At 38.4% G+C, this 947,781-nt stretch overlaps 92 protein-coding genes and 8 long non-coding RNA genes across 228 annotated transcripts; 57 read left to right on the forward strand and 43 right to left on the reverse strand.

Annotated features, from left to right (window-relative positions):
• Positions 1-176,636: 176,636 nt before the first annotated feature.
• On the forward strand, positions 176,637-217,614 carry LOC105208354 (ecdysone-inducible protein E75). 5 transcript variants are annotated; one of them, XM_054229341.1, is made up of 6 exons: positions 176,637-176,792; positions 177,231-179,438; positions 194,634-194,722; positions 204,183-204,327; positions 211,614-211,852; positions 214,190-217,614. In XM_054229341.1, exons 2-6 carry the CDS (start codon positions 177,803-177,805, stop codon positions 216,746-216,748), a joined length of 4,668 nt encoding a protein of 1,555 aa, XP_054085316.1. In that variant the 5' UTR covers positions 176,637-176,792; positions 177,231-177,802; the 3' UTR covers positions 216,749-217,614. The 5 variants fall into 5 exon arrangements, with proteins under 5 accessions (XP_054085316.1, XP_028895196.1, XP_028895195.1 ...); XM_029039363.2 differs by lacking the exons at positions 176,637-176,792; positions 177,231-179,438 and adding an exon at positions 184,362-185,068; XM_029039362.2 differs by lacking the exons at positions 176,637-176,792; positions 177,231-179,438 and adding an exon at positions 188,205-191,329.
• Positions 217,615-227,093: 9,479 nt separating this feature from the next.
• Positions 227,094-229,866, reverse strand: LOC114804401 (uncharacterized). Of its 2 annotated transcripts, XR_008470941.1 has the most exons (4): positions 229,706-229,866; positions 227,832-229,103; positions 227,580-227,706; positions 227,095-227,438 (listed from the first exon to the last, which is right to left on the reverse strand). It is a non-coding gene; the product is annotated as an uncharacterized LOC114804401 (long non-coding RNA). The 2 variants fall into 2 exon arrangements; XR_008470940.1 differs by having other exon boundaries at positions 227,094-227,706.
• Positions 228,899-248,597, forward strand: LOC105216021 (microphthalmia-associated transcription factor). Of its 5 annotated transcripts, XM_011194309.3 has the most exons (10): positions 228,917-229,056; positions 231,212-231,677; positions 231,823-232,237; positions 232,337-232,438; positions 232,499-233,014; positions 239,510-239,530; positions 242,856-243,000; positions 243,543-243,784; positions 243,845-244,009; positions 244,076-248,597. In XM_011194309.3, the coding sequence occupies exons 1-10, from the start codon at positions 229,050-229,052 to the stop codon at positions 244,877-244,879; spliced, it is 2,883 nt and encodes a 960-aa protein (XP_011192611.2). In that variant the 5' UTR covers positions 228,917-229,049; the 3' UTR covers positions 244,880-248,597. The 5 variants fall into 5 exon arrangements, with proteins under 5 accessions (XP_011196738.2, XP_028898036.2, XP_011192611.2 ...); XM_011198436.3 differs by lacking the exon at positions 231,212-231,677 and having other exon boundaries at positions 228,899-229,056; XM_029042084.2 differs by lacking the exon at positions 228,917-229,056 and having other exon boundaries at positions 229,998-231,677.
• Positions 247,884-249,029, reverse strand: LOC105213412 (ADP-ribosylation factor 2). The gene is made up of 4 exons (XM_011186647.3): positions 248,773-249,029; positions 248,382-248,644; positions 248,195-248,320; positions 247,884-248,138 (listed from the first exon to the last, which is right to left on the reverse strand). Exons 1-4 carry the CDS (start codon positions 248,837-248,839, stop codon positions 248,052-248,054), a joined length of 543 nt encoding a protein of 180 aa, XP_011184949.1. The 5' UTR covers positions 248,840-249,029; the 3' UTR covers positions 247,884-248,051.
• Positions 249,030-251,496: 2,467 nt separating this feature from the next.
• On the reverse strand, positions 251,497-256,872 carry LOC105210161 (uncharacterized). Of its 7 annotated transcripts, XM_054229345.1 has the most exons (9): positions 256,723-256,784; positions 256,220-256,400; positions 254,118-254,142; positions 253,922-254,053; positions 253,751-253,858; positions 253,527-253,691; positions 253,366-253,466; positions 252,255-252,420; positions 251,497-252,194 (listed from the first exon to the last, which is right to left on the reverse strand). In XM_054229345.1, exons 4-9 carry the CDS (start codon positions 254,040-254,042, stop codon positions 251,911-251,913), a joined length of 945 nt encoding a protein of 314 aa, XP_054085320.1. In that variant the 5' UTR covers positions 254,043-254,053; positions 254,118-254,142; positions 256,220-256,400; positions 256,723-256,784; the 3' UTR covers positions 251,497-251,910. The 7 variants fall into 7 exon arrangements, with proteins under 7 accessions (XP_054085320.1, XP_011181236.1, XP_011179662.1 ...); XM_011182934.3 differs by having other exon boundaries at positions 253,922-254,142; positions 256,745-256,872; XM_011181360.3 differs by having other exon boundaries at positions 253,922-254,142; positions 256,723-256,783.
• Positions 256,873-257,186: 314 nt separating this feature from the next.
• Positions 257,187-261,280, forward strand: LOC105209120 (aldo-keto reductase family 1 member B1). Of its 2 annotated transcripts, XR_851609.3 has the most exons (7): positions 257,187-257,331; positions 257,391-257,499; positions 258,758-258,900; positions 258,957-259,440; positions 260,388-260,596; positions 260,680-260,864; positions 261,098-261,280. XR_851609.3 is itself a non-coding variant. In XM_011179740.3 (6 exons), the coding sequence occupies exons 2-6, from the start codon at positions 257,431-257,433 to the stop codon at positions 261,141-261,143; spliced, it is 951 nt and encodes a 316-aa protein (XP_011178042.1). In that variant the 5' UTR covers positions 257,187-257,331; positions 257,391-257,430; the 3' UTR covers positions 261,144-261,280. The 2 variants fall into 2 exon arrangements, 1 of the variants encoding a protein (XP_011178042.1); XM_011179740.3 differs by lacking the exon at positions 260,680-260,864.
• Positions 261,281-265,457: 4,177 nt separating this feature from the next.
• On the forward strand, positions 265,458-274,630 carry LOC105215498 (uncharacterized). Of its 2 annotated transcripts, none has more exons than XM_029041939.2 (3): positions 265,458-267,725; positions 271,790-272,361; positions 272,894-274,630. In XM_029041939.2, the coding sequence occupies exons 1-3, from the start codon at positions 266,082-266,084 to the stop codon at positions 273,789-273,791; spliced, it is 3,114 nt and encodes a 1,037-aa protein (XP_028897772.2). In that variant the 5' UTR covers positions 265,458-266,081; the 3' UTR covers positions 273,792-274,630. The 2 variants fall into 2 exon arrangements, with proteins under 2 accessions (XP_028897772.2, XP_011188164.1); XM_011189862.3 differs by lacking the exon at positions 265,458-267,725 and adding an exon at positions 267,765-269,724.
• A 1,550-nt stretch (positions 274,631-276,180) lies between these two features.
• LOC105214688 (uncharacterized) lies at positions 276,181-277,682 on the forward strand. Its single transcript, XM_029038594.2, has 2 exons — positions 276,181-276,685; positions 276,767-277,682. The coding sequence occupies exons 1-2, from the start codon at positions 276,328-276,330 to the stop codon at positions 277,246-277,248; spliced, it is 840 nt and encodes a 279-aa protein (XP_028894427.2). The 5' UTR covers positions 276,181-276,327; the 3' UTR covers positions 277,249-277,682.
• Positions 277,683-278,498: 816 nt separating this feature from the next.
• Positions 278,499-279,581, reverse strand: LOC128921506 (uncharacterized). Its single transcript, XR_008470942.1, has 2 exons — positions 278,965-279,581; positions 278,499-278,887 (listed from the first exon to the last, which is right to left on the reverse strand). It is a non-coding gene; the product is annotated as an uncharacterized LOC128921506 (long non-coding RNA).
• An 866-nt stretch (positions 279,582-280,447) lies between these two features.
• LOC105217071 (G2/mitotic-specific cyclin-A) lies at positions 280,448-285,567 on the forward strand. 2 transcript variants are annotated; one of them, XM_011193098.3, is made up of 8 exons: positions 280,448-280,602; positions 280,787-281,179; positions 281,508-281,752; positions 281,809-282,103; positions 284,167-284,390; positions 284,513-284,717; positions 284,776-285,023; positions 285,090-285,567. In XM_011193098.3, the coding sequence occupies exons 2-8, from the start codon at positions 280,922-280,924 to the stop codon at positions 285,256-285,258; spliced, it is 1,644 nt and encodes a 547-aa protein (XP_011191400.1). In that variant the 5' UTR covers positions 280,448-280,602; positions 280,787-280,921; the 3' UTR covers positions 285,259-285,567. The 2 variants fall into 2 exon arrangements, with proteins under 2 accessions (XP_011191400.1, XP_054085040.1); XM_054229065.1 differs by having other exon boundaries at positions 280,450-280,722.
• On the reverse strand, positions 282,607-283,932 carry LOC105216272 (RIB43A-like with coiled-coils protein 2). Its single transcript, XM_011191090.3, has 2 exons — positions 283,705-283,932; positions 282,607-283,655 (listed from the first exon to the last, which is right to left on the reverse strand). The coding sequence occupies exons 1-2, from the start codon at positions 283,825-283,827 to the stop codon at positions 282,633-282,635; spliced, it is 1,146 nt and encodes a 381-aa protein (XP_011189392.1). The 5' UTR covers positions 283,828-283,932; the 3' UTR covers positions 282,607-282,632.
• A 1,826-nt stretch (positions 285,568-287,393) lies between the features above and the next one.
• On the reverse strand, positions 287,394-294,947 carry LOC105218364 (NADH-cytochrome b5 reductase 3). 5 transcript variants are annotated; one of them, XM_011197105.3, is made up of 7 exons: positions 294,695-294,947; positions 293,800-293,880; positions 293,610-293,738; positions 290,488-291,141; positions 290,321-290,420; positions 287,859-288,077; positions 287,394-287,758 (listed from the first exon to the last, which is right to left on the reverse strand). In XM_011197105.3, exons 3-6 carry the CDS (start codon positions 293,634-293,636, stop codon positions 287,905-287,907), a joined length of 954 nt encoding a protein of 317 aa, XP_011195407.1. In that variant the 5' UTR covers positions 293,637-293,738; positions 293,800-293,880; positions 294,695-294,947; the 3' UTR covers positions 287,394-287,758; positions 287,859-287,904. The 5 variants fall into 5 exon arrangements, with proteins under 5 accessions (XP_011195407.1, XP_011192612.1, XP_011194889.1 ...); XM_011194310.3 differs by lacking the exon at positions 287,859-288,077 and having other exon boundaries at positions 294,695-294,945; XM_011196587.3 differs by lacking the exons at positions 287,859-288,077; positions 294,695-294,947 and adding an exon at positions 293,934-294,085.
• A 329-nt stretch (positions 294,948-295,276) lies between these two features.
• Positions 295,277-296,900, forward strand: LOC105220770 (60S ribosomal protein L10a-2). The gene is made up of 3 exons (XM_011197302.3): positions 295,277-295,469; positions 295,806-295,961; positions 296,346-296,900. Exons 1-3 carry the CDS (start codon positions 295,465-295,467, stop codon positions 296,836-296,838), a joined length of 654 nt encoding a protein of 217 aa, XP_011195604.1. The 5' UTR covers positions 295,277-295,464; the 3' UTR covers positions 296,839-296,900.
• Positions 296,901-296,993: 93 nt separating this feature from the next.
• Positions 296,994-304,317, reverse strand: Lingo2_2 (Leucine-rich repeat and immunoglobulin-like domain-containing nogo receptor-interacting protein 2). 15 transcript variants are annotated; one of them, XR_008470881.1, is made up of 9 exons: positions 304,128-304,316; positions 303,063-303,178; positions 301,899-302,343; positions 301,563-301,838; positions 300,941-301,325; positions 300,642-300,881; positions 300,270-300,591; positions 297,706-299,575; positions 296,994-297,650 (listed from the first exon to the last, which is right to left on the reverse strand). XR_008470881.1 is itself a non-coding variant. In XM_054229066.1 (6 exons), exons 1-6 carry the CDS (start codon positions 303,113-303,115, stop codon positions 300,437-300,439), a joined length of 1,554 nt encoding a protein of 517 aa, XP_054085041.1. In that variant the 5' UTR covers positions 303,116-304,316; the 3' UTR covers positions 300,066-300,436. The 15 variants fall into 15 exon arrangements, 1 of the variants encoding a protein (XP_054085041.1); XR_008470879.1 differs by having other exon boundaries at positions 303,063-303,278; XR_008470876.1 differs by having other exon boundaries at positions 303,063-303,485.
• LOC105221173 (serine/threonine-protein kinase unc-51) lies at positions 298,908-309,353 on the forward strand. 3 transcript variants are annotated; one of them, XM_011198044.3, is made up of 13 exons: positions 298,908-299,048; positions 299,159-299,332; positions 305,448-305,535; positions 305,613-305,738; positions 305,817-305,890; positions 305,957-306,117; positions 306,226-306,356; positions 306,422-306,550; positions 306,692-306,860; positions 306,924-307,999; positions 308,311-308,447; positions 308,719-308,854; positions 308,922-309,353. In XM_011198044.3, the coding sequence occupies exons 1-13, from the start codon at positions 298,959-298,961 to the stop codon at positions 308,996-308,998; spliced, it is 2,568 nt and encodes an 855-aa protein (XP_011196346.1). In that variant the 5' UTR covers positions 298,908-298,958; the 3' UTR covers positions 308,999-309,353. The 3 variants fall into 3 exon arrangements, with proteins under 3 accessions (XP_011196346.1, XP_011196261.1, XP_028901263.1); XM_011197959.3 differs by having other exon boundaries at positions 306,226-306,365; positions 308,922-309,349; XM_029045430.2 differs by lacking the exons at positions 298,908-299,048; positions 299,159-299,332 and adding an exon at positions 301,351-301,425 and having other exon boundaries at positions 306,226-306,365.
• Positions 309,354-313,574: 4,221 nt separating this feature from the next.
• On the forward strand, positions 313,575-314,297 carry LOC105221291 (uncharacterized protein C16orf52 homolog A). Its single transcript, XM_011198173.3, has 2 exons — positions 313,575-313,797; positions 313,861-314,297. Exons 1-2 carry the CDS (start codon positions 313,695-313,697, stop codon positions 314,259-314,261), a joined length of 504 nt encoding a protein of 167 aa, XP_011196475.1. The 5' UTR covers positions 313,575-313,694; the 3' UTR covers positions 314,262-314,297.
• A 1,002-nt stretch (positions 314,298-315,299) lies between these two features.
• On the reverse strand, positions 315,300-336,678 carry LOC105221353 (adenylate cyclase type 2). Of its 2 annotated transcripts, XM_029038630.2 has the most exons (22): positions 336,141-336,678; positions 331,797-332,028; positions 328,387-328,520; positions 328,108-328,305; positions 327,828-327,950; positions 327,457-327,651; positions 326,985-327,212; positions 325,031-325,158; positions 320,876-321,034; positions 320,298-320,430; positions 319,456-320,065; positions 319,168-319,266; positions 318,802-318,920; positions 318,344-318,570; positions 318,079-318,286; positions 317,672-317,994; positions 317,428-317,590; positions 317,151-317,363; positions 316,986-317,090; positions 316,832-316,849; positions 316,106-316,348; positions 315,300-315,495 (listed from the first exon to the last, which is right to left on the reverse strand). In XM_029038630.2, the coding sequence occupies exons 2-22, from the start codon at positions 331,945-331,947 to the stop codon at positions 315,364-315,366; spliced, it is 3,909 nt and encodes a 1,302-aa protein (XP_028894463.2). In that variant the 5' UTR covers positions 331,948-332,028; positions 336,141-336,678; the 3' UTR covers positions 315,300-315,363. The 2 variants fall into 2 exon arrangements, with proteins under 2 accessions (XP_028894463.2, XP_011196612.2); XM_011198310.3 differs by lacking the exon at positions 316,832-316,849 and having other exon boundaries at positions 336,141-336,636.
• Positions 336,679-337,556: 878 nt separating this feature from the next.
• On the reverse strand, positions 337,557-340,713 carry LOC105221418 (rho GDP-dissociation inhibitor 1). Its single transcript, XM_054229082.1, has 5 exons — positions 340,534-340,713; positions 339,734-339,930; positions 339,553-339,662; positions 339,302-339,416; positions 337,557-338,534 (listed from the first exon to the last, which is right to left on the reverse strand). The coding sequence occupies exons 2-5, from the start codon at positions 339,912-339,914 to the stop codon at positions 338,338-338,340; spliced, it is 603 nt and encodes a 200-aa protein (XP_054085057.1). The 5' UTR covers positions 339,915-339,930; positions 340,534-340,713; the 3' UTR covers positions 337,557-338,337.
• A 189-nt stretch (positions 340,714-340,902) lies between these two features.
• LOC105221491 (liprin-beta-2) lies at positions 340,903-344,139 on the forward strand. Of its 3 annotated transcripts, none has more exons than XM_029038671.2 (5): positions 340,903-341,236; positions 341,287-341,558; positions 341,615-342,660; positions 342,726-343,379; positions 343,465-344,139. In XM_029038671.2, the coding sequence occupies exons 2-5, from the start codon at positions 341,304-341,306 to the stop codon at positions 343,757-343,759; spliced, it is 2,250 nt and encodes a 749-aa protein (XP_028894504.1). In that variant the 5' UTR covers positions 340,903-341,236; positions 341,287-341,303; the 3' UTR covers positions 343,760-344,139. The 3 variants fall into 3 exon arrangements, with proteins under 3 accessions (XP_028894504.1, XP_054085045.1, XP_011196944.1); XM_054229070.1 differs by having other exon boundaries at positions 340,903-341,142; XM_011198642.3 differs by having other exon boundaries at positions 340,908-341,142; positions 341,237-341,558.
• LOC105221618 (uncharacterized) lies at positions 343,677-352,330 on the reverse strand. 4 transcript variants are annotated; one of them, XM_011178203.3, is made up of 3 exons: positions 352,156-352,330; positions 350,800-350,953; positions 343,677-348,005 (listed from the first exon to the last, which is right to left on the reverse strand). In XM_011178203.3, exon 3 carries the CDS (start codon positions 347,992-347,994, stop codon positions 344,917-344,919), a length of 3,078 nt encoding a protein of 1,025 aa, XP_011176505.2. In that variant the 5' UTR covers positions 347,995-348,005; positions 350,800-350,953; positions 352,156-352,330; the 3' UTR covers positions 343,677-344,916. The 4 variants fall into 4 exon arrangements, with proteins under 4 accessions (XP_011176505.2, XP_054085044.1, XP_054085043.1 ...); XM_054229069.1 differs by lacking the exons at positions 350,800-350,953; positions 352,156-352,330 and adding an exon at positions 348,841-349,131; XM_054229068.1 differs by lacking the exons at positions 350,800-350,953; positions 352,156-352,330 and adding an exon at positions 348,668-349,131.
• Positions 352,331-352,929: 599 nt separating this feature from the next.
• On the forward strand, positions 352,930-353,704 carry LOC105208491 (ER membrane protein complex subunit 4). Its single transcript, XM_011178403.3, has 3 exons — positions 352,930-353,101; positions 353,163-353,292; positions 353,343-353,704. The coding sequence occupies exons 1-3, from the start codon at positions 353,046-353,048 to the stop codon at positions 353,655-353,657; spliced, it is 501 nt and encodes a 166-aa protein (XP_011176705.1). The 5' UTR covers positions 352,930-353,045; the 3' UTR covers positions 353,658-353,704.
• A 217-nt stretch (positions 353,705-353,921) lies between these two features.
• On the reverse strand, positions 353,922-356,036 carry LOC114803716 (uncharacterized). Its single transcript, XM_029039040.2, has 4 exons — positions 354,858-356,036; positions 354,460-354,513; positions 354,335-354,405; positions 353,922-354,092 (listed from the first exon to the last, which is right to left on the reverse strand). The coding sequence occupies exons 1-4, from the start codon at positions 354,870-354,872 to the stop codon at positions 354,080-354,082; spliced, it is 153 nt and encodes a 50-aa protein (XP_028894873.1). The 5' UTR covers positions 354,873-356,036; the 3' UTR covers positions 353,922-354,079.
• Positions 356,037-357,056: 1,020 nt separating this feature from the next.
• On the reverse strand, positions 357,057-361,046 carry LOC105208566 (protein O-mannosyltransferase 1). Its single transcript, XM_011178528.3, has 5 exons — positions 359,708-361,046; positions 359,081-359,646; positions 358,432-359,021; positions 358,115-358,301; positions 357,057-358,049 (listed from the first exon to the last, which is right to left on the reverse strand). Exons 1-5 carry the CDS (start codon positions 360,508-360,510, stop codon positions 357,277-357,279), a joined length of 2,919 nt encoding a protein of 972 aa, XP_011176830.2. The 5' UTR covers positions 360,511-361,046; the 3' UTR covers positions 357,057-357,276.
• A 5,581-nt stretch (positions 361,047-366,627) lies between these two features.
• Positions 366,628-375,784, forward strand: LOC105208647 (zinc finger E-box-binding homeobox 1). 12 transcript variants are annotated; one of them, XM_054229081.1, is made up of 6 exons: positions 366,631-367,121; positions 372,612-372,943; positions 373,019-373,121; positions 373,176-373,373; positions 373,933-374,081; positions 374,196-375,783. In XM_054229081.1, exons 2-6 carry the CDS (start codon positions 372,722-372,724, stop codon positions 375,063-375,065), a joined length of 1,542 nt encoding a protein of 513 aa, XP_054085056.1. In that variant the 5' UTR covers positions 366,631-367,121; positions 372,612-372,721; the 3' UTR covers positions 375,066-375,783. The 12 variants fall into 12 exon arrangements, with proteins under 12 accessions (XP_054085055.1, XP_054085050.1, XP_054085056.1 ...); XM_054229080.1 differs by having other exon boundaries at positions 366,628-367,121; positions 373,019-373,373; positions 374,196-375,784; XM_054229078.1 differs by having other exon boundaries at positions 366,632-367,121; positions 372,612-373,121; positions 373,176-373,355; positions 374,196-375,782.
• Positions 375,785-376,274: 490 nt separating this feature from the next.
• LOC105208730 (uncharacterized) lies at positions 376,275-379,978 on the forward strand. 3 transcript variants are annotated; one of them, XM_029038978.2, is made up of 9 exons: positions 376,276-377,067; positions 377,144-377,208; positions 377,268-377,850; positions 377,925-378,081; positions 378,139-378,341; positions 378,419-378,800; positions 378,873-379,047; positions 379,118-379,440; positions 379,502-379,978. In XM_029038978.2, exons 1-9 carry the CDS (start codon positions 376,882-376,884, stop codon positions 379,603-379,605), a joined length of 2,178 nt encoding a protein of 725 aa, XP_028894811.1. In that variant the 5' UTR covers positions 376,276-376,881; the 3' UTR covers positions 379,606-379,978. The 3 variants fall into 3 exon arrangements, with proteins under 3 accessions (XP_011177068.1, XP_028894811.1, XP_028894814.1); XM_029038981.2 differs by having other exon boundaries at positions 378,419-378,797; XM_011178766.3 differs by having other exon boundaries at positions 376,275-377,067; positions 378,419-379,047.
• Positions 379,979-381,454: 1,476 nt separating this feature from the next.
• LOC105208945 (probable chitinase 10) lies at positions 381,455-382,789 on the forward strand. The gene is made up of 2 exons (XM_011179077.3): positions 381,455-381,613; positions 381,680-382,789. The coding sequence occupies exons 1-2, from the start codon at positions 381,604-381,606 to the stop codon at positions 382,672-382,674; spliced, it is 1,005 nt and encodes a 334-aa protein (XP_011177379.1). The 5' UTR covers positions 381,455-381,603; the 3' UTR covers positions 382,675-382,789.
• A 380-nt stretch (positions 382,790-383,169) lies between these two features.
• On the forward strand, positions 383,170-386,007 carry LOC105210520 (mucin-2). Its single transcript, XM_054228713.1, has 2 exons — positions 383,170-383,330; positions 383,389-386,007. Exons 1-2 carry the CDS (start codon positions 383,321-383,323, stop codon positions 385,890-385,892), a joined length of 2,514 nt encoding a protein of 837 aa, XP_054084688.1. The 5' UTR covers positions 383,170-383,320; the 3' UTR covers positions 385,893-386,007.
• A 1,966-nt stretch (positions 386,008-387,973) lies between these two features.
• On the reverse strand, positions 387,974-389,133 carry LOC105208863 (probable chitinase 10). The gene is made up of 2 exons (XM_011178974.2): positions 388,960-389,133; positions 387,974-388,894 (listed from the first exon to the last, which is right to left on the reverse strand). The coding sequence occupies exons 1-2, from the start codon at positions 389,029-389,031 to the stop codon at positions 388,130-388,132; spliced, it is 837 nt and encodes a 278-aa protein (XP_011177276.1). The 5' UTR covers positions 389,032-389,133; the 3' UTR covers positions 387,974-388,129.
• Positions 389,134-390,759: 1,626 nt separating this feature from the next.
• LOC114803538 (uncharacterized) lies at positions 390,760-392,679 on the reverse strand. The gene is made up of 3 exons (XM_029037808.2): positions 391,843-392,679; positions 391,701-391,789; positions 390,760-391,601 (listed from the first exon to the last, which is right to left on the reverse strand). Coding segments are annotated over exons 1-3 (783 nt in total). The 5' UTR covers positions 391,844-392,679; the 3' UTR covers positions 390,760-390,908.
• Positions 392,680-393,076: 397 nt separating this feature from the next.
• On the forward strand, positions 393,077-410,449 carry LOC105210527 (uncharacterized). Its single transcript, XM_054228694.1, has 22 exons — positions 393,077-393,232; positions 393,333-393,595; positions 393,675-396,848; positions 396,914-397,084; positions 397,163-397,333; positions 397,405-397,740; positions 397,802-397,969; positions 398,046-398,219; positions 398,310-398,597; positions 399,203-401,839; positions 404,906-405,200; positions 405,260-405,447; positions 405,516-406,193; positions 406,254-406,568; positions 406,741-406,886; positions 406,976-407,556; positions 407,608-407,825; positions 407,891-408,055; positions 408,135-408,588; positions 408,657-409,053; positions 409,791-409,881; positions 409,946-410,449. Exons 1-22 carry the CDS (start codon positions 393,226-393,228, stop codon positions 410,282-410,284), a joined length of 11,256 nt encoding a protein of 3,751 aa, XP_054084669.1. The 5' UTR covers positions 393,077-393,225; the 3' UTR covers positions 410,285-410,449.
• Positions 410,450-411,257: 808 nt separating this feature from the next.
• On the forward strand, positions 411,258-412,755 carry LOC105209018 (tubulin polyglutamylase complex subunit 2). Its single transcript, XM_011179202.3, has 4 exons — positions 411,258-411,706; positions 411,801-411,968; positions 412,032-412,516; positions 412,585-412,755. The coding sequence occupies exons 1-4, from the start codon at positions 411,637-411,639 to the stop codon at positions 412,753-412,755; spliced, it is 894 nt and encodes a 297-aa protein (XP_011177504.1). The 5' UTR covers positions 411,258-411,636.
• A 3-nt stretch (positions 412,756-412,758) lies between these two features.
• On the reverse strand, positions 412,759-413,956 carry LOC105209092 (viral IAP-associated factor homolog). The gene is made up of 2 exons (XM_011179324.3): positions 413,791-413,956; positions 412,759-413,623 (listed from the first exon to the last, which is right to left on the reverse strand). The coding sequence occupies exons 1-2, from the start codon at positions 413,794-413,796 to the stop codon at positions 412,907-412,909; spliced, it is 723 nt and encodes a 240-aa protein (XP_011177626.1). The 5' UTR covers positions 413,797-413,956; the 3' UTR covers positions 412,759-412,906.
• A 516-nt stretch (positions 413,957-414,472) lies between these two features.
• On the reverse strand, positions 414,473-415,972 carry LOC105209161 (cAMP-regulated phosphoprotein 19). 4 transcript variants are annotated; one of them, XM_011179620.3, is made up of 4 exons: positions 415,846-415,972; positions 415,144-415,233; positions 414,882-414,998; positions 414,473-414,816 (listed from the first exon to the last, which is right to left on the reverse strand). In XM_011179620.3, exons 2-4 carry the CDS (start codon positions 415,207-415,209, stop codon positions 414,643-414,645), a joined length of 357 nt encoding a protein of 118 aa, XP_011177922.1. In that variant the 5' UTR covers positions 415,210-415,233; positions 415,846-415,972; the 3' UTR covers positions 414,473-414,642. The 4 variants fall into 4 exon arrangements, with proteins under 4 accessions (XP_011177922.1, XP_011178004.1, XP_011177839.1 ...); XM_011179702.3 differs by having other exon boundaries at positions 415,144-415,214; positions 415,846-415,942; XM_011179537.3 differs by having other exon boundaries at positions 415,144-415,214; positions 415,578-415,940.
• Positions 415,973-416,191: 219 nt separating this feature from the next.
• On the forward strand, positions 416,192-429,577 carry LOC105209483 (tuberin). The gene is made up of 17 exons (XM_011179934.3): positions 416,192-416,358; positions 416,411-416,532; positions 416,595-416,846; positions 416,898-417,034; positions 417,094-417,268; positions 419,678-419,884; positions 419,992-420,142; positions 420,215-420,951; positions 421,012-421,258; positions 421,361-421,786; positions 421,864-422,063; positions 422,133-422,413; positions 422,483-424,859; positions 424,982-425,125; positions 425,187-425,357; positions 425,441-425,536; positions 425,610-429,577. The coding sequence occupies exons 1-17, from the start codon at positions 416,286-416,288 to the stop codon at positions 425,730-425,732; spliced, it is 5,919 nt and encodes a 1,972-aa protein (XP_011178236.1). The 5' UTR covers positions 416,192-416,285; the 3' UTR covers positions 425,733-429,577.
• LOC105209398 (uncharacterized) lies at positions 417,675-419,208 on the reverse strand. The gene is made up of 4 exons (XM_011179821.3): positions 419,064-419,208; positions 418,928-418,992; positions 417,975-418,809; positions 417,675-417,921 (listed from the first exon to the last, which is right to left on the reverse strand). The coding sequence occupies exons 1-4, from the start codon at positions 419,086-419,088 to the stop codon at positions 417,740-417,742; spliced, it is 1,107 nt and encodes a 368-aa protein (XP_011178123.1). The 5' UTR covers positions 419,089-419,208; the 3' UTR covers positions 417,675-417,739.
• On the reverse strand, positions 427,923-474,678 carry LOC105210114 (uncharacterized). 19 transcript variants are annotated; one of them, XM_054228702.1, is made up of 16 exons: positions 474,455-474,678; positions 473,885-473,987; positions 473,734-473,836; positions 469,088-470,649; positions 435,149-435,238; positions 434,036-434,257; positions 433,101-433,195; positions 432,936-433,030; positions 432,711-432,832; positions 432,263-432,637; positions 431,735-432,196; positions 431,562-431,672; positions 430,850-431,486; positions 430,671-430,797; positions 429,885-430,022; positions 429,104-429,767 (listed from the first exon to the last, which is right to left on the reverse strand). In XM_054228702.1, the coding sequence occupies exons 4-16, from the start codon at positions 470,576-470,578 to the stop codon at positions 429,413-429,415; spliced, it is 4,320 nt and encodes a 1,439-aa protein (XP_054084677.1). In that variant the 5' UTR covers positions 470,579-470,649; positions 473,734-473,836; positions 473,885-473,987; positions 474,455-474,678; the 3' UTR covers positions 429,104-429,412. The 19 variants fall into 19 exon arrangements, with proteins under 19 accessions (XP_054084670.1, XP_054084677.1, XP_054084678.1 ...); XM_054228703.1 differs by having other exon boundaries at positions 473,734-473,839; XM_054228705.1 differs by having other exon boundaries at positions 474,527-474,667.
• Positions 455,851-462,408, forward strand: LOC128921360 (uncharacterized). 2 transcript variants are annotated; one of them, XR_008470800.1, is made up of 3 exons: positions 455,851-456,727; positions 456,789-456,939; positions 460,997-462,408. It is a non-coding gene; the product is annotated as an uncharacterized LOC128921360 (long non-coding RNA). The 2 variants fall into 2 exon arrangements; XR_008470799.1 differs by lacking the exon at positions 460,997-462,408 and adding an exon at positions 457,063-457,905 and having other exon boundaries at positions 455,852-456,727.
• Positions 463,516-465,211, forward strand: LOC105210034 (protein snakeskin). The gene is made up of 3 exons (XM_011180789.3): positions 463,516-463,683; positions 464,323-464,519; positions 464,582-465,211. The coding sequence occupies exons 1-3, from the start codon at positions 463,630-463,632 to the stop codon at positions 464,856-464,858; spliced, it is 528 nt and encodes a 175-aa protein (XP_011179091.1). The 5' UTR covers positions 463,516-463,629; the 3' UTR covers positions 464,859-465,211.
• On the forward strand, positions 465,998-467,675 carry LOC105209951 (protein snakeskin-like). Its single transcript, XM_011180675.3, has 3 exons — positions 465,998-466,219; positions 466,408-466,604; positions 466,685-467,675. Exons 1-3 carry the CDS (start codon positions 466,154-466,156, stop codon positions 466,944-466,946), a joined length of 525 nt encoding a protein of 174 aa, XP_011178977.1. The 5' UTR covers positions 465,998-466,153; the 3' UTR covers positions 466,947-467,675.
• On the forward strand, positions 467,529-468,979 carry LOC105209868 (protein snakeskin). Its single transcript, XM_011180555.3, has 3 exons — positions 467,529-467,675; positions 468,175-468,371; positions 468,456-468,979. Exons 1-3 carry the CDS (start codon positions 467,625-467,627, stop codon positions 468,706-468,708), a joined length of 501 nt encoding a protein of 166 aa, XP_011178857.1. The 5' UTR covers positions 467,529-467,624; the 3' UTR covers positions 468,709-468,979.
• Positions 474,679-477,476: 2,798 nt separating the features above from the next.
• LOC105209793 (peritrophin-44) lies at positions 477,477-478,976 on the forward strand. The gene is made up of 2 exons (XM_011180433.2): positions 477,477-477,636; positions 477,848-478,976. Exons 1-2 carry the CDS (start codon positions 477,501-477,503, stop codon positions 478,912-478,914), a joined length of 1,203 nt encoding a protein of 400 aa, XP_011178735.2. The 5' UTR covers positions 477,477-477,500; the 3' UTR covers positions 478,915-478,976.
• A 3,221-nt stretch (positions 478,977-482,197) lies between these two features.
• LOC105209710 (peritrophin-48) lies at positions 482,198-483,743 on the forward strand. The gene is made up of 2 exons (XM_011180313.3): positions 482,198-482,354; positions 482,658-483,743. The coding sequence occupies exons 1-2, from the start codon at positions 482,345-482,347 to the stop codon at positions 483,701-483,703; spliced, it is 1,056 nt and encodes a 351-aa protein (XP_011178615.1). The 5' UTR covers positions 482,198-482,344; the 3' UTR covers positions 483,704-483,743.
• A 2,072-nt stretch (positions 483,744-485,815) lies between these two features.
• On the forward strand, positions 485,816-487,207 carry LOC105209635 (peritrophin-48). Its single transcript, XM_011180189.3, has 2 exons — positions 485,816-485,976; positions 486,046-487,207. Exons 1-2 carry the CDS (start codon positions 485,967-485,969, stop codon positions 487,092-487,094), a joined length of 1,059 nt encoding a protein of 352 aa, XP_011178491.1. The 5' UTR covers positions 485,816-485,966; the 3' UTR covers positions 487,095-487,207.
• Positions 487,208-488,123: 916 nt separating this feature from the next.
• LOC105209572 (peritrophin-44) lies at positions 488,124-489,721 on the reverse strand. Its single transcript, XM_011180057.3, has 2 exons — positions 489,565-489,721; positions 488,124-489,474 (listed from the first exon to the last, which is right to left on the reverse strand). The coding sequence occupies exons 1-2, from the start codon at positions 489,566-489,568 to the stop codon at positions 488,471-488,473; spliced, it is 1,008 nt and encodes a 335-aa protein (XP_011178359.1). The 5' UTR covers positions 489,569-489,721; the 3' UTR covers positions 488,124-488,470.
• Positions 489,722-490,585: 864 nt separating this feature from the next.
• Positions 490,586-491,691, forward strand: LOC128921359 (uncharacterized). Of its 2 annotated transcripts, none has more exons than XR_008470798.1 (3): positions 490,586-490,898; positions 490,980-491,117; positions 491,430-491,689. It is a non-coding gene; the product is annotated as an uncharacterized LOC128921359 (long non-coding RNA). The 2 variants fall into 2 exon arrangements; XR_008470797.1 differs by having other exon boundaries at positions 490,587-490,898; positions 490,980-491,151; positions 491,430-491,691.
• Positions 491,692-491,804: 113 nt separating this feature from the next.
• On the forward strand, positions 491,805-493,472 carry LOC105210192 (peritrophin-48). Its single transcript, XM_011181039.3, has 4 exons — positions 491,805-491,973; positions 492,080-492,723; positions 492,800-492,862; positions 492,944-493,472. The coding sequence occupies exons 1-4, from the start codon at positions 491,967-491,969 to the stop codon at positions 493,301-493,303; spliced, it is 1,074 nt and encodes a 357-aa protein (XP_011179341.1). The 5' UTR covers positions 491,805-491,966; the 3' UTR covers positions 493,304-493,472.
• A 2,096-nt stretch (positions 493,473-495,568) lies between these two features.
• Positions 495,569-497,374, forward strand: LOC105210278 (peritrophin-48). Its single transcript, XM_011181154.3, has 3 exons — positions 495,569-495,716; positions 495,849-496,405; positions 496,484-497,374. The coding sequence occupies exons 1-3, from the start codon at positions 495,710-495,712 to the stop codon at positions 497,138-497,140; spliced, it is 1,221 nt and encodes a 406-aa protein (XP_011179456.1). The 5' UTR covers positions 495,569-495,709; the 3' UTR covers positions 497,141-497,374.
• On the reverse strand, positions 496,980-500,419 carry LOC105210350 (peritrophin-44). The gene is made up of 2 exons (XM_011181272.3): positions 500,260-500,419; positions 496,980-499,715 (listed from the first exon to the last, which is right to left on the reverse strand). The coding sequence occupies exons 1-2, from the start codon at positions 500,264-500,266 to the stop codon at positions 498,697-498,699; spliced, it is 1,026 nt and encodes a 341-aa protein (XP_011179574.1). The 5' UTR covers positions 500,267-500,419; the 3' UTR covers positions 496,980-498,696.
• A 773-nt stretch (positions 500,420-501,192) lies between these two features.
• LOC105210419 (peritrophin-44) lies at positions 501,193-502,563 on the forward strand. Of its 2 annotated transcripts, none has more exons than XM_011181404.3 (2): positions 501,193-501,354; positions 501,492-502,563. In XM_011181404.3, exons 1-2 carry the CDS (start codon positions 501,348-501,350, stop codon positions 502,484-502,486), a joined length of 1,002 nt encoding a protein of 333 aa, XP_011179706.1. In that variant the 5' UTR covers positions 501,193-501,347; the 3' UTR covers positions 502,487-502,563. The 2 variants fall into 2 exon arrangements, with proteins under 2 accessions (XP_011179706.1, XP_011179791.1); XM_011181489.3 differs by having other exon boundaries at positions 501,242-501,399.
• Positions 502,564-503,661: 1,098 nt separating this feature from the next.
• On the forward strand, positions 503,662-505,266 carry LOC105210544 (peritrophin-44). Its single transcript, XM_011181610.3, has 3 exons — positions 503,662-503,816; positions 504,083-504,180; positions 504,252-505,266. The coding sequence occupies exons 1-3, from the start codon at positions 503,804-503,806 to the stop codon at positions 505,167-505,169; spliced, it is 1,029 nt and encodes a 342-aa protein (XP_011179912.1). The 5' UTR covers positions 503,662-503,803; the 3' UTR covers positions 505,170-505,266.
• A 1,609-nt stretch (positions 505,267-506,875) lies between these two features.
• On the forward strand, positions 506,876-513,779 carry LOC105210923 (protein kinase C and casein kinase substrate in neurons protein 1). Of its 5 annotated transcripts, XM_011182233.3 has the most exons (11): positions 506,885-507,034; positions 507,368-507,468; positions 509,450-509,556; positions 509,631-509,740; positions 511,217-511,554; positions 512,249-512,475; positions 512,549-512,669; positions 512,740-512,850; positions 512,912-513,087; positions 513,274-513,431; positions 513,492-513,779. In XM_011182233.3, exons 3-11 carry the CDS (start codon positions 509,453-509,455, stop codon positions 513,602-513,604), a joined length of 1,458 nt encoding a protein of 485 aa, XP_011180535.1. In that variant the 5' UTR covers positions 506,885-507,034; positions 507,368-507,468; positions 509,450-509,452; the 3' UTR covers positions 513,605-513,779. The 5 variants fall into 5 exon arrangements, with proteins under 5 accessions (XP_011180470.1, XP_011180535.1, XP_028893566.1 ...); XM_011182168.3 differs by lacking the exon at positions 507,368-507,468 and having other exon boundaries at positions 506,876-507,034; XM_029037733.2 differs by lacking the exon at positions 507,368-507,468 and having other exon boundaries at positions 506,886-507,030.
• Positions 513,780-514,423: 644 nt separating this feature from the next.
• LOC105210787 (uncharacterized) lies at positions 514,424-518,089 on the reverse strand. The gene is made up of 6 exons (XM_011181969.3): positions 516,567-518,089; positions 516,399-516,508; positions 516,059-516,214; positions 515,840-516,000; positions 515,536-515,780; positions 514,424-515,477 (listed from the first exon to the last, which is right to left on the reverse strand). The coding sequence occupies exons 1-6, from the start codon at positions 517,909-517,911 to the stop codon at positions 515,053-515,055; spliced, it is 2,442 nt and encodes an 813-aa protein (XP_011180271.1). The 5' UTR covers positions 517,912-518,089; the 3' UTR covers positions 514,424-515,052.
• Positions 518,090-518,745: 656 nt separating this feature from the next.
• On the reverse strand, positions 518,746-519,489 carry LOC105210700 (protein obstructor-E). Its single transcript, XM_011181858.3, has 2 exons — positions 519,259-519,489; positions 518,746-519,197 (listed from the first exon to the last, which is right to left on the reverse strand). The coding sequence occupies exons 1-2, from the start codon at positions 519,308-519,310 to the stop codon at positions 518,746-518,748; spliced, it is 504 nt and encodes a 167-aa protein (XP_011180160.1). The 5' UTR covers positions 519,311-519,489.
• A 209-nt stretch (positions 519,490-519,698) lies between these two features.
• Positions 519,699-521,078, reverse strand: LOC105210534 (probable chitinase 10). Its single transcript, XM_054228716.1, has 2 exons — positions 520,949-521,078; positions 519,699-520,857 (listed from the first exon to the last, which is right to left on the reverse strand). The coding sequence occupies exons 1-2, from the start codon at positions 520,968-520,970 to the stop codon at positions 519,953-519,955; spliced, it is 927 nt and encodes a 308-aa protein (XP_054084691.1). The 5' UTR covers positions 520,971-521,078; the 3' UTR covers positions 519,699-519,952.
• A 725-nt stretch (positions 521,079-521,803) lies between these two features.
• Positions 521,804-523,282, reverse strand: LOC128921358 (peritrophin-48). The gene is made up of 2 exons (XM_054228717.1): positions 522,211-523,282; positions 521,804-522,064 (listed from the first exon to the last, which is right to left on the reverse strand). The coding sequence occupies exons 1-2, from the start codon at positions 522,874-522,876 to the stop codon at positions 521,858-521,860; spliced, it is 873 nt and encodes a 290-aa protein (XP_054084692.1). The 5' UTR covers positions 522,877-523,282; the 3' UTR covers positions 521,804-521,857.
• A 1,278-nt stretch (positions 523,283-524,560) lies between these two features.
• On the reverse strand, positions 524,561-528,554 carry LOC105210620 (mucin-2). Its single transcript, XM_011181736.3, has 3 exons — positions 526,782-528,554; positions 525,154-525,813; positions 524,561-524,819 (listed from the first exon to the last, which is right to left on the reverse strand). Exons 1-3 carry the CDS (start codon positions 528,435-528,437, stop codon positions 524,616-524,618), a joined length of 2,520 nt encoding a protein of 839 aa, XP_011180038.2. The 5' UTR covers positions 528,438-528,554; the 3' UTR covers positions 524,561-524,615.
• Positions 528,555-530,122: 1,568 nt separating this feature from the next.
• On the forward strand, positions 530,123-535,098 carry LOC105211105 (protein argonaute-2). 2 transcript variants are annotated; one of them, XM_054228453.1, is made up of 9 exons: positions 530,126-530,329; positions 530,404-530,523; positions 530,930-532,029; positions 532,091-532,179; positions 532,267-532,867; positions 533,103-533,462; positions 533,564-534,202; positions 534,311-534,675; positions 534,734-535,098. In XM_054228453.1, the coding sequence occupies exons 1-9, from the start codon at positions 530,314-530,316 to the stop codon at positions 534,822-534,824; spliced, it is 3,381 nt and encodes a 1,126-aa protein (XP_054084428.1). In that variant the 5' UTR covers positions 530,126-530,313; the 3' UTR covers positions 534,825-535,098. The 2 variants fall into 2 exon arrangements, with proteins under 2 accessions (XP_054084429.1, XP_054084428.1); XM_054228454.1 differs by lacking the exon at positions 534,734-535,098 and having other exon boundaries at positions 530,123-530,329; positions 534,287-534,491.
• Positions 535,099-535,370: 272 nt separating this feature from the next.
• Positions 535,371-536,272, reverse strand: LOC105211297 (protein PBDC1). Its single transcript, XM_011182687.3, has 3 exons — positions 536,118-536,272; positions 535,938-536,045; positions 535,371-535,867 (listed from the first exon to the last, which is right to left on the reverse strand). The coding sequence occupies exons 1-3, from the start codon at positions 536,127-536,129 to the stop codon at positions 535,478-535,480; spliced, it is 510 nt and encodes a 169-aa protein (XP_011180989.1). The 5' UTR covers positions 536,130-536,272; the 3' UTR covers positions 535,371-535,477.
• A 490-nt stretch (positions 536,273-536,762) lies between these two features.
• On the reverse strand, positions 536,763-537,800 carry LOC105211378 (60S ribosomal protein L26). 2 transcript variants are annotated; one of them, XM_011182810.3, is made up of 2 exons: positions 537,662-537,800; positions 536,763-537,306 (listed from the first exon to the last, which is right to left on the reverse strand). In XM_011182810.3, exon 2 carries the CDS (start codon positions 537,281-537,283, stop codon positions 536,834-536,836), a length of 450 nt encoding a protein of 149 aa, XP_011181112.1. In that variant the 5' UTR covers positions 537,284-537,306; positions 537,662-537,800; the 3' UTR covers positions 536,763-536,833. The 2 variants fall into 2 exon arrangements, with proteins under 2 accessions (XP_011181112.1, XP_028894023.1); XM_029038190.2 differs by having other exon boundaries at positions 537,565-537,688.
• Positions 537,801-538,504: 704 nt separating this feature from the next.
• Positions 538,505-545,547, forward strand: LOC105211923 (short/branched chain specific acyl-CoA dehydrogenase, mitochondrial). The gene is made up of 5 exons (XM_011183661.3): positions 538,505-538,716; positions 538,928-539,033; positions 543,728-544,035; positions 544,318-544,488; positions 544,567-545,547. Exons 1-5 carry the CDS (start codon positions 538,684-538,686, stop codon positions 545,188-545,190), a joined length of 1,242 nt encoding a protein of 413 aa, XP_011181963.2. The 5' UTR covers positions 538,505-538,683; the 3' UTR covers positions 545,191-545,547.
• Positions 545,258-546,573, reverse strand: LOC105211469 (ninjurin-B). 2 transcript variants are annotated; one of them, XM_011183011.3, is made up of 3 exons: positions 546,164-546,573; positions 546,007-546,107; positions 545,258-545,876 (listed from the first exon to the last, which is right to left on the reverse strand). In XM_011183011.3, the coding sequence occupies exons 1-3, from the start codon at positions 546,426-546,428 to the stop codon at positions 545,745-545,747; spliced, it is 498 nt and encodes a 165-aa protein (XP_011181313.1). In that variant the 5' UTR covers positions 546,429-546,573; the 3' UTR covers positions 545,258-545,744. The 2 variants fall into 2 exon arrangements, with proteins under 2 accessions (XP_011181313.1, XP_011181237.1); XM_011182935.3 differs by having other exon boundaries at positions 545,953-546,107; positions 546,164-546,571.
• A 3,773-nt stretch (positions 546,574-550,346) lies between these two features.
• On the forward strand, positions 550,347-564,324 carry LOC105211583 (long-chain-fatty-acid--CoA ligase 5). 5 transcript variants are annotated; one of them, XM_011183133.3, is made up of 11 exons: positions 550,347-550,513; positions 552,133-552,422; positions 553,013-553,167; positions 561,296-561,469; positions 561,552-562,089; positions 562,155-562,508; positions 562,566-562,768; positions 562,823-562,905; positions 562,991-563,219; positions 563,298-563,471; positions 563,532-564,324. In XM_011183133.3, exons 2-11 carry the CDS (start codon positions 552,347-552,349, stop codon positions 563,667-563,669), a joined length of 2,124 nt encoding a protein of 707 aa, XP_011181435.1. In that variant the 5' UTR covers positions 550,347-550,513; positions 552,133-552,346; the 3' UTR covers positions 563,670-564,324. The 5 variants fall into 5 exon arrangements, with proteins under 5 accessions (XP_011181435.1, XP_054084968.1, XP_028894954.1 ...); XM_054228993.1 differs by lacking the exon at positions 550,347-550,513 and adding an exon at positions 550,592-550,975; XM_029039121.2 differs by lacking the exons at positions 550,347-550,513; positions 552,133-552,422; positions 553,013-553,167 and adding exons at positions 555,460-555,601; positions 558,423-558,841; positions 559,740-559,775.
• Positions 564,325-566,080: 1,756 nt separating this feature from the next.
• On the forward strand, positions 566,081-569,404 carry LOC105212006 (lysosome-associated membrane glycoprotein 5). Its single transcript, XM_011183777.3, has 5 exons — positions 566,081-566,360; positions 566,558-566,640; positions 567,192-567,440; positions 568,440-568,849; positions 568,919-569,404. The coding sequence occupies exons 1-5, from the start codon at positions 566,300-566,302 to the stop codon at positions 568,959-568,961; spliced, it is 846 nt and encodes a 281-aa protein (XP_011182079.2). The 5' UTR covers positions 566,081-566,299; the 3' UTR covers positions 568,962-569,404.
• Positions 569,405-570,127: 723 nt separating this feature from the next.
• Positions 570,128-598,714, reverse strand: Slc7a2_0 (cationic amino acid transporter 2). Of its 19 annotated transcripts, none has more exons than XM_054230404.1 (10): positions 598,066-598,697; positions 593,386-594,001; positions 588,981-589,317; positions 588,631-588,915; positions 588,463-588,567; positions 587,876-588,403; positions 587,716-587,818; positions 587,461-587,651; positions 587,132-587,407; positions 570,128-584,445 (listed from the first exon to the last, which is right to left on the reverse strand). In XM_054230404.1, exons 3-10 carry the CDS (start codon positions 589,219-589,221, stop codon positions 584,345-584,347), a joined length of 1,830 nt encoding a protein of 609 aa, XP_054086379.1. In that variant the 5' UTR covers positions 589,222-589,317; positions 593,386-594,001; positions 598,066-598,697; the 3' UTR covers positions 570,128-584,344. The 19 variants fall into 19 exon arrangements, with proteins under 19 accessions (XP_054086379.1, XP_028895121.2, XP_011183043.2 ...); XM_029039288.2 differs by having other exon boundaries at positions 584,424-586,918; positions 593,386-593,667; positions 598,608-598,714; XM_011184741.3 differs by having other exon boundaries at positions 584,424-586,918; positions 593,386-593,600; positions 598,608-598,707.
• LOC105212082 (T-related protein) lies at positions 574,255-583,329 on the forward strand. 4 transcript variants are annotated; one of them, XM_029038406.2, is made up of 7 exons: positions 574,255-575,040; positions 580,171-580,576; positions 581,045-581,165; positions 581,217-581,573; positions 581,647-582,277; positions 582,350-582,734; positions 583,011-583,329. In XM_029038406.2, the coding sequence occupies exons 2-7, from the start codon at positions 580,176-580,178 to the stop codon at positions 583,327-583,329; spliced, it is 2,214 nt and encodes a 737-aa protein (XP_028894239.1). In that variant the 5' UTR covers positions 574,255-575,040; positions 580,171-580,175. The 4 variants fall into 4 exon arrangements, with proteins under 4 accessions (XP_028894239.1, XP_054086381.1, XP_028894253.1 ...); XM_054230406.1 differs by having other exon boundaries at positions 574,257-575,040; positions 581,644-582,277; XM_029038420.2 differs by having other exon boundaries at positions 574,258-575,040; positions 581,644-582,277; positions 582,932-583,073.
• A 156-nt stretch (positions 598,715-598,870) lies between the features above and the next one.
• LOC128921840 (uncharacterized) lies at positions 598,871-600,434 on the forward strand. Its single transcript, XR_008471146.1, has 2 exons — positions 598,871-599,826; positions 599,890-600,434. It is a non-coding gene; the product is annotated as an uncharacterized LOC128921840 (long non-coding RNA).
• Positions 600,435-600,768: 334 nt separating this feature from the next.
• On the reverse strand, positions 600,769-606,415 carry LOC105212804 (cationic amino acid transporter 2). Of its 2 annotated transcripts, none has more exons than XM_011185127.3 (5): positions 606,060-606,415; positions 603,073-603,440; positions 602,170-602,430; positions 601,323-602,108; positions 600,769-601,243 (listed from the first exon to the last, which is right to left on the reverse strand). In XM_011185127.3, the coding sequence occupies exons 1-5, from the start codon at positions 606,083-606,085 to the stop codon at positions 600,807-600,809; spliced, it is 1,878 nt and encodes a 625-aa protein (XP_011183429.1). In that variant the 5' UTR covers positions 606,086-606,415; the 3' UTR covers positions 600,769-600,806. The 2 variants fall into 2 exon arrangements, with proteins under 2 accessions (XP_011183429.1, XP_028895160.1); XM_029039327.2 differs by lacking the exon at positions 606,060-606,415 and adding an exon at positions 604,567-604,816.
• Positions 606,416-630,351: 23,936 nt separating this feature from the next.
• Positions 630,352-677,362, forward strand: LOC105212873 (beta-1-syntrophin). The gene is made up of 9 exons (XM_011185250.3): positions 630,352-630,752; positions 630,897-631,104; positions 631,184-631,418; positions 661,368-661,577; positions 666,420-666,733; positions 667,022-667,107; positions 674,008-674,116; positions 674,540-674,923; positions 676,395-677,362. The coding sequence occupies exons 1-9, from the start codon at positions 630,496-630,498 to the stop codon at positions 676,476-676,478; spliced, it is 1,887 nt and encodes a 628-aa protein (XP_011183552.2). The 5' UTR covers positions 630,352-630,495; the 3' UTR covers positions 676,479-677,362.
• A 1,827-nt stretch (positions 677,363-679,189) lies between these two features.
• On the reverse strand, positions 679,190-681,383 carry LOC128921612 (uncharacterized). Its single transcript, XR_008471044.1, has 2 exons — positions 679,569-681,383; positions 679,190-679,382 (listed from the first exon to the last, which is right to left on the reverse strand). It is a non-coding gene; the product is annotated as an uncharacterized LOC128921612 (long non-coding RNA).
• Positions 681,384-684,412: 3,029 nt separating this feature from the next.
• On the forward strand, positions 684,413-686,023 carry LOC105212943 (enolase-phosphatase E1). The gene has a single exon (XM_011185382.3). The coding sequence runs from the start codon at positions 684,881-684,883 to the stop codon at positions 685,958-685,960; it is 1,080 nt and encodes a 359-aa protein (XP_011183684.2). The 5' UTR covers positions 684,413-684,880; the 3' UTR covers positions 685,961-686,023.
• A 5,097-nt stretch (positions 686,024-691,120) lies between these two features.
• LOC128921611 (uncharacterized) lies at positions 691,121-693,314 on the reverse strand. The gene is made up of 2 exons (XR_008471043.1): positions 691,500-693,314; positions 691,121-691,313 (listed from the first exon to the last, which is right to left on the reverse strand). It is a non-coding gene; the product is annotated as an uncharacterized LOC128921611 (long non-coding RNA).
• An 858-nt stretch (positions 693,315-694,172) lies between these two features.
• LOC114805369 (uncharacterized) lies at positions 694,173-772,238 on the reverse strand. Its single transcript, XR_008470888.1, has 3 exons — positions 771,896-772,238; positions 754,642-754,701; positions 694,173-694,461 (listed from the first exon to the last, which is right to left on the reverse strand). It is a non-coding gene; the product is annotated as an uncharacterized LOC114805369 (long non-coding RNA).
• On the forward strand, positions 696,344-697,943 carry LOC128921423 (enolase-phosphatase E1-like). Its single transcript, XM_054229092.1, has one exon. It carries the CDS (start codon positions 696,812-696,814, stop codon positions 697,889-697,891), a length of 1,080 nt encoding a protein of 359 aa, XP_054085067.1. The 5' UTR covers positions 696,344-696,811; the 3' UTR covers positions 697,892-697,943.
• On the forward strand, positions 708,058-709,130 carry LOC105213120 (uncharacterized). Its single transcript, XM_011185732.3, has one exon. It carries the CDS (start codon positions 708,134-708,136, stop codon positions 708,902-708,904), a length of 771 nt encoding a protein of 256 aa, XP_011184034.2. The 5' UTR covers positions 708,058-708,133; the 3' UTR covers positions 708,905-709,130.
• Positions 710,346-711,429, forward strand: LOC105213000 (fibrous sheath CABYR-binding protein). The gene has a single exon (XM_011185519.2). The coding sequence runs from the start codon at positions 710,388-710,390 to the stop codon at positions 711,228-711,230; it is 843 nt and encodes a 280-aa protein (XP_011183821.2). The 5' UTR covers positions 710,346-710,387; the 3' UTR covers positions 711,231-711,429.
• On the forward strand, positions 712,944-713,801 carry LOC114805367 (cytochrome c1). The gene has a single exon (XM_029046253.2). The coding sequence runs from the start codon at positions 713,011-713,013 to the stop codon at positions 713,713-713,715; it is 705 nt and encodes a 234-aa protein (XP_028902086.2). The 5' UTR covers positions 712,944-713,010; the 3' UTR covers positions 713,716-713,801.
• Positions 715,426-716,251, forward strand: LOC114805366 (translation initiation factor IF-2). Its single transcript, XM_029046240.2, has one exon. The coding sequence runs from the start codon at positions 715,481-715,483 to the stop codon at positions 716,249-716,251; it is 771 nt and encodes a 256-aa protein (XP_028902073.2). The 5' UTR covers positions 715,426-715,480.
• On the reverse strand, positions 720,832-722,371 carry LOC105213180 (microtubule-actin cross-linking factor 1, isoforms 6/7). The gene has a single exon (XM_011185863.3). It carries the CDS (start codon positions 722,124-722,126, stop codon positions 720,996-720,998), a length of 1,131 nt encoding a protein of 376 aa, XP_011184165.2. The 5' UTR covers positions 722,127-722,371; the 3' UTR covers positions 720,832-720,995.
• On the reverse strand, positions 728,797-729,826 carry LOC105213251 (uncharacterized). The gene has a single exon (XM_011185985.3). The coding sequence runs from the start codon at positions 729,627-729,629 to the stop codon at positions 729,045-729,047; it is 585 nt and encodes a 194-aa protein (XP_011184287.2). The 5' UTR covers positions 729,630-729,826; the 3' UTR covers positions 728,797-729,044.
• Positions 738,664-740,154, forward strand: LOC105213321 (uncharacterized). The gene has a single exon (XM_011186092.3). It carries the CDS (start codon positions 739,088-739,090, stop codon positions 739,700-739,702), a length of 615 nt encoding a protein of 204 aa, XP_011184394.1. The 5' UTR covers positions 738,664-739,087; the 3' UTR covers positions 739,703-740,154.
• LOC105213458 (uncharacterized) lies at positions 739,018-746,466 on the reverse strand. The gene has a single exon (XM_054229094.1). The coding sequence runs from the start codon at positions 746,324-746,326 to the stop codon at positions 745,568-745,570; it is 759 nt and encodes a 252-aa protein (XP_054085069.1). The 5' UTR covers positions 746,327-746,466; the 3' UTR covers positions 739,018-745,567.
• On the forward strand, positions 747,583-748,407 carry LOC105213404 (translation initiation factor IF-2). Its single transcript, XM_011186228.3, has one exon. The coding sequence runs from the start codon at positions 747,722-747,724 to the stop codon at positions 748,256-748,258; it is 537 nt and encodes a 178-aa protein (XP_011184530.1). The 5' UTR covers positions 747,583-747,721; the 3' UTR covers positions 748,259-748,407.
• On the forward strand, positions 765,346-766,260 carry LOC105213543 (proline-, glutamic acid- and leucine-rich protein 1). Its single transcript, XM_011186480.3, has one exon. The coding sequence runs from the start codon at positions 765,421-765,423 to the stop codon at positions 766,258-766,260; it is 840 nt and encodes a 279-aa protein (XP_011184782.2). The 5' UTR covers positions 765,346-765,420.
• On the forward strand, positions 770,675-771,391 carry LOC105213615 (uncharacterized). Its single transcript, XM_011186606.3, has one exon. The coding sequence runs from the start codon at positions 770,702-770,704 to the stop codon at positions 771,389-771,391; it is 690 nt and encodes a 229-aa protein (XP_011184908.2). The 5' UTR covers positions 770,675-770,701.
• Positions 772,239-772,344: 106 nt separating the features above from the next.
• On the forward strand, positions 772,345-773,415 carry LOC105214606 (uncharacterized). The gene is made up of 2 exons (XM_011188165.3): positions 772,345-772,578; positions 772,640-773,415. Exons 1-2 carry the CDS (start codon positions 772,455-772,457, stop codon positions 773,365-773,367), a joined length of 852 nt encoding a protein of 283 aa, XP_011186467.2. The 5' UTR covers positions 772,345-772,454; the 3' UTR covers positions 773,368-773,415.
• A 258-nt stretch (positions 773,416-773,673) lies between these two features.
• LOC105210541 (uncharacterized) lies at positions 773,674-774,743 on the reverse strand. Its single transcript, XM_011181568.3, has one exon. The coding sequence runs from the start codon at positions 774,730-774,732 to the stop codon at positions 773,827-773,829; it is 906 nt and encodes a 301-aa protein (XP_011179870.2). The 5' UTR covers positions 774,733-774,743; the 3' UTR covers positions 773,674-773,826.
• Positions 774,744-774,918: 175 nt separating this feature from the next.
• On the forward strand, positions 774,919-777,133 carry LOC105210549 (uncharacterized). Its single transcript, XM_011181582.3, has 2 exons — positions 774,919-775,366; positions 775,455-777,133. Exons 1-2 carry the CDS (start codon positions 774,919-774,921, stop codon positions 776,969-776,971), a joined length of 1,965 nt encoding a protein of 654 aa, XP_011179884.2. The 3' UTR covers positions 776,972-777,133.
• A 579-nt stretch (positions 777,134-777,712) lies between these two features.
• Positions 777,713-783,119, reverse strand: LOC105214522 (alsin homolog). Its single transcript, XM_011188046.3, has 10 exons — positions 782,888-783,119; positions 782,160-782,818; positions 780,328-782,100; positions 779,801-780,258; positions 779,595-779,740; positions 778,957-779,538; positions 778,403-778,894; positions 778,195-778,346; positions 777,951-778,126; positions 777,713-777,888 (listed from the first exon to the last, which is right to left on the reverse strand). The coding sequence occupies exons 2-10, from the start codon at positions 782,809-782,811 to the stop codon at positions 777,844-777,846; spliced, it is 4,476 nt and encodes a 1,491-aa protein (XP_011186348.2). The 5' UTR covers positions 782,812-782,818; positions 782,888-783,119; the 3' UTR covers positions 777,713-777,843.
• A 195-nt stretch (positions 783,120-783,314) lies between these two features.
• On the reverse strand, positions 783,315-784,429 carry LOC105214413 (uncharacterized). Its single transcript, XM_054229096.1, has 2 exons — positions 783,881-784,429; positions 783,315-783,784 (listed from the first exon to the last, which is right to left on the reverse strand). Exons 1-2 carry the CDS (start codon positions 784,212-784,214, stop codon positions 783,435-783,437), a joined length of 684 nt encoding a protein of 227 aa, XP_054085071.1. The 5' UTR covers positions 784,215-784,429; the 3' UTR covers positions 783,315-783,434.
• A 185-nt stretch (positions 784,430-784,614) lies between these two features.
• Positions 784,615-789,455, forward strand: LOC105214275 (putative leucine-rich repeat-containing protein DDB_G0290503). 2 transcript variants are annotated; one of them, XM_011187648.3, is made up of 5 exons: positions 784,615-784,862; positions 784,916-786,868; positions 786,924-788,569; positions 788,628-788,780; positions 788,838-789,455. In XM_011187648.3, the coding sequence occupies exons 2-5, from the start codon at positions 784,960-784,962 to the stop codon at positions 789,084-789,086; spliced, it is 3,957 nt and encodes a 1,318-aa protein (XP_011185950.2). In that variant the 5' UTR covers positions 784,615-784,862; positions 784,916-784,959; the 3' UTR covers positions 789,087-789,455. The 2 variants fall into 2 exon arrangements, with proteins under 2 accessions (XP_011185950.2, XP_011186027.2); XM_011187725.3 differs by having other exon boundaries at positions 784,955-786,868.
• Positions 789,456-789,610: 155 nt separating this feature from the next.
• On the forward strand, positions 789,611-790,343 carry LOC105214202 (uncharacterized). The gene is made up of 2 exons (XM_011187528.3): positions 789,611-789,852; positions 789,911-790,343. Exons 1-2 carry the CDS (start codon positions 789,735-789,737, stop codon positions 790,249-790,251), a joined length of 459 nt encoding a protein of 152 aa, XP_011185830.1. The 5' UTR covers positions 789,611-789,734; the 3' UTR covers positions 790,252-790,343.
• A 3,231-nt stretch (positions 790,344-793,574) lies between these two features.
• LOC105214158 (uncharacterized) lies at positions 793,575-794,285 on the forward strand. The gene is made up of 2 exons (XM_054229099.1): positions 793,575-793,812; positions 793,866-794,285. Exons 1-2 carry the CDS (start codon positions 793,695-793,697, stop codon positions 794,216-794,218), a joined length of 471 nt encoding a protein of 156 aa, XP_054085074.1. The 5' UTR covers positions 793,575-793,694; the 3' UTR covers positions 794,219-794,285.
• A 676-nt stretch (positions 794,286-794,961) lies between these two features.
• On the forward strand, positions 794,962-795,835 carry LOC105214089 (uncharacterized). Its single transcript, XM_011187331.3, has 3 exons — positions 794,962-795,120; positions 795,212-795,334; positions 795,402-795,835. Exons 2-3 carry the CDS (start codon positions 795,217-795,219, stop codon positions 795,767-795,769), a joined length of 486 nt encoding a protein of 161 aa, XP_011185633.2. The 5' UTR covers positions 794,962-795,120; positions 795,212-795,216; the 3' UTR covers positions 795,770-795,835.
• Positions 795,836-799,253: 3,418 nt separating this feature from the next.
• LOC105214012 (uncharacterized) lies at positions 799,254-799,944 on the forward strand. The gene is made up of 2 exons (XM_011187203.2): positions 799,254-799,496; positions 799,550-799,944. The coding sequence occupies exons 1-2, from the start codon at positions 799,379-799,381 to the stop codon at positions 799,942-799,944; spliced, it is 513 nt and encodes a 170-aa protein (XP_011185505.2). The 5' UTR covers positions 799,254-799,378.
• LOC105213755 (uncharacterized) lies at positions 799,898-803,588 on the reverse strand. 4 transcript variants are annotated; one of them, XM_011187081.3, is made up of 3 exons: positions 803,403-803,588; positions 800,580-800,780; positions 799,898-800,498 (listed from the first exon to the last, which is right to left on the reverse strand). In XM_011187081.3, exons 2-3 carry the CDS (start codon positions 800,734-800,736, stop codon positions 800,029-800,031), a joined length of 627 nt encoding a protein of 208 aa, XP_011185383.2. In that variant the 5' UTR covers positions 800,737-800,780; positions 803,403-803,588; the 3' UTR covers positions 799,898-800,028. The 4 variants fall into 4 exon arrangements, with proteins under 4 accessions (XP_011185383.2, XP_011185306.2, XP_011185147.2 ...); XM_011187004.3 differs by having other exon boundaries at positions 800,580-800,821; positions 803,403-803,586; XM_011186845.3 differs by having other exon boundaries at positions 803,367-803,584.
• LOC128921424 (uncharacterized) lies at positions 801,441-802,172 on the forward strand. Its single transcript, XM_054229098.1, has 2 exons — positions 801,441-801,704; positions 801,772-802,172. Exons 1-2 carry the CDS (start codon positions 801,587-801,589, stop codon positions 802,137-802,139), a joined length of 486 nt encoding a protein of 161 aa, XP_054085073.1. The 5' UTR covers positions 801,441-801,586; the 3' UTR covers positions 802,140-802,172.
• Positions 803,589-821,359: 17,771 nt separating the features above from the next.
• LOC105214689 (uncharacterized) lies at positions 821,360-849,171 on the forward strand. Of its 4 annotated transcripts, none has more exons than XM_011188368.3 (3): positions 821,362-823,922; positions 847,652-847,896; positions 848,558-849,171. In XM_011188368.3, exons 1-3 carry the CDS (start codon positions 821,672-821,674, stop codon positions 848,612-848,614), a joined length of 2,553 nt encoding a protein of 850 aa, XP_011186670.1. In that variant the 5' UTR covers positions 821,362-821,671; the 3' UTR covers positions 848,615-849,171. The 4 variants fall into 4 exon arrangements, with proteins under 4 accessions (XP_011186832.1, XP_011186670.1, XP_011186588.1 ...); XM_011188286.3 differs by having other exon boundaries at positions 821,363-823,922; positions 847,652-847,891; XM_011188456.3 differs by having other exon boundaries at positions 821,363-823,922; positions 847,715-847,891.
• Positions 849,172-916,286: 67,115 nt separating this feature from the next.
• Positions 916,287-926,262, reverse strand: LOC105214911 (zinc finger protein 426). Of its 7 annotated transcripts, none has more exons than XM_011188813.3 (5): positions 925,792-926,262; positions 919,739-919,902; positions 918,039-919,646; positions 917,559-917,951; positions 916,287-917,500 (listed from the first exon to the last, which is right to left on the reverse strand). In XM_011188813.3, the coding sequence occupies exons 3-5, from the start codon at positions 919,134-919,136 to the stop codon at positions 916,907-916,909; spliced, it is 2,085 nt and encodes a 694-aa protein (XP_011187115.2). In that variant the 5' UTR covers positions 919,137-919,646; positions 919,739-919,902; positions 925,792-926,262; the 3' UTR covers positions 916,287-916,906. The 7 variants fall into 7 exon arrangements, with proteins under 7 accessions (XP_011187115.2, XP_054085076.1, XP_011187345.2 ...); XM_054229101.1 differs by having other exon boundaries at positions 919,735-919,902; XM_011189043.3 differs by lacking the exon at positions 919,739-919,902 and having other exon boundaries at positions 918,039-919,563; positions 925,998-926,262.
• Positions 926,263-926,736: 474 nt separating this feature from the next.
• LOC105215293 (zinc finger and BTB domain-containing protein 41) lies at positions 926,737-928,638 on the reverse strand. 2 transcript variants are annotated; one of them, XM_054229104.1, is made up of 3 exons: positions 928,484-928,637; positions 928,052-928,431; positions 927,848-927,984 (listed from the first exon to the last, which is right to left on the reverse strand). In XM_054229104.1, exons 2-3 carry the CDS (start codon positions 928,373-928,375, stop codon positions 927,946-927,948), a joined length of 363 nt encoding a protein of 120 aa, XP_054085079.1. In that variant the 5' UTR covers positions 928,376-928,431; positions 928,484-928,637; the 3' UTR covers positions 927,848-927,945. The 2 variants fall into 2 exon arrangements, with proteins under 2 accessions (XP_011187459.2, XP_054085079.1); XM_011189157.3 differs by having other exon boundaries at positions 926,737-928,431; positions 928,484-928,638.
• Positions 928,639-928,704: 66 nt separating this feature from the next.
• LOC128919732 (DNA-directed RNA polymerases I, II, and III subunit RPABC3) lies at positions 928,705-929,427 on the reverse strand. The gene has a single exon (XM_054229105.1). It carries the CDS (start codon positions 929,249-929,251, stop codon positions 928,799-928,801), a length of 453 nt encoding a protein of 150 aa, XP_054085080.1. The 5' UTR covers positions 929,252-929,427; the 3' UTR covers positions 928,705-928,798.
• Between the last annotated feature and the right edge of the window lie 18,354 nt (positions 929,428-947,781).

Below are 947,781 nucleotides of genomic sequence, written 5' to 3' on the forward strand. Positions count from 1 at the left end.
TGGCTACCATTAGAGCCATTTGTGGCGAACCTAGCTTCACCAGGAGCGTGACAATCATATGAGTACCATAAAAACCAAATTTTTCACTTTGACACGCTCCTGAGGAGCGGGTGCGTCCGGGTGGTGGCTCAAACGCTTTGGGCCACCTAGTAGGTTCCATTGGCTACCATTAGAGCCATTTTTGGCGAACCTAGCTTCACCAGGAGCGTGACAATCATATGAGTACCATAAAACCGATCTTTTCACTTTGACACGCTTGGACACGCTCCTGAGGAGCGGGTGCGTCCGGGTGGTGGCTCAAACGCTTTGGGCCACCTAGTAGGTTCCATTGGCTACCATTAGAGCCATTTGTGGCGAACCTAGCTTCACCAGGAGCGTGACAATCATATGAGTACCATAAAAACCAAATTTTTCACTTTGACACGCTCCTGAGGAGCGGGTGCGTCCGGGTGGTGGCTCAAACGCTTTGGGCCACCTAGTAGGTTCCATTGGCTACCATTAGAGCCATTTTTGGCGAACCTAGCTTCACCAGGAGCGTGACAATCATATGAGTACCATAAAACCGATCTTTTCACTTTGACACGCTTGGACACGCTCCTGAGGAGCGGGTGCGTCCGGGTGGTGGCTCAAACGCTTTGGGCCACCTAGTAGGTTCCATTGGCTACCATTAGAGCCATTTGTGGCGAACCTAGCTTCACCAGGAGCGTGACAATCATATGAGTACCATAAAAACCAAATTTTTCACTTTGACACGCTCCTGAGGAGCGGGTGCGTCCGGGTGGTGGCTCAAACGCTTTGGGCCACCTAGTAGGTTCCATTGGCTACCATTAGAGCCATTTTTGGCGAACCTAGCTTCACCAGGAGCGTGACAATCATATGAGTACCATAAAACCGATCTTTTCACTTTGACACGCTTGGACACGCTCCTGAGGAGCGGGTGCGTCCGGGTGGTGGCTCAAACGCTTTGGGCCACCTAGTAGGTTCCATTGGCTACCATTAGAGCCATTTGTGGCGAACCTAGCTTCACCAGGAGCGTGACAATCATATGAGTACCATAAAAACCAAATTTTTCACTTTGACACGCTCCTGAGGAGCGGGTGCGTCCGGGTGGTGGCTCAAACGCTTTGGGCCACCTAGTAGGTTCCATTGGCTACCATTAGAGCCATTTTTGGCGAACCTAGCTTCACCAGGAGCGTGACAATCATATGAGTACCATAAAACCGATCTTTTCACTTTGACACGCTTGGACACGCTCCTGAGGAGCGGGTGCGTCCGGGTGGTGGCTCAAACGCTTTGGGCCACCTAGTAGGTTCCATTGGCTACCATTAGAGCCATTTGTGGCGAACCTAGCTTCACCAGGAGCGTGACAATCATATGAGTACCATAAAAACCAAATTTTTCACTTTGACACGCTCCTGAGGAGCGGGTGCGTCCGGGTGGTGGCTCAAACGCTTTGGGCCACCTAGTAGGTTCCATTGGCTACCATTAGAGCCATTTTTGGCGAACCTAGCTTCACCAGGAGCGTGACAATCATATGAGTACCATAAAACCGATCTTTTCACTTTGACACGCTTGGACACGCTCCTGAGGAGCGGGTGCGTCCGGGTGGTGGCTCAAACGCTTTGGGCCACCTAGTAGGTTCCATTGGCTACCATTAGAGCCATTTGTGGCGAACCTAGCTTCACCAGGAGCGTGACAATCATATGAGTACCATAAAAACCAAATTTTTCACTTTGACACGCTCCTGAGGAGCGGGTGCGTCCGGGTGGTGGCTCAAACGCTTTGGGCCACCTAGTAGGTTCCATTGGCTACCATTAGAGCCATTTTTGGCGAACCTAGCTTCACCAGGAGCGTGACAATCATATGAGTACCATAAAACCGATCTTTTCACTTTGACACGCTTGGACACGCTCCTGAGGAGCGGGTGCGTCCGGGTGGTGGCTCAAACGCTTTGGGCCACCTAGTAGGTTCCATTGGCTACCATTAGAGCCATTTGTGGCGAACCTAGCTTCACCAGGAGCGTGACAATCATATGAGTACCATAAAAACCAAATTTTTCACTTTGACACGCTCCTGAGGAGCGGGTGCGTCCGGGTGGTGGCTCAAACGCTTTGGGCCACCTAGTAGGTTCCATTGGCTACCATTAGAGCCATTTTTGGCGAACCTAGCTTCACCAGGAGCGTGACAATCATATGAGTACCATAAAACCGATCTTTTCACTTTGACACGCTTGGACACGCTCCTGAGGAGCGGGTGCGTCCGGGTGGTGGCTCAAACGCTTTGGGCCACCTAGTAGGTTCCATTGGCTACCATTAGAGCCATTTGTGGCGAACCTAGCTTCACCAGGAGCGTGACAATCATATGAGTACCATAAAAACCAAATTTTTCACTTTGACACGCTCCTGAGGAGCGGGTGCGTCCGGGTGGTGGCTCAAACGCTTTGGGCCACCTAGTAGGTTCCATTGGCTACCATTAGAGCCATTTTTGGCGAACCTAGCTTCACCAGGAGCGTGACAATCATATGAGTACCATAAAACCGATCTTTTCACTTTGACACGCTTGGACACGCTCCTGAGGAGCGGGTGCGTCCGGGTGGTGGCTCAAACGCTTTGGGCCACCTAGTAGGTTCCATTGGCTACCATTAGAGCCATTTGTGGCGAACCTAGCTTCACCAGGAGCGTGACAATCATATGAGTACCATAAAAACCAAATTTTTCACTTTGACACGCTCCTGAGGAGCGGGTGCGTCCGGGTGGTGGCTCAAACGCTTTGGGCCACCTAGTAGGTTCCATTGGCTACCATTAGAGCCATTTTTGGCGAACCTAGCTTCACCAGGAGCGTGACAATCATATGAGTACCATAAAACCGATCTTTTCACTTTGACACGCTTGGACACGCTCCTGAGGAGCGGGTGCGTCCGGGTGGTGGCTCAAACGCTTTGGGCCACCTAGTAGGTTCCATTGGCTACCATTAGAGCCATTTGTGGCGAACCTAGCTTCACCAGGAGCGTGACAATCATATGAGTACCATAAAAACCAAATTTTTCACTTTGACACGCTCCTGAGGAGCGGGTGCGTCCGGGTGGTGGCTCAAACGCTTTGGGCCACCTAGTAGGTTCCATTGGCTACCATTAGAGCCATTTTTGGCGAACCTAGCTTCACCAGGAGCGTGACAATCATATGAGTACCATAAAACCGATCTTTTCACTTTGACACGCTTGGACACGCTCCTGAGGAGCGGGTGCGTCCGGGTGGTGGCTCAAACGCTTTGGGCCACCTAGTAGGTTCCATTGGCTACCATTAGAGCCATTTGTGGCGAACCTAGCTTCACCAGGAGCGTGACAATCATATGAGTACCATAAAAACCAAATTTTTCACTTTGACACGCTCCTGAGGAGCGGGTGCGTCCGGGTGGTGGCTCAAACGCTTTGGGCCACCTAGTAGGTTCCATTGGCTACCATTAGAGCCATTTTTGGCGAACCTAGCTTCACCAGGAGCGTGACAATCATATGAGTACCATAAAACCGATCTTTTCACTTTGACACGCTTGGACACGCTCCTGAGGAGCGGGTGCGTCCGGGTGGTGGCTCAAACGCTTTGGGCCACCTAGTAGGTTCCATTGGCTACCATTAGAGCCATTTGTGGCGAACCTAGCTTCACCAGGAGCGTGACAATCATATGAGTACCATAAAAACCAAATTTTTCACTTTGACACGCTCCTGAGGAGCGGGTGCGTCCGGGTGGTGGCTCAAACGCTTTGGGCCACCTAGTAGGTTCCATTGGCTACCATTAGAGCCATTTTTGGCGAACCTAGCTTCACCAGGAGCGTGACAATCATATGAGTACCATAAAACCGATCTTTTCACTTTGACACGCTTGGACACGCTCCTGAGGAGCGGGTGCGTCCGGGTGGTGGCTCAAACGCTTTGGGCCACCTAGTAGGTTCCATTGGCTACCATTAGAGCCATTTGTGGCGAACCTAGCTTCACCAGGAGCGTGACAATCATATGAGTACCATAAAAACCAAATTTTTCACTTTGACACGCTCCTGAGGAGCGGGTGCGTCCGGGTGGTGGCTCAAACGCTTTGGGCCACCTAGTAGGTTCCATTGGCTACCATTAGAGCCATTTTTGGCGAACCTAGCTTCACCAGGAGCGTGACAATCATATGAGTACCATAAAACCGATCTTTTCACTTTGACACGCTTGGACACGCTCCTGAGGAGCGGGTGCGTCCGGGTGGTGGCTCAAACGCTTTGGGCCACCTAGTAGGTTCCATTGGCTACCATTAGAGCCATTTGTGGCGAACCTAGCTTCACCAGGAGCGTGACAATCATATGAGTACCATAAAAACCAAATTTTTCACTTTGACACGCTCCTGAGGAGCGGGTGCGTCCGGGTGGTGGCTCAAACGCTTTGGGCCACCTAGTAGGTTCCATTGGCTACCATTAGAGCCATTTTTGGCGAACCTAGCTTCACCAGGAGCGTGACAATCATATGAGTACCATAAAACCGATCTTTTCACTTTGACACGCTTGGACACGCTCCTGAGGAGCGGGTGCGTCCGGGTGGTGGCTCAAACGCTTTGGGCCACCTAGTAGGTTCCATTGGCTACCATTAGAGCCATTTGTGGCGAACCTAGCTTCACCAGGAGCGTGACAATCATATGAGTACCATAAAAACCAAATTTTTCACTTTGACACGCTCCTGAGGAGCGGGTGCGTCCGGGTGGTGGCTCAAACGCTTTGGGCCACCTAGTAGGTTCCATTGGCTACCATTAGAGCCATTTTTGGCGAACCTAGCTTCACCAGGAGCGTGACAATCATATGAGTACCATAAAACCGATCTTTTCACTTTGACACGCTTGGACACGCTCCTGAGGAGCGGGTGCGTCCGGGTGGTGGCTCAAACGCTTTGGGCCACCTAGTAGGTTCCATTGGCTACCATTAGAGCCATTTGTGGCGAACCTAGCTTCACCAGGAGCGTGACAATCATATGAGTACCATAAAAACCAAATTTTTCACTTTGACACGCTCCTGAGGAGCGGGTGCGTCCGGGTGGTGGCTCAAACGCTTTGGGCCACCTAGTAGGTTCCATTGGCTACCATTAGAGCCATTTTTGGCGAACCTAGCTTCACCAGGAGCGTGACAATCATATGAGTACCATAAAACCGATCTTTTCACTTTGACACGCTTGGACACGCTCCTGAGGAGCGGGTGCGTCCGGGTGGTGGCTCAAACGCTTTGGGCCACCTAGTAGGTTCCATTGGCTACCATTAGAGCCATTTGTGGCGAACCTAGCTTCACCAGGAGCGTGACAATCATATGAGTACCATAAAAACCAAATTTTTCACTTTGACACGCTCCTGAGGAGCGGGTGCGTCCGGGTGGTGGCTCAAACGCTTTGGGCCACCTAGTAGGTTCCATTGGCTACCATTAGAGCCATTTTTGGCGAACCTAGCTTCACCAGGAGCGTGACAATCATATGAGTACCATAAAACCGATCTTTTCACTTTGACACGCTTGGACACGCTCCTGAGGAGCGGGTGCGTCCGGGTGGTGGCTCAAACGCTTTGGGCCACCTAGTAGGTTCCATTGGCTACCATTAGAGCCATTTGTGGCGAACCTAGCTTCACCAGGAGCGTGACAATCATATGAGTACCATAAAAACCAAATTTTTCACTTTGACACGCTCCTGAGGAGCGGGTGCGTCCGGGTGGTGGCTCAAACGCTTTGGGCCACCTAGTAGGTTCCATTGGCTACCATTAGAGCCATTTTTGGCGAACCTAGCTTCACCAGGAGCGTGACAATCATATGAGTACCATAAAACCGATCTTTTCACTTTGACACGCTTGGACACGCTCCTGAGGAGCGGGTGCGTCCGGGTGGTGGCTCAAACGCTTTGGGCCACCTAGTAGGTTCCATTGGCTACCATTAGAGCCATTTGTGGCGAACCTAGCTTCACCAGGAGCGTGACAATCATATGAGTACCATAAAAACCAAATTTTTCACTTTGACACGCTCCTGAGGAGCGGGTGCGTCCGGGTGGTGGCTCAAACGCTTTGGGCCACCTAGTAGGTTCCATTGGCTACCATTAGAGCCATTTTTGGCGAACCTAGCTTCACCAGGAGCGTGACAATCATATGAGTACCATAAAACCGATCTTTTCACTTTGACACGCTTGGACACGCTCCTGAGGAGCGGGTGCGTCCGGGTGGTGGCTCAAACGCTTTGGGCCACCTAGTAGGTTCCATTGGCTACCATTAGAGCCATTTGTGGCGAACCTAGCTTCACCAGGAGCGTGACAATCATATGAGTACCATAAAAACCAAATTTTTCACTTTGACACGCTCCTGAGGAGCGGGTGCGTCCGGGTGGTGGCTCAAACGCTTTGGGCCACCTAGTAGGTTCCATTGGCTACCATTAGAGCCATTTTTGGCGAACCTAGCTTCACCAGGAGCGTGACAATCATATGAGTACCATAAAACCGATCTTTTCACTTTGACACGCTTGGACACGCTCCTGAGGAGCGGGTGCGTCCGGGTGGTGGCTCAAACGCTTTGGGCCACCTAGTAGGTTCCATTGGCTACCATTAGAGCCATTTGTGGCGAACCTAGCTTCACCAGGAGCGTGACAATCATATGAGTACCATAAAAACCAAATTTTTCACTTTGACACGCTCCTGAGGAGCGGGTGCGTCCGGGTGGTGGCTCAAACGCTTTGGGCCACCTAGTAGGTTCCATTGGCTACCATTAGAGCCATTTTTGGCGAACCTAGCTTCACCAGGAGCGTGACAATCATATGAGTACCATAAAACCGATCTTTTCACTTTGACACGCTTGGACACGCTCCTGAGGAGCGGGTGCGTCCGGGTGGTGGCTCAAACGCTTTGGGCCACCTAGTAGGTTCCATTGGCTACCATTAGAGCCATTTGTGGCGAACCTAGCTTCACCAGGAGCGTGACAATCATATGAGTACCATAAAAACCAAATTTTTCACTTTGACACGCTCCTGAGGAGCGGGTGCGTCCGGGTGGTGGCTCAAACGCTTTGGGCCACCTAGTAGGTTCCATTGGCTACCATTAGAGCCATTTTTGGCGAACCTAGCTTCACCAGGAGCGTGACAATCATATGAGTACCATAAAACCGATCTTTTCACTTTGACACGCTTGGACACGCTCCTGAGGAGCGGGTGCGTCCGGGTGGTGGCTCAAACGCTTTGGGCCACCTAGTAGGTTCCATTGGCTACCATTAGAGCCATTTGTGGCGAACCTAGCTTCACCAGGAGCGTGACAATCATATGAGTACCATAAAAACCAAATTTTTCACTTTGACACGCTCCTGAGGAGCGGGTGCGTCCGGGTGGTGGCTCAAACGCTTTGGGCCACCTGGTAGGTTCCATTGGCTACCATTAGAGCCATTTTTGGCGAACCTAGCTTCACCAGGAGCGTGACAATCATATGAGTACCATAAAACCGATCTTTTCACTTTGACACGCTTGGACACGCTCCTGAGGAGCGGGTGCGTCCGGGTGGTGGCTCAAACGCTTTGGGCCACCTAGTAGGTTCCATTGGCTACCATTAGAGCCATTTGTGGCGAACCTAGCTTCACCAGGAGCGTGACAATCATATGAGTACCATAAAAACCAAATTTTTCACTTTGACACGCTCCTGAGGAGCGGGTGCGTCCGGGTGGTGGCTCAAACGCTTTGGGCCACCTAGTAGGTTCCATTGGCTACCATTAGAGCCATTTTTGGCGAACCTAGCTTCACCAGGAGCGTGACAATCATATGAGTACCATAAAACCGATCTTTTCACTTTGACACGCTTGGACACGCTCCTGAGGAGCGGGTGCGTCCGGGTGGTGGCTCAAACGCTTTGGGCCACCTAGTAGGTTCCATTGGCTACCATTAGAGCCATTTGTGGCGAACCTAGCTTCACCAGGAGCGTGACAATCATATGAGTACCATAAAAACCAAATTTTTCACTTTGACACGCTCCTGAGGAGCGGGTGCGTCCGGGTGGTGGCTCAAACGCTTTGGGCCACCTAGTAGGTTCCATTGGCTACCATTAGAGCCATTTTTGGCGAACCTAGCTTCACCAGGAGCGTGACAATCATATGAGTACCATAAAACCGATCTTTTCACTTTGACACGCTTGGACACGCTCCTGAGGAGCGGGTGCGTCCGGGTGGTGGCTCAAACGCTTTGGGCCACCTAGTAGGTTCCATTGGCTACCATTAGAGCCATTTGTGGCGAACCTAGCTTCACCAGGAACGTGACAATCATATGAGTACCATAAAAACCAAATTTTTCACTTTGACACGCTCCTGAGGAGCGGGTGCGTCCGGGTGGTGGCTCAAACGCTTTGGGCCACCTAGTAGGTTCCATTGGCTACCATTAAGAGCCATTTTTGGCGAACCTAGCTTCACCAGGAGCGTGACAATCTATGAGTACCATAAAACCGATCTTTTCACTTTGACACGCTTGGACACGCTCCTGAGGAGCGGGTGCGTCCGGGTGGTGCTCAAACGCTTTGGGCCACCTGTAGTCAGGCTTCCATTGGCTACCATTAGAGCCATTTTTGGCGAACCCTAGCTTCACCAGGAGCGTGACAATCATATGAGTACCATAAAACCGATCTTTTCACTTTGACACGCTTGGACACGCTCCTGAGGAGCGGGTGCGTCCGGGTGGTGGCTCAAACGCTTTGGGCCACCTAGTAGGTTCCATTGGCTACCATTAGAGCCATTTTTGGCGAACCTAGCTTCACCAGGAGCGTGACAATCATATGAGAACCATAAAACCGATCTTTTCACTTTGACACGCTTGGACACGCTCCTGAGGAGCGGGTGCGTCCGGGTGGTGGCTCAACGCTTTGGGCCACCTAGTAGGTTCCAGTTGGCTACCATTAGAGCCATTTGTGGCGAACCTAGCTTCACCAGGAGCGTGACAATCATATGATAACCATAAAAACCCAAATTTTTCACTTTGACACGCTCCTGAGGGAGCGGGGTGCGTCCGGGTGGTGGCTCAAACGCTTTGGGCCACCTAGTAGGTTCCATTGGCTACCATTAGAGCCATTTTTGGCGAACCTAGCTTCACCAGGAGCGTGACAATCATATGAGTACATAAAACCGATTCTTTTTCACTTGGACACGCTTGGGACCACGCTCCTGAGGAGCGGGTGCGTCCGGGTGGTGGATCAAACGCTTTGGGCCACCGAGTAGGTTCCATTGGCTACCATTAGAGCCATTTTTGGCGAACCTAGCTTCACCAGGAGCGTGACAATCATATGAGTACCATAAAACCGATCTTTTCACTTTGACACGCTTGGACACGCTCCTGAGGAGCGGGGTGCGTCGGGTGGTGGCTCAAACGCTTTGGGCCACCTAGTAGGTTCCATTGGCTACCATTAGAGCCATTTTTTGGCGAACCTAGCTTCACCAGGAGCGTGACAATCATATGAGTACCATAAAACCGATCTTTTTCACTTTGACACGCTGCCCTGAGGAGCGGGTGCGTCCGGGTGGGTGGCTCAAACGTTTGGGCCACCTAGTAGGTTCCATTGGCTACCATTAGAGACCATTTGGCGAGACAATCATATGAGTACCATAAAAACCAAATTTTTCACTTTGACACGCTCCTGAGGAGCGGGTGCGTCCGGGTGGTGGCTCAAACGCTTTGGGCCACCTAGTAGGTTCCATTGGCTACCATTAGAGCCATTTTTGGCGAACCTAGCTTCACCAGGAGCGTGACAATCATATGAGTACCATAAAACCGATCTTTTCACTTTGACACGCTTGGACACGCTCCTGAGGAGCGGGTGCGTCCGGGTGGTGGCTCAAACGCTTTGGGCCACCTAGTAGGTTCCATTGGCTACCATTAGAGCCATTTGTGGCGAACCTAGCTTCACCAGGAACGTGACAATCATATGAGTACCATAAAAACCAAATTTTTCACTTTGACACGCTCCTGAGGAGCGGGTGCGTCCGGGTGGTGGCTCAAACGCTTTGGGCCACCTAGTAGGTTCCATTGGCTACCATTAGAGCCATTTTTGGCGAACCTAGCTTCACCAGGAGCGTGACAATCATATGAGTACCATAAAACCGATCTTTTCACTTTGACACGCTTGGACACGCTCCTGAGGAGCGGGTGCGTCCGGGTGGTGGCTCAAACGCTTTGGGCCACCTAGTAGGTTCCATTGGCTACCATTAGAGCCATTTGTGGCGAACCTAGCTTCACCAGGAGCGTGACAATCATATGAGTACCATAAAAACCAAATTTTTCACTTTGACACGCTCCTGAGGAGCGGGTGCGTCCGGGTGGTGGCTTCACCAGGAGCGTGACAATCATATGAGTACCATAAAGAACAATTTATTTGTCTATCAAGACGTTTTCTAATATTTCTCACATGTGTAATAATGTACGGGTACCTCCATCTATATGTGAAAATTATTCTGCCACACACACGATCACTTTTACTGAACTCACTCACTCTTGATGATCATATGCTCACATATGTGCAACATATGCAACATATGTGTCATAATTCAAATTTGGCCGTTAAATGGTCTGTGCTGTGCTGTGCTGTCTGGTGATCATAGGTAATCGCTGAATTCTCATCTTGCTTATCGACAATTTTACTTATAACATACTCAACTGGCATCAGTACAGTGTATACACTTTTGGTACCAAAGTAATGCATATATGCCCCATATGCCCATACATATATAATTTTTTCTTTTCTTTAACAGGATTATGCTGCTGCTGCTGTGTTGCTGTGTTGCTGTTGTTCGAGGGTGGGTGGGCGTGGGGCGAAAATACCCCTACCCAATTGCCGCCGATTTTTTCGGCATTTTTTGCGGCTTTTGCCTAGTACTGCAGCCGGACCCGGTTTTGGACCCGGGTTTTTTTTGGTGGGGCACACTCGTGGTGGTGTGGCGGTGTGGTGGGTGGGGCCGGGGGGCGTTTTGGGGCAAAACTTGGACGAGTTGGTAGCCGGTTCTCGGGGAAGACCCGGTTTTTTGGGGTCGGTCAGTGGTCCGTTTAGCTCGTGCCGATCCACCCGATCACTTCTCGACCGATTTATACCGCTCACTGTATATATCTGGAAAATACGGGCATATATCTGGTTATGGTACTAGCTCGAAAGTCCGAGGTTCGAATCCCACCGGTTCTCGGGGAAGACCCGGTTTTTTGGGGTCGGTCAGTGGTCCGTTTAGCTCGTGCCGATCCACCCGATCACTTCTCGACCGATTTATACCGCTCACTGTATATATCTGGAAAATACGGGCATATATCTGGTTATGGTACTAGCTCGAAAGTCCGAGGTTCGAATCCCAACCCATTCAACTTTAATATCTATATATAATAATGTTTTTACTGAGACCAAAATCATCATACACATGTGTACATACATATATGGTGATCGCATCGCATATATATATAGTATATATAATCGGAGATTTATGCGTGTGTAATACATACATACTCTCATGTACTGCGTAGTAGAAACACATGTGTGCCACATCAGCTGTTATCGCAGTAGTAGTATAACAAATTCTACCATATGTTGACAAATTTATAACAAATTCATAATCATATGTGTGTATTGTAGAACAGAACAGAATAGTGTGTACACTTGAACACATATATGATATGATAGGGGTAGAAAAGTGTGTGTACACTTATACATGCTATCGGGTGCGTCCCGGCTGCACCCGGCTGGTGGCTCAAACGCTTTGGGCCACCTAGTAGGTTCCATTGGCTACCATTAGAGCCATTTGTGGCGAACCTAGCTTCACCAGGAGCGTGACAATCATATGAGTACCATAAAAACCAAATTTTTCACTTTGACACGCTCCTGAGGAGCGGGTGCGTCCGGGTGGTGGCTCAAACGCTTTGGGCCACCTAGTAGGTTCCATTGGCTACCATTAGAGCCATTTTTGGCGAACCTAGCTTCACCAGGAGCGTGACAATCATATGAGTACCATAAAACCGATCTTTTCACTTTGACACGCTTGGACACGCTCCTGAGGAGCGGGTGCGTCCGGGTGGTGGCTCAAACGCTTTGGGCCACCTAGTAGGTTCCATTGGCTACCATTAGAGCCATTTGTGGCGAACCTAGCTTCACCAGGAGCGTGACAATCATATGAGTACCATAAAAACCAAATTTTTCACTTTGACACGCTCCTGAGGAGCGGGTGCGTCCGGGTGGTGGCTCAAACGCTTTGGGCCACCTAGTAGGTTCCATTGGCTACCATTAGAGCCATTTTTGGCGAACCTAGCTTCACCAGGAGCGTGACAATCATATGAGTACCATAAAACCGATCTTTTCACTTTGACACGCTTGGACACGCTCCTGAGGAGCGGGTGCGTCCGGGTGGTGGCTCAAACGCTTTGGGCCACCTAGTAGGTTCCATTGGCTACCATTAGAGCCATTTGTGGCGAACCTAGCTTCACCAGGAGCGTGACAATCATATGAGTACCATAAAAACCAAATTTTTCACTTTGACACGCTCCTGAGGAGCGGGTGCGTCCGGGTGGTGGCTCAAACGCTTTGGGCCACCTAGTAGGTTCCATTGGCTACCCAAAGCGTTTGAGCCACCACCTAGGCTCTCTACTGCAGTTCTTCATTACTATTACTTTTCTGCAGTCCTTCTATAAAAACCTCCCCTTTACCCCCACCCACCTACTGTAGAGTTATTTTTATTGTTAATGTTTATTTAATGTTAATGTTTATTTAATGTTAATGTTAATGTTTATTTAAACCAAATTTTTCACTTTGACACGCTCCTGAGGAGCGGGTGCGTCCGGGTGGGGCGAAAATACCCCTACCCAATTGCCGCCGATTTTTTCGGCATTTTTTGCGGCTTTTGCCTAGTACTGCAGCCGGACCCGGTTTTGGACCCGGGTTTTTTTTGGTGGGGCACACTCGTGGTGGTGTGGCGGTGTGGTGGGTGGGGCCGGGGGGCGTTTTGGGGCAAAACTTGGACGAGTTGGTAGCCGGTTCTCGGGGAAGACCCGGTTTTTTGGGGTCGGTCAGTGGTCCGTTTAGCTCGTGCCGATCCACCCGATCACTTCTCGACCGATTTATACCGCTCACTGTATATATCTGGAAAATACGGGCATATATCTGGTTATGGTACTAGCTCGAAAGTCCGAGGTTCGAATCCCACCGGTTCTCGGGGAAGACCCGGTTTTTTGGGGTCGGTCAGTGGTCCGTTTAGCTCGTGCCGATCCACCCGATCACTTCTCGACCGATTTATACCGCTCACTGTATATATCTGGAAAATACGGGCATATATCTGGTTATGGTACTAGCTCGAAAGTCCGAGGTTCGAATCCCAACCCATTCAACTTTAATATCTATATATAATAATGTTTTTACTGAGACCAAAATCATCATACACATGTGTACATACATATATGGTGATCGCATCGCATATATATATAGTATATATAATCGGAGATTTATGCGTGTGTAATACATACATACTCTCATGTACTGCGTAGTAGAAACACATGTGTGCCACATCAGCTGTTATCGCAGTAGTAGTATAACAAATTCTACCATATGTTGACAAATTTATAACAAATTCATAATCATATGTGTGTATTGTAGAACAGAACAGAATAGTGTGTACACTTGAACACATATATGATATGATAGGGGTAGAAAAGTGTGTGTACACTTATACATGCTATCGGGTGCGTCCCGGCTGCACCCGGCTGGTGGCTCAAACGCTTTGGGCCACCTAGTAGGTTCCATTGGCTACCATTAGAGCCATTTGTGGCGAACCTAGCTTCACCAGGAGCGTGACAATCATATGAGTACCATAAAAACCAAATTTTTCACTTTGACACGCTCCTGAGGAGCGGGTGCGTCCGGGTGGTGGCTCAAACGCTTTGGGCCACCTAGTAGGTTCCATTGGCTACCATTAGAGCCATTTTTGGCGAACCTAGCTTCACCAGGAGCGTGACAATCATATGAGTACCATAAAACCGATCTTTTCACTTTGACACGCTTGGACACGCTCCTGAGGAGCGGGTGCGTCCGGGTGGTGGCTCAAACGCTTTGGGCCACCTAGTAGGTTCCATTGGCTACCATTAGAGCCATTTGTGGCGAACCTAGCTTCACCAGGAGCGTGACAATCATATGAGTACCATAAAAACCAAATTTTTCACTTTGACACGCTCCTGAGGAGCGGGTGCGTCCGGGTGGTGGCTCAAACGCTTTGGGCCACCTAGTAGGTTCCATTGGCTACCATTAGAGCCATTTTTGGCGAACCTAGCTTCACCAGGAGCGTGACAATCATATGAGTACCATAAAACCGATCTTTTCACTTTGACACGCTTGGACACGCTCCTGAGGAGCGGGTGCGTCCGGGTGGTGGCTCAAACGCTTTGGGCCACCTAGTAGGTTCCATTGGCTACCATTAGAGCCATTTGTGGCGAACCTAGCTTCACCAGGAGCGTGACAATCATATGAGTACCATAAAAACCAAATTTTTCACTTTGACACGCTCCTGAGGAGCGGGTGCGTCCGGGTGGTGGCTCAAACGCTTTGGGCCACCTAGTAGGTTCCATTGGCTACCCAAAGCGTTTGAGCCACCACCTAGGCTCTCTACTGCAGTTCTTCATTACTATTACTTTTCTGCAGTCCTTCTATAAAAACCTCCCCTTTACCCCCACCCACCTACTGTAGAGTTATTTTTATTGTTAATGTTTATTTAATGTTAATGTTTATTTAATGTTAATGTTAATGTTTATTTAAACCAAATTTTTCACTTTGACACGCTCCTGAGGAGCGGGTGCGTCCGGGTGGGGCGAAAATACCCCTACCCAATTGCCGCCGATTTTTTCGGCATTTTTTGCGGCTTTTGCCTAGTACTGCAGCCGGACCCGGTTTTGGACCCGGGTTTTTTTTGGTGGGGCACACTCGTGGTGGTGTGGCGGTGTGGTGGGTGGGGCCGGGGGGCGTTTTGGGGCAAAACTTGGACGAGTTGGTAGCCGGTTCTCGGGGAAGACCCGGTTTTTTGGGGTCGGTCAGTGGTCCGTTTAGCTCGTGCCGATCCACCCGATCACTTCTCGACCGATTTATACCGCTCACTGTATATATCTGGAAAATACGGGCATATATCTGGTTATGGTACTAGCTCGAAAGTCCGAGGTTCGAATCCCACCGGTTCTCGGGGAAGACCCGGTTTTTTGGGGTCGGTCAGTGGTCCGTTTAGCTCGTGCCGATCCACCCGATCACTTCTCGACCGATTTATACCGCTCACTGTATATATCTGGAAAATACGGGCATATATCTGGTTATGGTACTAGCTCGAAAGTCCGAGGTTCGAATCCCAACCCATTCAACTTTAATATCTATATATAATAATGTTTTTACTGAGACCAAAATCATCATACACATGTGTACATACATATATGGTGATCGCATCGCATATATATATAGTATATATAATCGGAGATTTATGCGTGTGTAATACATACATACTCTCATGTACTGCGTAGTAGAAACACATGTGTGCCACATCAGCTGTTATCGCAGTAGTAGTATAACAAATTCTACCATATGTTGACAAATTTATAACAAATTCATAATCATATGTGTGTATTGTAGAACAGAACAGAATAGTGTGTACACTTGAACACATATATGATATGATAGGGGTAGAAAAGTGTGTGTACACTTATACATGCTATCGGGTGCGTCCCGGCTGCACCCGGCTGGTGGCTCAAACGCTTTGGGCCACCTAGTAGGTTCCATTGGCTACCATTAGAGCCATTTGTGGCGAACCTAGCTTCACCAGGAGCGTGACAATCATATGAGTACCATAAAAACCAAATTTTTCACTTTGACACGCTCCTGAGGAGCGGGTGCGTCCGGGTGGTGGCTCAAACGCTTTGGGCCACCTAGTAGGTTCCATTGGCTACCATTAGAGCCATTTTTGGCGAACCTAGCTTCACCAGGAGCGTGACAATCATATGAGTACCATAAAACCGATCTTTTCACTTTGACACGCTTGGACACGCTCCTGAGGAGCGGGTGCGTCCGGGTGGTGGCTCAAACGCTTTGGGCCACCTAGTAGGTTCCATTGGCTACCATTAGAGCCATTTGTGGCGAACCTAGCTTCACCAGGAGCGTGACAATCATATGAGTACCATAAAAACCAAATTTTTCACTTTGACACGCTCCTGAGGAGCGGGTGCGTCCGGGTGGTGGCTCAAACGCTTTGGGCCACCTAGTAGGTTCCATTGGCTACCATTAGAGCCATTTTTGGCGAACCTAGCTTCACCAGGAGCGTGACAATCATATGAGTACCATAAAACCGATCTTTTCACTTTGACACGCTTGGACACGCTCCTGAGGAGCGGGTGCGTCCGGGTGGTGGCTCAAACGCTTTGGGCCACCTAGTAGGTTCCATTGGCTACCATTAGAGCCATTTGTGGCGAACCTAGCTTCACCAGGAGCGTGACAATCATATGAGTACCATAAAAACCAAATTTTTCACTTTGACACGCTCCTGAGGAGCGGGTGCGTCCGGGTGGTGGCTCAAACGCTTTGGGCCACCTAGTAGGTTCCATTGGCTACCCAAAGCGTTTGAGCCACCACCTAGGCTCTCTACTGCAGTTCTTCATTACTATTACTTTTCTGCAGTCCTTCTATAAAAACCTCCCCTTTACCCCCACCCACCTACTGTAGAGTTATTTTTATTGTTAATGTTTATTTAATGTTAATGTTTATTTAATGTTAATGTTAATGTTTATTTAAACCAAATTTTTCACTTTGACACGCTCCTGAGGAGCGGGTGCGTCCGGGTGGTGGCTCAAACGCTTTGGGCCACCTAGTAGGTTCCATTGGCTACCATTAGAGCCATTTTTGGCGAACCTAGCTTCACCAGGAGCGTGACAATCATATGAGTACCATAAAACCGATCTTTTCACTTTGACACGCTTGGACACGCTCCTGAGGAGCGGGTGCGTCCGGGTGGTGGCTCAAACGCTTTGGGCCACCTAGTAGGTTCCATTGGCTACCATTAGAGCCATTTGTGGCGAACCTAGCTTCACCAGGAGCGTGACAATCATATGAGTACCATAAAAACCAAATTTTTCACTTTGACACGCTCCTGAGGAGCGGGTGCGTCCGGGTGGTGGCTCAAACGCTTTGGGCCACCTAGTAGGTTCCATTGGCTACCATTAGAGCCATTTTTGGCGAACCTAGCTTCACCAGGAGCGTGACAATCATATGAGTACCATAAAACCGATCTTTTCACTTTGACACGCTTGGACACGCTCCTGAGGAGCGGGTGCGTCCGGGTGGTGGCTCAAACGCTTTGGGCCACCTAGTAGGTTCCATTGGCTACCATTAGAGCCATTTGTGGCGAACCTAGCTTCACCAGGAGCGTGACAATCATATGAGTACCATAAAAACCAAATTTTTCACTTTGACACGCTCCTGAGGAGCGGGTGCGTCCGGGTGGTGGCTCAAACGCTTTGGGCCACCTAGTAGGTTCCATTGGCTACCATTAGAGCCATTTTTGGCGAACCTAGCTTCACCAGGAGCGTGACAATCATATGAGTACCATAAAACCGATCTTTTCACTTTGACACGCTTGGACACGCTCCTGAGGAGCGGGTGCGTCCGGGTGGTGGCTCAAACGCTTTGGGCCACCTAGTAGGTTCCATTGGCTACCATTAGAGCCATTTGTGGCGAACCTAGCTTCACCAGGAGCGTGACAATCATATGAGTACCATAAAAACCAAATTTTTCACTTTGACACGCTCCTGAGGAGCGGGTGCGTCCGGGTGGTGGCTCAAACGCTTTGGGCCACCTAGTAGGTTCCATTGGCTACCATTAGAGCCATTTTTGGCGAACCTAGCTTCACCAGGAGCGTGACAATCATATGAGTACCATAAAACCGATCTTTTCACTTTGACACGCTTGGACACGCTCCTGAGGAGCGGGTGCGTCCGGGTGGTGGCTCAAACGCTTTGGGCCACCTAGTAGGTTCCATTGGCTACCATTAGAGCCATTTGTGGCGAACCTAGCTTCACCAGGAGCGTGACAATCATATGAGTACCATAAAAACCAAATTTTTCACTTTGACACGCTCCTGAGGAGCGGGTGCGTCCGGGTGGTGGCTCAAACGCTTTGGGCCACCTAGTAGGTTCCATTGGCTACCATTAGAGCCATTTTTGGCGAACCTAGCTTCACCAGGAGCGTGACAATCATATGAGTACCATAAAACCGATCTTTTCACTTTGACACGCTTGGACACGCTCCTGAGGAGCGGGTGCGTCCGGGTGGTGGCTCAAACGCTTTGGGCCACCTAGTAGGTTCCATTGGCTACCATTAGAGCCATTTGTGGCGAACCTAGCTTCACCAGGAGCGTGACAATCATATGAGTACCATAAAAACCAAATTTTTCACTTTGACACGCTCCTGAGGAGCGGGTGCGTCCGGGTGGTGGCTCAAACGCTTTGGGCCACCTAGTAGGTTCCATTGGCTACCATTAGAGCCATTTTTGGCGAACCTAGCTTCACCAGGAGCGTGACAATCATATGAGTACCATAAAACCGATCTTTTCACTTTGACACGCTTGGACACGCTCCTGAGGAGCGGGTGCGTCCGGGTGGTGGCTCAAACGCTTTGGGCCACCTAGTAGGTTCCATTGGCTACCATTAGAGCCATTTGTGGCGAACCTAGCTTCACCAGGAGCGTGACAATCATATGAGTACCATAAAACCGATCTTTTCACTTTGACACGCTTGGACACGCTCCTGAGGAGCGGGTGCGTCCGGGTGGTGGCTCAAACGCTTTGGGCCACCTAGTAGGTTCCATTGGCTACCATTAGAGCCATTTTTGGCGAACCTAGCTTCACCAGGAGCGTGACAATCATATGAGTACCATAAAACCGATCTTTTCACTTTGACACGCTTGGACACGCTCCTGAGGAGCGGGTGCGTCCGGGTGGTGGCTCAAACGCTTTGGGCCACCTAGTAGGTTCCATTGGCTACCATTAGAGCCATTTGTGGCGAACCTAGCTTCACCAGGAGCGTGACAATCATATGAGTACCATAAAAACCAAATTTTTCACTTTGACACGCTCCTGAGGAGCGGGTGCGTCCGGGTGGTGGCTCAAACGCTTTGGGCCACCTAGTAGGTTCCATTGGCTACCATTAGAGCCATTTTTGGCGAACCTAGCTTCACCAGGAGCGTGACAATCATATGAGTACCATAAAACCGATCTTTTCACTTTGACACGCTTGGACACGCTCCTGAGGAGCGGGTGCGTCCGGGTGGTGGCTCAAACGCTTTGGGCCACCTAGTAGGTTCCATTGGCTACCATTAGAGCCATTTGTGGCGAACCTAGCTTCACCAGGAGCGTGACAATCATATGAGTACCATAAAAACCAAATTTTTCACTTTGACACGCTCCTGAGGAGCGGGTGCGTCCGGGTGGTGGCTCAAACGCTTTGGGCCACCTAGTAGGTTCCATTGGCTACCATTAGAGCCATTTTTGGCGAACCTAGCTTCACCAGGAGCGTGACAATCATATGAGTACCATAAAACCGATCTTTTCACTTTGACACGCTTGGACACGCTCCTGAGGAGCGGGTGCGTCCGGGTGGTGGCTCAAACGCTTTGGGCCACCTAGTAGGTTCCATTGGCTACCATTAGAGCCATTTGTGGCGAACCTAGCTTCACCAGGAGCGTGACAATCATATGAGTACCATAAAAACCAAATTTTTCACTTTGACACGCTCCTGAGGAGCGGGTGCGTCCGGGTGGTGGCTCAAACGCTTTGGGCCACCTAGTAGGTTCCATTGGCTACCATTAGAGCCATTTTTGGCGAACCTAGCTTCACCAGGAGCGTGACAATCATATGAGTACCATAAAACCGATCTTTTCACTTTGACACGCTTGGACACGCTCCTGAGGAGCGGGTGCGTCCGGGTGGTGGCTCAAACGCTTTGGGCCACCTAGTAGGTTCCATTGGCTACCATTAGAGCCATTTGTGGCGAACCTAGCTTCACCAGGAGCGTGACAATCATATGAGTACCATAAAAACCAAATTTTTCACTTTGACACGCTCCTGAGGAGCGGGTGCGTCCGGGTGGTGGCTCAAACGCTTTGGGCCACCTAGTAGGTTCCATTGGCTACCATTAGAGCCATTTTTGGCGAACCTAGCTTCACCAGGAGCGTGACAATCATATGAGTACCATAAAACCGATCTTTTCACTTTGACACGCTTGGACACGCTCCTGAGGAGCGGGTGCGTCCGGGTGGTGGCTCAAACGCTTTGGGCCACCTAGTAGGTTCCATTGGCTACCATTAGAGCCATTTGTGGCGAACCTAGCTTCACCAGGAGCGTGACAATCATATGAGTACCATAAAAACCAAATTTTTCACTTTGACACGCTCCTGAGGAGCGGGTGCGTCCGGGTGGTGGCTCAAACGCTTTGGGCCACCTAGTAGGTTCCATTGGCTACCATTAGAGCCATTTTTGGCGAACCTAGCTTCACCAGGAGCGTGACAATCATATGAGTACCATAAAACCGATCTTTTCACTTTGACACGCTTGGACACGCTCCTGAGGAGCGGGTGCGTCCGGGTGGTGGCTCAAACGCTTTGGGCCACCTAGTAGGTTCCATTGGCTACCATTAGAGCCATTTGTGGCGAACCTAGCTTCACCAGGAGCGTGACAATCATATGAGTACCATAAAAACCAAATTTTTCACTTTGACACGCTCCTGAGGAGCGGGTGCGTCCGGGTGGTGGCTCAAACGCTTTGGGCCACCTAGTAGGTTCCATTGGCTACCATTAGAGCCATTTTTGGCGAACCTAGCTTCACCAGGAGCGTGACAATCATATGAGTACCATAAAACCGATCTTTTCACTTTGACACGCTTGGACACGCTCCTGAGGAGCGGGTGCGTCCGGGTGGTGGCTCAAACGCTTTGGGCCACCTAGTAGGTTCCATTGGCTACCATTAGAGCCATTTGTGGCGAACCTAGCTTCACCAGGAGCGTGACAATCATATGAGTACCATAAAAACCAAATTTTTCACTTTGACACGCTCCTGAGGAGCGGGTGCGTCCGGGTGGTGGCTCAAACGCTTTGGGCCACCTAGTAGGTTCCATTGGCTACCATTAGAGCCATTTTTGGCGAACCTAGCTTCACCAGGAGCGTGACAATCATATGAGTACCATAAAACCGATCTTTTCACTTTGACACGCTTGGACACGCTCCTGAGGAGCGGGTGCGTCCGGGTGGTGGCTCAAACGCTTTGGGCCACCTAGTAGGTTCCATTGGCTACCATTAGAGCCATTTGTGGCGAACCTAGCTTCACCAGGAGCGTGACAATCATATGAGTACCATAAAAACCAAATTTTTCACTTTGACACGCTCCTGAGGAGCGGGTGCGTCCGGGTGGTGGCTCAAACGCTTTGGGCCACCTAGTAGGTTCCATTGGCTACCATTAGAGCCATTTTTGGCGAACCTAGCTTCACCAGGAGCGTGACAATCATATGAGTACCATAAAACCGATCTTTTCACTTTGACACGCTTGGACACGCTCCTGAGGAGCGGGTGCGTCCGGGTGGTGGCTCAAACGCTTTGGGCCACCTAGTAGGTTCCATTGGCTACCATTAGAGCCATTTGTGGCGAACCTAGCTTCACCAGGAGCGTGACAATCATATGAGTACCATAAAAACCAAATTTTTCACTTTGACACGCTCCTGAGGAGCGGGTGCGTCCGGGTGGTGGCTCAAACGCTTTGGGCCACCTAGTAGGTTCCATTGGCTACCATTAGAGCCATTTGTGGCGAACCTAGCTTCACCAGGAGCGTGACAATCAATCTCACATGTGTAATAATGTACGGGTACCTCCATCTATATGTGAAAATTATTCTGCCACACACACGATCACTTTTACTGAACTCACTCACTCTTGATGATCATATGCTCACATATGTGCAACATATGCAACATATGTGTCATAATTCAAATTTGGCCGTTAAATGGTCTGTGCTGTGCTGTGCTGTGCTGTCTGGTGATCATAGGTAATCGCTGAATTCTCATCTTGCTTATCGACAATTTTACTTATAACATACTCAACTGGCATCAGTACAGTATATACACTTTTGGTACCAAAGTAATGCATATATGCCCCATATGCCCATACATATATATTTTTTTCTTTTCTTTGACAGGATTATGCTGCTGCTGCTGCTGCTGCTGTGTTGCTGTGTTGCTGTTGTTCGAGGGTGGGTGGGCGTGGGGCGAAAATACCCCTACCCAATTGCCGCCGATTTTTTCGGCATTTTTTGCGGCTTTTGCCTAGTACTGCAGCCGGACCCGGTTTTGGACCCGGGTTTTTTTTGGTGGGGCACACTCGTGGCGGTGTGGCGGTGTGGTGGGTGTGGCCGGGGGGCGTTTTGGGGCAAAACTTGGACGAGTTGGTAGCCGGTTCTCGGGGAAGACCCGGTTTTTTGGGGTCGGTCAGTGGTCCGTTTAGCTCGTGCCGATCCACCCGATCACTTCTCGACCGATTTATACCGCTCACTGTATATATCTGGAAAATACGGGCATATATCTGGTTATGGTACTAGCTCGAAAGTCCGAGGTTCGAATCCCAACCCATTCAACTTTAATATCTATATATAATAATGTTTTTACTGACATACACATGTGTACATACATATATGGTGATCGCATCGCATATATATATAGTATATATAATCGGAGATTTATGCGTGTGTAATACTATCATATACATACATACTCTCATGTACTGCGTAGTAGAAACACATGTGTGCCACATCAGCTGTTATTGTACGGGTATCCATCTATATGTGAAAAACAAAGAAATTTATAACAAATTCTACCATATGTTGACAAATTTATAACAAATTCATGATCATATGTGTGTATTGTAGAACAGAACAGAATAGTGTGTATAGTGTGAAAATACCCCTACCCAATTGCCGCCGATTTTTTCGGCATTTTTTGCGGCTTTTGCCTAGTACTGCAGCCGGACCCGGTTTTGGACCCGGGTTTTTTTTGGTGGGGCACACTCGTGGCGGTGTGGCGGTGTGGTGGGTGTGGCCGGGGGGCGTTTTGGGGCAAAACTTGGACGAGTTGGTAGCCGGTTCTCGGGGAAGACCCGGTTTTTTGGGGTCGGTCAGTGGTCCGTTTAGCTCGTGCCGATCCACCCGATCACTTCTCGACCGATTTATACCGCTCACTGTATATATCTGGAAAATACGGGCATATATCTGGTTATGGTACTAGCTCGAAAGTCCGAGGTTCGAATCCCAACCCATTCAACTTTAATATCTATATATAATAATGTTTTTACTGACATACACATGTGTACATACATATATGGTGATCGCATCGCATATATATATAGTATATATAATCGGAGATTTATGCGTGTGTAATACCCCTACCCAATTGCCGCCGATTTTTTCGGCATTTTTTGCGGCTTTTGCCTAGTACTGCAGCCGGACCCGGTTTTGGACCCGGGTTTTTTTTGGTGGGGCACACTCGTGGCGGTGTGGCGGTGTGGTGGGTGTGGCCGGGGGGCGTTTTGGGGCAAAACTTGGACGAGTTGGTAGCCGGTTCTCGGGGAAGACCCGGTTTTTTGGGGTCGGTCAGTGGTCCGTTTAGCTCGTGCCGATCCACCCGATCACTTCTCGACCGATTTATACCGCTCACTGTATATATCTGGAAAATACGGGCATATATCTGGTTATGGTACTAGCTCGAAAGTCCGAGGTTCGAATCCCAACCCATTCAACTTTAATATCTATATATAATAATGTTTTTACTGACATACACATGTGTACATACATATATGGTGATCGCATCGCATATATATATAGTATATATAATCGGAGATTTATGCGTGTGTAATACTATCATATACATACATACTCTCATGTACTGCGTAGTAGAAACACATGTGTGCCACATCAGCTGTTATTGTACGGGTATCCATCTATATGTGAAAAACAAAGAAATTTATAACAAATTCTACCATATGTTGACAAATTTATAACAAATTCATGATCATATGTGTGTATTGTAGAACAGAACAGAATAGTGTGTATAGTGTGAAAATACCCCTACCCAATTGCCGCCGATTTTTTCGGCATTTTTTGCGGCTTTTGCCTAGTACTGCAGCCGGACCCGGTTTTGGACCCGGGTTTTTTTTGGTGGGGCACACTCGTGGCGGTGTGGCGGTGTGGTGGGTGTGGCCGGGGGGCGTTTTGGGGCAAAACTTGGACGAGTTGGTAGCCGGTTCTCGGGGAAGACCCGGTTTTTTGGGGTCGGTCAGTGGTCCGTTTAGCTCGTGCCGATCCACCCGATCACTTCTCGACCGATTTATACCGCTCACTGTATATATCTGGAAAATACGGGCATATATCTGGTTATGGTACTAGCTCGAAAGTCCGAGGTTCGAATCCCAACCCATTCAACTTTAATATCTATATATAATAATGTTTTTACTGACATACACATGTGTACATACATATATGGTGATCGCATCGCATATATATATAGTATATATAATCGGAGATTTATGCGTGTGTAATACTATCATATACATACATACTCTCATGTACTGCGTAGTAGAAACACATGTGTGCCACATCAGCTGTTATTGTACGGGTATCCATCTATATGTGAAAAACAAAGAAATTTATAACAAATTCTACCATATGTTGACAAATTTATAACAAATTCATGATCATATGTGTGTATTGTAGAACAGAACAGAATAGTGTGTATAGTGTGAAAATACCCCTACCCAATTGCCGCCGATTTTTTCGGCATTTTTTGCGGCTTTTGCCTAGTACTGCAGCCGGACCCGGTTTTGGACCCGGGTTTTTTTTGGTGGGGCACACTCGTGGCGGTGTGGCGGTGTGGTGGGTGTGGCCGGGGGGCGTTTTGGGGCAAAACTTGGACGAGTTGGTAGCCGGTTCTCGGGGAAGACCCGGTTTTTTGGGGTCGGTCAGTGGTCCGTTTAGCTCGTGCCGATCCACCCGATCACTTCTCGACCGATTTATACCGCTCACTGTATATATCTGGAAAATACGGGCATATATCTGGTTATGGTACTAGCTCGAAAGTCCGAGGTTCGAATCCCAACCCATTCAACTTTAATATCTATATATAATAATGTTTTTACTGACATACACATGTGTACATACATATATGGTGATCGCATCGCATATATATATAGTATATATAATCGGAGATTTATGCGTGTGTAATACTATCATATACATACATACTCTCATGTACTGCGTAGTAGAAACACATGTGTGCCACATCAGCTGTTATTGTACGGGTATCCATCTATATGTGAAAAACAAAGAAATTTATAACAAATTCTACCATATGTTGACAAATTTATAACAAATTCATGATCATATGTGTGTATTGTAGAACAGAACAGAATAGTGTGTATAGTGTGAAAATACCCCTACCCAATTGCCGCCGATTTTTTCGGCATTTTTTGCGGCTTTTGCCTAGTACTGCAGCCGGACCCGGTTTTGGACCCGGGTTTTTTTTGGTGGGGCACACTCGTGGCGGTGTGGCGGTGTGGTGGGTGTGGCCGGGGGGCGTTTTGGGGCAAAACTTGGACGAGTTGGTAGCCGGTTCTCGGGGAAGACCCGGTTTTTTGGGGTCGGTCAGTGGTCCGTTTAGCTCGTGCCGATCCACCCGATCACTTCTCGACCGATTTATACCGCTCACTGTATATATCTGGAAAATACGGGCATATATCTGGTTATGGTACTAGCTCGAAAGTCCGAGGTTCGAATCCCAACCCATTCAACTTTAATATCTATATATAATAATGTTTTTACTGACATACACATGTGTACATACATATATGGTGATCGCATCGCATATATATATAGTATATATAATCGGAGATTTATGCGTGTGTAATACCCCTACCCAATTGCCGCCGATTTTTTCGGCATTTTTTGCGGCTTTTGCCTAGTACTGCAGCCGGACCCGGTTTTGGACCCGGGTTTTTTTTGGTGGGGCACACTCGTGGCGGTGTGGCGGTGTGGTGGGTGTGGCCGGGGGGCGTTTTGGGGCAAAACTTGGACGAGTTGGTAGCCGGTTCTCGGGGAAGACCCGGTTTTTTGGGGTCGGTCAGTGGTCCGTTTAGCTCGTGCCGATCCACCCGATCACTTCTCGACCGATTTATACCGCTCACTGTATATATCTGGAAAATACGGGCATATATCTGGTTATGGTACTAGCTCGAAAGTCCGAGGTTCGAATCCCAACCCATTCAACTTTAATATCTATATATAATAATGTTTTTACTGACATACACATGTGTACATACATATATGGTGATCGCATCGCATATATATATAGTATATATAATCGGAGATTTATGCGTGTGTAATACTATCATATACATACATACTCTCATGTACTGCGTAGTAGAAACACATGTGTGCCACATCAGCTGTTATTGTACGGGTATCCATCTATATGTGAAAAACAAAGAAATTTATAACAAATTCTACCATATGTTGACAAATTTATAACAAATTCATGATCATATGTGTGTATTGTAGAACAGAACAGAATAGTGTGTATAGTGTGAAAATACCCCTACCCAATTGCCGCCGATTTTTTCGGCATTTTTTGCGGCTTTTGCCTAGTACTGCAGCCGGACCCGGTTTTGGACCCGGGTTTTTTTTGGTGGGGCACACTCGTGGCGGTGTGGCGGTGTGGTGGGTGTGGCCGGGGGGCGTTTTGGGGCAAAACTTGGACGAGTTGGTAGCCGGTTCTCGGGGAAGACCCGGTTTTTTGGGGTCGGTCAGTGGTCCGTTTAGCTCGTGCCGATCCACCCGATCACTTCTCGACCGATTTATACCGCTCACTGTATATATCTGGAAAATACGGGCATATATCTGGTTATGGTACTAGCTCGAAAGTCCGAGGTTCGAATCCCAACCCATTCAACTTTAATATCTATATATAATAATGTTTTTACTGACATACACATGTGTACATACATATATGGTGATCGCATCGCATATATATATAGTATATATAATCGGAGATTTATGCGTGTGTAATACTATCATATACATACATACTCTCATGTACTGCGTAGTAGAAACACATGTGTGCCACATCAGCTGTTATTGTACGGGTATCCATCTATATGTGAAAAACAAAGAAATTTATAACAAATTCTACCATATGTTGACAAATTTATAACAAATTCATGATCATATGTGTGTATTGTAGAACAGAACAGAATAGTGTGTATAGTGTGAAAATACCCCTACCCAATTGCCGCCGATTTTTTCGGCATTTTTTGCGGCTTTTGCCTAGTACTGCAGCCGGACCCGGTTTTGGACCCGGGTTTTTTTTGGTGGGGCACACTCGTGGCGGTGTGGCGGTGTGGTGGGTGTGGCCGGGGGGCGTTTTGGGGCAAAACTTGGACGAGTTGGTAGCCGGTTCTCGGGGAAGACCCGGTTTTTTGGGGTCGGTCAGTGGTCCGTTTAGCTCGTGCCGATCCACCCGATCACTTCTCGACCGATTTATACCGCTCACTGTATATATCTGGAAAATACGGGCATATATCTGGTTATGGTACTAGCTCGAAAGTCCGAGGTTCGAATCCCAACCCATTCAACTTTAATATCTATATATAATAATGTTTTTACTGACATACACATGTGTACATACATATATGGTGATCGCATCGCATATATATATAGTATATATAATCGGAGATTTATGCGTGTGTAATACTATCATATACATACATACTCTCATGTACTGCGTAGTAGAAACACATGTGTGCCACATCAGCTGTTATTGTACGGGTATCCATCTATATGTGAAAAACAAAGAAATTTATAACAAATTCTACCATATGTTGACAAATTTATAACAAATTCATGATCATATGTGTGTATTGTAGAACAGAACAGAATAGTGTGTACACTTGAACACATATATGATATGATAGGGGTAGAAAAGTGTGTGTACACTTATACATGCTATCGGGTGCGTCCCGGCTGCACCCGGCTGGTGGCTCAAACGCTTTGGGGCACCTAGTAGGTTCCATTGGCTACCATTAGAGCCATTTGTGGCGAACCTAGCTTCACCAGGAGCGTGACAATCATATGAGTACCATAAAACCGATCTTTTCACTTTGACACGCTTGGACACGCTCCTGAGGAGCGGGTGCGTCCGGGTGGTGGCTCAAACGCTTTGGGCCACCTAGTAGGTTCCATTGGCTACCATTAGAGCCATTTGTGGCGAACCTAGCTTCACCAGGAGCGTGACAATCATATGAGTACCATAAAAACCAAATTTTTCACTTTGACACGCTCCTGAGGAGCGGGTGCGTCCGGGTGGTGGCTCAAACGCTTTGGGCCACCTAGTAGGTTCCATTGGCTACCATTAGAGCCATTTTTGGCGAACCTAGCTTCACCAGGAGCGTGACAATCATATGAGTACCATAAAACCGATCTTTTCACTTTGACACGCTTGGACACGCTCCTGAGGAGCGGGTGCGTCCGGGTGGTGGCTCAAACGCTTTGGGCCACCTAGTAGGTTCCATTGGCTACCATTAGAGCCATTTGTGGCGAACCTAGCTTCACCAGGAGCGTGACAATCATATGAGTACCATAAAAACCAAATTTTTCACTTTGACACGCTCCTGAGGAGCGGGTGCGTCCGGGTGGTGGCTCAAACGCTTTGGGCCACCTGGTAGGTTCCATTGGCTACCATTAGAGCCATTTTTGGCGAACCTAGCTTCACCAGGAGCGTGACAATCATATGAGTACCATAAAAACCAAATTTTTCACTTTGACACGCTCCTGAGGAGCGGGTGCGTCCGGGTGGGGCGAAAATACCCCTACCCAATTGCCGCCGATTTTTTCGGCATTTTTTGCGGCTTTTGCCTAGTACTGCAGCCGGACCCGGTTTTGGACCCGGGTTTTTTTTGGTGGGGCACACTCGTGGCGGTGTGGCGGTGTGGTGGGTGTGGCCGGGGGGCGTTTTGGGGCAAAACTTGGACGAGTTGGTAGCCGGTTCTCGGGGAAGACCCGGTTTTTTGGGGTCGGTCAGTGGTCCGTTTAGCTCGTGCCGATCCACCCGATCACTTCTCGACCGATTTATACCGCTCACTGTATATATCTGGAAAATACGGGCATATATCTGGTTATGGTACTAGCTCGAAAGTCCGAGGTTCGAATCCCAACCCATTCAACTTTAATATCTATATATAATAATGTTTTTACTGACATACACATGTGTACATACATATATGGTGATCGCATCGCATATATATATAGTATATATAATCGGAGATTTATGCGTGTGTAATACTATCATATACATACATACTCTCATGTACTGCGTAGTAGAAACACATGTGTGCCACATCAGCTGTTATTGTACGGGTATCCATCTATATGTGAAAAACAAAGAAATTTATAACAAATTCTACCATATGTTGACAAATTTATAACAAATTCATGATCATATGTGTGTATTGTAGAACAGAACAGAATAGTGTGTACACTTGAACACATATATGATATGATAGGGGTAGAAAAGTGTGTGTACACTTATACATGCTATCGGGTGCGTCCCGGCTGCACCCGGCTGGTGGCTCAAACGCTTTGGGGCACCTAGTAGGTTCCATTGGCTACCATTAGAGCCATTTGTGGCGAACCTAGCTTCACCAGGAGCGTGACAATCATATGAGTACCATAAAACCGATCTTTTCACTTTGACACGCTTGGACACGCTCCTGAGGAGCGGGTGCGTCCGGGTGGTGGCTCAAACGCTTTGGGCCACCTAGTAGGTTCCATTGGCTACCATTAGAGCCATTTGTGGCGAACCTAGCTTCACCAGGAGCGTGACAATCATATGAGTACCATAAAAACCAAATTTTTCACTTTGACACGCTCCTGAGGAGCGGGTGCGTCCGGGTGGTGGCTCAAACGCTTTGGGCCACCTAGTAGGTTCCATTGGCTACCATTAGAGCCATTTTTGGCGAACCTAGCTTCACCAGGAGCGTGACAATCATATGAGTACCATAAAACCGATCTTTTCACTTTGACACGCTTGGACACGCTCCTGAGGAGCGGGTGCGTCCGGGTGGTGGCTCAAACGCTTTGGGCCACCTAGTAGGTTCCATTGGCTACCATTAGAGCCATTTGTGGCGAACCTAGCTTCACCAGGAGCGTGACAATCATATGAGTACCATAAAAACCAAATTTTTCACTTTGACACGCTCCTGAGGAGCGGGTGCGTCCGGGTGGTGGCTCAAACGCTTTGGGCCACCTGGTAGGTTCCATTGGCTACCATTAGAGCCATTTTTGGCGAACCTAGCTTCACCAGGAGCGTGACAATCATATGAGTACCATAAAAACCAAATTTTTCACTTTGACACGCTCCTGAGGAGCGGGTGCGTCCGGGTGGTGGCTCAAACGCTTTGGGCCACCTAGTAGGTTCCATTGGCTACCATTAGAGCCATTTTTGGCGAACCTAGCTTCACCAGGAGCGTGACAATCATATGAGTACCATAAAACCGATCTTTTCACTTTGACACGCTTGGACACGCTCCTGAGGAGCGGGTGCGTCCGGGTGGTGGCTCAAACGCTTTGGGCCACCTAGTAGGTTCCATTGGCTACCATTAGAGCCATTTGTGGCGAACCTAGCTTCACCAGGAGCGTGACAATCATATGAGTACCATAAAAACCAAATTTTTCACTTTGACACGCTCCTGAGGAGCGGGTGCGTCCGGGTGGTGGCTCAAACGCTTTGGGCCACCTGGTAGGTTCCATTGGCTACCATTAGAGCCATTTTTGGCGAACCTAGCTTCACCAGGAGCGTGACAATCATATGAGTACCATAAAACCGATCTTTTCACTTTGACACGCTTGGACACGCTCCTGAGGAGCGGGTGCGTCCGGGTGGTGGCTCAAACGCTTTGGGCCACCTAGTAGGTTCCATTGGCTACCATTAGAGCCATTTGTGGCGAACCTAGCTTCACCAGGAGCGTGACAATCATATGAGTACCATAAAAACCAAATTTTTCACTTTGACACGCTCCTGAGGAGCGGGTGCGTCCGGGTGGTGGCTCAAACGCTTTGGGCCACCTAGTAGGTTCCATTGGCTACCATTAGAGCCATTTTTGGCGAACCTAGCTTCACCAGGAGCGTGACAATCATATGAGTACCATAAAACCGATCTTTTCACTTTGACACGCTTGGACACGCTCCTGAGGAGCGGGTGCGTCCGGGTGGTGGCTCAAACGCTTTGGGCCACCTAGTAGGTTCCATTGGCTACCATTAGAGCCATTTGTGGCGAACCTAGCTTCACCAGGAGCGTGACAATCATATGAGTACCATAAAAACCAAATTTTTCACTTTGACACGCTCCTGAGGAGCGGGTGCGTCCGGGTGGTGGCTCAAACGCTTTGGGCCACCTAGTAGGTTCCATTGGCTACCATTAGAGCCATTTTTGGCGAACCTAGCTTCACCAGGAGCGTGACAATCATATGAGTACCATAAAACCGATCTTTTCACTTTGACACGCTTGGACACGCTCCTGAGGAGCGGGTGCGTCCGGGTGGTGGCTCAAACGCTTTGGGCCACCTAGTAGGTTCCATTGGCTACCATTAGAGCCATTTGTGGCGAACCTAGCTTCACCAGGAGCGTGACAATCATATGAGTACCATAAAAACCAAATTTTTCACTTTGACACGCTCCTGAGGAGCGGGTGCGTCCGGGTGGTGGCTCAAACGCTTTGGGCCACCTAGTAGGTTCCATTGGCTACCATTAGAGCCATTTTTGGCGAACCTAGCTTCACCAGGAGCGTGACAATCATATGAGTACCATAAAACCGATCTTTTCACTTTGACACGCTTGGACACGCTCCTGAGGAGCGGGTGCGTCCGGGTGGTGGCTCAAACGCTTTGGGCCACCTAGTAGGTTCCATTGGCTACCATTAGAGCCATTTGTGGCGAACCTAGCTTCACCAGGAGCGTGACAATCATATGAGTACCATAAAAACCAAATTTTTCACTTTGACACGCTCCTGAGGAGCGGGTGCGTCCGGGTGGTGGCTCAAACGCTTTGGGCCACCTAGTAGGTTCCATTGGCTACCATTAGAGCCATTTTTGGCGAACCTAGCTTCACCAGGAGCGTGACAATCATATGAGTACCATAAAACCGATCTTTTCACTTTGACACGCTTGGACACGCTCCTGAGGAGCGGGTGCGTCCGGGTGGTGGCTCAAACGCTTTGGGCCACCTAGTAGGTTCCATTGGCTACCATTAGAGCCATTTGTGGCGAACCTAGCTTCACCAGGAACGTGACAATCATATGAGTACCATAAAAACCAAATTTTTCACTTTGACACGCTCCTGAGGAGCGGGTGCGTCCGGGTGGTGGCTCAAACGCTTTGGGCCACCTAGTAGGTTCCATTGGCTACCATTAGAGCCATTTTTGGCGAACCTAGCTTCACCAGGAGCGTGACAATCATATGAGTACCATAAAACCGATCTTTTCACTTTGACACGCTTGGACACGCTCCTGAGGAGCGGGTGCGTCCGGGTGGTGGCTCAAACGCTTTGGGCCACCTAGTAGGTTCCATTGGCTACCATTAGAGCCATTTGTGGCGAACCTAGCTTCACCAGGAGCGTGACAATCATATGAGTACCATAAAAACCAAATTTTTCACTTTGACACGCTCCTGAGGAGCGGGTGCGTCCGGGTGGTGGCTCAAACGCTTTGGGCCACCTAGTAGGTTCCATTGGCTACCATTAGAGCCATTTTTGGCGAACCTAGCTTCACCAGGAGCGTGACAATCATATGAGTACCATAAAACCGATCTTTTCACTTTGACACGCTTGGACACGCTCCTGAGGAGCGGGTGCGTCCGGGTGGTGGCTCAAACGCTTTGGGCCACCTAGTAGGTTCCATTGGCTACCATTAGAGCCATTTGTGGCGAACCTAGCTTCACCAGGAGCGTGACAATCATATGAGTACCATAAAAACCAAATTTTTCACTTTGACACGCTCCTGAGGAGCGGGTGCGTCCGGGTGGTGGCTCAAACGCTTTGGGCCACCTGGTAGGTTCCATTGGCTACCATTAGAGCCATTTTTGGCGAACCTAGCTTCACCAGGAGCGTGACAATCATATGAGTACCATAAAACCGATCTTTTCACTTTGACACGCTTGGACACGCTCCTGAGGAGCGGGTGCGTCCGGGTGGTGGCTCAAACGCTTTGGGCCACCTAGTAGGTTCCATTGGCTACCATTAGAGCCATTTGTGGCGAACCTAGCTTCACCAGGAGCGTGACAATCATATGAGTACCATAAAAACCAAATTTTTCACTTTGACACGCTCCTGAGGAGCGGGTGCGTCCGGGTGGTGGCTCAAACGCTTTGGGCCACCTAGTAGGTTCCATTGGCTACCATTAGAGCCATTTTTGGCGAACCTAGCTTCACCAGGAGCGTGACAATCATATGAGTACCATAAAACCGATCTTTTCACTTTGACACGCTTGGACACGCTCCTGAGGAGCGGGTGCGTCCGGGTGGTGGCTCAAACGCTTTGGGCCACCTAGTAGGTTCCATTGGCTACCATTAGAGCCATTTGTGGCGAACCTAGCTTCACCAGGAGCGTGACAATCATATGAGTACCATAAAAACCAAATTTTTCACTTTGACACGCTCCTGAGGAGCGGGTGCGTCCGGGTGGTGGCTCAAACGCTTTGGGCCACCTAGTAGGTTCCATTGGCTACCATTAGAGCCATTTTTGGCGAACCTAGCTTCACCAGGAGCGTGACAATCATATGAGTACCATAAAACCGATCTTTTCACTTTGACACGCTTGGACACGCTCCTGAGGAGCGGGTGCGTCCGGGTGGTGGCTCAAACGCTTTGGGCCACCTAGTAGGTTCCATTGGCTACCATTAGAGCCATTTGTGGCGAACCTAGCTTCACCAGGAACGTGACAATCATATGAGTACCATAAAAACCAAATTTTTCACTTTGACACGCTCCTGAGGAGCGGGTGCGTCCGGGTGGTGGCTCAAACGCTTTGGGCCACCTAGTAGGTTCCATTGGCTACCATTAGAGCCATTTTTGGCGAACCTAGCTTCACCAGGAGCGTGACAATCATATGAGTACCATAAAACCGATCTTTTCACTTTGACACGCTTGGACACGCTCCTGAGGAGCGGGTGCGTCCGGGTGGTGGCTCAAACGCTTTGGGCCACCTAGTAGGTTCCATTGGCTACCATTAGAGCCATTTGTGGCGAACCTAGCTTCACCAGGAGCGTGACAATCATATGAGTACCATAAAAACCAAATTTTTCACTTTGACACGCTCCTGAGGAGCGGGTGCGTCCGGGTGGTGGCTTCACCAGGAGCGTGACAATCATATGAGTACCATAAAGAACAATTTATTTGTCTATCAAGACGTTTTCTAATATTTCTCACATGTGTAATAATGTACGGGTACCTCCATCTATATGTGAAAATTATTCTGCCACACACACGATCACTTTTACTGAACTCACTCACTCTTGATGATCATATGCTCACATATGTGCAACATATGCAACATATGTGTCATAATTCAAATTTGGCCGTTAAATGGTCTGTGCTGTGCTGTGCTGTCTGGTGATCATAGGTAATCGCTGAATTCTCATCTTGCTTATCGACAATTTTACTTATAACATACTCAACTGGCATCAGTACAGTGTATACACTTTTGGTACCAAAGTAATGCATATATGCCCCATATGCCCATACATATATAATTTTTTCTTTTCTTTAACAGGATTATGCTGCTGCTGCTGTGTTGCTGTGTTGCTGTTGTTCGAGGGTGGGTGGGCGTGGGGCGAAAATACCCCTACCCAATTGCCGCCGATTTTTTCGGCATTTTTTGCGGCTTTTGCCTAGTACTGCAGCCGGACCCGGTTTTGGACCCGGGTTTTTTTTGGTGGGGCACACTCGTGGTGGTGTGGCGGTGTGGTGGGTGGGGCCGGGGGGCGTTTTGGGGCAAAACTTGGACGAGTTGGTAGCCGGTTCTCGGGGAAGACCCGGTTTTTTGGGGTCGGTCAGTGGTCCGTTTAGCTCGTGCCGATCCACCCGATCACTTCTCGACCGATTTATACCGCTCACTGTATATATCTGGAAAATACGGGCATATATCTGGTTATGGTACTAGCTCGAAAGTCCGAGGTTCGAATCCCACCGGTTCTCGGGGAAGACCCGGTTTTTTGGGGTCGGTCAGTGGTCCGTTTAGCTCGTGCCGATCCACCCGATCACTTCTCGACCGATTTATACCGCTCACTGTATATATCTGGAAAATACGGGCATATATCTGGTTATGGTACTAGCTCGAAAGTCCGAGGTTCGAATCCCAACCCATTCAACTTTAATATCTATATATAATAATGTTTTTACTGAGACCAAAATCATCATACACATGTGTACATACATATATGGTGATCGCATCGCATATATATATAGTATATATAATCGGAGATTTATGCGTGTGTAATACATACATACTCTCATGTACTGCGTAGTAGAAACACATGTGTGCCACATCAGCTGTTATCGCAGTAGTAGTATAACAAATTCTACCATATGTTGACAAATTTATAACAAATTCATAATCATATGTGTGTATTGTAGAACAGAACAGAATAGTGTGTACACTTGAACACATATATGATATGATAGGGGTAGAAAAGTGTGTGTACACTTATACATGCTATCGGGTGCGTCCCGGCTGCACCCGGCTGGTGGCTCAAACGCTTTGGGCCACCTAGTAGGTTCCATTGGCTACCATTAGAGCCATTTGTGGCGAACCTAGCTTCACCAGGAGCGTGACAATCATATGAGTACCATAAAAACCAAATTTTTCACTTTGACACGCTCCTGAGGAGCGGGTGCGTCCGGGTGGTGGCTCAAACGCTTTGGGCCACCTAGTAGGTTCCATTGGCTACCATTAGAGCCATTTTTGGCGAACCTAGCTTCACCAGGAGCGTGACAATCATATGAGTACCATAAAACCGATCTTTTCACTTTGACACGCTTGGACACGCTCCTGAGGAGCGGGTGCGTCCGGGTGGTGGCTCAAACGCTTTGGGCCACCTAGTAGGTTCCATTGGCTACCATTAGAGCCATTTGTGGCGAACCTAGCTTCACCAGGAGCGTGACAATCATATGAGTACCATAAAAACCAAATTTTTCACTTTGACACGCTCCTGAGGAGCGGGTGCGTCCGGGTGGTGGCTCAAACGCTTTGGGCCACCTAGTAGGTTCCATTGGCTACCATACCCCTACCCAATTGCCGCCGATTTTTTCGGCATTTTTTGCGGCTTTTGCCTAGTACTGCAGCCGGACCCGGTTTTGGACCCGGGTTTTTTTTGGTGGGGCACACTCGTGGTGGTGTGGCGGTGTGGTGGGTGGGGCCGGGGGGCGTTTTGGGGCAAAACTTGGACGAGTTGGTAGCCGGTTCTCGGGGAAGACCCGGTTTTTTGGGGTCGGTCAGTGGTCCGTTTAGCTCGTGCCGATCCACCCGATCACTTCTCGACCGATTTATACCGCTCACTGTATATATCTGGAAAATACGGGCATATATCTGGTTATGGTACTAGCTCGAAAGTCCGAGGTTCGAATCCCACCGGTTCTCGGGGAAGACCCGGTTTTTTGGGGTCGGTCAGTGGTCCGTTTAGCTCGTGCCGATCCACCCGATCACTTCTCGACCGATTTATACCGCTCACTGTATATATCTGGAAAATACGGGCATATATCTGGTTATGGTACTAGCTCGAAAGTCCGAGGTTCGAATCCCAACCCATTCAACTTTAATATCTATATATAATAATGTTTTTACTGAGACCAAAATCATCATACACATGTGTACATACATATATGGTGATCGCATCGCATATATATATAGTATATATAATCGGAGATTTATGCGTGTGTAATACATACATACTCTCATGTACTGCGTAGTAGAAACACATGTGTGCCACATCAGCTGTTATCGCAGTAGTAGTATAACAAATTCTACCATATGTTGACAAATTTATAACAAATTCATAATCATATGTGTGTATTGTAGAACAGAACAGAATAGTGTGTACACTTGAACACATATATGATATGATAGGGGTAGAAAAGTGTGTGTACACTTATACATGCTATCGGGTGCGTCCCGGCTGCACCCGGCTGGTGGCTCAAACGCTTTGGGCCACCTAGTAGGTTCCATTGGCTACCATTAGAGCCATTTGTGGCGAACCTAGCTTCACCAGGAGCGTGACAATCATATGAGTACCATAAAAACCAAATTTTTCACTTTGACACGCTCCTGAGGAGCGGGTGCGTCCGGGTGGTGGCTCAAACGCTTTGGGCCACCTAGTAGGTTCCATTGGCTACCATTAGAGCCATTTTTGGCGAACCTAGCTTCACCAGGAGCGTGACAATCATATGAGTACCATAAAACCGATCTTTTCACTTTGACACGCTTGGACACGCTCCTGAGGAGCGGGTGCGTCCGGGTGGTGGCTCAAACGCTTTGGGCCACCTAGTAGGTTCCATTGGCTACCATTAGAGCCATTTGTGGCGAACCTAGCTTCACCAGGAGCGTGACAATCATATGAGTACCATAAAAACCAAATTTTTCACTTTGACACGCTCCTGAGGAGCGGGTGCGTCCGGGTGGTGGCTCAAACGCTTTGGGCCACCTAGTAGGTTCCATTGGCTACCATACCCCTACCCAATTGCCGCCGATTTTTTCGGCATTTTTTGCGGCTTTTGCCTAGTACTGCAGCCGGACCCGGTTTTGGACCCGGGTTTTTTTTGGTGGGGCACACTCGTGGTGGTGTGGCGGTGTGGTGGGTGGGGCCGGGGGGCGTTTTGGGGCAAAACTTGGACGAGTTGGTAGCCGGTTCTCGGGGAAGACCCGGTTTTTTGGGGTCGGTCAGTGGTCCGTTTAGCTCGTGCCGATCCACCCGATCACTTCTCGACCGATTTATACCGCTCACTGTATATATCTGGAAAATACGGGCATATATCTGGTTATGGTACTAGCTCGAAAGTCCGAGGTTCGAATCCCACCGGTTCTCGGGGAAGACCCGGTTTTTTGGGGTCGGTCAGTGGTCCGTTTAGCTCGTGCCGATCCACCCGATCACTTCTCGACCGATTTATACCGCTCACTGTATATATCTGGAAAATACGGGCATATATCTGGTTATGGTACTAGCTCGAAAGTCCGAGGTTCGAATCCCAACCCATTCAACTTTAATATCTATATATAATAATGTTTTTACTGAGACCAAAATCATCATACACATGTGTACATACATATATGGTGATCGCATCGCATATATATATAGTATATATAATCGGAGATTTATGCGTGTGTAATACATACATACTCTCATGTACTGCGTAGTAGAAACACATGTGTGCCACATCAGCTGTTATCGCAGTAGTAGTATAACAAATTCTACCATATGTTGACAAATTTATAACAAATTCATAATCATATGTGTGTATTGTAGAACAGAACAGAATAGTGTGTACACTTGAACACATATATGATATGATAGGGGTAGAAAAGTGTGTGTACACTTATACATGCTATCGGGTGCGTCCCGGCTGCACCCGGCTGGTGGCTCAAACGCTTTGGGCCACCTAGTAGGTTCCATTGGCTACCATTAGAGCCATTTGTGGCGAACCTAGCTTCACCAGGAGCGTGACAATCATATGAGTACCATAAAAACCAAATTTTTCACTTTGACACGCTCCTGAGGAGCGGGTGCGTCCGGGTGGTGGCTCAAACGCTTTGGGCCACCTAGTAGGTTCCATTGGCTACCATTAGAGCCATTTTTGGCGAACCTAGCTTCACCAGGAGCGTGACAATCATATGAGTACCATAAAACCGATCTTTTCACTTTGACACGCTTGGACACGCTCCTGAGGAGCGGGTGCGTCCGGGTGGTGGCTCAAACGCTTTGGGCCACCTAGTAGGTTCCATTGGCTACCATTAGAGCCATTTGTGGCGAACCTAGCTTCACCAGGAGCGTGACAATCATATGAGTACCATAAAAACCAAATTTTTCACTTTGACACGCTCCTGAGGAGCGGGTGCGTCCGGGTGGTGGCTCAAACGCTTTGGGCCACCTAGTAGGTTCCATTGGCTACCATTAGAGCCATTTTTGGCGAACCTAGCTTCACCAGGAGCGTGACAATCATATGAGTACCATAAAACCGATCTTTTCACTTTGACACGCTTGGACACGCTCCTGAGGAGCGGGTGCGTCCGGGTGGTGGCTCAAACGCTTTGGGCCACCTAGTAGGTTCCATTGGCTACCATTAGAGCCATTTGTGGCGAACCTAGCTTCACCAGGAGCGTGACAATCATATGAGTACCATAAAAACCAAATTTTTCACTTTGACACGCTCCTGAGGAGCGGGTGCGTCCGGGTGGTGGCTCAAACGCTTTGGGCCACCTAGTAGGTTCCATTGGCTACCCAAAGCGTTTGAGCCACCACCTAGGCTCTCTACTGCAGTTCTTCATTACTATTACTTTTCTGCAGTCCTTCTATAAAAACCTCCCCTTTACCCCCACCCACCTACTGTAGAGTTATTTTTATTGTTAATGTTTATTTAATGTTAATGTTTATTTAATGTTAATGTTAATGTTTATTTAAACCAAATTTTTCACTTTGACACGCTCCTGAGGAGCGGGTGCGTCCGGGTGGTGGCTCAAACGCTTTGGGCCACCTAGTAGGTTCCATTGGCTACCATTAGAGCCATTTTTGGCGAACCTAGCTTCACCAGGAGCGTGACAATCATATGAGTACCATAAAACCGATCTTTTCACTTTGACACGCTTGGACACGCTCCTGAGGAGCGGGTGCGTCCGGGTGGTGGCTCAAACGCTTTGGGCCACCTAGTAGGTTCCATTGGCTACCATTAGAGCCATTTGTGGCGAACCTAGCTTCACCAGGAGCGTGACAATCATATGAGTACCATAAAAACCAAATTTTTCACTTTGACACGCTCCTGAGGAGCGGGTGCGTCCGGGTGGTGGCTCAAACGCTTTGGGCCACCTAGTAGGTTCCATTGGCTACCATTAGAGCCATTTTTGGCGAACCTAGCTTCACCAGGAGCGTGACAATCATATGAGTACCATAAAACCGATCTTTTCACTTTGACACGCTTGGACACGCTCCTGAGGAGCGGGTGCGTCCGGGTGGTGGCTCAAACGCTTTGGGCCACCTAGTAGGTTCCATTGGCTACCATTAGAGCCATTTGTGGCGAACCTAGCTTCACCAGGAGCGTGACAATCATATGAGTACCATAAAAACCAAATTTTTCACTTTGACACGCTCCTGAGGAGCGGGTGCGTCCGGGTGGTGGCTCAAACGCTTTGGGCCACCTAGTAGGTTCCATTGGCTACCATTAGAGCCATTTTTGGCGAACCTAGCTTCACCAGGAGCGTGACAATCATATGAGTACCATAAAACCGATCTTTTCACTTTGACACGCTTGGACACGCTCCTGAGGAGCGGGTGCGTCCGGGTGGTGGCTCAAACGCTTTGGGCCACCTAGTAGGTTCCATTGGCTACCATTAGAGCCATTTGTGGCGAACCTAGCTTCACCAGGAGCGTGACAATCATATGAGTACCATAAAAACCAAATTTTTCACTTTGACACGCTCCTGAGGAGCGGGTGCGTCCGGGTGGTGGCTCAAACGCTTTGGGCCACCTAGTAGGTTCCATTGGCTACCATTAGAGCCATTTTTGGCGAACCTAGCTTCACCAGGAGCGTGACAATCATATGAGTACCATAAAACCGATCTTTTCACTTTGACACGCTTGGACACGCTCCTGAGGAGCGGGTGCGTCCGGGTGGTGGCTCAAACGCTTTGGGCCACCTAGTAGGTTCCATTGGCTACCATTAGAGCCATTTGTGGCGAACCTAGCTTCACCAGGAGCGTGACAATCATATGAGTACCATAAAAACCAAATTTTTCACTTTGACACGCTCCTGAGGAGCGGGTGCGTCCGGGTGGTGGCTCAAACGCTTTGGGCCACCTAGTAGGTTCCATTGGCTACCATTAGAGCCATTTTTGGCGAACCTAGCTTCACCAGGAGCGTGACAATCATATGAGTACCATAAAACCGATCTTTTCACTTTGACACGCTTGGACACGCTCCTGAGGAGCGGGTGCGTCCGGGTGGTGGCTCAAACGCTTTGGGCCACCTAGTAGGTTCCATTGGCTACCATTAGAGCCATTTTTGGCGAACCTAGCTTCACCAGGAGCGTGACAATCATATGAGTACCATAAAACCGATCTTTTCACTTTGACACGCTTGGACACGCTCCTGAGGAGCGGGTGCGTCCGGGTGGTGGCTCAAACGCTTTGGGCCACCTAGTAGGTTCCATTGGCTACCATTAGAGCCATTTGTGGCGAACCTAGCTTCACCAGGAGCGTGACAATCATATGAGTACCATAAAACCGATCTTTTCACTTTGACACGCTTGGACACGCTCCTGAGGAGCGGGTGCGTCCGGGTGGTGGCTCAAACGCTTTGGGCCACCTAGTAGGTTCCATTGGCTACCATTAGAGCCATTTTTGGCGAACCTAGCTTCACCAGGAGCGTGACAATCATATGAGTACCATAAAACCGATCTTTTCACTTTGACACGCTTGGACACGCTCCTGAGGAGCGGGTGCGTCCGGGTGGTGGCTCAAACGCTTTGGGCCACCTAGTAGGTTCCATTGGCTACCATTAGAGCCATTTGTGGCGAACCTAGCTTCACCAGGAGCGTGACAATCATATGAGTACCATAAAAACCAAATTTTTCACTTTGACACGCTCCTGAGGAGCGGGTGCGTCCGGGTGGTGGCTCAAACGCTTTGGGCCACCTAGTAGGTTCCATTGGCTACCATTAGAGCCATTTTTGGCGAACCTAGCTTCACCAGGAGCGTGACAATCATATGAGTACCATAAAACCGATCTTTTCACTTTGACACGCTTGGACACGCTCCTGAGGAGCGGGTGCGTCCGGGTGGTGGCTCAAACGCTTTGGGCCACCTAGTAGGTTCCATTGGCTACCATTAGAGCCATTTGTGGCGAACCTAGCTTCACCAGGAGCGTGACAATCATATGAGTACCATAAAAACCAAATTTTTCACTTTGACACGCTCCTGAGGAGCGGGTGCGTCCGGGTGGTGGCTCAAACGCTTTGGGCCACCTAGTAGGTTCCATTGGCTACCATTAGAGCCATTTTTGGCGAACCTAGCTTCACCAGGAGCGTGACAATCATATGAGTACCATAAAACCGATCTTTTCACTTTGACACGCTTGGACACGCTCCTGAGGAGCGGGTGCGTCCGGGTGGTGGCTCAAACGCTTTGGGCCACCTAGTAGGTTCCATTGGCTACCATTAGAGCCATTTGTGGCGAACCTAGCTTCACCAGGAGCGTGACAATCATATGAGTACCATAAAAACCAAATTTTTCACTTTGACACGCTCCTGAGGAGCGGGTGCGTCCGGGTGGGGCGAAAATACCCCTACCCAATTGCCGCCGATTTTTTCGGCATTTTTTGCGGCTTTTGCCTAGTACTGCAGCCGGACCCGGTTTTGGACCCGGGTTTTTTTTGGTGGGGCACACTCGTGGCGGTGTGGCGGTGTGGTGGGTGTGGCCGGGGGGCGTTTTGGGGCAAAACTTGGACGAGTTGGTAGCCGGTTCTCGGGGAAGACCCGGTTTTTTGGGGTCGGTCAGTGGTCCGTTTAGCTCGTGCCGATCCACCCGATCACTTCTCGACCGATTTATACCGCTCACTGTATATATCTGGAAAATACGGGCATATATCTGGTTATGGTACTAGCTCGAAAGTCCGAGGTTCGAATCCCAACCCATTCAACTTTAATATCTATATATAATAATGTTTTTACTGACATACACATGTGTACATACATATATGGTGATCGCATCGCATATATATATAGTATATATAATCGGAGATTTATGCGTGTGTAATACTATCATATACATACATACTCTCATGTACTGCGTAGTAGAAACACATGTGTGCCACATCAGCTGTTATTGTACGGGTATCCATCTATATGTGAAAAACAAAGAAATTTATAACAAATTCTACCATATGTTGACAAATTTATAACAAATTCATGATCATATGTGTGTATTGTAGAACAGAACAGAATAGTGTGTACACTTGAACACATATATGATATGATAGGGGTAGAAAAGTGTGTGTACACTTATACATGCTATCGGGTGCGTCCCGGCTGCACCCGGCTGGTGGCTCAAACGCTTTGGGGCACCTAGTAGGTTCCATTGGCTACCATTAGAGCCATTTGTGGCGAACCTAGCTTCACCAGGAGCGTGACAATCATATGAGTACCATAAAACCGATCTTTTCACTTTGACACGCTTGGACACGCTCCTGAGGAGCGGGTGCGTCCGGGTGGTGGCTCAAACGCTTTGGGCCACCTAGTAGGTTCCATTGGCTACCATTAGAGCCATTTGTGGCGAACCTAGCTTCACCAGGAGCGTGACAATCATATGAGTACCATAAAAACCAAATTTTTCACTTTGACACGCTCCTGAGGAGCGGGTGCGTCCGGGTGGTGGCTCAAACGCTTTGGGCCACCTAGTAGGTTCCATTGGCTACCATTAGAGCCATTTTTGGCGAACCTAGCTTCACCAGGAGCGTGACAATCATATGAGTACCATAAAACCGATCTTTTCACTTTGACACGCTTGGACACGCTCCTGAGGAGCGGGTGCGTCCGGGTGGTGGCTCAAACGCTTTGGGCCACCTAGTAGGTTCCATTGGCTACCATTAGAGCCATTTGTGGCGAACCTAGCTTCACCAGGAGCGTGACAATCATATGAGTACCATAAAAACCAAATTTTTCACTTTGACACGCTCCTGAGGAGCGGGTGCGTCCGGGTGGTGGCTCAAACGCTTTGGGCCACCTGGTAGGTTCCATTGGCTACCATTAGAGCCATTTTTGGCGAACCTAGCTTCACCAGGAGCGTGACAATCATATGAGTACCATAAAAACCAAATTTTTCACTTTGACACGCTCCTGAGGAGCGGGTGCGTCCGGGTGGTGGCTCAAACGCTTTGGGCCACCTAGTAGGTTCCATTGGCTACCATTAGAGCCATTTTTGGCGAACCTAGCTTCACCAGGAGCGTGACAATCATATGAGTACCATAAAACCGATCTTTTCACTTTGACACGCTTGGACACGCTCCTGAGGAGCGGGTGCGTCCGGGTGGTGGCTCAAACGCTTTGGGCCACCTAGTAGGTTCCATTGGCTACCATTAGAGCCATTTGTGGCGAACCTAGCTTCACCAGGAGCGTGACAATCATATGAGTACCATAAAAACCAAATTTTTCACTTTGACACGCTCCTGAGGAGCGGGTGCGTCCGGGTGGTGGCTCAAACGCTTTGGGCCACCTGGTAGGTTCCATTGGCTACCATTAGAGCCATTTTTGGCGAACCTAGCTTCACCAGGAGCGTGACAATCATATGAGTACCATAAAACCGATCTTTTCACTTTGACACGCTTGGACACGCTCCTGAGGAGCGGGTGCGTCCGGGTGGTGGCTCAAACGCTTTGGGCCACCTAGTAGGTTCCATTGGCTACCATTAGAGCCATTTGTGGCGAACCTAGCTTCACCAGGAGCGTGACAATCATATGAGTACCATAAAAACCAAATTTTTCACTTTGACACGCTCCTGAGGAGCGGGTGCGTCCGGGTGGTGGCTCAAACGCTTTGGGCCACCTAGTAGGTTCCATTGGCTACCATTAGAGCCATTTTTGGCGAACCTAGCTTCACCAGGAGCGTGACAATCATATGAGTACCATAAAACCGATCTTTTCACTTTGACACGCTTGGACACGCTCCTGAGGAGCGGGTGCGTCCGGGTGGTGGCTCAAACGCTTTGGGCCACCTAGTAGGTTCCATTGGCTACCATTAGAGCCATTTGTGGCGAACCTAGCTTCACCAGGAGCGTGACAATCATATGAGTACCATAAAAACCAAATTTTTCACTTTGACACGCTCCTGAGGAGCGGGTGCGTCCGGGTGGTGGCTCAAACGCTTTGGGCCACCTAGTAGGTTCCATTGGCTACCATTAGAGCCATTTTTGGCGAACCTAGCTTCACCAGGAGCGTGACAATCATATGAGTACCATAAAACCGATCTTTTCACTTTGACACGCTTGGACACGCTCCTGAGGAGCGGGTGCGTCCGGGTGGTGGCTCAAACGCTTTGGGCCACCTAGTAGGTTCCATTGGCTACCATTAGAGCCATTTGTGGCGAACCTAGCTTCACCAGGAGCGTGACAATCATATGAGTACCATAAAAACCAAATTTTTCACTTTGACACGCTCCTGAGGAGCGGGTGCGTCCGGGTGGTGGCTCAAACGCTTTGGGCCACCTAGTAGGTTCCATTGGCTACCATTAGAGCCATTTTTGGCGAACCTAGCTTCACCAGGAGCGTGACAATCATATGAGTACCATAAAACCGATCTTTTCACTTTGACACGCTTGGACACGCTCCTGAGGAGCGGGTGCGTCCGGGTGGTGGCTCAAACGCTTTGGGCCACCTAGTAGGTTCCATTGGCTACCATTAGAGCCATTTGTGGCGAACCTAGCTTCACCAGGAGCGTGACAATCATATGAGTACCATAAAAACCAAATTTTTCACTTTGACACGCTCCTGAGGAGCGGGTGCGTCCGGGTGGTGGCTCAAACGCTTTGGGCCACCTAGTAGGTTCCATTGGCTACCATTAGAGCCATTTTTGGCGAACCTAGCTTCACCAGGAGCGTGACAATCATATGAGTACCATAAAACCGATCTTTTCACTTTGACACGCTTGGACACGCTCCTGAGGAGCGGGTGCGTCCGGGTGGTGGCTCAAACGCTTTGGGCCACCTAGTAGGTTCCATTGGCTACCATTAGAGCCATTTGTGGCGAACCTAGCTTCACCAGGAACGTGACAATCATATGAGTACCATAAAAACCAAATTTTTCACTTTGACACGCTCCTGAGGAGCGGGTGCGTCCGGGTGGTGGCTCAAACGCTTTGGGCCACCTAGTAGGTTCCATTGGCTACCATTAGAGCCATTTTTGGCGAACCTAGCTTCACCAGGAGCGTGACAATCATATGAGTACCATAAAACCGATCTTTTCACTTTGACACGCTTGGACACGCTCCTGAGGAGCGGGTGCGTCCGGGTGGTGGCTCAAACGCTTTGGGCCACCTAGTAGGTTCCATTGGCTACCATTAGAGCCATTTGTGGCGAACCTAGCTTCACCAGGAGCGTGACAATCATATGAGTACCATAAAAACCAAATTTTTCACTTTGACACGCTCCTGAGGAGCGGGTGCGTCCGGGTGGTGGCTCAAACGCTTTGGGCCACCTAGTAGGTTCCATTGGCTACCATTAGAGCCATTTTTGGCGAACCTAGCTTCACCAGGAGCGTGACAATCATATGAGTACCATAAAACCGATCTTTTCACTTTGACACGCTTGGACACGCTCCTGAGGAGCGGGTGCGTCCGGGTGGTGGCTCAAACGCTTTGGGCCACCTAGTAGGTTCCATTGGCTACCATTAGAGCCATTTGTGGCGAACCTAGCTTCACCAGGAGCGTGACAATCATATGAGTACCATAAAAACCAAATTTTTCACTTTGACACGCTCCTGAGGAGCGGGTGCGTCCGGGTGGTGGCTCAAACGCTTTGGGCCACCTGGTAGGTTCCATTGGCTACCATTAGAGCCATTTTTGGCGAACCTAGCTTCACCAGGAGCGTGACAATCATATGAGTACCATAAAACCGATCTTTTCACTTTGACACGCTTGGACACGCTCCTGAGGAGCGGGTGCGTCCGGGTGGTGGCTCAAACGCTTTGGGCCACCTAGTAGGTTCCATTGGCTACCATTAGAGCCATTTGTGGCGAACCTAGCTTCACCAGGAGCGTGACAATCATATGAGTACCATAAAAACCAAATTTTTCACTTTGACACGCTCCTGAGGAGCGGGTGCGTCCGGGTGGTGGCTCAAACGCTTTGGGCCACCTAGTAGGTTCCATTGGCTACCATTAGAGCCATTTTTGGCGAACCTAGCTTCACCAGGAGCGTGACAATCATATGAGTACCATAAAACCGATCTTTTCACTTTGACACGCTTGGACACGCTCCTGAGGAGCGGGTGCGTCCGGGTGGTGGCTCAAACGCTTTGGGCCACCTAGTAGGTTCCATTGGCTACCATTAGAGCCATTTGTGGCGAACCTAGCTTCACCAGGAGCGTGACAATCATATGAGTACCATAAAAACCAAATTTTTCACTTTGACACGCTCCTGAGGAGCGGGTGCGTCCGGGTGGTGGCTCAAACGCTTTGGGCCACCTAGTAGGTTCCATTGGCTACCATTAGAGCCATTTTTGGCGAACCTAGCTTCACCAGGAGCGTGACAATCATATGAGTACCATAAAACCGATCTTTTCACTTTGACACGCTTGGACACGCTCCTGAGGAGCGGGTGCGTCCGGGTGGTGGCTCAAACGCTTTGGGCCACCTAGTAGGTTCCATTGGCTACCATTAGAGCCATTTGTGGCGAACCTAGCTTCACCAGGAACGTGACAATCATATGAGTACCATAAAAACCAAATTTTTCACTTTGACACGCTCCTGAGGAGCGGGTGCGTCCGGGTGGTGGCTCAAACGCTTTGGGCCACCTAGTAGGTTCCATTGGCTACCATTAGAGCCATTTTTGGCGAACCTAGCTTCACCAGGAGCGTGACAATCATATGAGTACCATAAAACCGATCTTTTCACTTTGACACGCTTGGACACGCTCCTGAGGAGCGGGTGCGTCCGGGTGGTGGCTCAAACGCTTTGGGCCACCTAGTAGGTTCCATTGGCTACCATTAGAGCCATTTGTGGCGAACCTAGCTTCACCAGGAGCGTGACAATCATATGAGTACCATAAAAACCAAATTTTTCACTTTGACACGCTCCTGAGGAGCGGGTGCGTCCGGGTGGTGGCTTCACCAGGAGCGTGACAATCATATGAGTACCATAAAGAACAATTTATTTGTCTATCAAGACGTTTTCTAATATTTCTCACATGTGTAATAATGTACGGGTACCTCCATCTATATGTGAAAATTATTCTGCCACACACACGATCACTTTTACTGAACTCACTCACTCTTGATGATCATATGCTCACATATGTGCAACATATGCAACATATGTGTCATAATTCAAATTTGGCCGTTAAATGGTCTGTGCTGTGCTGTGCTGTCTGGTGATCATAGGTAATCGCTGAATTCTCATCTTGCTTATCGACAATTTTACTTATAACATACTCAACTGGCATCAGTACAGTGTATACACTTTTGGTACCAAAGTAATGCATATATGCCCCATATGCCCATACATATATAATTTTTTCTTTTCTTTAACAGGATTATGCTGCTGCTGCTGTGTTGCTGTGTTGCTGTTGTTCGAGGGTGGGTGGGCGTGGGGCGAAAATACCCCTACCCAATTGCCGCCGATTTTTTCGGCATTTTTTGCGGCTTTTGCCTAGTACTGCAGCCGGACCCGGTTTTGGACCCGGGTTTTTTTTGGTGGGGCACACTCGTGGTGGTGTGGCGGTGTGGTGGGTGGGGCCGGGGGGCGTTTTGGGGCAAAACTTGGACGAGTTGGTAGCCGGTTCTCGGGGAAGACCCGGTTTTTTGGGGTCGGTCAGTGGTCCGTTTAGCTCGTGCCGATCCACCCGATCACTTCTCGACCGATTTATACCGCTCACTGTATATATCTGGAAAATACGGGCATATATCTGGTTATGGTACTAGCTCGAAAGTCCGAGGTTCGAATCCCACCGGTTCTCGGGGAAGACCCGGTTTTTTGGGGTCGGTCAGTGGTCCGTTTAGCTCGTGCCGATCCACCCGATCACTTCTCGACCGATTTATACCGCTCACTGTATATATCTGGAAAATACGGGCATATATCTGGTTATGGTACTAGCTCGAAAGTCCGAGGTTCGAATCCCAACCCATTCAACTTTAATATCTATATATAATAATGTTTTTACTGAGACCAAAATCATCATACACATGTGTACATACATATATGGTGATCGCATCGCATATATATATAGTATATATAATCGGAGATTTATGCGTGTGTAATACATACATACTCTCATGTACTGCGTAGTAGAAACACATGTGTGCCACATCAGCTGTTATCGCAGTAGTAGTATAACAAATTCTACCATATGTTGACAAATTTATAACAAATTCATAATCATATGTGTGTATTGTAGAACAGAACAGAATAGTGTGTACACTTGAACACATATATGATATGATAGGGGTAGAAAAGTGTGTGTACACTTATACATGCTATCGGGTGCGTCCCGGCTGCACCCGGCTGGTGGCTCAAACGCTTTGGGCCACCTAGTAGGTTCCATTGGCTACCATTAGAGCCATTTGTGGCGAACCTAGCTTCACCAGGAGCGTGACAATCATATGAGTACCATAAAAACCAAATTTTTCACTTTGACACGCTCCTGAGGAGCGGGTGCGTCCGGGTGGTGGCTCAAACGCTTTGGGCCACCTAGTAGGTTCCATTGGCTACCATTAGAGCCATTTTTGGCGAACCTAGCTTCACCAGGAGCGTGACAATCATATGAGTACCATAAAACCGATCTTTTCACTTTGACACGCTTGGACACGCTCCTGAGGAGCGGGTGCGTCCGGGTGGTGGCTCAAACGCTTTGGGCCACCTAGTAGGTTCCATTGGCTACCATTAGAGCCATTTGTGGCGAACCTAGCTTCACCAGGAGCGTGACAATCATATGAGTACCATAAAAACCAAATTTTTCACTTTGACACGCTCCTGAGGAGCGGGTGCGTCCGGGTGGTGGCTCAAACGCTTTGGGCCACCTAGTAGGTTCCATTGGCTACCATTAGAGCCATTTGTGGCGAACCTAGCTTCACCAGGAGCGTGACAATCAATCTCACATGTGTAATAATGTACGGGTACCTCCATCTATATGTGAAAATTATTCTGCCACACACACGATCACTTTTACTGAACTCACTCACTCTTGATGATCATATGCTCACATATGTGCAACATATGCAACATATGTGTCATAATTCAAATTTGGCCGTTAAATGGTCTGTGCTGTGCTGTGCTGTGCTGTCTGGTGATCATAGGTAATCGCTGAATTCTCATCTTGCTTATCGACAATTTTACTTATAACATACTCAACTGGCATCAGTACAGTATATACACTTTTGGTACCAAAGTAATGCATATATGCCCCATATGCCCATACATATATATTTTTTTCTTTTCTTTGACAGGATTATGCTGCTGCTGCTGCTGCTGCTGTGTTGCTGTGTTGCTGTTGTTCGAGGGTGGGTGGGCGTGGGGCGAAAATACCCCTACCCAATTGCCGCCGATTTTTTCGGCATTTTTTGCGGCTTTTGCCTAGTACTGCAGCCGGACCCGGTTTTGGACCCGGGTTTTTTTTGGTGGGGCACACTCGTGGCGGTGTGGCGGTGTGGTGGGTGGGGCCGGGGGGCGTTTTGGGGCAAAACTTGGACGAGTTGGTAGCCGGTTCTCGGGGAAGACCCGGTTTTTTGGGGTCGGTCAGTGGTCCGTTTAGCTCGTGCCGATCCACCCGATCACTTCTCGACCGATTTATACCGCTCACTGTATATATCTGGAAAATACGGGCATATATCTGGTTATGGTACTAGCTCGAAAGTCCGAGGTTCGAATCCCAACCCATTCAACTTTAATATCTATATATAATAATGTTTTTACTGAGACCAAAATCATCATACACATACATACATACATACATATATATGGTGATCGCATCGCATATATATATAGTATATATAATCGGAGATTTATGCGTGTGTAATACTATCATATACATACATACTCTCATGTACTGCGTAGTAGAAACACATGTGTGCCACATCAGCTGTTATTGTACGGGTATCCATCTATATGTGAAAAACAAAGAAATTTATAACAAATTCTACCATATGTTGACAAATTTATAACAAATTCATGATCATATGTGTGTATTGTAGAACAGAACAGAATAGTGTGTACACTTGAACACATATATGATATGATAGGGGTAGAAAAGTGTGTGTACACTTATACATGCTATCGGGTGCGTCTACTTACTTTGTGTAATTGGCATAGTTTCGCTCGCATTGGCTGCACCCGGCTGGTGGCTCAAACGCTTTGGGCCACCTAGTAGGTTCCATTGGCTACCATTAGAGCCATTTGTGGCGAACCTAGCTTCACCAGGAGCGTGACAATCATATGAGTACCATAAAAACCAAATTTTTCACTTTGACACGCTCCTGAGGAGCGGGTGCGTCCGGGTGGTGGCTCAAACGCTTTGGGCCACCTAGTAGGTTCCATTGGCTACCATTAGAGCCATTTGTGGCGAACCTAGCTTCACCAGGAGCGTGACAATCATATGAGTACCATAAAACCGATCTTTTCACTTTGACACGCTTGGACACGCTCCTGAGGAGCGGGTGCGTCCGGGTGGTGGCTCAAACGCTTTGGGGCACCTAGTAGGTTCCATTGGCTACCATTAGAGCCATTTGTGGCGAACCTAGCTTCACCAGGAGCGTGACAATCATATGAGTACCATAAAAACCAAATTTTTCACTTTGACACGCTCCTGAGGAGCGGGTGCGTCCGGGTGGTGGCTCAAACGCTTTGGGCCACCTAGTAGGTTCCATTGGCTACCATTAGAGCCATTTGTGGCGAACCTAGCTTCACCAGGAGCGTGACAATCATATGAGTACCATAAAACCGATCTTTTATGGATTATGCTGCTGCTGCTGCTGCTGCTGCTGTGAAAATACCCCTACCCAATTGCCGCCGATTTTTTCGGCATTTTTTGCGGCTTTTGCCTAGTACTGCAGCCGGACCCGGTTTTGGACCCGGGTTTTTTTTGGTGGGGCACACTCGTGGCGGTGTGGCGGTGTGGTGGGTGGGGCCGGGGGGCGTTTTGGGGCAAAACTTGGACGAGTTGGTAGCCGGTTCTCGGGGAAGACCCGGTTTTTTGGGGTCGGTCAGTGGTCCGTTTAGCTCGTGCCGATCCACCCGATCACTTCTCGACCGATTTATACCGCTCACTGTATATATCTGGAAAATACGGGCATATATCTGGTTATGGTACTAGCTCGAAAGTCCGAGGTTCGAATCCCAACCCATTCAACTTTAATATCTATATATAATAATGTTTTTACTGAGACCAAAATCATCATACACATACATACATACATACATATATATGGTGATCGCATCGCATATATATATAGTATATATAATCGGAGATTTATGCGTGTGTAATACTATCATATACATACATACTCTCATGTACTGCGTAGTAGAAACACATGTGTGCCACATCAGCTGTTATTGTACGGGTATCCATCTATATGTGAAAAACAAAGAAATTTATAACAAATTCTACCATATGTTGACAAATTTATAACAAATTCATGATCATATGTGTGTATTGTAGAACAGAACAGAATAGTGTGTACACTTGAACACATATATGATATGATAGGGGTAGAAAAGTGTGTGTACACTTATACATGCTATCGGGTGCGTCTACTTACTTTGTGTAATTGGCATAGTTTCGCTCGCATTGGCTGCACCCGGCTGGTGGCTCAAACGCTTTGGGCCACCTAGTAGGTTCCATTGGCTACCATTAGAGCCATTTGTGGCGAACCTAGCTTCACCAGGAGCGTGACAATCATATGAGTACCATAAAAACCAAATTTTTCACTTTGACACGCTCCTGAGGAGCGGGTGCGTCCGGGTGGTGGCTCAAACGCTTTGGGCCACCTAGTAGGTTCCATTGGCTACCATTAGAGCCATTTGTGGCGAACCTAGCTTCACCAGGAGCGTGACAATCATATGAGTACCATAAAACCGATCTTTTCACTTTGACACGCTTGGACACGCTCCTGAGGAGCGGGTGCGTCCGGGTGGTGGCTCAAACGCTTTGGGGCACCTAGTAGGTTCCATTGGCTACCATTAGAGCCATTTGTGGCGAACCTAGCTTCACCAGGAGCGTGACAATCATATGAGTACCATAAAAACCAAATTTTTCACTTTGACACGCTCCTGAGGAGCGGGTGCGTCCGGGTGGTGGCTCAAACGCTTTGGGCCACCTAGTAGGTTCCATTGGCTACCATTAGAGCCATTTGTGGCGAACCTAGCTTCACCAGGAGCGTGACAATCATATGAGTACCATAAAACCGATCTTTTATGGATTATGCTGCTGCTGCTGCTGCTGCTGCTGTGTTGCTGTGTTGCTGTTGTTCGAGGGTGGGTGGGCGTGGGGCGAAAATACCCCTACCCAATTGCCGCCGATTTTTTCGGCATTTTTTGCGGCTTTTGCCTAGTACTGCAGCCGGACCCGGTTTTGGACCCGGGTTTTTTTTGGTGGGGCACACTCGTGGCGGTGTGGCGGTGTGGTGGGTGGGGCCGGGGGGCGTTTTGGGGCAAAACTTGGACGAGTTGGTAGCCGGTTCTCGGGGAAGACCCGGTTTTTTGGGGTCGGTCAGTGGTCCGTTTAGCTCGTGCCGATCCACCCGATCACTTCTCGACCGATTTATACCGCTCACTGTATATATCTGGAAAATACGGGCATATATCTGGTTATGGTACTAGCTCGAAAGTCCGAGGTTCGAATCCCAACCCATTCAACTTTAATATCTATATATAATAATGTTTTTACTGAGACCAAAATCATCATACACATACATACATACATACATATATATGGTGATCGCATCGCATATATATATAGTATATATAATCGGAGATTTATGCGTGTGTAATACTATCATATACATACATACTCTCATGTACTGCGTAGTAGAAACACATGTGTGCCACATCAGCTGTTATTGTACGGGTATCCATCTATATGTGAAAAACAAAGAAATTTATAACAAATTCTACCATATGTTGACAAATTTATAACAAATTCATGATCATATGTGTGTATTGTAGAACAGAACAGAATAGTGTGTACACTTGAACACATATATGATATGATAGGGGTAGAAAAGTGTGTGTACACTTATACATGCTATCGGGTGCGTCTACTTACTTTGTGTAATTGGCATAGTTTCGCTCGCATTGGCTGCACCCGGCTGGTGGCTCAAACGCTTTGGGCCACCTAGTAGGTTCCATTGGCTACCATTAGAGCCATTTGTGGCGAACCTAGCTTCACCAGGAGCGTGACAATCATATGAGTACCATAAAAACCAAATTTTTCACTTTGACACGCTCCTGAGGAGCGGGTGCGTCCGGGTGGTGGCTCAAACGCTTTGGGCCACCTAGTAGGTTCCATTGGCTACCATTAGAGCCATTTGTGGCGAACCTAGCTTCACCAGGAGCGTGACAATCAATCTCACATGTGTAATAATGTACGGGTACCTCCATCTATATGTGAAAATTATTCTGCCACACACACGATCACTTTTACTGAACTCACTCACTCTTGATGATCATATGCTCACATATGTGCAACATATGCAACATATGTGTCATAATTCAAATTTGGCCGTTAAATGGTCTGTGCTGTGCTGTGCTGTGCTGTCTGGTGATCATAGGTAATCGCTGAATTCTCATCTTGCTTATCGACAATTTTACTTATAACATACTCAACTGGCATCAGTACAGTATATACACTTTTGGTACCAAAGTAATGCATATATGCCCCATATGCCCATACATATATATTTTTTTCTTTTCTTTGACAGGATTATGCTGCTGCTGCTGCTGCTGCTGTGTTGCTGTGTTGCTGTTGTTCGAGGGTGGGTGGGCGTGGGGCGAAAATACCCCTACCCAATTGCCGCCGATTTTTTCGGCATTTTTTGCGGCTTTTGCCTAGTACTGCAGCCGGACCCGGTTTTGGACCCGGGTTTTTTTTGGTGGGGCACACTCGTGGCGGTGTGGCGGTGTGGTGGGTGTGGCCGGGGGGCGTTTTGGGGCAAAACTTGGACGAGTTGGTAGCCGGTTCTCGGGGAAGACCCGGTTTTTTGGGGTCGGTCAGTGGTCCGTTTAGCTCGTGCCGATCCACCCGATCACTTCTCGACCGATTTATACCGCTCACTGTATATATCTGGAAAATACGGGCATATATCTGGTTATGGTACTAGCTCGAAAGTCCGAGGTTCGAATCCCAACCCATTCAACTTTAATATCTATATATAATAATGTTTTTACTGAGGCATACATACATACATACATACATACACATGTGTACATACATATATGGTGATCGCATCGCATATATATATAGTATATATAATCGGAGATTTATGCGTGTGTAATACTATCATATACATACATACTCTCATGTACTGCGTAGTAGAAAATGCGTGTGTAATACTATCATATACATACATACTCTCATGTACTGCGTAGTAGAAACACATGTGTGCCACATCAGCTGTTATCGTAGTAGTAGTATAACAAATTCTACCATATGTTGACAAATTTATAACAAATTCATAATCATATGTGTGTATTGTAGAACAGAACAGAATAGTGTGTACACTTGAACACATATATGATATGATAGGGGTAGAAAAGTGTGTGTACACTTATACATGCTATCGGGTGCGTCTACTTACTTTGTGTAATTGGCATAGTTTCGCATATGTGTCATAATTCAAATTTGGCCGTTAAATGGTCTGTGCTGTCGGGACTTTTGATGGTGATCATAGGTAGATAATCGCTGAATTCTCATCTTGCTTATCGACAATTTTACTTATAACATACTCAACTGGCATCAGTACAGTATATACACTTTTGGTACCAAAGTAATGCATATATGCCCCATATGCCCATACATATATATTTTTTTCTTTTCTTTGACAGGATTATGCTGCTGCTGCTGCTGCTGCTGCTGTGTTGCTGTGTTGCTGTTGTTCGAGGGTGGGTGGGCGTGGGGCGAAAATACCCCTACCCAATTGCCGCCGATTTTTTCGGCATTTTTTGCGGCTTTTGCCTAGTACTGCAGCCGGACCCGGTTTTGGACCCGGGTTTTTTTTGGTGGGGCACACTCGTGGCGGTGTGGCGGTGTGGTGGGTGGGGCCGGGGGGCGTTTTGGGGCAAAACTTGGACGAGTTGGTAGCCGGTTCTCGGGGAAGACCCGGTTTTTTGGGGTCGGTCAGTGGTCCGTTTAGCTCGTGCCGATCCACCCGATCACTTCTCGACCGATTTATACCGCTCACTGTATATATCTGGAAAATACGGGCATATATCTGGTTATGGTACTAGCTCGAAAGTCCGAGGTTCGAATCCCAACCCATTCAACTTTAATATCTATATATAATAATGTTTTTACTGAGACCAAAATCATCATACACATACATACATACATACATATATATGGTGATCGCATCGCATATATATATAGTATATATAATCGGAGATTTATGCGTGTGTAATACTATCATATACATACATACTCTCATGTACTGCGTAGTAGAAACACATGTGTGCCACATCAGCTGTTATTGTACGGGTATCCATCTATATGTGAAAAACAAAGAAATTTATAACAAATTCTACCATATGTTGACAAATTTATAACAAATTCATGATCATATGTGTGTATTGTAGAACAGAACAGAATAGTGTGTACACTTGAACACATATATGATATGATAGGGGTAGAAAAGTGTGTGTACACTTATACATGCTATCGGGTGCGTCTACTTACTTTGTGTAATTGGCATAGTTTCGCTCGCATTGGCTGCACCCGGCTGGTGGCTCAAACGCTTTGGGCCACCTAGTAGGTTCCATTGGCTACCATTAGAGCCATTTGTGGCGAACCTAGCTTCACCAGGAGCGTGACAATCATATGAGTACCATAAAAACCAAATTTTTCACTTTGACACGCTCCTGAGGAGCGGGTGCGTCCGGGTGGTGGCTCAAACGCTTTGGGCCACCTAGTAGGTTCCATTGGCTACCATTAGAGCCATTTGTGGCGAACCTAGCTTCACCAGGAGCGTGACAATCATATGAGTACCATAAAACCGATCTTTTCACTTTGACACGCTTGGACACGCTCCTGAGGAGCGGGTGCGTCCGGGTGGTGGCTCAAACGCTTTGGGGCACCTAGTAGGTTCCATTGGCTACCATTAGAGCCATTTGTGGCGAACCTAGCTTCACCAGGAGCGTGACAATCATATGAGTACCATAAAAACCAAATTTTTCACTTTGACACGCTCCTGAGGAGCGGGTGCGTCCGGGTGGTGGCTCAAACGCTTTGGGCCACCTAGTAGGTTCCATTGGCTACCATTAGAGCCATTTGTGGCGAACCTAGCTTCACCAGGAGCGTGACAATCATATGAGTACCATAAAACCGATCTTTTATGGATTATGCTGCTGCTGCTGCTGCTGCTGCTGTGTTGCTGTGTTGCTGTTGTTCGAGGGTGGGTGGGCGTGGGGCGAAAATACCCCTACCCAATTGCCGCCGATTTTTTCGGCATTTTTTGCGGCTTTTGCCTAGTACTGCAGCCGGACCCGGTTTTGGACCCGGGTTTTTTTTGGTGGGGCACACTCGTGGCGGTGTGGCGGTGTGGTGGGTGGGGCCGGGGGGCGTTTTGGGGCAAAACTTGGACGAGTTGGTAGCCGGTTCTCGGGGAAGACCCGGTTTTTTGGGGTCGGTCAGTGGTCCGTTTAGCTCGTGCCGATCCACCCGATCACTTCTCGACCGATTTATACCGCTCACTGTATATATCTGGAAAATACGGGCATATATCTGGTTATGGTACTAGCTCGAAAGTCCGAGGTTCGAATCCCAACCCATTCAACTTTAATATCTATATATAATAATGTTTTTACTGAGACCAAAATCATCATACACATACATACATACATACATATATATGGTGATCGCATCGCATATATATATAGTATATATAATCGGAGATTTATGCGTGTGTAATACTATCATATACATACATACTCTCATGTACTGCGTAGTAGAAACACATGTGTGCCACATCAGCTGTTATTGTACGGGTATCCATCTATATGTGAAAAACAAAGAAATTTATAACAAATTCTACCATATGTTGACAAATTTATAACAAATTCATGATCATATGTGTGTATTGTAGAACAGAACAGAATAGTGTGTACACTTGAACACATATATGATATGATAGGGGTAGAAAAGTGTGTGTACACTTATACATGCTATCGGGTGCGTCTACTTACTTTGTGTAATTGGCATAGTTTCGCTCGCATTGGCTGCACCCGGCTGGTGGCTCAAACGCTTTGGGCCACCTAGTAGGTTCCATTGGCTACCATTAGAGCCATTTGTGGCGAACCTAGCTTCACCAGGAGCGTGACAATCATATGAGTACCATAAAAACCAAATTTTTCACTTTGACACGCTCCTGAGGAGCGGGTGCGTCCGGGTGGTGGCTCAAACGCTTTGGGCCACCTAGTAGGTTCCATTGGCTACCATTAGAGCCATTTGTGGCGAACCTAGCTTCACCAGGAGCGTGACAATCATATGAGTACCATAAAACCGATCTTTTCACTTTGACACGCTTGGACACGCTCCTGAGGAGCGGGTGCGTCCGGGTGGTGGCTCAAACGCTTTGGGGCACCTAGTAGGTTCCATTGGCTACCATTAGAGCCATTTGTGGCGAACCTAGCTTCACCAGGAGCGTGACAATCATATGAGTACCATAAAAACCAAATTTTTCACTTTGACACGCTCCTGAGGAGCGGGTGCGTCCGGGTGGTGGCTCAAACGCTTTGGGCCACCTAGTAGGTTCCATTGGCTACCATTAGAGCCATTTGTGGCGAACCTAGCTTCACCAGGAGCGTGACAATCATATGAGTACCATAAAACCGATCTTTTATGGATTATGCTGCTGCTGCTGCTGCTGCTGCTGTGTTGCTGTGTTGCTGTTGTTCGAGGGTGGGTGGGCGTGGGGCGAAAATACCCCTACCCAATTGCCGCCGATTTTTTCGGCATTTTTTGCGGCTTTTGCCTAGTACTGCAGCCGGACCCGGTTTTGGACCCGGGTTTTTTTTGGTGGGGCACACTCGTGGCGGTGTGGCGGTGTGGTGGGTGGGGCCGGGGGGCGTTTTGGGGCAAAACTTGGACGAGTTGGTAGCCGGTTCTCGGGGAAGACCCGGTTTTTTGGGGTCGGTCAGTGGTCCGTTTAGCTCGTGCCGATCCACCCGATCACTTCTCGACCGATTTATACCGCTCACTGTATATATCTGGAAAATACGGGCATATATCTGGTTATGGTACTAGCTCGAAAGTCCGAGGTTCGAATCCCAACCCATTCAACTTTAATATCTATATATAATAATGTTTTTACTGAGACCAAAATCATCATACACATACATACATACATACATATATATGGTGATCGCATCGCATATATATATAGTATATATAATCGGAGATTTATGCGTGTGTAATACTATCATATACATACATACTCTCATGTACTGCGTAGTAGAAACACATGTGTGCCACATCAGCTGTTATTGTACGGGTATCCATCTATATGTGAAAAACAAAGAAATTTATAACAAATTCTACCATATGTTGACAAATTTATAACAAATTCATGATCATATGTGTGTATTGTAGAACAGAACAGAATAGTGTGTACACTTGAACACATATATGATATGATAGGGGTAGAAAAGTGTGTGTACACTTATACATGCTATCGGGTGCGTCTACTTACTTTGTGTAATTGGCATAGTTTCGCTCGCATTGGCTGCACCCGGCTGGTGGCTCAAACGCTTTGGGCCACCTAGTAGGTTCCATTGGCTACCATTAGAGCCATTTGTGGCGAACCTAGCTTCACCAGGAGCGTGACAATCATATGAGTACCATAAAAACCAAATTTTTCACTTTGACACGCTCCTGAGGAGCGGGTGTGTCCGGGTGGTGGCTCAAACGCTTTGGGCCACCTAGTAGGTTCCATTGGCTACCATTAGAGCCATTTTTGGCGAACCTAGCTTCACCAGGAGCGTGACAATCATATGAGTACCATAAAACCGATCTTTTCACTTTGACACGCTTGGACACGCTCCTGAGGAGCGGGTGCGTCCGGGTGGTGGCTCAAACGCTTTGGGCCACCTAGTAGGTTCCATTGGCTACCATTAGAGCCATTTGTGGCGAACCTAGCTTCACCAGGAGCGTGACAATCATATGAGTACCATAAAACCGATCTTTTCACTTTGACACGCTTGGACACGCTCCTGAGGAGCGGGTGCGTCCGGGTGGTGGCTCAAACGCTTTGGGGCACCTAGTAGGTTCCATTGGCTACCATTAGAGCCATTTGTGGCGAACCTAGCTTCACCAGGAGCGTGACAATCATATGAGTACCATAAAAACCAAATTTTTCACTTTGACACGCTCCTGAGGAGCGGGTGCGTCCGGGTGGTGGCTCAAACGCTTTGGGCCACCTAGTAGGTTCCATTGGCTACCATTAGAGCCATTTGTGGCGAACCTAGCTTCACCAGGAGCGTGACAATCATATGAGTACCATAAAACCGATCTTTTATGGATTATGCTGCTGCTGCTGCTGCTGCTGCTGTGTTGCTGTGTTGCTGTTGTTCGAGGGTGGGTGGGCGTGGGGCGAAAATACCCCTACCCAATTGCCGCCGATTTTTTCGGCATTTTTTGCGGCTTTTGCCTAGTACTGCAGCCGGACCCGGTTTTGGACCCGGGTTTTTTTTGGTGGGGCACACTCGTGGCGGTGTGGCGGTGTGGTGGGTGGGGCCGGGGGGCGTTTTGGGGCAAAACTTGGACGAGTTGGTAGCCGGTTCTCGGGGAAGACCCGGTTTTTTGGGGTCGGTCAGTGGTCCGTTTAGCTCGTGCCGATCCACCCGATCACTTCTCGACCGATTTATACCGCTCACTGTATATATCTGGAAAATACGGGCATATATCTGGTTATGGTACTAGCTCGAAAGTCCGAGGTTCGAATCCCAACCCATTCAACTTTAATATCTATATATAATAATGTTTTTACTGAGACCAAAATCATCATACACATACATACATACATACATATATATGGTGATCGCATCGCATATATATATAGTATATATAATCGGAGATTTATGCGTGTGTAATACTATCATATACATACATACTCTCATGTACTGCGTAGTAGAAACACATGTGTGCCACATCAGCTGTTATTGTACGGGTATCCATCTATATGTGAAAAACAAAGAAATTTATAACAAATTCTACCATATGTTGACAAATTTATAACAAATTCATGATCATATGTGTGTATTGTAGAACAGAACAGAATAGTGTGTACACTTGAACACATATATGATATGATAGGGGTAGAAAAGTGTGTGTACACTTATACATGCTATCGGGTGCGTCTACTTACTTTGTGTAATTGGCATAGTTTCGCTCGCATTGGCTGCACCCGGCTGGTGGCTCAAACGCTTTGGGCCACCTAGTAGGTTCCATTGGCTACCATTAGAGCCATTTGTGGCGAACCTAGCTTCACCAGGAGCGTGACAATCATATGAGTACCATAAAAACCAAATTTTTCACTTTGACACGCTCCTGAGGAGCGGGTGCGTCCGGGTGGTGGCTCAAACGCTTTGGGCCACCTAGTAGGTTCCATTGGCTACCATTAGAGCCATTTGTGGCGAACCTAGCTTCACCAGGAGCGTGACAATCATATGAGTACCATAAAACCGATCTTTTCACTTTGACACGCTTGGACACGCTCCTGAGGAGCGGGTGCGTCCGGGTGGTGGCTCAAACGCTTTGGGGCACCTAGTAGGTTCCATTGGCTACCATTAGAGCCATTTGTGGCGAACCTAGCTTCACCAGGAGCGTGACAATCATATGAGTACCATAAAAACCAAATTTTTCACTTTGACACGCTCCTGAGGAGCGGGTGCGTCCGGGTGGTGGCTCAAACGCTTTGGGCCACCTAGTAGGTTCCATTGGCTACCATTAGAGCCATTTGTGGCGAACCTAGCTTCACCAGGAGCGTGACAATCATATGAGTACCATAAAACCGATCTTTTATGGATTATGCTGCTGCTGCTGCTGCTGCTGCTGTGTTGCTGTGTTGCTGTTGTTCGAGGGTGGGTGGGCGTGGGGCGAAAATACCCCTACCCAATTGCCGCCGATTTTTTCGGCATTTTTTGCGGCTTTTGCCTAGTACTGCAGCCGGACCCGGTTTTGGACCCGGGTTTTTTTTGGTGGGGCACACTCGTGGCGGTGTGGCGGTGTGGTGGGTGGGGCCGGGGGGCGTTTTGGGGCAAAACTTGGACGAGTTGGTAGCCGGTTCTCGGGGAAGACCCGGTTTTTTGGGGTCGGTCAGTGGTCCGTTTAGCTCGTGCCGATCCACCCGATCACTTCTCGACCGATTTATACCGCTCACTGTATATATCTGGAAAATACGGGCATATATCTGGTTATGGTACTAGCTCGAAAGTCCGAGGTTCGAATCCCAACCCATTCAACTTTAATATCTATATATAATAATGTTTTTACTGAGACCAAAATCATCATACACATACATACATACATACATATATATGGTGATCGCATCGCATATATATATAGTATATATAATCGGAGATTTATGCGTGTGTAATACTATCATATACATACATACTCTCATGTACTGCGTAGTAGAAACACATGTGTGCCACATCAGCTGTTATTGTACGGGTATCCATCTATATGTGAAAAACAAAGAAATTTATAACAAATTCTACCATATGTTGACAAATTTATAACAAATTCATGATCATATGTGTGTATTGTAGAACAGAACAGAATAGTGTGTACACTTGAACACATATATGATATGATAGGGGTAGAAAAGTGTGTGTACACTTATACATGCTATCGGGTGCGTCTACTTACTTTGTGTAATTGGCATAGTTTCGCTCGCATTGGCTGCACCCGGCTGGTGGCTCAAACGCTTTGGGCCACCTAGTAGGTTCCATTGGCTACCATTAGAGCCATTTGTGGCGAACCTAGCTTCACCAGGAGCGTGACAATCATATGAGTACCATAAAAACCAAATTTTTCACTTTGACACGCTCCTGAGGAGCGGGTGTGTCCGGGTGGTGGCTCAAACGCTTTGGGCCACCTAGTAGGTTCCATTGGCTACCATTAGAGCCATTTTTGGCGAACCTAGCTTCACCAGGAGCGTGACAATCATATGAGTACCATAAAACCGATCTTTTCACTTTGACACGCTTGGACACGCTCCTGAGGAGCGGGTGCGTCCGGGTGGTGGCTCAAACGCTTTGGGCCACCTAGTAGGTTCCATTGGCTACCATTAGAGCCATTTGTGGCGAACCTAGCTTCACCAGGAGCGTGACAATCAATCTCACAATTGCACATATGATCATGAATTTGTTATAAATTTGTCAACATATGGTAGAATTTGTTATAAATTTCTTTGTTTTTCACATATAGATGGATACCCGTACAATAACAGCTGATGTGGCACACATGTGTTTCTACTACGCAGTACATGAGAGTATGTATGTATATGATAGTATTACACACGCATAAATCTCCGATTATATATACTATATATATATGCGATGCGATCACCATATATGTATGTACACATGTGTATGTCAGTAAAAACATTATTATATATAGATATTAAAGTTGAATGGGTTGGGATTCGAACCTCGGACTTTCGAGCTAGTACCATAACCAGATATATGCCCGTATTTTCCAGATATATACAGTGAGCGGTATAAATCGGTCGAGAAGTGATCGGGTGGATCGGCACGAGCTAAACGGACCACTGACCGACCCCAAAAAACCGGGTCTTCCCCGAGAACCGGCTACCAACTCGTCCAAGTTTTGCCCCAAAACGCCCCCCGGCCACACCCACCACACCGCCACACCGCCACGAGTGTGCCCCACCAAAAAAAACCCGGGTCCAAAACCGGGTCCGGCTGCAGTACTAGGCAAAAGCCGCAAAAAATGCCGAAAAAATCGGCGGCAATTGGGTAGGGGTATTTTCGCCCCACGCCCACCCACCCTCGAACAACAGCAACACAGCAACACAGCAGCAGCAGCAGCAGCAGCATAATCCTGTCAAAGAAAAGAAAAAAATATATATGTATGGGCATATGGGGCATATATGCATTACTTTGGTACCAAAAGTGTATATACTGTACTGATGCCAGTTGAGTATGTTATAAGTAAAATTGTCGATAAGCAAGATGAGAATTCAGCGATTACCTATGATCACCAGACAGCACAGCACAGCACAGCACAGACCATTTAACGGCCAAATTTGAATTATGACACATATGTTGCATATGTTGCACATATGTGAGCATATGATCATCAAGAGTGAGTGAGTTCAGTAAAAGTGATCGTGTGTGTGGCAGAATAATTTTCACATATAGATGGAGGTACCCGTACATTATTACACATGTGAGATTGATTGTCACGCTCCTGGTGAAGCTAGGTTCGCCACAAATGGCTCTAATGGTAGCCAATGGAACCTACTAGGTGCCCCAAAGCGTTTGAGCCACCACCCGGACGCACCCGCTCCTCAGGAGCGTGTCCAAGCGTGTCAAAGTGAAAAGATCGGTTTTATGGTACTCATATGATTGTCACGCTCCTGGTGAAGCTAGGTTCGCCACAAATGGCTCTAATGGTAGCCAATGGAACCTACTAGGTGGCCCAAAGCGTTTGAGCCACCAGCCGGGTGCAGCCGGGACGCACCCGATAGCATGTATAAGTGTACACACACTTTTCTACCCCTATCATATCATATATGTGTTCAAGTGTACACACTATTCTGTTCTGTTCTACAATACACACATATGATTATGAATTTGTTATAAATTTGTCAACATATGGTAGAATTTGTTATACTACTACTACGATAACAGCTGATGTGGCACACATGTGTTTCTACTACGCAGTACATGAGAGTATGTATGTATATGATAGTATTACACACGCATTTTCTACTACGCAGTACATGAGAGTATGTATGTATATGATAGTATTACACACGCATAAATCTCCGATTATATATACTATATATATATGCGATGCGATCACCATATATATGTATGTATGTATGTATGTGTATGATGATTTTGGTCTCAGTAAAAACATTATTATATATAGATATTAAAGTTGAATGGGTTGGGATTCGAACCTCGGACTTTCGAGCTAGTACCATAACCAGATATATGCCCGTATTTTCCAGATATATACAGTGAGCGGTATAAATCGGTCGAGAAGTGATCGGGTGGATCGGCACGAGCTAAACGGACCACTGACCGACCCCAAAAAACCGGGTCTTCCCCGAGAACCGGCTACCAACTCGTCCAAGTTTTGCCCCAAAACGCCCCCCGGCCCCACCCACCACACCGCCACACCGCCACGAGTGTGCCCCACCAAAAAAAACCCGGGTCCAAAACCGGGTCCGGCTGCAGTACTAGGCAAAAGCCGCAAAAAATGCCGAAAAAATCGGCGGCAATTGGGTAGGGGTATTTTCGCCCCACGCCCACCCACCCTCGAACAACAGCAACACAGCAACACAGCAGCAGCAGCAGCAGCAGCAGCATAATCCATAAAAGATCGGTTTTATGGTACTCATATGATTGTCACGCTCCTGGTGAAGCTAGGTTCGCCACAAATGGCTCTAATGGTAGCCAATGGAACCTACTAGGTGGCCCAAAGCGTTTGAGCCACCACCCGGACGCACCCGCTCCTCAGGAGCGTGTCAAAGTGAAAAATTTGGTTTTTATGGTACTCATATGATTGTCACGCTCCTGGTGAAGCTAGGTTCGCCACAAATGGCTCTAATGGTAGCCAATGGAACCTACTAGGTGCCCCAAAGCGTTTGAGCCACCACCCGGACGCACCCGCTCCTCAGGAGCGTGTCAAAGTGAAAAATTTGGTTTTTATGGTACTCATATGATTGTCACGCTCCTGGTGAAGCTAGGTTCGCCACAAATGGCTCTAATGGTAGCCAATGGAACCTACTAGGTGGCCCAAAGCGTTTGAGCCACCACCCGGACACACCCGCTCCTCAGGAGCGTGTCAAAGTGAAAAATTTGGTTTTTATGGTACTCATATGATTGTCACGCTCCTGGTGAAGCTAGGTTCGCCACAAATGGCTCTAATGGTAGCCAATGGAACCTACTAGGTGGCCCAAAGCGTTTGAGCCACCAGCCGGACGCACCCGCTCCTCAGGAGCGTGTCAAAGTGAAAAATTTGGTTTTTATGGTACTCATATGATTGTCACGCTCCTGGTGAAGCTAGGTTCGCCACAAATGGCTCTAATGGTAGCCAATGGAACCTACTAGGTGGCCCAAAGCGTTTGAGCCACCAGCCGGGTGCAGCCAATGCGAGCGAAACTATGCCAATTACACAAAGTAAGTAGACGCACCCGATAGCATGTGGTGGCTCAAACGCTTTGGGGCACCTAGTAGGTTCCATTGGCTACCATTAGAGCCATTTGTGGCGAACCTAGCTTCACCAGGAGCGTGACAATCAATCTCACATGTGTAATAATGTACGGGTACCTCCATCTATATGTGAAAATTATTCTGCCACACACACGATCACTTTTACTGAACTCACTCACTCTTGATGATCATATGCTCACATATGTGCAACATATGCAACATATGTGTCATAATTCAAATTTGGCCGTTAAATGGTCTGTGCTGTGCTGTGCTGTGCTGTCTGGTGATCATAGGTAATCGCTGAATTCTCATCTTGCTTATCGACAATTTTACTTATAACATACTCAACTGGCATCAGTACAGTATATACACTTTTGGTACCAAAGTAATGCATATATGCCCCATATGCCCATACATATATATTTTTTTCTTTTCTTTGACAGGATTATGCTGCTGCTGCTGCTGCTGCTGTGTTGCTGTGTTGCTGTTGTTCGAGGGTGGGTGGGCGTGGGGCGAAAATACCCCTACCCAATTGCCGCCGATTTTTTCGGCATTTTTTGCGGCTTTTGCCTAGTACTGCAGCCGGACCCGGTTTTGGACCCGGGTTTTTTTTGGTGGGGCACACTCGTGGCGGTGTGGCGGTGTGGTGGGTGTGGCCGGGGGGCGTTTTGGGGCAAAACTTGGACGAGTTGGTAGCCGGTTCTCGGGGAAGACCCGGTTTTTTGGGGTCGGTCAGTGGTCCGTTTAGCTCGTGCCGATCCACCCGATCACTTCTCGACCGATTTATACCGCTCACTGTATATATCTGGAAAATACGGGCATATATCTGGTTATGGTACTAGCTCGAAAGTCCGAGGTTCGAATCCCAACCCATTCAACTTTAATATCTATATATAATAATGTTTTTACTGACATACACATGTGTACATACATATATGGTGATCGCATCGCATATATATATAGTATATATAATCGGAGATTTATGCGTGTGTAATACTATCATATACATACATACTCTCATGTACTGCGTAGTAGAAACACATGTGTGCCACATCAGCTGTTATTGTACGGGTATCCATCTATATGTGAAAAACAAAGAAATTTATAACAAATTCTACCATATGTTGACAAATTTATAACAAATTCATGATCATATGTGCAATTGTGAGATTGATTGTCACGCTCCTGGTGAAGCTAGGTTCGCCACAAATGGCTCTAATGGTAGCCAATGGAACCTACTAGGTGGCCCAAAGCGTTTGAGCCACCACCCGGACGCACCCGCTCCTCAGGAGCGTGTCCAAGCGTGTCAAAGTGAAAAGATCGGTTTTATGGTACTCATATGATTGTCACGCTCCTGGTGAAGCTAGGTTCGCCAAAAATGGCTCTAATGGTAGCCAATGGAACCTACTAGGTGGCCCAAAGCGTTTGAGCCACCACCCGGACACACCCGCTCCTCAGGAGCGTGTCAAAGTGAAAAATTTGGTTTTTATGGTACTCATATGATTGTCACGCTCCTGGTGAAGCTAGGTTCGCCACAAATGGCTCTAATGGTAGCCAATGGAACCTACTAGGTGGCCCAAAGCGTTTGAGCCACCAGCCGGACGCACCCGCTCCTCAGGAGCGTGTCAAAGTGAAAAATTTGGTTTTTATGGTACTCATATGATTGTCACGCTCCTGGTGAAGCTAGGTTCGCCACAAATGGCTCTAATGGTAGCCAATGGAACCTACTAGGTGGCCCAAAGCGTTTGAGCCACCAGCCGGGTGCAGCCAATGCGAGCGAAACTATGCCAATTACACAAAGTAAGTAGACGCACCCGATAGCATGTATAAGTGTACACACACTTTTCTACCCCTATCATATCATATATGTGTTCAAGTGTACACACTATTCTGTTCTGTTCTACAATACACACATATGATCATGAATTTGTTATAAATTTGTCAACATATGGTAGAATTTGTTATAAATTTCTTTGTTTTTCACATATAGATGGATACCCGTACAATAACAGCTGATGTGGCACACATGTGTTTCTACTACGCAGTACATGAGAGTATGTATGTATATGATAGTATTACACACGCATAAATCTCCGATTATATATACTATATATATATGCGATGCGATCACCATATATATGTATGTATGTATGTATGTGTATGATGATTTTGGTCTCAGTAAAAACATTATTATATATAGATATTAAAGTTGAATGGGTTGGGATTCGAACCTCGGACTTTCGAGCTAGTACCATAACCAGATATATGCCCGTATTTTCCAGATATATACAGTGAGCGGTATAAATCGGTCGAGAAGTGATCGGGTGGATCGGCACGAGCTAAACGGACCACTGACCGACCCCAAAAAACCGGGTCTTCCCCGAGAACCGGCTACCAACTCGTCCAAGTTTTGCCCCAAAACGCCCCCCGGCCCCACCCACCACACCGCCACACCGCCACGAGTGTGCCCCACCAAAAAAAACCCGGGTCCAAAACCGGGTCCGGCTGCAGTACTAGGCAAAAGCCGCAAAAAATGCCGAAAAAATCGGCGGCAATTGGGTTTCTTTGTTTTTCACATATAGATGGATACCCGTACAATAACAGCTGATGTGGCACACATGTGTTTCTACTACGCAGTACATGAGAGTATGTATGTATATGATAGTATTACAAAGCCGCAAAAAATGCCGAAAAAATCGGCGGCAATTGGGTAGGGGTATTTTCGCCCCACGCCCACCCACCCTCGAACAACAGCAACACAGCAACACAGCAGCAGCAGCAGCAGCAGCAGCATAATCCTGTCAAAGAAAAGAAAAAAATATATATGTATGGGCATATGGGGCATATATGCATTACTTTGGTACCAAAAGTGTATATACTGTACTGATGCCAGTTGAGTATGTTATAAGTAAAATTGTCGATAAGCAAGATGAGAATTCAGCGATTATCTACCTATGATCACCATCAAAAGTCCCGACAGCACAGACCATTTAACGGCCAAATTTGAATTATGACACATATGTTGCATATGTTGCACATATGTGAGCATATGATCATCAAGAGTGAGTGAGTTCAGTAAAAGTGATCGTGTGTGTGGCAGAATAATTTTCACATATAGATGGAGGTACCCGTACATTATTACACATGTGAGAAATATTAGAAATATTATGGTACTCATATGATTGTCACGCTCCTGGTGAAGCTAGGTTCGCCACAAATGGCTCTAATGGTAGCCAATGGAACCTACTAGGTGGCCCAAAGCGTTTGAGCCACCAGCCGGGTGCAGCCGGGACGCACCCGATAGCATGTATAAGTGTACACACACTTTTCTACCCCTATCATATCATATATGTGTTCAAGTGTACACACTATTCTGTTCTGTTCTACAATACACACATATGATCATGAATTTGTTATAAATTTGTCAACATATGGTAGAATTTGTTATAAATTTCTTTGTTTTTCACATATAGATGGATACCCGTACAATAACAGCTGATGTGGCACACATGTGTTTCTACTACGCAGTACATGAGAGTATGTATGTATATGATAGTATTACACACGCATAAATCTCCGATTATATATACTATATATATATGCGATGCGATCACCATATATGTATGTACACATGTGTATGTCAGTAAAAACATTATTATATATAGATATTAAAGTTGAATGGGTTGGGATTCGAACCTCGGACTTTCGAGCTAGTACCATAACCAGATATATGCCCGTATTTTCCAGATATATACAGTGAGCGGTATAAATCGGTCGAGAAGTGATCGGGTGGATCGGCACGAGCTAAACGGACCACTGACCGACCCCAAAAAACCGGGTCTTCCCCGAGAACCGGCTACCAACTCGTCCAAGTTTTGCCCCAAAACGCCCCCCGGCCACACCCACCACACCGCCACACCGCCACGAGTGTGCCCCACCAAAAAAAACCCGGGTCCAAAACCGGGTCCGGCTGCAGTACTAGGCAAAAGCCGCAAAAAATGCCGAAAAAATCGGCGGCAATTGGGTAGGGGTATATATAGATATTAAAGTTGAATGGGTTGGGATTCGAACCTCGGACTTTCGAGCTAGTACCATAACCAGATATATGCCCGTATTTTCCAGATATATATAGTGAGCGGTATAAATCGGTCGAGAAGTGATCGGGTGGATCGGCACGAGCTAAACGGACCACTGACCGACCCCAAAAAACCGGGTCTTCCCCGAGAACCGGCTACCAACTCGTCCAAGTTTTGCCCCAAAACGCCCCCCGACCCCACCCACCACACCGCCACACCGCCACGAGTGTGCCCCACCAAAAAAAACCCGGGTCCAAAACCGGGTCCGGCTGCAGTACTAGGCAAAAGCCGCAAAAAATGCCGAAAAAATCGGCGGCAATTGGGTTTCTTTGTTTTTCACATATAGATGGATACCCGTACAATAACAGCTGATGTGGCACACATGTGTTTCTACTACGCAGTACATGAGAGTATGTATGTATATGATAGTATTACAAAGCCGCAAAAAATGCCGAAAAAATCGGCGGCAATTGGGTAGGGGTATTTTCGCCCCACGCCCACCCACCCTCGAACAACAGCAACACAGCAACACAGCAGCAGCAGCAGCAGCAGCAGCATAATCCTGTCAAAGAAAAGAAAAAAATATATATGTATGGGCATATGGGGCATATATGCATTACTTTGGTACCAAAAGTGTATATACTGTACTGATGCCAGTTGAGTATGTTATAAGTAAAATTGTCGATAAGCAAGATGAGAATTCAGCGATTATCTACCTATGATCACCATCAAAAGTCCCGACAGCACAGACCATTTAACGGCCAAATTTGAATTATGACACATATGTTGCATATGTTGCACATATGTGAGCATATGATCATCAAGAGTGAGTGAGTTCAGTAAAAGTGATCGTGTGTGTGGCAGAATAATTTTCACATATAGATGGAGGTACCCGTACATTATTACACATGTGAGATTGATTGTCACGCTCCTGGTGAAGCTAGGTTCGCCACAAATGGCTCTAATGGTAGCCAATGGAACCTACTAGGTGGCCCAAAGCGTTTGAGCCACCACCCGGACGCACCCGCTCCTCAGGAGCGTGTCAAAGTGAAAAATTTGGTTTTTATGGTACTCATATGATTGTCACGCTCCTGGTGAAGCTAGGTTCGCCACAAATGGCTCTAATGGTAGCCAATGGAACCTACTAGGTGCCCCAAAGCGTTTGAGCCACCACCCGGACGCACCCGCTCCTCAGGAGCGTGTCCAAGCGTGTCAAAGTGAAAAGATCGGTTTTATGGTACTCATATGATGATGGCAGAATAATTTTCACATATAGATGGAGGTGGCCCAAAGCGTTTGAGCCACCACCCGGACGCACCCGCTCCTCAGGAGCGTGTCAAAGTGAAAAATTTGGTTTTTATGGTACTCATATGATTGTCACGCTCCTGGTGAAGCTAGGTTCGCCACAAATGGCTCTAATGGTAGCCAATGGAACCTACTAGGTGGCCCAAAGCGTTTGAGCCACCAGCCGGGTGCAGCCGGGACGCACCCGATAGCATGTATAAGTGTACACACACTTTTCTACCCCTATCATATCATATATGTGTTCAAGTGTACACACTATTCTGTTCTGTTCTACAATACACACATATGATTATGAATTTGTTATAAATTTGTCAACATATGGTAGAATTTGTTATACTACTACTACGATAACAGCTGATGTGGCACACATGTGTTTCTACTACGCAGTACATGAGAGTATGTATGTATATGATAGTATTACACACGCATTTTCTACTACGCAGTACATGAGAGTATGTATGTATATGATAGTATTACACACGCATAAATCTCCGATTATATATACTATATATATATGCGATGCGATCACCATATATGTATGTACACATGTGTATGTATGTATGTATGTATGTATGCCTCAGTAAAAACATTATTATATATAGATATTAAAGTTGAATGGGTTGGGATTCGAACCTCGGACTTTCGAGCTAACCAGATATATGCCCGTATTTTCCAGATATATACAGTGAGCGGTATAAATCGGACGAGAAGTGATCGGGTGGATCGGCACGAGCTAAACGGACCACTGACCGACCCCAAAAAACCGGGTCTTCCCCGAGAACCGGCTACCAACTCGTCCAAGTTTTGCCCCAAAACGCCCCCCGGCCCCACCCACCACACCGCCACACCACCACGAGTGTGCCCCACCAAAAAAAACCCGGGTCCAAAACCGGGTCCGGCTGCAGTACTAGGCAAAAGCCGCAAAAAATGCCGAAAAAATCGGCGGCAATTGGGTAGGGGTATTTTCGCCCCACGCCCACCCACCCTCGAACAACAGCAACACAGCAACACAGAAAAAAAGCAACACAGAAAGCAAAAGTGTATATACTGTACTGATGCCAGTTGAGTATGTTATAAGTAAAATTGTCGATAAGCAAGATGAGAATTCAGCGATTACCTATGATCACCAGACAGCACAGCACAGCACAGCACAGACCATTTAACGGCCAAATTTGAATTATGACACATATGTTGCATATGTTGCACATATGTGAGCATATGATCATCAAGAGTGAGTGAGTTCAGTAAAAGTGATCGTGTGTGTGGCAGAATAATTTTCACATATAGATGGAGGTACCCGTACATTATTACACATGTGAGATTGATTGTCACGCTCCTGGTGAAGCTAGGTTCGCCACAAATGGCTCTAATGGTAGCCAATGGAACCTACTAGGTGGCCCAAAGCGTTTGAGCCACCAGCCGGGTGCAGCCGGGACGCACCCGATAGCATGTATAAGTGTACACACACTTTTCTACCCCTATCATATCATATATGTGTTCAAGTGTACACACTATTCTGTTCTGTTCTACAATACACACATATGATCATGAATTTGTTATAAATTTGTCAACATATGGTAGAATTTGTTATAAATTTCTTTGTTTTTCACATATAGATGGATACCCGTACAATAACAGCTGATGTGGCACACATGTGTTTCTACTACGCAGTACATGAGAGTATGTATGTATATGATAGTATTACACACGCATAAATCTCCGATTATATATACTATATATATATGCGATGCGATCACCATATATGTATGTACACATGTGTATGTCAGTAAAAACATTATTATATATAGATATTAAAGTTGAATGGGTTGGGATTCGAACCTCGGACTTTCGAGCTAGTACCATAACCAGATATATGCCCGTATTTTCCAGATATATACAGTGAGCGGTATAAATCGGTCGAGAAGTGATCGGGTGGATCGGCACGAGCTAAACGGACCACTGACCGACCCCAAAAAACCGGGTCTTCCCCGAGAACCGGCTACCAACTCGTCCAAGTTTTGCCCCAAAACGCCCCCCGGCCACACCCACCACACCGCCACACCGCCACGAGTGTGCCCCACCAAAAAAAACCCGGGTCCAAAACCGGGTCCGGCTGCAGTACTAGGCAAAAGCCGCAAAAAATGCCGAAAAAATCGGCGGCAATTGGGTAGGGGTATTTTAACAGCTGATGTGGCTGGTACAATAACAGCTGATGTGGCACACATGTGTTTCTACTACGCAGTACATGAGAGTATGTATGTATATGATAGTATTACACACGCATAAATCTCCGATTATATATACTATATATATATGCGATGCGATCACCATATATGTATGTACACATGTGTATGTCAGTAATGAGAGTATGTATGTATATGATAGTATTACACACGCATAAATCTCCGATTATATATACTATATATATATGCGATGCGATCACCATATATGTATGTACACATGTGTATGTCAGTAAAAACATTATTATATATAGATATTAAAGTTGAATGGGTTGGGATTCGAACCTCGGACTTTCGAGCTAGTACCATAACCAGATATATGCCCGTATTTTCCAGATATATACAGTGAGCGGTATAAATCGGTCGAGAAGTGATCGGGTGGATCGGCACGAGCTAAACGGACCACTGACCGACCCCAAAAAACCGGGTCTTCCCCGAGAACCGGCTACCAACTCGTCCAAGTTTTGCCCCAAAACGCCCCCCGGCCACACCCACCACACCGCCACACCGCCACGAGTGTGCCCCACCAAAAAAAACCCGGGTCCAAAACCGGGTCCGGCTGCAGTACTAGGCAAAAGCCGCAAAAAATGCCGAAAAAATCGGCGGCAATTGGGTAGGGGTATTTTAACAGCTGATGTGGCTGGTACAATAACAGCTGATGTGGCACACATGTGTTTCTACTACGCAGTACATGAGAGTATGTATGTATATGATAGTATTACACACGCATAAATCTCCGATTATATATACTATATATATATGCGATGCGATCACCATATATGTATGTACACATGTGTATGTCAGTAAAAACATTATTATATATAGATATTAAAGTTGAATGGGTTGGGATTCGAACCTCGGACTTTCGAGCTAGTACCATAACCAGATATATGCCCGTATTTTCCAGATATATACAGTGAGCGGTATAAATCGGTCGAGAAGTGATCGGGTGGATCGGCACGAGCTAAACGGACCACTGACCGACCCCAAAAAACCGGGTCTTCCCCGAGAACCGGCTACCAACTCGTCCAAGTTTTGCCCCAAAACGCCCCCCGGCCACACCCACCACACCGCCACACCGCCACGAGTGTGCCCCACCAAAAAAAACCCGGGTCCAAAACCGGGTCCGGCTGCAGTACTAGGCAAAAGCCGCAAAAAATGCCGAAAAAATCGGCGGCAATTGGGTAGGGGTATTTTAACAGCTGATGTGGCTGGTACAATAACAGCTGATGTGGCACACATGTGTTTCTACTACGCAGTACATGAGAGTATGTATGTATATGATAGTATTACACACGCATAAATCTCCGATTATATATACTATATATATATGCGATGCGATCACCATATATGTATGTACACATGTGTATGTCAGTAAAAACATTATTATATATAGATATTAAAGTTGAATGGGTTGGGATTCGAACCTCGGACTTTCGAGCTAGTACCATAACCAGATATATGCCCGTATTTTCCAGATATATACAGTGAGCGGTATAAATCGGTCGAGAAGTGATCGGGTGGATCGGCACGAGCTAAACGGACCACTGACCGACCCCAAAAAACCGGGTCTTCCCCGAGAACCGGCTACCAACTCGTCCAAGTTTTGCCCCAAAACGCCCCCCGGCCACACCCACCACACCGCCACACCGCCACGAGTGTGCCCCACCAAAAAAAACCCGGGTCCAAAACCGGGTCCGGCTGCAGTACTAGGCAAAAGCCGCAAAAAATGCCGAAAAAATCGGCGGCAATTGGGTAGGGGTATTTTAACAGCTGATGTGGCTGGTACAATAACAGCTGATGTGGCACACATGTGTTTCTACTACGCAGTACATGAGAGTATGTATGTATATGATAGTATTACACACGCATAAATCTCCGATTATATATACTATATATATATGCGATGCGATCACCATATATGTATGTACACATGTGTATGTCAGTAATGAGAGTATGTATGTATATGATAGTATTACACACGCATAAATCTCCGATTATATATACTATATATATATGCGATGCGATCACCATATATGTATGTACACATGTGTATGTCAGTAAAAACATTATTATATATAGATATTAAAGTTGAATGGGTTGGGATTCGAACCTCGGACTTTCGAGCTAGTACCATAACCAGATATATGCCCGTATTTTCCAGATATATACAGTGAGCGGTATAAATCGGTCGAGAAGTGATCGGGTGGATCGGCACGAGCTAAACGGACCACTGACCGACCCCAAAAAACCGGGTCTTCCCCGAGAACCGGCTACCAACTCGTCCAAGTTTTGCCCCAAAACGCCCCCCGGCCACACCCACCACACCGCCACACCGCCACGAGTGTGCCCCACCAAAAAAAACCCGGGTCCAAAACCGGGTCCGGCTGCAGTACTAGGCAAAAGCCGCAAAAAATGCCGAAAAAATCGGCGGCAATTGGGTAGGGGTATTTTCGCCCCACGCCCACCCACCCTCGAACAACAGCAACACAGCAACACAGAAAAAAAGCAACACAGAAAGCAAAAGTGTATATACTGTACTGATGCCAGTTGAGTATGTTATAAGTAAAATTGTCGATAAGCAAGATGAGAATTCAGCGATTACCTATGATCACCAGACAGCACAGCACAGCACAGCACAGACCATTTAACGGCCAAATTTGAATTATGACACATATGTTGCATATGTTGCACATATGTGAGCATATGATCATCAAGAGTGAGTGAGTTCAGTAAAAGTGATCGTGTGTGTGGCAGAATAATTTTCACATATAGATGGAGGTACCCGTACATTATTACACATGTGAGATTGATTGTCACGCTCCTGGTGAAGCTAGGTTCGCCACAAATGGCTCTAATGGTAGCCAATGGAACCTACTAGGTGGCCCAAAGCGTTTGAGCCACCAGCCGGGTGCAGCCGGGACGCACCCGATAGCATGTATAAGTGTACACACACTTTTCTACCCCTATCATATCATATATGTGTTCAAGTGTACACACTATTCTGTTCTGTTCTACAATACACACATATGATCATGAATTTGTTATAAATTTGTCAACATATGGTAGAATTTGTTATAAATTTCTTTGTTTTTCACATATAGATGGATACCCGTACAATAACAGCTGATGTGGCACACATGTGTTTCTACTACGCAGTACATGAGAGTATGTATGTATATGATAGTATTACACACGCATAAATCTCCGATTATATATACTATATATATATGCGATGCGATCACCATATATGTATGTACACATGTGTATGTCAGTAAAAACATTATTATATATAGATATTAAAGTTGAATGGGTTGGGATTCGAACCTCGGACTTTCGAGCTAGTACCATAACCAGATATATGCCCGTATTTTCCAGATATATACAGTGAGCGGTATAAATCGGTCGAGAAGTGATCGGGTGGATCGGCACGAGCTAAACGGACCACTGACCGACCCCAAAAAACCGGGTCTTCCCCGAGAACCGGCTACCAACTCGTCCAAGTTTTGCCCCAAAACGCCCCCCGGCCACACCCACCACACCGCCACACCGCCACGAGTGTGCCCCACCAAAAAAAACCCGGGTCCAAAACCGGGTCCGGCTGCAGTACTAGGCAAAAGCCGCAAAAAATGCCGAAAAAATCGGCGGCAATTGGGTAGGGGTATTTTAACAGCTGATGTGGCTGGTACAATAACAGCTGATGTGGCACACATGTGTTTCTACTACGCAGTACATGAGAGTATGTATGTATATGATAGTATTACACACGCATAAATCTCCGATTATATATACTATATATATATGCGATGCGATCACCATATATGTATGTACACATGTGTATGTCAGTAATGAGAGTATGTATGTATATGATAGTATTACACACGCATAAATCTCCGATTATATATACTATATATATATGCGATGCGATCACCATATATGTATGTACACATGTGTATGTCAGTAAAAACATTATTATATATAGATATTAAAGTTGAATGGGTTGGGATTCGAACCTCGGACTTTCGAGCTAGTACCATAACCAGATATATGCCCGTATTTTCCAGATATATACAGTGAGCGGTATAAATCGGTCGAGAAGTGATCGGGTGGATCGGCACGAGCTAAACGGACCACTGACCGACCCCAAAAAACCGGGTCTTCCCCGAGAACCGGCTACCAACTCGTCCAAGTTTTGCCCCAAAACGCCCCCCGGCCACACCCACCACACCGCCACACCGCCACGAGTGTGCCCCACCAAAAAAAACCCGGGTCCAAAACCGGGTCCGGCTGCAGTACTAGGCAAAAGCCGCAAAAAATGCCGAAAAAATCGGCGGCAATTGGGTAGGGGTATTTTAACAGTACCATAACCAGATATATGCCCGTATTTTCCAGATATATACAGTGAGCGGTATAAATCGGTCGAGAAGTGATCGGGTGGATCGGCACGAGCTAAACGGACCACTGACCGACCCCAAAAAACCGGGTCTTCCCCGAGAACCGGCTACCAACTCGTCCAAGTTTTGCCCCAAAACGCCCCCCGGCCACACCCACCACACCGCCACACCGCCACGAGTGTGCCCCACCAAAAAAAACCCGGGTCCAAAACCGGGTCCGGCTGCAGTACTAGGCAAAAGCCGCAAAAAATGCCGAAAAAATCGGCGGCAATTGGGTAGGGGTATTTTAACAGCTGATGTGGCTGGTACAATAACAGCTGATGTGGCACACATGTGTTTCTACTACGCAGTACATGAGAGTATGTATGTATATGATAGTATTACACACGCATAAATCTCCGATTATATATACTATATATATATGCGATGCGATCACCATATATGTATGTACACATGTGTATGTCAGTAATGAGAGTATGTATGTATATGATAGTATTACACACGCATAAATCTCCGATTATATATACTATATATATATGCGATGCGATCACCATATATGTATGTACACATGTGTATGTCAGTAAAAACATTATTATATATAGATATTAAAGTTGAATGGGTTGGGATTCGAACCTCGGACTTTCGAGCTAGTACCATAACCAGATATATGCCCGTATTTTCCAGATATATACAGTGAGCGGTATAAATCGGTCGAGAAGTGATCGGGTGGATCGGCACGAGCTAAACGGACCACTGACCGACCCCAAAAAACCGGGTCTTCCCCGAGAACCGGCTACCAACTCGTCCAAGTTTTGCCCCAAAACGCCCCCCGGCCACACCCACCACACCGCCACACCGCCACGAGTGTGCCCCACCAAAAAAAACCCGGGTCCAAAACCGGGTCCGGCTGCAGTACTAGGCAAAAGCCGCAAAAAATGCCGAAAAAATCGGCGGCAATTGGGTAGGGGTATTTTAACAGCTGATGTGGCTGGTACAATAACAGCTGATGTGGCACACATGTGTTTCTACTACGCAGTACATGAGAGTATGTATGTATATGATAGTATTACACACGCATAAATCTCCGATTATATATACTATATATATATGCGATGCGATCACCATATATGTATGTACACATGTGTATGTCAGTAATGAGAGTATGTATGTATATGATAGTATTACACACGCATAAATCTCCGATTATATATACTATATATATATGCGATGCGATCACCATATATGTATGTACACATGTGTATGTCAGTAAAAACATTATTATATATAGATATTAAAGTTGAATGGGTTGGGATTCGAACCTCGGACTTTCGAGCTAGTACCATAACCAGATATATGCCCGTATTTTCCAGATATATACAGTGAGCGGTATAAATCGGTCGAGAAGTGATCGGGTGGATCGGCACGAGCTAAACGGACCACTGACCGACCCCAAAAAACCGGGTCTTCCCCGAGAACCGGCTACCAACTCGTCCAAGTTTTGCCCCAAAACGCCCCCCGGCCACACCCACCACACCGCCACACCGCCACGAGTGTGCCCCACCAAAAAAAACCCGGGTCCAAAACCGGGTCCGGCTGCAGTACTAGGCAAAAGCCGCAAAAAATGCCGAAAAAATCGGCGGCAATTGGGTAGGGGTATTTTAACAGCTGATGTGGCTGGTACAATAACAGCTGATGTGGCACACATGTGTTTCTACTACGCAGTACATGAGAGTATGTATGTATATGATAGTATTACACACGCATAAATCTCCGATTATATATACTATATATATATGCGATGCGATCACCATATATGTATGTACACATGTGTATGTCAGTAAAAACATTATTATATATAGATATTAAAGTTGAATGGGTTGGGATTCGAACCTCGGACTTTCGAGCTAGTACCATAACCAGATATATGCCCGTATTTTCCAGATATATACAGTGAGCGGTATAAATCGGTCGAGAAGTGATCGGGTGGATCGGCACGAGCTAAACGGACCACTGACCGACCCCAAAAAACCGGGTCTTCCCCGAGAACCGGCTACCAACTCGTCCAAGTTTTGCCCCAAAACGCCCCCCGGCCACACCCACCACACCGCCACACCGCCACGAGTGTGCCCCACCAAAAAAAACCCGGGTCCAAAACCGGGTCCGGCTGCAGTACTAGGCAAAAGCCGCAAAAAATGCCGAAAAAATCGGCGGCAATTGGGTAGGGGTATTTTAACAGCTGATGTGGCTGGTACAATAACAGCTGATGTGGCACACATGTGTTTCTACTACGCAGTACATGAGAGTATGTATGTATATGATAGTATTACACACGCATAAATCTCCGATTATATATACTATATATATATGCGATGCGATCACCATATATGTATGTACACATGTGTATGTCAGTAAAAACATTATTATATATAGATATTAAAGTTGAATGGGTTGGGATTCGAACCTCGGACTTTCGAGCTAGTACCATAACCAGATATATGCCCGTATTTTCCAGATATATACAGTGAGCGGTATAAATCGGTCGAGAAGTGATCGGGTGGATCGGCACGAGCTAAACGGACCACTGACCGACCCCAAAAAACCGGGTCTTCCCCGAGAACCGGCTACCAACTCGTCCAAGTTTTGCCCCAAAACGCCCCCCGGCCACACCCACCACACCGCCACACCGCCACGAGTGTGCCCCACCAAAAAAAACCCGGGTCCAAAACCGGGTCCGGCTGCAGTACTAGGCAAAAGCCGCAAAAAATGCCGAAAAAATCGGCGGCAATTGGGTAGGGGTATTTTAACAGCTGATGTGGCTGGTACAATAACAGCTGATGTGGCACACATGTGTTTCTACTACGCAGTACATGAGAGTATGTATGTATATGATAGTATTACACACGCATAAATCTCCGATTATATATACTATATATATATGCGATGCGATCACCATATATGTATGTACACATGTGTATGTCAGTAATGAGAGTATGTATGTATATGATAGTATTACACACGCATAAATCTCCGATTATATATACTATATATATATGCGATGCGATCACCATATATGTATGTACACATGTGTATGTCAGTAAAAACATTATTATATATAGATATTAAAGTTGAATGGGTTGGGATTCGAACCTCGGACTTTCGAGCTAGTACCATAACCAGATATATGCCCGTATTTTCCAGATATATACAGTGAGCGGTATAAATCGGTCGAGAAGTGATCGGGTGGATCGGCACGAGCTAAACGGACCACTGACCGACCCCAAAAAACCGGGTCTTCCCCGAGAACCGGCTACCAACTCGTCCAAGTTTTGCCCCAAAACGCCCCCCGGCCACACCCACCACACCGCCACACCGCCACGAGTGTGCCCCACCAAAAAAAACCCGGGTCCAAAACCGGGTCCGGCTGCAGTACTAGGCAAAAGCCGCAAAAAATGCCGAAAAAATCGGCGGCAATTGGGTAGGGGCGCGTTTGAGCCACCACCCGGACGCACCCGCTCCTCAGGAGCGTGTCCAAGCGTGTCAAAGTGAAAAGATCGGTTTTATGGTACTCATATGATTGTCACGCTCCTGGTGAAGCTAGGTTCGCCACAAATGGCTCTAATGGTAGCCAATGGAACCTACTAGGTGGCCCAAAGCGTTTGAGCCACCAGCCGGGTGCAGCCGGGACGCACCCGATAGCATGTATAAGTGTACACACACTTTTCTACCCCTATCATATCATATATGTGTTCAAGTGTACACACTATTCTGTTCTGTTCTACAATACACACATATGATCATGAATTTGTTATAAATTTGTCAACATATGGTAGAATTTGTTATAAATTTCTTTGTTTTTCACATATAGATGGATACCCGTACAATAACAGCTGATGTGGCACACATGTGTTTCTACTACGCAGTACATGAGAGTATGTATGTATATGATAGTATTACACACGCATAAATCTCCGATTATATATACTATATATATATGCGATGCGATCACCATATATGTATGTACACATGTGTATGTCAGTAAAAACATTATTATATATAGATATTAAAGTTGAATGGGTTGGGATTCGAACCTCGGACTTTCGAGCTAGTACCATAACCAGATATATGCCCGTATTTTCCAGATATATACAGTGAGCGGTATAAATCGGTCGAGAAGTGATCGGGTGGAACAACAGCAACACAGCAACACAGCAGCAAAACCGGGTCTTCCCCGAGAACCGGCTACCAACTCGTCCAAGTTTTGCCCCAAAACGCCCCCCGGCCACACCCACCACACCGCCACACCGCCACGAGTGTGCCCCACCAAAAAAAACCCGGGTCCAAAACCGGGTCCGGCTGCAGTACTAGGCAAAAGCCGCAAAAAATGCCGAAAAAATCGGCGGCAATTGGGTAGGGGACGCACCCGATAGCATGTATAAGTGTACACACACTTTTCTACCCCTATCATATCATATATGTGTTCAAGTGTACACACTATTCTGTTCTGTTCTACAATACACACATATGATCATGAATTTGTTATAAATTTGTCAACATATGGTAGAATTTGTTATAAATTTCTTTGTTTTTCACATATAGATGGATACCCGTACAATAACAGCTGATGTGGCACACATGTGTTTCTACTACGCAGTACATGAGAGTATGTATGTATATGATAGTATTACACACGCATAAATCTCCGATTATATATACTATATATATATGCGATGCGATCACCATATATGTATGTACACATGTGTATGTCAGTAAAAACATTATTATATATAGATATTAAAGTTGAATGGGTTGGGATTCGAACCTCGGACTTTCGAGCTAGTACCATAACCAGATATATGCCCGTATTTTCCAGATATATACAGTGAGCGGTATAAATCGGTCGAGAAGTGATCGGGTGGAACAACAGCAACACAGCAACACAGCAGCAAAACCGGGTCTTCCCCGAGAACCGGCTACCAACTCGTCCAAGTTTTGCCCCAAAACGCCCCCCGGCCACACCCACCACACCGCCACACCGCCACGAGTGTGCCCCACCAAAAAAAACCCGGGTCCAAAACCGGGTCCGGCTGCAGTACTAGGCAAAAGCCGCAAAAAATGCCGAAAAAATCGGCGGCAATTGGGTAGGGGACGCACCCGATAGCATGTATAAGTGTACACACACTTTTCTACCCCTATCATATCATATATGTGTTCAAGTGTACACACTATTCTGTTCTGTTCTACAATACACACATATGATCATGAATTTGTTATAAATTTGTCAACATATGGTAGAATTTGTTATAAATTTCTTTGTTTTTCACATATAGATGGATACCCGTACAATAACAGCTGATGTGGCACACATGTGTTTCTACTACGCAGTACATGAGAGTATGTATGTATATGATAGTATTACACACGCATAAATCTCCGATTATATATACTATATATATATGCGATGCGATCACCATATATGTATGTACACATGTGTATGTCAGTAAAAACATTATTATATATAGATATTAAAGTTGAATGGGTTGGGATTCGAACCTCGGACTTTCGAGCTAGTACCATAACCAGATATATGCCCGTATTTTCCAGATATATACAGTGAGCGGTATAAATCGGTCGAGAAGTGATCGGGTGGATCGGCACGAGCTAAACGGACCACTGACCGACCCCAAAAAACCGGGTCTTCCCCGAGAACCGGCTACCAACTCGTCCAAGTTTTGCCCCAAAACGCCCCCCGGCCACACCCACCACACCGCCACACCGCCACGAGTGTGCCCCACCAAAAAAAACCCGGGTCCAAAACCGGGTCCGGCTGCAGTACTAGGCAAAAGCCGCAAAAAATGCCGAAAAAATCGGCGGCAATTGGGTAGGGGTATTTTCGCCCCACGCCCACCCACCCTCGAACAACAGCAACACAGCAACACAGCAGCAGCAGCAGCAGCAGCATAATCCTGTCAAAGAAAAGAAAAAAATATATATGTATGGGCATATGGGGCATATATGCATTACTTTGGTACCAAAAGTGTATATACTGTACTGATGCCAGTTGAGTATGTTATAAGTAAAATTGTCGATAAGCAAGATGAGAATTCAGCGATTACCTATGATCACCAGACAGCACAGCACAGCACAGCACAGACCATTTAACGGCCAAATTTGAATTATGACACATATGTTGCATATGTTGCACATATGTGAGCATATGATCATCAAGAGTGAGTGAGTTCAGTAAAAGTGATCGTGTGTGTGGCAGAATAATTTTCACATATAGATGGAGGTACCCGTACATTATTACACATGTGAGATTGATTGTCACGCTCCTGGTGAAGCTAGGTTCGCCACAAATGGCTCTAATGGTAGCCAATGGAACCTACTAGGTGGCCCAAAGCGTTTGAGCCACCACCCGGACGCACCCGCTCCTCAGGAGCGTGTCAAAGTGAAAAATTTGGTTTTTATGGTACTCATATGATTGTCACGCTCCTGGTGAAGCTAGGTTCGCCACAAATGGCTCTAATGGTAGCCAATGGAACCTACTAGGTGCCCCAAAGCGTTTGAGCCACCACCCGGACGCACCCGCTCCTCAGGAGCGTGTCCAAGCGTGTCAAAGTGAAAAGATCGGTTTTATGGTACTCATATGATGATGGCAGAATAATTTTCACATATAGATGGAGGTGGCCCAAAGCGTTTGAGCCACCACCCGGACGCACCCGCTCCTCAGGAGCGTGTCAAAGTGAAAAATTTGGTTTTTATGGTACTCATATGATTGTCACGCTCCTGGTGAAGCTAGGTTCGCCACAAATGGCTCTAATGGTAGCCAATGGAACCTACTAGGTGGCCCAAAGCGTTTGAGCCACCAGCCGGGTGCAGCCGGGACGCACCCGATAGCATGTATAAGTGTACACACACTTTTCTACCCCTATCATATCATATATGTGTTCAAGTGTACACACTATTCTGTTCTGTTCTACAATACACACATATGATTATGAATTTGTTATAAATTTGTCAACATATGGTAGAATTTGTTATACTACTACTACGATAACAGCTGATGTGGCACACATGTGTTTCTACTACGCAGTACATGAGAGTATGTATGTATATGATAGTATTACACACGCATTTTCTACTACGCAGTACATGAGAGTATGTATGTATATGATAGTATTACACACGCATAAATCTCCGATTATATATACTATATATATATGCGATGCGATCACCATATATGTATGTACACATGTGTATGTATGTATGTATGTATGTATGCCTCAGTAAAAACATTATTATATATAGATATTAAAGTTGAATGGGTTGGGATTCGAACCTCGGACTTTCGAGCTAACCAGATATATGCCCGTATTTTCCAGATATATACAGTGAGCGGTATAAATCGGACGAGAAGTGATCGGGTGGATCGGCACGAGCTAAACGGACCACTGACCGACCCCAAAAAACCGGGTCTTCCCCGAGAACCGGCTACCAACTCGTCCAAGTTTTGCCCCAAAACGCCCCCCGGCCCCACCCACCACACCGCCACACCACCACGAGTGTGCCCCACCAAAAAAAACCCGGGTCCAAAACCGGGTCCGGCTGCAGTACTAGGCAAAAGCCGCAAAAAATGCCGAAAAAATCGGCGGCAATTGGGTAGGGGACGCACCCGATAGCATGTATAAGTGTACACACACTTTTCTACCCCTATCATATCATATATGTGTTCAAGTGTACACACTATTCTGTTCTGTTCTACAATACACACATATGATCATGAATTTGTTATAAATTTGTCAACATATGGTAGAATTTGTTATAAATTTCTTTGTTTTTCACATATAGATGGATACCCGTACAATAACAGCTGATGTGGCACACATGTGTTTCTACTACGCAGTACATGAGAGTATGTATGTATATGATAGTATTACACACGCATAAATCTCCGATTATATATACTATATATATATGCGATGCGATCACCATATATGTATGTACACATGTGTATGTCAGTAAAAACATTATTATATATAGATATTAAAGTTGAATGGGTTGGGATTCGAACCTCGGACTTTCGAGCTAGTACCATAACCAGATATATGCCCGTATTTTCCAGATATATACAGTGAGCGGTATAAATCGGTCGAGAAGTGATCGGGTGGATCGGCACGAGCTAAACGGACCACTGACCGACCCCAAAAAACCGGGTCTTCCCCGAGAACCGGCTACCAACTCGTCCAAGTTTTGCCCCAAAACGCCCCCCGGCCACACCCACCACACCGCCACACCGCCACGAGTGTGCCCCACCAAAAAAAACCCGGGTCCAAAACCGGGTCCGGCTGCAGTACTAGGCAAAAGCCGCAAAAAATGCCGAAAAAATCGGCGGCAATTGGGTAGGGGCGCGTTTGAGCCACCACCCGGACGCACCCGCTCCTCAGGAGCGTGTCCAAGCGTGTCAAAGTGAAAAGATCGGTTTTATGGTACTCATATGATTGTCACGCTCCTGGTGAAGCTAGGTTCGCCACAAATGGCTCTAATGGTAGCCAATGGAACCTACTAGGTGGCCCAAAGCGTTTGAGCCACCAGCCGGGTGCAGCCGGGACGCACCCGATAGCATGTATAAGTGTACACACACTTTTCTACCCCTATCATATCATATATGTGTTCAAGTGTACACACTATTCTGTTCTGTTCTACAATACACACATATGATCATGAATTTGTTATAAATTTGTCAACATATGGTAGAATTTGTTATAAATTTCTTTGTTTTTCACATATAGATGGATACCCGTACAATAACAGCTGATGTGGCACACATGTGTTTCTACTACGCAGTACATGAGAGTATGTATGTATATGATAGTATTACACACGCATAAATCTCCGATTATATATACTATATATATATGCGATGCGATCACCATATATGTATGTACACATGTGTATGTCAGTAAAAACATTATTATATATAGATATTAAAGTTGAATGGGTTGGGATTCGAACCTCGGACTTTCGAGCTAGTACCATAACCAGATATATGCCCGTATTTTCCAGATATATACAGTGAGCGGTATAAATCGGTCGAGAAGTGATCGGGTGGAACAACAGCAACACAGCAACACAGCAGCAAAACCGGGTCTTCCCCGAGAACCGGCTACCAACTCGTCCAAGTTTTGCCCCAAAACGCCCCCCGGCCACACCCACCACACCGCCACACCGCCACGAGTGTGCCCCACCAAAAAAAACCCGGGTCCAAAACCGGGTCCGGCTGCAGTACTAGGCAAAAGCCGCAAAAAATGCCGAAAAAATCGGCGGCAATTGGGTAGGGGACGCACCCGATAGCATGTATAAGTGTACACACACTTTTCTACCCCTATCATATCATATATGTGTTCAAGTGTACACACTATTCTGTTCTGTTCTACAATACACACATATGATCATGAATTTGTTATAAATTTGTCAACATATGGTAGAATTTGTTATAAATTTCTTTGTTTTTCACATATAGATGGATACCCGTACAATAACAGCTGATGTGGCACACATGTGTTTCTACTACGCAGTACATGAGAGTATGTATGTATATGATAGTATTACACACGCATAAATCTCCGATTATATATACTATATATATATGCGATGCGATCACCATATATGTATGTACACATGTGTATGTCAGTAAAAACATTATTATATATAGATATTAAAGTTGAATGGGTTGGGATTCGAACCTCGGACTTTCGAGCTAGTACCATAACCAGATATATGCCCGTATTTTCCAGATATATACAGTGAGCGGTATAAATCGGTCGAGAAGTGATCGGGTGGAACAACAGCAACACAGCAACACAGCAGCAAAACCGGGTCTTCCCCGAGAACCGGCTACCAACTCGTCCAAGTTTTGCCCCAAAACGCCCCCCGGCCACACCCACCACACCGCCACACCGCCACGAGTGTGCCCCACCAAAAAAAACCCGGGTCCAAAACCGGGTCCGGCTGCAGTACTAGGCAAAAGCCGCAAAAAATGCCGAAAAAATCGGCGGCAATTGGGTAGGGGACGCACCCGATAGCATGTATAAGTGTACACACACTTTTCTACCCCTATCATATCATATATGTGTTCAAGTGTACACACTATTCTGTTCTGTTCTACAATACACACATATGATCATGAATTTGTTATAAATTTGTCAACATATGGTAGAATTTGTTATAAATTTCTTTGTTTTTCACATATAGATGGATACCCGTACAATAACAGCTGATGTGGCACACATGTGTTTCTACTACGCAGTACATGAGAGTATGTATGTATATGATAGTATTACACACGCATAAATCTCCGATTATATATACTATATATATATGCGATGCGATCACCATATATGTATGTACACATGTGTATGTCAGTAAAAACATTATTATATATAGATATTAAAGTTGAATGGGTTGGGATTCGAACCTCGGACTTTCGAGCTAGTACCATAACCAGATATATGCCCGTATTTTCCAGATATATACAGTGAGCGGTATAAATCGGTCGAGAAGTGATCGGGTGGATCGGCACGAGCTAAACGGACCACTGACCGACCCCAAAAAACCGGGTCTTCCCCGAGAACCGGCTACCAACTCGTCCAAGTTTTGCCCCAAAACGCCCCCCGGCCACACCCACCACACCGCCACACCGCCACGAGTGTGCCCCACCAAAAAAAACCCGGGTCCAAAACCGGGTCCGGCTGCAGTACTAGGCAAAAGCCGCAAAAAATGCCGAAAAAATCGGCGGCAATTGGGTAGGGGTATTTTCGCCCCACGCCCACCCACCCTCGAACAACAGCAACACAGCAACACAGCAGCAGCAGCAGCAGCAGCATAATCCTGTCAAAGAAAAGAAAAAAATATATATGTATGGGCATATGGGGCATATATGCATTACTTTGGTACCAAAAGTGTATATACTGTACTGATGCCAGTTGAGTATGTTATAAGTAAAATTGTCGATAAGCAAGATGAGAATTCAGCGATTACCTATGATCACCAGACAGCACAGCACAGCACAGCACAGACCATTTAACGGCCAAATTTGAATTATGACACATATGTTGCATATGTTGCACATATGTGAGCATATGATCATCAAGAGTGAGTGAGTTCAGTAAAAGTGATCGTGTGTGTGGCAGAATAATTTTCACATATAGATGGAGGTACCCGTACATTATTACACATGTGAGATTGATTGTCACGCTCCTGGTGAAGCTAGGTTCGCCACAAATGGCTCTAATGGTAGCCAATGGAACCTACTAGGTGGCCCAAAGCGTTTGAGCCACCACCCGGACGCACCCGCTCCTCAGGAGCGTGTCAAAGTGAAAAATTTGGTTTTTATGGTACTCATATGATTGTCACGCTCCTGGTGAAGCTAGGTTCGCCACAAATGGCTCTAATGGTAGCCAATGGAACCTACTAGGTGCCCCAAAGCGTTTGAGCCACCACCCGGACGCACCCGCTCCTCAGGAGCGTGTCCAAGCGTGTCAAAGTGAAAAGATCGGTTTTATGGTACTCATATGATGATGGCAGAATAATTTTCACATATAGATGGAGGTGGCCCAAAGCGTTTGAGCCACCACCCGGACGCACCCGCTCCTCAGGAGCGTGTCAAAGTGAAAAATTTGGTTTTTATGGTACTCATATGATTGTCACGCTCCTGGTGAAGCTAGGTTCGCCACAAATGGCTCTAATGGTAGCCAATGGAACCTACTAGGTGGCCCAAAGCGTTTGAGCCACCAGCCGGGTGCAGCCGGGACGCACCCGATAGCATGTATAAGTGTACACACACTTTTCTACCCCTATCATATCATATATGTGTTCAAGTGTACACACTATTCTGTTCTGTTCTACAATACACACATATGATTATGAATTTGTTATAAATTTGTCAACATATGGTAGAATTTGTTATACTACTACTACGATAACAGCTGATGTGGCACACATGTGTTTCTACTACGCAGTACATGAGAGTATGTATGTATATGATAGTATTACACACGCATTTTCTACTACGCAGTACATGAGAGTATGTATGTATATGATAGTATTACACACGCATAAATCTCCGATTATATATACTATATATATATGCGATGCGATCACCATATATGTATGTACACATGTGTATGTATGTATGTATGTATGTATGCCTCAGTAAAAACATTATTATATATAGATATTAAAGTTGAATGGGTTGGGATTCGAACCTCGGACTTTCGAGCTAACCAGATATATGCCCGTATTTTCCAGATATATACAGTGAGCGGTATAAATCGGACGAGAAGTGATCGGGTGGATCGGCACGAGCTAAACGGACCACTGACCGACCCCAAAAAACCGGGTCTTCCCCGAGAACCGGCTACCAACTCGTCCAAGTTTTGCCCCAAAACGCCCCCCGGCCCCACCCACCACACCGCCACACCACCACGAGTGTGCCCCACCAAAAAAAACCCGGGTCCAAAACCGGGTCCGGCTGCAGTACTAGGCAAAAGCCGCAAAAAATGCCGAAAAAATCGGCGGCAATTGGGTAGGGGTATTTTCGCCCCACGCCCACCCACCCTCGAACAACAGCAACACAGCAACACAGCAGCAGCAGCAGCAGCAGCATAATCCTGTCAAAGAAAAGAAAAAAATATATATGTATGGGCATATGGGGCATATATGCATTACTTTGGTACCAAAAGTGTATATACTGTACTGATGCCAGTTGAGTATGTTATAAGTAAAATTGTCGATAAGCAAGATGAGAATTCAGCGATTATCTACCTATGATCACCATCAAAAGTCCCGACAGCACAGACCATTTAACGGCCAAATTTGAATTATGACACATATGTTGCATATGTTGCACATATGTGAGCATATGATCATCAAGAGTGAGTGAGTTCAGTAAAAGTGATCGTGTGTGTGGCAGAATAATTTTCACATATAGATGGAGGTACCCGTACATTATTACACATGTGAGAAATATTAGAAATATTATGGTACTCATATGATTGTCACGCTCCTGGTGAAGCTAGGTTCGCCACAAATGGCTCTAATGGTAGCCAATGGAACCTACTAGGTGGCCCAAAGCGTTTGAGCCACCAGCCGGGTGCAGCCGGGACGCACCCGATAGCATGTATAAGTGTACACACACTTTTCTACCCCTATCATATCATATATGTGTTCAAGTGTACACACTATTCTGTTCTGTTCTACAATACACACATATGATCATGAATTTGTTATAAATTTGTCAACATATGGTAGAATTTGTTATAAATTTCTTTGTTTTTCACATATAGATGGATACCCGTACAATAACAGCTGATGTGGCACACATGTGTTTCTACTACGCAGTACATGAGAGTATGTATGTATATGATAGTATTACACACGCATAAATCTCCGATTATATATACTATATATATATGCGATGCGATCACCATATATGTATGTACACATGTGTATGTCAGTAAAAACATTATTATATATAGATATTAAAGTTGAATGGGTTGGGATTCGAACCTCGGACTTTCGAGCTAGTACCATAACCAGATATATGCCCGTATTTTCCAGATATATACAGTGAGCGGTATAAATCGGTCGAGAAGTGATCGGGTGGATCGGCACGAGCTAAACGGACCACTGACCGACCCCAAAAAACCGGGTCTTCCCCGAGAACCGGCTACCAACTCGTCCAAGTTTTGCCCCAAAACGCCCCCCGGCCACACCCACCACACCGCCACACCGCCACGAGTGTGCCCCACCAAAAAAAACCCGGGTCCAAAACCGGGTCCGGCTGCAGTACTAGGCAAAAGCCGCAAAAAATGCCGAAAAAATCGGCGGCAATTGGGTAGGGGTATATATAGATATTAAAGTTGAATGGGTTGGGATTCGAACCTCGGACTTTCGAGCTAGTACCATAACCAGATATATGCCCGTATTTTCCAGATATATATAGTGAGCGGTATAAATCGGTCGAGAAGTGATCGGGTGGATCGGCACGAGCTAAACGGACCACTGACCGACCCCAAAAAACCGGGTCTTCCCCGAGAACCGGCTACCAACTCGTCCAAGTTTTGCCCCAAAACGCCCCCCGACCCCACCCACCACACCGCCACACCGCCACGAGTGTGCCCCACCAAAAAAAACCCGGGTCCAAAACCGGGTCCGGCTGCAGTACTAGGCAAAAGCCGCAAAAAATGCCGAAAAAATCGGCGGCAATTGGGTAGGGGTATTTTCGCCCCACGCCCACCCACCCTCGAACAACAGCAACACAGCAACACAGCAGCAGCAGCAGCAGCAGCAGCATAATCCTGTCAAAGAAAAGAAAAAAATATATATGTATGGGCATATGGGGCATATATGCATTACTTTGGTACCAAAAGTGTATATACTGTACTGATGCCAGTTGAGTATGTTATAAGTAAAATTGTCGATAAGCAAGATGAGAATTCAGCGATTATCTACCTATGATCACCATCAAAAGTCCCGACAGCACAGACCATTTAACGGCCAAATTTGAATTATGACACATATGTTGCATATGTTGCACATATGTGAGCATATGATCATCAAGAGTGAGTGAGTTCAGTAAAAGTGATCGTGTGTGTGGCAGAATAATTTTCACATATAGATGGAGGTACCCGTACATTATTACACATGTGAGAAATATTAGAAATATTATGGTACTCATATGATTGTCACGCTCCTGGTGAAGCTAGGTTCGCCACAAATGGCTCTAATGGTAGCCAATGGAACCTACTAGGTGGCCCAAAGCGTTTGAGCCACAATCAATCTCACATGTGTAATAATGTACGGGTACCTCCATCTATATGTGAAAATTATTCTGCCACACACACGATCACTTTTACTGAACTCACTCACTCTTGATGATCATATGCTCACATATGTGCAACATATGCAACATATGTGTCATAATTCAAATTTGGCCGTTAAATGGTCTGTGCTGTGCTGTGCTGTGCTGTCTGGTGATCATAGGTAATCGCTGAATTCTCATCTTGCTTATCGACAATTTTACTTATAACATACTCAACTGGCATCAGTACAGTATATACACTTTTGGTACCAAAGTAATGCATATATGCCCCATATGCCCATACATATATATTTTTTTCTTTTCTTTGACAGGATTATGCTGCTGCTGCTGCTGCTGCTGTGTTGCTGTGTTGCTGTTGTTCGAGGGTGGGTGGGCGTGGGGCGAAAATACCCCTACCCAATTGCCGCCGATTTTTTCGGCATTTTTTGCGGCTTTTGCATAGTACTGCAGCCGGACCCGGTTTTGGACCCGGGTTTTTTTTGGTGGGGCACACTCGTGGTGGTGTGGCGGTGTGGTGGGTGGGGCCGGGGGGCGTTTTGGGGCAAAACTTGGACGAGTTGGTAGCCGGTTCTCGGGGAAGACCCGGTTTTTTGGGGTCGGTCAGTGGTCCGTTTAGCTCGTGCCGATCCACCCGATCACTTCTCGTCCGATTTATACCGCTCACTGTATATATCTGGAAAATACGGGCATATATCTGGTTAGCTCGAAAGTCCGAGGTTCGAATCCCAACCCATTCAACTTTAATATCTATATATAATAATGTTTTTACTGAGGCATACATACATACATACATACATACACATGTGTACATACATATATGGTGATCGCATCGCATATATATATAGTATATATAATCGGAGATTTATGCGTGTGTAATACTATCATATACATACATACTCTCATGTACTGCGTAGTAGAAAATGCGTGTGTAATACTATCATATACATACATACTCTCATGTACTGCGTAGTAGAAACACATGTGTGCCACATCAGCTGTTATCGTAGTAGTAGTATAACAAATTCTACCATATGTTGACAAATTTATAACAAATTCATAATCATATGTGTGTATTGTAGAACAGAACAGAATAGTGTGTACACTTGAACACATATATGATATGATAGGGGTAGAAAAGTGTGTGTACACTTATACATGCTATCGGGTGCGTCCCGGCTGCACCCGGCTGGTGGCTCAAACGCTTTGGGCCACCTAGTAGGTTCCATTGGCTACCATTAGAGCCATTTGTGGCGAACCTAGCTTCACCAGGAGCGTGACAATCATATGAGTACCATAAAAACCAAATTTTTCACTTTGACACGCTCCTGAGGAGCGGGTGCGTCCGGGTGGTGGCTCAAACGCTTTGGGCCACCTCCATCTATATGTGAAAATTATTCTGCCACTATTCAGTTGAACTTACTCACTGCACGATCACTTTTACTGAACTCACTCACTCTTGATGATCATATGCTCACATATGTGCAACATATGCAACATATGTGTCATAATTCAAATTTGGCCGTTAAATGGTCTGTGTCGGGACTTTTGATGGTGATCATAGGTAATCGCTGAATTCTCATCTTGCTTATCGACAATTTTACTTATAACATACTCAACTGGCATCAGTACAGTATATACACTTTTGGTACCAAAGTAATGCATATATGCCCCATATGCCCATACATATATATTTTTTTCTTTTCTTTGACAGGATTATGCTGCTGCTGCTGCTGCTGCTGTGTTGCTGTGTTGCTGTTGTTCGAGGGTGGGTGGGCGTGGGGCGAAAATACCCCTACCCAATTGCCGCCGATTTTTTCGGCATTTTTTGCGGCTTTTGCATAGTACTGCAGCCGGACCCGGTTTTGGACCCGGGTTTTTTTTGGTGGGGCACACTCGTGGCGGTGTGGCGGTGTGGTGGGTGTGGCCGGGGGGCGTTTTGGGGCAAAACTTGGACGAGTTGGTAGCCGGTTCTCGGGGAAGACCCGGTTTTTTGGGGTCGGTCAGTGGTCCGTTTAGCTCGTGCCGATCCACCCGATCACTTCTCGACCGATTTATACCGCTCACTGTATATATCTGGAAAATACGGGCATATATCTGGTTATGGTACTAGCTCGAAAGTCCGAGGTTCGAATCCCAACCCATTCAACTTTAATATCTATATATAATAATGTTTTTACTGACATACACATGTGTACATACATATATGGTGATCGCATCGCATATATATATAGTATATATAATCGGAGATTTATGCGTGTGTAATACTATCATATACATACATACTCTCATGTACTGCGTAGTAGAAACACATGTGTGCCACATCAGCTGTTATTGTACGGGTATCCATCTATATGTGAAAAACAAAGAAATTTATAACAAATTCTACCATATGTTGACAAATTTATAACAAATTCATGATCATATGTGTGTATTGTAGAACAGAACAGAATAGTGTGTACACTTGAACACATATATGATATGATAGGGGTAGAAAAGTGTGTGTACACTTATACATGCTATCGGGTGCGTCCCGGCTGCACCCGGCTGGTGGCTCAAACGCTTTGGGCCACCTAGTAGGTTCCATTGGCTACCATTAGAGCCAATGAGAAATGAGAGGGTGGGTGGGCGTGGGGCGAAAATACCCCTACCCAATTGCCGCCGATTTTTTCGGCATTTTTTGCGGCTTTTGCCTAGTACTGCAGCCGGACCCGGTTTTGGACCCGGGTTTTTTTTGGTGGGGCACACTCGTGGCGGTGTGGCGGTGTGGTGGGTGTGGCCGGGGGGCGTTTTGGGGCAAAACTTGGACGAGTTGGTAGCCGGTTCTCGGGGAAGACCCGGTTTTTTGGGGTCGGTCAGTGGTCCGTTTAGCTCGTGCCGATCCACCCGATCACTTCTCGACCGATTTATACCGCTCACTGTATATATCTGGAAAATACGGGCATATATCTGGTTATGGTACTAGCTCGAAAGTCCGAGGTTCGAATCCCAACCCATTCAACTTTAATATCTATATATAATAATGTTTTTACTGACATACACATGTGTACATACATATATGGTGATCGCATCGCATATATATATAGTATATATAATCGGAGATTTATGCGTGTGTAATACTATCATATACATACATACTCTCATGTACTGCGTAGTAGAAACACATGTGTGCCACATCAGCTGTTATTGTACGGGTATCCATCTATATGTGAAAAACAAAGAAATTTATAACAAATTCTACCATATGTTGACAAATTTATAACAAATTCATGATCATATGTGTGTATTGTAGAACAGAACAGAATAGTGTGTACACTTGAACACATATATGATATGATAGGGGTAGAAAAGTGTGTGTACACTTATACATGCTATCGGGTGCGTCCCGGCTGCACCCGGCTGGTGGCTCAAACGCTTTGGGCCACCTAGTAGGTTCCATTGGCTACCATTAGAGCCATTTGTGGCGAACCTAGCTTCACCAGGAGCGTGACAATCAATCTCACATGTGTAATAATGTACGGGTACCTCCATCTATATGTGAAAATTATTCTGCCACACACACGATCACTTTTACTGAACTCACTCACTCTTGATGATCATATGCTCACATATGTGCAACATATGCAACATATGTGTCATAATTCAAATTTGGCCGTTAAATGGTCTGTGCTGTGCTGTGCTGTGCTGTCTGGTGATCATAGGTAATCGCTGAATTCTCATCTTGCTTATCGACAATTTTACTTATAACATACTCAACTGGCATCAGTACAGTATATACACTTTTGGTACCAAAGTAATGCATATATGCCCCATATGCCCATACATATATATTTTTTTCTTTTCTTTGACAGGATTATGCTGCTGCTGCTGCTGCTGCTGTGTTGCTGTGTTGCTGTTGTTCGAGGGTGGGTGGGCGTGGGGCGAAAATACCCCTACCCAATTGCCGCCGATTTTTTCGGCATTTTTTGCGGCTTTTGCCTAGTACTGCAGCCGGACCCGGTTTTGGACCCGGGTTTTTTTTGGTGGGGCACACTCGTGGCGGTGTGGCGGTGTGGTGGGTGTGGCCGGGGGGCGTTTTGGGGCAAAACTTGGACGAGTTGGTAGCCGGTTCTCGGGGAAGACCCGGTTTTTTGGGGTCGGTCAGTGGTCCGTTTAGCTCGTGCCGATCCACCCGATCACTTCTCGACCGATTTATACCGCTCACTGTATATATCTGGAAAATACGGGCATATATCTGGTTATGGTACTAGCTCGAAAGTCCGAGGTTCGAATCCCAACCCATTCAACTTTAATATCTATATATAATAATGTTTTTACTGACATACACATGTGTACATACATATATGGTGATCGCATCGCATATATATATAGTATATATAATCGGAGATTTATGCGTGTGTAATACTATCATATACATACATACTCTCATGTACTGCGTAGTAGAAACACATGTGTGCCACATCAGCTGTTATTGTACGGGTATCCATCTATATGTGAAAAACAAAGAAATTTATAACAAATTCTACCATATGTTGACAAATTTATAACAAATTCATGATCATATGTGTGTATTGTAGAACAGAACAGAATAGTGTGTACACTTGAACACATATATGATATGATAGGGGTAGAAAAGTGTGTGTACACTTATACATGCTATCGGGTGCGTCCCGGCTGCACCCGGCTGGTGGCTCAAACGCTTTGGGCCACCTAGTAGGTTCCATTGGCTACCATTAGAGCCAATGAGAAATGAGAGGGTGGGTGGGCGTGGGGCGAAAATACCCCTACCCAATTGCCGCCGATTTTTTCGGCATTTTTTGCGGCTTTTGCCTAGTACTGCAGCCGGACCCGGTTTTGGACCCGGGTTTTTTTTGGTGGGGCACACTCGTGGCGGTGTGGCGGTGTGGTGGGTGTGGCCGGGGGGCGTTTTGGGGCAAAACTTGGACGAGTTGGTAGCCGGTTCTCGGGGAAGACCCGGTTTTTTGGGGTCGGTCAGTGGTCCGTTTAGCTCGTGCCGATCCACCCGATCACTTCTCGACCGATTTATACCGCTCACTGTATATATCTGGAAAATACGGGCATATATCTGGTTATGGTACTAGCTCGAAAGTCCGAGGTTCGAATCCCAACCCATTCAACTTTAATATCTATATATAATAATGTTTTTACTGACATACACATGTGTACATACATATATGGTGATCGCATCGCATATATATATAGTATATATAATCGGAGATTTATGCGTGTGTAATACTATCATATACATACATACTCTCATGTACTGCGTAGTAGAAACACATGTGTGCCACATCAGCTGTTATTGTACGGGTATCCATCTATATGTGAAAAACAAAGAAATTTATAACAAATTCTACCATATGTTGACAAATTTATAACAAATTCATGATCATATGTGTGTATTGTAGAACAGAACAGAATAGTGTGTACACTTGAACACATATATGATATGATAGGGGTAGAAAAGTGTGTGTACACTTATACATGCTATCGGGTGCGTCCCGGCTGCACCCGGCTGGTGGCTCAAACGCTTTGGGCCACCTAGTAGGTTCCATTGGCTACCATTAGAGCCATTTGTGGCGAACCTAGCTTCACCAGGAGCGTGACAATCAATCTCACATGTGTAATAATGTACGGGTACCTCCATCTATATGTGAAAATTATTCTGCCACACACACGATCACTTTTACTGAACTCACTCACTCTTGATGATCATATGCTCACATATGTGCAACATATGCAACATATGTGTCATAATTCAAATTTGGCCGTTAAATGGTCTGTGCTGTGCTGTGCTGTGCTGTCTGGTGATCATAGGTAATCGCTGAATTCTCATCTTGCTTATCGACAATTTTACTTATAACATACTCAACTGGCATCAGTACAGTATATACACTTTTGGTACCAAAGTAATGCATATATGCCCCATATGCCCATACATATATATTTTTTTCTTTTCTTTGACAGGATTATGCTGCTGCTGCTGCTGCTGCTGTGTTGCTGTGTTGCTGTTGTTCGAGGGTGGGTGGGCGTGGGGCGAAAATACCCCTACCCAATTGCCGCCGATTTTTTCGGCATTTTTTGCGGCTTTTGCCTAGTACTGCAGCCGGACCCGGTTTTGGACCCGGGTTTTTTTTGGTGGGGCACACTCGTGGCGGTGTGGCGGTGTGGTGGGTGTGGCCGGGGGGCGTTTTGGGGCAAAACTTGGACGAGTTGGTAGCCGGTTCTCGGGGAAGACCCGGTTTTTTGGGGTCGGTCAGTGGTCCGTTTAGCTCGTGCCGATCCACCCGATCACTTCTCGACCGATTTATACCGCTCACTGTATATATCTGGAAAATACGGGCATATATCTGGTTATGGTACTAGCTCGAAAGTCCGAGGTTCGAATCCCAACCCATTCAACTTTAATATCTATATATAATAATGTTTTTACTGACATACACATGTGTACATACATATATGGTGATCGCATCGCATATATATATAGTATATATAATCGGAGATTTATGCGTGTGTAATACTATCATATACATACATACTCTCATGTACTGCGTAGTAGAAACACATGTGTGCCACATCAGCTGTTATTGTACGGGTATCCATCTATATGTGAAAAACAAAGAAATTTATAACAAATTCTACCATATGTTGACAAATTTATAACAAATTCATGATCATATGTGTGTATTGTAGAACAGAACAGAATAGTGTGTACACTTGAACACATATATGATATGATAGGGGTAGAAAAGTGTGTGTACACTTATACATGCTATCGGGTGCGTCCCGGCTGCACCCGGCTGGTGGCTCAAACGCTTTGGGCCACCTAGTAGGTTCCATTGGCTACCATTAGAGCCATTTGTGGCGAACCTAGCTTCACCAGGAGCGTGACAATCAATCTCACATGTGTAATAATGTACGGGTACCTCCATCTATATGTGAAAATTATTCTGCCACACACACGATCACTTTTACTGAACTCACTCACTCTTGATGATCATATGCTCACATATGTGCAACATATGCAACATATGTGTCATAATTCAAATTTGGCCGTTAAATGGTCTGTGCTGTGCTGTGCTGTGCTGTCTGGTGATCATAGGTAATCGCTGAATTCTCATCTTGCTTATCGACAATTTTACTTATAACATACTCAACTGGCATCAGTACAGTATATACACTTTTGGTACCAAAGTAATGCATATATGCCCCATATGCCCATACATATATATTTTTTTCTTTTCTTTGACAGGATTATGCTGCTGCTGCTGCTGCTGCTGTGTTGCTGTGTTGCTGTTGTTCGAGGGTGGGTGGGCGTGGGGCGAAAATACCCCTACCCAATTGCCGCCGATTTTTTCGGCATTTTTTGCGGCTTTTGCCTAGTACTGCAGCCGGACCCGGTTTTGGACCCGGGTTTTTTTTGGTGGGGCACACTCGTGGCGGTGTGGCGGTGTGGTGGGTGTGGCCGGGGGGCGTTTTGGGGCAAAACTTGGACGAGTTGGTAGCCGGTTCTCGGGGAAGACCCGGTTTTTTGGGGTCGGTCAGTGGTCCGTTTAGCTCGTGCCGATCCACCCGATCACTTCTCGACCGATTTATACCGCTCACTGTATATATCTGGAAAATACGGGCATATATCTGGTTATGGTACTAGCTCGAAAGTCCGAGGTTCGAATCCCAACCCATTCAACTTTAATATCTATATATAATAATGTTTTTACTGACATACACATGTGTACATACATATATGGTGATCGCATCGCATATATATATAGTATATATAATCGGAGATTTATGCGTGTGTAATACTATCATATACATACATACTCTCATGTACTGCGTAGTAGAAACACATGTGTGCCACATCAGCTGTTATTGTACGGGTATCCATCTATATGTGAAAAACAAAGAAATTTATAACAAATTCTACCATATGTTGACAAATTTATAACAAATTCATGATCATATGTGTGTATTGTAGAACAGAACAGAATAGTGTGTACACTTGAACACATATATGATATGATAGGGGTAGAAAAGTGTGTGTACACTTATACATGCTATCGGGTGCGTCCCGGCTGCACCCGGCTGGTGGCTCAAACGCTTTGGGCCACCTAGTAGGTTCCATTGGCTACCATTAGAGCCAATGAGAAATGAGAGGGTGGGTGGGCGTGGGGCGAAAATACCCCTACCCAATTGCCGCCGATTTTTTCGGCATTTTTTGCGGCTTTTGCCTAGTACTGCAGCCGGACCCGGTTTTGGACCCGGGTTTTTTTTGGTGGGGCACACTCGTGGCGGTGTGGCGGTGTGGTGGGTGTGGCCGGGGGGCGTTTTGGGGCAAAACTTGGACGAGTTGGTAGCCGGTTCTCGGGGAAGACCCGGTTTTTTGGGGTCGGTCAGTGGTCCGTTTAGCTCGTGCCGATCCACCCGATCACTTCTCGACCGATTTATACCGCTCACTGTATATATCTGGAAAATACGGGCATATATCTGGTTATGGTACTAGCTCGAAAGTCCGAGGTTCGAATCCCAACCCATTCAACTTTAATATCTATATATAATAATGTTTTTACTGACATACACATGTGTACATACATATATGGTGATCGCATCGCATATATATATAGTATATATAATCGGAGATTTATGCGTGTGTAATACTATCATATACATACATACTCTCATGTACTGCGTAGTAGAAACACATGTGTGCCACATCAGCTGTTATTGTACGGGTATCCATCTATATGTGAAAAACAAAGAAATTTATAACAAATTCTACCATATGTTGACAAATTTATAACAAATTCATGATCATATGTGTGTATTGTAGAACAGAACAGAATAGTGTGTACACTTGAACACATATATGATATGATAGGGGTAGAAAAGTGTGTGTACACTTATACATGCTATCGGGTGCGTCCCGGCTGCACCCGGCTGGTGGCTCAAACGCTTTGGGCCACCTAGTAGGTTCCATTGGCTACCATTAGAGCCATTTGTGGCGAACCTAGCTTCACCAGGAGCGTGACAATCAATCTCACATGTGTAATAATGTACGGGTACCTCCATCTATATGTGAAAATTATTCTGCCACACACACGATCACTTTTACTGAACTCACTCACTCTTGATGATCATATGCTCACATATGTGCAACATATGCAACATATGTGTCATAATTCAAATTTGGCCGTTAAATGGTCTGTGCTGTGCTGTGCTGTGCTGTCTGGTGATCATAGGTAATCGCTGAATTCTCATCTTGCTTATCGACAATTTTACTTATAACATACTCAACTGGCATCAGTACAGTATATACACTTTTGGTACCAAAGTAATGCATATATGCCCCATATGCCCATACATATATATTTTTTTCTTTTCTTTGACAGGATTATGCTGCTGCTGCTGCTGCTGCTGTGTTGCTGTGTTGCTGTTGTTCGAGGGTGGGTGGGCGTGGGGCGAAAATACCCCTACCCAATTGCCGCCGATTTTTTCGGCATTTTTTGCGGCTTTTGCCTAGTACTGCAGCCGGACCCGGTTTTGGACCCGGGTTTTTTTTGGTGGGGCACACTCGTGGCGGTGTGGCGGTGTGGTGGGTGTGGCCGGGGGGCGTTTTGGGGCAAAACTTGGACGAGTTGGTAGCCGGTTCTCGGGGAAGACCCGGTTTTTTGGGGTCGGTCAGTGGTCCGTTTAGCTCGTGCCGATCCACCCGATCACTTCTCGACCGATTTATACCGCTCACTGTATATATCTGGAAAATACGGGCATATATCTGGTTATGGTACTAGCTCGAAAGTCCGAGGTTCGAATCCCAACCCATTCAACTTTAATATCTATATATAATAATGTTTTTACTGACATACACATGTGTACATACATATATGGTGATCGCATCGCATATATATATAGTATATATAATCGGAGATTTATGCGTGTGTAATACTATCATATACATACATACTCTCATGTACTGCGTAGTAGAAACACATGTGTGCCACATCAGCTGTTATTGTACGGGTATCCATCTATATGTGAAAAACAAAGAAATTTATAACAAATTCTACCATATGTTGACAAATTTATAACAAATTCATGATCATATGTGTGTATTGTAGAACAGAACAGAATAGTGTGTACACTTGAACACATATATGATATGATAGGGGTAGAAAAGTGTGTGTACACTTATACATGCTATCGGGTGCGTCCCGGCTGCACCCGGCTGGTGGCTCAAACGCTTTGGGCCACCTAGTAGGTTCCATTGGCTACCATTAGAGCCATTTGTGGCGAACCTAGCTTCACCAGGAGCGTGACAATCAATCTCACATGTGTAATAATGTACGGGTACCTCCATCTATATGTGAAAATTATTCTGCCACACACACGATCACTTTTACTGAACTCACTCACTCTTGATGATCATATGCTCACATATGTGCAACATATGCAACATATGTGTCATAATTCAAATTTGGCCGTTAAATGGTCTGTGCTGTGCTGTGCTGTGCTGTCTGGTGATCATAGGTAATCGCTGAATTCTCATCTTGCTTATCGACAATTTTACTTATAACATACTCAACTGGCATCAGTACAGTATATACACTTTTGGTACCAAAGTAATGCATATATGCCCCATATGCCCATACATATATATTTTTTTCTTTTCTTTGACAGGATTATGCTGCTGCTGCTGCTGCTGCTGTGTTGCTGTGTTGCTGTTGTTCGAGGGTGGGTGGGCGTGGGGCGAAAATACCCCTACCCAATTGCCGCCGATTTTTTCGGCATTTTTTGCGGCTTTTGCCTAGTACTGCAGCCGGACCCGGTTTTGGACCCGGGTTTTTTTTGGTGGGGCACACTCGTGGCGGTGTGGCGGTGTGGTGGGTGTGGCCGGGGGGCGTTTTGGGGCAAAACTTGGACGAGTTGGTAGCCGGTTCTCGGGGAAGACCCGGTTTTTTGGGGTCGGTCAGTGGTCCGTTTAGCTCGTGCCGATCCACCCGATCACTTCTCGACCGATTTATACCGCTCACTGTATATATCTGGAAAATACGGGCATATATCTGGTTATGGTACTAGCTCGAAAGTCCGAGGTTCGAATCCCAACCCATTCAACTTTAATATCTATATATAATAATGTTTTTACTGACATACACATGTGTACATACATATATGGTGATCGCATCGCATATATATATAGTATATATAATCGGAGATTTATGCGTGTGTAATACTATCATATACATACATACTCTCATGTACTGCGTAGTAGAAACACATGTGTGCCACATCAGCTGTTATTGTACGGGTATCCATCTATATGTGAAAAACAAAGAAATTTATAACAAATTCTACCATATGTTGACAAATTTATAACAAATTCATGATCATATGTGTGTATTGTAGAACAGAACAGAATAGTGTGTACACTTGAACACATATATGATATGATAGGGGTAGAAAAGTGTGTGTACACTTATACATGCTATCGGGTGCGTCCCGGCTGCACCCGGCTGGTGGCTCAAACGCTTTGGGCCACCTAGTAGGTTCCATTGGCTACCATTAGAGCCAATGAGAAATGAGAGGGTGGGTGGGCGTGGGGCGAAAATACCCCTACCCAATTGCCGCCGATTTTTTCGGCATTTTTTGCGGCTTTTGCCTAGTACTGCAGCCGGACCCGGTTTTGGACCCGGGTTTTTTTTGGTGGGGCACACTCGTGGCGGTGTGGCGGTGTGGTGGGTGTGGCCGGGGGGCGTTTTGGGGCAAAACTTGGACGAGTTGGTAGCCGGTTCTCGGGGAAGACCCGGTTTTTTGGGGTCGGTCAGTGGTCCGTTTAGCTCGTGCCGATCCACCCGATCACTTCTCGACCGATTTATACCGCTCACTGTATATGCGTGGGGCGAAAATACCCCTACCCAATTGCCGCCGATTTTTTCGGCATTTTTTGCGGCTTTTGCCTAGTACTGCAGCCGGACCCGGTTTTGGACCCGGGTTTTTTTTGGTGGGGCACACTCGTGGCGGTGTGGCGGTGTGGTGGGTGTGGCCGGGGGGCGTTTTGGGGCAAAACTTGGACGAGTTGGTAGCCGGTTCTCGGGGAAGACCCGGTTTTTTGGGGTCGGTCAGTGGTCCGTTTAGCTCGTGCCGATCCACCCGATCACTTCTCGACCGATTTATACCGCTCACTGTATATATCTGGAAAATACGGGCATATATCTGGTTATGGTACTAGCTCGAAAGTCCGAGGTTCGAATCCCAACCCATTCAACTTTAATATCTATATATAATAATGTTTTTACTGACATACACATGTGTACATACATATATGGTGATCGCATCGCATATATATATAGTATATATAATCGGAGATTTATGCGTGTGTAATACTATCATATACATACATACTCTCATGTACTGCGTAGTAGAAACACATGTGTGCCACATCAGCTGTTATTGTACGGGTATCCATCTATATGTGAAAAACAAAGAAATTTATAACAAATTCTACCATATGTTGACAAATTTATAACAAATTCATGATCATATGTGTGTATTGTAGAACAGAACAGAATAGTGTGTACACTTGAACACATATATGATATGATAGGGGTAGAAAAGTGTGTGTACACTTATACATGCTATCGGGTGCGTCCCGGCTGCACCCGGCTGGTGGCTCAAACGCTTTGGGCCACCTAGTAGGTTCCATTGGCTACCATTAGAGCCAATGAGAAATGAGAGGGTGGGTGGGCGTGGGGCGAAAATACCCCTACCCAATTGCCGCCGATTTTTTCGGCATTTTTTGCGGCTTTTGCCTAGTACTGCAGCCGGACCCGGTTTTGGACCCGGGTTTTTTTTGGTGGGGCACACTCGTGGCGGTGTGGCGGTGTGGTGGGTGTGGCCGGGGGGCGTTTTGGGGCAAAACTTGGACGAGTTGGTAGCCGGTTCTCGGGGAAGACCCGGTTTTTTGGGGTCGGTCAGTGGTCCGTTTAGCTCGTGCCGATCCACCCGATCACTTCTCGACCGATTTATACCGCTCACTGTATATATCTGGAAAATACGGGCATATATCTGGTTATGGTACTAGCTCGAAAGTCCGAGGTTCGAATCCCAACCCATTCAACTTTAATATCTATATATAATAATGTTTTTACTGACATACACATGTGTACATACATATATGGTGATCGCATCGCATATATATATAGTATATATAATCGGAGATTTATGCGTGTGTAATACTATCATATACATACATACTCTCATGTACTGCGTAGTAGAAACACATGTGTGCCACATCAGCTGTTATTGTACGGGTATCCATCTATATGTGAAAAACAAAGAAATTTATAACAAATTCTACCATATGTTGACAAATTTATAACAAATTCATGATCATATGTGTGTATTGTAGAACAGAACAGAATAGTGTGTACACTTGAACACATATATGATATGATAGGGGTAGAAAAGTGTGTGTACACTTATACATGCTATCGGGTGCGTCCCGGCTGCACCCGGCTGGTGGCTCAAACGCTTTGGGCCACCTAGTAGGTTCCATTGGCTACCATTAGAGCCATTTGTGGCGAACCTAGCTTCACCAGGAGCGTGACAATCAATCTCACATGTGTAATAATGTACGGGTACCTCCATCTATATGTGAAAATTATTCTGCCACACACACGATCACTTTTACTGAACTCACTCACTCTTGATGATCATATGCTCACATATGTGCAACATATGCAACATATGTGTCATAATTCAAATTTGGCCGTTAAATGGTCTGTGCTGTGCTGTGCTGTGCTGTCTGGTGATCATAGGTAATCGCTGAATTCTCATCTTGCTTATCGACAATTTTACTTATAACATACTCAACTGGCATCAGTACAGTATATACACTTTTGGTACCAAAGTAATGCATATATGCCCCATATGCCCATACATATATATTTTTTTCTTTTCTTTGACAGGATTATGCTGCTGCTGCTGCTGCTGCTGTGTTGCTGTGTTGCTGTTGTTCGAGGGTGGGTGGGCGTGGGGCGAAAATACCCCTACCCAATTGCCGCCGATTTTTTCGGCATTTTTTGCGGCTTTTGCCTAGTACTGCAGCCGGACCCGGTTTTGGACCCGGGTTTTTTTTGGTGGGGCACACTCGTGGCGGTGTGGCGGTGTGGTGGGTGTGGCCGGGGGGCGTTTTGGGGCAAAACTTGGACGAGTTGGTAGCCGGTTCTCGGGGAAGACCCGGTTTTTTGGGGTCGGTCAGTGGTCCGTTTAGCTCGTGCCGATCCACCCGATCACTTCTCGACCGATTTATACCGCTCACTGTATATATCTGGAAAATACGGGCATATATCTGGTTATGGTACTAGCTCGAAAGTCCGAGGTTCGAATCCCAACCCATTCAACTTTAATATCTATATATAATAATGTTTTTACTGACATACACATGTGTACATACATATATGGTGATCGCATCGCATATATATATAGTATATATAATCGGAGATTTATGCGTGTGTAATACTATCATATACATACATACTCTCATGTACTGCGTAGTAGAAACACATGTGTGCCACATCAGCTGTTATTGTACGGGTATCCATCTATATGTGAAAAACAAAGAAATTTATAACAAATTCTACCATATGTTGACAAATTTATAACAAATTCATGATCATATGTGTGTATTGTAGAACAGAACAGAATAGTGTGTACACTTGAACACATATATGATATGATAGGGGTAGAAAAGTGTGTGTACACTTATACATGCTATCGGGTGCGTCCCGGCTGCACCCGGCTGGTGGCTCAAACGCTTTGGGCCACCTAGTAGGTTCCATTGGCTACCATTAGAGCCATTTGTGGCGAACCTAGCTTCACCAGGAGCGTGACAATCAATCTCACATGTGTAATAATGTACGGGTACCTCCATCTATATGTGAAAATTATTCTGCCACACACACGATCACTTTTACTGAACTCACTCACTCTTGATGATCATATGCTCACATATGTGCAACATATGCAACATATGTGTCATAATTCAAATTTGGCCGTTAAATGGTCTGTGCTGTGCTGTGCTGTGCTGTCTGGTGATCATAGGTAATCGCTGAATTCTCATCTTGCTTATCGACAATTTTACTTATAACATACTCAACTGGCATCAGTACAGTATATACACTTTTGGTACCAAAGTAATGCATATATGCCCCATATGCCCATACATATATATTTTTTTCTTTTCTTTGACAGGATTATGCTGCTGCTGCTGCTGCTGCTGTGTTGCTGTGTTGCTGTTGTTCGAGGGTGGGTGGGCGTGGGGCGAAAATACCCCTACCCAATTGCCGCCGATTTTTTCGGCATTTTTTGCGGCTTTTGCCTAGTACTGCAGCCGGACCCGGTTTTGGACCCGGGTTTTTTTTGGTGGGGCACACTCGTGGCGGTGTGGCGGTGTGGTGGGTGTGGCCGGGGGGCGTTTTGGGGCAAAACTTGGACGAGTTGGTAGCCGGTTCTCGGGGAAGACCCGGTTTTTTGGGGTCGGTCAGTGGTCCGTTTAGCTCGTGCCGATCCACCCGATCACTTCTCGACCGATTTATACCGCTCACTGTATATATCTGGAAAATACGGGCATATATCTGGTTATGGTACTAGCTCGAAAGTCCGAGGTTCGAATCCCAACCCATTCAACTTTAATATCTATATATAATAATGTTTTTACTGACATACACATGTGTACATACATATATGGTGATCGCATCGCATATATATATAGTATATATAATCGGAGATTTATGCGTGTGTAATACTATCATATACATACATACTCTCATGTACTGCGTAGTAGAAACACATGTGTGCCACATCAGCTGTTATTGTACGGGTATCCATCTATATGTGAAAAACAAAGAAATTTATAACAAATTCTACCATATGTTGACAAATTTATAACAAATTCATGATCATATGTGTGTATTGTAGAACAGAACAGAATAGTGTGTACACTTGAACACATATATGATATGATAGGGGTAGAAAAGTGTGTGTACACTTATACATGCTATCGGGTGCGTCCCGGCTGCACCCGGCTGGTGGCTCAAACGCTTTGGGCCACCTAGTAGGTTCCATTGGCTACCATTAGAGCCAATGAGAAATGAGAGGGTGGGTGGGCGTGGGGCGAAAATACCCCTACCCAATTGCCGCCGATTTTTTCGGCATTTTTTGCGGCTTTTGCCTAGTACTGCAGCCGGACCCGGTTTTGGACCCGGGTTTTTTTTGGTGGGGCACACTCGTGGCGGTGTGGCGGTGTGGTGGGTGTGGCCGGGGGGCGTTTTGGGGCAAAACTTGGACGAGTTGGTAGCCGGTTCTCGGGGAAGACCCGGTTTTTTGGGGTCGGTCAGTGGTCCGTTTAGCTCGTGCCGATCCACCCGATCACTTCTCGACCGATTTATACCGCTCACTGTATATGCGTGGGGCGAAAATACCCCTACCCAATTGCCGCCGATTTTTTCGGCATTTTTTGCGGCTTTTGCCTAGTACTGCAGCCGGACCCGGTTTTGGACCCGGGTTTTTTTTGGTGGGGCACACTCGTGGCGGTGTGGCGGTGTGGTGGGTGTGGCCGGGGGGCGTTTTGGGGCAAAACTTGGACGAGTTGGTAGCCGGTTCTCGGGGAAGACCCGGTTTTTTGGGGTCGGTCAGTGGTCCGTTTAGCTCGTGCCGATCCACCCGATCACTTCTCGACCGATTTATACCGCTCACTGTATATATCTGGAAAATACGGGCATATATCTGGTTATGGTACTAGCTCGAAAGTCCGAGGTTCGAATCCCAACCCATTCAACTTTAATATCTATATATAATAATGTTTTTACTGACATACACATGTGTACATACATATATGGTGATCGCATCGCATATATATATAGTATATATAATCGGAGATTTATGCGTGTGTAATACTATCATATACATACATACTCTCATGTACTGCGTAGTAGAAACACATGTGTGCCACATCAGCTGTTATTGTACGGGTATCCATCTATATGTGAAAAACAAAGAAATTTATAACAAATTCTACCATATGTTGACAAATTTATAACAAATTCATGATCATATGTGTGTATTGTAGAACAGAACAGAATAGTGTGTACACTTGAACACATATATGATATGATAGGGGTAGAAAAGTGTGTGTACACTTATACATGCTATCGGGTGCGTCCCGGCTGCACCCGGCTGGTGGCTCAAACGCTTTGGGCCACCTAGTAGGTTCCATTGGCTACCATTAGAGCCATTTGTGGCGAACCTAGCTTCACCAGGAGCGTGACAATCAATCTCACATGTGTAATAATGTACGGGTACCTCCATCTATATGTGAAAATTATTCTGCCACACACACGATCACTTTTACTGAACTCACTCACTCTTGATGATCATATGCTCACATATGTGCAACATATGCAACATATGTGTCATAATTCAAATTTGGCCGTTAAATGGTCTGTGCTGTGCTGTGCTGTGCTGTCTGGTGATCATAGGTAATCGCTGAATTCTCATCTTGCTTATCGACAATTTTACTTATAACATACTCAACTGGCATCAGTACAGTATATACACTTTTGGTACCAAAGTAATGCATATATGCCCCATATGCCCATACATATATATTTTTTTCTTTTCTTTGACAGGATTATGCTGCTGCTGCTGCTGCTGCTGTGTTGCTGTGTTGCTGTTGTTCGAGGGTGGGTGGGCGTGGGGCGAAAATACCCCTACCCAATTGCCGCCGATTTTTTCGGCATTTTTTGCGGCTTTTGCCTAGTACTGCAGCCGGACCCGGTTTTGGACCCGGGTTTTTTTTGGTGGGGCACACTCGTGGCGGTGTGGCGGTGTGGTGGGTGTGGCCGGGGGGCGTTTTGGGGCAAAACTTGGACGAGTTGGTAGCCGGTTCTCGGGGAAGACCCGGTTTTTTGGGGTCGGTCAGTGGTCCGTTTAGCTCGTGCCGATCCACCCGATCACTTCTCGACCGATTTATACCGCTCACTGTATATATCTGGAAAATACGGGCATATATCTGGTTATGGTACTAGCTCGAAAGTCCGAGGTTCGAATCCCAACCCATTCAACTTTAATATCTATATATAATAATGTTTTTACTGACATACACATGTGTACATACATATATGGTGATCGCATCGCATATATATATAGTATATATAATCGGAGATTTATGCGTGTGTAATACTATCATATACATACATACTCTCATGTACTGCGTAGTAGAAACACATGTGTGCCACATCAGCTGTTATTGTACGGGTATCCATCTATATGTGAAAAACAAAGAAATTTATAACAAATTCTACCATATGTTGACAAATTTATAACAAATTCATGATCATATGTGTGTATTGTAGAACAGAACAGAATAGTGTGTACACTTGAACACATATATGATATGATAGGGGTAGAAAAGTGTGTGTACACTTATACATGCTATCGGGTGCGTCCCCTACCCAATTGCCGCCGATTTTTTCGGCATTTTTTGCGGCTTTTGCCTAGTACTGCAGCCGGACCCGGTTTTGGACCCGGGTTTTTTTTGGTGGGGCACACTCGTGGCGGTGTGGCGGTGTGGTGGGTGTGGCCGGGGGGCGTTTTGGGGCAAAACTTGGACGAGTTGGTAGCCGGTTCTCGGGGAAGACCCGGTTTTGCTGCTGTGTTGCTGTGTTGCTGTTGTTCGAGGGTGGGTGGGCGTGGGGCGAAAATACCCCTACCCAATTGCCGCCGATTTTTTCGGCATTTTTTGCGGCTTTTGCCTAGTACTGCAGCCGGACCCGGTTTTGGACCCGGGTTTTTTTTGGTGGGGCACACTCGTGGCGGTGTGGCGGTGTGGTGGGTGTGGCCGGGGGGCGTTTTGGGGCAAAACTTGGACGAGTTGGTAGCCGGTTCTCGGGGAAGACCCGGTTTTTTGGGGTCGGTCAGTGGTCCGTTTAGCTCGTGCCGATCCACCCGATCACTTCTCGACCGATTTATACCGCTCACTGTATATATCTGGAAAATACGGGCATATATCTGGTTATGGTACTAGCTCGAAAGTCCGAGGTTCGAATCCCAACCCATTCAACTTTAATATCTATATATAATAATGTTTTTACTGACATACACATGTGTACATACATATATGGTGATCGCATCGCATATATATATAGTATATATAATCGGAGATTTATGCGTGTGTAATACTATCATATACATACATACTCTCATGTACTGCGTAGTAGAAACACATGTGTGCCACATCAGCTGTTATTGTACGGGTATCCATCTATATGTGAAAAACAAAGAAATTTATAACAAATTCTACCATATGTTGACAAATTTATAACAAATTCATGATCATATGTGTGTATTGTAGAACAGAACAGAATAGTGTGTACACTTGAACACATATATGATATGATAGGGGTAGAAAAGTGTGTGTACACTTATACATGCTATCGGGTGCGTCCCCTACCCAATTGCCGCCGATTTTTTCGGCATTTTTTGCGGCTTTTGCCTAGTACTGCAGCCGGACCCGGTTTTGGACCCGGGTTTTTTTTGGTGGGGCACACTCGTGGCGGTGTGGCGGTGTGGTGGGTGTGGCCGGGGGGCGTTTTGGGGCAAAACTTGGACGAGTTGGTAGCCGGTTCTCGGGGAAGACCCGGTTTTGCTGCTGTGTTGCTGTGTTGCTGTTGTTCGAGGGTGGGTGGGCGTGGGGCGAAAATACCCCTACCCAATTGCCGCCGATTTTTTCGGCATTTTTTGCGGCTTTTGCCTAGTACTGCAGCCGGACCCGGTTTTGGACCCGGGTTTTTTTTGGTGGGGCACACTCGTGGCGGTGTGGCGGTGTGGTGGGTGTGGCCGGGGGGCGTTTTGGGGCAAAACTTGGACGAGTTGGTAGCCGGTTCTCGGGGAAGACCCGGTTTTTTGGGGTCGGTCAGTGGTCCGTTTAGCTCGTGCCGATCCACCCGATCACTTCTCGACCGATTTATACCGCTCACTGTATATATCTGGAAAATACGGGCATATATCTGGTTATGGTACTAGCTCGAAAGTCCGAGGTTCGAATCCCAACCCATTCAACTTTAATATCTATATATAATAATGTTTTTACTGACATACACATGTGTACATACATATATGGTGATCGCATCGCATATATATATAGTATATATAATCGGAGATTTATGCGTGTGTAATACTATCATATACATACATACTCTCATGTACTGCGTAGTAGAAACACATGTGTGCCACATCAGCTGTTATTGTACGGGTATCCATCTATATGTGAAAAACAAAGAAATTTATAACAAATTCTACCATATGTTGACAAATTTATAACAAATTCATGATCATATGTGTGTATTGTAGAACAGAACAGAATAGTGTGTACACTTGAACACATATATGATATGATAGGGGTAGAAAAGTGTGTGTACACTTATACATGCTATCGGGTGCGTCCCCTACCCAATTGCCGCCGATTTTTTCGGCATTTTTTGCGGCTTTTGCCTAGTACTGCAGCCGGACCCGGTTTTGGACCCGGGTTTTTTTTGGTGGGGCACACTCGTGGCGGTGTGGCGGTGTGGTGGGTGTGGCCGGGGGGCGTTTTGGGGCAAAACTTGGACGAGTTGGTAGCCGGTTCTCGGGGAAGACCCGGTTTTGCTGCTGTGTTGCTGTGTTGCTGTTGTTCGAGGGTGGGTGGGCGTGGGGCGAAAATACCCCTACCCAATTGCCGCCGATTTTTTCGGCATTTTTTGCGGCTTTTGCCTAGTACTGCAGCCGGACCCGGTTTTGGACCCGGGTTTTTTTTGGTGGGGCACACTCGTGGCGGTGTGGCGGTGTGGTGGGTGTGGCCGGGGGGCGTTTTGGGGCAAAACTTGGACGAGTTGGTAGCCGGTTCTCGGGGAAGACCCGGTTTTTTGGGGTCGGTCAGTGGTCCGTTTAGCTCGTGCCGATCCACCCGATCACTTCTCGACCGATTTATACCGCTCACTGTATATATCTGGAAAATACGGGCATATATCTGGTTATGGTACTAGCTCGAAAGTCCGAGGTTCGAATCCCAACCCATTCAACTTTAATATCTATATATAATAATGTTTTTACTGACATACACATGTGTACATACATATATGGTGATCGCATCGCATATATATATAGTATATATAATCGGAGATTTATGCGTGTGTAATACTATCATATACATACATACTCTCATGTACTGCGTAGTAGAAACACATGTGTGCCACATCAGCTGTTATTGTACGGGTATCCATCTATATGTGAAAAACAAAGAAATTTATAACAAATTCTACCATATGTTGACAAATTTATAACAAATTCATGATCATATGTGTGTATTGTAGAACAGAACAGAATAGTGTGTACACTTGAACACATATATGATATGATAGGGGTAGAAAAGTGTGTGTACACTTATACATGCTATCGGGTGCGTCCCCTACCCAATTGCCGCCGATTTTTTCGGCATTTTTTGCGGCTTTTGCCTAGTACTGCAGCCGGACCCGGTTTTGGACCCGGGTTTTTTTTGGTGGGGCACACTCGTGGCGGTGTGGCGGTGTGGTGGGTGTGGCCGGGGGGCGTTTTGGGGCAAAACTTGGACGAGTTGGTAGCCGGTTCTCGGGGAAGACCCGGTTTTGCTGCTGTGTTGCTGTGTTGCTGTTGTTCGAGGGTGGGTGGGCGTGGGGCGAAAATACCCCTACCCAATTGCCGCCGATTTTTTCGGCATTTTTTGCGGCTTTTGCCTAGTACTGCAGCCGGACCCGGTTTTGGACCCGGGTTTTTTTTGGTGGGGCACACTCGTGGCGGTGTGGCGGTGTGGTGGGTGTGGCCGGGGGGCGTTTTGGGGCAAAACTTGGACGAGTTGGTAGCCGGTTCTCGGGGAAGACCCGGTTTTTTGGGGTCGGTCAGTGGTCCGTTTAGCTCGTGCCGATCCACCCGATCACTTCTCGACCGATTTATACCGCTCACTGTATATATCTGGAAAATACGGGCATATATCTGGTTATGGTACTAGCTCGAAAGTCCGAGGTTCGAATCCCAACCCATTCAACTTTAATATCTATATATAATAATGTTTTTACTGACATACACATGTGTACATACATATATGGTGATCGCATCGCATATATATATAGTATATATAATCGGAGATTTATGCGTGTGTAATACTATCATATACATACATACTCTCATGTACTGCGTAGTAGAAACACATGTGTGCCACATCAGCTGTTATTGTACGGGTATCCATCTATATGTGAAAAACAAAGAAATTTATAACAAATTCTACCATATGTTGACAAATTTATAACAAATTCATGATCATATGTGTGTATTGTAGAACAGAACAGAATAGTGTGTACACTTGAACACATATATGATATGATAGGGGTAGAAAAGTGTGTGTACACTTATACATGCTATCGGGTGCGTCCCCTACCCAATTGCCGCCGATTTTTTCGGCATTTTTTGCGGCTTTTGCCTAGTACTGCAGCCGGACCCGGTTTTGGACCCGGGTTTTTTTTGGTGGGGCACACTCGTGGCGGTGTGGCGGTGTGGTGGGTGTGGCCGGGGGGCGTTTTGGGGCAAAACTTGGACGAGTTGGTAGCCGGTTCTCGGGGAAGACCCGGTTTTGCTGCTGTGTTGCTGTGTTGCTGTTGTTCGAGGGTGGGTGGGCGTGGGGCGAAAATACCCCTACCCAATTGCCGCCGATTTTTTCGGCATTTTTTGCGGCTTTTGCCTAGTACTGCAGCCGGACCCGGTTTTGGACCCGGGTTTTTTTTGGTGGGGCACACTCGTGGCGGTGTGGCGGTGTGGTGGGTGTGGCCGGGGGGCGTTTTGGGGCAAAACTTGGACGAGTTGGTAGCCGGTTCTCGGGGAAGACCCGGTTTTTTGGGGTCGGTCAGTGGTCCGTTTAGCTCGTGCCGATCCACCCGATCACTTCTCGACCGATTTATACCGCTCACTGTATATATCTGGAAAATACGGGCATATATCTGGTTATGGTACTAGCTCGAAAGTCCGAGGTTCGAATCCCAACCCATTCAACTTTAATATCTATATATAATAATGTTTTTACTGACATACACATGTGTACATACATATATGGTGATCGCATCGCATATATATATAGTATATATAATCGGAGATTTATGCGTGTGTAATACTATCATATACATACATACTCTCATGTACTGCGTAGTAGAAACACATGTGTGCCACATCAGCTGTTATTGTACGGGTATCCATCTATATGTGAAAAACAAAGAAATTTATAACAAATTCTACCATATGTTGACAAATTTATAACAAATTCATGATCATATGTGTGTATTGTAGAACAGAACAGAATAGTGTGTACACTTGAACACATATATGATATGATAGGGGTAGAAAAGTGTGTGTACACTTATACATGCTATCGGGTGCGTCCCCTACCCAATTGCCGCCGATTTTTTCGGCATTTTTTGCGGCTTTTGCCTAGTACTGCAGCCGGACCCGGTTTTGGACCCGGGTTTTTTTTGGTGGGGCACACTCGTGGCGGTGTGGCGGTGTGGTGGGTGTGGCCGGGGGGCGTTTTGGGGCAAAACTTGGACGAGTTGGTAGCCGGTTCTCGGGGAAGACCCGGTTTTGCTGCTGTGTTGCTGTGTTGCTGTTGTTCGAGGGTGGGTGGGCGTGGGGCGAAAATACCCCTACCCAATTGCCGCCGATTTTTTCGGCATTTTTTGCGGCTTTTGCCTAGTACTGCAGCCGGACCCGGTTTTGGACCCGGGTTTTTTTTGGTGGGGCACACTCGTGGCGGTGTGGCGGTGTGGTGGGTGTGGCCGGGGGGCGTTTTGGGGCAAAACTTGGACGAGTTGGTAGCCGGTTCTCGGGGAAGACCCGGTTTTTTGGGGTCGGTCAGTGGTCCGTTTAGCTCGTGCCGATCCACCCGATCACTTCTCGACCGATTTATACCGCTCACTGTATATATCTGGAAAATACGGGCATATATCTGGTTATGGTACTAGCTCGAAAGTCCGAGGTTCGAATCCCAACCCATTCAACTTTAATATCTATATATAATAATGTTTTTACTGACATACACATGTGTACATACATATATGGTGATCGCATCGCATATATATATAGTATATATAATCGGAGATTTATGCGTGTGTAATACTATCATATACATACATACTCTCATGTACTGCGTAGTAGAAACACATGTGTGCCACATCAGCTGTTATTGTACGGGTATCCATCTATATGTGAAAAACAAAGAAATTTATAACAAATTCTACCATATGTTGACAAATTTATAACAAATTCATGATCATATGTGTGTATTGTAGAACAGAACAGAATAGTGTGTACACTTGAACACATATATGATATGATAGGGGTAGAAAAGTGTGTGTACACTTATACATGCTATCGGGTGCGTCCCCTACCCAATTGCCGCCGATTTTTTCGGCATTTTTTGCGGCTTTTGCCTAGTACTGCAGCCGGACCCGGTTTTGGACCCGGGTTTTTTTTGGTGGGGCACACTCGTGGCGGTGTGGCGGTGTGGTGGGTGTGGCCGGGGGGCGTTTTGGGGCAAAACTTGGACGAGTTGGTAGCCGGTTCTCGGGGAAGACCCGGTTTTGCTGCTGTGTTGCTGTGTTGCTGTTGTTCGAGGGTGGGTGGGCGTGGGGCGAAAATACCCCTACCCAATTGCCGCCGATTTTTTCGGCATTTTTTGCGGCTTTTGCCTAGTACTGCAGCCGGACCCGGTTTTGGACCCGGGTTTTTTTTGGTGGGGCACACTCGTGGCGGTGTGGCGGTGTGGTGGGTGTGGCCGGGGGGCGTTTTGGGGCAAAACTTGGACGAGTTGGTAGCCGGTTCTCGGGGAAGACCCGGTTTTTTGGGGTCGGTCAGTGGTCCGTTTAGCTCGTGCCGATCCACCCGATCACTTCTCGACCGATTTATACCGCTCACTGTATATATCTGGAAAATACGGGCATATATCTGGTTATGGTACTAGCTCGAAAGTCCGAGGTTCGAATCCCAACCCATTCAACTTTAATATCTATATATAATAATGTTTTTACTGACATACACATGTGTACATACATATATGGTGATCGCATCGCATATATATATAGTATATATAATCGGAGATTTATGCGTGTGTAATACTATCATATACATACATACTCTCATGTACTGCGTAGTAGAAACACATGTGTGCCACATCAGCTGTTATTGTACGGGTATCCATCTATATGTGAAAAACAAAGAAATTTATAACAAATTCTACCATATGTTGACAAATTTATAACAAATTCATGATCATATGTGTGTATTGTAGAACAGAACAGAATAGTGTGTACACTTGAACACATATATGATATGATAGGGGTAGAAAAGTGTGTGTACACTTATACATGCTATCGGGTGCGTCCCCTACCCAATTGCCGCCGATTTTTTCGGCATTTTTTGCGGCTTTTGCCTAGTACTGCAGCCGGACCCGGTTTTGGACCCGGGTTTTTTTTGGTGGGGCACACTCGTGGCGGTGTGGCGGTGTGGTGGGTGTGGCCGGGGGGCGTTTTGGGGCAAAACTTGGACGAGTTGGTAGCCGGTTCTCGGGGAAGACCCGGTTTTGCTGCTGTGTTGCTGTGTTGCTGTTGTTCGAGGGTGGGTGGGCGTGGGGCGAAAATACCCCTACCCAATTGCCGCCGATTTTTTCGGCATTTTTTGCGGCTTTTGCCTAGTACTGCAGCCGGACCCGGTTTTGGACCCGGGTTTTTTTTGGTGGGGCACACTCGTGGCGGTGTGGCGGTGTGGTGGGTGTGGCCGGGGGGCGTTTTGGGGCAAAACTTGGACGAGTTGGTAGCCGGTTCTCGGGGAAGACCCGGTTTTTTGGGGTCGGTCAGTGGTCCGTTTAGCTCGTGCCGATCCACCCGATCACTTCTCGACCGATTTATACCGCTCACTGTATATATCTGGAAAATACGGGCATATATCTGGTTATGGTACTAGCTCGAAAGTCCGAGGTTCGAATCCCAACCCATTCAACTTTAATATCTATATATAATAATGTTTTTACTGACATACACATGTGTACATACATATATGGTGATCGCATCGCATATATATATAGTATATATAATCGGAGATTTATGCGTGTGTAATACTATCATATACATACATACTCTCATGTACTGCGTAGTAGAAACACATGTGTGCCACATCAGCTGTTATTGTACGGGTATCCATCTATATGTGAAAAACAAAGAAATTTATAACAAATTCTACCATATGTTGACAAATTTATAACAAATTCATGATCATATGTGTGTATTGTAGAACAGAACAGAATAGTGTGTACACTTGAACACATATATGATATGATAGGGGTAGAAAAGTGTGTGTACACTTATACATGCTATCGGGTGCGTCCCCTACCCAATTGCCGCCGATTTTTTCGGCATTTTTTGCGGCTTTTGCCTAGTACTGCAGCCGGACCCGGTTTTGGACCCGGGTTTTTTTTGGTGGGGCACACTCGTGGCGGTGTGGCGGTGTGGTGGGTGTGGCCGGGGGGCGTTTTGGGGCAAAACTTGGACGAGTTGGTAGCCGGTTCTCGGGGAAGACCCGGTTTTGCTGCTGTGTTGCTGTGTTGCTGTTGTTCGAGGGTGGGTGGGCGTGGGGCGAAAATACCCCTACCCAATTGCCGCCGATTTTTTCGGCATTTTTTGCGGCTTTTGCCTAGTACTGCAGCCGGACCCGGTTTTGGACCCGGGTTTTTTTTGGTGGGGCACACTCGTGGCGGTGTGGCGGTGTGGTGGGTGTGGCCGGGGGGCGTTTTGGGGCAAAACTTGGACGAGTTGGTAGCCGGTTCTCGGGGAAGACCCGGTTTTTTGGGGTCGGTCAGTGGTCCGTTTAGCTCGTGCCGATCCACCCGATCACTTCTCGACCGATTTATACCGCTCACTGTATATATCTGGAAAATACGGGCATATATCTGGTTATGGTACTAGCTCGAAAGTCCGAGGTTCGAATCCCAACCCATTCAACTTTAATATCTATATATAATAATGTTTTTACTGACATACACATGTGTACATACATATATGGTGATCGCATCGCATATATATATAGTATATATAATCGGAGATTTATGCGTGTGTAATACTATCATATACATACATACTCTCATGTACTGCGTAGTAGAAACACATGTGTGCCACATCAGCTGTTATTGTACGGGTATCCATCTATATGTGAAAAACAAAGAAATTTATAACAAATTCTACCATATGTTGACAAATTTATAACAAATTCATGATCATATGTGTGTATTGTAGAACAGAACAGAATAGTGTGTACACTTGAACACATATATGATATGATAGGGGTAGAAAAGTGTGTGTACACTTATACATGCTATCGGGTGCGTCCCCTACCCAATTGCCGCCGATTTTTTCGGCATTTTTTGCGGCTTTTGCCTAGTACTGCAGCCGGACCCGGTTTTGGACCCGGGTTTTTTTTGGTGGGGCACACTCGTGGCGGTGTGGCGGTGTGGTGGGTGTGGCCGGGGGGCGTTTTGGGGCAAAACTTGGACGAGTTGGTAGCCGGTTCTCGGGGAAGACCCGGTTTTGCTGCTGTGTTGCTGTGTTGCTGTTGTTCGAGGGTGGGTGGGCGTGGGGCGAAAATACCCCTACCCAATTGCCGCCGATTTTTTCGGCATTTTTTGCGGCTTTTGCCTAGTACTGCAGCCGGACCCGGTTTTGGACCCGGGTTTTTTTTGGTGGGGCACACTCGTGGCGGTGTGGCGGTGTGGTGGGTGTGGCCGGGGGGCGTTTTGGGGCAAAACTTGGACGAGTTGGTAGCCGGTTCTCGGGGAAGACCCGGTTTTTTGGGGTCGGTCAGTGGTCCGTTTAGCTCGTGCCGATCCACCCGATCACTTCTCGACCGATTTATACCGCTCACTGTATATATCTGGAAAATACGGGCATATATCTGGTTATGGTACTAGCTCGAAAGTCCGAGGTTCGAATCCCAACCCATTCAACTTTAATATCTATATATAATAATGTTTTTACTGACATACACATGTGTACATACATATATGGTGATCGCATCGCATATATATATAGTATATATAATCGGAGATTTATGCGTGTGTAATACTATCATATACATACATACTCTCATGTACTGCGTAGTAGAAACACATGTGTGCCACATCAGCTGTTATTGTACGGGTATCCATCTATATGTGAAAAACAAAGAAATTTATAACAAATTCTACCATATGTTGACAAATTTATAACAAATTCATGATCATATGTGTGTATTGTAGAACAGAACAGAATAGTGTGTACACTTGAACACATATATGATATGATAGGGGTAGAAAAGTGTGTGTACACTTATACATGCTATCGGGTGCGTCCCCTACCCAATTGCCGCCGATTTTTTCGGCATTTTTTGCGGCTTTTGCCTAGTACTGCAGCCGGACCCGGTTTTGGACCCGGGTTTTTTTTGGTGGGGCACACTCGTGGCGGTGTGGCGGTGTGGTGGGTGTGGCCGGGGGGCGTTTTGGGGCAAAACTTGGACGAGTTGGTAGCCGGTTCTCGGGGAAGACCCGGTTTTGCTGCTGTGTTGCTGTGTTGCTGTTGTTCGAGGGTGGGTGGGCGTGGGGCGAAAATACCCCTACCCAATTGCCGCCGATTTTTTCGGCATTTTTTGCGGCTTTTGCCTAGTACTGCAGCCGGACCCGGTTTTGGACCCGGGTTTTTTTTGGTGGGGCACACTCGTGGCGGTGTGGCGGTGTGGTGGGTGTGGCCGGGGGGCGTTTTGGGGCAAAACTTGGACGAGTTGGTAGCCGGTTCTCGGGGAAGACCCGGTTTTTTGGGGTCGGTCAGTGGTCCGTTTAGCTCGTGCCGATCCACCCGATCACTTCTCGACCGATTTATACCGCTCACTGTATATATCTGGAAAATACGGGCATATATCTGGTTATGGTACTAGCTCGAAAGTCCGAGGTTCGAATCCCAACCCATTCAACTTTAATATCTATATATAATAATGTTTTTACTGACATACACATGTGTACATACATATATGGTGATCGCATCGCATATATATATAGTATATATAATCGGAGATTTATGCGTGTGTAATACTATCATATACATACATACTCTCATGTACTGCGTAGTAGAAACACATGTGTGCCACATCAGCTGTTATTGTACGGGTATCCATCTATATGTGAAAAACAAAGAAATTTATAACAAATTCTACCATATGTTGACAAATTTATAACAAATTCATGATCATATGTGTGTATTGTAGAACAGAACAGAATAGTGTGTACACTTGAACACATATATGATATGATAGGGGTAGAAAAGTGTGTGTACACTTATACATGCTATCGGGTGCGTCCCCTACCCAATTGCCGCCGATTTTTTCGGCATTTTTTGCGGCTTTTGCCTAGTACTGCAGCCGGACCCGGTTTTGGACCCGGGTTTTTTTTGGTGGGGCACACTCGTGGCGGTGTGGCGGTGTGGTGGGTGTGGCCGGGGGGCGTTTTGGGGCAAAACTTGGACGAGTTGGTAGCCGGTTCTCGGGGAAGACCCGGTTTTGCTGCTGTGTTGCTGTGTTGCTGTTGTTCGAGGGTGGGTGGGCGTGGGGCGAAAATACCCCTACCCAATTGCCGCCGATTTTTTCGGCATTTTTTGCGGCTTTTGCCTAGTACTGCAGCCGGACCCGGTTTTGGACCCGGGTTTTTTTTGGTGGGGCACACTCGTGGCGGTGTGGCGGTGTGGTGGGTGTGGCCGGGGGGCGTTTTGGGGCAAAACTTGGACGAGTTGGTAGCCGGTTCTCGGGGAAGACCCGGTTTTTTGGGGTCGGTCAGTGGTCCGTTTAGCTCGTGCCGATCCACCCGATCACTTCTCGACCGATTTATACCGCTCACTGTATATATCTGGAAAATACGGGCATATATCTGGTTATGGTACTAGCTCGAAAGTCCGAGGTTCGAATCCCAACCCATTCAACTTTAATATCTATATATAATAATGTTTTTACTGACATACACATGTGTACATACATATATGGTGATCGCATCGCATATATATATAGTATATATAATCGGAGATTTATGCGTGTGTAATACTATCATATACATACATACTCTCATGTACTGCGTAGTAGAAACACATGTGTGCCACATCAGCTGTTATTGTACGGGTATCCATCTATATGTGAAAAACAAAGAAATTTATAACAAATTCTACCATATGTTGACAAATTTATAACAAATTCATGATCATATGTGTGTATTGTAGAACAGAACAGAATAGTGTGTACACTTGAACACATATATGATATGATAGGGGTAGAAAAGTGTGTGTACACTTATACATGCTATCGGGTGCGTCCCCTACCCAATTGCCGCCGATTTTTTCGGCATTTTTTGCGGCTTTTGCCTAGTACTGCAGCCGGACCCGGTTTTGGACCCGGGTTTTTTTTGGTGGGGCACACTCGTGGCGGTGTGGCGGTGTGGTGGGTGTGGCCGGGGGGCGTTTTGGGGCAAAACTTGGACGAGTTGGTAGCCGGTTCTCGGGGAAGACCCGGTTTTTTGGGGTCGGTCAGTGGTCCGTTTAGCTCGTGCCGATCCACCCGATCACTTCTCGACCGATTTATACCGCTCACTGTATATATCTGGAAAATACGGGCATATATCTGGTTATGGTACTAGCTCGAAAGTCCGAGGTTCGAATCCCAACCCATTCAACTTTAATATCTATATATAATAATGTTTTTACTGACATACACATGTGTACATACATATATGGTGATCGCATCGCATATATATATAGTATATATAATCGGAGATTTATGCGTGTGTAATACTATCATATACATACATACTCTCATGTACTGCGTAGTAGAAACACATGTGTGCCACATCAGCTGTTATTGTACGGGTATCCATCTATATGTGAAAAACAAAGAAATTTATAACAAATTCTACCATATGTTGACAAATTTATAACAAATTCATGATCATATGTGTGTATTGTAGAACAGAACAGAATAGTGTGTACACTTGAACACATATATGATATGATAGGGGTAGAAAAGTGTGTGTACACTTATACATGCTATCGGGTGCGTCCCCTACCCAATTGCCGCCGATTTTTTCGGCATTTTTTGCGGCTTTTGCCTAGTACTGCAGCCGGACCCGGTTTTGGACCCGGGTTTTTTTTGGTGGGGCACACTCGTGGCGGTGTGGCGGTGTGGTGGGTGTGGCCGGGGGGCGTTTTGGGGCAAAACTTGGACGAGTTGGTAGCCGGTTCTCGGGGAAGACCCGGTTTTGCTGCTGTGTTGCTGTGTTGCTGTTGTTCGAGGGTGGGTGGGCGTGGGGCGAAAATACCCCTACCCAATTGCCGCCGATTTTTTCGGCATTTTTTGCGGCTTTTGCCTAGTACTGCAGCCGGACCCGGTTTTGGACCCGGGTTTTTTTTGGTGGGGCACACTCGTGGCGGTGTGGCGGTGTGGTGGGTGTGGCCGGGGGGCGTTTTGGGGCAAAACTTGGACGAGTTGGTAGCCGGTTCTCGGGGAAGACCCGGTTTTTTGGGGTCGGTCAGTGGTCCGTTTAGCTCGTGCCGATCCACCCGATCACTTCTCGACCGATTTATACCGCTCACTGTATATATCTGGAAAATACGGGCATATATCTGGTTATGGTACTAGCTCGAAAGTCCGAGGTTCGAATCCCAACCCATTCAACTTTAATATCTATATATAATAATGTTTTTACTGACATACACATGTGTACATACATATATGGTGATCGCATCGCATATATATATAGTATATATAATCGGAGATTTATGCGTGTGTAATACTATCATATACATACATACTCTCATGTACTGCGTAGTAGAAACACATGTGTGCCACATCAGCTGTTATTGTACGGGTATCCATCTATATGTGAAAAACAAAGAAATTTATAACAAATTCTACCATATGTTGACAAATTTATAACAAATTCATGATCATATGTGTGTATTGTAGAACAGAACAGAATAGTGTGTACACTTGAACACATATATGATATGATAGGGGTAGAAAAGTGTGTGTACACTTATACATGCTATCGGGTGCGTCCCCTACCCAATTGCCGCCGATTTTTTCGGCATTTTTTGCGGCTTTTGCCTAGTACTGCAGCCGGACCCGGTTTTGGACCCGGGTTTTTTTTGGTGGGGCACACTCGTGGCGGTGTGGCGGTGTGGTGGGTGTGGCCGGGGGGCGTTTTGGGGCAAAACTTGGACGAGTTGGTAGCCGGTTCTCGGGGAAGACCCGGTTTTTTGGGGTCGGTCAGTGGTCCGTTTAGCTCGTGCCGATCCACCCGATCACTTCTCGACCGATTTATACCGCTCACTGTATATATCTGGAAAATACGGGCATATATCTGGTTATGGTACTAGCTCGAAAGTCCGAGGTTCGAATCCCAACCCATTCAACTTTAATATCTATATATAATAATGTTTTTACTGACATACACATGTGTACATACATATATGGTGATCGCATCGCATATATATATAGTATATATAATCGGAGATTTATGCGTGTGTAATACTATCATATACATACATACTCTCATGTACTGCGTAGTAGAAACACATGTGTGCCACATCAGCTGTTATTGTACGGGTATCCATCTATATGTGAAAAACAAAGAAATTTATAACAAATTCTACCATATGTTGACAAATTTATAACAAATTCATGATCATATGTGTGTATTGTAGAACAGAACAGAATAGTGTGTACACTTGAACACATATATGATATGATAGGGGTAGAAAAGTGTGTGTACACTTATACATGCTATCGGGTGCGTCCCGGCTGCACCCGGCTGGTGGCTCAAACGCTTTGGGCCACCTAGTAGGTTCCATTGGCTACCATTAGAGCCATTTGTGGCGAACCTAGCTTCACCAGGAGCGTGACAATCATATGAGTACCATAAAACCGATCTTTTCACTTTGACACGCTTGGACACGCTCCTGAGGAGCGGGTGCGTCCGGGTGGTGGCTCAAACGCTTTGGGCCACCTAGTAGGTTCCATTGGCTACCATTAGAGCCATTTGTGGCGAACCTAGCTTCACCAGGAGCGTGACAATCATATGAGTACCATAAAAACCAAATTTTTCACTTTGACACGCTCCTGAGGAGCGGGTGCGTCCGGGTGGTGGCTCAAACGCTTTGGGCCACCTAGTAGGTTCCATTGGCTACCATTAGAGCCATTTTTGGCGAACCTAGCTTCACCAGGAGCGTGACAATCATATGAGTACCATAAAACCGATCTTTTCACTTTGACACGCTTGGACACGCTCCTGAGGAGCGGGTGCGTCCGGGTGGTGGCTCAAACGCTTTGGGCCACCTAGTAGGTTCCATTGGCTACCATTAGAGCCATTTGTGGCGAACCTAGCTTCACCAGGAGCGTGACAATCATATGAGTACCATAAAAACCAAATTTTTCACTTTGACACGCTCCTGAGGAGCGGGTGCGTCCGGGTGGTGGCTCAAACGCTTTGGGCCACCTAGTAGGTTCCATTGGCTACCATTAGAGCCATTTTTGGCGAACCTAGCTTCACCAGGAGCGTGACAATCATATGAGTACCATAAAACCGATCTTTTCACTTTGACACGCTTGGACACGCTCCTGAGGAGCGGGTGCGTCCGGGTGGTGGCTCAAACGCTTTGGGCCACCTAGTAGGTTCCATTGGCTACCATTAGAGCCATTTGTGGCGAACCTAGCTTCACCAGGAGCGTGACAATCATATGAGTACCATAAAAACCAAATTTTTCACTTTGACACGCTCCTGAGGAGCGGGTGCGTCCGGGTGGTGGCTCAAACGCTTTGGGCCACCTAGTAGGTTCCATTGGCTACCATTAGAGCCATTTTTGGCGAACCTAGCTTCACCAGGAGCGTGACAATCATATGAGTACCATAAAACCGATCTTTTCACTTTGACACGCTTGGACACGCTCCTGAGGAGCGGGTGCGTCCGGGTGGTGGCTCAAACGCTTTGGGCCACCTAGTAGGTTCCATTGGCTACCATTAGAGCCATTTGTGGCGAACCTAGCTTCACCAGGAGCGTGACAATCATATGAGTACCATAAAAACCAAATTTTTCACTTTGACACGCTCCTGAGGAGCGGGTGCGTCCGGGTGGTGGCTCAAACGCTTTGGGCCACCTAGTAGGTTCCATTGGCTACCATTAGAGCCATTTTTGGCGAACCTAGCTTCACCAGGAGCGTGACAATCATATGAGTACCATAAAACCGATCTTTTCACTTTGACACGCTTGGACACGCTCCTGAGGAGCGGGTGCGTCCGGGTGGTGGCTCAAACGCTTTGGGCCACCTAGTAGGTTCCATTGGCTACCATTAGAGCCATTTGTGGCGAACCTAGCTTCACCAGGAGCGTGACAATCATATGAGTACCATAAAAACCAAATTTTTCACTTTGACACGCTCCTGAGGAGCGGGTGCGTCCGGGTGGTGGCTCAAACGCTTTGGGCCACCTAGTAGGTTCCATTGGCTACCATTAGAGCCATTTTTGGCGAACCTAGCTTCACCAGGAGCGTGACAATCATATGAGTACCATAAAACCGATCTTTTCACTTTGACACGCTTGGACACGCTCCTGAGGAGCGGGTGCGTCCGGGTGGTGGCTCAAACGCTTTGGGCCACCTAGTAGGTTCCATTGGCTACCATTAGAGCCATTTGTGGCGAACCTAGCTTCACCAGGAGCGTGACAATCATATGAGTACCATAAAAACCAAATTTTTCACTTTGACACGCTCCTGAGGAGCGGGTGCGTCCGGGTGGTGGCTCAAACGCTTTGGGCCACCTAGTAGGTTCCATTGGCTACCATTAGAGCCATTTTTGGCGAACCTAGCTTCACCAGGAGCGTGACAATCATATGAGTACCATAAAACCGATCTTTTCACTTTGACACGCTTGGACACGCTCCTGAGGAGCGGGTGCGTCCGGGTGGTGGCTCAAACGCTTTGGGCCACCTAGTAGGTTCCATTGGCTACCATTAGAGCCATTTGTGGCGAACCTAGCTTCACCAGGAGCGTGACAATCATATGAGTACCATAAAAACCAAATTTTTCACTTTGACACGCTCCTGAGGAGCGGGTGCGTCCGGGTGGTGGCTCAAACGCTTTGGGCCACCTAGTAGGTTCCATTGGCTACCATTAGAGCCATTTTTGGCGAACCTAGCTTCACCAGGAGCGTGACAATCATATGAGTACCATAAAACCGATCTTTTCACTTTGACACGCTTGGACACGCTCCTGAGGAGCGGGTGCGTCCGGGTGGTGGCTCAAACGCTTTGGGCCACCTAGTAGGTTCCATTGGCTACCATTAGAGCCATTTGTGGCGAACCTAGCTTCACCAGGAGCGTGACAATCATATGAGTACCATAAAAACCAAATTTTTCACTTTGACACGCTCCTGAGGAGCGGGTGCGTCCGGGTGGTGGCTCAAACGCTTTGGGCCACCTAGTAGGTTCCATTGGCTACCATTAGAGCCATTTTTGGCGAACCTAGCTTCACCAGGAGCGTGACAATCATATGAGTACCATAAAACCGATCTTTTCACTTTGACACGCTTGGACACGCTCCTGAGGAGCGGGTGCGTCCGGGTGGTGGCTCAAACGCTTTGGGCCACCTAGTAGGTTCCATTGGCTACCATTAGAGCCATTTGTGGCGAACCTAGCTTCACCAGGAGCGTGACAATCATATGAGTACCATAAAAACCAAATTTTTCACTTTGACACGCTCCTGAGGAGCGGGTGCGTCCGGGTGGTGGCTCAAACGCTTTGGGCCACCTAGTAGGTTCCATTGGCTACCATTAGAGCCATTTTTGGCGAACCTAGCTTCACCAGGAGCGTGACAATCATATGAGTACCATAAAACCGATCTTTTCACTTTGACACGCTTGGACACGCTCCTGAGGAGCGGGTGCGTCCGGGTGGTGGCTCAAACGCTTTGGGCCACCTAGTAGGTTCCATTGGCTACCATTAGAGCCATTTGTGGCGAACCTAGCTTCACCAGGAGCGTGACAATCATATGAGTACCATAAAAACCAAATTTTTCACTTTGACACGCTCCTGAGGAGCGGGTGCGTCCGGGTGGTGGCTCAAACGCTTTGGGCCACCTAGTAGGTTCCATTGGCTACCATTAGAGCCATTTTTGGCGAACCTAGCTTCACCAGGAGCGTGACAATCATATGAGTACCATAAAACCGATCTTTTCACTTTGACACGCTTGGACACGCTCCTGAGGAGCGGGTGCGTCCGGGTGGTGGCTCAAACGCTTTGGGCCACCTAGTAGGTTCCATTGGCTACCATTAGAGCCATTTGTGGCGAACCTAGCTTCACCAGGAGCGTGACAATCATATGAGTACCATAAAAACCAAATTTTTCACTTTGACACGCTCCTGAGGAGCGGGTGCGTCCGGGTGGTGGCTCAAACGCTTTGGGCCACCTAGTAGGTTCCATTGGCTACCATTAGAGCCATTTTTGGCGAACCTAGCTTCACCAGGAGCGTGACAATCATATGAGTACCATAAAACCGATCTTTTCACTTTGACACGCTTGGACACGCTCCTGAGGAGCGGGTGCGTCCGGGTGGTGGCTCAAACGCTTTGGGCCACCTAGTAGGTTCCATTGGCTACCATTAGAGCCATTTGTGGCGAACCTAGCTTCACCAGGAGCGTGACAATCATATGAGTACCATAAAAACCAAATTTTTCACTTTGACACGCTCCTGAGGAGCGGGTGCGTCCGGGTGGTGGCTCAAACGCTTTGGGCCACCTAGTAGGTTCCATTGGCTACCATTAGAGCCATTTTTGGCGAACCTAGCTTCACCAGGAGCGTGACAATCATATGAGTACCATAAAACCGATCTTTTCACTTTGACACGCTTGGACACGCTCCTGAGGAGCGGGTGCGTCCGGGTGGTGGCTCAAACGCTTTGGGCCACCTAGTAGGTTCCATTGGCTACCATTAGAGCCATTTGTGGCGAACCTAGCTTCACCAGGAGCGTGACAATCATATGAGTACCATAAAAACCAAATTTTTCACTTTGACACGCTCCTGAGGAGCGGGTGCGTCCGGGTGGTGGCTCAAACGCTTTGGGCCACCTAGTAGGTTCCATTGGCTACCATTAGAGCCATTTTTGGCGAACCTAGCTTCACCAGGAGCGTGACAATCATATGAGTACCATAAAACCGATCTTTTCACTTTGACACGCTTGGACACGCTCCTGAGGAGCGGGTGCGTCCGGGTGGTGGCTCAAACGCTTTGGGCCACCTAGTAGGTTCCATTGGCTACCATTAGAGCCATTTGTGGCGAACCTAGCTTCACCAGGAGCGTGACAATCATATGAGTACCATAAAAACCAAATTTTTCACTTTGACACGCTCCTGAGGAGCGGGTGCGTCCGGGTGGTGGCTCAAACGCTTTGGGCCACCTAGTAGGTTCCATTGGCTACCATTAGAGCCATTTTTGGCGAACCTAGCTTCACCAGGAGCGTGACAATCATATGAGTACCATAAAACCGATCTTTTCACTTTGACACGCTTGGACACGCTCCTGAGGAGCGGGTGCGTCCGGGTGGTGGCTCAAACGCTTTGGGCCACCTAGTAGGTTCCATTGGCTACCATTAGAGCCATTTGTGGCGAACCTAGCTTCACCAGGAGCGTGACAATCATATGAGTACCATAAAAACCAAATTTTTCACTTTGACACGCTCCTGAGGAGCGGGTGCGTCCGGGTGGTGGCTCAAACGCTTTGGGCCACCTAGTAGGTTCCATTGGCTACCATTAGAGCCATTTTTGGCGAACCTAGCTTCACCAGGAGCGTGACAATCATATGAGTACCATAAAACCGATCTTTTCACTTTGACACGCTTGGACACGCTCCTGAGGAGCGGGTGCGTCCGGGTGGTGGCTCAAACGCTTTGGGCCACCTAGTAGGTTCCATTGGCTACCATTAGAGCCATTTGTGGCGAACCTAGCTTCACCAGGAGCGTGACAATCATATGAGTACCATAAAAACCAAATTTTTCACTTTGACACGCTCCTGAGGAGCGGGTGCGTCCGGGTGGTGGCTCAAACGCTTTGGGCCACCTAGTAGGTTCCATTGGCTACCATTAGAGCCATTTTTGGCGAACCTAGCTTCACCAGGAGCGTGACAATCATATGAGTACCATAAAACCGATCTTTTCACTTTGACACGCTTGGACACGCTCCTGAGGAGCGGGTGCGTCCGGGTGGTGGCTCAAACGCTTTGGGCCACCTAGTAGGTTCCATTGGCTACCATTAGAGCCATTTGTGGCGAACCTAGCTTCACCAGGAGCGTGACAATCATATGAGTACCATAAAAACCAAATTTTTCACTTTGACACGCTCCTGAGGAGCGGGTGCGTCCGGGTGGTGGCTCAAACGCTTTGGGCCACCTAGTAGGTTCCATTGGCTACCATTAGAGCCATTTTTGGCGAACCTAGCTTCACCAGGAGCGTGACAATCATATGAGTACCATAAAACCGATCTTTTCACTTTGACACGCTTGGACACGCTCCTGAGGAGCGGGTGCGTCCGGGTGGTGGCTCAAACGCTTTGGGCCACCTAGTAGGTTCCATTGGCTACCATTAGAGCCATTTGTGGCGAACCTAGCTTCACCAGGAGCGTGACAATCATATGAGTACCATAAAAACCAAATTTTTCACTTTGACACGCTCCTGAGGAGCGGGTGCGTCCGGGTGGTGGCTCAAACGCTTTGGGCCACCTAGTAGGTTCCATTGGCTACCATTAGAGCCATTTTTGGCGAACCTAGCTTCACCAGGAGCGTGACAATCATATGAGTACCATAAAACCGATCTTTTCACTTTGACACGCTTGGACACGCTCCTGAGGAGCGGGTGCGTCCGGGTGGTGGCTCAAACGCTTTGGGCCACCTAGTAGGTTCCATTGGCTACCATTAGAGCCATTTGTGGCGAACCTAGCTTCACCAGGAGCGTGACAATCATATGAGTACCATAAAAACCAAATTTTTCACTTTGACACGCTCCTGAGGAGCGGGTGCGTCCGGGTGGTGGCTCAAACGCTTTGGGCCACCTAGTAGGTTCCATTGGCTACCATTAGAGCCATTTTTGGCGAACCTAGCTTCACCAGGAGCGTGACAATCATATGAGTACCATAAAACCGATCTTTTCACTTTGACACGCTTGGACACGCTCCTGAGGAGCGGGTGCGTCCGGGTGGTGGCTCAAACGCTTTGGGCCACCTAGTAGGTTCCATTGGCTACCATTAGAGCCATTTGTGGCGAACCTAGCTTCACCAGGAGCGTGACAATCATATGAGTACCATAAAAACCAAATTTTTCACTTTGACACGCTCCTGAGGAGCGGGTGCGTCCGGGTGGTGGCTCAAACGCTTTGGGCCACCTAGTAGGTTCCATTGGCTACCATTAGAGCCATTTTTGGCGAACCTAGCTTCACCAGGAGCGTGACAATCATATGAGTACCATAAAACCGATCTTTTCACTTTGACACGCTTGGACACGCTCCTGAGGAGCGGGTGCGTCCGGGTGGTGGCTCAAACGCTTTGGGCCACCTAGTAGGTTCCATTGGCTACCATTAGAGCCATTTGTGGCGAACCTAGCTTCACCAGGAGCGTGACAATCATATGAGTACCATAAAAACCAAATTTTTCACTTTGACACGCTCCTGAGGAGCGGGTGCGTCCGGGTGGTGGCTCAAACGCTTTGGGCCACCTAGTAGGTTCCATTGGCTACCATTAGAGCCATTTTTGGCGAACCTAGCTTCACCAGGAGCGTGACAATCATATGAGTACCATAAAACCGATCTTTTCACTTTGACACGCTTGGACACGCTCCTGAGGAGCGGGTGCGTCCGGGTGGTGGCTCAAACGCTTTGGGCCACCTAGTAGGTTCCATTGGCTACCATTAGAGCCATTTGTGGCGAACCTAGCTTCACCAGGAGCGTGACAATCATATGAGTACCATAAAAACCAAATTTTTCACTTTGACACGCTCCTGAGGAGCGGGTGCGTCCGGGTGGTGGCTCAAACGCTTTGGGCCACCTAGTAGGTTCCATTGGCTACCATTAGAGCCATTTTTGGCGAACCTAGCTTCACCAGGAGCGTGACAATCATATGAGTACCATAAAACCGATCTTTTCACTTTGACACGCTTGGACACGCTCCTGAGGAGCGGGTGCGTCCGGGTGGTGGCTCAAACGCTTTGGGCCACCTAGTAGGTTCCATTGGCTACCATTAGAGCCATTTGTGGCGAACCTAGCTTCACCAGGAGCGTGACAATCATATGAGTACCATAAAAACCAAATTTTTCACTTTGACACGCTCCTGAGGAGCGGGTGCGTCCGGGTGGTGGCTCAAACGCTTTGGGCCACCTAGTAGGTTCCATTGGCTACCATTAGAGCCATTTTTGGCGAACCTAGCTTCACCAGGAGCGTGACAATCATATGAGTACCATAAAACCGATCTTTTCACTTTGACACGCTTGGACACGCTCCTGAGGAGCGGGTGCGTCCGGGTGGTGGCTCAAACGCTTTGGGCCACCTAGTAGGTTCCATTGGCTACCATTAGAGCCATTTGTGGCGAACCTAGCTTCACCAGGAGCGTGACAATCATATGAGTACCATAAAAACCAAATTTTTCACTTTGACACGCTCCTGAGGAGCGGGTGCGTCCGGGTGGTGGCTCAAACGCTTTGGGCCACCTAGTAGGTTCCATTGGCTACCATTAGAGCCATTTTTGGCGAACCTAGCTTCACCAGGAGCGTGACAATCATATGAGTACCATAAAACCGATCTTTTCACTTTGACACGCTTGGACACGCTCCTGAGGAGCGGGTGCGTCCGGGTGGTGGCTCAAACGCTTTGGGCCACCTAGTAGGTTCCATTGGCTACCATTAGAGCCATTTGTGGCGAACCTAGCTTCACCAGGAGCGTGACAATCATATGAGTACCATAAAAACCAAATTTTTCACTTTGACACGCTCCTGAGGAGCGGGTGCGTCCGGGTGGTGGCTCAAACGCTTTGGGCCACCTAGTAGGTTCCATTGGCTACCATTAGAGCCATTTTTGGCGAACCTAGCTTCACCAGGAGCGTGACAATCATATGAGTACCATAAAACCGATCTTTTCACTTTGACACGCTTGGACACGCTCCTGAGGAGCGGGTGCGTCCGGGTGGTGGCTCAAACGCTTTGGGCCACCTAGTAGGTTCCATTGGCTACCATTAGAGCCATTTGTGGCGAACCTAGCTTCACCAGGAGCGTGACAATCATATGAGTACCATAAAAACCAAATTTTTCACTTTGACACGCTCCTGAGGAGCGGGTGCGTCCGGGTGGTGGCTCAAACGCTTTGGGCCACCTAGTAGGTTCCATTGGCTACCATTAGAGCCATTTTTGGCGAACCTAGCTTCACCAGGAGCGTGACAATCATATGAGTACCATAAAACCGATCTTTTCACTTTGACACGCTTGGACACGCTCCTGAGGAGCGGGTGCGTCCGGGTGGTGGCTCAAACGCTTTGGGCCACCTAGTAGGTTCCATTGGCTACCATTAGAGCCATTTGTGGCGAACCTAGCTTCACCAGGAGCGTGACAATCATATGAGTACCATAAAAACCAAATTTTTCACTTTGACACGCTCCTGAGGAGCGGGTGCGTCCGGGTGGTGGCTCAAACGCTTTGGGCCACCTAGTAGGTTCCATTGGCTACCATTAGAGCCATTTTTGGCGAACCTAGCTTCACCAGGAGCGTGACAATCATATGAGTACCATAAAACCGATCTTTTCACTTTGACACGCTTGGACACGCTCCTGAGGAGCGGGTGCGTCCGGGTGGTGGCTCAAACGCTTTGGGCCACCTAGTAGGTTCCATTGGCTACCATTAGAGCCATTTGTGGCGAACCTAGCTTCACCAGGAGCGTGACAATCATATGAGTACCATAAAAACCAAATTTTTCACTTTGACACGCTCCTGAGGAGCGGGTGCGTCCGGGTGGTGGCTCAAACGCTTTGGGCCACCTAGTAGGTTCCATTGGCTACCATTAGAGCCATTTTTGGCGAACCTAGCTTCACCAGGAGCGTGACAATCATATGAGTACCATAAAACCGATCTTTTCACTTTGACACGCTTGGACACGCTCCTGAGGAGCGGGTGCGTCCGGGTGGTGGCTCAAACGCTTTGGGCCACCTAGTAGGTTCCATTGGCTACCCAAAGCGTTTGAGCCACCACCTAGGCTCTCTACTGCAGTTCTTCATTACTACTACTTTTCTGCAGTCCTTCTATAAATTACCATTAGAGCCATTTGTGGCGAACCTAGCTTCACCAGGAGCGTGACAATCAATCTCACATGTGTAATAATGTACGGGTACCTCCATCTATATGTGAAAATTATTCTGCCACACACACGATCACTTTTACTGAACTCACTCACTCTTGATGATCATATGCTCACATATGTGCAACATATGCAACATATGTGTCATAATTCAAATTTGGCCGTTAAATGGTCTGTGCTGTGCTGTGCTGTGCTGTCTGGTGATCATAGGTAATCGCTGAATTCTCATCTTGCTTATCGACAATTTTACTTATAACATACTCAACTGGCATCAGTACAGTATATACACTTTTGGTACCAAAGTAATGCATATATGCCCCATATGCCCATACATATATATTTTTTTCTTTTCTTTGACAGGATTATGCTGCTGCTGCTGCTGCTGCTGTGTTGCTGTGTTGCTGTTGTTCGAGGGTGGGTGGGCGTGGGGCGAAAATACCCCTACCCAATTGCCGCCGATTTTTTCGGCATTTTTTGCGGCTTTTGCCTAGTACTGCAGCCGGACCCGGTTTTGGACCCGGGTTTTTTTTGGTGGGGCACACTCGTGGCGGTGTGGCGGTGTGGTGGGTGTGGCCGGGGGGCGTTTTGGGGCAAAACTTGGACGAGTTGGTAGCCGGTTCTCGGGGAAGACCCGGTTTTTTGGGGTCGGTCAGTGGTCCGTTTAGCTCGTGCCGATCCACCCGATCACTTCTCGACCGATTTATACCGCTCACTGTATATATCTGGAAAATACGGGCATATATCTGGTTATGGTACTAGCTCGAAAGTCCGAGGTTCGAATCCCAACCCATTCAACTTTAATATCTATATATAATAATGTTTTTACTGACATACACATGTGTACATACATATATGGTGATCGCATCGCATATATATATAGTATATATAATCGGAGATTTATGCGTGTGTAATACTATCATATACATACATACTCTCATGTACTGCGTAGTAGAAACACATGTGTGCCACATCAGCTGTTATTGTACGGGTATCCATCTATATGTGAAAAACAAAGAAATTTATAACAAATTCTACCATATGTTGACAAATTTATAACAAATTCATGATCATATGTGTGTATTGTAGAACAGAACAGAATAGTGTGTACACTTGAACACATATATGATATGATAGGGGTAGAAAAGTGTGTGTACACTTATACATGCTATCGGGTGCGTCCCGGCTGCACCCGGCTGGTGGCTCAAACGCTTTGGGCCACCTAGTAGGTTCCATTGGCTACCATTAGAGCCAATGAGAAATGAGAGGGTGGGTGGGCGTGGGGCGAAAATACCCCTACCCAATTGCCGCCGATTTTTTCGGCATTTTTTGCGGCTTTTGCCTAGTACTGCAGCCGGACCCGGTTTTGGACCCGGGTTTTTTTTGGTGGGGCACACTCGTGGCGGTGTGGCGGTGTGGTGGGTGTGGCCGGGGGGCGTTTTGGGGCAAAACTTGGACGAGTTGGTAGCCGGTTCTCGGGGAAGACCCGGTTTTTTGGGGTCGGTCAGTGGTCCGTTTAGCTCGTGCCGATCCACCCGATCACTTCTCGACCGATTTATACCGCTCACTGTATATGCGTGGGGCGAAAATACCCCTACCCAATTGCCGCCGATTTTTTCGGCATTTTTTGCGGCTTTTGCCTAGTACTGCAGCCGGACCCGGTTTTGGACCCGGGTTTTTTTTGGTGGGGCACACTCGTGGCGGTGTGGCGGTGTGGTGGGTGTGGCCGGGGGGCGTTTTGGGGCAAAACTTGGACGAGTTGGTAGCCGGTTCTCGGGGAAGACCCGGTTTTTTGGGGTCGGTCAGTGGTCCGTTTAGCTCGTGCCGATCCACCCGATCACTTCTCGACCGATTTATACCGCTCACTGTATATATCTGGAAAATACGGGCATATATCTGGTTATGGTACTAGCTCGAAAGTCCGAGGTTCGAATCCCAACCCATTCAACTTTAATATCTATATATAATAATGTTTTTACTGACATACACATGTGTACATACATATATGGTGATCGCATCGCATATATATATAGTATATATAATCGGAGATTTATGCGTGTGTAATACTATCATATACATACATACTCTCATGTACTGCGTAGTAGAAACACATGTGTGCCACATCAGCTGTTATTGTACGGGTATCCATCTATATGTGAAAAACAAAGAAATTTATAACAAATTCTACCATATGTTGACAAATTTATAACAAATTCATGATCATATGTGTGTATTGTAGAACAGAACAGAATAGTGTGTACACTTGAACACATATATGATATGATAGGGGTAGAAAAGTGTGTGTACACTTATACATGCTATCGGGTGCGTCCCGGCTGCACCCGGCTGGTGGCTCAAACGCTTTGGGCCACCTAGTAGGTTCCATTGGCTACCATTAGAGCCATTTGTGGCGAACCTAGCTTCACCAGGAGCGTGACAATCAATCTCACATGTGTAATAATGTACGGGTACCTCCATCTATATGTGAAAATTATTCTGCCACACACACGATCACTTTTACTGAACTCACTCACTCTTGATGATCATATGCTCACATATGTGCAACATATGCAACATATGTGTCATAATTCAAATTTGGCCGTTAAATGGTCTGTGCTGTGCTGTGCTGTGCTGTCTGGTGATCATAGGTAATCGCTGAATTCTCATCTTGCTTATCGACAATTTTACTTATAACATACTCAACTGGCATCAGTACAGTATATACACTTTTGGTACCAAAGTAATGCATATATGCCCCATATGCCCATACATATATATTTTTTTCTTTTCTTTGACAGGATTATGCTGCTGCTGCTGCTGCTGCTGTGTTGCTGTGTTGCTGTTGTTCGAGGGTGGGTGGGCGTGGGGCGAAAATACCCCTACCCAATTGCCGCCGATTTTTTCGGCATTTTTTGCGGCTTTTGCCTAGTACTGCAGCCGGACCCGGTTTTGGACCCGGGTTTTTTTTGGTGGGGCACACTCGTGGCGGTGTGGCGGTGTGGTGGGTGTGGCCGGGGGGCGTTTTGGGGCAAAACTTGGACGAGTTGGTAGCCGGTTCTCGGGGAAGACCCGGTTTTTTGGGGTCGGTCAGTGGTCCGTTTAGCTCGTGCCGATCCACCCGATCACTTCTCGACCGATTTATACCGCTCACTGTATATATCTGGAAAATACGGGCATATATCTGGTTATGGTACTAGCTCGAAAGTCCGAGGTTCGAATCCCAACCCATTCAACTTTAATATCTATATATAATAATGTTTTTACTGACATACACATGTGTACATACATATATGGTGATCGCATCGCATATATATATAGTATATATAATCGGAGATTTATGCGTGTGTAATACTATCATATACATACATACTCTCATGTACTGCGTAGTAGAAACACATGTGTGCCACATCAGCTGTTATTGTACGGGTATCCATCTATATGTGAAAAACAAAGAAATTTATAACAAATTCTACCATATGTTGACAAATTTATAACAAATTCATGATCATATGTGTGTATTGTAGAACAGAACAGAATAGTGTGTACACTTGAACACATATATGATATGATAGGGGTAGAAAAGTGTGTGTACACTTATACATGCTATCGGGTGCGTCCCCTACCCAATTGCCGCCGATTTTTTCGGCATTTTTTGCGGCTTTTGCCTAGTACTGCAGCCGGACCCGGTTTTGGACCCGGGTTTTTTTTGGTGGGGCACACTCGTGGCGGTGTGGCGGTGTGGTGGGTGTGGCCGGGGGGCGTTTTGGGGCAAAACTTGGACGAGTTGGTAGCCGGTTCTCGGGGAAGACCCGGTTTTGCTGCTGTGTTGCTGTGTTGCTGTTGTTCGAGGGTGGGTGGGCGTGGGGCGAAAATACCCCTACCCAATTGCCGCCGATTTTTTCGGCATTTTTTGCGGCTTTTGCCTAGTACTGCAGCCGGACCCGGTTTTGGACCCGGGTTTTTTTTGGTGGGGCACACTCGTGGCGGTGTGGCGGTGTGGTGGGTGTGGCCGGGGGGCGTTTTGGGGCAAAACTTGGACGAGTTGGTAGCCGGTTCTCGGGGAAGACCCGGTTTTTTGGGGTCGGTCAGTGGTCCGTTTAGCTCGTGCCGATCCACCCGATCACTTCTCGACCGATTTATACCGCTCACTGTATATATCTGGAAAATACGGGCATATATCTGGTTATGGTACTAGCTCGAAAGTCCGAGGTTCGAATCCCAACCCATTCAACTTTAATATCTATATATAATAATGTTTTTACTGACATACACATGTGTACATACATATATGGTGATCGCATCGCATATATATATAGTATATATAATCGGAGATTTATGCGTGTGTAATACTATCATATACATACATACTCTCATGTACTGCGTAGTAGAAACACATGTGTGCCACATCAGCTGTTATTGTACGGGTATCCATCTATATGTGAAAAACAAAGAAATTTATAACAAATTCTACCATATGTTGACAAATTTATAACAAATTCATGATCATATGTGTGTATTGTAGAACAGAACAGAATAGTGTGTACACTTGAACACATATATGATATGATAGGGGTAGAAAAGTGTGTGTACACTTATACATGCTATCGGGTGCGTCCCCTACCCAATTGCCGCCGATTTTTTCGGCATTTTTTGCGGCTTTTGCCTAGTACTGCAGCCGGACCCGGTTTTGGACCCGGGTTTTTTTTGGTGGGGCACACTCGTGGCGGTGTGGCGGTGTGGTGGGTGTGGCCGGGGGGCGTTTTGGGGCAAAACTTGGACGAGTTGGTAGCCGGTTCTCGGGGAAGACCCGGTTTTGCTGCTGTGTTGCTGTGTTGCTGTTGTTCGAGGGTGGGTGGGCGTGGGGCGAAAATACCCCTACCCAATTGCCGCCGATTTTTTCGGCATTTTTTGCGGCTTTTGCCTAGTACTGCAGCCGGACCCGGTTTTGGACCCGGGTTTTTTTTGGTGGGGCACACTCGTGGCGGTGTGGCGGTGTGGTGGGTGTGGCCGGGGGGCGTTTTGGGGCAAAACTTGGACGAGTTGGTAGCCGGTTCTCGGGGAAGACCCGGTTTTTTGGGGTCGGTCAGTGGTCCGTTTAGCTCGTGCCGATCCACCCGATCACTTCTCGACCGATTTATACCGCTCACTGTATATATCTGGAAAATACGGGCATATATCTGGTTATGGTACTAGCTCGAAAGTCCGAGGTTCGAATCCCAACCCATTCAACTTTAATATCTATATATAATAATGTTTTTACTGACATACACATGTGTACATACATATATGGTGATCGCATCGCATATATATATAGTATATATAATCGGAGATTTATGCGTGTGTAATACTATCATATACATACATACTCTCATGTACTGCGTAGTAGAAACACATGTGTGCCACATCAGCTGTTATTGTACGGGTATCCATCTATATGTGAAAAACAAAGAAATTTATAACAAATTCTACCATATGTTGACAAATTTATAACAAATTCATGATCATATGTGTGTATTGTAGAACAGAACAGAATAGTGTGTACACTTGAACACATATATGATATGATAGGGGTAGAAAAGTGTGTGTACACTTATACATGCTATCGGGTGCGTCCCCTACCCAATTGCCGCCGATTTTTTCGGCATTTTTTGCGGCTTTTGCCTAGTACTGCAGCCGGACCCGGTTTTGGACCCGGGTTTTTTTTGGTGGGGCACACTCGTGGCGGTGTGGCGGTGTGGTGGGTGTGGCCGGGGGGCGTTTTGGGGCAAAACTTGGACGAGTTGGTAGCCGGTTCTCGGGGAAGACCCGGTTTTGCTGCTGTGTTGCTGTGTTGCTGTTGTTCGAGGGTGGGTGGGCGTGGGGCGAAAATACCCCTACCCAATTGCCGCCGATTTTTTCGGCATTTTTTGCGGCTTTTGCCTAGTACTGCAGCCGGACCCGGTTTTGGACCCGGGTTTTTTTTGGTGGGGCACACTCGTGGCGGTGTGGCGGTGTGGTGGGTGTGGCCGGGGGGCGTTTTGGGGCAAAACTTGGACGAGTTGGTAGCCGGTTCTCGGGGAAGACCCGGTTTTTTGGGGTCGGTCAGTGGTCCGTTTAGCTCGTGCCGATCCACCCGATCACTTCTCGACCGATTTATACCGCTCACTGTATATATCTGGAAAATACGGGCATATATCTGGTTATGGTACTAGCTCGAAAGTCCGAGGTTCGAATCCCAACCCATTCAACTTTAATATCTATATATAATAATGTTTTTACTGACATACACATGTGTACATACATATATGGTGATCGCATCGCATATATATATAGTATATATAATCGGAGATTTATGCGTGTGTAATACTATCATATACATACATACTCTCATGTACTGCGTAGTAGAAACACATGTGTGCCACATCAGCTGTTATTGTACGGGTATCCATCTATATGTGAAAAACAAAGAAATTTATAACAAATTCTACCATATGTTGACAAATTTATAACAAATTCATGATCATATGTGTGTATTGTAGAACAGAACAGAATAGTGTGTACACTTGAACACATATATGATATGATAGGGGTAGAAAAGTGTGTGTACACTTATACATGCTATCGGGTGCGTCCCCTACCCAATTGCCGCCGATTTTTTCGGCATTTTTTGCGGCTTTTGCCTAGTACTGCAGCCGGACCCGGTTTTGGACCCGGGTTTTTTTTGGTGGGGCACACTCGTGGCGGTGTGGCGGTGTGGTGGGTGTGGCCGGGGGGCGTTTTGGGGCAAAACTTGGACGAGTTGGTAGCCGGTTCTCGGGGAAGACCCGGTTTTGCTGCTGTGTTGCTGTGTTGCTGTTGTTCGAGGGTGGGTGGGCGTGGGGCGAAAATACCCCTACCCAATTGCCGCCGATTTTTTCGGCATTTTTTGCGGCTTTTGCCTAGTACTGCAGCCGGACCCGGTTTTGGACCCGGGTTTTTTTTGGTGGGGCACACTCGTGGCGGTGTGGCGGTGTGGTGGGTGTGGCCGGGGGGCGTTTTGGGGCAAAACTTGGACGAGTTGGTAGCCGGTTCTCGGGGAAGACCCGGTTTTTTGGGGTCGGTCAGTGGTCCGTTTAGCTCGTGCCGATCCACCCGATCACTTCTCGACCGATTTATACCGCTCACTGTATATATCTGGAAAATACGGGCATATATCTGGTTATGGTACTAGCTCGAAAGTCCGAGGTTCGAATCCCAACCCATTCAACTTTAATATCTATATATAATAATGTTTTTACTGACATACACATGTGTACATACATATATGGTGATCGCATCGCATATATATATAGTATATATAATCGGAGATTTATGCGTGTGTAATACTATCATATACATACATACTCTCATGTACTGCGTAGTAGAAACACATGTGTGCCACATCAGCTGTTATTGTACGGGTATCCATCTATATGTGAAAAACAAAGAAATTTATAACAAATTCTACCATATGTTGACAAATTTATAACAAATTCATGATCATATGTGTGTATTGTAGAACAGAACAGAATAGTGTGTACACTTGAACACATATATGATATGATAGGGGTAGAAAAGTGTGTGTACACTTATACATGCTATCGGGTGCGTCCCCTACCCAATTGCCGCCGATTTTTTCGGCATTTTTTGCGGCTTTTGCCTAGTACTGCAGCCGGACCCGGTTTTGGACCCGGGTTTTTTTTGGTGGGGCACACTCGTGGCGGTGTGGCGGTGTGGTGGGTGTGGCCGGGGGGCGTTTTGGGGCAAAACTTGGACGAGTTGGTAGCCGGTTCTCGGGGAAGACCCGGTTTTGCTGCTGTGTTGCTGTGTTGCTGTTGTTCGAGGGTGGGTGGGCGTGGGGCGAAAATACCCCTACCCAATTGCCGCCGATTTTTTCGGCATTTTTTGCGGCTTTTGCCTAGTACTGCAGCCGGACCCGGTTTTGGACCCGGGTTTTTTTTGGTGGGGCACACTCGTGGCGGTGTGGCGGTGTGGTGGGTGTGGCCGGGGGGCGTTTTGGGGCAAAACTTGGACGAGTTGGTAGCCGGTTCTCGGGGAAGACCCGGTTTTTTGGGGTCGGTCAGTGGTCCGTTTAGCTCGTGCCGATCCACCCGATCACTTCTCGACCGATTTATACCGCTCACTGTATATATCTGGAAAATACGGGCATATATCTGGTTATGGTACTAGCTCGAAAGTCCGAGGTTCGAATCCCAACCCATTCAACTTTAATATCTATATATAATAATGTTTTTACTGACATACACATGTGTACATACATATATGGTGATCGCATCGCATATATATATAGTATATATAATCGGAGATTTATGCGTGTGTAATACTATCATATACATACATACTCTCATGTACTGCGTAGTAGAAACACATGTGTGCCACATCAGCTGTTATTGTACGGGTATCCATCTATATGTGAAAAACAAAGAAATTTATAACAAATTCTACCATATGTTGACAAATTTATAACAAATTCATGATCATATGTGTGTATTGTAGAACAGAACAGAATAGTGTGTACACTTGAACACATATATGATATGATAGGGGTAGAAAAGTGTGTGTACACTTATACATGCTATCGGGTGCGTCCCCTACCCAATTGCCGCCGATTTTTTCGGCATTTTTTGCGGCTTTTGCCTAGTACTGCAGCCGGACCCGGTTTTGGACCCGGGTTTTTTTTGGTGGGGCACACTCGTGGCGGTGTGGCGGTGTGGTGGGTGTGGCCGGGGGGCGTTTTGGGGCAAAACTTGGACGAGTTGGTAGCCGGTTCTCGGGGAAGACCCGGTTTTGCTGCTGTGTTGCTGTGTTGCTGTTGTTCGAGGGTGGGTGGGCGTGGGGCGAAAATACCCCTACCCAATTGCCGCCGATTTTTTCGGCATTTTTTGCGGCTTTTGCCTAGTACTGCAGCCGGACCCGGTTTTGGACCCGGGTTTTTTTTGGTGGGGCACACTCGTGGCGGTGTGGCGGTGTGGTGGGTGTGGCCGGGGGGCGTTTTGGGGCAAAACTTGGACGAGTTGGTAGCCGGTTCTCGGGGAAGACCCGGTTTTTTGGGGTCGGTCAGTGGTCCGTTTAGCTCGTGCCGATCCACCCGATCACTTCTCGACCGATTTATACCGCTCACTGTATATATCTGGAAAATACGGGCATATATCTGGTTATGGTACTAGCTCGAAAGTCCGAGGTTCGAATCCCAACCCATTCAACTTTAATATCTATATATAATAATGTTTTTACTGACATACACATGTGTACATACATATATGGTGATCGCATCGCATATATATATAGTATATATAATCGGAGATTTATGCGTGTGTAATACTATCATATACATACATACTCTCATGTACTGCGTAGTAGAAACACATGTGTGCCACATCAGCTGTTATTGTACGGGTATCCATCTATATGTGAAAAACAAAGAAATTTATAACAAATTCTACCATATGTTGACAAATTTATAACAAATTCATGATCATATGTGTGTATTGTAGAACAGAACAGAATAGTGTGTACACTTGAACACATATATGATATGATAGGGGTAGAAAAGTGTGTGTACACTTATACATGCTATCGGGTGCGTCCCCTACCCAATTGCCGCCGATTTTTTCGGCATTTTTTGCGGCTTTTGCCTAGTACTGCAGCCGGACCCGGTTTTGGACCCGGGTTTTTTTTGGTGGGGCACACTCGTGGCGGTGTGGCGGTGTGGTGGGTGTGGCCGGGGGGCGTTTTGGGGCAAAACTTGGACGAGTTGGTAGCCGGTTCTCGGGGAAGACCCGGTTTTGCTGCTGTGTTGCTGTGTTGCTGTTGTTCGAGGGTGGGTGGGCGTGGGGCGAAAATACCCCTACCCAATTGCCGCCGATTTTTTCGGCATTTTTTGCGGCTTTTGCCTAGTACTGCAGCCGGACCCGGTTTTGGACCCGGGTTTTTTTTGGTGGGGCACACTCGTGGCGGTGTGGCGGTGTGGTGGGTGTGGCCGGGGGGCGTTTTGGGGCAAAACTTGGACGAGTTGGTAGCCGGTTCTCGGGGAAGACCCGGTTTTTTGGGGTCGGTCAGTGGTCCGTTTAGCTCGTGCCGATCCACCCGATCACTTCTCGACCGATTTATACCGCTCACTGTATATATCTGGAAAATACGGGCATATATCTGGTTATGGTACTAGCTCGAAAGTCCGAGGTTCGAATCCCAACCCATTCAACTTTAATATCTATATATAATAATGTTTTTACTGACATACACATGTGTACATACATATATGGTGATCGCATCGCATATATATATAGTATATATAATCGGAGATTTATGCGTGTGTAATACTATCATATACATACATACTCTCATGTACTGCGTAGTAGAAACACATGTGTGCCACATCAGCTGTTATTGTACGGGTATCCATCTATATGTGAAAAACAAAGAAATTTATAACAAATTCTACCATATGTTGACAAATTTATAACAAATTCATGATCATATGTGTGTATTGTAGAACAGAACAGAATAGTGTGTACACTTGAACACATATATGATATGATAGGGGTAGAAAAGTGTGTGTACACTTATACATGCTATCGGGTGCGTCCCCTACCCAATTGCCGCCGATTTTTTCGGCATTTTTTGCGGCTTTTGCCTAGTACTGCAGCCGGACCCGGTTTTGGACCCGGGTTTTTTTTGGTGGGGCACACTCGTGGCGGTGTGGCGGTGTGGTGGGTGTGGCCGGGGGGCGTTTTGGGGCAAAACTTGGACGAGTTGGTAGCCGGTTCTCGGGGAAGACCCGGTTTTGCTGCTGTGTTGCTGTGTTGCTGTTGTTCGAGGGTGGGTGGGCGTGGGGCGAAAATACCCCTACCCAATTGCCGCCGATTTTTTCGGCATTTTTTGCGGCTTTTGCCTAGTACTGCAGCCGGACCCGGTTTTGGACCCGGGTTTTTTTTGGTGGGGCACACTCGTGGCGGTGTGGCGGTGTGGTGGGTGCGGCCGGGGGGCGTTTTGGGGCAAAACTTGGACGAGTTGGTAGCCGGTTCTCGGGGAAGACCCGGTTTTTTGGGGTCGGTCAGTGGTCCGTTTAGCTCGTGCCGATCCACCCGATCACTTCTCGACCGATTTATACCGCTCACTGTATATATCTGGAAAATACGGGCATATATCTGGTTATGGTACTAGCTCGAAAGTCCGAGGTTCGAATCCCAACCCATTCAACTTTAATATCTATATATAATAATGTTTTTACTGACATACACATGTGTACATACATATATGGTGATCGCATCGCATATATATATAGTATATATAATCGGAGATTTATGCGTGTGTAATACTATCATATACATACATACTCTCATGTACTGCGTAGTAGAAACACATGTGTGCCACATCAGCTGTTATTGTACGGGTATCCATCTATATGTGAAAAACAAAGAAATTTATAACAAATTCTACCATATGTTGACAAATTTATAACAAATTCATGATCATATGTGTGTATTGTAGAACAGAACAGAATAGTGTGTACACTTGAACACATATATGATATGATAGGGGTAGAAAAGTGTGTGTACACTTATACATGCTATCGGGTGCGTCCCCTACCCAATTGCCGCCGATTTTTTCGGCATTTTTTGCGGCTTTTGCCTAGTACTGCAGCCGGACCCGGTTTTGGACCCGGGTTTTTTTTGGTGGGGCACACTCGTGGCGGTGTGGCGGTGTGGTGGGTGTGGCCGGGGGGCGTTTTGGGGCAAAACTTGGACGAGTTGGTAGCCGGTTCTCGGGGAAGACCCGGTTTTGCTGCTGTGTTGCTGTGTTGCTGTTGTTCGAGGGTGGGTGGGCGTGGGGCGAAAATACCCCTACCCAATTGCCGCCGATTTTTTCGGCATTTTTTGCGGCTTTTGCCTAGTACTGCAGCCGGACCCGGTTTTGGACCCGGGTTTTTTTTGGTGGGGCACACTCGTGGCGGTGTGGCGGTGTGGTGGGTGTGGCCGGGGGGCGTTTTGGGGCAAAACTTGGACGAGTTGGTAGCCGGTTCTCGGGGAAGACCCGGTTTTTTGGGGTCGGTCAGTGGTCCGTTTAGCTCGTGCCGATCCACCCGATCACTTCTCGACCGATTTATACCGCTCACTGTATATATCTGGAAAATACGGGCATATATCTGGTTATGGTACTAGCTCGAAAGTCCGAGGTTCGAATCCCAACCCATTCAACTTTAATATCTATATATAATAATGTTTTTACTGACATACACATGTGTACATACATATATGGTGATCGCATCGCATATATATATAGTATATATAATCGGAGATTTATGCGTGTGTAATACTATCATATACATACATACTCTCATGTACTGCGTAGTAGAAACACATGTGTGCCACATCAGCTGTTATTGTACGGGTATCCATCTATATGTGAAAAACAAAGAAATTTATAACAAATTCTACCATATGTTGACAAATTTATAACAAATTCATGATCATATGTGTGTATTGTAGAACAGAACAGAATAGTGTGTACACTTGAACACATATATGATATGATAGGGGTAGAAAAGTGTGTGTACACTTATACATGCTATCGGGTGCGTCCCCTACCCAATTGCCGCCGATTTTTTCGGCATTTTTTGCGGCTTTTGCCTAGTACTGCAGCCGGACCCGGTTTTGGACCCGGGTTTTTTTTGGTGGGGCACACTCGTGGCGGTGTGGCGGTGTGGTGGGTGTGGCCGGGGGGCGTTTTGGGGCAAAACTTGGACGAGTTGGTAGCCGGTTCTCGGGGAAGACCCGGTTTTGCTGCTGTGTTGCTGTGTTGCTGTTGTTCGAGGGTGGGTGGGCGTGGGGCGAAAATACCCCTACCCAATTGCCGCCGATTTTTTCGGCATTTTTTGCGGCTTTTGCCTAGTACTGCAGCCGGACCCGGTTTTGGACCCGGGTTTTTTTTGGTGGGGCACACTCGTGGCGGTGTGGCGGTGTGGTGGGTGTGGCCGGGGGGCGTTTTGGGGCAAAACTTGGACGAGTTGGTAGCCGGTTCTCGGGGAAGACCCGGTTTTTTGGGGTCGGTCAGTGGTCCGTTTAGCTCGTGCCGATCCACCCGATCACTTCTCGACCGATTTATACCGCTCACTGTATATATCTGGAAAATACGGGCATATATCTGGTTATGGTACTAGCTCGAAAGTCCGAGGTTCGAATCCCAACCCATTCAACTTTAATATCTATATATAATAATGTTTTTACTGACATACACATGTGTACATACATATATGGTGATCGCATCGCATATATATATAGTATATATAATCGGAGATTTATGCGTGTGTAATACTATCATATACATACATACTCTCATGTACTGCGTAGTAGAAACACATGTGTGCCACATCAGCTGTTATTGTACGGGTATCCATCTATATGTGAAAAACAAAGAAATTTATAACAAATTCTACCATATGTTGACAAATTTATAACAAATTCATGATCATATGTGTGTATTGTAGAACAGAACAGAATAGTGTGTACACTTGAACACATATATGATATGATAGGGGTAGAAAAGTGTGTGTACACTTATACATGCTATCGGGTGCGTCCCCTACCCAATTGCCGCCGATTTTTTCGGCATTTTTTGCGGCTTTTGCCTAGTACTGCAGCCGGACCCGGTTTTGGACCCGGGTTTTTTTTGGTGGGGCACACTCGTGGCGGTGTGGCGGTGTGGTGGGTGTGGCCGGGGGGCGTTTTGGGGCAAAACTTGGACGAGTTGGTAGCCGGTTCTCGGGGAAGACCCGGTTTTGCTGCTGTGTTGCTGTGTTGCTGTTGTTCGAGGGTGGGTGGGCGTGGGGCGAAAATACCCCTACCCAATTGCCGCCGATTTTTTCGGCATTTTTTGCGGCTTTTGCCTAGTACTGCAGCCGGACCCGGTTTTGGACCCGGGTTTTTTTTGGTGGGGCACACTCGTGGCGGTGTGGCGGTGTGGTGGGTGTGGCCGGGGGGCGTTTTGGGGCAAAACTTGGACGAGTTGGTAGCCGGTTCTCGGGGAAGACCCGGTTTTTTGGGGTCGGTCAGTGGTCCGTTTAGCTCGTGCCGATCCACCCGATCACTTCTCGACCGATTTATACCGCTCACTGTATATATCTGGAAAATACGGGCATATATCTGGTTATGGTACTAGCTCGAAAGTCCGAGGTTCGAATCCCAACCCATTCAACTTTAATATCTATATATAATAATGTTTTTACTGACATACACATGTGTACATACATATATGGTGATCGCATCGCATATATATATAGTATATATAATCGGAGATTTATGCGTGTGTAATACTATCATATACATACATACTCTCATGTACTGCGTAGTAGAAACACATGTGTGCCACATCAGCTGTTATTGTACGGGTATCCATCTATATGTGAAAAACAAAGAAATTTATAACAAATTCTACCATATGTTGACAAATTTATAACAAATTCATGATCATATGTGTGTATTGTAGAACAGAACAGAATAGTGTGTACACTTGAACACATATATGATATGATAGGGGTAGAAAAGTGTGTGTACACTTATACATGCTATCGGGTGCGTCCCCTACCCAATTGCCGCCGATTTTTTCGGCATTTTTTGCGGCTTTTGCCTAGTACTGCAGCCGGACCCGGTTTTGGACCCGGGTTTTTTTTGGTGGGGCACACTCGTGGCGGTGTGGCGGTGTGGTGGGTGTGGCCGGGGGGCGTTTTGGGGCAAAACTTGGACGAGTTGGTAGCCGGTTCTCGGGGAAGACCCGGTTTTGCTGCTGTGTTGCTGTGTTGCTGTTGTTCGAGGGTGGGTGGGCGTGGGGCGAAAATACCCCTACCCAATTGCCGCCGATTTTTTCGGCATTTTTTGCGGCTTTTGCCTAGTACTGCAGCCGGACCCGGTTTTGGACCCGGGTTTTTTTTGGTGGGGCACACTCGTGGCGGTGTGGCGGTGTGGTGGGTGTGGCCGGGGGGCGTTTTGGGGCAAAACTTGGACGAGTTGGTAGCCGGTTCTCGGGGAAGACCCGGTTTTTTGGGGTCGGTCAGTGGTCCGTTTAGCTCGTGCCGATCCACCCGATCACTTCTCGACCGATTTATACCGCTCACTGTATATATCTGGAAAATACGGGCATATATCTGGTTATGGTACTAGCTCGAAAGTCCGAGGTTCGAATCCCAACCCATTCAACTTTAATATCTATATATAATAATGTTTTTACTGACATACACATGTGTACATACATATATGGTGATCGCATCGCATATATATATAGTATATATAATCGGAGATTTATGCGTGTGTAATACTATCATATACATACATACTCTCATGTACTGCGTAGTAGAAACACATGTGTGCCACATCAGCTGTTATTGTACGGGTATCCATCTATATGTGAAAAACAAAGAAATTTATAACAAATTCTACCATATGTTGACAAATTTATAACAAATTCATGATCATATGTGTGTATTGTAGAACAGAACAGAATAGTGTGTACACTTGAACACATATATGATATGATAGGGGTAGAAAAGTGTGTGTACACTTATACATGCTATCGGGTGCGTCCCCTACCCAATTGCCGCCGATTTTTTCGGCATTTTTTGCGGCTTTTGCCTAGTACTGCAGCCGGACCCGGTTTTGGACCCGGGTTTTTTTTGGTGGGGCACACTCGTGGCGGTGTGGCGGTGTGGTGGGTGTGGCCGGGGGGCGTTTTGGGGCAAAACTTGGACGAGTTGGTAGCCGGTTCTCGGGGAAGACCCGGTTTTGCTGCTGTGTTGCTGTGTTGCTGTTGTTCGAGGGTGGGTGGGCGTGGGGCGAAAATACCCCTACCCAATTGCCGCCGATTTTTTCGGCATTTTTTGCGGCTTTTGCCTAGTACTGCAGCCGGACCCGGTTTTGGACCCGGGTTTTTTTTGGTGGGGCACACTCGTGGCGGTGTGGCGGTGTGGTGGGTGTGGCCGGGGGGCGTTTTGGGGCAAAACTTGGACGAGTTGGTAGCCGGTTCTCGGGGAAGACCCGGTTTTTTGGGGTCGGTCAGTGGTCCGTTTAGCTCGTGCCGATCCACCCGATCACTTCTCGACCGATTTATACCGCTCACTGTATATATCTGGAAAATACGGGCATATATCTGGTTATGGTACTAGCTCGAAAGTCCGAGGTTCGAATCCCAACCCATTCAACTTTAATATCTATATATAATAATGTTTTTACTGACATACACATGTGTACATACATATATGGTGATCGCATCGCATATATATATAGTATATATAATCGGAGATTTATGCGTGTGTAATACTATCATATACATACATACTCTCATGTACTGCGTAGTAGAAACACATGTGTGCCACATCAGCTGTTATTGTACGGGTATCCATCTATATGTGAAAAACAAAGAAATTTATAACAAATTCTACCATATGTTGACAAATTTATAACAAATTCATGATCATATGTGTGTATTGTAGAACAGAACAGAATAGTGTGTACACTTGAACACATATATGATATGATAGGGGTAGAAAAGTGTGTGTACACTTATACATGCTATCGGGTGCGTCCCCTACCCAATTGCCGCCGATTTTTTCGGCATTTTTTGCGGCTTTTGCCTAGTACTGCAGCCGGACCCGGTTTTGGACCCGGGTTTTTTTTGGTGGGGCACACTCGTGGCGGTGTGGCGGTGTGGTGGGTGTGGCCGGGGGGCGTTTTGGGGCAAAACTTGGACGAGTTGGTAGCCGGTTCTCGGGGAAGACCCGGTTTTTTGGGGTCGGTCAGTGGTCCGTTTAGCTCGTGCCGATCCACCCGATCACTTCTCGACCGATTTATACCGCTCACTGTATATATCTGGAAAATACGGGCATATATCTGGTTATGGTACTAGCTCGAAAGTCCGAGGTTCGAATCCCAACCCATTCAACTTTAATATCTATATATAATAATGTTTTTACTGACATACACATGTGTACATACATATATGGTGATCGCATCGCATATATATATAGTATATATAATCGGAGATTTATGCGTGTGTAATACTATCATATACATACATACTCTCATGTACTGCGTAGTAGAAACACATGTGTGCCACATCAGCTGTTATTGTACGGGTATCCATCTATATGTGAAAAACAAAGAAATTTATAACAAATTCTACCATATGTTGACAAATTTATAACAAATTCATGATCATATGTGTGTATTGTAGAACAGAACAGAATAGTGTGTACACTTGAACACATATATGATATGATAGGGGTAGAAAAGTGTGTGTACACTTATACATGCTATCGGGTGCGTCCCCTACCCAATTGCCGCCGATTTTTTCGGCATTTTTTGCGGCTTTTGCCTAGTACTGCAGCCGGACCCGGTTTTGGACCCGGGTTTTTTTTGGTGGGGCACACTCGTGGCGGTGTGGCGGTGTGGTGGGTGTGGCCGGGGGGCGTTTTGGGGCAAAACTTGGACGAGTTGGTAGCCGGTTCTCGGGGAAGACCCGGTTTTGCTGCTGTGTTGCTGTGTTGCTGTTGTTCGAGGGTGGGTGGGCGTGGGGCGAAAATACCCCTACCCAATTGCCGCCGATTTTTTCGGCATTTTTTGCGGCTTTTGCCTAGTACTGCAGCCGGACCCGGTTTTGGACCCGGGTTTTTTTTGGTGGGGCACACTCGTGGCGGTGTGGCGGTGTGGTGGGTGTGGCCGGGGGGCGTTTTGGGGCAAAACTTGGACGAGTTGGTAGCCGGTTCTCGGGGAAGACCCGGTTTTTTGGGGTCGGTCAGTGGTCCGTTTAGCTCGTGCCGATCCACCCGATCACTTCTCGACCGATTTATACCGCTCACTGTATATATCTGGAAAATACGGGCATATATCTGGTTATGGTACTAGCTCGAAAGTCCGAGGTTCGAATCCCAACCCATTCAACTTTAATATCTATATATAATAATGTTTTTACTGACATACACATGTGTACATACATATATGGTGATCGCATCGCATATATATATAGTATATATAATCGGAGATTTATGCGTGTGTAATACTATCATATACATACATACTCTCATGTACTGCGTAGTAGAAACACATGTGTGCCACATCAGCTGTTATTGTACGGGTATCCATCTATATGTGAAAAACAAAGAAATTTATAACAAATTCTACCATATGTTGACAAATTTATAACAAATTCATGATCATATGTGTGTATTGTAGAACAGAACAGAATAGTGTGTACACTTGAACACATATATGATATGATAGGGGTAGAAAAGTGTGTGTACACTTATACATGCTATCGGGTGCGTCCCCTACCCAATTGCCGCCGATTTTTTCGGCATTTTTTGCGGCTTTTGCCTAGTACTGCAGCCGGACCCGGTTTTGGACCCGGGTTTTTTTTGGTGGGGCACACTCGTGGCGGTGTGGCGGTGTGGTGGGTGTGGCCGGGGGGCGTTTTGGGGCAAAACTTGGACGAGTTGGTAGCCGGTTCTCGGGGAAGACCCGGTTTTTTGGGGTCGGTCAGTGGTCCGTTTAGCTCGTGCCGATCCACCCGATCACTTCTCGACCGATTTATACCGCTCACTGTATATATCTGGAAAATACGGGCATATATCTGGTTATGGTACTAGCTCGAAAGTCCGAGGTTCGAATCCCAACCCATTCAACTTTAATATCTATATATAATAATGTTTTTACTGACATACACATGTGTACATACATATATGGTGATCGCATCGCATATATATATAGTATATATAATCGGAGATTTATGCGTGTGTAATACTATCATATACATACATACTCTCATGTACTGCGTAGTAGAAACACATGTGTGCCACATCAGCTGTTATTGTACGGGTATCCATCTATATGTGAAAAACAAAGAAATTTATAACAAATTCTACCATATGTTGACAAATTTATAACAAATTCATGATCATATGTGTGTATTGTAGAACAGAACAGAATAGTGTGTACACTTGAACACATATATGATATGATAGGGGTAGAAAAGTGTGTGTACACTTATACATGCTATCGGGTGCGTCCCGGCTGCACCCGGCTGGTGGCTCAAACGCTTTGGGCCACCTAGTAGGTTCCATTGGCTACCATTAGAGCCATTTGTGGCGAACCTAGCTTCACCAGGAGCGTGACAATCATATGAGTACCATAAAACCGATCTTTTCACTTTGACACGCTTGGACACGCTCCTGAGGAGCGGGTGCGTCCGGGTGGTGGCTCAAACGCTTTGGGCCACCTAGTAGGTTCCATTGGCTACCATTAGAGCCATTTGTGGCGAACCTAGCTTCACCAGGAGCGTGACAATCATATGAGTACCATAAAAACCAAATTTTTCACTTTGACACGCTCCTGAGGAGCGGGTGCGTCCGGGTGGTGGCTCAAACGCTTTGGGCCACCTAGTAGGTTCCATTGGCTACCATTAGAGCCATTTTTGGCGAACCTAGCTTCACCAGGAGCGTGACAATCATATGAGTACCATAAAACCGATCTTTTCACTTTGACACGCTTGGACACGCTCCTGAGGAGCGGGTGCGTCCGGGTGGTGGCTCAAACGCTTTGGGCCACCTAGTAGGTTCCATTGGCTACCATTAGAGCCATTTGTGGCGAACCTAGCTTCACCAGGAGCGTGACAATCATATGAGTACCATAAAAACCAAATTTTTCACTTTGACACGCTCCTGAGGAGCGGGTGCGTCCGGGTGGTGGCTCAAACGCTTTGGGCCACCTAGTAGGTTCCATTGGCTACCATTAGAGCCATTTTTGGCGAACCTAGCTTCACCAGGAGCGTGACAATCATATGAGTACCATAAAACCGATCTTTTCACTTTGACACGCTTGGACACGCTCCTGAGGAGCGGGTGCGTCCGGGTGGTGGCTCAAACGCTTTGGGCCACCTAGTAGGTTCCATTGGCTACCATTAGAGCCATTTGTGGCGAACCTAGCTTCACCAGGAGCGTGACAATCATATGAGTACCATAAAAACCAAATTTTTCACTTTGACACGCTCCTGAGGAGCGGGTGCGTCCGGGTGGTGGCTCAAACGCTTTGGGCCACCTAGTAGGTTCCATTGGCTACCATTAGAGCCATTTTTGGCGAACCTAGCTTCACCAGGAGCGTGACAATCATATGAGTACCATAAAACCGATCTTTTCACTTTGACACGCTTGGACACGCTCCTGAGGAGCGGGTGCGTCCGGGTGGTGGCTCAAACGCTTTGGGCCACCTAGTAGGTTCCATTGGCTACCATTAGAGCCATTTGTGGCGAACCTAGCTTCACCAGGAGCGTGACAATCATATGAGTACCATAAAAACCAAATTTTTCACTTTGACACGCTCCTGAGGAGCGGGTGCGTCCGGGTGGTGGCTCAAACGCTTTGGGCCACCTAGTAGGTTCCATTGGCTACCATTAGAGCCATTTTTGGCGAACCTAGCTTCACCAGGAGCGTGACAATCATATGAGTACCATAAAACCGATCTTTTCACTTTGACACGCTTGGACACGCTCCTGAGGAGCGGGTGCGTCCGGGTGGTGGCTCAAACGCTTTGGGCCACCTAGTAGGTTCCATTGGCTACCATTAGAGCCATTTGTGGCGAACCTAGCTTCACCAGGAGCGTGACAATCATATGAGTACCATAAAAACCAAATTTTTCACTTTGACACGCTCCTGAGGAGCGGGTGCGTCCGGGTGGTGGCTCAAACGCTTTGGGCCACCTAGTAGGTTCCATTGGCTACCATTAGAGCCATTTTTGGCGAACCTAGCTTCACCAGGAGCGTGACAATCATATGAGTACCATAAAACCGATCTTTTCACTTTGACACGCTTGGACACGCTCCTGAGGAGCGGGTGCGTCCGGGTGGTGGCTCAAACGCTTTGGGCCACCTAGTAGGTTCCATTGGCTACCATTAGAGCCATTTGTGGCGAACCTAGCTTCACCAGGAGCGTGACAATCATATGAGTACCATAAAAACCAAATTTTTCACTTTGACACGCTCCTGAGGAGCGGGTGCGTCCGGGTGGTGGCTCAAACGCTTTGGGCCACCTAGTAGGTTCCATTGGCTACCATTAGAGCCATTTTTGGCGAACCTAGCTTCACCAGGAGCGTGACAATCATATGAGTACCATAAAACCGATCTTTTCACTTTGACACGCTTGGACACGCTCCTGAGGAGCGGGTGCGTCCGGGTGGTGGCTCAAACGCTTTGGGCCACCTAGTAGGTTCCATTGGCTACCATTAGAGCCATTTGTGGCGAACCTAGCTTCACCAGGAGCGTGACAATCATATGAGTACCATAAAAACCAAATTTTTCACTTTGACACGCTCCTGAGGAGCGGGTGCGTCCGGGTGGTGGCTCAAACGCTTTGGGCCACCTAGTAGGTTCCATTGGCTACCATTAGAGCCATTTTTGGCGAACCTAGCTTCACCAGGAGCGTGACAATCATATGAGTACCATAAAACCGATCTTTTCACTTTGACACGCTTGGACACGCTCCTGAGGAGCGGGTGCGTCCGGGTGGTGGCTCAAACGCTTTGGGCCACCTAGTAGGTTCCATTGGCTACCATTAGAGCCATTTGTGGCGAACCTAGCTTCACCAGGAGCGTGACAATCATATGAGTACCATAAAAACCAAATTTTTCACTTTGACACGCTCCTGAGGAGCGGGTGCGTCCGGGTGGTGGCTCAAACGCTTTGGGCCACCTAGTAGGTTCCATTGGCTACCATTAGAGCCATTTTTGGCGAACCTAGCTTCACCAGGAGCGTGACAATCATATGAGTACCATAAAACCGATCTTTTCACTTTGACACGCTTGGACACGCTCCTGAGGAGCGGGTGCGTCCGGGTGGTGGCTCAAACGCTTTGGGCCACCTAGTAGGTTCCATTGGCTACCATTAGAGCCATTTGTGGCGAACCTAGCTTCACCAGGAGCGTGACAATCATATGAGTACCATAAAAACCAAATTTTTCACTTTGACACGCTCCTGAGGAGCGGGTGCGTCCGGGTGGTGGCTCAAACGCTTTGGGCCACCTAGTAGGTTCCATTGGCTACCATTAGAGCCATTTTTGGCGAACCTAGCTTCACCAGGAGCGTGACAATCATATGAGTACCATAAAACCGATCTTTTCACTTTGACACGCTTGGACACGCTCCTGAGGAGCGGGTGCGTCCGGGTGGTGGCTCAAACGCTTTGGGCCACCTAGTAGGTTCCATTGGCTACCATTAGAGCCATTTGTGGCGAACCTAGCTTCACCAGGAGCGTGACAATCATATGAGTACCATAAAAACCAAATTTTTCACTTTGACACGCTCCTGAGGAGCGGGTGCGTCCGGGTGGTGGCTCAAACGCTTTGGGCCACCTAGTAGGTTCCATTGGCTACCATTAGAGCCATTTTTGGCGAACCTAGCTTCACCAGGAGCGTGACAATCATATGAGTACCATAAAACCGATCTTTTCACTTTGACACGCTTGGACACGCTCCTGAGGAGCGGGTGCGTCCGGGTGGTGGCTCAAACGCTTTGGGCCACCTAGTAGGTTCCATTGGCTACCATTAGAGCCATTTGTGGCGAACCTAGCTTCACCAGGAGCGTGACAATCATATGAGTACCATAAAAACCAAATTTTTCACTTTGACACGCTCCTGAGGAGCGGGTGCGTCCGGGTGGTGGCTCAAACGCTTTGGGCCACCTAGTAGGTTCCATTGGCTACCATTAGAGCCATTTTTGGCGAACCTAGCTTCACCAGGAGCGTGACAATCATATGAGTACCATAAAACCGATCTTTTCACTTTGACACGCTTGGACACGCTCCTGAGGAGCGGGTGCGTCCGGGTGGTGGCTCAAACGCTTTGGGCCACCTAGTAGGTTCCATTGGCTACCATTAGAGCCATTTGTGGCGAACCTAGCTTCACCAGGAGCGTGACAATCATATGAGTACCATAAAAACCAAATTTTTCACTTTGACACGCTCCTGAGGAGCGGGTGCGTCCGGGTGGTGGCTCAAACGCTTTGGGCCACCTAGTAGGTTCCATTGGCTACCATTAGAGCCATTTTTGGCGAACCTAGCTTCACCAGGAGCGTGACAATCATATGAGTACCATAAAACCGATCTTTTCACTTTGACACGCTTGGACACGCTCCTGAGGAGCGGGTGCGTCCGGGTGGTGGCTCAAACGCTTTGGGCCACCTAGTAGGTTCCATTGGCTACCATTAGAGCCATTTGTGGCGAACCTAGCTTCACCAGGAGCGTGACAATCATATGAGTACCATAAAAACCAAATTTTTCACTTTGACACGCTCCTGAGGAGCGGGTGCGTCCGGGTGGTGGCTCAAACGCTTTGGGCCACCTAGTAGGTTCCATTGGCTACCATTAGAGCCATTTTTGGCGAACCTAGCTTCACCAGGAGCGTGACAATCATATGAGTACCATAAAACCGATCTTTTCACTTTGACACGCTTGGACACGCTCCTGAGGAGCGGGTGCGTCCGGGTGGTGGCTCAAACGCTTTGGGCCACCTAGTAGGTTCCATTGGCTACCATTAGAGCCATTTGTGGCGAACCTAGCTTCACCAGGAGCGTGACAATCATATGAGTACCATAAAAACCAAATTTTTCACTTTGACACGCTCCTGAGGAGCGGGTGCGTCCGGGTGGTGGCTCAAACGCTTTGGGCCACCTAGTAGGTTCCATTGGCTACCATTAGAGCCATTTTTGGCGAACCTAGCTTCACCAGGAGCGTGACAATCATATGAGTACCATAAAACCGATCTTTTCACTTTGACACGCTTGGACACGCTCCTGAGGAGCGGGTGCGTCCGGGTGGTGGCTCAAACGCTTTGGGCCACCTAGTAGGTTCCATTGGCTACCATTAGAGCCATTTGTGGCGAACCTAGCTTCACCAGGAGCGTGACAATCATATGAGTACCATAAAAACCAAATTTTTCACTTTGACACGCTCCTGAGGAGCGGGTGCGTCCGGGTGGTGGCTCAAACGCTTTGGGCCACCTAGTAGGTTCCATTGGCTACCATTAGAGCCATTTTTGGCGAACCTAGCTTCACCAGGAGCGTGACAATCATATGAGTACCATAAAACCGATCTTTTCACTTTGACACGCTTGGACACGCTCCTGAGGAGCGGGTGCGTCCGGGTGGTGGCTCAAACGCTTTGGGCCACCTAGTAGGTTCCATTGGCTACCATTAGAGCCATTTGTGGCGAACCTAGCTTCACCAGGAGCGTGACAATCATATGAGTACCATAAAAACCAAATTTTTCACTTTGACACGCTCCTGAGGAGCGGGTGCGTCCGGGTGGTGGCTCAAACGCTTTGGGCCACCTAGTAGGTTCCATTGGCTACCATTAGAGCCATTTTTGGCGAACCTAGCTTCACCAGGAGCGTGACAATCATATGAGTACCATAAAACCGATCTTTTCACTTTGACACGCTTGGACACGCTCCTGAGGAGCGGGTGCGTCCGGGTGGTGGCTCAAACGCTTTGGGCCACCTAGTAGGTTCCATTGGCTACCATTAGAGCCATTTGTGGCGAACCTAGCTTCACCAGGAGCGTGACAATCATATGAGTACCATAAAAACCAAATTTTTCACTTTGACACGCTCCTGAGGAGCGGGTGCGTCCGGGTGGTGGCTCAAACGCTTTGGGCCACCTAGTAGGTTCCATTGGCTACCATTAGAGCCATTTTTGGCGAACCTAGCTTCACCAGGAGCGTGACAATCATATGAGTACCATAAAACCGATCTTTTCACTTTGACACGCTTGGACACGCTCCTGAGGAGCGGGTGCGTCCGGGTGGTGGCTCAAACGCTTTGGGCCACCTAGTAGGTTCCATTGGCTACCATTAGAGCCATTTGTGGCGAACCTAGCTTCACCAGGAGCGTGACAATCATATGAGTACCATAAAAACCAAATTTTTCACTTTGACACGCTCCTGAGGAGCGGGTGCGTCCGGGTGGTGGCTCAAACGCTTTGGGCCACCTAGTAGGTTCCATTGGCTACCATTAGAGCCATTTTTGGCGAACCTAGCTTCACCAGGAGCGTGACAATCATATGAGTACCATAAAACCGATCTTTTCACTTTGACACGCTTGGACACGCTCCTGAGGAGCGGGTGCGTCCGGGTGGTGGCTCAAACGCTTTGGGCCACCTAGTAGGTTCCATTGGCTACCATTAGAGCCATTTGTGGCGAACCTAGCTTCACCAGGAGCGTGACAATCATATGAGTACCATAAAAACCAAATTTTTCACTTTGACACGCTCCTGAGGAGCGGGTGCGTCCGGGTGGTGGCTCAAACGCTTTGGGCCACCTAGTAGGTTCCATTGGCTACCATTAGAGCCATTTTTGGCGAACCTAGCTTCACCAGGAGCGTGACAATCATATGAGTACCATAAAACCGATCTTTTCACTTTGACACGCTTGGACACGCTCCTGAGGAGCGGGTGCGTCCGGGTGGTGGCTCAAACGCTTTGGGCCACCTAGTAGGTTCCATTGGCTACCATTAGAGCCATTTGTGGCGAACCTAGCTTCACCAGGAGCGTGACAATCATATGAGTACCATAAAAACCAAATTTTTCACTTTGACACGCTCCTGAGGAGCGGGTGCGTCCGGGTGGTGGCTCAAACGCTTTGGGCCACCTAGTAGGTTCCATTGGCTACCATTAGAGCCATTTTTGGCGAACCTAGCTTCACCAGGAGCGTGACAATCATATGAGTACCATAAAACCGATCTTTTCACTTTGACACGCTTGGACACGCTCCTGAGGAGCGGGTGCGTCCGGGTGGTGGCTCAAACGCTTTGGGCCACCTAGTAGGTTCCATTGGCTACCATTAGAGCCATTTGTGGCGAACCTAGCTTCACCAGGAGCGTGACAATCATATGAGTACCATAAAAACCAAATTTTTCACTTTGACACGCTCCTGAGGAGCGGGTGCGTCCGGGTGGTGGCTCAAACGCTTTGGGCCACCTAGTAGGTTCCATTGGCTACCATTAGAGCCATTTTTGGCGAACCTAGCTTCACCAGGAGCGTGACAATCATATGAGTACCATAAAACCGATCTTTTCACTTTGACACGCTTGGACACGCTCCTGAGGAGCGGGTGCGTCCGGGTGGTGGCTCAAACGCTTTGGGCCACCTAGTAGGTTCCATTGGCTACCATTAGAGCCATTTGTGGCGAACCTAGCTTCACCAGGAGCGTGACAATCATATGAGTACCATAAAAACCAAATTTTTCACTTTGACACGCTCCTGAGGAGCGGGTGCGTCCGGGTGGTGGCTCAAACGCTTTGGGCCACCTAGTAGGTTCCATTGGCTACCATTAGAGCCATTTTTGGCGAACCTAGCTTCACCAGGAGCGTGACAATCATATGAGTACCATAAAACCGATCTTTTCACTTTGACACGCTTGGACACGCTCCTGAGGAGCGGGTGCGTCCGGGTGGTGGCTCAAACGCTTTGGGCCACCTAGTAGGTTCCATTGGCTACCATTAGAGCCATTTGTGGCGAACCTAGCTTCACCAGGAGCGTGACAATCATATGAGTACCATAAAAACCAAATTTTTCACTTTGACACGCTCCTGAGGAGCGGGTGCGTCCGGGTGGTGGCTCAAACGCTTTGGGCCACCTAGTAGGTTCCATTGGCTACCATTAGAGCCATTTTTGGCGAACCTAGCTTCACCAGGAGCGTGACAATCATATGAGTACCATAAAACCGATCTTTTCACTTTGACACGCTTGGACACGCTCCTGAGGAGCGGGTGCGTCCGGGTGGTGGCTCAAACGCTTTGGGCCACCTAGTAGGTTCCATTGGCTACCATTAGAGCCATTTGTGGCGAACCTAGCTTCACCAGGAGCGTGACAATCATATGAGTACCATAAAAACCAAATTTTTCACTTTGACACGCTCCTGAGGAGCGGGTGCGTCCGGGTGGTGGCTCAAACGCTTTGGGCCACCTAGTAGGTTCCATTGGCTACCATTAGAGCCATTTTTGGCGAACCTAGCTTCACCAGGAGCGTGACAATCATATGAGTACCATAAAACCGATCTTTTCACTTTGACACGCTTGGACACGCTCCTGAGGAGCGGGTGCGTCCGGGTGGTGGCTCAAACGCTTTGGGCCACCTAGTAGGTTCCATTGGCTACCATTAGAGCCATTTGTGGCGAACCTAGCTTCACCAGGAGCGTGACAATCATATGAGTACCATAAAAACCAAATTTTTCACTTTGACACGCTCCTGAGGAGCGGGTGCGTCCGGGTGGTGGCTCAAACGCTTTGGGCCACCTAGTAGGTTCCATTGGCTACCATTAGAGCCATTTTTGGCGAACCTAGCTTCACCAGGAGCGTGACAATCATATGAGTACCATAAAACCGATCTTTTCACTTTGACACGCTTGGACACGCTCCTGAGGAGCGGGTGCGTCCGGGTGGTGGCTCAAACGCTTTGGGCCACCTAGTAGGTTCCATTGGCTACCATTAGAGCCATTTGTGGCGAACCTAGCTTCACCAGGAGCGTGACAATCATATGAGTACCATAAAAACCAAATTTTTCACTTTGACACGCTCCTGAGGAGCGGGTGCGTCCGGGTGGTGGCTCAAACGCTTTGGGCCACCTAGTAGGTTCCATTGGCTACCATTAGAGCCATTTTTGGCGAACCTAGCTTCACCAGGAGCGTGACAATCATATGAGTACCATAAAACCGATCTTTTCACTTTGACACGCTTGGACACGCTCCTGAGGAGCGGGTGCGTCCGGGTGGTGGCTCAAACGCTTTGGGCCACCTAGTAGGTTCCATTGGCTACCATTAGAGCCATTTGTGGCGAACCTAGCTTCACCAGGAGCGTGACAATCATATGAGTACCATAAAAACCAAATTTTTCACTTTGACACGCTCCTGAGGAGCGGGTGCGTCCGGGTGGTGGCTCAAACGCTTTGGGCCACCTAGTAGGTTCCATTGGCTACCATTAGAGCCATTTTTGGCGAACCTAGCTTCACCAGGAGCGTGACAATCATATGAGTACCATAAAACCGATCTTTTCACTTTGACACGCTTGGACACGCTCCTGAGGAGCGGGTGCGTCCGGGTGGTGGCTCAAACGCTTTGGGCCACCTAGTAGGTTCCATTGGCTACCATTAGAGCCATTTGTGGCGAACCTAGCTTCACCAGGAGCGTGACAATCATATGAGTACCATAAAAACCAAATTTTTCACTTTGACACGCTCCTGAGGAGCGGGTGCGTCCGGGTGGTGGCTCAAACGCTTTGGGCCACCTAGTAGGTTCCATTGGCTACCATTAGAGCCATTTTTGGCGAACCTAGCTTCACCAGGAGCGTGACAATCATATGAGTACCATAAAACCGATCTTTTCACTTTGACACGCTTGGACACGCTCCTGAGGAGCGGGTGCGTCCGGGTGGTGGCTCAAACGCTTTGGGCCACCTAGTAGGTTCCATTGGCTACCCAAAGCGTTTGAGCCACCACCTAGGCTCTCTACTGCAGTTCTTCATTACTACTACTTTTCTGCAGTCCTTCTATAAAAACCTCCCCTTTACCCCCACCCACCTACTGTAGAGTTATTTTTATTGTTAATGTTTATTTTTGTTTGTTAGTATTATAGTTGTTTACTTACCTGTTCGTCCGTGCCTTAAAACTAATTTTCTAAGACTGCCTAATCCTGGATTCGAACTCGCTACCTTTAACCTATCAGTACTATGTCCTATCGTCTGTGCGAACCCAGGTAATGGTGGCGGCGGTTTGGAAACTCTTTAATATGTTACACTTCATATATTTTCTTTCTCTTGTGGATGATTTGGTTTAAACCTCTGCTAAAGTGGGATGCGCTACAATTTTGACATATAGGGGGAAACGCAGATAGCAAAGACGCTGTCTTGGGAGATATTTAAATGTGCTGGCAGTCAATGGTAGGAAAGTAGGTGATGTGACAGCAAAGAACGTGGGTAGATTTATATTTCTGCACTCGCATGGTTGTGAAAATTGCCGACGGCAATTCAATCTATTAATAATGGTAACATTATTACTTATTTTAAAGTGGGATAGAATGCGTAACAATTTTGACATATAGGGGGAAACGCAGATAGCAAAGACACAGTCATGGGAGATATTTAAATTTGCTGGCAGTCAATGGTAAAGATCCTAGGAAAGAATATGATGTGGTGAGATCGACGGTTCGATCCTCAATGTGATAAGACTTTGAAGCATTTTATTAAGTGAATTAGACCATTTGTTTTTATTTTTATTAAAATATAGTTATTAATTTATCTTGTAGAGTGTTCAATACTTTAGTTATATCATATTTCATATATTTTATTTTACTTGTAGATGATTTGGTTTAAACCTCTGCTAAAGTGGGATAGAATGCGTTACAATATTGACATATAGGGGGAAACGACATATAGGGCGATAGCAAAGACACAGTCATGGGAGATATATCATATTTCATATATTTTATTTTAGTTGTAGATGATTTAGTTTAAAACCCTGCTGAAGTGGATGTAGAATTAGTTACAATGTTGCCATATAGGGGGAACGCAGATTGGAAAAACACAGACATGGCAGATATTGATATGTGTTGGCAGCAGGGTTGCCGCGAAACACATTTTTATTTTACCAAATCCCTTGAAAAAATTTACCAAATTAAAAAAAAATTACCAAACTTTTTTTTACAAATTTTATTAATAAAAAATAATACGTTTTTAAAATGTTTCTACAAAACTATTTGAAAAAAATTAGAGATAATACAATTCAATCAAAATGGACTAAAATTTTGAAAATTTACCAAAATGAATAAAAATTTCACAATTTACCAAGAGGAAAATAATTTACCACATTTGGTAAAATTTTACCAAATCGGCAACCCTTTTTGGCAGTCAATGGTAAAGAGCGTAGGGCAATAGGAGATGTGACAGCAAAGAACGTGTGTAGATTTACATTTCTGCATGCGCATGGTTGTGAAAATTGCCGACGGCAAATCAATCTATTAATAATGATAACATTATTACTTATTTTATATAAATAATTAGAAAATAAGACTAAATTTTTTAATCAGATATGTATAAAAGTTAACTTAAAAAACTTTTTATGAAAATACTGATTTATTATATTAATATGTATTAAAAATTAACTAAAAATAATTAAAAAATTAAATGAAAAAATATATAAAATTAAATCTATTAGAAATCTTTATGAATACAGTGGAACTTCCATAACTCGAACTTCTGTAACTCGAATATCACCATAACTCGAACTTTTGAATTGGAAATAGCGTTTAGAAATCAATTTTCATACAAATTTCCATAAATCGAACTTTTCGATCAGGGCATAATACAAAATTTAAAATATTACTATCAAGGAACAATTTTAAAAGATGCCCTATATTCGTATGGAGGTGAACGAAAAATATGATGTTACACTTATAGATTTCATAAATCGTGTAACAAAGGCATGAGATACAGACGTCAACAAAAAAAATTACAGAATACATGTTTTAATGTATTTAAATATTACTTTTTGCGAATTAAATAACTAAAACCGTGGGTAAATATATATTTTAGAACTTTAAAAAAAATATATGTTTCAATGAAAATTTCTATAACTCGAAGTTTTTTTGTGGATTATGCTGATTCGAGTTATAGAAGTTCCACTGTATTTATATATGTATATACATTTAATAATATGACTTTCAGAATTGCAATGAATTATCATACATACATTCACACATACATATTTTCCTACTTTGCATATCCATCGAATTCCCTAGGTTCGACGCTCATCATAAACATATTTTTTTTTATTAATTTTATTAATAATTGGGTCAATTGATTTTTTAATTAGTAATAAATTCAATATATATAATTTTGTATAAAATAACTTAAAAAATAAAATAAATTGCAAATGTAAATCTAATTAAACCCTCGCATAGAGGATTGACGTGAGAACACCCTTTTCCCCTTTGTGTCTATTGTTCTCAGTTCTCTCATGCAGTGGTGTATTTTTTTCTTTCGATGCGAATTGGCCGAGTTTTCGATGTTCATTTGCTCCTTCTTATTATTATACGTTTTTTGCCACCGTGCTTGTTTATTTGAACTTTTCTCGTATAAATAGATGGATGTGAATATATTTATGATTATTTAATAAAAAAAAATGTTATTTAAGTTTCATCCATTACTGGATTCGAACCTTGGTCGGTCGACTTATTGACCAACTCCTCCGTCCCCTGCTTGGAAGCGGCCATCGCACTTTTTTATTTCTACTGTTCTCGTATAAATATACGTAATAAACGGAAACATATGTATATTTATCAAATTTGTATTCATGGTATGAACTTCATACCCATATGTATGTAGTTGATTTACCAGATATATTACCTTATTTTCAAAAAATTGTTTAATTAGTATCAAAGTAAGAATAATATGCTATTGGAATGGATGTATACCCAAATTGAGCTTTGTGAAGGTTTCATAATAAAATAAAAATAAATCTTTGAATTTTATGAACTAAGAGAACCGAACATAAATACTTGTGAACGCATTAGTTTTAACTCCTTCGGTCTTACCACTTATGTCAAGTCGTAAACAAAAATGTAATAGTTGTAATTACAGTTTCATTGGGATCTATTGTTATTTTGATGTGGTTATCTGCATACTTAATTCAAAATGTTCATGTAAATGAACGAAATGTATTTAATGTTTTTATTTAAACATCGTAAATATTAAGATTTTTTTGTAAAAATAAAATGATTGTAACATCAGAGAATGTGTAGATGAAAATCTAAATATACATATGTACATGCGCATAGGAAATTCATATAAGAACACTCCTTGTGGTTATTTATAGCTTTGTTCCCAGTCCCTTTATGGAGTGGTGTATTTTCTTTTAGATATTCACTCTAACCCTACAATTTAATACTCAAAAAGATTCGATTCATTATTTGTGCTTATCATTTCATTTATGTCCTCTGTTTATGTCTATCATTAAAATTCTCCGACACGCATGAATGTTCTTAAAACGTACATACATATGTTAATTTTATGGTGGTTAACAAATAGTTTAATTGTTCTTAAATTTTATATGATAGCAAATTATAAAATATTATAATATTAGAAAAATGTAGAGATGGAAACCTGAAACCCGGAAAATCTCGTTTGTATATTAAAAACTAGAGATTGCAGTTTGTGACGAAATCTATTGCACATTTAATATAAAGGAGTGGCTTAAAATATATAAATATTTAATTCTTTTTCAGAGAATGGTGTACATATTTGGAATTTGCGGTACAGCCGAAGTTTATAAAAAATGTTTACTTCAAAATCTTCGGAATATGAGGAATATTCGAAACGTTCATCAGCAAAACACCAAGAAAAAGTTGTTAATTATTATTATAATTATATCGTTTATAAAACATTATGACTTATTAAATTACAATATAATTTGCACAGATTTTAGTATCTATAAGCTGTTGTTTGCAGTTTCATTAGTTAATCACTTTAGGTCACCAATTTCCCTTTCTTACAATGTCTGAATAATTTTTTGTTTTCATTTACAGTATGACACTGGCAATATTGATGTACACTTTTGGTACAGTTTGCATACAGACGACATTTCCTACTCCATTTTTTGCGAACCGTCTAACTCCACTACCATTTAATTCGAAGTTTTCCTGTGAGTCACTCTCAGAATTGCTGTATTTTGAAATTACGCTTATAGGTACATACATATGTATATGCTAGTACGTATGTACACATTCATATCTCATACCGCTTTAGATGTTCTGCTATTTACCGTAGTTACGTACATAATGTGCATACTTAGATGCTTTTGCATAAATATAAAAATATATGTACGTATACGCAAGTACATTTGTGATATGTCATTATGTGTAAGCATTTGTATTTATGCATATACCATACACAAGCATTAAATTAATTAAAAAATTGACAATATATCGCTAAAAAAAATTATTTAAAAAATATTGAAAAATGCTTAATATAATTTGATAACGCGATGATTAATATTTTTAAAGAAAAATTACGTATTAATGTATGTAGTCAGAATGCTCCGTTAAATAAAAAATCAAGGTGTCTATTTTGAGGATACGTGAAATGATCAATAAAAAAAAATATGAAGTAGCGAATATTATCAATTATTAATCAATACTAATTTTACACTTAGCTTGCTTTTCAATAGTTTCAATCAACAAAATTTTATATTATGATATAAATAAAGATAAAGCTACATAGTTGATACAGGTACAATTAATTCGGCACTATTGTTTATAGTATTATAACTAAATATTTTATATGTACACATTTTAATTTCCAATATTTTCATATTTTTACCACCAAACATGAATGCATTTGTTTTTGTGTATGCCTAGAAAATATATATGTATGTAGAAACAATTTGAGTAGACGTTGAAATGGCAATGACCATGAACGATGCAAAATATACCACTACTTTAACGAAAGGTATGCAATAGCACATAGACACACTGTAACATACATATATACCAACATATGTATATATACGTATATGCAGAATATACATACATACATATAATAAAACATATGTATGTAGAAATAATTATAATGCTTTCAACCGGTCTGGCCATTGTTCGAGAGTGGAGTAAATATGTATACATATATACACATCCAACTTCAATTTATATAGGAAAAATAGAAATGCGGCACCAAGGCAATATTGCAATGCCACTGCCAATGTCACGAATATGAAAAAGCTGGAGGGTGGCAGCCTCAGACGGGTAGAATGAAAGTGGGTAAGGTTGAGCATGTGCAAATGTATAACTTAAGTCAAGCAGAACGTGTTTTCATACCTCTGTAGCACACAGTCTGGGTGCCCTTCCTACTGTAGTACTCGCCCTTACAATGGCAGACGACGAACTTTCAATGTATAATAGTGTAAGGTATATGCGCATATCTACATATGTAAATATATAGCTATGTAAATGTGTAGTATATACGTTTTGCAAGATGAGGACATTAGCCTTGGTGCTGTTTGCAGAACTGCAATACGCATACATGTAGAGGAGACGTTAGGTTGATTTTGTTTTAGTTTGCAATGTTCAAACTTTGACACATGCGTACTGTTAATCTAACGGAGAATAATGTGCAAGTCTCGTTACATTATTTCCTAAAGAGAATGTCATTTAAAAGAATATATTTAATTTATTTGTATATAAATATGTCTCAGTGAAGCTGCTTTGGGACATAAACTTGTATCATATCCCAAACATGAAATATAATTAAAAATAAAAATATTAATATTATAAGTAAAGCTTTTTAATGTATATATGTACATATGTCCCGACACTGTTTTCGCAATTAAAAGGCAAACGCGATTTATTTTACCATGGGTAATTTGGAAAATAATATCCTGATAAAGCGTATATGAGAATATATAAATGTTAGAAAAACTGTATCTACATACAAATAAAATGTTTCTTTAACTAAATGATATATACTATACAATATATTATTTATGTATAAATATGTACGTTCCCTAAAAACAATTGCAGAAACCATACCCAATATGCACACATATTAATGCATACATGTATGCATATACAATAATAGTACCGTGGCCCATCAACGAGAAATGTGACGATGACAACGACAACAACGCGGTGAAGGTCATTGATACCAAAAATTATGACTCCCTTTGCCCTACTCCACATCAATACAGGCGTGGAGACGCTGCAGTAGAATATGTGACGAGTAATCCTAGTGGTATACTAAACGCTTACACAACCCAATTACGAATGCAGTCGTATTTTACAGAGAGAAGAAGTATGTATGTATATTTGTATATATATATGCGACGTGAGGAGAGCTATATCTAATAGAAAAGAGAGAATGCTAGGGTATATCTTCATACATACATATGCGAATACATGCATAGTATACTATTATGGAAAGTGAACTACAATTTCAAAGGCAAATGTATCGGTGCAAGTGTTCGGTACTTGTGACAACCTAGTACCGGGTTTCTTCTTTATTTCATCAACGGAAAAGCTAGCCCATTAAGAAGTCATACCACAACAAATATACTGGTACATTTGTATCAAATTTTTATAATTGAAATACACAATATATCTTGTTTATAACATATTATTAAACTCAGCAACGGTGTTCTTAACACCAAACACGATTACGAGTATATGGATATATAGTAAACCCTTACTTAAATTACTTGAGAATGATCAAAATAACTGAACTCTACGTACATATGTACTTGTCCTATCGTTCTGACATTACATTATTTTCTTTTTCGGGATATAAACACTTATGCATATTTATTATATTGTAAGAACTAGGGTTGCCAACCTCACCAAACATTGATGTCAGTATTAATCATGTGGTCAAGATGAAAAAATACTAAATTGAAACAAGTAAAAAATAAATAGCAACTATGACATAATAAACAAATATTTCGAAGCGTTTATTCGAAACGAAATTATTTCCATAGTAGCGATCGCTATTAAAAAATTAATGCTGTATCAGCTAACTATTGTTTACACAATATTCTGGTGAAATTTAATAGATGGTATTACGCGTATATGTTGTGATAGTGTTAAGTCTGATATAACTTTCCCCATGCGCATGCTTGTGGGAATATATAAAATTCTAATTATCGATATAATCCATAAAAGCTTATAGTGTTGTACATTTGCTAAATATTACATTTTTAGAATATGTAAACCCTAAAACACATGCAATAACATCCCTTACTGTACAAAAGGGAATACTCTTTAGGAAAAGCGAAGATTGTTTATATACATGTATGCATATGTACTGTTTTACAGTGCTGAATGTTATAGGGCTGGTGTTGTTCATTGAACTTGCCTCCCAATTGGATACATATGTAACTCCGTATATATGGATGTAGGCCCTCATGCTTGCGTGATCCCAGTGTCTGGACGAATTCGTTGACTTCTCTTAGCTGCGTTTTATGTGGTGTTTTTGCACTCACATTCAGTTCTTTATATGTATGTATAAATTTGCTGTCGTAAATGCAGTTCCGCAAATGTTTGTGAGCACGTTCAACTCGCACTGGTATTCATCCACCTCTATCTACTTTGTCTGCTCCCACTCTACTTTGTGCTAAATTGCCTGAGCGTCCCGACCTACCCACACTCTTTGCAACTTAAACCTATATGCCGGCGTTGTTCTGAGTTTCATTGCCCGCTGCGTTACTTGCACACCCATTTGTTTGCTCACTTGCGTCTGTCGGTTGGTGTAGATTTGTATAGCATACATTGAATTGAGTTGATTCAATGGTTTTAGAGTTCTGACGCTACTTGCGAGGTTAGTCGCAAAAGCGACATCAAGTCGTTCATATATGGTAGTAGTTTATTAATTTATATGTCAGATATGTTTCGATATTTCAGTGATATAAATATACATAAAGAGTGTTGTTCTCTACTAAAGTTTAAGTAAATGAAGTTAACAAAAAACTACTTACAAGTTTTAGTGAAGGAAAAATAAATGATTGTAAAAAAATTTTAATGAAATAATAGTGCTTTCTCTTATTACGACTAGTTTTTTCCTATATAAATGGACTGTAATATTTAGTCGATTTACCCTGCTGTAATCTCTTTATGAAGAAAAAAGTTGTAATAAATTATGAGCGTTAGCTTGAATTTCATTGGCGATCGTTAAATCTTCTATTCTCATCCACATGTACATATGTATGTATAATATACATATTAATGAATATTTATAAATATGCATATGTCTACGTTTTGTCTTCCTATGTCTGTATATACCTTCGATTGGTATGTGTGTAAACACGATACATTTGGAAAGTGTTAAGTATCTTTCAATTCCAAAACGAAGTGTAAAGATATATTGAATTTGATTTTTTAATTCAAAGTGCACATTATCGTAAGGTGGGTCTATTGATTGAAAATTGCAATATGCTGTCTATACCCTATACATCTTAAATATATTTGGTAATAATATCCTTATTTATAGTATATAGGTATGTGGTGGCTATCAGCTATTTCTAAATTATTATTCTTAGAGAGCAACTCTTACAGGAGCTCACTTGCTCTCCTAATATTTAAATAACCCTCGTATGCAACGAATCAATGTTAAGGTCAGTGGGTAGATGTACTCATTTCTTCATTGGTACCGCCTGATGCAATTCATTAGAAGCCTTCGCATAATTCGCGCATGGACACATGCCAACATATTCGAGTGTATGTAAACAATATGCATTATACCTACTGACTAAATTAACATATACATTATATAAGTATTTTAAAAGCTTACATGGTGTGAATCATATATTTATATCATTGCAAGTGGCTTTGTATGATAATATAATACTAATAGTCGTTACATTTTTCTGAACATCACTGATTATAAAAAAGCATAAAATCAATTATATAATTTCATCTTAATTTTAGAAAAATATTTTAGGGAAAAAGTTTCTAAAATTGTTTAAAGTCTGTATTGCTTTTGACCTACATACAAACAAAAAACTTCGGGTTAGAGAGAATTTTCATTAAAACATATAAATTTTCAAAAAACTTTAAAATATAGATTTATTCAGTGTTTTATTTAGTTACTTCGCACAATTTTTTATAACCATACTATAAAAGATCTTTTCTGTAATTTTGTTTGTTGTATTTTGCTATTGTTTGGCTCTTGACGTCTGTATCCCATGCCTTGTGTTAGATGATTTATGCAATCCATAAGTGTAATATTATTAGGTCTACAACTTTGCTTCCGCCGTTTTCCAATAGATGTCTCTAGGGTCAAGTACTGCTCGATTAAATCGATTTTTTTTATATTGTTCTTGGGCATTTGTGTCAACATTAACCCAAAAAAATTTTGTAGAAATCTGTTTGCATCCCAAACTTATTTTCAAATGAAAATGTCACTTTTTGAGCTGAATTCTCGACATTTGCGGGAAATTTTGCTTTTCTTTTTTAATTCCAAGAAAAGTGCGGCTGAGGCTCATGGAATGCATTCGGATACGTACGGTGAGGCTTAAATTTAAATTTACAAAAAAAAAAAAAACAGCGGAAGCAAAGTTGTAGACCTGTTTGTTCGTCTCCGTACGATATAGAGGGATTCTTTTAAAATTCTTCCTCGATAATGAAATTTTAAATTTTGTATTATGCCCTTGTCGAAAAGTTCGATTTATGGATGAAAATTTGTGCGAAATTTGGCTTCTAAACGCTATTGTCAATTCAAGTGTTCCAGTTATGGAGATCTTCGAGTTATAGAAGTTCGAGTTATGGAAGTTCCACTGTATTTAAAAGCCGTACAAGAAACGAAATTGGTATTCACATAGCATTTAAACAAGTAATACGATTTTCATGTTTCTTCTGTAATTCAAATCAGGTTGAAAGTGTCGTTGTATTGAATAAAATTTGATTCCAACCATATTAAGCTCTTCCTTACTTATTATATTATATTTATATTTCATCATGGCATGCATTTGGGTGCTGAAATCGGTGAGAACAAATAGTAACTGAGAGTAAAATTGGAAGCGAATGTATTTTTTTTCGCTCATATGAGATTTACAAATCTTTCGGAGTGAATGCACTTGTTTTATATACCATATACATACATATATCAATTGGTATACAGCATATGAGTATATGTGTATGCATATACAATAAAGCATGATGTGCGCAAAGCAAACTATGTGTTACTTGTGGTAGTGAACTTGAATTTGTGTTATTGAGTAAAAAACAACCATACAACTTTTAGCTATTTGTACGAGCATGTATGTAGATATTAAAGCCAACGATAATGAGTACTGGTGGTAGACTTCCTGTTCTGGGTTATTTATTCTTTTAACTACTAAACTAGCTTTGACTCTTTGGTTCTCTTGGTTTTCTCTTCTCGCTCATATTTGCGTAAGTTACTCAGGGTTTCACTTTCATTGTGCAATAGGAAAGTAAAGTGTTCTGTGAGCGCAATAGGGTTGTATAAAATATGCGGAATTTCTCGAGGAAATGACTCTTTTCGGTGATGATTTGAAACTCAAATTCTCAAATTTTATAAGGTGAGACTAATTTCTGGGTTCTCTTATTTTGGTACTATTTATTCTCATAGAACCCGTATCTACTTTTGCATGGACATTTGCGAAATTCACTGGTTCAATCTCTGCTTTTTATATCTGTATGAATTAGCAACTGTTTTAAGTTCCGAGAAATGAGAACAATGTTGATTTACCACAACGACTGCAGACACACATACATACATTGGCATATATGAAATACAACTATGATGACTATACCGAGACCAACAGTAAGTCAGTAAGAGAAAGTACGGCAACAGCTTTGGTTGGTTTAATTACCTAAGTAATTTCAGTTGTATACGAATAAACCAATGCTATTTGATCAAATAAAATGAGCAAAATGTGATAAATTAAATGCGTATTCCAAAAGTTTGGTTGTTCTGATTCAAATACATTCGAAAGAAATAACACAAAATGCAAATGTGAAAAAGTTATGTTAAAAAGTGTGAAAAATAATGTGAAAATTTCTGTAAAAAAATTTTGTAAAAATAAATTGTTATTAAATGTGTAAGAAGTAATCAAATTATTACAAATATAAAAACAAAAATAAAATATAATGTACTGAGGGTATTTGCATGGCCCAAACACGACCTTGTCCTTGGCGGTATTCAGCTATAGCTGTCATTCAATGCCAGTTTTCCTCCCAACCCATACATTTGTGAAAGACTAGAAATGTCAATGTCAAGCGAATTTTCAGTTTCTCATGGTCAAACCGGCGTCGCTGCGGCACTATTGCTGTGATTCGGTTATCTGCTAAATACATACAGCTGTTTTAATTTGTTTTCACACATTTCACCGAAAGGTACTTGGGTTTTGTAAACAATAAAAAATGTTGGATGTATTTCCATCTTATAACTTTAACTTATTATAACTTTTTTATTGGTAAAATGATTGCAATTTCTATCATATCTGGTATTGAAAACTATTTGGCATATGACAATACTTAAAAAAAATAAACAAATTATGATAAGTGTGTATGGATAAAAGATTTTAATTTTCATTAATTTGACAACTATTAAAAATGAATATTACTTATAGAAAGGGAGTGGATCTTTCAAGGTCAACATTGATCGTTCATATACATTATTTTTTACATATGTCAAATGAATTCCTCCTGAATTCCTGAAAATCGAAAAATTTTGATATTTTTACTATCACTTTTTAATATAAATAAATTAATATATATGTATATATATATAAATAAAAAACATAAAAGTACTGTGAAAAATGATTTGCTAATATAAAATTAAAATATTTATATTTTAATAAAACACATGCTTCATCCGCAATTAAAGCAGCTAATTAATAAGTGTACAATATAATAATCTCTAGTAACTCAGGATTTAAAAAAAAATATTTTTCGAGTATATTGAAAATGACAGACTACTTCATATACAAAATATGTTGTATAATATATTACTAAAATTAAACAAAAAATATAATAAATGAATCTGCATAAATATTATTGTATAAAGATAAAAATTAATTCCAATGCTGGTATGATTAAATTACCTATCAAAATGGAAATACAGAAGAATGCCTTTATATATGTGAGTATTGATAAACATTATTTTAACAAACTCATACATATATATATATATATATATATATATATATAAATGTTTGTTAGTGAAAAGCAATTAATTTTATTATATTCCTCTTCAAAATCAATTTACCAACTTTTTTTCTTATTATAACATTCCTTTTCCATGTTGATTACTTAATTTTATTAATAAAGTGTGTATAATTTAAAAAATGGTAGTTAATGAAAAGCAAGTCGTATGTATTCGAGATTCTCAACTTTAATTTGAACGATCTTAGATTACCTAAATCGATGTAATCTGAAAAATAGTACTATTAATATTGTAAACATTGAAAAAAAAGAATATTTTTAACTAAGTATATATTCGATTTGAATATATATATATATATATATATATATGTGAAATATATACCCTTAATGCATTAATAACTCTAACAATTTTCAGATGTAACTGCTTTACCAAACATATAATCAAAAGGGTATTAAATAAATCATCTATAATTTTGGAGATATTGTGAATAACACGAAAAAATAAATATTCTTCGTGATCTAAGGAACAGCGTATATACATTTTATATTACAAAATTATCAAATGGATAAATTCAATGGAGTTCAATTGAAATTTTAAACGAAATTTAAGGAACAGTGAACCAATAGAAATATTTACATTGAAACCAGAAGGCTGAAATTTTAGAATTCATGGTAATTATACAAGGCAGATCATCATAATATAAAGTGAAATTTTTACGAATGTGGTATATATGTAGGACACAGTCAACATTACCAAATAAAGCTGAACAAATGAGACTGACTATAACATTAAGTTTTGAAAATAGTCTAATTAGAGTCTAAGACAGTAAAAGCTATAGTATACAAATATACGAATAGTGATCAAAGAAAAGCTAAAGAGGCCAAGCCAGCATTTTATTATATTCTTACTCCGGGATTTCATTTGCATAATTACATTATATGAATTGAAATATCCTGAGTTTTCGTAATAAAATTACAACAAACACAATGATTAAGAGATTTAAATATATTGATACAACTTCTGGTCTAGTTAACGCGAGTAATCAAGCATCTACCGAAATTGACCACTGTTCTGATCAAAATATTTCAGGTAGTAATACTTTGTCATACATAAAATTGATAAAAACAGAGCCTATTGATTTAGAAATGGCATATGTGGAATCAAACGATTTAAAAGAATATCGCTTAGAAAATATTTCTCAAACTAATTTAATTAAAAAGTCAAAAGTCAGTGAAACTGTACTTAAACCCCCATTAACGCCGTCAGTGAATTATCAACACGTGCAAATACAAACTGTCCAACCACGACAACCCAGTGTAAATTTGCTAAATAATACTAATGCTATTCAAAAAGTTACATTGACACCTCGCTTGGAAATCGTTAATAGATCCACATCTAACGATCGGGGAAGTGATATTGGAAATATCATAAGACACTCTTACCCCCAACAACCCATCTCCAGAGACCAATCTCAGCATCCACATTCTCTTCTTACAAGTGCGCGAATAGAACAACGAGTCTTACAACGTCAACAAACGGATTCTATAGCTGGTCCGCAAATTATTATTTCCCGACAACCATCAAATGTTATGTCGTCAGCTCCTATACAGCGCCGTCATTCTGCAAGCCCTTCACATTGTGAAGGAAACCCCACTTTTACAAGTTCAAGTAATAATTCGGATTGTTTATCTTCTTCTCCACCTTCATCACTTCGGATTTTACAACACTTTTCTTCAAATCGTCCATTACAACCATCACCACCACCCTTGTCTTTACAACACCATGTACGGGTCATAAGAGATGGTAGATTATACGAAGAACCTTCCACAAGATCAGTTCAATCTTCTAGACAATCCGATTCTCCCCCGCCGTTATTGCACCATCACCAATCTCGATCTGCTCCCGTTTCTCCGATTGTATCACGTCGCTATTCTATATCACCACAAGATACACCAACATCATATTTATTTCAACAAAATACTATTGAAAACAATCAAGGGCATACACAAGTCACCGTTAACAACAAAAAACATGAAATTCACACATCGGATACTTTGGGACACTATCAAAGAAAGAAATTGAATTCTCCTCCTCTGTCATCCTCCACGTCACTTCAAACATGTTCCGTTATTGCAACGGATCCATCATCTACTCAAGTTTTAATGGAAACTCCTTCGACAACACTAAGTAATTCGCAACCACACCGGTATTCACTTTCGTCAGCGACACGAAAATATATCGTTACTACTAATACACATCAATCCAACTCAATACCAACAAACCTTCAACGTCAACAACATATTAAATTTGTCCAACACAAACATCAAATTTCCTCATATCAAGAAGATGGAATTAATTCATCACAGTTGTCAGCTGACACATCTTCTTCAACATCGACTGGGTCCCGAAATTTTCGAACACCTGTAGTTACTAGTAGCAATAGATGTACTAACATTAACAACAACGACCAACAACTCCATAGTCACACTAACACTGCCATGCGTCCGCCGCCACCACCACCTCCAAAAATTAAAAACACATGCCCTTCTATCACTTTGGTCAATAGCAGCAATGGGGGAAATTCCACTAATGAGGAGCCATCCAGTTCAATTCCAGATTTAGGTAAGTTAAAAAATCATTCTAACTTTATATTTGGTTCTCAAATTTTATAGAACGATTATTAGAGACTAGATTATTATCAAATATACCCATCACAAAACATGTTATGAAAAAAACGACATGAGCTTATAGCTAAAACTAAATATCAACAAGTAAGGAAGGGCTAAGTTCGGGTGTCACCGAACATTTTATACTATCGCAATTTATTTATTTAAATTTATTAATATAACAAACAATTTGACTCACATATTCGGCATATATATGGTATTCACTGAAAGTTTGAAAACCCTAATATTAAGTATATTGGAGATAGATGAAGTTATGACCCTATTTCACTCATTGTTGGCACTTAGACATATTATTAGAAGAAACATATTCCCTCAAAATTTCTTCAAAATATCTCAGAGACTTAACTATAATTTCGGTAAAAAATTTGATAGAAGTACTGAGGTCCTCATATTCGATATATAGGATCTTGAAAACTTATGGACCAATTTGGACGATTTTGAGAAGTGAGGTGACACACTATAAATGCAGTATTTGAGCGAAGTTCTATTCCGATATCTTCACTAGTACTAACTGTATATGTATATTGTAAAGTAAACTATAAACCGACTTCCAAGTTCTTATATAAGGGAAGTAGGCGTGGTTGTGAACCGATTTGAACTAGTTTTACAACATATCATTTGGAAGCTAGGAAGATATTATGGACCGAATTTCATTGAAATTGGTCGAGTAGTTTCGGAGATATGGGCGGAACCACGCCCATTTAAAATTTTGTATATCACTTTGAGTGCAGCACTTCTGTACCATCTTTATAATGAAATTTAAGGCTTCTGATGGTTTTCCTTACTGAATTAAAGCATTTTTAGTCATTTTCAACATAACCTTTGTATGGGAGTTGGGCGTGGTTATAACCCGATTTCCTCCATTTGTGAACTGTAAAAGGCAGTATCTAAAAGAAACTACTCTAGAAAGTTTCCTTTAGTAGTTTGCGAGATATGTACAAACAACTTAGTTTACTCGTCATCCATATCTAACTCGTTTAGTTTTAGGACTTACAACCAACCGTTATATGGACAAAACTATAATACTCTCGTAGCAACTTTGTTGGTATAAAGGATCGCAGTAGGAAGGGGCATATTTGGAGGGATTTTTTTTTTTGGTAAAGTAGGCGTGGTTCGCCCCTCAAAATACTTTTTGTATATATCGCGCAAACCAATTGTGCTATATAAACCAAATTTTCTGCAGTCAGCACACCATAAAAATAGGTCAAATCGGATAATAACCACACCATGCTAAAAGTGCGTTAACTCTCTCTCTCTCTATCGAAAAATATCAGAAACACTAAATTTTACAGAAAAATGGCAGAAGGAAGCTGCACTCAGATTTAAAAAAATGGAAAATGGGTGTGGTTTTGCCCACTTATAGGTCTAAAACAATATCTCAGAAACTACTCGACCGATTTCAATGAAATTCAGTCATAATAATATGGGCGAAATAGGTTCACAACCACGCCTATTTCCTATAAAACTCAATATTGAATATCGGTTAATGAGATATCTTAGCAAAATTAACTGAGCCTTTGGTCTGGGATATAGTCTAACTTGGTGGTGAAAATGAGGGAAATCAGGGTTCAGGAATTACCTCAGCCCTCATAACTCATTTATGATGATTTTCGTTATTCTATTGGACTTTACACCGAATATTTGGGTCAAATTGCGTGTTATCTTAATAAAACTATATCAATAAATTGCGAGAGTATAAAATGTTCGGTTGCACCCGAACTTAGCCTTTCCTTACTTGTTTTAAATGAATATATTTTTATGATAAATATATGTATATTTTTAAAGTTTTTATTTTGATGAAGTTGTCACATATGTATAAGCAAAAGTATAAAATACATACATATGGTATTACTTATATCTACACTCATAGAAAAGTGGGTAAAGGCTTTTTATATTTTCGAGAGCATCGTTAATTCGATTCAGCCCGTTCTAAGTTCTCCTTTACTTGTATTGTATTATAGATAATTTATATACATATTTGTCAATCAAATTATTTAATGCATTAATATACTTAGGTACTACTTCTAACAAGAATTTTAAGGTTCAATAAATCTGATTTAACGTTCATCTAGAAACTTAGCAGGAAAATATAGGTAAATAATATTATAAATAATTTTAAATGGGTAGAGTTCGATAAATTTTATGCTCCAAATAATGTAAAGATATAACAACTTAAATTATACATATGCGTTATGTACAAATGTACAATGGCCATCTACGATATTTTAAAAATTCAATGTCAATGTCACACTACCACAAGCAAACATTAAGTCAAAAAACACACGTGCGCCTACACAAAGAAAGCGAAGAGCAAAGCAGTCACGATTCTCTTTGGGTTCTCTCATATTGCATACGTTTGTCTCATAGTAACAAACTATACATTTAAATACATAAGCATGTATATTAAAATAATCTTTATATACATAATATATATCTACATAAAAACAACACTGAAAATACAGACAATATGTATACATATGTATGCAATTTATTAAATTGAGCAAACAATTAAAATCAGAGCGAAATGAGTAAGCAAGCAGTAAAAGTGCGCATGACTGATAAAATATTTCCCTTATAGAAGCGCGGAAGTTCATGAAGGTGAATGTTGACTGTAGATATTTCAAAGTTGAGAACGGGTTTTCCTCTCAATTTTGTCTTGAAGTTCTCGTAAATTTATACATATACTATATATTTTTGCACGCTATTCAGATAAACAGGTTTATTAAGAACACTGTGAGAAATGTATTTTCCTAAGAATCTCTAGTAAACAATTTTAGTTACAGCTTTCATATGTATTCTCCTTAAAGTAGAATATTTTTTAATTTTCTTTAAATTTTTTTAATATAATTTCAAATTATAATGTACTGAGTAATATATAAAGTTAAATTTCTGTGGCTATAATACATTATTTCCAAATTTTCCAATAAATTGCAGATTTCAGAATATATTCTCAATAATGGCCGAAATATACATACTGCTACGACTACTTACTAAAATATTGTAAATCGTGAATGATCAGAAAGAATAATAAATTATGTTCTATAATCGTTTTCATTATTTATTATTATAATATCTAATGATGTTACCATCGTGAATACTATTGTGTACCTTTACGAAGCTTGTTTAAAAACAGTTTTACACTTATGTAGCCTAAATTGCATTTGCATTTTACATACTAATATGCATCAAAACACAGAAATTTTGAATAACATACAAGTTAAGTTCATATTTTCTATAAAATACCTAAAAACTCTATTGGAGAACAAAAGCTTTCATCAAATCTGTAAACTTATAATATGTCTATATGCCTGCTGGTTTATAGCATTTTAACAGTCGAATAAACTGGAAAACTGCATCATCGCCTGCTACTAAAAGCTCACAAATTTCTAAATGCAATAGTAAGTGCACTTAAAAGCTCCCAACACTAAGGGCTTTCAAAATTAAAGTCGCTGTTAAAATAATATTCATTAACTTTTTTGTGTGCATATTAGTTAATGCATTTATGTATGTATGTATATCAATATATACATTAACAGCTCATAATTCATAGCCATACAACTTTTAAAAATATAGAAATAATTGTAGATATGCATATGTATGTATGTATATTTCTACATTCATGATTAGCCTGGATATTGCGTTCAACAGTAATCATGGAGTTCACTATCGCCGAAATTCGCTCTATTTTAAAGTTTTCCTTCGTTAAATGATAATCTGCTAGAGAAACGTTCCGTAAGAATAATGATGTTCTGGGGCATGGTACTCTATCACTTCCAACTGCGAAGGAATAGTTTCTACGATTAAGAGCGGGTGTAAACGAGACCATGGATAAGGCAGCCGGCGGAAGACCTGTGACGACGAATACCGATCAAATTATGCAGATGGTTTAAAATGGTTTGGTGACTAACTCCCATCTCCTGGGCGATGTATCGGTATATTGCTGTGTGTTTGGTGGGGTTTGAAGGGAATCAGACATTACCACCTGTTCCTGTCCATGGCGAACACCCTTTGTGGTGTAAAGTTGAACTCAAAAGAGGCTTGTGAAAAGTGGCTATCCGAGTTCTTCGCAAATAACGATGGGCGATTCTACGAGGAGGGTATAATGAAGTTGCCGTCTAGATGGAAACAGATTATCGAACGAAACGGCGCATATTTGAACTAAATCCGATCACTGTAACATTTTTTATATAGCAAAAAAGCGGATATTTGCCAATATAATATTAGCAAGAAGTAAATCAATCCTAAAGCAATTTTAATACTACGTGTATTTTTCTCATACTTAAGTAAATATCACATTATTAGAAGTACAAATTAAATTACAAAAATTCTTATTTTCGGTATTTTCAACATACGTATGTATGTATTCTTCGCTAATAAGTTTCGTTTCATCGCTCAGAAAACTAGTTTCATTTATATGAATTGAATTAGGGTGAAAAATAGTGAAGTATGCCAGTAAGAGCTTTGCGTTCGTATTTGACAAGTGAACGACCGCCGATAACGTGTGGCCTTCGAAAACTTTCTGAACCAACTAGAATTTTGTATATATCATAAATTTGCTTAATTTACTCTCTATTAATCTTCTTAATATTCCGTCTAAAACATGTGTTATTACATTCTTCCTTATTATAATTTCTCGACATTTTGTGCAATGTAAGTTACTAAATTACCACATCAAAATAATCAAAAAGATGAAAATGTAGTTCGAACTAGACGTGAGTTCACCGAAATGATTTCTGATATCTGAATAAAAAAAATTGGAAACCTGATTTTCCATGACTGAAAGATAGGTAAAAAATCATAATAAAAGAGAAAACTTTCGCACCAGTTATATTTTCATTTGAAATAAGCAAGATATTTTTAATGTTAAATAAATATGTACATAAACTTCTAAATTTGCGCTTTCTCATTACGTTAACCCAAATCAAGCTTAATGGTAAAAGCTCTCAAGCTTTTCGCGTAACAACATAACAAATATGACAACAACTTGCAAGTGCTCATTTGCTAATAATATTTCTAACATGAACTGCAGATTTTATTCTATCAGTTTCACAGGACAGAACAACGTTGTATAGTTTATCGGACAAAATATTTTCGGTGAATACGTTTTCATAAATTTTAAGAACGATACTTTTATGAGCATCCATGTTTGAGATGTAGCTATTCAAAGTGAATTCAAATTGTTCATAGAGAAGTGTAAAAATATAATCACAATAATTGATCGACCCTTTGAATTGCAATAAGTTTATGAATAAGATTTGTTACAAAGTACTCACTTACAGTTTTGTTACAAAAACTCACAGATGTTTTGTTATTTTTAATATTTTTGAATGTTTGCATATAAATACCTCTAATTTTTAGTAAGTGAAAAAAGTATTGAAATATCATCGGTAAAACATGAATATTGCAGTCAAAAACGTTGTTCAATTATAGTTTATAAACAATTAAGTTTCGAACGAATAAAATAACAGAAATTGGAACCAAGCAACTTTAATAAAAATATTAATAAAATGACTATCACCTGCGTTATCAATGATGGAGAAAGACTGATAGAACACGTTCTAGCCGGTAAGCGAAACAAGTTTAAGTCATTACTCCCGAATCCCAGTTGAAATTGAGAGAGAAGTTTTGTGTGTTGTTATTTTATTTATGGCATTTCGGACCATACATTCTTTAACTATTTTTTTAACACTATATACCCTTCAATACACTTTGCATTTTTATAGACATACCTAGATTTCAATAAGAAATCCGGAATTATAGAAATTTCGCATAATATGAACATACAAACCGGTACCGAATTTTATATATAGTCTAGTATAAACAAAAATTGCTCTATTGTGGAACTGATAACAGTGTCCAAAACATTAGCATAGTATATAGAACGCTCACATACTCCTAGTCTTCATTTTATTGGGTCAAATTCACGCAAATTCATAACACATACATGGTTCTAAAAATATACAGTCATATCAACGAAAGCTACATACATTCATATGTATGTACGAATAGTTAGGTCAATGAACGTTGAAAACGTTGAAAGCGTTTCCAAGGCCAAAGCCATTGAAGTCATTTGCCGTTTGAAGGTATAGGGGATGATAGTGGTGTGAGACGGTTTGGCACATACACAATTCAATGTTTGTATAAGCTTAAGCATTCTAGATATTGTTTATAGTCACCTCCTGATAGTCGTTTGTGTGTGTGTGTCAATGGGAATGTTGTATAAGGAAATTAAAAAAGCTATATCTGGAAAAGCTTTTTTGTTTTGTATGAGATATAAAAATATATTTTATAATATCATGCGAAAATACTGAACAAAATTCTTAATATATTATTAATTCGTTTCCTTTACATATGTTTTAGGAAATACGATGTACATACATACATATTTACGAATATATGTAAAACGTTGTGAATTCAATTTAGATTCAAAATTTTTTGTGTATTGTATATGACTTTATAGCTGCTAGGAGATTGTTTCCTTTAATTTAATTAGGTCAGTGAACGACATTTAGATCGAAATCAGTTCATGAATTCAACAGCATCTAAGTATAATGAAGAAAATATGTAAATATGAACATATACATATATACATTTGGTGTATTTTTGTTTATGCAATAATGTTATATAATAATGTTTTTAAGAAATATGGAGTTTACAATTTAATTATTTATTTAGAAAGTACGTACATATGTCTGTTTGTATGTACGTGGGTACCATTAAATTCTAATGATACCTCAGTACTTATTTCATAATGCAAATAAAATACAGTTTTAAGCAGAGTGTGATTCATTTTGATTCACTGGGACTCCAAACGAATCTGCTAAAGCTTTTAAAGTAGACTTCTAAGCGAAACTTTTAAATGTTTTGATCTCAAATTCTTTATACCTATAGTATATAAGTAACATTGTTGATAAAAGACACATATATAAATATTCATATATACTCATTTATGCATAAATGATTATATACATACATGCGTAGTTAGAACTACAAACATTTGTATATACTTTAAGAACGCATCTTCATATGAAAGTTATGTTATTGTTTTAAGTTGCATAACAGTACCGACAGAGTAAAAGCTTTTTAAAGCTTTGAAAAAAAGCTTATTTATACATGACATGTAAGACCTGTCGTTTCTTTGTGTGTACTTTTGTGCATACATTTATAAATAGCCCAATGTAGGTACATATGTAAGTATTTTCGCAAATGCCTGCTCTGCAATAACACTAAATCCCCATTGAATTTTGCTATTTCCAATTATGAGTCGAAATAGTATTGTGATATATTTTTTATGCATATTTTAAAACTATTGGATTTTAATTTCTTAAAGAACACATCATGACATACATGTTGTGAGAATTTAGGAATATACATGTACATATACATATATATTAGAATATATGTATGTTCGTGTTCAAATACGTATGTATGTACATATGTATATGAATGGGGCAAAATGTTGTCAATTACGTCGTAGCTCATTTTGAAAGAACAAGTTAGGTAAATAAAATAATATATTATTTATTCTCTTCATTCAAGCGTAATTTTTTTCTCGTCATTGGAGTTTTTCTCTTTGAATCGTTGTTTTACGCCTTTCTGGGTTCTTTCAAGGTTGTTCGGACGTTGACATTAGCTATTATTTTTGGGAACTTTCAGAGTTAACGAAACGTATATGAGTGCGTAAATGAGTTTACGCATATGTTCATTGGGGTTCGTTTATTCACTTACTCCTCTTGCCGACAAGCCAAGTTTTAGCTTTGCAATGGTAAGTTTTTATTGCCGTTGGCATTGGTGTACATGCACAAGTAGCTGAAATACATATTAAACTTTGGGAATTGTTTAGAATTTTAGAATTATCGCTTAGAAAATATATTTAATAATAACACTTCTCATTGTATACATGAACAATTAAGTTATATTCCGGTTTTATTAAAAATTTTAGAAGACGAAGTAAAACGATATTTTTTCAAAAGATCATTTATGATAAACAAGATATACATATTTTTATAAAAAGCTTCCAATAAAAAAGAAGTATTTTACATGCAAGTTAGACTGATAATTCAGCCAGAATATTACAAAAGAAACGTATAGCTAAAATTGGCGTATAAAAATTAAAATTACGTACTTATAACCTTTCTTGCAATCAAAGTATTATTATTTTGAAATAATATTTTACTTTCAAAGTTAATATCGAATTGATTCATAACTAAGTGTATGTATCCATCTACTCAGATCCAATGGCAGTAAATAAAGCTTCAACAAGTCAATGACAACAAGAGAGGGAAATGAACTTCTATGACTCTACACCAAGAAATTTACGCCAAAGTTGCAAGACAACAAACAAACAGCTTTCGAAATGTTGTTAGCACTAACTTTAGAGGACAGTTGTGTTATTTGTTCGGTTAGTTACCTTATGCTTGATGGCAATGAACTACAGAACTAGAGACCAGTTAAGTGATACCCAGAAATATTTTTTGCTTTGAATATTTCAAAACTTTTTTTTTACTTTTCAAACATATTTTAAATATAAAAAATATATGCTTGAATGGAAATACATGATAACACATACCATTCTGCAACCAAAAAATAATGTTTAATAAATTCTTATTTTAACAAAATTTAAGAAGAGTATCTAGAGGCGACAAAACGCATAATTAAATGAAAAGGAAATGTATACTTTCTTATAATACATATATTATGTAAAAACAAGTAATTAAATCAGTATTTCAAAGGACTAATGTCCTACTTTCTCTGAAAGCTATACAATTAATCATATCAAATTAAATAATACTTTTTTTGAATAGTAAATATTGTAATAAACAAACTCTACTTGTAGTACAACATAACTAACTTAACAGGCGGCACTGCAAATACGAAGAGAGGAAAGAGTACAATGAACGAACCTGCATCAACATTTTACACAATTGGCATGTTGTAAAGCATTTTCTTTGTATAAAATACTCTTTTCAAAATAACTCCACGAGAGTACGTTGTACTTTTGTTTGAGATGGAATACGTAAATATGCATACATATGTATGTACGTACGTCTGTGCATATACACGCACATCGTTTGTATAGTTTGGTGGCTTTGAACTTCAGAGATAGTTTATTTATATATACTATACGCATATGTATGTATATAGTGAATTAACAAATAGGTATTTATTCTTTTTCATATGTTCCTGGAGAGTAAATATGCTAATATGCAGTTCTGGATAGAGAAGATAATTATTTATAAAATTATGTAAACGCGCAGTTCAGTAAAAAATTTAAAAGGAGAAGAAAATTTGTTGAGAACTTACCAGAGAGATGCCAAGCAATTTTGAAGTAGTAGAGATGTTGGATACAACAATGTAATTCGTTAATATTAATTTTCTTTTTCTATTATCCCAGCAAAATATTTTCTTACTCTAAGAGCTTGGTTTTTGTAATGTTCCATCTAATATATGCAAATTCATACCTACATATGTATGTATGTATACTCACCAACAAATATAATTTTGTTTCCAATGCATTATACGGTGTCATCCATCTACTATATTTAAGGATATACTCATTTATTTTGTATTTTTTTGGGAAGAGTGAGTAAAACCAAATAAATAATTTATTTCCAACATGAACATAAACTTATCGTAAAATTTAGACGCTTACAAATACACATACATATATGTAGATAAATTGCAAAAGCTTGAACAATATACATACATATTTATTAAAATACAAAATACGAATGATCATTTATGAGAAAAATTTCAAAAATGTTTAGCAATATGGAAATCTCTCATCCTCGAAGTATACGTTGTATGTATACTACAAATGACACGAGACAAAATACTCATATATCCTTTATTCTGCATCGAGTGAGACTTTTATTCACACATTGTTGCCTATGAATAGTAGTTATTGATGTACATACATATGCACATAGGTTTGTATCGTGTACGTATATGTAAATATATAAAAATAAACATTTGAAACACGTACACATTAATGAGAATAAGTATGTATGTGTTCACTCTCTCACTATTGCTTCTCTCTGTACTCCGCAGAAGTGCGAAGATCACTCGCTGAATGGCTAAATTGGAAAATACATATAAATATCAGTCTATGCTTTGTGTTTAAGTTGTTTAAGTTAATAACCTCAGTCTTCCCCCGTACAAGTCATAGGCTTCCGACATTATTATCTTTCTGCATATAACCGCTTAAGCAAAATAAATAATACGAGACGGATATTTCAAGAGCACACAAGAGTATATCAGGGTCGCTTTTTACGCTCACAAATATAAGCGCACTCTACATGAATAGGCATATAATCATCAGGGTCGCCACTTTTAACTCTGCTCCAACATTACTCTACGGTGATGCCAACTAAAAGCAATTCGAACCCAACCGTGGCGAACAAGATCCAACATCAGCACTGCTTTTCCTTTCATTGACATACAGCGCTTCATGATGAACGGGTCGTGGATTAAGTGCGGTCGTGTTGTGGTGTTATTTTAAACGCGCTATTTTTGAAATCTCAACATAATTGCCGTTTGTGTTTGACTGATTTGCTTTTTGTGGTAGAATAATAAAATATATAAAATATAAAAAAAAAATGTCGTTATTCTATAAATAGTGTGACCCGACCCAAATAAAGTGTTACTATCCAGACAAATTATGTAGTTTCACCTAAAATTTGGTAAAGTAATTTTTAAATTGTGAGAATTTCAAGTTAAAAGAAGTAGAATCTACAAAAACGAAACTGTGTTTAACGTAATACATAATGAAAATGGTTATGTCAGCTGACAGTTCTGACTGTCATATTAGTGGTGAAAGTGCAAGTGCGCGTTTATTGTTATCCCCATCGTCATCTTTTGGAGATAAAAGCGAATGTCAACTAATGTTCAATACTGAAAGTGAATATGAACGATCATCAGTTGTTCCATTGTCGCTTGTTGGAAATTCACAGACAAACTCAAAAAATCAATCACAGTACCATTCGTTCACACAAAATGAAATTCTATCCACAGTACCACAAACTTCTCCAGCATCTTGTTCTACTCTGACTTCTCAAATTTTAGTTGGGCGGTCACATTTAGAAAATGCTTTGAACCTACCACTGAACACAAGTGCATCAACTTATTATCAGCAAAGAAAAGTGTCACCTAACTCTTCTACTGATGTTTCTTGGGGAAGTTCTCTTACAGAGCATCCTAACAACCCCATTATTAACAATTTGGATGGAAAACCGCCGTTTTCTACGAAAGTTTCGTGTATTAGATCATATTCATCACGCATTCCTGCCAGCAAAAATGTACTAATTACTCCATTAAATAATGGAATGATTTCGACTACTCAGTGTCCTTCGACTATACCAACCACAGACTTGGATAATGGACGTTTCTCTCCACTATTTTGCACCTCGTCACATCCATCATCTTCTCCCTCAAGTGTTTGCCAAGATCCTCACAATAATGTTGTATATATAAATAAAACAACTTGCAACATTAATAAGAACACAGTGGTGGTTCAAAGTTTACATGATAATCAGCGAAGTAGCATTCATGATTCGTGTATTCCGCCAAATAATGTAAACTTTAATAATTTTGTTGCAAGTGTAACTGATCTGACAAGTTCCAATGTACATGTTGACAATTACACACAAAACTCTTCATATCGAAATCGTAATGAAGATGTATATCAGCATAATATATCTGGTACTAACAATGCCAGTGTTGCACCATCAGATTCTCGTCCGCAGACCCCAGAATACATAAAATCTTACCCTGTGATGGATACAACGGTAGCAAGTTCGGCGAAAGGAGAACCGGAGTTGAATATCGGTAAATATACAACTTATTTGAAACTAGCAGGTTTATCTATCCTTTAATGTGGACGTTGTTGTTGTCGCTCGCTGTAGGTGAATAAAGATTATTCTTTGAACAAAAAATTTATTCAAATATTTGGCCAAAAATTACATACATATGTTATTAAGATAAGAGAAATTTTCACAAATTTTTACAATATATACATATAAAATCAAAAGCATTATAGAAAATTAAAGTAATTTGATTATAACATATGTATATATGTGTGTGTATTAATTCTTATCTAATATTATATATAGGAGATTATTAGAATTTCTTTACATTTAGTTTCTTTTCATTTAACATAAAAGCTTGAAAGCAGATGCCCACAAAACATATAAAATAAAATTGAATAAAACGATAGTAGCTGCTTAATCAGTTTTTGGACTCACTAAAGCGGAAGTTTTGATAATAATTTATATTTCAAACGGTTTTATAACATTTACTTAGTTATTTATTCATTTATTTATAAATAGTTGCATATGTATTTATTTGAGAAAACTTTCATTTCTATGAACACTTAATAGTTATCTTATTTTTTAGTTAAAGTTCAATTCGCATACAATTACTTACCCATAAGTATACATTTATTTGTACTATCACACTTATTCGAATTGTACGTACAATAACATAACCACTGACGTTTGCCAATGGCATCAGTGGTAACAGCGGACTCGTTCATTGAACTGTTTAACCAGCCACTGAGTTGCTCATCGGGTTCATTGCTTTCCTTTTATACATGTATACATACGTATATGTATAAGTATGCGCGTCAATGGTAAATGCAGCAGCAACAGCAGAGCAGTGCGTTGCACTTGAATACTTGCAGTGAAGCAGACATTTGTTGTTTTGGCTGGTATCACTGCAGTGCCACACATACTTTATAAGTTTGTATAAGTATTTTTTTATACAATACAATGTTTTAATTTATCTTATCTTCTTCTTTCAACCTTCAAAAACCTCATCCAGATTGAAAGTGAAATTTTAAAAGTTTATCAATCTTTCGATTTCTCATGTCAACAACCGTGGGGTAATTTGTATGATCATACAACTCATCGTAATTTAAAATCGCAAAGTAATTGGGCATTTGGTTACTCTATCTCCCTATTAATTCATGGCTAAATTCAAACTTGTGAATTTTATTTAAGCAAGCAACACCCAATCGAAACTGGTTCAGTTGCATTAGAAGTATTCATAATATAAATATATTCAGTTTTATGTCATATACTATAAAAATATTGCCCGAATATATTCCCATAAATATATGTATGTCGAAATATGTACATATGAATAGTTAGTCTATTTGTAATGTGATATCTATTGACATGCTGTGCTTAAACAATGTACAATGTGTATACTAAGTTGTGAACAATTATATCCATATTCGTTTGCCATTTTTCTGTTGTCATCAATACGAGGTGAATGCACATTATAATGAGAGAAAGTGTTCATCGCCTTGGCCGCAACTGAATGGAAATTGTTGTTATTTTCCACTTTTTTCTTTATATGTATAACATTTTTTCTTTCTGTAGGAGTGCATATTATATATTCCAAAGTATTAGTAGGTACATAGTATGTGTATATTGACATGATCTGTATGCTATATTTTTGTAGGATTAAATACAAAGTTAGTTAGATAATCAATTCCACCGTCAATAAAAATATTCATCTAGGCAAACAGGACGGACATTTCTCGAAATAAATATATTTTTCAAGTTTCAATAATTTTCGAATAACAAAATGAAGTTATAGAACAAGATTTTTTTATATTTTGCTTTTGATATTTATGGAAATAAAAACATTTATTATTACTTTGTTACCATTCATTTAACGCACATACCCCCCAACTGTGTTTCTTTTTACGGTCAACGACTTGAAGAGTAACCTCGAAAATACGTTAAACTTCAGTTGACCTTAAGAAGGTTTGCGAACTTGCAAAAATCATAAATAAAGGAAGTAAACGGAAACAAAAACATACACTGATATTAAACGCGTTTTAAGTAATAAAGCAAGTTTGAATTAATTCTTTATATTTGTGTGTTAATCAGATTGATATTCTGTGTAAATTTTTGTGAGATCATTGGCACATATGTATGTATATATAGATGCTATACTCGCAATTTCAACATAGTGAACGCCAAGGTTAGTGTTTTTATTTATTTCTGTGCTATTGCCCCTATGTATATTTACATTTTATTGACACATAAGTAGAAACAAAAGCTATGTACTTATGAACACGAAAGTGGACAAACTTTCCGATGTTGATAATAAGTTCTGATATGTGTTTCTGTTTACAATGACGCTGAAATTCACTGCCTATTAAACATATGTACATACTTAATATTATATAAAATTTGGCATTAATGAATCTTCTCATTACATGTACATATATTATTTATTCGGCATGATTGATTTCGCATATTATATGAGCTTCAGGTAACAAACATAGACACATTGTCTCATTGAACTTTTTTAATATAGATTTTTGAAAGAGAGCGAGAAAAATAAAACTAATACTCATTTTATATAGGCTTCGTAGTTATGTAAGAATTTGTTGGAATATATGTATTTTTGAAGATTGAAGAAAAATCACTCCTAACATATCTTCTTGGTTATTATCATATATGAATGCATACATACAGTAACAACATTGACGTACGTACAAATATCGATATATTTATTCAGGTTGTCAGTATATAATGATTCTATGGAAAATCGATTTACTAAATAATATATACTCAAATGAAATATCAGCATAGTTGCCCATATTATTGGTTTATATATGTATACATTTTTTTCAAGTTCAAGGCAATTTTTCTATTATGAATGAGTCAAGTTACATGTGTTGAACTTTTGCAAACAACAAACTAGACTAACAACTTTCTTCTTTCTCATTCCAGTATATACTCCTATACATGCGTATTTACATATGTATGTATGTATTACATGAACACAATTTTTGTTTGTTTAGGAAAATTTTTAAAGCAAACTAGTACGAAATGACGATCATTTCATTATTATTATTACAAAAGCTTTGTTGAATATATGGATGTACGTGGGACATGACCATTTATATATTTATTTTAAATTTAGTTATACTCACTTCACACGTTACACCATCTCAAACTTAATTGCAGTGAAATAAACATTTTCTGTTACTGTATATATAAATGATATATTTTTCTAAAAGATATATATATATGTATGCATATTATCGAACATATTGGTTAAACTGTTTAACAAATAAAAAAATAATAATTATTAATTTTTTATCTTGCAGAATTTGATGGCACAACAGTACTATGTCGCGTCTGTGGAGATAAAGCGTCTGGTTTTCATTACGGTGTTCATTCCTGTGAAGGTTGTAAGGTAAGTAAATCCTTGTGCATATACATATATAAATATTTGCGGTACCTGGATTCTGTCGGTTATATTCCTTTCTTTTTCGTACAAATATTCTATTTTACAAAAATTTATCGACTAATATATTTGCGGATATTAATTTAAAAAATTAAACAATTGTAAATAAACTGAACTAAATTGACAGAGTATATTGTCTCAGCTTTTATTAATTACGGCACTGCCAGCATACCTGTCTTTTGGTCCTTAGATACGAAGGAAGTTATATTCGTATTTATGTATAAAGGTAAATATATATATGTATACCGCGTATAAGTGTGGGTTGTATAGGAGAAATGATTTTTATTAAAGTTGTTACTATTCATACAAATACACATCCGTTATTATAGAACAAGTTTCAAGGTTAATGTGACGTTTTGTTTTACGTGTTTCATACTAATTAGGAAGTATGAAACAGGTTTAGAGCTTATCGAATATTTTCAAGTTATATCAGATTCACACTCTGTTTAGCGAAGTTATAACTAGGCGAGTATTGCTTTGAATTTGCGTACACGTGTGTGAATAATAAAATAATCAAGTGAATAACTAAATAAAAGACCTTCATAGTTTTATTGACAATTGCTTATTGATTTGCTACATATTATTTCACCTTTTGAAATACATCCCTATGTACGCACAAAGCTCTTATTCTCCAAATTAGATGTACCACAATCATATCTGGTTCATTTTAACCATATAATTGTAATACAAAGTTATAATTCAGAAACTACTTACATGATACATACATGCATGCATTCAAGACACATTTTACTATTCGTATGGAAACTTGATATAAATATGATACAATATTTTTTCATGATTTATAGTGGTCCAAACTATACATATATATTTTTTTATTATTGACGGCATTTAGCAAACCTATATTAAAAAAAGTTTTAGGTGCTCTAAGTTGCATCTATAGTATAATTTCGGTGTTTTGCGGTGTGTTTACCTGTAATTCTAAATTCGTTTTTTTTTTATTTAAACTCTGCCACATTAGTAATCACATTATTCGTGTACGCTTCTACACTCGCCATGAATACTTCTTGTATACATACATAAATAACATATTTCCCTGAGCTTCATGTAGTTGCCTGCCGATTTTTTCAGTTTTGCCCCGGCAAGCGTGGCGGTAATTGACCAGGCATGATGTTAATGAACTCATTCAATGTCAATTTTTTTATAATATAAATATGTAGAAGAAGTATATAAAGAGAATCGTGAGTATAGGAGCCAAATGTGTTAGTGGTAGTTAAAGAGTATGAGAAAAGTTTGGGTTGGAGAGAATAACAATCATGAATGTGTATTAAATAGTGTGCTCTCAAACAGGGTGATTTTTTTGCGTATTAATTTGTATGTATGTTGATACTACTTTAAATACAATATCAGTTTTTTACTAATACGTTTATTATTAATACGTTATATTAACATATCAATATAGACATGTATGTTAAATATAAATCATTCAAATAACGATGTTGTTTTGAAATTCCTAGACAAAGAATGACCATATCATATAATATTTTAATGTAGTACTTAAATTGATTTTGAAAATGTTCCAAGCTTTCGCATATTATTTTTCCCTATGTATACATTAGTACCGTAAATACGTATTTTAATATTAGTATTCAATACACATCACTACCGCATTATGAACGTTCAAGTGATACTGTTGATTTCAATAATATCAATGTGTATGTTTGTATATATGCATAAGTATATTCTTTCAAGCACTATATACATTCTTAGAATGTGTGCATATAAACGGGTACATACATACACATGCATATAATTTTAAAAGTGATTCCAATGCTTGTGAACTTCGCAGCCCTGTATACCAATAAACAGTTCAATGCACTTAGTCATTTGTGTCATCAACCTCTTGCATTTATTTAGGTTATGCACAGTATGGCATAAAATGTGTTCCACTCAATAGATTCGCATCGTGCTCTCTTGAGCTTGAAACGGTGCTCATTCATGTTCATGAAAAAGTAGTTAAATGTAGGAGAATATGAGAGAAGCTTAAGAGCTGGAATGAAGTGGCAGATAATGTTGAGCAATTTTATGTATAAAGTGTATACAATGTACCTGTGTATACATTGAGTTCATCCTCCGATATGCATAGTTAATGCTAGCAGTCGGTGAGACACTCAGACTGCTCTCGTATACAGAGTATATACGAAATATAATTGGACAACCACCGAGCTATGTAATATATTTTAGCATATATTTAGGAGCAGACATGCGTATGAGCAACGCAAACACATGCTATGAAGGCTCCTTGCGGTATGCTATGAGATATGTTTTTTATTATTGAATTCCCACATATAAATATGCCATATTATTACTGCTTATAATAAAGTATTATATTAAAAACGTATGATGGTTGACAAACGTATTGAAATATGATTGTTAATAAAACATCTGCAAGAAAATAACAACTATTGGTTATGAGCTTACCAAGTTCCAAAACTTTTAATTTAGACAGTTGTACCTGTAGTTATGTAGGGTCGGCTTTAGTATACTATCCCAGGCTTTCGGTAATAAAATGGGTATCGTTGGAAAGAGGAGGTTCTCCAGATTAAGAATATATATACATATAGCTGCATATAATATATATACATATATACATATGCAGCTATATGTATAAATTTAGCCATGGCCGTTGCACGATAACTGTCAACAACTACAACGTAGTTTGTACAATGTACATATGTGTATGTATGTATATACTAACACTGCACATTTTACAATGTGCGAAAGTCATTGCACTGTGCGGTACTTTCGGCGCAACAGCAAAAGTCAGTTTGAGAGTGCATTCGCTGCCGTAGTCGCATATCGCATTGCTGCTGCAAGAGGCACTACACATACATGTACATATATGTACGTGTATACACATATTTCTCTCCTTAAAAATACAGGCGGTGGGAGATGTTTTGGGGTTCTTATTGCCGACTTGCTTTAGCACTTCCAAAAGTTTTCGTTAAATGGAGGGTCCTACGACTGATTGATCTAATGAATAGTAAGCAGCACTCACTATTATAACAAGTATGTATTTGAATAATATAATAAATTTAAATATTTCTGTCGATGGAAATATCAATGAAATTATCAAATCTATATTGTTTTCGATATACCGAACTAAATCATGGAAATTAAATACTAATAACTGTTAAAGATTTTGTAAAATACATTTATTTAATACTTTCTTAAATAAAAATATTTTGTTAATATGTGTGTACTATAAATATATGAATTTGAATTGCCGATAACTTTCCATTAGGGTAGTATTGATTTCAAGACGAGCTGCTTTGCATGCGCGTAGGTTTTCTCATTGCAGCAATCATCCGCTCTTCGGGGAGTAGTTGCAGTTGCGTATATTTTGCACATGTATTAACATATATATATATATATATATATATGTATATTCACTAGGAAAGCTATGACTTTTCCCTACATGGTATTGTCAATGCATATTTGTATGTAAAATATTAGAAGTGTTGGTGAGGTGACTGAACGGATCCGACCCGACTAAGCTGCGCATTTTTATCTACTTTGTATGTAAATACTTAGGTCAATATATATTTACTATGCTGAGATAATTTTTATTAGGTTTTTAAAACGTTAATATCTAACCTTCTTATTAACTTTAAAATGGAATTTAAAAAGGATTATAATCCATTTATTAAAAGCTGATGTCATGACATTTTTTCGTCGGTATAACTTTGGAAATTTTTTTTTTAATATTGATATTTAAATACTTAGTCACCTTATTCCAATCAAACATCTAGCTCAGAATTAACGCTAATTATAAACTTACATGCATTTATTCATGTAAATACATATTTAAATATCACAATTGTATTACACGGAGTTCATTTCTCGTTGTCCAACGATTTTCTTCTATTTGGGATCTGACTTAATGCTAAGTCGAGCTTTGGGTGCAATGCCTGTTAAGTAGGTCAAGTAAATAGCACCCCCGGCAGAAAAGGAAAATTAGCGCAATGAACTTTTTGGATTTCACCTTGAGCGTTGTCTCCAAAGCAAATACTTTATAAACAGAAAAATTGCTTATGTATAACATAAGAGGTATCTTTATAAAAATTCGTAGAAACAAAGTAAATACAAAAGTAACAGAAATTATAAGTGTAGAAACTCGCACACACTAGACACACTTTTGTTTTCACATAGTTATGCATTTACATATGTATATATGTTTGAATACCTCTCTACAATCAAATTGTGGATTTTACAACTAAAATTTTAAGTTCTCTATACAAATTTGTAAATTGCATTCAGTTTCATCATATTTCTGTAACCAAAATGTAAAATGCTCAAGTTTACTGATTCCACTCAATTCCATAAAAATACTCACAGCTATGAGTGTAAGTATTGTCATGATGTACACTTATATATACTCGTATATGCCATTCTGATGAGCGCAACAAATCAACAAATTATACATACATACGTACATATTTAGTGGTTGGGCTCTCACACTCAACATGTAGCTGCAATCTCTGCAACTATAGTCCGCGGGTTATCTCAGCTAACGAGGCCGAAATGGAACTATGTCCATCGCCGAGGTAAATGAACTTTGTCTGTTGCAAATTAAACTAATGTTTGAGCATTTACTTGGAGGACATTTTGTGTATATACTTACATCTATGTAGATAAACGTAAATATACATATGTGCATGTACAAACATTCATTTAGTTATATGTCTGTATTTGCACATCTATTGCTCCAATGGCAAACTACTGGGTCTGACGTATGACGTCAATGGTAACATTCTTAATGTAGGATAGAGTTTAATACTATTACACACACCTATATCCAATTTATATGCAGTATGTGTACATGTATTTCTGCAGAGGTATCGATGATTAAAATTCAAATCATATCAGAAATAAGCCATTGAACGCTCCATGATTTTTATTTCTACAGAATTTACAACAACTTTATATAGGATAATCAGTCATAGTATTCACTAATTGACTGACTCAATATTGGCCATGCGAATATCAATAAATGTTTAACTGAATATTTGGAATGTAGAAAAAAAGGTTTACTACGTATCTATGGTGAATAAAGTTTATATTATCTTTTATGATAATGAAGTGAACAATCCTTTTACTTTCCTCGATAACTTGTTTATAGTTTAGATGCTCAATCATATGTACATCGATATGTATGTACATGTATACGAATCTTTCGCATAGAAGTTATCGTATCGGACACCATTTATTATTTCTGTATCATGAAATGCGATATGTTAAGTCTATTATTATGATGGCTTACAAAAATGAAGTATACTAAAATTTGTGAAAAGAAAGGCTTCATAAATAATTATACAAATATGTATATACACATGAATACCTATGTATTTTCACATTTGGGACATTATTTTATTTTGAAATTATTTAATTCAATAGACTAAATTATTTCATAATTTCTTTATTCGTTCTGTCTTATTTAAAAAATATTTTTTCATTGACTTAAAATTACTTACAATACTATATTTGTTACTTAGCTTAGCCAAGCTATCTCATTGACAAATACATATATGTATGTATATCAAAGTTCACTTATCCCTAATATAGCCTATAATTTTTATATAAATATTTCCTTTAATTAAATAAGTGTTGGCATCCTTTAGCAGCCATGCTATATCAGCTGTCATCGATTGGCTAAGCGTTATAGAGAAGCCAATAGAACACATTTTCTAGTAATTGAAACAAACAGGCAGCACTTGTAGTGCAAAACTCTATAATACTCTTCAGTCAATGAAGCTAGAATATCATAACAAGTTTCTCGAATAGATATGTACATATGTGTATGGCATAAAGGAGACTTCTAACTTTAAAAAAATATTAATAATTTCATTCAAACCTAATATATTCATATATTAATTCATTAAACTCCTAGTTGTCAATACAGGAAAAACTCTGTAAAATACAAATACACATTTATATGTATACAATTAAAAATTTTGTTCATAATTTCATACGTAATTGCTAAAAATTCTAGTTCTTTCTGTTATCTTTATAAATATTCATACCACAAGATTGTGCAGTGTGCACTTTACTATTCGTTTCTATGTCATTGACCGTTCGTTAGCTAAAGTGAACTCTGGGTGCATATTTGCTCTCTGTAGATATCTCTCACAATTCCATTTTTTACTTCGCGCTCTCCCTTCAGTGCATTCTGGTAGGCTCTCACTTGATTATTTTTCGCGTAAACTTTAGAACATCTTTCTTCTGCATAAGTGCATGCGCATGTACATATTTATTTGTTTGAATGCATGCATGGATTATTACATTCTTTGCTCTAGCTGGTTCAGACTAAATATATATGTACATACATTTATTCATATCTATGTTAGTGCACCAGCAAAAAGTGTGTTGCAATAATTGCAATAACATTGTAGGTGTGAGTAATTAAACTCATACTATGAGAATAAAAATGTTTCTCGTTTAATGCATTGGAAGCCAGAATATTATGAACGTCAATGTAGTTGTTCTGAGCAAAAGCAAGTACGAGGAATATGCAAAGCTAACTGCTCGTTCATATTCGTAAATATACACGAATACACGCAAGTATATTATTATGTAGACTAGTAAATGAGCTAAATTGAATGGGTATAGGCAGTGAGCGAACGAACGAGCTCTATATTTCGAGGTTGCTGACCGAGAATTAGGTCACGACAATGATGGAGTTCGTTGAACTAATATAAGCAACAATGACAACAACGTCATCACACTCTTGATTTGCTAGTTGCATTGCATCCCCATGAATTGCATACTAGGTGCGTACATTATCGTAAATACTATAATACTATAATAAATAAGATTTTACAAAATGTAACAAAAATAATTTCTCGTCAGGTAAATAAATTAAAACTATTTTGAACTTAGTATTATATTTTTTGTAAATGTGTAAACGAATATTTATAACATTAGCTTATTTTTTATTTTATTTTATTTTTTTTATATAAAATTTATATACTTGTATATGTGTAATTCTATTCAAATTTGTGAGGTTAATTCTCAAAAATCTTTCGAGAACGCTCTGTAGCTAATGTGCCCTTAACAAAGTTATAAATTTTATTAACATTACCTCTAACATAACCTCATGTAAACACCAAATGCTTGAATGCTTGATATTGGTTATTACGTCAAAAAAAAATCACTCAAAATATTTAACTCAATTTCAAATACCACTCAACATTAGATAGTTGATTTGAGTTGTTTGAATTCGTTTGGGGGTCATTGCTCGCAGCTAGGTAGCGTGGAACGAAGACACTAACAATAGCAAGAGTAACTACAACAGTGATTCGTGTTGTGCGGAGCACGACAACGAATAAACAATTCGAGGTTGAGTTGAGCAAATCATTCGCAATTCGTCTGTCAAACGTTACGGTTCAGTATATGTGCGAATACTTTGAAAGTATTTTCTGTTCAGAGAGATTTTAGTGAATATATGTAAAAAAAAAATAAAATTAAAGCAACTTCCAAAAAAGTTTTGTTGACAACAATGCGCTCCAAATATGTTCAGTGAATGAAATCGCAACCCAACTCGTAATGCCCATCGTACAAAAGTAGAATAGCTAAGGAGACAATATTTTAAAACTAAAAAAAATATTTAGGAAAATAAAGCATTGAATAATTTATAAAAAACCAGATGAAATTTCTAAATCAGTGTTGAAGTGAAACGTGTAAACCAACGATAAACTTATCGGTAATCTCCACTTGGCGGGAAATTTTCTTGAACCATTCGAAAATACTTAACATAGAAGTTATACTGAATCAGAAATATGTTCCTTATTATAATATTTTCTATATAAAATCAAGTTTGGATTAAAAATATAAATTGTGTAGAAATGGTTTGTGCTACGCAAGAACTAAATGGCGCTGAGCGCCAGCAGCAACATCAGCGACAATCCATTCAATTGCAGCATATATCAGAAACACCACAGGCTCGGCAATTAAAATCACTTGCAATACAACCAACAGAGTCCCAATTCACGAAAATTGTATTGCTTTCAACACCTGCAACAAACATAAATCAAAACAACATTGCACAAACCTCTAGTAGTCGGCAGTTAAAGCAACAGCATTCTGCTCTCGTAAAACTTTTAGAGTCGGAGCCTATTACTAAAAAATTAGTAACCAAAAACACAGGTACAAGTGTTGATGGTGCTGGTCGTCTGATCAAGCATCAAATACATATAAAACAAAATGATCAAGAATTTTTGAATTTGAAAGAGAAAAATAAACAGAAGCAACAACAATTAATTCAAAATGTTTCTGCAACGCAATATAAAAGACTGAAAACAAATGGGATCAATATTCCTTTACTAGTCGAACATACAACTACGAGAAATCACAGTGTAGAAACTGGAACTACATGTAGTTTTAATATAAATGACATTTGTGAAACAAAACCAAACGATGGTATTGATGGTAACGAGAATAATAGTGTGAATAAATTAAAATGTAGAGATTTAGGGGTGGATGGCTTCGATAAAAAATGTATAGAGAGATTAACAAATACCCCCCCGCACAGCAAATTATCAAATCCACAAGCCGATGTGGTGGCTTTCAGCTCAAGCAATGATTTCTTTGAGCAGTGTCAGTGTCCATGGAAAAAAATTCGATTTGCCAGGGAATGGAAGCAACGTGAACAACTACAAAAAGGAAAACAAACGGAGTTACTGTCCATTGAGGGCTCGAAACAAATTTTTCCTGATGAAAAATTAGAGAATGATGATGGGAATAAAGAAGATGAAGTTACTCAATTAAATTCGAAGGGCATAGTGACAGCCCCAGAATTTATCTTGTCCAAACAAACCGAAAATGAAATAACGACACTTTTGAAACAACAACAGCAGTTTCGACGTGATAGTTCTGACAGCAATTCTTCCTCACTAAGTAATTCCAGCACCCAATCTTCTACAAATGTTAATTTTTGTACATGTACGCCACAGCAACTGAAATACCAACAAGAACACAATCTCGGAAACGATGAAAGTTCTTCATTTTGTCAATTTAGTGATAATCATAATACAAATGTTGAGTGTGGTGATGAACTTTGCATAGTTCATGGCACATCCCATCATCAATCACTTCTTGAACAATCGGCAATGAACGATCTCTGTCAAAAATTTGATGATAATTTAGAAACTTTTTCTAATTTTACAACTGAAGTGGATTCAAGTAGTGGGCTAAATACCAATTTGCCAAATTCGGATGTGAAAAATATTTCACACTATCCCGGCTCTTGTAAGATTGATTCAGAAACAGGAATATCTGATGTACGTTTTATTTAGTTATTAAATTTATTTTATTGTATACATATATGTATTATTTGTAAAATACAAACTGTTTATTAACTGGTTACTAAATTAGAATATTTTTACAATTCCAGGGTTTTTTTCGGCGGTCTATTCAGCAAAAAATTCAGTACCGTCCGTGTACTAAAAATCAGCAATGTAGCATTTTAAGAATTAACCGTAATCGCTGTCAATATTGTCGGTTAAAAAAATGCATTGCAGTGGGAATGAGCCGTGATGGTAAGTAATATTTAAATGTATATATGGACTATCTTTCTAATATTTTATATTTATTTGCTTTGCAATATTTTAATATCAGAATCTACAAAATATATTTGAAACAATGTAGGAATGTATTACTACACGATTTGGAGGTGTTTCAGATATACAAGTGTATACAATGTATAGTTTCTTAAAAATAATACCAATACAAATGAGAAATTGATTTTTACTTTAAGTGAGTTGGTCTGCTTGACTGCATTTTTTAAGTGATTCATTCCCTATAAATATGAAAGAAATGAATTAACGGTCTGAATGCACACCTCAACATACCGAAAAAGAGCATAAACAAAACTGTTTCTCGTTTTAGATATCTACTCAAACACTTTTCGGAGACTTCAGCGAGAGGAATACTAAAATAATTATTTTACGTATCCATATGAGTATGCGATCGTACGTAATCATGAGCCTTAGCTACATACATAGATAAGTACATGTGTATGCACCGGCCATGAGTTCGTTGACCAACCATGAACGAATTTTTTTAAAGCAATGACAATAAAAACAATATCATTACGAATTACAATTAAGTATACACATGCATATAAGCGTGGTATTAGTAAGGTTGCTATTCGTGCCTTAATAACATATATTTATATATACATTATATACATATGCATACATATTCCTTAATCTTATCTGGTTATATTCTATGCATTTAATTCACACTATTGTGGGGTATATTTTAAAAATGTAATTTCTCTACTCTCTCTTTCACCGATTTGCGAAACTGTTTTATACATACATACATACATATATTCATATGTACCTATACATTAGTTTGAGTTTAATTTGGATATACATATGTATATGTCCAATACTCATATGATATATGAAAAACTTAAGCTGTTGCCATCACAAAGCACAAAGCACAACACACTTTCACTTTTTTCATTTGCTTTTGATGTGTATGTATGTATATATATACAATGAAGCGTCGAGTGTAAATAGAAAAAGAAAGCGTATGTAACATTTCATAATTTCAAAATTAAGCAATCATTTAAAATAAAAATAATTTATGCTAGACTATGAGTTTGCCAGCATATAACTGATTGTAGTACTGGATTGTAATGTTACAATTGTGACTGTGTTAATGGAGAACGAATGAATATGTACATATATACATACATGCTAGTTTAATTGGAATCTTTTAGTTTTATTTTCTATTAAGTTTTTTCTTAATTTCAATTCTTACCATTTGCTGCAAGGATATTAAGCATTCGTGAAATATTATTTACTTACTTTTTTATTCTAAAATGCCGTTTTTTCTAATGTCTATTGTTTATCAATGTACTCGAAATGAAATTGAAATTTTTATCTACACACCGATACATCTCTATTGTTATAAAAATTAAATAATGTGATAGTAGCGAAAGTTTTAATGATTTTTAACGTCATATAAAGACTTGGTTGAACGGTTGTTTTTTGACTCACACCATTTACAGTTCCAATCGTCCGTTGTTATAGTAAATTAAATCTTTCGCAGTCTAGCTCGCATAACTCGCCTACACAACAATGTTATTCAATTTCACTCCACCTCTCTCTTTTTCTTTTTAAAACTTGAGTGAATGTTGTGTTGTGCGATGGGTCGACGTCATTGCTAGCCCGAGTTCATTGTCCGCATCTGATGTTCGTAACTCTAAAAGTAGGTCAGCCATTTTTGTTTGCTATCGCAATACATGCGGCAACTTGGTCTTCGCTTAAAATTATTGGGTGTATTATAACCATACAATTGCGGGAGAGTGCAAAATATATAAACATACGTGTGTACTACATACATATATGTACATATGTGTAAATGTATGTTTTTAATGTACTTACCCAATAATCAATTATATTTGAATTATACTAGAGGTTAAGTTCAGAACTAGCATGGCTATTCAATCTCCATCTTTATTACAAGTGTATTATGTAAGTGGATTTTTCTTCATTAGTTCTTCATCTCATTCCAATAATATTTATTATATTTACATGATATTATAAAAAATAAAAAAACACAGTTTACAATTGTTTCAAATATTTTTTCAAGCAAAGTTAAAATAAAACCAAATTTATGTTTTGCCCACACAAGTTGAAGCAAATAAACTAGTTTCGTATACGTATGAAAATGTATACATAAGTATTTTTTATTCCCCCGCGCGCTTTTTCTTTGTCCTAGCCTTCGTAATATGACTTGTATTTGATATTGGATGTACAAACAAATATAATGTGCATGTTTGCATACCAATGTATGGTTGTGTATAAAATAGGTCGAACCTTCAAAAAGTTCATTTACCTCAGCTACGCAACTTTATCAAATGAAACATGGTACAACCTAAATGAACAACCTCAAGTCGCAAAACGAGAGAGCTACCATACGAATGGGAGAAGGCCAACCGAATGAACAGCCGAACGAATAGCTGACGACTTTTTGAGTGACTTTCAAGCTAATAAATATACTACATAACAATTTGACTCAAATTATACTTTCGATTTTCTTGGTGAATTCTCCTCATATTAGCTCCGCAATTCTAAAAGTATCTAAGAAACCTGTTCAGTAGTTCAATATGTCTAAAAGTATGTATGTGTACAGATATTTGAATGCGCCAATGGTACATACATACATACATATGTACTTGTATTGCTGTGCGGATTGAGTTGAGAAGAGACTACAATATCGCTCATTTTGAAAGAAATCTATAAAAATGACCCAGAAATGCATCTTACAATTGTATATAAATCACACATATTGAAACATAAACATGTTATTTTTTAATAACATATACTTATGTATGTATTTATAAAAATAATTTGAGCTAAACGTCGTCCAATGCACCCAAAGTAAAGCGCAATAGTCATATACATATGTACATATGTATGTGCAAGCGTAACTTAAACCGAAGTTGTTTCTGATGTGTAGAATGAGAACAACCTCTCTTTTTAACATTTTGAGCGATTGAGTACGTCAGTTCCTTTGTATACCTATATACATATATAACATACATCTGTATATATTTATAAGCGTGTAATTGCTTTTGTTTTAAAGTGTTCTGAACTCATACATACGTTTTGCAAAACGCATTTACACAAATATTTAACTTTATACATTTGTAAGTCTTTATCGTATTTTCGCGACACATACATAAATGTACATACATATGTATTTGTACATATATACTCAACAGTTTACGTCGCCTTCAATAGCCATTGCTTTGTCTTGGAGTGCAGCGACATTTATCTGGGTCATGCACGGTCATTCACTTTTGTTGATTGCAATCAAACGTGCAGTCAGGCATACTTAGTCACTTATCACGAAGTGTGTTCTACATTTCTATGGTAGTGAGAATTTATATATGTACATACATATGTATGTGTGATTTGGTCAATACACTACACATTTTTTGCATATACATACATACATATTTAGATACGGTAAATATTTGCAACAACAAACACTTTTATATCATATGTTCTCCTTACATTTTTATTCACATAAATGTATTCTGGACATATATGGAAGAATATACACGCCCCACAAAATATTTGCATATATAATAAACTCATAATTAAAAGGAATAAATTAATTCGCTAATATGATTTTATTGACAAATTCTTGAGTAGAAAAAATATATGTACATATGTAAAGAAAATGTATAATCTTCTATTTTTAACAAAACTGAAACTTGAAAACTGAAACTGAAAACTTCATCCTTCTAAAAGAGTTTATTTCCATTATTACTACTTCAATGTATGTACATGCCTATATGCATATATAAACTCAGTGTAAAAAAAATACAATATATTAAAATAAAAATAAAACTTTCAAAAAACTTCAGCCAGTTATAAAAATATTAAGCATACATAGCAATAAATTTCCATATCACTCGTGATACTAATTTATATATATATATACATATATATATGTATACTGGATTGTAAATAGCGGACAGACAAAGTAAAATTGTCTGCTTTCACTTTTACTTTCTTTCCATCGTATAAAATGTGGAGTGAAGTAGAAAAAAGCTCATCAGAGATAGCGACGAAGGGTTCAAAAAAACTTATATTAAATGAGTAAGATTCGTATACTGCCTACATATATGTACATACATGTAGTTATGTATATTCGAGTGAGAGTTAATGAATAAGTGAATATACACACTTAAATAGTTAGGATATAATATCGCACTATTATTTTACTTTTTCTGTGAAGTTCCTTACTCTCGGTAAGCTTATTTTGAAAAACATGTACATTTTTATTATAATTAATAAAAGTATCTACAATGAATATTAAAAATTCATATAATAAAAAATATTATAAATACATGTTTTATAATTAAACATTTTCAAATTGATCATCTATTTTACCGTTCGTCCCCCATTTTAAAGGGGGAACATACCAATAAGTATACTTTTAAAATTCACGTTAAATTCTTCGTCATATACAATTATACCTTAAAATATACAAAATCATGATATGGAATGAAGTGTTAAGCATGCAGTAATTTAAATAATTTTATCCAAATAAATAACAAAAAAATACATAAATATTTCCTTTAGCTATAAATTTTTGCTACACTAGTATGAAGACACTGTGGTGAGAAGCTTTTTGACTGTATGAGCTTTATTTTTGTGTGCTCACAATCTAAAAATTTTCTATAAAACTCTCTTAGTCGTGGTGGAATATATTCGTTAGTCGCTGTTTAGGTATTGAATTGAAAATAGTTTGACTGTAACTTAATTTAAACATTATATGTACAAAATTTTTTTGTAGTATGAGAAGGTGGATGTATACAAACTAATTAATAATGTTACTGATAATTTTTTATACAGATGTCATAAAAATTCATTATATTCTCTTCGTATAGAAAATAAGAGAACATACAAAAGAAGAGAGAATAGCAGAGTATAATTGTGTGCTCTCTTATTTGACTGTGTTCCATCTTAAAGTTATCGGTGTTTTCATTACATATACACCTTGTGGCATTATAAGCTTTCAAAGTTCAGTTACCACGTTTTGTAAGTGATTTCATTTTGTGTGGTAAAGTGAGGAGATGAATTCTCCTCTTTCGGGGTCTTTATATTTATAATACATACATACAGTAGGTGAGCGCACTATGAGAAATGTTGCTTGAACGCTGCCCTTGCTTCTGTATCAGCTTTAATGTATTATGTATCTCATATTTTGTTTTAGTCCATACTGTCTTTTGCGTATATTCATAACATGCTTCTGATATTTACAGTTAGTCGCGTTCGAAACCTTGTCGAGTTTTGTCACGTTCTAATTCAATAACTGTTTGCGGGCCAATGTAATATTGAAGCACAATATATTAAAATAAAAAAAAACGAAACCTAAATCGTATAACGTTATCATAAAATAAAAAAAAAATAGTTATTGTTTTGTATATGTATACATTTTTCAAGCGAATATGTACGACTAACTATAAAAATATTTGTGAATATCAAAATAAAGTTGTTATGTGAAATAACAAACACCGATATTATAAATAGTTCTCAATAATAAACTCGTAATATTCAACAACAATAACATGATATGTTTATGAACAAAATCAAAATCATAATAATATGCATAATAAAATATTTAAAACGCTATATCCTTTATTTGTGTAATATGAGTATATATGTATAATTATTGGTGGTTTTCAAAAAGTTGTAAAACTAAGTGTACCTGATTTAAATACCAAAAGTATACGTACCCAAAATTCAGCAAATTTTAAACATACTTGTGCATACATACTTATTTGTAAAATTAATTTCGTGAAAAACGATATACATATATTCATGGAAAAATCATATTGCCAAAGTTAATAAGAACAAGAAAAATGACCGAAGAATTACCGATTCTCAAAAGCATACTTAATGGCAATTTTAAATATCATAATGCACGTAAGTTTAAAATTTCTAATATTAAGCAGACATACTATACCTATCTGAATATGCTGATGAAAGTTTAAATATAGGTGAATTGGCCCACTTTCTTAAAAAGAGAATTTCTATTAATTTACTTGTGTTGTGAGTGGTTTCGACGTATTTTCCACCAATCTTACTATTGACTCTTTAAAAAATGCGTTAAATTGTTTGTGTTCTCATTTTTTACTTTCTTTTTTCAGTTCACCAATATTAACAATTTTACTTTGCATTCGAGTTTTTTATTTTAACTTTTTCTCTTCTATGAAAAGTATGTTCACCGGAGAAAAGTTTTCATTTTCGATTTCATTTGACCCCAATTTCGCCGGCCTGCATAAATATATGCCAGTGAGATTTCTTCACTGCTATAATCGTTGTTATTGTGCGCTTCGTTTTTTATCTGGGGCGTGCAACGACAAAAGCGCAGACGCAAAATGGTTAACTTGTTGACTTCTTCGCAACTATTTACCTCTCACTTTATTTTGTGCTGTCATGAAAACGAGTGTATGTATATACCACACTATAAACTATTTCTACCTGTTTAAATTTCGTTACCAATTTCGTTCGTTTATTTACGGTCGTCTTGTCCAAACAAAAATAGTTAAGCGACCACGATAGCAAAGAGAGACCTTTTTGCTTTACTTACGAACTTTTAGTGGATAGTATCTATTTAAATTTAATTTTTTGGATATATAATCATTTTAGTATGGTTTTGGTTCTCAATAAATACATATAGTAAATTTATGAAGGATTAAAAGGTTTATGTTTACTTTGTTTATTTATTTACTTTTGTTAGTTTCTGTTAGGGGAATGAAAGTCATTGCATTAAAAGCTTACACAACGGCAAAGTATAAATCGGTTATTTGGCCAAGTTTAAAGACATTTAAGTTCTAATTGCACATCGAATAATGAAATTCGTTTCAATCAATTATTACATGAATGAAATGACATTATACAATACAAAGATGCGAAATGAAATAAAAGGACAATATTGAAAATATGCTTTATACGAGTCCATAACATAGTACTGGAAAGTGGAGCAATAAGATATATATTTATATTTATTATATTATTTAGAGTAAGAAAATAGATTCCCCCGAATGGGGGATTACGAATATGAAACCACTAAATAAAAATACATAGACGGTTGGAAAATGGTTTATAACTGCATTAAAATATTGCAACATCATACTTACCAGAAATTTAGCAAAATTTATGTATGCCATTCATTACTAGCTGAAGGAAGCTTCTTTATTCTTCTTCTTTTTAACTGTTATATGTTAAATACAAACCTATTATTATATATTTTTATTGATATAATAATGTTTCTTAATTTTTTACAGCGGTTCGTTTTGGTCGAGTCCCAAAACGTGAGAAAGCGAGAATATTAGCTGCTATGCAGCAAAGTACACAGAATCGTGGTCAACAACGTGCGCTTGCAGGAGAATTAGATGATCAACCAAGACTTATAGCTGCTGTGCTTCGAGCTCATTTAGAAACTTGTGAGTTTACAAAAGAAAAAGTTTCTGCAATGCGTCAAAGAGCAAGAGATTGTCCATCATATTCTATGCCAACTCTATTGGTAAGTGTAAATATAATTTGCTTTATTATATATTAGTATCAATATATTGCATATCATAGCTGCTACCACAAAAGTATTGCCTGTGTATAGGTGTCAACTTTAAATGCTGATAGTTAAAATTACTCTTTGTAGCAAATACTTAAATTTTCCCTATTGTTTTATTGCATACATGTACATACACACATTATTATATTAAAATTTGGTAATGAATAAAATATTTTATTATTTAAATATATGCAAATTATAACAGCAACGTCAGCAAGAATACCTGCACATGATAAAACAACAATACAGCAAATCGTAACAAAACAAAATATTATACTATACTTGTCTACCACGAATAAGAATAAGAGCGCAATAATAACCTTGTACCGAAGTTTTTAACCTTGAATTTGACTCTCGCTGATAATAGAATAAAAATACCACAACGAAGAGACAAAAAAAGACTCCAAATTGTTCCAAAACATTTTTTTAATCGTTCAAATCAAAATAATGTTTTGCTCTCCCAAAATATACACACTGGAAGATAAAATTAGAGTAGCTATGTGTCCTCTTTACGTCTAATAGCTATTTCTGATACACTCTGTTTTCACTGGAAGTTTTTCTTGTGGAATTTGAGAGACGAAAATAGGCTGTCATTTAAATTGAATTGTTACTAAATAATGACTATTAAATTTCGTCTTTTATCATATTAACAGTACGTTGACACAGACACATGCGCACTTGCCTCAGCCCACGGACGTCATAGTGACATCAACACAAACAAATAAATAGTAGTATGGATATTCAGAACAACAACTTAAACATATAAGCACACGCGCTCAAATACTCAAATATATAGCCATATAAAAAATCTAAATAGAATTCAAGCATGCTACACCTGACCTTGTAAAATACGAGGAAATTATTTCGCAGCTCCGTATGCTTGCAATTCTCATCACCTCCTTTTGTCTCCGCCATTGCTTTCTTATTTTGGTTCGTCTATCGTTCAAGTGGTTTTTGTGTGGCTACTCGTATAATACTTGTGCGATACACATACGTATATTTAACAATGTATACTAGAATAACAGATATAAATACATATATATTTGTATTTTTCTCTTATTTTTGATTAGCAAAATTTATTAAAAGCAAAGACGAAACAACTATACATACACGTAATTTATAAACGTAAATTGTTGTCTGGAGCATGTAGCCAAGTGTACATAGAATTCTCTTGATGTGTATAGAGGTGTTAATATATACATACTTATTCAAAATAATTATATTAAATTTAAAAACAATATATATAACAAATATTCACCGTTTATTTTGTTTTTGAATATGAATTTTATTTCAGTTGAGCTTCCAGTGTATTCAAACTGAAATTAAAAATAAAAAAGCTTTAGGAAACGCCCTTGGAATAAGTCATGACAACACAGTAAAAGTTCAAGTTCAAAGTTAAACACATAATATTTGACTGATAGTGTGTTAATTTTGGATTATCTTAACACACTGAAATCATAATTTTAAATAACCAGGATATGAACCTTTTTAAAGAAACCCCTACTATTTTATACGATTATAATATATGAAAAGCTTTCTAACTTAGGTATGAATAGCAATACTACTCTAAGTATACGTATGTGTAGACACCCATACTGCATGAAGATAAAACCTTGAACTATAGTTCGTCGACCTTGAATAGAATATCAAAACGAATCGCAACGCATACACAAAACTTAATTTATGCACACACATTCAAGAACCGAGCTTTTTTGCTTACATTCTGAGCTGTAAAAAAAAAACAAATAAATTTACTATATACACTCTTTACCTTAAAATAGTGCTTCAGAGAACGATTTTATTCTTTTGAAGACTTTTCTACACATCTGAGCTTTTGCCATTATAATTTCTCTTTTTAAGTACTGTCAACAAGAACTAAGTCTCTTACTTTGAATTATACTCTCGTTGGAACACAACTCACAAAGAACTTACTACGTATATAACCGGCGCATGTGCCGAAAAAAAACGATTTTTTATGCATATACATATATCGATTTAAATGTTTGGTGGAAAATATGACCTTCACTTAGACCTTAGCATTACTGTTACGGAAACATAACATGTCTCAATGTATAACATAGTACGTATAGTCAAATTAGAATAACATACATTACATACATGCCAAAATTGTCAGCAGTGATTCGGAGACGGTATATACTTATATTATAGCAACGAAATATAATAGAAACTAGGAATTTTTATTTTATAAAAACTGAAGTAATTTTTATTTAAATTTCAAATATTGCACAATTTATTTATAATAATAATAAAATATATTATCTTTTTCTTTAGGCTTGCCCTCTGAATCCTGCCCCTGAGTTACAATCAGAGCAAGAGTTTTCCCAACGATTTGCCCATGTCATACGAGGTGTTATAGACTTTGCCGGTATGATACCTGGTTTTCAACTGCTTACACAAGACGACAAATTTACTTTGCTAAAAGCAGGCCTTTTTGATGCGCTGTTTGTGCGTTTGATTTGCATGTTTGATTCCTCTATCAATAGTATTATATGCTTGAATGGGCAAGTGATGCGTCGCGATGCAATACAGAATGGAGCAAATGCACGTTTTTTAGTGGATTCAACATTTAACTTTGCTGAGCGAATGAATTCAATGAATTTATCGGATGCAGAAATTGGACTGTTTTGTGCCATTGTTCTTATCACACCAGACCGGCCAGGCTTACGAAACATCGAATTGATCGAAAAGATGTACAGCCGATTAAAAGGTTGTTTGCAAAAAGTGATTAATCAGAATCGTTCTGACCAACCGGATTTCATGTCCAAATTGTTGGACACCATGCCCGATTTGCGAACTCTTAGCACTCTTCATACAGAGAAATTGGTAGTGTTTCGTACAGAACATAAAGAACTATTACGACAACAAATGTGGACAATGGATGATGAGCAATCAACGAATGTTAAGAGTCCTGTAATCAACTGGGATGATCCTCGTATGGACGTCGAAGCCAAAAGTCCTCTTGGTTCAGTATCAAGTACTGAATCAGTAGATTTAGAATACACCACCACCTCCACCAAATCAGCGCCACAGCATCGCATTAATAATATGGAACCTCAACCATCAGCACTAGCTTCGTCAACTCCTTTGTTAGCTGCAACACTATCAGGTCCATGTCCATTACGTAACAGAGCCAATTCTGGCTCATCCGGCGATTCTACCACTGAAATTGATATTATGGGCTCCCACGCACACCTTACCCAGAATGGATTAACAATCACTCCAATTGTTCGCTCACATTCCCACCAGCAGTTGCATCATCATTTGACCTCTGTCGCACCAAACAGATATCGAAAATTAGATTCACCAACTGATTCAGGTATCGAATCGGGTAATGAAAAGAATGATTGTGTTATTAAAGCAGTGAGTTCTGGGGGCAGCTCCTCTTGTTCCAGCCCACGTTCTAGTGTAGATGACGCACTCGATTGTACAGATACCACTGCAGCAAGCACCAGTCAAGTTACATTATCTGTTTCTCCCGTTCGTTCGCCTAAACTTATCGCTCCAACATCCACCTCATCTTTAACTGGATTAGCTAGTACGCCAAATTCCCTCAAACGTCAAATTGTCGAAGATATGCCAGTATTGAAGCGCGTATTAGAAGCACCGCCACTTTACGATACCAATTCACTAATGGATGAAGCTTACAAGCCACATAAAAAATTTCGAGCATTGCGTCATCGTGAAATCGAAACTGCAGAGGCAGATCCTAGTTCCACATCTAATAATTCTATGAGCACAGAAAAAATAATCACACCGAAAGCAGATGCAAATAACACGGTACAAAGTTCGCAAGTAGTAACAGCCACAAATAGTCCACCGCCATTTATTCAATCAACGAATGCAGCTTCTACTCCATTTGTTACTTCCCATTGCACAGTAACAACAGCTTCATCTCCACATTCCCACGCTTTAACAGGAAGTACTTTAAACATCCATCAGCAAAGTCAGCTACATATGCACTTGACACGTCAAACGACTTTGAATCATAGTACTAATAGTAATGGTAACCAAAATCATAGTGGTAATGTACAGCAACAACAACAATCTTCTTTATCTAGTACACATTCAGTGCTTGCCAAATCTCTTATGGCTGAGCCGCGCATGACTCCTGAACAAATAAAAAGATCTGATATCATTCAAAACTATATTATGCGCGACCAAGCATCGTGTTCTGCCGGTTCAATAATTCCTGGCACTCCAACCCATACCACAACACGTAGCCCAGCACCAGTCCAGCATTTATCTCCAATGAACCAGACTTCCCACCATTATACATCTATTGCTTCTCCATCTTCTGGTAATTCTCAAACCTGCTCAAGCACCATCTGCAGTTCAACTTCTACTACAACAATAACATTAACTTCGCCACCAAACGCTATTAACCCAACTGTTTCACGATGGCACGGTCATTCCGTTATAACGACAACAAGTATCAACCACCGCCAGCAATCTGTTTCACCAAGCAGTAATGGATCGTCTTCATCATCATCTTCGTTAAATGGTTGTCAATATTTCCAATCTCCACACTCTACATCTGCTGCAGTTTCTCCACCTCGCCCATCGCCATCAACTCTTCACTCACCCCCACGCTTACTAGAATTGCAAGTGGACATTTCAGACTCACAACAACCATTGAATTTGTCTAAAAAGTCACCAACACCACCTCCAAATAAGTTGCAAACATTAGTAGCGGCAGCAACTGCGGTACAAAAATATCCTACCGTTTCTGCCGATGTAACTGTTACGAGTGCTAAAACTGAAAGCCCGCAAACCGTAACCACTGTGCCAGCAAATAGTACGCAGCAAGTGCAGGTCATGCTGGAAGCGTAAGCTTGACATACATGTGAGTTAGTGAATAAGTTCGCTATGTACTTTTATGTAGAGAGTGCATATATAAAAAGTGGGAGTGTATCAGTATCAAAGATATTTTGAGATTATTCGAAAGAAAAAATAAAATATGCATGGTAATATATTGAGAGGAAAATTCGGATTTGTACCAAAACCTAATATTAAAATAAATTTAATGCATAGGTATGAAAGTACGTGCACGTGAAAAATTAATAAGATTAGGTAACAAAAAGAGAGAGACTGAATACTGATGTACATATATATAAAAATATGAAATATTTTAGAGTATTGATTCAAGATGGATATGATACATAACAAGAATGAAATAAACCAGAAAACACAAATATATACGTACATAAATATAGATGCATAAAGATACATATATATATTTTCCTTAAAAAGTTGATTGTAGCGAAAATCGATAAATATTTATTAATATAAATTGTGTGTTATTGTGAAAAAGAACTGCATATGTATCGAGCGAAGATGTATTTTAGAAGAGCTGTAAAAAATTGTGACATCAAGGAGTAATGTGTAACAAATATATTATAGGGAGAGCGGCCATTTGCGTTCAGTTTTCCGACTGTTTTTTTCAAAGAAAATTTACATTTATGTTATTGTTATAAATTTTCGTTGAACAACAAAAATTAAAAGATGTTTATTATTTAACTATGTATTTAACATATTTTGTGCGAAATAATTATGATTTTTTGTCAAAAAGTTATGTATTGTAACATGGTAAACGATTGGTATTGATAATATTGATAATAATGATGGCAAATCCTTAAATCCTAACGACTGTATCTTTGAAGCACACAAAATAAACTGTACAAAATACATGCAATATAGATTTAAAAATCCATTACATCGTGACAAAAATAATTACGCTACAATTCCTTTTAAATCTTATACATATATGTATTTGCAGTGAAGAGAATAATTTTAAATATAAGGCAATGAAATGTTTTTAAGAAAAATGGCACAACGATATGATATTATATGTATATTAACTTATATATGCCGCATTCATTTAAATTGGACATAACGTATATACATGTATTTTATTGAATTATCTGTAAATTAGATATTCACATAAGTAACGCAAAGGCGTTATCGAATCCATCTTGCTCGGATAAATATGAAATAGTTATATAATAAAAAAAAAATATTTGAACTCCCAATTTGCAAAATTTAGCAAATTAAAGAAAACTGTCTACTGAATTAATTTAAGTTATCCATAATTTCTGGAAGGAAATGTTGTTCCAGTGGTCCAATATGATGTAATATTGAAAACTCTGCGAGTGTATCAATACGAAAAAAGTTGATTAATGTTTAATTCTTCCTACTATATATATAGTAAAATTTTGCTTTCATAGGCAGTTTTACTTCATATATCTTATTTTATAATAAAATTGTTTTATTGTTCGTTGGTTTGTTTTATCTTTATTATTAATATCTACTATTTATCTGTTGGAGTGATAAATTTTCAACGTGTTAATTTTCTAAAAGATAATTAATATTATTGTTTCTAAATCTATAATATGTAAAACTTCTAAATAATTTAAAATGTAAATATATTGTAAATAATTTTCTTCATCTATAATAAGCACATTAAGATACAAAATATTCCCTAATTTAATTTTTGTGTGTGTATGTGTTTCTAATTATTGAATGTATTGACCGTTTATGTATTGTTTAATTTAAAACAAGTTCTTAAACACTTTCATTTATTCTCAAAAATGATGATAGAAAGTGAATTTATTCTTATTATTATAATATTATTAGTAATAGTAGTTGTTTAGTGGTAGTATACTATATTTGTAGTAGGTACAAAAAATAATTTTTTTTCAAATACACACACATATTAAAAATAAATTAAAACCATTGCGTTTAATTTTTATACGTTTAAATTTGAGACACTTTATAATTTACTGCCCTGATTTTTTAATATATACTTAAAGGCTTTTCAGATAATGTTTTCTTTACTTTAAATATGAGAAAAAAATAGATGCATATAGTAGTATATATAAATATTTCAGATGGTTAGTTATTTCCTTAAACATATTTAATATGTTATATGTGTATGACTTGTATGTATTCGCAATATTCTCTAGTTATTGCATCGTACAAGTTATTAAATTAGCAATGAAACAAAATGGAATTACATTATAATATCGAAAAAACCGGGATGAAAAACTATACTATATAGGTGAGCAGAATCAAATATATTCATATTGGTTATTTTTTAACTGTATTACTTCAGAATTTTTTTTATTTTTTTCAATCAAGGTACGTATAAAATGTTTGATTGAATGTTTTTGTAACATCCCAAATATTTTAATATTAATTACTAGTGGTTGACTAAATTCATAGTTATTGGACAACTAGTTGCTGTAACTTAATTAGAGATCAGTGAACGATTTTAGAGACAAATTATGAGAGTTGGGCCGTTTTGAATTTGCAATTTGTTCAAAACAAAGTAATATCGTACAATAAACTAAATAATCCAATTTCTGACATGTTATAATTTGACAAAAAATGAGCTTTGAGTGTGAAATTGGCATTACATATTTGATCTTCGATGCATCTGATAGGATTCCCAAACAAATTGCAAATTCAATCTTCTTACTACTTTAAAATAATTTTATTTACATTTAACATAGATACATACACATATACATACATATACATTATCTACCTTGCACCAAATAAAAACGGAAATTCTTAGAGAATAATATTAGAATGACAATAGCGAGATCTATAATTAAAATGTTTTCAAAATTAATATTTTTAATGGATAATAGTATTTCTGAAATACATAAATTATATCTTTTAAAAAGTTGTAAATATATAGCTTAGCAAAAAAGCTTATAATCACAATTCTTATTAAATCTAAATATAAACTTATTATTGGAATGCTTTCTATACTCACAATTGTCATAAATTCGTACATATATTTACGGGTACATACCAGTACACTTACTTATGTACGCAAAAGGATTGATGCAAGATGTGGTATTATCAAATATAGATCCGATTGTGTAGTCAATATCCCTCCTTACACAATTTTGAAATCAAATACTTAATTGTAAAATCTTTTTACGATAAGAATCAGCGATTTTAAAAGATTAATAATACAAAAATGTATAAAATACAAGTACGAACAATGCAAAGTTAGAACAACAAAACATTGTACATATTTTTAAAATGAAATAATATTCACATTAAGCAATGCACATTACTATAAATCAATAAATACGTCAATGAACGTATATTAATAAGAGTAGACTATATACATAAATAATATGTATAGAACGAATATATCAATCATAACAAAAATATTCGTATATGTAGGAATAATGAATGGCCTGCCAAAATTGAAATTAGGAGAGAAAATATGCTCGTTGATTTGACATATTAAATATTAGTATTATGAATGTAATGAGATTTTAAAAACATCAATTTCACCTATTATGGCGAATTCATATATTTTCATAACAATGGATTGGAATCGAAATATAACAAAAATACAATGATTGAAGTTTATTAGATGATTATAATCGTATATAATAATTGAAATACAACAACTTTTACAAGAGCCTGGTGACGGTAACAAATACCATATATAATACATTTAGGCATATGTATGTATGTATGATTGCATATATATGGACGAATTTTGGTGTCAATCTGCGAGCACTGGAGCAATCTTATTTCTTAACACTGTATTATTTGTGAACATTATTTAAAAATTGTGAACTGTAGAATAAGAACAACATTTTTGTTGTATGAATATAATAAAATATAAACTTGAGTAAAAATTTCAACCATTTGTTATTAAAAAGCATACTGAAGAAGATAGACCAAGTCCTTTCATTATTTTGGAACAAGCGGATCAAGTAACATGAATAAGCCAATTCAGCAAACGGTGATTTTATTATTCTCTTTGTTCTTGTTCAAATATGTATAAGAACATGTACGTTGCCATTTTAGGAATTCTTTTTTTATGGAATTGGGCCTAGTTGATGATTACTACGAACATGACATTGATCTGAAACACACTATTGAACCTGTGCGGCTCTGATTACTATATTATGTACCTAACAATTATGAACGTCAGCCAAATTACCCCAACGCTAAATCCCATTGAGCACTTGTATGATCTACTGGAGCGTAAAATCCGTTCACATACAATAGTTTCTAATCAACGCTTAAGGATATAATACAGTGTGATGAATAAACTGCAAAGGATTAAGTGAAAACGCAAAGGATATTCTACAAGTTATTATATTTAAAAAAAAGTATTAATTTAAATATTTTCTATTGTTATTTTTCCTTTGTACTCAGATTTTTTCTGATATCAATTATTGCAACTTTTGTGTTTTTATCAAATACAGTTTTCTTAAATATTAACTTCTGTAAGGACATATACACTCTCTCTGGTAAGTGAATATATACATATGTTCATATACATATATAACAATATATACATAAGGCAATGGTCGTTGAATAGCGATAATATTTATTATACAATAAGTTTTTTTAATTTTAAAAGCCTGAAATATTTCTAGGTAATGCGTATACATACATATATGTTTTAATATCTTTATCTAAGTCAATGGCTTCAAAGGACCGCCCATCCCGAACTCAACCCATTTGCATCTATCTATCATATGCATCAATATCATATATATCAAATTTTCAACATTTTTATATTTCCAAACAAAAATATTTGCAAAAATCATTGAAGAGTGTTTGTCGGATTAGGAGTGATGAGCGATGACAATATCTTCTCTTCAAAATAATATTTCAAATTCAGCATCATGTCATACTATTAACTTTTGTTCCCCTAAACAATTTATATTTATATGTATAATATTTTGTTAAAAACAAAAATTTCTAAGTTATAACTTCGTTTGTATAAAAATTTGTACATACAGGTACATATTAAACCGAATAAAAGAAAAACAACTTAACTTACTTTCACTGGACAAGCAATGGACGAGTTCAATGGCAGCTAACAATATGATTTTTAGCTTATTGCAACGCGGTGGTGCCAAATATGGCTCTTCACTTTCGTTTCGACTGAAACGAAAATGCAAGAGAAATACCATTAAAAACTCGAAAGCAGGGTATTGTGCTACATATTCCCAAGTGCGTGACTTTTTAATATACTTACATATTTATGTATATAAGCAAATTTGTATGTGCATATGAAATGTATCGGACCAAAAATTGTCACGTTACAACTCATTGTAGTAAAATGTCTATAAAAACCCGAACCATCGTATACATACATAAGTTAATAAGTATTTATTATATTTGGAGAACTAAACTGCAAATATTTAGAATATTCAGGATATGTGTTCTTAACGTAACAATTTGAGACATTTTTTCGATTGCCAATATGTAATAAAGTAATTAAAATAAGACGATGACAAGACATGCAGTGCATTGCAATACTTGTGATATTTTGATTAAAATTAAAAAACGAAAGTTTCGCGTGGTTTCATTAGCTGATTTATAAGGGTAAAGGTAACTGACCTGGTTTTCACTTTCAGTGCTAAGTTCAGTTTTTTAGGCAGTCATTCATAACATATAACTTTTTCTTAACGATTTCCATCCAAGTACTAACGGAATAACAAATAATTGATGTACATATGTATATTTATATAATCTATACATATGTGAGACATGTGTATATGGGGCAAATACACTTATAACCAAGCTTAAATGAACTCAAGAATGTTTATATGGTTGAAATATATAAGTGCATATGTTAATGTAAATTCTCTAAAAAATGCAGGCAGAAAATACGTACATATATGTATGTACATATACATATATATATTTGAGTTTTTATGAAAATAGAAAGTAAATCATATCCACTAGTAATAATAAAATCGAAGAAAGTGACGTTAAACGTTGCAAGCGCCAACCTGAATAATAAAACAAATAAAATAGCTTGACAAGAAAGTTATAGAAGCAAGTAGTATACAATATACACATAGATATATACATAGATATGTATATAAAACGTTAAAATAAAAACAAGCAACCAACCAACTGGCCACGCGTACTTAATGGGTGAATAATGAAGGTGGATAACGAAGTATGTATCGACCAAAAGCGAAACGAAAATGAAAATAACAGCTTACTATTTACTTCGTTTTGGAATCAACATAATGTGATTGCCCGGAATTTAGAGCATGTAAAGTTTATTGAACTTATGAGACGAGAAAAGGAAAATGGTAGGGAAGACATGCGACTAATTGCTAGCCAACTGGTTTTTGTCTGAAACAAATTTGCAATGAATCAAAATAAATTTTATATGTATATCATCAATGAAACCTTTGAAAGCAAAGATTTTGTTTAAACAATTTAGAAATAATATTTAATCTGGTGTCACCTAAAATATAAATATACAGTAATTCTACTATAATACTTAAAATGCACTAAAGTATTTTATCTGTTATTTAATCAATTAAATATAATAGTTATTTAATGAATTGGATACTTGTCATACAAATCCCATCTTCTTGATCGTACAAAATAAAGTCAATGTTTACGATTCAGACAATTTAAAATCGGTATAATATCATATTTATTATAGCCAGTCGGCATATACAAATGTACATATATTTGTATACACACACTAGACCGCTTTTCCGAACATTTTCATTACAACACTGAATTATTAGAAAGCAGAGATTGTCTGTCTATGACCCCATGAGAGGAATAGTAAAGCCTTGTACTTGACCATAAGGACGTGTAATCAACTGCAATGAACTTTGTTTCCAGTTTTTCAAGAGCTTTTCCACTGCTCTTAATTAGAAGGAAGAGAGAGAATAAGCTTCTGAGAAGCGCATGCCCAACCAATCCTTGGGAAAACGTGGGCATGAAGGGCGGAATTTTTTCAAGGTTTCGATGACATTCACATCACCGGCAATTCAGAAAAATATTTATAAGTTTATACGAGTGTTTGCTAAAACATTCGTATACATGACCTTAACTTTGTTGGGGTAGTAATAAGGCAAATAGAAAAAAAGTACTGACATTGACATTGACGTACTTCTATATCAAATGCTTATTAAGTTACATAAATATAAAGTATAGATAGTGCTAACTTTATTGATATTAGCACTTTTTCTTTAGTATATGTAGAGTATTCTAGAGAGAAACTGATATGCCAAAAACATATTGCATTATCTATAATATAAAAATGAATCGCAAAATGTGTTGCTAAGCGCATAACTCGAGAACCGCTGAACCGATTTCGCAAATTCTTTTATTAGAATGTTTCTAGACGAACCGGGATGGTTCTTACGGAGAGAAAAACTAGAAAAATTGCCTGAAAAAGTCTTAAATCCACAATATTCTAATCACCCATACAAACAATTTGTGTCGTTAGTTTCGAAAAAGGTCGAGAAGTGCCAAACCGATCTGGCTAATTTTAGTTTTGAAATATTTATGGAAGACCAGGGAAGGATTAGAAAGTAAGTAAATATGGAAAAATTGTGAGGAAGATAACAAGAAGATGATTTTATTTGAATTGACAACAAAATTATAAAAAAAAAAAACAAAACAAAAAATAATAATATTTTGAAAGTTGTCATTGTTGCTTTGTTAAAATATTTTTATCATTGTTCAATTGTATAAGGCTGTGTCGATAGCCCAAAACAATTTGTAACAAGTAGGGAAAGACAACCGAACATTTTATACTCTCCCAATTTATTGCTGTAATTTTATTAAACACAATTTTAAATAAAGTCCAATAGAATAAAAATCAGAATCCAAAATCAGCATATATAGTACATGAGGGTTGAGGTAATTCCTGAACCGATTTCCCTTATTTTCAACATAATGGGAATAGGGGCAACTTGACACCTGTTAGTGGGCAGACAAACGGCAGTTCGGCATTGAAATTACTCCTAAATTGTAAATCAACGAAACACCAGTCTGCAAAATCGCCAAAAAAAGAGCTATAAAGAAGATTTTCCAGATATTCAAGTCGCTGGAGGTACTGCACAGGACTTTAAAAGATTTACGCGACAACGAAAATATTTTTGGTGATTTTCGCCAGACTATTCTTGGATCAACTGTTGCTGACGAACTAATCACTTTCCTAAAATCATCTAATTTATAAAGAATCGCCAATTAACAAATAACATATGAGTGTTTTTCCAACAATATCATACAGCGATTGTAGAAATAGTTAGAAATGGTAGCGACGCAGTTGACACATCGATGGATTAATAACATTTTTAACGGGTTTCTGTCACTTCATGGCCTCGAAAGAGGGGCTTATTCGTCGTGTTTTTCCTGACATGAAACCACAATATAATAAACATAAATGGCTGATTGAATGACCTATTTGGTATCAAAAACCAAAGATGTCAATGATCCCAATGCGACAATTTAGGATTATGTTCCAGGACAGTTCAAACAGCTACAAACCAGGATGATGTAGTCAATCTCATAGAATATTTAAAATTGACTTGACTATCACCTCTCACTTTGCAATTAAAATTAGTGTAAGTTATCATCATGCTGCGTAACATAAATCAACCTCGACTTTGCAATAGAACAAAACTGGCTATGAATACGGTAATCAATATCGTCATCGAAGCAATCTTGGCTTCGCCAACTTGCAAAGTTGCTAATTTGTTAAATACTTCAATAAACGACAAAAAAAAATAAAACTTTAACAAATTATTATGATTGTATGTATGTATGTGATTGGCGTTGCAATTATGATTAATTTCAAATATATATAGCTATATTGAAAAAATTACTAATTTAATGTATATCTTAGCCACAAAATAGTATTGGAATATAGAATAAATTACAATCAAAACATCATCCTTCTAAGCCGCAAATTTGGTTTTGGAATCTGTAAAACCTATTTCTCGGTCGAAAATAATTATAAAATCTGTCGAGTACTGTATGGATGAAGAAACGGCATATTACAAATATTTTACTTATGCACTAATGGTACGGCCAAGAGTTGCTGTGGATGGTGGATTCTAGTTAACTATTTAAGACAGTATAATTATTAATTACGAATATAGATAAAAACGTTATATCTGATTTATATTTTCACTTGAAAATGATTGATAAACATTTTCATAGAGTTTATATTGAGTACAAATCGTCTTGTATCTGGTATCAGCATACATCAGATGTCAGAAAAATATGGATTTTCTGAATATAAACCGCAAATGGGCATTATTTGACCTTGATACCTATTTGAAGATATAGTAAATGCGAGTTAGATATTAGGTTATGTATACCAAAGTGATCAACGTGACGAGTAGATTTGAAATCAGGATGTCAGTCTGTCCGTCCGTCTCTGCAAGCGATAACTTGGTGATAACTTAAAATATAAGATAAGGTTGAAAACTACATAATTCAGTAAAGAGAAATACCAGACACCTTAAAGGGTAAAGATGGTACAGAAGGACTGCACTAAAATTTCTACACCAAATTTAAATGGGCGTTATATCTCTCAAGTTGAACCTAATTGCACGCAGTGTGCAAAATTTCATTAAAAACGGTTCAGTAGGTTAAGAGTGAATCCAGTAAAAACAATGTGAAATAAAATGTATATATATTTAGAAGATAGATCGATGATAAAATCGACTTGACATAGATTCGGGTTATTATCTGTTCGCAGGATGCACCCGCCAGCAAGTCAATCATTACCAGATAGTAACATATATATTTACTCACAGAAGGACATACAGAAGCACATATTTCGTTATTGATATAAGCTCTTCTAATTACTATGTAGAGAAGGATGTGTTATTATTTTGTGTAAGGAATTTAATTGCCAATATTAATTATCTCGTACCATACACTATTTTATACAATTGTTTATTTTTTTTTTTGAATATAGAAATTTATTTGTGAATTCATTATATTCAATTACTCATATCCCAAAGTACAAAATTTGAGACATATTGCTTAAATAAATGTTGTCTAGTTTGAGACAGGAAGGAAACAAATTATGTGCTTTATGCTAAACTCGATAAGTTTTTATATTTTTACGATAACACACGAGCAAACCTTGGAAAATATGTGAAGTTAGCTGTTGTTCCCAATATTTTTCCAGGCATCATTCACAATAGTTATTTTTTACTGTACCAAACTTTTTTTGTTTCGGATATGCTTTTGTTCACTCACACTCACTCATAATATGTATTTAAATGTATGTATATCAATCTGGTAATAGCAAGTACGGACATTTCTTTTCGTTCTTTTATCCAAGATAAGAATTTCAATTAATGTTTTAAATTGTTTGTTAATAAGTAATACATTGATGAAGAAATCGATCTCGACGTTCTAGCCCCCATACCCCGAATATATAAATATAATGGTTTTGGTCCATTAGGTTGATATTTCTGTCATATACACAATATATTCCATATATATCTTATCTTATATCTATCTCTTTAGTTGAGAAAAACAATAACAATGTAATAATACAATTGTAATAATTAACAAATCTATTGTTCATTCTTCTTATCTCTTCCTATTTTCACTGGACGCGACATCTATTTGTCGAAGTTATGATGAGTGCTTTAAAATTAATGTACGTCAATTACAAAAGCATAACTAAGGAAATTGACACTACCGTTATAACATCTTCTGGTCAAGCTCTTCTGTCCACCTTAAGGCAACACAAAAAAGGTAAATGTCATAAAAAAGGTTATAAATAAAGTTATACATATAATTAGTTATATGGCAATATTGACAAATGGATTCACTAAACGTAGCTGTTTAAAAAAACATGTTTATACATATTGTATACTTTTGTAAATTGTAGTTTCTTAACAAGTATGTTAGTACTTGGTGCCTGACAGATAGAGGATTTCCAAAACTACAGAACACGTCGAAACTTTAGATGAGATTTTTGCGAAAATTGTCCATACAATTATCTGAAAAGATATATCAAAAATTGTAAGTAATTATCTACTTTATTATGAATGCATTTGAGTTGTTGTGTTACAAATAAAATTGTCAATAATATTATTTTATTTTGTGCTAGCATTCGTTTCATTACCGTTTTTGTATCCACCACTAACTGAGGTGAGTTACATAGTACATTCAAAGCTACGTCCGAAACCATTTCTTTAACTGTACGACTGCTATGAGTAAATACTCTCCCACTGCTTTATCTTTTTCCCCGGTGTCGCTAGTAGGTAGACGAACGGTTGGCACTAAGTGGTGAAGTTCTACAATTAAGCTTAAAAGTTGATACATGCAATTGCTAAAAACTAAAAGAACGTCAGCATTAAATAGTAAATTTTTCAAAATCTTTTAGTATTTGTAAAAAAACGGTGGTGCTTGTTTAATTATTTCGTTCGCGACATAAACTCAAGAGTTTGAATTGGTTGCGACAGCCAATATTACGCTCGCACACTCAACTTGGCAAATAGCTTTCACATATATAGTTCGAAATGATACTAATAGGCTTATGAATGTGTTAATATTGAATTTGTGTTTGTACGAAAAGCAACGAAGAGTGATCGTGTTAAATTAATGTATAATAAAAATGAAATAGAATTAAAGATGGCCGCCAAAATATCAACGTTTATCTTACGGGAGGCAAAATAACTACTTTAAACTTGTGAATAAAAAAACAAACAAACTAACATTTGCACGGTATCTATCCAAAAAATTGCTTTTCTACAAACATGATAAAGGCAACAAAAGAGGCACAAACTCTAAAACTAGCGATCGGTAAAAGCTACTAGCAAGTAATCAGCTGGTTAAGTACACGTGGTTACATATGTGTTAGTGATTTGTATGAGTAGTACATATGTATGTATATATATTGTAGAGCACTATCACAGCGTTGAACAAGACATTCAAGTTGATTTTATTGGAATTAATTGCCGATTGCCAACGACCGAGTTTCAAGCTCTTCTTAATTAAGCTGCCAAACAAATAAAACAACGAAGAGTGAAATGAAAAGATATTGCACAACATTAAATGTATTTTGAAGAAAACTCACCAATTCACCACAAGCTGCCAGCAATCAATTTGCATTAATTAATGAACGAATGAAGCTTGAACTTTTCCATTTACCCCAAGTTCGACCTGCCTAAAATATATTTAACTGCGATTATGGCTGAGTCCGGCATAAACATGGATTTCGATCTTGAATATTTTCCGATCGAAGATTTGGATTTACTTTCTACTGAAGTCCAAGTTGCTGGAAGATCGGATAATGTTGAATTTTATGAATTGAAGGCAGCTACCCGTTCAGTACGATTCGATGACATGTAAGAGCCCTTTTATGTCTTATTTAAATTTGTTTGTGCAATAGAATCTAGAAATTAAGAAAATATATAATTATAAATATTATAATATATAATAATTAGAAATATTATATCATATACATTTTTATTATTACTAAAAATCCAAAATGTTTTCTCAAGTTATTCTCAAATTGAAAGAACACAATTTAATGCTAATGTACAAATGCCTTCGTTTGAAAATAATTGATATCTTTTTAATACAAAACCTCAAACTTCTATATGTTTTAAGACAACCAATATGTTCTGTTATAAATTATTAATGAACATTTTTAATGCACTCGTTAATCGAAGGCTTACTAAAGCCGATGTCAAATCTTATTAAGTTAAGTTTTTTTATTTGATTAGAAATTATTATTTATAGATTCAAACTAAATTTGGGTTAATAAGGTGTGATCAAAAAATATCTGAAATTTTCGTATTTTTTTTTAAATTTATTAATTCGTCTACATTTATGTTGTCTGGCGAATATGGCTGTGTATTGTATTGTTTTTGGCCAAGAATTCACAAACAAGCAACGAAGTGTGAGTAAAATCGCCAATCTAATAAAAACTCCTCAGCGACTGCTACAGACGAAGTAAGCAATAGATACAGTTGAAAATTTTATCGAACTTACAATAAAAAATATTTGACAATTGGACTCCCCAAACCCGTGAAATTTTAAATTTTACAATTCCCATTACTTTTTGAACACCACACACACACGTATCTGACTGATATCAAATCTAATTATTACATTTAGGAGAATAAGGAGGACCTCCTAAGTCAAAGATAAGAGGGGTTTCTCCTATAATTGCAAGAATAAACATTTCATCTCTTTGCTTAGAAACCTTATTTCAAAATTATTTACATTGTATACTTAAAATTTGTCTACATGAACTTACAGTCGTGTGCTTACCTTTCCTCATATTCAGATATGTATATTACTAATAAAAGCTTTTGAAATTATTTTTGAACATGCGCATTTCTCTTAAAAGTTATCTTTCGAATATAGGGTCATTATTCCTCTATACAACTATTTAAAAGAACTGTGTTAACAATAAACAATATGTTATATTTTTGTCAAAGAATTTTTTTGTTGTATAAATGAAATGATACTATAAATAAAAGAAATAGAAACTGGGAATGTTTCAACAGCGGTTTGAAAATATGTAAGGATTCAAATGAAAATTAAAAAAAAAATTAAATTTGATCACAAATACCCTGTGTTTAAGACATAAAGCTGTTTTAAAATAGAATAAATGTACGAAACAGTTCGAAAGATCGAACCGCTCAGCGATAGGTGCCGAATTGAAGAGATTCTGTATGATACAAGATCAAGGTCCGTTGTTCTTTTGCTTACTGGCCGAGTATATGGCAATGCAAAATCTTCTGCTTTTAGTAATTGACGATATAACCAAGAGAAATAATATAAAATGTTGTTTAGTTCAATTAATAAAAATTGTGAAACTCTATTACCACAAAAAAAACAAATACGAAGTGAATGAAATGAATCATAAGTGATTGAACAAAAAATTATGTATAAAGAAATGAGAAGAAATATATAAAACACAACACAATTAACGCAATATTCTGAAATTACAGTGTATATTGTTTTGTGAATAATTCGACTTATACATTTTCATGACAACATATATGTTATGTATATTCATACATATAAAAGTTTTATAGATGTATTGTGAAGTATTTAATGATGTAAAATGTATAAATTTGGTACCAAATTTTTTATAAATGCGTATTTGCACGCGTGTAATAGACATTCTATGGCCATATATAACCATTATAAAATATTTGTCTTTTTGGAAAAATAAATCAATAATCAATGCAACTGAAAATATCGGTATCATAAATAATTGCTCTTGCAAAAACACAAGGTGGAAATTGATAATTTTTTAACCACAGAATCATACAAAATAAAAAATATAGAATCTCAACCAGTTCGGTTACCATTAGCATCAATTTCTGAAGCCGAAACCAGCAGTGTCCAGAATACCAGCAAACATTATTCAACCTTAATCACAGTTATCTTTTGTCAACTCTAATAATAGTCTGAATCAATATCCAATCAGTTATCATAACGGAAGCACAATGTCACCTCAAAGTAATTTTAATCCATCCTCAGATAATTTACCAGAGTTTCAAGAATTTCTACAGCGAATACAAACTCTCCAAATGACTACCACAAAAGATAATTTAAATCAATCAAATGTAAGCAAAAAGAATCAGCAAATGAGTGAGCTTAATGCAATCGACCCAATGCTTGGAATTGAGGTTGGCGTTGAACCTACTGCCTTGATGGATTTTGATGAAGTTAGTAACGAAATTGCACAACCAGAAATAAGTTACACACAAAGAGAGCAAACGTATAAAAATGAAGAAGATTTACTTCCTCATTTCCATTCAGCATTGGCTATTAGTTCTGATGGTCATAAGAAACAATCTGAAGGTAATATACGAGTAACAGTTGGAATAGACAAAGATTTGGAAATGATATTAGAAATGGATCCAAGCATAGTGGACTTAGGGGATATAGCAGTCACGGAGCCAGTTGAGCCAAAAGTTATTGGCTTACCGCCATCAACAGGGGGGTGGGTAAAAAAAGAGGATTACAGAAATAAAATTCCTAACTGAATGACATAACTAAAGCATTATTTTATATTATTCTTCATTATTAATTTTTACAAGTTTGACAATAAGTAGACTAATTGTGGGAAATTTATTTTTATATTTCAGCCCTACATTTAAAACAACTGTTCCAAAATCTCGCACACAACTTAAGCAACAATTGCAACGTGAGCAGCAACAACAAGAGTTGGAGCGTCGTGAAGCAGAGAAGAGAGCAACTACCGCAGCTGAAGTTGCAGCACTACAACAGCAAGTGGAGTCTTATATAACACAGCAAATACCAAATTTAAACAATAGTCATCAGTTGCATGCCCAACACATGATGGGCAATAGCAATACATGTAGTGGTTATAGACCATCACCTAATAGTTTTGGAACAAATTTCAATGATGTTCAAGTGAACCAACAAAATTATTTCACTAACCCTCCCTCAGCAAATTCTTCTGGGACCAGTTCTAGTCCGGTTATGTTAAAGGGGCCGCTTCAAAGTATCGGTGTGGATGTACCCAAACAAGTTTTACAGGTAAATGCTAAGATATCGCTATTTTGCAAATATTTTTAGTTCCTATTGTTCCAATAGGGTAGTTGTAATCTTTTAAATATATATTTATTGTATTTACAGGTACGGACAGTTTTAGAAAATCCTACCCGTTACCATGTTATTCAAAAGCAGAAAAATCAAGTTCGACAATATCTCAGCGAGTCTTTTAAAAATGAATGGGAGGTAAGTTTTAGTAAAGAAGATTTTAAGATGTATGTTTTTAATTCGTTATAAAATTTTCAGAACAAAACTATACCCAACACTACAACAATGTCAAATACAAATCGTGAATCCAATCAATCTCCCAATTTTCTTAATATTTCAAGTTTTGGCGGATCCAATGGAGGAGCAGAGATAAGTACTAGACATTCTCCACATTTACAACTCACCCCGAATGCAGCAACTCCTATTATGGATGATCATATGCAATTGTCACCCTCTCCTTATGGTGTAGATAGTGCAAGTAATAATATAACAACTGCTGCCAGTTGTCAATTTTTTCTTCCAACTGACCAAAGTTCAGTGAAAAGTTTCGGAGGCGATAGCGCATATAAAAATTCAATTGGCGGTAACTCCTCAAGTTTAACGGGCGGCAAGAATTGTGTAATCGGAGTAACAAATGGTTTATCTCTTGGCGGACGTTCATCTGGACCAGTAAATTCACTAAGAAATGCTAATTGTTCTAATGTATCCACGGCTAGTCCAGTACAATCAGCACCAATGTCACCTTTAAGTTCCGTAGCAACAAGTGCATCTGAAGTAAGTATCAATACAAATCACACTGTGCTTCTATATTAAATTCATATAAGACCTTTTTGCATGTATGTAAATTGTAGATATTCTTACTCATAGTACTTCTTGTTAGCACTCTTCATGCATTTTGTCCTTTTAAACTAAGCTTCACACATTTACCCTTAGTAATATTTGTGCTGCTTGAAAAATATATTGAACAATGTTCTTTAAATTAATGTATGTGCAGTTTTTGGACTTTCGATGAAAATTTCTTCTTGCCAAAAAAAAAAAAACAACACCTGAGCACAGAAAAGTTGAAAAAAGGGTCGATATTCTCGTATATCTGAAATAAGTGACGCATTTTAAACAAATTAGTTTGTATGTTTTATAAAGTTTCTGTAGTCCGTTATCTTGGATCAACATGCGAGCAAAAATTAACATTTATAAAAGAAAAATTAAAGCACGAATGTCTGAACAGCAGTAAGTGTAAATATTTTAAATCGACAATAATCAGTTCAATTAATCACTTTCAATGAAGAGTGATAAAAGAGGTCGTAATTATGTATATGGTAGAAAGGGATTACGTTTTGACTGATATCTATTGCAATTATGCCTTTATACCAGTTTTAAATGTATATTTATATACATACTTATATATATAATAAATATATAAGTAAGTTTAAAATACATACAGATAAAAAAATCTCGGTCATGTAAGTAATATTAATAGATTTTTTAAATAGGTTTTATTGTTAATAGGTATATAGTGTGTGTTTTTATAAGTTAAAGAGTGAACATGGTCCATCTATTTAACACGCGTCTTTTATTTTCAAAGTAATTTTTTAATGAATCAGAATTAGTATAGACAGACATATGTATGTGTAATGTAGGTATTTACATTATTTAATATTGTAGTTTATTAACAATAGATATCATTATTAAATAGAAATAATTAATTATTTAATTAATAAGAAAATCAATTTAAATATTCTTCGCTTAAAGTTTAGAAAAATCCCGATATTTTGCATTTCGGGATCGAAGTTACTATACACAGTTGTAATAATACACCACATAAACGAAACGAAATGAGAACTGCGTTGAACGCTTCAAATTTATAATCACCTCGATCGTTTTGTAGTAGTGGTAAAAGTCATTTCGCTCAACGAAAACGAACTCGATGAATTAGTAGAGATTCGAACTTCTACTTAACTGCTTTGCACCAACTGGGGTGTAGATTACTATAGCATATATTAAAATTTTTAAAGCGCTCGGTTGGCCGTAACTTGCTTTGTTTATTTAATTTTAAATATTCATACTGCATAGGAATTAAACGTTATATAAATGAAGAAAGCTACTACGATAAAATTGTAGAGGGAATGTGAGAATTCAACACATTTAATTAACAATAAAAAAGTGTAAAACGTCGATTGCCATATAATGCAAGAGCCAGTTAAAACGCCGGATTTGGAGAAACAAATAATAATAAAAATCATACAATTCCTTTAAAAAGGGAGACGATCACTTTTCAGTACTTATTGTATTTCGATATTAAAAAAAGTATGAAATTATATGGAGCTTTCGAATTACAAACTCTACGCTTATAGCTTTTGCATAACAAAACAGTTACATATAAAGATCAATGCTTTCCGACCTTCGGATGTTCTGGGAGCTAAACATAAATTTTTAACCTAACGAAGTGCAAAACGTAATTACGACTAATTCATTATATTCAAAAAATTGAAATAAATAAAAATAATAATAAGTTCGCATAAAACCTGTACTTAATTGCTTCACACAATAACACGCTTAGATCGGATCTCATTATACGGCAGTATTTACCAATTTGAATCAAGTATTATTAGAATACACTCGAGAAGTACGCTTGTTTAAAAATTGAAACAAGTGTGAACAAATTTCATTATAAATTCACTTCTCTCTCACTTATATAATATAATTATTGACAATACATTAAACGTTTGAATTTCATGCCAATAACGAACAAGTGAATTAATTACTAAACGAATAGTGTTTAAAAATAAACACGAGGCAATTACCAAAATAAGAAAGTGTAAAAAACCTTCATAAGTACCTGCTCATCTATATTCATTTAAACTTATTTACGAGGAAAATAAAAGTTCGCCAAACTGTCGAAAAAACGCCATAGATCCACCCCAACCCTAAAAAAAAACCAAAAACGTAGCAAAATGCCGGTTTTTAATGTAATAACACGGCGTAAAACAAAGGTGAGTGTACCAAACGAAAAAATCGCATAAATATCTTATTACAACTATTTGAGAATATATTTATTCAAATATATATGAAATGAGTAAACATGCATATACATATATATGTATGCAAATTTTATTGGGAAGTCCATAAGAAAGCTCAATTGTACAAGCATGCTTACTTTGTTGTTTATCATACTGATTGATTGTACGCAACTGATTTCTAATATAACTACCGAAGGGTCTATAATGATTTGCGCTTGCGACACTTATTCACAAAACTGGTTTCACCATGCTAGCACATTAGAGTTTTTTCGTTAAAATATTTATTTGTATATTTTTTCTTAAAAGGCGATAATCATATTCAATTATATATACTTAAATTGTATTTACAATACTAATTATTACAATGTTAACTGTGTTATAATTCGAAATAAACTCACGTTTGTATTGGATCTATGTATATATACACAAGTTCAAATGTAGATATATATTTTGTTTTGTAGTAAGAAGTTTGGAAATACTTGATCAATTTAATGTACATATGTATGTACTTATTCAAACTTAGAGCATTTTGTAATTTCTTTTAATTGAGCTCCCTCCACCCTTGCGAAACTTATTCAATATACGTATGTTCCCATTTTATATGTATATATGTATATATATATATGTATATGAGTTACTCATATGATATTAAATTGAAATGCGCCACACACACACATATGTATGTAGATGCATGTTCATACGTTTTTTATATCCAAAGGCGTTATTGCTGTCATTCAACACGTCAAATATTTTACGTACGTACATAAAAAATATTTATTTTTTGGGTAATTATATGAACAAGCTAATTTTTCCTATTTATCTAAAGGCAAAATATTTGTAATATTATAAATACATACATAAGATTGCATATGTAGATGAGTATACATATGTACTATGTTTATTGTATTCGCTTTGGAGAATCTTTGAATTGAAAAAAAAAAATTAAATGATAATTTATTTGACATATATGGTATATACATATGTATGTATATAGAAATGGGTTATCGCTATTTTATATATATATGTACGTATATATAAAATTACAACTTAATTACTACTAATCTGTGAAATAATCATATCTGAGAAAAGACATATTTACACTAATCCATCTAGAGACAATTTCTTAATATAGATTTGCTGAAACTGACAAAAGTTGTACTCAGAATAAAATCCCCTCTTTTAAATTGTTTGCTTGTTTCGTGCGTAATTCATTACAATTAACATATTTACATTAAATTCTGACAAAAAATTAAGCTAACTATTTTTTCATGAAAATATTATAAGAAATATCTTTAATACTTTTCTTTAAGAATAAACTGCAATTTCAGAGGGTTGATGTTATTTAATGTAATCACTACTTGGCATATTTATCTGTCGCTTTTGATAAGATTATGGAGCCAATGTTGAAAGTGACAAAAGATAAAACGGAGCACATGGGAGGCTAGCATACAGCTTTTTTTATACAAATGTATATGTAAAGTATTTAAAATTAAATAAATATATTATCTAAAGCAAAAAACTGAGCCATGAACATAATATGGCGAAGCTTTTATATAAGAGCGTAGGTGTATAAAATGCACATGTATGCATGCTTTCCACGTGAACAGTTAAAGAGCTTCTAAAGTTGATATATTTAATAACAAATTGACTGATAAATCACAAAAAAACCTTGCGATAATTGACTAACAATAAATTGTAACAAAACTTCTTAAAAAGGAAGTTTTTTCTGATCGATGAGCATTTTAAGTCTTTTTACACATGGTTGTTTATCAACTAAACAACACAAGGCACAATGCCGATAACTGAATAAAATTCAATTATGATAAGCCTAAATATTGAGTGGTAAGTTTGTATGCGTCTATACAAACATTTTCATTTGTCGCCAAGTTTTTAGAAGAGTTGACTACCTAAATATAGGTAAACTATCTATGTACTCAACGTATGTACTTACGACTTTCATTGTTTACTCTAAACTTTTTTCGAAGTAGCTAATGAGAATACTCTATTTTGTCAGAATTTTAAAATAAGATTTCTACGCCATAGTAACCAATATTTTCTAACGTACAAAGTACTGAAACAGCCACAGTTCGAGTCAGGTTTGTGCATATTTTTTTAAAAATTCAATTGAGATATATAATCTCCTTATATGCTGACTTTATATATTTAGAACAAGTCGTTAAAGTGAGTTAAAAATTGTACTTATTAGTATTGTTAAAAAAGCTGTGTAAATAATCATTTTTATCGTTGCATTTTGCTCTCTGCCGCTATTTATTCTTTACATAAAGTCTCTACAAATAACTTGAACATGTATTTACACTCATATAGTACATACATATGTACATACCATATTGAAGAAAATTTATTGCCGAAATTTTTTCAGAATATTTCAAGCGTTTAATGTATTATACATACTATTTTAAACATGTATATACATATATACTTTCCCAAAGTTCTTAAGTAGTACACTGGGCCTCGAATATTTGAAAGACGTGCACGTAATTAGAGTAAATTAATATTTTATACAAAGCCCGATTTCACTAAATGCATTAAAAAATTCACATGTTTACAATGTATGATATTTTTCGTCTTGTGTTAGCAACGATTATCCTATCAATCTTATCTCTAACTGTATCAAATGAGCACAAGTTGCGCATTTCTTATCAATACTGGTAAATCTATTTAGTATTATTATTAGCATGACTGAATATGTATAAATTTCAATATCCCATTCACCTTAAAAGAATGGAATCTACTATGCTTACGCACAAATGTGCATATGCTCTTATAACTGAAGTGATTACTCAAAATCGATTTGCATGTTTGATATACAGCTTTCAGATGCCTTCCGAAAGAAATACTGGTTTTATCATAGAGATTTCATATAAGAAATGAGTTGAAGGTTGCTTTCAATTTAACTACCAACATATTCACAAATTCTTAATAATTCAAGATTTAAGGATTAAAGTACGAAAATATTTAATATTATCCAATAAATGAATGGATAATAAGCGTCAGCCATCTTGGTCAATCTTTTACCTTACTTGAAGAGTAATTTTTTGTATTTTTTAGTTTTTTTATATGGATGACTTATCAGATAAGATAAGACTATATAAATGTCAGAACAAACACAACTATAAAGGAATGTAAATCGAGCAGACAAATGTATTGTTTATTCTTGATTGACATACCTATGATCATAAATACATACAGATTTGTGTAAGCACAATAAATTACACATATGTGTATGTATAAATTAAAAGGATGATAAACGATTTCATTAAGTCTATACAGCACATTACAAGTGCCTAAAAAAATTTTAGTTGTATTAATTGAATATTTTTACATTCTTAAATATGAGAAATAGGATAAAAAAATGCATAATTGAACTCGTTTAAGAGAAGAGTATGTAATATGTAATCGAAATATTGGCTGTATCTTTAATTGAGCTAACCATACCATTGATATTTTGTTTACAATATTATGCTAACATCGTTTAGTAAATCTATATTAGTAAAGATTTTTCCAATTTTGAAATAGCTTATTTCAAATAGAAAACAGAGGTAAATATCTAAAAATTATCTTATTATCTTATGGTATGCAATGATTTCAAAATTTTTTAATCCAAATGGTTTTTGAAAAAGGTTCCTCGTAAAAAATAACAATATATAGAATAAACAGAAGTAAAATTTCAAAGAATACTCGAAAATTAATATTCAGAGTGTTTAGTCAAGACAAATCCACTAAAGGTCATTGTATCTTTTTATTCTAAAAACTGGACGAAATTTAATTGATCAAGTTTTTTTTGTTTTTGATGATGTATGAAAATTTTTGTGTGTAATTGCATACGCCAACCTGTTGTAATACTCAAAACAGCTCTGAATAATAAATGTACTTAAATTATGTGTGGTATATAAACTGGATATCAACTTCTACATACTCAAGAAAAATGAATTGTGTGAATATAATAAATCGCAGAAGGTTCTTAAACCTCATATTTTACAGTTATAAAGTATTTTTAAATAAATAAAGTAAAACAATTTAAAACTTTAATTAGTTGAAGGTTTTTGCAATTGTATAATAGTAGGTTTCTGAAGATTAATGTGCTATCAAAGTCCTTTGTCTCAAAGTTCAACGAAAGTTTCATAGTTATATTTAAATATATTGATATGTATTTTGATTTCAAAAATTCATTAAATTATATATATCTATACATTTTTTTAAAATGCTTTATTAATAATTTATATGTTTCCAGCTCCTCTTGTTTGACAGTGATGTAAGTGCTAAAATTATATTTTTAAACTTTATTATTTATGTACATATGCTATTCTTATTAAACATATTTTTATTTATATCAGTTTAATATAGTAAGTTTATTATATTTTTAATATTTTTATTAGATACCTATCTTATTTCTTTAAGTAGTTCACAAATTGGCCCATCTTTGTGAAAATCTATTTAGGAAGATTTAGTATATTTAGAATAATTTTCAAGTCAATCGGTTGAGAAGTTTTTGAGCTAACGTGTACACAGTCTCGAAAAATGTGGTTTTGAGAAAAACGCAAAAGAAGAAAAAAATGTACTATCGGTGCACTCCCAGCGCGCTGACTTCTAATGATCATAACTTTCGTAATTATTGAGAATTGTTTTCGGAGACATCTCAAAATACTTGTTAGAATATAGACTTTGAAATTAAACAAAAAATAAATAATTTTTTTGAAAATTTCAGGGTGGCGTAACTCCTTAAGTTGGTCAACATTTACATACCGCCCTGTACATATTATGTGATTTTTATGTAACCAATTATTCGTATATCGAATTTTCTGTTAAATTCACTAATAACTCTAATACGTACTAAATTTTTATATTAAAATATTATACATATTAATGCATGCTTTTTTCATCCATTCACTAAGGTTTTTGTTTTATGTATGTATATTTTCTGATACGTACTTTTTTAAATGCTGTTGATTGTAATGTGATAACAATGTTAATATTCTTAAAAATATATATTTTAGAGATATATCAATATTTTATATACATATACATATGTACATATGTATGTATCTATCAGAATTTTTTTAAGTTTTTTATTATATATTTCAATGAGTTAAATCTTAAATCTAATAATATTTTTAATTTTTATAAACAAAATTTTTTAAACGTGAGCAAATAAACGTGAGATATGTATACATATCTTTGTATATATTAATTCACATTTATGTTCTACAAATACATATAAGTAATACGATATACATAGCAGGTAACACTGTAAATAATTTAGGAACGCTGAATTTACAGCAAATATTATTGATATTGTACTGATGAATGCTCACAAGTCATTACTTATAAGCCGCGCTGTAGTTGTAAATGCTGTTGCGTCCGATACGCTCCGACTGACAACTCTGTGTTTTTTCTCAATGAAATCAAACAATCATCGAATGTTGGTGGGTTGTGGTGGGTAGCAAGTAAACAAAGTGGAGGAAAGTTGGGGGAAGATAGAGGGGTCACGAAAATAGGCAGCTGACATTGGCAATGTGCGCATACACGTATGATACACGTTCTGTCCGCTGTATGTTGTCCGTTTGCAATGCGTACTCGTATTTTATGTCAAGGTTTATTTTAGTGTGTTGATTGATTTTTAATTTTTACTGTATTAAAATTTAACTATTTCACAAAATTATTCAACTCAAAGTAAATGAAATTAATGGACTAAAAAATCTTCAACAACCTGTTGACATTTCCAATTTACATGTGTTAATCAAATCCATATCAAATGGTAGATTTCTTTTGAAAATAAAGGCTATTTGAAATTTATGGATGTTCACTATACAACTATAGATAAAATGAGACAATTATCTCGCAATTCACACAAGCAAATACGTATATACAAGTGTTCAAATTTGTTTACATTAAATTTTATATACTTTTTTTTTTTTGTGAGCGTTATCATCGAACATCCATATACACGGAATTAGATGAGCAGTCCAAGTTCAAAATATTCAGATATTTAAAATACATTTTTATTTTAGAAATGAGAATCCTATTATCTGCACCTATACAAATGCGACCAGTTTCTTTTTATTATTTATATAAGTAAAGATTTCAAATAAATTCCATAAATAGTATTTTTGAATAAGTTCTTAGTCACACAAACGAGTTTAGAGTATTTTATTACGTATGTTTGAGAATTATACATAATTTGATAAAAATTCAAAATATAGTTATTAGTACACCACTCTTTAATTACTTTTCTGTGAAAAAATGTTATTTCGTTCACCCATAAATATATGATAAGTGCAAGTATGGATACTTTGGTATATAATATTATATTATACATACATTTATGTACACGTCTACTACTTTCTGAAAGTTATATAGTACATATTATAGTGTGCATAATTTATTAGCCTCTAGTTGTTCAATACTGCGTGTGATGTATGATATAATGAAACGCACGACTGAATAAGGCTTTAAATTGCTTAGAGCTCACTAATAGTGTTAATAAAAAGTTGATGATAGAAATAAGAGTCAAGGTATCACTGCTGTTTTTCACATATATTTTTATTTCATCACGCCGGAAATTGGAGAGAGAATATTTAGTAATGAAAAGTCAAAAAACGCCAGAATAATTTTCCATCAAACTCAAAGCCACAACAAGCTTTTGAGTTGTATAAATTCTATAAGTTTAAATTTTCATTATTCATATGATATGTTGATATAATCATATGTACTTTTATGAATATTTGTAAGAATTTTGTGTTACTAGTATGTTGGAGTAAAAATGAAAAAAATATATTATCCCGAAAAGTCTGACTTCACTCAGAAAGAAGAGAAAGACTTGGATACGCTCAGATAAAAAAAATATGTATGTATGTAAAGCCTCACTCAAATATTTACATACGTACGAAATAAATTATTTGCTTGTTAGTTTAAGCTCTTATTCCCTCCACGGACATTCAATTGCTAAACTAGTAGTTATATTACATTCCATCAATAATATTTAGTGATTAGCTCGTAGACGTATTATTAGGATGAGTTATTTTATTGAGCAGACTGACGTTCTAATAATTTTGAAGAAGATTTTTATTAACCCTTTCGCGGACACGTCGGCATAATCCGACACAACGAATGGCTTAAATTCGAATCGTCGGTATATGCCGACATAGAAAAAATGAAATAGGACATGTCGGCTCTGTCCGACGTCGAGCATATCCGACGTGTCCCTATAACAAATCAAAATCCCTAATTAGGATACGTCGGTGTATGTCGACACACTATAATTTTTTTGTTTTGAGTAAAAATTAAATATTCAATAAACCATAAACACAAAACTGAAATCGGAAATCAATTATCGGTTTTATAAGCCAAATAATTGCATATGTCATTCTGATAACATTTACTAAATTTCGTGTGTCCGCGAAAGGGTTAAAATCAAAATATAATTATATATATGTATGTACAATTTAATACTACCTTCATATGCATATTCCATACGTACATACGTACTTATTTATGATTGTATATATGTATGTATACGTGTTAATAAAATTAAATGTTGTTTCTTTTGAATTAATTTATTTATATTCTAATTTTACTAGGCGGACGATTGCCTGTTTGATGCAGATCTAAAATTCGACAATTTCTCATCAGATTTGGCTATAAAACAAGAACCACAATCCATTACCGATGCGGAAATGCATGCATTAGTTAAGGACCGGCAGAAGAAGGATAATCATAATATGAGTAAGTAAAAATTATTTGGCACACATGCGGCAGCAAATTAATAATAAATTATATGTATACATACATATGTATGATTTGAATTTAAAAAATGTATATAATAACTCATAAATATTGTATATATATGAATATTTTATCTACAAAAATTCAATATTTGCTCAAAACGTGTTTAAAAATAGTCGTACATTTGCTTCAGTACAAAATGTGGGAGATTCAAGAATAAGGAAATTAGAATTAAATAAATTAAATCAGAACATTTCATAAATGTGAGTACAATCCACAAACCCATGCTCGTAAAAAGAGAAGATATAAAAAAATAAAAAACTGACCATATAAATTAACTTTATAAATAGATACAATTTTAAAGTTTCCCATCAGGAGGTCGTCAACGACTTTCTCAGCCTTAAATATTGAATTCGATTTGATGATAAATCTTTATAGCACAGTTAAAAGCTAGCCCTGTATTTATTTCAGTTGAGAAAACAAATCATTTAAATAAAAATGTAGCTTAATGAATTTCGTTTAAAATTTCACTTAATTCCTAGTTGAGCGCAGAAGACGTTTTAATATAAACGACCGCATTAAAGAACTGGGCACACTACTACCAAAAACAAACGATCCATACTACGAAGTCGTACGTGACATTCGTCCAAACAAGGGCACAATACTTAAATCATCTGTCGATTACATCAAATGCCTCAAACATGAAGTATCACGGCTGAAACAAAATGAGCTACGCCAACGTCAAATGGAAATGCAAAATCGAAAGCTTTTAAATAGAATAAAGGTATCTAATGAAATAGTTTGTACATGTTAACCAAGTAACATTATTTATTTCATTCAAAAGGAGTTGGAAATGCAAGCTAAGTCGCACGGACTACCATTAAGTGACTTTAATTTAACTTCAGTATCAGCACCAGCACCAGCATCTTTCCTCAAAGGAACCAGTCCTGCTTCACCATTGTCACATAATAATCATTCAACATCATTAATACCGGATATGGTAGAAAAAGTATGTATTGTCTGGACGATTTTTGTTTGTTGTTCAATAAAAATCAAATTGTTCACATATTTTTAGTTGTCTGTTATAACAAGTGAAGCCAGCCTCAGTATTACTCAAATAGATGACCTTATGGAGGACAGCAAACATCCTGTACACTGTGGTGATCCCTTGCTGTCCTCAAACATTAGTCACTTTTTTTCAGCAGCACATTCGCCATCGACAACGCATCTGCAATGCTGTAATAGTTTCGATGGCAATGATTGTATTGGTGACAATGATCACGACTGTCATAATCCCAATTGCCAGAATAATGCGAACTCGCTAGACGAACTCTATCAAAACACCGTTACTTCGTCCGCGTCAACAGTGACACATATAAATGGTAACTGTTGCAGTAGCAAAAGGCAAAATATGAGTAATTCCGTCTGTTGCCTAACAACAAGTTGTCAACAATCCAGTCATCATCATCATCATCAACAACAGCATCACCAACAACAACACGCACAGCAGGAAATCAAACACTGCTGCGATAGTAATCATTACTTAAACCACTCGCAACATCAAATTACGTCCATGATGAATAAAAATGATATTAACAGCCTGTCTAAGTCACCATCGACTTTGCAACACGGCCGAGATCCCTTATTATCTTCCTCGCACCACCAACACGTGGATCAAAATCTTCCTCTTAACGGCTTGGGGTCGTCGTCTCTTCAGCACCATAACCATCTGCACGACGACGAACATCATGTCGGTGCATCACACGCTTCTGATGAATTATCTAATGCAATGATGAGCGATTCTCTCTCACTAGTCTCATCAGCAACAAATGATCCTATGCTACTATCGCCTGATTCCTTGGACATAGACCTGGCATGATAAAATGACTAACACACACAAACATTATTTATATTACCTACGAATGTATTCTATAATAGAACAAATATGAAAATACTACACCTTCTTGTGTATTAGAAAAATATAAAATACGCCTCTTATACATGTATGTATATTATAATATGTAAGTAAAACATATGTCTACATGTGTATATATGTACGGACACACCTGCGATTGCAAGCGTGTATATATAATGTACATTGTTTTTGTTTTTTTCTTATTATAGGCATTAATTGTATTGTTGATTGTTATATATTGTTACATATTAAGAATACAAAGTTTTAAGTTGAAAATTTACTTAAAACATACAAAAATAACAAAATATGTAAATATTTTGGTGTATAAAATTAATTATATTTATACATATTGTATTATTATATAATAGTGTATTTCCTTATAGGCAATCAGAGTAGTAGATTAGAGTTTAAATCGTGGAAGCGGAATGTTTATTTTAGTCACGTTTATCAAATTTAATCCTTGTATAACGAAAAGCCAATTCATTCGTTTTAAATTGTAAATGGTTATCACTGTTGATTTTTTGTAACTACTTAATGAACATTTTTGTAATTTAGGCAGGAAAATCAAAAGTAAACCCAAATTACGCTCACTTTTCGTCCATATTTAGTAACATATAATAATTGTATTACCATTGAAATTTCCCAAGCTGATTTGCGGATTTAATTAAAAAATTAAACATACATTGTTCTTTTAACTAATTTTCAATGCTACAAAAATTTACTAAATTAGAGAAAATTAATACAAACATATGTATGTTTGGAAACCATAGATAAATACAAATGTACACACCTGTTCCGCCAACATGAAATATACTACAAACAAAATAATTTTAAATTATTGATTTCCATATCACATATGTACAATGTTATATGACAATATTTTGAATACCGATATGTGAGTTGGTTGACCCTTCCTTTGACCTATGTATATATATGTATGTATTTGTATGTAAATGTCTATATTAGCATGTTTACCTATTTAATAATAGGAATAGCCAAATACAACATTTGTTACAAAATTGAATTATGTGAAAAAGTTTCAAACTGTATGCCATAATAGATATCATAAGTTGTACTGACATTGAAAATATCACAGAAAAGTAACACCAATATTTTGAGGCGAAAAACTGATGCACTTAATTGTGTGCACCTTTGAGTAAATAAATAACTATGTACATACAGGAGGGTGGAAATGACTGCATGTTTTTATGTCATGTACTTATTACTTAAAATAAAAGTAGTAAAGGAAAAGCAAAATTTTTTCTGCGTATTAATTCATATTCAGTTATTAATAAAACTTAATTACTGTATATTAAACATAAAGAAACGCTAAAATGGCTTAATGCTAAAATCATTTAGTTTGGTTGTTATATTTGAGAATAGCTATAATTCAATAAAGAAACCGCAAGAAAATAATGGAAAATTCCGTAATTGAAATAAAGAAGACAGAGTTTAAGTTAAGTTTATGAACAAAGTGTTCAATAGAATTTCTGTAAAAAGGTGCAACTTATCCAAAAGTCAATCTTTGAAATATATTATTTCAAATGAACGATTTAAGTACACATGTAAGCGTACATATGTTTATGCACGTCGTTTAACATGTACATACATACGCATAATGGTGATTAAGTAAAATATTTCAATGTATGTACGTATGAATATGTAAATTTTCAAATTGTTTTAAAAATATATATTTGTATGTATGTGCATATGTATGTATTTAATTTATTTGAAATAATGTAATTCAACTTTATTTTTATTGGAGTTTATTTTTAATGAATTATTTATTTATATTCAACCATAGCAATTCAAATGTGAGCATTTTAAAAATGAATATTAAACCACGAACTAAAAGACAAGAGCTGTGATTGTTTAAGATAAACAAGTCTGTTATTGGTAGAATAAAATTGGCCATTTGGGTTGCTTAAATTCAGTTCTCGGTATATTATATAAGCAATAAGCACTCTTGTTTAATACTACTCTTTAAATGATAATTCCAACTAGAAAATATTTGACGTGGTAATAAATAAAATATCTCGTGCCGTAAAGAAATTGTATACCAACGATTGTTGTTGTTGTTATAGCCAACGGTCTTTCTACCGGCGCGACTGCCCCAGACCGGATATAAATCCGTGTTCGTTTTAGTTATGCAGTACTGATAATGAGAACTACGAAGCATGAAAGGAAAAAGCATAAATGCTATAAATTATAATATAAATTATTCAAATAATATTTTATACCTTATTCAAATAATATTTTATACCTTATTCAAATAATATTTTATACCAACATGCTCCACAGAGTAATAATATTTTTCACTCAACAGTTGTTTGTATCACCTAGTATCCCTTCATCCGTCTGTCCGTGCATGCAATTACTTGAGTGAAAATTATTTCAATTTTTGATAATTCTAAGATCTCTTCAGAATCTTTAAATTTAAGCGTAAATATGGTTCAACATTGCTAAAAACTGAACAATGCGTGCGTGTCCATTCACTTTTAAGAGAACTCTTAACTCAGCAACTACTCAACACACTGATTTTACTCTTTGAAAACGAACTATAATGGTCTGCTGCTTAATTGTATATATTGTGCTTCATTACTTCTGCTTGAAGCAAATGTTAAATATGAAATCTTCAATTTGAATATTTCAAATACATATTTTAATAGTGAAGCAACAGACGGACGTTGCAACGCGCACTTGTATTTTAAAGAAGTTTACTTATATTTTATAAGATATATGTGTCATATTCATACAAAAACAAATAAATTAAAATCAAACTTCCTATCATTCTACAACAACTTTTTGTACAAGTTTGAGATTTTTGATTATTATATATCGAATACAACAAAAATTAGTTATAAAAGTACGAAAAACTGCGATAATTTACAATTTAAAATTTTTTCTACACAAATAACGCTATAAAATCTCTATCTCGAGTCCCCGACCTGTTTTTGAATACAATTAATGAGAAGCGAAAGTATTTTTATTATAGAATGTGTACAATCTAATTAATTTGGTTTTAATATTTATAAAATTATTAAGAATTCATCCCAAACAAGTTTTTTCGCTTTATACCCTTATAAGTTGAAATCACGTAATTAATAAATAAAAAACATTTTAGGGCACTTGTTTATCATTTTTTAGCTAATTCCGCCGACAACCAGTCAAGACCTTCATAAAGCCCATTGCCCTGAGTAGCACACGCTGCTTGAATATACCACTATAAAAAATATTTCCTTTAATATGATGAAGCATTATAAGTTAAATAGGGCTTACATGACGATTTCGAAGTTGATTAAGTCTTAGTTTGTCGGTCAATTCAGCAGCACTCATAGCATTTGGCAAGTCCTGTTTATTAGCGAAAACCAGCAATACAGCATCACGAAGTTCGTCTTCTTGTAACTGCATGAATGAAAGATGTATCTTAAGAAATATATATATACATATATATAGTTTCACGAACCATATTCTGTAGTTCTTTTTCAGCTTCATTTATGCGATCACGATCATTTGAGTCCACCACAAATATTAGGCCTTGTGTGTTTTGGAAGTAATGGCGCCATAGTGGCCTAATTTTGTCCTGACCACCGACGTCCCAAACGGTGAAACAAATATTTTTATATTCAACGGTCTCAACGTTAAAACCAATAGTTGGAATGGTCGTGACAATCTCCCCCAGTTTTAATTTATATAGAATGGTGGTTTTACCAGCAGCATCTAAACCAACTATATATACAAAAGTAAATAAACATACTTTTAATTATTGCTTTAAATGTAAAAAAAAATTCGGATTGGAATGGTACCACAATCATCACTCTCCCGAATATTTCATGAACAAAATATCCAGAACTTACCCATCAAAATACGCATTTGCTTCTTTCCGAAAAGACGTGTCAGCAAACTAGAAATTGTTAAACCCATTTTAGCGGAGCTGTTTGTTTAAATTAAACACTTGTTCCAATTATGATTTAGTTTTTAACACGCTAATAGTATTGTTATAATACTTTGTGGTTTTCAGTCAATCAATTTTATTAGAACTGGAATTAAATTCTCTCAATTGTTAAATTATCGACGTGTAGTAATATTCTCTTATAAGAATTTCAATATGGCAGCTAAAGAATGACAAGTGCTTTAGTGGCATTGCCAACACCAATTTTACATGGTTTCTATATTCACTATTTATAACTCGCCGTTTCGACCAACAATTTTTTATTTAATCAACCTGGGCGTCGTAAATCAATATTTCTAACATGGAAATATAATATACATTTTTGTACTCTCTCAACATGTTGCACACAGTATAATAGGTTTGTTCACGTAACTGTTGATTGTAACATCTACAACTAAACGAGATGGATGTAGAAATATATATAACCAAATGTTGAACCGAATTGAAATCCAGATGTATGTGAGTACGTCCGTCTTGCTATACCGTGAGAGGGTTGATATTGCAAATGACCGAAATCTGACCATTGCCACCTCAACAAAACGGCGTTAAAAAACTATAAAGTGCTACAACTAAGTGGATTTCGGGACATGAGATTACTCTAAGAATAGATATGGTTCAACCCGATCATTAATAGGTTTTCTGTACATATCTCGCAAACTATATAAACCAATCCTAATAGACACATTTCCCTTCACCATAAAAATGGGTAAAACCGGATAAAAACCAATAAATAAAATAATTAAAAACTCTTTGTGTTTGAATTAAAATATATTTATAGTATTTTTCAATATATGTACATTGGCATTTTGCATTCCAAAACTATATATGCAGAAAAATTATGTCTCTTAACAGTATGTCTTTAAATAATTATACTTCATCTTCTGTTTATGTATATATTTATAAATCAAATATTGCAAACTAAGAAATATAATTTGCATTTTAATGTCCAAAAAGTAACAAATAACAGATGACATTAACATATAATATGAAATTAAAAATATATACAGTAAAACCTGTCTAAGCTGGACACCTGCGGTTCAGCACTTTTTGTCCATGTTATGCAGAAATGATTGTTTGTACAATATTATGTTGGCACAGAACATTTTGAGCGAGTGTTCACATCATAAGGGTGTACAACTTTACAGGTTTTACTGTACTTATATTATTTATAATATATACTCCTCCGTAGGATCATATAGTTTGTTTTATTTCTTCTTACATACATACGATATGTAATATTCACATAGTTATACTAGATACCATACCAAAAGGAGGATGGAAACTTTATTCTAATTTCTTAAGCTTCTTAACTTATCATTGTCTAAAAAGTACAAATGGACGGAATATTTTTAAATATATACTGCTTTTGTAAGGAAATTAGTTTTCCTTAGTATAAAGATATTATTAATTATTAATATTCTTGCACACTTCAATAAAATGTAAATTTCAAATTAGATCCCATAATTTTAGGTGTATCTCAGTACGATCGGTGAATGTAAAAAAGCACAGCCTCAGGTAATTTATTTTGTAATTTGTGCAAATGTGTATATTTACAGATTACCGATGCTGCTTAAGGAAAATTATTGCTGTGATTAACAATTATTGAGAGTTTATTTTATCTGATAATATGCATATGTAAATACTTTTTAATATTTTTTAAATATATTTGCAATTTTGATTTAGATATACAAACATGCAGATAAGCAGCTACCCAGCAAAACATTGAAATAATAGTTTTCTAAAGCTGAATCATAGTCGTATTACTGGGTACGATTACTTGTTTTCCAAGAAAGGAAATTTGCCATTGCTTGTAAATCCTGGGACACGAATCAACTAGTTATATTTAAAATATTAAGGATATATTGTATATAGCAAATTAACGCTTATTTAAAGTTTTACAGCAAATAAGGTTTTTTGAAAATATATTAGTTTCTTCAAAATATCCACCCAAGTTTCCTCAGCACAATAGTGTTAATATTTCATCATATCATCTGCTTTCAAAGTTACCTTTTTTGCAGAAAATATATTTGAAACTAACTTTCACATTTATAATCGTTTTTCGTAATTTGCTTAATTTAATTGTTATTTTATAACTCATATTTTTTGTTTTGTTGTATTATTCGTTACCAAATTGTAGTTGCATCTTGCTTTGTCTTCGTCTTTGGTTTTACTTAAATACGTTCATGAAAGTGAATTGGCCAGTGTCTACCGCTTCGATAGGTTTACATTACTCGAAAATGATATTATATGTATCTGTACATGTAATTTTTAATTAGGACATAAAGAATTAAGTGCTAAATTTAACTTATTGTGGAAGACTAAATATTAGGCTGTCTCATATGTACACTTTGCACACACGCAATTACAAAGCATTTAAATTTTCGAGGTGAATTATGATTTGAGCTAATCTTATTGCGAAATCTCAAATTTGAATAGTATTAATTTAAAGCTCCAGTTCTTAGAACTGCTGTCAAATCAAGTATGCATATCTAATTAACTAATAGAGAAATTGATGTTTAATGGACAGATATGTTTCGGTGTTAATTTTTATATTTCACTATGGATAGAAAAGGGAAAGAGGAGATACTGTGATATACTTTAATTTTGACAACATTCAGCAAAAAGAATCCGTTACAGGAACTATGAATTTACTTTTGAAGTCTGTATTTATTTACTTTTATCCAAGGTAGCTTTATACCAGGTGACACGCATCGAAATTTATTTTAGTTATTCAAGTTAGTCAATGCTAAAATCTAGAACAAATTTTATGTGTATGTATATATAAATTGTAAAAGTCTAAACGCAAATGGTAAAACAAAATGTATAAAGGTATATTCTTCATAATGACACTAAGCCATGAATTTGTCTTGCTTTTGCCTCTCAGTAAATGTCTACATATGTAATATGTATATATCTTTCTAAAACTGTGCAAATTTTTTCTGTACATAGCCAAATGTCCAATTACTATTCTGCTTTGTATCCACAGTTTTGTCATTTTTTACTTTTTGTATCATACGATACAATATTAATTCCTGTTCAAATTTCAAACTTCTGTGCTATGTGTTTGAATGCGTACTTTTTTTACACTATTACTACGGTGCATAGGCGGCGAGCTTCCCGATCCAGAAAATCCAGGGTTCGGAATGCCTAACGCAGGGTCACGAGGTGGACGTGGTTTCTTTAAACTGGAGCGAAGGGGAGAACGTGTTAATGATTCCACTGTTGAGCCGTTTGATACGCTAGTCATTGTAGTGGACATAGATGCCACACTTCCACCATTTCGTATATTGCTATAAGGCCTGCCAGATGCATCAGTTACCGAAACGCCTAAAGTGTATTCAAATAAGTTTTTCGATCTTACAAAATAATTTTAATAATAAGTTTTACCGTTCCTTGAACGTGACTCTTTGTAACCAGGATTGTTATATGTCGTGGCGCTGGCTGCTGAAGAAGTATCCACAATCATTGTGGGGTCTCCACCCATCCGACGTGAGAAAAGTACATCGTAAAGAGCAGCAAGAAAAAGTCCAATGGTTAATACGATAACTACAATCTATAAAGAATTATTATAGAATTCATTGCTTTGATTATAATAGTAATGAGTGTATGAGTTCCAATTACATAACAGTTATTTATTACACTTTCTAAATAGTCATCATTGAAATGGGAAATGTATTCATAAATAATAGATTTGGCGCTTTCGCTTGTCTGCTCTCCTGCCGTATCTAGTCAATAATGATTCAAATGTAAAATTATATGGGAATAATGATGTATTAGCAGGGCTGCAAACCGAACCGCCCCTTTTTACGTGATCTGAACCGTGTCAAAAGCACCGCGCCGTTTTTATTTAAAAATGCGAAACCCGAAACGAAAACTACTCAAAGTAAATAGTTCGGTTCGGTTCAAAATTAAAATCCCCAATAATCATAAATAAGTAAGTAATTTGTAATACATAAAACTAAACGAGTTAAATATAGAGTTATGTATAACAAAATAACAAAACGATCAGTACAATGAGACAAGCCAAAATCCGGATATCTGTCTGGCTGCCCTTGCAAGCGATAACTTCAGTAAAACTTGATATCTTAATGAAACTTGATATTACAGATGTGCGATATCAGACTATTAGAATTGCCGTAGTTTGCAGTTAAGCTAGCATACGAATATTTCCAAATAATCGAAAACATCTGATACAGCTATTCGTATAAAGTCGTTTTGCTTACTTCCTATGTAATGTCTGTTAAATTCCTTCACTTCGTTTAACTTCACAGCATTTGAAGAGATATCAAAGTAAAACTTGTACCCTTTAGTAGTGCTAATAAGCAATCACATTTGTCAAAAAAATACGTAATCGGTTCATAAGTTCAAAATTTTGACGATTTTGCAACGAAAATTTAGCATAACAATTCATTCACATCATTGAGATGTCGTACTGAAACTAGGTAGGCAGTAAGTAGTATGTACTAATATGTTTGAAGATATTGACAAAATTGCTTACCTGCAAATAAAAAGATATGCCTCGAGAAATTTTGAAGCCATATTTTTCTGAATCATCGATTTGCAGAGCGAACATTACAGTTGCGATAGTAGCCAACAAGCCTGAAGAAAATAGTTTGCTAATGAAAAATAGTAAGCAAAAAATAAAATGTTTATATTCACATGCAATCAGCGCCAATATCATCTTAAAAATAACCAATGTATTGTAAGGCATTACAACTTTCTCACGGGAAGATATCATCGCTATTTGTATTACCGATAGAACACAGAAAATACCAAGAGCTGCCGAACTTAAAATGGTTAATAGACCACTTATGTTTACGACCGCTAAAAGGAAAGATTCAATTACATGTTTTTTTTAACTACTAACATGTCTAACTACTTACTGGATAGTCGAAATTTCGAAACATCATTACCACATTTTTCCCGGTTATATGTTAGCTGTTTGCAAACTTTGAAGAGACCAAAATATCCTCGATCGAAATCGTAGCCCCCTGAAAATTTGTTAATAAATATGATAATTGAGATAATATTAAAAAATAACTGTAAACAGTTACCCGTTGGACTATCATAGTAACCCCAAATAGGTATTCCTATAGCAGCTGAGGCTAATGCAAAACACAGAAATCCTAAGCAAGTTACCCCAGCAGCGTAGAGAACACTCCGTGATTTTGCCATCTTTTGGATATCTGCATAGTATGTGTATTTTTATATAAACCAAATTTGTATGTTGAAAGATTCCTATACGCTTACTGGTCGCTGCTAAATATATATCTACCTAAAAAGGTTAAGAAAAAATATGAATACGATGCATTAAAAAATCTACTTAATATATTGAGATAAATCCCCTTTGATTCTTTTTAATTTTTTTAGTTAAACGAGCCACTGACTACCGAGAAATTATTAACATAAAATGGGACAACCTAACCATATTTAATTAACGATATTAATTCTTGTTTTGATTAAATCAAAGTTTCTTATAACGTATTTAGTTCATTAGCTGGTATCTTTTATTTTTTAATTCAATATACTTTTTCTTATTATGACCTTTCTACGAAACTCTGAAATCATTTTTGGTTTAATACGACAGAAGTGCTACCGATCAATTTTATGATAATTTTTTATTAATAGACTCAGAAATATATCGTACCCCATCGGAAGGGAGCCGAATTTCATTTACAATTCCAAAACTATGATCGAACTTAGGTCCCATGGACCTAGCACAACGGCAACAAACATGGTTAATATATTGTATTGACTTTTATATAACTACTGTACAGTAATTTTCCACATATGAAACGTCAAAAAATATGCGATAATTTTACTGTTCGTCATTGTTGTGTCTCACGCAACATTTCGTTTTAGGATTTACCATGACAACATGAAAGAATGAAATCCACATATTGTACACAGCGTCTATTTTATATACAAACATGTCATATGTGTATGTGTTTAATGTAATATAAGCACGTGATTTAATGGATTAATTCTTAATGTAAATATTCGTTTTCAAAGAATATTAAAGTGAAAGTAAAATATCGTTAAAAAGAAAAAATGGAAAATTTTGGACTTGTACGATATTTGAGGAAAGTGCAATGATATTAGTTCCAAATGTTATACCTCTAAATTTGGAGATTGCTTAAGGAAAATAGATATAGCTATAAATTGTTATAACTTTTATATTCAGATATCGGCAATTATATATACAACTTATATGTTATATAATTGGCGAGACTTTAAATGGGACATACCTAAGAGTTTGGGTGGCGTCACTATAAAATGTTAAAGTTTTTTTTTTTCACTAAGTCTCAGTTTGAACACACATATATTGTGCACGATTAAATAATGATCTAAAATATACTGAATACTAGAAATGTAGAATCGAGGTTTAAAAATCACCTATGAAATTAAAATAATATTTTGAAATTTAACGGCAATTAATCTTCATCAGCGACTGAATCATGTCGTTATTTTACTTAGCTAAGTTGTGTTCGGATTTAAATATTTGTATACTATTAAATGATTTATCAAAAAACTTTGTTTATATCAAAGTTTTAAACCTGAATATTTCATTATTTTCTTCATTAAATAAAAAATTTGGTAAATTTAGATATTCCACGGTAAGAACGAAAAGTTAGAAAAAAAGTGGGAAATCTTAAGAAATCAATGCGCTCTCTCTGTTTGTTCGAAAAGAGTTTAAAATACTTGTTTTATCCCATCCCTTGACAATTTTCTCAGTGATATCATAGATAAAACTACAATTTTATATGTATGTCTGTATGCACTACGTATAAACTAGCTAGAGAATCAGAATTACTTTCATACATTTGCATATGCACGTTTGCGTGAATCGAGTTATCGTCAAAAGCATGTGCATATTTCATCGTATGCATATGTTCATATGCATGTATGTATAAATGATATGTTATGTATGTATATAATTATTTTTTATAATGCCTTTCCCAAAACATGTTTCCATTCAAGTTTGTTCCTCCATAAATTCTCTTTGAAGTCAAAAGCTTGGCTCTAAAATCGTACGTTCAGAGAAGGGATACGAGAGAAAATTCCGAGATAAATTACTCTTTGATCTTCAATTAGTATCTAGATAACAATATACTTAGATATTCGATATTTTCAGTTAAAATATATGGATAAAATGAAGGAAAAGAAGGCGTTGCTTATATTGAATATACATTAATATGTGAGCATCTATTTATGTTTAAGTTTTATGATAATCTATTAGTTTGCCTTAGATAAATATGAATGTGTAGGAATGCATTCCAAATTGTGTTCCAGTTAAACTGGAATATGCGACAAATGCGATCTACGAACTCACTAAACCATATAAAACTTACCCGATCACTAAAACATTCCAGTATACAGCGATGGGCAGCTTTAGTTTATAGAGTTTTACCATAATTTCTTCGACCACAATTTCGCTAATGAGCTTCTTCTTATATTTTTTACTATTTTTTTTGGTATTGAATCGTTCAATACTCGAGTAACGCAATCAACAAACAATTTTCATTTATTTCGCTAGAGAATCGAATAAAGATTATTATTTATTATAATTATTTAAAAAGCTGTACATATTTTTTTCTACACTATTGAGTTATTCTGTTACATTAAACTAGATACATTTTGAATCTTTAACTTGCGTTGGTGTTTATCTACAAGCCACGTATTATTCTCACTTAATGCAATAAATCTTCTTATAATTTTACGCGATACTTAAAACGTTTTCGCATGAATTTAATATGCATATGTACGTGTGCATGGATATGTATACGATACTAATGTCGCTTTTATGTATTTCAATACATTTTAAAGCCATCTTAATTCACTTTTTCATTTTTACCGTATATAAATTTACAACACACCTTATTACCAAACAAAATGCAACTAAATGGTGCCTATAATTTTCAAAAGTTTCTTCGGTGTTATTTACATACAAGTTTCATATGTACAATGTAATTTCTCTGCTGTTATATAGAAACGAAACGAGAATAGGCCACAACAACAACATACCTGTTTATTCTTAAAGTTTAGAAATGTGGTATACAATTATTTCACCACATGGGGAATTGGAATCCAACTAAAAGCTCATTATACAAATTCTATAGAAATGCATATTTCATATGAGTAATGGATTAGAGTTAAATCATATTCTTTCATATATCATTTTATATCAATTACATTGTTTTGACATTATTATTGTTTATTATGTAAACTTTTTTGAACAGTCCCATTTCCCATTCACTTAAATTTTTCTATGTATATATGTATAAGCGAAACAATGTTTTGAAGTAATCGTATTGTGTATGAACTGCTTAAGTCGTTTAAAAAAGTATGGATCTAATAAATATAATAACTATTGAAAGCTTTTGTCGAAGGTATAAAAGCTTGGACAGCTGTTTGTTGGCATTCAGTAAATTATCCACACCGGTAGTTTTCCATTGTGATTCAGGTTAGTAATATTTCCCATTAATGCCAAGAATTTGTTTTTAAAAACTGATAATCTTTCAGGATATCCTTGTAATTTGTTAATAATTCATTAAAAACCATAATGTCGGTTCCTGATGTGGTTCTAAATAATGGGAAAAAGATTCCCATCCTCGGTCTAGGCACATGGGGTGTAAGTATAATAAAAATATATATATATATATATATATATGTGCAATAATAGTTTGATAAACCTATTGTGAATATAAATATTTAGCCGTCTTCTTGTGAAAATTATATGATATTGTATAAGTAAATTATATGAGCATACATATGTATATTGTATAAGGCAATATATGTCATTCTAAATGTAGTGTGGTCTTAAATTTAAATACGCAAAAGCAAAGCACGAAATGTTCCCTGTAGCTCAATTAAGAAATTCTACAATGGCTTATTGCATATTAAACTCGTTTAAGTTATACTGATCCATGTATTGTGTTTTAAATAGAATTTGTATTACTTTGATGACATTAACCATTAATGAAGGACATTTTTAATTATGTTATTTAAACAATTTGGCCGTTTAGAAAAATTAAAAATTGAATTTAGTAGGAAATTTACTAATTACTTGTAGATAGGGTAATATTAACCTACATATTTAATAATGTTTAATGTGTTTCGTTAACAATTTTAAGAACTTTAGTATTAGATCGTTAAAATAATTATTGGTCATGAACATATATAAAATAGTTAGATAATATTATAAAAAACTGATAGCATTAAGTGCTCCAATATCGCACGATCTTTAACAATATTCAAGCGTTGCCTCAATTAGAGCACAAAGGCGAAATATGTTGATAAATGAACTTAACACGCGGAGGAAGAATGTCGATTGATAAGAGTATGTTAATACATACATATGTAAATATGTATACTAACATATTCATATGAATAAAATATTCAATACTTACTATATCCAGTACTAGCAAATTATTACTAGTCTTTACAAACTGATATTTTTATCTTTATTTCTTTGCACATATTAATAATAAAGTAGTTTCATTAAATTTCTGTGTAGGCAAAATATAGGAACGTTCTTGAAAAGTGTACATACAAGTACATATGTACTCTAAAAATAAATGTATTTCAAAAATACTAATCACTTAGAAATGAAACGACTTCAAAGTCGTTTGCAAATTATATCAATTACCACTTTGTAGTCGATACATAAAAATACATTTAATCTTTTTGACAAGTATAATGAAGCAGTAAGAACTTCCTTTATTATCTATTTTGTGTGAGTTTTGCCGTATATTTTCTTAGCTTGTGTAACATTTTTCATTACTATACTAACCAACATACATATATCACATTTTACACCTTACATTTTTACATGTGCATATGTATGTATGTATACAGAAATATTTTATGAGGTTTTTACTTTTACACAGAGTCCTAAGGGAGAAGTTGTTCAAGCCGTTAAAGATGCTATTGATGTTGGTTATCGCCACATTGATTGTGCACATGTGTACCAAAATGAGGATGAAGTCGGAGAGGGCATAGAAGCTAAAATATCTGAAGGTGTAGTGAAACGGTGAGTAATTTTTACAAAAATTGTCTCTAATTTTCAAAATTATTTCCATATTTTAGTGAGGAATTGTTTGTTACCAGCAAATTATGGAATACTTTCCATAGCCCAGAATTAGTACGCGGAGCCTTAGAAACTACTTTGAAGAATTTGCGATTGGATTACCTTGACTTGTACTTGATTCATTGGCCAATGGGTTATAAAGAGGGCGGACCATTGTTCCCAAATGATGATCTTGGCAAAGTGCAATATTCTGATGTAGATTATGTAGACACATGGAAAGCAATGGAAAAACTTGTAGAGGCTGGTCTTGTTAAGTCCATTGGTGTATCTAATTTCAACAAACGTCAAATTGAACGTGTGCTTGAGGTTGCAACTATTGCTCCCGTTACAAATCAAATTGAATGTCATCCTTATTTGACTCAAGAAAAACTAATTGGATTTTGCAAATCGAAGAACATAGCTGTTACTGCATATAGTCCTTTGGGTTCCCCCAACAGGCCATGGGCGAAACCAGATGATCCCGTTTTGTTAGAGGATGCTAAAGTAAGTGTTTATTTAAAATTGAGAAATTATAACGTGTGTATATATATCTGTATATATGTATAAACATTATAATTCCACTTTGTTTAATCGCTGTGAATTCCTAAACTACTACACCTATTTTAATGAAATTTTGCACACTTTGTGCAGTTTGATTTAACTTCTCAAATATTAGATCCAATGTCCTTTCATTTGCTCAAGTTAGAACTTAAGTTAAAACCTAGATACATTAATAAAACTTGGTACAATTATGTATCCATCCTAGATACATTAATAAAACTAGGTACAATTATGTATCCATCCTAGATATCTTAATAAAACTTGGTACAAGTATGTATCCATTGACCCTACGCGAGGGATGCATATGGGTAAAATCGGACCACTGCAACGCTCACAAAGTGTCATAAATTGAAAATCTTAAACGGTGTTACAACTAAGCCCAAATCAGGCTCCAAAACCCAATATTTTATACAGAGGATCAAAGTAGGTAGCTGAAAATTTATCTTAAAGTGGACGTTACTTATAAAAATACCGTAACTCGTTAACGAGAAATGTCAGAAGCATTAAATTTCACACAAAATATGCGTGAAATCTGTACATTGGGCGTCACGCGTCAAATATTATTTTGACGTTTTTGTGTTAGAATAAGCGACCGCAACAACGCATGTTTCCCATATAACACAATTTTAATTTCTGTTTACGTGATTTGAATCCATCTCAATTATGCAACGGTACTCGTTTGCTCATCAAAAAATCAAAGGAAATGTTCTTGAAAAACATTTGACTGGAATGGTCAAATGAGAAGATGCCGCACATTCCAATAATACCGCATGAATCTATAATATCCTTCAGAATAAAAAGTTAATTATAATATAATTTAACGTATAGCTTAGCTACAACAGCGCATGGCTCGATATATAGTAATATATATTAATTAACATTTTTTTCAGATTGTTAGTATCGCTAATAAGTATGGCAAAACTCCGGCACAAATTCTTATACGCTATCAAGTGCAACGTGGAAACATTGTTATCCCAAAGTCTGTAACTAAAAGTCGTATTGCATCTAACTTCGATGTGTTCAATTTTGAATTAAACGCAGATGATATTGCCACAATTAATGGTTTTAATTGTAACGGACGTTTCGTACCTCTTGATAAGTAAGTATTTAATTTAAACTAGAACCAAATTGAATTTATAATTATTAAATAATGGTTTATTTCACTTTCAATTTTGAAAATAGCGTTGCTGACCATCAGCTTTACCCGTTTACAGATGAATTCTAAATTTGTAAAGTTGCAAAGATGTGAAATTTGTTAATTTATTCAAAATCTACGTCAGCTATCGGTTCTCATATCTTCATGACTATGTTATGTTATTTTACTTTGCAATTTTTTTTCAATTTGAAAAACAATCAATATGTTAGCAGTAAGTTCATTGCATACAATAACTTTAATTATTTGTTATTAATGCTTTACTCGCTATTTATACCTAATGGCTTAATAATTATTCAAGATTTTCTGGTTCATTTGGTACCAAATATTATATACCGCTTTTGTCGCACTAATTTTCCCCTTTCCGCTTGTTATAACAACTTTTAAATAACGTTGTAATTCATATTTAAATTCAAAAATATTATTTAATCCTGTTTTTATTTTCAGCCATCTATCACATCCGCACCATCCGTTTGCTAACGATGAGTTCTAGTTTGTTAAACTCATTCCAGTTAAATTGTGTTTATGTAACTGTAATTTTTCACCAATGTAGAAATACATATACATATACATATATTATTGTATTTAGCGCTGCACTGAATAAATAAACACATGAATTTACAAACTTCACCTGGTATATATTTAATTTCCAACATTGGACTTTTTTTAACTCAAAACATTTAAATCTGATTTGTCCTTCGATAGTACTGAATGTTCTATAAATGTGTTGAGCTAGACTGGATTTATTTGTATGGTTTCTTCAATTTTACGATATTAATTTTTTGTTTTAAAGTCTAAATCTAATAATAAATATGTTTTATTTTTTGCATATATTTTAACATTATAATTATTGCGCGAACATAATATTTGAACTAGTTTTAGAACAATATCATTTTACTGTTGGTCGTTTCAATTAAAAGCACTGATTTCGAATGGTGCTAGAAATTAAAATTTTAGCGTATATTAAATAACAGCCATTCATATCTATGCACCAACCGATCTCAGTTCTTTCAACTTGAATTTTATACACATTATTGAAATACACCTGATGTCCTTGCTAATATTTATTTATTTTCTCTTTGTTAAAAGTGTAAATTTTGTTGATTCCCGGTATTTGCCTTCCTGCGAATGTGATTGTACTACGTCAACTGTTGGAAGAAGGTTGAAAGTCTCAGTTTAAATGTCTGAAACTAGTTACAGATGAGATGCGGTCAACAATGGCATATGTAAGAAAACGAATCAAGTACGTTCATGGCATTTTATGCTACGTTTGTTATGCTTTGATTGGAAGCATATTCAGTTACTCCAAGTCTTAACAATTGCATCTTAACTATTTAACTTATAAATACATGTACCTACACATGTACGCGTGAAGTTAACCTCAATATATCATATCGTGCACATACATACATTTCCTTTATTATCTTTACTATATAAACAACATACTTATATCCTTGAATGCACATATACTATGTGTTAAAGGTAACTAATACCTAGCTGCTACTTACGACTGTTCCACTTCTTTTATGTGATTTTTTCACTTCACCGTCAATGGGCAGACAGACAGCACAAATAGTAGGTTTTGCTGAAGAATATAGCTTTTAAAACTGGTTACACAATTGTAATTTATGTGTTCGCCTAAGTTTTTCCGCTGTAGGTAATTTAAATCAAGCGTGGTCCTCATGCATTAGAATACTTTCCTATCAAATTTCACATTTGACTTTTTATGGTAAAAGTGATGAGCAATGTGAGAGGGAAGAAATACGTCTTCATATTATATCAAATGACTATTACTCAGAGAAAATATAATATGAAATTTATGTAAAATATTTAATTAATAGAGAAACTTCGGGACTATACAGACGCATCTGTAGACAAAAAAAGAAAGAGGCCGAAATGCGTGAGTACGAAGAGCTTGAGAAGCTGGCAGACAGAGGGAATGCTCGAAAATTTTATGAAAAAATGAAGCGACTTAACGAAGGTTTCAAGACCGGAGCATCCTCATGTAGAGACCAAGGTGGTAATCTGGTAACCGATGTCCAGGGCATACTGGGATTATGGAGGGAACACTTCTCCGACCTGCTGAATGGCAGTGAGAGTACAACACCAGGAGATGGCGAACCCGATCCCCCAATCGATGACGATGGAACAGATGTTCCATTACCCGACCATGAAGAAATTCGAATAGCAATTACCCGCTTGAAGAACAACAAAGCAGCGGGGGCCGATAGATTACCGGCAGAACTATTCAAATACGGCGGCGAAGAACTGATAAGGTGCATGCATCAGCTTCTTTGCAAAATATGGTCGGAAGAAAGCATGCAACCAACTGATTGGACCTTATCAGTGTGGCTTTAGACCTGGAAAATCGACAACTGACCAGATATTCACCATGCGCCAAATCTTGGAGAAGACCCGTGAAAAGAGGATCGACACACACAACCTTTTTGTCGATTTTAAAGCTGCTTTCGACAGCACGAAAAGGAGCTGCCTTTACGCCGCGATGTCTGAATTTGGTATCCCCGCAAAACTAATACGGCTGTGTAAATTGACGTTGAGCAACACCAAAAGCTCCGTCATGATTGGGAAGGACCTCTCCGAGCCGTTCGATACCAAACGAGGTTTCAGACAAGGTGACTCACTATCGTGCGACTTCTTTAACCTGATGCTGGAAAAAATTGTAAGAGCTGCAGAGCTAAACCGAGAAGGTACAATCTTCTACAAGAGTGTACAGCTCCTGGCGTACGCCGATGATATTAATATCATCGGAAGCAACAACCGCGCCGTTTGTTCTGCTTTTTCCCGCATGGATAAGGAGGCGAAGCGAATGGGTCTGGAGGTGAATGAGGACAAGACGAAATATCTCCTATCATCAAGCAAACAGTCGGCGCATTCGCGTCTTGGCTCCCACGTCACTGTTGACAGTCATAACTTCGAAGTCGTAGATAATTTCGTATACCTGGGAACCAGCATCAACAACACGAACAATGTCAGCCTCGAAATCCAGCGCAGAATAACTCTTGCCAACAGGTGCTACTTTGGACTGAGTAGGCAATTGAACAGTAAAGTCCTCTCTCGACGAACCAAAATCAAGCTCTACAAGTCGCTTATCATTCCCTTCCTGCTTTACGGTGCAGAAACTTGGACGATGTCAACATCAGATGAGACGACACTAGGAGTTTTCGAGAGGAAAATTTTGCGCAAGATTTATGGTCCTCAGAACATTGGCAACGGCGAATACCGCAGACGATGGTACGATGAGCTGTACGAGTTATACGACGACATTGACATAGTTCAGCGAATAAAAAGACAGCGGCTACGCTGGCTAGGTCATGTTGTCCGAATGGACGAAAACACTCCAGCCCTGAAAGTGTTCGATGCAGTACCCGCCGGAGGAAGCCGAGGAAGGGGAAGGCCTCCACTCAGTTGGAGGGACCAGGTGGAGAGCGACCTGGTTACACTTGGGATCTCCAACTGGCGCCGAACTGCGAAGGAGAGAGAGAGGTGGCGCACTATCGTCGATTCGGCTATAACCGGCTAAACGGTTGCAACGCCAATCACATACATACTTACATACAGTAAATTAATGCAATCAGCTGCTTAATTTGAAATAAGAGAATAATAACGGCTGCAACAACTGTTAAGTTTTCATCAAATTGCTAAAAATGTGTTTTTTCATTTGTTGGATTTTTCAAAATACCCAAATCTAGACAATTTAAAACAAGTAAAAATAGTATAACTTCATTTACGAAAAAAGAACATTAGAGAACAAAATACATATGTAAGTAAAAAAAAACAGAAAGGCGAAAAGGAAAAGGACAATTTGGTATTGTGTAAATTCTAAATAAAAACAAATACTAATAAAAAGTTAAAGTCATAGTTACCGATTAAAGGTATAAGCATGGTACTGACCATGCTTTCTTAGCCATTGCAAATGTCATTATTTTAATATTACAAAAGAAATTCAAGAATTAATAAAACCGATATCGCAACAATTTTTAGTATAGTAATTTATTATCAAACCCTTTTTACAAGGTAGAAGCTTTTGATTTGTTTGTTTTTTACTTTGATATTATTTTAACGGGAACATATGTACATACATGCATATGTATGTTTAGGGTCGTTTGTTTTTGTATGTATATACGAATACACTGCAAATAATGCATTTTTCCACATATAAATGTACCCAGTAAAGGTTTCTCATTAAAGTATAACTAGATAGCTAGTAGTTTGCCCTAACTTTTCGAGTAACAACAGGAAACTATACCGTTCTGAAACAAAAGGGGACTTAATTCAACAATCAAGAAAGCCTTAATTCACCAATAGAATCTGAGACAAATATTTGATATGATTATAATTTGAATTTGTGAATGGTGAATGCTGTCCAGTTAAATTAAAAACTAATAATTCGGTTTTTAAGAATTGAATTTAATTGGCAATATTTAATTTATTTAATTGTATTTCAAGTTGAAACTATAATAATAATATGATTAAAATTTATAATTAATTAATAAAATAATAATAAAAAATACACTACAGTACTTGAGATAAAGTACTTGATAAACAAAAGTTACCTAACGTTTGAGCATATTTTTTAGGTGTCACATTTACATGTACGTATGTTATAATAACAGATAAATTCACCGAGATCGCGAAGATGGGTCGATAAGTGCCCTGATGTATGCGTATATAAAAGTACATACATACATACATATGTATCTATATATAAAGAGACAACATTTGGTTGCATTTCGTGGTTTGTGTTGCTTAAATTTATTCTGGTATTAACGGTAGGATAAAAATGTATTGTTAAGAACAACAGTTTGTGGAAGGTATTCATAAATATGTATGTATAATGGCTAAAACGATGGTTATTGTTATATCACAGTTGACGCATGCACCCAGCTCTGTAAGAAATGTTACGAGTGTCCACATAGATATACTTCGGCAACAGTTGCTTTTTTTACCAGTCCTGCAGTGGCTGAACTATAAATTGATAAACAAGTTCACTGAGCATTTCAGTTTATTAAATCATTTGTATTCACACAAGTGACGTTCGGTAATACATTTTGTGGCAAAAATTTGATAACTAGGTACTAAATGATTTTGGTGGGAAAAACTGTATCGATAAAACTGTTGTAATGTTGTATATGAAAAATGATATTGAGATAAAAAATATAAATATGAGTTTGTGTTGGTAAGAATATTGTGAAAATAGTCATATTCAAAAATACATACATATGTATAAAAGTACTTTCATAAATAAGCGGGTTCAGTAGAATATTACACATATGTGTATGTACGTAAATATAAGTATGTATGTATATAAGTTAAAACATACAAACATTCTCGTTAAAAAATTCTGTTCACATGAAGAATCTATTGGTCTTGTTGAAGTAGGTAAAGTGAAAAAGAGTTACGACGCTGGCAAATGTCGTCTGGTGAGTGGAATTTGCGTGCTCTTAAAGCACTTGAAGAAGAGGAACAGAAGGAATTTCTTGCACTCAGTCAAAAAAATATTTTTGAATCAGCATATTTGCCATCGGCAGAAGAATTGCTGGAACAGACCAGAAACCTTAATCAGAGCAATTTTCAACCAAAACTATCGTATACTCAACTACATCCACATCAATTAAAGCTGTCCACCATTAATGAGTGCCATCTGATTGCAGAGGCTCGAAGACGACGATTTCGGTTGCAGCAACAAAGCACATCAGGTAGTAGCGAAGAAGTAAGACAGCTGAAAATTACCAGAGAACTATCGCTTTCAGCACATTCCTTGAGAGAACGCGGTAGTCGAAATCATAAAAATGATTTATTATTAGAACCTAAGCACAAAATATCCCGAATGAGTAGGTCAACCCAGTTTTGCAATGTACCACCATTCTATACACCACCCCCCATTAAGAGATGTGCGTTTTTCAATACTCTTCAGCAATTGGAAAAACAGAAACCGGATCATAAAAAGGAATCATCAGCTATTCTGAAGAGAATAGTTGGAACAAATAAATCTTACTTTAAATATGGATCCAACTCTACAGCTGTCCCAGCCATGGGACAGCGCAAGAAGTTGCATACTTCCTTGGTGGAAATTGACTACACTTCCGATGAGAGCAATTCAGAGGAGAGTACTCACAACACTGGTAACTTTGATCAATCATATGAAGACTGTGAAGACAGTGCCACTGAGACAGGTTCGTGCTCGGTGCCATTGGCTTCGGATTCGGTTGAAGCGATTCGCCTTATGTTATCAGCCGCTACTGCAGCTATCACTTATACCTCAAAGGCTGCACCCACAGTAAAATATTCTTCAAAAAATTTAACTTCTAACACCTCAGTTACTTCCTCACCCCTACCTACAGTAAAATTGGACGGCCATAAGACTTCTCTACAGACTGACCCCAGCAAAAATCTCCATACATCGTCATCGCCTTATCATTTAAATTCATCATCGGTAGGAGCCGGACATACATATATCGGTGTACGAAATGAAACTACTACAAATCATAGACACGGCTCAACAGACGAAATATATGTTAATAGTAATGATGACAGTAACTGCAACAACAAGAAGAGTAGACAGAAAGGAGCCCGTTATTTAAATAGCAGTCACAAGACCAACTTGTTGGATGTGAGCACGGAATTGAATAGTTGTTTGCAAGATGAGGTTCACACACTAAAAAGCATGCGATTTACCAAACCTGAACAAAAAAGTGGATTCGATATTTTAACTAATCTTTCAAGTAACAAAACAGTATTGATAAAATCAAAGTCGAGTGTTAAAAATAAACCGAACAATCATATCCAGAACTTACTTTTACATGCCACCCATGGAGAGCATCTTCATCGCTCATTATCACAGAGTAAAGAAGTCATTAAAGAGGAATCCTTAAAAAATGGTGGCAATTGCCATAACATTATATCTATGGGAATTTTACCGACAACTAAAAGACCTAATTGGACATCTTTTACAACGTTGCACCATCAATTCATCGATGATGAGCTTGAACAACATATCAAACAATGTTCATGTTCATGCAATCATATGGGATATGGAAATTCTATGGATTATCAGGTAATTTTCACCTCATTGTCATTATCTTTTATACAATTCGTTTTACAATATATAAATAAAGCTCTATGTAATTTAGATATTGTAATAAAACTTTGCACAACAGTATAGAGAGGCTCTTTTATGATTCTATCTCGATAGTAAAATTTTAAATTTGGTATACTATATATCTGTATACGACTAGAAATACAGGAACGTTTAAGAACTAAAGAAATCAAGGCACAACAGTTGGTTGAGAGTTGAGTGTGGTGGTATAAGTGTCACTCTCCTGTAAAGTGTAGTGTATGTACTCGTTTGAATCGCATCAGTATTTTTCATGTGCTATTCGTAAATTTAATACATTCACAATATGGGTGTATATGTACAACTAATTTCATAAGACAGTTGATTTTAACAAATATGTTTAGGTAAATAATAGTGGAATATGAAAGATGTTAATGAAAGTTTACCTATAAAATTAATCATTGTTTGAATAATTGGTTAATGAACGACTCCTTCGTCAGTATAGTCGATTGAGGCATTTATACAATACAATGCGCAGTCGCGAATTTTTAACCCTTAACTAAACTGAATGACATTGGTAAAAGTTGGACCGGCAAAATAAGGCTTGGCTGCAAATAAATTGATAAACTAATGGAAATGATAGAGCATTTTGGATAATTTTGTGGATACTGTACGATGGTCTCTCTGAATAACAAGGCGAGAGCATGAAATTTCAGCTGATGATAGCTCAGTCTCTATTCGGCTATTATGAAGTAAAGTTGCTCGTCGGGAACCATGACGATAAATGGCTATGAAGAGAATTGCCTTTGGATAACATATAGTGAATATATTTTGCAATGTATTAAAATTTTAATAGTTACCGAAAAAATAGTTTCGATTTGAAATCATAATATAAGAAGTTATGGAACTGCGACCATTGAGATATAAAGAAATGTGCCAATTGGAGATACTTCAAAGATCTGCTTTAAGTGGCACTAGTACAAGTGCAGTTTTACCCATCGTGATGATTGAGCCTTCTATAGTAACACCAAGCAGCTCTATATTGAAGACTCCTAGAAACAATGACTACAAAGAAGTAACAGATAATGAAAATATATACCAATTCCAGCCATCGGACATATTTGTTTCCAATGCTACCACTTCAGATCAAATGGCTCAACATGAACTACATATACCTGGCCTCTACAGTGGCGGTAAAAAACTTTTACAGGCAGAGGCAATTTCGCTTCCGAACATCGAACAGCACCATCAGAATTTTCCGAATGATTCTTTCAGGCAACAGCTTCCACAGGCACATAAACAAATTCCACAAATACAGATTCAGCAGACATTGCCTGCAGCTCTCAACATAATTTACACGGGCACAATAAACACATCACCTCAAATAAGAGATGTGCCTGAAAGTAGTAATATATCTCGAGCCTTCAGCGACGCCATTGCCAACAACAATGTAGTTGGCGTCGCTGACAACACTGGTGATGATAGTGATTTCGAGGGTAGCGAATGCGGCATGAGTGTCTCTGGTGCCACATGTATACCTCATTTTCATTTTGGTGGTTGTGGCATGATTCTTCAACCTACATTAACTGCTAATAATTGTGGAGTTAATGATCATCGTCCACATCCATATCAGCAACATAGGCCTAAGGAACCAGAAGATGTGGGATGTGTGGCATTTTCTCATATGATGGGTACATTTGCGTCAGCGGCAGGTGGAGCTATGAACTCGACTCGATTCACGGGCGCTATCGGTTCTCTTACCGGAATAGGTAGCGGAGTTTCGACCACATTGGGTCGTAATCGACGCACGCCTACCTGTCAGTATGGGTCTACGCATCAAAACCCAAAACGTGTATCTTTTAAAGAAGATAATATACCAAATGATAGAGAGAAGCTGTCGGAGGAAAATCAAAATAACTGCGATTATTACAGTCATGGTGATAACGATGCACTGCATAATTGCTCTTATATGTATCTAAAAAATATTACGAACTGCCAGGTGCGTATTAATTTACAGTAAACTGTTAATTAATTACCTGCATTTCTAGAGACTTTAATATAAATTCGTTGAATTTTGAATCCTATGTTGTTATTAAGGTTGTAATTTTATATATTCTCGAAATAGGTTCCACAAAGTATAATAGTTTTGTTCACATAATGGTTATTTGTAAGTCATAAAACTAAACGAGTTATATATAGGATTATATATACCAAGGTCGAGTAGATTTGAAATCCGGATGTCTGTCTGTCCGTCTGTCTGTCAATCCGTGCAAGCTGTAACTTGACATAAAAATTGAGATATTCGAATGAAACTTAGTACACATGTTCCTTGGCACCATAAAAAGGTAGCTTTCGTAAATGGGCGACATCGCCACGCCTACAAATTGGCGAAAAAGGAAAAAATAAAAAGTGCCATAACTAATAATAAAGTAAAATTTGGAACAAATAATAGCACTAGGAAAAATGTTTCCGGTGGGCGGGCGTCTCCCACTTTTGGATCAAAAACCAGATCTCAAAAATTTCTTGACCGATTTCAATGAAATTCGGTACATAATATTTTCTTAAGACCCTTATAACACGGATGGAAAGTGGGCGAAATCGGTTCACAACCACGCCTACTTTATATGTAACTCAATTTTAAATTCCAATATATACATCAGGAAACAGTGAAGATTGCAGAATACAACAATATCACTTGTGGAAAGATTGTCGAAATCGAACTATAACTTTTCAAGGCCCCGGATATTGAACACGAAGAACTCAGTACCTAATGATAATTTTTTACTGATAATATCAGTGAATCTTTCAGATAGTTTAATGTTATCAGATGGAATAGTTTTCTTCTAATAGTGTGCCTCCGTATCAAAAATTGTTAAAATCGGGTCATAAGCTCCCTTATACCTGTAGATTTTTCAAAACTGCGGTGGGCTTTATTCGTATATATCAGTTAACATGTGAAATATCTTAAATATAATAAATTAAGTGAGCGTATAGTATTGGATATAGTGTACCTTGTTGGTGAAAATTAGTGAAATAATAAAATTACATCACTAAATTGCGAGAGTATAAAATATGCGGTTGCACCCTAGCACTTCCTTACTTGTTTTTTGAAATTATGTTGTTACATACAACAAATGATGTGTGTAAGTGATTGGCGTTGCAACCGTTTAGCCGGTTATAGCCGAATCGACGATAGTGCGCCACCTCTCTCTCTCCTTCGCAGTTCGGCGCCAGTTGGAGATCCCAAGTGTAACCAGGTCGCTCTCCACCTGGTCCCTCCAACGGAGTGGAAGCCTTCCCCTTCCTCGGCTTCCTCCGGCGGGTACTGCATCGAACACTTTCAGGGCTGGAGTGTTTTCGTCCATTCGGACAACATGACCTAGCCAGCGTAGCCGCTGTCTTTTTATTCGCTGAACTATGTCAATGTCGTCGTATAACTCGTACAGCTCATCGTTCCATCGTCTGCGGTATTCGCCGTTGCCAATGTTCTGAGGACCATAAATCTTGCGCAACAAGTGATGTACAATCCGTAAAAATAATATTATGGTTATTTTTATATTTATTCACCATTTTATATCCAAAGTAAAGAAATAAATTTCAAGAAAACAAAATACATATATTTCCACTCTTTGTCTCATTTTCATGTAAATTTTTTATTAGAATAATGTAAATTCTTTTAACTTATAGTAAGATTAATTTAAATCGTTACCTTTATTGGGATAGGGTTTGCATATTGCAAAAACTGCGAAGTAATCTGTGTATTAATGGTGATGGGGTTGGAAATAAGTCGTGACACATTTATCTATAGCGCTTACAATTGATCTCTCTTTAGGAATGTTTGCACATCAAATCTATAAGCTGGAAATTTACCCTATCTCTGAAATATAAAATATATACATTGAATAGTTATATTTTGTATCACATGATATTTGTTTCTGCAGTTTGTTTCCCCAACTGTTCGAAAATTTTGTATAGACTACTAGCATCATTTAATCCAAAATTACATTTTTTATATAAACAATACAACACACAGATTTATGAATACTTTATTATTTCCTTTTTAGACAATAGGTTTCGGTGGTCTACCTGATGTCACCGAGCATTCCAATACCCGTCGCACACATTCCCGCCAAAACTCCACTTCGAATAGTGATTCCGGTGGCGAAATAGTTAATATAGATAAGTCAAAAGTAAGCTTGTGTGATGGCAAACCGCCACCAACAGCTCAATCTGCCCACATCGAGGGTAAATCAAAAATATCCCGTCATAGTGCTGCTGTTAAGTGCAGCAGGACACATCGTCTGAAACCACGATGCGGATCCTGTGCCATATTCTTGACTTTTGTTGCCACTATATGCTTGCTTACTATTGCCACATTGCTTGCATACCAACACTTCATGGTGCACAGCCGCAATTCGCATGCCCAAAGACTGAAAATCGTGCAACGGATTCTAAAAGACGTACCGCTGGTGGATGGCCACAATAATTTTGCGTGGAATGTACGGAAATACGCGCACAATAGTTTAGAGCTGATGAACTTGAGACACGATCCCAATGCAGAAACAAGGACACCACCGTCGTGGGCGCAAACGGATGTTGAAAGGCTTAAGCAAGGACTAGTGGGGGTTCAAATGTGGTAAGTAAAACTACATGTATTGTTTGTATATATATTACTTATTTATTATATTTATTATTTTATATTCTAAGATGCAATTGGCTACTTGACTCTTTTTTGTAATATAAGTATATGTATACAGTAACTTGTTATTTACTTAGATGACCTTAATACTAAAGGCTTAAAAGATAGAATAATTATAACTGACATTAATACCAAAATATTTAAACCCTTCCTACGACTTACACATATTCACATGTATTGTCATTAAAACTTTTCAATGCTCGGAGAATTTTTTTTTATAAAATTCGTATTAATTTTTAATTGATGATGTTGAAGATGTTTGTGATAATCAAAAATGAAGTGAATGCGGATTTGCACCTGTATACGTTTTTGGAGAAAGGTATATAAAGGTGTAGTAATGATTGTAATAATATGTAATAGTATATCTTGCTTCATATCAACTGCTTTTACATACAATAAAAACAATACAAAACAACACGTACATTTATATGAGATTTAGCTGTCTTCATCTCATGTCGTTATTCTTCAGGTCAGCATATGTGCCCTGTGAGGCTTTGGGCCTGGACGCCGTCCAAGTAGCTATAGAACAAATTGATATTATCCGTCGCCTAACTGACATGTATACTCTGGATACAGTGTTGGTAAAATCCTCTAAGGACATTTTTACAGCACGACAGCATCACCAAATGGCTTCGTTAATTGGCATCAAAGGTGGTCATGCCATCGGGTCCTCACTTGCCGTTTTAAGATCATTTTATTCAGTCGGCGCGCGTGCACTTAGTCTTACGCATAAATGTGATCTCTCATGGGCTGGATCAAGTGCCTCAGAATCAGAAAACGGTTTATCAGCTTTTGGCAAAGCAGTAATTCGTGAAATGAACCGCTTGGGAATGATGGTCGATTTATCTTATAGTTCTACTGCGACAGCTAGAGATGTCTTACAAGTTACTCGGGCTCCTGTTATATTCTCCCATTCCGCTGCCCGACAAATATGCAACTCCACACACAATGTACCCGACGATATTCTTCGACTAGTAGCAGATAACGGTGGCCTAATTATGGTAAGCTTCGATCCAGAAGACGTGGCTTGTGGGCAACCAGCATATCTTGCAGATGTTGTGAAGCACATTAAACACATTCGTGCAATCGCTGGTGTGCAGCATATTGGGCTAGGAGCAGGATATGATGACATAGAAGAACCACCAATTGGTCTTGAAGACGTATCCAAATACCCAGACTTGCTGGCGACTCTGCTACAAGATCACAATTGGAGTGAGCAAGACATTGCAATGTTAGCGGGAAAAAACTTTCTTCGCATCTTAGAGACCGTGGAAAATGTACGAGACTATTGGAAACGTGCTGACATTCAGCCGCTCGAACAGACTGAACCACAACCGAAACCACAGTGCTCATACATGTCTTCGTGACCATAGCTACAGACAGTAAGAAACCGCTGTGCTGCTTTGCACACATTTTATCTTGAAGGGTGCAATCGCATTGTGCATGTTATCGAAAGAATGCGTACACAGGTAAATACTGAGGACTTGAGTGTAATACAATTGGTATATTAGGTTATTTATACAATTAAATTACTACATATTTGTATATTGTTAATCGAATGAACATGAGCTACGCATATCTATATGCGGCTTCTACAGCAATAAACAGTTTTTTGAAATTGTGCAATTGGGAGAATTATAGTTAAGGAACTTTTTGTTGTGAAAATGGATTCTTCTAAAGAGATTCATAACAAAATAATTACATATATTGTCATATAGATAAATACAAATAAGAATATATATATTGGATTGAAGAGTGAATTATTAAAATTATACCCAAGCACAAATTACAAGCATATCTATTCAAATAATTTGTTCGATAATTGTTTACTTTTTTATACAGCATTCTTCAAAAGACTAAAATATAATTTTCGAATATATGAGACTATGAAAATTAACAATTTCATAAATAGGTATGCATATATAAATACCTACCTAAAATATTTATATGTAGTAAAATATATAATTTAAATTTTCTACAAAAGCACAGGTAAAAGAAAGTGCCAATATTTTCATATGAAGAGAATGCAAGATTTAACTTAATTTCATTGTTACTAAGACAATCCTTACCACAATTAGAGTACATAAAGATGTTAAAAATAAAAGTATACACCTATGTATGTACATTAGAAATCATTTCGAAATACAGATTTACATGCAGTTTTAATATACAAGTTAAGTGGTGTTTTAATAAAACATATAAATATCGAATGAGTTGAACTATTGATTAATTTTGGACTGATTTGACAATTTCTTCATTTTCCTAATTATTGGTAAAATATTGATTATTGTATGTATGTTGTATAGTGAAATACATAAATTGTTTTTAATTCACAAATGTTATAACTAGGCAAATATAAGACTAATGTACTTAACAGAATTTTGTTAAAACTATCGCTATAGAAAAACACTTAATTACATCGAAAATGTTTTAAATGCATACAAACGAGTAAGATATAAGGAATGTACAAGTTGCTCAAACGATCATCAATGGAATATTTGAATTTGAAATCTAGTAAAGATTAAGCAACGAAAAATACTGTAATGTATATACACATGTTTGATAAAATCAGGTTCGTTAAAGCAAATATTCATCAAAAATGGTTTTAGTTTAAACGAAATGTTCATTCACAGTTCATTCGCTTGTCAACCGATTTTCACTCCTACACATATTCATTTAAATTAATGTTAAATGCAGTAAAATATAAGTGAAGATAAAATAAAACTGTACCGTTGCTTTGTTTCTAGTGTTACTTTCAATTATAAGTAATACATACATACATACAATTTTAAATGTAATGACTCGTAAGTATATACATATGTAATAAGATGGTGCATACTAGTTGAAAATAGGTAGGTAATTAATTTAAAAAAAATCAACGAATAGTAGTAGTCAAACCAAACACACAAAGTGAACGTCGTCGTATGACTACTGTAAAGACTGTTGAACCTTTGTATGTGGAATAAACCAGTAGCAGAGAAAGCAACTTTTCAGGCCACAATATTTCGAAGGTTTGTCATCGATGTGTTTAATTTATTGAAGATTATCCGATTTACGTACATCATACAACAACACGTTCCACTAATACATATTCAACATTTCTTTAACATTTATTGTGTAGGATATGGCATAATCTGCCAACCTCTGATTGAAAAAAAAAAAATCAAAAGTATGTTAAGGTACATTAATATTCATACAAAATTCGTAAATTCATATGGATAGTGTCATGTTAAGAATTACAAAAACAGATAGATTCAAGTCATTGTGGCAAATATTAGCCGATATCCACCAATCTTTTGACACAAAAATATCCTGCAGACTTGTGATCAGACTTTTAAAATAAGCAACACTTTTTAGACGCATTTACAGGAAGATTCCGCATCTGTCCGAATGAAACATTTCAATGTGATTGGCATTGGCCATTTATAACTGTAAACTGATACTTTTGAAATGCACAATTCTATAACTATTTTACTTAGATATTTGTAATCGAAGATGTTTTACATATCCTAATACTAGATACTAATGATATTTGTAATCGAAGGTGTTTTACAAATCCGAATACTAGGTAGGTATTTAGACACAGGCACAGGCCCATTTCTAATGCTAACAAATGAATAATATTTTTGATTATTTATATATTTTATACTTTATGACTTATTTTTAATTATTTAATTTATTTCTACTGCAACCTATTCAATATGGATTGAAATTATCTGAAGCAAAATTCAACTAAAATGCAAATATTCACAATTGAATTTTTATTGATATTTCTTTTTGTTTGATTTTGGTTGGTTTTCCCTTTTAAACTAAAAAATTCGAAAATTTTTGTTACATTATTTCGTATATCTATATTTCGACGATTTGTCATATAAATTTGTATTCGTTCACTTTTTGGCAAATATGATTTCCGATAAAATGCGCGCGCAAATGTATCGCGATCATCGCCAACGCTTACGATACGTTCGATGTCGCGTCAATAGCGGCTCAGTCCGGTTGTCATCTCGCATCAGTGCAAACTGTGCAAACTCAGATTCTATACGTTCGTTGAAAAACGGAAATAGGTCAGAATCGAATCCTAATTTTTTACACGGACAGCAGTATACTACATTGGAGAAGGAAAATATCCATCGTCATCGTCTATCTACAAAATCAATTATAGCTGCTCACCAAAACATGGTAAAGTCGAAATCTTCAGCAACTAACGAAAGGCTGAATAAGCAACGTTGTATTCCAATGACCTATCCATCGATCGCTCTAAGCAAGTATCCAATTTTGAATTTACCAGAAACTGGCATTCAACTTCAACGTCTCTTGCGTCCCGTAATTTTTATGGATCTAGAGTTAAAAGCTCTCCGTCCAGTAGGTCGTGTGCTTATTCAACTCTATACGGAAGCATCACCTCAAGTTGTATTGGAGTTCATTCGCTTAGCTAGAAACAACAGCGCAGATAGCCTTTTTATCACGCGTGTTTTCCCGTCTCTATGGTTGGAGGGAGAGTTAAAATTACCGCCAGAATCTCACACACATAGAAAACATGAATTCGATACACGTAGCTTAAATCACACAAACCATGGCGGAATTATTTCTTATTCGCGCGAAAATATAAGTGGTATCGAAAGCGACCGATTAAGCTTCGCAATTTCCTTTCGACCATTGCCAGCAGCTAATAGCAAACGCATCGCTTTCGGACGAATTGTCGGTGGTCTAAAATATCTCTACGAACTTCAAGACTATGGCACAAAGAATGGAAAGCCGACAAGAAAAATTTGTATTAGCAAGTGCGGATTATTCTCAAAGACTTTGCCCTCTCGGAGATATTGAAATCACTTATGAGGATGTGTGTTGCTAATTCGCATTTTTTACATTCTGTTATGGTTATCAAAAATTAAGGATATATGTATATGGGTTATGAAAAAAATTATGTAAATATTTTAGGAATTTAATTTGAAAGTGAAACACTTAATTCGAATTTTTAGATTCATTTTCAAATTAAACGACTACTATTAGTTGTATTGGTTTTATTTTCAAAAAATAATGCTACAATAAAAATTATGATGTTGATGTTAATATTTTTGCATAATTTATAATTGCATAGCTAGAGCCGACTTCACCAACATAATGCGTAATAACATTATTACAGATGGCTAAAACGGGTTTTCAGAGCTTCATTAAAATCTTAAATCTAAATGTACATATATCATTTTTAATTACAAATAAATATATTAAAGGGATTAGCATGAAAAGAAATAAAATATTGTAGTTTCTATTAGTATACTTGTAAGCAAATCATATATATCTTGTGCAAAATTACTTACACCGTTGCGAAATTTTAGACTTTGTGGAATCTCCTTTAGTGTTCATTCTTAATACAGGGGGAGAATTGACAAAACAAAGTAAGGAATGTCTAAGTTCGAGTGCAATCGAACATTTTTAAACTATATTGGTAAGAATTTATTATAATAGTTGTATGGAGACTAAACTATATAATATTGATACATTGACCAGTCTATAATCAAAAATCTGTTTCCACTGCCACTAAAATGGTGGATATGGCGTAATTCCTGGACCTATTTTAACAATTTTAGCAACTGAGCTACAATATATTCAAGAATATCCGTTCTCTTAATTTATATTAACAAATCTCACATTAACCGATATATACGGTATAAAGACCCCGCGAAGTTTGCAAAATTCATCTACTAAGTGACACTTTACATTAAATTAATTTCTTTCATGTGCCAACATTTTTGCTTGTTTCAATCTTGCAGCTAAAATTCGCTACATTTGGGACATAAACGCGAATGAGAAATAACTTTGCGTTCAGATCAAGCTAGTCAAATTAGTTAAAATATTTAATAGAGAAAAAGTGATATATTCCCATTTACGTTAGTATTAAATGATTCCTTTCTGTTATGCACAGTTATCACTTAAAATACATATATTAATTTATCGTTATTACTCAGTTCTTTAAAGCTTAAATAAGTATTTCTTACGGCATAGTACATCTTTAAATATTCCGTGTTCATCATAGTTTACAAGATATTTTGCGCAGCTTTCAAGTCACGTTTCAATTACAGAGATCCTCATTATTATTTTTTTTTTATTTTTAAGGAAGCAACCAAAACTATATATATATACATACAAGAGCTCTTGGTATTCGACTAACATAGGACATTATTCGAATAATAATATTCGGTTTGCACTATTCGGATAGTCGTCAGTCATCGACAATTCGATTAACCGCTCATTTTCGACTATTCGGTTAACCGTTCGTTGTCGACTAACGTTGCGACTCATCGGTTAATATTCGTACCAACGGTTACAAACCGGATATTCAAATAATACATAAGTAAATAAACAAAAGCATGCAGAGTTTCCCCAGGACTAACTTGCTGTTGGTGTCGACTCAGTTGTGCTGCAGCAGAAAATTAAGGCACATAACTTCAAGCGAAGCGTTTACCTGAACAACACGTAAATGAAAGTTGATGCAGCTCCTTGTTAGAGACAACTTTAAGTCGAATAAAAGACGATGTTCACCTCATAATCACGTGCTTGCCTGGAATCTCATTAATCGCTCGGAAATTGGTAGTCGTCGAGCCATATCCATATGTATTGCATGAATGTATACTGATCAAACTGTGACAATAAGTTAATTATGGTTGCGGTCGGCTTTTGATGCAATAATATAAATATCGCTCATAACTCAAAAAACACGATTTTTAAGTTGAGTATGCAGAAATGTGCGTAAAGTTATTGACCATATTGTGTTAAAATTTTATTCTGATGTGTAGAAAAATAAACAGTCGAGATAAGATTGTGACGTTATTCAACTTGTCATGTCACATTATTTTTAACCACAACAGCGACACATCTCAGTTGTGCAGTTGTGTAGTCATTTTGTTTTTTTTCAGAAATTAATTTTTCAGAACGAACTTATAACGTTCGTGTTACAGCGATATTGTCATAAAGTGAAGTTGGTTTCTTTTTCTGAAAGGACGACTTATTATGTGTTACAACGATATTGGTGAAAAAATAAAAAAATTTTGCATCTTGTTTTTTTCAGCAATAACGACACATTTAACTTATGAGAGCGAAATTAATTTATATTTTTCACGAATAACGACATAATTCAACGTGGATCACATTGATTTCGATTTTGGCCATATTTTAAAACACATTAATAAAAACTATAAAATGTAAAAAAGAATAAAACGTTAAAACGTTTTATAAATTAGTTTGAACAAATTGAAAACAAAAATACGTTTTTATTAATTTGTTTTCAAATATGGCGAAAATTATACGGTAACAATTTTATACTACAATACTTAAGTGGCCTGTATACATTTACGTTATAACTAATTATAAGCGATTTTGCAAATACTCCGCTTATTTAGGATCCATTTCCAACACAAATCTATCGGAATTGCTCCAATATGCACCTCGCACTCTTGTTCTGATTTATTGCGGAACGGATGTAAAAGGGAAATGGATGATTTATCCCTGATAGACCTAATAATAATATTTAAATTTTGCGTTGGTATTATTAGACTATGAAAATCATATGAATTTAAGTTAGCAATTTTATTCTGTAAGTGGGTTATATTTAAGAATACTATGTTCAAGGATATTTCTAACATTTATGGAGCAATTCGTATCATTGCAATCTGCTGTAGATTGATTTAAATCACCATTTTGTTAAGGCGAATTCATTTATGAATGTGTGTACAAGATATTCGCACAATAAAGGCGTCGAAACTGTTCCGGCGAATTCAAAATAAATATTCAATAGTTAAGTTACGTCAAGACAACTATTCTCAAGGTATTTTAGGTAATCCATTTAATAAAGAATACTTATAATATCATAACATATAAGAATATAAACATTGTGTATCTAAATAGCTGATATTCGCTTTTAAATAATCCCTTCGTTTAATAAATGTGGCATCACTATAGAGTTTCTTCGTGCTCTAAATCAAACTAAAAAGAGGGAAAAAGTCGAATAGGTAAAATGGCGGCGAAATTAAAGCGACAAGCTACAAAATCATCATACCAAGCTCTTAGCTGACAACGACGGCGCACAAATTCAAAAATACTTGTAGTGGCGAAGGAGGAAATATAGTTGAAAATAAATTATTAGCTGAAAAATTTGTGGAACACACACATTGATTAGAATCGGTCCGTCGCAGAGAGTTGCACCGCTAATTTATTTAAAATAATAATTGGGACAAATTACTTGACTATTTAGAAGCGTTTGCAATTATCTTGTGGCGACCTTCGATTTTAGACTGAATAAAAGTGAATTAAGGATAGGAAACCAGTTGAAGTATATGTTGTAAATAGTATTTTCTATTTATTGTAGAAATATTAAACCATAAGTGTTGAAAAAGTATCCAGTTATTTAGTACGAATTGTGATAAATTAAAAGTGCATTCAGATTCTGACCAAGTGAAAAAGAGTAACGAGTGAAGTGGGTCATAAGAAGTTATATTGCGAAATGGCTACTTTTCAAATTCATCAAGATGCTGAGAAGGAAAATCCACATATATCTATACCACTAAAGGAGAAAACTTTAGTTACATGTAGCAATAGAGTAAATGCTCTGCAACCATCTTTGCTTGGGGGCGCCGCCGTACCATTCAAAGGAAAGCTTGGCGATGGCGTTAGCCGTAACAATTTTGCTAAGCTAAATGCAAATACAATTGTGTCACATGGACGCAATATAACTGGTGCTGTTACAGCAGGTAGCAAAGTGGTAAGCATTTCTAAAAAACTTTTACATTAAATTTTAGTATAGCTATACGCATGCGTGACAAAATCAGCTTTGCCAAAATCATGAATAATGACCTAAGGAAGTATTTCTCGTGTATTATTATAGGTTTTATATTAGTGCTAAAGAAAGGTATTGTTTTGCCGAAGATATGTTTATTTGTAACAGGACATGTAAAAAACCACTTAATTAACGGAGTTTTACTTAAAACTCTTATCCAATACAAATATAGACATTAAATTTATTAAAGAAAATATATACATACATATATGCGTATTCTCAAAATTGATATATTTTAACTTCTTTGTTTCAGGCTTTTCGTGAAGTGGGAAATGCTAAAACACATAATGACAATACCTCAGTTTTTGCAGCTGCAGCTGTTAAAAAAACTGTAGTTGAACAGTTTAAATCGTTTTCAGTTTATGAGGATCAACCGGATGAAAGCCAACAGATGTACCATAATTTCGCAGCCAGCAGTGCATCAATTTCTTTAGCTGACGGAAAGGAAAATATATATATTGATCAACAAAATCGCCTAAACAGAAAAGACTATAAACAGTAAGCGGTTGGTTAAACTAACTTATTTCGTTATTAATTATTTTACAACTTCACAGTGATGGTATACAGAGGGATAATAAATCATATGACGACTGTCTTTTGGATACTACGCCAATGTCAGTATCGGAGGTACTTTCACCAATGTCCGTGGATCGATCTCAGGTGGGGATCGTTCAACAATCGGAATCGCAATTGATTGATGTTGACAATGACGATAAAAAAATTATTGATATAACTACCGAGGAAGAGGAAGAACAACGGCGTCTCATCATTCCACGTAATGATCGTCAACGCTTTTTTGAGGTAGTGGATTATCAAAGAAATATATTGGATTATTTCGTCGAAAGTGAGGTATGTAAATTAATTTAAAATTGCAAAACAATTTACAACCAATAGATTATACAACTCTTCCTTCTTTCGCATTTTTCAACAATTCTAAATGTCACCATGCGATTTTGACAATGTATTTTCAAATATATTAATATAATATGTGTATTTACAAATTGTTAGCTTATAAAATAATATGACATACTATTCTCACTTAGTGAGAAACGTCTAAGGATTGTAATTATATAATATATCCCCTAAAACTATTAGCCCTAGCATTTTTCAAATATTTTGGTCGTTTTCCCGCCACTTCAATTTTTCATCCCTACGACTTTAACTGCACATAATAGGGGTTGATTTGGCAGCTGCTACAATTTATTTTTACGTTTTAATGAGTTTCTTTTTTGTTATTTCGTTGAATGTAAGTACATTGTAGCATTATTCCGGACATCACTAGGTTTCTTTTTTCAAGACATGTGTTTACACAATAATTTATTATTCTTAATAATTTTTCGACCTTTTAAAAATATATTTGTAGTATAAAATTTTATTTTTAACGTGAAGTTTTGTTGAACTGATCGTAAAACTCTGTAGAAACATAATTTTTGTTTAAACCCTTATTCGACATCTCATTTTGCTTTCTTTGCTCCACTGCAAGTCGCGCATTGTACCGTATGTGATCATCCAATAGCTGTTTTTGATTTCTTTCCAACTCTAACTGCTTTAACATCAACTCTCGATCCATATTTAGAGCATACTGTTCCCACTGCTTGTCCATAAGCTGCTGATCAGTTTGTTTTTTCTTGTTGGTAATTTTTTGTTGTAACTGTTCCTCGTGAAATTTAGCCAGCTCATCAGCAGACATACCACGATACATGAAAGCAATTTTTTTGGTTGGATTTGTCCTTGACTGTGCTGCATCTGGATTCTCAGTCAACATATCACTAGTAAGCATATTATAGATTTCAGCTAGATCGTCTTCGTTGTTTTCTTTTTTTTCACGTATACGGTCGAATCTCTTTGATTTTGCTAATTGTGTGTTAAAATCATATATAGCTGCTGTCATTTGATTACGTATTTTCCTCTCATCATTTGCCATATCTTCGAGACGTTTATCTCGCGAAGCTATTGATTCCTGCATTATCAAATCGGCTTTGATACGATCTTCTTCGGCTTGTTTGCGCTCTTGAACTTGTTGATCTAACCAAGCACGTTGCTGAGCCCGTTGTCGCAATTTTCGCTCACTGTGGCCAAGATCTTCGCCTGAAAAAATTTGGGCACTAGAGATTCCGAGGCGTGCATCATCGTCGGCAACGCGTGCGGGTAAAGCTTTTTTGATACTGTTGGGATCGTTTAAATCGAATTCACGACGCTGATTTTTGCTCTGAAAACGGCAGCGGTAATAATTGAGATCTGCTTCGGCCACACGTTTTCGTTTATCCATCTCTAATGACTTTGCATAAATTGCGAGCTGCTGGTGCTGAGTCTGGTCTTCATAGCGGCGTTCACATTCAGCCTCAACTTGCCTTTGCTTATTTTTCTCGGAAATTTGTCTTTCCAGTGCACCCAAATCCAACTAAAAAAAAAAAGTTAAGATATGGGAGAAAAAAATATGAAAAGCATACGCCAAATAGTCTCTGTTTTGCGTTGAATATTCTGTTTTTCCGTTCATCCTCAAATTGTAAACGCCTTTGCAGTTTTGCGGCTTCATTTATATCGTCCTTAGTGGCAATCGGAACCTTAAACATCTTTTGTTTATTCTTTGAATTGAGAGATTACAAGGATTTATAAGATAATTTGTTTAAAATATTATATATCAAAGATATGCACAAAAGTAAAAAATATAGTATTTATTATCAGTTATTTGTTAGAAAGTTCACTTGTTACTGAATATACATATTATTTGCAAAGTACAAAATTATGAACTAAGGTTTGTTTGTTGGTAACTGAGCAACATACATATAATGTGTATCTACAAATTATTGAAAATTGTAATCCTGAAAATGTGTAATGTTCGTCGAAGATTTTTATAGATTCCTTTTAATATCTTCTAAATTAATATTATATTTTACAAAAAAAAATTGCAGAAAAAACATCGACCCAAGCCTCACTACATGCGTCGCCAGGCGGATATTAATCATTCAATGCGTACGATTCTAGTGGATTGGCTAGTTGAAGTGTCGGAAGAGTACAATTTAGATACAGAAACTCTATATCTTTCCGTTTCGTATATTGATCGATTTCTAAGCCAAATGTCTGTGGTACGCAGCAAACTGCAATTGGTTGGCACGGCAGCCATGTACATTGCATCGTAAGTTTCAAAGTAAACCACACTTTATAAAACTTACAGAACTTTTTAATATTTATCGATAACAATATTTTTCTACTACTACCAATAATAATTGTATTTACACTTTTTTAACAAAAATATAGAAAGTATGAAGAAATCTACCCTCCAGATGTTGGTGAATTCGTGTTCATTACCGATGATACTTACAATAAAGCCCAAGTTTTACGAATGGAGCAGATTATTCTGAAAATTTTAGCGTTTGACTTATGCACACCTACTGCGTATGTGTTTATCAACACTTATGCTGTATTGCTAAACATGACAGATAAGCTAAAATTTCTAACTCAGGTTAGGGAAACTAATTTTAACAATATACGACGAAATATTCATTTATATTTGTTTACAGTATATTTGTGAGTTATCTCTTTTGGAAGCTGATCCGTATTTGCGTTTTCTTCCATCATTAATATCAGCTGCTGCTCATGCATTAGCTCGGCATCTCTTGGATTATTCAATTTGGAATTCAGAATTAGAAGAGGTAACATCATATACCTTAGAAGACCTCAAAGAAGTAATACTACATCTCTGTAAATCACACAAATCGGCCACTAAACTAGCTCAACAGGCCATACAGGAAAAATACAGGGCAGATAAGTGAGTATACAGTAGAAAAAAAATAAAGTAATATTAATTTTAAAATAACTTTACAAATATTTTAAGGTATAAAAAAGTATCAACTATCAAACCTGTTGAACTGGACAATGAAGCATTCGAACTTCTGGTACGTAAAAATAATGGTTTGGTTAGCAACGAAGAAACCCTTGAAAAGATATCAACTGATTTTAGTAATGAACATGTACAGCGAACCATTTCTCTGATGTTCAACTGATATGTATTAAATATGACACATTTTAGTTCGTGTATTATGAATTAGTGTTAATTGAAAAACGCTTAATATTTGTTCATATTTTATTTGTTCCCCGTTTTGATTTGTATACAGAAGCTTGACTATTTTTTATCAAGCAACCGTTTATGTTTAGAGCGGTTACTCGAATTAAATAATAGAGGTTATTATATTTTTAAACATACAAATTTGTTAAAAACACAGAACTTTTCCTCAATGAAAATTATATTATCTGTAAAAAAAAACACTCGATCTAAATACTATTTTTTAATCAAAAGGACAATTTTAAATTTATTTTATGGGTTATCATTTTGGTAAAATCAATCACGATGTTTGAATATGATAGTAATGCAGATTTAAGTGCATATGTCTAACTTTTGGAGACCTCTAAATATTTTATTTTTTCGGAAGTTTTTAATTTTTTTGTTACTTGTCCTTTTAAATAATTTTATTCCTTATACTACAGAATATGTCGGTGTTTACCATAATAATACTAATTAAATGTAAGTCACAGAAATACAAGATATCGAAATTAGATAAATAGAAAACGCGACTTGTAACAAAATAATATAACATATGTGTGAATTTACTGGGAAACTACATGAAAATATATACACATGCTAATTTTAAATATTAGTATTTATAAATTGTATGATCCAATTTATTTATTAATTCCACAGCATTGAAAACAACAAAATTCGTAGTTTAATTTAATTTGAATTTTAGTGTGAGATCACTTTTTCCGTAGACTTGGTTTGATTGCGACAGATATTCATCAAAACTATTTTAACTATATTTGAATTCTTGTATTCAGATTGTCATGAAATACAATAATCTTAAATTGTCTCTATTAGTTTATATTTTTAATATGAAATAATATAGTATTAGAGAAGTCAACTGCACTAAAACATATTAGCTAGATATTATTTAAAACCCCTATAGATATTAAATATTTTTATAAAATAATTGAAATATACATTTAAAGAAATAAATGAATACAACGAAAAATTAATAGTAATACTATACTATGGTGAAAACTTTTTATTTAAAAATAATAATGTAATGTTAGCTTTGCAATGTAGCCTATTCCTGTGGCGAAAGTATAATTGTTTATCTTTTCATAAATATTTTGAAATAAACTATATTTCACATTGATCTGTTAACTATACTTTACTTAATCAATTAAGATTTATTGTTAAATTCATTTTTTTATTGAAAACATAACCAAAGAAAACTTTGACATCATCTTATCTGACAGGTTCCAGTTACTAAAGTGTATTTGACAAAATGAACTAAGTATTTGACATACCGTGGTTTAACATTAAAATAGTAAACAATCCAAGTATTTGTTTACATTAACCCGTCTCTTTTATCTTGAACAATATAATATATATTGAAAAAAATTGTTGCAATTTGTCAGTTGGAGCACAAAACATTGGTAAATTGCTTCCATGAGTTGTTTTGCACCAGCAAAAAGTATTCGGCGTTTTCTTTTATTCATTTAAAAAATATATATTTTTTTAATTTTGAAATTTGTTTACTTTTGAATTTCAAAATTTGAATTTTTGAATAAATGTAAGGATTAAATCAATGGCAACATACATGTCAAATTCGGGTAAAGAAAAATTAAATGTCATATACTTAGATCACTTTGTTGAATACACTTAGCCAGTTACGTTAATACATAAAAAAAATTACTTTACCTTCGAAATCATATAAATAAAACTAATTGAAACAGTAGATCAGTTGCAGAAATCCAAACACCACGGTTGTGGTTTTCTCTGATATTCTGATATTTCGTCTCTCCTTACCTTAAGTTATCTTAGATTCTGGGTTGTGGGAACAGATTGGGGATATGTTTACTTCGTCGACTATCATTGAACAAATAATTGATCGTGCTCACAAATGCAATATTCGTGTATTATATTTGCAAATGCATATGCGTTTATTGTATATCCACATTCTCTTTTAAAAGAAAAATTCTCTTGAGTAAAGTAGTTAACAATATTCGAGATGAAGACGATGTATGCCATGTATTGTTTATAAAATATGAAATTACTGGTCAATCTATAACAGAATATATTCATTTTTCTTTACAATTCAATAAGTTCTTACAATAATTCCATAATTCATTACGTAAATGAGTCCGCAATTTTACTATTTATTATATCTAACCATTAGCTTTAATAAGAACAAAATGAACATTCGATTCCTATGCACGTATGCACGTTTGTAATTATACAGCTTTTGAAAAGAAACTACACATATGCACAAATGTGGAGGATTCTATAAAATACCGTTTTCAAATATTTTTAGTACGCAAATCTGGTATCTGGATGAAATTCTAATTTATCTAAAGCTGGATTACAGGCGAAGTTTATCATCGGGGGTGGACCGCACATTAACACGATTGTATCTTCAGAAGCTGAGAACAGGTGTTTTTTAATCATGTCATCGTTTATAAAGCCTACTTCATATGCCCAGCCTGCGTGATAAATAAAATATTTATATTAATTACCCCTATAATTTGAATGTGTTGTTAGTTTTATATGTATATTTACAACGTTAATTATAAGGATGTATACCTGATAAAGGTTTTATTATATATTTGTTTGCGATATATTTCTCCATTTAGTAACTAAAGCGCATATCCGCATGATGACCGATGCGCTCCAAGCCTGGTATACAAGTATAATTGACCATCGGTGGCGGACCACATAGCAAGCAAAGAGTGTTTGAACTCGGCAAAAAGAGTTGAGAGCGCATCATTTCATCATTGATATACCCAACGCTATATGGCCAGACTGATATAATTATTATCCAAAAGCAGCGTTTAAAAAGAAAATTAAACATTGCCTCAGATATTTATTGAAGAATCAAGAGCAGAGAATCATTCAACATAATAAATTTCCTAACGTGTCTTTTATCTTGACATACATGCTGTTACAGAGTTTACAGTGCATCCGGTGAGAAAAATTTTCAGAAGAAAGTACCGCTATTTTTATTATAATTTGTATGCAGTGCCTACCCATATACCGTGGGTCATAGCCAAAGTGATGCAACCGTACAAGAAATACTAAACGAAAAAATTTAAATGCCACTTTACAGCGGCAGATTTTACAGTTATTTTATTTATCTACAACAAAAACAAACTACAGTATAATATTGCACCTCAAAGCGAAAATAATTCAGTACCAAAAAAAATATATATAAAAAATATTGTTAATTTGGGTCCTAAACTAACCACAGATTCGCAATTGCATTCAAATCTGAAGATTGCGCTGGTGTTTGTACTATGTGGACAGTTCCAAATAGCCAACTTTGCACAACTCCGAATTTGTGCTTCGGATCTTTATCTTGATATACCAAAAGTTATCAAAAGTATTTAATTTCGCGGCATTTTGTAGCAAATTTCGTTTCAAAATGACAAGATACACACTCTTGTACATAATACAATCGATGAATTCCAAATTCCCGACAATCGGAGACGACATGCATCCACACACTATTACATGCTCTCCACCATGTTTACGGTACTACGTAGATTTTGCGGTTGTAGCTCAGCAATTGGAAATTACTCTCATCTGCTAAAATTACGGTATTGCAGAAGCTTGCAGACTTATATAACTATTTGTTGGCAACCTTAAACCTTGCACTTTGAGTTTTTGCATTAATGTATGGTTTCTTTCGGGATGTGCGGCCATTTAAATCAGCTTCTCTGAGCATTCTTCTTGTGGCTTTGGGATAGCTGTTCTTCCTACGGATTTCCATTTCGTTGCTTTAACCTGGAGCACTTAAATGGGGATTTTCTCGTATTTTCCGTACAATCCAACGAGAGTCATTTTCGTTAAATATTTTATTATGAGCCAATTTATTTTATTTGCGACACGGTTAACACGAACATAATATTAAATGATATGCCGAATAGTTCCTTGACTCAGTTTCACTATTTACGCGACGTTGCTAACGTTAATCATTTTGGCTGTGGGATTGTTTTTTGGTATACGAACATGTTTTTACTTAATGCTTGTAAAAAAATAAATAATTTTTGCGTTTTTTTTTATTTAAAAGTTTAAACATATATGTACCTAATCAATAATTTAGTAAAAGTTTTTAATTTTGGAACATAAACATGATTTTTACTAAGCGATTTTTCATTTCGTTGCTGCATCATTTTGGCTGTGAGCCACTGTATAATAATAATTTAAGTGTTTGCATTCGCTTATTAACAGTGAAGTGCGGAGAAAGAAAGAAAATCGTATTGCGGTGATTGCTTTACATAATTGTGAATTGTGGAAAAGCGCAATTGAAATGAATGGACTTCTCAAACAACTTATTACTTCGAGAATGTTTGTTTACCGCACTATTGATCGTTTTTCCCCAGTCGTCTACTACCGATGACAGAAATGAAAATAGTCGTCCTAGCGTGGTTCGCACCAATTTAGGCATAGAAACTTTGCGAACGAATTCACATAAATCCCCTTAGGAAACAGACAATTATGTCAAGACAAATCACTAAATCGACCAGATCAATGTCGAGACTTACTGGAGATGATCTCCACATGAAATCCCAATGTTGGTCAACTGGTCATCTTCTGAAAATGCACTTGAACAAAGTTCTATCTTGGCTGTTCTTCTACAGATTTGAAAACACTGGACTATCGTTTGTGGTTGGAAAAGCATCGTCAAAGCCAATAGAAACTTTGTGTGCTGCTATTGATCAATGACCGAATCGCTTCAAGGTTTGCGTGAAAGCAATAGATTACCACCATTTTGAATTTTGTACATCGCTCATTTAATATATGCCTTATTAAATAATAATAATTTTATGAAACATGTATTTAATTTTTATAACGGTCTGAACTTGTAACGGAACTTATGGGACCAAGTGTTTATGTTATTTTTTATTTATTTATTTTTGCAAATAATTAAATCAACAGCAGGTTTCCGACCCGTTCCGTTATTTATAGTTCAAAGTACAAGGTTTACTTTTTTAAATCATATTATGATATTTATAATTCATATGTATAAGAATATATATATTTACCTTCAGAAGCTTTATCCACGGTATACCACACCTTGAATTGATTCGGATATTTTGTGGCTAAAGTGTCCAATTCGTTGCGCAATAAAATATCGGATTCACTCTGAAAAACATATTAAATAATCATAATTCGAGCATTATATTCATATGAATTACTTTACTAATCTTACCTGATTGGCAAATAATAGGGCAAGTTCAGTTTTGTCTTTATCATTGTTTTTTAGAACATCACGTATTAGCTGTAACATTGGTGTGATTCCAGTGCCACCAGAAATCATGTTTACCCGCTTTGCTATAACCGTCTTTGGTGGATCTTTACGAAGCTTCTTAACTTGAAAACGACCTTGACCTTGATATTGTAATCGGCCGGAAGGACCACGGAAGGATATTTTATCGCCAATATTCATTTGATCTAAATATTGCGTCATTTTACCACCTCCTGGGAATTTTGGATGGACATTCTTAAAATATACTTTAATGACTAAATCGACATAGCCAACGTCATCATCGCTGGATATTGGAGTGTAAGGACGAATGACTAATTCGTTATCTATAGTTGCAATCAAATGAATGTGCTGTCCTACTGGCAATCCAAGAACATGTTGGTTCGATGGCAAACCAAATCGAAACCGTCGAGTATCGTGGCTAAGAATTTCTTTTTCAATTAATGGCAACTGATATTTGTCATTTGGATCAACCAGTGTGCGCAGACGAGCAGTGCGATTGGGCTCAGGTCTTGGTTTCGACGACTTCTTATTAAGAAAGTAATTAATGATAGCAGCGCCAACCACTGCGGCTGCAATACCAACTACAATTGGAACTAACTATTGGGAAATACTTTATATTAGTAAAACAATTATTAATGTAAAAATACTACAAACATATGCATATTACATTTATGTATAACAAGATAATTATGAAATAATAAGGAATTATAAAAAATCAACTCAAAACTATATATAACTATAAAGTTCACAAATATATATAAGTTATTTCAATGTGACATGTGAATATATAATGTTTTAAGTGTTCGTTACTTATCACTTGATACTTGCTACTTTCTCAAACAGATAAGAAAAGCAAAAAACAAAACATACGAACAGCTTTTTTCCGCAATAATTTTTATAAAATTTAAGTACTGGAATAGAGAATTATTAGTATTCATTAAAATTTGCCAGTTACATAATTACCACACATTTTAACTAATCAGATTTTGATATACAAGTCCTTTGGCTATGCAGAAAACTAAAATAAATTAGTGCGTATGTGTATTAAGGTCCATATATGTATGTATGTATATAAACATATATATTGAATATGTATCAGAATTACTTTCGGACCGAGTTGTAAACTAGCGTTTAATATATTCTGTTCACATATGAGTTTAATTTCGGAATAAAAAGGGATAAGTATTTTCACAACAAGTAAATTTTTTGCTCACGTCTAAATCAGCCATTTTCCTGGTTTTAACCGAACGAATATAGGTAATATACCTATGAACTTTAACACACTGTTTCACTGCCTTTTGCTTTTGCTGTGCTTTTGTGTTTGATTGCTTAAATTTGACTGTTTCAACGTGATTGCATGAACGGGCTATAATGCACACAGCTGGTTAACATCAGCAGTTAGCTTTGCCGGCTCTCATACCACTAAGGTTACTGGAACAACTACAGCTATCATTTATTATAGAGATACAACTAGCTATAGGCTTACATATAGATGTTCATATTTAGGTATACAAATGTATATGTACACACACAAAAAATATATAAATATTGACAAACGTAATGGTGACTTTTGCTTTTTCCAGCGAAAATAAAAAAATACATATGTTTATTAATAATAAATATCGAGAGAAAATGAGAAATATATAGGTATCAAATAATTTTAAGTTTGTAAATTATGAATATATATTTAAAACAACATACATAATTATATGTTTGAGAAACCCGTATTTAGCCTTAAATTGACGTGTTATATTCTTGTAAAGTAAAGAACGCATGTTAGAGCGGGGCATGTTTTTCTAGTGCTACGCGTTTTTGCCTGTCAGCTGTTTAACAGTCATAATTCGGTTTTGGTGCTAGTCTGGACAGTTAAAATATGGGCTCTTCCAAACAACACATTTTATAACCTACGTATCACATGTTTTTACTGCTAGCCTTGACCTTTAGAGTACTACTTATTACGTACGAAAGAGAAAAAGTAAGTATGTATATATGTACATATGTATGTGTATAAATATGGAAGAACATATCGCTCATTTACTTAAATAGTTTCACAACTCAAAAAACTCGATTTTTGAGTTGAGTATGCAGAAATGTGCGCTATTTCATCGTCCATATTGTATAAAAATTTCATTCCGATGCGCAGAAAAATAAGCGGTGAAATAAGAATGTCCCGTAACTAAACTTGTTATGTTGCAATATTTTTTAACCACAATAACGACACTTCTCAGTTGTGCCAGAATTAGTTATAATTTTTTTACGAAACAACGGCATATTTTGTGTAACAACACATATTGTCATAGGGTGAAGTTGGTTTTATTTTCAGAAAGAACGACATATTTTGTGTTGGAACGATATTGGTGAAAATTAATTAAATTTTTCATATTGCTTTTCTTCAGCAAAATCGACACATATGACTTATGACGGCGAAATTGATTCATATTTTTCACAAATAACGACATAATTCAAAATGGGTCACATTTATGTCCAAAAAAAAAGCATTTGTACACTCTATTTGGTCTACTAGATTTGTCAATAAACTGATGGCAGTTTTCTATATTTGCTAAATAAGAGACAATTGAAAACTTTAAACCCTCTCCTGAAAAATCGACTTTTTTGAGTTGTGACACTATTCAAGTAAATGAGCGATATGTATACGTTCATCGAAATATCAAATCTATGTTTAGTATCTTTAATTTAATGTACACGTTTCTCTTGACTTACAGAATTGCTATGGATTAAACACATGGAATAATTAAATTCTTATTTGTATACACAATAATATTTCGAAGATTCTACTGAAGTTTCCGATAGTTAAGATATGTATTTAATTTTTGTGTTTCTATGTATTCGTTAGAAATTGTTTGGACATTTAGAAGTTTTGAAGCAAATCATTGTATGTATAAGGATGTGCATGGGAACTTGATAAATCTGCGAATCTACTAAATCACGAATAACAAGTGAAATATGTATGTCACTATGTCATCAACAAGATCTCCAGCTAGGTCAGTTTAATATGATACGTAAGTATGTACACATTCGTCGATTATTAAATGGTTTTCACTTACGTGTGTTTCAAATAACGGACGAGCCATTATTAAAATGGAATTATTAAAACTTGTTGTTTTAATATGTTGGAAAATATACACGACATCCAAATAGAAACTATCACTTTTAACTAGGACACCCCAAAGGCACTGTAAATATAAGTTATACAAATAATTATGTTAGTTTAGGACGGAATACAAAGTATTTTACCTATTTAAAATTGATATTGATTTGCCTCACGTCTCCTCTTTTCGAGTAAGCACTTTGCAATTGAGTGTATCGAGTATTATACTGAAAGATAAATATATAGATATATTCGTAATTTAATGTTGCACACAATTTACGCCACGATTTAACACCGTTCATGGAACGAAATTGGAAGGATGGGATTTGGTCCTTGTTATTTCTAATGCAATATTAATTTACCAAACCAAGTTGATTACAGAACAAAACGAAGAATCGTCAAAGTTTATTTCGTAATAATGGGGGCGGATGGAAGATATCTTAAGAACGTATGTTTCTCTATATTTGTTCTTCCCCAGCTGTGGCGTTATTATACGTGTATGTATATTGTCTGTATGTGTGTATCTGGCACGAAATATGATTTGTTTTTTTTTATGCAACAACAATATAAAGTCCTACATACTACATACATATGTATATATATACAACCGTGATGGTACAATATTTTTAATTACGTACCGGATATTTTTTAATAACCCTCTTAGTACTTGCTAAAATTGTTCTGGTTAATAGATCAGTCGCTCCACTTTATTACAAAATCAATTTAAAAATATTCTGAACGACCCATGTAATTTGCTCTGACTTATGTTATCAAGAGCACATCATGAAAAATCGCCCAATTATTTATAATTTAATTTTGATAAAATAGTAACAAACGTTTAAGGCGTATAGAAAATATATCCGTCATTTTTTATCATCATATTTCAAATATTTTAATAAAGAAATACACTTATGTTGTTGAAGTGGCAGAAAACATCAGCTGAATGATACCGCGTTAACAGTATTTAGCCAGGTATAAATCCGGGTCCGTTTCGGTTACGTCGACCCGTCTGTCGATGGAACAGAGTTTGGTCGTACTTACAATTTATAACGCCTTTCGCGGGTATGCATATGTACAGCATATTTGTAAATTAGAGAGATTTGTTTGTTCACGACCTCTTTTACCACAATTTAATTGTTACAATTTTTGTATTATACCACCAATAAAATAATATAAAAAATAACTACTTTACAAATAATTAGACGTCTAGGAGTTTAGATTAATTATTCTTATTCGTTCAACTTTTCTTTCGTTTGTTTTCACAATTTCTCATATTTTCCCTTCTTCTATAACGCGGAGATATACTAAACAAATTATCGTTGTCGTAGTATAACAGTTATGTGTTTAACCATTATAGTGATACGATTTTCACCTTAGTATTTACAATTTTATCCTATTATGAAATTCCTAAGGGCTTGAACTAATCGGACCCTAAAATTCATTTCTAATAGTTTCAACGACAAACGAAGCTATAAAGACGTTGTTTTGTATTGAAATGTTTTAATATGATAACAAAATATAAATAGAATTCTTGGTACAATAAAATATGTTACGTTTAAGTAAATACGTTACATTTAATAAAATAAAATAAAAATAAATAAAGTCAAGTAATAATTATTCTATAAAAGGATTGATTATATTATAAGAAATATATAATATAGCATTCGCTTAATGTATACACAGATGGCGCTAAGAATGACAAGTTGTTGGTAATAGTGTTTTGGTGTTTTCCATAAACGTCATTTGGACGGGAAATAACAAATTTAGGAACCAATCGTTCTTTCTCGCATTGTTCGTCGTAAGGTGCAGACATGGCGTGAGTACCTATTTTATTATCATTATTGTTTCTAATTTTTATTTATACATTTGATCAATCCCTATATCTTTCTTTTCAATATATATATTAATTTTCTGTGATTTGCTTCTAAACATTTTAATGATATCTGCAATCCAAAACCAGCTTCTTGGTTTTTAAATAATCAATTGGAGTTTGGAAATGATTGCTACATTAATGTTAAAGTTTTTAGCATAATTCTAAAAGTTATTTTCGTTTAGAATTTAAGCTTAAATTTTGTACAAAAAAGTTAATATGAATTTATTTAAGTTTAAATTTTTAACTTAAATTAATTTTTTTTGTTTATTTTTTTCATAGGTCAAAAGTATCTCGTGATACACTCTATGAGTCGGTTAACGCAGTTTTGGATTTCTCCCAAAAGAAGAAGCGTGGGTTTTTGGAGACATGTGAATTACAAATTGGTCTTAAAAACTACGATCCTCAAAAGGATAAACGTTTCTCCGGCACTGTTAAGTACGTGGGTAGCACCTGAGTTGATTTGCGATATGTAATTATGCATTATACATGGTGTACAACTCAGGTAGTCAAGGGATATATGCTGTACACTTATCCCTTGGCGGACCTCCACTCAGGGTCTTAAAATCAAATTGAGTAGGTTTATTGACCGAATTTTAGATTTAAGATAGAAAGTCTTGTGATATGTGTAAGTTTAGGTTATGTGATATATATTATTCATTACTTGATGTGATGCTACATAATATTTTGCATGTATTACCTGAAAACCATAAGTACCTTTTGGTTGTTATGTGGATAGAAAAAATCGATCATTACTGAACATGAATTTGTATTTGTTATAAATATATATCTAGTACTTATCATAACTCTTGTTTCCTACAGATTGAAGCACATCCCTCGCCCCAAAATGAAGGTTTGCGTTCTCGGTGATCAACAGCATTGCGACGAAGCTAAGGCCAATGGAGTAGAGTGTATGGATGCTGAAGCTTTGAAAAAATTAAATAAGAATAAGAAATTAGTGAAAAAACTAGCAAAGTCTTATGATGCATTTTTGGCTTCAGAGTCATTGATCAAGCAAATTCCTCGTTTGTTGGGTCCAGGTTTGAACAAAGCCGGCAAGTTCCCTGGTCTGTTGTCGCACACTGAATCAATGATGGCCAAAATCGAAGAAGTGAAATCAACCATTAAATTCCAAATGAAGAAGGTATTGTGTTTGTCCGTCGCTGTTGGTCACGTGGACATGAAACCCGATGAACTCGTCCAGAATATTCATCTGTCAATAAATTTTTTGGTATCTCTTTTGAAGAAGAATTGGCAAAACGTGCGTTCGCTGCATATCAAATCGTCTATGGGACCACCACAACGTTTGTACTAAAATAAAGTATGTTGCGTACGTAACATTATTTCTTGTGGAATAAAAATAATGTTCTGATGAAATCTTGCAATTTTTTTTATTTTGGAAAGTGTGATAAATATGGTCGTTTGGTTGTTTTTGAGATGTATGACGTAATTGTTTTGAACTAATGCAAATCGTTTTTTAGAACATTCTTTATTAAATGCTACGTAGCTATTATAATTATTAAATAACTTTACATTAGAAATCTGGTTTATGCTTTATTGGAATGTAAAGTTCTGTGGGAATTAATGGTCTATCACAATTTTTACACCTCTTTTACATTCCATGAGCCAAAAGTTTAATAAGCTTACAAGTGGTTTCACGAAAATATTTTAACTAAATATTTAGTATTATCTGCATATAAGCATTTTGTATTCCATGAGTTTATGAAGTCCAAATTTAACCAGCCTTAATCCCTCACCCGATTATATCCTCATAACATTGGCGGCTATATGTCGTTTGATACATGTAATTTGTTCAATTTCAGGATTGTTTTGTTTTCTGAACACCATTTAATTGATGGATTGGAAAGAGTTCAAAAATATGTGTTTCTAGTTCCATTAAGTGTTGAATAAAAGTAAAACGCATTAATGACTGTCGTCGTTGCATCCTTTGTTGATATCGGCGACGGTTAATAAGAACGGCTCGCTTGAAATTTATCAAAAGATGTTTACACTTTTCCAAAAGTTTGTGTCGCGCTTTTAGATCTTTTTCACGAGTAAATTTAATTGCCAATAATTGGAATTGAAGAGACAAAGACGTAGCATTATTTTCCGCATCAAATACGACATCTAAAACAATTTATGAATTAAAGTTTAGTATTCCATGGAAATATTTTTAAACTACCTTCAATATCCATTATTTGAACTCAATTGATATATTCGCCAAAACTACTGATAAAATATGTACTATAGAATATTACTAAAAGGTGATGTTTTCCACTAGACTGTGTTCAGACATGGAAACTCTCGTTTAGGAATAGGCGAATTCAATTTCATTTTTCATTTTACAACATTTTGGGCAAAATAAATTGCAGGGTTGCAATTCTTTTTTTTCCTTTTGTGGTATCTTATGTGTAATAATAAAGTGTATAGAAAAGTTATACTAATCTTGGCCAATGTGTATTCTATAACTATTGTGAATTGTTATTACGAAATGTGAACAAAAGTAGTTTATGTCAAAAATGATTATTGATTTTTGTTAAATCAAAAACATTAAACTATAATTTATTTATATTGCGCAGTGCCATGGAACCAAATCCAACTTATATATATATATTGTGATGTACATTTTATTTCTTTGTTTCCTTCTTTTAACTGTCAGCTAAACATTTCTTTTAACACATATTCGTAGAAAACAAAATGTCAAATTCGTGCTTTCGCTGCTTTTCAGTAGGATTTTGACACATACATGGCTGATATATACGCAGTCATTTTGGATGTAATTCAACTGCGAAACAAATTTGCACTTATCATTTTGGACGGTCGTTTTTATTGCTCGTTGACCCAAACTTGGTGTAAAAAGTGAAAAATAGAAAGAAAAAAACAATGTGTAACAATTAATCTTGTAAAATTAAGTGATTTTCGGGTTGTGTTATTGCTTAGCCTCTTTATAACAGGAATGTTCAAGCTTTGAAAATACAGATATGTTAAATAGTGAAATAAACTAATAATGAATTTTAAAGTAATTTGATGTCATTCATTACCTGAATACACATATTTCAGAATATAGGCTTTGATTTTTAATCCTAATATTGCAGAATTCGATTTCACTTTTTCTGTATTGTGAGTGACTAAATATAACCCTCTATTGATATAAAAGCAGTAAACAATAGAACAAGATAATGAAAAATTGATTTTCCAACGTACATGTAATAGAAATATTGTTATTAAAGGATAGATATCAAAACATTTCATCAAATTTTGGGGTTGAATAAGTGAAACGTCCGTTTGACAGATTAACAATATTATACAAATATACTAATTTTTTTCGCAATTATTGACATACGCTCTAAACAGTTGTTTCCGTAACGATTGCAAACAGATGTACTAAAGAGTAAATAAGATTATAGTAATTACATTCCATTTCGCTGCAACAATATGAATATTGTCGGAGATTATGAGTATAGTTCGAAGGATATGCTTGGCCATGGTGCTTTTGCCGTGGTATATAAAGGACGTCATCGCAAGGTTTGTACTTTTTCTCTTGGGTTTGAGTAACAATATTTAATTACTTCAGTTTTACATATAACCGTTATTGATATACTACTTATTTGTTTGTAATTTCTTTTATTTTTCAGAAACACTTTCCTGTAGCTATAAAATGTATAACTAAAAAGGGATTGATAAAAACTCAAAATTTACTTGGAAAAGAAATAAAGATCTTGAAAGAATTGACAGAGTTGCATCATGAGAATGTCGTTGCGTTGTTGGATTGTAAAGAATCACAAGACTGCGTCAACTTGGTTATGGAGGTAAGATTGTAATGTATATTGAGAAATTGTGTAAATAATAATATATATGGCGACCGAAGTCGTTGTACATATAGATTTATTAAAAATGAAACTAAACAAAATGATACACGTGTGAACATGACAAGATTATGCTTAAGAATAATTCGGCGTCACCGCGTATTTTCTGTTCTCGCCTCTGTAATTCTATCCACAAGATGTCTGATTCGTATTGCCCTTTATATATTTCTTGTAAAGACGTATATCCTAAAAAATCCTGGTTGTGAGTTCAATTTGAGCCGGTTTTTTACACTTAATGGTTATAGCTCATACTAAATACAATTTATCCTTCATTCTTACTTCTAACAATGAACGCCTGTTATCAAATTATTACGTATTTCTCTACTTTATATTAATTTCTTTACACGTGAGCACATTTCTCTATATAATTGAGGATTATTTTTCTCGTTTAAAGGTCGCAGGGTATCAGTTTATTGGAAAATTTAGTATGTTGTTATAACGACATAAAACACTATCCAAACAATTTTAAGGAACATTGCAGATTTGACAGTTCTTGGTCGGATAAGAATCCGGATCCATCAAGTGAACCTCAATCTATTTAAAAAGCAAACATACTATCGAACATGATTCTTCTACAATATTTTTTTACCATTTATAACCAAACCAGTTTAATATATTATGCGCCAAGGAAATAAATATTTTGCTATAGAACCTCATCCTCATGAAAACGCAAATCTTTTCGGGACTGTATGCAATTTTACAATATCCTGAATTTTATTATACAGAAATCAAATAATTAATTTTTGGTGAAATATAACATAAAAGTATATGTCCATGTGTGTGTAAAAGCATACGACTAGGCATCTTAACGATGTACATATTTCTGAGTAATAGAACATACTTAAATAAGTTATTTGGGAATGTGATATGCTTAACTTACCTTATTAAACATAATCTCGGTAACGAGCACTTCAAATATGTTAACATTAGTATTATTTTATACTTAATGCATTTGAAGTATATAACTATTCAATGTTAAACTAATTACACTGCTATTTTATCTTAAAGATAAATTATGAACTATTTATTTCTGATTAGATCCTGTATTTATGTAAGTTTATTCAGAGGAATTTCTTCAGTAGGATGTATTTGATCTTTCGGAACGGGTTTCTTTGTGCGACAACATTTTGTTTTGATTCCACCAATATCCTTGCGGCAAATTATACCAATTATAATTCCAACAATTGCTATAATAATAATACCTGAAAAAGTTTGGATATAATAAATATATATTTAAATAATTGCTACTTACATATCAGCAGAATATTAACCGTATCCTGCGAAATATGTTGTGTGAGGCTATTATTTGCTTTAACTGTAGTTTTAATTTTGATGTGCTCAGCATTATTATTTGCTACTTCACCTAAGCTGGTGGAGACGTTTCCTGTCAGTATTGCAGACACTTTCTTGTAATTAATATCATCTTCGATTCTACTCGCAGTCGTAGGATTTGTGAAATTTGAAGAGGCACGGATATCCTCCATCTTATTTTCTAAAGCTCAATACCATTAATTTGAATGTAAATAATAGTATTACTTTTAGTACGCTTACCTTCTATTTTTATCACCTTTGGTTTTAATGTCCCTGTTTTCGGTGTTGTTATGGTAGTATTCGCGTTCGCAGATTTACTTTTAGTACTGATTTCTTGTGTTTCCTCTTTTTTCGCCGAATTACCAGAAGTGACTATATCTGATACTTTATTAGATGCTGATGTTATTTGAGTCTGAATGATTGGTGGATCCGTTGTCAGAATAATACTATCATTAAATGACGTACCTAGTACTAACTCAAAGCAACTGATAGCAAGGTGTCCGAAATTTATATTGTCAATAGCTGTTAGTAAATTACACAGTTTTATCAGACTCTCTGGTTCCAAATCAGGCAACCACAATTTAATAACATTCTGCAGCGGTGAAAAAGCTTCAACATTGATTTTCTGTCAGAATGACAATGGAATAGAGAATGTCAATTAACATATGGTAGGAGCTTTGAGGTGGGAAAGCTCAACGCGAATTTATTTTGTATTTAATAAATATGTAAGTACATATATACATACATATATTATAATAGAAGTAATTACTTTAAAATATGTAAAATATGGAACACAATTTCTAATTCTAAGTACGTACAAAAAATAATGCATATATACAACATCAAGAAGCAATATACACACCTTATCAAAGTTATTTAAATCCAGTTGTAAAGACTGTAAACTGGTCAGTCCCGTGAACGTATCATCATACAAATGGGTCCAACTGCAATTACGACAAGCAAATTTAATTAAGCCAGGTTGTATTAGGAAAGGGCCATCGTTTTTTAACAATAAAGAATTGTTACTGATATCCAGATCAATTAAATTACTTGTGCCTGAGAAAGTGGTTGGCTCAATATATTTTAATTTATTATCCGTCAGCCGAAGTCGTTGTAAATTAATTAAGTTGTCAAATATCTGAAAATTATATGTTATTACAGTAATCGCTGAGAAAATACAACTTCAGTTAATCATTACCGCTTTATCAATAAATTTTATTTGATTACCACTTAAATTGATTTCACGAACTTTAGATATATTGACGAAATCTTCAACATGTAGTTCTGCAATATAATTATGGCTTAAATCGATAATTAGTGTTGTAGTTGGAAGATTCTTGGGAACGCCGGTCAACCCCACGCCACTGCACAGTATGCGCTTAAAGTTCTCCAAGCAGTGGCAAAAATTGGGACATTTGGGCTTCAATATCTGATTGTTATTTGTATAATTGTTTAACGAGATCCTACTTGTTGTTGAGATAATCAATGCAGTTCTAGTAGTAGTCATAGTCATGTCTTCACTATAATTCGTTTGCATAACCGGTTCATTCTCGTCATAATAATCCTCATAATTCTCTGAGTAGCTTTTGTCATAAGAAGATGTAAGATTTACGTTTGAAGGAGCAGCTTTTGTAAAGATGGTACTGACAATTTGAGACAAGAAAAATAAATGTACGTATATGAGTATCTTAATTTGGCAAGTGTAGGTAAATACAAAATTAATCGTTCAACTTTGTTCATTGTTTGTAGATAATTAGATAATCTAGCAAATGTTTATATGAAGTTTATAAATAAATCAGTTTTTTATTATCATTAAGGTTATTTTAGAGAAGGACAATAGTTGGATAAATTAAAAATAGCAGATATCAAGTACGGTAGTTAATTTTTAAAATAATTTTATACAAATATCTTTATATTTCAAATTGAATGTTTCACCCACAATTTTTTTTAATTGTGCCTCTTATTCCTCCAATTAAGCGCAAAGATAACACTAAAATCATAAACACTAAATTTCTTTGTATTCTACCGAATGTTTCGTTATCAGTAAATATTTCATTATGATAAACTCATTCAAAAAGTGCAGAAAATATCATATGGGAATTTGTACGTAATATATGTATGTATACATATGTATACCTTTAATTTGGTAATTTATGTATTTGGTTTTAATCATATTCTGGGTACTTTGTACTTTAGAACTTTCCGACTTTGATCGATTTAGCTACATGGTCATAAAATATAACTTACATAACAAAGATACCGAGCAATTTTTCATTTATGCACTTGATATACATTTCTAGCACTATTTACAATACTTTTTACTAAATGTAATGTATGAATGTTTATCATAATCAGTTCTTACCTTATGTTGAGCAGAAATATCAGAAACAGTCCAAACTTGTAATAAATGCACATTTTTCTTGATTATACAAGGAAAGTTACCGCAGGATAGCTGTCTGTGTTTTCAGTCAGTTAAAACTTTTTTCAATAGATAAACCAGGTATATTAGTATATTTATAATAAACATTAGGCTTTCAAATTTTATATTGTTACATTTGTTTAATATAATATGCGGTCACTAATTCATATGTAAATGAATTAATCGAAACTAGCATTGTTTTTATTTTATACATTCGTTAGTATATAGTATATCATACATATGTACATATGTTGACTTTTTATTAAAGTTACATTTTGTTGCAACCGTTTAGCAGTATTGTCATACTTGCAGTTCTTAAATTGGTTTTATACACAATTTAACAAATGTCTACCTAGCTGGAGCTCGCTTTAAGTAGAGTTTATTTAGAGAAAGAAGAATAATGAAAAAATAATTTTCAATGATCACTGTTTGCACGATATGTCTCGACATCTAATGCTTTTCTTCTAAAGTTATTGTTTTTAGTAAATTTATAATATAAATATGTGTTTAATGAATTTTTGTTGCTGTTGTTTAAAAACCGGCAAACAGAGAAAACTTTACTAGTAGTTTTAAAACATTAAAAAGATGTAAGAAAAGTGCTTTTAAGTATTTTTAATGTTTTATATATATTGCTTCACTTGATTACTAAGACGGACATGTATTATACCCATACATCCGCACTTAAATGTACATTTATACTCGACCCAATCGTGCACTGTTTGTATGAGCTGCTTATATTATCGCCATTACGCTGTCGATCACAAAATGTTAACCTTTGAACGATTCAAGTGTTTCGATTAAGGCTTTGTTTTATTTTTTTTTATTTAGATATATGTTCAGTTTTGTTGTTTGGAGTAGCACTCTTTAACTTATGTATATATATTTACACAAATAATTTGAATGACACTTTTTTTCTAAAATATGTTTTTTAGTTTAATTGTGTTTTGTGTATAGTTTTTGCACTACTCAATTTATTAATAATGTCACAGTTAAGAAAACTCTACCAACTTATCAGCAGATTTCATTCATCAAGTGATGAATTCGACGATTTTCGAACGTCTGAATGTCATTTCAACCCAGTCATACATCTGTATGCATATACATATGTATGAATGCCTGAAATTAAAATTATGCTCGTTGTAACTTCAAAACAAATAACAACTGTTTCATTTGAGCGCAAAGTTTTCACTGATTTTGCTATGCAAGCTTTTTAATGCTCAGATGTTTTTTCCGGTTTATAAGCAAGCGAGAGAGTAAGAGAGAGCGAGAGAGAGAGAGTTCAATAAATTTGGAAGAAACCATAATGCTTAAATAAAGTTACATTTCTCTATTAAAATCAACCTGCAGCGTTGGGTGCATCTGTTGACTTATTTTAAACGCAGATTCTGTTTCGAACATACATGTACATTTGAATGTACATATATTAGCAACCATAAATCTTAGTCATTTCTTTTACAATAGGTCCACTATACTTGGTACTTTCGCCCTGCTACTTATTGTTTGTAGTGCATTGGTCAAAAATACATTGGTTCGTGTCATCATGAACAGATAGGAGACCATGTGTCCTGATGAATGGTAAGCATTTCTTGGCAGAAGTATGACTAAAAATTGGAATTTACATACTGAGAGAGTATTATTTTGGATATTACTGCGACCAGATGACCATATTGCCGGTTATGCACTTGTTATAAAAAAATGATAGGGTGGTAGATAAACATTCGTGTTTAAATATAAATTCATATACGTATTGATGTATTTAATTTATAGTACGGTAAATGTTGCTCATATTATTATTATAAATATTTTAGTTCATACGTTGATACGTTTATTTTACAGTATCTGTCTTCGATTCGCCAAGCATTATAGCGAATTCAGTCGAATAAAACGGGCAGCACTTGTGATGTATCACTCCAAAATCAGTCAACTCGATAAATTAATTGTTACTTTTACATGTACATTTTTTGACAAGAGAGCTGTGCCCAAGTATAGCGAGTAGAGTTATTGCTAATAGCAGACATACTAGCTTTGCTTTGATGCAACTGATTGAACTTAATATTTATGTTTAAAGCATTCATGACAAGGTCGCTTTATTAAAAGTGTCTGTATATTTTAGTCTTCCATCGTAGGAAAATATTCTGGGCTTAATTGTCACAACCGGTGCTAATTGTTTTTTATTATTTAGCATTGGTGCAGATTTTGTATACAGGTTAGTTTGGTTCACATAAATTGAGTATTATTAATATTAGTATGTGCACAATTGTTAAGTCACTATTGTAGATGTATATACGATATATTTACATTTTGTTTTTTGCTTTTCAATAATTTCAGTACTGTAATGGCGGTGATTTAGCTGATTATCTCACTGTTAAGGGCACTTTAAGTGAAGACACTGTCAGACTCTTTCTTATACAGTTGGGTAAGTTATATAGGAATAAACGATTTTAACAAGCTCCATAGTAATATCATTATGTCGTGATATGTAATCTATTACAGCCGGTGCCATGAGAGCACTTTACACCAAAGGCATAGTACATCGCGATCTGAAGCCCCAAAATATTTTGTTGTCACACAATTATGGTAAAACTTTACCCGCGCCATCGAAAATTACACTGAAAATAGGTATAAAATTAGTTAAATAAAAACCTTTTGATTTGCGTTAGTTTGTAGTATATTATATTTTTTGAATTGGAATTTCAGCGGATTTCGGATTTGCACGTTTCTTGAATGAGGGCGTTATGGCTGCAACACTTTGTGGATCTCCAATGTATATGGTAATTTGCGGAGTGTTATTTTAAACTGTACTGTAAAGATAATAAATTCTTATTTAAATTTTGTAGGCACCTGAAGTTATCATGTCTTTACAATATGATGCTAAAGCTGATTTGTGGTCTCTCGGTACCATTGTTTACCAATGTTTGACTGGTAAAGCTCCTTTTTTTGCACAAACCCCTAATGAATTAAAGGGATATTACGAAAAAAACGCCAACTTGGCACCAAAGTAAGATCTATAAATAAAACAAAGCGTTTATATTTGTATTTAATATTGTATATCGGAATAAACATACATTTGCAAAACATTTAATAAGTTTTACTTTCTATTCTACAGGATACCAAGTGGTGTCTCACCTGATTTGCGAGAATTGTTGTTATGTTTGTTGCGGCGCAATGCCAAGGATCGGATCTCATTTGAGAGCTTTTTCAGTCACCGCTTCTTACAGGGGAAGCCCCTCCCATGCGGTACCTCTAGTAAATTGCAAATATGATATATATCTATAGATAATGTAATTTTTTTATGGTTTCAGCTGATGTGCCCCCGCAGATGAGTTTGGATATTATACCAGCAAAACCGAAAAGCTCTTTGCAGCTACTAAAACAGCAGCAGATTGAAGCTAATGTTGATGTTGTTACAGCACAGCCGGATGATGCCTCGGGTATGTGTTAATATAAAATCAATAGCATCTAATATATGTATCCCTTTAACCATCTTTTAATATTAATTTAATATTAAACTTAATTACTTTACTAAAAATATTTAGAACTAATTTTTAATCATGTATTAAATGTTTTTTTAGTTTCAATTGCGGATAACCCGGCTATCTGTGCCACCATTACAAATGTTGGAGTGCTTTGTGACAGCGAAAACAACAGCGATTCATCTGGGTCGCCAGAGGACTCAGATGACTTTGTTCTGGTGCCTAAGAATCTACCGGAAGATCATAATGTCATTGAATATGAGAAGAAGTACGAAATACGTACATATGGTAATTTAAACAGACCTAAACGTTACTCTTTCCTTCAAACTAGGCACTCAGCATGCCAGGCTGCTCAAACAACAAACCAATTAAATCCACTACGACCGAACAGTCTACCAATTTCGGAACCGAAACCAGTCCCCGCGCCAGCTCGTCGATTCTCGTCTAACACCATTGATACTGGTTCTGGGAATAATGCCTCGCCTGCAGGCCGTACAAATGCTATTAGTGATAAAGCTCAACGACCACGTTCAAATGTTTGTAATGAGATTGTAATTGCAACTTCCCCTAAACAACCTTGTATCGTCACGCAATTTCCACGGTCACAGCCTATTACTGTTAAACAACGTGCTGAACATCGCAAAACTAGTGTTAGCAGCGATATTAATTCCATTTCACCTCCAGCAGTTCAATTTGCCATTGGTACACCGCCCACCCGACGGCGTTCTGCGTCTGGTAGTTCCCTATCTGAGACACCACCACCAAGTGCTCCGTGTACTTGGCAGGTAAGTCCAGGTACACAGACACAATCCCCCCTACGCCGATCAGGCCACAGTTCACCGGTTCTTCCTTCTGTATTGGCTAAATTGCCTATACTGGGTAGCCCGACGTTGATTATAGGTCCTGGTTCTGTCGGTTCGATTGGCTCCGGTTCTTGTGGTTCGGAGAATAATAATCAACATCCCGTACTGGGTCCGCGTGCATTTACACTACCAGAGCTCGGTGCTACAGGAGGTTTGCAAAGTCTTTTGGATACAGCCAGTAGTCGTGCTACCGGTTCAGAGGGACATCAACTTCATACTTTCCATGCACCTGAGTTGTCGGAGGAAACGCTTATGGACCGCGAACATAATGAGACTCTATCAAAGTTGAACTTTGTTTTGGCTCTTACCGATTGTATCCAAGAAGTAGCAGACTCGCGTTGCGCACCTCTTTCAGCCGTCATGGCTGTGGGTGCAACATCAAACGACCAACAGTCTATACCGCCACATGCACCTGAACATTGCAAACGAGCTGAGCGGTTAGTATTATTGGTGCGTGCTTTACAGCTCCTTTCAAGTGGCTTAAACTTAGCATCTCAACAGTTACGCAGTGGAAGCCTGAAACCATCATCAAATGTTAAGAATGGTGAGTAAAGAAAAGTGTCTATGCATATTTATCGCTCATTTACATGTGGCACAACTTAAAAAAGTCAATTGTGTACTAAAGCTTTTTCTTGGACATAAAGCCACAATTATCTAACGGTTTATTTTTCTACGCATCAGAATGCAATTTTTATACAATATAGACGATGATATTGCGCACAATTCTGCATACTCAACTGAAAAATAGTGTTTTGTTAGTAATGACAATTTTCATGTAAATAGCGATATCTAAAAAATTACATAATGTTAAGAAACATATTATCGACATGTGTAAAATTTGTTTCTTTTTCATAGCTTTGTTGACAATGAATTCTAAGTATCGATCGATCCTCTTTGAGTCGAAGAGATTGAATGGTTCCGGTTTGCTTCAAAAAGCTAATGCGTTCAACATTACAGCCGATAAAATTCTTTATGATTATGCTTTAGATATGGTAAGTTATTCATTAATTGATATCGTTTATATTATCGTGTCGTAATAAAAATAAATTTCAACTTATTAGTGCAATATAAAAATTTAGTTAATATAATTAAAACAAAACTTTTTTATTTTTTATGAATCTAAAGTTAATTCATAAATTGAATATTTGGTTGATTCTAACTAAGGTTATCACATTATATGTCCAATATATAAGTATATATACATATGTATATGTTTTCATGTTACAATTTACAATTGTTGGTTTTTTATTGTACTTTGAATAGTGTCAGGCCGCTGCTTTGGACGAGTTGCTTAGTAATACAAAAAATTGCTTTGAACGCTACAATACGGCACATATACTGCTACATTCGTTAGTTCAAAAATGCAATCATCCACAGGATAAAATGCTATTGAATAAATGTAAATCATTGAAGTATAAATTTAAATCAAAAGTTGGACGTTTATAATAATATTTTTCTTATTTCAGATCGTGATGCTGTTGAGAAACGTTTAAATATTTTGCAGCAACAAGGCTATATATATGTGACTGATGAAAACTCTTAAAATTCCGAATATAGAATTTATTTGCCAGTTTGGAGCCTTCCGTTTTCCGAACAGCAATCAGATATTTTATTATTATTCGAGTATCTTAAAATATAATTTAAGTAAACTAATATTTTACTAATCATTTAATTTCATTCGTTTGTGTATGTATGAGATTTAATTATATGTAATTCACTACGAGCTAATCTACATATATACATATAAAATATATTTCCTACGAAGAGCATGTATTCGAATAATTATCAAATAACTTTTTCTTCTTTCTTCCTAACAAATCATTAGGTTAGATATATCTAATGTTCATTAATATCCTGCATTATGTATATAACAAACTGTGGCAATATACTATTGATTCAACAAATTCATTTCAAGTAGCAAAAATAAACAGATATGTCCTTGTAAAAGTGATAATCAGAAATTTTAGGGATATTCAAACAACAGATTTCTTTTAAAGTGTACTCATTGTATGTTTGAAATTTTTTTTATTTTTTATTTTGTTCTTGGATTGAGGGAGGTTCGTGATATTTGGAGGGGTTCTAACCTAAACGCTGATATATGATTTTTCTCTTTAACTTCTTGGATATGAGATATAACTTCCGTGCAAACAGCAAACTTATCATAATTTATAGAGTCACAATAATTATGGAATTTTTGAGAGGTCAAACGGGAACAACAAAGTGAATTAAATTAGAATAGCTGTAGTTTATGCACATACAGTGGAACTTCCATAATTCGATCCTCTTTAACTCGAAGATCTCCATAATTCAAACTTTTGAATTGGCAATAGCGTTTAGAAATCAAATGTCATACAAATTTCCTTCCATAACTTGAACTTTTCGACCAGGGCATAATACAAAATTTAAAATTTTTCTATCAAGGGCAAATTTTAAAGTGACTAATTTTTCCTTCTATTCGTATGAACAAGAAAAATGATATTACACTTATAGATTTCATAAATCGTGTAACAAAGGCATAAGATACCGATGTCAAGAGCCAAAAAATGGCAAAGTGTAACAAACAAAATTATAGAAAACATGTGTTAATGTAATTAAATAAAACTTTTTGCGAAGTAAATAACTAAAACTGTGGGCAATTCTGTATTTCATAGCTTTTTTAAAAATTCATGTTTTAATGAAAATTTCTATAACTCGAAGTCTCTCTAACTCGAAGTTTTTTTGTGGATTATGGTGATTCGAGTAAGAGAAGTTCCACTGTATACCATATATACGAATGTGAAGTTCGTCTTGCTTTTAATTAATATACTCATTGTTTATTTATATCATATATTCCACAGTAACATATTTACCTCTTTGACCACTACTACTACTGAAAATAGTAAGTATTATAAATAATTAAAAGATATTAAAAATAATTTAAAAAAATATAAATTAAAGGATGAGCAATATTTATTCAGGTAGGGCGTGTCTTCAGTAATGGTTTAGATTGCAATTCGGTTCAATAGAAAGTTTAATATTGAATTAGTTTTAAATAAATTATAAATTATTGTTGATTTTGAAATGTCTTCCAAATTCAGAAAAATATTTTGAAGTTTTCTCGTCATTACTGTTACAAAAATTTATTTAGCGTAGTGTAATATTTTATTGTTTTTGTTAGAGTTCTTAAAATTTAGCACTTAAATTAAATGTCGAAGCAATGATTTGCAGAGATATTAAAGAAAATGAGTGGAGACAATGACTTTTGTTAGAATTACTTTAATTTAATTTCAAATTCATTTTTATGTATGTATGTGATTGGCGTTGCAACCGTTTAGCCGGTTATAGCCGAATCGAATGTTTGTTAGAATTACTTTAATTTAATTTCAAATTCATTTTTATACTCTCGCAAAAAAGTTGCTAAGAGAGTATTATAGTTTTGTTCACATAACGGTCGTTTGTAAGTTATAAAACTAAAGGAGTTAGATATAGGGTTATATGTATATATTAAAATGATCAGGATGACGAGACGAGTTAAAATCTGGGTGTCTGTCTGTCCGTTCGTCCGTCCGTGCAACGGATAACTTGCGCGATATCGGACCACTGCCCCGCCCACAAAATGGCGAAACCAAAAACACATAAAGTGTCATAACTAAGTCATAAATACAGTGATAAAAGTTGGTATAAAGGATGGTCCTAGTAAGGGCCATATTCGGATGTAATTCAGTTTAGAAATATGCGTGGCCCCGCCCCCAAGTACGTTATCCCTACTAATATTATAAATGCGAATGTAAGTTTGTTTGTTACGCTTTCACGCAAAAACTACTAAACCGATCATCATGAAACTTTGTACATATACTCTTGAAGGTACTAGAAGCAACATAGGGTACTTTATATTAAAAAAAAAATTTACGAAAGGTAAAACAATTGTAATGAAGTTTTACAGTCATGAAGTTTCAACCCTGAATACTGTAATACCGTCCCATTGTATGGCGGTAACGAAAATATCTAATTTAATTGAATATAGTTTCAACTGTTTATAATATTTCTATATTTATTGTGACTTTCTTCTGTCGTTACATGCAGTATAAAACTATTCCAATTTTTGAGGTTATCCGTAATTTTTGTGGTTAGCTGTTACTTTATTATTTTAGATCTTACTCGCTGATGTTAATTTTTACTCTGCTTTTTTTTAAATGCCTCGCAAGCGGAAATCTGGTCTATCCAAAAATTCATTCAAATCAAGAAACTTCGGCTCACGCAGAGCTGAGAAGACAACAACAAGCAGAGCGACAAAGAATTTTGAGAGCAGCTGAAACGCCTCTTCAGGCACGAGTTCGTTTAGAAAGACAAGCTGCACTGCAGACAACTAGAAGAGCGATAGAAACACCAGAACAATCGGTAGTGGTGGACTCTTCTTTCTCGATGCACCAGGAGTAACTGGAAAAACGTTTTTACTTAACTTATTATTAATGTCCGTCAGAAAAGACCAAAAAGTAGCAGTTGCCGTAGCTTCGTCAGGTATTGCCGTGATGCTATTAAACGGCGGTCGTTCGGCACATTCCGTTTTAAAATTACCATTGAATTTGGCATAGGAAGATTCGCCCATTTGTAATTTTAGTAAAAATAGTTCACGAGGTAGAGTGCTGCGAGAATGCAAGCTTTTAGCAACAAAATTTGTATAGTGATCAGTGGTTGTGTGCAAGAGCAATATTAGCACCAAGAAATGAAATCGTTAATAGGATCAACACTGACATTTTAAAGGAGGTTCAGGGAGAAATGAAGGAATATTTGTCAATGGATACAATTATGGATACGGAACTAAGTACTTCATATCCTGTGGAGTTTTTAAATTCACTTGAACTATCGGGTGTATCGTCACATAAACTTAAATTGAAACTAAGCATATATTAAAGTGTTGAAACTTCTGTCTGTAGTAATTTTTAAAAATTTTTGATCTCAGCCAAACAATCAAATTTAGTTATCATATTGACTCATTTCTATTATTATACCCTTACCCTTTATCTCTCATACTTATTTAATACCTCCACTGCGGGCGAAGCCGCGGGTAAAAAGCTAGTAGAGTATATTTTTCTCAAACCAGTAAAGCTATATGAACCAAACTTTCTGGAGTCATTTCCCTTACGTACCTCATCAAACACCATGAAAATAGTTGAAATCGGATAATAACAACGGCCACGTCACATACAAAGGTTATGTTGAAAATTACTAAAAATGAGTTGACACACTAACGAAAAACTTCAGAAACAATAAATTGCACCGAAGAAATGGCAGAAAGAAGCTGTACACAGATTTTTTTACAAAATGGAAAATGGGAGTGGCATCGCCACTTATGGGTCAAAAACCATATTTCAGGAACTACTCGATCGATTTTAATGAAATCCGGTACATAATATTTTCTTAACACCCTGATAACATCGATAAAAATTGGTGAAATCGGTTTACAACCTCGCCTACTTCCCATATAACTCAATTTTGAATTCCATCTGATTCCTTCACTTCATAATATGTATATACATTAGGAAAATATGTTGTGTATATTAAAATGTTCGGTTGCACCAGAACTTAGCCTTTCCTTATTTGTTTGTATGTTATGTATTATATAATGTTAGAATAAATTAGTAAAATCTTTAGGGACAGCGAAAGAACTCCATTAAGTATTAAGACCAAATTTTAAAAACTATATTGTTGAAATTGACTTTGAAATTAACAACACTACAACTGGAGATTCGCAAATTCAAATAGTCGTGAGATTTCATTAATGTGAACACATTCGACAGTCCGTCGGAAATACATACAAATGTATGTATGCATTGAGGAACGCGAAAATACATGTTATTGATATTCGAAGTTTTTAATTGTAACATTTGTGAATTAATGAAAGCCGTTGTTTTACATTAAATATAAAATAATTGAGTATACATACCAGTTTTTCTTCTATATAAACACAGTCCTGAAAATGTAAATCAATTACATGGAATTTCCTAAACAGTAATTGATCGTTTTGATATTTTCCTAAAAAAAAATGTTGCAAAACTCGGGATTAGAAATAACTATTTGGTGACACCTACCGGATATATTTAAGTAGCGTTTTTCTTATTACACTTGGCAGCACTAATAAACAGCTGCAACAGCTTGATATCATTTTATTTTGACCACTTCTTTTATACGCAATGTCCAGAGAACGCGACATATATAAATAGATATTCTCTGATGTTGTATAAATAATATTGAATAGAAAAATGGATAAATTAACCATGATAAGTGCTACATTGTTTCTCGCAGCCGATGTTTTTGCTATAGTCAGTTTAGCGATGCCCGATTGGATTGTAACTGAAGAAGCAGGTATGTGTATGTGGAATTAAATGAATGAGATATGGATGTGAAATATTTGGTAATTATATTTAGGTGATATCCGTCTTGGTTTAATGTGGACTTGTATGACGCTATATAACCGTTCACAAGTATGTTATACACCTGAACTGCAGCCAGAGTGGTTAGTAGCTTTAGTCTGCATATTTATCGGTTGTATTTGTATTACCACTACTGTAATACTTTTGGCGTCCAGCAGTTGGGATCGGAATGTTATACCATATGCCCGTTGGGTCGGATTTACCGCTATGGTTTTATTTTGCTTAGCTGCGGTGGTTCTTCCATTAGGTTTCCATGTCGAAGAGATTGGTGGACAGGCCTACCAACTTCCTAATACCTATAAAATTGGCATTTCATATATTTTGTTTGTATTAGCTCTTTGGATAACAGTGGTATCTGAGTTGTTTGCAGGAAAAGTATGTTTGCCACATTTTTAATAAAATAATATTATAAAATTTTAGTCAGAAGGAGAATTGTCCAAGCTTTTGAAATTACTCTGATTCTGTTATTTCAATATATTCCCATTCGTGATATTTTTTCTTAAGGAGTTCTTATATCGGTATTATAATTAAATTACTATTCATTTAATACTGTTAAATACAATTTTAAATTATATATTAAATACGTACATATGTAATAGATACATATATAATTGTCGAATATTATTTTACCAACTGTTATAAATAAATAGAAAGATTGTGTCAATAACAACCAATTGTCATAAATATTGATGTTTTGATATGAAAATGATTCCTCATATATGTACATACTTTGCACATATGTATCTGTGTAGTTGTATGATTAGATTAAATCTGTAATAATCCCCTCACTAGTTAACCATTGCTTGGTAATGAAATAAAACACAATTTTTTTTTCATATATTTCATTAAAAATAATGACTTATACTAAAACTTATAGAGCTTGTAGATAATGTAAGGACTTTGCAATCCCTGTCTTTGTGTGTTTTTCGCCTCTTGTGCGCAAAAGTATATTGATAAGAAAGGAAAGATTACTATCGGATCTGTAAAAATATGAAATTTAATGGTAATTAAAATGTGAGTAATTTTATAATTTTCCCATTATAGGCGAAAAAATGGATACATTATTATTTAAATATCTTTGTTCAAATGAAGTGAAAATGTAATTAAACTTTCTTAAAGATAATTTTAAAGAATTTTTTCATTAAAATATGAAGTTTCTAACAAAAACTTCATTTGTATCAAAAGTATTCCTCACGTCTCAAAGGCTTTATTTGTTTATTTACTTCGTATCGACATAAATGTTCCAGCGGTATTAATCCTATATCTGGTTCATTTTAGATAGAGTATTGCATAGATAAGAGTATAACAATATATAGTTTTACTATTATGTTGCACCAATGTTCATAAATGTTAAACTTATTTAACTCTGTTATTAACATTCAAGTTAGTTGGTAGTTAGTACTTTCATATTTTGTATAAAATATTATTTGCATCTTTTACTGTTTCAGCATGTTTTATTACTTTATTTCTTTTTAATTTTCCTCGTTTGATTTTTTTTTTATAATTTTCCATCGAATTGTGTCTTGACAAAATAAGTGACTAGATTGCCTTTCCCTTTGACATAGGTAAGACCTCGGCACTCGCACTCATAGCCAGCTGCCATAAGAACTTTTGCTGTATTCTCGGTAGTCTGTTCAATAAAATCAAGAAAACAAAGAAAATGTATAAATATTACTAGCTAAAGGTGGAAAAACTTCTGGATATTTTTACAAGCTATTGTTATCTTAAGAAAAGATGTTATAGTTTTTCGTTTCTATTTGTTTCCCTTTGTTTACATAATAATACAACCAGCGAATATACGGGTAGATTTAAGTTACTGTGGCGCCAAAAATTTTATGTTAATTAGCCCAAAATAAAATTTTTTTATTAAATAAAAAAAATTCATATCTCGCACCGTTTACGAGACATGAATATCGGATTATAGCGGTTATTTTTTTGAAGCGCGGCCGAAGGCCGCCAATGCAGGAATTAGTTGTACATGAAAGAATTTTCCATTTCCACCTTTTTTGATAACCCCCGGTGTTGGCTCGATAAGTAATTCTACGCGAAAGAACTTGTGAATCAATTATATAACACATGCATCAATGCATAAGTACGCGCAATGGCTGCTGTTAACACATAACTTCAACGCGCGATGTCTCGTAAACGGAGCGAGATATCAATATTTTTTAAAATTTTTAAATGTTTATGTTGGGCTAATTAAGTAACTAAATCGTGCCGAATACACTACCACTTATTACCTGAAGTCTCCCCATTACGCCACAGGAGTCCATGCGTGAGGCCACATTCACTGTATTGCTCCAGATGTCATATTGAGGCTTTTGGGCACCGATAACTCCTGCAATTACCGGTCCATGGTTTAGCCCAATGCGTAGTCGAAATCTTTGAAATGATTCTCGATTAATTGAATCCAATATTGACATTAACGCAATCGCAAATTCCACTAGAATGGTGACGTTGTGCTCTTCAGTGTGCTTCTCATCCTACCAAAGCAGATGTTGAGATCGGGTGTGAATTGAAAGCATTGTTTTTCAAACAAAATAAAAGGAAACGTAACAATGCAAAATGTAGAATAATATATATATATATATATATATATAGCGGGCCATAAATATCTGTTTTCTAAGTTGCATCCTATTTGGTCTATACTTCTTTAAAAACCGACAATGTGCAATAAAAATTAAAATTAAGTACTTTCCCAAATTCTGATTAGTTTCAAAACAGACGCTAGTTTTGTACTGATACTATACTACAGTAGTTTTCTAACTTATTTTTTACAATATTCTGAGAAGTAAATTGGCAATTGTCGGTACTAAATCTATACTTTTTTTAAATTTATATATTGGTAGAAAACTTTATAATTTAAAGTAAAAAATTAGTTCTTATCTCACATTCGCACGTAAAATACGATGGTAACATTTATAGAAAAGTTTTTATGCATTAAGAATTTGCATCTAGAAACTTACGGAAAAATTACGAATCCGCTGCATAAAATGTATGGCAAAAACAGAATTGCAATTATTAATAAGCCTGAATATGCAATCCGTTTCAATAACGACAATAACGTATGAAACTTAAAATGTGACCTCAAACTATTTTAAAATCAGTGTTTTTTCTTACCATAGCACCATCTTCTTTACCTGGTCGTAGACCAGATGCGCACATGTATGTGCTTGCGATAGTCTTGATTTTTTCAATGCCACTAAATTTAGGTTTCAGAAGCAACTGTAAATAATAGAGAAGCTATTTAAATAGCGATAAAACATTACATGCGTATACATGTACCTTATCAAAATCACATATAATTTCATTTAGTAGTCGCAAACATTCAAGTCCCTGTTTATTGACATCAGTTTCATCATAAAATTCTTTATAATTTGGTATCGAAGCAAACATCACAGCTACACAAGAATAGCTCTCGTGATATAGCTCAGTAGACCGCTCCTGATGAAGGAAATGAGTGGCTACGTGAGCGGGCAAAATATTTTCTAAAAGAATCTGAAACGTATATGATATATTTAATGATCGCATTTGGTTCAACCTACACAATAAGCTTACTTACTTTATTAATGCCTCGCATTGTTTCCACTTCTTCTTGCTCCACTTTTAATTTTGCTTTCCACAGAAAGTCTGTGCGAGCCACATATTCGCCTTGTCGATCGAGAGTATGCAGCACCGCAACCACCAATAGCAATAAGAGGAAACCTTTAAAGTCTATAGGCAAACTAATGCAAAGATATTTTTGTATTAAATTTTTTTTTATTTAATTAAGTTGTATATATTTACACAACAATTTCTCGACTTACGAGTTGAGTTGAAGGTGATTATATATTTCATAGAGGTCACTGAAGCTCAGCATAACTATCTGACAGATGAGTGCCGCAACCATTGTAATTAGTTTAAGAATAAAACCGGAGCGCAAGAAAGCAGATATCGCTGCTAGACTGATAGCAGAGCAGAACAGATATATTGGTGCATTTTCTATTTGATTTAAATTATACGCATTCTCCTGTAGATTAGTATACGTGACACCTGGCTCAGACGTCTCATTGACTACCGACATGGATAAGTTGTTAATTTTACTTTCTACATTTATTGACTCAAAATTCTCATTATTAACAAAGTTTATCTACAAATAAAAATTTCATGTTATTATTAATTTTCCATTAAGAGATGTGAATATATTTTAATTGCATATATGGAGATTACTCACCACATTGAAAACTGCAGTCACTGATATTAGTGTATTTACTATAATGAAAATAGCAAGACGAATATATCGACTGCTTGCTACCACTTGACCCGGTCCGTTGCGGTCAGTTGTTGATGCATTGATTTCGGGAACTTGGATATTGCTGAGGTATAGGAAAAGGGTGAGTGAGATAAAGCTGGCTGCCAGAGAGCCAATTAAAGCAATATTCCTGAAAAAGAGATTTCATTATTTTTTATATCAATTAATTTAACGCAATGAAACTAACTTCTCGAAAGCGATTAGCTGAATTAATGTAATAGAGAGGTAAAGAAGAAATGTGCAAATTAAATCGAAACGAAAATGTGTATCTGGTTGCGCACGGTACATTGCCTCCCGTGGAGAGTTGCGGTACCATAATGTAACCGGTTTTAACTCCGTAGGGGGTCCAAAGAAATTGAAATTGAAGCATTTACGTTCTGGTGGCAAGAGGTTGGATTCAATCATAGCAATGCTCTGTAAAATAAATAAGAAATAAGGGAATTTCAGTATTTCTAATCCAATTAAATTTCAGTGTTTTGCTATTCAAGTGCTGGCAGATCTTTTAGAACTAAACATTTAAATTATATAGTAATGGTGCTAAGACATTGGGCGAATGAAAAATGTGGACTAAAATGCTGATATTTTAGTAATTTTTTGTATCGTTCTGACATCTTCGAAACGACGTATTTAAGTAATCTGACTTACTGCGAGTCCTATGTTTTTGACTAATTTCGATTCTGCAATGTTAGCAAACGGTTTATCAGCACCCCAACACTCCACATATTTAGTCATTTTGGATGATGGGCGATTACGATTAACATGACCTGAAATTAGGAAAACTTATCATGCATTTGATAATATCTAAAAATATATACATTTGTTTACAAATTTTGTGTTACTAAACTTATTTATTTTTCCTGAAAAATTAAATTTTTATTATCTTCACAAATGAGTTTGGGTTTGGTAAATGATATATATATAATTACAAAAAGAACGTTGCATTAGATCTAGAACCCCTCATACATATACATATATACATACACAATTATAGGTTATGTTTTTAATACTCACCGCTATGACTGCGAAAACTCTCACCACTGTGTATGGATAATTTGCGACCATCTGCAAAAGCGCCGGAGGAACGTCTTCTGTCCGCAAAAGAGATAAGACCTGTAAAATACAATGCATCATTAAAATAATCTATATTAATCTATATTAAGAATCGGTTTCATAATGAATTATTCAAAATATTTGGGTTTTATAATCAACCTGATGTATTCAAATTTTTTTAACTTTTCAATATTTCTTACAAACAATAATACAAAAATAATGTTCTTCTGCTCTTCTTTTTGCTCCTACCTTGTACAGAAAGTTTTCGTCGTATCTTTTCGGGTCCTTCAGTAACCATTAAACTGTTGGTTAACGTTGATGAAGGCGCCGTTGAGTTTGTTAAAGCGATGCTATTTGCGTTGGCGCCAACTTCCAATTTGCCAATATTTTTTGTACTTGCACTATTAACATATTCATTGGGCAAAGACAATGATGACTTAGATTCCACAGTTTGACCCTCATTTAAGACCGTGCTCATATTTGTGGCTCCATTATGTTTATTCTCTTCTTCTGGGTTAGATAATTGTATCATTACATCATCTTCATCTTCTTCTGATAGTTCTTTGATGGACATAGATTTGGTCATGATTGGATCTTGGCTGTTTGTGGACGAAGGAGATAGTTTTCCACGCTCTATTGGAAATATTCCGCCACTAATACCGCTAATGCCACCTGTAGAAATCGTATCTTCTTGATTAGGAGTTTTGTGTCCACAAGACAATGCTATGTTCACATTTGAGATACTAGTGGGTGTAGGAATCGGTAAAAGACGTTCTGTGACATCACAATCACTTGGTTGAGCCTCTGAAGAAGTAGTAATTTCGATAACTTGTGGGACACTATGGGAATAGATAATTTTCTGTAATAAAAATAACATTTACAATTTCATTAATAACAAATGTATGAATAACTTGTGTTTAACAGTGTGAATGTCATTAAATAATTAATTGATTAACGGAGCAATTAGGTTTGTTCATATATATGATAAAGTGAAAATAACTAGTTTGTATTTGTATACATATGTGTATCATCTTGGTCTTCATTTCAAGCGGTTAAATGACTTAGAAGCTAAAATGTGATCTGTCCCATACCTTTGGGGGCACTATGAGGTATGTTTCTATTTTATGATCTGCCAAATAACTGTCTCGACTTGCGCCATTTCCTTCTTCAACTTCGAATTTGTCACCGAGGAACTCCAGAGTTTGCTTCGTTATGTGAACTCGTCTGCAAAGAAAAATGTTGAGTAAAAATTACATTGTAAAAGGTTGCTCATACGCCAAGTCGGTAGTCGGTTTAATTTTATTTAAGCAGGCCATCCATAGTCGAATTTGTACGGTTTTACAAAGTTTTTGTCATTGGTGGTAGTATTAGTTCGAAGTTTAGAGCGTTCGTGCGAACTTATTCGAAATTCGATGGCAATGTTCACATGAACATCTTTTGTGAAAACGCTTACATATTTACACGTTTTATTATAGTGAAAACGATTACATGTTTCCACGTTGAAAATTTTTTACAAATGATGTTCGCAAGCAATATTACTAGTCAGTGGGCAAATGTAATTATTGTTCAACAAGCAGCTTGTCGAACAAATTCGACTGTGGATGGCCCACTCTAGCTGCTGTCTTTCGAAAAATACGTATATATTTTTTTATACATATATTATACATACCCCGCTACACCGCCACTTTCCATATGGTTTGCCAGTGTAACATCGTCACTCCAAACATCAAATTGCCACTTGCGTAAGCCAAGGACACCACAAAGCACATTACCAGTATGTATGCCTATTCGCATGTCAACATTAATTCCGGTCGCCTCACGCACATGTCTGGTGGTAATAATTGATAATATAAGCGATTACAGGTAGCTCCAATTTCAATTCCACACTCAATGTACAAACGTATTACGTAACTTATTTAATTTTTTTTAACAATTCCTAAAATAGAAAAGTAGACTTATGACTGTTTCAGAAATGCCATTCGTTTAATTAATCCGTCTGGTTCGTTTAATTATACTTTCAATACAGTATTAACACATTCGTTCAATACAGTATTAACAGCACTCATATACCTAGGTCCTTTACAAATAATGGATATAAACGTATATTAATGTCCACACATACGCATATATATATATATATATTTGGCGTAGGAACCGCTTTAAGCGATTATAGCCGAATCCACCAGAGCGCGCCACTCATTCCTCCTTTTTGCTTTTTGGCGCCAATTGGAAACACCAAGTGAAGCCAGGTCACTTTGCACTTGGTCTTTCCACCGGAGTGGAGGTCGTCCTCTTCCGCGGCTTCCTCCAGCGGGTACTGCATCGAATACTTTCAGAGCTGGAGTGTTTTCTTCCATCCGTACAACATGACCTAGCCAGCGTAGCCGCTGTCTTTTTATTCGCTGAACTATGTCAATGTCGTCGTATAAATCGTACAGCTCATCGTTCCATCGCCTGCGGTATTCGCCGTTGCCAATGTTTAGAGGACCAAAAATCTTGCGCAAAACCTTTCTCTCGAAAACCCCAAGAGTCGTCTCATCGGATGTTGTCATCGTCCACGCTTCAGCGCCATACATCAGGACGGGAATAATGAGCGACTTATAGAGTTTGATTTTGGTTCGTCGAGAGAGGACTTTACTTTTCAATTGCCTACTCAGTCCAAAGTAGCACCTGTTGGCAAGAGTGATTCTGCGTTGGATTTCAAGGCTGACATTGTTGGTGTTGTTAATGCTGGTTCCCAGATAAACGAAATTATCTACAACTTCAAAGTTATGACTGTCAACAGTGACGTGGGAGCCAAGACGCGAGTGCGCCGACTGTTTGTTTGATGACAGGAGATATTTCGTCTTGTCCTCATTCACCACCAGACCCATACGCTTCGCTTCTTTATCTAGTCTGGAAAACGCAGAACAAACGGCGCGGTTGTTGCTTCCGATGATATCAATATCATCGGCATACGCCAGGAGCTGTACACTCTTGTAGAAGATTGTACCCTCTCTATTTAGTTCTGCAGCTCGTATTATTTTTTCCAGCAATAGATTGAAGAAGTCGCACGATAGTGAGTCACCCTGTCTGAAGCCTCGTTTGGTATCGAACGGCTCGGAGAGGTCCTTCCCGATCCTGACGGAGCTTTTGGTGTTGCTCAACGTCAGCTTACATAGCCGTATTAGTTTTGCAGGGATACCAAATTCAGACATCGCGGCATAAAGGCAGCTCCTTTTCGTGCTATCGAAGGCAGCTTTAAAATCGATAAAAAGATGGTGAGTATCGATTCTTTTCTCTCGGGTCTTTTCCAAGATTTGGCGCATGGTGAATATCTGGTCCATTGTGGATTTTCCAGGTCTAAAGCCACACTGATAAGGTCCAATCAGTTCGTTGACGGTGGGCTTTAGTCTTTCACACAATACGCTCGACAAAACCTTATATGCGATATTGAGGAGACTTATACCACGGTAGTTGGCGCAGATTGTGGGGTCTCCTTTCTTATGGATTGGGCAGAGCACACTAAGATTCCAATCGTCAGGCATGCTTTCTTCCGACCATATTCTACAAAGAAGCTGATGCATGCACCTTATCAGTTCTTCGCCGCCGTATTTGAATAGCTCGGCCGGTAATCCATCGGCCCCCGCCGCTTTGTTGTTCTTCAAGCGGGTAATTGCTATTCGAATTTCCTCATGGTCGGGTAATGGAACATCTATTCCATCGTCATCGATTGGGGAATCGGGTTCGCCATCTCCTGGTGTTGTACTTTCACTGCCATTGAGCAGGTCGGAGAAGTGTTCCCTCCATAATCCCAGTGTGCTCTGGACATCCGCTACCAGATTACCTTCTCGGTCCCTACATGATAATGCTCCGGTCTTGAAACCTTCTGTTAATCGCCTCATCTTTTCATAAAATTTTCGAGCATTACCCATGTCGGCCAGCTTTTCAAGCTTTTCATACTCACGCATTTCGGCCTCTTTCTTTTTACGTCTGCAAATGCGTCTCGCTTCCCTCTTCAGTTCTCGATATCTATCCCACCCCGAACGTGTTGTGGTCGATCGCAACGTTGCGAGGTAGGCAGTCTGTTTTCTCTCCACTGCGGAACGACAATTCTCATCGTACCAACTGGTTTTTTGGCGTTGCCGTAGACCAATTGTTTCGGCTGCAGCGGTATGCAATGAGTTTGAGATGCCGTTCCACAGCTCCCTTATATCGAGATGCTGATGAGTGCTCTCAGAGAGCAGGAGTGCAAGTCGAGTAGAAAATCGTTCGGCTGTCGGTTGTGATTGCAGCTTTTCGACGGCGAACCTTCCTTGTGTTTGTTGACGGGCGTTCTTTGCTGCACAGAGGCGAGTGCGTATCTTTGCTGCTACTAGATAATGGTCCGAGTCAATGTTTGGTCCTCGGAGCGTACGCACGTCTAAAACACTGGAGACATGTCTTCCGTCTATCACAACGTGATCGATTTGGTTGCGCGTGTTTCGATCAGGGGACAGCCACGTTGCTTGATGAATTTTTTTATGCTGGAATCTGGTACTACAGACAACCATATTTCGGGCCCCAGCGAAGTCGATCAGCCTCAGGCCGTTTGGCGATGTTTCGTCATGGAGGCTGAATTTTCCGACTGTTGTGCCAAAGACACCTTCTTTACCCACCCTGGCGTTAAAATCGCCAAGCACGATTTTGACATCGTGGCGGGGGGAGCGCTCATAGGTGCGTTCTAGGCGCTCATAGAAAGCGTCTTTGGTCACATCGTCCTTCTCTTCCGTTGGGGCGTGGGCGCAAATCAGCGATATGTTGAAGAACCTCGCTTTTATGCGGATTGTGGCTAGACGTTCATCCACCGGGGTGAATGCCAGGACTCGGCGACGGAGTCTCTCTCCCACCACAAATCCAACACCAAATTTGCGCTCCTTTATATGGCCGCTGTAGTAGATGTCACAAGGACCCACCTTCTTCCGTCCTTGTCCCGTCCATCGCACTTCTTGGACGGCGGTGATGTCAGCCTTTAGTTGTATGAGGACATCAACCAGCTGGGCAGAGGCACCTTCCCAATTAAGAGTCCGGACATTCCAGGTGCATGCCCTCAAATCATGGTCCTTAGTACGTTTGCAGGGGTCGTCATCAAAAGGGGGGTTTCTCATCCGAGGCTCGGTGTTTGTTTTCATTGGGGAGATTTTTTTATGTGGTGGGTCCCAAGCCCTACGCACAACCGCACAAGCGGGCTTCGCCTTCTCACTTTAGCTCGCCTCCAAACGGATGTCTGTTAGCTACCCAGGGGATACTTGGTCTAAAACCGGAAGTCGTGAGCTGCTTGAGTCATATGCAAAAGAATCGTTCCTGGCCACTCCCAAGTGAATGGCAATCAGAAACTTTCCTCACTTGCGTGAACTTCTACATATGACCCCATCCCCCCATATATACATACATTAGTTATATATTCGTACGGAAATATATAACAAGAATGATGAACATTGCAGCAAAAAGGACCTATAGTTATATGTACTCTAATAGAAAAACAGCAAACGCCTTTGCAAACAGTGTATCAAAAGTTGTGTTTAAGTGTACATACATGTAATTTATACAAGTGTATACATACATACATATGTACACAGGTGTGAAAATAGCAGGATTCACTGAAACTGTGCTAAATTCACTTGTTAAAAATAAAGTATTGCTATGTAAAATGAAAGATTAATATATATTTTAAAATTTTTAAAATTACTATCGATTTTGTTATATCTTTTGATATTTGGTTTTATTCCCATTGTACTTTAAACAACGATACGTAGTACGTTTGGATGAGCACACATCGAACAAATAAAAAGCATCGCACACTCACCTTATGGCATCGATCATTTGTAAACCCATGTTTACACAATTTGCAGCATGTTGCGGCCTTGATATGGGCAGTCCAGATACACAGTAGTAACAGTCACCGAGAATTTTAATACGTAGACACTGATTCTCCTACGAATGAACAATGTAACAATGTAACGATGCAAACTATATTGTGTACGTTTGTATTAGAGCTCTTGGTATTCGTCTAATCGACTAACCGAATTAACCGAATAGGGCATTATTCGAATAATAATATTCGGTTTGCACTATTCGGATAGTCGTCAGTCATCGACTATTCGATTAACCGCTCATTTTCGACTATTCGGTTAACCGTTCGTTGTCGACTATTCGAATAGTGTAAGTTCATTAATTTTCTTATTTTTATTGAAAAAAGTGAAACATTAAAACTAACAAAAAACTCGCTATTTTTTATGACTGTCATACCAACACTGTTGTTGTTTCACCTGCAAAATTAAAATATGACTGAAAATACCACTGCGTGGTATGTTTCTTGAGTTCGCTATTCTATACCCCTACCCACTTTTTTTTTGCGGCATATGCCTAGTACTGCAGTAACCGGTTACTTTTTGGAACCGGTTTTTTTTGGACACACTCGTGGCAGTGTGGGCGGTCGGTGGGTGGGGCTTTGGGGCAAAACTTCGACGAGTGGGTAGTCGGTTTTCTGTGAAGAACCGGTTTTTTTGGGTCGGTCAGTGGTCGGTTTTGCTCGTGCCCTTCTGCCCGAACACTTCTCAACCGATTTATACCGCACATTGTATATATCTGGAAAATACGGACATATATCTAGTTTTGGCCTTAGCAAAAATCGCTGTTTTTTCATTTATTCGAATAGTGACAGTATAACTATTCGAATAACCGTAGTAGAACGATTATTCGAATAGTCGTAACATTGCGACTAACCGAATAGTGCTAACCGGTTAATATTCGTACGAACGGTTACAAACCGGATATTCGAATAATCGGTTTTCAAGTTAATCGAATAATTTTAAGAGCCCTAGTTTGTATGTCTCAATAAATTTTGTAAGTCAAAATCAACAAATTCCAGTTATTTTTAAAAGAAAATATAAAAAAAGAATTTTCTGTTTACCAATTTTTAATAGTTTCGCATTCTACTGCCGTAATAACACTATATGGCAAAAATAGTTTTTTTTGGCTATTTCTTTCGGGAGATTGAGCCATAAGGTAAAATGTAATTTCTCCTTTTTCCGAACTTAAGCTCCAATATCGAAATATTTGCCTTCGAATGGGTTTTTTTGTACAAACATACATATCTCGCAAACTGCTAAAGTTATTTAAACCAAACTTACTGTCGACATTTTTAATTAGTGCAGTATAAAAATGGATTGAATCGGATATTAATGACGTCTACTCCCCATACGTTATATAGAAAACTTCTTAAAGTTCGTTAACCCACCAATAAAAACGCCGGCAGAACTAATATAATTGAAAGACATCCATGACCACGCCAGCTTATCACATAATAAAATTTGAATTCTATCTGATTCGTTCACTTCGCAATATTTATATAAATCAACGTCCAATGAAGATATCGAAATAAAATTGTGCACAAATACTGCATTATTGGTGGCCCATATAAAAATCGTATTCGAACTATACCATTTCAAGACCCTGGATACCGAACATTAGGACCTCAATTTATTTTGTTAACAAAGCCTTATAGTTTCTTATAGATTAGCGTGACCGAAACATGTTATACACCATTTGAAAAGTAGGGAATGGTAAATTATATCCATATTCGTTGTATTTACTAATTGTGTTTTTCAATAAGCCTAATTTCGAAATTCGATGCAAATATTTTGCTTTTTAACTCATACTCTCGAAAAAAATATGCAATAGATATGTATATAATAACTTATAATTATTGGTAAAATAAATATAAATATAAATATTAATATAAAAAACACGGTACTGACCCCCGCAATTTGGTCGAAGCGTCCGAAAAGATCATTAAGAGTTTTCACTAAATCGCTGGCAGAAAGCTGTTCTGACAATGGAGTAAAGTTTACAATATCTGCATACAAAATTGATACATTGTTGTGACGCTGCACGTGCAATTCATGAAAACGAGTAGCAGATGAGGTAGCTTGCCCTCCGGCGCGTTGACAGGCATCCGCCATTTTCAGCATTATACTACGCTTTACCTACAAGTGAGATATTTATGATCCATAAATTACAATGGAACATTTATAATCTTTAAAAGATGTCGCTGAATCAATTTAGTTATGGCAAAATTTTCAATTTTGCTCATTGGATTGGTCACTGATTCCAAAGTTTTATTCTATTATAATAAATAGTATGTATGTATGTACATACAGGATGTCAATTTGTAAGTAATAGATATCTATGCATATAAGAAAACATACATATGTATATTCTTATACTTACTTCTGCCGCTATGTAAGCTGGTATAACGCTAAGCAGGAGTTGCTCTTGTTGTTCTCGTTCACACTCTAGTTTTACGCGTTGTTCTATGCCTGTGCGTGTGCCATCCACAGTTCGATTGTGTGCCGCATCTGACATTATGCGATAATAGAGACCGGAAATGGATGCCGAAGCTAATATGATCACTTCTCCAAATAACTACAATGGACATTTTAAAAGATAGTTGTAATTAATATATGTATCTATGGCATTTCTTGTAGATATGATTTTGGATTTACAAATGAACTATCTATTAAAAACTTAATGACACATTTCCTATAAAAACATGATTAGCAAAAATGGTTTTGAAAATTAGTGAAAATAGTATTTCTTACGAGGGGCAAGTTGGGTGCATAATCCTTGCTGGTCACAATGCGATATATGATATGAATCGCCGTCATGAAAAGCGCCAACACCATAGAAACTGGCCAGGAGATTGGCAGCATTGTATGTATACCCTGCAAATTTAAATATTTTGTGTTAAATGTGCTATTTATAATCATTAAAAATGATTAATAAATGTTTTGGTTATACTCGTATTGGATAATTTCGAAGAAATAAATGTCCATATAAAAATGAATTTTATAAAACTCTGCCATGATTTTGGAAACTTACTAGAAACACGGCAAATAATGGTATTGGTGCCAATGTTTCTCCTGTAATCGCAGCTATTGTCCCTAGCGAGAAAGTTGTAAGAATGGCAAATGCCAATGCAGCCGCCGGTGAGCTAAGCACAGCTGAGAATTGTAGCGCTGTCAATATTCCTGCTGATATTGTGGCAGCCAGAGAGAGTAAACATAACTGTGTTAAGCTCTGAAAAATTAAAGTTAATGGGTATACACTTTATATATTAAAGTTTTGTAGTGAAAGTTATATTTTGTATGAAGAACTCACTTGTTCATATATGATACCAATAATTATGGAGACAATACATGCGACCAGCGATATTAGTAGGCCAGACGTAAAAAGAGACTTACGAAGTCGTTGGCGATATCGTGTGTATAAATCGTCCAAATGAATATTTTCGGCTAATAAAATACAGTAAATACAGAAAACAATGTTAAAATTGAGTAGTTTAAAATATAAACACACCATCACAAACATACACTATATATAAAATTATATGCTCAATTAATTTGGCTAAGATATTTCACATATTAACCGATTTATAAGCTGTTAAGCTCATCGTATTTTTGAAAATCCTATAATTAGGTATATGAGAGTTAGGGGAAGTTATGACAGGATTTTAATCACTTCTGGTACAGAGCCACACTATTAGAAGAAAAAGATTTCCCCTGAATTAAATTGAGATATCTGAGAGATTTACCGATATTTTCGGTGGAAAATTACCATAATTCACTGAGTTCTTCATATTCGATATCTGGGGCATTGAAAAGTTATTGTCCGATTTCGACAATTTTTTCACAAGTGATGCCACAGATCATATACAGTATTTGTGTAAAGTTTTATTCCGCTATCTTCATTGGTTCCTTATGTATTTATTATAAAGTGAAAGAGTGAGATGGAATTCAAAACTGAGCGTGTCAAGAAATCATCGTCAGGGTATCAAGAAAATATTATCTACCGAATTTCATTGAAATCTGTCGAGTATTTCCTGAGATATGGTTTTTGACCCATAAGTGGGCGATGGTACGTCCATTTTTCATTTTGAAAAAAAAAAAAAAAATCTGAGTGCAGCTTCTTTCTTCTGTAAAATTTAGTGTTTCTGACGTTTTTCGTAAAGGAGTCAATGCGCTTTTAGTAATCAACCTAACTTTGTATAGGAGGTGGGCATGGTTATTATCCGATTTCAACTATTTTCATGGTGTATGGTGGGGTACGTAAGGGAACCGTCGCAGAAAGTTTGGTTTATATATCTTTATTGTTTTATTATAGATTTTATGAAATGATGGTACAGAAGAGCTGCACTCAAATTTGTATAAAAGGGCCAGAACCCCTACCGCAGGAACTATTCGACCAATTTCAACAAAATTTGCCAATTTAACAATTTCTTAATAACATAATATTAAGATTCAAAAAGGGTGGAATCGGTGAATTCCATCTGATCGTTCACTATACAATTTATAAATCAATCACCAACCAAGATATTGAAATGAAACGATCGTTTAGAAAGGTTGAAATCGGATAATAACTACTCAAGGCTCCAGATACCGAACATAAGGACTTCAATGCCTAGAGCTGAATTTTTAGAGAATATGTCGGTAAATCTCAAAGACATTTTAATAAAACTCAAAAGGAATCTTTTCCTGATAATAATGTGCCTAGTGCCAAAAGTTAATAAAATCGGATAAATACTACCCCTAATATTATCCTCATATACTTAATTATATATTTATATAAATATGTCGAACATGAGCTAAATGTAGTAAGGAAACTAACTCCAATGGTTGTTTAAGAAAATGTTGCAAAAATTTCCAAATATTTCACGCGTCTTACTACTCACAAATATGTATGATACATACAAACAACCATACTAAATTTGAAATTTAATCACAATGTAAGGTGACAGTAAGTATAAATCAGATATCAATAATTTAATTATGTCAGTTTATCTACCTATCGAGATTTCGAGCAAAGATGCAACTTTACTAATATCAATTCATTATTTTCTTGCCCACATCATATAAGTAAAATTTTGCTCTATCCTAGCCTAAAGTAAGAAAATACCACAAAACGTAAAAAAAACTTTATCCTTTGCCATGCATTCTCTTCATATTTTCTTAATTTTAGCTGGCTTGTCAATTGTAAAAAAACTTTATCCTTTGCCATGCATTCTCTTCATATTTTCTTAATTTTAGCTGGCTTGTCAATTGTAAGGTTTAAATTGCCTCTTGTTAGGCGCAACCAGTGTTGTTTTAGATAAGAGCTTTAAAAACCAAATTAAAAAGTTAATTGAATTATGTTTGTAAGTGCTTAGGGGACCTAGAAAATATCTGTAGATAGGCAGGTTGGTAAGAGGTTGCTGGATATACTAATTTGATTTAAAGGTTAAAACAATTTTCCGAATAAGTAAGTTTTTGCTTGAAATTCATTTTATATATTCTACTTTGCTTTATACATATATATTTTGAATTAAATTAACATGCTGTTGAGATAAATAATATGCACTACGATTGCAGAGAGTTCATTTATTTCTTTCTAATCTAGATGAAGATAAAATATTGTACATATAGAAATAAAAAATGCCGAATGACGACACTAACTCATTTCTAGATTATTATTGGATATGCGAGGATAATAGGCTGAATATACAAACATACATATGTATGTATATATTTATAAGTAAGAATTGAATTGTAGCAACAGGTAGCATAGAGTTTGTTCGCTTAGTGGTTGTTTGTTCTTCCGTTCGTCCACAGATACAATAACTATAAACTTTCAATATTTCAATCAGAATCGATTCACATGATTTCCTAATTGATTTTTGTATGTTTGTTTGGTTTATGTATCGGACTTCAGTGCCTGAGGCTAATTTTTAACCGGAAAAATCGGGAAATCTCCCAAATATTAGATATAGTTATACCTTATATAAAGTTATACCAATATATGAAAATGAGCTTGCATAGTTTTGGAAAATTCAAAATGTATGATGAAAATAAAATTTTTCATGAATTGGAAAAGCGAAAGTCATTATTTAGGGTACCTTATCATAAGTTCTAGACTGGTTTCATATTTTGAAACTAAGAAAATATAGACTCGCGAATAATTGTAGGTATATACTAAATTTTATTCGGATATCTCACACATTAACCGTTATATTCGGCAAAGAAATATTCAGAATTATGAAAAATATTATATATAGTATATACATTCAGGGTAATTTATAGACCAACTTCCTCAAGTGCAAATTACCTTCATCTTACATGAACCTATTGTATAAAATGTAGCCAAAACTGACTCAAAATAAATATTAGAGCTAACTTCAACTGGACCCTTAAAATATAAACAATTCTGATATTCCATTCTGCTGTTTGAGATATAAAGTAGTTTGATGCCATAAATTGAGGAAATCCCTTACACATTTGGTTTATTGTAATCTATTCATAATTCTATCTAAAAACGAGTTGGCTTTTTTGAGTACAACTGTGCGTATTTCAATTCCTTTCAGGTGTTAAAATAGCGAGAGTATAAAATGTTGGGTTACACACTAATTTAGCTTGTTTTTAAAAACATAATCTACATACATACATATATTAAACATTTGAATATGTGTACAATAAATGTAAATGGTTTGAATTTTCATCTCCGCTGCCAATTGATTGACCATTGTGATTTTTACTTACCAGTTGTGCCATCTTCTCCATCTGGCATTAGTCGCGCCTTGTTTGGTGCACGTGAGGATGCCAGAGATGGCGTTTTAGAAATATTTACACGTTTACCACCGAAACTGGTGTCATTTTCATTTTTTACATTCTCCGCTTCGAGTGTAGCCATTTCGTGAAGTAATGAGACTCATTGGACTCGTTTTACAAGTTGTAAAATATTTTTGTTTTATTAATATGTTAACTATCCGATCTAAAAATAGTATAATGAAACAGCTGTTATAAAAATTTAAAGGAAAATTATTTAAATATTAAAACTTTGGTTAATGTAAAACTGCTTTTATTATTATGCTCCCTAATATGGGATAATATGAGATTATTTACTTGAGTATTTTTTACTTGAAATAGTCTTGTCTTTATGTTGTGTAGCCTTTAACGTGAGATAATTGTAATCAATTTGCATGAGTCAATGCATAAAATGAATAGATGAATAAATTGAGGTCCAGCATAACAATTTTGCTGATTATACAAAACGCAAACACTTAAAAAATGCGCTTATATGGATCTGTATATACATAAATATGGGCTTGTACACTTTTTATTATTCAGTTTAATATGCCATCATAAATTTAACAATCGATTTTGATTTTAATCTAGTTTTCTGAGTATTGTCCTTTCTTACAAAGTTTGACATTTCGACATATTTAAATTTTTACGAAGGAAATTTAAAAACATATACAGTGTAGGACAAAAGTATGTATACCGACAAAAGTATGTCCGACAAAAGTATCGTATAAGCAGTGAAATTTATCGCTTTGATTGTTTTTCTATTTTGCTTATGGGTATATTATATTAAAACAATTTATTTTAAATATTGTACATTTGAACTGTTTGTTGCAAAACACGCGATCGTCTCAAAAAGACAAATAATAAAATCGACCAAGGTATGGATGAAAGGCTTTTTAATCTTGTAGGTGTGGGAATAACAATCTTCTTGGATTTTTTGGGCTGAAACTGTGGGGTCTTTCTTCATTTCTATGATTATTTTGGTCTCTTCGCGAGCTGTGGTTGCCCTTTGGGCGGCCTGATCTTGGCGCGCTATTTTCCTATTTATTTTTTACCACTTTTTCGATTGTGGTCCTGCTCCTGGAGTATGTTTCTGTGATTTTCTCTTACCATTGCCCCATTAAATGATCCTGACCAATCAATTTTAACAAGTCATAGACTATTAATGCTAATTTGTCATTTAACTAAAAGAAACTTGCAAGCGAAACAAAAGCTAACGGTAAATATCATACCATTATTATTTGGTAGCATATAGTATCTACCAATAGTATGTGCAATTTTTTTTTTGTTTTTTTGTTGAACTCTTGGAAGAAACATTCAAATAATAGTAAAAAATGTAGTGCGGTATCCATAATTTGGTCGGATACTGTATGTAACAATATGCATGTACAGGGTGTTAAAAATCAATTTAAAAACAAATACTATGAGGAATGAGAATTTTTTAATACATTTAATTATAAATTCTGTTGAAATTCCATAACTGGAACTTCTATAACTCGAAGATCTCCATAACCCGAACTCTAAAATTGCCAATAGAAGTTAAATTTCATACACATTTACTTTCATAACTTCTATAACTCGAAGTTCTCCATAAGTCGAACTCTTGAATTGACAATAGAAGTCAAATTTCATACACATTTCCTTCCATAACTCGGAGATTTTCATAAGTCGGACTCTTGAAATGGCAATAGCCTTATACAGCTTTGGTGAACTTTTACTAAAAATTCATTTTTTAATTATGAGCCTGGAAAAAATTTCAGTAACTGTTTATATTTTTTCTACAGCAGTCTTTTGGACGTTTTTTACATACTCCTAAACCACATAAGCGAGTCATGCCGAAATTTTACCGACAAAGTTATGGAAATCCATAAAATGTAAATTTTAAGACCGTAAGTTGCACTGAATTCAAACAATTGTCATAAATGTATATCATATGTATGTATCGATATTCATCAAAATATGCATTCAAAATTAATAAATAAAAAGATATTATTAAATACGTAGTGAGGATTGTCTGAACTGAGATACATATGTATATATATATAGAAATTTTCGAAAATCATCAATATTGGCATACACGGCGTATACGCAATTTTTGATTGATCAAAATTCATCGGATTCGAGTTATTCGGGGACGCTGATTACGAATACGAATGAATACGTACATTTGTATGTAGGTGTACATTTTAAAATTCTACCTCGATATTAAAACTTTAAATTTTGTATTATGCCTTGGTCGAAAAGTTCGAATTATGGAAGGAACTTTGTATGAACTTTGACTTCTAAACGCTATTGCCATTTCATGAGCCCGACTTGTATGTAAAAAACGTCCAAAAGACTGCTGTAGAAAACATATTTAAAAATATAAACATTTAACTTTGTCGTGACTCGCTTTTGTGGTTTTAGAGAAGGTAAAAAACGTCCAAAAAACTGCTGTAGAAAAAATATAAACAGTTACGGAAAATTTTTCCAGACTCATTATTAAAAAATGCATTTTTAGTAAAAGTTCACAAAAGCTGTATAAGGAATTTTTTGTAATATTTTTTCTTGTTATTTGTTGTGTTTGCTCACATTTGAGTCATTATTCGTAATCCTAACGTACATATGTATTCGATTTTCGTCTTTTTGGATCACTAATATGACGCAAAGTGATCTGAATGTTTTGAGTGAAAGAGATCTCATCAAGTGGAAGTTGAAAAGTTCTTCCCAGATCATGAGAGAAAACGCCAAGCAGAAGCGTGAAAATTTGAATGCATAGAATAAACAGATTTAGTGATAAAATGCATAAGTACTAATATGTGTATATTGGTTCTATATGCATACATACATATATACCATGCAAAGCGAGCAATGAGCGTCTTAGGAATATTCATATACTAATAGGAATCATGACAACATTTGGATACCTGGGAGAAAGGTTTAATTACAATAAAGAACAATTTGTGTTCTCAACTCTTCAGCATTTTCAGTCGATTCGTTTTTTAAACATATATAAATATTCTTTACGAAAATATTTATTTTAATCATTTGCAAACGATTTCTTGTTGAACAAATTTACTATGAGATACTTTGATTGTAGTTAATATGTATTTTATTATTTAAAAGACAAATAGTGGATGTAAACAACAAACAATTTGTAAAAGGTTAAAAATGTCGAATAAAAAATTTCAACATATACATATAAAAAAATTGCTTAAATTCTATCTTAATCGTGTCCACTTAAACGGTTTTCACCGATTAAATGTATTATCTTATTTATTTTGAAAATTAACTAAGTAATTATTTCCTACGGCATGTACATACATAAGTGCGTGTATATGTAAATAATGTGAAACAAGTAAAGGTTGTGGTTATAATCGTCACATTAAAAAATAAAAGCTGGATGCTAGGTAAATGATGTTTTATATATTAAAATTGGGTGTGCCATTGTCACATTTTTATGAAGATTAAATATAACAAAAAATAAGCACGCACACATAAGTGGAAACACCCACATAGATATACTTATATGTATCTAACACAGAAGTGTCAACGAATTTTATTGCCTCAAAACAACTGAAAATTTTGCTGCATTAATAAATGATTAAAAAAAATATATATAAGCGACAGTCTAAAAATACAGCACATCTATTGAGAATAGCCTTCCATTAACAACAGGGCATATAATCTGCTATCGTGAGTGTAACACATGCACACACATACTGGTGCCACGAATATATACTTATGAACACTTGAATATAGCATTTGTTAATCTTAAAATATTAGCTCAACCACTTTAATTTTATTAAAAAGGCATACATTCCATTTCATTCTCGTTGTTATTTATCTAAAAGTTCTTTTGTGAAATCTCTCGTCTTTTTGTCTAAGGCATATTTATTCACATACGTAAATTTAGTAGGCTTGTTTGCAAACAGTTCTTATTAGGTGTTGTTATTAGTTATAATTTAAGCGTATCCATTAGCGAATGTGCGCGCATACATCGCAATCAACACGGTTGTAGTTATCATCAGTGCCAGAGTCGGCGGTAACGCCTACGTCACCGTTGCTGTAGCTAAACTTTTGAATACAAATAACACGCAACAAAAGTTAAACTCTAATTGGTTTGTCACACTTTCGAACTATATTCGCTGACCTGTTGGCGGATGAGCACGACGATGTATTGCCAATTATGTGCCGTTCATCCTTTTTATTTCGTCACCATACCTTCTTTTAAATCGTTTATATCAAAAGCAATATATCTACATTTTTAGTGTAAACGTAGATAAATGTTTCGAATATGTACATATGAAACTAACTCACCGAAAAATATTTTTTCACTAAAAACAATTTAAACTTGTGGCAAAAACATAAGCACACGCGTTGTCAATATTATTAAGATTCAGCAACCTTCAAGTTCACATTCGCGTAACGTCGCGTCGATGCGTGAAAATGCATTGAATATATGTATATACCAATTCGTTTTTATTTAGTCGTCACAATTCAACCGAAAATTTTCCGACTGGTTTTTCGCGGGCAGTCAACGACCGCCTGAAAGTAACACTAGTAGCATTGCTCTGCACCGGAGGACGTCACCGGCCAAACTGTTTTGTACTCACTACGCGCCGGCTTTACTTTTCCCACCCAGCACAACAATTGAATAGAATCTCACAAGCAATAATACACATGCATGTGTACAATATGTAGTTGCACGCACACAGTTACAAAAAAATCATGCGCGCGCGTTTCACAGTCGTCACCCCGAAAACCGTTGCTACTGACTACTAGTGTGGCATGTATATTGACATATCGGTATTTAGATATATGTACGTACATATGCAATTCTCTACATATACATACTTACATATTTATATATATGCAAAGGTGATAAATTCATAAACATAAATACACGTGTTGCCAACTTCTTATTGACCTTACCATTATGGTTTTTTTCTCTTGTCGTAGAACATATTTATTTTTTTATAGGTGTTATTGAGTAATTCTTTGTATTGTATGTTGCTCGGTCAAAATGTTGCTTCGTGTGAGGCAGTTGAAACATAATAGATGCGCAGAAATATGTTGCTGAAAGCAATATATTGTAAAAATATGAGTAGCAGAGCAAATGGTCAAATAGGCGATGTGCTTTTGCATGAAGCAACAGATCTTAGTATAGAGGGGCGTATGAGTAATGTTTAACGAAAGTTTTAATTTGTGTAAAGTCTGGTCAGAATATCATATTTGGAAACATTACAAGAAAATACGGCTATGTATATTCATTTATGCTAATATGGTTTTCTCCGTATATATGTATGTAGATTTGTTTATTATTAACTTTTTATCTGCAAAGAACTTTATCAAGTGTGATAAAGCCGCATAATTTCCATAGGGTCACGTAAGCAACGAAGCCCTGTTAGGAAAATTGTATAAATAGTATGTTTGATAGGCGTGATCATTTTAGTGTACGCATAAAACTAAAAAAAAAATTACGAATCGTGAAGGACTCACATTAATAAGACAAACTAAAACTTTCGCTTCTAATTTCAAATTTTTTCAATGAAAATAAACAAGCTTACTACTTTACTACACTACTTTAAATTTGGATGAAGAAATTAACACGAACAAAACGATGCTTATGAAATGAAACCTTTTTAATTTAAATAGAAAACATGGAGATGCAATGTTATGAAGATGTTATTAATTATACTTACATTTGTAAAAAGAAAATAAAAAATGCAAATGTTTTAATTACTATTTGTCTGTATTTCCAAATTTCTTATACACGTTTTCTAAAATTTTCCAAATATAATGTAAATTAAGGTTTATTTGTATATTCATTATATCATCAGCTGTATAAGAATAATCCGCGGATATTTTCAATTAGCTCTTTTTTTCAATGTTCTCTTTGCAATAAACATTTTATTTCCTTATTTTGATTATAAATACCTTTGTTTAATGATCAGTTTATTATCAATTTATTATGGACTAATACATATTAGCGGATATTTATATATTTTAGTGTTGACATTTTAAATCATTGTTCAACATTGAAATATATCCGAAATAATGAACACTTTGAAAGTAATTCTACAAAAGTTTGAGTCTAGTAATAAATATGATACCATTTATTTATTTTACAATTTATTCAAAAGAAAGTTCCGAGTAATGACTATGTTTTTAATACGATTGTGAAAAAGGTGAACTACGTTTTACACATATTTATATTAATTGAATCAGATTATACAGAGAAATATTAAATGAGGTATCAAAGTTAAATGTGTATCAAAGTTAAAACGTAAATTTAATTTTTATCAAAGCAAAGAAGTAAAATTTCGAAACTCTATACATACATCGATATTGACGACAGTCATTGCTTAAATATGTGTATAATTTAGAATCATTTCGCAGTTTTCACCTTTTTCTTAAATTAAAGGAAGCAAAATCCAGTTCTTACGTGTGACGTACAAAATTGTTTTAGAAGATCAAGAGCGTTATGATAGCTTCCGATTATTTTGGCACTTTTTTATTCCCAATCTTTTTTTATTTCGAAAGTCCAATCCCATTTCAAGTGTATGTGTTTATCGTCGTCGGTGAATAATGATGCAACAGAATATGTACCACGTGCCATCAAGCCTGCTGGTGCTTCTTCAGATGGTGTTAAATAGAACTGAATTTCTTTTTTCGGTGGATATGAACCAACCATATGAGTCATTTTATCAACTAAAATATAAGACAAAAAGTATGATTACTTTTTAAATATTAAACAAAATTAGTAAAACCGGCTGTCTTACCAACAACTTATCAATTATTTTGAAGTTAAAGACAAAGGAACACAACACAATCACACAAATAATGTAAATATTTATTAGTTACAATATTAACAAATCCACAGTCAGCAGCGAAAAAATAATTTTGATGATTAAAATTCATATATTAAATGAAAGTTTAACAAAAATATCAATATCACCTAAACCATTAAATTTGTTTAAAAAATACGCACACAGAGAACACAGATGCAGATAAATTTTTATGAACCAAATTCTTTAAATCGGCAATAATCAAGTTATGAAATACTACCAGAAAAAATTAAATAAATCTAAATGAAGTAATTTGGAGAATAATAACTACCAAACAAGTAAAATCTATAAGTTCATCATCAAATTATTAACATTGATAAATCTTTTATCAAAATAAGATTTTATAATATAGCGAAACTGTACATTAAATATAGAAAATTATATCAAAGTATCTTGTATATCAGATGTACTGTTAAATATATACAAAAAATATAGATCAAAATATTTCAGAATTTTAGGCGATTTTTTTTTTTTGATTATAACACTAAATTACTATATACTTTTGTAAAGCACACAAGTTCTATGAAAATTATAACTTCATATGTACTTTAAATTATTATTTTAATATATATATTTTTTTTAATTAATGTTATTGAAAAAGTGTTAGGTTAATAAATGTTTAATATTTACCTGGAACACCCAATCTATAAGTCTTTTGTACGTATTTAAGGCCATGAACAATTTCTCTTTGCACAATAAAGTCTATGCGTACCTTATAGTGAACGCCCTCTTTAATCACGAATACCTAGAAATTAAAAATATATTGATTATTATTAGCTCTGCAGAATCAGAATCAAACATTGATGCTTGTTTAACAAACATACGCATGTATGCTAAAAATATATCTTAACTAATTTCCATTTTACCAAATTGTGAATTACCTGTTTCTTTAGTTGACTAAGATCGCCTGTTAAATCAAGCTCCATATCATCTCGACCTTCAACTACCAGAGCCAATTTCTTCACGATTACTTTACGTTGATCGTTTGCATCTGAAACATATTATAATTTTTGAACATGCGAATAATAATATTCATAAATATTTTCCATGTTTTTAGCATACCGACAATAATTTTTTCAGCCTGTGCAGACCCCAATAAAGCCTCTTTATAACGACGTAAACTCTCATCTTCCTGGTCTACGGCCATTATTTCTTCAATAGACTTTTCCGGTGGTGGCTGGTACGTGCTGTCATGTATATCCTCATCATGAATACCGTGTTCCGCATGAGAATCCGAAGACATCTTGTTTAAACGTTTCCTTTACGAAGAGAAGTACATAAAAATGTGTATTATTGATTCTACTGCACAAATCTGTTTCTGAATTTTCTTGTTTAAGAGATTGTATTTACATATTATATATATGTATATCAGATTTAATAGGGAGATATTTTTGTGTCCAGTTTACATTCCTAATATCATAATCAATTAGTGATATTTTCATATAATACTACCATAAATCACCAACTATTGCAACCTCGAGGCATTTAGCCCGCATGAATCATACACATTACATACATATATACATATGTATATATTTTAGCCGCTGTTTTAAATAATATGTCTAAACATTCTTTGTGACTCACTAACATCTTACATACTGATATAAATTATCTACACAAATATAATATATTAATATGATTCTCTTTTAAGAAATACTGAATATCAGAATATTAATTATATATGATGTACTAGGCATCCTGTTCTAGTCTTTTCGCAACAAACAATTTTGCACCTCTACTGTAGCTACATATATCTTTTCACTAATATTAATTTATTATCAATAATACATTTATCAGCACACTATCAGCTAATTCAGAATTCACTGTCTTTCACATTCGTTCATGCAATTGGATGTATTCACCTGTATGTTTGTAAGAGCGAATAATTTACTTTTATTTCTAATTGGTTATTTTAAATTGTAATGGAAATAACTTGGAATGAATGTACAACTTTTTGAAAACAGCTTAATATTAGAGAGGACCACAATGAATGTTTTAATATACGACGAGAAATGAACAATTTCTCCAGAACTACTACTCGTTCGCTATAAAATGAAATAGAACGAGTTAATATTTCTTCAGAGTTGCATTCACTTCTACGCATTTTTGTTAATCATAAACAAATTATGAAATGTGAAATATTAAAATAGATCAAACTGCCTTTAAGTATACATCAGCCCATTTCATTTTTTAAATTTATGATTTGTTGTAAATTTCACACTGCACAATTTTATTAGGAACATAATTTCGGGGAATTCGGAAATAACATATATCTGGCAGCAATGGTTTGCTACAGAAACTATTTTTTTGCTTTCTCTTTGCTTTTTACTTATTCTTAAAAACTATATTTTTGTGATTTATTTCTTAAAAATTTAAGAAAATAGATTAGGTAAATGGATTTAGCTGGACACACCTTTTTAAGCTAAATACAATTGCACAATAGTTTTGGGAAAACAAAAGATTTGGATAAGGTAACTGCACCCACCACGAAGAACGGATGTGAAAAACACATATTCGAACAAAAATAGAACAACCTCTTACCGCTCCAAAAATTATTTATTTTAGGTAAATAAAAAAATAAAAAACGATTATGCTCGAGATTAACACCCAAAAAGTTAATAAATCCAGCGTAATGTCCCAACAAAATGAAATTTTAAGCAGTACATCCACAAATTCTGATGTGCGTTCAACTAATGCAAGCAAAATGTTGGAAGCAGCGCTGCAACAAATGGATGGCATAATATCAGGAAACAACAATTTAAGTGATTCTGGTGATGGTAAAAAATCTCTGGTTAATCCTAGTGTGACAATTAATGCAGAACGTAGTTTGATTTCTGTAAACAATGTACTGTCAACCGCTAAGACTCTAGCCTTAGCTCTTCAACAGGTAAATAAATAACTAATTTCAACACAAAGTTTATAATGTATGATAATGTCTTTTAGGTAGGATTTGCTGCACCTATACCAGATTCAGCTACTGTATCCGTGATAAGTGATTGGTTAGAAATGCATATTCCTCGCCAAGATGCTGATGAGCGGTTAAGACGATTGCAGCGGGATAAAGAAGCATTGGCTATTCAATATCAACTGCTAGCCGATCGAGTTTCTGAGCAAGCTGATAAAATTATTGAATTAGAGGGTTTACTTCAAGATAAAACGCAATTATTAAACGACAGAGATGAGCAATTGCAACGTTTAATGCTTTCGAGGTCTTCCTTAGAAACTCAAAAATTAGAATTGATGTCAGCTCTTAGCGAGTTAAAGCTTCATAGAGCGGCTTTGGAGCGTGAAAATGTAGAACTGCGCGAATGGGAAAGTAAAAATCACAATAATAGCCCAACTAAATTATTAACACCAAAGGGGATAACTTTTGGTAGTATGGGTAATTTAAATCAAATATACTTCAACAGTAATGAAAGTGTTAGATCTCCTAAAACACCTCCTGTGTCATTACGTCATCAGATACACCCTCAATATCATAGTTTACCACGAGCTCGTAACAACAAGCTTAGCGCCGACAACGGCCCCAGCAATTTTATAAATTCGGAAAATAACAACCAATTTGATAGAAACGCAAATATGCAGCGACAACGTAATGTTGCTTTTGCATCCCAAGAAAAAATACTTATTGGAGATTCGGCAACAACTTTCTCTGAAACAGAACATGATGAAATTAAATGTCAAGAGGATGCTACTTATTGTATGTCATCACCTAACATTCGTGAAAGATCAGCAAAAGGATTAAAAGGTATTTTAGGAAAATTGAGACGAAGCAATAGCGGAAGTTTAGAATTGCCAGCTTTAAAGAATGAGGAATCAGCTTTTAAAAGAGGAGTTGTTACACGTGCCACAGCAGGAGGCCGTATTGAATGGAACACTCAATCTCCACAACTTTTAACTCCGTCGAAAGGATATACTGAGTGGACCCCCCAAGAAGTGTGCAATTGGCTTACCGACCTCGGTCTTGGCTGTTATTCTGATGATTGTAGGCAAGTGCTACTAATGTCCGTCGAATTTAATGAACATACATTAACATATTTTTTTTTTAATTTAGAAAATGGTTAAATACGAACACCACCATATGTTTCTTCACCGTCTCTCCAGTTGATATAGAGCGAGAGTTAAATTTGAAATCATCACTACATCGAAAGAAAATACTTCTTGCTATTGATGCACTGACAGGCAAAGAAGATGATCCACTTGCTTTAAAAGCTGCACAACTAGATGCTAGTTGGGTTATGCGTTGGTTAGATGATATTGGTTTACCGCAATATAAAGATCCTTTTTTAATGGCTAAAATTGATGGAAGAATGCTTCATCGTTTAACTATGGAGGATTTAGCTCATTTGCATGTGTACTCCTGTTTACATATAGCGTCACTCCGTTGTGGTATACAATGCATGCGTGAAATAGAGTGGGACGCTGATTGCCTTATTCGCCGTTCGGCCGGATCGGCACGGCCTACTTCTGAAGTCGATGATCAATGCTTAGAGGAAGACAAACATATAGAAGAAAATATGGAAAACATATCTTTATGGACCGCACATCGGGTTATGGAATGGTTACGTGTTGCAGACTTATCAGAGTACGCACCTAATTTAAGAGGTGCTGGCGTACATGGTGCATTAATGCTTTATGAACAACGGTTCACTGCCGATCTATTGGCAGATTTGCTCAGTATACCTCCCAGTAAAACTTTATTGCGTCGGTAAGAATATTATTTTTTATAAACTCGAAATGCCTGATAATTTTACAATTTTTATAATTATTGCATTTATTATTATTATTTTCAGTCATTTGGCCACACATTTCAAAGAATTACTTGGTCGTGATATAATACAAAATAAACGTGACGTTGAATCCACTCCGGGTTATCAACCATTAACAATAACTTCTAAGATAAAACCACCAAAAAAGACGCAGTTCTCATTAAAAAGAAGGAAAAGTAACAAAGGAAGTGGGGATGTGGATTGGACTGATTATGTCTGCCCTATGTCGTCCTGCCTTCACAAAAATGACCAAGATAAGTCACTTTCACTGAGCCATTCAAGTGGTTCCGGAAGATATTCTGGGAATACAAGTCAGTAATGGCATATATTTTTATATATGTTCCCTCGACAGTCGAGGGAACATAGGAGGAACAGATCCGGATTAATATACAATGAAATGTTGTTATTATTACGGGCAATATTTTATGACATGACAAGAACATGCCTATATAAAGTATAAACATTTTATGTAAAGAAATGCATATTACTTCTTTTGACCTTAACTTTTATTTTGCTTCTAATATATTTTAAATTTTGTTTTAAACACAATATTCCCTTCATTAGACATTTGTTTATTTATTTAAAATATGTATAAGAAACCGTTAACCATGGTTTAGTTACTTACTATCAATCTTATATATTTATCAAGTCCACAACTTCCAGCGTTTTGTTCCCTGCTATACGTACAAGACTTAAAATGCTTATAACTTTTGTATTTTCAATAAGGCATTTTTATTTTTAATAATGTTTTGTGTCGTTAAAAATAGTTTTTGGTTTATGCACAGGCATTTGATAAATAATAAAATGTCTTCCAAATAAATTTTATAGAATGTATTGTATGCATTGTATTATATGCAGCCGAATATAAGATAAGACAACAATATAGTATTGAACATAGAATGTGGCCTCAATAGTTATTTAGCAAACCTAATATTTCAATGATGTTCATTATGTTTGTCATTTGTAATATTTATATATTATCTATCAAATAGTGAAATATGGATGAGATAGGTATTCCTAAATGTATATATATATAAATGTTGTGTTAATAAAGTTTTTCAAAAAAAAAGTGTAATAACCAGTAAAATGCGTACATTTACAGAAATCGAATCGATCATTTTAATTCTAGCAACAACGGGAATTTACAAAATATCTTCATGCGAGTATTGACATGTTTACCTCTTTAATCTCATACAATCAGTTTTTTATATATACATATATGTGAACAAATTTACATAAACTCCATAAATTAATAATAATTTGTTTGTGTATATGTTTAAATTCATTCAATGACTAGTTTAATACATTTATATATGTGTATGTATAGTATATACATTTTTTAACTAATCTAAGTATTCTAAAATTCTAATTATTCTTTGGCAGTGTTAAAATTTGTATACAAATATTAAGCAAAGTAAGTGTTTCAGTCATTGAACTGTTTATGCCCCAAAATACCAAATCAAATGTCATCAAATTTTAATTATTTAATTTAGTTTTCGCAGTATTATCCACCAATTTCTGTTCAGGGAGAATTTTATCTATTAAACTTGTATTGTTGAGAGCGCTGTTTTGTGAGCATACTTCACTCCCGTTTAAAAATCCATGACGTTCTAGTATATTCTGTATGTCCTGATCATTGAAGTTGTTTGATGTGTTCTCCTCTTTTTTCATTTCATTCTTAGTTAAAGACTGACGAGTTAAAAATGTTTCTTTTGATACATTTGATTGATGTACTTCATCGGGGAGATAATCCTTCCAATTTCTAAATAAGTAACGTGTGAACTTCTTCAGTTGTCGAAACTTACAATAAGTGGCTCCTTCAGCAGATTCGAGTTGTTGTGTTTGAATAAGAAAACCTTTTTCTTTAAATGTTTTCTCGAGTTTTTCCCGTTGAGTTGATCTTCGTGATTTCTTTTTAGGATGTATTGAGTGACATGTTAGGGGTTCAACCATGAAATTTTCAAGATTATCTTTTATGGAGGATGTACTTCGTGTGGATATGTTATTGATGTAGTTGGATCCAACTATTATCTGAATTTTCTGCGGTTGTTGTGTTAATTGAGTAGGAGAACCAGAATACGATGACTCCAGTCTCGACATTGGCAATGACGATAAAACCTCTGGTAACGAAACAGCTGCTGGTAATAACAAATTTGTAGTCGGAGACTCTGGAATTTGTAAAATTTCATTACTAAGCTCAGCTGATGGTGGCGGAACGTCATTCATTGAGCATTCGTTTTCGGAGTTCGGTGATGTTGCTACACAATTAACTCCAGGTAAGAGTCCAGCAGAGTTTTGTAAACTTTCACGTGGGAAATATTCATAACCACGGGTTGATTTATCGCCAGTACCACTATAATATCGATAATTACCACCCGAATCTACAGAAAGCATTTTCTTCTCCTCTAAAGACGGTTTGTCACCACCAGTGAATTTGAATTTGCATATGCTGACTTCTGTGGGAGTGTTCGTAGTAAAATCTGCTGGAATTGGTGGAATAAAAATGGCGGATCGTTTGCGCTTCTGAGGAGTAAAAATCGGATTAGTTGCAGCCGTTGTTACACTTGCTGATGTGGTTGTGGTTATACTAGAATTTTCAGACTTAATGGAAGACGGCGTGGTCATAAGCTCCCGATAATCTGTGGTTTGACTGTTTAATCTTAAAGTTGGAGACCTATTTTCGGTTTTTGACTTACGAATCAACCCATTCGGTATTGGTATTTTTAACGTTAGTTGGTTATCTTTTTCTATTGTCTCCACAGGTAGACCGAACGGCTGGCTGTATTGGGTTACTAAGGTGCCTGAAAGTAATTTCTGGTAGTATAAACTTATTGGATGTAAATTAATATCATTTGTATGGCTTTCAGCTAGTTTCGTTGGTTTTAGGTTGGAGAATGAGGACATCAAACGTTTGGAATTATTTGTATCCACATCTGATCCGACTCTTAGAATAACTGGTCCTTCGATGTCAGAGCCCGGCATTACATTAGTTAATTCTGTTTCTAAAAAATTTTCTACTCCTGAATGAAGTGTATTTATGCATTCAACCTCCTCCATTCCAGAAGTATTTTCACTTTCTGCGCTCGAAATCGACAAGTGCTCGCATTGCTGATCTCTTATGCAGAGATTCAATGGCAATTCGTCCGTAATGCCTTGCTTTTGATCATCTTCCTTTACAATATTTGATGCATTTAGTACATTATTAGGGGTCCCTGGTAATATTGTACCGTAGTTTTTATATATTAAGTGGCAGATATCAGCTTTTTTGGGTTTTCTACCGCGTCGTGGTTTCGAATTGTCTAGGGTTATTTCACCCATATACGGTAGATCAGAAAAGTTGATGACTCGTTTGAGTGATCCTGGATTGATAGTGCTGCAGGTTGTCGCATTTGAAGAAAATGTGTTCATTGCGCATTTGAGCCTCAAAGAATGTACTTGATCTGTTTCACAATTATATGACTGTTTTGGTTCAAATCTGAGCTCATTTTTTCCGACTGGCACTTTAGAAAATCGCTTTGAAGGCTGCATTCTGTTGGCTTGAAAATTTTTTTTAGTATCACTATAAACTTCAGTTTTAGAAAGCTCCAATATTTTTTGCTGTTTACCAAGCTTTTTCTCATTTTGTTCCATGTTTATATCTTGAGCCGATCGATGGATTGCAGCAATCTTTTTCAACCAGCTACGAACATTCTCATGCTCGTTCTTTGCTGGGGATTGCTTTGAAGAATGAACATCTTTGAAAGAACGAACTTCGGATGATTTCTCTTTTGATTCATTGGTGTAAGACGTAAGCTGCCCCTGCGTAGCTTCATAGTGAATAAGATATTCTGGCGGCAGTGCTTGGTGATGAAAACGCAGCTTTAAAACACCTTTATTTTTGGATAATTTTAGATCATTCGGTCTGTTATTGGTCTGTGCGACGTCTGAACACATATGTCCGCTCTTGTCTAACTCGTTTGCTCCACGATTCTGAATGCTCATTAAACCGGCTTTGACTTTAAGCTGTTGTTTAGTTAATAAGCTGCATCCATTTTGAGGTAATTTTTTTAGTTGCTGCTTAGATCTTGTGGTGGATGAAAGTTTTTGTTTAATTGTAGTTGACGAAATAGACATTGGGTTGACCGTTTGTATATTTTCTACATTTTGCGCTGTGGATATAATCAAATGACTATCATCATCACCCGTACAAACACTGTTGGCGCCATGACATATCAAAGGATCATCAGAGTTTTGTAACAATAATTTGCTTGTGGCTAAATTTAACCGATGTTGATGTCGCTGTTCGTCATTTTGTAACCGATGATGTGAGTTTCGCTGCCCATTCATGTGCTGTTTCCATGTTGAGGGATTATTTGAAAAAAAGTCCTTAACTCTCGAATCATCGTTTCTAGCAACCTTAGGTAAACTTGCAGCGGCTACAATTCCAATATAATTGTTAGAATTACTATCGATTGTCGACTCTAACTGAGGTTCCAAAGGAACTACTGGCGAAATACACATGCCCTTTTTGTAAATTGAATTTGCGGCATTTAAGAAATCAAAGTCGTCTTGCATGCTATCAGCAGCTGTTTACGATAAAAAAATTAAGAAATTAGAGAATTATAAAAATTTTTTTTAATTCGAGTTTAAAGTAATAAAATATATTTAATGATTTTAATAATTGTCAACATTATTTTTCAATTTACATTTGAAATAATTTCAATTGAATTATTTATTAATAATATAGCACTGTTGCGTATTCAGTTCAATTATACTCAACAGGTTTTCTTGTTATCTCTATAAAAATAAAATAAATTATTTCTGTAAATAGCAGAGAGAAATGAAATGCTAGAATGCAATTTTTGCATTCATAATTACCGGTAAACAGGAGTTCCGGCAACATCTCGCACCAAAGTTTGATATGTTATTGAACAAGAAATATTAGAGGCGTATACTTCACTTTGCTCTCACATGTTCACACAATTGTCGTTTTCGCTCAGAGAGCCGTATTTAAAAATTATTTTTGGTATTTTACTTTTTTTTAGCTTATTATTGGCAAAATTCGTGCTGTACTCTTGTTTTATAGCACCAACTTTTCTGTGTATGCGCACAATTGCCTTATGCGAGTTTTCACGAAAATTTTAAATTTTGTTTGTGCTTTTTGTGTGAAATTCGATTCTCTTTATGTGAAAATTACCATATACGGTATATGTATGTAAATTTATTTTTACACTTTGAATTTAATTACATTTTGCAGAGTGGATTATTACTTGGCCGTATTGAGGGAAAACATAATTGAGAAAATCCTGGTTTTATATTCGATTAACACGTGGTTTGTTAAGAGAAATGCATAGTTAAAACACAAACATTTCTCCATATATGAATGTATGTAGCTGTGTTCACATCTATGTAATTACTAACTTCCTTTTCCGTTTCGTTTCGTTTCACTTATTACAACTAATGTATGTTTATCTTCTGTTAATCTACGAAAAATTAATCACGCGTGATCATGGTGACATCCAAAACGCAACTAAAGTGAATGAAAATAATTTTCCGAAAATCCACCTTAGATGGACGACATCTGCGTGTAAATATAAATATAATGACTATGTATTGGAAGGCTTTTCAGTCAATTGAAAGCTGCGGGGTGAATACATGTTCTCATCTTGATCGCTGTTGATCTCTTCTCTTACACAGTATGCGTCTTATTGTTTTCTTGCCGTTAAGCTGATGTTAAAATTAGAAAAATCAACTTATTGAGTACATCAGAAATTGTTTTGCCCACTGTGCGACAGTAACGACATAATGCAAAATGTTGAAATTAATTAGAAACACATGTCTAATTGTCTTCAAATAAAAAAAAAAACAGTATTTATGTTAAAACAAAATCTAAATATACATATTTAAAATTGAATTACTATCTGTGTACATTTGATTAACTTATTATTGGAAGCCATTTATTTATTTTCTCACAATTATTCAGAGTGCTTGTGGGTGTTGATACACATATACATAAATAGTTGAATATTTTTAGAACTTAATTTAGATACTAAAATTCATAGAATCCCTATATGTAATTATATACTATGTAAGAGTATGATTCTCCAAGAATTGGTTCTATTAGGGTATATCTTATGTTGCTATAAATAACCTCTACTAAATGAAACTCGAGATGATGGCGTTGAATTTTAAATATGCATAACTTTGTGGATATGTATTAAGAAAAAACAAATTATTTTATACGGTTGAGAGTTTGGCTATTATTATTATAAAAAAATTAATTGTTTTTATATAATTCATTCATGCATAGACTTTACCTTCGACATTAATAAGTCTAAAATGCAAGTTTTATTTCAAACCGGTGGAATTTGATATTAACTCCATCTTTATTTTTTATTTTATAATAAAAAACAGTAATTGAACCTACCTATCATGTGATTGACGATAAGCGAAAAATACTGAAAATTTTTAGCGTTTACGATAAGGGAATGCAGATGATTCAATTTCCATGTTTCATTAAATCGGCAAACCGTTATTCCAATCCACATAGTTCATTATACCGGTGAACACTGTATGCGATATGTTTATACCTATCTACCTATCTATATACATATATGTATATAACTATAAATAAAATACTGCAAAATTAAATAGAAAACATACTCAAAAACATTAACCAAAACAGACTTCTACCAGTCAACCTTCCCAAAAAAGTGTAACTACTAAACCGTATTCAACAGTAATCCACTCCGCAGACAACTACAGCCACAATCACCAAAACAATATTTACAACAACAATGAAATCCCAATTCTACCCATTTATAGCATACACTTCCATAAATGCGAAACTTCCTCCTATAAATGTAAACAAATATTGCAATTAAATTTTAAGCTCTGCGTTGCGGCTGTGAAAATTAAACCGTCAATGTGCCGATGTCGCTAGGAGTATTTATCCAGTAGATCATTTGTTCATACCTATACAATTGGACCAAACACCCCTAATACAACTAATAGTTGCCATTAGAAACAACAATCTAATGTTGTCAATTGTTTTTCTTTTGCCCAATACCTAAATACATTGCACATCTTCTGGTAATCACACACTCAATACCCATATAAAAAATTCAATGGTTTGGAATTGAACAAAGTATCACCAATATTATTCATAAAGCTGGTTTGGCTAATATATTGATATACCATTAATCTTTCACTCTGTGAGTGAATTAGTAAAACGGTGGGTGTCTTAATAAATTTGCCGTTTTCGTTGGAAATGGTATATTAGTATTTGCATACACGTATGCTATTCGTACACTTAACTTATATACTTAATATACGTTAAGTGTGAGATGCATTTAACAGCATATGTATGTATATACTTACTGATATATTCAGCGGAATAATTCGAGTTATTATGTTGTTAAGAAATCGAAAAGACTCAGAAAAGAATAATGCACCTACGAAATATGAGTACATGAGGAGCCATTGAATTTCGTCCGCATAGAGTGCTTCCATATTTTACATATAGTATAAATACCTGCAAATAAAAAATAAGCATTATGACTTTTTAAATTTTCCAAAGTAAAATGATTGTCTTATGCAACTTCCATATTTTCACAATGTGATCACCCCAAAAATTATTACAGTTGAAGTGATTTTTCATTTTATTTAAGAATCAAGTATTCAAATGAGAATAATCCGAATATGGATAAAAGCACATTTAGCGCCTCCGCATACATATTTTTACATAAATACGTATTTATGACAAGAATCTGATGTACGATTTTATAAAATTTATTTTTGCATGCAATCTATGTTTGTGAAGCTCAGCCTTTTGGCTGGTATACGTTTACAAAACAAAAAAACAAACGGCATTGCACCGTGCTAGAGTATAGACGGTTGTAGGTGTTGAGATTATGTTTAAACAACATGTAAGAGTAACAATTTCACATTAAATAACTTGTTTAACATTCCAACTATAAATTTTAAGTATTCCCGGTCATAGAAATATATCAAATATGAAAAAGTATTTTCCGCAGACAATGCTAAATTTCCTTTTATTTATATAAATTATAAATTAGTTCTTAATATGATTTGAGAGTGACAATGATAATGAGTTGTTAAGTTAAACTAACGTTTAATACTTTCTAAAAATCGAATATATAATACAGTTGAACTTCCATAACTTCTAATAACCGAACTTCTATAACTCGAAGTTCTCCATAACACAAACTCTTGAATTGGCAATAGAAGTCATATTTCATACAAATTACTTTTCGTAACTCATAAGTATCTCTAATTCGAAGTTTTGTTTGTGGATTATGGTGATTCCGAGTTAGGGAAGTTCAACTGCAACTGTATTATTTTCAAAAGGCATTAAACAAATTTTCTTCGAATTCCATCTTTTTTTTAATTTTTTAACTTTATAACTTGTCCGCCCACCATAACACAGAAGCAGGCAGAATAATGGTAGACGCGATGTTATTGCACATTTGGAAATGTTACACATAGTGTTGAGAACTTTGGTTGAGTAAACTTAATGTGCATTAAATAAATAGTAAATACATAATCCATGCAGGCATTCAAGTAAACAATAACACAAATAAGAAATATTATTTATATGTACATAAATGCATATTATGAGCATAGCGTCAACGGCTTAGACTTGTAACGTCCCGAATACCTACTTCCGGGTTTAAAAAGGAAATTCTCATTTATGTACATATATAAATAACGTACCTCGGAACAATTAAACGGTTCGCTCCTCAGAGTCTATGTTAATGAATTCATTATGGCACTGTATTTTCTGAATAGAATTTTCACATTTAAATACTCGATATTTTGAGATCTGTATTTGTGCTCTGAACTGAAAGTGCGCTCCTGTTTAATCATATCTTAATAATTGAAGTTGCAGTTTAATACTAAACGAGCAAGACATCCAATGTGCAAAATTGCGGCCCCTAAGCTGCTGATCAGTGCGCGGACTGCTATCAAAATTTTTACCAAAAATTTCAGTTACTACCCAAAGCATATAATACGTAACCATATTGAATATATATTACTTCAACTTATAGATGGATATACATATATATATATACAATATCAAATACACTTTTTAATATTAAAGTCCAACTGGAATATTTCAATAAAGCCAATGCTACTTGTTCAAATCTACTCCTTTTTATAATTCCACAATATTAAAAATTGTTCAAGTCTGAGTACATCACTTATATGAAACAGAGAACACTGTTGCCAACTTCACATATTTTAAAATTACTAATATTGGTCAAAAGTTATTTGTTATAAAACCAGTTGCTGATTTCTTAGAATTACAATAAAAGAAACTATTCTTATCATACGACTATAGTATGTGGGATACAAAAACTTCCAAAATAAATTATAAATAAAAATAATTATTCGTTACTACCACCATGAATAAAATTGCCTCATATTTGACATTCTCTGTTACATCGCATTTTGACAATTTTTGACAATTCATTCATTCTTCAGCATTTTATATTTCTTTAGTTTGACATTCTATGCAATTACAGATTTATTTCATTCGCTTTAAATAAAATAAATTTACCTAACATAAAATTGTGTTATTTGGTTTAATTAAAATATATAAAATGTCTTCAAAGCAAACAGCTAAAAAGTATAAATGGGCATTGGATTTTAGCAATATGTAGGTAGAATTTCGTTGGTAACACAATATAGAGATAATGAAATTTCATATATTGTTTTAGAAAAAATGGCGATCTGTCATCTCCTCCGGGTTACAATCCGTCGGTACTAGTCAACCAGACCGAAGTGGTGAGGGATCAACGGCTTGTTATTAAGAAGTCATGGGACTTGGCGCTTGGTCCTTTGAAGCAGGTAAAATAATGTAACATTTAAAAGATTTAATTGAAATAAATTAATTGCAGATTCCAATGAATTTGTTTATCATGTATATGTCGGGCAGTTCCATATCGATATTCCCTATAATGATGGTAGGCATGATGCTTATCCGACCACTCAAAGCCATGTTTTCCACTTCAGTGACTTCTAAAATGGCAGAAGGCGCCCAGGGAAGTGGCCAGAAACTCGTGTATTTTTTGGGAAATATGGCAAATGTAGCTGTTGCGTTGTACAAATGCCATAGCATGGGGTTATTACCAACACATGCATCCGACTGGTTGGCATTTGTAGAACCTCAAACACGTCTTGAGTACTATGGTGGAGGTGTATCCTTTATTTAAGGCAAATATATAACTGTCTCAAAATTTTGACGACATAAAATACAGAATATAGTTTTATTTTTTATCATAAATCTAATATACATATGTAAAGTGATGGTCATAAAAGACCGGATTTAAGCAAGTATAAAACATCCTAATAATATTTACATACGTATGAGGAAATAAACATGGATTTAATTTTATTGTTAATAGTGAACAAATTTAATATATTACTACAGTTTTTTTGTATAATTTCCCATTTTTGAATTGAAAAATATTAGCAAATTGTAAACCTTTCAAATGTAGGCAAATATTTACTTATCTTATATTTGTTTCAAATATTTGATATTTTAAATACATAAGCATAATACCTCTGCCGCTGGATATTTTTACGAATTTTTCGAGGACGAGTTTTTGCGGTTTGCTTGATGTTCGTTTGTTGCTCATTTCATTATGCTTCAATGCGAGTGAGAAAATCAAAATAAAACAATTTAATACATTATTGTAATTTCATTGATATTTTTAAAACAGTTTAAAGTTTATTGTTCGAACATTTTTACTCGCGGGTATTCATCTTTTGACTTTGCATACGTTAGAATCCAGCATTATTTACGGAAAATCAATACTAACGAACGTATCGCAGTTTAGTAAAAATAATTTTTAATAAAGTATATTATGTTCTGATAATTGTGCATTACTTTTTTCTATGTTCATCAGCAAATTCTTTTATTTTATCAACCAGCTTGCCGGGTTCATCTACACGAGGAACCTGAAAATTGCAAATGAAAATTATATATAAAATATTTTATATTAATATACTTACCTCATAATTTTGACTTATATAAATTCCAGTGTATATTCCAGCCCCAAATGTTATCTGAAATTGATTAATTTAATTTATAAAGAGTTTTCAGGAAGATTACCTAGGCCACATATTGCAAGCAAAATTTAATGCATATAAAAATGATAAGTAAATATGCATACTGTATACAGTAGTTACACGGATATTGATACCGACGTTTACGATTATCACTCAGTTTACTTTCATCATAAATAACCTATACTATTTATTAGTTAAAATATAGCAAACTCAGAGACACGACAAACAACGATATATATGTAGATATAATAATCATTTGCATTATTAGCTATACTATATAATTTGCATTATTAGCAATACTATATAATAAATAATTATTAATTTATTGTGTAAAAACTTACCAAAAATTTCAACATGTCGGAAAAATCAAACGCCACTTTGAAGAGTTTCTCAAAAACTGAGCACTAAACAAAAAACGAAAATAAAGCACAAGTGACAGCAACAACAAGTTGTTTCTCCCGAAAGCTCGACAGGAAAAAATGTTACTTTTGGAGACTGTTCAGCTTGTGTTCTTTTCCAGTTTTGTTCTTGTCGATTAGATAACCAGTAACTATTCTGTAAGGTTGCGCTTTTTGTTGGAACGAAAATAACAAACAAATAACATATGTTTGCAAATTGCCACGCAGCTGTTTGGTAGGCAAGAACTGAATACGTTCGAACGACAAACGTTTAGTCGTTGAATCTGTCATAATCTAAAAATACTTTCTGAAATAAGCCAGAGGCGGTTTTCTTAGCTGAACGAAAAAAGTGCGGACATATTCACAATAAAAGTTACTTTTTGTTGCGAAAATATTTTGTGATTATGTGTGTAAATATATACAAAGATATTTTTACATGGAACTTCCGTATCTGTATACTAACAAAATTGTCCTGATCGCATTCAGATTCGCTAAAATTGTTCAGATCATATGCCTCTACAATGTGTGTATGTACATACATACATACATATATATCAGGCGAACTATTTATACATATATTGGTATATACAGACAGCGTCAAAAGAAAGTGTACAAATGAACAGATAGCGATGGAAACAAAAGTTAAATACTTTGTGTGCATTCCATTCGCTTTAATTATGGATGGTAAACGTCGAGGCATGGAATTTACAAGTTTTCCTGTTACTTCCAATTTACAATTTTTTGTCATTCTTTGTATAGGTGATCTCATAAATGCTCGATGGGCTACATGGGATGTACCTAAACTATAAAAAAAATTATAATGCTGTAAAAAAATCATTGACAAGCAAAAAACTATGGAAATTTGGAAATTTCTCACAAATCTGGTAGAGCAAAACGACTAAATGTTGCAGAATCAAGGTAATTTTTTGAAGTGTAAAGAAAAATCCTTCTAAAAGTGCAGTGAAAATGGCAAAAAATAAATCGGGAACTTCAGATTGGAAAGTTAGTGCTAGCACAATTCGTCGGGCACTACATTCGAGTGGCCTACACGGTCGAGTTCCTCCGAAAAAACCATTGATATTCCAAACCAACCAATTGAAGCGTTTAAATTTTGGTAAAAAGTATCAGCACCAAGATATTTCCTTTTGGAAGAATATGTTTTTAGCGACGAACGCAATTTTGAAGTATTGGGGGAAATCAACGAAAATTTGAAAGACTAGAAACCAAACATTTGCTGAACAGAGAATAATATCAACAGTGAAACATGGTGGCGCCTCAATGATGGTGTGCCGGTGTATGGCTACGATCAGGGTTAGTAATTTTACAATCGCAGAAAGTATTATGAATAAGATGGACTACGAGGATATTTTGAAGAAAAATTTGCGTTCCAGTGTCAAATAACTTTAAATTTTATGTTCATAACTTTTGTTGTTGTAATAATTTTGTTTTGTAACCATTTTAATTGTACCCAAGAGAGTACAATGGGGTCGAATGGGTTAAGTCAAAACAAACTAGGGAACTAAAAGTGTAATATGTACAGTCAGGATCAAAAGAAAATCTACACAACTTTTTTCCTATATTGCTTGTATAATTATGTTTACGTGGAAAAGTTTTGCTATAAATTTTAAATATAAATACATTTTCGAAGTAAGAAAATAAGAAAGCATTAACCCATTCGATCCCATTGTACTCTCTTGGGTACAGAAAAAAATGGTACAGAAAACACCCAAAAAATAAAAGTTTTTTCAAACAAATCTGGAATAAAAATAATGTTTCTTATTTCGAAAATGTATTTATATTTAAAATTTATAGCAAAACTTGTCAACGTTTCTGTAATATTGCTATTCCACTGGATTAATTTTTATATAAAAACCTACAAATGTACACATATACTATAGAGTAAAACATATTAATTACAATAATTAAAACAATTTGTTTTTTTGGCTATTAGACAATGTATATTTACGCCGGTGATTTTAGATTTTTAAACTAAAAAGTTAGTGGTCAAATTTAGACCTTTAATGTTCCGGTTTTGATTTTCCATTATTTGTAATGTCATTCACTGTTCTTACTAGTTTTAAAGATCCCCCAAAGTCGAATATACGTATGTATTCTAATGAAAATGCATCAAAAGAGAAATAATACTTTTTTGTCGAAATATTTATTGTTTTATTATTACGATAATATAGTGATTAAATTAGATTTTTAATATCATATTTGCGATAAATAACTTAAACGTATTTTGGCTACCTAATATGCGGGACAATAAAAGTCAATATGCATAAATAAATATATGGGTAAAAGTATGCATACTAACTTATAACAACCATCCGAATTAGAAGACACGGTATAATAGTTCGAGTTATTTATTTATTGGGTTATTTATTGACTTGTTGACTTGTATTATAAAGTCCCATGTGTCTTTCCATCGTAAACTGATCACCTCATGCACGCTCAGTTTATGTATGCCATATGTTAATGGCAAAAATTTAATGAAAACCCATATAACAGATGTTAGCCATAATAAAATGCCAAGTCGATAGCTTCGAACTAGCCAAATCCGTTGTGGTTGTAAGGTACCATTTACGGCAAATTTGCAGTTACCATAACAGTGCAATCGTAGCAAATAGTCGATGTGCTCAAGTACATAACATAATAGCAAGAGTTTGAACAGGAAGGCAGGAAGATAGTTATGCAGAAACAGCGCCCGGTCCAAGGTAAAATATGGTAGGTAATGTATAAAGTACGCAACTAGGAATATGTCTCCTATTTGGCGAAACCGGTGCCATTCCCTTTCCGGCAGATCAAAACAAAGACGACGTCGGCGTAGTACATAGAATACATTCAGTATGATATAGAAAATCAGTGCTGCAGTTCCGGTATACCAGATAATAATATTACCAAGCAAATGTATCTGACTGCTGGTTTTTGTGTCAACCCAATAAGCAATGCCTTTATCCAACAGTGGCCATTCAAGGGGCGAAGAGCTATACATGTGAGCATCTAACTGTTTTGTATTCCAAAGCATTTTCGTTTGCAACTCAAAGAATTTCGCTAAAAAACTTAGTTTGGTCTTTTTCGTTGGAATCATCTCAGCTTTAAGAAGTTGTCGTTCTCTTTCTCGTTGGTCTTGTGCTGTGTAAAAAAGGAATGCTAAATTGTCTAGTCTATATATGGATATATTTACAGTAAGTAATTACTTTTTGTATAACGATGTTCTTCAACATTCCATATTGCGTCTTTGTGTTCCACGGTCCGATCTGCCACCACCTCATGTTGATTGAAACCCCATTCTGGAAGTTGACGCCCGCTGTACCGTAACGCTGCACCCGTGGTATGATGGATAAGTCGCACTTCCGATTTAATAGCATGCCATACAGGTCCTTCCTAAAAAATAAATTTAGAGCATAATTCACATAATCCAAGATTGTTATTGATAGATAAATGACCTTAGGAAAGTATCTTCTAAGTATACCATAGATCCCTACTTAATCGTTTCAACTTAGTTAATACCTACTGTGTCACGATTCAAAATCTCCACCCTCCACAGTAATTCGCCTGGCATTTTAATTTCATAGTCGATATAACATGAGACTTCTTGACATTGTGGAGTCATGGGTGCGGCCACATCATGAGAATTGAGCCCACGACTGGTGATCCCATGTACCAATTGAATAATATCTCCATGACGTATAACATCCAACTCATTTCCCACGACCAAATCTTCGCGATTTGGACGCTTAATAATCCACCAGTTATTTACGTCTTTAAAGGAATAGCAAGTGACTTGTTGTTGATGTGAAGAGCCACGCTTATCCGGATATCGCACTGGATATACATGGGCATGTGAATGTAACCAACATGTCCGACCATGCGTGTGGCGCAGGGTTATCTGTGAACCATGAACCACTTTGAGTGGCTGACCTTTGGTAATTGAAGCCAATCCACCATCAAGAGAAGCTTGAAAGGCACTTGTCATTATACTGTCATGTGGCCCAGCACGATATAAGGTTTGCAAATGAATGTAGAAAATGCTTACATATAAGAGGATTGGTACAATTGTGAATAAAACTATGCGGCCAATGGTTTCTAAAATGATATGGAGATCTGTAAATGAGAAAGTAAGAAATAATATAGGCATTAAGTATATAACATTAGGAACTTGCTTGAAAGCGTAGCATCGTAAAGTTTATCCCATAAATATCGGCAAGACAGGTAGGCAGTAAGGATATAGGTCAAAACCCCAGCATATTTTACACTTGTGGCAAAAGAAAAACACGATGCGGACGCTAATCCAAATAGCAACCAAAGAGAACTACCGAAACGACAATCTTGAAAGCGCAACATGTAATACAGACCACAGGCTTCAAAGAACAAAAGCATGGACTCCATTAAAATAAACCGTGATTGTGTGAGTAAAGCATTATCCAAAATAATAAGTACTCCTCCTAACAAAGCGGACCATCGTGAAAGACGTGCAGACATGAGGAGCTTGTAGACAATAGGCGCCAAAGCACTTCCACACAACGCTGGTAAAAAGCGTAACCAAAAGATTGGCACGTTTTTATTATATTCTGCTCCGATATGTGGAAATGTGTAATTGCCATCGTAACCGCCGGCAGTGTACGCAACCGCAGCTATCAGTTGTTTTCCTAGCGGGGGATGCTGGTCGAAGAAGAAAATGTTTCTCAAGTAAAGGGAGATATATTTGCCATAATGTATTTCATCAAATCTGCGAATATGAGATACAATAACTTACTACATATTATTGTAAAGCACAATGTAAAACTTACACAACATGCCGGGGAATTGAGAGTTTATAGAAACGTGTGCAAACAGCCAACACAAATAAGAACCACGTACACAAATCTAGCTGCAGGTGTACGGTAAGATATCGCCCTAGTGAAGATAAAGTGGAATCGTCGCTTGTTGTTTCTGTGGTGGCATGAAATACTTTCGCCATTGCAGCATCACTGCCAACACCTGAATCTGGTGAACCGTCGCGTAAAGCTGCCGCTGAATTTGCTGGTTCGGCAGGTGTCACTGTTCTTTCGGTTGGATTCAAACCAGTGACGGTAGAACTTCTACTTCGTCTGCTGCTCTTTGTGTGAGACATATAAGACGATGAGGATGAATTTGAACAAACCGATGCACGCTGAGTGCATTGGTGGTGGTGCTTTTGCTGAATAAGCGCTGTTAGCGCATTTAGACGGCAGTTGACGTCTCGGCAACAAGCTATACTACCATTGTAGAGTGTGGGAGATGTTGCGCGCAAAACCAAAGCGGTGGTGGGATTGTTATTTGATGTATTTGACGACACACTGTTACTGCTGGCTTCTTTTTTTGTTGTTCTTGGCATTATACCAACAAGTATGTCGCTTAACGAGAACCGTTGAAGTCTTTTGTTTGATGACGCGTTTGCCTCCGTCGCTTTATCAAATAGATCGGTCGTTCTGGAGTTCACAACTGGGTCAGTTAAGTTGGTTGTAGTAGCTGTAGTGGTTACGGCACTTCTGCTTGTGTCTGCATATTTTGATTTTGATTTAATTAATGTCTTACGGCGTTTCACGGTAGTAGTATTGCTTGACATAGCCATCTACGAACTGCTTACTCTATTAACTCGCTTTTTCTTTACTCACGCACTATACTTTTTAAATATTTATCTCTTTCTCTAACAACAATACAAAACTTCAGTTTAGTCAAATGTGAATAACATACTCGTAATACAAATTGGAAAATACATGTTCAATTTTAAGAATAATTTTCAATTAAAATTTGAGTCTAATCTAGACTTGCATGTTTTACACATCACGCATGCACGACCAGTTTATTGGAATGTTGTAAGATTTCTACTATTAATATTTGTATGTATCTTACAACACACAGCACGAATATCGTGATCACAACCGACGCCACGTATTCTGATTTAACAACTAAATCATACGGCTTTCGAAATGTTGTGCGCACCTTCGGCCACAAACTTCGCTGGTTAAATGTTGTTGGCCACAACAGTGCCTTTGTCGTTTCTTCTCTGCTACTCAATGCTTCTCTGCGTGGTGCTCTCACATACTTATGTTTTGGTTATTATTATTATTTTGGTCATATACGAATACTAAACAAGTTATTTTCATCCTCTCTGTAACTTAAAGAATGTGTTAAATACTACAAATATGGAAAATGTTTTAAAGTAACACTTTATATTAAAGAAAATATGTTTTTAAAAAATCCGAACAAAATTACTTCATCAGATTTTCCACTTTTGTTTAAGTGTTTCAATACCTTTATACGAGCATTACACTCACGGTGTTTTCTGTCTCATAGAGTTTTGGCTTCAACTGTAGCCTATAGTGAAATTAACTAAGTATTCTGTAGCTAGTGCAAATAGTAAGTCCAACTGGTCAGCCACTTATTTTTTTCCATAGAAATGGTGGTATTTATATGACGTTGATGTACACGATATGATCTTTGTCATATCGCCAGATATGATTTGTCAGATAAAACATCTAGTTCAAAAAATTTTTCGTTAAGACTTTTTATGTGATTTAATTTAATTTATATATGTACATATATCCACATATAACAAAACATCAAGTGTCGATGATTTTAATTGTATAAATAATTTCTCCGCCGATTTGTTATCTTGATCATTTCGGTATCTGTCACTTTATATACATATATCTCCACAAGTTTCGACTTACAAACAGTCATTAAATGATGAAATAAAATTGGCAAATAAATATCTGTAGTTTAATTTACGAAAGGTCATATGAATAAAGTCATTCGAAAAGTATTCCATTAGTCTTTAATTTAGATGTTTGTATATAATACAATATTTATCATTTAAATTACGGGATGGTATCGGCGTAATACGGCACTGAAGCAGACATAATAGGACCGCAAAGGTTATTATATTTCCATATTTACTATATATTTGGTTTTATTGTGTCTTCAATGTCCCCCTAATTGAGGGGTTGCGCCACCCTGAAATTTCCAAAAAATATTTTTTTTTTTGCTTAATTTTAAAGTCTATATTCTAACGAGTATTTTGAGAAGTCTCCGAAAAAATGTCTCAATAATTACGAAAGTTATGGTCATTAGACGTAAGCGCGGTGGGAGCGCGGCGATAGTACATTTTCTCTTCTCATTCTTTTGCGTTTATCTCAAAACCACATTTTTCGAGACGGTGTACACGATAACACATTTTTTTTATATTTATAAAGCATATAGTATATTAAATTTGCAATAAATGTAAAGGACTTCTACCTCAAATAGTTTTGTCAAAAAAATTCCTAAAAAACCATCTGATCTTCATGAGTTCAGTACGCCACCCTGAACACATGAAAATCTGATGGTTTCTTACACATTTCCAATTGTTACATATGTATATGGTAAAGTAAATAATTTAGAGTCTATTTAATGATGTTTGCATATATATATATATGTATGTACATATGACAGAGTCAAGGGTTCAATGCCGGTAGTCGCTGAAATAAGATTCGATATTCTATTGCATAATACTATACATATGTACGTACGAGTATATGGTATCAACAAAACTCCGCTTCCATGGATTTGCAACTGTGTGACTATGCATTTCACACGCTCGTGTGTGCTCTTACCGAAAATGACCAGTACTCGGAGTGTTGTATGTAAAGACTCAAACTACGAGCATAAGCTCGTATAATGAGGTAAGTACTATCCTCATTAAAAGCAATAACAACACGAGTTGTTTTAAATACTATTATCGATTCATGGGACCAAAAAAGCATGCCCCAATGACACGATTAGACGTCAATACCAATAAATCTACGAATTTTGGATGTTGCCACTAATACGATGTATGAATGGTGAATCTATGCACATACAAATGTATGTATGTATATTAGGCGTCTATAGACTTATAGTATATCTGTGATTGTGACTTTCGTTAACACTTTCTAGTTTGCGTATGTGTATAGGTAAATCTGAAAGGAGTCAATTAGCATATTTTATTTCTGAGTAGGAGTTAACACACGATATATTCTCCAAACATGATGCACACAATAGAATAGGTAGTTGCCAACTGTTGTTTGTTATATGTACGTTTAATGGTTCTAAACAAACATACATACATACATATGTGCATATGTATTTAAAATTACCATCAATTAAACAATATAAAAATATTTTGAACTGTTTCCACTAGTGATATGATTTATTCATAAGATATAAAAATTTTGCAGTTTTGTTTTTTTATCTCCTACATACAGGTGAACTGTTTTGCAAGTTAATTTTGAATGTCTGTGGCTAGGATTTGGCTAATATGTGCTGCTTTGTATGGATGCGATTAACACAAGAATGGAGGTTAGGTCGAAGCTCGGGACAAACACGATATACTTATATTTTCTGAACCCAATTAAATTTGAGTCATATTAATAGTAATTTAAATTCTCGAATTCCTTATGCGAAATTCTACTATGCAAAGCATTCTTCCAATATGGTGTACATTCATTAAGGGATATCTTGGGGTTGGTCCGAAAAAAGACCTATTTTCAATAATTTTTTTATATAAAAAAAGTATATTTGGTTCCAACTTCGGAAAACATCTAGTGATGAATTACTGATATCTTTTAAGTAAAATATCAAAAAACTCTGCAACTGTACGGCTTTTCCGGCGAGCCTTACGTACAAAGGATCGTTCGTGTTGACTGCATAACTGTTAGCAGGATCATGAATCAGGATGAAGTTAAAAAAAAATACTTGTTTAGTAGAGACTTTAAACTAGAACTTGGACGAACGAAAAAATGTAAATTAGACTTTTAGTTTATGATAGAACAAAAAATTCGTATTTCTAACACCTGTAGTTTATTTATAGTTTATGTTTGAAAAAAATCGTATTTCGAAGACTTGTCTGAAATTTTATGAGAATCGGTGGAGTAGTTCTCGAGAAATCTTGAAAAACTTCTTCACACTGTATCAAAACTATTACTCGGATAGATTGGAAATTTTAGGATAACATTCTTGAGATGTGGAATTTAATAAGACAGTAAAAACGCAACGCAACCTATGCATCCCATACAGTAAATATTTGTTTACGAAAAAACCAATGCGAAGTTGAAGAATGTCATATTGTAAGTTCTGTATACGAGTGCTAATGTTGTATGGTTGGAGAATTCAAGAAGGCGTTTTTATTTAGTAAACAAACACATAAAAATATAATCATGTATTTAACATATCTAGAAGTCATAGAACCGATTAAATCAAGAAACACACCACATAAAGGCTGAAAAACTTTCCATTCATCTATAAATCCAAATAAGAAGAGTATATACATACATACATATGTATATTTCTTTATGCTATAGTATACATGTATGTATTCATGTAGATGTGCGTCTTGTATAGATATGCATATGTACATGTATTTATTTTATTTTATTTTATATAACGCTATCTATAAAAGTAAATGGTTAAGCATCTTTCTTTGTTTTTGATTTGTTGCTGGGATAGTGACTCCAGCTGAAACAACAATAATGCATAGAAGAAGTCAATTAATACAATAAATTTTGCGTACAGTCTAGACAAAACACAACCAATAACAACTTTTACAACAAAAAATGCATCGTCAATTTATCTGCATCCACATTTTACATATATACATACATATATATATATGTAACGTGGAAGACCATACAAATATTCAAACATTGCCGCAAAAATGCGTTTTATATATTTTTAGTGCAAATGTACAGTCTCCACAAAATAAATTTGCACAAAAACGTGTGTACATAAGTATTTGTTATATATGTACAAATGTACGTTTATGTACACCTACATACATATGTGAAAATGAATGCGCGTATTTATATCAATTTTAATGTGAACGTTAAATTAGTTTGGGGAGAGAAGTGCTAATAATGCCAAATATCTCTTTCTCAAACTAATTCAATGAATATGTACATATGTGTAGAAGCACTATATATATTTTTTTTACACATTTTTCTTTGATTAAAAATTAGTAAATTAAAATTAATACATAGTTTTAATAGTACTTTTGGCAATCGATCTGAAATTAAATAGTGCGTATTCTATAAATATGCATATATACATCTGTAATATGATGTGTTTATATACAACTTAATGAACGGCACTCCTTTTTCTACCATCATCCATAACCTCCATACAAAAACCTTTGCTCATGTAGGGTGAATACTTTTCGATGCAGTCTAAAATAAATTTAAGAGGTTATATACCTACATACATATGTATAAACCAATTAACAGCTTTCACCAGAGGTTGCGTAATGAACAAGTTCCATAAATTCGTGTATGTTTTAACTAAGTTGTACTACTACTAACACTGTTAATACGTGGCTACCATCGCGTGCTTAGTGGAATGTCTGCCATATCCATCTCTAGGGGAAAAAAACAATAATGAAATATTGGTGTTGTTTAGAATTTTAGATTTTGGTATTTGGCGGTGAGTTTTATGAATGAAAATTTACAAATGTCAGACGCCAAAGTACGAGTATGTGTTAGTAGAGCACTGAGATGAAGGAAAATTGTCGTCAGAGTATGAGAGGGAAACCCCACGTTTGCTGCTTTTAGAAATTACTTTTTCATTTTCTATGCCTGCAATGATTTTGAATATTTACGAATATATTACTTCATTTGTGTTTGACATCTGCGGAATGGATGGATAGTTTTGCCAACTATAAAAATATGTTTAAGGAAGTTTGTAGGAACATTTGTCAAAAATTTGTTAATGTTTACTGCAGGACTTTGCGATTCAGTTAGCTTAATGAACTTTCCAATGAAATGCCGAAATAAAAGTGTAAACATTATAAATTTATAAAATGAGGAAGACTTTTTATTGGTAGTGAAATTTGTTTTGAATTTATGTAAAATATTTCTGAATTTCTGTTACTGTTTTCATAAAGAGAAGGACACCTATTATGTACGATAAATGAATATGTATACATACACATTTTTACGGGTTTCAACAATTTCTAACCAACCTTTGTACGGTGCGTTTACAGTAAGTACATAAATAAATATATGTACATATGTATATGAATATAAATTTATGCATGTATATAAAGATTTACGCGTATAAAAGTAAATACTTTTAGGTGTGTACAAACATTTTTGCATACATACACATGTATGACAAAAGAGAAATGAGAATATTACGTATACGCCACGCGGGAAAATTTAAATGGCAGTGCAATAGAGAGAAAATTAGGGATGTGTACTTCTAAAATTTGAGAGAGCTCTACATATACATATAATAAAATGGGGTTGTTGAAAGAGAAGTGAAAATGCAATTTTGCCTATACAAATAGGAGCGAGTTTGCAAGTTTGAGAATGTAAGTATAAGGAAATATTAACTTGTACCTAAACTATATGAAATGAAGGGTAAAGAATAATTGCCGAAGAAATCTGCGTAAAAAGAAACGTACTGTATTGGGGAAATTTGCAGTTTAAATAGATTCACACACGTCGGTCCAGGTAGATATCAATAGAGTTGCGACTCATTGCAGACAGCGGGCGTATGAGTAATGTACTATAAACCTAGCAAAGACAAATGAAGAGTAATGTTTTTTGGGTGCATAATAGCGCATAAACATACATATGTATGTCGTGGAAATGTGTGTTTGGTCGAATGTCTGCGCACGTTTGTTATTTCGAAATTTTGTTGTTGTAAATGCTTTTGTTTTTCCGATATGCATTCTAGGTATTTGTGTTGGTAGTTTGGTTTGATTTCGCTATGTTTCTGTTGTTGTAATGTCTGCCGAATTTGAATATGCGCTTATGTGCATTTTGAAATTGTTGTTTTACAAGCATGTGTTTTTATATGTTTCTGTTATTCGTGTCTGCCTGATGTCATGAGCACACATACAAATTTACCGCTTTGAAATAATCGTTTTTTGTTGTCGGTTTAATCGTAGTCACTGGAGCACTCGCTGTCGCATATTAATGCATGGCCCAAGTACAGCAACTGTATTACTATAGTATTTGTAGTAGTTGTAATCGTGAAGTCGCCGCTTACACATTCGGATCTGTCAGCGGTATTGCTGCTGTCATCTCAGAATGATAAAAGCTTGTTTGTAAGTATTGTGCACTTGTAAACGGAACTCGCGCCGAATTTTCGCCGTCGTAGTCGCGATTTTCACAAAATCACAATTTGTTTCGTCTACTCGCCAGTCCAATAGTTTATGCTGAACTTGTAAGTAGAGTGCAGAAATAGTAAATGTTTCACAAGTGTGTATATGTAATATTTAGTCTGGGTTTGTTTTTGTATTTACCTGAGCGTATTATGAGGAAAGTGAATACAAAAGTTAAAGAGAAATAAGAATTGTTGTATTCGCGAATTTATTAGTCAATTTAATATTTTAGTCTGGGACAGTTTGGGTAATATTTATATGTATTTATTTCTATCTTTAGTAGTGCCGTTAATAATATTAAATGCGAACTCCCCGGCTATAATAGGGTAAAATAATTGCTTAAGAAGATTTTTCAAATATTTTGGAGTTTTTCGTTACAGGAATAATAGTTGAGGAAAATCCGGGTCCACACTATTTTAGTATTACTATTAATAATTATTATATTATATTGGTTTCATTATTAATATTACGCACTAAATGATGATATATAATAGAATATGTTAGATTGTGCGCTATCTGATATGCTATTTACAGTTTTGTCTTTTGATAACGATTTATTTGATCCATTTATTAACGTCATTTCAAAATGACTATCCATTTATATTTTAAAACAAACGATGACAAACCATTTAAGGTATATTTTCTATCATTATCAATAAGTTTTTTTTTTAATTTTGAATATATAGTATGTATGTAGATGACATTTAGTGAATTAATAGTTCTTATTATCACGTAATAAAACCAAATTTTAAGTGTTAATTCATATTGGTAGAGCTTACAATATATACCACCTGACCTTGCGATATCACTCAATAAAAAAGTCATTCACCCCACGAATTAACTGACTACGTATGTATGTAGATATGTATATACATTCATACATCCGCGTAAAGTAAATGATGAACATAAAGAACAACGAAGTAGCTCAAGGACACACGAAACAGCGAATTTCAACCAAAACGATGAAACTGCAAAAGGAAAACAAAAATAACTCTATTGAAATTTGGTCACTTGCACCAAAGTGCATAACACCAGTTGCAGCAGTAGAAAACCAACAACAATAAAAACGAAAACATGTACAACTTCAGAGGCAGCATTGATGCCGACAACAAGGAGTAGGTCGTTCATCAACAAACAGCGAAATTTCACGGCAACCCAATTTCGATTTCAATACGCCATGGCTACAAGGCAACAACACGACGCAACGACTGCAAGGACGAAAGTACATTGCACGCTGCAAGGATGCAAGGCCGACGACACGACGACGATGAGAATAACGGTGATATAAATACGGCGGAGGCTAGGAGTAGCGCCCAGTCTTCGGCATTCAATGTCAGAGAACATAAAAAACTGGCAAGTACTCGTAGGAAGCGCACCGTTAACAGGCCATGGAAAAGGCGGCGGCTGTAATGCAACAACCGCAGCCTTCCCACAATTGTGCTTATGCTCATATATTCCTATGAGTATGCAGATATCGCTGCCAAATCTGCATACCCCGTTTGTACTCACGCGTGCAATGCAAAGCAACAGCCTGCAATCAACATCCACCAAGTGTATTTAGCTATTCAGAAGTTGCAATCGCGTTCGCGACTACCAAGGCCAACTCGCGCTGAAACCCGGCTACGATACCATGCCGGCGTCGTCGTCAGCCATATACGAGTATGTGTGTGTAAATTGAAGTAGAAACCGCCCACAATAACCATCGTCTAGCGGTCAGGACCGTTGAATATTTGGCAACATGTTCATATGTTTGAGCACATACACATACAAATGTACGTAACAAGCATTAGAGAGCGGAGAGAGTGTGAGCATATTTGCGACATTTACCCGCTGAGGTAAATGCACTTGCCGCGGCCAACTCGCCAATAAAGAAGGGATGCAATTGCTGCTGACGCGACTGCTGCACTTGCAAAGAGAGGGGACGCAGGGTGGAACGTACATACATCTCAGTGTTTGCGTGCGCACAAATACTCGTAGACTTTCAAAATGTTGTACCCCGAATACATACAGAATGCATACATCGTACACTCATATGTTGAAGCAGCGTAAAGTGCAATGTGCATTATTGCATACATATGCACATATAATGCTTGTAAGTGTGTAGGTGTAAATATACATATGCATATATAGAAACGAGCAGATTATGACACAAATGTTTATGGTGGCGGTGCAACAGGGACGATGACGATATGGATTCAATGACTATTGGTATGGTGCTGTCTGCCACTGTACATACAGTACCAATAACAATATCCCTGCTTTGGTTTATTGTTGCAGAGACTTTAACATTTGGGTTGGAGAAGGATATTAATAATATTTCATATGACTCCATTACTGTTCGAAAAAGCAAGTAATTTGGACTAGTTTCAAACTATCCGAGTAGGACTCTCGGTGAAATAGTAGTTTTTTTTACTTTCTTCTTACTTAGATTCATGATTTGCTTGAGTTTTTTGTTCGTAATTTCGTCGAACATATGTACATATGTATAAGCTTCATTCTCGTTACACATATGTATGTATTATACTGATCCCGTTACAGATTAGTATTCTCAATCAAATAAAATGTAGTCCTTTTAAGCAACTAAGGGAAAAATAATAAAAACTAGAGGAAAATAATAAAAACTAAAAGCATTCTAAAACCACTGTGCCATAATTATTTTCCACAAACACGGAACATTCAGCTAATAGCAATGGTGGAATGCCGAAATATATAGTGGAAGTGAAATGGAAGTCGAACAATCTGCCCTGGCATACTCTCTCCCTTATACTGCATTGGTCGCATTGCATTCAGAGGTAAAGGAAGAGGTCAACAGGGCCAAAATGCGAAGTGATTGCATTTGGAATTTGCTGGGCCAAGTGAACTCTCCATTCGCTCCCAACCCACAATACAGTTGTCCTTGACCGTGATGTTGAACATGTGGTGATGCCAATGGCGTGGTTTTGTAGACGCGACGGACATCACGACCATATGCATATTTGTGATGTAAGTAAATTTACTGGTGTTGGCAACATTCTCGTATGTGCCTGCCTATGCAACAGCCACTGCAGAGATGATGTTTGATAATGGCGGGGATGAAATCACTGCGCCTAATAGTTGTTACCCTGGTGGTGCGTAAACACTGGTGTTGGTGATTCGTATTGAGGTCACGCAATCCACGAGTCGAAGAAAGTGAAATCAAGTTTCATATTTTATTAAAATCGGTTGTATCACTAGATTTCCTTATTACTTCCTTTGAATATAAATATGTATTCAAAGTGTAGATGATTAGAAATAAGATTCAGTTATAAATGTATGCATATGGTGAAATCCCATGTTTTTAATTATTATATTAAAGTATTTTTTAAATATTCCTCCTAAATTGTGATGGTCCATATATTTGTACGTTTTTGTCTTCAGAGCCACTACATTTAAAAAACAAAACAATTCTTCCCCTTCGTTAAAAAATACGCGTCTCAAATTTTTAATATATTAACTTAATTTTTGTGAAAGTATTTAACAAAATAATTGAACAAAATATAATATTTGAATATCGTACATATCTACATGTATGTACATACACATGTATTAAATATTGTCAAAATTTTTTTTTTCACTTCCTACATATTCTCATTTGTTTATTTCTCTCTCTCTTCCTTTTGTTCGGGAAACGCTTTCGGCTGTGTAGGTGTAGGGGATGATTGTCCTGCTATAGTGAAGTGCATGCTTTCCGATTCCAAATTATTCGTACGCTACAGTCCTATATGTGTGCCGTATACCGTTAGGTGCAACTGAGCGTGTGTATTTTGGGGTTTTTTATTCGTTTTGACAACTATTAAGAAAAAAGGTCGACGTTACCAACAAAAATAAAACAATAACAGAAGAGAACGGAGAGCATAATTTTGGGACGGCGTGACGCAGACAGCAGTGGTTTTTATTGATTGGGGTAATGACAAGGAAAAAAAATTGTTACTGAATCAGTGTTCCAATCTAAACACATACAGACAACTGTCTCTTTAAAAATCACTGCTGAATAGAAAAAATTTTATTGCAATCCAAAAGATCGTAGCGGTGTTATTGTACACATTTCACTAGCCATATTCCGTGGATTTTCTTTTGTTTAAAAAGTGCAATGCTTCTTTTCGGATGGTTGTCGGTGCTTTTGTTAGCAGTTTTATTCCTTTACAATAGCACTGCTATAATCCACATGAATGGTTTATTAAATGCAAGAGGGTTTACCAAGAAAAAACAATTATAGTTACAGCAATCATAATCAAATGACTTTTCACAAATAAACACACACAAAGCTGTGAAAAATTAAATTATTAAACCATAATAAATAATTACATATATTAATCTATTAATTACAGTAGTGATATTCGAGTCAAATCTTGTAACCGACACAAATAAGAAATAAATAAATAAAATATGTAAAAATATTGAAGCAAACAGTTAATGAAAAATGTGATACTAACACTACAGTAATCATACATACTCTCACAACCACTTTAATTCCTGGTATCATATACCTCACATGATGCAGGATTGTTATTACATTAATGACGCGCTCGACCAGTCAACGTGCAGATCTTTGAGTGCGGTAGTTGTCGCACTTGAAACATTTAAGTGGTTTGAGGTTAGTTAATTCACTCAGTAATTTCCTATTTGAAAAATCGATGTACTATTGGAATTTCTCTGTTACCAATGCACAAAATACAAATGAAGTGCTTTCATAAGATAACCATTTAATAATAACAAGGAGTAGTGTATATGTATGCATGATGTATGACTCCTGAAGTTAAGGTCTACCGTAATTCGTAGTGAACGCATATTACTTTATATTATCAATTACACTTTTCTTTTCTTTTACTAAAAAAAAGATTTGATAGAGTACGAGAGAATACATCCTCCCTGTCCTCTTATGTTTTCATTTAGTGCACCCGGAAGTAAAAGTATGCGGTTAAATTAACTGATTTTCGCTTGCAACATATTCCGACGCTCATCACTATCCAATACTCGACTACCTCTCACCGCATTGGTTCTAAATTATTCTGAAACCTTTTGCTTTGGTCATGCGCATCATAAATTGCACTCCAACCCTGTTTGCTTATCAACAGTGATATAATATATGCTCTAATGGTTTCTGGCATGCATGTATTTATAACTGTGATGTTATATTGTTTGTTTGACTTCATTATGTATGGTCTATAAGTTTGTATGAAGCTTTGTAATTGATTAAATAATAAAATAGTTTATTTACAACTTTTTAGTTAGTATAGTTGTTATAATAATTATTAGCACTTTTGTAGTAGCTTCTCATGACAATCTCCACAGTTTCCCAAAACTTAGTCCATACTCAGATTATTTTATTAATTTTTTATATATATGTTTAATGATACTAGAACAAAAACAGGAGGAACTCTGCATTTAAACTTTTTACTTAAATAGGCACGGGTAGGGTTATGGGAATGCATATACATATGTACATACGTACATTATACAATTGACATTTTATATAAAAATATTCCTTGTTTACAGTTGTTAATTCTTGCTGTGGTATGTCATAATTGTTTCAGACACATCCACATCAGTTGGAATTGAGTATTAGGAATAGAATTGCCTTTACACGGGAAAGAAGTGAATCCTTTGCAGAATTATACAAAAATATCGTTATTTTTGGATCGCAATGAACTTTTCACCGTTTGGTAATACTTTCCCTGGTACAACCACTATTCCTGGGTTGCCACAGTTCACGACAACAGCAGCGCCACAAGTTTCCACCGTAACATCTGCGGCAGCGGTTGCCGGTGTAACTTCCCAAGGTGCAACGCAACAGGACGAAACTGCCTCCACCAGTGCTCGTTACCAACCACAGCAGCAGCAACAACAACAACAATCTTCTGCCAACGTAAGTATGACACATTTTAATCAACCCGCAATACCGATCGCGACTGGAACAACCGTTACCGCCTTACATGCCAAGTTCCGCACATCAGGCGATGAGCCACAAGGGGATAAATACAATGGACATTTGGTGACCATAGAAACAGCAGGCACCAGCGGCACACAACAACAGCCACAATATGGTAACTTACCAATGTACACTACACAACAGGCGGATGATAAACATTTGATTACAGCAGCCATTGCGTATCCACAAAATACGATAACCGCTTCTTCGTCAACGGCAGCTGTAGGTGCAGCGATTACAAATACTCCACAGCAGCAGCAACTACATGTTCAACAACAACAACAACAACAAGTTTCAGCCCCACAAGAATTAACACAGGACTTGTGCAATGCAATTTTACAACAACAAGGTGTGGATACAAAGCTTGGTGAGTTAAAATTGGGACAGTACTAATCTAATTGGCTGTAATGTTCAATAAGAATGATCAATTGACTAAAATCTGATTTTCACCAACCGGACACTTATCGAGTAAGATTGAATCGAAACTCGAAACTCCATTAAATGAAAAAATAATGCTTATTACTCTCATGTGTAAGAAAGAGATGGACTTTCACACGTACACAAGAGTTTCGGTTACTTTTGTGATTTCGGCCTTGAATCCTCAATAAAAATCGCTGGTAGCGCACCCTGGTTACCGACTTGTTGCCTTGTAGATATAGAAAGTTAGGTGTTCTGTTTGGTTGATTTTGAAACCAAACTAGCTTTATTTGCATTATAGATATTAAAGTCAGATAGAATTTTGTTGTCATTACTTTTTTATTCATCCTACATTTGTTCTATAAACAAAAAACAATGATACAGCTGATGACATGAAAAATGCTTGCAGACAAAATTTAAACCGACATATTAACAAATCGTAATTTCGTATTACAGACTAATGTATTAGTTATGATTAAAATTTCTTTCCGTTACCGATGTTTGTGTAGTTCTACAAAATACCTCATGGCAATCGTTAACACCAGGTACCACAGTAGCTGATTACCTCTCCCATCTTCCAGCAAACACACTACCATTGTCGCTACATCATTTCCTCAAGTATTCGGCCGAAACGATAAAGAAAGAAAATCAGGGTGTAGTAAGTATAAGATACAAATATATGTATGCGCGTGTGTATTAAATATATTTGCTACTTTTTAATGGTACGGTTATTGATAAAAGAGGAATGTTCTTGGTCTAACATGTTTTACAGGTACAAACGGGAGCACCGATTGGCATCAATACCATTGGGGGGACAACAACCATTACTATACCTCAACAACAAACGGAGGCACAAATACAGCAACCACAACAGCACCAAGAAGCAACAACGATGCACATACAAGCAGATCCATCGACTAGTGACGTTGTGACAATGGCCCCAGCTGTTAGTGCAACTACTACATCGAAAAAGAAGAAACGAAAAAAACGTCCTAAGGATCGGAAACCGAAATTGAGACCAGGAGAAATTCGGCTTACTACAGCGCTGGATGGGAGCCCTTTATATTTATGCCCCGAATGCCAAGTAGCATATCCCGAGCCGGATTTGCTCGAAATACATTTGGTTGGGCACAATCTCGAGAGACGCTATATCTGCGATATTTGTCAGGCGGCCTTGAAGCGCAAAGATCATTTGACGCGTCATAAACAGTCTCATAATCCAGAAAGACCATATATATGTACAGTCTGTTTGAAGGCGTTTAAGCGGAAAGAACAATTGAGTTTGCACTTCGTGATACATTCGGGAGAAAAACGTCACTTATGTCATGAATGTGGGAAGGGTTTCTACCGCAAAGATCACCTACGAAAACACACACGTTCGCATATTGCACGCCGGGTAAAAGCTGAGCTTAGCATGCAGAATGAGAGCGAGCATGGGACCAGTATGCTACAGCCAATAACTGTAACAACAATTACTGAGGTACAACCTCAGTCGTCAAGTTCTGCACAACTACAACAACATCATTCAAGTACTCAGCAACAGCAGCAGCAACAACAACAACAGCTCCAACAACAGATGCATACACAACAAATGCAACATGTTGTGGTAACCCAACAACAGCAACAACAAATGCTTAATTAGCCCAATGGCGGCAATGATTTTTGTAAAGTCAGCTGAAATTCAATATACATAGATCGTTAGTAATTGCTGGAAACTAAATTAACACTAATTAGTTATAATTTAACATTGCAACTTGCAAAATTTGAAAGGAGTTCGCTTTAGATTCTCTTTGTAGTTTTTTAGTATCTTTATAAACACTGTTATTGAAAGCACTTTCGTTTATTTTAGAACTCAAAGCAGCACTTGCACAATGCTACATTACTACATTATTGTTATTTTTATTTTGGTAAATTAATCTCCAAATTTTATCATAGCATTTTGGGACAAATATGACTTATGCAAACATTAATGAACATCATACGCCGCCGAACAAATAAGTAAAACCTTATGAGAACATAATTATAAGATATAAGTACGACTATTATAATGAACATGGCAAGGACTGAAGGGATATCCGCTATGTCACCCACAATAGTTGTATTTACAAATTCCCGTCTTGTGAAAATACATATTTAATATGTATGTAATAATTAAAATATAATAGCATACTTATTTCACACATTACATCATTGTAAATAACACAAAGTAATAAGTATGTAAATTCGAAAGTAACTATTAACACAAATATAATAATAAATTCCATTTATACTATTTAAGTATAAACAATTAATACGATATTATTATAACAAATAAATCTAGTAGAATGAAATATAAGGAATGTATTTTTTATATGTATACTGAAAATAAGAATGCTTAATGAAATGTAAAGAAAATACAATAATATCGTTTCGAATTGTAAAGTAACAAATTATACATATTTGTATGTACAAGTTATAAAACTAGTATAACTTATCATTGAACATTTCTAAAGTGAAAAAAAAGTCAAATATTTTAATAATAAAATTAATTAAAAATTCGTTTTATTTCCATTCTTAAAGATCCATGGAAGATATTCTACTATAGATCTACAAGCGGGTCAGTGTCTTACAAGATTTTTTTCCGAGTATACTTAATCTAATTATTTAAATTTTTATTAACTACATACATCGTACTATAGCAATTTGCAGTTATTTGGTAAAATGTATATAGTGAGTAGAATTCTATTGTGATTTATAGTACATTTGTATACTATAATAAATTATAGCGTTGCCATTAAATATTTAATTATTTTTCAAAGTGCACTACTGTGGCAAGGTTAATAAACTATAAACACAGCTGCGTGGAAATGCTAAAGCAAAACAGAAAAGTAACATACAGAAACTAGGAAACTCAGTAAAAGTAATATATTGAAAAAATTTTCTTTCCCACAAGTATTCAACAGCCGTGTTAAAGCGAGAAAAAACAAATAGCAAATCTCGCACTTAAAAAATTCTAGTAAATTAACGATATTGCAAACTATTCGCAAAAATTATAATGATTTAGATAAAGTGCGAAAACCGAATCTTAGACGTTCTATTGGCATATGCTTTACAGAACAAAGGCGTAATTTCGATCACCTGTGAATAAAATGAGGGCTTAACCAAAACGGGGGATATTTTAGTGAACCAAAAAAGTGTTAATATTATAATAACGTAATATATATATATTTCATTGATCATTACGATGAGATGCTCTTGTAAGAGCGAAGTAACGAAAAATTGTCCATTAAAACTGAAACAACGGAAATACCAAAGTGCATTAATCGCTAAAACAACAACTACAACAAAAATAGTGTTACGTAGTCATTAGTGTGAAATATACTCTTGGGAAAAACTGCTAGAAATATACAAATATACTAGACATTTCTTCAATTTGCGAACATTTTCTTAACTTTTAATAAAATATAAAGTTATTTACCATGACTATCAAACCTATAGTTTCCCCAACGCAGAAACGTGCAGTTTCGGATGAAAAGAAAGAAGCGCATGGCCATAGCCATGCACATTCTACACATTCACATGGGTCTCAACTTGAACCAATCAACAGCCATAGCCAAAACAGTCCTCGAAACGCAAATCCACATGCTCAAAGTCGTGCTGGACAGGTAAGGAAATAAAAAACCTAATCTTGGAAAGTTTTGTTAAATCTATAACATATAAATTTTTCTATAACAACTTCAGAGCCCTCAACGAAGAGTTGAAGTCTTTGATGAAATAGCTCGTCATCGGCGTAGTCCACATAAAAGGTAGTTAGAAACTATACGTAAGTTTATTTTTAAAAGTTATACATTTTATTTTTTTAAAGCTCTCGTTCCAAGCGTCGAGATCACCATGAGCATCTAAATAAACGGGAACGCGTAGAAAGAGATAAACTTTCTACAATAGGCGTTTCAAATAATACAATCTCCAAATGTAGCAGTCCGCATGTTCATAGTAATGTACCTTCAAGTACAGCTACTGTTAACAATATTGTCAGTACTCCTATAGGAAAAAATGGTATGAGTGCGAGTAACAATACTGTGCAGACAACAGATACGGTAGAAAATTCACCTGATCAGATAAGTACCGGAGCAGTTGTACTTAGTTCTCAGAGTCCCAAATTATCAACATCAGTCACACAAGCGACGGCTAATTTGCTAAAATCAGTAGAAGAGACATATTCTGGGTACAATAGCGGTGACGAGCACTTACGGCCTAAAGAAGATACCATTACTGCCGATGAGTGGCAGCAACGGGATGAACAGTTTGCAAAATGTATGGCTGGACGCGGGTATGAGTTACGGCCAGTTGAGGAGGACGGCGCTTGTTTATTTCGATCTATCTCACTACAAATTTATGGTGATGAAGAAATGCACGACGTCGTACGTCAACATACGATGGATTACATTGTAAGCCGTAGTAGTAGTCGAAAAAAAAATTGAACAAACCTTAGTAAATTTTTCTTTTTTTCTTTTACTACAAGTACAAAAATCGAGAATATTTTTCGCACTTTGTCACCGAAGACATAAATAGCTATATTAAACGAAAACGACGAAAGGATTCACATGGAAATCATATAGAAATACAAGCAATGTCGGAAATATATAATCGCCCAGTGGAAGTTTATTCATATAAGCCAAGTATGTATATATTGGTTAAGATTGATTTCATTTAATAAAATAATTAATTTGTCTAAGCTCCCATAAATATTTTTAATTCGGAGCAATTGAACAAAGGTTATGCGCCATTACGTCTATCCTATCAACGTGGCTCGCATTATAATGCGATTCTTGATCCATACGATGCAACTGTAGGAGTTGGTTTAGGGTTAGCTGGTCATAAGCCTGATCTGCAAACGAAAGAGGCTGTGCTTTTGAGTGAACAAATGGAGATTGAACAGGTAAAATGGAGGAAAATGTGTAAAACGACATTGTTAATTCTTTCTAATTTAATATTCTTTTCTTTTCATTATATTAGACAATGTTTGAAGATAAACTGAAAACAACTGATTGGGAAGCTACGAATGAGGCTATAGAAGAACAAATTGCACGTGAGTCTTATTTACAATGGTGCCGAGAAAAATTGCAGAATAGTCGCATTAACACTACTGCGGCATCCACTTCGGCGACAGTGACATCTGCAGAAGCAGCTTCGGATTCCGAAGCATCTCCTTCCAAATATTCTGTTCAACACAATACTTCTAGTGATTTGAGTGCTAATGCAAGCAACTGCAGCACCAATTCTGCACATACTGACATTGATAAAACACATACCGATTCTACAACAAAAGCATTTGAGCGCAATTTAAGTGCAAGCGTCGACACAAAAGATCCATCAGCAATTTTGGAGCATAATCGTGGTTTGTCCCCGAAATCATTAAATCTAATAGCTCACAGTGTTAAAAAAAATTCAATGTCTCCACATCCTGTAGGTGAATGGGAATTAGATAGTGATGACACGGATATGAGCAGTACAAGCTCTATTGGAATAGGTAGTGGGGCTAATAGTACTGGGAGCTTGAACTCATTAAAGAAGCGTTGTGCTAATTTGCGAACCGGTGGGAAAAAACGACGTCGTGAACCTGTAGCCCTAGCAAAAGGAAAGAGGTATTAAAATTGCTAATTGTAATGAAATTAAAGTTAACGGCGCTAATTTATAAATATTAAATTTTTATAGTGTTGTGGCATCCACTCGTGGGACAGGAAAGAGTCCGAAATATGAAAGTGAGGGGGAGCCACCTTCGCTGTTAATAAAATCACGATCCCATACTCCAGAGGGTGAGCAGCAGCCTTGCACATCTAAACAATCATGCACTACAACCCCCGAAAAAGTTTTTCTGAATGCCCGGGATAATTTATTAGACATTCTTTCAGCATCTACTTCAAAATGTACCTTACCTTTGTCTAAAGCTCCAACACAGAATTCAAACCAATCTGTCGACAATCAAGAATCTTCGAATTTTTATCAAGAGCTTCTGGAAGCTTCGTACGCAGCAGATGGTTAGTAGAGCATTTAAATTATTAAAGGTTTAAAAAAGCTTAGTGCTTTTTGCTTTAACAGGTTTTGGCCAGTTAAGCGAATCAGAAATGCTACAACGTGCTATACAATTATCCACTCAAGAATACATCGATGATCAAAAAAGGAAGTATTTGTTTGGGCCATAAGTTTAAGTTACATAATAAGCAAGCATTTCTTCAGTAGCGCATAAATTTTAGGATTGAAATCCCTACCACTAAACAATAAAAATACAAACAGTGTTATTACTTTGAATGCATAATAATTAAATGAAATATAATATAAATTATGAATTATAATTGTAATAATTCTTAATTAATAAATTTGTATCAATATAACTTTCGCATATACTTTCATTTTCCTTTTTTAAATGAAATATTTTTTTTTAATCCAATATAATATAAATTATGAATTCTTAAATGAATTATAATTGTAATAATTCTTAATGAAATATAATATAAATTATGAATTATAATTGTAATAATTCTTAATTAATAAATTTGTATCAATATAACCTTCGCATACACTTTCATTTTCCTTGCGTAAACTACTAAATATATACTATACATCAAAACCATATAAAATATAAGCAATTGTATTTATATATATAAATTGTGTAACATTGTAGTTGATATAGCAATAAATATTTAAATACTTATATGCGGGGTCAAATTATGGTTGAAACGAAACTACGAATTACTACTACTACTATTGTGAAAATAACGTCAAAATTGGTGTTTAATTAATTCTAATCCATAATCGTTTTATACACATACACATAGACAACGAAAATTTAATGTATCGTATCTGACAGACAAAAGTTGTATTATGTAGGCATTGTCTTGAAAGTTGCCTAATATAGAAATTAATCATAAATTAGGGAAGCCTACCTCTGTGCCCGATGTCTTGTTCGATTTTCTATTTTTTTTAGTTTATAGTTCATATTTTTATTCATTCGATGTCTTCCAGAACCATATCATGCCTATCTGTGTCTTCAGCATCTGATAAGTTAGGTGCTAGTAAACTTGTTCTTTTTTTGGATATTATGCCGTGGTCAGAAACAAGGTTGCATATAATTTTAACTCGGTGAATGGTAGATATGTCCATCACCGTCTATTACGAATGTGCACTCAAGGAATTCAATACGATTGCGATACGAGGTCATTTGTATAAATATATCTCTCTTTCCTTATCTATTTCAATGTTATCAATTTTAAAATCTCGCAAAAATAATTGAACACATCACAATCTCTGTTGCCATCTTTCTTAATTAGATTTTTTTATTTCAGTAAATTCTCTTGAAATGAAAAGTAATAATTAAAATTCGAATTTTATCACGAGCAAAATTCGATTGCATAAACTTCCCCATATTTAAACTAATAATAATAATTGATGAGTTTTCAGTGAAATATGAACCAAGTCTAGTTAAACGTATTGATATTTATTTGGGGGTTTAGTGAAAATGTAGCGAATATGTCAATTAAAAATTGAAATATGTATAAATATCATGGTTCAACCATAGAACCATACAATTTTAAACATTTTTATATAGCATATCAATATTTACTATCGCTATTGGTGATTGGTATAATGATCGCTTAGAATTATTTTAAATTGATTAAATGCTTAGGAAATTGCAGCTACTTAATTCCATTAAGATACATCATACTCGTATATTGACCGGATCTCTGTATCGAGCCCTAAGGAACTCGCGTACCCAGTTTTGCCAACATTTATATTTTTTTACTAACTCTATATATGTATATACATATCTCGATTAATTTTAACTCCGTGCTGCGGTTGTTTATGAACGTGCATATGTTACCAGTATTCTCAGCATTATCTTAAATCTGTATTCAATTCTTTAAAATTAATTTCGCAGTAAATAGGGCATAAAAAAAATTTGCCAATGATAAGATAGTCTTAATAATTGTACATATACAGTTTATATACGAGTATTTATACATATATGCATTCAAACCTTAGCTATAAAAATAACATAGCCGTCTACGACAATTTTTTCCAATATCCGGCACTGGCTGTTCTTGATTTAGTATTTATAATATTAAGATGAAAGCTATTGACAAAATAATCAGTCTACCATGATTTCTGGGTCACTTAACATATCATAGTTAACGATAATAAAAATGCAAAACGGTATGGAAATTCTTCTATTTTGTTCAATTAACCAGGATTTTTCTATTAAATACAATTTAATTACAGTAATATTTGGTGTTCTATTATGTGCTGTATATGCCAATGGAATTAATGTAATATATGATCTGGAAGGTGACATTCGACAACCTCAATCTACATTAACGCAACAAATAAGTGGGCCATTTACTGGACCATCTGGAACTACATGTAATAACAAAGGGATATGTGAGAATCAGCCGGATGGCGCGATGTTCTCCGATCCTGGATCAAATGGATATATTGTGTGCCAATGTGAATGTGCAATCACAAGGCCTTGTCCTTCTGGATTAGTTTTTAACCCAGTAATTAATGCTTGTGATTGGCCTATTGTTAATAGCAGCCCTGCGACTGGTCCATCCGGTACCACATGCAACAATAAAGGAGTATGCGAAAATCAGCCGGATGGCGCCTTGTTCCCTGATTTCGGATCAAATGGATACATAGTTTGTCAATGTGAATGTGAAATACCAATGTCTTGTCCCTCTGGCTTAGTTTTCAACCCAGTGATTAATTCTTGTGATTGGCCTCTTGTTAATACAGATGCGCCGGGAACTTCTAGCTCTCCATCAGATATAACCACTAAAGATACTCCTTCAACTCCATCATCAACGCCAAAATATACGACCTCTTCACCATCACCCTCACCACCTTCCGATATAACCACTAAATCCACTGCGACAACAACTTCTAGCTCTCCATCAGAGATAACCACTAACGGCATCCCTTCAACTCCATCATCAACGCCAAAATATACGACCTCTTCACCATCACCCTCAACACCTTCCGATATAACAACTAAATCCACACCGACAACATCAAAGATCCCTGCCACTGGACCATCCGGTACCACGTGCAACAATAAAGGAATATGCGAAAATCAGCCTGATGGCGCCCTGTTCCCTGATTCCGGATCAAATGGATATATAGTCTGTCAGTGTGAATGTGGAATTTCAAGGCCATGTCCTTTGGGCTTAGTTTTTAATCCAACGCTTAGTGTTTGTGATTGGCCAACTTCTAACTAATTTTGCTCTGGTATATTTCTACTTCTAGAACCCGTGACATGTTAAATAACAATTGCAATTATATTAAAACATCTGTATATTCAATGATTAAAGAAATACATAAATCTGAGACATTGTTGAATATCTTATTGAACAGAATACACATACATATGTATATACACATGTATATAGAATTGACTCATATGTTTTTGTAGAAAAAACGTCTGCATCGAGATGAATTAAAAATTTATTGGCATCAGAAGAATTTCAGACAATTAAAAATGGGCTTTTCAGAAAAAAAGAATCTTATCGTTAATAGTGTAATTGAAAAAAATTGCCAAGAAAATGCAAAAATTGCCAATTTATAAAATGGCATTCAATCAGTGCAGATATTATGTTTGAATTGCAAAAAAAATAATTGACATAATGATAGCAATCTTAGATGCTGCTCGTTGCAATCTTGATAAGGTTTGATAAAGAATTGTTTGCTATTATATAAACATACATGCACTCTCGTTGGCTGCAACTACAATCAACTGTAATTTAATTACATTTAAACATCATTTTTGAACCATATATAAATGGAATCGGACCCTCTTTGAAGCAATAAAGGTTTGTCTTCTGGCAAAAGAAGAATATTTTCCTACATCAAATTTAACATTTGAGGATGTTAAGAGGTTGGTATAGAATTCATATTAAGAGTTAACTTAACGAGTGCCCGAATTGTCATTGCAGTAATAACGCTAGCTATCTTGGTGCTAACTGTCGAAGGAGATAATGTGCTCGAAACACGATGCTCGAAAGGAGTAATAGGAAGAAGGCTTGCTTATCCAAACGATTGTTCTAAATTTGTGCAATGTATTAATATATCATTTGGGCGTATTCAAAATTGTCCTGTTGGATTAGCTTTTAACGTGCGAGATGAAGTATGTGATTATCCATCACGGACAGGTTGCTTCAAAGAAAGGTCTTTTTTACTCAAAACCAATTGCGAATGTGATTGCAATGTTTGTTGTCCTGGATGCAATTCAGATATTACTCCAACACCTCCTACTATAGGACCTTTTACAACGCCATGCACGACATCAGCTTCAACACCGAATTCGTCGCCACCCCGCACTCCGAAGCCAACATCACTATCACCAACTACAGCTCCAATTTCAACACCAACTCCAACAACTTGCGATACATCAACACAAACCCCATCTAAACCAATTACTCCGAAACCAACCATAAATCCAAGGCCATCATCTACCCCTACTCAGACGCAAGCAACAACATCAAAACCTTGTGATGCACCAACTCCAACACAGTCATCATCACAAACTCCATCTAAACCAATTACTCCGAAACCAACGACAAATCCAAAGCCATCACCTACCCCTACACAAACTCAAACACCATTATCAACAGCATGTGATACACCAACTCCAACCCAATCATCATCACAAACTCCATCCAAACCAATTACTCCGAAACCAACCACAAATCCAAAGCCATCCCCTACCCCTACTCAAACACAATCACCAACATCTACACCTTGTGATACACCAACTCCAACCCAATCATCATCACAAACTCCATCTAAACCAAATACTCCGAAACCAACTAAAAACCCACAACCATCACCTACCCCTACTCAAACTAAAACACCATTATCAACAGCATGTGATACACCAACTCCCACCCAGTCATCATCACAAACTCCATCTAAACCAATTACTCCGAAACCAACGACAAATCCAAAGCCATCACCTACCCCTACCCAAACAGAAACACCTACATCAACACCTTGTGATACACCAACTCCAACCCAATCATCATCACAAACTCCATTTAAACCAATTACTCCAAAACCAACGACAAATCCAAAGCCATCACCTACCCCTACTCAAACAGAAACACCTACATCAACACCTTGTGATACACCAACTCCTACCCAATCATCATCACAAACTCCATCTAAACCAATTATTCCGAAACCAACGACAAATCCAAAGCCATCACCCACACCAACTCAAACAGAAACAGCTACATCAACACCTTGTGATACACCAACTCCAACCCAATCATCATCACAAACTCCATCTAAACCAATTACTCCGAAACCAACGACAAATCCAAAGCCGTCACCTACCCCTACTCAAACAGAAACACCTACATCAACACCTTGTGATACACCAACTCCAACCCAATCATCATCACAAACTCCATCTAAACCAACGACAAATCCAAAGCCATCACCTACCCCTACTCAAACAGAAACACCTACATCAACACCTTGTGATACACCAACTCCAACCCAATCATCATCACAAACTCCATCTAAACCAATTACTCCGAAACCAACGACAAATCCAAAGCCATCACCCACACCTACTCAAACTCAAACACCAACATCAACACCTTCTGATACTCCAACCCAATCATCATCACAAACTCCATCTAAACCAATTACTCCGAAACCAACGACAAATCCAAAGCCATCACCCACACCTACTCAAACTCAAACACCAACATCAACACCTTCTGATACTCCAACCCAATCATCATCACAAATTCCATCTAAACCAATTTCTCCGAAACCAACGACAAATCCAAAACCATCACCGACCCCTACTCAAAGGCAAACACCAACACCTTCTGATACACTAACTCCAACCCAGTCATCATCGCCAACTCCACCCAAATCAAGTACCCCGGCTCCAACAGCGAGTTCAAAACCATCACCATCCACCATTCCAACTCAAACTCCACCTAATGATAATATAATTTCAACTTCATCACCAACACCTTCAATACCTGGGCCCACAGAAGAGACTTCTGGTTGTGATCCATTGTGTTGTAATCAAAAAGATGGTACCACTAGCATTTTGGAGGGTAATTGTCAAAAATTCGTAGTTTGTGTTGGTGGCAAGGAAAATATATTTACTTGCTCCAATAATTTGCTGTATAACTCAGCAACTGGCGAATGTGATTATCCCGCAAACGTGAACTGTCCATGGCCTCAAGCTCCACCAAGTGGTCCATCGGCGGGCCCATCTGGAACTCATTGTGAAACTGGAGGTCGATGTGTTGGTCAACAGGACGGTACCTCATTTGCTAGCGAAAATGATCCTTGCAGTTCAGACTATATTGTGTGCCAATGTGAGTGCGAGGTGAAGCGTAGTTGCCCCTCGTCATTGATGTTCAACTATAAGTTGGGAGTTTGCGATTGGCCAACGAGTTTCGGTTGCTAATATATAGCTTTTATATGCTCACTTATACGTATACAGTTAGAAAGTTACACACCCACTTGTGGTTCATTCCAAATAAATAAAAAAAAAGTTTTCAAAAAAGATACAAGCATGCGAATACATTTTTTTTATCATTATCATTTTTTATTATAATAATAAACCATCCTTAAGACTAAGAAGGCGTGCTGTGCTTTCAAAATATTAAGAAATTTATCAATAAAATTTCATAATTTTTAACGCAAACAGTTCTAAAGTTTATGTCCGTTCAAAACGAAATACATGTCTGCGCTTACATATTCTATATACTATTGCGTATTAGATCTAGTGTTCATAATGGAAATCAATTAAATTAAATATTAAATCATATTAAAAGTAAATCAATTGAATATTTTCAGCATACTGCAAGTAAGAAATTTTAAAGCCTGGATAGTACCTAATACAAAAGACAAAATACATCTAAATAGTCCTCCATTAATCTATACTACTATTATAAAGTGAAAAGATTTGCATGTATGTTTGTAATGAATAAACTCAAAAACTACTGTGCCGATTTCAAGAATTCTTTCACCATTGGAAAGCTACATTCACCCGAGTACCATAGGCTATATTTTTTGCAAGAATCTCAACTTGCAGCGGCTTGAAGAACAAAATATTAAAAATATACAAGCTAACACTAGGGCGTCGAACTCTGAGCGTTCCCAACGCCTTCATAATCAGAGATAAACACATCGGACACAAAAGACTAGAGGTCGTAATCAAGTTTTAGCTCATTGCAAATAAAATATAATTTCATGTTCGAATTTTCCGCATTGAGATGGTATAATATCGATAATATCGCCGATGATATCGGTTACGCTGGCTAGGTCATGTTTTTTGAATGGACGTGCCCCAGCTCTGAAAGTTTTCGATGCAGTACCCGCTGGTGGAAGCCGAGGAAGAGGGAGGCCTCCACTCCGATGGAAGGACCAGGTGGAGAAGGACCTGTCTTCACTTGGTATTACCAATTGGCGCCAAACTGCCAAAAGTATAGATGCGTGGCGCGCTGTTGTGGACTCTGCTATAACAGCGTAAGCGGTGTCTACGCCAGTGAAGAAGAAGACGTCTTGTCTGGGCATGTAACCGAGACCAAGATACTTGCCTGTTGTACTTCCGTTGCTGATATACGTGGTCTGTTCAAAAAATTTAGGCAATTCTAAAATATTTTAAAGAATTTGCAGAGTCCAAATCTATACATCCCCCTGAAGTACGATAATATTTTCAACTGTATTCATTGCGAACTTTGTCTGTAGGAGCTGCTAAGGTTAGATGTGTTTATATTATTATAGCTTTTTCGTGAATTCTTGGCCAAAAGCAATATTGTAACGATTTCCCATCCTCCATATTCGCCAGACATAGCTCCGTGTGACTTTTTTATTTCCAAAAATAAAGGGTACCTTAAAGCGCCATCGTTTACAAGCTTACGAGAAATCACTGAAAGAGCTATCCCAAAAACCGAGTTGAAGTGTTTTGACGATTGGAAGAAACGCTGACATATGTAAGTACATAATATTAAATGAAGACTTTTTAAAAGGCAACAATAATGTGAACTAATATATAATTTTTTTTTTTCAAAAAAAGGCAAATTTCCTACACTGGAACAATACATTTTTTATGTTTCAAAGACACCACCAAGGCAGAGAAAATGGTTAACATTACGTGGTAGTGCAAGCATATAAAGTATTGAGAAGGTAGATAAGTTTCCTCGAACAGGTCCTGAGAGGGTCTTACTAGTCTATGACCAATCAAAATCTTACCACAACTGAGTAAAATCGGTAAAATACCAGTCCTCTGTTTTCACTCGATTGAGTGTATAATATTTCCTATAATTATCTGTGATTATAAAAACTAATTTAAAGCTTTTGTTAGCTTCCCTATGGCTTAGAAGTGGTTTTCGAGTCGTGGGCTTTATTCACTGCGGCATTTATCACACAACCAACAAACCAATTATTAGTAGTATTATTCCTGAAAGTGCAGAAATCTTCGAAAATGCTTACCAGACAAGTAATTCCCCCAGTTTCAGAACACATTTATTGAAACACTTCATATCAGGTTAAATTTGATAATAAATATCTATTTCGCCAATATTATTGAAGTGATATTTGATTCAAGAAATAGATAAGGGGTAATGGAAAATAGTTGTTGTATCGCAGATTGTTTTATCGTTGATTCCGTTGAAATAAATTCATTCTCCTTCACGAAACCTATAAGTGGCATTTCGCAATGGAGGGCCATTCGCAGCGTCCATATCTTAGACTGAAATGATGTCCCTCTGGACAGATCAATGTCAAAACTTGGTTATTCATACAGAAAATGAAACGGCTACAGTCTCCTGGATAAGGGAACAAAGTACCGTTTGTGGTCATTGCGCAAATTTTGTCCATTTTACTACTATCAGTATTGCCTAGTTCATCTGTATTAGCTATGTCGTATTCTTTGGAATTAGTCGATGTAGGCTCGATTTCCTTTTTGGTTAAGTTTACAAGTTGCACACTACATTTCGCCATTGCTGGGTCTTGACATAATCCCCTTGTTGCATTAAAATGTAGCATTGGAGGGCAAGTACGGCGATATGGTCTCTGTGATATGCACACATAGTATTGTGAGCAAGAATCTGGTTTTGACAGAAATGTACCAGTCGGTAATTTTTTGCATATTGGACCGATACTCAGATCCGCAACAACTTCGTTAGGGCTTTTCGGTTTGGGTAAAGATGAACGAATGCCTTGTTTCTTTTTATTGGGTGTGGATGTTATATTTTTTGTTTGTGATATTTTAAGCTCACAATTAACTTTAAACGGATGATCGCATAGTCCGGTTTGAGTATTGAAATGATAAAAGCTGCCACATGAGCTGGCTATAGCATTCCCATCGACGCAAATAAAAAATCCTGTACATGAACCCGGCATGGGTATAGTGACACCGTTCCGATTTCTGCAGATTTCAGGGAAGCCCGTATCATTTTTTTGCTGCAACAATTAAAATATATATTTGCACACAAGTGCGCAGAAATGACATGTCCCACTTAACTTACATCGTATTTCCGAGACATAACAGAACTTTGCAAGAATGCAAGACATAAGAAAACACCATACAAATGCCACATGATTTTTGCCAAATAAGAGTTTTTATTGATATTTTGGGTTGGTTAAAATTTCAAATTTCACGACTTTTAATATTCAAATACGAATCTTCAATTGAGCGGTGTAATATAGTTTCCAATATTTATAAACATTCTTAGTTACTTATCGCAATGCTACAATTGGACGTATTTGCATATACTGTATTCATATCATAATATGAACGATGTGCTTCTACAGCATTCCTCATTGAAATCTTGATATAAATTTGCGATATAACTTCAAATCTAAAACAATATGTTGTTTTCTTATAAGTAGAAGATCGTAGTCTTAATTTTTTTGCAAAAAATATTTGTAGGGTATTGGTAAACTTTTTTAATACTATTCATAAGGAAAGTTACATTGCATTAATTATAAAACGGGGTTGAGTGCGTGTTTACCACCAGTTGGTTGATAGTTCGTATCCCATTTGTGGATAAGTCTGAACTTATAAAAAGAAAACAAAATCAAAAATATTTCTTTGAATATTCCGACAAAAGTTAATTGGCGGGTTAAATCGGATTGACAGAGAGGTCCACATCTTTGTAAGATACCATCAAAACGTACGTTAAGAGTAGGAAGAGAAGTTCGGCCAAACAACGTTATAATTCTATTTTTATTGTGCACACAACGGAAAACTGTTTTCAAATGAACGTTATGTATGTATGTATGTATGTATCTGTACTAGGCAATTTAAAGCAATCATGTATTGTTCACAAATAATCTGATAGTAGCGATAAATTTACAATCAAAACTACATATTTGAGATTGATTACTTTTCAATATATCGGAGATGCTGTGTACGTGCTTTTAATATAGGATGAACAAGTAAGGTAGGACCAAGTTCGTCTGCAACCAAACCTTTTATACTCTCGCAATTTATTTTAAATTAATTTATATAAAATATCTGAGAGATTTGCCGAATTTTCGGTAAATAATTATTTCGCTCATTTGCAAGCCAAGGAATGTGTGTTTTATCAAAATATCTAATTTTTTATTCGGTTATCCGTTGCGCAGACAGTGAGACAACCAGACTTAAACACGCCTGATCATTTTGTTATATACATAGAACTCTCTAATCTAACTCGTTTAGTTTTAAATGTTACACACAATCCTTATGTGAACCAAACTATTGTACTCTGTGCAACATGTTGCGAAAGTAAAAAAACGCTAAATACTAAAAAAAATAAATACTACGCAGTACTCTTACCTCACCCCTCGCACTTACAAATGAAATTGGTTATCAAATTGTTTTATAATTTCCGTGTATGTACATGTCAAATCATTTGTTAACTTGGGATTATTTTTGTATTTAAAATACATTGTTCATTGTTTAGCAACAGAAAGTATTTTTGAAATCAATATACTGCAAATACCCTCATATCGCTCACTTAAGACCACTGAAGTTATTCAAAGATGAATTATATGGTTCAACCTTTGGACATCTCTATTGCAGCTTGAGCTTATATTTTTTAAGATGGTGATTCGAGTTTAGAGTGCTTTGCGTGAGCATGTAATGTAAAGTATTTAGTATGTATGTATATAGTATTACGTATTCGTCAATTTTGGTCCCCAGGGAATATTTCCTCTTTCCCTGACTTAATAAGTGACTAATTCAATTGAGGAGGTCAAGGAGTAGCAATTAGCGATTTTGAAGGCATCGAAGCTTCACACGACTGGACAGTACCATATAAATAATACACTAGACAATAGTATTAGATAAAGTTGAAGAAGTTTATTTATTATATTATTTATATATATGTAAGTACTAAAATTCGAATTCAGAGCAGGCGATTACAGTTTTATACAATTTTATCATTACACATATGTACGTATTGGAAAGTCATGATTACTACTAATAATCTTATTTGCAGTAACGATCGCAGGCCATTACTTCTGAATTCCAGAAAAGACCGTTTCCACAGGTCTGCACAGTTGCAAAGCCATTGCATTGAATAAATTTTTGACAGTCAAGTGGATGTCTTACGTAGTCAATTCCGGGGGTTTTGCATAAATCAAATAAATTTGTGATATCAGTGTTGTATTCCGGAGAATATGAAGCGGGTCCCCGATCCCCTTGTGATGCTGTTGGAGGTGTTGCAGCAGTTGGTATTGAGTTATCAATGTATGGAGGCAGTGTCCATATCTGTGGCGTATTTCTGCAATCGCCATTTTGTAGTAAATCACATCTCTCTAGTAATGAATTCCAATACATAAAAGAAGGACAACGCATTGGAATGCACTTATAGAACTTATTGCAGTCTGCAGAGTCTATTGTGAAAAATGATTTTTCGAATGTGGGATAAGCGCTGCCTTCATTGTTAGGATTCGTGGGATATATCGAACCAGGAATGCTGTTGGCACATTTTGTAGAGTAGGGAAAATCACAGCGATATGTCAGAAGATTCCATTGAAGTCCATTCTCGCATAACATTGCATAACCGTACCCATTTTTGCAAGTATAGTACTTCCTGCAGTCGGTGGGATAGGGCAATTGTACGGGATGCATTGGATCGTCGATCAGTGGGCAATCAGGATGCCTAATCGGCTGTTCAATCTGAAATTCAATCCAAATATATTATATACATTTTTAACTAAACCTTTATAAATATATATTTTTTTTTTATATCGTGAAGAGTGTTAAGTGTGTACGTACCATTTCATTGGCAGCAACAGTCAACGCGACCCATAACCCCAAAAAAATCAAAAGTAGCATGCTTGATTGTTGAAGATTTAACTGAAACACTGTAAAAAAGAAGACATAAGATATTGTCTTGGCCGTAGTTTTAAAAAATTACTCAATATCTTAATGTGACGTCGGTGTCCTCGCAAGTACTACTAATGATTATCTCATAATCTTCAGCATTTATATAAATGTGGCTGGCATTGCAGGTGGAGGTGTTCGATAATATAGCTTGTGATCTGTACACACATACCTTTGTTAAACACTCTGGGGAATGCATTGTAAAATAACTGATAATCGGTGAGGACAACCTTGAACTCATCAGAAATATGTGCTTTAATAAACATAATGTAATTATATACAAATAATGCTGTTTCTTTTCGCCCGTATGTAAAAAAGTATAAAATCTAAAGGAATGTTAATAAAACATTTCAGCTTTATAACATTCAATGAACTGTACTTATAAATAAATATTTCGCAATTATCTTGTGGATACTTATTAGAAATTATTCGATATGGAAGAGCATGTTTTAGTCAAAATTGAGATCGGATACAAAATCAGTTCCAAAAGCGAGTTTCTTTCACAATCGCCTAAAATTATGCATCATAAACATTTCAACTGAATGAAAGTTATCTCGTCCATTAAATTTATCTAGAATCTGAAAAAGGGCCGCATTAGCAATTATGCTTATTATTAAATATGTATTTGCAAAAATATTAAAAAATAATATGTAAATATAACATATATACAGTCGGATACAGAATACAATTGGGAATGAATTAATCTCAAACACACCTTAGAGACACAATTAGACATTAATTAGGTCCAAACGATATATTTAAATATTGAGTATTAGAAAATCAGTAATTATTTACAAAAAAATTGCAATTAGTCCATTTGTAGGACAAGGGCGGAAATGCGAAGCGTTCCATATAAAAAGATCATACGTGTCATTGTCACATGTACTCATGCGACTGATTGCGGACTCATCCCGTTGATTATTTAGCTCTATTTTTTCTCTACTAGTCCAAATTACATCTTGTTAATATTGTCAATGTCAATAGCAAACGTGCATGAACATAATTCTTTCATAATCACATCATGATAACACAATCGATGCAATCAATGGCAGTAAAGTAAAAACATCAATAACGTATGAAGGTGCGGCCTATCACGCTGGTGTTCCACATTCTGCCCTGTTCTTTTCTCTTAAAAATTTTAAAAACTTGAAAATCAATTAAGAAACATTTGTATGAACATGATCTAAAACGTGATAACATTTTAAACAAGTAAATTACTGTAGTAACAAGTTGTAAAATATTTGTATTGAATTGTCAATTCATAAACGAAATTTAGGTATAAAATGGTCTAAAATTTAATAAAACGATGGCAAAGTCTTATTTAAGCATTTGGTGCAGATCTATTGATATAAGTACTCTCAAAAACCATAAAAAGGAGTAAAAATACATTTGAAATTTGTAACTAAAACAACATAAAATGAATGGTAAGCAAAACTATTTTTTTCCTTAATTGCAATTTATTAAAAGCATTATTCACATGTATAAAAACAATATTAATAACAAATAAAACATCGGAATTCGCAGTTACTCTAACCGCTGTGGTTTTACTGACCACAGCTGCACTTTGCTACGCAGCTGACGCAGAGTGTAAGTACCGTAAGACTCGAAAATTAGCACTTCACTGGCCGGATCCTAGCAATTGCACTCGTTACTATCGTTGTACGAATAGAAGTGTAAAACGAGAAGTAGTTTGCGCCGAGGGCAAGGTATATAATGCGAAGACAGGCAAGTGCTCAAATAACTCCGAGGGTCTTTGCAAATTGACATTAGCCATGCCTTTAGATTTGGTGAGTTTTTAAAGTATTTTTTTTAAACAACTAGAAAAAATACAATCTTCTTCTTCCATTCTCATTCCCATTACCTTAGACTGTCAACCCATGTGCTAATGAAATCTCTGGTGTTTACCTTGCTCAACCTGGATACTGTCGTAATTTCTATATTTGCAGCCAAAATCAAGCTTATCCACAGATTTGCGACGCTGGAAGTCGTTTTAATTCTACGGCTAGAACATGCGTGCCAGATACTAACTCTGAATGTTGGCAAAATAAGTGTGTTAGTGAAAAAAATGGTACATATTTGCCTAATGAATCTTCATGTTCTTCATTTTACCTGTGTTCTGCCGGCGAAGCAATTGAACAGGAATGCGGTAACGGTAGTTATTTTAATACCACCAAGAGGATCTGTCTGCCTGACCCAGACGGACAGTTTTGTTGGGAGAATTTATGCATAGGCAAAAGAGATGGAGAGTTTGTACAGAATATCATGGATTGCTACAGTTATTATGTATGTGTTGCAGGAAAACCAATTCAGCAATATTGCCCAGAAGGTAGCTATTTCGATTCGGCTGAGATTGGTTGCGTGCCTGGTAAGTGTTTACCAAATACAACCGAAATTCCCACCACGGATACAACAACATCAACCACGGATTGTATCATTGAAAGTACAGAAGTTACAACACCTGTCACTGAAGCCGCTTGCGATTGTCCTGGTGGTTATAAGGAAGGTGCATTAGTACCTTTCCCAAACTATCCCGAGAATTGTGATAAATATTATGAATGTTCGAATGGAAAACTTGAGGAAAAAGAATGCGGAGAAGGAAATCGCTTTAATAGCGCCCTGGGTGTATGTGAACCTGATGTTGATAATATTTGTTGGCCAGTTATCACTACTGAATGCCCTGAAGTTGCAACACCTGTCACTGAAGCCGCTTGCTATTGTCCTGGTGGTTATAAGGAAGGTGAATTAGTACCTTTCCCAAACTATCCCGAGAATTGTGATAAATATTATGAATGTTCGAATGGAAAACTTGAGGAAAAAGAATGCGGAGAAGGAAATCGCTTTAATAGCGCCCTGGGTGTATGTGAACCTGATGTTGACAATATTTGTTGGCCAGTTATCACTACTGAATGCCCTGAAGTTACAACACCTGTCACTGAAGCCGCTTGCGATTGCCCTGGTGGTTATAAAGAAGGTGAATTAGTACCTTTCCCAAACTATCCCGAGAATTGTGATAAATATTATGAATGTTCGAATGGAAAACTTGAGGAAAAAGAATGCGGAGAAGGAAATCGCTTTAATAGCGCCCTGGGTGTATGTGAACCTGATGTTGATAATATTTGTTGGCCAGTTATCACTACTGAATGCCCTGAAGTTACAACACCTGTCACTGAAGCCGCTTGCGATTGTCCTGATGGTTATAAAGAAGGTGAATTAGTACCTTTCCCAAACTATCCCGAGAATTGTGATAAATATTATGAATGTTCGAATGGAAAACTTGAGGAAAAAGAATGCGGAGAAGGAAATCGCTTTAATAGCGCCCTGGGTGTATGTGAACCTGATGTTGATAATATTTGTTGGCCAGTTATCACTACTGAATGCCCTGAAGTTACAACACCTGTCACTGAAGCCGCTTGCGATTGTCCTGGTGGTTATAAGGAAGGTGCATTAGTACCTTTCCCAAACTATCCCGAGAATTGTGATAAATATTATGAATGTTCGAATGGAAAACTTGAGGAAAAAGAATGCGGAGAAGGAAATCGCTTTAATAGCGCCCTGGGTGTATGTGAACCTGATGTTGATAATATTTGTTGGCCAGTTATCACTACTGAATGCCCTGAAGTTACAACACCTGTCACTGAAGACGCTTGCGAATGTCCTGGTGGTTATAAAGAAGGTGAATTAGTGCCTTTCCCAAGCTATCCTGAGAATTGTGATAAATATTATGTATGTTTGAATGGAAAACTTGAGGAACAAGAATGCGGAGAAGGAAATCGCTTTAATAGCGCCCTGGGTGTATGTCAACCTGATGTTGATAATATTTGTTGGCCAATTATCACTACTGAATGCCCTGAAGTTACAACACCTGTCACTGAAGCCTCTTGCGATTGTCCTGGTGGTTATAAAGAAGGTGAATTAGTGCCTTTCCCAAACTATCCCGAGAATTGTGATAAGTATTATGAATGTTCGAATGGAAAACTTGAGGAAAAAGAATGCGGGGAAGGAAATCGCTTTAATAGCGCACTGGGTGTATGTGAACCTGATGTTGAAAATGTCTGTTCACGAATGAATTGTGATGATGAAAACTATAACTTAGTCGGACGACGTAATAAGCGAAGTGTGGACAGATCTTCGTTTAACGCAAAAATAACTGCTTCCGTCTCAAACAATTTGGAATCAGATTGCATCTGCCCTGGTGGTTACAAAGAATCGGAATTGCTACCGTATCCTAACTTTCCTGAAAATTGCGATAAATATTATATCTGTACTGACGGAAGGCTTCAAGGTCGGGAGTGCGGAGTAGGCAATTATTTTGACAATAATCTTGGTACATGTGAACCTGATGTAAATAATATTTGCTGGCCAGCTGAAAACAATTGCACTTGCCCCGGCGGCTACAAAGAGTCGGAATTGCTACCGTACCCTAACTTTCCGGAAAATTGCGATAAATATTATATCTGTACTGACGGTAGGCTGCAAGGACGGGAGTGCGGAGTGGGCAATTATTTTGATAATAATCTCGGCACATGCGTACCTGATGTTAATAATATTTGCTGGCCAAATATATGCAATGGTCAACCTGACGACACCTTTTTGCCTGACCCTACAAATTGCACTTCATTTTATTATTGTAAAGGCGGTAAAGCAGAGTTAACTGACTGTCCACCGGAGAAGTGGTTTAATCCAAGTGAAAATATTTGTATGCCAGATTACAATGCAAGCTGCATAAATCCATGTAAAGATACAACTGGAGCTACGAACTTACCTAATCCGGATTGCTCTAAATACTTCTTTTGTAACGATGGCCAACCGTATATTAAAACATGTCCCGAAGGTGAAGGATTTGACATAACTCTGGGTAATTGTCATGCAGATGCTGTTTGTGAATCTACTATGTGTGTGGGTAAAAGTGATGGAACCACATTCCCACTGGTAGGCAACGACACCAAATTCTATTTATGTATAGGAGGCGTAGCACAGATAAGAGAATGTCTATCCGGAGTTTTCAATCAAGCAGTAGGGATTTGCTTGGAACAGCCTAGCGTAAGTATATGAAAAATTGTTATATACGTACTCAGGTAATTTATAATTTTCTGATTGCCTCTCAGCCGCAATGTGATCAGTCCAAATGTAATTCCACTAATCCAGAAGATAATGCATTTGCTCCCTTAACCAATATCGATAATACCGCATTCTGTTTGTGCCGAGGTAAATCAGCTTTCCTACATCACTGTACAGCAAACTACACTTTCCAAACAGTCCTTGGAATATGCGAATCAGTAAGAAAAATTGATAAACCGCAGTAATGATTTTGGTGCTCTACATATAACACTAAATATTTTTGTTCTCATTTTAAGAATGCACCTTGCGATCCGGTGTTGTGTGATTCTTTCCCGGATAATACGCGCTCCCAAAATCGTAACGATTCACACAGTTTCTGTTTATGTGTCGGTAAACAGCAGGTTATTGTTGACTGCCCCAACAACCAAACATACAATGCAGTAACTCGAACTTGCCAAGTGCTTGATGTTAGTTAATACAGTCATAATATTTCTAAATTTATTTAAATTATATTGCTATTCTTTTATTCGATATATAGGAACGATGTTCTACTACTTTTTGTCTTACTGCTCCCGAGTATAGCACTTTTCCAGCATTGAATAATGATACAGATGGCTTTTGTGAATGCGTCAGTTCTGGCAGCATATATAAATTATGCGGAAACGGTAAGAAATACAATGTAGAAAAAGGAATTTGCCTTGCAGACACTGGGGATGTTTGCAGTGGTTCACTTTGTTCAGGAAATATTGGATTGGTATTTGGGACTGATAGTGACCCTCATTCCTTCTGTTACTGTATCAATGATGGATTCGCAATTAAAGAGACTTGCCCTAACTCTGAGATATTCAATGAGGATTTGTTAATATGCCAGGCGGTAAGATCTGATACATAATGTTTTTCAGTAAATACTAAACCTCTTTTTTATCGTCCAATAGGAGGGTTGTGATGGACAAATATGTTTGACTAATCCTACAGGTCCGTTTCCAGCATTAAATGAACCATATGCATTCTGTGTTTGTGAAAGTTCAGATCCAAGTTCAGTAACTAAGCACACATGTGTGAATGGAACTCGTTTCGATCCAAACTACCTAATATGTAAAGAGGTATGAATTTGATGGCAACTGAATTAGTATTCAATCGTTAGTACAGAATCACGTTTACCTTTTTATTTATATTTAGGATCCTTGTGACAAGAACTTCTGTTCGAATTTATGTAATGATGGTATCCCTTACCCAGCAAATAATTATCCAACTGGATATTGTGTATGTAATGCTGGTATACCTGAGCTGCATTCCTGCTCTGACGGAACTCTTTTTAATCCAATCTCCAGGCAGTGTGAATTGCCAAGTAATGTACGTAATAATAAATGTAATTTTGGTATTTATCAAGTATAAGTATATGAATATATATACTAATGTTGTTATTGGTTTTCGATTATTCAGGTGGATTGTGAGGCATGTCAAAAATGTTTAATGGGCCTGCCAAAATTCCTACAATATCAAAGTGTATCCACAACTAGCTGCTTAGGTACTTATAGCGAGGGTGAATACGTGCCTCATCCTACTAACAATCAACTCTACTATATATGTTATAATGCAAAGCTTACGGAAGGCGATTGTGGTCAAGGAAATGTATTCGACCAATATAGTCAAACCTGTCAGCCTTTGACTGGAGGGTTCAAACAGCAAAATAAACATATTATGCGCACAAAAGTGAAACCGGATCATAATGTAAGAGCATTGAAGTATTTGAAAAATAACTTTTAAAAATTTCCATACTTCTAAAGTTGTCAATAAGGCTCGCCTCTTTAAAAACATGATTGCTAAATACCAAAATTTGAGCAAATACATACTCGTATACTCTGAATAATTAATAAAATACTTATACATAAATTCCGCTTATTTCATATTCATTAGATCTTTTAACTATGTACGTACGAATATGTAAATAAAAGTGGTGTTACATAACGAAATTTGAACATTTGGCATTTTTTTATTAATGGAAATTATATGGTTTCGAAAGCAGTGCAACTTTTGACAAAATAATATGCTAAAACAAGGAGTTGTATCTTTAAATAAATTGAAGCTTTGTTTCTCCGTCTATTGCTGTTGTATATTAACTATTAAGTGAGTTTACTACATACATTTATTTTGTAATATTGAAATTGTGTTAAAGGGCACATGCATATTCACACACATACATATATTCATATATATATATATACATATAGCAAATCAGTTTTTCCAGAGGCCAGTCATGTGTTAAGAAATCATGAAAGGAAATTTATATTACGAGTATATTAATAAATGTATGTATAAACATTTCTTCACATTAGAAATGGTGCATTGAAAACGATAGTAGATACGTGCTGTCCAACTGCTCCCAATATGAAATGTGCATAGATGGTGTTTGGACTCGACTGAGCTGTTCTGATGGACAATTCTACAGCTTTGAAGAGCAAACGTGTATTGAACGTCGCGATGACATGATCTGCATTTCTGGTCGTATTAAAAAATTTCCAAATTGTAGTATTTCATTGGAGCTGCATACGGTCACTGGAAATGACGTTAACTGCACTCAATACTACCGCTGTAATCATGGCAAATGGCGCTTGAAGACATGTCCGAAACAACACTTTTACTCAAACCGTTTAAATACTTGCATCCAAAGTTCACATGACGATTTTTGTGCGGCACAAAATGAACTGGACATTGACATTATGATTGTACAAGAAACCGATTGCCGTCACATGGATATGCGTCCATATGAGTCCAATTGCGCAATGTACCTTATGTGTTTGGATGGTAAATGGTGGCATCACTACTGTCCTCTTGGTATGTTCTTTAACAGTACATACAACTATTGCATGCCGGACTTGGATGGAATTTGCTCTGTTGCTTCTAAGCCATATTCAGAACAGGAATATTCGAAACAGTCTTGTGTTTTACAAGGTGCTCTTAGACCATCTTATTTGGCTTGCGATCGTTATTATGTATGTCAAGGGAGCTTTTGGGAAATGAAAATGTGCTCGTCTCACCAATATTTCAACCTTACCCAAGGTGTATGTTTACCCGACGTAGAAAATGTGTGTTTGCAACAACATAAATCTAATTGCCTAGAAGACGAGCGACGCGAGTTCCCATTTAATTGTACCGCCTATGAGAAATGTGTTGATGGTGTTTGGCAAAAGCAGAGTTGCAAATCTTATTTTATGTTTGATAATATTTTGCATGAATGTGTGCCCAATAATGGTGAGTGTGCTGAGAATGGGTTGCGAAAAGTTTGCGAATCTGGAGCTGTTAGAGCGCATCCGTTTTTCGATAAATGTACACAATTTTTTTATTGTCTCAAAGGCATTTGGAAAGAGGGTATTTGCTTAAAAGGTCATACTTATTTAAATGACTTGGCTAAGTGTGAGCCACATTCACCGCATGACAAATGTCAACCGTTTATAGAAGAACAAAAGGCAATTATTGGTATGAGCTTACACGCAGGTCAATCAACATTGGGAAACAACGTAAGTTCTCTCTGTCTTGGTCGTGAAAATGGTAGTGCTGTACCACACCCAGGAAGTTGTCTACATTTTTTTCTTTGCCTTGGAGAGGTGGCAGTCAAAGAGCAAAAATGTACTCCCGGAGCTTTTTTTGATGCTACACTCGGTTACTGTCGTCCAAATAACGGTAGCTGTATAATGCCTCTTATGGGTGTATGTGAGAATTCCACTGACGGTGGACAAGTTGCACATCCTTTCGATTGTCAGGCTTATTATAAATGTTCTGTTTTGAATGGGACTGAGCTGCGCTATTGCGCCGAAGGTGAGTATTACCACAATATTACGGCTGAATGTCATATTGATCGAGGGGAGTGCCGTTCCAAAATAAAAGAACACAGCAAATGTACTTATGATCAGCATGGAAAAAGTTTATCTCATGAACGCTATTGTAATATTTATTTTGCTTGTGTACGTGGTTTGGCTATACCTGTAATGTGTCCAGCTGATAATCACTTTAATCCAAATGTTGGACGCTGTGCATTCGATGTTGTGAGTAATTGTGAGAATGGTAGCTTGTCAGAAATTATCAATAACTTCAAATCGGAAGGCATCTGTAAAAATTTAAGTGATGGCATTCACTTGCCTGATATGACAGACTGTACAAAATATTACGTGTGTTCAGCTGGATTGGAATTAAAGAAAGAATGTCCGTTGCGTGCATATTTTGATGCAGAGCAACACCTTTGTGTACCTGATGATGGTTCCTGTCCATATGTCGTCAAAGAACAGCCAAGCATTTTGATTGTTCCACCAGAGCCTTCCGTATGTGAGGGAAAACACGGGTACATGCTGCCCGATCCACTAAACTGCAATGAATTTTATGTTTGCATTAATGGAAAGATGCGTCATGAAAGATGTTATACAAACTATTACTTTAACTCATCGATATTGCAATGCCAATCGTACAAGCAAGCTATTGGCAATATAACTGAAACTGATGCTGTTAATGATGATACACACCAATTGAAGTTAACACAGAACTTGGCACAGTGCAAACACAAACCCTCGAATTATACTGAACTCTGCTTGCAAATGCCAAAGGGGTCTTCCATTGCAGAACAAGGTGATTGTCGAAGATACGTAAGTTGTAGTGACGTCGACGATCCTGTATCTCTACGTTGTCGCAATGGTGAGAGCTATGATAGCTTGCTCGGTTTTTGTCGACAGAACGATGGCACATGTTTGCTGGAAAATGGGCAACGAGTTGGGGAATGTAATGCTCGTCACGGAGAGTTGGTAAGAGACGCAACCAACTGTAAGGCATATTTTGTGTGCATAAATGGACAGAAAATCCCTGGGAATTGTGATCAAAACGAGTACTTCGATAAAACACAGGCGTCTTGCCTCCCCGATGGGAATAATCAGTGCGGCAAAGCATTAAATCAAGCTCATGCAATGAAAACACCAGCGATGGTAAGTGTGAGTATCAAAATAAAAAATAATTAACAATCTTTACGATAGTATAATACTACAAAATATATATTAATTTTGTCAAAAGTCATGCTTTGGTCTCAGCGATTCGATACTTTATCCATATGTTCAGGACAACTGCCGTTCGTACTTTCAATGTATACACGGAACACCAGTTGTACATAAATGTGCCGATGGTCTATACTTCAACGCGTCTATTACACGATGCGTGAAGGATGTGGTAAATTGCACTATGCCGGCAGCGACACCAAAGCGAGCACTAGAAGACTTTTAGGGCAAGGAAGACGTGAGTGCTACATGTTTACATACTTGTATGCACTATATAAATAGATATGTATAAGTATTACAAACTAAAGTCGGTAAACTTTAATTTGTTTACTGATTTGTAGACATAAGATAGCCTATTAACATCATGTCGACTTTGTACTGTAATGGAGTTTTCAATTATATACACTTATATGAATATATAAATTTACATATATGCATACAAAAACTGTTTCGAAAATTTTACAGCTTCATATTTTTCATATTTGAATTAATTCAAGCCTGGTGACCAGTTGAACATTATCGACAAACCTTTACATAACTAACTAGCTTATGAAAAGGTGCTGAATTGAAGACGTTACTCAGATAAAATTTATTGTTTTGATTGTATTGAAAAATCTACGTTACTATCGTACTCATGTACGGTATCGCACCAATTTCATCCTTGCGAACTGTTTGTCAATTATTTTCAGTGACTTTTGGGCGATATTGTAAAAGGTGCTCTATTTTACATTTGTTAAAAAACTTCAGTAAATATTATCTTTCATAAATCACATTTAATTCAAAATAATTGAACTAGTTTGTAATTGCATCCATGCCAAGCCCATGTTAAAGGTCCGTAGCAAAACTGTTTTTATAATCTCTATTTAGGCTTATATCGATATTTTCTTCAGGTGTTGCGTTTATATTTCTATATATGTATGTATATACATACATATTACCCATTTTTAATTTCATTTGTTGTCAATTCAATTCAACTACCCGACAAGAGAAGAACACGATATGTGTCGAAAACCTAACTAGTATAATAACTCTCTTGTGCACATTATTTATAGCAGATTTCCTTAACGGCATGCATACTTTACAATGTCAGATATAAAAAAATAAAAATACGACACTACTCAACTCAATACGACACTTGACTCCGATAGAACACAGGAGACAGCTATTTAATTCAAATTGAATACATTCTATTATGATGTCATGTAAGTTATGTATGGTATGTATATGGGTACATATGTATATGATTTGTAAGAGTTGACGTTATGCTTTTTTGTGCAGTACGCCAAATGTGTACATGTATGAATGAAACTTAAAGCAAATTATGAATTGTTAATACATTGGATAAATGCCAGCAAAGGAGTAGTTGACCAGACAGGAAATGCAATAATGCGTATTGACCATTCGGAGTACTGACATTCGTCGTCGTGTTGTCAATCGCAACGGTTGTGGCTAACAGAAAAATTGAAAACGCTTAATGGCGCCATATACGTGATTTAATTATTTCCTTGAGAGTACATATAGAAAATACAATAATAATAATTATTATTATATAGGCGGAGGATAAATCAAAATTGATTCTTGAATTCAGTTTGTGAGAAATATACGTACTTGTAGCGAAAGAGACTTTTTAAAAATTACTGGATGAATTGGAGTTTCCTAATCCTGTATATATAACATATGCATTTGTGCAATAAGGACATAATTTGTAATATCTGTATACATATCTACATATATGTATATGTATATTATTATATATAACATACATTACATATTTCATTTACAATCGGCGAAGTACTCAATTAACGGGAATTAGGGAATAACTTGATTATAAAAGAAAACCTCACCTTGGCAAATGCTATTCGAAAGCATATCTATACATAAGTGCATGTGTACATATCTACATTTTTTGTTTAACATTCCTTAACACACTTCCACGCTCTAATCGATCAGAAATCGATTCAAGTTGAGAACATGTGTTAGAAAGCACATGCTCTCGTTTCACTGACTAATTATTTCTTACTGATTTAAAACGGATTTCGATGGTATGGAACACATTTCAAACAGTTGAAAACAAAACTTCAAACAAAATAAATAAAAATATATTTAAACATTTAAACAGTGGCCATTATTATCCGCACATAATTTACTTTATATATTTTTATTCGTGTGCATAAAAGCGGACAGTTGTCAAGTATATAAAATGTTCCCATAACTTGGGAATCACAAGGTGATTATGTGATCCTTACAAAGCAAAGATACGTCTGCAAAAAAAAAAAAACATTGCTTGAGATTGAGGAGAATATATAGTAATTCCAAAAAGTATTATTTTATTATACGTGATTTGAAAATTTCATCAAATAAGCGTCAAACTTATTAGTTGAGTACATTAAACTTATTAGGAGGCTGGGTCATGCTCACTTTTCGAATAATAATTAGAATACAATTTCCTTTTTAAAAGTAAATTTGTTAATTAGTTTTAGTAGTTAGTTATAGAACTTCATACTTTTTCGATTAACTGATTTTTGTAGAAGTGGTGATGCGTATTTCTAACCATTACATTGCTTTGCAGAATAAATATTCACATAAGTACAAGGTATATACAGAAATTATATTCATTGGGGACTATTCTCGATCCGAACTGCATGTATATATGTAATAGATTTTAACATTATCGCTGCTGAAAACTATGCTATACGTCAATAACAGGTATGACGGCTGCATGAATTCTATGACGACTTAATTGCCAACACGCAAGTGCACCTAAAAATATGATCCTTCGAGCAACAGTAAGCTTAATATGAATAAATATATGAATAATGAATACAAATTTAATACATGGAAATAATTTCTATGTATACGTGTTTAGAATCAAGTAGCGTCATAGATGAATGCCGTCTTCACGCCGACATTGTTGATGTGTGTGTAAAATTCAGTAAAACTGTTTGAATACATTTGTTTCGTTATTTCACGTTTGGTATTGACTTTCTTAAACACTGATTCTTTCAGTTTGTAAATTTAAATAAATTTCACAGCAATATGCATGATTCAAATTATGATGTTAGTAAGAGTAAAAACTCCACGCATAATAAATACAGTCTTGGTCGAAATGAAGAACAACATATTGAACAGTCCAACAAAGAGAAAAGCTTGGATAGCCAAGTTGTTTATAGCAAGCGATTCCTTCAAATGCAACCCGATAGCGTTGATGATGAGAGCACCGCACCTATAACTGAATCAAATTCGCGCGAAGATCTTATAGCGAGTAGTGAACATTTTATAGAGGCTCCACCAGATTTTCCACGTAAGCCTAAAAATATATTTATTACATATCATCATTTGGTATGATCAAAACTTCTGCAGGATTCTTATCAGTGCCAGTTTTGCGCAATTTTCGCCCATATTCTGAAAAATTTACCTCACGCCAAATCTCGTCTAGTCCTGCGAAAAGTGATCGAGCTTTACGTCCAAATGCATCGGAGGGGAAAATGCGTACTAGACGTTTAAGCCAGGACAGTGGCATTGTCTCAGGCCGATTGTTCGGTGGTTTGGTAAGCATGCATAACCACGCCTACATGGGATTACCCTACCGCTATATATATATTGTGTTCATCTGTAGGAAACTAACATTCTCGATACAGTGGCTCCCACCAAGCATTTCGCCAAATCATCCGATAATTTATATAATTTTTTTATAAGTGAAACCACGGCAAATGCCTACAATCAACAGCAACATCAAAACGAACAAATGCTGTCTGAAGCAAAAGATCAAACCACCAGAACGATAATACCATTCACATCCAAACCCATTGAACATCAGCTACCAGCTTCAAAAGCAACTTACACTGAAAAATGGCTTAACTCGACAATTTCACGAGCCTTAGATCATTTGAAGTCGAACTCCATTGCGGTACCACTGCCTACTCATATTGAAGCAGAATCAGCAGAGCCTAGTCCTACACAAGCATTTGGGCCGAAGGTTTTGAACATCGAAGATATTCCTGGTACGGCAATGAGACGTGGTCTGGGCATTTCTTTGAATACGCCACTTGTTGAGGGCACGTCTTATAATGAGGACGCTGATCAATGTGATATAGTAAACTCATCACAATCGAATGTTTTACCAGATCAATTTGGTTACAAACAACTGATGCCTGCATCACGTAAGAGTTCGAAAAGCTCCATGGCAGATAGCAGTTTGAACGGTAGTCACTATGGTAGCCGAAATACTAGTAAAAGTCACAGTGCAAGTGGTGATGAAGGCGAAATCCGTCGTATTAGTAAACAAGACAGAGAGGTGAGGTTGTTGAAGGGAATTATTATTATATTACGAAGCTATAAGTAAATACATTTACAGGGTCTTGATCCAGAGTCCCTTATGTTTCGTGATGGACGCCGTAAGGTTGATATGGTTCTCGCTTGGGAAGAGGAAGACTTCGGTGTAATGACTGAGGCCGAATCTCGTCGTCGTGACAATCGTCGGTGTTTTATGGACAATCTAATAAAGGAAGGGTTGGAAGTTGAGTTAGAAGACAAAACACAGTCCTTCAATGAAAAAACATATTTCTTAAAAATCCATTTGCCTTGGCGGCTGGAGACGAGACTTGCAGAAGTCATGAACTTGAAGTTGCCGATCAAGCGATTCATTACAATATCTGTAAAAGCATCTTGGGTATGCAATTATCGCTTTCTATTTGTAGTATAAATATAGAGTTTCACAAAAACAAAGCCCATAAATGGATTACGAGTATAAATTTAGCAATTTTAATTCCATAAATTTTTGAGGAATTTCAAATTAATTGTTTGCAGACATTAGTCTATATTGGCTTTTTTGATATTCACAGGATGACGAAAATGTAGTCGCACGCAATGTCCACTACTGGAAGTCTATCTGGAATCGGCTTACTCGAAAAATTCAACTGGACCAAAGCATTTTGGAAGGGGAAACGACATTTAAAGCAGCTACTGCTAATGGTAATGCTGAGGAACAGTAAGTATATATGCAGCCTTAAGACATATTACCATATGAATCGATATGAAGTGGAAAAGTAAAACCAAAAAATGTTTTCAATATTGTAGATTTATTGTCAAAGATCGAGCTACTGCGTATACGAGTGCTCAACGGTCTCTAATGGTTATGCAGGTCCTTATTCGAACCCCTTTCGACGATAGTGATCGTGTTGGGATTCGACGTTTGCTCAATGATTCGACCTATTTGGCTTGTTTTCCTTTGCATGAAGGTCGTTATGATCGTCCACATTCTAGTGGGGTCTCATTTGACCGCCGCATTTTATATCTGACGTGGGCTCATCCTTCTCAGTGGTACAAAAAGCAGCCCTTGTGTTTGGTTCGCAAATACTTTGGCGATAAGATAGCTTTATACTTTTGCTGGCTGGGTTTCTACACGGAGATGTTGGTTTATCCAGCAGTTGTAGGTACTCTGTGTTTTCTTTATGGACTTGCGTCTCTCGACTCAGAAGATAATACTCCGAGTAAGGAAATTTGTAATGAATTTGGAACTGGTAATATTACACTCTGCCCGCTGTGTGATAAGGCCTGTAGTTATCAGCATTTGTACGAATCTTGTCTCTTTTCTCGTTTAACATACCTCTTCGACAATCCTTCTACAGTATTTTTCGCTATATTTATGTCATTTTGGGGTAAGTTATATCGTATATATGCAAAATGTATTACTATAAGCATCGTTATAGCGACAACATTTCTCGAGTTATGGAAACGTAAGCAGTCTGTACTTGTTTGGGAATGGGACTTGCATAATGTTGACTCCGATGAAGAAAATCGTCCAGAGTTTGAAACAAATGCTACTACATACCGTATGAATCCAGTGACACGAGAGAAGGAGCCCTATATGTCTACCTGGAGCCGAGCAATACGATTCGTCATCACCGGTAGTGCTGTCTTGTTTATGGTAAAATTGGTTTAAGACATTAAATGTTAGTGAACTAAATATTATATTTGCATGTCTTTTCACAGATCTCGGTAGTATTGTCCGCTGTTTTAGGCACCATTATATACCGCATTTCATTGGTTTCGGTCATTTATGGTGGTGGTGGATTTTTCGTAAAGGAGCATGCAAAATTATTTACAACTGTTACAGCTGCATTGATTAACTTAGTCGTAATTATGATATTGACAAGGGTGAGATATTATGATTGGTTATTTTTTTCAATTTATGTACATACATATGTATATTAGAGTACATTGCTTTCTCTTCTAGATCTACCATCGTATGGCCATAAGGTTGACTAATTTAGAAAATCCTCGAACACACACCGAATACGAAGACTCTTACACTTTTAAAATATTCTTTTTTGAGTTTATGAATTTCTACTCATCGCTTATCTACATTGCGTTTTTCAAGGGTCGATTCTTTGATTATCCAGGCGATGATCAAGCGAGACGTAGTGAATTTTTTCGCCTTAAAAATGATATTTGTGATCCCGCTGGATGTTTATCAGAGCTTTGCATTCAGCTAGCAATTATTATGGTGGGAAAACAGTGCTGGAACAATTTCATGGAATATCTTTTTCCAAAATTGTATAATTGGTGGCGTCATCGCAAACATAAAGCTGCCACCAAGGATGTTACACATCTACATATGGCCTGGGAGCAAGACTATCACATGCAAGACCCAGGACGATTGGCCTTGTTTGATGAATATTTAGAAATGAGTATAAACATAAAATATTGCATTTATTTGTCTCTATTTAAGTTATTGACAAACATAACATTTTTACAGTACTCCAGTATGGCTTCGTAACATTGTTTGTGGCAGCATTTCCCTTGGCACCTCTTTTTGCACTATTGAACAACGTTGCGGAAATCCGTTTGGATGCGTACAAAATGGTAACACAGGCGCGGCGACCTCTGGCAGAACGTGTTGAAGACATTGGGGCCTGGTATGGCATCTTGCGTATTATAACGTATACTGCAGTTGTATCCAATGCTTTTGTGATAGCTTACACAAGTGACTTTATACCGCGTATGGTCTACAAGTTTGTATATTCAAATACAAATACGTTGGTTGGTTATATAGAGCATTCACTTTCAACTTTCAATACATCGGACTACAAAGAGGAGTGGGGTGCCACAAGTAGCGAAAAGGATCCTGATGTATGCCAATATCGTGGTTATCGGTGAGTTTATTCGTAAACTTTGTATGTATGTGTATATAAAGTAATGTTTTTAAACTTATATTAAAACTAGCGGAGCGGTCTCCGGCTTCGCACGGGTTTAAACAAACATTTCAAAAGTTATAAGTTTTTACACACTTATACACACTCTCTCATACATATGTATGTACTTTGCCGTTTATTGTGTGGGTTCTTTAAACAAAAAAAACAATATGAGGAAAATTCGCACATGAAATTATATTTTATTTGTAATGAGCTAAAATTTGATTACGACCTCCAATCTTTGGGAACGTTCAGAGTTCGACGCCCTAGTGCGAGCTTGTATATTACTAATATTTTGTTCTTCAAGCCGCTGCACACTCGTTACTCGACTCTCAAGTGCGTACTTGGAACGTTTTAAAATTTTGTTCAGCCAACAGCTGCGAGCGCTCGTTACTCGACTTTCTGGTACGCGATTGCGATGCGAAGAGAATGACTCGCAAGTTTCAGATTAATATTCTCCATCACGGAGTCTTTTTGATAGCCTCACCTGGGAACTATTTCCAGAAAGTTAAGATTCTAGCAATAAATATAGCCTATGTTACTCGGGGTGAATGCAGCTTTCCAATGGTGAAAGAATTTTGAAATCGGCACAGTAGTTTTTGAGTTTATTCAATACAAACATATATACAAATCTTCCCTCTTTATAATAGTAGTATAGATATGTAATGAATGTGTTTTGTTTTCATTTGAAAAAGTAGAAACGGACCTCATGATCCCGAACCCTATGGTTTAAGCCCACATTATTGGCACGTTTTTGCTGCGCGCTTGGCTTTCGTTGTCGTCTTCGAGGTGATTATCCTTTGTACACATAAGTATACATTATTTCAAACCCATTTCTTGAATCTCTTTAAAGCACGTCGTTTTCGTCATCACGGGCATCATGCAGTTTATAATTCCCGATATACCTGCTGAAGTGAAGACACAAATGCAGCGCGAACAGTTACTTGCTAAAGAAGCAAAATATCAGCATGGTATCAAACGCGCGCAACAGGGAGAAAATCAGGATCTATTGAGCATTTTCCGAGATGCGGGAAGTCGTAGTAGTGGAGCTACTATGGGAACAAGTGGATTCATTGGACGCGGAAGTTGGGCGCGACGTTTCAGTCGACTGAGTGATGGCTTAGATGCACACGTAGAAGTAGCTGCGCGACCTCGACGCTCAGTTGAGTCGACAGTGTGGGAGGTTTCTTGACATGAAGAAGAGGAAGATGCTCAAGAGCCGACAATTGCCAAAAATTAATAATACCACCAAATCGTCTAAATTACAAAAAGGGCTCATATGATACAAATCATTTAGTTAAGTTTCGTAAAATATAACCAAATGCACCTATGAATGTATATGTACATATATATGTTTTTAATGATAGAATACACATTTAACCCATTCTTCATATTGATTGGAGAAATCAAATACGTAAACGTCAAAACGCAATTTCGATATTTATAGAGTAAAATTATTATTGTTCAGATACGCATTATTTTTTCTACATCATTTCCAGAATATGAAATTTCGCATATGTTTGTGTGTATGTAACCACATGCATTTATAAAATACAAGATGTGCATACTATTCTGAAATAATACTATATTAATTTAGCGTTTATCTCACATTAACACATGAAATATAATACAAATCTAATTAACCCTTTCATGCCTATAGGCAACATTGTGCTTACCGGCTTCTAACTCTCGTTATTTAAATATTTTCGACCAGCGGTTTTTCAATTATGTATACTTATGTGTTGTGCAAGCTTACAGTTACATTTTTTGTTATGAGCTGTGTAGAATTTCATAAAAATTTTCAAAAAGCTGGAAAATTTAGATTTATACACAATTTTAATTATTCACTTCGCATAACGTTTTATTTAAATACGTTAAAACATGTTTTCTGTAATTTTATTTGTTGCAGTTTGCTATTGTTTGGCTCTTAACGTCTGTATCCCATGCCTTTGTTACATGATTTATGCAATCCATAAGTGTAGTATTATATTTTCTGTTTCTTATAGAAGGACTCTTTTAAAATTCTGCTTCGATAGTACAATTTTAAATTTTTTATTATGTCCTGATCGAAAAGTTCGATTTATAGAAGGAAATTTGTATGAAATTTGATTTCTATTGCCCATTCAAAAGTTCGAGTTATGGAGAACTTCAAGTTAAGGAAGTTTGATTTATGGAAGAAATTTTGTATGAAATTCGATTTCTAAACGCTATTCCCAACTCAAAAGTTCAAGTTATGGAGATCTTCGAGTTACGGAAGTTCCACTGTATATATCTGTCCTAAAAAATATGTTAGCTCCGCCCATTTTAATACGGGCATGAGAGGGTTAATAAACGAACATAAAGAGTATGACACTATTCATGTAGAATTAATGCACAGATATGCCATATATGGTAGTACATATATACAATAACGAAAACAAAATCAATATTTCAATTTACCGTTTCCATAGTGACGGTACATACATATATATGTATGTATAAATATATGTGCTTAAACATTTACTTTTCCTTGACAAAAAAATACGTAAATATAATTTTCATAAAATGGCAAAGAAACCTACACCGGAAGATATATTTTACGATCACTTAACATTAGGTTTAATGGGCACACTAGGTAAGAGCAAACGTGCAGTCGCTCTAGCGCATCCCTACATATCAATATGTATGTGTGATGTAAATCTATTTCGCATATTTCATTATTAAATTAGCCAAATTGCCGCGAGTATGTAATGTCAACTGTGAGCAACGTAAACCATGTGAAAAAACTCAGATTATTAATTGGGAACAACGAAACACTATATATTTGCCCGAGGATATGAAAAAGTTTTATATGTCTACAGATGGATTTCTCTTACAATGGAGCTATCAGTATGCACGTAAGGAACAATTTTTGGAGTTAAATAATATTAAGTTAAATATAATTTTCGTTACTTCATTAGCGAAGGATTTGCGGCGTGTTGGCTTTATTCATATTCCACATCTGCACCAAATAACTTTGTTACGCGATAATATTGAACTATTAATGAATACGAGTTCAACTACCCCATCAGAGAAAACACTTGCAGCAGGCAACGAAACGAGAGTTATAGATGATGGAACTGAGATAAGCGGGAGTGTAGGTGCAAATGCCAGCGTTCCTACTCTGGTAACAAGGAAAGACCGCTGGAGTAATACACTACCCAATATAACACCAAAGACCAAAATATTTGAAATTAATAATGTCAATGATGTTGCCAAAGTGTGTATGCTCTATGAGGCAAATTGTCCTACCAATCCCAAATTCTACCTATACGAATTAAATGCTATGAAATGGATATTCCTCTCCGACACATTTAGCGAATACTTTCGGATGGCCATTGCACATTTAGGATTACCATATTGGGAGCTTTGTTTTTCCAATATAGGATTACCATCGTGGGCGGAGGTATAATAACAAAATAGTTATTTATAAAACACAAATTCTAATTGACAGATTTACTTTTCCCCAAAAAGCAATTGTTTATGTTGTTGGCACCGCATCTTTTGGAGGACTTCGAGGTGCGACGGGATCGCCAAATACATCCATCCCCTGAACACCCATATAACATTATCGACACCTCAGTTTTTCGAATTAAACCAAAAGTTTCTTTGAAAAACGCCGCTTCAAAGAAAAATATATCCTGAATGTGTAGGAAAATACAATGATATGTATGTATATTTGTAGAAATAAATATATGAATTTTTGTCAATACGTAGCGTCAGTACGTTCCAAATATTGAAAATAAATTCATGTTTTAATGAACATATAAATATACAATTATTTGGCACTTCTTGATTAGTAAAAATCAATATTTTGGCTTTCCAAATCAGATAACATTTTATCACGAATTTGAGGCCTCGGATCTTCTTTTATTTCTGTAGCAATTGCACCTGCTTTTCCCAGCAAAAACTCCAGTTCATCAAGTGTAAGTTTTTCGCCTCGTAATTCCAATGGCCCGATGTATTGTTTCTTTAACTGACCTTCATTATAAATAAAAATTGTCGGCAAGTTTTTTTCAGGAAAATTGGGTATGCAAGTGTTAGCAATGGAACGTAAAAATTTCGTTTGAGGAAATTTCGCAGCCAACTGTTGCATATGGTGATGAATAAGAGCGCAAAGAGGTACACCATTTGCATAGAGGTGGATCACAACCCAAATGCCATCTCCCGCTTTTGTCACCTCGCTAACATAATCTTGTCCGGAAATCTCACGCACTGTTCCAAATTTAGCTTTCTCGGCAAATGCCCTCATTTCTGCTATCCGTCGAAGACGATATTGTTCCAATATTTCTTCGTCCTCGGAATCTTCTAGTTCGTCTAACTCTTCCAAAGTCATTTCATCAATTTGCTTTGAACAACCATTTTCTCCGCTATTTAAATCTGTTCGCCGTTTTATAGCATCGTCCACCATCTCTTGGATTTGCTCTTCTGTGATTTCAGCTTCTTTTTGCTTTGGTGGTAGGATGCCCTTCGCACGCAGCACATCATTCCATTCGGTATCCTCATTGGGGTCCTTTGAGGAAAATAAAAATTTTATAAATTGATCTCAATGGTTCGCTGTATCTACTATTGTAAGTAAGTGGTCCGTGGTGATCAATGGGCAGAATGTTATTTTTAGAACAAATCCATTACCATATATGTATTGACTCATGCCGTATACCCTATTCACTTAAGACTTACCTGCATCTTTAGTGAGTCACTTAAAAATTAAATTAATTAACAATTTGCTATTAATCCTATCTCCTTGTATGATTCAACTATTTAATAATAGTCAGAATATAAAAATGCAAGCAAATGTTTCTCAGTTCTCCTGTGGTTCAGACCCAAAAAAGAAAAACTAGAAAATTGACGTTTATCTTATTCTTATGGTAATATCATTCGTAGAGTGCTGCCAAATCGTAATTCACCTCATGGTAGAAGATGTTCAGACAAGAGAATTTTTGTTGCTCACTATCGACTGCTTTTTTGGATTTCGAAAATAAAGCTTCATGAACACATTTATTTCCAAAATTATTTATTCCATTTCTGCTATTATATTAAATAGCTTTTTTTCAGATTATCATCTTACAGCAAACAAAAACGATAATCCGTAGAGTTTAAAATGGTTGGTTTGTTATAAACTGAAATCTAAAAGTCCACCTTGGGTAATTGATACAAACATTTGTGGGCAACGCAACTAATCAAATACAAATTAGCATATTAAACTCTAATCACAATCCTAATGAGTTAACTCTATATTCAATCCACATTTTTCTTATCAAAAATATTATCAACTACCCCAATCTCATATTGCCTAAAAGTATGCTTGCTTCCGGGCTAGGGTTCAGAACGGAGGAAACATTTTTACAAAAAGTAATTTAAATAATGGAAATTTTAAATTCAAATGTTATTTAGCAATTAATTTATTGATATTATTCATATGGTATAGATAGAGCGGACTGGTGAGTAATATTTAAAATATAAGAAACTTGTTTTGCAAAATAGGGTAATATTTTCCCTGCAAAAATAAACTCTAAGAGCTAGGTAATTATTTTAACTCGTCGTAGGGAACTTAGTACAAGGCTGTATTATTGAAGTTTTCCGAGCAGGCACCGTTTCCGGAGTAGGTATTGCTTCACCAGTTGCCACTTTATTGGCAAATACTTGCTTAACTCCACCGCCTTTCTGCTTTGCCATTTGGTAATCGCCAGAGTCAAAAAATTTTTGCTGTAAATTTGTATGCAAATTATTATTTTTCGTTTTTTTTTCAATAATAAATCAATTGCACGTACACCTTTCTGTAACCGTTTTTGAAGGAAAGCCGAATGACCTCCAGGGCCACGCAAACCAGATGGATACTTGGACTTCAATTTTTCTTCTTCAATTTTCTCTAGTTCTCGGGGATTGGCCTATTCGAAAATAAGAAGAAATTAGTTGTTTTGAAATACTAACATTCACAATTTTTCTACTTCATTATGCTTCAAAACCCTACTCTATAGTCCATCATATTTATTTATACATGCAATGCGAATACATAAAATGCGATAATTATACCTGATCTTGAGATTCAGGGGCTTCTGGTGGCGTTGACGGTAGACTGCAATCTTCTCCGGTGCTCATGATAACTTTAAAAGGTTTAATTTGCTATTAATAAAGAATGAATGTAAATATGCTTATTTATGTGCAAATATTCAGGTTGGTTAATATTGGAATTACATGTGTCTGTAACCCAAGGCCGATATTTCAAAGCTATAACAACCCTCTAACAGTACTGAATAATACACAAAATAAAGATGTTATTTATTGAAGACGACATAACAAGTCTTTGATAGACTCAACAAAAAGAGATCATCACGTGCACCAACGTATTCGGTGTTGGATACTTAAACTTTAACATCTCCGAAATGTGGTACAAGGACTACGGCTTTTATTAAAGTGACTAATGTAATGGCACAATTAAAAATCATTTTAGATATATAACAACGTACCTGTGAAATTTATTGACTTTTTTTTTTGTAAATTTATTTGTTCTTTCCTTTTCTACTTCGTTTAGTTTGCGATGGCTACTATGTGGTACTCCGCTAATTGGTATATGCCAATCGCAAAAAAAAACCAATAAGACAGCCGTTTATTTGCTGAATGCAACACAAAATAAAGCGGTGAAAAGAGGAAAGTAACGGTCTCGGGACTTATTTATATTAATTCTACAGTTGTATAGACTCACAAACGTTCTTTTAACGAACTTGGTTTACGAACCTTCTACCAATCTCAAATATTTTATGCAAACAAAAATTTCACGCTAATTTTCTTTCTAAAAATCGTCTTGCGTTGTTTTTACCCAGTGTTGTATTCAGCGTGTAGACTTATCTTAAAGTTGCCACTAAGTCAAACTAAATATTATTGATCATGGATATAAATAATCAATTTCTTAAACAATAATATACCCAAATTATGATAATGCTATTATAGAATGCACAAATAATTTCAAATTGTGGACTTTTCCAATTATTAAATAATTATACCATTTCCGTGTATAAATAAATAAAGCACAGCTGATAATATACTTTTATTAGCCATTTGGTAACATTCGTATATGTTAAAACTTAACTGTCAGTTGACATTCTATTATAAAAATTGAACGAATTATTCGTGCAGCAAGTAATTTCATATTTATAGAATTAGAAAAACAAGTAAATATGAATTCGAAGGATAGAGAGATTTCAAAGTCAAAATTCAAGTTCTTTATGAAGAATCCTAAAGGCATTGCTGGTAAGCTTATTGCATCCGTCCTCGTTTTGCTCATAACATGGGACAATTTTAGGTGTAGCTTGCGAACGTTCCTTGCGTCCCGAAGTAGAACGAGAATTAAGACCAGAACAAACAACTGCTCAACGTTGCAAAACCTTGTCGGAATTGCAGTTGCAGAATATGAAATTAGAAGAGGTAGAGGAGAGATACTCACAATAACTCAATACTGAATTGGTAAACAATATTTTCATTTTCAGGCTTCCATTAGGGAACTATGGAATCTTACCAAGGACTTGATAATACCAAATAAACCGGCAGAATGTCGCCAAACAGCTTTAACATTTTATAAAAGACTAATTCATAGCCAATATAAGAACTTGAATTTGTTGCGACAGCATTTCTTTCTTGTTATACAGAACCATGAGGTTGGGGAAGATCTGAAACATCGTTTAGAATTGTTAGACACTTTAACTGATAATGGCAAAGACATTCAAAATTTCGAAGAAGAGGTAAGAACTGTAACTTTATTGTTAACAGCAAATTAAACTATTTTTGAATAGATTGGCAAATTTATGTTACAATGGATTCCAGCCATAACTGAAGCTCATTTACTTCGAGAATTTTTGAGTATTTTGGGCAATATCATAAAATTCAATGCTTCACTGTTGGATAAAGATATAGTGGTTGGAATTATTCAGTAAGTATTTTTATGTTTTGTTTCTTGGCAAACTATCTATAATAATATGTTTATTTAAGAAACGCCTGTAATTTGAGCTGTACTGTTGAAGAAGATGACATAGGTATTCAGTGCCTGACAATTCTTGAAATGGTTATGTGTTACACCATATTTCCAAGTGAACCGCTAAGACAATGTGTTATTACATTATGTCGTACAGTTAATTATTCGCCTTATTGTCAGGCATCGTGGAAGGTGAGTACTTTAAAATTCTTAGTATTTTTTTTATATTTGCTCAAATATTAAATTGTGTAGCATAACACCTTACAATGCGATTGTTGAGGTGAAAAGAAATTTTCCCTTCCTATCCCCTGACTGCCGCGATTTTTTGTAATTAAAGTTTGACCTTGTAGGAAATTTATGAACCTCTGAATACAAGAGTTATATCATTTTAGGCGCCTGAATATATTGGTTTAATTCTTAATATTTAATTTGAAATTAAATTAAGTAATCAATTTTATCGCTTTTATCGTGTATATTTAGTTCAAACCCCACCATTGTTATTTTTACTTTCTAATATATGCTATGTACATAAAAAATTGTTATGTAAATAAATAAGACTTACAGAAACATGAACTAAATAAATTCGACAACTAGTTACTTTCGCTTTGAGAAAGAAACAAAAGCATCGAGATGCAATATATAAATGTTTAATTTAAATTGAAATTAAAAGGTTATAAATTTCGATGACAGCTTATCGTATACCGATTTGTTTGGTTGATCGAAAGCAATAACTAGTTTATGTTCCTTTATGTTACTATTATCTGTAGAGCTTATCACATTTTGAACAAACGTAGGAATTTTATTAATAGTTCCATTTGTGGATTCCTTAGAACTTTTAGGCCCCTCTGTAATTATATTGTTGTTATTTTTTAAATTAATTACAGATAAAAAAACTTACCTAGTTTGATTTCTGCATCGTCCTTTGGTTTCTCATTTCCATTCGGAATTTCGGCTTTTTCTATAACATTTTCTAATAAATTAGCATCGCCTAACTTCTTCGATTTAGCACATATCCTATTAACATCCCAACGACAAAAGCTGTTATCGTTATCATAATATGATCCTTTTGGACAACGTCTAGCAATCACTCGCCCATTTATACATAAAAAGAATTTATCACATTCTTTTACATATGGCTGAAAGCCCGCTATATTATTGCCAAAACTGTTGCATATATTAGTCATTGCCAATTCAGTGGAGCTCATGGTAGGTGGAATTAGACAAATGCCACTCAAATCTGGGAGACAGCTACTAACTTGTTCGCTGAAATACTGTCCACGTGGACATTTCTGTAGTATTGCTTTACCATCGATGCACATATAGTATGTTTCACAATCGTCTGGGTTACTGATAATAGCGTAGGGAGGTAGAATGCAACTACATTTGTGGTCTGCACTTATAGCTATTGGTTGACAGCTAGCATATTTCGTTGAAAAATATTGCTCCCTTGTACAATTCTGTATGACATATTTTCCATTCTCACAAAGGGAAAAGGCTTGACAATTGCCATCGACGCGGCGTATATTTTGAGATGTACATTTGTTTATTGCTTCCATAGTTTGGCAGTCTCCTATTTTACAACGTTTGTCCTTTGGGTCGAAATAATAATTATCGTCACATTTATATTCCTCTGCTTTACCATTGATGCATAGATAGAATCTATGGCAGTCGTCATCATTTGGGAAAACGTTCCAGTTTGATTCCATATTGCAAACATTATATTCTGTTCGGATCTAGAAACAATGGCTCATTAATTCTTAGAAAATGTTCAGTAATAATGTGTTTGCAAACAAAATTGAAAAAAACAAATATCAAAAATTAATACAATGCAACTTAAAAAAACTTACTCACTTTTATTTTTTTTGCTCCATAAATTTGGCTTATCATTGCCAAAAAGCATGCAATTACTTTTATAACTATAAAAAATATTTATGTACATAATTAAAATAATATATTAGCATCTCGATTATTGCGATTGTTCACTTACATTCCATTACAATATTTCGTTCCATATGGTATCAAGTGTTGATTTGTAGTCGTTGAAAATACTTCACTGAGCCATCATTATCTGCTTACCGTTGTTTTTATTTCAAATGGGAAACGGTAATTTTTAATACGAACTCAGTTTATCAGCTCATTTGTTTATAACATCCATTTACTTCCGTTCACTAAATTGTGTTCTGCTCGTCAAACAGCGATACAATCATGCATAGTTTTAGGTTTGGCTCAATTTCACGATCACTTATTACCCAACGCACATAGCGCACAGATACATACATACATATATTTAAATCAATGAATACATCAAGTGTAGTAATCTTCTGTGCAGTTATCTCTGAAAAATAATATTGAATATTTTGGGTTGCGTTTTTCTTTCATTTTTAATATCTCCGCGCCACTTTGAAATTTCAACTTAGTTCACTTATCTCACTTCTTCATTTGATTTTCGAAGCTAAATTCAATCAATTCATATCTGATGCTAATTACGCTCTGAATATTTTCAACTTTATTATTAAATGATGTTGTACATATTTGTGCACAAAAGTATTTTTTGTAAATCACTTTATATTCTCATATTAAATAATTATTATTTTTATTTAGATAATGAAAAACCTATTAGGAACACAATTGGGGTATCACTCTATGAAAATGATGTGCAATATCCTTAACGATCGTAGTGTTTACGGAGACCAGCAACTTTTACGTGGCGCTGTCTTCCATCTCAACATGAATATTTTTGGTTCAAATGTAGTTTTTCAAGTGTCCCCAATGTTTTATGCATCTACTGTTCTTACCTGTTTTCTCCATGTAAGTTCACACAACTTCATTTATAATATACATATGTATATACATATGTATATGGATGTGTACACACACATATAAATAGTGTATGTTAAAGTTAATTGCTTCTACAGGCATTGGAAAGCCGCCAAGTAATCGTGACGTTCGAAGTAATTTTAAGTGTAAGACGAGTTATTAATTACTACAAATCGGAATTATCAGAGATAATATGGGATTGTATTTGTGATACAATGAATGCAATCTTAGATAATATTGTATATTACGGTTGGTATAGTTAAATACAGTATATTTTTAACAGACACTTTTATGATATTATGTCATCAACGATTTTTTTAGAGCAAGTCAGTATCAACAGGGATCGCCTTCATTACTTGCAAATAAATTTTCACGAAAATATTGATTGTATTGAACAACTTTTATATGATGACACCACACCGATTCTTGCAAATATTAATCGTATCTATGACCTGATTGAACGCGTCTCAGAAAATCGCACAGAAGCATCTGTCCTCAAACTTATAGAATATCGGTCGACAAAAGTAACTGCTACGAGACCTCAATGGTTGCAAGTGCTCAACGATTTTATTTGTCGTTTTTATAAAATGCCCAATACGAATGTGCGCTTAAAAGCAATCCAATCCTTGGTTCGTATTATGGAATTAAACCGTTATAGCTATGAAGAAGAAATACTTGAACGTGTCGTCATTCCACACTTTTCACAAATTTCTCATGAGACAGATTTGCAAATTCGCGTGTCTGTAGCAAATGCATTGGTTGAGTTTGCACGCCACTGTGACACCAAGCGATGTGGAGAACTATTGGATATATTGGAAAAGCTTATTAATCGACCATTTGAACAGCAAATGATCTCTGGCGAATTCGTTGTTAAGTGTGAATCGGAAATATTAGATGTTGTTACGGCAGTCCATGGGTTAATTGAGATATTTGCTATTAAATTACATCGCTTGCCTTCAACGCATGCCATTAAAATTTTTAACATACTGATCAGTCATTTAGAGCAACATTATGAACATCCAAAAGTATTCGAAAATGGTCGCATTGTTCGTTTTAAGGTAATAACGATACGATTCGCTAAAAATTAGCAAGTATTGAAATCATACTCTTTCGTCTAGATTTTCAAGTGGATCCTGCGTGCACGTGCAAATGCTTCATATCATATTGGTTATCCAGATCCTGAAAATGGAGAGGCCATAAAGTTCAGTGCATACTTGGGTATCGATTCCAGTTTACCCCCTCAAGGAAATCAACATTCACGACACCAATTAGCATCACATGATTTAATAGCAGGATCTCATTTTACCACCATTTCGATACGCAGAGCTTGCAAAATTATTATTAAATGCCTAGATTCAGAGCGTGGTGAGTTAAAACATTTATGTACATGTATTTCCGTAAATGTATGCTGCAACTATCAACAAATACAAATAATCCATTTAACTTATTTCTTCCAACATCCTCCAGATTATGAAGTTTTACAGTTGGTTATAAAAGAGCTACCAAAAGTGTTATGTAATAAAGCCCTTATCCAAGGCAATGACATTGAAGCATTAGCTGTTTCACTATTCCGCATTTTTCAAGACGTTAACAAAGCACTTCACCTTAGTTATGCTCCTACCAGCGAAGAGGTGAATGCTTTGTTTCTGCCTGCAATCGCGTCATTGGTGATTTACCATCATTGTATATCATCACACCAAATTAACACATTAATATTAGCGCTTTGTTCGGGAATATTCTCGGGCACAGCTAATGTCTGCATAAATACACTAACAACGATGATTCTTGAAATGCCTGATACACTGACGCGCACATTGGCTGATATACTGCTCCAAATGAGCAAGATGTCGGATACATCTATGGTTGCTATACCTGTGCTGGAGTTTCTATCAAGTAATTAGTGAAATTATTAACTATGTCGTTCTCTAATAGTGATATAATTGTTTTGATCTCGGGTTAAACGTGTTTAGTTCTGAGTCGAATGCCAAACCAATACTTTACAAACTTTATACCACGTCAATACATGTATGTATTTGCCATATCTTTGCCGTATACCAAACCGAACAGATATGACCACTATACCGTGTCACTGGCACACCACGTTATTGCTGGCTGGTTTCTAAAATGCAAGCTGGAAATGCGAAAGAATTTTGTTACATACATTATATCGGTACGTTCGTTTACGCAGGTGAATTTTTAAATATGATTGATTAAAATACAATTGTATTGTGGATTTCAGTCGATTCAATCAAACGCGAGCATGTTATATGATGACATTGATAAATTTAAGCACAGCATTCAGCGCCAAGATCTCAATAGTTTAAATGAAGATTCTTCGAATCGGAAACGAAGCACAAGTTTGACGGAACGCGGTAGTCGAAATACAAATGTACGAAACGGTTCTGATATGCGACCGCCAATCAACGATAGTCTAAAGAGCTTTCATGCAGAATTGGCGGAGACTTGTATAGATTTCTTAGCCCGCCATACCTTTTCGCCATGTTCAGCTTTACCGAAACGGTAAGATATCAATAATTACAATACTTCAAGGATTATTGCAATTTAATAATATTTAATTTATTAATAAAGCTTGCCTGCAGTGGAATATTTACTAAAAGACGGTTTCTCTCAAACCTGGGTAGTTGGACACAACTTGGTAACAATTACAACATCTGGCTGCCCCACTGCACCTATACGTAACGGACTATGCGATCGTTGTTCTCATATTGGAAAACAGCCAATCAGTAGCAGCAGTTTGGCAGCAAGTAAAAGCGATTCGAGTGGTACGGTACCATTATCGCCGGAAACTAACAATACACAGTCTTCAGCCACTCCAGTGGCAACCGAACGTCGCTATACTAAAGCAAGTCTGCAATATAGTAGCGGAAATGAATCTGCAGGTAGCACTGATCTCACTTCATCTTCTTCATCTGCTTCGGGAGCCATTAGTTCGAACATTGCTATAACTCAGCGACAAATATCAAATAGTTCGACCGCTTCGTTAGAGGCTCTTTCGCGTCGTGGCTCTAATCCAGAGCCCACAGATGGAGTTGCGGGTGCTGCCACTGGCAGTACTACCTCACTACTGGGTGGGCATTCACTTTCCACAACAAGTATAAGTGCTTCTCCAACACAATTACAGCCAGTGCAGCAGCAGCTTTGTGTCCGTTCTTGTACTGGATGGGCAGAAATATTGATACGACGGCCCACAGGAAACATTTCGTGGATAACGCGCATTCAGAATCCCATAGCAAACGATTGCTTTGGCCATGACTTGCCGTTTAGCAACATAGTTTCACTCTTTTTACCAACATCTCATGGTGGCGTTTTTGGGCCAGATTTCGCACAGTCGACTTTAATGTCAGAACTGCAGCAAGAAACCGAAAAATCTGCGGTTGGTGGTATTTCAATAGCTAATTCATCCAACACAAATGCAGATACTGATGGTGCAGTACAGCCTATCCTAAGTGCTCCAATAACTGCAGATCAGCACGCAACGCCGAGTGTCATTACAAAGGTTCGATCTCTGCAACGTCAAGAAGAAATTTCATCGTCAGCAACAGCAACTCCGTTGGGTTCATCGTTGAGTACCGCTGCTATCGACATACCCAAACCATTGGCAAGTAAACGTATTGGCGGAAGGGAGGCACTGGCTGATAGCGTAAGTGATGGAGAGGCCGATGATGATACGAGACAATTCACAGATGCATTATCCCGTGCGCGTAATCCTGTGCGTCGTGTAAATTCAAGCCCCGAGATGAGTTCCAGCTGGAGACATACTTTCTTGGCAGCCAAGCCAGCACCGCTGTCGACGGAATCAGCCAAAATCAAAGGTAATAAATATTCTGCGAGTCTTCAAGGTCTTGAGGAGGCTCATAGTCAGCAACAGCAGCAACAAATGCAGCCACAACAGCAAAAGAAAAAAAGCGTACAGTATACAAAAGATATGAGAGTTAGCTGTGAGGCGATCCCAGAAGAAATTGCCGGATCAACACCACCGCAGGCGCAATCTGCCGATGCACAAGCAGTTGCATCCTCGGGAGTGGTGGTAAAAGAGCTTCTACCATCTTTCTCGGCCACTTCCGTAGCAACAGCGCCACAAAATCTATTGGCAAATAGCTCTGCGATTACAGCATTGCCCCCCAAGCAACATTCAGCCGATGATGTTAGTATTAGCGCTAGCATGCCAATTACGTCTGTACAACAATCGACATCCAGCTCGTCGTTGAAGCTGAATGTGGATTTAGAAAAGGTTGTGACAAAACCACCTCACTCTCCGGTAGCAGCACCGTCACCGCAATCCCCACGATTGGACAAACAGCCAACCAACAGTGGCCAAAAGACCGCTACATTTACTACTAACGCACCAACAAGTCACCAGGGACTTGCTAAATCTAGCAGCAGCGGTGGAGGTAATACAAACCTTACAAATGCCTCATCATACTTAGGTGGAGGTACAAGCGATTATGGAAATAATAGTAATGGTGACATGATGAGAGGACGTTCGAAAACTATTTCTGTAGTACGTGAGGTAAATGGCCGTTCTCGACCATCTACTTCTAATTTTCGAAGCTTTAACAATACCTCTAAACCATCAGTAAACGCTAAGCTGTGTATGAATCCGAGTTTTTTGTTCATGCAACTTTACCATACAGGTCAATTACAAGTTACGGATGTACCCATCAAAGTTCCCCAAGAGGAAACTAATGTACTAACAGTACTTGATTTGGCACCGCCTTTTGAGACACACAAGATAGGTGTGCTCTATGTTGGGCAAGGACAATGTAACAATGCTGTCGAAATTCTCAGAAATTCACATGGAAGTATGAGGTACGTCGATTTCCTAAGCAATATCGGCACACTTGTTAGTCTAAAGGAGGCCGAACGGAATAACTTGTTTGTTAATTTAGACAGAGGAGGCGCAGATGGAAAGTTCACATACGTTTGGAAAGACGATATTGTGCAGGTGAATTAACAGCTATGCATCTAGAAGATCACTCACATTTTACAAATATACAAATATTTAACGAAAGACCAAGCTCTGGTGTATTTAACCGAATTTTAATTATTTTACTTAATTTTTTAAAGGTAACGTTCCATGTTGCTACTTTGATGCCGACTAATTTGCAAAAAGATCCAAATTGCAACGAAAAGAAAAAACACATTGGTAACGATTTTGTCAAAATCGTTTATAATGAAAGTGGCGAAGAATATAATCTAAATACAATTTCGGTATGTGTGAAAAACTGTAATAGCAGTTCTTGTTCCATAATTTATATTTTAAATTTTTCAGGGTCATTTTAACTATGCTTGCGTTATTGTGGAACCATTAGAGCTGAATAGCAACCGCGTTTATGTAAAAGCGCGTCCTGAGATATCGAAATTTGTGTGTCATCCCGAACCTAAAATTGTTTCAGATCACAGTGCACCATTGTTGGCTCGACAGCTTGCTTTGCACGCGAACGTAAGGACATACATTTGAGCATAAACGATATGTATTTAACGCACTTATTATTAATTTTATTATTTTTCGGCTATTATTTTCAGCTTGCTTCACAAGTATACCAAAGCCTTCAGAAAAAAAATCCATATGCTTCCAATTGGCTGGAGCGCTTACGAATAATTAAGAGGCTGCGAACAAAGGTAAGGCATATATATGCATACTATAAAAGTGATATCAGTACATTATATATATGGAAACTACAATTTATTACAGTTAATTGAGCAACAAAATGACCAACATCAAACTGGAACTTCTGCAGGTGCCGAAGCTGAACAGCATACAAGCGAACATATAAAGAAACAAAACACGAATCGTGATTTTACTAAATACGCTTAAATTATTGAAGTCGAACTGAATAAATATACTCTTTTAATAATCACATATAATTTATATAATTTGTTTACCGAATTTGAAAATATTATGCTATCAGTATTTTTTTACAAGCACAAAGTGACCATAGGATGGCTGTTGCTCGTTACAATGGATGTATATAAGATCGAATACCAGAACGGTTTGAGTTAACTAGAATTCGATCAGGATTAATAGTTAAAAGTTTAAATTATTTGAAAAATTATTATACAAGGTATCAATAAAGAAATAAGGAATTTTGGTAGATCAACTTTCGTAAATTAGTCAATTGTACGTATTTTGGTATACGATGTCCACCGTGGCAACGATTCTGCAGAAATGTTATAGAAATTGACAAGAGATACAAGTTTTTTTTTATTAAAAACGGACTCTAATATATTTTCGAAAAAGTATTTCACGTGCTTCACTAAAACTTCCCGCAATCTTCTATAATCCTGACTTCTATCCGGGAATTTTATGTCCATACATCTTTGAATTTAAATAAAAGGATTGAGCAGCTCTTGCTAATTTTTTATTGACTCGTTTATTTCGAATAGAAAAGCTTCCCATTAGTTATTTTATACTTCTTAATACAATGTCACTGTAGAAGACATTTTAATATTTATTATATAATTGTAAATACTGAGTTTCTTAAAAACACTACGATTTTATATTTGGTGCTACAATTTCATTCTATTTAATTACACCATTAATTTATTGATATTATTGTATAACATTGCTAAAACCAGCATTTTCTTTGTTATATAATATTTTTAGAACAGTTTTCACGACTTCGTCTTAAATTCAAAATATATTTGCATGTGTATTTTTCCATGTATACATAATACATTAGTATGTATAATCTGCCTTCTTTATTTGTGTATGGTTGCTTGAATATTGAACCACCCCAGAACTATGGTGGAGTAATAATTGATTTGCTTCGTAGTGGGGTTTGTTATTTAATTAATTTTTATATGTTATTGGGTAATATTATGCTAAGAGGCATAGAAATCCCCTATACTTATCCTACAGCTAGCATCTATGAATCTATTTAGAAATGCATTATATGGGGTTACCAAAAAGAAAGATTATGAAATATTTAAACATGACTGATGGAAGATTATTCAATGTGCAGACGTTTTTTCCAATTCAATTAAGCCAATTGAATTAACATTTGGTCTTTAGCATTTTCTAAGTTAACGCATTTGAGATATATCTTATGGGAGTAGTTAAAGCTGTAATACTCAGGCCACATAGGCAAAGTGCACTGTGTGCGTGAATACTTATTGGTTTGCGGGGATATGGTTGCGGCGGAGTCAAAACGAATTATAATTGAAAAATTTTAATCTCCAATTATAATTGTTTCAAGTAATTATACTAATATCAAACACATCGAGTGTGAAATAAATTTTGCCATACAATTAAATTTGGTTATGATAGCTTTTAATTAACCAATTACTATATCCGTATTTACATCTTTATGTAGGTAAATGTATTTGTACACATACATAAGTATATAATTTAAGGATTCTTTTAATTTTACTTACTTTGTACTTAATGATCAATTGATGTTCTCTTTACAGTTTCATGCGCAAATACACAAGTATTTACGTACATACATATGTACTTATATAATTAGTCTAACAGTATTTGTGACCAATTCTTATATAATTAAAAATATTCATATTGGAAAGAAGGAAATATAATATTGGGTTAGCAAGACATGTTACTCTGGTATATTTGATTGTTCTCGAACAAGCGATCTCATTAAGTTTTGCTAGTGCCAATCATATTTAAAATTTTTATATTGATCAAAATTAAACGAGGAAATAAAAATCAATTTATAAGACACAGTTCGAAACTACTTGACTGAATCTTATACTTTTTGAATGTCAATTACTATGGTTTTAAATGAGCTTTGCTTGGAATCGAAAACTGAAAAAATACAGTTATTTTTAAAGCTATATCTTAACTTTTAACTCTGACACATTAAGCTAATATATTAACTTTTATATTTGAAAAAAAAGCAATTTTTTATTTCAACAACATCTTTGTTAATACAAATCCCTATTTATCAGATTAATGGTATAACTAACGAACAAATTACTACCATAGTAATAACATTAATTTTATTTATACATAATGGAAGGAAAACAAGAATTGCTTGTGATTAATATATTTTCAATGATTATGGAATCACAGTACTGAATAACATATGTGTTTGTGTAAGTGCATAATTGTGTATAAATATTTGTATATTATTGCCAATTGGACTTCACCAAAGCAAAGCATTTTTTTGATTCTTATAATTGTTGATTTGGTCAATGCTGCTTCCTTATATATAAATGAATACTAGTTTTTACATAAAATATCCCTTTATATAAATTTTATTTTTTTTTTGGTTATAACATTTATTTTTTTATTGTATAATTTGTAATAATTATATGAAAGTTAACAATCTAAATAAGTTCTTTGCAATATACATATTACAAACTCTAATGGCTACATGGATCCAGAATAACAACAGTTTCAATAGATGAGCTATACGTTAATTTACAATAAAATGGCTCACCTATTTAAACACCATAAGATATTACAGTTTGTAAAAAATATATATAAAATACACTGAATATAGATCTAGGTTCACAGCTGTAGGCTTGTGGAAGGACACAAGTGAAAGGAGACTTTATATAAGTACAGGTTCGTTATTCAGGCATTTAACGCCGTTACGATATATATTTTTCATATTGTACGTATACTATAGCTTAACTGCAATAACTCTTTACCAGCTCAACAACCAAATATACATATCCATATTTTTTTGGGGATACACGAGTGTATGTACAGCTGTACATTTCTTGACAAAAAGTGGAGCTTACTTCGCTACATAGGTATTTCCTCCAATTATTTTATCTTCTATTATTAATATGAACTTACATATTTTTTAATTTAAAATTTAAAAAATCGTTGCATACTTGTTATTGTTAAAATATGGATGTATGTCTGTAATTTACTTTCTTTCAATTGTTTATTATTTTGATTTTTAGCGTTGCGTTCATTTGTTCTGAATTTCTCCAAACTATTACTACATTACTTGTAAATTATTATAATAATATATTTTACTTTATTTAAATACAGATTGATTTTCACTACATATGTAAATACTAATAAATATTCCCTAGTGTTTTGCTAATCCCTATTTGCTTTCATATTTATCATTAAAATGTTAGGCTTTTTGTCAAAAATAATATTCTATAATATACATTGTGTTTCCTACAGTATTTCTTGTATACAAAGCTTTCTTTAACAATAATGTAACCTTTTATTTAATTTATATTTAGTTTTTGGTTGGTATGATACTTCCGCACGATTTAAAATTTATAAAATACTATTGTACATACGTGGATAAACTGGTAAGGTAGTTTGTATTTACGATAATACAATTAATGTCACTAATGTTTCTGCATATGTATGTACATACATACATATGTATATACGAGTACATACATATTGTAGGAGTGCATGCCTCTATGCTTGGTTGGTAAATAAAGCCAAACGATTCTCCTCTTCTGAATATTCGCGACAGCAATACATTTTGTTTTGTAATCTTTCAAATATTAAATAGATATTGTAATGATTGGGTTTGCTGGCATTTGATTGCAAACAAATCAAACATCGGTTTCGTTACAGGTAGGCATTTGTTGAGGATGCTGTTGTTGTTGGCAAGTTCCATCTATCAAATTGTCATTGGATAGTTGAATTGTCTTAGTTTCAGGTCCTGCAATGGTTGTACTCTCGCTAATTCCATGACTTTTATTTTGAGTAAGCTGCGCTCCACTAAGAGGCAATGACAGCACGGAGTTCGATGCGTTACTTGCTACTTTATGTCGCTGTTGTAAGCTTGGTGATGTTGACTGCAGCTGTGACCAGTTGATGCTATTCTGTGATGTAATATTGCGAGTTTTGACTAGTGGCGGATTTTTGGTGGAGGTGGAAAAGGCCATACCACGACGCAGTGGAACTCTGTGAAATTATTCCAAATCATTAGTGTATACATAAACATAATTTATCATGAAAATGATTGAATGATTTTACAAACTGTTATACAATCATACCATCTCTCCTTTCAAATTAGCTCACCTTGTTGGACTAGGTGGTGGATAAGAAATGCCTCTATGACTAGGCGATAGCAACAAATTTCCCGAATGACTTGTTGTTGTGCCAGGTACCAGCAGTGTATTATTACTATAAGTATAATATAAATTACTGTCGAGCGTACTTTTTCCAAATCCGTATAAAACAAAGTTGAGTATTGATTGTAGTGAAGCGTGCCGGTGACAAGCCATGTTAATAAAAATAAAGCATGTGAAGAAGCAAATTGAAAATAAAAAAAATAAAAATTGATAGATAAACATTTAACGAAAGCAAAAAGAACAACATGTAGAAATACTTATCAGAAAAACGATTTTCGAACCTTCATACATATACGCTCATATGTAATACGCCCCGGAAACACTTTCGTATTTGCCTTTTATATATGTACAGTAAACTTGATTAAATGGAAAATTAAGAAACTCATTTGGAAAGTAATGTGAAAAAAGTCAAGGGACTCAAAGTCCCTGCATAAATTTTTATTTTATAGAAAATATGCCATATTAATGTACACCGAAGCTTATGGGTAAAGTTATAATATTAGATCTCCTTGAAAAGGTTGTCCATTCTTGGATATACAATCTTAAGAAAAGTTCAATATAATACCTTTAGGCAAATGGTGAAAATATTTCGAGAGAGCATTGAGAGAAACGAGTCATTTATTCATTGCTCTCGATAATTTAAGTTCGTATATAAATGTCTCAAAAACTTATTAAATTAGCAGAAAATATTTGATCTCTGTTTGTATTTATATGTATGTAGAATAGAACTTACGTGTGGCTTTGGTTAAGATTTAGGTTCGGCAGGCTTTGTCCCAGATGATTAAGTGGCTGTACGGAAAGTGTATTTGCCGTTGCAGTGTTAACTTTGAGTTTGAGAGGGCCGGGTTGCAAATTTTTGCCTTCAAAATAAATGATAATATTATAAAATCATAACAGTCCTGTTTTACTCACCCATGGAACCATCATCACTGGATAAGGAATTGGCCTTTTCAAAGTCCACTGATATATTGCGCGAATCATTCCATTCCACTGAGCCGCTATGACTATTATTCGCACTAGATACATGACTGCATATTGATGAATTCATTGGCGACCTTTTTACTCCCAGTGCGTCCACTGTGCCACTACTTACTCCACTCCCTCCACCAAAACGGAAATTGTCCCAATTGCCTGTACCTTGCTTCAGTCTGGTGTAAATCATTTTAGCGCGCTTTAAAGACTCATACCAGTTCTTTGCCTCTGAACATTGTAGAGTGAATGCAGTAACGACCACTTGAAATTCATTGAGGTAGATACAATTTAAAATATTATTGCTTTGTTGTACAACAAGCCTATCTGTTAAGTACGGTTGACGAATCACTTTGAGCGAACCGAGACCACGTTTTGCGATCGTTTTGCAAACGAGCAGCATATCCGTTAACAAAAAGCAATGCACATCGGCCTTGCCAAGGTTGTCTTTGAATTTATGATCACCTTCCATAAAGAGATGTCGTACTTGATGGGTCGGACATCCCTTCATTGGTGCGCACAAGTCAAACATTTTACTATGTTGTTTTATCATTTTGTCCAGATGCTCGTTGTTTGTGTCCTATTTATCACATTATTTAGAAAAGGGGGAAAATATTAGCATTCAATTTCGACTATGCCTTCGCTTTTGTCTTACCACTACATCATAAGATTCAATGCGCGCCATAACACCTTTCAAACGTTCATTTTCCTGTCGCGTCGTCAAGTGGTTATTCACACTAAATACAAAATTCTCCACTGAATGTATCTAAAAAGTGTTATGAGTAAATTAAATAGTAATTGCTATATATAACAAATGACATAAGATACCATTGAATCGACTGACTCGATCTGCTCCACATCTAACATGTGTTTCTTAATCGCTGCCAAAAGTAGACTGTACTTGGTCAATCGCTGCATTGGTCGCACTAAAATGTCAGCCAATCGGAGTCGGTTACACAGCTTTTGAGACTCACACCATGCCAAATACGATGTAAAAAGGGCATTATTACGATTAAGCTCCTTGCAATAAAACTGACAAGTACTCTGTTCTGCACAGTACTTTTTGTATGGTGCGAAGATGGAGGCGAAAGCAAGAAAGCCCTGGTGGAAGAACGCAATACTAAGAGGCTCACCAGTGGCGACACTGTGCGCCACCATAGGGTAAAGATAAAGGGTCCAAAACTTAAGATTTGCTTCACATATATCACGTACATTCGAAAAGAGCCGATGTTGATCTACATCGGTGAGAAGTCGCTCTAATTGTATAGCTTCCAAACATGCCAAAAACAACTGAAATCAAAAACATTCATACAAGGTCATTTATAACTGGACGCAATACCACATCTTAGTACTTACATCTGTAACTGTTTGGAGTGCGTGAATGTAGTATACTTCGGTGGTAACTAACTCCCAAATTGCTGTTTGTATTCTCATTTCGTTGTCATTCATAGCTGTGCTAGTGGCAATATCCTTCCACGATTTGTGCATGTTATCCAAATACTCTAGGGCCGCATCAAAATCCGGATGGTCGAAGTTTACTGATGCTCGCTTTTGTGGTACACCATTCTTTGCGTAACTATTAAGCAGTTCACATAATTGACTCTGTTGTGGATTTTTAATACCGAACAAACCGGACCAGCGTTGTTTGAGTTGTTTTCCTGGAACAGCAGTTTCGGTAGCCTCTTCTGTAGAGGCGGAGGAGAGTAATCGCGGTGGACGAGTTCGGGAACCCTAAATGGACATATTAATATGGTTATTTTGTATTTGTCAAAAGATCATCAGATTATGAATAGATATTTCTTACAAATGATGCGGCCTTTTGTAAAGTTTTTCGACTATCGTCGCATTCAGTTACGGTCAAATGATGTCCAGCTAAATTTTCTACATCAGTATTTTCATCCAAAGAACTAGCTAATGGTGTGTACCCTATTAAAGTGATCAATTATGGTAAATTTAATATCCTTATTTTTATAACTATTTCGTTCAAGGATGAATCGGACTGAATTAAGTGTTAGCTATATTGACTTACCAGTTTCTAAAAAATTATTAGGTGGTTTATTATCATTAATGGCGATTTGTGAGAATGTCAAATTGCGTCGTTTTAGGGCTTGACTTAGCGCGGAGCTGAGAAGTACATGGATAGACATGGAGAATATTGAAACCAAAAGATTTAAATGATACCAATAATACTTACTATAGAGTTACACCTTTGGTCGCTGGTATGAATTCCTCCTCTAGACCACCTTGATTTGTACAAAAGCTCACTGAAAAATATTCCGAACTCGTGACCTATGAATATTCCATAAATAGTTTTATTAGACTTTTGTTGAAAAGACTCTGGCTTCTAATTTGAATAATACTTGTACATACATATTTACATACTCAATAAGTACATACGTGTTTTCAGGTATACAAGTTTTTGATTATGTAATTAATATCCAAAATTGAAAGCGAGTTTATGGATCAAGAGCGAACTCTCCTCCTGAAATCTAACAGTGCGAATGGATATTTTACAGGAAAAAGTGTCACAATGTAAACTTATAGAAATTCCTACCGTCGTAAGATTTCTCATAAAATACAAACCAATTGGGTTCTTATACATTTGTTAAGTGTCTTCTCCGACAAGAAAATGTTTGAAATGTTTCAATAATCGTTGGTTAGTGAATTTGATGAGTGTAACACAAATATGTTTTAACATGTACTAAAAAATATAAATTAAACGATTTCTAAAACGAATGATTTGATCATTAGTTAGATACATATGTATATTGGTAAAGCTTGGTAACGACAGTTCTCCTATGTCGCCATTTTAAAGTCTATCAGCATATTGGAATAAACATTGCAATAAACATTCAACAGAAAATAGATAAAATTGGTTCTTAACTCGGCCCAGACCCCATGTAGCTAGTATACCGATTATTGTATCTTCTGAATATATGTCAGCAACTAGCATTTCTCTCTTTATTATTTAAGATTTTGCGAAATTTCAAGTTATCCGTTTCTTTGTACAGCAACAGATAAAGCAAAAAAATAGTAACAAATATGCAAATCATAAAATTCGTTTTAACTACAGCAAAGCGAAAATTTACCGACGCTTCTAAATCACTACACGAATAAGATTTAACTCACCTCACTGCGTATTAGCAGTGGCTTTTTACGCTGTAGAAATGGAGATATTTTCTTATAACTCGTCACAGACCTGTTGCCTGATGGAGTTGATGTTTCTTCGCTAGTTATATTTGTTGTTGTTGAAGAAGAGTTCAACACCCCACCTGTGTATTGATCTGGATAAAGCTGTTGAAAGGTTTGAATTGTTGAATTGGCTGAATTTGTGCAAACTTCGGTGTGGCTCTGAAATTGATGCGAGTGGATTCATGAATGAGTTGTATACTTTTCGGGTAGGACTCAGGCACTGATGATCAAATAATGATTTTGTCAGATCGGAGGGAGACTTGAGGTGATAAGGTTGTGGGGCTTTGTAATATTGAAATACACGTGCACGTGGCTAATTGATGACGACGGATATCACGGTTTTAAAGAAAGGATCATAGGTTCTCGGTCATGCATCTCAAATTTAGGATTCAAATAACTTCTAGGTTAAGTTGTGAAGATCGTGAGCGAGGGAAGAGGTGAGTGGCTTGTGTATGCTCAAATAATCGTATGGTAATCGTCTAAATTCGTCTTCACATAGGCTAATTGGTGTAGCAGTTATACAATGCATGTGATAAAAATATATAACTAGTTTTGGTGCAAAAAAATTAGGAATTTTTTCCCGGAACTCAGATAAACCATGCGGATATAAAGCTTGAATATATTTATGTATACAGACGAAAGGAAGCGTACATAAAGATATATTTAGTAAAATTATGTAGATTTGTATTCTTCAAAGTTTTGAGAACAAATTGTTCTCAATAGATAATTTGGATTAAAATTTTAATAATTTGCCTACAAAATAAACGAACTGTGTTAACATGACAAATGTACTAATGTAACTTGAAGCACGAAAAGTGTTATAAATGAACCATTAGTAAGTGCATGTGTAACTACTTCATTACACTCTCACTTAAGAAACGACAAATATATGATACATTAATTTAAGTTAGGTATCCTCTATGTTCCTATTAATTATGATCACATTTATTGTATTTGGTATGTATATATATATATGTTACATATGTATATATTGTATGTATGTATGCGTAAATTTGTAAGTGTACACTTCAGAATACCAAATAAACTTACCATATTCGGTGTTATGCTAACGGGAATACCACGATGACATGCTGCCATCGGGTCGAGGCCATCTAAGTGTGTTAGACTTTTCGATTTCAACTGTAAACAGACAAATTAAAGAGGATTTTATTAACAAGAATAAATAAAAGATTCCTGTGGTCAATGACATTGCATTAAAATTAAGAAAATAAAGATTAATATATAAACATAAAAGGATATACATAAGCAAATCAATTAAAAGAAATATACTGATTTAACTTATTCCTTCGTTTACCATCAATGTTTGTGTATTTGTTTTATATTTATGTAAAACTTCTTGAAAACAAAAGTTGTAACGAACTTATATTGTAAAATTATAAGTATGTACATATGTATTTATGTAAATCGATTAATTACTGACATTATTCGCATATTGTCATGGATTTATCATTTTGTGTAGAAAGCTTCGAAGCGACACCTGTAATATGTTACGAAAATTAGACTAAAAAAGTGATTTCCAAAATATCTCTGGCCACAATTGTTGCTAGTTTTCTTCATTAAAATTCCAACATCAACATATATATATATATTTGGCGTAGAAACCGCTTTAAGCGATTATAGCCGAATCCACCAGAGCGCGCCACTCATTCCTCCTTTTTGCTTTTTGGCGCCAACTGGAAACACCAAGTGAAGCCAGGTCACTTTGCACTTGGTCTTTCCACCGGAGTGGAGGTCGTCCTCTTCCGCGGCTTCCTCCAGCGGGTACTGCATCGAATACTTTAAGAGCTGGAGTGTTTTCTTCCATCCGTACAACATGACCTAGCCAGCGTAGCCGCTGTCTTTTTATTCGCTGAACTATGTCAATGTCGTCGTATAAATCGTACAGCTCATCGTTCCATCGTCTGCGGTATTCGCCGTTGCCAATGTTTAGAGGACCATAAATCTTGCGCAAAACCTTTCTCTCGAAAACCCCAAGAGTCGTCTCATCGGATGTTGTCATCGTCCACGCTTCAGCGCCATACATCAGGACGGGAATAATGAGCGACTTATAGAGTTTGATTTTGGTTCGTCGAGAGAGGACTTTACTTTTCAATTGCCTACTCAGTCCAAAGTAGCACCTGTTGGCAAGAGTGATTCTGCGTTGGATTTCAAGGCTGACATTGTTGGTGTTGTTAATGCTGGTTCCCAGATAAACGAAATTATCTACAACTTCAAAGTTATGACTGTCAACAGTGACGTGGGAGCCAAGACGCGCGTGCGCTGACTGTTTGTTTGATGACAGGAGATATTTCGTCTTGTCCTCATTCACCACCAGACCCATACGCTTCGCTTCTTTATCTAGTCTGGAAAACGCAGAACAAACGGCGCGGTTGTTGCTTCCGATGATATCAATATCATCGGCATACGCCAGGAGCTGTACACTCTTGTAGAAGATTGTACCCTCTCTATTTAGTTCTGCAGCTCGTATTATTTTTTCCAGCAATAGATTGAAGAAGTCGCACGATAGTGAGTCACCCTGTCTGAAGCCTCGTTTGGTATCGAACGGCTCGGAGAGGTCCTTCCCGATCCTGACGGAGCTTTTGGTGTTGCTCAACGTCAGCTTACATAGCCGTATTAGTTTTGCAGGGATACCAAATTCAGACATCGCGGCATAAAGGCAGCTCCTTTTCGTGCTATCGAAGGCAGCTTTAAAATCGATAAAAAGATGGTGGGTATCGATTCTTCTCTCTCGGGTCTTTTCCAAGATTTGGCGCATGGTGAATATCTGGTCCATTGTAGATTTTCCAGGTCTAAAGCCACACTGATAAGGTCCAATCAGTTCGTTGACGGTGGGCTTTAGTCTTTCACACAATACGCTCGACAAAACCTTATATGCGATATTGAGGAGACTTATACCACGGTAGTTGGCGCAGATTGTGGGGTCTCCCTTCTTATGGATTGGGCAGAGCACACTAAGATTCCAATCGTCAGGCATGCTTTCTTCCGACCATATTCTACAAAGAAGCTGATGCATGCACCTTATCAGTTCTTCGCCGCCGTATTTGAATAGCTCGGCCGGTAATCCATCGGCCCCCGCCGCTTTGTTGTTCTTCAAGCGGGTAATTGCTATTCGAATTTCTTCATGGTCGGGTAATGGAACATCTATTCCATCGTCATCGATTGGGGAATCGGGTTCGCCATCTCCTGGTGTTGTACTTTCACTGCCATTGAGCAGGTCGGAGAAGTGTTCCCTCCATAATCCCAGTGTGCTCTGGACATCCGTTACCAGATTACCTTCTCGGTCCCTACATGATAATGCTCCGGTCTTGAAACCTTCTGTTAATCGCCTCATCTTTTCATAAAATTTTCGAGCATTACCCATGTCGGCCAGCTTTTCAAGCTTTTCATACTCACGCATTTCGGCCTCTTTCTTTTTACGTCTGCAAATGCGTCTCGCTTCCCTCTTCAGTTCTCGATATCTATCCCACCCCGAACGTGTTGTGGTCGATCGCAACGTTGCGAGGTAGGCAGTCTGTTTTCTCTCCACTGCGGAACGACAATTCTCATCAACAATTACCGAGAAATTTACCCATTCTCTTAGCAAAACAAACTCAACTCATGATATTAACAACGAAATTAAACATAGCGAAAAGCTGAGTTTTACATAATATCTGCTAACAACATATGTATAATAATAACACCTAACCCAAACCGATTAGCAATCAGGGGAAGAACAGAGGGATAAACTAACTCGCCTACTTTTCCACTGCAACTGAAAACAAAAGTGCATTAAGTTTTATTGTAAAGTTTTGTTCTAATATCTTTCTACATATACTAGTTGAAAAAGTGATGTGTTACTGCAGTATAACTCTATTCCAGCGGAGAAATCATAGAAATGAACTCAGTATATGTATGTATGTACTATATGCTCGATTGGCAATATGGTGCTACATTTGCAAACAAAAAAATAAAAAACAAATAGAAAAGTTAAGTATAATTGACTTTCATTAACTTTATTCATATTAAAAAATCAGACATACAAAAACAAAAATAAAATTTGGTAATTATGTATAATATGCGCAGAAATGTACAAATATAAACGTATAAAAGAATGTAAGCAACGTGTCTCACTTGTATTTTTTTTTATTAAATACTTTCGAGGCAAGCATATTGGTGGCATTTACCTGCAATTTGGTATTTGGCGGAGAGACTACTAAGCAAATCTTCATGGTAGCACGTAAGAATTCCTCGCGTTTTGAATTCAAGTCCTGCGGCATGGTGATGGGAGATGTTACGGCTGATTGCTTTAGTGGCGCACGCTTCGTTGTACTGTACGTTGTAGAGACCGGTGTTTTTGAAATCGTTGATGTGGTCGTTGTGACTGTGTTGTTGATTTTGCTGATACCTTCAACAGTACTCGCAATTGGAAGAAAAGGATTAAGACTCTTTAGAACATTGCTGTCGGTAGCGGAAGTACACGTTATAGATTTACGGAGAGATGTTTCTGGAGTAGTGACTTGTTGTTGTTGTTGCTGTTTGTGAGATGACTGTTGATGCAGCAAGTGTCGTGTGGGTGAATTCAAAATGAAGAGCTTGCGGCGCTGTCGACCCGGAGTTGATGATGAACTATTAATAGGACTAGAAGATAGCGGTGCAGGAGTACAACTTTTCACTGTGGCTATTGCAGAAACAGCGCTCTCACTATATGTGGACTCTTGAGAACCTGCCCGACTATAAACAGGCGTTGGTAGTTGAGCCGAATGTGAGCCTCTGCCATCGATTTCAGCCGCACTTTGGTCTCCCCCCGCACCATACTTAACGTTGGTCACATTATCTTCGAGCGGCTTGTTCTTCTCGTCATAGCCGCTGTGATATGTGCGCGCAATAATTTCGGGTAAAAAGGGATTATTCGGCGAGGTTAGCGTATATTGATAATACGATCCTGCTGTTTCACTTGAGTCAGCACGTTTTAATACTGGTCTTGATGTGTTAACTGGTTTGTTCTCCGCAGATTGTGCTACCGTAAACACATTGTCAATATCATCGGATTCTTCTGGAAAACTGCCGACAAAAAAATCGGCGCCCACATGACTACAACTGCCGCTAGTTGTTGAGAAGCCCAAATTCTCCCATTCACCTGAAGAAGAATTATGGGACGAAGCCGTAAATCCCTCATTGGAGTGCGCATGAAGACTTTTGGTGCTTTCATTACTTGACTTAAAAAGAATGTTTTGAAGACGGGTAAGTTTCGTTGAACTGCTCTCGCTGGTAATGCTACAACTACGACTCGCTTGTTGTTGTTGAATATCACTTTTACTATCGCTTTGTGATTTTAGCTTTTGCTTTTGTTTATGCTGTTTCGCTGATTGGCCAAATTCGCCCACCGTTCGTCCCGAACTACCTGCTCCTGACACACCATTGTTGCTATTGGTGCTTATCTCACCACCCATAGAGGAGTTGGATTGATGCCACGCCCAATAACTTATGCTGGTTAAAGACGAAGTGCGTTCGCCGATGTCGCCCGAGTTGCTTTCCAAAGAGGTACTCGAGTTCGTCGTCGCCACACTACTTAGGTGATGGTATGCATATTCCGGTGGTGTATCGGCATCTGGACTGTCCAAAAGTAGTGCCGGATTGATATGTCCCCCACCAGTCGTACTGTACACACTGTTTTTAGTGCCGCCACTCAACTCGACACTCCCACCGACACCCAGACTTGGCAGGTGAGAAAGAGAGAATATAGAATGGGAATTGCGCTGTAGTGGAGGCAATGATCTAATGCCGAAGGGCTTTGAATTAAAATTGTTTACGTCGCCACTGTCAATGAGACTATTACAGCTACTAATTTTATCGTCCGGAGAGTACTGTTTTTCTCTGTGATTTGTACCGCCAAGGCTCTCTAATCTGTGCTCAGGTGGTTTAATCTCAAGTGATTTATGTTCACCGCGTCGGAATGAACGTCTTAACTTTTCGGCAAAGTTTCCACATGATTCTTTGGATGCTTTATTATTCCCCGAAGTAGAACTTGGACGGGCGTATGTGGTTTTAACCGTTGCTGTAGATTGTTTGTTTCCCTTCCTTGTGTTGTTTATGTTGAAAGCCTTTTCAATGTTTTGGTCTTCATTTTCCGTTTGTATATTGTCCAATAATTTTTCCTGCATTTGCGTTGACTTTTTTATTTTTCTGTCCACGGAAATTGGTTTGTTGTTTTTCCCTATTATGGGCACTGCGCTGACGTGTATTTCGTTTTCAACAACACTTTGTTGTTGCTGCAAATGTACGATTGCTAAAGCGGAAGTGAAACCACCGCCCATTACGTCCACACTGTCGTCCCTCATACACTGAACATCGCTTTTGCCAACCTCAACTGCGGTTGATGCTATTGAAGGTGTCCTCGTTTTTGCATTTGCAGCGGGGCTGGACCTAATTTTTTTATTGAATTCACTGTTTGTAAGTTTAATGCGGCCGAAAATGTATTGCCAACACTTACTGTGGATCGAATCAATTTGGTTCGCTTAGAAAGCTGCTGACGGGGTAATGGGTCAGTTTTAAGTTCTTGCCGTCGCGGTGTTTGCAACTGTACTTGTACTTTTTTCTTTATATCGAAGGCTTGTTCAACACTTTGTATTTGTATGTGTGTTAGTGAATTATCCATCGGTGTAAGGAAAATATTTTGTTATTTTTCACATCTCTTCACCTTTTTTTTACGTTTTCTGATGATTTTTCATTATTCCTCCGATAATATAATATGAAACAATAACTTTTTGGGGTTTCCTACTGTCGAATTTCGCACAGCCTTGTTATAAAGTTTGCTTCTCTTGTTGTTTAATTAACATTTCAACATTTTCTCCTATATTTTAATTTAACAACTAACACCAGTGAAGATGTTCTTTTATTTGATTAATATTGGTCGTTTTCATGCTATTACTCCAGGGTTTAACCTTTTTAATTACGAAAATGTATTCACGATTTCGGTTTTATTTATAGTTTTTTAGTTCAACTCCAGTGATTAATCAATTGATAAATTTTATAAATAAAAGGTTTTGATATATAGATTTTAGACCAAAACCTATGGCACATCATTTCAAAAAACCCATAGTTTCATTATTTTTCATGTATAAGGAACTGTTAATCCGAATTATATAAAAAAATAATAGTAATGGTTTAAGGATTTCAATGATAAACCTATAATTTTGACGATATTTTTAATTAAAATCTATAGTTTTATATGACCTATTAGTATTAGTGAAAGCAATGTAACTACGGTATGAATTGATAGGGGTTGGGAAATCTAAAATTCGTTAAGACATTTTTTGTTTTCTCATTTAATAAAATTTGAAAACGTATGTACAACTTTTACTTTGCCATTATTGTTATTTGCCTGACGGAGAGTTTGCGTGTGTGCTTATTTTTTGCCAAGGCTTATCCATTTCTACGGCACTTCCGGCGGCCATAAAATTAACAAAGTACAACGCTATTTCGGTAAGAATAAAAACAACAAATACAAAGCTGTAGCGCTCCATAATAACGAACATGTTGAGCTGCAGAGGCAAATGGCAGCAAGTATTCCCTTTGATTATATAATTAATCCAGCTAACATTTGTGTATATACTAATATTCATATTAAATCCACTCATAGTTCTTTGCTCTATTGACATTTGCTCATTATGGTCATAGTGGCACACACCCAGATGCTTTCTTACATACATACATATGTATTATATGATGTCATGAAGATTTTTATTATGTCTCCCTATTGTTATTATAATTGCAATTGAGATTATTATTTATGTTTCAAATTGAACTGTTATATTTACATATATTTGGAGTCAAGCACTGTAACGCGTGTGTGTTACTTTTTACGACTAAAATTGCACTCAACAAAAATTTTCTCCTCAATATTTATTTATAAGTTATTAGTATAATTGAATAATATTCAAGTATAGTACAAATGAATTATCTCTTAAAGGCGAGTAGAGGAAATTGAAGCTATAATGAGACTTGTAGCATTGTATTTCTCATTCAGAATAGTAGAAAATAATGGAGTTAAGTCGGGTAAAAAGTACGCGAAATAAATAGAAGAAACCTGCTGAGAGACATTTGCCAATGTGGTTAATAAATAAATGAATGAATTTGAAACTTCTGGTACTAATTAACTGCAGATAGTTTGTTGCAGGCTCGCTTTTGCGTACAACAAAAGTGGCATTGTGCTGATGGCATACTCAGCTGTTCAACGTGCTCAGTACAACAATAGTTGGCGTGTTGATGCCTAAAAATAAACCTCGTGCAGGTGGAAACAAATTGTGAGCATTTCATTTGAAACGTATTCTATTCGTGTAGAAAGCAAACGAAATTGCTGTAAACTATTTTCATAAAACTTTTGCATTCTAGTTTGCATGTTCTTAGATATTTAAGTTTTGACACTTTGATTGATAACGGTCAAAGCAAATACGAAAAATACCCCACAAACACATAGGGTCATAAACACCTTCAATGGTTGTCGACCAATGTTTGATCGATAATTCAATATATTTCCCAAGAGCAACTGAAGTAAGCGGATCGCAAATTGCGTATATGATGTGACACTGTGTCAAACTTGTGATATTTCTGATTAAAAATCCATAAAAAGTAATTTGTACACAGTTAAAAAGTAAGAGAGAATTTCCTAGTACTACTTCAGTTTACTAGTTCTTCAGATGATATGTGTGTAATTCTTCCACAACAAATTTGTCCAAGCCTAAATGATCCATATTGCTGTCCAGTAAAAAGCTCAAAGGGCAATTAGAAAGTTAGCAATCGCGTACATAAAAGGGTGACAAATTTTCCTATAATATAATATAAGCATTTAATTTCTAACGTATAATTGGTGCTATGGTACTTACATGTCTATATTTAAAGCGTGGTTTAAAACATTACATACATATATGTGTAGTATAGTGCCACTAGCATTTCGCAGAATTTTAGTTTTGCTTATTTAATTTCGAAAATAAACTAAAACAATAATTCAATTATGCACGATGAGTGGCACATTAAACGAGCATGTAAACAAAAACACACCAACACAATTAGATAAATAAACCAACCTGCGGTGGTGGAGAGCCAGCCCGAACAAAGGAGCGTACAGTTTATTTGTAAATACGACGAAAGCCTCTATAAGTGGTTGAAGTGTTTAGAAAATGGCAACAATCGCAGCAAAACAGAACAACAATATTTTGCCCTTTGGCAACTAAGTATGCTCTTTTAATTCAAGGAATTCATTAAATATTCAAAAAAGCTTTTAAAATGTTAATAATATTTTTTTTTTTATGTTTTCAAACAGGTTTTTTATTGTGCCATAATATTCATACCAAATGGAACAAATATAAAAGGTGTAACTTTTGCAATAAAAGTACTTAACACCCACTCAAAATGCACCAATACTTAATTTGTAAATATTTATAATTTTTATGTAAGAATGCCATTGTTATACTATTTGATCATTTGATAGCGGAGCATTAAGGACTCCAACATATCGGCAAAACTCATACCGAACCAAATGTGCACCCATACACAAGAGAGAACTTGCACCGACAAGCTAAAAACTTATGAACATATGTATGTATGTATCTATGTTCAACTGTACGTACGCCATATCACATTACCGTTTGTTGGTGAAACGGTCGAATGCCATAAGAAGGTCGTGCTAAAACGCACCTTAACCTCAATTACACCAACATTTAACTGTGTGGAGAGACTAAATAGTATTTTAGATATTTCCTAAAAGCCTATCCACGATTTTGATTTTGATACATATTTATTACCTTTTTATTTTTTGATAATGCAAGATTACTGTATTAACGTAGTTATGATTGAGTTATTTAACCTCTTAATAATATGTACTTTCTATCATTCTTTGAATGAAAATCTGTCAGCGACCTAATTTCGATACGCGTATAACAAGGCATATATTACGGACGTAATGAAGTTGCCTTCCATTGGAGAGAGATTTCATTTATGAGGTGGGTCCCAAACCCTACGCACAATCGCTGAAGCCTTCTCACTTCAGCTCGCCTCCAAACGGATGTCTGTTAGCTACCTAGAGAATACTTGGTCTAAAACCGGAATCACGACTTCCGCTTGAGTCAATTGCAAAACATCGTTCCTGGCCACTCCCAAGAGAATGGCAGTCAGAAAATATCCTTCCTACTCCAAATATATATATATATAACGGGTGATTTTTTTGAGGTTAGGATTTTCATGCATTAGTATTTGACAGATCACGTGGGATTTCAGACATGGTGTCAAAGAGAAAGATGCTCAGTATGCTTTGACATTTCATCATGAATAGACTTACTAACGAGCAACGCTTGCAAATCATTGAATTTTATTACCAAAATCAGTGTTCGGTTCGAAATGTGAAATCCGCTTTTTTATCGACAAATTTTGTTCAGCGATGAGGCTCATTTCTGGTTGAATGGCTACGTAAATAAGCAAAATTGCCGCATTTGGGGTGAAGAGCAACCAGAAGCCGTTCAAGAACTGCCCATGCATCCCGAAAAATGCACTGTTTGGTGTGGTTTGTACGCTGGTGGAATCATTGGACCGTATTTTTTCAAAGATGCTGTTGGACGCAACGTTACGGTGAATGGGGATCGCTATCGTTCGATGCTAACAAACTTTTTGTTGCCAAAAATGGAAGAACTGAACTTGGTTGACATGTGGTTTCAACAAGATGGCGCTACATGCCACACAGCTCGCGATTCTATGGCCATTTTGAGGGAAAACTTCGGAGAACAATTCATCTCAAGAAATGGACCCGTAAGTTGGCCACCAAGATCATGCGATTTAACGCCTTTAGACAAAAAGTAAATGTCATGAACCAATCTAACGTTTCAAATAAAGAACCGATGAGAAATTTTATGCGTTTTTTTTTTAAAAAAAGTTATCAAGCTCTTAAAAAATCACCCTTTATAATGAAGTCGCCATCGTTATGTAATATAATCAGACTTAGAAACATTGGACAATTCACGTTCATTAATAAAAACTGAAAACTGAAGACTTAAGTGAAGCATATCAGAATTTCCATGCAACACTCGAATTTTTAGCGCAGATAAGCTACTTACTATGCACAAAGCGTATTGGCGCACACAATCGCAAACAATACATGTACATTTCGTCAACCCAACAGCTGAATACAAATCATTACTAGATACTGTACTGATACATTTTAGTGTATATTGAATTTTGTGGTAGTCAATAGGTGAACATATATCCATTTACCAGTGAAATGCTGATACATCCCGACAGCAGTCATCACCACTCTTAGTAGGCTTTTGGAAATTCATTAGGACAAAATTAATTCAATAAATCGTTTTTTTCAGTTGTTTGTGTATTCATGCATAAAAGCTATGACCACAAACACCCTAGTAAATGGTAAATTGTTAGGTGTATTGCATTTGTCCGATCGAATTTGCATATTTGGGGCCAACGGTTCATTTTCTAAACACAAATGCACACCGACCGCAACTCAAGCTTATGTAGTATATGGTACCACTGGTGTTTATAATAGTATTCCATATATGAAGGAATTTGTACTAGCAAGGTAGAAAGAGCTTGTTCAATTCAAATAGTTTACAATTCCCGTTAGATTAATTCACTTAAGTATGTATGCACTCAAACCTCCAAATCACTATAGTCAATTGGAATTTTCAATGAAATTTTCCGAAAATATTAGGATTATACCATACATATATGTATGCTAGTGAATTTCTGCTGAAATTGAATACAGCATGGAACAGCATATACATGGAATCTAAAATGAATTTAACGTAATGGACATTTTTTGTAGTATCGAAGCATTGCCAAGCACTGCAGCTCAGTTTTTTGTCGGTTTATCAGCAGTGACATAATTAATTTGATGATAGTTAATTGAAGTGAAAAATGGTTTACTGCAAATGTCAGAAGTTTATTTTGTTGTGATTTGAATTCTACATCACTAGCTTAATTGAATAATGAATAGTGAATAATGGAAATTATTGACAGTTTTCTTAGGAGAATCGAAGTAACGATTAATTTGCGCTTTTATTGGAAGACAAACAATAGTACACACTAAATTTTAAGGATATTATACTCGCAAGTGATGTGTGAAGTTCAAATTATATAAATACTTTTAAGTATACCAAAAGTTTATTTTATCACTAACATCAATGAATAGAGCGCCAATACAAATTCACAATACATACATAAATATATCATTTAAGAAAAGTTAAACTATTTTAGCAAAGGAAATAAATTATCAATTAGTCTTTCTGTGTGATCACACAGTTTAACTGACTTAATTTTGATTAATGATCCATTTGCTTATCCTATGTTCAACATGTTTGTGTACATATACTATGCAGACACCCAGTGCGTATGATGAACATTTCTCAATATGTTGGTCTATTTCATATGGCGGATATGAGTGAGTAGAAACTAAAAAAAGTACAAATACATGCAACAATATTGAATGGCATTCTAAGATATTGAAGACAATAATATTAGGTGGGCGTTAATTTAGTCCTTGCGGAGTAAATGCAAATTCCCCCCGTTATATTTATAAGACATTCGCATAAAAATTTTAAATTATATTTATTTATATGCAAGAAGGTCTAAGTACGTTACTTTTCAAGTAATTTCTTTGCCACTTCTACACCAACATCTATCTTATCCTCTCCACTTAGGCTAATTCGGCACGGCGCGGAATGTGTATACCTAATTATGACAAGCTATCAACACTGTAATCAATTTATATAGCATAAATCAATATACATTAGTGGGTGTTGGAGAAGTTAGTAATTACAATTAGGTCAATTGCAAGTATATGGGCCGAGTTATTTATTACTTTTGCGAATATTTTGAAATTTAGAAAATATTTTTCCTAATAATTAAAATATAATTCCTAGTGTAAATAATAAATGAATGGTAATCTGTTGTTTCAAATTAAGGTACTCATGAGCGTATAAGTGTTTTTGTAGAGTTAATAACAGCAGAGTTACAATGATCAAAAATGGGATATTAAACAATATGGGAAAATATTTATTTTAGTTTATTAATAATATGAACAACATATAACACTTTTTGTTTGTTTTATTATTGAAATTTTTCTCATTTGATTAGTAGATTGGAAATGAGCCGCTTAATGGACATAATTTAAAACGTCCCACCATCCTATGCACGACTAATATATTCTTCAATACTACATCACAATCGAAGGGCGGCCTGGAATGCGCGCAACACAATGGCCTAAAGGTAATAAGACAATTATTTAATGCTTCATTAAAACAAAGTACATGCATATATGCATACAAACATGCCTGAATGTCTGAACATATGCACAAATATGATAATTTTTATATGTGTGTAAGGGTATTTATGAAAAGCATTATTTAAAAGGAAATATTTTACGTTTTGTAATTCTCGGTTACGGTTTGTTTGCCTTGTGGCGGTGTCTTACAACATTGGCCACCCGTTTGTTAGTCTCTGATAACTGTAGGCACATGTGTATAAATATAAATATATACATATGTTATAAACACTTCTTCTAGTTAAATGAAATTTAATATTAATATTTTTGATTACACAAAAATATTTCAAAGCCATTCATCGCCATCTGCATTGTCATATAGCTCCAAATAAATATTTAAAACTATATAATATATATACTTTTCTGTTCTCTTGCCTTCTAGTATTAAACTAGTAAAACTGTATACATTTAAGTTACAGTTTTTCAAGCCTTATATTGAGAACAATTTTTAATGAAATTTAGTTTTCTTCCCATTATTAGTTACAAATACAGGCCTATGCCACTGTTATGAATATAATAACTCATCTGACAGCTAATACTAGACCCACGAATGCTGCTACACTTTCTTCGCACATTTTAGTAGAATTCAATTTACCATGAAGTCAGTGGTAATTCGCCATGCCATAATCATTTTTGAATATGTAAATATATAAATACATATGTATATGTGCGGAAGTGAAGACACCGCCCCACTCTATAAGTACGAAATATTTCGATACCCAGTCTTCCCTTTGGGCCTGTCTTTTGACAGTCTTGTTTGTTATCATAAGTAATTTATGATTATTAGAAGCAACATTGTTGTCAGGTGTCGCAGCACTCTGTGTATTTTATTTACTTTGTCTTAGCGTGATTTAAATTCCAAATTGGGAAGTCTGTTAACTGACAGTTTTCATATTCTTTAGCATATACATAAGGATGCCAGTTATAGCGGTAGAGCGTTTCTTGATTTAAGATGGTGTAAATGTAATTATTCTCTTTACTATGTCGTAATTGCTTAGAGTACCTTATAGTAAAAGGTGTTTCTTAAATTTGTAATAGGAAAATGTAATTAATACAAGTAGAAAGTTACTCATACGCCATGTGTAAGAGGACTGCATTAATATGCTAAATGTTCCGAGCTGAAATGCATATATTTCTATGTCACTTATCAAGTTACTGGTAAAAGCTTTGGTATACTTCTGCCACAGCTGCGCCTTCAATTGGTAGACACCTCCATGATTAAGCATTGCATTTACACGACTTGATAATAAATGGTAGTTATGTGCATATGTTTATCAGAGTAGGCAATTATTTTCATAACTTTTCTATTTATTAATTAGCGTCAAAGTTTGTTCTACTCAACGTTTACAAATAGCGCAGAAGGAAAAGTAAATAAGCGAAACAAGTGCTGGTGGAACCGAACATATCTAATCCTGCAATTGGTAACATGAATTTTTTATGCCTTTTTACTTTCAGCATTCATATATGTATGTAGAAGAGATTGTGTCATAATATAACCCTATAATCACGTTTATTTCAGTTAACAGTTATTAGGTGGAGAAAACTATTATAACTTATAAAACATGTTGCGGTAGTATAAATATGGAAGATTCGTTTAATTCAGTTTGTCGCGTTAATCAAAGGCAATTAATATCACTTATTCGCTTTTATTCATAATCACTCTTGCCGTCAATTATCTCTTTATTGTATTATAACCTGAATTGGTATTATTGTGTATTCACTAGAGAAATCTTCAGTTCGACAATCTTCGAAAAAAACAGCAGTAGAGTAGAGCTCAATAAAATTGCTTTCATTTTGAACGGGAGGGGTCGTGCCATCTGGCTAGCGAATCAATAAAATATAAAGGCCTCATGTTCCGCATTATAAATTCTTGCCAATTTTCAATACTTGAAACGTCAGGTAGCCTAACTGAACTTCCACCTTTTTAATATCCGTTGTGCAAACAACCAACCCTAATAAAAAATGCAATACAACAACAACAACGAAGACTTGACCTTACCATTATTTTAAATGTTTTGGTGATTTTGACAAACATTCAGTTATGCAAGTGTTTGTACATATTTTCAATGGCGCTTGTTCATGATGTAACCGAAAATAACAACGAGCACATGAAACTGGTATCCTTAGCATGCCGTCCCGCTTTTGAGCATTCTTAGTTATGGCTATTGAATGTAGCAGTGGTTGCTGAAGTATCTATAAAGTTGCGGTGAAATCACCATCGGTTGCCTGTGGAAACCAAATTGTAAGCCGTGCCCCTTGCTAGGCACCTTTTAGATGACTTCGCGCAACATTTGAATTCTATCGTTTCCTTCATTGCATTGTGCATACACGAATTGCATTTTACAGCGCCTTTCCAGCATAGCCGATTTGGTTAATATGTAAGCAATGACCAATTTACCTCATAGGATGTTAAAATCGTGAAAGTAGCGAATATTTCCGTTATGATTCTCTCACAAATGATAAGAAATCAAGGATCAAGAAAATATTGATTGAAAACTATACTGCAAATTTAACGACTTATAGTTATGCACCGATAGGAGAAAAAATGTTTTATTGTCAGAACAATATGTATAACTTATCTTCTTAAACAATGGCAGATTAAATTATATTTTTTATACCTTATTTAACTAAAACAAATAACGTATTGTTGGAAATAACCATAATACAGTTGATAGTAAACTGATGTAAACTGCGGGCCGATATTTTGAGCACATTGTAAGTTTCTAAGTTCAAATGGATGATTTTACAAACACATACATATCTACATACATACAAAAAATGAAGAAAAAAAGGAAAATAAACCAAGCACTTTCTTCCAAATGCATATCCTGAAAGGCGCTGGTCGACAGTACGACTTTGCCTTTTGGCAATAAAAAAGAATGAGGCTTTCGCGTTGCCTTTGACGTCAGCAAATGTTGGGCAAAGACATAAATGTGGGAGTCACGAAAGCATATAAAATCAACCTGCCTATACTAAAACTTTATGCATTTTTCTGTACTTATCTACTGAATATTACATAAGCTTATCCTGTCATTTAAAATGACAATGAGTAAAGGTGAAAAGCTAAGTAAAGCCAAAAATATAGCGAAAATAGATACATCACGTTTTGCAATTAACTGCTGTTACGATTTCACAGACGCTTTCATTAATATTGTAGGCACATGTTAAAAGTAAATATATCGACAGTTCTTCTCCTTAGCGTAAATAATTCTAATTGCATATGCTTTTGTGTAAACACAATTATATCTGAGCATTAACAATTTGATATATGTAAGTAGGCTCAGCTCTCGGTGGGGAATAGAATGACACAATCTCGACAAAAAAGCATTTCCACCTATACTAAGGCTTCCACTGAGGTGTAAATTTTTTTGTATTCATGTAATGAGAGAGCACTGAATATTTGCAATTAATTTCTCACTGTTTCACCCCTTAACGCAACTTAAGGCCAAAATTTAATTCAAATATTCCGACACTACAATTGCCTTGCGTGGTGTAAGGCCAAGTTAACCGAGCTGTTTTGCATGTATTCGTACATCTATTTTTAGTTACCCTGCAGAGAAATTTATGATACGTAACTTATTAGCATTTGCACGAAATGCTTACAATACAGTAAATTCTATACCTATGTACGTATGTATCTAGAGGTAGCTTGAATTTCAGAAGATGACATAGACTCTTGCAACATAGATATAGACATGAAACATTAAACATTTCAACTTTTTTCTATTAGACTACAGTTACAAGACATTCACATTCAACTAACGCATTTCCTAAAGGGTAATTTTGTCTTCTTTACCTTGACGGTATACACAATTTATACCCAACGAGCCAAATAAACAGAAAGTAATATTAAAACAAGTTTGGCTCATAACGCATTAAACCACGTTAATTCTTCTTTGAACACTTCATTACTCTCACTAAAGGCTTATATATTCACGTAAATTAACAAATAATTGTATACTCATGATACAAGTTTAACGATGAAACTTTCAAAAATGTTAGTTGGGACTAACTTCATGTACAGCTGGCCCATAATGTAATAATAGGCATTTAAGAGTTGTCATTATCATTGATTTATCGCCCTAGTCTCTCCCCTCTATGAAAAGCACAAGTTTATGGTTAAATATGCAAATGCGAGAATGGTGCGTTTGAGAGCAGTAAAGTGTTTAACATGCAAACCAAATTTGTATAATTTGACTGTTTTCTGAGGTTTCGGTGTGGAGGAAACTATTTCATATATAATAGTTGGCATGGATAAATTTGTACGAATTGTTGGTTTGAATTGAATGTGTGTTGCAGTCAACAGTACGCCGCATCTAATACACCTGTAATCTTATCCAAACGGAGCATGACTTGAGTAAAAAATCTATATCTACACCTATGTGGTGATAACTACTACATATGCAATATGCACTATAGCTGCTATATATGCTTCAAAGTGATTTTACACCTTCGTACCGTTTAAAATGACATACATTTTAATCAGACGAGCATGTTATGATAAATGTTGTATGAATCAATAACAATTTCTTCTTCTTCCATATATGAAATATAAGAATTGACCATAAGTTACATATATAGATCGGCCAATATGCTGATTATATGCTGAAACTTGGTGGTAAATTGTATAAAGTGTTGTTGATGCGTCTTCACAACTTACATATATACTTCTCGCAACTGTAAAAGCTGTTAATGAGGATTTGTGTTGTCACTAGGAATTAATGTGACCAAGGAGGTCACGGAAACTGTGGGCTTAAAACTGGTCAAATATTTGAATACCCCGCGCTTTCATTAGTATTACATACATACGAGTATCACATCGAACCGCTTGAACACAACAACATAACGCCAATGAGCTGGACGTCCATAAGTATGCACTGAAATCCTACAATACATTAAATCACATATGAACGACTCGTGTAAATGGAAATTGTTTAAACAAAGGCAAAACAACAAACTCAAGCTGACACACAAGCACCTACGTATCTATGTTGCAATTTGTCGCGATGGTGTTGAGTGTTCGAGATTGGCCGTCGCACGAAAGAAGCGCTCTCTCCCAAGTAATGCTCCTTCTCTTCCACTCGTTTCCGGCAATTAGCAGAAGAATTGGTGGATTTATTCGTAATCTTATGCACAAACACGTATGTATGTGATTACAGAGTGGTGTAAACAAACAAAAATAATTGTCGAGAACTTACATGTATCATTGAAAATGGTGAGATATCGGTAATTGAGGGGGGTGCATACGTCATCATATGCTAATCCAAATTAATCGTATATCAATAACTAAATAAATACAATAGGAGGGTGGGATCATGTGTAGAAGTTCACGCAAGTGAGGAAAGTTTTTGATTGTCATTCACTTGGGAGTGGCCAGAAACGATTCTTCTCCACATGGTTCAAGCAGCTCACGACTTCCGGTTTTAGACCAAGTATCCTCTGGGTAGCCCGAAATATGGTCGTCTGTAGTACCAGATTCCAGCATAAGAAAATACATCAAGCTACTTGGCTGTCTCCTGATCGAAACACGCGGAACCATGAAATAAATACATGTGTACAATATAATTGATCTAATAGCAATCGAAAAACTTATCCACTCCTCTATCCTAAACTGGCATATATATTTTATCTTAACTTAACTAACTTTAACTTTAACTTTTATTCTTTCAGATAATATATTAGATAATTTGAGTAACCATTCGGAAATCGAAAGGCGTCCTACACTACATTACAATTTAACTGAATATATATGTATATTACAATTCGATAATGAATTTCTGTTTTTAATGATATGTACACAAGTAGATACATATTGCCTCATTAGAATTATATGGACCAACATGTAGAAGCTATAACTTTTACTGACTTCATTAAATTTTTACAGTTTTAACTTTATTGTAAATATCTCATAGCCCACACTCTTATTCAGTACGTTGCATGCCATTTGCATTTCTCACATTAGCATCTTCACGCAAGAGTGAACCTATCAATGTTTCACCTAATTATCTAAGTAGCGGTTGGGCACATTAGTGCCAGGTTTAACATGATATTTAGTATATGTGCTCTCGCCTGTGCTCGGAATTAGTTCGACCTAGTCTCGTCATCGTCTTTCTGTTCCGTAGTGACGCTATTGCGCTCAAGGATACACACACAAATAAGAATCGTGAAAATAAAATTAAATGGCATACGCAAAGAAATGCGAAAGGCCGCTATAAATGAGATACTATTTCAAGCAACACTGTTTGGACAAAAGCGAGTGTTAAATAAACAAAGCAAACATTGGGGGGTAGAGGAGTGTGTATGAATTCGTTATGGAGCAAAATGAACTGCACTACACCCAAACCACTAACGGTAACGTGGATTCGACTCAAAGGCGAAGTGCACCAGAACGCCAAGATGGCTAAGGATAGGTGAAGTATTCTTGCGTCATTTACGTAATTAACTTTAAGTTTCATTCAATTCGTTGGCAAGGTCATTTCAATGATGGCCACTGCCAATAAACGAACCACCACCGCAAACGGTTTTAGGTCTGAATTTCACAAATTTCGAAGTAGGAGCGTGCGAGGATATTACGCGTCTAACACGAAATGAAATAGAGAAAAACAAAGAAAGTAACTAAAAAGTGCGAGGTAGAAGAGCTGTGTCATGTCAAAGTTAGCATGGTAATAGGTCACTTAAGGGATGTACAGGGCGCGACGCTTCGAATGCTCCTTTTGGCGTTTCTTGCTATTTCATTTGTATGATATATATACGTGCTTAGTTTGCGCTGCCCATGTCAGTCCAGAAATGGAACTTATATTCAAAAACTTTTCTGCAATACGTGGGCAATGCAAAACACGATATGTACACATGCGCCCTGAAGCCAAGCGGTATGGTGATTGTGATTTTGTAAGTGTGAGTGTGACATCCACAATCTTGTAAATCCCATCTGTCACCAGTCTTCAGTCATCAACAATTAACCGACAGCGTAGCTTAAAACGATAACTCCGCCGATATTTGTGGAAATGGTAACAACTCGAGTATTTTATTCTAAAATCTGGAAAAACTTGCTTGTATGAAAATAATAATATCCAAATTAAAACATAGTCCTGCATAATGGGCTATAACTAGAAATTACCGATAATCAAAAAGCGGAGTAAATATGTAAAAATTGGTTACTGTCCTCTATTTACAAATTATTAATATTTGGTATAATGCTATAATAGCTTAAGTGTAATTATGGAATTGATTCGACCTATTCGAGACTCGATGTCGAATGTGAATGTGTACTATATCATCAATTGTTGAATGCGCAAATGATATTTCAGATTTCACTAAAAATCAGAATCAGTCTCCGTAGAAATATTTATGTAATTACCGAATGTTTTTCTAAGAATACTTTTCCATTATATTTCCTAATTTCTCTTCAAATGCACTGTGTATCAAAATAAATGCCACAATTTTACTGAGTCCGCTACACTGTACACTGGAGACAAATCTTCAACTCCATCATCTGGGATATACTACACATTTGTGACAGTTAAGGGACTTTGCAGAAAAACTGGATTAGCGACGTATTCCCTCCCAAACACCTGGGGAGTAATTAACGGACTTTTCCTCATATTTTCCAATATACATATGTAAACGAAAGAAGCGTGCGTCGCTTTGATCGCTCATGTACCATATAGCTGATTTTTTTCACACTAAGCTGGAATAAAACTATAATCCCTCTCAGCCAGCACAATAAAACTTTCTTGGTCGCATAAAAATAATAGAAAAAATAAAAAAACGAATGCCACCGAAATAGTTACATACATAAATACGTAAACACACCAATACACAAACAAATATATCACCTCGAAATATGTATATGTGTTTCTGTAAATCTTACTATACATTTAGTTGAAACTGCAGGAGAGCCAGAAAATTATATGAAATTTAATAGCAGGTGCTTTACCACCATCGATTCCATCTAGTCCATTGATTACTGAAATTGGCATTCCTATTGTTTATTAATTTAAAATTTGATCACAAAAACGCAAGTTTGCTGAAACATTGCGCTAAAGTAACGTATCATATACCACGTATCCTTAACAGTTACATAGTCTAATAAAATACATATTGCTTTTCATAGCAAAATAAAAGAAATAGCAAATTCATTGTTAATATCTTATTTAACCATTTATAACCACATTAAGGTTTGAATAAAGTTGATAAGTAGTTATTTAGAATGTGGTCGCTTGCTCCTCCAAACACAGCACACAATTGGCGTTCAGTAAACAACTTTGCTCACTCAACAAACATATACTCGTACTCGTATGTGAATATGCGCACTCAATGTTTTGCGAAAGTTGGTGAATTTCAAATATCAAAAGCTCCACACAAAAGTTTTAACAGCTACCATTCAAATTGAAATGTTTGTATTCTTGATTTTGTTAGGAAATACAATTACACAATTATTGTGACTTATTAACGGGGCACATAGCTGATGCTATACATACGTACATATAGCACGAAAATATCATTTATATAAAGAAAGTAGTGTCAAATGTAAAGTAATAATAACGAGATAGTAATGCCACAAACCTAGGTTTAATATTAAATTGTCCTCAATCACAGAAAAATTCAATTTGTCTAAATCGAATTATGAAAAGTGAATATCGTTATTGGGGCCACTGAGCGTATACGTAACAATACATGCAACACATATCATATTTATTGGAATGAAATTTATAAGCTTTCTCTGGAATATTTCTCAAATTCTTCGTCAAATCGTCGGAATTTCGTCAAATAACATAATTCTTAAAATTTGCTCCGTCTACCTGTGCTAGTGATATTTGTGTAAAAATTGAGTACATGAGCAACAACACTATTTGATTATCAGTGTTAGCTATAAAATCATTAGTGATAAGGGTGAACAATCTTCTCGGTTCGCTCATTCACCATCACATCCATTCGAGCAGATAATCATTGCCTTGAACATGCACGCCGTCACCTTAGTAGTCTAGTGAGCAAGCAAAAATGATAAAAGTAAGATAAATTGGAGGTGGAAGTTTGCTGTGGTTGCTCCTAAAGGCACAACTGAAAATAAAAGCGATGATGGTTGCAAGGAGGTGATCTGCCTATGGCCAACTGCTTTCATAATCGGTAACAACAGCACGGATGGTTAGTTGTAGGGTTGTATGATGTGAAAGGGTTACTGCAAGTGTTATTCATACATATGTGCCCACAGCAACTGTAAGCTGTACAAATAAACAAAAAACATTTTAACGTTTGTGGACAATTCGACAACTAAATTCGTACAGGTGCGATTTATTATGAATGAGGTATGTATGATGATTTCAAGTCACTTGAATGAGGCCAATATGTTTTATGCTTATTGAGTAGCATGAAGGACGAATTCAACAAATTGGCAATCACTTTGAGATCTTCGTCGTATACTTAGTTGATGGCGTTCCGTTGCTGCAAGTGATTTTCCACTTCATTAAACTAATTTGTGGATTTATGAGCATGGAGGATTTGTGATGAAATGAATGAGGTAATCATTTTAAAATATTCTTCATATGATGAAATATTTGAACAATTCAATATAAATATTGACTGCTACTTGGTGCAAATGATGCTCAAAAATTATATAAAAACTCTCTTATTTCTCACTTAGTGAAAATGAGATGCCTTAACATTAACCTCACTTATTGTGGTTCGAACATAATTTCTGCTTTACATCAGCCGTCCTATCGAAGAATCCTGAAATCTAAGCACTAGAAAGCTGAAAATTCTATATCATAATATAATAAATCATGTCTATAACTAAAGGAAAAAGCAGCCACAAAAACCATTAACATAGCAAATACATTGCTTAACACCGCCTTTTGTAAGGCCGAGGACACAATATTTAATTTTGTTTTTCCTTAACTATGCATCGTAAATATGCATAAAAAGCTTTCCTTTGTGTTTTAAAGTTTTTTGATATATATATATGGCAGGCATGTTAATGTGCCCTTCAAATTAAATTTGATTTATGATTTCTATTATCACATCACAACAAGCAGCCGCTTAGCCATTGGTCCATTGTCAAATTAGCTGTGTATGTATTTGTGTTTCATTATACTACCAGGAACCGAGATTTGACAAAAGAAAAATAAAAGAAGCCTAAACTTCGCGACTTACGGTAATGAGTACCGTATATGTACTTCCAATAGTAACAGTATGCGATTTAAATTAGTATTATTTTTTCTAAAATATATGTATAATAAATCGATGTTATCTGGCAATATTAACGTTCAAGTCCCAGGCTGGCAGATGTTGAAAGAATTTAGGCAATTGCAATTCATAAAGAGGTAGGGTACCTCCAGCAAAAGCCTTAGCAATGGTGATATTTACGCAACTTATTTTTTTACCGTCCTCGGTATTTCTTTAGAATACTCCCTTTAAAACTTTCGAATTTCATGTCCTTCTTGAAAGTTACACAATTTGCAACGCAAAAAATAGTTACTATTTCAATTTAATTGCTATTTATTTACATACATACATATGTAGTTATATTATTGTATGCTGCAAATTTGTATTTTGTGGCCGAGAAGGATTTTATTTTGCATTCCTTCGGGGTCTGACGTCAGGCGCGTGTGAACACACATAAGTGAATATTTAATTTACACATATGCCCATGAACATACACACACCCACAAATGCATTCAGGTCTATCAATAACATTGCATATAAATTTATGATTCATAACACGGATATTTTAGGAGTGCCGCCCGAATAAAATGGCAATGCACATACATGGCATGTACATACATATGCACATAATAGAGAAGGATTTTTCCTTTCTCATGCGCATTTATACGTGACACGTATGTACACACGCTCGTACATATGTATGTAGGTAGGTGGGTAGGTGGGTAAATATGTGCTAAAATATTGGCCATTTTACGGCACATATTGACCGTTTTATGGCGTACTTTCGCGACACACAAATACAAACATCTATGGAGACTGTTTAGGTGTTTGTTTTTGCGTCATAAAAATAACAATTTTCTTATATGGAGAAAATGCGCGTTGTTTCCACTTGTTTAAAGCTTGCCATATTATTTTCGCAGTATTATGAGTATTATGATTCACACAGTCAATATCATTGTTCAGACTGTTTTTGTCGTGACTTTTGGCGATAAAAGCAAATTTCATAGACCTATAATGATTTTGGACAATATGTATACATATGTAAACATGCTCATACCTATACATATATACATACCCACATAGAGTATGTCTGCCTGTTGAAAATATCTGGGAAAGGACGAAACATATCATCAAACAAGTGAGGATAGATGTGTTTGTGAACTATACGCCTATCTTTCCTATAATATAATCATGTGAAAAATGAATGTTTCACGAAAAGTTGCTTAGTATTATCTGTTAATACAAAGAAAAGTTCAATGAAAAGTAAAATGTATTACATTTGATTCCTGAGATCCTAACAGCAGGCTTTATAAATTGGAATCAAGAAATTTGGTTTATTAAGTTGTTCATTTCGTACAGTTCAATGTTTATAAAATCATTAATATCGTTGTCTTTTGCTTCTGGCTTTGCCAGAACATTTTCGTTAATGTAAAAACGATACATTATAATCTATATAATTATGTATAAAGCAATATTATTCATATTCGGCTCAATCAGTTACAAATTTCAAATTGTATTGAATTTCTTATGCTAGATTATTTTTTTTTACCCCAAGAGTTCATTTGTTTTAGCGGGAAAAGCAACAAATAAACGCGCCTGCACATACACTGAAACAATTTGTTCATGTCGTGTCTAGTTTCCATAGGTTCTTATCAACTGAACAATAATCAGAACAATTAGTGCAATTTTAGTAAAAATTCTTGAAAATCAACATTTTTCTAATATAATTCAAGCAAGTGTACCATTTATCAGTGTAATAAAAATCCATTGAAATTGAGCTTGCATTTTTCAGATTTCCTGTTAGATAGCAAACGTTAGCTTATTGCTGCCTGCTTGAATATGTTTCATCGGTTATAGTTGAGCAGAAGTCTAAATCGACAACGACACCGTTTGTTGCGGCAATATGTTCATTTTCATGTAAAATTGTTATTATGGTTTTAGTACACACGAACACAAGTTGTTTTTGCGTATATTTTTATCCTTATCTGTGTGACAAATAGCACGTGCTCCCTGCTGCGTTTAACAGATATCTTCTGGTTAACTTTTGGATGAAATCAGTTACCTTTATGGACTTTATACTTATTTTTTTAAGTTGTTATATAAATACATACATATACACATATGAATGTATGAGTGTTCGGTTAATTTCGCACACTTTGGACAATACTTACATTACATAATATCGCTCATAAACTTAACTTAACGGTGTTACTTTTATTTATCTTACACAAAAACAATTGCTTTCGATACAGCAACTTTTAGTTTGCTTACACTCGTCTAGCGCCTATTAGTATGCCACACAATCTTGCATATACACTGCTCATATAGTGTACGCTCTCCCACACACTTTGATAACATCCTGAAGTTATTTTGCTCTAAAACACAACAATTGAAAGTTGTGCCACATTGATACATGGTTATACATATGTATATACATATGGGCATACGATAAAAAGTGAGCGACGATTAAATAGATGGTATTAACGAAATCGCAGACGAACGTACGTACAACTATTTAATTTTTTTGTTTTCATGGGCACCGCTAAAACAGCAATACGAAGAAAAATAAATTTCCACACACATACACAAACACAATGATTTTAACGTATTGAGACACAACAACTGCGCGAAGCTGTGTGAATAATCGGTTATTCTATCCGCGCTGTGTACTGCTTCCGTAGGACTGCTACATGTGGCTAGACTAAGAGCCGACCACATCCGCTCACCGCAACGGTTTGATTCGAACTGAACACTCATTACATGCCTCGCTCGTTAAAAAGGACGAACGTAAGGACGACCACCACAGACATACATATATTTAAATCAATTGAACCGAGCAGAACCATCAGTGGAATAGAGAGTGTAGAAAGACTTGTAATGTGGTTATTATATAATAAATACCTCATCGAAAAACATAGACATTAAAAACAAAATAAATAATATTTGTATGTATGTAGCGCTTTTATTTGTTAATATTCTAGCTAAACAAAGTGAGTTTCCCACCAAAGTGATCACATTATACTTAAAGGACGTGTTTTCTTTATCATGTGTTTATAGCATATATGTATTTATGTGTCTGCATTTTGAGGATCATAACTCTGCAAAGTTAGCTACCTTAAATCTCTACAGATATAATTTTAAACAGTCTCAGAAGATGTGGCAGTACTGCTTCTACATACTTACTGACCATATAAGGATTTTCACACTTAACACATGCTCAACCTTTGAATATTATTTATTGGTTAATTGGTGAAAATCGTACAAACAACTCTCTTACCGTACACTTCTCATAAATATTTGATAGTATGACGTATGCGGTAACTATAGGTAACATCTACAATCTATCCATAATACACTTTACTCCTATTCTATTAATTTTACTCTCTTTAACGCTTCCTATTTCTCTGTGCTAGCTCTGGAGCGGCGAGCTTACCCTTGGAATATACTCGTGCAATGTTCTCGTATGTAAACACATGCGGCTTTCATTCACAAAAGCTTACCACACAATGACAACAATCTACATACATACATGCATACATATGCGAAAAGCGAAAAAGCTAAATTAATCAAAATAAAAACAAAGAAGGAATACGATGTGGCGCAAACTGAAACGCACAGTCGGGCGAATTGAGAATCAAAACAAAATCAATGAAAATGGCGCTAAAGAGAACTGAGAGAAATATACATTTTATAATACTTATAATAACACAAGAAATAGGGTAGGGTTAAGTTTGGTTGAAGCGTAACAATATATGTATATATATCAGTATTTTAAAGACTAAAGTACTCTTTAAGTACGCTGTGTGGCTTGGGTACCTTTCTAAAATCAAGGATAGCTACCAAATTACACGAAAACAACTCAAATCTTGCCCGATAAACTGATTATAAACTGATTTGACAGAAAATAATTTACCTGAAAAACATGAGGACTACTCTTTCAAGAGTAAACAAATTCTTTAATTTCTTTAAATTCGTTATATAGTCGCTACCGACTACTTTTTTTTAGAAAAATATTACCTTATATCAAGTGTTACATTTAGGTTATATATTTAGGTATAACAAATTTCACTTCTGCTTTAGTTATCGAAATTTTATTGATTTATTTGTAAAAGCTAATAGTAAAAGCTTCTTACAAGGACACAGTTTCATTGAGTTTGTAGAGATAACTAATTAGGGGTACCAATATATGATCTGTATATATAACTGTATATCTAAATTCGATTATGTGAAGAAATCTTTTGTACTATACGACAAATGTTGCGAGGGTATAATTACTGTAATTTGGCGAGCAAAACTAAAAATAAAATGAGGCAATCAAATTTAACGAAGCGCGCTTATAAAATGACTCATGCTCGCGATACACAATGCTTTTATATATTATGGCAAATACATACAGATATGCTCAGAATTCAATACATAAAATTAGAGTGGGAACATCTGAAGAAACTTAAGTTAATTTGTGGTTTCATGTTAAAAATTTCGCTTTATTATCGAAAATGTTGTTCCAATAACATTTACTGAAACACTTTCTTCATAACCACGAAAAAAATTATGAATACACTTGCAGGCATTAAACTCCACTGTGCGTAAATACTTTGTTTGTTAAAGAGAACACTAAAGAGCGTAGGTGGCGTCAGTATTAATATTTCAAGTTTGGAATGACAACGGAAGGGATATATCATTTTCATTAAATTGGGAAGAAATTATTGGTATGCAAAAATAATCACTATATACAAACATAATTTAAGTTGCTATTATAAGTTTTCATTGTACTGATTATATACATGTTATTTCATGTTCAATACAATTAGGCAATAGAATAAAAAATGCAATTTAATTTGTTAATTAAGTATAATTTAACTTTTTTCTTAATTATTCGCATTATATGACGCTCAATTTGAAATGAGTCATCATTTACTAAGCCATGACAAAATGGTTTAACACACATACATATGTATGTGTCTACTCGTAAATTTAAATTACTTACTAGTTACATACATATGTACGAGTATACATACACATACAAGCCTTTTTATTGCTTTTGACACTCTACTCGGGCACTGCTCTCATTCCACCAAGCAAGTCGCTGAGTGCGCTCTGAGAAATTTCACTGTTCAATCCGGCACAGTGTTAAAGATCAAGAATTAAAAACGCTCTAAGAAATAATAAATGTATATATGTGTTATATATATGCATATAAACGGCTTTGACACATTGTACATTTATGACATCATAAGATTAATAACACAGAAAGAGGTTGCTTGAAAACATATTTCAACGAAGAGATTTTCTAATTAAGAGATGCATATATGAAGAGTCGACTTTAAGAATGACAACAAGTCAAACAATAATGTTGGTGTTGAGCTTCAAAATATTAAACCCAAGAAATGAACACTTGAGCGAGCGAAAATCATCACAATCTTCAATCAGCTCATATCTGCTACCACAATAATATGGAATAATGCTAATTCTGACCTTGGCTACCAATGACTCACAATACTACACCAACCGCTCTATAAGAACCATTATGGAGAAACGTTGAAATAAGCTTCTGTAAGCAATGCTGTTGATAATCTTTGGTAAAATATGCTCCGCGTATTTACTTGGATGTGTTTGCGCATATTTTCGGCACCCTGGCATGTACACGATATATTTTTATAATTCGCATTGCAAGATCTTCACAAATTAAAGAACCAAACAAATGGAATTATAGATAAGAATTGAGTATAGCGTCTAGCATAGAAAAGTCTTAGGAAAAAAATATAACAATAAAAAATGCACGTATGCCAGTCTTGCACACAGAAATATACGATTATATTGTACGCACCTGAAAACGGCACTTGTTACACAAATATGAGACATCGTTTTATCTTATCAGTGCGATTGCAAAAGCTCATTACTTTCCTGCTGCTTGCCTTTTCCATTTCTACAATCGTTTCAATTTTAGTTTACGAACGACTGCAAACGAGCTCAAACGAACAAAAGTATCTTTTAAAAGTTTCTAATTTTATCGACTTGCTTCAAAATTAATTAATTGTTCTTTAAGATGGAATGGTCATGGATTTGGATATTTTCAATTGTGATTAAAGCATTGAAATTGGTATGTTTGGGCTTACAGCAATAATTTCGAAACAAAGTGAAGGCAAATAGGGAAGTGTTCGTTTTTAATCAAACGGCAGAAAATCATTGTTTAAAAATAATAATACAAAGTTCTAGAAATAAAAACTAAACAAATGATTCTGCCATTAAAGTGTTATTTAAAAAAATTGTAATTTAAGCAAAAATGATATTTTTATTGAATACAGTTATTGCCATGGTCTGTAATGAGAACTACTTAAATTACTGATAACTGCTTATCTGGCAAGTTGAAGCTATTTCCATGTGGGGAATATAGAAGGGTTTACTCACAATCGTAACGTATTTTTTCTGTTGAATTTCGATATGATTTTTGCCTTGGCGTTACTCACAATGCGTTACTTAATGTGCATACAAATGTATTGGTTCTACGAATGTATGTACATATAAACTCATTTATATCCACAGGGAGTGGTTAAAATTTAACATGCTTACCTATGTAAAAATACTCTCTAAATATTAAATAAAAAATAATTGCACTGTTTTTTATGAATAGACCAAATCATTATGTATCATGTATGTACGTATACATATGTAACTGATATCATAGTTTGTTTTTTACTGTTGAACACTACATAACTCTTCTTCCATTATACATTTGCAGATTCTTAATTTAGCTATTCTTATAATTTATCGGATTGGCGCTGGAGGTAGATTTCTTGGTGTTGGTGGCACATGGAATCTTTGGGAGGAGAAAAGTGCGGGCTGTGAAATATTCGCTTCCGGCGTTTTCATTGGATTCATTGTTTATACGGGCGTACACACGATTGCCTACTTCTTTGGACCCAACAAATACAGACAGTATGCTTAAATGCGTATTGAAAAATAAAAATATCAATGTCTTCTCTTGCGGTTATTTGTAGTGAACTCACGGACACCATGATGAATGTGGTCGGTACGTTTTTGTGGGTCCTAGTTGGTGGCATTGCTCTGCACTATTGGGTCGGCTACATGGATACCAGCGACTACTCATACTTGGGTGTTCAAAATGTACCAGTTAATGCTGGTAGTGACAAGCTGGTTGGCATTATAATGGGATCACTCTGCATACTGGAGGGTGCTTTATATTTAGTGGACACAGTGATGAGTTGCTTACACTACTCAAAGGGTGATACTGAATATACTGGTGTGGCACGTTAGTGCTTCCAAATTATTTTTGTTTTTAATTAAATATTTGGTGACAAAAAACGTTTCCGAAAATGTAATTTGATTGTTAGTGAAATATTTCCAATTGATTATATGTGCCAATTATTTAATTAATTATTATACTTTTCCTTCAAATATTTCGAATCGGAGTACCGAAATGTGAGGACCTTTTATTTAACTTCATTGTAGCTCTCAATAATAATTACCAACAAATATAGAACTAATCGTACAAGCAAACTGTAAGGATCGCATTTTCGGTATTCCATAATGTGTACAACACTTTTTTACTGTATTTGCAAATATTTCAAACATTTTTAAAAGATTTTAATAAATATACCGAAACTACACACATCTATATATCTTAAATAGTATAGCTTATAGTTTTGATATTCCCTTAAAGACAAGTACACCCGGATATAATAACCGACCAGGCAATGGAAATCAATATTTAACGATCGGGTGTAATACACACGAACGTACAACGCTCATAACGGCGACACATACATATACTGCTCATGTAGTACACATGTACGTATGTTGGGAGAAAAATCCGTATTTTTATTATGACAATCGTTAGAGACCCGCTTTGAAAATAACGACACTACAGTTCGTTTGGCTGCGACAAATTTCAATTGAGCTACACTAATTCGCGTTCACCACAACTGTCATGTGCTTGTGTGTTATAAGCAAATTGGTGGGCATAAGCATTCCTACTATATGGTATGCATACGTATAATATATGTGTATACACATGCTAATAATATTCAAAACTTGTTGAATTTATTAATTTGTTTGTGGGTGCCAAAACTATTCGATCAATTTGAGGCGAACAATTCTTATTGAACTTTACTGCCCTCAATATCATTGAAGTAATGTACATACATATGCATGTGTGTTATAATGTTAAAAACTGAATCACAATTTTCAAAATTCTATGCAAAGCTTCAACCGTTGTTTTTAATGTGCATAGACAATTTACCATCTACATTTGTATTTATGTACTCATATACATATGCACATTTAATGTTACGAATTATTAAGGTGTATTGCATGTACTTTTTATCTTATCAATGTGCACAAACAACAAATAACGATTCATACTCGCCGTCTCTTCATCGGTTATCATTCGTACACATTTAACATTGACGATACGTTTGCTAACACGAGTGAAGCGTTTAGTCGATGGAAGCCCATATGCGAAGCGAACGCGATAAAAGTTTAACGCGTTGGTAAAGTGTGGAACTACGAAAGCTTGTTTAAAAATTATCGAATCACATAGTCGTTTGGAGATGGATCATTCGAAAATGGTTTCTTACGAGACAATTGCCTCAATATGTTTAAAAATACTGAAACTGGTAAACTATTAAGAGCGTACTCATAATTGAGTAATCGTCTGCACTAAACAAATATTTAGTGTAGATCATTTAAAATTACGTTTTCGTTATGGCACAATAAATCACTTAACACTGAAATGACAAACCGAGCTTAATTAACCATACAGTTTAATGCACATACATATGTACATATCTACATGAATTTTTAGCTCAATAACATAGGCGTACTAGTGTTGTATCGTACGGGGAATGGCGGCGATTTCTTGGGCATCGGTGGCAATTGGAATTTGCATGAGAAACATAGTATTTCCCTTGAAATGCTTGCTTCTGGGATCTTTGTTGGATTTGTAATATATACAGCTGTAGTGATTATCGGATATTGTTTTGGAGGTAACACAAACAAGCGGTTCGTAAAAAGTCATTTCCATTTAAAATATATATTTCCGATATATTTTTAATACCTGCATATATATATACTCTCTATAGAGACTTAACTGACATTCTTATGAATACAATCGGAACCGTTTTGTGGATCACAGCTGGTGCGATGACAATACATTACTGGTTTGGTTACATGACCGATGGTAGTTTTGCGTATGTCAGCAATGAACGTAATGTTGGTTTAACAATGGGTGCATTGTGTGTTTCCCAAGGTGCTCTTTATTTAGTAGATACTATTTTGGGGTGCGCCATCTACTATAAAGGCCCCATTGAGTATGCCGTCATAAGGCAGTATACACTGGAATAAATAACAAACTACTACACTAATATCCACTAATAATGCATTGCAAATACATTCAAATACGAAATCAATTTAGCAAATATTCCCGATATGTAATCTGAATAGTAATTACTTGAAATACATATGTAATGTATGGAGGAAATATAAATAAATATGTTACTACAGAATAAGTATTGTTTTAAATATTTTAGCGTGCACATATGTAGGTACAATGAACATAGAATGAAATCATCTAAACAACAAAATGTGGAAAAAGTTTATCGCAACCAAGTATTTTTTACGCAAGTAGACCAGGCAGTGTTTACAAAAAACAACGCAATAGTACACCATTTCATAATCACATTAAGAAATGTGTTACCTGTTTCGGTATTTCATGGTACACCTTTGCTTTAGCATTCCATATACTGTTATCTTATCAGGGCAAATGCAAAAGCTTTAAGTAAATATGGTTCAGTGTGTGACATTTTGTACGAGAACCCGCTGTTGTGTGTACGTACGATCAATTTGGAATTTAGTCTACGAACAACGACAATACGAAATCGAACGGGATAAAAATTTTGCTCTCACCAATTTAATACAAGTACCTAAAAACAGATTCACCATCTTTTATATGCATTATATTTATTATATACAAAGTACATACATTTTTTTTGAAAAGTGAGCAGTAATTAAGTGAAAGAAAAAATGGTGTCTGTGGAAACAATTGGATCGATATTTATCAAAACCCTCAAATTGGTAAGGACAAGGCTAACTCTATACATTTCATGGATAGAATCAACAATATATCTTAATGAAATATTGGCGAAAGGCCTAGGGTCAAGTGTGTATAAAAGAAAATTTGTTTAAAGACTCGATTTCCGTAAAATTGTGTTGAAGAATTTTCAGCCCATATTAGTCAGAATTAAACAAAGATGACGTCATTCAAACGTTATCTATAATCATTAGTTTAATATTCTCTTCACTACCATCATGTGCATTTAGAAATACATACTAGTAAATGATCATTCTTGTACATTTTGTAATCATCGAAGTCAATAAGTCATTTTTATTTGTGTATGTGGGACAGTTCTTTGTAAGGAAATGACGCATTTTTTTTAAACTATATTGATCGCACATGTGGTAAAAGTGGAAACACTTCTCAGTAGGCAGTATGAGAAAATCAGAATAATTTTTCTAATTGTTGTATATCAAAATTCCCGTTCAAGTAATAACTTATTATAAATATTTCTCGCAGACTATCAACATTGTTATTCTTATCCTTTATTGTATTGGAGATGAGGGAATCTTTTTGGGCGTTAGCGGAACATGGAATTTAAATGAGGAGAAGAGTCCTTCACCGGAAATTGTAGCCTCTGGTATATTTGTGGGATTTCTAATCTATACCACTGTACATACAGTGGCCTTCTTCTTCGGCACCACCAAACATAAACGGTTTGTATATGTTTTTACAAAACAATTAAATAATTATAATTATTATGGTTAATATGAATATGTGTTCTTTGTGTATTTTTTAAGTGAACTGACAGACACACTGATGAATATGGTCGGAACAGCCATGTGGATTGCCATTGGGGGTGTGGCCCTGCATTATTGGGGCGGCTACATGTCTGATCAGGACTTTCTTTATGTAAATGCTGAGCGTCAAACGGGTATCGCAATGGGTGCTTTATGTGTAATTGAAGGGGCACTTTATTTATTGGATACAGTATTAGCTTGCATACACTACTCCAAGGGTGAAGATATCGAATACACAGGGGTTGGCCATTAGGCGAAAACATTTATCAGCGCTGAACAAAACTTTTACATTTCATAATCAAAAATTAATGTAAAACACAAACTCAGATACCTATTTTACCATTACTTTGTAGCAGTGTATTTAAGCTTTACTAATTTAAACAAAAATGTGAAATGAAAAAAAAAAAAAAACAAAAATATAATTACTTTTATATCTCTTTTTAGGCTTGTCTATGCTCTATTGTTCTTATATTATTTCCTTTTTTTTGTGTCTAATAAATGAATATATCACGTATAGCCCAAGATATCAGAAATATTTTTTTTAATATTGTGACACTATTTATTAGATATGTCGTTGGGTCCACTCAATTGAATAATAATTGTTTTTATATGTACAGTTTGCATGCACTTACCTGTACAACGGCTGACGAGTCCACGGTGTCGACATTGATTTGGCGATTCTTGTTTTCTCTGCTTTGCTTTCTCAAACAACCGTCTTCCAAATTCAACCAATCCACAATTTCTTTATCCAATATAAAAGAGTTACGAGAAAAATCGTTCAGGCGTTCCAGTTTTCGAGAGTCTAAACTATCGCGGTACACGTTGCGTGGCTTATCCAAATTATGTTCAAAGTCGGTGTCGAAATTAAAGCTGCCACGCGAATGACAACGACGGTCTGCCAATTGGCGTGCAGCACTTGATTTACGTCGACGTACTACCGTAACCTGAGCGTTAGGAGATCTATTACTATTTAAGGCGGTTGTGACACTACCGATTGGTGTTATAGAAGGATTCTGTTCGGTACGCAAACTTAGAGTTGAAAGTTGTCGCTCCAGTTGTTTTTCATATCCGTTGAACTTATCGTAATCGATGAAAGACATATTCTCATAACTTACCATATTATCTATAGCTTGCAAGGATTGTAATGATGCACTCCACTTAGGATTTAGTTTTTCCTTCTTCTTTTCTCCGGTTATTGATGCGATGGTGCTCTTAAAAGATGCTAGTAATGTATTGGAACGGCGACGCTGAAAATTTGCTATTGGATTAAATGGTACACCATTTCCTTCACCAGGTGCTAATGATAGAGATGATGGTTTTCGCTGCAAGGATGTGCTATTGCTACCCTCTTCAACCGGAGTAGAGGTCAATGGCTGAGAGTTTTGTCGTTGAGGCGTAATCATTGTCGTCGTCGCATTTTTTTCAGAAATGGTTTTGACCTCTGACTGATTCGAGGAAGATGGCACAAGGAGCTGCTGCCCGCTTACTTCTACAGAGTTTTTACGAGGCGACGACGGTGAAGTTGGGTCAACCTCCTCAGATAGTTGTTCTAATTGGGGTTCAATTAAACTGCGACGATTCGATCGTCGCAGTAGTATCATTGATCGACTGCGGGTGAACTTGTAGGGCGTGGCATTCTCGTCTTCTAGTCTAGTCAGATTCTCTTTACTGCCTGTAATTGAATTGATCAATTTGGATAGCTTGCCACGCAATGAAAAGCTGTTCGACCGTTCGAGTTTCGGTGCATTTTCATATCCTGGTAGAATAGAGCTCCCGGATTGTGGCACAGAAGAGGCTGTTGCATTCGCTGTTCGTCCTATAGAATCGGGTAGCTTTTGATTAATGTTGTTGTTGTTTTTCACAATATTGTTGTTATTGTTATTATTATTATTAGGCACTGTCATCTTTATTGTTTTTCCAGTTATCTTATTAACACTGTAAATAGCGGAAGGGTGCGACACTAATGTTGTTGTCGTTGTCGTTGCCGTAGGCACAACCGATGCATTGTGGTTATATTGAAGCTGTTGTTGATGCTGCTGTTGTTTCAGTTGTTGCTTTTTGTTAGCCTTAATCGTCTTCTTTTGCGTCTTCGTGCCGTTTTTCATTTCTTTAGTGGAATTCATTCTTGCAATGTAGATATCCTACCTTAAACTGATTTTTGTTTAGATTGTGATTATAAAGTTGATTCGATTATCTGAAATTATTTTCGAAAATATATATATTAGCCAAAACATGTTAACTATAGGAGCACTTTTATATTATGAAAATATGTATGCACGCAGATATATTTATAAATATGTCCACTTATAGCTTACTCAAGTTTTTGGTTAGTTTTACTGATAAAAATATTATGCCACAACACTTTCTTTGTGAAACCATATTTCTACGGCAAACACGACAATGACGAATAAATTAGCAAATGAAATTGTACTTCTATTGTGTCTGCTGTCTCCTTTCGTTAGTGGTTTTTTTCGATTGCTTGGCAATGAAGAAGTATGGCAGTAAAATTAATCAAAACTATTTGCTTATCAATTCCAAACGAATGTTCCATGTCAAATGAGTGACAAACAATAGCAAAAATAAAACGAACACAAATGCTGAGCTTCGAATTGAAGAGACAAAAATATCGTATGGATCTTGACACGGTATTGGCATACGAGTGCAAGTAAGTGAACTTGAAGTGGCTAGCACAAAGAAAGCTATGAGATAGCATATGCATCCGTCTAAATACATATGTATGTATAAGTATAATTTGAGTATATGACCCTTTTCCTCGTCCTTTAGCTATTTACTAGAGAGGCCACATTTGTAGCGTCTTGACAGTTAAATGCTTTAGGGCGATAGAAGGGAGTCGAAAGTGAACAATTCTTTTATCTGACGAATTTTCTTACCAGTTTCGATTATACATTTTATTATTAACTTATAAATTACATTTTTTAATAAAATTTGCGGCTTGTTAATAATTTGTAAAATCGTCAGTAGATTAGTAATAAATAAACAAGTGAGGAAGGGTTAAGTTCGGGTGTATAAAAATATTTTCTCTGAATTTTTATAAAATATCTGAGAGATTTACTGATATCTTCGGTAAATAATTAGTCACAAGCACTGAGGTCCTCATATTCGGTATGAAAAGTTAAGAATCTATTTCGAAAATTTTTAAAAGAGCAATACCATGCAGTATTTGTATGCATTTTTATTTCGATTTTTTAGTTAATACTTGTTAAGCGAACGAATTATGTATGAAGTAGGCGTGGTTGCGAACCGATTTCACACATTTTCATGGTATGTTATGAGGGATTCAAAAGAAAGATAACGATTAAGTTTGGTTTATATAGCTTTGGTACTTTCGTACGAGATATAAACAAAAAAAAAACGGGGGTGTGCCTACTTTCCCAAAATATTTCCAGCCTAATTTGTAATAATAATAATTTTATAAGCCTTTATAGCATTAATAATGGCTTTATTATAGCACTTTAGAACGTTTCGATTAACGCCATTTTTTGTTTTAGGTGGTACAAACAACCATATATGAACAAAGACTCAAGTCAGTGCAACATGTTGCGAAAGTGTAAAAATATGAAAGAGTTAAGTACATATTCAAACGAAAATATGATATTATAAAGTATACAAGATAAACAGAAATAATAATAACGGATATACATACAGGGCTAGTAAAATGTGGAAGTTATATTATGGTCAATAAAATATGTCCACTTCATTTCATTAAGATTAAAGGTATTTCATTAAGATTAAGGTACCAGTGGTCCGGTACATAATGCGTAAAATCCATACATGAAGAAAACGACTTATCAATCGAGTTATTTTCGGTAAATATTGTAGTGCTAACGATAATAATAAAACTCTATCCTGGTAATATCGTTACCTACCTTATTATTAGCATGTATGTTTATATATATGTATACTTATATCTTATATACACTTATATCTTTGGGAACCTTCACAACTGCTTTGTTGCGCTGATATGGTCGAAGCATATACAAAACAAAAACAAAAAGTTTTGTATGTGATGAAATAAAAAATTTGTGAACATTTGCAAACTATGGCAAACTATAGTCTGCAGTTCATCATAATTTTGTTTTGCATTCATTCGATATTGATATCTTGCAATTATTCTTAATATTATTGCTATTGACTCTTTAAATGTCAAAAATTAAAAAATAAAACCAACACATTGTCACAATTATATACACAAATACATAAATATACAAAATGCTTGTATAAGTTTGAAAGAGATTGCTGTCTTTGAGTGTAAACTCTGGAAATATGAAGTAGCGAAGCATAAAGATTCATTGCTCACAACTTTATCAATACCAACAGCTCACCATGATAAAATTCCAGAATATTGTCAAAAAATCAGGTATGAATAGATAGTATTGAGTGCATTGCTACTTTAAAGGAGAATTATTTAAGAAAATTTAAATAATTTAATTAATTAAGAATTAAGAATAAGAATCTATATGTATGCAAGTTAATGATTTACGATTTCTTAATAGTTTAAGACAAGGATTTCAGAACATATGTATCAGATTAAAATCTATTTTTGCTATTAGGATATTGAATCTCCGAACTATTTTTTCACGCATTTTAAAATTACATAAATAAATGTACCAATCGTTTTCATGGCTAAGCGGCACAAATAGTAACCAATTTTTAATTTTCAAAAGATACTTAAACTCATGCCGCCATCACCAGGTTGGCAAATTTGTCAACTTCTCTCTTTGTATACACACATACCTGCGTAGATTTTCTTAAACACTCGTATAAGTTATTCATATTGAAGCTACCTCTCACAAACTCTTTGTAATGACATCGTTCGCGCTTTACTACCTCTACACACATTTTGAGCTTGAACTTATCAGCTGATCTAATTGAAAATGCGTATTTCTGCTTCCATAGCATGAGTTTAAATTTGTTTGCCTAATAAAAATAACGTGAATGCAAATGCGGTGCTGTTAATGTACGAGTATGCGTGTGTGGTTGTAGATGTACTACCATACTTATGGCATAATTCTGTTTACTCACTTTTAGGCAGCTTTTAGCACTCGAATTAATACTTTTTCTACGCGACGACTTGAAATTAACTATCTACGTGTGTGTTATGTCGATTTATTATTTCCATTACCAACTATCACAGCTATTTGAACAATATTCTCATTCTGCTCTTTGCACATAAACTCTGCTTATAAACTTTCTTGCCTTGTTAATAACGTTATCGCATATGAGTATTTCATTTCACATGTTAGTATTTAATATTTACCTTTACTGAAAGGCTCTCGTGTTTATTTGCACTCTCTTCCCTTCGATAATAGAGATTTGGCACAAGCCGTAATGTATGTACAGTAGATCCTCGCTTACACTACCTACTGAAAAGTGGTATTTTAGCATTACTGCATTTCAAACATACATACATATATGTGTAGCCAAACGGATTAAGGAATTTAGTTTTAATTGTTTTGAAAAACTATGAAAATTCTCCACAACACCGAAACTTGTATATTCTTGTTTTGGTCACTTCACATCGAAAATAAGATAAGAATATTTTACCAAATTATATTATAGTATACATTTACATGCGTATTTATATATTAATCACTTATTATGTTATTTGTTTCTATCAATAATTATTAGTAACAACTGCATATCATATCACATTCAATTTCATAGGCATATTTTAATTAGTATGTTTTAGTGAGGACCGTCTGTACACATAAAAAGCTTAATAGTTAAACGTTAACTTGCATAAGTCACTCACTTCGATACAGTTTCATATATGTACATATGTATGTATCATACGTATGTACATATACAAATGCGTCTACAGGCGTATGTACATGCGTCTGGTTGCCATTTTTTATTTTTAAATTTTTTTAATATTTTTATTTTATTTTTGCACTTATTAAATGCTCTTATCGACGTCACTTATGAAATTGCACGACCTCTACACATACACAGATATACAATATAAAATCAGCATTTACCCTAAGTGTTGTTTTAATGTAAAATTTACATATTTATTCTGTTATATTAACTAAATTTTTGTTGGGAACAACCATAAGACACTGCTTTTGACTCTCAACGATAACCGGACAGCCGCTCTTCGCTCGTTCGTACATTCGTTTATTCGCATTCTTTGACAAAATAAGAACGCCCCGGCGCGTAACAATGCTCGACCGCTTTACTCTGATTATAAGTTGAAATTATTGTGGCAATTAATGGGGATATCTCCTTGCTGGCTGATCAGTTTCTGAAACTGTAAGCCCAAAACTCAGTAGTCAGTAAAGAGTACAATATAACTAACCATATTTATCTCTTAGTACCAGCCAAAGAGTGAGAAAGGAAAGAGAAAATCGCTTCGAAGTTCATTCAAACCATTCCATTGTTGTTACACATTATGGAGTTTGGTTTGTACTACAATCAGATATAGAGATACACCACATGATGGAAATCTGAAAATTGAAACCTAAAGTTACATAAAGTAAAACAATTTTATTATTTAAACCATTATGTGTAACACTTCGAAATGTTCGAGACGAATGGAGGGATTTAAAATGTCTTTAAACAATTGAAATTGAGATGCAAAACTAAGAGCTCCACACATACATATGTATGTATGTATGGTGACATTTGATTTAGCCTAAAACTATACAGTATTTTGTCCGATTTAGTGGTTGACTATTTAAACAAACCGAAGTACTAGTGATGGCAGATATGCATCGATGTTTTTATCCCATTTATCAATGTTTTTGATGAATTTGTCTCGTTGGGAACTTGCTTTAAAATGATAAAAGAATGTAATCAAAAATTATACAAAACACAAACCTTTAACTATTGGTGTATTTGAACTAGTTTAAAGACATACATCTGAATATATAAGCGAGCAAATTTATTAATAAAACTAAATTATCAACATTTGTTTCTGACAATGCCACCTACATATATGATAAAAAAAAGTAACTTTAGCCTTTGGAAAAAAGCAAGAAAAGAAAATTACGATAGGCTATTGGGCTCAGTTTGTAAAGCAATTTTTTATATATTTTTGTTAAATAAAAATATCGATGTTTTATCTTAATGGCCAATTACTCGTATGTAGTTCTGTTGGGAATTGATCCAAATTTGTTTGTATATATGCATATGTATAAAGTAGTTGAATCTGAAAGCAAAATCATTTGATCGTTTAATTTAGATATTAGATTTAGCCCTTTTTTGATACTTTTTACGTATCTAATTGCCTTTAATTCGCCCATTTTTTAGAAACAAAATGAACCATAGCTGAAATAGAATTTATACATCCATTTATTTTTTTAAGCAGCCATTTATAATGAAAATTCGCCATGGTTAACTTTTCTATAGTAATTTTCTATGATCTCTAATATATACTATAAGCATATTTGTACATTTTGTATCTCCCTCGATTCTAAAAAAATGCGATAGTATTAAATTTCCAGTTTTGACCCGCATTGACTTCTTTCTGAGAGGTTATATGAAAGGCAAAGCTTACACCAGCAAGCAATACAAATATTTATGCCAAAGTCATGACTATACTCTTCAAGGTGATCAAACACGTAATCGAACATCTAACAAAGTGAGGTCATTAATTGTTGTGGTTAATAAAGACATATATTTTATAAAAAAACAAGTAAGGAAGGGCTAAGTTCGGGTGTAACCGAACATTTTATACTCTCGCAATCTGAGTTCAGCTTCCATCTGTTATTTCTTATGTGAAATTTAGTGTTTCTGGCGTTTTTCGTTATTGAGTTAACCCACTTTTAGTAGTTTTCAACATAACCTTTGTATGGGAGGTGGGCGTGGTTACAATCCGATTTCCTCCATTTTTTGACTGTATAAGGTAGTACCTAAAAGAAACGACTCTAGAAAGTTTCCTTGATATCCCTTTAGTAGTTTGCGAGATATGTACAAAAAACTTAGTAGGGGGAGGGGCCACGCCCACTTCCCCAAAAAAAATTACATCCACATATGCCCCTAAATAGTGCGATCGTTCATACCAAATTTTACTTCCATAGCTTTATTTATAGCTTAGTTATGGCACTTTAAGTGTTTTCGGTTTTCGCCATTTTGTGGGCGTGGCAGTGGTCCGATTACGCCCATTTTCGAACCTAACCTTCTTATAGGGCCAAGGAACACGTGTTCCAAGTTTCATTAAGATATCTCAATTTTTACTCAAGTTACAGCTTGCACGGACGGACGGACAGACGGACGGACAGACGGACAGACGGACGGACAGACAGACATCCGGATTTGAACTTTTCTCGTCACCCTGATCATTTTGATATATATAACCCTATATCTAACTCGTTTAGTTTTAGGACTTACAACCAACCGTTATGTGGATAAAACTATAATACTCTCGTAGCAACTTTGTTGCGAGAGTATAAAAATTACAAATAGCTGTAAAATTCTCAAATATTGATTGTCGGACGTTTATATACCGACATATTATAAAGTTTGATATAGATTTTGGGTTAATAAATATGTATAGTATTCTGGAAGACCTTTTGGTACGCAGCCACCTCAGAAATTTCTAGATTTAACTTGTCAAAAATTGTATCTGCTCTTTTATTTAAATGCTAAATGACGTTTTATTACCTAAATTCAATTTAGAGCGCTCGTGGCCGTCTCAAACCGCTGTCATATTTTACAGTTCAAACAAAAGCTTACTCTATATGTATGTATGTATATAAGTGTGGGTTTTTAGGAAGTCGGAGTACCTCAGATTTCCTATCACTAAATTAGTGAAGTTCGATTCCAGTATAGGCAAGAATGTTTATACATACATACGTACAAAGTATGTACGCGCATTAATATCGCAATACAATTATGTCGGTCTTATCTTGTGTTTGCTAACACGCTTAGGAGCTACATATATCTATGTAAGTAACATCTTCGGATGGAGCAAAAATACAACCACAGGAAATGAGACTTACGTACTGCTTATCGCTAAGAAACATGGTTAAATTAAATAATACACGTACACTGTAGTCACTATGGCGGAAGTGGCACCTATAAATGTTGGCTACACAAGTTGAAAAATACACAGACGTTGTGGCAATAGTTCCTGCTAGACATCGCGCGGCTTCAAATCATCTTAACAATTTGAAAGGACAGAGGAAAAATAATAAAGAAAGAAATACTAAAATGAGAGGTAATGTATACAAAGAAATATAATTAACCGTTTTTATTATAGGGATATTATATATGACTCATGAATCGAGTCACTTTAAGACGGAGGACGAATGATATATTGTTTGGAAACAAATATTGCATTATTGTAATAAGCACATTACAGTTGAATTTCAAATATTTATTCCTTAGCTTTATTAACGCTTAACTAATAACACTCTATATTTCCAAAGGTTTGCTAGCCACCATAACTATGGCAAAAATGCTTCTGATTCTTTTCGGTCTGATGATTATCCATCAAGATGTAGTGGACGCAGCTAGGGCAGCTGGTGCAGTTGGTACAGCTAATGCTGTTGTAACAATGAACAATACGTGCGCTTATTATGTAGGATATATTGCCAATCCAGAAAACTGTCAAGGTTGGGGTTTATGCGAGGGCGGTATACTGAAAGCTACAGGAAACTGTGGCAAAGGCATGTTATACGATTCGAGAAAAGGCATATGTAACTACGCAAGTAAAGTACAGTGTAATACCTCTCCAGCAGATGTTTGTGCAAATACAGCCGATGATACCTTCATCGCTGATCCTACCAGCTGTAGTAAATACTGCTTTTGCTCAAACAAAGCACTAATTGGATGCAAATCTTGCAACAACAACCAGCTTTTTAATCCAAGTCAATCTCAATGTGTTAACTCATATGCATGCCCAGTGAATTCCAATTGTCGTTTGGTTCCAAATAACCAGTTTGTTGGTTTACCTGGGAAAAACTGCGGCAAATACTTACGGTGTCTAGATGGCTCGGGGACTCTAGGTACATGTCCTAATGGATTATTTTTTAACGGTATAAGTGGAAAATGTCAAAACACTAACCCGTGCGGTGCTACTACAATTACCCCAAGTGCACTACCACCTGACACAGCCATGTGTAAAACATCATATTCTGCTGCAAAGGGCGGATTACAGTATTTTCCAGATAGTGACACTTGTTTCGGCTACTATACGTGTGAGAATCAGCAAGGAATCGGTGTATGGAGGCCATGTCAATACACGTTTCAGTTCGATAGTGTATCTAAGGTTTGTGTTCAATCTACCCAAACTAAATGTACGCATAATCGATGTGCAAACATCAATCTCAAATTTGTGACTGACACTTCCTCACCACAATGCACAAAATATTTTGTATGTAATAATGGACAGCAAAGTACTAAATCCGTGGCGTGCCCAGCAGACTTTCCACATTTTGATGAAGTTAATCAGGCATGCTCTAAAACTAATCCTTCCTATCCGATCTGTAACTGAAATATTAAATATCTACTATATTAATTTCAAATAATAAATAAAGACATGATTCAATTCTATTATCCGATTGATTTGCAAATATTATAATTAATTAAATTCACTATAGAAGCGATTATATTGACCTTAACCTTCATCGATAAAAAAATAAACAATAGTAATATTGCAAACAAGTACCGCTCAAACAACAACCATAAGATAAACTTGTTTTTTATGGTTAGGACATATTTTGGCAGTGGTATGAATGTTATTATATATTAACGGTGCCTAACTTTAATGTGCGGATTGGAATGATTTCTTTAACTTTTAGCTTATGCAAAAATATAGATGAGGAAGTGTAATTTTGTTATGAAATCTCACATATTAACTGATAATCGTTAGTCCAGCGGAAGCTTGAAAATTTATTCTTTGTGTTTTTCCTGACGGAATTAAAGCTATTTTAGTAGATTTCTATAACCTTTGTATGGGAGGTATACGTGACTATCATCTGATTTCATCCATTTTCACGCTATATAATTGCTTTAGATATATACAAAAAATTTAAAATGGGCGGTGACCACAAAATGGCGAAAACCGAAAACACATAAAGGTTCATAACTAAGGCATAAATAAAGTTATAAAAGTAAAATTTGGTGGAAAGGATCACAAATAAGTCTTTTGTATTAATCTCGGAAACCATTAAAGCTGTATAAACCAAACTTTTTGCAGTCTGTTTTCTTACGTACCGTACGTTGAAATCGGATAATAACCACGCCCACCTCCCATACAAAGGTTTGGTTGAAAATTACTAAAAGTGCAATAACTCACTAACGAAAAAGGTCAGAAACACTAAATTTTACAGAAGAAAGAGCAGACAGAAGCTGCATTCAGATTTTTTTACAAAATGAGAGATGGGCGTGTCATCGCCCACTTATGGGTCAAAAACCAACTACCCGACAGATTCCAATGAAATTCGGTATATCATATTTTTTTGACACCATGATGACACGTAAGGGAAATGGATGAAATTGAATGAATTGAATTCCATCTTATTCCTTCACTTTATAATATATACATAAGGAACAATGAAGAAAGTGAAATGAAACTTTACCCAAATACTGTATACGATCCGTGGTATCACTTGTGAAAAAATTGTCGAAATCGGACTATAAATTTTCAATGCCACGTAAATCGGATATGAAGAACTCAGTGTCTTATGGTAATTTTTCACCGAAAATATCGGTAAATCTCTCAGATATCTTAATTTAATTCACAGGAAATCTTTTTCTTCTAATAGTGTGTCTCTGCATCAGAAATGATTAAAATCGGGTCATAAATTAGATATCTCATATAGCTAATTATAGGATTTTCGAAAACACCATGGGCTTAATAGCTTGTAAATAGGGTAATATGTAAATATCTATATAGCCATATCATATATAGCCAAATTAAATGGGCATATCATCTTAGATATAATATAAGTTGGTGATGAAAATGAGTGAAATCGGTTCAGACATTACCTCAGCTCTTATATGCCATATATGATAATTTTCGTTTTTCTATTGGACTTTACATGGGTCAAATTGTGTCTTATCTTAATAAAAATATAGCAATAAATTGCGATAGTATAAAATGTTCGGTTGCACCCGAACTTTGCTTTTCCTTACTTGTTTAAACATAATGATACAGCTTCTAGGTGTAACATTAAATAATATGCGTTTTACTTCTTCTTGTAAACTACATGACACGTCTAAAAACACCCTGGAGCGTATTTTTATACTCTCGCAACAAAAGTTGCTAAGAGAGTATTATAGTTTTGTTCACATAACGGTTGTTGGTAAGTCATAAAACTAAACGAGTTAGATATAGGGTTATATATATCAAAATGATCAGGGTGACGAGACGAGTCAAAATCCGAATGTCTGTCTGTCCGTCCGTCCGTCCGTGCAAAGGATTACTTGAGTAAAAATTGACATATCATGATGAAACTTGGAACACACGTTTCTTGGGACCGTGATGGGCAAAATTGGACCACTGCCACGCCCACAAAATGGCGAAAACCGAAAACACAAAAAGTGTCATAACTAAGCCATAAATAAAGTTATACAAGTAAAATTTGGAACAGAGGAACGCACTAGGAAGGGGCATATTTGGATGTAATTTTTTTGGGAAAGTGGGCGTGGCCCCGCCTCCAAATCGGTTATTTGTATATATCTCGCAAACCAATAAAGCTATATAAACCAAACTTTCTGCAGTCAGTTCTTACGTACCCCACCACACACCATGAAATTAGTTGAAATCGGATAATAACCACGCCCACCTCCCATACAAAGGTTGGGTAAAAAATTACTAAAAGTGAGTTAACTCAGTAACGAAAAACGCCAGAAACACCAAATTTCACATAAGAAATGGCAGATGGAAGCTGCACTCAGATTTTTTTACAAAATGGAAAATGGGCGTGGCGTCGCTCACTTATGGGTTAAAAACCATATCTCAGGAACTACTCGACCGATTTCAATGAAACTTGGTTTGTAATAGTTTTTTACATCCCAATGATATGTTGTGAAAATAGGCCAAATCGCTTCACAACCACGCCTACTTCCTATATACCAGAACTTTGAAGACAATCTGAATCGTTAAATTTACAATATATAAAGTAAGCACTATCTTCTCGATGCAGAACTTTGCACAAATACTATCTTTATGGTGTGGCAGCCCCATTTTAAAAACCATAGGTTTTCAAGGCCCCATTAATCGAACATAAGGACCTCGGTGCTTCTAACCTAATATTTTTATGGTTTCCAACTTTCAATGGTCTTTACACAATAAATATGACGAATATGTGGTTCAAATTGTATATTATATAATATAAATAAAGTTAAATAAATAAATTGCGAGAGTATAAAATGTTCGGTTACACCCAAACTTAGCCCTTCCTTACTTGTTGCCTTTGATATTGTGAAATTCAACGAAAAATAATTACTGACAAGATGACTCTGTATCGCAATTATTATTTGCGCTATAATACTGATTAACGCAGTTACAACCGGTTTATAACAAAGGTTCTACAAAGAACGAACTTATGTACAAAGCTTCTTTTAATTTCCGCTGTCATGTATTGTGTTTTAAATATTTCTTGTCTCGCTTTAAAAACGTCTTTTAATTCTTAAAAATGCTATGATAAGTTGACACCATATCCGGTGTGTTATCGTTCCTATATTGAAGATGTTCATTTTTATCGTCAACATTTTTTTATTGCCTTATTTATTGATACGTATATTTGTGTTGCTTCTAATATCGAAAAAGTATACATATAATTTCCGCAGAATCGTATAATATCAGCGTAACATTTAAAATCAGTTCAGTTGATGAACTAAAATATCTAGGAACACCTAATACAGAGGTAGTGACATTATAAGTGGTGGGAAACCAAATAATACGAGCTGATACAACAATGTTTAAATGTGAGTAAAAATACATAACATTTTTTAAATGTTAACTCGAGTGAAATTGGGATAATAAATTCATTTAATTTTGCCAAGATTGCCTTGTCGTATACGTGACTCTTCATTAGTTAAGCAAATTGTTTGAAAATAACAATACTTATTAAGTTCAATCCTCATAAGAAGTAGAAATAGAAATATAGGGAAGAATGGCTGTATAAAAAATTTAAATATTTTTAATAAAATAGAGAATATACATACATGTAAAATAATTAAAAATGATATGCTTTATAAAGTTGTGTTAAATATATATTTTATTTTCAGCACCCTTTTTCGCTGCGCTTTGTTTTATTTTCGCCTCGAGCTACGCTGAACAGAGCGAGCCATCCGTCAAGGAGATCTGTAAGTTAGTTGCACCTGGCACCACGATTATATACCCGAACACATGTGACAAATGGGTTCGATGTCCATCATCATTCAGTGCTGAAGATTATGAAGAAGGCTCATGTGTATTCGGCTTATATTTCAATAAGGACACAGGTCGTTGTGAAAGTATTGAAAATGTTATCTGCCCTTATGCATCTGCCGAAACCAGCAATCGGTGCGCTTCCAAAGAGGATGGCACCTTCTTGGCACATCCAGATAACTGTAGTGGTTACATCTTTTGCAGTAAAGGCAAAGAAATGCAATCCACTTGTCCATTCGGCTTAATATTCCACCCAGGAAAGGCATCATGTGTATATGTAAATGAATACAAATGCCCAATAAAGCAGTCTGCAGCCAAAGCTAATCCCATTTGTAAGGCTGTACCTAAAGGTCTTCTACTTGCAAATGTCAACGATTGCACTAAATACTATAAATGTGACGAAGGAAGTCAACTCAACTCTCTACAGTGTAACGAAGGCGAAGCTTACAATTATTCCACCAAGGAATGTGTGTCCCGAAACCAGGTAATCTGCCACCCTTCAGCGCCACAGCTTGAACCAGAAATTGATGTGTGCGGCAGTGAGAATAATACCGTAGTTGGCTATATTGCCGATAAAGAATCTTGCAGTTACTATTATATATGTGCTGAGAGGAAAGATGGAAAACCTGATCGCAAACCCATGCATCTAAAATGTCCAAATGGCTACTTCTTTGATAGCAAGACATGGTCATGTCGCGATCGTGTGAATGTTAAGTGCTATTTGGACCGTTGCGAGGGCATGGGTAACAAATATGTCAATGTTATCGGTGATTGCACTTCTTACGCTCATTGTAAAAACGGGGTAACATTGAATAATGGTAAATGTAAATCGGGATTATTCTTCGACGAACGCTCACAGATTTGCACTCAAGATATAATTACTTATGCAGCTTGTTCGCCTTAAGTCTTGTAGTATACCAATAAACTGTATGTAAAAAAGTGAATTAATCATATTATTTATAAATCGGTAAGTGAGTAAGTATGAATATAATTTACAACATGCAAACATATCTAAGGTTTAAATAACTAATACTATGACAAAAAAAATGATATACCCTGTATATATTGACATATATGTAGTCGCAAGTGTACTTAATTGAAAGAATAAAGACAAAATAACTGTTTTTACATATTTCATACATTTTTTACACTTTACGTACAAAGGATTGCACTATTATATGTAATAGTATAGTATATAGTAGTAATATGTATGCGTATTTCGATGTAATTTTTTCATATCTGGGAAACTACTGAAACTTACAACCAAACTCTCTGGAGTCGTCGTCGTAGAGTCACACCTATGTACCTCCCATACAAAGGTTATATTGAAAACTAATAAAAAAAAAGCTTTAATTCAGTAAGGAAAGAAGAAGGTAAGGTTCAGCAGCGTTACATTCAAAATGCTACACTTAATTTTAAATGGCCATGGCTCCGCCCACTCATGGGTCTCAGAAACTGCTCCACCAATTTAACAAAATTCGGTTCATAACATTTCCTTGGTATCCCAATAGCACAGTTTGAAAATGGTTCCATTCCTCTGTTCTGAAGCCCATCTGATTTATTCTCTTAGTATTCTACAAATTAAGCACCAGTGAAGATATCGGAACAAAAAATTGCATAAACATTGCGTTTCCTGTGTGATCACCGAAATCGGACTATAACGTTTGAAGGCGCCTGATACCGAAAATGTGGCTTGAGGCAAATTTTTTTTATCAAAATCTCAGAGATATTCGAAAGAAATTCAGAGCATATGTTCTCCTTATAATAGTGTGCTTCTGTACCAAAATTGAAAAAAAACGGATCAATACTTCCTGTAGCCCCCATATACATAATATATGGAAACTTACGGTGGACTTTATACCGTATATACCGGTTAATATGACAGATATCTTAACAAATTTAAAAGATTGTAAAATCTTTGTTATGATGTAGGTGGTTGATGAAAATGAGTAAAAACGGCCTATTACCACACAGCCCACATATACTATATATAGGGATTCTCGATATTCTATGCCGAATATATGGGTCGAAATGTGTATTATTTTAATAATAATAAATAAATAACTTACGATATTATATATATAACTATACGATAGCCCTTAGATTCGATAGTCCTTGTGAGTGAAAAAAGTATATTTTTAGGCGTTCCAATAGGTAAAAAAAAGCTTTTTTATTTTGGCTTCAAATATTGCTAAAAAAATTTTGATATCTAAATATTCTGCTTTTGATTATTGACAACAGTTTCTCTTTACACAAGACAAAAAAGCGTGAATTGTATCTAATTCAATGACCAACTGAAAGACTGAGTGAATACATCGAAATTTCTAAAGTTATGCTTTCACAAGCCAAACAACATGAGCACTTTTTTATCGAACATGGTTCGAAATTTCATATGAAAAATGTTTTGGTCAATTGAAGGGAAAAATGGGAGCGTCTAACCTTTTAGATTATACCGCTTGAACACAGTTTAGTTTTGTGATCGTGTTAATATATGATTTTATACTCATAGAACTCTCAAGACCTGTTGGTCTTACACTCACAAATATTTAGTTCAATTATAAATAAACCCAAAATTTATTGTGTATTTTGAAAAAATGTGCTGACCAAGTATATCACTTTTGAGGAACCAATTACAATAGTTCACATTTTCGAATTGTTATACTGGCGTACTCTTGATGCTGATTTTAGATCATACATGTACATACTCGCATTTGCTGATTTTTACAAAATTTATGATAAAATCAACAGCTATGTAACGAAATTACAAATGTTCATTAATAGTATATGAAAATCAAAGGCTCTCATCATATATTCATCAAGCGAATACTTGTGTTTAGCAAGAAGATATCTTATCAAGATATTTCGCTTACTTTTCTCGTGTAATCACTTTCCGCCGATTGGTTTTGTTTGTCTCATTATCTAAAATCTATAATATCGGAAGAGCGTAATAATAATGACAATCATAGATTTTTAGTAATGATAAAATGCATATGTTCATTTTAGGATATAAAAGAGACATTGGAAATCGAAATTAACGCCAGTGAAGTTTCTGTTATGTCAAAGCGTTCAATCAATTGTCTAACAAAATTGTACTAGAAATAACAAAGAACCAAAAACTTTAGGGAATAACATTTTGCTAGGCACCTTACAGATCCTTTCTTCTAAAGATGTGCATGAGTAAGTAGTACAATATTTTACCTTATCCAATGAATATTAATATTAATTTATTTTATTTTATTAATTTAGGAACGACACTCATTTTATTGGCCGCGATAGCCATTGCAGCAGTACCGTCTAAAATGGAAACGTTATCGGTTGAGGATATTTGTAAACAAATGCCACCAAACATCTTTATCTTGCGTCCAAATACTTGTGACAATTGGATTCAATGTCCATCCGCACCAAGTGCACACGACTACGACGAAGGCATTTGTGCATTTGGCTTATATTTTAACAAAGAGAAGAACCGCTGTGAATCATCAGAAGATGTAACGTGTCCGTTCGAGAATATTGGAAACGTTAACCATTGCTCTTCAAAGAAAGATGGCACTTTCTTGCCAGATTCCAAAAATTGTAATGGTTATATATTCTGTAAAGATGGCCAGGAAGCGTATTCGAGTTGTCCCAAAGGTTTGGTCTTCCATCCCAAAAAAAGTTCTTGTGTTTATTCAAGCGAATATCAATGCCCTAAAAAAACTGAGAATTTAATTGCAAGCCCAATTTGTAATTCTGTACCTCATGGAACGGTATTCGCCGACATTACGGATTGTACGAAATATCAACAATGTGCAGAAGATGGCAAACTAAAATCGTTGCAGTGTTCAGAAGGCCAAGCATTTAATTATTCGACATTGAATTGCATAGCCAGAAAGCAGACAGTTTGCCATCCTTTAGCACCTGAACTGGAACCAGAAATCGAAATTTGCGGAACGGAAGGCTCTGCACGAGAGGGCTATATTGCTGACGATCAATCATGTAGAGGATATTATATATGTGCCAAACAAAAGGATGGAAAACCAGATCGAAAGCCTACTCATTTGAAATGTCAACAGGGATACTTTTTCGACAACGCAACTTGGTCTTGCCGTGATCGTCTTAATGTCAAATGCTCTTTAGACCGTTGCGAAGGAATGGATAACAAGTATGTCAATGTGGCTGGGGACTGCAGTGCATATGCCCGCTGCAAAAATGGCGTAACAATCGCAAGTGGTAAATGTGACACAAATCACTTCTTCGATGAACGCACCCAAGGCTGCACTCCACAAAATATCAGCTATATAGCTTGTTCGGCCTAAAAGTGACAACATAAATGCCCTTTCTTGATACAACAAGTCATTATGTTTTTGTATTAGCAAATATACCAAAAAATGGTTAGAAAACATTATAATGTTCTATTTTAGTTGAATGATTTCTGTTTTATATTTTTGGTTTACGTTTATTGACTTTGACCTTTTGAATTGTATGTTATTGCCCTACTCTATTCAATAATTTGGTGGTGGTGTCAAAGTGCCGATGTACTCCTCTCGTTTAGCACGTTTCGTCTTTCTAAATGTTCTAAACGGACACTCTTCAGTGCAGATGCAAAGATCTTACCGGATGCTAACAGTCAAAATCGTTTGAAAACGGGCGTGGCGAAATCATATAAAGACCTCCTTCTTGATTGTCCCGCTAGTTAACTATCGAATATGTTCCTGCCCAGATATAATAGTTTTTCATCAAGCGGTTGTTTGCGACAAAGAAGGTAGAGCATTCAAAATGTGGCTAAACGTTTCGCACTTCCGAATGACTTGTATATACTTGTATCGATCAACATAGATTGGTATTGAGCAATCATTTCTTAGATTTGTTATGATGATGTTTAAAAACTCAAAAAAGTCACTTGGCTATAAGCAAATTTTAATCGAATACGGAGGGTATTACCGCTATATTATTATTCCATGTTCCATGTCATGTCAACTTGTGTTTTCCAAACGTTTTTTCAGAAAGATATGCACTTATCGTACTACCCTCGTATTCATAGTTACTAAAAAATTAATGAAATCAACATATGTAATCATGAGGTCCCTAGTTCTACCGTATATTAAATTGTTGTATATGTATTTACTTAATTTCCGGGGTAGAGAGTACTAATATTTGCTTCAGATAATTCGCATGAGTAATAATTGTTTTTTTGCACAGGTAACATTGCTCTTGAGTAGCTCAGTTCAAACTTTATTCGATATTTCGATATTTTTTCTTTTATTTATATGCCTTTAACGTATTCCAAGAACTTATTATCTAATCAATAATTATTACCCTGATTCTACCATTCCGATATGATAATACGTATTATTTTTTTAAAAAGTAGCAAAAAACATTTTATTTAATATATGGGTTTTTTATATTTCAGTTATCACTTAAAATCACTTATCACTTTAAAAAGCACTCGTGTTGATTCCTTATATCTGAATAATTTAGTTAAGTATAGTTATGACACATGCATTAGAATTCATAATTAGTTACGAATAGAAGAAGGTACATATAAGAATGACCAATATTTAGACTGTGATTATTCATTCCAGAATGCCATGCCAGTTTAATATGAAGACATTAACTATTATGTTGAAATAAATACTTAAATAAAAAAATAAATATACCAATTATATCTATGTAAATACGAAATATTTGTAAACTACGAAGTAGCACATGCTGGGAAGTTTACAACTTCATTTGTACATAACTGGTTAAGCTCATCGAAATAGCCATTATCGGGGCAAGTGCCATTGCCGATTGAGGTGCCACCTTGACAAATTGTGTATCCATGACATCCATCATTTGTTTCGTTAACCAATTCAATTTTATCGCTAGCCAAACCAACACAACGATTGTAGTTGCATATGATATTTGTACGTGGCACACATTCACCACTGTTTGACCCATCAAAGAATCTCCCCGTCGGACATATGCCATGTTGCAGAACGATACCAGCCGTATCGTTATTACTACAGTAGTAATAACCATTGCAACTATTCCGATCTGATACAAATACGCCAGTCCGATTACAATACTCAGAAGACGGTAAATCTGGTAGATTACTTGACGTTTCAATACACTCCACATTGAATGGATAATCACAGTCACCCTTAAGTGCATTATAGTAATAGCCATTAGGACATTCGCGACTTAATACTTGAGCCTTCCAACATAGCTGATATCCCACACAATTCGTTGGATCCTTTATAAACACGCCGTCGGGCAAGATATTGCAATAGCTATCTGGATTCATTTTCAGTGCGCAGGGATAACCTCGAATGCAATCATTCGTTCCTGGATTAAAATTAAAACCTGATTGACATTCACCGTGTGATCCTGAGCCTTTATTGCAATAATAGTAGCCATTGCAAGCATAAGGATCAGCTGCAAAGCCGCTTTCATTATTCAAAGACGCACATGGGTTACTCGATATACACTTTATACTACTCGAATTGACACAAGTATATGTGTTACGGTCGTAAAAAAGATTATCCGGACAGGTGCCAGCATGAGGTGCTCCATCAATACATGTTATCCAAGCATTACATGCTCGCGGATCTTTGATACGTGTGCCGTTCGAAAGTAATCCACAAATCTCATTCGGATCGAAGCTAGCATACACTGCCACGAAATACAACAACATCAAAAATATTCCCTTGGACACTAAACGAAGAATAAATAAAGAACAAACAAGTTTAAATCAATTTTTATTTTAGCTAAAACCTTTCATATGTTGAATTTAGAATCTCTTACGCATTCTTTTAATTTTAGTTTTTATTGATAAACAGATATATGAAATGTTTTCTTAGTCTATTATAAAGTTTTCGTCCTTCTGATATATGAGGAGCTATCTGTGTCCGATGTTCTTAAATACTGAGCGAACAATTTCGTATAAACGAGCTTTTGTGATAGTATGTACAATTTATACACTTTACTGGCGTAGTATTTTAAAATCAAAGCCTTAAATCAAAAGAAATTAAATACTTAGGTAATTATTATAAATAAATATTTCACTATATAGTAAAGTAATTTGAGAGCAATAAATCACGGGTTCCATAAAGACATTAAGCAATAAGAATTATGTCATTATTCCATTTCTGTTGAGTTGAGCTGGCTATACTAATGTATGTGTACGCTGAAACAGGCAAATCTGCCCTAATGGTTTCTACTAGATCAACTTTAAAAAAATCGATAAAGGTGTTAACTTTTGAAATGACGTGCAATGTCGTAATTTCAGTATTTCTTAGCACAGTGGTACTTGTCAGTATGCCTTACAACGGGCTTTATTTTCTAAGAATGAAAAACTCAACTAACCATGTTACACAAAATACTTTTGAACTCAGACTAGTATTTTTTTGATGCATTTAGTAAAGGACTTTTAAATTGTATTAATGGAATGAATGAAACGATTATACTGCGGATACTTAAATCGATACTTTAAAAATTTCCAGTAGAACAAATAATAGGAAAATCAAACTGAGACGCATAACAATACACTATTTTCAATTAAACATTTATTCGATGAGCTTTTCAAATTAACTCAAGTTTTTTAAAAATTTACAATTTGATTTGATCCACTGTGCCTTTTGTCATATTACTAATTGACCAAAGTGAGGAACAAAGGTTAGATCATTCGCTTTTTGACCACATGTTCTTAACTATATTAAGACGACTGTGTATCGTGTATTGAGTTTGCCTTATCAGTATATTTGATAAAGACTTATCAAAATTATTGATAACACAAAGCCGAGAAAAACATATCATTTCTATTCTATTGATAATTGTACTAGTTTCATTTGTTGTCCTTTCTTCTGTATTCTACACCACCCATTGAGTATTTCCATCGGGGAAATTTGTTTATTTATTATACAGCAGAATCTTGTTTATCGCTCTTTACATCTTCGTAAGCTACTTAAAGGCAAATATCTTAATATGTTTACATAAATCAACGAAATTTAAGCTAATTTATCTGTACTTTTTTTACCAGCCGCACTGGCAAACATTAGTACAAATATTACCGTTAACGCAACTATATAATAATAACATAATTGACTTTGGTATTTCACTGCTGCTTTGTGAGTGTGTGTGTGAGTTGGTTTCCTATTGGTATATCATATACATATTGTGTTGAATATTAAGTGCATAAAAAGTGATTTAATTCATTTCAGCCCTCCGAACTCCTTCACAATGTTAGTTGCAGAAATATAATGAAGAAACCATCTACTCATGTACATGTTCAATTTTTAACTACTCAACCTAGCCACCACATTGCTAAAACGGCAACAATAGCTATCAAATATTCCACCGTATGTAAAATTTTAGAAAAATACATAATCATATGTAAGTATTTTATTACTTTATGTAAAATCTCAGCCAGTGTAAAATCTTCGTTTTTGTTGCAAACAAAATCTTTACTATATAAAAATCAAAAAATAAGTTTGGTACATAGTGAAAATTTACAATACGCCAAATGTTCCGAAACAGATATTTTTATTGTGTTAAAATTTTGAGATAATTAAAAAAAATTTAATTATGAAAACGAAAGGTGCATTAAAAAGTATAGATTACTCCTGAAAGTGGCTACTAATAAACAAATATTATTTAAAAATAAATTTCAGACATCATTACCATAAACGACAAACAGTTATTCACGCATACATAGATATGTTTGCACTTATGCCGTTATGACTTATACTTCAGAAAAAATAAATAATTTAATCATAACTACATGTGTAATTATATATAGCGCTAATATCGTTTAGTAATAGCACTTAGCGAATACTTTATCATGAGCTAGATAGGCATCTGTTGGACATTTCAAAATTTTAATGGACTACCAACACCTCGAAGTGGTGTTGTGGAGGGGGAAACTCTTGAATTTGACAGTCAGTGACAAATGGGCATAAGACTTCGCTAACGCCATGAAGTAAAAATATCAATATTTCCGTTTTGCATAAAAAGTGATCAATTAAATATATCACAAAGACAATATCTCTTGTTGAAATGTCAAAAATTATCACAAACTGAAAATTTACGACAACATAACTGAGTATAAATACATGATGGTCTAAATTTGAGTAAAACAGTTCAAGAAGTGCGTTCGTGTCTGTCTAATTCAACTGAAATAATACTGAAATTAAAAAGGATATTTAAAAATGTTTAGTAAGTAAAACATATACAACTACAAGAACTATATCTACATTTACAAATGTAGTTATCAGCGTTCAGGAAGCTTACAATAAGTGATATTTTTAATTTCTTTTCAAAGCTTGTTCACCTGTCCTTAGCATCTATGCGTTAGGAATTATACTGCTATGCAGTTCACTAACTGATGCCGTAAATCTGAACAATATCTGCAAACTGCTAGAGAACGGTGCTCAAATTGCCAGTGGCAATTCCTGTTCAACATATTACTCTTGCTACAATGGAATTGCTACTCTTCAAAATTGTGCAAGTGGCACCTATTTCGATAAGAATGCACAATCGTGCACCTCACAGGCTCCAGCCTATTGTGTGTCATCTGCTTCGAACCCATGTGGAGGACATGCTGACAATTCTTTTGTTTCTAAACCTGGCTCTTGCAACAGCTATTATTTCTGCAATAGCACTGGTGCCTATGCCGGTGACTGCCCCTCCAATCTAGTTTTCAATCCGACTAAACAAATGTGTGACTACAAATCCAATTACAACTGCCAGGAAACTAATGACAATAATGCAAACGGGCCTATGGGACCTATAAATCTTTGCTCGTATATACAAGTAGGAATTTACTTTGGTAATGCTTTCAATTGTGCGGGTTGGATGAAATGCACTAGCGACGTCGATTCAGACACCGGATCATGTACTGGTAATTTGCTTTACAATGTACCTAAAAACCTATGCGATTATCCGTCAAACGTTCAATGCACACAGGTATATTTATTTTATATTAATCAAACAATTAACACTTAATTAATTTTCTCATATGACATGGTTGAAATACGTACAGATAAGTAGAGACCCGCAACTAAATGTGCCAGCAGTCAGTGATGGGGGTGCATGCTCAACAAGTGTAAGTAATATAGCTTTTGATATTCGATTACTTAAAATAATCAATATATATGATGTATCTTTAATTTAATACACAATGTAGGGAACAAAGAAAAGCGCTGTCGCATGTAATCAGTATTACGAATGCGATGGTACTCAATTTCAACTGGCGACATGCAAAGCCAACCTGTATTATGATACAAATTTGGAAAACTGTGTAGCCCGTACTGAAGCTTATAATGATTGCGATCGTTGTGTAGGCACCACTAAGAACTTCGTAAATGCATTCGGCACCGATTGTCATAATTATTTGTACTGCTCCAATGGTGTCAGTAACGGCCAAAGTAGAGCTTGTCCAGATAACGAATTCTTCAATGAGGAAATGGGCGGTTGCGTACCCACAAATCCTGAATTTCAATGCTGTGCTGCTTCGACAACTCCTTCTTCAACTCCAATACCATAAATGTGTTATATTGAAAATTGCCCTCTACTATTTCACCGGAAGAGCATTCGGCTTCGAAAGTAGAAGCGGTATATCTGGATAGCAAAACTAAAGTATGTTATGAATAAATATGTTAAAAATAAATACACAATGTTTTTCGGAACGTTTAATAAAATTCCATTGCAAATTATTGACCAGTTATTTTTCTAAACTAAGATCGTAAAATGTATAGCCACAAAGCAAGATGTCTTAGACAAATTCACTTTGGCATAGTTTTTTTGGTTTCCCGTTTATTTAATTCATGTAAGCACCAATTATTTTGTTTATCAAAAGAATTAATCTGTAATGTAAGTTTATATTTATAGCATAAAAAAGTACTGTCTAAAAATTACTACCTGGAGAACTAACTAATGAATTTGGTTGTAAAAACAAATTAAATCAGGATTAATGTTGCAAATTCAATTATCTTCAAAATGATGGAATGATAAAAAAATTGTGTATTTCATTTGGGAAGAGTACATGGGTAGATCGGTCAGAATATATATATAGTCACAAAGTTAAACCAAATTGGTTAATATGAGGAAGCAGTAATTGAATTCTTTAACCTGATGCTGGAGAAAATAATACGAGCTGCAGAGCTAAATAGAGAAGGTACTCTCTTCTATAAGAGTGTACAGCTACTGGCGTACGCCGATGATATCGATATCATTGGAAACAACACCCGCGCCGTTAGTTCTGCTTTTTCCAGACTGGATAAGGAAGCGAAGCGTATGGGTCTGGTGGTGAACGAGGACAAGACGAAATAACTCCTGTCGTCAAACAAACAGTCAGCGCATTCGCGTCTTGGCTCTCACGTCAATGTTGACAGTCATAACTTTGAAGTTGTAGATAATTTCGTCTACCTGGGAACCAGCATTAACAGCAATAACAATGTCAGCCTGGAAATCCAACGCAGAATCACTCCTGCCAACAGGTACTACTATGGACTAAGTAGGCAATTGAAAAGTAAAGTCCTCTCTCGACGAACAAAAACCAAACTCTACAAGTCTGTCATCATTCCCAACCTACTTTACGGTGCAGAAGCCTGGACGATGCCAACATCCGATGAGACGGCACTAGGAGTTTTCGAGAGAAAGGTTTTGCGGAAGATTTATGGTCCCTTAAACATTGGCAACGGCGAATACCGCAGACGATGGAACGATGAACTGTATGTGTTATTCGACGACATAGACATAGTCCAGCGAATAAAAAGACAGCGGCTACGCTGGCTGCGTCATGTTGTTCGAATGTATGAAAGTGCCCCAGCTCTGAAAGTTTTCGATGCAGTACCCGCTGGTGGAAGCCGAGGAAGAGGGAGACCTCCACTCCGATGGAAGGACTAGGTGGAGAGGGACCTGGCTTCGCTTGGTATAACTAATTGGCGCCAAACTGCCAGAAGGAGGGATACGTGGCGCGCTGTTTTGGACTCGGCTATAACCGCGTAAGCGGTGTCTACGCCAGTCAAGAAGAAGAAGTAATTGAAAACTGGTTTTTAAGACTTCAAACTATAAATTGAACGATGTAAATAAAAATTGGATTTTTGGAAGATGCTTTTACGAAAAACTAATTTGGTTAAAGTTATGTCACATTTTTTTAAATAGTTGTAATTGAAAAAAATACTTGCAAATAATAACTCGAAAACAAAAATCGTGCGGCGTCCAGCTATTACTTGCATCGACGACAAAAACCTGATTTTTTTAAGCGGTGAAGCACATGTAACACCTTAACATGATGTAGGTAGTTTTCAATATAAGCGTTGGGAGTTGGCATGATTGTTATCCTATTTCACACATTTTCAAACTATACTTATATTATTAGGCTTCAAATTACATTTGGGAAATTATCCACTATGTTTGGTTCAAATACCTTTAACAATTTAGAATATACATACATATTATATATTAGTTTAAGTTGTTACAATCACCCGTTACCTGAACTAAACTGTTATATTTTACGCAACTTCTTGCAGCAAACAATAAGCGCATGCTATTAAATTTTCTATTGGGAACAACTCCATCGATAATGACGCTATTAATTAATTTAAAGACGAAAATATTTTAATTAAAAATATGTGAATCACTTGCTTTTTAAAGAACGTTAATTTCGTAAGTAATATATCGAAGATAAACAGACGACAGGCAAAACTCGAAATTATTGCTTTATGTGTGAACTGTAATTCCTTATCATTTCAGTCGCTTCTTCAAAAACTAAGACGAAAAAAAATTAATTAAATATTTCGACTCCATAATTTGATCTAATCAAAGAGCCAGAAGGCTAAACATTAAATCGCCGCTATTCGTACTATAAAAACGGTCAGCTTGTTTCATTACTAGTCAGTGTATTAAAATACTTAAAATATTTCACATCCGCATTGATTTAATACGCGAAATGTTAGGTAAGCAATCATTTATTTTCAGGCTGTATGGCCATAAATATACATTTAATAAAGCATATTATGCAGGTGTATGTACGTCCGTTCTTCATTAAAACAACTAATTACTAATTTAACAATTATCTATAATTTTAGAGAAACAATTTGTTGTTAGTTGGCTCATTCTGACCTTAACTAGTTCTATATCCGCCGAGTACAACGTCGACGGCGTGTGCGCGTTGGTCTCAAATGGCGTACGGATTGGTAGCATCGACTCCTGTCAGCGATACTATGTGTGTAACAATGGCAAAGCTACGGCAAACGATTGTCCACCTGGCACTAGTTTCAGTAAGGACGAGCAAAATTGCTTAACTGAAACCAGTGTTCAATGTTTTATTAGCCAGGGTAACCCTTGCGCTAGGAGGAATGAAGGTTTTGTACCAAAATCTGGTACCTGCAATGGCTGGATTTACTGCAAAAACGGCAAAGAGGCCGGAAGTGGACAGTGTGCTGGCAAATTAATTTTCAACAACGGTGAGTGCACATTTGGCTCATGTCCCAGTGCTGATAGCAACGGTTTATTTGACGCAAACTTTAAATCCATTTGTCAAATCATGATGAACGACAAATATTTTGGCAGCTCAAGCGATTGTGGAAAATGGCAAGTGTGTAAGAATGATAAATTGGTCACCGGCTTTTGTCAAACTGGATTGGTAAGTAGTGCTTGCCGATTACATTTACATATTCCCATATTAATATAAAATTAATCATTTTTCCCACACTACTCGAAGGCGTATGACGTAGCAACGGAATCTTGTAACTATGAGAATGAAAACACTTGTTCCCAAGTTACGGACATCACCGTTCAACCTGATCCAGAAAATTACGGTCCCTGCACCACAGAAGGCGAAGTAAAACCGTCTAGAATATGCAGCGATCACCTCAAATGTGAAAATAGTCTATGGAAAAAATATTCGTGCAATACTAATTATTACTACGACATTACGACAAAATCATGTCAACCACGTAACACTGCTAAAACATATGATTGCAATCGGTGCCAATTTTCGAGAAAGCAGTTTGTGAACGCTGTCGACACAGAATGCCGCAAATATATTGTATGTAATAATGGTGCTAAAAAATCGTCTAACTCCTGCGCTATTGGTTTCTACTTTGACGAGGTTGCTGAAGCTTGCATAAAAGGCAACGGAAAAGATAGCAAAGCATCCAATGGCGCGTGTTTCGTGCCTTCTAACGATACACCCCCACAACAACCCGGAGATGGAGGAAACGAGACACCCCCACAACAACCCGGAGATGGAGGAAACGAGACTCCCCCACAACAACCCGGAGATGGAGGAAACGAGACTCCTCCACAACAACCCGGAAATGGAGGAAACGAGACTCCTCCACAACAACCCGGAGAAGGAGCAAACACTGGAGAGTGAGTGAGTGAGGAACCAAAGGAGAACAAACCAATACAAAAAACTCCAAAGAAAATGTGTAGTCACTATACTAAAAATGTATACTAAAAATTATATATGTATCGTCACATACTTCAAAAGGGTTTTTATCTGGTATTTTCAAAATATTTATATACATGCATATATAAATACATTGTGTATTTATTTTCAATAAGTATATAAATAATTACAATTATATCATTTTCAATTCAATATATATTTTTTTGTGTTTCATTATACTAATTTTCCTTTACCAGGTATAAAATTTGTATAAGAACGACATAGTCATTGTCCTCCCTATCATCTTAAAAGCTGTTCCAACACTGCCTCTTTTAAACAAATCCATGCCATGCTCAATGTGTTAATATTATTCAGTTTATACAGGAAATTCTGTTGATAATTCTCTTGCAAGTATAGTATGCAATATATACTCAATATTAGTTTTTCGTTGTCTTTCAATTGAGATCGTGTCCTAGGTAGATTGCTTTGAAAGACAAATGGATATCTGTACATAATTGCCGTCTAACTTTAGTAGTTATGTTAGTTAGAACAACTAGTTCTAACATTTTGGCGAGACTGATACTGATGCCGATCAACTTGATAACTATAAAGGCTGGTTGAACACTACTATTGGAGCACCATTAAGTGTCGTCAATCAAGGCAGTACACCTAACGGCTGGGATCCTATAAGTAGTATATGTAAATCGATTAGCCTTTTTATAGAGCTATATACTTTTCTCTTATCTAAGCTCTATCAATTGCCCGCCTTAGATATATTTCATACAAATGGTTAACCCAGCTTCAAGTATTATACCAGATAATATAAATAGCATGTAGTATAAATACTAAAGTATTATGTTCATACACACAAAATATTAAACATTTACCACACAAACTTTTCTTTAGCGCCTAAAAATAGACATACATATATGAAATAATAAAACTGTGGAACTGTTGAGGAAATTTTCTCGCTAAATAATCTTCAGATCTATTCGAGTTTTTTATATTAATTGCTAATAATAATATTTATGTATATGTTTATTAATGATAGTATTGATATCAACCGTTTTACAATTGTAATTTTAATTTAACTCAATCTGTTCGCCAAATCAATTTCATGGTCATACTAGAACAGTAGATCAGTTTTGAATTAAGGAAAATATTATTAAAACAAGAAATATTTTCTATTATTCCACACTTGAAGGAACAAACTACACAGATATTCAAGCAACAACCCTGCACTAACATGTCCTCTTACGCATGCGCAATAGTGTTATACTAGTTTCAAGCAGCATTCATACCTTAAGTTTCATTAAAACAATTATAATTAATTTCAAGTTAATATCCGTTAAAATGTATTTGTATTGTCCTTTTTAACAATAAATTGTTTTGAACCATTTTTACCAGAGTGAATGAACTAAAATGTGTAAAACAAAAGTTGGTCATTGATATGTAATATTTTTGACAAGAGAGCAGCGCCCAAAGATAGCTAGCAGAGAAATTGGAAATGTATATACATTTAACGCATTAAGTCTAGTCGTTTATGCGAGAGTATAGAATTTAGCACAAACTGGATACGATGTAGCAGTTGTGATGCATATATTTTTTTCTGCATTGAACCAATTATTATTTCCACAATAAAGCTCTTCTACGGTACGGTTGTCTTTACATTTAAGGTAATGCTGACAGCCAGATTTGGAACTTAACTCATAACCATCTTTTCGACCGTCGCACCGATCTTCGGTGCATCGCACATATGTCCGAGGCAAACAGGCCTCTTCTTTCGGATCGAAAAATGTTGCTACCGGGCACTGCCCCCAACGCGGTGATTTATCTGGTTGGCCAATACCTTGATCTTTACAGAAAAAATAACCACGACAGGAGGCGTTATCACTGACAAAGCGATTTCTTATCGCAAGTTTTTGATTACCGCACACATCTTTAGGATAAGGATATTTTTCACACTTAACATCACGCTTTGGAATACAAGTTCCCGTTTTAACATCAAAGAATTTGCCAGTATCGCAATCTTTTACAACAAGTTTGCCTTTCACACATTCGTTGTAGGTACCGCAGTTAGTCTCGTCTAAAAATGGCGTTCCATCAGGCACTACATCACAAAAGTCGAATGTGTTTTCTTCACAAACAAAATTCTCGGGATAATCGCACTTGATGTCATCAGTATTAAACACCAGATTGGCCACACAGACACCAAAGCTAATCGTCTTAGTTTTTTCGCATTTATACCAGCCTTGACAGTTTTTGCCGTCCTTGATAAACCCCTGTGATTCAGCAGAACATGGTGACTTACAGTATTTGTCGGCAGAACTTTTTTCACATTTTCCAGAATTTCGGTTATAAAACTGTTGCTTGCAATCTTTAAATTCAGTGCTCTTAAATCCTTGACACTTTACGCCCATATTACAAAATCCTGGTTTACGCAATATGACGCCATCTTTAAAAAGTCTGCAAATGTCATTTTCGGGGCTCAAGACTTCTGCGCAATGAACAACATTAAATATTCCAAATAGAAGAGTTACCAAAATCATCCGTCGAAGCCCTACAATAGCATATAAAGGAAAAATATTCGTCTCAATTAATTATTTTGATTAAAATTGGCGTACGTGACTTAAATGCAAATTTGGTTTATTTCGTTGAAGTTAGGGGGAGCAAGTGAGCTTCTGCAGAACGTAGAGAGAAGTACAGATATTGGCTTATGAACTGAATAAAATAAACCAAACTTCTTCAATATATGTACTTTGAATCCGTTAAAAGTATTGACGCACGTTTTTCATATAAGAAATAGTTGTTATCCCGATAAACTGATTAAGCTAGCATTATGGTACGGAATCCAACATCGACTCACGCGCGCCGTCATCGTTTCAATTGCTGTACATGTACCGAGAATAGAGTTGAAACTCTGCAAAAACTACCAAAGAAGATTTCGGCTTCATTTGATCTACCGAATTAACGCCAGTTTATAAATCGACGAATCGATAAGCGCACTTTTATTAAACAAAATCACTTTAGCAATTCAATTACTACCTAAGAACAAGGTAGACCTATGTATGTACATATACATATATGATTTATAATTCTCGTACCTTCCATTCTTTGCAATATCACTTAATTTCGAATGTAAACTGACTCCACGTAGCTAAACATCTTGCTTTTATAGCGTATTGAAAAACACCTGTTTGTTATAATTGATTTATTTGCTACTACTTAATTCAAATCAAAGCATTCCACTGAAATACGTTATTTATGAAATTCAGATTAGATTAAAGACATGTTGACATGTAACAAATTCAAAAATTCTTTAACATGTCGACTATTTAATTTAGGAGTTCAATTTACCAATAAGAGAAACACTGCTAAAGTAAACGTTTTATAATCGTTTTAATATTTAAAAAATGTAATCTTAATATTTAAAATAATAAACATATTCATGAGGATTACAATATTTCAAAAAAACATTGAAACATTATATTTAACGAATTGCGTTTCTAACTGAATATAGTACATACATATTTACTTTTTACATCGACTGCTACCGACAGATTTACGATCTTTGTTCTTATCTGTATATAGAAATCTAGCGGCTTACCGAAATGAGCATGCATACAAACTAACTTGAATTCGTTTGTTTGTACATATACATAAACGTACATACCCTGTAGGTAAGCTCAACTGAAATATTTTTTTATTAGCAAGTACAATTTTATCAATCTGTGTTGTCTGTTACAGTTATTTCAGGCACAACTCTTTATTTATGTGAAATGATAACTCCTTTTAAAATGAGTAAATGTATTTTCGAAATTGGTTTTTTCTTTGAGGCGTTTTCAATTAGGAAATTTCCTTGTATCCTCGTGAAGAGAAACACGGGAGATCATGATTGAAATGATATTTAGAAATATTCTATTAATTTTGGACCATTATGTTTTCCTGCTGGACATTCATGCATGCATACATACATGCATATGTATGTATATGTGTTCATACATATGTTTATGTTTAATCATACTCGTATATTAGCATTATTGCTCTTGTTGAAGTATTTGATTGAAATATATATAATCTTTGGAAAAAAACAATAAATAGCAGTGTCAAAAATAAATGTCAGCAAAAAGTCAATGATTGCATGCTAGGAAAGAGCTTAAGAGCTTTAAAACAGTAAACATTTGGGCACGTAATGAAAGGTTCGAAACAATAGAAATACGTTCTTATATTTGTTAATTTACCTAGTGAGTGATACGCATACATTTGTACATTTTTCGAAACATTATTTAAAATAAATGTAATCACATTTATATTTATTAATATTCAACTATTTTAGATCCAATGACTGCACATCTACTGATACTCCTATTGGTCGGCCTTACCAGTAGCATACCAACTGACATTTGCCGATTATTTCCGGATAAAACAATAATTGCCGACCCTTCATCATGCAACCAGTACATTACCTGTAATAATTCGGTGTCACAATACACGGCTTGTCCTACATCTACCCCGTACTTCGATAATTCCACCATGAAGTGTGCAAAAACATTATCAAATCTCAGTCACTGTACACTTTCTTGTTCAGAACATGTGAATCAATTCATAAGCGATAAAACGTCATGTAATGGTTACTATTTTTGCAAAAATGAGACTACTCTGCTCCATGGGAAATGTCCAAATAATTTGCACTTTAATTCTGAAACTCAGTCGTGTATCTATCAATCACAATCTAACTGTGAAATAAATTCATTCGATATATGTTCAGTTGTCAAAGCCGATACTAAAATTGCTAATGAAAATGATTGTGGTAAATATTTTATTTGTGATAAAAAAAAAGGTCTAACTGCTAAGGATTGCGCCGATGGTAAATTTTACAATTCAACTTCCGGCAGTGAAGTAGAAAAATGGAAAGTAAATTGTCGAAAAATTCCATTGCCCAAAGAAGTTTGTGGAACTACAAAAAATCCCAAGAGGAATAAATACGTATCCGATAAATCCACATGTCGAGGTTACTTCTATTGTGCCGACAAGGGTTCCAAGATACCCGATCCAGCACCTGTTTGGGGCCAATGCGAAAATGGTACTTTTTTTGACGACCAAAAACAATCTTGTGAAGATCCACTGAAAACAAAATGTCCTAAAAATGCAGATCGATGTGATGGACGTTCATTGGCATTTGTGAGTGGCAGTCGATCAGGCTGTAGGCAATATCTACGATGTAAAAATGGCAAAGCAGTAGAACAGAAAAGCTGCGGGAACTACTTTTTCGATGAATTTTCGGCTGTCTGTGTTTCTACTCCAATTACTTATGGTTTTTGTTTGGCATAAATAATATTTTAATATATGTATGTATATTTATAAATTTTCTTATATAGATATAATAAATAGCAGTTGAATAAAATTTAGCTGATTTTAGCATATTAAATTTAAGTAAATTTTATACTTTCGCAATATGTTGCATAGAGAGTATGTATAATAGTTTTGTTCACTCAACGATTAATTGCAGCTCTATAAACTAAAAAAATTGACTTTTTAACTTGTATTCCTTGGCATCATGAGAGGGTTGGTATTGTAGATAAGCGAAATCGGATAATTACTAGCCCACAAAATTCCTTAAACGAAAAACTATAAAGAGCCATAACCGAACCATAAAAAAAACAATAAAAGTTTTGGTACACAGAATCACAGATAGAAAGGGCATGTGGGTTCAAGTTTTTTTTAAGTGGACGTGGCTCCGCTCCAAATTGGTTTTTTGTATATATTTATACCGTAAGCCAGTAAAAGTAAATTGTCTAACTTTGATGAAATTGAGCTAAAACCACGCTCCCTTTCTATACAAATGTTATTTTGAAAACGACTAAAAGTGCTTTCACTCACTAACTGAAAATACCAGAAACATTAATTTTTAAGGTTTTTTTTTCAACTAATTTCAACGAAATTTGGTACGCAACATTTTCTTTTTAACATTCTCATGTTACTAATTGAAAAGGGGTGAAATCAGTTTACAACCACGCCTACATTCTCCATAAAACAATTTGAACTACATCTGCTTCGTTTACTTTACACTACATAAGTCACGCATCAGTATATTCATAAATATTGGTCAATATGTACAGTATTAATGGTAATACGAGTATATGGGTTTAGCCTCAGTTTAATTTTTAATATTTTGGAAAATACTCGAAAAAATACTTACGTATTTTCGAATTTTAATTTATAAATATGTTATCGGACCGTTTACTTACAATCTCAGTTATAGATTTATGCAAGGATTACCTAAACTCTATTGATCAATAAATTTAAAGCGAACGCCACTCACTTAATCATATCATCAAGATACTAACTTATAAATATGTATTTAATATACACACACATGCATTTGTATATATGGGTTTATACGTTTTACACAGCTTTCACAATCGATTAATGAAATAAAATGCCAAAGTAGCAGATAGTCTAATTTTCTTAAGCACTTCATGGGTTTAACTACCTATACACACAAGAAATTAATATTATACCAATGGGAAATACGCGTATAAAGGTACAACACGTAACACAAATTATTCCAGTAACAAGTGACCATCGTAAGAAAAAGTTCTTAAGTGGACTGTGTTAAAATATTTCCTTTGTAACACTCTTATCGAAATGCTAAAAAAGTGTAAGTTTCGAATGAGTGATTACCCAAAACTAATTCCAAACTAATTCTTTTCGTGTATAAATTATTCAGAAAACTTAATATTACACATGCAGATATACTATATTTCGCTGTACTGCTGCAGTTATATTTTTTTTAATTTTTATAACAAAAAATTATATCTTTTGGAAATTTATTTCAAATCAGAAATGTTGTGTTGGTTTGCTTTTAAAAGATAATTTGCATATATTAAACACAAAAGCAATTACTTACATTTATGAATTTTACAGCATTACTATTACTGAGCTTGATTTTCTGCTACCTACATGACTATGGCCTATGTGTTACCACATTACCTGATCCAACCGAATTGTGTGGCTTTTTTAAGGTGTGTAATATTACAATGCGTGTATATCCATTACTTTAATCATTTCCATTCTTTCATTTCTTTATATTCAGGATGGTATTCGTCTTCGAAAACCCGGTTCATGCACAGAATATATACATTGTTCCAACTCCACAGGTGTTATATATTCGTGCCCGTCACCGCAAAAATTTGATCGCAAGGCTCAACGTTGTGTCTTAGAATCCAATCTCTCTGATGTTGATGACTATTGCCGCAATCGTTGCCTTAATATTAACGATAAATGGGTAACAGATCCAGCTACTTGCAAGGGATATTTCTACTGTAAAAATGGTCAACCAATACAGGGTTATTGTACAAATGGTTATTACTTTAATGAGGCAAAATCGATGTGCGATTTTGAGAATGTAAAATTGTGTAATATAGTACCGGAAATATGTGACTTAGTACCGGACGGAACGAAATACCGTAGTTCGACAAACTGCAATTCCTATTACATCTGTAACAATGGCAAAAGTCAGAGCAAAACATGCCCAAACTACTACAATTTGCAAACCGAATCCTGTGTGAAAAATTTACCTGATTATCCTTGCGTGCCAAAATTTAAATGCAGCAGCAGCATCAGCGGTACCAAACGCAAAGGCTTCTTTACCGATGGTATATCATGTCGTGGATATTTTCTTTGTCGCGATTTTGGAAAAGAAGAAGACTTGGAACCATTATTTTTGCAATGTCCAGTTGGTAAATTATTTGACGGAAAAACACAATCTTGCACTGAGCCTTACGAATCGGATTGCAAATTCGATCGATGCCAAGGTCAGGGTGATAGGCTCGTTCAAACTAATGATGACAATTGCAGAAGCTATATAACTTGCAGAAATGGTGAGAAAATAAATACGAAGCGGTGTAGTGGCGACAAATTCTTTGATGAAAAGTTACAGGCTTGTGTGTACACCATAATTTCCTACAAGAGTTGTGATGGAATCAACACTTGCGAACATTGTAAACCGTGAAAACATTTATTTAAATAATTGTATTTATCGAGGAAATAGAAAAATATCAATTCACTTAAAACTTGATAAAATATATATTCATAAAATAATTTAACAACTTACAATCTTTTCTATACAATGGTAGGAAATATGTTTATTAGTTCCTGTGTAAAGCTCTGTGAAATATCAAAATGTATGTAATTATTTACTTTCACTTTGACTTGCTGAAACTTTGTTTTGGTTTAAATTTAAAATTCTTAATTCCAATTCTCACTTAATTATACTGCGACATCTTCTTAGCAGTTACATGTATGCGATATGTGGTATACCAACCATCAACCAGATGGACGAAAATCGTTATCCAAGCTCTTAATACCGACCAAGGTCTACACATATTTCATGACTATGTATATGAGGTGTATTGAGGCTAGAGGGGGTCCCACGTATAAGGACCGTGAACCTTTTTCAATAATTTTTTAGATGAGCTATACCACACCTCCAGCGCAGTATTTATGCATTCGTGTTTCAATATCGATAACACTAGCGCTTGATTTATATATTGCAAAGTGAAGGAATCAGATATTGTTTGGAATTGTGCTTTATGGAAACGACCGCGACGTAAACTGTTTTTCTGCACATTTTCAAACTGCAACTTCATCATATCGAGAAAGTATTATGTACAAAATTAGTTTAAATTGGACGAGGCCCAGGCCGAGATATGGCTTTTGACCCAAGAGTGGCGGTCCCACACTCATTCTCAAGTGTTTGTAACAATTTGCTTCAGTTTTAGTGCTTCTGGAGTTTTTCGTTAGTAAGTTAATGCACTTTTAGTAGTTTTCAACATATTTGTGTGGGGTTTAGATGTAGTTATTTTCCAATTTCACTCATATTGTATAATCAAGTACCTACCTAATGGAAATGCCTCCAATAAATTTGGTTAACATTACTTTAATAGTTTGCGAGATATGTGCAAAAAACCTATTACCTTTTTGGAAATGCTGGAACCATCAATACGTCTTCTTATTATGAAACAATCTACGTAAGTTTACTTTCATATCTTAATTTTTGGCTAATTATAGGCATTTATAAGTTTCCATTTAAACTTGAGAGCGTTAGGGAATACGTTCAACCAGTTTAAGAGATTTCATGTTGCACTCAAAATATCACTTACATGGACAGACAGACGGATCTAAACTCTTCTCGTCATCATAGGCAGTTTGATATACTTACATATATAATTTAAAATCTAACTCATATAGTTTTAGGTGATACAAACCACCGTTAGCTGAAAAAACTAGTCTACCCTTTGCAACATGTTGCAATGGTATTAAATTAAACCAAAGGAATTGATTTCTGAACAACCCTGAAGTCAATAGTGTTGCCGGATGGGTAAAGTAAAGTCGTTTCCACCGAAATAACACAATTAAAATATTCTTGGACATTCGGGAAAATAACAATTTTAATAAAATCGCGTTCCCTGTATTGACAATGCTGCCAGTCACAAAAAATCTCTAGATAACAATTATTACTGACAAAAGCTGAAAATTAGAAAATTATTCTCATAAGTGAATTAACATTCTTGAATATAAAATATTTGAAGAGCTTAACTAGAACTAAGGATTAAATAAAAGTATTACTGTATTCTATGTATACTCATATTATTCAATTGAGATTTGTATTATTTGTCATCATTCATAAAATCTAAAATATTTGTATGAAAATATAACCAATTGGCAACTCATTGCTTTCATTGCTGGGAAATTCGGTCGATGTCGTTTCTGTGCTCGCGTGTGATTTTTTCGCATAGTTTCGCATATATTTTAGAAAAAATAAGTGTTAATTTTAATTGAAACTATTGTGCAGCTATTTTGTGCAATTTTTAGTAGGTAAATATTACTTTCTAATAGACTTTTTAACGGAAAATATTAATAATATTTCGATGCACCTGCGAAACCTAAAAAGGTTTGCATGAAAATAGAAAGCGATACCCAGTTGTTTTAGGGTGTGTTTCTTGTCTCTAACATATTAAAAATATAAATATAGTTACTTATTTACAAATAAACAAATGTATAGTCTTGCCAAGAACGTCGTTTTTCAACTAAAAATTAGGCCATTGGCATCATATAACCATCGTATTCGGCTAAATTGAAATGTTATTAATTCATTTCTTTACACGAATGGAAATATCTAAAATATTTGATGCGGCCTTTTCTCAACAGTGTTCATCAAGGTGTCTAAAATAAAGATACACTTTGCTGTTTTTCACTTCTCCATTTTGGAAACAAATTGCCATAGAATAAATAGAATTCAGACGATTCAAGTAAGTAAACTCTTTCTCTTTAAATCCGTAAATTATAGCTTTATTTATTTTTCAACTACTATTAATATTTTCATAAATATTAGCGAATATTTGCCTTCATGCCTACTTAGTGCATTTACTAGTTTAAAAAATTGTATGTTCACCTCGGTATATACAATCAGATCCTTCTTAATTATATATACTAATTGTTAAAATAATTTTTCGAAATGAATTAATTTGAGTTTTACAATGTTTAACACATTTAATAACAAGCCCTTAGGTATTCGCGGCTGATTTCTAAATTAGTTCCTCGAAAGCAAATAGTGTTTTTCAACAATAATGAAAAGGCAATTTTACGAATTTCTTTGAAGGATAAGTTTCTCTTTGGTGGAACACCACTTAGCAAATAGAACCTGAACACTGGCAACTTGTAAATTAAATAAAAACCATTCTCAATCTTCTAAAACTGCCAAGACAAAACCGGGGTTCTTAACCATAGTCTCTGACATCTGCCTTTCGATGTCATATTAACCCTCAGGCATAATATTTTACAACTTTACACAATTCACCATCTGGCTCGCCGCTACTCCCGACTAGGTTACTTTATTTATAATTAAATAACTATACTACATAAAACGAGAAAGGAAGGAAGTTCATAACTGAATGTTGAGGATGTTGACCTTAAAGTTACGTCTTTAAAAATTCTAAAACCATGACTATACCCAACACAAAATATATAATTATATGTTTCCAAGAGTGTTTCAAATTTGTTGGGCCATTTCAAATGTGAAAGTTTTACACTAATCTTATATTTTTCTTCAATGTACGTACATACAAATGTAATATATGCATATATCAATATATATATGTATAATTTTTTTTTTACTATCCTACGTAGGGCATTCTTATTTTACCATTCATATGTTATCAATTTAAAATGTGTACTGTATCATTAAAATGTGCCAATATGCCAATCCAATTAGAAGCGCACAAAGAGATGCTCCCCAAAGTATTGAAATACATCGTTATAGCAATGTATATGTACATACTACGTACACATATTAAGTTATTTAAAAGAGACCTCAATATAAGAGAAAAGGTATTGGAAAGAGTATTCCGTTACTATCAGCAATTTTATCAAAACAAGAAGCCCAAAGTCAACGCTGTATGTATACATTTGTGTTAAATATACGTTAGACAGGTAAGTATAGAGTAATAGAAAGAATAACAAAAATTCCATGACTACATCGGCTGCGATTTTTTGTGTTCGCATATGATATCGTTGCCGTCAGTAAGTTTTGGGGCACCAACCCGATGCGAGCATTCCATACAGTCTCTTCAACTTTTATTTCGCTTTCCATTTCAAAGAAAATTTCTTTTATTTTCTCCGTTTTATATGTTTCGCCTTAACGTAAAATAAATCATAATATTAAAATAAAATACACAATCGCGACATTGCTAGTTGTGTATATATTAGACTGATATTAAGGCTGAAATTATTAATATTTCTTATGTAAGCATATGCTCATCAGTTAATAAATTAAGCAATAACCGATATATACAAAGAACAACCGTACATGAAAAATTTACATTCTCGTCCACGCGCTAAGCAAAGCGCTCTTTATTGATCGCTCTTGCGAATTGCGACTTGCACGTATAGTTAATTGTCATAAAATAGTGATCCCGCCGTTCGGTAATATTGTAGCTGCGGCTAAAGCTTCGCCAGTGAGATATATTTGTCTAATACTTACATATCTATGAGAGTCACGCCCGTGTAACAATTGTAGTTCATTTGGTTATCTGTCCGGTTTGTGTTAAATGTTAATATTTTGACGACTGACATTTATATAAAATTTAAATCGCAAATAAAGTGTGGAGATAGCGCATATCTCAAAGATACCTGAATTTGATTGCTGTATTGCTATAATGTGCTTCGAAAGCTGTGTATTGCTTAAATACATTACAAAAACGTGTTTACTAGAATATTTCTGTACATTTTTAGGTCATGTCGCATCACAGCGATGATCACCTTTTACAGGCCGGTAGTGATTCTTTTTGGGAGCCTGGAAATTACAAGCGCACCACTAAACGAATTGAAGATGGCTACAAGTGAGTTAGAAGGAAACGTCATTATTTCGTTGTGCTTTTTGAAATGAATAAAATGTTTGCTTTCGTTTTAACAGGCTTTGCAATGATTTGCAGACACTTATACAGGAACGTGCCGATATTGAAAAAGGATATGCTAAGAATTTGCGCGCATGGTCGAAAAAGTGGGGAGAGCTCATCGAAAAAGGTAAGTTGAATACTGAAATTGTTTTTATTTGCATAGGAAAGCAGTGAACGAATACTTATGTACACTATTAATTACTATAGTTGGAAGACGTTAATTTGTTAAGCTATGTCAATATGAAAGGTATGCTCGTTTCATCAGCGCTTTGGCATTTTTCTAAACTATAAAGATTACTGCTGATCACAATTTCAGAGCGCGAACATATAAAAGTTTACTATGATTCGTACACTGTTATTATACCAAGTACCAAGTAACTCGCTTAGATATATGTATGTATGTGTACGTATTAACTACGGGTTTGGTAATATTTTTACTTAAGTGGAGCATACAAAAAAGAAATGACAATCAAAATATTTCATATGTTATTTTTGCTGTTTCTGCAAATATTCTCTATATATATTGATCGTAAGGTTAGTTGATTAAACTACTATATTCTTTAACTGTATGATTATTATACCATTAAAGGGCAACCTCTTCGTTCTCTTGTCAATTACGTTTGCTTTTAATTGGTTTTGTTGTAAATTTTTGCTACATGTTACTATTTTTGGGTCATACTTCTCCGTTTTTCTTTCCGATTACATTGATGGAAATTCGGTCACATAGTGTTATATTGAATTATACTGATAATTTCATATTATTTATATCTTTTGACTTCATTTGTTTGTTGTAGATGTTTGTAAAATTATTACTGTGTCATGATTACTGTATTATATGTACATACACAGAAAGAATTAGTAAACAATAACACTGTGCTTACGACAAAGCCATAATTAAAGCTAACCAATTGATCGAAAAACTCATACTATAACTTGTTTTGTTTTTGTATTTGTTAGTAATGACTAAATACTGTAAATGTTCAGATGAACTCATGTTTTGGAGGCATTTCAAGTCTAAACGTAAACATACAAATTTGCAAAAGCTCAGTCGATGAGGTTATCCGCGTATTGTCATCGATATGTGTATTGTTGTCAATCAAGTTGTGTTATCATTGTGCGCTGGCTATTATTGTAAATTACACGATTTTCGATGGGTGGCTTTATGGGATTGCATTTGGTTTAATCCTTATTGCCAAATGACTCGCGTCTACAGTAGCAAAGACATAGTATGTGTTATTTAAATATTTCATTTATGTATGTATGTATATATACAATGTATTTAACGCAGAGTCTGCTATGACCAATTTCCATTTGTGTTTTACTGCAAATATCATTGCAAAGGTTTCAAAAATCGATGTTAATGCATTGTACACACATTCACAAGCACATATGTATACTTAATTGTATAGAAAGAACTGAATCGTCTATTTTTCATTTAAAGGGTTGAGTTGAGATTAAATTATATTGGTATGTTTTAAATACATGTTAAATAATATTCCCAATTGATTATATTTGAATGTAGACGAAATAAAGGAAATGCTGACTTGAAGTTTCTTAATAAAATATGAATATTAAAAATGTTATCGAAATTTCTATAATTCAGGCCCCGAATATGGGACTTCCGAAGCTGCTTGGAAAAGTGTACTCACGGAAGCTGAACGCATCAGTGACGTTCACTTAAAAATAAAAGAAAACCTCTGTAACGATGTGAATAGCCAAATAAAAAGCTGGCAAAAGGACAACTATCATCATACCCTGATGCAGATCAAGCAACGTAAAGATATGGAGGATATGTTTAAGAAGGCTCAAAAACCTTGGGCTAAATTATTAGCAAAAGTAGAGAAGACAAAGTCTGATTATCACGCTGCTTGTAAAACAGAACGTAGTGCCACCAATCAGGAACGTAATGCTACAGCGGATAGCTCATTATCGCCGGACCAGGTAAGTTTATATTTATGTATGCATATATGAAATAAAATTTCACAAACGTTCGCCAGTATTAAGTCTGTGCGACAAATAGATTCGGTGCTTTGGTCCGGTTTTTTAGGTTACCAATAGAAACTTCAACTGATGTCTGGTAATGCCAGAAGTAATTCCGGCAGCACCTAAATATAAATAAATACATATACTTAAATTACCTCTCTTAAGTGTATATAGAAAGTTTAAAATTTTCTATTATACGATTTAAGAAATAGTTTTTATAGAAAGTGGTATCCGTAATAGTGAATATATGATTTTATTGATAAATGTAAAATTGTAATAGTTTCAATTTCTACATCCATTCGCCACAAAATGTGTCCGAGTTACTTAATCGACCTTCCTACGTTCTTTAACTGTTTGCGATAGATAAGAACAAATTTTTGTTCGCATATCTAAGTAAACACTCTGTCGCAATTGCGATCATGCGTCATACTTTAGAAATGTAATATAAAAAAGAAATGGTACAATAATAAAAAAACAAGTAACTGGTTATCTTAGTTACCGAAACTCACCGCCTCAAAAGTTATGACAAAATCAGTTAATTATATTCATTATTTTATTTTATGTAAAATTATATAAATGAACAAAACATGTCATTAAAATATGATGATTTCAAAATCTAAAAAATTTGTCTTTATAAATTGTTTTCGTTAAGGTAAAAAAAATGCACGATCGCGTTCAAAAAACTAAAGATCAAGTGGCTAAATGTCGAGAGAAATATGAACAAGCTATTGCAGAGATTACCAAATATAATTCGGTATACATCGAGGATATGACGTCGGTGTTTGAAAAGTGCCAAGCAATGGAGAGGACTCGATTAATGTTCTTCAAAGATGTCCTCTTTAACATACACGCCTGCTTGGACCTCACGAAGGTGCAATGGTAAGTGCTATTTATTTGACCTATATGACCTATTTGACAATGACATAAATTGATGCATTTAATAACATTACAGTCTACCACAAATATATGAAGAATTCTATCATACCATAAATAACGCGGACCAACAAAAGGATCTCAAATGGTGGTCAAATAATCATGGTGTCAATATGGCTATGAATTGGCCAGCATTTGTGGTATGTTCTGAGCTCTTACATAAAACTTCATACGCATATTTTTCCATTATAAATATTAATAAATTTTAAGGAGTATACCGAAGAATTCCGTGATATAGCCAAGGGTAGCAAATCAAAGGAAGCACTTCCGGCAGCGCCAATTACACTCATCAATCAGCGACCTGTCTCTGAGGATCCACATGTATGGTTATTATTAATATTAAATGCACACTTTTTCAACTGACCCGAATTTTTACTTCCAGGATTATAATACGAATAGCTTAAAGAAAACGTCATCATATTCAAACAAGGCTAGTGGCAAGGCTGTGCCACAAGATTCTTCGTCTTCCCCAACTTCGACAGCAGCGTCCACAGCTACGGGGACTGGGAAAGCTTTGGGTACAACCTCAACTACAAATAACCGCAATTCAAGCGTTACGTAAGTTAATAGTAATCTTTTAATGTTTTAAAGTAAGACTTGCTTCTTCCGGCTATAATTTCTCAGCAATATGGTCATTTCTGTTAAAGAATAACATTCTGTCTGAATTATGTGATTTGTTTTTGTTTTTTTTTTTTTTTAAATGACTTTATGAGGTAAAGTCTAATAATAAAAATTATTTGTTAGTAATGGCAATGGCAAACCAGAAGTCAATCCATTTGAGGAAGAGGAGGAATGGGATGAGGGCGACAATGTATTGGTGGATAATGGCGAAAAAGGTATTCCAGTTAAGGCTTTATATGATTACGAAGGAGCCGAAGATGATGAACTGACATTTAAGCAAGGTAAGGGGAGAGTACAAAACCATAACATAACAATGTATAATGTGTATCTTATATATAAAGGTGAAGTCTTTGAGAAGCTTGAAGATGAGGACGAACAAGGATGGTGCAAAGGACGCATGAATGGACGCGTTGGTCTTTACCCCGCAAATTATGTAGAACCGCTACATACGTAAACATAACATATTATTTTAAATATTACAATTTAAAAATTATTAGTTGCAGTTAACTTCAACCCGAAACATTTTAAAAATTATATATAGAAAAAATTGTTTCGCATTACAAAGCAAACATGAAAAACTGGATTAAAATAGTAAGCAATATTTCAAACACATCACCATTGTAACCATATTTTGTGATTGTAGCATATTTGTTTTTATTTTAATTTTGTTTTTGTTTTATAAATACCTTAGAATTTAAACGATTGTTTGAAACAAATCGCAAAAAGCAAATAGGAATGAACAAGTCTTGTCAGCTTATTGATATTAGCAGAGATGTATTTATAAATGTGATTTAATCGATACCAAGCTAAAAGCATTTTTAGAGCAAATTCAAAACTTCTCCCATTTTCAGACTAGTGCCCCAAGTATAATTAAACTTAAATACATATAGTCGTTATAAGATGTCCCGTTCATTTACGGATAAAGAAATTTTACGTTTTATTTAACCGCAATCATTAAAAAAGTTGACACAAGTACACGATGAGAGAGTTTAGGGAATAAAAATTATTTAGGTGACAGATTTTTATTTATAGTACAGTCATAACCCACATCTCCACTAGCTGTAAAATTTATAAATGAAAATAAGATTGTATCTAAGTGCTTCATCTGCCCGTTAAATGCACATGAAGTTATTTAGATGATCTTTGATTGTCGGGGCTGCTCTTCATAGAAATTGATAATTTTTTACAAATGTAACTAAAATTTATGGAGCACAATGTGAAGAAGATAATCTACATTACACAACCGGGAAAATTACCAAAAAAAAAAAAAAACAAAATTGTTAAAAAGTATTATATTTTACTTTTCCGCCAAGTTCTTTCCGAGTTCTATGAAATGAAAGTCCGAATAATAACAATGTATTATTTTCTAAAAGCTGTATGATATTTACTGAGATGATACGGCAAAATTTTTAATCGGGAAATTGAAATGAGGGATAACACCCCGTAAGCCAAATTTCAAATATAAAAAACTAATTTTATTATTTTCAATCCTCTATACAAACATACCAGAACAAAGCAAATATTTACAATATACTTATGACAGTTTCGAAATTAATTAAATATTCAATAAACAATTTTATATATGTATACTACAGAATTATTTAATTCCTTTGTTTGAATAAATGAAACCACCGTTACTTGGAACAAATAATTGTTTTCAGTATTTAAGAAATCATTCCGTAAATATGTTTACATATGCATAATTCAAGTATTCAGTGAGCTGAAAAGTACTCAGATTCAGCTCAATTTATTTGTATTTATTTCAGAATAATGAAATCTGCGCGCTTTACGCGACCAATTATACTCAAATCGCTCACATTGCATAAATGAAATCCCGCATTAAAACATGTGAATATTTTCATTATCTGAAGAGAAAATACGGTTTTTCCAAACGTAACTTCTTCACAGGGGTCGCTCTTTAGACGATTTGGACATAATTTTATTATATATACTACGATTGTAATGCAAATACCATAAGCACTTTTCTGCTGGATGGCAATATTGAAGTACCTTACTTTTTTGCCACCACATGCTTTCATCAATAGCTTCCATCTCTCCGTGAGTGCTATTTAGCCATCGTGGCGTTAAACACGGCACACTTAGATAATAATTTGCAATTTTACACAGCAATTTATAGCGTTCAGAATGTGATTTCCACCAACTTAGCGGACATTGTTCCAAGTCTAACGTTTGCTCACATTTGTATCGATCAAATTCCAAATCGAAAGCGACTTTTGGCTGGGATTGGTTGGTGGGTATGTTGTTAATGTTTTGCTGAGTAATTTCAGCCGCGGGATTGCTTATACGCTGGAAAAATGTTCGCAAACCTACAAGATAAAAACATACATAAACTAATGAAATACGAATAATCGTCTTGTTACCAACATGATTTCGATACTGCTGAAGGCATCGTAGAGGGCTGATTTTGTTCAAGTTTTAAATTTAAATGTATTTCATTAAGAAGATGGGGATATCGTTTATATACAGACAGTATTAGTTCCGAACGATGAACACTGCCAAAATTATAGCTTTCTTTCTGTAGCATTGTCTCTGAGCTGGATTGAATAAAATCATGTTGAAAACGCCCATCAAAAAGCACTGCTTCAGAAAAGAATGAACAACCTGCGATGCTGTAATCAAATATTTAGTAAACAATAAATTATGCATACATTTTATGAATTGTACATACCTATCACGTAACTCAGAATTAATTATTCTTTGCGCCGATTGTAAATAAAGATTATCTTTAGTGTTGAATTTTGAATAATGTTCATCGAATAGTTGCTTAACCAATGGACGCACAAGTGTACAGAAGGGTATTTGTTCCGATTTTATTGTATCAAAAGTAATCTATTTAAAATAAACGTATATACTATATATCAAAATGAATTATGACGAATTAGTTTACCTTTAATGGTTTGATGTAAGTTATAAAAGGTCCAAGCTGTGATGACATTTCCTTGTATTTTTCATCTGCCGCTAAAGGACTCTCGAAGAAAACTTGAAGAAGTTTTAATTTCCACCAAGGGCAATATAATTTCACTGCCGACAAGTTTAAATTCTTCTAAAATACATCAATGATATACGGGTTGGTATATATAATAATTATTTTCAATATTAGTTCTAGAGAGAGAACAAATGTAATTACTAAATGGATTTATATTCAAGTCAACTTTGTACATTTTACACCCAAATAGTAATATACATACTTACATATATTGTGTATTTCGGTTTTTAAATGTACATACCTCACTTATATTATGAACTTGGTGAAATAATTCAGACACTACATCTTGTTGAAATATTAATTTAATACACCGTGTTAACATGGTCCCTACACATGGAACAATGTCGATACCTAATTGAAAAAAGTACATTCATTGATTCATTAAGAGCTCTTTTTCACTAACGCTTACCATTTGCAAGACCGAAATCTTTAACAATTGAATTATTTCCGTTCGTTGTTACAATCGCTGCACAACGGCTAAGATTAAAGTCTCGTAGCGACCGGGATAGTTCTGTATCTTTGTTAATAGCAATATCTTCCAATAAAATGCTCTCCAATTTGTATTCATCATCAACATTATGGAAATTTACATAAATACTCAACATGTTGTTCTCCTCATTATTTTTAAAGTTTTCGATACTGAATGAGTAAGGTTTATTTTGTTGGCTCAAATTGAGACCAATGTATTTTTTAAGTGCACATTTCATTTGCGAATAATCCCTTAATATTTTACCCTCAACTGACTCTTTACAATCACTTACTAACCCAATGGAATTAAGAAGTTGTTTGAAACCAAGACCTTGAAGCACGTTAAGTGGCAGCAAATCGGTGACCAACATATTTGCAAGAAGTTCGTTGTGAATTGTAATATTTGATTTTTTTGTTAAGTCAGTTGTACTTGGCAATGAATTATTGCAATATACAAACATCGGCTTTTGAGTAATCTCGTTATCAATTATTACCGTTTCATCTTCTGTTAATGCAACCTCGGCGGTGTTTATATCACCAACATTGAAGTCGTTACCGCAATTAATTTCAATATTATCATCATTTTTCACATCAATACTTGCTTCAGAAGTTAAAAACTCATAACTGGTTTCATTTTCTGTGATCGTTTCACTTAATTCTTTCTTGCTTTCCTTGTGTTTTACCGAACGATAATCAGAATCACAGTCAATTTCAACTGTAGAGAAACCCACTGCATTTTCATGTTCGTAATCACATTGTTTGATACAGCTTATTGGAACATTGGGAGGCATAAATTCGACGTTAAACTCTTGGGAACCAATTGAAGTTTTATCTGCTTCACGGCTATCTGTATTTAGTCGTCTTATTTTTAATAGGCTACTCACATCGGGATTAGCCTTATTAATTTGTTTATGAATATTTAATTTATCCGAGATACATTCATTCTCTTCAAATTCATTCACTGTATCGGTACCATTAAAATCTTTATTACCAATTGTGTTACAACTGTCTGAGAGTTCTGGGTTCCGCACACGTTGATGATGATGCATTTGATGCAGAGTCTCAGGATGTCGAGATATAAGGTGAGTACGTAGGTTGGACGTGTTTTTGTTGTACGTAATTGCAGTGCCACATATTGTGCATATGATTTTTTGGCGAGTCAATATTTTGTTAGTATTATCTGAAGGAAACCCGAAATACTTCCAATAAGGACTTCGCATTGATGACGGCACAGTTGTGTGCGTATACTCGATCGTTTCTTTATCAACGCAATTTTCTTGTTTCATCTTTGGACCCTCATTTACTTATCGTAATCTTTAAAACATATTGGAATTTATACTACACTGATTTTGTTTACATTTACTTAGTGATGGGATTAACCATCGTTTCAGCGGATATCTGTTTCCAAAGTTATCGTTGTAATTTCGATAATTTACAATTTGCAATATTACCAAAGTTTACACGAGAAAACTTTTGTTGCTCATTATCAACAACTTCTCTTCTAAGTCTCTAGTAGTTATGTCACCGGTTAATTACCAGAGATTGCTACCAAAGATATATGATAAGGCGACCGTAAGTTTCTGAATACATAAATGACAAAACATAACATAAGGTTAATGAGGTGCAAGGTGTATATTTGTATGTTAATTTAGTGTGAACGTTTTAATTTTTAAATAATTGAAATATTTTGTTTCACCGCTTATCTCAATACACTGCATTGATTAGTTATCAATGCTATTGAAATTGTTTTTAATTGCAGTACAATCAGATTTACTAAGGTTCAATTTGGTATAATTTAGTGATGTTTGGTTTTTGATACCCAAAAGTGCGTACATTGCATCAAGCGCCAATCGATGCAAACCATATTGTATGCATAAGTCATTAAACCCATTCGTTGTATACCTCCTTGTGTTATTCGGAGGGAATTCGTTTGAAGGAGATGATATAAAGAAGGAAATAATTATTGAAACACAATCCTCGAACGAATACGAAAGTCGAAGCTGTTTGGAATTTATATACAATACTAGATGCTGAAGTTTGTACGATTTACTAATTATGCAATTCCAAACGTGGTTACGAATAATTAATCTCTGTTTTACCTTCATTTCAATAATTTATTTTTAATCTTGATTAGCGGGACAGTTCTGCACCAAGTCCGGGTAATTGCAAACGTATTTAGCGCTATCAAACCATTTGCCAAGCTCACAAAAGCGGAGTACTGCGCGTCCACTAATGCATTGCCAGAAGAGTCGGCAATGTTTACAATCGCCAAATAAGGTGCCATCAGAAGCATTGCTACAATCAATCTGACAATCACAGGGTGGACACTTTCCATTCTGACACGTCTGCAAAGAAGCATAAAATCGCTGCCCAGGTGGACAATATTGTTGAATGATCATGGCGCCGTGACAGATAAAATATCCCAAGCAGTCAGTTGTATCGGCAATCTTATAACCGTAAGGCTTATTATAGCATAGCTGTTCTTGTTGAGTAGTTCTGGGGCCATTTATAAATCCATCACACCAAGTAATTACCGTAAAAATGATGGCAAGATATTTAAATACTTTTCGCTCTAAAAGGATTTATTTACTAAAATCAAATTACTTCCATTATTTTATTAATATACGATTCACCTATCATTTTACCGTGACACAGATCCCTTTCAATAGTACGTATAACTAACATAGTGATGTCTCAGCTTTGTCGCTTTTATAGTAGCTGTCTTATCTATTCATCAATGTATGTGATTAACTGTGATTATCCAATGCCGACTCAGTTAGGAAAATCCATATTTACTTTGCAGCTAACCTGGTATTTTATCATTTATTTGTGTATAGGATATTACTTAAGTATGATTTAATGTCAAAATAAGCAAATATCTACATACATATGTACATATATAAGTATATGAAATGCAAAGTACTCCGCAGAAGTTAATTTATCTAAGTTATGCAATGGACATTGGCAATTCACAATTATTTACCGCAATATATGTACATGCATACATATTTATTAGTAGTGCAAATGACACCTCACTCAACAATAAAATCTGCCAATATACTAATTAGAACTATTAGAACGAGCATTAAAACATTCGCCAGATGAACACCTAAAAAAGAAAAAAAGAAGCCGCAAAAGAATCAGCTTATGCTTCTATAGTAAGTCAATTGGATAATTCATCTCATTTCTGCTGCTATGCAAGCATTGGAGGCAGGTATTGTTTCTGTATCACAGATTAGTAATAAGGATCTTTTAACATACATACGTATGTACATACATATGTAGAATTTATTGCAATAAATTAAAGTTTTTTCAATCTATCCTATCCTATTTAGCAATTAATTTATTAAAATTAATATTTAAATCTCGCACACAAACGGCGGCTGTGCGCCATTTACATCTTTTCGACACAATGTCAAAGTTGTGATAAAAGGGGCATTGCTGCAGTATGGCATACCCTTTGACACAGTAAATGAAATAGTCGCAGCGCGACATGTGTGGAAATACATGTTGTCCATATATTGGACAATCGATTAGTTCACCAACGGTGGATTGCTCGCCACTTTCACTTCCCTGAGATGGCATACCGGCAGTGTTGGCGCTGCTTCCAACACCGTTCACGGGCGCGTATTCGCCGACACCGACGTCGCCGTCCCACAATTGGCAACCAGCCTTTTCGGGTAAATCGCACTTACCAGTTTTTGCATTCCAGTGCAAATTGGCACTGCATTCCTGCAACACCGCCTGCCCATAATAACATATGAAGTATTGTTGGCAATTGCTGTTGCTGCCAATGAAAACGATGCGATTTTGTTCGCTTTGCTGTGAAGCGCAATAGCGGGACGCACTTAAAACTTCATTGTTACCATCAGCATCAGCAGCACCGTCATTGCCGTTACTGTTTCCATTGCTTGCTATCCCATTGTTGTTATTGTTGGAGTTGCTGCTGCCGCTGGGTATGCTAATGTCACAATTGACATTTTCGGCGGTGTCGCAGAGTTTACTGACCGCATTGAAAAGCATTGTCGGCGGACATGGCGCAATCACCGCCTGTCCATTTTCCAAACACAAATAAAATGATCGGCAATCATCTGGATTTCTATCGAATTCTCCAGCTGTGTGATTTTGACAAATATTACTTTGACGCCGTTTATTGGTCGGTATTAAGGAATGTGACGTATCCGACTTGGTGTCCTGTATTAGTGTCGCCCATGCCAAACAAATGTACGCAACTACATCCATTTATATGACGATGATTAACGGTAAAAGAGGTACAATGAATTAGTCTCGTGTAAATTGCCAAGCGCTCACGCATTCGCTTACCTCGAAGCGGCTTCGTCGCCATTTTCGTGAAATGAAAAGTTTCCAAATGCGGAGAAACGCGTTTTGTGAGTGAATTTACGTCCTTTTCAATACACTACACAAAATATTCTAACTTCACGTTGAATTCTGAGACCAAACCAAAATATATGCATGTATTTCGTTATACATTTGTACATACAAATATTTAGTTATTAATTAACGTACATATGCATATAACAGTGAAACACACAGTGGCGGGTAAATTTAAATATGTATGTATGTATATTTATCGAACATACAACTGATATGCATACATACATACGTCATGTGTTCAAAATATTGAATTCTTATTGATAAAAGATAATGTCATAGCTTTACGACATTTCAATTTCCGTTGAATATTTAAAGATCAAACATATAGTGTACACACACATGTATTGCACATGCATATCATATGTACGAGTATATGCCCTATACCATTGTTCTTATGTGCACAACTTCTCAAAATGAATTTCAATTACGTCAAATAGCAAGCAACGTTTGTTCATCATAAAGATATTTTATTTAATTTGAAAATCCCTTACTAAAGAATGTTAAACTGTCCATTGACGATACCTTGCATAAAACGACTTTTAAAACTAACATGCAAATATTTATTTAAATAAATTTATTTGGAGACTGGTGATACTCATCCATAAACAATTTACTTATGCGTTCGAAAAGTGGTACGCAATAAGCCGCCAATCCACCAAATGGTTCTTGTTTATTTTCCAAAAAATTTTTGCATAACTGCAATGTAAATACATACAGACATACATACGTCTATGTCGTATTTAATTTATAACTTTCCAAAATTAAATTAATTAATTAAAAATATAAATTTTTTTAAATATCTTTATTACATAAATGTATAAACAAGTTTTCATAAAATCATTGCATTATTATTTTGTTGTAACAAGTAGCTTGCTGAAGCGTCGTGCAAGCACGTCTTTCAAAATCCCAGCCATAATTAACGGGGCATTGCTGCAGCAGAAGATATCCATTTCGACAGTAGTAGAAGTAGTTGCAATTCGTGCTGTGTGGATATAAATCGACTGTATGCAGCTGGCAAAGTTCTCTTGGATTGCTGAAGCCGGTCTGTAAAAGAACCATTAAATGAGTTGTTGTGTCATTAAACCATTAAACAAGTAGATAGTTGATGAAGAAGAAACAATCGCACCGTCGCACAAATTTAAATATACATAAAAGCTGCGTTAAGAGAAATTAAAGATTTTAACACCTACCCGACACCGAACATTCTCCGGATAATCACATTTTCCAGTGTTGGCATTGAAATGTAGCATTGAAGAACAGTGCATTGCCATTTTTTCACCACGATAACAAATGAAATAATCTGAACAAGATTTCGGATGTGGCACGAAAATCATTTGATGTGGATTATCCATTGACGGACATTCCGTTGATATTAGTATAGCCATATCTCCATTCGTTATGGACGGAGCCGTTGTAGTTGTGATAGGTCCACCTATAACACTTGTGTTAGAGTCCGTCTGATTGTTTATTTTCGTAGTTTGCATTGGTGCTGACGAGCTTAATATGGGAATCTCACTTGAAGCTATTGCTGTTGAAGAAAATGATGAATTGTATGCTGTAGTCGTTGTAGTCGCTTGAGTAGGCGCCGTGTAAATAGAGCTGGAGTTGTTTGCGGTGTCAAGTTTGCAGATGACAAGGTGCTTGGGGTCGCACGTCTGCAATAATTCATTAAAATAGTCGCCATCTTCACATTCGCCCTCATAGGATTCGACATCAGCACAATATATGAAATGTCTACATGATGTATTGCTGCCTATAAATGAGTGCTTTGGCATATTTTCGCATGCATCATAGATGTCGCTATGAACACTGAACACAAAAGAACAAATCAAAAACAACAAGATTTCATAACTCATCTTTATTATTTCAGTCAAGTACTTCGCAGATATTTTTCGATCGCCGAAACGTAAAAATATTTCTTGTGCTATTTAGATGATGTGCTAGGAGCAACTAAAATTTTCAAATGCAAATCGATATAAACGGGAGAATCTAAATGGCATTCCTTCCGATAATGTTTCGTAATTACGAAATGTTGTATTTTGTCTTCATAATATTGAATGATGTCAGTAAACTTGAACGAAATAAATAATTGCTGCGGTAATGAAGATTTACGTTGACATACATACGAGTAAATAGGTAAGTTTATACATATACTTATAATTACATGCATAAATGTATGTATGTGTATACCAAAAAATTATAATTCGGTAGGAAATATGCTATCTGCACACGACGATAACACGTTTCTAATATACAAAAATCTGATTTTAATTTGCCTTTAACAGTATGCGTGGCCTTCGAAATTATACTCTGTTGCAGCAGTAGTCGTAGTAATAGGCGTTATTAGACATATGTACATATGTTTATAAAGCATCGACTTCTCGAAATGCAAATCCCACGTTTGGGGAAACTGTAAACCTTCATCATCGCTTCATGCTCGCATAAGCCTCTCTATAATCCTCTCCCTCCGTCAAGTATTTAACTTTGGTTTAGGGTTTGACTTCGCGGACTCGTAATTTTTTGATCTCCCAAATTTTATAGGAAAACACTCAATTTGTGTCTCTCATTTATATAATTCGCACTTCTGTCTACTTAAAAAATATTAAATCTAGATGGGTCATATACGTAAGTAAACATTAATAAATAGTTACAATATGTAGAAACAAGTATTTTATAATTCACAACTCTTAACAATTTACACTTGAAAATAATATATTAATATTAATACAGACATGCATAGATGTATGTATCTGAGGGTGTGCATATTTATATATATATGAAGAAGAGTAAATATACATAAATATTATTTATTATTTTCTGAATAACTTCCGTTACTGATTGTAAAATCTCAAGTACTTTGTACTATTTAAGTAAGTATACATATGTACGTATGTATATACGAGTATATATGTATCGTCTGGCAGACGATTCTACAACTAGCTAACTTTCATTTTTACATACCCACAAACAGCAACTAATTTATTTCGATTATATAACATAAACACTGCTTCAACGCTATAGAATTAAGTATTAGAAACAAATAAATTAATCAACGTAAAAAGATATTGAAATGAAGTACAAAGTCAGAAATATATATGTATCTACTTTTTCGCGCTTTCCGGAGTAGTTCAAATTGCAGTTGTTAACTAATAACTTTTCTAACTATTACGATGTTTTACTACAAAGACATTCACTTATTGTTCATACACATTTTCACAAATTCCAGAACAAGCCTTGACGCCGTTCATCAACACATTTTTATCTAAATACTCGTATGTATCTGTGTATATGCGTAAATAGTGAATTTCACTTTGATTGATAAAAAGTCTGCTTGTTCTCATAAATTGATCGTACAAATCACTCTACTTAAATTAAATTCCAATAGAATGACTATTCGAAGCGTCAGAATATCATCAAGATCTTGAACTTATTATTATATTATATTAATTATTTATTTCTTTTATCTGTGAGTGTTTGAACAATTTGATCTTATTTCTATTCAAATAATATATCAATATCGAAATAAACACGTATGTACGTATATATGTATGTATATGTACTTGGTATGGTCGGTGTTATACAAAATCAACCTTATTTAGGTTCGCTTCGATCCTACAAAACATTTTGCCTGGTCGAGGAGCACACAAGAACGCCTTTCAATGTCCCATCCGTAGTAGAACGGACATTGCTGTACCGTTAGAAAACCTTTTATGCAGTAATAGAAATAGTTACATTTCTGCGGATGTGGAAAGAAGTCGGTGACATGTGGCAAACATTTATTTGCATTCGGTCGATCGATCTGTAGAAATTAGAGTAGAAATACGGCAATTTGAGTTTAAATACATTTTGAATATATATGTACTATATATACTATATATATTACGATTATGTAATTATAGATATATGCAGTAGGAAATATTTTCAGCAACAAAAACATTACTTTGCCGAAACATTACTGTTCAGAAACATCGGTGACCACAAACCTCTGACAGTTTGAAGTCTTCGATAAACTTTGAAATTCAAATATATCAAAAATGTTTAACTTCAAAAATTATGTTACTGAACATATAAATTGCTGGCCCATTCTGCTACATTTCTAAATCAGATTTTATTGCGATTATACGAAAACTCACCATGCACTGCACTTTTTCGGGGAAATCACATTTGGCTGTATGTATATTGAAGTGTAAATTATCCGTACAGCGCATGTCAATGGCTTGACCATGATAACAAAGATAATAGCTGGTGCAGGATTGTGTATTCGCCGTGAATACGATTGTATTCGGATCTTCGACCGTGGGGCAATGATCTCTCACAACTGGCGCAATGGCAATCGGTTCTAAAGTGCTTGTAATGATCTCATTTTTAGTAGTTGTTTGTGGAGATTGAGTTGTTGTTGTTGTAATAATAGGTTTTGATGTGACAGGTGCCACAGTTTCTTCCGGTTCTTCCGGGTATTCAGGCTCTTCGGATTCAACCGGGTTCCCAGGATCAGCCTCACCAGACTCGTCCAAAGGGCAGTATACATTTTCCGCATCATCACATGCATCACCATCGAAATACTGACCTTCATCGCATTCTGCTGAGTAGGAATCATTGTCATCGCAATATATATACATTTGACAACTCTGTAAACTCTTAACAAATGTCTCTTTGGGCACGTTTTCACATTCTTCAAATATGTCAGCGCTTGTTATTCGCAATGAAAGTGACAGCCAAAGTAATATTATTAAAGTCATTTTCTTAATGTTATTATCCATATTTTGTAACCACAGAGTTGAAACAAATAAACACAGTTATTTTATTCTACTTGTTAGTATTTGTATTTTATTTTCTTTTTTTTGTTAATTTAAACTTTGTAACAAATATGTTAAATATACAATATTTAGCACTACCTAGTTCATCTCAACACAATTCTTGGCAGTTTCACGAACTTTTATTAACTGAATGCGGAATCTGAGTCAACATTAGCTTTATGACACACATATGCACATCCTAAGGTCGTTTATAACGGAAGTCTTCAACATATGTATATATTATGTACAATCAATACCTTTTAATAAAATCAATTTTGTGCTCTTTATCAACTGTTCATCATTACTTATCAATATTATCAATTTGGTGTAATTAGTTCTTCTGTACAGAAGCGGACAAATTTGGGCAAATGAGATGAATTGGATGAAGGTGTACATTCAAAATCCATCCCAAAAAGTATAAAATTATGAAATATTGCGGAATCAGTACAATAAATATATATGTATTGTATATTTCAACCAAATTTGGTGCAAAACATTGTCTGGACACCAATATGTTACAATTCAAAAGCGGACTACGCCTAATTATGAATTCCGTCTGATTATTTCACTTTAAACTTAAAACTATACATCCAACATTGAAACATGCCCCAATCTTCACAATATAGTGAAATTTGTGAATAATATTCAGTAAGTCTATTGCACAGATTGTAAGTTAGCAATTAACCAAATATGATCCATTCCATCCATTCACGGCTTCGGCGAATAACGAATATCAAATTCACTGACAGCAATATTTGATATACATACATACTATTTTGCCAACACCTGAACATATTTCCCGCCGGAATTACTACATATTGTCGTGGATAACGAGTTCAAACGAGTTCATATAATTTTACTTAATAATTGTATTTTTCAACACTTTACATTATTTATTAATTAATTAATTATTTTCAAATTAGAATATTGAGATATATTCATACATATATCGTATGTACTGCTCACTCCTGATTCGCATCACATGTTACGTTCTGTGGGTAGTTGCACACATTCAGCTTCACGTCAAACCAAAGTGTCGACGGGCAACGCATCGGTATAGCTTGTCCATAACTGCATACATAATAACGGTTGCAGTCAGCTGAATCCGGAAGGAACGTACCTGTTTTCAAGTTAGCGCATGATGGTGGTGCTTTACTTGTTGTTGTTTTATATGTAGAAGAAGATACTGCTGAAGTGGAATCAGTTATGGCAGACGTAATTAATGTTGTTTTCAAAGTTGTCGAAGTCTCTTTGGTGGTTGCTGCACTATCGGGAATCTCAAGTGAGTCGGTGTTTGTCGGAAACCCTTTCCCATCGCTTAATACATTCTCTGGGTAGTTACACACATTCAACTTCACGTCAAAACAAAGTGTCGGCGGGCAACGCATCGGTATAGCTTGTCCATAGCTACACACATAATAACGGTTGCAGTCATCAGGATCTGGAAGGAATGTACCTGTTTTCAAGTTAGCGCATGATGGTGGCGCAGTACTCGTTGTTGTTGTTTTATATGTGGAGGATGATGCAGCTGGAGTAGAATCAGTTATAGTAGACGTTATTAATGTAGTTTTCGTTGTAAAACCCGTAGTCCCTTCCGTTGAGGAACTCGAAGCTGGCGTGGAATCAGTGCTAGTTGTCGCTTCCGTTGTTCTCGAAGTTGTTGCAGGCTCTTTAGTGGTGGTGCTATCGCTGTTTGAACTCGCAGCAGATGTGGAATCAGTATTAGTGGTCGCTTCCGTTGTTCTCAAAGTTGTTGTAGGCTCTTTAGTGATGGTGCTATCGCTGTTTGTCGTGGAATCAATAGATACAGTAGTCGTTTCCATTGTGGAACTCGCAGCTGACGTGGAATCAGTGTTAGTGGTCTCTTCCGTTGTTCTCAAAGTTGTTGAAGCTTCTTTAGTGGTGTTGCTATCGCTGTTTGTCGTGGAATCAATAGATACAGTTGTGTCTTTAACATTTGAAGATGTTTCAGGAGAGTCACTGGTCGGATTTGTTGTTGAAGTTCCTTCACTGACTGGCGTTTCACCGGAAACCTCTCCGGATGTTGATGTGCTGTCCGCATCTGTTATGGAGTCAGTGGTGCCTTCTGAAACAATTGTAACATCCGTTGTTTCTGTTGAAAAATTCGTCGTTTCATCACTATCGGGCGGTGTATCAGTGGAATACTCCGTTGGATTCGAACTTGTCGAAGTTGGTTTAGGCAGCTCAGTACTGCTTTCTGCAATAGCTGAACTAGCCGTTTCATCCGTGGTATTGTCTGTGAAATCGCTTGTTTTATCGCTGGTAGTACCAGTAGTTGCAGAAGTTGTTGAAACTGTTTGAATACTGCTACAATCATTCCCAGAAGTTGTAAGGTCTGACGATATTGTGGTTGTTGTTTGGCAATTGCAAGGTGGACAACGCCCCGTTATACAGCAACTCAAAGCATCACTATACTTAGCTCCTGGTGGACAATATTGTTGCACATATTCGCCATCGTAAAGTGCAAAATAACCTACACAATCCTCAAGATCAGGCTTTGTGGGCATTGGCAGATTATATAGGCAGCCATCCGATTGTGACTGTGATAGAACAGCCACAATAGAAAAAATATATGCTACCAGTAGTGATACCAATATCATGATATTGGTCTATTAAAAATACTTTCCAAAGGGAATAGAACGTATGCTAACCGACAACTTGTTTATTAGTTTATATAGTAAATGAATATTTCCGTCGGATAGTTATGATAGAAATGGGTCTATCGTTGTATTTATAGTGAATTTTGTCTAAAACAAGCTTTTGTAAAAGCTTTCTTAGAATAATACAAACATAAATTCTATTTAATCAAAAACAATCAAGATAACGCTAGAGTACTTCATCCTTTCTCATATGTGTAGATACTGTATATATACATATATGTACATACATATACGAACATGAAATGTAATTAATAAAATATGGTCTTAAATAAATATAGGGCTATTTCGAATTGGTCACTATTAATTATTTGAAAGCAAAGAGTATATAAATGCATTCTAGGGTGCCGAGAATCTATCAATACTCACTGCTGATTTGCAAATCAATTAACTATAATTATAAATAATATCTATAAATGGGCTATTAGGTGTGCAAGGATCACAACGGATTGTCAACTGGAATGTCTAATAAGATTTTAAGTTCCGATTGTCTAGCATGTAGCCAACAGCTTTTCTTTGTTATTTGACCAAGTGATGACTTATGTATAACGGTTTTAGTATTTTGTTGTGCCAATGTACTATTGTTGTCTGAGGAGCAAAGGAGTACAAACTATCACAAGTAACACCCACCACTAGGGTAACAGTGAGATGGATGTATGTATAAGGAAAGAAATACTAATTTTTATTTTATTAACATTTCGGAAAACAAACCGCCATTTGCAAACTCATAGAGCCTGTTCATACGAGGATATATTTCGACAACTCCTAGTTTATGGGAGAGGCGCTGACAGGCGAAGCGTTGCGCTCGTGTTCGGCAACACACTTGTTCTGTCGTCTTGTTCATAACAGTTCACTGCTACGTAAATCGAGATTCTTTTTCGTTTTCAAATTCTCAACCTGGCTGTATTTGCGCCTATTTTCAAATTAACATTTCTTATATATTTGGAACTTTTTGGAAAATAAATAAATATATATAGAAATATTTTAGAAATTGGTGAACATGAATAAAATATATGTACTTTTGAGCTTGTAAATGGAGCGAACAAGAATTTTATATAAAATTGAAAGATAATGACAGAAGAACCTGAACCGAGTTGCTCAACACGAATTGAGAAGTTATTGATAATTAGCAACACGAGTATTTGCGTAAAAACACGGCCTTATAAGAAACAACTTGATATCTGATTTCTTTTTTTTTTTTAATCTGGCATCTCCAAACACAAAATTTATTATTATCTGTTTAAAAATTCGAAGAAATCTTAAAAACGTACGATTATTTTATTTATTTGTCGGACGACTGCAATTTTGAAATAAATTTATTTTATCTATGTTTCAATCCCCCTACAAATTGTTGGAGTTTTTGTTTTAAACCTCATTTCGCTAAATAACAATATACACAAAAAGCATTAAATCATTATACGGAGGTTGGGGATATACACATGTTACTTCTTTTAATATTTTGAGGAAATTAAATATGAACTATCATCTTGCCGAAGTGGCTGTTCATTGCCAGCAATAGTTATATGAAAATGTTTCATGCTATAAGCAATGGCAGTCTCCCAATGGCAATATGAGCAAAAGAAAATTGCCAAGACAAAATATTTTGCATGTGAGATGCCCTGTATATAACATGGAAAAAATAACTTAATAGCTGATAAAACGCAAAATCAATTTTCAGTTAAATATTTTTCGCAGCTCTAAAAGTATCGAAATTACAATCATAGTAAAAATAATATATATTGTGAAATAGTTTTGATAAAGTTTGCTCTACCAATAATTATATACTAAACCACTCTTTGGAATCTATTGATAAAGAAAAATGGGCAAAAAAAATAGTAAGTTGTAATATATGTATAGACTTTGCTTTGTTCATTGTGAAATTCTGCTGAAAATGTATGATCCGCCGTAGAATATAAGAAGTCCGAAGCGGGTGGATCAACTGAAGGGCAACCTAAAGGAAATCCGCAACAGCAACAACAACAACAACCTGGACCATCTCAACAAAGGCAACCTGAACATCAACACGAAAGTAAATATACATATAATAACTAATATGTGGTAAAAATATGTATTATCTATGCGTATGTAAGTATTTGTATGTATGATGTGTACCTTTGCTGTTAATTACTCGACATGAATTACATACGTGTCTCTATTCGGGACTTACCCGAATTGTGAAATTGAACATTTTAATCTTACGTAAATGATGAATCATAGTAAATATATTTAAAAACTATTTAAAATTCAAAACAAGGTATTAAAATTAGATTAACTATGGGAGTACTCTAATTTTTATACTCTCTTAATATGTTGCACCAAGGTTAATATGAGTAAATTTTGTGCTATCTTAATACAATTAAATAAAATAAAAAATCAGAGAGTATAAAATGTTCGTTTACACCCGAACTTAGCCTTTCCTTATTTGTTTTACTTAGAAAATGCTGGCACTGCATCATCTACGACTGAAAATGTTACTAAAGAAACTCAAGGACCAGGACAGCAAAAGAAACAACAACGTCCCCAACAGCAGCAAGCTCGACCACAGCAGAAACGTCCCCAACAGCAGCAGCAGACCAGACCACAGCAGGAACGTCCCCAACAGCAGCAGCAGACCCAACCACAGCAGGAGCGTTCACAACAGCAGCAATCCGGTTCACAGCACTCGCAACAGCAAGGGCGTCCACAACAGCAGGAGCGTACACAATACCAGGAACGTCCCCAACAGCAGCAAGCTCGACCACAGCAGGAACGTCCCCAACAGCAGCAGCAGACCCGACCACAGCAGCAGCAGACCCGACCACAGCAGCAACGTCCCCAACAGCAGCAGCAGACCCAACCACAGCAGGAGCGTACACAATACCAGGAACGTCCCCAACAGCAGCAGCAGACCCAACCACAGCAGGAGCGTACACAATACCAGGAACGTCCCCAACAACAGCAACAACAGTGGCGTTCACAACAGCAGCAATCCGGATCTCAGCACTCGCAACAGCAAGGGCGTCCACAACAGCAGGAGCGTCCACAACAGCAAGGGCGTCCACAACAGCAAGGGCGTCCACAACAGCAGGAGCGTCCACAACAGCAGGGGCGTCCACAACAGCAGGAGCGTCCACAGCAGCAAGGGCGTCCACAACAGCAGACGAGATCACAACACCAACAAGGTTCACAGTCCCAAGAGCAATCACCACTGCATGAACCGCCGCAAACTCCATCACGTCAATCAAGCGTTTCACATTCCTCATCAAGTGCATCGATTTCGTCAGCTATTTCACAAAATAGCATACCACCTGGTACCCTAGGCATTAAGGGAGAAAGTGAAACCAACTATTTATTGATGGACTTGAGTAAAATGCCGAATAAGGCGTACCATTATGACGTTACTATCACTCCGGATCGACCAAAGAAATTTTTCAGAAACGCTTTCACACAATTCATAAATACGTATTTGCCAGGTCATTTTGCTGGATTCGATGGAGTGAAGAGTTGTTACATGTTAGAAAAGTTACCAAAACAAGTTTATGAAGGCGATGTGACGGTAAAAATATTATAAAGATGGATCGCTTTGTACCTATAAATATTATTTCTTTTATGTACAGATTGCCGATTCTGCTTCACGGCAAATTCAGTTCAAAATTTCGATCAAGCCAACAGACAACATTGAAGTAGATTTGGGATCGCTGCGAACGTAAGTCGAAAATGAATTTTTTTTTCTACGTTTTAACCTCTAGAACCACTTTAGTTTACTGGAAGTCATCAATCGTTTTCATTTCAGATACCGTAATGATCGTATTTATGACAAGCCAATGCGTGCTCTACAATGTATTGAGGTGATTTTATCCAATGCTTGTCAACAAAAGGCCTTACGCGTCGGTCGTTCCTTCTTCACACGACCCAATACCACATTAGATCTTGATGGAGGATTTGAGTTATATACTGGTCTTTACCAGGCAGCCATTTTAGGCGATGAGCCTTACTTAAATGTAGACATTTCCAATAAGTCATTTCCAATGGCCTTAACTTTGCTTGATTTTTTAAGCAAAGTGAAAAATGTTAGTCTAGATCGCAGTTTAGATCAAAGGAGTTTAAACTCCCTTAGTACTCACATTAGAGGGTTAAAAATCGTTTATACCCCCCCAGCTTCTTTTGGTGCTGCACCACGTTCTTATAAAGTAAACGAAGTTAGCAGGGAATCAGCAAATTCTTTGTCTTTTAAAATTGACACTGGAGAGAAATTGACAGTTGACCGCTACTTTGCTAGCCGCGGTTACCGGTTAAAATATCCTCATTTAAATTGTGTTGTAGCTGGATCTTCAGTAAAGCCGAATTATCTACCCATTGAGTTATGCAGCATTGAACCTGGACAAGCAATTAAGGTGAGTAAAATTGCTAAGAGATGATATTCCATAATAATCTGCACAAATAAAAAAAAACGGAAAAAAAATAATTTATTATAAAATCCTCAATTAATAGAAAAGAAGAAGAATCATAGTAATTCTAGAAATTTGGCATATTATTACATTTATTTCTTAAGCACCTAACGATTTATTAAAATGTCAATCCTAAAACTTAGCTTCCCCAATTTTCTAAAAAAAAAAAATCGTTTTTCAGAGAAAAGATGGCGCAGAGCAAGTTAGAAAGATGATTCGATTTGCTGCCACATCAACGGATGAGCGTAAAAGGAAGATTATGGAAAAGCTTCAATATTTTATGCATAACAACGACGTGCTTTTGCAAAAATTTGGAATTAGGATTGGTAACCAATTCATAAAGGTACCAACACGGTTACTCAAAGCACCATCAATTGAATATCGGCTCGGCAAACTCGTAGACCCTCGAAATGGTTCCTGGCGCAATTTAGAATATTTGCAAACTGGAGTAGCATTGAAGAAAACTGGCTATAAGTGGGCTATCATTTATTCACAATCCAGGTTTTTGCGATATGACACGCTACAACAACTATCAGACATGGTGAGTTTCGTTTTCAAATATTAAAATTTAATGCATATAATCACAAAGTTATAATTATAATGGAATATGTGAATATGTATGCTCTTCCATTTTTAAAACAGCTATTTAAAGGTGCTAAAAGGATGGGTATAAATTTGGATTCCGAAAGAGAGGTACAAGAAACCAGAGACATAGTTGGAACATTGGAGCAATATAAAAGAAAAGATTACGACTTGGTTGTTGTAGTGATTCCTAATTATGGTACTACATATGCGGATATAAAACAAAAGGCCGAATTGGTTTGCGGGCTACTGACCCAATGTATCAAAGAAGGTACTGTGAGTCGAAGGTTGGACGACCAATTAATTTCCAATCTGCTATTAAAAATTAATTCAAAGCTGAATGGATCCAACCATAAAATATCAGCTAAATCTCATATTGAACTTGATCACCCCATGTTTATGGGGGCGGATGTCACTCATCCGTCACCCGATCAACGGAGCATACCTAGCGTTGTTGGGGTAGCTGCTTCCCATGATTTAAATGGAGCTTCGTACAATATGCAATATCGATTGCAGGAGGGAGCGAAAGAAGAAATAGATGACATGCAAAGCATAAGTCGTCATCACTTAAATGTTTATTACCAAAAGCATAAATGCTATCCCAAGAACATTATATATTATCGGGATGGTGTCTCCGATGGTCAATTTAAGAAGGTCAATAACTTCGAAGTAAACGCTATACGAGCAGTCTGCAAAGAAGTGAGTGTTAAGAGCTGGGTTATTTCATAATATATGAAAAAATATATTCTTATACGCAGTTAGAAATATTTTATTTGAGTACAGTAAAACAATTTCATCTTATTCCAGCTTAAAATTTCACCGAAAATTACATGTATAATTGTGGTCAAACGGCATCATACTCGGTTCTTCCCAACAAAACCCACTGGTGACAAGTTTAATAATGTCTTGCCCGGCACTGTCGTTGATCAAAAAATCGTACACCCGAATGAAACGCAGTTCTTTATGGTAAGCCACCAGTCAATTCAAGGCACGGCTAAGCCCACACGATACAATGTTCTCGTGGATGATGCAAAATTTTCTATGGATGAGCTGCAAATGATGACCAACAATTTGTGCTACATGTTTCCACGTTGTAATCGCGCTGTTTCGTATCCAGCTCCAGCTTACCTGGCTCATTTGGTTGCAGCACGGGGACGTGTTTATATCGACGGGTAATGCTTCCTTATTCGTAGAATTTATGTTTCATTCATAACCAAGTAATTTTTTCAGACCCCCTCTAAGGCGAGGACTTCGTGAAGAATATAATAAGCGCTTAATTAACGAGTCCTTTATGCGAAATACACCAATGTTCTTTGTCTAAAGAATATATCCATATCCATCTTAATAACTTTTGCTTTTCTGCATTATTTTATGCTACATTTTCTAACATCCATATATAATCGATTATCTACAGAATTACAATATTATGTCATATGTCACATCTGCACAATGACAAATACATACATATATACTACACTTTATTTAACATTCTTATAACAACATAATATATACATATATACATTTGAAATGAAAAATATGATATAAAACTGATTTACTAAATTAAGTGCCTGGAATAAAACTCCATGTGTACTTTATTTCTGTGTTTCAATTCTAACAAGATGGTGAACATTTCAGTTTGATTTTAGTTTTTGTTTTTTGAGAGGGTATCGTTTTTAACTGTTTTCTTAGGCAGATGGAAGCTTCTAAAACCGAATTTTATTACTCGAAATCGAATTATTTTGATTTGCATTTCTAATCGGAAACTAACATGAGTGAACTTTTAACTGGCATTCATGTTTATAAAACATCGATTATATCCGTAATAAACATGCATACTCAACTTGGATCGATTAAAATGCTTTACAGATTTGTAGTTTTCAGACAGTTTTGTATATTTTTCAATTTACGAAAATATAAAAGATATATACTATATAAATATGAAAGTGATTACTTATATTTTTGTTAACTTAAAATCTACGCATCGTGCATTTCTTCTGGAACCAAGCTTACTGCATCTGCAGTTCGTGGTGGAGGTCGACATTTGCGATGTACTTCGTCGTTTAGTCCTTCTCGATTACGAGCAATTTCTATAGCTAAAAACTGTATACGTACAACAAGAAGAGAATTTTCTGGTGAAAATTCTTTTGATGCATCGGCACGTATTAATGTTCCATATGCGTAATCTTCCAATTTATTGAATTTCTCTGCAAACAAGCGCCAGCGAATTTTGGCATCGTCTGATTTAAGGACGTCATCCGTTATGAGTTCCAATTTCAGATCAGGAAAATCCTCCCGAAATACTTGATATATTTGATCATCATATGGGGTAAGGTGCAGACATGAGGGGTGCACGCTAGTGAGAAGCTTTAATTAAATAAAAACAATCTTATGCAATAACTGTTGACTTTTTCTGCGAATACTTCCTAATACTTACATTGAAATAAACTTCAGCATGATCCATTGCCTTTAAAGCCCACATCTCCTCAACGAGTTCATCATTGCCGAATTCTTCGGCGGGACGAGACAATAATGAGGCTCCTTGCTAAAGATTTTTTATTTGTTAGATTTGTGGAAAATGGTTAATTTTTTAAATAAATAACGAAACAGTATTTACCAGCATTTCCATTTTCAGCGGAATTTATACAAACAATGAACAAACAAAAAATATGTAGTTAGTAAATTGTAACGTGAGTACTTAGTGATGAAACCATATGGTCGATACCTTTATATCGATAACAATTTAAGTGTGATATAGATGAATATATATCTATCGATAAAAATGTTATCGAAAAATATTTTTCGTTTCAATAGATTTTATTAAATAATTTCAAAACTAATGATTTTGAAATTATGTAAAATGACTACTGTGTAATGAACTCCCCTTCCCTCTACAAATCATTTGAAAGAATTAGAGATTTTAGTTGATCGCTCTATATTCAGGCCCAATAGCTTAAACTTATTGCCGGAAAATAATTCAGCAAGTAATATTGAGGCAGGCTGCAGTTGATGGGCTTTGTTCCGATATAAACTTGGATCTGTTCCAGTTAAATGGTCTCGACTGTCATATGGACAGTAATTCCTGGCATGTTATTTGGTCTGAATCAGTTAAACCTTAAGATTTTTAAAATAGCCGCACGTATTCACACCATTAAACCGGCAAATTATATACATTAAAAAAAGAAAGAAACGTACCCAAATACGTCTATCGGTTTCATAGATTTCAGTAATACACACATACTATACATAAAACAACGAATACTTTCCATTTTGAAAGGAAAAGATTTATTTTTATTCTAAAGTGGTATTCTTATAAAGAGTAACTGCAAATTCTTATGCCGTTTCCATTGGTTGTGCAGCAGTTTCCTCGGTGTATTTTCCCTTATCTTTGCCCAATGCAGCCATGCGTCCTTTGCCACGGCGGTCCAAAATTGATTTACGGTCCTTGTCCAACTTTAATTTGACAATCAAGCAATTGGAAGGGTGAATGCCAACATAAACATTAGTACCGTTTGCGTTTTCCCGTTGAATTTTTTCAACGTATACAACGAATTTCTTACGATACGACTGCACCACTTTGCCAACCTGATTGCCTTTGAAGTGACCACGGACTACTTGCACTTCATCATCCTTACGAATGGGCATAGAGCGGACATTGTACTTCTGGCGCAACTCCTTCGAAAGTGGAGCCGACATCAAGCGACGACGAATGTGTGAGGGAGCCTGGAAGTGGCGCTTACGATTCTTCCTGCGCGAAGAAGTGACAAATTTGTTTTGTTTCATGGTTGCGCACGCTGTTGTTTACCCTGTAAAATAAACACAAAAATTAATATCTTTGACTTGAAAACAAAAACACCACAACTATTTGTTTTAAACGATTTTCCAAATGTATGTAATTCATGATTAATCATGGCACAAAAACAATGCAAATTATGAAATTTTTGCAATTTATTATGAGGATACTTCAATAGTTGCGACGCAAGGCACCAATTGAATATTCAATAGTAATAAGCAAAAAAGTACAATATTGGTTCTCAAAATATTAGGTTTTTCACAAAATTTACTCGTCTCCGCCGATTTGTAAATAATTTGTATGCCATATATTTTATTTGCCGAAATGATGGAAACAGATTAACAAAAATTTTACGGAGCAAAACTTACACCAAACTAGTCGCGTAAAAACAACAAAAAGAAGGAATTTGACAATCAAATTGTCGGAAGTACTAAAAATCTAGTGAAATGTCAAAAGTGTTGTTGTTATATTCGCATGAAGTTAGCTGTGATTGGATTATACGTTGAGTCTCCATCATTTTACTAATATACTACAGGGCATCAAAATTTAAATCTGCAAGACTTATAGTAAATTTTATTTAGTCCGATATTACTAATTTGTGAACGTTTCAGTTATTGTCAACAATTTTAATTGCAAACACAATTTTTAAATTTGTCATATCGTTTTTCATGCACATAAATAAGTATATCTAATTATTTTTAATCCAATAAGAATATTACTCCGCCACTAACCAATCAGATGAACACTAAAGGAGGTTTACTTAAAATTGAGATACTTTGACTTTTAAATAGCTTAATAATTTCGCATTTTAAATTTTAATGTAGTTAGTTCATAAAATATTCCTTAAGAGTCTACAAAATATTCGTCATCTCAGTCGTTACTTTCGGATACCCTTGCGCAATTGAAAAAAGATTTCATAGACCTTAATGGGAATCTAATGAGAACTGAAGTCACGAAATTTGTTTACATTTTTTTCTCAATGGGAAACTGAATGGATTTGGTGAGATTGAAGTTGTTATGTAATTAATCCATAATATAATAAGAAGTAAGCGAAAAAACTACCTTCTTCACATATTTGGCTATTAAGTATACATTTCGACTAATATATCGGTTACATGTGACCAGCCATGTTGCTGGTAGTTTATTTAGACAGTGGCAACTCTAAATTAATTGTGGTTTCAGCAACACTCCTATCAATTGCACAGTGATCAAGAATACCACACTCAATTAGTTCGCTTAAGTGATCTTGCAATCAGACAGTTGTTTTCAGTTCGATTTGATCGTTCCAGAGCTGCTGTTGTTTCTGAATTTAATTTGTCCAGAACTTTATTAGTTTCTGGCAATCTTCATTATTTCAAATACAAATTAACAGTTGTGCATAAATAGAATAATGAATTACCTGAGGAAAATACCTATGCGTATGGTAAGTTAACAGATAAAAGAGCTCATAAAAAGTGTGACAACATTCTTAATGTATATGTACATATGCCAGAAAATATGTTTACTATATATGCATGTACATATGTATGAAAGTATTTATATTATATATATATGTACATATGTATATACATTGTTCATTAATCGAAATACAAAAAAAGACTAGTCGTGTCGTTGTTAAATAATATTTCATTTAGGTTGCTAACACAGTCCTGCGCCAGCAGCAATGTATGTCCAGCGGTACAGGTGCCATGTCAGCACTCACCGTCCTCACCGATGATGAGCGAGTAATGAAGGAGACCGGTGAGTAAATGTTTCGTCGTTTATTGTACATATCAGCAGTAAATGTTTAGGATGAAGGTTATCCTTCCTTTATACACATTCATCCATAAATACATATCTTTGTATATAAATAAATATTCATATACATATACAATATAAACACTTATATGTACATATGTAAATGTGTGCGTGAATGCTCACACAAATCTTGTTTTTGGTCTATTGATAAAGTTACATAACTGCCCAAACCTTCGGGGACGTTAATGCAAAAAACAGATACAAAATTTGTAGGATTTGTGTCAAAAGGATATTATGATTTTTTTTTTGTTTTTTGGTGTTCCGTGTCTCTTCTTTAAGCCGGTATAAATATTACATATGTATATCTTCCCATACATATAACTTACTTCAGCACACATACCTAAGTTCACTCATATAAATAAGTAAACATGTTTATATATTATTGTTTATCTATACTATTATAATATATATATTTATACATATATGTATACTAGCTACAATATTTATTTGTGTTATTAACAATTTAAAATAATTGGATTGGAAAACACACATTTTCAAATTATTGTTATTTGCTTTTACTTTTCATTGCCAACATAGGCAATCACATGTGTGGATGGAAATAATTACGTTAAAATGTCTTGCGAGTATACATAATAATAATTAATATTCTAATAATTTCGTTGACGCTGTTATTCTCAACAGCGATTTCAGTTATACATGTGAAAACAAAAGAGGAAATAGTCCACATAAGCAAAACTTCATTTGTGTTTCTCTCCGCTAGGGGGCGATACTTGACTATTGTAGCTTATTAAACGAGTATATTTATATTTTGGTCATTGGTCGCAGTGGATGAGTCGACGATGTAAAAGTTGTTGATTTTTGAAGTAGATTTTTAAATCGCAGGTTCGAATCTCAAATTCTGAGAAATTTAGAATTTTAAATCCATGGAATTTTTAATTTACTAATACACAGGATTATTTGTACATTATCTGATTCGAAATTTAATTTTGAAGTGAAAATAACTAAAACACTAAATTATGTGGAATAGAAGGTCGTTTGGGTTAAGGTGCGCAGCTACATAATAACAGCCCTGCCAACTGAGGTTTTTCACAAGCAGTCAGCGGTTTGAATTTCTTACAATAATTTAAACAGCGTTACACTTGTGATATAGCAATTTAAATGAACCCCCCTGCCAACGTCTCCGTGTTGTACTGTTCTAGTGCGCTGGATGTGCGTAACTGGCATGTGGGCACGTTCGCCACTTTCCTTGAGAGTTGAATTGAGACTTATGCGCAAGCGTAATCAGCGCTCAATTCGTAGTTGGGAAGTTGACATTTTATTTATTTATTTATTTTTTTTTATGATTAATAATCCATTAATGTTTATTTCTACATCATAAAAAATTTAATTGTTTTATATCGCAATCGGATTTTAATATAGCTTTCTCAGTGCTCAGTATTGCATGTACCGAAAGAAATTGAAAAACTGCTTATCAGGTTATCAGGCTCGACAATCAATTTCATAAAAGAAAAAGTTAATATGCCCCTTTGTTAATATGAAATACCTAGGTATATACATACATTAATAAGTATGTACATATGTACATACATATATGTATAAAAAATACAATAAAAACGAAGCGCTATTCGGGTTAGTTAGTTAGGGTTCGGGTATAACTAAAAATTTGATTATCTCACATTTTGCAAGGATCAAAGGCGTAGAAATATTAGTAGTAGTTTGTTAAACCCATGTATGTCACTAAAGCACTCAGATTTATCAGAAAAGGACGTCCCTTGAATTCCATTTTACTAACTAGTAAAGCATTAAATAGGTTAACTAACCTTTGTATGGGGTGTGTGCGTAACTATTAGCCGATTTATTTTATTTTCATACTGTGTGATATAATGCTACTCAATTCGTTTTGGGTGTTCCGAACAACGGATAGATGAACAAAAAAACTATAAGACTGTTAAGAGAGTACACACATTGTTGTATACGCATAAGTATTTCAATAATTTCTAGTAACAACTGCATATTTTTGATCTGAATAGGCGTACCGATCGGTTATAGCTGGATTAAATTAAAAAACTAACTCTCTCTAGGTTTAGTAAAAATGTTTAGTATTATCCTTGTTATACATACATAATATATATTTTTTTACATATGTGCGTATTTATTTACTCGCGATGTTCGGAAAATTTTTCAACTTTACGAACATTTGCATGTTTTTTATGAGACACAGAATCATGTCAAAAATACTGCGGCTTCTCGTTTGTTTAGTATACAAACATACATATGTATGTATGTATGTATGTACATACATTTTAGAAATGTTTTGTTATGCGGCTTCACCGCTGTTATTGTTCTCAGACACTTGTCCGATGTACAAGCATCGCTAAAGCGAATTTCAGAACTGGTCCGAACGCTTTGCAAAGTTGTTTTTTGTTAAACACACACGCACAGCATTCTATTTATGTTATACATGTATCGTATATGTATACTCATACACGTGCCACATCAATATAAATGCTAAATTATATCACACATACAGAGCATACATATGTATGTACATACGTATATACCTGAACTTCTATGAATATAAATATGGTACATATAGTCAACTAAGCGGTCGATCTAATCAGTTTAGATGCCGTATGCAGTGAGCATGACTGGGCAAAAATATATTGTTTTACCCCGTATAAAATATGACAGGCCCGATATGGGTCGGGATGCGACGTAGTATAATATGTGACTTATGCCACTTCTCCCTTCTTTAAAAGGAATAAACTCTTCACTTTTGTTCGGAAATGTGTTAGAAGAGACTTATTGTAATGTTTTATTGAATAAATATATATGTATGTCAATAAATTTATCCGCTAATTTAAAATATTTCAGGGGTTATATACAGTTAGAATTTTCAAAAAATCGATTTTTTTTATTTCATTTTCTTAATGTACATATATTTAAGAATACACACAGAAAATTTCATATCGTTCCGGTAAATATTTTCAAAGTTACAAGCAAATTTGAAAAGGCGTTTCAGAGTGCTTGCAAGTACAAGGTCCGAGCGGCAACGCGTTTTTCTCAAAATGGTGTTTTCAAAGTCGGTGACCAACATTACTCGAAAACGGCTAGACCGATTAGTCTCAAATTTTAACACGACCTTCTTAAATATATTTTTTAGTAATTAATCGAAGATTTTTTCTCTCCGATAAATATTTTTTTTTTATAAACAATTTAAGGCCGAAATTTCGGTGAAGAATCGATTTTTTTTTGAGAAACCGCCATTTTGTCAAAAAATTTTATTTTGCTTATTCCTTCGATTAATTACTAGATTTAACATTATTTTAACGAAATCTGTTTGGTTTTTTAATTTCAAATGATCCAGTTCCGAGATATAGTGGTCACCGCAAAACGTCTTTTTTGAGAGGAGCTCCTGGAGATCAGCTGTAGCTCTGTTCCAAATAAATATTTTTACTAGTACTAAGTCTTAAAATACAGTTAAAAGATACCATAATATGTGTATAAATTTTTGGATCAATAAATTAAAAAGTTTTCTCACAAAAAATTCTGGAAAATTCAATTTTTTCGGCCGTCTAACTGTATATAACCCCTTAAGGGACGAGTGGAGATTAACTGATCACCAACGTTACCATTTTCGTATTAGTTGCGATTCATTAATGTCGAATTGAGTCCTATCGAGACTTGTTCGGGTGTAGTCTCTTTGAAGGCCACATATGTACACTATTTTTTGCAGGTATACACTAAAAATATTTTTTGTTATACTTATCAATTGATATATATTAACAACCGAATAGTATGTGCATACATACATGTATTTTTAAAATGGGGGGGTGTGTGTATATGACATTATAAAAGTGTCATGCTTAGTACATATGTACATATGTACATATATGCATATTATATATACATACATACATATTTAAACGAGCGATTGCCGCTCGTGTTTACCGTATTCTAAAAGGTATACCTCATGGTTAGATAAAAATACAAATATACTAGATACAAGTCTACATAAATATATATAAAAATACTCAAAAAGTGGGCTTGGCTGGAGAGAGAGAAGCGTGTGACGTGCCTCGATCATCCCATACAACGAAACTTTGCTGCGCCTAAACTGATTATTTTCATATCATCTTCATTTTCACTTTTCATAAGTATTGTTTATACATATACATATATGTATGTACAGAATACTGATCGTTAAATTGAAAACTATTTATTTATTTGCGTTTTGGATTACTTGTTTACTAAACACGTAAATATAATAATTTTTGAACGTTTGGAACGCTATTGTGGCATCGGCTACAAACTCCAATCACGGGATAGTTTCTTTATTTTTCAAAAATATCATATGTATCATTGGATGTATGTACATATGTATGTATATGTATATCAATATTTTTAGTTTTCAGGTGTATTCGCGTTGTATAATTCTATCAAGTTATATATAAAGAAAGTATCTTACGTAATTACTATGTTTTATGGATGATTCTTGCACGAGACTAAGCAAGTACTATTTAAAAATAATTATGGGCAATATTGCTCCCTAATGAACGTTCGATGATTTATTCGCTTTTTAGGACATCAATTGATATTGTTAATAGATATTAATTGTAACAAGCAGCACTTCACTACTTGGAAATAAATCGTTTCGTTTCTCAATTGTATTCTAGTTGCCAAGTTGGCTCAAGAGCAAATCGCTCCACTTGTTAAAAAAATGGACGAGGAACACAAATTCGATCCTTCAGTGGTGAAGGCAGTTTTCGAGAATGGTCTGATGGGCATTGAAGTTGATCCTGAATTGGGTGGTAGTGGTTGCAATTTTCTGACCACAATTCTAGTTGTCGAAGAGCTGTCAAAGGTTGACCCAGCTGTCGCTGCTTTCGTTGATATCCACAATACTTTGGTTGTCTCTTTAATGAAGAAAGTCGGCAGTGAAGAGCAGAAAAACAAGTATTTGCCGAAGTTGGCGCAAGAATATGTGAGTAATGAATTTACTAATTTAAATAACGGACCTACATATGTTATTGATAAGGACTTACACTACATATCTACGAACGACTATAGACGAATTTAATTATAATAGTATATAATGCGAAACTACAATAAATTTAAATGGCTACCAGGCACATAATTGTTAATTCTAACAAGTATTGGGGTAACACAATGACAAGACATTATTCTGTTTTTTGGTCTTCTATTTCTATATGAAATGTGCAATGAGCTTTCCGAATAATTCTGACTTTATTATTTTCGTTTCTAGGCCGGCAGCTTCGCTTTGACTGAGCCTGGAGCTGGTTCGGATGCATTCGGTTTGAAAACTGTTGCAAAAAAAGATGGCAATCAATACGTTATTAACGGCACAAAAATGTGGATTTCAAACTCTGATGTGGCTGGTGTTTTCCTTGTCTTCGCAAACGCCAAACCAGAAGCGGTAATTCAAATAATTGCTGCCAAAGTCAATATAAGGAATGTTTTTCAATACAATTTTTCTTTTTTGTTTCTGCCTTAGGGATATCGTGGCATTACCGCATTCATTGTTGATCGCGAAACACCCGGATTAATTGTGAACAAGCCTGAAGACAAACTGGGCATTCGGGCATCTGGCACCTGCATGATAACCTTTGATAACGTAAGAATTCCCGAAGAAAATTTACTCGGCGAATTTGGTCAGGGTTACAAATATGCTGCTGGTTTCTTAAATGAGGGACGCATCGGTATTGGAGCTCAAATGGTGGGTCTAGCCCAAGGTTGTTTCGACCACACCATTCCCTATCTCTTAGAACGCAAGCAATTCGGAAAGGAGATCTATGATTTTCAATCAATGCAGCACCAAATCGCTACCGTGGCTACAGAAATCGAAGCAGCCCGTTTGCTCACCTACAATGCAGCGCGTCTACAGGAGCAGGGCAAGCCTTACTTGAAAGAAGCCGCCATGGCCAAGTTCTTCGCGTCGGAGGTAGCGCAACGTGCCACAATCAAGTGCATTGACTGGATGGGCGGAGTCGGCTTTACACGTGACTTCCCACAGGAGAAATACTATCGCGACGTTAAGATTGGCGCCATCTATGAAGGTACTACCAATATGCAGTTGAGCACCATTGCTAAAGTGATCAAGAAAGAGTACGCCAAGTAAACAAACAACAACAAATGAAAAACTAGCAAATGGTGGACAGTGGCAATATCGTAACAGAAACCTATAGTGCATTTATTAGTGAAATGATTGAATGTCTGTGACAATTTGTTGCTTTCCTTTTTTTTCCTATGCAACCTCAAAGCGACATAGGCATGCTCTCAATTCCAGTTTAACTTGTATATACATATATACATACCTAAATATATTAACGGAATATTTTTGAAAATATTTTTATACAACATTGTAAATTGTTTTAAGTTAAATTTACGTAGTCTGTAAATGATGTGCATTTATTAAAGTTTAAATATACGAGTACATATATAAATAAAAGAAATAAAGAAAATAGTCAATTTGAAACGGCAATTTTTTTTTAATATATTATGTGAGGATTCTTTAGTAAATAAATTTGTTATCTTTGAAATACAATTATTCAGCTATCTACTTCTGAGTATTTTATTTAGTTTAACGGCAGTCTTTGTTAGTGCGATTACTAATTCTATTTAACTCCATTTTGCATTAGTATTTAGTATATTGTTTCGTCAGTTGATAACCATCTAAGCTTTGTCATCGCTTTCGGTTGTGGTAAATGCAGCGATCAGTACATTCACCACAGTTATAATGAAAATGCCGAAAATTAGAAGCTCCTTGATGTAGATGTAACGTCGATCGTTTTTCCTCAAGTGGCGCTGCAAAATACCGGATTTATATCATAGGCATACATATGTATATTTTATACTAAGCGAATTCGATATTACTTTATACCTTAAAAATTAGAGCCAGACCTACTACAACCTGGAGAACTAAAGAGACACTTACTAGACCCAGACTGATATAGTAGGTAGGCGCTTTGTTGTTGTATGTTAGTAAAAACCGCAGCTGATTAGCATTCGCAGACAATAGTGCAATGTCCATTAAACCTACGAACAAAGATATCAGCAAAATATAATGAAATTTTCATGTTTGATTTACAAACCTTCCGCTAAGTTTTTATTCCCTGCATAATCCAGACTGTTCATTCGTCGGAGCGCCGATTTAGTGAGACGTTTCGCAATCGGGTATATTTCAGGCTCAATATCCGTTTCGACAACGTCAGCACTTGCATCAATGCCACTAATGCCATTATTATCCACTGTATCCTCCGATGATAGATTTGGTGATTCCAATGCTGCGACAATAGTTTTGTCATCAGTGTCCAGTTGTATCACTTCGGTGTGTTTTACACTTTTTTTCGTTTCCATTGCAATGATTTATTTTATTTTCATAACAATTGAACATAAATATATAGAATAATAAAAAAAAAATAACTATATAATCGAAATCAGTTGTTTTCGATAGGCTGACAGACAGTTGAGTGATGTGTACGTATAACCCTTCATTATGAGAATTACAATGTCGGAACGTACAAAAATATGTATGCTCGAATATGTGAAGTTTAAATTGTGATTTTTTGCGGTTTATTTAAGCGATAAGACGATTTTAGTAATTTAGCAGTATTTTTGAAATTCACATCGCCTAAAATTATGCAAGAAATCTTGCGTTTCTGTATCACTTCAATCAGAGAACGTATACAGAGAACGTATTTATATTTATATACGGTGTTGGCCGATCGGAGCTTTGTCTTTTTATACCCTGAACAGGGTATATTAAGTTTGTCACGAAGTTTGTTACACCCAGAAGGAAGCGTCGGAGGCCCTATAAAGTATATATATAAATGATCAGTATGTTGAACTGATTCGATTTAGCCATGTCCGTCTGCCTCTCTGTCCGTCCGTCTGTTTGTCTGTCTGTATATATACGAACTAGTCCTTCAGTTTTTAAGATATCGTTTTGAAAATTTGCAGATGTTATTTTCTCTTCAAGAAGCTGCTCATTTGTCGGAACTGCCGATATCGGTATCCACTATATCATATAGCTGCCATACAAACTGAACGATCGGAATCAAGGGCGTGTATGGAAAACTTCCGCATTTTACTACATATCTTCACGAAATTTGGTGTGAGTTATTGTTCATAGAAATAATTTAATATCCGAAAAAATTTTTCAGATCGGTTCACTATAGCATATAGCTGCCATGCAAACAGAATGATAGGAATCAAGGGCATGTATGGAAAATTTTTCGCATTTGACGTGGTAGCTTCACGAAATTTGACATGGATTACTGCTTAAGGTAATAATATAATCTCCGAAGAAATTGTTTAGATCGGTTAACTATATAACCGGGGTGGGATAGATATCGAGAACTGAAGAGGGAAGCGAGACGCATTTGCAGACGTAAAAAGAAAGAGGCCGAAATGCGTGAGTATGAAAAGCTTGAAAAGCTGGCCGACATGGGTAATGCTCGAAAATTTTATGAAAAGATGAGGCGATTAACAGAAGGTTTCAAGACCGGAGCATTATCATGTAGGGACCGAGAAGGTAATCTGGTAGCGGATGTCCAGAGCACACTGGGATTATGGAGGGAACACTTCTCCGACCTGCTCAATGGCAGTGAAAGTACAACACCAGGAGATGGCGAACCCGATTCCCCAATCGATGACGATGGAATAGATGTTCCATTACCCGACCATGAGGAAATTCGAATAGCAATTACCCGCTTGAAGAACAACAAAGCGGCGGGGGCCGATGGATTACCGGCCGAGCTATTCAAATACGGCGGCGAAGAACTGATAAGGTGCATGCATCAGCTTCTTTGTAGAATATGGTCGGAAGAAAGCATGCCTGACGATTGGAATCTTAGTGTGCTCTGCCCAATCCATAAGAAAGGAGACCCCACAATCTGCGCCAACTACCGTGGTATAAGTCTCCTCAATATCGCATATAAGGTTTTGTCGAGCGTATTGTGTGAAAGACTAAAGCCCACCGTCAACGAACTGATTGGACCTTATCAGTGTGGCTTTAGACCTGGAAAATCCACAATGGACCAGATATTCACCATGCGCCAAATCTTGGAAAAGACCCGAGAGAGAAGAATCGATACTCACCATCTTTTTATCGATTTTAAAGCTGCCTTCGATAGCACGAAAAGGAGCTGCCTTTATGCCGCGATGTCTGAATTTGGTATCCCTGCAAAACTAATACGGCTATGTAAGCTGACGTTGAGCAACACCAAAAGCTCCGTCAGGATCGGGAAGGACCTCTCCGAGCCGTTCGATACCAAACGAGGCTTCAGACAGGGTGACTCACTATCGTGCGACTTCTTCAATCTATTGCTGGAAAAAATAATACGAGCTGCAGAACTAAATAGAGAGGGTACAATCTTCTACAAGAGTGTACAGCTCCTGGCGTATGCCGATGATATTGATATCATCGGAAGCAACAACCGCGCCGTTTGTTCTGCGTTTTCCAGACTAGATAAAGAAGCGAAGCGTATGGGTCTGGTGGTGAATGAGGACAAGACGAAATATCTCCTGTCATCAAACAAACAGTCGGCGCACTCGCGTCTTGGCTCCCACGTCACTGTTGACAGTCATAACTTTGAAGTTGTAGATAATTTCGTTTATCTGGGAACCAGCATTAACAACACCAACAATGTCAGCCTTGAAATCCAACGCAGAATCACTCTTGCCAACAGGTGCTACTTTGGACTGAGTAGGCAATTGAAAAGTAAAGTCCTCTCTCGACGAACCAAAATCAAACTCTATAAGTCGCTCATTATTCCCGTCCTGATGTATGGCGCTGAAGCGTGGACGATGACAACATCCGATGAGACGACTCTTGGGGTTTTCGAGAGAAAGGTTTTGCGCAAGATTTTTGGTCCTCTAAACATTGGCAACGGCGAATACCGCAGGCGATGGAACGATGAGCTGTACGATTTATACGACGACATTGACATAGTTCAGCGAATAAAAAGACAGCGGCTACGCTGGCTAGGTCATGTTGTACGGATGGAAGAAAACACTCCAGCTCTGAAAGTATTCGATGCAGTACCCGCTGGAGGAAGCCGCGGAAGAGGACGACCTCCACTCCGGTGGAAAGACCAAGTGCAAAGTGACCTGGCTTCACTTGGTGTTTCCAATTGGCGCCAAAAAGCAAAAAGGAGGAATGAGTGGCGCGCTCTGGTGGATTCGGCTATAATCGCTTAAAGCGGTTCCTACGCCAAATATATATATATATATATATATATAACCTTAATGTTTCTAACCAACAACCCGTCTAAAAAGAATTAGTAAAATGTTTTCATTTTTTTACTTACTTTTTCTTTCATTTTAGATTTGCTTAAACACATAGTTAATAAAAGAAATGCACCTGTGACGGGTATATTAGCTTCGGTACATCCGAAGTTAACGTTTTTTCTTGTTTTTAGTTTATTTTATAGAAGCTGCTCTTAGAATTTTATTGAAAAGATTCAGAGATTTACGAGTTTTACACTAAACTCTGCAGAACTCGTATCTCAAAAAGTTCTGGACCGATGCCGATAATTTTTAGACGAGTTAAACAGAGGGACCCCTCTTACTTTCCAAAATCACAGATGCCTCTCTAGACTGTGTATTAGACTATACCAGATTTGGTTTTTATATGTAGCTTAAAGTCTGTCTTAGTTGTAGCACTTTTTTTTTAACGAAATTGAGCTTTTTAAGGAATATTTATATGTGCATCTTTTTTTGGAAGACTTATAAATAAGTGAAAAATTTTATTAGAATTCTCCGAATATTTTGTTTCCATCAATGACCCATATTCATTGAGTTCGACGTACTGTAGAGAAACATTGTGCATTTATATAATCATGTCTTACATTTTAGACGATGCAAAAGTGGGCATCAATGGACAACTTGCAAAAAGAGCTTATCTTTGGCTGCAATTACCATTTACATAGTATACATATGTATGTATATGCAGCACGTATATTTGTATGTATGCGTCTTGCTTATCAAATATTTTGTATGTATGGCATGCATGTATGCCTTTGTGCAATGGTTAATCGCAAAAAATATAATTCTTATTATTGTGCGGCTTTGTTTAAAGCGCAGATTTATTTAAAATATAAATATATCTCTACGTATGTATGTATATAATAATACAACTACATTCAAGTACAAATATATGGAATAGCATGTCAACCCTGACTGTTATTGGTCTACAGACATTATATATATGTATATGTATTAGCGCTAACGCGCCGGTCAATAATCGCTTGCTCTTTGCCATCCTGCAGCCAACTGAGCTCAGTACGGATTTGACATTTAAGTGCAGCAAGACATTTCACTCATGCACACGAGTACACAAGCATTTATAGGCAGTAACTGAAAAATTTCAGTCATCGATTTTTCGTACTTTCCCATTTGTTGCTAGTGGTTTTAGAATTGTTTAAAAGAGTGTGTTAAGCGTAAGTGTTTGGCATATACATAGATATAATATTTACTGGGGCCCAGAGCAGCTGTTGCAAAAACAAATATAATAGTTACTTGTACTATATCAAACGAATTGAATAACAACATATGATCGGGTCGTGTCAGTTACAATACGAGCGTTATTTTCGTAACTCCTGTCGTCGCACGGCTGTCGTTTTGTATTACCGTCTTATAAGTCTGTCTGAAGAGGGCAGGCGACTCACACGTGTTTGTTTAGACTGTGAATCACTTTGAGGCGAAAGAAAGCACCTGCTTTCTGAAGAAAAAAAAAATCCAAATTTTTTTAAACTTTTAAAAAGAATTTGAATAGAAGTGTTGGCGGGTTATAAGTGAGCAATCAGCATAAAACGAACAAAAAATTTAGTAAATATTTGAATAATTACGATATTTGGAAAAATCGATACTTTTCTTCGCTAACGTAAACATTACCGTGTACGGTAAGTGCCGGATATCAAAAAAGTCAATAATTTATATGAGTATTTTTAGGAATTAGAGTATATAATAAGCAACTGTTCAACCATCAGATGTAAGTAAAACTGTTGTTTGCAAAAATAAGTGTTGCCTCTAACATTTTTAATGTGTGAGAACTGAAAAGTGATAAAGCTGCATAACGCTGTGTAATGTTTAACGCTTAGCAAGAGTTTTTTACGCTTTCACTAAGAGAGTTTGTTAATTGAATCAAAGTTATATAGTTTTTCGCAATTCAAAATATATGTACATACCTGTGTTTAAATGTTTAATAGGAGAAAAGCCAACCGGAGGCGGTGGTGCGTGTGATATATTCTATTTAAATAACAAAATAAGAAATTATCGATTTTAACCTTTGTAAGTGCACACATTTATTATAGTACTCGTATGTATATATTGTAGTCCATAAGCAAAACAACGACAGTTAAACGAGAATTGAAGCTTTAATGTGTAATTATTTAATATTTTTACGCTTCAGTACTTTCAGATTGTTTTTTAATTTCAAAAACTTTTGAAAGGTAACTATAGCAATTACTGCTACTAGGGTATTAAAATAATGATGATATGTTTTTAAACTAGGTGGGTATGTAAATAGACACGGGACGCAGCCATGAGCAGGTGCACTGGTTCTCCACCATAACTTTTGAAATTTATACAAAATTTGTGCAATGAGAAAGTGAACAGAAGTGTTTGTTGTTGTTTTTAGAAGGCCCATAGTCATATACTGTTTCTTCGCACCTACATATTTCCTGTTTAATTATTTGGTGGTGCATGCTTTTGTTAGAGTATACGTGCATCGATCGATGAAATGTGTTAAATGGTCTGCTGCAGGCTGACCGGTTCTCAGGGCAATCGATTGCATCAAGTCATAATGGTGGATGGTGTGCTATAACACAAACGTTACTAACCACTAGTAACTAGCAAAGTGTTCACCTTCGTGTTGGGGGTCGACTTTAAAATTTCTTCACTATTAGGTTTTAAATAATAATAAGCGAGGGGACTCCAGATAAATTTATTTAAACTTTTTAGAAATATCTATTAATTCATTTAAATATTTGTTTCATTATTTCACATTTTTTATGTAAGAAATAAAATATCTTCTAATTATATAATTTTAATTTTTCAGAATCCGCAGTCGTTAGTTTATAACCGGTATCATCATACTTGTATACTTAAGGCGCTATCAAAATCTACATGCAATTATCTAGTAGACGTTGAATTGATAGAGAAATAGCCATTTAGGTGGATACTCGACGGTGTAGTTATATAATAAACACTCGACACAAACTTCGAAGAAATTTTGAATAAATCTTACGATATCCTTGGATAGTTCAGCAAAGATGTCGGTCATGACGCCGGAGAAATCAATTTTAGCATATTTCAATCACTTCATAGTGAGCAACTTTTCATATTTACGTAAGTACTGTTTATGTAAAAATATTAATAAGGGCTTAACAGTTATGTTTAAATGAGAATTGGGAGAAGGGACTCGGAAAAAGCATTTAATTGACAAATTATTGGTGTACAACTTTGCTTCCGCCGTTTTTTTGTAATTTTTTTTATATTATTTATAAAAATGGTTACAAAAATGTTATTCAAAATATTGGCCGTCGCTAGCTACTACTTTTGACCATCTTTCTGGCAGCTTGCGTATTCCGTACAAATGTCGAGAATTCTGCTCAAAAACTGACATTTTCAGTTTTGAGAATAAGTTTGCGATGCAAACAGATCTCTACAAATATTTTGTTGGGTTAATGTTGACACAAATGTCCAAGATCGATATAAAACGATTTAATCGACCAGTGCTTGACCCTAGCGACATCTATTGGAAAACGGAAGCAAAGTCGTAGACCTAATAAATAGAGTAAATAAATCAAAAACAAGGCATATTTAAACGCATTGACTAGAGGATTAGATATCTTATGGATTGAGCTTCTCGAAATACAAAAATCCATGAAATTTTATTTAATTTTCCTTTCTAATGTAATTAATTAATGCGTTTACAGTTGATGAGATTGACGGATATTTGTATTACTTCGGCGGTACGGCGGGTGTTATCACATTAACTGGCATTGCAGCAGCGGCAACCTATTATTTAAAATCCCGCCCCATACCGGAAAAGCCGTTAGTGCCTCTGGATAATCAGGCGCCGATCTTGGAGGTGAGTGTGACATTTTATAAGAGTAACGGTGGTATATACATTATCCTTTTAAAATCGCTGGTAATCACTCTGTCAATTATACAACAAAAGTCATTGGATTTACATACGTACAACGGAAAACCTTTTGGTTCTATAGTTTTTTGGTTACGTTATTGTTATGATGTCTTAAATTAATAATCGACTCACCATATTGTATATATTTTCCACATGTGTGGATTATCTACATGTGCATATATTGGTAAAAGGGAGCAACAGAAGTCACATGATACATGTGCTCACGTCTTCGGCAACGATCTGACTGGCATTAAAATTGTTATTGTTTTAATGTATATTAAAAAAAGATACAACGGTAGGTCGTAGATAATTTCGTATACCTGGGAACCAGCATCAACAACACGAACAATGTCAGCCTCGAAATCCAGCGCAGAATAACTCTTGCCAACAGGTGCTACTTTGGACTGAGTAGGCAATTGAACAGTAAAGTCCTCTCTCGACGAACCAAAATCAAGCTCTACAAGTCGCTTATCATTCCCGTCCTGCTTTACGGTGCAGAAGCTTGGACGATGTCAACATCAGATGAGATGACACTAGGAGTTTTCGAGAGGAAAATTTTGCGCAAGATTTATGGTCCTCAGAACATTGGCAACGGCGAATACCGCAGACGATGGAACGATGAGCTGTACGAGTTATACGACGACATTGACATAGTTCAGCGAATAAAAAGACAGCGGCTACGCTGGCTAGGTCATGTTGTCCGAATGGACGAAAACACTCCAGCCCTGAAAGTGTTCGATGCAGTACCCGCCGGAGGAAGCCGAGGAAGGGGAAGGCCTCCACTCCGTTGGAGGGACCAGGTGGAGAGCGACCTGGTTACACTTGGGATCTCCAACTGGCGCCGAACTGCGAAGGAGAGAGACAGGTGGCGCACTATCGTCGATTCGGCTATAACCGGCTAAACGGTTGCAACGCCAATCACACATACAACGGTACTGCCAAATCACGTCATTGGTACATACTGAGACACTTTATCTTAGCGGTAATGTGAAGTGTTAATTCTGAGATTAAATCAAAAGACATTTCATCACTATGTTGTACATAGAATTTCAAATTTTCCCGCCTTCAGTATCTTACGAGAAAAACGTTTAGTTGAAATGAAACATCTACATTATCGCAATTAAACGTGGAAATAATTCAGTTTAATGTGCATCAATAATTTGCATTAAAAGCATGCGCCAGTACAAAACTTAGTATAGTTATGTAGTATTAACATTAAAGAGTGGATTATGTTAATATAAAATCAGTCGCAGTAATTGCGCTATAGTCCATTGAAATCAAAATCGTAAATCTTTTTCGAATAATTGGAATTTCAATATTCATAATTGGCCAGTTTTGATGTTTACAATTATTGGAACTATTTTTATAGCTTTGATGTTTTGAACATAGTACATATTTAAGGAAAATTGAGTAATGGCATTTTTTGTTTACAATAATCGAACAAATTCTACTTTTTGTCGATTTCAGTCAATTAGAATATTTCGTGTTTCTTCGCTTCGATCCTACCGAGTAGCATACATGTGCATAAACATACAAATGGAAATAATCATAACAAAACAAATTTTCATAATTTCATTTATAACCTCAATAAAGAAATATTTCAAAACGGTAAGAACCTAACTTTTTTAAACTTCATCATGATAACGATCTATGCTCAAGATAACTTCACATTTTTAAAGGAAATATCACATAATTGTGTTTTTCAAGTTTAAAATAGCTGAAGGCGGCAAGAATAGTTGCCCACAGTTCTTTTTCAATATCCGTATATTGGAATTAACTTTAGCATACTACATACATATATATGCATGAATCGATTTGAACGGTACGCTGACAGACGGCCAACCACACACCAATCGTTCACATACCAAACCACCTGCAAGCATCACTGCCCACTCAACGCATTCGCTCACAAGCTTGTTGTCAATATCATGTGCCTCGAAAAATGCTGATCGCGTGAGACCACTGAGAGCGACACGAATATAAACGAAAATTTCTTTATATATTTTTCAGCATTTCGAAACAACTCATTGAATCGAAATTTTGCACGATATCTACGCACAAGACCACTGACACACGCTCGTTCATAGGTGTTGGTCACTGTGCTTTCTCTCACACGATGCCTGAGCATTATTTAGGTATCTTGCTTAATGCTTAATGCGAATATCTGACACGAATCCCAAACGAAAAGCAAGATTTTCGAAAATGCAGATATTGAGTTGAAAGTGTTTTTGAAATTTAGTTTGCAGTCAAACTTTGCGTCGGTATTTCAAAAATTGTGTGCTCTCGCTTTTGTAGTGGATAAAGAGTTAAATATCAAATTGAAGTACAACTTGTGGTCGGTGGTGTCAATAGTTTCGACTGAAATACGAATTGTCTTTAAGTGAAAGTGTCTTCTATTTATTCGATTTGAATATTAATTGAAAACAGTGACATCGTGCTGTGTCTATTACGTAAATGTTATACTGTGCGTAAAAGTGGCACGAAATCGCTCGTATACACGTATTTGACAACAACGGTGCGAGCATAATTGTATTTAAAAATAAGCAAATGAGATTGAAGATATAATAATTCATTTGGCTTTGAAAATAAAAACGAAAATCTTATAAATGCCTAGATAATTGCAGTTGTTGAGGCAATTAATGTGATTTCCCTTTGCTAAATGAGTAGGTGCAGCGCATACACATTCGCACATACGCTCACTAAGTGGTACTGTTAAATAACTAGGCACCAAATCATGTCTTACAATGTGTTCTACTACTGAAAATTTATCTTGTGAATTAATTAATAAGGACTTTAGGTACACAAGTTGCTTTTTATCGTTCGGTTTCTGGAGTTTGGCTGCATTGGTTAAGTGATGCCCAAGATCTTCATCTGTGAAAGTTACTAATAAATGAAAGCAATCACTTCGTTTTCGCCTGTTTGGGTTTTTGAATTAATCTTAAAAACGCTAATAAATTCATATGTGTGAGTGTGTATATAGGTGCATCTACGGAGCAATCCTGCAGTGCAATAACTAGTCTGGTTAATTAGAAGTTCATAAGCAGAATTTTAGTGATTGAATCGAAATAGTCAGAAAACCATCAATTTATACCAATTTGTTATAAATTCTGTTCAGCATCAAAGCAGGAAGCAAAATCATGATGAATCTAACAAAAATAAAAATAAAATTTTCCTGAGGAAATGTACCGAACTTGACAGTTCTGGTCGAAATGTTTCAACTGACGTCTCATCATCTCTTATAAAGTTGAAGTTGTTTGTGTAACACAGTCAATTCTTTCCAGCAATAAAGTTGTTACTAAAGAGTTGATTTCTCTGATGGTATTAATACTTTGAACACAAATACTTGAACTCGTATGGATTTATTAATGGAATTAAAGCATGTTCCATCAACATACTACACTACTAAAACATTGTAGAGATATTGCAATTTTAATTGTGAATTTCATAAAATAAGCCAACCGAGTCGATCTCATCGATCCTTGCAGTTCAGTTTACTTTTCTTTAATACACAATGTTTCTTAAATTCATTTCAATCATTCCCTTTGGCTTATTGCATATTTGTATAATTTGCATTGAGTATAGATTAAGCCAAGAGAAAGCATTAATAATACTAGAAAAAAAAAAAAATTGAGTGAGCTCCGGCACATACCTACTTTCGATTTTTATCTAGAAGTTAAAGATTTGGTGCAAGATAAACTGACAGAACGGTGTTTGTTTGTTTGCTTGCAACTGTGTATATACTCGTATGCATAGTAAAAAGGAATTGACAAAAACATAATTATAAATAAAAAACTCGATGATCATATGGTCTATTAAAAAGAGAGAGACAAGAGTCTAAAGGCTTAATACTTGGCGATATATGAATGAGAAAAGTCTTAAAAGACACCACATTAATATCATTAAACATTCAACATATACTCGTATACAATACATTTGCAGAACCTTGCATTGTTGTTGTTGTTGTGTATGTACGTAGAATTTGTCGCTTTTGTCCAATTCGCTTTTGACTGTATTTGCTTGAGTATATTTTTGACAAAACGCAAACGGTGCTGAAATTGGCATTTCAAATATTCAAGTGACTAATAAGAAATTTAAAATTTTCACTAACGCACCAACCAATATGCATACTTATATATATACATATATGTACATATGTATATACACAGAGATGTATGTATGTAATTGTGCGTAAGACCGATGTTGATGTGTGCCAAATGTAATTGCAGTAATCACAATAACTTGAAGCATAATTTACTAGTAATGCTGGTATATTTCTCCCCAGGGTTTCATAATAACCACAGATTCCAGCGCAAATTCCAAATATTCCAACCACATTCATATATCAAACGAACGCGGAATCTGTCAACCTTGCGTCGAGGGTAAATAAATAAAGATCGCGACAATCCACGTACGTACGGTATATGCCTCTCATTTGACCGCATTCAAGGTGCTCTGCAAATGTTTTGACTCCCACACTTATTCCACTGCCGCTGTTAGTATAATGTAAACCGTTTGTTCGGTAGGGAACTTTGGAAATATTTGCCATGACTTTTACCTTGATGTGCCCAATGTGACTTTGTGTGTGCTTGTGTATGCGCTAAGAAAGAGATCAATTACAAATTTGAGACTTTCGAAATGATCGCGAACGATATCTCAAAATCGTACAAAATACACCGATTCTAACGGTGTGACACATGAATATATGAACAACACGTGTAAAGAACGAAATCAATTGTTATATTATTTATTTTAAATATATACACCCCCACATATGACGTGCTTGAAAGAGAAGTGTGAAAAAGCATTTGATTTTACTTTTTAACGGAACAGAAATTTGCAAAAGTGTAAAAACAATAAAGAACAAATGAAATGAAATTGGGTGCAAACGTAGAAAACAACAACAATAATAATACGGGAAACGGTTTTTTTTGTTGTTGTGAAAGTCTCATTACCGAAATTAAAATAAATTTTTATTCATTCATTCGGTTTATAAAGGAATGCTTGAAATCATATAACCTTCGGCAAACTCTCCACAGCAAACATGAAAAGAAATCGCCATTTAGATAATTTTTCCAATTAAAAAAACTGTGCAGTGGGTAAATAATATTTATAAATATCGATTATTGCTCGAGTGGTAAGAACGTTTGAGTTTAATGCGAGGCGCGAAAAGTGAAAACGATTAATAAAATTATGTATTTTAGGTGTTGACGCCTTTAAAATGTTTACTTTCATGTGATCTTTGAAATCTATAATGCTCGTGAGCTAAATAAAAATAAAACACATTAACGCTACCGAGCTGCGGAATTGCCGAGCTGACGAGAGATTGAGCGCTTTTTTCAATAAACTGAAATTTTTATTTTGTTTAAGTGCTGCTGCCCAGGCAGAGTTAATTGAAAAAGTGAAGAGTGTATTTATTTTGATCAATATATACGATTAAGTAAACAAATAAACGAACTAGAAACTAATTTATTGCAATTTGCTTGTGTGTGTGTGTTTAAAAGAAATAAAAGTTGTTTAAGCGGAAGTGTCGCAATTGTGCAGCTGCAAAATGTCGTGCTGTGGCCAAATAACAACAATTCGTCCACCCATCGAAATGTCCAGTCAAAGTGACGTTTTGAAGGTAAACATAAACTGTTAACTGATTTTTCTTAAATAAAATCACATAACTAATTTCAAATAATTTAAAATGGAAAAGTTTAGTTATGAAAACACACAAAATTTCAAAGATACTGTATATCAGACAAATGATCATTTTATGACTGGAACTTCTTTCCAAAGTGAGAAATTAAAAAATGAAGTTTGAATTTTTGATTTTTGAAAAAGCTGTAAAATGTAGGTTAGCTCCTGACGTTTGCATCCTATGCCTTTGTTACATGATTTTTGCAATCCAAAAAATGTAAAATCATACTTTTTGGTAGCCTCCATACGATATATAGGGAATCTTTTAAAATTCTGAGTTGATAAAATTTTAAGTGTTGTATTATGCCCTGACTTCTATTGCCAGATCAAAAGTTCGAGGTATGGAGATCTTCGAGTTATAGAAGTTCAAGTTATGCAAGTTCCACTGTATTTTGGTTTTAAACTATTTATTGTGTTTAAACTATCTATTGTGTCACAACATAAAGTTGGTTTTTTGCCTCTCAATTTTAATTTTTCTGAAATTTCAATTCTTAAAATCTAAGGATCTTAGCGACTACAATCACGGGGAATCGAGTTCTAGTATGCTGGAACTAGATTTTTATAATGTCACACTTTCGATTGTACTTTATTAGTTAGCAGTTATAAGGTTTTATATTTACATATATTTTTCTTCAATTGTCTGAGCATACCGTCCTAAACATACATAACAAATAGAAAGGGAAGATCTGTCGAACACCCAGTAAGGTTTAAGCGCCATACAATTACATTTAGTTTTCATTATGATAATAAATAATTATTTTCATTTATTTTGTATCTTTTTTCTGCAATTATCTTCAACAATGATGTACCGCAAAATCGACAAAATCTCATGTTTTTAGTTGAGATACGATCCGCGACTAGACATTCATCGCAGGGTAAAAGAGAAAACACGTTAACAATGAGTTTTGCATCCCAGTAAATGCCCAAATTAGTGTGTATCGAGAGACATGCATTTATATATATATGACTAAAGTGACATATTCACATGCACACATATGTACATACATACATATCTAGACGTACGATCAAGTCATATTCATATATTAAATACTCGTACATATGTAGATCAAAGTAATTTGTTATTGTTATCGCACATCCGCAATACATACTCTTCAGTGAAGCATCAGACTGATCAGGCTGAATACATACAAACTAAGTTAACACGATAATTTCTAGACTAAAGTCAATTTAGATGGAATAACAGCAGACTTATTACATGTTTGTAAACATTTTATCCTGGAAGACACGGACACATTTCATTTAAATCAGGTGCAGATAATAAAATAATTCAAATGCAAGTTAATTTTCATTTTATAGAAAAAATATATGGATAATGGAAATGCAAATTTTCTTCCAATTTTTCTTTTATAATTTTGTAAACCATCAACACACGAACAGTTAAAAATAAACAAATAAATATGTGGGTATTCAAATGAAGAACGCTACGTGTCTATGAAAATTCCATTTACATACTTATTTGAATTACATACTTACATACACATATGAACCGTGAAATTCAAAATTTATCAATTTTTACTTGGCCAGCGTGGCGCAAGGCGACAGCTGCTTTATTTTATTATACAACAATTTACGCAGACGGTGGTTTATATTGGAAAACTGAAAATAGATAGGAATGTACATATGTATATGTAGAATCTATTAGTATTATATATGAGTTGTGGTCTTCATCAATCACATTTGTTCGAGTAGAAATTGCTTTTAGAAGCTCACTCTTGAAAGCCCTCAAATGAGTGTGTGCGCTTAATTGTTTAATTGTAATTCTGAAATGATTTACCGTTTGTATACTTTCAATGAATATAAAACGGTATTATAATTCCCATGCATTGTTTATAAAGAGTCATAAAAAATCGGTCAATTAACAAACCGCAAATGTTTATCTCGGTTTTAGAGGTTTTTACATGGATTGAATTTATTAATTTACATATTAACTACTGGTCGGACCGGAGTAGATTCATAATATATGGATTCACTTGCCGTAGTTTCATTGTTAAGACCAACAGTTTTATTTGTTTGCACAATGCAAATAGCCCATTGCTGGCTCACTGTCACTACGACGACCTTTCGAACTAGTGATCATTAATTAAGTTTTCAATGAAGTGGCGTTGTCACATGTGTACTCAATTAGTTGCGATTCAGATTTAATATGTCAACATTTCTAGATGAACAAATGTATAATACATGTATAAGAACGAATGTATTGGATATACTCACATTGGATTTAAGAGCACATCGACACTAATATTCATATTCATATAATTAATTTTATTCTAACCTATAATGTCCTCGCTTCATGTGTTATTTATTCATAGAAATATTCCCTTTATATCTTTTCCCATATTATTGTCTTGATGCATGCCACCACTATTCCACTCAGGGTCCTGATCACATACACGTTTCGAAATTCTATAAAGAAGCGAAGAATGGCAAATTCATCAGTTACATTACCGAGAACGTGCGAACGCTGTATCAGACATTTCGCGAAGGTGCCTACTCCTCGAACAATGGACCGTGTTTGGGTTGGCGTGAGACTCTCACATCACCATATCAGGCAAGTTCTTCATAATATCCAATGCACCTATAATAGCCGATGTAAATTAAAATTCGAAATAATTTTCGTTTGTCTCATGCAGTGGATCAATTACGATGAAGCGTTGTTACGCGCCAAGAATTTCGGCGCCGGTATGATTGCTCTAGGTGCGCGTCCCAAACAATTGGTTGGCATTTACTCGCAAAACCGTCCCGAGTGGATTTTATACGAGCAGGGTTGTTACAGTTTCTCTTTGGTTGTTGTGCCGTTGTACGATACGCTCGGACCGGAAGCGTGTGCGTTCATCATGCGCCAAACGGAAATGTCATTGGTTGTAGTTGAAGACGATGCCAAGGCATTGATGTTGTTGGAGAAAGCGCCACCCACGCTGAAGATCATAGTCGCCATCAAACCAATACGACAACACACGTTGGATCGTGCCCGGAGCCGTGGCATACAGATCTTCTCATTCATCGATGTGGAGAAATTGGGTGCCAAGGGCAATCATCCGGAAGTGCCACCGGTGTCCGAAGATTTGTGTACCGTTTGCTACACATCCGGCACTACAGGTAATCCAAAAGGTGTGATGCTCACGCACGGCAATGTTGTTGCAGGTGTATGCGCGGTGATTTTGCAAATGGGTAAGTTACGAATGTCTAGATATAGGCTGTTGTTCTTATTTTGCATTGCTTTTTGGTTTTGACAGGCGAACACCGTATCCGAGCCGGCGATGTAATGATATCGTTCTTGCCGCTGGCGCATATGTTTGAACGTTGCTGTGAGAATGGCATCTACTATGTGGGTGGATGTGTGGGCTTCTACTCGGGCGACATTAAGGAGCTGACTAACGATTTGAAAATGTTGAAACCAACCGTAATGCCAGCGGTGCCGCGTTTACTAAATCGGGTCTATGATAAAATCCAAAATGAGATTGCCTCTTCGGCAATCAAACGCACTTTATTCAATATGGCGCTCAAGGCCAAGGAGAAAGAACTCGCACGCGGTATTATGCGTCGCAATGGCTGTTGGGACAAGTTGGTCTTCAAGAAAGTTCATCAAGGTAAGTATTCATAAACTCAGTGTAGTGTGCTGGTTTTGATTTGTACTTTTAATTCAGCTTTTGGCGGCAATCTGCGTCTGATGGTTGTAGGTTCTGCGCCTCTGGCCGGCAACGTGTTGACTTTCATGCGCTGCGCACTTGGTTGCTTAGTGTTGGAGGGTTACGGCCAAACCGAATGTACCGGCGCCATTTCGTTAACCGTACAGGGTGACTACGTGCCGAATCATGTGGGTCCACCGGTCTCCTGCAACGCCGTCAAAGTAAATTGAGATTTTCAAAGCATTTTAAGATGATACTGACGTAATTTTTTACAGCTTGTGGATGTGCCGGAAATGGAGTATTTCGCCAGTCAAAATACTGGAGAGGTATGCGTTCGAGGTTCTAATGTATTCCATGGGTAAGTGCAAATCATGAAGTACTTCTTACATTTTCGTTAGTGGAAAATTAATCAATCGTGATTCTGATATTAAATCGCTTCGCAGTTATTATAAAGATCCAGAGAAGACTGCCGAGGCAGTCGATTCCGAAGGCTGGCATCATACGGGCGATGTTGGCACATGGCTACCGAACGGTACTTTGCGAATAATCGATCGTCGCAAGCATATTTTCAAACTTAGCCAAGGTGAATACATCGTTCCAGAGAAAATTGAAAATATCTACACGCTGAGTCAATATGTAAATCAGGTGTATGTCTACGGCGAGAGTCTTAAGGTGAGGTCTTCATTGCACTGATAAGCTCTCTTATCCATTTTATTAATGTTGTATTACTATGTATTTCCGTTTTTTTAGAGCTGCATTATTGCCGTCGTTGTGCCTGATGTGGATGTTCTGAAGCAATGGGCCATCGACAATCGTGTAAAGGGCACACTCTCTGTGCTTTGCAATAATCCACAGGTGAAAGAGCTAATTATGAGCGATATGCTGAAATGGGGAAAACAGAGTGGCTTGAAATCATTTGAACAGGTTAGTTGCGAAGTTCATAATCCATGATGACTCAAAATATTAACGATGTTGTTATTATAGGTGAAAGACATTTATTTACATCCCGATCCGTTTTCGGTACAAAATGGCTTACTAACGCCGACTTTTAAAGCGAAACGGCCACAATTGAAGAGCTACTTCAAGCCGCAGCTGGATGATATGTACAAACATTTAGATTAGAGTCGAAATATAATAGCAAACCGTTTTCTAAAAGCATTGAGCTAAAGCTTATCCGTGGATAATTTTGGATTCGAACAAAGAAAGCACTGATAGCCAATTAAAGCACTGCAGGGAATAATGAACCATATCTGCAATATGATATTCCTACTCGAAAAATGCAATTCAAGAATAAAAAGCTAAAAAGCAAAGTTTCACAAAATTAAAAAAAAAAACGGAAATTTAACTTCGAGGGGGAAATTTAATCAAAAAGCAATTGCAAAATACTTAACCAGATAGCAATTACCACTTAATATGTAACAGCTTAGCTGCAACTGATTATGTATGAAACGTAGTCAATTTACCTAAACTTATTTAAAGAACAGAAAGTAAAAATTAATTTAAACTCCAGCATAAAAAAAAAATTCTGTATTTATACATACATAGCGCCCTTAACCAATTAAAACGAAATAATACAATTACAATTACTTACGTATTTGAGTAAACCAAATAGCGGACACCTATAAGTATCTTATATTCGGAGGATAACTTTAGGATTCTAACGAAAAATGCGATCAATTCAAATAATAAATGAAAATATTTAGTTTATTGTAGACTTGAAATATATAAAATGTACTAACATATTAATTTCGAATAAAAATTACCGATAATTACTATACCAGATGTATGGAATCATAATCGTATACACGGTTCTCACAATGTTTTTGAATTATTTTTATTTATTTATTTCTGATAATTACATTACATTGCATTACTTGTGATGCCGAGAAGTCAGTGCTTTTATTAGTTAGTCTCTTAATTTTATTGTTTGTATGTATGTTTACGAGTATATTTAATATTTTATCAAATAAAACCACATTTAATAAATATAAATATGTGTACGAAGCATTTCTACTTCCGTTTCACTCACAAAGATGTCTTACTTATGATTTCCTCTATTTCCATATTTTCCAAAACTTGTTAGTATGCTTTATTACCTCAAAGAAATTGAATTATAGTTTTACACTAAACTAAACTTCCATCTTTTTTTTCCACCATCGTTGAAATATTATTAATTTTTTCAATTTGCATTTTCCAAACTCTCAAGTTTTTGCCAAATTCATACATAAAACAGCGTCAATTTTAACTCCGAATCAAGCAATATTAAGATAAGGGCAATTGTGAGGCGACCGATCACAATTTGTATTTACTATATAGGTATACATATTTATGAATTAACGCAATTTTGGTATCATCCCTAAGGGTGAATATAAGACTAAGCTATTATATATATTTAACTCAACAAACCTAGGCTCCACAAAGTTATAATTGGTTAAATGTCGGATCGAATGTATCCACATAAATATCAGTAATGCAAAAAAAAACTAATTTATCAAAATATTCGATTGCCTTTTAACTTTGTAGATATACAAATAAGTAGAATAGAGATATTCAAGTTATGAAGTCACATAAAAGGTCAATAAAAGTAAAATAAAAATACTCACTAAACTTCTGTCTATGGGAATGCATTTTCAATTAATTAAGAATAAATGGACTTGGGCTCACTGGCTGTTTTACTCGAGCTCATGAATGTGAGTACGATGCAAGATTAAATTTTCGATCCTTGGCTGGTCGACATATTAAGTTTTTTCAGCTAATCCGGTAGCGTCTACCAACTTTCTTTTGGCATCAAAGTAATAATAATTGATAATAGCTGTCCAACTCGTTTTCAATCATCTAAATCCTTTTCTAACAAATTGGAATATCTGTATGAAGAGATTTACGTTCACTGTTTTTCCAGCAGAGAATGTAAATTTATTATTATACGTTCTTTGGTAAAACATTTGTTTGCACTTTCTTGTTTAAGTTAAGTTCCTTGGTGTTGGACTCGGCTAGCGCGTACAGCGCCATCTGTGTGAGAAACATGCTTTGTAACAAGCGGTATATTAACCCAGCTACTAAGGGTTAAAATACAATCCAAGCGGCCCAGTTGACGGATACTTCTTTTATAGAGACCCTAATTGGTTTCCCATAATATTATGTGCGTGTATATGTAGTTGTATCCAAGAATGTTTATGAAATTCCTTTAAATTTGTGCTTATCAATTTCAATAATTTTGATTTAACTAGCGAATGCTGCAGCGGAGAGCATAGAGCGAAAGAGAGACTCTGCTCATGCGCCGAAATCATTTCCAATCTCTTAGCTTTTCATACAGTGAGCGAAATGACAGCAATTGTTAGGTTGTGGGAAGCAATATTTATATACATATACATATGTATAACACAATTACGAACCCACAATTCGAAAGTATCTACATGGGCGCACTCCTACATACACGTATGTACACACTAACAACAAAAAAATGTATATACGGGAATGTACGAATTCCTTCACAGGACATTGTCTAGAGCCGACAGACTACTGACAGCCCGCAGTGGGGACCGCAACGGCAACAGGACAAGTAATCGAAAGTTATTTCAGCAGCATTGATAAAGCCTTTACACACACTTTCACTCGCAATTCAGTACAACACACGGAGCAAAAGTGGCCGTGCGAAAAATAACGAAAAACATTGAAATTAACAACTAATATTTTGTGTTTTTCACTTATAAATCGGTAACCAAGTGAAGTGCTTATATTCTAAACAAATTAAGATGTCTAAGGAAAGTCGAATTGGTCTACAAATTGTACACTATCTTCTAATATGCGCCTTAGGTGAGTCCTTCAATTGAGTACAACATAAGAAAATCGATAAGCGATTTGCTCGAGGCCACAGGAAAAATATGTCAATTTGGTTTAGCGAAATAAATATATATCGTATGTAGAGTGCATAATATTATTTTTCAAACATTTAACACCGTTAACACTTTCATTATTGTATTATTAATGGACACCATTTTCTTGAATTGCAGTGTCTGTTTGTGATAGCCTACAGCTAGGCGCTTTCACTACCAAAACGCCCAGAGTTACCAAGTACACGACAAAGCCAGCGTCGGTAAGTATGCAATGCCAAAGCGGTGGGCGTATTTAGGTGTTTCGTCACCAAGTTTTAATTGATTCAATGTTGAGACGTAAGCAACGTATCGATCGAGGTTGTATTGTTGCGCAGCTACCAATGCTGCCTCGCATGAAAATTTTGCTGTGTGTGGGTTAAGTGCGAATGTGCCTTTATACATACATATATGTATATGTATATGTATATGTATATGTAAACAGCAATTACACAGAGTATCCAGTATATAAAACATGTATATAAATAATACAAGTCAAGCGCCTATTCGCAAAACACAAGTGAATTATGACATACATATACATATAATGATAATGGCAAAAAAAATTTTAATAGATCTGTTTGTTTTGAAAACTGAAAAAAACAGAAATCGGTGGAGGAATTAAGTCGAGTGATAATTACTAATAGCTGATGAAGAAGTAAGGACTTCAGTTAGTTTATACTTACATGCTTCTGTAAAAACTTCAGACATAAAGCAAATATGTAGATTTAAGCATATTTAGTTGAAAGCGATACTTAAATATCTTTTCTTGTAGTCTTCCTCAATGAATCATGATGCCACAACCTCGATTTATCGGCTCAATGCCACAAATGGCATCACTTGTATTCTGATGAGTGTGGATGGGCTCATCAGTATTAAATATCGGAACAAGTTGAATGAGGATGTTGAGGCTGATCTATATCTACCCGATGAGCCAAAGCTGAGTGGCGAATGTGTAGAGTCCAATATGGAAATATTGCGATTAGAATTTAAAGGATTTGTCTTGACAATGACATTCCGAAAGGTGAGTGCACACGCAAAACTAAAAAAAAATCAATATTGGTTACTAAATATTTACTTTAAGTTCTTATGTCAGAATGTCCTTTAGCAAAATATTAACAAGAGGAACATCATACTGGTTTTAGGTAGAATAAGCTAAGGCTATTAGAACGATATATTCAGAAACTCGAAGTCTAAATAAATTTAGTTTCATCAATCTTTAGATCTCCCGTACATTTGACAAACTCTTTAGCCCACCAAATTTACCGAAGAATAACTGTTGTTCCACCGTTTACATAATGGCCACTACCTTACCTAAAGACAGCTTATTAAAAAACTTTAAATATAATATACCTACTATATCCTCCTTAGTTATTATTATTATTATTATTAACCAGAGAAGTTCGACGTTCATTTTCTCATAATGCCAAGTTGATTAATTTGATGGGAAGTTTTCACCCGTTGTAGATACACAACGGGTTCTTATAATGTCCGCAGATACAAAAACTGAGCCCAGACGAATTTCGTAAGGACCCTCAGGTATCTGTAACCTCAAATTGTCAATGTGGAATGCTTGTATATAAATTGCTGTCCAGACAGAAAACATTCCTCGAATAAATATCAGCAACGGTAAAGAGTTATTAGTACTTGATTCGATGTTGATATCTGTATTCATTCCGTCGTGGGAACATATGACATGATGTCTTGTCATAGACAAGTAATAGTTGGAAATTATTTTGACTATTTGGACAGCAGCGGAGGGTAGAGTTTGACTATTTGGGCGGCTTTTCAGTACAGAAATATATTTTGTGTCATTGTTCGCTTTATGAGAAATCTCTTAGATTCTTCCAATCTAAAGCATCAAATGACTACAGCTGCCGAACGTATTACACGGGTCGACGAGAATTCGTTAACTCAGAACATCTAATTACGTATCTTCATATACTATGTATATGCTATAATTTTATAAGCATATACACCTTGTCTTGAACGCAAATTCATAATTCATTCCCGCTTTCAATAGTCATCTGGTGGCGAGGGCTGGTACATAAATCTATTCGAACTCACTTATTCTTCATCGAATTCGCTATTCGAGCATCCCGATCGCCCGAATTTGGATGTGAAACTAACTTCGCCGGCACACACACCAATGTACTTCCCAACGCCCGTCGGCAAGTCTTATGTTTGCGATAAGGAACAAAGCGTTGTATTGTATGCCCCAATAGACTCCGGCGACATGTCGGGGCACATCGCCCGCCTCTACCTGCGTGATCTACATATGCAAAGCTTCATGTTTAAGGAGAGCGGCAAGTGGGGTCCACCGTTCCATTGCAGCGCTACGGGCTCATATCGCGATGAGACGGCACCACTAGCGGTGGGCACCGCCTTGGCGATAGCGGTACTGCTAACAATATCCGGTTACGGTGGTTGGCGGTAAGTAGCGAAGACAAAGGTCATGTAGAGCCTTTTAATCTTTAATCTGATTATATTTTTCACAAGCAGCTACTTCAAAATCAAGAAAGTGCAATATGGTTCTATGGAGTAAGGCGAATGTGGACAAACGTTGATGCTTGCTTGCAATTTGGCCGATGTTTTCATGAATTCGTGAAATTGATTCAGTTCTTTAACATGCAGCCTTACCAAAGTTTTCGAAATATACAATATAGTAAAGAGTGCCGTTTGAGAACAAAAAAACGGTATATACATATATCTGGTTATTATGCGTAATATTATATAATTGTAAAATATGTAAATTTTTTTCAATTTGATATGTCTAAGGAAATTTATTCGTTATTCGTGAATTCAAATATCAAACGGAAAGGCAATGTACAATGTCAGGTAGCAAGTAATTAGAAGGTGAACATTAAAATGAGATTAAATTATGAGAATTGCAAAAAGTCTTCCATTATTGTTAAATAAATACAAAACAGAAAACAAAAACAAGAAATTAATTAAATAAAGTGAAAATTACTACATACATATAATATATATATTACAATCTATATAAATATGTATGTACGTACTTACGTGAGCGTAGATTTCTTAATATTTATTTTGCCTAGAGATCATGAGATAAAGTAATAATAATGCAAGTTAAACAATTTTGAAGTAAGAAAATGACTCGAAAAATCACGAAATCCAAATTTTTTTCATGCATTTTAACATAATTACATAAATATGCATTTGTATAATTTTTATTTAATTCACTGCATTCTTAACTTTCTCGAATTCTATTGCAACTTAAAACTATAGTAAAATTGCACAAAATTCTGTAAGAAATCTTAATGTTGTTATAATGTAAACAAATATGGTATAAAAATCCTATCTATGTATATATATATATGTATTTACATACATATCGATTGTATAACGTTGCTCGCAAACTGAAGACACATTAAAGATAGCCCAAAGTCGGTTAGACAACTGACAAAACTGTTTCTGAACGATTCCAGTTGATCTCAGAATTTCGAAAAAAAAGTGGAAGGCTGGAATAAAAAATGAGCAATGACGGCGGAGTAGCATAAAATTTAGATAAATTTCATTAAAAAAAATCAATTTGAACTCTAGCGCGTTCAAGAAACAACATATAGTATTATTGATTAATTTTCAATAAAATTTATTTATAAAAGAAAATTGTTGGCATACGCGTTCTACAAATGAAAGCTATAATGAATTTAAAAAGTATTTTATTAGAAAAATATATAAAAAGAAATGTCTACTAAAAGCCTGATGAAGCGAATTAAATGGAAGACATCTCCTTGAAAATTATAAAATTTGTTGCTGCCGAGTTTTTGGAAAAAAAAAACTTATATACATATATAAATGCTTAAAAAGGCATATCAATATGTATATGCTAAAATGCGATATAGAAATATGTACCTTGAGCATATTAAATACCAAATACCAAAAAAACATAACTGTGTACCGTTATAAGCTTTTAGCTTTTTTTATCAAATCAATTTTAATGCTTTGTCATTGTGCCAACGCTCGGCTTGATCGTGCCGCCACAAAGGGTCAGACGGCAAATATCGATAAAAACTAAGCTTTATGCTTTATCGGAACATAATTTGGCCAATAGACATATGCCAGAGATTTTCCATATGCGAGGAGTTGCATTGAAATATCATTCCATAGGCGATGCATTTTTATTGTAAATACTGTTGTATATTGTTGGGTTTAAACGGATTGTTACTATAATTGAATATATATACACACAGACACAGATAAATGAAATAAATAGAGTACATTACCTACTTACTAAAATATAATTTTATTTTTGTTTGGTAATATCTAAGTATGTATGTATCGTGGGTACAAAACTCTGCGATATATCAAAATCACAGAGAAAGTTCAGCATTGTCAAAACACGAGCAACGAAGCCATAAGAGTGCGAGGCAAAGGAAACGCTTCTTCTTCTATACACTTGTTAGAGCTCTCAATGCATGTTAATCTTTGATTCAAGATCTCTTCAAAAAGTTATAACAGCAAACATCACTGAAAAGGTTCTGCGAATATCCTGATTATATATGAAAATTTATATACAAATTAACTGCCACAATTCTAAGCAAAGAACTTGAGTAATTTCAAATTATTTTCTTATAAATAATCATGTACAGCAGCTCGAGTATTTATGTATCGCAGTAACGATCGTAGTCAACGCATTTGAAAACCCTTCGAAAATTTCCATAAACACACAAACTGCGCTGGGCGCAAACATCTAGACCAACATCTAGACCAAGTTAAGCGTTGCCCTCGCCGTCACCGAGAAAACATATTGACGGCGGCCATTCGCTTTGAACGATGATTAGTAATGGTTTTAGTTTTCCTTACATTCGCACTGAGCACGAGTTGCACCGCAGCCATTTTACCATTTTACCAACTTGGCTATTTTAGTTGGTCGCACACAAGCAGAGCGTGAACAATAAGCCAACAGGTATGTAACATTAAGCAAACCAAATAACAAATCAAAGCGCATGCATATTTCGCCGTGCACCGATAGTTAAAATCGTGCGCATGAATGTATTCATACGTGGAAACTGGCCATACATACTCGTACATACAGACGTTTCCCTACACAATAGATGAGGAGGGTAAATATTGGCTAAACATTTACGCTGAACAGACAGTGGAACAGTGTGCAAGCGGCAACAAAATGAATGGGAAATAGCGGCGAACGATGGAGCGCTGCTATACAGGGTGTTCACCTTATTTTCGATATCATTAGAGATATCATAAATATGTACGCAGTTGCTGCTTTTAAACATTTAAGTTTCGAAATTTATAAAAATACGAATTTAATTGAATATGGACTGAAACACAGTTAGCGATTAGCAGGGTTCTAGTTCAAATTACACAAAACAAAGAGTCTTTATGTTTGCCAGATGAAGAAAGTGGTCATTATTGAAGAAACGGCGTTATTTGTGAAAGACAGCGGGTTCGTGTTTTAAGTCTTCTGTACTCAGCCACACAAACATAATCGAGCCATACAATACTCGAATAGACATTTCCTGCTCCGAAAGTATTACATCACAGCACTGCTACCGTTTTCCGTACCCGCTGTGCCTTGGGTTTTTCCGCCGCTTCATTGCTGCATTGTTTCGGCTGTCGGCTCGGCCACGCATAGACCGGTGGCTATTCCACGCATTTATCTCTTTTCATATGATAATTTATTGTTTTTTTATTGTTTACACTTTCTGCACATTCTGTGGATGTTTATGTGTTAATAACCTCAGACTAATTAAGGAGCTGTCATTAGAAGGGAGGCCGAACGCGTTTAGTGCCCGAAAGGGTTAGTGGCTATTCTTTGGGTTAGGCAAAGGATAGAGAAAGAATGTAGGTTTGCTCACTACACTTTTCAGCGGACGTTGAATGATTCAAACGTGGGCATGGGTTAGTACAAGGGTTGAGCAAATGATCTAGAAAATATTTAAAGAAACAAAATATATTAAAACAACAAATGTTCTGAAACAAACACTGAGAAATTGGTGATTTATGGGAATGCGTCTATTTCGATTGAATTGTAACTACACCACACACTCACACACACATATATATAAAAATCGAGCGAAGGCAGGTAGCTGTGTGCAAAGCGTGTATAATTGTGCGGCTTAATTGCTTCAGCGCTTTGTTTGTAGTAATTTCGCATTTGACCTTGGACATGTTGCACATAAAGGTGCTCTCATTTCGCTTCGGTCGGAACATTTGTGCATTTCCTTTAATCTAATCAGTAAATATTTGCATAACAGAAAGGATTTCGGTAAATCATCCACCACACCAAAATCAAGAAGCGATCCTGGGCTTATTAAAAGAAATCATTTTACGAGGGATAAGTAATCAGCCTTCCGATACAGAGAGCTTGCTTTGGTCACCAAACATAGTTTGATGTTTCAATTCGCTAACTGTGGGTCTACCACACTTCCTCCAGCTGATAGAAGGTTCAAGAAGTTTCTTGAAGCACGAATAATGCTGTAACGAAATAAACCCTTTAAATCGTCGAAATACATTAAATAATTTTATTTAAGAATTCTTTTTTGTCTTCGAATTCGAATGAAAGGGAGCATAGCTGTCTCCTAGACAGAGGGTTTTTATAAGAACTGAAAATTATTTCCATAATTTCTGGTAGAATCCGTTTCACTATAACTTGCTCTTTACCACTGCATTTAAAAACTGTCTCGCAAGCCCATGAATTGAATGTGTATCCACTTGTGCAGCGAGATCCTCAGGCCTCCATGTCTAACTTTCGGATTTTAAGATTTGTAGAAGGCGCTGTAAAACGTACCAAATAATGTGCCAATGAGAAAAATCAACAAATTCATAAATGGACAGAAAATGTTTATATTCTTGCACATAAGTGTGTGTATGTATGTGTGCGAATGAATCAACAATGAGTTGACTGCTGAATAGCTGTATCTGCGTACACAGATCGCCATGTACAAATATTAATGTTTATAAATACGATGCTGCAGCATTTTGGTGGGCACCTCTTAGAGTTAGATGTGAGGGGATTGCATTGGTCTTTAACAAGCAAAGCTATTAAAAATATGGCAACACGAAATAAATACACAAAAAAAAACAATCCATAACTGTTGTGTTATTGTAAGTAAGAATTGAATATGGAAGGATTAAACCTTGCTTTAAAAAATTGAAAAGTTGGCTCCTTGGAAAACCTTCCAAGCCTCCTTTCTGATCTCTTCTAATACCCAACAGAGGTAGAACTCGAATATATTCTTGACTCCAAAAAAATATTTATATATATTATTATTATTTTCAATGGATCCTCACATGGATGGACATCCGTGGAGTCCCAAGGGCGAAAAAATGTCCAGCCACAGTACTTTTGATTTAGATTGACATAAATCATGAATTGAGCGTGGTGAGAAGAGATAAGACTAATATTGGGGAATCTCTCATTCCAAGAAAGGCAACAAGTAGCGAATAAAAAGCATTATTTAAGTATAATCTTGAAGATATTCTTTTTAATAAAGATGGACAAACATGAGTCCTTCTCTAAACTTGATGTTAATCACTAATTCTCTAAGTTCAAAACATTCAAAACAATTTCTATCGCTGAGCCGAAAAAATTAGTTGCCATATCAATATGGGATGACAAGATATCAAAGCTCCCGAATGGTGATTGATCTCTGCTTGATGAATCTGACAAATCAACAAAAGTCGCGATACAAACAACTGCAGCCCAATGAGCGCACGCACATTCACAGCGACGTCCACATGTGAGCGTTTTACGTTTTGCTCTGGTGTGCGGGTACCGTAAGTGAGGTTGTCCAGCGCCGAGCATTCGAAACAGGTACGCCGGTGGACGCTCTGACCTGCTGAACATGGCTGTTTGTGCAATGAAGGTGTGGCTCTGAGCAACGCTTGCAGCAAGTGTGAGTGGGAACGTCAATGTGTGCGACTGAGCTGGCTGCTCAAGCGAAAGGGTGGGCTTCAAGCCTAGCATGCTGATGCCAAAGAAGGAAAGATAGCAGAAAAACAAAGTGTGCTGTATGTTGTATGTGAATATCAATATGAAGAATAACAACAAAAACAAAAATCAAAAGTAGTCTATACAAATGACAACAAATACACATAGAGGCGACGACAACCGAATGGACATTTGACCGACCGACCGATCAGCTAACGACAACGATTGTATCTGAAACGCTGAAGACGGACGTTTGTGATGGCTGAAAAAATTAGCACCGATCATTAGCTTGGTAGTGCGCAAACGGGTGTGAAGTCCGAAAAAAAAGTTGTGCGAATAACGCGAATGCGATCGCGAACGCAAAGGTGACCGCAAAGTGATCAAAATGAGCTAAATAGGCACACAAAAAGACGACATCGAAAAACAGCCGAATTATATACAAAACAATAGAAACAAGCGTGGTGAAGTTACTGAAAGTACTCTGAAAGAATATTTATTGACCAAATAAGAAAGTACTTAACCGTATACAGTAAATCAGGTGAAATAAGTGACGAGTGTTTTCTCATATTTATTAGAAAGTGTGTACAAAATATAGTTTTTGCTGAATAATAACCAGGATATACAACTTTAGAGAGGACGTCTGATATTCCTTTGGGGTGGAGGAAGCAAAAGGGCGTACGATTGTTCAAGCACATTTTTTTTGGTAAGTTTAAGCAAACCAATCTTTTTAGTCCACATTTTGATACACATTGCGAAAAGCTTATATAAGAATTCTCAAGCGTCGAACTCGTTACTGTAATTCTTATTTATGAAAAGTTCCAACATTTTTTTGTTGTTCATGATTTTTTTTATTAAATTGGTTGGTCAGTTCGTATCACTTTCATCTTGGTTGTATACATTTTTGGGTCAGCAGAATAGCTAGGTTCTCCAGCTTCTTATACATATACTCTTTGTGGCACAATTTGTGTTCTAAAGCCATCATCTGCGATAAGTAGGTTCAGTTTGAGCATTTGAACTAAGAAAACATCTTAACAGCAGCAACGTTTCTACATATCCTTATCAAAGAAGCAGGCGTCTTGGTTTTTTAAGGCGTTTTTGTATGATACTATACAGTTCTAGATGCGCAGATTCTTATCTTTGTGAATCTGTTCATTTTCTTTTCTCCAGTTCGCATAAGATCACAATATATTAAAAGCGCAATATTGGCCTAGGCGCTGCCGCTGTGTCTAGTTTGAGATTTTCACACGCAAATTAGTAAAGTTATAAAAATTTGCCAGCTTGTCGCAGACAAGAGCAAATAACCGCATGTTAAATGACAAAAAATGGTATTTTAATAAGCTGACACTAATCAATTGTATACAATGGCAAATACAATAACCGAACAATAATCGTACAACAAGCCAACAACAACAACAGTTAACGACGACGAAAAAAATTATAACACGTTAATAAAAAGTGCGAGAAGCCGAGGAAGAAAGGCCAAGTTCGCTATATTCAGCCAGCAAAGTAATTACGACCAATGTGAAAATTATCCTATTAAATAAAGCTGGTCGTCAGTATGTATACCAGTATATGTGTGTGTATGTGTTTCCATGTTATAGTAATATATAAGTATGTATATGTACACGAAAGAGTCGCCAAAAAGCAGAAGTGTGTGTTTAAGGGATTCACCACCACACGGCGACGCAGCTTTGGCGGAGGGAAAGCCGCTGATCCGCTATGTCACTGCCGACCATAAAGACGGCGCGTACATACTTGACAAATGGATACTAATTAATTGCAGTTTGTACAAAGTTTTAGTAACTGACGGTAAAGGGGCTGGTTTGGAGCCGTCCATCGGGTTCATTGGCTATGAAAAGTGCGTTCGGCAATTAGCTGAATCTGCCAAAGGAAATACTATGCGATTTGTTTATCATAACAGTTAGTTTGGACATCGGTGCGCACCCTTCCACCCTGGCCTTCGATTTTGTGTGTGAATGGCACACGATTAAAGAGCTCGGAAATTATTTAGACTGATGATGACTTTGGCGTGCCAGTGTGAAACTCCTTTTGAAACACATGTACACTTAAAAGCTCACAGATCCGATGTGTGGGCGTTAGCGCTTGTGTTGGCAAATTTTTTGTCTGCTGACTGCCGGGCAGCCGGACCATTCAAGCTAATTGGAATTGGAAGCGATGATTAGCAGCTTGGCGACGGAAGTTGTATGCGATTGGGGCAGTGCCGGTGGTTAATCGCGTTGAAAGTGTGAAATTTGACAATTTCATTTAATTCACATACCAACGGAAACAACAATGTAAATATGAACAAAATGTCGCAGCACGTGAAATAACAAAGCCGGCTGATAAGCTGATAATCATAACAATGATAAAAGTAAACACTGTGACATACGCGATTGTGATTAAAGCATTTTTATGCATAACTATTAATAGTTCAAGTGTGGATCGAGTATAAGAATAAGTTCAAGAACAAAAAGAGAAAAAAAATTTAAACATAAAAGTTATTTTGTTCGGCATCTTCAAAATATTTATAAAATAATTTGTTTTTTGCTAACCAAGTGAGCGCATGTCGATCTGTTAGAATCAAAGGTGCTAATCAAAATCAACAATTAATTAAGTGTAGATGTAAGTGAACTCGATGTACACGTGCTGCACGAAATGTAATTTAATATATTTAAACTTTTATTGTTTTTAACTACACACTTTCATTTTATGGCAACCGAAGTGTTGATTTTTATATACCTCACAGCAGAAACTGGCTCATATTAAGTGAAATATGCGATAAATAACCGTATCATCGGATAACAACAACTTCGAAACGAAGAAATTTTGTGATATCCAGCTTACATACATATTGCATTTATACACACTTACAACTAAACTTTTGAAAATAATCTTAACTTAAAATATGTGGAGGTTTTACCTTTTGAGCTTAAATAAGCCCACTTTTTATTCCTTAGACTATCATCCATCCAGTTAAAGTGTGCAAATAATGCGAGCAAGTCAAAAGGCTTTCGACCATTTTGTGAGTCTTCCATTCAGTGTCTACACACATCCATACATGCACATGTATAAACATCTACATGTAGTACATAAGTCTGTTTGTGGCTTTTTGTATTGGCTCGATTTTAGTGTAAATATTGTATTAAAATTTTAAATTGTTCAAATGAATTTCGAATAGCGCACAAACATGCTATTAAGCGGTGATGGAGGTGAGGAGGCGATGAGGCGTAGCAGCATGTGATACATGCAAACGGAGTAGGAAAATGTTAAAAGTTTCATTAAGTAAATAAAATACAAGTAAGTCGAGAGATCATGCTGCGCATACATACACACACACACACACACTCAGACTCGCATACATTTCTATTTGCTTATGGAAGAAGGTAGATGCCACACCAATATGGCGGTCATATGGTACTCCATTGTTGTTTGTTTTCATTCACTTTATTTTTGTATTTATATTTACTCTATTCTTCTTTTTGTTTTGTGCCTATTTCCAACGGTGAGAGCAAACATTTACATTTGCCTTGTTGCCAGGCTCGGTTATGCGTGAATATACTCGTGTATATGTATGTATATGTATATAATATGTGTAGACTTTGTAAATAGACAAATCGTTTGTACTTATAATGTGTAAAGTAATGCATTAGCTTCAATAAAAGTACAAGAAAACTTAGTTGGTTGCCTTATCGAAAAGAGTAAAATATATATTTGAAAGCAACTTCGAAAGCATTCCAAGCCTTGCTTATATCTACCAATGCAAATCTAAAAATATATATCAAAATACTTTTGGTAACTGATGCATTCTGTTACTCACTATTTTTATTAGCTGAACTCAATAACGTAAAAGTCCAAATTTATTAAGAGAAAGCCACTGAATTTAGTAGCAGAAGAAGTACTGTCTAAATAGTCACAAGCGTGACAAGTTCGTCGCTTAAGTCTTTTGTTTGATCATCTCCTACTCAATCAAACGTCTTTTATCGCCTCTTCTATTTGGCTTGCACCGCGTACTACCGCCACAAACTCGGCTGCTCAAGTTAAAACTAGTTACGGTACAAAATTGAAACTCACGATTTGTGCGCCAGTGCCTTGTACGAATTCCGAGAACTACACGGACGAGTAAATGTGTGGACCTGCAAAAGTAGCTGAAATGGTTAGCCCCCGCCTGCATGATGCCTGAGAATAGATGAAGTAAGCAAGCGTCTTTTCTACAAAGTACCTTTAAGCAAACGTATTCCATAATTCAAGAATAAAAAACGTCAAAAACAATTCAATCAGTATCAATACAAATATAAAATGAAGAAATAAAAACAAAAAGGTGCCATAAAATCAAATAAAAATCGTTTGTCCAACGGGAAGCGTTGACTACAACAACACGAAAGTACATATCTACATGCTCTCGGCGTGATAAAATCAAGCAGCGCTACGGAGTGTCCAGCGGCAGCACACCAATAACAACACCAACAACTGCAAAAACAATAACAGAAGCATCAATAAAATGTCGGCAAAGCACCAATTTGGACGATCATAAAAATAAACAAAACTATTAATACATTTTGTTAATTTATGACATTTGCGGCAGTTCGTCATCGACTGTCTGCTGAAAGCAGTGCCCAAGTCGTGTTGAGTGCCGTGAATGCAGAAAAAGATTTAGACATCACTTTGGTATTTTGGTATGCAGAGCAGCCGTTCGTTCGGGCCACTTCCAAGCACCATGGGCAACTGAGGGCGGCGGCAGCAGCAGCAGCAGCTTCTACAGCCATGCAGCTGGAAGAAGGCAGGCGGAGTTCAAATAAAAAAGAAGTTACATTAATGAAATGGCAGCAACAACAACAACACCAACGTAGGCATCATAAATGGCCGACGCAAATGCTTATAAAGGTCTGATTGATTGTGTTGTGGGAAGAATATTTTTTTTTGTTTTTTTTTTTTTTTTGTGAACATAAGTGCTCCTTTTATAACGTGCCATCTTAGTGGTCATTCGACGCGTAGCAACAACAACTGCGAGCGTATTGTTCTTTGTTATCGCGGCAGCCGCCGGCATTTCGTGGTGCACCTTCTGCTGCGGTTCTCAGAGCTTGAAGGGCCGGCCAGTGCATGCAATAAAACTCAAAAGCCGACAAACGTTTTCGGATCCATACAAGTGCGTCCATACACCACGGACCTTAAAAAATTTATATGAATATCTTTATACTTTCATAGTCCATTCGTTCGGGCGAGTGTGTGTGTGAATAAATGAAATGTTGCATAATGAAGTCATGGGCATTGTAATGCTCGCATCAATTTGAAGTTGTTGAAACCGAAAATGCTATTGTAATCAATCAGCTTAACCTTCAATCAAAGTAATTTGAAAACTTTTATCACCAAAGTCACAGCGCTTTTGCTTGCTTCGGTTTGATCTGATCTGTAGTGGTCTCATTTTTGCCTCCCTTACGTCTGCTTTTACGTTTATTAGTTTTAATACTTATGATAAATTAATGTTATAAAATAATAAAATTTTGATTTTGAAGCTTGACAAAGTGTTTTGTATTTTAATATCAATGCTCCGCTTTGTAGCTCCGACTAATTAGAATACTGCCGAGTCGAATAAGTCGAGGTTATATATCACACATATTCAACAGATATTTCTTAAAGTGTTAAAGCATCATAACGGAGACAACAATTGTCAACTGGAAGAATTGTTGTTTTTTATAATATCTGTTCATTTGAACGTCTTTGAAGGTCCGTTGTTAAAAATCAATATAGCTGTTGTTATCGGAAATTATGTGTTTAACTCTTACCTGATGAATCTCGACCAAATTGACTAAAGATCTAACTTGTACTTATTTTTCAGACACAATGACCACTTCTCATATTTTATCAGCAGCCGATCCTTCTGGCATGAACGGTTCTGGAAACCATAGTAATAGCAATAACAACACCAATAACATGGCAGACAACGGTGGAGTTGGGAGCACACTTCACAATGGCACAAACAACACCAACGGCGGCCATTCGGAGGCACATTCACCGCATCACACGCATCATAACATGACTGTCAACAGCAGTGGCGGCGGCAACGGGGTCAATGCTGGGGTCGCCAGCGGCATGGGCGGCAGCATGAACCAACTCGGAGGATCGCTTGCGGCGAACCGCAGCCCGGGCATGGAGAGGAATCTGCATGTCAGTCTCGATGACCGTGAATTGTGGCTGCGCTTTCAGAATCTCACCAACGAGATGATCGTTACGAAGAATGGCAGGTGAGTTGGTCACAGAGTAGAGAGAGAGTTTTTGGATTACTCAGCATTACTTCACAAAATTGTTGTGTTAAAATGGTAAACATTTATCGCTGTGGTTTTTGTTGTAGTAAATACATATAGCACGCGTACACTCCTGTGCTATTGCTACGCGTTAATTGGCAATGAGTTCGATAATATAGTTTCATTATAGTTTGGCTGTTTTTCCATTTATTTGTTTGGATATGAAAAAAAATAAGTTTTACGATGCTCCTAATTAACAGTTAACGTTTTGCACGAGGTGCGATATTCATCATCTAACTTTTACAAATAGAATTTGTAAAAATAAATCTAGTTTAATTATTGAACGAAACGAATAGGGCTGACTTGCGAGTAACCAGCTGGAAAATTTTTGTTTGAAAAACAAAAAGGGGGAGAGGGGAATTGAAATGGATTGAGACTCTATTCTCAAACATGTACTTACTCTTTCAGGCGCATGTTTCCGGTGGTGAAGATTAGCACTTCCGGTCTGGATCCAGCTGCCATGTATACGGTTTTGCTAGAGTTCGTGCAGGTGGACACACATCGCTGGAAGTATGTCAACGGCGAGTGGGTGAGTCCAGCTACTAAAATACAATCTGATTTCAAATTATAATTTATGCAGTGTCATGCGGATTTTCTTCAGGTACCCGGCGGCAAGGCAGAGGTCCCACCCGCAAACCCCATCTATGTGCATCCCGAGTCACCGAACTTCGGAGCACACTGGATGAAGGAGCCCATTTCGTTTGCCAAGGTGAAATTAACGAACAAAACCAATGGGAATGGACAGATTATGTTGAATTCGTTGCACAAGTACGAGCCGCGTGTGCATTTGGTACGCGTGGGTTCCGAGCAGCGTCACGTGGTCACATATGCGTTTCCAGAGACACAGTTCATTGCTGTTACCGCTTATCAAAATGAAGAGGTTACTTCATTGAAAATCAAATACAATCCATTTGCAAAGGCTTTTCTGGATGCCAAGGTGAGTTCAATGTCACATTGCCGGTTGATAATTATAATTTTCTAACAAAAACACACGATCTTGCACAAAGGAGCGTCCCGATACATTGTATTCACATGAGGCACCATACGGTTGGCTAATACCGCCCCCAACCCATTACACCAGCGTTGCGCAGGCACCTCCCCCCCCGCCACCAAGCTTGGCGGTGTCGAACTCGTCATTGGGTATGAGTTGTGATCGCTATGGACGCGCGCTCAACACCCGCGGCATGGCCACACATAGTACACGCGTCTCACCATACGCACGTCCGCGTCTAGCCTCGAGCACACCTGGCACGAGCTCCCCGGGTCCGGTGGGTGCGGGCGTGATTAATGGCAGCACTGGCAGTGCATCGCCGCCACAGCAGCCACCATCGGCTCCGCACACACCGACTAGCATGCAGTCCACACACACCACCAACATGGGTGCTGGTGCCAGCAATGCGGGCTTGACTAGCTCCGCAAATGCCGTCAGTTCGTTTCCGGGATTTACCAGTTCCTATACGCAGTCTAGTTTTATGCCGGTGGAGCCGAGCTCTTCGATGTTCTCATATGCTGGCAGTTGGCAAAGCAATAGCGGTTACTGGGGAACACCGTCGGCGGTGCCAGCTGTGCCTCCCACAGCCGTGCCGGTGAATGTCACTCAAAACAACAGCAACGGCAGCGGCAGTGTTGCCCGATCGATGTGTGAGTAGTAATGCATTGGTTATGCATAAGACGAATATTTAACAGGTGTTTACTTTTTTTTCATTCATTAAGCTGCACATAATTCACCATCTCCTACCAACGGTGGTTCACCCAACTACACGAGCCCGTCGCCTGGTTACACCATTCACCATCTCACTTCGCATCCCTCTCATCAGTACAATGTTGCACAAACGGCGGCGGCAGCGGCACATGCCGCGGATATGTATCAAAGCGCCGCGCCTACACAGTCGTACGCCGCACCGCCAACACATCAGGTCTATCATCCCACGCCCACATCACCACCCCATCAGTTGTATACAAACGTGCTGAATGCACCAACGGCATTGAGCTATGCCGGCAGCTCGTGGCATAATGGCGGTGGAGCGGACTATGGCTTATATCAGAATGCGGCCTATGGCTACCAGCCGGAATATATACCGTTAGTCTCGGATTTAGGGTAAGTTCATTATCGCCTATAACGCATAAACGCTCAAATATTTCGAATTTTACCCTTTGAAAAGTACCGCACATTAGGAGAGATCCATATGATTTCAAAGCAAGAACTTTCATGAATAGTACTTTCCAAATGAAAAATTCAAAATAGAAAAGAAAACAGCTATTACCTCGATTTTGAACTAATTTCATTGAATGTAGTTTTTATTGATATCCTCCTCCCCACCCACCCATAACCTCACATCCTCGCCTTCCACCGATTTGTCTTATGCACCAGCAGCTACACCACACATCCGCTAGAACCCGTCGAAGTTCCTAAACCGTTCGAAGATCCGCAGGCCGCCATTTACAAGTCACCACAACAGGCTACCAGCGATGGCGCTGGCACCTCGGTGCTAACATTGGAATGCACCAATTTGAAGGAACATTCACCGTCCGTCGCCGTAAAATTGGAAACGCTAGAGAGTGTGGTCGCGCCAAGTCACGAACGTGGCGCCGTGGTTGCAACTGCGGCCGAAGCTGCCGTTGCCACAGCCACTCAACATACGACGAGCGGAACCTGGACACCGCTGACCCCACCGCAGAGTGCGTTGCAATAGAAGAATCGAATGTGGATGCAAAGCCTTCAGAAGCCAATTTGTTCAAATTCGTTGTATTAAAATATTTTTAGAATTTATAGAAGAATGAGTATTAAGCTCCTGTATATCGCGTTTCTAAATTTACTTAGTATAGTCCTAAATATGTAAATAAATATGATTGATTAATAAATAGTTCTTAGATTGTACAAATGCAACACTTTTTTCGAAATGAAAGCAATTCGTCGCAATTGCACACAAATTTGTTGTGAACTCTTATAGAAGTTAAGAACCCCAAACTTCTGTAACTTTTGTGGTGCAAAATCTATTCATCAAGTAAGATATCCCAGGTCATTGGGGTCTTAAGAGAAATCGAAAAAATTTTTATGTGGTTGATGCACACGAAGAAAGTCGAAAATTGCCTGTCGAGTGGTAAGTTGTATGCCTGTCTATCATAATCTACCATAAGTGAGACCAAATTCCAGTTTTACGTGTGATTCAAAAGACTAAAAGCCACAGAGTCTAATTAGACAAAGCTTTCAGTTGCCAAACAAATTGAAAAAAACTTTTCTTTTTTTCATATTCCGTAGTCGTTTATTCTCGTAAATTACAATGAGTTAAAATATATTTTTGATAGGAATAATTGAATTTGATTAATTAGAAATAGAAATCTAGTTTTCATTAAATGCTTAGACATTTAATTTTACATTTTCGATAAAAGTATAGTTTTGTTCTCGAATAATCGGAGTTATCTGTGGTCTTTGGTGTGTGGCCCTGGTTATATTATATACTGCTTATGCCTTACTAACATGTACAATATATAGAGTTAGAGCTCAATTCTTTGCTTCTATTTTAGCATATGCTACATAGTACTTACTTAATTACTAAATTACTGCTAACCTCTTTTCATTAACTATTCATTAAAATTGTATAAAAATACATATTTCTTTATATTTATTAGCTCTACATAATTAATGCGTATTCTTCATATACTCGTACACATGAAGATACTATTAATTTGTTGTTGGTGTACTTATGATTAGAGCGAGTTACTGTATTTCAATTTTTGCCAACCATTACGCTGCCTCTTTAACTGTCTTAAACTATTTGGTAGTCCATAGAAAAAGTATATTGACAAGCCTGTGGAGGGGTTAGAAGAATGTGTACAAACATATATGTATATACGGGTACAAAGAGATATGGTGAAGGAAGTTATGTTGTGACAGATGTATGTATGTATATGTATAAGTGTGTTGTTGGTTAAGTAAAATCGTAAACATTCGTGACTAATTGTGGTATTTAAGAGTATAATTGTTTTAGTAATCATTCAACAAAATGGAAATTATTTTTTTGGGATTGGCTACAGCATGCATTCGCCAAATAGTAGACAAATTACGACCGAATAGTTGTTGGTTTATGCTAAGTAAGGACTAACTAACGTACACACATGCAACTTTAGGAATAACAAAAAAAAAAATAATCAGGAATAATAATGAGAAAAAATATACATATATAACAAAAGCACTGAGCAGCTTTTTTACACACCCTGTGCGCTTTTTCAAGCTGCACTTGCACGTTTACGTATAATAGATATGTGTTAGTGTATATATATTTGTGTGTGTGTGTGTGTACTTAACAACAATCACAATACAAATATAGGTTATACCTATGGAATAATAATATTTATTTAAGCTAACGAGTTCTACGCCTACAACAAAGGGTTTAAGCTACGGCTTTGAGCCAGTTACTTGAGCTTTAAGTAATTGTGACTAAATATTTGTTTAATAAATTCCAACAATAAATATCTTTAACAACTACAATACTAAAATACCGTACATATGATTACGCTAATACATATTGTATACCACGCGATATGTCGGGGCAAACACATATAGTTCATCACATATGTATGCACGTAAATATCCATTATTATGTTTAGAGTGAAGCGATTTGGTCTGCTACTGCTACCCATACAGCTCGACGGTACCGTTTTGCACATGTTTAAGTAAGTTTCGTGCGTTTGTGATCGCGTACGCGCCGTCGTCGCTAACTTTTGTGGCTAGATTGCTTTCCGATCGTGCATTAGTTCTTGCCGCTGTGCCATTCAGTTTGGGCTTAAGGTTTAATTGCTGCTCAGGCTCTTCTTTCAGGGATATTGGCTCGACGGATTTGGGCCGACGAATTGGGACTGCGTCTGGGCGCTGTTGCAGCCGATGCGATGGGCCGCGTTTCAGCACGGCTTCCAGTTTTTGCTTAAATGGCAATGGTGCCTCGTCGGCTAGTTCGGCGGGTTTTGTTGACGTGACAGATTTTAGCGTCTGTGAATTTTCGTTGGTTTCCATTAGACACTGTAGACTGGGTCGTTCTTTGTTGGAACGTAGGTTGTTGATGGTTTTGTAGAGTATTGGATCAAATTTCGGTGGTTTCGGTATACCGTTTTCATTTGAATCGGCTGGAGTAGTTTCGCTGTCTAATTCCGCTAATTCAGTGTTCACAATTGCTTTCAATACTAGTTGACGTATGTCTGTTTCGCTTTTTGAGTGTTTGAGCAGCGGTCGCGGAGACGAGTTTTCAGTTGATGGCTTATCATCCAGTGTTTGTTCCTTTGGCGGACTTTTGTGTGGCGACACTTGTGCAGGTGGGAGCATTAGGATTTTACTTAGCTTATTCTTAAAGTGATCCGAATGAATGGGGTCATCAACAGAGAGTAAAGATGATTTTGAGTTTTTTCGGACGAGTGACACATTTTCTTCCGGTTGGATTGGCTTGCGCTCAGTGGTATCAGTTGAAACAATGTTATTTTGCACACCTTTTTCTTCTGACGCAACACTGCTAACCCTTCGTTCGTTTGAAAATTGCAGATTTACAGCTTCATTGAGAGGTTTTTGACGTTCCAAAGCGTCCATGAGCTCAGCACTGTTGAGAATTTCATCAACTAACTGTTGTGCAGCCGCATAGGTGGCGGTATAACGCTCAGTACCACTGCTAAGGCTACTGCAGCTCGAACCCTTGATACTTTCCACCTCTGGCACAGCTTCCAAATCGTCCGATGAGTTGCTACTGGTGTGCACTGTCGCTATTGTATTCATCTCAATTACGCTCGGCAGCATTTCGGAATCCACGCTAAATTTGCGATAGTCGGGCATATTGGAAGTTATTGTGGTGCCGACATCCGCTGCTTGCAACACATCGTCCAGCATTGCTATCACGGACTTCTCGTCCTCTCGCGTACCATCTTTCTCGCCATCTGACTTGTCCAACGAATTCTTTGACGAGTGACTTCGATTGTCTTCAATGTAGAAAACTTTTCCATTTGGATGTCGCATCTCGATCAGGTCATCACTCACTTCATTCATATTCATGATTTCGTCCAGACTTTTTACTGTGTGTTCATTTTGCGAGCTTAAAGAGGTAGTATTCGCTACACCATTGGCACTCTTCGACTTCTTTAGCACACCGTTCGATTTTATATTTTTGGTTAAATGCCCATTGGCAGGTTTTGGGGTGCGAGCACTCTCCTTCATAGCGCGCTCAAAAGCGATGCGCTCGGGATTTCGTTTGGTGACATCAGTAATATCATACATGCACCAACAAGCAATGAAAATTGGTATGCCTGTGCCGAATTTTAGTGGAGCGGTTCAGGAAGGAAGGGAGTAAATAGTAAATCAGTTCCTTTGTTAGTACTCTAAATAATTAAACTAATTAATCTAAGAAACATGCATATGTGGTACGTATACAATTGAGAGTTCCAACATTGGATGCTGCCAATTAAGGTTAGTATTCTGAATATAAATGGCATGCAACCTAGAGTAATACCCATACTTACCAATCAACATCCATATACCGAATCGTATCCAAGTCATCACATCCAGCTGCAACATTAGGTAGATGTTAATGAACACGCTGATGGCTGGTAAAATCGGAACTATGGGAACGCGGAAAGTTTTTATTATTGGTTCGCGTGGTTGAAGACAAATCATGACCAGGGTCAGTAAGGCGAGTAGCACTAAAATTGGTAGTAGAACAAGTACCCATAATTGGTTTTCGAGCAAAGCATCGTAAGCTTCTTTGAATATTAGACCGATAAATAATGAAAGGAGACCTAAAAAGAGAACAGTGTTAAAGAGAAAGCTTAAGTAAATATGAAAATCTTACAAAATACTGAAATCAAAGTTCCAACGATCCGAGTGGAGAGAGAGTTGGGTGTGTCCAGGCGTTTGAAATTGAACATTTGCTGCAATACAGCCTTAGAGGTGACACGTGTCCCCGATGAAGTGAGCATAGAGTTTTCGGTTAACGGTTGATTACCGCTTTCACAATCCGAACAATCAGCCGACTCCATGTACCTATAAATTACGATTTAAATGTGTGAGTAAACTTCGAAAGATAATAATAATCAGAAATCAATACCTAAGTATGGTAATTGAAATGGCTACCACGCTATAAGCCAGCAATGTGCCTATTGACAGTAGGCTAACTAGTTGCTGTAGGTCGAACAATCCCGCCATTAGAGCTAAATAAATAAAATTACATTAAAATGTAATAAAGTACAAAAAACAAAGTTACTCACAAGTGAACATGGCGGCACAGATTGAACCGCCGACCGGCACGCGAAAGCGTGGACTGATCTTTCCCAAAAATCGAAAGAGTAAACCATCCTCTGCCATGGAGTACATGACCCGCGGCAATGGGAACAAAGCACCAAATAAGCTGGCTAATAAACCAATAAGCCCTCCAATGGCCACTACCCACATGGCAAAGGTCCAGCCGACTTGTTTGAAAGCGAAAGGCAGTGGTGCGTTGGGATCCTGCTCGTAGTACGGCACCATCAGTGTGAGTACTGTTGAGACGCCGAAATAGCAAAGGAATATGATCAGCAGTGAGAGTAAAATGGAGCGTGGTATGTTGCGTCGCGGATTTCGCACCTCTTCGCCAGTAGTTGCGATGCAGTCGAACCCAACAAAGCCGAAAAAGCAAGTGGCGGCGCCCTTAAGCGTGCCTGCAAAGCCAAATGGAAAGAAACCACCGGCGCCTATGTTGCTCGTTGTGACGGTGGCGTTGACAGTTTGAGGATCAATCGACCAGTTGTCGAAATTTGCTAAAAAATATAAAACATTGGTTAAGTTAACTCATCTGCTAATATTACAGATAACTAACCTTTGATTGCACCAAAAATTATCACAAATAATAATATGAAAATGTTGAGACTAGTACAGAAATTATTCGCCAGAGCCGAAGTTTCCACGCCAAAGGCCAAAGCAACTGGAACAAAGTTGAAAAAATCAAAGAAAATTCTCAAATTTTAGAAGCTCTTATTACACATACCACCGAATACGATGACCAGCCCGAAAGCAAAGAAATCGAAATAGCTTCCGAGGAAACTAACATTCATTGGCGCTATCTCGGCAAAGGTGTTCTTGAGCGTATCGTTGATCAGTGTATCCAAATAGAGACTAATGCCACGACAAACACTGGCGGTGCCAATAATATACTCTAACATCAGATTCCAACCAATGACGAAGGCGGCGAACTCGCCAATGCAAACATAGCTGTAGACATAGGCCGAACCTGCTTTGGGCACGCGCGCGCCAAACTCTGCATAACAAATTCCTGTGAAACAGTAAAAACATGCGATTTAATGAAAGTGCTTTCAATTTATATATAGACAATATCACCTGCTAGTAAGGATGCCAGTGCTGCGATGGCGAAGGACAGCATCACTGAGGGGCCCGCTTGATCGCGTGCTATTTGACCGGCCAACACATAAACGCCGGCGCCCAAAGTCGAACCAACGCCCAAAGCGGTCAGATCGAACAAGCCGAGCACACGATTCAGCTTCGTATCACTCTCTGTCCCCTCATTGGGCAAAACTTTCCGGCGCGTTAACACTTTCCAATATGTTGTTTGCGGCGCCATTTTCTTACTGGTTCGAAACAGCTCTATACGAGAAGTTGACGAATGTGTTCCAAATTGGTGTAAAATTACTTTTAGTGTGAGCTAATTCCTAGGGACCTGCAAGGGGAATAAATAACGTGTTATTAATAAATAACTTTAACTTTTAAGTATACTTCTAGACTTCTATTTCTAGATCAACGTATTACTATCAGTAGTCGCGCAATTAATATGATTATGGTGTTAAAGTATCTGTAAATGCATTGTCTGATAAGAATTGTGTCTATACGTGGATAGCAGTAAATTTCCTTACGAGTACCTATAGACCTATTAGTATAGACAATTGCATGAGTCGGCGTTCAACAGCATACTCCAGAGAGAGAGAGAAGGGTGGTGGAGAAGTAGAGTGGGAAGTAAAACTGATGAAATCAGATAGTTACAACTCAGGAAATGAGCAAGCCATTTGTCTCTGAAGTATTTTCCTAAGTGATTTAATATTAGGTTTCAAATTCGATATAAATGCAACCGACAACCAGACAAACATTGAACGACCGAAAGATTATGTCAGTACAGGGAGAGCAATTAAAATTCTTATCTACATTTTGGATGCCTCGAAGCGTAGAAAGTTATTCGATTTTTATGTGACTTTCTTGACGTGAATGGTGTGCGATCGCCTTGTATGTTTGCACAGGCAGTCACATAAAATAATTCAATTGTCGGGACCCACACATATGCCCATTCATTCAACTTTTTGTTTGAAAATAAATTTGATTTTTTCCGAAGAGCAATGAAAGCCATCAATATTGTTTTTGCTTTGACAGTAAATAACACATAAATAAAATGATTTGTAATCGATTTGATTATTTGTATTGTTTGCCAAATAAAGCGCGTGGGTTTGTGGCTCCTTCGTGCATATTCATTGTAAATACTTATGCATATATTGTGTATGATGTACGTATGTCTATATATTATTATATAAATAAAAGTGAGTTCAAAACATTCCGGAACATATTTGCATATCTGCAGCGCAAAGTCCAATGGAATTGCGTTTCGAAATTGAATTGTAAATGCATTCTTTGAATTTATGCTCATATCAGCAAATCTTCAGAAATAATCTTTAATGAATTATTTCTTAATATATAACACTTTTAAAATAGAATCTCTGATTGTGGTTATCCCCATTTTAATGCATGTAGGTCAGTGAACAGAGCAACGCTTTGCGTGCTACTTTGTAAAATCTTGCTGTTTTGTTTTTTTTCTTCTTATCAGCCACGCAGAGGAGCATTTCACATTCGTAAATGGTTCATACGGTACACTCAGGGTAGTGTTCTGCATAGAAGCCTTCGTACGGTGGATGACTACTTTGGCGAGGCTGCTGCAAATTAAATAATATACTAGACAAAGCTTTCTCCTTTTCATCGCACAGTGAAGCCACCAGATAAGCAATGCGATTTAGATAAGATTTTCCATGCAAGTATTAAAGATCTTTATAAGTCTGCAAATAAAGCTTCAAGTGCAAGTACAATGAAATTAAACTCCTGCTTACATTCCAGCCTTAATCGTACATTCTCCACTTAGACGAACATGGTGTTTCCATATGTTTCGTGGGTATGACCTTAAGGCACTCAAATTCTAATGATCTCTCTAAAGACCTACTAAATTGCTTGTTACTTAGCATGAGATTACCTTTTTGACATATACATATGTAGCGTTCATACACTTCAAAACTGTTTACTTCCATTCATAACATTTCTTCTTTGTTTTTGTTTTTTAATCTATCGAGCTCAAAAAATTTAGAAAATCACCAACAATTGCCGATAAGGCGTACACATTTTGATCGATGACTGCGGGTTCAGGTGAGACGTATGACTTTTTTACTAAACCTGTTAAATTGACTTATTACTTATTAAATATGTCAGCGAAGTGAGTGTTGGCGAAGATGATCAATTACCTGAGTTCAGGTGAGTGTTAAACTGTTTACTGTGCTAAACGAATACGAGCATCAAAGTGAAAGGTTTAGTTATTAAGCAAGCTTGAGTTTCATATTCTGAACAATAATATATAGTATTTAGTTCCATATCAAAATCATGATTGTGATTACACACTCCCGATACTTGTGATTCATAGGTGTTTACAATTTCATCGAACTCAATGCTAATCGAATGGGGAAACACCACAAACAATGCGTACATACAAACATATTAGTAATTGTGTTTTCACACAAAAAGTTCTTAAGTTGCCACATTCACTTTAAGTTAATTCATTAGCGTGTAGTTGGCAGTGTTATTTCACCCAAAGTAATTCTAAAATAAACAAATTGTTAAAATAAACAATAAATACATGAGCTTTTATTGAAAGTAATAATCACTTTGTATTGGTTAATAGATTTTTTGATTATTAAGAGCGGTAAATAATATTTGATTAAGCTGGGATTTGTATATAACAACCGAAATATAATGCTATTGCATTTAAATATGCGCTAATTATATGTTTTTTGACAAAAAAAAACTCGAAAAATCACAAGTTTGTTTGCACGACAGCATAGTCTTATCGAATTATTTGCTTTTTGATAAGCGCATTCTTAAGTGCCATAGAGGTATAAGCAGCGAGTGCTTTTTATTGCTGCCAACGCTTACGCACTCACTCACTCACCGATACTCATACGCCGTGTCATACCACGCACACACACTTTTAAACACTAACACAAGCACAGAGTGTAAGCTACTTGTAGAAAAAGATTGCGGAGAGTGGCAGGGGGGGGGGGGGGGCGAAAACCATATCAAATGCTAATTGGTTATCTTAAATTCGTATGTTCACGCAAATAAGGGAAACACCAAGCCAAGAGGTGTGTAAAGCACTGATTCAAAAGATAATTATAATAAAATCATAAAAATAGATTACATGACGCATCGCTTGCGTGCACGGCTGTGGGTACGTTCGTACATACATACAAATATACAAATACGTGCAAGTGAGTACATCTGCTCCGGGAGCAGGTGTTACGCAAGGCATTAGCCAGATCATGCGAAATATCGATTTAGCGTAGCATCAAGTCAATAACCGCAACTGCCAAAGCCGCAAAACGCGCTCGTGCACTCAGCGATTGTGCGGGAGAAAGCAACAATTCTCTTTAACAAATGCGATTTTATTAGATTATTTCAAAGAGTTACACCAGACACATTCATTGAACAAATATTAAGTGTAAATGCTTTTTAATACGAAATTATATCCATTAGTAGGCAGTCAAAAACAAAGTTAATGAAATATTTTTTTTCCACGAATTTCGTCAAATACATTTTAGCTTAAATGCTATTAAAAGCTCGTTGAACGTCCAATTAACACATAATCATTAGTTGTATGTACATATATCTATATAGACGCATAGGTACGCCAGTGTTATTCGTGCGATTACAAATTACGTAGTGAAACGAGATAAGACGCTGTTATTAAATGCACGAGGATGTATGTTGTAAACAAATATTACGCACAACATTGTATTACCAACGTGAAAAACGAAACAAGTTCTTGTATGGCATAACTTTTAAAGTACTAATAAAACATATCTGACGAAGGTCGTACTAATCTAATTTTTCTGATTAAAATCTCTCTCAAATGGATAGAGAATATCCAGCGACAGCATTTTTATTTCGTCTGGCCTTTGCTGGTGGAAACCCGAAATATTATTTTGAAATAAAAATTTAAAGAACACTCAAATTTAACGAATTGACGAGCTTGATATTGAGATTAGGTTAAGTTAGCAGGCAGATCTTGCTTATGCATAGATCTCACTTGGACACTATCGATCGCTGTCCTTTGGTATGCCAAACAACTGCTAATGGATCAGAGAGGCCTTTATGAAACGGCAAAGCGCTTGGAGCTTCTTGAGTCGCTAATGTCAATTATAACCAATTCGCTAGGTTCGCTGAAGGTTGGGCTCAACCAAGTGTTTCAATCTCAGTCTTGCAAAAGCTGGACATTGGAGGAAAATTGATATATACAAAGTCATTTTATTTTAAGAGACATGTGTGGTGTGAGTAGGTTAGAAGTCGTGTCTTGCAAAATATTGTTGAACTGTATAATTTTTCAAAATATTTGGTTTTAATATTTCATTTATGTTTATGTTTAAATAATTGTTTAAGCTGTTAGAATCTACAAATATGCGATTTAGCTAATTGTTTCTGCACTTACCTCTTTTTAATATTTTCTTCCAGCTCTTGTGTCCTGATAACTTACGTAGATTGAAGACTGAGGTATATATTTTTCATTAATAATTTATTTTTGATGTTCTGTTCATTTACCGAGAGATATTCATGCAGTTTTGTGTATTTAGTTGGTGAAACACTGGCGTCTGCGCTCAACAACAAGTTTTCATTAAATGTCTCTTATCACATTATCTTATTTAACTTCATGTATATAAAAGATGGATAAAAAGTCGCAAAAATACGCCGTTTTTGCTTCTCACTTCGCACTCTTTCACAAACGACAAAATAAAAGGAAATATTTTCAATTAAATTAAATTTTTTAATTTGTGCACCGCGTCAAAGAAATGCGTTTCTTGTAAACTCTCAGCACTGTGACACTTTTGGCCTCAGCTCAGACGTAATTGGCAACCTGTTGCCGATTTTGCACTTGTTACCGCTGCCGTCGACGTCCCCGTCTCAACTGTCACTGTCACACGACGTGTTCACGCTGGCGGGCTACAAGTTCCGAGCGCTGGCAACGTATCGACTTACGCATCAATTACGAACTCAGCCTCACTTACCGCAGTCCGCGGCGAAGTTACAATCAAATGGAGTGAACAATGCTAATAACAACAAATCGAATAATAAGCAATAACAATAACAACTGCAAGTGCAAAAGTATAATGCAATAAAATGAGAAAAGGCTTAAGAACATTATGCACACACGCACACACACACTCATGCATAAATATCTATCCACATGCATGCATGCAAATACGCGAAAGTAGGTAGCCAGACAAGCGTTTGAATACCAAGAAAAAAAGAACAAAATAAACAACAACAACACAAAAATGATGTGAAAAAGAGCAAACAATATAAATAAACAAACAAGTAAACAACTTAAACAATGGGACTCCAGATAAGATGCCGCGAATGTGTTCGTACAGAGCGAGTAATTAATAAGCGGCGTGCCATAAGGCATTACTGACATATGGACAGGAAGGCAACGCATGTTTGTGTGTATGTATGTGTTTGTATCTCAGAGATACTGATAACAGGAGGAGTAGCCTAGCGGCAGCAAGAACAAGGAGACTTCACAGCAGGTCTGGTCACTTTTGCTCGCCAAGTGATATCGTTGGGTATTTTGCGATGCTAGCAGGGACCAGTACTGCACTCAAACGCATTAGTTGCGGACTAGTCGATATTTACATAATTGATTTCGTTTGGTAGGTATAAGGCAAAAAGGGAAAGAGGTTAGTGAAATAATGTATTTTATGTAAACAACAACTGCAAAAACAACAACAGTAGAAGCAGAAGGGCTGTAAAAGTAAACAACAATAACAACAATGTAAAAATTGTAATTGTTTGTTAATCGCTCGACGAATCTCCGTGCCGTGATCGCCCGAGCGCATATAGTAGTTTTGCTGCTCGATGTTTTCAGGAAGTCAGTACAACTTTGTAAATATGTATGCATATAAATAAGCGCACTTACACGCGTGTATGTATGTAAGCATGTCGTGCTGATTTATATTTTATTTGTATTTTTAAACAGCATATTGTCATGCCTGCCACATTTTTCACATGATTTACACATTAGACTTTTGCGCTTGCAAAGTAACTGCTGTTTAAGCAAGTAATTACATACATATTTACAACTTCGTTGTTACAGGTTCGTTGATTCAACGTAAAATCGCATTTATTGAAATTAATTAGATTTCATTAATCATTTAAGAATTATGCGATTACGCGTAAGCTTTCCTGGAATAATTATGCTAACTGTATATGAATAGAATCCACTTAATTTACATTTTAATTATTGATTGCATTTTTCAATCGCATAAATTAATTCCTTGATTGGCTAACACGGCGAAAATATCTACTTTCTATTCTTCTATCTCTTTTTGCAGCACTTCATTAAGCACTTTTTCATTATCCTAGAGTGAATATAATTCCAATCTTTTTTACTTCGTGATTCCACCGGCATTTGTCAATTCGTTTAGGAATTTCGAACAGTGCAAAAATCCACTTGCCTCGAGTGCATGCCTTAAAAGCACGTCTAACTAATTATTTAACCCGCTGTAGTTTACTATGTAAGTACGAGTGCATTGATGCTTTATTGCAAAGTATTTAATTGAATCTCATGCACTTCCGCAAATCAGCGTAATTCGATTCACACGCTGCCAGCGCTCGCTCACCCCTCAACATTCACGTGCTAAACAATTGCCCATTAATTTCTACGCATTATAAATAATATTGAATAAAAAAAAAAACAATAAATTTTTGCAAAATGTTTTACTTTGCCTAGTTGAGTATTAAAATTTTTCATCGAAATTGTGTTTTGTTGAACGCCTCAGTGGTTTTGAGACCGAGAGCAAGGTGAGTTTACCTCCCAACGACATTTGACGTATAAGCCAGAGAGTTCATATACGGGTATGTATAAATATTTATTCATATGAGTAGAGCCCTTTTTTCAAGAAGTGCATAACATAAAACCATCGATTTTGCTCGAATTTAATTTGAAGCGAGTGTTTTGACGTTTCGGTTCAAGCTTCGAGAAAGCTTTATGCGATTGAAAAAACGTCGTAGAGTAAATAATAAGAAAGAAAGAGCTACTATTGGGAGTGGAGATTAAATATTTTAATTATAATTTACTAGTTATTAACTTATTATTGAAATTCTGCGTAGTGTTTCTATACTCCTCCTTAGGAATCAATTAGTATAGATGTTAGGGGCTTGTTTGGGTTTCAATTACAAGTCAAGAATTAAATTTCAATGTCTCAAATAGTCATAACGCAGGCTTAAAAAGCGCTGGCCTTTCGCTATATCCTTCACGTCAACCAGCTAATAGTTCTAGATTTAAAATGAATTTCAGTTCTTAAGTAATTTTTGAAACATTGATTTTGCATTTTTGAATTTTACTTTGCAGTTGTCGAAATCAAACATTATCTAGTTATGTCATTTTGAGGGCAAGCGTTTGGCATGTAAGCAATTTGAATTCGATTTCGTATGCGAGTGTGTTTGTGAACGTGGTCAATTAACGTTTCGCCAAAGCGCGGTTTTTAATATCGTTTTTGTTGTTATTATTGTGAGCAGTGTGTTTTATTTTTGTCGCGGTTTTTTACACATGCATATGTACTCGTATGTACGTGTGTGCCTTTAGGTATGTACAACTGTATTTACTCGCTGCCGTTTCATGTGCACAATAAATATTCGCATTTTATAAGCGGTTACTCAGCTGTTGTTGTTGTTGTTGTCGATTTTTAATTATTCCGTGATGTTTTTTGTTGTTCGCCGTATTGTTTTTTTTTTGCTCGTTTTTCCCCTCAGTGAATTGTACTTGCTCACTTGTCGCCCGGTGTCACTTACACTTACTAACTAACTGACTGATCGACTGGGCTGAGTGCCCGCTCGTTAAGTGCTTACCGGTCAGCCAGCGCCAAGATGCATTCGCAAATATTTTCGAAGCGTGCAAGCTTTTGCAAAAAAAAAAACAACAACAAGGCAACAATAACAATAACTTTTATATGCAAGTACTTGTAATATTTGCGGGCGACGTGAAGTTTAATGTCGATTGTGACGTTTGTCGATTATGTATGTATGTGCTCGGGTAATATTTATAAATAATTGGCCGCGAACACACACATGCAAACATTTGGGACGACTCTTTCATATTCGGATACATGAGTACTTATGTAGTTATTACCGAGGAATTTTCGTGATGAATTCTTGCTCGTCTTGACTTTTATTGATACATTATTGTTGCCTGCGATCGCATGCGTATATACGTGTATATATATACTTTACGTACATATATGTATATATACGTACATATATATATATATATATTAAAACTTCATCGATTTAAATGAATTTTGATTAGAGTTAACTTTTTGGAGTACTCTCAAAGTAAGAAGTCTAGCGGTTTGAGTGTGTTTGATTGATGTTACTTACACTCAAACAAAAAATACATATTTGTATATGTATATACTTGCGGAAAACCCATTTGAAGTGTGCTTCATCTGGAAGGAAAAAGGAGGAGTCTTGATCGTGGAAAAAAGGATGAGTTTCATAAGCGATTTCCAGGTGATTAGTTTTTGGTATTAAATGCCTCGCAAACATTTCTTTGCACATTTTAAGCAAAAGTGAACGAATTCAAATAAAACGGTGTTCTTACGTCAAAGGTATGTGTGATTACAGACGATTAGTTTTATTGGTAAATATGATTAAAAAAGCAGAAATGCATGCTTAACGAAACGAAAACTTTGTTGCACTCTATTAAAACAGGCAATTAGCTCATAAGAATGATAAAGCTTTTAACAAAGTATCAATTAAAATATACTTTTAGCATAAGGCTACTGCGTAAGTATGCATTTGTATGTAAACAAAAAAAGACAAAATATTAACAAAGTCATGAATTATTCTCACTTTCATTGCGTTACATATACTCGTACGCGCATTGCGGCGTGTGTAAATTAATGGCAAACGATCAAAGTTCCTGAAAGGTTATGAGATACACACACCCATTCTCCCCCCCCCCCCCCCCAGTCTCGCAAGCATACATTTTGATGGGCTACTCAGCTGAGCAAATGAACGAGAAAATGTTGAATATTGCCATATAATTGCTGAAACTAAGCGCCGTTAAATGTGTAATAAGCGTAATAATATACACACACAGACGGGTATTTACCTCAGACGAACTACGTAAACACATTTGTACATCTGCAAAACTTTCAGTAAACACAACAACTACAAACACCAATTGCCGCAATCTCACTTCGGCCTGATAACGGAGATAAGGATAAACTCGCGTTCATACCACATTCTCGGTCTATTTTTCTGCACAGTCACTTATATGGGCACTCGTATGCTTGTATGTGTCTCTATGCACACATATTCACTTGAAACACACATTCAAACACACGCGAACACGCCATTCGATTTCTTTGTATGTACGAACAGAAGATATTTACATTTCAGCTTTATGATAGTCACACAGTTTCAGTTTCAGTTTCAGTTCCAGTTCGCGAAAATCGGCTAATTGCAGCCAGAATGGAGAGCAGCAAGAAGAATGAACTAATACAAATAATCCCTATCTCGAGCGAGCACTATCAGTACGATATCCGCGCGTAGGCAGTGACTAACCGAGTTAAAGCTGCTCGTAATGGCGACGCTGGAAACGACGAAGCTGCTGGAAACGATAATGAATTTCGATTACTGAGATAAGCGTACGTCTTGAGAGAATTTACGGCCATGAAGGTGTTATAGCCGGCAAGTTCGATACCGATACCGTCACTTTTGAGACTTTCAAGCGCTGCGATTGCTGAGCTACGACTGACTGACCGAGCACCGAGCGCTAGCGCGCCGAGCACCTGTTGGCCGCATACGACACAAGCAGCAGCCTTCGTCACCCCTCGTCTGCACCTGTAATCAAGTGGAGCAGACCGTACGCAGCCCCGTGATAGCTGAGCGCCGCTTTTATTGCTTTTTTGTTGGTGTTGTGCACCGATATTGTATAAGCAGCTGCCGAAGGGCAAGCGCTGTTCTCTGTTTACCAGTTCCAGTTCGTTTGTTGACATTTTGTTAGAATAATTTGCGAGCAGGCTCTCACCATTAATACTTTCAGAACTCGTATCAGAATCTTCTCAACGCATAAAAGTGTGAAGTTGTAGCTATTTTGATCTGCAAACCCCTTCTTGGCAGGCTTGGCTTTTGGCAGTGAAGGATTTTCCAGATTTCTAACTGAAATACGCGATGGAATTACGAAACACTCTCAGTGCATGTGTGCGTGTGTGGGTCTTTGTAGTTGTACAAGTATGTCTGTTTGTATTGGCAGCAACGGTAAGCTGTCATGTTCACCTTAGGTGGTTGGTTGCTGCTCTGCTACGTTCGCTGTCACTGTCAGTGAGTTGTGATAAGATACGCGTATCCGCCGTTGGGGACGGTCTGCGCGGAAAAAGTGAGCGCTTATCAGACGCCACGAATGTACCGCATCACATTCTGTTGGCTTGCACTTAAAAATTAGTGCAAAGAAGAAGTCAACTCTATCAAATATAGAATATAGAATGTAGAAACAAATATTACTTCTATTTCTAAAGTCTGCCAAATATCATCAGATGAATTAAGCTTTCGAACGGTTTTTGCTCGGCCGAGCGTAGATTGTTGGATTCTATTAAAAAGTTAATTGCTACTTTATTTTCTCACTTAATTCGCTTCGCTCTCACTCTTCATAAAGGTGATACTTTAAGCTTGCTGCAATTGCCGTAACTGTAAATGGCTTAAATACATTAAGTACCCTGCGCGTCCAGAAGGGTGTGCAGTCAGTTGGCTTTCGTGGATATCACTTCTAATTCGATAAGTAGACAACTGCTTATCAAACAAAGGTTCGAGTGCCGTCTATTGTTTTGTGGCGGCTCTAATAAATCAATGGGAAGACAGCGAATTTTTTCGGGTGAGTCATGTGTAAATAAAGTATATTTGTGCTTAATATAAATTGAACGAGAAACATATGTAGATCGACCAACAAATGCGTAGAGCGCGATTATTGAGCAATTTTAGACTTTATCGCAAAAATCTCAACCGGAAACAGATAATTGCGTTGCGACCACAATAGTTGTTATTTGATGCCAGCAAGTGTAAGGCATACCGTAAACCGCGGCATTGTATTACAGTGAATCAGAGGGTAGAACCGTTCGTTCTCTTATGTATATATGAATCCAAAGCCCATTAAAACATACTAATTTTACTTATTTTTTTTTATTTTATCAGAAAAGTTGTTTGTTGGTAGGATCTAGTGACTTTTAAAAAGCTTAAGAGAATTTTGCCAAAACTTAGATATTTAAGATTTAAGTACGCTTAGTTAGTTGTCTGAATTAATAAATAATTTCCCTTGCTTAAGCAACGATACAAATACAGTGTGGTATATTACTTTAAAACAACTACGATACTATGATAATAGTAACTGTAAACCCAATATTATAACTATTACTAATACATTATGTCAAAATGTTTATAAATATACTAACTCAAGATTCAGCAAATCAAAGATTTTTTAAGAATTCCACATTACATTTCCCATTTTAGGGTTCTCTTACTTGTTTTTTGTGTTGATAAATGAAACGCTGTTCAAGCTGTGTAGGTGGGATAGTCATTTTTGATGTGATCTGATGATATATCCTTGCTGAGGAGCTTTAAAGTACTTGCGATCATTTGAGTAATTAATGAGTTTTTGGTTTAATTCACGTTACCCAATGGGGATTGTTACGAGTAAAAGTAATCCAACTTAAGTTTACGCTAGACTATTATAAAACTACGCTATTCGGACACTTCGAGCCCCCTTCAGCCACACAGGCCATTTTCTATATCTAATCAATTAATACATACTCTCGATATATGTTTTATTCACATTTTCAGTACTCTGTCGTTGCGCTTTTAACTTGCATTATTCATGATTATGAGCGGTACCTCAGTGTAATCATTATGTAATGGCAGACCCGACTCACTGTTCTCCGTCGCTTCTGGATGTACAAGACGTGACTCGCGTTTACGTTGACGGCTGTAACGAATGCCATAACTGAAGTAGATTATCAGTCCGATGGCGATCCATATGCCGAAGCGCACCCAGGTCATTACGTCCAGACGCACCATCAGATAGACATTGATGAAAATTGAAAGTCCGGGCAGCCAGGGGACCATGGGAACTTTGAACGCCAACTGGGTGCTGGAGTGTGGCTGTCGTGAAATGATGAACAATATCAGCGGTAAAGGCAATCCAGTGATGACCAGCAGCACAATGTAAGGCGGAGTAATATTTTGAGGTTCGATTTCCACTTTTTGGAGAAAATGTGAGAATACAAAACACCAAGAAACTGAAAGTCAAAACAGAAAGACAATTAGTTATGATGAGGACGTCAGCACTCTAAAGAATACTTTCTACAGGTAACTTACAGTATAATGTTATCATTAAAGTCACCAGACTGCTACTCTTTCTGTTTGCTAACGTTACATTGTTGGTGTTGAATAACTGGCGCCACAGATTGCAATTGGTTTGAGCGCGTTCGGCCAGGGAACGACCATTTCCTATAGCACGACCATCTCTGCGTTCATCACCGTCGTAGCGTAATATGAGCACACAGCTAGCCACCATCGAGTAGGCCAGGAGCGTACCGATTGACATGATGCTCACCAGCTGACTGAGTTTGAAGATGGCAGCTAGCAGGCCAGTCAGCACTCCGGTGATCAGCGTGCCTTTGAAGGGTGTCTTGAACCGCTGGCTGATCTCTCCCATGCACTTGAAGAGCAGTCCGTCTGAGGCCATTGCGAACACTATGCGCGGCAATGGGAACATGGCACCCATCATACTGGCACACAGACCGCACAGCGCGCCAATTGTTACTAAATACTCCGCCACCCACCAGCCATAGCGACTGAAGACGTGCGGCAATGGCGCTTGCTCGTCCTGTTCGAAGTAAGGCAGCATCATGGTGAGCACGGTGGACACGCCGAAGTAAGCGAGGAAAATCATGGCGAGCGATGTGACCACCGCAAACGGAATGGATTTCTTGGGATTTTTGGCCTCTTCGCCGGCCGTCGCGATGCAATCAAACCCAATGAATCCATAGAAACATACGGCAGCGCCGCGTATGATGCCCGTAAGACCATATGGACTGAAACCGCCATTACCGTAACCTTCGGGAACCTCTGATTTGGGTATAGACCAATTGCTGAGGGAAACTGTATGAAACAAAATATGTAATGTAAATATATGTAGGAATGCTGGCTAAAGGGCTCTTACCTTTAAAGAGTCCGGCGATGATTACAAAGAGCACCACGCTCAAATTTAGGAATGTAAAGACATTATTCAAACGCGACGATTCTTTGGCACCCACTGCAATGGCTAATGCAAACAGCACCGTAACGATGAGTGCAAAGAAATCCGGATAGTCCCCAAGACCCTCGATGTTCATGGCGAAATTCTTGGTTAAATAATCACGCATCGCATAATTGAAGAGCTTGTCCAAGTAGGTGCTCAATCCCTTGACCACACTGGCGCCACCTTTAGTTATACGCAACAGAGAGGAAGAGAGAAAAACCATTTATCATATTTGTTGTAATCTGATGTTTCGTTAAAAGTGACACTGTGAAGAAAAGTTTCTTGGCGAAAATTAGCACTGCCATCATTCGCACTCAAGCCAGTTAGTGGCTAAAACCGGCGAGAAACCTGAACTTACTAAATATCACAAGAGGCGCACAATTATCAATGGATGAGATACAAGTAACTTCTTGCAGTTGTTGCTGTGTTTGTGCAAATGCTTTCAATTAGACATCACAGATCGAAGTAAGGCGACAATTCTCAAGCACGCATACAAAGAAGCTTAATACTTTACCGCCTTTGCGTGTATGGTTATACGAGTATATATGTACATATGTATGCATTTACGCACATAATATATATGTATGTATGTGTACCAAACCATTAAATTGGAAAACGCGACGTAAATTACACTCAATTAAGGGTACTCTAAAGTCGAATTGGAATCGGAATCAAATTACCGAAAGGCTTGTGCTTGTGCATCTGCGTGCAAGCGCCAAACCAGTTAATCAGGTTCAAGAACGAACGATGTTTTTATGAGAATCATTTACTTATAACTCGCATTATGATAATAGATGAATTCGTCTAAGCAAGAAACACACTCACCGATGGCATACTCCAATATCAGATTCCAGCCTATAATGAACGCCATAAATTCGCCGATGGTCACATAACTGTAGATATACGCCGAACCAGCCTTCGGTACACGAGCACCGAACTCGGCATAGCAGAGGCCGGCAAATATCGATGCAATAGCGGCGATAAGAAAGCTTATAACGACCGCGGGACCAGCATAGACCTTCGAAACCTCGCCGGCGAGCACATAAACGCCGACTCCCAATGTTGAGCCAATACCGAGTGCTGTGAGATCAAAAGCGGAGAGTACCTTGGCCAATTTGGACTCGGTTGTATCCTCCATGGGTTTGCGGCGCGTCAACACATGGTATGCACCGGATATGCTGAGCGAAGGCATTCTGCAGGTGAAAATAAGAGATTTGTTTTTACTTAGTGTCATAGGTTGGAGAAGCGGCTAATTTATGTAATTTTCATGGCGTGTTTACAGCCCATTTGGTTGGTGTAACGCTTCTGTAAGATAAGTCACGTTTTGAACTGAGGCGCACATTGCGTATTATTTCCTGTAAGTGCTAGTCTTCCAAACATGCTTAAATATTGGTACCTATCAGCTTATTAAGTCAAATTTCAAATACTCCATTTTCCACAAAGAGAAACAAATAAAGCATTTTAGCACGTTTGAAATCGGAACTTTTCGCGCTGCCCGCGGTATTTAGCAATAAATTGTAAAGAAAAATATCAAATTACTACACTTACTAGCTAGCCATTAAATATGAGTAGAAATTAGAGGCTTTAGTCCAAATTGAATATTTGTATTACAAAGGTACTCACATATTAAAGTACATATGTAGGTATAGAGCATATAATGTATATTCTTTTTTAAGGTGGCAATCGACCGCAATTACAAAGCAGAATCGATCACAAGTTACGGTTTCGGTTGAAAAAACAAATAAACAACAAAAAAACATCTCACCATTATTTTATTAACACCTTTTCTCTTCAGGTTTTCGTAGAAAGTAACTTTATATTAATGATCAATTAAGATTTATATAGATTTTGGTTATAAATATAAAAAAAAATATTGATTAAGTGTGTGTGATCAATATGATCTCTTTGTATTACTAGGGATGCTAACAATTGTATAAGGTGGCTACTACCGCAAGCGCACAAATAAGATATGTGTCTAAATTTTGCTGAAGCTAAGAGTTATTAACCGATTCCGCAATTAAATACGAAATTTTCAAAAGCGTGAATTCAAGAGCAGCTCGCTGCTCAAGACCTTCGAAGAATTGCTGATGGTCAGTCAGTACAATCGTAAGCAGAAAATTTTAGTGCTTGCAGCTGAATGATGTAAGAATACTCTACTTTCAATTATTATGATTTAAATTTTAATTGAAGTAATTAAGATTTTATTTATAAGAAACTTATTTCAAAGCTTCGCTTCACCAATTGATCTTTGCATACAATAACTAAATCTATGAATAATTGTTTTCTAATTGTTTTTCTAATTTTCTCATAAACAAATACCTTGCTTCCTGTGACGAAAAACAAACTGATATCACAGGCACTTTTGAATTTAATTTTCGACGCACAACGTTTCGTATACTTTCGCGATTCCTTGCTGAGCTTTGTCTCCGAACTTTAAATTTATAATTTAAAAAATCTTTCACGGTCAATCACTAAGCTATTGCGTTGTGATGTATGCCAATAGTTTGAGATCTGATGATCAGTTGACTTCTTTTCGGCTTGAGCGTCGGTGATGATTTGACACGCGAGCGATATATAGCACATCTGTCAACTCGCTACCCACTTTTGTAAATTACTGAAAGCTCGACATTTTAGCGCGCAAATTTGTAACGCATCAAAAGCTTAACTTTGAAAGCTTTTACTTGCTAGTTGGAAAGTAATGAATATACAAATACTAACGAAGCATTTGAAAGGGGATGAAAAGCTGCGCGTGATGCTGAAGCGAGCTGTAGGATAATTTTGAAAATTAAGCTTAGATATGCAATGCATACAAAGAATTCACCCGAAATTTAAATGAAAACAATGCGCTGTTGTTTTCGTTTATGACTACATGAAAACATATTTTTTTTATTGTCAAACGCACCCATTATTATTATTGATATATGTATATCAACAACCATAAACTTTCATAAAACAGTGAGAGATTTAACAGCATAACGAAGAAGCTTTCATAATATTGGAAGCTTTCTATGGGCAGTATGGATAAAAATACAAATATTTCCATCTAAATAAATTATTAACGTTTTTTATGTAAAATTTATGTTTTTTAGAAAATCCACATTTTCCTCCATCTCTCATCATTTCGTATTTGGAGTTCTCGTATTTTACAAGTAACAAAAATTAAAAGAAAAAAAACGAAACGCGGCAACTCTGCGTTAAGTAAAATTTGCCAACAAAACATTTAATATATGTACAAACGTCATTGCGCTCTTTATGCGCCCCTCTCTTCCCAACCACCAGCCATGTGCTGTGCTCTCTTCCATTTACTAGGCCTCACTAGCATCAGACTAGTAGTGACTTAGTGAAGCCAAATGAAAATACTCAATAGTTTGTCTATATGTATGTGTGTATGTCTGAATGACTACTATCCACATGGCATAGCAATCATATGAATGATTATTGGAATTTGCTGTTGTTGTTCTTGTTGGGGGAATACGTCAGTAAGTCCAAATTTAGTGTCGCGCATTGTAAAAATAGCAGCCGCCTCACACATTCTCATACAACATACATATTTATGCATGTTCACTGCAGATTTGCTTAGAGAATTCTGTGAAAAGTTAAATCATTTCTTTTGGGAACACATTTTTGTTCGGCGGCCGAATTCAATTCTTCTGGCCAGCTGCAACGTAGGCAATGCGATACGATACGATTTTTAAACGAATATCAGTGCAAAGACATGCACACAAACATATGCACATGCGTCTGCTTTTCTATATTCTACCTGTCTCTAGGTCGCCAGGTAAAAATTATAATAGCACGTCGGCTTTACTTACCCACAACTCTCCATAAACTCCTCCATTTCTGTGTGTTATTATTGTTGCTTTTTTGTATTAAAATTCACTTAATTAAAAATTTGGTTTTCTTGCAATTTTGTTTTTGCTTTCGGCGAAATTAAATCACTTCCTATTATATATTATTGGTGATTAAGTAATGAATTGTTCAGAAAATACGCGGCGACCGGTAATAGATGGAGCGTGCTCATGCTGCGTTTCGACTCTCGGACGGTTCACATGCGAATATCCCAATCATTAGCTGTTGTCTATGCTATATTCACATGTACTTATGTATCAGTACGGTCAGAACAAATGCCAAATGTTATCGAATGGATAAATGTGGTTGCCTATACGCCGGCCGCAGCTGTTCTCCGCTCTGCAAAGAGCACGTGCAATTGGAACAGCTGACGGGCGCCGTGCTAAGAGAGCGCAAGAGTTACCGCCTTTTACCGAGATGTAAATAAAGATTTGCAAAACTGCTGCTTAACTAAATAGAAAATAAATTATTTATGAAAGCGCGCTCGATACGTTTTTGTATAAAAATTATGCAATTACAATTTACTGTTAGCATATGCAAGCAGCTGCTCTTCAAAGCAAATTTCTATGAGTATAATTGTATGCAAAGTCAATTTGCTTTTTAATTAAGGTAGGTCACTCTACTGTGAAATGCTCTCGCGGCAAGGTTATCTCTTGCATATTTGTGTTGCTCTCTTTGTTCAAGTGTAGTGAAATAGGCAATTGAAAGTCACATTACTTTCTTGGAGTAAATTGATTGCAGCGCCATGTGAGGGCATGCGAAAGTACATATGTATGTGTGTGTGTTTGCGAGGAAAGGTCTTATTTCAAATGATGGCCCTTTGGCGCGAATTGCATCAGCAAATTTTCCACAAAAATTCTTTGGACTAATTACATTACATGCAATGCAATTAGAGATTTCGATCACTAGCGATACGTAAATAAAGTTCATGTTGACATTTGATTATGGTTTCATTTTCAGTTCGCGCCTAGGTATGTACGATTCCCACAGTAAATATTTGCTAGTTCAATTACAGTAAACAAATACATATGTATTTATTTGAAATAAGCGCTTTTGCAAAAAAAGTACATAAATGTGCCGCAAAGTGAAACGATTCGGCGTGAGTGTAGCATATAAATATAACCACAGGAACGCTTATGCGTTGTGTAGTTCCATTGAAAAGAGAACTCGCAGCGATTATTAATTATCGGGGAAATTTAAAAGCTTCAAGAAAGCTTTCTGCTAAACTAATACTTTTACAGAGCAGCTTGCTGTTAACTTAAGCGTGCTGTTTGCAGTCGTGAGTGGGACGATTTGGCGGTTATGACACACATTAAATACAAAAATGGCATAACTCAAAGTTTTCGAAGCCAATATTTTACATAAAAAGTTCACATTAAGTGAAGAAGCAGTATTACTTTACTCAATTTAAGGATGACTGACTTGATTAGTTGCATATGTTGTTATAGTTTTTGTTTTTTTATTCTACCAAAATAGAAAATTAATAAAAGTTGCGGTAGAAAGCTCTTTGAAGGGGGAAACTCTCGGCATTTTTGTCTTTAATTGAAACACTCAGAAAATAAGAAATTGCTTGTGCAGCTTTAATAAATTGAGCACAAGTTGTATTTCATATCAAAGAATTACTTAGAAGTTAAATGTAATACAATTTAAATATTATTGGTTACTCTGCCAATGTTGGCGCAGGATAAAGAGAGCGCCACCCCAAGCCAACGAAACTCGCATGAAGAGTGTCCAAGCCCGCATGTCGTGCTCTATTCAAGCTTTCCCAACGGTGTTGTTGCCTATTGGAGATTTAAAATTCGCTGCAGCGCCACTGCATGAACTCAGTTGCGAGCGAACATTCGCGGATAAAGGATGTGTAAACCATTTGCGGAACGCGTCGCGTCGGTTTTCAACTAAGTGTTTGAGTGTATAATTGTTATGTGTGTATGTTGGGTATTGACTAGTACAATGTGTGAGTTCGAATCGGCTTGTATGTGAGCGCGGCGTGGAGGCGTGGGTGAGTTCACGTATCCCTGCAATTAAATTAGAGGCGGTAATCTGGTGGGACAGTGCAGGCAGCGTTCGTGTGTGTGTGTGTTGGACTTGAATTCATATTCGAAGTGTGCAAATTTGTGTATTTAATGAAGCAACAAAACGGCGTCGCGAGACTTCCGGAAAAACACGAGCTGTGTAAAATCAAAGAGTGCTGAGTGTAGTTGTTATTTGTATATAATTTATTGGTGTGCGACGCGCCACCGACTATATGTACTCGTACATGCGTATAAGTATGTAAATTGGCATACCAACACAGCGAAATAATTCTCACATGCGTGAAAGCAGCTCGCATACACTCGCACATACCGAAGACACTTAAAAGCACGCGTTTGTGTGCCGGCGCTTCCTTGCCGTGTTGAAGGAAGCGTGCTAAAAGTGGCGGAGTAGCGAAAAAATGCGCATGCGCTGTGCACGGCACGCTTGCTGTGATTATTTATGACAGAATAATAATAATAATAGGAAGCGAAGGAAAAAAACCAAAAATATTGTGAAAAATTAAATGCAAGAAGCGGAATGCTTTGTGTTAACCTAGTGTAAAGTTTTGCAATTGAAAATGTTTAATGCATTCTTTGCTTGCCTGAAGACACATAAGTAACAACGTGTGATTGGGATGTAAACAAAGAACACTTGCAGTGAAAGAAATGTAAGTATATTACGAAAATAAAAATAAAATCATTTTGCTTTCTTGCTTTTATTATTAACTACGTTTTTCACCTTTGCGCCATTAGTCGATGGTAAATAGTACCGCTTCAATGAATCTTTTCCCTCTCCTCTCAACGCCACTTCTCGTAGACAGGCTTTGAAGTATTGTTTTTTGTTCCTTAAGGCCATTTTTGTAGTCTGCCAGCCATCAGTCTACCACTATTGCTGGTTTTTAATCGTTGATTGCATTGTGCCGTTAGTGGGAGACGATTGCTGTGGATGGAGGGATGGTGGAGCGAAACTCTCCAAACAGTAAATGGAGAGCGACTTTTGTAGAGTGTTGTGCTTGGCACTCACGTTAGAGAAAAACCTATTCTTGAAAAACAATCGCCCTCTTTCGTTGCTTATTCGCAACTCCACCCCTCATCCAAATATCAGGTATTCGTTCGGACACGAGCACTACGTGGTTGTAGAGCTTTTCATTCAAAATTATGAAGATGTTGTTGTTGCATTTACACTTCGTAATTTAGCGTGAATCCTGCTGCAACTGCTACTAGAATTGTTGTTGTTTAGTATGAACATACATATGTACAACCACCCACAATCATAACTAAAGCTACGTCATGCGGCGGAAACCAAAACATTTCTGCATCTACGAGACTGATTTCTTCCTCCCTATTTTATATTTTTACTATTTCTACATATTATTTAAACTTTTTCTTCATTTTTGTTTTTGTTTCTGTCTCTTACTAATTTCACATATCCCTTCTTGTAATCCTAATGCTTTATCCTTATGTGTTAATAATTTACATGAAGAATGCACATATAAATTTCGAAAGCCGGCTAAAAAACGCATCATTCCTCTCTCTCTCTCTCTGTCTCTCTGGCCAACGCGTGTGTTTATGTTTTCTTCTCAACTTGCATTGTTTTTTTAGCTGGTAGTGGAGGCAGCGTCGTCGGAAAGGCAGGAAAGCTGGCAGGAAATGGTATGGCTGCAGCTGCAGCTGCGACTGACTGACTGCCATTGTCCTCGGCGCCGACATTGCGTTCGTTGACATTTTTCGCTTTTACGCCTCCAATTCCTTGCCATCCGTGCTTCAGCTTTGGCTTTGTTTCAGCTTGTGCTGCATTTTACGGGCGTGCGGAAAACGTGAAAGCGAGACGTGGTGCAATTTTCTAGGCAATAACCGGTTAGCGAATGCTTGGGGAGTGGGAACTGGTCTTGTTATTGTTGTTACGTGTTGTTGTTGGTTTTGCGCGAACATGTGACCAATGTTCGGTTGGCTTGTAAGCTTTATATCTATTCTACTTACTATTGCAGCTGCTCACATGCGGTTGTTGCTGTTGTTTTTGATTTTGCTCTTGCCCTTGAGCGGTGTTTAGGTATCAATTACTCAGACAATGAACGTTGATTGTTCCACATCGGCGATGAATGACACAATTTAAGCATTCTCGGTTCGTTTACATACACCTATGCACAAGAGTATGTGACATAGTGAGCGAAAACAATGCAAAAAGGCTTGAGGCTACTGAAAAGCAGACAAGCTCTGAGGTAGCAGAAATATTGCTGTGAAGCTGAGCAATGCCAAGAAATGTAGTAAAGATTTTTAAGGGCTGATAGTTTATTCCAACTATAACATTTTTCATATCAGAATACATTTTGTATAATTTATAAATGAAATTAAAGAGAAAAAGATGTGTGTTGCATACTTTCAGGCATCATAGCTGTAGGTCGCTGAGAGCGCTGCTCGATGAAGACTAATATATGAAGATACACGAACCAGGAGAAATCGGTTTAATTTGGCTATGTGGTTTTTGGTAAATGCTAATAATGAGAGGGATAGGCTGCCATGTTCAATAAAAAAGGACTAAGTCGAACTTATATCTGTTTAAGCGGTCTATTTTGACGAAAATGCGGCAATTCCTTTCAAAGACTCGGTTGTTTATATCTCGCAGTTCGCATTCAGGTTAAATTATCCAGCTCTAAAATAATCTGGTGTACAATTCTTCTGCGTTATGCATTCGGACATTTGCAGAACACTAAAAAACTCTGTGAGTGTAGAATGCCTAAATGCCGCATGGAATGTTAGCAGCGCAGTAAGCTATTCTTTATGCAGTTGTAAAATATTGTGGCCGGACGTGAAGCCTTTAAGACTTTAAATGCATAAAATGTATATATTCACAGTAAATATACACATGCATATGGCAGACCACTGCAATGCGGTGAGGCTGTAGCGCAAACTGGAAATAGAAATTTCAGAACAAATACTCAGCTCCACACACATCTGGGCATAACGATGTGTGTGAAAAAAAGCTTTAGAGACAATGCGACTGAAAAAGATTTTGGGACAAGAGTGCAATACAAATTAGACAAAAATAATGAAATTGTATGAAATGAAATAATGACTGCGGCACGAAGGAATTACAGCCGTTGGAAGGCAGTTACGACTACAAATGCTCATATGCACGTATGACTGGAAATCGTTAGCTATTACAGTGAGGCGACGTAGTGTACATCATTTGCGAAGTAATTGAAGTTAGTTGCTTTCGCTAAATTTGGTTAAAAGTGCGCTCCTTTCATGGAAAACAGCACACAACCAACTCACACATACATACACATACAAATAGGGCGTTTGGAAAAGCGAACGAATAAACTTAAGTTACAGGAGGTTAGGAAGGGATTACTTGCTTAAATAATCTATTTAGTTATTGTAAAAGTTAATGACACACATTTAAATATCTTCTTGAATATGCCACAAATACAACTTTTAATACATTTTGAATTCTAGCAAAATATTTAGATTTGCTCTTTGCTGAAATTTGTGCCGGTTAAAAATTCGATGTAGAAGATTGAGGTAAGCTGGCAGCAATATTTCTTTGGCGCATTTTTTATATTATTAAAATGATTCTTGGCATTGTCAGACTCATCATGAGGATATGAGTGCGCAATATGAAGATATTTTGCTGCCAGAAGAGTGTTAAATATACATATATACAAACACACTTTTAGTGAGAAATATGTTTTGCATACAAAATTTAATAAATTGCGCATGGAAATGCGAACTGAATGCAAATTCGAAATGAGAAAAAACAAGGCAGAGGGGAAGTGCTGATGTGGAGCGAATTTAAATTTTTAAGCCAGAAAAATAACAAAATTTAGGCGAGTTTTGTTCTGGACTATTCAAAGCATTGAGACATACTCACAGCAGTTAATCCATTGCGAGTAAACGTCGACGGGGATATGGTTCACCTGTCTTCGTGTAAATACTGTGCGGGCAAACAAATAATGCAACGTTGATTAATTATTGTCACACATTTTCGCACATTCATATATATTTACGTTTTAAGTGTGTATATTATTAAATGGCGGCATATAAGTTTCAAAGCTTATTGAGTTTTATGCGAGTGTTCATCATATGCAATATATACTTACTTAAAAGCTTCTGTTTTTTTTTGTACAATTATTTTGATTCATAGCACGAGGCAACACGGCATCGAATGTGTGACGCTTTTGTTCGCATGCTTAGGCGCCGTTACTCATACGCCGTGTTGTACGCAGTTGTCTGTTTGGCGTTAAAGCTCATGGCTATTCATATACATTTGTACAGTTAGCAGATACACATTTGCATGCGTGCTTCGTTTCATTTAATTTGACGTTTAGCGCCTATAGTTATGCAACAATAATTAGGCATTAAATGTTTCGCAGCTGAAAATGTATGAAATTTCCTCTCACTCACGCTCTAGCACAGGCAGGCAACACACACTCAACTGCATGCTTCTGCTGCAGAGCCCCACTTTTCATATCGCTTCCTCGCCCTTTTCTAATTCATTGTGTCAACAGGGTGCTAGAAGCTTAGCACGAAAAGCCCTCAAGCTGTGAGGTGTTTTGCAGCGGTGTGCTGGCAACTCGTTCGGAGGATGAAAGTGGGGCTTTCACACTCTTTGATCGATGTTTATTGTTGCTTGTAATGACATTTACATGAGTTTTGGATTATCGATAATTACCAGCGACGTGATTGATTACTTTCTCGCGGCTAAGTACCTGCGTTCCGGTGTGGGCTGCCGTCGGAGGTGAGAAAGTAATCGGGGTGATGACTCCGATTGCTTTGGGGGTGTGCGACGATTGTCCCACGCGCTCATGTTAATCGTCACAGTCACAAAGTCACGTCTCCGGTGTCAATTTGTTGGCGGAAATCGTTTCATGATGTTTTAGTAATAAGGTGAAATGACGGGGGTGGTGAACAGTATGGGTAGGAGTTCCATTATGTATATTAAATAGCTCTTAAGTGATTTCGATCAAATAAATCATCATAATAAGAGTGTCAACCAATTCCAGCTATCCTTTTGAAATGCTGAATATGAGATATTTCTAACCAGAATTGCAATTTCAATAAAAATCTTTGAAGTAAAGTTGATTTGACAAAAGAGCCAAAAGAATAAATTAATTTGAAAAAGTCAGCAACTTTGCTTCTACCAAAAGATTGCGCTTGTGGCGAAAGCGAGACAAGTCAGACACTAAAATTGTAGAAAGTTCAATTTGCGTTTTATTCGCAGACGAAGAAATGTTAACAGTTCATAAGAATTCCTTTTGAACGACTTAACCATTCAACTAGAACGTCTGTCTGGCCGGCTAGCACTCCCACGTACGTATATTTCGTCTGAAAGCCGAAAGAAATGAAAGCGAGCGAATGAGCAACGAGAATGAGTGTCACGGACGCTGAAGCAAGACACTTTCCACACTCAACGAACGACCTTCATACATTTTTCATCGCATACCCGTATTGACCGATTGAGTAAGATGTGATGGGCGCGCGCCCTCTTTTAAAGGTCTGAAAGTCGCTTTGAGTTGTGGAGACCTTCGGGCACAAGGTGACCAGCGCTCCATTGAAATGCCGTCGATTTGTATTTGCGCCTACTTAAAAGTCAACTAGCAGTGCTATCAGTAATAATTTTATTTGCATTGCCATGCACAGACGGACAGACGTACAGACACACAGTTGTATGACATGTGCTACAGTTCGTCACGTATACGCCGTGTGGGGTTCAGCTCACTTGCAGTGCTGCAACATACCAGTATATTTCGTTTATTTGTTTTTGTTATTACAGCTGTCATTGTATTATATTGTGACATGGAAATGGAATTATATGAAATGACAAACAATAAACCGATAATACACAATGTTGAGAAGTCAACGATGGCATGAGAGAGTGGAAGACAAGAATATGGATGATTGTGGCAATGTGTTCAACTGGCTGGGAATGGTCAATTTGCCGAATACGAAAGCAAAATAGACCAAAAAGCTCAACACAAGACAGACATGTCAGTCAAGCACACACTGGCTAAAATATCGATATTTCGTTTGCGCAAACATCCAGCTCCGGCAGCGTGTTTACGTACGCAAAATATGTGCGATAATACTGACAAGTGCCAAGTATTAGTACAAGGCATATGAATATACTCGATTCTAATATTCTTGGGCGTGGTAGTGTGGGGTTGGTAGCAAATGGCGACAATTTCAGATTCCCGTTGACAAGACAACACGACAGTGTGCTGAGGTGTTGGCTGTAGGTGCCGAAAAGTGGATAAAATAGCTATCCAGATATGCCAAAATAGTTAGCACTCGTTTGTGAAAGAAGCGAGTCTTTGATGTGTCGAGTTATCCCTTGTCAAGTGTCAAGACAGTGCTTTGGTGGCATTAACTGAAACATGTCGAAGTGTGTGGAAGGTCGACAACAATGAAATCTATACTACTATTATAAAGAGGACAGATTTGTATGTATGTTTGTAATGAATAAGTTCAGAAACTACTGTGCCGATTTCAAAAATTCTTTCACCATTCGAAAGCTACCTACACCTCTAGTAACATAGGCTATATTTATTGCTATAATCTAAACTTTCTGGAAATAATTCCCAGGTGAGGGTATCAAAAAGACTCCGTGATGGAGAATCTTAATCTGAAACTGAAAATCGTCACAATATTAGAAATATACAAGCGCACTTCACAATCCGAGAGAAAGACATGGGACACCAAAGACCACACTCAAAAATGTAAACAAAAATATCACGTGATCTTGAAATGACATCACGTGATAAGGGTAGGGTCATTGACCTCACTCAAAAATGTAAACAAAAATATCACGTGACCTTGAATTGACATCACGTGATCTGGGCTGGGTCAATTACCTGAAAACAAAAATATCACGTGATTTTGTAATGATATCACTTGATCTGGGCGGTGTCAGTGACCTGTAAACCAAAATATCACGTGATCTTGAGATGTCATCACGTGATCAGGGTGGGGTCATTGACCTCACTCAAAAATGTAAATAAAAATATCACGTGACCTTTAAATGACATCACGTGATCTGGGCGGGGTCATTGACCTGTAAACAGAAATATCACGTGATCTCGAAATGTCATCACGTTATCAGGTTGGGGTCATTGACCTCATGGGGTAACCGGATATGATGTTACCGGAACCGGAAATGGGGCATCCGGAAACGGATATGGGGTGGCTGAATATTGGTTACTGAAACTGGAAGTGGGGCATCCGGAAATGGAATGAGCCAACTGAAACAAGATATGGGATAACCGATGGAATCAGATATGGGAATGATGTGAGATAGATAGGTCGTAATCAAGATTTAGCTCATTAAATAAAATATAATTTCATGCTCGAATTTCCTTCATTTTACTTTTTTAAATGAACCCACACAAGAAACGGGAAGTACATACATAAGTATGGTAGCGTGTGTAAGAACTTATCACTTTTGAAATGTTTGTTTAAAGCCGTGCGATGCCGGAGCGGTCGGGTAGTATTATATATTTAAACAGAGTGGATAATACGAGTATATAAGGCGCTTGTAGGTGAAAACGATCGATTTTTGATCTTTTAGTTACGGATTTATTAGCTTGGATTAAAGTTTATCAAATATCAGTTTTACAACGCTGCGACCAAGACCTAATCTATTTTTACGTTTTAGTGAAACAAGTGATTTGTCAGTTCAATTTTTGTGTGTGAATTGTGCTACGATTATGGTTTGTGTTTATGAAACTTGTGAGTAGGAAACTAAATCGAACACTAAATTTCATACAATAATTAATAAAGTCTGAATATTGGTACTTTCATTCGATTTTATATATTTTAATGGAAATAAAAATTCTAAAACTCTAAAGGCAACCTTAATGAAATATGAAAGTATTAATTGTTTGTATGTATTTAGCAAGACATATATCCTGTTATGAATATATACTGACATAAGCATTATGTTTGTGAATTCAAATATTGTTGTGCAGTCAAGCTTAAGCTCTCATTGGTTGACACTGCATTGTTTGACTTGTTTGACCAAAAGTGTCAACAACACACACGCACACCCGCAAGCATTTTTATCACGTACTGCATCGTAGGAGCTCGGCATATCTCCGGTGAGCGAACATAAATGAATTATGACACAAATTGCAGTCATTGCCGATGAAAGGGCAACCGCAGTTACTCACACGCAAACACCAACACACAAACAGCAGGAGAGGCGGGAGTCAAATATTTGCTTGGCAAGCACACCCACCTAGGCACAGGAACACAACTACATCACGCATATCAACACACACACACACACACAGTACATTCAAGTATAGTTCTTCGCTCCGAGCTATCCTTCAAAAGTGATATATGCATGTACACAGATATCCAAGGAGATAGACGTTGTAATTTACATATACTCAAATGTTGTAATATTTTGTTTTTGTTGTTTTTGCTCATGCTGGTGTCTTTATTATTATTGCAGCAGTTTGTGTCGACGCAGCTGATGTTTACTGTCACTGCAACAAATTCGATAAATCCAATGTTGCATGTTCAGCTTTGTATACATGTGCCGCTGACTGTGTGTTGTTGTCCGTTTGTTGCTAGTGATATTTTTAGTATAATTTTTAAATGTCAGCAGTTAACAGCAAATGAAATAAATGCAATAAGTGCAAACTTGCAACACAAATCACAGCAACAGCAGACAGCTACAAACATGTCAGTCAAAAAGTCAGCGCCCAAAGAGCACTGCTAGGCAAGACACAAACACAGACTGACAGACTGACATAACGGTGAATGGAAGGCCACTCAAGGGTGCTGCACGCAGTTGACTGGGCCTAGCAAGGTTTGGGGGGCCGCGATACAGTCAGAGAACCATTTGCAACAATCCGACAAAAGTCGACAGCTCAGCGCCACGAACAAGTGAGCTGGCAAAAAATTTGCCCAAATAGAAGTTAGCTGCAATGCAAATCATTTGTCTCGCCAGTATCATCAATTTTTCCGCAATTGCAGCTAGTTTTTCACTGAAGTTGTTGCGAAACACAGTCGCTATCTAGCGCTAAAACTAGATTTTTATACACTTTTTTCCGTACAAATTCCGCATTCTGTGCGGCCTCTTTTTGCACGATCGGAGAGGGTGTTAAACACGATGGAAATACGGAGAAGTACTTGCGGAGTGTTTGGGGGTACCCAATTCGGCTTTTAATAACTGTTGAAGCTACAATAAAGCTTCAAAATCTTTCGAAACAAAAGAAGAGAGTTGAACTTGCCTCAAATCAAGCTTATTGCTTTCAAAATGTGCTATAGTTATTTAGTATACATGGTTAAATACTCTAAATAGTGCAATGCTCAGATTTCTCACATAATTTCATGGAATTTTAATAGAATAAGAAGAGAATCCCAAGAATTTAAATGAAATCTATTATTGTGGAATGCGATTTGTGTGAGTGTATCGTTATAGTAATCACATCATTTAAATCCCGAAATTCTACACTACACATCGAGTATAGAATGACACTGAGCTGCAAAGCATTCCCACTAAATGCAGACAAACAATATTCGAATCAAAGAAATTTGTATTTATTTGCATGTTGTCAGTTGCTGACTGAAGTGAAAATCCAACCAAATTCAAATATTAAAGCCAAAGAATTAAAGTCGAGTGCAAATATAATAAATTTTATATTTTATTTGAATTTTGTGGCCATGCAGCGTTTGTATGTATGCTTGTATCGTATATTCTGATTAATACAAAGAGAGATGGATAGATTACGTAGTTATATATACATATAATTGTTATATTCCATAAACAATGCAAATATGGAAATCAGCATGTTTATGAAGTTTTTATGCATTTGTTATGGTGTGTGTGCGTTGTTGTTGCTTGTGCGAAATATGCATGATTTTAATGCCGCAAAGCATGTTTGATATTCGCAGCACTTTTTGTTGTTGTTGATGCTATTTAAATTTTCAATATGCCATCAAATCCGACAGTAATCCTCGCACTTCGAATGCAACGCAACAGAAAAAAGAAAAATCAAAAACAAAGTAAAAAAAAAACAGTTTATTGTATTTTATAAAAACTTGGGCTAATAAAGCAAGTGAAACTGAAGCGCAAACGCTTTTTTGTGTATAAATAAAAATATTAACGAAAAAACTTGTTTCCAAATCCCGAGCTTAAAAGTTTGAAGAAGCATCAACGCGCAAGCTGCAACACCAGTTCAGTTAAAGCTGTTTTTTTAGATAGAACCTCAAAAAAATTAAATGGGAAACCAAGCTCTCATATTTTGTATATATTTTTGGTATCAAAGGACTCTTCTTTTGTATCGTAAGAAACTCAGAGCAAGGATAATTAAAACAGATTAGTCAAAGTAATCAATACAAATACTGGTAAATAGAATTATTAATGCTTGGCATCTTGTATTCGCTTAGTATAAGGCCGTGAATTGGCATTGGACCCACAAATACCAAAGTTGCATCTAAAAAATTCCGTAATTTCGTTGTACTTGCTTGCCGCGTTTGCATTGCTGTGGCAGCCCTCTATTTGGGCTATTTGCCATTCCTTCCGCAAAACTCATACAAATATGGCAAATTTGAGCAACATCTCACATGCCGTTACATCCATCCTTGCAACTTTGCCGGTGTATTCCACTCGATTTCCAGCTGAATATTGCTACATGCCACGGCACGGCACTTGTTTACCTGCGGCATGCCACCGACTGCAAGCCGAAACTCGTTGCGTCCGCGAGCTAAATGAAATGGATTCGTTGAAGTCGTTGGCTTGCTAGCTCGAATGGCGGCGGAAGCTCAGCAATGGCTCCCGTGTGCGGCACTTGAGCGCATACACACACACAAATACTCGTACATAACACATGCTCGTCGCCGTTGTTATTATTTCGTTGGCTCTAGACCATCGCGCCTTCGCCAAGAGTGTGCGACTCCGGTGTGCTTCGGCGCGGCAGCCCGACTGGCATTCATGCTAGGTAGACAGGAAGGAAGCGGAAGCGTCTTCGGCACGACACATGAGAGCTCTATACGGGCACTGGCGTTGGTGATGGTGCTAGATGGAGAGGGCGACGGTGCTACAACCACATGAGCGGTTGAAGGTTGAAGAGGAAATGCTTTCGCATATTATGCGCTGCCATCAAAAAGTCATAAAATCATAATTTGTTTCCGGCTTTTATTTCAAATTTATTTTACAAAATTGTTATGGCTGCCAATGCCACTTACGATATACTCCTGCCCACACACATATACACACACCTTCACAAACCCCGTAGTATCCATATAAATATATGTATGTATGTATATCTCTGTGTCTGTGGTTGATTTGGTTGTTGCTGTTGGTTTATGTGTGTACTGTTGTTTACATTTTATTTTGTTAGTGCTTTTATGAATTTATAACGGTTGAATGCCATGTGAACATTTCATGGCGGATCTACCTACCGTTATGTATGTGAATAACCGTTACCGTTATTTGCTTATAATGATGCTCGTTTTTCATTTTGTTCATCGATATAGCGAGTCCTCTGGCGCTCTTTTAGGCACTGCCGGAGATCCGCAAGCAGAAAGCCCATTGAAGCTTGAATATGAAGAAAGAACTAGAACAAATTTTGAAATGAACTATGAAGTATGACTTTGATACTATATTATACCGCTATACTTGAGAGTGAAATAGTTGCGTAATTCGGTTGTTGGAACAAATTCTGTGAAACCTTTGGTCCAGATCAGTGGCATTTCGAACTAGACATTGAAGCAGCGTTATATGACTAGAGATTTTTTCATGACGATGTATGGTTTATTGTTGTCCAACAAGCACTTTCTTAATTCCTTTTTCTTCCATATCATCATATCATAACCCCTTTTGATAACGACAGGTGAGATAAATATACAAATTTTGACAAATGGTTCATATAACAGGACTCACTTCTAATACAGCTACAGAGTTGAAATTCGGTTGGTTATATAAATGGTCTATATGTAACCTCAGTTTTAATATATTTCGAAGAATCTTGTACAAGGGTTTCTTCCACTTTATGCTTTGTTACTTAACGGTAGTTGGTTGTAACTGTAAATTATACTACGAGTAAAATTATCTTAAAAGTGAGTAAAAATTTACCGCAAATATATGAATGAACCGCAAATCACACACACAAATATGCTTGCCAACGGCGTATACAAAAAGCTTTCAGTAATCAACGCGCTCAGAGTTAAAGAAAAATACAAGTCTAATGGAAACCAACACACTCTGGCTACGACATGTATGTGTGTGTGTGACTCTGCTCGTAAAACGGTAAATGGGTTAGAGCTCAGACATACATATGTATATGTATGTATAAGGATATCTGTTCGAAGAAGCGTAGATGAGGTTTTTTATTATTATTCTTGCTGCCTCTTCAGCAATTTGTGCAACTTGTTAGTGCAGTGCAGGAAGCGAACTAAACGCATGTGTGCGTGTGTGTGTAACACTGAGGGTGTGAGAAATCACACACATGAGTATGCGTGTGTTTGCCTGCAATTACGTGCATGTCTCAAGCATTTCTACACCCACGCAAACATACGAGTAACCTGCCACACTCCGGCTATGGCTGCTGCTCCCCTGCTCCCGCTGGTGCTACTGTGCCTCAGTTGTTGTTGCTTTAGTTCCTAGACTTTTCTTGTGTTTATTTTATATTTTATTTTGTATTTTTCTTCCTTATTTTTAATGCCGCTTTCTGTTTGCAGTCGCAATTTGCAATTTACGCACTCAGACTCTCAAGCTAACGGCAGTCTACATATGCTTCTTCTATGTTGCCAGTGCAGCATTGCAATAATTATAAAAGTTGCACAAACGCATGAGTGTTGAATATAAAGTGGCAGCTGCAATAACTACGATAACTCCGGAAAAAATAACAACAACAATAAATGGTAGAGCTAACAAGTGAAGTCCACATTACTGCTGACGAATTCTGCGCAAATGATAAGTGAGTTTTTGGAATTTTCTTGAGTTGCCAGACGATGTGGAATGAAGGGAATTTAGAACTTCTTCACATGGCAAAAACGCCTGCCTCTTAACTAGTCTGTTGATAAATATCTAACCGGGTTCTTTTGTGGTATTCGGCAGAGTACCCGATTATTATCCAACAAAATATATTAGATGACCCCCATAATCCTAGACAGAATTTGGCATTATTTTCTGTTTCTCTAAAAATCGGTTGCTTGCCCTCCTACCACATTCATATTATATATTCGTTCGTTATATTTCTTTATTTCTGGGAATTAAATTGCTTGGGTTCCTGAAAACGAAATTAAGGCTCCAAGTGTTGTAATAAAAATAACAATAACAATCCGTCCCTGTAAATAGACAATATTCCAACATCACACATATATTACTTTGGCTACATTACAGTATTTCCCTGCCACCTCTCTTCTAGCCACATGTTACTTCCACATAGCAGCTGAATTTGATGTGTCAGCGGTATTATAACTGTAATAAATGTCTGCTAAGCACTAAATGGCAACTAGAAAATACAAGTTGACAAAATTCTGTTACTTCCGAGACGAGCAGTGTTGACGCGGCAGAAAATATGCGAATTCTTGTGAAAAGGTGGTGGTGGTGGTGTTTGCAAGCGGTAGGTGGGTGGTTGAAAGGCAAGCGTCTCACATGAGCATTTCGCTCGCATTCATTTGCATATTGCAATATTTTCGCTTGCAACCTGTCAGCCACACAGACCGACTTACCAACCAACTAACTGACTGACTGTCTGTTCAAAGCACTCCAGCGCAGTGCCACATGCGTTGTCACACGTACTCGTATGGTGTTTGTGAATATGTTTATGTTTACGTTTGTGTGTTGTTGTTGTTGTTGTGCTTGTTATAAGTATGCAAGTGTTTTCCTTCATTTGCGGCATTTATTGTCATAATCAGGCATTCCGCAAATGCAACGCTTGATTGTGGCATCCTTGCTGTAGAATTGAAGTCTTCTTAATTTTTGTTTCGTTGCTTTTCTAGTCATTCTGTCATGCGAACGTGTGAGTGTGTGTGCCCTTTGCCGCACTTGAACAGCAGCTGAGTGGAACATGACATTCGTAATTGCACAAGACTTTCAGTATTTCATGCGTCGTGTTTTTGTGTCATAATTATTATTACTGTTGTCTACTGCATGTTTTTCAACGCCCCGGTATGGGCATGAACACACTGCCAGACACATCAAGTGAACAGATCTTCATCTGTGTGTTTGTTCTCATTTTTAATTAAGCATTTGTTATGTTGTTTTTGTATGTACATGATCTGTATGCAAGAAGAATACACGTTTGAAAGCTGCTTTATGAATATCTCATGATTTGAAGGTGTTCAGAATCACACCATTACAGACTGAATCAGCCGAAAGCCATAGACAGGAGTGTGGAGTGAAACCAAAAATCGATAAAAATATAAAAGAACAATATGGAGGTGATAATTTTGAATAAGTAAAACATTTTTCTGAACTCTTCTTATATATTTTTTTGGAAGATGGAATTATTGAAGTAAAATTTCGGTTCGAAATGATTAGCAGATATTCATAGTACTCATAATAAAAAGAGTTTAATAAGGTTAAAATAAGATAATTTTTTTATTTTATTTTAAGAGTAATATTGCAGTTAATCGAACTTGTGCGTGTGAGTCTGTGGCATTGACAATTACCAACAACATACAAAGTCGCAAATTGTTGTCACTGCAAGTTGCCGGGGCAAGCATCGCTGGCAAAAGACAAACAGCCGCCGGCGAAAGAGCAGTGGCCGCGAAGACATCGCTAAAGTATAGATATGAGTGTGTGCGCTGGTATTCTGACTAGTGTCTGCCACGGTTGTCTGCGTTTCTACCATTATATTGAGGCACAATACACATGCTAACATATATTTTAGCTTTTGTTTCTTTGTTTCAAATCGTGCTGTCAGTCAGTTTGCTTTGTGTGCGTTCGCTTGAGCGCCTAAAAGCATTTAACTAGACATACAGTTTTTTCTCAAACTGTCTCGTGCATACATACATATCAAATACCGTTACATTAGTGTATACGCGACATGTAAATTTGTAGTTTTCTGCCAATAGTGCGGCGCTTTGGCTTTCAGCTACTCCCTCGTCGGCTTTCGACTCACCTTAATTCAAATGAGACTGTGTAACGGCTTTCGTAGCTGCAGGGGTGAGCTCTGCAAGTCTATATAAATTTATAACGGTGAATGTGGTGGCATGAGTGAATTAGTCTCGCTTTGATTTGATCATTTCGTATAAGATATGTTGTTGTGTATTTGTGGCAAACCAAAATGGGGGAAATTGACTTGTTTTTTGAGGGGAAACATTTAAAAAATTGATATTTCTTTTTAAAAACCTGAATTAATATGAATAGTGCTGTTAATTTAATGTTGAATCTTTAAAGCTTGGTTGATTGCCATTAACAGAAGCTTGGGTTTGTAGAGTTCTAAACCAAGATACAAGAAGGCGCATGGTACCTTCCTCCGTCTTGAAAACTATATAGTGCAATGTTATCAATGGTGCTAAATTTGCAATTTGTAATGTTGCGAAGACTTTTTCACAATGAAAGTCATTAATCCAATGTTGTTTATAAACTTTGGTCTCTGCTTATTTCTTGCAAATGCACTATTTCAATTTCCTGTATTTGTACTGCAGACTGTTGTTGCATTTTGCTATTTTTGTTGTTAGTTTTTGCAAACTGCTGAGAATTGTTGTGCAGTTACCATTTAATTTTGTTTGCCAGACTTTTCTTCCACTTCACAACGCATTCATTCGTTGCTTTTCTTCTCGGGCTTTCCACGCTGTTGCACTTTTTAAGTTTGTAAACATGGCTGGACAAGAACTCGACTCTACTCTCCTCTCTTTTGTTTCCTAATACTTGCGAACTGAAGTGCACAACCGCACAACCGCTACTTTGCGTTTACAAGCGTTTTGCTCTTCCAACACATACAAAACATACGCGCGTATATATCGTATATATACATACGAATCGAGAAATTTAATGTAATTTTATGGGATTTTGAATTAACTTATTATTGTAGGTGTGAATATATATTTCGAAAGTTTAACATGAAATAAATATGTATGGCCGATGGATAGATTACTTAACACAAAATCTTGAAGATAGTTTACGGCAATTGTTGCGAATAATGTCTTGAAAGTCTAAGCATAACTTAAATTCAATAAAACTTATTGTGCTTTAATATTTTATTAAGAGCTAAGTCGAAACTCTTTATCATAGAAATTTATTTTTTTAATATATATATTAGAACTTCTCTAACTCGAATCACCATAATCCACAAAAAGACTTCGAGTTAGAGAGACTTCGAGTTATAACATTTTCATTAAAACATATAAATTTTTAAAAAGGCTGTAAAATAAAGATTTAAAGACAGATTTATTTATTTACTTTGCTATTGTTTGGCTCTTGACGTCTATATCCCATGCCTCTGTTAGATGATTTATGCAATCTATAACTGCAATATTATATTTTTTTTTCGCTTCCGTAGGATACAGAGGAACTCTTTTAAAATTCTGATCAAAAAGTTCGATTTATGGAATGAAATTTGTATGAAAGTTGCTTTCTATTGCTACCTCAACAGTTCGAGTTATGGAGATCTTCGAGTTATAGAAGTTCGAGTTATGGAAGTTCCACTGTATTATCGAATCTTCCATAAACATGTTCCTACTAATATTTAAAGACTTTTTTGCTACTATGCTTATGTATAATATAGTCTAGAAAAAATTAGCTTCCATTCAATGAGACTAGCTTTGCTCTTCAACTTCCTTTCAAACAATGTATTATACTTTCTATAACAAGCCACCACATAACCTTTTGTACTAAAATTAGATAATAATTATTTTTCATCTACATATGTATGTATATCTCATTCACTTCGAAAGCTTCCAAAAAAGCCCGCAGTATGTTTCTCAGTTCAGAGCACATATACATCCTTCTTGTTAAAATGTGTACAATTTAGCATCTCAAACTCATCAAAAGTATAAATTAGAGTGGGAATACAAGCGCGTTGGCGGAGACAAATTTCCGTGGTAAAAAGATAATCGCATTATTACATCATAAATCTGTGTGTGATTTTTCAAAAATATAAAAAAGGGAAAACACACTCAACTTCCTGCAACTCTGGCTTCGTGGCTTTGTCATCTACAAACAATAAAATGTATATATACATATATATGTATATTCGACGAAACTCTTAACAAAAAGCAATAAAAAGTTTTATTATGCTCTTTATTTCTGTCCGCTGCGACAACACCTTTCACCCCTTCCCCTACGCAGTGCAGCATTGCTTTTTGATTTCTTCTCGCAAAAGTTCACTGTAACAAGCGCCCCTTTTGTAATTCGCTGCCTCAAAAAAGCGACGCTGCCGAGCAAAAGTTTGCAAAGTCAAAAAGGCACAACGGAAATCATAAGATTTTTGCGCTGAATGACAGCGAAATCGAAACAGCAATAAAAAAGCGACTTAGTTGAGTTGGATGTGCGTGGGAAATGGTGAGGGCGGCTGCCGGCAGCGCACAATTTCATTAACTTCTGTACTATTTATTGATGACATTTAATATTTCATAAATAACGGGTCTAAATGCTTTTGACAACAACAAAGTCTGTGATTTTATTACCCCACTGGGTCGTAAAGATATGTTAGCACATTCCTTTTGTATGTTTCGTCTATATTTATTTGATGGATATAAAGCACATTTGACACCTGAGATACATATATTCGAGTAAATGTTACGCTTGTGGGTGTCTATATGGTTGCGTAAAAACTCCTGACAAATGAATAAGCGCTTAATTACGCCTGCAGGCACACACGAGCTGACTTAACTCACCTCACACACACACACACATATGTACACACATACTTGCGGCCCATTGGTGCCGTGTGGCAAGCATTGTTGTTCCATTGCACCCACATAATTGCGCCGGTTTATACGCGCCAACGCCTTTTTGCATTGTCTACTTTTCGGACGCTCCACTCCACTTGTGTTCGCCTCTTATCTTTAATAGCAATTCCATTGCTTCGCTCTCTATCGGCCCACCTTATTTGCGGATTTGTCATTCGTGTATGCCACCATTGCCCTCCAGGTTTACCTTTTGTTGTGTAGGTGTCCCTTATGTAGGAAAAATGACCCTTGAAAATGATTAAAGCTTTCTGAGCTGTCGCTTTATGTCCAACAACACTAACAAACATTGTGTTTTGCGGAGCAACGAAGAAATATACTTACAATAACAATAGCAATGAATATGATTTTTTTAGAATTTCCCCGAGTGGAATTTTTTTCATTGTGTTTGTAGGTGTGTTTGTTTGTTTTTGATGTTGTGTCTTTTTTATTTTAAGCGTGACTTTTGCTATTTCCCTGGCAGTTTCTTTATGAAGTTGTTCCGTTAGCACTGCTATGCGTCTTTCGGGGCAATCTTTAGTTGTTGATAAATGGTCTGCGCCCTCTTCCTTTACGACGCCTTCGAGAGTGCTGGTCAATGTGGCAAGGTGGACGGAGCACTTATTGTTGCCACTAATGATGTTGGTGCGCTAATGAACCGTCATTTATTGGCTGCTTATCGAACACTTCGAATTGGTTAGAGTAAATGTAGTTCCGTTTTTAACGCTAGTGCTTCCAAGCAATCGGGAATGAAAAATAACCAAAATGTCCGTTATCAAATTGGTAACTGATTATACCGCCACCGGATGTGTTCAGCAAGGTTGCGAAGCCAATATTTAAGTTTAAGGTTTAGAAAAAGCTGTAGTGGTGATATAGAACGAGGTGAAGCCTATCCGAGAGCTCTCTTAGTTGCACGCGACCTCTTGGCAGATCAGTTCGGTTTCACAGAATGTGTTGATGGGTAACATTAGGGAAATTTGAAAATCGAGTGCCTTAAAGAGTGCAGTTTATTGTTGGGCTCTAGATCTCTTATAGAGTAAATTCAAATGGATCTAAAGCACAGAGAAGTTTGAGAGTCGCTCACTGCTTGCTCGAGAGTTGGAAGTGTGCTCCATTACACAAAACATATGAGTGTATCCGTCCCCTCCTCCCTCTTATTGTTGGCAATCGTTTATGGCTTGAATTATGAAATTGAATTTTCGCAATGTCGTAAACACGCGCTTAGGCGTGACTTTTCGCCTTTCTCTTGACAAATGGTTTTTCGCTGTTTATGAAGAATGAAGCGAGAAAGTGTTGAAAATGGAAATATGTTTCTGCCCCAGAATAATGGTAGGTTCAATTGTTGCAGAAAGCAACTATATATGTGTGCATTAATGTGTCGGCTTTATCGAAGTTTCACTGTTAATTTCATGCACAAGAACATTTCGATTAAACAACAACTGAAAGTGTGCAGTTTTACATTTGTCATGCTCGTGTGTGTGTGTGTGTGTGCTTGCCGCCATTTTGCCGTTTACTCGTTGCACGTAAGTGTAGTGAAACTGATTTTTATTGGCGCGATTCAATGTTGTGCCACGCGCAGCATACACGCTGCCCTTAGGTTTAACGGTGTTTTTGCTCGTATTCTTGCTCGCTGATTCCCCGTGCCGCGCGCCGCTTAACGCAACTTCATTTACGGTTTCACTGGAATTTCTGAGTGGCTTCGCAACACTTTTGAGTGCCTCGAAGCGTTGTCGATGTTTTCAACGTTTCGCGCTTCCAACGCGGGCTTGTCATGCTCTTGACGTCACTTTTTTGCTGCGTGTACGCTTTTGCCCCGGAAATTCGAGACATGAACGCCTGCGCGTGCCACTTCAGTTTCACGCAATAAAAGCGCACAAATTGGCAGCGTTGACGGCGTGAGAGCAATCAACAATATTTACGGCGGCCATGAAAGCGACTGCAGTAGCGCCGACAGTGACAGCAATAATGTGTGGCAAGTTTTATTACTCGCGCGTTGCGCGCACTCGAGGCTCGAAATCGAAGTTGCTGCCTATCAATGAGCAGTGAAATCAAATGAAGTCAAATATAGTCTTTGGTGTCCGTATAAATTGTGGGAATTCAAAAGTCACAGTCCCTAATACAAACAACCGTGTGGCAGAAACATAGTAATGTTGCAAGCCACCTAACGCCGCAGCGAAGCTGACATTTCATCAAATTTCCTCAGCCACACACAAAATCGTTAAATTATAAATCGCATATATGTATATATGTGTAGGTATGTGTGCTGGTGTTTACGCACAAATTCATGTATAACGGCATACACTAGCTTTCATGTGAGGATTTCCCAAGTCGCTCACGACACGAACCATTTGCCTTCGTCGCCAAGGGGGAATTTAAAGTGAAATGGAGTTTGACTTGATTTGTAGACAAACATTCAATGTGAGGCGACCAAATGTCTGTGGCTGTGTGCTGCGATGCTTATATGTATGCGTGGATATGTGAGTGCGTTGCGCCCAAGTTATGTTTGCGGTCATATTTGGAATGGTTTGCATTCCATATTATTTTCTTTGATATTTGAGGAAAGCAAAATTAATTTGACACAATTAGAGTTCTGGGAATTCATATGTCAGCCGGCAATTTGTGTTAACTTATTTCAAAAGACAACAATGTACCAAGCAAAACCACATATATACATATATGTACGTATATATCATATCAAGCGCTCGAGTTGGATGAAAAATAAATTGTGTGCGAATAATGTAAATTGAATTTGGAAAAAAAAGAATTGTGTTTGGTACTGCTGGAGAAATCTTGTTCAACATACACATGTTTTACATATATATATTCAACCGTGGACCGGTTTTGGACGAGAACATTCAATTTCACCAGTTTCCTCCATCCTTTACGAAGTCACGCCAGTAGTATATCCAATGTGCAGACAAGCCCTCTCAATGGATGCGTGATCGTCCTTGCTTCCTCTGTCCATCCATGGATCTTGAATCGATGGAGCTTTTCCCTAAAGCATCGTTTTTTGCACGTACAGCTTGGTCCAATCAGCTCATTCGTTGGATTTTTATCCGCTTAACTATATCTATGTTGGCGAAGAGCTCATACAGTTCATGGTTCCATCTTATTCGGTCGGTTCCAAAGTTCTTGCGGAGAACAATTCTCCCGAATTCTCCAAGTACCTTCTCATCTCGGTTTGTCATCGTCCATATTTTAGCACCGCATAATAGGACGATATTGGTGGGAGACTTTTGTAGTCTATTTTTTGTTCGTCGAGAGATCCATCTGCTTCTCAATTGCCTTTGACATTGTATTTCTCGGAATCTGCATAAATACCATCCACAATCAAAGCCGCAGATTAACTCTAGCCAACAGGTGATACTTTGGGATCGGTAGGCAACTGAGGGGAATGTGTGTTTATTTACCAATTTTAAGAAAGGGATCTGCCAATGGCTACAACTCGGGATCACCTAGTGATAAGTGTTCTCAAAGGAGAAAATTTTTTTATTTTTCAAAGTCAGTGTTTATGCACTGCCCACTAAAATACTAGCTTAAGCTTAGTCAGTGTTGACAAATGTCATGGGCTCTCAAAAGCGTTAGGAGTTATTGTATGAAATAAATTATGGCACTGACGTTCCTCTGTCCATCATAGAAATACATCCCTTCATATCCATAAGCACCAGTTGGCGACTGGTTCTTCAAACCCACACGAATAAATGTACATACATTTATACGTTCCTGCTGTGTTGTCGCATTTTATTGACGTCTGGCGAGTGGCGATTGTGCTTTTGCACACGAATAAATGTACATACATTTATACGTTCCTGCTGTGTTGTCGCATTTTATTGACGTCTGGCGAGTGGCGATTGTGCTTTTAATTTCACCGTTTTGCTTCCTAGTTTTGCTTTATTGCATTTTTATTCCCACCCACCAAAGCGGGTTTTTCATGTGCTGCCACTGGCCGTTGTTTATCTGCCAAAAAGTTCGAGATTTTCTGTTATTTATAAGTTGCTTGTGTGGGAGGAGAGTATGTGTGGTGTTGTGGTTCTACGGTTTGGTTGTTTGCTCTGTCGAATACCTCCACCAGGTTTTGCCAATTGCAGTCGAAATCGAAATCCTTCTGTTGGCATTTCAGTGGTGTGGATTTAATTATTTGTTTTTCCCCAGTTTTCCTTTTTTATGAGGCTTAAATGGAGGCATTAAGGACAAAGTTGTTTGGCTTTTAATATTAACTCTGAATGCTTTTGTGAGTTCCAACATAATGTGGCAATCACTTCTTAAACCATGTTATTTCTATACTGCACGGTTTCAACTCAATTCTCACTTTCCGACCCTATTTGTTATTTCAGAAACCTGCCAAAATTTAACTCCTCGTGACGGTATATGCTATATTAACGGTTTATTATTTGACTCAGACATCGATACATATATAAGAGTAGCGGCAGCGGCGGATCCACGGCATTATTGCGTATTTCCATAGCGCCCACCAGCAAAGTAAGTGGCAGTAATAGCCACGCATTGACGGCTGAACTGACGCGACTCGCCACGCCACGCCATGGTGGAGTCTTCGGCCATTGGCCGGCCACTGACTGGATGTGCGAATCCACAGCAGCCGGCAACAGCCGCCATCACCGCCGCGCAGCATTCGCCGTCCGGCATGCGTTGCGGCACGTTGGAGACGCGCGTGCGAGGCGCATGGTATCGGGTGCTGGTGACGCTCGAAACCGACTTTCTGGCCATTAGTTTGGACGAGTCCTGCGATGCGGCGGCCGTCAGCGTGGACCAATCGACCACACTGAACGGCACTTTGGGGTAAGTATCAGCCAGTGCCAGTGGTTGTGAATATATGCATAAATATATGCTTGGCTCTGTGTGCACTCGCTTGCCGTTTTGTAATTAACTTCATTTTTAATTGTGTATTATGTGTTGTTGTTTTTGTTATGGTGCACTTTGCAGCAGCAACCACAGCGGTCATAATGGGTCCATACCCTCATCGGCCTCCATGCAGGGCATGGGCGGCACGGGCAGCGGAGGCGACACGGATTGTACGGATAATGGTGGTGGCAGCGGTAACAGCGGCGACCATCTGCTGAACAATAATACGTTGGACAATGGACTGGATATGTGCGATGTACCTGATCATGTGGCCAATCAAAAGAGACATGTAAGTGAAGAGCCAAGTGCAAGCGCTGTGCATTGTTGTTACATATAACGGCGATTTATTTTTTGTTGTTGTTTTGCAGGTGCGCATCATTAAATCGGACAACAACGGTCTCGGCATTTCCATTAAGGGCGGTCGCGAGAATCGCATGCCCATATTGATATCGAAAATTTTCCGCGGCATGGCGGCCGATCAGGCCAAGGGCCTGTACGTGGGCGATGCCATCCTGTCGGTGAACGGAGAGGAGCTGCGCGAAGCAACACATGATGAGGCGGTACGCGCACTGAAACGAGCCGGTCGCGTCGTTGATTTGGAAGGTGAGTGAGAAAATAAATTCATTTATTGAGAAAGAACTAGTCCCTAGTGGGGCCTATCAAGTATTCACCATAATAAATAAGCTTTGAGTTGAATTCAATATAAAGGACCTAATAGAGTCCTTGAAACCTGAACTACAGTAGACCAATACGAAGACACCAAATATGTTTAGACCAAACCACTTCCAAGGTGAGTGTGTGTGTATGGTGGTCTATATTTAGTAGGCGTTCGAAGCGTATGTAGTTCAACATGTCGTGCTCGTATTTTCAACTCGAATTTTCAATCGCTGATTTTATGCATTCGGCACAGGTTTATTGCGCCATTTCAAGTTGTGGCAGTTGGCTGATTGGTGTTTGCCCATCGCCCTTGTGAAAGTCATTTGTAGCTGAGCATGAACAAGCGGCAGCAAATTGCGTGCTTTGAGTACTTCACGGCGCTATGTGAGCCATCATCGCCGCCATGCAGCAATCGTTGTCGTCAATATGGCTGCGTCGTGGCGCGTTCGCGTACGCGTTTCACATCCGCTCGCCGGCATTTTATTGCAATCGACGCTTGAGTCCAATTCATTCATTCTGCGTTGTCAACGGCGTTTGAGTGTTGACATTTACTGCCGTTACGCCATGTTGCACTGCCACATTCCCGCACATGGCCTCTCAACGCCGGAGGTTCAATGTTGCGCCCCAGTCTGCGACACGTCGTTCTCGCCGTTCGTCGCGTAACATTTTCAATAAATTGAACCAACTGCGCAATAGGAAGTGTGTGCAAAAAAGTGTGTATGCGTGGATCTTTATGTAGACACTTTGGGGGCACACACCCACCGTGCCACACACGCACACCAACCAACATTTAGACGAATTGGTCGTTTAATTAAATTTTTGCTCTTTTGCGTTGCTTGCGTGCGCTATTCAGCGGCAGCTAACAGTAGCGGGATTGGATGGGGCGGTGACGGCGGCGGCTTCGAGAGGACCCTCAACACGCACGGTAGCGATTGGCTTTAAACACGACTTGGTTGCAGCAGCAGTGGTGGTGGAGGCAGCAACAGTTGCGGACACTTGAGTCACAAAGTTGCGTTTGTGGCAACAACACGGGTTATGCGCTCGCAAACAGTCTGGAGGTTGCTGCGCTAGCGGCTCGTGGCTGCTGGCAATCAAATGCTTAGTCAGCATCTGCCTTCACCTTCCACACAAACATACGAGTATGCATGTGTGTCAATGATGCGTTGCTGCAACAGATACAGTGCTGTCACTGTTGTTGCTCTTGTTGCCACGACTCCGCAACTCTACAGCTCCGTGTGTTGCTGCCGCTCGAACGACTCTCGCTGGTTTTCGTCGTCATTTGTTTGCCAGCAGTTCGTGCGCAATTATGGCGATATTTGATGGCGGCAACTTTTCAATGACAGGCAAAGCATGCAACCACTGCTAACTGCCACATGCGGCGCACTTTGTTGAAATTCATTTGCGCTTCACACACACAGCATACTACTCACCAGCCGCTGCATGGCTTGGCAAACACATACTCACAAACTCACGCCTGTGGCTGAAGCGGAAGCCGGCTTCTGTGTGTGTGTGTGACAGGATGTGGCTTAGCACGGTGGCTTAGTCCCCGCTGGTGGCGCCGTGTGTGAGTATGTGTCTCTGGTTGCTTTGGTCGTTTCCTGTCGTTCATTAAGCATTAAAGCAGCGCTGGGGAACACAGTTCAACAACTTCAATAAATTTCTGCTTTCGGGATATTGTTAAAGTTGTAGCCGTGCACGAGAGTTGCAAAGATTTGCAGGGGAGCTCGTGTGTAACTTGCTTAATTGAAAATCAGATTACTGACAGAGCGAATATGTTGTGGGAAGACAATCAGGAAATCAAAATTGAATTTACGTTTAATGTGGAGGTGAAAATGTTTCCAAAGTGTGGTCGGTAAAGAAAGGGGTGCCGGGAAATTTGTTGTTATGTAAGTCTGTCATCGGTTTACAAAATACCGCAGCAGGGAAATAATTTTGTTGTGAAAGGCTACAGTAAAGTGGTGTTCGGTGTTTTAACTGAAAATGAGAGACAGGGATTTTCTGATGGATCTACTTATGCCATGTATCCACTTATTCCAAGTGCTAATCAAGACTTTCCGATGATGAAGCTCCTTTCATTATTTCGCTATTTTTTAAAATAAGGACATTTGGTGGTTCTGATAAAACAACTTCATACTGAATATCTTCGATTAATATTGCTGCCTCCTCTTTGCTTTGAAGTCATATTTGCAAATGAATAATCATTGAAAAGGAAACGCTTCCAAAGTCAGAAAGTCAGCAAAGATAGTCGCAGTCAACAGCTGTGATGTGTCATGACCGTGTGACCACCAATATTCCCACCATTCATGCGGACCACAATGACAGAGCACTAAACAATCAAAAAGTTGAGCTCAGCACTCCGGCTAGCCGCCTGCTTGCGAAGCTGGCTAGTAAAACGATAGACAGTGAAATGTGCAAAGAAAAATAATCACAAAAAACATAAAAACAAACAGATACAGAACGACTGGCCAGGTAAATCAACAACATTGAAGGTCCTGACTGCGGCGGATACTGACGATGGATGGCGATGGACTTGATGTGCAACCACCGGGCAATGGCTACAAATTCATCAACATAAAACCGCAGTCAGACTAATAACGAACCGCCCGGTCGGGCAGTCGGACAGACAAAGCACATAAGTACACTGACGGCAGTTAAGACAGGAGACTAACAACAATGCTTAACGACGATGTGGCAATGGCTTTGCGAGGGATGACTACAACTAGTATGTTTTTACTGTTATTTTTATTTACATTGTACATTTGTTAGCGTTGTGGCACCGGCGAGACACAGCGACATTAGTTGGCAGCTGATTGCCGGACGACCATTCGCCCTAAACGAGTGTGTTGAGGAGTGTCGGCGCTGGCGAAAGCGTGCGCTGCGGCGGCAGTCATGGCTGGAACACACCTCACACTGAGTGGTGTGGAGTGAAGTTGAAAATAAATAACAACACGAAGTTTGAAAAAATTACGGCAACTAGCAGAAAAAAAGTAGTGGAAAATGAATCTAAACAGACAAGAAAATCATAATCAAACTACAGTTACGATATAAATATGCCAGCACGAGGAATATGAAACTGCAATCAAGTAGAACACAGATGTGTTTGTTTTGGATTTATTGGTGCTTCCCGAAATGTAATGTGGGCGCTTGAGGCGGTGGATTAAATTGTACAACATAAGAATATCCTGGTAAAACAGCAAACATATTATTGTGTGGCATGCCGCAAGCACTTAGCGACACATTTAGACACGCTCGACTGGCAGTGCACAGCAGTTACCTAAATGCGTTTGTATAAAGTCAACTGTTTATATGCAATTGTCAAAATAACTAGTGCCAGTGAGTAACGGTAAAACTTGCATCCTCTAGTGCCACCGCTAAATAAATTTTAAAAACTAGCCAAAGTATCGAAAACTCAACGAATTCGTTTAAAGTTCTCAATTAACTGCATCAGAGTTGTTATCAAAACTTGCCGCTTCTGTCAATTTGTGGGGAGATTTTCGTAAATACTCTCGTTTAATTGGAAAGTTAATGTTGTCCACATATACATATGTATTTTTTATTTAAAAAAATCAAATTGTTTGTTGTTGTTGCTAAAGTTTTTTCGCCCATTTAGCTTATATCGCTGCGTTCTGTTCCGTGTCTGCTTGTTTTCTTTAGCTTCTCCATCAAATTGATAGTCAATACAAATTGTGTGAGTTAAGTTACTCGTTTTGTGGCATAGAATTTGTTCACTTCGCTTTTTCGGCATGAAATTTCGACGCAACACAAATATTTGTATCAATTTCATTTGCCCATCGAAGTGTAACAGGCTAGGAGTAGGAATAGCAAATAAATGCAAATGCAAAAGCAAATACATATACTTGTATAGAAACATAACTTTGTATATATAGTAAATTCAATTAAAAGCAGAATAAAAACGTAATATTTTTCCACTTCAATTCTTAAACTAATTAGAATTAGTCGCTGTACAGACATGCCGAACAACTGATGTACGCCATGACCACCGATCTCTGACATGTTACGAGCATGTGAAATGCTTTTCCCCAAAGAAGTAATTTAAAGAGAGCTATAGCAGGATGTCTGCTTCAAAGAACGACAATTCTTCAAAACCCATTTGGTACGCAGAGCCATCAACAAGTTGCGGCAAGCATCTTTGCACATAGTTGTTATCGAGTGGACCGAAAGTTCATTTCGCTAAGAACTGCTGGTAGCTATAGCGACGGAGATTGCTGAAGTAATCAATTTTATTGACATTACAATGCAATCCATACGCGTGCAACAATGGTGGCAGCTTGTGGCTTGTGGCAGAACGTCCGCAGCTCATACTCTATCGCCTTTCTCTAGTCTAACAATGTTGTTTACCCTCACTTCTGGCAGCCGCATTGCCAGCGCGCCTCAATTGTTGGTGTCACTGTTTTGCTGTTGCTGCTGCATGCTGGTCTTAGACGAGTTCTTGTTGGCTTTGCGTCGCATATCTCATTATCGATGACTTTAATTTCATTTCGCAATTCCGCAATCATTTCACCAACGCAGGCATCTCGCATCTGCGGCAACTGACTACCTCGATGATTTAGTTATAACGGTGTTATGCTATTGCTATTGCACGGTGGTTGTTGTTACTGTTGTTGTCATTGCGTTGCTGTTTTATGTCATTGCCAGTGCAGTTTATTGAAAGTGTACTTTTTTGTTGCTTTTAATATTATTTTATTGCAACACCGTTCCGTTGCTGTTGTTGTTGTTTGTGACAACTTACTGTCGTTGACGTCATGTTCACATCGCTGCTTGGCTCTGTGTCGTAGCTTCTTTAGTTTTTCTCGTCTGTCGCTGTTGGTGGCCCACAGGCTGTTCGTGGCATGGCATGTGGCATGCAACAGCATCTGTGGTGAAACGGCAAAACACGACCATTGATGCAGTGCGATTTCCAGCGCTTGTTGCTGCTGCTGTTGAACACCTTCCCCTCCACGTGCTAGTTTGCTAGTTCTCACTGTTTTTCTTCTTTCTCGCCTCGGTGGTATTTTCACAACTCTTATTTAATGCTCGCCGCCGCCATACTCATTGATTTTATCTTCCATTTTCAATCTGTCTGCATCCCCTCACACACACAGACACACAGACATTCACGCGCTCACATGTGTTGCATGTTGGTACAAAAAAGTTTGCGAATGGTGGCTGAATTATTGCTGCCGGCTGCAACATTTTCGCTTTTCTTCAACAAAAATACTTTCGCCTCGCCTCGCCTGTCCTCTCCACTGCCAAATCCACCGTTCTTGGGCTCCGCATCTGTCTTCATCACTTGCGCGCTGTTTACCCTTCGCGTTCTACAGACTTGTGTGCGCCACTGTTTATACTCGCGATAAGTGCACATTTATTGTTCGATGGTTTCGATCGAAATTGCTGCCACGCCGCACCTCCAGTCCACACTGCTTTTTACTCGAATACAAAATATGTTAGATGAATTTTGCCGTTTTTCCTTTCCTTTGTCTCTCTGTTATTGAATTTGCTCGCCTTTCGTTTGCTCAGCTGCCACACATTTGTGCACTTGCCACTTTTTTCTCATCAACATTTTATATTCTTATTCCTTTTGGGAGCCACTTTGCTAAATTAACTTTGTATAAATCCGATAAGAAAAAGAAATTCCGCGAGCTTCCGCCATACCGTTACAATGAGAAATTGTGCAGCGATAAGCAACGCTTTCGTGGATATGTGAAAAATGAATAAGCTCGCATGAGTATTAGCAACTAATATTTTTTAATGCCGATAAAGACTCGTGTCGAAGCCTGATGCAAAATTGTGGATGATTTCGAGCATAAATAGGCCTATGGCTGATACAAAGGCGCTTTCCTCGAGTGAACTTAGTAATACTCTCTCACGAGATTAGCTGTTTATTAACTATAATGAATCAAAACGTAATCGCTGCCCATATGCTCACACCGTGACATATTTACATATCTTATACATATATGCATTCCACATACGGAGTTGCAAAATGATTTAAGTTCCAGAACTTTTGCCTTAATCCACGAAAGTCACAAAATATTCTCACGCATCACGCTTTCACGAAAAGATGTAAAACTTTTAGCCAAATTCAAGTCACATTTATGCTTACCGAGCGCAAGGAAGTGACAAACGGCGGATATAAAACGACCGTGAAACTTTTGGCACGTGATTTTCGCCGTGAAGGAGAATTGGTGGTTACACGTTTTATGCTTGTGAACTGGTCTATGGCAATACCCATAAGGTGACTTTCTACTCTACAAATGTTGTTTTTTTAAGCTTTACTACTCTTATAAATTATAAATTTGTATATATTTGTATGTAAATGATGTGTGTGTGTGTGTAATTACTGATATCTATTTTACCGACTGCTTTGTAATGTACAAAACCTTGCGAACGTGCGTCCATTGGGAGTTTTATAATGGTTGTTTGGTTGGTTGAAAAGGGAGGCGAAGAGAGCCTGACCGCAATCGGTCGCACTTAGGCCATTATTAGGCCCATTTTGCTCCCCGAAGGTACCCTGGTAAGCGTCACCTGAACAACTCGGTTGATTTAACGAAGTTTCTGAGTTTATTCCATCCCTGCTGCCCAATTTCTCTCAAATTAGAGTAATGGGAGCTTTGGAAGGTATTTCTTCTTAAAAGACAGAAGGCCGGGCATTGGCAGAGATAATGCTCTAATGTCTCATCATCTTCCGTGCACGCCCTGCATTCCGCCGATTCTACTATGCCAAGTCTCTGTAGGTGGCCTCTAAGAGGCGGGTGCTCCGTGATGGCCCCTGTGATACAGCTTAGTTCTCTTTAATAATAGAGTTTTCAATACCTCATTGGAGATTAAGATATGTTTTAAATAAATGTGGATTAGAGGCAGAGTGTACGAGAGTTGGTATGGGGAGACATATTTTGGCTTGGACCTGTCATAATCTCAAAAGATAGTGAATAGTGTTGTTGTCTACAAGCAAGCTATATAATTTACAAAAATTGTGGTCACGTCCTTGATCTGCAATCTCACATAGCACGGCACAACAAGCTCAAAGAAGTCAGCAGTTGAAAACAGTTGCTGGCAAATAAATGAGAAAACGCTAAGTGGAGCAATAAAACCTAGTGCAGCGCTGAATGCAACCGTCAGGGGAGAGGCGGTGGCAGAATTCCATTCACAATACAATGTCAGCTTGACTATTAAGCGGAGCTTCACGGCAGTTAAAATGCTGTGAGCACAATGACAAATGCGCGTGACATAACGTGGAAATGGCGGACGGACAAGTGGGCGAGTACTGATGCGCTTGTGGAGAGAACAATGAGATGGGCACATAGCCGAGATAAAGGAAGAGCAGCATGTGTTAGCTGCAATGTCACTTAAGAAATGAAATACTTGCTGCATTCAAACGGCAACATTGCATTCGCCATGCCTGCATTGTTGTTGCACAAAGGCAATGACAACTTAAGTGCAACTGTGTCGCTGCTTGTTGGCGATGCTTTCAAATGTTCGGTTTGTTAATTCTTTGCTGTTGTTGTAATTTGTGCATTGTGGGCGTTGTGTGTGTGTTTTGTTGCTATTTTTCATTTGCCATCTATCGTGACACATGCCATTAACTATTTGAGTAAAAGATCTGTGTACTGACCTCCAGCAGTTGTTGTTGTTGTTCATGTATTGTAAAAAAGCATTGTTCGTACACTGTTGTAGAAGGTTTTTATATGTTTTGACCAGTTTTGTGATTATGAACCTAAAATCTTTACAAAGCTTTAGGCATATCCACACTAAGGCGTAGTTCTCTTTGTAAAAGCGAGTACTATATTATCTTGACGACATTATCAGACTTATGCTTGAGTTCTGAAGACCCCATTCAAATTTCCTTATCGATCCTACATTTATAACGCGCTATCTATAGGAAGAAATCATAAGAAGGCGGATACCGTGTAATCTCTATGAATGCTTAGTTTAGTAAGGAATCTTCAATCTGGTGGCCTATAAAAAGAATTCTGCAAGTTGACAGCCCCGAAGTATATTACATATATGAGACTTGAACTTTCCTTACTGGTAGTATACTAGGTGTGTATAACTACAATGTATGCCAGTTGTGTGCGAATTTGTACAGTCAAAGCTTTTCATTGGCAAAAGGTACTAAAGTAAATATTTTACTTTTTGTGCTTCGCTTAACGTCCGTTAGCCCTTCACGCCACAGCTTTCAGCTGCCATGCGGATAGTTTAGCCCATTTTTACCGCAGTCTTCCCTTTCTCCTCCCACTTTACTCCGCACTGTAGTGAAAATACTGGCGATGGCAAATGCTCCACGCCAAATTTCATATTTCTGCGCACATCTAAATCCCACACTTACACGCATAGCTTTCGGGCTGACAAGTTACTGGTGGCTTTAGCTTTCAAAGATTTATGAATGAAGACGGCAGTTGGATTTTTCATTCGCCACTACCGGCCACTTGTGCCATTTTTACAACACATACACACACACACATGAGTGTAGGTGGGGGTGTGTGTCTGTGTAGTATCCGCGATACACACTTGTGCCCATTTGTTGGCTTGTTGCTGTGTGTGTGCATGTTCTTGTTGTTGTAATGCCTGTGAAATATTTGCACTCGCATGCCGGGAAAGCCAAAAAATGTGTACACGGACGGACTGACGGATGTGTACATTTGAGCAAAAGGTAGTAAAAATGTTGTAGTACTTGTAGTTGTTGTCGTTGCTGTTTCTGTTGTTTTTGTTGTAGTGTGCGCAAATTATGAGAAATGTACTCAAATCTACGACGCAGATTTATTTAATGTTTCATCCTTCCTCTAAGCTCGGCTCTGTGCTCGTGCGCTCGCACGCTAATGCTTGTGGCAAAAGTGTCGTGAAGGCCCGTTGGTGAGGAGGGGGGAAGGAGAGTGAAATAGTGGTAAATATATATATTTTTTACAACACTAACCACTACTGATTACTGCCACTTGGAGTATACTTTCGAAATTTTCGAAGCAGCATCTATGTGGCATGCCACATTTACGCACGATTGTATTTATACATATAAACACACATACACACGGTTAATGCCATTCGCTTGTTTATGAGTTGAATGGCGATTTTTACGGCAAATGTGAATTATTAAGTCTAATGAGCGCTCATATTGCGTCTTTGCCTGTGCAGGAGAGTATCTTCAGTATTGCAATATGAATTTAATGGCCATTACGGAAGAAATGGTAGAAAATGTTTGCTTGGATTAACTTAATTTACTCAGACATTGTGTCCAAAATACCTAATGCGGCAAATCTCAGCTGGAACGTGTTCAAATTGCCAAAAATATATTCAGCAAAAATGCCTCGACGTGCACGAAGAGAAATGTGCGAGATGGCCGTGATTCTCGAGTCTGCTCTCGGACGCTGAGATTCCTTTAAATGAAATTAGTTTGGTTCGTGAGAATATTTAAGTGAGAAATGTTTGTATAAGCTTCATTCTGTGCATGCCATTCAGCAATTAAGATCCAACGACACAGCCACTGTTACCCTCCTTTACATGTTCTAAATTGTATTTGTTTTTTTTTTTCGTTTATTTACACCAAAAATTTTAGTTATGAGTACTACACATATATATAAACAAGGCAATCTATTATTGCAAAACCGAAACAAAAATATACGTTTAAAGTCTTATTCTAAACACGCATTAAGCGACCATTCCTATCGGCGCGGCGCTGTTGTGGTGGCGCTGCAAAGAAGATCTGACGCAAATTGCCACCATCTGAGGGCACAAAGATCAAGCGACCACTTTGCAACTCGCTCAGTCCACTGAGCAGTTCAATTTGCTCGGCCGACAGTTCTGCGTCTTCGGCAGCTGCCGCTGGCTCCAACTCGTTCAACTCCACACCGAAGTCTTCTTCCTCCACCACGGGTGGCACAACGGCAACAATGCCGGGAGCTCCATATGTGTCCGCTGGCAAGTGTGACTCCGCTTCATCTACGCTTGTGGGTGGACCGTAAGTGGCAGCCGGTATTGGCTGCTCTGCTGCCTCGGCGTCCAATTCACCGCTCACATCGATTGGAGCTGCGCCAGCGTTGTCGTCATCGCCCTGTGGCGCCACAGTAGGCGTGAAGTCCTCCTCCGCCACTGCCGGAAAATCAGCAACAGGCTGAGCGGGAGCATCAGCGTCAGCGTTAGTGGCAACAATGCTAACATCAACGGCCACATCTGCGTCGAGTGTTGGATTGGCGGCGGCAAATTCTTCGGCATCTTTATTGGGTGGTTGAAAGTCCTCGGCGGGTTCTTCGACAGCTTCGCCATCGGCAACACTGTTGTCAGCCTCCACCGCGGGTGGACCATATTCGATTGCGGGTGTGTGTGTTTCTACGGGAACCTCTGAGGTTTCTTCTTCTTCCTTAACTTCCACTTGCACCTCAACTTCGTCTTCGACTTCGTTGCTCTTCGGTGTTTCAGTTGTGGTTGCGACCTTTTCGTCATTCTCATCTTCACCAGTACCTTCGACAATCACCTCAACGTCAACATCTATGTCACCCGAACCGGGTGCGTCTTCTGGTTGTGCTATTGTGGCTTCATCAGCTGGCGCTGGCGTGCTGCTTACTGCTGGCAACTCTGTCGTTTTGCGTTCATTTGGCAACTCGAAGGGTATATGTGGCCGAAAGCCGGCGGCTGGGTAGCCGGTTCTTGCCTGCACTGGCTGCGCGGTGGTTGCCTCCACCTGACGCGCCGAATGCTGTTGCAGCCGTTGGCGTGCGCTCGGGCGCTTGAGTGGAGTTGCCGCAACAACCGCGATTGCCACAGCGAGCAGAATGAAAGTGGTTAAGCGCATTTTATGTGCTGCGTGAGGTTCGTTGATAGATTACTTTTTCGGTTCGGTCTTTAATTGGGCGGTGCTCCCAATAAGGCTGCGATCGTGCTACTGGTACTACCGGCACCCAACCTTAGCTTTTATAGCGCGCTATAAAAAACTCAAACTTTTTAGTTTGTTTCTATTGTTTTATGCGTGTGACACAGTGTCGCTCTGAAATTATGCGCACAAAAACAAGTACAACCTCAGAATAATATTTACTTGACTTTATTTGTTTTTAGTTATATTTTTTTTATGAAATTTTTCATAGTTGCTTCCGAAATTTATATTTCTTTGTGGGCTTTGTTTGCGCGCGCGCTTCGTTCCGAATCTCGAATTTCGAATTCTTTTTGCGCATTCAGCTGAAATTTCCGGTTGCAAGGTTAAAAAGTCAGCACAACAGCAACAACAAAGCGAAACAATGATAACTGACGAAAAATATGTTTGCGCGGCCTTTGAAGTGACTATTGATTCAATTGCTGAAATAATCGAAAGAGCGCAAAGCGAAAAACGGCGTTAAATTCAATGTTAATTTCGCCTTTAAGCCGCAGCAAAAGCAAAAAAGTTTATAAAAACTGCAAAACAAAAAAAAAAAAAACAAAAACAAAATTCGCGCACGATTTTCAGCTTGTCATTACTATTTTTATAATATTATTTTTTTTTAACAAAATTAATCGTGTTGTTTTTGCATTTTCGCTCGCTGACGAAGTCAACGCTTCGCCTGCTGTGCAGCGGCCGTTGATGACGCAGCCGAAATGCCAATCACGTACAAGCGGCGCATCGCAAATTTATTGCCTCTTTTAGCGTCGCAATTTTTTAATTAATCCATTTTTTGCATGCAAATTCGCTTTGTTGCTGTCACTGCTGAACGCCTTCTCGCTGCGGAATGAACGGCTCTCTTTTTTACACACTCTCCTCCGCTGTTTTTGTTGTTGCTGTTGGTGTTTTTTTTTGCAAATTATGCTCAAAAATGCATCAACGCGCATTTTTGTTTTTGTTTTTCAATTTAAATCTATTTTTTACGCTCATGCGCCGGCATGTTGTTGCCAACATGATTGATGTTGTTGTTGTTGCTGTTGCTGTTGCATTGTGTGTGCGTCGCCGGTGCAGCTGTTGCCCTTATGATAAATTATGATTGTAATCTCATTATATGCTGCAACTGCTGCAGCCCGCAGCCCACAGCAAGTGCAGTCGATAGCAGCTATAAAAACAACAATAACAAAGCGTGCATTTATCGTTGCAAGCAAAGCCAATGCTGGCAGATTGTTTGTCAGCTTCTGGTGCGCCATCGTTTTTCAGTTTGACAAACTTCTTTTACAAGAGTGCGGGGGGTAGTTGGTGAGTGAATATTTCATGAGTGGGCATAGAAGTCATTATCAATATCACTGGGTTGGTGTGTGAGTATCACTCGTTGCCAGTTCGTGGGTAGCGACAACATCTCGAGGTCTCATACCAACAATCCATATATATTCATAGCAACAGACATAATTGATATTTTTTCTTTTTTTTTAAGTTTAACTAAATTGGTTACTCCACTTGTCTACTTTATCATGACGCTCCAACTTCTAAATTAGCAAAACCAAATTCCAATACATTGCAATCATTACTCATATAAATTCATATTTCCGCTTTTATATGCAGCATTCTATAAGCTATTCAGGCATTCTGTTCGCTTTATTGCGTGCAAAATTTTTGCTAAATAACACGCACATTTCAATAATACATACACAAACGTGTTCAATTATGCATGCAGACGCACATATGCGTACATATTTACACAAGCGCCAATGCAATTTATTTCGCAAATTGTTAACAAATAAATCCATGTTCGCCGCCATGTCATGCTATGCTATGAAGCTATGCGCCAAGCTCGGTATGTTGGCAGCACGTGATTACAAATACCTTTGCATAGCTGTGGCAGTGCGAACGCACCGCAAAAATTGATTACAAATCACGCACAAAAATACTTATCGATTTGTAAAGCAGCGCTCGAATGTGCCAAATATTCCAACAGCTCCGAAGCGACCGAAACTGATTTTATGACACAACTTACACATTTACCGTATGGGAAATGTGGTGGTGGTGTTGGTATTGTTGTAATCACCGCACAAACACACGCCCATTTATGCATTAATTAGTTTGTAGGTTTGTTTGTCTATGTCAATACAGTTAGGTTCATTTAAATTTGCATTTCGAGTAGCAAGGGTTATCACCTGCCCAATGAGGTGCTCAAATGTTGGGCTTTACTACTGTTTTTGTTATTCTATGGGTTCCTGATTTCGCCACTATGCGTAAGCAAATCAAAATGTCATGTCATGCGGTTATACGGCGGGTACCTTGTTGTTTTAAAGTGGTCAAATATTGTTGTTTTGATTGTGCTTGGGTTCTGATGTCGGTTCAGATTGTACCACGTCGGGGTTTAGGTGCATTTAAAGGTCTTTTAGTAAGCAATTTTGTTATTGTATAAAGTCAATAGTAATGATTAATTGTAATTCAGTATTTTCAGTAGTTGTTTTGAAGTATTTTAATTTCACAACAGGAGCACATATGGATTCCTCACTACAGTTGGCTGAAGATAAGTGTTCTACATAGCCAAATTCGGTAGAAAATTTATTAATATAAAAAAAGTTAAAAATCATTCGAAAACTCCCATTCTCTCAGTTCGTTATCAAACGCAAGTGGTCTTTTGTTTCTTCTTCAATATTTCGTGCAATTTTCTTCTCAAATTCTTACAAACAGTTATCCTTTTACAAATGCTTTATGCACTCGTTTGGCGCTTTTTCATCAATTTCTTGGCAACCACTAACCGGCCGCATTTGTTCGACAAGCGAATAACGAGTTTGCAAAGCGCTCGTAAACTTTTGTGTGAAACACCATTCTCCCCTCTGTCTTCCCTCGCCACGCGCTCCTCCTACACATGTGCGTAAATTTGGCCATTTGTATGAATGAATTGGGATGTTAGCCATGTTGTTGTTGTAGTTGTTGTTGCATGTGTTCGAGTGTGTTATTAATGAATTGGCCATTTTTGTGTGCGCGCGTCATTCCATGAACCAAGTAACCTAACGGCCATTGTATTTGGGCGAACGGCAGCAGCCACAACAACAACAACAGCAACGCATATGAACATACTTCAGTTTCTCTATTCATCAGCGCTTCTTCTGCCTCTGACTAATGAACTTCCGCTCAATGTGTTTTGCGTGTACGTTTTTGTTGCTTCTCCGCTTTTGTTCTTATTTCACTTTGTTGCTCTTCACATGTCTTCTTCACTATTATTTTGATATTTGCCATTTTTTGTACCAACACTGCTGCTCGATATTCAATAGTGTTGCCCGTACATACAACAACAAAGCATGTACATGTGTCTGCTGTTTTTTGTTGCTTTTTAGTCTTTTCGTATTCAGTGCGTTGCTTTTTTATTAATTTTTCATCAATTACTTGGCGTCTTTTTGTGTCAGATTCGCCTTTGTTATTCCGAGCACTCGACACTCGAGTTCATTTCGGTTCATTAACCTAAATGCTGTTTGGAATTCCATACGCTTTGGTGACGCATATATTATTGGTAATGCGAAAATTATAATCCATACTCCAAGGATTTTTTGTACTACTTGAGTTCGGAAGAGAACTTGTGTGGACATACTATTCTAACGGTAGATTTGATTATTTGCGTTTTCTTGGCTTTAAAGCTGCTACACATTGCAAGGGTTCAAAGCACGTTCTAGTGCGTCTGCCGTTGCTCACACGGCACACAAGGCAGATGACGCGCGTTCTCATAAATACTTCTCTTTCTATAACTCTCCTGCTAAGCTCGCTGCATATTCTATATAGGATGTGTAAAGAATACACATCCAGGCGTAGTAGCAATATACATATACATATACTCATGCTTCTACAAATATTTGCAGTCGCTGAATGAATGAGTGCAATAAAAGCCATTGCCACTGCCTACTTACTTCCCACACAGCGCCGGGTAGCTGAGCACGAATGAGCAAGAAGATAGGCCACAAAGTAAAGCAGCAAAAAATGCAAAAGTTAAGTGCAAAGCGCTGGGTAAAGATAGCGTCTGCACTTGATCCACGTTGACCGCGAACGAAGAGAATGAGAGAAAAAAAAACATTATAGCAAGGAAGTTACTGAAGAGACTGGATGGAAATGCGGTGCGGTGCGGTGCGGTGTATAAAAATCTGCATTAGAAACGACAATTACTGCCACCGGTGTGTGGCTGTGTGTGTGCCTTTGCACCTGCATAATTACGCAAAGCCACGCAAAGTCTAGGCGGCGTCTAAGTGCAGAATGCAAATGCCTCGCATGCTTTGAAAAATATGAGGTTGAAGAGGCCTGCAGATGGCATTGACTTCGAAAATTCCATTAAAATGCGTTCAAGGCGTTCGACGGCGTTCATTATTTATGTGCAGAACTTAATATGCGGTGTCTATAACATAAATCGATAACAAATGCATAAGGCATAACGCTGAACTACCGTTTGAAACTTCATTAATACGTTCAAAATTCAAATTCAATCAAGTTCAAATTAGCAGAGTAGAATTATGTATTAAGGCACATTAAACCACTTTCAGGCAAGAGAACTGCAAAAGAAAAATATTCATAGACTTGGTGGGTTGACCAGGTCCTTAAAGGCTTGTACTCAGGAGCTATACACATTTTGGATCATCTTTATAAAAAAGTTTGCATATACATAATATGCAGGTTTCACACCAGCGGCTCTTAACTAACTAAGATATTGAGTAAAAATTAAAAGTTTCATTAAATTTGCTGCATTACCGAATTGAACTGCGCGCTATGTATGTATGTGTCATGCCACGTGACAGCTTTTGAATACATTATTTCGGTCGGTAGTGTCCCTACCGAAACACTCTTCGCATTTGTGCATTACTATTCATTTACAGTTAGATGAGGTATCTCTATAATGGGAAATGCCAATCCCAATCAGAATGAAGCCAAAATCATTTCTAATTTTCAATAAACACTCTGCCTCCTGCATGTAAATACGAAAAACAAAAACAAATAGAGCTCAGCAAATGTGCCTCATTAGCACAAGCACACGCGTATCAGTCTGTGTGAGTAGCCGAATGAGTAATTGGACCACATAACCAATGAACCGCACTCACAAGCGCAGAGAAGTTGTAGTAATTAGTAGTTTGGAATGGCGTGGCGTGGCGCCTAAAATCGAGCACTTGAAGTTGGTGAATTGGACTGGTGTAGAGGACTGGATGGTGGGAATGGTTGCATGCTAGCAAAGGGGTGGTGCAATACTATGATATATATTTACATACATAAAATATAAATATGTATATTTCACTCAACGCTTTCGTGGACCCAGTTGCCTGCTGCCTGCTGTCCACCAGCTGTAATCGGAGGCTGGCTAAACGTGTCCTCTGCAATTTATGCAAATACCACTGCCAATGTTATTACATTATTGATGTGCTGCTGCTGTTGTTGTTGTTGTTGTTGTTATTGTTATACTTATTATTGTTGTAGTCGGTTACAACTGAAGTCAACTGCAACTATAAGTGGCAAAGGGGTGAGTTGTTGTATGTTGCTCGGCAGTTTGTGGTTGCTCGAAATGATTGAACTGGCTGTTAGATGCTAAGTAAGCATGAACACATACACATATATGCATATTTGCCATTTATTGTTGGTCACCACAGTGCCGCGTGCGCACTTTGGCGTTGCGTTGGCAACAAACTCCACTGTAAATTAGCATGCCATTATTTTTGGTTGCCGCGTGCCATTGTTGCCGTTGTTCTCCTTCATTACACTGTCTGTATATGTGTGCCGCAAAGCAAATTGTTTGATAGCAGCTCTTAACGCTGGCCAAGAGAGCTCGTGCCAGCTCCAGCTCCGGCAATTAAATATAAGACACAGCCGCCATCTGCCACCACAGTCATGTCGCAATTTGACCATGCCACATGTGCCATTGTTGCTTCTCCGGTAATACGCCCGTTGTGTATCCGTGGCATTTATTTATGAAACCACAAACACATGCACAGTCACTGCCGTCTCGCAGTTTCGATTGCTTGAATTAACCAAACTGGACGCTCTAGGACTATGTGTTTGGCATGCTACCAAAGCGGTAGTAAAAACAACAACAACATTTGTTGGAAAGCTATTAAGTTTTGGTGAACGGTCTGTGGAATTGTTAATCATTTATTGGCCACAGCCTTAGACTCAGCGTTCTTGCAAGCGTGTCAGGATGCTTGTTGTAATTTAGAAGAACTGCAAGAATCATGAATGCGATTGAGAAGATTTTGTAATTTAATTTATTTTTTTTTTGTTTTTATTTTAATTTTTAAATATTTTAACCAACTTTCTTTGTAGCACATTAAAATGCGATTAGGGTAGCTTTCCGTGAAAATTAATTTGCTTTTAATTACCTTTATGTGAATGGTATTTAATCAGCGAATCGCTGGAATATAAAATTTTGCGAATAAATTAGACGCTGAAAGTGACGCCTTCAACACTTTCGTGGCGCTTGTGCGTTTGTTGGGAGCAGCTGACGCAGGTGGCAGCGTTAATTTCGCTTTTGACGCGCTTGTCAAGCTGTCTAATGGCCATTTCATTAAAACCGTGTTCACAATATTGCCATCAACACGGCACAAGTGTCAACGGCGGCAAAATCGCATTGTTGATGTGATTCGCGGAATGAAATCAAATGCAAATAAGTTGTGCGGAAGTGAAGGAACTTGAGAAAAGTTGCGTCAAAACAGTTATAGCAATTAGCGCTCAGAATCGGATGTGTGGCAAGTATAAATGCTTTTCTAATTAGATTGCACTCATACGCACTGGTGTACCGCGGCGTATTCAAGCGATTGAGCTCAGAGCTGAGAGTGCGTGTGGCTGCTGGGGAAAAGTGTGTGGCATGTGGCATGTGGCGCATAAACGTTAAATCACGCCGCTAAACACAATTAAAAAAATTAAAAAAAAAAAAACTGCGCCAAACTTTAACTAAACAACAGCAACAATAACATAGCATTACAATGCCAATGTATATGTATGTGTGTGTGTGTGTGTGTGTGTATCAATGGCTATGCACACATATTTAACATTCCAATGCCAGCAAGCAACTGTATGTTTTTCTCTTGTTTTTGTTCTTGTTTTTTTTTTTAACTGTGTGCGCAAATGTTGTTCCCTCAAATAGTTGAGTGCAAAATACAAAATTCACATTGCACTTAGTTCATAATGCAATTCATGTTGTTGCGCTGATGGATTGTTGCTACACTTACACATGTTTTGTTGCAGTTAGTTATTGTTGCACATTGTTTGCTGTTGCATAGTGTGGCGCTGCTGTTGTTGTTGTTGTTATTATTATTGTAGCACTTAACCTGTTCTACATCAACATTAACATAATATGACTACAACAAATCTGTTGCAAACTTTGAAACGACAACAACAACAACAACAGTGTTATATGCGTGGTAGCAACACTCCGACAAGCTGCTGCTGCAACATGAATGCGAAATTTGTCGTGCCGTTGTTGTTGTTCGTGCTACAATTGTGCGCTACAAAAACAAAATAAAAACAAGAAAAAGGAGGAAACAATGGTAAATAGTAAAAATTTGATGTGTTGCAGTGGGTGTAGAGGGGAAAGGGGGGAGCAGTAGCGTGAACTTGTTGAAAAGTGTTTGGTGTGATTTTATTTCCATTCGCGTTGCTTGGGTTTTTAAAAACTCGTACTCGCTTATTAACGTGTGTTGGTCATCGCATCGGAATATACTATGCATATAAGTGATTCCATTCAGGTTCTGAGAATTTAGAAAATAATAATTTTATTTTAAAACTCGCAGACCGCTCTGGCTTCGCACGGGTTTAAACAAACATTTTAAAAGATATAGGTTTTTACATACTTATACACACTGTCCCATACATATGTATGTACTTTCCCGTTTCTTGCGTGGGTTGAAGGTGTTGGGAATGTTAAGAGTTCGACGTCCTAGTGCGAACTTTTCGCTTCGTACTCAACTATCAAGCGCGTACTTGGAAGGTTTTGAAATTTTGTTCAGCGAGCAACTGTGAGTGCTCGTTACTTGACTCTCTGGCATGCGATTGCGATGCGAAGAGAATGACTTGCAAGACGATTTTCAGATTCAGATTAAGATTTTCCATCACGGAGTCTTTGATACCCTCACCTGGGAACTTTTTCCCGAAAGTTGAGATTCTAGCAATAAATATAGTTAGTAATATGTTACTCGGGGTGAATGTAGCTTTCCATTGGTGAAAGAATTTTTGAAATCGGCATGGTAGTTTTGAGTTTATTCATTACAAACATACATACAAATCTTTCCTCTTTATAATAGTAGTATAGTTTTTTATGCGAAGCAGCCAGATTTTTCTATAAAATTTTCATATGGGTTACTAAGATGAGAATATGGACATGTCCAATCCGTTATAAAAGTTTCACTTCAATATCTTTATGAAATTTCATTAAGACAAAGTCTGAAGTTCGAGCTTCACGTTCTCAAAGCCTTGTTTATATACTAAAGAAGTCTCTGTTTCAACATTTTCCATTTGCTTCTCTTCCGCTTAAATTTTTCTTTACGCAAAATCAACTCGTTTGCTTTTAACAGTTTCCGTTATTTTTTTCACAGTGTAGTTTATGTTACCCAAACAATCTTCCCATCTGCCTTTGAACCAGCGCAGCTTTTTTCGTTGTTCTTTTGTATTTGCTTTCTATTTAACTTTAGCCTCTACTCTGCAACAGTTTTTGTTGTTGTTGTTTATGTTATTATTTTGCAATTTTTGCGAAAATGTTTGCCATTTGTTTTAGCACCAGCGCTGATATAAAGAAGACTCTGTCCTGTGCACAACTCTGCAAGTGGCAAGCGGTTATTTGCGCGTTTTGTTGTTATTGTAATGTGATAAGAAAATCCACAATAGCTCTTTTGCATTCTATATTTAGGAAAAAATGTTAAAGAAACTATTTTCGTTATGAAACAACACAAGCACGAAAATGTCACTTATTTATAGATGAAGTGAAGCCTTAACGATTGGCCTGTCATATAAGTGTGAGTGTTTGAGCTCATTTGCAATACATATGTATGTACTTACCGTTTCTTGCGTGGGTTCATTTCAAAAAGTAAAATGAAGAAAATTCGAGTATGAAATTATATTTTATTTGTAAGGAGCTAAATCTAGGTTACGACCTCTAGTCTTTGGGGTTCGATGAAGATAGCGGAATAAAACTTTACACCAATATCGATAACGATTACAGGAAACGGAAGTCTCATAACCGAAGCGGATATGATACAAACCGAAGTCTTCTATGAACAGGAAACATTAATGTTAAGGCCTGAAGCTGACGCTGCTTCCGTTACTAAGCACTTTCTGGAGAAGGCACGTTTCCTGTCCAATTTCCACTTCCGTCATTTGACGTCCGCTCTATATCGAACATCCGTTTCCGGTAAAATATTTCCGGTTGCTTCTTTCCCATATCTGGTTCCATCGGTTATCCATATGTTGTTTCAGTTGGCTCATTCCGTTTCCGGATGCTCCACTTCCAGTTTTAGTAACCAATATTCAGCCACCCCATTACCGGTTCCGGCAATATCATTATCCATATCCGTTTCCCGATGCCCCATTTCCGGTTCAGGAAACATCATATCCGGTTATCCCATGAGGTAATTGACCTCACCCTGATCACGTGATATTTTTGTTTACAGGTCAATGGCCCCACCCAGATCACGTGATATCATTTCAAGATCACGTGATATTTTTGTTTACAGGTCAATGGCCCCACCCAGATCACGTGATATCATTTCAAGATCACGTGATATTTATGTTTACAGGTCATTGACCCCGCCCAGATCACGTGAAGTCAATTCAAGGTCACGTGATATTTTTGTGTACAGGTCAAAGTACCCACCGTGATCAGGTGATGTCACATCAAGGTCACGTGATATTTTGCTTACAGGTCAATGAATGCACCCTGATCACGTGATGTCACATCAAGGCCACGTGATATTTTTGTTTACACTTTTGAGTGAGGTCAATGATCCCAGCCTTATCACGTGATGTCATTACAAGATCACGTGATATTTTTGTTTACATTTTTGTGTGTGGTTTTTGGTGTCCGATTTCTTTCTGTCAGATTATGAAGTGAGCTTGTATATTTCTAATATTTTGACGATATTCAGTTTCAGATTAAGATTCTCCGGAGTCTTTTTGATACCCTCACCTGGGAACTATTTCCAGAAAGTTTAGATTATAGCAATAAATATAGCCTATGTTACTCGAGGTGAATGTAGCTTTCGAATGGTGAAAGAATTTTTGAAATCGGCACATCGAAGAAATCGAGCTTATTCATTACAAACATACTTACAAACCTTTCCTCTTTATAATAGTAGTAGAGATAAATAATTTTGCAATTAAGTTAGATATTATAATTCAAATTTTGGGTATTATAAATGAAAACGGGAAATTATGCTTTTTCAGCTTCATCGCAAATATTTATTATGACCCAAAAGAGATTTGCATTTCAACTTCACTTAAAAATTCATATCGTTTGAACCCTTACAGTTAATCCTGTGACAGCTTTTTAGATAGATGTGGCGATTACTATGCAGAAGACATTAGTAGAATGCCATTCCTTTAGTCGAATGAACAGTAAGTGCCCTAAAGTTGACCCAAACCCGACTCTTCTTCAATAATTTCCAACAACACTGGAATATTCCGTAGGCATAAGAGTAATTAAAGCTCAGTACGGCATTTTAAATGGGTAATTAAATTTATGCTAAATAAGGTTTAATTGAAGCTGCAGACATTAAATATAATCTTCTATTGAATTCACTTTGTTTCATAAGTTCACATGTGTGTGTGTGTGTGTGGAGTTTTTGAAGTAGCCTGTAGAAGTAGAATTTGAAGTCAATGCATAGAAAGTTCATTAGCAAGTCTTTTAGTAATACTTAACTGTGTGCCTATAATACCTAGGCGAATTTATGCTCAATATTATAGACTTTTCAATGCTAAAAGCATAGTAACAACTGAATGTCACTCATACGACCCGTCGCCCTCCCTGGCATAAACATTACATGCACTGCTTTGGCTTGTGACGTTCTGTGACAGAGATTTTCGAATTTATAATAAATAATTACATTATTATGGCACACAAAATAGCAACAACGACACAAAGCCAATACCAATTATATTAACGGTAGAGCAAGCCAATAAGTCTTTGGTCAATGTTTAAGAGGAGTTGAAGGGTTGGGGGTTGGAGGCAAGCCAGTCTGCTGTGGGCGAGTAAGAAGCTGCTGTGACATCAATATGCTTAGTTCGATAAACAATGCGTTGTGCGTAGGCATGTGTATGTGTGTGTGTGTGTGGATGCTTTTAATAGCCGCAATCAATTTACAAAGAAACATTGTCTGAAACCTTAGCCAATAATAGACAGATGTATTGCCAAAAACCAATAACATCCATAGACTAAGCCCACACCCACATACAAGCATACTGATATGTATGTAGACATTTTTGCTAAGCCACATAATATACTAACATTTATTATAATGAGTTAGTAGCGGCATTTAATGCGATAAACTCAATTTATATGTGCATATTTACTCTACACAGGCATGCACACACACACACTTACACAGATAGACATAACGTCGCTGTGGCATTGAAAGGCACGCGCAAGGAAGCTTAACCACAGCAGCCACCCGTCTAACCGCATGGCTGTTGGTGAGATACACCTATATGCTTGTGCCGAACACACATCTCAGTGTCTTAGGGCCATGAACTTACTAGGCAGACTAGCCGTGACCGGGGAGTGGTTGGCTTGTGTGGCTGCTTTGTGTTTTCTTGGTCGGATAGTCTACCATGCGATGGCGTAGCTCCTCGATTGAGTTCGTTCACCATCTACAGGCCGTCCGTCCGAACTAATGGATTGTTGATGCCAATCATCATAGTTTCATTCAAAAACAAAACAAATTTAGCTTGGCTTAACAATCAGGCTTAGTCCTTTGCTTTTGGTTCGAAGGAATTTTACACTAAAGCGTAGAATAAAAACTGTGTAGTTGCTGCGCGCTCTCTCACTGGCAAGTCGCGTCTTTGTAGTGCTGCTCGCAGTTTCGTGCCGGTTATGCAAGAAAGTTGGGATCATTTTGATTGATATGCAACACAGGCGGTATCTGTTTTCTTACGCACACTAGCATAAAGTCCACACGTTTGTATATATCCGTAATCTCACGTTTCGAATGCGTGCCTGAACGTGCGCGGAAATTTCCGCAGCAGTTAACGCATAATTAAGGCACATTATGCCGGCAGTGAGCCACGCAGCGCTTTAATGCGGCCGCTGAACGCTCTGTAATGCTATGGTTGGCTAATTGCATGCTTAGCTATTCTAAACGCTTGCCACGCCTACGCATAGTTGAAATTTATTCATAGATTGTCGAGCAGCGGCAGAAAAATCTATATGGACAATAATATGTAGCTTAAACTAGTCGAACGCTGGCGAATATACGAGTGTGAGTGCGTGTGTGTGTGTCTGTAGTGTTGTTGCTGCATTTAGAATAGTTGTTCATGCGCCTAAAATAATACGACAGAGATTTATGGCGTACATTATGTGCGGCTATTAATTATTGCATACTTTTGGGCGTGCACTGATAACTAATACATGGGCGTTCCCAATTATTTGTACTGCGGGGGAGGCGGTGTTCGCTTAAAATATGCATGAAATTTATAATGAAGATAAGTGATTGTAGAGAATTGGTTAATTAAATTCAGATCTGCTGTAAGGGATATTTAAAAAGCACGGCTCTTTATCACTGGATTCCTTTTCGAAACGGGGTATTTGTATTGAATAATTATATTAAGATTAAATAATAACCTTTTCTGCATTCTAATAAGGTTTGCAAGAGAGTGGATCCGGCTTTGTTCCTCATAAGTTTGAATGCGCAATATTTTCATTTATAAAAGTTTCATTGAAACATTATTATTTCAACAGCGCAAAAGTTCATCTTTCATAGCAAAGGCTTTTCAGGGAAAGCTTTTCGTTGTAAATCCCGTTATTAACTTGATTCAATTGAAATTATTAAACAAAATTCATTTATTTGCTAGTTTTAGCAGTACCTGAGCTTTAGCTAAAAAGTCTATATTATTCCAGATTTTATGAGCTTTTAATTAACTTAGCTTAATGCTTCTTTGAAATGCCCAACCTTGTCATCCACACTTCATTTATCGCTTCATACCACATTTTTTACCTCCGCAGAGCAAGCAATTCCCTTGCCTGTCGCAAATACAAGCAATTCTACTCAAAACATCAAAACTTGAGAGCCGCCTTCGTCGTCTGAAATGCCCCTGGAGAGTTGGCAAACTTGCAAGCGAAACTTTAAATAAAAACAAATATATGTTTGTTGGAGAGCATTTCAACTTTATATGATTCTTATCTTATCTCTTACTCGGTGAGCACATTGAATTGTAAATTGCATTGCAAACATTCACAAATCTGCAACTATTTTGCAGCTTACGGCTGTTCTTTTAGGCCACTGCTGAAAGATAAACTGAAAAGTTTCAAACTCCGACCGAGCACCTGACCACCCGCCGGCCACTCCCGCAATTCCATTAGCACGAGTACTTCGGCACGACCTGTGCACCCGGCCGCCGCCGCCGCCGCTCGCCGCAGCCCGCCTGAAGCGGCGGCAAAGTTGAAAGTGCAACAACGAGAAATACTCGGAGCGGTTATTAATATGCAACTGCAATTCTTGTGCCTTCCGCCAGAGTGGTTGCGGCACAACTCTTCCAATAATAAACAAACTCGACACAAAATATAACAACGACAACAAAACGCGCACACTTGTAATACATAGTAACGGTGCTTAGGCGAAGCGATAACAGCGCAAACTACATCATAAATTCGAGCGAAATGTTGGTTGAGTTGGTTGTGGGCGAGGCGTGAGGCGCGGTGACAGGCGGTGGAACACTTGGAAAAATAAATTTTGTCGCTTTTGGTTAGGCTGTGTTGTGTTTTTCTCGTTGTTGTTATTGTTGCTTCTTGCCAACTTTTCTTGTGGCGCCGCGGAATGAAGTCTAGCGTCAGGGGCAGGGCTTTAAAAACGGGCTACAACTTCTTACGGCCACTTGGTGGACACTTTCGACACAGCAGCAGCAATGCGTGAAAACCACAGCTCCACCTTTTCTTACAAATGTATTCTATATATATAGATATACATATATAAAGGACTATATACGAAATAATATATTTGGATGCGTAAAATAAATTCTTATTAACCACAAATATAAACACGCACACATACACACCCAAATCGGTGGGTGGTTGTAAATGCGAGTTTAATAGCATTACCATTACATTTTGTTGTTGTACTTGTTTACTGCCAAAACTCAAGTTGCTCACAAAAATTGCTTATAAAAGTTTACTGCCGGCACAACTACATCCACCTTCAACGCCATCGCCACCAATTCACCGGCAACCCTTTTGACATCAACGCTTCACACAATTTATGTGTAAGGGGAGGGGAAATGAGGGGATGAAATTGCAATGCAAATTTTATTTTTATTCAAATTTGATGTGGTTACTTTGGCGAATGGACTTTAAAGTGTTTATTTTGACACACTTTGTAATCATTGCACTTTGGTGAATACCACCCTCGCACCCGCCGCGCTCTAGTGGGAGGACACAGCTAGTGACTTGACAAATGTACATACAACTATTTGAGCCAAGTTGAGTTGAGAGTGTCGAAGTGGCTTTTGGCGCATTAATTTGCTGTGGGAATACGCTGAGAAAAAAATCGAAGAAAAATCTCAAATGGAAGTTAAGTGTCTGCGTTGAAGTAGTGCGGGTGGTGAAAAATGCCAATCGATGAATTTAAGCATCTTTAAAAGTGAATTTAAACAAGAAGTTGCGAGTAAAGGAAGATTTTACACTAAGAAAGGCGAAATGCAACTTGTGGCAACTTGTATTTCACAGCCACTCTGCCACACAGCGACTGTATGAAGGAAGCACCATAAAGATGGTTGACAAACGCCGATGGCTTCAAATGCTGATGACTTAAAACGAAAAGACATTGATGCTGTGTTGTTGTTTTTATTGTTGTGTTGATGCTTTTGATAACAACTGCTGTTGCTGTGATGCTGTGGCGATGATAGTGCAACACACTGAAGCTACGAGCTTGATGAAGTCATTGTTAGCCGACCGTATGTTGCATGCAACGCCGCCCAACAGACAGACTCAGGCGAGCTTACGATGTGTGCAATGCCAGCGTTTATAAGTGAGTGCATATGTATAGGATACTGTGCGCGTTACAAGTGCATATGTGCAACAGCAATTTAAGAGCGGTGTCGAGTGGAATTCTTCACAGTGGCTTTCAGTTTTTAAAAAGCGACAAAACGGTAAATGCTTCAATGTGCACATGTGCATGCAACACTCATGTATATGAATGCATTGTGTTTGTATGTACAGTGGCTATTAAAGTCTAAAGCAGCCTGTGGCAGCTCTATAGTTGAATGCCACAGCAATGGCAACAACAGCAAACAAATATGAAAAATTAAAGTGTGAAAGCGAAACAATGGCTATCGTACAACATTTTATGGCAGGCTTAGTAAACCAACTGATATTCGGTATTCGCAAGCGCAGTCCAACGTTTCATTTCAATACTACACCTGCAAGTGCTTTGTGCTGTCATTTGAAACTGTTCATTTTCGTTCTACTGGAAGTTGCAACAACAGCTGTGACAGATAAAGCGTTAGTAGCGTTGCTCAATTTATTTTGAAAGTATGTCGCATCTTCCGGGAAAATTATAGAATTTGAATTTTTCAGGTCCCGAAATTTCAAGCTTCACTAGAGCTGAGGGTCTATGGGTATCAGCGAAACTTTACTAATTTCTTGAGCTCCAGAAGTTCTATCCATTCCTATACTTAACAACTAATTTCGGTGGACTTAAGCAAAACTCATAAGCATATCCCTTAAATTCAATAGTTTCTCCCACTCTCCACAAACTCATCTACTTGCATATATACATACTCTACTATAGATATGTATTTCTATGTATGTGTATGTTTATAGATGTATGCGTGTGTTGTTGATTTCCAAGAGCCAACAAGAGATTGTGCAACACGATTAAACCGCTTAATATGGCGCTTTGACGACACCTATCAGATCGCAGCAAACAAGTTAAATTATAAAAACCGCTCGTCGAACAACAACAATCACGATAATTTGCAATTCGATAACATTTGCATACAACGCAAAGCATAGCCAGTTTCCGCATTGGTTGCCGCTGAGCCAGTGAGCTGAGAGAGTGAGCGCGCACAGCTGTCGTAATGAGGCATTAAAAATGTGGCAAGTAATCGAAGCGGTGCTAATAAGCCGCAAATCGCTTAAGTGCGCACAGCAAAACCAAAAGCAATTGAAACGTGCAATGGCGCGTCAAAACTGCTGCACCCGGCCGCAATGCCAACAAGCGTCGCCGGTGGCATGGTGGCATGGGCGCCGATGAGCGGTATTTGCGGCAGGTGTGCAAACACTAAGCGTTAAGCTGATTGCACAACTATTTACCGGCAACACGCGCGCTTCCTCTGCTGGCTCACCAGTCTCGAGTAATTTGACTGCGTGACGACTATTCCGCCCAAACCCTGCTAATGTGGCACATGATGAGCTGAGCCGATTGCCATGCTGCACCAACAACAACTGAAATTAATTCACAACGCAATCGAGCATGCAACATAACTGCAATTACTTAACTCCTGGTGTGGGCTGTGAGTTTGGTGTGGGAAAATGAGCGTCCGCTTCCGTCGCTACACCGAGCTTCCCGGCTTCCCGGACACCTTCAACTGTTTGCCGTTGCCAAATTGCGGGTGTAACGGTGCCGGCGGTAATGCGAAGCGCGCGTGCTGACATAACGGAGCGAGTGCGGCGCTGGCAGTGTCATTTTACGGCAAACGTTGCAAGGATGTTACCAACTAATTTGGCAAACTTACATCCTTGTTGCATGTTGGCGTCTGCGTCTGCCAGTGTGCCCAAGTGAGGCAACATTCTAACGGAGAGTATCGATTTGCAACACTTGACACCCAGCGGCAGCGTCCCCCGCCCGCCAACCAACCCGCCAATCGATGTGTCAGTGCCAAAACGGTGAAGAGCGATGCCGCCTGCAGCTGAAGTTGTTGCTGTTGTTGTTGTTGCTTTCATACGCTTACTGGCATTTGCCATTTCGTTGATGATGATGCGCGTGCGTGTGTATTTGCTATTGCCACGAAGGTGCACGCTTGTTGCGGGAAATGTAAATTGTGTTAGCAACACTCGAGTTTACCTGTTGGCAGCGGCGGCGGTAGTAACGGCAGTTGCACGTCGGCAATGGCACTGACACTGACAACAATTGCGAAGCGAGCACAGGAATGCAGTGCAAGTCGATTGCAAAGTGAAAGTTAGCGGATGCAACCAAGTTTTACACACTGGCAATGAGCTAACGGCATGAAGATGCCAAATGTCACTTGCCGCATGAATATATGTGTGTGTGCGTGTGTGTGGGCGCACAGGTTGCAAGTTATTACATTTAAGTAGTTACTGCGGAGCGCTGATGTGGCAGAATTTGTTTACTGAGACAATGTCAATGGAGTGACAAGCATGATGCGAATGGCGTTGAAGACGAGCTCGTTACGGAGCTTGCTTCCTCGTTGATGCCATCGCTTTCGCGTTGTTGGCACAAGCACCTCATAATAATTGAGCCACATAGCTGAAAAGGTAGAATAAATGCGATGATTGAAGTACTAAGAGACTAGTGATTGGAAAATACTTACACATAGTGTCTTTAACGGTATTTGTTTATTAAGTTATGTTGAATATAATCAAAGAATAAATACTAAATCAACGGTTGCTAAATATTATTCCTTGGCTAGGAGCGATTTTGGGCGATATCTTAGGCATAGTTCCGCATCACTTTGGCTGCTTCCTGTTATTAAACCCGTGGGCGCTCAGTAGCTTTCAAGGCTGCCAGGCAATGCTGTTATGCAGTGATGATATCCATAAAAAGACAACTTTTTCAATAATGCAGTATTTTACAAGGAGGCTTCTACTTTCAACGAATTTATTTACTCGCCTCTTCAGCGCCCTCGTCCTCTACCATCAGCGCTCGCGTTGTCGTGTCGCTACCGCGTGTTGCGTTGCTCAAATTGAATTTACATTTTTAAACACATCGACGCCGGTTGACGCCTTTAATGCATTGTTGCGGCCGTTTTGGCCGATGGCAATCGATCCAAGCGGCGCAGTTCGCTCTTTTTCCACTCCGCCTTCCGCGTTTAACCTCTGGCTTTATACGCGTTTGTACTTTTCTCTTTTTTTGCAAATTTTATGCAGATCAGTCGCCGCCGTCGGGAATAAATTTGCATCGCAACGCGACGCCCGCCATGTAAATGCCGGCGTAGACATCAAGGATGCATATGTATATTGCTGATAAAAAGGAATAATGGAATAATCATACAGGCAAGTGCCATAAATATGCATATATACCGAAGTGCATATGTGTGTGTATGTGTGCATGTATTTTATGGCGAAATTGGCAGATAAAGATGCCACTCTGTTATATCATTCTATTTATAGCTCGCTGCCGGCAAGCATTTCAGTACTCACATTGTAGACTATATCTGTATAGTATGTAGGCATTGATCGATTGACAGCCAACGCGGAATTTACACAAATTGATATGCATTTATTTATCATATGTGAGTGTGTATGTAAGCTCTTACATTTGCATTCATTTTTTCATATTTTACATTTACACAAACGGACGCATTTACCAATACCAACTCAGTATAATAAACGGTTTCCATATAAAAAGAGATAATTTGAAATACTCCGTTCATTAAGGATAAACATAAATCGAAAACTCAGATGGAGTCGGCAATTAAATGCTTCAAATTAACATAAAAGCGTTCTAACTTCTTATAAGACGAAAATAATGACAGGAAAATATTTAGAAGGTCATAACTTCCACTTTATTAATACAAAGTATCAGTGCACAAATTACTTACTTACTAATCTGGTGAATTTAAATTATATGTATATCTTTTAATAATTTTTAAAACAAAATAAATTCATCTACAAAAAATTATTTTTTTTTTCCTACTTTTTTTTGCAGTGAAATTCCTGCGCGAAGTGACACCGTACTTCCGAAAAGCCAGTATTATCTCCGAAGTGGGTTGGGAATTGCAGCGCGCCTTTCTGTGTCCTTTGGGTCCAGGAGCGCCTACATCGCCGCCAGCGCCGAAGATTACACCGCGCGCCGATACGCGTTACATACCGTTGCAGTTGACGCACTTGGCGCGCAATCTGAAATACATCGATCCCGGTGAGTGCAGTGCCAATAACAATAACTACTAAACTTAATACGTACGATACATGTAATATATACAAATTTTTTGTTATACGCCTAAAAGTATGCTACTTGCCATGACTGACATGTTTTGACTGACTACTCCCAAGACAGTCGGTGCTGCGTAACAGGAACGCACCCGGATTTTTATCCGGTCAAATCGGCAGCATTCCTCAAAATTATTTGGGGAATGTTTTATGCCGCTACAACAACAACAACAACAACTGATATGTTTTAGGTTTCCTTCTGCAAGGCTGCGCTAAGTATTAGCGAAGGCCAAACAATTGCAACGGATTTTTCCCAGAAACTGTGGAGGATATGCAAATAAATACTTGCATAAATCATTTTGCTGTGCACTCAGCTGGCAACAACACAACCAGCGCGCAAAGTCGACCTAAAATCTCTAAAATTCAACTGCACACTGATTAAACGGCTCAAACTGAGTGCCACCGCCATGTGGCACGCTTGGCGTTTATTCACAAGTACCCCACACACACATACGTACAGCGATCAGCCGTGAAGCCCGCAATGCCCTCAACGCCAACAACAACAACAAAGACAATAGTGATTGTTGCAAGTGAGGGCAGCTTGTCATTTGCATGTAGCAGCCAGCCGCCGTAGTCGCTCGCAACGATAATGGCAACATCAGCAAATGCGATGAATTGCTGCAAACTGAAACTGCCGGCGCAAAATACGAGTGCGGCACACTCAAAGACAGTGATCTGCTGACAATAAGCAGCCAAGCCAAGCCCTTGCCGCCAGCTTGCGGCATTGTCTCATTACCCGGCGCTGGCTGGCGCAGAGTGTGCAGCACTGCCACTGGAGGAGATGGCTGTTGCTGCCACCATTTGTGGCAATAGTTATTGTTGCCACTGCACATACACACGCTGGCGTACTTTTAATCACTTGCGTCCTACTTGTCTCCCTCGATGCTGTTGTTGTACTTTGTTTGTGTATTCGCTTTCATGCCGGCGACTTTTGTTTCTCCTCACAATGCCAGCGCACATCCGCACGCACACCACACCACCGGGCGCTTGCAACGTCTTTGCGCCTCAACACGACTTGACGGAATTTAACAACCCTCCGCCCACCTACAGTGCAACGTTCTCGTTCTTCTTTTTTTCTGGGTTGCATTGAGTTCAGGGTTTTTGTGGTTAATCTTTCCGCCACGTTGATTTAATGCAACGTCGACGCGTCGCGCGGCAGCAGCAAACGCCTTCGTTGCAATTGTTTAAGCTGATGTTGTTGATGACGTTGCTGTTATTGTTGTTGTATTTGTTGTCAATACCATTGTTTAATCACTAGGAAAAGTACTAACGGCGTCATTGTTATTGTCATATACTTGTTGTGCGAACTGCTCTCATAGCCGCAAATCCGACGCCGGCGAGAGGAGAAGAGAGCGCGGGGCAGAGCGCGGTTGGCAGATAGCGGCAAGTGGCAAATGAGTGCTGTGAGTGTTGTAGTAAATGTTATGTCTTATTTGTTGCTGTTTGCCATTCTTTAATCCAACGTTATTGTATATATATAACAACAAAGCGTTGCCCTCGCACAGCTTCACTGCTGATAGTTGAAAGGATGGAGATTTTTCTGACACACACTTCACTTCACCACACTTCGAGCGCTTAATATTCATTACACTTAATATTCGCATTTAAAATGCACGGAAAAATGCTTTCAATACTGAAAAAGTTTTATTTTTGTTTTGTTGTACGGTGCTGAGCCTTATCAAATCTCTGTCAACACAACAACAATCGATGTTTAATTTTATTGTGTGGATAAAAACTGAAATATTTGGATTAAAACAGATTTTCGCAGCGCAGCGCGCGCTGGTTTATGGCACTCACTGCAAACAATATGATCAATAGAAATATATAAACAATATTTTTGTTGAATGCAATTCTTATCTCCGAGCGGAGCTCAGCAGCAGCGGAATTTGCAAAGTCAATACGTCAAATCGCGCCAAATGCCCCGGCTCCCATTGTTTGCGATTTGCTCGCTGCAAGTGCGTTTTTATTTATCTTTGTTTGCTGCGCTGCCACATGGAAATCCGCGTATTTGTCGAAATTGTGTCATATCAGGTGTCGGCATTTGGCGGCGCAAACCGCCAACCCTCCCAAGCGCTCAACCAACTAACGGCGCAAACAAATGTGCAGTGATTTATTGTTTATTGCGGCAAATGCATTTGTGCAAGCGCTCACATACATATTCACACACAGATATGTGGCAGACAATAGTTCAAAGTTCAAATGTGTTTTCGCTTTTATTCTCAGTTTCGAATAAAATAAACGTTGTCAACACAAGTGAGTAGCTATAGAATAAACATTTTTTCTTAATAACTTAAATGTAACGGATTTCGAGAGAGTTGTTCGTTTAACTTTCTCAATTCAAACTCAATTTACGATTGACTCTCGTCTCATATCTCTTCAATGTAATAGAATGACTTACTGTCCTGGCGCTTGAGAAACCTACTCTAACCAGCGATTGTTGCTTAGCTTCTTATTTTTCTGCACACCAGTGTAGTTTTTACTTTTCCAGAGGCGGCGTGTTTAGCACACCATCTCATGTCACTCGGTTCTACGTAACCAGAACGGACACGGATTTTTAACTGTCCAAGCACTGTCAAATCGGTAGCAATCCTTAAAATTATTTGGCGAATGTTTTATGCCACTATAACAACCACAACCACAACAACAACAACAACAGAAGGTATCTGATATCACCGCCTGCAGGCAAATTTGAACCACAATTTTTAATTGCGTCGAAAAGTAGCGGTAACTCGCAGCGAAGGTGTTAAAAAAGACGATTGCCGTAATTGCCAACAACAAAAATAAATTATAATTGAAAATATTTATGTACGAAGCACACTTGCCCAAATAGTTGACGGGCACCGAGTGGCGAAATTATGCAACAAAGTTGCGGCAACAAAAAACTGCTTAATTAGAAATAAATGGTGAACGGTGTGCAACGTGCGAAGTAATGAGCAGAGCAGAGCAACATAAAAACACAAACAACAACAACAACAACAAAGAAATGAAAACTAAACTTTGCCTGATATTTACTTGCACCTATGTAAACTATAAGTAAGGGCATCAACGGAGTAGAGTGTGTGCGCACAAGCAGCGCAGATAGTGAATATCAAGTACGGAAAGTTTGTAATTTACTACACGCCCGAAACTCGACTTTGGCAGTGTGCAATGCGATAACAAAAACAAACTCAAAAACTCAGAAATCTTTAACCGGCGGCGGCGGCGGAAGCGCCTTTGGCGCTGTGTGTGGGGGCAAGAAGGGCAGGGAAGTGACTATCGAAAATAACCACAAGCGCGCGAAAATGTTGCTGAAATTGTGGATGTGGCAACTTCAACGCCTACTTAATCCAGCCGTGCTTTCGAAGAGTGTGTGTGTGTGCGGCGCCCGCCTTTCACTCATTTTCACACAAATTTAGAGAGAGAGAGAGAGAGAAAAAAACAGAAATCACCGCAAAGTCGCTACTTGCTACTTCATTATGCTCTTCATTACCGCTCCCGTTCACCGCCAACGTTGCCATATTTTGTCGGAAGGTGTTGCGAAGACAGATAGATAGATCGGGTGCGAAAAAAAAAGCGAAATATACGCTTTACTGATTTCCCTGCGCTGAAATTTGTTGTTAGTCACCGCCTCATCAGAAATAATGATAAATAAAAAACGTAAAAATTTGCATTTGTGATAAATGCTGACGGCGACAAAAAAGGAAGCGAAACTTCCACCCTCTGTCAACGCGTTTCATCTATTTCCGTTGACGCCGACAACCGTTCTATTCAGCAGCGGAATTTAATCAAGACTTTGCTGTTGTACCGAACCTTTTTTCCTTCTTCGCGCCAGTGTACACACTGTATTCAATGTTGGCTGCGCTGCTGCGGTAGGTGCTCCACGGAGTATGCGAGTGGGTGCGCGAGTCGCTGCTGTGCTTCGTAAATTAAAATATTCTGGCACTTTTTCGCTTAATATTACTTTATTAAAAATGTATGCTTCTCTGAATGAATAAACAATGCACCGTTGCGGCAACAACACCAGCAACCAGCGACTGACCGTAATACGAAAAGAAAGAACGTGGAAAATACACGGTTTTGTCTATGCCAGTAAATGAGGAAGTGTGGCGTAAACTAGTAAATAACCATAGAAATGGACTCTCTTGCATACATTATTTCGAGGAACTTCATGGTCGTTATTACTTACTCACTTAATTCAGCGTAGTAGAGACTAAGAGTTTCGACAATACCAAGGGACGAGGGAAATTAATTTATCTCATGGCGACGCCCCTTTTTATTTAATATTCGACGAAAAGATAGTGATGGAACTCACATAGCGGTAACTAATTTTTAATCGAGGTAAAAAATGTACTGAATTGTCAAGGAATATGCACTAGAAGAAAATAACTTCCTGGAAGACTTTCGAAAGGACTTCTTGCTGCACAAATAATGGGAATTTCAATATATATTTCTCTTAGACAGAGTTCCTCACTTTTCAGATTATCTTCCAACACGTAGTGAAAATGGAAAATATTTGAAACTTTAAAATCATTTGGTCATTGGCTTTAACTGAAATGGAAAAAATATCAATTTTCCGTAATTACCGCTATAGTCGAAATTATGCCAATTATATGGTAGATATGCTCGTGAAATCAACAGTCCGCACATGAAGTGCGTGAAAATATTTACTGAGCCACCGATTACTGGCGTGCATTGATTACGGCTTTCCATTACTGTTGTCCTCGCTTATGCGATGCTTAAGTATTATTGCTTATTTGTTGTTGTTATTTGTTTTTTGTTGGCTTATTTGCAGAGAACCGTTGCATCGAATTGCATTCGCCGGACGGTGTGCACTCGTGCATCCTGCGCGCCACCGACTCAGCCGAGGCGCTGATCTGGTTCAATGCGCTGCACTCGGCGATGTGCGGCAGCACACAGCGCGCCCTCACCGACGCCAATCGTGCGCTGATGAACGTCATCGGGGAGCTGAAGCACATCGGCTGGCTGAGCAGGCGTTTGAGTGGCGGCAGCACCAGCGGAGGCGTCGGCGGCGGCGGAAGCTCTGGCAGCGGGGGCGGTGGTGGCGGCAGCAGTGCCAGCGCTATTGGTGGCGGCGCAGGCGATTTGGTAAGTGGCCAACAAAAGGTTGGCGGACTCAGCGCCACAAGTAGATTTAAACGATTGATTTTCTTTCTCTGCCATTGCGATGCCTTCTCTTTAGTTCTGCCTTGCTTGTTTTTCTGTTTTTCCCCAACCATTCATTCTCAGCGCATCACATCGAATTTTAATGAAATCACTTTATTTACAATCCTTTTCCGGTTGCTGCTTTCGCTGTCGCGCCATTGTATTCGTCCGTGTGGTGACCTTGCGAATGTGCATCATGCAATGATGACCGTGTGTATTGTGGTGTCACAGCCAAGCGGACGTTCCAGCTCGGAGAGTTCCGATGAAAACGACAAATGGCAACCCATCTTTGTCGCAGTCACCGAGCGCGAATTCAGGTAAGTGATTGCCCAAGTGGTGCTACATACATATACTTGTAGATAACACACTTTATCTGGATTATTGGCATATTTGGCAATATCCACTCTTCGCTGTTGAAAGGGCAAAAAGAAAGTGCTATACATACATACATATATATATTTATTATTTGGTTTTAATCGTTGCATGTTCGTGTGTGTGTGTGCATTACGTGTGTACTCAACTGTACCTCAAGTAATCCGGGAGATTGCTTTCGAGTGTGCGCTACTTGAGAGCGTGGTTACTTATAACGAGTGGAAGTATGAGGGCATACCATAAAGAATCTAAGAGACATGTAAATATTGTCTACCATTATACTTAACCTAATGTGGTAAAGGGCAAAAAGAAAGTGCTATACATACATACATATATATATTTATTATTTGGTTTTAATCGTTGCATGTTCGTGTGTGTGTGTGCATTACGTGTGTACTCAACTGTACCTCAAGTAATCCGGGAGATTGCTTTCGAGTGTGCGCTACTTGAGAGCGTGGTTACTTATAACGAGTGGAAGTATGAGGGCATACCATAAAGAATCTAAGAGACATGTAAATATTGTCTACCATTATACTTAACCTAATGTGGTATATATATGTAAATATGCAGATGTGGGCCAACATATGCAATCCGTATTTGCAAATGGAAGTTAATAATACGCTCCGCTGCGCTGTTTGCCGAAGGAGGCACAAAATCTCATAAAGCAAAAGAGATTCGCATTATGGATTACAGCAACATTTTTCAGTGGAATTTCCAAAGAAATCACACACACTCACACAGCGATTTCTCAAGCGATGCTTGTGTCTGTGTGTCTCTTGCCGTCTTCACAGGTGTTCACTTAAACGCGTTTCGAGTTCACTCAAAAATATTTTTAAAATCTGGAGTGGAAATTTTCGTACATTTCTTCCACGTAGTTATGCCGCTATCAGTAGCTATATGTATGTATATATAGAAGTGTGCTAAAGTGATTGCGTATTGTGGGTAGTGCGCGTTGAGTGCCACATTGGTTGATGGATTGGTGTAATCACGGCATATATTTACTATTTTACGAAGTTTTTTTTTATATTTTGTACTTTGCTGTTGGTTGCATACTCTTGCGATTTCACTCTATCCCCCTTAAAGCCGCACAGCACACACACTAACTGGGTTATAGTTAAGCTTCATGCTGCAGATGAGCCCACGTGACTGCATTTATGCGGCTCACCATTAGACTGCGTAACGCATTTGCTCGAAATGCATTTCGCTGTAAAAATACATATGAGCCAAGATAATCTATTATCTTATAAGATTGCTTTGCGTAGAAAACTTTAGACGGTGTGCCAAGCAATTTCTTTGTGAGCTGACTTAATACACATGCATAGAAAATATTGTAATGGAAGGAGCAAACGGAATACATCAGCGTCCGGTTTTTATATCATGCGAGAAAAAATGCCGCCCATCTATATTAGAAACAATATAGCACCTCTTATGTGAATGTCCTGCATTATCAAGACAACGGCTTCAGCATTACATTAATCTGGAAGAGATTTCGTTGGTGAAGCCACAAAGCCTTTTGAAATTCGCAACAAGCGCAGGCATCCTAAACGATGATTACTCCTCATTAACTACGTGACGGCACTCCATCTGGTATCGCAAAGGACCAAAACTGGTCTATGTGTGGCTTTTTAGCCTACCAGAGTAACCTAGCCTAAACTATATTAGTTCGGTTTGCGCGAATGGAGCTTGTTTTTATTGCTTAATCAACAGTTTTGTGGTAGCTCCGTTGGACCAACGGTGTCTACATTATGAAATAATATGGCGAATACCTAGAAAACAAGTTTGCTTTTCCAACATTGACTTTCGTATGGCAGATGATCGTTTCTTTACATTTATTTCTGATCATGAAAGCCCATGATGTCATTAGAGACTGTCCAAAAGGAAGAACACCATTCTTACTTCTCCACATAAGGTGTTGGAAGACCTACGTCAATTCTTTCTATAGACGGTGGAACGTGGTTTTCATTTCTTATCCGCATTGTTACTCAACAATTATTATTATTGTTTAAATTTTTCCTCTAAAATGGCACAAAATGAATTCCGTTTATGTAAAAAGCTCATAACTCTCCCACCGCTTTTCGCAATTTGTTATTCGAAATATGGAAATCCGTTCAAATTCCTTCTTTCTCCCCTGACCGCATCACCGCATCACAGTTGCGCACAGTTATGTACACAGTTAATCACAAACGATTTGCCGGACACTCATGTCCATTGTTGCTATCGTGTAGGGATTCTTCGCTTTTTTGCTGTTCGCACCGAAAACCCGCGTCGAACACACGTCACTCCTTTCATGGGGCTCATTTATTATTGTTTGAATTTGTTTCATTCTCTTTATTGTATTATTTTTTCGTGTTTTATTTGCTCATTTTTTACATTGTGGCAACATTGCGCAATATTACATCATCAATCAATGACAAACGACTTCGTAACCCTTTTTTGTTGCTGCTTTTGTTCCTTACAAGTTTTTGACTTAACTGCGCTGACCGCGCGGGCAGCTGGCTGTGAAACGATTCATACAGTGCTGGGCACAGCGAACGGTCAACTCGTTATGAAAGCGGAGTGGATGCGAATAGGGCGCAAGAAAGCGAGAAGCGGAGCAGATATATAAATTATAAGTGGGGTTACTCAGCAAAACATTACTGATGGGATTTGTGTGGTACAATGTATTTTAATTGGTTTGAGCTATAACCGGGCGTGATAAGGTGGAGGGGACATTTTGATTAAAATGGCAATGAGCTTACACTTTTTTACACAGCTTTACCGTTAAATGGACAGAAGGTGGCGCAAAACACTCGAAATCGGCGCATTAAAGCTTGAAATATTAAAAGCTTTGAAATCTTAGAATTCACTAAAAAATGTCTTAAAGTTGTACGAGTTGTTTTAAAGGAATGCATGGAGCTCCTTAGCCCTCGACGTCTAAGTGGGGATGCTCTTCCGGCGCCGGACAGGATGTTGTAGTTTTCTAGTGTTTGCATTTAAAGCGTGTGGGCGGTTCTCCAAACGGCGTGAAGCAGGTGGATGGCAGTGGGAGTGTGTGTGTTGTGCTCACTTGCCTCCCATTTCCCGTCCACCTTTGCGACGATTGCAATTTCCTGCGCATTTTGCTTTGTGTGTTTTCTGCGTCTCTGCTGCAAATATTTCCATTGTTTCTTCCACGCCCTTCGTTGTACGCTCGTTCGTTTGTTGGCTTGTCTCGGGCGCAATTATTGCAATACAGCAACATTGCTGGCAAAGGATATAAAAATAATAACAACAATCATGACAACGAAGTAGCAGCTGCACAATGCAACGGAAGTAGTGTCTGCTGGCTGGCACTGCGGCACTGAGCTGAAGCAGTTGGAGAAGGCGAAGGAGTAGGAAATAGAAAATATACACCGTGTTGGAGGGCTGGAGGGAGTGCTGGATGACGGAGCAAAAGTCAAGTGCCACGCAACGCAATTTCCGCAAATTATATCCGAAATTGTTCAAAACTGTGGTCACCTACATACATACAAAGCGCTCGCCTGCTGCTGCACATTTTGACAGCAATATGGACATGTCACACACACATAGAAACAACTCACGTACAGTTATATATTTATGTAGATATGAAGTGGTGTATATTTTATAAACACCAGATGACTCTTTCGCTGAGGGGCTAAAACTAACACGGTAAATATAGGTATATACTATATATTTCGGGATAGCCATATTTAGCACTGAACAAGAAAAACAAACAATTTTAAATATTTATCTAAAATGCCATTTAAAAGCTTTAAGATAAAATGACTTATGTTAATAACTTTGTCTCCTCTCCTTACAGTCAACTTTTTCCACAAACATTTTATTTATTTTGAGGGTGAGAGCCAAAAAAAGATTCGAAAATCAAGTAGTTGCATATATGAGCTCGTTGAAAGAAGAAAATTTAAGGCAAAAAAATGCGAATGAACTGTGAACTAATATTGAATGACATAGTGCATAAAAATATTGGAATTCTTCCGAACTGTCAACATAGTTGACACCAAAGAGCATTCTTCAATTTATTTGCATACACACTCGCATGCCAAATGTTATACAAATGAGAGTTTCTTTGTACGAACACGTATGCACTTGATGTTGCAGCTAAAGAGCAATACGCGCACACACACACACACACTTGCAGCAGAAAGAAGCATATCAAATTCGGCTATGAGCAAGCTGTCACTTGGCCAACACACAAAGCCAGCAAAGAAAGCCAGCTACTAGCTCGGCGTGTATTTGCTTGAGCTGTTGCACTGTAGTCTCACACATACACATGCGTTCGTGAGTGTGTGTGTGTGTGTGGATTGGATGCTGCTTGGCGTCCGTGTCGGCAAGCTGTTGCTTGTCAGCCGCCAGAGGATGTTCGATCTCGAGTCGGGCATTTGGCATTTGCAGGAAATTAGTAAACCAAAATGAAATGAGTTCGCCGAGAAAGTGAGAGAGAGTGTGAGGGAGAGGGAAGACACAGTTAGATGCTCATTTGCATACCTGTATTTCGGTGTATTTATCTTACGGAAATTTAGAATATTTGGCAAATTGCAAAATTGCAAACGGAAATTGTCGGTTGCTATTTTCCAGTGCGAGTTTTTTTTTGCCTCTGAATTTAAACTTTGTCTGTGTATGTGTACGATTCGATGATTTCTCGTAGCTGTGTGAATACATTTTTTGAAGGGTATGAAATGAGAATTCGACGTGTAAATTAAAATGTTCACAGTGTTGAGCGCAGGCACATAGTGGAGAGGTATTTAAATTTTTTTTTTTTTTTTGGAATAATTTCTTCTACTTCTTCTTCTATTTTAGACCCCATTTTATCTGACATTTTTCCTTTAAAGATCACTAGATAGAAAAAAATATTGTAGATTTTTGCAATTTTTGGTTCATTGTGCTTTTACTGCGGTTCCAGCTTAACAAAATTGTGGAAATCGAACTATATATTTTATATCCAATTTGCCATTTTATAATTTCATTGAAATGATCCGCTAATCTACATTGTAAAATACTCAAATTGCTTTCACCTATGAAATGAATATTCCAATTTAAGTTTTTTCTTCGTTTATTTCCACTAAAAATAGCGAAAAACTCACTCAGACATTTCAAGTACATACATATACACGTGTGGGAGTGGGCGCGAATATTCGCTAACAAAGCCGTCGCTGCGCGCTGTGCAAAAAAATAAGCAAATAAATACTGATTGGAACAAATTCGCAATACAATTACATAAATAAATCAGAGTGAAAAACAAACTAAACAAAAATCGAATTAAAAAGAAAACAAACAAACAACAAAGTTGCAAATAAATAAATAAACAAATAAAGCGAATAGCGAAAAGCCACAGAATTTTCAAATGAACGGCAAAAGCCCAAAAATGGCATAGAAACAAACTGTCAAAAAAAAAAAAAAACAAAGAGGCGAATAGACAGTGGCGGCGCGCCTAAAAGTGTGCAACACATATTTTTAACTTCCAAAAACTGGAGACAAATGTTTTTAAAAGTCTTTGTTGGTATTTTCTAACTAAATCTGTTTCAAAACTTCAAAAATTTTATTACAAATTTTTTTCATGTTTTTTCCAAATTATCATTTTTGTTTTCAAATGCCTTGAATGCTGGTTTGACGACCTGAGCCGCTTGCAGCCTCCTAATTGCTGCACTTCCGCCTGCACTGCTGGTAATTTCGAATATTTTGCAGCAAACAAAGTTGAAATATCGACACTCGCTCTTTACGCCCGAGCAATAATTCACACATTGGCCGAAACTCGGCACCGTCCACCCGCGGCATGCAAAAAATATGCTTCAATTAGTTTTTTCCCTCCCTTTTTGCGTGTGTGTGTGTGTACTTTTTGCATTGCAGCTCAACAATATTTTGTGTGTTTAGTTGTTGTTGTTGTCGTTGTGGCATTTTATTTGTTTTCCAATGCATAGCTTTAGTTTGAGCGCCCTTCCTTTGGTTGGCGGCTGAATTTGTGCGCCAATAGAGTACATACGTAGTACCAGCATAGGCAGGCAAACCACAGCGAAACTAGTGAGGGGCGGTACAAATACTCAACTAGTACTACCGCAAAACGGTTTAAAGAATGAAAATGGAAAGGCATAAACTAGTCATGGGGCTCCACACTCGGCGCAATCGGTTCAACAGGCAATGAGTTGGTTGCACTCGCGGTCTCATGCCTCAGTTTGCTTTTGCGAGGCAATGTGAGTTCTTGTTGTAATAGACCAAAAATCGGCGGAAAATAATGCATTTATTTTATTTATTCTTTGTTTGTTAGCAGCAGCTTTACAAGCGCAGTTATGTAGTGGTAATAAAAGAAACGCGCTCATACACACACACACACAACAACAACAACAGCAATGTGGGCGTTCTTGTGCTGTTCACTGTTTGGCTTTGTGCATCCTGTGTACATTCGTGTGTACCGGAACACGTTGCGGTCTGGCACTTCCTTGCAAGTCTTATGGGTTTTTGTGTTTCGGGCAATCCTTTGTGCCGGCTTTCACATTTATCTTCTATTAAAACTATTTTTAGTACAAATTTTCCGCAGATTTTTGAAATTGTTACCAAACTTCCACACTAGCAGCCATTAGCGCGCGCCACTCCCTCCCTTCTTCATACACACTTGGTTCCATCACTCTCCCAGATTCACACACACTCGTTGGCCAAACTCCTCCGGCTTCATTGTTTGTTTTAATCATTCTTCTTCTTCCTCCTCGTATTCTTTCGCCGATTTTTTTCGGCTGTCTGTAGTGGGTCCGACGATTTACCGCACCCCTTGCGATCGCGTCTATATTTCACATTAGTTTGTCTTGCTCATTGTTTTAATTGCTTCTTCTTCCCTCGATTTTTGTTTATTTTTGCAGAATTTACGAGTCCGCTCCGTGGTCAGTGGAGGCATGGGGACGTCCGCTGGAGAGTTTCGCATTGGCAACGACAAGACTGGCTGGCGCTGGCAATAATTCATCTTTGAACGTAAGTGTTGCAATTTATGTCCTTTACTGGTTGAGAGCTTTGCCCGGTTTGCTGTTGCTTTTGCTCTTGATTTTTTGGTTTTGTTGCGTGGTGGTCAGTGCGCAAATAGATCCTTCGAATGCGATAAATCCTGGTAAACAGCATATGCTGTGAGCAAACAAAGTATTAAGCGCTTAAAGAGAGACCATGAAAAGAGAAGTGAAGAACAGAAAAGAATTATTCTCTTATTTAAAGGCGTAACGCTGTGAATCGGTTATAACTATTGGTAACTGAAGAAATCTCACCCTGTAGTCGGATGACGGAAATCCACAAAAAACATATTTATTTTGTTCCCCAATGGACATTTCCGATGTCAAGGAGCTCATTGATTTTACACCGATTTAGCTCAAAACCTTTTTTAAGTGATTTTTAATTATTTTTCAGGGTCAACAGACGACGGTGTTTTGCGTACGCTGCGGCACCACCCGCGGCGTTTTGGTCTATTGGCTGCGCTCGGAGACGCATCGTGACATGGCCGCGTGGGCGCGCGCTCTGGTGCAAGGCTCTCACAACGCCGTCAACTATCAGCGTGAGTTCTCGTTCCGCTGCCTCTACCAGGGCAGACAGTGTCAATTGGTTGTGCATTTGAATCGTGGCTTTTGCCTTTATGACTGCAGCGGCTTCTCGGCGGCGGCGGCGGCGGGTGTTGTCGTGCCGCCCAATCAGACCAAAACGCAGCTGTGGCAATTTCCGTTCGACAAATTGAAGGGCTCCGCGGACGACGGCATACGCATGCTGTTCTTGGATTTCGGCGATGATGGCGAAATTGTGAGTATTGCACCGATTTCTCTTTTTAAATTTCATAAGTCCAACGACCAGGGTCGTCACCTTGGCTGGAGATCCAGTGTGTAATTAAGCAATTATGTGAAGTGGTAGTGAAATTAGCGTTTACATTTTATTTTCCCTCAAAGCGTCCGCCACTTGCTGACAGGTAATTCAAGTTAATTAAATTAAATAACTTTCATTTCATTTATATCTGATTTCCTGCGACTCAATTTCGCATTCTGCGCCATCAGCCATGGCGGCGCGTTCTCGCCTCTTCACCTCAATAATATTTCCTTTTTTCATTTCGCGCCTTCCGCCTTTTATTGCTCAACAAAGTGAAACGCATTAAGTTTTCAATTAAAATTTCACACGACGCGTCCAACGGTCCCAGACGCCAACCAACCGTAAGCAGGACTGTCAACTGTCAATGCCAACAACACAGGCGGCAGCCTCAGCCACGACGCTAGCACGCAGCCGGTTGTCGGTGTTGCCGCACATCAGCCCTACACAACGTTTGGCCGTCGTGTATGACATGCTGACCCGACTGCGTGCCCGCTGTGCTCCACTGCTGCCTGTTCGACCCAGGCCCACCTTTGTGCGCGTCAATGTCATAATCAATGAATGGCTTCTTTTCTTCAACGCTGCGTCCCCCTTCGCCCCGTTAGCGCTACGCAGACGACAGCCTTCCGTCACTTAAGTCACTTCGCAACCTCGCAGCCAGAGGGCTCTTCACTTGATCGCCTTTGCTAACGTTGCAATTAATTTTAAATCGGCCTTCACGTCGTTTCGTCTCGGCATTCACCTCAACGGCCGTTGTGGCGCCCACCGCACAAGCGGCTCAAACTACTGCCACTGCTGCTTCTTCAGTCAGTGGTAGTCGATGAGTGAAGGACGTGGCAAGTGTTGCTGCCACCGCACTTTGTGGCACGTTGTCAACTGTAATTAAACTAATTTTTTCACCAACACCTTACACTGCTTAACCTGCGCTTGCCTTGTGCTACCACGTGCGGCATGTTTCTCTGCCACTGCACACTCATGTCTTGGAAGTAAAAGTGTGCTTGTGATTCTTGTTTCGATTTCAATTTTTGGTTTTGGCTTAATTGAATCAACCTTGTTGTTGAAAGTGTCATTTCCTTAGTGCATTTCCTTGCGGTCTTTTATGAACGACCAGTTTTGAAATATTTTTGGGTTCGTATATGGATTTTTGTGATGGAATAAATATTGTTCCGTTATGGAATAATACATGAAAAGCTGCTGAAGCTCGCCTAGATGTCGGAGTCGATGTCTATAGTTAACCTCCGCAGTTTGCTTTTAGAAATACTATGTATCTAGAGAGTTTAGATTTAAGAGTTTGCGGTTGGTAGGATTATAATACAATGCTCCACAAGTTTTCGGTGTACACTTTTTATATAAAAAAAATATGACGCATACAAACCTTTTTTGCATAACTCATTTGAGAAACAACTTCTTTCAGGAACTCGATATGGAGTGCTGTCCCAAGCCGGTGGTCTTCGTGGTACACAACTGCCTTTCGGCGAAGGTGCACTCGATCACCTAAGAGCAGTCAGCGCAAGCTCTGACGTAAGCAAAATCTACTTTGAAAGAGCGACATAACCTTACGAAAGTACTAAGGGCGGTGAGCAGCAGTAAACGTAGTAAAAATTTTTGTAATTTCATACCAAACACCGAAGAGTGAATGCAGTGGAAAGGAAGTGAGAACGTTTATGCTCTGTGCAAAAGACGATTGCCAGAGTATGGTAATGCAATATATCAAATTTACTTAGCACTTAATTATAACGTAATTATATAATTATACTTAATACAATTGTGGTAAGCATAAGTAGATTTGTATAGCATATGTTAAACCGTTGATGATGGCGATGCAAAAGTCGAATGGCGATCAGATTTTGAGCTTTTGAGAGCGTGTGTGCTTCCTTATGTCGTACGCGTATAAGGTGGAAAAAACTAGTCTTCAGAATTCTTCAGAATACTCATTATAAAATGTAAAAAATCATTATCAATAAGTACATTCATGCATGCATATTTACATATTTACATATATGTAACGTATTCAATTGTATTCATATACACACACAGATGTACTAAGTCACTCAACGCCACAGATTTCCAGCTTTAAGGTGTTTCGGAGCGGCACTTTCAGAACACACACTTGCCGCGCTGCAATTCACACTTGCTCAGCCTACAGGGTTGCATATTAATTTAGAATATGAATTTGGTGTCAACGGAAATTGTGGAATTTGAAATTAAAACGCACAAAAAAAAAAAACGTGGGAAAGTGTTTAAAGTTTAGATTCAATAAAATGTAAGCCGAAAAAACTATGTATGTATGTTTGTAAAGAAAAAAAAAACGAAAAAAAAACAAAAACCACAAATGGAATGTGTAAAAAAGTAATCCTTTTTCAAATTTGCATAATTAAATTGCACATTCGACTAATATTTAATTAACAAATACAAATACAAAACAGGCCAAAGCCAAATGCTAACACAACAACAACAACAAATACTAGAGCACATGTTATACCCACATACATACATATACAGATATATGGCATATATATATATATATATATATATATATATATATATATATATATATAGAGTACATAAAGTAAGGCCGCATTTGCAAATGCAAATTAACAATGCAATAATAATATTTATTTATTTAATATTTGTATGTTTGTACATATGTACTTGTGGAATACAATGCCGAAAGAAACAACCGAGGATAATAATTAAATTTAACATTTATATCATTAAATAATTAAAACGTATCACAATTTAAATTTAAATCTACTGCATACAATTTACGAAAACTATAGGCAACAACAATTACCGTTAGAAAGAATAAATAAAATAAATAAAAATAACAAAAACGTAAACATATCTCCTCGGTCCGCTGCGTGTGACTACACAAAATTTGCTAAAACAAAAAATTAACCACAAAAATCAAATGAAAATAGCGCAGCGGCACCGGAAGTGGACGGCTGGACGGACAGCAGAAGATTTGGTACACACTTTTTCTCTAAACGTAAGTTTCTCTATACACACTTCACTCGTATTTATGTGCATTTGTATGAAAGTTGAAGTTGAAGATGAACCCTAACGTTTGCCATTTAAATACCAACTAATTACATTACAAGAACAACAACAACAAAATATATTAAAAAGTAAGCACCACGCCCACAAAGACAAACAACAAATAAACCAACAATAATGCAATAGGCGTGGCGCTATGCTGTATTGCAAGCAGATAGCAACAAGAAGGGATGCAAAAAAAATCATAAAAAATCATGAAAAGGTATAAAGTAATGAAATGTAATGCAAGTAGAGTTGGTTGGTAATTATTGAAAATTCAAAAATTCAAAAATTAAACAGCAAACAACGCGTGTGCGCAAGCAATTGTCTAATGAGCAAAAACAGCAAACTGCAGTAACAACAACTAATCGAAGAAGAAAGAAAACTAAATAAACACTATTTAATAATGCGGACAATTAGTATTATGCCAGCAATTAGAGAAAAGAAAAGCGACATTTTGTGCAATATTATAACTCTCCCTATGAAATATGATAGAATCATAATACACAATAAACCATTATGATGCGGATAACAAATTGGAAATTGTAAAAGATGTTGTTTCATTTCAATTTGGGTTGATTTTTCAATGTTTTTGGTTTGGTCATTTTATGCTGATTTAAGCATGCACACAACAGCGCTGTAACCTAAAATGTTGTTTACACAACAGTGCCGCTGTTGGCGCGCAGTCGCTGGCTTTTGTGCGAAAAAATTACATTTCGGTTGGAGAAAATGCACCAGGCGCCCAGCATGCGCCAGTAGGTTGACGCTGTTAATCCAAAATGTTATGTTAATAACATTACATGGAAATGTTAATGTTACAGAAAATGTTAATGTTAATGTTACCGATAACATTCAATGGAAATGTTAATGTTAATGTTAATGTTACCGATAACATTCGATGGAAATGTTAATGTTAATGTTACAGAAAATGTTAATGTTAATGTTGACATTACAGAATATTGTTATGTTAATGTTATTGTTAACATTACGGCTAATTTTAATGTTAATTTTAACATTAATGCTACATTTAGCAGACTGCAAATTAACTGCATTTTAAGCAGTTACAGTGCACTGTGCACATGCAACTGGGCTAAAATTTAGTTTTTTTTTATGGTTTAAAATTTCATGGAAAATGTTATAAACCGACTATGCGCTGATAAATAAAATCCACAATTTAGACTTTTTATATTATTTTATTTTTATTTTTATAAAGATTTCACAGCAAATATTAGTTTCTATTAGAATTAGAACAAAACAGTAAGTAGTTGCAGCATAAGAATGTCTATGTTTATAATGAGCTAGGATTGCTTCACCTCAGTGCCGTATGAAAAAACTATTCATCATCGATGCACGCTTTTTCGATTTTCTGAAAAAATAAATATAAATTCTATTATTTTATGCAAGTGTTGTTGAATTAACTAGAAAATAGTGAATTTTATTTAATATACATATAGCATATATAGCATACTTTTGCAATATTCTAGTTCTATTGCTCTAAACTTTTTTGAGTTTTCGCAGAGTACTACGAAAAGCTTCCATATTTTTTCCATACCTTCAGTTATTAGTACTACAGCTTGTGTTGGCAGATTTTGACGCCAATTTAGTGCTTCAAGAAGGCACATGGTGCGACTTCGCATTAACAAAAAATCTAAATTTTCGTTGCTCAGTCGTACAAGCGCTGCAATAACTATGCATAATGCTATGCCAAGGCTGTCAGACCGAATTCTACTTGGAAACTTTGAAACATTTTGTAATTAAAATAACATTTGCTTCACACGCACACACAACTTGGGCACTCGCGCTTTGCCTATTCCACTATTCCACTTGGTGTTGGCTTTTCATCAAATTTACTTGACGAATTTTCGGCTTTTCAGACAGACAGCAACAGAGTAAAATGCAAATACTGCCAGTGTGAACTCTAACTCCGTCGGCTCTGCCTTGGCTGCGACTTGCAAATGAGTGTAAACATGGCTGACAGTGCCAGACAGGAAAATTTTAAAATTAATGCAGTACTTGGAATGCGAGCGTCGCGTCAGAGCTCACCTCCTACCACATACACGCCAGCAGCAACAACATCCACAGTGCGCACTGTCTACATGCCTGTCTGTCTGTGCCTTTGCTGCTGGTGTCTTCTTCATCGTCGAATGTTTACTTTTGAAATAATTTTTTAAATAAATTAAATTATAAATTTTATTTAACAGGCAAACAGCAAATGACTGCCAGCGGCCGGCGAGCACTGCGAATGAAAAATATACGGTGTGCTGTGCCCGACGAGTCTCGAGTAAAAGCACACTGCAAATAACTTTTCAAAGCAGCGACGCGACGTCAACGAGACGACAGCGGTGTAGCGGTTCAAAAGCCAAGATGAGCGATAATGGAAATAATTGTTGTTGTACTCGTGTGTATGTGGTTGTTGTTATTGCTGGTATTACATTGGTCAGACAATGCACGCGTCACAAGCCTATGTGCATGCATACACACAAACGCACACGTAGGTAGATAGGTAGGCAGCGAATTGGAAGAGCGCAAGTGAAATTATGTGAGTGAGTGCGGACAGCGCGACAACAAAACGAAGCAATAGCTGTATATATGCGCGTGAAATGCAAACGAGCGACAAGGTCGAATGCCGGCTGGTCACTTGAGCGACGCTGCAGTGCATAAGCAAGGGAAATCGAAGACGGAATTTCGACAGAAATGCGGCGCAGGTGTGAGAGTCACTCCACTCACAATCGCACAATGGTGGGGAGCAAAGCGACAACTCATCGAATAATGTAGCGTAATTCCTCTAATATTCATTCAAATTGAGTCGATTATTCTTTTGTTTGCACTCATTTTCGGCTGCTCCATTTTTCCAAATTTATTTAACCATATGTACGTCTGTGTATTTATGAATATAGTATGAGCCTCCAAATTTTCTATTCGTATACTGATCGCAGTGTATCAAACACTTGTTTTTGTTGGCCTCCATTGTTCATCGCTCTTTGCCGTCGCTTTGCCTCTCCGTATGCGCTCTTTCAACGACTGAGCTGATAAGGTTTTCGTGTGTGATTTCGACACTTTTTGTACAACAACAAACGGAACTGGCCGTCACGTCATGCAAGCATGTAGACAATACTGTTTGCTGTTGTTGCTTCTTTGGGTATGTTTGTGTTAAAGCTTCGAAGTTTTTACACATTTTGTTTTGTTGTTGATTGTGGTGAGACAATCGCCGTGGGTTGTTTTTGCTTTTCCATTTAGTCACTCTCACTACTCGGCTTTGCTGCGCGCCTGCTACTTAAAACAGTTTTAGAGTAACTTGTGGAAAAAAGTGAGAGTGATGACGACGACAAACCGCACTGACTAACTAATTAACCAACAGACTGACTGACTAGCTGGGGTATCGATAATTTAGTACACGTATGACAGCGGCTTGTGGGACTAATGGTAGTGGATATTTTGAAGTGATGTCGATGAAGTGATGATGACAGTGAAATCGGTCTGGAAAAGTAAAATGATTAGTTCATTTGATTTCATACAATTTCTCTAATATAAAACGAAAATAAAATATTTGTCATATATAAATATGTAATCATATGAGCTAAGATCGGAATATAGATAAACGATGTGGCCATGATTGTTAGCTAGATCAAATTTTAAACGATCTTTGTAAACTTGGTAAACCAAATATATTTCCTGGTTATTACATAAGTATTATCTCCGTCCATTTCGTTGAACGAGCTCATTTTAGAACTCAGATCTTTGCAGAAAACACTAATTTCTGAAAGGAAAGCTTAATATTTCAGTATGAATTATAGTAAAAATACTTTTGCTTCAATATATTAGCTGTATGAAGGTTCTCCATCTATTAAGTGTTTGATCTCAGCCAATAAATTGGGTAAATACAAAATTTAATTGGATTTCGAACGATTATCGAAGACTAAGTGGAGCTATCAACGAATACGCTCGAAGACGCGGACCGATTGCTATTGGAAAAGCTTTCGAATGTTAGGCGGATGTTTAAAGATGAAAGCCAATTTCAGTTCCACAACATAGCAACCTGTTTGCTGTTCAAGCGAGTCTATTTTAATATACCACTATCTCGTTTTAGTATCATACCTACATCAGCCTTTGTTGAAAATATATTTTTCAGAATATTTCGAAAACCTTGCTATTTTTCTCATTAAAAAAAAAAATCAGTTAATTCAGCAAAATTCTAGCAAATTTAATACTCACTCACTTACCAATCATTGCGGTCTGCCGCTTACACTCCGCGCGCATAGATAATTTCGCAGTCATCCGCAAGCGCTGTACTTCATCACTCGTCCATGAATAAATCTTTGCAGCTCCGACTTGAAATCGGACATTTTTTATGCTTCTCGTTATCCTCGAACATTAAGCGCAAGTATTGCAGATTCTTTTGTTTCTCGGCGGCGAAAACTTGACGAGCTGCGCCCCTGCGGGGCAGTGGCGGCAGGGGCAAGGAAGAATTGCGAATTTCCACTTTATCGATGCATTAAACTTTTATTACATTAGAACTGTGAGAAACACAAAGAAAAAATGTGAAATCGTTAGCAGATAAAACTACGCAAAAACAAAGAGAAGAGAAGTTGGCAACAAAAACAAAAACAAAACGTAGTGAAAATCCATTAAATCGTCAATGGGGAGAATGCAAAACTATCGAAAAGCAAAAATACAAGAATTCGAAAAAAATAAGAAGAAGAAAAAAGAAATCAACGCTGAAACGAATGAACAAATCAAAGTATTCTAATTTATAAAAGTGGAAAAGGCTAAAATTGGAGAAGAAGAAAGTTACACAAGAAATATTGTTGTTGGGGAGAAATGGAGAAAAATGCGCATAAACGAATGCAATGCCAAAAACCAAAGGGACCCAATGCACTCACAGCAAATACAACTCGTATACTCGACTGCAGCGAGCGAGCGAGCGACGAAAGGGAAGAAGCAGACTTTTTACGAACGAGTCGAGAGTTTAACGCTCGATTGCATACGGCAACCCACAGGACCACACCAAGTTTAGGTCCACCACAGACAGCAACGTGGTGGACACTAACCGGTGAGTGCCATTCACTTAGCTGTGTGTATGTGTGTATGTAGGAGTCAATGCATGAATGAGAACCGTTATGTATTGTGTGTATATGTGTGTGTAAATAGCATGACGAGTCCACTTTAACCGAGTTTAGATCGCCTAACTGGTGGACGTTTGAATGTGCGGAACACCTTCGAGGGTGTTGAAGTGGTCCACTTCCGCAGGCCCTGTTCAGTTGATTGCACAGCTGAAAAGTGAGGAGTCAGTGCGGCACATACTGCCGGCGACAAACTGTTGGTGAGGTGCTGTGGCAGGCCGGCTGGCTGGCAAGTGCATGGAGTTGCAAATAACGAGAGCTTAGTGAGCTGATATTACGATGAAGCGATGACAACAAATCGGTCAACTGGCATTAATGCGACGGGCAATCCGAAAAATACAAAAAGTATGCTATCGAAAAAAGCTCACGAGTCGTTTGTGAGGGGGCGTATGCGGATCGAGGGAAAGGTGGTACGCTTGCAAATACTGTACAAAAAACAAAGGCAAAAAAATTAGAACAAAGAGTGCAAATAAAGTCTCACTCACGTAAGTTAGTGTCAAATGATGCCTCCCGGGTGCCGAGCACCGCTGCTGCTGTCGCCGAGTATGCTGCAACCCAAGTGGGCTATTGTGAGCGGGTAGGGTACCTGCGAGTTGATCTCCCACAGTGACACACATAAAACCCAAATGAAATGGAAAGAAGTGACGCGGAAATGAATTTGAATTGCATTTGGGTCGGGCGTGGACTGGTTGTGGGTCGGTCGCTGTAGTTGCAACGAGCACTTGGATAATTTAGATTTTTATTGCGATATTGAGCAGATGGACAGAAAATGGGAAATGCATTTTAAGCGCCTTTACTTATTTATGGCATGCGAATATTTTAAAGCGTTGCGTCGTTAACGAGATATTTCAGATTATTTCGATACTTTTAAGTGCGGCGATTTAAATTATTTTTTTGTTGTTGTATTCAATAAAAACTTTTGTAACAACTATGCTGAATTAATTATTATGCCTTAATTCTCGTTTCGCTTAGCAAGTTGAGACACACACACACACACAGTTTTATTGGAAACGTGACGAAAATTGATAAACGCCAAGCACCAGTCATCGCCTCACATTCGCTGGATGTAAATGACCGGTGAGCTAAGGTGACCATCAGAAGCCAAATGTACATGTCGCTCGAAGCAAGTGAGTTTCACAAATGTTATAATATTCTTGGTATGTAAAAAGTTGCGATTAATTTTTAATATTCATCTCTCAAACCACACACGCACACCCAAAGTTTAGTCGCTTTTTGTAAATGAGCCAGCGCTAGTGGGAGGCCTCACGGTCCGCACTTGTAAAATCGAGAATATAGGAGAGCTCACTAACGAATAGCCTGTACTAATAAGCTCCAGCTACTCTGCACTACCACACACTCACATTGTGCGTTACAATTTCCGGTAAACGGGTGACAAATCGCGTTCGGCTGCCAATTTACACAGACACACACACACTCGTATATACGCACTCCCCACAGTAAATGCTAAGAATATTGATTTCAGGTTGGCGAGCAATTGTCAGGTTCTACGGAATTCCATAAAAAATCAAAACAAAAATCCCCATTGGTCATAGCCAGGGTCAACCTCGCGTCGGATGATGAACAGAGTGTGAGTCTACGCGCCGATCGTAGCTCAGCTGTCCGAGGGGAAGAACAGAATCGCAGCGACGATTTCCGATATAAATACTAGTTTATTTGGAGTTTAAAATTAGTTCACTACTAGAAATTGAAGCGTTTGCACAAATATTCACAAAATCATTTAAAAATGTCGCTCAAACTGTACGTTTTCGCAACGTTAAGTATCCTTTTGTACACCTCGGCACCCATACAGGCGGGTGTGTTACGCGCTGACAAGCCGTCGGAGGCACCAGTGACAGAGGTGCCAGCCAACGTAAGCGAGCAACCGGAGAGCACAACCATCCAAATTATTGTCGGAGATGAAGTGGCGCTAAGCAGAGATGAAGACGCGACTGTGAAGATTGCTGTGGCGTCCTTGGATCCTGCACCAGGCACAGTTGAAGGCATTGAAATCACACTAGAGACAGTTGGCGATAAAGCTGAGGAGCCGAAGCCAACCGACGCGGGTGACAAACAAACAGATGAGAAAGTGCCAGAAAAGAAGGACGAACCCGCACTTAGTCGAGATGAAGCAGCTACAATTAAGGTCAAAGCGCACGAAACTGATGATCTTGCACAGAGTGCACCAGCCAGCAGCGCAGAAACTATAGGCTCACCACAAAAGTCCTCCAAGTTGCTGTTATTGAGCACACCAAGGCTAGCACGCGAACAGGAGGAAAATATTGCCGAACCCGAAGACGTTGACATTAACACCGCAGTGTCCACAGACGACACCACCGAGTTGAGCGTTGAGATAGAGCTTGACACCGACAAGTCCAGCGAAGAAAGTGCAGAAGACAAAAAGACAACCACCACAGAAGAACCCAGCTTCCTGACACGTGTACGCGATGCAATTTTCGGCAAGAAAACGGAGGAGGAAACAACGAAAGCGACTCTGGATAAGAAGGAAGAAGCGCCAAAACCGAGCGATGAGGTGTTGAAGGCGGATAAAGAGGAGATTAAGAAGGACGATGAAGTCAGCATACCAGCCGCTGCCGAACAGACGCCAGAGCCACATAATGATAATGCCGCGACCGCCGTGCTCATCGAAACCGAGGCTGACTATGTGCTCGTCGACTCGGATGTCGAACACTTGGAACATCTCGGCAGCTTCACACACGCCGAGAGCGAGGAATACTTGCAGCCCATTGTACATTCGGTGGAGGTAGTGCCGTCGCATTTTGAGGAACCGCTGCTCTTCAGCAGTAGCTACGTGCACGCCTGGTAATCGTTCAGCGTGCGCAATGAGTTATTGTTAAACTAATTTTAATGAGATGTTTTAGTTTCCCGAGTTTTCTTTTTTCTCACCTTCTCTTTGAGCAAATTATTTGTAGGAATTTGTAAAATAACGATTTCCATAATATAAACGAATTATTTTTTTTATAAGTAACTACGAAATGTGTTTCCATGCGGTTGGCTATCATCACATGTGAAGCGCCTGAATCCAATTTCGCGCATCTTATTGGCTTACACAAATATTTAGTTTGTGCCAGTTAGTTCTTCACTTTGAAATAGAAAATTTCATTTTGTGCGAATGTCGTAGCTGCAAAGTGGATTTGCAGCGAACTCGTTCAAGTGCCAGCGTCGTCCTGCACGAACCCTCATTCTCGCTATGTTCGCTGCCACCGCAAATTCAATGACCAGATAAAAAGTTTATCCACATAACAGACAATTTTCTAATAGAGTTGCCACACTTCTGAATTTTTAGACTAAAGAAAGTGTGGATGATTATATAACAGTGTCAGTAGTTGAGCCCATATAAGAAGACTCTCACAAGAAACTTGGTTGGTCCTACTCCGGCTGGATCGCCAGATCGGAGATAATTATCTCAGTACAGAGATATTAAAAAACACCAATTCATTTGAACACGAACTTCTAACCGTTTGGCAACCCTTTCGCAAATGTACCTCCGTCGGTCCCTTGCTGACCTTACTGCATAACATTTATTTTACTTTTCAACACATACTTAGGTGACAAATATTTTGCCACTTTTTGTGACCATACCACCAACCGCGGGTATAAGCAATTTTCCGTTCAAACACTTTGACAACCACCGACAACAGCAGCAAAGCAACACACATGCAGACTCCTCGCTTGCATCTCTGCGAGCACATGTAATATGGAAAGTACATTGCTGCGGCTGCATAAGTTTTCCCTAATGTGACCAGGAAACCGCCAGCGCCAGCGCCACCGCCACCACAACAACATACTCACCTCCAGGCAACAAGCTCAGAGTTGAAGAGCCGGCCAACAGCTGTTCAACTGGTTATGATAGGAATGGAGGCCAGCGGAAGGAGCAGCGCTTATAAAAATAGAATGTCATCAAACAGCGCTGCACAAACTCACCTGACACACGAGGATCCGTTACAGTCGATAGTTGCTTTTGCTGCTTCTGTGGGTGTCTGAGTATGAGTGTGATATGTGGGGGCACGGGTGAGTCACTTTGGCGAGCGCTACTGGTCTAGCGTTGTCGGGTGGCTGGGGATTTACTTCAAATGGACTTGAAAATAGTTTTCACAGCCACTGATGAGCTGACGCCGATGTGGCGGGCTACACACTGTTGGCGCAGCGCCGCGACTGCGTTGGTGCTGGTGGTCGCTTGTTCCGCTTTGGTTGCAGAACCGACACACATTCAATAAACTTCAGCACCTACTTATGTGCTTTTGAATGAGCATTAGCGCGCGCGTTTGTTTGTATGGCAGCTAGTTCATAATGCACGTATTTCAACGCGCTAACGTATTTAAGGCGAGTGAAGGGAGTGGAAGGTGACAATATATTATGGGCAGAGCTGATTTCAGCGCAGCGCGCTCGTAACTGGCGGTGGCAGCAACACTTTGCACTTCGGCGTCCGTTTGCACCGCGACACCGACGCGTCAGCGCGCTCTTAACTTCTGAGTCGCCAAGCTTCATTGAATGTGCAAATCCGCGAAAGTGGTGAAAATGTGGAAATGTTTTGGCAAAGCGCTGAAATGTTTAAGAGCAACAGCGAACAACGGCGACGACAACGACAACGCGCCACCACAACTACAAAGTAAGCGCCACATCAGTAGAGTAGAAGCGCGCTGGAGCCCCGAGGGGTGTCTGCGCAAGAGCTGTGAAAGAGTGTACCGAAAGTTCCATATGTTTTGGCAGCATAAGTTGAGGCTACGCTTCATGCAAAGCCAACGCGACCGACGACTTGGCAAAGTAAAAGGCGCTTGATTATAGGAGCGACCGGAGAGGAGAGCGCAGTGGGAAGTGAAAATGTGTTGCCAGTGTGCGGCTAGCGCGGCTAATGTGCAACATGGAGTGCCACATTATGTGCCCTGTTTAAGTGCATATAAATCTGTGCGTGTTGTTGTTGCAGAAAAACTCTTGCGCGACAATGGCTTGTGGGCTTTCAAAGGTGTGAAGAAAGCTGGGCGTACACAGTAGATGGAGCGAATAGTAGAAAGGAACTGTAATTGAATTTTCATGAGGTAATAATTTCTGAGCATGCATGTACCGTTATGTGTGCGTATGGGTAAATGTATGAAACCGGGACACCTTTCAGTGCTTTAAAATTTTCGTGTGCTAAATTCTGTTTGTACACGTGTGTGTCTTGTGTGTTCGTATGGAGTGGAGCTCAGCCGAAGCCGACGAATGTCGCAGAATTATTTATGCGCAAAAACAAGATATCAGCGAAGACGCATGTATGCACATACATATATAGAATGTGAGTTCAGAAATGTTGGTGTTGCCTTTGAATTTAACGCAAGCATAACGAAACAGCTAACAGCGTCAACAAAGTGACGACTTCGCACGAAAGGTGTGAGATTTAAAATATATAAAGACTAAAATCTGCGCATTTCAGAATCTTATAAGCGGAGTCTAATGCGACATTTCAATTTCGCGCTTCACAAATCTGTTTAAAGTTTGTGAAAATTAAAGAGCCCATTTGAAATAAGTTCGAAATAGACATGGCAATGATAAAGACAGCAAAGCATAAAAGAAAATCACCGTTAAGTGGTATCAAAGCCGACGCTTCCATAAAAATCGGATGTGTTAAGCATCTCTTATTGAATGACAGATACTTTTTGAGAATAATTGATACAGCCTTTGCTTTTATGAAGATAAGCTTAAGACTGATGGGTCTCTTAATACATCATATAGGTTTATATAGAATGTTGAAATATAAAGCGCGTTAATCCAAATTAAAATTGTATTTGTTTATGCCACTTAAATTAAACACAAATGTCTTCCAAAGTGAGAGATATTTTTTGAAGCTTCTCCAAAACAAATTTAACTATGCTTAATCACACTGCTGCTAAGAGTGATTGCCTGATGGCCTCTAATTTGATAAAATGCCTGTCCCCCAAGGTGCGGCGCACAGCAACAGTTGAAATAGAAAATATTTCATACTAACAAGTCATGACGAAAATTTAATTTGCGACTCACAAAAGAATTTATATTATTTCTGTAAAGCCTGCTCTCCCCGCTGCCGTTAGACCTGCTCCTTTAAGAATAGCTCCTTGTTGAGAATAGCCAAAAAAAAGTTTCGAAAAGTTCCATGATTACCGCGAACTTGTCCCGGCCATTTGTTTGTTATGTAAGCAACGCGGTGTTGTTGTTGTTGTTGCAGCGTATGGCTCTTTTGTCAGTGTTGTTTGTTGTTTGCGAAATGTGCTTGCGGCAAATATTTATTGCTAAGTAGCACCAAAGTGCATTTAATCATTTACAAAGTCTCCATTTTCTGCTCAACCACACATCTTTTCGGTGTGCGAGTGCAAAGTTTCATACTGCTCTCCTCCCCCGCCTTTGCCTAAACTTTTCTCCCGCAACGGTCACGCTGTACTGGAAATCTGAGAATGCAAAATAATGATTTCCCGTTGTCGTCGAGACGCTGGTCATGGCCCAGCACTAAGCTGTTTTTACTGACTGCGACAATAAAATCGTAATTCGCCACCGACTCACTTCAAATTCGAACAATTCACGCAATTTACTCTGTCACATAATGGCCACCAAGACCAACACTCTTGGGCAGCCACAAGACAGACTTATTGCTCGAGAATGTCTCGATGCCGAGCGGTTGCCGGTCAGAGACTGGTAGCCACGAGTATGAGGTGTTTTAGGTGGAGCGGCCCATTGCCATTTCGTCACTTTGGATTTTTAAGCTTCTTAAGCAGCGAACAGCTGGCAACGAAGCAGAAGAAGAAGAGCTGGCCTTCAGCCGTGGTGTGTACGAGTACTAAGTAGTGCAAACGGCTGAAAAGTAAAGAGCGAAGCGGAAAGTGAATAACCAGAACCCAGTGGCAACAACTCCAACTATTATTTACCCATTGCTGTGCTAGGGACCACACAGGATTTGTGTCATTACAGTGGTATTTGTTTTTGTTTTTGTGAGTCGCACTGCGCTCAGTGTTCTTTGCCACTGCGGTCTTATTAGAAGCCTTTGCGGATGCTCGGCCCCAAAAGGATGAACCAAGGTGGCTGGCATAGCATCTGTGGTGCATCAAACCTCGAGACACTAACGACGGACTCAGTGGCAATACAACAGTAATTTCATAGGAGAACGAGGGTGGTGTATAGTGCAGCTGTGGATTAAGAGTGTGTAACAACAACTAATCGAAGAAGAAAGAAAACTAAATAAACACTATTTAATAATGCGGACAATTAGTATTATGCCAGCAATTAGAGAAAAGAAAAGCGACATTTTGTGCAATATTATAACTCTCCCTATGAAATATGATAGAATCATAATACACAATAAACCATTATGATGCGGATAACAAATTGGAAATTGTAAAAGATGTTGTTTCATTTCAATTTGGGTTGATTTTTCAATGTTTTTGGTTTGGTCATTTTATGCTGATTTAAGCATGCACACAACAGCGCTGTAACCTAAAATGTTGTTTACACAACAGTGCCGCTGTTGGCGCGCAGTCGCTGGCTTTTGTGCGAAAAAATTACATTTCGGTTGGAGAAAATGCACCAGGCGCCCAGCATGCGCCAGTAGGTTGACGCTGTTAATCCAAAATGTTATGTTAATAACATTACATGGAAATGTTAATGTTACAGAAAATGTTAATGTTAATGTTACCGATAACATTCAATGGAAATGTTAATGTTAATGTTAATGTTACCGATAACATTCGATGGAAATGTTAATGTTAATGTTACAGAAAATGTTAATGTTAATGTTGACATTACAGAATATTGTTATGTTAATGTTATTGTTAACATTACGGCTAATTTTAATGTTAATTTTAACATTAATGCTACATTTAGCAGACTGCAAATTAACTGCATTTTAAGCAGTTACAGTGCACTGTGCACATGCAACTGGGCTAAAATTTAGTTTTTTTTTATGGTTTAAAATTTCATGGAAAATGTTATAAACCGACTATGCGCTGATAAATAAAATCCACAATTTAGACTTTTTATATTATTTTATTTTTATTTTTATAAAGATTTCACAGCAAATATTAGTTTCTATTAGAATTAGAACAAAACAGTAAGTAGTTGCAGCATAAGAATGTCTATGTTTATAATGAGCTAGGATTGCTTCACCTCAGTGCCGTATGAAAAAACTATTCATCATCGATGCACGCTTTTTCGATTTTCTGAAAAAATAAATATAAATTCTATTATTTTATGCAAGTGTTGTTGAATTAACTAGAAAATAGTGAATTTTATTTAATATACATATAGCATATATAGCATACTTTTGCAATATTCTAGTTCTATTGCTCTAAACTTTTTTGAGTTTTCGCAGAGTACTACGAAAAGCTTCCATATTTTTTCCATACCTTCAGTTATTAGTACTACAGCTTGTGTTGGCAGATTTTGACGCCAATTTAGTGCTTCAAGAAGGCACATGGTGCGACTTCGCATTAACAAAAAATCTAAATTTTCGTTGCTCAGTCGTACAAGCGCTGCAATAACTATGCATAATGCTATGCCAAGGCTGTCAGACCGAATTCTACTTGGAAACTTTGAAACATTTTGTAATTAAAATAACATTTGCTTCACACGCACACACAACTTGGGCACTCGCGCTTTGCCTATTCCACTATTCCACTTGGTGTTGGCTTTTCATCAAATTTACTTGACGAATTTTCGGCTTTTCAGACAGACAGCAACAGAGTAAAATGCAAATACTGCCAGTGTGAACTCTAACTCCGTCGGCTCTGCCTTGGCTGCGACTTGCAAATGAGTGTAAACATGGCTGACAGTGCCAGACAGGAAAATTTTAAAATTAATGCAGTACTTGGAATGCGAGCGTCGCGTCAGAGCTCACCTCCTACCACATACACGCCAGCAGCAACAACATCCACAGTGCGCACTGTCTACATGCCTGTCTGTCTGTGCCTTTGCTGCTGGTGTCTTCTTCATCGTCGAATGTTTACTTTTGAAATAATTTTTTAAATAAATTAAATTATAAATTTTATTTAACAGGCAAACAGCAAATGACTGCCAGCGGCCGGCGAGCACTGCGAATGAAAAATATACGGTGTGCTGTGCCCGACGAGTCTCGAGTAAAAGCACACTGCAAATAACTTTTCAAAGCAGCGACGCGACGTCAACGAGACGACAGCGGTGTAGCGGTTCAAAAGCCAAGATGAGCGATAATGGAAATAATTGTTGTTGTACTCGTGTGTATGTGGTTGTTGTTATTGCTGGTATTACATTGGTCAGACAATGCACGCGTCACAAGCCTATGTGCATGCATACACACAAACGCACACGTAGGTAGATAGGTAGGCAGCGAATTGGAAGAGCGCAAGTGAAATTATGTGAGTGAGTGCGGACAGCGCGACAACAAAACGAAGCAATAGCTGTATATATGCGCGTGAAATGCAAACGAGCGACAAGGTCGAATGCCGGCTGGTCACTTGAGCGACGCTGCAGTGCATAAGCAAGGGAAATCGAAGACGGAATTTCGACAGAAATGCGGCGCAGGTGTGAGAGTCACTCCACTCACAATCGCACAATGGTGGGGAGCAAAGCGACAACTCATCGAATAATGTAGCGTAATTCCTCTAATATTCATTCAAATTGAGTCGATTATTCTTTTGTTTGCACTCATTTTCGGCTGCTCCATTTTTCCAAATTTATTTAACCATATGTACGTCTGTGTATTTATGAATATAGTATGAGCCTCCAAATTTTCTATTCGTATACTGATCGCAGTGTATCAAACACTTGTTTTTGTTGGCCTCCATTGTTCATCGCTCTTTGCCGTCGCTTTGCCTCTCCGTATGCGCTCTTTCAACGACTGAGCTGATAAGGTTTTCGTGTGTGATTTCGACACTTTTTGTACAACAACAAACGGAACTGGCCGTCACGTCATGCAAGCATGTAGACAATACTGTTTGCTGTTGTTGCTTCTTTGGGTATGTTTGTGTTAAAGCTTCGAAGTTTTTACACATTTTGTTTTGTTGTTGATTGTGGTGAGACAATCGCCGTGGGTTGTTTTTGCTTTTCCATTTAGTCACTCTCACTACTCGGCTTTGCTGCGCGCCTGCTACTTAAAACAGTTTTAGAGTAACTTGTGGAAAAAAGTGAGAGTGATGACGACGACAAACCGCACTGACTAACTAATTAACCAACAGACTGACTGACTAGCTGGGGTATCGATAATTTAGTACACGTATGACAGCGGCTTGTGGGACTAATGGTAGTGGATATTTTGAAGTGATGTCGATGAAGTGATGATGACAGTGAAATCGGTCTGGAAAAGTAAAATGATTAGTTCATTTGATTTCATACAATTTCTCTAATATAAAACGAAAATAAAATATTTGTCATATATAAATATGTAATCATATGAGCTAAGATCGGAATATAGATAAACGATGTGGCCATGATTGTTAGCTAGATCAAATTTTAAACGATCTTTGTAAACTTGGTAAACCAAATATATTTCCTGGTTATTACATAAGTATTATCTCCGTCCATTTCGTTGAACGAGCTCATTTTAGAACTCAGATCTTTGCAGAAAACACTAATTTCTGAAAGGAAAGCTTAATATTTCAGTATGAATTATAGTAAAAATACTTTTGCTTCAATATATTAGCTGTATGAAGGTTCTCCATCTATTAAGTGTTTGATCTCAGCCAATAAATTGGGTAAATACAAAATTTAATTGGATTTCGAACGATTATCGAAGACTAAGTGGAGCTATCAACGAATACGCTCGAAGACGCGGACCGATTGCTATTGGAAAAGCTTTCGAATGTTAGGCGGATGTTTAAAGATGAAAGCCAATTTCAGTTCCACAACATAGCAACCTGTTTGCTGTTCAAGCGAGTCTATTTTAATATACCACTATCTCGTTTTAGTATCATACCTACATCAGCCTTTGTTGAAAATATATTTTTCAGAATATTTCGAAAACCTTGCTATTTTTCTCATTAAAAAAAAAAATCAGTTAATTCAGCAAAATTCTAGCAAATTTAATACTCACTCACTTACCAATCATTGCGGTCTGCCGCTTACACTCCGCGCGCATAGATAATTTCGCAGTCATCCGCAAGCGCTGTACTTCATCACTCGTCCATGAATAAATCTTTGCAGCTCCGACTTGAAATCGGACATTTTTTATGCTTCTCGTTATCCTCGAACATTAAGCGCAAGTATTGCAGATTCTTTTGTTTCTCGGCGGCGAAAACTTGACGAGCTGCGCCCCTGCGGGGCAGTGGCGGCAGGGGCAAGGAAGAATTGCGAATTTCCACTTTATCGATGCATTAAACTTTTATTACATTAGAACTGTGAGAAACACAAAGAAAAAATGTGAAATCGTTAGCAGATAAAACTACGCAAAAACAAAGAGAAGAGAAGTTGGCAACAAAAACAAAAACAAAACGTAGTGAAAATCCATTAAATCGTCAATGGGGAGAATGCAAAACTATCGAAAAGCAAAAATACAAGAATTCGAAAAAAATAAGAAGAAGAAAAAAGAAATCAACGCTGAAACGAATGAACAAATCAAAGTATTCTAATTTATAAAAGTGGAAAAGGCTAAAATTGGAGAAGAAGAAAGTTACACAAGAAATATTGTTGTTGGGGAGAAATGGAGAAAAATGCGCATAAACGAATGCAATGCCAAAAACCAAAGGGACCCAATGCACTCACAGCAAATACAACTCGTATACTCGACTGCAGCGAGCGAGCGAGCGACGAAAGGGAAGAAGCAGACTTTTTACGAACGAGTCGAGAGTTTAACGCTCGATTGCATACGGCAACCCACAGGACCACACCAAGTTTAGGTCCACCACAGACAGCAACGTGGTGGACACTAACCGGTGAGTGCCATTCACTTAGCTGTGTGTATGTGTGTATGTAGGAGTCAATGCATGAATGAGAACCGTTATGTATTGTGTGTATATGTGTGTGTAAATAGCATGACGAGTCCACTTTAACCGAGTTTAGATCGCCTAACTGGTGGACGTTTGAATGTGCGGAACACCTTCGAGGGTGTTGAAGTGGTCCACTTCCGCAGGCCCTGTTCAGTTGATTGCACAGCTGAAAAGTGAGGAGTCAGTGCGGCACATACTGCCGGCGACAAACTGTTGGTGAGGTGCTGTGGCAGGCCGGCTGGCTGGCAAGTGCATGGAGTTGCAAATAACGAGAGCTTAGTGAGCTGATATTACGATGAAGCGATGACAACAAATCGGTCAACTGGCATTAATGCGACGGGCAATCCGAAAAATACAAAAAGTATGCTATCGAAAAAAGCTCACGAGTCGTTTGTGAGGGGGCGTATGCGGATCGAGGGAAAGGTGGTACGCTTGCAAATACTGTACAAAAAACAAAGGCAAAAAAATTAGAACAAAGAGTGCAAATAAAGTCTCACTCACGTAAGTTAGTGTCAAATGATGCCTCCCGGGTGCCGAGCACCGCTGCTGCTGTCGCCGAGTATGCTGCAACCCAAGTGGGCTATTGTGAGCGGGTAGGGTACCTGCGAGTTGATCTCCCACAGTGACACACATAAAACCCAAATGAAATGGAAAGAAGTGACGCGGAAATGAATTTGAATTGCATTTGGGTCGGGCGTGGACTGGTTGTGGGTCGGTCGCTGTAGTTGCAACGAGCACTTGGATAATTTAGATTTTTATTGCGATATTGAGCAGATGGACAGAAAATGGGAAATGCATTTTAAGCGCCTTTACTTATTTATGGCATGCGAATATTTTAAAGCGTTGCGTCGTTAACGAGATATTTCAGATTATTTCGATACTTTTAAGTGCGGCGATTTAAATTATTTTTTTGTTGTTGTATTCAATAAAAACTTTTGTAACAACTATGCTGAATTAATTATTATGCCTTAATTCTCGTTTCGCTTAGCAAGTTGAGACACACACACACACACAGTTTTATTGGAAACGTGACGAAAATTGATAAACGCCAAGCACCAGTCATCGCCTCACATTCGCTGGATGTAAATGACCGGTGAGCTAAGGTGACCATCAGAAGCCAAATGTACATGTCGCTCGAAGCAAGTGAGTTTCACAAATGTTATAATATTCTTGGTATGTAAAAAGTTGCGATTAATTTTTAATATTCATCTCTCAAACCACACACGCACACCCAAAGTTTAGTCGCTTTTTGTAAATGAGCCAGCGCTAGTGGGAGGCCTCACGGTCCGCACTTGTAAAATCGAGAATATAGGAGAGCTCACTAACGAATAGCCTGTACTAATAAGCTCCAGCTACTCTGCACTACCACACACTCACATTGTGCGTTACAATTTCCGGTAAACGGGTGACAAATCGCGTTCGGCTGCCAATTTACACAGACACACACACACTCGTATATACGCACTCCCCACAGTAAATGCTAAGAATATTGATTTCAGGTTGGCGAGCAATTGTCAGGTTCTACGGAATTCCATAAAAAATCAAAACAAAAATCCCCATTGGTCATAGCCAGGGTCAACCTCGCGTCGGATGATGAACAGAGTGTGAGTCTACGCGCCGATCGTAGCTCAGCTGTCCGAGGGGAAGAACAGAATCGCAGCGACGATTTCCGATATAAATACTAGTTTATTTGGAGTTTAAAATTAGTTCACTACTAGAAATTGAAGCGTTTGCACAAATATTCACAAAATCATTTAAAAATGTCGCTCAAACTGTACGTTTTCGCAACGTTAAGTATCCTTTTGTACACCTCGGCACCCATACAGGCGGGTGTGTTACGCGCTGACAAGCCGTCGGAGGCACCAGTGACAGAGGTGCCAGCCAACGTAAGCGAGCAACCGGAGAGCACAACCATCCAAATTATTGTCGGAGATGAAGTGGCGCTAAGCAGAGATGAAGACGCGACTGTGAAGATTGCTGTGGCGTCCTTGGATCCTGCACCAGGCACAGTTGAAGGCATTGAAATCACACTAGAGACAGTTGGCGATAAAGCTGAGGAGCCGAAGCCAACCGACGCGGGTGACAAACAAACAGATGAGAAAGTGCCAGAAAAGAAGGACGAACCCGCACTTAGTCGAGATGAAGCAGCTACAATTAAGGTCAAAGCGCACGAAACTGATGATCTTGCACAGAGTGCACCAGCCAGCAGCGCAGAAACTATAGGCTCACCACAAAAGTCCTCCAAGTTGCTGTTATTGAGCACACCAAGGCTAGCACGCGAACAGGAGGAAAATATTGCCGAACCCGAAGACGTTGACATTAACACCGCAGTGTCCACAGACGACACCACCGAGTTGAGCGTTGAGATAGAGCTTGACACCGACAAGTCCAGCGAAGAAAGTGCAGAAGACAAAAAGACAACCACCACAGAAGAACCCAGCTTCCTGACACGTGTACGCGATGCAATTTTCGGCAAGAAAACGGAGGAGGAAACAACGAAAGCGACTCTGGATAAGAAGGAAGAAGCGCCAAAACCGAGCGATGAGGTGTTGAAGGCGGATAAAGAGGAGATTAAGAAGGACGATGAAGTCAGCATACCAGCCGCTGCCGAACAGACGCCAGAGCCACATAATGATAATGCCGCGACCGCCGTGCTCATCGAAACCGAGGCTGACTATGTGCTCGTCGACTCGGATGTCGAACACTTGGAACATCTCGGCAGCTTCACACACGCCGAGAGCGAGGAATACTTGCAGCCCATTGTACATTCGGTGGAGGTAGTGCCGTCGCATTTTGAGGAACCGCTGCTCTTCAGCAGTAGCTACGTGCACGCCTGGTAATCGTTCAGCGTGCGCAATGAGTTATTGTTAAACTAATTTTAATGAGATGTTTTAGTTTCCCGAGTTTTCTTTTTTCTCACCTTCTCTTTGAGCAAATTATTTGTAGGAATTTGTAAAATAACGATTTCCATAATATAAACGAATTATTTTTTTTATAAGTAACTACGAAATGTGTTTCCATGCGGTTGGCTATCATCACATGTGAAGCGCCTGAATCCAATTTCGCGCATCTTATTGGCTTACACAAATATTTAGTTTGTGCCAGTTAGTTCTTCACTTTGAAATAGAAAATTTCATTTTGTGCGAATGTCGTAGCTGCAAAGTGGATTTGCAGCGAACTCGTTCAAGTGCCAGCGTCGTCCTGCACGAACCCTCATTCTCGCTATGTTCGCTGCCACCGCAAATTCAATGACCAGATAAAAAGTTTATCCACATAACAGACAATTTTCTAATAGAGTTGCCACACTTCTGAATTTTTAGACTAAAGAAAGTGTGGATGATTATATAACAGTGTCAGTAGTTGAGCCCATATAAGAAGACTCTCACAAGAAACTTGGTTGGTCCTACTCCGGCTGGATCGCCAGATCGGAGATAATTATCTCAGTACAGAGATATTAAAAAACACCAATTCATTTGAACACGAACTTCTAACCGTTTGGCAACCCTTTCGCAAATGTACCTCCGTCGGTCCCTTGCTGACCTTACTGCATAACATTTATTTTACTTTTCAACACATACTTAGGTGACAAATATTTTGCCACTTTTTGTGACCATACCACCAACCGCGGGTATAAGCAATTTTCCGTTCAAACACTTTGACAACCACCGACAACAGCAGCAAAGCAACACACATGCAGACTCCTCGCTTGCATCTCTGCGAGCACATGTAATATGGAAAGTACATTGCTGCGGCTGCATAAGTTTTCCCTAATGTGACCAGGAAACCGCCAGCGCCAGCGCCACCGCCACCACAACAACATACTCACCTCCAGGCAACAAGCTCAGAGTTGAAGAGCCGGCCAACAGCTGTTCAACTGGTTATGATAGGAATGGAGGCCAGCGGAAGGAGCAGCGCTTATAAAAATAGAATGTCATCAAACAGCGCTGCACAAACTCACCTGACACACGAGGATCCGTTACAGTCGATAGTTGCTTTTGCTGCTTCTGTGGGTGTCTGAGTATGAGTGTGATATGTGGGGGCACGGGTGAGTCACTTTGGCGAGCGCTACTGGTCTAGCGTTGTCGGGTGGCTGGGGATTTACTTCAAATGGACTTGAAAATAGTTTTCACAGCCACTGATGAGCTGACGCCGATGTGGCGGGCTACACACTGTTGGCGCAGCGCCGCGACTGCGTTGGTGCTGGTGGTCGCTTGTTCCGCTTTGGTTGCAGAACCGACACACATTCAATAAACTTCAGCACCTACTTATGTGCTTTTGAATGAGCATTAGCGCGCGCGTTTGTTTGTATGGCAGCTAGTTCATAATGCACGTATTTCAACGCGCTAACGTATTTAAGGCGAGTGAAGGGAGTGGAAGGTGACAATATATTATGGGCAGAGCTGATTTCAGCGCAGCGCGCTCGTAACTGGCGGTGGCAGCAACACTTTGCACTTCGGCGTCCGTTTGCACCGCGACACCGACGCGTCAGCGCGCTCTTAACTTCTGAGTCGCCAAGCTTCATTGAATGTGCAAATCCGCGAAAGTGGTGAAAATGTGGAAATGTTTTGGCAAAGCGCTGAAATGTTTAAGAGCAACAGCGAACAACGGCGACGACAACGACAACGCGCCACCACAACTACAAAGTAAGCGCCACATCAGTAGAGTAGAAGCGCGCTGGAGCCCCGAGGGGTGTCTGCGCAAGAGCTGTGAAAGAGTGTACCGAAAGTTCCATATGTTTTGGCAGCATAAGTTGAGGCTACGCTTCATGCAAAGCCAACGCGACCGACGACTTGGCAAAGTAAAAGGCGCTTGATTATAGGAGCGACCGGAGAGGAGAGCGCAGTGGGAAGTGAAAATGTGTTGCCAGTGTGCGGCTAGCGCGGCTAATGTGCAACATGGAGTGCCACATTATGTGCCCTGTTTAAGTGCATATAAATCTGTGCGTGTTGTTGTTGCAGAAAAACTCTTGCGCGACAATGGCTTGTGGGCTTTCAAAGGTGTGAAGAAAGCTGGGCGTACACAGTAGATGGAGCGAATAGTAGAAAGGAACTGTAATTGAATTTTCATGAGGTAATAATTTCTGAGCATGCATGTACCGTTATGTGTGCGTATGGGTAAATGTATGAAACCGGGACACCTTTCAGTGCTTTAAAATTTTCGTGTGCTAAATTCTGTTTGTACACGTGTGTGTCTTGTGTGTTCGTATGGAGTGGAGCTCAGCCGAAGCCGACGAATGTCGCAGAATTATTTATGCGCAAAAACAAGATATCAGCGAAGACGCATGTATGCACATACATATATAGAATGTGAGTTCAGAAATGTTGGTGTTGCCTTTGAATTTAACGCAAGCATAACGAAACAGCTAACAGCGTCAACAAAGTGACGACTTCGCACGAAAGGTGTGAGATTTAAAATATATAAAGACTAAAATCTGCGCATTTCAGAATCTTATAAGCGGAGTCTAATGCGACATTTCAATTTCGCGCTTCACAAATCTGTTTAAAGTTTGTGAAAATTAAAGAGCCCATTTGAAATAAGTTCGAAATAGACATGGCAATGATAAAGACAGCAAAGCATAAAAGAAAATCACCGTTAAGTGGTATCAAAGCCGACGCTTCCATAAAAATCGGATGTGTTAAGCATCTCTTATTGAATGACAGATACTTTTTGAGAATAATTGATACAGCCTTTGCTTTTATGAAGATAAGCTTAAGACTGATGGGTCTCTTAATACATCATATAGGTTTATATAGAATGTTGAAATATAAAGCGCGTTAATCCAAATTAAAATTGTATTTGTTTATGCCACTTAAATTAAACACAAATGTCTTCCAAAGTGAGAGATATTTTTTGAAGCTTCTCCAAAACAAATTTAACTATGCTTAATCACACTGCTGCTAAGAGTGATTGCCTGATGGCCTCTAATTTGATAAAATGCCTGTCCCCCAAGGTGCGGCGCACAGCAACAGTTGAAATAGAAAATATTTCATACTAACAAGTCATGACGAAAATTTAATTTGCGACTCACAAAAGAATTTATATTATTTCTGTAAAGCCTGCTCTCCCCGCTGCCGTTAGACCTGCTCCTTTAAGAATAGCTCCTTGTTGAGAATAGCCAAAAAAAAGTTTCGAAAAGTTCCATGATTACCGCGAACTTGTCCCGGCCATTTGTTTGTTATGTAAGCAACGCGGTGTTGTTGTTGTTGTTGCAGCGTATGGCTCTTTTGTCAGTGTTGTTTGTTGTTTGCGAAATGTGCTTGCGGCAAATATTTATTGCTAAGTAGCACCAAAGTGCATTTAATCATTTACAAAGTCTCCATTTTCTGCTCAACCACACATCTTTTCGGTGTGCGAGTGCAAAGTTTCATACTGCTCTCCTCCCCCGCCTTTGCCTAAACTTTTCTCCCGCAACGGTCACGCTGTACTGGAAATCTGAGAATGCAAAATAATGATTTCCCGTTGTCGTCGAGACGCTGGTCATGGCCCAGCACTAAGCTGTTTTTACTGACTGCGACAATAAAATCGTAATTCGCCACCGACTCACTTCAAATTCGAACAATTCACGCAATTTACTCTGTCACATAATGGCCACCAAGACCAACACTCTTGGGCAGCCACAAGACAGACTTATTGCTCGAGAATGTCTCGATGCCGAGCGGTTGCCGGTCAGAGACTGGTAGCCACGAGTATGAGGTGTTTTAGGTGGAGCGGCCCATTGCCATTTCGTCACTTTGGATTTTTAAGCTTCTTAAGCAGCGAACAGCTGGCAACGAAGCAGAAGAAGAAGAGCTGGCCTTCAGCCGTGGTGTGTACGAGTACTAAGTAGTGCAAACGGCTGAAAAGTAAAGAGCGAAGCGGAAAGTGAATAACCAGAACCCAGTGGCAACAACTCCAACTATTATTTACCCATTGCTGTGCTAGGGACCACACAGGATTTGTGTCATTACAGTGGTATTTGTTTTTGTTTTTGTGAGTCGCACTGCGCTCAGTGTTCTTTGCCACTGCGGTCTTATTAGAAGCCTTTGCGGATGCTCGGCCCCAAAAGGATGAACCAAGGTGGCTGGCATAGCATCTGTGGTGCATCAAACCTCGAGACACTAACGACGGACTCAGTGGCAATACAACAGTAATTTCATAGGAGAACGAGGGTGGTGTATAGTGCAGCTGTGGATTAAGAGTGTGTCTTTGGCTAGTTAGGCGCCGCCGCCGTCGCAAAGAACACTAATGGCACTGGGAACTATCATAATTGGATGCTCGCCAAGCGGGCGGATACAACAATACAAGCGGGAGTGTAGTGTAAGGTGTAGTACGCCCAGAAGAACCAGTTGAATCTATCTCTGTGAATATAATAGCAGAACTGTGAGTACATAAAAGCAATCAGATCACAAAGCAGATTAGAAGTGCAAGGGACTTGATGAGCAGATGAGTTTTTGTTGCATTAAAGTTGGACGTCACTTTAAAGGTGCAGTTAGTATAGAAAACAATTTAGGAAAACCTAAAGAATCATTGTGTTATAATCACTCGTATCTTTCAATGTTGCAGTCAATAACTATCCCGTGGCTGCACAACAAAAGCTCATAATGAAAATTCTCTTTACAATTCCGACATTTCCATATATATAAAAGCCGTTGCTAAACGTCTGATAAACTCTCTGCTTTGAGTTTCAGTTTAAATGCTTCTGTTTTTCCGCTACACGAAGTGATGTATTCGCACAGTGGACCAGAGTACATAAAATAATGCATTACGGCTCAAGTGGACTAAGCAAAGGTGAGTTGTTGAGTTCTAAACCACTTTCAGAAGCCTTTTGCGTCCGTTGAGGTCCACAAATTAGTAGATGAGAATGAGATTATAAAATATACGAGCCGAGAATATGAAAATGCTCTGCCTTGGTAAGTTTAAAATTAAAGAAAACTCACCACTGTGCGGCGTATAATTGCAAAATATGTTTGCGGCAACCGCATTACAGGCCCTGAAATCTATTCGAAAAAAGCTGAAGATAATGAAATATGCGCGCTTGTGTTCACCATTTTTTATTTCGCATATATTTGCACCTGAATCGTTGAATTAAGGCGCGCAGATGCCATCACGCCGCTGGTACATAAAAACATTTCTAATGGGCGCAGAGAGGAGGTAGCTATCGTGGCATAAAGCGGATTTTTTGTAATCTTTTAAATAAAATTAATGCGCATATTTGCACAGCAAGCGCAACCCACGCCTTTCAACTTTCCTCGCGCAACGGCGCTCACTTAGCTATCACTCAGACAAAAAAAACTGACAGCGCGAAAAAGCGGAAATTCATTTGAATACCGCTTGCCGAACCGGCTTCCACGACAAGTTACTTCTTTTGGCCTTTAACTCATTAATTTCACGTACACTTTTTCATGTTGCAGTTTGTTACAGTTTTTCTCGCCGATTTTTACGATTTGTGGCTGCGCGCCCCGCACTGCCGCGCCGTCATGTTGGCGCTGCGCCTAATTATAAATGCTACCACGTGTTGATTATGTGCCAAATGCCAAATACGAAAAGGTTAAAATGCCATTTCGGCCATCAGTCGTCGCGACGTCGACGACGCGCCGAGATTTATGTGGCTTGCAGGCTCTGAGCGTCGTTTTGTACGCGTCGCACCTCCTTTCCCGCGTCTGTTTGCTGAATTTGCTTTGAGAGCTCTTCGCTTCCTTTGAGGGGATGATGGCGGCGAGTGAGTTGCTCTGCACAAAGCTAAGTGGGTTAAATAAAGACACTATTAACCGCAAATTGTGGCTCAACTTTTGACATAAATTCTTTTTCTGGGCGCACTCTTAATTGATTTATATGGAAATTTGTAGGCACATTAACTTTTATTAGAGGTTCATAAATGACTGTTTCGCATTGGGGTTAGACAACTTATGGGTTATGTGTAGGCGTTTAAGCCGAATCTATAACGACAGACCGGTAATTTTTCAATGAATGTAGAGGAAATATAAGAATAAAGAAATGCAAACTCTGCTCACTTCCCTATACACCAATCCTGCTTAGGGAAGATTCTATCTAATAATTTAATAGCATTTATACAACAGAGCTCTCAGCATAAGAAAATCTATTTAGAAACGTAAGCAAAATTCAAAACTATTCCAGTTTAAGCGCTTGTACATCAGCAAGCGCCGTAAATTATGCTGTTACCCACAAGTGGTCAGCAAATGTATGAGTAATAAACCAGAACCAAATCACCGACTTCCTTTGCACAACATAAATTGTAATCACCACTATCGTTGCCAGGCGCCGCACTGACCGAAAACCAACTAAACCAACAGGTAACCGCAATAAAATCTTGCACAAATAATCACTCATACGACCTGTTGGCCCACAAGCAATGGAATGGGTGTTGCTCTTCCTTTTTTATGAGAGGAGAAGGGTAAAGCTGAAATACTCAACACACTAGTTTAGAAAAATATTTTTAAATTACAGCACACACATGCACAAATACAACATCTAGCAATTGATTTTACAAAATAAAGTTAAAATTGCTGAAAATATTAAATTCTTCTGCAATTAAAATGTAAAATTTTAACAAAATATTTACACTCAAGTGTTGGCGATGGCACTCCTTTCGGTACTTCATAAATACACAGGTACATTAGTATTATTTCGCATTCGCTCCGACACTGAAATCCGCATGTAATTGGCTTATTTGTTCGAATTGTTCGACTTGTAAGTGCTGTTGCATTACTACATTGGCCATAAGCCGCTTATGGCGGAGTGTGGACGAAAGTATCCGTTATTTGAATGCGATAACTGTTGTTCTATTTGCATAGGAATTTAACAGCTGCTGGTGGGTTCGAGGTCTTTCACGCAACTCATGGACCACACAGGATTTGTGTCATTACAGTGGTATTTGTTTTTGTTTTTGTGAGTCGCACTGCGCTCAGTGTTCTTTGCCACTGCGGTCTTATTAGAAGCCTTTGCGGATGCTCGGCCCCAAAAGGATGAACCAAGATGGCTGGCATAGCATCTGTGGTGCATCAAACCTCGAGACACTAACGACGGACTCAACGGCAATACAACGGCAATTTCATAGGAGAACGAGGGTGGTGCATGCGCATCGGTAAGCGGATATGTGTACTCCGGCACACACATCGCTGGGCTCCGCTCAGTTCGGCAAGCGTAGTGAAATGCATGCTCAACACCAATTCGATGTTTGGGATTTGCAAACTTTTAAATTCCTTCAATTGTGGGGCGCCTACTTTCACCGCTTGCAGGACAATGACGGCCACTTCGGCCACGGTCAATTTACACTGACAACAAGCTTTGGCAATAAATCCCCACTAAGCTGTGCTGAAATGTCTGACACTGCTGGGACATGCAAGGATATGCTGTCGGCGTCGGCTGATCTCGTCAGAGGTGGGTAGGCAACCAGTTGTTGCATAATGCAAATGCTTCAATATTTCTCAAAACCCCACTGTGACTGCAATGAAGAGTTGTCAATAGCTTCAAGAGTTTCTCTTTGGCTGCTTGGCCATGTAGCAATTTTCACAGTGGACTCTATTATTTGCTATTATGCGCAAAGAAAATCAAGGAAGAGAGTTACTATATTGGCTAGCTAGAGCCAGCAATATTCTGTTGGAAGATTTCAATTAGATTTATAGTATATACCGTATCCCGATACTGATATAGTAGTGTGGTATAAAATTGACCGGAGATCCTCTAAATTTCAAAAACAAGCTCGAGGGCTTAGAAGCAACAGCGACGAACTTCTATTCGCTTAAATACGTATTTGCAATTCGATTTTGGTTGGCTAAAGGTTCTCACCAAACACCATTTTGTTGGCCGCTAGCAGCAGTTAGACAGAAGCCCGATGGTGGCAGCAGATAACGCTGCTGAGTTGAAAAGGTTTCCTATCATCCTCAACACATCTTGGCACAAACTCCGCCACCCACATGAAGCAGCCTTACGGTCGAACTTCGTAAAGCTGCCATCGCAACAGCTATAATGAAAATGACGGACTTTCAGCTCAGTGCGGGCGGCTGCTGCTGCAACTGCCGTCTGCCGTCTAACACCTCAACTATGACTCCTACGATGCAGCGCTCAGTGACATTATGGCAGTGGCAGTGAAATAGGTGCCAGATTACTCACCTAAGATTATGTTGACGTATTGCAAAGAGAAATACTGTCACACCTGCCTGCCTGCCCGCGGGGGGAGCTCCAGCAGCCGGCTGGCAGCTGGCCTTAAGCAACGACGTTGTGCCGGTGACACTTGATGGGCTAAGCTGCTGCCGCAGGTGGGTGTGGATGTGCGTTGATGTAGCCGAAGCCTCGTTTCTTTAGCCCCAATCGATGATTTAAAACGTGCTGTTGCCTGCACCAACTCAAATGGGGCATCTGAGAAGCACTTTTTTGCACAAAAATATTCATTGAATAGGAGTTGTTTCGCAAATACCACAGTTTGTGCACGGCCACATAGATGTAGTTGTTGTGGCCACAGTGATGTATCTGAAGTGTTTGTGGCTGAGGTCACGTTTAATCTGTCATCCTGATTGATTTTCCTCTTAAAGCATGAGCTCTTACCTCAATATATACAGAAGTGAAAAAGCCGAAGTTAAGCTAGGGTTAGAATTCTTAAAGAGATCAACACCACATTAAAGTTGTCTTCTTCTTATCTAAACATATCCGGAGAGAGAGAGAGAGTTTGTCTGAAACAATGAGACTTATTATAAAACACAAAAGCTGTTTCCACGTAGCTTGAGGCCTATAGATGCACACCACTAAAACAAAAAGCTCGGCCAACCTTCTAGGAGAGGTTTAATAGCCACTATAAAACTCTTCTGCGGTTCACACATGCTCAGCAATATCGATAACGATCCCAGACCTCAGAACATTCCACAGTAGATTGTGTTCTTCTGCCTCGACTGTGTTCTTGCGCTTTTTTCAAAGGTCCGTTTGCAGGTACCACACTAAGGTATGTTATATATCCAACGCAAATACTTCTGAAAAAGTATTATTAAATTCAAAAATGTATTTTAATGGGGTATGCATTCAAAACCACTGAGGAGTATGAGGTAATCCAGAACTCCTAGTAATCACAATTTTCGCCAACCAATCGGACGCACAGTGGTAATAATTGCTTGTTGCTCATACGCGACGCAGATCCCAAATGCGAAGACTGAAAACGACTGTTCTGCGTAACTGCAAGTTGAGCCACGAATGCATTCAGTGGACTTTGTAGCACGTCCTATAAAAATTTATGACACACACATTCCAGCGCTGAGTGGCGTCGCTTCAGAAGCAATAAAGGTGAGCAACATTAAATATGAAATTAATGACTTTACTAACAACAAAATGAGCAATCGGGCGGTGCTTTATGAAGTTCAACGTTGTTGTTGGTATTGGCGTAATGTTTTTATGTGTTTTTTGTACATTTACTGGTATAAATATGAAATGTGTTTGGAATTAATGCATGACAAGACCTGCGTTCAAGTGAACCAAAGGCGAATTTGGGTAGACAAAGGAAAAGAAAACGAAGACGTGTTGATTAGTGCTGGCATTTGAGAATGTGTATGTGTACGCCTAAGGTGCCACTGGAATTATGATTAGAGTATTTCCGACGTCGACACGTCAGGTACGTATCGAATGGCGGGCAGAACTGCAGCAGCAACAATAGGAAACATAAAAGCGAAAAATGTACAAAAAATGAACAAAATAAATCGAACGGATCGGAACGAAGGTGGCGCCTAACAATTCGGGCTTAGACATCTATGTTTGGACTCAATTATGCATTGCATGTAGCGGGTGCCCCTCAACAGAAGCCAAGAACACTGTCGAAAAACTTAGAGGCAAACGACATTAATAAAGTAAAATAAGTGCTAAAAACAACAATCTTAAATCAGTTAAATTAAACGATGAATAAAATTTAATGCAGCCACACAACGACGCCAACAAAATTTGTAATTAAATTTTAATAAGGCCTTAAAGAGTTGCCAGTATTAGCAAGCAAAATGAATGTGAACTAAAGTTCTCGATTGCACGTATAAAAACACAAGCTTCCCTTCAATCGGCATCAGTTCACCATTACCTAAGCTCGGTACAGCAACATAAAACAATTCACAATTATGTCTCGCTTCTTCCAAGTCCTGCTTGTGGCCTGTTTGGCTTTCGCACTTTGCGCCGCTGAAGCTCCACGTTATCGTGGTCGCAATGGACGTCTCCAACTCTCCGGACATCGTAGCCGTTTCTTGGCACGTCAAGAAGCTGCTGAAGAAGCTGGTGTGACTCCATATCCCTCCAAAAATGAACTGGTTCCAGAGATTCCATTCGATGAAGCCGCCGCCGCCGAAGCACCTGAAGTTCCAGTCGAACCTGAGGATCCAGCTGCACCAGAAGGTGACATAAACGTCTCTGTTAATGTTGACCTCCCAGCCGAACAGGAACCAGTCGAAGAAGAAGTTGATGAAGCCGCTGTTGCTGTTGATGCTGAGGGTGAACACGAACCAGACCTCATTTATGGCCCACCAGAAGCGGAGGATGTACCTGCAGTGAATGAAATTACCCCCGAGGAAGAAATCGAAGCTACCATAGCTGAGGAAGAGGAAGAACAAGCAGCTGCTGAGGAAGCTATCCAATCTGAACGTTTGACTTTCGGTCGTCGCATCAACGCACGCAAATCTGCTCGTCCAGCTAAGTTGCGCGCCCCAGCTCGTGCTCGTGCCACCTCCGCTAAATCGGCCAGAATTGTTAAAGCCAAGGTTACTACCAAGGCACGCTCAGCTCGTCTTCAACAATTGCCACAACAACAACAGTACTTTGTTCCTCAGCAGTTTGCCGCTCAACAACAGCAACAACCTATCTTCTACTACACCGCCGGTCAATTGCAACAGTGGTAAAGACACAGCTATAGTCGACAATAATTTTCAGGGAGAAGGTGGAGGGAATGTAGTTCGTATTATGGTCTGATTACAAGTATTTACTGGGTTATAGAGAATTGTTAACAATTAATATTAAGATGTGTGAATGGAGAAGCAGTAAAGACGTAAGAATTGTTAAAGATTTTTTTAGACTAAAAATAAAGAAAAAATCAATAAAACCGAAAATGTGTGTTGTGTAATTGAAGTTGATGTCGTAATGCGATGTGTGATATATAAGAAAACTATTTTTATCACAAAATTTTTTAGATTTTAAAACAACGAGCTGAAAATCACAATTCTTTGCTAATATGGCATAGAAAGGAAACATTTAAGTACCGAACGCAATATCGCGTCTTCAATTTGCTGATGTTATGTCTTTAAGTCATATTATTCGCAACATCTGTAAACAATCGATAACGAACTTCGACGAATGAATGAAATTTAATTAATAATTCGGCTAACAACGGAATACTAAGGTTGTTCAACAGTTTTTTTAATAGTCGTATAAATAGCCAAAATTGCAGGGCATGCGATTAGCCAAGAGCTCTATAGTCAAAGTTGGATACATTTTGCATTACGTAAGATTACAACGGTTCATAAAGAACGCACTTAGACTTCATATTCTAGAGTTAGTTGAATGTCGTAACATTTACTAATAAAACCTAGAAACTTTAGATAATAAGTATTTATAACAATACGATTGGAGATATAACATATTATTTATTAGAAAATTATGTTATATTTTCTACTAAAGTGCTCTATAAACTAGTAAGGAGAGTTTTTTTGGACAATAGATTCTCTAACAAGTTATAAGAAGTACATCCACAATTTCCAGACATCTCAATTTGTTCTCATGTTACCCTATTTTCAGACAGGTAAATATAGCGGTGTGCAGAAAGACATCTGTAAATCACTTCCTTGCTTTCCAAACATTTGGATGAGCACATATCTCCTTTATTATGAGATGGCACGAATATGTACTCTGTGCAAAAAATGCGAGACCATGCAAACTACACTTAATACATTTTCAGCATAATTTAACCGGAACGAAACATTTAATAGAAAATATTTTTAGAAATTTAATATTATCAATTTAATTACCTTTTCATCGTACATACTTAATACGTGGCCAATTATAATTCAATTCGCGGTTTAAAACTACACCTATTTACCAATAATATGAAGTGAAGAACAAAAGAGACTTGATAACAATATGCAAATGCACTACATTTGAACAGACATATAAAAACAGAATTTCGCATTGCGGTACCGAGTAGCATGAGCGATCATTAAATATTAATAAGGCGTTTTGTGAACTTTTAAGGTCATTATCACCAACACAAATCAAACGTCTTTAGGACAAATTAATGCAATCAGTATAAAAGCTCGAACTGTTTAGAACATACTATCATTACTTGGATCTCTCGACTCAGTAAAGTACATACAATCAAATCCTTCAGAAATGGCTCGTTTCCTGCAAATCATGCTCGTTGCCTGTTTGGCTTTCGCACTCTGCGCTGCTGAAGCTCCACGTTATCGTGGGCGCAATGGACGTCTTCAACTCTCCAAACATCGCAGCCGTTTCTTGGCACGTCAAGAAGCCGCTGAGGAAGCAGGTGTGACTCCATATCCTTCCAAAATGGAACTGATTCCAGAGATTCCATTCGATGAAGCCGCCGCCGCTGCCGCACCTGAACTTCCCGTTGAACCCGAGGCACCAGCTGCACCAGAAGGTGACTTAAACGTCTCTGTGAATGTTGATCTCCCAGCCGAACAGGAACCAGTCGAAGAAGAAGTTGATGAAGCCGTGGCCGCTGTTGAAGCTGAGGGTGAACACGAACCCGATCTCATTTATGGCCCACCAGAAGCTGATGAAGCCGCTGCCGCAGTAGATGCCGAGGGTGAACACGAACCAGACCTCATCTATGGCCCACCAGAGGCTGAGGATGTACCTGCTGTGTATGAAATTACACCCGTCGAAGAAATCGAAGCCACCATCGCTGAAGAGGAGGAGGAACAGGCAGCTGCTGAGGAAGTTTTCCAATCTGAACGTTTGATTTCTGGTCGTCGCTTCAACACACGCAAATCCGCTCGCCCCGCTAAGTTGCGCGCCCCTGCTCGTGCTCGTGCCACCTCCGCTAAATCGGCCAGAATTGTTAAGGCCAAGGTTACAACTAAGGCACGCTCAGCTCGTCTTCAACAATTGCCACAACAACAACAGTTCTTTGTTCCTCAGCAGTTTGCCGCACAACAACAGCGCCAACCAATCTACTACTACACCGCCGGTCAATTGCAACAGTGGTAAAGACACAGCTACATTCCAGAATAATTTTCTGAGAAAAGGTGGAGGGAATATAATTGGTCTGATGAACTGATTACAAGTATTTAATGGGATATAGAAAATTGTTAACAATTAATATTAAGAGGAATGAATGGCGATGCAGTACATATGTAAGAATTGTTAAAGATTTTTTCAGACTAAAAATAAATAAAAAACAATAAAGCTATGAAATAAGTGTGTTGTATATTCTAAGTGATGGCGACGGCGAATATTAACGGCCGCCTTCCCGAACCCTGAAACACATTTGTGTTTTTGATTGCAAGTTCAAAGGTTTAGCAAGATATCAAAGCAAGTTTGTAGACCGAGCTTAGTCTGGCGGAAATAAAATGAAAGTTTCAATAAAGAAATTGAATATGACATGGAAAGGTGATCCCCTAAACTACAAATACTTAAGTCCTAGCTTTTTTAATATCTTCATCCATATTCATAGCTATAACTAGTGAAATTCTAAAACAATAGATCTGAATCAAATATGATTAATTGTAATGGGCGAAAACATTAACATAATCCAGAGTGATAAAGTGTGACATATCATATAAGAATATCTGGGTTTGCGAAATCTCTGTCAAAGAGGACTGCTTCCATCGAATACTTACTACACAAATGGTAACGGAAATTTGAAACTTTCTTTTCTTTCTGCCTATCCATTATATTTCGTTTTCTAAACTATTAATTAGTTTATAAAGAATCTTTCCATACTAATCGATGTTTACAACTTGAAATAAACCAGAGTGGTGGAACTAACACTTTTGGTTATTTGGAAGGGAGGTTATTATTAAGCCCACTTAGTTTTATTGAGATATTTTGGTCAACCTTAGTAACAGAAATGAGTGTATTCTTCATTAGTTCTTGGGAAACGTAATCACCTGTGTCACTTTATTTTAATACTGGCTGGTTCTATATGAAGGCTAAAGTCAAAGAATTGGGAGGAGTGTTGTCACATATCAAGAGTAAATTATATGTTAAGTGTTCTTTATATACAATTACTAATAGTTGAGTTATGAACAGTAGCCGTAATCTACCAATCGATTAACCGGCGCAAAAACATATTCGGTTAGTCCAGTATTCCTATTTTTGCACATTTATATTTCCACTATCTTAAGGTCTACAAATCTGTTAAACGAAAGAACTTGTTATAGAAGAAGTATTTCACAAACGGATTAAAACAGTTTATGTCGGACCGAGTCAAGTGTATCAAGATAAAAGGACTAAATTGAGAAATTAATCAAATTTTTTCCATAAAACTTTTTTTCGCAGACTATTTCCATATCGAGCAGCATAATAGTATTGGCAGACAGTAACAAATGAGACCAAATTCAGCCTGGATAAATTTGAACAAAGGCGATATCTCTTCAAATAAATTTAGTTGAACTTCAATATGCAACATATGGAATTAATATGTGGCCAAAAGCAATCACTATTCATAGCTTAACTTATTTACCTATATCATAGGCTGATAGCAGCAAAAGCTGACAGAAAAGAGATTTGAAAAAAATATGCAAATGCACTTCATTTGAACAGGCATATAAACCAGAACTTCAAATTACGGTACCGAATAGCATGAGCGATCATTAAATATTAATAAGGCGTTTTGTGAACTTTTAAGGTCATTATCGCCAACACAAATCAAACGCATTTAGGACAAATTAATGCAATCACTATAAAAGCTCGAACTGCTTAGAAAATATTAACATTACTTGGATCTGTCCACTCAGTAAAGTACATACAATCAAATCCTTCAGAAATGGCTCGTTTCCTACAAATCTTGCTCTTCGCCTGTTTGGCTTTCGCACTCTGCGCCGCTGAAGCTCCACGTTATCGTGGACGCAATGGACGTCTTCAACTCTCCAGGCAACGCAGCCGTTTCTTGGCACGTCAAGAAGCTGCTGAGGAAGCAGGCGTGACTCCATATCCTTCCAAAAAAGAACTGATTCCAGAGATTCCATTCGATGAAGCCGCCGCCGCTGCCGCACCTGAACTTCCCGTTGAACCTGAGGCACCAGCTGCACCAGAAGGTGACATAAACGTTTCTGTGGATGTTGATCTTCCAGCCGAACAGGAACCAGCCGAGGAAGAAGCTGATGAAGCCGTGGCTGTCGATGATGCTGAGGGTGAACACGAACCAGACCTCATTTATGGCCCACCAGAGGCTGAGGATGTGCCTGCTGTAAACGAAATTACCCCCGTTGAGGAAATCGAAGAAACTATCGCTGAGGAAGAGGAGGAACAAGCAGCTGCTGAGGAAGCTATCCAATCTGAACGTTTGACTTTCGGTCGTCGCTTCAACACACGCAAATCCGCTCGTCCAGCTAAGTTGCGCGCCGCCGTTCGTGCTCGTGCCACCTCTGCTAAATCGGCAAGAATTGTTAAGGCCAAGGTTACAACCAAAGCTCGCCCAGCTCGTCTTCAGCAATTGCCTAAACAACAACAACGTGTGCGACAGTGGTAAAGACTTGTGGGTCCCAGACAATCCCAAAAGCCATTATAAATACAATAGTATAGAAAATTGTTAACAATTAAAATTAGGATGTAAAAGGTTGATGAGATGTTAATATGTAAACATAAATTGTTAAAGAATTTTTTAGACTGATAATTCAAATAAATATACAAACCGATCATAATTAAGTTAAAATTTATTTAAAAAACACGGAAGGCTACTAAAATGTAAGGATAATCCTTGAAGCTTGGTTTATAACGATACATTTTTTGAGTCTACAATGACGCCCACTAAGCTTCTTTAATCGTTAATTTCATATAAAGTTACACTAGACTTTAAGAACAGATAATACATCACTGACTTCTTTTATATTCAATCGTGGCATAAATAAATCGTAAAGCTCATATTTCCACACTTTGCAATAGTCTCTGGTTGACAGATCAAGTCACATACTCCAATTTCACTATCGATAAGGATATAGCATATATAATTCCAGTTCAACATAGAGATATAGCGATTCAGAGAATTATAATTTTTATGAATTCGCATCACAATGAGTTCTGAAAGATTCCTTGTATAAAATCTCGTTTAGTACTAAGTTAGACATGCCGGAGTTGTCAGAAACAAAGACACTCCCTCTAGCTTCAACTCTTATTAAAACTGAAAATTTATTATTTTAGTATTGATATTTTATGTGCAGTTACCCCGGTCGCTAGTCTTATCATTCTATATTGAATTTAATAGTGTTCGATAAAACTGTGCACCACTTTAGTCGGTTTCAAGAGGTCTCAGGATAGAAGCCGAAATTTTTTAGCATCGCCAGAGACCAAAATAGAAGAATGATATATGTAAGTAGAAAAAGAGTTGATCCATTCGTGATATTTCCTTCGGAACTTTGACCCAAATTAGCGAGAGTTTTGAATTTCGCTTTTGTTCAGTTGTGTCGAGTCACTTATTCATCAATGTGAACCTATCTATTCAGCCGTTGCTTCTTCATTTGGACAGTTTCGAGTCTTGCCCACAATCCGACTCCACAAGAATCTTAATTATATGGGACTTTCCATAGAAACCCATTCGTAGTCAGACCTTGTGTATAAGCACTATCGACTTTAGACTTGTCCCTTGAACCTAGTATGCTTGAATATCTTCAAGTACTTCCTCCTCTCTTTTAGTTCAGAAAAAATGCCTTATAAATCTCAAGAGTTCAAATATATTAACCAAGTGAAGTCATTATAACTTACAACTTTACTATGTTCATTTATTTGAATTGAAGATCGTTCACATTACACAGAACGAGCAATGTCCTGGTGAGAGTCTACAGACCGACACTATGCTATAATCGAAATTGTGCTTCCACCAAAGCACAATGAATTAACTACTTCATACAGCAACAAATAAAATAATCTATTAACTATTCAACGGGGTTCGTTTGCTTATGGAAATGAGTACGATAACAATAATTTGAATATAAATTCAAAAACTCAATGATAAGTAAGCCATTACAGTTGTTGTTGCATAACGAATATTAAATCAAAGCGCAGAGGCAACGAAAACGCAAAAACAAGAACTGAGAACTGCGTTAGCATAGACAAGTAATTGCAACATTAAATATTAATAAGGTGTTTGCGTACTCTTTAGGCTTCTACCGCTAGACTCGAAATCAATGTTTCTGTGTTAAATAGCAATAATTAGTATAAAAGCTCGAACTGTCTCGAAAATAGTATCATTACTTGGTTTTATCGACTCAGTAAAGTACATACAATCAAATTATTCAGAAATGGCTCGTTTCCTACAAATCCTGCTCGTCGCCTGTTTGGCTTTCGCATTCTGTGCCGCTGAAACTCCACGTTATCGTGGACGTAATGGACGTCTTCAACTCTCTAGGCAACGCAGCCGCTTCTTGGCACGTCAAGAAGCTGCTGAAGAAGCTGCTGTGACCCCATATCCTTCCAAAAATGAACAGATTCCAGAGATTCCATTCGATGAAGCCGCCGCTGCCGAAGCACCTGAAGTGCCAGTTGAACCTGAGACACCAGCTGCACCAGAAGGTGACATAAACGTCTCTGTGAATGTTGACCTCCCAGCCGAACAGGAACCAGTTGAGGAAGAAGTTGATGAAGCCGCTGTTGCTGTTGATGCTGAGGGTGAACACGAACCAGATCTCATCTATGGCCCACCAGAGGCCGAGGATGTACCTGATGTGAACGAAATTACCCCCGTTGAAGAAATCGAAGCCACCATCGCTGAGGAAGAAGAAGAACAAGCAGCTGCTGAGGAAGCTATCCAATCTGAACGTTTGACTTTCGGCCGTCGCATAAACGCACGCAAATCTGCTCGTCCAGCTAAGTTGCGCGCCCCAGCTCGTGCTCGTGCCACCTCCGCTAAATCGGCCAGAATTGTTAAAGCCAAGGTTACAACCAAGGCACGCTCAGCTCGTCTGCAACAACTCCCACAACAACAGCAATTCTTTGTTGCTCAACAATTTGCGGCTCAACAACAGCAACAACCTATTGTCTACTACACCGCCGGTCAACTGCAACAGTGGTAATATGGTAGTGTGCGTGAGTTTCTTTTGATTGTAAATAGTATAGAGAATTGTTAACAATCAAATTGGAGAGTTGTTAAAGATTTTTTTAGACTGATAAATATAAAACTGTAATTCGAACAAAACAATTTGAAGTTATTTAAATGGATGTTGATGGATTTTGGGTGACGCAGCTAGTTCTCTTATTTCAAAATGTGATTGATCCTTTAAGATGAAATAATAAAATTGATTCAATTTTGTTGTTGCATTAACATTTGCTCTGATGTTAAAGTGAATGGTCTTTTCGAAGTCACAAATAACGTTTGCTTTTCACACCGAGATTAGCCCCTCCATAAATTATTCTTATAGTAAAAAAAATATCTACTTATATTTGCTTTTGTTCTTGTTGATTTCATAATCACATTTTGCTTTTTCCCTGACACCAAGTTTATTCATTATAAAATCTCAAATAGTCTCGTAGCGCTCTGGACCACGTAGTAACTCCAGCGGTATTTCAAAATTCTCTATTTTATCATCTTTGGGCTCCTTTCGTCGTGCCTCAGCTTGCGCCGGATCAACATATTGTTCGGACTTTTGAGCATTTGATTTCTGTTGTTCCACGCCGGACTGTTGAGATCTATCGCCCACTTCTTCGGGGTATTGTTCGTACTCATAGTCGGCACGGAAGGCGCCACCCTCGCTTATATCACCATCAGCAGAGCTAGGCAACTCCGCGGGTGGGCCATAAATATCATGTGGGCTCGGTAGCCTTGGCCTTCCCAACGGCGGTGGTCGAATTGGCCAATTAACTGGCGGTGATCCATAGATGTCGACAGGGCGTCGGTGCTGCTGGTACTGTGGCACTTTACCACGCATGCGAGCACTGCTCAGCGAGGTCCATGGCTGACGCGTCTCATTAGGCAGTTCGAATGTTTGTGAAGGCCGATGACCGTTTGGACGGTAGCCACCCCTGCGTCGTGCGTTCTCCTCCTCGCCGCTCGGTTTGTGCCGAAACGATTGCGGGTATCTGTGGTGCAGGATGCGATGGCGATGTCGCGCTAGCCGTGTGGACTCCTCGGCGACATTCAGCACTAGAGTCAGCAGGAATACGATTGTAAAGAATATTAGTTTTGTCATTTTGGCGGTGCGCCTTCCAGTGAGTTGCTCTGCAAATTTATGACTTTTTGATTTGTTGTTGTGCTTTTATAGCAAAAATTTAATGCAAAAACTTGGCAAATGATCAACTTTCCTATAAATATGGTAGAATATTGTTTTCTTTCTTGTTTTTTGTGAAAATCTTTGTAAACATTACATTCAAAAAAATATTGATTAAATGCCAATTTTCCACCTGCCAACTCGGTTTGTATCGAATTGGCCGCCACTGTAACCTCCATTGTATTCGATAGGCAAACACACGTGAACCGATTACTCGTGTGACCTCGAGCAAATTGAGTTTGCGAATCAGTTTTATATCGCTTGCAAATTAGTTAAAGCTTATATAGATTGGTTAGGTGTAACGTCACCGGGGGACTTTACAATTCTGTACAGTGCCTCGTTTCTCAAAATTATAATTAAAATGACATACAAAAGGTGTTTAACCACAATTTGAGTATATGCCTACTGATGCTCTGATTTTGGTGTTCAAGCCTAATTAGTCACTCATATATGTATGGGAATACTCAACGACTCATGTCAAAAGTAGTTAATTTTTTATTGTATTTGGAGCACTTTTTCAGTATTTTTCAGAAATATTTATGACGTTTTAAAAGTGTCTACTTTGTTCTCAAATCCACTTCGATGTAGGTCACATGCACGATCTGTAAACGCCGCGAAAAATTTAATGAATCAAAAGTTTGATTTTTGAACACTGTGCAGCCATATAGGGTTGTGCGTTCGCCCATTTGATCGCATTCAACAAGTGTCAAAATTGAACTTCAAACAACAAAATCTGCAATCTTGCATACAAAATAGACACGACGGCAAACCAAACAAAAAACACAACAAAACTTATTTTATAAGCACCACATACATACACACATTCATTCATAAAAGTGTGTAGCTGGCAGATCGAACGAAATGTAAGTTAGAAAAGACAACTACAAACAAGACAATGAGCATAAGACATCTGCCGACCGCAGAGATGAACCCCCCGCAGACCGGGGCACACAGGGAGTTTGATGTGGGAAAATCGTGCGAAATGCAACGCAGTCACAGTTCAACGTTCTTACAATTCAATTGAAAGCATTTAAGGCGCTTCGTTAAACTTTGCAAGTTCCGCAGCGCACGTAAAGCCAAATCAAAAACAGATACAGAACAGTTACAAACTCCAGGCCAAGCATACCATAGCAAACCTCCACAGCCACACACTCACACACAAATCTTCAAACGGATAAATTGCTTTTGCTATACTTTTAATTTTTAGTTTTGTTGTTGTTGTTGTTGTTTACATGTTTGCCGGGGACGCTCCATTGCGGTCGCCGGCCACACATTGTCACTGTCAATGGCTTTGGATTTGGCTTTGGCCAATCATGCTTGCCGAGCACGTAGCGGCTGCCCGACGACGCTGCTACCGCCGCCGCTACTGCTGTTGCTGCTGGTGGTCATTTCAAATCGAATTTGTGTGTATGTGTGAGGTTATATTTGGTATGCATAGATGCGCTGTTGTATATGTATGTTTGTGCGTGTATTGGCTATAATTATTGAATTTACTCGCCTGCACCTTTGTACGCACACTTGTCGGAGCCACTGTGCGCTTGTACATTGGCCTTTTCGTGGCGCTGCTACACGCTCTATTTTGGTCTTTGAGGGAAGGAGGGGGGCATGCGATAGGTATACACAAATTATTATTATTTTTGTTTATTTTTATCGTATGATACACATATTTTCAGTACAACAAAATATGTTTATTGTTGTTATTGTTGGTTATTACGTTTGGGTATTTGTTAGTCCATTTTTTTTCTCAAAATATTCGCCATCTTTCACTTTTCGTTTCCAAAGGCTATGGCTAGTCAATTGTCTTTGTTGTTGTTTCTGTTATTGTACAAATATTTGTATTCATTTGGCGCGCGTTGTGCGTGTGTTTAAGTGCTTTATTGTCGAACTTTTAATTTCCGGTTTCCGATATTTGTGCTGTCCCATGTTGTTTTTGTCGTTTTTGTTGCATTGTTTACGCTCACATGTTTTTCGTTAGATTTGCCACTTAAATTTTAAATAATATTACGTACTGAAAAATGCCTAAAACAATGGTAGATTCGCCAGAGTTGTTATTGCTACAATTTTTGTATTCCATTTGCGTTACATCATTTATTGATAAGTTGTATTTGCAACTTTTTTTGTTTTTGTGTTTATTAATATACGCGCATACATTTGTGCATGTAATACAAATATCTATTTTTAACTGCGTTTATTTTTTATTTTTCTACGGTGACATCATCATTTATTTACCCAGAATTTGTTGTAATATTTTTAATCGCTATGCGCCCTCACTGTGACTCCCCTCCGGCTGGAAATCGTTCAAAAGTATAAATATATAAAAATATGTCTCATTTTTTCAATATATTTTCAATTTAATGCTTTTTTGATGATTTCGTATGCTTGTCGCATCACCTTGACGATATATGTAAATCTATATGTATATATGTATGTATGTGGCGTTTAATTTATTCCGAATATTTAGTAATTTATTAGTGCTTTTTAGAGCCGGCGAATGTCCTTGCTGTCTATACATACACATCTTCATGTGTGTATATTAGAAAAATTTGAAGAAAATGAAACTAAATTGAGTAAGCCTTGTTGAGATATTCACCTAAGTAGAATACCTTAAGCAGAGTTACCATTACAGATAAAGTGAAAATTCAGAAACGTTGCCAGGATCAAAAAGGATTCAATATATTTTGTTTTTGAAATTATGAAATATTAATAAAAATTTTGTGGAATTTTTGCTTCTCTAGGGGTTACCTCACATTATTTCAATGTCATATTGTGCATGAAGACACCATTCTTCTCGAATTATGGCTATTATTGGCTGTTCATTTCCGAAAACTCTTTGAAACTCTGAGTCCTTAATTTTCACGTTTGCTTAATAATTTTTCCAGTTGGACTTCAGTCGAGTGACACTGCAAACACCATATTTATTCTTGATAATATATACGCGTAATAGAACGAAGACTAGCTAATAATGCAATCGCTTGTGAAAGCAATAGTCTTTCGCTGTCAATTTGCAACATACAACATACTCTATCCACACCCTCTCAGTGGCACACCACCTAACCGTTCGCATACTAGTTACACTGCCGTGCCGCATGAAGTTTGAAGTGTGAGCCAACGACTTGTAAACAAATTTTGGAAATGTAAAATAATGAAGACTCCTGCAGAATTATGAGGAAACAACTTTCGGACAGACATCGTAAATTTTTGCGCAAAGTGTGAAATTAATGTAATTAAAACTTCAACAAGCGAGCAGCAACCAGCACCAACTATGAAAGTGTAGTGGAAGAGTACTCGAGCAAGCAAGCGCTTGTAGAACACGCAGTAAATTGGTGAATTGCATCTGTATGTATTGTGAGTGTAAAATTTCTTTTGCTAACTAATTATGAAATGTAAAATTTGTATTTTAATTATTTTTGTATTTTTCTTTTATTTTCTATAAAATGATGTAAAAACAAATAATATCTATATATATAAAAAAACGATCAGCCTTAAAATTAAGAATTTCATATGCTTTCCACAAACACGTTTTCTTTGCATGCTACACAAGTATTTGCGCTCCTTAGCGCCAGCTCTGCACGCTGGCGGAGTAGGCGAAGGAGCGACCGGCGGGCACGTAAATGGGCGGTGTGATTAGGCGTTGAGAGCGCAGCAGTATGGGCAGTGTTAGCGGCGACTTTACGACTGCCGGACCCAAATTGGCTGTGACAAAAACACGTTCCGCATCCGGATTCTCCTTGGCGCCTTCCTCCGGTTTTGGTGCTACTGGATTATCGCTTACACCACAGGCAGGATGACCAGCCTTGTCGGCCGGCGACACCGGCTCCTCAGGTTCATTCACTGAAATGGTTGAGTCTTGATTGGCCGATTCGATCTCAGTGGGCAACAGGAAAGCGCGGCTTGGACGCCAACCTGATGGTGGATATGGTGCTTGCGGCACTTTGTCTGCTGACGGTTGGACAGCAGTCGGTGCAGTCTCCTCTACAACAACAACAGCGTCTACGGCGTCAACTTCAGTTGCTGTTTCAGCTGTGGGCTGCTCAGTGGTGAAGGGCGCAAGTGGTGTTGCAGTGCTGGTTTCGAACGCATCTACAATATCCTTATCATTTGGAACAGCAGGTCCTTCAGCTGCAGCAGCCTCAGCTTCTTGAGCAGCAGCCTCAGCTTCTTGAGCAGCGGCTTCTGCTTCTCGTGCAGCTGCCTCCGCTTCTTCAGCAGCTTTTATTTCAGTGGGCAGTAGGAAGGCGCGGCTTGGGCGCCAACCAGACGGTGGGTAGGGTGCCTTAGCTGCGCGCCCTTGTTTGGCGGCGTCATCATTTACCAGCTCAGCGGGAACCCAGTTGTATGGGGTTGTGGTATCAACCTCAACAGTCTCCACTGTGGTGGTGTACACGTCCGCTGGCAGTTCGGTTGTGGTGTCAGCTACTCCGGAGCCTTCCGTTTGTTCATCATCCGCAACGCCTTCGTCTTCGCCGGGCAAATTGAATGCGCGCCCTGGTCTATAACCGGCGGCAGGATACGGAGTTGGATACACCTCCTCCACCACAGCCACCTCGCCATCAGTGCTATCAGACTGCTGCTCGAGACGTGCCGAAAAACGGTTATTACGTAGCTGTCGCGCCTGTGTGACGCCACTCAGCAGTGCAGCCGCCAACAGCAAATGAAGGAATGTCGAATATCCAAGAGACAACATTTTGCACAGCAATTCGGATATGCAAATATAAAATGCAAGTTTCTAATGAAGTCCTTTAAAGGCTTTTCCTGCTTGGTTTATTGCTTTTGTACGCTGTTCGCTTAAATTTCGCTTTTTGTTGGTGCCCAAACGTAGTGTATTCAAGTACTTAATGCCGACTGTTTTTAATAGAGATACCAGCAATCACTTTTATATCAAACGCCAAATTTGCGAACGCCAACTGAGTCCTCTCCGGCGCAAGTGTTCTCCGATACTGCGCTCTGCGGCGACACTCAGCTTCGCAGGTGCTTCAATGTTGCGCATACGCCCCATCTTCCCCCCCGAAAAACACACACTGATCACGTCTTCCCAGATCGCATTCGAATTCGATTTCCAAATTATTGAACCCACATGCGCGTACATATGGACACCAGTAATAACGTGACGCCGTGCTCCGTGCTTGGGCGCAGCTAATTGTGGAGATTCAAACATATTCGCCGATTCTACCTCGCTTACACGGGACTGCTACTTTTGGTTCATGCCTATACGAGCATGTGTGTATTTGTATATGAAAAACGATTTATAAGGCTTAATATTCTCATTCTATAGATTCATTGGGCTCGTAATTCGCTTTAAATATGGTTCGAGAAAAAATCAACATAAAATTATAAATTGACGAAAATAAAATAAAATTAAAAATGCATAATCACCGGCGATGTCAGCGAAATTAAAAATGTCTACGTGTTTGGCATCATAAATCGCTTTGTGTACCTCAATTGTTCTGATGTTTTTTGTTTATTTTTCCGCATACATTGCTCTTCTTCTTATCGTCACATAGGTATATATGTACATATATGTGTATAAGTATTTTTAATATTACATAGCTTTGGTTCTTCCATTCATAATGCCGCCAGCACACGTATTTGTGCTTACAAACATACAAACATGTAGTTATATCAATGTGTGTGCGTATGAGTATATGTAAAGCTTTGTTCAAATACCAATTGAGCGATGGTGCGTTCATGAACGGCATATTAAATGTTTATTGGTTCTTATTTTCATGCCAAATATTCTCAATTACGTGTATGCTCCTGCGAAAGTAAACTCAACTTCCCACTTTTAACTTGGCGAAATGTTATGTAAATTTTTCGGAAAAACCTCTGTTTTCGATAAAGCCACTTTTTTGGTATTGCGAAATTTTTTATCAACAACTTTTCCATGTGGAGAAGTGCCAAGCCAACTAAGAGGAAGCAAAGACCTTTCATAGTGAGAACATATTAGGTAAATTTTTGGCACTTATAGAACTACAACAAAAAGACAGATAATAAACATTTTAGTTTGAATCTTGTTTATAAAGCCCCACATACATGTAAATAGTTTCCTAACCTTTGTCTTAAATATAGAATCTGAAGCTCATTCCAGAAATATCAGAAACGATTTCTGCTTACCACATTGGATGACTGCTGCATCGAATGAAAACCCGGGATGAACATATGTTGAACGCATTTTAATGAACCAAATCATATTTATAGACATACTAGCCGATCGCTCCGGCTTGGTACGGCTTTAAACAAACATTTCCAAAGTTATAAGTTTTTACACACGCTCCCATACATATGTATGTACTTTCCGTTTCTTGCGTGCTTTCATTTAAAAAAGTAAAATGAAGAAAATTCGAGCATGAAATTATATTTTATTTGTAAGGAGCTAAATCTTAATTACGACCTCTAGTCTTTGGTGTCCGATGAAGATAGCGGAATAAAACTTTACATCGATATCGATAACGATTACAGGAAACGGAAGTTTTATAATGGAAGCGGATATGATACAAACCGAAGTCTTCTATGAACTGGAAACATTTATGTTAAGACCTCAAGCTGACGCTGCTTACGTTACTAAGCACTTTCTGGAGAAGGGACGTTTCCTGTCCAATTTCGCTCTATATCGAACATCCGTTTCCGGTAAAATATTTCAGGTTGCTTCATTTCCGGTTCCGGCACATCATTCCCATATCTGGTTCCATCGGTTATCCCACTTGCTTCAGTTGGCTCATTCCCTTTCCGGATGCCCCACTTTCAGTTCCAGTAACCAATATTCATCCACTCCATTTCCGGTTCCGGCAATATCGTTATCCATATCCGTTTCCGGATGCCCCCTTTGCGGTTCCGGTAACATCATATCCGGTTACCCCATGAGGTCAATGACCCCACCCTGATCACGTGATGACATCTCAAGATCACGTGATATTTTTGTTTACATTTTTGTATGAGGTCAATGACCCCACCCTGATCACGTGATGTCAATTCAAGGACACGTGATATTTTTGTTTACAGGTCAATGACCCCCCCCTGATCACGTGATGACACATCAAGGTCACGTGATATTTTTGTTTACAGGTCAATGACCCCACCCTGATCACGTGATGTCCTTACAAGGTCACGTGATATTTTTGTTTACATTTTTGAGTGAGGTCAATGACCCCACCCTGATCACGTGATGTCAATTCAAGGACACGTGATATTTTTGTTTACATTTTTGAGTGAGGTCAATGACCGCACCTGATCACGTGATGACATTTCAAGATCACGTGATATTTTTATTTAAATTTTTGAGTGTGGTCTTTGGTGTCCCAGGACTTTCTCTCAGATTATGAAGTGAGTTTGATTTTCAGTTTCAGATTCAGATTCTCAGGAGTCTTTTTGTTACCCTCACCAGGGAACTATTTCCAGAAATTTTAGATTATAGCAATAAATGTCATTTCGACTGGTGAAAGAATTTTTGAAATCGGCACAGTAGTTTCTGAACTTATTCATTAGAAACATACATACAAATCTTTCCTCTTTATAATAGTAGTATAGACATATTAGCAGATATGAAAGAATATTTATCCGGCTTTCGTATTTGGATAACTGTTATAAGGGGACGGTTAATACAAATATTTTCCGACGGTCTCGGCAGATGTAAGGGAATGGTTCTTATCTAGATGAAGTGTTAGGCCGGTGGTCTTAATCCTCTATCTACTCGGTTCTTCAACAACAACTTTTGTAGTGCCGACTACCCTATCTATATTGCTTTCCAGCAAGCGAGTAGGACTCCAGAGGTCACATTCGGGTCAACTCTGTACCTACAACTAATAATATATTGAAATTAATTAGCGACTGTCCACTCTCACAGCTAAAAAAAAAGACGAACACTTCGATTGCCTAATTTACTGTAGTGAAAATAAAAATCACCCAAAAGTCAATTTTTGTTGTTGGAAATGTCATGAGCATAAATTCTACTGCAACTGAGGGCGTTGTGCTGTCAACGAGAATGTCAAACAATTGTTGCACAAACAAATGCCAAAAGCCAAGCGCTAACGGAGTGGAGCGAATCAGAGCGACGGGCAGCAGGCAAATACCAGACAGCTACAACAACAATGTTTGTTGGGCACACGAGGCGGCACAATGTGGAGGACCGACGCTTGATTGCATTAATTAAGTCACACTTATTTGTCTTCAATAAACAGCAGCAACAACAACGATAACAGCGACAGAAACAATTGTCGTTGCGGCCAATTACGATGGCTACTACAAACTAAAGCAACAACAAACAACAAGTGTGTACAACAAACAATAACGACAACATTGCGAACAAGCAGACAACGCATTCGAGCATCAACCATTATGTCGCCACACACACACGCACACACGCACACTCGACAACAAAGGCAGCGAACAGCCAACAGCCATTGTGGCAACAACAACTAAAGCAAATAGCCTCAACCGAGCGACAATAAAATCGCGCAAATTTGATGTCAACAACAGCAACGCATTCCAACGCCTGTCGGTGGGGAGTGAGTGTATGGACCAGCGTTCGGCGCTGACAAAGCCGAAATGAACAAAAGTTTTAATCTATGCACGCTGGTTAATTTCTATAAAGACAAGAGCGTAGATAATAAGCGTTAAATGATCAGAAAGCGGCACAAAGACAATTGATTCGTGTAGTTGCCCGATGATCGCTTCGAATGGAGCGAGAGGACATTCCGTGCCAAGGCCATTACACGGTAGGATACCATTACAACTAATGAATTTTCGTTCCATGGTGCTCTCTTGGGACGCTTTTGGGAGCATATTGAGCCTCATGTTGGCTGAAGTGCCGATTGCGATCAGCCGATTAGGCGATCCCCGACCTCTTCTTTCAATTAACTAAAGCTTTAACAAATATGGTTTGGTACTTGTTTCACCAGAAATCAAAACTTCATTGTACATCACAACACTAGGGAACTTGAAAATGTTCGTAGAGGTAGTTGTTGTCCAGCATTCATTGAGCTACCAATCCGCCCAGTTTTAGACAACAGTGAGCTGTCCTAGAAGAAATAATGTGTGAAGGAACTCTTGTTTTGCGGCTGTATCATAGTTAGCCTACAAAATAAAAATTTTCTTTCGAGTTTCTGCTTCATAAGGCCGGGAAACCCTTTTTTGATTGGGTCCATTCAACAGTTTCAATTTTAACTCTATGAGCTGCAGGACTATCATCAATCCGTCCACCGTCCACAATTATTTGCAATATGTTTCGCCCAAACCAAACTCCTTCCACAGTGTATACGCCGACGTCTGGCGTCGACCACAGCGTCGGAATTTTAAAAGCGATAAAAATGCGTTTAATTGCATTGCCGAGTCTGACCGAGTCTGATGTGGCCGCAAAAGTGAAAACTACTAAAAACTTAATAAAAAATCTGACAGCTTAAAAATGTTGTAATAAAAACACTGATACCGTTATGCGTCGGAGCGCTACGCTTCGTGCGCCTGGCAACAACGTTTACGTGGCCAATTCATAATAATAAACTTTGGTTGCTGCGGCCTGCGCTCCGGCGATGCCCGGATTTTAAGCACTTCGTTCGAACGCATAGACTCGTGTGTGTGTTTGTGTGTGTATCGGTCGGTGTGTTTTTGTGGCCTGGAATGTCGAGAAGTGTTGTCAAATACAGTTGTTCAGCAATGAGTGAACAAATGGTTGCGCCACCAAACAGACACGAACACACCACAGGCCGCTTGATGCGGCTGAAATATGAGCGAGTGCGCGTGTGTGAGTGTTGGTATGCTGATGTGTGGACATAAATAAGTACTCGTAAATAACTGTGTAAATAAGGCTTTGCCATGATTTTTTCATGCCATCCTCCGTCCTCCATGCGCGATGTAACTCAGTTTGATTGCGGCCATGTTGTTGTTGCAGTTTGAGTGCATGGTTAACCTAGTGTTGCACATCGAAACAGCGGCTGTTTACACCGCTGGAAGTCAACAACTACACACACGCACACATATGTAGGTATATAGCAATGCCAATATTATTTTTATTTAATTAACAAATGGGCGGACACTTCATTAAGGATTCGCCACAGCGGTTAGCCGTTTGCAACACACATTTAATTGCCGTGAGTAAAGCTTCGCCACAGCTGGCTTTCAAGCTTAATCGATTGCATTACACTCAAAAGCACTTAAGTCGATAATCGATGCATGCATTTATGCCTTCACTTTGCAACTGCTCCTTTGGAGTGAAGACAAACAAATCTGCTAATATTTACAGCTGGGAGCTATCTGCCAACGCCGGTGAGAATTCAATTAGGTTCGTCAGGAATTCGTCGGCTTGAAATAGGCGCATTAAATGCCGTTTGCTACGCGTTCACCGCCTATCTGGTTTGCGTTCCAAAGCTTAGCCCTGGTCTCCCCTCAACTCAGCGCCGCAGCAGCAGCTATTGATGTGTGCCAGCCAGCCAGCTGCCGATTCTGCATTCACGACATTCAATGGAGTTTGGATTGCAGTGGGTGTGCATTCTGCTGCATACTTTTTGGCGCTTATGAATCTTGCCTTGTATGCATGCAGAGGTCGCACACTGCGGTTGCACCACTGAAAGGCACTCACTCAACGGCAACGGTGTGCTTCCCTATCATTGTGTGTGTTTGCGTTGCCTTTCTTCTGGCATTCACAAATGAACTGCGCTTAGCCAAACTGGGTGAAGTGTATTGATGCTGTTGTTGTTGGCGCTGCATGCCGGCAATTTCATTTGTGTAGTCGATTAGCTACCTGCGGCCTCTAAGTTGCCTTTGAAAAGGCCAAGTCACGTGAGAGCGGAGGCTACGTCGGAGTGGGCAAATGTCAAATGCACGGATGAATTCGCGTGGACGCGATGAATGAAAGCGTTTTGGTGAATGACAGGTAGCATGTGCCGCGCGGCAATAGCTCATTGGTTCGCGGGAAATGGCACAGAAGACCAGACAAAAGCGATCTCTCGCATGCATGCTGTTGAAGAATGAAATCAGCTCTTTGTATGCCCCCGCTTTGAAGCGCTCATTGCACAAACATGATTTGTAGACGTGAACTGATTGGATTTAAATGAAGGTGTCGTGGTAAATGGCGACATGATTGACTCTTGAGCAGGTTGCAGTATGACGTTCGAGATCACTGTTCAGTTGCAACGATGAGAATGCAATGGGGGTCAATGTAATAACTGTAAAATATGACATACTTGATGAAGATATAAAATGGTGTAGCTTAATGTTACAACTATTACAACAAAACATTTGAAATTTTTTTGCAAGAAAACTTTTATTTTCATTAGACAGTTAACAAGGTTAAAATTACAAATACAAATATGTTATACAAAATTTGTGATGTCATTGTTGTGTCGGCTGGGTGGTGTCCTTGTTTGTGGATTCCTTTTTATATAGTTTTTTTGGGTGTGCTGCGCTCCAAGCGCAGCTTTAGCTTATTTCACACACATACATACATACATACTATTTGATTACAGTGGGAGCACACTTTCATTATTTTTTTGTGGTTTTTGTTTTTTTTTTCTTCAATTTAGCATAAAAGGTTTGTCAAATTTTCTTATTTTTACAAAAATTTACAACTTTCTGCAGCACTTCTGCAGCACTCACACTCGAGCACCGCACCTGCAATTCAGTGGCGGCGCTGGGCTACGGCTTTGTATTTAAGAGGGCGCGCGGCAGCACGGGCAGCCAAGGCTTGACGGTAAGCAGCCGCTTTGCGTTGACGTTGGCGGAGGGCGGCGGTACGACGAGCAGCGACCAGGCGAGCTTGTTGTTCGTCCAAAGGAGCGGGGAAGTCCTCGGCGGCTGGGTCGGCAGCGGGCACATCATCGACGGGCGCAGCATCAGCGGCAGCTTCAGCAGGGAGTTCGTTGCCGAAGACCTCTGGTGGGCCGTATACTTCATCGGGCTGGTTGGCTTCTGGTGGGCCATAGACTTCGTCGGGGATGTTGGTGGCGGGTGCGCCTTCATCGAAGGGTACTGCTGGTTTCAGTTCATCGGCAGAGGGGTATGGGGTGACTGCTGGTGCCTCGGGTGCGGCGGCATCGGCCTCCTCTTGACGCGCCAGATAGCGGGTGCGTGGACGCTGGTAGCGTGCAGCTGCTGGACGATAGTAGACACGTTGGCCACGCTGTTGTGGCTCAGCCTCGATGCTGGCGATGCAGGCGATGAAGGCGAACACGGCGCACAATAAGACAATTTGGAATTTGGCCATTTTTTATTGTCGTTGCAGTTTATACTCAAGTGTAAGTTGAAGAAGTTTTTAAATCGTTTAGTTTTTCGAGAATTTATGAATTACTTAAAAGTTTCGCGATAATTTTTTTCGAGCTGTGCAATTGAATTTAAGAAAGGAGCATTTGTGTGTGCAGCTTAGTGAGTGAACACTGGGAACTGATATCGTTTGACCGTGGACGCTTTGCTTTTATACGCTGATCCAGCGCGAAGCGATCGTCTTGGGCGCACGTCCAGCCGCCGGCAGCTTGGCGTGCAGGAACTGCGTGGTGGCGCGGGCCTCCTTATTTGGTGCGGCCGTGTTTGGCAAAGCCGTCATAGTGCTGCCTGCCAGCATTTGGGAAATATGCTGATTTTATGATCAGACGTGACGAACATTTTACCGGCCGCGAACCAAACTATAAAGTTCTAGTGTGTAGTGTGCGTGGTGGGGGCGGTCGGGCGACGACTACTCTAGAGCAGATAAATTCGTGTTAATTGACAGAATGAAAGCGAAAACACTACTTGTTTTTGTTGCTGCTGTTCAGCTGAGCGATCGATTGATTGGCTTGCCGGCTCCGTGCGCCACCCATACCCGGTAGTTCGACGTCGATAATCGACCGCCGGCTGCCTGTTGCTAGCTGCTGTCAATGCTAATTTTCCAGTTCCGCAGTTAAATTTGCGTGCTCACTTGGTATGGCAAGTGTCGTTGGAATATGGAAATCGGTAGCAAGACGAATTGGGCTAAAGGCAATTAACGAAATGTTTGAACTGACTTACTAAACGCGTGTTTCTAATCAAACAAATATCTTACTTTGGCATTATGCATATTCTTGGATTGTAATAATAATTTTTAATGATGATGATACGGGCGCATTTACATCTTGTAAATGATGTGAAAAATATCGCTCAGCGTGTAAGTGTGCCGAGAGTCATGTGGCTACGTGTCAAATCGCACGAACTCATGGACTCGCGAAATTTCTTTATAAGGCGCCTCCTTTGATTATGTAATACATCGGCCGGACTCTTTTTGAGTGCCAATTTTGGACAGGCGTACATATCCGGCTCTAATAGAATTCGCATTCATAAGAATGTCTTTTAAGTATAGGCTGGTTGATCAACTCCACAACGAATTTGAAATTCATAGTTACTTTGATGCGATACGTTATATATCTAACTACAGACAAGTGATGTCACCAGTCCAGTCCAGACGTCTGTTAAAGGTACAGAAAATTGTCCGTAATGGATTTAATGTAAGGCCAACGGCTGACAAATGTAAGGAACAGGAGATCGAGATAGAGATAGAGGATGGCAGGACTTAGTTGACTTGGAGTGTTATGAAGTTGAGCTCATTCGACTGACAGAAGTAATATGCAGCCCAAGCCCAGATAACCGAGGAAATAAGTATACCAGTTGTGGACTGGGAACTACTAATAGGGAGCATACTTCAGACAAACTGATAGTACGAGGACACCAAGGTGGACTACTACGAGGATTTACAATTGATTTCCATTAACAAAAAGCACCTATTTACAAAGGACACACGCAAATTTGATGTAGAGTCTGCACAAAGTGAGTTTCGAAATCTATTATTATATTGAGCTTTGACGGGGGCCTTCAGCACTAAGCACTTCTGCACCAACAAATTCACTATTGCCCGCTTATCGTCTGTTTGCCAGCTCAGTGAACCAAGCTTTCAGACCACCATTAAGACAAGTTAGTGCAGAAATAGAGCTGCATGCAGTTCCACTTTTCAAACGTTAAATACACGTATGTTTGAGGGGCGAAGCGGTAGGGGCATTAAAGGCACAAAACACAAAAGATTTGTGCGCAGTGAGTACATGTGGACCCGCACAAATACTGGTACATCAAATGTCGCTATTACGGTGAAATATTCAACATAATAGTTGTTGTTGCCACAGCGAAAATGCTGGCATTCACAAAACACACACACACACACATCATACTTGCAGTTGGTGCCGCATAAACTCCATTGAGTTGCATAAATGCGAAATATAACAGCACAAGTCGAAGCAAAGTGATTGCATGCGCACTCATACGAGCACATAAGAACATATAAAGGTTCAGATATACATACATATATGTATGTAAAAGTGTGGGTGCATTGTATTACAGCGTCTTGTCATAGAATTTCAATATTTCTTGCGCAGCCCACCAAGCAACGGCGAACTCCTTGCAAAGTTCCTTACAAAGCTCCTCAGCGCTGCATTTCCGCTGCAGTTCCTCGACTCCGCATTTGCCATTGCGTTTGCATTGCAATTTGTATGAATATGTGATTGCATTTTTATTGCGTTGCAATTGTGTGCAATTTTAAAGATTGGTCGCCCAGCGGGAGCGCAACACAGCGGAGACGCAACGCGCTGGGACCGCCAACTTCCGTTGCCAAGCGCGCTTGCCATACGCTTTGTCAATGCGCTTACAAGCTCGTGTCTGCGTATATGCGCACGAAATGACTGAATATCTTTGCTTATGCTTCCGGAGAGCAGTAGGTGCAAATACAACTTGCAACATTTGTAGATTTATATGCAAGTTATTGCTGTTTGTTTTTACATTTCGTTAAAGTTAAATCAGAAATATTGCTTTGCATTACGCCACGCTTGTGATCATTGGCAACTCAAAAAAATATTCGTTTCTTCAAAATTTTTATATTTTTCGTCGATAACGTTGTTCTACTAGAAATGATCATTTTAGGAAGATTGCAATATACAGGTTTACAGCTTCACTCTGGGTCCACTGGAAATATTTTTTTATATTTATTATGTTTTTTTCACCCATATAGCTCGAAAAGACTTTCTATTTCTGTAAATTTAAAAAAAAAAAGTTCTTGAACTCATCCAAAAAGGCATTGAATTCGAACCGTCTTCAAAGATTTCCATATGCAATATATAGGAGCCCCAGCTAAGCACTTCCTGCACATATATTTTAGCGATTTTTCATAAATAATACTATTGCGCTTCTTAAAATAAGTATTTGATCCACATATATTTCAAATTCTGCAGGTTATTTTTGCGCCGAAACTGTTCTTGCTGATTCTCTGTCTTATTGAAATTGTTTTCGCTCTGCCTCAGATAGTTGTGCCTGCAATGGCATTTATTTTATTGCCTCGAATTGTCAAAAGGTGCAATATAAATTTATGTAAATACATACAGGCAGACATACAATGTATATCATATCTAGCCACTCATATGCACACACGCACACAACTCGAACGGAATGCATGTGAGAGTGTGAGCCTGCAGCGAAGCTTTTAGGATATCTACGACAACGTCCACAACGCCCACACGCCCACTTTTGTCACTTTGCTACGGCTGCCGAAAAGTTGGTCTTCTTTCCCGATGGCACTTAAACACCTATGCACGAGCGCACAACCACACCAACACACACACACACGGAGTATATGTAAATGTATGCGACGCGGTGGCAGAGGCAGTTGCAGTGGCACAGTTACACAAATGACTTTTGCTCATTTGGTTTGTGTGCATTTTAAATAGTTGGGTTTTCTTGTTGTTGTTGCTGTTGTTACCTTACGGTTTACTACACATTGCCGCATTGTTTTTGTTTTTGCCTTTGCTTTTGGCTTCTTTTCTTTGCGAAGTTGGCAACTTGCACTATGGCCTTGGCTTTCTCGCCAACCAAATAAAAAATGACACTGCAATGCAAAAAGCAAATCACAACAACAACAACAGCAATAGAAGTAGCGACAACAAAAGTGATGCAACAAGATTGTGAAGTTTTTGGTGGAATATTTAACTGGCAAACTTTTAGCTTTTCACCTGGCAAAAGAGCACCTCGGTCGGTGTGATTTGCATATGTATTTGCGGGTGAAAGATAAAAGCGAACACCTTTTTGAACTTCACCCGAGCTGAGATAGCGCCGTTGCACACCTTGCAAATAAACACACACACACACAGCTATAAACAGGCATTTACATATATATAATATTACTAACTATTAGCGTTTGATAGTGATACCATTTGGATCGGTTGCAGGAGGAATTTCGAAAGTAAATTTGAAAACTCAGTAATTGAAGTTTCAAATATCATCTTTTTATACCCTGAACAGGGTATATTAAGTTTGTCACGAAGTTTGTAATACCCAGAAGGAAGCGTCGCAGGCCCTATAAAGTATATATATAAATTATCAGTATGTTCAACTGAGTCGATTTAACCATGTCCGTCTGTCTGTTCGCCCGTCTATCTTTCTGTATATATATTAGTCTTTCAGGTTTTAAGGTATCGTTTTGAAATTTTGCAGATGTTATTTTCGCTTCAAAAAGCTGCTCATTTGTCGGAACTGCCGATATCGGACCACTATATCATATAGCTGCCATACAAACCGAACGATCGGAATCAATGGCTTGTATGGAAAATTTTCGCATTTTACTACATAACTTCAAGAAATTTGGTGTGTGTTATTTTTCATAGAAATAATTTAATCTCCGAAAAAATTGTTCAGATCGGTTCACTAAAGCATATAGCTGCCATACAAACCGAACGATCGGAATCAATGGCTTGTATGGAAAATTTTCGCATTTGACGTGGTATCTTCACGAAATTTAACGTGGATTACTGCTTAAGGTAATAATATAATCTAATATTTTCTTACGTCTTTAGATTTGCTTAAACACATAGTTACTAAAAGAAATGCACCTGTGAAGGGTATATTAGCTTCGGTACAGCCGAAGTTAACGTTTTTCCTTGTTTAGAAAAAATTTTAAAATATTTAAAAATTTACTTTCCTTTGACAATCATTCTTAGTTGTCTCTACTCAACTTCCAAGTGTGAATGGCAAATAATTGCAGATTTAAGACACCCGCTTCACTTGCACGCTGCAGTTGGAAGAGTCCAATTAAAATTCCCCACAATTAAAGCGAGTAATAAATTTGAAAGAAGAAAACTGCTGTCTTCTGCACAAAAGCTTGTTTATATTTATAGCTGAGTTACGTGCTCTCACTCTCTGCGTCCATTTGAGAATGGCAGTTGCACTTTTTCCTTAGAATATGTCCTTAAAATTGTTGTCGCATTTCATTAACCTGCACGAACTTTTGGCTTGTAAAAGTTTGTGGCTTTCAGTATCATATTTACATAACCACGCAAAGTACATATATACCCGTATATATCTAAGTTTATGTGTAGCAAAATTTATTTAGTCCATATTTAAGATTCATTGGCCATAATAACTTAAAATTTTACGAGTTTCATTTCCTTGCTGCATTTAACACAGGCAAATATACATTTATATTATATTACATATTTATGCTGCCTTATGTCCCGCTTTTGGGCGTCAAAAGCTTATATAAAGCGTATATGCACGCGATAAACAGCTTTTATGCTTGGCTATTATTACTGCCACCAGTTTCCTCTTAACTTTTCGTTGCTATTTCACCCTTTAACGAGTGGCCATTCAAACAAGTCAGCGAGTAAATTTCATTTTATCGTTTTCAATCAACCAAAGTTAAATGTTTACAGTGTTTGTTTGTGTAGAATGGCAAAGAGTGACAAGGGGAGTTGAGAAAATGTGCGAGACTTGTTTGCATTCACTCAAAACCCAATTATGATTTTTAAATAAAAATAAATTCAAACTCCGAGCAAAGCAAATTTTTATGGGACTATTAAGAAGATAGCCCCTTAGATGTCATATTACCGAATATAAATAATTTTAATGTAATTCCATCACTGTTTATGCGCTCAGCAATAAGTATTGAAAATATTATACGCTCAGTTATTTTATTGATTTACTCGCTGAGCTCATTCTTATTTCACACTGACCTACCACAATCTCAAACGTATAACTACAATACCCAAACATATTTCATAAACTCTTTTGGCTAATTTGGCGATTATTCAAAAGTCACGTTCTTTATGAAATTTCTAAATGCGCGAATAATAAATTAAATCATTATTGCTTTATACTAAGAATTCTGCAACAAGTTTTTCTTCATTCCGGATAAAACATTTGGCGAGTAAATCAATACTTTCGCATATTTATTGACGTCATTGATGTGTGCTGCGGCTGAAATTTCTCAAAATTGGGAATTATTAAAGATATAAAAGAAATTGTGATCGAGTGTGGAAAATGTGAACTACCCAATCTTAAAAAAAGAATAAACAAATAAACAATATGAAATGATTTTGACGATCATTTCTATATAAGCCATATATGCGAATTTGAATTATTTTAAGCTCTTTCAAAGAACCGTTAGTTGAACAAAACCCTTGAACCAAGCCTTCTACAATTCAGAAAATTACTATGACCTTAAAGCCATTACAACTATTCGCGGTTGAAATATAGTTTCAAATGTGAATTAACAAGAATTTCTGTTTTTGCTACAATAATATTCATAAATTGCTCAGTTGGAGTTCTGTGTAGGCGGTTGTCATCACCCTGACCGAATTCAAATTTATATTTTGCTGAACCACATTTCTTAGAATTCATGAAGTGCTAGGCCATATTTAAACTCATTAGTAAACAAAAACAAATCATTAAACAAATAGAGGTGAGCATAATCATAGTGGGAAATAAACATTGCTTTGTGGTGAAGATAAAGACATTCGCAATAATCCAGCTTATACTTTCAAAGCAACCGCGCTTTTCGCTCGTAAATATTATTGTTACTGCTATAAAGGGTGTTTGAATTTGATGTGACAAACGGATTGTTGTCAAATTTACGATATCTTCAACCATATATGTGGTTCTGATTTACAGATTGACCATGCAATAGAGAACTATGTAACACCAATGAGAACAGTACAAAGGATTTTAATGAAAAGGCTAACAAAAATTAGTCCACTAACTAAAAATGCCCAATATATAGAATATTTACCAATGAAAATGTTCGAAAGAGTTTCATAACATGAGTGCTTTGTGTAAGACCTATTAAATCGAAGACAAAATCATCGAAGAAATGAAAAAGCTGCTTCTTGGCTAATAATGTGGTGGAAGATTCATCCAAATCCGGTTACAATAAGGGATTTAGAATGCATACTGATAAAGAATAAGGTCTCCTCGAAGTGGATCAAAGAAAGAAGTATTTAAAGTTCGATCTGTCAAAAGTATAGTAATACCTCCAAGTGTTAGTTTACTAAAAGATGGTTTGAAAGCCCAGCACTTGCTTTCAGTCATCTAACGATAAATTATGAGTTATTAACAGAAGTAACTCAGAGTCGATAGATCCTAATATACATATATGATTGTTTATATATTGCACTTGATATAAGGTACTCTATAGAAATATATAATTTTCCAAACACTCCACTTTTTATAAAGCTTGGAAGATTCATCCAAATCCGGTTACAATCAGGGAATCAGAATGCATAGTGATAAAGAATCAGGTCTCCTCAGGTCAAAAGTATAGTAATACCTCCAAGTGCTAATTTACTATAAGAGACCAGTACTATTTGAGAGCCCAGCACTTGCTTTCAGTCATCTAACGATAAATTATGAGTTATTAACAGAACTAACTCAGAGTCGATAGAGAGAGAGAGATATAAGGTACTCTATAGAACATGTTATACTCAAAACACTACACTTTTTATTTAGCTTCCATACTTTCCATGCAACTTATTGTAGCACCCATTCGTTTTTGTACCTTTACTGGTATGCGTCACTATTACGTTGTTGTTGTGTTGTGTAGTTCAATACTTTTATATATAATACACATTGACTACAACAAACTCAGTGTCTCTGTTGTTGTTGTTTGGGTTTTTACGCTGCGGTTTTGGGTAAGGCCCAACACAACTTGCTCACTGTTTTGTTTTTGCTCTGTTGCATCAGTAGCATGAGGGAGGGAACGTACTGACGTTTAACTGCCTGTTGTCGCTGTGGTTGTTTTTATTGCTTTAATGCCGGCAAGCGGCTTTCATCGATAATATACGTATTTACAAGTGTGCATATCGTATGCCTATATGTCTATATATATACACATACATACATATATATATGAGCATGTAGATGCAACTGCTGTGTCATCTCCGTTTGCCTAAAAGTGCAAATACATCATACATCAAAGCCGTTTTTTGTTGTTGTCGTTGTTTGCATGATATATTGTGCCTTAACACCCTAATATTCATTTATTGCCTAGATTTGACAGCCATTTCCCCCAACAAACCGTCAAATCGTGCATCCACGCCCCCGCTTTGTGAGTAGCACATTGAGTGAGCTGTTGAGAGCAGCAATTCGCTCAGCAATTACGTTGACTATGAGTGAGACGATTTTTTACCTTCCCCAAGGAGTAATGTCGTTAATTTTTATGACGTCTGCTGCTGAGTGGACTTTGTTTATGACGAGATGAGCTGACTAAGTGGTATTCTCACTGCGATGATGCTGCGCTTTGGAGACACCGGGAATTCCGACACTTCATAGGGAAGTTGTTGGAAATATTTCAAATGTTCAAAATAAGTTCTAAAAAAATCATTTGAAATATTCATTAGCCAGTTTGCACTTCATTTTCGAGAATTTCGAGAATTCCTCATAAACTTGTAGAAGCTTCGAAATCGTAAAATTAACTGACCCAAAGTGAACTTTTCCTCAAGCGCCGTTATCACCATTATTTGCACTGCAAGCGTTGAGAGCGTTTGTGTTGAGGGAGACTCTTCTCTCTATCTCCACCACATTATTTACATTCAGTTCAATCACACCAATTCAACATATCAGCATAAAATATGTGCCATACATAAATGTTTGAAGAGCTGACCATTGCTGAGCTGAGATGAATGAAATTGCAGCCGAACGAGTTATAAATTATTCACTGAGCTCAGCAAAGCCACAGTTGCTTGCACAAATATCGCTTTATTGTCATAAAGTCAATGTCAAAACAAAACGAGTGAAGTCACAATTCACCTGTCAAACATGTTTAGCTCGCTGAACTGGAAAATAAATGTGTGGTTATGTGTATGAAATTACAAAAAAACACTATAGTCAACAGATCTGCAACAGCAAAGGCAGCAGAGCACGGGTAATTGGCATAAAAGGCGGCGTTAACTGGGCGTTTCTACATTGTTGGCGGGGTCGAGGTGAGGGAGAGGCGTCTGCACGCGATAAGAAGTACTTCGTGCGCCACTGAGTCCAAGTTAAGTCAAACTGATCGCTAGAGAGAGTCGTGACGATCAACTGGGATGACTCAAGCTCACGCGCTGGAGAGCGCCACAAACAGAGTTATGCAAAATAATTTGCGACAAGCTCGCGCAAAGCTGCGGGTACAACAATAAGCGAGTATAAAACCAACGTGCGGCAGGTCGAAGCATCACAGTCGTTATACAGCAGAGATCAGACCAAATCAGCGGAAACGCAGAAGAAAGTAACATTTTCAAAGTGAAATAATACGCATTAAAAGCGCCCACCGAGTATATTGAAATCGTTTCGTAGTCGTAGACAGTGATATATTATAAATTACGTGAAATTAAATTTCACTTAAAGTTAAACACAAATTAAAAGAAAAGAAAAATGCAGACCATCAACAGCAAACAGATCATCACTTTCACCATTGCCACATTGCTGCTGTTGCAAATGGCCGCGTCGCAGCGTCCCTCCTTTGCGGGCATTCGCCCACCGGGTCTCAATCAAAAGGACAAATACAACATGAACAATAACGTGAACAACAACAGCAACACCGATATTGTCAATCGCTTCGGTGCACCCGAGCAGCCTGCACTGCCTTTTGGTGCCGCACAAAAACCGCCAGCGAACTTCATACCCGTGGTCTTCCCCGAGTCCAACTATCTACCATTGGCCACGCCGACCGCACGACCCGTAGCCGATGGCATTGCGAACCGTTTTGGCAGCGACGATGACATTGTGCAACAAAATGTAAACACAATTGGGAGCGCTGGCGCTGCTGGCAGACCCGCCTCGTCTGGCGCCGCTGCCGGTGGTGTTGCGCCCGTCCGCCTGCCCATCGACGCAAAAGACGACAGGGAGCTGGTGTCCATACTCAGTCGCCTGCCAGAGGATCAGCGGCCCTTCTGGTTCCTCAATGCCGCGGCGATCGAAGCGCAGAGAAACGGTTCATTTTCGAACTTCGGCGGTGCCATCGATAGCCGTGGCAGCTTCTTCGGCTAAAGTGAAAGCCACCACTTACACACACACACACACACACACTGGATTTCCTCTCATGCGCCTTCCTAACCATTGTAGAGTTTAAGCTTTTTAGTATTTATTATATGTGTTTTATATATATTTTTCTTCAAATGTATCCATTGTCCATAACGAAACCCCGTTGTACCCCGTACAGCGGAAATGTTATTCTTATGTTAAGTAACCATTGGCCAGAGTATAATGGGCATATATTTATATATCGAAACGAATGTACATATGTATTATGCAGTAGCACAAATTATTTGCCAAAGCAATTGTTTCCGAACGAGCCATTGTATGCTTTGTTCGGAACGCAAAATTTCATGTCACAAAAAAGTGCCAAAGCAATCGCACAAAAGAGCACAAGAAAAAACTGTTGTGAATAACAATAAAAATAACCCACAAAGTGGAATTTGCAAACACAAGTCAACACCGAACTCAGATTATTTTATTTCCCCCGTTGTTGTTTTTACTTTTGTCATATTCTTATCGCTTAATTACATTACGCTTACTCATTTCATTAATTCAATCTCATGTACTTTTTGATATTATTAGTTTCGGTTTTTTGTCCAAAAATAAACCTTTGTTTTTATGGCACAAGTAACCGAATAAGCGATAAACAGAGAGCAAGAGTCGCGCAATAAAGAATATACATTTATGTAAGATGTTACACAAAATCGCCGAAAAATAGCGATAATCGCGCGGATTGAGATTTGTAAGCGGTATTAATACACTTCGACTTCGTTCCGAGCTGCTCCACTATTTCATCTCAGTTGTACTCTTGCTCTCAGCGCTCGATCACCAGCACCAAGAGAGGCCCAAATCAAAAGCCGTAGTAAACTGAGTATCTTATTCATTTGAATGAATTAAATGCTTTCTGGCTTTCGACTGGGAACTAATTGTTATTTAAAGGCATTGTATGCAAATTCCAATTATATTGCACCTAAAATAAAATCGAGACCAAACAATGCTTCTGGCTGGAGTTTTTCACAATTGGTGATTTGTTTTTTATTGAAATTCGCACAAAAAATATTCACGTGGAGGCAATATTGAATGTTTATGGTATTTTTAGTTGTAAGGGATCTCTGAAACGAGCTAATGGAAATGATCATGCCAAAGTGCTTGCTGGAAAAAGTATTTTTAAAGAATAAATAGAGATAGTGCCCTAATATATATATAGATAGAAGACAGATATTACGAGCGTATAAGCTTATAAGTGCACTCTCGCTGACTTCATACCAAAATCTCCTATCAGCCAACCTCCAAAAATTTTGTTTCGACGCTTTAAAGTAGACAATAATGGTATAATGGACAATTTATGTCATATCATCAGAAAGACTATGTATGTATGTATGTATGTATGTATGTGATTGGCGTTGCAACCGTTTAGCCGGTTATAGCCGAATCGACGATAGTGCGCCACCTCTCTCTCTCCTTCGCAGTTCGGCGCCAGTTGGAGATCCCAAGTGTAACCAGGTCGCTCTCCACCTGGTCCCTCCAACGGAGTGGAGGCCTTCCCCTTCCTCGGCTTCCTCGGCTTCCTCCGGCGGGTACTGCATCGAGCACTTTCAGGGCTGGAGTGTTTTCGTCCATTCGGACAACATGACCTAGCCAGCGTAACCGCTGTCTTTTTATTCGCTGAACTATGTCAATATCGTCGTATAACTCGTACAGCTCATCGTTCCATCGTCTGCGGTATTCGAAAACTCGAAAACTCCTAGTGTCGTCTCATCTGATGTTGACATCGTCCAAGCTTCTGCACCGTAAAGCAGGACGGGAATGATAAGCGACTTGTAGAGCCTGATTTTGGTTCGTCGAGAGAGGACTTTACTGTTCAATTGCCTACTCAGTCCAAAGTAGCATCTGTTGGCAAGAGTTATTCTGCGCTGGATTTCGAGGCTGACATTGTTCGTGTTGTTGATGCTGGTTCCCAGGTATACGAAATTATCTACGACCTCGAAGTGTGACGTGGGAGCCAAGACGCGAATGCGCCGACATGCTTGATGACAGGACTATGTATGTACTATATATTATATCTACTCTCCCGACAAGTAATGAAAATTAGCAATCATATATTATATCTATACACCTTAGGGAAAAAAATCTAAGCCACATTTACCCACACGACAAAGCAAGTTACCTCAAACTCATTATGTTGTGCTCTTAATATCATGCCGTTATTGTCGATTTAACAGTGTTACTAAACAATAATTATCTTTTAGCTTTCAGGAAAGTTTGGAACCACCTACACACCCATATTTGCAGCTGCAACAGCTGTTGCAAAGTATCATAAATAAACCACTTAACCGTTAAGAAGTTAAGATTTAAAATTAAAAGCATTTGAAAACATAATATTATTGTGCTGCTAACTAGAAGCTCCTACACACGCATATACACAACCAAAAGCTTGAACACAGTTGGCAGTAACTTGAAGTCGAGTGAGTGGAAGAAGCAGCACTGAGTTGAGGGTGTTCTGATGGACAAGTATATGTGCGTATGTGCGGGTGGAGCAAAGTAAAGTATCAATAATGGCGATGACCAAAGGAAATTGCTCACAAGCATACACACTAATCCTTCCACCGGCCACCAGCAGGAGCAGGAAAGCAATGGAACGGTAGTTTGCAGCAAGCAGGACATCGACTCGATTCGGTTGACCGCAGCAAGGAAGGACAACAAAGACAACAATGACAGCCAACAGCAAAGTTAATTTCCCGCAATAACACTCATCGCAATTTCTTGTGTCATCAAATAAATTTCTTACTGCTGTCACTGCTGTTGCCACAACGCAAGCGCGCTGACGACGTCGGCGATGATGATAATGATACCACTTGAGTGAGCGAGCGATGGCCCAGCATGTTGTTGACTTAGCCGCGCAGTGTGAACACGAACGCTTATAACACACATACATAGATATACAGATGTATATATGTATGTATGTGTATGGCTGTGCAACACATGGTGTTATAAACAGCTGATTCGCATTGTTGTTGGTCGCCTTAACTCGCATTTGAGTAAATAATGCCAATAATCGTAAAAATTTGCGGAATGGCATATTGAATGCTTCGACGTTGACACTCACACATACAACTGGCCAAAGCTCCGGCCGTGGCACTCATGACTTCGAGAAAACACATTAAATGCAGCCGGCCGTAAAAAATGGTGAAAATGGCGAAGAAATTAGAAATTAGTAGGATTGAAATGAATAGGAAAAGAAAGCAATGGATTCTAAAACAAAAAGTTCAAAAAATATTGCTGAAGATTGATAAGAAGTTATGAGCCAAGGAAATTGTATTGGGCGAATTGTTCAACTGGAATCATATTGATGCAAGTAAAGCGTGTGTAGAAGGAATACTGGGACTGAATACTTTTATTTCAAAGAAAGGTAGCAAGAGCAAACTTTTTATGGCTTTATTTTTTATCTTCAGGTGTAAGATTTTCTATCTGATTATCTAATGAACTTTCACTACACTAGAGCTGTAGATTGAACATAGATGGTCACTAGACATTCATTCGGAGGATTCTACAAGTTTAAAACCGAATTTAATTATTCTGAGCAGATATATGCTCGGATATTCGCCAGTCTGCTTAGTCCAAGCGCATCAGGAAAACTGTTTGATATTACTTGAAGGTTGGGATTGAACCCAGATGTTGTCTGTCAGAAAAAACTTAACGAAATTATGCGAATGAAGGGCTATCGAAGTGCTTTGGATACAAAGTCCCAAGTACCCTTACGCTCAGTCTTGAGAGCTGAAGTTTTTAACTAGGGTATACTCTTTTAGCCTCTCTTTTTTAATGCATATATGTACATATGTTTAATCCCGTTTAAATCACGAAAATCTCTGCTACTTACTTTAAATTAATATCTATTTATAGTTATCTAAAGATTTATACGACAAGCGAATTCAAGGCGATTTGTTTTCTTCACGCTTATTTGTCAAATCTCAGCCTCAGGCAAATATGCTGAATATTTCATTTCGACAAAAGTCGTGCCATTATTACATTCAACAAAAAATAATAATTTCAGACTACTCATCTTCCATTCGCTTGTCAAATAACCACACCATCCAACATACCCAAAGAACTGCAGACCAGCCAAGGCGCTGCATTCTGCTGAATTTCTAGTTCAAATTCAGATTATTCGTTGCTTTTCCAAGTCCTTTTGACATACTTTAATGTGTCTGCTTTAGTTGTTGTTGTTGGGCCATCAGCTGTGGCGATAATCAGCCTCATTTTTATGCCCTCCAACAGCCACACACACACACACCGATGCAACACATTTCATTCACAGCGCCTGCGGGCTTTTTTTGCTATTGTTGTCGCTCCCAAAGCCAAATAACCAAAGAGATATGCAAATTGTCCAAACTATCTGTGCACTACTTCATTCTGTCTTGCATCTTTCTGTCTTTTTTCACTTCCAGTGGCAGCACGGAATTTCTCATTCGCACATTCCAACACTTCCGTTCACCGCGCGTTCACTCGCTCGCTGCTGTCTCACCACCAACCTGTGGAATCCGTCGGTGCTGTCGCGACCGAGACAAATAAAATTGAATAAAATTGCAAATCCAGTTAGGTGTCTCAGCAATAGTTTGCTCCAACTTGCCGGCTTGCCGCTGCACCTCTTCCACTTTGCCCAGCTGCGGCTGCTGCGGGCACTCGGGCCTTATCGCTGGCGTCAGGAGGTGACAAGTGGTAAAATATGGCTCACAATCAGTCACATTAAGGACAATGAGAAGGCGCACATAAATGTACATGAATACCTTTGTGTCTACTACCAATATACATATGTACATACAAAATAGGAGGAACAACAATGGCTGCAGCCAGGAAATGCCAGAGAAATAATTCAGAGTATTTTCGAAAAACAGAATGATGAAGTAAGTCAGGGATCTCGGCGAAATCATTGTTGCCACAGCTGGCTCAGCCCGACTATGTCGACGGTTGAAGACAAACTGGCTGGCACTCAAACTCGCCGGCAGGCGGGGGTGCAGGCGGAGGGGTGTCGTGTAACCGAGGAGCAAAGGATATTCATCTGCCTCTACTGATTGCTGTCATTTTGACGCAATAAAAGCACTTCGTGTGAAGTGAAAAATGCAACTGAATAGCTGATGATGATGGCGGCAAGGACGAGCATAACAATGCATCGAACCAATACGAGTTCAACAACTGAGGATAACGAAGGGCGAAGGCAGTGTAAATACTACTACGAAGGGAAGGAGAGCCGAGTTGCAAGTATTGAATCTCTTAATGACGTGGGTGCGGGAGCGTGTTTACCATGAAGAAGTTGTGTTGGTAAAGTTTAATGAGTTTTTAAATTACGGTAAATGTTGCTCGACGATTCTGTCTGCTTCAGAGTATTTATTAATCTGTTGATGTGAACTTGTAACCAAACAGCGAATATATCCTCCATCATTTACAACAGCTTTATGCTCGGTCGACAAGAAGTCAAAGGCCGTTAACGATGCGTTGAAGCGTAGATTATTTATATAATCCGTTATGTAATCTGTATTCATGTTTGCATATATGGCGGACTTCTACTGTCAACAGAGGAGCTCATCGGCAAAGTTGAGATTTTAATTGAAATTGTAAGGTTTAACTTGAGAGAAAGGACAAAGAAACAGAACGAGAGAGAGCACGTTTCCACTTCAGTACTTTTATCTTTAATATGGAAACTGGTCTATAAAATGTCTGATATTCGAGAAAATGTAAAATTTGAATTAGATTAGAATTACAGTTAGTTTTCGATTTTTTTCGTTTATTTATGTTTTGTAAATATAAATTGTAGTTTGTAATGTATAACTTTCCTATAAATTGTCTAATACTTCAATAAAACAAAATAACAAACTCACATTCTTACCACGATTGGTAATGTGAGGTTAGAGCAAATGGCGAGTTGATCACTACGTACGACTCGCCGAGGGGCGTGCCAATGGAGGCGCTGAAGAGTGGTGCTGGTTCCACCTGCACTAGACGTTCTGAGGTGATCACCACCTTGCTGGGTGCAATAGCGGGCGCCGCTGCTTCAACGGGTGCTGCCACAACCACTGCAGCAGCGGGCGCGGGCTTTGCAACCAAGCGCTGTGTGCTCACCACCTGCTTAATGGTGGCTTTCTGCTGAGGCTTGTTAACGATCTGCCTTAGGATGGCTTTTTGTTGTGGTTTTCGCTGCTGCAGACGTTGTGACTTCTGCACAAGCTGGAGTTGAGCCGTTTGCTGCTTGGGACGCTGTTGCAAACGCGATGGACGCGAGATGGTAAGACGTGCGAACTCTTCGGCATCGGGGTTGGGCGCAAACTCTTGTGGTGCATCGGCGACGGGCAGGGGATCAGTAGCGGGCAGTGGTGGTCCGTATGTGGGATCGGGTGAGCCGTAAACCAGCTCCGGTTCGGTGACTTCTTCCTCAGCTTCGAAGGGATTTTCCGGTTTCAATTCATCTGCGGACGGGTAAGGTGCGAACTCAGGCTGCGCTGGTTCGGAGGGAACCGACTCCTGACGTGCGGAGAATGGTCTGCGTTGCTGAAGACGGCTGTTGCGGAGGCGGAAGCGTGGTGGTTCCGCGGTCGCAAAGGCCACGGCCAATACAAGTAATATAATTGCGGTCTTGTGGAACATCTTCTTCGTCGATGTTGGTTTAGTGGAAAGTGAATACAAAACTTTTTCGTTTGAAATATAAAAGTTGTGAGCTGTTGCTCCTGCTGCTGCTAATGTCCAGTGATTTCTGATTTAATCTACGACCGACGACAACGTTTTATACTTTTCAATACTTTTTCAAGCTCGCACATCGAAATGCCTTTGTTTATTAATTCATTTAATTAGTTTGACATTCGCACTATTTTTCGACTGACACTTTGTTGTTGTATTAGTCAATATTTCGCGCATTCAGCCCTCCCTGAGATTATTATTAAATATAATTAGTCACTTGTTTATTTAGTTTACTTTTTTATTAAACAACACTCGCATATAAATGAGCTCGGATATTCCCTTTAGGCTGTCAATGGTAAAGCGTTTGAGTCTACTGCTCGCTGACTGAGTGGAGTCGCCCAAAACCGTTTGAGGGTTGCCGTGCCAAAATAGGTGTTTATAGGGTCAACGTATGCCACATTTGGGAACAGCAAACATTTGGTAATTCGGGGCTAAGCGGGAAATAAAATATTAAAGAGTGACAATGTAGAAATTTATGAGTGAATATGAAAATCTGGCAATGCTGTTTGAAGTTTTAACATTTTACTTTAGCGCTAGATTAATTGCTAACTAATATATTATTGGGAACTGGGTTGTTCTTGGTATAGTAGTCTCAATCCAACAAATGGAAGATTGTGAAAATCGAAAATGGGAGTTCATTGATTGAGTTATCGAAGGGCGAAGGCAACTCATGAAACTTCTTAATGAAGTATTTAATAATAAGAAAGCCAGAACGCTTATTTGTATTTTTTTTTTAACTACGAAGCACTCCGCAATGATACGACATATTCCTTTGTCTATAATTTTTGCAAAGAATCAGTTGCGTACATTCGCGTTTATTTCATAAATTGTATGTGATTAAATTATATGTGTCTGTGGCATCCACATTTGGCACTCGATTAGCCGTTGGCCCTTGGCATAGCAGTCAAACGAGCGGAACAACCTTATCGTTATTGTCACGTAAAGGCAGTGAAGAGCGTCAAGTAATTGACGCGTCGTCGCACAGCTATTGGAAGCGTTCACCTGTAGCGACTGGCGACCGGCGTCAATAAGACTGGCCGTGGTGCACCAAATTTGGCAGGAGGCCTACTAGTTGTGCGTGTAATTGAGCGTAACAGTTACTTTAGAATCGCTTTGATGAATGAAGTTCACAAACGAACATATTTGTGTGCCAAAGTATAAAAGTGCCATAGTGATGGGATTAAGATAGCATTCTTGCAATCAATAGCCAGTGGCAGTGTAGCAGGTCAGTAGCAGCGGCGCCAACCTCAAACCAAAAGGATATTTAACAACTGTGGTAACACTTACAAACTACTCAACCGCAAAATGTACAAGTACACCGCACTTCTGGCGCTACTCTTCGCCGCCACCTTAGCAGTGGTGCAGGCTGAGCCACCACGTTTTCGTGCAGCACTACGTCGCGCACCAGGCCGTTTCCTTGCACGACAAGAGGCCGAGGTCGCTGATAATCCGGACGATGCGCCACCAGCTGTAGCGGCTGATCAGCCAGCGCCTTATCCACCAGCTGGAGTCACACCATCGATTCCCTTCGATTTGCCAACAGAGACGGAGGCACCACTCCCCGATGAGGTCTACGGACCACCGGAAGAGGAAGACCCCACACCCGACCCAACCTATGGTCCACCAGAGGAGACTACCACTTTGTCGGCTCCCGCCGATGCCGCTGAGGTCGACGTCGTCTCAGCGAACTTAATTCAACCCCGTCAGAAATCCGTTTTGGCCAAACAACGCGCACGCGGTGTTGTGCGCTCACAGCCGCTAATCCTGCAAGCTGTGCCCGCTGCACCGGGAGTCGTCGAGTTGGTGCGCGCTGAGCCCGGTGTGGTTTACATCTTGAAATAAATTGATGAATGAGTCATAGGGAATGTGAGTGGTTTTAGGGCAGTGAATTACTCATTTCAAATTTGTTTTTAGGTTGGTGTTACGTTGAATTCGATTATTAAACAAGCGATACAAATAAATACATTTATATTTTTATTAACGATAAACAATTATTGTTTTCCTTAATTTCGCTTGCCTGATCCACTAATCATGTCAACATATTGATTTTTCACCTTGGCCTGCTGTCAATGTATGAACTTTCCATTAATGCTTTTAATATTTAATTCAATTATGAAGTGAAATGGAATGTGAAAGATACTGTTTGAATTCCCTGGAGGAAAGTTATAAACCATTTACTTGCTCTGCAACTGCCTGAAGAGGCTTAGTCTGTTATCGTTGTTTGTGAGTTTGTGCACGAACTTGTACTTTCCCTTGAACTTGAAAATCAGCTAACCTTGGCACTACTTCGTAAACTTTTCAGAAATTCACATTTGTTTTGCATATGCACGGATGTGTGTTCGACTTGTTTGCCCACATGAAACTATTAGTTGTACTTAAAATATTCGACGCACGTACAATGGTACCGCCGACTGTACACACACTAGCCTTCACGAAAGTAGAGAGAGAGAGAGAGGGAAATAAAAATAAAAACAATCTAGAAACTACACTCTTCTTTTGTATTAATTTATGCATGTGTAGATTGTGCAGTAAAAAAGTTAAGTGCATTAGAAAAAAATTGTCTCCCGAGAAGTTAATAATTTTATATACATATAACCATTCTAGTATGAAATTCTAGTTGGTTAATTACTGTTAAAGCGAAAATATATTAGAAAATTATAAAATTATAAGTCCCAGCAAAACGGTAGTAGGATATGCCATGACTCATACTCATGTCTCATGACTCAGTTTGATATATTCGAGATTAGACTTAACTTCCAAAAGATAGGTGTATAAGTGATCGGACAATTGTAAAAGCAAACACTCAAAACTTATTTGCCGAATTCCGTAAAATTCAAAGTTCAACACAGAAATCGGTGAACGGATTTCGGATAATCGTATCAAGAGAACACGTTGTACATATCCTTTAATTTGGCTATATGAAAACTCTGTGGAAAGCGGATGAAGCCGAGTTAGCTCACAACAGGTTAAAACTAACAACAAAGTGATGATTCTGAGCAATCTTTATAATTGTTCAATCGCAATGAACCCGAATATTTTAATCGATCTTTGACAAAGGATAATTTCACTCCGCGATCCAATCGGCAGTCATCCGTGTGTAATACAGACGAGCCAGCTCAGCTTGTAAAATAATGACGTCTATTTTGAAATCAGCATGGAATAATATTCATCGACTGTCTTGAGAAGGGAAAAACCAAAAGCCAAAGCAATGTAGTTATATATCATAATGCATTAGGTTTCGAGCAATATTCAGAAATATTAAGAGGTCCCATAGAACCCTTCGACTAAAATCTAGTACCCTCTATTCTAATACAACCCTCCCATATTTTCTAGGCGAATCCCCAATTTAAGTATTTTGTGGCTAAAAAATGTGTCTATCAAATAAAATCTTACGCCAATTGTTGAAAACGTTTGTGGAGCCCAAACGACCTGGCGTCGTCTCCACTCAAGCTGAAGTAAACGCACATGAACATAAAACCACGAATGTTTACTGGCACCTTCGAAACTTTATAGCGCCAAAATGAGCGTTTAAATGCTCGCATGCAAATTCGCTACACTAAAAAGCCACATAAATAGTGCGAGCTGTAGTCAGCGATTTGGCGACTCAAAATATCAATAATCCATAAACCTTGCTGCATACATTCGTACGCAAGTGAGCTTGTCATAATCGAGTTAAAATTATTTAGTAGGGGTTTTATGATATTTTTATTGCTGACAGCTCTAAAATTTCGGAAATCAAATGCACCCAACTAGTCAAGCCGTCAAAAACTTAGCCATTCGTTTGACTATAATTTCGACTTCAACGCTGCCGCTGATGGACAGCCGCAACGCCAATTTTGTTTATTGTATGACATTCATCTGACATTCGTTTGACATATGTAGACAAGCGAATGGGCAATTTAGCGACGTGGCTGTGATCAATAATCAACAAGCAAACTATTTCGGCGAATACAACAACAACAGCAAGAGAACAGCAGCAATAATAATGCGAAGAAGAATCGTGTACTTGACTTGGAACTACAAACTCTGGGCATGTGAATACCATGTATGACCATGATTATGCGCACAACAACAACAAAGGCAACATTTGACAGGAAAAGTAGTAGCAAAACGAAAAACAAGCGCTGAGAATTGAATTAAAATTAGTATGCAGAGGTGTGTGCAGCAAGCGTCAACTTGACTAATGCCCATAGTAGGAACGTAAAGAATTTCGGCTGCCGAAAGTTAGCTGTGTGTTTACCGGCTGCTTTTAATTCGAAATCATGAATTACTATTATTTCGTATACGGTTAGTCAGCGTCAGAATGCCGAAAACGCTTCCAACGATTTTTTCAAATAATTCTCGATTAGTTGTGAACTTAGCTCGAAAGCTTGAAAGCCTGCCGTCGCAAAAGTGAACCTCACTCGTGAAGATGAAACAAATCTCTTTGTCAATACTGTTATTTCTGCTGCTGGCGCATAGCTTTGGCAGTCCGTTGGCACAACGCACGCGCACCAATGCAAAAACGCTGCAAAATCCACAGACAGCTCCGTATCCTGCGGCAGGTTACAAACCGGAAGTGCCGTTCACACTGCCAACTGGCCAGGCAACCGTTGAGCCAGCCGAAGTAGTGGCCTCAGTGACAACATCGTCGCTGGATGAAGAAGATGCGGCGGAGGATGAAGCGGAAGCCGCTGAAGATTTGCCTGAAGACGTGGATCCGATCGCAGCCGACGCGGCCGAAGATGACACTGAACTACTGCCAGAACCGGAAGCGCGGGTGAGTGCCAACGACGACGAAGAGGATGAGAACGCAAACATTATACCCGAACAGGCGACAGGTCCTACGCCGAGCAAACGCTTTTGGTTTTTCCGAAAGTAAGACAGCACAAAGCGCAGGATTGGGGAATGTTGAGAAATGTAAAAAAATATTTGTATTTGTTTTGCTTCAAACTAATTTATTTTGATAAATAAAACAATGCGCATCCGAGTGAGTGACTTTTCGAGCAGTTCTGTGTTTGAATTTCTGAATGAAAGCTTCCGAGAGCGCACAGTGGGCGGCCGAGGCAAGCTTGCCATGACGGTATTTGCACAAGGCAAACAAGCAAACTGGCAAACTAACAAACTTTGCGCAAACATTTTCTTTATTTGCATCTTTTTCCACACACACGCACCAGCAGAGTTGCTTATGTAACGGTAAAATTGTTTAAAGCTGCATATATTATATTTGCAGATTTGTATGCGTAATTACCGTTGCAACCGCAAAAATATTTACTCAGCTTCGGTAAACAATAAATGTATGCTTGTTTGTGTTTTTGTATTTGTGAGTGTGTGTGTGTGTGTGTGTGCTGACGCTGTAAATCTTTGTAAACACACTGCTGCAGCCGCTGCAACTACGCAATTAAGCCAGGACAAATATGGGCGGACATTTGTGTGTGCATTCAATTATACTCGGTCTGTGGCGAGCACACAACAAAAACAACAACAAAAAACCTCAACCGGATTTTTTTTTTACTAATAGTTCGAGAGCGAGGAAATTGAGACTCAAAGATCATATTTGTTTTCTAATCTGCTGTTCAGCAGGTGCTGTGCACATTTAAAATAACAAATGATTATTTAACGATAAAAAATACAACAACAACAACAACAACAATAAAAGCTAAGCATATGTAGCGCCGGGAAAAAACACTGAATTCGACGCATTGAATTTTATTCAATTTTCTATGCGACAAAGCAATTCGCCGGGAGAATAAACACACACACACACACAAGTGAGTAATAGTATTTTAGAGTGTGTGTGTGAATGCATAAAAATGCAGGCCAAATGCTCGGTAAATGCAAATATTTATACAGGCGTGTACTCACACACACACCCACACACATCTACATGCATTCATAAATGCGTTCAAATGCGTGAGTATGTGTGTGTGTGTGTGTGTGTGCGCGCTCTACACTTAGTCTGCATATATGCCTTCATTCATTTCTTTTTTGCAACTAATACGAATGCGGTGCGTGTGTGTGTCAAATCAGCGCACTTGGTGCAGCCGAGCGCACAACACATTTCATAAAAATAAAAAAAAAAAAATAAATAAAAAATTATATAATATTTTTTCGCATATACTCGTACAAAAGCCTCAATATAAGTATGTATGTGCAGCGCATTTGATTTAAAATTGTTTGATTTTTGCATTTATGCTTTAAAGTTTAAACGCTTAAAGTTGAAATTTATTGCGCTGTTGAATTTTTTTCATAATTATTTTTTTTCGCATTTTTTTTTTTTGAATTTTTCACAATGCGCCATAATTTATATTAAAACCGATTGATTTTTTTTTGTTTGCCTACTTAAAATGTTCAACTGGTGCATGCGCGCTTGGTGTTGGTAATGTGTCAGCAAATGTCACTCATACGACGTGTATGCCATAATTGAAGAGCTGCATTGGTTAGCTTGGTATTGTTAAAGGTGTTCAAACAATTGTTTTATAAATCGATTGGCTTCGACTGAAGTGTGAATTGCAAATATTTCTAAGCAAATTGTTTCCATTGTAAGATAGTAAACATATCCTCATATACTCATACCTGATCTAACCTCAAAATTACCAAAGAATGCATAAAGTAAGATAGGGAGTAAATATGTATGAGTTAAAAGTGTAAAAAAGAGAAATTGCACACCACAAAATCTTACTGTTGTTCTTTCACTCTCAAAAACAATCAATTAAATGTTTAAAATGGTAATAAAATGTAAAGCAATTGGCATAAACCATAAAGTGACAATTAATTCCAGAGAAAATACAGCAAAAACCAACAAAACCTAAACAAACAAGTAAGGAAGGGCTAAGTTCGGGCTAATTGTAACCGAACATTTTATACTCTCGCAATTTATTTATTTAACTTTATTAAAATTATATAATACACAATTTGACCCACATATTCGTCATATATATTTTATAAAGTCCATTGAAAGTTGGAAACCATAATTTTAGGTTAGAAGCACCGAGGTCCTAGTGTTCGATATATGGGGCCTTAAAAACCTATGGCCCGTTTCGGCGATTTTTAGAATGTGGCTGCCACACTATTAGTATTTGTGCAAATTTCGGCACCGATATCTTCACTAGTACTTACTTTATATATTGTAAAGTAAACGATTCAGTTTGTCTTCAAAGTTCTGGTATATAGGAAGTAGGCGTGGTTGTGAAGCGATTTGGCCTATTTTCATAACATATCATTGGGATGTAAGGAAACTATTACAAACCAAGTTTCATTGAAATCGGTCGAGTAGTTCCTGAGATATGGTTTTTGACCCATAAGTGGGCGACGACACGCCTATTTTCCATTTTGTAAAAGAATCCGAGTGTAGCTTCTATCTACCATTTCCTAACTGAAATTTAGTGTTTCTGACGTTATTGGGTAGTGAGCTTACCCACTTTTAGTAATTTTCAACCTAACCTTTGTATGGGAGGGGGCGTGGTTATTATGCGATTTCTGTCATTTTTGGACTGTATTAGGAAGTGGCTAAAAAAAACGACTGCAGAAAGTTTGGTTTATATAGCTCTATTGGTTTGCGAGATATGTACAAAAAACTTAGTAGGGGGCGGGCCACGCCCACTTCCCAAAAAAAAGTTACATCCAAATAAGCCCCTTCATAGTGCGATCCTTCATACCAAATTTTATTTCCATAGCTTTATTTATGGCTTAGTTATGGCACTTTATGTGTTTTCGGTTTTCGCCATTTTGTGGGCGTGGCAGTGGTCTGATTTTGCTCATTTAAATAAATAAATGTGCCAAGTTTCATCAAGATATCTTAATTTTTACTCAAGTTACAGCTTGCACAGACGGACGGACGGACGGACAGACAGACATTCGGATTTGAACTCCACTCTTCACCCTGATCACTTTGGTATATATAACCCTATATCTAACTCGTTTAGTTTTGGGTGTTACAAACAACCGTTATGTGAACAAAACTATAATACTCTCTTTAGCAACTTTGATGCTAGCAACATTTGTTGCGAGAGTATAAAAATGTTAAAAGAGAAGATTCAATCTAGCAATGACATTTGTACAGTTAAGGTCGTCTAAAGTCTCATTAAAGCTATAGATATGGTTTATCGGGACATAGCTGCTTAACTCGATCGAATATATCTCAGATTGATACGAGATTTTATTAAAAGGACGTTCATTCCTGTAATCTTAAAGTGCCATAAGTCTACGTGTAATAATATAAGTGAAGAATTTAAAAAAGAACTCACCATTTGAACTGATTTACAAGTAAAGCTGTTATTGCAATTGTTCTTGTAGATTTATGCCACCTGAAATATACCAAAAAACAGCGAAACATAGTTTTTTAGCCAAGGATTATGCAAAATAAAATTTAAAAGCAATAACGAAATGAGTATTGAGTATGAACTCTTAGTGAAAATAAGTGTGCAGAGTGAGTCAACACAAAACTGCTATCCACTTAATTAAGTTGCCTGAAATTATTTGAACGCAAATTTTGACACTTCATGCTTGTTACGCTGTCTGCATGTCATTCAAGTGCATTACAAGTCAACAATTTACTCCACACACATTTTTGACTGTCAACCCCATGTACCATAAAACAAGCTCGTCGATTGTCGATTGTCGGTAGCCGTGTTTATGTGTTAATTGATATAAATTAAATGTTGAATGTGACATATACGCAAAGGTATATCAACTAAAATGTGTATTAAAACGAGTTGATATGCGTGGCTGGCTGTTTGTATGAGCGAATGTCGACATTTATCTGCACAAATATAAGCTCATTAATTACTTAATAAACAGTTGTCAATTTTCATTAAATATTGATAAGCCGCAGCGACAACAAAGCCCACGGCAAATGCTGTAAGCACACAATCGTATTCAAACGCATTTGACATTTAACACAGGTTAAATGTCACTCAAGTTGTCACGCACCGTTACAAAAAAAACAGAAAAAAAACAAAAAAAAAACTGAATTGAAATGAATTTGGTGGCGACTAAAAATAACAAAAAGCAAGTAATCTCTGTAATCTCGGTAATCTCAGCGAAGCGCATTTTGTTATAGTTCATATAACAGTTAATAATGTGATGTTTGTGTGACGTTTATATTTGATATTCGCTTTTCTACTTTTGACATTAATGCATTTCATTTCACTTTCCGCGCATAGCTTGTTCTTGCTTTTGTTTTTGTTTATTTGCATTTCGATTAAATTGTACCATTTCATATTAGTGTTTATATGTATGCATTAAAATTAACTGTACCTTGAACGGTACATATTTATTCAGTCTCCATTTTTTATACTCTCGCAACAAAAGTTGCTAAGAGAGTATTATAGTATTGTTCACATAACGGTTGTTTGTAATGATGTAATGAAATTCGGATTGATGTCTGTCCGTGCAACGGATAACTTGAGTAAATATTAAGATATCTTGGCGAAACTTGGTACAAATGTTCTTTGGGACCGTAGAAGGATTGCTATTGATGGTCGAAAAAAACCGCAATATGAATGAATGACCACGAAAACCTATAAAGTGTCATAACAAAGCTATACAAGTAAAATATATAAACGATCGCACTAGAAAGAAGTATATCTGGATGTAATTATTTCTGAAAAGTGGGCATGTCCCGCCCGTAAATACGTTTTTTTTTGTGAATATCTCGGAAGCAAATAAAGCTATATAAACCAAACTTTCTGCAGTCGTTCACTTACGGACCCCATTACACACCATTAGAAATGATATAATCGAATAATAACCACGCCCACATTCCTTACACATATCTGGTTCCAGTTGACTCATTTCGTTTCCCTCATTACCCTATATCCAGTTCCGGCCACCCTATATCCCGTTACACCATTTCCGGTTCTGGTTACAAAATTACCGGTCAGCCCATTTCCGGTCACCCCATTTCCGGTCACCCCGTATCCGGCAACGTTTCCAGTTTTTTCATATCCGGTTCCGGTGACATAGTCTCCGTTTCCGGATGCACCATATCCGACCACTTCATTGCCCCACTAGGTTGCCCATTTCCAGTCCCGACAACAACATATTAGTTTACCCTATATCCGGTTCCGGTTTCCCTATATCCGGTTACGCCGTATCCAATTCTGGTTACCCCATTCCCGGTCATGCCCCATATCCGGTGACTCCGTATCCAGTTCTGGTTACCGCATTCCCGGTCATGCCCCATAACCGGCCACGTCATTTCCGGTTGGCCCATTCACCGTCACCCATGCCGCGGCTTTCACATTTTTGGGTCCGGTTTCCCCATATCCGGTTCCGGTGATATCATCATGTCCCATATCCGGTTGCCCCATTTCCGGTCCCGGCAACATCATAATCAGTTACCCCATATTCGGTTCCGGTAACCCGGTAGAGCAGAGCAGAGCTTCAGTGTGGAGCAGATATTTTAATGTAATTCTGAGGAAATTATTTTCTGTTTCAAAAATTATTAAAATTGGGTCATAACTTCCCCTAGCTCCCATATATGTACCTAATTATATGTTTTTCAAAAACACGGTGGGCTTTATTCCGCATATATCGGTTAGTGGTGTATAAAATGTTCGGTTGCAGCCGAACTTAGCCTTTCCTTATTTGTTATAATTCGAACTTTGTGAGCGAAAACTAAATAAAAGCACCACAGAGGCTAATGCATTCGTATGTGTGAGTGTGTGTGTGTGAGTTACAGAAGTTACAGCTTTTCGCATGTAGCAAATTGCCGCCATCAAATTTTGGCAATTATTGCAAATATTTATGCATTGATTTCAGTAATAGTAGTCTATCTGCGCAACAACAACAATAAATACAAAATATTCGCTTGTGTTGGCACTTGAATACACCATTCACAGCCACAGTCACAGCTTTTATGAAATTATCATTAATTTTAATAAAATATTGTACGTTTTATTGCTAATTAAAATATTTGGAAACATAATTTGTTATAGTCTCAGCGCAGCGCAGTTTTAATGGCGCTCAACCTGGCGTATACGCAACACACATTTAATATTCATAATTCACAGCAACAACAGCAGAGCAGGTCGGTAGGTATGCAAATCGCTATCGCATGCAAGCGCATTTAAAACAATCACATTTAAATAGCATGACAATGCAAAAGAGTTTCGAAAATTATTTCCATTGAACATTTTTAAATTCAAAAATTTTGTTTCGAAAGTGAAAAGCGCGAAATGAAAACTTATTTAATTTAATCTAATTTATTTAATATAATGTAGAAAGTCGTTGAAAGCGCATCAAAACGAATTAGCAATTTATTGCCGCCATATGTTGGCTAATATTTGCTTTTATTTGTATACGTATACATATATGCACTGTGTGAAGGCTTGCTGCTGGCCAAGAGCAAAACTAATGAATTAATCTTAAATTGATTAATGACCGATTGGCGCAAAAAATGCAACAATACTTCACATTTAATGTGCTTAAAGCTTCATTTTATGGCTAAAATATTTTTTTTTTAATTCTACACATTCACATTGAATGTAACCCTGGCTGTATGAAATAAGATTATAATACTAAATAATTTTTTTAGTGACAATTTTCTAATACTCATGAAAAATTAGCTGTCGAGCCGAGCTTCTAGTCATCTAATAGAAAATGGACGTATTTTTTCTGTTTTTTTTTTTTTGTGCAACCCTGTGGTGCGGTGGCTTTAATTTATTACAGATGCGCATTTTGGTGTTTTTTACTTATAAAGCTATATTTTATTTATATTTTTACATATAATTTTATTTTTTTTTATATTTTTCACTTTTTTGTTGCTAATTTTTTTGCATGTGATTATTAAATTTACTGCTGCTATTTGTCTGTTACTTGTTGTTGCTCTTGTTGTCTGGTGGTCAGCCACATTCACTTGTGATTGCGCATTTAATTTGCTGCCATACTGATTACCCCGCACGCCTTTAATAATATGTTGAACACAGTTGTTATTGTTGTTGTATATAGTATATATTTTTTGTAATATTCAATTTGCTAGTAATGTCAGCGGAAATGCTCGCGCACATTGGAAACCGCAGGCGCAGAGATTTTTAATTGATTTTTGTCTTTTTTTCTCTAACGAATATTGCCAATTTTTTTTTTGCCAACTTCATTTCTGTTTAAACTGCTCATCTGTTTGCTATAAATTGTTTTAATTAAATTGTGTGTTGCTTTTTTGATTGCACGCGAGTGTAAACAAGTTTTTCTGAAATTAAATTGTGATTTGCCTTTGTTTGGCTTACACACCGCGGCCCCCTCTGTGACAGGAGGGGATTTTTCATACACTAATCCCAAATCTAAGCAATCATTTGTATACCGGAAAGCTCTTAACAGCTCTTGGCTGAATAAAACAGATTCTAGCGAAAAATTGCTACGAAATCTTTAAGAAAAAAATAACGAACACTTTGACCGACTATTCTTAGAGTAAAGGGTTTCAAAATAAGCTAGGATTCGAACTAGTAGTCACTGGCGCTCTTTCGACGTTTCAGAAATAAACCTTTTCTCGTTCGCTTAGGCCCTGACCCTTGTGGTCAGAACTTAAGGCAGTAGTCTGCTTTACAGGCTTCAAAAAATCGATTTTTTTGTTTTGTTTTAAATATCTTCCAAAACTATACAAGAATATGTCTTTAAAATTCCAGAGGCCAATTCGACATATTTTCGAAGCTAGAGCAGTTTAAGTGGCCGAGCGTCGAGCAGGTGCGAATGCTCAGGCAGACTTTAAAGCGCGTTTTCTCGAGTTTTCATTTTCACAAGTGTTAGAAAACGGTGCCGGCGATAGCGAAACGAATATATGTCCGATCGAAAAAAACCAAAGTGATCTAGCTTCAGCATTAAATTATCTTCCATTTGAACTAGACAAAAGTAGTTGAATTTGGACAAAAGTATTATTTAAACTACTTGTTTTGCAACTTAGTCAATTTTTTTTTCTTAAAAAAGTGATTTTTTTTTTCGAACTTCGAAAAAATTTGGAATTTTATAACTTCTTTGGTAGCTAAAAAAATCTTAAAGAAAATAAACTTATAAAAATTAAAAAAAAAAAATTGGTTCGACCTCCATCACCGGCACCGATTTACATGTGCAGACTCCAGGCGCTCCAGAAAAATACTTACAACTTTGAAAAAATTTCAATATTTTTTAATAATAAATATTGTTTTTAAGCCTTAAATATAGTACACTATCGTCTTAAAATTCCGTTTACCGCAATCATTTCCTTCCCTTTCAAAAAAAAAATTACTAAAAAACGCTCTTTTTTCGGCTTCTAAAGCAGACTACTGCCTTAAAATACCCACTGTACAAATATTCATTTGTGATTTGTTTTGATGTCTAAAATATTAAATCTCCCCAAGAATCGTTAATCGACACATCGTTCTAAAACACACTCAAGCAACCAACACATCGCCAGTAGCTCCGCTCTTTTCCGTTTCCCTCCAGCAATGTGCTGCTCAAGAAAGCTTTGCTGTATGCAATTAAAAATTATTTAACAGCTGTGCTAATAGACAATAATGACGGTAACAAGAAATCAACAACAACAAAATCAGCAGCCGTTAAAACTATAACGACAACAAAACAAGTAATAAAATGAGCATGAGCATATTTTAAGTGGGGTTTGGTGTTGTCTGCTTTTTTCCAGCAAAAATGGACGCATGGAGTCAGGAGCCATACAGGTGCATGTGAGCTAATGATTGCACATATATTTTCCGTATGTATGTATGCATGTGCATTGGTGAATAAGATGTGAAAAATTAAGAGAACAAAATAATGAACAAAAGCAGGAGCAGCAAGAGCTGAAAGCAGACAGCTGTGTTGGACATGAGCAGACGCACAGATTCACACACACACACACACATTCCGGAGCACATTATTTAACGACAGGGCAAACGCACCAGCAGATCGTTAAATATAGAAATAAGGATGTGGCACATATACTCAGTGATGCTTATGAACTAACGGCACACATAAATATGTATACAAACAAACGGAGAAATTAAAGGTTGGCATGTTGTGCGCCAGTCCTTGAATCTAGACAAGTTGTGCTAAGCAGTTCAGGGCGTACAGTGGTGGCAAGTTGAGCGCAGCTGCAGTTTATTTAAACTTTACTTAACGCACACATATGAACGAGCACAGATACAAACGCAAGTTGAAAATAATATGGACTCTCTAGTTGGAAAACTATTGTCGTGGTTGAATGTGGCATAAACACTTTTGAATTGAACTACTGTAGAGATTGGACTAGATTGGCTGGCTACTGTTATATATAAGATAGTTGAAGTCTTCACAGCAACGCCACTCAGTTAAATATCCAGAAATTCAAATGTGCTCCCTTGAACGCGATGACCAACTGACTTTGAAAAACCAAAAATGTCAAGGAAATCGCTTGAATTCTACATAAAGTTTTGGACTAGGCGCTGCATTCTCGCAACCGTTTAATCTTGACTTATCAGTCGATTATTTCTCACGCGCTCATTCCTCGATACAAGCAAAAATATTTCATTGAACAGTTGAGCCATTGAAAGACCATTAGGGAACTAGTTCTTTCGTGAAATTGTCGAAAGAGATACCGACTGCTAAGTATATATACATTTATATTTATATACATATGTTCGTGTGATGGCACGTATGTTCATATGAAAAGGAGTTGCTCGTCGCTTGGACGCAGCATCTGCAACTACTTGACATCGCTACGGTAATGGCCACAAAAACGAAAAATACAACAGCGACATCAACAACAACAACGCCAAATTAACGAAACATTAACAATAAAATGAAAGCGCCAAATATGCCATAACTGAAGGTCCTGCACTCCGAAAAGATTCACATACACATAACATAACTGTACATATACAAACAAACACGCAAACATTTGAGTCACGATATATACATAACGGGTGATTTTTTTGAGGTTAGGATTTTCATGCATTAGTATTTGACAGATCACGTGGGATTTCAGACATGGTGTCAAAGAGAAAGATGCTCAGTATGCTTTGACATTTCATCATGAATAGACTTACTAACGAGCAACGCTTGCAAATCATTGAATTTTATTACCAAAATCAGTGGCAGAAAATCCGCTTTTTTATCGACAAATTTTGTTCAGCGATGAGGCTCATTTCTGGTTGAATGGCTACGTAAATAAGCAAAATTGCCGCATTTGGGGTGAAGAGCAACCAGAAGCCGTTCAAGAACTGCCCATGCATCCCGAAAAATGCACTGTTTGGTGTGGTTTGTACGCTGGTGGAATCATTGGACCGTATTTTTTCAAAGATGCTGTTGGACGCAACGTTACGGTGAATGGCGATCGCTATCGTTCGATGCTAACAAACTTTTTGTTGCCAAAAATGGAAGAACTGAACTTGGTTGACATGTGGTTTCAACAAGATGGCGCTACATGCCACACAGCTCGCGATTCTATGGCCATTTTGAGGGAAAACTTCGGAGAACAATTCATCTCAAGAAATGGACCCGTAAGTTGGCCACCAAGATCATGCGATTTAACGCCTTTAGACTATTTTTTGTGGGGCTACGTCAAGTCTAAAGTCTACAGAAATAAGCCAGCAACTATTCCAGCTTTGGAAGACAACATTTCCGAAGAAATTCGGGCTATTCCGGCCGAAATGCTCGAAAAAGTTGCCCAAAATTGGACTTTCCGAATGGACCACCTAAGACGCAGCCGCGGTCAACATTTAAATGAAATTATCTTCAAAAAGTAAATGTCATGAACCAATCTAACATTTCAAATAAAGAACCGATGAGATTTTGCAAATTTTATGCGTTTTTTTTTTTAAAAAGATATCAAGCTCTTAAAAAATCACCCTTTATAAAGTACTCGTACATCTGTATACGCCATCTCGTGTGTGATGAAGTGGCCCGAGGTTAGATGTGCCGCACTGTGGCTGACGGTGAGCGGTGCGCCACGTTGGGTTATATGAAAGGCAGTCAACTTCATTACATGCTTGGTTTATTCAAAACAGTCAACGTAAATTACATTACAGTTACACACACACACACATTCGTACACGCACACTTATGGTAGGGTGCGCGGCAGAGCTTCCCAGACGTCGACACCACAAAATACATTAGCGACTACATATTAAAACAACAGCAATAGCAACAACAACAACGGCTATGCGCATCACAATCACATTATTGAGCGACTGGAAAAGCTTTATCACAACACCAACAACAATAACAACGGCTACAGGCTAACTACATGCATAAAAAAGCAATAACAACACTGAACAACAACAGTGAACGCCTGTAATGCCACAAAGGAATACACAATGGCGAATCGCTGTTAGCTGTTAGTGCGACCAAAGCATGAAATAAGCATAAAATAAGTACAAGAATGGTACATGTTGAGGCGAAAACAAGCGACGCCCTGCCCCGTCATTCATGGCTAACAAGCCTTTGCTTGCCCGGAAGAGCAAACGAACACCCGCGCACACAACAAATAGGCAAGCCTGTCTTTCGCACATATGTAAAGTAGATGCGGGTGTGTGTGCGTTCATGAAATTTGTGACTTTCCGTGTAATACATACACAGAAACATTTTATGTGCTGGATCCTTTTGTTGGACAGAATTTTCATACAGCTGTTAAATGCGTGTGACAAATGAATGGACAAGCGCTTACACCCTCTCCCATAGCCGTATGCATTTTTGGCTGCTGGCATGACTAACGGCGCGCGGTTTCCGAAGAGTGGCCCAAACCACACAGATGCAGACAGGCATACGTATGAACCGCGAGAAAGAACAAGTAAAGGGTGAAGAAACTAAGTTCGGATGAAGCCAAATACAATGCACTATCGTAATTTCCAAGAATCAAAACATCTTTCCATATTAGTCACACGGTTAACATTAAGTGATATATTCAGAACAACAACAGCCATAATAATGATAATTATTGGGTAAATCTTTGACCGTTTACGCTCAAAACCCTAACTTGGCTTCCTTAACATCGGCCTCGAACACAACATATATCCCAGCTTGACCACACTAGACCTCTATAAATTTAAACAAACTTAAACTTGCATGGACCTTCAAAATGTAAACCAACTTGACTTTACGTGACCCCTCAAGATATAAGCAAAGCTGATTACACGTAACCCCATACAATTGTGAAGAAATCTAATCTCAAGATTTCGCCCAAAACCCTAACTTGATCTCCTTGATATCTGTCTCGAACACTTCATATACCCCAGCTTGACCTCCATACATTTCAACAAATTTAAATTTGCATGGACCTTCACGCAACTCCTCGAAATGTAAATGAACCTGAACTCATATGGACCCTAAAATTCTATTCACCGACCCCAATAAATTCAAGTAAACCCAAAAATATAAACAAACAAACCCCGACCAAAGGTCATTGACCTCGACCAAAATGTAAACAAACCCCTGTCAAAGGTCATTAACCCCGGCCAAAGGTTTTTGGTCTTTTGGAGATCACGTGACGTCAGGTTGTTTACCTTTTTGAGATCACGTGATGTCATGTTTGTTTACATTTGGAGATCACGTGATGTCATGTTTGTTTACCTTTTTGAGATCACGTGATGTCAGGTTTGTTTACATTTTGGAGATCACGTGATGTCATGTTAGTTTACATTTTCGGATCACGTGACGTCAGGTTTGTTTACTTTTTTGAGATCACGTGATGTCATGTTTGTTTACATTTTGAGATCACGTGATGTCAGGTTTATTTACCTTTTTGGTATCACGTGATGTCAGGTTTGAGATCACGTGATGTCGTGTTAGTTTACATTTTGGTATCACGTGATGTCATGTTTTGAGATCACGTGATGTCAGGTTTGTTTACTATTTTGAGACCTCGTGATATAAGATTTGTTTACATTGTAAGAGACCACGTTATGTGAAGTTTGTTTACATTTTGGGGTCACGTGAAATTTTTTTATATTTTTAAAAGTAAGGTTTGTTTGCATTTCAATGAGAAGAACAGGCTTATTAACATATTGAACGTCGCGTTTGTTATTTTTTATATTTCGAGGGCTCGCATTAGATCGTATTCGTTTAAATTTTTCATCAAGAAAGCTCGACTATACTAAAGATATCGCCTCCACGGGCAGACAGGCGAAGTATTACGAAGAATACATTTTTTAATTGGTTCCACGCTGTGATTAACCTAAATCTATGTCCATTCAGAAATACATACGGAAGTACACCAAAAACTACATATAGGCCATTTGAACATTACAGACGTGTGCAAAACATTTGTAGTTTGTATAGAGAATATAAATTTTTGGGCGCATTGAAACCTTATGCATTTGCCTTGGTGAGTTTAATACCTCAACCGTCGCGCCCCTGAACTACCAAAAGTCGACTAAGCTTTATATTTTTTGCTTATTGACGCGCACGCACATATTTCTCTCTTTTTTGACTCATCTCAACCGGCGCTGATTTTATTTTGTAAACAGACTTGGAAGGTGAGGCGTTGAATTGAATTGGGAAATTAATTATGCTCAAATTGATGATAGGCTAAAGCGATAATTACCCCCAGAGCATACGAAATGCGGCCGTATTCGGGGAGAAATAATGTTGAAGACAAGCAGAGAGAGAGAGAGGGAGAGCGGAGGGTGAAAAAATATGAGCTCAACTCGCATGCGACGGCGGTGAGGTGTTTATGTGTGTGATATGTGCGAACAAAAACATTATGACTGTGGGGGCAGCATACATAATTAATTTGAAAATACGTCACGTAAATGGCATTAAACGCAGTAGCGAACACCGCTTTTGATAAAAATAGTGTAGCCATAGTCCAAAGTCAACATGCCGGCCGTTAATGATATGATATGATAACCCCAAAATTTACTGACCTCCCACCGCGGCCCGCCAATGCTTATGACAGTCATAATTCGCGAATACTGAATAAATATTTTTGAGATATTTAACAGGCTAAAATATACTATAAAAGCTGAAGCCAATTAAGTGCAGAGCAACAGACACTGAAGTACCATCGCAGTAGCAACTTAGAACTCGGCCACAGGAAGAAGGAACTGCACACACATACACATACTCTACCACACTTCAAAATGTTTAAGCCAATTGTCGGTTTGCTATTACTGGTCGCACTTTGTGCCGCCGAAGCGCCAACGCGTTTCCGCACAGCTGCACGCCGTCCAGTCGGCGCCCGTGTGCGCTTCCTTGCACGCCAGGAGGCAGCACCTGCACCTGCGCCCGCGCCAACGGGTTATCCTGCTGCAGGTGTGACACCTGAAATTCCCTTCGACTTGCCCACATCAACTGCCCAGCCGGATTTGACCTACTTGCCACCAGATAATACCTATGGTCCACCGTCACCACCACAGCCGGACGCTACGTACGGCCTACCAGCGCCACATAGCACCTACGGACCACCGACTGAAGCGCCTGTCACGCCTGACGCTGTATACGGTCCACCAGACAACACCTACTTGCCGCCCGAAGAAAGTGTCACTGAACGCGATGTGGATTTAGCGGTTGATGTGCCAGCGGAAGAGGAGGAGGAGGAAGCTACCGTTGAAGAGCAACAGCCCAGTGAACCAGAGCCGGAAGTAAGCGATGAGCCCAAGGAAGAAGCAGAGGCGCCCGTTGAGAATAAAGAGGAGGAGGAGGAGCTTTTCGTTGCCGTCGCTGAGGATGGTTCCGTCATTGCGGTTAGCAACTCGTTTGATGCCCAGGACCAGGCAGCGGCAGAACAGCCCGCACGTTTGGTTTTCCAACGTTTCCCACAAGGCAGACGTCGTGCACCGGCTAGCGCGCCTGTGCCCGCGCGTCTGATTAAGGCGCGTCGTGTGGCGCCCGCCAAGTTGCAGCTGCTGCAGCGTGTGCAACCGCAACCAAAGCCACAGCCGCAAGGCTTCTCCTTCGCATCGCAGTACACCGCCTGGTAGTTAATTCAGGTATTAAAGATTAGACCCGTCAACCTGGTAAGCGCGCCGGTGCAGTGTTAGTTCAATTTAGTATAGCGCTTCGTTAAACAGTTTTAAATAATTTACAATAAATACAAATAGAACCAAATTCGAATGAGTTTCCTTTCTTAGTATTATTCAGCTCCTTGGAAAAATTATTATTTTGTTGCCATTCGATTTCTAAGTAGTCCAGCAAACCTTTTGTCGGAATGCAATTGAGTTAAGCTGTTGCAAAACAACTTGTAAGTCTAAGTAATTTGCTGAAGTGCCTTCCGCTCGTAGCTTTCAAATTTACATGTGAGCATGCGGGAGTATGTGTAAGCGTCGTCTTTGGCTTAGATGGAGCAGCGCATTTTCAATACATTTTCAATACCTGTCTTCGCTTCTTTTGCATAAGAACACAGTAAATTCAAATGGATGTGAGTGACTTCGAGCAGCCAAGCGGTCTAAGAGGGCTTGCAGAGAGTAAGAAGCTCTACTTGGAAGTCATTACAATAAAATTTTAGTAGAAATGTGGAAATAATGGAAGTCATGTGTACGATATGCGAAAGGCCAGAGTTGCCACCGGTCACAAAGCACTTTGCTGGGGTAAAATGTGGGTGCGGGTGTGTGTTGGGGACTTAATGTGTTTTTAAAGCGTTTACTGATAGTAATTCCAAAGAAATGAAAGGAAAATTTGCATGAGCGCTCCCAGATTCGCTTGTGCCATCATTTGGATTGGCTTGTCGAACTACACGCTGTCGTCCTGACACTGCATTAACGGTTGTGTCGCATAAAATGGCACACCGGCGGGAAGAGCAAACCGCATTAGCAAAAGTAACTGCTGAATTAATTTGCATAAAAAGCAAAGCGAAGTGAATGGAGCTCGACTATCTCACACGCACATATCTAAAGGCATAAGCATATGTTGCATATAGGCGCTTTCCTACGCTTCACATCAATGCCTAGTAATAAAACTATAATTTAATATTTATTCTACTCGTACGCCTGTATCTGTGTGTGCGTGTGTGGAGGCGCAAAATGGCTTATAATGTCCAACGCATATTTGGCCAAACAATATGCAACATCTGTGGCAGCATTTATTTTACTCTTAATTACAATTTTGCAAGCTTCTCCCACATGTTGCCACGCGCTCACCACCAACTTCCCTTCAGCGGCGCGGCGCGGTGCGCTAGCCACTGTGATCCTCCATGAGCCGGCCTGTAATTGTAGCGGTCAAGGAGCACGAACCCAATCTACCAAAGGGGCACACACGCGCTCGCAGCGAACACATGCAACAGCACCAGCACTCGAACCTCGAAGATACTAGGCGCTCGCTGCTGCTGTCCGGTCATTTTCGGCCAAGTGAAAGACATAAAAGTCGCACGTGTTGAAGTGTGTAAAACCGACATTAAATACGTGACCAACTTAGCAAAGATTTTGCCATTTCACTTAACGTGCCACAACGACAACAAAAACAACAGCAGCAACAACAACATTCGACAGCTGGACAGCATGTAGGCCGTTACCAAAATGAATGACCAAAATAACAGTTGTAAATGTATGTATGTATGTATGTATGCACATTCATATTTATATTTCTGCCGATACACCATTTCTGTCGGTACACCGTAATCGGTCAAATGGTCAAGGTTGTATTCAATTAGCAGTAAAATTGCTGAGTAAAAATGAAATGGCGCAAATGAGCAAATTTTCGGATGAAATGCGCCCACGTTAATGTTTGTAGGGGAGACGGTGAATTGTTACTTTTATTCCTTCGTAGAGTCACAGCCACAGGTTACAGGCAGTTGGGTGGTACATTTAAGGTGTGCGCCGAAGTCACAAATTTTTGGAAGAGCTTCACTTCGAAACGACCTATCTAAAGTAAAAACTTGTTTAAAGAATCAAGAAAAGTAAGAAGACGGAATATGGAGATTTGGATCCTGTCGTCATCTAACGGTTCTTCGAAATATACGATTTCTATAAGAGCATTGACTGTTAAAGCTTGGTGTTCTCGACTTGAGAGTCGCGTATAGAAAAGTTACGGAAGGATAACCTTGAAATTAGTGCACCAATTTTTAATTGAATACCAGAAATTACCTCGAGTTCTAGGAAAATCTAACATTCCAGCTTATGTGAGCGATTTTCGTCCAATCAATTAGAAAAATGTATTTGACTTTCAGAAACATTTCGTACAATAATCTCATCTTCTCTATTTAACCAATCATAACAAATACGTAACAATACAATCGAACAACAACAATGACATCAACAAGTTGATATGTGTTGGTATGATTTCGCAGGTGCATGTGTGAGTCTTTCAAAACCAAGCACCGCAGTTAGATAAAGGTGGAATTGTTACTTTATTTCTCCATATTAGCCATATTCTTTTCAGTGCCTTACGTCTTTATTTGCTTAGGGAATCCGCTCAAATTGTTTGTGTCGAAACCATTACATTAGCCGCAACTCCGTTGAGCTTGCAACGTAACTCAACACAAATTCAATGCAAACAATCAAGCAACATTTTCAACCACCCCCCCTCCACAACTTGGCTGCGATTTGCCGTAACATGCATGTGGTTACAACACAACAACAACAACATTAAAGAAATAAAAACCACAAAAAACAACGCTCCCAAAAGCCGAAGAATAATGGACTACAAAACAGCAAATAAATTCAATATTAGCCAACAACAAAATCATCGTCTACTTCCCCAGCTAAGCAAACTGACAGCGTCGAGCGCTGCGGGGTTCGGTTGTTGACGGCGGCGGCGCTGGTGTCGACGCTGTTAGACACGGGCAACGGACACTTGTGCGCCAACATTATGCATGTAAGCGATATATCCTTTCGGCGCAGTGTGGCAGGATATGCAGAAAATATCGCAACAAGCGCGGCAAAACACGTTACAATGACAACAACAACAACAGCAACAACACTATTCGTAGTTATGCCACAAGCAAATACGATTGTACAACAACTAGCACTACAAATAACACGGGCAAAACCGACCGACAGGCAGACAGCCAGACAGCGATATGCAGAGAGGTAGATTTAAGACGAGCGGCAGGATATTCAAGGATACGCCCTAACAAGCACGTCACTGCTAATGGCATGGAACCACATATGTTTCACATGTAGAGGAAACAGACAATGTGTCCTAGGGGGTCAGCGCCTAGTCTAAGCGGATTCAGTCAAAGTATTTTAATCGAGAAGTTTTACCGAGATTCTGAAGAGCCTAGGATACTCATGTCGGTCATGAGTGCGGTTCGACTCGACGTTTTCCTACAAATACTGGTCCTGAATGGCAATTTAAGGAAAAGAAATTAGGATTAAGACCGATAACTGTAAAAACTGTCAATCTCTGGATTACAAATTTCCTTAAAATGCAAATTCCATGTTTGATTGCAAGGAAGTCCACCTTTTAGAGAGTCGTGGTACCTGATCTTTTATATGAAGTATATGAAATCTCTGTAGGAGGTCAAAGGATGTCCATATTTGTAACTCCTATACCAGAGAGTGTAAATTTTGAAAGCGTTGCGCGGAAGTACTATTTTTTCCCCAAGAATAATAACATATTTAATTATAACCTCTAACATTTTACTCAAGAAACCCATGAACCAAATTCTTTTCTATAAATATCGGGTCTAAAATTCTTATATTGAAAACATACAAAAATCTAACGTCTGTTCCTTTTGTAAGTTGAAGGCTCAGGGTCTCTGTTTCTTAAATTCACGAAACCAGCGTTATAAGGTTGTCCTTAACCAATATTACCAATCGACATTAGCTGCGCCGATGGCCAACAAGCACTTTGTAATAACAGTGTAAACACATATAACAGTAATAACAATAGAGAATAATGTAATATAAATAATAGCCATTACGCAATTTATGTAATTTACAAAAACATTCTTAATTCGATTGTTTTTTATAATTTTCAAACACGTTCTGTTCTGCGACACAAAGCTGACGCCACAGACTGTAGTGGACGTGGTGAGTTGGAAATTTAATTTAACACCACAATCACGTCCAGCGGCAACGCCAAATTTGTCATATGGTTTGAGTGCTCGTTGACGATCGGACGCGATGGACTCATTGGAAATTTTGGGTTTTCGCTTTATTTTATTACAAATGCAAACGTAAATACGTACAAACTCGTATACATATACCTTCGCATGAGCACACTTTAAACTGAAGAAATGCGAGACAACAACAAAAACTGCGATGTGGAGGTCAGCCGCGAAGCCAAAATGCGTTCATAACTACCGTTTTACCGACGCATTGGTTACAACTAATAAGACACAGCCGAAGCGTAGACTTCGACAAAACGTATTTAACAGACACAGTGACCCCTCAACAGTATCAGTTCACTTCTAACGGTCTTGGACACCACGAACGCAAACAGAAAGTCGCGAGTTTACATAAAGGAATTATAGGATAATTAAGAATGACGAAAATATTCTACACACTGGCCGCAGTTGGCTTATTGGCCACACTTGGTTGCGCTGAGCCGCCACGTTCTCGTTTGCGTTTTCCAGGTCCGTCGAATAATCGTCCACTGCCGTTTTTAGCGCGACAAGAATCATTGCCATCAGTGCCAGTCGATGCAGCTCCTTATCCACCAGCAGGTTTGAAGCCAGAACCCGCTTTTGAATTACCAGAGCCCACTTACGGTCCGCCAGAACTAACTTATGGACCACCAGAGGAAACATATGGACCACCAGACCAAACATACGGACCACCAGACGAGACCTATGGACCACCAGACGAAACATACGGGCCACCTGCTGAGGAGCTAATTCCTGAGCCTGCACCCTCCTATGGACCACCACCAGCTGTTCCCGCTCCAACATACGGTCCACCTGGTACACCGGCTGAGGAGTATGGACCACCACCACCAGCTGTAGCTGATGTACCACAAACTGCATCGATCGTTGAACACCGTGCTGTCTACCCACAAACTGTCTTCACGCTGCCACGTGTTGAACGTTTAGTGGCTTTCCGTCCAAGACGTCGCCCAGCGCCAGCTAAGCTACGTCGTCCTGCCCCACGTCCCAAACCAGCCAAATTAATCCGCCCTCGACCACAACAAGCCCAAATACAGCCAGCCAAATTAGTGTTACACATTCATCATTAAATTGTGCAAAATCCCTGCTCTGATTTCCTACGCAGAGTGGGCGTATTATTGTTATTTACATATGTATGTATGTCTATGTTTGTACATAAATAAGCTTTCGTTGTATCCCTAAGGTATTGTTAATTCGTTGTACTTATTTGTACTGTAAAATATATTTTACTAAATCGCTTCAAAAATCTAACCGAAATCAAGTCTTTTAATTCCTACTCAACATTATAAAGGTTCTGAAAAGAAATATAGTAATTTCGTGGGTTTATCTGTTTTATATATGTAAAGCAAACTCATTTTAAGTCCAGTTTTATCGTCTTTTACATATTTTGTTTTCCTTCTGAGACTTAGTGCTGTGCTACTTTGTCATTATAATATATCCGGTTCACGTCAGGGACCAGATATACATATACTTGTTTAGAACATCTTTGCATTATTTTTCTTTAATAAGCCATTGAAGTTAATCAACTTTTAAGGAAATATGCAAAAGGTTTAAATAACAAAGTGTACGCTTACCATTTCAGCCGATAGAAGAGTGGAGCAGCGCATCCTTCTTCAATTAAAACCTTCCTTTAACGGAAATTTATGAAAAATTGTCGTATTAACACCTTATTAGTATCACTTGGTAGAAAACACATATTATTTTTATACAGAAATAGAAATTAAATGTTAAAATCACTTTTATCAATAACATGTCAAACTAACGGAAGGCGGGAAAGCAGAGCAGCCATTAATGTAAGGGCGGTATATACGCAACAAACCTAAGCTGGTGGTACTTCTATAAATAATTCGTACATTTTTCATGAAATATTATAAAACAATATGTTGATTAAGTAGTTATTTTAAAGAAAACTTTGATTTACGAAATACCTATTTATTTGTACAGTTTTTTTGCAATTAAAAGATTTTTAAATAAACAACAATTCCATTGCATAGATATGGCAGCACTTAATGTTTCGCGACTCCAATTTCGAGCTGTCAGTCACGTACACTAAATTTGTAAACAAATGGAAAACATCACAATTGCGTATTTACAGTCGAAAGTTAAAAAACAAGAAAATTGTAAAATTATAATATGGATGTAAATCATCGTCTTATAGAGGCTGTGCGTCAGTGTCCTTTGCTTTACAAAAATAATGCGTCCTTATCGGATCGTAGATGTGGTTGGCAACAAATCGCTCAACAAATGAAAATGCAAGGTACGTCCATATTGCTCCAGATTTGGTTAAACACAATTATTCGATAACTGAACTTTTATAGAGGCCCTTTTGAAGACGCGTTGGCATTTTTTACGTGAACATTACAAGCGTAATGCCATAGCAGAGAATCAGTTAGACACTAATCAGTTTCCGTACAAAAAAGAAATGGAATTTTTATTGCCATATTTGCGTCCACCACCCAGGGAAGACGAACAAGGTGAAGCAGAATTTATGCCAGACGGCATGATAAAGCCTGAATTCGTAATTACAGAAAAGGATTTGGAGAACGATAGTGGCAATGAGGAGTACGTATTTCTAGAAGTAGAGGCGCTCGGTCCTGAATACGAAACGGCCAATGTGGTAACTCGGCGAATAAGTGAAAATGAGCTTAAAAAGGAACTACAACAAGAGCATGAACAACAACAAGAGGAATATGAAACCGAAGAACTTACACATATTGAAATGGAAGTACATGTGAAGGAGGAAGATGTAGAAAATAAAGAGACATACAACGTACAACAAGCCGACAAAGAAACCAGTAAGGAAGCAACGGAAGCTACCTGCAACAGGAATGGCACCAAGGAAGACGAAGCTGTGCGCAGTCAAATACAAGAGGCTTCCGAGGAAAAACGTGAGGCTAAAGTAGATGTTCGGGAGGACGATAGCAGCAGTGACAATCGCTGTGAAGATGCTATTTTCGGTGAATTGGTTTCTGCAATGCTAAAGAAAATGCCTGCAGAAAAGAAACGTAACGTTAAGCGTGACATTATGAATTTGCTCCTAACATAAATTGAAAACTTAATACAATTTAATTTTAAGAAATTTAAAAAACAACAATATCTTGTTGGAATAAGATAAAAACAGACTTCTAGATTTAATATATTTGCTAAAATTCTTACTTTATAATCTCAAAAATTTACATATCCGCCTATTAGACGATTTCATATAAAAATTTATATTAAATATATGTACATAATCCTAAACCAGATTTTTCAGTTCTAGATGATACGTTAACTTTTAGAGGATTTTTTTAGAGCTGGGAATAGTATATAACTATTATTACTTTATAAAATATTTTTATGGATGAGTTCCAACTTCTGGACGTAAGTATTTGTTACTTCCAAGCAGTAATAAATACTCAATAATCCAACAATAATATAAATAAAATATATTTACGATTTTGATTTGGAACTCATCCTTCGTATATATACGTATATGTATATGCCTAAACTTTTCCTACAAACCGATCTAGCTGTTCTTTCTCAGTACTCTATGCATATTTAATTTGCAACAGTTTCGTCTCCGACCGAACACGAATATAAAAGGCTTCGCGCAGTTTTCGAAAACACCAAGCACCGTGGCGTGTGTCACACCTACACGCAATGACTCCGTTAACTGCTCATGCCATGAGTACTCCATATTTTCCACCACCTTTACTGCGCTCAAGTTGGATCCCATCAGTTTGATTTGCTTTACAGCATCTTCGCTCCGCGCCAACATAATAACAAAGGCAAAGCGCGTGAAATTCAACCAATCTTCCAACACATGAAGACACATCTCCTGCGCCAAATCGATTATAATCAACTTGCAGTTGAAGGTGATCATATCCTGTACGATGGCTTGTTTGAGCTTGCTATTAAAATCTTGTTGTGCTACATCGGTGAGCTTGAAGGGTGTTAAGTAATCGGGCCATTGCATATACCATGGGAACTGACGATTTATGAAACGATGCGCAAGCGTGCGACGCGTGTCGAAAGAGTTATTAACCGCGGCGATTTGATGCCCCAAAGGCAAGATATCTAGGGCTTTGGATCTATACGGCGTGTCTTCGTCGTCTTGCGATTGGTAAGAAAGCTCATCTGCCTTTACGTCACTTGCCTTATGTTTCTTCAATTCGGTGTCATTGTCATCTGCCGATTCACATAGCAGAAGCTTTCCTTCGTCTTCGTCGAAGCAACAACGAATCACTGTCGGGGGTTGATAGTTTTTGAAGCCTCGTTCCGCGAGGTATCCATGCAGCCAGATATTGCTGAACTGTTGGTCCGGATAATAGAAAGTGCACCTATGCTTGCTATGCGTGTCGCACACATTGTCGGACAGTATTAACGGCCATAGGCTATCGAAGAATGACTTCCGCAAAGTCAGTCGCGACATTTCAACTTCGTTGCACGACAATTATTTAAATTAGCAATAAAAAAATTTTAAATAAAAGTAAAAAAGTACAAATTGTCGAAATGAAAATGAAATGTCTTTCGATTCTTCAATATTGAAATATTTTAAAATTTGGCTTTCAGCCAATTCAAATAACAAAAGGCAATCGCGCAATAAGAATCGTACACAATGAATGACGACGAACTGTTCATCAATATATGCGAGAAAGTGCGCTGTACACTGCTGTCCGCCGATATGGAGAAGTTGAACTATGTGCGCGAAATGCAGGCTCGTCTCCAACATCAAAACATTTTCACCAATGCGCTGGGCACCGATAAGTACATCGACGAAATGGATCTGGATTGGATGGAACGTGTGCGCAGCTACAGCACGGAGAAGTCAATTTCTGACAGCTTTGATGGGTCTGAATCGGCGCAAATGGAGAACCTAATGGAGGAGGAAGAGGAAACAGCTACTAAGTCTGAAGTAACCGAAGATCAAGCGGGTGATGTATGGCAAGGCTATTTTAAAGGTTTTCAAATTTTAAGTGAAGCTCAAGAGGGTGCCATTGGAAACAGGAAAAAATGCATTGAACTGACATGTGGAGATTGTGATGACGCAATAATTAACTATTTGCGTAAGTAGACATAAGTAAGGAGAATATGTTTTGTTATGAAAATAGTAGTATGAACTTACGAGATTAATCCTTCCTCGCACTGATTTAGATGCCGGTATAAGTTGTTTTGCTGTTGACCTATTTTATGGTACTGTCGTGGATAATCAGGCTTTGATTTTGCGTGTTCGGGAAAGTGAACTCAAGATTTCCAAGGAGATCGGCTTCCCGATATCATCCACAATATTTGCCAAACTTAGCCCACGTCTGCAATACACTGGCCTAATGGAACCACCAGACGCGGTAGTCGTTCTAAACAAAGGCGACGAGATCACACTGACCAGTATGCGAGAATGGTCGACCCATTGCAGCAAGACCTGCGTTTACGTGAATGCTGCTTTTCTGTTTCACGATGTGAATGTTTTCGATTTCATTTGTATCGGCACCGACATACAAGTATCTGTGCGTAAGAAGGATGCGCATTTGCGTTGCACTGTGGAAATAGGTGGCAAGTTGAGCTCACGAATGCCAGTCTTATTCCCCTCACGGTGCACAAAATTCCTTGTATCCGTGGAGGAGTTGGAGGATATCACTTTTTGCAAGGAGGTGGGCATAAATATCATCGTCTCGTACATTGGCGGTACGGTAGAGTACTTCGAAAATCTAAAATATGCACTGAAGACATTGAGTTGTGATAATATGCGTATATACGCGCGTATTGTTCTCAATGAAGTGAAAGGTTGCGACAACGACATGGATTGGATGGCTGAGAGCTACGATGGATTCATCATTGAACTGCACCCTTCGGAGAGACATCCTGAGCGAGATATACTGCATCTTTGTCCGGCCGGTGAAGCGTTCATCAAACGCGCCTATCAACTACAGAAAGTAATCGTCTTGGCACCCGCTTTGATCGCCAGCAAACAATTGATCGTCGATCCAGCGCACTATCATCACATATTCCACTATCCCGATAAATACATTTTACCCTGCGATCGCTCCAATACCGCCTTCTACTTCTTCTATCTGCACGACTCAATTTCGGAATTGCTGATCGAAGAGGCGCTCAGCAAGATGCCATACTGCGATCGTTCGCTCACCGGTAGCGACACACTGGCCCGCTCGGTCGCCTGTGCCTCGTACGAGATGAACGCACCCTTGATATTTGTATGTTCGGTAACGGGGCGCATGGCAGCGAAGATCTCACACTTCCGTCCGAAGGCGCTGATAATTTTCATAACACGCATGAAATCCGCCGAGACTTTCATTTCGATGCATCACAACGTACGATTTCTCTACTATAACGGCCTAACGGATGAGAATTACTACTGCTCGCTGTACAAGCATTTGCTCTTCGGTTTGCTGTACGCAGAATCGCAGCGTTTGGTCAAGCAGGACGACAATGTAATGCTCGTGTATAGAGAGACCGCCAGCACGCGGTTGCCCACTAAGTACGTCTCATATAAATTCCACGCACGCCATTTCCCGCAGCATTTGGATAAGATTCTGTTCAGCAAATTCCCAGAAGGCTTCTTCAAAAATCAACCCACTCATCGTGACAGTAGACCAGTGCCTGTTGAGTCGGTATCGAGCACGAGTACGGATATTTTGATACAAAAAATTTATTAATTATTCAGCGCAGTATTCGAAAATTTATTTCAAATTCCAAAGGCGGATTTGAACTTATAGCTAATATGAAGCCATTAAGATATGTTCGACGAAATTAAAATGAAATTACATGTGTATATATTTTTATGAAATAAATAATATTTGTTTTTAAAATGTCATAAAATTGTTGCATCGTAATTTATGCACTTCTTCTGATACATACATGAAATTATTTGTTATGCAAACATTTTCGGTAACAGATCTCATTTATTATTAATACACATTTTTTCTTCATCTAAACGGTCTGGACACAAACCATAACGCTTCAGCTCTTATCTTTCACCAGTGGAATGTTAGTAAGTTCTAATATTAATTATTCAACTTTTACAATTATTATTCTACAATTTTCACTTTTGCGGTAACAATATATAGGTTTAGCGATTATGTCTTCGTTGCGGTTGATTAGTGCAGGTTAACTGTTTAAAAATAACACCGATTTTAAAATATTTAAGCAAACTCTTACACACACAACTAAAACGTGGATTAATAATTATGACATTTGTAATAAGAATAATAATAGCAAGCAAACGATAATGACAGCACTTAAATTGAGTCGCAGATGCCAAATAATTTCTTAAAATTCGCCGCATAGTTATTGGAATTAAATTTTCGAGCATAAATAATTTGGAAATCACATTTGTCATAAAAAAAACGGAAACACTTCACTCAATTGATCAATACGCTTATTCTTTACACTTTTCAACGCCCACATATTGGCTAACTTATGCTAGGGCTCTACAGCTCTCAAATTTCAAACACAAAGCTCACTGCAGTTGCCAATAAAACATGATTTGGTGAGTGTTCTGAGAATCAAGAAGGACGTCTGGGCTGCATTACGACTTATTTAGAGGCACAGCGGTGATATGCTCATAGGCAGCCTGCGGAAAATCAAAAGAATAAAAATAAATGCTAAAACAAGTAAAAAATAATGAGCTACAACCTTGAGAGTCGTGTAGCAATAGCCGGCAATGCCGTTCATTTCGACTTGGAAATTAGTGCCGCCGGTCAAATCATCCAATAGGGCCAGCTCAGCGCCGAGATGAGGCACAGCCGCACGTAGCACCAGAAACAGAGTGAGTGGCATCATACCGTCGGCGGCTAATATCACAGAATTCACTGAAACACGAATTTGGCAGCTTATAAATAAAATGTTTGGTTAGGTTAGGCTTCTTTCAGTGATTTACCGCTAGCAATTGCTTTGTGTGCGTCGGTTATTTGTTGTATGCAACGCTCTATCACAGTTAACATCGCTTTGGGACTATATTTCTCTTTGAGTTGCTTCAATGTTTGTATTGCCTCGGCGTAGAAGGCATGTCTCACAATCGGTAAAAAGGAGCTGCAATTAGGAAAGTCAGTTATAATTGGGAAACACCGTGGAACGCAATACGCTACCTTTCGAGCCCCAAGCAAGTGGCTAGTTCTTCGTCCTTCAGTTTGTCCGCATAAATCAGATTCTGTCTGTACATTTCGTCCTTCACACTGCACTTGTTGGCGTAGAGCACGAACAGTGTCGAATATATGCCCTCACTCAGTACGATGGGGTAGAGCAGCGTGATGTGCGAAACTACTTCGCGTGTGCTCTCAATTATGCAATAGTCATCAGGCAGTGCCGGAAACATTTTCTGCACAAATCTATAGACACGTTTCGAAATCGATTCCCATTCCAGCATCGCTTGCTTGGCCAGTATCGGTGTTGGCTTCATTTTCCAGCAGCCATAGGAGTTGTAAAAACAGTTAGATATGCGTTGATTTAGCAGATGCAGTGGATGATAGCGATCTTTGAACGCTTGCTGCAGGTAATCTTTTATGGCGGCCACATCTTGTTCTGTAAGCGACGTGATACCGAAGCTGGGCACAATTTCCAGATCGTTTTGTGAAGTGAAGCTGAACAAAAAAAAAACATTTTTAATTAAAAAAAAAATATTTTTTTTTTTATAAATTCTCACCTATTATTATTAAAACTTTCGCTTATATTCAGTATGCTGTCGAAGGAAGAGCGCAAACTCGGCGTGTTGGCTTCGCCCAGCCAATGGTTCATCTGCGCGCTGAGGAGTCCACCTATGGAGTTATTTTCCTCGCTGTTGTAATGTGTGAAGCTCTGTGTGCCCCAAACGTTATCGAAATCGTTAACGTCACTGTCGTAAAGCATTTCCTGTGAGTGAGAGCGACGCGAGTCCGTCAGACTGCTACTCAAATCCAGTATACTTGACTTCGCGGTTGTGAGCAAACTATTGGTGGACTTTAGACTGAGTTTGTCGAAGCTGTTGGAAAAGCCGAGCGATATGTTTTTTGCAAAATAACTTCGAGTCGATTGATATGCGCTGTCCTGCTGCTCTACCGTGCGCTCACGCTCCCGCAGTGAATACATGTACACTGCAATTCGATTCCAGAGTGTTTTTGCCGCACTCGTGCTATCGTCAGATTTTTGGTTGCTCGTACTTACGCTACTGCCGAGCACCTCCTCTTCAAAGTTTTCAAAGAGTGAACGCCATTTACGACTGTTATCCACCACAAGTCCACCGATAGAACTATAAATATATATTAATAAATTTTACTTCGTAATTTCTTTTTTGCATTTGCTTACTTTGGGTATTTTGGAAAGTGCCTATTCATCGACATGGTTCCAGAGATAATGCGCACTTCTTGCCATGTACCGCCCAATTGGCCCGTTAAAACATTTCCCGTCATCTGGCGACTCGCAAACTCATCGCTGTCATTTATGCCCGAATCCTATAAAAATTAAATGCTTTTAGAATGTAGCGCAAATAGAAGATTTTGAATTTCACAGACATCTGTATTCGCCGCACCGGTTGGCATGTAATAGGATCCCTTTCCAATTGGGCCCTGCAACGACAATTCGCCCTCATAGTAGTAATCCTTTTCTAGCACCGCTATGCCCGGGCCAGATAATTCATCGTTCGTAAACAGACCCTCGAAGTAGTCGCCGTTCATCGTAATGCAGATGCCCGCACCGACCCGCTTGTTATCCGCAAACATGCCCATATACTTGTCACCCGTCAACATGTCGTCCAAAATGCCATAACCGCATTTTGCATTTGCCTGAAACTCGCCGACATAAGTGCAGTTGTTGCTACGCTGCATGCCATGCCCATGGAATAGTCCCTCCCGGAAGTGACCCTCGTACACCTCATTATCTTTCAGCTCATAGGTTCCGTGACCGTGGAATTTACCAGCCTTGAAATTACCCTCGTAGAGGCCTACCGACGGTATTACCATTTTACCATAACCTAGAAAACGAGATTGGTTAATGTATTTGTCACAGTTAGCTAAATCAAATCAAAGCTGATGAGTGTTACCTTCTATATCACCATTTCTAATTTGACCGAAGTAAACTCGCCCGTCGGGGTACTCGAGGTAGCAGCTGCCATGCAGCACTCCATTTCGCCAGCGTCCATAAGCGTGCACACCGGGATATCTGGCATGATTGCGGCTAAACAGGTGAGCAGTGGTGCGCACACTTGACAGCTTTCCGTCCGATGGACGTCCAGAAGCGATCTTCACAGCCGACTCGATTTGATCGAACCAAAGTTTTTTGTCGTGACTCGTCCGTGCCAGCAATGTGAAAGTACGCTCCGGTGTTGTAACGCGTAAAGCGGTGTCATTTTCCATCTTCACCCATAGCGTCACCAAGGGATATGTGTACAACTGTCCACTAACCTGGCAGAAGCAATCGGAGAATAGAATGAAAGTGTTGCTTGACATGCTCATGGTGCTGTGAGCCAACTTAAGTGGCACTGTCGTTGAGGTAAGTATAACGCGGCGTTGCTTGCGGCGGAAATGTCGAATTTTCGTGTTGCGCTCGTTGCGCTGCCAAAACTCCAAGGTGTTCTCCGCCAGCTCCAAGTCAATGCGCTGCTGTCGCGCGTACGTATCCCATGCGAAGAGATGCTCTGTGAATTCTGGGCGCGTCTTTATGAGTTGTTCGAGGAATTGCACGTAATGGGGGAATACTTGAAATGGCTGCTGACAGATGCGCAACAAGTCGATGTTATGGTCGCGCTGTCCTGGCAATAACGGTACACTTGACAGGTGGCTGTACAGTTTGGAGGCCTCTGTGAAGACATCGACCGAGTAAAGGTCGCAATAAGCTTTGGTATACTGAGTAAACAGTTCAATGCACTCGCGGTAATTCTGCACAAACACCAATTCTGTGGGGTTTGTGAAGTCGGAGCGGTAGAAGTCCTCAAAGGATTTCAACGTGCAAGCGATCAGGTACAAGAGTTTGTGATAAAACTGGCAAATGTGTTGCAGCTGCATCAGGACGAACGCAGTACTCTTCTGCTGGAAAAGCTCAATCATTTGTATGCCGTGACGGTACACCAACAGCATTTTCAGCTGCTGCTGAAGTCCCGTGTAGTAGGCGTGGAATTGGCGTTGAAATTTACGACGGTTCTGCAAAGTATAGGTCGCCGATGCGAGCACCAAAGGAATAGTTCGGCGATTGGTGGCATCGCGCATATTTAGAGTGAGCAAGTGCTGTTCAAAACTCGATAACTGCTGTTCTTTTAATTGTACTTCACCGCGAGCATTCAACAATACAGTTTGGAAATCACCGCAGCAGGCATTGAGAATATTTCGCTGAGTCACTTCCAATTCCACTTTGTCCAATTTCAGTTCGGTTGGCGAACTTATATCAGACAGTTCTTTTTGGCTATTCAGTTGGAGCTGCGTGTTGAGACCCCAGTGGAATAATCTGCCGTCTAGGGTGCGTGCTACGCTGTGTTCTCTACCAGCAGCCACACTACAGACTCCCAACGCTTCCAGCTTTTGTAGATAATTTACTGTATTGCGCTTGATGTGATCGCCAGTCCCCAGAAGACCTCCATTCTCAGCACCAAATGTGCAAACTTGTGTGTGTAGCAGCGAGTAGCCTTGTTTGAGAATTTCTTTAAGATTATAATCAACGTCATCTTGTGTGTGGCTAGATTTCGTGCTACTATACGAGCGCACGGACGAGTTCGAGTTCAGTTCAAGTTTTTTATCTGCATTATCATCTCCAACAGAATTTTCAATTTCCAGCTGGTTACCATAGCCAACACGTGCCGACGAAGGAGAATGATTTGAAGTCGCTGAGCATGATATATAAATGTTAAAATAGTAAAAATTGTAAAACATTGAAACTACTTACAGGCAGAATTAGTTTGTCGTCCATTGTTCAAAAGTTTCAGTGGATCACCTTCTGTGGGGTAAGTTCGTTGAAGTAATAAAACAAAAAACTCATCCCCTGCTACTAGGTCCAGTATATATTTACTTTCTTCGATGAGGCGTATATGCTTGGGCTGCACTTCTGCGTTAAAAACATCACCACAACTGCCCATTATATATAATTCTCCAGAGCGTGTGACGAAGACTACACCTCGAGAGGCACAGCAAACACGTTCAATAAAAATTCCCTCTTCGGAAAGTTCGAGTGGGTCAAATGAGAGTGATTGCCAAGAGTCTTTGCACAAATTTGCGGTTCCTGCTTGCTTTATAGTTTGCATCAGCACTTCACCATCTTCTGTTACAACAAACAATTGGCACAACTGACGACAATAGGCGATATCCACTATACATGTTCGATGTAACTCTAAATGCAGGGTATTGGGGGAATGTACTGATTTTTTCGCAATGTAAAGTAATCCGTCAGCGGTAAGAATTAAGAGTAGTTCGTACTGATCTACAGCGCAGAGACGTGTGGCAGGTTGACGTTCCAAAGGCGGCACTGACATCCATTTCAAATGTTGTGCCACACCCTCCCGGTATATAACAAATGCCTCTTCTGTGTTTTCCTCTGCCATTTGAAAACTTTGGAAATCCATGTATAATTACGCAATTTAAATACAGATCTCATAGGCAGATATGATAGATACTCACCTTGAGATTTGGATGTTTCGAAACTTTTATTTTAACTTCACAATAATCGTTATATCCTTACATTTGGTCACATTAGCACCTTAACATATTTTAGTCATAGTACTTTTTTCCTTATGTCTATATTTATTTATTTGTAACATAAAGAATCTGCTGAATATATACAATTATGAGAATTTCAATTTGTTTTTTACATGAAAATAAAGAAAAGAGAAATCAATTAACTGCGATCCAAAACAAATCCATTGACAGCGATGACGTCTAATTGAACAGCTGATAACACGCAGCGTTACCTAACTGTTAACTTATTCATATTCATATATATTTTACTATTATTTAATTTATATAGTTTATATAATTTATATAGTATTTTTAATATATACTAATTATTTTACTTGTATATATATTTAAGATAGAGATTATAATCAATTGCCACGACTTCCAATTATACGTTTTCCGAATTGGCGCCAAATGAGGGTCAAAACAAAAATAAACAAAGAAAAACAATTAAAGCACAAATTACTTGATTTACTGCTTATTACAATAACAACTATCCACCCTTCAGACCCGCCATGTAGACAGCCATAACACTTGGATTTTCATGTACAAATTTTCTCCTCTTCGGTATAGGTTGTATGTGTGGCAGACGTGTGCCATTTACAGCATTTGGACTTGGTGCGTATTCGTCATCATTACCTGCGTTATGCGCCTCCCCCACCTCCTGATGTTTACGTTTCATCCTAGCTGCTGCGGCAGCACTTGTGGACGGGCCCTCGTCAAGCGGTGAATGTGAAGTACTGTGTTGCTCTTCAATGTCCACAGTTGTTGTGCTTGAACTTATATTTATGGTAGGGAACGTATGCTGTTGCCGACTATTAACGGTATTATCTTCGTCTGTACCTGTTGTAGTCGTTGTTGTTGTTGTGCTTGAACTTATATTTATCGTAGGGAACGTATGCTGTTGCCGACTAGAAATGGTATTATCTTCGTCTGTACCTGTTGTAGTCCTTGTTGTTGTGCTTGAACTTATATTTATCGTAGGGAATGTACGCTGTTGTCGACTAGTATTGCTATCCTCTACGTCTGCCACTGATGACACATTCAACGACCATTCACGACTCGCCCGTTGCAGCTCTAGAGCTCGTGTAATTTTCAGGTTGTAAATACGCACTAGTTCTTCGGCGCATTGTTTGCAAACTTTTACTTCAGGGCGAAAATCTTTGCGTCGCTTACGCACAAATTCAGTGAGTCTTGAATCGTTAATTTTTGTGCTCGGTTCTTGTAGTAGATGATTAGCTAATCCACATCTCATGCCCCGTATACGCACCATTTGTTTTTAAACCGACAACCACATATAAAAAGGCAATTTCAAATTACAAGTTTGATTACGAATGATTGAATAAAAGAATACAACATTTACCGTTTCCCGTTATGAGTTTTAATTTCCGGTCCCTTAACGCCAAACAGAGAATAGATGGCAATATGGGCACCGAATGAAGAAGAATTGTCAAATCGAACCGTGTAACTTGTTAGTCTTTGTTTTGCTCGCGTGTTTGGGGGTCTTTATTGCGTCACGTAACAGGAAATTAAAACCCAAAGAAGCTAATTGTAAACGAATGGCGTAACCTTGTATTCTGTCATTCTCGACATTCTCTATTATACGTTCTCTGCGTATACTCTCCTATTGACACTTTCTATCAGCTGATGGAATTAGAAAAAATGTATACGTCAAAAGGAAAAACGAAAACAGCGAAAGCAAAACAAAAATTTGCTGCGTGAAAAACAAATAAATAAATTAAATTAATGATTACCTTGTAGCGTTTATATAGTGTAAATAGAAAACTATTTGTTTGCATAAGTTTAGAGGATGTAAAAAAAGGGTTCTTGACCATAATACCAAGCTCGTAAGGGTTTGATAAAATATCGATAAAAAACAAGAAATGATGTCAGCTGCCCATAAATAAACCAGACACGACAAGTCAGTCATCTTGTATAAATGTATTCGTGTTAACTTTTAATCCTATATTTTAGGAAGAGATTTATTCTTCTACAACATTATTACCCCAATAGAAAACATGGATACGGATATGAACCAGCGCAATTATTCGGATGCAACGGAAAAGTCGTCACCCAGTGCATCTGACTCTGGTAATTACTCCGCTAGTGCAAACAGCGAGATTTCATGTCCCTTTGAGATAGAGCTAAATAAACATTGTCAGCACATTCATACATTGCTCAAAGAGCGAGATCAAGCACTTTTCATAGCTATGCAAGATGTACGAAAGCTACGCAGTGAACTTGAACGACTTAACAAGTCAGAGGAATGGTATAAAAAGGAGTTGCGGGAACAAAAAAATACGAGGTTGGAGGCACTTGAACGACTATATGCTCAAGAACGTAAATACATGCAAGAGAATCAACGCTTACAACACGAATGTGTGCGTCTGTATGAAAAATGTGGCGAATTGGAAAAGGAGCTGCAAGCCAAACGAGATAAAGTCATGCAAATGATAGTAGAAGATGAGCAACTTACAGACATGAGCGATAAAACTGATGAGGTGTTGAACAAATTTGAATTAGAACAACAGCGATCATTAGTTAATGACCAGGAAAAATTAATCGGTGTCCTCCGTAAACAAAAGCATGTTTTGCTTGAAGACTTGAGAAGACTGAATACTGAAAAAGATTCCAAAGTATTGGAACTGCAGGAAACCCTAGCTGGTATAGAGGTCGAAAACACGCATATGACGGCGCAGTGCAAGCGATTGATAACCGAAAGGCAAATATTAGAATGCACACTAAAAACAAAAGATGAAGCGCTAAATGCAGAAATCGCCGAAAAGTTAAAGATGACAGCTTTGATTGAGGAGCTGAGGGAGCAGAGCAAGGAGCAGCTCGAATTGTTATTGCACAAAGAACTCGAAATTCAAGAGCTCCGAAAGAATTTCAATGAGAATATGCAAAATGAAAGAGACTTGGATGAAGTGCATCGGTTGAGTATTTCTTATCACGAGGAAATCAATGCTAAAACCGCTGAAATATCGTCACTTAAAAAGTCTTTCAACGCGCTTCAGATAGAATTAAACACTCTGACAGACTTACAATCGCAGAATGAGGAACAAGGGCGTCATATAGAACAGCTCAACTTTTCACTGGAAACGCAAACATGTGAACTAAGAAATTTGAAGCAAACGGATGAAGAAAAGTCACAGCAAATAACTGAGTTACAGCATAATCTGGAAAAAATTCGCACCCAGCACGACGTTACGCTTGAGCAAATGAGTTCTGAAAAAACTACTTTGAAAAATGTCAAGCGCGAATTGATTGCTTTGCATGAGCAATATGCCAGCATGTGCGCACTCTGTGAAAAAACCCGTTTCGAATTGGAGATACTTGAGATCGAAAATGGCAAGTTGAGATTCCAATCGGATGGAGACAAACGCGAAATCGAGGCACTTAGGGAAAAACTAAAAGGTTACCTTAAACATATGGAGGATTTGGGAATGCGAATCAATGAGCTGGAAGCAAAATTACAAAGTGTAATAGTGCGAAATGAGGAATTACAACAAAAAGTGAGAGAGTTCGAGGAAGGTACTGCAGCACAGGATCATTTTAATATCGAAAAAGAGCAAAACATAGCTTTGCAGCAGAATAAAGAGCTGATCGATCGATGTAACGAGGTTAGTAATAGTCATAAAGCCAGCGAGGGAAACGAAACAGACTTAGGAAGGATGAATGATAATGAAGATGATGATAGTGGCTTTTTAGAAGCTACTGACGATAGTTTAAATGATGGTGAAGACAATGAAATATGCAAGTCAGATTTACAATGTAAAAGGGAATCGGATTGTGCCACTGTCACAGCTGTAAATGAGACACTTCTACAAAAATTGAGCTCACAAAGTGAAATTTTGAAAGAGAGACAAATATTAATTGCCTCTTTGGAGAAGCTTATTTGCGATGGAACGGCAACACTAGATAACGGTAATATTAATTAAAGTCAATTATAACATAACTAATAATTTCTAATCGGTTTTAGATGCTTCCCTCATCAATAGTGTTAAAGACAAACGGTGGCATGGTGGATTATCGGAGCAACAACAACAATTGATGAAATATTTGAATACCCAAAGTCTTTTGATTGAGGAGAAGAGCAAGCTTTTGGAAGCGTTTGAATCACTAGTCAATGAGAAACCAAGTCCAAACGAGAAAACGCACGACAATCACAATCAAAACATTTCAAAAATCAAAAAAATCATCGATGAGAACAAAAAACAAAAAACTGTAAATACAGAAGAAGCCGATATACTAATGGACACGAATATAAAAGACAACAGCCAAAGTGATAAAGGTTATAGTAAAGAGGTAGAGTATCTACAAAAGAAATTACAGGATGAGGAAGAAAGACATTTTAAAGACAGGAGCGCACAAGAGCAACTCCATAGCGTTCAAATGAAGAGCTGCGAGGAAAATATACAACGCCTACAGACAGAAAATGAACGTCTGATAAAAGACCTGCAAAGCTTAATGGAAGCGAAATTCGAAATGGAAAGTGCGCTTGAAAACCAGACACAGTTGATCATAGAACTGCAAAGTAAGTTGTCTACACACGTAAGTAAATCTAGCCTTACACAGGAGCTATTGCCACCCGAGAGGGAGGAGCTTCTACGTTTGCGTGCCAATGTTGGGGAGCTTGAAAACCGTTTGGAGTCAGCTATGCAGCACGACGAAGCTCGACGCAACGAAAGAGTGCGGCTCATACAGCAGCTGATAGAGCAACAAAATTGCAAAGTGAAGCAGCTTACTGAATCTCAAGAAGACTGGGAAGATCTTCTGGCAACACTAAAAGTTGCACAAAAATTAGAGGAGAGTGCGAGGGCAGAGTTGCAGTTGAAACACGCCGAGCTGGAGGAGTTGAATGCGCTCTTCGCCGAGCAGAATGAACAGCTGCGACAGCTACAAAAAATAGCAGTGCTTGATAAAACCAATGAAAGGGCAGATGAACATGAGCAACTGCGATTGACATTCCAAAAGGAGTTTGAAACGATGCGGGCTGACCTAACCGCACAATTGGCCGACAGCGAGGCAAAGCAACGTAAAATCGAAGAATTACAGGGCAAAAATGAGCGCCTTGAACGTCATCTCAATGAAGATTACGCCGAAGAAATGGCTAAAAATCAGCGGCAATTGCGAGCTTTGCAAGTAAAAATGGAAAGTCTAAGAACAGAACGGGATCAGTATGCTGAGCGTCTGACGGAAATGGAAAATGAGTTGCAACAGTTGAAGAAGAGCAAACGCGATGGACTTTTGTTGCCACCAGAATTTGTAGTACTCCCTGACAGCGCAGCACACACTTCTTCCACCGAAGATACATCCTCCTCGTCAATTGACGCAAACGGAAACTCAAGCGCCAGCGAATCTGATAGTAATGAACGCATGCGCATACTCACCAAAGTGCTCGAGGCAGAGTACCGGCGCAAAATGAAGCGCTACGACTTGCACATACACACGCTGTTGGGCAATATCAAAAAACTGAAGAAAGCTTTGCGTGCGACCGAACAACGAGCTGCACACTTGACACTCGAGCAGTGCCAGACGATGGAAGAGTTGCGCGAACTACGTTTGACCCGAAGGCAGCTCGAGGAGATGCGTTTGAAGTGCGAACATAACCAAATCACTATTAAGGTATGCTCTTGAATTGACTTTTTTCAAGTTTTATTTTTTTCATTATTAATATTTACAGGCGCTCGAGCAGGCTCTAGAAATGGAGCGCAAAAAATTCGAGGCTTCCGATTTGGGTAAGGCGACAAACAGCACACGCGACTCGGTAGGAGAAGCGCTGCGCACAGATGAGCCGGCGCACGAAGTGGCGAATTTAATTGATGACTATAAAAAGGTACTATCGACAGCAATTGAATTTGAGTGCAATATAAAATGTACTAAAACTTTACAGTTAATTCAACAATCGGCACTCGCTACACGCCGACCGAAGACCAGCACCATACTGGATCTCATCCAACGTAGCAATCAATGTGTGCCAAATTTACATAAACTGGAGACGACAGTTGGTGGCCTGCGCAGCGACTTGGAGCACTTTGTTGGCGCGCATACAATGAATCTGCGTCTGCAGACTGCAAGTGCCAACAAGTTGGATGGGCCCTCGCTGATGGACGAGCTGCGCGCTGCAACTGAGAGTTACTAAATTTTTAGTGACTCCTTATAGTTAGTAGCGAACACTGTGAATGCGCCTGCACCGAGTGATTATCTTTTGTCCTACTTCATTATTAGTTTTTCTGTGCATAAAATGCAACAAACATTGCCAAATTAAGTTCAACTATTTCTATATATACATTCTTATTTAATAGTATTTTTTATCAGCTGTTTTCAGTTCTTTTTTGTATATTTATTTGTTAATTTCGTTTTATATTTATTCATAAAGTACTACACTTTAACTTCCTAAAGACATTTTTCCACAGATTGAGATTTTCTTGCAAAAGAATGTCCAACCAGGTAATTGCCAAACGACCCAACAATCGATGTCATGACTTCAATAAAAATTGCCTAAAACTGATCTTTTGTAAACTCAATTTTTTATTGTCTGTCATATGTTTACGAGAGCTGAGTGTACTCAAACTGTAGTCAAACTATAGTTTAGATAAGCGTCCAATTACATTAAAGCTTGTCTCGCTGATAAGTACATCACTTTTACAAATCATTTCGGTGATCGAACTCACTCGCTTGTCACTGTATAATCAGTTTCGTAACTGCGCTCGAAGAGTTAGGAGGTCTCAACTGCTACTCTCATATTCGTGAAACTTTGCTCTCTGGCTGCTCATTTTTAGGTGTCAAAATGTCGCGACGCATTCATTTGTTTTGCGTCACCTTAATTGTTTTACACTGTCTCACTGAGGCCAAATATGTGCCTGGCATTTCCTATATAGATGACGTGCAACTCTCTTATGAAAATGGTAAGACATTATTGTTTAACAACTCAATTCAACTCAATGACTATTATATAATTAATAGGGATTTGGCAATGTGATCGCATAACATGTAAACATGATATTCATGGCTGTAAGATTTCGATAATTAACAATCCCGCGGACAAAAATGAGTTGTTACGCTCGAGTGCCTGCTATACGAAAGATGGCACTGTAACTCGCGAGCTCAGCCAAACACAGCGTATGGTAAAACCGAAAACCGTCAATATCGATATAGACTCTTACGTTGGCGCACAGTCGTTATATACGACGGGCTACAGTTTGAGCTGGCAGGAAGTAAAGGGCACCATAGCCGCTGAAGATTGGGCCAATGCGCAAAAGACCACCAGAGACGGTATGAAAGCTGTCGATGAGTCCAACAGTTAATTGAAGAACTCACAAAAGAGAGAGTTGTAACTTGCAAAAAGCAAAATTAAATAAATAAGAAAAACGTAAAAAGAATAAATAACTAAAAACAAGTTGGTTTGAATATTGAAATGATCAAGGGTAGTTCCCGTAGATTTTACCACCATATATCACAACATTTTTGTTTTTTTTTTTTGCGTTGATTCATTTCAGTGTAATTGCGTGTTTTGCAAATTTAACGTTAGATTTGGTTAGATTGTCTGTTAGATCGAAGCTTACGCCTATGGTAGCAGCAACAACAATTCCATCTAGATAAGGAAAGTAATTAGACGAAGTACATGCGATTCATTTTCGATCGAGATAAACAATACATACATACATATACATATGTATGTACATATATAAATCGATAAATAATAGTATAATAATAATAGAGGCGACTACATATATAACTACTATTTGATTATTAATTACAATTAAGAAAATGTCAAAACCAGTTTGTTTACTGAATAAAGAATTAACAGGAAATTACGTGAATTTATATATATGCTTGTATATATTTGTATTCTTACGAAATATTATCTGTCTTAATCGCTATTAACCACTTCAGTTTATAAATACAGAGTCGAGGGCTCTCAGGTGGGTTTCACATATTGTACATACATTCTTATCTAATTTATGGACACCTTTAGGACTGTTGAAATAAGTGATAGCCAAATCGGGATGGCCAAAAATTGTTGACACAAGTCTTAAGCGCCTACCACTTCTTCGATTTTATTTACTTCAGACATTGATTAAATTACTCAAATGAAAATATTTTTGTTTATTGTTGACATGGCAATTGTCTAAGCTAATTTGGTCGAGTTGAGAGCTCTAAACACTGGTCACCCTTTCTTTCTTTTGTGCGTCGCTTAGTCATTTCATCGTTGATCTTGCTTTTATACCCTTTTTACTGATCCTACTATGACTGTGTCTCAGAGGTTGTTTCAATATTAAGCCACTACAACAACCAGTTACCATATTTAGAATCCAAGCCACTTCGTTCGGTAATAGTATGCTCGATTAATGGTTTTAGAAGTGAGTCTAAATATCATGAGTCTCGTAATTTCCTTTCCCTCGTTACATTATTTTGTTGTAAAGAATCTAGTACTCTCATCCATACTTCTCTTAAGACTCAACATTAGCAACAGATCAAATCGAGGGGCCTAACAGTTTTAAAACAGAGCATAAGAATGACTCGCTTCATCCAGTTTTGGTGCATCAATTTATTAGTGATCTTCTATCACATAACAGCACTTTATATACCAAGCTATCCATATTTAGACGAGTTCGATCTCTCCTATGAGAATGGTATGACACCTGCTGACCTGAAATATATGTAACGGGTGATTTTTTTGAGGTTAGGATTTTCATGCATTAGTATTTGACAGATCACGTGGGATTTCAGACATGGTGTCAAAGAGAAAGATGCTCAGTATGCTTTGACATTTCATCATGAATAGACTTACTAACGAGCAACGCTTGCAAATCATTGAATTTTATTACCAAAATCAGTGTTCGGTTCGAAATGTGTTTATCGACAAATTTTGTTCAGCGATAAGGCTCATTTCTGGTTGAATGGCTACGTAAATAAGCAAAATTGCCGCATTTGGGGTGAAGAGCAACCAGAAGCCGTTCAAGAACTGCCCATGCATCCCGAAAAATGCACTGTTTGGTGTGGTTTGTACGCTGGTGGAATCATTGGACCGTATTTTTTCAAAGATGCTGTTGGACGCAACGTTACGGTGAATGGCGATCGCTATCGTTCGATGCTAACAAACTTTTTGTTGCCAAAAATGGAAGAACTGAACTTGGTTGACATGTGGTTTCAACAAGATGGCGCTACATGCCACACAGCTCGCGATTCTATGGCCATTTTGAGGGAAAACTTCGGAGAACAATTCATCTCAAGAAATGGACCCGTAAGTTGGCCACCAAGATCATGCGATTTAACGCCTTTAGACTATTTTTTGTGGGGCTACGTCAAGTCTAAAGTCTACAGAAATAAGCCAGCAACTATTCCAGCTTTGGAAGACAACATTTCCGAAGAAATTCGGGCTATTCCGGCCGAAATGCTCGAAAAAGTTGCCCAAAATTGGACTTTCCGAATGGACCACCTAAGACGCAGCCGCGGTCAACATTTAAATGAAATTATCTTCAAAAAGTAAATGTCATGAACCAATCTAACGTTTCAAATAAAGAACCGATGAGATTTTATGCAAATTTTATGCGTTTTTTTTTTTAAAAAAGTTATCAAGCTCTTAAAAAATCACCCTTTATTACTATTGGTTAAGCAAGTTTTTCCCTCAACCGGAACTTGGATATGTAGAATTTCTTTGCGGATCGACCGAAAGATATCGGAAATAAAGAAGTTTCACAGTTGAGAATTTTCTTTTGTGAAGATTAGAAAAACTATTAATTGGTTACCAAAAGATTTAAAGGTTTGGCGTTGTAAGGTCCCTACCCGGTAGTTGCCCCTCAGAAAATCCAGGAAGACGTTCTTGTAATTAAGTTTCGGAATCGTACGTCTTTTACAATTCCTTGAAATGTCGGTTGTAAAGAGCCTCAATGAATTTTTGCAACAATCAATCTGACTTAGCTTGAACTATTGTTTGAATTTCCGGACCTTCAGTAATTACAAACTCTATATTATTTCCGAATACCCTAGTGCTTTTGTACTTTCAGATTGAATTCATTTGATATTCAACCAAACCAGGTCATATGTTTCGAACCCACTGTATTCATAGAGCAGTCTTACGTTGAGGGTCTGAAATTTGCGCATATGGAAAATCCGACACTTTAAATTGTGGAATAGGTTAATAAATTTCAGTAAATGGCATAAAATAGTCCAAAAAGTTCAAGTGCCCAAATAAAACAGAATTCTACTGAGTAGCGGTGAACTATTGTAAATGGCTGCAAGTTGAAAACCGAATCTAGCCAATGGCAAAGAATTGCTGGTAGGCAGGTATTTCAGATTTTATGACTTTATTTATTTCGAAGGTTCGCATTATCGATCATTTTCGTGGCTATTCACAGCGCATGTCGTTTGGTGGTGAAATTCGTAATTAGATAAGGGAAACCAATAAACAAGACTTACCAATGATCTTAAGCAATAGGAACACCAAGTGGTACGAATGAGTCATTTCGTTTGGTGCTTAGATGAAGTGAACAATTTATAACCGTTATAAAGATTGGCTCCGCTGATCTTGGTGACATTTAGTTGAACCAATGTTGTTATCTGAAGGTTTTACATGAGAAGTTGCAGTTTGTATCGCGAGTGCTTGTATAAAAAGAATGGAAACTGGTACAGTGGACAACAAAGCAGCCGAGGTCTTAAGGAGAATAAGAGCTCTACTAAGAAATTTTAAAACACTTTAAACAGTTACACGATTTTCGAAGAACTCTTCCTTTATTATATACCAAAAATGTCCAACTTCGTTCTGCAATCCTGTTTAGCATTGCTTGCTTGCTGCTGTTTGGTCACCGCCAATTACGTGCCCGGTGTTTCCTATATCGACGACGTAGAACTCTCTTACAAAAATGGTAAAATTTATCAAGAAACTTGTATGAACTTTACTTAAACTCTTCCATTATAGATGTTTGGCGGTGTGACCGTATCGTCTGCCCAGTCGGCACATACGGCTGCAAAATCGTGAAGGAAAACGTAGAGGGCCGAGATGATATTATCAGGCGGTCAAACAGCTGTTACGATGTGAATGGGCACTCTGTTGCGCAATTTTTGCAAACCGAGACCTTGGTATACCCGAAGACCGTCGAAATTTATGTAAACTCATATGTGGGCGCCTCAAGTTCGTGGTCTACTGGCTACAATACAGAATTCCAATCGGTGAACGCAACGATCGACGCCGATTCATGGCCCAAGTTGCAGCAGAAGACACGGGAGAACATTAAGCGTTACGAAGAGAACGTAATGGGCAAAGAGAACTAATTACCAATAAGTGTTTAATGTATACAAGTGTGTTAAATACGAAATAAATATCAAGCAATCACAAAATGTCATTTGTCTTAACTCTCTTTCTCAAAAATCTCGAAAAACTCCTTTTAAGGGTTTTTAACACCCGTAACAGTTATATACATACATCAAACCTCTTCTTGTGGACACCTACAATAAGCGGATCCCTCTATTAACTGGCCAAAAATTTAAGAACCAAGTAAGTTGCGTTTTCAAAACAAATTCCACTCTAACAACCGGACGCGGACACTTTTTTTACTACTTTTTATTTTCATTACCTCTCATAAGCGGACGCGGATTTCTCGACAAAGGACATGAAACTTGAATTACTGAACGAAAGTGCAAAAAAATACTGTAAAAAAAAACCGATAAGCGGACGTGAGGCTTTAATTAGCGGACTACACTTCTATAAGCGAAGAAAGTCATCAATTTCCAAAATGCTCATTCCGATTTTGGTTGGCGCTGTATATCAGAAGCCAATATCAGGTTGCCATTAGTTAAACTAATCAACGCTGGACGATTCGGTCATTGGCGCAATGAACATCCAATAAAAGCTTCGGTAAAACAAATAATTTTCATCAAATCTCAAGTGGTTCCGCGCTAGATTTATAGACCCGTCTAACACCAGCGATAACTCGTTGCATGAATGACTAAGAATGAGTCAGAAATGCTTGTTGCTTCGATCGCTCGATTACTTTATGGTAGATAATATACGTTTACGATTATTTATGTCGATTGGGCAAGCTGAAGTGGTAGATATCCGATTTTGGAGCAAGCAAAAGTTTAAGTGGTTTTGTTATCTCAAATAATTTTCCAATATAAAAGCAATTGGTGAAAGGGTAGAAATCATCAGTTGAAGAATAACCATCTGAAGAAAGGTTCGTAAAGTCTTACTGACCATAGCTCTAAAATTCAGTTCGCTCCTGATCTATTTCTACTTTAAATTAATTTTGCACTTTTGCATTTCAGCAATAATGAACGCCTTCGTTAAAATTTCTTGCATCGCTTTATTGGTCTTTTGCTGCCTCGCTGAGGCGAAATATGTGCCCGGAGTTTCCTATATAGACAATGTAGTACTCTCCTACAACAATGGTGAGTCTACACAGCTTTTTGTTAAAACGACGATTTTTAATCATTCAAATAAAATTTTCCCCAACAGACATTTGGCGTTGCGACAAACTAGTATGCCCCGCAAATACCTACGGCTGTAAGATCATCAAGCGCAACAATCCCAACAGGGCCGACGAATTGATTTGTAACAATATTTGCTATGACAAGGATGGCAAGAATTTGGTGAAGTTAACACAGACCGAGTCCATGGTGAAAGCGAAGAAAATTGATATATACATCAACTCTTATTTGGGCGCTCAATCGCTATGGTCCACGGGCTATAGTCTGTCAAGTCAAGATGTAAATGCCACCATCGCAGTCGCAGACTTCCCAGAACTACAAGAAACTACCAGAAAAATCATGAGGGAAGTTGACGAATCGAATGCCCCTTGGCAAAGAGCAACCGGCAGATTTTAAGGAGCTGCAGAATTAAATTAATTTCAGTTTACTTTTCTTTTTTTTAATAAAGATAATTTCACTCGGCTTAACAATTTTTTTTTCATCTATACTATAGTAGTACTCAAAAACTACTGTGCCGATTTCAAAAATATGTTCACCATTTGAAAGCTACATTCACCATGAGTAACATAGGCTATATTTATTGCTAGAATCTTAACTCTCTGGAGAGAGTTCCCAGGTGAGGGTATCAAAAAGACTCCGTGATGGAGAATCTTAATCTGAAACTTAAAATCGTCTTGCAAGTCATTCCCTTCGCATCGCAATCGCGTGCCAAAGCGTCGAGTAACGAGCGCGCGCAGCTGCTTACTGAACAAAATTTGAAAAAATCTCAAGTACGCACTTGAGAGTCGAGTACGGAGCCTGTGCAGCGGTTTGAAGAACAAAATATTAGAAATATGCAAGTTCGCAATAGGCCGTCGAGCTCTGAGCGTTCCCAACGCCTTCATAGTCAGAGAGACATCGGACACCAAAGACTAGAGGTTGTAATCAAGTTTTAGCTCATTGCAAATAAAATATAATTTCATGTTCGAATTTTAATTATTTTACTTTTTTAAAATGAACCCACACAAGAAACGGGAAAGTACATACATATGCATGGGAGAGTGTGTATAAGTGTGCGAAAACTTATAACTTTTGAAATGTTTGTTTAAACCCGTGCGAAGCCGGAGTGGTCTGCTAGTTTTAAATAAAAAAAAAAATAAAATCAAATTTTGCGTAACCTCAAAAAATAAATTACTTTTTTAATTCACGCTCAGAAGGTCATTTTCAGCTGAATGTAACAGTTTCACCTCTTCGTCCAAATATTTTTCAAATTTTGATGATGTTGTGGATTTAGATTAGGTTAGAGGGTCGGAAGAAACCAAAAAATGAGTACAAAAAATCTTCCACTGTAGTAATTTTAGAAATTTTTCAGGTTAGATGCTGTCGGAAGTAACGAAACTCTTTTGTGTACGCCTCTAGCTCGTCCTCTGGCATTATCCTAATTGAGAGTGATAGATTTTCTATTACATCTATTATATACCTTAGCATACCATTCCGAAACTTTCATCAGTTTGCAGTCTTCGACTTAACTGAATGTTCAGATGGCATAAATAACGGGTGATTTTTTTGAGGTTAGGATTTTCATGCATTAGTATTTGACAGATCACGTGGGATTTCAGACATGGTGTCAAAGAGAAAGATGCTCAGTATGCTTTGACATTTCATCATGAATAGACTTACTAACGAGCAACGCTTGCAAATCATTGAATTTTATTACCAAAATCAGTGTTCGGTTCGAAATGTGTTTCGCGCTTTACGTCCGATTTATGGTCTACATAATCGACCAAGTGAGCAAACAATTAATGCGATTGTGACCAAGTTTCGCACTCAGTTTACTTTATTGGACATTAAACCAACCACACGAATGCGTACAGTGCGTACAGAAGAGAATATTGCGTCTGTTTCTGAGAGTGTGGCTGAAGACCGTGAAATGTCGATTCGTCGCCGTTCGCAGCAATTGGGTTTGTGTTATTCGACCACATGGAAGATTTTACGCAAAGATCTTGGTGTAAAACCGTATAAAATACAGCTCGTGCAAGAACTGAAGCCGAACGATCTGCCACAACGTCGAATTTTCAGTGAATGGGCCCTAGAAAAGTTGGCAGAAAATCCGCTTTTTTATCGACAAATTTTGTTCAGCGATGAGGCTCATTTCTGGTTGAATGGCTACGTAAATAAGCAAAATTGCCGCATTTGGGGTGAAGAGCAACCAGAAGCCGTTCAAGAACTGCCCATGCATCCCGAAAAATGCACTGTTTGGTGTGGTTTGTACGCTGGTGGAATCATTGGACCGTATTTTTTCAAAGATGCTGTTGGACGCAACGTTACGGTGAATGGCGATCGCTATCGTTCGATGCTAACAAACTTTTTGTTGCCAAAAATGGAAGAACTGAACTTGGTTGACATGTGGTTTCAACAAGATGGCGCTACATGCCACACAGCTCGCGATTCTATGGCCATTTTGAGGGAAAACTTCGGAGAACAATTCATCTCAAGAAATGGACCCGTAAGTTGGCCACCAAGATCATGCGATTTAACGCCTTTAGACTATTTTTTGTGGGGCTACGTCAAGTCTAAAGTCTACAGAAATAAGCCAGCAACTATTCCAGCTTTGGAAGACAACATTTCCGAAGAAATTCGGGCTATTCCGGCCGAAATGCTCGAAAAAGTTGCCCAAAATTGGACTTTCCGAATGGACCACCTAAGACGCAGCCGCGGTCAACATTTAAATGAAATTATCTTCAAAAAGTAAATGTCATGAACCAATCTAACGTTTCAAATAAAGAACCGATGAGATTTTGCAAATTTTATGCGTTTTTTTTTAAAAAAAGTTATCAAGCTCTTAAAAAATCACCCTTTATTTACTTTGGGTCAGGTAGTGCAAAATTTCCGTCCAACCACTGCTTGTTTCGCTCTTCAAATGCTGCTAATATTCCATGGCCAATCCAATCTAATCACTAGCCTGAATCAACAACTGGTAACTACGGTTGATTAGCAAAAGCTTTAAAGCTTTGGCTTTATTTGATCCAAAAATTTCACTCGTAAGATCTCTATTATAATTTTACCCAACAGAAAATCCAGGATCACGTTTTTGTAATTAAGTTTCGGAATCGAATGGAAGTACGGTTTTTACGATTCCTCGAAATTTCGGTTGCAAAGATCTTGAACGACGCTGGGGCTAAGCTTTAACCCCAATTAATCTGACTTAGCTTCAGCTATAATTGGAATTTCATGAGCTTTAGTAACTTCAAACTTCATTACTATATACGTATACTCTAGTACTTTTGTACTCTTATATCTTAGTTTTGATATTCAATAAAAAAAACTCTTGTATTTCGAATCCACTGTATTCATAAAGACGTTCTACGTCAGAAATTTGCGCATTTGGAAAATCCGACACTTTAAATTGTGGAATAGGTTAATAAATTTCAGTAAATGGCATAAAATAGTCCAAAAAGTTCAAGTGCCCAAATAAAACAGAATTCTACTGAGTAGCGGTGAAATTATTGTAAATGGCTGCAAGTTGAAAACCGAATCTAGCCAATGGCAAAGAATTGCTGGTAGGCAGGTATTTCAGATTTTATGACTTTATTTATTTCGAAGGTTCGCATTATCGATCATTTTCGTGTCAATTCACAGCATGTCGTTTGTTGGTGAAATTCGTAATTAGATAAGGGAAACCAATAAACAAGACTTACCAATGATCTTAAGCATTAGGAATAAGAAGTGGCACGAATGAGTCATTTCGTTTGGTGCTTAGATGAAGTGAACAATTTATAACCGTTATAAAGATTGGCTCCGCTGATCTTGGTGACATTTAGTTGAACCAATGTTGTTATCTGAATGTTTTACATGAGAAGTTGCAGTTTGTATCGCGAGTGCTTGTATAAAAAGAATGGAAACTGGTACAGTGGACAACAAAGCAGCCGAGGTCTTAAGGAGAATAAGAGCTCTACTAAGAAATTTTAAAACACTTTAAACAGTTACACGCTTTTCGAAGAACTCTTCCTTTATTATATACCAAAAATGTCCAACTTCGTTCTGCAATCCTGTTTAGCATTACTTGCTTGCTGCTGTTTGGTTACCGCCAATTACGTGCCCGGTGTTTCCTATATCGACGACGTAGAACTCTCTTACAAAAATGGTAAAATTTATTAAGACACTTGCATGAACTTTACTTAAACCCCTTCATTATAGATGTTTGGCGGTGTGACCGTATCGTCTGCCCAGTCGGCACATACGGCTGTAAAATCGTGAAGGAAAACGTAGAGGACAGAGACGACATTATCAGGCGGTCAAACAGCTGTTACGATGTGAATGGCCATTCTTTTGCCCAATTTTTGCAAACCGAGACCTTGGTGTACCCGAAGACCGTCGAAATTTATGTAAACTCATATGTGGGCGCCTCAAGTTCGTGGTCTACTGGCTACAATACGGAATTCCAATCGGTGAACGCAACGATCGACGCCGATTCATGGCCCAAGTCACAAAATTATGTCATTTGTCTTAACTCTCTTTCTCAAAAATCTCGAAAAACTATAGCCGTCTATATAAGTGGTTTTATTATACTCGTAACAGTTATATACATATAGATTTTATAGGTTATAAGTTATAGGTCTTTTTAAACTGAAAACAGTGTCCTGCAAGATCCACTCCCCGTCTTCCATATTACTTCCTTATTTTCCCCAAAAGCCTGCACTTCGGAATGCTTCGATAAAATCTTGATGAGCTTCTTGGAGACTTCGTCTCACTGCTTCACCGGTCTGCTGTAGAGTTCTAGCGATATGACGATTAATCTGGGCAGTATTCGCAGCGGCATTCGCAACCGCATCGGCGGCTGCATGCTCAGCTGCATTTACTGCAGCATTCACAGTTGCAGAATCGCGTGAATATGATGTATAGGTATTCGAGTAGGATGATTCTTGTACGACAGATGCACCGCTGCTGCTCACAACCAGTTTCAAATTGATATTTTCATATGGTTTTATAGGTTCAGTGAAAGCCTCGTCGATAAGCCTCTCGTCGGTGGAGGACACACATATATTTCTACGGATTAAATCGTTTGGTTCTGTAGGCGATCTAGACTTCGTCACCACACATTGATCAGTGCCTGCAGGACATAAGACGCGATCGCAACGCCAGTATGCTATAAATTCAAAAATAGAATAGAGTAGAAGAATCTGATATATGTGGCCACATTAAACAAATATCGTCTATATCCGCTTACTTGCGTTTAAGTAAACAATAACATCGCCGGCTATGGTCTGGCTATATGTATCGGTGATCACTTGGCTATAAGCGCTTGCAAGATCAGTTAGACTAATACAAACGAGCCCAGAAAGTAGAACGATGAGATTGAGTGGTAGTTTTCCGAATCGTCGCATATTGTTCGATGGTTTTGATGAGACAACTTGCTGAGGTGTTTTTGCTAAAATGTTTCCAAAATCAGCAAAACTTTATTGAAGATTTCTGTAAAAATTTGCTTTTATAGTATTTTTTAAGATTTTATGAGACATATTCATAGACCCATCTCAAACAAATAACTACTGAATAACGTACAACGTAAAGTAAACCATTTAAGAAATGAAATAAATATATTCTGCGTTAACGGGGACAAAAGGAAGCTTTAGGAGAACAAAAGAATACGCTGCTATTAAGACAAAAGATCTTCTAGTTTAATGTAGTTTTCAAACCATTTCTGACATCAGAAACGAAAATTATTATGGCGAAACTGTTGCGAAATAGTAAACAAGTAATAAAGTCATAAATGTCCAAAATTTCATTCCGATTTCGGTTGGCGCCGTATATCAGAAAAATAGCCAATAGCAGGTGACCATTAGTTAAACTAATCAACGCTGGACGATTCGGTCATTGGCGCAATGAGCATCCAATAAAAGCTTCTCTAAAATATATTATTTTAATCAAATCTCAAGTGGTTCCCCGCTAGATTTATAGACCCCTCTAACACCAGCGATAACTCGTTGCATGAACGACTAAGAATGAGTCAGAAATGTTTGTTGCTTCTATCGCTCGATTAATTTATGGCAGATAATATAAGTTTACGATTATTTATGTCGATTGGGCAAGTTAAAGTGGTAGATGCCCGATTTTGGAGCAAGCAAAGGTTTAAGTGGTTTTATTATCTTAAATAATTTTGCAGAAACTTCTCTTATAAAAGCAATTGGCGAAAGGGAAGAAAGCATCAGTTGAAGAGTTGAACAACCATCAGCAGTAATGATCGCCTTCGTTAAAATTTCATGCATCGCTTTATTGGCCTTTTGCTGCCTGGCTGAGGCGAAATATGTGCCCGGAGATTCCTATATAGACGATTCGGAAATCTTTTACATCGATGGTGAGTCTACACTGCCTTTTGTTAAAACGGCGATTTCTAATTATTCAAATAAAATTTTCCCCGACAGAGATTTGGTATTGCGACAAAATCGTTTGCCCCGCAGGCACCAACGGCTGTACGATCATCAAGCGCAACAATCCCAACAGAGACGACGAATTGATTTGTAACAATATTTGCTATGACAAGGATGGCAAGACTTTGATGAAGTTCTCATACACCGAGACCTTGCCGAGAGCGATGAAAGTTGATATATATGTAGACGCTCATATACGCACTGAGTCGGTGTGGTCCTTGAGTTACAGTCCGTCAAGTCAAGAAGTAAATGCCACCATCGCAGTGGCAGACTTCCCACAACTACAGGAAACTGCCAGAAAAATAATGACGGAAGTTGACGAATCGAATGCCCTTTGGCAAAGAGCAAGCGGTAGATTTTAAGGCACTACAGGAATAAATTATTATTTTCTTTAATAAATTTGATTTCACTCAGAATAACAACTTTTTCATTTTAAATTCCTTAGCTATGGCTCAACAACTCACTAGCCTCCAAGTTATAACTTAAAATTGTGATAGCAGCGCCCTCTCTCCAACTGTATCGCAAATAGCATTCCTGCAACCTAAACGTATTTGAGCGGATCTAGTGAATTGCACTGCTGGGTTACATTAGTTAGGTATGCGTTTTTTGATTAAACTTTAAGCTCGCCTACAACTGAGAAAATTTAATTAGTCTGCGGTTGAGAGTTTATTTGAATATAAGTATGTATATTCATAGTTTCTGTATGCGATTTACAATGAATTTATGAGATATAGCTTGTGCAACGAGTAATCTGCTGATTTCGAAGAAATAATAATGTTCTCGTGCATTCATATTAGCTATAAAAACAGATTAATATATGAATATGAAAGTCTTTAATAAGCTAAATTATATAGGAAAAGTATATAGATAAATTGCTTATTTACGATAGACTACAATATTCGAGCGTATCAAAGCTAAGCCGGCCGGTTTAAGAATACCCACAAAATTTGGATGCGAATTTTGAAATTACATATGTATATCAAGCGCTACGCTCAGACAAATTTTGTAAACAACAAATCTCAAGCCGTCTGCGGCTCATGTTAAGGGACGAGTTTTCATATTCGAAATTTCAGAAACATATTCGGATTTTTTTCATTAGAAACTGATGTATGTTATTCTTCGAAACTAAGAGCGAACCTTAGTCCTCAGTAAGAGTAATGGGCACTTATCAATAGAGAATCATATACTAATACTCGAACGTAATACTCGTACTAATCATATATGATTGTTTCACCAAGTTGGGAAAACAATATTACATGAACAATGCATGACTCAAGCGTAACCAACAAATATAAGAATTCTTCCGAAGATTGTATGTAGTGGTTCTACTTTTTATGTACATGCACTTATTGCGAACGGAATGAGTGTCCAAGGTCATCTAGTTATATATAAATACATATATAACAACGATAAATTAGCATATCCGGACGTTTCTTGATAAAAAACTCCTTTCCCTTTCGCTCATGACCACTTTTTCACTCTCACTCTTTCGCCCACGTACGAAAAATGTACCGGCGAATGGTTGAATTAATTTTATTTAACAGATTTGAGGCCGTTATTTTATTTTGAAAATTGTTTTACACTCTCACCACATATATTTCTGGTATGCATTCACACACACACACCTAGTCCCAAAATGGCTTTCAAAAACTTTGAGCACAAAAACTCAAAACAATTTTGAATTTCTGCGAATTTCTGCGGCGCTGAGTGCAAGTTTTGCCTTTCTTTGTTTGTTTTAATGCGCGCGTTTAGAAACTTTGCGACAATTCGTTATCGTATCTCTGCAGCGACTGAACAGCGACTCAGCACTGGGTGGCTGGCCGTGAAATCGTATAGAAAACCCAAGCGATGAAAATACAATAAAAACATTCCAATACAATACAAAAAAAAAAACAACAACAAAAAATAGCACGAAACTGCAAAGAATTTCAATAAACACGTATGCACTACATTATATAGTGTATATTATATAGACGAGCATGTCTGTCAGTATGCTCATTAATTCTAATAGCGGCTGGGAGCATCGTGTCGCTTACAAGCACGCCGAGTACCGGGAGATACATAGGTGATCGGTGCTTATTTCACTTTTAATTGTTGTTTTCACACAGTCTGTTTCACAAATAAACATACAACTTGTTTACAAAGAGTTACTTAATATATTACAGTTATACGCATTGTTGTTGGTATGCTTTATGAGTTTGCTGTTGCGCTAATAATCACGTTCTAGTTTATTATACCCTGAACAGGGTATAAATAAGTTTGTCACGAAGTTTGTAACACCCAGAAGGAAGCGTCAGAGGTCCTATAAAGTATATATATATATGATCAGTATGTTGAGCTGAGTCGATTTAGCCATGTCCATCAGTCTGTCTGTCTATATATATACGAACTAGTCCTTTAGCTTTTAAGATATCGTTTTGAAATTTTGCAGATATTATTTTCTCTTTAAGAAGCTGCTCATTTGTCGGAACTGCCGATATCGGACCACTATATCATATAGCTGCCATACAAGCTTAACGATCGGAATCAACGTGATACCTTCACGAAATTTGGTGTGAGTTATTGCTCATAGAAATAATTTAATCTCCGAAAGAATTGTTCAGATCGGTTCACTATATCATATAGCTGCCATACAAACTGAACGATCGGAATCAAGGGCTTGTGTGGACAACTTCCGCATTTTACTACATATCTTCACGAAATTTGGTGTGAGTTATTGCTCATAGAAATAATTTAATCTCCGAAAAAATTGTTCAGATCGGTTCACTATAGCATATAACTGCCATACAAACTGAACGATCGGAATCAATGGCTTGTATGGAAAATTTTCGCATTTGACGTGGTATCTTCACGAAATTTAACATGGATTACTACTTAAGGTAATAATATAATCTAATATTTTCTTACGTCTTTAGATTTGCTTAAATACATAGTTACTAAAAGAAATGCACCTGTGAAGGGTATATTAGCTTCGGTACAGCCGAAGTTAACGTTTTTTTTCTTGTTTTTTAATAATCTCGAATGCTTTAGAACCATTTCAGTTTTTGTATGGTCTCAAGGTATTAGTGATAAAGTGGGGGAATTACCGTACAAAGGTCTGTTTATTTATTTTTGTACTAAAACACGTAATACTATATTGATTTTCTTCTATGTGAAAGTATGTCAATGAGTCTTCATTTATAAAACAAAAAAAAAATTGAGTTACTTAAAATCAGTACATAACGAATACAAATATTTAAATGCTCTCCTATCTATTAGGTCTACAACTTTGCTTCCACCGATTAAATCGATGAAATCGTTTTATATCGATCTTGGACATTTGTGTCGACAATAACCCAACAAAATATTTGTAGAAATCTGTTTGCTCCCTAACTTATTCTCAACTGAAAATGTCACTTTTTGAGCCGAATTCTCGAGATTTGCACGGAATACACATGCTGCCAGAAAGAATGGTCAAAAGTACTAGCTACCGATGGCCAATATTTTGAGTAACATTTTTGGAACCGTTTTTATACAAAAAAAGCCTTAAATTTACAAAAAAAAAAAAAGAAAAAACGTTAACTTCGGCTGTACCGAACTAATATACCCTTCACAGGTGCATTTCTTTTAGTAACTATGTGTTTAAGCAAATCTAAAGACGTAAGAAAAAGTAAGTAAAAAAAGGAAACATTTTACTATTTCTTTTTAGACGGGTTGTTTGCTAGAAACATTAAGGTTATATAGTTAACCGATCTGAACAATTCCTTCGGAGATTATATTATTACCTTAAGCAGTAATCCATGTCAAATTTCGTGAAGCTACCACGTCAAATGCGAAAAATTTTCCATACAAGCCATTGATTCCGATCGTTCGGTTTGTATGACAGCTATATGCTATAGTGATCCGATCTGAACAATTTTTTCGGAGATTAAATTATTTCTATGAACAATAACTCACACCAAATTTCGTGAAGATATGTAGTAAAATGCGGAAGTTTTCCATACAAGCCCTTGATTCCGATCATTCAGTTTGTATGGCCACTATATCATAGTGGTCCGATATCGGCAGTTCCGACAAATGAGCAGCTTCTTGAAGAGAAAATAATATCTACAAAATTTCAAAACGATATCTTAAAAACTGTAGGACTAGTTCATATGGATGGCTAAATCGACTCAGTTCAACATACTGATCATTTATATATATACTTTATAAGGCCTCCGATGCTTCCTTCTGGGTGTTACAAACTTCGTGACAAATATAATATACCCTGTTCAGGGTATAAAAACGGCGGAAGCAAAGTTGTAGACCTACATATGTATATAGGCATTCAAATCCTTGTCTATCGCACAAGAGTTAATTGTTGAGCTCGTGCGACGTCATCAACACAAACAGTAGCTAAAAATTTGGAATTCCTAATGTACGATTAATAAATTGTCGATTAAAGCAGCGTGAGAACAGCGCCGCCAGACATGAATTATTCCTTTTGAAACGCAAAAATCGAAAATGAATTATTCATAAAATATGCGTTGGTTTCCATATGCTAACGCTTGTTAACAAGTGCGACAATGAATATATTATTATTATTAAAAAAACATCTCGGAAACAACAAATTAGGTTTAAATGTAAAAATCTGAAAAAAAATGTACGAACAAAAATAGATTTTATATTATATATTCGCAAACAATTTAATAAGCGCACGTAGTATTCGATTGCTAAATTGTGCTTATACAATGGAATTCTACGAACTCGTTGTTGTTCGTATGTATTTCAAAATGAAAAATTTAAATTTATTCCGATTGAGACAAGATTTATAAGATAATTTTAATTACTGCATTGCATGACTGGATTATGGAATCGCTTATATGACGGAATTAGTGCTGGCAATGCTTGAGTTGATTGATATTTTGTGCAGCAATAAGTGACTGTTATTGAGTGATGATAATCTATACACTATATCACACTGTATTAGAACATAGTATGGTATATTCTCGCATTTAGATTCATTTGAGATAGATATTATACGTTTTCATATATTAAAGAATTGATTTTCGTCATATGCGCTTCATATCATCACATCATATGATGTCACATCATATGATCTCTATATTGTATGACATCACATCATAGCAACTCATACTATATCACACCGTTATTATATTTCCTACCACCTTTTATCCTATCATGGCACGTCACATAAAACCAGCCAAAGTGATATCACATCACATCGTAACCACATCATATCAGCTAGATTTCGTCTCATTATATTATTATATGTATGTATATCACATCAAGTGGCAGCATGACATTCAATTAGTTCCAAATAATTAAATTTTATATGTTAAAATAGCGAGATCAGTAAAACATATATACGTATATATCACATCAGAGGTTCTGATGAAAATGCACTATATTTTGCATGTAATTAAGGGCGAAAAGGTCTGAATCAATCGGAATAATCTATTTACTTGGAATTCTGCTATCTCACTCGTTCGAATTACTGTGTTAACTGCGCTTAAGTAAGTAAATATTTGCTTGTGCTAAAACGAATCTAAATAAGCGCTATCTCTAAGTAAAACGCCCTATAGGTTAGGTTCTATGGCTGTTTCCCATCAGAGAAAAAAACTGAAGATTATTAAGGACAGTCCTTTATGATGTCAAACTTTGACTTCGAGGCGATGGAGTGTCTTGAGACATTCCTGTTTACCCAGCCGATGTTCAAATTCTCTACCTTTAGTTCGGTATGTGTTAAAGCAATCCTGAGTTCTAACTTATTTATCTAGAAGCCACCTTTCGCTTGACTACTCAACCAAAGAATTTCTCTCTTCAGCTTCTCAGTGCGCTTATCTCGGATATTTACAAACAAAGGCTAAGAATAAATAGCCACCTCCCGTAGGAGTCCATTAATTTAAGTCTTCATTACCACACAGAATGACCAAGTTTCCGCTTAGAATCTAAAACAGATTGGCATTTAGTAAAGTCCACAAGACATTTGTACGAGTATGTGTGACTAAGTGAGTTATGTAAGCGCCAATAAATTCCCAACTTCATGGTGCATAAGTTGCGCTTATCACCCTTCTCCCTCTGACTCTGCTGGACTTGAGCGGACTTGTAGACCCGATGCCATCAAATGTATGAGCACTTTGGCTGACGGCCGACCAGCTCAGGCGGCAAATCGTTGTAACAAAAGTGCACAAATGCATTAAACGACACCTTAGCGTTGCAACAACAACAACAGCAGCAGTAGTAACAAAAGCAAATGTGACAAAGCAACAGCATGGGCTTCTGCATGGAGCCCTCTTATGTAAGTGTTGTTGCATATTGCACTTCGCATGTTGTTGTTGTTTTTGTATGTATTGGTGTGTGTGTGCATTAATACATATATAGGTGTAGATAATTTTATAGTAGTAATAACAACAACATAAATTCGCCTTTGATATGAAATTATGTGGCAGGCAGCATTGAAAATCATAAATTACGGATTTTTATTAAGGTGCCAGAGTGCAGCGCGTCGCTGTGGCATGCCACAGCAGCGGCGACATTTCGCGAGGTGTGAATCGCCTAAAAGTGCTTGTCGCAAAGTGCGAACGGTACTAAACGTTAACGGCTTACATATGTACTATAAGCGTAAGTACACATTTATCTCCCACACAGAGAGACACAAGCGTGCGCAGCTCGCTATTTATTAAGCACATATTTACATTTGCATTTGATTTTGCACTGAGGGAGCTGGTGGTCTCCCGCATCGCTGGCCGTTGACGTTATAAATTGGCATTAGTAAACGATTTAATGCATTCTTGGAATTTCAATTGTTGCGCGCCGCTTTTAGTTACGGCAATTTCCAAGTGATTCCGGATAGACAACCGCAGCTTTTCGTGCCCAGGCAGCACGCCAGCTAATTAAAGGCAACCGAAGACAGAAGTCGCTAAAGTGGGCGTTGATAATTATTACTACATGATGTTGTTTAGGTGTTGGTGTTTCGAGATTTAGCGTTTTCATTTATCATATACCATGCAGACATTGCTAGGAGTTAGAAAAAAGAAAAGAAGATTATAAAATTCAAAAGAAAACTGCTTCAAATGTCTTTCTATAGGCTGATTATAGAGTGAACGTAACCGTAAGAAGGTTTGAAATAGACTGATTACTCAAAAGGCTCAACTAAGTGGAAGCAGTAGAGAAAGTGATACAGAGTCCATGGTCTGAAAAGCTTTGCTTCATCAAATGAATAAGGGCTCTTACTTATCATATCTAGTGTAAAAAGCGACAAACAATTTCAGTATGGAGATCGGCTCCACTTCATAGTGCGTGTAAGCCACACTTCGTCGTGTGTATTTAACTATTTTTACATATGTACAATAAATGAATTAGCATTACAATTTGTAGGCGCATTTTATAATTCCGTAATGTACGAGTGCATATCTTTACGAGCTGATATTTTTAATCCATGCCAGCTGCAGCTTCGCATGTCATCGTGTCACCCACCAGAGGCGGCGCTGACAAAGCCCAATTACGTTTTCAGCGCCGCACATTGCAGATGGTGGAAATAATGTGCTGTTGGAGTTGTTGGTCACGCAGATCTATTGAAAATATATATTTAAACCGTTTCTTTTCGCGCTTTGTTTGCTGCGTTACTATGGAATCTTGAGTGTCTCTCTTTTTTTGCTAACGAGCGGATGGGATTTGTCAAAATAACTAACTTGAATTACATTATGGAGGGGAGAGTGTGTCTGAGTGTAAATATAAATTAGCATACCAACATCAATTGCAGGTCACGTAGTGCGGATAAATATTGCGGAGTAATTGCTTGAGAAACATTTTTTGGAAAAATAACGGAATTTTGGAGCTAGATCACCATGGACCCCTAAGCTTTAACTATCGCAAGCGTCAAATAATGTCAGCCTGGAAATCCAACGCAGAATCACTCTTGCCAACAGGTGCTACTATGGACTGAGTAGGCAATTGAAAAGTAAAGTTCTCTCTCGACGAAAAAAAACTAAACTCTACAAGTCCCTCATCATTCCCGTCCTACTTTATGGTGCAGAAGCGTGGACGGTGTCAACATCCGATGAGACGGCTCTAGGAGTTTTCGAGAGAAAGGTTTTGCGAAAGATTTATGGTCCTTTGAACATTGGCAACGGCGAATACCGCAGAAGATGGAATGATGCGCTGTATGTGTTATTCGACGACATAGAATAGTCCAGCGAATAAAAAGACAGCGGCTACGCTGGCTGGGTCATGTTGTTCGAATGGACGAAAGCGCCCCAGCTTTGAAAGTTTTCGATGCTGTACCCGCAGGTGGAAGCCGAGGAAAAGCGAGGCCTCCACTTCAATGGAAGGACCAGGTGGAGAAGGGCCTGTATTCACTTGGTGTTACCAATTGGCGCCAAACTGCCAAAAGGAGAGATGCGTGGCGCTCTGTTGTGGATTCGGCTATAACCGCGTAAGCGGTGTCTACGCCATCAAGAGAAGTCAAATATGCCTCGAACGTTTCGAACGCCTGAATAAAGCATCCAATAAGTATAATCTGAACTTTTGAGTCTGAAAGTAACTATCCTAGTTTTTCAAAGAGCAATAGAGCTGTTGGTTCTCTTCATTGCCACTCAGACGCAACTAACACAAATAAAACAAATTGAAACCCGACAACGTCTAATTTACAAAACATTTGTGTCTACTTGCCGCCCGACTCACCACTCATAGCGCACAAGGATCCTCCACTCCGTTGCCAGCCACACTTCATAAATTCCACATACGGCTCAATCGTGTCTACTGCTTGTCTGTCCAGCTGTCATAATGTTCAACCCGCCGTCAACAGAATGCCGCTGTTGTTGCTGCTGCCGCCGAAGACACTGCGGCCGAGACGAAGTATGGCTGGACACATTGCGAAATTCACAAAGCGGTAAACGCCCATTAGCACTTTGGCACTCAATCGATCGTGTTTGCCGCATAAAATTTAAAATGTTGAATTACTATGTGCAATAATAATAACAGCAACAACAATAATAGACATAATAGCAAAACACACCCAGATGGCAGAAGACAACACCGCATGAGCGACATGCCACAGATACCTTCTCATCTGCCCAACGCAGGAAGGAAGCCGGCAAGGAAAGAGCCGCAAGAACGCGAAGCAGGTTGTGACGCTGGAAGTGTTGCAGCAAATACTGACTCACAGCCGAAGCCACACGTAACTAACAATTTATTTAATGCGACGTACGTGCGCGCTTTGATGTTGCGGGCAGAATGCGACAGAACGGATGAACGGACGGACGGACGGAGCTCGCATTCACAGAGACGGACTGCCGACATAGCAGATGTGCATACTGCGGAGAACCACGCTGGTGGAGGGCAACAGACTGTTATGAGGTATGAGACGTTTACAAGCCAAACAGTGTCCTTCTGCGTTAGAAGACAAGCTTGCGCTTGCGCAGACACTGTGGCGAATTGCGTGCCAAGACATTACCGCGCATTTCCGACGACTCCAACACGGAGTTGCATAAGGTGCGCGGGTGTTGTTGCTGCAGCGCTTGTTCGTCTTGCATCGCCGCAAAGGCGTTGCTCTAATGAAGCCATAAAGGCACGTCTTCGTTATGTCGTCATCATCGTCGCGGCCAATGCCACAGCGCAATTAGTTAGTCAGTCGAGCGCAACGTCATTCTTTGGCGTACACGAAATTAAATAAAACCGTGTAGCAACGCCCACACAAACGCTCACGGCGTATGACAACGACTTGTAGCTCAAAATGATTGTTTGTATTTCGCACTGAGCTGGAACTGATCGACTCAGCGCTCACCTAGGATTTGGAAAGAATTGAGCCGGGTCGCTCAAGCTGGACCGCTTTTGCTGGAATTCTCAAATACTAAATTTGGAACCCTTTGAAGGGGTATTTAATGATTGGACGTGTTTGGCAATGAATTGGAAAAGGTCATGGCCTCCAGAACTGAGTTTTTTGAGTCAATTTTAGACCCATAAGCAGCAGAACCAAATTCTATTAATTGACTGGTTTCGAGCTATAAGCTTTTGGAGCTGTGAACTTTGATAACGCTAAATACCTTTTTCGAAAACTTAAATTCTGTTTAAATGTAAATAAACTTGAAATGGCTCGTGCACTTACTCAAATGGAGCTTCGTTACGCGCCTCAGCAATACACATAGACACAAGTAACATGAATTTGACTATATGCTATGCTCTCCTAACGAGGTGTCAGTATCAGTGAATTCTAATCGGCGGACACAATGGACCGATGCGACCTTTTTTAGAAGCGCACCAACATAAACTTAAGCGAATCAACGTAAATCAGCGAACTTGGCCTTTGTCTTGCGACGGACGACTACGAAGGCTGGGAAGACCGAAAGTGGTGGATAAACTGCCAAATATACTGGTCAAAATCAAAGCACGTTGTTGCCAGAAATAGCAAACGTAAAAATAAGAAGGATTCTTTTGGTGATGTGCGCGTAATGATTAAAGCGTCCAGCTGGCTGCTCAAATACACATACACACAAAAAAACAAAGCGGTGCTGCTTCAAATACCAAGTTCACTTCACGCATGCGTGCGCATTGCCCGCTAACCAGCGCGTGAACGGCGACGGCAAATTGCCCTTGCCCCAACGGGCCGTTTGTTTTGGCACTGTTTAGTTTGCGGTTGTTGTTGCTCTTTATATGATTGTTGCTATTGCTGTTGTTGCTGTTTACTTCGTCGATTCGCTGATTTACTACGATTCATTTGAGTTTAATGCGCGCAGAGCACAGCAAGAAGGCACTATTTTGCTGTTGTTGTTGTTGTTGTGATTTAAATGCATCGATATTGACACCTTGTTAGACCGCCGCGTCCCAACCACAAGCATATTTTGGCTTGCAATGCTTCGATTTTTCTTTTTCCTTCCTCCTCCTATTTACCCCGCACCCTTCTTGTCGTTTGCCGCGTCCTTTTGTTTTGCTCGTGTAATCACTTAAAAAGTGCAATTTCGTGATTAACGTTGAATGATAAAATGTTCGCGCGCACTTTTATGACTTTATTGAAAAAAGCTAAAGGTGAAAGTACTAAAATATTTGCCGCCAGTCAAATGTGCATTGTTGTTCTTAAGCTGTGCTCTTGCGCTTTGCATTGTTCTAAGAGCGAGCTTAAATCGATGTGATATACGAGGTGTGTTCAAAAAATAACGGGAATTATCGATTTAAAAAAATATTCATTCGTTTACATCAATATTGTCGTATTCAACATAGTTCTCATGCGATTTTTGGGATAGTCTTTGGCTCTTTCAGCGATTTCTCATATGCTGATAAAATGGCGGCCCTTCAATTTTATTCTTCAGAACAGTTGGAAATAACAACATATTGAAGAGATTTGCAAATTTTAAAATTCCCGTTATTTTTTGTACACACCCATAAACAGTCTTCAAATAAGTCAAGCAAAATTTCCTTTTGATTGATGCAGAAGGAAGAGTTTTAAGACACCTCCAGTATGTGTGGATATTGTTCTTTTTTACTAGTTGCAAGCTTATTTCATACTAACGATTAAATCATCTGCAACAAAGTTATGTAATAGATGACTCGAGGGGTGAGAATTACGGACCAGAACTTGTTATTAAAAAAAATCTAGTTTGATGATATATTGTAGGGGCAGGCAACATTTCTGAAATTATTTGGAAGAAAGCTGGCGAATTGATAGTCATTAGCCGTTTTCCAATAGATGTTTCTAGGGTCAAGCACTGGTCGATTAAATCGATTAAATCGTTTTATATCGATCTTGGACATTTGTGTCAATATTAACCCAACAAAATTTTGTAAACATCTGCATGCATCCCAAACTTATTCTCAACTGAAAATGTCACTTTTTGAGCCGAATTCTCGAAAGAAAATCGACCAAAAACTAAATATTACACATTTTCATGAAAACCATTCGTGAACTCACAAATGTTAATTATATAAAAAATTTTAGTAAATGCTACGAGACCTTAAGGCAATGTCGGCACTCGGTGTGGCATATCCGCAAGTAGCAGTGATAATTATCAAATCTACGCACAACAACACAAAAGCTTTGCAAATACACTTCCGCCCGAAAAATTGCAATGAAATTCACTTCCTCAAAGTGCATGAAGTGCAATTTCGAATAAATATAAAATATGAATCCAAGTATTTCCAGCCACAACTGCCAATTAAATGCGTATAAGAAACAAATATCATTGCAAACAAAGCAAAAGATTTGAGCAACGAGCGGGTTAATTTGCTCATTTCAGCGCTCATTTGTACATTTCGTTCGAAGCCTTTCGGGCATTGTTTGTTGCTGTTGCTTTTGTTTTTGGCCCACAACAATACTAATTTCTCAATTACTTTCGTTTTCGCTGCCAGATAAACGCGCTTACAACACCAATGAAGACACGGCCATATTAACAAATGACCACAAAATGTATGAATCCATATTTATGAATATGGCAATATACAAAAGCAGACGAAGTGTGCCAAGCCGCCGAGCGTACTGGACGCAAATGAAAATGAATAAAACTGCAAATCGCGGCTGAAACAATGCGTCTGCTCGATAATCGGGACAAAGCGTGCGTTGATGCTGCCAATGTGCGAGCGAGCGAGCGCCACGACTCGATTGCGAGTGCGCACCTTCGGCGTTTTGCAAAGCGTCAGCTCACAGTGGATGCGCGTGATTGAGGCAGGCTGTCGAGATAAAAACCAAATGAATGGCCAGCAATTAGTTAATAGTTTAATTAAGTGTACCGTTAACACGAATAGACGAACTTGTGTGGCTGGCAGATAGCTTTGCTTAACTGACAGTTTTTTATTTGGCTAACGCTCGAGGCTGTAGGGCTTCGAGGAAGACTTTGAAATGTGTTAATCGTGCGTTTGAGTTGCTGCTTTAATTTTGTTATTTTCTTTGTCGTCCAGTGTAAGCTACAGCGTACTTTCTTGGAAATAACGCGGTCTTGACTTGGAATGAGATATGATCGATTTGATTTCTAAATTATAAAAATTGCTTTTCTACTTCAGGTTTTATATATGCTTTTAAGAGCATTAGTGCGAATTTTGAGATCTTTCGATGAGGGTGGTCCATAGAAGAAGACAACTCTAGGATGTTCAGAAAAGCTGTCTGAAGAGCTTATTTATCCGACATCTTTGCATAGTTAAAGACTTTTCTTTTGGTTTTCTGTAGGAATCTTTGAGTCATTGGACACCTTTTTGGAATTATACACAATTTTTATTTGAAAAAAAAAAAAAAAATAGAATAAAAAGTTATTTCATTCGCTTGACTTTCGGTAATTCAGTAACTTGGCGTAAACATTGTTCAAAATTCCCAACGCAAATTTGAACTCTTCTTGTCCACGTACAACATAACTATCACACAAACACACACGCTGTCTCTGTGAGCTTTTCACATTTCTAACGAATGCGGCCTGTGCCAATTTGCCTGCTCCATATTTCTGTTTTGATGGATTTTCGGTAATTTTTCGTCTCACTTTATTAGCATTTCTTCGTGGCCAAACAGAAGATTGCCTGTGAAGAAAGCAAATTGCGCCGCCCCATCGCGGCGCCAAGCCATGTCAGCACGACGGTCGCTTCAATGTCTTCTATGCCTCCAATGTGGGAAGCGACAACGGTCAAGCGGTGCGAGTTCCTGGCGAGTTTGAGAACTCGGAATGTTTGCTTAAAATTCGCTTAGCAAAAATCATAAATTAAAAGCAACAAATGTTCTAAACGCTCGTTCTCCCGTCTGAGGTCGGTGTCCATTGTTGTCTCTATATTATATTCCTGGAGTTGCGCGTTGCTCATCTCCGGCTTTGTTGCGTCGTGCGCGTTGCGATGGCACAGCGTCCTCTTCGGCGGCGAATGTCGTCGCTGTGGGACATCATGAACTGTTAATTTATTTTCAGCTCGACCGCTATTCATTTACTTACACCGAATCTCTCTGTCCCCTCTCTGACAAAAATGAATATGGCTCATGCGTCCAACGGTCTTAGCGAAAAGCGAAAAAAAGAAAGTAACCGAAATTGTTAACGAAAAAATTCCCTTCGCAAAGTAAAAATAGAAATGAGGCGGCGGGTCAGATGTCAGCTTGTTTTCTCGGCCGCGTTGTCGCCTTTCGGCGCATTTCACCCACTCACCGAACAAGGTTGGAACGCTGATCTGTTCTTCTTGGCCTGTATTGTTGTTGTATCGCGCTAACGCTGGTACGCTATGCACCCTGCGGCATTTGTAGCTTAGCTTTCCAATTCTTAATTTGTTTTGCCCTGGCAATTTGCGCTCAAACTAAAACTATTAAAAGACATTTGCTCGAACAAATGCGCACAATCGATCGTTCTTCATTTTCGTTTCGTCTTCTTCGCATAATTGTTGTTGTTACTTCATTATGGGTTGTCTTTTTGCTGCAAGTTATGACATCAAAGCCGGCAAAATTTATCGAAATTGTGCTTAAGTATTTATAGCTGCGCGAATAATTGATTTCGAGTACCCACTTCCCGCTTGAGTTATTCTCATAATGGATATTCGTATGTGCTTTATGGATTCGTGTAAACGTTGCGAAAGGAAATGTGTGCTAGAATTTAATTTATTAACATAAGCGACGATGCATAACGAGTCTCTAGATTATTCTCTCGAAATGAGTGGCTTATGACAAAGCACGGGTAGTTAAAGAGGTTAGTGAGATCACGTTACCGTTATGCGGTTTGAACAAAGTTCTGCTTGACAGTTTTTTCGCAGCATTGCTAGGTTTAGGTGTGTATCCTGGCTAAATCTGTTAGATCAGTGGTATGTAAATTGACTAAATACTGCAATGGAATGTCGATGATATTCTAAGAGGCTAAGGGAGTTTGTCATTAACAAATCTCAGCAACCAGATCACGTCTATAATATGAACCTCAATAGAAGATCTCCCATATCCATACCCCAACATTATTCCTTCTGCTAGATTTATACCCCATCAGTGATCTCTGAGTAGCGGCCCTACAAGATCGCTAACTATTGTCAAATAAGATTAGCAAGTTCGTTAACCTCCAGCAATTTACACACATACATACATACAGATGAACGTATATGCCTGAAAATATCGCTTCATCTCAAGTACCGCAAAGCACAAAACCAATTGTTTCATTAAAATGTTGTTAACCTTCTGCTCTAATTATGACATGACAACCACAAAGCAACAATAACAAATAACAAACTTCACAAAAACAAAACCAAAAACAATAACAAATTGTTTTATTATTAATTTACTTGGCGCGTCAATGAGTCAAACAGCACTTGGCACTACGCACTGGTATATAAAAAATGAACCGTTAATTGTGTGGTCATCCATGGTAAATTGCGATCATCAAAGTACTCCGTCTTTAACCACATACATACATAAAGTTGAGAAGAGTGAAATGAGCGCTAGTCCTCCTCCCCGCAATATTTATCAGCTGTGCGTAGACAAGACAACACATACATCTAGCCTTCTTTAACAGCGTTTGGTATTCTAGCCTCTTTGCCTTTCAGCATATGTACGTTTGCTGATTGTATGTGAATCATGCCTCTAGGAAAATTTAATTCTATAGGCGAGACATTTTGTATTTATGTTTGGAATTGGACTGCGCTCTAACGTATTTCCATCAAATGTGAAAGAGAGGAAGAGAGAATTAATGAAAATTTGATTTCAACTAGACAAGCGCGACATCTGCCGTTTCAAATTCCTGCAGGGTCATTACACGTGAGCGCTTTTATGGCGAATTCCGTGGAACAAGCACATTTGCTACGCCTATAATTTATCAAATATAATATCTCGTCTTACAATTGGTTCGCACATTGCGGTAAATTCACTGTGGGATATCCCCGGCCCCGTGTAACTATTGAGATTATTGATTATTTCAAATGGTGTTTGTTCTATTTTAATTTCATTAGCGTTAGCTGGCTTGATTAATGGTTAAAGCAACTGAATACTATATTAAAGAGAGCTTTAGATACATAAGAAGAAAGTGAGGTTAAAATTAAGCGAAATTTTGCTTGAACAATTTCTTACATGTATCTGCGCTATGAGTGAGTGCTAGTCGCTCAACAGCAATTAAAAGCAATTTTTATATGTTTCGCATAAATTTGCTTGGCATATCATGTCAGTGCCGAGTGCCTAGGGCCCTTAACTTCCTAGACAGCCCATTAAATTGGAAAATTACAGGAACAATAATCGCATAATCCCTGAATTTGCCGCAGCCGTCTGTGCGCCGAGTAAGCGTTTGAAGCCGAGTGAGCATTTGAAGCCAAGCGAACGTTTGAAGCCGCGCAAGCGTTTGAAGCTTTGCAGCCGTCAAGCCATGACTTCAACAATGTCTTATTTACATATACATTTTCATTTGGCCTCACAGCAGGCGCACAGCTAATCTCTAGCTTTTCAGCATTTTCTCGTCCTGCGCTCATTCAAGTCAAGTTCTGAGGTGCAGAATTGTGTTTGCGCAAGTTAAGCGCTTTTAATTGCTTTGCATATTTTTTAATAGTGTCGGGTGTGTAATAATTTAGTTTAGAATTTGCATTTGATAATTGCCTAGGACTCTATTAATATGTTTTAATATGCGCATTGCAGTACAGCGGTTTTTACTCAACCGTTGGCGCTCTACTTTAATTTTGGTATATTTAATAAAATAATTGCATTTCTGCAAACTTTTTATCAACATTGCCTTGAAACATTTATATGCAAATGTAATGTGTAATAAATATTAAAAAAAAATCCAATTCAGTTTCGTTACAAATTTGAAATTGCCTTGATTGTTTCGTTGACTTTGTCAAAATATTCATTTATTTCAGCTAGTAGCTGACACAAAGGCTACATTCAATCAATTGTTGCAGAAGAAATTGTTAGCGTTCACAAGTTCGTTGCTTAAGTCTTTTGTTTGCCTTTAATTAGTACATCGTTTGTCCGTTAGACAAAAGCTTCAACTTGCAAATTTTGTTACTACAGACAGTCTGCACGCTAAAAAGCGGTGTAAATTTGTCTTTGTAATGGTAAATATTATTTGTAACTAAAAATTTGAATATTAAGAAAAAAAATGGAATTTGGAATTTAAATAAAAAGAGCCCAATTAAAGACAAAATTACAATTAAAAAACTAAATGATAAAGCGAAAAATAGTATGATCTAAATATTTTATACAATATTACGCATAAAGTGTTGAAATCATCACTCAATCTCTCAACAATTTTTAATTTTAATTAAACATTAATTTTGATCTCCCAAACTTGCATTCTCATATCTCATTAGAGTTCTTAAAGTCTTCAAATAATTTCGGTAAATTTCCTCTACTCACTCTGCAGTACATTTCGTGTCTTCCACATACGCACTTCTTTCCCCTTTTCCCCTGATTAATACTTTTGTTCTTTGCTATTTGCTTTACACATGCTCTTCGGCGTTGTTATTTGCATTTTAATTATTCGCAGCGCAGAGATTTCGTATCAGTTTTCACATGAATTGATGACTGACTGTTTCAATTCAAAAACATGAAGTGCCGCTATGCGACTACGCCACCCCGCACCACCCGCGCACGTGCTGCGATGGCTCGCGTCGTTCTCTAGAGTACATTCAACTTCCTAACTGTAAGTCATATTCAAATATACATACACACACATAGCACACACATCCGTTTATTGGTGTTATTATGCTGCTGTTATGCCAACAAAACACAATCAAATGACTTACATAATCATTTCACTTATATTATCGCCGCCGATTGGTACTTATGTAATGCAGCAGAAATGCTTGAACTCATTCCCTCAACACCGAAAGTTTAGCACATTCTGCCGCGTAGCACAGTTTTTGCATTTGCAGGCGGTGGCGGTGTCATTGCCATTGCTGTCGGTCGGTCTGTTGGCGTTCATCATAATCACGAGCGTCATTATCGTCACCTCCACTCAGCGGGCACCGGTCGCGCACTCAACGCACATAAACCACACAGCGTTTTACCACCTGGCGTGGGACATTGCCATTGCTACCGTCGCTGGCGGTGCTGGCACGTAGCGGCGAACGGGCGACCAACCGACCGACCGACTGCCACCTGCTTTGTCGGCAAAACTTATGCGTGTTTCTTGCGTTTTATGCTTTGTTCCCTGGCTTGACCACACGCTAAGCGGCTGGTTTGTATTTGTTCTTGTTGTTTGTTTGCGCTGTGCCATTCGAACGCTTACTTGCTTCATTTAAATATTTGGTAAACTTCTGCATATTTACATAACTACAAGCAGATGTGTGTGTGTATGTGAGCTCCGTCTGTTATGAATCAGCTATTCGCTGGCGTATGTCCCTATAATTATAGTACACACTGTGCCGTTGTTTTTGCACTCCTTTACCGTTGTTGTCGCCGCTTCTGCTCTGCTTGTCTTGAAGCGACTTCAAGTACGCGCTCGTGCATTGCTTCGCTTGTTCTAGTTCGCCAGCGTCGTACGAGTCGCCAATTTACGCCAATTCATGCTTTGTCCGGCTCTTTAACAGTTATTAATTGCTTGTAGCCAATAAATTGTGTACATGCAAATTCCGCAATGTTTCTGCACTCCTCCGCCTCATGCTTCGTGTTGTCTGCCGCGAACGACATCAGGTAACGTTTGAAATTCGTTTAGCGCTCAGTGTTCAGGCAATTTATGGTTGGTGACGATCTTTATTTGGTCGCCGCTGTGCCAAATTGCGTGTTCTTCATATGCGAACGGCAAGCTTTACGGGGTCATTAGAATTTGATTCATTATAGAATCCAACACATTAGATTCGTTTCTATTTGACGCGGAAACGCAAGCGAGACACGCCGCTCCCCGCGGGGTGATGATTTATGAGGGCCATAGAAAGACTCAAGTAAATTGAAGTGTTCCTGTACTTCTAGGAAGATACTGAGAAGGTTTGAATGCTCTGGGTTTTAATAAGATAGGAGACAAGCGGGAGGAATAATGATAGAAGCAAGGGTATCGCTTCTTAGAAGGCTTTAAGCCTCGATGGGATACTATAATCCACTGTAAAAGGTCGACTGATGCTTTCGCTTCCGTGTTTTGTGAGATCCACGATATATTTAATAGAATATCATGACATCGGTATCGGGTTTATTTAAATCTTATTTAGTTTCTTTCATACCCTCATTACTCCGCAGAACCTCCACGGTCACAATTATTGACAGGTCCAACTCTTTATATACCAGTAAGTAAGTCTAATCTCCGGTGCCGAAGAAAGGTAGTAATATATGGACTTGTCATATAATTAACCGTTCAACTAATACTGAAGAAGAGTGTAAGAGACTCACGAATAGTCTTTTATGATAAACTCCTTAAGCTCTAAGAAGAGAAGAATGCCAAGCTGAATGTTATATTCGAAGAAAGAAAGGCAGAAACGAGAGAAGAAGAACGTTAACTGCGCTCACGCGGTAAATGGTGAAGTAATATATAATTACAATATAAACTCTAAGTAAACATTACAACTTCAATTAGGGCTCATTAGTTACAAATTATTTCCCTGCCTGATCCAATTGAATTTCAAAAGACGCCACAACAAGTCAAACATTGTGAAACTTGGTTCGAACCGAGCCGCCATCTGCAACACCAAACAAGTTGCAACACAATTGGGCAAACACCAAGTTTCGGCTGCAAGACACCAAAGTTGCTGGCCACAGTGCAGAAGACCAATCGCGCACAACACGAAGACAGTCTGCGGCAGTCGAGCGAAGTGAACAGACGTGTTAAGCGGAATGCGCACAAACGTGGCGGTCCAAGCGCAAGCAACTTGAACGGTCTGTGGCAACACAAATAACGAGTGAAATTCAGCCGAGTTATTCGGAGTGATCGATTTACGAAAAATAAACGAGCGTTACAGTTAAATAAAATACTACATGAATTGAGTTGTTAAATAAATGTGTTAACTAATCAAAAAATATAACATTTAATAAATCAAGAGAAGTGTGCGTTGTACAATTGCGCCTGTGTCGTACTGCATGTTTGCAACCGATGCAACGGCAGACTGTGTGTGCGCGCACCAACAGTTGGGCATGCTCCCTCGAGTGGGACGGTCGTTAGTCGGCTGCCAGAACGAGAACCTAAGTGAAAAGTCAACGACTAGCGCGCGTGTGCAAGTGCCAAATGAAAATGTGTGCGAAACCGCGCGGCATGCCATAAAGAAGAAAGTGACTAGCGGCCAGACGGTTGAAACGACGAAGCTCAAGATGACGTTCGCGATAAATGTGGTTCCGCGTCGCGGCGCATGGAGACGCTCCGTATGGCCCATGACCTTGCTGTGCTGCTGTTTCATAATAGTCAATTCGCCAGCAAATGGGCTGAACTATGTCGACGACGATACGACCGCTGAGTTGAACACGCAAGCCGGGGCTCGAGCGATGGGTCTGTATGGGGCACGCGAACCGCGTTTCGGCGACCGTTTACTGCCGCTGCGCAAAAAGACCGGTGCGATAGTAAATGTGGCGGCGCCCAGCCAAAGGCAAGTGAATAGTATTTTGAGTAAAAGTAATTATGTGGTCAGTTACGCGAGTGCCAATACAAATAACGCGGCCGCAAGTGGGAAAGTTGTGGCGCGTGCCACAAACTCAAACGCCTCTGCTGAAGTGAATGTATCGCGTAATAACAGGGTCGGCGTGACAAGCGATGTGAGTGTTAGTGTTGAACCCAAAACTGATTTGTATACAATGGAGGTCAATCATGCTGATTATACAGATCCTCCAATGAATGTGCAACGACGTGGCAAGCAGTTGAGTCGACGTGAGGACACCAATATCGGTGGTCTGTTGTTAGACTCTACCACTTTCAGTAGTAAAGACACGAACATTTCGAAAGCTGATCGTCTGGTGGTCATGTCCACCGAGTTCTTTGTGGTCCCAACAAGCACACCTCTGCCACACAACGCGCACACATCGGGGACGCCAGCACGCACAGGCGCTAAGGCTGCAGTTCTGCCCGACTATATACAACCACCTCCTGCGGGTGCACCTACTGCTGGACCACGTTCGGTCTTAATTGTGGCGCCGCGTCCCGCCAATTCCTCGAATGCAGCGAACGCCATCAGCGCGGGTTTGCCCCCGTCCATCGTGCCCACTCATCTGCCATTCACAGGTCTGCGCAAGGAGCCCTGGGTGGTGCCCGTACTGGTGTTGGCCGCTCTCACCATGTTAATGATGACCGCCTTTGAGATTTTCGTGTTATTCAAGGCGTGGCGTACGTCACCTTCGCGTCGTCATCTGTTTCTCGGTCAGATGCTACTGTTGGGTCTCTTTGCTTGTGCAGGACTGGGTGCTGTGTTAACAGCGCAGCCGTCACTGCTCAGCTGTGGCACCATACGTTTCGGTGTGGGTGTTGCTTATGCACTCGTCTTTGCCGCGCTGCTGGTCAAGTGCGTTTTCCTCATCAGTCTCAATGGCGGCGTGTATCTGCCTGCACCCTACCAAGGTTTACTGCTGCTCTTCGCCGTGCTCATACAAGTGGCCATAGGCACACAGTGGCTACTCACACAGCCCCCTGAGATTTATACGCAAAGTGTTCCGATACTGGGTAACAGTCTGCTGGGTCCTACCGTAGCTTCTAGCAGCGCCACATCCGCGGCACATACTTTCGCTGCCCTCTTTCAATCGCACAATTCCGCACCCACCAACGGCCCTGCCGCAGCAGCGATCGGCTCCAGTCTCGGCTCAGATCTATATGCGCGTATCACTGCTGCCGGTACGATGCTGATACCGCTATGTAAAACACAATTTTCGGAGTTGCTCTTCTCGCTCATCTACATCGTTTTCCTGATTGTGTTCGTCGCCGTGTTGGCCATCAAATCGCGCGGCATACGCGACAATTATCGCGAGGCCACCTACATTGGACTGGCCATCGGCGGCGCTATACCCATTTGGTTGGGCTGGATGCTGTGCGGCCTGGCGGTGGCAGACCGCCATAAGGACGCCTGTATCGCTTTCGGACTGATAGCGACATCGGCCACTGTTTTCCTAGTTATGTTCATGCCGAAGGGCAGACAACTGGCTGCCATGGGCAAGGAGGGCCTGTACGTGGAGGATCGTGAGGAGCAGTTCAGCTCTCTGAGTCGCGCTGGCTCCGGTTACTCACCCTCATTCTTCCACTTTAAGCCCATCAAGTACGGAGTAATGGGTGGAGGTATGCAGAATTCAGCAACAAATACTGGGAACGGCGCCAGCATGAAGCACTGCTCGAATGGACTGGGCGGAGGAGGAGGAGGTGAGTGCAACGTTCAGCAATATACTTTATATCTTAATTTAAGTTATGAGTTTTGGGTGCGATTCATCACTGCAGTTTGTGGGTTTTTGGAAACAAAAACCGATTTTTGTAAGCCGATTAAGACTTAAGAAGTCGGAATTTCAGCAGAAAACTTTAAAAGCTTCATTCCTTGAGTTAGGTTTTCCCAAGAGTAGCTAAGGGAGAGGGTCCCTCATATAGAGTGTTAGTTCCATGATTCTTGATGAGCATATAAGATAGTTAAGCAGTATCCGACTTCGGGAACCATTTACTCAAACGCCACGCTATTTGGTATTATCATGCAATTCGTTTGAGTTTTCTAGATATAAGTACAGTAAAGTGAAAATGAAAGTGCGAGTAAATCTTTATTCGCCAAATCGTATGTAAATCGCATTAGCGGAAAGAGATTTTGCTGAACAATGCTTTCTCGCAAGTGGCACGTACTCAGCGCAAAGCAACCAGCCTATGTGTAAACAACAATTTTCGATTTTAAGACGACTGAAAGCAAAAAGTTAATGCAAATGCACAACAAAACTCTAAATATAATCAAGCAATAACAACAATAGCAAAACAAAGCGCTTGCAAATTGCTTGTTGAATTTTGCTTTGCTTCCCCTTTGGCCTAACTGCAGCTCAGCTTAATTCCGCTGACGCTTGCATTATTCATTCAAATCCGTAGCGCACATGGAAAACATGTCACTCACATGTTGAGTCTACGTCACAGCGTAGCGTCAGGCGCCTCGTCAAATGAAAGATTTTGCTGTCGGCAAGACGGAAAGTCAGTAGGCAGCGAGAGCAAGCGCTTGTAGCGACCAACAAAAGTAGCAACAAATGTGTTTGTATGTAAGCGCACGCATGCGCTTTAGAAACATGTGTCTTTGGTACACAACGCTGCGTTGCTGCTGTCTTGTACTGCCGCGTTGCCAGCGCAACCAAGCATGGCATGCCAAGCGGTAAATGCCTGCACACACTCGTACATTTGTACGTCTACTCAGAGCAGATTGTAATTTGAATGCGTGCGTGCGTTGCCTGAAAATGTGCGCTTTTCCGCATTTTAAAGAGTTTTCCCACTCCATACACACACACACGCCCATGCACGCTCCAATGAGGCTCACTGCCTTTGACAAACGTCGCTAAGACTCCTACACCACCGCACGCTAGCTATTTATGTATCTCGCATGCTTTGGTCGCATGCAAAGCGCGTCATTTCAATTCCAAACACAGAGTGTACCCCGCTCCTCACTTTCCTTTCCATCCACTTGGCTTGGCGTGCGTACAAATGCGCCAAGACACTTGCGCATGCGCGGTTACCTTTAATTATAATAAATGAAAGTAGATACATGTGGCCACATAGGAAAATGATTTATTTTGTTCCACGCGTATTTCACTTGCGTTTTGTGTGCGCAAACATGACAGCTGTCATGTTGTTGATAGTTTTTGAATGTTTTCAGTTTTCACATCTCGCTAAACCCACTTTTTTCGTGCGTTTCTTTTTTAAGCTTCAAATAAATAGAAATTTGAAATTCTGCTTATTTTATCAACGTTCTACATTCATCTTAAGTTGTTTTTGTGTGCAAGATATACAGCTTTGCTGTTGCTTTGTCTTGTTGTTATCGCCAACTGCACGCCTAAGCTCGCTTAATGAGCCGCAGACACGTATGCATATCAGCAGTATGTAGCTTTGCTTGTTTTCTTGTATTCTTGTATGGAGCGGTGATTTACATATTCTCCTCGCCGAGATTGTGCAAATAAATAAAAGATGGAGCTTAAGATTTGCTTTGCGCGCTTGTTTGCTGTCTTATTATCTGATTAATTCTTGCTCAAACGGCGATCGCTTTTGTTCTTCTTAAGTGCTTCGTAGACATATCTGTTTTTATTAAGAATCTGCTCGTTTATTGAAAGTAAGACTTTAAGTACTTTTCAGGGATAATATTTTCTATAGTTTCACAAAATATTGCTTAAAAAAGAAATGGAAATTGTACTGTCTAAAGAATAAAAAAATAAGAGAGAGAGAGAGAGAGAGAGATAAAAATGAAACACTATAAAAGTTTAATCTGAAAACTCTGTAATAGCTGAGAAGTGTTTCTATAATAGAGAAACCGTTTTTAAAGTTGCCTACATTTCGGAGCAATGATAAAAACTGTGATCTCCATGATCGAAATTCAGGTATTATGGGAAATATTTTAATAAGAGATGATCCTGTCAGAGTATGCAATGTGTCACAAGTTCATTTGTGGCTGCTAAAAAACCTATAAACGTGTATTTAATAGTGTAGACCTCCTGAAAGTATGCTTACAATGCGATGCCAAAAGAGCGGATTAGTCAAACTACAGTAATTTTCTCTGGAAACCGTGTGTAGATGTGATAACTCTGTGCTCTCTTTTAACAGTAATTTGAGAAAATAAAGCTCAGTATATAATTGAGCCAGATCAGATAAGTTATTTTCTTCTGAGAACACAAGGTGTCCGAATATGTTGGATTAAATTTTTTGACAATGATGTAGAGATGAGATAAAAACTCTACCCAATGAGAGAAAATCATCTATCGTTTTATTACCGATTTAGCTTTGCCATCTTCTAGAAGTACACTCTGATAACTAAGAGTCTAAAAGTAAGATAACTTGAGCGGTCTTAAGAAATATAAATGCTCCAATGTCTACAACAATCTTGTTGCACACGATTTCAATTCCAACAGTGTAGCTGGCGCTAAGCAATTTCACAGTTTTTGATTTATTGCTTTAGCCTCTTGAGTTGAATTGACTTGGTGACCTTGAAGGGAAAATGTTGCAACAAATCAAAACAAAAAAAATATGCCGTTATGAATCGCTAACATTGATTTATGTTGAAATAAGTTTGGAACAAAAGGCTTAAACAATGCAACGCGCTTATATCTGGCAACAACAATCGGCAGCAGCGTTGCATCTTCGCTGCCAAATTAACCATTAATTTCTATTCAACCATTAACTTCAAATTCAACTACAGCTAGAGTTAGAGCTAGAGCTCAGCCTAGAGTGAAACACTTGGCGTGGCAGCATGGCGTGGCGCCTGTGAAAGTGAAAACTGCATTGGTACGCTCGCTACGCTTCGCTACAGCCAAGAATTCGTGTAGTCTGCACGAAGCCAATAGTTTAATTGAAAATGCCAAGAGATACCTAAGAAATCATTCGCATTCATTGACCCACATTTCACGCCTCAATAAGGAGGAATTTCGAAAATTGCACGCTTTGTCAGAAATGAATTGAAAACCGAAAAGAAAAAGGGTGTAAAGCGTTACTTCTGCGCTCCGTCAAGTTTATTGATTATGTTTTCGATTTTATTGCTTTAGATATGTTTCGCTGCCACAATGCCGTGACGCACGCAGACACCATAACAACAACAACATTACAGCTTTCTGATTTGCACGCTAATCTCATGGAACTTTTCAATTCACAATTCCCCACAGACAATGAACAATGCACAGCAAAATATCTCACATTCATACATACAGACAATCGTTTTTTGGCTGCTCATGTGTGAGTTAATGATATTATTTGTTGTTGTGCTCGCGTTTTTATGTTGAAATCGTGCCAATGTTTTGTTTTCAAACAAAGAATGTGACAAATCGTTAGAGCTGAGCGCACTTTCTTTTGTTTCTTCGCTAAAAATATGAAGCGAGTCTATTTTGAGCGCAGCTCGGCGCAATTAACTGTAATTTTATTGACGTCTAAATCAAGTCAACTTTTCTTTAGTTTCGGTTTAATCACTAGGAGACTCATGTCTGTAAGTGTTCCGAGACTTTAGACGAAAATCATCGACTTAGAGATTTGTAAAAGCTAGGCGCATGGTGTTCATCTCGAAATAAAAGATTGCAATAATCAAAAGAGACCTAATACTGTGCTTGACCTAAGACACTGCTATTAGGTCTACAACTTTGCTTCCGCCGTTTTCCAATAGATGTCGCTAGGGTCAAGCACTGGTCGATTAAATCGTTTTACATCGATCTGGGACATTTGTGTCAACATTAACACAACAAAATATTTGTAGAGATCTGTTTGCATCCCAAACTTATTCTCAACTGATAATATCACCTTTTTGAGCCGAATTCTCGACATTTGCGGGAAATTTTAATTCCAAGAAAAGTGCGGCTGAGGCTCATAGACATTTGTAATCGTTTTTATACAAAAAACAACTTAAATTTACAACAAAAAAAAAAACGGCGGAAGCAAAGTCGTAGGCCTAATATAAAACAATTTTATTGACCAAAGTTTTCAAGCTCTATTTAATAAGACGAAGCAAAGCTTTGCTTTATCATGTAGTACCTGTGAAAAACCAACACCTTACCTCATCTGATTCTATTCTTCGACATCGAAGCATAAATGAAACAAACTTCGAATAAGAAACTTCGACCAAAGAGCCCGACTCAGCTCGTCAAGGTTACATAATTGTTTATATATTTGATTATTTAGTAAATTGCTAAATTAAAAACAGTTATAACTTAATTAACGCAAAATAAAACACACCTTGACACACACACACAGTTTTGAAAGCCAAGCATAAATCATTTAACTTTCATAAAAGATAATTTCGGTGTGGAATTATGAAAATAAATTTGAGATTTCGACAAATCTTCAAAGCAAATTAATAGCAGGCAATTTACGTTGTGAATCAGTTAAGTTTGCAATTTGAAGAAATAATAAGCTGTGGCGAGTTTGTTGCGTTTTCCCAACAACAACAACAACAAGTAGGAAATTGCTTGCTCTCTTTGCAACTCCTTTTAGTTCGTAAATGTATGAAATGTTTTTGTTGTTGCCATTTTTTTCTATTAATTTTTTCGCGGTTTAATTAATGTTTTCCTTTTTTGGCATTTTCACAGTTACTTCAGTAGTTCGCATGTGTGTATGTGTGTTTATGTGTTGCCAAATTGCTTGCAATATTTGACCGTGCAACCACAGACAATCAACCGCAAATGATGCTCTTATATAACTCTATTAAATGCTCATATTTTTCACTTATGGCCTTTCTGAAAGCAAACATTAAAGAAAAATATACATATAAACGCAGCAACAACAACAACAACAAAGCGGGAGACGCTACATAACTGATTGTGAGCGGCTTTTAATGAACTCTCGCGTTGCTTGTATAGTTTTTGTAATTTTTGATGTTTGTTTATTTGCTTTTTGTTGTTGTTGTTTCGTGGCTTTTTGGCTTGCGGCGAATGTAGTGTTTGCTTTGTATTTGTTTTTGTTCTTCTGGTGCGGACCTTAGCGTTTATGCGCTAAATAGCACAACAATTAACACTTAATTGTGCTGCAAGCTCCCTCAGCACTGGAGGCACACTTTGAAATTCCACAAATTAAAAAATAAATATAATAAAAGTATTATTATAATTTTTGTTGTTGTTTTTTGTTTCCGTATTTTCTTTTGAATTCTCATATTTGTTAGATAAGTAACCAACTGCTTTGGTTTGCTTTTGCACTTGTGTCATTTCTTTATAGTTGTTGTTGTTCACGCTAGAAATTGTGCGTTTGCGCATGCGCAGCCGTAAGAGTTCATTATTTGGTGACTTGCTGTCTTACAAATCGTCGCAATAAATGTTTTGTCCGAATCTGTGGCTTTTGTCTGAAGTTTACTGTTATTTGTTACATTTTTGTTGTAATTACATTGAGTCACATGTGTATAGTAATTACATAATCTGATTTTAAAAGAGTTTCAATGGAAATAATATGCGGAAATGCCGGCTGAAGGAAGATATAGAGACTTTGAGGGTCGTTTCCAGGAGCCATCAAAATTTTGAAGCCTTCATTATAATTTCAACAACTAACACAACGCTAAAATAAATTGAAATAAATTCGTCAAGTATATTCTTAAAGTGGTTTAAATTTCCATAAACCGAAGCAAGACTTCTTTGCTCTCGAAAAAAATCAAATTTTAAAAGGAAGCCTTACATATAGTGTCGCCTTTGGCTTTGCATTAAGTTTTTTACGCTTTACGTCATAAATCATTTACGGTGGACATTAAGGGACAGCTAATGGGAAAAACATACAAACACACACACAAACATCGGTGAGCTGCAATTGCAGTTACATAACCGTTTTTATGCTCAGTGCTTTACAGTCGGGCAAATAACTTTGCATTTCCAGCAAAAACTCCAAATCGTTTCTCATACTTATTTTCACACTTGGAAATTAAGCCAACCGCGGTAGTGAAACAGCACAGCACAGCGTGGCAATGGCGAAGAGCAGCAAAACAAGCAAAGCAAAAACCATTGAAAAGCGTAAAGTGTTGCGCGCCGTGAATTTGTAGTCAGTGAAGTGCAGCGCAACAGGAAGACATTTCGAATGCATTTTCTGCGCACTGATGCAGTGAAACGGTAAAATGTGGCCGCTGGCACTTACGCAATTTTCGAAAACTGAAAACTGAAAACCAAAGACTCCACACACACGAACTGACGAGCCGTACAACATGCTCGGAGGCAGCCAAGTGCACTTAAGCGCATGCGCATGAGCCATTGTGACACAAGACAAACAATAGACTGAATTACGAGCAGGTGGGCCGGTGGGCTGGTGGGCGTTCAACTCAAAGATATGCGCTTTAAGCTGCCAGGCTGCCATGCTGCCATTATAGCTCATTTGAGCATGCAGACATGACAGTTATGGCGGTTTTACTTTCTGTAAGACAGTTATTGCTCGCTACAAAAAATTATGATTATTTACGAGCAAACAAAAGCGACGTAATAATACATATAAATAATAATAATAATTTTGTTGTGCAGACTTGAAGTGCATACAAAATATGATGTGCAGTAAAGCGTTGTAGACGTACAACAACAACAACAACTGGTGGAAATTATTATTATTAATTGTAATACATTTCTTTGTGCTTTGTTGCAATAACAGCAACATTCTACGGAGATTGATGTGAAATTGAAGCTTTCATCTGCTGAGACAGAGAGATATATAGACAGAACTCTATTCAGTTCTAAAGCAAAAACTTCGCTTTGGAATTGAAATTTGTCGAATTATTGATAATAAACCCGTTTTGCAACAAAAAAATATTTTTCGCAATATATAAATTTATAATATCAAAATAAATTGTTTTCCTACCTTATTTGATTGAGGGGTTAGAGAGAATCGTTTTTCGTCTGAAAGAAAGAGTTTAAGTTATTAGATATATTATATAATTGCATGAAAACATTAGAGTTTTATATAAATACTAGAAATCTACTTCAGCGTAACTACTGAACTTATTTTTTAGCGCAATATTTCCTCCTCTCAGACGCTTTCCAGCTTCTAAACACCTTTTTTTACATACAATTCTGCTTCTTTTCGTTTTTTGTACCATGCGACAATTAGAGGTGAAAGCAAGATTTTGTGAGATTGAATTTCTGTTCATACTCACCCTGTAGAAAGTTTTAGTACATGAGTGTCTCTCATGCCTACGCAACTAATTGATGGACATTATTCTTATTTGTAGAATGGTTAATGACATTAGAAGCTCCACCTATCTTGAGTATAGAAGAGTCAAATAATTAGTTTTTAAATAAAAAAATACCCAATCAGTTTATTAACTCCCTATTGTCCTACTGGGTCCATAATTGTGCGGCATTATTGTCAAGTATGTAACGAAAGAACGCCATGCAGATAAGTGAGAAAACATGGTCGTTGAACTAGTTAAAATTGCTGTTGCATGCAGCACTACAACAATAGCGACAACATTGTTGTCGATCGCGATAAACATTTGTACCGACAATGAAAATTTTTTAAATAATTATATTAAAAAAAGTAGGAAAACGAAAAGAAAAAATATATGGAAGCGTTATGGAAAATGAATAAGAAAAGTGAACTTGCTCGAATGTGACAGGAGAGCAAGAGAATAAAGTTTTTTGAATCTATTTTGAATGCACTTGTTTGTGCACTTGTTGAAACAGAAGTGGTGATGACAAATATGGCAAATATACTATATAGATTTGTATATATGCATCATAAATAGAACCAAAGAAAGAATATCCAAACTAAAACCGCAGTTTCATCAACATTTTTCATTAACCGTTGGAGAAGTACATGACGAAGCCAATGAAAAATTAAGAAAAAAGTGCTGGGCGCCTAGAATTCTACTCCAAACTGCTCAATTCAACACATTTTCGGCAAAGCTACCATATTCTCTACAAAAATTTCCAAACCAACTGTTATCTCAGATGGTCTTACATTACCGACCCTGTATATATTATACTATATATGCTAGCCATATGCGTTTACCTACAAACATGTGGTTTACTCCTTATAGTCTGAGTGCCGCTCCTCGTTCGCATAGCGAATCAATAAACCGCTTTGCGTGCGGATGCATTTCATTGCGACTGCGTGGGCGCCGACTTTCATTGAGCCCATCAAATTTGACAGCGCGCTTTCAACACATACGCTTTGTCTCCCTAATCAATTTTTTTTTGTGGCGCGACTTAAGCTGCTTACAACACTCCACACACACCTCGCCACTTTGAGGACCTAAGCTCGTGGTTTACCCATAAATTCATCCAATGACAGCTTCTTATCAAGCGAGCGAGATCTGTAGCCGACACTTTGGGTTGAAATTCATATTTTTTTCAACAATTATAAACATAACCGTGCGTACAACTCTGAAGCGCGTGTGTGGCATAACGGTCGCAGGCAAAAGGGAAAAAAAGTATTTAATATTTTCGCGTGATATGCTTGTTTGGCATGGAAAATCATAAGTCTCATTTGAAAGTATGAAAATAAAAAAATAATTAAACCGCGCGCACGCATTGTTGTTTGGCAGGCGATTGCGTGTTGAATTTTTTATTATGATTTTTAAAAACCATTATTGTTGGTTCATTTTTTGAGGTTATTAAAAATTGTATAACATTTTTTAATCTGCTAATACGCTCAAGCAGCGGTTTATGCCCACACCGCGTTCGTTGGTTTTCGCAATTGCATATTGTTCGTCGTAATGTCTTGTATTACATAAGCCTCAGCGCATTACGCGACTTAACAAAGAATCTTACATAACCTCTTTGAACTTAAACATTTTTAATTCTTGATACGCGCGCTGCAAGCATGAACTTTGACCTCACCGGCAGTCAGCAGTGATAAGAAATATTGCACAACTCTATGAAAGCTTGTTTATTCGAGGTTGTTTAACAATAATCCAGGGTGATTCCCGCCAATGGGGTTCCCAGACTGTGATTTTCCACACAGATTTGAGTCTGAGGGCGCAAAAAGTACCGATTACTGCGCAACACTATTTCAGTCATCTAACTATGCTTCTCGGGACGATTAGCTACGTCAGACCTCAATCCAGATCTCAGTGACCCCGACTATGCTGTTCTCTAAACAATTCCCTAATTACATTTTGAGATTCCATTGTCTTGTTCTTCCGAGCTTCCTCGGCGTTTTTATATAGATAAGAATTCACATACACTACTCTCCATTCTTTCATGCATTCTTCAACTTGAGCTCCGTCTACAGGCCGCAAAACATGCGAATGGTCCATTTAAACTGTCAAATATTGACAAAACGTTGCTGGCACAGGCAGCTCAGATATGTCAAATTGCGTATATTTTTCAGGTTTAAGTGGAAGGAATGCCTGAATTGACATTGCGGACATTTTACTTGCAACAATTCGCAACTTGCAACAATGTAAAATGCCTTTGCATTTAGATGGTACAAAAATGCGAATGAAATGATGGAAAACAACAAATATAAATAAAAAAATTTATAAAAATAAAAAAATACATATTTTTTGTCTCAAATAGTCTCGATTGTTTGACTGATTGCCACAAGTTGTCAATTGTTGCACAGAGGTGAGCTCCTTGCACAGCCAGCGTCGTCACCACTGACCAAGTAGCCTGCAATCGCGCTCCGCCAAGCGAACTGGATAACCTGCCATTGTGCAACAAACGCGAAAACGAAAGCGACACACAACAACATACATACATGCAACATATTGCTGCACATGTAACATACAGTACACGTTTGTGTGAGCTGCTGGACGCGGCTGCAACGAGTGCACGGCCCGGAGCAGTACAACTGTCTTCGGCTTGCCGGCGGCGGAAGTTGTTGTGCATGTCTTGCAGATCGCAGCAGCCGCGTACTACCACATACGCGCTCCGTGTTCCATGTTGGTGCTGTTGTTGCAGTTATTTGTTGTAATATGGTCGCAGCATCGATCGTTTTGTTGGCGCATTTTTTGCTTCATTTTATTTACAAGAACTTAGTCCGCATGTAAAGACGGCAGTTGGCGCTGTCGCCTTTGCAAAACGTAATTCAAGTTGAAGTCGTTGTTGTTGTTGTTCCCTGTTAACCTTGAACTCTTTTGAAGTGATTTCGCTGTTCACTTTGACTTTTGCACACTTTTTCACTCGCCGCTGCACTGCTTGCATAATTGTTGTTGTTGACGTGTTATTGTAGCATCTATGGGACGCATACAACTTGCAGAACCGCTTGCTCAATCACCACGAAGTCCGGCCGCCTATCTGTGGACGTCAGTCAGTCACTCAATTCTTGAATAGCAGTTCGTCTGGTCCATTGTTACTGTCGTTTTTACTCGTTGTCTCAATGCACGCGTATATTACTCACTATAATCATCAGCATGTCATCAGCGGGCAATAGCATTCACCATTATCACCTTCAGCGATTTCATCGGCTTCATTGTCAGTGCCACAGTGCAGCACTTGTTGTTCCGTCCGACAGCGTTCCCCGCCTCAGCTCAGCTCAGCTCGACTCGTCTTGATATCAATAATTTTTGATGTACTCCCTTAAGGACTTACCGCATACACTTTAAACACTATAAACACCATAAACACCATAAACACTTAAGAGTTCATTCGCTTTAATTATACGCTTTAATTTCGTATGATTATGGGGCGTTGTGGCGTGCACGGCCACGGCGAGCTCTTGAGCACCGCCTCGTGCATACTTATGTCTGCTTATGAGCTGAAGTCGGTGTGGATCTGTGTGTCGGTGTATGGCTGCATGTTGATTTTTATAAATACTCACGTTTGGTGAATTCGTTTTGTTTATGTTTTTTTCTCTACTTTTTATTCGGTTCGCACCTAATGGGCGCGCAGTCGGTCGGACGTGCCTCGCTTTGCTCTGTGGCGTTAATTTTATTTCCAGCAAAGTGTTCGTTTAGCGCTAAATATGCGGATGAGCTCTGGATGCAAATGAGCAGCAACACCAAAGCTTTTGTTTGGCTTGAGCTCGGCGTTGGGGAGGGCAGAAGAAAAATAAAGCACTCATTGTTTGGAAATTGAATTATGATAAACCGGTTTGCGGAAGGTGCTGAGTTACTTTTCTTTTAATATTTGGTTTGGAAATGGTTAAAACGGTGCTTTTATTGGTAAGGCACTGAGTTGCCTGGTGCACCTGTTGGAAATCGATTCAGAACTAATGTGATTATTGATGAAGAATTCGGCATACATTTCGTTGTAAGTAAAGATATTGGGGTCCATTTAAAGACATAACATTTTTGGATCATCTCCAGATCTATAATGCAACCTCATTTCGATCGAGCGAAAAAGACTCCAATCTATTATCGATGTAATGTACTTGAGTTCAAAGCGGCTACCAAAAGCTAAAAAGGATTCTGCTGCGACTTGGAAACCCTGTTGATAGGGCCCGCAGTACCAAATATTTCCGTTGGCCCGTCTAGTGCATAGATATACCATCAAAGAAAGGTGAATGGTTTGTCTATATTTCTTTGTTATACACATCTCTTAAATTCTTAGTTGAGCTTTATGTCGACCTTCGCTTCCTATTCAATCAATGTTTCACAAGCTCATGACCTCCAGACGCGAACTCTCAGGTTCATAACCGCTTAATAGTCGCTTAACTGTGAAACTCTATGCCAATTAAAATAACTCACTTTGGAAAAGTATCAAATTCGCTATAAATAACTGCAGTCGGTGGAAGAAATCCCTCAATATCACGTATCAATCAAATTAAGCAAGAAAAATCTTAATCACCGGAGCTGAAAGGCGCACCATAGCCAACATATACGGTTACATATAAGCTAAGAAGCACACGTGCTGCCAATTCGTACGAAAGTGTTGTTGTTATGGTTTAGCCGGTTGACTGTTGCCAGCAAAACGCAGCTCATAAGAGCACACATGTGTTGTGTGGATCGACTAAGTGGCAGGAAACTTAATACTTGCACTAACTTACTGCAACAGCAACAACAACGAAAAAACCGCAGCGTAAATACACAAACACACCTATGGACAGGCAGCGGGAAAAATTCACAAAATGAAATTGAAAACGCGGCCAATAGCGGTGGTTGGTGCGCATAGCGGCGGCCTGGCAATCAGCGGTGGTGGCAGCGGAGAACGGCAATCGTGGCTCTTCGGCGAACAGGTTACACCGGCTGCCAGTGACGTCTCATGCGCGGCGCTGCCGCCCAGCTACAGCTGCGTTTGCGGCGCGCACAATGTGGTTCGACCGATGGCCGAGATGAGCCAGCAAAGCGTCTGCTCGACCAGACGGCCGACAATGTCATGGGCGCATGCGCAGCATCGAGTAACTAGTAAGTGGTCGATGCGCTCATCGCATCGTAGCGGCCGATGGTTGGAATTAATGAATGAACAAATGCGCTGAATGACGAAATAAAACGGCAGTTGGCGACGGGCAGCGCAGCAAACTAAAAATAAATTAATTCAACAACTTGTTGTCTTCGATGATGTTGTTGTTGTTGTTGCAGTGCAGTGGTTGTTTTTCTATGCTGCGGTTGCGTGTCGGTGTTTAAACTTGATTTATTAGTTTATGATTGCCGATTGATAAATTGAATTCTAAGCGTTGCCACAGAAGACACGGGCCGTTGCGCGGTTGCAAGTTGCAGCATCTACTCGAGACCGGCGTGTGTGCCAGTGAGGGAATGAATTCTCGAGTTGATGTTGATGTTGCTGATGAGGAAGAGGATATTGTCGCCGTTCAATTGGTCGCAGTGCCGTTCGCAGCGCCGCAATGTGGCTTCGAACCGTCAATCATGGCACTGCTGGCAAACATGTTGCCTTCGTTGGCTGGCCGACGCATGTGTGCGATCGCCAATCAATACAACCGGTTGGGTGCCTGCGCGCCTTACCGCCTCAGTCGCCTCTCAGCTGCCGTGAACCGGTCGCGGATGCCGGCTCATCGATCTGCCGCGAACGATTTCAATTGCAATTGCAACACCGTTGCAGCTCTAGCGGAAGACAACAACAGCTACAACAATGCTAAACAAACAATAACGACATTTATGTCATTGTCTAATTAAACGCAGCGACCGCGGATTAACAGTGTTTATATTCACAGACTCGATTTCATGACTTCGGCGCTTGCCAATCATCAACGGTTGTTGTTGTTGTCATATGAGTAGTTTGCATTGCCATAACGGATGTGTGAATGCGCGAGGGGGTCGAAAGAGCCGCTGCAGTTGGTGCTGTTGTTGCTTGCATTTCGGCGTATTTGTTTTGATCTGTTCATTCGTGGTGACCAAACGCCGTTGTGTGCTTAACAAATCTAACGGTACTTTTGTCTATATTATTCACGGTTTTTATTGCATTTTCATTTATGACTGCAACCAAATTTCGTAAATGGGCTTTGGGCCAAGTTCGCGTCCAATTACCTAATGGCTGTGGTAATGAAGTGTTGTTATGTGATCGCATCAGTGATTATTTAAGTGTTTGTTATTACATAAAATAATTTTTTTTTTTTTAAACAAACATTAAGAAACTGATAAGCGAACCGAACTGCAAGATTAACTCATCCTCCGATTAATGTTTCTTTTTGTTAAACTTGAGCTTGAGCACTAGAAATATATACGAGTGATGATTCCGGAAATTCACATATGCAGTAAGAACTTAGGCCTATTGGATCCTCTCCCTACTATCTTACCACAATCTAGTCCTAGAATATTAATAAAGCACAACAATGAGGAAAGGAGGAAACGTTTCTCCAATATTCTATTGAAAATATAAAAAGAGTTTGGTAGAAGATTGGAGCTCGGTGGTGCGCCGAACACTCACACGAGCGATTCTCAAACTGCCTTTTACTCATAGCGAATACTTTAAGAAGTTCTGAAGCACAACAACTGTTTACTGTTACAATAAAGTAAGCCGTAAAAAATCGATAAAGAATCTCTAATTAAGAATATTTTTGACGATTAAGAGCCCAAATAAAAGTTAAAGCAAACAAAGTCGTAAAAAGTCATTCTAAACATAGAAATCGGTCAACCAAAACAGTTAAGAAAAACAAAAAAACAGTTATACCGAGTAGCGTTCGGCTTTATCACAACACTTATACTGTTATACTTCAATATCTGTACACAAATCACCGTTATATTCGCAGTGAATTAGGAAAAATACTTTTACAACCATTAAGTTATTTCCAATGAAGATAAGATCGTTGAATAATCGCTACTGTGGCGGTTGTTGTTGCTTTCATTTCGCTATTATTGGAGCAGACCCTGAGGCCCGCAAGCTGTATGCTCCTTACCTTGTCTTCTTCTACACATATCTACCGCTCGCTGGCCATATATTAAACTCCAACTATTTATTCGTCACTCTTTCGCTTTGCTATTGTTGTTGGACCCTGCTATAGTTTTTGTTTTATACAAAGATCGGCTTTACCGCTGATGCAAAAGCAATGACGATCCAAATGCAGCTCGCGTGTTTGGCAATAAAGATGTTAAATACACGCAGCCCGCCGAGCGCGCCGATCGCCGACTGCCGTTTATAGCTCCACTGCTCTTTGTATAAGCGCATCAGCTGTTACTTCAACTATTGCTGTTGTTTCTGCTTATTGTGATGCATGCTGATCGATCGCATGCAAATACACGAGAGCGTCAGTGGCGTTTGGCCGTCCATCGATTGGTGTGGCGATCGCTCTGCTGGCACCGATGCGCTTCGTTGGCTGGAGAAATTTTTATGCGCTGGCAATGGCCACCCATCCGTTCGGTGTACTCGTACACCAAGCAACGACTTATCTATGCGCAACTGGGTTAATTTGCTCTGAATTTTCCAAATAATTACCATTTATTGATGGCATGCAGCAGTAAATAAAGAAACGATTTGCTAGCTTCGATGTTGATAAAAAAATTTGAAGCGGTTCCAATAGACTCGTGTCTTTGATGAAGTCAGGCGAACTGATTATGCATTTGTTGAATATATTTGAGATCCACATGGCTCTATACTCATGAAGAAGGCTTGAAGTAGTGAACAAGTAGCTATATTAGTGTAGGATCAAGAACTGTGCCAGTCAATAAAGAAAAGTGACAAAGAAGGTAAAGAAGACACTTCTTGAACTATCAGTCTCATGACAATATATGTATCATACAGTAATACAAAAGGTTTGATTTCCCAAATACACTCAGCTATTTTCCATTATATTCTTGATTTAAATAAATAATTCCTTAAAACTCCCACGAGTTCTGTTACTCTAAACAAGTATATGAGAATCATTACCTCATTTTTGGTTTTTAGAATAATAATGACAACAACAACAGCGGCAAAACAATAAATTTTAAATAACAAGCAACCGAGCGGCGATGACATTGCTAATTATGCCGCGAACTGCAACAAAAATATCAACAATGAGGCGAGGGAAAAAATTGGAAAGAAGACCAAAAGAGTGGCTCCGAAAGAGAAAAAACACAAGAAGTAAATACAATTGTCCTTGACAATGAACTCTAGTGATGCTATGGTTATTACCAGCAGTGACGGTCAAGTACGGCAAAAAGCGAAAACAACAACAACACCAACTACAATATGATACTTGTTTAAAGTTCGAGTAAAAATAAAATGGAATAAATGAAATTAACTTTGTCATGCCATACTCGCGTAACGTGAGACCACAACCGAGATATATCGCACGTTACCACACGTTTTGGCTGCCACCAACACTCCTTCAGCTTGGCAGTGCGCTCCTCGCCGCCGCAACATCGCAGCATTAATCTGAAGAGTTCGATAAAGGCGGTTTGCTCATTTCATTTTCTGTTTTCTTTATTAAGTGCTTACGAGCACATTTACCTGGCACTGGAATTCCCAATGAGAAATAATTATAATAACAGGCAAATAAGCTGTCAACCAGCGCCAGCATGCCGTGCAGGGTTGCCGCGTTGTTTATAATATTGTTTTTTTTTTATTTAATTATTTCGTATGCTTTATGGGCCTGCGCCAGCTGGGGATTGGCTGATTTTTTTAGCAACGCATAAAAATAATTTCTGGGGATTTTAAGAGCATAAAAATATTTCGGCCCATGAAACACATTTTTGTTTAATTTTTTAAGCTTTTCGGAACCTTCAGTTGTATTTCTTATATTCAGCTGAGTAAACATTGTAGTTTTTCACACACTCACACGCGCTTTTTGTCAATGGTTTGTTCAAGTATTTCTGTGCTTTTGTTTCTGATTGCTTTCGTAGTGATTTTGATTTCAAAGTGGTTTTACTGTGAGTTCTGAAGGGTTTATTTTGTATAGTTTGAAGTGAATAGTTGGATAAATTTAGATTTTAGTTTGTATACAATTGATGTAAAGGGGTCCAAAATCGTTAATTGTGATTGAAATGCCTTAAGTTTTGTATTTTATCGCCGCAAACCGAGTACTTTTGTATTCCAAATTTGAGGTTTGTGAGTTGTCCCAACAACGCCCACACCCACTGTGCTAGTTGTATCAAATTGAAGTACAGCAAACCCAAAAAAAAAATGCACAAACCACAAAATTAAAGCTAAAAACTAAGTAAAAAGGGAGCTTTAGTCACGTTCAATTAGGACGGGCGACGGCAGTCGAAAATGAACTGCAGTCATTCTACTCCTTCGCCTGCTGATGGCAAATGACATTATTTTGTTGTTGTTCTGCCCTCTTAAATTATTTTGTTAGACCAAAGACGAGTAAAAAAACACAAGAAAGTACTAACTTTGTCTGCGGGCGCTGTTCTCAGTAGATTGCAAGAAACAGAGAGAAATGACGACGATCGCAACGGCAACAGCAACTCGGATGGCTACAACGACCTTAAAGCGTGGCCAATTAGCTGAGTTGCTGATGTTGCAGCTATGATAGTTCGGCTAGCACGAAAATCTCTTAGGAAAAATCGCAAACAAGGGTACGAGCAAGAGAAGCACGATGAATAGTGACAGTGTGCTTGAGACGGCGGTGGTGTGTGTTGAGATCACTTGCTTTGCTTTTATACAAAAAAATCGGGTTCACTAACAATGAAGCGTTCTGCTGAAGGTGATCTCGAACATTTCAAATAAGGAAACTCGAGCGTCCCCTAAAAGAAGAAAGGAGACAACTGAAGGAGTACCGCATTTCAATCATACAATCATTGCCAATTCTTCCTTTTATTTATATATCAGCAATGACATTGTTGTTGATTTGTCATATGCAAATAATGGTAAATTCCTTGATAAAGATTTGCTTCGGTTTTTTTTTCTGGCTTACTCTGACCACCCACGCCCAACAAACATTTCAAATTACAAAATAATTGCAACATCACTCTTCTTCGCGGACGGAAAAAAGCCAAAAAGCATGAAAACAACGGTCGCGCCGCATGCTTCGCTGCAGTTGAAGCGCTTTTGACTAGAACGTTCGCTTCTGGACGCCTTTCTGTTTGAGTGCTCTTGTTGTTGCCACAAAATTGCACTTCAAATTGTTTTTCAAGCAGCAGCAATTTTCAAATTGCCATTATTCGAAAGAATTTCGCTTTGCCATTTGTTGTTGTATACCGGTTGTTGTTGTTGCGCTTTTGCTATGCAAATTGTTGTGAGTGCATGGCAACTCATTGTTTGGCTGTTAATTTCCTCCTTTCACCCACACAAACAAGCACACACACACAGAGGGACCAAGGCGTCCGAAGGCGTCCAGTCGCCGCTCAATTGTCAAACTCCCACTCACCGGCATTGAAATAGTCGAAAATTGCCCATTTCTGCCCTGAGGAAGACCAGCACACGGCTCAGCGTTGGACAGCGTGACGAAACCAGCGACATCAGCAGCATTGCGCCGGCGGCGACGTCGGCCGCAGCCAGGCAGAGTGGTCGGTCAACCTGTCCGAGTGACTTTGACTTTGATGTTCTGGCTGATTTGTTACAAGCTAGTTGCAGAGCCGTTGTTGCCTGGTGACAGGCCTTGTACTTGTAGTTTGTGCAGCAGCTCACTTTTCTTCCTGCTGTCTCCTGCAAGCTTCCCCTCCTCCAACTCTCTTGAGTTGTTGGATTTTCGCAACGATTTCCATGAAAATGTTTTATGTCATGTTGTTGATGTTCTTCGACTCTTGATGATGTTGTAGTCGTGTATCTTTTGTAGTTCAATGGCGTTGCTGTTGATTTTGTAGTTTTTGTTGTTGTTGTTGTATTCTCGTATTTGCTGTTAGTTGTCACTGCTGACGTTTTGTAGACAGCGACAACTGCTCCAACTGACAGCTACAATTACACGTGCACGCGAAGAGCGTTGACCACTGCGACGGACAATCGGACAGACTGGCCGACACTCAAGCGGTAGATCAACGATTGTTGGTTTTTGCAATGGATATTTGTATAACTACTTTTAGCAAAGCGTCGTGTAATTATTTGTTCAGCTTTAAACAATTGGGAACAAAAATTGAAGAGACTGCAAAACTTGGACAAAAAAAGTCGAGGAAGTCTATTCTTGAAATACGTGGGTCGCAGGTTATTTTAAACTTGCCTAAGAAAAATGCTAGCCAAAGATATTTGCTTCAACCTTGAAGAAAGCACCAAGCTGATACTTATATCCACAGAATCGAACCAGGAACTCCACAAATTTCGTGAATAATTTCGAATGGTCTCTGTATGGATTTATATGGACTTCTAGCCTACTGACTTCAGTCAAGTTTATTTGACAATGGCTTTCAATTTACAAAAAAAAAAATGTTTTTTGATGAAGAAACACCGCAGTGAGCTCTTAAAATCTAGTACACTAGTTGTTTAGAAACCATGGAACCCCTGTTAAAGCTCAAACGATTTAAATATTGTCTTATGATTGCAAGAGCTTCGAGCTTTACCGGAATTTCGTTTAAAATTTAGCTCACAATACTTCGTGTGCATTTTCATTGCTTTTTTTCTGTTCGTATTTTTTCTTTTCACTTCGATCGTGTTTTGATCGGCCGAAGTGGTGCGTGCTCATGTGTCAAGTTTGCTGTCCAACTCTACTGTTATGTCATTGAATTACACGTTTCTCTGCACCCATACGAATTCCATAAGCATTTTTGACCCACAAAATGTAAAGCTGGTTTTCCGCACTGACATAACGAATTACAAACGCTAACGAATGCAGCAAATGCAACCGACAAACAATTTGTGGCATATGCGCGAAACGGAATGAAGCAATCAAAATAAAAGCGGCCGAGGCAGCAGCGTGCAACATTGAGCATTGAGTGCTGGAAAAACTAGTTCGCGCACAAAATACAACAAATAAAATACAAAAACAACACATGTGGGTACTCAATGTGTGTGAGTATGTATATTAGTATTTGTTGTTTGTGTGTGTAAGCGCCGTGGCACATGTGGCAAGTATGTATGTTGTATGTGTGTCGCGCGGTCAGCAGGCCGACGGCGTTGGATTTTCATTTTCTGACACATAATTCCACATTCGCCAGCGCAATCAACGGTGCGGCTGCAGGCGTGTTGCATGAAAATGCACAATGGAAAGCGAAGAATTGCCAGAGAATTTCGTTATGCGGTAGCATTGGCATTAGCGGCGCTTAAATGCAATGACACACACACTGGCATGCCTTCATACATTTGTGTATGTGTGTGTGTGTGTGTGGCAAGCAGTGTTGACTGGAAAATGTCTGCAGAAAACTGTGCTTAATTGCATTCGCTGCTTGTGAGGCTTGTGGTGGGTAGTCAAACGGCAATGCCAGCCAGTCAGCATGAAGTGAGTAAGCCTGTATGTGTGTGTTTGTGAGTGTGTCGGCGCTTGCATGCCGCAAAAAGGTGCTAATGACGGCTTGCATCAAAGCAGCAACAAATGCGAAAAAAATAGTGAATTTCAGCGAAAAGTGGCAGTGTGGCAACTGCAATGCTTGCAACAGCAAAGCCTACAGCAGCAATGTTCTTAAGCGTGTCTACATCGGCTGAGCACACGCTTTAGTGCGATATGTGAACTCAGTGAGTATATATGATTACTTCAGGCACACACTCAAGCGCTTGCTTACTTGTATGTGTATGTATGTGTGTGTGTTGGCGGCCAATAAATGTGCCATTAACACAATTTAATGTAAATTACAAAATTTCACTGCGTTGGCCTTTGGCATTTTGCACAGCGCCGACAATGACATCTGCGCACCGCCAACAACAACAAGAAAGGCAATTATGTATTTACAGCATTGCTGTAGGCGCCTAATTGGCAACTGTTGCCGCCGCTATTAGTACAAGTCATTATTTGGTCATAACAATTACCACACGCCGCAAAAGGCAAGGCGAAGGCGAAGGTAAGCTGAGTCGAGGTGAGCAGTAAGGTGTTGAGTTTATGCGTAAACAGTTTTTGGGAAAATTAAAAACTCATTTTCATTGCAAACACATGTGCATATAATTACGAAAAGCATAAACACTCAGATATGAGCACACACATATGACCCAAATAAATTGCCGCCATTTAAATGGAATTAAGTGGCAAGGGAGACATAATGAGCGCATTGAGGTTAGTGCGAGTGGAGAGATGCAGATGCTTGCAAGTTGAGTTGAAATATAATAAAGCAATAAGTTGGAGAGTAAAATATATTTTCGATCTCTAATTTTTTTTAGCGGCTTTTGGAGTTGGGTTTGCCAGTCTTTTAGCCAATAGTGGAATATTCTTCTCTTTTCGATGAACTTGTTTGAATTGCCTAAAAATTATTGAAAATTTTTTTAACATTTGAACAATTTCTAAATTGAAAGCACAGTTAGACTCACACAAAATTATGCACAACTACCGAGTTGAGTAGACACTTAAGATTTTTCCCACCGAGTCTCAAAACTCTTTGGCGCCACAATACAAGTTTCAAATAAATATTTAATAAAATCATAAATCAGCATTAAGCGATCGGAGCGATTGGCTGCTACAAGCTTAAGAGCTACACTTAAATTGAGGAAGTGCAGAAGAAGCAGCTTTGAATTCTTTTGTTTTAGATTTTGAGAGATTATTTTTATGAACACAGCTGAACTACAAAGATTAATGGTCGTGAGCTGATTAAATTATGTTATGAAAAAAAAAGAAGCTTTACCCAGCTACTGCCAATGTTAATGTACATATAATAATTAAGCAAACGGTTGCTTGATTAACAAGCGTATGAGAAGTGTTGAGGAGATGCTTGGTAGCTGTCGATTATGGCGCGCCTAAATGTTAGTATGTACTCTTACTGTTTAGAATTCGCTTAATTATCGTGATCAATAATAACATATTTTTTGTGGGTCAAAAAGAAAGTGGCCGTTATTCCTCAGCCACTGCACTGTCTCTTAGAAAAAAATTTAACACTTTTACCCACTTTCCCATATCGGCAGCCATCACAAATGCCATTTGACACTGTCAATCGCACCATTAATCTTCGTCAACCTTCGCTCAGTCGGCCGCGGTCCATTTAACGCAAAAGTCCATAAACTCTTGCATTTTACGGCGAGCAATTAGTGCGCGCTCCCATTTGTCGAAGCTTGTTAGCACTTTCCTCCTCCTCCAAGCATACTCGTAAACTGATTTCTATTAAGCGCAAACAAATAAATAACTAATTGATCGGCGCTGGGCTATAATCGAGAACAAACAAAAGGCAAACATTTGATGAGCTTCATTCACTTTTCCCGTGTGCTGGAATGGCAACAACAAAGACGGTCAGCGTGGCAGTGGGTCTGCGACTGTCCCGCACCATTAACCTAATTCCCCGAGCTGCTCAGCAAGCGCCGATTTCACTGCCATATCTTTTAATTACAATAACAGCGCGCAGGCGCTCATCCGCGGGGCACAGCAGCGCGCTGCCAGAGTGCTAAAGTGGGTCCAACAACGCCAGTTAACACATTGCTTAAGTGGCTGTTTAGCCTAAAGAATTAGTTGACTTTGGCAAGCTGTTGAGTGCTTGTTGAGCTGCAACATTTAATTAAAATCAAATTATGTTCTTGTCTTAATCTCATTCTGTTTGCGCTTTGCTACTTGAAATTCCGCTGGCCACTACTGCATGGCGGTTGTGCAATCAAAAGACTTAAGCAACGAACTCGAGTGGCGTGCTTCGTACTAAGTGCGGCCTGCGAAGCGCACGTGCCAACTTTGTTGTGAGAATTGTTGAAGAATGTGTCAAATGCTGGACATTTGTGAAGTAAGGCTTGACCTTAGCGCAGAAGCGGCGTATTAAAGGCCTGAACTTGTATTGAGAAAAGTACGCTTAAGCAATAAAAAACTATAATTAATTGTTATTTTATAATTTCATAATTATTTCAATTTGCATTTACAAGCAGCTAAATTAAAAATACAACAACAATATGCATTAGATTTATCACTTCCTATTTATGACAGCTGAAGCGGCACAAACGATTGAGAGGTCCCACAATATTTTAGTGTTTATCTACTGCCTGTTAGCCAATTCTTAATGGCATCGCTTGAGATATTAAGATAAACAACAAAAAGCAAAAACAAAAAGCTGTTAATTAAGAATTTAATAAAAAAAAAAACGCTACAAACTGCTGTGATGTGTCTACTCGCCAATTATTATTATTATTTCGTACGCATATTTTTAAGTAATTATTTTTATAAAATCATTAGGCATTTATCATCGCATTTGTAAATTCATCATCATCATTTTTTATTTCATTTTTTTCTCCAACAATTTCATGCACACATCACCCATTTTGCCAACAATACCAACACCACCATCATCAACCAATAACCCATACAATCATTGCTCACTGGTTTCATGTGCACCACACCAACAACAAAAAAAAACATAAAATCATGTAACTTTAATTAAAATGACATATGTCAATTGACAAAAACAAAAAAAAAAAAAACGAAAAACGGTTGTGATCATCAATAAAAAAAAATCATTATAATTACTAAACGGAAACTCATTAAATTTATTAATTGAAAATCATCAACAAACACGGCAATTTCGAAAACAAACACTCATGATCATAAATGCATGCAATATAAAAAAAAAACACTTTCATTTTTAATTAATTTGGCTTTTATCACTACCACGTGGTTAACACAAACCGCAAACAAATAAAAAATAAAAACAAAAATAATTTTCATAAAAACAAAATTTGTACATAAATCTCCACTACATTTCCTACACCAAAAAAACAAAAAAAAAACACACCACATCAATCACTCAATCAATCAAATTGTGTATAAATATTTATGTTTGTGTGTTTGTTTATATTTCCATATGTTTTTGTAACAACAACCACCACCACACCCCGCAAATTTGCTTTGGTTGATTGGTCGCGCGCGTCTACCCACCACAAAATATATATAATTACAACTACAAAACAAACTATAAATAAATTATTAAAAAAAAACAAAAACAAAAACAAAAAATGGTGTTTGTTGTGACGGTGTCATTGCGTTGGAATTTTTATGTTTTTTCATATGGTGTTTGCCAAAAATATCTATAAATATATGGTGTATAAAATTACAATATGACAAAAAAATCAACAACAACCACAATAACCCGAATGCTTTGGTGCGCTCGTTACATACATCGTAAATAAAAAAAAAATAAAAATAAAATTATAAATAAACCAAATGAAAAACGCTTTTGCGCGCGCAACGTGCAGATCGCGTTGCCTTGGTCACCGCTGCCCCACCGAGCTATACACGTATGTATCACTATTTTCCAGCACACTTATCAGCGCACCCGTTTTGTTTCTATCCACAACCCCCACCACCACCACCGCCACCACCAATTCCACCGCCAACGTTAACACAATTGCCCTCACCGCCGACACTCAAGCAATTGGGCAACTCCCTGTCGTCAATGACACAAGCACATATCGCACAGACACTCCGGTATCCAGGTAAGGTTTGTATTGAATGCTTCAACATATATGTATACATCAATCTATCTATCAGCTATTCAATACACACATAGACGCTTATATGATTGTACGAAACTTTATAAAATGCTTATTTCTGTTGGTTTAACTGCATGAATATGAATGAGAAAAGAAGAGATTGTAAAGGAATCCTAAAGAGAACCAAAAAAAATATATGTGATCAGTGTTACGGCTCCTGATCTCACGTAATTTCAGCAACTGAAGTAGTCCAATCACTCCATCTCTCTTGAACTCTTTCTATAACTCTTCACTTTCTAAGCTAATACTAAATGAGACCCTAAGTGACACTTGCTGCAAGGGTCAGTTTCTTAACCTAACCTAACCAAACCTTTTCAAATACTTTAGTCGAAACCTCTAATCATATTATTATTTAAAAAAAATTCAAAGACCTTCTAAGTATCTCCACTGATTCCACTTTTACTTTATACCAAAACACTTCCACAGATTTTCATAGCTTTCCAAAATTTATAAGCATTAAAATCTGAGAAATTCTTTCTGTACTTCTCACACCGCCTCTATATAAATCTCTCCCTCTGACTTCCATAATAAATATCCTGCTCACACTTTCACTCCAAATGTCACTCTAATAACACCACTTTTGTTTGTGCTCTCTCATTCACTCGACAGGTTTATTTATACGACCCGATGAGACCAATCTTTACACGACGCTGGAACCAACACTAAGCAGCAACCCGAACGTGTACTTCCAACGCGGCGGTGCTGTGCATCCAGGCATGATGTACTAGGGATAACCAACGAATTCCATGCGGAAGCTTAAAAATTCACCGAGACGCGAGTGAATTAAGGAGACGACATTGGCTGCTGGCAGAGGTGACGAAAGAGCCGCGCCACAGTCGAGCACTGAGCAACTCAAAGTATAAAAGTATAACTTAATGCAATACGAAACGCTAAGCTAAGTTATAAACTGCAAACAAAATTATTTTTTTTTATTAAACTTAGAAATTAGACATATGAGAATCCATTTTTGTAGCTCTTAAGTCCAAACGTCTAAGTTGTAAGAACTCCAAGTGCACATTTGCTCCCAGGGAGTGTATTTAGCATAAGAACCACAACACTACACGTATTACTTAAGTTAAGTTGTACTTAAGCACTTAAGCACGTAAGCAAAGTAACGAGGAACAAACGTTAATGAGGAAGCGAAAACGCTACGAAAATAAAGTAATAAAAAACAAAAAACTTGGTTCGCAAAGACTCAAACTGTATTTCATAAGCGACCACACGCATTAACAATAAACTAGACTTAAGAAACGAACACTCATAGCACATTAAGAGCAATTAAAGCTAGATTCATTTCATGTACAATTATAAGCTGGAGAACATAAGCGCTGCAACAACACCACATAAGGAAGCAATCAAAACATAATGCTGCAAATGAACTTACGCTTACTTAATGGCTCCGCAATTTACACGCGATTCTCAACGCGCTAACCAATTTGTGATGGGCGATTAATGCGCAGTCGTAACAGAGCGCGCTGCGTGTCGCTGCAATGGAGCGCGTGATGAGAGCGCTGAGGCTAAGCGCATGGCGGCGCGGTACGTAAAGGGCGTTGAGCGCAAAATGAAAACAACAACAAACATTTTTAGACAAGCGCCAAGGTGTTGTGCGCGGCGTTCAATTCAAGAGCTGCGCAGCGCCGCTTTACGCCATGCCAAACGCGCAGCCTTAGCATCAGCTGCCAGTGAAAGTGTTTCGTTGCATAAGTCGACGGCCAACGGCCGATTCGAAGGCAAATAAAAGCAAACAAAGCAATAAGCGGCCGTAAGCCGCAAAGAATGTGAAGTGAAGTGAAGTGCTTTCGGTTTTTATTTTGATTGCCAATTTCTAAATATACTCGCCACCCAGCAGCTCCGACATTTTATTAACAATATCGCTTTTTCGGTGTTTTGTATGCCGCGCACCTCAGCGCCATCAACTACGCAGCGCATACGAGTGGCGCGACGCGCACTTGAAGTGTAACGAAAGCAGACACTGTGAATGGCAAACGCATTGTTGTTGTGCTTTTCAATAAATTTCATGCGCAGCTTAAATTAGTTGAAAGCATACATTTTTCAATTTTGATTTTCGATTTTTGCTTTTTAGCTTAAGTACCAATGCACTTACGTAAGTTTAAGTCAATTTTAAATTGCTAGTAATTACTTGTAAATAAACGATAATAATAATAATTACAAATATAATAACAATAACGTGAAAATGTAGCTGTAAGTCCAACAATACATACACATATGTATGTTTAGTGTTAAATAAGTCTCTTAATATAAATACACTTATGTATTACAATAAGCGCTTCCATATTCGAATATTTGTGTGTTTTTCTTTAAGTATTGAGTACTTAAGTACTTGTAAGCATGTAAGTGATGATGATTGTGTACTTGTAAGTATTCGCCGACTTGTCAATACGAACTCTTTTACAATGTTACAATGTATGAAAAGAGCAAAAGTTTTAATAAAATATATCGAGTAAACGAAAATATATGTAAGGAAATACAACCCTGAATTTTCACTTAGTTCGAATCGCTTGAAAACGGTAAGTTTCTAAACAGCAATATCGCAATCAAATTTAAAGTTTGATTTCAAGAGAGCTTACACCAGTTTAAAAGCTTCAAAGCTTTTAGGAGGAGAGAATTAGTGTTGTAGTCTCAATGTGTAGATATCAGAACTATCGCGACAGCAGCGGCATCTATCGATTTACATTTGACTTATTTGAAAATTCTGTCTAATATTGCCTAATCATTATATAACAAGAAAAAACGTTAACTTCGGCTGTACCGAAGCTAATATACCCTTCACAGGTGCATTTCTTTTAGTAACTATGTGTTTAAGCAAATCTAAAGACGTAAGTAAAAAAAAGAAAACATTTTACTAATCCATGTCAAATTTCGTGAAGCTACCACGTCAAATGCGAAAAATTTTCCATACAAGCCCTTGATTCCGATCGTTCAGTTTGTATGGCAGCTATATGCTATAGTAAACCGATCTGAACAATTTTTTCGGGGATTAAATAATTTCTATGGACAATAACTCACACCAAAGATATGTAGTAAAATGCGGAAGTTTTCCATACAACCCCTTGATTCCGATCGTTCGGTTTGTAAGGCAGCTATATGCTATAGTGAACTGATGTGAACAATTTTTTCGGAGATTAAATAATTTATATGGACAATAACTCACACCAAATTTCGTGAAGATATGTAGTAAAATGCGGAAGTTTTCCATACAAGCCCTTGATTCCGATCGTTCAGTTTGTATGGCAGCTATATGATATAGTGGTCCGATATCGGCAGTTCCGACAAATGAGCAGCTTCTTGAAGAGAAAATAACATCTGCAAAATTTCAAAACGATATCTTAAAAACTGAAGGACTAGTTCGTATATATACAGACGGACAGACAGACGGACATGGCTAAATCGACTCAGCTCAATATACTGATCATTTATATATATACTTTAAAGGGTCTCCGACACTACCTTCTGGGTGTTACAAACATCGTGACAAACTTAATATACCCTGTCTGTTCAGGGTATAAAAATTAATGGTTTAAAATAAAATTAATTCCAGCGACATCTTTTGGCCATGCTTTTAAGCTAGACAAGTTAGATGAAAAGCATTGGGATCTGTCGAGCCTTTGAGTACTTCAATATTCAAAAACTAAGTTGCATTTAGTTATTTCATTACTTTGTTGAGTTGCCATTTCTTCGAAATATAAGCAAGTGAGTATAGACATAACCTAAATTAATTCTTTGAGCTTGCTTCGTGGAATTTTCTACTTAGCTACTTTCTAATAACATTTACACATGAGTGCTTTTCGAACATTCATAATTAGCAGTAAAAATGCAATTCCTTGGAGAAGAGAAAGAATGGAGACTAAGCAATTTGCAGCATTTTTAAGACCTGGAAATATTTTAGCTGCTTGATTAAATGCATAAGCAATTACTAATTGCAATAATCCATGCAATATTATTTTGTGGGGTGCGGCAGTCGAAGCGATACTTATGAAATTAGTCACAAAAGATCTGTTACATACAAATTGAGGTTATGTGGTATTAAGTTGATATTCCTCAGCGGCCCTAATGTATATTGAGGTAGAATTGCCATCACAGAAGTAGTTCATAAAGGCGCACACTCAGAACGTAGGACATCAAAAATATCAACTGAGTAAAGTCAAAGTTAAAGCCGTCCCTGCAAATTAGCATCAAGATTAATTATGCCTCACTAAACAAGCAGATAAAAAAATGTCAAATTAAGGCAAACTGACAGCTGATGCCACGTTGCTGCACATACAATCTGAGTGTATTGAGTAGGGCGCACCGAGTGCAAGGCTGATTGAGTGGGCAGCAACGCGCACGCTAATAATTGGAACGGAAGAACTGTCGTCTCGCTGGACTGACCACCACAACGACAATGTCGCATATGCACCACCAGTGTGGCAACGCACTTTGCGGCCTCAACTGCACTACTTTAATTCGTTCGCGTCTAATCCACTTAAGTCGGCGCGCATGGACGCAATTCATCATGGAGTACCGTGTTGCCACATTCAAACTTATGCAAGAACATGATTCAATGCGCAAACGTGGCGCTGAGTAGACAAATCGCCGAGACAAATAAAAGCAGAATAGGCCTGCATTGACTGCCAGAGACCAGCGAGGAATTGAGCGCCACTCCACTGGCTGCGGCGCATGCGTTAAATTTACCATTTAAAGCAATCGATTTCAATTAATTTTGAATGTGCAACACAGATCCATGACATTGGTGCAACACTTTTGGCACGCGCTGGCAGTGGGTGGATGCCAGCGACGGTGCGCCGGAGCGTCGTGTGTGCATTTGAAAAATGGAGCAAATTCGAGTTTTACTTGCCTCTTTTGCATTACCGTATAGCAGTTGCTGTGGATGTTCTGTGGCGTGTTTGCGCAGATTGGGTGTTGCTGCGTCGCCTTGGCGCCATTGCAACGCCTTCAACCACATTTTGAGTTATGAAGTGTGCTCGGCTGGTGAAGTTGGTCGGCAATGGCTGGGCAAATGTTTGTGTGTGTTGGCGTCGGTTGAAGCGCCAGTCGCGCTTCTGCGCTATAGTCTCCACCACAGCCAAAGGGCGTGTACGTCTTGCGCGCTGTCATCCTTGCCGTGTCTTGTCCTGTCTTAGCATAGCCACGGTGTGGTAGAATCAAATGACTGGCGTGTTGGTCTCAGTTTTCAACAGAATGCCAGTAGCTGCAATTGCTGTTGCTAAAAATACCGAAACGAATAACGGACCTTGTTGAGTAGCTTGTATTGCATAGCGGTAAAATGTTGCACAACATTTACTGGCTTACTTTGAAGAATATTGGAAATGTCAGTTGGAGGAAGTTATTATGGATTGTTGTACAAAATCTTACTTTAAGACTGATACGGAAAGGGTCAATAGAATAACCGTATCTAACTTAGGAGAAACAATTGAAGAAGATTTAAGTACTCATATACTAATAAACGACAAACAAGTCGATAAAAACAACTAAAGACTACTTAAGATTATTTAACATACTTTAGGTGACCTTTGACCCCTTCGACTAATATGCGTCTTGAGACTACGTTGGCGGGAGCGGACTCTTTCAATTAGGGCGCAAATTGAGTTCCATAAAATTTCGACCTCTCTTATTATATTGCTATGTTAACAGTGAGGAGTCATATTTATTTTTTTTTGTTCAGCAAATTGCCTTACGACAGCAGTTTCCCCATAAAAAAATACTCCTTCGACACTAAGTGTTAACTTTGTGTTTTTTTTTTTTTAATAAAAATACCAGTTTTACAGGCAGCAATAAGTGAATTAATTTCCAGTTTTGTTTAAATTGAATTTTCTTAAATTTTGTTTTTAGATTCTTAGTTTATAACAATTACAGCATCTTCAGGCTTTTCGTTGTCATTATTTTCTTGTGAAGCTCATTTCTAGTCTCATTTTAAATGAAATCATTTTTTCACAGAAACCTTGCTAATTCACAAGCCCACCACTTTAAACCTGGTCTTACACACATTCGAGTGCCTTCGAAAATACTTCATCTTCGTCTCTCATCAGTGCACAGTGATTTGCGAAAATATTCCAGGTATTTTCACACTTTCGAATGCGGGCATTTCTATGAAGCCTATTAGTGGACAACTATTTGAGCGCCGACACTTCTTTGATGGATTCCACGATCGGCGTAAATGAAATTGTTACACCGGCCAAGCCACTCACTAATTGTTGCCTTAATGAGATTGCCATGGCAGTGCATCAAGTGATGGCCAGACGCCTATAGGTATGAGTCCGGCGTCGATTTCAAATGAATGCGCCGCTTGTAATGCTGCAGCCAATGAGCGCCATAATTGAACGCTGGGGAGCAGAGTGAACGAGGCAGCTGAAATAGTGCGTCAAAGCACGGCAACGCTGGCGGGTTGGTGCGGCGAACTGAATGCGCCGGCGGCAGACACTTCGCACAGCATCTAGCGCAAAAACCTTAAATGCGCGACACAACAACAACTGTGCTGCAACAAAGTCGGCGTAATAAACTTCGTAGAAAATGTAAGATCCCCAGCGACATTTGCAGCGAGCGCCGACTAATAATGTGACGACATTGACGTGCTGGCTGTGTTTTAGAATACAAGCGTGTAGTTGTTTTTTTCAACAGCAAGACAGACAAGAGCGCCGCATAGAGTCTCTGATGCGGCAGTGGTGATTACGACAAATATGGAGTTGGCGCTGACTTTCGTTGTGCGGTGTTAGTTACTCTCGTTGTTATTATTCTCGCTGTTTTTGTTGTTGTTGTCGTAGAACTTGCAAAGCTAGCAACAAACCATTTCACGCTGAGCTGTCAGTGTCACACAATAAATGATACCGCAACTGATAAGATTGACAGCGCGCAAAGCTGAGCGCTGGCGGGTCTATGCGGGGCAAGCGTCATGTAATATGTACACGTCTGAAAATCGCCTGCCAGCAAAATTGCAATGATAAAGAAAGCAAACGAATGCGCCAACTAATAGAACTGCCAGGGCTGTCCTGCGCCAGCCAGTGACGACCGGCTCAAAGGGCCGAAGCGTTCGCATTAACACAAAACATCAAGCTATGTGCGCTGGAAGCTTTTGATTGGCATTTATCAGCCGCACCAACAGCAAAAAACAGACTAACAGATATATACAATAAAGAATTGTGAAAAGTGTTCAAATCTATAACAAGAGCGGAATTCCATTTGATTTCGTTCTGCTGGCAAAAAGCGTTGCGGCAAGGAGATCACACTAAAATTTGATTGACTCGTGATATGAGGCGCGGTGATGGTTAAGACCGGCTCCCAGCCTCTTCGCTGTCAGCTGCTCTTGCAAAACGGCGGGTGTCGCTTTAATTGAGCGAGATGAAGAATTTACGCAAAGTCATCTATGCTCACTTGCATTGAGAAGAAAGAAGCTCAGCAGCTCTAGGAAACAGAAAACCTCCAATGCTGTATAAGGATTATATGTACCCTCTATACTCTATTTTTATTTGCTGGCTCCGATATATGTGCATTATCTTCAAACGGTACATTCCGCTCCGGTGTCAGGTCAGTAAATGCTTATTATTTCTCTCCTTTGTGGCAAACACAACCGCCAGAAAACCTGCTCACCACATAAATAATATCTCATCCACTCCCACAATACAATTAAAATTCCATTGATTGGACAAAGCGTTTAATTGCCGCCATAAGGAGTTCTCAACTCTTCTTGTTTTACTTTTTGGTGAACCCACGATGCTGCACACCCAACAAGTCGCGGCCAACGAAAGTGCCAGAAATAAATTTCCTTTCGCGAACTCGGCGGTTTCGTGCCATTACACCCATATATTGACTCGGACCGACAGACGCTAGCAACCTTTATACTTTCTCGTATCTCTTTGCTGTCAAATTGAAATCATAAAAGTCATATTTGAAAATTTACTTGCCACACGCCGCCACATTTTGCGGAAATGACCGAGGAAGCAGCGAATTCCAGTAAGCAGTTGGCAGTGGCCGCCAGCGACCGCAGCAGATGGCAGCGCCGATAGGCAAGGTCGGCAGCGTCTGCACTTTGGACGCTCCATAAAGAAAGCGGTGCGGCACTCAGAGCCCACGAGCTAATGGAAGGCGGTGGTGGCAGCTGAATCATTACTCATAAGCAACACAGCAGGCTTAGAGGAGCCGAGGATATTTGCGCAAATGCATTGCCGATATTGGAGCTGCGCGCCGTTTGCGCAGAAACGTGACTTCTGGGTAAACGCCCAACGCAAAGTGTGCAGTTCTGCGGGAGCCAAATCGAAGTGAATTACGAGTGAGCTGAGCAAGCATAATTAGCCATAAGAGTGTAACGGTATTACATGATTACATATTGAAACTGATGCAGAAATTCGGACGAGTTTAAAGGAAACGTTATATCGTTAGAGTTGAATTATCATTCTCATTTATTCTACTACTTAGACGAGATATTCTGCGAAGATCGGGCTAGCTATGAGATGGACTTTAATATCTCTCGCTTACAGCAGTCGTTATGGTTTGAATAGTATATTTACATATTTTCCGAAAATTTAAGGAAAGATACTTTTTCAATTCAATAGACTACGAAGAGAAGTTGCATAATCATCCCACATTTGTATCTGTATGATTTAAAAAAAAATAAAGCATTTTGCAACACAGTCTACGCCACCCACACCCTAACAAGCAAGCAGCCGATCAGCCCCCGATTCCACCCAAAATTCCCTGCGAATGACATATGCACAGAAATCTGTGGCTCCATAGGTACACATGTAAGCGCTTGTTTGACACTCACCAGCTCCAGCGTACTTGCGCACAAACCAACGACTGGGCGTCCACCCTAAGTCATGCATTGTATCTCAAGTGCAAACTTAATAAATTTACACCACTGTTATCGTAAATTCACTTTTGCTGAAAAATGCAATTTTTCTTTCTTCCACAAATGGACGGACGGTCGGACAACTAAATGGGTCGAAGAGGTAGAAAAATAAGGAATATCATAAAATGCTAAGTAGACACTTACACACATATCTATGTAGCCTTGAGTGGTCGCCTGGCAGTCCGGTGAACCGCGTATGCAGCGCTGACGGCTCCTCATTTGGCGCGCATTGCTCTTTGTTGCACGAAGCATGCTGGGCTTTAATCACGAAGTGTCAACATAAAACACCCAATGCCATAAGTAATATGTTGCAATAGTAAAGAAATAGTGAAAAACACAGCAAAGCCCTTCGCTTCGGACGTCCACTGCTGAACGCGGTACTCGGTGGGCAACCCACAGCCGGCCACATTGCCTTTGTGCAAATGCGTGGGATTTCCGTACCAGCTGAACTGGTGATCACTGAAAGGCTTAGAGCTTGGGTGTGTGTTCTATTTTACTTTCGTTGCTGAGTAGTAGATGGTAATCTCATTACGCCTCTGCTCATATCGTCGTCTATGAGTTTGTTTTCGTATTGGACGCTTCTTTTTATTTATGCTCCAGAGTTTGGCTATCTTCGCATGGCATGACATATGTGGAGCAGTTAAAGGCACTTTTGCTTTTAAATAGCTGAGCAAATGACAAAAAAAGTGTTTCTCATGAGGACGGTGACGCGAGAGGAAAACTGAATTTTTTGTATTGAAAACCAATGCCTCCATGAAATAACGAGGAACATAGAACTCACTGCGTTTTAAAGAAACCAAAGAAAACAGAAATTAGCTTGGACTTGATATGAGCTCCCTTTTTCACAGTTTTTGCTCTTTGGTCTTGCAGCTACTTTGAAAATACATTTGTTGGGAAATTAGCTAAGCGTCCACAAAGTTATGAATATGTTGCATTTGAGTGTAAATTTTTTGCTCTGCAGTTACTGCTGTTCGGCGGGGAAAGACTCCTTTCGACGTTTGTGGTGATCGGCAGCTCAGCTCATGACAGCGCCAAAGCAGCTGCGGTTGACTGTAGGATTTGAATTCCTTTTATGGGTGGCGGCGTTTGCTATTTGCTATTCGGTTGTTATATTTCGGCTGCTGGTTGTGTCTTTCCCCGCCGTCCCTGCACATATCCATTTGGCGTTACTTGGCAGGTATTTATGGAATTTATGTTTGTTCATTGAAAAAACAGTCACATAAAAAGCACACAATACAATAAGGAAAGCTTCAATAACCAACCGGAGCAATAATAAAACACAAAAGGTTGTCTGCATTGTTGTACGAGTACGAGTACAAGTTGTCCACTGTGTCGCAAGAAACAACAAATTTATGTTCACCTCGATGGCATAATTCTAACATGACTGGCTGACGTGTTTCCTTGCTTGTTACAGGCTGTTCTCATTGTTGTTGTTGCTTCGTTTTGTTTAACAGAAATGCAATTTCGTAAGGAAATTTGCATGAAATTCACTTTTTGTAGCAAAATTACGAGAAGACGACGTTTTGAATTTTCTGGTTCTCAGGTTATACCTTTATATACATATATTTTAACCGAAAATGCTTCGCTGGAGAGTACTACCGAACAAACTGTTACTTGGTTGATTCAATTTTCAGTGGGACCAAACACGTTGTATACAGTTGTGGACTTTCAAGACGTAAAAAAAAGAAAACCATTTAATTTGTATTTTGCTGTTTCATGTATCATTTCCTTAAGTCTCGAAAATTATCGTATTTCCCCTATAATAAAGTCAATAAACTGCCAAACCCGATTGACGCTTGTACGTTATTCATATTATGCAAGTATCGCTTGATTCTTGTAAATTAGGGTGGGCCTGTTTTTCCGCGGCGTCTCTTTTCATTTTCTAAATGTAGCCCAGTAGACTTCCACTTATCTATTATTCTTTTGGATGTTTGGGCTCTTCATCTTTGGTGTGAGCTCTCAAGACCTTTCTCCGTCTATTATTGGAAGTTCCTCCATGAAATAGTTCACTGCGAATTCTCCTTTATACCAGAAACGATCTGAGATAATGAATATGTGTCATTTGGATGATCCAGACCAAAACTTTTCTCGATCTTTAGTTATGAAGTTCTTCAAGTTCCAGTATTCAAAGAAATAATATTGCAACCGTCTCACCGTCCACCCTAATCCATGCACTGTGTGCACAAATTGATACAGCTTCGGGTTATAAAAAACAAATGAAAAATTAATTACATCCGTGAGACAACTTTTTTGTCACTTTCCTTAACGTGCAGCCCATCAACGTAGTTTACGTTACATTTGCAACGGAATATGCGCGAGCGTGTGTGTGTACCATTCTGGTTGTGCAACTAATAATTTCCACTTTATTTCTTACTCTCACTACCGGAGATTCTTACTTACCGGCCTGCCTTTGCCGTTTGTCACTGCTGCTTCTGTTGTTGTTATTGTTTTTGGTATTGGGGCAGGCAACAGCTATAATTTCTAATTTACATACATCAGCGTCAACGAGAATACGAAAGCGACTACGTGTATGCCACTTACGTAATCCTATCCATAATTGCTCCTGTGCAGCAGTCTGGCAAAACCACCTCAAGTCCGCTGTGCCTGTGGAGTCTGCGGCCCGGCCTGCATTGATGCCTGCGTCTGAGTATACTCGTAATCGTGCCACATTAACTCGCATACACAGTTCGCTGTAACATTTCCAACACCGCCACAGCATACTCGCTATGGCCTCTGGACACTCGTTGTAGCGCCTAAATGGCGCGCTGAGCTCGCCACAATCATCCGCTCCAAGGCTGCAGTTATCGCTTTTTTCCTTGATTCATCATTCGCCAGTTTGCTGTTAATAATTTCAATCCTGTTTTGCGGTAATTTCAATTAGTGAGCCGAGGCGCGCCGCTCTCGCTGAGCAATGCTCCGTGCGCAGACGCACAACTGTTTTTAGACATCATAACTTGGAAGTAACTTATGCCGAGGTCCATAGGCTTGCGGAAGTAGTGTGAATATCACAGTGCAGTGCGTCAGTGGGGAAAAATTCGTTGTTAGATTATGTGTTGACTAACTATAGTGAGCCCTACCGGAGATGTAGATTGCCGCAGAACCTTGGACTATGTATATTGGAGTAGTATTTATTGCGGAGTTTAGCGGAAGCCTACAGAACGAATATGTGAGTTGTTCCAAGAACTTTTCTAATATATTATCTTTAGGCTAGGTATTTTTGTTGTGGATATTCGCAAATTCTTGCAAGTTCTTGAGTTTTTCTTTTCCCTGTCGGATAACGGGGAACAGTGAAAGCCTTTGAACACCAGAAATCCTCAAAATAACGGTATTAGCATTTTATATTAATCTGTGATGCATCTAACCTCATTTCCTCACTGTCAACTGGATCTATTAAGCGTAGATGTGACCTCCATTAAAAGCTAGCTAACTTTAGTTGTTGTAACCGCAGTCCGATAACTGTGGTTTAAATTACAAAATACCCAACAGGAACTGGAGAAGACATTAAATTCTTTTATTGAAGATTGAGTAGTCTTAGTGCCCAATTCTTCAGGTCAACATATTATGTTACGTCGTGCAGACTGCCTTTAAAGGTCCCATCTTATAAAACTTGGGACATAATGGGTCCAAATGATATATATTTTCTCGAACTTGATTTACTAGATCGCGGTAGCTCATAGATCAGCTGATTCTATAAATTCATTCTAAACTTTCCTATTCGGCTATTGTGCAACCACTACAAAATTAACTGTTTATCCATGCGGCGGCAATATTAGTGTAAGAAAGGCATGAGCAGTCCCCTCTATGGATATGGCAAACAACCATTACACGCAAACTGCCACAGCGCATCGAGAACATTAGTTTCCTAGTGCAATTGGTACTATCATGCTGCCTCGCACATTTGTCACATCATAGCGGCCGTTACAGGGGACAAACATGACACGATCTCTGCGTGCAGGGTACGCAAATGTTGTGCGTCGGAATGGAAGAACAGAGGCGCAACAGCTTTAGGGATAACGATTGTCACGTTGTTTGTCGCTACAAAGAGTATCTCAACTCCTCCCGGCGCCAAATACCACGCCTGTGCAGCAACGACAGTGTGGCCACTAATTGTCAACTGGTTCCAGAGTCACGAGCTCGATCGGCGTGTACGAGTTTGTTTGTTGGCCAAAACATTACGTGTGGTTCCAGTGCGTGCGTGAAAAATGTGCCCATCGCTTGCGTACATCAATGGCCAACGGCATTTGGCAGCTGGCGACCGGCAACCAGTAACTGGCCGCAGCGGTAAACCGAGAACCGCTGCAAACGAGGCACAGAATCAACGTTCATTCCACGAGTACAGCGTATGCCAATGGAAGCTGCCGGTTTAACTGGCTGGTTGGCGGTTGAACGTTTTGCTGCGCCCGTTGACGCAAGTGGTGCCGGCGGCCGTCATTTATTTGCCTTACGGGCCGGGAGGCTGCAATAATAATACGATGCACGGCCGGCGCAGAGATATGTTGTGGGGCGTGTTGGTATTCAACAGCTAGTTTACATCTTCGCTCTGCCCTCGGGCGTTCAGCTCCAGTAGGCAATTGATGATAGCGGATGCGTAAACGCATTTTGTGGAAAATGCCGTTAGGCATGATCATGCACCGCGCTGACCGTCCTAGATGTTGCCAGCGCTACTGCGGCTGCCCTGCGCCGCCTCACCATTGAGTGCACAATTCAATTAATAGTGTTCAACCAGAGCCAGAGCCAGCGCCAACTCTAGTGCCACAGTGCAACACTTTATTGCGTCATGTTGCATGCAAACGCGTTAGTCAACCGCATACAAACTAGTGTTGTAGCAAAAAGGGAGTTTCAGCAGCTTGTTTTTGTTTTTGCCTAAGAGGAGTGGAAGAATGCCATGAACCAGTTGTTGCTTGCAAGTGAGTTAATGCAACACTTTCTTCAAGTTTCTTACGCTGTTATGTTTTGGTTGTTCCTTGACACTTATTTGTTAGCGACTAATTTTAGAATAGAGGAGATCGTTGAAATTCGTCACATAAGGTAAGTGTTTGTTTACGTTTTGAAAGGAGACAGGAGTTTTAAATCCAGAGGTAAGTTCGGCACATATCCATCTTTATAATGGTGTCTTCTTTCTCCTCTTCTACCAACAGTATAACGTCGAATCTGAGTGTAAATTTTCAGAATAAAATGTATTGTATTTTTTTTATAAGTTCTTTCTCGTTCAAGATTAAAACCAATACTATGAAAGACCATGTCTGAAACCTCTCTCAAGTTTTCAGTTTTATACTAATAAGGATCACTGGCTCGGTAGCCTTTGGTGAAGTTAAAAATGTATCTGTTTCTATTGGAACTACATTGCGATTCGGAATCGACTTAATAACTGTTTGGGACTCTATTCGTTAGATAGCATAAATTTATCTACGTCTTATTTCGACATCTGCTGGTTTCCGGAAGCATGATTCCTCTCCATGAGAACATAACCGAGTTGATTTTGGGTTTGCTGGATTTGGATCTGCGTAGTTCAACGTATCTTTATTAATATTCCAATGTCTCAGGATCGGGCTGGCTCAGTTGGCGTCTTCAAAAATGGAAGTCTGAGTTTTCTTTCCTTTTTTTATTCTACCAAAATCGTTTCATACATAATTTTTAAAGTAATTTAAGCTTCTGGAACTAATAGTCCCTATTTTGGAATTAACTTTTCTTCTTTAGGAATCTTAGTCCGACCGCTTTGAAATTTTGTGGAATAAACGAACCTCTTTCGTTCTTTCTTTTCTTTTGAACGTTCTTCATATGCACAGGTACATCTGCTAAGGTCAAATCGCCAGTAAAACCCAGCAACAATCTTTCCACTCCAACTGCACTTGAATGCAATGCATATCATAACAATGTGAACATCTTCAATTATGTTTCATTTCATATTCATCAAAACAAAATCCACAAATCATCTTTCAATTACGCGCTCGAACAACAAATAAATGCAACAAAACAGTGTGCAACAATAGCGCGCTAACAAAGTTTTTCGATATAATAATGAAGCATTAGTGGGCTGAACAGTGTGGCAAGACAGTGCGAGGCACTTGAAATGCGCCGCACGTTGGTGTTGATGAAGTGTCTAACGGTATATAAATGCAACAAAGTGCCATTAATTGTGTGTGATCATGCAGCTTCCTTAAGTGAGCTATCTGCGTGCTGCAACAACAAACACCTAACATGTTGCTGCAATACAAAAACAATGAGTACAAAAAGCAACAACACCAAAGCATTTATGCCTTCTCACATAAAGTAAAAATTAAAACTTTGTGTTTTTGTTAGTTGAAATTACACACATCTGTTGTTGCGCTTGCATTCTCGAGGAAAATTTTCCATTAGCGTTTGGCGTGTGCAGTTGAGCAGCTGACCAGCTTCTTGAAAATGTTTGGGAAATTGGGTCAAAAGCATTTGAATGGCTTTTAAGAGACGCGTCGCGTTAGTGAATGCAACGCCTCTACAAAACGCTCGCTTTCGTCATGCAACAATTCTTTACAACGCGTCTATGCACGCACACGCTCACGAATATATGTGCGTGTGTGTGTTTCTTATATCTCTCAAGCATTTTATACGAGATGTTGCTTTATTACTTCATTCCATCAATATGGACACTGTGTACCGCCAAGCAGGCTGGCTCCATATTTACTTTGACCACTTGAGTGTTCCACGCTTACGACAAATTAACTGTTTCAAACACTTTGCCAAAGTTTGAATTCTCCAAATTGAATTGAAAATTTTTTATATTTTTTTTACTGATACTTGACGAGTGTTGTGACATGTCAGAACCTACTTTAAATTTCAAAAATCGAAATAGTTTGTCTTAAAGTCTTATTCATTAGAGGAAATTATAGATTAGGTTACAGAATTTACTTCCTGAGCTTCTAAATTTTACAAAAAATGCAAAGAAAAATACTTTTTTTTCCAAAAATAAAAGCAGTTATTTCAAAAAAGTTTCTTCTTCGTTATTGCCTCGCTTTTATCGCGTGCTCACGACATTTCACTTTCGCATTTACTACGGCGCTTACTCGTATACAATTCTAAAGCAAATAAAGTCAACTGCAAGATGCTGCAAAAACACAACAACAATGACAACAATAACACGTTACATATGCGCTATTAGCCCAGTGAGGATCAAGGGTTTCAAGTAGGGTAAAAGCAGTAGAACTACTTATAGACGCCGCTTAAAACGAAACTATGCATAATGAACTATAAAATCAAAACAACAACAACAACAACAACTTATGCGATAAAAGAATGGAGCTTACTCATAACAATGGCATTGGCAATGAATGGCAAAATGTGGCGATCACGCTGATCATGCGCCATTTAGCATTAAGTGGCGACAGTACGAAGGAAAAACAATAAAAATACGTCGAATAAAAGCAATGAATACCTAAAAGCGTGTAAAAAAGAGGGCTCTTATAACCTAAGTTGTATTTTAATATAAAAAGGGTGGGTTCTAAATATGTTTCGATAAAGTGAGAAAAAAGTTAGGAATACAATATATATTTGTATGGTTCACTAGGGTGCATGTAATGTTGATTATCACTCATTAAGTCTGAGTACAGGTTCTTAGAACTCCAAATAATTCACTTTAGAAAATAACAAATAGTATGATGGTCCAATTTTTGGAATAGTTGTCCTTACACCGCCTGCCATTAAAATAATCGATGTATAGACACAAATATCAAAGTACTAGTATCGATATATTCATGCGAGGCTGATGCTTCATTGGTTATTCGTTGTAATGTGGTGGGTCCCAAACCCTACGCACAACCGCATAAGCGGAATTCGCCTTCTCACTTTAGCTCGCCTCCAAACGGATGTTTGTTGGCTACCCAGAGGATACTTGGTCTAAGACCGAAAGTCGTGAGCTGCTTGAGCCACATGCAAAAGAATCGTTCCTGGCCACTCCCAAGTGAATGTCAGTCAGAAACTTTCCTCACTTACGTGAACTTATACATATGTCTAGGCACTAGGAGTTTTCGAGAGAAAGGTTTCACGGAAGATTTATGGTCCCTTAAACATTGGCAACGGCGAAAACCGCAGAAGATGGAATGATGAGCTGTATGAGTTATACGACGACATTGACATAGTCCAGCGAATAAAAAGGCTAGGTCATGTTGTTCGAATGGACGAAAGCGTCCCATCTTTGAAAGTTTTCGATGCAGTACCCGCTGGTGGAAGCCGAGGAAGAGGGAGACCTCCACTGCGATGGAAGGGCCAGGTGGAGAAGGACCTGTCTTCACCTGGTATTACCAATTGGTGCCAAAATGCCAAAAGGAGAGATGCGTGGCGCGCTGTTGTGGACTCGGCGCCAGTCAAGAAGAAGAAGAAATATCGATATATTCATCGTCTCATAACTTTGGGTATTCAGCGGAGGAACTTAGAATTTTCCGTCCTTATCAGCTTTATTGCGCACCCTGTATATTGGCTTTTCTATCTGAGGCGCTCCAGCAAATCTTTATTTCCTTTCTTATATTTCCTATCGTTGTTGTTTCTAGTAAATTTTTGCGCTTTTCAACCGCTCCTGCACTTGCCAGTGTATTTGTGCAACACGTGCAGCTGTTTGAAGCGAACCAATTTAATATGGGTCTTTGTGAGCTCAAATTTGGGCAACACGTTTTCAGCAAATCGCGACGCTCATTTTTCAACTAAATTTTGTATACAGCGCAGTTTTTATTATTGCGGCATGATTTCTATTTTAATGGCCGCTGATTTGCTCTCCCCTCCAATGTGTTCTAGCAATGAAGAGGCGAAAAGCGTGATCTTTTTGGTATAACCTAACAAGGGTTAGGAATAAAACTTAGGCATAATGCTAAGCAAGTAACTAAAGGCGGTTCTTATGTTTGTAAGTTTGCTTTTAATGATTCTATAACGTTTGTTATAAATGAAAGTATTGAGAAGCTATAACAAATAGCAAATTGAATTAAAAGAAACATGTAAATGCAAATCTGTGACAGTAAAAAAGTACAGAATTTAACATTGAGAGAAATTCGTCAGACTTTCCTCCATATTTTTTAATTATATGGACAAAAAGAAGACTCTACAAATCTCTATATAGGTGAAGGACTTCATAGAAGTCTATAAAAACATCAAAGACACCTCTGAAGATATGGGATTTGTTGTTGTGAGATGATTTGTAGGTTCAATTTGTATTTGAAATTCAATTAAAATATGACGACAAATTAATTTTAACACATATAACAACCAAAATAGTAAATATGCAATCACTTACTTGTTCTCCTTTCACCTCAAAAGCGCCAAACCCTGCGAAAAAAAAAACAAAAAAAAATCAGAAAAGTTATAAAATAAATATAAATTAGTATCAACAGTTAACAGTCGGTGAGCACTTGCACTGAACGCGATTTTCCTAATTACGCAACTGCCATACAAACGTACAACAACAACACCAACGACGCACATGGCAGTCAAGTGGAATGAGCAAGAAGCAGCAATAACCTTAACTATGCTGCCGCTGTAATTGCCCGACAAGAATGTGCAACACTGCAAGAATAACAACAATTACTGCAACGAGGCTAGCTAGCTAGCTGTCGTTGTTGGTTGTTGTTGGCTTGTGTTGTTGCACAGCGGAAAGTGTGAAACTCACGTTATTGCATTTAACTGGTAGCAAAAATGAATTAACTTTCACGTTATGGGGCGGACAGGCACTCGCCGAACAGAGCCGAACCGACCGCGCCTCGACTAGTTGAATAGCGGCGCATGCGCGATGCGGGGCGGTGGTGCGTCAAGGCTGGCAGACCTGTAGCGCAGCTAAGGCCAAGGAGGCAACCACGTATGCACCGCATAAATAGACAAATGAAGCATTGCTGCTGCGCGCCTCACTTGCGCACTTAATGCCACGGTCGTAATGCCTTTGTGTCTCTATGGCATGCAGATATGTGCGTGCTTCGCTTACCGAGGCCGAGGCGCGCACTTACACCCAGGTGTAGAGGAGTGCAACTAGCAGCAGTTGCTGAGCTGCGCAGCGAAACACTTTCATTTCCCTGTCTGCCACAGCGCACAGTTGTAAGGAGTGGTTGTTTGTAAGTGTTTGTAAGTGCTTGTTGCAATTTTGTTTGCTTGCAACAGATGCCATGTTGCATGCTGTGAGGAATGGTGTTAATTCTATGCTGTGCAAATAGCTCTGTCTTTTATCAAATCCCCATTGTACTGAGGCTATTCTTCCAAAGCTTGCATGTGTGGCTGCTTGTGCCGTAGCTAGAAGGCAAAAGTGAAAATTGGACATTGTTTCACTCGCATGTTGTGCATTAATAATCCGCTGTTAAGCCAATTTTTATTAAGAAGAATTGCCATTGCCAATTGCCAATTTGAGAAGAGGCGAACATCTAATAGTGGAGGACGTAGAGGATTGCTAAGCGGGCTACAAGAGGTTTTGTGACAATGTAACGAGGTTGAAGAAGATTGGACAAGTTATAGAATATACCATTATGACCGGAGAGCTTTCTACGACCAAGAATAAGAGGTTATTTATGGTCTTTTTGAAGTACTCTGAAGAGTTGAATATGGTTTCCCTATGATACAAATATTTTACAAATGTCTCCTGAGTAGGAAATCACGATGGCCCTGCTGAAGATCTGTTTGAGGTTATGTGCAGCAGTCAATTCATTAATATGTCTGGAAACACTCAAACTCAAGAAGAGTAAATATGTGTTAAGACGAGGACAAAGCTTTCTTCTGCTTGCGAGATGAGAGCAGAAGAGTGAGAGAGAGACAGGAAGAGTTATTTTATGACCGAAGTTTGAATTCCAACCAAGACATCTGATCGAAATTCTATACTTTAATACGAATCTGCTCAAGTCTTTGTAATTCTAAAGAATACGAATGTTAGCAAGAGGAAATTATTGTTAGATGCTGAGGCTAAGCAACTAAATGGCCAGTAAAGATATTTAGTACGCCACAGAATCCGAATTGCTTCATAAAAGCTCTATCAAAAAGTTTATGCTACAGTTTCGAATACTTAAAGCTCTAATTACATTATACAATTGGCAATAAAAAGCAATCGCACATAACCTCTACAAGCAATAAAGTCTTAAAGATCCATAAACCGAAACAATATCATTAAAAGAAATTACATACAATATAACGGTGCATTCGTTGTAAGGCAATAAAATAAACGAATTAATTGAAAGTAGTAACTATGCAACCGAAACATAAAAAACATATCAGAATTTGTGGCAAACAAGAAAATTGGTGCTGAAAAAATCTAGACAAACTAAAATAGAGTATCTACTTATAGATTATTTTTTTCTTCAAAGCATAAAACGAATTTTCAAACAATATTGGTCCATAGAAATATGGTTCCATAGAATGAGCGCAGAACTTCGGTCTACAGAGTATCATATTTCTCGAGTGTGCCTTAAAAAACATATTAAAAAATATGAAAAATTCACAAAAAGTTAGTTGAGGCTACCACATGTCGCATGACATGCAGATTCTGTGTACGTCTCGACTTCTGTTGACTTTGCTGTTGTAAATCTTCCACAGCACCATAACTTTTGCCATTTGTGTGGCGCACTTCATTTCATTTTCAATTGACTGACTGCCATTGGCCTCTCCTGCACACAAAGGCATCACATGTGTTCTTCGTTTTATTTTGCATTTGTACTAGCGAGCGTGCACTTCATTTAAATGAACGCAGTAAGGACAGCAGCGCAATTTGCTTAACAGCCAAAGAGCAGCAGTTGTAAGCGAAATGCATATTTTTTTCAATTTCTTTGCAGGCATTAAGCCAGCGTCTTCGCGTAATCTCCAGGCATTTCCTTTGCTGACTTTTGCATCTCATCATGCACGTACGTGCATCAGTGCGCCTCAGTGCGCGTATGTTGGTGAGTGCTTAGTTACGCATGCGCAGCATTTCAAGTTCAAGTTCAATGCGCCTCCAGTATGTGTGTGTGTGTGTGCAGCGGCGGTTAAAGTGGTGCTTGTTGCCTAGCTGCACCCAAAGGTAATATGCCATAAAAATGCATTTAAACATAAATGACAAATGAAAATTATGTTCCCTCTTTGTGGCTAAAAGCCCAACATCCATTCGAATGGAGTTAACTCCCTAAGCCTCCCGCCAGCCTTGCACCGCTCGGCTGCTGTGTAGACGGCTTTGAAATTGCTTCTTCGTCAGTTTGATGCATAGCTGCACATCGCCTGTTTGGCACTTCATTTCATTTCATTTCGCAGCGCCCAGAGCCGGGCAGCTCACATTGTGACAGGCATTTAGGTAGACGAGCATTTTGCGATTCCAGACCACTTAAAGGCAAATCCTTCACCTTTGCACAACTGGTATTATGCATTGGCTAAGCTAGTTTTGTCTATTCATTTGTGAATCTAAATAACTAAACCATCTTTAATTCTCACATTCCTGACTTCTACTTAATATCAGAACTGAGCAATTGCCGATTGGAATTCTAAAGAATATACTTATTCTAGTTAGTTTTTTTATTTACAGTGATTAACAATGATTTTCTACATTTTTGAAATCAAATCCAGTTTTTGTACACTCCCCGGTCCTAGTTCCACTGCCTGATCCTAAGATCCATAGTTCCTTTGTTTAAAATACTCCATTTTCGAGCACAAAAGTGGACACCTTCAAATCCAAGTACAGAAGCTTCGGATTTAGTTAATTCGAGGCAGTATTAGAAAAATGCTACGAGTCGGACTAGAGTTCATAATCATTTCGTCCAGCCGTCTCTCCAAATGTATGACCCCTTTTTTCAACATAAACTCTACCGATTCCAGCGCATATTACTCTTTCAACAGCTTTGATGTAAATGAAGAAGTCCAGCTTTAGAGTTTCGAAACGGGCCATCAAGCTGAGACAGAAACCAGCAGGAACTTCTCTTTACAGCGGAGATCTAGTGGAAACACACTTTAACTCATCAGAAGGACTGAGTCTTCCCGATCGCTTAAAGAATCCGGATGAGGATTCCTGGTATACTCACGTTCGTAACCACAGGTAACGTTCAGTTTCATATAGAAAAAAGGAGTCTGTGGGAATACATAAATATATTCGCCGATATACCCGATAAGACTCGCATAGCACACACTCACATAACTAGAGAAATAATTTGCACTTATTAAGAACCCGCCAAGTTGTGGCTTTACCCACTTCAATCTTCGCAACGCGCTACGCTTTGGTCACACTTCTCGTCGGCTCTTTCTTAAACAGCATTTTGTTGCGCAGCGCATTGAATTTATTTCGCATCATTTGCCACAAAACCCCATCATCATTAAGCATAATCGCGAAAATAAAATTAAATGAATTACGAAGATGTCAGCGAGGCTGATCAACGGAGGCAACCGACACTACAATAACAACAACAGCAAGCGTTGACCGAAGAACACCGTCGAGAATTGCAAACCAAAAATGCAAACATAATTCGTTACAAAAATGAAATGAAAAAGTCGAAATACCAAAAACAACAATGTTGAACAGCGCAAAGGGTTTCGAGTGAGACAAATGCATAACAGAAATCAGCAAAAGTGATTCTTCCACCGCCGCCAGCCACAATTGTATGTGTAATTGTGTTGCGCTGTGTCGCTTTCCGCGGACTTTTGCGGTTTGCAGCATTTGATGGGGAACAGACGCACACACACGAACAGAGCAGCATTGAAACGCGCGAACGGCGAACATTCCCCACAGGCGATGCCCGCAGGCAATCGTTTTCGTTGAATATGCTCCTGCAGGCGGGTCCATCACATACTATATGAGTCCACACACACGCCACTCGGGCACCATGAACGGCAGGAGGGTGGCGTAGCGGCGCTTTTGGCCAACAAACATGTAGCATTTATATTTAAAAATGTCCAGCAAAAACCGCAGACTCAATGCGACAAGCCGTTGTTAGTGTGAGACGCACAGTGGACAAATTGTGAATGATCTCAGTATATAGTCTGAAGATCAGTGCTGCGAAAATAATGTGCTGTAGAACTGAGAGGTGAACTACTCTTTGGACTACTACAATAATGCAATATGAACAAAGGCATCAAATTTCCTTGATTGGACTAAACTGAATGCGCTCGCCCTCAAACCTCAGCTAGACGTTTGGACGAATTGTTGCTATCTTAGTAAGACCCAGAAGTTTTCAGTCGACCCCAAATGGTCCGCCTTGAGGATAATTGGCATCCTTTCCGAGTAACGGTTTGTTCCTTAGAAAAGCCAGTTCAGGACTCCGACTTAGTCGCTTAAATCTCTTCCACTTTGCTCCACTGTGTGCGTGTGTCGTAAAAGAACCATGTTCAATCCTGGTGCTCACAAAAGGTTTTCGTTGTTACAACAAATTTACGTTATGTTGTTTTTGTTATGCTTTTGCGGTTAGCTGTTTTTCACGGCGCTCTTTTTTGCACGCATGTGTGTAAAGTTCAAATGTGGCGGTGACCAGTTAACCTTGAAAATAGCATACAACAGCAGCAACAACACAGTACAGCAGTCAGCAGCCGCGAAAGTCACAGTCGCGCAGCAGTTCGTACTCCGCTGCCAAGACATTACAACGCCTAGGGACCCACAGCGGCTGCAGCCCCGTGTGTGTGTATTTCGCCCTTCGCCAAGCATGCATGTCACAATTTTCACAAGCATGCGCAGCGAAAAAACAAATCAGCGAGACAAGGCTTCCCCTGCCGACTGAGTACACAACCGTAGTGAAGTACCCAAGCTCAAGTGCATTTCGTCTCGGTCGTCCCTCAAAGGGCGATCCATTGCAATCCTTCATCGCATTTAATAAACAAATGCTTGACTGAAGCGTTAAGTGTGCGACTCTGTGTGTGTGTGCTCTCTTTGAGACCACTTGGCCAATGCTAAGTAATGCGTCCATGCGCAGATGAATGACACTTCATCTGTCTACGCATGAGCGTTCATCTCTATCTGGCCAACGACTCCAACACCCCTTTAAGCCCTTTACCGGCCGACGGTCGACCGTCCGTCTCTCAGCTGCACTATCAGCGGATCCATGCCAGCTCCGCCTTTGTGGCTGCGCTGCCTCCATTTGTACATCTGCCATTCCCATATCCGCCCGTAAGAGTGTTCAACATCCTCGAAATGGGCGAATAATTAAAACTGCACATAAAAGCAACTGCGAAGACGCATCATAAACAAATTTTACTTTAAACGAAAAACCACTTTACGATGTCGTTACAGCAATCGGCGCAATGACGTTCTCAATGTGGATATTGAAATTGCGGCACGCTTGTTTAGATTTCACAGTATCTTTTGTACATATGTATATCTGCACAGGCACTTGGGTTAATTAAGCGAGTGGGTTAGACTCTTTTAGAAGACAGTCACATTGAAGCGGACATAAAGCTCTATAGACGCGCCATTGGGAACTATTTAAGTAGATTTTATGCCTACGCCTATGCGCAGTCTAAAACTTCAATCTCCTTAGAATTTCAGTAGACAACAAAAATCAGTCTCTTAGGTGGCATCATGTACCAGATCACCTGATAAGGTCTGCAGTGTTTTCCTCTTGAAGATATTTTGATATTTTCGGCAAAAAATCAACGAAATCGCACGTATTTGCTCTTTGATAGACGCGGAATTTGACAAATTTTCATACATATTTAAATGGGATCCCAAGGAAGTAGGAAATATTCACTTAATTTGGACGAATGCCTTAGAGCTAGTCATTTTATTTGTGGGCATATATATAGATTCAGATCTCTTACGAATTAAACAGAAAACCTTGTGTAGAAATGTGAATTGCAATTTTGAAAATTAAACAAAAACAAAAACAAAAAATAGAAAGTTGATTCGGCCTGCTAATCAGTCAATCGAGACAAAGCCTTTTGTACCAGTGCTTGCAACGAATGTCTCATGGCTACTTTCATCTGCGGTTGGTGTGAACAAGTGGTATTTAACACAAGTACAATCTTCAAAAACAACAAAAACGCTAAACAACAACATCAATGCAATATAATTTACCAGCAACAATAACAACAAACAATTTGCGCATTATTTTTATGTTGATTTCTTTAAACAAAATAATAAAGATGCGAGCTGTAAAACGGAGAAGGTGGGGCGCGCAATGCTGCGGCGGCTAATTGAAAAAAATTGAGAAATTCAATTTGTGAGTGTGTGGCAAGTAGCGCAATTGAGTGGATGGATGAGTGCGTTGCACGCGAACTCAAACGGTGCAACAGATAGCAATAAAGCAACAGCAACAACAACAGTAACAGCAATACGAAGTAAGATTGCTGCCCAAGCGCAATAATAATGATGAAGCGGCATAATTGTGTGCGCCGCCGCGCATCATGTTGCATGCAACATGAGCCTGAAATGACTGCAGCGCACTGGGAGCCGATTGTGGCGCGATGATGAGCATTACGTGGCGGTTTTAATTAATTGCAAGCTAATGTGTGATTAACACGCGATGCGCCGACAGCAGCAGCAACAACAACAGCAATAATACGTTCGCCAGTGAGATTAGAGAAGGCAAGCAGCAGCAATAAAGGGCAGCCACAATTGATGTATATAGTTGCATTTTGTATTGTTTTTGTTGTTGCTTCAGCAGAGAAAGAGTGAAAATTTCTGTTTCTACAATGACGACAAACCAACGGATTTCACTTTTATTGCAATGACAAAAGATGAGTTCGACAATTTACGTTCCCACACACTCTACACACACACAAAGAGACCAAGACCAAGTGCAAATCAGTTATAAAATGCACCGTGTAAAATTCTAATTCAGCAAATTATATGCTAGAAAGAATTGCCGACAACAGCAACAACCAAACAATCGCTGCACTGGAGCTTAGACTAGAACGCTGGCTGTCAGCGCGAACGCGGCTTGGCTCAAATTGATAAATACGCTAAAAAGTGACCGCCCAGAAATTTAACACTGTCCGTCGGCTGGGCCCGTCCGCAAACAGCCAGCGCATTCCTTTGTGCGCTCTCAGGGCTCGCCTGCCTTGTTAAGTTCGCAACCTCTGCCGCGGCGGCGGACCGCCTCATTTCACAACAATAAAACAAAATTCAATTGGCGCAATTTTTCAGCAACATTTCACAAGTGTAGCCCTGCCACGGCCACAGCGCAAGATAGAATGCTTTCTGCAAGCCAACTCGACAGCTTTTGATTGTGGGCAAAAGGACACATGTGCACACAGACACAGTCACACACAGAGGTAGGCTTTGGAGCATGATCGGTCCGTCAGTCCTTGGTCTAGCCGCCTTGCAGCAGTGACGTTGCATTATTGCCAATTGTTAATTTCAAGGCTGTTGTGAATTTTTTGAAAAATCACCCGAGTGCGACGTCGCCGGTACATCCCCAATGCCATTCGTCTGTTGTCACGTACCGCACCGCACCCCCGCCACTCATTGCATTGTAAATGCGCTGTCCGTTGCAATTGCACCTTCCTGGCTGAGGCCGCCGCCACTTGTCCACCTCCACTTTGTGGCTGCGCGCGTCCTTAGCCTCCTTAGTCTCCTTAGCCACTTGGGACTCCATTGTCTTCGCTGACAGCAGACATTTCTTTTGCGGCCGCAGCTGTCAAGTGCGTTTTAATACTTATTTGTCTCTACGATTGCATTGCTGCAAATGCATTTCTGCACTTATGCTACGCAGAGGTGTTGTTGGTGTTGGCATCGCATGTCCGTTGCAATTCGTTCGCCCTCCGCAGTTGCTGACATTTATTAATTGAATTCGATTTATTCTGCGTGCCACAGAGCTTCATCTCCGTCCAATTTTTTGTGCCGCCACAACGCTGGGTCTCTTCTACTATTTGTGCGCAAGTCCAGCGCTAGACCGCATAGCTGGTGTCTAGCTGCGGGTGGCTGTGAAATTTCCGATTACAGCCTGAGGTTGCGCGTAAAAACGAAAGCAAAGCTCGCGAAAAAAGTCGAAGCAGAGGCACATTGTTTATGTAATTCGTGCGGACATTATGAATTATTGAATTATTGAAAGACCTAGCATCTTCTCTTGAAACTACTTTTCTTAAGGAAAACTATAATTTGGTTGAACGATGCAGGGAAGATCGCTGTATACATTTGCCGTCGATTTCGTTCCTAAATTTAATTTTTATTATGTGGGCTTCTGGTTCTTGTGGTTCAATTTTTGTAGCACTAAGTTCACACTAATTACAAGTACTTGTAGAGAGTAAGACATTCATAACGGAAATTATTTTTAGTAATTTATTAAACGATCTCTTTCTACCTCTAACATGGTCTAATGTCTTTTCTAACTTGCCGTTAATGGAACTTGAAACCACATGACCTCTTCCTTAATGTAATCAGATCTGACTTCTGCTGCCACTAAAAATGTAAACAAAGCTGACGTCATGTGACCCCTCAAAAGTCTTTCAGTTTATATGATTGTTATCATACCTTTATCTACATAATACCATATATACTCTTTGGTCTCTACTACTACCCACTCAAGGACTATTTCGGATTCAAATTCCTATCTAGAAAAGCATTGAACTATAAAGTTGTATCTTATTGCAGGGGCTTTGGTACACATATTGGATGGAGTACAGATTTAGTAAAATTGGGTTTGAGAAAGTATATATATATATATTTAAGGCGGATCGTTAATGGGAATATCATGCCCAAGTCTTAGGACTTTACAAATAAGCAAACTCAGGAGTCTATGGATTCTTCCTGTTTCTATTACGTAAATCTCCAATAACAATATTTTTCAGAGAATTGGTCCAACCTTAAAGATCTATTAAGATCAAGTCCAGTACCTGCAATCCATCCATGTCTCTTTATAGAAACATAACAACCGTTATTATGGAATTTCGGGTATTTTATAAAATTTACTTCATTTCAACAACAAGAACAAAAAATTTATCGATCCAATTCCGAAATCAGTCGACAAAACTGAACTGAAAATTGAACACCTACAAAAGCAATAAATAATAAATGTGGACACTTGGATATGCAGAAATTCGGTTCAATTGAAAAAATATGCTAATCAAATCAAAATAAAGGCAAATATATGTAAGCGAAATTCAGCTGGGCCACATTGGACCTCCCGCTTTCCTTATGCGCCAAGCACAGCCAGAGGAAATAATTTTCCAAATTTGAAAACTTCTATCGCGCGACGGAGATTTTCGTTAACTCGACCGCAATAAATTTCAATTTGCTGCCAAATAATAAGCTACAACACGACCAACGGCAGCTACATATTACAACAACAACAAACAACAAACGTTGCCATATGAAAAACAATAAATAGCCAGCGAACAACAAACAAATTCGGCAATTTTATTTTTTTGTGTTGTTGTACAATTGCTTAGAAACGGTGGTGCGGTGCGCTGCATGGAGGAGGTAGGTGGTGAGGGTTGCAATGTAACGCTGCAGCGACGCAGCAAATAAATATTTTCAGGTGTGAAAATCAACACGGAAATCGAACGAATTGCTGGCATTAGTAAAGGCAACAACAACAGTATGCCCACAATGCCACTTTACACAATGTTGCAACAAGGCAGTTGTTAGCAACAGTTACGGTTGTTGTTTGGCATTTATAGCTGCCGTTGCTGTTGCCATTGTCGTTGCTTGTCTCGGCACCGTTGCTGCTACATTTCTGCTTGATTATACATACTTGTTGTTGTTGGCAGTACTTTGGCATTCGCTTTTGTTGCTACTGTTGTTGTTGTTGTTGGCTTGGCCCTTGTTGGCCATTAATCATTTGAGTATTTTGCACGGTCAGCGCCGCAGCGAAGTCGCCCGCTTCTTTCTTGTTCTTTTTGCCTTCACCACAAGCTCGGTGGTTGTGGGCCTCCATTGCTGGGCGGTTGGGCCGAGTACCGCTGCCTTGGCCAATCAATTGGTTAGCTGTGCTACCAATGCGACCACCACTGCCATTGCCACTGTGGCCAATTTACCACTCGGTGCCTATTTACCCACACCGACCGACTGGCGTCTTCTTGCGGCACGATGCCGTTGTGTCATTGACCAAAAATGGCAGGCAGCCACCGGCGTACGTCATCAACACCAACACCAATAAGAATTGCAACATCAAGAATAGCAACAGCATCGAAGCCGATCGACCTCACCGGTCTCACCACCGTAGCCGGCAGCATCTTCGGCGATGTTGTCACCAGGCACGCCGCTGTTGGTATTGTTGTTGCACGGACAACGGTTAAAAAATCGCTCAGACAAAAAATAGAAATCGCCAGAAAATGCCAAATAAAGCGCTACATATGGTTGGTTGGCAAGGAATCGGGGAATCGGGCTTCCCAGTTGTTTGTTGCGCCGTGCTTTATGCTCGCTTAATTGGCTACGTTGCACAAACACTCACACTCGAAGCCATAGAGGCATCCATATGCGAGTATTTGCGAGTATGAGGCATTGCATGCCCCTAAATAAAGTGTGCTTTATGGCAGCTGTGGAAAAATGAAGGAAAGCCCAACTGTGGAAACCCCTTGGAAAAGCAGGCAATGCAAGTGGTTCCCGAATAGAGCCGAGGAAATTGAAATAAAATGGACTGCAATGCATCTAATTGGATTGACCTGCAGCCGGCTGCGACCGCGCAACGATGGCAGCGCGCGAAGTAACGGCAAAACTTCTACTAGCTGTGAGTACTGGCGGTGGGCAGTGGACAACGAGACTTGAGCCCAACGCCACCAAGAATATTGAGCTGCTGAGCGTGAGTGCCACGGCTGCGGCTGCTGCTGAGCCGCGCATTGTTCGCTTCAAATTTCAGAAGTATTGTTATTTTGATTTTGCTATTGTTGTTGCTGTTCGTATTGAAATTGGCTGCTTAGTGTGGCTCAACGTGACGTACGATTTTGCGGAAGTTATTGTCTCGGTTGCCAATAGGCTCACACGCAGACTCACTGCCAAATGCCACAATTCGACAGAAATAATAATACACTTTGAAAAATAGTTGTGTTCCTATGATTTCTAATTTCTAGAGTAACCATAATACGTTAAAAGGAACTCCTAAATGATAACGTGGTTAGTATTTAAGCTGGACTTCTCGCCCTTTTCTGGAACGAGCTCAGATTGAGCTGTTGTTGGTTATTGTAATTTCCTAAAGTAAGAAAGTCGAAGTCAGAAGATTCCTCACGATCTTGAGACTTATTGCTTTTCGCTGAAAGTGCTGGTGGAAATGCGGAACAGAGGTTCCAGGGTATCCTGTGGCGGAGTATGGAGTCCTATTAAAGAGTCAAGTCATTCACTCGAGACATTCTAGGGATGATGAGAGTATGTGAACGGCGAGTCTCGCAAACTATTTCTTTAAGTAGGCTTTTCGTATCGTTTCTTCGAATTCTTGGAAGAGTCTCAAAACCGACGAATTGGTTATACTGTCGGATGACACTGTTTGGCACTTTGTCCTCGACTCGCATCAAATACATGAAATGCGACGTCGATTCATCTACGGAACTGCTGATGCAACAGGGAAAACGATTCACTGCAAGTTCTTTTTATTACAAACTCGCGTTGCTTTGTTATGGTTGTTGCCTTATATTTCTCGTTTGGGGTGCACAAACAAAATTTTATGAGCTCCGTTCGCTGCTTCTGGCGAAAAGGCTATGAAACAATAAAAATCAGTAAAGCAGCGGGCACTTACAACAATTCGGTCTTTCTCACTAAAAATGGTTTGCGAAAATCTCAAAACAACCGTAAATAGAAAATCATGCGGCACGGTGCTGCACAGGCATAGCGAATAGCCGCGCAAATGTGAACTCATAAACTGACTGGACGTTGTTGCGCAAAGCCCAAGCCAGCTGTCCACACATTGACCCCGAGCATTCCATCAGCCGCGTGCAGCGCGTACACATCACTGCAATTCAATTTAGTTCAGCGCGAAGCGGCCCATCGAAGCTCGGTGCAAACAAATTTGCGTTCTCGTTAGCGCAACGAAATGACGTTCACGGCATTGAATGCCAACTCCAGCGCATGCGCGCACAGCAACAACAACGAGACGGCACGAAGTGTAGGCGCGCAGTCGGGTTGAAGGCCGCAGTGCGGACAGCATTGCTGGCGTTGAAGAACTGAGACGAATTCAAAGTCAAAGATGCAAACGAAGACGTTGATGATGGCTTGGTCTCGGCCAATCGGATGCTGTATGATGGACGAATAGCCACGATGCGATTTATGAGCACGTCAATAACCTTTGATCTGACATGTAACCACAGCTTGCCATAAAACGATCAAATATACCACAGCAAGAACAACAACAACACCTACAACAATCAGCATTTGAGCCATAGCGAGCGTTACCCGAAAGCAGCCACAGCGAATGGCAATCAAATTGACAATACGAATAGAAGCGGTTGCGCGTGCGCTCAGCTACGCGTTGGCAGAAAGCAACGGGAATTAGAAGTTGGTGAAAATCAATTCCACGAATATCTCACGCACGTACCCGTAGGTTGGTGCACTCAAGTGCGTTCTCACACCAACAATAAAAATGTGATTTACTCGTCACGAATGGAGCCGCGCTAAAAATAACTGTGAACTACATGGCTTTCTCATTTTATTTATGATGCGACTCCGAAACTTGCCTCCGCAGTTCTAATCCGAGAAAACCCCCTTGTAAGATGACGTAAACTAACCCACAAGGCTGTGGAAATAAACGGATATTAGATGTGAGGCTCTATCGTAGACCCCAGAGACGATATCTTATATCAAAGTGGAAGCATAAAGGTCCCAACGACTTAGCTGGCATACACTTCTGCGCCATTAAGATGGGCCATTCGCTTGATTGCCATCGCTGTTTTTCCTTTGCGGTAATTGCGCGCATATCAGCAAACTCCTCAGCCGTCAGCACGCTCTAATCACACCCTAATAAACGCTAATACCAACGTGCCGATCAACCGATCAATAGAGCGATGTTGCCTAAGTATTTCCGCAGTTTCATTTACATTTCTGCATCACATTGAAATTTTCACGCCTCATCACATCACACCGCAACAAACGCCACATACACCCATGCGCACGGCGCAGACGCAACACGCCGAATAGACATATCGCTGCTGATTATAATGGCCATCAACAGGCTGCTACCAACAACTGCAGCATCGGGCCAACATATCGGCCAGCGGCTAATGGCAGCACATTTGCGGTTGCCGGTGTGATACGACGCGCTGTCAGCGCTTCAATTTCAGCTCATCAATTCAGCACGTGTCACCACCACCCGTCACCCGCCGCTCAATCGCCTACTTGCCTGCGGTAAATTTTTCTGAATTTTTGTATGGCGGTTTTATGGAGATTTTCACAGCCCCAATAGGTGTGATTGCATCGCCACTCATTCAACGCAGTTGCTGGCGCACTGACTTACAGACCAAGAGACCAACTGCCTGCCTAACTACCTGACGTTGCTGGACAGGCGGACTACTGCCGCAGCCGAGCGGTGATGGTTATCCCTTTTTGGTGAATGATTTACAATGGTCGCATAATTGACAGGTGAGAAAATTTATTGTAATTCATGGTGGAAACAAGCATGCCACATTGCCACCACAGCGCTTTGCCAAGTTGAAGTTGAAGTTCAAGCTCGCGCGCTGCTGCGGCGCGATAAGCGCGTCAGTCAAGCCTTAAATGCAGCAACTGGGCCGTTCAAACGATTCCTAGACCTCGTCTATTACAATGACTGCGGTTGTTGGCTGTGCGCCACCGCCGCCAAGTATCGGCAGCCAAACGCAATCGCAAGTGTTTTTCAATTTTCGCTTTGCCTCCGCAACTTCGTCGCCTCTGCTGCGGTTTTAGCATGCGACTCCAATTCCCTCGCTATTCAAAATGAAGCTGGAAATATTTCCATTGTGGCAGCTCACAAGCGATACAGCGCTGCCTGCCGGTGGCGTCGCCGGCTTGTACCGCCGCGCGCGCGCTCATATTTCGTGGCTTATTTGAATATGCGGAGTGTGTGCGCATATTTTGCGGTTTTAGTGCTTCTCGTGCCAAGCAGCCTCCTCCTCCAGCAGCCGCCCTCCCGCGCACAATTCAATTTTCAATTTCCATTTGCCAATTTCAATTTATTTAATTTGAATTTAAACTCACTCGTGACTTTCAAATTGACTGATTTGCATCTGCAACTGCCAAGCAATCAACGGAGCCCCAACCGACTGGGCGGTCACTTGGACAGACGTTTGCACGTTTCGTAACCCGCATGCGTTGGCAATAGAAATGCTGACGAAGTTCATTTCACGTAAGATTCTTGCGGTGGCGAATAAATGGAATTGCTGATGCGATTTCCATAAGCGCTGGCAGTTGCTGCCTCTTGGGCACACAAAGCACTCTGGAATTCTGGAATTCATTTGATAGCCACGATCGTTCAACCGACGTAGGTATAATGAAAAAAAAAACGTACTATAATCTAGCTAGACTCTATGGTACGTTTGCGTATGACGTCGGTATTCTCGTATTTAGGGATGCTCAGCCCCACAAAGCAGCAATTTCGACTTCCGTCGTAATAAATCCAAAGGTTGATTCTTACAGTACCGTCTTTAGTCCGATCCGGGATCACAAGAAGGAAGTTTTCCAAGACTTTGTCGGAGGAACTTCATGAAAGATGGTGTAAAACATGAGAACGACGTATGAGACCCATAGATCCACCTGTTCCAGACTACCAATGTGGGAGATGTATTCTGAGATGTAATCGAATGTTCTTGAATTCATTGCTTTGATAATAAGATGTTTGGCTCATATGCCTTAAAGACATTAAGCAATGCCTTCAATCAGTATCTTATATTTGTAGATTTCTATACTCAGAATCTTCTTGACCCAGTCTATAAAGCTCTGTAGCCCATTCTATTTATCTCCCCAGCGATTACGAACTCAGCTAGACTATTCAGAAGAATATTCGATAATATTTTCACTGCTGATATTCTTGTGGTTTCTCGCACGCATAATTGTTGTTGCTGTAATCATTACACATTCCTTTTCAAGATTATAAAGTTTTTACTCACATTGTATTGCTCCGATTGCAACACAATATAAGGTACTATTTTTTTCTGGCGTTCGTTGCTGCCGTTATCATTTTGTTGTTATTGCAGCGAAAGCCATTAAAGCCGTAATATAGCCGGAAAGTAACGAAAAGAAAAGCTATTGACGTGCGCAGAGAGTTTTACTATCAGATGCAGCGATGCGAGCAGTCATCGCAACAACAACAACAGTAAGTACTACAATTACAACAACAACAGCAATAACAATAGCAATGTCTCAGAAAGTGCAAAAGCGCCAACAAGAATTGGCGCGCCGGCTCAGCAGCAATCAGTGGAAAATCCATAATCGCACAAGAGTCACTGCAATAATAGCAGCAACAACAACCAACCACAACAGTTGCCAAGATTTATTGTGCAGATAACCGCGAAATGTTGCAACCACTTACTCACTTCCACTGCCACTGCCAGAGCACCGTCATAATAGCAGCGGCGACCGCAACGAAAACCGCTTCTGCGCTTACTCCAGCCTCTTTGCTGCCGCTGCTTTAACATCAACTCCAATTGAAGTCTCAGAATAAGATTCCGATTTAAACGCGGTTGCGGCCGCACCAAGCCGCTTGCACCAGTCTTCCAGTGTCTGCTTGTCTGCCTGGTAGTCTGGCCAGCCGCTTGTGCGTCCATTTGTCGCTCGTCTGCCCGTCTGCGGCGTAGTCTAGCCTCTTGTCAGCTTCCGTAGCTCTCGCTGTCTATCCGCCGTGCGGCGTCTGCGGCAGCAATTTAGTTGCCGTGCAAGTGAGGCGACTTTGTTCTATTTAAAATGTAGTAACTTACTGCTGCTAATCCTTTGAAGAATGTTGTAAGCACATGTGCCACATTTGTGTTGCTATTAGAAGCCAGTTTTTTTTGTGTGTGTTGTTCTTGTAATGAGAAAAAATATCCATTCAATCTCGGCGTCTCGTTAAGCTTACTCCAGTGCTCGCCGCTGATCGGCTGGCATAGATTACCATCCTTTGTGTTTGCAGCACATAAAATAATGCCAGATATCGCGTCCAGTCGCAATGAATTTTCACCGCAGCGGTTACGAGATTAGTCCTCAAAGGGTTAAGCGTTGCACCGAAATCAGCGTAATCTGAGGGCTTGATGCTGCTTGGTTTTTATGTACATTGCGCGAAAATCGTAGAGTTGCCATGACATATACAGATGTGATATTACATCGTAAGTAGAGATGAAAAATATGCTAAGACCATGGTTCGCCAACACGGTAGACTTTCTAAACGAACGAGCATCCATCCATCTGATTTGGGCTACTTTGCCGAGCTAACCTGTGATCCAACATTACAAGTCTCAGGAAACTATTGATCGATATGGCTATGTTGCTGCGGTAATGGTTTTTGTTCGTAGATTGTATGTACATTCTTAACTAAATTCCCTCTTCAGAACCTACTATATTTTCTTCCTTACTGAAACACTCCTGAACCTTCTGAACCTAACTTTACAATTACCAATACGGATTGTACTTTAATGTCTCTGATAAGACCTATAAATCGAGAGATCGACACTATCAATTCTCTCGAGGCAAACATATTGAGAATCCGTGGCTCCGTGGCAACCCTGTTCGTAACCTAGCACGTAGCTTAGTAGCCGCCGTCTATCGCATTGAAATGCTGCCTACACTAGCCGCAGGGGGGTGGTGATAGCCCAGAATAAATTGGTGAGCTTCATCTGCCTGCGTAGATATGCATCAGCCCAGCTAACCCTTTTAGCCGCAGTCAATAACGAGCACCAAACAAGATTATGCCTTCGCCTTTTTTCGTTGTTGTTGTTTCGTTAGTTTATTGAATGCGATTCTTATCGCAGATTGTGTGTAGCAGAAAAGTCACTTACAATTTATTTTCGCTCAAACGAAATGCGCCCTACGACTAGGCGTTCACATGGCTTGGAAATTCAATTAAGCGCGAATATTTAAATCAGAAATCACAACGGTGAAGTAATTAAAATGTGCAATGCTCTGGCGAAATCGTGTTGGAGTTTTACTGCTCACCAACAATTTTTAATGAAAAGTTTCACTTCGCTTGGCGTTTTAGAACGCGCTTCAACGTAGACTTGATTTTCTCACAAAATTGGATTTTCACTTTCGTTCGAAGCGCGGTGTACAGCTGCTGGAAAACGCTCCGCATGGAAAGGGAAAGCGCAAATTAGTTCGACCCAGTCACTATGGAGGCGTCGAAAGCCTGCGAATTGAAGCGTAGCGAAAGCTGATGGCATTTCAAATAGAAATAATGCAACTTACAGCCGATATTTAGCAAAGCGCCATCGTCACGCCAGATGGGTAGCACGTCAAGACTCCATGGCAATGGCAGTGTGACGCATGTAAGGCGGTGTGCAACATGCAACGTACCCAGCCTGCATTACAAGTCCATGGCAAGCATAACAATACAATAATTAACGGTTGTCTTGACTGCCCTCCAAGACGTAGAAAATGTAGCTGAAACTACGCTCGGTGTTGCAAATAGTCTGCAATACCAGTAATTATGATAAATGACGGTCAACGTATTATTACCGGCTAAATAACGTAACGGGGCGTGGGTGCGAAGCAAAAGTAATGATGTTCAGACTGAGCATCTTACCATTTAAGTATGCACAGATCAGAGCCCTTCTAACTAATGCGAAACGTTTTTTACTAAGCGAAGGAAGCTCCATATACCTTTTGCAGTTTACCCAAAGATAGAAGCATCTTCCGCCTCTTTGAAGCAGCCGATCTAAAGATTCCTTCATGAGAACTACGTCAGTTTAAACCTCGTTGAATGGAAAGCTAAACGTAGAGTGAATAGTGCGGGGGATAAAACTCAGATAGAAGCTTCATATTCAAACATGTATGAGATTAAAAAGATTTCTGGAGAATCCCACCAAGACCAAGAAATTTAACCAAAATTCTACTTAAAGTGCTAATTAATGCGAAGACATCATTCGCCATTCACAGATGACAAAAGAAAGTAATTTTCAAAAGCAACCATTTATATGCCGACCTCTCTGTAAGCCTCACTTCGCATTTTGTTCCGAAATCTAAGAATTCTACTATTCAAAATATAATTGCGGAGATAAAATGTGCGAGCTGCGAATGCAGACTTTTCACAATTGTCACACATTCACCACATGCGTTCTTTACGAGCCGTCAGTTGCAGTGCATCGACGGCCTGCAGACAGTCACAGGGTGTTGGCTCAAGAGCCGCAGACAGCACAGCAGACAGACAACATTGGACTGCACCCATTTTGGCATTGACAGGCTTTTTTACGATCGCAAACGGGTAATTAATCTCTGACATGTCTGCCGGTAAACACTCACAAACCAAATTGTCGCTCGCATGTGGCCGCATAAAAGAGTCCACTGGCAGACTGGCTGACCGGAACACTTATGCATATTTAAAATAATCAACACGTGCGTAAGAAAACATTATGTGTTTACATTGCATTTGCAGCGCAAATCGAACGAAATTGTTGGACAATTTAGCGCAGGCGATGTGCCGGAGCAGATAGCCTGTGGCAGGCTGAGGACACATTATGGCAACGGAGTTCGGGGAGTGTGAAGAAAGTGTTTGTTTATCCCTTCCGCAAATAATGGTTAAATGAATAGTGTCTCAACAATGCTTTTTTTCGCGAACCGCAAGCCACTCCATATTATCTTCAAAGCTACCCAGTAGGAGTGAGGTGAGCTGAACGGCGGGTTTGCTTTTCTTTCGAAGTTTGAAGACATTGATTACTTCATTTTCGATTGACGACTTAGTTTTCGTGTCTTTAAGTCCTTATTCTGGGAATGCGCGGATGAGAGAAGACTATTCCAGTTAACTCTTCGATTATTCTGAAGAGCCGAGAGCACTGCTGCATACTAAATACGTTACGGGTTAAACCACCAATGGCATCATAAAATTACTGTAATGAAAGTGTGACTAATCATGTTGTAATCCCACGGAGTTGTTGTTCTAGTTGCATTTTATCTATTTTTGCACTTCATGTCTTCTATATCGTTTTCAATTAGTCGTCGCTTGTTTCATATGTCACAGTTCAGCGCGTGAGTCACCAAGCAGCACACCTTTTCACCGTTAATAAAAAATACATAAGTCTAAAACCATAAAACTAAAAATCCCTCCAGAAAAGCGACAAAATCAATGTTGTTGTTGTACGAATCGAATGCTGTCTAGAATATCTAGCAGACATTTCCGCTGTCACCAATACCTACTTTTATATTTATTGTTATTGTTATTGCAATTTCGCACAGAGTGACAATTTTCGTTTTTTTTTTGTTGTTTTTTTTTATATTTTTTATCTCCAGTTCGCAATCTTTAATTGCATCGGTAAGCGGATGCGGTGCGGCGCTGCTGTCGTGACATGTGACAGGCAATGAGCTGCTGATGATGGCAACTCTTACTCTCCACTTCATTGGTGTGGGTGTTCAACGTAGGCGGGTTCTTCAGCGATTTTAATTTGCAGTAGAGATTTGAAAATTTAATTTCTGATGGAATGAAAGTAGGCAAAGATAATATAATTGAAAAGAACAGAAGAGCAAATGCACGAGAAGAAGAAGACAAGGAAGAATTGACAAGGTTCAGACGATACAATATCCCACCGTTGCTTCTCTAATTCCGTCGTGTTTTTAGAAACATGAAAAATTGTAGGTTATGTTTACAGCGAATTGATATTTTAGCCGAATGGAGATGCTTGGAGACACAAGGGTACAGAGATATTAATATTTATATGCATTTACGTATGTAAGCTCCCAATAAAAGTCAACTTCCCGCACGCAGCTTCCATGGAATCCACTTAATACACATTTTTTGAGCATGACTCCTTTGGAAAACCACTTAGCGACGTGTTTATTTGTTGCACAAACAAGCTGTGGTCACACACACATGCCACGGCGGCATGCGCATTCACCAATTCCACAAATCTATGCAAAAATGTGTAAATGTGTGTAAGGCAATTTGTAAAAGTAAATAAGCGCTTCCGTTGCGTTTGTCCAGCCACTGGCCGCTTGAGTAGTAGCACCTTCTCCTGACTCCCGCGCAGTCCACACACGCGGTTGATAGCTTATTTGCATGCTGCGAGATTGCTGATCCTTGCGTGCCACAAACGGTGGCATTCAAATGCTGATTGCTGACAACAAATTTTGTTCTATGCCCTTATTGTTGTTGTTGCTGCCTCCTCGCTGTTGGTTACTCCTGCTGCACTTGTGAGCGATGCCGCGCGGTCACTGACTCAACAATGGCTCACTACCGCTGGCTGTGCCGACTGCTGAATGTCACCGCTACTGCCTGTGTTGTTGTCCATTGTTTTTTTTGTTTTTGTTGTTGTGGTTGCTTGCCGCTGTAACATTTGTTATTCGTTTGAATGCCGGCCGCACACAATCGTCGCGTTGCATCTCAGTTTACACATTAATTATCACCTGTTGCATCTGCTTGCTACAAATTCTTTTTTGCGCTCGCATATATTACGAGTGCTCGACGCCGCCGTCGCCGTTGATATTATGGTTGTTGCGTTGTGTTTTTGTTGTTGTTGTGGCGCGGCAATGCAAATACGAGTATCACTTAGCACGATGTCCTCTTGGATCATTGCTTGTCGCCGGTATTAACTTAGAGTTTTTTGTCTTTACTGTTGTTGTTTTTGTTGCTGTTTGCCTATTCATGTATGCTCTTGCGCCGTCGGCTCCGCTTGCAAAAATATCGCTGACAATTATATCGTTGCAGTGGCAGTGGCAATGACAGTGGCAACGGTAGCACTTCGGGCGCGCACACAGTAACACACACACACATTTAGAAAATGCCACGTTGACAGCGGCAATTGCAGACCGAGTAGCCGTTGGCAATAATAAACATGACAGTTGACAATGACTTTTAATGTTTGACTGCATTTTTACATGGGTTTTGCCCTTTCTTCACATCGGCGGATGCTTCAAGAATACTCGTATATAGCGGCATGTACTTACATACGGTCGTACATGATTCCGCCTTAAGTTGCACTTAAATATATTTTATTATCTCGAGTTTCACTTTCCGCCTGCAGCCAGTTCTGCAGAGAATAACTTTATTATTATACTTATTTATAGACAAATAACTATTAGCTTTGAATGCCGGAGAATGTCATGCAGAAAGCTTCCGCTTAGGTTCAGACTGGCGCTATAAAAATATGTTAGGAAGATGGCTGCTTACTCGTCTGAATTACACTAGCTATCTGCTAAATGAGATTTCAACTGAGAGGGGAAATATATCCGAGGTAAATATCCTAGAGGACTCTCAAGAAGTTTAGTGAGGCATAACCAAGAGCTCTGATGGTTAATATGAGGTTAGGTCCGATTTTACGAAAGATCTCAAAAGATCCATGTGATAAGAAATTGGTCTTGTAAGCCTTGAATTATGTAGAATATAGTACGATCATGGTACCAGCCGAACACAGACCAGTCAAAGAGATCTAGGCGTCTTCTATTGGCGCAATTTTAGTCATACTGCAATGAGCGCAATCGGTGTAATACCGTTAGAGAAGAGATCTATTATATTAGCTTCTCGAAGTTTATCCAACTTGCATGTAGATTTCAATGCCCGCTAAAGCTAGACTAAACTAACTTCCCTCGGCTCATACATAGAATCATTGAGGTCAAATAGCCAGCTCTAGGATCTTCGGGAACTTTTTAACGAAGAGTCGATTTGACTTTATAATCTAATTCTCTATTCTGTTGAATATTAATCCCTTCACTTCGTCAGGACAAGCAAAGCTCTTTGCACGACGCAAAACTGCTTTGTTTATAATTAAATTAGCAAGTACTTTATCCTTAGGTCTGCAACAACGCCACATTGTTATTAAAGCGATGGAGATATTGGCAATGACATTTACAATTTAGAACAGATGATAAATGAACCGCGGAAAATCGCCGAGAGGCAGTTAAGTCATAACTCAAGCAGATTGCTGCCAATAAACGACGGACGGACGCTGGCGTATAAGCACACGCACGCGTGTAGGTATGCCGGATTGCGTGAATGAAGAATTCGAACAGCTATGGATAACAACAAGCATTCTGTTGCATGTTGCAACATTGCAGAGCACTAGCAGCCCTCGCAAGAAGCTCCGCTATGCATATCAGCTGATGGTGAAAAAGGAAAATAAAAGTCAACTAAAGCAAGCATAGAAAAAGTGGCGAGTAAGTGAGCCCTACGCAGCTTGCCTTGGCCCCAATAGTCACAGCGCAAGCGATGCTCGAGCCACGTTCTCTCTACTCTGCTGTAAGTTGGTGTGCGCTTTGCGATTTTGCATTCGCTTTACATAAATTAAATTATAAAATACTTTATAGGCGCGAGCAACAATTTCAAGCATGTCCAACCAGCGTTGCACAGACCGAATCATGGACGCGAGGGCAGCGGCTGCAGCAATGCTCCTTTGCTATTGCCGCGAAATAAGAGGGTGGACATGTTTTCAATTCTCTACAAGAGCAGCAACTCCTTTGTGTGCCAGCGTCATACAACTCCGGCACAGCTCCCACCTATGATCAAGCTCTGGCGGCAAGACATCGTTTTATGCCAGAATTATTCTGTTTCGTTGCTCAGCTTTTGCTCCTCTTTTTGTTTTTGCGATTGTTTTTATTACAATGAATATGTTTTTCAGCAGCGCCACGCCCACATTTTGTATTTATACGATCAGCAAATAACCAGCGGGCAGATTTTGTCGACGCAACAATTGCGGCAGCCGCAACAACTCCCCACTTTGAATTGAACGTCAAGCGTTCAGCATCCGCGTCTCCGCGCCTTCACATGGCCTTACAAGCTCGCTAAGCGCTGTGCTAAGTGCGTGGTTGCCAGCCGCTCGGCATTCCTGCCGCCGCCGCTCGAGGCTTCAAACAGCTTGTGTACGAACGCTCACCTGCATTCGATTCTGCCAGTGTTGGTTGGCGGTTTTGTGTGAGAATTTTTAATTTAATTGCAATTGTTTTCTATCACCATCAACTTGAAAGAAAGAAGTAAAGAACTCTTCTGTTTATGCTCTGTACTCCTTCATGCCTCCCCTTTCGACCGATAAATGCAAGAGTAATGAGTGCATACTTTGGGGCGTGTTGTAGTTATTTGTTTTGGTGTCGGACAGCCAGGCATTGGGAGCGTTCAACAAGCGCATGATTAATGTGGCAATTTTTCATGTTGTCTTCACCATAATGTTGCCATACGAAAGTGGTGTGAGTACGCGTAGACTACAGAAGACTTCTTTTCAAATTCAACTTCGGATCTGAAAAAGTTCACACGCTGTTGTTGCTGCGCTGGAATTGACTTGTACCAGAAGTTTTTTGTATAATAGCATTATATTTCAATACAAACTGATAACCAAGTGATTATTGGGTTAATTAAAGTATAAAACACCGCGGTTCCCATCACTCTCCTTAAGAAGAAACGGCTTAATGTGAAGGATGAACATCATGTCAGTGCACCTCTGAGCTTCGGAATAGATCATTATGTACTAAGAAACTATAAGTGTTTATCTTAGATACTTCTGACTTCCGAGCTGAGTTCTGTCAACTTCAAAAGGTCAACGAGAGAAAGAAATGGGACTGCGTCCAGTTTCTTATTTTAAACAAATTATAAAATGGAGATTATCTTAAATTATATTCTTCTGTTCAATAGCTTGTCATTTGTTCTTACGTTTGGAAGCCACTCAAAACCGGATTTGAAGCAAAAGAACAGCTCTTAGACCAATCGAATCATATGCCTTACATTGTATCCATATTTGAACAGAAACAAACTAAGTCCAACTTTGTAGCAATTTTTGGATGACCAAGATCAGCAATCGGAATTTTTGAAACATCGCTTTATCAACTAAGCCGAAGTAATAGGGCATTATGCCCTTGGGACAACTGATGCTATCAGCCAATGCGCGAACAATTAATCAAGCCGCGTTGCTACTTCGTAAGCTACTTCTTACGAATATACCCGAGTTAAGCAAAGAATGATCGCTGATCGACGTGCTGATAACTGAGGGATGCCGGCGTCGAGGGTAAAGAACACGCAGGCATAGCAGAAGAACTTCATTTGTCATTCCGATATTTCATACATCTGTCCATACAATTAATAATAAATCGTTTAAATTAAATCTGCTGTTGCTCGAGAGCCTATTTAATGGCCGCATGTCACATTACTGTCGCGCATGGCAGACATTTGTCATGCGCATGCGTAGTTGAATGAGAGCCGAAAGTGAGACGTACAAACAACTATTGCTAGCCTCTTTAGCGCCATAAGTGTTATGGCACTTTCACAAGTCATTAGCCGCTGTCAGTGTGTGTGTGTGCCCTTGAGCTTTCGGAGACCGCCTGACCCAGCTACACACATTTCCGTTGATTCGATTTGAATGCCCACAGCGCATGCGCAGCCATTTCGCTTTTCTTCCAGTACAACACACATGAATGTCAGGCAAATGTTGCAAGCAACGCTATTTTTAGCAACACTTCAATATATCGCTGTCTGCTGCATGCCACAAGCCACCTCTCAACCGCCAACTATTTGCCCAAGCACTTGACGAGCACACAGTCTTCGTCTTTTAATCCTTTGCCATTTGCAAAACATGTGCAAATTCTATACGCGGAATGCGCATGTGTAATCCCTGATGTTGCAAGGTACATATGTTGCACAAGTGGCCACATCCTCCTGCTGTGAATTATGTGTCTACATAAATTACCAACTGCGAAATTAATCATTTTTGCTGTGTTGCAAAGTTTTTACTCATTTTCCCAAAGGCGCATGTGGCAAGCTTAGAAACACATACTCATGCGCATGCGCAATATATAAAGTGGGAGCGTTCGGGTGGCGCTGTGTAGTTTGGGATGGCGGTGAAGGAGGCCGAACATCACTCAAGGCAGTTATGCACCAGCTTTCTTCTCTGCTATATGTACCACTTCATTATTTGTTGTTGCTTTTGTTGCACATTGATTTATGCAAATGACAGTGGCGCCACCATGCCACCGGTGTCATTTCATTCCGCAGCCGTTGGGTCCGCAAGACAAATATTGAAGATTAAAAATTTATATAAAATTGCTTTGGTGTTATTGGAAGACTCTTCCGCGAGATTATAATTAAAATTCTCGTTAGAAAGATGAAGCGGAGTGGTAGAGAGAGAAAGGTAATAATCTTCGGTTAGACTAAGGGGAACTCAGAGATCATATATGAGTTGGAAGAAAGTGTTGAAGAAAGTTTAAGCTCTTTAAGACTCTTCAGTCGTCAGTATTACAACGCCCGAACTACGCACAAGACCTCGCAAATTTTATAAATTTTTTGAAAACTTTACAAAATCCAACAAGAAGGCCCACACACACGCATGTTGACCATGAAAGCGCGTTGGTGTTGATTGACTTTGGCGCGTGACAATTGCTGTTATTGTTGGCCTCAGCTTATTTGACTAAATTACAACTCATTCGATGAAACCGCAATTTGCAATTTAATTTGTAATTTTCATAATTGCGACGAAGACAGCACCAGCAAGCGAATTAACGCGAACGTGGCGCTGCTCATCTTCGGTTGGTGGCCACAAAGTAATCAGGCTGTTGGCACCGCTAACAACTGATAATGGCTATGACTATAATGAATAAATTACCGAGTTAATAAGGCGCAGTGGGGAATTAGAAGCTAATTTATTGGATAAACAAAACCGATGATAAAGATACTCAAAACCCAAGAGCACACGACGGTGCCGTGGAGGAGTGGCAAGCAGCGACGTGAAATGCCATGGCTGGCAGTGGCAAGTTGGCAATGTGTGTCATAAATGATGTTGCACGGTGATTAGGTAGATTGAGCCAGCGAGCGCGCATCAGTGTAATAAGCACCTGCTAATGGCCGAGTTAATGGCGAGGCGAAAATCAGCGGAGCCGGCGCGCCAAGTGCCAAGCACAAGTAGCATGCTGGCAATGGAAGTGTTGATTGTTGGTGGCGTGTAGAAAATCTCCAATTTGCCATTCATACATTGCCACCTCGTATGTATGTCAGCGAATTAGTTCCTCGCTTCTGCGATCGCTAATAACAAACAACAATAAACATCGCCTCAATTCGCGGCAGAGCTGTGTACACCGAAGGTTGTCGCTTGCTTTCCAGTTAAAAACTAACGGTTTGCAGCCCGCAATGAACCATTCCGAATTCATTTTAAGGGATGCAGCGTTTAAATTGACCACAATTTTCGAAGCACACAACAACATCTTAACCACAGCCACCGAAAATTAATTACCCACAAGTTGCTTCTAGTATCTTCCCAGCTTCTTCGCTGGCCCGTACAAGGTTGGGTCGCCGTGAAAAATGGCTGCATTAGAATTTCAACTACCAAAATTCATAAACAAATTAATGTTTGTCATTACCGGTAGAGGCCTCCAGGTACAGTTTCCTTGCTTGAGCTGTCAGCCGCGGAGTCTACGGCCGTTACTGAGATTATTACTCAACTTCCTTCCAATTGTTGAACTTGGATTATGGAATACAGCATTTTATGTGTGAGAAATAAGACAATTGGAGGTTCTCGAAAGGAATAAAGAAACTGAGTGGAATTTTGTTATAGAAATTTAATTACTTATTACCGTTAATTTCAAGTAAATCAAGGGAACACATATAATTAAACTCACATCCCCGCAGAGTCGCAAAATTCGCACAATACAAAGAACGATGTAGCCTGAAGCCTTAAGATTTGCGAAAACGAAGAAAGACTAAAATTTACTGTTCTGAGACTTAAAAGTTCATAATTATACCTCCTCTGAATTTAAAAACGATTTATAATGATTGCATAATTTTTGAAACGGTCAAAAAAAGAGCAACAATCGAGAGGGAAGTAAGTATTTTGGCAACGCCGTAGACCTCCCGAGACGGACGAAGGCCATAAAGTGTTTGAGAGGCGTAAGTATTTTAATAAAATGTACTTTAATCGAAAACTGGCACACGCACACACTCAGAGAGGCACACACACCTGAAAATCGCTTATCAGCAAAATGCCGATGAAGAATGGGCATGCCAATATTAATAAACAATAAAGTGCGTCGCGCACCAAAAATCGAAGCGAAGAAGGGAAAGAGTCGAAAACACAACAGTAAAAATGCAAAACATGTGCCATATAAAAAACAAAAACAAAAATAACAACAACAATAACAAACTATTACTTTGTTTATCATCATCATCATTATGGCAGCAACAACCACAAATAAGTGAGATACTCAAAGAGGCGTGTGTGTTGTTCTGATGGGTCGTCATTGATATGCCATGATGGTGGCCAGTGGTGGCCTCGGGGCCAACGCTGTTAGGGGCCAAAAGCGACTACTGCTACCGCTACTTCTGCGCAACAGTGTGACTTTTTACCTTCTCCCCACCACCGTTCACCACTTCGTCGACACTCACATCTTTCTTCGACATTTCGGCATTTCCCTTCGACCATAGCAACCTTGCTTTTGTTTTTTGTAATTTTTACTGCTTTTACGTGCTCATGCGCAACTATTGTTGTTTTCATAATATGAGTGTCGAGTGAGTGCCGAGGTGTAGCGCAGCGGGAAATGAAGGTAGCAAAGAATTCTTGAAATTTCGCCATAAAACGTGTTACGTTGCATATGATTTTGATGATCGGTATGCCGATTATTACCAAACTATTTTTTAACAACAACAACAACACCAATGTAGTAATCATAAAAAAAAACAAAAAGTCATTGACTCGTGTATTGCATAAGCATCATAAAAATGATTGCCACGAAGGGCAGCCAGTACGGCCATGCCACGAATGCTGAACAACAACAAAAAATCCAGTCAACTATTAAGGCAATCGGCTTAAGGCTGTTGTTGATATTATTCAATGCAATCGCCAAGTGATATAATCTCACACACACACACTCTCATCGGCCATTGGTCAAAAAATGCATAATGAGTGTATAGCGCAAAGAGACACAAAAGACTGGCCTTTATTGTGTTACTCTAAACAGAAAATTAGCTTTGAATGTGACATTTGTCCGTCCGTCTGCGACTTTTGGTTTTTGTTGGTTGCATTGTGTGTCCGTCTCTCTTGTTGCATGCGCTCAGCTGTGTTACGTGACAGGCATGTCTTATGCGAGATCGCGCTTGTCTAAAGTGCTAATCTGCTGTGGCCCTTTCATTGTGATATTATTATTGGATTTATTTGCTTGCCTCTGCATTAAGAATAACAAATTAAATAGCCATTGTGCTGGCAGGTGAGAAAGGAAGTGTTTGTAAAATTTCAAATAGAAAAAAAATTTATTGTTTTTCTTTTTCTATTTATTTTTAATACTCGAATCAGCGCACAGAATGTTGTGCAACACATATTCAAATAGAATGGAGTTTTATTTGAAACTTTATCTTGATGTCTTATTACAAGGGAGAAGTGGGATCTGTAACTGAAAATCATTTATGGAGGAAAACAATAAGAAGAAAATTCTCTTTCTGAGACAAGGTCTTTAAATATGACAGAAGCCATTCATTCACTTTTTGTGGAACGATTTTCCAAAAGCCTTACGCTTGGGCTATTTTAACTCAAGCTGGAAAACAACGGGCTTCTAAGAGAAAAAGGAGTCTAACAGTGATGTATGATGATGGATCGCCTGGGGGATTTTCAAATAGATTTTTTCTCTTTATTTTTGGAAATAGGAAAAAATCAATCCGGCGTTTGGACTTTTGAACAATTCCAAAAAATTCCAGTAAATTTTTGAACACACCTCGTATATAATCTATAGCTGTAAGACTGTCTTCAAAATTCACAAAATGTTCCTAAAAATATGTTCACGTGCATCCACATGCAGTTATTGATCGAAATCTGTAAAGAAGATTTCCGGTTTTATAGATTCTTCGCACTGATACGTATCTTCAAATGCCATTATGTGTGCCGTAAGCGACGACTGAAGGACTCTAATATTGCGCAGTCATAATGCATAATTTGCAATTCAAATATCACTCAAACTCACTAAAACATCAATAAAAACATTGCAGATTGTAGACACAAGTTGCATAAACGCTGAAATGGCAGACGAAAAGAAGACAAGAAGAAGCAATCATGGAAATGCATTTGTGAGCCTTTGAACGCTTTGTTTTGTGAAAAACAAAATCAAAAAAAAATAAACTGGAAACATTTGTGAAGGATGTCTGCGTTTAAGCGCAGCACAGCGACGGAGGGAGGGCAGCGCGACGAAAGCACTCGTCTAAATATGAGTGGGTATGCCAAAACCAATATGTCAAAAATGTTAAGCAGACACATATATGCAGATATTGGCATAGACACAGACACACAGCACACGAACAAGCGCGGACAGACATAGCCACGCAGTCGCACAGCACACGATGACCAACAACAAAGAGCAAGGAGCAGGTAAGTAAGCCTTGGCCTGACCACGAAGCGCCCATTCGAGCCGGGCATCTATGAGGCAATGAGGGAATCAGCGCGCACTTGAATAGAAAAATACATTAATATACCCAGTGCCAACAACAAAAACTATGCATACAAACAGCAACAACTACAGCAATGGCAGCAAAAACTAAAATAAGCCGCATAATCAGTGAACAAGCAATGAGCAAGCCAACAACAGCAATAACAGCAATGACTGCAACAAAAATAGCAACAGCAATCATAAAAACAACAATAACATCAACAGCAATCATAACAATAACTAAAACAATTGCAAATGAATATCGCTTGAGTGCACAGACCGAGTATGCGAACGCTGGGTACAGAGGGGGAGGGGTAGAGTGTGGAAGCTTTTGCATAGACAAATAGATGTGAACGCAAGCACACACACACACACACACTTCTACACAAAAATATGCATTAAATAAGCGTATGGGAATAGCCAGCGAAGCCAAATGTCGAACTTGTGGGCCGATTGAACCAGGCGACCAACGGGCCTAGGCTCAGCGGAGCGCCGGGTGGCAGGGCACAAGCGACAATTCGCCAAGCTGGCAGGCAGTTGGCAGAGAAATGAGATATGCCTCTATAAAGTTGTAAACTTTTGCCAATGAAGCCATAAAGAAAAAATTTCCATTTCCTTGTTGATATGCATGCGTTGGCCCCGCCAAGGCTCCAACCGGAGTCACAGTCAAACCGAAACGAAAAAAACACAAAAAATATGCAAAAAGACGAGAGAACAAAAAAGAAATCGCTTAAGTGAAATGGATTTGTACAAATGTGGCTCCTGTGGCACAGACGCTTCATGGTGTTTTAGACTCGCTTCGTCGGCCCAGCATACACGCCGACGAACATGTGTTCAAGTGGTGGGTACACCAGTATGCCGTGTGTGTGTGTGGTGAGTGTGTGCGTTGGACGCAGCGTTTGGACAGTAGCGCTGTTGCGAACGGCCTTTGCTGGCCCCAAACATGGCCCCGACATGCTGCAGAAATTAGAAATGGAAGCTAAAAGCAAACATTGCTTACAACACAAACAACACAAGCAATAACGCGGCGTACATGCCGAACATGGCAGAGGTACGAGCCGAAAATAATATAAATATCCGCTCGGCAGCACTCGGAGGCGTAGTGGAAGCGCTTACAATGGCGCATATTTATGCCACAAACGAAATTTTATGTTATTTGCCAAAGGTTGGAGGCGCACGCGCGGGCAGTGGCCGTTAGCAGGGCGGTTGCAGCTAACAAATGTGCCATTCAATCGATTCGCCAGCGCTGCTGCGTGGCAGGCGGGGCGATCGCCGCAGGCCGTCAAGGGAGTGTGGAGTTTGCAAATGCCTATATTTACGATTTCAAGCGGCGTGTGTGTGTGTGTTTCTGTGTCGAAGAAGTCATCGCTTCATCATAAAAATGCCATAAGCGTATTTATTATTGAAATTAATTCAATTGCTAAGTGGCCATTGGGGAGTTCGTTGGCGCAGCGCGAACAATGGTCTACAATGTTGCCGAGTGTGCGTGCAGGCCTATTGATTTTTCTAATTTTGGGTATTTCACAACGCTCACAAATATTCAGATATGAACAGTTATTTCTTGGAAGCTTTTGCTAGTATGACGTCAACAAAAGCTTCAGGAGTCAGGAGGCAGAATGTTGTAAAAGCTTCCAAAAGCTCACAGACAGCCCATATAGTCCAACGAAGGGAGAAACAAGCTTCGAGGAAGTTTATTAATCCCTAAATGAGAGTTCATAAGGCCAATACCGAAATACCTTTTGCTGTTGTGACGTCACCAAAAGCTTCAGGAGCCGGGAAGCTGAATGTTGTAAAAGCTTCCAAAATCTCACAGACAGCCAATATAGTCCAAAGAAGGGAGAAACAAGCTTCGAGGAGCTTTATCGTTCCCTAAATGAGAGTTCATAAAGCCAATACCGAAATGAAGCTTCCAAAAACTATCCAAGTTTTCGACGAGCACTGTGCTTTTAAGGAGTCTCGGCAAACTATTCTATATTTGCTAATGAGAAGACTTCAACATAGTATCATTCTTTCAGTTTACCACATTTGCTTGTGAAGATAAATACAGGATATAAAGAAAGAACACTTAGATTGTAAGCAGATCTTCCTCTTGACTGCGAAGACTTTTGGTAAATGAATTAGAAACTTTGTAACTCTACAAAGCTCGCAAAGGGCACACGAATTTTATTTGAAGGCAATAAAAAGTCGCAATAAAAAATTAAAATAGGTATTAAATGGATTTTTCCGAAAGTACTCAGGAAATGAATGAAGAAAGGAAGAAGCGGGAACTTCATGACTTTGTTGCCTGGTGCTTAGAATGATGTGTGAAGCAACTTCCATGCTTGCAACACTAACAAACTTATGCAACACACTTTATATGTACTTAGTATTGCTTAAGGTGGGCAAGTCTCCTTGGGCGCGTTTTCTCTTCTCGCCAGTAAGTGTGTCTACACCTTGAACCTATCAAATTTGCACTAAACAAATTTATTGCTCGTCTTCGTTTGTAGCTTTCATAAAAAAAATATGCGAGCCAAACAAATGCAACTAGCGCTATTGTGTCTCGCTGCAGCTGTAAAAGTTTCGCTTGTCGAAGAACAAAAGTCAGCAAACAGACGGACAGGCGGACAGACAAATGATTGCAAACAAAGTAATTAAATACAAAAAGCGTTTTAATTGAAAGTTATTGCCTTTTTATGGACGCTCTCGCAACGGTGCCAAAGTTGGGAAAATGCCAATGACAGCCGTGCAACATGTTGCAAGTACTACATACAAATGTTGCAAGTCTGTGTAGATGGCGAAAACGCTGCTGCCGGAGAGAAAAGCAATCAAAAGACTGCAAATTGAAATGCGCACTTATCGAAAATACAAAGGCAACAACAACAACAACAACAACAATCGAAAACAAATAAACAAATAATGGAAAAACTGTGCAACAAAAACAAGAAAACAGTAGAAAGAGTTGCAATTGCAGAATTTTACAGCGCCCCACAGATTATTGGCGTATAAATTTACAACAAAACCACATACACAGGCGCACAATTTTGATTACGTCGCCACAACAAATGTGGGAAGAGCGTGAAAGGATCGGTTCGCCGCTTGAAGCTATTTTTAAAAATTAACAACTTTGCATTTTACTGCTGATGACCGCGATGATGGCGTCGATAGTGTTGCTGATGTTGACAATAATGCTTAATGTCACCGCTGGCCATAAATTCCTCGATGTGCCCACAAGAGTGACTGCCACAACGGCTGGCCGCGGTCAACACAAGCCAATTGTATTTAGAAATTCAGATTTCGCGTTGTGAGTAAATGGAATCCACAGAGACCAAACTGGGTAGAGCCCAGAGGTAAAAAAAACTCAGACTGCTCAAAGTCTGCATGTATTTGGGCCGTGGGATTATAGTTTTAATCATCAGCTAAGAAGATACGCGTAGAATACTTCTCTAGCTCTGAGGTAACTGAGATCTTCCTTGGAAAGCTTCGCCAAATTCGAGTTCCAAAAAATTCTTCCAAGAACCCGAACTAGCTACGAATCAATCCGGAGGGACAAGCGGACGTATGGAATTATTCTTGATCGCATTGTATTTCTGGGCAACCTAAGTGGATGTGACTGTAGACTGTAGGGCGCGAACATTTTTGTGGTTATGCAACTGATATTCGAGCATAATTTTCGCGATCGCAGTCGCGTTTTATGCCAAGTAATTGGCAAGTGTTATGCGATCCATTGACATCACCTCGTAAGCACAGGCAATGGCGTACTTTGCTCAACTGATGGACATTTTTCATAACTGCGCTATCAGCTCAGCCGTAGAGCTCGGCTCACCGGCAACTGACCGAGCACTGCTTTGGTTCATATGGAGCCTGCCACTCAGTGTGCGCTAGACAGCATTGCTTTGCCTGCCATTTATTAGCAAATAGCGTTAATAGTAAGCACTTTTGTGGGCTCAGCAAACGCACAAGCACTCAGATACTCGAATATCGAGTGAAAAGTGCGCATGGCATGCAGCTTAATATCGGCGTGGCATTTATTTGCGCTTGTTTAGTGTGTGTCTTAAGTTTTATGTGTTTTTGATTGGAAAATGTTGCAAACACTTTAAAACGCACTTGACATTAATAACAAGACTGACGGACGCGATTGTGATATTGCTGGCAGTAAAATTTAACACTTCCACTGCGAGTGAGATATATGTATATACACGTACGTCTCGGACCATTGGACGCTGTTGCTGGTGCGCATTTCACGCACTCGCCTTGACCATGACTTCGTTGCGTGGCTGTGGAATTCTGCTGGTTTTCTTACTTCGTTTTTTAAGCGAAGCATTTACTATGTGTGAACATCGCTAAATATCGTAAGCACTTATGCCTGCGGCGTAGCTTGTGTGGAGTATACAAAAATTACACGAGCTGAGATCCTTCACGAGATTGGAAAAGAATTAGGAATAGGTAAATAACGTCGTTAAGAAAGATAGTTCTGTGGGCTCTGGTCCAAGGATGGACTAAATCAGACTTGGACTCAGCTTGATGAGATTGGGCTCTTCGTCATGAGAATTACTTCAGTTCGAAGTTATGGGTTCCGAATTCCATTACGAAACTTGAGATTAGGCGGTGGCTTATATACTGAAAACTCGAGGACGGTCTCACTTCGAATCACATATAGCTTAGTGCCCCAGATGCGGATTCTTGAAGATACTGCACACAATTTTTTGGAAATTGAGTCAAAGGTAGCCGCTAGAATAATTAGAGGAGTTTGATAAAAGACCTTCTTTCATTATTTATTTGTAAGTACCAAGCCTATTTGTATTTCTCGCTTAAAGAGCCTCCACTGGGCATTGCAGAAGATCAAATTTAAAGCTGGAGGTCCCTTAAGAATCCAAATGCTGTTCGTTTCAACATTTCTTACGCAAGCAATGCGTGAAAGTACACTCAAGACCAATTAAATTTTCGTTCGTTCAGCGAATCGAGCATCTCTGCCAACATGCAGACATACTCCTACATATGTATGTACTTAGATTCATTTCGCATGCAAATAAGCAAATCTACAACACAATTATTTATTTATTCTTTTTGCCATTTGACATTCTCGACTATCTGGGCAACTATTGGAACAGCATATTTGTCGCACACAACCAATTAGCAACATTTACATATCACAGCATAAGAATCACTACAGCAGCAACAACAACAACAACAATCGAACATATGTCGAAGCAATCAGTGTTTGTTGCATGCATTTGTTGCACATACATTGTAACAACGACTGCGGAGCAACATAGTAGAAGAGCACCCAGGCGCTGAAGACGGGACGCGCAGCTGTGTGGCAGCAATGGCAATGCCAAACGGTGGCGACAAATCGCCAATTGCATGTTTGAAATTTCGCTTCGCATTTGTCGTTCGCAGTGCCACTGAGGCTCAGGGCTTTTCTGCTGCCTTGCTGCCCGGGCAACTCCTGATGCCGGCGTTATTTTGTGCGTGTCTGTGCTCGTTTTGCATAGTTTTTCCTTTGTTGCTCGATTTCCTCGACTCAGTTGCTATTTGCCTTTGAATTTTGTTAACTCACTTCTGCCTTATTTGTTGTTGTTGTTGTTGTTGCGCTAACTGCTGCCGGGCATTTAAGTACTCACGCGCTGCCCAATACGTCGCTGCTGCGCTCCTTCGTTGCAACAAACGCAATGTGGCATATGCACAATTTCTGTTGTTGTTGTTGTTGCTGTGGTCTTTACTGTTGCATGCTTTTCGACTTTTTGTTGCTGTCTTAACTGGAAAATTCAGAAATTGCGTGTTGAATCGCCAAAATGCTGCGCCCGAGCAGCACAGCAACCAGCACGCCAAACAACTGCCACCAATTGCCTGCCGCCGACCGCTCCGCGCCATCTACCGTCGCACTTCGTCAACTTGCCACCGGCGGCCGCATACCAATCTAATGTCTACATTTGTGTTTGATCACGGTGTTGGCCGTAAGCGTTTACTATTGCAGTTAGTATATTTGCTGCTGTTGTTGTTTTGGTTGTTGTTATTACTGTGTACACACAGACATCTCCGACTGCTGCTGCTTGTTGCGTGCCACTCTGCACTTGAATGCGACTTTGCTGTGCTGTGCCACAGCAACATTTATTGCGTTTATCTTATTTTTGGTTTTTTGTTGTTATTATTGTTGTTTTTATACTATTCACAGCACATCTAAGCCCTTCTAAGTCGTTGGCTGTGCGCTCGGCTGCCACTACCATTTTCGGCATTGCTGCAACATGGCTTGCGTGCGTGCAATCCTTCCGAGTTGATTTAATGTGTTGTTGTGCTTTTCCACCGTTTCGCGTTTTTGCTCGCCAACCTCGAGATTCGTGTTGCAAATTTGTTAAAGGCATTGAATTCGTGATAAGATTTTCATGTTATTATTTGTTCGGACATGCAAATACGCATGTTCTCTGCTGGATATTCCACGAAGCTCAATGTTGCAGCGTTGCATCGAACTCGGTTACATTGTTGCCAACGTTTTGTTGTTATTGTTTTAGAAGAAATTCTTGTGAAGTGGGATATTTAAAGAGAGTTTCATCATTTGGAGGTTCCAGTTAGTTAAAGTATGAATAATCCCAGTATAGACCCTCTATAGAATAAACTCTGAGAAACCTGGTATATCAAATCCAAATTGACCAATACAAAGAGGTCTTTGAATATCAGTCCCTGCGAAAATATATAAACCGGATCCAACTATGAGTAGGCATATACTTCAATTCTTCGAACCTGACGGGAATCCCTTAAAAGGTCCCTGTAACGCTGATTAAAATTCGGAGGAACGAGCTGACAGAACATTTAACGGTGTAAGCCTTCAGATCTTTCGAGAGAGAGAGCCTTATGAGCCATAAGACATCACCATAGATAGCCAAATTGAAAAAATGGATCCTTTTTAACCATCTGACGCTCACGCTTTCCTTCAAATGTGTCCCCTCAAATAATTAAATACAACAAACTGATACTGAAGCTCCACTCCTTGCGCTCACTTATACCCACTAATAGCCTGCAGAGTTCTTATTACATTCTATTTCGTTTTCTTTTTCGATTCATCATTGGCGAGGTTTCATGGCGCGTTCGTTTTGTTCGGCGGCGCATGCGTGCGCTAATTGCCGCTTGCACGTCGCCTCTTATTGCGAATTTATGAGCAAAAATTTATGGGCCCACCAATCAGTTAAAGTGACGGCCGAGCCGGGTGGTCCTGTTTGTGGCTGCACAGCACGTTGTAGGGCCAGTCACATTTACAGGAGTGACATGCCTACTCAGGTACATATACTACTCCTAAATACATGTGAGCAAATATGTGTTTGTGTGGATAAAACTTTTGGTTTAAGCGTGTGGAAAATCTAAATATGGCAGAATGCTAGAATAGAAGTTTTAACGCGAAGACCTTTAGTATCGCTGTAGTAGTGTATAAATCTTCTCCTGGAGGAGTTTTTATTTATTTGAGGTTTTTTGTTTCTTCTCAATGAAGATTTAAAATAAAATTATGACTAACGCAACCGGTATTGATTTTAGATGCATTTCAAGTAATAGTTGAATATATTTTCCTTTTAATTACTAGAATTCGATTTTTCATAAAACTTGTCGAATTTAACTTTTCACCCGCATATTCATAATTTAACGCTTTTATAGTAGTCTTCAAAGTCCACAAATGTCAATAAAACATTCAAATTAAGCACCAAACTTCCCGCCCCCCGCTTTTTTATTTTTATTTTTTTATTTTCTATTTGTGGAGCTTAGTGAGCACTCGTAGGCACACAGAGTGATACACGCATTCTAACACATGCACATGGACTGCACTTGACGCTATTAACTGTGACTAGTTCATGCCTCAAATTCTATACGCCAGCTAGTTGCATAGCTCCGTGGGAACGGTGGGATATTTTACAAATTTAGACACATGAAAATCGATGATCTCCAACGATCGTTCTTTCTACATTAGACCCCATTACCCAACTCCTAATAACTTCCAACCGGGATCTTCCGACGTTCCATAAACTCTAAGAATGCTTTAAAAGCTAGCATCTTCGAAACCTTTTCTAGATAATCTTGTTTGTCCTTTAGAACCAAGACATCGAGACCTTTAGACAATAAATGCAGTCTTTCAGTCGACGAAATGTGCAGAATTCTGGGCGACACACTGTGGGCCCCTTGGCGTTGGCTGCGACATTGACTGCACTCGGAGCGTGAAAAAATGCTTTGACGGCGCGCACGACACGCTCTTCGCAATGCCAATGCCAGTGTCAAGCAGTAATAACGGCCAACAAAAACACAAACAACAACTGCGGTCTTAACAAGCTCGTACACTAAGCACAACATCAAATCGAACAACAATAACAACACCTGCAAGTTAGAAGTGCGATCAGTTATGGCAAAGTGGCGGCATTTAAGCGTTTGCCGCCACTTTTTATGCAGCAAGCTCACTCTGAAAATATGTGTGTGTCCACATTTCGTGTAGTCGCGCAAGCTCAGCGCGCCATATATAGCAACAACAGCGCGCAACTTGTCGTCGTCGTCTTGGTCGAGGCGTGGACACCAACGAACGCAGATGCAGAAACAGGCTGGCGCTAAACGCTCCAACGCTATGATGGCATGCCGAAGCGTTGCTATTGCCATGCACTAGCATTCATTACTGCGTGTTGTTGCATTTTGCCTCAAACAAACGCATTTGAACAAATCGCTGCTAAATTGAAGTGAATCACATTGAGTGGCGGTTAAGTTGGCCGATTTGTTGGTTTGTCAGTTGTCTGGCCGAATTGAGTTGGTCGGCCACCAATGGCGCGACAACAACAGCAACAAATCGACAAGCATAAATGGCTTTACTTCGGACTTCTAATGTCGTACATAGTTTGACGGCGCGCTTATGCGTGCGGTAGGCAATTTCGCTTGGTATGCGCTCAGGCATTTCTTAATATGGCCAATAAGGCACTTGGGCACTTGAGTGCTTGGTTGGTGGCACTTCCGCTACTTGGCGTGCAAGTACAATGTTGTAAACGCGGTGGTTCCCAGCGCGTTACGCAGCGAACGCGCTTTACCGTCAACCCGACAGCGGTACAAATAAGCAGTAATGATTTCTACTAGCAATAGAAGGCTCTAAAATAGCTAATATTTCTGTTCACTGTAGTCACTCAAAAAAGTGGTGGTCTACAACTTGCCTCTGCCAATATAAGCTGTCATTGATTGAAGCTCTAACGACGTCACGGTCTCTGCAAGTCACTTTGTCTGTCTACCTATCGGCTTGAATTAATGCGCAGCCATATTTGTCAGGCATTTAGTCGCCGAAGTCAGTGAGCTTGTATTAAATAGTTTGTCATGTTCGACCATGACATTGACGTGTATGTTTCTTAGCTTATGTTAGCTTAGAATGATACTGACGCTCAACTGTTAAAATAAAGCAAGGAGAAACAAGAAAGGAAAATGACTGAGTAGAAGAAATGATATGGAATTAGACTACACGTTTGATTGAAAGACCACAAAACTGACTCAGACTCAGCTTGATGAGATTGGGCTCTTCGTCATGAGAATTAGTTCAGTTCGAAGTTATGGGTTTCATCCATATCCATCGGGTCCATCTCCAGACCACAAAACTGTTGCTAAAAACATTCAGCGGGTTCAGGACCATACTCGAGAGCTGTTCGACTGAATCCGCTAAGAGATGATTGCACTAAATGCTTATTACGACTCTTCAAGGTAAGGAGTAACTGAAAGACGCATTGACTATGGAACGCATCTAATTGGAACCCCATCTTTTACTATGAGCCCTTTGTAAACTGATTGTCCTCTACTTTATGAGCTGGTCAATCAGTTACGTATTTATAATATTAATAATAACGGTAAAATATCAATTTTTTATCTTTAAGATGACCACTTCCTGATCTTCAAGTCATATAATTTCCATTTTTGTCCACACAAATGAAGCGTGAAATGTTCTTGCATCAGTTCCCTCTCAATTACTAGGGAAGTGCAACAACGAAAGGGGAATCCAATTGGATTTCAATTAAAAAGCTCTTATGCAACAGCGCCACTGGAATCAATCAAGCATGATTTCTATAATTTCCAAACAACATTATAAAAAACAGAGCATACATATAAAAGCTCACAAGAAATTATATACTTCAAACTGTAAAGGAATTCGGCACGCTTCGTCATTTTGAGGTCAAAGTTGTGGCATTAAACGCCAGCAATTACAATTCAATCGAAAGCAATTATTGCAGCATAAACACCCAAGAGAATGAGCCACGCAAACATACAACAACAACTAACGAATAATATAACGTGCTAACGGCGCATTCTTTCGACGCCACAACGGAACGAGTTCGTTGCTTAAGTCTTTTGTTTGCTTGGCGATTGAACGCAACAAAGTGGCGCAGAAATGAAGCGATTCGTGCGGCAAACGGTGTTTTATTTGATTAACACCGCTAATTGCAGCCAAAATAAACAGACGCTCTGCTCAACAGCCAAGGCGAGCGGATTAAAGCAAATCGGATGTCTATTGGCAGAAGCAGAAGCGGCGCGCTATCCAATAACCGTTGCAAACCTTGAGCATAGCAATGGACGAAATTTGCCGCGAGGCAATGAAAATCGGCGAAAATCCTTGAAATATAACCAAAATGCCATTAAAAGTGGCAAATCAAAAATAGCCGAACGCGGCGCTCTACCTGAGCGCGATTTTGCAGCTGTTTTTTGGCGCTTTGCGGTGAATTGAAAAACAGGCAAATAGAAAACTGCAAATTAAGCGCACAAGCAACGGCAAATAGTGAAGGCAGCCAGAATAACGTTAGACGACGACGTTCGGCTGATATGCCGAAAATGGCGCGCGGCACGCAGGTCAAACGGTCGTTCACTCACTGCGGCGCGCGCCCCTTGAACTACACTCAACCAGTGGCTGCGGCGATGGATTTCGTTGTCAAGACTAAAAGCATTGATTCTGGCTGCTGCAATAAAGAAGACTTTGCTGGACACACGCTACAAGAGGATTTACAACGGCACATATTCGAAATCCGCTTTAAGACGACGGCAGGCCAAAACGCGCGACCGACTTTTCAGCAAATCCCCAGAAACGCCTGTTCCAGTGTAGGTGCTGGTGGCGCTGCTACTGCCCGTGAGTGGTGTTGCTGTTGCTGTTGCTGGCGTTACTTTGGCCACTTCCATGTGCAAATTCAAGTGAAATGTTTACCTTGGCTGCTGCCGCTGCTGCTGCTTGGCTTCCGCAAAGGTAACTGTTTGCGATATGGGGTGGTATCAGCGATGCCACGACCACGGCCGCGGTCACATCCAACGCGCCAGCACCTTCAACCGTCGCCGTCGTCAGCTTGTTCAGTTGCCACTTCAGTGGCTGGCAGAACGCGCGACGTGACAAGATGGCAATCTGCAGACGTGAGTGAGTGTGGCGTTGCGCTCGCCGCCGCATTTAGGCAAATAAATACTCGTAAATTTAATAAGTATACTACAAAAGCGGCAAAAGCGCTGAAATACTGCAGCAGCACGAAGAATAATCTGAGTGCTCGGTCCGCGCCGCACGCCGCGCGCCTCGCTCACTGCTTTGAAACTGCACTTTAGTTGCCAGGGGAGATGGAAACATGCTTTGTTATTTTCGGCTGTGTGCCAAGTTTATCGCTGCTTTTTACGTAACTGTCGCTTTGTTTTTGTGGCTCAATGTTTTTTTTTTGTTTTTTGCATTCAAAGTGAGATTTTTATTGACTGTTCGTGGTGTTAATGGCATATAAAATTTGGAAGCTGTCAGCGCGGTCGCAAGCCGAGCAAGGCGTTTACCATACCAAGCGCTCACCGATAGCAATAACAATAACAAAACAATAACAGTAACTGCTTGAAATAATAACGGCATATTTGAATAGCACTTAACACGGCATTGACCTGGAGACATATTGCACATACTTTACACTCCACAAAAACAACAAAAAATATTGAAGAATGAATAAGTAAATGTTAATGGAATCCTCTTTGTATTTATGAACGAGTTGTCTTTTCTTGTGAAAATAAGAAAACAATTACAAATTTTCACAAAGATTCACTTAACTTGACTTTCCTATTTGATTTTCGTAATAAAAAAATGCAAATTATTGGAGAAATCTTGAAGAATCCGATATCATGGACTTAGTCTTCAAAGACTCATATTAATATTCAATGGCGCCCATTTTGTGGTATTCCATAGCTCTTTATTCTATATACCAGATCATCAAAATCATCACTGGGCCACACCTTAAACTCAAAACTTTTCTGAAATTCCTCCGAGAATGTGTCAAGCATTCTCTTTACTTTCCCGTTAGCTCTACAAAAGGCTTCTAAGCCACCTTCTTTGCCGCATCGCAGCCATTGCCTTTTGGCTTATGCATTTCGTATGTGACTTGCAGTGACTGCAACTGTCAATAACAATAATAAAGTCCGTTTGCAACAGCTGAACTCACACCCCTGTGGAGCTCACTTTACTCTAGCGACGAACAGTGCAGCGCAATGCCATGAGTGTATGTATGTAAACAAGTGAGCGGCCGCGCTGAACTTCTGCGGCTTTTAGGCACGACTAATACCACGACTGCTGGCAGCCACTGCGGCAGCATGCTGTTACGAGACCTTAGACTTTTCTATAAGTCACAACATGTGCCAGCCTTCCTCGGGTGGCGTTTTTTTTCGCCGCCTATTATTAAAAGTGATAAATATACCGTTATTATTTATGGCTACTGTAAATTTTACTGATTTATTGCGGCAAAGTGCTGGCGAATTGTGCAAATACTACGAAGCTTAGAATGCAGACATTTGCTAAGCGACGATGGCAGAGATGGGTAGCAGAAGGGCGATAGCAATAACAATAATAAATCGAAGCTATAATGTGACTCTGAGGAAAATATGTAAGACGGAAAGGAAAGAAACGAAATTTCTAGACATATTATTTCATTATATAACTACTAGTTTTTAATACGTTATGTAAGCAAGAAATCTGATATGCTAATGCAAATTTTAAGTACCAACACGACTGAGTTATGTAAGCCTTGAATCAATATAAATAACTGCATTAACCGTTTGAGAAGTTTAGCTCGGCAAAGTGTTGGCAATGAAATACTGGATACAAGCTGTGTGGCGCCTAAAAGTATGCCTTCGGGAAAAGCAAACGAGTATTCAACACTAAAGCGATAATAATACAGTAAGTGCCGTCTTGCCATAAAACCAAGATCCCGCTAAAGAAGTCTGACTCAAGCTGTGTCTAATATGTAACTCAGCGGAAAGCACATAATTACATGAGTAATGACACACACTCGGACACACAGCACTTTCGCTACCGAACAAAGCCAGTTAAGTGCCTCACGGACTCTGCACTTGTCATATGTGTTGTTGTGGCAACAAAGTTGAAATTGCCATTCCCTGAGGCACTGACATAACTACTTAGCTATATTATGATACTTGTTGCTGCCGTTTCTATTACAAAATGTCTCGACGAATGTGTGATGTGCGTCTAATAACAACGCTGAGTTCGTTAATGCTGATGATGTGGTTGCCACTTGTACTTTTGCCACAAACTCGGCAGCAGTCAGACGCTGTCTCGCTGGCTGATGACTCTATAAGTAAAGTCAAGTGGCAACGGCAGCCACAACGGTCTCACTCTCCACACTTCAACTAATAACAAATTCTGACAAATTGGCAAATTAACTGCCTGCGCAGCTAAGCAGAAGTGCGAGAGTCTCGTTTACTCCACTAAGCGCTGTCCGCGGCGTTGATGGTAATAATAACAATAATAATAATAATAATAATTGCAACAATCGCGCGCAGCCAAGCCGAGACAAATCGCCATCGAAACATCACTTGCAGTTCTAACATTGTTTTTATGCGCCATTTAATTTGTTGCTGGTAATGGACGCGGTCGCGATCTGCTCACCTGCTCGCCTGCAGCACAAACTCGCTGAAAATTGCGCGAATAAAGGAAAGTGCTATCGCCGCAATTGTGTGTTATTGCTGTGTTGCAAATGAAATCACTTACAACAAGTCCAGTTGTTGTTGTCAGCTCGGATCCCTGCTTGCCTGTTGTCCGCCAGCATTTAGTAGCTGCTTAAGAGTCGTCGACAAGCTGCGTCGCATGGCAGCGCATAATTGCTGCTTGCTTGCTTGCCGCACGGCGTGCCAGCCTTAGCCTTCTTGTTCTTGTAAATTATGCTGCAGTTTTTATTATTGTTGTGCTTGTTAGCTATTACTGCTACTGTTTCGCACTTGGCCGGCGGCAATGTCGTTACTCGTTTGGCCATCGCTTTGATTTGTTCCCTTTCGCGCTGCTGCCGCCACCTGTTGTCGCTTCTAATGGCAACCGGCAACCGTCTAAGCAGTTACGCTTTCGGAACAACAACAACAACGCGCGCGCATATTTAGTCAAGTACATTAGATGCCTTTAGCACACTCAATTACAGCAAAGTCATGACCATCCTTCGGACTTGGAAAATTACTGCGCACAATGTTCACTTATTCATCACCGCATACATATACATACATATACTCGTACGTACATACACGTCTCTAATAGTGTTTTGTCTACCCAGCAAACCAATTAGAGTCGAGTAGTTTAAGTATTTCTTTTCTTCACATTTAAAAAGTATTTTTTTTTTTTCAAAAAACTACGGAACACGAAGTCAAACAAAAAATATACTGTTCTCTATTATTTTAATTCTATGACATCTTCAAACTCTCAATCTCAATTACGAAATGACAGTTATCTTTGATTAAAAATAGTCTTTCATGTTAGAATTTCATCACTGGGATACTCCACTGAGCAAGGTTCTGTGTACACCAACTAATTGCGTATTTATGTGGCGTCTACTAATGATCTTCAATAGCCGGAAATTGTTGTAAGGACATGTCTTGATTGCTATTCAAGCACTTCAACAATGAAGAAGAGCGTAAAAATGGAGCAAAATTATGATGTGCAAATTACATTACAACACAGATCCAAGGCATAGAAAAATAATAACTTTTACTTGGTACTTACTACTAAGAAATATGTGTATGAGTCACTACAACCGGTAGCACACCGTAATTTCTATTAACTACCATATAATTTAAAATTATTATTCCTTTTCAGATATACATATAAATTTATGTATAGATGGTTGGTCTAATATACTAGCACTAATAATATAAGAATAGTAGGAAAACATATTTTTTCCAAATTCTATAATTTCATTTGGAGGATGGGATCATGTGTAGAAGTTCACGCAAGTGAGGAAAGTTTTTGATTGTCACTCACTTGGGAGTGGCCAGAAACGATTCTTCTCCACATGGTTCAAGCAGCTCACGACTTCCGGTTTTAGACCAAGTATCCTCTGGGTAGCCAACAGACATCCGTTTGAAGGCGAGCTAAAGTGAGAAGGCGAAGCCCGCTTATGCGGTTGTGCGTAGGGTTTGGGACCCACCACATAAAAACACCCCCCAATGAAAAATCTACGAAAGCCTCGGATGAGACACCCCCCTTTTGATGACGACCCCTGCAAACGTTTTAAGGATAATGATATAAGGGCATGCACCTGGAATGTCCGGACCCTTAATTGGGAAGGTGCCTCTGCCCAGCTGGTTGATGTCCTCATACGACTTAAGGCTGACATCACCGCCATCCAAGAAGTGCGATGGACGGGACAAGGACGGAAGAAGGTGGGTCCTTGTGACATCTACTACAGCGGCCATATAAAGGAGCGCAAATTTGGTGTTGGATTTGTGGTGGGAGAGAGACTCCGTCGCAGAGTCCTGGCATTCACCCCGGTGGATGAACGTCTAGCCACAATCCGCATCAAAGCGAGGTTCTTCAACATATCGCTGATTTGCGCCCACGCCCCAACGGAAGAGAAGGACGATGTGACCAAAGATGCTTTCTATGAGCGCCTAGAACGCACCTATGAGCGCTGCCCCCGCCACGATGTAAAAGCCGTGCTTGGTGATTTTAACGCCAGGGTGGGTAAAGAAGGTGTCTTTGGCACAACAGTCGGAAAATTCAGCCTCCATGACGAAACATCGCCAAACGGCCTGAGGCTGATCGACTTCGCTGGGGCCCGAAATATGGTCGTCTGTAGTACCAGATTCCAGCATAAGAAAATACATCAAGCTACTTGGCTGTCTCCTGATCGAAACACGCGGAACCAAATCGATCACGTTGTGATAGACGGAAGACATGTCTCCTGTGTTTTAGACGTGCGTACGCTCCGAGGACCAAATATAGACTCGGACCATTATCTGGTCGCAGCGAAGATACGCACCCGCCTCTGTGCAGCAAAGAATGCCCGTCAACAAACACAAGGAAGGTTCGACGTCGAAAAGCTGCAATCGCAACAGACAGCCACGAAATACTCTACTCGACTTGCACTCCTGCTCTCTGAGAGCACTCATCAGCATCTCGGTATAAGGGAACTGTGGAACGGCATCTCAAACTCACTGCGTACCGCTGCAGCCGAAACAATTGGTTTTCGGCAACGACAAAAAACAAGCTGGTACGATGAGGAGTGCCGTCTCGCAGCGGAGAGAAAACAGACTGCCTACCTCGCAACATTGCAAACGACCACAACACGTGCGGGATGGGATAGATACCGAGAGCTGAAGAGGGAAGCGAGACGCATTTGCAGACAAAAAAAGAAAGAGGCCGAAATGCGTGAGTACGAAGAGCTTGAGAAGCTGGCAGACAGAGGGAATGCTCGAAAATTTTATGAAAAAATGAAGCGACTTAACGAAGGTTTCAAGACCGGAGCATCCTCATGTAGAGACCAAGGTGGTAATCTGGTAACCGATGTCCAGGGCATACTGGGATTATGGAGGGAACACTTCTCCGACCTGCTGAATGGCAGTGAGAGTACAACACCAGGAGATGGCGAACCCGATCCCCCAATCGATGACGATGGAACAGATGTTCCATTACCCGACCATGAAGAAATTCGAATAGCAATTACCCGCTTGAAGAACAACAAAGCAGCGGGGGCCGATAGATTACCGGCAGAACTATTCAAATACGGCGGCGAAGAACTGATAAGGTGCATGCATCAGCTTCTTTGCAGAATATGGTCGGAAGAAAGCATGCCTGACGATTGGAATCTCAGTGTGCTCTGCCCAATCCATAAAAAGGGAGATCCCACAATCTGCGCCAATTACCGTGGGATCAGCCTCCTAAATATCGCATACAAGGTTCTATCGAGCGTATTGTGTGAAAGACTAAAGCCCACCGTCAACAAACTGATTGGACCTTATCAGTGTGGCTTTAGACCTGGAAAATCGACAACTGACCAGATATTCACCATGCGCCAAATCTTGGAAAAGACCCGAGAAAAGAGGATCGACACACACCACCTTTTTGTCGATTTTAAAGCTGCTTTCGACAGCACGAAAAGGAGTTGCCTTTACGCCGCGATGTCTGAATTTGGTATCCCCGCAAAACTAATACGGCTGTGTAAATTGACGTTGAGCAACACCAAAAGCTCCGTCATGATTGGGAAGGACCTCTCCGAGCCGTTCGATACCAAACGAGGTTTCAGACAAGGTGACTCACTATCGTGCGACTTCTTTAACCTGATGCTGGAAAAAATTATAAGAGCTGCAGACCTAAACCGAGAAGGTACAATCTTCTACAAGAGTGTACAGCTCCTGGCGTACGCCGATGATATTGATATCATCGGAAGCAACAACCGCGCCGTTTGTTCTGCTTTTTCCCGCATGGATAAGGAGGCGAAGCGAATGGGTCTGGAGGTGAATGAGGACAAGACGAAATATCTCCTGTCATCAAACAAACAGTCGGCGCATTCGCGTCTTGGCTCCCACGTCACTGTTGACAGTCATAACTTCGAGGTCGTAGATAATTTCGTATACCTGGGAACCAGCATCAACAACACGAACAATGTCAGCCTCGAAATCCAGCGCAGAATAACTCTTGCCAACAGGTGCTACTTTGGACTGAGTAGGCAATTGAACAGTAAAGTCCTCTCTCGACGAACCAAAATCAAGCTCTACAAGTCGCTTATCATTCCCGTCCTGCTTTACGGTGCAGAAGCTTGGACGATGTCAACATCAGATGAGACGACACTAGGAGTTTTCGAGAGGAAAATTTTGCGCAAGATTTATGGTCCTCAGAACATTGGCAACGGCGAATACCACAGACGATGGAACGATGAGCTGTACGAGTTATACGACGACATTGACATAGTTCAGCGAATAAAAAGACAGCGGCTACGCTGGCTAGGTCATGTTGTCCGAATGGACGAAAACACTCCAGCCCTGAAAGTGTTCGATGCAGTACCCGCCGGAGGAAGCCGAGGAAGGGGAAGGCCTCCACTCCGTTGGAGGGACCAGGTGGAGAGCGACCTGGTTACACTTGGGATCTCCAACTGGCGCCGAACTGCGAAGGAGAGAGACAGGTGGCGCACTATCGTCGATTCGGCTATAACCGGCTAAACGGTTGCAACGCCAATCACATACATACATAATTTCATTTTAATTTTTTATATCAAAGTACATTTCTCCTATACCTTGCAAAAAGAAATCTGAAAGCAACTTTAAGCAATAAAATATTCTCAAAAAATAAAACTCCATTCCAACCTAAAATGGTACAAAAGACTCTAAAAAGAAGTAATGTCTTAGCCACCTTAAATATTTGCGAATAACCGACAAATTGGTTTCCAATAAATTATGTACACACACATTCACGATATATATTAAAGGTTTGCGAAGAGTCCAATTCAAATACAATAAATAAAAAATATTTGAAAAAAAAAATAAACAAACAAAAAATGCCGCAGAGAACGACCTTCGGCTTAAGCCAAAGACGCATTAAACAACACAAAAGGAATCAGATAAAAGTCATGGAGTAAGGAGTTCACTACAATTTTAATATGTTCTTTGGATTATTGCTTTTGTTTTTATGTTTGCCAGCATGCGTTAATAATCACTTCGCAGAAAATTGAAAAGGGTAACTGCGGACGCAACGCATTTTTTTTTTTTTTTTGTAATTTACTTGCGCTGATTTATGGCCACAGCCGAACTTGAAGTGAATTATGATATCAGCGCAGAAGTAACATAAATTCTGCATACATAATAATTAGAAACGAAGAAACGCTGCAAGCATTTAGCTGTATTGTTTTGTATTCTTGTTTATTTTATTTAACTTAATTTCATTTTATTCACTTTTGTATGCATTTCATATTTATACCAGTTATTTTGAAATCTACATCCACAGTATTTGTGTATTTGTGGAACTTGTGAAGGACGTTGAAAGTATGTGTCAATATGGCAGCACTGCTTTTGTGCATATGTGGAATGTGGAACATACTTTATAAATACAAAAATATGTATGGGACGGCTTACCTTTTTACGCGAAACGAATACAAATCCTTTGCAGTAATCCAAATTTGATTCATAGTTCATTTATTTATTTAATGCGCGCAGTCAGAATAACACAACAACACTTTAAACACTACTAACCATTACACATACTCAGCTATGCAGTCAGAGTCAGCGCTTTTCTGCTTTTACAAATAAACATTTAAATAACAACGCCCGCATACTTTCAACGCTTGAATCATTTGTAGCACCATCGCTACATACAAATTCACCACAACAAAAATTTATTTTCACAATATTTAATTATATTTTCACAGTTTAAAGTTTCTGCTAAAATTTGCACTTTCTTTTTTATTTTCATATTCGCGGAAACTGACAAATGCTCTGAATGGCGGCGGAAGTTTGACAGCGTTGCATTTCTTTTGTCTGCTCCTTCTTGTGTGTGCACCACCCTGTGCTAAAAGTGAAAAACCTTCTGGAGAAAAAATAAAAAAATATTAATACAAATATTCAAAGTCTTACTTTTATTAATTTTATTTTGCCAGTAACAAATTTGTTGTAATATTTTCATATTATTTTGTTGTCATCAGATAAATTTTACATATATTTTATTAAATTATTATAAATTTTTATCCTTTATGTAGTGCAACCCTGCGCGCTGTCAAACTTCCGCCATTGTTCTGACCAGCTGTGAGTTGACAATTAAATTTATGAAGAAAATTAGAGTTTGGCCATAAAGTCGTTTTGTTAACAAGTTTTATCTTAAAATTGATTAAATATGTAGAATCGCAAAACGCTCGTCTCATATCTAATTTTTAATATGGCCACAAGTGTTTATGCTGCTCAGCGCTGTCTTCATACAATTTCAACAAGGTCTATATTCCTTTCATCCTTATTGCTAAAATATTTAATACACGTCAACATAAACTAAGTTAAAGTCTAATTTTTCACTCAACGTGAACTTTGGCTTCATTTTTTATTAATTCATTCATTTATGCAAGTAATAATTTGATAACAAATTTATAATGCAATAGACTAAAACTACATATGGCAAGAGTTGTTAGCATAACATAAAATAAAATCAATTGAAAACTATGCGGATATGACTAGCCGATTTTCTGAAGAAGAAAAACAAGCGGGAGCTAGATGATATGCGATAGAATTCAATAAAAATATAATGGAAGTAAAAAGCAAAATGTGAATAATTCATATAAGCGAATAGTAAATGCTTTGGTGGTGCGGTAACTTAAAGAGAACTTAAAAATTATTGCTTGTTTAAGCAAGCTTTTGGCAAAAATATCTTTGGATTGCTTTTTTGGTATTTTTGGTAAACAGAAGTGCAAATGAATCTGAGAAAAAAACTAAAAAAAACGGTACACAAGTGAACCGCATGTAATACTAAGAAATAAAAACTAAAATGCAGAAAATTCATAGCTTAAGTGCTGACTTGCGATGCACCGATAGATACAGACAATGCTAAATGTTATGGCACATTCTAAAGTAATAAATATTAATGAAAAAATCAGCCATTTGTTACTCTTTGCGCTGCTCTGCACCATCACTTGTGCTTCATATACATGGTGACTATTTTATCCAATATATTCTCCACGGATTGTTGCTCTTGACGAAATGTCTCCATTGCCTTTGCCGGCACAATCCAATTCAGGAATTCTTCAACATTACGACGCATACGTTCGATTGCCGTCAGCGATTGATCCTCGCACGCTTTGCGATTGGCAAGCTTCAGTGAGGCGACGACAACATTGTCGATAAGTCGCTTTTCGTAGCCCAATTTCTGCAGCTTTTGCTGCGAAGAGATTTTCTTCAGCAGTAATGCCATAAGAAAGCGTAGGTGCGACAGTGTTTGCAAGTCACTGTTTTTGGCATTCTCCTCCTCCACGTCGACATTGCAGCTGTCGCACTGTTGCATATGCGCTTGAAGCTCCGCTTTGATTTTGAAGAACTGGTGGCAGCCTTCGCACATGTAGGGATTCGTCTGCTTATGGATTTTCTTCATGTGTGTCTTGAGGTGAGCCAACTGCGAGAAGGCGACCACGTCCGTACAAATCAAGCATTGGAATGGTTTCTCGCCAGTGTGCTTGCGTATGTGCAGCTTTAGGACACTGGAGTAGGCGTAAGTTTGCCAGCAAATCTGTGAAGAGAAAATAAGTGAATGTTGTTCCACTAAGTTTAATCCGCACGGAACTCACCCTACACTGATAGGGGCGCTCACCAGTGTGCATGCGCATATGCACATTGTACTGGGACTTCTGCATGAAATACGACTTGCACACCTCGCAAACATGTGTCTTCACATTCGTGTGGGTCTTCATGTGATTGGCCAGCGCATCATCTTCGATGGTCTCCTTGCAGATGTCGCAGTCGAACTGGCCCAGCTTGTAGTGGAGTTTATTAATGTGCGCCTTGAGTACCGGTTCGTTGGGAAAGTGCTCCTTACAGATCTCACAATAGTGTTCGGGTCCATTCTCATGGCGATCCATGTGGGCGCGCAAGTTGGAGGGCGTTGAAAAGGCGGTGGAGCACTTCTCACACACATACTGTTTGGTGCTGCCCTTGTGATGGCTAATGATGTGCTGCTTCAACTAAAGGTAAAAAAGAATGAGAAAAACATATGTTTTAATTGATTTTAATTTAATCAAAAATTCTTCTAGACCAGTACTGTCACTTACATGTCCGCCGCGTGCAAAGCGTTTATCACACTCCGGACAAGCGTAGGGTTTCTCGCCCGAGTGCAGTCGCATGTGGAGCCGCAGACGCTCCTTCACCGCAAACATTTTCGGGCATTGCTCGCAAGCGAACTGCCGTTGATTCGTGTGGGCGCAGTTGATGTGATTCCTGAGGTTAACCGCTTGCCGGTAGCAGTTGCCACATTGCTCGCACTTATACGGGCGCTCGTCCGAATGGATGAGCATGTGGCGACGCAGATCGTTATTGCCACGAAATTGCTTCGAACAAATGTGGCAAATGTGCACCTTACGCATGAACACTTTGCCCGAGCGCTTATTGGCGGCTGGTGTTAGCGTCGCATCGGAAGCAGAGGCTGAATCGCCAATAGAATTTGCAGAGTCATTCGCTGAATGGGTGATATCCGACAAATCGGCTGCCGATTGTGTAACGTCTGTCTCGGAAAAAGCAGAGTCAGCCACCGAAATGGAGGTCTCCAAAATGGTCGTTACAACAAGTATGGGTTTTTCAGTTATATCCACTGTATTAAACGAGTCGACCGTAGTGCCAGCAGCTGGTATTACAATAAAAGCTGGATTGACAGTCTCAGCGCTCAAATTTGGTATACTCGTTAGATCGTTTGCTTCCTGTGTCTCATTAACTGTAGACTGCGCTGCATCTGTACTTGCAGCTTCCGCTGCAACAACCAATTCAACCGACGAAGTGGTGGATGACTCATTTTTAGGCGCTGAATTAGTCTCCGCATGCAGCAATTGCGCTTCCACGGCCGGTAAGTGATCTTCCAACTGCGCTGAATTACTTTCGCTAACTGCTGAATCCGCTGAATAACCAATTTTCTGTTTCTTTGACACTGTCGTAGCTTCCGTGGACACAGATTTGACCTTCCGTACTCTTTTTGTCGCTTTCGTGCCACCGACGCGCCGTCGTACTGTTTTTTTGTTGGTCACTGCATGCAAGTCCTGCGCGTCCTCGCCATCGCCGTGCTCTGTACGCGCAGCGGGTGGCGACGAAAGCGAAACACCGCTGTCGGTAAGCAACGATGTACCATCTTCTTTGGACAACGAGCGGCGACTGCGCACCATTTTATGTTGATTTTTTTGAGAGAATTTAGAATTTTTAGCAAAATTAATTAATTTTTATTTCTTTATTTATAGGCACCGTCACCAAAAGCACTATGCCCAATCTTCACTCATTTATATGCTGGTAAAAGTGTTCTTAGTGGGGTAATATGATAATTAGGGATTAAGCAATGTGTTAAAACTCCACTAGCGGTCCTCTCACTGCGTATATTTGTTAGTTAATTATTTAAAATATATTTTTTTTTTTAATTTTCACTTCAGTCAAGCCTTTAATAGTTTAAAACCAACACCAAATATACTAATGTTTATGCTTTCATGCTTTTAAATATTATAAATAAGTTTATACACGTAGTTCCTTAGTTGCCTGTGAGCGTTGAATTGCTCTAGTGTTCTGTGCAAACTTTTTGCGGGCAATTTCAATTGTATTACTCTATATCGAGGGTGTTTTGGTGATTAGAGTTAATTTTTATAATTTTTATTTTTTTCGGTTTGCATTAGAGCGATTCGAAAACGCTGTAAAAAAGAGAATAAAAGAGAGAGAGAGAGAGAGAAAGAAAGAAAACATTGTAATTTAAGCTTTTTTAAATATTTACATACATACATACGATGATATGAATAAAAGTGGATGTGCATGACGAACGGCGGGACAGCGCGCGCCGTTAGCAGGCGACTAACTACCGCCTCGAATTGATATTGAAATCAGAACAAAACCGCAAGTTTTTTTGTTGGCCGCCTGAGCGCTCTCGATGTTTGTCGGTCGCCTGTGACGCTGAATTAATTTGTGCACATTACAATTTATAGTGGAGCAACAACAACAACAACAACAACAATGGAGACAACAAACAGCAAAAAAACAGCACACAGCGGCCTGACCACACCACAGCAAACCATACGCCCGATAATGATGAGTGAACACTCAGCGGAATGATGAACTGAACTCAACTGAACTGAATTGAAAACAACTGAATTGCTGAATTATACAATACACTGATGTATGCCTGCCTGTCTGTATATCAATTTGTATGCGTGTGTGTTTGTGCATATATTTCGTTAGGTGAGGCGACAGAGTTGGCAGCGCCGACAATTGGATTGATATGAATTGGAAAAGCGAGAGTGTGGCGCGGGGCGCAATTGAAACAGTCAGAGCAACAACAACAACAATAAACAATGAAAATAAAAATAACAACAACGCGGCACACAAACAGCAACAGCAACATTAATAATAAAAATTAAAGCACAAAGCAGCTGTGTCAACAGTCGAAACATTCTGACGTTGTGCTGACGTTGAACTTTAAAACACTGCTGTTCTACGAAAAACCAAAAAACTAAATTGAAACACAATTACACTTAAGATGAGAAATTCTAAAAAATATAGATAAATCAGACGGACTCATTGCCAACTAATAAAGACACACAAACAAACACATATAGCAGGCAAAGCGCCGCGTAGATGCCGTTGATAAGCAGCGAGCGAACGAGCGCGCGAGTGCATGCACTTGAAGTTCGTTTTCAAAGTCTTTTGTTTGCAATAAACAAATGAGCGCGACCGATACGCTGACAGACAAATACGCCGAAGCGAATAGCTAAACAAAATGTGTACATTGCCAGACAATTTACAAAACAATTAAGCAAATATTGGTACTTAGGATAACGCGGCAAGTAAATATGTAGCTGCGACTCTTAAAGCAATAAAATAAAAAAATATGGGTGTGTGTGTGTTTGTTGTTGTTGTTGTGTAAAACCTAAGGTATGAGACAGTGCGCTGATAAGAGGTAAGGTTAAGCAAACGCTGACTGACTGATAGCGCGTTGCGAGCGCGCTAGAACACTCGTACAACCTGACAAACAGACAAGCAAGCAATGCAGACGATATCAAAATGAGCGCGTAAACAACAAACACACACACGCACGCACAACGAAAAGCACTAAATTACACATAGATATAGATATATATGGTGTAGCGGACTCAAGCTGTGTAGCAACCCAATTGAGACGTCTTCACTCCGCACAGGTACTATAAACAGGGCTCGCGGCTGTATGTGCGCTCGCGATAAGATAAGGCGTGCAAGTCCAACAAAGCGCAGCGACGCAATTATTGACGTATTATCATTGTGATTTTATGACAGAATTTCATAGAAAAAATGCGATAAAGACAGCAAATGCAGCCACGACACTCAGCTAGATTTAGAATCTAAGGTTTATTATGAGGAAATATGTAGAAAAAATATTCGAAATATTCGAGTTCGAAATGTGAAAAAGCAATTTCAAGTCGAAATTCTAATTCTAATTTAGAACATATTTCAAGTTTCCTGCTTCAATCTTTAGTCTATACACATTGAGTCTCAATATTTTCATTTTCTATCGACAATTTTTATGACCTCAAGCAATTTGAGCGCCAAATAAGCATTTTTATTCTACGAAAACAGCTGCAGGCGAGCAATAAAAATCCAATTTGATGTCAGCGTCTAATTTACAGTTGTCATTGCGCCTAACGGTAGCCGCATGCACTTCCAGCTTTGATTTCTAACTGCATACAATTCTTATAATTACCTGTTTGCGAACAGATCACACGAGCAATTAGTCAGCCGAAAACGGCAGCTGAAATCGAAACCGGAACGAACAAAAGTGTAATTGTTTGCACACGCGTTTTGGCGACGTGCGACGCGCGACGTGATGATCAAAGGCCGAGCGCTCAAGCTTCCGAAATAAACTTAATCGTGCTGCAATCAGACGACCAACCAATTGTCAATTTGGTGTCAAAGTGAGGCGAACGCCTCAGAATATGGCGAGTAGTGGCAGCTTCGAAGCGAACGCGCAGTGTGTTCGTGTGGATTCGTGTGTGTGTGTTTCTGAGGGGAAGTGGGTTGCAAAAGGCGCGAGCTATGACACCGTGTGGCAGAAACAATCAAGCGGTTGCAACTTACTTCGTAGAAATCACAGCAACAACAGCAAAAAACAACAACCCACGAATTAGAATAACTGTGCAAAGATCGAAACGACAACCGAAAAGATGATTGCGGCTGACCGAGTGCATAATTTGAATTTCAACAGTTTTGATGCAGAATATTTATGCGCAGCAAAAACAAAAACGAAAATTCAATTACGAAATAAATCGGCGAACGACGAACGAACGGCGCGCGAAACCCAACTGAAGTGGAATGAGTGGAAAAGAGATTTTTCAAGAACACCGAGCGCTACGCCGACAACAGCTCGTCGCAGCTCGAGCCGTTGAGGAAAATTCAACAGCAACAACAATAGCTAAATATATAAATATAACAAATGTCATAGAACGTATGACAAAGAAAAAAAGGAGAGCACCAATACGCGCACAACGCCAACAACAACAACAACAACAACAACAAGAACAACAGCATTAACAAGCTCAACGCCATAACAATTTCTGCTGTCGCTTGCCGAGTGTGAATCGGGGAAAAAATTACAAAGTCAATGTGTGAGAATGCATGTGCTGGCTCGCTGCTCGCTAGGAAGCCGTTGGCAGCGCGGCGTTGCGGGACGGCAAACCATTTTGCTGATAAAACCAAATTCAACGCGAAAAACAACAAAACAAAGACGACACATTGTGATGTAAAACTGAAAATGGAAAAAAATGTGGATAGCGGAGAAATGTAATCCACGCACACACAGATGTAGCCACTCGCTGTTGACTCAGTGTGTTTGTGTAAATAGTAAATGCATGTGGTTGTTGTTGTTGCTGTTGTGGCGGTGAGTGCAATAAAGCACATTCATTTATGCATATGGCCAGCAGATGTTGTGTCGACTTCTCGACTCGGGCAATGTCAGCGCCGTTTAGCAACGTTCACCGGAGTCTCGACTCGGCTCGCCTCCGAATGCACACGGTGTGCACGAACTGAGCAAATAAGGGATGCAATTGTGATGAAATGGGGACGTACAAATGAATGGGCAAATATTATAAATAAAATTTAAAAAAATATTTAATAATACAACAACAACAAATTTTCAAAATATGTTGCAGATTAAAAATTACGAAATCTTTTCATCTCTAAAAACCTTTACTAAACATAATTCACATTTTTCATAAAAGCGACACACTGTAAACTCTTTAATTCCATTACAAACGCTGGTGGGGGTGTTGAAATATAATAATAATTATGAAAACAACAACAACACTACATTAATTGCCGCTCAACAAAAGCAATTATGCGACGCGTTGCTGCAACGCATCATCGGCTTAGCGCGCGGCAAGAAGCACATGGAAACCCGTAGGCACCAACGCGCGAGACTGACCGGCAAACGATGCATTTTCAGTTTTACCACACTTCTGGTAAATATCTATGTGAGCATGTGTCATAGCACTGTTTCTGTGTCTGTGTGTGTTTGTAAATTGACCTCTGTCGCTCTGCCCCAATATTCAGCTAATCAACGAAGCGTCAAACCATTTCACATAGGCGCGCACTACACGAGACCGAATGTTTTCTGAGAAGCCACTGCAATTGCCAAAGTGCAATTAAACTACTAGCATTTGTTCGCTTCATTGGCTCCTCACCCATTCAAACTGCCATTCCGTTGCGGTAATTTACGGGAAACGCGCGAATGTGAACATTAAAATTTCGCTCCGCCGTCCGCCAACAATAAACAGCTGCACTTACTGCGTTGCTCGACGTTTGTTTATGTCTACGCGAACACAAATCTCACTCAAGGGGCTTCCGCACCCGCACCCATGCCGACACCGTCATCGAACGCCTCGCAAACCGAAGCAGAAAGCGAAATGCACCAATGAAGAGCCCTCTGCCCTCTACCATTGGCGGCTATGAATGATCGCAATCGGAAAATGTTCGCTGAAAGGGTGAAATGCAGGCGGTGAAATATGAAACACTCGTCTTTTTTTACGGCGACTTATGCCACTGAACTTTGGGTTGTGGTCAGCTACTGTTTTGGAGTTTCTTTGGCACATTTAGAATTACACCGCATATTTCTTTAGATTCTGTTTCGGACAATTGTCTGCATTATTCATATGGACAAAATTTGATCTCAAAAGTAAAAGAGCTAAAACAAGAAACTAGTTTATTAGTTTAAAATATTTATATCCGACAGATTTTTATAGAATAAGGAGGACTGCTACTGCAAAAAGAAATCAAGAATAGCCTCGACATTATTATATATTGCACTGTATACTGCATATATGCAGTGTGGATACTTCTTGGGAGTGGCGCACTGGGTTTCTCATGCATAAATTAGAACACAAATAAACTTTTCAACATAACCTCAACAACTACTATTTAATGTACACCGCTTATAGAGTGCATGAGACTACACCTAGGAGTTAATTGAATGCTTCATTACGGCTTAATGAACGAACGTGCTCTTTTCAAATACTTAACAAAGCGACGAAGCCAATGCAAAAACAAATCAACAAAGAAATGTTTATAAATCGAAAATGCAAAAACAAAACTTTCTGCAAATCGTGCATGAATTCTAGCTTGATTTCATTGGTGTATGGATTTCGCTGGAAATTTGAAATTATAAACATTTTTTACATCGAAAATATCGCTAGCACAAGAAATAAACTTATATAAGCAAATAACAGAGTTCTTACAAACCGAAAAAAATGAAATAAATGCAAATTGAGTTTGTGACACAATGGCAATTGAAGTCTTTAGTTTGTTCGGTGAAGGGGTTGCAAGAAGGCACAATGTACATACATACATATGTACGAGTATGTTTATGCATTAACCTTTTATTTTCCCAAATATATGCGCATACTTAAGTATGTATACAAGTTAGGTTAAGCATATTCAAATGCAAATTGTAGTACTTAAAAATCGGAAAGGAACTGAGTTATAAATGTAAATACAAATACATTTGTATATGCATACCTATGACATTTGTTACTCGTTATCATATACTGAATAATTTTATCTGAAGTTTCAAAGCTTTATCTTTGTGCCTTCTACATATTCGCAAATAGTTTCCGAAGCCAAAAGCTTTTAAATAAAGTACGCACATTTGAGGTTTAATTTATTGTTGATAAGAAAAAGTATTATCAACAGAGACAGACTACTAGTGTTGTTGTTATGTCTAACTATATGCTTTAGCTTACGTTATTTCAGTTCAGAATAACACAACTCGTGAATTACATTTTATTATGTGTATAGTTTTGTACCTCTGTAATATGATCATAACACACCCCTATTTGAGGGTTGGTTCGTTGTTGTATAAAGCAGGGATCAAGGGCAGAGTTTGTTACCCCGTTGAAGTCTTTCGATTGTAGTTAGTAAAACAGAAAATTCACAAATTTGAATCAAGTAAAGTAAAAATAATAATTTTGAATTCAATTTATACTAGATATTGATTTTTCAAATAAATGTTTTCGTAATTATTTATTTTACAAAACAAATGGTTTGCAAAAAGCCTGCTGGAGAATTTCAAAAACGAAATTTCGTGGCAAATAAATGTATAGAATAAGTATTTACATGAATATGATCCAACACCATTATAAAGTTTACTCCGCCACCACATATGTATATTTACATCTGTACATACACGAAAGCTAATACAAATTAATGCTAGTTATATTACATACAGAAGTATGCACTTAAATATTATACATTTGTGGTAAGCTTTTATCTAGAACCGATTCCCCGAAACCAATGGGTATATGTATATTGAATGCAACTTACCATTGGGCAGAAAAAAAGCGAGTTACTTATATGTGATAAACCCCTAAAGCTGGAGTTCCCCAGCCACATAACACATGAAATGCTCCGACTACAAAGTATGTTCTTGAACTTTCTTATAAAAACAATATGAATGGTGCGCCATAGTAAGCGAGACCGCACAAAGTCAATTTTGCAAGAAAGTAATCCAATTTGTATTTGCTATTTACCATTTGGGCGTCAAAGCACAGAGGCCCACCTTGATGTATTAACTTTTCTCGCTGCCAACCGACTTCTTATAATATTGTGTGGGTTCGCAGCACCCTTTACTTTAGATTTCCGCAATATTTTAGTTATTTGTATCAAAATTTTAACTCTACAAACACTTTTTTACACATTTTATTTCAATTAGAACTAATTAAAAGAACTTCTGGCTGTCGGCGCTCACTCATTTGACGTCGCCTTCTTCGTTTGACAGCACTTTGTATTTGTAAATGGGGATGTGTGCTTTACTACTCTTTCTTTCGCTATTTTATTGTTTTGCTCGCCATTTATTCCCATTGCATTGTTGTTATTTTTTGTGGTTTATGAGAAATTAAAAGCGCAGTCTACTCTCTCTCTCTCTGAAAGATTTCGAAAAACAGAAACAACGCAGTCAAATGTCAAATAGAGTGATGTAGTGATGCCAGAGGATTGAAAAAACAAAAGATTTCGATGCGGAAACAAACTTCAGCGAATATGTTAGAAATTTTTTAAATATTAGTTTTTTTTAACATAATTGGAAAATATCGATTTTTATATGAATTTTTAAATATTAGTTTACTTGCAATCTAATCTAAATAATCTAATGTTTGTTTTGTCAAAAAAATCATTTATTTTATAAAGTACGTTTAAAATGTGTTTTTTAAGTCTTTAATTGTTATATTAACAACGTGTATGTACAATCATTGAATAAATGAATAGCAACAATACAATAAATCCTATAAATTATATTTAATGTCATAGTAAAGCTTAGTCAACCTATGGCAAACTTCTATATAATTCGTTAACTTATTTATAATCTTTGCTGTTTTCATTCATTTGTTTTTATACAAATATCGGAATATGTTTATTTGATTCTTTGGTGGTTCAACTTAGCCATGTGTGCCAAAAGGCGAGCGCTTGAATTGAATTCCTTATCACATATCTCACAAGATAATTTTTGAATTGTATGCATTTCGTTCATGTGACAAATCCGGCGAGGATTGTTTGAAAATACCTTATCACAATAATTACAACGATATTCCTGTGTGCATTTCTCTTTAAGGTGCTCAATCCGTATGTGTTTAGCAACTTTATGTATATTATATGAACTCAGTTCCTTGCACAGTTTGCAATGAAAAGCATTGTGCTCCTCGTGACGCACTAAATGCCAAAGACTATGCTTTGAACGAAAAATGGCGAGACATGTTTTGCATTCTACTAAATTGTCTCTAATCAAATTGACTTTTTCGTCTAGGTTATTGGCCCAATCGTGTTCTATTTCTAGGTGGCTTTTCCATTCTCGCAAGTTTGCCGATTTTTTCTTGCAAATCGGGCACAGGAATCGTATATGGCCTCTTGCTGAGTCTGAGCGCCTTAATTTGTTTAAAGCAATCTTTTTATGCACTTTTCTAAAGTGTTTTAAAAACAAGGGACGCGAAGAAAATCTCTCCTCACACAAACGACATCGCAAAAAGTTTGGTATCGTCATGTGTTGAATACGATGATTTAATAAAATACCATATGCAGCATCTGAAATATATTTTTTTTCACACGTGTTGCACTCATATAATAATTGACCTTGTCGACTTATCACTGTCTTTAAATTGAGCATTGATATGGAACGAAAATTGTGCACAATATCCGTGTGAGCATTCCATTTTTTTATATTTCCACAAGAAACCCCACATTGTGGGCATATGTAATTTAAAAACGCGTCTAAATTATGTGAATTTTTTTGATGACCTGCATCCTTTGATGTCGATTGTTGATTAGAATCGTTTGAATCGTCATCTAAAAGAACGATACACTTTTTTTCCTTTACATCCTCATCTGACAGCTCAGCATTGCTCGGACATACATTATTATTTGCACCATTACCACTGCAAACTGAATCATTGTCACTATCATCCAAATCTATAATTTCATTAAATGAGTCTAGGCCCGACGTGCTTTGTTCCCCCGTTTCTTTATAACCTGCATTAAGCGGTATAAAGTTATCATTGTTTAAAACTGCTGGATCAGTAAATTTTCCCACAATTACATTGCTTTCCTGAGGTGCCGAATCCATTCGCTCAACTTCGGGCTCAAATTTTTCAACGTATGCGGTATTATTCTCCGATATTTCTTCTATATTTGCACACATCTTTCCAAATATTTCACAATCCGATCCATCATCCTCATCGCCGGCATTTTCCGATTCACTTAGAAGTTCGATTACTTCCTCCGGCTCATAGGATATAAGTTCCAGTTTGGGTTGCTCATAAACTTCATCTGCTACAATCCTAAGAGCCCTTGCAACAGCATCCATTTGTTCGGCGTTAAATGAAACCATTTGCAATTTAGAAGACTCCATTGCCGCACACATGGGTTCTCAAATTTCAGTATACAAAGAACTGACAATCGCTGCCGCTTATTAGATCCCTTCAAGCAAAAACAAACTTAATATATTTCTTTTGATCAATTGAATATTTACCTTAATTTGTTCCTCGACAATGAAATGCTTCTTTTTACAAAATTCCAACCGAAGAAAAATAAACACCAATTAATTTGTGCTTCGCTATTTCAAGTGTCTTCTGTCAAAAGCATACATATTTGACAAATACCATAAAATATGCCATTCACAATAGTCATACTTGTTGATAGTAAAATTTGTATATTTATACAATTGTGACATTTTAAATTAACATGAACACATTTTCATTTATTTGTATAGTATTACGGTTTATTATTTAAAACTACTTTATAAATACACACAAGTATAAAATTTCGTCCAACTACACTCGCGATATCAGAATGCCAACTTTTTCATCAGCAAGTACATCTGTTGGTCCACCTCAAAGCCGTGCAAATTGTTGGCATCACCTTGTAAGCGCATTAGCAATCCACCAAAGGATACGTACGCTGACAGGCGGGACGATGCCTCATTATGCGCCTCATCACCCTCTATACGATACACCTTGCCGAACATAACATACTCGAAACTATCTGCACGTGTACCCTCCTGTTCCAGTGGGTTGAATTCACCGCTGTCAGGGCAGCCGTCCTCACGCAGTGTTGTAGCCAGCACCAAGCGAAATTTGTCTCCCAATTCCATGGGATAGAGCCAAGAGTTGATATCTAGTATTAAATCCATTTTGAAGGACTCAGATTCACAATGCAGTCGCGACACACGATCGAATTTCTTGCCCTCCGGGTCCATGTCTTTCACATTGAAAATATCCTCAAATAACACGCCGGCCATACTTGCTTATGGTTTTGGTTAATAAAACTGCTGATAGAGAATGTAACAAGCTTTTGTAATTGCAATTCTATAATAAATTGTGTGTATTATTTTATGAAATTCGTTTTTGTTTTCATAAAGCACGCTTTTGAAAGATATGAAATATTTGTTGTTGTTATTCTTTCACCCGGCAGATTGTCAAAATTGACATTTGCTTAGCTTGCCAGATGATTAGAAAAGGGTAGAATAGAGGAATTTTTGAGTTGGCTACGTTTTAAATAATTTTATTATTGGGTAATTTTATATATATGTAAATATATACATATGTATACAGAATATAAAGTATATATCTGTATATATATATATATTAAAGTTAATTTATCTATTGAAAATATTGTGTAATGTAATGAGTATTATTAACAAGAAAGGAATCAATATATTTATGCTAAATTTGAAATTCAAATTCCATTCTTAGCAAATGGTTAATTATGTATATTTTTTCATAGTAGAGGGATATTCTTGGACCCCAGAAAGTATTTTCTGAGCTTTATATACCCAAAAACACTGAATCGTTCTGAGAACCTGAATTGAGAACCAAACAATCGGCAGATTTGGGATTGTGGGAGTATATGTGATCACTCCAGATATAGTCCCCATGGTCCAAACCCATTCTCAAGTGCCATTTCCTCAGCTTCCGTTTAGAGAATATTAATTTTTTTGCTCGAATTAAGTGGAAAAATTAATAATTTATTATTTACTTAGAGGCTTAACTCTCTTCTTGGCTTTACAAAGCCTTCTTCAGTTTCCCACATAACCTTAAATACTTAGTACATGAAATAGCATTGCGCATAAATAATTATATTAATTGCTATAAACATTTAAATATGAAAAATTAATTGCAAGAATTTATTTTAATGTTCTCTTGTGATCCTTTGAACTGTGGCTGGAATTTTCCATGCAGACGCCGTCGTTTTCTCAACCCACAACTCGCCCACACTTGGCCCACAACTTCACGAACTGAGCAATCTAATCAATTTTGCTGTCTTTGATCTACGATTTATGCCGTTTGAAGATTGATTATTCTATAGCACTTTAACAGGTTTAAAATTCAACGCACACACACACACACATAAGCATAACTGGCAAAGTGCTGCGATTCAATAAATTTACATTTTCAGGCAAACAATTAAATTCTTGGAAGAATTCGATTTTCAGCTTTGCTTTCCTTTTTTTGCTTTTGTTTTTGTATTTTGTATAATTATCTAACTTAATATTTGTATACATTGCGCTATTTTAATGTGCCCGCCTGAGTTTCTCACCTTGTAAATTTTTCACTTGTACGCCAATATTAAATCCACTAGAAAATTATGGAAACAATAACAAAGCGCTGCATCTCTCCCTTGACGGAAGGCAGGAAACTCAAAATGATTGTTTACACAAACGGAATGATACAAAGAACAAGAACTAAACGTTAGAGTCATAACTAACAGCTAGCAGCTAGATATACATATATACATGTGTGTGTATGTAAGTATGTATTTAAATATATATACATATGTGCGTTCGAAGAAAGTTGGCAGCATCAAAATCCAGCCAATTCGAAGCATATACGCCACTTCTTAGCAGAAGAATGAGGGGTTTGTGGCGGCAATGCAAGCAGTTATTACCTCAGCACACACACACACACACACAATGTGCTAATAACGGCGTGCACTGACATAATCCACAGTCAGTGCTTCTGTTTTATTTCCAAATAGAAATCGCTGCTCATTTAATGGCCTCATTTGAACGACCGACTACCCCTTTCTAACACACCAACACACACACGCACACACACAGTGGTATTAAACGCAGTGGTGCTGAAGCCACAGGCGTTGAACTCTTTCAATTTTTCGTCTAATTCGGCAGAGCGTACAGCGCCGCAATGGCCATTCCATTGTTTGTAGAATGATTTTTGTTTACATTTTCTCAACTAAAAATAGTTTCCTTTTCTAAACATTTACGCTAAACAGTCGCTGGCTGCAGAGGGCTACTGCTACAAAGAGAAAGTAAAATATGATCGAAAAAAAAACAAAAATGGAAAGACAAGTGAGCCATCTGTATTTTGATGGGGTTTCAGCGGGAGCACTCTGCATACATAAATTGGCGGAATACATTTCGATTAGTAAAGCAATTTGGTTGCCAAGAATTTATTTGAATGCTTTGAAGGTGCTTCTCAATTTCAATTTGTGCTTTAACCTCAAAGGCGATTTAATACTTGATTTTTTCCTTAAAATATGTGGTCAGACGAGCCAAACTCTGCTGAATAAAGGTACTACTGAGTCTATGGACAACCTGTACATTTAGAGCCTTCGGGTTCTGTGGAAATCGGGTAGGATCCGAGTTCATCGCTCAAGTTTCTTCGAAGCCTATATATCACTAAACGTCCCAACTAAAGTCTAGTATTGATTAATATATTTTAAATGTTTACTAAAAGACTCCAGGAAAACATTCATATATACATATAAAGATTTGAGAGTCTATAAATATTGCCTAATCACATTTACTTTCGAAATTCGAAATTAACCAGATGGCCTACAAATTGAACATAAAAGCATTGGAAAATACACAGTGCAAATGTTCAACACGAAGCATCGTTTTTTAAAGCATACGAGAAATCGCTGAAAGAGCCAAAGACTAACCCAAAAATCGAGTTTCAGAAGTATTAGGACGATTGGAAATTTTCGAAACGTTTTGAAAATGGTTAATTTTCTCATCCCTACCGACAACTTAACGGCTTTGAGTACTTAGATCACCCTTCCTTTCTTCTCTTGTATTTGGTTCACTACACCTTGTGTAGTTGTAGCCACGAGTAATCTTCCCTATCAGTTTTGATCTACATTCTTGATTATTTTGATACATTTTGAACATTTTGATTTCCTCGGTCTTAATGTATATATTTTATGGTAAAATTTCGTTGATACCACTCTATTTTAATTAAGAAGCGTTAGAAAGGCGATCTTGGATTTTAGAGACGAAGAACTACGACTTCCGCAAGTATGGATTTGCTAATCATAGAAAGTTTAACCAATAGTAAATTTCTTCGAGACGGAGTTTCTGATTAATAATTTTTTTTTTTTGTAATTTCTGCTCAGTTCGTCTCCAATTTGGCAAAAACGACAAAGAAGAATAAGACTGTCGAATACAATATCATTGCTTCATTGTTTTAAGTTAAAGAGACATCAAAAGTATCTCAATATTTCTAAGAGTCCAAAATGTATTAAGCTTATAACTTAACTAAAGATGCTACTCACACACAGTTCTCCAAAACGGCGGCTACATATTTTAATGACAATCAGCAATATCAATAATTTATCAAAAAAGCTTCTTCACTTGCTTCCAGAGTCTCCATTTGCCTTCCATTTACAGAGCTGCCTGCCACTTTGGCACTCTCCCCTGTTTTATTAGCCCTATTTTTATATATCATTTGCATTGGAGAAGCCTCCCCTTTTACCATATTTAATAGCTACAAGAATCCATTAGTTTACGGGGAAAGACTTTGAGAAACACTGAAGACCAAGTTCCATGTAGGAATTGATCACGCTCGTTTTTATTTAAGTTCCTACAAAGATTTAAACCCGGTCATATGGTAACCCCTTTTCTTATGGGCTAGAATAAGGCAAATGGATATCTATTATAATATGATATACTCCCACAATAGGCACTTGATATATTTGGCAGCAAGTAAGAAGTATTCTCGAATAAAGATGTGATAGCAGACAATCTGTGAAGCTTCCGGTATTCTCCTACGCAACACCTATAAATATAGAACTTTTTTCCGTGCATATTTTTATTGGATAGCTTCCGAGTAATGTAATAAACTTTTAGCTACCTTTCCATAGTTGGTTTCGAGTCTCTTATTGTTTCTCACTAAAGATACTTTTCTAAAACATTTAGACCTATAACTCTCTCCAAACAAATGCATGTAATTATTTCTTAGAGGGCAGCCACATAACTATATAAATACTTAGCATATCTCCAGCGATTTTGCTGCTCCAGGTTGCCAAGCACGATCCTGCATTAGCTCCTCTCAATGATCTTTTCATTCATTTGCTTTCTTTTCTTATTACAAACACTCAAACACACATTCATACAGCCGCTTGCGCTCGCACTGTGTTGCTTGCTCTCTCGAGATTCGAGTTCACTTGCTCGTGTGCGCTCCGCTTGTTTATATCTTTTTTTAGCGCCCACACCCCAAACTATGTGTGCGCGCACACCTATCGCCATCTCGCTCGCGCCGCTCACTTTCTATTGGCCAATTGGCTAGAAAACTGTTTTGTCTCGAGGCATCGCGTAGATTCAACACTGAAATCGGTGCGTATTTTGAAAAACCGAAAATGTTTGCGGTGGATATTTCGAAATTTTTTGGAATGTGGGTGCAGTGCGTCGCGGCGCGTTTAAGTGTGCACAACACATTCTCCACTCGGCTAAACACTAAATTGGCCAGCAAAGAATTGTCTTAGTCTAAGTTGTGATTTCCTTCAAAGTATAAAGTTGAAAATTCAGTGTTGAAAATAAGTTACTTGTTGTTCTTGGTTTTTTCTTGTTTAATTTGTTTAAACGGAAGTCGCGCAATGAACGAATTAAAGCAAAAAACTGTAGAATTGGCTCAGCCTCAGGCGGTAAGCGGTGTAGAGTGGGGCGACGGCGGCTGTGGCGGCAGCATGATCAGCCGGAAAGGCAGCAGAGTTGAAAATCATGCAGGCATACACATACACCAACACCCACACAGCTGTGCGTCTATTTAAAATTGTCCTCCGTCGTCCAAAAAGCAAAGCGGCGACAAAGAGACCACTCTGCAGAAATTCTGAATTCAGAATTCAGAAATTCACGTCAATGTTTCTAAAAATACGCTTTTTTAAATTATTATTTATATTTCTATCCCTAGGTTCCGTTTGCGGCTTTTCAACTTTCATTTTCTATGCTTTTCCTTTGGTATTTTTTGCTTTTTTTCCGCCTCGGTGTGTATTTTTTTTGTGATCTTTTTGGTCGATTCCCTCGCTCGTTCAGTGTCGCGTAAGTTTTGTTGTTATTTGTGTTTTTGTGATTTTTATGTTTCTATGTTGGAGGAAAATTGTTGAGATCAAAAAAGGTGAGTGCGTGAGTAGACATATTTATGGCATACCATTAAAAACTATGTACGAGCATAGTGGAAGCATGTCTAGACTTTGGAGTAATATTTTAATAAAATACGATTTTCTATGGTGGGGTAGTGGTTGTTAAATTAAAATAAATTTGTTTTTGTTGTAGTTTAGAAGAGCTAAGAATTTTATAATTCATAGCAGTGAAATTGCCATAGAAAATTTCGAATTTCTTCAGAAAGAAAATCAAAGTCATTCTCGGTGTTTGAAAGTTTAGAAGAAATTACATTTCAAATATCAGGACAGTTATTATAAAAAAAAAAATTAAAAATGTCGGTTTTAAGAGAAGAAGAATACTTCACAGTTTAGTTCCATTCTATAAGTCATTAGCTTAGACGTTTTTTTAATAATCTAATCTAATCTAAAGAACCTAGAACCTAGTAAATCTGTGATGATAAAGGAAAGTGTTCAATAGTTTAGAACATCCTGCTCAGTTTCTCTTTTTCGGAGATTCTTATTTCTACCAAAGCTTATAAAAAATACAAAATGAATATTGTTGAATTCAATGGAGAATTATTATATAGTTGATCTCAATCTTCTCATCTTCCGAGAGTACTATATACAATAATTGTTCTGATATATACCAAAAAGTGACTTAATTCAAGGATCCGCCCAAATATTATATCTTTGGTCGGGTTATCCTTTCAAGAGAACATGAAGAAATAAGGAAGTCGGAACAAATTGTTTTTTGAGAACAGATGTGTTTGGTTTAGTAGTATAAATATTGCATATTTAAGAACAAAAATTATTACTTGGTTACTCTGTGAGGCCTTTTGAAAGATTCTCGTTCCTATTAGTAGACCAAATCGTGACAATTTTTGAAGAAAACTGCTTCTAATTTTATTAGACCCCAACTGTGATCTCTGAACTAGCGATCCATGAGTTGTTTTTGGCTATCCAGAATTTTCTCATCGAATTTTTGATTGTTATAACCGATGCTTGATCGTTGAAGATATAAATAAATGAGTCTCCTATTAAAATATAAAAATATAGATCCGCTAAAGTCTAGGTCCACAATTTTATATAATAATTTAATAGATTTTTCAGATAGTTACTTCAACTCTTTATTTATTTCAAATCGGTTTATTAAATATAATTCTTTCTTATGAAAATAATTAATAACTCTTTATAAAGTAAATAATTCCTTTGGAAGATGAATTCTCAAACTCTTTAATTGATTTATTTTGAAAATATATTTTTTAAAAATTTTGTAATGTAAACACAACCGATTTTTTTTCAATATTTAACTATACATTCCGCAGAATTTCTGCTTTTTTTTTGAAGCATTTTTGTTGTATATTTTTTCAATCGAAATCTTGGAAATCTGCAGAACTGAAAAGTGTCAATTTTCGAACAAGTCGCCGTGACAGCTAACAAACGACGTCAACTTGTGGCTAAATGGACGGTAGACACACTCGGAGACACCGAAGAGCGCTGAAATCGTTAATAGACATGAGCGTAGACGTAGAGCGCCCGACTTGTCAGGCCTGTCACATTAACCATCAAACTTATTTTTATCAAAAATCAGAAATCAAAAAAAAAATCGAAGTGATCTTCGAGATATACAAAATTTATAACGGCACATAATTGTTTCAAACTAAATGTGGCCGAGTGAAAGGGATTCACCTGCGCTGAATGGCAATTGAAAGGCAACGCGCATTTTTGCTGCCGGCTGCGGGGCGCAATGAGGGCGATCGGCCAGCAATTGCATGCCGCGAAAGTGTAGGCGCAGCAACTGACACTCGCCTGGATGACAGCCAACAATCAGTCAAACACACAAACGCAACAACAACAAAATCAAAAGCAAGCGCAATTGTGAAAAGCTGGCAGGCGACAAACTGGCAGCAAAGACAACGGATATTTAGCTTCGTCAGCAATGTGAATGCTTTTTGGAGGGTGGTTAGCTGGCCAGCGGGGGAAGGAGCGCGTCGGGGCGTCAGTGTTGCGATGGCAAATAAACAGAATTTTCATTTCATTGTGAGATTGGCACACAACTATTTCGCTTTTTATTGGCTACTTAAGCTACTTTGTACGCTTTGCTGGCATTACGTATACGCCGCGTCGCACATATGAACTCGTAAAGAGCGGGCAACCACAACGGTAAACGGCATGTGTACATACATATGTGGCGGACAAAGTAAATTCTGGCGAAAAATGCAATGAATTGCCGTTTAAAAGTGAAGTTGAGCGACGGAAATGGCCGAAATGGCGAAAATAGGTTTATATGCCCCAAATGCTACAACAACAAAGGCGTGTCAGTGGAAAAATATAATAATAAACATTCTTGCAACAGACATAAAAACCAATTTCGGCGTACAGCTGTTGCATTCTTTGCGGCAATCAAAGAGTAGCTGGCTCGTCATAAATGTCACTCAAGAACTAGTCGTTGGCCTCCCCATCCCCCGCCTGCTGTGTATTAAATGCCTCAGAATTACTGCAGAATTTATGCCATTCACCCGCTGGATTTTCGCTAATTGAGAAGAAAATCGCGAATACAACAACAACGACAAGCTACAAACAACAACAACACAGTGGAATCTTGGCATTTTTCACTATGCTCCTCTCGGCCGTCTCTTCGTCCGCGTCCATGCCCACGTCATGTTCTCAAAAGTGATGCATTGCATTCGACACAACAATTTGTCGTTGCTGTCAGCATTTGTGTTGCACGCCGCCTGGCGCGTTGCGGTTTCGCTCGATTTCCACTTAATTCATGTCGTAATGTCAGCCAATTTGAGGCAACAATTAATTGTCGCCATTGCCGCGTTGCCTTCGCGAAATCATCTCGTTCGTTGTCATCCACATTTTCTGCGATTTTAAGTTGACGCGCGAATGGGTTGTCTTCCCTTAGCTGACGCGGAGCACTTTCAGTAGGGAACTCCCTTATGTTAACTTGATCCTTTTGCAAAGGGCCGTGATTTGTACGCTTTTTGAAAAGATTTCTTTGTTTTTCCTCTCTTTCTTTAATACGCAGTGAATGAATTCGCTTTTAAATGCAATTTGCTTCAGTGAAATCGGGTCCATTAGTCTTGCCTCGCAACGGGGAATCACGGAAATGTCGTGCAATTTGTGGTCCACTGTACTTTGTTACCCACTTGTATGTTATTCATGATGGATGATTTATGGGTGATCTTTAGTGGTGTTCATTGCTAATTTTATTGCCAGCTTTTATTCATACCACAAGATGATTCGAATTTATTACGGTGACAACTCGGCCATATAGAGATTAGATCTGAAAGGGAACACAGATTCAAAGCTCTATACTATACTTAAATGAAGGAAGGAACCTAACTATATTTCCTCCCAGGCTTCCCTCAGAAAATAAACTTCCAAGGACCTGTTTACGAAGCATTTGGCTATCCCTTGATGTGTGATGAGATCATAAGTTTTCATCTACATAAGTACTAAAAACCCACCGGGAGCTTTTTGAATATTAAGACTACCAAGAGGAAGCTCCTGTTAGAACCAGCCGATTTTTCCAGAATTAAACAAGTTCACCTAACATACGATCTTGCCAACTCAGCGAAACACTTTTCTTAGAACAAATTCTTTGAAGCCAATCGCCATAGCAACCGCTGAAGTGATGAAACGGATATCTTGAACATTTGACTTCGACTATTTTTTAACGATCCATTAAATTTCGAAATAAATCAAGCGCACACTTGCCGAAAATAAACAAGTCGAATTCGTAAGATATACGAACACACAAATACATAAATAAAACTGGAAAGCGCGCAACAACAACACATAAAACAATAAACAACTCGCCAACGTGTGGAAAGTGTTAAAAATTCTGGAAAAATATACAAAGTGCCAGAGCATCGACAGTGGAAATGTATACTTACTGCCGGATATTTCAGCGAAGCGAAGGAAAGCGGAAGGGGAGCGCGCTACTTACGTCAACGGCCACCGTCAGCAGCGTGATCACTTGCCACAACAACAGCAACACACGCGTATTGTTTACAATGAAAGTGAAATCTGTGAAAGGCGGTGATAAATTCTGATTTGCGGCTGTAAAAAGGCGAGCGAAAGAATGCCGTTAAAAGGCGGAAAATGTTGCACGCATTGCTTGCCACAAAGCGTTGCAAAAGGTTGAGGCCATGTGCAACGCAGTGCGGTAATTTGTGCGTGGCACCATGACATGTGGCTGGATCGCAACTTGCCGCACAGCGCTGCAATTGCCACATGCGGTGCTATTTCTTCAATTACGTAGGAAGACATATCGAAACAAACTTATGTATGTATGTCGGCAATCAAAAGTGCATTTGTATGTTGCTTGCTGGCGTGGCGCGTGGCATGCGTCGCCTAAATATGCACACGCGCTGCTCCCCTTGCATTATGTTGCGTGAAAAAAACAACTAACCGCATGAAAGCGATCTTTGTTTATGACTCGCGCACGCCTCACGCAGCTCGCGCATCAATTTCCTCAACTTCCCTCCTTTCGCACACATTATTTCCGAAAATAGCCGCTGCGCTGGCAGTAAGGGCAGATCACTGATCGCCGTTGTTGCAAGGTTTCTTGTGGCGCATAGTGTTTCTCCTGCATTTGGTTTCCCTCTTCTAATGGAATTTATTACTTTTCCTGTTTGTGGCTCATTTTTTGAACCTCATACATGATTGTATATTTATGCGTGGCCTATAATGTTTGTTGCAAGTTCTTTGCGCTGCTGTTTGAAATGTTCTTCAAACGAATGTTGGCTCTCCCCCCGAACGCTGACTGTCGAAGAGGATGTGGATACGCGCTATACATAAACAAAAATGCCCTCCGCTTTTCATATTGTGTGGTGGGAGACTCCCATTCCGGGTCGTAAGTTCAAAACTCTCTACGATAAGCAGCGGAATTACGAAAGGGGTGACTCTTGGTAGCGGAAAAAAGTTACAGAGTCTATTTAGAACTTAGATCTCCCTTTTTCCTTTAGATCTTCTACAACTCTTTAGTTTCTGCTAAATTTGAGTTCAGTGAAGATATTTGTTTATCGTTGGTTATCAAAGTGTTTTTATACTGCTCGAAGCAACTACTGGCTGTTCTCAAATATAATTTTAAAGTCTTTATCGTAGTTCTTGATTCCAAAGCTGCGTTTATTTCTTTCGATAACCTAGGTTCTCTCACTTCAAGATGAACGTATATTTCTCTGTACTGACAACTCAATAGCACAGTTTAAATTGCCTATCGTTTGCTCTATAAGGGCTCGCTCATTTGTGCCTAAATTATTAATGAACAGTCTTTCTATCTGTAAATATATAGTGATCTATAATAACATATGTATATATAACCCAGAAGCTGGTGAATGAATGAAATTTACCGCCATTTGTCGCTTGAGAGTGCAGCCACACACTGCTCTTCCACCAACCCGTTACACTCCGTGTTGCAGGCGTTGCACGTTGCCGATGCCATTGGCGACACACGACAAGACAGCGCCACTTGTCAGCCAGCAAAAGGACGCATACGGCCAACGCCTCGCTGAAGCGCTGCACCGCGCCGCCTGCCAAGACTCAAGGCAGTCCAAGAAGCTGTGGACCAACAGATAAATAAATGACGTTTGAATGAATTTTTATAGAATTGAGGAAAATATAAATGAAAAAAAATGCATATGAGTGCGGTTATAACGGAAATTAAATGCCGCGTGTATGTGTGTAGGCGTGTGTATGTGTTAGCTGGCGAAATTGTGAGTTAAATAGCTAAATTTAAGCAAATTGCATTTAAATGTGGCAGCCACAACTGCGTACAGTTATATTTTTTTCGTACAAGTGTGAGTATGTGGCGTGGAAGATCTAATTCAAAAGAATTGAAGAATAAATATTTTTTACAAAATACGCTGCCACACAAGCACAGTTCATACGCGTTTATCTTGTCATTTTTTAATTAATTTATTTCGTTCTTAAACAAATCAAGACAGCCAGATCACTCGCTTTTCAACTTTTTTTCAGTTAAAGCATGTGCGCCACACACCTTCAGCAAATGCAGATGTCTATGTGTGGCAGCTTCCATTTGATTTCTTGCGCTTTTCCATATTTTCTGCTGTTTTGTTGTTGTTGTTTTGATTTTTGTCACCGCGTTGGTTCCGCCTTTTTGGCTGCTGTGAAAACTGTGTCACGACGCGCCAAGATTAATTATGACAGGTCGCATAAAAAGCCAACACGGCAGCAACGCACTGTGCGAGCTGAAGCTGACAGACATGTTTAGTTTGGGGAAATGAAATAGCAGCACTGGCGTAAATATGTATAAATGTTCATATATAATGGATAAATAATATAAAAAAGTGTAACATGGAAGCTTGAAATAATATTAAAGAAATCTGAAATTATGATATTCAATTCTACATACATATGTATTAACATACATACACTATACGACGCCGTACTAAAGATTTCTTGTATAGCTTTTCATAACCTCAAATTCGTGAAAAAAAATTTAATATCGACAGCGAACTCTGTTGGCTGCGCTAGCATGGGAATTTCCCAGATCAAGGCCACGCAATTTAGTCCAAATGCTATTGATTCATATACATCTAACATACATACCGACGCACAAGTGAGATTACATAATAATCCACTTATGAAAAATTTAAATTTATTTTTTAAAAATCTAAAGACCACTTGTATTTTTTTGAGGTTGAAGAGTGTTTTCAACTGCACGTGCTGCTTTGTAAGAATTTCTCTTAAATTTTGGACAAATAAAGTCCAAATGCTGACGACAATGAGTCAATCGTCTTAAGGCAGTAGTCTGCTTTAGAAGCCGAAAAAAAACGTTTTTTAGCATTTTTTTTTTTGAAAGGAAAGCAAATGATTGCGGTAAACGGAATTTTAAGACGATAATGTACTATATTTAAGGCTAAAAAAGAATATTTATTATTAAAAAATATTGAAATTTTTTCAAAGTTGTAAGTATTTTTCTGGAGCGCCTGGAGTCTGCACTTGTAAATCGGTACCGGTGATGAAGGTCGTGCGCTGCATCTGAAACAGTCGAATCAACTTTTTTTAATTTTTATAAGTTTCTTTTCTTTATGAACTAAAAAAATAACGAAGAAGTTATAAAATTCCAAATTTTTTCGAAGTTTGAAAAAAAAAATTCACTTTTTTAAGAAAAAAATTTACTTTAAGTTGCAAAACAAGTAGTTTAAATAATACTTTTGTCCAACTTCAACTACTTTTGTATAGTTCAAATAGAAGATAATTTAATACTGAAGCTAGATCACTTTGGTTTTTTCGATCGGACATATATTCTTTTTGCTATCGCCGGCACCGTTTTCTAACACTTGTGAAAATGAAAACTCGAGAAAACGCGCTTTAAAGTCTGCCGGAGCATTCGCACCTGCTCGACGCTCGGCCACTAAAACTGCTCTAGCTTCGAAAATATGTCGAATTGGCCTCTGGAATTTTAAAGACATATTCTTGGATAGCTTTGGAAGAGATTTAAAACAAAACAAAAAAATCGATTTTTTGAAACCTGTAAAGCAGACTGCCTTAGCTTTCGGTTCCCAAGATTCCAAGTCTTACAAAAATTTTCAGCTTTCATTTGAAGTATATGTACATATATACAAATTAAGACATAAAGAAGATTCATATATTACACATATAATATATATGTTCCTATCTTTATGTAAATAGCTTCCCCTCAACCGACAGCCGTTGGTTCGCTTTGGAATTCGGCGATATCTTGTTTTATAGCTTTTTTGTTTTATTTTTTTTTTTGCTCTATTTCAGCCTCTACAACAGATGTCCTCATAGTTTTTTTCAAGATTTTCTAATTTCATGCCTATTTTCATTATGCTGCTTTGTTGTTGTTTTTCTTTTTTTTTTGTTTTTGCTTAATAAACTTGACTTTTTCGTGCTTGTTGCTGTTAGCTAATTAAGAAATCATGTTTTTCAAAAACCTTTTGAACTCGTCGCTGATTTGGATTGATTTATATGCAACATGCTTTGTTGTAGATTATGTGGTAAGACACTTAATTTGTTTGCCGTCGGTTTTTTTTTTTTCAAGAGAGCGTAAGATTATATTATTCTTGAGTCTATAGTCAATTTGCTTTATATTTTCTTTATCAAGTGATTTAGAAGGGGATCAAACTATTGTACTTATGAAAAAATGGAAGACAAAGGGTTGGCCATCTTTATTTGATTCCTTTGATTTGATTCCTTGCGTCAAATTCTTTCGTTTTTGTTGAACCCAATAGATCTTCAAACATGTATCAGAGAGACACACTGAATGAATTTTTGACTTTTTGAAACAAGTTTTCGTACTCGTTGGTCTATAGATGTATGGTTGAAACCTCAAAGTACACAAAGAGCTCCGCCAAGTTCAAGTAATGCTAGTGCAAATGTAATCATTACACAGAAATTTAAAAATAACCAAAAAAAGAAAAAAGAAGAAGAGCATAATTTGCAATTTATCGGTTATTTCCATCAAATCTAACCTCAAATTTAATCAAATAAATTACAAAAATATGCACAAAATATAACTCTGCTTGCAAAAAGTAAAATATTGAACGGTCAAACCATCGTTTTGTCTGTCGGTTGGTAAAAGTGTTTTCGAAAAATGTTTGAATTTTCAATAAAAAACTATAAATGCTAAAGCTAATGCATACATCGTAAAACTAACAAACAAAATTCTGGTAGATTTGTCTTTTTCCGCTTACTGTCGCTTTGTTTGGGACGACAGGAAAGGGGAAGAGACGTATTCACTTAGAATTTAAACAACGGTTGCTAGTGAAAATCAACGCAAATCGAAGGGAATGTGAGAAATAATAACTCAAGTTTCACATATTTTGAAATGCAAATTAATTCTGGAATTTATTTGTTTTTATTATCAAAACTGAAAAAATTAAAATTTAAAATTTTTTTTCTTTTTTTTTTCTCCTTAAACACTAAATCGTTCGTTAATAAACGCCTGTGTGCTTGCAAAATGCTTCAAGGAAAACTTTTATGCGCCCAAATAAAGCTCGAAATTCCGGCCACATAAACATTTCGTTAAGCATTTGCGAAATATTAAATTAATTTCAACGCAAAACAACTTCAATTGCCGATTTTCATGCACACACACACACACACATATATATACATACAGGAGGCATTTGCATGAATTATTAGAACGCTGCTGTGTGTGTAAATGTGTAATGAGTAAGCGCAACTAAAATAAACAATTTCGGCAAGAATAACACAAACATTTCGCAATTGAAATGAAACAGAACAATTTTATGCGAATTTCCAGAAGAATCGATTTGATTTCGCGCTTGCATAACGCTCAAATGCAATTGGATTGAATGCGAAGGGAGGTGAGGGCGGTGGAATAGTAATTGAATTGTATCGAGGGAATGTGTGTGCGATTTGCTCGAATTAAATGAAATGCTTTGCTGCAAATTATTAAACATGCACCAACTATTTATTACGGGAATTCACTTACATACTTACATATATACTTAAGTAATTGCGTTGCAATCTCAAAAAAAAAAATAATAATAAAAAAAAAAATAAAAATAAAATTGCAACCTAAAGTCAATTTTTTTTTTCTTAAAAAAGTGGATTTTTTTTTAAACTTCGAAAAAATTTGGAATTTTTATAACTTCTTCGGTATTTTTTTAGTTCATAAAGAAAAGAAACTTATAAAAATTAAAAAAAAAAATTGGTTCGACTGTCACCGGCACCGATTTACAAGTGCAGACTCCAGGCGCTCCAGAAAAATACTTACAACTTTGAAAAAATTTCAATATTTTTTAATAATAAATATTGTTTTTTAAGCCTTAAATATAGTACACTATCGTCTTAAAATTCCATTTGCCGCAATCATTTCCTTCCCTTTCAAAAATTGCCAAAAAAACGCTTTTTTTCGGCTTCTAAAGCAGAGTACTGCCTTAAGTTTTCTTGTTGCTATAAAAGTGGAATTAATGAACCAGCGAAGTTCATTAAACAGCTACGTAAAATAACGGTAATAAATACATTTCCAAAATATATAAACTTTTACTTGAACATAATCCATCAAAAATGCAGTTAAGACACACTTTTCGATTTTTTTTTTCAAATAAAATTAAAAATTTACTGCCTAACACATGTATGAGCGTATGTATGTGTGCCTAGAAAAAATATAAAAAATCTGCACTTAACATTTTTGCCTACAAATTTTGCCAAATTGAAATTAATTTTTCATTTTTTATGATTGCCACAATTTCGACTGCCTCCTTACACCCCCGTTGATTTCCCGTTAGCCGCATTTGCTGATGACTAGCAACAAAAAGGCAGCAAACGTTTGAAGCGAGAACAACTTGCATCAAAATCGCACTCACACACACACAAAGTACATAAGCAGATTTCAAAATTTTTCAGCGCAAAAAGAAAAAAAATTAAAACAAAAAAATAAAAAAAATGTGGGAAATCAAGAATCGAAAATCAAAATTATTATAGCCATACAGCTTGCCGTACTCATATATTGGCAGCGTATGTATTTTGGCCGCTTGCGGGCGATCACTTAGCGCGGCTGTTGGCCGCTATTGCTGATTTCGCGCGCGCAAGCCACGCAATCGTTCGATATCGTTTTGGCTGCGCGCCAAATAATAAAACGCTGCGATTACACTGCCACACCCGCACCCGCACACACACTGTGGAGACTTTCATATGGTTCTCATATATTTGTATGTATGTGGAGTGATCCATGCCATTTGTTGTTGTTGCTGTGCGCGTGTAGTAATGAAAGCGCTGGCAACAGCCAACTGCCGGCTGGCCTAGTGTTGCTGCTCGCAAAGCTAGAAAATTTGGAAAGCGTCAGCGTCTTGGTAATAGCTGTTCGCGGCGGCAAAGCAAATGTAAACAAACTCTTTGTTTCGTTCTTCGTGGCGAAATTGTACAATGAATATACTATAATATAATAATTACATTTCTAGGAAATCGTTTTTTTTCATAGAACAAATGAAATTGCAAGGAAAGCTAAAGAAGAACTCGAACTCTTGCTCTTAAGATTTTATAATGATTATAAAAAGACTTTTGATAGTAGGATTCTTCAAGGAGGGATAAAAACGTGATCTAAAGAAAAACATCAATTAACAGACCGGTAGAATCCCGTTAGATACGTTTGCGATTTTATTCTTGGTATAAAGTCTTACAACGTATACCTAAAATGGAAGGACAATCTCGCCTGAAACACCAAGAAGAAGTCTAAAATCATTTTTATATTTATGAGAAATATTGAAGATATTTGATTTTTAGTCTAGAAGAGTGTACAGAAGTGGCGAAGTGAGAATTTATATTGTTCTTTTAGCAAGCAGTACAAAGAGATGACTTAAAGAAAGCAAAATAAGACCCATATCTTCACTAGGTGCTTCGTCATAGTTTAAGAATGAATAACAGACCTTAAAAAGTTACTTCGAGTCGAAATAGTAAGATCCACAAATCATAACTAAACTCTGTAATCCTCAAATATACATACATATACTTCATCTATACATGGGGGGCTTCCTAACACCCCACTGCAACAAACCAGTGAAGAAAAGAAGAATTTTCACCCAACTCATTTGTGGTCCCACAACTTGCCACTACAACTAACCACAAACGCCTTCCGGTGCTGTTATTCAATACGCGCAATAAACGCTTAGAAATGCGCTGAGCGCTGCGGGGTCGCTAATAACGGCCGCCGCTAACCAGAAACAACAAACAATATTTAGAAATTATTTACCGCACTCAAGTATTGTGATCGCTATTGAACGCGCGTTGTACAACAAGAACAACAACAACAATTGCAAGCCACATGCACTTGACGCACGTTGCAGCCTGCACACTGCATCCCGCTGCCAGTTCACCATACATACACACACACCACTCGACATTAGGCAGAGACGAGTGGTGAGTGGCGCGCGGTTTTCTGGAGCGATGATTGTTTTATTGGGCAGCCTTCGGAGCGAAAGGCCAAAAATAGCAGCAGAGACGCGGGCAGCGACAGCGCTGGCAAGTAATGTTGAATCGATCGGGCTAACTGCCTGCCTGCGCGCCACGCATTTGATTCGATGGCGATGTCGATGGCTAAAAATAGACCAACCATATCTTCATGGCAGCAGAAAGACGGAAATCGAAGGCAGAAATGATGGAAATAAATATTGCAGAGGTGCACAGGGAGAGGGCGGCTGTGAACACAAGTAATTTTATTTTATATAAACAATGCCGAAAATAAAAAAAAAAACAGAAGCGCAACAGCAACAACAACAACAAAACGAAAATATTCAGATGTTCAAATGGCTGGCGTAAGTATGCCACACACACTGACACATGAATGCCTGAGCACACTAATATATATATGTGTATGTGTGTGTGTATGGAGAATTACAGCATTTGTTGTACACTGTTTTTGTTTTTGTTATTGTTGTTGCCTATAAGAATTTCATCTAAGCATTGAACGGTACAAACGCAAATGATTTGATGTATTTGCTCAAAAAGGCGTGCAAAGGAAATCGATGATTTAATTATTTCGAACGAACAAAAGTAAATAAACCAAAGCGAATTTGCTCGCGAAAGGTGGGCGAAATCACGAAATCTGCACGTACCCCAATAATATAAAAAAATTACTCATTAATTATAAAAACACATCCATACATCTCTTGCACCTCTCCTCCTCAACTCTTCGCTGTGTACTTTGAATTACTAGGTTTACTGCAGTTGGATCGTGCTTCTAAGGTTCTTCAAACAAAGTCTTTAGTACATAGGTTCCTTCGAACTCAGACTTCGTCCACAGCAGAGTTCTTTGCTTTAAAGTTATGTGTAAGATCTCTGCATAAAGGGAGGTCTCAGTCAAAATAGGTCTCAGCAACAAAAAAAAACACAAAAAATTGTACAAGTTCCCTGTTGCTTCAAGACCAAAGAACTCTGCTTGTGATCCGCTGATTATTTATGAGTATTGGATATCCATAATATTTCCTAATTGCATACTGCCACATTTGCATATATAAAAAAGAAAACAAAAACAAAAGAATCTTCAATTTTGCATTCCTCCGAAATTGTTGTAAAGTAAGTTTCTTAATCATTACGAAATCCGCAAGCCAACACTTCACTTCCACTTACCTCTCTTTAGTCACAGCGTCGCAAGTTCACCGACACTTCACTACATCAGCTGGTGGTTAACCAGAAGAAATGGTGAAAATAAGAATTGCCAACACTCAGTAATCCCGAATACACAGCCACATGCACGAACATATGGTACTCGGACGCGATGCCGTCCTGTACTTGTAGCTCGTCTTCCTTTTTTCCACCGCTGTTGTTTTTGTTACTACTTGTTCGTTTGCTGACAGTGATTGCGTATGACTCCGCGGCAGTGTTGCGAGAAGACGTGAAGATGCGTCAATTATGGCACACTGAAGAGTCATTACTCAAATTGTTTGCGATTCTTTTAGAAGCTTTGTCAGT

The sequence above is a fragment of the Zeugodacus cucurbitae genome, chromosome 4 (assembly GCF_028554725.1).
Source record: "Zeugodacus cucurbitae isolate PBARC_wt_2022May chromosome 4, idZeuCucr1.2, whole genome shotgun sequence".
NCBI lineage: Eukaryota > Metazoa > Arthropoda > Insecta > Diptera > Tephritidae > Zeugodacus > Zeugodacus cucurbitae.

Bases quoted from the DNA above. Each gene is read 5' to 3' on its own strand.
- LOC105221618 (XM_054229067.1), bottom strand. From the start codon at position 348,322: ATGTTGCCGGAACTCCTGTTTACCG. The intron at 348,006-348,297 runs GTAATTATGAAT...TATCGTAAACAG, and splicing joins GCCGGAACTCCTGTTTACCG to CTGCTGATAGCATGCAAGAC.
- LOC105213458 (XM_054229094.1), bottom strand. From the start codon at position 746,326: ATGTTCCACAAGACCGCAATTATATTACTTGTATTGGCCGTGGCCTTT.
- LOC128921423 (XM_054229092.1), top strand. From the start codon at position 696,812: ATGTCGCTCAAACTGTACGTTTTCGCAACGTTAAGTATCCTTTTGTAC.
- LOC105210923 (XM_029037719.2), top strand. The intron at 511,555-512,248 runs GTAAGTTTATAT...GTTTTCGTTAAG, and splicing joins GCTCATTATCGCCGGACCAG to GTAAAAAAAATGCACGATCG. The intron at 513,432-513,491 runs GTAAGGGGAGAG...TTATATATAAAG, and splicing joins TGAACTGACATTTAAGCAAG to GTGAAGTCTTTGAGAAGCTT.
- LOC105211378 (XM_011182810.3), bottom strand. From the start codon at position 537,283: ATGAAACAAAACAAATTTGTCACTTCTTCGCGCAGGAAGAATCGTAAG.
- LOC105210787 (XM_011181969.3), bottom strand. From the start codon at position 517,911: ATGAAACAAGAAAATTGCGTTGATAAAGAAACGATCGAGTATACGCAC. The intron at 515,781-515,839 runs GTATGTACAATT...ATTTGATTACAG, and splicing joins AATTCTGAGTTACGTGATAG to CATCGCAGGTTGTTCATTCT. The intron at 515,478-515,535 runs GTTGGTAACAAG...TTTATCTTGTAG, and splicing joins TTCAGCAGTATCGAAATCAT to GTTTGCGAACATTTTTCCAG.
- LOC105210534 (XM_054228716.1), bottom strand. From the start codon at position 520,970: ATGGCGACGAAGCCGCTTCGAG. The intron at 520,858-520,948 runs GTAAGCGAATGC...AAATGGATGTAG, and splicing joins GGCGACGAAGCCGCTTCGAG to TTGCGTACATTTGTTTGGCA.
- LOC105214012 (XM_011187203.2), top strand. From the start codon at position 799,379: ATGTCCAACTTCGTTCTGCAATCCTGTTTAGCATTACTTGCTTGCTGC. The intron at 799,497-799,549 runs GTAAAATTTATT...CCTTCATTATAG, and splicing joins AGAACTCTCTTACAAAAATG to ATGTTTGGCGGTGTGACCGT.
- LOC105212006 (XM_011183777.3), top strand. From the start codon at position 566,300: ATGTCTAAGGAAAGTCGAATTGGTCTACAAATTGTACACTATCTTCTA. The intron at 567,441-568,439 runs GTGAGTGCACAC...CGCTTTCAATAG, and splicing joins TGACAATGACATTCCGAAAG to TCATCTGGTGGCGAGGGCTG. The intron at 568,850-568,918 runs GTAAGTAGCGAA...TTTCACAAGCAG, and splicing joins TCCGGTTACGGTGGTTGGCG to CTACTTCAAAATCAAGAAAG.
- LOC105209398 (XM_011179821.3), bottom strand. From the start codon at position 419,088: ATGGAACGAAATATTGTAATGGAAT. The intron at 418,993-419,063 runs GTAAGTGAACAA...TATTTTTTATAG, and splicing joins ACGAAATATTGTAATGGAAT to TTATAAAAGTAATTGCATGC. The intron at 417,922-417,974 runs GTAAGTTTTTTT...ATATAATTACAG, and splicing joins CGATGCAGAAATCAAACTAG to AGGGGCCTAAAAGTTCTAAG.
- LOC114805367 (XM_029046253.2), top strand. From the start codon at position 713,011: ATGGCTCGTTTCCTACAAATCTTGCTCTTCGCCTGTTTGGCTTTCGCA.
- LOC105210544 (XM_011181610.3), top strand. The intron at 504,181-504,251 runs GTGTGTAATATT...CTTTATATTCAG, and splicing joins AATTGTGTGGCTTTTTTAAG to GATGGTATTCGTCTTCGAAA.
- LOC105216272 (XM_011191090.3), bottom strand. From the start codon at position 283,827: ATGTTTAAGGTTCCGATTGCCACTAAGGACGATATAAATGAAGCCGCA. The intron at 283,656-283,704 runs GTATGCTTTTCA...TTTTTTTTTTAG, and splicing joins CAAAACAGAGACTATTTGGC to TTGGATTTGGGTGCACTGGA.
- LOC105212873 (XM_011185250.3), top strand. From the start codon at position 630,496: ATGGTGGAGTCTTCGGCCATTGGCCGGCCACTGACTGGATGTGCGAAT. The intron at 631,105-631,183 runs GTAAGTGAAGAG...GTTGTTTTGCAG, and splicing joins TGGCCAATCAAAAGAGACAT to GTGCGCATCATTAAATCGGA. The intron at 661,578-666,419 runs GTGAGTGCAGTG...GCTTATTTGCAG, and splicing joins TCTGAAATACATCGATCCCG to AGAACCGTTGCATCGAATTG.
- LOC105213412 (XM_011186647.3), bottom strand. From the start codon at position 248,839: ATGGGTTTAACAATTTCTAGTTTGCTGACACGTCTTTTCGGAAAGAAG. The intron at 248,645-248,772 runs GTAAGTTCTGGA...TTGTATATATAG, and splicing joins GCAAATGCGTATTTTGATGG to TTGGTTTAGATGCTGCTGGT. The intron at 248,321-248,381 runs GTTCGTGAAACT...TCATTCATGCAG, and splicing joins AAAAAGAACTACAGAATATG to TTACAAGAAGACGAACTTCG.
- LOC105214158 (XM_054229099.1), top strand. From the start codon at position 793,695: ATGTCCAACTTCGTTCTGCAATCCTGTTTAGCATTGCTTGCTTGCTGC. The intron at 793,813-793,865 runs GTAAAATTTATC...CTTCCATTATAG, and splicing joins AGAACTCTCTTACAAAAATG to ATGTTTGGCGGTGTGACCGT.
- LOC105210034 (XM_011180789.3), top strand. From the start codon at position 463,630: ATGGAATGGTCATGGATTTGGATATTTTCAATTGTGATTAAAGCATTG. The intron at 463,684-464,322 runs GTATGTTTGGGC...ATACATTTGCAG, and splicing joins TGATTAAAGCATTGAAATTG to ATTCTTAATTTAGCTATTCT. The intron at 464,520-464,581 runs GTATGCTTAAAT...GGTTATTTGTAG, and splicing joins GGACCCAACAAATACAGACA to TGAACTCACGGACACCATGA.
- LOC105213543 (XM_011186480.3), top strand. From the start codon at position 765,421: ATGTTTAAGCCAATTGTCGGTTTGCTATTACTGGTCGCACTTTGTGCC.
- LOC105214413 (XM_054229096.1), bottom strand. From the start codon at position 784,214: ATGGTGCGTATACGGGGCATGAGATGTGGATTAGCTAATCATCTACTA. The intron at 783,785-783,880 runs GTACAGACGAAG...CGACTACAACAG, and splicing joins AACAACAAGGACTACAACAG to GTACAGACGAAGATAATACC.
- LOC128919732 (XM_054229105.1), bottom strand. From the start codon at position 929,251: ATGGCCGGCGTGTTATTTGAGGATATTTTCAATGTGAAAGACATGGAC.
- LOC114803538 (XM_029037808.2), bottom strand. The intron at 391,602-391,700 runs GTACGTACACAC...ATTGAATTTCAG, and splicing joins CTGTTGCTGCCAATGAAATG to ATTGAACAGCCGATTAGGCA.
- LOC105218364 (XM_011197105.3), bottom strand. From the start codon at position 293,636: ATGGCTCGTCCGTTATTTGAAACACAC. The intron at 291,142-293,609 runs GTAAGTGAAAAC...ATTTCCCAATAG, and splicing joins GTCCGTTATTTGAAACACAC to TTAGTTCCAATTGTAGTTGG. The intron at 290,421-290,487 runs GTAAGATTAGTA...TATGTTTTTCAG, and splicing joins CCCTATTATTTGCCAATCAG to AGTGAATCCGATATTTTATT.
- LOC105213755 (XM_011186845.3), bottom strand. From the start codon at position 803,388: ATGCATACCAGAAATATATGTG. The intron at 800,781-803,366 runs GTGAGAGTGTAA...GAAACATTTTAG, and splicing joins GCATACCAGAAATATATGTG to CAAAAACACCTCAGCAAGTT. The intron at 800,499-800,579 runs GTAAGCGGATAT...TTGAATTTATAG, and splicing joins TATTGTTTACTTAAACGCAA to CATACTGGCGTTGCGATCGC.
- LOC105214606 (XM_011188165.3), top strand. From the start codon at position 772,455: ATGGATGTAAATCATCGTCTTATAGAGGCTGTGCGTCAGTGTCCTTTG. The intron at 772,579-772,639 runs GTACGTCCATAT...GAACTTTTATAG, and splicing joins TCAACAAATGAAAATGCAAG to AGGCCCTTTTGAAGACGCGT.
- LOC105214202 (XM_011187528.3), top strand. From the start codon at position 789,735: ATGTCGCGACGCATTCATTTGTTTTGCGTCACCTTAATTGTTTTACAC. The intron at 789,853-789,910 runs GTAAGACATTAT...TATAATTAATAG, and splicing joins GCAACTCTCTTATGAAAATG to GGATTTGGCAATGTGATCGC.
- LOC105212943 (XM_011185382.3), top strand. From the start codon at position 684,881: ATGTCGCTCAAACTGTACGTTTTCGCAACGTTAAGTATCCTTTTGTAC.
- LOC105208863 (XM_011178974.2), bottom strand. From the start codon at position 389,031: ATGTGGCATTTGTATGGTGTTTTCTTATGTCTTGCATTCTTGCAAAGT. The intron at 388,895-388,959 runs GTAAGTTAAGTG...TAATTGTTGCAG, and splicing joins TTATGTCTCGGAAATACGAT to CAAAAAAATGATACGGGCTT.
- LOC105221291 (XM_011198173.3), top strand. From the start codon at position 313,695: ATGGATAAATTAACCATGATAAGTGCTACATTGTTTCTCGCAGCCGAT. The intron at 313,798-313,860 runs GTATGTGTATGT...AATTATATTTAG, and splicing joins GATTGTAACTGAAGAAGCAG to GTGATATCCGTCTTGGTTTA.
- LOC105221173 (XM_011197959.3), top strand. From the start codon at position 298,959: ATGAATATTGTCGGAGATTATGAGTATAGTTCGAAGGATATGCTTGGC. The intron at 299,049-299,158 runs GTTTGTACTTTT...TTTATTTTTCAG, and splicing joins ATAAAGGACGTCATCGCAAG to AAACACTTTCCTGTAGCTAT. The intron at 306,366-306,421 runs GTAAATTGCAAA...TTATGGTTTCAG, and splicing joins CCTCCCATGCGGTACCTCTA to CTGATGTGCCCCCGCAGATG.
- LOC105209951 (XM_011180675.3), top strand. From the start codon at position 466,154: ATGGATCATTCGAAAATGGTTTCTTACGAGACAATTGCCTCAATATGT. The intron at 466,220-466,407 runs GTAAACTATTAA...ATGAATTTTTAG, and splicing joins GTTTAAAAATACTGAAACTG to CTCAATAACATAGGCGTACT. The intron at 466,605-466,684 runs GTTCGTAAAAAG...TACTCTCTATAG, and splicing joins GGAGGTAACACAAACAAGCG to AGACTTAACTGACATTCTTA.
- LOC105208354 (XM_054229341.1), top strand. From the start codon at position 177,803: ATGATTAAGAGATTTAAATATATTGATACAACTTCTGGTCTAGTTAAC. The intron at 179,439-194,633 runs GTAAGTTAAAAA...TTTATCTTGCAG, and splicing joins CAGTTCAATTCCAGATTTAG to AATTTGATGGCACAACAGTA. The intron at 204,328-211,613 runs GTAAGTAATATT...AATTTTTTACAG, and splicing joins AGTGGGAATGAGCCGTGATG to CGGTTCGTTTTGGTCGAGTC.
- LOC105214688 (XM_029038594.2), top strand. From the start codon at position 276,328: ATGATTTCCGATAAAATGCGCGCGCAAATGTATCGCGATCATCGCCAA. The intron at 276,686-276,766 runs GCAAGTATCCAA...TTATGGATCTAG, and splicing joins CTATCCATCGATCGCTCTAA to AGTTAAAAGCTCTCCGTCCA.
- LOC105213251 (XM_011185985.3), bottom strand. From the start codon at position 729,629: ATGGCCAAATTCCAAATTGTCTTATTGTGCGCCGTGTTCGCCTTCATC.
- LOC105210549 (XM_011181582.3), top strand. From the start codon at position 774,919: ATGAATGACGACGAACTGTTCATCAATATATGCGAGAAAGTGCGCTGT. The intron at 775,367-775,454 runs GTAAGTAGACAT...GCACTGATTTAG, and splicing joins CGCAATAATTAACTATTTGC to ATGCCGGTATAAGTTGTTTT.
- LOC105210620 (XM_011181736.3), bottom strand. From the start codon at position 528,437: ATGATATTGGTATCACTACTGGTAGCATATATTTTTTCTATTGTGGCT. The intron at 525,814-526,781 runs TGAGCAGTACAT...ATAAAATAACTG, and splicing joins CATGTGATGCGAATCAGGAG to TGTTTATTTGTTTCAACTCT. The intron at 524,820-525,153 runs GTGAGTTTTCGT...TAATTTCTACAG, and splicing joins CCGAAAAAGTGCAGTGCATG to ATCGATCGACCGAATGCAAA.
- LOC105209161 (XM_011179620.3), bottom strand. From the start codon at position 415,209: ATGAGCACCGGAGAAGATTGCAGTCTACCGTCAACGCCACCAGAAGCC. The intron at 414,999-415,143 runs GTATAATTATCG...ATTTTCGAATAG, and splicing joins CCCCTGAATCTCAAGATCAG to GCCAATCCCCGAGAACTAGA. The intron at 414,817-414,881 runs GTACGTGCAATT...ACAAATTTACAG, and splicing joins AAAAACGGTTACAGAAAGGT to CAAAAATTTTTTGACTCTGG.
- LOC105214911 (XM_011189043.3), bottom strand. From the start codon at position 919,136: ATGGTGCGCAGTCGCCGCTCGTTGTCCAAAGAAGATGGTACATCGTTG. The intron at 917,952-918,038 runs GTAAGTGACAGT...TTTTACCTTTAG, and splicing joins GCTTTGCACGCGGCGGACAT to TTGAAGCAGCACATCATTAG. The intron at 917,501-917,558 runs GTGAGTTCCGTG...TTCTCTTCACAG, and splicing joins AGCGCCCCTATCAGTGTAGG to ATTTGCTGGCAAACTTACGC.
- LOC105213120 (XM_011185732.3), top strand. From the start codon at position 708,134: ATGTCTCGCTTCTTCCAAGTCCTGCTTGTGGCCTGTTTGGCTTTCGCA.
- LOC105217071 (XM_011193098.3), top strand. From the start codon at position 280,922: ATGGCTACTTTTCAAATTCATCAAGATGCTGAGAAGGAAAATCCACAT. The intron at 281,180-281,507 runs GTAAGCATTTCT...TCTTTGTTTCAG, and splicing joins TTACAGCAGGTAGCAAAGTG to GCTTTTCGTGAAGTGGGAAA. The intron at 281,753-281,808 runs GTAAGCGGTTGG...ACAACTTCACAG, and splicing joins AACAGAAAAGACTATAAACA to TGATGGTATACAGAGGGATA.
- Lingo2_2 (XM_054229066.1), bottom strand. From the start codon at position 303,115: ATGTGCATTTATTACAAGTTTGGACTGTTTCTGATATTTCTGCTCAAC. The intron at 301,839-301,898 runs GTAATGATTAAC...TATAATTTTCAG, and splicing joins TAAAATTTATTGATAAAGCG to ATATTTGACAACTTAATTAA. The intron at 300,882-300,940 runs GTAAGCGTACTA...ATTGAGCTTTAG, and splicing joins AAAGGTGATAAAAATAGAAG to AAAATAAGATGGAGGATATC.
- LOC105211923 (XM_011183661.3), top strand. From the start codon at position 538,684: ATGAATTACCTGAGGAAAATACCTATGCGTATG. The intron at 538,717-538,927 runs GTAAGTTAACAG...TATTTCATTTAG, and splicing joins GGAAAATACCTATGCGTATG to GTTGCTAACACAGTCCTGCG. The intron at 544,036-544,317 runs GTGAGTAATGAA...TTTCGTTTCTAG, and splicing joins CGAAGTTGGCGCAAGAATAT to GCCGGCAGCTTCGCTTTGAC.
- LOC105210161 (XM_011182934.3), bottom strand. From the start codon at position 254,042: ATGGCAAAATCACGGAGTGTTCTCTACGCTGCTGGGGTAACTTGCTTA. The intron at 253,692-253,750 runs GTAAGTAGTTAG...CTTTCCTTTTAG, and splicing joins TTCGAAATTTCGACTATCCA to CGGTCGTAAACATAAGTGGT. The intron at 252,421-253,365 runs GTAAGCAATTTT...AATTCTTTATAG, and splicing joins GCATATCTTTTTATTTGCAG to ATTGTAGTTATCGTATTAAC.
- LOC105208491 (XM_011178403.3), top strand. From the start codon at position 353,046: ATGTCTTCAAAGCAAACAGCTAAAAAGTATAAATGGGCATTGGATTTT. The intron at 353,102-353,162 runs GTAGGTAGAATT...ATATTGTTTTAG, and splicing joins GCATTGGATTTTAGCAATAT to AAAAAATGGCGATCTGTCAT. The intron at 353,293-353,342 runs GTAAAATAATGT...AATTAATTGCAG, and splicing joins CGCTTGGTCCTTTGAAGCAG to ATTCCAATGAATTTGTTTAT.
- LOC105210700 (XM_011181858.3), bottom strand. From the start codon at position 519,310: ATGTTAGTTATACGTACTATTGAAAGGGATCTGTGTCACGGTAAAATG. The intron at 519,198-519,258 runs GTGAATCGTATA...AAATCCTTTTAG, and splicing joins GTGTCACGGTAAAATGATAG to AGCGAAAAGTATTTAAATAT.
- LOC105208647 (XM_054229071.1), top strand. From the start codon at position 372,722: ATGAACTTTTCACCGTTTGGTAATACTTTCCCTGGTACAACCACTATT. The intron at 373,374-373,932 runs GTGAGTTAAAAT...ATGTTTGTGTAG, and splicing joins AGGTGTGGATACAAAGCTTG to TTCTACAAAATACCTCATGG. The intron at 374,082-374,195 runs GTAAGTATAAGA...CATGTTTTACAG, and splicing joins AGAAAGAAAATCAGGGTGTA to GTACAAACGGGAGCACCGAT.
- LOC105221418 (XM_054229082.1), bottom strand. From the start codon at position 339,914: ATGTCTTCGGATTCTCATGCGGAACACGGTATTCATGATGAGGATATA. The intron at 339,663-339,733 runs GTATGCTAAAAA...AATATGTTTCAG, and splicing joins GGCTGAAAAAATTATTGTCG to ATGCAAACGATCAACGTAAA. The intron at 339,417-339,552 runs GTAATTCACAAT...TTTAATTTCTAG, and splicing joins TTAGTCAACTAAAGAAACAG to GTATTCGTGATTAAAGAGGG.
- LOC105209793 (XM_011180433.2), top strand. From the start codon at position 477,501: ATGTTGGCTACACAAGTTGAAAAATACACAGACGTTGTGGCAATAGTT. The intron at 477,637-477,847 runs GTAATGTATACA...ATATTTCCAAAG, and splicing joins AAGAAATACTAAAATGAGAG to GTTTGCTAGCCACCATAACT.
- LOC105211469 (XM_011182935.3), bottom strand. From the start codon at position 546,428: ATGGAAACGAAAAAAAGTGTAAAACACACCGAAGTGATACAACTGGAC. The intron at 546,108-546,163 runs GTTTGTAAATCA...CTTTGTTCGTAG, and splicing joins GAATAAAAACTTAGCGGAAG to GTTTAATGGACATTGCACTA. The intron at 545,877-545,952 runs GTATAAAGTAAT...GGTATTTTGCAG, and splicing joins GTCTGGCTCTAATTTTTAAG to CGCCACTTGAGGAAAAACGA.
- LOC128921358 (XM_054228717.1), bottom strand. From the start codon at position 522,876: ATGAGTTATGAAATCTTGTTGTTTTTGATTTGTTCTTTTGTGTTCAGT. The intron at 522,065-522,210 runs GTAGGTGTTAAA...GTTCTTTTACAG, and splicing joins CGGAGAATGTTCGGTGTCGG to ACCGGCTTCAGCAATCCAAG.
- LOC105214275 (XM_011187648.3), top strand. From the start codon at position 784,960: ATGGATACGGATATGAACCAGCGCAATTATTCGGATGCAACGGAAAAG. The intron at 788,570-788,627 runs GTATGCTCTTGA...TAATATTTACAG, and splicing joins ATAACCAAATCACTATTAAG to GCGCTCGAGCAGGCTCTAGA. The intron at 788,781-788,837 runs GTACTATCGACA...AAAACTTTACAG, and splicing joins TAATTGATGACTATAAAAAG to TTAATTCAACAATCGGCACT.
- LOC114805366 (XM_029046240.2), top strand. From the start codon at position 715,481: ATGGCTCGTTTCCTACAAATCCTGCTCGTCGCCTGTTTGGCTTTCGCA.
- LOC105211583 (XM_011183133.3), top strand. From the start codon at position 552,347: ATGTCGGTCATGACGCCGGAGAAATCAATTTTAGCATATTTCAATCAC. The intron at 561,470-561,551 runs GCAAGTTCTTCA...TGTCTCATGCAG, and splicing joins CTCTCACATCACCATATCAG to TGGATCAATTACGATGAAGC. The intron at 563,472-563,531 runs GTTAGTTGCGAA...TTGTTATTATAG, and splicing joins GCTTGAAATCATTTGAACAG to GTGAAAGACATTTATTTACA.
- LOC105213180 (XM_011185863.3), bottom strand. From the start codon at position 722,126: ATGTTGTCTCTTGGATATTCGACATTCCTTCATTTGCTGTTGGCGGCT.
- LOC105210192 (XM_011181039.3), top strand. The intron at 492,724-492,799 runs GTATATTTATTT...AAATACGTACAG, and splicing joins CAAACGTTCAATGCACACAG to ATAAGTAGAGACCCGCAACT. The intron at 492,863-492,943 runs GTAAGTAATATA...TACACAATGTAG, and splicing joins GGGGTGCATGCTCAACAAGT to GGAACAAAGAAAAGCGCTGT.
- LOC105209018 (XM_011179202.3), top strand. From the start codon at position 411,637: ATGGCAAAGAAACCTACACCGGAAGATATATTTTACGATCACTTAACA. The intron at 411,969-412,031 runs GTAAGGAACAAT...TTACTTCATTAG, and splicing joins ATGGAGCTATCAGTATGCAC to CGAAGGATTTGCGGCGTGTT. The intron at 412,517-412,584 runs GTATAATAACAA...TTCCCCAAAAAG, and splicing joins GATTACCATCGTGGGCGGAG to CAATTGTTTATGTTGTTGGC.
- LOC105214089 (XM_011187331.3), top strand. From the start codon at position 795,217: ATGAACGCCTTCGTTAAAATTTCTTGCATCGCTTTATTGGTCTTTTGC. The intron at 795,335-795,401 runs GTGAGTCTACAC...TTTCCCCAACAG, and splicing joins AGTACTCTCCTACAACAATG to ACATTTGGCGTTGCGACAAA.
- LOC105209120 (XM_011179740.3), top strand. From the start codon at position 257,431: ATGTCGGTTCCTGATGTGGTTCTAAATAATGGGAAAAAGATTCCCATC. The intron at 257,500-258,757 runs GTAAGTATAATA...ACTTTTACACAG, and splicing joins TCGGTCTAGGCACATGGGGT to AGTCCTAAGGGAGAAGTTGT. The intron at 258,901-258,956 runs GTGAGTAATTTT...TCCATATTTTAG, and splicing joins TCTGAAGGTGTAGTGAAACG to TGAGGAATTGTTTGTTACCA.
- LOC105213615 (XM_011186606.3), top strand. From the start codon at position 770,702: ATGACGAAAATATTCTACACACTGGCCGCAGTTGGCTTATTGGCCACA.
- LOC105221491 (XM_011198642.3), top strand. From the start codon at position 341,262: ATGCTCGAGATTAACACCCAAAAAGTTAATAAATCCAGCGTAATGTCC. The intron at 341,559-341,614 runs GTAAATAAATAA...AATGTCTTTTAG, and splicing joins TAGCCTTAGCTCTTCAACAG to GTAGGATTTGCTGCACCTAT. The intron at 343,380-343,464 runs GTAAGAATATTA...TATTATTTTCAG, and splicing joins AGTAAAACTTTATTGCGTCG to TCATTTGGCCACACATTTCA.
- LOC105212804 (XM_011185127.3), bottom strand. From the start codon at position 606,085: ATGGAGGAGTTTATGGAGAGTTGTGG. The intron at 603,441-606,059 runs GTAAGTAAAGCC...TTTCACCTGCAG, and splicing joins GAGTTTATGGAGAGTTGTGG to AATGCCTTCGCTCAGCATAT. The intron at 601,244-601,322 runs GTAAGTTACCTG...TTTGACTTTCAG, and splicing joins TTTAATGATAACATTATACT to TTTCTTGGTGTTTTGTATTC.
- LOC105210527 (XM_054228694.1), top strand. The intron at 393,596-393,674 runs GTGAGTTTTTAA...CCATTACCTTAG, and splicing joins TAGCCATGCCTTTAGATTTG to ACTGTCAACCCATGTGCTAA. The intron at 397,085-397,162 runs GTAAGAAAAATT...TCTCATTTTAAG, and splicing joins TCCTTGGAATATGCGAATCA to AATGCACCTTGCGATCCGGT.
- LOC105214689 (XM_011188286.3), top strand. From the start codon at position 821,672: ATGTTTGCAACCGATGCAACGGCAGACTGTGTGTGCGCGCACCAACAG. The intron at 823,923-847,651 runs GTGAGTGCAACG...CGCAACGTGCAG, and splicing joins ACTGGGCGGAGGAGGAGGAG to ATCGCGTTGCCTTGGTCACC. The intron at 847,892-848,557 runs GTAAGGTTTGTA...TTCACTCGACAG, and splicing joins ACAGACACTCCGGTATCCAG to GTTTATTTATACGACCCGAT.
- LOC105220770 (XM_011197302.3), top strand. The intron at 295,962-296,345 runs GTACGTGGGTAG...TGTTTCCTACAG, and splicing joins CGTTTCTCCGGCACTGTTAA to ATTGAAGCACATCCCTCGCC.
- LOC105210541 (XM_011181568.3), bottom strand. From the start codon at position 774,732: ATGTCGCGACTGACTTTGCGGAAGTCATTCTTCGATAGCCTATGGCCG.
- LOC105211297 (XM_011182687.3), bottom strand. The intron at 535,868-535,937 runs GTAAGTATTAGG...ATTTAATTAAAG, and splicing joins ATGCTGAAGTTTATTTCAAT to CTTCTCACTAGCGTGCACCC.
- LOC105212082 (XM_054230406.1), top strand. From the start codon at position 580,176: ATGACCACTTCTCATATTTTATCAGCAGCCGATCCTTCTGGCATGAAC. The intron at 580,577-581,044 runs GTGAGTTGGTCA...TTACTCTTTCAG, and splicing joins ATCGTTACGAAGAATGGCAG to GCGCATGTTTCCGGTGGTGA. The intron at 581,166-581,216 runs GTGAGTCCAGCT...TAATTTATGCAG, and splicing joins AGTATGTCAACGGCGAGTGG to TGTCATGCGGATTTTCTTCA.
- LOC105213000 (XM_011185519.2), top strand. From the start codon at position 710,388: ATGGCTCGTTTCCTGCAAATCATGCTCGTTGCCTGTTTGGCTTTCGCA.
- Slc7a2_0 (XM_029039288.2), bottom strand. From the start codon at position 589,221: ATGGCGCCGCAAACAACATATTGGAAAGTGTTAACGCGCCGGAAAGTT. The intron at 588,404-588,462 runs GTTAGTTATCTG...TATATTTTTTAG, and splicing joins AATTTTTGGTGCAATCAAAG to CAAATTTCGACAACTGGTCG. The intron at 587,652-587,715 runs GTATTGATTTCT...CGTAATTTATAG, and splicing joins ATTTCAATTACCATACTTAG to GTACATGGAGTCGGCTGATT.
- LOC105215498 (XM_029041939.2), top strand. From the start codon at position 266,082: ATGTCGTCTGGTGAGTGGAATTTGCGTGCTCTTAAAGCACTTGAAGAA. The intron at 267,726-271,789 runs GTAATTTTCACC...TTTCCTTTTTAG, and splicing joins GAAATTCTATGGATTATCAG to ACAATAGGTTTCGGTGGTCT. The intron at 272,362-272,893 runs GTAAGTAAAACT...GTTATTCTTCAG, and splicing joins CTAGTGGGGGTTCAAATGTG to GTCAGCATATGTGCCCTGTG.
- LOC105209868 (XM_011180555.3), top strand. From the start codon at position 467,625: ATGGTGTCTGTGGAAACAATTGGATCGATATTTATCAAAACCCTCAAA. The intron at 467,676-468,174 runs GTAAGGACAAGG...TATTTCTCGCAG, and splicing joins TTATCAAAACCCTCAAATTG to ACTATCAACATTGTTATTCT. The intron at 468,372-468,455 runs GTTTGTATATGT...GTATTTTTTAAG, and splicing joins GGCACCACCAAACATAAACG to TGAACTGACAGACACACTGA.
- LOC105208730 (XM_011178766.3), top strand. From the start codon at position 376,882: ATGACTATCAAACCTATAGTTTCCCCAACGCAGAAACGTGCAGTTTCG. The intron at 377,851-377,924 runs GTAAGCCGTAGT...TTTTACTACAAG, and splicing joins AACATACGATGGATTACATT to TACAAAAATCGAGAATATTT. The intron at 378,082-378,138 runs GTATGTATATAT...AATTTGTCTAAG, and splicing joins AGTTTATTCATATAAGCCAA to CTCCCATAAATATTTTTAAT.
- LOC105216021 (XM_029042084.2), top strand. From the start codon at position 231,178: ATGTCACCTCAAAGTAATTTTAATCCATCCTCAGATAATTTACCAGAG. The intron at 232,238-232,336 runs GTAAATGCTAAG...TTGTATTTACAG, and splicing joins TACCCAAACAAGTTTTACAG to GTACGGACAGTTTTAGAAAA. The intron at 233,015-239,509 runs GTAAGTATCAAT...ATATGTTTCCAG, and splicing joins TAGCAACAAGTGCATCTGAA to CTCCTCTTGTTTGACAGTGA.
- LOC105215293 (XM_011189157.3), bottom strand. From the start codon at position 928,375: ATGTGTGCGGCAATGGAGTCTTCTAAATTGCAAATGGTTTCATTTAAC.
- LOC105209483 (XM_011179934.3), top strand. From the start codon at position 416,286: ATGAATTCGAAGGATAGAGAGATTTCAAAGTCAAAATTCAAGTTCTTT. The intron at 417,035-417,093 runs GTAAGTATTTTT...TGTTTATTTAAG, and splicing joins ATAGTGGTTGGAATTATTCA to AAACGCCTGTAATTTGAGCT. The intron at 424,860-424,981 runs GTGAATTAACAG...AATTTTTTAAAG, and splicing joins GGAAAGACGATATTGTGCAG to GTAACGTTCCATGTTGCTAC.
- LOC105211105 (XM_054228453.1), top strand. The intron at 530,524-530,929 runs GTAAATATACAT...TGTTTTACTTAG, and splicing joins ACCTGAACATCAACACGAAA to AAAATGCTGGCACTGCATCA. The intron at 534,203-534,310 runs GTGAGTGTTAAG...ATCTTATTCCAG, and splicing joins TACGAGCAGTCTGCAAAGAA to CTTAAAATTTCACCGAAAAT.
- LOC114803716 (XM_029039040.2), bottom strand. The intron at 354,406-354,459 runs GTAAGTATATTA...TGCAATTTTCAG, and splicing joins ATATAAGTCAAAATTATGAG to GTTCCTCGTGTAGATGAACC.
- LOC128921424 (XM_054229098.1), top strand. From the start codon at position 801,587: ATGATCGCCTTCGTTAAAATTTCATGCATCGCTTTATTGGCCTTTTGC. The intron at 801,705-801,771 runs GTGAGTCTACAC...TTTCCCCGACAG, and splicing joins GGAAATCTTTTACATCGATG to AGATTTGGTATTGCGACAAA.
- LOC105221353 (XM_029038630.2), bottom strand. From the start codon at position 331,947: ATGGCTACACTCGAAGCGGAGAATGTAAAAAATGAAAATGACACCAGT. The intron at 319,267-319,455 runs GTAGGAGCAAAA...TGTATTTTACAG, and splicing joins ACGAAAACTTTCTGTACAAG to GTCTTATCTCTTTTGCGGAC. The intron at 318,921-319,167 runs GTGAGTATTAAA...TCCTAATTTCAG, and splicing joins GAGTTTTCGCAGTCATAGCG to GTCATGTTAATCGTAATCGC.
- LOC105213404 (XM_011186228.3), top strand. From the start codon at position 747,722: ATGTACAAGTACACCGCACTTCTGGCGCTACTCTTCGCCGCCACCTTA.
- LOC105210278 (XM_011181154.3), top strand. The intron at 496,406-496,483 runs GTAAGTAGTGCT...CACTACTCGAAG, and splicing joins GCTTTTGTCAAACTGGATTG to GCGTATGACGTAGCAACGGA.
- LOC105213321 (XM_011186092.3), top strand. From the start codon at position 739,088: ATGCAGACCATCAACAGCAAACAGATCATCACTTTCACCATTGCCACA.
- LOC105214522 (XM_011188046.3), bottom strand. From the start codon at position 782,811: ATGGCAGAGGAAAACACAGAAGAGGCATTTGTTATATACCGGGAGGGT. The intron at 779,741-779,800 runs GTCTGTGAAATT...TAATTTTTATAG, and splicing joins CCGGTGCGGCGAATACAGAT to GATTCGGGCATAAATGACAG. The intron at 778,895-778,956 runs GTGAGAATTTAT...TTTTTTGTTCAG, and splicing joins GAAAGTTTTAATAATAATAG to CTTCACTTCACAAAACGATC.
- LOC105208566 (XM_011178528.3), bottom strand. From the start codon at position 360,510: ATGGCTATGTCAAGCAATACTACTACCGTGAAACGCCGTAAGACATTA. The intron at 359,647-359,707 runs GTAAGTTTTACA...TCATATTCGCAG, and splicing joins TCAATTCCCCGGCATGTTGT to ATTTGATGAAATACATTATG. The intron at 359,022-359,080 runs GCAAGTTCCTAA...TCTCATTTACAG, and splicing joins TTACGATGCTACGCTTTCAA to ATCTCCATATCATTTTAGAA.
- LOC105210114 (XM_054228695.1), bottom strand. From the start codon at position 440,436: ATGAGGGACGACAGTGTGGACGTAATGGGCGGTGGTTTCACTTCCGCT. The intron at 431,673-431,734 runs GTATCTTATGTC...AACACTTTTTAG, and splicing joins TCGAGTCAGTCGATTCAATG to ATACATTCAGTGGAGAATTT. The intron at 430,023-430,670 runs GTAAGTTCTATT...ATTTGGAAAAAG, and splicing joins AATCTTAACCAAAGCCACAC to TACGCTCGACAGTAATTTAT.